Source organism: Podarcis vaucheri (genome assembly GCF_965113315.1).
Source record: "Podarcis vaucheri genome assembly, chromosome: 5".
Lineage (NCBI taxonomy): Eukaryota > Metazoa > Chordata > Lepidosauria > Squamata > Lacertidae > Podarcis > Podarcis vaucheri.
Window position 1 is genome coordinate 52,467,504 of NC_138763.1, and position 1,052,326 is coordinate 53,519,829.

Sequence of the window (1,052,326 nt, forward strand, 5' to 3'; positions counted from 1 at the left end):
GGTTGTAGGCCACAGCTTGCCAGCTGAAAACTAATGTTCTCTGCTATTTTCTCTTCCAGCTTCTGTACTGACTTCTCAAAATCCAAAGTTATAAGTGAGGTGCTACAAAAGCCTTTTAAGTTGTCTGTCAAGTGATACTGACATATAAACAAAGTCTCAAACCTGATTAATCAAAGACTATACAGACTTTCTGAACCTGCATCTTCAACATTTCATCAGCTGCCTGTATTATCTGTTGCTGGTGTAATTTGAACTGTTTACAATAAAGCCTTGATTGACAGTCCTACAAAGAGCCACCTACTGGTATTGTCCTGTGTGGAAGACACTAATTACAGGTTGGTGACATAGCTTCTTTGTATGCCAATGGAAAATTTATATGGATGCAACAAAGTGTAACAAGGGAGAAGTCTTACTATGGATGGAGATGAATAACAGTATTTAAGTCATATGAAAAAAATTGTGATGAAGTCACTGCCACTTATGTTGCAACACACATTTATTTTGTCGCACTATAATCTTTTGTAAGTTTGTAGATCTCTGAAACTCTATAAAATCCTGCAGAATCTGTGTAACCGACCCCCCCAAAAAACAAATAACAAATAACAAATCAGTAGAACAGAAAAACAGTAAAAACCCTACCCACCCCTATATTCTAAAACAAGGGACACTGTTCCACAAAAATTAAAGGCAAGTCAAACATCTTAAAAAGCTTAGATCAGGCATCCCCAAGCTTTGACCCTCCAGATGCTTTGGACTACAATTCCCATCATCCCTGACCACTGGTCCTGTTAGCTAGGGATCATGGGAGTTGTAGGCCAAAACATCTGGAGGGCTGCAGATTGGGGGTGCCTGGCTTAGATGCAGAACACACAAAAGCTGAAAAAGTAGGGCAATTTTTTTACAAAAATATTAAATGTGCCTTATTTTTTATTTAACTTTCTGGCCAAGTAGAAATTATGACACAAGGACAAATGGAACTGTGCAAGTGATGACTCACACATAAGCAGCAAGTGTCATTCTTTTGCTTACACTAAAAGGTTCAAAAAAACCTATTATCCAATCCGCACCAACAAGGTATCATTAAGAAGACAACTCTTGGAATCCAGACAATGACAAAATAACTTAACCAGAGAACGCTGATCCATTTGGGTGGATAGGATTCTGCCCCAACAACCTCAATCTGCCCTCAGCCAGCTGCCAGCTACCTGCATTCTTACTTATGACCAGTCCAAGAGGTAGCACTACTTGTTGGCTTTCTCCTCCTTAGTGAGTGTTGCCCTTGTAGAACTCAGAAGAGGAGAATGGGGACAAAATTCAGTCTGTTGGCTCCACCTACTGTTGGGCTCTCTGCCTTCTGCCCTACCAGTTCCAATGAGCAACAGTCAATACTAAATTGAACGAAAATTGCTTGGGATTCCAATTCTAAAGTTCTCCACTTCACTTCCTAGCCCTGCACTGCCCAACCCCTCCAGAGAGTCAGGGTGATCAGAAATCCTAGAAACCAAATAAGAGATTATTTAAAAAAAACAAAAAAAACTGTTAGGGGAGGTTCCAGAGGCGTTCAAATATTTCTCATTGGTTCACAGGTTTATTGTGAACAATTCATCTGAATATACTAATATTTCACTTCAACAGAAGAAACAAATATGTGTATAGAAAAACTGAGTATGTGTGTGAAATGAGTTGCCTATTCAGAGGTAATTAAAATTCCTTTGTAAGCACACCATTATAATTCTTGAAAGCTGTATCTATCCCATTTTTTTGCTCAGACATTCTTGCATACCACTGTCGTATTTTGTACGTTCCCTATTTGTAACCATGAGGACTACACATTTTCTTCACGAGTTTCTCTATACAATCCTTCTATGTCTTCCCTGTACACATATGCCCTCTCCACATTACCCCTCACAGAGAAGTAGTGCTCCTGCACTGATTGAAATACAAATTCCAGAGGCAAAATATAGTTTTGGTATTTGTAGCATTACTGCTATTTGTGCCTCATGCGTATCTCATAGCCACATCCTGACCAATATATCTGATGGCCGCAATTACATGGCCAGCCACACTCCCCATAGTCCTGAAATTGAAGCTCAGCAACTGAATTCAGCTTCTTGGGAAGAAGCTATTTTTTAAAATAAACCTTTGCCCCACTGGAAATATACATTACATGGTAAAGCTCTCTAATAACAGAGGTGACCTTGCATGCAGCAGAAAGGAGATGCACAGCACTGAAATAGGAAACAAACTGGGAGTATATGGGGTTTTTTTCTTTTCTTTTAATAGTTTCATTAGAAATACATATGGTATAATCTCTTCCATAGTCATACTCTGAGAAAGATCCTGAATCACCATCAAAACACCACCACCACACTTTTTTACCCAGAACAATAAGCATGGGCTAAATTTACTTGTAGCAGCTTGGTGAACATAGGAAGCATTCATATTCCAAGTCACACTATTGATCCACCTAGTTCAGCACTATCTACCCAGACAGGCAGCAGCTCTCCATGATTTCAAGCAGGAATCTCTCCTAGCCCTACCTGCAGATGCCAGGGATTGAATTTGGGATCTTCTATATTTAGAAGCACAGCTCTGGAACAGATATTAACAGCCATGATTTGTCCGAGGATATTATACTTACATAAGCAAAGCTACTTCTAGAAAGAAAGAAACTTTGAAGCCTTAATTTCAAAGCAAGCAGAACATTTTGAGCATATTTTAGGCAGCAGATGCAATTTGTAAGATGCTTATTAGAAGCCAGCTGAATTTCATAAGATGCATCATTTTTTTCTGTTCCCTGAGTCTGCACACTTTATACTACCCAATCTGCTTTACATGCATTACAATTGTAATGTCTTCATATTCTTAGAAATACCACCCCATGAGGTCATTCCTCCAGGAGAGAAGCTCAGATGCTAGGGTATAAAATGGCAATTAGCAATTGATCATGTTCACCTATAAAAAGCACACTTTTCCATAAGGACAGGAAAGCACACCTCTATGAGATCATCCGACAGCCAGTTAATGAGTTATTTATTTTATTATTATTGTATTTTTATTCTCATGGAGAAGTCTGAGTGGGATTTGGACCAGTCTTGGATACGATGCACCTGGAGTATGTGTGTCATTAGTTGCAAAATTGTCTTCTTCTTATTTGAATTAAGTGCATTTTCCCTTCAAAATTGATATTCGTAAGTTCAAAAAACTCTGCATCAGAAACAAAAGATGCTATCAACTTCTCTAAATAAAGCAGCTCCTCACTTTTGCTTACACATTTCCACTCACTTTCAGTGAACAAAATTGCTAGGTAGAATGATCAGATTTGCATTTTAACCTTAACCTTATCAGCTAAGTAAACAGTGGGGAAATGGAATGGCCTTCTACTCTCACATTATCAGAGTAAGTCATACATGGATCCCCAGTTACCACCACTTTGAACTCCAAAGGTAATTTGCTTCTGTCAGGCTACTTCATAACATACAGAATTTCTACATCGAAGGTACCACTGCATAATAATTTAACCCATCACATACATCTACACTGTAACATAAACAATTCTACATCCACACACACTACTGCATGTGTACATGAAAACTGACTGCATATGTACATGAACACTGTGGGTACAGACAGCATTTTTCATGTACGTAGGATCATCACACACCACCACCTGCACAGCACCTTCTCTGCAGAAGTGTTGTAATATGTGATTAAGTTTCTAGAGATACACAGTCAGTTTTCTTTCCAGTAGCTGGAGTCCTTCAGTCAGATACTTGGTCTCTGTCATACTGTTTGCAAGAATGTTCAGTGTGCTTTGATGTCCTTGACTCTCATTTGCCCTTTCCTCACTGGCTCTGCAATGCATTTTTAAAATTTCTTCACACATATCATATCCACTGCAGGTCAAACTGACCTCTGAGAGTCAATTTTACACTGAAAGCGCCAGGTAAGCGCTTAGTGTTCAGTTTATGTGCCTAGAAGTTCCATACTGGGGAGAATGGAAGCAGCCAAATAGAAACAGAACTTCCTCAAAACGATATGGTCCATATGTCCTATGCTAATTAAAAAAAAAAAAAGATTAAAATGAGTGACGGAATTCATAATTCCCACATGAGAAAGTTCAAGCTGTTTTAGAGTTGCTCATTATCCCTGTAAGAGCAACTATCTAAAAAGATAATCAGGAAGATCCATTTCATCAAGATGTGTGATATAGCTGTAAGCTTCACTGCCAAACACACAGCAACCAAGAAATTTGAGCAAAAAGAAAAAACTCACAACAAAGTGATGTCATCTGACATCACATACTTTGTAAAAATAGACTTTGTGGAAGAAAGAGAAGAATCATAGAATCATAGAATCATAGAGTTGGAATAGACCACAAGGGCCATCGAGTCCAACCCCCTGCCAAGCAGGAAACACCATCAGAGCACTCCTGACATATGGTTGTCAAGCCTCTGCTTAAAGACCTCCAAAGGAGGAGACTCCACCACACTCCTTGGCAGCAAATTCCACTGTCGAACAGCTCTTACTGTCAGAAGGTTCTTCCTAATGTTTAGGTGGAATCTTCTTTCTTGTAGTTTGGATCCATTGCTCCGTGTCCGCTTCTCTGGAGCAGCAGAAAACAACCTTTCTCCCTCCTCTATGTGACATCCTTTTATATATTTGAACATGGCTATCATATCACCCCTTAACCTCCTCTTCTCCAGGCTAAACATGCCCAGCTCCCTTAGCCGTTCCTCATAAGGCATCGTTTCCAGACCTTTGACCATTTTGGTTGCCTCCTCTGGACATGTTCCAGTTTGTCAGTGTCCTTCTTGAACTGTGGTGCCCAGAACTGGACACAGTACTCCAGGTGAGGTCTGACCAGAGCAGAATACAGTGGCACTATTACTTCCCATGATCTAGATGCTATACTCCTATTGATGCAGCCCAGAATTGCATTGGCTTTTTTAGCTGCCGCGTCACACTGTTGGCTCATGTCAAGTTTGTGGTCAACCAAGACTCCTAGATCCTTTTCACATGTACTGCTCTCAAGCCAGGTGTCACCCATCTTGTATTTGTGCCTCTCATTTTTTTGCCCAAGTGCAATACTTTACATTTCTCCCTGTTAAAGTTCATCTTGTTTGTTTTGGCCCAGTTCTCTAATCTGTCAAGGTCGTTTTGAAGTGTGATCCTGTCCTCTGGGGTGTTAGCCACCCCTCCCAGTTTGGTGTCATCTGCAAATTTGATCAGGATGCCCTTGAGTCCATCATCCAAGTCGTTGATAAAGATGTTGAATGAGACCGGGCCCAAGACAGAACCCTGTGGCACCCCACTAGTCACTCTTCTCCAGGATGAAGAGGAACCATTGATGAGCACCCTTTGGTTTCGGTCAGTCAGCCAGTTACAAATCCACTGAGTGGTAGCATAGTCAGAGACCTAGGATTGATCATGCATCATTTGTATAATCTACGGTTGGACCCAAACTAAGTTAATTACAATTAGATCCCATTAAAATCAATGGGACCTAGATCAGGATTTCCTAAACTTGGGTTTCCAGCCGTTTTTTGGACTATAATTCCCATCATCCATGACCATCGGTCCTGCTAGCTAGGGATGATGGGAGTTGTAGGAGTTGTAGGTGACCCAAGTTTGGGAAACCCTGTTCTAGATCCATCATTATCATCAGAATTATTTGCTTGGCTGTTTAAGCTGGCTTGAGTTGCCTTGGGAAAAATAAAGCAACTAACAAATTTAATAACTAATAATAAAATAATAATTTATTTCCCAAACTGTGCTCAGAGGGGCTCACAAGAACAGCAAACATATCTATATAGGTACAGCAGAAAACTGATACGTTTATGACTAACACTTTATAATACAGTATTTGCATTCACATGAGAAAGCTAGCATACCTTATAATTTAAAAAGCTCTGGTTTATGTTTAAAAGAAGAACAGAAATGTCCAGAAATGTCCAGTTTCAAAATGTGCAACTTACTGTTAAGAATTTCCAGAAATTTACATCAATTTTTCATGCAAAAATTCCCCACATTGGAATGTTTCGGTTTCCAGTTTCCAAATTCCCATCTCTACCTCCAACCACTAAAACCCCCAGTGCATAATTACTGTTTCTTTTTAGGAAGTGTGGCTTCCTTAATCCTATCTTATATATATTTCAAAACTCCTTTTGATCTACACACAATGTGAAGCTTGGTCACAGAAAGAATACAGATTTCCTGGCCTCTATTGCTTCACTTTGTCTATCCCATTTTTTTCCAATACTACAGTTATCAGGACTCCTGCTCCTCTTACTAAGCTATACATAGTATGTGACACATCAGCATGTCTCCACGCTCAAGAGAGAATTGTTCTTAATGATTGCAGTGTCGCAATGCTGTTAAGAAACACATGCCTAGAGGAAAACATGAAATTGCTGTTAACTAAAAAAGGAGCAGAAAGAGATGAAAAGGGGAAATGTAAACTGTATATTCCAGGACAAATCTCAGAAATAACTGTTTTTATCTACTCAGATAAAAAATAATCTCCCATCCACCTGCTGCAATTTTCCAGCAGAGTTTACAAGTGGTAGTCACAAGAAGACAAGCCACTGCTTCACTGCCCTCTTAGGGGATTTTTTTCCTAGCTCTGAAGACTCTTCAGTCATTTGTATGGAGCATGACGAGGGTATGTAGGGTTGCATTCACAAGTGGGGTTCATTGCACTGGTTTAACTGATTATAAGGTTCACACTTTTGTCCCATTTTCTAACGTTTCTTTCACACTGCACACGCCAGTCATACCTTGACTGCTTTACCACCATGTTGCGGCAAATGTCATTCACGTATGTTATTCCTCTATGCCATCCTTCTCCCACTTCACTCCACTATTCTTACAGGCTTAACCTTTTCAGCATTCCACCTCATGGCTTGTCACCTCAGCAGCTGCAACATGAAACTGGAAAAGGTGGAAAAAATGTGCAAACCTCCTGTGATTTTTCAGGCTGAGGGGGCTGCAAACAAATTTTCTCTGGAACCTTATAACATGGAAATGAACACTAATCTTGCACAATATTCCATTCCATTCCATTCCACGAATTTTCTGGAATTGACTTTTACATCGTGTGAAAGTCAAATATAATGCACAAAATATAATGCACAAAAAATGGCAGGCAAGTTGTATAAACAGCTGTGTGAATGAAGCCCAGGTTATACTGGGCACCTGAGCCTTATGGTTGATAGTCCTGCTTTAAATAAATCCAGAAATGCAGAAAAACACTTTCCTCCCATCTTGCAGTTTTGCAAGAAAATCGAACACTCAGGGAAACATGGTGCTGCAAGGAGGTTTTATGATATTCGTGGAAGCAGCTGCATGTCAGGCTCTTCTATGCTTTCAGAAAACTAGCAGTTGAAGAAGAATGTACTGTATATTATGCCCTAGCGCAGGAACCTTTGAAGTGGCAAGCGCTTTCAATCAACTCATGCATCTCAGTCTGCAAAATGAGAGAGAACTAACCCCCCAACCTCTCTTTAAGAGACAAACTCAAATAGAACTATAAATATTATCTATCCACTTCCACCCTCTTGCAGATTGATGTTATTTCCAGGAAAGTATTGAGCATTCCATATTTGTCCCCAAAGAACATCATTCAGGCAGCTTGGCAAAAGACAACTGCTCATTTAATCCATCTGAATTCAAGTGAACTGTATTGTTTTTAATCCGTCTGAATTTAAACCATTAATTGAACATCCTAAACCAGCATTCCAAGCAAACACACTGACCCTGAAAGTTATTGGTCATGCCATCATATACTCAGGGAGAGAGGGAAAATGGCTGGGATTTTATTCTTCATCTGCAGCAATGTTGACTTTGCATTCTCTTTTAGATCTCTGCTGTAAGCAAGCTAATCAGGGTGAGAAAATGCTGATGATCCAAGCACGGATGGATTATCCATTTGCTAAGATCAGCACTTCAAGTGGCGGACAGCAGGCAGACTTTCCCAGATACAACTGGTGCAGCTGGGAAATGACCTTGTATAAGAAAAAGCAGTGCCGTCACCACTTATTTAGCATAGTACAGTGTTTTTCAAACTTTCTGCCTTCAGAAAACCAAGTTCACACCCAGTTTCTCAACTAAGTAACCTCCAAAGTTTGTAGAGAATTCTGAGAAGGGTGAACACTTAAACCAAGTATTATTATTACTATTTATTAGTCACAATTTACACAAAAGCAACTCAAATACTTACAAAAAGATGATGGGCAACAGAAACTGCACAGATACTTCTTCTAGTTAGCTGCTATTATCTCATGTCTGGTCAGCAGATCAGAATGAAAAATTGTCAAAAGCAGTTTTGACCAGCAACCTGCTCTGACTTCATTTGATCTCCACAACAGCACCTTTACAAGCTTATCTTAAATTAAGCTTCTTTTGTTCAACAGGAACAGAAATGTTTTCTTCTACATGGGCAGCTAATTAGTGATGCATACACAAAATAAATTTAAAGCACATTGCTTCCCCTAAGAATCCTTTGCCACTTATGAGTGGATTGCTTATAGACGTAGACTTTGCATGGGCAAGTATACTGAAATTTGGAACCTGTTTATACAAAATATAGCATGTTAAAATAAATATATCTGTACTTTGATAATAATATCTATATATTAGATAAATATATATTGTAATTGTTAATTCTTCTAGTGATATAGTATACCTTTCTTTCCTTTTCCCCCTTTATTACATTCTCACTTTTTATTTTTGTTCCATGACATTTATTTTGTGTATTGCAAAATAATAATAATAATAATAATAATAATAATAATAATAATAATAATAATAATAATAAAGAAAACAATTCTTGCTCCAATAACATGTAGAATAAAGTCCTTTTCAAGCAGGTTCAATCAACAGAATTTTATTAGAGCAAGTTTGCTTATGCATCATAACAACAGCTGACAGGATTGGATTCTTACTCAGAGGGTCTCACTGACATGCAAAATGACAACATTTCCTCATATTTGCAGATGCCAAAGTACCATTTAGCTGTGTCAAATTCCAGTTTGTGTACAAAGTCAGTGTGTTGCTAAGGAAATTACAGGCGATACGGCATTGTACAAACACCATTCTCTTAATTACATCATTTTGCCTCGGTGGAAAATCACAGCTATCAGAGCAATACAAAGGAAACGCACTCTGCCGAAGCTGGAGCTGGAGCTTCTTTCTCACATATAATAATATCATCCTGAACCTATCCTGTGCACTTTGGTCAACCATCTGGGGTTCTGCTCAGTTTTCTCCTGCTTTCAGAAATGAGGAATATTGGCAGAAGAGTGCATAGTTACACTAGGTTTACAAATCAAAAGTAAAAAACAAAACCAAATTATTGCTGTAGTAAGTATGGGGCAAGCAACAGCATAAAAGGGGTCACCTGACAGCCTTATTACGAGAGTTACAAACTGGTCACCCTCTCAAAAACTACCGATTACAGATTTGAACATGCTGTATTCTTTCAGTACCTCTCCACTGAAGTGAACTGGTTATTGCTTACTGAAGGTCTGTTCATCACCCACATAACCCCATTTCTGACCTCCACTAGAGAAGCACTTGCTGCTAACAGAGGCCTGCCACTTAGTGGGGAAACATCACCATGCTGGAATGCCCACCAACACCCTGTTGCATTCCTCAGTGGGGCTCCTAATTCTCAACTGACAGGTGGCTATTTGGAAGACAGGTACAGACTGATGAGAACACATAAGCTGATCCCCACCCCCTTGCTCCTGCGTATAGAAGGAGGCAGGGTGCCCTTGGATACAATGCAGAATGGATAGCATAGGCAAGTAAACTTGGCCAAAGCAACAAATATCTGACTGAACAGGGTGTGCATGTGAAGGAATAAAACTATGGCATCAGTAACATTGTAAAGCTGTGTCTTTTAAGGTCACCAGAACTCCAGCAGCACAGCTTCCAAATTTCCCTATGTACATATTAAAGCTGGCTAAGGCAGAAAGTAACAATGAATGTTGTTGTGTGTGTGTGTTGTTGTTGTTTTTTTTTTGGGGGGGCTACTATTAACTAGATTGCACTACATTGGATCTACTTATATTCTAGTTGAAATGACGCTTGTATCGCTTCATGGTGGCTTTCCCAATTAATGCGATTTCCCCACATCATTTTTCCTAATACTTTGACTATCATTGTATTAAATGTTAATGTCCAAAAGCTATTTCTGGTTGTTGTTGGGGGGTTTTGGGGAGGGATGGAACTGCACACTTGTACCTCAAGATTCATTATCAATGTAGCACGGGAAAGAACCAATATTTTGGTTTTCCATGGCAGGCAGGCAGGCATCTGACAGGTTGGCTTCCTAAAACATCTATTTTCCATAGAAAATACAAAGCAGAAGTATGCCCGAAAATGCATAATTTCACACCACACCATCAGAAGCAGGCCTAACTTACTTAAACCAGTACGGAGCCAGAATGGTGCAGTGGTTAAGAGTGTTGGACTAGCCCCTAGGAGAGCTTGGTCATGAAGATCACTGGATGACCTTGGGCCAGTCACTGCCTCTCAGTCTAACCCAGCTCACAGGCTTGTTGTGGGGATTAAATGAGAAGTGGGGGAACCATGTATGCTACGCTGGGGTCCTTGGAGGAAAGGTGAGCTATGAATCCAATAAATAAATAATAAATAAATTAAACATCATTACACTTAAATCTCTTCCTTGTGTCAGAATCCAGCTAGATTATGCAAGATGTACATAACTGTACAGCAAGAAGAAAAAACCCCAGAAATGAATTAATGTGCAATAACCCACTTAAATCATCAGCCCGTGTGTTAAATCTGAACCTACTGCAAATTATTTCAGGAAGAGGCACAGAGGCATCTTTGCTAAAAGGAGCAGCTTATCCAAACACACTCCACCCACAAGTTTGTGCTGTTAATATACAGAAGCCTACGGGTGGGTGACTCAAGCCATTTCCTCTCAAATAGCTATCTGTTAGCAGCACTTGTCCAGAAGCAGCTTGACACATACTGGTTAGGCTGAGATTGTTAAAGCAACTGAGGTCCAGCTTTTGCTACTGATTTTTCTAGAGAAGTTCAATGATGGGACAATTCTACTTAAGCGTGTGGTTTCATAAATGCAACTTAATGGCATTTCAAAGCATAATGCCAAGGTGTCCATTAAAAGACACTCCAGAACTTGCCAGGGCTAAGAACAACCAAAGTACAATTCTAAAAACAACCCATGCCTACATTTATTTTTTTAAAAAAATGGATCAAAGCTACAGACGTTTAATTTGAGAATCTAATGCATCAGATCTAACTTTAAATCAAATCACTCATTAGAAATCATTGAAGTTAACATAAATAAATAAATGAGCAGTAAAACGTGAGCAGTAACTATCAGGCACATCAGTTTTTTTCATGGAAAAGCAACACGAAAAAGCAAACATGACCGACACAGTAACTTGCCAAGTCAATTCAATCCTAACCTAGAAGCATATGCAAGGCTGGATTACCTTTTTCTTTCACCATGGCCAGGACACCGTCTTTGTAGCAGAGGCAGCACAGATTAATTGAGGTGCTTTATAAACGCATACACACACACACTCTCGTGCTATCTTTCCAGCAGTAGTTGGCAGAGATGAAGAAACAATTGCCCAGAAGGCAGCCTATTCCAAAGTACTCTGTATTATTTTCCCACCAGATCTGACGTAATTGGAATGCTTGGTGCCGTCTCTCTCTCTCTCTCTCTCTCTCTCTCTCTCTCTCTCTCTCTCTCCCCCCTTCGGTCTGCTTTACTCTTCCTAATGGCAGCTCATTCTCAGGGAATGGACTCTGCCCCTTCTGCGGCAGGAAAGAAAGGAAGAAATAAAGAAAAAAACAACACTGCACAGCAAACAGCAACACTAGCAGCCTCTGAGTAATGAAGGCAAAATTCCACTGTCGCTAATCCACAGTCATTGACACCACCTTGCAGTCTTCTGACAAGGCACAACAGAGCTGGCAAGCCAGGACTCCCCCAAGTGACAGATACTAGAGTAGAAGTGAGAGACGCCACAGGACCTGCTTCAAGTAACAAAATGGAAAAAGATTTAATGGTGTGTACACACACACACACATATTTATATATTTAGTTCCCTCTGTCAGACTGAGAAGCAACTTGACATGAATACAGAATCAGAGATGGCACAGGCTGCAGCAAGGCTGTGTACAGTATAGGTTTCCAGTTTTCAGGGACAAATTCAATCACAGAGAAGCTTCAGGACTTGTATATTTGATAAAGTGCAGGATGGTATAAGACAGTGAAACAGGTGCAAGATGATGGCATGATCACCAAAATGTTTAAAACAGTTGCTCCAAAGTTCACAGAAGACAACCAACCAATGAAGTAAGCACTGCATTGGATTTTGCATAGCAGACTCAAAAAAGTGACGAGTTTGCCCAATCTTCCGGAATACATAGTAAGCTCCATCCTTCAACATAGCTCTTACCAGGGAAAGGCCTGAAACATGTGCTGTGGGCAACATGCATTTCTTGAACCAGAATTCTAACTGCCCCCACTCTCTCCCACACACAGCTTACCGTGCTGTAATTCCCAAAGCCAGCAGTATATCAATCAAACACAGGCCTTTTTTAAAAAATCATTTTGTAATTTTTTAAAAAACCTGCATTTTACTTCAAAAAGCACACATGCTGGGATTTTCTTCTTCTTTGTACTGTTTACTTGGTTCCTTCCACATTTTTTTCCTTCATAGTGAATTCTAAACTTCCTTTTTGAACATCTCCTGGAAATACCTTTGTACAGTTCAAGTACAGAATTATATACAGGTGTACCTGCCAAGAAAGGCCCTGTAAACAATATGAAGGTGATTTTTCATGTCTGTAGTATTACTGGCATACAGAGATGCATCAGCCATTTTACCCGCCTGCATGGAGTTCATCCTCATCATCATCAGCCTGATGAAGACCAACATCCTGGGTTGGTCCTACATCGCCAGCACTCTACACATCAACAATGGTGACCAAACACTTAAGGTAGTAGACAGTTTGTCTACTTGGGTCCCACCATAATCATTGACACTGAGCTGGGCAAGCTGGGCAAGGCAGCTACAGCAATGGCTCACCTCTCCAAAACGGTATGGGAGAATGTGATGCTAATGGCCAATACCAAGATGAAGGTCTACCAGGCTTCCGTTTTGAGCACATTGCTTTATGGAAGTGAGCCATGGGCTCACCTGCCAGAAGCATCACCTCGATGCCTTGCATATGTGCTGTGTCAGGAAGATTTTGGGCATCACGTGGCAGGACACAGTCTCAAACACAGATGTATTCTCCCAAGATGTCAGGGACTGGTCAGATGAAAAGGAGTGGTAGAGATCGCCACCCCAGGAGGCTTCTGGGCAGGAGGCAGATACAGATAGCATGGATCCAGATTCATGGTGGTGCCAAACAGGACACACCCCAGACAAAGAAGAAAAAGGCTGGGGAAATAATGGTGGATGAAGAACAGAAGCAAGCTATCAGATGCTCTAGTCCTGAACAGAGACAGGAGTCAGAAGTGGTAGAAACAGTACAGCAGGCAGCTGTCACTTGAAAGCCTGGAAGAGCCTCCTATGTCTCCTTGAACGAGACACTCCCTTCGTATCTTAGAGCAGAAAGCCAAACAGACAGAAAGATTCCTTTGATGGCCACCATAGGCAGCAGGAGGGGTTTGGAAACTAGGAAGTACAGCAAGCTCTCTACATCTCTGATTCCACTAAGCAGTTAGCCAGTGAGCTCATGACAGAAGCCCACATTCCCAGCATGTCCACACTTCACTCAGTGACATCTACACTAACTTGGCCATGTACACAGAATGGAAGATGGCAGGGTCCCCAAGGATGTGCTGTATGAGGAGATGGCTTCAGGCACTAGGCCTGTTGGCAGACCAACTCTGCATTACAAAGATGTCTGCAAACGTGACATAAAAGCTGGCAACATGAACCCTGCCATATGGGAATCCCTTTCAGATGACCGCAGTGCCTGGAGACAGTCAGGTCGTGTATCCACAGCAATGACCAGAGCAGGATTGACTGCTGGGAGGAGCGCAGAGAGAAGAAACACCATGGTGCACCTGTAGCAGAAAAACCAGGTGCCTTCATCTGCCCCACCTGCAACAAAAAAATATCTTTGCCATATCAGTCTCTACAGCCACAGCAGACACTATAACTCTCCAATGGTTTCACTTTCCCCCTGAAGTTGCACTCTTCCATTGTCTCCCAAGACAGTCGGATGCCAACAAGTATTATTGGCATACAAGGGGTTTTTTTTTAAGACCTTACATCAGCTCTCTTCCTAACACCTTCTCCTCTTTATGATGGTCATTTTCTATAAGGGACTTGAAGACTATTTCACATAATCTACTCCTTACTGGCCTAGGTAGTCTCAACATTTTCAGGGTACACTAAGAGATCCTTCTTGCCACTGCCTCTCTCTTTTGCTTCAGTCCCAGCCAGAATGGATTAGGACTACAATCATAAGCAAGACACTGTTCTGTGCTTTCTACCCAGATGAAAGCCCTACTATGCTCAATGTGGCTTGCTCCCAAGTAGGCATGCATAGGATTGCAGCCCAAGTTTGCTACAGACAGGACATGATTCATTAAATTATTGGGGAAACTGCCAAACTGGGACTGAGGTACCCAAGAGTGAAAGCTGAACCAGGGGCTTATGGCTACTTGTCCCATGTTTCCTATCTATCACCCAGATTCCTCTCTTTGTTTTGACTCCAAGGAGTCCTTCCTCTAACAGTAACTAAAAGCAGATAAAGTGAGGACAGCAGCCCAAAAAAGCACAGGGTAGTAGATAAGGGAGGATCCTGGGGGCAGCAAGGTCAGTGAATAGGAAGAAGAGATAAAAGTCAAGAGAAAACAAGACCAGAGTTGCATCCAGGGCATTTACTGCCTAGGGTTAGCACTGGGGAAGGCTCCAGTGGCAATGTTTTTTAAGTGGTCACTTTCCAAGCATCAGTGTAGATGTAACCATGAAAATGGTGGTAAAATTGTCTTGCTGTAAAACTGAAGAAATGAGCATAGGGGAAGAAGACACTTAAACTGGTCCAGAACAGGTGCTGAATCCTTCTCCTGCCCTTGCTTTCCAGATGAAACAGCATCTCATTAGCTGTTTTTCTGCAGGTGGGAGAAACATAGGTGGGAAGGAGATAGAAAGGGGCAAAATGAAGGCAGGGAAGCATTTACAAAAATGCAGCCCAATCCATCTCCCAGCAGTAAGTTGTACCGCCTTAACATGTAGTTAGAGCTCTGGTTGGAATGTTTGAATAAAGGATCACCCCTGACTACCTTGTTCTCAGTGGAGAGGGTTAACTCTGGGATCTGTGAACTATGGAACAGGTATGGTAATTCTAAGTGCATGTAAAATAGGAGGAGGAGAAATAGCCTGCTACTTAGCCAGCAACATATGCAATGCTTGCCTGCATTTTTTCTGCTAAAAGAGGTTACAATTAAGCTGCAGGAATCTGTGCTCCATGACCAAAGTGCTTTCCCTTTCAAGGGCATATCTTCCATATACCCTTAACCATGGTTCAGCATTACAATGGGTAACATAAATTAAGTGTGCTCTTATCCAATGTTATCCAGACCCTGGGTAGGCAGGAAAAATAAAATAAAATTTACCAATTTTCTTTCCATTTCCCTGCACCACTGCCTCATCTATTGGTGGCATGCAACCCTGGACAGATTATCTCAAAGGGAACACAGCATTAGGCCAACACAGGGACAAATGGATGGTGCATCTCAAAAGAGTGATAATGTACAGTCACCCTTCAATTTTATCTAACAAGCAGTCACCATTAGTTGTGACAGATATTGAATCTTCTGGCTTTCCTTGTATTCCTTATTCATCCAATTCTGTTATTTGAATAGATGAGACACACAGGAAAAAATGAACTGGGTGTGTGTGTATTTCCTCACTAGTATAGGCTGGGCTTCTGTTATCAGATCCCTAATAAATCCTGGGAACAGAAGGATAACATTCCAACTTCTGTGGCTCACTATACTGCTAAGAATAGCTTTAGGACCTCACTATGTGGTGATGGATTGAAACTTTTTGCCCTTAGATACTAAGCTGGTTCCAATGCAACGACAAACAGTGGCTTATAGCTACTTATACAAGACTCTGGCTCATATGCTCCCCCCCCCCACTTTCTCCTTCTCCAGGATGGCTGGGAGCAGATCAAAAGCTTTTACTGCCAACAGCAATTAACCACAGTTCTGTGTTGTGTCTAACCCTACACTGCAGTTACGCATCTTATGTATCGTTAGCTGAAATAAGACAGCTTCATAAAACTTTGGTTTAGAGCTAACTTCATTTAGTTAAGCATAGTTAAGACTAACTGCAGTTTGTCCAGGTTGAGGCATCACAACAACACTTATGTGGTTAATCATAAATGGATGCAGTGGAGGGAAGGCAGGGTGAAAGGAGTATGCAAGCCTGAGGCTCACAGAAACTGACTCCTGTAACAATAACACAGTCTTTCATTAAAAAATTGCAGACTAGTTTGAGTAGTTATTGTTTTATAGATATTGCTGCATTTGGGATCTTGAAGGAGAACATCATAGTGGTGCCTCCACAACTTTCTGTGCTATTAACCCCCTGGAAATTACCATGTCTGCATATTAAAAGAATTAACCCTTAGGGGTGATCTTGCACAAAAGGTTTTTCTCACCAAGTATCACAGACTTTCCGCTTCAAGAAGTGTTGTCATGTAAGGGTAACTGCTGAAGACTGGAACATTTTGCTCATAGAGTGGCCAAGTCTCATTTTTCACATGTGCTAAGGATTAACACTGCCATGTTCCATCTTGTCCCCAGTCCCAACCTGGCTGAGTGGCAGCCAACTGGAGAAAAGAGCAAATTGGCCCTTCTCCTATACTCCTGTATTTCCAATTCTATATGTATGCATGTATTTATGTGTGCATGTGTGTGGATGTCTATATCTATATCTATATATAAAAATATCAAACAGCAATTTAGACAGTTGGGTCTGGATCCTGGTGGAATCACTATACCCATATATTTATTACAGTGACAAACAAAACAGAAATTTTAAAATTTCTGCTTAGAAAGCCTTCCTTCACTGAAGTTAAGCTATGTAGAGGCCATGCAGTTTTCATGTGTCCGGTGTGTTCATCTTGTTCTTCCTATTTGTTAACATTGTTGGAGATACAATACATACACCATCAAAACACTTCAGACTCAGGGCCAAAATAAATGTGGTTCAAGAAATCCATTACAAGATCTTGTTGTTGTTTTTTGTATTTTGGTTAAAAAATAAAATACTAGGTATAATAAAAAGGGAAATTCCTTGGATGCCCAAATCCAGGTTTGAGGCAAGTACTCTTTGGTGAGAGAACCCCAAAACATGCAGCAAAGTAAAGCATGGATATATAGGCTGTTAGACCTTTAAAATATCGCCTTCTAAGTTCCTTCCAAAGTTCTCCACTTCCCTCTGCAAGAGCTGTTACTAAATGCAGACAGGAAAGGATACAGATACAGTCCAAAACATGGTAGCCCCCTGGCTCCTTTTTTTCCAAAACAAAAAGTTTTCAAGAGATCCAGCTATGGTTTTCCCATGTTACATTTAGCCTGGACCTCAGCTGTTGGGTACTGCAAATAAAACAATGTAAATTGAGCATTTTTGCTGAGGTATATTTTACTCTTACTTCTCTTATAAAGAGCATGTTTTGATTGCTGCAGGGAACAGTAGTGGTGTTTTCTACAGCAAACATGTAAAGTGTGTGATTAAAATGTGCCTGCACACGCACACATTTTTAAATGCCTATCTAGGTTCAATTTTCCTAAATGCATCTCTTTCTTCCTCACCTTATCTACTGCGGGAAACAATCATAATGTGTAATGTTGCCCAAGGCCTGGCACCATCACCCAGAATGGTAGGGCAAATGCCTGGGGACACACAGTTCTTTGAAGGCCTACCAGTGCCGACAGCAACATCACCTTGATGTTTCTTCTCAGTGTATGGCTGCCTCCCTCTCCTCTGCTGCACCGCCATGCAGCTCTCCCCCTGCTGGTAAACTTGCTGCAGAGAGGCAGAGGACACTTGGCCAAGGGCCCCTTCAAATTGGCACAGCCTGCAGCTTTGTCCTCAAGCGAGCAATGAAGTGTAAAATAGCAATTCTAGAAGCATACCACTAGTTTGAAGCTACTAGCCTACCGCAGATTTCAGCTAGCTTTGTTTTGTTTTAAAGTTCCACACAATCATTGCAATTTGAACTCATTATGGTCATGTTCTGAGACTGAGTAGAAGAACCAATTCAGTTTTATATATTAAAAGCCATATACCCATAAAAGTGAGTGTTTCTATTTTGTTACAAATGTATAGATTTCTTGCAAGAAGAGGAAAAAAGGGGGTTCAAAATGCAGTGCTTGACAGTAAGACAAATAAAATGTTGAAAGTTTGAATAGGTCACAGAGTTAACCCTGGAATACTGGTTATGGGAAAGAGCATGGTGTGGGACATAAATTAGCCTACAGAGCATTTTGCAGACATGATTCTAAGCTGAGCAAGGGTCTGAAAGAGTTAAGGAGTCTAAAGGACCTGACACCTTTAATAACACTGAAAAGTAACCTGCCACCTTCAATAACATGCTTCACTTAGCAATAATGTGCTTAATTTTACCTCATCTGGTCACAGCGGAGGTATTTATTTCTTCTCTTCTTGTGGACATTAGTGTAAAGCAATTGTCCATAAGCATTACCATAGCAACAACTGACACCTACAATGATGTGGGATTTCTTTCAGGGCAAAAGTACATAAGAAACCAGAGGAGCTTTACTATCATCCAAATAATAAAACACACCAGTGATCAGACACCTTGCTTTGGCTTTAGGGTGTAATTTAAACATAATACTACCCTTTATTGAAACTACTGAAGAGCTGACCTAGCTCCCTAACGCAAACACACAATGTCGAACAAATGTTGCGCTAGTTGAGACTTTTGTGCTGCTTTCCACTAGAACAACAATTTAGTTAAATACGGCCACATGGACCTGGCAATACTAATAATTCTGAAATGTCATGCATATCCTCCCTTGCAAATAGGTGCTAAAGGTACCGTATTTTTCGCTCTATAACACGCACCCGACCATAACACGCACGTAGTTTTTAGAGGAGGGAAATCCGTAGGCATGCCACCCGTAGGCATTCCCTCCATAACCCGCACAGACATTTCCCCTTACATTTTAGGAGGAAAAAAGTGAGTGTTATGGTGCAAAAAATACGGTAATCTCCTCCCCTCCCCCCCCCCACCGTGTTTTCGCAGTAGCAAGCCAAGAACATTAACAGTAGGAATTAAGACTGTTTCAAACATTATGGATTAGGAGTGTGCACTGTGTGTACATCAACAAATCTGGGGCAGTTACACACATTTATATCACCAGCTACATACACAGCAGATACCTGGAACTGGCTGCATATCACCAGTAGGTCCATGTGCATGCAATAAAAAGACAAATGCATGCTCTCTTACTCCAGAGTATGTATAGCGGTCATTGGTTCACTCATCCTGAACAAAAAAACAACAACATGTAAAGGTCACTCTTTTTACTCATTCTCTGTTGTTGTGTTTACAATGGTTTTCAGTGTGATTACAGAAATAAAAGAATAACAGCAAAATCCTAAACCTGTTTACTCAGAAAAGTTTTTATTGTATGTTGTAAACTACTCTGCTTTTTTATGAATAGCAGTATGTGGGTGTACGACGGGGTGTGTTTGTAGAATAGTACAGAGGAGATCTAAAGTGTTTGCAAAGAAAGATACTCATAGCAAATTTTGGTGGTGGGGCAAACTTTGCTGTGGTAGGAACTCATGGCTGGTTAGTTTTGGTATTGTCACTCCATGGAGAAAATAATGGTGGCAGCCAGGTGACAACAGATGGAAGGAGTTCCAGTGCCTATCAGTGGGTTTCATACCCAATGTTCTCTTCCTCTCCCACCGATACAACACCCAGCCACCCTAGGCTTGTATCACACATAAAGGAGAATGGCAAAATGCAGGGAGTATTTTAGCTCAGCCCAAATTACTGCAGATTTCTAATGCTAGACTAGATTTAACACACATCAGTCCAACATCAAAGAGGCTTGTATGACTGCATTACAATTGCAGAGTTTACACCTGCTAAAAGTTACAGGTGGGTGGAGGAGTAAGATTGCCTTCACATAAATTGTATATATTACAGGTAGGTAGCCGTGTTGGTCTGCCGTAGTCAAAACAAAATAAAAAAATTCCTTCCAGTAGCACCTTAGAGACCAACTAAGTTTGTTATTGGTATGAGCTTTCGTGTGCATGCACACATCTTCAAATACCTTCAGATAAATTGTATATGTTTGCTTTTTCACTGTTTAGGGAGTGGAAGAGATTAAATTGCTCACAATTTTATCTTGATTAAGGAGAAAATAGAAACCAAATGCAGAAGAATGGCAGATCTGAGCCGCTCTGAATAAAAGTGCTGCACACTCAATCACCAGGGATATTATCTGAAGCTTTATTCACCTTTCTTCCTTCCCAGATGGAGACTAAGCTCCAATCCGGCCAGCTTAAGAGACCTGACAAGATCAGAGGTCACTGATAAGGTGCTGCTATGTCTGCAGGTCATAGCAAGAACACAACACGCACACCTTTATTTGCCAGTGGGCTGCTATTGGCTTAGCAGTTGCAACCAGAGGCATCAGTTGCTGAGAAGAAGATTACGACTGAGGAGTCTCCCTCCCTTCTAATTACTTCAAGCTGCGTCTGTCAGAAGGGGGAAGACTGAGGAGTCTGCTGCATTTCTCTATGCTATCCTCAAAACACAAACAAAGGGAAACAGCTCACCCTTATCACAATGTTTTTATTATTAATTAAATTTCAATACCGCCCTTCATCTGAGGATGACAGGGTGGTTTACAATATAAAAACACAAATGTAAAAATAATAGCTATGGGAACAGCTCAACTCCCATCACTTGATCTCAATAGGAATTTGCCATGCCTCACAGTACAGTTAGCTGCCTTTTGCTGGATCATATTATGAAAATGGCATTTGCTTGCTTCATTTTTATTCACAACCTTTTGCTATCTAAAAAGAAATGGACACAAAAACAGTTTAAAAAATAGATTGAGGTGGTATCATACAGGTAGTGAAGCGGTTTACACCAGTGGAACTGCTCTTCAGACTAATTTGTCCAAGGAAATTAGTGTTTCTCCCACACCTCATCTTGAATATTTTGCTGTGGGGGCTTCCCACTTTTTATTTTAGTACAATAGCAGTTATAGTTCTTTCTGCCTTAGACACAAACAGACCTATTCTCTGCACATCTTAGTAAAACTGTGCATTTGCTAAAAATATTACATCAGCAACATAAAAAAATATTATCATCCAAACTGAGCTTTCCTTTTAACTCTGAGTCAACATAGCATTGAACCACAAATGGGGCTCACATTAGTCTGCTGGGAACAGGCCAATGCTGGGCTCAGGGCAGTCTCACTGCTCATTTTACAAAACATTTCTTTTCTGCAGTCATGGAAGTAGAAATCCTTTTAAATAATTAAATAAATTTCTATAGTAGCAAGGCAGAACATTGAGTAAATTGGTTTACAAAGCATTAGGTAAATTCTTCTGTCTGGAAGAAGTTAATGTTAAAAAACTGAATCTAAACATTTGTGCCGGCAACAGTGTGTGGCTTAGAGCTGTGAATTCGTGTGTGATGCCTCACACAGGTTTCTATATCCTTGTGCAGAGGGTTAGTTAATCTATAGTTTAATGTTTGTTATTCTAACTGGTTCAAGTTCACATTCTGAATCTGATGATGTCTCAATCAGCTAATTACACATTCGACCACAACCAATAAGAAGTTATTACATTACATAGACTAAACAGCTTAAAAATTGGCTCCCAGATCCACAAGCTTCCACTTGAAGCAGATTCCCATGAGACTAATGAATTTGTCCAGAACTCAAGAACAATCACAAACTCTGATTATACAAAATCCTCTGAACACCTAAGTGCCTATATCACACTGTGAAAACCTCTTAACCCTCGACTTAACTGTCTTAATCCTAAAGGTAGGAGTCAAAAGTATCAAAGCGGCCAAATAAATTGATCCCATTGACAGGATAAAAACTATGGCCAGGATCCAGGCCAGAGCAAGTGGCTGTTATGCTCAGACAAACAACTATTTAAGCTCTTATTCAAGTTGCAGCTCCCTGCATGCTCCCAAAAATCTCTCTCCCAAGTTTGGGGCCCTCCACAGTGGAAGCTGGTAAGATACAGTACAAGGAGCTGTAATCATGGGCAATTGTAGTCAGTGCCTTCCTCTGTGTGCAGGATCTTATCCAGCATGCATAATCCAGCCACAGGGAAGCATTTCAGTGAAAGAGAGTGAAGAATATGCTGGGGGGGGGGGAATTCTGACTGGGAAAAAAAAATTGTGCCCAAATTTTGATGGAATCTGTGGCATGTTGGCAACACTCCATAGAGGCTCTCCAGTAAAAGAAGAATCACTAGCTGCTGCCGTTTTCAATTCAACTATGCAACGGAAGGCAATTTATGGTGAAAATACTGGGTTGCCTGGAGATTGATGGCCGAGGGAAAACTGACTAGATAGGCGGACTCAAGCATTTGTCACTTGTCCTCCCTGAATGGCACCTTTATACTTCAGAATTCCATTTTCATCATTTGGAAAATGGAGGTAATGACCACATTTGTAATTCTGTCTAATAACTAGCAGTATTAAAATTATTATTATTTATTTAAAATTTAAAGCACCTTTCTTCTCCAAGCAGTTCAGAGTGGCAAGATGGGCTGCTTGAATGCAAGAACTGACCACCACTGTTTCTAAGATATCAATTACCGTAATTCTTTGCTAGACATTCCACAATCTTCTGTATCACAGCAGTAATAGGCAAAACGTAACACTAAAAGAATGATGCAGTTAAAAAAAACCTGCACTTTCCAACCTAGGCCACATTAAAGGAGTTTTTACATTTATGTTCTGTACATTGCAAGTAATATTGGGACTATTGCACTGTCATGTTACTTGAGTTTACCATCACTTCACAGCAGCAGAAAGAAACTATCAACTATTGTGTTCCCCTTTCTCAAGAGATGAAGGGATAAAAATAAATTTCAACGAAACACACAACTAAGGGGTGGCATAATAATCAAAAGGCAGGGCTTCTGCTTGGACCAGGCATCTAATGGGAACAGAACTGAAAATACTTTTTAATCAAACAATACATGTTTTTAAAAGGACCTGTTTAGGAGCTCTGCTTATTGACTTACCACCTTGTTGCCATAACTATACTTTCTAGTCTACAGCCACCTTAACATCTGGTTAGACTGGACTTCCTCAACCTGGTGCCCTCCATAGGTTGCTGGACTACAAGGCCCATTGTCCCTGACATTTGAGCCACGCTTCACCGTGGCTGATAAGAATTGGGAGTCCCAACAACTTCTAGAGGGCACCAGGTTGGGGAAGCCTGGCTTAGGCTACCATATGGAAAATTCAGAAATATGCCAGCTTTTGAACTTACAACAGCACTACCATTTATCGACTATTTAGAAAAGCAAGGCCCAAGGTAGTTGCTGCATAATACAAAGTAGACAAATCCAACAGCCGCTCTAGAGTATATATACCCTCTGTTCATCTCCATGCTTCTTAGCAAATATTTCGTGTCCACCACAGATTTTAGCAGGTCACTGAAACAGCTCAAAGGTGGACAAGTCCAGACTAGAGCCCAGCTTTCTTACTTACCTGAACCTTCTGGATAATCAAACAACCATTCACACAAATAGTAGTCATCTGGATTCAGGTATGGCAGCTGCTTCATCACAGACTGCTTGGGGATGAGGTACAAGACCTCAGCAATATCACCGTCCTCTATAATAGACATCCTTTTGATAGAGTTTTTGTACTTTATCCGCTCAGACACCAACCTCTTGCTTTTCCCTGATCCACAAAGCTTCCCAAAACTGTTTAAACTGGGGAAAGATGGCATATCTATGGCAACTGTAAAGCAAGCAGCTAAGGAAGTAAACCAGAGTGAGCGAGCGAGTGAGAGTGTGAGAGCCACTGGGCTGCCACCGTCTGGCATGCTGTCCTCATCCATCCTTATTTCACTTCCTTGTCCACTAAAGGAGATTAAGCAGGAAGTATTTTTAGCAGTGATCTTCAGGAGATTATGACAAGCACGCTTAGTCAGGTGACAGCCTTCAAAACACTATTGGAACCAGCAACGCTTTGCTTTGGTGTCCATAAACGTGAAGTGAAAGCATATAGAGCATGGCACAATCGGATTAATATCCTGGGCAAGAGAGAGGACATATCTGAGGTAGATAAGAGGATTACTTTTGAGAAACAAAAGCCTCAGCACAGTGGAAGAAATCTTGTTAAGAAAGAACCTTCATAAGCCCCACATATCCATCTGTGCATTTAATCTAACATTTCCCATGTGCATTACAGCTAAGGAAGGCTCACCACACTCCATTGTATCTTGCACAGCATTTCTACCAGCAGCAAATTTTCCTGCGAGACATAATTTCTGCAGCCTCTATGGTCACAAAAGTAAGCATCTATAGCCTTCTTGAGAAATATTTACTTTCCCAGCTCCGCCAACTCCTTTCCTCCTTCCAGTCTCATTAACAGAAGACTCACAAAGATCCCAACTGTTACCCCCACCTCTAGCTGTATTTACAACAGACATCTACAATCTATTCCTAATGACTTGCTAATCTAAGAAACTAAAGTAATGATTTTGTTTTTCCTTGGGAAAGAGCAAAGTAAATCATTAACAGTGCATTCAAAAGCACTTGTAGCGAACAGTGCATAAGCAAAGGGGGAAATTCTAGTTGTTGTTAGCATCACATGGTTACAGGGATGGACTTTGGGAGAGCATGCAAACCAAATGGAACCCCCACTACCCCTTGTTTCAGGTCTGCTGCACAAATAGTTCCCCACATGGAATTGCTTTAATCGCCATGTTGCCTGCAGTCCATTTGTCACACTGAAGCATAAGAATGTTAGCAGAGCCCTGAGCAAAGGCTCATCCAGTCCAGCACCCTATTCTCCCAGTGATGAACCAGAGGCCCATAGGAAGCCTGCAAGCAGGACATGAGTGCTTCAGCACTTCACACCTGCATTTCTCCCTGACTTGGAGGTGTATATTCAGCAAAATCATGTTCCACAGCTCTCCCGTCCTCTGGTTTTTTTTTTTTTTCTAGAAAGGGAAGTAATTCAATTTTCTTTTCACGTATTAACAAAAACAATACAAAGGGTTCTTTATTCTCACTAAACATTCCCCAGTCCTCTCTTTCCCTATGTTCCCAGATGGCAGCACATGTGAAAGGATAAACGCAGACCCCATTCTATAAGACAGTTTTCATGAATAAGCAATTCAGAAGTTAAAGTTCTGTGCTGCTCTTTAAAAATCACCTAGGGTGTCTCTATTTTCATCTGAGAAATGTTAGAGGGTATGCTTTAACTAATCTCCATTGAGAAGAATGCTTGAGTCAAAAACATTAAGTGCTCTTTAAACTCAAGCTCAAAAATGAACAGTTCATGTGAATGCTGTATATATGCACTAATGTGATGCTTACTGCAACCGAAAGACTACCTTACCCAATACTGCTGAATCTAACAAAAGATACACTTTGGCTGTTCTAACAGTTGAATGACTGTGAGCACCCGCAAAATAAAACTGGAGTTTGTTATGGGTGTTCATTCGCTCTGTACATGCTCACCCACACAAGCTAACACGGACTCTAGAAAAATGAAATTAATCTACAAACCATAGGCTTTGTCACTGTAGACAAAGCCTATGGTTTGTAGTTCTATTGCAACCTTTCTGGTTCCAGCGTTTGTTCCTAGTGTTATAATTCAATAACTCTGCAAGATACCTCAGGGTGCTTGTTTATACAATCAAAATCAATGGATAACCTGAAAATTCTTACTATGACATAAAAATCTATTATTTATCTAGCAATAAGCTAAGCAGGCCAATGCTCTCAGGGCTGTCAAAGCATTCCAAAGTAGTTTCATGTAATTCATTGGTCTGAGCTCAACTGAGCAAACGTAACATGCCTGTTTGCTGAGTACATGGTAGCTTATCTTGAGATGAACAGAATGGAGAACCCAGGGCTCTTCATTCTTTTTAAATCGCCTTTGAACTACACTCACAGCATAGTCCCTGTATGGCCTTAGACTTTGTAAACAAACCCTGAGGGTGAAGTGAGTTCAGGAGTAATCTTAATATGAAATCTTCTGTAACAAGTGAGGGGCAGGGAAACAAGGCTGAAGAACTGCTGTATTTTAAAAGTCATTTTCACCACATTCAGCTACTTGTGAACTTTTGCATGTGCAGCTACAATGAAACAAGGGCCTTTTCAAGAACTCTTACCCTCATTTGCGCATGTGAGTGTATTCTGTGACATTGCAAAGATCATGGTAAAGAACAAGAATGCCTGCAATTTCCATAAGTATTTAACGCAACAATTTGCCCAGAGAACTGAAAATAGTAATAATAATGAATATGGATATTTACCCCATGTAGCTCAATTTCCAGCACCAGCCACATAGGGCGAGGAGAACCCACCGCCTAAAACTCTGGAAAGCAGCTGCTGCCAGTTCTTGTACAATGCTGAGCTAGATAGGCCAATGATATGACTTAATACACAGCAGCTTCCTATGTTTCTAAGAAATATTAATTTCTTTCAGCATTATAGTACATCTCTCTGTGTGTGCATATGCATATACATGCATACACCCTTTAACAAAATTGCTAAGAAAATGGCTGCCTCCCATTGTGACACAATCCAATATCAATACTTTAAACAGGAGGGCAACTGGATACTTAATCTGCTGATGAAAGTTTTTGTGAAATGATTGCCCCAAGAAAGTATATGATTATTATGGTGGTAATCAGCTGCAATTTTTTTCAGGCTGGGCAAATTTTCTTTCCAACTGCACCCCTTTAGGTCATGTTGAATGTCATTATGAAGAGTTCCCAGACTTCCGTGATCAGCTGGTGACTCGAGGTAGGATGGGGGGCTGGAAAAGTGTCCCTGCACACAAAGAACCTTCCACGCATGGCCCTTTAGATTTTAACCAATCCACCATTTTTAAAGTTTAGCTCCCATAGAATCAGACAGTTTAATTTAAAAAGCACACTCACACAATAGGAACTGGTTTTTTGTTTAAAAACATAAAATACTACAGAGTGTTTTGCTAGGCCAATTTGTTGTTATTATTGGTGGATTAATTTGGATTGTGGTGTGTTAAATTGTTGCTTTGCTTTTCAATGTAGAATTATGTATTACCTGCAATGCTGACTGTGAGTCATGATTCCTGTTAGAAGCAGCAATCAAAGCTTTTTTTTTTTAAGCCTCAACATTTCAAAAATTAGCACAGCACTTCCATGCGTTTTGCAAAGGAACTTTGGCCAAGTCAAAACAAAAGTGACTTTCAATGAAATTACGCAAAACATTAGACAAATATTTTTGAAACCAATATCAGTAAAGCAATACTTCACTCCATCGTACCAGACTTCCAGTGACACCCTGAAAATAACAGTCCAGCCCTTCGTCCTGTAATTACCATTTGCTGCTAATCTTGTTTTGACTTCAGGGCTCAGTTCACTTTTCCCTCTCCGTTTTCAATTTAACCAGGGGGTATATGTCTATAAGACCCTGCATTTGCCTTCTATAATACAACGTGACAAGAATGAGAAATGAGCAAAACAAAAAGGAATCTAGACTAACCAGGAGGCTTTCTCAGATCAGACTGCGGTTCTCAGTAGATAAGTGACATCCAAGGATAATGCTGCAACACCTCAGATCAAGACCAAGAAAGCCAATAAATTATATACAAGGGATAAAGGGTGAATTTAGTGCTGACAAAGATTACTGAAAATACTTACAAAATTTGGGCCAGTTACTGACCTCCTGGAGAAGCACAGGCCACTTTTTCTTCTGCCATTTTTATTAGTGTCTGAAAGCTCCTGACAACTAATATATGCATATACTCTAACAGGCTTCCACATTTGCCTAGAGTGTTTTATCCAGGGCCAACTGGAGAGCTATTTCACATTTAGCATGAAGCAAATATTTCCCATCATGCCTGTCTATTAATTTATAGAAGTATTTCTATACTGCTGTGACACAAAGCATCAAGGTGGTGTACACTGCTAAAACTTAAAACATAATTTAAAAATTAAGTTTTAAAAATACAGAAAATCTTTAAGGTGACTGGATAATATGTATTTGTAGCACCTCCACTGTATTAGCAGACGCTGGTATACTTGTAGTCCAAAGCAGCTTCACATGTGGAGGGGAATCTAATGTGGTACTGGTTTGGGTGTGTGCATTTGAAACAACATTCTATTATTTATTTATTCAGTTTATATCGCGCCAGTGTGGCAATGCTGATGCCCTTTAACATTTCACCTATGAAAACAGGAGCACTCTTGTCTGCAACACCTTTATTTTCACTTCAAGGATGACTACCCAAATATACTTCCTTTCACTACTACCATACATGATTGAAGCCTCTTCTCTTGCCTATGTGTCATCATTTGCTCTGCAATAGCTTGTCAGGCATTGTGAATTACCAAAAGGATCTTAATGGTTTCCTTTAATAAAAAGAGCACTCAGAATATTTAATAGAAATCACTGAGTGTTTGATCGTAGAATGGATCTGGTTGTACTTATTATAGGTGGAACAGACAAGTATACAGTCGTACCTTGGTTTACGAACTTAATCCATTCTGGAAGTCCATTCTTAAACCAAGGCATGCTTTCCCATAGCAGCGGGGGACTCAATTTACAAATGGAACACACTCAATAGGAAGTGAAACATGTTCTGCTTCCAAGGCAAAGTTCACAAACCAAAACACCTACTTCCAGGTTTGCAGCGTTCTTAATCCAAGTTGTTCATAAACTAAGCTGTTCTTAAACCAAGGTACCACTGTTTTGTGTTGAGACCATCAAGATAGACTATTCATCAACAGGCAGGGTCTGATTACATGATTTAATAGCAAAGTGAGTGTTTGTTCTTTTGACTGAAGATATATAGCAAAAACATAATTGTCCTATGATACATAACCATATGTTGCAGTTCAAATATGAACTTCAATTATACCTCTGTGAAACAGTGCAATAGATGGCGCCTTAGTGTCATTAGACATGCATGTTCATTCCATTCAGACATTATACTCCTACAGACTGGGAAATGTGGTCAGATTAAAATCAAAATGACTTTGAAGGCAGATAGGAAACAAAGCATTGCTTCAGATCACTGAGGTTTTAGCTGATGGGGGTACTGTGTTGTGTAACACAGATCATAATTCATAATTATTGTCCTAAATCAGATAAGAATGTACATTATCACAACTTCTGATGAAATGGACTCTAGTGCGCGAAAGCTTATACCTTCTTAAGTAAGGTGCTACAGGAGCTTTATGGATCCAAACACCAAGTTTTGCTAAAAAGAAATAGCCTTATAGAAAGTGAAGCAAACCACTGAGATTTGAAAATGTTACAGGTACAGCATTTCTAATTTAATGGAGTTACAATAAAGGCTTTCTTAACAACACAATCCTATGAATTAGTACTCAGAAATAATTCCCACTTAATTCCATGGAACTTGCTCCCTACTAAGCATTTACAGGATTGCAAACAAGCTACAGAGCTCAGTTTGTGAGATAAACTGCCTTTAGTGCTTCTGTCATAAACCCAAATACCAGCTTGCTGCCATTTCATTATAATATTATTAGATGCTATATGAAAAAGGCCAAAATCAACTGAGGCTAGTCGAGACTGTTCTGCAGAAAAAGTCTGATCCACAAGTAATTTCATTTTATCCATACACTGTACGGAATCACCTTAAACCCAACTCCTCTCAGAGAGTAGACAAAGCAGCTACCCTGTTTCTGCTTCAGTGAAAGCAAGGCAGCTTACATTAAAGTGTTCCTGACATGGACTGGGCTGGGAGCAGGGGAGTGTTATTCTAGGAACTGCAAATACAAACTCCCTATAATTTAAATTATGTTCACATTACATGGGAATAAAATGAGACTTAAAAGAAGCATAGCTTCACAAGCATGGGACAAAAAAACCCCAGCTAACAGTGAAATTCTACACATGTCTACACAGAAGTAAGCTCCCACCAAATTCAAGATGGCTTATTCCCAGGTAAACTGATATACTTTAATACAGTACTATAGTCCAAAGTCTGAAGATGTGATACAACATAATTCTTTATGCATTTATATAAATTCACAGATTCATATAAACTTGGGCCATGGAACACTACAGTCTATGGTCAACCTCTGCATAAGCTGATCAACACAAAAGGATTATTGTTACATACAAAGACACATGCACATAGACATCTATAGAATAGGTAAAATGGTCAGAAGAGTAATGAGGAGCGGAAGGCAAACAGCTTACCCACAAGGAGGAACATTGTCATTATCATACCCATATTGCACTACATACTGCTCTCTCTTCCACCACATACTAATTGTCTTACCCATCCCTCCAAAGCAAGCTGTGATCTTCTGGGCATACTGGCACAAACCATTTTCGTTGGAGGATTCTTCACCTAAGGTCTGTTCACTCATTGCTTTGAATGCAACTGCTTGTGTCCTTCACTAGCTACAACTTGCTGGAGACAAGATATAAGCCTTCTGAGCTCTCTTCCAGTTCACTTCCATTAATAATTCAAGCACTCTTTAAAATCTGCTGAGCTCTTAGAATTGATTGCACCAGCCATTTTATAGCTTTGCAAGTAATTATGTTTAGCCTGTGTGTGTGTGTATCCGATTATGACATTCCGTTAATTTATAGACAATATGCAGAAATCACAACAAAATGCATGCCTTTCATGACTTGCAGGAAATATTATGTTCAGCTGCGAGATATCAGATGGCCATATCAATTTCTGCTCAACTAAGAATCAAAGAAGGAAGTTGAATAACCACATGGAGGATGATAAATATCATGTACAATTCAATGTACAGGGCTCTGCTCCTTACAGATGGACTGGAGCTCGATTAAAATAATGTTGTTGTTTGGCATAAAACTAATTTCCACATTTGTGTGTTTTATGTTATAAAAACAAATCAGAAAGAAAAACACGGTGCAAAAACTTCCAAGGAAATAACTGCTACACTTTATCTACATGTTTTAAACAGAGTTGTTATAGATGGAACTGTGGATGTTCTATACTGAAAAATCCAGATTGGTATAGCTTTTAGCATGCATAGAGTATAATGTCATTCTTTCCCCATTCACCTAATGAAAGCAATGATAATAGGTAAAAAGAATAGTATTGGAGAAAAACCACTTTGGGGGTTTTGCTTTGGGGTTGTTGTTGTTTTTTGCAATCAAGCAGTGTATACATTTTGTGAAATAATATATAAATATATATATTAGGGATAGAAACTAAACAAACTAAAGAATAACTTTCTCATCCAGTTGAGTTGCATTCATGCACTTAATTTAGCTTAGGTTAGCTTCTTAGCCTTGTGAGATGCAACCAAGTTGTTCAGAAAGTAGCCTAATGGTACCAAGCTACTTTTTCAACTCATCTAGGCGAATGAACATTTGCAGCAGTGAAGATATTTTATTAATTATCATTCAGGCATGATCTAATTGTCTACACAAAGATATTGTTTTTTATTAACCTGACCTTAAAATTTTAACAATTTAACAGGAAGTTGAACTCCTCTCTGATTTGCAAAAAGCATATAATATAGTTAGTGTATTATTATCTCCTATGGCAGAGGAAAGTTCTGGAGGAACTCTATATGAAAGACCTGCTATTGGCTTATGGAAAACATACAAAACATAAACCATTACACAGCCCAGCATGCTATATTACACATCCTACATAGCCACCTCCCCCACTCCCTCCATTTCATTACCATTTTCCCTATAGAAGCTCCAATTTTTAAAATCTGTTTTTATTAAAACATTTATCTACTGCCTTTCTGTATTAAAAAGAGGTCCTAAGGCATATTAGAGCCCCCAAATCAGGGCTTCAACACCACACATACAAGTTATCTCCAGAAAATTTGTTTCTCTTCCTCAAGGCATATTAAGAACTGCCACCACAACATTACCCTGCAGAGTCACAGACTTCTTACAAACAGTTCCAAGAGAATTCCTCCTTATGCACATTTTAACTTAAAAAATATTAATCTCAATTTATTATTATTTATTCAATTTATATCCCACCCTTCTACCTGAAGGAACCAAAGTCAGCAGTCATTTGTCACATAAGAGCCTCCAAGAGTCTTACAAAGTTTAGCTCAGCACCATGCTCTATAATGTCAAGGTTGCAGGTCTGATCTCTGTAAGGGCCAGCTGCATATTCCTGCATTGCAGGGGGTTGGACTAGATAATCCTCAGGGTATCTTCCAACTCTACAGTTTTATGATCATGGCCTAAAATTGGGAGAATGGGACCAATGAGTGCCTTACAATAAAAACATTACTGTGACCTATTAATCAAATGCAATAAAGTAGCAGCAAAACGGAAAACCCCCACCAAACTTACTTTCAATAGACAGCAAAATCATCATAATCCATCAAATGCCTGGAAGAAGAGGTGCCCAGTGCTGAAAGATATTAATGATAGTGCTAAGGAAAGCTCACTGGGGAAAGCATTCCACAAGCCAGGAGTCACAATCCTCTTTCAAAGGGGGAACCAAAAGGAGGACCTAGGATAAAGGGTCTAGGTAGGCTCATAGTCAAAGTCTGTAACCTGAAGCATATGTAACCTGAAGCGTATGTAAGTCCAGTAAGTTCAGGGGGTAAGCAGCAATGGCATGGCATATTGCATCCTTTCAAAAAGCAGTTCTATCTATCATCTATCTATCTATCTATCTATCATCAATATATTTATATACCACAAGTCATAAAAAAAATCAGAGTGGTTTACAACAGTTATAATAAAACCATACAATAAGAATCATATAGAATATTTTAAAATTAGGGATCAGCTAACTATCATGGAAATATGCATTTTAAAATGCTCGCATAAGGGGACTTCCGGGGTTGGCGCGATCTGGGAATGGCGGATTCCCTCCGAGCTCCGGAGGGAATCGGCTCAGCGGGGGACGGGTCTTTGCCGTGCCGGCGACACGGGGACCCTTAAAACCGCAGGCACGAAAGCCTGCGGACTGAAGACTCGGTGGGTGCCTTAAGCGCCCCCCCTGATTCGCAAAGAGCCTTTTTAAAGGCTGCGGAGGGGATACGGGGGGTGGCGTGGCACCGAGAGTCCATCGCTACCTCTGCTGAGCGAAGCCGCGAGCCATGACCGGAGAGCGCTGACTTCCTTCCTTGAAATTCGGCTGAGAAAAAGAACCCGTGAGTTAATTGAATTTGGATTCTAAGAATTTCACCTATTGAATTTGAGACGATCGGGGGATGTGTTAAAAGGAAGTCCGCACCCCCCCCCCTTGCAGACGATCCAGAGCAACGATAAAAGAACTAAGCTGGAGTGCCTACCCTGTAAAGGGTGAGTTTAAAAAGACAGTAACTTCCAAGATTTGGAAAAGGATTTTTTTTTTTTTTTGAGCAGGAGAGAGGAGTGTTGGAAGGGGTATATTTCTGTTGTAAGCAACCCCCCCTCCCGGGCCCGGGAGTGTCCTACTTTGGAGCTGGTATAAGAAGAGCAGAGTTTGACAGCTGTCAAAGCTGTCAAACGGACTGTTAATAGTAGAAAAATTGCTACTTAAGACCCCTCTGGATTAAAAGGAGTTACAATTGAACTAAAATTGTTGGAAACAAAGAATCAATAATAAGACAGAGGACTGTTGGAGAAAAGAACACTAAGTAACCAGATTCCCTCTAGGGGGAAATCTGTGGAATTACAATGGCTGTGGATGGAAAGATACTGGGAGAAATCGAAAGGATGTTTTATTTGGTTGGAATCTTACAGGAACAGACTACGGCTATGAGTGAACAATTGATGACCTTGAATCCTGAAACAAGTAGTTCTGTTCAATGTAATGAGAACCTGGCTGAGAAAGAATCCACAGCTGAGCCGGAAATGATAACCAAAGAAGAGGAGAAGACAAAACAAGAAAGAGAAGAACTGAAATGGGAAAATATTGTCCAGAAGCTGACATCTGTGGAATATAAACAAGGAGACTATTGGACTGAACCTACTACAAATCTACGAAAGATCCAGAAGATGAAAGTGGAGGCCCTGGGAATTTATGAAATCAAGGAATTTAAAATAAAGAAATATAATTGGGGCCTCCACATAGACTCTGACTTTGATTATGTTCAAAATTCATGCCTTGTGGAAATTCCTCAGCAGTTGCTTGCAAATATGGGAAGAGATTTTGGACTGACTGTGAAAGAACTCTTTCGAGACGTGAAGACCGACATAAAGGATTGCCAACTAGGCCGGCGGAGAGGGACTGAAAGAGATTTGAGAGCCTCGGACGTAAGGAATCCGGGCTAATAATTGCTATTTTGGACATGTTTTCGGAAGGGACACAAACCGGGGAAGGGAGGGAGGGAAGAATCTAGTTTCAACAACACTTAAGACTATGGGATTTAGCTAACAAGATTATTATTTAAGACAAAATGGGAAATCGTTGGAAGGGAACTGAGGTCCAACTTAGAATAAATTTAATTTTGCTTTTTTATATATATATAAAGGACTAATATTAAGATGGATAAGGAAATGCCAATTTGCTGATACAAATTTGGGAATAGGGATGCAAGGGAGGGGGTGGGGGGAAGTCAATGACCAGGGTTAGAAAATAAGTTTTTTTTGGAAACTATATATGTTTGTTGTTTTACTTTTCTGTTTGTTTGTTTTTATGTTTTTCGTGTTTTTGTCTTTGTCTATATAAAATGTGAAAACCCAATAAAAATTTTATAAAAAAAAAAAAAACTAAAATGCTCGCATAAGCCTGATGAAGCCTGACAGAAGAGTTTACAGCAGGTGTTTAGAAGTTGAAATAGAAGGCGCTTGCTGAATCTCAATTGGCAGAGTATTCCACAAGGAACACCCTTTATGCTTGCCTTTGTGCTCACTTGTCATAAAATGGGCTATGAACTCAACCTAGAAAAATCACTAAGATAATGTTTTGATCCATAACGTTTGGGATTTGAACTGAATATTTTGCTCTGTTTTGAAATCCCTGTTCAGCCAAGAACTCCCATAGTGGGTCTGAGGCACAATTCAGAGCTCTAATTCTCCATCTGCAGAGTTTGAAATAATCAATCTGCCTCCTAGCAGAGGGCTGCAAAGTTGATTTCCATGCTGCAAATGAGAAACACAATCCTATATAGCACATCACCAGCAGACAGGTATTGCTGACGAACTAATCAAATCAGAAGACAGTGTCAGCTATGAAAGAAAGGCTTAGCTGTGCTGCAAGGATCATTTAGAAATCCCAGAACAAAGAAAAGGCAATGCAGCATATTGAGAGCCACTCTTCGCCCCTGCATTTGGGAAGGGCTTTATGGCAGCCAGTGATCTAATCTGATGTCATCCTGGCACCAAGCGAGAATCTTGTTTGTATTCTCAGACATATAAAAGGTTGTCAATAGGGCTGTTTTCAAACAGACAGTGATTAAAAGACTTTGCCTGACTGCTCCTTGGCTACGTGAGGAAGGAAGACACTTTGGAACACAGTGGGAGAATGGCAGCCGAGACCACCCAAAACTTGAGGAAGGAAAGTATGTGCTGTGACTTTACATACATTGCATTCATTTATGTTTGTGGCCTGTGAAATGGATAGTGCTGAGGCATACCAATTTTTAGCTCATTTCATAAGCATGTCCTTTTACTAACATCCTGTGCTTAACTGGCACTAGCCACATCAGGGGCTTCCCAACTTGACTCCTCCAAAAGTCTGAGCATCTTGTGAAAGCAAGGGAAAGAGCCTTACACACTTAGGTTGAACACTTCATCTGCATGCGAGGAGTCCTAGCTTCTTTCTAGGTGAGGTTGGGAAAGACCCTCTCTGAAATCCTGGAAAACTACAGCCAGGTACGGTAGGCAAGCTGGATGGATGAATAATTTGTCTTGGTATAAGGCAGCTTCCACTCTGAGTTTAATGTCTGACTGGCTTCCAAGAATCCTGATTCAGCTGAGAGATGATTGGTATTTTAATACAGTTTAGTCCCAGGGAAGCCCTGTTTAGGCATTCAGAATTGTTTAGGCATTCAGAATGAAAATTCAATTAATGTACAAGATGGAAACAGAAAGTTCGGCTGCTTCCCCCAGTGGCTGCTCAATGAACGCCTGAACAAAACCTTTGCATACGTTCTCTCTCTCTCTCTCTCTCTCTCTCTCTCTCTCTGTGTGTGTGTGTGTGTGTGTGTAGGCTCTGTTCACACTAGTGGGAAGCTTAACACCAATGGATGTTCATTCCTATGAACAGAAATACCTCCATATGTACAGCTGCATGTGCAGAGGCTCTATTCAGATATTCAGTAACCTTGTGTAGGAGAAAGACCGCAGCCTGCCATCCTCACACATTCACTGAATGTGCAATGCCCGAACAGGGCATTTTTTCTGAGCACTTGGCTAATATGTTTTTACAAGCTTTTACAAGCTCCTCTCAGTTTCTTGCTAAGTGTCCCAGTCTCTCATGCTGGACAACTTGTGCAAATAAATACTGTGCATTCTCTTTTACACAGAGAATAACTTCAGATGATTTGGTTTTCCAAGAACCAGATTCAGGCTCACACAATCACAATCTTTCTAGTGCAGTCACTTTCATATTATTATTATTATTATTATTATTATTATTATTATTATTATTATTATTATTATTCTATTTCTATCCCAGCCTTCCAAAGGAGCCTGGGGCAGCAGATATCAGAATGCTGATTTATTTATGCTAATATATATGCAAATTTATATATTGTTACTAAAGAGAAGTAATGCACCCCACCATAGTGGTAAAATGCCTGCCTGTTATGCTATTCGGGTGCTAAATGATGATGAGCAACTTAGAGATCTGCCTCCTTAAGGCTCTTTAGCTTTAAACCACACTAGGATGAGATAGGAATAGCCTTTTAAGCAGGACCCTATTTCTTGCCTGTGCACATCCTGCCCCACCGCCTTTCTTTGCTGCAAACCACAGTTTGTCAATACACACAATCAATCAAAAACCTGTAATTTGTCTGCAAGTTAGAACTGCAAGTTACAGTTTGACCATGTAGATTTCAATTATGATTTGCAGAGCACTGAAAAACTTCACAAAACAAGGAGATGGAAACCCAGCCTCAAATACAAAGCCTTTTTTAAAACCGCTTTTCTGTGTGCTCACAAATATATCGACTGAAGAGGTAATTGATATGGGAGACTCACTTGGGTCATTTCTGGTGGCTAGAATATGACTAACCAGCATGTTTTCATGGAAATCTCGGGACTAGTTTTAATTCCACAGTAGTAGCAAACTGCATCCAATTGAATTTTTTCATTAAAGACACTGTACACAATCCACCAGGTGGGATTTTTTTGCACAAGACCTAAATGAAAGGGAACACAGCAGTGTTCTTGTGGAACCCCCATTCATTTTGATGCAACACACAGGTAAACTTCCCAGTCAACTATCTTTTTTTAAAAGTGAGAATAACTATGTTTCTTGCATGCTTTTTACTCTGTAATTTAGTTTTTTTAAAACAAAATTGGCTGCACCTTAGAAACTAGAGGAAGAGGGGGAAAGTACACAGCTATAGTAAGAATCCAGGCCTGATTTTTTTTTTTCCTTTCACTAATCAGTTTGGTCACAGGGACATTTTCAAATCCCCCTGATGGGTGGGGAAGGGAGACTAATCTCCTTTCAGGTGGTGAAGGTTCAATAGAGAAAAGCAAGGGGAAATATCTAATTAAAGTCATTACTTTTATGCTGCTCAGCTCTATTCATCTGGTTGACTTGACATGGCCTTTTCAACTGTATGGCAAAGGAGAGATTAGAATGAAGAATAATAGGGCAGCTCCTTAGTGAGCAGTTTCCATGAACCAGGAGCTCAACAAAGTGGCTAATGAGATGTGGGCTTGAATTTCTGGTTTGTTTCTGTTGTTGTGCATTTAGGAGCTTCCTTATTGACATGAAAACTACTTACTGTCGCTACTAGTGTTGCTATCAAGCAGCAACAAAAAAGGATACTTTTCTCCCTTTAGGAAAATTTCAATTACCGTACATGCTTCAGATTGCCAAACTTAAGTCTAATACAGTGGTACCTCGGGTTAAGTACTTAATTCATTCTGGAGGTCCGTTCTTAACCTGAAACCGTTCTTAACCTGAAGCACCACTTTAGCTAATGGGGCCTCCTGCTGCTGCTGCCGCGCCGCTCGATTTCTGTTCTCATCCTGAAGCAAAGTTCTTAACCCGAGGTACTATTTCTGGGTTAGCAGAGTCTGTAACCTGAAGCATATGTAACCTGAAGCATATGTAACCCAAGGTACCACTGTAGTGACAAGCCCGAGGCAATGACCAGCAGGCCCCTCCATATCCAGAAGGACGTGGGCATCCACTGTACTGTATGTGATGTTCAACCTGCCGGTTGCTCAGCTTCACAAATTAGGTGCTCTTTGACTTTGAATTGCATTAGTATCCAGAACTGCTTTTCACTGTCTGCTCTTGGTGATAATCCTGAGGCCCTTTTCAAAAAAGTTCTGATCTAGAGATGATCATCCAAGACTTTTTAAACCTCAAAGCTAGAGCAATGTATCACTCTATGGTGATAGAGGGTAAGCTTCAGCTAGTGCAAAACTGGTCCTTCCTCTTGATCAGGGTGGGTCAATATTTCCTCCGGTTGATTTTGTGGCTTTGACCATGCAGTTGTTAATGTTCCCTCCACACCCTGCCAACAACCACCAAGCCCTAGGACTTGTAAAAATAACCAAGTGAAGTTTTCTTCAGCCAAACACAAAAACATAGAACTATTTTAATTCAGACAGCCTAGCTCTTGTCTCACAGCATCAAGTCTGAAAGCTTGCATTAGCACTGCCTGCTGGGTGTACGTGCACTACCAAACCCACTTGTACAGTGCTCTCAGCATAAGAGATCAATAAAAATCAGCTTTCCATCACAATGCCGGGAAACAAAAGAGCTGAGTCACACTTTGTTGATGTAGCAATCTGATCAGCTTATCTATTATGTCCCTCTCTCTCTCTCTCTCTCTCTCTCTCTGATATATAAATATATATTATGGCCAATAAGTCTGTAACAGAGACCTTTTCCCATCCTCCCCACTTCATTCCCACAACAGACTAGACTGAAATATGCATATGAAACAGTTTGGCTATGATAATCAGTACTGATTAAATTATTCACTTTAATCAGTACTGATGATCATAGCTTAACTATTTTCTTTAGTCTTCTAGCCTAATTAATCTCCCATTCACTGGCAGAATACTCAGAACATAATACAGATACAGTATTAGCACATCTTACTTGCAAATGTTTACAGGATCAACGATTGCTGCCTCACTTGTGTTGAAAATTAGTGTGTGGATCATAAAGTGATACTACAAAATGAGAAACATACACAGGAGTAAGTGAAATGGCAGGTTTTACTGTACCAACTCAATTCAAAATGAGTTTTCAGAACAAGGGATGGGCAAATCTGTTTCTGTTTCTTCCAGTTTTTCATTTTTACAATCTTAAATTCAGTTCTCCACATTTCCACATCAGCTTGCAATCTTCAGGGAAATTCTTCAGAAAATAATGTTATTTTTTCCATATGCATGCGCACGCGCGCGCACACATGCATAGATAAGCAAATTTGCTTCATACATTTTTGAAAAGCAATTTCTCCTAATATAATGCATTTTGTATGTTATTTTCATAAATGTATGCATACTACCAATTTTACCTCAGAATGCACATTTTTGTAGATATTATTTGGCTGGAGAACTGCACTGAAATATTTGAAGACATGTGAATTTGGAGGCTGCTTGTGCATCAGATCTTGCATTGCTTCGCAAAGTCTGAATTAGGTTGGTTCACCTTCAAATGCAATTAAATTTCTCCTCGGATTCAAAACATAGACAGTGTTATTGGAGGGCAGGGCAAAAAGAGAGAGAGACAGTCTGTTCTCTGAGAAAAATCAACTTTCTCCGAGCTGGCAGAGGACCACGGGTAGTTCTAGGTGGTTTTTACAAGTGGAAACGAGGCTGGGCAGATTAACATTTTTCATGTGAGATAAAACTTGCTGGCCTGGAATCCACTTGTGCTTTATTGAACATCCCCCACTCCACAATTTCTGTAGTGCCAGCACAGGCTAGATATGCCACTCCAACAATTAGCGCGTCAAATCACTAGACTTGGCTTGAGTTCAAATCTCTCTAAGTCCTGCAAAGGCAATGTAGCAAATCTACCAGCAAAATGAAAATGCAGTGTCTTTTCAGTAAGGCACTCTTCTAGTTACATTTTTAGGTCACAGGAAAGAAATGTGCAAGTAAATGCCAACTCTACTGCAAGGAGTCGTGGTTCAAAGCACAGATATAAAGCAAGTCAGGAAGAAAAGGCTGCGTTGCTCGATTGGCCATAGGTAAAGCTGCCACCTGTTACAATTAAGCAGAAAAAAGCCCACTTGGGATGTCAGCCCAACAGGCTCCAAAAGAAGTAGGATAAAGTATTCTAAAGTATTCTAGATAGAAGCAGGCTTCCTACAACTTGTGGATGAGTCCTCTGACATTCATAATCATAAACTGAATGGTCACGAATTACATTGAACAACATTTTGCTGTACCAAGATTTGGATTCAGTAAAAGCCCATTTGACTATTAGCCTGGACAACCTTCTCCCCTATCACCATGGATCTTGATTCTATAGTCACGGATAAATATTATTCAGGGCCAGCTTTTAGCAACATTGCATGCAAGATTTGCTAATTGAAGCAAAGTTCTTTAAATGAAATAGTCTGTCTTTTACGTTTCACTAAACTTTCAGCCTTGTTAAAGCTGTGAGGAGCATTTAGGTTGCTCATACATTCTCACTAAAAATTTTTAGCAATGGTATTTAGCAACTACAGTGGTACCTCAGGTTACATACGCTTCGGGTTACATACGCTTCAGGTTACACACTCTGCTAACATAGAAATAGTGCTTCAGGTTAAGAACTTTGCTTCAGGATAAGAACAGAAATCGGGCTCCGGCGGCGTGGCGGCAGCAGGAGGCCCCATTAGCTAAAGTGGTGCTTCAGGTTAAGAACAGTTTCAGGTTAAGAACGGACCTCCGGAACAAATTAAGTACTTAACCCGAGGTACCACTGTACTCTTGCAACTTCAGGTCATCCCGTGTTTCTCTCCATCAGGCCACTGGAATCACTGATGAGACTAGCTGTGGACTTCCAAGATTCCTTCAAATATAATCCCCAGAACCATGAGAACTATAAATATTTTTAGTAAAATCTGAACCACTCACGAAATGTGGAAACTCATATGTGGAACACAGAGAACTTTGTTCATAATTCAGTCTAGATTGGTCTTCTTTGAGTTCAAAATAGAGGTACACCTACACAGAAATTCTGAAGTTAAAACACATGTAGATCTGATTCACATCCAGCTCCCGCAATCTATGTATTCCAATAATTAAGCACACCTGTCCAGACCACAACACCATGTAATTACAGGATGGGAATGCACTATTCTGAGAATGATTTTTAAAAGCAGACGACAACCTGCCCATGGACATTTACCGGTTGAGAGATAATCATAGTAAATGATATTGTTGTTGTTGTTGTTGTTTAGTCGTTTAGTCGTGTCCGACTCTTCGTGACCCCATGGACCAGAGCACGCCAGGCACTTCTGTCCTCCACTGCCTCCCGCAGTTTGATCAAACTCATGCTAGTAGCTTCAAGAACACCATCCAACCATCTCATTCTCTGTCGTCCCCTTCTCCTTGTGCCCTCCATCTTTCCCAACATCAGGGTCTTTTCCAGGGAGTCCTCTCTTCTCATGAGGTGGCCAAAGTATTGGAGCCTCAGCTTCACGATCTGTCCTTCCAGTGAGCACTCAGGGCTGATTTCCTTCAGAATGGAGAGGTTTGATCTTCTTGCAGTCCATGGGACTCTCAAGAGTCTCCTCCAGCACCATAATTCAAAAGCATCAATTCTTCGGCGATCAGCCTTCTTTATGGTCCAGCTCTCACTTCCATACATCACTACTGGGAAAACCATGGCTTTTACTATACGGACCTTTGTTGGCAAGGTGATGTCTCTGCTTTTTAAGATGTTGTCTAGGTTTGCCATCGCCTTTCTCCCAAGGAGCAGGCGTCTTTTAATTTCGTAACTGCTGTCACCATCTGCAGTGATCATGGAGCCCAAGAAAGTAAAATCTCTCACTGCCTCCATTTCTTCCCCATCTATTTGCCAGGAGGTGATGGGCCCAGTGGCCATGATCTTCGTTTTTTTGATGTTGAGCTTCAGACCATATTTTGCGCTCTCCTCTTTCACCCTCATTAAAAGGTTCTTTAATTCCTCTTCACTTTCTGCCATCAAGGTTGTGTCATCTGCATATCTGAGGTTGTTGATATTTCTTCCGGCAATCTTAATTCCGGCTTGGGATTCATCCAGCCCAGCCTTTCGCATGATGAATTCTGCATATAAGTTAAATAAGCAGGGAGACAATATACAGCCTTGCCGTACTCCTTTCCCAATTTGGAACCAATCAGTTGTTCCATATCCAGTTCTAACTGTAGCTTCTTGTCCCACATAGAGATTTCGCAGGAGACAGATGAGGTGATCAGGCACTCCCATTTCTTTAAGAACTTGCCATAGTTTGCTGTGGTCAACACAGTCAAAGGCTTTTGCATAGTCAATGAAGCAGAAGTAGATGTCTTTCTGGAACTCTCTGGCTTTCTCCATAATCCAGCGCATGTTTGCAATTTGGTCTCTGGTTCCTCTGCCTCTTCTAAATCCAGCTTGCACTTCTGGGAGTTCTCGGTCCACATACTGCTTGAGCCTTCCTTGTAGAATTTTAAGCATAACCTTGCTAGCATGTGAAATGAGTGAAATTGTGCGGTAGTTGGAGCATTCTTTGGCACTGCCTTTCTTTGGGATTGGAATGTAGACTGATCTTCTCCAATCCTCTGGCCACTGCTGAGTTTTCCAAACTTGCTGGCATATTGAGTGTAGCACCTTAACAGCATCATCTTTTAAAATTTTAAACAGTTCAGCTGGAATACCATCACTTCCACTGGCCTTGTTATTTGCAGTGCTTTCTAAGGCCCATTTGACTTCACTCTCCAGGATGTCTGGCTCAAGGTCAGCAACCACACTACCTGGTGATATTGTGCCCCCCCCAAAAAAAATCTATTTTGCCACCTGGTAGTACCCTAATTACCTGTTTTTATATATATATATTGCCTGCCAGGGAAAAACAGCCTGATATTTTCAAGTAATACTTTAGTAGGGAAGAAGTCATTATTTGTGAGGGTGCTGAGTTTTAGTGTACCAAGTACCATAATTTTCAGTCTATAGAACCATAAAGAAAGTGACAGCTTGTCACCAGGAGCCAGTTATGTAGTGCATTCAATTTTACAGGGTACAAGAAAAGTTAATCCTTGCTTGGAAGTTGTATCCCAGGATAACAGGAAGCTGGATGCACCGCTTTGATTCTGCTGATGTCACCAATATGAAGAGAATGCTGCTTTGTGTGAAGAGAAAGACTAAAATATAACCTTCTGGAGCGGGCAGGACTGTTTCTTAGTGGGAGAGTACATGCTTTGCATGTAGAAAGTCCCACATCCAATCCCTGGCATCAGAGGAAGCAGATGAAGTAGAAGTCTGAAAGACCTCTACCTGAAACTTCCAGTCAGAATATAAAATAGTGGACTAGATGAAGCAATAGTTTGACCCAGTACAATACGGGCAGCCCAGTCCTACACACTGCTGTGTATCACAGTGTAAAATCCAACTCTATTACCTAGCAATGATACAATGGACCCAGAAAAAAGGTTCCTGCTAGTGTTCCTGAAGGCTATACTATCATATCCCGTGCTGTGATAGTGACCAATACCTTGGGTATGCTGCTGCAAAGACTACTCTCTTCCCTTACTGTTGTGCCTCTTTTATCCTTGACCACCCTACTCTTTAACTATGGTTAATTGAAACAAACCAATTTCAAAAAAAAATCCAACAAACCACAGTTAACAATAATCACAGTTCAGGATTCTGGATTCAGACAACACAAGCAGCTGTGCTTAATCTGAAACCAGACCAAAAGTTTCCAAATTCCATCTCTGTAGTTGCACTGGAGGAGGGGAAGTACATGAGCCCAAGGCCCATTCCTGCAGTATGAAGCCCTAGTTTTATCTGAATGAGACCTATGTGATCATACACAGGAGACAGATATGCATCAATAAACCCTTTAATTCACCATTATTATTCTGGGGGACACACTTGTTCAGGCTGTGCAATTTCAAGTTCTTCAAATTCAGTAGGATATTTGTCCAAGAATGACACAAGTCCACAATTAACACGAAAGTTGCCTTTAAGTTATATTCCAAAAATGCAAGAAGAAAAGCTAATTGGGGAGCCTCTTGTAGTTGCACTGATATTTTCAGAGGAAAAAGCCAAACATAAGCATAAACTAACCCAGGAATTATCAGCTAAAATTCTAATGCTCTTAGCAGATGCTGGGTATATTTTTGTTCTGGAACTAGCTTGGCAACATCCACTTATTTCTCTTTAACTACAAACAAGCCGCAAGCCAATCTTTAATGCTTTTTGCTGTCCTTTTTGTGCTGCTGCCAAATACTTGCATTATTCCCCCTACCTCCCTTAAGTCATCCAACTGACACACAAAATAATTTGAGGCTTGTTGTTTTTCTTCCACTGAAATCATCAAAAGCAAACACTTCACACTGACACTTCACACTCAAAAAGAAAGGTTTTGCATATGCTTTCACTGCCTCAAGTGTCTGGAAATGAAATTGTCAAACTGTCTTGTTACTGAAGAAAAACAATACATGAAAGGGAATACATCTGTTTCTTGATCCCCAACTCAGTGAACTGAAAGAAGAAAATAATTGCATTATATACATGCCCTTTTTCTGTCATTAGAGATGCTGCACAGAGAAGGAATCGTACTACTTTCCCTGCATATGCAGATGTAAATCTACTACACAATAATCCACATTATATGGCAGGCTCTCTTTTTAATTTAGCATATGGTCAATCCAATTCCTGGCTGCTAGGCAGAGTGTTAAATCACCTGCTTGCTATTGGTGCCCAGAAGCTGATCCAGGAGCTGGTGGTTAGCTGGTATATTTTAGCAGAGCGGTTTCAGAACACATGTCTTTGCATGCTTTAGGTCTAAAAGCACACCCTATATTACTTCATCTGCAAAACAATTACCTTGTTAAACTACTGGAAAATACCACACCTTCAAACTGTTCAAAAAGACAATTCACACCAGAACCATTTATACTGCAGCTCCACATTCATTCATTCATTTGAAAGTACCAATATTTTCCGTCAACAATCAAACTGGTAGCACTGTATCTATGTGTTGCCAAGTGAAAAATGTGGTTATTTTTGCCTACACTTTAATTACATCCCACCGATTGTATTCCTCCCAGTGCAATAAGAATTACTTTTTAAAGACCTAAACTCAAAAACTTAAATCCATCACTATCCAGTGTGTCATACTAATAAATACATCACATTATGAAACTTTCTCTTTTTTGTGGGAAGAAACAACTGTTTCTCAGGGCTTCATATTTCAAGAGGACAAGTTGGAGCAAAGCAGGTTTCAGCTGAAAGAAAAGCATTTTATCCAAGGGAGTTGTGGGATCTCCTCAGGAAATATACAAAGCTGTCTTATACAAATCCAGCTGCCTGCCTAATCCACCTTTGCATTTTCTGACGATGTCGGCTTCCAGGGTCTGAAGCAGAGGTCTTTCCCCAACACCCACTACCTGATCCTTTTACTAAAGTGACCAGGTATTGAACCTGGGGTCTTCTGCATGCAATACATGTGCTCAACCACCAATCTATAATTCATCCTTCCCTAGTAATATTTCAATAAGAAGTTGTAGGAAACTGCTTACGCCCAAGGAATTTTGTTGTTGCATGAATTGGTCCAGGTGGCTAATATATAGTATATAGCCAGGCCAAGTTGAGTTTTCCCATTAAGCCAGCCTTCACCAACCTGGTCCCTCCAGCTGTTTTAGACCACAGTTCCCATCATCCCCGGCCACTGACAACTGTAGTCCAAAACAGCTGGAAAGCACCAGTTTGGCAAAGGATGTAATAAGCTTTCAAGTCAGAAATATCAATACATAGTAATTCCTCTGAAAACATAAAATGATTCTAGATTCCTCCTGAGATAATCTCACAGGAACACGACACTTTTGTAGTACAGCTCCTTGAAATGAGAAATCATCATAGCTACAAAAACTAAGCAAATGACAGGCCTGACCTGACACTTGACTTTCGTACCCATATTTTAAGCAAACTCTAGGTGCAATGCAAAAGAAAACTCTTGAATGCTGAAAGCAACCAGATTCTGGACTCCATAACTATAGTTATCAGGCATTTTTGGAACTTCATTGTAGCAACCTGCCTGCTCTGTCACACTGAGAATACACACCTGTGCCCTGCTACCTAGGACTAAGTGTCATTGAGCTGTATTAGATTTATTTCTGAGCAGACATAGGATCGCACTGCAATTCATACATCTAGATTAGAAAGCATCACAAGAGGAAAACAGGAGTGAGAAGAGTACAGCATAACAAATTTGCCTCTAGATCAGTGGTTTTCAACTAGTGTGTTGTGGTACCCTGGGGTGCCTTGAATGATGGTCAGGGCAATAGTGGCCTCTGTCCCTCTTTCCTTCTCTCCCTCCTCTGATACCTTCTCACATCTCTGCCTCCCAAAGGCTTGCACAGCTGTTTATTGCAGCAGCCCTGGCTATAAGCTCTGCAAGCAAGGTCTTCCACTACAGTAGTGGGGCTTTGTAACCCCCCTCCTCTCCCTGTTTGCCCCACTCCCAAAATGGCTCTGGAAGCCCCCAGAACAGCACCCAGGGGGAGGAGAGGGGAGATTCTTCCATCTGGCAAACTGAAATGCTTGTGCTGATGCAACAATCTCCTTAGCACTACAATGAATTCTTCCCAAGCGATCAACCACCACACTGGTTTGGCTAGTTCTGTTTGAAGAATGGCCTTTCCATTCAAATGATATTATGTGTGCCGTTCAGACCTTGGCAAAGATACCTATATTGTACAACAAATCAGCAAATACACTTTACAAACTCTGGCACTTGTAATGGGAATGTGGTAGGTACTTCTCTAATAAGCAGAGACATGCATACATTCTGCACTATGCCTGAACAAATAAAGCTTACAATATCTGGGCCAAAAGGGAAACATGATCATGTTAGGCACACCTGTTCATCAACTTGAAACCTGCCCAGCTACCATCATACAATCTTACAAATCTGAACAGGGGGTGGTGGTGGTATGAAGAAATTATGCACAAATTATTCATGTGGTGAACCCTTGCCATAGCCATTCCATCTCTGATCTATCCATGCTTCTCCTAAAGGGAAACTCTTACAATATCTTTAAAAAGCATGCCTCAGAACTAGAGCTTCTAACATGGCTTAATTTGCAGAATAATTGGCTGAATAAATAAAAAAAGTTTGCTGGTCAAAATGCAGACTGCAACTCACTGCTGGTTAACACCAAGGGTAAATAATGTTTTCATTTGGTATAAGATTTGATGAAGGGATTACTGTATTTCAGTCCATTTTCAAAGACAGTCAGTAAACCTTGCTCCATATATAAATTGAGCTCTAAATAATCCAATTTTAACTACTGCATATGTTGAAAACTTGCCTGTCCTTTCAACAGCAGCAGTCAGTTCAATCCTAATAATGTTCAAGCTACGGTACTTGATCAATCATCCCAAGACATGCAGATCAGACATGTCTATTGCAGAGGACAAGGGGAGTTACTTAACAGTTACTATACCTACAAAAAGTGCTTTCCTTTCTGCTAAGTCCGTAATGCAAACCAGATCTACCATTTCAAAACAAGAACAGTATGTACTTGCACAGAGAAACAGAGTACTCCTGTTAAGAATGTAACAACCCATATGAGACACACGCCTAGTTTAGTCCAACAAAACTTCCCTAATTTGCTTCCTGTTTGAATAAATCAAGAATAACATCCTGTACGCTGTTTAAACTATACCGTATTGTGAGACAATTTACATAGCAGGGCAGGCTCAATCGGGACGGACCTTGACCATTTTCAGAGCTCTGATGTATTTGTAACTCCATTTGTATTCTCCAGATGAAACGTCTCCGCAGCCCAGAAAAGCTATAGTTTCCTCAAGAACAGAACGGAACAGCTAGTCCTTTGGAGTGGCTGCTCTCCCTCTGGCTCTTTCCCTTTCCCTTGGCGAGCTGCTCAGCTCTGGGGAGGTGTGGCCATGTCAGGCAGGGTGTGCCGCTGCTGCTCCCAAGTAACATTAAAAGCACAGCAAAGATTTGATGCCCTTTACAAATCTTAGTCATCCTGATCACTGATGCAGAGAACACCTTTGGAATGAATTAACATTTTGATGAGTTAACATTTTGCTATTTGCACACAGAACGCTAACAGCTAAAGGAAGGACGGGCAAATTGCATTAGGAGAACGACAACCGACAAACCTCCATTCACCAGCCCAAGGAAATAGCACAAAATTGTTGATATTGATCAAGCGGTTTCCTGACTTGTGTAAGGGGAAATTTCAAGCGTTTGAGCTAGATATTAACTCCTGGAGCAAAGTCTGTTGCCTACAGGACTCATTAGGTCCGCTGTGCCCTCCAGTTTTCTGTGTGTGTTGGGTATGTACCTGAATGCACCATGAACACTGGGTCCAATCCACATTTCATCACCAGTCCCCACTCATTGATGATTTCATTTCAACCATTCCTACTAACTTTCACAGGAAGAAAGGCACATATTATTTTTATTCACTTAACCACTGCACTTATCAAACCTAAGCTTGAACTCACAGAAGGACAACTCCAGTTCACACACACACACAAACACACACACACACACACACACACACTATAGGGCTCAGCATCTCCTAACTCAGCATCTCATTTCTTTTTTAAGCTTTCCAGTAGACAGCTTTTCAACATAACGTAGTCAATAACTGGGGTTGTAGTGTGTGGGGAACCTTTCTCTGCAATGAGCTTGACACCGTGAGTTGGTTATCATTGGGTGGCCTGACTCCATCTTCAAACTTTTGCACTGTAGCAGAAGGGTAAAAATCTGAATACATAGCAGAGCAGCCAGTTTATGATAGACCAAAGGGACATGGAGAACAAGCTGAAGGGTTCTATGTGAACACCTGTTTACATGCTTTTGTAGTAGCTTGATGTTAAAGAGAAGGGGTGAGGAAACTGTGGCCCTGTAGGTGTTAATGGATTACAGCTGCCTCATCCTTGACCATTGGCTGTGCTGGCTGGTGCTGATGGAAATTATAGTCATATAACATATGAAGGACCAAAGGTTCCCCTGAGATAGAGCATGCTGGTACCACTTCAAACAAGCTTAGCTTGTATCGGTGTGGCATAGGGGGGCATAGGGGACTTTGTCTGGGGCTCTTTCACTAAAATCAAATAAGGAAAATGGGTCAAGTGGTGCTCTTGAAACAGTCAATAGCTTCCAGCTTTTAAAGTGGTGTGTAAATCAAAGCAAAAGATAAGATACACATTTGACAATGAGCTCACCTCTGTCACCTTGGCACCTCTGTCACCTTATTGCCCATCCCCAAAATAATGAACTGAAGCCCTGGGAATTAAGAGCAGGGCTTAAACAAAGCAAGACTAGGCAACTTTTGGGAGGTGTCCGTTGTCACCAGGGCCCCTGGATTTGTTTCAGGCAAGTATTGTGGGCGCTTAGTCAGGCAGTGCTACAACTTTTATTATACTAGCCTCCAGCATGGTCCACCCAGGGTGTTGAATGCTCTTTTCCCTCAGCTCCTCTATTGCTTCCAGGTAACTGGCAATACCTGTCCTACCAGTTGCCTAAAGCAACCTCCTCTTATAACTACAAGGGTGGCCTATATTTCCTCCTCATGTTCAAAGCAATCTTGTGAAGCAGGTCAGGCTGACAGGCAGTGACTGTTCCAAGGCCAGTCACTGCACCTGAAAAGGGATATTGTAGAGCTGGAAAGGGTTCAGAAAAGTGCAACTAAACCAATCAGGTGGTAAGCTGTAAAGGAAAATGAGCAGCCAAGACCCTTCATAGTCACACACACCACCCTCCACTGCATTTTTACACAAAGAAGATTCCAATTAAGCATCAGGAATAACTTTCTGACGGCAAGAGCTGTTCAACAGTGGAACAGATTCCCTCGGAAGGTGGTGGTTGGATGGCCATCTGTCATGGATGCTTTAGTTGAGATTCCTGAATTGCAGGGTCCCTTCCAACTCTACAGTTCTCTGATTCCATCATAACATCTTAAGGCAGCCCTGTTTAGGGAAGTTTTTAATGTTTGATGTTTTGTCGCATCATCATCATCATAATCATTATTACTACTACTACTACTACTGCATGTTCCTCAGGCTGTTTAAAAGAATAATAATGAAATGTACTGATCCTGCTGGGATTTTTCTCTCTGAAGTCAGGGTTCCATAAAAGTAGAACAGTTCCAGAAACTTAAGACAAATAAATCAGTCTCCCATGATTAAAAAAAACACACCAAACCCTTCTGTTAACAAGAATAAGAGGGCCAAGAATGGTGGGTGGGTTGTATAATTTGTTTAAGCTTCCAATACTGACCACAAGGCCATTTGTAATCTTCTTTGTTGCTTTTCCATAGTTATGCGCAGCTGGCGAGCCAGCCGATGCCAACTGCTTTTCTTTAACTGGACACCAAAAAAGGGGTCACAAGCAGATAACACTGAGATAAAACACTTGGATGCATGTATTGTGTGACACAGGGTTTTCTGCCAAGAAATCCAACACTGCTTAAAGTCCTTTCATAAGCTAACTCATCCGTATTTCACTTCTATTAGTATCTTCTTGATTAAACAGTAAGTTTTTGGTTTTGCAAAGGGAGGTGTTTTTCTTCAAGGAACATGTAAGGAGTTTTATTTCAGGTATACAAGTGTGACTGCAGTACCTTGATTGAAAATTAACACACATCAGAACTCAGGGCTATGTTTGATTCATGAGCTCTTGCAGATCATCTGTAGATGGCCATACATGGAACAGGCTTAACTCTTTGATGAAGCAAGGTATGGCATGGCTGTGATGCAAGCAAACACCACTCCAGACATACTGTAGACCCCAACCACTTGAGTCCACCACAGCGATGTGACTAACTAGATCCAAAGAGGGTGGTGACAAGTCAACATGAGATGGAAGGGGAGTGCAAGGAAGCAGCTGTAAATAGGGACAGACTTGGCCCCCATTCTTAGAGTAGGGAGACAGAACACTTAAAGTTAGTATAAGGCACATAGTAGGATAAAAGTAAAGACAAACAGAACTACTTGCATTCTAATGCAGGCATAAGCAAACTCCGGCTCTCCAGATGTTTTGGGACTAAAATTCCCATCATCCCTGACCACTGGTCCTGTTAGCTAGGGATCATGGGAGTTGTAGGCCAAAAACATCTGGAGGGCCAAGTTTGCCTATGCCTGTTCTAATGGAACTATGCATATAGGTGCTGTAGAACCAGCACAGGAGGAGAAAAGCAATATATAAGAAATGCAAGCACATCCGTGTGCTGGAGCAGCTAGCTACGTCCCTGCAGAGCTGTGCAGAGTTGGTCAGGGTCAAACACACAACATATCCAAACCAGGAAAATCTGGTATTCATTATTTTTAATAATAATAATAATTTATTATTTATACCCCACCCATCTGGCTGGGTTTTCCCAGCCACTCTGGGTGGCTTCCAACAGAATATTAAAATGCAATAGTCTATTAAGCATTAAAAGCTTCCCTAAAATGTTCCATACGTGAATATATATTGATTCATAGAAGTAATCATAGAATTGTAGAGTTGGAAGAGTCATCTGGTCCAACCCCCTGCAATGCAAGGATTTTCTGCCCAACATGCAGCTCAAACCCACAACTCTAAATTTAAGAGTCTCATGCTCTACCAACTGAACTATCCCAGGAATGATCATCTTATTTATTTTCAAGGGGGTTAACAGTCAGAATCAGGAACATGACATGTCTATAAAGTTTAAAAGAAGTTTTCCAGACTAATATGGGGGGCTATCAAGTCAAGGTTAATGGGATGCTACTAACTTTGGTAGGAAGTAACCAGATGCGGAGTGATGGATAACAGAGGACAAGACAGGAAAGATATGAAAGCAAATCATATGAACGTGATGTGGTGCAGACATCCTCTTTTAGCAAGGTTTTAGAATCAGTACATAATGTAAAGATTGACTCAATCAGGCAGAAACTCAGTTGTTGGTGACTGTCTGTAGTTTTGCACAACATAGCTCAGTGTCCTACAAATTCTAACTGTGAAATAAAAACACTAGCTTACCACCCAGGCTGTTGTGAAGATGAATGAGATAAGATCTGTAAAACATTTGGCACAGTAAGGAGTCACAAGGAATAATGAACAAGTGCAGAAAAACCGGCTTCTGCAACTACTGTTGCCTAATTATTTTGCAACAAATGTTGCTAGCTGTGTGCATTTTTAAGCAGCTGCATCACTGTCAGTGGAATGAGTTGACCTGTGATAAAGAAAGAATCACTATGCTTTGAGGATCCACACTGCAAAATATTTTTTCTTAAACTCATTTAGAAATATTCCAATGATGAACCAAAATTACTTCTATGCTGCAAGGCCATCTTATCCATCCTTGCCTTTGGCTGAACCCTGTTGTGTTGTTTTCATTAAAATGTTATAATAGCTGAAAGCATTATAATTCATGAATTGGTAGCAAGACACATTCCATTTTTTATTGTACAAATTAAATAAAACACACAGAATGGTGAGCAAACTAGCAAGAGTCAAGCTTTGCTCTCGGGACCTCTACCAGTCAGCCTGCCTCTTCTTTTTCCTGCTTAACGTCTATTCTCTTGACCATGGGTAGGCAAACTAAGGCCCGGGGGCCAGATCCAGCCCAATCGCCTTCTAAATCCAGCCCACAGATGGTCAGGGAATCAGTGTGTTTTTACATGAGTAGAATGTGTCCTTTTATTTAAAATGCATCTCTGGTTTATTTGTGGGGCCTGCCTAGTGTTTTTACATGAGTAGAAAGTGTGCTTTTATTTAAAATGCATCTCTGGGTTATTTGTGGGGCATAGGAATTCGTTCATTTTATTTTTCCAAAATATAGTCCAGGGGCCCCACAAGGTCTAAGGGACAGTGGACCGGGCCCCTGCTGAAAAAAATTGCTGACCCCTGCTCTTGACCAATCATATTCCCTATTTGCTTGTCCACCCACCTGTTTGCCTACTGCTCGGGCTAGTCCCTCTCCAGATACATTTATTGCTTCACATGCTTGCTTCAAAGGACACTTATTCCACACTGGTACTCCTGTAGACTGGCTCTGGTGGTCCATTTACTTCCTTTCCTATCCTACCAAGGCTTGTATCTCAGCTTCTGCATACAGTTACTGCCTCCATCATACAATACAGTGTTGGCTATTATTAAGTGTTTGCAATTTAAGGGACAAGATGAGTGCAACAAAATTTTGGTTATGAATCAACCTATGTTAAATTTGTATGCTCTTTTTATAAATATTGTAGCATGGCTATGTTCTGCTCACTTAAGTATTTTCAAGTTTCAAAAGCTGGAGTCAGTTTATTCTGCGCTGCCTTCAAGCCCTTCAAAGTTTTTTCAGGTAAGGAGAAATCACAGTATGATGCTCTCCATGGCAATATTGATTACACACTCCTGTATGCTCTTTTAGAATTAGAAAAGCTATGTTATTTCCTTTTGATTGAACAATCGTGGCTTATCGCGGATTTGTAAATAAGCCAAGTAAACAAGTAAATAAACAAATGGCCATAGCAGATATCAAAACTTAATGACACATAATTCATTTCCCAAAAGGGCATAATGTCCCATTCAATGCAACTGATGTCTTATCCTTCCAATGGTATCCATCAGACTAACTGATCCTTATATAGGTCTGCAAAACAATTTATACTTTATCAGTGAAGTGACCACACAGCACACTTCCTTCCCACAATGCAACATTTGTTCCTTCATCAGCTATGCCAACACCACAAGCCCATAATTTGCTGGGCCACCAGTCAAGTGCTCAGAATGAACCATGTTGGTCTTATGCAAGAGGGGTTGTCACAGAGCATGGTATTATGCCAGCACTAGAGGGACATTTTTCCAATGTTGCTGGGAGATCACTAGCCCATGATGGTATGCCAAAATACCTAATACGTTGGACGCTCCAGTTATACACCCAGATTATACTCTCCAAAGTACTTTGAAGGCAAATGATTCTAAAAGGTCAGATGGATTACTTCAGATACAATTTGATCAAGCATCTCCAAAGCATGGAGATGCTAAAAAAAGTTTTTTCACGACAGCACCTGTGTTTTACGCCCACACTAGATATTATTTCATCTCAAAGCCATTAGCTTTGCTGCAAACATTTCACCAAGCCACAGACCATATGAAATTGTATGCCAAAGACTTTTCCCAGTGAGTCTTTCAATGTAAAATTATTTCTTGTTTAGAATAATGCTGAAGTCATGTTTCGGTCCACCACCTTGATTCAAAATGACCCTGACCCTGAAATTAAGATGCTTATGCTCTTCCAACTGAGTTATCCCAGAACCATCAACCTGGTGATCCAACGAAAAAATAAATAAATCTTAAGTTCTAACAGCACATTTGTAAACTTCCTTACTTTGGAGTAAGCCCTAACAAACACAATGGAACTTAGTTCCAAGTAAACATGCATAGAACTGCATTGTCAGTAATCATTACACTGGTTACTAAATTCAGTAGACTACTAGGGGGCAAGATGAAAGAGCACAGGGCTGCTGTACTTTTTCTAGTTGTGCCGAAGAGGGAATTTCAGCAGCAAGTTTCAACACTTGCTGAATTTTGCTCTTCTACACACCTATCAAAAATTACTATGCACCTGACTGCTTAGTAATGACATTAGTTTAACCTGTTATGAAAGCATACTCATACCCGAACAGCCTACAGAATTTTACTCAGAAGTGGGTATACTCATGAATAATTATGCTTACAAGTATAGTCTTAAAACATTAGTTTTCAGTTTTTACTATCCTATCTCTGCTTGCAATCTTAAAAATGGAAGCTCTTAGTTGTTTTCTCAAATGTACGTAATGTAATTTGAAAAATATTATTTTTATTTTTAAAAATGGAAATGTTTCATTGATGCACCTGAGCTTAATCTTATCATGAGAAAAAAAGGGAAATGAATCACAGCTTGGCTCTATTTCAGGAATACCTTAGGAAAGTGAAAGTCATTACTTTGCTTTCTGTTGCTAATAATAAATCAACACTGTTGTAATAGCTTCAACACATGATGAGCCTCTTGATCAGGAAGGGAACATTTTTCATTTTCCCAGAAATGAGACTGTGGCTTGAAGGACAGTACAAATAGTTTCAAAGTTGTCTGGAGATGGTTCCAAAATTATATTCACACCATAGTTACAGAGACTGCTGTGTGTGATCCAGACTATTTAGAATGTCCCTGTCATTCTCAGAACACCTCCGGGTCGCTTTTTAATTCAGAAAAAAACAGGCTACCTATATTTTACACTAGAACAAATTCAGTATAGATGCCACCTTTTATTTACATCCAGGCAGGTAGGAACCCCAAAACTCTCAGGAGGACCACTGGTATAGGCCTATACATCTCTCCTTGGTTGGTTGGTTGGTTGGTTGGTTGGTTGGTTTTTGTTATCCCAGGTGGTCCTCCTTCAGCACCATTACTTTCTGTCTATATTATATCATGAGTAGTGTGTTTTCAAGTGTCTATAAATGCTTTAGGAGTTAGGCAATGACCTCAAATGGCCAAGACAAAACAAAGCAAAAATGACTAAATTAACATTTATTAAGGAAAATAAAACATTGATACACACTACACAATGTTTAAAAAGTATGTTTCTTTTAAAGAAATACAGTATACTGCTCAATCTAGCATGATGTCACAATCGCATGTAGGACAAAATCTAAAGTAGTGTTTGATCAAAATCTTCCTGTAGCACTTATCTCATACAAATGTATTAGAAACAAAGTGAAGGGTAGCAATGCAAATATTAATATTATTGGAAGACCGGCAGGTAGAGTGGCCAGGTGAGAAGATATAAAACTCTTGCATCTTTAATGTTATGCAACCTACACCTGCTGAAATTCCCTCTGCTACTTAAGTTGTAGTGGCTAGGTCTTCTTTTTCACTTATCCACCCTATAGATAGGATCAAGGAACTGGGTTGCTACACATTAGCTACAAGTGTTTCAATATGTGAATAAACCCAAACATTACACTAGAAGTACTGTACTGTATATATTTGTAGGTATTAAAGCAGTCAGGAGACAAAACACTTTCATCCCAGAAATGTAATTTTTCATGACATTCAGTGCAAACTTGTGTGACTCTATTTGGAAATGTATCCACCGTGTACAATGAGTTTACTACTGTTTGGTCTGAGTACAAGTTGGTGTAGTTTGATCCCAGGAGATTCTGAAGAATCTGTACTAGCTCACTCTACATCCTTGTCTTGGATCTGCTAGCCAAGCTGCAATGGAGTCCAATAGCACGCCATTCAGCAGGCAGTGGCAGCTGCTGATCCACTGGGCTAATCTATTGTGGCTTTAATCCTAGTGATAAAATTGGGCACTTAGATTCTCAGTTAAATTGGTCTTCCTAAGGGGTGCCGGGGTAGAAAGAGGGGTAAGACTTTTGTGACAAAAGTACAAATAAGATATATATATATATATATATATATATATATATATATGCAGGTTTTGGTGTCTTCGGGTGTCTTCCCGTGTAAGAGTCGGGGTGTCTGTGCGACGTTTCGACGAGGTCTCACTCGTCATCTTCAGGCTGGTGCTTTCGGCTTCTTGTTACTGGAACCAGTAACTGGGTTACTGGGTTCCAGTAACAAGAAGCCGAAAGCACCAGCCTGAAGATGACAAATGAGACCTCGTCGAAACGTCGCACAGACACCCCGACTCTTACACGGGAAGACACCCGAAGACACCAAAACCTGCATTCCTGTACCCGTGAAAATCTACGAAAGCAAATATCTCACCTCTACGGGGAGGAAACCTTCGACTCTTACACGGGAAGACACCCGAAGACACCAAAACCTGCATATATATATATATATACACACACGCACACACAGAGACACATATGTACAGTATGTATTGTAAAGAATGTTAAAAAGTGTAACTGAATGTAACATTGCAAAATAAAAAAATAAAATAAAAAAGAAAGAGGGGTAAAACCTCTCTTAAGAACTCCAAGGTATGTCACACCCTTGTCATAGCATGTTTCCAATTCTTCATCTGTTCATTTTTCTTTTTATGCTTTCATAAAAATTATTTAAAAGATACTAAAAAAAAAAACTTTGGTAACTGTTCTAATGTGCAGAGTCATTAATTAGAACAACAACAAGAAAAGTGAATGCTGGAACCAAGTGGCATGCTTTGGCACCAGATTCTGCATTCCAGGCGCCAAGCCAAAAGAGTGAGAGCTCAACAGGGAGCAAATATATTTGTTCCTGGGGGAGGGGGCTGGCACTTGTACCATCAAACAGCTGATCCATGGAATAATTCTGGCATCTTTATTGGAACAAGCTTTTAGAGACCAGCTTGCCCAGCTGTAGGGGTGAAGTGCCACATACCAGAGGCAGCCATCATTGAGGGTGGAGAAACAATCCTACAGAAGGAATTAGTAAACTGAGAAGGGCATAAAGAAGTCAGTTTTATCAACAAAGAGCAGTCAATGGCACTCTCTTCATTACCACCCCAGGCCATTTTTTTCTACGAACAGCACAGGAGCCTTTCAGCAATAGTGTTATGCAGCTATAAGGTAGGGGTGTGTGGCATGCACACAAATAAATTCCATGAAAACATCATCACATTAATTTCAACAGAAGAGTACACAAATGTGGCCTCCAGGTTCACATTTATGGCTAGTGATTGTCACAGGCACCATCCCAGTTCAGGTACTTCCCTGCTTCTTCAGGGCCCAAAACTTGTTCTCATTCATATCCTATTAAGAACACCTAAGTAGGCCCCCAGTTTCAAAGGGCTTAAGCTCCCTAACTCTAAAGGCCTGGATTGCACATCACTCTGAACCCAAAGTTTATATTTCATCTGACCACCCAATATATAGGATTGGAGCTTTACTCCTCTGCAAATTCTTTCTTCGGTGCACCAAGTTAAGCCAAGAACAAACCCTAGCTTACCATCATGGTTAGTTATAAGAGGAACAAACCAACAGCTCTGGTTTGCATGTAACAGCATGGCTTGTTTCTTCCCAGTAGCACTGAAGAAGGAAGTGGAGAAGGAAAGAAGTATGGTCTTTTGAGCAGCACTCTGCTTGTTCACATTAAACCAAAATTTAATTACAAACTGCACTTTAAAGTGATGTACAAATCAGACCATTATTTGGATATTTTGATCTAGATTCCTGCATTTTTTCTTCCCTATACCTTACACACACCCATATCTGATCTGGCCCTTAATAGTTCCTTTTAACAGAAAGAAATTCAATGGGAGCAAAAGATATGGACACACATTTTCCTGACCACACAGATCCAAAATATTTCTCTGCTTGTGCCCCAAATGGATTGACATTCTGGGTAATCAGGACAACTGAGAAATTTAGTAGATGGAGGCTGAGTTGAGTGGATCCATTTTCTCCACGCCTTCAGTGGAACTTAATGCCTTAGTTAAATTACCTTAATGATAAGCCAGAAGTTATTATTTTTCAAAAGAAGCTGGAAAAGTCAGAAAAAGTATTTCTGGAACATGGGAGAAACTTTAAATTCCTCATTCTGGAAATCCATCCTTTTGCCATCGGCATGAAGAGACCCCCTGTGATACTGTAATGTGGTGCGGCTTAGCAATGGAAAGGAAGCTTTGAAAAATTGGAGCAGTGGAATGGGGTTTCCTCACTCATAAGGTATATTTTCTAGACATGATAGATGAGTTTAGTCACTACAGGCACAAAACCCCACAAGCAATAGCAACCTAATTTAATCTGACATCCCAGAGTCCTGGCATTATACCAAATCTTCCAGTGTTTTCATTCCCCTGCAGCTTGTCCAGAAGGTTGTAGTGCTAAAGCGGGGGAGGGGGGGATTCATACAGGGGCCATTCTTTTGGATGATGGCACTTAAGTTGATCCTCCTCCCAGTTCCACTTGGACAACAGAGATAATGACAACTCATATATAGGTTGTGAGTGTTTGTGCTGAAATTGTGCATCTATGAACACGTGAAAACCACCTCCAGCTGAAATACAACAGCCCACTTAGTAGCCAACATTATTAAATTTCTCCCTAACACTCATTCTAGATCTTGGATCAGTTGGCAATTTCCCGTATGCTAAATTGCACACATAATCCACAGCACACACTGGCCGGTTACCAGAAAGCTTCCATAGCACCGCCTCCTGAACAGTTAATGTCACGGCTCACTGGCTAGATGTGCTGTGAGGTCCAAAGGTTCCCCTGAGGCAGGTGTTCAGATCCACCAAGGCAGTCCAAACAAAACAGACAGAAGAAGAACAACCTCTTTCCAAAGGAACACAATGGAGTCACACTGAGACTGAATACAAACCATATATATATATATATATATGGCCCCCACCCAAAGAATCATGGAAACTTTAATTTGTTAAGGGTGTTTGGAATTGCAACTCTTTGAGGGGTAAACCACCATTCTCAGGATTCTTGTTGGGTGGTACGTGTGTGTATATAGCCAGAGAAGGAAAGGCTGCCATCTGAGTCACAACAGCCAACCAATTCAACAGCCTAAATAGCTGGGAGAAAGTCCATGGGTAACAACCCCTCCAAGAGAAAGACTTAGTCCCACTATTGCACAGTGATTCTGTAACAATAATGCTGACAACACAACATGTCCCTGTGAGGGAAAGAAGGCTTTGGGGGAGAAAGGATGCCATTTGGATCAGGAAAACTGGAAATTACATGAGCAAGCTAACAGAAAGCAACCCCCATGTGTTGCCTAAAAGCCCAAAGAAAAAGAGCAGCACAATGAGAAACAGGTGCAGCAGTTTGAGCTTTGCCACAGGGAGATGGAAATGCAGGCCAGGCAGGGCAAAGCTTGCCCCATGATAACAAGAATTGTAGCTAGAAAGAGGCCTTTTTCAGCTGATTCCAATCACCTGAGCGGACGGGACAAGAGCAGGCGTGTGCCAATCTTCAAGGGGTTTAAATTGTCCAGATAGCCAGATAGCCCACACAGGTAGGGAAGACTCCCCACTATATAAGTTCAGGTTGCTGAACCAATGAAAACAGCTATGTGACGGAGGGGGCGAGGTCACAGAACACATGCCCACCCTCCTCCCTCATGCAATAAGAAATACATGTAGGAGAATGGCTGAATAGGGCTACACTCATAATTACAAGAACAGAAGAGCAGCTGCTGATTGTGGCATGCCCCCTTTCCTTCATGCTTGGGGCAAACAAAACCATATAACTTTCCATCTAAGCCCTGTATCAGGCATGGGGAACCAGTCCTGGGATCTGAGTGTGGCTTCCAGGTCCCTCTGCCTGGCCCTTCACCAGCCCACACCCCTCACAAGCTCTGCTCCATAGCCTCCTCATTCTGCCTGGCTGGCTGAAATGTGTCTTCAAGGTGCAATAATGTCTCCTGCATACCTGGGCAGAGGATGGAAAGATGCAAGGGTGCAGAAAAATGTTCCCCTTGCAAGTCCTATTTAGAAGAGTAGCTAGGTAAGAAATTGGGGGGGGGCACAAATCAAGAAGACAAGAGGCTTCAGGCTTTTTGCCTAGGCAAGGGAATCTCAGGGGAAATATCAGGAAGAAGTCGCAGGCATAAACCTAAACTAGTGCATGAATATAGCCTGAAAGAGTATCCCTTGACAAAATACTTCCAGATACCCCCAACTCCATTTAATGGCACACCTACCCTACCAATGCTGCTCACCAATTTTAACCAGTTTTACTTGCAAGAAATCCTATTGGACAGGAGGAAATGATGAAGCAACTCCCCAGAAAAACCAAACAAGTCCTTACTGTGGTAATGGGAGAAGAAAATGGCCGACTCCAATTAGTCAAAGCTCTCTTTTAATCTGACATCAAGCCATTAATTGGTTAATCACACTGATTAATCTGTTAATGCTTTCAGACTTAATTATTTGTTGTATAATTAGAATAAACACATGTCTCCATTGCAGAGCTATTATCCCCCCCACCCCCTCCATTTGGAACCAAGTACTATACAGCTGAAAAGAAACAATAAAGACCTGGGCCAGAGTGGCAAAAGCTTACCGTAATTTGATAGACGGGTTTGGGGGACTTAGGCTGAGGCCCCAGCTAGGACAAATGGTAAATATAAATAATAATTTAACAAGTTGCAGTTTACCCTTATGTTACATACTCGCTGTGGCAAGTGACCCCAATATTCATTCATACCCATGGCCATCCTATGCTTTCCAAGGACTCTCTCTACAATTAATTCCTAAATCTAAAGAGAAACAATAAGCTTTTCCTTAAAACTGACGCAAGGAGCAGTACAATCAACGCTACATGAAAGATACCGTAACTGCCCCAATCTACAAAAATATTAAATCCAAGTAAAAATAGCTGCAGAGGTTTCCATGACAATTTTTTTTAAGGGGAATATAACTTTAAAGATAACATTATATTTGTAGCAATTTAGAAATCTGTGGAAATGGGATTGTGTGGGTTGGAAGATCAGGAGCTCTCTGGCATGAGTGCATCAGTCTGTGTCTCAAATGAAGCTCTTCATCTGGCTTCCTCAAACTTGGCCCTCCAGGTGTTTTTGGTCTACAACTCCCATGATCCCTAGCTAGCAGGACCAGTGGTCAGGGGTGATGGAAATTGTAGTCTCAAAATATCTGGAGGGCCGAGTTGGAGGAAGCCTGCTCTACATCATGGAGGTGCCCATCTTACCATTCCCTAGAACTAGAGCTACAGTAGTGAGGGAACAAGCTGTAAAGTATAGTTCCCTCTCCAATGTGACTTGGACCTTCTGAGAAGCTGTCGAAAGGAAGCATGCTGCAAAATGTCCCACATCGCAGAGGTCCTCAGCTGGAAAACATAGAGCTGCTATGCTTGAAGCTGTTATCATAGAGGTTCTAATTGTACAATCAGTTAATGGCAAACAGACAGGACTTATTTGCCACCCCTTAACTCTAGTTCTTATGAATGAGTTCATGATTTAAAGCAACAACAACAACAACAACAACGAGTCCTTCATGAGATCAAGGCACCCAAACAGAAGTTTCAGAGTGCTTTCTATGGGTTGCCAAAAGCTATTACACTAATGCTCTTCTGCACTAGCCTGGAGTAGAGAGAATGGCTTTCAGTCACATCTTCTGCTTCTCCGAATACATGGACATGATGTCTTGGGATTTGTCAGTGCCTATTCTGGGCACTGTGTAGGGATTTTCCAAGCTCAGCAACACATTAATTATTGCCAGAAACACTGGAGTGGTGTGGGGGTTTTTTTCTCTCTCTCCAGTAAGTGTAGTTAACTTGCATTTGAAAAATCTAGGTAGAAGAATAGAGACCAGAGATTATGTCACTGTGCATTGGGTGAGGTAGAATCCACAGAGCACATTTTATTGAGCTGTCCCTTCTACAACGATTTAAGACAGTATCTTATAACTCCATACTTACCCCAGCTCAGTTCCCGACAAAGAGGAATGCAGACAGCATATCTGCTAAATAAGTCTTCTGGGAAAACAACCTTGTCAGTGGCTAAATTTCTTTTCCTGGCACTCAAGTGTCGGAAACGTATAACTGAATGCTTTGACGTGGGTTATCTGTGAGAGGTCTAGGACCGTGTCCCTACCTTACTTATGTACCCCCTATGATGTTATAGTTTTTAATTATTGTGTAATGTTTTAACTCTGACTATCGGTCGAATAAAGAAATTGATTGATTGAGACCAATTGTTAATAGTTTGTTATAAAAGTGCAAAGCTATAAAGGAACCCAAGTGCTCCATTTACATAGGAAGCTGCCCCTTTTCCGAGTCCATCTGGTTCACTACTGTCTATACTGACTGCCAACAGCTCTCAACGGTTTCAGAATGGGTTCTTTTCCAACCCTACATGTAGATGCAGGGGATTAAACATGGGGCCTCTTGCATTTTTTATTATCTATTTAGTTTATTTCATAAAATTTATATCTGCTTGATTGTAGGAAAAACCTCAAAGTGGTGCAGATATTCTACCACCAAGTGACGGACCAACCCCATGATCTGTTGGGGGATTTTCCTCTGACTTCGATGCCCCTAATGAGCTAAATGGAACACATGATTTGGCCTGTGGCAAGCAAAATCCTACACGAAATAAATTTTAGGTTTTTGAAGGGGGTGTTTCTTTCTCTATTTGATACATTTGAATCTGCCCCTCTTTCAGGGAGAAGGGATGTCTAGCAACAGCTTAGAATTAGAGCAAAATATTCAGCAAAACAACTTCCCCAGTTTCACCATCCATGAATTTTGGATCCAGTATTAATATTTTTTTCCCAGTATTGTTGAAGGAAGCAACAAGCTTGTATCCTACTCCTCCCAGTCTTTCTAATCTTAGGCCATTGCTTTCTCTATCCATCAAGATGAGCCACCAATTGAGTTCCATTCAACATTTTGAAACAGACATTCTCAGAAATGTGCTAGATTTATTTTCTCATTTAATATTTTTATTTAATATTTGAGAAATTACCCCCATTTTGCCACCCATAAGTGAATTTTGGCAGCCCATTTTTGCTCAGCCCTCTCAGGAATTTGTAATCTATACTTGCGGAATGAAAATGGATTTCCTCAATATTGTTGAAATTTCAATGTGGAAGTGTCATTGTCCAGTGATAAGAGTCAGCTCTAGTTCAGGGATGTGAAAGGCATTCCAATAGCTGCTTTCAATATGAATCTCCGACTGTATTTGGCAAATGTATCATCAGATGCAGAAAATATTGCTAGTATTTAAACGTAGTTGGAAGATCTCAGTTTGTACTATATGAAAGATTCAGGTTTCCATGGATACTGCATACTAAATAGTGTTATCAAAAATATTTTTGGGTTTCCATCATATTTCAGTGCCTGTAGCAACTGCTAACAGCTTTATATAGCATTTTTCTAGTAGCAGACAGATTTGGCATACTTGCTGTATAAAAATTGCCAAGCAGCCTCCACTACATTGTAGATTGAGCTCGTTTGTGTATTTGGGGGAAGTGGTTTCTTCCTTAGATTAACCAAACAATCGTGTATAGTGTGAAGAAAAACGCTACAGTACCAAATACGGGTACTTCCAGTTTGCTACTGCTGCTCCCTAAGATCCTTTGCAGGAAAATGTGTAAGACGAGTCTTTGTGGCAAGATCCAATACAAAAACAAAACACCAACCTTTATGGAGGATCTTTTATCAGAGGGGTAGCTTACCCTTTCTAGGACAAGAGCCACACTGACCCATAGCCAACCTTCCAGGGTGGCACATGGAAAAGTGGGTGTAGCCATAGCAGAAAATTAATATCTATTTCACTGCATGCTGAAAACACAGAGCAGAATACAGAGACTATTTTACATTGTCTCTGAAATGCAGAGCATAAAATACAGAGCATGCAGAAACGGCAGGATAATTTTACCAACCACCAGAGGTGAAGAGGTACAGAGGTGCTGAGAGTTTTAGACTAAATAGTCTATCCCTGCAGACCTTGGACTGATCCAATAAGGCAGCTCCTATAAGCCTCCATGTACAGAGCTAGTCTGTCTTTGAGTATCAGTTGCCAGGGTTAGGAAACAGAGAAGAGGACCCATTCCAAGCTGTGGTGGACTTTAGTCTGACCTTGTGGGCATGCCTTTGTCCAAGCATAAAATATCCAGAAAAAACTTCCTCCCCAAGCTAAATCAAAATCCCAGCCATATGACTCTGCCTGCATAAACCCCTCAGACCCTGACTGTACCCCCCACTCTTTTCTCCAGACTGCTTGCTTATGGACTAATAAGCACAACCTTCTTGCCTGCCTTTACCAACCAGGATTAGGGTGGCTGTTTAAATCCCACCTTCTTTCTTCCTGCTTGTTTGCTCACATCAGCCTTTCTATCTGTTAGTTATAAACCACTGAGATTCTGAAAAGCCTGTCCAGTCCTGTGCTTCTATCATTCTCAGCCCTTGCCCAAACAGAGAAGCCACAGCTCATCCAGTGCCCCCATGTCTCTCTCTAGTAGCAAGGGCCTGATCAAGCATTTACCAGTCTTTGCTTGGGTTCCCAATTCCACCTCACTATGCTCAAGTACTGTGAAATCTGTTCTTCCAAGAATGGAAGAAGGGTACTTCAGGTTCGTCAAGTGGTGGAGCCTCCATAGTCAAAATTTTCCAAATAATTGTGCTGTGTAGTTTTGCCACCAAATAGTCAGGAGGCCCCCATGGGAAATGAAAAACTTCTTGTCAAGCTAACCACTTCTAAGCTAGAAACAACATTTCAGTACACCATGCATCAGAGTCCATTTAGAAATCATCAGACATGGCAACATAACTGGTTCAAGATACGTGGAAGCAATCCGAAAGGAAACCCCCATCTCTTCAGTTACAGAATTGGCCCTTTAAGCAGAAAACAGTCAATAGATGAGCACAGTTGGTGGCTGATCACACCACAATAGTCCAGAAGAACCCATAGTGAAAGCTGGATCAGGAGGAATGATGGGACCCATTACAGGACTATCTTAGTACCCCAATAATGGCGATGGCATGAAAGAAGGCTTCAGTGTTCCAGGCCTCCAGACCTCCAGACCTTTTCCTGTATTTATCTGAAACCTATCAATGCACATAATTTGACCTTATTTTGTACACTCAGAAATCCTTGATCTTAATCAGATTCCAATGAGTAATAGCAGCACCCTTTGCTGTTTTACGTGAGCTTGCTATTTATGACAATTCTCAGTGATTTACTCCCTAATTGTGCTAATGCTCTTGGTATATTTTATGTCAACCTAACCCCTAACTATAGGACACAGTAAAATTCAGGTAAAAAAGAAAAGGCCCTAAAGATGATGACGGATTCTTGTTCCCTCTCTTTTTAAAAAATCAAAGTTTGCTGCCCATTACTCCTCTTCTTTAAAAACTCACATGCTAAATGGAATATGCCTATTTGCATTTTTTGGAGGTCAGCACTTAACACAAGCTACAGTTGTTTATTGTTTGCTACAGGAAGAACAAGGGACTCTGGCTGGCCACATAAATCATGCCACCAAACATTAACAATAGCAATCAATAGTTAACCAGGCAAGAGAACATTCTGTCAGCTCTCTGGAATGGAAGGGTATTGTAGAAAGAACTACAGAGTGTGCCAACAATAGGAATTTTGCTATCAGGATGCTGACTTCTTGTACTGTGAAGTTCTATACATGATTGTTCAGCCATTATTTATCCCACTAATACCAATGTTATTCATCATAGTTTCAAAATATTCAGCTACTCCCTATTTAACCCACAGTGCTCAGCCCTATTTTGCAATACTTTATGTAGAAAATATGCACAAAGTTGCTGCATATTCTACCGTTCCATTCCACCTCTGCATTCTCAGAGCTAACTCTCACTGTTCCTTTTGTGTCTGGGTAAGAAGGGAGGGTGGCACTGTGGGTTAAACCTCAGCGCCTAGCACTTGCCAATCGCATGGTCGGCGGTTCGAATCCCCGCGGTGGGGTGAGCTCCCGTCGTTCGGTCCCAACTCCTGCCCACCTAGCAGTTCGAAAGCACCCTTAAGTGCAAGTAGATAAATAGGTACCGCTTTATAGCGGGAAGGTAAACGGCGTTTCCGTGTGCTGCGCTGGTGCTGGCTCGCCAGAGCAGCTTCGGCACGCTGGCCACGTGACCCGGAAGTGTCTGCGGACAGCGCTGGCTCCCGGCCTCTAGAGTGAGATGAGCGCACAACCCTAGAGTCTGGCAAGACTGGCCCGTACGGGCAGGGGTACCTTTACCTTTACCTTTTTAAGAAGTAAAGGAGCTCGTCTTCACATTTTCTTTAATTCAGAGCATGTTACACCAGCTACACCAGAATGTACATTCCATGGGCGACAGAAAGGAAGTCTCTTTATTTAAAATGAAACATATTAAAATTCATAGCCTAGTTTCGCTATATAAATAATTCCTTTCCATATTAAATCAGCAGCCTAATTTCACAGGGCATCTGTGGGGAGAAGATCACAGCCGTTTCTCCCTGGACATTTTGATGCTGCAATGTACTGAGATAAGCAATGGCTTGGGTTAGCTTATTGTCCAAACACAGGCTCATAGTAGTGTTATCTCCAGACTAACCACAAGATATAACCAAGGTTTGTTTAGGTTTAGTTCAGCATGGTACCACACCAAAATGACTGGAAGAACTAAAGTGGCTGTGAGCTCCTTTTTGGGAGCCCATAGTTACACTAAGCCAAGTTCCAGCTTAGCACAGGACTGGGGAACATTTGGCCCTCCAGATGCTAAACTGCAGCTGCCATCATCCTGGACATTAGCAATACTTGCTGGGCCTGATGGGAGTTGATGTTCAACAACATCTGGAAGGCCAAACATCCCCCTCCAGCTTAGTGTGACCTAGGAACCAGAGAAGTATAATCTAACTTCCAGTCTTGTTTTATGCTTTCATTCTACCACTTTCAATCACTATGCTGTGAAAATGAGCTTTATTTGTAGTTTTGCCACCAGCTATCATTTTGAAAAAGCTTTCCTCTGTAATACTTTTGATTTTAACATTCAGAAGATGATGTGGCAAAACCCTGTAGCTCTTGAATTATACATCCGTTTTTAACTAACTTTTCTACTAAAAAGTACAGTTACAATCTAGCTAAAGTGTTTCAAAACTGAAACATTATTTCAGCTCTGAACAGAATTAGAAAAAAAAAACATTTAGAACTGGGAGTTTAAAAACAGATTTACTTTATATGACAGTCATGGCACAGTATTTAGCAGGTCTATGTTAAATGGGAAATAATAAGGCTTGGTGTTTCCTTGCTCAGTTTTTCAGCATGAGCCACATTGCCACCTTCTGGAACCAGAAGGCAGACCCACTGCCACATTTTAAATTTAACAGATTCTCAGGCTAATGAAGGCCCATCCCCTTTGCACATATCTCCCCCCCCCCATACACCTTGTCCCGTCACAGGGAAACCATTCCCAGAATTCCAAGGGAAGAGAGACTGGCTGTTAAACCACTCTAAAAACTGCAGCTCTGTAAGGGGAATAAGGATTTCCTAATAACTCTCAGCACCCTTAGCAGCCAGCACTCAAGGGGATGGGGAACCACAACTGTTTAAAATAGTACAATATAGCTTTAATGTATAGTGCAGGTTGCGGGGGGGGGGGCTCAGGAGCATCCTCATGATAGGGAACCCTACCACCACAAGGCTCCCAATTACAGGGAAGTTGCTAAGTGAATTCAACCACATGCTCTTAGACTCCACATTCAGAAGTTGTTCAGTGGAGCCCAAACCCCAGGTCTCCTGCCCCTCCCATCTTTTTATTTTCATTTTACTTTGCTTATATGGTGGCTACTATCTTGATTTCCCAGAGACATTTAGACATATAAATTAGGATTTACACATTTGTGTTAAGGGCCTGTGTGTCACGGGTGCTTCCCAGCCAATGAATGCAGACAGAAGAAAGTTAACTCTTTACTGTCAAAGATAACACAGTCGCGTCTACAGGTCTGGAGACCTAAGCACAGCAATGTAGCACCTAGGCAGTTATACCCAGGTCCTCAGTCTATGGAGCAGCAACTGGAGACCACTCCCCCTCCACTAGTTTATGTACCTTCTTCCGGCATGCTGTGAACACTGTAGCCGGAGACTATGCCTGAGTGGAAGCTGCTCCTGCTCTTCCTGCTTCAATCCTCTCCTGGTTCTGGGAGACAGTTGTGCACAAGAGGGTGGGAGAGCCTCCAGCCCTTCACTTGCCTGGCCTGCCACTTCTCTCGGCTATTCCTTCAGCTTCTCTGCCTCTGCTTACCTCCAGGCTCCAGCAGTACAGGTCCCCATGGACCACACTAACCCCCTCTCCTGAGTCAGACTCCAGCCCCTCTTCCCCTGGTGCATACTTATCAGCATCCTGGCAGACCCTGTCACTGTGCTCTGGTTGCTTTAAGTACCAAGCACTGCCTCTTCTTCAGACCTTCCCATTCAACATGTGACACTTAGGTGTGGAGCAGCCAAGAACAGGAACACTGAAGGGCAATACAGGCATGAACATACACTCCCACAAGTTGTTTCAAAACAGAATAAAATAACTGAATAGGGTTATAGTCCAACACTTCCTAATAATAGGGGGTGGGGAGCAGGGAGGTGGAAGCTGGTCATTTAAACCTCTATCCCTTGAAACATAGGACACTGTTCATAAGGTCACTAGCTAGAGGGGGGCATTCCCAACTAGAGATGGGTCAGTGCCCTTCCATCTCTCTGGTGTCCTCAGGAGCAACAATGACAACTGACATATGCCCATATCATAGAGGGTAAATGCACAGAGGCAGAAACACATTTCAAAGTGGAAACTTAGGGGGGAAATAACAGCATGTGATACCAAGATTGATTTGGGCCAAATTAAGCTCCAAGTGACAACTGTTAGTCTCTAGAGTCTGTTAGTCTCTAAGATGGCTATTTAGAAAATACTTAAAGGGGAAAAGCATTTAAAAGGAAACTTGCATTTACCTTTTCCAGCTAAATCAACTTCGGGATCTTTCAAACCATTGGTACCTCCATATGCATCAACATTTTGAACAATTCTTAATGAGAATAATCTTTATGAGGTACAGTATGTAAATAGGAATGCCCTAGCCTGAAACCAAAAGTGACTCCCCTCCCAGAGAGGAGCCAGTGGTCCTGTAAAAAGTACCCCTAACTGGAAACATCTAGACACTGCTCATCCCCATGGTCACCACAACTAAAAATTGACCACTGCATCAAGGAAGACAGACAACTAATCCAACGTTCTGTGATCAGTGTTCCCTTCTCCCAGATCTGCAAAAAAACAGACAACAGTCTGCACAGAACAAAGTAATTATTTTTCTCCTTTCAAATTTTCAAACAGGAACCATGCTAGGCCAGAGTGCACTTTATTCTTCTAGTAACTAGTAACTTAGTGACTACCCATGAAGATGTTGGCATTGCTTACAGAACTTAGTATGGTCCTGTATATTTATTAAGGTCAAAAAATGTTTTTCCCCACAGTGCCGTGAGGAAATGGATAAAGGCAAATATTTTTTGCCTTCTTGCAGGATAAGAGTCTTTTGGACCCAGAAGTTTCCAGTTTTTCTCCAGCTAATGAGGGCAAAAGCAGCTGCTTTTTCCTTTGATTCAGGCCGGATGATTAATTACACTGAAGTGGAAGCAGAGCAGCAGCTGTGTCTGCCAAGAGACTTGATAATTAACACAGAGAGATCCACGTGTGAACCTGCATCAGCATTAGCGGTCAAATCCCTTGTGGTTTTTAACTAGCTGGCTGAACAAATCCACAAATGCTTCTTCCCTGATGTCAAGGAACCTTCATCTCCAGCCACTGTATTCCCACTTGAAACATGGTCCATGGGGCATTATATTAACAACTAGGTCAGTTGCCAAGCTGTAAAAACAGGATAATTTTTGTGGTTGGGTTTGATTCTTGTATAGTACGTACTGGGCAACTGTCCATCCAAACCCCACTGAAATTATTGGAAGTCACCATCCCTTATCCAGAGGAAAGCAGGGAATCTAGAATAGGTTCCACTGCTTTCAGTAGGAAATGCACAGATGATGTTCCCAGGGGACTACATCTGTATTTCTGCAGCTTCAGCCTTTAAAACAGCTTTCACTGACACCAGCATCTGAGTACTGTATACATATCCATTATCACCAGAAGCATGTGTGGAAAAGGCAATTATATGACAATGTTCAAGTGATCACTCCTGATTTTCCAGACATATTTCTTTTATCAGCCACATCCAGCTGGACACTTGCCCAGCTGTTTCCACTTGTCACTAATCAAACCCAACAGCAGTTGAGTTGGACAGATTTTCTTTTGGCATCACAAAGTATTATTTGCCTTTCTTGAAAGGAAAGCTTTTCCGTCTCTTCAGAATGCCAGGTGGGTAGCTATGCTCACCTATTGCAAGATTCTTCTTTGCTCCTGCTGCAACTAATAATAATAATAATAATAATAATAATAATAATAATAATAATATAGCATAGGTTTTCATAGACTAGACTCCAGTTCGTCAGGTGCATGAAGCTTTAAGTTGTTAGGTATATGCACATAGTTAGGTGGAAAAAGAGGAGAGAGAGAGAGAGAGAGAGAGAGAGAGAGAGAGCGCGCTGGCTGGTATATACACATTGTTAGGTGAGGTCAAAGGGAAGTACATTATTTAATTTCTATACTGCCCTTCATCAGAGGAACACAGGACATTTTACAAAAGAAAACTACTTCACGGGCAATATTCAACTAACACATCCCATCGGCACAGGGATTTCCGCTTGCTCAATTGAATTTTCTCCCCTCTCCTCCCTCCTGTGCAGACCCCACATCCTCCAGAGTGAAATTGCTCCAGAGAGTTGTGGTAACCCCTAGAACAGATTTAAGGAGTGTGCAGGTGTGGAGGGTGCTCTGGTGTGTAAACAGAAATCCGTGCACTGATGGAACATGCACTTTGTGCTACATGGGATACAATCCAATGTTTAATAATGTAGGTAAAATCACTACAGTGACCATTCACAAACCAGCTGATGACAACACAAACACCCAGGCATTGGTAAGCTATTGCTATGATTGGGGGGGGGCAAACCCCCATAATCGCTACATTCAGTCAAGAACTTGAGCAAACTCATAAATTAATGAATTTAGCAAGGGTTGGAAATAACACCAACTAGCTTCATCATGAGGCCAACCTGGTGATGACTCTATGTGGTGGCAAGGGGGGGCAGTCGCTGAAGACACAAAAGGCTAATAATGGTTTGTTTGATAATGGGAGCCATCAGCCGGGCACAGGACAATAGCAACATGGAGGCAGAGGTTGCCAGAGTAACGGGGGTGTGGGGGTGTGATGTCACCACAGAAAAAAATATGTCCATTTATAATGAGGTTTTGGGGCAAGAGTTTTTGGGAAGGAGAAAGGAGGCACCAGAATTCAATGCATGCTGGCTGAGAGGCTGCACTCAGAGACTGGCAGGGGGACATGACTGGCTGCTGCTTTAGACCCAAGCCTGCTGAAGCTATGGGAAGAGCAAAGAGAGAAACACTCAGGGTGTAAATGTTCTGCACTCCCTCCATCAAAACTCAGCTTGTAAATATGTGTAAAATAAACCACATTTCATAAAGACACAACAGTCTCTGCTGTGTCTTATTCCCACAGAACATAAACCATGGTTAAGTGCCAAACGAGATCTCTGGAATTTTGCTACCACTCAGCAGAGACTGGGGTGGCCAGTTACACTATTTACCATGTTGCGATTCTATCACAGCCATGACTTCTGGAAGTACTGCACTGGTGCCTCTCGTGTACATCTAAGAACAAACTGTGGCATGGAGTGGGCCCTTGTACAACCTGGAAATGAGTGGAAAGTCCCCTTCCACTTTGAGCTCACTTGCCATAGGAAATATTGGGACTAGCTTAAAATGTCTTCAAACCAATGATAGAAATACTGTATTTATGTGGATCTAATGTGCACCTCAATTTTCAAAGCCTTGAAACCAAAAAAGTATTTGCTGGCGACATCAAATCTAATGCACACTCTAATTTCCACGAAGTAATTTGTCCAAAAAATGGTATGCATTACATTCGAATAAATACAGTAAAAGAGATAGGGTGGAGGTTCCCAATATAGATGGCGGAGGTGTCTGGTTCTGCCCCATTTCATCAAAAGACACTATTATGTTTTAACTACAAATAATGCTGATCATTCTCTTGACTGCTACAGCTTATGATGAGTCTGTAAAAGAAGAAACGTGCTGCTGAATTTGCTGTCAAATCTCCCAATAATGTTCTTATCCGGCTCTGAAAAATTTAGCTTGTTTTGATCCTCATACAAGGGAGAAAAACAAAAACGCTACACTCTCAACTATACTTTTGGGCTGCATTACCTAATCATTTTCAGATTGCAGTTGAAAAGCTTAATGGTCAAAGGAGGACCATTACAGTCACCCAGCTTGACCTCTTACTATGAAGCTTTATGAATTAAACACTCTTGGAATTCAGGTTTTTTTTCATCTACATGGAACATAATTTATATTGCCGCATAGCATCTGTTAACCATATACCATCTGTTAACAACTGAGCCCTCCTGATCTAAAAAAACAAAATAAATGTATTTGCTGTCAACTGGTAGCTCTGCTCATCAGGCTGCTATGGAACACTTATCAAGGGCATTAAAAAGCTTAATTGTCCAATTAAAGCTTAATCAATATATCTCATTATATTAGATGTTATTAAAGCATTATATGCCCCTCTCTAGAACACAGATCTTCAAGTAGAGACAGCCAACACAGGGGAGAGCAGGGTTCATGAGTGAACTAGCTAGTGAAGGCTCCTGTATTATATGGAACATTGGGACTTGTTAAGAGCCTAAAGCCAAAGGGCTAGGGGTTAGATGCTAACCCACCCCCCAGCTCAGTTTGCTGTGGTAACAAGAGAAAATTGAGTCTTTGTGATGGTGTAAGAAGTGCTAAGCTAGGAGCAGAGCATACAAAAACTTGTGGAGACAGATAGGACTCGTCCATCATGGCAGATACCAAAAGGAAGGGCTAGAAAATCTTTGTACCTCTCTAGCAGGGGGAGCTAAATATTGACCAGTAATTGCCCACCTTTTACAGACTGTAGCTACATTTACAAACTGAAGAAACTTTCGCAGACACCACACACACCCTCCAACCAAGAACACACAACCTATTTTATTGACTTCAACTGAATGCTTCTTCGAAGTCCAATTTCAACAGGGGAAAGGGCAGGAGGGGGGATTGTGGCACTGAGGAAGGTCTCTGCAGAAACATTTAGTGACCATGCATGCCACATTGGTGACTCCTGTCGCAGGGCAAGCAGGCATTCTCCTCCCTGGGAATGGTGATAAAGCATAAACACTCATGTGCTCCCAGCACCTCTAATATATGATACAGATGTACACGTGGCCGTCAATTTGTGCAACCCTTCCGCACAAAAAACACAACAGTCTGCTCATGCAGGCACAATATACTATAGCTCCAGTGGGAAAGAAAAGATATTTCTGCTTCCTAGTAGGGAACCAAACCACAGTGATAGTTGCATTTTTCTTAAAGAACAGAGAAAACCTGATGACATTTGGACAAATGGAGGCCGAAGGATGAGAGCTGTTAAAAAGTGTTTGCCAATAACCAGTGTGTCACATCTTTGCTAAGAGCTTTCGTTCTAGAACTGGGCAGAGGCCATTTTTTTCTTGCCGTTTTCCTTCCATAGAGAAAAATCACAGGAATACAGGTGGCGAATTAGTTTTTCACAGCAAAGTGGCAGCAGTGAGCTGCAGAAAATCTCCCACTCAAGAAGGCAGTCTTCTGCAAGGCAAGAAGTGACGAAACTTCTGGGGGAAGGCTTGTGTGTTTTCAGTGAAGTGCTCAATTTTACCACTGAGGCCTCTTGAGGCATTTATAATGATTCTAACTGTCCGCTCAGGGCAGTCAAGAACTGCATGTCTAATTTTAACATTTTGGAGGTTTTAAAATTTTTAGCATTTTGGAGGTTTTAAAAAACCTGTATTTTTTGTTATTAATAAGGACATGGAGATTTATGTCTATCTGGGATGTGTGTGTATGTGGACTATATTTTGATATAATTTTAGTCATTCTTTACTAGTTGCTTGTTAAATAAAGAACTCCTTACAAATAACAATTAGAAACTACGCTTATACTTTTATTAAAATTTTAATTATTTGCAATGCTCCTTACAAATAACAATTAGAAACTACGCTTATACTTTTATTAAAATTTTAATTATTTGCAATGCCAAAATATTTGTCATACCTACAATATAAAGTCTAATTTTAGGTAGAGCAAATTATAACCTTTCTGCAATGCATTAACAATTGTAAGTTACGATGCCCCCACACCCTTAGATTGTTAATGCTACGCTATCCCTGATGCTGGGTTATTAGTTTCAGCTGACTGCTTGGTGAATTAGTCCATTTCAAAATACCCCTTTGGCTCCACTACTAATATTTGCTAAAAATACTTCCAGAGCTCCTAAATAGCAAGACTAATGCAGTGCATAAAGCCCTCCAGGACACAGTCTTTTTGCGGATGACTATGGAGAAAAGATAATTAAAAAACAAAGTTCTAACCCATGGTTTGTTTTCATCTGTTTTGTCTATCAGATAGAAAGGGTCAAGGAGAGACAGAGAAAAGAAATTTCTGCTTCAGTAGGCAGGGGTACTCCAGAGAATGCTCTTTCAACTTTGTCATGAACATGCTGCTTTTGCACAACAAATCAACAGTATTTCTCATTCATGGTGAAATGCTGACATGTTATCAAAAATCCAACATGGGGAAACACTACAGATTAGGAAAACTCACATCACTCTAACAGCAAGTGAAATAAATTTATATTAGCAGAGCTGTTGCATGCATTCCATCCCTGCAACTATACAGTCATAGCTCATGTTACGTTTGCTTCACGTTGCAGCTTTTCAGGTTACGAAAGTGGCAAACCCGGCAGTGTTTACTTCCAGGTTCACTGCGCGCACACACGCACACACACACACACACACACAGAAGCGATCTGTGCGCTTCACGCATGCGCAGAAGCGCTCTATCATGCGTCACACATGCACAGTAGCAGTGCTCTACTTACGGACTAAACGGATCGCGTTCATAAGTAGAGGTACCACTGTATATGAGAGTGACGAATTGCATATCCAATGACTCTACTGCCATAATGTTCAAATAATGTTGCATTAATTATTGTATGGTCTTTTAACTTATTATTGTTCCATGGAGAAAAGATGGCTGGCAGCTGAATCTATTTCATAACCAATGATGAAAATGGTCAAGGGGCTGCCAACACTGCTACCCACATACATCCCTGCATCTGCTACGCAAGCACTTCACTCTTCCCAAGGATAGGGCTGCGATGATAACAAGAATCTTAAGAAACCTGGATAACAAGGTGCCAAGTATTTTTGCATCCCTATTTACAAAACTTAAAATGTTATTCCACACCAACGAGAGTTGGAGTTGGACAAAATAAAGGCTTTACATTACCTACTTTCGCTCTTCTTCTTTTTGTAATACAAACTCTAAAAAAAACAGGACACTTTTAGAACAAATGTGGCAGGAATATTTTCACACTATAAGAATACATCATATAAATAGCTAACAAAACCATATGCACTGCAGCTGTCTTGATAAAAATGTGCAATTGAGCAAAGAAAGCATTTTACTGCCAAATACACAAATGATCACCTCAAAGTAAAAATTTTAATATAGGAGGGATTATCCCTGATATAGATGCAGGTTCTTTAGCAAGCTACCCTCAAAGACCAATTGCCACACAATTTACACAGCTGGGTAGTCCTGCGGGTGGCCTCAAACTCATTAGGGAGATACATCACTGGTTTGATCAGAATGGCTTTGTCCAAAAGAAGAAAGAGTGTCATAGTAATAGTATGGAAAGCAGACAAGACTATAATGGTCAATTTTCATGATAATTTATTAGCATGGAGAAATACTACTATACGTTTCTGACAATTGTAATGCATTGCCCAGTACCACCAAATCACTTATATGTTCAACATGTCAATATCAGAGAGCTAAAATGCAGCATCACAATGGCAGAAACAAATGCTATTCAAAAGGTATTTTCCAACTCAGTATGCTGCACAAGATTCACAACATAGCCTCTATGAACAATCCAAATATAGAAAGATTTTCCAATATCTGATTATTATTAAGCCACTGTGCGATTGCTTCATTAGAAATGTGAATAGCTACAAATATTTCCGGAAGGTTTCTAAATATGCTTTCAAGAACCCCTTCATTTACAACATATCTAGCAATAGGGAAGGTTAGTTTACTTCTTTCTATAATTCTCAACCAACATCGTGTGTCATATTTCTATACTTATAGCACATTCTCCAACCAACATAATATATAGTTTATTATTAAAATATCAAGAAATGTAAATAATACAAATATATCGTTGATAAAAAGTAAAAAAAAAAAACCACACAGATTAATCACTGACAAGTAACAAATGTAAAAAAATTAAATCAGAAAAATCTGGATGCTCTCTATCTCTATCTCTCTCTACACATGTTCATGAAATTTGTTATTTCAGAGGTTTATAAATACTGTAACTCCATTTCTTAGTGAATTGATTTGTGCCATGTTTTAGCTTACAGTTAGTATACACGATTGGTTAAAAAGTCTGTTGCCCAAGCATGTCCATATCAATCCAGAGTTCTTTCTGTCTTTCTTCCAGTAAGGAGTAGTGGTCTCCTACCATTTTAAGGGCTTCTTGTAAAACAGGCTCTTTTAAACAGAAAAGTAAAGCAGCTCAAGGGGCATGAAGTATATAATACCCAGTTCTTTTATTATCCCCAATAAGAATGGGAGAGAAAGCCACATTTGAAACTTGTTTATTTTCTGGTATTTGATTTAAGAAGGCATTTAGTTTTCTTGCCCATTCCATTTCAAAGATCCCAAGTAGATAACATGTAATTAACCACATTAAAAAGATGGCCAATTAAAACACAAGACACTACAAGCTGGCAAAGAACAATAAATAAATAAAAACTAAACATATTATATACCATCTTATCCAAACAACAACAAAACCCACACAATATCAGACTTCGGCTATGCTCAAATTATACTTATTTCTAAATACTATAGGATCGTGCCTCAATTCCTCTGTTCCAGCAAAACACAGTGCTATGCTGAAGAGAAAAATAGTGACATCCTTGTGCTGATGGACCCTACCACTAATGAAACGCTTATACCAGGTATTGTCAACGTTTTCAGGCAAATGAGCACATTTGGTTCTTTGAGCAACTTCCTTCGCCACCAAAGAAACAGAAAAAGAGAAATTCCATGTATACACACTTATTTTTCCCAGGGATTTGGTAAAAGCTGGGTCCATCAGAATTAATCTGGGCCTTGAAAAGCACAGAGATGAATGAGAAAGTGAGAAAAAAGTCACTCTTCCAACTTCCTCCTCTGCCCCTATATACTTTTCCAGGGAAGAAAAAATGACCACTCTCACCAGCTTGTGGTCAAGGTGCCATGGGATGGAGAGAGCTTTAAAGCTTTGTGGGCATCAGTGGCAACCCCTTCCAAACAACTGCACAAGAAGAAAGAAGTGGGAAGAGCATAGAAGGAACCTTATTGCTCACCTGGGCCTCATTCCTGGCTCTGCGAAAATGTGATTTCAGGCAGCAAAATGTATTTGGTCCTCTCTGACACCTGGCATGCTTGATTTCCAGCATCCCTATTTTAAGAAACTATATTTTGTTGTGTGTGTTTTAAAAACATGTACCAGAAATATTCATTTCAGAGACACTATACAACATTGGAGCATATTTTCTCACTAAGGATTGTAGTCATGGTAGTCCTACTCAGAGTAGACCCTTTGAAATTAATGAGCATGTCTTACTTAAGTCTATTAATTTCAGTGCCTCTACTCTGAGTAGAACTTGGCTGGAAGCCAGCCTAAATTTCTGTGAGTGATTTGGACTCCAACGCAACACACAGTTGTATGGAAGGAAGCCTTATTGAACTTCACGGTGATTACTCCCAAATAATGCATAGAACTGAGCCGCTGGTATGCCTTGCTAACCATAGACCAATGCTCATTTCCCTTCTCTCAATTTCTGCTGCAATATGAGCATCCAAAATAGCTTAAGTTTCATTGTCTTAATGAACAATGAAAGGAAACTACCAGCTCATATCCATTTTGATAGCTGTTCATGCTAAACCATTCCTCATATTCCCCCCCAAAATTTCCATTGAACTTGTAAACAAGATAAAGAAAAATAGATTTCCAAGCTGCAACTCAAGATAAATGGGTGAACGTGTTCTTTCTTAAGTCTAGCACTTCAAGGGGTTGTTTTCATCTCTAATGAATAGCACACCCTGTTATAAAACAGAAGTTGTTAGGTTAATTTATGGGGAATTAAAAAGCCACTCAGTTTATGTGTGCCATCTAAGCAGATTTTTGCAGCAGTTAGATAATCATAAATTTAGCAGGCAGTAGCAACAAGAAGAAACTATCTGTATAAATGAGGTCTTTCCTTGGAACAATGACCATTGGCTAAAGCATCGTGAAATACTACTATCCATGTGAACCACAGTATATGCAGTTGCTGAACGCAAGCACAGTAAGATCACAGTATGCATGCCGGAAGATACACTGAGCTCAATTATGGCTATCTGCTACTTTTATCCTTCCTCTGTCAGGGATGTTAAAGAACTAATAGTCCAAAGAACATGGGCAAACCAGGAGAAAAACTGAAGGCAAAACCAGAGAGACACCCCACCCCCACCCCACATTAATATAGTTTTTGTTATGGACTCCCAATATATAAAGTTTTAAATGTGCAGATCTGGTTCCAGATTATGGGGGTCATTGGGCAGACTGCCCTTGGTGGGATTTCCAATGTCAATCACTTATTAACAGTCCACTGACACTGCTGCAGCCACCAATCTCACAGGGTTACCAGTGGAGGCAGCATTGTAGCAGGCTGGAAGCTTAAGGGCTCCACCAGTGAATAAGCCCACACAAGAGCCTGGGATCAGGGAGCACCAATGAAGGTATGTGAAGTGCCAACCTAATAGGGCACTTCCTGGGTGCATGAGCCCCAGAAAATGCCCCATCACTAAATGTGGCATGCATCCTACTGAAGTGACCCAAGCATCAGAAGTGGCCCTTGCCAGTTTATTTTGATCTTATTTGCAATTAATCCTAGTGTAGAATCCTAGTGTAAAAAATCCTAATGTAGAATCCTGGAGAACAGAAGTTGCTGTTATAACAACAGAAGTCCTAGAACAAATGTTGTTATAACTTACCCAAAACAATTTCAGTAGTTTTTCTACAGTACAGAATTCTCCTGCAGAGAAAATTATCAACACTATTCACAACAGGAGGAACAGTGCCAACTAGACCAGAAAAATGAGAAATATTGATTAACTTAATTCTAGATTCATTTAGAGCATGCTCCTGGTTTCTTCCTTTGCAGCAGAACATTGCAAAATGGCCATGCAGGCAAAATTGACTGGCTTGGAAGGCTTAATTTGGTCCATGTGCTGGATATTCCCCACTCCATAGTATAGCACACAGTTTATTGACTAGTGTAGACGGATTGTTTAGCGTAAACTGATTCTTACACATTCCGGCATCGGTCTAGAATCCGCCATGCTGAACTGAAGCTAATACAAGCCACGTAAAACAGTGCAAGCACACTCACACACAATATACTATCTAAAAAGACAACTGAACTCAACATCTTAAGGTTCTTATGCTGGCATAACATGTATCAGAAATTATACAGAAAAATGTAAGTTCTCATGATTACCACATAAGGGTATAAAGCACAAGTATTGGGATCATCTAACTTGTCCCACTCTTATTTTACATGCATAAGAATGTTGATGAGACAGGGATTGAACAATACCCTCTCCATACGGCCACTGTGGTATAGTTATGTTGCACATAACATAACTCATATAGTGCCACCATCACCACCCGCCAGGTCCCTCTTCCTTGTGTAACAATATTCAAACACTGGCAGAGAACCGAGGCACTCTCTTACACCACTAGCTGAAGATCTTCTCAATATTCCCTCTCTTGCAGTAACATGCTGGCTTCTGACAAAGGGACTTCATGATAGTATGATGAGACCCATCACTGGTTAATCACCAGGCTGCTAGCCATAGATATCAGACAGAATATGGCATGAGGAGTAATATTCCAATCAAGGATTAAAAGCACAAATCCTGAACAAAAATGAAACATTTGAGTTGTTTTCATTATAAAGTGTTTGGAACAGAACAAAAGCTACAGCCAGAAGCCTACAAATCAGAATAAGCTGAGAACCTAAAGCCAGGTTTGAGTTATACTTCCTAGATCTGACAATTCAGCTGAGTCAGTACTGTGACATCACAGCACCCTGAAAGGGGAAATGCTGTTCAAAAAAACAGCTCAGGATTGGAAATTCATCTCCCATCCCTCTCTTCCCCCACCCTGCTTCCAATAGCAAAACAGCCACACCCATGAATTTATTCAGGGCATTGCCTCTGCAGACAAATTAAATATATGGGGATGGCATACTAATGCCATAAAACTTAATAGCCATTGCATATTCTGGCCTTAACCCTGCAGATAATGTGTTTTCTCCAAGAAGTGTTCCACTGAAAAGAAACTGCACCTAGCTCACCATATACCTAGCATATTGTATGAAATTGACCCACAGTCTTTAATGGGCCTTGGTGTTGAGCATACGTAATGCCTTGTGGATAGACATGTATTGGTTTCTCAAATATATGAAGATGAAAGCTTCTTTCAACCACTGTAGCATTCCCTCTATCAAATAAATATCACACATCTACCCAAGAAGAAATTTCGTATCTAGGCCTCTTAAACACAATTCAATATGTGTTTACTTAATAATAAACTCGTGCTGAGTTCAGTGGGATCTAGTCCCAGGAAAGTTTGCATATGACAGCCAGCTTAATGATTAAGAATTACACATGGTCAATATGGGGGGAGGGATGGGAGGGGATGCACACAGATGCAAATAAAAATCAGCTGTTCCCACACCTCAGAAAAAAATAGTACTGTTATTCAGAACACATCCTACCACAAATTAATAATCCTGTTGTTGAACGATCTATAACACTTCATTAGCAAGCATCAGCACCTTAGGGGTTGTAACCTACTCTGAAAACACAGCAAAAATATCTCCCTCTCACATTGCAAAGAGGTGGTGGTGGTGGTGGGGATATTGGCATTGGCTTCCCTTTCTAGCTTGCAAACCCTTCTGAGAAATATTTCAACATGCCTCCAGAAAATGCAAGCTGCAAACGATCTGACACGTCGTTGTTTCCCACCCACGAAAAAAGGATGTACTGCAGCTTTAAATATCTTGGTGCATCAACCCCTGGAATTCTTCCATCGGTAGAGCTGCAAAATGGTACCAAGAAGGGTGGGGTGGGAACTAAATCTCCTCACCCCACCTTTATCCCAAGAAAGGTGATTAAGTAGCCCAAGCCCATCCAATCCCTTCTTGCACCCATAGTAAAAGAGAGAGTGCTGTGGACCGGGGCGTACAAACGCCACCGATTTCCCAAATATCTCTCAAGCTCTTCTCTCCCCCCCCCGCCCCCACATCCACATCAAACAAAAGCAGAATGAAAGGCAATGCGCGGCGAAGTTTCTTGCGGAGACAGGTGTAGGTTGGCAAGGGGGAAAGGATATTAACGTAGCCACCGCCGGCGCACAACACCACCACCACCACAGGCAGAGAGTTGGCCCTGCCTGCCCGCCCAGCCTTCTATCTCCAAGCGACCACAGGGGAAGATGCTGCTCCTCCATCCAGGCGGAGAGACGCACACTCACCTCTGGTGGACATGGCTCGGGCGGAGCGAGGGAGAGCCGGCGGCTGCAGGGAGCGCCAAGACCGAAGAGCAAGCCCCAGATGCCAGCCGGATGCAGCTGGGCAGCATCTCCCCCATGTGCCGCCGGGGAGTGAGAGCAAGAGGGCGGTACCTGTCTGCAGCGCGCCCAGGCGAGGCGAGGGAGCGCCAGGGGGAATCACAACAGCCGGCCGCTGCAGCCAATGCGGGCGGCAAGCGGCCGGGGCTGGGCGGGGCTCGTCCCTGCCGAGCCGGGCGCTGCTGCAGCACCAGCAGAATCTGGCCGAACAATCGCCTTAGCCGCCCGGCGCAGCGCTTCAGTCAGGGGCCTCCGGCGGGAGGGGAGCGGGAGAAGGCGCTTTGCAGGCAGGCGGCAGGCCTCCCCTGGCCCTCCATGGGCAAGGGGCGCGAGAGGCGGGGTGGGAGCTGTGCAGTTACATGATATGGGGCGGGGGGAGTGCAAAGCTTGTCGGAGCTAAGCCCCTTTCACTTGGCTTCCAAGGTCCTGCTTTCATGGAGAGGGGAAGGCTGGCAGGCATGAGTGATATAGAAATGGATTGCCACTCCTATGCAGACAACAAGCATAGGAGAGTGGCCTTAAAGGAGAAGCTTGCTGAAAAGCTTGAATGGCTTTGAATGATTTTATAGAAATGCGGTATGCTTTTGTAACTTTTTTGGTTGCTAATGCCACAACCTGCCACCAATCTTAATTTCTCTCTCTCTCTCTCTCTCTTATCCTTCTCCTCCTCCTCCTCTCTAACTCTCTCTCACACACAATTGTGGAGCAATTTATTCCACAGATGGTGATGTGTCCCACTCCAGAGAAGGGTTATGTTATTGATTTATTCTTTGCTAATTTCATAATTAATACTTCTTTCAGCATATCAAAATATTATTAAAAACGCATTTCTTTTAAAATCACCATTCTTTTACAGGATGAAAACATGTTTGCCTACTCCACCATTCTACCCTTTGACATAGGATGTACACAGACAGTACACTTACTGAATGTTATATGTGAATAATAAGAGTACAGCTCAGCTATTTGTATACAGAATTAGATGGATTGTTCACTCAGTGTATGGAACATTTGGAGCATACTGCACAGGATTCAGTGGGACTTCCAAGTAAATGTATGATGAAGAAGAGGAAACTACACCCTCAGACTTCACTTCTCTGGAGACATCTACTCTCCCCACCTTCTTCTTGCAATGGTTGAACAGCACCCCAAAGAATTAGAAGGCAGGGCTGAATAAGTCTGGATATAGTTGTCTTTATACACTGTTTTATTCCTTGAAGCAATACAAATCCCGCAATGAAAGCTGACTGAGATAAGACCGTTAATTCCCATTTCACTGAGTGGAGTTCATCTTGTTTAGCAATCTGAATCTTGATAACAGTGGGTTCAAAAATTCCTGACATTTTTGTTTGCTGAAGTCCTCATTCGTTATTAAATATTAGATGTTGCTGTGCATGCCTGGGGAACTTGCAAGACACAAGCTCCCCAGAGATGCACAATGCTGCCCACTCTATGAAACATGTCTCACTAGCCACACATTGTAGTCCCAACAGGTCTGCTTTTGGTGCCTGTCTGGGACAGTAAAAATTGGGGTTGGCAAGCAGTTGGCAATACATGGCTGGTGGAATGCATTCATCTTGGGCAGAGGGGTGTGGTTGTTCAGATCAGTATTGTTGCATATTATTCCCGGCCCCCAAACTGCTGACCAAGAACAGCTGCACATGGACTATTTTTCTTACAGTATGCAGGGATTAATAGGAGGGTCAGGAGAAGTTAAGAAGCCAATGATAAGAAACAGTGAGATATTGTATGTAATGGTTGCAAATTAAAGGTTCAGAGTTGCTATTATATTGGAAGCAGGTGGAAACCCAACAAGGCAATGTAGTGTGGTGCAAAACCTGTACATACAGATATTTAGGTTTACATTTTTTTATGCCACACTTTTCAGTCATATACACGGTTTACATCTCCATTATCTCAGCTAACTAGTCCTTTAGTTGAAGGCAGTAACATTTATTGGCAAAAGAAAGTATGAAAACAAATGTGTGCTCACTAAATAACAAGAACTGCGTACATAGAAAAGGATAACTATTTCTGTGTAAACTGTCAAGTTGTACAGGTATGTGTATGTTTGCCCACCTAAGAAGGCAAAAGTGGCAGTAGACGCTGCTGTTCTGAAATTTATTTAACTTGCACTGCAATGTATATAGCCTCAGGCTTGACATTTCCAATTCAGTCACCTTTATTGGCAACCTGTACAATCCAGTCATATTTGCCATATCATTTCCTTTGCTACAGTTGCAAACGGTAAAGAATCCTACAGCAGGCATGATGAATTAAACAAGTAATTCTTCTTCTTCGCTCAATTTCTATCCCTTAGGAACTAGCCTCAGAAGCTGATCTATTGCTACAATAAAGCAAAGTGGTGTGTGCTCATGCATTAACATTCATTTCAGAGCTAGTTCATCCCGCTCTTCTTCCCCTTTACATGTTCAATCATTAAACATCTCCATTTGCAACTTTCTCCTTCATGTACTGTGAGAATCAAGGTTTTGCTCAGTCATTGTGATTTGATGGCAGCCTTTTGCATCCTTAATCATCATGCTATTTCCAGTACACTTCTCTCTACATTATTATCATGGGTTTCCCTCCTGTGATGTTAATATGCTGACATTTAGAAAGAAATTGCAGGAAGAAGTATATATACATGGAAACTTTGTGGCCACAGGAGGGGGGTTATATTGTATCCACTTAATTCCTATCTGTAAAATAGAAATTGTCATAGCTTACCACATAGAGCTGTTTGGTGAAATATCTCAGAAGCACTGCATACAAGTCTCATAATAATTTGGATTTTGCTTCCATGAAATAGCATTCCAAAATGTACTGAAAAATAGGAAAGCATTGTAGTACCACATAAACAGAGTGAAAAAATATTCACTACCAAAAATTACACACAAGGCAATTAATTTAGTGCTTATTGAAAAGTGTTTAACTACATAGAATGTTAAGGTTCTGACTCTATCCACCCTAAATGCTATATGTGGTGTACAAATAAACAAACCGAAATATGTGGCTTCTCCAGCCTTAGGAACAGAGCTTGCAGGGCTAGTTCAAAGCCTGTCTTGGGAAATGGCAACTATATTACTAAATATTTTATTCCTGCCAATGCTTGAATTAGCTCAGTCAGTAGAGCATGAGATTCTTAATCTCAGGGTTGTGGGTTTGAGCCCCATGTTGGGTGAAATATTCCTGCATTGCAGGGGGTTGGACTAGAAGATCTTTGTGGTCCCTTCCAACTCTGTTTCTACATTTCTATGGCAGCAAAGATAGGCGACGATAAAATCCACAAGTCCCATCCTGATTCCTTACCCCATTTTATCCAAATCATGCCACACATAGGCTTTAAAAGCATAATCACATGATGCTAATCACAGAAGGTAAAGCCCCCTCTGGCCCACATCAGTAATCTGAGCTCTGATTCCTGACCTTGAAAGTGGTCTATTGGCATGAGACAATGTCAATATATCTCATCTATCAATCCGCTTTTGTAAAGTACTTATCAGTGGGATGGTTCACTGACAAGGATTAGAAAGCAACAATGCTGCCCATGGATACTCTTTAAAATCTACTTAGGTTGTAAATTTTACATTTTCATTAGACTGAGAGCAGAGAGAACTAGGCTTTAAACAGAAAAGTAACTCACTAATATGAACTAACTATACAGACAAGTAGAATGTATGCACATTAGGAGTCCCAGCTCCTATCTGTTTATAGAAGTAGAGTGGTACCTTGGTTTCCGAACATAATCTGTTCTGGAAGACCGTTCAGCTTTCGAAACGTTTGAAAACCAAAATGCAAAGGGCAGGCTGCAGGAAACTGAAAAAATAACATGTACACACAGCGGAACCCATCTGACTTCCAAGGCATGTTCGAAGCATTTACCTCTGGGTTTTCAATATTTGAAAACTGAAATGTTTGACTTCCAGGACATTCAAAAACTGAGGTACCACTGTAGTTAAGAAGTTACAATGTCCTAATGTGCAGGAGAGCGAGTCCAACAGTATTTCAGCTGCATATCTTGAGATGTCACATCAACCACAGTTATCTGGGCTGGTTGAAACTAGGCAGACTGAGGCGGTCACCTCATGTGGCAGGTGCTGGAAGTTGAGGAACAGTAGCAAGGTGCTGGAAGGCACCAAGTGTGTCATGTGTCCTGCATTGTGCTCCCTAAACTAGCCTACTGCCCTCAGGTGTGGTGGAAGGAACTGTCCCATCACTAGTGTTGAAATATGATTCAACTGCCAATCCATCGGGATTTTGCCTTAAGATAGCCAAGAATCTTGGAGCACCCCTGATTTCTACTTACAACTGTAATTACAATTTTACTGCTAATTAAATATTATTAATACATACCTATATTAGCTTGCAGTCACAATTACAGTGGAACTGGATTTAATGAACCTTCTCAGAGCATTTAACAGAGCATACATGGTGTCCTTTTCACTTCTATCTCATTCAAACCAAGAATTGTTGTATTCCGAAGTGGTTGCATCCAGAAACAGAATGCATGAGCGAAAGCAGGAATAAATCCTTTTGGACTGCTGCAAAGTGTCCTGCAGATAGAACAACAGTATTATACTTGGTATTGGCATGCTTGTCTAAGGGCTTATCTGGGAAAGAAGGGCAAATCATCACTTCCGGGGTTGACGCGATCTGGGAATGGCGGATTCCCTCCGAGCTCCGGAGGGAATCGGCTCAGCAGGGGATGGGTCTTTGCCGTGCCGGCGACACGGGGACCCTTAAAACCGCAGGCGCAGTGCCTGCGGACTGAAGACTCGGCGGGTGCCTTAAGCGCCCCCCCTGATTCGCGAAGAGCCTTTTTAAAGGCTGCGGAGGGGATACGGGGGGTGGCGCGGCACTGAGAGTCCATCGCTACCTCTGCTGAGCGAAGCCGCGAGCCATGACCGGAGAGCGCTGACTTCCTTCCTTGAAATTCGGCTGAAAAAACAACCCGTGAGTAATTTGGACTTGGCTTTTAAGAAATTTATCCACTGAATTTGAGACGATCGGGGGATGTGCTAAAAGGAAGTCCGCACCCCCCACCTTGCAGACGATCTAGAGCAACGAAAAAAGAACTAAGCTGGAGTGCCTGCCCTGTAAAGGGTGAGTTTTAAAAAAAAGACAGTAACTTCCAAGATTTGGAAATTTTGAGCAGGAGAGAGGAGTGTTGGATGTTTTGTGTTCTGTTGTAAACAACCCCCCCTCCCGGGCCCGGGAGCGTCCTGCTTTGGAGCTGGATTAAGAAGTGCAGAGTTTGACAGCTGTCAAAGCTGTCAAACGGACTGTTAATAGTGGAAAATTGCTACCTAAGTTACCTCTGGATTAAAAAGAGTTGCAATTGATCTAAAATTGTTGGAAATAAAGAAACAATAACAAGACAAAGGACTGTTGGGGAAAAGAATACTAAGTAACCAGATTCCCTCTAGAGGGAATTCTGTGGAACTACAATGGCTGTGGATGGAAAGATACTGGGAGAAATCGAAAGGATGTTCTATTTGGTCGGAATCTTACAAGAGCAGACTACGGCTATGAGTGAACAATTGATGACCTTGACTTCTGAAACAAGTAGTTCTGCTGAATGTAACGAGGACCTCAATGTGAAAGAATCCACAGCTGAACCAGAAATGATAATAAAAGAAGAGGAGAAGACAAAACAAGAAAGAGAAGAAGTGATGTGGGAAAATACTGAGCAGAAGCTGATGCCTGTGGAATACAAACAAGGAGATTATTGGAGCAAATCTACTATAAATCCACGAAAGATGCAGAAGACGAAAGTGGAGGCCCTGGGAGTCTATGAAATTAAGGAATTTAAAATAAAGAAATATAATCGGGGCCTCCACATAGACTTTGACTTTGATTACCTTCAAGATTCATGCCTTGTGGAAACTCTTCAGCAGCTGTTTGCAAATATGGGAAGAGACTTTGGATTGATGGTGAAAGAACTCTTTCGAGATGTGACGACTGGCATAAAGGATTACCAACAAGACCGGCGGAGAGGGACTGAAAGAGACAGGAGGGCCTCGGACGTGAGGAACCCGGGCTAGGAACTGTTATTTTGGACATGTTTTGGGAAGGGACGCAAACCGGGGATGGGAGGGAGGGAAAAATTAAGTTCTAACAACACTCATGATTATGGGATTTGGTTAAAAAGATCATTATTCAAGACAAAATGGGAAATCGATGGAAGGGAATTGAGGTCCAACTTAGAAAAAATTAATTTTGTTTGTTTTTATAAAAGGACTAATATTAAGACAGGGAAATGCCAATTTGCTGACATAAATTTGGAAATGGGGATGCAAGGGAGGGGGTAGGGGGAAGTCATTGACCAGGGTTAGGAAATAACATTTTCGGGAAAGTATATATGTTTGTTGTTGGTTGTTTTTTTTCTTTGTTTATGTGTTTATTTGTTTTTTGCGTTTTTGTTTTTGTCTATATAAAATGTGAAAACCCAATAAAAATTTTATAAAAAAAAAAAAGAAGGGCAAATCATTGCATTATTACGGGGGGGGGGGTGAGAATATCAACAAAACAATCAAACCCCCAATTCACCACATCAGAGGGTGGTTGCAGTGGAGGTTTCCTTCCACCTGGCTCAGATGGCATTTCTATGGCCAGGGGAGAAGCAGTTGAACTGGGCTGGCCAAGGTTTCACTGTATCCTAAGTTGGTCAAGCTACTGGCAATGGGCCTGATCCAGGCCTCTCTACTGTGCCAGCATGCAGCTAACACAGCAAAACGTGGTGGGTGAAACTACACTCCCCACTTCCCACCTTGGCCAGCATGAGCAGAGAGCTTCAATTTTTGCAAGACACAACATCTAGCTTCCCCACAGACAAATCAGAATGAATGTTGCCAGAAAGCAATTGTACTCCCCATTGAGACAGCCACTACAAATAGACACAACTTTTTTATTTTGAAGATGAATGAATATCATACTAGTTCTGTAGTGGGAAAGTCCTCATTTCTCGTAATTGCCATTACTTTTCATGAAGCATATGGTTGCCTTTTCTTACCATCTGTGCCTTCATTCTCCATTTGGTTAACCACAGGCAACAATTGTATTTGATTTCCAATGTTACAGGGAAGCACCACCAGATGGACACAGAGGTCATCTGCACAGCCAGTTGGTGGCACTTCCAGGAATGTGGGGAATTATTCTTATTCTCCCTCTGTCTGGTAAGGCTGCATTATTTAATACTACCAGGGCAGGGGGGAAGCTTGAATATATCTTCTTTAATCATTTTGATACTCCTGTAACTGGTTTTCTTTTTAATCTTCAGAAATTACATCTTTAGTCCAATACTAACAAAAGTTTGCTAATAACTACAGGCTATAGACAGGAGGAAAAACAAATAAGGCCGGAGGATTGAGGGGTTTTTAAAGGGGAAAAGGTTGCTTAGCATTCCCTTGCAAATAGCCAGCATTTTTTAAAGGGGACAAATCCCTAGCTCTTCTCGCTTGTTGCCATCTGGCAATTGCATAACTGGGATAAACCCCTTTAATATGTGTGTGTGTGAGAGAGAGAGAGAGAGAGAGAGAATTATGCATGAGACTTGGAACATTTTCTCTGGGCTCTGTCATTTCCCCTGAGTGGAAGCAGCAGAACTTGGCTCCTACTGCTGCTCTTCACTCCGCTCACTTTTGCAGCCCCATACCTTCCTCCAGTTGCCTATGTGCACTCATAAATGCTCCTCCTCTTAAGCCCAGCTCTTTTTCTTCCTCTGCACTTCCTCCCACCACTGAGCAATGGGGGTTAATTTGGAGGTGAGGGCAGACTCCCCATGCCCCCCAAGTCTATGTAATAATTTGCAACTGGCTCCTGCAAGGCCAAAGATTGCAAGCTGCATGCATAATTGTCTCCAAGCCCTCCCCCTGCTACTGTACATGGGAGTTATCAGGAAACCCTGGAGGCAACTCTAGTCCAATAGCATCTGAAGGTCCACAGCTTCCCTGCCCATTCTAAAGGTTCTACTGCAACAGTCCTGATCCTATGAGAACCCTACTTATATGACTCTAGCCCAGGTATACTATCTATGCTACAGTATCTGACATGGACCAGTGAATAAATGGCTGGGAGCAGCTAACACTATAGCATTATAGAAGTTAATTGGAAATGTACTGAATCAGTGTGTGTGCTCAGAATCCTATATAATCACCTCTGAACTTTCCAAGGTAGGATGAGATATAAGTAAAATACATGGGGTTTTGGGGTTTTTTTGCAAATAATTGTATTTGGCCAAATTCCCCACATTATTTTGGGTAGAAAGCAGGTTAACAGCAGGTCAATACTGTCTCACAGATGTTGGAAAACTGGAAGAGTGGTTATCAGTGACTCTTCATCAAGGTGAAGGGAGGTTTTGACTCAGGAGCTGCAGAACTCTGTTGTGCATGTAGTACCCTTCATTTTTGTGGAAGACAGAAGTGCCTGGCGTGCTCTGGTCCATGGGGTCACAAAGAGTCGGACACAACTAAACGACTAAACAACAAGGGCATTTTACCCCTTTACCTTAGGTACAGCAATGCTCTTGAAAGGGATGCTGGCACTTCAGCCTGCAGCCTTATATTCATTAAAAAATAGCAACCGCTGATCATTAAAAGAATTAGACAAAGCTAACTTCTCCAGGTATTTTATGGGTTTGAAAGAAGTTACATGTGGGGTTGACTAGGACAACATGTCCAGTGGGCAATTTGCACAATCATGAGTGTAGCAACCGGTAATGACAGTTAAATATTGTCTCCCATTATTATGGGTTGGAGCTAAGACTCTGTTCTTTAGTGAGTCCTTGTGGTTACTTCCCTTTTTCTATGTAGTCTGTTAGTTGTGTGTTTGGACCTACAAAACCTTGTATTATGTTAAATGATGACTTAACAATAAGCCTAAATAGATTCTATATTACTTCCTCCAAAATGTCCTCTATTGCTGTCTCAAGACAGGTACATACAGGTATTAAGCCAATTATGGAGGTTAATTGGAGCCCACTTTAAAAAGTGTGAATACGCTGCCATCTGCAGGGCACATAAAGGATTTCCCCCCATAAGTCATTGAGGTTCCTCTTAATTAGATTGCTTCACATTGCAAAGAATTGATGTTTCTTCTGCCTACAAGTGCACATCTTTTATAATCTCACAACTAGAGGAAACCTGCTGCGGCTGCTATTGTTGTTGTGGTGGTGGTTGTGTTTGTGTTGTTGTTGTTGCTGCTGCTGCTGTTCACCCACCCCAAGGACTCTGGGCAGGTTACAACATTAAAACACAATATTAAAAACTTACAGAAATAAGGTTGTTCCTAAATATATACACCTCAAGTGTCAGCTAGATTGCCATTTGCAGCCAACTGAGCATTTAACATACAATGCTGATTTGTTTCTAAATGTATTGATATGTTATCCATTGGTCCTGCCTTAACTATGGCGTCTAAAATTTAAGGATGTGTTTGCATGAGAACTAAAATAAGCTTCTTTATACTTTTGCCTCTGATGAGCAATTTGAGGCCTGTTAACAGACTAGTCAGCCACACCAGTACATTAATTTTTGGCAGTGTATTCTCCTTCATTTCTGGTTGCTCTTTTGGGCATGTACTTTGTTTTCATTTTATGGGATTACCTACGCAATTTACAGAAAGAAAAATGTCAAACTGGCACTACTACAAATGATGGTCTAATTTAATAAGCCCTTGAAATTAACCATAAAATTATTCCTGTATCTTATGGTTTGATGCCCTCTTCTGGTGGAAATCCATCTACTATTTCCAATATTCTCATTTAATGTGGATGCTGTTGTAAGGTAAGTTACCAGAAAACAAAAATGATAAATAATATTAGTTTGCTGTTGTTCTTAACCTTTGGTTAAAAGGTCTTCCTTAATTTTACCTTAATTTATTGCTTTTCTTTGTCAGATTATGGCTAGCCACCTTGATTGCCATGACAGAAGAGACACGAATGTGAGAACTGCACAAATTGAGATTTGGCAGAAAATATTTTTGGAAAAGTTAAACAAAGAACAGCAATAACAATGGACAAATCCTAACAGATTGTTGGTCTGAAAGTATTCCTTGCACATTGCCTGAGTTGCTGTGATGTCACAGAAGTCTGGTGACTAGAGTTCCATTTTCCATTTCAGAAGCAAGTACAAAATCTAAGAATGCTAATTTTATCCAAGCAGAAAAAGTTTACAAATCCAATTTTGTTTTGTATTCAGACACCCAAGTGTCAGCCTGTTTGGAGATGGGATATGAGCAGAAGAATAGAGAGACATAAACAGGACACTTATGAATCCACTTCTATAAAAGTGGATTATATGTAACAGGTTATAGCTAATTTCAATACAGTATAATAAAATAGTAATAACTTTTTACAGTGGTACCTCAGATTACATACGCTTCAGGTTACATATGCTTCAGGTTACAGACTCCGCTAACCCAGAAATAGTGCTTCAGGTTAATAACTTTGCTTCAGGATGAGAACAGAAATTGTGCTCCAGCGGCGTGACGGCAGCAGGAGGCCCCATTAGCTAAAGTGGTGCTTCAGGTTAAGAACAGTTTCAGGTTAAGTACAGACCTCTGGAATGAATTAAGTACTTAACCCGAGGTACCACTATATTTATACCCCACCCTCCCCGGCCAGAACTGGGTTCAGGGCAGCTAACACCAATAAAATTACAATAAAACATAATGGGGGGGACAGTTAATTAAAATACGGGTTAAAATACGAGTTAAAATACAATTTAAAATGCAGCCTCATTTTAATAGTAGCCCATAAATCAAAACCATAAGGGGAGGGAAACATAAGGGTCAGACTGAGTCCAAACCAAGGCCAGGCGGAACAGCTCTGTCTTGCAGGCCCTGTGGAAAGATGTCAAGTCCCACAGTATAGTACAGTATAGCATGTTACTGCAAACTAGTAGATGGTGCTATACCCAGAACTTTGGCAAAAGTATTTTACACGGATAAGAGTACCTGATGACTAGTATTGCACTCCAGAGTGTTCTGTTTTATAGTTTGCAGAGTGGACTGGGAGGAGTGGCAGCAACAGTTTAATAATAATATTGTGCTCAATGGTTCAGTTCTGACCCCTATATATCCTTCATATTCAAGGCTTCTTCTCAAAATACCATTTTCATTCTGAGGATTGCACCCAAAAGTCACTCCCATGATTAAAAGTGCAATATTGGAAGGATTTATGCCTTTCTTGTTCATTAGATGGGCATGCTGAGCCACATCCTTGGACAAGTCCGGTAATGAGCCCTGCGGATATGATGCTTTTCATCACAAGAGTGAGTTGCAGGTGCACTCCACAGAATGATGAAGTGTGACAATGAACACTGGCCTCAGGGTCTCTGCTTCCCAGCATTTGGGGAATAATTGAATCCTAAGAGTGAAAGAACAAAAAGTTATATACAACCCCCACATCCCAAGGCATTATCCCCCTCCACATATCAGATCTCTACAGATTAACTAATCCATAGGACAATAAATCACAAGCAGACAGTAGGAGGGAATTAAGTGTGCCACACTAAGGGGCATTCAGAGCAAATGACTGAAGCAAATGATCATCTGCTTCTCCAGTGTTTATCTCACATCACACCATTCATTCCCCTTCACAATCTAGTTTTCAGGATTGAAAATTATTATTCTTTTGACTAGTTGGTTGGCTGGTGTAGATTTTGTGCTTCATATGCCACCTGCTAACAAAATGTTGTCTGGGTGGATTACAGGATTAAATAACTAGTTTTTTTAAAAAAGGAAAAGAAAACACAACTCAGAATTTAAACACTAGATAGGATCAAAACATTTAAAGGGGGGGACCCTACAGCTAACATATTTGCTTATTTGGAAATAATATTTTAAAACCACCATACAATTAAATAATTAAAGCCTAAAATTATAAGATCATAAAACACAGGACAAATGACCAAATGAATCAAATTCTATAAAAATGCTTGGCAAAACAAAAATGTTTTCAATGGAAGGTAAGATATCAGAATTGCAATCTCTCTATGGAGGGTGTTAGTAACACTACTGAGAAGCCCCTTTCTGTCACATAATCACCTATTGTACCTCACTTGACGGGACATTCAAAGAAGGACCTTAGATCAAGTTATCAGCATCTGAGAAGTCACATGTGGGAAAGACAATCATTCAGGTACAAAGGACCAATGCGGTAAAAGGCCTTAAAAATCAACACCGGTACTTTGAATTGGACCTCAAAACAGAGCAAAAGCCATTAAGAAAGAAAATAGTGCAACAGCCCATCTAAGTTAGCAATATTGCAGTCATATTTTGTACCAACCAAAATTTCTGGGCCATTTTTAAAGGTACCCTCATAAAAAAGTGTTACAGTAATCTAAATGGGAGGCTATCAGGACACCTATCACTGAAGTAAGACTATCGCTCCCCAAGTAAGGACCAGTGTATCTAGGCTGGAAGAAGGTTTCTGAGACACAGTGGCAAACTGTGCCTCTAGTGACAACAATGGGCCAACGAATATCCTTGTCTTCAGTGTGTTTCTAGTGTGATTTTTTGAACAACATTTTTATATAATACAAAACACTAATTCGTCCTCCTGAGACCTTGGGAATATGAACACAAATAAATATTCACGCTAAAGATAAGGGGAGCAAAATCAATTATGTTTTAAAAATGGCAGTGTTCTCTTGCTAAGGTAATGCAAACATGACAGGCCTTTTACTTCTCTCCTTTTCCAACCCTGGAATGTACATCTTGACTGAAGGATCTGCATTTCCCCTATGCAATGTGAGGTAGTCTCCAGCTTTATAAGTTCCCAAGTGTGCCTTCCCTACTCTCCACATTATCAATGTGGAGAGTAGCACCTACTTCAGAGATAGTTGTTGGAGTAATCCTTGTCCATTGACCAAGCAAGCTGGGTCTGCTGGGAAATGGAGGACAATAATATACGGAAGGCCACAGGTTGTCCATATCTGACCTATGCGATAGCATCACCTGGTCACAATTTTGACTAAGGCAACATTTGGAAGCAAATTCAGCTCACTTCTTCCCTGACTGGTTTGTTTGCCAGTCCTCAACGGCAGACTCCCCTTTTGGAGTCTCCCACAGAGCTAGGATAATTCTTCCTCAGGGACATCCTATGGACACAACCCCCATGTTGAAGATTTTTTTTCCATTACCTACACTTTGTGAGCTATGGAAGCTTGAATGGCAAATAAATCTTTGACACAGCAATCACACTAATACACTTAGAAGACTGCAGTGTAGCAAATGCAAAACTGAAAGCTGAGTGTTTCTCTGGCACTTTGCCTTTTAAATTCAGAGTGGGTAGTTGGTTCTTGAAAGGAGTTCACAGAGCATGCTTTGATTCTTTCTTATTCACCTGGAAGCTCAAAACTGAGCAAAGATTAATCGAGTATTTCATTTATATTCTAATATTGTCAGTGTGGTGTAGTGGTTAGTGTTGGATTAGGACCTTGGAGACCAGGGTTCAAATTCCCACTCAGCCATGAAGCTCTGTGGGGGGCACCGGGCCAGTCACTCTCAGTCTAACCTACCTCATAGGGCTGTTGTGAAAATAAGATGGAGGGAAGAAAACTATGTACACCGCCTTCAGCTCCTTTAATGACAGACAGGACATAATTGCAATAATTAATCAAAAAACAAGCAACTAATCATATACAGTCACTCATTTCTTGAAACTGTCATGTCTCTAAAGTGACAACTACCATCATCACCATCAAGCAAAGGAAGGTTTGCCTCCATCACGTGCTGACTGAGTTCCAACTGCTCAGCCCCAGCCCCTTATAGGTGGAGGCTAAAGGGCAACACCAGAGAAGGCAAAGGAAAAGGGCAGGAAATGGCACTTGAATAATCCTGGCATCGTAAGAATACCATGCCTATTTCTGATGCCAAGTTCAATGCAAGTGGTTACAACTCTTTATAACAGGGATGGCTAACCTGCAGGACTCCAGACGTTGCTGAACTGCGGTTTTCATAATCCCTCGCTGTGCTTCTTGTGATAATTGTTGAGATTCTCTTGGGGCTATAAAGTCAGCTAGTAGTACTCTAAATAAATGAAGTTTATTGCATTGCCAACATAATAACAGTGTCACTGAGGAGGTTCTTGTCGCACATACAGAAGCCTGCCAAAGTGGCGGCTGACTCTTACTTCAGTGTACTAGTGATGAGGCGGCGGCCTCCACCACTACACTGGAGGGCAGAGGTTGGCTTAACTTGTGCAGGCCGACTTCCAGCACCTCACAGCACCCTTCAGCACCAGATACCCGAGGTGGCAGGGTGGGCCCTGGCTCTGTGCTTCGTGACTGGGCAGAGCCGGCAGGCAGCAAAGTGTCACGGGCACGACCCTGAGGAAACCTGATCCAGCGCCTCTTCTGCCCGTCTGACAGGCGGCGTCACGAGGAATTCTGAGGAACTGGAAAACTTGCTCACTATTTCGTGGCATTTCGGTTGGCCCCGGCAAAGGCCAAAGAGCGGGTTTCGTAATCTCGCCCTCCTCTTTCTCGCTTCCCTTCTCCTCAGCCCGCCTCCCTCTCCAGGGCTCTATCCTTTCGGGCCGCTCTCCGTTGTTTTTCCCCTCCCCGGGGCCGGATGCTTCCCGCCCCGCCCCCTACCTCCCCCGACACGGCGGCAGAGGCCTGACTGACTGCCTGCCAGACCGAAGGACACGCGCAGGCAGCTCCTCAGGCAGCGGCCCCTGTAGGCCGAGCAGCGGCGGCGGCAGGAGAGGGAGTAGCGGCGGCGGCGCCAGCAAAGGCAAGGCGCTCGGCTTCCGGGCGGCCCCGGTGGGTGTCGTTCTCCGTCCGCGCCACGGTGTCTCCTGAGGCGAAGGAGCGGGAAGAGAAGCGGAGAGAAGCAGCCGCCCCGCTTCGCTTCGGTAGCCGACCCGATCGCCGCGGCCAGGCCCCCCGCATGCAGTCCTCACCCTGGAGCGGCGGCGGCGGCGGATCGAGGAGCTCTCGCGATCCTCCCGGCAGAGGCTGCTCCAGTCCAGGGACAGGATGTTCTCCAAGTTCACCTCCATCCTGCAGCACGCCGTGGAGGCGGTAAGGCCACCGGCGGCGCCCGCCACGCAAGCCCGGGGATCCTGTTGGGCCTAAGATGGGGGACACGCTTTTGGGGGGCCTCCTCGCGATCCCCCTCGCTTTGCTCTGCTGCCGGCTTCGTCCCTTTAACTGCCATGCCCTCCTTCCCTCCCTCCGACGCCGGGTAGTTTTATTTCTGCCTTAGGACGAGGGGACGAGAGCTTGGCGAGACCCGAGTGGTTTGCTCTTTTCCTCCCAGTCTCCGGGTTGGGCGGGTTACGTGGCTCTGCCCTGTTTCTGGCTCAGTCGAAGCCTCTGGGCGATCACGAGTCGGGGCCCAGCAACGAAAGCCAGGAGCCTTCAAGTTCTTCGTTTATTTGCTAGTTAAGTTTGTATGCCGTCTTTCCAACAAAGGGTGCTCGGGGTGGCCAACTACAAATACGCATGCACACGTGTAATAAAATACACTGAAACTTTAGTACAGTAGTCTTTATTTATTTAACTATTTTTATCACCCTGCTCTTACGACATAAAAAGACTACCAGATCGGCTGTATAAATAGATGGCAGTCCCAGACCTCCAACTTAGTACAATCTAAAAAATATGGACACAAAAGGAAAACTGTTTGGTAGGGAGGAGGAAGTAAGTCAACTCCTTCAATCTCTTCTGCTGACCAGCTGGGATAGGAAACTCCAGGAGAAGAGGCAGGGGTATCTCCTCTGTTTCCTCCCATGGTGCAGCTCTGATGTAAATAAATATGCTGTAATGCAAAGTAAACAACATAAAATTAAGGCGGGGGGGGAACCCCAAATCCCAAGGCTGTTTCCTTGCCTAAACAAGGGGGAGTTCTTGAAGGTGCCAATTGGGCAGGCTGACAGCTTGATACAGCTGCCTCCTGCCTGGGAAGCAAGAGCTCTGAAGCTGCATATTTCCAGTATATTATTTTTTTTTTGTTGCCAGTGGATTTTTTGTGACAACATACCTGGTGAGTTAAATACAAGCTGCATTCATGTTTAGTTGTGTTTTAGGCTTGGTTTTTTTGTCCTTTTGTTATTTTCTCCAGATTTTTTGTACTCCTGCAAACCTATATGCCAGATGAGTTTGCTGATGTTTTCCTTTTGTGCAGAGGTAGTGCTGTTTTTGCTACATAAACATTGACACTCTAGCCTGAACATCAGAAATAGAGGGAGTGATAATGTCCTTCCCTTCTGTTTTATAGGCACATCTAAAATATGCCCCCCTAACCTTCTATCCCCTTAGGCATAGTTTCACTGGTGCTTTTGTATTAAAATTTCCTTCACAGCTGCTCCCTCCTTCTGCTCCCACAGTGGACTGGCAAACAGGCTCCAAACAGTCAAATATTCCCTGTGTTCACTCCTGCAGCTTTATAAATGTGTTTTGAGAAATTTTCCCCAGTTTCCTAGAATATCCAGTGGGAGAGAGAAAGATTGATTGCATTCTGGAGTATCTGAAATAATAAAAGTACCTCTGTGCTAATCACTCATCAAAACCAATTATTCCTGCAAATTGCCCCCAATTTGCACCTAGCATCCATAATATTTGATTCTTCAGGGTTGAGTAGACATTTTTTCAATTGTCCATGAGGCATTATTGCAGTTGTGCCAGCTGGGCAGTGAGAGGCCTATCTAAGCCTTCTAGCATGCAGTATTAAAAACTATATTCTGTGTCATTTGGCTTACATCGGGGCAGCTAAGCTCCTGCCTGCAGCCCTGGTCCCCCCCCCCCCGACTTGATCAATTTTGGCAGTGGATTTTTTAAAAAAAAGTTTACATGCTGCTGGTATGGGTAGATAGGTTTTAATAATAATAATAATAATAATAATAATAATAATAATAATATTGTATTTATATCCCACCCTCCCCAGCCAAAGCCGGGCTCACCCCCCACAGTGCCTTAATGGAAATGCAAATCACTGTTCATCAGATTGATCATTTGATCAATACTCTTTCTATACTCAAGGGCAATAATGCCCTTCATCAGCTGTGGAGGGGGGACAGGGTGGGTGGCTACACCCACCATTAGCATGCACCACCCAGAGGTTTGACCAAAGGTTAATGGGTTAACCACCCCTTGCCTAAGTAATGGAATAGTCCACTCAAGATACTTCGTATGCCGACACAATTCCACTCTTGGGGTAAAGGTTCAGTATAATTACTGTTCTACCTTCCATCAAGTAACTAGGTTATTCCAGCTGATTCTATGACCTGTGGCAAAAAAATTCCAAAGGTTGATTATACGTTTGTGCAAGGTAGGACTTGTCTTTGAGCAGGTGCATTGCCCTTTAATTTTCCTTAATGATTCCTTGTGTTAGCATTATGAGACGACTTGAAAATGATGCCTCTAGTGCTTTCTTTGCTCCTTGATGAATTTTAACATTCCACTCAATTTGTGTTCCGCCAACCATGTGTGTATGCCAACCGCATGTTTATTAATGAATAATTTTATTCAATAAAAGTTATAAAAACCTAGTTTGTATTGCCTCCAACCATGCCTCTCAGCATCAGATCTCTATTGTCCTAACGTAAATTTCCAATGGACTCCTTCTGAAAATATAGTACAAGTACATCTTTTTAATAAAGTAAATATTTCAAACATGCGTATTATGCTGGTGCACGTCTCAGGTTGCTAGAATTGGCTGCAGCTACCTTTATAGCGGGAAGGTAAACGGCATTTCCGTGTGCTGCGCTGGTGCTGGCTCGCCAGCAGCAGCTTCATCATGCTGGCCACGTGACCCGGAAGTGTCCTCGGATGGCGCCTGCTCACGGCCTCTAGAGCAGGATGAGCACGCAACCCTAGAGTTGGACATGACTGGCCTGTACGGGCAGGGGTACCTTTACCTTTACCTTTACATTGTGAATGTAGAATTGGTTATTGGCCTCGAAAAAAATATTTTAGTCAAATTACCAGTAATTAAATGTTTGAAACAATGGATTATATACTCCACAGATTTCACTAGTGAGGCCACAACCTTTTTTTGTAATTTTTATACTACTGATTTCTGATAGAATTCTAGATAGTGCAAGGTAAAATATTAGTAAAGCCTCAAAACTTCATTGCAGGAGTTTTTGAACTTTTATCCAACTAAGACATACAGTGGTACCTCAGGTTACATATGCTTCAGGTTACATATGCTTCAGGTTACACACTCCGCTAACCCAGAAATAGTGCTTCAGGTTAAGAACTTTGCTTCAGGATAAGAACAGAAATCGTGCTCTGGTGGCGCGGCGGCAGCAGGAAGTCCCATTAGCTGAAGTGGTGATTCAGGTTAAGAACAATTTCAGGTTAAGAACGGACCTCCGGAACCAATTAAGTACTTAACCCGAGGTACCACTGTACTCAAAATAAACCCATGAGATCAATGGAGTTAACTCTGTTAGTTTTAGTGGGTCTGTTGGATACAACTCATTGTTTTGGTTGGATACATGTATACCTAAAAAATTAGCCTGAATGTTATACAGTAGGCCCTTAATTTACACAAGGATTATTTTCCGGAGATTACACCTAAAGCCAACATTGTGTACAATCAAAGCCAATTGGGTTCAATGGCAGTTAGGATTGGCAAATTCATTTCCCCTGGAACCCTGCCCCCTTTTCACCCATATATATATATATATATATATATATGCTTTCGTAGATTTTCACGGGTACAGGAATGCAGGTTTTGGTGTCTTCGGGTGTCTTCCCGTGTAAGAGTCGGGGTGTCTGTGCGACGTTTCGACAATGGACAAAGATACAAACAGATAGAAGGAGCACCTATGGGATCACCCCTCTCACCGGTCATCGCAAATTTGTACATGGAACACTTTGAAACCAATGCTTTAGACAAGTCAGAACACAAACCCAAACTTTGGCTCAGATATGTTGACGACACCTTTGTAATTTGGCCACACGGGAAAGAAAAACTAGATAGCTTCCTCACACATCTCAACAGCCTACACCCCAAAATACAATTCACTATGGAAATAGAAGACAACAACCAACTGCCCTTTCTTGACGTCCTAATCTACAAAAAACCTGATGGCTCCCTAGGACACACTATCTACCGGAAAAAAACACACACCAACCGCTACTTACATGCACAATCACACCACCACCCTGCACAAATAAACTCCGTAGCCAAGACTCTCATCTCCAGAACCAAACGCCTGGCTGACAAAGACCACTTGACAACTGAGTTACAGAATCTCTCAAATGTGTTAATCGCCAATGGATACCAGAAAAACAGGGTTACGAAGCTAATCCAAAAAGAAACACCCCCCAAAAACCAAGACACAGAAGAAAACAATGGCATGGCCCTCCTTCCTTATATCAAGGGCACTACAGACAAAATCAGCAAAATCCTCCATAAACACAATATCAAAACAGCCTTCTGCACCAACCAAAAAATAGCCAATATCCTCAGAAACCCAAAAGACAAAATCCAGCTGGAAAACCAAGGGGTCTATGAAATACCCTGCAAAGTCTGCCCAGCCACCTACATTGGACAAACAAACAGACGAATAAATGCACGTATCGCAGAACACAAGAATGCCGTCAAAAAAGAAGAAAAAACTTCCTCTCTTTTCCAACACATGAAAGAAACAGGACACGAAATTAATTTTGCAGATTCCAAATTGCTCTTTAACATGGAACATCACCACAAGAGAATAATCATGGAAGCCATCGAGATAGAGAAACACCCTCACAACATGAACAAGCGTGACGACACGTCCCGCCTGCCAGACATCTGGAAATTAGCCCTCCCCACAAAAACCGACACCAGAACCAGAGGCACACAGAACGCCGTCACCAATCAACCACACCAGACCCAAACCCAGACCCTCTCCACAGACATATTACAGACTCCATCCAGTAGCCAAACTATAGTGGCACCTCCGGATGCTGCACCCCCCTGCAATCCCTACACAGATCTGGCTGGCACAAGGCACAAAACCACAGCTCGCCCCTATACACGAAGCCAAGCCAGTGCACAACTAAATGCAGCACAGCCATCTTCTCAGAAAAACTCTTCACAAGCTCAAGAGGTCAAGACACAAAAGCTTTAGCAACTAATCTACACTTAATGACCCACCCAGTGGTATTCAGAATATCACTCATGAAATCACTCAAGATATCCCTCAAGTAATTAAGGAACAAAAGAAGAAAAGGCACACTAATCTAGGAACTTCCTCTCTGCCCAGAACGTTGGAGGCTATACACCACACCCCTCAACAGTATTTATAGGAACTCAAACACCAGATTCTGCTCTGTTCCAGTAACAAGAAGCCGAAAGCACCAGCCTGAAGATGACGAGTGAGACCTCGTCGAAACGTCGCACAGACACCCCGACTCTTACACGGGAAGACACCCGAAGACACCAAAACCTGCATATATATATATATATATATATATACCTATTTTATGCCATGCGTGTAAAGCTGAATATAAAGTTAAATGTGTGCAAGCTGCTGGTTTACCGTACTAGGGACATGATAGGGTTTGTGAAAGATTTGCACATCTTTGAGTCTGATAACATTGTGTAGCTTTATGTGCAGTCTTCTAAGTCAAGTCAGGTCCCAGCAGTGCCTCACTGCTAAACAAGTGGAAAAAATAAATTTGTGGTGTATACAAAGCAGCCCAAAGCCTGCAATTTGGCCCTGGCCTTTTAAACAGTGCTGAAGTCAATGAAATATAGTATCATGTTGAGTTTCGTATGTTTTTGTTGGTGTTCATTGCTGACGTTTTCTCACAAGGTCTGCAGAAGAGCTTTCGGTATAGTGTTGATCTATATTGGATGTTGTGTTCTGAGAAATTGAATTTGTTTAAAGGCACATTTGGCCTGGTGCACTGCATGTTGTCTTTCTTCTTAATTCTGAAGCTGATGAGTGCTGAAAGTAGTCACAGTTCTGTCTGTTTGTATTAGTTTCAAAGATTCAAATGTTGGGGGGGAATCATATGCATTTAACTCAGTGGGTATAGGTGTGCTTAAGTCAGTGGCTTGATTCGATGTACATAAATTGACTTATTTATGAAATCTGTTAATTTCAGTGGGTCTCCTTTGTGTGTGACATAGTTGAATATCACCGTCCGATCCCAAATCCGCTTAATTGAAAATACATCTCCTCAAAAGCTATAATCTCTAGTTCTATGGAAGTGTGCTTAGGATCAAGATTAAGAAAATTTTACAGATTTCCGAAATGTCTGACTTTAACTAGCTTAAAGTGACCGTGATAATTGGTTTGGACTTCCTTTTAAATAATACTGCAATACCAATGCTTCATCTTTGTCATTTCAAATATGTATATGCATATCAATATAATATCCAACAGCCTATTCTTTCCATAATTCATTTCTTTTTGCAAGTCATTCCTAGGAGTATTGCCACTTCTCCATTTTCAGAATTGCCAGCCAAAAGTTGACAGAGAACATCAAATCAGGCATATGTCAAGTTTATTAAAAATGGCAGCCAGTCTGCTACAAGATCAGAAGTTAAATCCTGCTGCCATTATTTTTGTTTCAAAAAATTTTAGAATATGTGATCAGAAATAGGTGTGCTATTATTTGTACTATTCAAAAATAAGAGAAAACTAGTAAAAGCTAGTTAGTTTATTCCCATTTTTCCATTATCATTAATAGGTGTATGTACTCCCTCTCAGGAAGGAAGGAAGGCCAATTTCCCAAGGAGTCAGCTGCCAGTTTAATTATTCATTTCATAAAATTTATAGACCACTTGATTGTAAAAAAAAAACAGCAACCCAAGGCAGTTTACAAAGCTGGTGAGCTGTCACACCAGACATTGTCCACTCCCCATTTAATCAACACCCATTGTTCACTCCTCATTTCCAGAGGCCTAACTGAATTTGAGCCACACTTTATTACCTCATTGGCTACTACGGTAGCTGGGAGGAAGTAGCCAGGCATCTGGTTGGCCACTGCGAGAACAGTTTGCTGGACTAGATGAGCCATTGGCATGATCCAACAAGCTCTTTCTTTCTTCTTATCTTTTTACATTCTTCTTGTTAATGACAATGCGATACCATAATAAAGATTAAAAATCTTTATTAAAATCAAATTACCCTTTATTGGCAAAGGTGCTCATTTGGGGCTCTGTACCAGTAAGGCAAGAATGCAGAACTGGGGAACTTTCTGGGAGTTTCATGTCAGTAGTGGGACATGACATTGTCACACTTGCAACACAAAAGCAAGAGGTTTCTATGCACAAACTCCATTCACCATCCAGGCATTATCACAGAGCGGGGCCAGTGAAGGGTGTGGCACAAGAAAGGGGCAAGGCCTAGGAAGAGTCCTGAGGGCCACATTCAGCCTCCAGCCTGAGGTTCTCCACTCCTGCGACCCCCCCAGAAGAGAAAATGGTCCCCCTGCCCCTGTTTGAAATTATTGTGTTTGCAACTATGTTTTCCTAAAGACTAACATTTAGGAAATGTCCTTTGTCTGCTTTTTATTTCTTTCCTGCAGCTTGCGCCATCCCTTCCATTGCAAGAAGACTTTGTTTTCCACTGGAAGGCGATTACCCATTACTACATAGAGACATCAGGTAAGAGGCATTTATTTGCAACTTCAGCACACAATTCTGCAGATGGGAGTACTGTTTGTTACTTAAAAGTAATGATCTGGGAAATAATAAAATTAAGCCGGGAAATAGCTGGTGGGACCTGAATGTTACACTTCACAATAACTTTCAGAACGTATTCAGTGCTGTCATCACAGAGATTCAAAGTCTTTAGATGTTGCAATTCATTCCTGTTTGCTTTGTAATGATAGTTGTTTGTAGACAGTTGCATAAGAGGGAATAGCAAACTTGCTACTGGATTATTTATACTCTTGCCACATAGTAGTATAAATTGTTTCCAAATTCATTATATAAAATTACTTCACACACCAGTTTGCTGATAAATGCAGTAGAGACCAGTTAAGTTTCTTCACAACATTAAAACTTCCTCTCCCAAATAACACATTGGAAGTCTATACTGTATGTAGCTTCAGATTATGCTCCAGCATTTTGTGTCAAGTGTTACATTGTTTCTGTCCTTTTTGTAAAGTTATAGTCCTGCATAGTTATATAAAATACCAAGTAGGAACTCAATTCAGGCAGGGCCATCCCCCTTAACTTGAACAAGAAAGACAACTCCACACATTCAAAGCTTAGCTGAAGTAACAAATATGTTTGTGATTTTTCTCTTTCTTCTATTACATGAGAAGTCAAGGGAATTCACACAACCCACAGCCATAAATTGGAAGAATGTGGGTGGGGCCATGTGGGCCAGCCACACAGCCAACCCACTCTCTGACGATGTGCCATAGCTGCCTCCCCACTCCCCAATCTTTGATCAGTTAAAAGGGACTCTGTGTACGTACATCAGTATGAGTATAGAACAGGAGCGATAGTGCTGTGGAGCCACAACATTAACCTCCCATCACAGCATTGCTACCACTTACCAAGCAGGTTAAAGAAGCAATAAGGTCAGGCTGTGTGCATGCACTGATAGGGAATGCCTGATTGTCTCTGTTGGTGTATCCATAACCCTAACCGTACCCATTTTGGTAAGCAGAAGCCATGCTGCTACGGGGAGGGTATTGTTGGTGTAGAGGACCTCCATGTGATTGGGCCAGATTCCCCTTTATATGGAATAGTTCTACATGCATACTAATGTATGCACATAGAGCTCTATCATATTGCCCGGGGGGGGGGCAGAGAGCTGGTGTAGCCCACACAGCCACACAAGCCCTCTTTGCATTCATTCAACAAGGGACAGAGTTGTCAAACTCCCATCAGCCAGAATAGGAAAAGTCAAATGAAAATATGTTTGAGTGTATGATCTTCATTGTAAGTATTTAACTTTTATGCGGTGGCCCCCCACTTGTGGAATGCTCTCCCTAGGGAGGCTTGCCTGATGTCTTCTTTACATATCTTTAGGTGCCGGGCAAAAACATTCCTCTTCTTCCAGACATTTGGCTAATTAAACAATGTATGGCCTTTTAAACTGGGGGGTTGGTATTGTTTTCATTTGTTGCTATGGTATGTATTTTTGTGTTTTTATATTGTTAATGCCCTGTGATCCTCAGATGAGGGGCAGTGTAGCAATTTAATAAATAGTAGTAGTAATAACAACAACTGAGACTGGACACTCTATTTTAATGGAACTTGTTTCTCTAGATGACAAAGCTCCTGTGACTGATACCAACATTCCCTCTCACCTGGAGCAGATGTTGGATATTTTAGTTCAGGAAGAAAATGAGAGGGAGTCTGGCGAAACAGGACCTTGTATGGAATATCTACTGCATCACAAGATCCTAGAGACTTTGTACACCTTGGGCAAGGCTGATGTAAGTATAGCTCCATTGCAGAAAGCTCAGATCCTGTGACTGGATATAATCATGTGTACTTAGTTTGTGCTGTTTCAGTAATCGAAATTTTGACTTGTCATATTTTTGCAGTACCTTTGAGAACGAAATAGTGTTGTATTACAATTGGTGAAGAAATGCTGCTGTTGAATGTATGGGGTCATGGAAAGATCCTGGCAGTTGGGCAGAGTGGAAGCTATTTTGATTGAGTAGTAGCTGAACATTTTCCAAATACATTGTATCCCTCTTCACTTGAGAAAAAACAACAACACTCCAAGGGTTGAAACTGCTGTGGAAAGCATGCACACATAATCTTTTCAAGATTCTCCATCTACACACACACACACACACAGAGAGAGAGAGAGAGAGAAACACACACAAAGACCACACCCATTTGGGTGTGAGAGACTACTGCTAGACATAAAAGAATGGACACTTTTATATCTTTGTGTTTATTTGTGTGCTGGTTTCCCACAAAACCTAAAGCTGCTTGCAGTATATTGTATGAACAATAAGTGTAACACAAACTAAACAACTGCAAATGTTTGCTACAGATCTAAAACAAGTGCATAGGATATTAGTCTATGCTAGTTTGAGATGCTAAATTAACTGCATAATGTGCACTATAAAGGTCAGACCTTCTTAAGACCTTCAAGTATAGGGCGGTATAGAAATAAAATTAAAGATATAATTGGTCTAAGTGTTGTACCAAATCTCTGTATTGTAAAATGGATGAGATATTGGATGCATTTAATGTGTTTGTTACTAAACTAATGTTTCTAGACACCTTGTTGGTTTTGTTTGCCAGTTTCCACATTATGTATATTTCATGTTTATTGTATCTCTTTTTCTAGTGTCCTCCAGGCATGAAACAGCAGGTTTTATCCTTTTATACAAAGCTGCTGGGAAGAATACAACAGCCTCTTCTCCCACACATAAATGTACACAGACCTGTGCAGGTACTAAACTCTCTTTTTAAAGGAACACATTTTAATGATGTCTCCCAGATTATTGGGTGTAATATTTTAGTTTTGTTGCTTTAAGATCTTAGAAAGCAAAATTCAACAATGTATCCTGATGTGGGCATTTTTATTGGGGTTTTATTTTCTTTAGTAGTACTATTAATAATAATATTCTCTTGAACAGAAATTAATCAGACTTTGTGGGGAGGTTCTGGCAACACCCACAGAAAATGAAGAAATCCAGTTTCTCTGTACAGTGTGTGCAAAGCTGAAACAAGATCCATACTTGGTTAACTTCTTCCTTGAGGTAGGTAGATCACACTGTTTGCTAACTGGGGCTTCTTTTCCACCATAAAGGGAAATGAGTTAGGTGTCTGTCAGGATTAGAGGGGCAGGGAATAAAGCCTTTTGATTCCTGGAAGCTACTTCTAACCTGCTACTGGCTCCTGAGCCTTCCCCATCTGTTGCTTGCATGTTTCCAAGTTCTTTTGCGATTGCCGGGGATAGAAACTGCTTTTCAAAAGAGAGTTGAAGTTATCGGGAAGAACTTTCTGACAGTAAGAGCTGTTCAGCAGACTTCCATAAGAAGTAATGAGCCCACCTTCCTTGCAGATTTTTAAGCAGAGGTTGGATGACCACCTGCCATGGATGCTTTAGTTGAGATTCCTGCATTGCAGGGGGATGGACTTAGATGATCCCTTCCAAAACTACAATTCTATGATTCTGTGACTTGTGCCAGAAACCAGATTGTGTGTTTCTGTGGTGATATTACAGAAGCATAAAAATTGTATTTTAATATTTTGTTGGAAGCTACCCAGAGTAGCTGGGGAAACCCAGCCAGATGGGCGGGGTATAAATAATAATTATTATTATTATTATTATTATTATTATTATTATTATTATTATTATTACTATCATCTACACAACAGTGCTGCATTTTTATATTTATATTTATTCTCTTCCCCTCTCCTTATTATTATTAATCTAATGAACTAGGTAATTATTCCTATGCCAAGTATATTTCTTTATGCTTCTTATTTTATCAGTTAGCATTCTCTGGTGGAGGTTTGCTTTTTGTTGTTGTTACCATCTCTGGAAGACTTTATTTATCTGGCATTCTTTTCTTAATCAGAGGAGATGCTTTCTGTATTTTCCCCTCTTCCACATATAGAGGTGTACAGTCCCTTCCTGTTAAATTTGGCAAACTGTTGCTTGTTCTTGCTATCCCCAGTGGTCTGGGAGTGAAGTCCCTTGATGGTGGTGATCTTGATTCTGAAAATATGGAGCTTATTTCACTAAACATTCCTATTAGGTGATACAAGACCCTGCCCTACATACTTCCAGGAGGCAGGTGAGCAGGTGGGCTTCAGAACTGCATGGACAGACCAGTGGATTTTGTCTGTTTTGCTGAGCTAGATGCAAAAGCTCTTTGAAATTCACTAACCCTGTAAAACGGAGAGAAAATGTGCCCTGTAGGGTTACGTGAATTAAGTATCATGTTTAAATTGGGTCTCTGGAGCTGCATGATATCATGTTAGCACCCTAGAAATCCACAGCTCTGGCTCATGCTGCACCGGTGTGCTAACGCTGCATACCATATTTTTCGTCCCATAGGATGCTCTGTCCCATAGGACGCACCTAGTTTTTTTGGGGGGGGGAATAAAGGGGGGGAAATTCCTTTATTTCCCCCCCAAAACCAGGTCTGGGAAACCGAACCAGGTCGAGGAAAAGCAGGATGGCAGCGATGCGCCTCCCTGCTGTCCCCGAGCTTGTGGGGCTGGCCGATGTCTGCCCGGCACGTGGGGCGCTCTGCTTCAGGGCGCCTCTCACGCCGGGTGGCAGGCTGCTATCCGCAGTGTGGGGAGCCCTGCGGGGAACTCCTGCAGGGCTCCCCACGCTGCTGATGTCTGTCCGGCGCGTGGGGTGCTCTGCTTCAGGGCGCCCCTCGCGCCGGGCGGTAGGCTGCTATCCGCAGCGTGGGGAGCCCTGCAGGGATGTCTGTCCGGCGTGCGGGGTGGACTCCCGCAGGGCTGCCTAGGCTGCGGGTGTCTTCCTGAAGCCTGGAGAGCGAGAGGGGTCGGTGCGCACCGACCCCTCTCGCTCTCCAAGCTTCAGCGAAAGCCTGCATTCACCCCATAGGACGCACCCAGATTTCCCCTTCATTTTTGGAGGGGAAAAGGTGCGTCCTATAGGGCGAAAAATATGGTATGTAGGAACTAGCATACAAACAATAGCACAATTTAAGCATCCTGCTGGCTGTATGCAACCCCTCATAGATTACACTACTTTTACATAGCCTTGTCAGGTAGGAACTAAATTTAATCCATGTGGAAACTAGGCTGGTTAGCAGAGAAGGTGTAGAGGCTGCAGGTCTTCTCTATGCATAATTAGTTGTCACACCTCCTCCTCTCCCCCCCCCCATCTTTATATTGGGAACCATTCAATTATATTATATTACATTATAAAATAAATTACATTCAAGAGCTGGAAGATTGTTTTCTGTGATGCATGGCATGTTGCATGTCTTTCCAGCAGTTTTCAGGAATAAAAGTGAAGACTGACAGTAAAACATTTCTTAAGGCTCAAGGATAGTTATGTACATAATAGATGGTTATACACGCTTATTTTAATAGCCATTCTATTGCTTATAGGTACTGTAGAATATGCAATTTCTTCATCTTTAGGGAATTAACTGTGTGCTCATACTTTCCCCCATCTATTATAAAGACTGATACTTTGAATCCATATGCTCTGATGGTCTTTCTAAACACCTGAAACTGATTTATAGGCAGGGGTGCAATTCTTCCATTTCAAGAAGAATGTGAAGTGAGGAACATGGATCCCCAGGGAATGGTGTCAAGATCTTGTTAAGATGGCAGGTGCAGATTTCCTGAGAATAACTGCTGATTCTTAGAACAGCTTTTGTTTTTCTTAGACATATGCAGCTCAGAAGCATGGTTACATTGGAATCTGAAACTGTGTTTCCAGAACCACAGAGATAAGGTGGATTGGGGTCTTGACCTGAAAATTCACATTTTCCATTAAATGCATTTGTGTCAAAAGGTTGTCTGTATATAGTAAATGTGACATTCGTACTGAAGATTGAACAAATCAAATGGCATCCACTTACTTCATTCGCTTGATAGAATAAGGAAAGGCCATTTTTTGCACACTTATTGAACTGACTAATACAGAAGTTGGTGTAAAAGGCAAATGTTAAATAATGGCTCCAGCTAGTGGGTTGACTGAGGTTCCTGTTTTATAATTTCTGTAAAGCCTGGTATGTAGGATTTGTGCAGCATGGTTGTTAAAGTAGTCATGTGCTTGTCCAACTCTTGACCATTAAGAGTAATATATCATCTGCCAACGTGTCATCTGCCAATGGTCCTAGTATTATGAATGATATGTGTTCTATCTGGAAACCAAGAAACAGAAGAAGTAAGCCATGGTGGATAAATAGTCATTTTTTGCAAGGAAAAATTAATTCAAAGATAGAATGTAATAAATCAAAAAATAATGCCCGATGAAATTCAGCCCAAGATATATAATGATAATTTACAGGGTTGCCAGTTGCTTAAACTTTGTCAAAAGCCAGTTTAAATGCAGAACTTCAGCATCTAGATGAGATCTACAATGACCATTAAGATTTTGAAGCTTCCCAGTTCTGGATGAGGTAAATGACTTCTCAGAAACTCAAATTCCGTTTTCAAACCCTGAGAGTCTTGGGGACAATCTTCACATATACATGTTTTAGTGATTAAGAAGTTGAGCTACTCTAATCAGTTTCTTTGATGAGACAGCACTCCAGCTATCTGTTTCTTTTTCTGTTTTGTTTTTACTTTGTTTTGTTTAACCCTCCTTGTGTTTGTGCCTGCTTTATTTGGAAGCCTTGTATTTTGCTGTGTTTTCAGCTTCAGTGCAGGCGCCATTTTTATCTTTGTAATTCTCTTTCTGGATGTAACCCTCTTCAGAGCAAGCTAAAGGGGCTGGCTTCAAAAGGCACAGCAAGCTTAATTACAGCAGACATGCTAAAAGGCCAAGATTCCGTGGTGACAGATACAGGACAGTCTGTTCAGCCTGGAGAGACATCAAGTGGAGCGGATCAAGCAGAGAGCGCAAATGACCTTCCTCAGCAGGCAGATGACCTGTCCACAAGTCTAGATGAATTAAACGTCCCTTTGTCCCCTGAGGCTTTGGCTGCCCATCCACATGGGGACTATAATTTGGTGGATTCTCTACTCAATCTCACCAAAAGCCCGGTGAGTGACTGGCAGAATTGTTTTTGATTTCAGGTGGGCATATGGGGGGGCTTGAAGGCTTTTTATTGATTAATCAGAAAGAATGGAAGGAATTATCAGCTGAGAGAGGCACCGAAGGCCTCTAAATACACCATCGGCTTCCCCAAACACACATTTTTAATTCAGTGAATATACTTAAAATATCATTATGGTAAATGTGGTGGGTATGTTTTTCTACTCTTCTAGCACATACATAATAAATGTTGCTTGGTGTGAAATTATCTGGTTTTGGGAAAATACTTCCCTGCCAGTTGTAAAATGTAATGCTCCCCCCTCCCCACTGCCCTGCTAAGCATCCCAGCCTGGTAAGATGAGGACAGAACCTTGTATTGCAGGCTTCAAAGGTTCAGAAAAACATTAGTATCACCAAAATTGTGAGGTGAACTTTTATTTTTATTTAGTATACCTTTTGTATGTCCTGTAGTCCTGTGAGCTGATCTTCTACAGAAACTGATGTTTGTCACCATGGTTTATTTGGGGATTGTTTCATTGGGTCGCTGAACTGTTGTCACTTTTCCTCCTTACTGTTATAATGCTTGCAGATTTATTTTTAACTGTCGCTCACAGGCTGTTAATAACTTGGTCGTGGTCATGCCAAAAGTTGCTTAGTCTTCTTCTAAATACTGTCTACTGAAATAAATCAAACATATTGCTTTCGAAAGGGCCTTAGTGGAGATAAGGAAACTACAGCAATAAAACAACTTTGTCAATTCATTAGGATATATTATTATATACCTGTAATAATAGCCACGTGAACCCTAATGTTCTTCCTCCCCTATCTGAACTTGAAACTTACTGTATTCTGTCTTCTCTTACATGACAGGATGGCCGGATAGCTGTGAAAGCTTGTGAAGGCCTCATGCTCCTAGTGAGTTTGCCCGAGCCAGCAGCCGCCAAATGCTTAGCAGAGAGTACATGCTTGTGTGAACTGTTGACGGACAGGTTGGCCTCTCTCTACAAAGCCCTCCCTCAGTCGATGGATCCTTTAGATATTGAAACAGTGGAAGGAGTTAACTGGGGGTAAGAATATTGTCTTGACAGACCTTGACCTTGTGTATGTTAAAGAAAGCATTTCTTAAAAAATACATTTATAGCACAACTTGTGCTTGAGGTGGCTCTCCAAAGAAGTAAAAACTTCAAAGCACCAAATTAGAAGCAATATCTAAATGCTTAGGTTAGTCATGGAACTTCTAGTTATGCTGTGATGAAAACCAATAAATACTGAGCATATATATGCTTTTCTCACCCCTTCTTGTACTTCAGTTTGGATTCCTACAGCCATAAAGAAGATGCATCTGCTTTTCCAGGAAAAAGAGCCCTGATTTCATTTCTATCCTGGTTTGATTACTGTGATCAGCTCATTAAGGAAGCTCAGAAGGTTTGAGATGCCTGCTTTAACCCTTTTCTTTGTACATTCCAAAACAAGTTTAGAATATATTATTATTTTTCCTAAATTGGAAAGGGAGTATCACTGTGCCCTCTTATTTCAGACAACAGCTGTTGCCATGGCAAGCTCGGTGCGAGAACGTTTTTTTGTTGGCGTAATGGAACCCCAACTAATGCAAACGTGAGTAAGGCATCTGTTGGAAAAAGAGAGAGGTCTCCCCTATTTTTTATATGTACATAAAGGAGGAACCTATGTCACTTCCTTTAAAAATCCTTCTTGTGCTCAGTTCAGAGATGGGGATTCTCACGTCAACGGCCCTGTTGCATCGTATGGTTCGCCAAGTCACTTCAGATGCTTTAGTACATGAAATGGTCTGCTTTATCCTTGGGGAGCGAAGGGAGCCAGAAAAACTGACAGACATCAACAGGCACCCATTGCGACATCGCTTAATTGAACACTGTGATCACATTTCAGATGAGGTAAGATATTATAATACCGCATAAGTACAGGAGTGACTGCCAACATGCTATGACCGATGTCATTGCATTTGTAAACAACTTACTAATGAGTGGATCTTTCAAGTGTTAGACAATTTTTATTTTTATTTTTTTAAGCTGTTTGAGTAGCTCATCTTCAGAGATCTGATATCAATAAACAAAATGTGTTGAAACCTACTAGGTGCTACTTCAGGGTCCATCTTCCACTGCTGCTTCCTCTAGGTTCTTCCATTCCCAGTGAACTGGAAAATGCATTTTGAGAAGGTGTAGTCCACTAAATAGTGCTGAAAAATCTGAAAGTCCTGAGTTCAGAGTCTACTTCAACCATGAACTCTTGGGAAGAAAGGAGAGCTTTGTAATGGGGGGGGGATTGCTACTTACTTGACAACACGTGTTCTTAAGGCTAATGCACTGGGGATGGGAATGGCTCAGGACACTGTGAGGCCAGGTACTTCTCCCATTCTGGTACTTAGTTGGGTGAGCCACTACAGTTTATTATGGTCCCTGTCTCATCTGCCAAGGTTGAGACTTAAAAAATGAGTCAACTGGGAAGGGGAAGAACGGCCTGCCAGCAATTCCAGAAGGCTGCATCTAGGAGCAGGCAGACCAACCTGAGGCCTGTACTGGTTGAAATATTAGAGGCAGGCAAGGAAAGGATAGTTACAGATTTGCTGTAACTATCACTTCCTTTCTGTTTCCACAGTGTGGAGTTGCTTTGGTCCTGGTCTCCATGTTTCCTGCTTGGCAGGGGGTTGGACTCGATGGCCCTTGTGGTCTCTTCCAACTCTATGATTCTATGATTCTAACTAGAGTGAGGACATTACAAAGTTGGATGGACTCCAAAACCATAAGTCCTTACAGCAAATCAGTCTCTCATTATCTTATGCAGTTGCTGTGAGGAGGAATGTATTGTCAAGTACTATAGCAATAATATGTTATGGGGACAGGGGCTTTATTTAAACTGTGTGCTTTGCAGTGAAACCTTCATGGGTGTAGGGCTTCAGAGTATTTCATTAGCACATCTATTTGAATAAGTATGTGTGTGGGAAAACATTTATTATTCATTAAAGAAATGGAATACTTTTTAATATGTGCAACACTATAATAACATGCTCAGAATCTCTGCTTTGTGGGAACCTGTTTTTATGTCTTTTTTATATATTGCAGATCAGCATAATGACACTCAGAATGTTTGAGCACCTTTTGCAAAAACCTGATGAGCACATTCTTTATAACTTGGTTCTTAGAAATTTAGAGGAGAGGAACTATACGGAATATAAACCACCCTGTCAAGAAGATAAAGATGTGGTGGAGAATGGCCAAATAGCAGGAGCTGTGTATGTTCTTTTCTGTGTCCCACTTTTCTTCCTCTGTGTCATTGGAGAGTTCTGCAGTAGCTGAAATGTCTTTCAGCTGTTGTTATCAAAGCAAAGATTACATTTTAGGCTGGAGGGTGTGTGTATTTTAGTATACTGACATAATGTTGAATCTAGAAATAAAGTTACGGTGTTAGGCTTTATACTGTGTATAGAACTGTTACATAACCCACCATGTTAACAGTCTGCTGCTGTTTCACTTCTCACCCATCCATGCATCTCAAGTTGCAATCCTAAATACACTTTCTAGAGTGCAAGCCCTATTGAATACAGTGGGACCTGCTTCTGAGTAAACAAGTGGAGTTTAAATTTTGTGGTAGTTGACTTAAGGGGTCTATGGAGTAATTCCTTCATTTTTGCATGTGTTCAACACAAGAGTGTAAGGAGCTGCTTTGTATCAAGTCTATCTAGCTCTCTATTATTTACACTGAAAATGACAGTGGCTCTCCAGAGCTTTAGACAAGACTCAAACACAAATTAGGCTATCCTCCCTTTTTGACTCATCATCTTGATGTCTTGCTTAAGGATATGTAAGCCCATTTGTCTTTGAAATTTGGGTAAGATTCAAAGCATTTGTTGATTCACTTGTGTGGCTTTAGAACACCCAGAACTTGAATGTTGCCTTGGCTGCTGCAGTATTATTTAACAATACAACAAAAATTCATAAGCCCCTTTCATAAAATTAGAATATATGTTTCCTTGTTTCATTTATCTATGCATTCTCGGTGAACACTAGTTCATGTTAATGTTCTCTAGTTCCATGTCACGCCATTATTTCAGTAAATAAAAGTTGTTTTTTAAAAAAAGGCACGATCCAAGGAAGTGTGAAACTAGTTCTGCATGCCCATGGGGCTTTGGGTTTCAGTTTCTAAAAAAGCAGTCCTTAAGCCATATTGCTAGTTATTTTTTGAGACATGCTTTAAAGACAGTTTGTGATTTGACATTAGATCGCCTTGCAGTTGAAAGGGAAACAAGGCAAAAATCCTATTTGATGCATGCAAGCCTAAAGCAGCTCTTTTGATCCTAGACATAGATTCAGAAAGTGACTAAATTTCAGTGCTTTCAGAGAGTAAAACAAAAAATGTTTCTCTCCCCCTTTTTGCTGCAAATTCACAGAGATCTAGAAGAAGATCCGTTATTTACGGATATTTCTCCTGATACCATGTTGTCAAACCAAGAGTGGCTCACTGCTTCTCCACCTGCCAGCCCAGATCATCCAAAAAATGATGGGAAGACGGAAGTTCATAAAATTGTAAATAGGTAAGCTGAACCTAATAATTTTTTGTAATAACTACAGTATAATTTTACTATTAATTCATCTTTGTATTGGTTATGCTGTGACACCACCCATTTAGCAAGCCGAGTTGTAAGGTTGATGGAATGACCTCACTATACACTTTGATCCCATCTGGCATGGGAATTACATTTCAGGGATAGCATGTATGTGCAAAAATGCATATATTTGAACTACCCCCTTGGAGCCATCCCCGCGTGAGCATCTTTAGCTTTCTGGAGCAGAACACCAAGCCGACTCTCTGACTTGTTTACTGTGCTCTAGGATGCTCTTGTGAGATCTTGTGGGGCTGTCCAAGTTTCACAAGAGAATCCCAGATCCCAGTAAGCAAGGTGGAGAGCTTAAAAGCACTCTCCATGCCCAGAAATCCATGAAGCAAATAGAACTTTTAAGCTCTCTGCCTTCCAGGGTTTTAATTCAACTGGTTGGCTTGAAATTGCCGAAGTTAAATGTATGCAAGATGAGATTGTACTGTACTATGCTGGTTGATACAGTGGTACCCCGCAAGACGAATGCCTCGCAAGACGGAAAACCCGCAATACGAAAGGGTTTTCTGTTTTGGAGGCGCTTCGCAAGACGAATTTCCCTATGGGCTTGCTTCGCAAGACGAAAGCCCATAGGGAAATCTCCGGGGACCTGTTTTAAATTGCTGGCGGTCGGGAGCAAAGACTTTCGCCCACAGCCGGCCTTCAGAAGAGGTCCTGGACCTCTTCTGAAGGCCGGCGGGGGCAAAAGTCTTTGCTCCCCCCCCCGCCTGCCTTCCCGGGACAGCGGAGACTTCTCCGCTGCCCCGGGCGATCTTAAAATGCTGGCGGGCGGGAGCGAAGTGTTCGCTGCCGACCCCCAGCATTTTAAAATCTCCCCGGGACAGCAGAGAAGTCTCTGCTGCCCCGGGCGATCTTAAAATGCTGGCGGGCGGGAACGAAGCGTTCGCTGCCGACCCCCAGCATTTTAAAATCTCCCCGGGACAGCGGAGGCTTCGCTCCTGCCCGCCAGCATTTTAAAATCGCCCCGGGACAGCAGGGGCTTTTAAAATGCTGGCGGTCGGCAGCAAAGCCCTCCTGTCCCCGGAGCTTGCGGGGCGGGAGGTGGGAAGAAGGGCTTTTCTTCCCACCGCCAGCCTTCAGAACAGCCTTCTGAAGGCTGGCAGTGGGAAGAAAAGCCCTTGTGTCCCCCCCCCCCAGCATTCAGAAGAGGTCGGGGGACAGACTGTCCCCGGACCTGGTCTGAAGGCGGTTTCCCTAGGAACGCATTAATTGATTTTCAATGCATTCCTATGGGAAACCGTGCTTCGCAAGACGAAAAACTCGCAAGAAGAAAAAACTTGCGGAACGAATTAATTTCGTCTTGCGAGGCACCACTGTATATAGCATTTTAGTTTCCCAGGAGTTCAAACAGGAATGTAAAAAGGTGAGCAGATTAGTGATCACCATCCTTCTCTGATGAAGATTGAGACCAACGTCTTGTATGGCAGAGACACTGCCACTATTGTGGTGTGTGAAAGAGGGAGAGAGAGAATGGGGGGTGAGGAAGTGAGGAAGTTTGTGAAGGTAGAGCAAGTGCAAATGAACAGGCTAAATGGAAAGTTATGATTCTGTTCCACCTGAAATATTTGACCTTGTGCTCCTAACCTTATTTCATACATTCAAAAATAGTTCTACAGTCTCAGTATCTTAGCTTAATGAAGAAATAACTGTTGAGTTGTCATCGACTGCATCATGAAATTTTATAAAACTATGTGTGAGATGGGTGCCAAAGAAAATATCTCAGTAGTGCATGTGAAACTATAAATTAAAGAGCTCGGAGAGAAACACTCAAGAGAAGAGAAATGTCATTAGGTGATGTTCCTTTCCTACAGTGTCTAGTAAGGAAAATCATCTCAAGGTTCTTTTGAGTTGTGTATATACATAGGTTTTGTTGCAAAAAAAATCACACTATTGTGTTATGTGCAAAGCTAAAAGCAAGTTAGACTAAGAGAGTTGCTGCTTCTCTCCCCGCCCCACCCACCATCCTCGATCAAGACCTGCTCTTCTCCAGGCAGGTAAATTCCTGCTCTGTTTACTCAGGCACAGCATTCATTAGACTTCGCAAATATTGGAACAACTATTAATTATGTTATGCAGAATTTTCAGATAGGAGACCTAAATTAGATATTAAGGCAGGATTTCTACATATCTTAGTAATTAACTTGTGTAAACCAGAGTAAACAGTGAAATTTTCAAACAAAGGTGAAAATAGGCAAAAACGTTAAGAATTTTAAATCACGCAATACTTTTTTTTTTTTACAGTGACTTAGTAGAAGGGTTAAAATTAGGCTATTAGCTATTGTTGAGTGGATGAAACGCTAAAGAATGATTTACAGTCATTAATGGTGCGCAATTTTTTGTTGTTGTTTATTTGTTATTTTATATATGCACTTTGGGGCCCTGAAATGTTTCCCCAAAATGACTTTATATTTATTATCATTTTTTGGATTTCTTATCCACCCTTCTCCATAAGGTCTCAAAGTGGGTTGCAGGGTCAGAAAGAGCTGCACATTGTTGGAGGTGGGGCTACTAGACTGCCATTGCCACCCTTTCTACACACTCTTTCACACGAGTAATACATGGAGGGGACTAGTATCTTGTAACTTTTCCCTGTTTGATTGAAGAACAGAAACGATAAGCGTGGCTGAAAACAAAATGAAAATAAGCTATATTTAGTGTAGCGCTCCACTTGTTAGATGGAATAGCAAGAAATGCAATAAGCACTCTATATTTTACTCATTGTTTCTAAAGTTATGATAAAATGAGAATTGTTTTTACCCCATACTGCAGGGGTTGGCAAACTAAGATCCATGGGCTGGATGTGGCCCACTGGGCTCGTTAATCCGGCCTGCAAACCTTGCAGATCCTGCCACCCGCTCAGTCAGTCCCCGCGCTAAAGCAGCATGGCGCGGAGGCCTCACCGCGTCGGGACTAACTTCTGCAATGCTGGCGCGGCTTTGGATTGGCTGCAGGAAGCTCCTGCAGCCAATCTGAAGCCGCGGACACTTCTGGGTGGGGGTGACGCTGGAGTGGCTTCAGATTGGCCACAGGAAGCTCCTGCAGCCAATCCGAAGCCACGGACACCTCTGGGCGATGCCCCTTCCTTCCCACTGAGGCGGCTGCGTATTGCAAAGAGCTGAGTGGGAGGAAGCGGCAGCAGTGGGGAGGCTTCCTCTGCCACCCAGGCCAGCGGCATGGGCTCTGCGCCCCGTGGACCCCTGGCCAAAGCAGAGGACGACAATGCTGCCAAAGATGAGGTGCTGGCGGCAGCTGCAGCGTGAGTGGTGGCAGGGTGGGTCCTTTGGGGGGGGTTGCTTTCAGGAGAGGGTGGGTCCGCCCCCCCACAAGGTCTGAGGGACAGTGGACCAGCCCCCTCCTGAAAAAGTTTGTTGACCCCTGCCATACTGTGTCCTGCTACTGTGCTATCTGAAATATGCTGGAGTCATTAACAAGGCAGGGTTCTCTTGCTGAGAAAAAATTCAGTAGCCAGATTGACAGAAATGCCTCCACTGATTTTTTCATCTGTCTTCATTGTACAGAAGTCCACATAGCCGCTTATGTCGAGCAAGGGCTTAACAATGTTTGACATATCTATTGCTGCCATGATAAAGGAACAAATTTATATTGACTTGCTTTTTGTTTCCTGCTTTACTTGTTTTTGTTTTCAGTTTTCTCTGTCTTGTACCGGATGAAGCCAAATCTTCCTACCATGTGGAGGGCACAGGGTATGATACCTACCTCAGAGATGCCCATAGACAAGTAAGTGACAGAAGGAAAATGCTGTTTGGTGGCTGATGCAGTTGCAGATGAGGCAACGCCATTTTGCAGATAGACGGATAATAATAACACGTTATCACCCATCTGCTGAAATATAATACTCTCGCTGAAGTGCCTCTGTATAAGAGAACACAAATGTAGCTCAGCTTCTCTGTTGTGTTCAGGTGCTTAGCAACAGAACATCCTGTCTCTCATCATGCTTTCACTCCATCATATTCTAAAACATTCAGGCTCATTTCAACAGTCCTTTGGTCTGCTGAAAGTTCATTGAAATTTAAAATGGGAAACCAAGTATTGGCCATATATCATTCTCCGCTAAAAGGTAAAGGGACCCCTGACCGTTAGGTCCAGTTGCGGACGACTCGGGTTGCGGAACTCATCTCGCTTTATTGGCCGAGGGAGACGGGGTACAACTTCCGGGTCATGTGGCCAGCATGACTAAGCCGCTTCTGGCGAACCAGAGCATCGCACGGAAACGCCGTTTACCTTCCCACTGGAGCGGTACCTATTTATCTACTTGCACTTTGATGTGCTTTCAAACTGCTAGGTTGGCAGGAGCAGGGACCGAGCAACAGGAGCTGACCCCGTCACGGGGATTTGAACTGCCGACCTTCTGATCGGCAAGCCCTAGGCCGTGGGTAAGCAAACTAAGGCCCAGGAGCCAGAGCTGGCTCAATTGCCTTCTAAATCCAGCCCGTGGATGGTACAGGAATCAGCATGTTTTTATATGAGTAGAATGTGTGCTTTTATTTAAAATGCATCTGGGTTATTTGTGGGGCATAGGAATTCATCCCCCCCCCAAAAAAAATATAGTCTGGCCCCCCACATGGTCTGAGGGACAGTGGACCAGCTCCCTGCTGAAAAAGTTTGCTGACCCCTGCCCTAGGCTCTGTGGTTTAACCCACAGCGCCACCCGCTGTTGGTTATGTTGATCTTTCTTTACCTATGCAGCACTGTGAACTATATAATAACACCAACCTGTTTTGCGGGGACTGGGATGCGGAAACAAGTGGCAGAACAGAAATGTCTTTTTTATAAATAATAGTAATCAACCCTATATTGTGTTCCATGTATGAGAGTCCTAACTTTGCTTTCCAAGTGATGTGTTGTGGTGTATTATTTTGGAGGGCATTGTGTTTTTATACTGCTACTGTCTAAAAACATAGAGATATTTTGAAGGATTGTAATCTTTCTGACAGTGCAATCAGCCATGTCTGCTAAAAGGGGGAATGTGTGTGGGATAATTCACAGGAAATAACTGTGTGTTGCATAGTTATTACAGTGGTACAAATGGGATGTACATGGTGCAGTAATATTTTTATTTCAGTTAGATAATCATACAAATTGGACACCTTTTTCTCTAAATTGCCTTTATATTTATCTGTAGTCTGTTGTAGCAAGGTCTTTGACAGAGGCAAGTTGCTGTGGAATAGCTATACGAGTTAACACAGCCGTGATTTTATAGATAAAAGCTTAGTGCAAGTAATGTGCAGCTTCAGGCATGCAGTTTTGAAGTGGATTATAGTGCTGAGAAACAGGAACTTTACTGTTCCTATTTAGAAACCTCAAACACATTCCGCTTTCAAAAGGTATAGGTGTCCTTGGTCTGAAGACAAACAGAGCTTAATTGTAACCTTGTAAATAACATGCAAGTGCTCTGAGTAAATTTAATGGGATGGTTAAGGGAGCTGAAAAAGACACGCAGTCACATAATATTCAGAAGGTTATACTCCCAGAAACAAGTGTAATATGTGCCCAGTCAAACATAAAGTATTTCATTTTTATTCTGAGTTTGACTTTTTTGTCTTTCCAAATACCTGATGGAAAAATATAAGGCAGATAAGGGAAGATGGACGAGCCATGAGCCTTTAGTATGCTAAACTTGAGTGGACAAAAGTATATGTTGCTTCTTTGGTAGTGTCTATTTGAGTGAAAGAAGAAACTGAGTACCATCAGAATTGACTCAGATGCCAGTGGTCCCAGTATTTTCACACCTGCCCTGGCCATCTAAATGGCTGCCACATGGAAGATGTGGCAAGCTGAACCAGTGGTTACAAGAAAATAGATTCTGGCTAAATACATGTATCAGGAAGAACTTGGACAGGAAGCAGTTTGACAGTGGAATGGACTCCCTTGGAAGGTGGTGGAAGCAGAGGTTGGATGGCCATCTGCCATGGATGTTTTAGTTGAAATTTCTGCATTGCAGGGGGTTGGACTTTGGAGCTCCCAACTCTACAATTCTATAATGAAGCATAGTATTTCTACATGAAAAATGTTTCTGAATAAAATGCTACTTGGGATGGGATACTACAAATCTCTGTGAAAGGCAAAGCATTTAAAAGCATGTAACTTTGCCAGTGTACGTTGTAATAAATATCCATTAAAATTGCACCTCTTCTTTAGTTCACAAAGGAGTCAGCCATTTGTTTTCTGCTTTCTCTAGTTCCGTGATTATTGCGCCATATGCTTACGATGGGAATGGCCGGGCTCTCCCACGCCCTTGGAAAAGTGCAATTTAGAAGCTCCATTCTTTGAAGGATTTTTCCTAAAAGTTCTGTTTGATAGAATGGGCAGAATTCTCGATCAGGTAAGTCTGCAGCTCTAGATCCTTTTGTTTCTGACCTGGATGGTTTTCACAGAGATGTCCATATCATGGAAATCTGGCAGTATGAAGGTAAACAGTATTCTGGGTGGCTGTTAGCCTATTGCAGAGGTAGCCAACACGGTACCTTCCAAATGCTCATACAATGGGCCATGCTGGCCAGAGATGATGGGAGTTATAAGCCAAAACATCTGGGCAGCACCAAGTTGTCTACCCTGGGGAAGGAAGCGAGCTGCCTACCTCTTCTGTCTTTTCATCCTAGACTCTAAAGGGCACTCTAAATAGTAAAATAAAGAATTAAAAACACTTTCTAAAAAAAACCACCAAATGAATATGATGTGCTCCTCTGAACATTGTTTATCACAATAAAATGAGCAAATGTTTACACCTTCGCTATCTGACTTCTAAAGCCGCTTCTGGTGTTCAATTTTTTTGTTGCTGATTATAAACTGGCCACAGAAGAATCTCTTTGTAATATAAGCAAGAGGCCCATGAGCAGTAAAGAAGGTGGCTTTGCATGTGTCATGAGTACATTTCATGTATGTTTTTACAAACAGCAATGTGCAGTGGCTTTTAGGTATACAGTGGTACCTCGCAAGACGAATGCCTCGCAAGACAAAAAACTCGCAAGACGAAAGGGTTTTTGGTTTTTTGAGTTGCTTCGCAAGACGATTTTCCCTATGGGCTTGCTTTGCAAGATGGAAACGTCTTGCAAGTTTGTTTCCTTTTTCTTAACACCGTTAATACAGTTGCGACTTGACTTCGAGGAGCAACTCATAGAACGCGGTGTGGTAGCCTTTTTTGAGGTTTTTAAAGAATTTGGTGATTTTTGAAGCTTTTCCAAAACTTTCCCGACACCGTGCTTCGCAAGACGACAAAAATCGCAAGACGACAAAACTCGTGGAACGAATTAATTTCATCTTGCGAGGCACCACTGTACATGATTATGAGAAAATAGATACATTCTTAACATACCTGATCATGTATTCCCTTCCAGCTACTGTTCATCCAGTACTGGAACATGGCTGGCATGGAAAATGGCTTGCGGGGGTGGGATCGGGGTGGGGGTGGGGTGGAGGCAGGGTGACCACCACCCTCTGCTCGAACACACCTTTTGTTTCTGAAGTCACATACTTCAGCTACTGCTTTACACATTTGCAGCAGTCCCATAAACTTTGTGTTAGATCATGTGCTTTCTATGCAGCCTCTGTTGTGGGAACACTTCCTAGAGCTAAACCATTTCCAGCAAAAACCAAGTCTAAGAAACGGTCAGGGAGCACACGGGTGGAGCCTATGTGTTGCCTACAGAAGATTGCAAGCTCAGTCTGGCTTCTTTAGTAAAAAAGTTGTGGTAGTTGACAGGGAAGACCTCTGCTTGAAATGCAAGATTGCTGCTCTGAATCAGAGTAAACGCTGGACTAGAGGGACATATAGTTTGACCAGGCATAAGGCAGTTTCTTGGGTACCTGTGTTGTCCTGTGCTTAAAGAAATGGGTCTGCTCTAGGACACGTGGTCTGACTTCCACCAGACCACTCTTGTGGCATAAAGATTTCAACCTGAAGTCAGCTTCTGTCTGATTCTTTCATATCTTCACCAGGAAAATGTAACATTGAAGTAGCTTCCATTAAACACCCATTCTACACATGCCTCATTAAAAATGAATATTGGATTTGAGGCTTAAATTCTGAGTCTCAACAGCTTTATGAAAACTAATCTTCATACATATGAAAATCTGATCTAGGTGATGAGACCCTAATAGTAAAGAGGAAAAGAAGGAAAAAAGTCCTTACCTAAAGATTGTCAGGGGAACAAGTATCTAGTAGTATTGCAAAGAAAAAAGGCTATGGGTTATTGTGGTAGGGTGTCAATTTGATATAGTACCTGTCAGAATGACAAAATTTCCGGATCAGTCAAGCATGCTGCTGTTCTCTCTCCTGTGTCAAGGGCAATAGCTGATGCACAGAGAATTAAAATATGCAGTAGGATGGGGAAATTGCTAAACCCCTCACCTACTAAAAAAATGTTGAGCCAAAATGATTTTCCCTCCTGTAGGGATAAATTGCTTGAAAATGCTAATGTAAGCCAGGAATAGAAGACTGTTGATGTAGTCAACTCAAATTAAAAATGGCAAAACTTGATGCCATTAGTTAGCTTAACAATTATGCCACATAACGGACCTCGATACAATTGAATATAATTTATCTGGCATAGAATCCTGATTTTTCTGCAGGCTTTCTTAATGCTACATGGCATGTTTATATGGCACAGGCGACTTGGTTTGTACAAAATAAGTTTCTTCTGCTTCTGTTCCCTTATACATCCACCACTGCAATTCTGCAAATGAAGCCCCCAAATTACACAATAGTGCCATTAAAAGACATTGCCATTAAGTTGGCTAAAAGCCACTTGCAGCCCTTGGGGTGAGATCCAACTAAGTAATATTTAAAGTAGACCCACTGAAATCACTGAACAACTTAAATTCACTGTGTTTTCTCATACCAGTGTTTTGATTACTGTGAGAGTAATAGAGTAGTTAATTCTAGAGTGTCTGGGTCCTGTTGGAGTTCTCTGATTTTTTCCCCTTTCCCTTAAAAATCTTCCATTTGGGTAGACCAGAAATTGTTCCATCCAATTTATAGAAAGCAATAAAAAACATTACAACAGAAAAAGGCTTGGCATAACAGCTATATTGCAGTACCATGGGCTGCCACTGGATGGCCTGCAAATGTCTATTTCACTTTGCTGAATGAAAGAAAATGAGAAAATAAATGCAGTCAGAACCTTACTAGATGTGATGGAGTAGACTTGTGAACAGTATATTCAGGGGAGTGGGGATGAGATGAATTTGTTTAATGCTTTGTGCCATAATATCTTACACACACGTTTTTGGAGTATGTCTTTGTTTCCTGCCATGGGGAGGAGGATTTAAATTGGAATACAGCAGGTGGGGGGAAGGATTTTTAAAAACACAGAGCAGCATCCCCAAACACACTGTGCAGTGGCTTTTAAAAAAATTTTAAATCATCACAGGAGATCTATGAACTGGATCTCCCATATTGTATGTAATTTCACTCTTCAAAGTATCATCTTAAGCAAAAGTATTCTTCCTCTTAATCTCATGCAGCAGGAGGGAATGCCTCTTCTTGCGCTGTCTTTGCAGTAACATGCATGCATAATTGCTAGACAAAGAAATCGTGGTCCAGGTCACATGTAATGGCATATCATACTTTGGGGCAATTTCTGGGTTATACGTATTTTATACTGTTGTTGTCTGTTGTTGTCTGAATGACTTTTTGTGTATTGCTTAGAAATTTCTGGATATAAAGTGATTTTAAAATTACGTAAATAAATAGAAATAACCCATCTTTAATGGTTTACCATGAGCAGCGTGGAGATCACTCCTGCTTCACTCCCTCTGTCTACCCGGTGGCAGTAACAAACCACAATCCCCGTCTTAGCATTGCATCCAAATAGGGAATTGTGGTTCATTTCACTCCCAATAAACCATGATTGGTCAGCAAAGAGCAATGCTTGGCTTGACATTATGGATGGTCTAGACTAGAGCAAAACAAGCTATGTTTCCTGGTTTGTGCATGACACTAAGCCAAGAGAGCATGGCTTGTTGCTCCCACAGGCCAGAGGGCAGGAGCAAAACAGGACCTTTTTGTGCACTCACGGCAAACCATTAAATTGTGCTTCACCTTGATGTGTGAATGCTGCCAATGCCTTTTTCTTTGAAATGTTTATACATTTAATTGATTCATGAATCCAAACTCCTATGATTAATTAATAAAAACCTATTTACTTGGGGGATGGCCCTAAATACTACTTGCTGCTCTAGCAGCCAAGGCCTAGTGCTGCTTTTACCCTCAGTAAGGCTGTACCCAGAGGATGGTGCTTCATATTCTTGGTGGTTTTGGCTCAGTCAATCTGTAATTGTAACTATAAGTACATACCCTCCGGGAGCAATTATGTCTTTTTGGCTGCCGGGCAGCTCACAATCAACTTCTTCTTGTGTATTTGTTCCAATATGGCTAATATTGATGGCCTTTTGCCAGTTGCTTTGTTTTCACCGTGCTGGTGATACGGTTCGGTAGGCTGTAAATAATCAGTCCACTACCACCCAGTCCGGGGAATTCTTCTTTCCATGTTTTTGGCATCAGATTGCTCTGACACATTATGGAGGGCGAGGTGGGCTTTTTTGCTAGTATTCAGAGGGAAAATAGGCTGTGAAATAACATGAAGAAACAATAAGCAGAAGAAAGTAGGAGAGAACTTGAAGGTCAGCTCATGAAAGGGGTTGTACATTTGGAAAACAGTTTCTATTTCCAGGTTTTTTAGCACCATTTTCCCAAGATAAAAAAATTCTCCACTTTTAGCTGTAGGGCTTAAAATAGAGGAATAAGGTTGGGGAGCAGTCCCAAGACATACTGATCTCTCTGTGCTGGTCCCAATCTGCCATTTAGATTGCAGGAACTGAAATGACCACTATCACCAGTATGGTTTGCAGGTGTCATGTATACTGAATTAGCATGTCCGACACACAAATAGCCCCTGCCTATAAAGCAGTAGTCACAGCTGTTCCATCGCACACCTGCCTTCCCCTTTATGTTTGCAGTTTGAGAACACATGAGATCGATAATTGTTCTAAACAAAAGAAACAGAGAACACATCAATTGACTTTCCTAGGGTTATGTAATGAGTTTTGGGGCTTGTGAAGGAAGCTTTGATATTGCTTGCACAAGATATTTCTAACAATGTGCCTCACATTGGCCATTACATGCTGCAAATCTGATGGCCATCACATGCTGCAAATTTTGCATTTTGTAAACCCCTAAACTATACTGCACAGAATGTAAACATATGGAAAACCTTTTTTTAATTATTTTTTGCTTTTTCACACAGCCATATGATGTCAATTTACAAGTCACGTCTGTGTTGTCCAAGCTCGCCTTGTTTCCTCATCCGCACATCCATGAATACCTTTTGGATCCCTATGTAAACCTAGCCTCCGGATGCCGCTCTCTTTTTTCAGTCATAGTCAGGGTAAGTAAATGAAGAATATTCAACTTGAACAGTGCCACAAAGTATCTGTGGCTGATTAACAAATGATGCTAAGGCACCTTTCAGATGACCGACCTATTTTTGTAATGCAGCCCCTCATCTTTCAGTTAGGGACCAGCCAAATCCACTTGGGATTTAAATAAAAAGTGCATTCTTGTACCTCCCTACTCAGAAGTAGGTACCACTGAGTTCTGTAGGACTTAGTCCCATGTAGGTGGGTATAGAATTGCAGCCTACACCTGCTTATGGTATATTTTCTTTGGAATAGCTGTAATCTCCAAGTAGAAAAAGCAACATTTTATTAACCTTGTAGGACAAACCATTAGTTTTTCTTGCAACGAGTGAGCAGTTGTTGCAGGGTAATTACATCAAGCACAGATCATACTTTACACTTTGACAGATATGATTATGTGGGGGGGAAATGTAACATATCATGTGTTCCTGACCAGTGTGTGATGCAGGTTTTCTGGGAAATTTTCAGTTTTAAAATTTCCTGGGAAGTTTTCTGATGAGGTAAATAGTGTGTGATCTTATTTAGCATGTTTGTTTGACTTCTGTTTTGTAAACAGAGCTGAAAACACTTACAGTCTTAGGTGAAATAAGAATTTTAGCTTTAGCTGTGCAGGTCAGATCAAACCAGTTAGATGTATTTGTAGCTGCAGTTTTTGCTTGATTATTATGTGTATTTGTGGTTTTATATTACTCACCTGCTTACAAAGTAATAAAACATATATGTACTTTCTCGCACACTCTAGGGAAAGTAACCTGTAAAACATGCACTGACAGCTTTGAAACAAGCTTGCCTTATGTATTGCCATTCATTTATTGTTATTTATTATTTTTTTGAAACACTGAATTTTTAGAAATGGAATATTTTCTGTAGAAAAATAAAGACATGGAAAGTGTTCCCTTTTGAAAAGTTCTTTTGTAGTATTTAGACTGCTAAACACTGCGCTGGCAGCCCTGGAGGCTAACGGCAATAGCTTCCAGCACTAACTTGCTCTTTGCTTCATTTTGTTCAACGCTCTCATATGCACGACATGCAGGTTGTTGCGGATCTCATGGTGAGGATCCAGCGCATACCCGACTTCACCCCTAAATTGCTGCTGGTCAGGAAGCGTCTCCTTGGCTTAGAACCTGAAGGGCCCATGTAAGTATATTAATGACCAGCCTATTCCAAGAGGCACCATGTGTGTGACTTTCTAATAATTCCTCATCCTATCTCCGCAGTGTTGACCACATGACATTACTAGAAGGTGTAATTGTATTGGAAGAATTTTGTAAAGAGCTGGCTGCAATTGCATTTGTGAAATACCATGCCTCGTCCACGCCGTAAAAAGCTGCTCCGAGCATCCTGGCTACGAGATTCAAGCAGAAAAGACTGCTAACTTCCCAGGCAGGAGAACAGAAAGCAAAGCCTTGGCATTCATTTGGAGGACTCATATGGGACACCTTCAAATTGAAATACTAAATTCATTGGTAGTGACCATATGGGAGAGGAAAATGGATGTTCAACCTACAACGCAATCAATGGGATATCACAAATCACAACAAGCTCAAAGAGCTGCACACATGAAGACTTAAGTTTAAAGGTTTTCTTATTTTAATAACCTTCTAGGAGGTAGGAGTTTTTATATACTTTAGGGTTCCTAGGCTTTTAAAAAAATACATTTGTTTCATAGCTGAGGTGTGTTTTATCCATTTAAATGAAAACCAGTAAGTGATTAAAGCATTGTAAAGTATTTAAATAAGAAGTTGTAAATGCACACACAGCTAAACAAATGATTTTTCTTTGTGTATCTTTCATGTTGAGTCCTGTTCATTGTGTTGTTCCAGTTGATCACTGATTATTATTATTTTGTTACACAAAAAAACAGGTGACCACAAGTATACTCAAGTATTGGTTTTCCTTGAATTCTTGCTTATTCTCCTTTGTTATGCCGCATAACTTTATTTGCCTTCTATTTTGTATTTGAGCCCTGGATTATTTGATCCAAATGCCCGTTTACAAAAATGCTAGTATTACAGGTCACTTTATAGAGCTTTTAAGATTCTTTTTTATGATTAGTTGGCTGAAGAGTATCCTGTGCCTTGATGATTGGCAGTATCATTGTTTTGTGCTTTTCAGATATGTTATTACTTGGCTAATTTGAATGACTGAAGCGTCCAAGCCAAGGGACAGCTGGGTCTGATACCAGTTGTCATAGTGCATATAGGCTGAAATTCTCTGCAGGTTGTTGCATGCTTAGGCTTCAATTTTGTGATCTTACTGTTTGCAACAGGGATCCATTATAAGCCAAGGAGAAAACAAGATCCCTTCATTTTGCCATTGTCATAAAATAGATTCCCTTGCCAGACAATCTGAGCTAGAAGACGAGTAAGAGGAAAGAGCAGTTGAACCACCTCATTCTGCCAGTGGTCTGTCTCTCTCTCTCTCTCTCTCTCTCTCTCTCTCTCTCTCTCTTTCTTTCTTTCTTCCTTCCTTTCTTCTGACTCATCTCTGCCAGTTCTTCAAAAGCTGAAAACTCCAAACAAACATGTTGTCTACCCTGGATTTAATATAGTTTTTCTATAATCTTTTTGTTCTCAGTAGAAAACAAGGAGAAGCAGATATGGGGTGGGAGTGCCCTTTCTCACCCATTTGCCGTTAATTGATGTATTCCGTGTAACCTTTTAACACAATTGCTGCCTGCCTCAGATATTGTCAGGGTTGATGTAAATGTGGTTGAATTTTGCTCCTGTGATGTAAACTCTGGTTTGTACCACAAGAAGTTCTAATGATATAGAAACTTGCTGAGCATGAAGGCCAAGTGTTGGAAAGTGGAATAATTTAGTTATATTGGCAGGCCTCTGTGGTGGAAACACAAACATCAAAATTTTGGAGCAAAATTTTGAGCTGCCTTTATTATAAATGAAATACGGCCAAGGAGCTGCTTGTACTCTGTGACCAAGATATTTGCCTCCCTAGTTGAATAATAGCACATTAATTTTTTAAATGTTTTTGCACCAAAGTCACTGAATTTGACTCACAAATACAACTAACTAAACTACACATAAGATAAGTCTTAGAATTTTCTTCTGGAGAAGAAATTTTTCAGATAGATATTGGGTAAGAAGTTATAAAATAAACATTCATGGAAGCGGGCCTGAACAGCTTTTTACATTTTTTGCATTGCAGGTAGCATTTTAGAGAAATCCTTTTGGAGTCCCACAGAAGTTGATGATGGTTCTCTAATGATATCCCAATGTAAGTGGGAGGCAGACTTAAGTTTTGGTGTTTAAAAGTATAAGGGAAAAGGTTTACTTAAGCTAACTGTGTAATTAGCTATTCATGATAGCCAAAGTTATTCACACGATGCTGGATTGAATTATAAAAACAAATAAATAAAAATGATACAGGATACATCTATTAGTGCAAGCAGGATATCTAACATTAAAGTTCAGTTTGCTTTTAGAAACATCAAGATCCAAGCTTGATTACACATAGCCTGCATATTCAGGAAGTTCTCTTGTTTTCAGGATGTAACCCTGCTGATGTCATTTGAAGACACCAACATTTTCCCATTCCCTTTTTGTCATAATACCTGGCACAAATTTAGGAAACGCTTTAGCTCTTTCTCTTGGCATCATAATTGTTCTCTTGAACCCATAAATTGATAGCAGCAACCTTTTTATTTTTGTAAAAACAATTGAATTTTCCTTCCCAAATGGAACTTGTTTAACGTTTTTATAACTTGTTTTCATGCACTTTTATTTTAAAGGCTAGTTGGGCCCATGTTTGAATTGGTTGAATCTATGCATGTCATAACTACCCCTATTCTGATGTGTATGAGTGTGTTTATGTGCATGCATGTGTGCACACATGGAGATGCATGTGTGGTTATTTATTATGCGCCAGGAGAACATACAGCCTGTTCTCCAGAAGTAGTGAGCAGCCACTGGTTATAAAGATGTTTGTGCTAACTATTGGGTTCTTGGTCCCATTACAGATAAAACAAACAGTGTTTCTATATGAGAGTGGATGAGGAAAGCTAGAATTGTTTGATTCCAGGATACAGATCCCGTTTCAGTTTTTCCCTAATGCACATTTATGTAAATAAAGGCACCTTTATATCATCTATTGTATCTATTTAATTTAGATTCTGATGTTGAAAATTTTGTAACAACAACATGAGGCGTCTACTGGAATAGCCATTTCCTCTTAAGCTATTTTTGTTATAACTAGTTGTCTGCCTAGTAGTGTCATCTTTTAACTGTAGCGTTCTGATATAATGTATTCATCAGTGCAATATTGAGGCTGTGATACAAGGCACAGCTTCAGCCTGGTTGTACATCATCTGTTTACGTGTGTATATTTGTATACTAATGGACTGAAACCCAGCACTTGCTTGCGGTATTGCCGGTGCAAAGATTGTAACACTGCATTCTACAGGGCACAGTAATCGTGGCATTCCTTTATAAATGCATGGCAGCTGCTCACCATGAGCTGCTGAATGCAGCAAAGCTTTCAATTGTGAAATAACATCCTTATTTAACTTGGCACAAGAAACAGGATAGTACAATGCAGAAGCTACACATCCACTGTTCTCAATTGTGTGAGAAATTAAGATTAGCATCTCTCAACAAACACATCTGTATAACCATGATTAATAATGCCTGTGCCCTGTTGCCTAGTGTTACAAGGTCTGTCTCTATCTATCAATATATACTCCTGGATTTTTCTCCCCTCCTGTCTTGTTTACATTAAACAGAAGATGTTCAGCAAACCTTTCCTATTGAACTTGGTGTAGTTCATTCGCTGACAATGTTTGCCAAGGTGTAATAGACCCATGAATGATGGTTGAAACAGCCACATTAGAGAGCTCACGGCGGAAACTTGTGTCAGCAGATACAATTCAGGTGTTTTTTGTTAAAAAGCATGCATGAAGGATTAAAAGGGATATTCTTAAAAATAAATTAATATAATTTCAACAGAGTGATGCCTTATGTTTGCTGAAGTTTGTGCATTTTTAAGTTTGACTATCGTCTCTAAATACAAAGTAACCAGATTTTACATTTACATTCCGCTTTTTCCTATCACCCTCCCAGCTGACCCTTCTCCTAATATTGGTTTTACACCTCACCTGCATTGCATCTGCCCCCTCCACCCATTTTCTCTCATTAAATTAAAATCACTCCTTTCATTAGTAAGTGGACGTTGGGCTTCATCATTTTACTTATATGTTACTTCTGCCTCGCCTTTTTATGGGAATAATATAGATAGCTAGAAAATTCAGGTTTAAAACCATGTTGGTAATTTTTTTAATGGGTGGACAATCTTTTTCAGGCCAAGCGTCAGTTCTGGGGGGGTGGGGCAGAGGCAAAAGTTAGCAAAGCAACAAATGTGATTTGTACAATAGACTCATTTCTACATACACTCACATACTCCCATCTATTGTCCATCCAGTTCAAAGACAGCTGGGCAGAAACAGATGCAAAGCAGGGCTGGTAAGGAATGTGGCTCAGGGCAAAGGGGTGTGGTTGTGAAGGGCTTACAGTTTCAGCAGAGGCCCATGGTCCAGATAAGAGGCCTTGAGGACCACATTTGGTCCTTGGCCTGTTGGTTCCCCATTCCCAATTGAGAGTTATTGAGGGCAAACACATTCCTCCTAAGTGATTCTTGAGCACACTAAGTCTTATTATCCCATTCTCTCATAACTCTGGTTCCTACCCCAGCAGGCATGCACAAAGTCAGCCACCCACTTGCACTTTTCGGTCCAAGAATGCCTCACTCATTTGGGGCATATGTAATGCTTCACACAGGAATGTTCTGAAATTTTAGTGGCTGCAAGCACATATTCAAAGACTCTTTGTAAAACGAGCATTGGTGAAGTACTTTCTTCATTTATGCAGCTGAGGCGTAAACAAACAAGACCCACCGCAAAAATACCTCTCCACTGTAAAGGCTTTTTGCTGCCATTAAATCAGCCTTAATGTGTACCTCATTATAGCTTTTTTGTCATTAAAGTGTTTGCAGGAGACCTACACTAGACATAGGTGGGCGGAAATTAGCCAGCGTGTTGTGTTTTATGGCAGTAGCTACCATTTCATCATGCATACCTCTTCTGCCTTATTACCTCATTTAAAAGACTTCATTGGAACCTGTATTTGCATGCTCAGATATATTTCTTTTGTGAAGCATAACAGAAATGTGTCCTAATCATACTATCCTCAAACCATTGGACTTGGATTGGCTTCTGAAACATCAGCGTGCTTACTGCAGTCATATTCTGTAGAGGCTGAAGTTTTAAAAAATGCTCAGGACTGCATGCCCTGGTTCTTTCCATGCCTCTTTGTGAGTTTGATATAGTTTCGTCGTATGTTCAGGGCACCGTACGCCGAGTTGAAATGTTGTGGTTTCAGAACTCTAAACAGTACTTGTCATCTATCACAGATTTCAGCTGCTCTGTAATAATTACCATGGAATCTTGCCAGAAGCCAGATATCGTCAAGCTGTTGCCAAGGTTGGTTAGCTGTGCTAGCAGTAGCCAGAACTCATATTAGTGTTGTTGGTCATGTTCGCACTAGAGCACAGCGCTTACTACGTGAAATGTAGTCCACCTCTCCCTGTTCAGACCTTTGAAGGCTCCCTTTCAACAGGAAAATGATATTGAAGCAGCTTCAGGGAACAGCTGGAGTATGTGTGCAGGTAGAAAGGTCCCAAGCTGAATGGGTTATACCACTTCAAACTGCAGGTGGGTCATATTTTTTACTGCTCTCTGCAAGGAGAAACTAACACTGCAGGGAGCAAGCTGAGACAAAACATCTCTCCCTGAGGTACTTTTTTCATAATACATACCTTTGTAGCCTTGAAGGGGTATGGTACCCCAGGATTCTGTCACCCTGTTTCTCTGCAGGCATCGCCTAGGTTTCATTTCCAAAGGGAGGAAAGGGAACTGTTGCTGTTTATTTCTGAAAATTTTTCACTGCTGTTCATCTTCCCTGCTTCTCCCATCTGCTAGGAAAATTCTCTGCACAGAGAGAGAACTAGCGATAAGCCACTGACAAGCTTTCGGCTGTAGATATCCTCTGTTCCAAATCAGTGAAAATGTAATTATATATCAGTTAATATGTATATTCTGCAACAAAAGGAGCCAAACAGATTTGTAAGGATGCTGTTTGCAATGATAGCTAAGGTAGTACATTTGCTTTCTGAACTTAATAGGGACTGGTTTGGTTCCACTTGTAATAATTAGATTTCTAATATAAACCTATGAGGAACTTTTCATATATTCTGCACGTAACTGAAGTGTGTGCCTAAAAATGTAAAGGGTGAATGGGGCAAACACATGTTGGCAAACTTATAACATATTCATCAAGAAACCAGGACCGGCTGACTACAGCAGACTGGAGTTTGCCCTGAATGATGTGAAAAATAGCCATCTCACTATTTTGCCAAGTTATTTAAGCAGTTTGTTTAGCACATGTGTGATGGGTGATACCCATGAGAACATCCATTTGCAAACTTAAGAAAATCATAATTGCATTGTAATTGGCTGAATTGGAGGGGCATAAACTTGGCAGTGATTATCCCGTACCTTGATGAAGTAACATGTTTAAAGGAGGGAAAGGAGCAGGAAGGCAATATTTTACTAGCTCACAAAACACAAAACCAGTGGTGCTGCTATCAATCAAACCAGATGCCCTCAACCTCAATTTCAGTGATTTAACTAGCATTTCCTCAGCTTAGGTTAACGCTGAATGCCGGCCTCCGGCCTCTGTGACTTAGTCAAAGCACTCGGCAGCTGAAGTGAATGATTATTTCACCTGGACAACTGCTGAATTCTCTGACTCTGGATCTAGTTACACAGAGTAATGTCCCTAGGGGGAACAATACAAAGTCAATCAAGTGGGATATATTACAAGGACATTTTAGCAAATTCAAAAACAAAAGGAGTTTTGAAGCAATTTTCTTTATGGGATTACCAGTTCACTGTTGCATTTATAACTGGGTTTTCCCCCTAAAGTGTTCTGTGGAAGGCAGCCTTTTAGAAAGAAAGAAAGAAAGAAAGAAAGAAAGAAAGAAAGAAAGAAAGAAAGAAAGAAGCACCATCATGATGAGCTAAAGAACAAAATCGCTAATATGTGGGTTTTTCCTCTTAAATGGTTTCCGAAAGCTGCGATTTATCTCCATTTTTAAACTATTATTTCTTCCGTGAACTTTTAAAAACTTTTAAACTATTATTTCTTTTCTGTAAACAGAAACAAATAAAAACTGCCTCTTTGGAGGGGAGGGGAATTGTGCTGTGCTGTTTCTAAATGACAAAAGGCCTGAAATATCACGGCCTTTCTGTTCCAAGTCTTTATGATGTGTGCTCCACACAAGTAAAATTGAATATCATTATTAATTGAAATTTACTTTTTCTGTTTGCTTAAAAGCTTGATTTAAAGTAAGTAGCCAAATTATAACTTTCTAGCTTGGTGAACATGGATAAATCCAATATAATGAGTGCATAGTTCATAATGTTCAGCACGGAATGCATGTGCAGTTTTTATATATCTAAATTATATTTCATGTCTACAAAATGTCACTTTTGTTCCGTGGAGTTTCAATTATCCCTCCTAACCATTTACAGGGCAAGCATATATATGCCTACTCAGAAGTAACTCCTAGAAAAACACAATTGACTGATTCCCAGGTAAACAGTTGTGGGATTTCAGTCTCAGTTGTGAAATCCTTGGGGACAGAAGTATTTGTATAACTTATGAAGCTCTGCTATTTGACCTTTTATGCTGCATTCCATTTTTATTGTTACTTATTTTATTGCCATTGAATTTTAATTTGTTTTTTATTTTTCTCTATAAGCTGTCCTGAGAGGGTGACCTACCATGAATGAATAAACCAAATGTAAGCCACTTTGGGCTTCCTGGAAGAAAAACTAATGCTAAATAAATTTAAGGAAGGAAATGGTTAGAGTAATGAAAAAGATATTGGATACCCGATTCTGCAAAATAGCATCTTAGGGCCTCCACATAAGTTGCAGTCCCCAGACCACATCATGCACTATGGTAATATCCCCAAAGTCTGTGAGAGAACTTTGGGGTTAGGGCTTTACGATGCAGTCTTCAACATGTTTCTTCAGAAGTAAGCCCCACTATATTCACTTAGAGACTGAAACCCAGGTACACCTGATGGAGAGGCAGCTCTTTAGTCAACCCTGCCACCACCTCTGTGATCTTCCTGGCTTGAAGACAGAGGCACTGCAGAGCTACAGAACTTCTGAGAGTAGAAAAGTGGCACATCTGAGACTCACCAGTCACTACTAGACAGACTCGGTTTTGCTATTACTATTCACCTCTCCTTTACAAACCTGTGACATGGGCCCAAGCTATTTAGACATGTGTATGAAACAAGATCCTGAGCATGCACCAAGTCAGCCACAGGGGTCTGTTTCAAGATATTTATGAAATGGTTCGAGGTGAAGTGAGGTTGTATTGAAATAAAATGAATGGTATCCTATAATTAGTCCTCTACACTTGACGTAGAGCCTAAGATTGCTTCATCAGGAAGCTGGGGGTGCCTGCAAGCCCCTGGAACTCTGAGCGTCTCCCGGTATGCACAGCTCTGGAAAAGGCACCTCCCTTCTCTTCCAGTGTGCTCAGCGACATATACCAGATGGTATATGCACACTACACTTCTGGCATAACACAGCAAGACGTGTGAGACATCATAGAGCTAATCTACTACAGTGATACCTCAGGATCTGAACGGGATCCGTTCCGGAGCCCCATTCGCATCCCGAATGGAACACAAGACGCGACAGCGGGTCACATTTCACCGCTTCTGTGCATGTGCGTGATGTCATTTTGCGCGTCTGTGCATGCGTGAGCGGCGAAACCCGGAAGTAACGCGCTCCGTTACTTCCAGTTCGCCGCAGAGCGCAACCTGAAAGCGCTCAACCTGAAGCGTATTTATCCCGAGGTATGACTGTATTTATTTACACACTATGTACAGACAAAAGCCTAATGGTGTCCATTCTCTCCAGCTCCGAGAGAGCAACAGGCACAAATAAAAGTGAAGTACATACAGCGGAAGAGATAAGACTGTCTTCCGTTTCCCACACTCTTCTCAGACAGGCATGTGATTTACACCAATCACAAATGCAGCATCAGAGGAGTGAAATTGCTAACATGGCATATATTTTTACATTTGCTGTGTCCAGGAGTTAAAAGGTGGTCACTTGCAAACTCTGGCTCCCCAAAAACCCTTAACAATAATTTCAGTTATCAAATCCTGCACTATTAACAACATCTGACACGTAGATATGGCTATGCCAAGCCAATTTTCTACCACTGTACCAAACTGGGAAGTCCTCTGTATGATTCCAAGCCGATCCATAATAGGACATACAGTATGTTCATTTACTACATTAATAGCCCACCTTTCCTACAAGGAACTCAAGGTGATGTACCTATTTCTCCCCTCCATTTTATTTGCACAACAACTGTAAGGCAGGGTAGGCTGAAATACAGCAACTGATCCAAGGTTGCTCTGAGCTTTATGGCTGAGTGTGGATTCAAATTCAGGTCTCTCTAGTCTTAGCCATCCTCTACTCTTAGCCTGACTCTCTAAAAACTACACTTCTCATGCCTGCAAATAACATATAGTTTATCATTTGCCTACATAGCACACACTCCTATATAGTACACACTCCTGTTACTATAATGAGAATCATCACCTTACATTTCCAGAATGTAGCAGTCAGCTCCTGCTTTAAAGCCACTTCTGTGCTTAATAGTGTGTAAATCCATTATAACAGGGTGTGATCATCGGCATACAAGCAATCTTTTATATGATCAGTGATGGTCAGTTACATAAAAGTTTTTCTCCCTTACAATGCAGACTTGTCAGTTATATAAACGTTCCTCTGTCTTGTGTTAGATATTTGCAGTCCCAATGGGCCATTATCCTGGTCATGCTATTATCTGTTTAGTGTGTGCTATAATTCGTCTCAAAGACAAAATGGAACAAGGGCCATTAAACTGGCCTATATCTAAGAAGTAGTAATTTTATGTGCCCATCTATTATGGCTTTACCGTGAATGACAGGCAAGCTGCCAGGAAACTCTGGGCTCTTATATTTACATCTCACAGAATTATAATGGTAAAAGTTCAGATTGGCTTCCACAACTTTATGTTGGCACTCCCATAGTAGTAGTAGTAGTAGTAGTAGTAATAACAACAACAACAACAACAACAACAACAATAATAATAATAATTAACAACAACAACAATAATAATTAATATATTTATACCCCACCCATCTGGCTGGGTTTCCCCAGCCACTCTGGGCAGCTTCCAACAAAACATTAAAAAGAAAACAAAACATCATACATTAAAAACTTCCCTAAACAGGGCTGCCTTCAGATGCCTTCTAAAAGTCAGATAGTTGTTTATTTCCTTGACATCTGATGGGAGGGAGTTCCACAGGGCTAGATGCAGTACTCCTCTTGAGAAAAATGTTTTTGTACAAGGCAATTAAAATACTGCAAAAAAAGAGACACTTGCAATATTACTGCATATTTTTCAGCAGTTCAAGTATTTCCCATATTACCTTAAAACTGACAGTTAAATCCAGTGTTCTACCAAAAGAGAAAAGGGAGGGAGGGAGGGAGGGACAACCCACTTAGTAGGTAAAGGTAAAGGGACCCCTGACCATTACCGGTAGGTCCAGTCATGGCCGACTCTGGGGTTGCAGTGCTCATCTCGCTTTATTGGCTGAGGGAGCCAGCGTACAGCTTCCGGGTCGTGCCAGCATGACTAAACCGCTTCTGGTGAACCAGAGCAGCGCACGGAAATGCCGTTTACCTTGCCGATGGAGCGGTACCTATTTATCTACTTGCACTTTGACGTGCTTTCGAACTGCTAGGTTGGCAGGAGCAGGGACCGAGCTCACCCCGTCGCAGGGATTTGAACCGCCAACCTTCTGATTGGCAAGTCCTAGGCTCTGTGGTTTAACCCACAGCACCACCTGCGTCCCTTCACTTAAAGGTAAAGGTAAAGGTACCCCTGCCCGAACGGGCCAGTCTTGACAGACTCTGGGGTTTGTGCGCCCATCTCACTCAAGAGGCCGGGGGCCAGCGCTGTCCGGAGACACTCCCGGGTCACGTGGCCAGCGTGACAAAGCTGCATCTGGCGAGCCAGCGCAGCACACGGAACGCCGTTTACCTTCCCGCTGGTAAGCGGTACCTATTTATCTACTTGCACCCGAGGGTGCTTTCGAACTGCTAGGTTGGCAGGCGCTGGGACCGAGCAGCGGGAGCGCACCCCGCCGCGGGGATTCGAACCGCCGACCTTTCGATCGGCAAGCCCTAGGCGCTGAGGCTTTTACCCACAGCGCCACCCGCGTCCCTTTCCTTCACTTAGCATGTGTTTTATCTTAAAAGGAGACTTACCAATCTTTTGATTTTGTTACTAGCTGAGTGTAAACTACATTTGCAGTAAACAAATAGATTTTTATTTCTACACTAACATTATTGTTGAGAACAGATCCCTGGAAAGAAACAGATTATCTGTTCCACACAACAATGATACCTGTTTCGGAAAACAAAAAGGGTGAAGAAGAAGAAGAAGGTTGGCAGAAGAAGAAGAAGAAGAGTTTGGATTTGATATCCCGCCTTTCACTCCCCTTCAGGAGTCTCAAAGCGGCTAACATTCTCCTTTCCCTTCCTCCCCCACAACAAACACTCTGTGAGGTGAGTGGGGCTGAGAGACTTCAAAGAAGTGTGACCGGCCCAAGGTCACCCAGCAGCTGCATGTGGAGGAGCAGAGATGCGAACCCGGTTCCCCAGATTACGAGACTACTGCTCTTAACCACTACACCACACTGGCTCTCGTAGGGCCTCTTGTACATCACTTTGAGCAATACTGAAGCCTGACATGGTGCTTAGATCCTGAGCTTCTTCACTGCATGTTGCTGAATGTTCTGAATGGTCATGAGCCAAGTGCACTTGGCCCATTCAATAATAAAGACAGTCAAAACTAATTATGAAATGCATTGATCATTTTGGGGGGGTGTGACCATTGTTCAAATTGTTAATGCAGGGATAAACAAGATTATGTCATTTGTTGTCCATATGTAGGACTTCGTCTGTGTGACCTTTTCCCATTATATCAATTTCTTTTATAACAGGATCCTGTTTCACCATAAGCTTCTTGCAGCTTGTTCATCTGGGCCTTGTGCTTGGCAGGCTATCAACCTGATGCACTCGCCACTATGTCCATGAAGGTATTTTTCCAGGACATTCAGTTCTTACCATCTGTTAGTTGGCTCTCATCTAGGAGATTTTGATTGGGTGTCCTTTTCCCAAAGTGTCCCTTTATCTGGATTAGTTTTGCAGGGTTCAAGCTGTCCTTATAAGTGTTCCAGGGATAGGACATATGAGAGACTGGACTGTTAACTTTGCTAGCTAGTTTAGTAATAAATGCATTTCTGATCGTGCATTTGTCTGTGAAGCACATTCAAGAAGAACGGAAATGCAGATAAAGACCTGAAGTAATTCAAAAGATATTGGGGACAAGGATAGTGCCAAAACCTCAATGGAGATAGCATGTTTTTATTCCAGAAGATGAAGGTTTGTGTATTTATTAGACGCAGCACCATTGCTGTTTTGTTTGTTCAGATACTAATAACAGCCATTAACAAAGCAATTTACAGACATTAAAGAAGGCAGGCAGTAATGTTATTCTTGGTACCCTGTGTCACATGAAACGTTAAACCATGATTTATTTAGGCTGCGGTTTAACAAACTACAAGTTAACCATGAGTTGTCATACAGCTGCTTAAACAAACTATGGCTTGTTTCTTCAAAGTTTGGTTTGTTTTCCATGTTTTTGTAGCTTGATAAGCATCTCGGGTGGCCAAAGAACCAACCTTGGCTTAGCGAGACAGCAAGCTTGGAGCCACTTTGCTCCCGCCCAGTCCATTTTGCTGCCATGTTGTGTTAAGCTAAGCCAAAGTTTGGTCCAGCATGTCATCCAAACTGGGACCTGTGATTAAGCTCTCTCCTCACCCTGAGCTGTAACCAAGAACAAGCCAAGAGCAAACTTCCACATGAGTATCCCTGACTGGATGATGGATCATGTGCTCAATCCTCCCTCAACCAGCTGCTGGGGCGGAAGGTATGTAGTCCCAGTTTGTTAAAAGTACTGATAGCACCAATCAGCCTTGGGGAATGGTGATGGCTCAGTGGTAGAGCACGTGCTTGACATGCAAAGGTCCCAGGTTCCATCACTGGCATTGAGTATAAAGATTCCTCACGAGGTGCAATTCAATTATCAACCAGATGCTTGGAAACCACTGGAACAGGCCGTCTCCTTGCTTGACTACTTTTGGCTATTGCAGCAGATGTGAGCTCTTTGCTTCACTGTTCTTGCATCTCTAGGCTTGAATGCATATGTTGAATGCCTCATTTTGGTGCCAAGCCTGTGGTGGCCACCTCTGTGAGCTTGCATCCTGATTCATTGAAAGGCTGCACATTTCTGCCATCGAGCATAATGGGCAGAGCTTCTTATTTGTAAGTAGAAATTGTAACGTGTGCAGATTACACTCAGAAGTGGTCAGGAAAGTCTGGTGCCAAAGTACCATTAGTCAAAGTAATTAATCATTTAGATCTCAGCGTAAAGGGTATTTTGATGATGAAATACAACTCTATCCAATACCTGGTGTTGGGAAGAACTGTGAGCAGCAAGCATATTAAACATGAATGACCTAATCAGACAAATTGTATGGCTGTGCATGAGTTTCTCATTAATGTTTCACTAGGAAGCCTTGAGAGAGAGAGAAAACATGCTGCATTAGAGTGAGGACTAACAGAGGGACGTCAGGAGTAGAGTAACTTAATGACCTCCCAAAACACAGTGGTTTGAAGTATCATTAAAAAATACAAGAGAAATTTGCTTACATATAGACACAATATTGTTGTCGTCCTCCTGCATATTTCTAAGTTCTTAAGAACTCAGTGAGTTAGGGACTTTCTTGCATGCAAAGACAGGCTCTGGAAGATTGAGCAGATGAGACCAATAGTGGGTCCAACAATCAAGAAGGTGGGTACTGCACGTGCTATAGAGGGAAATGAAGGGCAGATGAACTCGTCAACCTGGGAAGGTAGCCCATCTAGGAGAAGGAAAACTCTGATGCAATACCTCCACTGCCTTGAAGATATAGTCATTCGTGAGAAAGAAGGAACAAGTCACCAGGTCTCTCTCTCTTTTTCTGATCTATAAAATGGAACTGATATTGAAGATATAGTGTGATATTGAAGATATAGTGTGATATTGACAGACTTGCCCTGTTGGTGCATTATCTGCTTATAAAAATCAGAAATATTAAAATACTTCTACATGGTATTATCCTTTATTCTGCCTTTCTACTTGTGATGGGGAGATGTAACTTTTCTTCCTAGAATTATTCAATTCCAGAATGGAAAATACAGCTGAAGCCACACAAATGAGTCATTTAACATTAATGTGCACTCACAGATTTCCATTAACGTGTCTTTAGTAAATAAATTGCAATCCAGAGTCATTTTCCTTTGCAGCTGTGGCCCATTAGCAACACTTTAGAGGAACCCAAATTCCAACCACAGGTAGCAAAAAGTGAAAGACACCTGCTTAGAAATAACATTCTCTATTCAGCACTACAAGCAACCTGAACAGGTCAGTGGGCTATAAATAATGCTAGCTTACTTAATTTATAATGGAGTTCCCTTCTGTGTGGAAGTCAGTAATAGCATAAAATACTGAATAATGTTATCAGATTACTTTACCAGCCACCTTCTTAGCAGATAAAAAGTTAATATTGCCATTAACTTATACAGGTCATAGTGGTGGTGATGGTTGTTGGCATACATCTGTCTTGGAAGAGTGTGCCGTTGGAGGGAAATCAAACCATTGGAGAGTTACAGTGCCTGCTGTTGCTGAAGAGACCAATACAGGACAGACATGCTTTATTGCAGGTGGGGCAGATGAAGGCATTAGTTTTGCTGCTACAGGTGCCCCATGGAGTTTTTTCTCTCTGTGCTCCTCCCAGTGGTAATTTCTCCTCTGGACACTGTTGTGGATAAATGACCTGTTTGGTTCACAGTTCTATCTATCTATCTATCTATCTATCTATCTATCTATCTATCTATCTATCATCTATTTATTTCATTGATTAGCCAAGGAATCATAGACTTGTAGGGACCCCAAGGGTCATCTTCCAACAATTCTGGGATTCAGTGCTGTGGACCACCTGAATGAAGCTTGTGGACCACAGTTTGGGTACCCCTACTCTAGGTCTTTCTATTTGGACTCTCTCCACAGGCCATACCCCTCACCAGTACCACATCTACAGCATGGGTAGGCAAACTAAGGCCCGGGGGCTGGATCCAGCCCAATTGCCTTCTAAACCCAGCCTGCAGACGGTCCAGGAATCCGTGTTTTCACATGAGTAGAATGTGTGCTTTAATTTAAAATTCATCTCTGGTTATTTGTGGGGCATAGGAATTCATTTATTCCCCCCCCCCCAATATAGCCGGGGGCCCCACAAAGTCTGAGGGACAGTGAACCGGCACCCTGCTGAAAAAGATTGCTGACCCCTGCTCCACAGAGCTTAAAGCAGCACCCTTGGCTCCCTCAAACAACCCTGTGTGGTACATTCGTCTAAGAGAGTAGCCCACATTACCAGCTTAAAATGCAGCCTAGTCATTTTTTTTCTTTCAGTCCATATCTTAACTAAGGAAAAACACATCAGAATGTAGTATCTCATAAGCAACATTGGATAGAAATAAAATTGTGGCTAACATCATGTGTGTACCACTTCCCAAACTGGTGATGGGAGCAGACTGGATACAGAGTAAACAGGAGTGTATACACAGCCTATGTCTGCTTCTACAATGCTGCTTCTCCCTTCCTTTTTTCTCCCAGCACCAAAGTAAGGTCTTGAGTTAATAAAAAGCAGGGCATTCTCAGGATCCAGATATTTGATAATGACAATATTGCTGTAGCAGATGTCTTTCTGTACAGGTATCACATTTATTCCATGATGATTACCAAGTTTTCAAATCCATGGGGTTTAATCTGACGCCTGAAAGTAGTCTAGGATCCTGAATGATGCATTTTGCACAGTAGTTGAAGGAAACGAATCACTGTAGAAGAAGAAGAAGAAGGAGAGTTTGGATTTGATATCCCGCTTTATCACTACCCTAAGGAGTCTCAAAGTGGCTAACATTCTCCTTTCCCTTCCTCCCCCACAACAAACACTCTGTGAGGTGAGTGGGGCTGAGAGACTTCACAGAAGTGTGACTGGCCCAAGGTCACCCAGCAGCTGCATGTGGAGGAGCGGAGACACGAACCCGGTTTCCCAGATTACGTGACTACCGCTCTTAACCACTACACCACACTGGATCTTATAGGATTGTTTAATCATTTAAGATTTCATAATATATACAAGCGTCCCGGTACATTCTTTGCCCTGCAAAGCCTTGAGATACTTTACCACTGTACTATGACCAGAGTGAGGGGGAGCCTCCAGTAGGAATTCTTTATAGGGTGCTACAGAGGCAGTTAAGATTAATGGACTGAACAACTGGTCAGTGTCATATAATTCTTTTAAGTCATGTAGGGAAGGTGCAATGACTGTCCAAGTGATGGGTAAGAAAAAGGAAGAAGCAGTAGCTTTCCAAGCCAATTTATCAGAAAGCAGCAGCACCTTTTTGCTCAGAGCGATATATTGTCTCTGAAGAAATTCTCTTGGGTGATAGAGTATGAACTGTGCACATGTCTTGGTTGAGTGGGAGATGCAATGCCATGTGTAAATATTGCACACAAATGTGATATTGGAGGAAACAAGCTGCCCAGGAGGTGAAAAATGACTCGAAACTGTAATATCATGTACAAGCTGTTTCTGCCCCCTCCCTCTTGGGTGAAATAAAGTGGTATGTACTAGAAGAACAGCCTTCTCCTGACTCTGCATGAAGTGTATTATGAAAATCAATACGTTTGAGTTGTTATCTGTACAGAAGCACCAAAAGTAAACTCACCAGATGCACCTCACCCTGCATTTATCAGGGTATAACCCTTCGTGTATCTGATGAGCTATGCCCTAATAAATGCATATCCTCATGTAGACTCTAATCTACAAAAGCTTGGACCAGCCTCCCCCAGCCTGATTCCCGCCCCAGATCTTTTGGGGCACCACCCACATCAGCCCCAGCCAGCATCGCGCGCACACCAATGAACACAATGGAACTTATTTCTGGGCAGACGTTAGAGCAGAAGATTACTCTCTTCTACTTTCAAGCCACACTGTTACCGTCAGTGTGTACAGTTGTCGGTAATAATAAGAACAACCAACATCGGCTGTGGGTTGTTTTCTAAACCCTGCTATAATAGCAGCAGGGGAAAAAGACATAGTTAAACTACAAGTCCCACAAGCCCCTGCTTCCGAGTCCCTCGGCGAAACCAACCCGAGGACTACAGTTCCCAGAGTGCTCTTCGGCCTTACAGTTTGCGGGCGAGGAAGTGGCCGTTTCTCTTCGCCGTTTTGCCCCGCGGTGGCCGTTGCTTGCTTGCCTGCCGCTCCTCCTCCCGTCGACCCACGTGGGCAGAAAAACGGCGCCGGGACTTGGGACGCAGTGAGGCGGCCGGGCTTCCCCACTGTGCTCTCGCCCATGTCTGGGACGGTGGTGGAGGCCGTCCGGGGCAAAGCAGCTGCCGCTCAGCTGCTGTCTTTTAGCGGGCTCTTCCCCGTGTATAAGGCCAAGGGATGCACCTCAGCCGCTGTGCTAAACCGGCTTAGGGAGAAGCTGCTGGCAGGTACCACTGAAGGGGGAGAGCAGAAAGTCCAGGGAAGGAGGGAGAGTCTGGGCCAGAGGTGGGGAGCCTGCAGCCCTCCCGAGACGACCAGGCTCTTCTCAACTCAGCAGCCTGCACGGCGGCCGACAGGTTGCGGAGCAACATCTGGAAGGCCTCAGGTTCCTCATCTAGGCAGGTCCTAAGGCAGGCATAGGCAAACTCGGCCCTCCAGATGTTTTGGGACTACAACTCCCATCATCCCTGACCACTGGTCCTGTCAGCTAGGGATGATGGGAGTTGTACAGTGGTACCTCAGGTTACAGACGCTTCAGGTTACAGACTCCGCTAACCCAGAAATTGTACCTCTGGTTAAGGACTTTTTTTCAGGGTGAGAACAGAAATTGCGCGGCGGCAGCAGGAGGCCCCATTAGTTAAAGTGGTACCTCAGGTTAAGAACAGACCTCCAGAACGAATTAAGATCTTAACCAGAGGTACTCCTGTAGTCCCAGAACATCCGGAGGGCCAAGTTTGCCTATGCCTGCCTAAGGCGTGTGAGGAAGTAGTGGAGTTTAGTTGACTCGGAGACCCTGAATGCTGCACAACCCTTTTTTTCATTATTTCCTCAGCGCCGGATTTATGTGTAAGCTAAACAAGATATAGCTTAGGGCCCCCCCAAAAATTTAAAGGACAAAAGACCCCTGGATGTACATTTCCAAAATATAAGATAAAGAACAAATAAATAAAACCTACATACAGCAACAGTGTTTTGTGTTGTATAGGCTCCTATGATGTAAGTAATGGGCCCCACCTGCTAGCCTGCTCCCTAAAATATCCCTGGTTTGCTCATTTCTATATGTAGGATGCCTACATTCTGCATGGACTGGTTGCATGGCAACATGTGCAAATGGTTTTAGATACCTATTAGGTCCATAAATTACCATATAGCATATATTCAACGCAAAAAACAGTGACAATTTGTTGTTGACAAAGGACAGCTGGACATGTAAAGGGCCCCATTACCTTCAGTAGCTTAGGGCCTCATCAAACCTAAATCTGGCACTGTTTTCTATTCACAGTGGTGCACTTTGGTCATTTTAGGCATTGGACAGTGGGTATTGCTTCCCTTCAGGTAGTGCTCATTTCTTGCCCGCTCCCCACCTCCATCCACCTAATTGCATTCTTTACAACTGCTTCATTCCTACACTGGTATAATAATAATAATAATAATAATAATAATAATAATAATAATAGCAGTAGTAGCAACAGCTTGGCAACCCAGATAATTACAAAGAAAGACCCTGATAATATGTAGTTTCCTGTCTTAATCTCTTTCATCCACTTCTGTCTTAAGCTCTTCTAAATGGTGTTTGTGCATGTATTTTCATTTTCACGATAACAGATTGCGATGGTGGATTTTTCATTTCTTTTTCTGCCACATCTGTAATACAGATTTTCCAGAGTAACTATGGCATCCCTTCAAAGGAAAACCCAGTGGTTTGTTGTTGTTGTTTTTTTGTCATTGATAACTTTCAAAAGAACAATGGTCTTTGATTCCCACCCCACAGCTGTTGGCGGGGGCAGTGATCTGCCCATCACATTTGGTCTCCCCTCCTGCCGTCTATCTGCCATTCTCAACACTACCTCCTGGGGAAAAACTAAAAGCTTTTTTTGTAGGGGTTCTTTGATGGTGTGGAACTGGAGGCGAGGGAACACACCAGGACACAGTGTGGAGTACACCAAATGCTGGTCTGATCCTGCTGGCATACCAGTGTGTTTGCTGAGCATGTTCAAGTTCTGGTTGGCTTTGGCCTGCCACCTCTTTGCTCCTCCCATGATGCAGTCAGTAACCAGCCTCAAACAAGAGGACTGACGTATGGAGCACTAGAAAAAACGATCATGCTGGGTGTTGTACTGATACCTACCTGTTTCCCACCTATCTTGTCCATAGCGATGTGGGGCCTCGGACTTGGGCCCAAATTCTGTGGGTTCCATTGTCTTTGCAAACAGGTGCAAAGAACAAATGTTTCCACACTTTATCTGATCTTCCAGCATAATCCATGGAAGTCTGACTTGATGGATAGCATTTCTCACTTCACATTTATGTCAAGAGTGCTGATATGGTTCTCTTGCTGCAATTAACCCAAGATGCAGAAAGGAGTTACGTATCTGTGGCATGCCTTTAAAAAAGCATCCTAAACCTTCTTTTCTAACCAAATGATTGTGTAGCTTCTGAGGTTTTTTTTAATATTGTCAACATGCCTAATTTGGAGCTGAATTTGGGGGTTCTAGAGTTGGGACCATTTGTATCTTTGCATGAGTATGTAAGGTGAATAACTTTTATTTGGATGTTCCTGTTGAGGGAAAGGCGAGAGCTTAGATATGTCCTAAAATATCCAAATAGTGGATGCTGTGTAAGTGTTCTCCAATGAGAAGCCAGTTTTTGTAGGGACATGGCCACATAAACACACTACTAGTCATATTAGTTGCCTTGCTGGAAAGAGAAAGTTACCAACATATTTTGGCAAAATTTATGAATTATTTGCAATCTAGCTTTGTTTCTGGATTTACCACCATTTCTGAGCACTAAGTTTTTTTGCATGTACTGAGCCCATTGATTTAAATGGGGATGGTAAGCATGTGCTCACCCTCGGTTTGTAGGAAATAAAAAATAGACCAATAGCAGGTAATAGTTAACAGCAGTTTATTATTGGCTTCTATGAAGTATTCATTACTAAAGCACAAATTCAATTTCACTTATTCAATTTCAGATGCATCGGTTTTTGTTGTGATTATTTTATTGGATAATATACTGCTTAATCCCCTGCCAACCTAGCAGTTCAAAAGCACGTCAAAGTGCAAGTAGATAAATAGGTACCGTTCCGGCGGGAAGGTAAATGGCGTTTCCGTGCGCTGCTCTGGTTCGCCAGAAGCGGCTTAGTCATGCTGGCCACATGACCTGGAAGCTGTACGCCGGCTCCCTCGGCCAATAAAGCGAGATGAGTGCTGCAATCCCAGAGTCGGTCATGACTGGACCTAATGGTCAGGGGTCCCTTTACCTTTATGCTGCTTAATGGCCAAGCGGGTTGCTAAGTGGTTTACAAATTATAAAAGCCAAATACACAAAAACCAATTTAAAAACAAGATTAAAATACACAACAAAACAGTATCATATAAAAGGAGATCCAGGTCATGGGATCAGGAAAATGCTTGTGTAAACAAGAGCCAGTGGAATGTCAGTATAGGTGGCCTCTGTATTTTGCCTTTCTTCCAGTGCATTTGGAGCAGGGTTTTAAACACACAGCAATTAAAAAAACCCACGCACAGGGACTTGGTTAAGGTTTGTACCTGGGTTTTGCACCTGTAGATCTGCTTCAGATCCACCTTTCCCAGCTTGGTACCCTCCTGGTGTTCTGAACTACAATTACAGTACTATGCTGGCAGTGGCCAATAGGAGCTGTGATCCAAAACAGCTGGAGGGTACCAGGTTGGAGGAAACTGGGTTAGCTACTGCATCCCCTGACTTGAGCACCACATTGCCATCTGCACGCAACCTTGTAGCTGGGAATGCAAGTGCAGGCAGGGCTTTCACAGTGTTATCTACAGAACAGCGTGCAATCTCATATCGTTTCTTTACATAGCCAGCAAGGGACTTGGTTGTGCATGTAGTCTGCTGGATCCAAGCCATTATATGTAATTAAATGTGGGAAACATATTGAGAGACTGCTGTGCACTGTTGACAACATTGGAAAAATTCTGTGACTGTTGCTAGTTATGGTTTTATTACTGTAACAAATCAGTAAATGTGATGCTTCTTGTACGTTGTTGGGGAAAATAATGCACCCTGTCTGTTAACTATTAAAATTATTAATTATCTGATGCCAGCTTATGGTAGATATGAGAACATGCTCTAGATATGCTATTCGTTTTATGATACGACAAATCCTAGGATTCTGATTCACAATTTTCCTCCCTCCTTGGGATTAAACTGTTTCCATTAAATTAGTTGTGCCACTTTGGTACCTTTCAATGTGAATGGCAGATTTAGGTGCCTTGTTTGTTATTTTTATGAAGTTCTATGAAGCTTTTTATCCTTTGGGATCTTATTTTTTCAGAAACCGGTATGCCAATGCCTAGTAGAAGGAAGAGGAATCAAATGTTAAAGATTGGACATGGTGGGATTCTGGATAGCAGTGCTGCAGGAGTGTTAGGTAATTTGCATATTAGCAGTCATTTATTTATTTGCAATGTCCCTAGAGAACTCTCTCCCACTGAAGATAACTTGTCTGCCACATTAGCAGCTTTTCCATGTGAAATTTAGATGTACTTTTTCTTCAGTCCTGTGCAGATGGCTCGTTTAAATAGCTGGTTCTCTGCTCCTGGACTGCCATTTTATGATGTCCATTGATTTTATGGTTTTTATGTTATATTTTCTGAGGTTCTGCCATCATACTAAGCTAGTCCAGCTGTGGTTTGTTTACCTGTTCACTCCAAAGCAGAAGTGCTTGGACTGAGTACACCAGCCTGCAGCTTGTGCCCAGTACAAAAGCATACTTTAAGGCCTAGCATTACATGTGAAGCCAGCTTTTAAGTTCCCAAGGTGGGTTGCAACATTATGCAACATTAAAAACAGCTTAAAACAACAATACAGTGGTACCCCGCAAGACGAATGCCTCGCAAGACGGAAAACCCGCAAGACGAAAGGGTTTTCTGTTTTGGAGGCACTTCGCAAGACGAATTTCCCTATGGGCTTGCTTCGCAAGACGAAAGCCCATAGGGAAATCTCCGGGGACCTGTTTTAAATTGCTGGCGGTCGGGAGCAAAGACTTTCGCCCACAGCTGGCCTTCAGAAGAGGTCCTGGACCTCTTCTGAAGGCCGGCGGGGGGCAAAAGTCTTTGCTCCCCCCCCCCCCGCCTGCCTTCCCGGGACAGCGGAGACTTCTCCGCTGCCCCAGGCAATCTTAAAATGCTGGGGGTCGGCAGCGAACGCTTCGCTCCCGCCCGCCAGCATTTTAAAATCTCCCCGGGACAGCAGAGAAGTCTTCTCTGCTGTCCCGGAGAGATTTTAAAATGCTGGGGGTCGGCAGCGAACGCTTCGCTCCCGACCCCCAGCATTTTAAAATCTCCCCGGGACAGCAGAGACTTTGCTCCCGCCCGCCAGCATTTTAAAATCGCCCCGGGACAGCAGGGGCTTTTAAAATGCTGGCGGTCGGCAGCAAAGCCCTCCTGTCCCTGGAGCTTGCGGGGCGGGAGGTGGGAAGAAGGGCTTTTCTTCCCACCGCCAGCCTTCAGAACAGCCTTCTGAAGGCTGGCGGTGGGAAGAAAAGCCCTTGTTCCCCTCCCCCAGCCTTCAGAAGAGGTCGGGGGACAGACTGTCCCCGGACCTGGTCTGAAGGCGGTTTCCCTAGGAACGCATTAATTGATTTTCAATGCATTCCTATGGGAAACCGTGCTTCGCAAGACGAAAAACTCGCAAGAAGAAAAAACTTGCGGAACGAATTAATTTCGTCTTGCGAGGCACCACTGTAATAGAAATAAAGCAGGTCCTTTTTTCTGTTATTGTAAACTGGGCAAATAAACTGAATTACCATATTTTGTCTTCGCTGGCATTCCTTTTTTAAGCCACTGACGTTGGAGAAATGAGTACTGCTTAGTCATAAATACTGCAGACACTTTAAAATAGTTCGGAAGGACTCCAATGTAGATTGATGGTCCTTTTAGTAATACATTGCACTTATGTGCATTGCTTCTTGATGCACCATACCCCACCCCACCCTGACATACTGGAAAAATGAAAAGCACCAGAGTATTTTTCCCACTCCTAAAATTTCTTCTGTCATCGTTTTCAATCGATTGACCCTGTTAATGGAAAGTGTCAGAATTGTGTGAAATAATATTTGTTACTGGCATGATGTTTTACAGACAGCAGTAGTGAATACAGAGGTGACAGGGGCAGTTGTTGAAGTAATGTTTCTCTTTGTTAACAGTGGTTGGCATTGGAAAAGGAACTAAAATGCTGAGCAGCTTGCTGGCAGGTTCTAAGGTAAGGGAAAATGGGGTACTTCATGTTTTCTGTATGTTTTCCACCTTAAGTGAATAAACTAACTATGAATAGGGAGGTGAGGGCAGACACTATTTTCAGATAGCAAAGACTGGGAATCACACTGATCTTTAAATTGCTTTGACAAAACAAGTCTGTCTAAAAGAAGTGAGGCCTTGAGGCTTAACCTACATTGAAATCCTGGCTGTGCACATTCTGGTTAATTCTTTAACGGTTAATGCTTCCTTGGCTTGGATCCTAATATAACATAAGGAAGTTCACAGCGGGAAAGTCTCCTGTCACTTCCTTCCCTTCTGCACTACTCTATGCTCCATTCCATTCTGTTTGTGATGTTCCCGCAACCTTCTGAGATGTTTTTTAGGGGAAAGAGAAGATGTGCAACTGCTTCTATTAACTTATTTTAAGTCAAAATATCTGATAGGAAGCCCATAAGAAAAGGCAGCAACAGAGGTTGGTCCGCTAGGGTGGATTGCGGCACTGCCTCACTAACTTCAACCGGCCATTAGCTAGCCTCTCCCCCGGCTTAATTTCTCACTTGCATTCAGTCCAGGGGGAGCAGTGTCTTATCGACTTCTCCTTTCTTAGCCTTGGTGTTGCCCTTGAAGAACGGAGCAGGGAGGAGGATGGGGCAAAACTGGAATGAGTTGGCCCTGCCTTTCATTGGTTCTGACTCTGCCTCCTGTTGACCTTGCTGACTTCCACTCTGCCAACCCCAGTAGACGCTAGGCACCACTTCTTGAGTGGAATTCTGTATGTAGCTGATGATCTGTGGTATGGAGGCTTTTCAGCTTCGTATTCACTGTTGGCAGTAGCCATAAACTTGCAGGGTGCAGAAATAGTGCAATTAATGTGCATAATGTGTCAAGGGAGGAAAAGCATAACATAATGCAATCTGCATGAACACGCTGGACGCAGCTGGAGGACATGTTACACTTCCTCTTTGATACAGCGTATGAAATTTCTGGTGTGAGATTAGAAATGGCAGTTCCTTGGTTGTTTTGGAAATTATGCTTGGTTAATTGAGATCTCAATTTATACACACTGGTGAGTTTTAATACTTACCCGCAAAATATATGTACTGACAAAAGAGAGAGCTTAGTCCTCCAGGGCTCAAAAAATAAAATTAGAACTTGGTGATCATTGGGGGTTGTATCCCACATACTGCTAAGTGAAAGAGAATTAGCACTGAACTTGTTTCACCAGAGGGTCATCTTGTGATAGCTTTGTATAGAGAGAGGATAGGAGCATAAAAAGGTAGTTTAATGAGACTTCAAACTCGCACAAGCTCTTGCACAATGGCTGCATCAGTGCTTTTGCTGTGTTGGATTCATCTGCCCAGCATGGAGAAATGGACCTGTTCAAGCACAGGGCTTGCTGAATGACAGTGTTGGATGCAACAGCTCAGCTTCAAAAGTGAAGCAAAGAGCCGCTTAAATTTGAACTCCTACACTATCATCTTGCACAGATCTGCTTGGAAGTAAGTGGATGATGTTGGGTGTTTCAGCCCTAAAGGTGATCTGTTTATTAAAATTCACCTTTGTTGAAGCTGGCTAGTAAATATGCTTTCTGGCTCTGGAGAGGAGGTGCAAATAGTTGTTAAGATGCTTTAATTGCTGCTGAATAGTTTGAAACACTCTTAGCTTCCATTTCCCAAATTTATTATCCCAGGACACCTGTTTACCTATTTTTCTGGTGTGGCCCTATATTCTCGTGACAACAGAGATACCTCATATCTGGCAAAGCTAGCTGTTGTCAGTGTTAGCTATGACTAGATACAGTGGTGCAGACTTCTGCTACTTCATACCATCTGTGTGGATTCATTTGATTGCATTGTGCATTATCCAGTTGTAGCTTCTTCCATATAACAGTAGTTCTACTTCCCTCAAGTAGGTCAGACGAGAGTGATTTCACTTTCCCCTGGGAATGAGAGGCTCAGTGTGAGTAATCTGTACTGTGATCTCCAATGCACTAACTAGTTGAAAATCCGCTCTTTTAAAATGGGCTCTCCTAGGCTAGCTGTTTTTTATCTGAATCCCCAGGAGCTTCACTGACTTGCAGAAGATTAGAATTGACTCCCCTGCATTAATTGCAGCTTCTTGTTTAAGCGATAGGTGAATGAGCGTTTGATCTCAAAGGTTGTCATCTCTCCAGAGAGAACCGTTATCAAAATGTCACCTGGATAACATCAAATCCAGGCTCCCAGTGGCCTCAGAGGTTAGGGAGGAAAAAGATGAACAGAACAAGGGGTTTACTGAGCTTGCCATGGTCTTGAACAACTCAGATATTTTTTAATAGTCAGTTGAATTTCCCAGGGATCCCCAAATGGGCAATGGAAGCCACTTTAATTAGTTGTCTGAAATGGAACTGTTCTGTTTTACTCTGACACAAGCTTGCTGTCAGAGGGGCTCGAGGAACATAATGGCTAATTTCCCTCTAGACTGAGACTATTGCTGGCTTATAGGTTTCTTGTAGTGTCCTTCCCTGGTTGATTTTTTCCCTTTGCCTTTTTTAGAAGCAGAATTCACCTAACACCCCTTGACAGGTAGTGCATGCATTTTGTACTCAGGTACACAGAAAGATTAGAATTAATCCAAAGGTCAAAGAGCTATTTTTCACAAGACATTTAAACCGGTGTGGCAAAATCAGCTTGGATGCTGCATGGAAGTAGAGACTTAAATGATGAGCAACTTTCTGGTTGGCAATCTTGACTTTGTATGAAAAACAGAATCATAGAATTGTAGAGTTGGAAGGGGTCCAGAGGGTCATCTAGTCCAGCCCCTGCAATGCAGGAATATCAGCTAAAGATCCACCACAGATTGCCATTCAACCTCTGCTTAAAGAACTCCAATGAAGGAGAGTCCACTACCTTCCAAAGGAGGCCATTCCACTGTCAAACAGATCTTACCATCAGAAAGTTCTTCCTGAGGTTTAGTCAGAATCTCCTTTATAGTAACTTGAATCCATTGCTTTGCGTCCTAGCCTCCAGAGCAGGAGAAAGCAAGCTTGCTGCATCACATTGTTGACTCGTGTAGCTTGTGGTCCACCAAGACCCCTGGATCCTTTTCACATATACAGTCATACCTCTTGTTACGTTTGCTTCATTTTACGCTTTTTCAGGTTGCATCCTGCGGCGACCCAGAAGTACCGGAAAGGGTTATTTCTGACTTTCGCCGCTCGCGCATGCACAGACGCGCAAAATGGCGGAACACGCATGCACAGACACGGCGAATCGCAACCCACACGTGCGCAGACGCGGGTTGCGTTCCTTTCATGTTGCAAACGGGCCTCCAGAATGGATCCCGTTCGCAACCAGAGGTACCACTGTACTGCTGGCAAGCCAGGTGTCCCCCATCTTATATTTGTGAAGTATTAACTCATTCTCAGGTGTGTACTGTACAGCTGAAGCAATACTGAAAGTCTGTGGAATCTCTTTGTTAAACTCCTGAAAATAATCATTGATGTGTGGAAGACAAGCATTGTAAGCATGGCTTAGAAAAAGTATACAGTCATACCTCGAGTTGAATATGCTTTGGGTTGAGCGTGCTCGAGTTGCGCTCTGCGGCAACCCGGAAGTAACGGAGTGCATTACTTCCGGGTTTTGCAGCTCGCGCATGTGCAGATGCCCAAAATGATGGCATGCGCGGAAGCGGCAAAACACGACCCGCGCAGATGCGCTGTCGCGTCTTGCGTTCCATTCGGGTTGCGAACGGGGCTCCGGAACGGATCCCGTTCACATCCCAAGGTACCACTGCAATGAATGTCTGATGTTTTTAAATTTTCTTTTTGTTTCCTATTCCATTACAGCGGTAATTTAGTATCTGGAACAGGGGTGGGGAACCAGTGATCCTTCAGATGTTGTTAAACTTCATCTCGCATAAGTCCTAACTGGCATGGCCAACAGTGAAGGCTCCTCTTTGGAGCAAAGTGGAATATAGCCCATCTAAGATTCTGAGCCCCTCAGACCTTGAAATCTATTGCCTAGGCTTTCTCCTGTCACCCACAGTCATTATTAACATATTTCCACTGACTGAGAGGCTTCCTAGATGCTTCTGCCCACCTCATCTGTCTAGCCAGTCAAAATAATTACTACCAGCAAGTCCCGCCTCTGACTTCACAACTCTCTCCCATAGAATGCCTTGAGTTGGGCAGTGGTTTCTGTGGGTGTAGATTGCCCTTCTAAACCAAGGTTAGAGATGTTTCAGTTTAGTTAGCCAATGTTTCTCAAACTTGGGTCTCCAGTTTCTGTTAGACTACATCTCCCATCATCCCTGACCGCTGGTCCTGCTAGCTATGGATGATGGGAACTGCAGTACAACAATAGCTGGGGACCCAACATTGAAAAACACTGAGTTAGGCGCTAAGTTCTTATACAATTGCAATTCTTTTGTGTCCATGCCTTTGCAGGGGGGAGAATGGGAAGAAAACCAGAACAAATTTGGCCCTACCCATGTTCCCACCCATGTTACCTTATTGGCCCTGCCTACATAACTTTGTCTGCCCCCACCAGGTCCAGGAGCTATCAGCCACCACTAATAACCATCTGGAGAGGCACAGGTTCCTCACTCCTGATCTAGAGCTATGGGAGCCTGTAGCTCAGTAGACAGGTTTGTGTGTCTCCCACAAGACCTTCAGGAAATAGATCCATGCTTATGAAATAGGATTACTATGGAAGGGGACACTTCTATAGTGCCTGTTGTATATTGAATGGGAGTAACTGGTAAGAGTCAGTAATGCATTTGACGGCTTCCTCTAAAAAAACATTATGTTGCTTTCGGTAATAGCTAGCTTTTGGTATTCTTCTGGACACAGTGCATATGCAGGGATGTTCACTTTTGCTAACCATTCTTAACACAATCAGCTATTTGTTCTAATGGAAATGCTAATTGATGGCAAAGATGTATATTTTAGAAAGAGGCAGTTTTACTGATGCTTGGGCAAAGCAGTCTTTCCTGGAACCCATTAAGCACCTGTAGTGTGCAAGTAATTATTGTAAATGATGATAAACAATTTCAAATTAGATCTGAGTTTGCATGAATGTATTTAAATAAGTCTGCAGAATAGCTTTGCTAAACAAATTAAGATTTAAGGATACTTTATCTGGGTGACTTGCTGCTCTGTGGTATATAAAGCTGAATTAGCCTTTCTCCCCCTCCTTATTGCACTCAGTGCTCTATTTTCAGGCCTGTTCAGCTGATGGTTAAATCTTCCCATAAGGAGTGAGATTTATGATCATGCTGCCTGCTGATAGTCTTTTACAAATGACAGCAGCTGACAGAGAGTTGTTTCTGTAGTGTTAGTTTGGTGATGGTTCAATTTGTTCATACAAGTCATTGTCCACTGTTGCAGTCATCAAGGGATAATACACATGCATATGTGCACAAATCATAAAAGTACCATTATCCATTGGTTATCTAAGAGGAATACTGATGCCATGACTTACAAACAAAAAGCATTCAGGCTGCGAACCCATACACATTTTCCTTGGAATAAGCACCATTAAAAAACACTGAGACATAATTCTGAATAAACATGGATAGCTACTTGTCAAGCTACTTTTATTGGTGCTGCTATGATAAAGCAAACTGGAATCACTTTCATGTTGCTAACAATGGAGCTCATTGTAGGCACAGGGATCAAACGGGAACAGGCTTCTGGGTTTGGAAAGATTGGTTCTGGAAAACCTGGAATTTTGTATAGCAGGTGTAGGGTGATACAAAAACTGTGAAGATACCCCATGGTCCACTGATGTTTTCAAAGCAAGGAGCAGCTAATATGCATTAAGTGAACGTTCATTCTTGCTTAAAAATATATGACATGCTCTGCTGAATCACATCAAATTCTACGTAGACCAGCATCCTTTGCAAAATACATAGCACTAAGTGGTCTACCAGAAGTTGGCCAATGGCCTATTCATGGACCACAACCTATTTTGACTCTGCTTTGGAGTCACAAAGCTTTCGTACATGTAAGGTTTCAAAAGCTATAGAACACATTATAATTGCCACAGAAATACCTCCAAAAAACATCCTTCCTATAGCAATTCATTTTTTGCTCTGTCAATAGTGTTGAGAAATTTGGAATTCACATCCTTCACTAAACGTATTTTCATTCACTGGAAGGGCAAGATACAAATTTACTAAACAGATTAACAGAGGTTCTGTTAACACAGAGAAAGATAGACACCATGCAGATGCAATAGCAAACCATAGTTTTTTCTTACCTGTACAAACGGCAGCAAACTTTGAGTTTGTGTATGTGAAGAGAGTATGTGAAGTCAGTAGATTAGAATATTTCCACATTAGGGTAGCAACAACAAAAACTTGCCATTGTATCTGAATGTGGCAGCTTATGGTTTGCTGCTTATAAGCCAGGTTCTCAGAACTAAAGTCCAGATCCTAATTTGTCATTAAATAAGGATCAATAATTCAGGTGCTTATTACTCCCCCCTCATACAGGAGAAGGGAGGTTCACCTCCATTAATGCATGTCATGGAAAACCATGGTTTGTTGCATCTCAGTGTAGTTTTTGTAGCATGAATTCTTGGCATTCATCTGTCTTGAGAGACAGTGGAGTGCACCTCCAGGAGTGAAGTCAAACCCTTGCTTTAGCAGCATTGAAGTGACCCCACTGAGGTACAAACCTGGGCAGTGTGTATGAAGGTCCTGGGCTGCCCAGACGACAAGACACCCCTCTCGGCCTCTCTGATGTGGTATGGTATCAACTAGGCTGCCAAAGTTGCCAGAAGAAAATGTACAAGACGCCATCCAACCATCTGAGGGACTCCACTCCAAGTTTGTGTAGGGCTTTACTCCGTAGCCTTTTCTTCTCCTGAGATTTCCTGCAAAGCAGCAGAAGTTTAGGATCAGAGTTTTCCCTCTCCTAGATGGGATACCTTACCACGTTGATGAGCCCCATTTGCCACTGTTATGGGCTATAAACAAAGGAATAAGTGTATTGGATAGATTCAGGTCTAGTTCTCACACTGCTGCAATTTTAGCATGCTGTCATCGTGCTAAAAATCTAGTAAGAGTTTATCTGTTTAATAGCATAAATAATAATAAAAACCTTACTAATAGTATAAATTAAAATGTTCAGGTTTATATTATTCTCACACAGTTGCTGTGCTCAAGCTTTCCAATGTCCTAAGGATATGAACATCTTGGATCCAGTGCAATTATCTGCAAATTTTCCTGTTAAATATTAAGGACTCGCCTGCCTCACTGGAAGTCAGGTCACCCTGTGAGTTAATCTAGTCACAAAGTAGAGGTGGATATACAGGGTCAAATGATCCAGCTACACTTGTAGTTCTTCAGCAGTGACAGAACAATTACAGCATCTTGCAGTAAAAGAAATTTAGTGCAGTGTTAGTATAAAGTCAGCTTTTTCTCTCCAGAGAAAAATTATTCTAGAAGAGAGTTGTAATGTTTCTTGGTATTAAGACATCATGTTGACTATTCGTTAAATTTAAATTTGCTCCGTTGTCTATAACCTGCTCTTGGCTTTAAAGTTTTACTCTTTGGGTTTGACTTGCTGGATGCTTCTATTTTCATTATCTAATCTTCATTTTTTTAAAAAACACTTTAATGGTGTTATTGAGATGGAATGATGTCTGTAGTCTCCCTTTTCATATCTTATGTAGAGAAGGGGCTTTATTTTGAGTTTGTGTTACAGTATCTTGGATAAGAGAACAGAGGCATAATAATATAACACACTTATTATTTAGGAGTAAATGATATTTTTGTGGGATAAATAAATCATCCTGCAATCATATACTTTGTCCATAATCACTTGCTTATGTAGTGTAGATGGAGGATAATCTAACACCACACGTGAGCTTGTCCTTTTCTGAGAATTTATAGCTATTCTGGATTCCCAAACTTATTGGTTCATCACGGGTTTAATAAGCCTTTGGTTAATTGGTGCTGCTCAGAGATACCTTCTGTTAGGTTGTGGGCGAACATGTCAGACGACACAGCGATTCTTTAAACAGCTCTTCTTTATTCAGATGCCAGAACAGAACTAGCTGAGGAGCTCAGTCAGCCTGCTTATATAGAGCTCCAGAACAATGCAACTGTTGCCATTTTCTAAAACTATCCAATCACTGAATGTCACTTTTCGATCCTTCATTTGCATATAAAACTATCCAATCACTGAACGTCACTTTTCGATCCTTCATTTGCATAACTATCTACATTATTCCCCTGCTGGCCCAGGGTGAGAACTTCAGTACATAACACTTTCTAAGCAGCTGTACTACATAGTCCAGGAAAGCCCCCCTAATATACCTTGCAATGCTGAGAGGCAACTCTTGGATCTCTCTCTTTTTTTAATCACCAGCATCCCTAAAAACAATGCTGATCTAGGGAACAGTCTGGGTTGCTTTAGCAGTTGGGGGCAGGTGGTTAATTTTCTCGTTAACTGTGGCTTAATTGTTACTTGCTAGTGACTGAGATCTTGTGTTCATAAAATCTAAGGCCACACCTGATTATATTCAATACAAGCCAGAGTAAGATTATGGTGGAAGTATGTGAAATTCTGAACCATGGCTAGGTAATCTAATCGTTTTCTGCACTCTGATTCCGTGATTCATTGCAGGGGCAGGAACTCTGAGCACATGGAGTTCTTGTGTCTTCAAGGTCTTCTCCATTCACTGATGGTTGCTGTTTTCTTCAAAGAAGCCCAGGGCTTCCTAACTGAAGGCTATCCGCTTTTTTCCTCACAACAACTCCATGGGGTACATTAGGTTCAGTGAGATAGTGATTGGTCCAAGGTTGCCTAGGGAGCTTCACCAGTGATTGAGGATTGGCATCCAGGTGTCCCTAGTTCTAGTTCAGCATACTATCTACTGTACTAGCTTCTGTGGAAGGGACAGATAGATGGGAAGTGTGTATCATGAACTTTTCCATCTTCAAAATAAAAAAAAATCCTTCCAGTAGCACCTTAAAGACCAACTAAGTTAGTTCTAAGACCAACTAACTTAGTTGGTCTTTAAGGTGCTACTGGAAGGAATTTTTTTATTTTGACTATGGCAGACCAACACGGCTACCTATCTGTAACTTTTCCATCTTCAGACATTAATTATACCTAAACATCCCTCTTAATTCTGTGGCTTAAATATGCTTGCTTAGGCATCAGAGCAGCATTTTGACTATTAATTAACCAATGCATTATTGGGAAATCTTATTTACTATCTTATTTACTTCAAATATGCTTGTTCTTGCTTTCCCTGTTTTCCCAATGATGGGAACTGCATGTTTAGCAGCAGCTAGGACTATCTTAGCATACCTCATCTTGCATGAGGGTTTGGTTCCAAGGGTTACATGTATACATGGAAAGCAGATATAACAAATGCCTGGAGCCTCCCACAAAGCTAGCCAGCCTGACTTCTATAAGGTAGCCGATAAGGAAGAGAGCATCCCCAGTGCTCCCAGTGGGCCTTGCTCAGCAGGGTAGACTGAGAGCTTAAAAGCTTTTCATGCCAGGTCTGCTTGGGGTTACCCAATGCAAAAAGAGGTTTTAAGCTCTTGGCCTTGACTCTTGGGCGAAGCCTGCTCAGCACGCCAGCTCTGGGAGTGTTAGGGATGCTTTTGCAAGATCTTGCAGAACAATCTGACTTCCTGGGAGATCTCGTGAGAGTATCCTCACCACTGCTAGAGCTGGCACTTAGCAGGCCTTGCCTGGAAGCAAAGTAAGAGAACTTAAAAGCTCTATTCGCACTACGTCTGCTTGAGGCTACCTTCATGCTACACTTGCAAGGGTTTGGGGTGGAATGTGCACGCCCAGCAGCAGAACCAACACATCGAGTTCCGTTCCTCTACCTGCTTTGGTTTTCATGTATTCAGCCGAATGCCTAGGCTACACTTGTGTACATAAATGTGCACACACACACACACACACACATGCATATACTTACTAAAATTGTGATGCAAAATCTTTTTGTGTGTCTTGATTCTAAATACGTAGTAAGCTTTTGTAAAAAAAAAAAAAGGCAAATGTGGCTCAGTTTGACTGAAAGCTCTGTGCCTCAGTTTCAATTTAGAGACAATATTCTTCCACTTTTCCTTGTCTGTATTGCTGCCTGTGCTGTTTCCTTTTCTCTTTCCAGAGGTGATGGCATTCACAAAGGGAACTGAAGTCATCTCCATCTCCTTCTTTCTCTCAGTTTTTTCTTTTTTATAATCTGATTTTATAGCATTGTGCAATCCTTCTTGATGACAGGCTCACTAAAGCTGACTGAGTGCATTCCTGTGTTATATCTACCCTTGATTTCACTAAAATATTCTAACATTTAGTATTCTTTCATGGGTGTGACTTACACTTTTTATAATATCCAATTAGTATACTTCTGTTTTTATGAGTACTCTAAATCAGAATGGGAATGTGCATGTACAGGAATAGATTTGTTCATCTCCATAATTGTTTCTTTTTTCTGAATTGTCTAGCTTGGTGGCATGGTATAAACTCAAGATGCTGGTGATATTTTTCATTAAACCTCTGTTGCCCTCCACTCAGTGTTTCACACTAATTATTTTCTTCCTTACAGAAATACACAGCTGTTGGGGAATTGGGAAAGGCAACTGACACATTTGATTCTACAGGCAAAGTAACAGAAGAAAAACCTTACGGTAAAGAATCACATAACGTGCTCTGTTCTGACTGTTTGACTGCAGTGCTTTGTTTAGATTGCAGCAAAGATGGTGTCAGGCTCAGGTTTGTAGCTTATTTTTAAAGGAATTTTGTTAGTCTAGCTGACAAATTAAATGGTTTGCAACATCTTGGAAATGGGGATTCTTTGTCAGCTTTTAAGATGACTTCTGAGAAACTGAACTCAACACTTGAAGGTCATATAAATCCACAGACCCTTAGTTACTGAGCGCATCACTGTAATTAATCAGCAGGTATTTAGGAACTGTAACTTTCTGCATATGTTAGACTCCAGCTCCCAATATGCCTGACTGTTGGCTATACTTACTAGGTCTAATGGGAGATGTGGCCCTCCAGATGTTGAACTCCCCAGTTTCCCATCCCTGGCTTTAGTTGCTTACTAAAGCAACTAGCTCACTGATAGAGTGCATGCAAAGGCTCAGTCCTGGCATCTGAGTTAGGGTCTGAAGCTGTGGAGAGCCAATTCCTGTTAGCATGAACAAGAGTGATCTGGATGGTTTAGTGCTCTGACTCAGTAGAAGTGAGCTTCCCATATTTCCTACCTCTGTTTCTGCATGCATGTGGTGTGGATGTAATGGGCATTTGTGCTTTTAAAAGGTGGTATGTTGTGTGCAGGTTTCCCTTGACTAAACTTTCAGAGATCACAGAAGCACAGACTTGTAGAGTTGGAAGTGACCATGAGGATCATCTAGTCCAACCCTGCAATGCAGGAATCTTTCACCCAACATTGGGCTCAAACTCACAACCCTGAGATTAAGACCCTCACGTTCTACCAACTGAGCTATCCCCTCCTGAGCTGTGTTGGGATAGCGTGCACTGCCTGAATATCCCCAAGCTTGTGCATGCACATCCTTGGTGTCTCAACTTGGCTTGGGCACAGAGTATGAGTATGGTGTCATGTTTTCTTCTGAATTGACGCTCTGCAATCAAAGTACCACTATGTGTGCTTTTAATGAAGCAAGAAAGAAAAAGCATGTAAGTAGTATGTTGGGTGTAGAGGAATTGGGGTTGTAATCACTTAAAGTTCCTGCTGTGGAGTGTAAGTATTTGTGATGCCTGTTTGTGAGGTGATACCTATAAGGCTTCTTGCTTCACTAACAATAGCCATAATCATAGCGTAATGGGATGACCATGAGTTAACTGTCTATTGTAAATGTTTTCTTTCATTCCACCCACCCTAGGAGATGATCCTTCTGTGGTTGATAATGCAACAGGGAAAGTTTCCAGTTCTTACTACTTCCTCAAAGTAGACCCTTCTCTTCAGATCTTTCTATCACCTCTCAGTGCTGTTTTACATTTCAGACAAACAGCTAAATCAACAAATTCATCCAAGGAGGAGAACAAGAGCCTTTTAAATAGCTGGAATGGTTGCTAGGTTTCTGCTTTGTTGCGTGCCTTGCTTTTGGTCATATGCAAAGATGCATCTCTCCTGTGCTTCTGAGAAATAACATGCCACTAATTGCGGAGCAAACTTGCTACTACTCTCATTAATTCCTTCACAACTTAAAGAGAACAGAGCTATAGATAGCTGGTCTCCTAGCAACTGCTATGCAACCCTCTGTATTTATAATACCCAGTAACAGGTAACCATGATAAATTATCTTCTGTTGCCTTGTGGTGATAAAGGAGGTCTCTGTGGATTTTTTTTTTCTTTACTCCTTTTTCTTGCATGCAGTATGTTCTCACTATTCCCACACCTCTTAAAATATAATATTGCCTCACAACTTATACTGCCTCACAGACCTACCTTCATTTTAATTCATGTCTGTTGCTTGATTCATTTTTAATGCTGAATGAGCAAACTAGCCAAAGGCCCAATTCAGATATTATAAGCCAGGGCTGAAGAACCTCCGGCCCGCAAGCCTAATTAAGCCTGGAAGATTGGCCCACCAGGCCATTTTGAGCAAATTACACCCACTTTTGCCCCTTACATGATTACATATATGATGTCAGGTATAGAAAACTTCAAGCCATGACTGAATTTCTTTTAAAAATCCTTGATGTGGTGTACAAAAACAGATCAACAGTAAAGCTGTAGATTAATAAATATTGGCAGACCACAATAAAATCATTACAAACAAGGCTGCCATCTTTGCAGTAGCAGCTGAAAATAATTGCTGCAGTTTTCTACAAACGTTTGCCACAAACCACAAAAAGGATCATCCACCATAGTATTTTGATGTTGTTTTTAATCTTGGCTTGTATTTATAATTATTAGTGTTATATATTATTAGTGCTATGTTTTGTCCCTGCTTCCCTGGTGTTTGTCCTAGCAGGAGTATAGATTTGCTACCAATTTGTGATTTTTTGTACTTATACTATTTGCTCACTTGTTTGTGAATAGTAATTAAATTTAAAGCCTCTTAAAAACAGAAGCCCAGGATAATTTGAACAGTATCTTAAAATTCAAAAATTATTTCCCAAATACAGTGCTGGGCTCAGAGTATACCCTCTTCTTATGGTAAGGTTCCTATTTTTCAAATCAAAAACAAACACTGAAATTTTAGTCCTACAAAGGTGTCCAAAGGTTGTTTGAAAATAAGGTCTTTCAGGCACCAGCAGCAAAAGGAAATGTTGAAAGAGCTTCATTGCTTACCTCTCCCCACCCCATGCATGTTTTCCTTTATAACTGGCAGCAGGGATGTCTTAAAAATATCCTACATATGTTCAGCCTTAGAACCCATAAGAGTTTATGATGTTAAGCATGTGAATATAGGTAGTTTTTTATTGTCTTCTGTTTTCCAGTGTTGTTTCACTCTGCTCTTAGGCTGAGATACCCCACCCCACCCCACCCGCCAAAAGTAGCAAAACAAAAATGAAATGCGTATGACTGATATAGGTCAAAGGAAGGCCTAATAGTTACTGGGCAAACTAGAACAGGTTTTTTTCATCAGGTGAAGATGAAATGCCTGTGTTTGGTAGGTAGGAAATGAAAACATTCCCATTTGAGAAATGTTCAGATTGGTTCTTCATTTATACAGAAAAGCATTATTTAAGTCTACATATTTGGTAGAGGCAATAGGAAGTATTTAACATTGCACCAAGTTGACTGTTTTGTCAGCGCAACCATTTCATTTTGCCAGACTGAATGATGCCCCCCTCTCTTCTCCCTGTGTGTTCTCCTGATCCTCCCAGAAGCAATTGCAGGGGGAGAAGAGAGGAGAAGCCCCATTGTGCAAGCAGAAGACCTTCAAAGGGCTTCCGCCAATGGGACTCATTAGGTAAATCCCGCCCATTGGTTCAATTTAGAGATTAACCTGTAGCGCTAACATTCTTATATCCGGATTACTTAATATTAGCTATTATTTAAGGGAAACTTAATATTTACAATTTTTAAAAAATCTGATGTAAATCAAAACATCATTAAAAAAATTTGAATGATTGATTTTTACACACCTGCACCCACATGCCATGAGTCATAGAAGCTTGATCTTAGAAGCAAACAGGGTGTCTGCAACACCAGGGAGCCTGTCTCTCCCTCTCCTCATTCCCGTACATATTGTTCCCCTCCTGCAGCCCTGACTGATTTATGAACTGCTGCAGCATTATCATTAATGACACTTCATTTAGACTGCTGCTGGGCACAGTAGCAGCATCTGCCATCGCGGTTCCAAATGTTCTCTTTGTATAAAGTGAGATATTAAAGTTGTTTCCTTCCGATACAGCATAAGAGATGAAATGTTTTCTTTTCAAGGAATAACCCTCTTATCTGTATCACGAGAGCCATCTGTTCAGGAAGGGAGCTGCAAGTGCCTAGAAGAAGTAAAGAGCAAGGATTAAAGCATGAGAAGAAGAAGAAAAAGCCATTCATGATATTTATTTATTCCTTGGCAGGAATCCATTGGGATTCACCAGAGGGAGGGAGGCTGAGCAGAGGGGATGTTCAGGTTAATAACTGCAGGAAGGATAACCAGTCCCAAATCTGACCTTTTGGTCAGAGTCCAAATATCTGTATTCTGTTGCATTATGTTCCTGAAGTCTATGCTTTGGTTTCTCCAGAAATCGGTCTTTGACAGGAGTTGTACTCAGCGTGCTTGTGATTCTTTTGAGCCGTCTCTTGGCAATGTATATGTTAGAGTGTGGGCGCATATACTAGAAAGGCGAGATTTATATTCTGGCTGTACTGCATTGGATAATGATAACTAGATTATGTAAAAAGTGAGTATCATAATACCCTAGAATTATTAATGTGCTGGAAATCGGAACCCAGATAGCTAGGCCATTCTAAATTTTTCTTTAATCTCTTGTGAGGAAGAAAATGTTTTGTGCACTGAGTATTTCATAATGTATCTACTACATTTTCCCCTACCATGTTGCACATCCTAGTTATTAAGAAGAGTCTTAGATCGACTTGCATTAGCATACATTACAATTCGATAGAGGAAGATTTTCATAACATTACATAGCTTATCAGAAAAATGAGCGTTCAGATTGGAGTGGAAGCAAATAAGCAGCCAAATCCTGTGTGCAGAAAGTTCCGTGTTTATGGGGTTATATTTCTTTTTCTCCCTCTGGTAATATAAAGGCTGATGTGTGTTGAGAATTTTAAATCAAATAGATTTATGAATATTTTGCCCCTCTTTTGGTCCACATATCCTTGTGTCCAGGATAATGTGATGCAAATTAGATACCCCACATATCTTTTAACCTATTCATTTACTTGCACAACTATTCTGTGGCACAGGTTAAGCCATTCTTCCAAACCTGGTGCCCTTCAGGTTTTGTTGAACTACAGTTCCCATCATTCCTGCTGGGATAGCTTTGTTAGTAGCGCATGAGACAAAAGGGGAAGAGAAGAAATTACATACTTTTGCTACTTAGCCTTACTTAACTTTCTGGACTATTGCCTGACTCTTTTTTTGGACCAAAAAATGATGACTGGCCCTAATGTCATTTAAAATGTTCAAGGTTGGTATTGGCTAGTCAGTTATATTTTATTTATTTAGGATATTTATATCTCCAGTTCACAATGGGCAGTTCACAAATTTAGAAGCAACACAATACAAAAATAAAATAGTGAATATTAAAAACAAACTAACATGGGCATGAAGCAGATGAGGCTGTCATGAAGCAGATGAGAACAATAAAGACACGACTAAAGAGGGAAACAGCAGAGGGAAACAAAATAAATGGAAGAACTAAAAATCAGTAAAACTATAGATGTTCCAAAGCCTAGGAAAATGAAAATGGCTTCACCTGGTACCAAAGAGATCCTCAAGCCCTTTTAGGGAGAACAGTCCATAACTGGGGTGCCACCACCAAGAAGTCCCTTTTCCTGGTCATCACTGACCTCACCTCACTAAGTGGGGTAATTTGAAAAGGGCCCTCTGATTTAGATGTTAATGTCCAGGCAAGTATATACAACCGGAAGCAATCCATTTGGAGCTTTATTATTTAAACCATCACTTGGAATTGGACCCAGGAATGGACTGGAAGTCAATGCAAATGATGATGGACTGGTGTGATATGCTGATATCTACTGTCGATAATCTTGCTATTTTGGGCTAGCGGTCATTTCCAGACAAAGGCAACACCATGTATAATGCATTGCAGTAATCCATCTGGGGTGTTAATAGAGTATAGACAATTTTTGCAAGACTATCTGTTCAGATAGAATCATAGCTGGTATATCAGATGAAGTTGGTAAAGTACTCAATGTATTGTCTTGGCTTTAATATAAAATCCAAAAGATCAGCAGCTTTCTTCTCAATTCTCCGAAGTGCTCAAAGTTTGTCAGTTGTTACACGAATAATGAATACTGAAATGTACATATGCCCATGTTTTCTCTTTTGGCAGATTGGATAACAAAAGAGGATCTTGAGAATGTCCTGCAGAAGTTCACAGGCAGCATCATGCAAGTTCCCCCGATGTAAGTGCTTTGATAAATAGTTGAACGTCATCTTTGGGAAGCCTGCCTGCAAAATCTCATTTTGCTGGCAGTAGAAAGTGACCTCTGTAGAGCAGAAAGCTGGCAAGACAGGGAAGTCTGGAAAGAATTTATTAACTTGACAGAATTACAGCCAAGAGTGACATTGACTTGAACAGCACATGCAAATAGCTCATGATGTTGTCTGTTATGACTGAATTTCAGGCCTTTGGTCATCACTGAAGCAAAGCTTTCCCTTGCCTTGAATATTTAAACCAAAATCAAATAGTATTGCTTAATGGGCAGTGTTGCATTTTAGGACACTTTTGTATACCAATAATAGGAAGTGTTCTCAGTGAAGGTAACAGTGCTTCTTGGAGGGACGCTTGAGGCAGTCCAGTCCACTTTACATGCAGTCTTTGAAGTACCAAATACAATGTTTGGCATAGAAACTGTGGAAGTGCCGCTTGTTCTTGGCAAATGCCCATTCCCTTATGGATCCCTGTGTCAGAATGTAAGGGTCACGTATGAACAGGATGGTGATAAAATGTATGATTAGGTGTCTTCATCAGAGATGAGCTAATTTCAGATTGGCAGGCATCTTCTCTTTTTTTATTGAATGTTAATGGTTCAACTATGCCTATTAAATTCATAAAGGAAGACCTTGGTTCTGAGAATGTGAGAAGGGTCTTGCTAAATCAAACCAAGGTCTCCTAGTGCTGGACTTAGCAAGTTTCAGCCACCATCAATTATACCAGAAACTGAACAGTGGTCCACTGGTAGACCTTCTGCCCACCCCAGAGCGCTTTTTAAATGCATGACAGCAGGCAATGAAACATATATCTATATTGTCAGGGAACTGCCATCGGCCCAGTGGCGAGGGATAGAGGGGTACAGGCGAGGGATAGAGGGGTGTTACAGGGAGCCTCCGAAAATCTTGCGAAGCAGTTCCCCACCTCCAGTGGAGAAGAGGTGCAAGGACCAGAGGATGCTAGAGAGAGCCTTAACACCGCACCTGAGCAAGCCGGAGAGGAGGGAAGCACACCCCTGCCATCCTCAATCATGCGCAATAGTTTGAGGCGCAGGGAGAGGCGGAAAAGGCTTGGGTGACGAAACGTTTATGTTGGGGGAGGTACAAAAACAGACCACTCCCGGATTCTGCTATCGATTGAGCCAGACATGAACTTATGACGCTCTTCATTGTAAATAGTTTGCACCAAAATAAAGCCTGTAAAAGACAGGTCGGAGTCCTGCCTGGTTACTCTCGAGCAACCGCAATAGCATCTGACATGTGTGTGTATATGAGATTTATTATTTATTTATTCACCTGGACAGATGGTTCTCCTTAGCACTACTCTGGATTGAATCTGTTGTATTTGTTGTTTTGTAAACATCTTAAAGATTTACTTGTATTGTATTACTTGTAAATATATGAAATAAATAAAAAATACCCTGTTGTATTCACTCTTTGATCAGCTATTGTGCCCTGAAGAGAGATGGACAGAGGTTGTCCACTCTGGTTAAGAAAGGAGAAGTTGTTGAAGCAAAGCCTGCCAGACAAGTTATGGTCTACAGTCTCACTCTTAGGAGTTTCAAGCCGCCATTCTTCACGCTTGGTAAGGATCCAATAATGCGGTGATAATTTAAAAATGTGAATCAAGAGGCCTAGGCCAAACTAAGGAATTCTCCCATTGCCTTTTATTTTAAGTGCTGTACCAGTGAAATATAGACCACCTTTAGACAATTGAGTAACTTGGATGAACCACATGGCCATTATCTTAATGTGCTGAAATCAACATTATTTTGACCTATGGATCTACAGTGCAACTATATACGTAGCAATGGACTATTGATGTGTACAGACTGAGAATCTCTGGGCCCTGTGTTTCGGAGAAAGACCATTAAGGACAGTAGTGATCTTCCTGCCAATAATCAGACAGGGATGTCAGCCATGACATGCTGTTCTCTTTTCTATCGAGTGTGATGAAAAGGCAGTGTAGGCTAAGCTGATGGATGTAGACCCAGGAGATCACAGCTGCAAACACTACCCCACCCTGCATGAACTGGGGAAAACACTGATTGCTCAGCCTTTGGACACTTTGGTAACTTATGGGAGTGGTTGCAACATTGTTCAAAAGCGGAAGTAAACAACTTTGCACATTTTCAAAGTGTTAAGTAAGTGTCACTTGGTGAGGCTAACAGTTTGGGGCTATGTTTGACTTGCAGGTTAAGTGCTCTCCTCTTTTGCATAATATGCAAACCGTGTTTCAATGTACTATGTAATTTCAGTGGTTACGACTTACTGCTCGGGTGATTTGCAGCTCTTTATAGTGAGCAGATTTTAAACTGTCTTGGGTCTTCCTGGATATGTGTGATGTGCGTAGACTTTTAAAAGTTTGCTCAGTGCTTTAAAACATTCATAGATGCTTTTTGCTAGCACTTCAAATAATCTCCCCACCCCTCAAGCAACAATGGATAAATATATGACCTGACGTGGTATCTTTCTTCTTCTTCTTCTTCTTCTTCTTCTTCTTCTTCTTCTTCTTCTTCTTCTTCTTCTTCCTCTCCTCCTCCTCCTCCTCCTCCTCCTCCTCCTCTTCCTCCTTCTCCAAATGAAGGCTCCGAAGTACTGAAATCCTGAAGCTGGTGCTGTAAAGTGAATGATTGTTAAGCCGGTGCATTTTATTCCTGTTTGCTTTCCGCTCTTCGCCAGCTTCACAATCTCACCCTCACATATGTTACAGGATGAATAATTTATATTATAACCCATAAATATTTTAATCACTCTATTGTTTGCTTAGTGCATTTTTACATTTCTATGTAAAGTAGATTTTTGTGCTATGCTGGCAATTTACCATGTCACCGTTAACATTCCAGATGTTGAATGTGGCGGCGGCTTTTATGTCAGAAGCTTGGTCAATGATATTGGCAAAGGTAGGCACAGACAAAGCACAATCGCTCAGGGAGCAAATGTTGCTGTTAACAGAGGGCCAGATCAGCTGTCAGTATCTCTGGCTGCCAGATGTGCGCACTGGGGCTGCGGCACTGTTTGCCGTGGTTTGGACCTCTGTAGCACAAGATGAACCTGAGTGAATTGACTACAAAAGTGGTCCTTCGAGGGCAGCAGTAAAGTGGTTGGTTTGGCCATGGACTTATGAGAGAGGAGTAAGAACTCTCTTTTCCTGCAAGATAAACAGATGGGAAGGGTGGAGAGGTAAGAAAGTTCCTGTTTTTAAAGGTTACGATGATGAATGCGCAAAGTTGCAAACATGATATAACCATCCCATCTGGATTTGCCCCTGTTGTTTATGATGACTTAATCAGCTTTTCCTCTGACCTGAGATGTGATCCCACAAAAGGAATTTTTATTTGGCTATACTTCACCCAGGGAGTAACATAATCATTGACAGGAGGATAAGTTCAGCCATTTTTAAACACTAAGCTCTTCTAGATTTTGCTCAGCATGAACAGAACATAATGGCTGTACACCAAGAATTATTGGTGCTCAACTTTCCTCCTTTGGCAGAGACCGAATTCAATAAGCAGCCATCGGTGTGTAACAGGGTTTGAATGGCAACTGTGTAATATTAATACTCTGTAATGTGAACACTAGCTCTGTTTGGGGCAGCACTGCACATGGGAAATCTCCTGCAGGCGCTTTTCATTTTTAAAGGCGTCTAGAAAGGTACTACATGTCAACAGCTTATTAAGGCATGCAGTTTGACCTTGTGTCAAAAATCTTATCATAAAATGTGTTTGTGCATTACTATTGTTGTTAAAATTTGTTAGTCACTTTATCTTGCCCAAGGCAACCCAAAGCAACTTACAAAGAAACAAAACCACATAGATACATTAAAACCGGGGGGGGGGGGACAACAACAACATTACTTCCCACCCACTTCTAAAAGGCCACTCATAGTTAGAGGCCAAAGGCCTGGTTATAGAGGAAAGTTTTTGTGTGGTGCCTAAGGAAAAATGATGGTGCCAGCCAGGCCTCCCTGAGAAGAGCATTCCAAAAGTGGAGAGCCAGTGCAGGAAAGGCTTTTTCTCATGTTGCCACCCTCTGGACTTCTCATGGAAGGAAGGGCCCTAGATTATGAATGCAGGGTCTAGGTCGGTTCATACGAGAAGTGGTCCTTGAGGTATTGCAGTCCTGAGCCATTTATAGGTTTATAGGTTAAGACTTTATAGGTTAAAAATCATCACTTTGAATTGGGCCCGAAAACTAATTGTCAGCCAGTGCATTTGGGCCAGGATCAGTGTAATATGCTCCAACCGTCTTGCTCTGGTAGCAACCTGGCCACTGAATTCTGCACCAGCTGAAGTTTCCAAACCATCTTCAGGTGCATCCCTATGTATAATGTGTTGCAGTAATGTAGTGGGGAAATGTACCCCCCCCAATGCATTTCCATGAGATGTGCAGCGTATTTGGATAATGAAATGTTTAATGGTTAATGTTTGTATAATGTGTCAAATGTTCAAAGTGCTTCAAGGTTCATTATCTAGTTGTTACCCTTACAACAACCCTGTAAGGCACATTAGTATTATCCCCTGCTATTGCTGAAGGGGCAACTGAGGTTGAGACAGAGTGGCTTGCCTAAGGCCACCTAGTGAGTTTATGGCTGAGGCGAGATTGAAACCAGGGACTTTCTGATTTGTAGCTCAGTTCCTTAGTCAGTACACGACACCAGATCTAACCATTTGGTATTTAAAGAATACATTGCCAAAGATGCACACTACGTGGCTTTAAAATACTCTGGGCTGTATCCAATGCCTTTAAAATAAATGATTATGACAAGCATAGGTTCATTAATTCGAATGGATCTACTCTGAGTAGGACTGGTACAGGATACAACTCTATATTCTACCATAGTGGTGATGTTATAATATATATCCCATATTTCCCACTGGGGTGCTAGTTTCAAGTTCTGTAAAATATTGGTGTGCTGTTAGCAAGCTTGGCTTTTGTTTTCTCCCTTTTGATGCTGCAGAGCTGTCCTCCTGTGCCACTGTGCTGGAACTGACCCGGACCAAACAGGGACCGTTTACCCTAGAAGAGCATGTTCTTTATGAAGACAAATGGACCATTGATGAAATTGCCCGGTCTCTGGAGTGTTGCATGCCTCTCCTCCAGGAAGAACCGCCTCGTAAAAAATTAAAGATGGAGCTGTCTGAAGAATGCGCCATGAACTCTGAAGATAAGTGATAAGTCAGGTCAAGGAAAAAGACTGAATGACTGAGATGTTTTAAGATTGCTCTGGGATTGTCTTGTCTTCCCCTGTAAATTTACAGTCCAGTGCGTGGAGGATGACAAATTACAATGCAATGAAAATGATACCTTTCTCTCTCTTCTGTTCACGCTGAAGCACACAGACACACACAAAGATGCCCAGCATTTATTTCCTTTCATAATGTCCATATTGTGTTGTGAACTTATTTGTCAAGGAAGCAGACTCATCACTACACCCAGTAAAAGACCTTGCAGGACACTTCTAAAATTTGAATTTGCTTCCATGTCCTTATTTGTTTGTTTGTTTGTTTGGGTACTTACATCTCACCTTTAAAAGCAAAGCCCCTTCAAAAAGCAAGTTACAATATTAAATTTGTATAAATACGGTTTAAAATAATAAAAAATAAATATAGCAGCAATACAGTAAAAACAGCCTAGAAGACTGTGGTTATATAAAGCCAATAGGGCTCTAAATTACCATACTGAGTACTGGTAATTAGGGAAAGTGTGCAGATGTACCTCTGGATCCATACTTGTGCTTTTCAGTGTGTTTCTTCTTTTTGAAGAATTGACATGTATGCTGATACACTGCGGCTAGTTCTATAGCTAAGTTTTCTCTTTTTTCATTTCTCAGCACATCTTACCTATAATTGCTCGAAGAGAATCTTATTACATACATCTCTTCTCTGCATTAATGCTTTGCTTTTTTCTGATTCATTATTGTCCTTCCCAGTGCTTTTGTGTGTGTTGACTATTTCTTTAAAGCTGTTGGAGTCATGAGATTCTTGGAATGGATGACAGCGGCAATGTCTAGGCTGCAGGCTGCAGGTGAAGTTGGCCTATCCAAATAAAGGTGATTATTTCCAAAGAAAGGTGATTAACCAAACCATTTAAAACATATGACTTCTCCCAAAAAAAAATCAGGGCACAGTGACAATTCCCAGCAACCCTTAACAAACTACAGTGCACAGAATTTTAGATGGGCTGTGTGTGTGCTTCAAATGTGCTTTAAATACACAGTGTGTACACAATCTAAAAAGGACTCTGGGCAATAGCTAATACCTCAGCAGCAGCAACAAAGTGGATCTAGGAGCATACTTATGTTTCATCCCTTATCCACCAAGGACTGTGATTCTCTACAGGGACCTTCCTCAGATCAAGCAGTATGCTCTCCTCCAGATGCCACCTGCTTTTGGGGGTGAGACAGGTGGCAACTGTGGAGAGGATCTTTGTGTCTATGGAATGTTCTGCTGAGGGATGTTAGCCCAGTTTTGGCTTTGGTGTCACATTGGAGACCTTAATTCTGCCAAGACCTTAAAAACCATTACTGCACTGTTTAATCAGCTGTTATTTTTCACCTCTTGGGGGTATTGCCATATGAAATTTTAGACTGATAGTATTGTTGTGAGCTGCCTTGAAAGTGCAGGTGTGTTGAAGGTTGGGATACAATTTTTTATCTCTACACTGGAGCCTCTTCTTGCCTGTCTCTGAAATGTCTGTTTTGGGTCCCAGTCCTGCATGCTGTTTCAGAAAGTATTGGGTACAGTAATACCTCCACGAATGTCCGCCTCCTCTAGCGTCCATTCTGGTGAATGTCCACGGCAAACCCGGAAGTACCGGAATGGGTTACTCCCGGGTTTGCCGCTCACACATGTGCAGAAGCGCTAAATCGAGATTCGCGCATGCACAGAAGCACAAACCGCTCTGCGCACGTGTACAGACGCGGCACTTTGCCCTGCGTCCTTTTCAGCTAGCGGCCGGGGCTCTGGAACAGATCCTGGTCGTGAAACAAGGTATGACTGTACTCATAATTACGGGTTGGGTCCGAAGGTGCATTTCTACATGCAGCACGTAGTTAACCTATGAAACTCACTCCTATAGGAGGCAATGATGGCCACCAACCTAGATGGCTTTCCATGAGGAGTAGACCAATTTATGAAAGGACTATCGAAGGCTACTAGCCATGATGACTCTGCTCTGCTCTCACTGCTGAAGGCAATGCTTCTGAATTCCAGTTGCTGGAAACTCAGGAGGGGAGAGTGCTCTTGTGCTCAAGTCCTGCTTGCTGGTTTCCAAAAGGCAACCACTGTGAGAACAGCATGCTGTACTGAATGGTCCATTGGCATGATCCAGCAGGCTCTTCTTATGTTCTTATAAGAACACTCCTCTTTTATAGGTAGAAGCACAAAAACTACTATAGTACCTACATACCAATTCACAAAGTATTCTGCATGCTGCTGTGAAACATAACTTGTAGATATTTTCTATCTACGTAGCTCATGGTCTTTAGATCCAACCGTACAATTGAAAGAGTATCTTCTTAAACCATGTGTGTACAACCTCCTTGCCTCTGCACACATGATGAAAAAGAAATGATGTTCCTGTTAATGTAATTATGATCAATAAGCACTTGCATAAATAGTTGCCTTACTTTGTTATAGGGTGGAAATGGATACTAAACTTTTTGCATATAGCTACTTCAGCTTTAACAGGTGAAATGGCCTCAAGTACCTTTTCCATCCTTGCAATTACCTTTAATTGGAGACATGAATAAAAATGAGTGCTGCAGTGAAAAGAGTAAGTATATTTTTCCAAAGAAATATTCTCCAGGGCACATAGTATGAATGCTAATTATCTGACAGAACATGAACTCTTTTCTCAGGGAAAAAGAAGGCTTAGCCATAAAAAGAAGGTAGTATAATTATATCAGCTGTTTGGGGGGGTGATTTTTGTCCTGCAATTTCCCCCCCAGAAAGTACTAGACATTAAGTCCAAATTAGGTTTTAGGGAGTTATGTAGAATACCAACACATAGTAATGTTTGGGTGAAGTCATATGCAGCCCTGTTATTGATAGAGGATGTATCTTTTATAGTAATTTATGAACTCACCCACACCATCCTTACACTAACTGGAAATGAGCTGATCTATTTATAATTATTGTTATTGTTTTAGCAACCTCTATCCAGCTTAATACTATAGAAATAAACCTGAAAGTAGCTTACATGAAAAATTTCATACCGTACATAAAACACATCCACTATAATACAAAAATCAAAACTATTAGTAGTAGATTTAAAAAGTAAATCACAGGACTGCAGCACTAAACCAAACTTCTTTTTTAATAGCCATGTGTTGGCTTGACAACAATAAAACAATAAAATGTCAGGACCTGGGAAGCCTCTCTAGGATGACATTCCATGGAGTAGGCACCACTACTAAAAAGGCCCTGTACCTTGCAGTAAGGCCTCAAATGTTGAACAGAGTATAAGAGAAAAGTGGTTCTTTGAATACCCAGATCCCAAGTTGTTTAGGGCTTTAAAAATTAAAACAAGCAAAGGTTTTTTTTAAAGGTAAAATGCAAACCAGTTATTTTCTGAGCTAATCCAATGGGCTTTGGAAATGAACTCCTTCCTATCAGCTGTGGGAGTGTTCCCAACTCTTCTCTTTACTTAGCTGCAAGTGGAAAAGTTAGCAATATCAGCAGGAACTTTCTCCACAGTAGGCTCTGGACCTCAGCCAAGAAAGAGGTCTGCAATTCTGAAAAGATATCCATTGGGCTTCCTAAAAACATATAGTGTCATGGTATCCAAAGATATCTTGCATGATTCACTGACAAACGCATGTAACACACCTGGAGCCCCATCCCAAATCCTGTCTTGGGCTTGTATGCCAGCCAGAGGACTTTGCTAGTGTGAATGTGGGGAGGGTGTTCTAATTGGAAAGAGGGAGGGCTCAGGTGTGCAGCAGATGGGTAGGAGTGGCCACCTGAGAAGAAATAAACCTTGCAGTCCCTCCTGGGTCTTTTCTGGGAATCAACACCTTATTGGATTCCTGTAGGCAACTCCAGCTCATCCTGCTCCCAGATATGGGGAACTGGTGACAGATAAGTGAACTCCAGGTAAGCAGAAAATTTCAGAAATGTCTTTGTTTGGGGACACATGAACTAGCCCTCAGCTGCAACTGTTCTAAGGCCTTGCCAGGTGCTCCACGATTAGTTCACTTGCCTCCCTGATTTAAAAAGCTTGCTTGTTCCCTGTTCACAAATTATTCCCAGATGATGTTCTTGATGGTGTACCCAGAATGCTGTATCATTAACTCTTGGTTTCCCTCTGTGAATGTGCATAAGATGGATATGGAATATGGGAAGGGCTCTTGCTTTGGTTCATTGAAAGGGTGGTTAGACTCGTCTGCATTTGGAACCTGTGTGTAATGGACTTGCTGGCACAAGCCTACAACTCCAGCTTTTTAATGTCGTGCTTACCAGGGACAAGCAGAGCTATGCTTCCTTGACTAACTGAAGAAAAACATGGCCTTAAATAAATTTTGAGTTGTGCTGTAGGGTTGAGGAACGCTGTCATTGTCTTACTGTCATGGTAAATCCAGCACAATGTCATTAGTTTGAGTGGAGTTACTTACGTGACTGAACATATCTTTAGTGCTCAGGGGTGTTCAGAATGTTTTGTTCTTTCCATTTTTATCCCACCCTTATTGCAAAGAGTTTATAGTTTCTTCCCCCTTTTATCCTCACAACAACCCTGGGAAGCAGGTTAGACTAAGGAAAGTGTAGCCAATGACATGTTCTCTGGATGTCATATTACTACAACTCCCATCATCCCTGACGGTGGAATAGGTTGGCTGAGACACAGCTGGAATCTTCAGAACTGAGCATTTCTTAAGAGAACGTTGTGTTTCGTATTTGCATCGTAGCAAGTGAACCTGTGGAAGAAAAGCGGCATTCCTGCTGCAGTGTACATCAGATGTGCTTAACCTGTGGCCCTCCAGTCATTGTTGGACTACAACTTCCTTCATCCCTGAGCACTGGCTATGCTATACAGGGCTGTTGGTAGTCCAATGACCTCTCGGGGGCCACAGGTTCTTCATCCTTACTATATTTGGTAAATCAAACTCAACTGTCTGGGGTGATAGCTCAGCAGCATGTTGCATTCTTTGCATGCATAAGGTTGATCCATGACATCTCTTGTTAAAAGATTTCAAACAGCAGTGGCAGAAAATACCTCTGTTAGAGGCCATGAAAAGCTGCCGCTGCCAATAGCAGCAGATGACAATTTGCTTTGTGAACCAATGACCTGACTATGCTCTCTAGTCACTTGTAGTTAAGACTACAGTAAAAACTTCACATTTTGGAGGAGTGGAATGCTGTGGCTGGTTTGGGCTAGCATGGTATTTGCTGAGGAAGCACCACTTGGCATGCTGCATGCATGATGAGTGCTTGCTTGAACTTTGCCTGACATCCAAGCATCCTTATTTAGCACTTTATCGTGGGGGATATTAATAAAGGAGGTGTTAGTAAAGCTTCTTGTTTTATAATTCATAGATGCCTTGAATGTGTCTGCATTTTAACTTACTAGGAGCCCTGCTGGATCAGACCAAAGATTCTCATTCAGCATCCTGTCTCCTACAGTAGCCAGTCTGATAACTTTTGGGAAGCCCGCAAACATGGCATGATGGTGTTAGACTATGTCTGTTGCCCACCATCCAACTGGTATTCAAAGACAAATTGCATCTTCATGGTCTATGTAGCTATTAATGGATTGACCCGGTTGTTGATGGTTTCTCTTACAAGGTGGGGGTGCACGTAGCTTAGAAAAGCACCTGTTTTGCATGGAGAAATCCTATGTTCAATCCCCTGGCATCTTTTGAGCCATGCTATAGGAAATGAGGCCTTGTGCATGGACTTCTCTTGTGACCTTTCCTGGGTATAGTGCTGTGATCATTAAGCCAGCCCTGTTTTGCAGCTGTGTTAACCCAACAACTTTTAAAAACTGAGTTGCTTAGAAGGTTACATTATAGTAGGAAAGTTCTAGCATCCATTGCTTAAAGACATGGGAAGTGGCTGCCCATCTAGTCCAGCATCTTGTTCTCACAGTGGCCAACCAGATGCCTGTGGGAAGAACACAAGCAGGAGCTGAGCACAGCAGCATTCTTCCCACTTGCATTCCCAGCAACTGGTATTCAGAGGCATGCTTAAGAGGGGAGAGAGCGTGGGTTGGTGGTAGATATTGGCAAATACTCACAGAGCGTTGAGTTATCCTGACAGGTAGGAAATATTGTACTTCCATACTCGGGGTGTTAAAAAAAAACAACTCCAGGGAAAAGAAGCTGTTAAGCAAGTGAGCTGAGATCACTGGCCTGGAATTACGTTTTGGCTATAAATACAATCCAGATAATTGTGAAATAGTCAGTGGTGCCTGTGACATTTTTATAGCCACGTTTCTGGGGTTTATCCGAAGGTGAGCTTGCGCTTGGTAAAAACTTGCAAAGAGAAGGCAAAAATCCAAGATGTTTTGCTGTTATGAAATATGAGTGTGATTGGGAAGAATTGTGGAAGGAACCTCTTGTGATTTTCAAAGCTCTTGGTGAGGGGACTGTTTTCCTACTTTCATTATCACATCATCTTTTTCCACTTAGGGGCATGGGATAGCAGAGGACTGTAAATGAGATAGCAGAGAACTGTAAGTGTTAAATGCAGATAACTTCCAATGACTTCATGTGCATGCCCAGTGACTTCATGTAGATGTTAAATAGCATTGCAGACAGTATAGTGACTTATGGTGTCTTGTAGCTCAAGAGCCATGAGACTTAGAAGCAATCGTGCAACTCTATATTCAGAAATAGTTCCTGGAGATTAGATCAGAACTACTGCAGAACACAGTCCCTGATACCCGTCTCCTGTAGATGGTCCAGGAGAATTCCGTGGTCAGTGGTGTCAAAAACCGATGTGGGATCTAGTAAGAGCAACAGTAATAAATACTAATAATAATTTATTATTTATATGCCGCCCATCTGCTGGGTTGCCCCAGCCACTCTGGGCAGCTTTCAACAAATTAAAACACAATAAAACATCAAACATTAAAAACTTTCCTATACAGGGATGCCTTCAGATGTCTTCTAAAAGTCAGGTGTTTATTTCCTTGACATCTGATGAGAGGGCGTTCCACAGGGCGGGCACCACTACTAAGAAGATTCTCTGCCTGGTTCCCTGAAACCTCACTTCTCGCAATGAGAGAACATCCAGAAGGCCCCTGGAGCTGGATCTCGGTGTACAGGCTGAAAAATGGGTTCAGTGTTGCACCCTTCCTTAGCTCCAGAAGACACACAATGATTATAATAGAGAGAGTGTGTGCTTTCTGAAAGAAGAAAAAAAGACAAAAAAAGAAATGTCAATTTGCAGTAAAAATTGGACCATAGTGTAGAGCTATGGTCAAATGGATTGAAGCTGTAGATGGATGCTGAATCCAAAGGAAAATGAGTAAAACCTGTTCCTAAGCCTAATTGATGGCACTTGGTTTCTTCTGATCATCAAGGTTTGCAATGGGACCATCCATAAATCTTGTCACAAATTCAAATGCTTTTTAAATCACCTATGCCAGCTTCACAATTTGTCCCTTTTTGACCAATGCCTAATTCTTCCTTGGTCACAACCCTCCCCATTTCTTGACCCACAGCATATTTTATGGACACAGGGCCACTCTCTTTCATGAAAAACTTCCCTGGGAAAAGGTTGCATAAGCTCTTTCAGTGGTTGATTTCAATTTTGAAGTACCACTCTGGTTAAATAATCAAGTTTCTGTAGGCTACCATAGTACAAAACATCCCAGCTATCCTACAATGCAGGCAGAGCCTCAACCCATCTTCCTTATCTTCCCACCATTGCCTTGCTGTGGCAGGATTCTGCCCTGTGGCTGTCAATCTGTTTGGGATTAACATTTCTGTTCTACAGAACCATAAATGATGCATTCTGAAAGGCTCACTCTTCCTGTGTTGTAGCAGAAATGGATCTTTCTCCCTCTCTTTCTGCCTTTTTAGGCCACTCTAGAGAGAGTGCAGTGTTTCTCAGCACTTTGTTTGCGTTAGAGATGTCAGCATCTGTTGCCAAGGAAATTGAATTCTAAAATTACACTAGTAACCACGGTTATCTTGCACTATATCACATTTTTCATGAAATGCTCCAGCAATATAGAACTATAGGACAGCATAATTTGAAGTACGTGGATATTTTTGTGTGTGTGCGTGTTATTCTAACATGCAACTCTCTTCCTCCCATCACGTGAAATGTTACTGGCCAGGAAAAGCTGTATTATTTGTTAATTAAATAAACTTAGAATCATATTTTTTTAAAAAAGAGTGGACCTTGGAGGTGGGTGAGTGGCCGCCAGCTGCTCATGTGAAAAATAGCAGCTGCACCACTTAAAAATGATCATGTTAAGCAGTATATACAGTATATTGTTGAAAAAAATAAAATAAAAAACACTGCAATATGGGACCAAATCTGCACTACCTAGCTATGGGTTCATACAGGGACAACAGGTCATTTTATTTCTCCCAATTTCCAGGATCCCTACATTATATAAGCAAAACCTTCCCACTCATACACACCCCTACCTGTTACAACAGCCAATATTTTACTAGCCATGTGAAACAATTCATGAATTCAGTCAATAGTCGTTGTCTCACCTTCTCTTTCATACATTTATTGAATGTGTGGAGGATTTCCTCCCTTTGCCCTCTCATTGACCAGAAGCTGAGAATGGGGCTCCATGTGTGATCAGAAGCTCTGGTGTAAGAGGTCTTCTCAATTGTTTGGGTAGGCCATACAGGTCAGTCTTTCGGAGAGTGACAAATGAAGTGTGGGGGGAATTTTTTATTACGTGGGTATAGGGCGCTATACAAATTTAATTAATAAATAATAATAATAATAATAATAATAATAATAATAATAATAAGGTGCCCATTCTCACCTTAATAAAAGTGCTGTGGATGCCAGCACAAAATGGCTGCCTTGAGCAGCAAAAAAAGAGGTGACTGTACTCCGTACTAGTGAGCACTATTGCTCCCCAAAAGCACCATTACAGTTGCATTTTCACAGTTCCTTTTGGATCATAGAATCATAGAAATGTAGAGTTGGGAAAAGGGTCCTGGATCATGTAATATGCAGTTGTCCCATACAGGGATTGAACCTGCAGCCTTGTTGTTATCAGCACTACATTCTAACCAACTGAGCTGTCTAGTCTGAAGAATGTAGGGAGGTTGGGGCCAGACACAGGCCAGGGGGCGCACTTCTGTGTGTGTGTGTGTGTTCAGGAATGGATGTAACAAAAAGTAAAAACTCTCTGGCTTCTAAAGTGATTCTGTGTGCTTTACAATGTAGGCTACTTGGATTGGAAAGTACGTAGTCAGCCAAGTGCAGATATTGCTTACCTGCTTGTCTGTTTTGGTCATGTACAATACACGGCTGTTGAAAAGAGAGAATCGATTCAGATCCATGCCATGCACCGTATGGTATAAACAGGCAACTTTCTAGGTGAGCCATGTCAGGCAAGAATTCAAAGATTATGGATTTCAAAATGCACTTGAAGCCTGGGTCAGGTTATTTGCAGTTCTGTACAGCAAGCACACAAAAGAGTGCCGTGCTGTATTGTGTGCATGTGGTAGGAGCCTTAAGATGAGCTGTTGCTTGAACATCTGCTGCTTAATCCTGAAAAGGGAAAAGGAGACTGCCAATGTATGGGGGAGGGATATGTATTATAAAGTATATTGTTCAGATAGGATTTAGGATAATGAATGCTAGCCTGTATGTGTGGTTTTCCCCCCTCTGTGCTAAACGTTTCGTTTTCTTCTGATGAGCAGAGTCGGCAAAGCTGCTTAGGCCTCTGCCAACAGCTAATTGGGTAAGTGTGGACATTCAGGGTAAATCTGAAACTGCAGCTCTATTTGTTGTCTCATTAAGGCTTTTATTGTTTGTGTTCCTGGAGCCAGGGATTCTCCAGCTGGGACCAAAACATTGATAAATTGCCATTGCATACGCTAACAGAGCTAACTTTTGAGTTTTGAAATGTACCAGATTGCATTTGGCATCTTTTAATTGCTGCTTGAAAAATTTCTATGATGTTGCAGTTTTAAAAGGATACCAGCTTTCCTCTTAGCCCCATTAACGCAGCATCTTTCTTCCATGAGATGAAGGCTTTCAAAAGGTGTTCTTCCTTTGAGTTATAAATGCAGGAGCTGTAATGGTCTGCTGAATCTTTGTAGATGACCCACTTCTCTTTATATTTTTCCAAGCTTCATGGCCACCTTAAACAGTAACAACTGTAACTGGGCATACAGAAATTGTATATTTAATGTCTGTCAAACCCTGTAGTGTGGTACTGGATCTTCCTTCTTCCCAGGCGATGCAAACTCACTTGCCACCAACTGCCTTCACATTAGAGTCCAGCAGCAACCAGGCTACAGTGCCACCGGCTGAAGAGATGGACCAGGTTCCTAGTGCTCAGCCTGTAGCTGATAATCAGGGAACATAAGGAAGTGGCCTTATACTCTTGGTCCATCTAGCTCAATATTGTTTACATTGATGGACAGTGACTCTGCAGGGTTTCAGACGGGGGTCTGATTATGGAGATTGAAATTAGGACCTTTTGCTTGTAAAACAAATGCTTTCCCACTGAGTTATGACTCCTTCCTGAACCTGGTAGGCAGGAGCCTATTGAAATGAATGCTATAGCATCAGGGTCTGTAGAACATTCCCCTGGGCCCAAGAAATTGACTGCACTCTGCAGGAAGAACACCAGGCAGGATGCTAAATAAAGGAAGGGGAGAACCATCTTCAGGCCAGAGGTGTTTTCTAACAAAAAGGGTGGAGCATTTGAGAGCTGGACCGGGGGCAGAGGCTCAGTATGTATTAACTTAGCTGCAGCCCACTAAAGGTTCTTCTTGGTGCTGCAGCAGCCTTACCTGTGGCCTCCTTCTAAAAGCAGGACACCAACTACCTTATGTTTGCTTCCAATTACTTTCTCTGAGCTTTGTGCCATGTTATCTTTTCCCGTCTCTCTCTTTTCGTTTGTGCCAGATCTTAAAGCCCAGGCAAGTCAGGAGAGGCCCTCCTTCAGATGACTGGGTCTTGAGTCATTCAGCCCTTCATACATAAGCACTAAAGCCTTGAACTGACCCCAGTAGCTTATAAACAGTGCAAGCTCTTCACTTATATGAAGTGCTTATTGTTCCATCTGCTTTTCAAAAAAAGTCTCACTAACAGAGATCAAAATGAAGGAGTGGGGACCCTCAGGCCTAGGGACCAAGTGCGTTCCTCCAGAGCTCTCCATGCAACGCTCTCATGGACCCTGCTCTGTGCTCTCCCTTAGCCCTTTTTCCTCACTGGAATGTGTTCTGGAACTGTAATCCTGTACAGTGGTGCCCCGCAAGACGAAATTAATTCGTTCCGCAATTTTTGTCGTCTAGCGAATTTTTCGTCTTGCGAAGCACGAAATCCCATAGGAATGCATTGAAAATCAATTAATGCGTTCCTATGGTCAAAAAAAGTCCAAACAAAGCCAAATTTGGTACAACAACAGTTTATTAACTGCTCTTTAAAGTCACACATACTGTAAAGAGCAGTTCAAAAATTTAAGGGAAAATAAATTAACTTTATAAACAAAACATGTCTTTGTTTTTAGTCAAAGAAAAAAAGTCGCGAGACGTTTTCGTCTTGCGAAGCAAGCCCATAGGGGAAATTCGTCTTGCGAGGCAAATCACGAACGGAAAAAACTTTCGTCTAGCGAGTTTTTTGTATTGCGAGGCATTCGTCTTGCGGGGCACCACTGTATCTTGCTTGCCTGGATGTATGATAGAGGTGTGCATATGTGTGCATGGTTTTTGCATGGTTGGAATGCAGGTTATTGTTCAAAGCTATCCGTCGCACCCAGAGTCTCACTTGCTTTTGCCTCTTGCCTCACCCATCGCTGGCAAGCAGCCCTCAGAACATTCCCCGCAAGGGAATCACCAAGGTCATACACACCCTCTCTTCAGGGCAACCAAAGCAGTTTAGCTCCAACTAAACTATGCCACACTTATATATGTTCCAAGACTGAGTATCCTTGGGTGAAAAATGTTCCCTATCCCAGCCTTAATGTTTCCCCCTTTCTCCTTTCATTTCCCTCACTAAAAAAAAATGCTTTAAACAGATTTTTAATATCGTACATAAAGCACCTTAAGCAATATGTGACAGGGACAGACAACAAGCATGATTTTATTGCCCCCCCCCCACCAGTGGGCACAGAGCTTAGATATTCAAAATGATGAGTTGGCCTCATAAACCTATACAAGAGGTGAACAAGATGTGGAACCTGGAAATAGTCCCTGTGGAGTTCTCCTTATCTGCTATCTCGTTTTTTTAGAATGGTGAACCCACTGCCATTACGTTTGTAGTATATGCAGCACAATGAGAGTTGAAATGTACTCCTTTCATAAAATGAAAAAATAATAATTAAAGCTCAAGAGCCTTGGGGGATTCTAACCAGAGCCTGTAGGCGAACATGTAGATGTCCCAAAGGTGGGAGGTGGGAATGTAAGGACTGCTGGTGATGTGGCCCACCCCTTCATTAAAGAAACTTGAAGGAGAAATTTCAAAGGTCAAATTGCTGCAGATGTATTCATGACTTTCTAGCCCTGGAGAAATGAATATGATAATGGCTTCTTTTTTCAGGAAGAATGAAGAGTTCTAATATTGTCCATTGCCACATTTATCCCTACAAAATATTTAACTTTCGTACAATTACACTGAAAGCTTGCACAAGGAAAGGACTGAAATTAACAGCAAAATGTTTAGGCGTCTCACCCTCCCCCCCTTATCCCTTTCTAAGTGATTTGAAAAAATTCTCCCCCTTGTGCCCAGATTTGTTTGCATTGTGACGATCACACCACTTTTACAAGCAGTGAGAAGTTCCAGAGGGTTGTAGCATTGACCCAGGTTTGATTTCCTTTGGAAGGAAACCACAGGAGGCATATTGGAATTCTGTAATATTTGTGTTCCTTTGCAAATATGGAGGTAGTAGTATTTCTCAAGCCAGGGGAAGGGAACCTGTGGCTCCCCAGTTACTGCTGGACTTAAACTCCCATCAGCCTCAACCAGCATGGCCAGTGGGCAGGGATCATGGAAGTTGTAGTTCTTCAGCATCTGGAGGGCCACAGGACTCCTATAACTGGGGTGGGGAACCTCCAGATGCTTCCTTTGTCCCCAACCGTGGGCCATACTGGATGGGGATGGTGGCAACTGGAGCCTAATTAAAATTTCCCAATACTTGGCTTAAACACTGCAACAGACTGACAAAGTCTACTGCTCCCACATCAGATCTCTGGGGAGGGAGGCAGCACCCTAAGATACTGTACAGAGACCAAACTCTGCAATCTCCTGAGCAATCTTATTTTTATCATTCTCACTGTTCAGTTACTTCCTGAATTGACGGCAGGGAGGGAGGCGAGAGATATTCCCCGATTAAGGTATTTCTCAGTGACTGAGAAGGCCAACCATTAAGAGCCCTCAACCAATCTACCTAACAAAAATGAGTTATTTGGAAATTATGCTGGAGCTGGAGGCTGCCTTAATAGTTCTGTTAGCCATCTCCTCTCCAGATTTCAAATCTACAGCATGAGACATACCACCACTTGTTAAATCAGGGCTGGGGAACCTGTGGTGATCCATATGTCATTGAACTACCACTCCCATCATCCCTGATCATTGGCCATGCTGGCAGGGACTCACTGATGGGAGCTGGAGTCCAACAACATCTGGAGGGCCACAGGTTACTCCGTCCTGTGTTATATGTTGAGGCTTGGAGCTATATTACATACTAGCTTTTCAGCTGGAAGGGATCGGTGCTACTCAAAAATCCAGCGTTGGTTGAAGGTCAGGCCAGAATGGTTTTAACATCTTAGTTTCCATGATATTGGCATTTGTCCCCAGGTCAAACCTTCCTAGGTGATCTTTACTCTGGACTATGGGTTAAGCAGTATAGTCAGCTGCTCTGTCTCTTCACTAGGCATCAGGCTCCTATCATAGGTCTGTAGGTCCAATTTTTGTAAAAGCCACTAAGAGCCCTGATGACAATCTAAATCTCATTTCCTTTCTTACCAGTATTTAAGGATAGTGCCTGTTAAGTTGTCCTTTGAGATATCAGAAGACAAGTGTATGGAACAAAGAGATGAGAACCATATGCAACCTCTCATTCAGATGTGCAGCTTATTGAGTGTGTCCTTGCAATTGTGCATGAATAATAATGTCCAATATAAATTGGCACTGAAACATAAGAAGTATTCCTACTATAACTTCACTTTTTGAGCAACTGGATTACTCTGGAGTGATATTTCTTTGAGCTAAGACATTTTCAGAAGGCCAAATATATATTCTAATTTCTAAGCTATGCATTAGCTCATATACATCTGATTTCCACACCCAGCAGCTAAAGAAACATAAAACAAACAAAAAATGCTAGGGACAACCAGTAGAACTCACTTTCTGCATTTAATTGGATGGATTTGTTTTATTGTTTGCAGGACAGCTGCACACTGAAGAATGGCACAATTTCCCTTTTGAAGCATTCTCAGGATTAGTACATTAGCAAAAGTGACTTATAAAAATGGGATTTGGTCTGCACAACCGAGACACCTGACTATTCAACCTCTCCAAATGCAAACACACCCCTATCTGGCATGTTTCTGGCGCACGTGTGATTCTCTCATTGTTTTGCACATTTTCCTGGCATCAGTGTTGATATTTGGGTCAGAAAAAGGATATTCCCTTTTGAGATTTATTTAGTTTAACAGGTGCAAACTCCTGAGTTGGACATGCTTCATTTGCTTCAAGGCTATAAACAGGCTCAGCATAATTCACTGGGATCTGCAGGAAAATCTTAAATGGCACGTGCACTCTCAATAGTGGTAGAACCAAGCGTTTCCCCCCCCCCCAATTGTAAAATGTAGCCATAATGTGCCATCTGTTTGTTCCTTCCTTAGTCAGCAGAAACGCTCCATATGATAGAAGAAAGAAACGGTATCCTGAACAAAGTTTCAATTAGCTGCTGTTGTTGGGGTTTTATTTGTGGGGGGAAGCATTAATTGTTATGTGTGTAAGAGGTGTAAACATTTTGACTGCAACAACAACCCATGGGTCGTTGAGCACAACAGCATGCCCAGGTGCACATATGACCCTACAGTGCAGGAATCGCCATCTGCTTGGTGGTCTATAGGGCCAGATAAAGGAAGCAGGGCTAGATCTACTTCTTGCCTACCTTCAGCAGGTAATGGTTGCCACTGACCATGCAAACCATCTGTTTGGACTGTGCTCTTTAGAGTTGGCACCCCCATATATCCACTCACTTATCCGTATCATTGGGTGGGGCAAGGAGACACCCACTCAGACAGCTGATGTTGAGAGTTCCATTAAAGGGCAGCACAATGCCAAGACTTCAATCCATTGTTTATAAAATGTTTTGTACTGATTATCCCTTGCCCCACCTGACGGCAACAATAGATGATGAATTTTCTCCCCATCCACTAGTCATTTGTACACATGGAACACATACATAAACTGTTACACGCCATCCCAATCTCTGCCGAGTGGCTGATTGAGATTCCAGGGGCTTACTCAGGGTTGTGTTTCTGTTGGCACAGCGGAGACTAGTTTCTTTGAGAAATATGGTTTATTAATAAGGCTTCGAAGTCTGCAATGGAGAGTGTGCAGAACATTGTATCCAAGAGTGTCTATTGTTGCCCCTCTGATAACTTCAACAAGGTTGGGGCCAAAGCAGCAGTCAGTCATGTCTCCCAGCTCATGGAGGACTGCCTTTTGTTCTCCTTCCTAGCACACCTCTCACCCCAAAAAATTGCCTCCTGCAAAATGACACTTTTCCCTGTCACCTTAAACCACTCCCCATCACCTTGGCAATCCCAGTTTTGCACAGACCTGAGAACCTTCTTTGATGTGTAAATGCCTGGCCATTGTTTCATATTAACGGCTTGCATTCAACCAGCCTGGCCAGGCCGATTTGCATAAATCAGCCCAGGAATTCCTTGTCTGCCCCAGTTCTGTAGCTTGCATTTTCACTTCCTATCTCTTCCTCTTGGGTTTCAAAGGGGAGGGGTCTTCTCCCACCCCAAACTTATAACAATGCTAAGGTGGTCCATGGACAGATCATACAAGCTAAACAGTGGTCTGCCTTTAAACACAATCACAGCTATAATTCCACTGTTCTCCAGAATTACTTGTCATCCATCTCTTTTTGTCAGGGGGGCAGGGGGTGAGGATTAAACACCTGCATTGTGAGATGCCTATTATATGCAAAAGAGATGATTTGCACAGCTGATGTTGGTCATATTGACAAAGTGCATATGTGAGCTGGGAGATGGTAGTAGCTTGCATTAAGAGCATGAATGATGCTGCTGTTGCTGTGAGAATCCTGGGGCATGACTCTGAAGCAGGAAAATGTTGATGGAGTTTAATATAGACATTTGTTGTTTTTTGGGGGGCTGCATAGGTGTTTTGATTTGGTATTACTGCAGAAGTAGCGCCTTGAAGATGAGAATTTAATATACCTCTGACACCAACATCTAAAAGCTATGCTCATGTAAATGGTGCAACAGCAGGAAGGTTAAATAAGGTTAATGCACTATTTGATTATTCTTGTTTGCAATTTGCCTTTTTTTATTCTGAGAAATCCACTTTTTTAACAGAATGTGAAAGTTCTGACTTCAACCTGTCAAAGTCATGCAAATGAAATATCAATATCGTGTCTACGGAATACATTTTAAACCCATGACATGGTGATCTGCATTGACACAGAAGAGAAAAAGCCCACTTCCCCTCCCACTATAGATAGAGAATTAAAAATTGGACTTCCTAAAACAGTATTGATTTCCTTTAAGTGAATAAAGAGGAAATTCCCATCACAAAAAGGCTTCTGACAAAAACCCATCAATGATGGAGGAAGATTAGAAGACAGTGAGATAAAATAGAATTACATGTGCTTCTTTCTCAGATGTTTTCTTTGAACACTCTCTTTAAAAACATCTAGAAGGAAATGGGATCAGTAGAGGAAAATGTCCTTTGTTGTCTTGCATTTCATTGTAGCTGCTTCTGCCATGGAACCAGAAAGATGTTGAAATGATTTTCTGGAAGGGGGCCAAATGGGATTTTAAAAACAAGGACCCATGAAAGTGGGGCTTACAGCTCGTACTGAAGAAAGAAAACAGAATCAGTAATATGTAGCATTAAATATACAATTCTTTCCCCAGAAATATGGAAAATTTGAGTGGTAGATGGCAGGGTGTCAAAACATTTGGGGACATATGCCAGGGAACAGAGGTTGATTTATTGCAGCACAACTGCTTCCCCTGCAACAGGGCGCAGGGGCCAAGGGGGCGCCTTCCCACATCCTTCCCAAAGCCTAGCTCATGTTTGCCCAGCTTTGGGATTGTGTCTTGTCTGCCTCCTTCCAGTAACTCCTACAGCCAAGGTGGTGCCAAATGTAGTGTGCTTGCACGCATATCTCTCACTATGCTGTGATTGATTGGGACTGTTAGCTCAGATAAGGTGGGATGTCACCTTATCTGGGCATCACCTTTCCCCCAATAAGTGGATAGTAAAATGACAGCGGGTGGCGCTGTGGTCTAAACCACTGAGCCTAGGGCTTGCCAATCAGAAGGTCAGCGGTTCGAATCCCCACAATGGGGTGAGCTCCCATTGCACAGTCCCTGCTCCTGCCAACCTAGCAGTTCAAAAGCACATCAAAGTGCAAGTAGATAAATAGGTACCACTCCGGCGGGAAGGTAAACGGCATCTCAGTGTGCAGCTCTGGTTTTGCCAGAAGCGGCTTAGTCATGCTGGCCACATGACCTGGAAAAACTGTCTGTGGACAAACGTTGGCTCCCTCGGCCAGTAAAGAGAGATGAGCACCGCAACCCCAGAGTCGTTCACGACTGGAATTAACTGTCAGAGGCCCTTCACAATGACAGCTGACAACACCAGCAACCCCCTTGGTGAAACATGGGGTGTGTAACATACCGGTAGCTTGCAGGTGGAATACAATTTGCTTCCCTCACCATTGTCCTTCACGCCTTCTATAGTTTCACACCTCCTGTTGAGTGCTTTTCTTCTCACTGCTGTAATGAGAAAAACAGGGCTTTTTGCTGAAGAGCAGAGAGAGCTATTCCTCCCCCCACCCCTGCCATCTGGGAATGCAGCCCTCAGGCCAAAGAGGTTAGCTACCCTTGTCTTAGTGGAAGATGCTGTGCAAGTGGGAGTAAATCTACCCCCACTTCCTGGTGCCTGTTCTAGTTAAATACAAATGCTATGGTAGCCATTACTTAACAGAGGAACCCAGAACCCAGAATAGAAGCAGCATATCACTTCAGGAGGATTTTAGTTAGATGCTGTGTAAGTATTAAAACTGGAGTCAGTCCACATTGTGCACGTGCCCATTATGTCCTAAAATAACCAGTTTGACCCAGTTCCCTTTCTAGGTCATGCAGCGGCTAATTTTTCTTCCACTATCCATGGTACATTTTATTGTATTTGCTTCTTCATAATCATGTGTCCTTCTGCTGCTTGTGCAGTTGCACAATGCAGACGCTGTATTCTGTAACAATGCAGCTTTCTTACCCTTCAGAGGACAAAGAGCCCATTATTCAGTGCTGTAGTAGGAAGAAGCGGAATTCTGTGGGGATGACTAAAAAACAGGAGTGGGAAGCAAAGTCAACTGAAGGAAAGCAACACAGGCATCCCTATCCTTCCTGCTATTTGCACATGACGGACAAATGACATTAATAATAGTACTGTGCTGGGTGTATATTGTCCTAATAGCTGCAGCCAGGATCTGAAGTAGTTCTGCATGCCCAGTGAATCTTTCATAATGTTTCTTGAATTAATTGTGAATGTCAGGTGTAGAAATCCATGGGAGTTTCACAATTACTTTGTAATGGGGGGGGATTGAAATCCTATCTGCCCCCGGGACTCTGCCCAGTGGCCCTCCCCCCTGGCCATACTTCTCACTGGTCCTGAATTGTGTCCCCCCTCCAATGATTTTACCTGCCTGAGACATGCCCTTGAACTGTGATAAAATGTCTTGTTTGCCTGAATGGAAGATGGAGAGTTGTGGATGTCTGGCTACTACCCTCATTTTTGCCACCCCCACCATTGGTAAGTACTCCCTGCCCCTGAGAAGATTGCCCTAAGGGAAGGCAGCATCTGGGCTCAAAAGATTTTCCCTCCCTACCCCAGAGGTTGAAGCTGAAATAAGTCTTCAGATCTCTGCCTGTCAGCAAAAGGTGCTTTGCACTCTGCTTCACAAAGAAACAGGTACAAAACATTTAAGTGCAGGAAGGTCTGGGAAAAGTATACTGCAATGAAGTCTGCCATGTAAACTGTCCTGCTTGTACTGGTCTTGCCTTCTTCTGCGTTAGTCATGGAGACACTGGTCTAATGGTTTAGACTGGAGTCAAAGGAGAAAATAGACTGCACAGTTTGTTTTGTCCAGTTCCCAGAAAAATTGGTGTGTGCATTTACCCCTGAGATGGAAGAAAAGGAAGAGCAAACAAATGATTAAAATCTATCCACTAGACATATATCTGAATATCTCAGCAAGCTGTCAACTACTGTTGTGGCAGCCTTTTGTCTCTAGAAAAAGGGATTGAAAGAAGGCCAGCGCGCTAACATGGCACCAATGACTGCTTTGATTGCAATTATCACTAACAAGGTTATACATGCAGATGAATACCGTAAATTGAGAGCAAGAAATTACTTAATAATAACCCTGCAGACACTCTATGCATCATGATGCCTGGACATTTGCTGGCATACACATTTTTCTTCTTAGACTTTGCAATACAATAGCACAGCTGAACCTATATGCTCTGCAGTGCATTCTCATTATCTTGACATCCTCTCTTCGTGTTGTGTAGAACTCCATGTTAGCTCTATAGAAACAGATTTTCCACACTGCTGTCTAAATGTTTTTTGTTTCTGTATGCGGTGCCTGTAACCCAAACCGTTTGGCTAAATGAAATTTCCACTCTGCAATTAACAAAAGAAGCACCAAGATTTCTAAAAACTCAGCACTCCTACTTCCACCAAGATAGGCTCTTCATAGGCGCTACTAAATAAATATAAAGGACAACGGAGCATTAGCAGGGCTGTACTTACACAAAAATGAATTGTGAGTGCACAAAATGGAATGACTTGCTAATATGCCCCAGATTCCATTCATATTTGAAGATTTGATGACAAGTGCATTTTCACTCTAGTTTTAATTTACAGTGGTTTGCAATTCTGAGTCATCACCATTCACATTTTATTATAAAGTCAGAGCATAGTTCAGGGGGGTTGTCGAAATACTGCATTGCTTCTGACAGTAACACTTGCAAAGAGATACAATGAAAGTGAGAAGGTTGTAATTCATAATTAAGAAGTAAACTCTCAATTGGATCTATTCATCTCCCAAAGTTTATTGTGTTATCTATGGGTCATAACTGGCAATGAAGGGCAGAGATGGAAATAACAGTTGGATTTAAAGGATGAATTACATATACATGTGTGTGTTTGCTATGAAAATCAAAAGTATTACAGGTGAGGGCTGTTGGGAATGGGCAAAATCCAGATAAAGTGGTACCTCGGGTTAAGAACTTAATTCGTTCTGGAGGTCTGTTCTTAACCTGAACCTGTTCTTAACCTGAGGCACTTACTTCAGCTAATGGGGCCTCTCGCTGCTGCCGTGCCGCTGCCATGCAATTTCTGTTCTCATCCTGAAGCAAAGTTCTTAACCCAAGGTACTATTTCAGGGTTAGCGGAGTCAGTAACCTGAAGCGTATGTAACCTGAAGCGTCTGTAACCCGAGGCACCACTGTATATTTTCCCTGTCCTTTTTATGAGCAAGACAGGCGGGCCAATCTAGTAAATGAGGTCTGCAAATGGAAGTTCAGCTCCAGTTGTTGTTGTTGTTGTTGTTGTTGTTGTTGTTGTTGTTGTTGTTGTTGTTTGTTTTGTAGGGCCTTGATTTGTGCCCTGTTCTGGCTTGTGACATTCTGTAACTTGTGATTGTTTATTGTGTTGGATTTGATCAGATTTAGTCAAATGCTCTGTTCTGTGCCTTCTTGCCTAGCTGGTTATTCATCCTGGCTTTTGACAACTTTCCATGTCTGAGTGGTGACCAGGAAGGAGAAAGTGCCTGTTGACATTGAAAGAGGGTGTTGTTGTTTTTTAAAAAATCTCTTGGCTCTTTAGATTTTAAAAAATTATAGGCCAGTATCAAACCTCCCTTTTCTGGAGAAGGAAGGCAGCTTCAGGCTGTACTGGATTAAGTGGATTTTCTTGTTTCATTTCATTCTGGAGGTCCTGTTCCACTTGGGAACAGTGCATTCTTGGTGTGGCTTCTATTTCATGGAACTTTCAACAAAAATACACCAGATTCACACAGACGAGCACTAAAACATTTTTTATTCCGCCTGAGCTTTAACACCATTGTGTTGCTGGTGGGTTGTTGTTTTTTATTGTACTTATTTTATGCTCTCTATTGTTGCTATATTTTCAGTTGGCAGTATTCTTTAATTACAGTTTGGATCGAACACTGCTTTACAAAGTACAAAGTTGAAAAGTGGCCTATAAAGTGGGATAATCGGTTGCCATAATCTGTGATTGCATCCATGCCTTTAGAATTTCAATTTAGTTGAATGGGATAGCATGTGATCACACAAAGGGAAGTGACTCCGACACCACTGTAACTGAACCTTTGCCTTCTCACTATCACTTAAACTGATCAAATCCATCTGTAGGTTACATACATCTTCAACTAAGCCCCAGAAATTATTTTCAAAGCCAGAGTTCAGCCCTGGATTCTTGAGATACATACTTTCATTCTCAGCCCATGCCCATCCATCTGACACCTACTGTACTACTGCAGAGAGATTCTCAGCCTTTATGATGGTAGAATCACACAGATCTACAATCTAGATCCCATGGACGGCAATGTCTTAACCATTGCAGGATTTAGAGTAGACAGGAAAGGGTAAGTGCTCTTTGGGACTGCCTTCATGTCTCTTTGGTTGTTAACTGCAGTAGACACTGATGGCGCTGCAGTAATAATCACCAGATTTCTCCAGTGACTTTCAAAATCTTCTTGGTCAAGAGCCCAGAATCTAGTCTGCATCTGAAAAAAGACTGCAGCTCAATGTCTGGCACTATAACGAATACTATCCTAAAGCATGACAATTGAGCATCCTTGGAGCAACAGCCTTGCCTATTTTCAACCATTTTGGTCCCGTTTTTACCATTGGATCCATTTTAAGGAACAAGCCCGAAAAAGGAATCTATGGAATCACTTCCAAACAAAAATAAGAAAATGATGAGATAAATATTTAGAAAATACTGGATAAAGTAATATTTTCCACAAGTCTTCATAAATTTTCAGCAACAGGAAAAAAGGGGGGTGGGACACCCAGTATATGGATGCAGAAGAGAAGGACCATAGCTTAGAAGTAAAGCACATGTTTTGTTTGCAGAAGATATCATATTCCATCTCTGGCAACTCCAGTTATCAGGTGATGTGAAAGACCTCTCTCTGAGACCTCAAGGAAGAGAGAGATGCTGTCAATCAGAGTAGGAAATGCCACGTCAGATGGACAAGCAATCTGACCTGATTTGTTCCTGTAAATGCTGTTTAGCAAAGGAAATAAAGCAGGGGTAGGGGGATTGTTTTCTACTTCCCTTTTTATGAGTGGTGGAAGGTTATGTGATCAGTTTTCTCAGGGCCAGACCTGCCATAAGGCATAATAAGCAGGCCATTTCGACTGGCAGATACTAAAGGACTGGAGAGAGGTGGTTGGATGCTGGAGGAAAGAACTGTTTGTACCACACAGCCTGCCCTGAACATACTAATACTAGGACACACTAGTCTGTTGGTCTCAGTTGCTATCAAGGAACCTGTGTATTGAAGTAGGCTGAATCAAGATTTAGCTGCCTGACCAGTTGGCTTCTGCATGTGGAATTTACAGCAGGGTGAGGCTGCCTCTGCCTTGCTTTTCACCTCAAGGAGCAAAAAGTCTTGGGTTGGCCATCCCTGAGTTTCCTGCTGACAGATTGATTGCTGGTGACCCTTTCTCAACATAAAGTTTCTAGGTCAGGTCTCAGGCATTTTGTCTGAACAACAGTCCATTTGGCTCTGTGTTAGTGGGTGGAGCCTTGCTCTTCACTCTTTGCCCTTCATCTGTCTGAAACTAGCCCAGTGCTCTCCTGCATTCCCTTATTCACATCTTCATAACCTAGTCAGCATTGTCAATTCTAGGAACACAAACATGCTTATGCTTGCTATTGGAGGATTAAAGAGCCCTGGGCTTAGAGGGGTGGCCTATGAAAAACTAAAACAGAACGTGGGTTGAGCATGGATTCAGAAGAAGAAACTGAGAGGAATTCTCCAGAGTTCTGCATCTGAAAGGCTTGATTATTCACAGATGCAAGTTTGCAAAATAGGCTTTGATTGTTTGCTTACTGCCTCATGGCTAATGCCAACCCTACCATAACTGTCCGGCACAAAACATGTCTAATAGGGAAATGCAGAAAATGTGAGAGCACCTTGTTTTTGAATGTGTTTAACCATCCAAGTGATACCCAGTCATGGTTACCATGTGTTTGCCAAATGTATACAGCACTGAATTAATATGATGTGGAGCAAATTTACGGCTAAAGTTTAAGAGCACAACCCAGCAACCCAGGAGCAGCCTTTCCATTGGGAATCCAGCCATTTAGGATCAGACCTATTGGTAGGAAAAGTGTGGCTTGATTTTGATATTTTATCTAATATAATATTTGTAGACTGATTTTTCAGCAGATGTTGAGCCCAAAGTGACTCACAATAATCACAACAGTATCAAAACAAACATACATTGCAATATTATAATATTAAATTCAATAGAATAGAAATGAGGCAAAAAACCAACAAAATTATCAAAACAATTAATACAATTCACTAAAGCAATCATAACTCATGGTATTGCCAAGATACTTCCTAATCACAATGAACCTTATTCCAGAACAACAACAACATGGATTAGCTATGCCTTGTTGGTTATCAAACACATTGTTTTGCAACATTGCAATAGATTGAGACGTCACTGTATGTGAACTGCTGCCTTAAACAGGGGGTGCTGGGAACAGGTAGTGGTGGTGAGGCACTAGAGTTTAAAATCAGTGCATATAACAATGAAATCTGATGCTACACACAGTGTATTGTTAAGGGCTTGGGCTCTAGGGATTCCTTCCCAGCTCATTGGTATCCATATCATAATGGATAAGAACCCCACTTTTACACCTTTGCTTGCTTCTTTCCCACAGCCCTCCTAAATGGCACCTATGACATTTTGCAAGATGAGATCCCATGACATTGATGGAGATCTATAGTACTATATATTCTAGCCTATATATGCTATTCAGTGCCACAGTCAGCCTATTTATAGACCCTGCTCTTTAGGTGGTTTTCCTTCCTGGCATAGAAAGTGTCATATGCGTTTTTAATGATGAAACGTTGAGCTCTATGTTGAGTGCTTGTTAAAATTACATTGCCACTTGCACTCGATGATTGCCACTGTGATTCAAAGCCTGCTTGATAGCTTTCCTTCAGTCAGCTAATGCATTCAGAGACCTATAACTAATTCCGGGAGTGATGAAAACATGTCATCTTTCTGACATGTGTTCGTAACGAAGAGGCTTTTACTTGTCTCCTACAAGTACAATAGACAGTCTGCAATATTTCCACCTCAGCTGTAAGATTCCTGGCCTAGACTGTGAAGCATTTTCTGTATCCTACAGAAAGCTAATGAACACAGGAAAACACTCTTGGCCCCACAGAAGCAAACTGACTCATGTGGACAAAAGGTCAGAGGCCTCCATATTGTGATTTACTAAAAAAAAAAATAATGAATAGTTTTTGGAATAAAAGGGGGGGAAATCCCACACAGTGTAGTTATGTAATTGTATACATAATGGTGATTTCACCATTTAGGAACGTGATTCTCATACACTAAAGTTAAGAGGGTTGCAACTGACATTAAGGGATGTGATTTTCACCCAATACTTATTGAAAATGGCACTTGTTTCCAAGAAATATTCTTTAGAATCTATTCAGATACTTTAGGATGAAGATCCTAAGACTATGTGTAATATGCTTTATGTTAAAGACAATTCATTTCACTAAAGCTGCAAAAATCATTTTGCTGAAAACGTTAATGTGCATAATCTGTTCATAGAGCAATTAATTTTCAGAGTTAAATGTAAGGCACTTCTTTGAGAAGCTAAATGTAAGCCCACATCCAGTCAAAGCGAGCGTGGGGGGGGGGGGCAGAATTGCAGGAGCAGCTAAAGTAAAATAAAAGCTTTTCATTGAGCAGTGTAACAATTAAGCTGCATTGTTATACAACATTCATTGTTTTCTATAATGAGTGCTGTTCCATGGCTTTATATTTCTGGTGGAGAAAATTCAAGGTGATTTCCACCTATACAGTGAAGCAGGCATTGCCTGGAGCTTTTCTTTGAAAGTGGGACCCAGGCTGTCACAGGTGGAAAGTGTTGCAGATGATAATCTGTCTCTGGTGCCTCTAGAAGGAGCACATATCCAATTATTTTAAGGAAGTGCTGGCTGTACAGTAAACACTTCTCTTTTAATAGTGACAGACCTGCTGGAAAAAAGGGGATCATCAGCCTTCCTGTCTAAAGGGGGCCTGGCCAAGCCTACTGAGAAATGGAAATCACCCGGGTACGAGTGAAGTTTGCATCCTACGTTCAGGCGACAGCAAGAGAAAACTATGCTTTTCTTCCTCTTTTCCTTTAATGGCTCAGCTCTTAAATAGCAGTGCTACTTCACCTTCACTGGGCCTTTTAACTGTTAAAACATACACATATATTAACTAGTTCTTATATTCAGTGGAAAAGGAAGGCTTGGTGCTGCTGATATGGTTGTCAAGCAAGCCACAAAGAGCCACAAAGATATAACCACTATTATTTTTCAATGCATTCACACTGCCTTTCCAAACAAGCGTTGCTGAGGACATCTTATAACAACAACCCAGGCTGCAGACAGTATGAACAAGCCTTTGCCTACCTTGGGTCCCCAGGTGTTTCCAGACTACAACTGCCATCAGGGATGATGGGAGTTGTAATCCAACAACACCTAAAAGGCCAGGATTGGGAAAGGCTGGGACGAATATAACCCAAGTAAAATGAGGCTGGTTCTTACCTCCAAATAGATTGTTAGGCCTGCCAGAACTGACAGTGCTGGACTGCTGGTCATCGATTTGGCAGCACAACATTGTAGGACTGTACCCGTGTTACATGTATCAATGCATGTTTTGGGGAAAGTGAGATCACCTCTATTTGCCTCTTTCCGATACCTGTGTAAATTCAGCATAGTTAAGAAAGAGCTACGTGAAAACAAAACTTTATCTTTGTTGGTTATGGTCACACAACAACAAAAGCTGAGGAGCAGATCATTTGTACAGAGTCTTCCCTAGTAGGCTTGTTCTCAACATATTCTGAAAGCCAAGGGATGAGACCAGGGGTATGATCTTGCCCACCACTTCATACACATTGACTATATTCATATTTAATGATAGTATAATCCTGTGAATGCCTGATGCACAGAGTTATTCCCCCCCCCCCAAAGCCTGGATCATGCTTTTATAACCTAATAATTGGTTGTACGTTATTTGCAGCCTTCTCAGCTGATGAAATGGATTTGTCAGCTTTAGTAATGTATCTGTCTGCTCAAAGAAATTGTTAGTTTGGGGGGGCGGTTTGTCTGTGTATTCTTAGAAACTTGCACAGCTCACCTAAATGCAGAAATGAAGGTGAATTTTGCCTGTTTTGCCATAACGGCAAGTGTTTTGAATTAATTTAATACTGTAAAATGTTAGAAGGTCAGCAGTCAAGGCATCCTCTCCTTCTCTGTTCTCTTGTAAATTGCAGCGGCATGTTTTATAAATAGCAGACTATTAATTATCTGTAACAATGAATTATAAATAAGTATATAATTATAAACAATATTGAATTATAAATATCTAGTAACTAATTATAAATATAAAATACAAATTAATTAGCTGTTGCTAAGTTTTCTATTAAGCCAACCATCAAAAGGTGAAATGATGTATTATGGCTATGCTCCTAGCCAGGATGGCTGTGCTCTGCCCAGTGGCGTAGCGTGGGGGGTGCAGGGGGGGCCGGCCGCACCGGGCGCAACATCTGGCGGTTAGGGTTAGGGGGCGCAAATCCACGGGTTAGGGGGCGCAAATTACTTGCCTTGCCCCGGGTGCTGACAACCCACGCTACGCCACTGGCTCTGCCTCCATGTTTCTGCATATCGGTTACTGGAAGCCATCGGAAGGGAGAGGACTCTTGTGCTCAGGTTCTGCTTGCGGGTGTCCCACAGGCATCTGGGTGGCCACTGTGAGAAGAGGATGCTGAACTCGGAGGGCCATCCAGTAGCTTTTCTTATGTTCTTATGTATCTGATACAACAGATGAAACAATGGGAGGCCCATTGGTGAGTTCTCTGTGAATTTTGGAAACAAAGATCCTGAATTTCTAGTGATGTGTTTGATACTGTGTAGACAAGGTCCGTTCACCATTAAAACCATTTCTCGCTATACATTCCAACTCACTGAGGGAGGCTGGCACACTTCACTTCCCCTCCCTCTCTAGGGATGCTTAAGGAATTTGATATTTCTTTTATTAGCATAGCTGCATTGTGGGAGCACATCCTATGATATGCAAACAATACCACGATGTAAAAAAAACACCCACTGGAGCCCTCAAATAACAGCAAAATTATCTTCTCTGCAAAGGAGCTACAAAGCTCAGGAGCCAAAAACTTCATTTCCCCCAAAGGAGCTCCTTTTTTCCTTGTCCAGATACAATCCTATTGACACGAGAAAGTTATTTCTAGCTATTTCTTAACGGAGAGTCTTCATCTAGGACGTTACTTTTTTCCTTTCTGCATGTGTGGTTTCACTGTGTAGATGCATGTATGAGGCATGCCTGCACCTGTGGGCAGGTGTGAGAGACGGGGGCAGCCTGGGTGTCCCCTGCTTTCCCTTTGGAATGGGCCCTTGAAGTGTTGGCCATCAGTGAAGGTGGCCTTTGGACCACCTTATTCTTGGTGTACTATCTAATGGAAAAGCCTGTCTCTTGCCTGTAGTTTCAAAATGCCTTGACCTTTTCAACCCTTGATAAAAGAAGTGTTAGGAAGAAACAAAAATAGAACAAGAGAATATGAAACGAGTGTTACAAAAGCCTGAAGAGACAATGAACTAGCTAAATCTTTTGCTTCATAGATGGCATGACAGTATGACATGTGCTTTCCTATTAGGAGTTGGATGGAGACCAAGCAGGACAGATGTTTAACTAAGACTGAGGAATGAACCCTTTTTTTTCATACCTCTCAGGTCCTTTTATGTGGAATCGCTGTCATTGATGCCCCTGGGAAAACATGAGAAGCGGCAGTAGTCAAGATTATGGCATACGTGGAAACTATTTAAATTAAGAATCATGGAGAAATATAAACCAGTTGTACATTTACATAAATCTCCTTGCATCCTTGATTTTGCATATTAAATCTGTGCCGCAGCTTGAAGACATTTTGAAAGGTTCATGGAGCCACCACACATTTTCCCATTACCATGGCTACATATCTGATGAGATCCGGATGAATAAATTAGCTCATCAAAGGTCAGTTGTGTAACAGCATACATAGATACTTAATATGAAACTACGTTCACCTAGGGAAAATGGGACTGTTGTTTAGTCTCTTATAATGAGTAACATTTATTATGATTCAAGCCATCTTAGCGCCTGCAGCCATTACAGGAACAAAACAAAACATTGACTGGAGAGATAATTTTTTTTGTTCTAACTGTAGTAAGATCTTCCCTTGGAACGATGGAAATAAAAGTCATTATCTGCCTATGAACTTCTAAGCCAGAATTTAATTAAGTCACTATGTCATATTTAATGTTTGTTCCTTGTATTTTATTGTTCCTTGTATTTTTATTTTTGTCCTTCTTTGAAGAAGCTAGTAGCGTGCATGGTTCTTCCTCCACCCATCCTATTCTCACAAAAATCCTGAAGGGTTGAGAGAGAATGATTAGTCCAAAATCATCCAGAGCTTCATGGGTGAGTGGGGATTTAAACCAGTGTATTCCCTGGTCTGACGATATCAAACACAGATATGTTCACACACGCACACATACACACTTCTCTTTTCCCTATAAATCTTCTTGGTTTTCCAAGTTTAGGATTAATCTAAAACAGTGGTGGATAATTTGTGGACCTCTAGCACTCAGGTCCTGGTTGTGAGCCTCCCATAGGCATCCGGCTAGCCACTATGAGAACAGGAAGCTCTCCTTAGTTGTTGTTCTTTTGGTGTGGTTTGACTTCAACTTCCAGCTGCTCTGGGCAACAGCCCCTGTCAGGGATGATTGAAATTGTAGTCCAGCAACATCTGGATGGCAACAGATTTTGCCACCCCTTTTCCATATTGATGTCCTGCCAGTATACTGTTACAGATTTGGAGTAACAGAGTTTCAGGGTGCAAGAGTTACTGCTAGAATAATGAATTTTAGAAATTGGTGAAAGGGTAGAATGTTAAAAAATTAGTAAAATGGTAGAATTTAGATAACATTTGGGACATTGAAGGGAAAATACAGGCTGCAGAAGTTCTCCTGAACTGTGCCAAACACAAAGATTCCTGGGTTTAGCCTACACAAACTAGCCTGCCTGGGCTAGGATTTTTATATTTTATATTAAAGATTTTCTTGGGTAAAAATAGAACATACAGTGTTCCCATTTTCAAGTTTTCAAGTTTTAGAATCATTCAAACAAATCAATCATAGTCCGAGTGAGACATGGCTGTTATAGGCAACAGGGGGTTGAGGTAAAAGGAGTGGGAAGAGAGAGGAGTGGGAAGTAGGAGATAGTAAAATGTCATTCTTTTACATAGTGTATGAGCAAAGCTTTTGTGTCAGCATCATGTAAACCAGTGGTATATTTTTGCTGGTGGTGCAAGAGTCCAGAGGGAATCTTGCTACCGCTCAGCAGAGATTGGGGGTGGCATGCAGCCTCAGAGCAATACCTTACATCAGGCTTCTCCAACCTGGTGTTCTCCAGATATTGTGGGCTACAGATTCTACCACACTGGCTAGAATGGGCTGATGAGAGTTGTGGTACAAGCCATTTGGATAGTACCAGGTTGCGGACAGCTGCCTTACATTGAGAGAAAATGACGCCATGTATTATTATAATGTTTGCAAGTTGACTGGGAAGTTGGCAATAGCTTAAGCATACATACCACCCTGACTCTACCTTGAGATACATGTCAGAGAGCCTGCTTGAACGCCCAGCAGGAAAGACAATCAGGCTGACAAACACTTATAACAGGGTTTTCTCAGTGGTGGTGCTGGAATTATGGAACTCAGTACCTTCTCAAATAAGGCAGACTCCATCCCTTATGTCCCTTAAACGAGCCTTTAGTGCCCATTTCTCTTTGTGCGTTTTAATTGCTAATATAAATTGCGGCTCCGGTGCTTGGATCTGGTTGAGTTTTGTTGTCTGTCTCTGTGCTGGTTTTTAAGCATCATTATGAAATTGGTATTTCAATGGGTTTTTATATTGCATTGTAGTTAAATAAATAATGTCTGGATGACCACAACTTCCCTTGCCCTGCTCTCACATGATCAGTAGACGGTACCTCTGTCCCATCAATACTGAGATGAAGATTGTTGGCCAAAGCTACGAATGCATTCTCAGTACACCAAATGCCAAAGTCAGGCTTAGAAAGCTGATAGTATCCATGCACCTCTGAAGCTGGATATTGGCTGCTCACTAAATGAAACGTTGAAAGCGGTATGTCTGGCTGAGGAATCTGTATCCAGGTTTGTTTCTTTGAACAAAGTCCAAACAATTGTATCTTTTGGGCCATCTGGCCTCCTGCCTTCCTTAACGATGCATTAATAACCTCAGCCAGCAAAGGGCTCAGGTTTTCTCAGCTGCCTTTCACTAGCCAGGATGGGCATAGGTCCAGCTCACAAGTGGTTGCCCGCCAAGCACAGCCTCTCCATCAACAAGTGAGACAGATAGAAGCCAGAGTGTTAAAATGGGAGAAGACCAGAACACCTGATAGATCAAACCGTGCCTCTTCTTCTAATGTAGGAAGCTGTAACTTTGTCCCAAAACTACAGAGACGTCATCACAGTAGGCAGAAGAAAGCCTCATATCTGGGCAAAGAAAATCCTGATTTGTTCTGCAGTGAAGAATGTGGTTCTTAGCTACCACCATACCTGCTTATTAAAAAGCTGGGCTGGATCAAAATATAGACTCTGTTCTAGTGAATGAATTGCTGTTCTATCAGTCACATGCAGACCTGCCCCCTCAAGGCAGAGTGAACAGCCCACAAGTTATTAGCATATCAACCCTCTTTTCACATTCCTGCATGTATAGGAGGGGACTGGGACTGTGGCAATATGTCCTGTCGCCTGGCATTGATGTGTTCATAGGCCTTTTTGTACTGTGCCTTTTGCCAAGTCCTTGACCTTGTGTATAAATCTATGATTGTATGTGTGTAGCCACATTCCAGACAGGCAAATGAGCAGGCATAACATAGGGGGCTGCTGCATGCTGCTGTTACAATTTCATTCCCTGCTACACATATCGGGTAATGGAGAAATGGCTGCAGCATCTGTCAAGGCCAGTGGGAACTTTCCCAGAGAGCTCAGGAATTAGAATGGTGGTCCAATCTTAGTAGACCAACAGGCAGAGTTCTTCTGTCTTGAGAAGGTAATGTAATGGTGTGGGTTGTTTTGGTTTTTTTACACCCCCAATTACTGAAGCACGTATTTCTAGGTCAGTGCAAAGCCCATTACTTTCAATTTGAAATTAATGAGGGTGAAGTAAGGTTAACAGTAGCTGAATGGCTTAGTCAAAGTGTTGGCAATGGAAGTTCAGGGTGGTAGTTTTATTTTGCAAGCAGTTCAGATAATTCTTGGCCAAAATGGTATCATTGAAATGCATAAGGATGGGTAGTTCTGACAGCACTGTGTGAAGTGAAGGTACTCTCTGTGTTGGCGGATATGCTGTTGAATTAGTGAACTCAGAAATTGCTTGGGGATCTGGCAGTATATCTATAGTACATTTGTGTACTGGTGTACCTATGAATCAGGGATGCTGCCACTTGCTGATATGTGAATGTGTGGGAAACTATACAAGTGAGAGATTTTAAATGATACACCTAAAACTTAACCCTGCCTTGTTGTATCACACTCAGAACCACCCGAATGACAACATAATCCGAATGATGGGGCACAATGTTTTCATTTCAAAGTTCTTATTGTTTTATTGCAATAATACAACATTAATTAACCTGATGCCATTAAGATGATTTAGACTAAAGCTCTTATCATCCACAATCACAAATCATGCCGGCTGGGGCTGATGGGAATTTCATTCCCAAACATTTGGAGAGCACCATTTGGGCAAAGGATTATTGAGGTGTTTCAAACCAGTTTTATAAATCCCACGTTGTGAACTTTGAGATCTGCCTGAAATACTCATTAATGGCTGTAAACAATATTAAAAATTGATTGCTAGGATATTTGTGCTGGGCATTGGGGAAAGTACGGTTGTGTGACTGTTGGGGAGAGTTCTTTCTGGGTCAGGGTTTAGACTCGAACTGGCAGGTCCATGTGTGTGTGTAAGGATGAACACGTGCTTTTTAAACGTTGGGTTTGCCATGCCAGCTGCAGTGTTTGTTTTCAGCCCAATACATCTGTGTTTACAGAGCATATAGATCAACATCCCAGTGTGAGTATTAAGACAAAAATACTGCATGGGCATACTTTTCACTTATTGCAAGGTAAACACTTTGTACACAAGTGTCAGCCTGTATGTAAAAAATGAACTGTATCAGGAGAGCATTGTAAGCCTTCAAGGCAAATCTTACATTCTCAAATAAAATGAAAGAGGACACCCACTTCCCCATTTCTTTCTGTTATTCAAGGCGTTTACTGCTTCAGAACTGTATGATATGGTATTGGTATTGGTATTAGTATTAGTATTATTAGTATTAGTAGGCGAGTCTGCAAGAAGCCTGCTGGCTTTATCAAACAAACAAAAAAAGACAATTACTGGAAAAGTGAGTCTTTTATTTCAGTCTGAATTGGATACTGCATGAAGGCTTTAAAATACCTCCCCCTCGACTTGTTTTCCTTTCAAATGAATTATTCTTCAAAGGAAGCAAATTTACCTTTAAAGAAAAGAAAGGCCTCTTGCACTTGTTTGGCACAATGCTGAGATTCTATTCAGAAAGTAGACCAGGAATAAAACAGCAGAGGGGATATTGCCAGTCAAGAAATTAGCTAAATTAGAATAGTTCTATGAATATTCTTATGAAATGTCTGATCACATAGACTTTGCCAGTATTTGTTGGCACCAGACAACTGCACAATGAATTGACTGAATCAGAGACACAGAACAAAATGATTTGTACCACATGCCTTTAAGCAATCTATGCACAGAAGCAATCTGGTCATACTGAACAAGAACTTCTAATGCATTTTTAAGTTGTTGCAACATTTTGAAAGAGCACAGAATTTTTACATTTCACATATCTGGAGATATATTAATACTCATCTATTTGGTGTGATAATTCCTATGTTCTGTGTTCAAAACATCCTAGGCATTGTCCGCAAAGAGGAAAATCGTCACAATCAAAAAGAAGGTCAAACAAGGACATGTCTTTGATATATGCATGCTGACTTATACATACAAATGCACATTTTGAAATAATTATAATAATATTAATAGAAATACAATACATTTCAGCATACTATGACCAAGTGGCTTAAGTGTCTGTTTAGTTGGCTGGCCAGGTGCTATTGATGGATAATTTTCCTTCTTATGGGTCTTTATTTTTATATTAAATTTGAACAAGACAGTCCTTCTGATAGAATACTATCCTGTCTGAGGCTCCCCTATGGTAATCCATAGTTTATCATCATGGCTGAATGTAGCCAATTTCTCTTATTAAAGACTTGGGTTTGATGTTAGAAAACAATGATCAACTGGGTATTTTTCTTTTGTATGCTCTCCAGAAACTTTGCAATGAATTTCACTTGCAGTCACTGTGTAAAAATAATAGCTACAAGAAAGGAGATACCCACTAAACATCGGGAAGAACTTTCTGACAGTAAGAACTGTTCAACAGTGGAACAGAGTCCCTTGAAAGGTGGTGGACTCTCCTTTCTTAGATGTTTTTAAGCAGAGGTTGGATGGCCATCTGTAATTGATGTTTTAGTTGAAATTCCTTCATTGCAGGGGGCTGGACTAGACAACCCTTCAGGGTCCCTTCCATCTGGATTTTTGTTTACCTTTGATAGATTCCATTTAAGATTTACTAGAAATCTGATAGGAAGAAAAATTATATATGTGATAAAATTAATCAAAAAATGATAATACTCATTAACTTTGTAAAATGCCATAAAGTTATTCAATCTGCTGAAGACCCACCAGAGTCATTACTGTGTATTTATTCCATAAGCATTTTCACTTTGTAGCTTTAGAACGTCCCCCCAATAATATACATATCACTCAGGAATATACACATGCTATTCTAAATTGACACTCTAATTACTGCAGCTAACATCCCAACACCCTTGAGGTATGTATACATTTCACTTCAACTCTGGGATCTACAGAGTAGAGTATTCCATGTTATCAAATATATGCCTCATATTTAGTGATTTATTTCTCATCTAATTTTCCTAGACATCACTTACCAGAAGCCCTCTTAATGAGTGCTTGGAGAGGTTGCCTATCCATTATGCTCTTCAAGAAGCTGAGACAGCACATTCTTTCAAATCCAGGATTTGTTTGGCTCCCATCCAATGCTCAATCAAGTGTTAATGTATTTTAAATACCCATCTTTTGCTTGGTAGATAAGAGTTCCTAAAGCTCACAAATACATGCAAGAACACACATAATAGCGATAGGCAGAAGATTCCCACATTTACGTCTTTCTGCTAGGAAAATGACTACAGGTAGACAACCTATCTCTAAACTCATAGTTGATATTTGGTGATCATGAAGATCTGTCACTGAATCCCTGTTCAGCAATAAAGTTACTGGGTGATCTTGGGCCAGTCAATCTCTTAGCTTAATCTACCTCACATGGCTGTTGTGAGGATTATCCAAGCCCTATATATGCCATTCTGCAATGCAGGGAAGAAGAGCATGATACAAATCTGATTAATGCAATCAGCTAGCTATAAATACTCAGGTAAATACCACCCATCCATTTTAAACATTACAACTTTACATGTTGTGCATGCTCATGCTGGCATATTAGAATCGACGTTTTTAAAGTTGAACTAATACATACCTGCAGCCAGTTTGGCAGAAAAGAAAGAATAATATTCATTACAGATGACCATCCAACCTCTGCTTAAAAGCATCCAAGAAATAATGATGATGATGATGATGATGATGATGATGATAATAATAATAATAATAATAATAATAATAATAATAATAATAATAATAATAATTTATTTATACCCCACCCTCCCCAGCCAAGACCGGACTCACCACCTTCCAAGGGACTCTGTTTCACTGTTGAACTGTCAGAAAGTTCTTCCTGATGTTTAATTGGAATCTCCTTTCTTGTAACTTGAAGCCATTGATCTGGGGACTGCAGCTGGTGCAAAAAGCAGCAGCCAAAGTGCTAACTGGCATGTCTGCATGGGACCATATAACACCAGTGTTGAAAGATCTGCGGTGGCTGCCAGGTCCAAACTGAGGTGTTAGTTTTGACATATAAAGCCCTCAATAGCATAGAACTCTGAAAGAACACTTCTCCTCATATTGCCTACCTGGATTTGGAGGTCATTTGGGAAACCCTTCTCCAACAGGAGCTGAGATCAAGTGATTTGGGACCGTCAGAGGACCTTCTCTACAATGGCACTCTCCCCAACTGGCACCTCTGGTCTGTTTTCCAGTGTCAGCCAGCTGAAGCCGGACCCCTTTTCCTCCACTTTTTTTTTTAACAGGCTTTTTGAATCTTTGGGAATGGATATGATTGATGGAGGTGTTGTTGATATGTTTCACTTGCATTTTATTGGTTTTTAAAATATTGTTTTGATTTGCCTTGGGGATCCCTTGTGATGAGGGTTGAAATATATACATAAATAGAACACAATACTTCAGAGTTCCATGTGAAAGCAAACACATTGCAATTTTGTGTGAGGAAATTGATGAGGGAACTTTATAAATGTCCCTTTTCCTCTCAAGTCAAAACCCTGCACTTGGAAACATTCCAGTTTCTGAGGCAAACCTTCAAGCATGTCAGAGTTTTCTGTGAATATGTGGTAAAATTAATGTCATGGCATTTCTCTGCTGAGACAGGATATTTCTCGATTTTAACCTACCTTTCCAGGTGGCTAGACACAGTACTGCCAATCTTGCTTCAGACCCATTTTATCACCTTTGCTTTCCTGCTCACACCACATAATAAGAATATAATAACAACAGTAAGAAAAGTTGAATTTCATGGTGCTGTTCTTCAGACCCACAAGCAACAAAGCCCACCCATGACATGGATTGCATGGAAATCTTATATTCATTTTTCTGGATAACTTTAGTGACAGTCCATTCTTTACTGCTAGCAGCCTAATTATTTGGCTGCTTCCAGCTGTTGTGCAGCAGCTTACTCCACAACAGGCATTCCCAAACAGTGATCCATGGACCACCAGCGCTCTGCAAGCTTCGTTCAGGGGGTCTGCAGCATCCCCACATTAAATATTCATATTGGTTTTTAATTGTATTTTTATTGCTTCTGTTTGTTCTATATTGTATTAAAATCTGAAATTCAGTGAACTGCAAATTGCAATACAATAAAGTAAAACATAAGAAATATAAGAAGCAATAAAAATACAATAAAAAAATCACCCAGCACAGTGCACTACAATTGCTACAACAGGCAGAAAGATCATTAAGTGGTCCATCGAAACTATTGAGAACTGCTGCTCTACAACCTTCTGAGCAAGATGAGGGAAGACCTGGACAACTTTACCTAGCTTGCCTCCAAAGGCAACAGGATGCCCTACCCCAGTAGCAGTGATCCTGCCCACTGATGTAGGATTTGGGGGAGAAACCTAAACTGCCACCCCCAGCCATTAACACCGCCCGGGGTGGGGGGGTGGGGGGAGTTAGGATTGCTATGCAACAGCTTAATCCTAGTCACATCTACTCAAAAGTGAGGTTCCATTGAGTTCAATGTGTTTTACTCCCAAATCACAACACAATCCTAACCATATTGAAGTCCTGTTGAATTCTGTTGTGCTTACCCCCAGGTAATAAGGGTTGGGATAGCAGCCTATTTAGGGACGCGGGTGGCGCTGTGGGTAAAAGCCTCAGCGCCTAGGGCTTGCCGATCGAAAGGTCGGCGGTTCGAATCCCCGCGGCGGGGTGCGCTCCCGCTGCTCGGTCCCAGCGCCTGCCAACCTAGCAGTTCGAAAGCACCCCCGGGGGCAAGTAGATAAATAGGTACCGCTTACCAGCGGGAAGGTAAACGGCGTTCCGTGTGCGGCTCTGGCTCGCCAGAGCAGCGTTGTCACGCTGGCCATGTGACCCGGAAGTGTCTCCGGACAGCGCTGGCCCCCGGCCAATAGATGTGAGATGGGCGCACAAACCCCACAGTCTGTCAAGACTGGCCCGTTCGGGCAGGGGTACCTTTACCTTTACCTAGCAGCCTATTTGTCTATATGTTTGCAGCCTAAATTGGGCCTATCCGTACCTTTTTTCATCTTCAAATAAGGAATGCATGTGCTCTTCTTGAGTGAATATTTTATACCTTTGTGCTTCTGAAAGCTGATCTGCAGCTATATCGTCTTGTACTGAAAGCACAGCCTTGAAAGGGTTTTTATAATTTTGTTTTCTAATACCCCCCCCCCAAATACATATCAATGTTATCTAATTTGAAAAACGTCTCTCTCCTCAGTCCTGGATCCCTAAAAACATTTCTCTCTGAATAAAGCCATTCATGCTTAGTTTGGCTTCTGTAGAGAATTCTATTAGCGATGTAAGCCATTTTGAGAAAGGCAAATGGTTGTTGTGTTGATATCTTGAGAAAGAAAGCATTCAGGATGTGAAATACCACATTCAAGGAGAAGGGGGATCACTTAAGAGTTCGACAAGTGAAGATAACAGACTGACAGATTTGCCTTCATTCAGACATGGCATACAACTTCAGCTGACAGTAAAGTTCATCATTAAATTAGCATACTTGAACCACATTGGCATTTACAAATCCCACACAACCTAGAATTCTGACATCCCTAATGATTTTATGTGACACAGAATAGTAAAAAGTTTCATGTTGCTTCATTTGCATTCATCAGTGTGCACTGCATAGATTTCAGTCTTGCTGTGCACATATTGTTGCACACCACCCCAATCTTCACGTGATGTGAGATTCCAGGGTTTCCAGGCACTTTACTCAGAGTTCATGTTTCCTTGTGGGAATGAGGCACAGCGGAGACTATGGTGTCTTTATGACAAATGGTTTGTTTACACATATGGTTTATTTACACATACAACCTGAGCCTACGACAGAGGGGTTCACAGAGCCCCCAAAAGAGCCTTAAGGTAAAGGTAAAGGGACCCCTGACCATTAGGTCCAGTCGTGACCAACCCTGGGGTTGCAGCACTCATCTCGCTTTATTGGCCGAAGGAGCCGGTGTACAGCTTCTGGGTCATGTGGCCAGCATGACTAAGCCGCTTCTGGCGAACCAGAGCAGCACACGGAAACGCCGTTTACCTTCCCGTTGGAGTGGTACCTATTTATCTACTTGCACTTTGATGTGCTTTCAAACTGCTAGGTTGGCAGGAGCAGGGACCAAGCAACGGGAGCTCACCCTGTCGCGGGGATTCGAACCGCCGACCTACTTCCCACATAGTTGCAGCACTGGAGTCAAGCAGAAATCCAACACTGCTCTCTCTTTAGTGTGCTGCTTTCCTTCCTAGGTCAGATCCCTCGCTCCTTTCAACTCTAAACTCTGGCTTTTGTCTTTCTCACTGTGAGTTGAGGGAGGGGCCCCACCTATTTGCCATCTCCCACAGGGCCCCTTTCTTTGTTTCCCTTCAACTTCACCAGGAGGCTAGTCTGGCTGTTTCAAAAATTTGAAACTTTGATTAGATTTTAACACTTGCTGGGTCCAGGGATTAGAAGGGTGTGACATACAGTTTAACACCCCAACTCATAACAATATGCATGAAAAATGAAATTTAATAAGGATAATTAGAATTTCAATAAAATAGACTTGTTATTTCAATATAATTACAATTACAGCTCTTTTCATTTATTGCATCGTGGTTATACAATATATATGCAAAGATGCAAATTGAATAAATAGCAGAAGTTACTGTTCCTTCATTTGCATTAGCATTCCATGATTGTACAACAACAAATCCTCTGTTTATATAGAAGTTCATTTGGCTTTCATTGAAACTCCTTATCATGATTAAAAACCTACTTAAACTGGTACATTTGCTCATATAAAAGCAGGAGATCTGAAAGAAAAATATATGGAAGATAAAATAAAAATTTAGAAGGATTTTTGTTCTTGTTTTCCTACTGATTATGCTTCTACTGCATTTGATCTCTCTCTAAATAGGTGTCACTACAAATCCTCTTCCCCAGTTTGATGCTAGGGTGAAATTCCCACAGACTAAGGCTACATCTAAGTTATACATTTAAAGCACTACCAAAAATTATGTGGCTTCCTGCAAAGAATCTTGGAAACAATAGTTTAAGTGTTCTGAGAGTTGTTAGGACACCCTTAGTCCCCTCACAGAGCTACAATTCCTAGAGTTACCTGTAAAGAAGTACCTGTATTGTGTACTAGAGCAGAAATTAAGCTGGCTGATTGCTTGGGTTAGTTGCCACCAATTTTTTTGAGCTATGAGGCACATTTTGAATTTTTAAAAATTGGCTGCTATATGTGCGTGACATAACACAAAAAGGTTGTGCTAGAACAAATTTATATAGTATTTTTGGACTTCCCTAACTTAAACAGCTTTGGGTATCTGTTGTGATGGAAATTAAAAACAAAAAATATCTAGGTAATGACCTGGGCTCAGTGCTAGCTGAAGATATGGAAATGGTAACTTATTTCTTAATAGCAGCCCAACTGACTATCACTCAGAACTGGAAAACGGTAATGCTGCTCTCCATAAATGACTGGTGTCTTAAAATTTGGGTAAGAGTGGAGTGGAGATGCTCAGCTGTCCTGACTAAGCTAGCTTCCTGCCAGGAGTTAAATGTACAGGCAGCCAGGTCACTATCAGGATCCTCCTCAGAGGCAGCCAGCAGAAAGCATTAAAGCAGGGCATTCTGGAGGGGCTTGGGATCCAGTGGCTCTCAACTGGCTCAGCCCAAGCTGGTTTCACTGCTGTTGTGCACTGACAAGATCCATGTCTGAAAAATACATTGGCTTCGGCTGCTGCAGTGTCTTACTGGCCCCCCCATCTCCTACTTGTGAGCAGCTGTGGATGCTGTGGTTGCCCTACTGGTCCATAAAGTCCCATCAATGGGGTGGATTGCACCCTAATATGAGAATTAGAGAAGGGAAACAGCAAAACAGTGTATTTATTGAGAGCCTTTTCATTCAATACTGAAGCAAAAATGCACAGGACGGCATATAATCTGTTTCAGAATAGATTTAAAATACCATTTTCTTCCTTCACTTTTCCTTGCTTGGATATTTTGGTTCGTTCATTACTATTTCTTAGTTCTATACCTAGTTTTGCATTGCTACATTAATGTAAAAATTATTAAAAATTATTATGATAGCTGTTATTGTTGGACTGAATAAACAAAGAACCATGTATGCCATCTTGAGCTCTTTGGAAGAAAGGTGGGATACAAATGTAGTAATAAAACTTTATTGACTCTGAAGTTTATTAAAAGGGGTGGATACATTTGCTTGATTTTTATATGTATATAAGGATTCTGAAAAGTAAGAGGGTGTGATCCTTTGTCCTCACCCACTTATTTAGCACTTATGAATCCTCTATTTTTCTCATTTCACTGGCTCCTCCTCCCCATTCTATAATTTGGTCCTTCATCAAAGAACCTGATGCACAGACACATTGATTGCTACAGCAATGCAGCACTGGCCCTTTGCAATGTTAAATAGAGCTCTCCACTGATAGAGGACTTATCTTTCCAAATTACCTTTACTTTGATTGGGAGTTTAAAAAGTTTGGCTGCCTTTTTCTAACTAGAAAAAAGAAAAAGCCACAAAAAGATGGATTTTAACCCTCTCCATAAAATAGATTTTTAAGAAGTGGTTTGAAACTTGCCTCTATGCTTGTGGGCATGAGCACAGATTGCTTAATGTGGTATGAAATGAAAAGCTCATTTGTCGAGCTCATTTGTAGTTCAATATATAATCTTAAATTAACAGAGTCACTGGTTTCACATCACTTTTTAACAGCAGATAGTTATTCAGTGGACTCAATCAGGTTTTATTTAGAACAATTAACAAACTGCACAGCAGTACAGGACTGAATAATTTTCCTCAGCCCCCAAAGCATAAGTCAAATGATAACAGTATTTTTCAAAGGTGTAAATTTATTACTAGGTCGACTGAATCTCCATGGCTATGTGCTGAGACATTTTTAGGTATACTGTATGAAAATGGAATATTTACAGTGCAACCCAAAGCATATCTACTGAGAAGTCCCACTGAGTTAATGGAACTTACTCCCATGTAAGTGGAGATTCCACTGCAGCCTGAGGCACAATTACGTGGAAGTTAAGTCTCACTGGTGTTTAGGATTGCACTGTCAATCTATTAGACCCAAAGTTTAAAGCTCAATCTTGCACTAGTTAACCAAGAAGTAAGTCTGCATGCATTAACTTGGGTTGACTCTAGTAAATGTGTTTAGGATTGCAATCTTGCAGTGCAGTCTTATGCATGTCAACTCAAAAGTAAATCTGAGATCAATGAGATCTACCCCCAGGTAAGGGTGCATAGCATACAGGAATTTTCTTTCTTTCGAGGATTGCATTCTCTCAGAGAGAATTCTGCTGAGGGCCAGAAGTTGCTGGTGGAGCCAGATGCAAGTGTTCTCAATTAACTAATCTAGAATACAGTTCTGCTTCATTTTCACATGGCTACCTCAGATTAACATTTCTAGTCCTATACAAGTCCACTCAGAGGTAAGTCTAACTGGGTTTGATGGGCAGGGGCTTGCCTCTTTCTGAGGTCATTTCTGAGGTAACATACTTCTGCATACCTTGGGGTTTCCCTAGTTTGCCAAAACTTCTTGTTTGTTGGCCCCATTTTGACTCAAAATGAATTGGCATTCTGCAGCCATTTACAACGATTCCTGATTAATAGCATGAGAAAGATACACACTCCCTCCCATCCATCTGAACCATTTTTTTCTCAAACCAACCATCTGAATGCAGGCTACTCTGGTGCAAGTGACTGATTACTCCTGACCAGAAACACCACTCTTAAAATTGATATTTGCCCTTCTCACATCAAAACAGTTCACTTTTGGAAAGAGAAGCAGAGTTTGCAGTCTCCATTCATTTACAGTACATGCTACCTCTGCATTTTCTGAGCACACTTGTAATAGGTCTTCTCCTTACTCAGTGTAGGGTGGGCACGCACCCTACCATGTGTACAGTGCTACGAAGGTGCATTCTTGGGGGTTTTTTAATCCAAGAGGACAGTTGTCAGTTATTTCATGAAAGATGATCACGGCCCAGGGAAATGCAAGCCAGTATTAACTTCTAAACTTGTCACTCTTTAGCAATTTAAAATCACCTGTAATGAATTCATTATCTGTTTCAGGTCCCATTCTCAGGTAAGCGTATGCAAGATTTAATATGGATTACATTTGACCAGGAAATCCCTGCAAACATCTGCCTGCTGATATGCAGATTGTTGAAGTGTCAAAAGAAGTCAGTAGAAAATAACACATTTTAGAACAGTATTTAAAAAGTGCTCAGTCAACAAATATCAAAATGCTTGAACTGTATATAGAAATGCTTACATCCTTTGTTTAGAGTAAATGTTTGTAACTTCTGAGAGTGTAGTTTGAAAAGTGTGTGTAGCTCTTGAAAGTACTCTGGTGGTTTTCTTCAGAAAAATAATGGCAAGAGATCCTAGAACTGTCCTTTCGTGGAGCGGCTACTGTGCCTTCACGTAGCATCTTCACAGCAGGTAGACATTCAAAAGTTGAAGCCTACCCTAACATGAAGATATAGCAATGACGTGTGCAAACTCCACCCATTGAATGCAGCTGTTGAAGGCTCCCATTGGGAGCAGTACCTGGAGGGGGGTAGTAAATGCAAAGTACACTCAAGTCAACCAGACTAATAATAATAATCATTCTTGTGCTGCTGTTTCTCATCCTGTTTTTGTTTTAATTTTATTACCCTGAGTCACTGCGCTGGCAAAATATTTCTGAGAAAGCTCCCAGCCTTGCCTCTCCCCACCCCCACCCCCTTTGTGTGCCTGCGTATGAGAAGTTCAGGAACTTGTTTTCTCCCTTGTTGGAAAAGATGACACGCTCTTCCGATCTTCCATGTGGAAAAGCGGCGGCGGCTCCCGCCCCCCTCCCGACCAAGTAGCGGTTTCTCTCCCTCTCTCTCGTTTCCATCACGCTCCAAAGTGATGCAATGGAGCAATGCGCTGCGCCTTTAAGGGGGCTTCGCTGCTGCACATGCTCAGCTCTTCTTTGTGTGGTAGTTTCTCGGCACGACTCCCCTGCAAAGCTGTAGGGGAGGCTGAAGCAGCAGCAGCAGCAGCAGGAAGGGAAACAGATACACACGGCGTTGCAATCCTTTCTGCTGCCTCCAAAAAGGCGGCGGGGTGACGACGCTCCTGCCCTTCCTGAGGCTTCCTTCTGGGGCGGCTGGGACAGGAACTTTCGGAGAGGTCGGGGGGGGGGGAGAGGGAGGGAATCCGCCGCCAGCAGAAGCCTCTGCGCCTCCTCTTCCCCTTCACTTCCAGCTGGGAGCGGGGCTCGGAGCCCCCCAAACCCTTTCTCGGCGCAGTTGCTTCAGCAACGAGTGGCCTGAAGCGGCGGGGACGGGGCCGCGGGGAATTCCTGCTTTCTCCCGCGCTGGCTGAGGAGGGGCCTGGCAGTCCAGAGAGAGAGAGAGGGACGGCTCTGCACAGACCCGGCGGAGCGGGAGGGGGGGAGAAGGAGGAAGAGGAGGGATTCAGCCCCAGCGAGCCGCCCGCCTCGGAAAAAAAGCAGATTACCAATTAACCTTTTAAAAATGGCTGCTTCCAAACTGTCAGCTGGGACAGGAGGAGAGGGCTTTTAACTAAGCAAGCGCGCCCCCTTCGCCCCATCTCGGGCGGGCGAGGAACTCGGGGCCCACTTGGGCGGGAGGCTCTGAGGGGATCCTGAGGGCGCTTCTCTCAGCCGCCCGCCCGCCTGTGGGAGGAAGCAGCATCCCTTCCACCGCCGTCCTTGCCCGGCTGTTGCTGCTTAGGGCGAGCTACAAAGGAGACTGAGAAAGGGGGGTGCGGAGAGACGGAGATATATATATATATTGGGGGGGGGGCGGTTGAGGAGCAGCAGCAGCAGCGTTACCCTGGGTGGGTTGAACGGGGCCATGTCGTGAGGGGAAGAAGCGACAAGGTCAGGAAGGAGCCCATGGAAGACGGAGGCAATGAGCCCTGAGGACGACGAGGAAGAAGAGGCGGGAAGGCTGCTGCTGCTGGTGGCGTCGTTTCACCTGAGGGATAAACGGGAGGTGTTGTGAGGAGCCTGTGGACAGACGGAGGGGGAAGCAGGGCTTGGCGGTCTCCCTTATTTCGCACTATAGACCGAATTAACCAGTTCTCTTCAGGACACATTTTCCCCATCGGTCTCTTGTTTTGTGCTGCTTCTTTTTTGAGGAGGGGGCGCGCAGTCTCTGCTCCTCCTCATCTCTGCGTTCAACTCGCTCTCTCCCTGACCTGGGTGATGTTCCTGGAGCGGCGGGGCTTGTTTTCCTCCTCGTCAGACCTGCACAAGGAACTGGGTTAATCTCGCTTCCCGGCCCGCCCGCCCGCCCGCCCCCCTCCGCGCATCGGGTCCCGGCGCTTGCGGATGTGCTCTGTGGCAAAGATGCTGGATCCTTTGGGGAAAGTCCTGCGCAGGATAGGAGGCCCTCCTGTGATCTCTGGTGCCTGGAGACCTTTTTCTTGCTCCTCCTGCTGCTTCGCCACCCTTCTGGATATGCACAATTGGCTGCTTTTCTATGGATTACTGTACCTGGTTCTGTATGCCCAAGTCTCCCAGTCGAAGCCTTGCGAGAGGACCTCCTGCTTCTCGGGCCGATGTCTGAATTCTACCTGCATCTGTGACCAAGGCTGGGTAGGAGACCAGTGCCAGCACTGCCAAGGCAGGTTCAAGTAAGTGTCACCATCTTCTGATCATACTCTTTCCCCCCCACCCCCTTTTTCCTTTTCCTGCTGTTATGTTTTATACCCAAAGTGTCTTTGCAGAAGTACAAAAACTAAAGCCGTCTGCCAAGAATCCCTAGATCATCGTGTGCTTGCTTTTAATGAGAAGACAAGGAGGAATCTGATAGTGACTTTCCCTTTGATATGATCATGAGAGCGATAATTCTATCTTCCTGAAAAAAGAGAGAAAAAGTTAATTCTTAAGGTCTTTCCTTCAAAGCAAAGGTTTTTATTCCATTTAATATTCCTCTCCCCAATACTGTTCATCCAAGTTCTCTCACAAAGGTGTAATATATTAATCTACACCTAACCCTGTTTAAATGTGGTTCACTCATTATCAAACTAGCCAGCTTTCTCTGAAGGTTATAGTAATCCCCAGTAATTTAAGAAACCTCGTCTGTTAAAGCTGAATGAGTGAGTCATAGACAGCAAAAGAGGATTGAAAATAGTGGTTTGGATGTGTGGTGCACACTAAGGGCTGTGTGCTGTGGATATAAGTTGTAGTAGCTTGTTCATTTATATGAAACATGCTTAAAAAGAGGAACCTGTGCAGTTTTGTGGCTAGAGTTATGGAGTAAAGGTTAGTAATGGAAGGATTTCATCCCACTTCTGCTAGTGATCTGAGCAGTTACCTTGCGCAGGTTCATTTGCTTCTGCATGCTTTCTTTTTGTGCAGTGTGTAAAAGTGGGAATCAATATTTACCTTTGTGCACTTAATTGAGATTTATAATTTAAGATAATTTTAACAGCTAGGTGTTAAAATAAGGAAACATGTGTGTATTTACACACACAGTTTCTGGGCAGCTGGGAAAACCAGACATTAAAACAGCTCATCTGATGAGAGAGCTGGCTAGAATCCATATTTTACAGGAGTACAGTTTTTTGCTCATGCTCATTTTTATTGATGTACGTGGTGAGCTACTTGCTTGCTTGAGAAAGAAACATTCTGCAGAAAATGGGGGGGGGGCTTCAACTTAAATGGAGTATTTGTAAGAGTGAAAGTGGTTACTTAAGCAAGTTCATATTTTGATGACCAAGTTCTTGTTTGTCTTGTAACAATCCACAAAATAAGTTTTTCTTACTATGTAGTTCCACTCAGAAAGTTTGCATTTAGGGATTAGAATGTGATTCCTTCAAAACAGTTAATTTTATCTTAGTGTCAACTGCATTCTATTTTATACCTTAGTCTAAGTTTCTGATAATTTAAAACAAGTAAAATTTCCAGATGATAATGTATCCCTTAGCTAATGTCTACAATAATCAGTACCTCCAGTAATGATACTATAATAGGGGGATTTTCTTGGTTGTTTAGTATTAAAGGATTTATTCTTTGTCACACACAATATTCGCATGAGGAAAGTGAAACTGACAGAGGGAACATTACCTAAAGCTTGCTTGTAGAATATTGTAATGCTTTTTCCAAGTTAGTGTTGGGAATATTTAGCTGAATGTTCAAGGTATAATTCTCCATTAGCAGAAGAGTGTTTTAATGAGGAAAACTTGAGGACTTCTGGTAAAGTATAAAAATAAACTTGCAAGTTTTTGTTTTATCTCTGTGTTGAATGACTTTGAAAGTGTTATTGATGTCATTATTGTTCTATAAATGAAAAATAGGTTTGGGATTCTGTAGATGCTGTAAAGTTAATCTGAAAAAGAAGGGTTATAATGCACCTTTATTGTAGTATTGAAGTATTGTTTTTGATATAAGATACATCTGTTTCTGTATCTGAAGCATAGCAGAACAAACCACATACCTGATAAAGTATCTCACAGGACTTGAAGTTCAGTTTATTTAAAATATTTATCAATTGACTTTCCTCTAAAGGGGCTCAGGGCAATGTACAACAAACATAAAAGCATAACTGCATAAACAGTAAAACCATAATCTTAAAAACAGATATTTACAACGCCTTAAAGCACTGTTTCAAATGTAGTTGCTGAGGATTAAATACTCCATGGTTATTCTACAAAAATAAAAATGTTTCAGTTGATGTCTGCAGAGTGAGAGTGACAATTCCAGAGTTAGAGTTCCACCACAGAGAAGGCCCTTCAATGCAAATTGTCTCCTCAAAATCTGATTGGGACCGTGTAGGGGCGGGGGGGGGGAATCTACTATGAAACTAATGAATCTTAAGCTTCAGGGCCCCTAATCCCAGGTGGACCCCAGAAGCGACTGTAGTCTGCATTGCTTAAAAATGTTGTGTCTGTTAGACCCAGTTTAAATCACATGACTGATTGATTTTTTAAAATGTATATATTTCAACAATTCCAGGTTTGTGAGTCAGTAGCTCAGTAGTTTGTAAAAGTGTGTGATCTGTCATGGAACAACCCCAGTGAAGAAGATAACAGGCCTCGTTGCTGGTTGTGAAGAGGCCTCCATGGCAGTTCAGGCTCCCAAAAATGTAGGTCCACTACTGGGACTGTGGATAGAGCTCTCCCTTGCCAGTCTTAAACTTAGTTGGCTGGTAATGGAGAAGGCACTCTTACATACTGTATATTTGGGTCCTGATCCATTGAGGGCTGTATAAACCAGGCGCAGTAGCACACAAGAATCCCAAACAGATATATTATAAACTATATAAGGCACAGTTCTTACACTCTAAACCATGGGTAGGCAAACTAAGGCCCGCAGGCCAGATCAGGCCCAATTGCGTTCTGAATCCGGCCCGTGGACGGTCCGGGAATTGCCATGTCTATCGCCAGTGCATGCGTTCTTTCCCTCCCTCCCTCACACAGTGGCGGCGCCGCCGCCTCCTCCCTCCTGGCTTCTCCCTGCCCTGCCTAGAGGAGGAAGGGGGCTGGGCTTTGTTGGTGCCAGCAGCAGCAGCGCTCGAGCGGCTGCCATTTTAAGCAGCCCCTCTCCGGAGCCCTTTCACGCACTGCTCATTGTCCCTCCACCACCGCCACCGCCACCAGCCCCTGCCGCTTGCAAGACACAGGTAAGCAGCCACCAGGGCTCGTGGTGCTCTTGCATCATTTCCTCCTGCCCCCAAATATAGTCCGGCTCCCCACAAGGTCTGAGGGACAGTGGACTGGCCCCCTGCTGAAAAGGTTTACTTACCCCTGCCCTAAACTCAGCTCCCATTGCCAGGGTTGGTTAATTTAAACTATGACAGAGAAAAAGCCAAATTTGAAACTTGGTTTAATTTTTGTACTTCAGGTATTTCCCAGATTGGATCATATGGCTTGATATAAGTTGTTATAAATTGAGGCTTTTGTTTTTAATATATTAGCATTGTATTCTGTTTCCAAAACATCTTTTGTTTGTGTGTGTTTAAAAAGCTTAATCGTATAATTTATATAAAAGAGCCCTAACTTAAATGCATTTTTTTGAAGTGTTAATGTGTTAATTTTCAATGATGTTAAAAATGTATAAATTTAATTTGTAAAGGTTTGTGTTTCTTGTATGATCTGTAAAAGAATTCAGTAAAATAAGATTCTTGTTCTTTCTTGATTCCTATCTTATATGACTTGAACCAAGAGGATATGCAGCAAGCTTAACTCATTGTGTAATGAGTGATTGGCATTAGCAAATGCTGCTGGTATTGACACCAGGGCAGTATCAGTTTAGGCAATTTGGGTGTTAATCTCATGTGAGATTTCCTCTCCATTCCTGAAAAACAATAACTTAGCAGGCAGACATCAGAAATGATTGATCAATCTTGGTAAGCATGTGTCAAAGTTAATTGACTGATTCCATGGTAACATAGCATTTCCTCTATAGGGAATTCGTTAAGATTGTAAGATTATTCTTTAAATGCTGTTCAGGGATGGATAAAGGATGAGGAAGAAACAACCAGGGGTCAACTTGATTTTTTACCATAAAAATAAGCATATCTCTATTAAACTATTAGGCTTCCAGCCTCTTGTTTTTTCACAGCCAAAGGTCAAACGAAATTAACCTTTCCAAAACAGAATTAGCATTAGTATAGCACACAAATTGCAGGGAGACAACCCTCCTTTGGGCAGTACCTTTATTGGCACAAACCAAGATGTCACAAAAGTATTACGTACAAGTTTTTGAATTCCCAAGAACTCTTTCTTAGGCAAAGTGTGACATAAAAAAGGAGTTTGTGGCATTTTGACTGGTTACAATAAAGATATTGCCCATCCGTGGATTATGAAGTTTACTCTTATGGACTAACACAGCTACGTGTGTGTGTGTGTGTGTTTGCATTTGCATGATAAAAGAAAGGCTTTAAAGGGATTTTGAAGAACATAGACATAGCAAACATACTATATATATTATATGCAGGTGTCTTTACTGCGTCTGGTGAACTATCAAGATTTTCTGATATTAACTAAATAATATTGTTGTTCCCTACTTTTGCTGCTGTTGCTTAGATCAGTGGTTCTCCGTGTGTGAAGCAAGGAAAAGCAGAACAATATAAGCTGTGTTTAGGGTGGGTGGAATCTCCTCCATGATCTCTCCATGTGAAACTTGCTTAGAAATGGAAAGCAAAAGGATCCCTTTCCCATCGGTTTAGTATAAGCTATTATCTATCAGGTATGTTGAAATCTGGTGTCAGGCAGCAGCAATTTTTAGTTCATGTTTTCTCTAACATGCCTAAGGACCTCATTCTGCCTGCTATTATCAGCTTGCCCTGAGGCCACTGCAGTTCCAAGTACTAGGAAATATACAAGAATAATGGGAGACAAGTTAAAATTACAAATTCTTGAAGAATACTCATTATAGCAACATGAAAACCAATGCAATAAAATGATAACAGCCTACTTACCAGTATTAAAAGCATCAAGTGAGAAGGTGATAGAAACATGGATGCACATAGGTATAATGGAAACTAAAGCAAGCTATTAGACTCAGTGAGAACCCCTGGCCACTGTCGCCCCATGATACCAGAGTCAATACAGGCCTGTAAATAAGTGCCTTGTCATTAATCAAGCACAATTTTTATCACCCAAGTTGGATAACTGTGAAGGATGCAACACCTGCTTAGAGTTTAAAAGCATGCCTGTGCCCATGGGCATAGCCAAGATTTTTGTTGGGGGAGGGGCAGGCTTTTGTAGGGGGAGGGAGAACCTTAGTTAGTGAAATGTTTTTATTGATTTATGGGGGCAGCTGCCCCCCGCCCCCCTTTGGCTACGCCCATGTCTGTGCCTTGCACCTTGGCACCAAACTCTAAGGTGCCCAACTTACTTTTCATGGTGTGAGAGCCACACAGAACTCCATTAGCTGCTCCACTGGAACTGGCCACTCCTGCAAGAACCCTTTGAGGATCTGAAAAAACACTGAACTCCATGCCTGTTCTGCAATAATTTGTTCAAGTGGCAACTTTATGACCCTGTCTGCCTCAGTCTTCCAAGATTTCATAGCTCTACTGGCATAAACTCCAGTTCTTTCCAGGCCATTAGGGTACACTCCTGAAAATGTGTCATCTGGTTATCTGACAACACATTGGCAGAGCCATGCTGAGTTCTAAAACATGGTGAGCAAGAAAGATCAAACTGAAAAGGAGACAACAGAGCACAAAGGTCCCAACCATGGACATGACTCTAGAGTGCTTAGATGTAAGAGACTTATTGATGGATTGTGGCCTGGTTGTCACATCAAAAGTGGGCAACTGAGTTAACCAGTGGTGCCCGCCCTGTGGAACGCCCTCCTATCAGATGTCAAAGTGATAAACATCTACCTGACATTCAGAAGACATCTGAAGGCAGCCCTGTTCAGGGAAGTTTTTAATATGTGACATTTTAGTGTATCTTTCATCTTTGTTGGAAGCCACCCAGAGTGGCTGGGGAAACCCAGCCAGATGGGCGGGGTACAAATAATAAATTATTATTATTATATTATAACCAAATCAGGAGGCAACTGCCAAATTGCCACTACAAAAGGGAAAACTCCAAAAAGTTAAACCCCTGTTTGAGCCTTTATCAACCCAGTTCTAGGACAATATAGCAGAATACCATTTGTCCTGGGAAATAACCTCAAAGCCAGCTGACCCAACTGCAACCGGGTTCCTTTTCCAGCAACAAATCTTGTCTCCAAAAGGAAATACTATTGTGCTCATACCTTTTTTTTATTTTATCAGACAGCCAATTCCAGCCTCATGTCCCTGGAACCGTGGATTATCTTGTGAGGTTAACTGAGGTCCTCCATTGCATCACAAAATCTATGCAAGAGGGCTTGACCAAGAGCTATCGCTTGACAGGCAGAATTAAGGTAGCCACTGATTTCTGCAGCTTCTTAAGCATTAACTGATGTATCCTTCCCACAGAAATGGCCCCAAGCCTAAGCTTTGCCAGCAGGAAGACAGGTGGCAGTACTGGTGAAGGGAATCCAATTCAATACCTAGTAAGGTAATCACCAAGCAGGGACCTCTGTCTTTTCTTGTGTCATTGGCACTCCCAGTTCAGCAGGCAGATAGCAAACTCCTGTATCAAAAGCCAGCACCAGCTTTATTACTTTTCCATTCCTATTTCCCTCATCCTCCAGTTTTGAGCTGCCAGCAAATGTGTTATAATACTGTTTAGCAACATTAAACTGAGTGCACACTGTCAAGTTTACCTAAGAACAGAAGACTCTGTTGGTACTTTATCCCAGTAATTTGATTTATTCTGTTTACTACATTTCCCCAGTATTGCCAGTATCCCTGAATTTCACCAGATACATCTGAAATCAGCTTGATTTCAAATGTACATCTCTAGCACAGAGCCATAGGAAGTTGAAAACCTATATAGTTATCTATCCTTGACTTTTATTTGATTACATGGTGATTTCCTCTATAATTTATGGGGTCATATTAGAACACTGAAAATTATTGGCCTTTAAAAACCTTTTAAAGAAGTTGAAACTAGAAACTGGCATATGCCTCAGTGAAACCATGTAGAAATATAATTTTAGCTATGTCCAAATATTTGTGGAAGAAGCTTTACTGATGGTTTTAAGGAAGATACTATTATCTTCCATATCTTAGTGTGCTTTTACTTTAAAATAACTGCCTTTCCCCCTGAAGCTAATACAGTAGTCAACTGATCTGTCACGCTTATATGAAGATTCTTGTCATGTGTTATAACGGCTATAACGCTCAAGTGAGCTTAACATTGATAAAATATTAATGCCCAGGTACAGTCCTAGTCACGTGTGATTATGCATGACTAGTTGCACAACGATGGGAATGCACATTCAGATGTGCATCTCAATGCACATATGATTGAAAGTAATGCAGCATGCATGGGCAACCATCAGCTGCATGTGTATAGGCATCTTGATTTACACCTTCACTTCCAGCTTCAACAAGTAAGAAGAAGCCCATTTCCACATGTGGCTATTAGGAATGAATTCAGCTGAATTGGATGTATAATATGAAACAGAGGTGGTGATTAGTATTTTCAAATATTTATTAGCATTTGACAGAGCCATGCTTGCAGTTCTGAGTAAGATCCATTATCTCCTAAATTGACAAATTGGCTCTCAAATTTGAATTTCATGGCAAGGTCCTGAGCCCCACCCCCTTTCTTAGATAATGTAACACATGGACACCAATATTTTGGGTTAATGGGATAAATAAGGCCACAACTTTATTGGTTACAGATGTGAGTGGTATTGACTTAGACACAGTTTTTTTGCTGTGAGGCAAAATGCTCCCACAGCACTGTTTTTTTGGCGATTAACCCCATCCCCTTTAAAAGTACCCCCAATGTAACCCCCAAAAAGGGGAGTAGATCGCTGCCAGATTTTAATTCTGAAAGTAAATCTCAGTCCCTCTGGAGTTGGCCACCCCTGGCTTAGGCATCGGAAGTGAACCGACTATATCTGACTCCTGCCCGTCATGCAGGTAGTCTCACAAGGGTCAACCACCAGTAGGGGGAGCCCTGTTGATGTACATCAACTGCGAGCTCCCCCAGGGTCCCCAATGAGGTCGTGGCATGGCCCTAGCCTATACCCTGGCTTTGGACAGGATCCACACTCCAGGATCCCTTTAACGGAATACCCTTAAAGAGGAGGGGCAGGTGAAGGCCACAACCTCCCCTCCCATAAAACAGGTTTACCAATGCCTAACCTTACAAAGTTGTGACGATTGCTACAAGGCAGGCGAAAACCACATGACTGGTGCCAGTTTGCCAAGGGGGAAAATTCCTATCTGGCCCCCTCAACAGGTGACCAACCGTAGTCCATAGCAAGGCCAAGATGGCGAACACATGAAAATAGAGCGGGAGGCTGAAAGCAGGAGGAGAAAGGAGCAGCGGCGTAGTGTGAGTTGCCAGCACCCGGGGCAAGGCAAGTAATTTGTGCCCCCTAACCCAGGGCAAGTAATTTGCGCCCCCCCTAACCCCTAACCTGCCACGTCAGGTGATCTGAGGCGAGTTGCCGCCCAAACGACGCCGCTTGCCCGGAGGAGGAGGGGGGCAGAGAGGCGAGGAAAATGCAACATGGCCCAGCAGCTGCAGCGGCGGCGGAGGCGGGGCTGTGAGGAGGGGCTGCCTGGCGCGTCCTCCGCGGCCAGCGCTGAGAGCCGCTGCCTGCTGGACGCCTTCAGCCCGGACGCGCGCACAGCTCGTCGGTTCTGCGAGACATGGGGCTCTGCTACAGCCTGCGCCCGAGGCTCTTCGGCGACTCTGGAGGCAGCGAGCGCGCCCCCCAGATGTTGCGCCCGGTGCGGCCGGCCCCCCTTGCACCCCCCACGCTACGCCACTGGAAAGGAGACAGAGTCCTGGCCGCACGGGGTTTAAATCAAGTAAGCCACGCCCCTAGTCACCCAATTGGTCGGTAGTGGGGCGTGGCGAGGCCGGGACTCCCAATGATGCGGGAGGCATTGTCACGCTCCCCTGCTGCACTTGGGGAGAGCTCGTGGCCAGCCTGCAACTCCGCCCCCCTGGGAAGTGGAGCAGTTTTGCTAAAGTAATTCTATCAAATAGTTTGAGGACTATTTAGTGGGGGACTAGTTGAAACTTTAGTTTTACCCAAATTTTACCCAAAGTTCTAATTGCCATGTTGAGTTGTTGATCGGCTGTTTACAAATAAATACATCTATTGAAGTTTCCCTAACTCCTGTTGCTTCCTAGTATTCGCGCAGACATATTGCAAGTTGTCCTCACATAGTGATTACCCTTCCCAACCCACTGGAAGCTACAGTTTCCATTCTCTGCTTTTGCTGTCCTCAGGTGCTGCTCTGTAGTTTCTTGGTCCTTAATATGATGCACAATGAAGATTCATTCATTCATTTCTTGTAAAAAACAAATAAATCTCAAAGCAATTATGAAAAAGGTAAAACAATAAAATCAGTATTAAAGCAAATGAAAATTACCTCAACTTTCTAAGCATCTGGGTAGGCTTGTCTAAACAAAAATGTTCTTAGCAGGTGCCAAAAAGAGAACAGTGAAGGTGTCTGCTTGATATCAATAGGCAGGGAGTTCCAAAGTGTAGGTGCTACTACACTAAACAATTGGGCTCTTAAAATGCAGAATGGGTGTTGTGCGGGAGCTGTAGGAGTGCCAGTTCTGCTGGATCGAAGTGGTTGAGTGGGCACATGTGGGGTAAGGCGATCTCTTAGATCTCTGAGCACGGGTTTCTTATGCTGACCAGGCTCACTCCTGGTTAGACCACAATTGCTCATACATGTATAGTACAAGTATTTTAGTTGACCATTCCAATGCCTTCTATTTACAGTGTGCTCTGGTTGCAAGTGGTTTTAATAGAAATGCATACTATGTTAAAAATCTGCAAAGGAAATAACCCACCTTGCAGATGAGACTAACTGCACTTTATACTGCTATCTGGTTAGTGTTTTTTTTCTTCTGGAAAGTGTGGGAAATTAATATTTCTGCATTCTCCTCCAAATCCCTGCCTGCCTGCAGAAAGGACTGCAGAGATATGTATATTTTAATGGTTTAATAAGATTGGTACTGCTTATGAAGGATGATAGTATTTACTATTTGCTAAGTTGTTCAATAATTTTATCTCAGTGTGCAGTATTTATTTAGCTTTCAGTTTAACTTGCTAATAGCCTGTTAAATTTCCAAATGCAGATTTATTTGGGAGTTATACAATAAATTCTAATTTTACAAGTAAAATATAGAATACTGAGGAGACCAGGGAAAATGTTAAAACCTGAATCGCTTGTGAATGACTTGTTTAAATTTTGACCTAATTCTGAGGGAGCATGCACTGGCCTACTTCTTCTCTTACTGAAAACACCAGTAAAGAATATATCTAGTGCACTTCTGCAATATGCTGATTCTTTGTGACATGATAAACAAACCTAAAAGCAATTTAGGAAACATTAACATTTTAAAAGTTATACTGTTTTTAAAATAAATTCTCCATGGGTCAGAAACATATAGACTTCATAACAGAAAACACAAATTATAAACCCAGTATCATGATATGGGCTTCAAACTGGATTTGGATTATATATTGATATATTGCCCAGCCTTAATAGGATGCTCCTGCATTTATAAATTTATAAATAATGGAAGCATTTTAGACCATTGCTTTCCTGAAGCTTTTATTTTGTTTTAGCAGTGTAGCCCATGGCCTTATTGCTGTTTATCAATTCATCAATTGTTTATTAAATCTGTATCAATTTGTGGCAATGCAATGGATTATTAAATTAGAATACCATTGAGAGTCAGGCCACAGCAGTTATAGTTCACAATGTATTAATAAAGCCTATAAACAATTATAATACACCATCAACACATTGGACAAAAGATTCCTGCATTGCAGGTATTGGACTAGATGGCCCTCATGGTCCCTTCCAACTCTACAATTCTATGGCAAGTAGTGATGCGGGGGGGGGGGCAGAATTAAATTCAGTACTCATTTCAGGATGAACTTAACTAATTCACACTTTCTGAAACAATTTGAGAGCCAAAACTCAGTTATACTTTGAAATACATACCCAAACTTTGTGATGCAGTTTTATAACCAATCTCTCTCTCTCTCTCTCTCTCTCTCTCTCTCTCTCTCTCTCTCTCTCTCTCTCTCTGTGTGTGTGTGTGTATGAATATGAGGAATGTGCATTCATTAAATGAATGCATTCATTTAAATAACATACAAAAATCATTATCTTAGAGGGAATGGCTTGTAGAAATGTGTTCATTAGTCAGAATTGCATAGAAACATGTGCTTATTAGAAGTTAGCACTGAAATGCTGACAAATTTTAAGGATTTTTTTTTAATGGCAAATTGCTACAGAAGTGTGGAGAACTGAATTTTAGAATGGAAAAATAAGAAATTGAGAGAACTGAAACTTAAAGACTCACTCATTCCTAATGGCAAGAAACAGGATTACTTAGTTCAATGGAATATTGAAAGAAACAGAACCAAAAAACCTTAGTTTGCATAAAAAAGAAAAGACACCTCTTAGCATTCACGCAGCATATTGGAAGTATAGTATAGGAAGAACCTCCATGTGTTGTGGTGGTGGGGGACACACCTATTTTTTGGATCTGTGTGTATGGGTAGAGTGAACGATTTACTGAGCACTCACATTCTAAGCATTTTTCTCATCCTTTGCAGAAAGTATATGTTCCAGAAAGGCAGAATATGAAGGATCATTTGAGGCTCACAGATTGAACTGTATCCTGAACTGAACATTATGGTGTCATTAGCCCAAACATCACTTTTCTTGTTGAGACTTATGCCCTCAGCAGAGATAAGAAAATACATACTGGATGCTTGCCTGGAGCTTCTGGAGCTCCTTTGTGTCTTATTTACACTCAACTAAAACTGCATACAGCATTCCTAGCCTATGATGCCAAACTGAAATAGTTGAGGGGAGGAAAATAGGTCAGTTAACATTCCTCAAGTAACATTTCCAGTCATGCTTTGTTTCTAGCCATGTTTCTTCCAATGGAGAAATCAGGTGATATTTCATTCATGGTAGTATAATTTCTTTTTTTGTCCTAAATACCAATGACGGATGAAAAATCAATGACTTGAAGGCATGCAGTATTAAGCAGTAAGTGGCTTGCAAGAGCCCTTTATTTCATTCTGGGTATGTGGTGGATCTGTGATGATGGAGAGGCAAACAGAGTGGTTCAAGGTGTGGGACTGGATGGGATATTCCCTTCTGGCCCTTCCCAACTTTGTGGTTCTCATTTTCACTTATTCTGTGTCTCCTCCTGTGTGGCTTGTATGCCTATAAGCATATTGCTTCAAGTGCAGGATTTACAGAGGGCAGAAACAACGTTTACAGACACATTACGTGTTTAGCATATTATTTTCCTTATATAACCAATCTTTAGACCCTAGCCTATTTTTCTACAATGATAAGCCCACTGAGGATGGAACTTTGCTGTCTGAAGCTTGTCCACCTCTCCCTTAAGATCTTGAGGGGTGTACGGTTCGATTTTCATGGATGATTCATCAGGAACTAATACACAGCTGTGTAGTGATGTGGTGAGATGTAATATATAAGAGTACAATTTAATGCTGGTCAATGAAGCACTTCTTCCTACAAGCCAGGAGCATTGGGACTACATCTCAATTTTACTTCCTCCTGTTCCAGGAGTTTCAAGGTCTAAATGGAGGACAGCTGTACAAGTTTGTTGTTGTTTGATTTTTATGGCTGCCCATAAATAAATAAAAGGATTAAGCTCTTGGACAGCCTTATGCTGAACCTGCTTTTACTGGTTGGTTTGTATCTCTGGAGTTTTATATAAAACAAAGGAGATATACATATATAACAAGGAGCTGCAACAAAATGTTGCAGTCCGGAGTGCTGCTCCTGAGCATTCTTACTTTCTGCTTGCTGCTTCTGACTGACAGCTTCTGCAAAACACTACTAAACCTTAGGTTACAGGCTACAGACACAACCAAAGGGTGCATAACTAAAAAAAAAGTATTGCAAATTTTATTTGATGTCATTTTATCCTGAAACACAGTCTGGAGAACAGTTTGAATGACAGTGTTTTTTATAAGTTGTCTGTTTTTAGCAACTTATCAAATATTATCAATATTATCAAATTGGTCAAAGCCAATTTGACAATATTGGCTGCTTTCATTAAAAAGTAAATACTTGTTTATTATAGTACTTTCCTTGTTAAAGTGTGTGTGTGTATTGACCAATCTCACTATGTTTTATAAAACAGATTTGTTAGGCTTGTTTATGCAGACCAAAGCCGACAGACATAAGACTTCCTAATCTCATTCTGTCTTGAAATATTACATGCATAGCAGTTAATCTTAGTATCCTTTATTTTACTAGTCTGATCACTTTAAGAATGAGTATATAAAATTGATATGCATAGTATTTTAATCTTATCAATGCCTTAATTTCTAATTTAAAATATTGTTATAACTATGTACAGAATCTGGGACTGCTTAACATTTAGCCCCCAAAATGCTGCAAGAAATAGGGGGCGTCTTATACACAGAAAAACACGGTATATATTTGTCTCAGCATCTGGAGAATGCATTTAATATGTGTCAATACTAAAAAGTAACTTTTATAATTCCCCCACCCTGATTCTTAAAACACACACACAAACCAATTCCTTAAGGGTAACATTATTATCTGCTTCTAAGGCTGCTTCTAAGTATTCTTATGGGCAATTATATACAGTTCTTACGATGTATGTTCATAATTTAACTGCAATTATAGTATGGATAGAAGGCAGCGAGAATTTTTTTGTTTTGTTTACCATCAGTTGCCAGGCTATTTGCTGCAACTTTTGTGTCCATTGAAAACATGATACACACACGCACACACACTCTTCTTCAGGTCGCTGGGATATAATACTTGAAAATATTTGCAATGGAAGCCTCCAAAGTGATTACAGAGTTAGTTAGTTGCCAAAGGGAGTGGTCGTGACATGTGTTTAGATCTGGAAAACAGCTTTCACATGAACAAATGTCAGAATTGGCTGCTGATCATGGACCCTCACTCTGAATTAGCCATTTGGGAAGCAAACATCTGTCTTGGACAAATTTTGTTGCAAGTATATAGTTTGTGAGGTAAGAAACAGCAGTTGTGAAATATTTTGTGTGTGTGTGTGTGTGTGTGTGTGTGTGTGTGTGTGTTAGAAGTGATTAGCAAATAATATTGTGTTTCATGTTTCATTCTTCTGGATGGTTCTACTCTCTCTTCATGGGGGCATTCAAAGTAGTATACACATCTGATTCAGAAGAAATTCCTTTATTTTTTTTTGGAAGGTAGTTTTGCAAGGTAGTCTGAAACAGCAAATATTTGGGTGTGGTGGTGGGATGCAGCTTTTAATAATAATAATAATAATAATAATAATAATAATAATAATAATAATAACTATTATTATTTATTATTTATACCCCGCCCATTTGGCTGGGCTTACCAGCCACTCTGGGCGGCTTCCAAAAGAAATATTAAAATACTGTAATACATCAAACATTAAAAGCTTCCCTAGCCTTCAGTTAGTAGTTGTTATTCTCTTTGACATCTGGTGGGAGGGTGAGAAGGCCGTCTGCCTGGTTCCCTGTAACTTGGCTTCTCGAAGTGTGGGAACCGCCAGAAGGCCCAAGGTGCTGGACCTCAGTTTCCGGGTAGAACGATGGGGGTGGAAACCAATGCATGCTGCCACCAGATTTTATTCATAGTATTGTTTCAAGTCTGCAGTTGCTTACTATCTACTTTGTTTGTTATCTTGCTCACATAGATGAAATGTGGAAAATTTGTTGAAGTGTCAGGAGAAATAAAGACAGGAGATGTACTGCAGAGAAACGCCCATGCTCCTCCTATGTGGTTTTTAAAAAGACTGTAAGATGTAGCTATACGCTGCTGTAGGAGAATAGTAGTGTACAGCTAAGGAGAAGGATGCCTATCCAATTGGCTAGTCCTAAGAATGACAATTCAGACTGAGAACTGATCCTGTTGAAATATCAGGTTGTTGGTATTTATACACTATACAATGTGTGGCTTTTGGGCAAAAGCCTGCAGGCGCCGCACACATGCTCCACGCAGGTCGTGAAAGGGAGCGCTGAGCAGAGCCTCGGATGCATACAGGCTCTGCTCAGTGCTCCCTTTAAAGAACACCCCCCCCCCCCGCTTACATTTCCCCTCTAAAAACTAGATGCCTCTTATGGAGTGAAAAATATGGTAGATAGATGATGGCAGGAATCGCTGTCCTAGGAACAGAAATATTGAAGGCTAGAATCTCAGGGGAGGGGAGGAAACTTCTCTGATCTCTGGGCTGTATGAACAAACTGTATGTACTGGAGTGTCAAGTCCCACCACAGCACGTGTGGGAAACTTCTAAGAGTTCCTGGGCTTCTGCTTATAATCCCGATTCCATATTTCCCCTTGATTCTTCTTTGAAAGGGAGTGATAGCTGTCATAACTTATGCTCCTGAATGCTCCTAATGTTGCTGTTTAGACAGTTCTTAACCTTAATTCAAACATACATTTAATTCCAGTATTTCTTCATAATTTATATTTTTTATGATAGGTTTATATTCACTGTACTAGACAGCTTCTGTAAAAATTGAATAAATCTGCTGTGATAGGCAGTAGGGTAACATGTCAAATAAAAATAAACTCTTGGAACTGGCTGGATATATGTAGTAAAATAGAAATTGCTACAGGAAAACCATCACGTGTATGAGAAAGGTAGCTGTCAGACACTGAGAGGGTTCTGCTTTGTATCACTTTAAGGTCTCTATCTTTGAGGAGGCTCTATGTATACCTATATGATTGTGTGTTTTATCCAATACAGTGGTGCCTCGCAAGACGAAAAGAATCCGTTCTGTGATTCTCTTCGTCTAGCGGTTTTTTCGTCTTGCGAAGCAAGCCCATTGAAGGATTAGCGGATTAGCGCTATTAGAGGCTTTTAGAGGCTTTTAGCGGCTTATCTGCTGATCGGATCAGCTGATAAGCGGCTTAGCGGTTTAGAAAAGGGGGGGGGGAGGAAAAAAAACCAGCAGGAACTCGCAAGACATTGTCGTCTTGCGAAGCAAGCCCATAGGAAATTCGTTTTGCGAAGCACCTCCAAAACGGAAAGCTCTTTCGTCTAGCGAGTTTTCCGTCTTGCGAGGCATTCGTCTTGCAGGGCACCACTGTAAGCTGATTGTATAGAGGCATCTGACAAAGGGACAGGGCTGAGGCTGGTCAACAGACTCTTGGGCTGTTATTGTTGGGTTGGGTTGTTGTTGTTGTTAATATTATTATGTTATCATTATTTTTAGTTACTGTGATTTACATGGAAATTGTTCAGTTTGGTTGTGTACTATATATATCTGTGTGTCTACGTATGCTACATTTGTAGCATAAGCATTATAATCATATCATATCCCATGTATAATAGCCCACATGAGACTCTTCATCTCAAAATCATGGGTTAAAGCCCCATATTGGGCAAAAGATTCCTGCATTGCAGGGGTTTGGACTAGATACAGTAGAAGAGTATCATGGGAGAGTTCTAGACCAGCCTGCTCTGCTAGATTCCTGTTTGCAGTGAGGTGTTTTTTTAAGTGCCAGCAAGAGCAAAAAGGCACAGTACACTGTACCTCCTTTAAAATGGCACAGTACATTGTACCTCCTTGTCTAGGTACATGTATAGATTAGCCCAAAGTCTGCTGTCAGGAAATAGAAATGTAACCAGGAAAAGGTAATATAGTGACTAGCCTCAGAGAAGAGAGCAAATACAGGAGCCAATAAGGCTTGAGTACAGGCTTTATCAGAGTCCAGTACAGTATAATAAATTTGTAATAGTGTCCCTCTCCCCTCCCCATGAAGGTCCCTGTGTGTGTGGTTTTTTTAGAAAAGATGAGTTTACCTTAGGTACATTAGATCCTCTTTTCAGCTCCTTCCGTTTCTGTCTTCCTGACTTGCATTTACAGCATAACCAGAGGCATGATAAAATGACATGTATTAACATAAGTGACAAGCGTTTCCAGCTGGTTGAAAAGGTCTCTACCTTAGGTGTGTGTTTTGTCTTGTTTTTAAACATATTTGCAATTCCCTTTTCTACTGTTTGAGATACTATACGACTTAGACTGTGTGTGTGTGTCACAAAATAAGTTGTATGCTGGAGGACCATGATAGAAGTAGCATTATGAATGTCTCACAGGGAGTAAGAGATACTTGTGTACAGTTCATGCAGATGCTAATGTTAAGAAAACAAGCAGATGTTTACCAGTTCCTAAACCTCTTACTAGGGCAAATCTGTGCAGCATTGCTTATCCCAATTAGCAGACCATGTCCAAAAGATCTAGCTAAGGGTTTTTCTGTAACAAAACATATCTCAAATATGATTTATTTGGAATGCTGCAAGCTAGCACCTTTTAGAGTAGCTTGAACATTGTAAGCACAAGGTTTTTGTTATTAAGAAAAACATTTTCCATAATAGTCATCTTGTAATCTGTTTTAATTTTTGTGTGGTTTTTATTGCATTATAATGGTTGCAATCTGCTTTGATTTTTTAAAATGAATTGCAGTATACAGATATTTTTATAAATAAATGAAGCTTTCCTGAAAGGCTCTCTTCTGTGTACTGTTGATATAAGCATATGTTCACATGCAAAATTGTAATATGTATTCAAGAGTTTATTTGAAAATAGATTTTTTATTGCCTTTGCCCCAGGTATTCTTAATTTCCAACCGATATTTTTGCAACATATGAAGAATGCGGGTCAAATAGAAAAGAGAGACTAATCTGTGTTCTCGAAAGCCATTAGAGCAGGGGTCAGCAAACTTTTTCAGCAGGGGACCAATTCACTGTCCCTCAGACCTTGTGGGGGGCCAGACTATATTTTGGGGGGAAAAATGAACAAATTTTTTTCCTGCTTGGCAGGGGGTTGGACTCGATGGCCCTTGTGGTCTCTTCCAACTCTATGATTCTATGAATTTCTATGCCCCACAAATAACCCAGAGGTGCATTTTAAATAAAAGCACACATTCTACTCATGTAAAAACACCAACCACGCAGGCCCCACAAATAATCCAGAGATGCATTTTAAATGAAAGGACACATTCTACTCATGTAAAAACACGCTGATTCCTGGACCGTCCGCAGGCTGTATTTAGAAGGCGATTGGGCCAGATCCAGCCCCCGGGCCTTAGTTTGCCTACCCATGCATTAGAGCTCTGTGGCTAGCCCTTCCTTCCTTCCTTCCTTCCTTCCTTCCTTCCTTCCTTCCTTCCTTCCTTCCTTCCTTCCATCTGATGTTATGGCAGGATAATCTGATGTGCTTTATGACATGTCCTTTATGTCCCTAAGTGGGTTATTGAGATTGGAATCCATCTAAAACTAGAACCGAAATGCCATGCAAAGTGAGTATAATTTTGCTTGAGCTAGCCATACCACATGAATGGACTTGCCCTGCAGCTGGGAGGCACCTCTCAGTGAAGTTTAATGTAGTCACCATTCACTAGTTGACACATCTGTTTCATCCCATAGACACTTTATTTTAGAAAGCTTCCTTAAAATATCCAAGATCTTGGAAATAAAGAATTGCTGTTTCGGCTTTTTTATGATGCTACAATAGGGTGTTTTTTTTCTGACAGAGCTTTGTTGCTTGAATATATAATGAAGTTATGAACCTAGGTTTTGCATGTGTCGGTTGCTATGAAACCAATCATTATTTTACAAGTAGAACACTGATTCTCACAAATCTAGCTCCTCTTCCTATTACGTTCTGAAGCAGCAAAAATTAAATAGCTTTTCTTTTTAGCTAAATGAAAAGAACAATAGAAAAAAAGAATTCTGTTCACTTTCAGCTTTTAACAGCTGATCTGTTGTTCAATCAATATATAATCTCTCTCTCTCCTTCTATACAGATCAGATAATTTATTGATCAGATAATTTATTGGTTTTAGCATTTTCATGTTACCTATTTTCCACAGTTTTCACTGTTCATGTAGAAAAAATGCTGGGTAGGCCCCACACTGTGTTTTAGGTTGGACTGTGGGCTTTGCAGCCTAGGGTGTGGAATCCTTTTGATATTTGCTCTTTTGTGTATACACATATTACATATGTATGGTGTTAACATTGCCTTAGCATGTAACAGCCTATTTGGGTAGCTGTCACTATTGCTGGAATGATGTGTGGCTTAGTGATGAAGGTGCATGTTGTTGATCAGATATGCTTCCAAGTCTTTGTTCAGTGGTCTGAAATATTCAAATTATGGGGAGAAAGGTAGGGAGTCATTTGTGAATCTTGCCCCATGACTTCTGCCTTTAATTGAATCATGCCCTATTCCTGGTACCTTCTGTAAAAATTAAAAAAAAAAACACTGCTAAGGGGGCCATCACAAAAGGTAAGGGGCCTGGGGCTCCTCTGGTCTCCATCTTGTAATTTGAGCTCCAGTTGTTCGCTTCCAACTTTCTTTTATTGACAAAATGGTACTTTCTGTTGCAATCTGCAATAATTTGACAAATTACTTTGAAACTGTGCCCATTCTAACTAAAGTGAGTTCATGGCTAATGCCAGTGTTATCTATTTTTGGTTTCTAACATGTCACCTAGAAATTGTATGGGTGTACTTCCATTTCTGTAAAGAAAGAGTAAGAAAATGTATTCGTTTTTGCATTGAATCATGTGATGTTTTGCTACCCCATTATGAGATTTAGCAGTAGAAGTTACAAATAGCGATTTAACATTGAATCTGAATGAAATAAGTCTAAACGTTGCTCTTCTATTTGTATGGTAATTTATAGCTGTAATTTACATAGATCTATAATTTTGTGGTATCTCAATGAAAGCGTTTGATTCTGCAAGATTCTTGAATTCCTACTTAAGCAAAATAAATCAAAACCTGACTTTTATGGAGCAAGTACCTCTTGCTAAAATAGCAAGATTAAATTTGCAGTTAGTTCAAATGAATAGTTTTTGACTTTCAGGGTGAACTATATTATTCAGATCTAAGAACTCAGTAAAACAAAAACAGCTCCTACGCCTTCATTCAATTCCTAGGCTGTGATCTATGTTGGATTGGATCAACACACACAAATATGGCTTAAGAAGGGGCTATTCTGTAAATTGTCCTGATTATTCTGTAAACCGCCCTGAGACCTGTGGGTATAGGGTGGTATATAAATTCTAATTCTAATTCAAATTCTAATAATAATAATGCTTAATAATAAAAAATAAAAAATACTGACTTTTTCAGTTTTGACAGCTCTGGCCACCTAGTGTTTTTAAAGGTTATTGCACCACTTAACTTATTTGATGAGTGTATGCATGTGCAGGGCTAATTTATTTTAAACTGTCAGTTGAATTTGCATCAATGAGTATATCATTAAAAATATAAGTTTGGATACAGAGTTCTATGAATGTAATTTTTCTAAAGCAGTGGGGCTTTCTTAGCACCCCTTCCACACTGTAGTTCCCTGTAAATCCTCTCAAGAATGCCAAGGGACCCTCCAGAATGGCATGGCATGTGTCAGATGGAGCTGCATTCAAGGATGGGAATTGGTGAGAATTAGGCATCCTAACACATAGTATTCTTGTGAATCATGCACTATCAAATACTTCTGGGCAGCAGTCGTAGGCTTTGCAGTATTGTGGTCCCCTGGAGACTGGAACTACTGTACAACATTTGCCTGGTCATGTAAGATATATTATCTGGGTATGCAGTAACCAACTTGTTAGGTATATCTGCAGGGGTGTGGCTGCCTGTGCTGGTGCTAGCAGTGTGTGTGTGTGTGTGTGTGGGGAGAGAGAGAGAGAGAGAGAGAGAGAGAGAGAGAGAGAAACTGAAGCATTGTTATGGTTTACAGAAATACTTCATAAATGTAAAAAATTAAAATTATCTCTCTCACACATTTCCCTCCCTTAGTTCCTTCCTATCCTTCTCCTAACAGCATTCCATATCTCCACCTCAACCTTTTGTCTATGAACTACCAAAAAAGAATCTGGAGGCCATTAGTTTGTTGCATTCCAATCTCTGATATTTCCAAAGTATTTGAAAATTAAGTCCAGATACTTTCTCAGGTCTCTTTTGTATTTTTGTTAAAGAAATAGATTATTCTTATACAGACTGTACTGACATTTATATGAACAAGGAGCAACTTGCAGGCTTATGTTTTATCTTCCATCTTGTTGATAAGCTACCAGTGCTACTCAAGAAGTAAATACCATATATTCTTTACATAGGAACCAAATTATTGACAAGCCCAATATTGGATGTAGAAAAGAGAAATCATAAATTGTGACTAATTTATCATATATCATTCAAGACACCACACCTCAATGGAGAATAATGTTACATTACCCACACAAGGTATTAAATTGGCAATCGGAGCCATGCCAGTTAAGCTCTGCTTTGATGCAGTTTTCCCACATTCTTTATTTTCTTACATTTCTATCCCCTCTACCTTCCATCATGAAAGCCAAGGCAGTGTACATGGTGGTCACCCATCCTGGCACTGACCAGGCCCAGATCTGCTTAGCTTCAGCAGAGTCGTAGCCTAGCATATATTCATTCAGACTAGCATATATTGTACGAAGGTTGGCAATCCAAGCTGTATTCCATAATGTGGCCTAGGTCTTATGCTTCTATCATCTGGATTTTAACTGATAAATATCTACTGGTATTTACAGTTGAACTTTATAATTGTGGGGATTTTATGCTTGTTACCACATTGGGAGAAAGATCATTTGCACTTACTGTGGATAGGGTGTTCATGCCATTTCTTCAGCAAAAGTGTTCTGTAGTATAGTTGTTTAGGGTATTGTCTATTGGGAGCCCTAGTGTAGTTACCCAAAAGCGACTCCATGCCCCCAAGAAAGGCATGAAATAAGACCACAAAATAAGTATTGTGGTATCTTAGAAATGAATTAAATTTATTATGGAATAAGCTTTTGTGGATTACAAAGAAATACTCAGAGCATGTGCAGCTCCACAAACAAGCTCAGCAGAAAACAAGTTAAAAGTACAAGCAGTGGGAATTTTAATGCTGCTGCTGTATGATGTTTGATGATTTTATGGCTTGTATTTGCTGGTTGGTTTTGTATTTTGAATTCTATAGTTTTGTTTTATGGTTTACCATGAAATAATAAATAATATCCTTGTGAGCACCAGCAGGAAGCTGAATTTATTTCATGAATAATGTTTAACTCCAAGTAAAACATACCAAAAGCAGCGCATTTTAGAGGCAGCAGTCTTGCAGAGTGAATGAAATAATGTGGACACAGAGTAAAAATGCACACACTTAGCAGTATTTAAGCAAAGTATCCTACTGTACATACAGTGCATGGACCAGCGTCTTCCACACACTTTCCTCTGCCTTCAGTGGCAGCTCTATGCTAGCAGCAGCAAGTTGCTCCTCTTTTTGCTGCTGCTCTGGGAGGTCCACTTTCACATGCCAGGTGGAGGTGGCCAGCTGGTTACCAGCATGGCAGTGAAGTCCACAATGACAGGCAGCTACAACAATACACAAGACTGAGGCAGCAGTGAGAGCGAAAGCATAGCATTGGTGCGCTATGCTTTTTGAGCATGACTGCTGCCTGCAGCTACTTACTCCTGTATTTGCTTCTGCCCACTCTGCAACATCTTTCTGACTGTGTGGTGTGCATGTGTGTGTGTGCCCCATGCCTGCTGCCTTGTCCTTAATAATTATGAGAAGCAGCTGTGGGGTGTGTATGTGTGTGTGCTCTGACCTCATTGTTGTCATTGATGATGTTGTCAGTGCTGGTTCCCAACCAACCTAGTCATGTGTTGCTTCTGCCAGCAGGGCAAATGGGCCCTTTGCAGGTATGGCCCTGGTTCAGTTCCTCCAATTGAGCCATTATAATCTGGCAATGAGCTGTAGTGGTACTGCACTGTGCAAGGTGGAATAAAGAGAGGTAAAAACCATGGTTACAAAGATGTTTCTTTTAAAGAAAAATCTGCAAGCAAAGCGATTTCTAACTTTTATCTAGGAGGTGATGTACATATTCATTATATCATTGAACAGGTAGCTTGAAGTGATGCTTCAGCAGGTGTATCACAATGTAACCTACCATATCTACTGCAGCAGCTTGTCCTAATAGCCCATCACCATTCATGAACAAACCTCATTACACCTGAAAATCTGCCTAGTGTTCTGCTGCATTATGATTGTATTAGTATAGTATTCTTAAGAAATCTGTAGTTTTTGAGAGATGCCACAGAACCAGTAATCTTTTTAAATCTTCGACATTTTCCTTTTGTAATAAATTTCAAGTTAAGGAGCATCCTGATAGTACCGAGTTGAGTAATTTCTGATGCACATTTTAAAATTGATTTTTAAAAGTCAATTATTGGAAGTACTGTGAGTTCACTATGAGGTAGCAGTTGCATTTCCTTGAGTTCATATTATTGCTTTTTTGTTTTTATGTTATTGTTTCTTAGTGTTTTAACATCTTGCAAACTGCCCTGGGATCAATTGAGTAGGTTATGCTGCATATAAATTACTAAAACATAAAGTTTGCTTACAGCTAGAAGCCATTGGCATTTTCTAATTATTTTTTTGGATTTTATATTCCGCTTTATCACTACCCTAAGGAGTCTCAAAGCGGCTAACAATCTCCTTCCCTTCCTCCTCCACAACAAACACTCTGTGAGGTGAGTGGGGCTGAGAGACTTCAGAGAAGTGTGACTAGCCCAAGGTCACCCAGCAGCTGCATGTGGAGGAGCAGGGAATCGAACCCAGTTCACCAGTCCACTGCTCTTAACCACTGCGCACCACACTGGCTCTCAGATTCCTCTGTAAATAGTTGCTTCATACCATTCTCTATAACACTGAAGCAGAATTAACAATAAGCCTTTATAATCTGTGATACCATTCTGCAAGAGATGCTGAAGTAGCCGTGCCACACTTCTTTATTTTAAAATTATAGCTCAAAGTTATATATTGTTATATTATGCAGATGGAAAGTATTAACCTTCACAATCTTTGAGAGAATTTGAGTTTTTAATCCTTGGACAGAAATGATTGTTTGCTTCTAGAAAGTTTACCAGTGGCATCAGCAGCAAAATGCTGCTGTTATCATCCTTCTCTAAGATGAGTGCTCCTATTCTGGTCTCAGACCTTGGGAGGAGGGTGGTTAAGGAGGAGGGAAGAGAAAGGAACGTCTTTCCTCGCTCCCTAGCCTTCCCATGCTGTACCATATAGTGCTAGAAGATTCGGGTTTGTGGCTGCTTGTGAGCTCTATACTGTATAATTTTATTGCTACCCAGGGGGAACTGGTGGATCTGAAGAGTGAGAAAGGGAAAAGGTCTCTTTTCTTATTGTGTTTTATATTTCTCTTAAAGTGCAGGGAGAAGAGGTTTGTGTGTGTTTTTAAAAAATCACTCAATGCATATTTCCCAACCTATTTTGTTTCCAGTTTCAAAATGCTTCTTATATATACTGTTAGGGGATTTCCAAGCCCACTTCAATACCCCCCCTTTTTAATGACACCTTTATATCATGTATGCCAGATGCTGTCAGGCATTTTTGTCAGGGCCAAACTAAACAAAGTGTTACTTACATAATGTATCCTTGTATGCTGCTGTTAGCTGTTAGCGGGGGAGTTAGAAGTGTTGTGGGAGTTAGAAGTGTTGTGGGAGGGGAGTGCTTTAATCCTTTGAACTGAACCTCCCCTACATCCACCGCCCCCTGCATTTTACTGAGGAACTGTCCTCCCAATGTGAATAGCTGGTGCAGTGGCCTTCTTTGTGTTGACTCCTTGTTTGATCCTATTTGATCTCTTTTTAACAATCATGTCTTACTTGGCCCATTTGACAGATCTCACAGTTTTGCTTACAAAGTGAAAGGCACTCAGTCACCTGAATTGTGTTAAGAGTGACTGACGGTTATGGGGAAGAGGCAAATTCTCATCAAAAAGTACTTCGCTAGACTAGATTCTAGCACGTTTGGCATTAATTGCTTTGCATTGTCTTAAGGATAGTGTGGTCCTTTATATTATAATGGTTCTATGAAAGCCTTTCTCAACATGGCTCTGTCCGTATGTTGTTGCAACTTCCATCAGCCCCAGTCAACCTAGCCAATGGTAAAAGGAGTTACAGTCCAACAATATTAAGATAACACCAGGTTGAGAAAGGCTGCCTTAGACCAGGGATAGGCAAACTCGGCCCTCCAGATGTTTTGGGACTACAACTCCCATCATCCCTAGCTAACAGGACCAGTGGTCAGGGATAATGAGAGTTGTAGTCCGAAAACATCTGGAGGGCCAAGTTTGCCTATGCCTGCCTTAGACTCACTGTGTATTTTGAGTCAGACAGCATAGCTCTCAGTTGTCTTTTATAATAAGCCCAATATTTTATTTTTTCACTTGATGGTTCTCAATTTTTGTTACCTTCTGTTGTTAGTTAGATCAGCACCATCCAAAGCATTATCTGTGGTGAAGCAGAACAGTGATGTTTGATACAAAGTATCCTAAAAATCAGCAAAACACATAAATTCTGCTAACACTGGGTTGTATTCAATTATACAGTGGTGCCCTGCAAGACGAACGCCTCGCGAGACGAAAAACTCGCAAGACGAAAGGTTTTTTCGTTTTCGAGTTGCTTCGCAAGATGAATTTCCCTATGGGCTTGCTTCGGAAAACGAAGCTTGCCCCCGCACCCCGGACCTCTTTTGAAGCAAGGGGCGGCGGGGAGAAGATCGCTTCTCCCCGTTGCCAGCCCTGCAATCTCCGGGGACAGAGGGGAAGGTGCGCACGCGCCTTCCCCTCTGTCCCCGGACCCCTTTTGAACCAAGGGGCGGCAACGGAGAGAAGCGATCTTCTCCCCTCCGCCCCTTGCTTCAAAAGAGGGGACAGAGGGGAAGGCGCGCGCACCTTCCCCTCTCTCCCCGGACCCCTTTTGAACCAAGGGGCAGCAACGGGGAGAAGCGATCTTCTCCCCTCCGCCCCTTGCTTCAAAAGAGGGGACAGAGGGGAAGGCGCGCCGGACCCCTTTTGAACCAAGGGGCTAGTTTGTAACATTTTTATCTACTGTATTTTTTGCTCTATAATACTTACTTTTTCCCTCCTAAAAATTAAGGGGAAATGTGTGTGTGTCTTATGGAGCGAATGCAGGCTGCGCAGCTATCCCATAAGCCAGAACAGCAAGAGGGATCACTGCTTTCACCGCACAGCGATCCCTCTTGCTGTTCTGGCTTCTGAGATTCAGAATATTTTTTTTCTTGTTTTCCTCCTCCAAAAACTAGGTGCGTCTTGTGGTCTGGTGCGTCTTATAGAGCGAAAAATACGGTAATTAGGAAGTACGCTCTCTGTTTACTAGAGGAAAGGGCACAGCCCAGTTTTTCAAAGGGCACAGCCCAGTTTTTCTATTGCTTTGGCATGCTATTCCTCATACCTTTACAGAAAGAATGTCCCTCGCCCAACAACTATGCATGCAGAAGCACCTGTCTTTCCATTACAATTTAAGATTTCCCTGATGCTGTCTCCGGTCATTCCTATGAATGACAGAAAGTTATCTGACTTAGAATTTCTCTAGGGCTTTTTTTGTGCTGCGATTTTATTACAAACAGAAGAAAGTTAGTTTGGGACAAATGGGTGAGAAGGAGGACAATCAAAGTAATAATTGTAAACAGGAGAACAGTAAGAATACATGATAGCATTTTGACTGCTGAAAATTTTCAGTTCTAAACTACATCAAAACTAATTTTTGCCCTTTGAGCAAAAGGGTGGGAACAAAATGTGTTCAGCTTTGTGTAACAGACATGAATGAATCTGTTTTCACTGTGCTGCATGTTACCTTGGTCAGACAGCATAATCTTAAAGGTCTGCATTACCTTTTTTAATACACTGAGTCATATCCAGCACTGCAGTATCACTGGTGCAAGGGACTTCCATGTGTGCAATAAAGGTTCCTCTTCCTTTCCTGTTCCCTACACACATGACTGAAAGAGCTACTTTAAATAGGCCCCAAGTGTTGTATGTGCCTCATGGGACTTGTTCAAACACCAGACTTCATGCCATATCACAAATTGCTTTTAAACTTCCTATTTCAAAAGACGTTTGCCATGCAGTGCAGGCTGTGGAGGCTATTTTGAGCAACCTATTCCCAAATTTATTTAAGTATGCAAAATATTTGTATGATTCTTTGGATCCTAGTATGACACTCCAGAAAAAAACCTGAGTTGTGCCTAGCGTTTATCCTAAGATCTTAATGGACTCCATATGAACAACATTATAACTTTATCTCCCAAACACTTACCCTGATAGGATCTTTGCTGAATGCAAATACTATTGCTCTTTGGGGGGCTTTGAAGATAACCATCATTTATGTATGGAGATGATTGTTATAGCAAAATGAACACTTAACACTCAGGTTTTTAGTGCTGTTGTCTTTGTAAATTACAGCCTTAATATTCATGCATCGCATATGGCCAGAGTTATACTTGAAGTAGACCCATTGAAATTGATGGACAAGTTTGTTATGAATAACTTAAGCCCACTGATTTTAGTGAGTATGAGTATGACTTAGTTGGATACATCCCTGAATCATTGCTAGGCCCATGTAGTGGCAATGAACAATGATGTTCTTCATTCTGCTTATGAAGGTGTTCCTGAATATATTGCTTTAAATACAGAGAATACCATCTTTTACACTCATGCCTTAAGAAGAACAAAATGTTAGTTCCAGTGCAAGAAAAAATTATGTTAATAAATGTGTCACAAAGTAGCATATGGATTACTCAACAGCCATGAATAATATTATAACCTGATATGATACTGCAACTGTAATGACTTTCATAAAAACCTTGTGAATAAATTACTTGCAATTGCTGTTTGGCATATCATTAAGGTTATTCAGTACTGTAGAATTTTGTACTTCAGGGCAGTAGCAGAAATCCTTTCATCCTCAGCCTCTGTATTTAATAAATGTTTCCAGGAGTTGCCACTTCTGTACTAAACTCTAGCACCATAGAAACAAAACATAGCTTGCTGTGTGTGTAACAGAATATTTTAGCAGCTGTGGTATATTAGTACATTCACCATTTTTAAATCTTTGAATGTTAATGGTTCATTTATAGCACAATATAAACTTAATGTCATAGCTAAGTGCCATGCAGCCTTCAACCAAAATGTCTGTAGAAAAAAATGTTGTAAAATGTAGTCATTTTAATACTGCACTTAGTAATCTGTATAATTATGTGAATTTGCAACTAGACTATTCTTGTAGGCTAAAGCAAATTCTTATCAATGCAGTTCAAAAATAAAGCACAAAGAAGTTCTTTTCCAGACAAAATAAGTGGATTGGTAGTATTGGTGGATGTTTCTGGATAGCTTTTAGTATACAGTCAGTTACTGTGGTTCATATTATGACGTTTGATGGTTTCTGGTTCTGGCATTTCTTAAAAACTTGTTGTACACTGACTTCTGCAGGAGAGTGTATATTTACTCTTTTTGAACTGTGCACCCAACAACAATAAAATATACGAATGCAATAGAGTAAAGTGCACACACAGAATATGCTAAAAGAGCAGGTAAAAAATTGCCAAACTAAAACTACAAGCCAACAGCAGGTCTAAACCTTGTCTAACAAACAAAGTGTTTTCCTCTTGGACAAAGGCTATAAGAAAAACAACTTGATGTTCCTCCCTAGGAAAGGAGTTCTCACGCTTGCGCAGAGCCACTGGGAAAGCTCTCTACCACATCCTTGTCAAATACATTTTCGATATTAGTGAGATGCAGAAACAATCCCTTCCCCCAATGGACCCAAGCCATTTAGGGCCTTTAAGGGCATAATCAGTACTTCAAACTGGGTATGAAAACTACTGGTAACTGGAAGCCAGTGCAATCACCATAATTGTGAGGTCACATAGTCTAATCTTGTTGGACTACTATTGAAAAGGTGTAATTTCCAAACACTTTTTGAAACCTGTCTCAGAGAAAGTATTTTTTCCTGCTTATTTTGCCAGGGTAGAGGTACAGCTTAGAAGAAATGTATATTGTGGAGAAATGAGGGAGCAGGAGGTTGCACTTACCTTTCTAATGGTATGAGGTTGTCAAGAGGTGTGTGTCTTTATTTTTGTTCTGCTACATATTCAAAAGCCCCCCCCCCCCCGAAATATGGGACTCTTGACATACAGGTCTTCTTGCCTGCAGCACTATATAGAATGCACATTGATTTTGTGAGGTCCTACAGGCATTCTAGGAAATGCTGCAGGCAGGAGAGCCTGTGTATGAAGAGCCCTGTACTTTTGTGAGTGGAGGCCATTTTGAAGATGCTGTAGAATAAAACTAAGACCCCATCCATAGATATTTTTGTTGAAGTTCTTTTCCTTTTCAGTGGCCATTTCACTCCACCTGCTGAAAAACAGACAGTGAATTATTTGACACAGTGCTAATATTAAGCTTCAATTTGTTTGCTCTCATCTCGTCAATTACCGATGCCAAGCATCGGTTCAGATACATGTGGTCTGTTCCTGCATGGTATTCTGTAATGGCAGCTGGCAAGCTGGCATACAATGAGATAATACAATAATGATCAAGCCAAAAACCAGCCCTATGTACTTCACTTCAAAATAAGATATATATTTTCACCTCTATTCTGGCTCTGTCTTCATGTGCTTGATCAACCCATTCTGTATATGTGATTGAACATCCCTTTCAAAAAAATCCAACTAAATTCTGCTTACTGTTCAGTAGGGGTGCCACCTTGAATAAAATATTGATCACATGATGCAGTGCACACACATCATCTGAATCAGAATGCCCATCAACTTTAAGGGGCACTAGCCCCTCAAATATTTTATTGTGGGGGCTGAAGCCTCCATAGCTCCTAGGAATTGGCTCCTATGCTGATCAGAGTAGACCCGCTGGCATATATAAGTATAATAAACTTTTGGAGCACTCTGAGAACCCTTTTCTCCTGCTGTAGTTCAGCCTCCTCACCCCTCCTGCTTCAGTTCAGGTGGGACGTGGGTGGTGCTGTGACCTAAACTGCCAAGCCTCTTGGGCTTGCCGATTAGAAGGTCGGCGGTTTGAATCCGTGTGACAGGGTGAGCTCCCACTGCTCTGTCCCAGCTTTTGCCAACCTAGCAGTTCGAAGGCACACTAGTACAAGTAGATAAATAGGTACTTCCGGAGGGAAGGTAAACAGTGTTTCTGTGTGCTCTGGCTTCCATCATGGTGTTCCGTTGTACCAGAAGCAGTTTAGCCATGCTAGCCACATGGCTCGGAAAGCTGTCTGTGGACAATATCCACAGTGTGGAATTCTTATATCAATCTTGTAGTGTTCCACATGAAGATGCTTTTACAAGGAATTATCCTGGAATCCTTATCTTATTTTCTGCATGTGCCATTCTTCCAAATTTTTCGTCTGATACCTGCATACAAGGAACACTAGAATTCTTAAAATTATCTTCACATGGAACACTACAAGATTGAAATAAGAATTCCAATATAAGAACTGAATAGATTGTATTTCCTGTTCAATCTGCTGGACTTTAATTTCTCAGATTATGTTTCGTTTATATGATAATTTGGTCTATAGAACAATATATTTTGACATAATATGTTGAATCACATTTAAAAAGAATATATTTAGTTACATACAGTCTGTTACGTTGTTTGTGATGTTATCAGTTTTGTATTTACATGACAAAGGGTTTGGTAGTGTTTTGAATGTGGACAAATGCCAGCTCCCTCAGCCTGAAAAGGAAGATGTCCGTCACAACCCCATAGTCACCTTTGACTGGACTTAACTGCTCAGGGGTCCATTACCTTGCCTTTTACCTTTCAGTTCAGGTCACAGAAAGAGAATTTCATGTCTTCTCCTCCTAGCAGCCTCATATCACATTATTCAGGAGGCCCCACCCAAAAAATACTTCTCCAGGGAGGCTTTCTGATTGTCACAGGTAGTAGTGGAGAGAAGAGGAGAACATTCTAAAGTTATTTTAACTTAGGATCCAAGTCTGTGTTATTGGAAAATGAAAGTAGTTTTCATTTGTCTTGAAAATTATTGGGAAAATGCACAAAATTTTAAAATATTTTAAAGGAATAAGTAATTCTTTCACATACTGGAATGTGTGTTAGTCTTGTGAAATTGTTTGGCAGCATATATAAAGTATTGGCAGTATGTATGGTTGTTGTTTTTTTGCACAGAACATATTTTAATGTATTTATCGTCACAAGATTTGGTGATGGATTTTTATATAAGGTTACATTTTATGGTGGATGGGTATGTTGGGGGGCTGATAGTGAGGATGACTGAAAATAGAATCTGCACAGTCCATACAGCCAATTTATTCTATGCTGGGATCAAAGTATAGGGTAGTTGGCATCTCAAAGACCCCATCTGTGAACATTTTGGGGGCATTTGCTGACTGCCCTTGGAGACTGTGCTGGACTACATGAACATTTTCTCTGCTCTACCAAAATTATTTCCCTGTTTTTCTTGATTACATTCATCCTATGACTAATACACAACTATAGTTTTAATTTTGAAGTAGTAAATGACTATAGAATCATAGATTTATAGAGTTGGAAGGGAACCTGAGGGTCATATAGTCTAGCCCCCTGCAATACAGGAATCTCATCTAGATCATATATGGCCACCCAACCTCTGCTTAAAAACTTCCAAGGAAAGTCCACCACCTCTCATGGGAATCTGTTCCACTGTTGAACAGCACTTAGTGTCAGAATGTTCTTGCTGATACTTAGTTGGAATCTTCTTTCCTGTAACTTGATCAATTGGTTTGGGTCCTAATCTCAAGCACAGAAGAAAGAAAGCTTGCTCCATGTGATATTTGATATTTGAATATGGTTATCATATATCGTCTCGGTCTCCTTACCCAATTCCTTCAACAACTGGAGTTGTCATGATGAGGAATCTACCACCTCATATTTAAATAAGGGAGTCTGCCGTCAGCATATCGCTGCATTAATTCTGCTTCCAACTCTTTGCTTGTAATTGGTTTTGCTTTTTATAATCTGTTGTCTTGCACTGAAAAGTAGCAAAATCACTTATTGTTGACACTTTCAAAGAGGATAAAGGCTTTACAACTGTTCCACAGCCTGGCTTCAAAGGTTCATTTCTAGGTTAATAAAATTAAAGTTGCCATCTCAGCTATAGTTTTCTCTGCTTAGCTGCATTTGATAACATCCCATTTCTCAATGCTAGGAATAGGTGCACACAGTCAAGGTAAGCACAAAGCACAGTAAGAATCCTGTGTGTGATACATGCGCCAAGTACTCTTTCACCAATCTTAACCGTTACTAAAGGTCCAGGCTTGTGTGTTTCTAGTTCCTTAAACCTGGGAGCTAAGTGACATTGCCCCATGTCGTGCATTTTGTCATGAGCTGCATTGCAGGGGGTTAGACTAGATCAGTGTTTCCCAGCTGAAGGGCACAGGGCCCGTCGGCAGCATTGGCCCGGGTCTGCACGGCACGGGGGAAATCCACCCTGACGCCTAGCCGAGTGGGGTCGCCTGGTTCTGCTGACTAGATGTCTACTGAGAAGAAAGCCACACTGAGTTCAGTAGGCCTTACTCCCAGGTAAGGGTGTGTAGGGCTATAGTGTTTTATCTAGGGGCAGCCAGGGCTCCACCAGATGACAAAATCTTTCTGCACCAGGTCATTGAGGATCACTTGCTTTTAAAAATTCACCCACATATACAGAACTCCCTGAGCGCCTTTTGGATTGCATCTGTATGTTTCCCCCTTTGTGTCAAATAACTTGGGTCAAATAAGTGTTGCTTACTTTTTATAATACAATGGTACCTCGGGTTAAGAACTTAATTCGTTCTGGAGGTCCGTTCTTAACTGGAAACTGTTCTTAACCTGAAGCACCATTTTAGCTAATGGGGCCTCCCGCTGCCGCCGCGCCGCCAGAGAGCACGATTTCTGTTCTCATCCTGAGGCAAAGTTCTTAACCTGAGGAACTATTTCTGGATTAGAGAAGTCTGTAACCTGAAGCGTTTGTAACCTGAAGTGTCTGTTACCCGAGGTACCACTGTACATGAAAGATGGATCTCCTTCGAGAGGTTCTGGACTCTTCTTCCTTGGAGATTTCTAATTAGAGGTTGGATGGCCATCTGTCATAGATGTTTTAGCTGAGTTTCCTATGTTGTAGGCGGTTGTGCTAGAAAGATGACTCTTGGGGTCCCTTCCAGCTCCATGATTATATGCTTTTCTGCTTCAACAATATTTCATTATGTTCCTTTCATTTTGTCTAATTATATTTTGTATAGATTATAAAAATTATAAATAAAACATATTCAATTTGTAAACAAAACATTTAAATAGCTATCTTTCTACTGGTAGGAGGGGGGGTTAAGGGTATAGCCAGGATTTTTGCTGGGGGTAGGTCTTTGTTAGGGGCGACAGAACCTCAAATTTGTATTGATTTGCATTTGATTTTTACTTATTAGGGTGGGCAGTCGCCCCCCTGCCCCCCGGCTATGCCCATGAGGGGCCACAGGAAGGAAACAAGGTCAGAAGGGGGCCATGGTTGGAAAAAAGGTGGGAAATTCGACTCGATGACCCCTGAGAAATCTTCCAACGCTACTGTTCTATGATTCTATGAAATCTTGTATACTTCTGGTGATGTGCTGTGATTGGCTGCAGCGCTCTTATAAGTCATCTTCTCTGATGTGGTGGGAAAAAAGAGGTGAACATGATGGTAAGGGGGTCCTTTTGGATTCTCTCTTGGCTTCAGTGGGAATACATTAACTGGAGCCAGTTTCCTCTTGTAGCATTATTGGTGGGAGGATGGAGTGACTATGCCCCAGGCACCCACAAAAGTTCTGCTGTGGTTGCCTGGCCTCTGGCACCCTCTGCCCATCACTGCCTTACCTCTGGTGCTCTGGTGGCAACTGGGCCAGGGTCTGTGCCTCCACTGCGGGGCCTGTGTTCAGGCCTGCTGTGGTTGTGTGTAGGAATGAAAAATCATCTGTCTAGGGTGCTTCCGCAGCTGCAGTGGGCCCCAAAAGAGGCCCCATGGCAGAGGCGCAGGTGCTGGCTCAGTCTCCAGAATGTGTGTGCACCCCGCATTGATGTGGGGTCATGATGTTGCGGTGCGACATGCACTGGGCGCCCACAGTCTGGGGGCCAAGTTGGTGCCACTGGGTGGTGGAATTATTTTATATATTTATTCAGTGCTATTTTTCTAGAAAAAGTGGTGCTGGAACTCACCATGAACACCTCCCTTGTTCTCTTATAATGACAATAGCACTCACCCAAGACATGCTGGAACTCTGGTAAGTTCCGGCTGAAAAAGAGCCCTGTATTTATTGTTGCTCGTTGTGCACTGCCTTGGGGTTTTTATTATTTTTTAGCTGATTGGTGACATTTAAAAATGTCAATATAAAATATTGTAGATGTGGTGCAGAGGCTGAAAAAAATAACTGTTTGCATCAGCAAAGATAGAAAAAATACAAACCAGAGACTTTGTCTCACCACTAATTCAGGGAATCATAGAACAGCTTCTTTGTATAATGTTCCCATTTAATTTAATTTAAAATACTGTGGTTATCTGGATGGGATTAGATTGATATTTATTGAATCTCCAATTTTTTTAGTGACCTACTAAAATCATTTGATTGTACTGTGATCTAACTCATATTAGGTTGGAAGTGATTTGAAAAGGATAATGTTAATGAATAACAAATATTTTTCAGTGACTGATTTGAGACAAATTGATCATATGGAGCAGAAGCCGATAATGAGGCAAGTGTGAGAAAATGCATTCAAAAATAAGTACCAGGATCAATAAACATACTCAGTGTGCAATTATAAAAAAGTATGAATTAGTATGAGTCAATCTGTGCTGCAAAAAAGTAACTTTTTCTAGAAGTAGGTCCAGGAGAATCAAAGCTGGTTTTGAACTTTATGTAGTGGTACCTTGGGTTACAGATGCTTCAGGTTACAGACTCCGCTAACCCAGAAATAGAAATAGTACCTCAGGTTAAGAACTTTGCTTCAGGATGAGAACAGAAATTGGGTGGCGGCGGCACATTGGCAGCGGGAGGCCCCATTAGCTAAAGTGGGACCTCAGGTTAAGAACGGATCTCCAGAACGAGTTAAGTTCTTAACTCGAGGTACCACTGTAATGGAAAGCAGAGGACTAATAGTGTTCACTGCTGTATAAGAAAATGAGCTTGGAAGTTAGTCTGAGTCTGTTTCTGAAATGGTAGAAGGATTATATTCCTTCACTGCCTTGCAAGAAAACTAGGTTTTGCAGTAGGTCAGTTCAGATTGCTTGTCCTACATAAGTGAGATGAAAGGTTCTTGTTGACAAGACATGACTGTGTTTGAAAACATCCTGCTTAGTGTAATGTAGCAGGTCTGGCTGAAAGGGGGGAAACATATAAAATTATGCAGCACAGAGGTCACTGAGGACACATGAAAGAGAGAAAGTTACGATTTGATATTCTCCTTAGTAGTAGATTAAAAACACATATTTAGCAAACTTTTTGAAAACCAAAAAAAATCATGCAATAAACGTGTCAGATTATTCCAAGAGTTTTGAATTTTTGAGGGTTGCTTTTGTGCACCAGATGTTTAACATCCAGCATCAGTTTGTCCCAAGAGTAAAGGAAAACTGCTTCTTGCATTGATGGGAAATCCCTGGTCTGTAATAGACCTTTACTGGTTTTCACAGGATTGAAGAAATTATTTCAAGGAATTGGTCTGTGACTGATGCACCTGCATTTATCCTTCTACAAAAAACTGATAAATTAAGCTCTTACATGCTAGAAAAAGGTAAAATTAATAAATATGCAATGGAATCTTACGCCTGTTGCCTTGGAAGTAAGTCCCATTGAGTTCATGTCTAGGTAAACATGCATAGGCTTATGCTCCTTTTTTACAGTGTGGTTTCCGGAATATGTATATGGTCCACAAATGCTTTCATGCTCCTTTTAATGCCATAACAGTTTTTATTTCATTTTCCCATTTGACTGCCATTTTATATTTCCTTTGCAACTTAGAAGATCAGCCAAACGCTTACTTCTATTTAATGTTCAGTCTCTTCTGTTTGCCTTGGGCCTCCCATTCTGAATTCTCTGCAGAAATTAAATTTTTCACATGGAAAAGCATGTACCAATTTCTCCACTGGCCATCTGTGTTCCTATTAGTGGCTGGGGAAGAAAGAAATATATGATTATTTCAAATGAGTGGAGCACTGAAGTATATTACTGTAAAATTTGAACAAGCTAGAAACAAGAATTCAAATACAGAGATCCACAGGCCAAACTTTGACATACAATTACCAATATGGATGGTGGCCATATTTTAAAAATAAAATGAATTTAATGAAAACCTTTACTCAGAGTAACTTTTCATTGCTAGTTGTGACAACAGTGTTTAATTATATATGCAGTATTCATTTTATCACCTGTAATTTGTAGTGTACAGCTTCTTCTCCTGTTGCAAGTTATGGTGCTTCCACAAATTATCTTGCAGTCTTAGGATGTCTCTGCATTTATAAAAAAAGCCTTGTGAAAGCACTTTAGACCATTGTTGTCCATAAATTTGAGCTTGCTGCTCAAGCTATAGTGTTTGTTTTAGAAGTGTAACCCATGGTCTTATTGTTGTTTATCAGTTTATCAATTGTTTACTAAATCTATATCAATATGTGACAAGGCAATAGATTGTTAAACTGGAGTACAGTGGTGCCCCGCAAGACGAAATTAATTCGTTCCGCAAGTTTTGTCGTCTAACGAATTTTTCATCTTGCGAATCACGAAATCCCATAGGAATGCATTGAAAATCAATTAATGCGTTCCTATGGTCAAAAAAAGTCCAAACAAAGCCAAATTTGGTACAACAACAGTTTATTAACTGCTCTTTAAAGTCACACATACTGTAAAGAGCAGTTCAAAAATTGAAGGGAAAATAAATTAACTTTATAAACAAAACATGTCTTTGTTTTTAGACAAAGGAAACAAAGTCGCGAGACGTTTTCGTCTTGCGAAGCAAGCCCATAGGTGAAATTCGTCTTGTGAGGCAAATCGAAAACGGAAAAACCTTTTGTCTAGCCAGTTTTTTGTCTTGCAAGGCATTCGTCTTGCGAGGTACCACTGTACCAGTGAAAAGTCAGGCAATAACAGCTACAGTACAGGATGTATTAAGAAAGCCTATAGACAATTATAGTACACTAACGCATTGGGCAAAAAACCCCCTGCATTGCAGGGAGTTGAACTAGTTGACCCTCATGGTCCCTTCCAACACTACATTTCTGTGAGTCTATGACTATAAATTACTGGATGAATTTACCAAGATGTACTATTGCCAGTGTCTAAAGATCTAACTACATGAGACTCTTAGAAGGTCTGTATCTGAGACATGTGCCTACTGGGAGTCTGAATAGCAATCCCTTATTTTAAGGGATTTCCATGTTTACTAGTTGTAGGAATGGTATCTTGTCTGGATAGTGGACTGAATGAGAGCAAACAAACTGAAACTCAATCCAGATAAGACTGAGAAATTGTTAGTGGGTGGTTTCTTTGACCAGATGACTGGGAGGTTGCCTGTTCTAGATGGGGTTACATTTCCTCTGAAGGAGCAGGTTCAAAGCTTGGGGGTACTCCTGGATCCTTTGCTGCCACGGCTCAAGTGGCCTCAGTGGCACAGAGTGTGTTCCATCAGCTTCAGCTGGTGGCCAGCTGTGCCCTTATCTGGACAAGGATAGCCTAACTACTGTTGCCTATCAGTAGCACCTTAAAGACCAACTAAGTTAGTTCTTGGTATGAGCTTTCATGTGCATGCACACTAGGTATCTGAAGAAGTGTGCATGCACACAAAAGCTCATACCAAGAACTAACTTAGTTGGTCTTTAAGGTGCTACTGGAAGGAATTTTTTTATTTTGACTATGGCAGACCAACACGGCTACCTACCTGTTACTGTTGCCTATGTATGCTCTGGTAACTTCAGGGTTAGATTACTGCAATGCATTATACACAGGGCTGCCTCTGAAGACAGTCTGGAAACTTCATCTAGTACAGAATTCAGCAGCCAGGTCGCTGGCCGGGGCAAGACAGTTTGAGCATATTGCACGTATCTAGGCCCAACTGCACTGGCTACCAATTAGTTTCCAGGCCCAATTCAAAGTGCTGGTTTAGACTAGGGTTACCAGACAATCCCCGGTTCCTGGGGACTGGATTCACGGGGACAGTCCCCGAATTCACCAGTCTGTCCCTGGACAAAATCTGTCCCCGGAATGTCCCCAGATTTTAATTAATGTCCCCGGATTTATGCCTGGGGACTTCCGGCAAGGGAACAGCCAGTTCCAGCCAGCCAGTCCGCTGGCAGGGGGGGGGCGGGCGGCATTTAAACCGAGGCGCCAGCCAGAGAGCTTCCTTCTGGCTTGCTTCCTCGATCCATGCTCACCCCGAACTCATGCAGAGCCGCCCGCAGCAGAAGAGCCCAAGTTGGGGGGGCAAGTGAGGTGCTGAGGTAGTGAAGAAGAGAAGCATAGAAAAGAGCTGTGCCACATTGCGAGAGAGATGGAGCGCGGTGGTGGCTTCTCACAGGGACAAAGAGGCACAAAAGTGAAGGCTGAGGGGGAAACGGGGGGAGGAAGGCAGGTGGACGGGTGGGCAGGCTCCTTTGCTTTCTCTCTCTCCTCTCTCTCCAATGGCCACTGCGGAGATGGTGAGTTTAACCGGGGGGGGGAGGCGCTGTGACGCCCCGTGTCCCTGGCGGTGCCACGCTGCCTTCCTGCCAGGAGTGGGGGGTGGGGATTGAAACGTTCTCAGGAGACGGAGCCTCCCTCTGCGCCTCCTCTGGCACCAGCAGCCTTTCCTGTGAAGAGGGCTGTGTGCGAGTCCGCTGTTTGTCCATCTCTGGTAACAAGACACCACCACCTCCAGTTAAATCTCCATAAAGACTGCACTCACCCTCCAGCGGTCTCCCGGTTATGGGAAGCCAGTGCCTTATGTGTGCGTTTTAATGCGTGTTTTCCCAAGACCAGTGAGCGCCTTTAGTCAATCTCTCTTCCCCCCCATAACCTCTTTTTTATGTTTGTGTGTTTGTAGATGGGCTTCTCCGCCTACATTGTGTCGAGGTGCGCACCGAACAACTTAGGGGTCCCCCCCTAAAAACAGGTCAAGAACCCTGGGCAACCCTTTCCTAAAATAATAAAGCATGAAATTTAAAACAAAAGTAAAAAGTGCCGCCATAATCCTTGAAAAAAATCTGGTAACCATAGTTTAGACCTATAAAGCCTTAAATCTTAAATGGCTCAGGACTGCAATGCTTCAAGGACCACATCTTTCCATATGAACCTACCCAGACCATGAGATCATCTTCTGAGGTCCTTCTTGGTTTGCCCCCTCCATAAGAGGTCTGGAGGGTGGCAATATGAAAACGGACCTTTTCTGCAGTGGCTCCCCGTTTGTGGAATGCTCTCCCGAGGGAGGTTCACTTGGTGCATTCATTATACACCTTTAGGCACCAGGCAAAGGCGTTCCTCTTTCATAGAATCATAGAATCATAGAATCATAGAATCATAGAGTTGGAAGAGACCACAAGGGCCATCGAGTCCAACCCCCTGCCAAGCAGGAAACACCATCAGAGCACTCCTGACATATGGTTGTCAAGCCTCTGCTTAAAGACCTCCAAAGTAGGAGACTCCACCACACTCCTTGGCAGCAAATTCCACTGTCGAACAGCTCTCACTGTCAGGAAGTTCTTCCTAATGTTTAGGTGGAATCTTCTTTCTTGTAGTTTGGATCCATTGCTCCGTGTCCGCTTCTCCGGAGCAGCAGAAAACAACCTTTCTCCCTCCTCCATGTGACATCCTTTTATATATTTGAACATGGCTATCATATCACCCCTTAACCTCCTCTTCTGCAGGCTAAACATGCCCAGCTCCCTTAGCCGTTCCTCATAAGGCATCGTTTCCAAGCCTTTGACCATTTTGGTTGCCCTCCTCTGGACACGTTCCAGTTTGTCAGTGTCCTTCTTGAATTGTGGTGCCCAGAACTGGACACAGTACTCCAGGTGTGGTCTGACCAGAGCAGAATACAGTGGCACTATTACTTCCCTTGATCTAGATGCTATACTCCTATTGATGCAGCCCAGAATTGCATTGGCTTTTTTAGCTGCCGCGTCACACTGTTGGCTCATGTCAAGTTTGTGGTCAACCAAGACTCCTAGATCCTTTTCACATGTACTGCTCTCAAGCCAGGTGTCACCCATCTTGTATTTGTGCCTCTCATTTTTTTTGCCCAAGTGCAATACTTTACATTTCTCCCTGTTAAAATTCATCTTGTTTATTTTTGCCCAGTTCTCTAATCTGTCAAGGTCGTTTTGAAGTGTGATCCTGTCCTCTGGGGTATTAGCCACCCCTCCCAGTTTGGTGTCATCTGCAAATTTGATCAGGATGCCCTTGAGTCCATCATCCAAGTCGTTGATAAAGATGTTGAATAAGACCGGGCCCAAGACAGAACCCTGTGGCACCCCACTAGTCACTCTTCTCCAGGATGAAGAGGAACCATTGATGAGCACCCTTTGGGTTCGGTCAGTCAGCCAGTTACAAATCCACTGAGTGGTAGCAGAGTCAAGACCGCATTTTACCAGCTTCTTTACAAGAATATCATGGGGCACCTTGTCAAATGCCTTGCTGAAATCAAGGTAGGCTACATCCACTGTGTTCCCTTCATCTACCAGGCTTGTAATTCTGTCAAAAAACGAGATCAGGTTAGTCTGACATGACTTATTTTTCAGAAATCCATGCTGACTATTGGTGATCACAGCATTCCTTTCTAGGTGCTCACAGACTGTTTGCTTAATGATCTGTTCCAGAATCTTCCCTGGTATTGATGTCAGACTGACTGGGCGGTAATTATTTGGGTCCTCTCTTTTCCCCTTTTTGAAAATAGGGACAACATTTACCCTCCTCCAGTCTGCCGGGACTTCGCCTGTTCTCCAGGAATTCTCAAAGATGACTGCCAGTGGTTCTGAGATCACATCTGCCAGTTCTTTTAATACTCTTGGATGCAGTTCATCTGGCCCTGGAGACTTGAATACATCTAAACTAGCCAAATATTCTTGTACTATCTCCTTAGTTATTCTGGGCTGTGTTTCCTTTGCTGAATCATTTGCTCCAAATTCTTCAGGTCGGGCATTGTTTTCTTTATCGGAGAAGACTGAGGCAAAGAAGGCATTGAGTAGTTCAGCCCTTTCTGTGTCCCCTGTTTGCATTTCACCATCTTCTCCTCTGAGTGACCCCATTGTTTCTTTGTTCTTCCTTTTGCTACGAACATACCCATAAAAGCCTTTTTTGTTGCTTTTAACCTCTCTAGCAAGCCTGAGTTCATTCTGTGCTTTAGCTTTTCTGACTTTGTGTCTACACGTGCTGGCTATTTGTTTGAATTCCTCTTTGGTGGTTTCCCCCCTTTTCCATTTTTTGTACACATCCTTTTTTAATCTTAATTCAGTTAAAAGTTCTTTAGATAGCCACCCTGGCTTCTTTAGGCACCTTCCATGTTTCCGTCTCATTGGTATTGCCTGACGTTGTGCTTTTAGTATCTCCCTCTTAACAAACTCCCAGCCATCATGAACTCCCTTTCCTTTTAGTATTGTTGTCCATGGGATCTCACCCAGCACTTCCCTAAGTTTTATGAAGTCGGCTTTCTTAAAGTCAAGAAATTGAGTCCTAGTATGCTTGGCTGCTCCTTTCCGCTGTATAGTAAACTTCAGAAGAGCATGATCACTCGCGCCTAATGATCCTTCCACTTCTACCCCACTAACCAGGTCATCAACATTGGTTAGGACCAGATCTAAAATGGCTGTTCCTCTTGTTGCTTCTCCCACTTTCTGGACAATGAAGTTGTCTGCAAGGCCAGTGAGGAATCTGTTTGACCTTATGCTCTTGGCTGAGTTTGACGTCCAACAAATGTCCGGGTAATTGAAGTCCCCCATTACTACTATCTCCCTTCCTTTTGCATGCTTGGCCATCTGTTCCAGGAAGGCATCATCTATGTCCTCCGTTTGGCTTGGGGATCTATAGTAAACTCCCACAATGAGGTCTCTGTTATTCTTCTCTCCCTTAATTTTGACCCAAATGCTCTCACTTTGGCTTTGAGGATCTAAATCTTGGATCTCTTCACAGGTATACACATCCCTGACATATAACGCCACTCCTCCTCCTTTCTTGTCTGGTCTGTTTCTCTGAAATAGATTGTATCCCCCCATTATTACATTCCAATCGTGGGACTTATCCCACCAGGTTTCAGTGATGCCTATTATGTCATATTTAGTTTGCTGTACCAAGAGCTCAAGCTCATCTTGTTTATTTCCCATGCTTTGCGCATTAGTGTACAGACATTGAAGTCCATTAATCATTCCCCCGTGTCTCTTATTTAAGGATTTTTTCCTCCCACCACTAGGTCCGCGTGCTGTTTGCTCCATTTGGTCTATGACATTTGGATGATCATCTTCATTAATTGATAGACTCCTACCTTCAGGAGCACTGTCTCCCTCCCCCACATTAGTCAGTTTAAAGCCCTCCTGATGAGGTTTCTGAGATTTTTGGCAAAAACATTTCTCCCAACCGTTGTGAGGTGCAGCCCATCACTTGCCAGAAGTCCATCTTCAAGAAACTGCAGTCCGTGATCTAAGAATCCAAACCGTTCCTGTTTACACCATTTGCGGAGCCAGCTGTTCACTTCCACTATTTTCCCCTCTCTCCCTGGGCCACGTCGTTCAACTGGGAGGACAGATGAGATGACAATTTGTGCATTTAGTTGCTTCAATTTCCTGCCGAGAGCCTCGTAGTCTCTTTTGATCTTCTGGAGGCTATTGCTTGCAGTGTCATTGGTTCCCACATGAACCAAGAGGAAGGGGTATTTGTCAGTGGGTTTTATGATTCCTTGCAGTCGTTCAGTTACATCTTGGATCTTAGCCCCGGGGAGACAGCACACTTCCCGAGACATCTTGTCAGGCCCACAGATCACTGCTTCTGTTCCCCTCAGTAGGGAATCCCCTATCACCACTACACGCCTCCTCTTGGGTTTGGTCGGGGTTCTTCCGTGAGCTGTCCGTTCCAAGGTCGCCTGCACATTCCCTGAGGACTGACTTTGCTGCTCGTCTTCATATACCTGATCGAGTGTAATGAGGGAGAGATCCTCAAATGGAGTCTGCTCTTCGTCTTCCATGCTAGGGGAGAGGACCTCAAAGCGATTGTGTATTTCTAAGCAATCAGAGTGAACCCTGGGCCTCCTACTTCTTTGAGTCATGTTTCTCCATATATCTGGCTCCTGTGTTGGTGAAATTAACATCTAATGCCCTTTTGAAATGTGTTTGAGGGGAGGTTATTGGGTTGCTTTTGTTTTTATTTTGATTGTGTATTTCATGTTTTTATATTGTGATTTTATCTTTTGAACTGCCCTGAGACCTGTAGGTATTGGGTGTTATATAAAATTAATAATAACAGGATTGACCATGATGAATAAATCAGGCTGAAGAAAATGGCAGACTGATCATTTCTTGTTCATATTTGTTTTTAAAACAAGACACAAGTTACTTGTTAATGCAAAGGCCTGTAATGTGATGGTTCATTTAGATAAGGGAAAATAGCTTCCAGTGGGAGCAGTTAGAGAAGGGGGCACAAGACTTCACCTCTGCTCAATATTTACAGCATTGCCTCCACAGGGTTTAAAATGCAAATTTAAAATGGGCCGTTAGATGATAGTTGTGTGCATTGCAACCTATAGTTTGGCCACAGAAAAATGCATTTTATGTTTGTTCCTACTTGCTTGTTGACCAGATATCCAGTAATTTTAATGTTTTATGTTCCTCTTTTCTCTTATCTCCCACTTGCAAGGTAAAACATGGGGAAAGGGAAATACAGTTTCCTTTTATCTTATGAAATCCATAAATAGGAGTGGTTCAGACACTTTCTATACTAAGTCAAAAGCTATGGTGAAGTGCAATTAAAGCTGACAGCACACATGAATAATTTAAGTTAAAACACTAGGATGTATAAATTATAACATCTCTAATCACTACAACCTTGGCTCGAACTAAAGAAATTGTCCAGAAATTTTAAGTTACAGAAACAGGGTCAAGTGAAGAGATGAGAGGAGCCCTCAAAGGAAGGAGATTATTCCCAGAGAATGGGATGGCAGCGGGGGAGAATTTACAGCTAAGTCAGTAGATCATGAGACTCTTAACCTCAGTTGTGGGTTTGAGCCCCATGTTGGGCAAAATAATCTCAGGGTTGTGGACGCTGGACAAAAGATTCCTGCATTGCAGGGAGATGGACCAGATGACCCTTGTGGTTCCTTTCAAGTCTACATTTCTTTGATCTATGACCTGCTTGAGGATCTGATCATTCATTTTTAAATAGTCAGCTTGGTATTAAAACATGGGGGAAATAGTGCCAAACTTTGTGGCATCACTCTTTCCCCACCTCTGTGATGGTAGTGGGGCTACCTCAGAATCTAGGCCAGATCGTGGAGTAGTGGGGGCTCATGAAGCAGTTGGTATTCAGACAATAATGCGTTTTGAGGATTCTTTTTCTCTGAAAGTTTCTAAACAGAAGTTGGATGGACGTGTGTCATGGATTCTTTAACTGTGATTCTTATATTGTTGAAGGTTGGACCTTTGGGTCCCTTTGAACACTACAATTCTGTGTTTTTGTTCTATGATTATTACAAGTACAATGGGAGTAAAAAAAAATTGCTTGTAAAATTTTTGCGTTGCAAAAAAACTCTTTTCTGTCTTCTTATCTCTTTTGATTGAGCCAAATTTCTAATCAAGCTGGGGTGGGGGCCTTCTTCCACTGATGGACTCTGTTGGTGATATTCTTAATGCTGTTTGCTAAAATAGAAGTAGAAAAAAGTTCCATACTCTTATTCTGCTAAAGAGCAAGACTTAAGGTGAAATACTAAATTATGAGTTCACAAACATGAAAGTATTTCTATATCCCATAAGATAAAATGTACACTACAGACAAATATTAGGAATGCATTCCTATATTTACTTATAGGCCAAATGCCAATTAAAAGCAAGTGTTCCTTAGATGAATTGGCCAAACCCTGTTTGTTGTCTTCAGTTGCCAAACATTTGTAATCCATAGGCTTCATAGCTGGGCTAGCTATAAAACTTGTACAAATGCAATATATTTAAATCCCCTTTACAGACTTCCAAGAAAGGATGATAACTATTTTCAAAATAAATAAATAAAGCAAATAAATAATACATGATATTGTGTTTAAAGATTGAGCCTTGGCATTTCTTAACAAATTCTGATACTGAGACTTGGTGTGACCAGGCTCAAACGAAGCCCTGGTGTGCAGATGACTACCTCCATAGTTGTCATGAGGATGACTTTTAAACTTTCAGCAGTATGCTTTCCTTTCCCCAAAGCATCTTTAAAGTAGTATGCAGCTAATGACTTTCCATGATATAATGTTTGCTAAAGGGGTGAGAATGCCAAGTAAACTGCTTCTGCTTCTTCTGTCAGAGGTTGCAGCTTAAATTATTTTTAAAGGTAAAGGTAAAGGTACCCCTGCCCGAGCGGGCCAGTCTTGACAGACTCTGGGGTTTGTGCGCCCATCTCACATCTATAGGCCGGGGGCCAGCGCTGTCCGGAGACACTTCCGGGTCACGTGGCCAGCGTGACAACGCTGCTCTGGCGAGCCAGAGCCGCACACGGAACGCCGTTTACCTTCCCGCTGGTAAGCGGTACCTATTTATCTACTTGCCCCCGGGGGTGCTTTCGAACTGCTAGGTTGGCAGGCGCTGGGACCGAGCAGCGGGAGCGCACCCCGCCGCGGGGATTCGAACCGCCGACCTTCCGATCAGCAAGCCCTAGGCGCTGAGGCTTTAACCCACAGCGCCACCCGCGTCCCGTTAAATTATTTTTAGCAGGATGCAATTATTTTTGCTAAGCAGACCAGTGCCCCAGAAAGCACATTGCATGATAATCATCTATCTTGTGGCTCAGAATGTAGGTAGAAATCCTTTGTTCTCTTGGGGGTAATTGTTGATTAGAAGCTTGTCATAAATATATATATGAGAAAGTGAGAAGTTAGAAGACATATGTAGCATTAGAAAGCTTTAGCTGGCTACCTCAGAAGGCTTAAGTTAAAACTCTGAACTAGGTTTTAGGTAACAATGACTTTAAAGACTGATGCACTATATAGTGGTACCTCGGTTTAAGTACTTAATTTGTTCCGGAGGTCCGTTCTTAACCTGAAACTGTTCTTAACCGGAAGCACCACTTTAGCTAATGGGGCCTCCTACTGCTGCCGTGCCACCGGAGCACAATTTCTGTTCTCATCCTGAAGCAAAGTTCTTAACCCGAGGTACTATTTCTGGGTTAGTGGAGTCTGTAACCTGAACCTATGTATCCTGAAGTGTATGTAACCCGAGGTACCACTGTATTAAAGTGGTTCTCCCTGACCATAAATTGCCAGTGTGTTGCCCTTCTTTATTCTGTTTACAGTTTATGATAGGCTAGCTCTGTTTGTTCAACATATTCATGAATACGGGAGGAAGAAGCCCCGTTTGCCATGTTTATTTGAAATTGTTAACCAAGCCTATGTGTATGCAAGCACCCTGCATGGACAGGCTCTGTTTATATGTGATCAGGTACTTCTGCCGAATGCAGGGTCCTGAACACACAGAAGCAGGCTGAGTTTCAAATGAACATGTGGCTGTTTAATAGACAGAGTCAGCATATGAGATGAATAAGGCTTACATGGTGCTTAGTACAGTACTGTACAGTGTACAGATAAAGTGCCCAGATAAAGACTTTCTTTTGAGCATCTGTATTTGTGGCATAAGTCCTATTTTTATTGTGTCTTTTCTTACTGGGATTGTTGATTAGCCTGAATATAATATAAGTTTGCCTTGCTTCAGAGCACCAGCTGGATGTGTAAGAATGCTGCCTCTCTTTCCAAGTAGTATGGGTGACATAAAATATGCAAGATTTTCTCTGTGCAGGCTTATTTTCAGTTATGAAATCAGGAAAATGTTTGTATTTGCCTTTGAACCTCATGTCAGCCAAATCTTTTCTGCTTGCTTTTAGTGCAGTTGCTTGAAAGAGCAGTAACAATGATTACTTGATCAATGTAGGAAGATGCATTTTCCAAATTCCTAGAAAGACAACCAACTTATGTTAGCTTTTGCTGTTTCTTCTCAATTCCCATCTTCCAGAAAGAGAATCAATATGGCTTCATAATGGGGATGCAGTTATTACTTTATTTAGAAGATGGATGTTTCCCTTTTTTCATAGTGATTGAAAGTAGCTTCTGAGTTTTAAAAAATGTAATTATTAAATAGAATCACACTATTATTAATAAAACCGCTACTTTGATAATACAATAAGTGCCTTGTTATGCTTCATATATTTTGAGCTAGATTGCCATTTCTCAAGTTTTATCAAATCATCAAATCTTTCTGCACTATTAGATTTCTGTTCTTCCATCCATCCATCCATCCTTCCCCAGGCTAGAGACCTGTTAGGGCATTTCTTCCAGTTCTTGTTCTCACTGTACTGTACGCTGCTTCTATACCCCGCCCCCCAGGAAAGCTGCTTCCTCCACTTTTAGTACCTTCATCCCCAGAATCACAGCGTCCCCTTGGCATCCCCTTGATACAGGGAAAGATCACGATAATCAGAGGTAACTGAATCTGCAGCAGTCAGGGATTCTGCTTATCTCTGTTCATGCATCCTTCGCAATACAATATGACATCACCTCACTCTAATTTCACTCTGTTCAGATAGATAGACTTTTATTATGAAAATAAATAGCTGAAAATGAAAATTATGTGCTTTTGTGTTTGCTGTTAGTACAAGTCAGTCAGGCCTTGAACTTCATGATACGCTCACTGAGCCTGATTAGGCCTATTTAGGTGAGAGTGTGTGTTACAGCAACTGCTGCTTCAGAAAGAAAGGTTGACCTCATAGCAAGTACTCTGTAGCTTTTATGTGCCCAGCATCACCTATTCTTTTGAGGTTCAGATGTTGAGATTCAAGCAGGTAGAGAAGAATTTGGGAATTAAAAGGATGATACCTTGCAGATCATTGGGTGAATGCCAGTATATAAAGGGACAATATGTTTCAGTGTACTCATGGTGCGTGGCATGCATCAGCATTTTAGTGACAGAACACACACCTTGAGTGATTTAGAAGACTGTTGGGGCCTCTGCATCATCAGCACTTTGGGAGCTTTTTACATATGCCAAAGGTAAAGGTAAAGGGATCCCTGACAGTTAAGTCCAGTCGCGAACGACTCTGGGGTTACGGCGCTCATCTTGCTTTACAGGCCAAGAGAGCTGGCGTTTGTCCGCTCCGCAGACAGTTTTTCTGGGCCATGAGGCCAGTATGGCTAAGCCACTTCTGGTGAAACGGAACACTGACACCAGAGCAGCATACGGAAACGCCATTTACCTTCCCGACGGAGCGGTACCTATTAATCTACTTTTGCTGTGCTTTCGAACTGCTAGGTTGGCAGGAGCTGGGACCAAGCAACGGGAGCTCACCCCATCGCGGGGATTCAAACCACTGACCTTTTGATTGGCAAGCCCAAGGCTAAGTAGTTTAGACCACAGTGCCACCCGCGTCCCATACATATGCCAAAGGATGGTTCAAATGTTACTCCCTACACATGTATGTCACCACCCATATGGCCTTTCCCACAACCTATATAGGATCATTGTCTTACCAAATTTAAAGGATTTTTTTGTGGTGTTGGTTTTCTTTGCAAACTTGCTCATGTACTGGTATGTGCTCAATTTCCATAGACTTTATGCAAGGTTATAATTCTATTTAATTGAGAGTGATGGCTGAGATAGCTGCTTATCTAATTCCCCCTAATTGTAATGTTTCTATAGCTGTCTAATAGAGTTTTTTATGACCATTGTTTCCTTGGTTCCAAGAATATTTTAAACATGCTTATCAATTTAAGTTGTCTTAGGAGAGAATCCTATCAGATACCTTCATATTTGTCATTTATAGGACATTGTTCGCTTACAACACATACAAAGCTGGGAGTACTGTACAGTAGTTTGAGCTGAGTTTCTACTGGCTTGTTTGAGATACAGCAGAATACTATTAGATTTTCATTGATTTCTGCTGGAGATAAATTATTTAAGGAATGGAGAAGTGTGCTTGGATACTGTCAGCACTTCATTTAGTCCATATATCAGGTGCTGAAACTTGACCTATTTTGTTATATGAACCTTCACTTGTGCAGTGCTGGGCTTTTTTGGTAATGTTTATAGTGGTTATATTCTGAGAACACTGGAATTTTTGTCCTTTCCATGTTTTTGAAAGCTCATGTTGTAGTGCACCTACTACCTTGCTACTGCTTTAAGGAGATGTTTCTATTGCAAGTAATTTGTATATGAATCTAATAATACACATTATGCTTTTTGAAATTAATTGTTTTATATGTATGTTTGTCTATCTATACCTATATATATTTATACCTATATCTAACCTCAGCTAAAACCATATAGCTGAGTTCATACAGTTCATACAGTCAAATTCTCCTATACAGTGGTACCTCGAACTACAAACCCCTCAGGTTACAAATGCTTCAGGTTACAAACTCTGCTAACCTGGAAGAGTTACCTCGAGTTGAGAACTTTGCCCCAGGATGAGAACGGAAATTGTGTGCCGGTGGCACAGCAGCAGCAAGAGGCCCCATTAGCAAAAGCATGCCTCTAGTTAAGAACAGTTTCAGGTTAAAAACGGACCTCCGGAACGAATTAAGTTTGTAACTAGAGGTACCACTGCATTTGAGTACCCCTGTGGTGGATGGGGAGTACAGTGGTGCCTCGCAAGACGAAATTAATTCGTTCCGCAAGTTTTTTCTTCTTGCGAGTTTTTCGTCTTGCGAAGCACGGTTTCCCATAGGAATGCATTGAAAATCAATTAATGCGTTCCTAGGGAAACCGCCTTCAGACCAGGTCCGGGGACAGTCTGTCCCCCGACCTCTTCTGAAGGCTGGGGGGGGGGGGGAACAAGGGCTTTTCTTCCCACTGCCAGCCTTTAGAAGGCTGTTCTGAAGGCTGGCGGTGGGAAGAAAAGCCCTTCTTCCCACCTCCCGCCCCGCAAGCTCCGGGGACAGGAGGGCTTTGCTGCCGACCGCCAGCATTTTAAAAGCCCCTGCTGTCCCGGGGCGATTTTAAAATGCTGGCGGGCGGGAGCGAAGCCTCCGCTGTCCCGGGGAGATTTTAAAATGCTGGCGGGCGGGAGCGAACGCTTCGCTCCCGCCCGCCAGCATTTTAAGATCGCCCGGGACAGCAGAGAAGTCTCTGCTGTCCCGGGGATATTTTAAAATGCTGCGATTGATTATATAAACTTGCAGCCATGTTTCTATTTTATGTAAGGAAATGCACATTCTGTTTATTAACATAATACAGGAATGGGTTAAATGTTTTTGTCAATCTCTTACAGGCCTTCCATTATAATAATGGTCTTGTAACCAGAATATTTGATTTACACATGATGATAGAATTATTGTTGCATAAAATTTAAAGTAACCTTGTACATAATGAAAATAAAAAAAATCCTTCCAGTAGCACCTTAAAGACCAACTAAGTTAGTTCTTGGTATGAGCTTTCGTGTGCATGCACACTTCTTCAGATACACTGAAACAGAAGTTGCCAGATCCTTCTATATAGTGAGAAGGTGGGGAGGGGTATTACTCAGAAGGGTGGTGGGAATGGGAGATTGGCAGGTAGCTGAGATGAGCCTGTTGACTGCAATGGGTCTTACAGGAAAAGGCAAGGGGTGAGAAGGTGAAAAATGGCTTAGTCATGTATAATGAGATAAGAATCCAATGTCTTTGTTCAGACCAGGTCTCTCCATGGTTTTAAGTTTGGTAATGAGTTGCAATTCAGCAGCTTCTCTTTCCAGTCTATTTCTGAAATTCCTTTGTAGTAAAACAGCTACTTTGAGATCTTGTATAGAATGTCTTGGGAGATTGAAGTGTTCTCCTACTGGTTTTCCTGTTTTGTGATTCTTGATGTCAGATTTATGTCCTTATTTGGCGTAAGGTTTGGCCTGTTTGTCCAATATAGAGAGCTGAAGGACACTGTTGGCATTTGATGGCATACACAATGTTAGACGATGAGCAATTAAATAGTCCCGAGATGGTATGTGTGATGTTGTTGGGGCCAGTAATGGTGTTGTCCGGATGTATGTGGCAGCAAAGTTGGCATCTGGGTTTATTCCAGGCTCTGGTGCCAGTGTCTGTGTTAAGTCTGGTTGTAGTATTATTGTGGGTTAGGAGTTGTTTAAGATTGGGTGGCTGTCTGTAGGCAATGAAAGGTCTTCCTCCCAGAGCTTGAGAAAGAGAACTGTCATTGTCCAGGACATGTACATAATGGTGAGATAAAAAAAAATTAGAAAAAGTATTTGGTTATTTCAAATAACTAGCCTTTTTATCACGTCCAATAGGGTATATGTAATTTTATCAATGGTAATTATTTGCAGCTTGTACAGGGATGGCTTTGAAGATTGGCATGCATATTCCAGAAAGAACTAAGCCAAGCGCTTGAAACCAGTGAGGCAGAGTAGCAAGTGAAGAAAAACATGATTGTGTTCTCTCTCTCTCTCTCTCTCTCTCTCTCTCTCTCTCTGTGTGTGTGTGTTGGGGTCCAAAATTATTTTCAATGTTGGGGTCCAAAATCTTGAGGGCAATAGCTATTGATTAGAACTTTCTATTGCATTTGTCCCAATAGAGAACTAGCACTACTATATTAAAAACAGTTCCCACCGTCTGTAAAATTGTACTGTCCAGAAGTTTAAATATAAAAAAACACAGTGCTGTTTTATTTAAGAGAAGTAAAAATAAAATATGTTTTAATTTATAGGGTTGCTATAGTTGTTGAGCAATTTTCGATCGACCATAACATTCTTCTGGACCGTCTTGAGGGGCTGGGAGCTGTGGGCACTGTCATACAGTGGTTCCGCTCCTTCCTCCTGGGCTGTGTTCAGAAAGTGGTGGTGGGGGATGAGTGTTCAGACCCCTGGGCTCTCACTTGTGGGGTGCCTCAGGGTTCTGTCCTCTCCCCCATGCTTTTCAACATTTACATGCAGCCGCTGGGAGAGATCATCAGGAGGTTTGGGCTGGGTGTTCATCAGTATGCGGATGATACCCAGCTCTACCTCTCTTTTAAATCAGAATCAGTGAAGGCGGTGAAGGTCCTGTGTGAGTGTCTGGAAGCGGTTGGAGGACGGATGGCGGCTAACAGATTGAGGTTGAATCCTGACAAGACAGAAGTACTGTTTTTGGGGGACAGGAGGCGGGCAGGTGTGGAGGATTCCCTGGTCCTGAATGGGGTAACTGTGCCCCTGAAGGACCAGGTGCGCAGCCTGGGAGTCATTTTGGACTCACAGCTGTCCATGGAGGCACAGGTCAAATCTGTATCCAGGGCAGCTGTTTACCAGCTCCATCTGGTACGTAGGCTGAGATCCTATCTGCCTGCAGACTGTCTCGCCAGAGCGGTACATGCTCTGGTTATCTCCCGCTTGGACTACTGCAATGCGCTCTACGTGGGGCTACCTTTGAAGGTGACCTGGAAACTACAACTAATCCAGAATGCGGCAGCTAGACTGGTGACTGGGAGCGGCCGCCAAGACCATATAACACCGGTCTTGAAAGACCTACATTGGCTCCCAGTACGTTTCCGAGCACAATTCAAAGTGTTGGTGCTGACCTTTAAAGCCCTAAACGGCCTCGGTCCAGTATATCTGAAGGAGCATCTCCTCCCCCATCGTTCTGCCCGGACACTGAGGTCCAGCTCCGAGGGCCTTCTGGCTGTTCCCTCACTGCGAGAGGCCAAGTTACAGGGAACCAGGCAGAGGGCCCTCTCGGTAGTGGCGCCTGCCCTGTGGAACGCCCTCCCATCAGATGTCAAAGCGATAAACATCTACCTGACATTCAGAAGACATCTGAAGGCAGCCCTGTTCAGGGAAGTTTTTAATATGTGACATTTTAGTGTATCTTTCATCTTTGTTGGAAGCCGCCCAGAGTGGCTGGGGAAACCCAGCCAGATGGGCGGGGTACAAATAATAAATTATTATTATTATTATTATTATTATTATTATTATTATTATTATTATTATTTGCTTAAGATCCACATTCCGCCTTTGAAATACCAGTAATGTCTGGGAAAGTCCAGATGTATGGCAGCCCTAATTAACCTTACCTATTACATAAATCAGGGATGGGGAACCTGTGTCCCTCCAGATATTGTTAAGTTCCAACTCCTAACGTCCTTTGCCATGGTCCAAACTGAATGAATGCCACAACTTTACTAGTGTCCAGTGGAGTTACAACTTCTAACTCTTTAAAGCAGGTTAACCCTGCCAAGCTGCCCAGTTTGACAACCAAGACCATTTCCCCCAGCTGGTGGGTGGTAGGACAGTGTTAAATCCTGCATTGGTTGTACAGCCAAGGCAACAGGTTTTAACACACACACACACACACACACACGGCATCAGCCGATAAGCAGGGTTTAAACTGTGCTCAGTTTGGCAGAATTCTATGCAGATGCCTGCTAAAACAAATATTGTTCCTTGTAGCAGGGAATTCTGATGCAAACTCATTCCTTTTTCATGATGAGGTTTGCATTGAAATCTTGATTAAATGATGTGCTTTCGAACAAATGAAGGGCTTGCTAAAAAGAAAGATCCTGCCCACCTGTCACGTCCAATGATCTAGCTGGCTTTTAATATATTCCTGTCTGTTTAACCATGGACACTGTAATGAATTTCTATAGTATTCCATATTTTCCAGAACCATTTTTATATTTTGCTTGCTGAGCTGCTTTGGTGTGTTGGTACCCACAATGAGCCCTCAGAGGCAGGTTGGGAATTCATTACAAGTTTTCTTAAAGGAGTAATTCTGTTTTGATACTTTGCAATAGTCTTCTGTTTAAGTGACTTTTTTTATTTCATTAGTCGTTCACCAGCAGTATTAAACTTCTGTCAAAAATAATTGCTTATCTGTCTTTATTCATCCTTTGCGACTGCAGCTGTCTCAATGCAGTACTGATTTGACAGTCAACTTATCTTTTTTCTTTGCACCAGCTTCATGAGAACAGTATCTTTCTATTGCCTATATGTAATTGTTTAAATTTACCTTGGCTGGTAAAGTATCCTCAGGTAAATAAAAAGCAAAATATTACTCTATGGAAATATTTATGATTGACCAACCAGACCATTCCCCCCCCCCCCCCGCTTGTAAAGTAAATATTTTGAAGAATTTTTCTTCTCACACAAAAACAAATATTTACCATTTGCAGGCCTTTGTCAGTATAGTATAGTATAAAAAGTAATACTGTGCACTTCTCAAAGTATTCTATGCTAATGCTATACATGGTGAGTCTCTTCTAAGGGTGCTGCCTTGTTGATTTCACCCATAGGAGCAATTCCTTTTATATGGGAGTGGTGGGGAAATGAGACAGCATGCAGACAATATATGAGTTTATTTACTATAACTAAGGTTTCAAATAGTGTCACAAATGATACACTGGTGGTGTATTTTAATTTATGCATTGGTAATTATTTTGGATTGATTACTTCCACATGCTCTATTGCTCTTGAAAATTATATAGAAGCTTCATATGCCTCAAAATACTGCTACCTGTCTCAGGAGAGGAAATGGAACTTCAGCATTCTTTAATGCTTTACAATGGTATCTTGTCATATTTCAGATATTATGCAAAGTGTTGATTTTGATTTATAAATTGTTTGGGTCCAATGCATATTTGGGCTTACTGTCACTTCAGCTCCTCCACTTAATCAGAAAATGTTTTGTTTTTTTTAATTATACCAGCTGCCACCAGACTAAATCTTGAATCTTAACACCATCATTCTTTACATCTTTATTGTTCCTCTGCTACCATTTATTTCACACCTTTATTCATTTTACACATAGCATATCAAGTATTGGCAAAGAGAGGAAGGATTCATACTTAAAAGTTCAAGACAAATAACGTATTAAATATGATTTATAATATAATGTGTTTACTTATAGGTTGACCCCTTCACTCTTCATCAGTTGTCAGCCACTGCTGCCACCACATCTGTCTTCCTTCCGTCTCTTCTTATCCATGCTCATCTTCTTCATAGTGTTCCTAATGCAATTCCAAATGCTCTTTGGCCATATAATTATGGACCAATTTGTTTGAAAGGGATGTGCACTAAATGACCACTGGTTGTATTTATATGCCACACTAAACATGGTTTTAACATGGCTTGCACAAGCAGGAATAAGTGGCACGCTTCCCTATCTCTTTCTCCTTGCATGTGACTGAGACAAGGGTTTGGAAGTCTCTGTGTTTGGTTACTCATGGTTTTTGTTGTTGCATGGACCAACAGTTATAATTTAACTGTGGTTAGTTTAAACCAAGCTGTCTTCAAACTTTGGTTTCTAATGGCTTGTTTAACTAACCATTGATAATATTAATTCTGAGTCTAAACCATAATTCTGAGTCTGGGCAACATGGCAAGTAGGGGTTAACCAAAAGCAGAAGTGAGAAATTTTGAATGTCTCCCAGCCATATAGGAGGGTTTCTGTAACAGAGCCTAAGGCACACTGTGGTTGTTCCTGTTCATGCACATCACACTAAACCATATTTTAGCAGGACACATGATAATGGCCATTGAAGATAGGTCAATACTAAGACCACCCACCTTAGTTTATTCCACAATACACACTTTTTTAGGGGATTCGATGCATGATAGACCTGTTCAGATATTTTTCACCTTTTATTTTAATATTATTTTATTATATTTTTATTATTGCACTACAAGTCAATTTAGGGCAAGCAGCTGAGAAATATTAACAAGAGGAATGTAGGAAATATTTTTATGTCAATTAAGTTTGTGTTTTTGAAACACATTTTTACTCAAGTTAAATATATATTTATATATAGGTATGTTCTTAAGGAGAGGAAAATACATGGGCTTATAAGGCTAATTATTCCTGGTTTATTCTTTTGTAGGTTAACTGAACCTTCTGGATATTTAACAGATGGACCAATAAATTATAAATACAAAACTAAATGTACATGGTTAATTGAAGGATAGTAAGTATATATTTTACATTAATATCTTCTGGCAAACCAAGGCTGGGGATTTGGTGGCCCTCCAAATTTGTTGGACTCCTATAAGTACCAGCCTGCATGGCCAGTTATAAGGGATGATGGGAATTGTAATTGAACAACATCTGGAGGACTGGTTCTCCAACACTGTAATAAACTAGGCTTTTAACTTCAGAGCATAGTTTTATGCAAAGAGTATTGTTCTGTGTAACATTTCCCCTTGATAAACAATTACTAATGTTTGCTCTAAAGTTTCACTATCTCCTGGTGAATTTCCAAATCAGGACACTTCCTATTCCAGCTTAATTTTGAAAACGGGAATAGGGAAGCTTTGCATTGAACGTTGAATCAGAAAAGCATCATGGACCAGGAGGGCTTAACACTAATGTTTGTTGCATGCCTGGGTCCAGCTTGAAGTATGAATGCCATGCCCGCCTCAGGCTTACCTTGCAGCAGAGGCTGGGTAGTCACCTGTCATGTTAAATTTCTTTCAGTTCCCCACAGTTTCTGAAATAGATGCTGTGTTGGGTGTTTTGGGCAATTTTAACATAGTGGACAGTTTCCTAGACCAGGCTGCCGCCACCATGCAATCCTGCAGTTAGAGAACAGGTGGTTGAGAGAGCAAAACAGGTGTCAGTACCAGTGTGCCAGGCCAAGGATGCCAGGTACTGGTGCCAGCTCCATGCATATCCTTAATCTGAAAATGGCTTTTATTGATTTAGCTGCTTCCGAACCACAGTTAATGGATGTGTTACACTTGAAATTTACCATGCACTGAAATTAATATACTTAAAGATGAAAATTGCAATAACTGATTACTCATTTCTAATACTTTTGATTTCTGTTTTATGGGAACAAGCCTTTTGCCCCTACACTTCCTCTTCGTTCTCTCCCCATACATTCTCTGCTTGAAATTTGAACCTGGTTACCTGAGAGTAAGCCCCACTGATATCTGTGAGACTGACATTTGAATTGCTATGTATACAATTTTATTATTAGTTTCTTAAATAATAGTTTCCCAAAATGTCTGAACTGGGAAGCTATGGTTTTAGGTTTCTCCCTCAGCTATGGATTCATATCCACATTTGGAGGGGGTCTTTGAACCACAGCTAACCAGTTCATGGAAAACTGTGGTTTAAAAAACTAACATAACTTTTTCTGAAGCTAGCTACAGAAAGTTGAGAAAAAGAGAAATGGGAAGACAGACATGCTGAGTTGCCCCCAACATGGGGCTGGGCTGGGCTGTTGCACATGCATGATGTCACATACATGCTGCTCCCCAACCTGGTCAGACCAACTTGGCCGGACAGTTCCCCACCCCCTCCATCACCAGCCACCTTTTTTTTGTTCGCTGCCGCAAGGTCAAGGCCACCTCGGCAAGCCCTCTTCCTCCTCCTTAAGGCCCATCAGGATCACCAAGCACCTTTCCCCAGGCAGTCGTGAAAGGAACGTGCTAGTACAAAGACACTTTGCACTGGTGCATCCCTGGTGGAGATCGCCAGAACGGTTTCCTTGTAGGTGCCCTGGAAATCCTGAAAGGGACACGCCAGCACAAAGACATTTCACACTGGTATGTCCCTGGCGGAGATTGACAGAGCACTTTCCTGGGAGGCACCCTGGCTTGTCAAAGGGATGCACCAGTGCAAAGACGCTTTGCCCTGGCACATTCCTTTGAGTAGTGCCGTGGAATTGGGTGGTGGGTGGGCTCTTCCTTGATAATATCGGGGCTGGTCCCCTGGCCCTCCCAATGGTGCCCCTGTGGAAGGACGACATGTAGCTACATAGCTTGTTCTCAGGTTGATAAACTCTGACTTACTTAAGATAGTGAATTAACAGCATTTTCTTATATACCGGTACTTACAAGTAAGATAGTGTTTACTGTTAATCAGTATGTAAATATAATAATTTGAGGTTTATTGATTTGTTTTTGTTTTTATGTATTTTGCGTTTTTTATCTTGTTTTTATGTTCTGAACCACCCTAAGATATACGGATGATGGACAGTATACAAATTTAATAAAAAATAATAATTAATAACAGTAATGCTGTACCTACAAAACTGTTGCCTTCATGCACAATTATAAGTAAGAAGGCTTACAGTTGGATTTGAAAATAATACTTGCCTTTTTCATACTACTTTATTGCATCCTTATATTTATTTACATTGTATTATAAGTTACGCTATTTCTGAACAGGCTAACGGTCTTGCTGTTTTTTTCTTCTCTTCTAGTCCTAATTCAGTTTTAAGACTAAGATTTAATCATTTTGCCACAGAATGTAGTTGGGACCATATGTATGTTTACGATGGAGATTCAATATATGCACCTTTAATAGCAGTATTTAGGTAAGTACTTTAGCTTAATAGCTTCTATTACAATTTTATGAAAATCTTTGTGTGAATGGAAATTTAGCATTACAGTTTAAATTTGCTGTAGGACAGGTGGGTGTGGCTTGGCCAAAACGGCCTTGCAGGCCAAATGAGGAACACTGCTGGGCCCAATTAGGCCCGGGGACTAGTGGTTCTCCACCATGGATTGGCATGTTCAGTTTTTAATCAGTCCTTGAGTAAACCCAAGTTCTTAAAAGTTTACCACATTTGACTTTTCTATGCATCCCATCTTGCACAGTTCTTCCACCCCTAAATATAATTATGAACATGGTTATTTTTATTGGTTTCAAGTCAGCTCAGTACATTTTGAAACAAACAGATTGAAACTAAAAGTTCCTTCACTCTTTTTCTATTCTTTCAACATGAACTTGGTTCCAAGCATTTCACACTTAATGTAGGAAGGAGTAAATATTGCTTTCTACATACTGTATTTTTCACCCTATAGGATGCACCGGCCCATAGGACGCACCTAGTTTTTTTGGGGGGAAATCAAGGGAAAATTTTTTATTTCCCCCCCAGGTTTGCGCAGCCATCCCCAAGCTAGAAGAGGGAGACGGAGCGCTCTGTTTCCCTCTTCTGCCTTCAGGGACAGCCTCTCTAGCCTCCGTGGGGCAGCGGTTTGCCCCGCTGTCCCCCGAGCTTATGGGGCTGGCGATGGGGAGAAGCAAGCTTGGTTCTCTCCCCCCCCCGCCAGCCTTCAGATCAGGTCGGGGAATAGCGGGGTGGCGGCGCTCCGCCTCCCCACTATCCCCCGAGCTTGAGGGCTGCAGGCTGCTGCCCGCAAGCCTTGCGAGCCCGCGGGACCTCCCGCCAGGCTTGCAAGGCTTGCGGATAGCTTCCTGAAGCCTGGAGAGTAAGAGGGGTCGGTGCGCACCGACCCCTCTCACTCTCCAGGCTTCAGCGAAAGCCTGCATTCGCCCCATAGGACGCACACACATTTCCCCTTCATTTTTGGAGGGGAAAAAGTGCGTCCTATAGGGCAAAAAATACGGTACTTTAATTTATCATGCAATCTTTTCACACCAATAGCTATTTTACAAACTAGTATTTTTTGAAATGTTTTGAAGAATTTTCCTAATATAGTATTTAAATTGCAGTGCATAGAAATCTGAGACAGGCTCTTTTAATTAAGAAAAAAGACACAGTCCCATTAAGAATGCATGAATTTCTGTATTTTTTACACTCTGCTTCAATCAGGGCAATGGAATGAAATTCTGGAATGTTTCCAAATTGTACTGAGCACCTACTGAATTATTCAAATTCTTATTTTTTTATTCGTGATGTTACTTGTTACGTTAACCTTTTCATGTTTAATCTTTTGCAGTGGTCTTATAGTTCCTGAAGTACGTGGAAATGAAACTGTACCTGAAGTTGTTACTACATCAGGATATGCATTGCTACACTTTTTTAGTGATGCTGCTTATAATCTGACAGGATTTAATATTTTTTACTCGTAAGTATCATTTTGTTGTTTATTAATCAGCAGAGATATGTTTCTCTTAGTAGATAAGTTTTGGGGCTTACGATATTTGAAGACGTCTTATGCAAATTGGGAGTTTGGCAAAGAATGGGTTAGAATTCATACAAATTCATATAAAGATGCTCATGAGAAGAAATGCAATCAGAAAGGTTCTTTCAGGAACAACAATTAGTATAAATATTGTGTTCTTCCATGTCTGAGTTGATGATTTATGAGGCTGTGTCATAATTTATTGTGGAACAAATTAAATCAGGTAGAACAAAAGGATTCTAATATGATATGAACAAATCAGGTCAAGACATTGTATATTAGTAATGTTTGTAGACCTTGAGTAGATAAGACAGCTTGGCTGGAATGGCTCTTGGAGTGGGTCCGTTGGCCTAGGGTTGTGAAGGTATGCTACACCCAGCACAGTGCTAGGAGGTTAATGTGAGTGACCTCTTTACATCTGTCTGCAAGGGAAATACATTGCCAGGTGTAGCAACTTATCCATGCCAGTCTCCCTAAGCATCTCATAGGAAAACAGGTTAGAACTACTACACTGACTTTAGCTGATGCTGTTTACCAAGGGGGTAAATCGGGTATAGGCAAACTTGGCCCTCCAGATGTTTTGAGACTACAATTCCCATCATCCCTGACCACTGGTCCTGTTAGATGTGAGTTGTAGTCCCAAAACAGCTGGAGGGCCGAGTTTGACTATGTCTGAGGTAAATTCTACTATACAGTGGTGCCCCGCAAGACGAACGCCTCGCAAGACGGAAAACCCGCTAGACGAAAGGGTTTTCCGTTTTGGAGGCGCTTCGCAAAACGAATTTCCCTATGGGCTTCCTTCGCAAGACGAAAGCCCATAGGGAAATCTCTGGGACAGCGGGGAAGCGCAGCGCGTTTTCCCCACTGTCCTCGGACCTCCTCCGAAGGCTGGCGGTGGGGCGGAGAGACCTCCTCCCGCTGCCAGGCTTCGGAAGGATGCTCCGAAGGCTGACGGTGGGGAGAAAAGCCCTTCGCCCCGAGCCAGCCTTCGGAAGGCTCCTCCGAAGGCTGGCGGTGGGGAGAAAAGCCCTTCTCCCCGAGCCAACCTTCGGAAGGCTCCTCCGAAGGCTGGCGGTGGGGCGGAAAGCCCTTCTCCCCGAGCCAGCCTTCGGAAGGCTCCACCGAAGGCTGGCGGTGGGGAGAAAAGCCCTTCTCCCCGAGCCAACCTTCGGAAGGCTCCTCTGAAGGCTGGCGGTGGGGCGGAAAGCCCTTCTCCCCGCACCAGCCTTCGGAAGGCTCCTCCGAAGGCTGGCGGTGGGGAGAAAAGCCCTTCTCCCCGCGCCAGCCTTCGGAAGGCTCCTCCGAAGGCTGGCGGTGGGGCGGAAAGCCCTTCTTCCCGCACCAGCCTTCGGAAGGCTCCTCCAAAGGCTGGCGGTGGGGCGGAAAGCCCTTCTCCCCACGCCAGCCTTCGGATGGCTGTCCTGAAGACTTGCGGTGGGAGGAGGGTTTTCCTTCCCACCGCCAACATTCAGAATGCTGTTCTGAATGTTGGCGGTGGGGAGGAAAAACCCTCCTCCCACCGCAAGCCCCGGGAACAGAGGAGAAGCGCTGCGCCCCTTCCCCTCTGTTCCTGTACCTGTCCTGAAGGCTTGCGGTGGGGAGAAAAGCCCTTCTCCGCACCGCCAGCCTGGCAAGCGGTTTCCATAGGAACGCATTAATTGATTTTCAATGCATTCCTATGGGAAACCGTGCTTCGCAAGACGAAAAACTCGCAAGAAGAAAAAACTTGCGGAACGAATTAATTTCGTCTTGCGAGGCACCACTGTACTATAGTATAGTGTGTGGGTAAATTCTTGGTAAACCAGTTATCTGCACCATCCTATCAAGTTCTTAGGATAATTTTATCAATCTGTGGTAAAAATATTAAGTGCTTGGTAGTATCCTGCTCGTCAAGTGTTACCACCTTGTAAAAATACATCAGTGAGGCCAGGCTCTAAGAAGTGGAGTTTTAGGACCCAGGGGAGTTGGCTGTCATCCCAAGTGGTCCAGAGACAAAAACATGATCCCAAACAGCCAGAAATTGGATTTCAGAGAAGGCAAACAACGTTCTGAAGGGTCAGAAGCAACGTAGGGCTGCACCTGAAGATGGTTTGGAAATTTCAGCTGATGCAAAATTTGATGCCAGGTTGCTCACCAGGGTAAGACAATTTGAGGATATTATGCCTACTACATTGAATTTGGCCCAGAAAATAATTGGCAGCCAAAGTGCTGGTTTTAAGCTATAAAGCCTTAAATGGCTCAGGATCAAAATACCTTAAGGACCACCTCTCTCCATATGAACCTACCTGAACCCTGCAATCATCATCTGAGGCCCTTCTATATATGGCTCCTCCATGAGAGGTCTGGAGGGCAGCAACATGAGATCAGGCCCTTTCTGCAGTGGCTTCCCATTTGTGGAATGCTCTGCCCAGGGAAGTTCATCAGGTGCCTTGAGGCACCAGGCAAAAACATTTCTCTTTAACCAGGCCTTTGCCTGATTAACATCCTATACCCTTCTAAATGTGTTGCTGGGGGGATGCTATTGTTTTGTTCATGTATTTTGTGTTTTTATCTTGTGAACCACCTGAGAAGGGCAGTGTACCAATTCAGTAAATAAAATAAATAAGAAGCAGGTAGATAATTAAAGACAAACAGAAGTAAAACTTAGCTAAATTCCTGCATCCTAGAGACAGATTGGAGGGACTGAGGAGCAAGCTTTGGTCTTTACAGGCTACGTTGTGCTGGGATTGGCCTTTGAGGTCTATTAATATAGGCTCAGGCTTGAAAGTGTCCCTGAAATCTATATGCAGCCCTGGTCTTGTAATAGATTTGTTCTTTTTACCAAACCGAGAAGATTACTCATATTAGTAAGATATTAATAGTCTGGCTCTTTGCACATTACACATACATTATTTTATCCCTTTCATTCCTTGATCAATAAATATAATAATCATATTTTGAGGGATAGTGTAAGGCTAGCATTAAAATGTTATGACATTAAGAACTCATTGAATATTATAAATTTCCTGCATGGAAACTATCAAAAGAAAAATACTGCAAATAATTGTTTCACTTGCAATGAAGCTGAAATCCATGTCATGTTCGTTTTCAGCTGAAAGAAAAGTGTATTTTGCGTCCATTGTTTTCTTGGCTTGCCACTTGCTTATTCAGATTTGCCCCTCTAGGTCTAACTTTATAACAGTATAATAAGATACTAGACTGGAAATATAAAAACATAACCTCTTGAATGACCTCTTGATATTTTGCTTATCATAGTATAATTTGTTTCTAATTCTGATTTTGCCGTTTGAATGGCTCATCAGATAGCTCCATTTGACTTCCGTGAGATAACACTGATGTAAGAAGTTTGAAGGTTACAGCTAGAAACCATTTTCTTATCTCTTTCATGAAATGATTCCCCCCCCCCCCAATTATATTAAAGTATAAATAAAGGCCTGAAAATCAGCGTGTCATTTCTCCATTTCCTTTCTTCTGATCTTCTTTATTACAGAATAAATTCATGTCCCAATAATTGCTCAGGGCATGGAAAGTGTACAACTAGTAGCTCCATTCCAAGCCAGGTGTATTGTGAATGTGACAAATACTGGAAGGGAGAATCCTGTGATATTCCTTACTGTAAAGCTAATTGTGGAAGTCCGGATCATGGCTACTGTGATTTGACTGGAGAGAAACTCTGTGTGTGCAATGACAGCTGGCAAGGTGAGTTGGAAAAATCTTTCCTGAAAGCTGCTGCCCTACTTGAAATGTCCAGAGCGCCCATTATTTATTTATTTTCCAAATTATTGCTACCTGCACTTAGGCGAGAACTCAGAATGACATCTTATTCATCCTCTGTCATTCAAATAAAGCAAGAGCCTCTGGATTAAGGACTTGTCCCTTAGCCTCAAGATGGATCAGGTTAAACATTTAAATAGATTTCCTACAGCTTGTTGCTTGAGCAATCCAACTTACTTTAACCTGGGACACCTTCTATTTTATAGGCAACTATTTTAATGGCACCTTTGGAATATATTAAGTACACCAGTTTTCTGTTTTTTCTTCAAACTAATAAACACACCAGTGGCTTTTAACGTGCACTCTCTCCCCACATAATTAGGGTCATTTACTCATTGAGCATGTTTATGCAAATTCCCTACCATAGAGTATCACTTAATTGACAGGTGTCCTTCAGCCATATTTTATTTACATGGATAATGCCTTAGCCATTATCTCTTGGACTCTTTTATACTGTTTGAAGCCTGAGTTTATGTGTAACTATGAACAGTCAGGATATGTCATGGTAAGCAGAAGCTCCCAGGCTGTGGAGCAGTAGCTGCATTTGACAGGTGAACCTACTTAACTCCAATGTTAGGAGCTAATATTTTGATGTTGAAATGATATGAAGGTAGTGGTTGGGAAACCATCTCTTAAGACCTCTCACTTGATCTCGAAGATTGAATGTTAGTTGTTACAATCACAAATATTTCATTTCTGAGTGCGGTGCTCAAGAGAGTGGCAGCTATCTAGCTAGGTGTGCTTGGATGAAATAGATTATCTAGACTGAATTCATTCTGGGTTTAGGTTGGTGTTTGGAAAGCTTGATGTATAACTTTGGATGTTCTCAAGCATGATACCTTGTTAGGCTTGCCTTGTAGGTCTGGGTTGGAAGCCACGGTGATACAGTGGTTCCACTTGTTACCTGTAGGGATGGTTTCAAAAAGAAGTGTTGGGGGATTTCTGCTTCAGCCAGTAGACTTTGAGTTTTTGAGTTCCTGCAGAGTTCCATCTTATCCTTCAGGTTCTTTAACATCAATATGAAGTTGCTGGGTGAGGTCATTGGGGCATCTGGAGATGGGTGTCATTAGTCTCCTTGTCAGCTGTATCAGGTGAAGCTGTGAAGGTGCTGAATTGCTATCTGGGCTTGGTAATAAACCTTTTAGTGCAGGGTATAAAGAGAATATTTAGTACTGTACTGTGTTTTTCTGAGCAATTGTGACATCTGGTGGATACTTTGGAATGAGCATCTAGTATAGTAAACAGAATTATGAAAGAAAATAAAATTAGTATTCAGGCACCTTCTAAAAAGTTCATTTAAAAGCAAAAAATATTTCTGATATGGTAGCTCAGTATTCACTGTAATATTGTCCTTTCAAGGGTTTTGTATAGATACTTAGTAATCCCTAGCTTACTATATCCAACATGCATTAGAATAGCAATACTAAAGATGGGATATAAAGAAAGAATAGAAAGAAATGTAGCCTTTTGCTTTTCAGCCATCCTCTGCATGTCTTCCCCTATCTGTACTCAAAAAAACAGCAAAAAGCTTGTGGATAAGAAATCCAAATACTTGCACTCAAGTATTTGTAGTGCTTTCCCTACTACTGTCTCTGAATTCCATAGGAGCAACTCAGACATAAAATTATATCCACTTCATATAGTAGATTGACCATAATTAATACCACATATTGTCAATCTTTTCTCCTTTTCTTTTCTTTTTTTGACCCTTGGGTACATTTGGTATTCTGGGAGTAAGCAACGGGACAATACTATCTATACTCCCTCCCTCTCTCAGATTTCTCCCCCTTCCTTCCAGCTGCTCGCAGGTCAATTTTTTTTTATTAAGTTCTTTTTTGAAACAAAAACATCCAGGGTGGGGGAACAAAAACATACAAGCGAACAACACAGTAAAATAAAGAAAAAAGACTAAGCAACACATCAAACAAAGAAAACAAACAAACGAGAAACAAACCAACATCCATTCATAACGTAACAATGCTTGACTTCCCTCCATCTCGGCTTTGGGCTATGTGACTACAGTACCTTTCTGCGGTATCATTTTACAACCTTCATCTATACGTCACAGGCTTTATGTTACACCTACTGTGATTTTAATATTTCCTAAATGTGCTTCTATGTATGTTATGAATTTGTTCCAATCGTTAATAAATGTTACACTTTTTTGATGCCTGATTTTTTTGTGTGTCATCTTTGCTAATTCTATATACTCGCATAATTTAATTTGCCATTCTCTAACAGTTGGGATATTAGGGGTTTTCCAATTTTGCGCTAGCAATATCCATGTCAATTTTTGTGTACATTTCAGATCTGAACTGCTGATCTGAACCTTGAAAAGCACACAGAGCTGAAAAAGGATGTGGGCAAGAGTGGTGTTCTTCCAACTCCTCCCTTCAGATCTATATATTTTCCAAGGGGGGAAAAGTAACCATCCTCAAGACAAAGGGAGTAGTGGATGGTGGGGGTGGGAAGTGGAGCTCAGAGGCTTTGCAGATACCAGAGCGACATTATAAAAGCTTGCTGGTCTAGGCCATTCTAGTCTAGAATCCTTTTCTTCCTGTGGTTAACTGGATGCCTATGGGAAGTCTGAGCAGGAATGTCCTTAAGAGCACCACTACACCCATAGTAACCATAATGTCAACTTTGGAGCTAGGCGATTTACAAAGACTACAAGCTATTAGGTGTGTCATCTGTAGCTCCCTTCTTTTGTACTGAGTTTTGTGATGGGTGTACAGACTCTATCTGCTATTCCCTAGGCTCTAGATTCAAGAACTGCTGTAGGGTCAAGTGCTAATGTTTCATTGGAATATTCAAATTTTATTGGATTGTGATTGTATAGGAAATGATGTTGTGATTGACTAGAAATCTGCATGTATTAAGAATTCTGCTTTTTCAGGCCCTGTGTTATCATAAAATAAAATAGTGGTCAGAAACCTCTGGCCTCACAGACCAAAGTAGGTCATTTTCACCAAAGCACAACTACCTGCCTTACAGCTGATAGCATACATAATTTCAGTTTTAGGGCTGGTAAACACAGGGGTCCTTAAAGTACTCTCCTGATTTTTCCTTGGTAAGCAGGGCTTGCTCACGACACTAACTACCTCCATTAAATCAGTCCGTTTTCAGGCATAGTTGGGATTCTGACTGCTTCTGCAATTGGACACTTTTCCTTTGCAAACAGTTTTGCTATTCACCAGAGGAAAAATGTCCATTTGCAGGTGTAGTTTGAATTCAAATCTCACCTACAAATAGCAAAAGCCAGGTTTGCTATCTGTATTTATCAACTAATTTGTGCTGACAGTATGCTGCTTTGAAGTGGCCCATGGAGCCATTCTTTCTGGTTCTTGGAAGGAAAAATATTTCCCATCCCTGGCATGAAATTGTGACACAGCTGAGGGGATCTCCTTTTACATTCATCTCACCGTTCTTTAGTTGGCCTGTGAAGATAAGGAGCTGTCCAAAGTACTGGAACGTGAAAATTACTTTTAACACAGACACACACCTATATAGCTATATGCATTCTTAGCTCTAATGGTCTCTGAAGTTATGTATGACACCAGGGTAACTAATTTTTAACTTCAGACACTGGTTGTTTTAAATGTAGTACTCTGTGCTCAGATTCAAAAAGTAATGACTTGTATGGGAAGAGTTAGTAAAGCTGATGCTGTAGTTGAACCAGTGTTTTAGTTTGGTATAAGGCAGCTTCTTATGTCCCCAAAGGAGAAGGAAGTTGGCAGAAAACACTTCCTACTATGTGAATAGAAAGAGTAACTTAGGAGTCAGGCTGAAGTCTCTAGGAATTATTTATTTTGGATGACACATCAGAAGGACAAGCAGTATATAATTTATCACAGCAGTTTATAGAAAACAAAACAAAACAATGGAATTAATAAAATTAAATTATTAAACAAAACCAGAACAGCAGAAAACCCCCCCACAAAGTCAAGACAGTAAAAATTGTCAAAGGTGATAGGTTCAGCTTAGCACATGGGTCAGGTTCGTTATGGCTGTTTTGCGCTACTGCAGTGTTATTCTCAAGAGCATCACTCCCCCCCCCCCATTGACATGACTGGATTAGAGCATGTAGTGAACATGCTCTCTCGTGATTTTGCCATTGGAACTAAATAGATCAGTGGCTATTTTGGTAGTTTGACAAGGTTTACAATAAAAATAAAGTATTATTTATTCCTGTTTTTGATATTTTCTTATTTGGTATAATGAAGTTAATTTACAAACTTCATATTAGCAAAATACTACTATGGTTTCAGTTTATGTTTGAAAATCTATTACAAGATGTATGCATTGCTTATATAGTCTCTGGTGTAAAGCAATTCTTTAGTATAAATCTCAAATATATATTTGCCAGCATCATGATCCACAATGTTGACATCCTCCTCCTCCTCCTCCTCCTCCTCCTCCTCCTCCTCCTCCTCACTACCCACCTTTCTTTCAAGGAGCCAAGATGGTATACATGATTCTCGTCCTCATTTTAGCCTCACAACAACCCTGTTAAGTAGTATATTAGGCTAAGAGATGGTGACTGGCCAAATCTCACACAGTGAGTTTCATGGCTGTGTGGGGATTTGTGGGGCTGTGTGGGGATTTAATCCCTGGTATGACATGTGGGTGGCTCTGTGGGTTAAACCACAGAGCCTAGGACTTGCCGATCAGAAGGTCGGCGGTTCGGACCCCCACGACGGGGTGAGCCCCGTTGCTCGGTCCCTGCTCCTGCCTACCTAGTAGTTCGAAAGCACGTCAAAATGCAAGTAGATAAATAGGTACCGATCTGGCGGGAAGGTAAACGGCGTTTCCGTGCACTGCTCTGGTTCGCCAGAAGTGGCTTAGTCATGCTGGCCACATGACCCGGAAGCTGTACGCTGGCTCCCTCGGCCAATAAAGTGAGATGAGCGCCGCAACCCCAGAGTCGGCCACGACTGGACCTAATGGTCAGGGGTCCCTTCACCTTTACAACATGTCCTAGTCTGATGCTCGATAACACAGTGGTTCCCAACTGGGATCCGTGGACCCAAGGAGTCCACATAATGCACCCAGGAGGTCCGTGGCACCATTCATATAACTAAATCTATCATAAGAGATATTGAAAGTTTCAAAATTGGAGGGTCCATGGCATGGCTTTTGAAAAACAGGGGGGTTATATTACTTAGCTAATTGGGAACCACTGCTGTAACACACTACATCAGTACCGACTCCTCTGGTTTTTCCCCCTGCTAGGGAAGAAAAAACTGGAAAAACTATAGCAGTTTATTGATACACCGTTTGTTGAAACTATGCTACAAAAGTATATATAAAAGTATGTTAATAGTGAGCTTAGATTTTATGTGGATAGCTTTCTGTTTCTGCAGAGGCATAGCTGAGATATCAAATGAAAGATTTCTCAAACACAGTCTTTCCTCCCAAAGAAGTGTAGAACTAGGGGTCAAATGGCTAAATCTGTTTCTGGAAAACTTCATAAGACACCACATTTCTAGCATCTACAGGAAAGTGTGAAGTAACAAAAAGCCAGCTTGTAAAAGTCAGATTGCCTACAGCTCCCACTTGTCAGTCTTTACCTGTAGGTGAATTTCAAAGAAAGCAGATCTGTTGTTTGTTTCACCTTCAGCTATAAGTGGACATGGTGACATATTCAGTTCAAAGTGCTCACATTCTGAAGGTAAGTGACATTTAGTGGGAGAATGGAAGGAAATCATCTTTTCTCTTTTCCCTTTCATCCTTTAGTTCTTATTTGCCCTATTGTTCTCTCTAAACTATATTTGTTGTCCGGTATTTGAACAAGAGTTATGCTTGCAGCACTCAAAATTGCTTCATCAAGAACAGAAGTTATACATGTGCTAGGAAAACATCAGGTAAAATAATCCTGAAATAATTTTAGCAGCCTCTTTTAGGCTTTTTTGTTGATGTAGGTTTTTGATGTAGGTTTTTGAATGGCTTCTAGGCATTTCCCATGAGGTGTCCAACTAATGTAACAATTCACTTAATACAAAAGCCTGCTCATTTCTGTAGCTACACATGTAGAGAAACCAAGGATCCAAGCAAATTATTTAGGTGCACCCAGGGACTTTCTTGGGCACATAGAACTAGCTATATGATTGTTTTGATCCCAGCTAGGCGTTTTCCAGCATGAGAACAATCAGCAGCATGGTAGAGCCTTTAAGGAGTTTATCCTTCTAACACATGACACACAGCAGAAATCTCTGGTGTTTTATCCTAATGATGCCAGCCACCAAGAAATACCTGTTGCTTAATCACCCTCCAGGACATAGAGGGCATGCCCTAAAACTCAAGAGAGAGCAGCAAGCACATGTAGATTAAAACTATTGCAGTTAAAGGTGCAATCAGCTGCATCACACAGATGTACAGGCTCCAGGAAATGAAAAGCCAAGCTGTTCATAAATGCCTGACACATATGTTACTTAATAATACTGTTACTCTTGTACAGCCAATGGGTTTTCTGGCAGTACCAAATATATTGTTCTTTAAAATACAACACATAAATGATTTTTAAAAATGGATAACAATTGCTAAAGAGTTAGTTGATTATCTGGGGCCAAACTATACACTGGTGTCAGTAAAAAACATGGTGGAGCCAACCAGATGCACAGTTTGCATCTGGGCAGTCTGTACAACTTAACTCTGCTCATTTTGCCTTTATGCTGTCCACTATGTGAGGCTGCAGACACTACAGGAGTTAGTGATATTGCAGCAGTGTAACAGTGGTGAATAAATTCCTAGTGCACCATGAACAACTCTTTTACAGAAAATACCTCTCATTCTAACCAATTACAATATCTATTTCCATTTAAGTTTTGGGATGCACACACTTTGTTGTTGTTGTTTAGTCGTTCAGTCGTGTCCGACTCTTCGTGACCCCATGGACCAGAGCATGCCAGGCACTCCTGTCTTCCACTGCCTCCCACAGTTTGGTCAAACTCATGCTGGTAGCTTCGAGAACACTGTCCAACCATCTCGTCCTCTGTCGTCCCCTTCTCCTTGAGCCCTCAATCTTTCCCAACATCAGGGTCTTTTCCAGGGAGCAGTTTAAAGTGGATTCAGTGCACCCCATGGGTTCATGGGCTTTCCTTTTTTTGTGTCATCTCCATTCAAGTAATAATAATATTATAATAATATATTATTTATACCCCGACCATCTGGGTGGCTCCCAACAGAATAAAACATCAAACATTAAAAACTTCCCTAAACAGAGCTGCCTATTTCCTTGACATCTGATGGGAGGGCGTTCCACAGGGCAGGCGCCACCACCGAGAAGGCCCTCTGGCAGCCTACACTTTCCCCCCTTTAAATTTGTTTTTTTTTTATTGGTGGAGTGTGGATGCATTAAATCACACTGTGTTTTGTTTTGTTACATATAGGCCAATGTTTTCATGGGTGCTATCTTTCACTACAACTCCCAGTTCTGCTTGCTCCATGCCTGAGCACAGCCTAGCTATTCCGTTTTCTTCCGCTCAAATGAAAGAACATAGTGTCCAGTGTCCCTGGTTGTTGCTGGATGCAATTTCTCATCATTGTTAATTTTTTTAAAACAACTGTGCAGACCTGCTCTTGTTGAAAATGGCTGCATTAAAATAAAAATAGAACTAGCCCTCACAGCTAATAGTAGGCAGGAAAGGAAAAGGGGCAAGAAAAAGAAAAAACACTTTCTATAATCCCACCTGCAGTTGCTCTTCCCCCCTGTGCCTTGGCCATGTATGGTTATTCTCCAACCAACACAATGACTTTTTACGTTGGGCGGGGGAAGAGTCAGGAGATCTGTTGTTCCTCTATCTACCTCAACATTCTTTGTCCTTGGCAAGGCATTTCTTGATGAGCTGCTGGCTCTCTACCTGGTGTGGTCAGGCATGGTGTATGTATGTTTCTGTGTGTAAATTTCATGTATTTCAGTTTTTGTTTTTATTTTTAAATCAGCCCTTTTGTCTACTATGAAACATAATTGAAAATTTAACTGTGGTGATAGTTCATAATTGTGCTATTCCATGGGCCTTTAAAAAAAAGTTTGCGTGTATAGGTAAACAAATCCTGTTTGCATACCCACAACAGACTTCAGGTTTCCTGAACTTCCAGAGGTCATGGAAATAGTAATAGTAATTGAGGGATGGGACTACATCACACAGTGTAAATGCATCTCATTAAGCACTGCCTGCTTGGATCTGTGAATGGGAAATACTGAGATAGATTTTAATTGAAAGAGCTCATGTGTGAATAAAAGTGAACAAAAACACACATGGAAAAACTGGATCTATGTAACCCATGCACATATTAACACCCTGTTGTGTACACAACCTTTTACTCTACTTCATATATTTTAATTCACACATATTTCAGTGAATTTTCCCCACACAAAACATGATTTCGCTTTTTTCAGATAAAGTTCAATATTTTTCACAATTACTCTAAATGTTGTATGCCATGTCAAAGTAGTATCAGACACTGGCACTATGTGTGTCTTGAATATTTTTATGGCTTGCTTATTTAAAATTTGTTACACAAAAAAGTAAAAACGTGCTTATTTAACTTGGTATGTTTCAGTGCTTTGTATATATTTTACCACTTGGTGTCACTGTTTTTCCAAAAATACCCCTTCCATAAGTTAAAACTAATATACATTTGGTTTTAAACATATAAAAAAAAATAAGGGGACAACTTGCAGTTTTAAAAACCAGGATATAATTTGTAAACCAAAGAATGTAATCAGTCTGTTAAGAATAATCGCTTACATGTTGATTCATGTAACTGTTGGTTGTGTGTATAGCTCAGGAACTTTAAATAAATAAAATGCTTGGTGTTGCTGAAATGTGACAGCTATAACTCATAGTAGTCTTAAATCTGATTGAAGAACTTAGATTGTGTTTAGGGTTCTGATGAGATGAAGATTTGCTCTATTCACTATCCTTTATTAAAGTAGAAATATAGGTATGATATAAGATTATAAACTGAATTGAATGTCAAAGGCAGATCCATTCAACTTGTAATGGTCTTAGGATAGGATAGTGTTTGGCGGGCAGAACCGTTTTAATAGTGTAATGTCAGATTTCATCTATTATTATTATTATTATTATTATTATTATTTAATCTAAATGAGTAGCAAGTGTATTGAAGTAATTTCAAATGTGTCACCACAAGTTATACCAAAGTTTCTGTTCAATTCTCAGCAAGCTAATGAATTTTAGTTTATAGCCAAATCTTTTAAAGTATGTTCAGATTTTCTTTTAGAACAAAGACTAATATGCCCAAAGACATTGAAAAAGAAGTATTTTGCTGGAAACCCCCCCCTAAATAAATGGGACTGTTTCATTTTTGCTTGCCATCATACCTAACCTATTTTTTAAGAAAGCATATAAACTTCACACTACTATATTCCTAAAAGTCTGGTCCTATGTAAACCTTTGTTTAAAAATCATACGGCTTTCTGCAATGACTGTCCACTTATCTTTATCTATTTACATTATTTATCTCTCTTCCCTCTCTACCCAACTACTAAAACCATTTTACAGTATTTTACTTTTGTATGGATGGTTCTTCAGTGAATCTGTAGAGTACTTTCTACAATGAACGTTGCTTTTGTCAGCATAGTTTTTCCATCTAACCTTCACATAATTTTAACACTTGCCTAGGAGGCTGTATAGCTCAGGTGTAACTATTTCTCCTCATATATTTTTTTTTAATACACAGGTCCTGATTGTTCTTTGAATGTTCCTTCAACGGAGTCATACTGGATTCTACCTAATGTGAAGCCATTTAGTCCATCTGTAAGCCGAGCTTCACATAAAGCAGTTCTACATGGAAAGTTTATGTGGGTGATTGGGGGATATGCATTTAACTACAGCACATTCCAAATGATATTAAAGTAAGTAATTTCCTTGGCCTTTCATTACTGTTTTGTGTGAATTTATTGTTACTTAATAAATAGCATTTACCCTATACATCACCCACACTAGTGTAAATCAACCTAAACTTTAGGGCTGTCTTGTCCAAAGGATTCTAAACTTTGTAGCATTACCCCTGGACGTTTTGCTGCTCAGGAAAAAGAGGGAGTATGTTCTAGCATACATATTATGGTTTTCACACTGATAACTTTCAAATAGACTAGGAATCGAGATGAAGACATTGTCTGTTGAAAAGAAAACTACTGTGAGAACACTTTCGCTACTTGTATTATCTGTTTTATACAAAGAGAATTAAGTTCCATTCACCCCAGTCTCTGGTTATTGTCCTCTTGAATTATAGTTCATTATTTCACCTTAGTAATATTCTTAGAGTTAAATGAAGTGAAATATAGCCGATCAAGTGGCTCATAGAATTCAAAATACCATCTTATGATTAGAATACATCTGTATTTTTAATATTTTAAAATTAGTTTTCAAATATAACCCCAATAATAGCCCAATTATAACAATTAATTCCCAAATTATATAGTTATGATGACTAAACTGAAAATAATAATTTTGTTTCCAAAATTTATAGACTTAGAATTCCCTTGGTTGACACATTTATTTATTTATATATATTTATTTTTACCCTTTTCAGTTATAATTTGGAAAGCAGCATCTGGAATGTAGTACCGGTATCGAAAGGACCTCTTCAGAGATATGGACACACTATTGCTTTATATCAGGTTTGGCTCATCTAGGGTAATATTTAACTTTATAAATTTCTGAGCTTTTGAACACCTTTATTGAAGTTATTTCATAACCATGCTTTAAACTCCATTCTTTACGGACAATTGATCTTTTTGGTCTATGTGGTCTTGTCAGTTCATTCTTTGAATGTCCTATTCTTTTTGGTAGTTTCCTACACACTTCAGAATTCTGAGTAAAGGATTATTTTATCCTATTTTGCCGTAAATCACCATTTGTAAAAACCAGACGAAAGCAAACCTTAGGTTATGAATTAAGCTTTTATGTCCCAAACTGTTGCTGCCTGCCTTCAGCCTGTGAGCTGAGCCCAAACCCAGTCTGCTGACTTTTAATTGAGAACATAAAACTGTATTTCAGATAGCTGCAATTGTACTGTTTCCAGCACATCAGTTGGGGTAAGGGAATCATTCCCAACAGCGACTAGCCATGCATGGAAATACAAAACAATTTGGTTTTGAAGCTCCACTTGGACTATGACTTCAAAGTTGTATGTTTTGCATTTGTGATTTACACTAGTTGATCCGAAGGGCTAGTTTCTGCTTTCTTCTTAAAGAGTAAAAACATGTTTGTTAGAATTATTTTGTTTGGCTGTGTAGTAGTTAAGGTTGTAAAGTGGGCATCTATTTGGTAGGTACAGATCTGAACTTGATCCTGTTTTTGAGTATCAAACAAAAGCTTCCAAAAAATAGGAAGAATGATCACAAGGCTGCGGAAGGATAAATTAGATGATTATTTATAAAGCACTCTTCAAATTATTGTTCCATCCTGCAGATATTTAATTTCATTGCTGTAGTTTAGGTTGTAATGTTATGCAGGAATAACTGATCATCTTAAGTGACAGTTCGTTTAAAAACGTTTTAGACTGTGATCCTAAAACTACTGTCACAGCAAAAACAACATTTATTTCAATAAAACTTGCCTGTATGGTGCTTTGAGACTCAGGGTATTACTTTCATTCCTTTGCTATTCATCAGTACAAGGTCTACTGAGCTCAGTGGAAGGAAGAGAAAATTATCTAATTGATAAGTTTGTCTCCCTGTATTAATTTGGTGTCTCTGTGCAGTTTCCACACAATGATTCTGAGAGTCGCTGACATTCTGCGAAACTCATCTCCCCATCCCCATCCCTAGTCTTTCATTTTGTTTAAGGAAAGCAAGAGATGCAGAGGTAGGAATATTTATTAGATGGCTCCTGGTTTAATATCATTTTTGGAGTTTTAGGCCAGTCACTTCCCCCCCTCTCTCTGTGTGTGTGTGTTTGTATTCTGACGTGCTTGTAATGCAGACATGATATTCATATGGCAGTTGTGTCTATAATAAAAAGAAACTATTTAAATCTGTACCTGATTATTGTGTTTTGCAATAATCTAGATTGAGATTGTGTGGGAGGAGTAAAAATGGTTTTAAAAGCATGTAATGGAAACAAGAAAATGTTATAACAGTCTATAATTGAAGTGGAAATGTTCTGCTCTGAGTTCTGCCCTTCACTCAAAGCAGGCAGCATACTTAAAAGCCAGGCTCCTGATGGAATGTAGGTAAGAAAAGAAGTGGTTAATGAAATGGTGCCAAGATGGTCATGAAAAACTTTACAGGACAGAAGAAGTTGAATGGCTTGGCTTCAGTGAGAGGCAGGAGTAGACTCAGGCCTGCTTAGAGTCAGAATTGCTAAACAATGTGACAAGAGTAATAGGAAGGCTGAGAAACAGGGTAGCTGAGAAAACAGCAGGTGGTGCAGGCACCATGAATTAAAAGAAGAGAGTGGCAAAGCAGAATATGGGCCTGTGGCCAGTAGAGGCTATATACATGGATTATAGGAAGGAAGTGGTCAGGCAAGGAATGATGAAATACTGTAGGCAGTAAGTCAGGAAGCTCATAGGTTTGTACAGTCTTCATCACTGGAATTACCTACATCTTTGAATTGCAGTGAAAGGCAAATTCTTCAAGGCATGCCTTTTTACTGTAATCCAGCATTTCGACAAGGGAAACGTAGCTGGTTAAATTGTCATTTCTATCCATCTTTTAGGAAGAGACAGGTTTTTGATGGATCTGGCCCTGGAAATACGTTCAGGGTTGGTAGACATGAATGGCTGTGTGGAGATAGAAAAGTTTAATTTCAGACACTGACAGGAAGAGCCTAGGCTGAGTCACTTCATGCAGGCCTCTTCCTCGCTCTTTCAGATCCATAGCTCACACATGTGACATTGTTGTTCTGCAGTACAGTAGTACATTCTACAGTTTGTAGCTTTGGGAGGAAATGTAAAAGATCAATTGATAATCACTTATGTCCTCTCTTGGTAATTAAAGGAACAATTAAGTCATGCTGAGATTTGAATAGCAGTAATTAAAAGTTAATAACAATTGCTGCAATGGCCCAAGGTGATGTGGTTAATTCATCACTGCCCATCAGTAATGGGCAAGTTCACCTCGAAATTGGCTTGTCTTTTTTGAGTTTGCACATTGGGTTCTTGTAGCAGTCAGAAACATGGAGTGTTTCCAAGCCTTTTTCTAGAGGTCGTAAGGATGAGAACTGTGAGGAAGTGAAGACTTGGATTTAGCCAATGTCACCTCCAATTAAAAAAAAATGTAATTCAGTTACATTAAATTGAATTGAATTTTATAAGACAGTGACTCAAGCAAATTCAAAAGTGACCATTTGTATTACACAATGAAAATCAGGAGAGTCCCGTTTCTCAACTTTGTACCAATTCATCTGATTGGGATTGGTTAACTTTCAATTTAATTAGATACCTATGTCTATGCTATGGTCTTTCTCCAGGTCCTTTCCCATCTCACCCACTGCTAAGTCCCTCCCGCCCACCTGCTGATTGACAAGAATCAAAGAGCAATGAAGATAGGAGAATGAATCAATTCTTTCAGAGACAGTACAGCTGTATACATTTTGTTTCAAGCATATTCATTAGCTTGCCATGTAGAAAGGCTTCTCAGTATATTGAGCAACTTCCCCCACTACCACCCCCCACAATCAGATAATAATGTAACACTCACTCATCTCTCCTTAGTAAGCAGCTAGAGGAGGAGTGATATGCAGAGGCCAGATGAAGATCTGTGAGTGGAGGGATGTCCTATCTGCCATCCTTAGGACCCTCTAGGAAACTTGTCAAACCAAACCTGCTGTAGTCTAGAACTGGGGTGTGGAGCACAGCTGTTGAATGAGACATAGTTTGCAGCAGCCTAAGGAAACTCCATCCACCTTGCTGCCTGCTCATATAAACAAGCCTACAGTGAGAGACTAGGATGCTGTCAGCAGTTTCTAGGAACCCGGTTGTGAGATATTGTGGGGGAATTATGAGTTTGTTTGGGCTCTGGGTGAATTGGGAATTGATCTTGGTCTATATTTGTTAGCAATTTGTATCAATGTAAAATTTTTTTTTAAAATTTTTATTGAATTTATATACAGCCATATACCCACAGGTCTGATATATGTAACAATGTACATTTTTAATAATTTGTTGTTTAAGTTACTTTTTATTGTTTTAGTTTTCTGTACACCCCCAAGAGATACTTTCATGTTTTACGCAGTACAGTGGTACCTCGGGTTAAGTACTTAATTCGTTCCGGAGGTCCGTTCTTAACCTGAAACTGTTCTTAACCTGAAGCACCACTTTAGCTAATGGGGCCTCCAGCTGCCGCCGTGCCGCTAGAGCACGATTTCTGTTCTCATCCTGAAACAAAGTTCTTAACCCGAGGTACCATTTCTGGGTTAGCGGAGTCTGTAACCTGAAGCGTCTGTAACCTGAAGCGTATATAACCCGAGGTACCATTGTATGTTGTTGTTTAGTCGTTTAGTCGTGCCCTACTCTTCGTGACCCCATGGGCCAGAGCACGCCAGGCACTTCTGTCCTCCACTGCTTCCCGCAGTTTGGTCAAACTCATGCTGGTAGCGTCGAGAACACTGTCCAACCATCTCATCCTCTGTCGTTCCCTTCTAATTGTGTCCTCAATCTTTCCCAGCATCAGGGTCTTTTCCAGGGAGTCTTCTCTTTTCATGAGGTGGCCAAAGTATTGGAGCCTTAGCCTTAAGCAGTATAGAATGGTCTAAATAAATAAACAGTATTGTCAAAGTTGTAGGGCAAGTTGGGTTTTGATTAGGTGTCACTTGGGGTCCCTTCCAACCCTACAGTTCTATGAAGTTAAGTTAAAAGAGCAAGGTGTCCTCACATTCCTTTATATATTTTTTCAAACGTCTACTCAGAAATAGTTCCACTGAGTTCAGTGGAGTGTACTCCCAGGTAAGCAGGCATAGGATTGTAGCAGAGCTATATTCCTTTGTTTTGAAGACTGCTTTTTTACCTAAACTGTTATATCATACATGTTCATTATTACATTATTATACCATTAGATAGTAAATACTTTTAATTTGGAAGAAGTGAGTTCAATGTGACGTACTCCCAAGTAAATGGCTATACGATTGCAACTTAAATGTGTGTTTGTTATATTGGAATGCAGTATAAACGAATACTACATGTTTTTCTCTTAATGAGGAGATATGTAATCAAGTTCCCCTAGCAGCTGATGCAGGCAACACTGGTTGGGGACAATCTGCTTCTCAGATTCACCTATTACTGCAAGCAAAATTCATTCCAACATTCGGTTGCTATTAACTGGGAGATTACTTAACCAAAAGATTAATCTGAGCTTTGAAGCATTTTAATTTAGATATATTTCGAGGGAATTCTTTAGGAACCATATTTCATAAAGGACGGAAGCATATGGGAATAGGGAATAGAATGTGGCATGGGTATTGTGAACTGTTCCCGACAAACAACAAAATGTATGGGAAAAGGCAATAGTTCAAAGGGCAAGAAGGTAACAGACGAATGCCTGTGTGGATAGAGATGAAGGCCTACCTCATGGTGGGGTTTGCAGCTGGAGCTTTATTCTGAGGCATCATGTTATTTTAGGGGGGCTGTTTTCTCACTGTGTATCTGTTGATGTACTGAGAGAGAATAGGGAGGGTTAAGATGAGTGCAGTTTATTCTAAACTTGGAATAACAATAAAATGAATAATGAAACTAGAAACCAGTAGATACCCAGGGGTTCTGAAGGGTAAACACTGGACTATGTCCATTGCATGTAAGAGCTGATTTACATGTATTATAAATTAAATTACTACATGTATTATAAATCAAGTGTAATTTAGAAGCCAGTGTCATTTCCATAGCATAACATTATCACAATTTTAGTGTTTTGCTGGTTTTTGCTTTGTACTTTTTGACATTTGTATTAATTTCATTTTGTTTTCCCTCTTCCCCCCCCCTTCAAACAGGATGACATTTACATGTATGGAGGCAAAATTGAAACAAATACTGGTAATGTCACTGATGAATTATGGATTTTCAACATACCCAGTCAGACGTGGAGTACCAGAATTCCAGCAGTACTTGTTCATGGCCAGCAATATGCGGTCGAGGGTCATTCTGCACACATAGTGGAGCTGGATAGCAGGGATGTTGTCATGGTCGTGATTTTTGGTTACTCTGTCATATATGGTTACACGAGCAGCGTGCAAGAGTACTATATCAGTAAGTTTTTTTCCTTTTCAGTGTGTTCATATTAATAGATCCAAGGCATTCTGATGCAAATAGGGGACAGCAGAGAGAGAGAGAGAGAGATTTTAAAATTACATGAATCCTTATTGAGATATGCATGAGCTGACCCTTTATCAGAAGTATGTTTTATCTGATGTGCTGATAGAGATAAAAGTCTTTAAAAAAACAAACACACTATGTACCGGTATTTTTTTATTTGAAGTGAGGAAGATTCTCATACAGAGGCTTTGTGGATCACCGAGAAATGGGGAAATATAGTGAAAGCTGGAAAAAGTTACATTTCTTGGGAAATGTCCAAAGAAGGAGCATTAGAAGGAAATAGCCCTGCTTGAACACTACCCTCCATTGTATCTGGCCAATGGGATCTAGTTTCTAATATTAGCTCACCTATCTTAAAAGTTCATTCCATTAAAGCAACCATTAATAACCCCAAATTTACAGCTTCTCTCTGAGTCATGTGCCCAGCACATCTGACATTTACTTCTCCTGAAGCAAAACCTGCTCTCAAACATTAAAAGACCTTAAAATTGGATTTTGGCAGCTGACTAAAGGGTCAGGTGCTGTTATTGAAGTTTCCAGATCCATTGCAGAAAACATCAGGTTTGATAAGAGGGTAAGACTTGGTTCCTGCCTCAAATTTCTTCTGAAAACAATTTAGTTCAGTATTTACCATGTTTGATTTTAATGCTCTTGCATATTAGATTTTGGGGTTATTATCTGTACTACTTTAAAGAAATAAAAAATTAACTGTAATTTTTAACTGCAGTTTTACTAAAGTCCAGCAGGATGCACTCCTGCACCACCCTTTTTACTATTGAGTACCGTATAAAGAAAAATAATGTTCAACAGCTGAAAGTATCCTTTTGCACATTTTTTCTCCTACTTTGAATGTGTTAAAGGGCATTGTTTTGTAGTTGCAACATGAAAAAACAGCGATTAATTAATGATGTCACATTCACTAAACAATAACTGGGATGTAAAGAAGTGTACTTTTTAACGTTCAGATATATTAATCTTTTTTGTTTGTTTTTTTAAAAACTATGCTCTTTAATGATCTTTAATTGCTGGTTGCATTCTTTATACTAGTGAGCCATAAGTGGTTCATTAAACTAAGTCAGGACTGTAGTAATATTTAAATGTAACTATATAGTATTTCTAACATTCATAAACATTGTAGTATCTCAAGCATTTGACTGTGGGCAGGGAGAAGGAATTGGGCTCAGAAACAGGCAATCACAAACTTTTTAGTCCATTAAGTATACAAGATTACTGTGAAGCATCAAATTTTCAATTGTAATTTGATTTATGTGATGTTTCAAAGTAATATTGGCTCAATTTAGCAATCAATTAATTTGTAAAATCCTACTTTAAAGCTGCCTAAACTAGGGTCCATCATGACATAGTGGCCCAGATCACACAATCAAATTCTGGCTTAATAAACCAGGATATTTACCATATTTTTCGCTCCATAAGACACACTTTTTCCCTCCTAAAAAGTAAGGGGAAATTTGTGTGTGTCTTATGGAGCGAATGCAAGCGGGAGGCTCTGCCCAGCGCTCAATTTAAAGAGCCGCATGGAGCGTGTGTGCAGCTCTTGCTGACATTTCCCCGAGGAGGGAGAAGGGACTGACAGGCTGCTCTTCTCCCTCCTGGGGAAAAGCCAGCAAGAGCTACACACACGCTCCGCATGGCTCTTTAAAGGGAGCACTGAGCAGAGCCTGTGTGCAGCTCTTGCTGGCTTTTCTGGGAGGAGGGAGAAGGGACTGACGGGCTGCCCTTCTCCCTCCTCGGGGAAAAGCCAGCAAGAGCCGCACACATGCTCTGCGCGGCTCTTTAAAGGGAGGGCTGAGCAGAGCCTGTATGCAACCCAGATGCGAATGCAGGCGGGAGGCTCTGCTGCTCTTGCTGGCTTTTTTGGGAGGAGGGAGAAGGGACTGACGGGCTGCCCTCTGTCCCTTCTCCCTCCTCCCAGAAAAGCCAGCAAGAGTCGTGCGCTCTTTAAAGAGCCGCGCCTAGCATGTGTGCGGCTCTTGGGGGCTTTTCCGCGAGGGGGGGGAAGGGACTGATGGGCTGCCCTCTGTCCCTTCCCCCACCTCCCAGAAAAGCCAGCAAGAGCCGCTACCAGGCTCTGCTCAGCGCTCCCTTGTAAGGGTTCCCTTTTGTCCCTCATCCCGCTCTGCTAGGAAGCCAGCAGAAGAAGAGGCGCAGCGCAGCTATCGCTCTTGCTCTGCTGGCTTCAGCGAGAGCTACGCAGCTTGCTCTGCTGGCTTCTCATCGAAGCGGGAGGAGGGACGGAAGAGTTTAAAGCAAGGAAAGTGAGAGCTGCTTACATGCTCTGCGCAGATTTTTTTTTCTTCCTTTCCCCCTCTAAAAACTAGGTGCGTCGTATGGTCGGGTGCGTCTTATGGAGTGAAAAATACAGTATTTTATTTAATTTAATGAATGTGTACCCTACCTTTTAAGGATAACTTATAAGGTGCTTGAAAAACAAATTTATAACAATATATAAAACAAAAAAATTAAAACCACAACCATAATATGGTAACTAAATAAAAACTGCCAACAATAAGTATTAAAACAACACAGCCCATCCCATAAAATAACAAAATAGAATAATGCAATAACAGCAGCTCGATAAACGTGATGGGAAGGCATCAGTAAATAGTACCACAGAGCCTAGGACTTGCAGATCAGAAGGTCGGTGGTTCGAATCCCCGCGATGGGGTGAGCTCCCGTTGCTCGGTCCCTGCTCCTGCCAACCTAGCAGTTCGAAAGCACGTCAAAGTGCAAGTAGATAAATAGGTACCGCTCCAGCGGGAAGGTAAACAGCATTTCCGTGCGCTGCTCTGGTTCACCAGAAGCGGCTTAGTCATGCTGGCCACATGACCCGGAAGCTGTACGCCGGCTCCCTCGGCCAATAAAGCGAGATGAACACCGCAACCCCAGAGTCGGTCATGACTGGATCTAGTGGTCAGAGGTCCCTTTACCTTTACCTTTAAAAGCTTGCAGGAGGTTGTCAGATCCCAACTGCCAAAAAAGCCCTGTCTCCCTTGTGCCTGCCAGCTAGCTAATAGATTTCATCAGCAAGTAGTCCTCAGAAGCAGATATTACAGCGCATGTGCATGCAACCCCTTAGCTGCTGCTTTGCTTCTGTGAAGTGGTAAAATAAACTAGAAATGTGCAGTTAACTATAGCTTCCCATTTTATGTGACCTGGATACCATAACTTCCAAACAATCCAGAGTTCAGAAATTTATTTCAAAATCCTGACTTGTGTGGAAGCCACAAACTGTAGTTTCTGGTACACATATAAGAGGAAGCCGTGGTAAGCCGTGGCTTCCTGGCCTGTTTTTCTGCTCACATAAAAGGTTAAAAATGAAGTGGCAGCAAATATTTTCTATAGGTATATGCAACTTTTGCATACCCTGGCTTATTCAGCTAGGATTTGATTGTGTGGATGCAGCCATTGCAGCAGTGAATTACAATCTTTAGTTATGCATTTTGTGAAGAAGGACTTTATTTTCTCTGTCCTGAATCTAATTTACCATTAATGTCATTGGGTGACTTTCTGCTACAAAGTTATAGGGGGGAGGGAGAATAAATTTCTGTCTACCTAAGCTAGGACAAGGGAGTCCAAAGAGACAGAGTAGATAGAAGGGTTCAGAAGTGATATAGATATAGATATAGAAATCACACGCACACTCATATTCATATTCATATTCTCAGAGTAGACCCATTGAAATTACTGAACATGACTAAGTTAGGTCTATTAATTTCAATAGTTCTACTCTGATTAAGTTAGTTGAATACCACTCCAATAGTATATGGATTTATACTAGCCTCCTAGCTCTGCTGCACTGGCTTTGTTTAAAATGAAGCTGGAACATAGCTGTAGAGTTTCTCATGCTGTTAACATCAAATATTGTTTTCATGAGCATAGAGCTAACATTAGCTTCTTTTAATCTCTACTGAAATTCTGCACCTGAAGAAAGACTTGACAACTAATACTGGAGCCATCAACTCCCTACGGTCTCTACAAGCCAGACAGGAGTTGAGCTCTTATACAAAGTCAGAAACAAAAATATACTTTGTATAGTTTACTACTATGTAGACACTGTAATACACATGATGAAGCAAAATGAGAAACATGTCATAATAACTTCTTACTGTGGCACTGCATTGCTCATTAATAGTCAGCATTGTGGAAATTTATATTTCTGAGTACTAAGTACTTGGAGGAATTCCAGACTCCAATGTATGTAAGATATATGGTTAGCTAGATTACAGAGAGGGCTTCTGCTTCACTTAGAAACTAAAATGAAAATTTCACTGTTCATTGAATATTTTATTGCTGGGGAAGGTGTTTAGGACTTGTTTCCATTTTATGACTTCCTTTAAAATGTTAAAAATATATTAGTAGAGGATTAGTAAAACAGATTCTACTCCAGAGCAGATTTTAATAAACTTTAGTTCATGGCTTTAAGCTTTGTGTGGTGACAAAATGCATTTTGTACTGTTAGCTATTGTTATGATTCAGGATTAATCTCAACTTTCTGTGTTTCTATATAATGATAATAGATTGTCTACATCAAATATTAATGAGAAATTTATAATGGAGGGCACATTTTGCTGTTACCAGCATTGTAGCCAGGAATTATTTTATTACAAATGCCACTGGGTATTTATTTAAGCATGGATTCATTTTATAAAGCTTTAGTTTGTAGGATCTGGTCTATGCTATGTAGTTCATTTTCTGAAGTTGATAATCCTCCTGTTTCATTTCACCTCCAAACCTTATTTCCACTAAAGCTGAATACATTTTGTAGTAAACTTTTGTGAATTCCCAGGCAGCATTTATCTACAGGGCTGCAGCTGTAGGATCATTTTTAAACTATAAAATTCCAGATGGTGACTCTTAACTCAATACAACCTGCTTTTTTTGGAACTCGGCAACACAGAAAACAGATCAGGAAAATCTGAATTCTGATAGATATAGTTACTGTAAAAGCACAGTTTGGTCCTGTTTAGAAAAATAAATCATTGAAAGGAAATATGTTCATTTTTATCTCTGTTCCTACTTTATTTGTGTTATGTCCCTATGTCCAGGAAATTGAATCTGGGGCACAGCTGACAGGGACAATCCTGCCCCTTATCCCTTGGGTATTACTGGATGTACCTCTTTACTTCTTCTGTAGGAGTTAATGGTTGCTCAGTGGTAAAGTAAGTTCAGTCCCTGGCATCTTCAGGCAGACCTGGGAAAGCCTTTCAGCCTGAAATGCTTAAGAACTGCTACCAGTCAGTGTAGACTATAGTGAGCTAGGTGAACCATTGGTCTGACTCTGAATAAGGTGGTTTCCTGTATTCCTATGGCAAAGATAGAAGCAGCGCACACATGTGGTGAGGTCAAAACCCGTTCTTCTCCACAGATAGAAATCCTACAGAGCCAGAATGCAAAGGTTCACTGAACATGTCTGCTGAGGTCCATAGGAAGTGGGTTTTAAAAAAAGTTCTGATACTTATAGCTTCATAAAAGTGCCATTGATGCCAGCACAAAGTGGCGTCCAAAGGCAGCAAGAAAAAGTGGGTGCCACTCTGTACCTATGAGTACCATCACAAAGCAGTTAATGTGCCTAACAACCAGCTGCTGTGCATATTCGCAGACTCCTGGAGAACATGCACATAATTCTTCCATTAAGAGGGAATTGTGCACATTTCCTGGTCCATATACATACTATATCTTGTTCATCTTGAGAGAGTTCTTACATGAACTGTTACCTGAGACATTTTACACTTCTTAAACTATACCTCCATTTGTTGATAATTGCTGGACTTGATTCTGTATGTAGCTACTATCTACTCATACCTCACATATGTGAAAATGGATTCCAGTAGTGAGGATTGCACAATGGTTCTTCACAGCTTAAAAAACATACTGGTGATCCTTCATTTTGAAATTGCCTATCCAAAAAGAGGGTTTTATAATAGAATTTTCACCTTGACTTGTTCTTTCCACTATTGTGTAAAATACATTGGGGGGAGAGTGTTCGGAAGGAGAATGTTGCCAAAATGAACTTCAAAGTCTAATTATCATTACATTTCCCTTAGATATTTTCCCCTAGAGCATTTTGGCAAAATCTCAGTGGGAGGGCAGAAGCAGCATACATTACTCTCCTGCAAGAGGTGGGTGGTGAGGAGTATCAGCTTAGAGCCAAAAATGCTCTTAGGTTTTTTTGGATAGTTTTTTTTTTTAAAGATACTTCAATTGGCTCTGAATGCAGACGCCAGTCTGCTACAAATTCAAACAAGTCAGTCCAGTAGAGGCTTTATTCAGAAATTTTCCAAGATACAAAAGCACTGTCTTGCTTTAGCTAAAGCAAAGCAATAATATTATATTCTCCTTGAGACTCACATTGAGATTCTTAGAGAGTTTATGAGGTATTGCTAACCTAAAGCAAAATAAATTTCCCTGTGGACTAGCCCAGAAAAGCTTTATGGTTCAAGTTAGTAAAACCATCCACACAATTCCCCTCCTGAGATTTATAGATTCCCCACCAAAGCCATAATTCTCATAACAGAATGAAAGGGCAAAAGGAAGCTCCTTTGCTCTAGTATCAGACCCAGAGGTGATGATAACACCTCAAAAACATAAACACAATTCTAGACTTCCAAGTAGCAGAAACTCCTGCTGAAATGTTTATCAACCTCTTCTCAATTTTTAATTTCTGTTTCAAATATAATAGCTTTTTAGCTTTTACCTGGTGAGGGCAGATGCAACTTGGAGGAAATTGAGATGCTTCCAATAGCTGTTTGTTAGTCTAAGTATATCAATAGAGAAGGGGATCCACACAATAAGGAAGAAATAAGTGTTCATATAGACACCAATATCATTTCAATGAATTCTGAGACATTGTTTAAAGCACACATATAGTTGTATATGATACTCCTTTATGATGGGGATGGTGAATTGAAACCCACATTATCCCTAACCACTGACCATGCTGGATAGAGCAGATGAGTGGCATCTGAACGGTCACAAGTTCCCTATCCCTGCTTATTGATCTACTTGGGATGCCTTAGTCTCGGTTCTTTCCCGTTACGAAGGGCATTCCCAGATCAGGGGCTTCTCTGTGGTTGTGTTGCAACTTTGGGAACACTTCACTAGTGAGACCCGTCAGGCCACATTGTTGCTAATATTTAGGTACAAAGTTGAAACCTTACTCTGATAATTCTCTTTTTAAATTATATTTTTAAATAAGGACTTGGGAAGGGGGAGAAACTGACAGGAAGGAAAAATAAACAGGTGACTGAATCCAGATTGATCAGTACTAATGCTTTCATTGGTGTTTGTCTACTGATCATGCCTGTTTAGTTTCTTCTGTTCTTATGGTGGCTTTTGGGAGTTCTTCTTGGCTATCCATAGGTTATATGTGCATATGACATTGGTATTACTTGGCTTTGACCTAAGCTGGTCTACTTTCTAAGCAGGCTAAACTTTCTATTAAGAGTTTTAATGTTGCTGAACTATACTTTTGAAACATTTGCTCCTTTTCTTGTCACACTAAACTAAGACTCAAATTGAGCCAAACAATGGTTATGAGTTAGTTTTAATAAATGTAAACATTTAACCACAGTTGAGACCAGTTTTAGTCTCATGGAAATGGCAGGGGAAATGCTGGATATGTAATGCCTGATGTTGTTTGACAGAGATGATTAGGAATGGGGCAGCACATGACCTTTTCTTTTGCACTTGACAAACCCAATTATCTTAACAATAATGCTTTAGTTAAGCACTTCCCGACAAAGGGCTGCAGCTTTGTATAACTTTTGGGAAACTGTCCAAACCTTTAAATGTGCAGTATAATTTCTTTTAAAATATTTTAAGAAATGAAGTACATATTGAAAGGCACCATATCATGGTATAAATAAAATTCAAGTGGGTATTCCCCCCCCCTGAAATAAGAAACATAAGCCACTACATCATTAGATTTCTGCTCCAAAGAACATTATAGTCATGCAATACAGTGTTCTTAAATAAAGAATATGAGAGCTTCTAATGGAATAGATATATAGATTTGCCCACCTACTTTGACCATAAATTTAAATCTGGAAAAGAGTGAGTAACAAGGAAAAACTCTTACTTCTATCAGTGTCCAAATTACATCTCTCTTCAGGGTTAATAAAGGGCCCCATACATTTGAAGATATATACATACATAGATAGTTTATTTTATTATTTCTTATCTTTATGTAGCCATTCATTCAGAAAGGGTGCAACATTGTGCCTCCTACTCTAGCAAACAAAATCCTCATTGCAGTCAGTAAATTCTAAACCAGGCATCTCCAACTTTTGGCCTTCCAGATGATTTGGACTACAATTCCCATCATCCCTGACCACTGGTCCTGTTAGCTAGGGATCATGGGAGTCGTAGGCCAAAACATCTGGAGGGCCGCAGGTTGGGGATGCCTGTTTTAAACCATTTCTTTAGGTCTAGAATCTACCTGCTTTCCTTTAAAACCAATCAATAGGATGTACGTAGAGAAATGTGGTGATATTGTTAGGATTCTTGCCCCGTGCTTGCAGTCATGGGATTGTTTTATCACATGACGGTGTATGTTTTCATGCCATATAGTGCGAAGTGACGGAGACAGGATGTTTATATTACTGTGTTCCGTGATGTAGGACTATTATCTTTTGTTCTTTCTCTTTGCTGTCTGATGTGAAAGGAGAAGCTGAGTCAGAATGCTCCGAGTGTATTATATGTAAATAAAGTAGTTTAGCCAAAATGCTGCACTGCTGAGCCTGTCACGCGAACTGCCAACACTCTGCAGGATCCTAAAGTGTGCTGATGCCTCTTGGTATCAGTCGCTGTGATGTTCGGACTGGAGAAAGCTTTTGAAGCTCACGAACGAAAGACCAGGAGGGAGAGAACATGCCAGTCGGGCATGTGTCTCTATTGGGTTCCTACTCGCGTGTAGGACGTTGCTGACAGTAATTAACACTGCACATAGAGTTATTATAGGGTAGTTCCACCAAATATGCTTAAAATTAGATTTAGTTGGCAAGTACTGTAACTTACCTTTCTGTGATTCAAATGTTGGGATACCTCATTAAGTAAACGAATGCCAATTTTGTTGCTTCAGAACTCTATACTGAATACTTCATCTGAACATCACAGAGTGGTTCACAACATAAAAATACAAAACAACAACACAAAATACATAATTGGGAGCTTTTTTAAAAAAGTCAGATTATAATATTATCCTAAGCCACATACCAATTATATGGAGTTTGACAGCTGGTCAATGTAGATGGACACTTCATGCCCTCACTTCTACAAAAATACTGATATTGATTCACTGGAATCAGTGGATAGAAGATATGACAACGTTTGCAAAATATGAATAGATTGCTTTTAGACGCAGATTGTGCATGATATTTGGAATACATTTATAGGAACTATTGTGACTTCTTAATAATTATATATTCATTGGAATAGTAACATTACTTACAGTATTTTTCGTCCCATAGGACGCACCTAGTTTTTTTTGGGAGAAATAAAGGGAAAAAAAATTCCCTTTATTTCCCCCCCAAACCAGGTTGGGGAATCCAAACCAGGTCGGGGAACAGCGGGATGGCGGTGCTGCGCCTCCCCGCTGTCCCCCGAGCTTGTGGGGCTGCCCGATGTCTGCCCGAAGCGCGGGGCGCGCTGAAGCAGCGTGCCCCGCGCTCTGAGCAACAGGCTGCTATCCGCAGCCTAGGGAGCCCTGCGGGAACTCCCGCGGGCTCCCCAGGCTTGCTGATAGCTTCCTGAAGCCTGGAGAGCAAGAGGGGTCGGTGCGCACCGACCCCTCTCGCTCTCCAAGCGTCAGTGAAAGCCTGTATTTGCCCCATAGGACGCACACAGATTTCCCCTTCATTTTTGGAGGGGAAAAAGTGCGTCCTATAGGGCGAAAAATACGGTATATACATATATTATATTGTATTACAGTTTTAACCACCTTTTTGTTTTTGTTCGTCCACTGAATTTTTTCCATAAAATAAAGTTTCCAAACCATCTTCAGAAGCAGCCACATATATAATTATATTGCAGCAATTACCAAAGCATAGACAACAGAAGTAAAGCTTTCCTGGTCCAGATATGGATGTAGCTGGGTCACCAGCCGAAGCTCATGGAAGGCATTCCACACCAGCGATGCCGCCTGAGCCTCAAGTGACATCAAGGGATCCAGAAGTACCTCTAAGCTATGTACCTGCTCCTTCAGAGGAAGTGTAACCACACCAAGAGCAGGCAACCTCCCATCCATCTGGTCTAGGGAACTGCCCACTAACAATGCCTCAGTCTTATCTGGAATGAGCCTCAGTTTATTGGCTCTCATCCAGTCCATTACTGAGGCAAGATCACAGTCTGGCTCATCCACTGCCAAACCTGTAGATGTAAAGGAGGAGTAGAGCTGCATGTCATCAGCATATTGCTGACAACATACTCCAAAACTCTGGATGACCCTACTTAGTGGTTTCATGATGTTAAACAGCATAGGGGATAAAATTGAGCCCTGAGAAACCCCACATTGAAGGCTACACAATTTAAAACATTTTAAAAATACTGGTCTGTTTCTATGTATCTCACTGTGTGTATTTCGGGTGTAGACAGAAGACCGAGTTAGAGCTATGTTGAGCTGGTCCTTGGGCTGGTTAGGTGTTCTGGCTTGTTTAGCTGTGGAGACATCAGTGACTAATGTGATCAAGTAAAATACTATCTGATGTCGCAAAATGAAAATGACTGAGAGAGATACATAAGCTATCCCACTGTGGTATAAATAGCAGGGATGTTTTGTCTAAAAGAAGAGGAAAGCCTGTGAGCACTTAGGATATGAGGCAATGTCAAGTCCATAGTTAAAAAATCTGAAGTGTGTAGACTAGATCCTTGTGCTTTCTTATCCGAGCTGTATTTAACATATAAGTACCTTTTAAAAAGAGAAAACAAGCATGTTCATAGAATAACAAACGGGAATTATTTCTAGGCCTCTTCCTAAGAAGTAGTTAGTGTAAGTGTTTCTAATACCACTTATGTCTCTTTAGACCAGTGATGGCTAAACTTGGCCCTCCAGCTGTTTTGGGACTACAACTCCCATCATTTCTAGCTAACAGGACCAGTGGTCAGGGGTGATGGGAACTGTAGTCCCAAAACAGCTGGAGGGACATGTTTGGCCATCACTGCTTTAGACTATGAACCTGACAGCAGGGACTGTCTAGTTTTTGTATACTGCTAGCCTTTTTTTGACTAGAGGTTTAGCTATAAATTCAATTAATTTATTACATGAGGCTGCTTTATAGACGGTGAAGGAGACAAATTTGGAAGTTGTTGAGACAGTCACTGCCTCTCACACTATCCACCTGTTTCTAGTAGACTGAGAATCCACAGACTTTGAAGCCTTGCAGCATAAAATGTAAATAATCTATGAATACTTTTTTTAAGTCATTCTGTAAAGTTGCCAAATCAGCTTTCACATTTTAATGAAAAAAGTCTTTACATCTTTTGCTGAGTAAATTAATATTCAAGGTGCTACTTCACAGTATGAGAGACAACACAACAACACATTTCTAGGCTAGCTTTTAGCTATAATTCCACATAGCTCAACAATATTGATGGGAAAGGCAACGAACACAGAGACTTCTTAAGAAGTTTCTTTTGTAGCTCTTTTCTCTATGTAGTTCATTTTACCCATAATCTTTTCTCCTGCTGCTATACCGAAGAAGAATTCACTAGCAAAAAGACACATAAACCTTATAAATTTAGCTATATTGCATGTTGCCAAAGTGAAAGAATGCAAAATGGAAAACAGTACAACGCTTCATATGCATATAGGCTTATTCATCTTGGTCATATGAAAATATTTGTCTCTACTCTAGAGATCCAAACTAGGCAAACTCCATTTGGCTTGATTCAGACTTAGCTTGATAATTATGAGCTTTTTTGGAATGTGTTCAGAAAACAAATGCTCTCTTTTCTGAGTGTTATCTTCCAACTTGCATTGTTGCTGTATGCATACTCATGATACTAAGTGTTCCCACTGGTGTATTGATAAAAATTGAAGTGTAGGAGCTCATGATGACAGCTGCAATAGCCATCTCCCAAGGAAAATCCTTATCCATGTTGCAAGGAGAGTCCAAATATGCAGGCAGCTGTATTGATCTATTATTACACCCACCCATCATCACGCTCACTTTATTAGGATCTCATGACTGTAACTGGATTGATAGTTACCTTGGAATAAGTAGTGTTTACTTCTGACAACATCACTGCAGCTTATAAAACTCCCTGAGCTTCTATTAAAAGATTATCAGCCCGCTGATATGCACATTTTAGCTTTTGATTAGAAATGCAAACAGTATGCAAAGATATGCTAAATGCTAGTGTGAAGAAGGAACCCTATCAAAGAAAAGGAAAACATAACCAGCTTCTTTGCACCTGGAAGGTAGCACACCTCCCAGGACATTCTGTTACCTCTGCACACTTTTGCCTCTGCCCCTTCAGTAAGGAGTCACCTGCTGCCACCACACTTCTCTTCCTCTTCTGGGGAGTGGCAGGAATTGTTCTGTACACTGTACCTTCAACAGCCACCTCAGTGTATTCTGAGGTCTGCAACTGCTGTCCTTGTTCCTCTTGCCCAGAATTGGTGTCCGAGGTGAGGGCATATAATAGATTTTGCAGCTGTCGCGACACAGTATTAGTTGGATTGTGAAGTGTTTTGAATTGCTCTTTTTATATTACTGTATAGGTTTTGTATGTTATTGCTAGATGACTTCGAGCTTTCTTTTGTAGGAAAATGTGGGGATGCAAATATTAACACTGAAATGGAACCATTGTTTTCTTTAAATGCAACTCTTGTTCCAGTAAAGCTGGGAAGGCCAAGGAAATAATAGGGCCACCAAAAACACTGCTTCTGGAAATCAGTACAAAATTGTGAATATACTTACATTTGCTTTAAAATAGTGCAGAGAATGACCAGTTATTTACTTTTATATAACAGGACAATTTGGTCAGTGTTTAAGTTCATATAATATATCATATAGAAAAAGAATCTAAGATACATTGGTACCTCGGGTTAAGAACTTAATTCGTTCCGGAAGTCTGTTCTTAACCTGAAACTGTTCTTAACCTGAAGCACCACATTAGCTAATGGGGCCTCCTGCTGCCACCGCGCCGCCAGAGCACGATTTCTGTTTTCATCCTGAAGCAATGTTCTTAACCTGAGGTACTATTTCTGGGTTAGTGGAGTCTGTAACCTGAAGCGTATGTAACCCAAGGTACCACTGTATATCACTGTAAGTACTCACCTGTACAAAGCCCATATAAGCCTATGCATGTTTACAAAGAAACAAGGCCTACTGTGTTCAGTAGGACAATTCAATTCTACAATTCTGTGATTCCTCTTCTGTTATTGCAGCCTAACGGAGAATCATCTGCATTCTAGCTATTTATTCTAAACAGTACTAATGCCAAGGACCTAATATGTTTTGTCCATCTTTCATATGTAGAGAACACTCTTCTTACACATAGTACCTGGTAAAGGTAGATGTTGAGGAGGGCACATGCTGCTTTAATTGCTAAATATATTTGACAGTTAATATGAATTAATGTATTAAATGCATTAAGATGAATTTATATATATCTGAAGTACTTGGATAAAGTAATTTAGACAGGGTTTGGCATCAAGTTTCATAATTATTTTAAATTAATTACTTGATGAAAGAACTCTATGGTGTGAGAGTAACATTGTATTTGATTTCTTTCCCTTTTTCTTTTGCTATATTATTTTTCTTTCCAAGGGTCAAATTCTTGGCTTGTTCCTGAAACAAAAGGTGCAATTGTACAAGGTGGATATGGCCATACCAGTGTCTATGATGAGACAACAAAGTCAGTTTATGTTCATGGTGGATACAAAGCTTTGCCTGGTAATAAATATGGATTGGTTGACGATCTTTACAGATACGAAGTAAACAGCAGGACGTGGTATGATTCTTTTTTTCAAGTTGAAAATGAATGTAACATTGTTTGATTTTTAATGTTATGAAATAGCAAAGGATAATTCCTGTTATAACCAAATTGAGAAAGGGACACCATGCCCCTCAGGGCTCTTACGTGGCTTTTGGGCAAGCTGTTGATTCCTCTGCTCATATGTTGCTCACCCAGTGCTTTTTCTTCTTCCGGGGTTACTCAAGGGTACGCAGTACTACTACCTCTTTATTGTTATTGTTTAAAATTGTGGCACTTATTGTAAGAATTTCCCTTACTGGCACCTATTTTTCTAGAAAAAAAGCCCTGTGCTCACCCCCTAGGAACTGAGAGCTTCTCAGTCTCCCAATGTAGAAAACAGCTTTTTCAGAGCACCAGAGGTTAATCCTCTGTTCACTTCTATCTCCAGAGTGAATTCGCTAGCCAATATTTATGCCTGGCTATCATTAATCACCACATAATTATCTCTGTTGGCAGCCTGCAAACAAAAGAGGTTCAGTCTGCCATGTTCCTCCTCTGGAAATGGACTAAATGAAACCATTGTAATTTTTTTCTTAAATCCATATATACGTCCTCACATATATGTTCTCTCCTCCACCTGTGCAATAGGACAATTCTGAAAGAGAGTGGTTTTGCAAGATATCTCCATTCAGCTGTCTTGATCAGTGGAGCTATGTTAATTTTTGGTGGAAACACCCATAATGATACTTCATTAAGTAATGGAGCAAAGTGCTTTTCTGCTGATTTCCTTGCCTATGACATAGGTAAGTATTATATGTAAGAGTCAGTGTTTGAAATGTAAGAATTATAGGCTTAATGTGTAAAGCATTGTTAATATGATTTTACATTATCTCGTTTTAAAAATTGTTTTGCTATGTTAAAATTTGTTTTAATACATTTTTTCTACAGTAGGACAGGCCACATTTTTATCACAACAGCACTGAGATAGATACAAATATGGAATGTTTGTGGAAGCAAAACCAATTTGTTGTTGCTTCAGGCTTATAACAACAGGAATTCAAGTCTCTCCTTTATTCAGTTACATAAATAGGATGCAACTGTTTACAACTGTTTAGTAGTGTCTCCTATTTAAACTATTGCTATTGTGCTGTTAAAGTGGAAATAACATCATCCACAAAAACCTGTGGATAACACCAAAAATTCAATACATAATAAAGTCCACACCTCCAAATTCTGTTATTTCCACTTTGGGTTCCAACCCTGGCAGGTCTTTTCCCTAAATATATTCCTTCTTTACCACTTACCAGTTCCATAAATAAAAGTCTTTCTGTCAGCATTGACCAGTGGGTGTGTCTTTCTTGCATGCTGCATCATTCTAATGTGTCTGAAGTTGATTAGGCAAAGAGTTTTCTGTGTAATTGGTTCTCCCAGAAATAGTTCCTGAAGTCTGAATGAAATACTTTTAACTACTGTTATACCCAGATGTAACTGACTGCATGTTAGAATGCATGTCCCAGGTATGGTCTGACTTATAACTTATACCACCTTGCTGAAGCTAAGCAGGTCTATCTAGTTCTGGTGACTGCCTAGAAATCACATGAATGCCACTTGGGGTTCTATGACAGAAGACATGTGGAATATAAATGTATGAAAATAAATAAATAAAAATTTAATATCATAATGATGTTGAAAATATACAGATTAATTATACGAAAGCTTTAGAGCTTTCTCAGTAATATAGTAATTCTCACTAATATAGTGCTTTACATGCTATGTAGTTTTTTCTTGGACACAAAGAAAGATGTCATAATACGTGGTAATCTTAAAGACAAATAGCTAAAAGTAGATTTTTGAGGCTCCCCCCCCCATTGAGGTGGATAGCAGGAATATGGGAATGTAGCCACATGGATGAGATTAGTAACAAATGGGAGGAAAGGGAGGTTTCTGAAACGATATAGGCTATATAAAATACCAGCTGAGAAGTTGAAAGGAGTAGGAACAATATAGCAAATGTGTGCTCCAATCTAGAGAGATCCATCTATATAAGCAAGCTTCTGTGTTTCTGTAACAGCTGGATCAGGGGCAACAGGTGCAAATTGGATATGCACCTCAAAATTCATGCTGGAATGAGCATCTGAGTGTGAATGCCATCTTATCAGATATGCATTGCTTTCAGTGAGATATACATTGCTATCAATATTCTGGGAAAAATTATTGTGCCTAAACACATCTTTAAGTGCTGCTAGAACTATATCAGATCACTACTCTCCACAAGCAGTTCTGGTTGTCTTCAGAATGCATGTTGTAGAGTGGAAAGGGTGGATAGAGTCAAAGGGTCAAAGAAGTGGATAGAGAGAAATTTCCCCCCTAATAATAATGGAAGTTGGGGTCCTCCAATAACGTGAATGTTGGAAGATTCATGGTAGACTAAATAATGTAATTCATCACACAGAGCACATAGTTAAAGTGTAGAATTTACTCCCACAAGATGTAGTGATGGCTACCAACTTGGATGGCTTTAAATTTATGATGCTAGTAGCCACAATGTTTATATGCTACCTCCACTGTTGGGAGAGCACTGTTAGCCTCAGGTTCTGCTTGCAAGCTTCCCACAGGCATCTGGACTAGATGGACCTATGGCCTAATCCTGCAGTGATCTTTGTATGTTCTTACAAAGAGCACTGCAGGATCTGGAAAATCTCCACGTTTGACATTCTCACAATCCTATTGAATTTTCTTAGCAAAAGTTATTGTTTATATTGGGGAGTAGGAAAATGTGTCTACTGTTAGTGACCCAGTCTTTTCTAATAGTTCTTTGATATTTGAAATCAGCATATACCCAGATGTTTTTGAAAACACATAAAGTGGGTCCTGAAATCAAGTTTCAGATTATATTATTAAACTTATTAGTACTTTTTAGCCACAGGCAACTCACAGTGACTTACAAAAATATATATAATAGGTTTATTACATTTTTCACAGCCTCGTGGATTGTTAGCAGGACTTTATTAGACTAAGCTGAAGAAATATGACAGGAAGAAAGCCTTTCCTTAAATTGCTGTTTGTTTAAAAGTTTCCTGCTATGTACTTCAGTGTTGGTTTGTAGACTTGGTTTCCCCCCCTTTCTTTTTCATTATTTTATTTATTTACTTAAGATTTTGTTGATTTACAAAAGTGTGTGCAATGTTTCTCTCTCATATCCCCCCCCCCCGTACATTTTTACAAATCAGTTTCATTTGTTGAGACATTAGGAAGAAAAGGGGGAAAGAGGTGGAGGGTGGGAAAGATGGGTGTTTCTATTTTACTTACTATATGTAGAGTTTGGTGTCAGCGTTGCTTGTGCAGGTTCTTTGCTGTTCACTTGTGTTCCTTTGGTGGTGAGAGAGGTTGGGGTTGGCCTAGGGCTTTGTTTCTGAAGTGAAAAGAACACCAGTGTAGACCAGTTCCCCTGAGCCAATTTTGCTTTAGCACACATCTTTACTCTGACATCCTATTTTGTTTCTTTCAACTGCATTCATTATCGATATTTCAAATATGTTTGAATTTGATTACAACTTTAATACAGAGAGTTCTGTATTAATTTATTATGGGAAGAAGTATTGAATTGTTTAAAGGCTGTGTTTTTTATTTGTAGCACTGAATTAAAATGTGTAGGCCCCATGAGTCACTTCAATTGATTACCTCTAATGGTTATATTTTCTTGTCACATAATATAGAAATGGAAATCAACTATGTGTGTACTGGGACAGTCATGAATGTAATGCTAGACACTTTGCATAATTTATCTTTATTTTTTTTACATAAAAATTAACAATCTGCTTTATTTCGAAGACTGTAATGTTACATTATTTCTGCTCCTAGATAATTAAAGCACTTAACATATATTATATATAATTTTTACCAGTCTCATTTTCCATGCATTATTAATCTGATGGAATACAAATGGAACAGATATAATTTCTTTCTTATTTTAAAATTCATGTAAAGATTAATTAGATGCAAGTTTAATCTTCCACGCCATTCCCTTGGCCAGATTAAAAACATACTCCTATGTTTGTGAGTGAAAATTCCCACTTCTAAAAAATAGCAATATGTGTACATCAGAGATAAGCAGTTTCACCCAAGTCCATTATGTGTTTGATTAAAAACAACCGTATTAATTCAGATGATACCCAAATTGCATTTTTAAAGCTGTTAATTGCCCTGTAGTCCCCTTTCCTTTGCCCAGGACATCACAGGTTAGTATAGATTTTAAACATAGGAAGTTGCCTTTATAGTAAGCCTGGCCATTGGTCCACTTAGCTTAGCATTGTCTACACTGACTGGCAGCAGCTCTCTGGGAAAGAAGCCTTTCCCAGGCCTGCCTGGAGAAGCCAGAGGTTGTACCTGGGACAGTCAACTGAGTCTTATGGGGGGTGGGAGGTCACTCTAGAATCCTAAATGGAGTCTAGACCAACCTAGTGTAGAATTCAGCACCAGTACATGAATATAAGACTCAACAGTGGTTGGAAACTATTGATCACATACTTCTCTGCTCAAATGTTAGTTTCTACTTCAAATTCATGACAATTGTAGTTTAAATACACTAATTTAATGTAGCTACTGCTTTATTCTTCAGAGATACTCACTGTTACAGAGGGGCTGCTTGGCACCGTCCTGCCCCTGCCTGGTCTGGATGTTTCTTGACCACATCAATGTAATTGTTTGCCTGTTTGCCTGCTTGCTTTGTGTGCTTGCAGGTTAGAGTGAGGTTTTTGCTGATTGCTGAGGATTGTTATCTGATTACTAAGTGCAGCTAATATGTGTGTGGGCCAAAACCTTTACTGAACAATAAAGCAGACCTAGCTGTGTACAGTGAGGTCAGTGCCAAAGAGGCAATGCCAAAGAGATTTTCTTCTTTGGATCCTCACTTCAGGGATTCACAGGAGCATCCCCACAGGCATTCAAGACCAGGTCTTGTAGGACAAGCAGGGCTGTTGTCCCTGACCCAGCGTGAGAGGCTACATAGCCAGAGGCAGCAGGTGTCCGATTCTGGTGCAGTTTCCTTGAGTAGGAAGCAGGCAGACAAGTTTAGTTAATCTAATTACAGTCTTCTGCTTGGTACTGTAGGATGTGCTTGTTATTATTAGTCCTTAGCTTATCATCTTTGGCCCTAACACCTGTCCTGTACAAAGTGTTATTGGATGATGGTGCTAAGATGTGTTTGGGTCTCTGTGCGTCAGAGAGTTACAGTGATACCTCAGTTTCAGTGGTTGTGGGCAGGGAGAGATATAGTTTGAGTGGAGGGCTGATTACCATTTTGGGTGGAGGCCTAGATGTTTTGTCTTTGTTCCCCTTCTCAGCCCCTACACTCATTCAGCAGTTCATGGTATCCTTCCATTGAGTCAGGTGGTGCTATTACTTAATGCCAGGTTGGCCCAGATCAAGACCATGCTCATCCATGATTTGATTGTGGATGAAAGGGCTGACTTGGACTTGGATGGATGAGCTGGGCAGCCCTGATCTAACTCAGCTGTGCCACCTGGGTACTTGGTATAGTGTGAGATCAGACTGAAAGGTTGAGGAGGTAGCTTCCCTGATTGAGCTGGTTGAAACAGTTTTCAGTGTGGTGTTGGATGACACAAGGGTGATAATACACACACAGACTTCTATTGGGCTAGCTTGAGACTTCATGGCTTCAGTGGCAACCATGAGGCTTCCTCAAAGAGTCTTTTCTCCAACATATCAAGCAGGGAATGCCCTTGATGTAGTCTTTCTCCCAAATAATAAGAAAGATGGACTGAAGGTAGAGAGCATGCATTGCTCTCCTTTGTTATGACTGGACCATTGTTTGGTGAACTTTGCGTTCCGAAAGTTGAATGTTTCCTTGGGAGCAAGCTGCATGAAGACTAGACAAATGGTGCAAGTCTCACTACAAAATCTATCAATCATAGGTCAGTGCTCATAATCCTGCCTACCTGGCAGTGTGGGCAACAAAGAGGGCTTACGCCACAGCCTGCATCCTTGCAATGACAGGGAAAGGACCCGTGGAACCTTTGAAGGCATGCTGTGACTGACTGGCTTCACATTTTGATGACAAAGTTGCTCAACATTAGAGTGACCTTGACTCAGCCTGGGGCCCACACACCGAAGGAACTGTCCCTTTCCATGTGTTCACAGTGTATTACTTAAGGAAATCTGTGACACAGAACATGGCCTTTACCACATTTGGTTGAATTTGTGAAATGACCTGCCCAATGAGGTTCAGAGCTATTCTGCTTCTATGACTTTCTCCTCTAGTAAGCCTTTGGCTGGTGAGTAAACAGTGTTGCTTCTATGGATTTTTTTTTTTTTTTGCAATGCTTATTTTCTGAAAGTTGCTTTGACATTTGGAGAGATATGGTAAGAATGTTTTAAAATAAACCCAAGCTGCCAACATGTTGCTTTATGACTCTAAATACTAGAAACTTACCGTACATACTTGAGTATAAGCAGACTTTTTCAGCACATTTTTAATGCTGAAAAAGCCCCCCATGGCTTATACTTGAGTGAGGCGGGTGGAAGCGGCGGAGGGACGAGTGGCCCAAAAGGGAGCCCTTTCTTGCCACTGGTCCCACCACTGCCGCCTGCTTCTCCCAACCAGGCTCCTATGCCTGCTCTCGTGAGCGGCTGAGGCAGAGGGACGAATGGCCCAAAAGGGAGCCCTTTCTTGCCGCTGGTCCCGCCACCACCGCCCGCCTCTCGCAAGGGCAGGCATCTACCAGGATATAGTCTACCTGGCAACCCTTATGTATGCCACCCAGAGTCCCATCATGAGAGTGTAATAGAGAAATATTTTGGAGGGGGTCCAGGTTTCTGAGAAAAGCGTTTAGAATTTCATATTTTGCTTTATTAAGTACTGTATATACTCGAGTATAAGCTGACCCGAATATAAGCCAAGGGACCTAATTTTAGCACAAAAAGCTGGGAAAGCTTATTGATGTGAGTATAAGCCGGTTCACCATACCACAAACCTGGTGGTGGCGGAGGAAGAACAAGCAGCCCGAAAGGGCTGCTTTTGGGTTGCTTGTTCCTCCGCCGCCACCACCAACAGCGGCAAAGGCAAAGGAGGAGGCAGGAGCAGCCCAAAAGGGCTCCTTTTGGGCCGCTCATCCCTCTGCCGCAGCTCCTGTGCCGGTGCCGCTGTTGGTGGTGGCGGCGGTGGTGGAGGAACGAGCAGCCCAAAAGCAGCCCTTTCGGGCTGCTTGTTCTTCCTCCTCCACTGCCGCCACCACCACCAGGTTTGTGGTGTGGTGAACCGGCTTATACTTGAGTCAATAAGTTTTCCCAGTTTTTTGTGCTAAAATTAGATGCCTCGGCTTATCTTCGGGTCGGCTTATACTCGCGTATATACGGTACTTAATAAAGCAAAATATGAAATTCTAAACGCTTTTCTCAGAAACCTGGACCCCCTCCAAAATATTTATCTATTACACTCTCATGATGGAACTCAGGGTGGCATACATAAGGGTTTCCAGGTAGACTATATCCTGGTAGATGCCAAAGAATTTGATGCTAGCTCATAAGAGCATGATAAAGTGGCAAGGTGTTGGGGTATTTGTGTATGTATAAACCATGGGTTTATAAACTTACATTAGGTTTACTGAAATGAATCTAATATAGTTTTTCCTATATGGAAGGAAGTTTCTGTACTGAAACTGGTGTTTTGTGAATTACTTTATTTTTGTTTGTATTTAACTGTTTCCTTTCTTGGTATTAAAATAGATTTTTCACAGCTGAAATACTGTTGAGGTGCTCCATATCTTTTAAAAGCAACAATTAATATCAATATTGCCACAAACCTTTACTCATAGTACCATGTTGATAAGAAAAAAATGAAGTAGGGGGACGACATACCATTGTACAAAAAGATTGAAATTGAGTGAATTGTTGACCTGTTTTCTCCCAAAATGTAAAGTAGCAGTTGCAATTAATTACATTTTATGTATTTGTGAGTACTTAGAAGTCATAAATTTAGCTCTGGTGCAATCTACAGCAGCAAATTGACTTTAGTGCTCCAGCATTAGAAAAGCAACATCATACCCATATAGGACACAAATTGCTTCATTTAGTTGAGAAAACCAAGCTTCTTTGTTTTTTAAGGGTGTTTGGGGGAGAATCTTTTGTTATATGTAGGCTGTAGTGTAGACTGTTATACCTGTAGTTAAAATTTATAGTATGCTATTTCAAACAGGCCTGGCTTTGTGTTTTGCTGAGAAAGGGCCCTTTTTATGACACGAATAAAGACAGGGATTTATTTGACATGAAGTAAACTGGAAAAGAAGTTTCCTTTACTTGTGCCAAACTTCAGCGATATTTTATTTGTTGTCTTGCCATCCAGAGTCCTGAAGCACTAAGCCAAACAAACAGATATTTTAAGTCCACAATGACTGATGTTACCTGGTAGTCCCCGGCACAGACAAACTGGAAGTAATTTTTTATTTTCAGTGAAACTCAATTATCTGAATGTAATGTGTGCACCTCCTATAATTCCATTCTAGTGCAATGCTTTATAAAATACCATTTATAATTAGTTGAATTTCTGAAGTCACTTTGATCAGAGAAGGTGTACACATACTAATAAATTTACCTTGGAAATATATGTATTTGGAATATATGTCTAAAGCGAACAGACTTGTATACATTTTACACTGTCTAAACGTTCACATGGTTTGCCTTAGGCAAGGACTGGTTGAAACCGGTTGCACAGAAGACAAATAATATTGTAGCCTGTGTTAAGTGTATATCTGCTTTGAAATGAATGCACTTGATGTGAATGAATATGTGCTTCATAGAAAAGCTATACTCGGGATTTTTAAAGCTAAATAAAACTATTTTTCTAGCATAGAGCTCTGTTCAATGTTCAGCAGTTATTGAGAAGGCTAGGGAAGATAAGAAGAAAGGCTATTTATATCATGTTTCTTTTTCTTTCTATACTCTATTGAAAAGACCTGCCAGTTTGACAAATAACACGAGCAAGCAAGGAATTATTATATCTGGAGGCTGCAAGGTCTCCTTATCTTAAACTTGGCTTTTAATAATTATATTTGTGTGGTTTTTTTGGTCAATGCTAAATCCCACCTTTTTACCCCCTAAGAAAAAGAATGCAAAGAAAGCCCTTGAGCTGGCCCGCCGCCTGATGAAATGAAAATGTATTGTGTGTGTGGCTTTTATTTGCAGGCTCCCCCCCCCTCCCCGGTCACTATACACATAGATCTTCTTATGTGCTCCAGTAAGCTGTCTGAAACATCCACTGAAATATAGGAACTGGAAGACACTTGAATTTATAGCATAATTGAAGGATCTTGCTGGGAAGCTGTTGTGATAAAATATGTCTGCCTTGTATAGTTCTCATGAAAAAAATGTTCCTGAAATAGAATTCATAATTGTTCATCACTTTTATTTTCCTATAAATAATATAACTATCTAAGGCTCATGCAATCTAAATAGTATAAGTGCATCTAGGGGTTTCATGCATTGGAATATGGGAAATACACAACCCGTTCTTAATACCACCCAAGCCTTGTCCTGCACCCATTCATTGTTGGGCTATTATTGGTGGTGACATTCTTTTAATGCTCAAACATTCCTGATGCTACTTATTACTGCCTGTCCCACTAATAGGAAGATAGTGAAATTATGAACCACAGTAATCTTGGCGGGTTCATGGTCTACTGGGGAGTCTAGGTGAAGGTTTTTAATTGACACATTCTAGTTTTTTATTTGCACAGGTGTTGAGCCATAAGGCAGACCGATAACTTGCTTTCTGAGAGCAAGAAAGGGTCTGAAAGGGTGTGTGTTGATGTTGAATGATAGCATAGCTTCTGGTCAGAGGCCATAACTGCCTGATTTAATATGGAATCATTGAATGAAAGGACTAGCAAGGGCCTGAGACCATAAAAGTGAGAATCTTGGACAAAAATGGAGATAATGTAGATTGGTTGCAGAATTATGTTGTAGTGTAAATATTCATCTGGTTTGCTTAAGATAGGTGTTCTCAGAAAGTGAGAATTGAACTAATGCATCTGAGATAGCACAACAGCAACCAGATTTTGGTTTAGGATGAGGATGGAGAACTTGTGGTCCTTCATATGTTGTTGGTACTCCAACTCCTCTCAACCCCAGACAACCTGACCAGTGATTAAGTATGATGGTCCTCCAGTTTTGGTTTAGGACTTCTGGTAGTATACTTCTGAGATCTTAATGCTATTTCATGTTAAGGATTTAAAAAATAAAACCACATTTAAGGAGGATTTTATCACATTGCAAAATACGCTGCTGTTAAGTGGTGTGTGAACTAAAAAAAAACCTTCAAAATGAAAGCCTTCATCTTAGCAGCACATCAGTATGGTTATTTGCTTATCAGTATTGAATAAGGCATCATTTTGTGTCTACTTGAAAAATCGATGGCATCTTCAAACATGCCACTATACTTAGATCCCTTAGAGCAAGTCCAGTCCTTTTACAACAAGGAATATGACACACAACATAGGATGATTGAACAGTGCTATTCCTTCACACTTCTAGTTTGGTTTTATTTATGAATTTATTTAGAACAGGAATGAGCACCTTCTTCAGCTGGATCCTCCCCAACCAAGTAGCTGGGGGCTGGACAGCCCTGGCCATTATGTCACTGCTGAATCCCCACATCTTGGCTGGGTATCCTTTCAGTACTAAAAGTGAGAAAATGTTGGAGGCCTTTCTGGTTACACAGAAGCTTCTATGGGAAGCTTCCTTTAACCTGTCATACATGTATGTGCCTTACGTCCTTATTTTGGGGAGGGTGCATTTGAAGTACTTGGGACAAGTGAAAGTAAATGCTAGTGGTTGTTGATTTCAAAATGTCAGTTATTGCTAATACTGATCTATATCTTCTTGAACCTTAGTAACAGGAAATCATATTATTTTACCTTATCTTACTAGCTTGTGATGAATGGAAAATTCTTCCAAAACCTAATCTTCATCGTGATGTGAACAGATTTGGTCACTCTGCAGTTGTCAGCAATGGGTAAATATGCTTTTCTAAAAAGGAGTCAAAAGAAAATAAACATATTCTAACACATTATCTTAAATATACATTTTCAATGAACAACTGATGTTCTTTGTTATCTTATTAATGATGAGCTTATGAAAGCCAGAGTTGTGTACTGTACTTGAACTGGGAAGACCTGAAATAAAATCCTCATTTAGCTATGAAATTTGCTGGGTATTTTCACCCATTTACTTTTATTTTGGCCTAATACAGTGGTGCCTCGCAAGACGAAATTAATCCGTTCCGTGAGTCTCTTCGTCTTGCGGTTTTATTCGTCTTGCGAAGCACGGCTATTAGCGGCTATTAACGGCTTAGCGGCTATTAACGGCTTAGCAGCTTTAAGAAAAAGGAAACAAACTCACAAGAACTCACAAGACGTTTCGTCTTGCGAAGCAAGCCCATAGGGAAATTCGTCTTGCGAAGCGACTCAAAAAACGGAAAACCCTTTCGTCTAGCAAGTTTTTTGTCTTGCGAGGCATTCATCTTGCGGGGCACCACTGTATTGCCTCACAACACCACTGTGAAGACAAGGGTCATGGGAACCTCTGTTTCATTGAACTGACTCCCTTGGTTTGAGGGGGGAGGACTGCCAATTTTGTTCACCTGATTGAGAAAATAGAGAAAAGAGAGCTGAAATTGTTTGGATAGGATCTACAAATCTTATGCTATGTTATTTATTTCATTTAAATAGTTACGGACAGTCTTTCTATGTAAAGCTCTCTCATTGTGATTTACATGATACAAATTTCCAAAATATAACAGTAATACAAAATATAAATAAAAAATAATTTCAAAAATAACGTTATGCTACATCAAATTAAAAGTATAATGATTAAATTTGGAGTTTGATATTTCTTGGTATACCTTGAAACAAAAGTATGTTCAATTATAATTAGCTTCCTGACCTTGGTATTACACTGGGGTGGGAATAAAGCAGTGATAATGTACCAGTATATAGTTAGCATACACAAGAATATTGGAAGCTGTTTGAAATCGATACCATTGATATACTATATTCATCAGTGCTTGAGGGGCAGGAGAAGTGGAAGAGTTTCATTTCAAAGTATGCCAGAGTACAATTTGTTCTATGCATCATTTAGCACCTTTATAAGAACTGTATAATCTATTGGATATCAAGCATGGATTGGTATAACTACAATAAAATAATTGCAGTTGTTTATCACTACCATGATCCTGCTGGCCAATTTTTAGACAGTTCTACCCTACAGTTCCACATGACACGCATCTTACTGTTCAAGAGTGCTATCAAAGCTCTGGAAGAGTTTATTAGGTGCTACAGGGGACTCTTGGGGGAGGAGGGAAAGAAAAAGATTGGTTGTGCAGGCTGCCTACCACTCCCACAAGTGGATACAGCTTGCTATAAATGATGTCAAAACTCCTAATAAATGTGAACATACTTTCAAAAGAGTTTTCAGATATTCTTTGTAACTTGATGGCAGAGGCAGGCAGGCACTCAAATAGACAGCTTCAACTTTCTTCAAGACTCAGAGAGCTGCTTTTGAAAGTGCCTGCCTCACCTGGATCAAATGATTTTTTTAAAAAAATTTTGTGTAAACCTATTCCGTATAGCATTCTGGGATTACATTCATTGAAAAAGTGTGAGATTGTTTTAGGTTCACCGGAGAATGTGAGATACAGAGTGCCAGGCTAGACTTCTCTGCCCCCTCCATCACCCTATATATTTTATTTTATTTCTTTTTGATGCTAACCAAAACAGTGGGATCTTACAAAAGGAGGTTAGCTACACACTTCTTAGGACTAGTAAGTGTGAATACTCTCTCACATAAAATGGAGATGGCAAATGAGGCAAGAGTCATGGCCTTGGATGATACATATCCTTCTAAAATCACAATATTATTTTCTCTTACTTTATAGGTCCATGTATATATTTGGAGGTTTTTCAAGCGTTCTGTTAAATGACATCCTTGTGTACAAACCTCCCAACTGTGAAGCATTCAGAGATGAAGAGCTTTGTAAAACTGCTGGGCCAGGGTTAAGATGCCTATGGAACAAAAACCGCTGTGTGTCGTGGGAATCTGGTCATGCTAACAACATTCTTAGGGCAAAGTGTCCCAGAAAAACAGGTAAGTGAATTGTCCCTTGGTCATTGTTATTATTTTAATCATAGCAATGATAGCAGTGCTGTGATATCATAGCACTTTCTACAAGTTTAACGAAATGCAAGTATAGATGGATTGGGACTGCATGTGCTGGTGCTGCTTTGTAAATATATTCTGATTGTGAATTTAGAAACAGTTTGATAGTGTTATATAAATATTCTTAGTATAGTATTAGCCTATGTGTTGCTTTATGTTTATCAGATTGTTCTGTTTTGAAACACAGGGGATTTTTGTTGTTTCATAACTCTGTAAATATATTCATCAGGAGGTGTCAAAGTTCCTACACGTGTACATGTGTACCAACTGTATAGGTAAGATCCATGATTGTGCAGGCAGAGTCTGTACATGTAGCATTGGTATGCATGGGCTCTCTTGCATTTCTGATGAATGCACGTATGGGACAGGGCCAGCAGCCATAATCCCACTTCCCCCTTTCTATGCAGGTTCTGTATAAATTTGAAAGGAATTCCTAGAAATGTTTATTAGCTTCTATAAAGGTGTTTATTCCCAGATAAAAAAAAAGAATCAATGTAGATATATTATTTTAATAATATATTTATTTATACCCTGCCTTTTTATCTGACAAGGGGTTCAGGGCATCTTACAGATAAAAATAAGCACAGCTAAATATATAATTCCTTTCGTAAACTGAATATGATTTACCTCTGCTGAGTGCCATATAAAGATATACATACGTACATACATACATACATCCTTTTATTTGTATGCCACCTTTATATTGTTAAAACCATGCTCAAGGAGACTTACAACATGAAAGAAATTGCATAATTACAAATATAAAAAGTGTTAAGTTGTGGGTGAACATATCAGACGACACAGTGATTCTTCAAACAGCTCTTGTTTATTCACAGGCCAGAACAGAACTGAACTGAAGGGTTCAGCCAACCTGCTTATATAGAGCTCAACTACAATGCAACTGTAACCATTTTCTGTAACTATCCAATCACTGAACGTCACTTTCAATCCCCTATTTGCATATGTGGACCTGAGTGAAAACTATCTACAGTATCCCCCTGCTGGCCCAGGGTGAGAACTTCAGTACATAACAAAAAGAAATACCGTAGTCAAACAATAAATAAAACACATCAAAAAATACACAACCAAATTGAATAATGTCCATATTAAATTAGTACAGAGGTACCTCAGTTTAAGAACAGCCCTGTTTACGAACTATTTGGCTTGCAAACACCATAAAACCGGAAGTAGTGTCCCGGTTTATGAACTTTACCTCGGTCTAAGAATGAAAGCCGAACAGTGGAAGGGCACAGGCGGCAGGAGGCCTCATTAGGGAAAGCGTGCCTTGATTTAAGAACAGTTTCGGTTTAAAAACGGACTTCCGGAACGGATTAAGTTCGTAAACCGAGGTACTACTGTACTTGAAGTTTGTAGACTGCCATCAATTTACTTCAGTATTATTTTAGTAGTTCATTAGGAAATATACCAGTATTGAAAGAAAAAATAACAACAACAAATATGCAAGCGAAGGCCTGTACACAGGACTTTCTGGCCCATTCTGCCACTGTATAGCTCCTGTAGCCTTGCCCCATCAACTGTTCTTGAGGGAGCTGCTCTAGGAGAGAAGGGGGCAGTGGAGATGCAGCAGGAAGGAGTAATTGGTAAAGTTGGGGAGAGGGAGATTTAGAATCAATAAGGATTAATTCTACTGTGGTGCTTTAATATTATAAAGATACAGTTCATTTCTTTAAAAAAACAGTTAGAAAAGGTAAAAAAAAAATATTGCAAGGGAAACAGCGCAAAGCATGTAAAACCGGAAAATATTTGAGAAGTGGTATGAATTGGGGATGATATATTGTAAGGGCTTTTTCAGGGCACAAGAAGATACTTCTTGAATAAGGACAAAACAGTTCTTTAGTTATTGAGAACCTCATAAATAAAAGGTAAAGAAATGAGACGTGAATACTGGACTGAAAGGTGAGGTAAAATGAAAGGTCTTTGAAAAGTGTAAGAGTAAGGATGAGATGCTTCAAAAGCATAAAGAAAGGCCATCATGGGCTTTGTGATAAGGAGAAGAGTTAGAAATGAATGTGTCAAGGATCAGAATGTAATAAAGGATTTCAAATATAGGAGAGAGTGTGATGACATGATTGAAGCAGGAGGCTGCAGTTGAATTTTGACGTAAATTTGGTTCAGGCAGGTGGCTTTTTTCCTGAAGTAACCTCTTGATAGTATTTCATGGTCTGCCTCTCATGGTTTTCCTTGGTGAAATGATTAAAATGATTGCTCCTCTTTGAGCTTGTACAACGCTTGTGATAAATTAAACTTTTCTATGAATACTTTAAGACAGATTTCATTTTATTTTGAGTCAAGCAGGCCTCTTTTTGAACACTGATTTAAATCCTACACGTTGATCTCTCAATAGGTCCTTTTCTAACAGAACCTCTTTTTATTAGCCTTTTGTATGGTTAAGCCCATTACTGTAGTGTAGCTGAAAACCAGTGAGACACAGTTATTTCTGATCCACAAGTTTACTTAATAGCATTTCACCTGCCAAGGTACTGGTAGAAAACGACCTTCTGAGAGCACACTAAACTGCAGTTCAGCATTCAAGTTGCATTCCCAGTATTCACAGCATTCCCAGCCCTCACCCACCTTACATTTGGAGTCACTTAATTTGTAGCTACTTGTAATGAGTATGGGTTGCTCGTGCGTAAGTTGCCGCCTCTCCTGGCTATGTTGCCTGGTTAAACCTTTCTGTCTGGACAGCCCTTCACTTTGTGGCTGCCTCAGTCACTAGCAGAATCCGTCAGTGGGTGTTTCTTAAACCTTTTCCAACATAAAAGTTGTTTGACGCCAAGTCTCCTCCTACTCTCCCTGTGCGGAAGTCTTCTGTGCAGGGAGGGCATGGGTAGCGGAGGACCCGTGCTCTCCCCGCTGGTGTCTGGTGAAGAGTCCTGGAGCCCTCTCGCCAATTCCCCCATCTGCCCCCCTTTATCCCTGGTGTTGCGCTGATTTGCTTCCCCATCTGTTGAGCTGCCTCTCTCCCTGCTGGGCCCTTCTCCAGCATCATTTGAGAGCCTTCCCTCCGCCTCTAGCTCCGATGTCAGTTCCCTGACACTACTCTATTTCTTCCAAGACTTCTGGGTTTATCTAGGACTTTATTTCCTGAAGAAAACCCACCCTTCAAATATATTGTTTGTCAGCAAGCTTTTATCTCTTTACCTTTACCTTTCTCCCTATTTTAGAATTATAGATCATCATCATCATCAGTAGTAGTAGTAGTAGTAAAATTTTTTTATGTTGTGAACCCCCCTGAGACCTGTGGGCATAGGACAAATTTAATAAATCATAATAGATAAATAAAATGTATGTCAATGGCAGCTATAACTGAAGCCCAGCATAGGTGTTACAAATTAAATGGCTATAGTCTGCATACCAATTATAAGCTTCATGATGGCCACCTGAAACGTGATATATATTGTAAATAAAGAAACATTTAGCTTTGCCTAGGGAGATCTGGGTTCAAATCTGCTTTTGGCCATAAAGCACAGTTGGTGTCCTTGGCCCAGCCATAATTTCACAGCTTAACATTTTCATAGAGTTGCTGTGAGTGTAAAATGAGGCAAAGGGGCACAAAGTTTGCAACTCTGAGCTTTTTTTTTCATATTTGGATATATGTCTTTGGCTCAACATATGGTTACAAAATAAGTAGAAGCTGTGGCCGACCACTATCTCAGGGGCTATCTCAGTTCTGGTGATACACAAGTCAGCCACAGAAAGCATCCATTTTGGTTAGTTTCTCAGTCCAGGTAAATGCTTGTTTTGAATTGTGCAATAAAGTAAAATTAAATAGCCATCCCCATTTTGCTAAATAAATGAAGAAGACAGCACAAAAAATAGTTTCTAGCACATTTGTATACAGTATTTGGGCACATCTCATGCTTTGGATTTTGTTTCAAGGATTTATTTTTTTATTGACAGAAATCCTTCAAGAAAAGTGTTGCAGACAGATAATGGGGTATAAATAACATATAGTTAACATGTTTAGCTTCATGTTAAGAAACTTTATTCTCAGACTGAAGGTCATACTTACAATGAATAAATGCTGGGTATTGTTTCCAGCAGCTGTTAAAAATGTGTGAATTAAAAAGTGCAACATCCTTTGTCTCTCATCTTGATGCTTCACCATGTCTTTCGTTTGTATTATAGCTGCGGCAGATGACAGATGTTACAGATATGCAGACTGTGCCAGCTGTACTGCCAATACAAATGGCTGTCAATGGTGTGATGACAAGAAGTGCATTTCTGCAAACAGTAACTGCAGTGTGGTGAGTATTTATATGTGGCAGTTTCATTAATGACACTGCTTTGTAACCATTTATTTGCTCTTTTGGTGCCTTCAAAATGTAAATGTCACATTATAATCAGATGCTTGAAATACATACGAAATAAACTTCATCATAAATTAATTGCAAAGACGTAATATATAATTGGAAAGAGAAATAATGAAAGTAATATAACCACCTGCTTTACAAATTGGTTTGGCCAATCAAGCACGTAGTTTAAGCCTTAGCTGACAATCCATATCATCTAGAGTTCTCTGAAATATTCTTACATGGCCATTTGAGAATTGTGGGGTTATCATCTAGGAAAAAGTACACCTGAGCTACCTCTTATTCATCATCATCTTCATCTTGTCTAAACTGCTCTATTTCCAGACAAAGTTTATGAATATTAAGTAGTTGTTCAATCTTTCTCAAAAGAAGAATATAATAAAAATCCTCAACTATTGTAGCTAATCTTAAAGCTTTGTTCACTTTGGATATATCCAAAAAGTTAAACAAGTATGGCCTAAAGTGTAAGTGCACTTCCAGCAAGACTGCTCTTGGATGCCTCCTTAATGAAAGATAGAGGGTTGTGATGCAAGTTCTTGGTGGTGGTCTCCCATTTATTGAACTGGTGGTTATATTTATACATCAATTGAAAATATTTTTGTTTTTCCAGGCTTTTGGTTCATAATTGGTTTTCTGTTGGTGTGTGTGTGTGTGTGTGTGTGTGGTCCCTTTAGGTTTTACACTGATGTTCTGTTGTACTTTCATGTAATGCAATGATTTTATGGCTTTTTAAATTTATTTTAGATGGTAGTTTAATTATTTCTTATATGAAGCTGTGCTGTGCTCTGGATTGGAGGAAGTCTAGGGTATAAAGAGATCAGAATAAATAAATAACATTTACAGGATGAGTTTAAGATAGAGTCACTGAAGATATACATATTATATTAAGTTTATGTATCATGAACTAAAATATTGTTCTTAAATAAGAACTAATATCAGTTTTTAAAGTGGCCAGTTTTCACTGTCTTTGCACAAAATAGCTCTCTGTGGTAGTTCAGTGTTGCCCACCCTGAACTGGGATTAAAGCAAATACATGGCCTCCAGTTTAATGCTATACTTGCTTACTCAGCTGTAATTCCCATTGAGTTCAGTGGGAGCTTAACTCCCGGTAAATGTTTTTAGGATTTAAGTACAGATCACCTAGTGAATCTAGGGACATTGCCCTGTGTTGTTGTTGTTTTTTGGTCTGCTACCTTGAATGCACGTGGCAATATATGGTAAATGAGAACATTAATTTAATCATTTAATTTGTGAGATACAGCAATAGTGACACATTTAGGGATTTGCAATTCTCCACGTTTATATATCCACAGTTAACTTTAACATAGCAATGTGAATACATTAATGTTTCCTCTTATTACTATTAAGTTGTGTTTTTAAAAAATGTTTTCCTGGCTTCACGTGTTTTCTATAGTATATAAAACTGTTTGTAAGAAAATGAAGGGGGAAACATCTACCACTACTTTTTGCATTAAAAAAAAAAAGATTCCACCTTTGCACCGTCTCCTAACCACCCTGATACATGTTCCCTTGAGAAGAAACATGAAGATTATTATCAAAAGTGATTGACTTTACTTATGTGTTATCGGTGGCATACAGTAGTGCTTTTGACAGCAGAGTAAAATTACTTGCGATAAGGCAAACCCTCTGAAGCACATCAAAATGCTGTGGGTATTTTTCATGAGTTGATAAAAACATTTATAGCAATGATAAATATTTCTCTTTTAAAAGCAAAGAAATATTAGAAAAAACTGCATGTAATGATTTTTGAAAAGAAAGTTCCAAATCTCTGGTTATGTGATATTTCATATATGGTGCTTAGAAATGCAATGGTAAAAAAAATCTAGATAGGAAATGAAAAAAAGAGAAGGGCTAAAGCAAGAATATTACATTACAAGTATATATCATTTAAGGCCTGTTAGGCAAGGACAGCTGGATAATGAACAGAAATTATACTTTAGACTTTCCCCACATCATATATTATCTTTATTGAGAAAGCAATGAAGCTGAAATTCCAAACAGGTCAGGAATGCTAAACCACAGAAAACATAGTTGAAATGTAAAGTGTGTTAAAGCTCATCTTGCTTAATCATTTGCTGTTGCCTGCAGCCCACTGTTTTACCTTCAAAAAACGGACCTGGTCCGTTATACCCTACACATGACAGTAGGAGCACAGTGCCAGTGTAGCTCTCTGTGTGCACATATACCAGAATGGGTGTGTGACAGGGGATTCCTTTCTGCTTATAGCTGTGTTCAGTGTACAGAAATGTGGTATAAAACTAGATTGCCTCCCAAGCTTGTGAATAATGTGAATGATTTCTTGGCTATTGTAACGTTAGATAATTTGCTAGGGTTTTTTTCTTTTTTTCCTTTTTGTAACATTAAACCATATCTTTGTATCCAAAAAGGGAAATTCTGGTTGCTTCTGGGATATACAAAGCTCATATATGTTCAGTATAATTCTTGACATTGTGATTGAAATTGAAATTGTTACTATTTAGCAAATAGTTTCTAGCAGGCCAGAGCAATCTAAACTATCTGGATTTATTCAGACATAAAAAGGCAACATTATATTAATATACTAGGCATATATTGCTAAATCTATACTAAATTTTAAGATACAGACATTTAATACGTTTCCTGCTACTTACTCCCTACATCCAGTTTTTAACTGCAAATTTTGAGTGCAATGTTTCAGGAACTTTAGCTGAGTAGGCTTATTATACATGTTCACTCTATGGAAAACCCTTTCTAGGCAAAGACTGTAACATTGTAACTTGGTATGAATGAGAGGCCAAATACAAATCCGTTCATATAAATTGGGCAAACTAATGGCGTGGTTTGATTTTCCCTGCATTGAATAATGACACTTCCTTTTGTGTTCACATGAACATAGGCAAGCTATAGGGATGACTCAGAAATATTTGCCTGAGTGCCACATAATTTCTTAATGAAAAAAGGACCTTTAGTTGAGATGCTATTCCTTTCTTCACCTGTAATATGAGAAGTCTGGCTCCATGACTGAAATTCAGCGTTGTGTTCTTCGAATGATTCTGTCTGTGCAAGCATTTCAGCTTGCCAGATGTAATGATTCCCCCTATCCTCACCCTGCATTCTGTTTAAGTTATCCCAGCCCCCAAGCCAATTTTTTTTTTGGGGGGGCATGTAGGGTAGGAGAGAAGGGGGGAAAGTGCTATTGCATTAGCAGAAGTCATTGTGCAGGTCTTCCACTGATGTGACTAGTTAGATGAATCCCATTCCATGACTCCCAGCACACCCTTCTACCTTAACACAAAAATACATGCTTTGGGTGTTGTACTCTACGCTCACTTAATTCCTCTCAGAACTAAACTTTATTCACATACTTGTTTAGATAATCATTTCTTAGCTCTGAAAGCTGAGACATAAATAAGCCTTGTGTCCATCCAAACAACCCCTTCTCTCAGCCCACTGTGATTAAACCCACAAGTCTTCAATTAAACACATATTCCTGTTTCTATTTCATTCAGATTGGGAAACTATGATTACCTGGGTTAGAACAAGCCAGTACCTTAAACAGTGGTTTTGAAGTTGGTCTAAGTTTCTTCCAAACTTTTTGGCTAAAGGGTAGGTTATAAATGCCTTTAAATAAATATAAACATCAACATTAATAATTATGTCACTCTGAAAAGGAAGGAAGCAACGGGCTGTATGTGTGTGTGTGTGGGGGGGACAACAACAATATATCTTATGATCAGCCAAACAAAAAGTCTATAGCTGTATAAAAGATAACTCTTGTTTTGAGATCTAGCAAATCAGGACTCAAGGATGGAATGGAAAAACAAATATGAGGGGAAAGTCTTTCTAGACCTTCTGTAGATAAATGTTGCTGTTTAGAAATCTTAGAATCATTGTGCAACTTTTAATAAGAAAACACAAGCATTCACAGAAACTTAGGCAGAAAATGAACTGTCATTTGTAGTGTTGATATGGAACAAGGGAGTATTTAAAATAGCCAGAAACTGGCATAAACAAACCAAACCTTGAACTATTTCAATAAGTTGGGCAACTGTAGATGCTTCTTCAGATCTTAAGGGGATAAACGAATGAACATACTGAGCTGCTAGCAATTATTTTTGATAAGTCATGGAAAACATTGAAGGCATCAGAAGATTTTTTTGTGGGAGGAGGTGGAACAAACAGTTTCAGTTTTATCAGGATGAAAATATAAGAGCAACTACTGTCATGTGAGTCTAACTGGGTTTTGAAGTGACATTGGGTCCAGGCAGCAGCTTTCTTTACGACTGATTTGAACTGTGGTGCTAACCCCCAGTTATTCAGGTGTGGAGAGAAAGTCCTGGGAATAGATGCCAAAAAGTATAGTGCAGAGCTTTCCAAACTGTGTGTCGCGACACATTAGTGTGTCAGCTGCAGTTTGTAGGTTTGTTGCACAAATGCTCCCCGCACACCTCTCAGGGCTGGAAAGGGGTTAGTTTAACCTCTGGTTTGCTAGGAAAACTGAATTACTGTGTTGCAAAATGATGCATGTCTAAAAAGTGTGTCACCAACATGAAAAGTTTGGAAAGCTCTGGTGTGGTAGGTCTGTATCATAGATGCTTATGTAGATTCTGCTTTGTGCACATGCAAATTTACCATTCATGAAACAACATCCCAGTCAGGAAGATAGTGGGACTTCCTGGAATATATCCTCCCACTGTGTAAGAAAATATGACAGTTGGAAATTAGTTTGTTTATTCATACCCTTCTATTTATGTATTTTTACACTTACACCTATAATAAAACTTGTGCAACAGATGTTAGCTCCGACTAAGACCTTAGTGTTAACAAGAACCACCTATTGGATTTGCATTTACACTAGGTTACTGAGATTTGTCCAGAAAGGAATGTGTAAATTGGATTTAAAGGAAATAAAGCTTGGAAGCAGGTGACTACGGAGAATACAGACAGTAGTTATTAGTAGTTCTTTTTAAAGTCAAACATTGTTAAATAGCCTTTGGTTATCTATAGTCAGAAAACCATACTGTGAAACCAGTAAGAATACTCCCCCCCCCAAGCTTTTCTTTTTTACCCTCAATGCTACTTACTACCATATGGGTTCATTTTCGAAAGCAGCCTGAACTTTTCAGGATTTTGACATTGCGATAATGACATGTTAACAAGGAATATTAGGTGAGGACAGTGTTAAGTGAGCAGATGGTGCTTACTTGCAATTTAAAATTCATTGTAATGTACCTCACAGGCAGCATTGTCAATAATGTATAATGGCTGAGCCAAACTAAATGCAAATAGGTATAAAAAGGTCTTCTGAAATTCATCTGTGCATTTTTTACAGGCTTACCTTCTGTCGCTTTGCATATTTTACTCTAGCTAATTGGTTATGCACATAGCTCTGTAGAGTTCTTATAACAGAACATGCTTGTGTTTCTGTGTTTATATCTAAACACCTTGTAATACCTTTCTTCAATACCTTAAAAATAATTTGTGTTTCATGGTATATTCCACATGGTTCAATATGATCTTGTCTACAACTGGTATTTTTAAAAATGAATGTAGTATTTAAAAAGGACAGCGTTCCTAATTCTCAATATTAGTACCAACACTGTACTACTGCTATACAGGCAATTGCTTTGTCCATTAAATAATTTTATTTAATAATCTATGTGCTTTTAATTGGCCAAAGAAAAAGATGGCACAGGTCACTTAATTCAAAATACTGCAATGACAAGATTTCCTACACTTCATTCCTTCCTCCACAAACACTTATCTGTTCTCCCCCACAGAAGGAAACATCACTGTTTCCGTTGTACATATGTTACGGCAGCTGGGTTTTTTCCTTCAAAAACCCCTATCATGTTCCCCCCTTAATCTGTTTTTCTCTGTACGCAGCATGCTTCATTCCTTTCAGCTTTTCCCCAGATGTCATACATTCTAAACTCTCCTCATTTTTTGTTGCTTTCTTCTTAAGGCTAACTCTCACTTTACATTTTATGTTCTAGCATGGATGCCTGAGCACAGAATAAACTAAGCTCTAATTAAGTGTGAAGGGAGCACCCAGGTAAAATTTGATGTGTGTCCATTACATTACTTGGAACTGGAGGCCTGTGCTTTCTTTTGTTCTTCTATTCCATAACTTTATTTTTCATTTTCTGAAAATACATGTAGCAACAATCCCCATATGCCTCCATTGTTGTTGTTGTTGTTGTCATCCATCTGTCTCAGGAAAAATGGAGGAATGTGCATTTCAGGGTGAAGTCAAATAGTTGGAAGGTTACAATGCCTGCTGTGGCAGTAGAGACCGATATGGGAGAGGTATGTTTTGTTGCAGCTGGGCAGATGAAGTTGTCTGGTTGTGCAGATGCACTATGCCATTTCTTCTCTCTGCATCCTTCCCAATGGTCATTCCTCCTCTGGTCACTGCTATGGATGCAGCCCTGCTTAAGATGGTCAGTAGCTGACCAGTGAGACACGATGATCTCTCCCACTGCCGAAGGCAACCTGTAGCACTTGAACCTTATATCAATCAGACTGATCTTCTAACTTGTAACTGCGGCCACCTACATCTGGGCCTGCCCAGATGGCAAGCCCCACCCCCACCCTTGCTAAGGTGGTCCAAAGGAAAGGAAAAGGAAAGCAATACATTTGGCACCAGCTGGGCTGCAGGAATTCCTGGAAGGAGACGTACAAGACATCATCAGACCGCCTTAGTGACTTCACTCCAGTTTTGTATAGGGTTTACTTCTTCTGAAAATGGACATGTAGATCTTGACATTTTTATACAGAAATTGAAAGAAAATAGCAGTTGTGTTATGTGCTAAAGCAGGGCCAATATCATTATCTTTATCTCCACAAGCTGCATGAGCCAACTTTGGGGCTGTCCACCTGTCAGTCACCTGATGTCATAATGACATCAGGTGACAATGCCTCTGAAGTGTTTCCAAGCAGTTTCAGTAGAAATCAGATCATTAATTAGCCAAAACAGAAGTGGATGTTTCATAGTTATGCTGGTTTGAGGGGAATACTTTAGACCACCAAATGAATTGTGACTATGTAGTCCTTCAACTCAGGCATTCCCAATGCTAATTGAGCACTCTGTCCACATGACCCTAACCGTCGGGGAAAAACAAGTTCACTAGCCCAAGAAACAGGCATCTAACATTTATTTATGAAGTAATTATTAGTCTATGCTGTTTCTAAACAACTGAAATACAGTTTTAAAAGCAGTCTTTTAAAAGTTTGTTTTCATTAATATTAGACTATTGTTTAATTATTTTTTCAGGATTATTTTTAAATGATGAATTTTAAAATTTAGAAAATGGTTGCAATGTATTATTTACCTTCTTTTCTTTTAAAAAAAAATGGGTAAGTGCCATGACTTTAACTCTATTAACATTTACCTTCCTATTACTCGTATATTTAGGTCAGTCAGTTCCTTCAGAATTTTTAAGCTTTCTCCATTCTGAGAATTGACATGGAGTGTATGTGTGCTTATATTCTAGTCTGTGAAAAACTACACCAAATGTCATGTAAGAAATGAACAGATCTGTAATAAGCTGACAAGCTGTAAAAGTTGTTCACTAAACCTCAACTGCCAGTGGGACCAACGACAGCAAGAATGCCAAGCATTACCAGGTAAAGGGGAAATAATGTGTTTGAAAATAATTTTTAAAGCATTATTGGGTAAAAGGGGAAGAAATTTCAGATCCGTGCTAGGAATGCAGACTTTTCAAAATTCAACACAGAAAACTATAGCCTTGACTACTGGGTGTAATCCATCCAAAATGACAAGGAATATGCACAACTTTAGCTGTGTTCTTCTAGATAATATTTTATTTCTATATAGTTTGCTATAGTATTCACATGCCACCTTCATGTTGATGCAAAACGTAGTATTGCAAATAATCTTGCACAAATCACAAACCTTATTTTCCTGAGATTTGGCAGTAACCCATTGTATATCACACTGTGCTCCTATTATTGTACTTTTACTTCACCGATTGAAAATGCTAGTTTTGTTAGGCTATTCTAATGTAAAGCATTTGTTGCCATGACCTCCTGTTTTACTCTGGAGGAAGTGTATAGGGGATGAGGTGCTTTTTGTTGAATGTTCCTCCCACAGATCCCTGTGCTCAAGAAAGTTTTTTTGGGATCACCTGGGGGAGCGTGAGGGGTGATGCAGGAATGGAGAATGGTAAAAAATCCCCTACCTTCCTCCTTGAGCAGGGAGCCTCTGCTGGATCTTGGTTGCTTTTGTGAACAGAAGGAGCCCTTCCATCCATGGAAGTCATGCCCTGGTTCTAGCTCAGTGGTTCCCAACCTTTTTTTTGGCCACGCCCCACCAAGCATCTCTAAAATCCTGATTGCCCCCCCTTGTGACATATTATTACTATTATTCAAAAAGTCAACTCCTGTTCACATGGAGGAAGCCTAAAAGGCCATTAACTGTTAATAACTCATTCTCGAATTGCCCCCCCCCCTTAAAAATCAAATTGCCCCTCTGTGGGGCTTGTGCTCCACATTGGGAACCACGGTTCTAGCTGAATATGTAGGTGATGTGCCTTTTAGGTGAACTGTGTTCTGAAAAGATAATTCTAAAGCCTAGTTCTAAATGTGATGTTTTTTTCTTTCACAACTACTTTAAGCTTGTGTAACTCTTTACTAGCTCATCTGTGTGGAGAAGGATGGAATCATGTTGGAGATGCCTGCCTTCGTATAAACTCTAGTCGTGAAAACTATGACAACGCGAGACTTTACTGCTATGGCTTACATGGCATCCTTGCTTCATTAACAACCTCAAAAGAAGTTGAGTTCGTTTTGGATGAAATACAGAAATATACCCTCCAGGTAACCCGAGTGTCTAATATGCATATATGCAAATGTTTTTGTAAATTGCTCTAATATTTTTTTTTTTTTTTACAGTCAAGTGGCTATAAATGAAATGAATAAATAAATAAATAAATAAATAAATAAATAAATGTAGGCTAATGATTGGTTTTATTAATTAAATTGATGAAATCAATATACTGTATTTTTCCGTGTATAACACCCCCCCAGTCCACCCAATGCACTATCTATGTATAAGACGGCCCCAGTTTTTTTACATAATTTTTAAGTAAAAAAACCTCATCTTATACACGGAAAAATACAGTACATTTCAGAAGCATTTGCTGTAGTGCACACGGTGGTGATTCTGCCTACAGGATCTCTTGGGATAGTAATTATTTCTAAATGTATATCCCTTCATATAAATGAGCATAGCCAAATTTTATGCAAATATTTTGTGTTCGTTTTGAGCTTTTTGTGTTACGCATTCCCACTTTATTGGAAATGCACAAGTGCCCACTCTAAGGAAAAGCCTGTTGATGGGACCAGTTAACAAGCACAAAGGAAACACCAGATCGAAGGGCTAACCTGCACGCAGGTTTGCAAAGCAGTTCAGAAGTGAGGACCATAGAATAACCAATGATTTAGGAAGACACCAGAACTCAGATCGTGTTGCTTGAGCAAGGCTTAGCTAGAATTGGAAACAAGCACGTTTCCTTATCTCAGAAGGATCCAGTGTTTTAACACATGGGGGAGGTTCACACAGATCTGGCAGCTCCTAGCACTCTCCTTCTGATCCATTGTATCTTCTTCTGAAAACAAGCAGACTAGTTCCCGAAGTTCAACATCTAAGAATGCAGTGGCAAGATTTGTGGACAGTTTTGTTTTGACTTGCCTTAATATAGGTTTGCACACACATATGTTCACACACATATATACAGACACACGTCTCTAGATGAAATGGTAAAAGAAGCCTCATAAATCTGAGAATACCACTGATGACAGCCTGTCGTTTTGACAAGTTTGGTAACTGGAGAAATGGTTGTTTTCATTTTCTGAAATTTCTGAAGGTGACACCGTACCAAACATACCTTTATTCAAATGAATTATGTGTTGAGACACCTAAGCTATATAAATTTGAGATAAGTCACTTGCAGTATACACTACAGGTAGACAAATCCATGCACTTTAAGGAGGTATTTTGGGTCAAATGATTATTTACTTATCAAAAACTTCTAATGAAATGTTACAGTGATTTATGCTTTATCTCGCTTCTGTTTCCCCCCCTCCAAAAAAGTAATTTCTCTTTCATTCCTATCTCTCTATCCGTCCCATTCCATTTATTGTGTGTAAGTCATTTTGAATGTGCTATCAGTTGCCAGAGAAGCTTGCTGAGATTTCCCTTGATTTCCCTTCATATGCCTGCTCTTTCAGGCTCGAATCATAATGATTTAGGACATACGATTTCATTTCAGATGACTTCTTTGTTACAGATAGTTTAGTAAGGTTCACAAATGTAGGCAGAACAGCTGAGAAATGTATGCTAATCTGAAATATTTGTGCTTGTTTGAGTCTTAAAACCTTTTCATATTTAAAGCAATGATTTTTGTAAAATAAAAGTTTTTTGGATTAATATAAACTATTTGAAAATAAGAATATAAATGTACATCTGACTGATTGATTTTTTTATTTAGGAAAGAAGACTACATCAGTTAAATGCTTGGATTATTATTATTTATAAAATTTATGTAACTGCACTGTGTCTTCTGCATACCTCTAATGTCATTCACTCATGCAGCCTCTCATCCATAGAATTAGAAACCACCTCTCAGCAAAGTAGTAATGTCAGAACTTCAGGGCTGACACCACTTACTTCATTTCCTCCCTCTCCTGTATGTGATAACCTTGGAGATTACCATACCCAGGTTATCATGCTCATATTCCAGACTACCCCTCATTTTCTCCATCCTTCCAAAGTTGTGATCTAGGGACGTAGGTGGCGCTGTGGGTTAAACCACAGAGCCTAGGACTTGCCGATCAGAAGGCCGGCGGTTCTGAGCTCCCGTTGCTCGGTCCCTGCTCCTGCCAACCTAGCAGTTCGAAAGCACGTCAAAGTGCAAGTAGATAAATAGGTACCGCTCCAGCGGGAAGGTAAACGGCATTTCCGTGCGCTGCTCTGGTTCGCCAGAAGCGGCTTAGTCATGCTGGCCACATGACCCAAAAGCTGTACACCAGCTCCCTCGGCCAATAAAGCGAGATGAGCGCTGCAACCCCAGAGTCGGTCACGACTGGACCTAATAGTCAGGGGTCCCTTTACCTTTACAACAAAGAGTTGAATTAAAAGCCAATATAAAAGTTATATATGAAAAGCCTTGTGGAATGAAAAGACTTTCAGGGGCTGCCTAAACAAGAAGTGCAGAACCTTTCAGCCCTCCTGATGTTGCTGAACTACAACTTATGTGAGTGCTATCAGGCATGGCCAGTGGCCAGGAATGATAACGAGTTCTAGTTCTGCAACATCTGGAGGGCGAAGGGTTTCCTACACCTAGTTCAGCCTAAAGACAAGGATCATGACTGAACAGTTCACAAGACTCAACCTAGCTCCTCTCGTACACATTCTGAATATATGGCTATGTGATTCATGTCACCCTACATTCTTAACTAGAGAGTGTTTGTATACTGGAAGATAGGATTTTATCAAGAGACACTTATTTACAGTGGATCGTGTTGCATTGCAATATTTGTTCAGCTTCTGTAATCTTATTCTTATCCTCCAATTATGCCCCTTCAAAGAAGGATACAGCAGAGCAGATAATTTAGCCAACACAGTAAAAAGGTAAAGGTACCCCTGCCCGTACGGGCCAGTCTTGCCAGACTCTAGAGTTGTGCGCTCATCTCACTCTATAGGCCGGGAGCCAGCGCTGTCCGCAGACACTTCCAGGTCATGTGGCCAGCGTGACAAGCTGCATCTGGTGAGCCAGCACAGCACACGGAATGCCGTTTACCTTCCCGCTAGCCAACACAGTACCAATGAACAAATGGTTCAACATCCAGGGCCTGGTGACCTGTGCTCTCCTTTCTCTTCGGAAAATTCTTACCAATGTAGAGGCAGTACTTGTTCCCCCATGTTCTTGTGTGTACAATCTGGACCACTAATGTCCTGGTGTTCTGTATAAGCATGTTTGTTTTAGCAACTAGAAGTCATGGGACTGTGAGGTTTAGGCATTGGCCTTCCATCTTGCCTAGTGGAACCTCCCTTGCTTATCTAAGTGGAATGCTTTGTCCTTGTACTCGTTCTATGTAATCTTACAAATGGAAGGCACATATACTGTATATCTGAGACTTTGTGAAAGTGGAATGAAGAGTTTAATCTTGGGTTTAGAGCAGAGTTCACTTTAAGAGAATAGAAGGTTTATACACTGCAGCATTTTTTTAGGAAGACCTAATACACAGGATAGAATATGTTCCACATACGCACAAATGGTTGGAGAAACCACCACAAATGTATTTGAAACAATACAAAAGAATTGATGAGTGCTGAGGAGAGAAAGCAACGCTACTGATTCATGTGGTTCCCCTTTTCATCCTTCACAGAAAATATCACCCTGGGTTGGGCTACGGAAGATCAACATCTCCTACTGGGGATGGGATGATATGTCTCCCTTTACGAACACAACATTGCAGTGGCTTCCTGGAGAACCAAATGACTCTGGATTCTGTGCCTATCTTGAAAGGGCAGAGGTTGCTGGTCTGAAAGCAAATCCATGTACAGCTATGGCCGATGGCCTCGTATGTGAGAAACCTGTTGGTAAGAGAGCTTACCATATTGCAAATATTATTTTTGGAACAATTTGCTCCAGCATGTTTTCTTTAGTACAGTATGTGCATAATGAATGTTGGAAGAAAGGTTGGTTCAGAGAGAACAGTCTCCTCCTAGTCTGAGATAGTCTTTGAATCCATAGCTTCTTAATCTGAGAATGGGGAGTCTCTCAATCCAGAGAAACGTTTCATATAGATTTGAAAGCACTTTTCCATTGTTCAGTTTGCATAGCACATTCTAATTCCCTAATCCATACTTTCTGAGTTTCTGAACATGTGCTTTACAGAGTTCCAATAAGCATTTAAAAACAACGGGCATGAGTTTAGTTTTAATGCCCGCTAAAATGTATGCTTTATGGAATAAATTAATGTCTGGAAAATTTAATCCTCCTTCCGATACTGGCAGCTGAATTTTATTAAGTGAGAAGTAAGGAGAAGGATTATCCCAAATAATTTCCAAAATACCTACTAATCTTTTGAAAATAGTTGGGGAGTACATAAAAGATGTCTTGTAACACATATATTATCCATAGCAGAATATTCATTTTAAGTTTATTAACCTTACCACAAATAAGTTTAAGTGGATTATGTTTCATCTTTTAACAAAAAATAAATAAATTGCAGTGGAAAGTCTTATAGTGAGATACCTTGGCAGTGTAAGTTGTTAGTTAACTCTAAAAATGTTTTAAATGGATAGATATGGCAGAAATAAGGCAGTTTTCCATATCACTTCACTTACACTACCTGCAAACATTAAACATTCTTTCTCTTGAGGGATAAAATTCATCTCTTGAAACCTTTTAGAACAGCTAATTTTGCTGCAGCTGTTACACCAGCTCCATGAGTATATGAACAGAGTTTCATATAACTAGGGTTGCTATATTTAGATTTCTTTTGCAATATTGAAAAGTGGCTTTTGGATAAATCTATTGTAAAGATTTTTTTTGAAGATTGGTAGAAAGGACTGAGCCTCTATACTGTCATTAGATGGAGGTATGATGCTTTAGAATAGAGAAGATCAAACAGAAATAGATCAACTCTTCTGTTTTGGGAATGAGGAGCCACAGTTGTTTGGCATAAATATATCCTATAAAGGGAAACATCATAGGAATATGTTCTCTATACACTAGATTTGAATGTGATTGACATCTAAAACCATGATGGTAAACAGTCATATGTATTTTATGCTATCAAACCCTAAATTCAGCATGGTTACAGGTGATTTTGTGAGTCCATTAGGTGTAGTTTGCTGTTAAATTAGTACTATAAAAAATTGAAGTTTAAAGCAACACAATTGGATGATTTACATAATTTTCTTTCCTATGCTCTCACATATAAAGAAGGAGCTTGTCATGGAAACTACTAAATATCATAAATAAAACATGAATTCTACAAATTGTTTGCTTACTTATGCACACATTTGTACTACCAAAAATGATGAAGCTATCATAAAGTTACTGCATTTTTTGTTTCATGATATTGATTCTCTGGATATAACTGTCTGCATTTTGGAACAATAGATGCTGTGATCTTGTTTTTTTTCCTGTAAAAAGACAGGAACGACAATTTAAGTGTGGATGTTAGATGCTTTTTGAAGCATAGAACTCTTTGCAGTCGCCAATTTTTTTCTGTTGCAAATTTTATGCTGTTTCGAGAATCTTTGCTGCCTTTCTTAGGTTTATTATAAAGCAATTGCTAATAAACTCAGATTTCAAAACAGTGGAACAATTTGCAAGATCCTTTCTCTTTTTATTTTGGAATGTTGCCTTCCAGAAAACTGGAATAATGTTTGTCATGTATAAAACATTAGGTAATTCATCAGGTGGTTAAGGATATAGACTGTTGTGCATTAATAATAAAAGGTATGCTTCTGTGGGCAGTATGTAATTGGGAATTACTCTGTTCTCATACTTCATTTGTTTGACAGCAAAACATATATATATAGTACATTTCTACCTCTCTTATATAACTAGCTGATTCAGTTTCCTGAGCAATGCATGATTCCAAGCGAGACAGAATGCATCCTGTGCTGAAAAATATTCTCTTTTATGTTTAAAAAAATGTTTTTCTTGTTTTTGAATTTTTAGCGACTGCAAATATATACAGCAGGGGGCAGATGTTCACTTGACAAATCATACTTTTAGACCAAATGCACACTGTTTAAGGGAGAATGTATCACCAGTGAAGTAAATAGCTATTGCTTATGCACTATTTAACAAATGCAGTAGAACCAAAAGGTCATGCCTCACTGTACCTATTCAAGTATACACAGTCAAGGTTTACAATATGTGTATGGCTTACTATGTCACATATACTAATAACTGAAGAAAAGGATAATGGCTTGTATATTATATTTTTCCTTGAAAAAAATGCAGCCCAGATTGTAGAAGGAACAGTGTGAATTATTATAAATGCAGCCAAAAGACCCTAAACAAAACACAAAGAACAAGACCCTACATGTAGCAAAGTGAAAGCATTCCTGAATAAAGCAAAGGAAAAATATTTGTGTGGTATCATATATACTCATATAACATGAGTTTGAGGAAAATACTGAAATTCTACTTTCACTTTCTTTCTCCTTCAGTTAGTCCAAATCAAAATGCAAGGCCCTGCAAAAAGCCGTGTTCCTTAAGGACGACGTGTTCAAACTGCACAAGCAGTGGCATGGAGTGCATGTGGTGTAGCAGCACAAAGCGATGTGTTGATTCAAATGCCTACATAATCTCCTTTCCATATGGGCAGTGTCTAGAGTGGCAGACTACCACCTGTTCTCGTAAGTATTTTTGTGAAATGAAGATTGCTAATTATGGTAATGAGTTGAAGTACAAAACTTATATAACAAGCAGGACCTGCTAGAAAACGTTGCATTGTGGATTGCTCCTGTTCCAGGTTCTAGCTAAGTCTTTTTACCAAGGTTCATGTTGCCCCGCCCCCCGCCCCCAGGTTAGCAAGCATTCTGTTGCGACTAAGCATATTCAATCCGCATGGGACTGTGTACGCACTCGAAAGTTGCAAACTTTGGAATTCTGCCATGTCTGCTGATTCCTCCCTCTTGTTTGTGGGTGATGCCCTTTTGCCCATAAAACAATGGAGTTTGCAGTTTCCTTTGGCTACTTACTGAGTCTTTAACTATGCTGAAAATTGAACTGATCATTCTTTTAGCCATACTCCTAGGTGAAAACATAGGTTTGTATGTAGGAGCTCCAAAATTCATTCCCCACATTTCTGTTTAGTAGGGTAATAGGCTTAGAATGACCTCTGCTTGAGATCTTGGGGAACCACTAGCAGGATGGTGATACTGTCTAGGTCAACCTTTCTCAACCTTGGGTCCCTAGATGTTGTTGGACTACAATTCCCATCATTCCTAGCCAACATGGCCAGTTGTCAGGGATTATTCAAGATGTTCAAGAACATCTGAGGACCTAAGGTTGAGAAAGACTGGTCTAGGCAGACCAATGGTCAATAGGAACTTTATTTTCTAACCACTAGCCACTCTGGAATGTTTCATCAATCATTTTTAGTTAGTGTTCTAGTAAAGCAAATGCATAGTTGTACTCTGTCTATGCTCCAGTAATCTTGTTCTTCTTTTTTCTCCATCCCAACTACCTGTAAACCAGGGATAGCTTTGGTAGCAAAGCAACGTTAGACCACTCCTAGGGCCAATCACGTCAATCTGACATTCTTCAGTAAATGTGTTGGCTATTCGGTGGCCTGAACTGCGTTCTGAGACTACGGTATAAGCTATGGTATAAGCTAGGGAGCTAAGTGTTCAGGCGTCATACCTCACATCAGCTGAGGAAGGAAACAAAGCTGCAAAACATTGGCCTTTGGCAATGAGCAGACAGTACAGAGCTCATGGATTGGATAGGCTTAATAGAATTACAAAGAAACTGGAGTTTTGTCCTTGCCTGGTCAACCCTTAACTAATGATACATCTAGTTTCTGAGTGGGAGAAGTGGGTTGGTTTTGCTTGACCTAAATGGAAATACAGAGGCATCTGCTTGTAACATGCATGAATAATGTCATATGGCCTTGATGCCATTGGCCCTATCTTATGTGGTTCACAAGGTACCCCCTTTTGCTTCCTTTACTGACTACCAACCCAATTTTCAGCTTCAACCATTAAAGTTAGGAGTCCTGAGCTGGAGAAGACCCCCTTCTCTCTTAGTCTGTATTCTGGTATCATTGGTCACGTGCCTGACTTATACCTTACACAAGTTCACTGTTATCGAGCCGAGTAAGGAAGATCCGACTGCAGCTTCTACGTTTGTCAAAACTCTGCAGAGCTACCTGACAAACTTATATCTTTGTAGAAATCAAGTTGCACATGGCATATAAGCCTTGTTTTTGTGTCTTGGAATTTTCTGGGGTGTGTGTATGCTGAGTTAAGCTCTATATTTAAAAGACCTTTCTGTGTATTTAGTTGAAGGCCATCCAACTTTCTTGCATGCAAGAAGAACAGCAAAAAACTATGTTTAATTTAGTTGTCATTTGAGGCAGGTCTATAAAATTTTATATTAAATAAACCTAATGGGATTTCTTGCATGTCAGTTCAATATCATATGGAAGAAGCTCTCTCTGAAATTGTATTTTCTATCCAGCCAATACAAAAAATTAAATTTCCATAAGACATTTTATCAGAACCTAGCTATTTAAAGTTTGAGAGCAAAGAAAACAAAAACAAAACTGTAAAACACATTTTTCCTATGACTTGCATCTGAAACAAACATTTCATAAATGATTTTTTTTAAGTCTTGCTCATTTGCACAGAAAATGTCTGTCTATCTAGTAAGAGTGGGGATAACTTTGTGTCATTTTTCATAGCAGTATATTTGATTAAAGACTGCAGTAGGTATTTGATAACACCATAAATGTCAGTGTGTAAGAGCAAATTTTCCACATAAACTGTGTGAATGAGACTATTTATATATTTTCATAGCTGTGAATACATTTTCATATTCATTTTCACAGCTAAGAAGGAAAATAAAACATTTACTTATTGAAGGCAATTAAGTCACAATAAAAATGTGAAGCTTTGAGAACATCTATTCCTGGGGAATATACTTATGGCTGCCTTATAAATGCAGGAAAGGGTTCCTCAGTATTATGAAACAATCAAGGGTGGAGACTAATAAAGCAGGAAATCCCAGATGGTATACTACTGCAAGAAAACCACTACAAGTCTTCCATATGAATTGACTCAGATCTGGCAATCATCATCTGAGGCCCTTCTTCATGTGCCTGTTCCATGAGTGGTCTGGAGGGTGGCAACACAAGAACAAGTGTTTTTGTTGTTTGTGGAACTGTCTCCCCAGGGAGGCTTGCTGGGGTCCTTCATTACATTTCTTTAGGCACCATGTGAAAATGTTTTTTCTTCAACCAGGCATTTGGCTGATAAACCTATAATTACAAGCCTGGTAGATGAAGGGAACGCAGTGGATGTAGCCTACCTTGATTTCAGCAAGGCATTTGACAAGGTGCCCCATGATATTCTTGTAAAGAAGCTGGTAAAATGCGGTCTTGACTATGCTACCACTCAGTGGATTTGTAACTGGCTGACTGACCGAACCCAAAGGGTGCTCATCAATGGTTCCTCTTCATCCTGGAGAAGAGTGACTAGTGGGGTGCCACAGGGTTCTGTCCTGGGCCTGGTCTTATTCAACATCTTTATCAACGACTTGGATGATGGACTCAAGGGCATCCTGGTCAAATTTGCAGATGACACCAAACTGGGAGGGGTGGCTAACACCCCAGAAGACAGGATCACACTTCAAAACAACCTTGACAGATTAGAGAACTGGGCCAAAACAAACAAGATGAACTTTAACAGGGAGAAATGTAAAGTATTGCACTTGGGCAAAAAAAATGAGAGGCACAAATACAAGATGGGTGACACCTGGCTTGAGAGCAGTACATGTGAAAAGGATGTAGGAGTCTTGGTTGACCACAAACTTGACATGAGCCAACAGTGTGACGCGGCAGCTAAAAAACCAATGCAATTCTGGGCTGCATCAATAGGAGTATAGCATCTAGATCAAGGGAAGTAATAGTACCACTGTATTCTGCTCTGGTCAGACCTCACCTGGAGTACTGTGTCCAGTTCTGGGCACCACAGTTCAAGAAGGACACTGACAAACTGGAACGTGTCCAGAGAAGGGCAACCAAAATGGTCAAAGGCCTGGAAACGATGCCTTATGAGGAACGGCTAAGGGAGCTGGGCATGTTTAGCCTGGAGAAGAGGAGGTTAGCTTAAGGGGTGATATGATAGCCATGTTCAAATATATAAAAGGATGTCATATAGAGGAGGGAGAAAGGTTGTTTTCTGCTGCTCCAGAGAAGCGGACATGGAGCAATGGATCCAAACTACAAGAAAGAAGATTCCACCTGAACATTAGGAAGAACTTCCTGACAGTAAGAGCTGTTCGACAGTGGAATTTGCTGCCAAGGAGTGTGGTGGAGTCTCCTACTTTGGAGGTCTTTAAGCAGAGGCTTGACAACCATATGTCAGGAGTGCTCTGATGGTGTTTCCTGCTTGGCAGGGGGTTGGACTCGATGGCCCTTGTGGTCTATTCCAACTCTATGATTCTATGATTCTGTGACTCATGTGTGTGTGTGTGTGTGTGTGTTTGTGGGTAGGGGTTATTGTTTTTTTTCTGCTTCATTATGTGTTTTGTTTTCTCATTTTGTATTTTTCAGTTGTGAACTACCCTGAGATATTCAGATGAAGGGTGGTATACAAATGTAATAAATAAAATAATGATAATATTACTAATTCATCACTAAAGTCCTTAACCATTTTTGTTTTGGAACTCAAATACTGGCAGTAGGCTCTTTCAAAGCTAGATATGTGGCTATAACCATAGCTAAAAATGATTATTCTTTGATGTTCAGACCACTCCTTTGTACCCAAGAAGTAGCTATGCTATTGTTAATGGTATCTCGGGGCAGAGTGTGTAATATATTGATTATATATGATGCCAGTTAGGATACATTATATAAATAGTATTGTGAAGCCCCCATGATGGAGGAAGTGCAATGAGAGGTACACTTTTTCCACATGTGGTGGCATTGTCCCTTATTGGCTGCCTTAAGTTCTTACATTATCTAACATTGCCCCAAAAAGTAGTACAGCCTTGCCTGGCCTTAACTGTTTTATAAAACACAGAGAATTAAAAAACAAAAAACTAATTGTGTTTTAATTAGCACTTGCAGAACAGGAACATGCTAAATACTAGAAGTGAGCTTCAGGTGTTTCCATATCAACTGGGCTTAATAGAATATGGAATATAGCCCTGGCAGAAAATCACAAATCAAAACATGCTACACAAAGGTTTAATCAAGTAGGATTTATTAGCGGAAACTTGGTGCATGTTTGTTGCATCTGCCACAGGGTGCAGCAGTCCATTCATTCTGACTGCTTCACAGGTAGAATTTTAGTGATACTCCTTTCAGTTAAACAGTTTTATTAGACCACACAGCAGACTACCTGACATGTTCATGATACACTTTGCCATGCATGGTGTTTTTTGTTTTTACTTTTGGAATGCTTGCTGTTGTTCAGTTGTTTCCTTTTGCTTTTGTTTTAAGAAGAAAATAAAATAGATTAATATAAAAGCACACCCGAAACAAAATGCATCATGGGAGACGGTTAATTCCATTGCTTCCAGTATTGTTATTCCACAAATTTATAAGCACATACGTACTAGGGAAGGGCCAGAGCTGGTGGAGTACCTGCTTTGCATGTCGAAGCTCCCAGGTTCAATATCCGACACCTACAGGTAGGGCTCAGAGAGGCTTCAACCTGAAATCCTGGAGAGCCACTGCTGGTCAGTTTTGTCAATATTAAGCTAGATGGACCAATGGTCTGAGCTAGTATAATGTAGCTTCTTAACAGATACTGCAACACATATCACTGTTTATTCTTAACTGTAGTTTACTGGAACAAACTGTCTCCAAGTCATGGTTTATTTCCGTAAACTATAGTGAAGATTAATTTAGGTTTGGGGTATAACCCTAAACTTTGGTTTAGAACTGAAGAAAGAAGTGAGGCTTTCAATCTCCACACAGCTGTGCCAGAGGAAGGTGTGTGTGGAGGGAATATAGAGCCTGAGGTTCATGCATGTAATGGTAAGCCAAAGTTGAGCAATTTAACACATACCTTTTCTTTGTGCTGTGTATTATTATTGTTTATTGTCACAGGACAGTTCACAGCGTCAAAATACAAAATGAGAACACAAAATACATAATAAAAGCAAGAACAAAAACAAATCAATAACCTCCCTTCGAAAGGACATGGAATGATAATCAGCCAAAGGCCTGGTTAAAGAGAAATGTTTTCGCTTGGTGCCTATGTAGTTTATATTATATCTGCTTATTATTTCATCCTATTTCTACAGTATCACATGAATGCTGTGGGAAAGCATTGACATAAAAAGTATGAAAGGCTTGTGTTTGCTCCTTTTGTTCTGTATAGAAGTGCAATAGTAGCATGGCACCATTTACTAGAGTGGTGATTAAGTAGTATGTTCAGCAAGCTAAAGTCACCCTCTGCTGTTCTTTGTATTGGGAGAAGAGAGAAGAGGATTTTAAAGAGCCAGCTTTCAATCCCATTTCTCCTTTATATTTTTCACATGCAGATCCCTGCCCTCAATTGCTCATTCTTCAAATCCCAAAGGGGCTGTGTATCTGTCACATTCTGCATTTTGATCTCATGTTTAAAAAAGTGGGGTAGTTATAGGCTTTCCCCCACAAATGTATAATTTTGTCTAAGAACAAAAAAAAAGGTTTGCCACAGACTAGACTCACTAGTTTATTATGCAAGGACTTCAATACAAGAATTTTCTAGTTCATCAGATATATTAGCATTCCAAAGAGCACTGTGGTATTATGGGGAAAACAGTGGATGACTGCCAAGAAATATGTAGTTAGCTCCTTAGGTTTTCCTTCTAAAGGAGTGAATGCTGCTACAGCATCAGTAATTTTTGTTAATGCTTTCCTTTAATAGCAGGACAGGATGTTACCATTCTACTGTTTATTGTTTCTGCACTATGGTTTAGCATCCCTGCTGTTCTGGAGGGCATTGTGTTCTCTTAATGTCAATACTGGTAATATAAATCCAGGGTCAACAAGAGTGATGTGTTTTAATAGAAATATTTTCTATTAAAAATGTGCTATAATAAGAACGAAGCAACTTTCTTAAATCTGTAACTGCAAATGGCTCGTATGCTAGTACTATTATTATGAAATCGTTTCTGATCTGAAAAATAACAGACTGATAGAAGGCAGTCCAGAGAGAACCTTTAATCATAAATGTAAGAAACTTAAGTAGAAGCAGAGGTTTATATAAATGCCACCATTTTGGCCCACATGTAGAATAGTTGGTTTGTTTATATACATTGTATTGCATTTTCCATAAAACCATTGTGCCCATAGTGCATCAAAACTATGTTACAACAGTCTAAATACAAGAATAGCATGTATTATATGCAATACAAATTGTATTAACCATAATATCAGTTATACTAGCCATGTTACCTAATATAAAATTACATATGTTATTCATAGTCTAAAATATTCATTGAAAAACCATTTACATAATCTAAAAATGGTAATATATAAAATACTGAGTTCATTAAGAATTCATAAGATCATTAAAGGAGCTCCGCTGGATGAGACAGAAGACCTATCTAGTCTTGAAACTCTTCTTGTAAAATGTCCATGGGAAGCTCAACAGGGCATGATGGCTATAGCCCAGATTTATTTCAAACAGGTCAATTTTATGAAAAGTATAAAACAGGGTGTTATCTAGTTGGGGCATTCCGCTTGCACAGTGGATGTCCATTTGCACAAATGGGACTGCCATCTTCCTTTCCTTCCTTTTTCAGACCCCCACATCCTCTTATCTGCTCTGAAGGGTGTATGATCTTATGAAGTTCCAAGACAGTGAGGTTTATGATGGTGTTTGAGATAAAATACATAATGCTATCATATTTCTTAACAGGTTATGCTTTGGCATAAGCTGCACCAGCCAGAATTATTAATGGTAACAGTCTGCATTAAGTTCCGAAAGGTTCTTCATGACCAAGGCCTTCCAGTTGCTCTTCTCCTTTACATTGCCATTAGTAGAAGATTCTTTTACTCACTTTTGTTTTATTCTATGTGTCCCCCTTCATCAAAGTCATAACTAAAGTCTGATATGTGGAAGCTCATACGGCCTTTTAATAAATTGGAAATTAATGTTCCACAGGTGATTGTTTTGTAGGCAAATTCTGTCTGAGCCTGCTTTCTTACTAGTACTGACTTAGACCAGGCATGTCCAAAGTCCGGCCTGGGGGCCAAATCCGGCCCCCTGGTTGATTTAATCCGCACCCCCAAGCAATTCTGAGAAATGAATCTGTTGCGGCCCCTGAGCACCTGCTGCTCGGCTTGTTCTGCCCAGGAGCCAATGCATCAATGGAGAGCTGCAGCTCTCCAGCATCGACCCTTGGAACCTCCCACCAGCCGGCTTGCACATGTGCCCTGTTCTGTTTTCTGGCCGCTGGCCGGCTTGTGTAGGCGCCCTGCGTGCGGCTCTCTATCGTGGCCACTGTGTGCCCAGTGTTCAGCTCGCTCTCCCTTGCGGCTCACTTTCCCACCTGCCTGCCTGCAGGTTTCTTGCCTGCTTATTTAACCCTCAGTGAGCAACAACTTTCAGGGGGACACCCCCCCAAGGAATAAGTTTGTCAACGATGACTTCAATCCTTAAGAAAGCACAACAAATTTGGGGTAAAATCCTAAAAAAAGCAACATGTTCACTTCATCAAATCTGGCCCTTTGAAAAAAGTTTGGACACCACTGACTTAGAGCATTAACGGTGATCGTCAGAGAACCTAAATGTTCTTGGCAAGTGTGAAGCACAATACAGTGGTGCCTCGCAAGACGAAATTAATTCGTTCCGCAAGTTTTTTCTTCTTGCGAGTTTTTCGTCTTGCGAAGCACGGTTTCCCATAGGAATACATTGAAAATCAATCAATGCGTTCCTATGGAGACCGTCCAGGGACAGAGGGGAAGCTCCGCACGTCTTCCCCTCTGTCCCTGGACCTGTTTTAAAGCAAAGGAAGGGGCAGCGGGGAGAATCGCTTCTCCCCGTTGCCGCCCCTTGGTTCAAAAGGGGTCCGGGGACAGAGGGGAAGGCGTGCGCGCGCCTTCCTCTCTGTCCCCTCTTTTGAAGCAAGGGGCGGAGGGGAGAAGATCGCGCGCGCCTTCCCCTCTGTCCCCGGAGATTGCGGGACTGGCAACGGGGAGAAGCGATCTTCTCCCCGCCGCCCCTTGCTTCAAAAGAGGTCCGGGGTGCGGGGGCAAGCTTCGTTTTGTGAAGCAAGCCCATAGGGAAATTTGTCTTGCGAAGCAACTCGAAAACGAAAAAACCTTTCGTCTTGCGAGTTTTTCGTCTCGCGAGGCGTTCATCTTGCGGGGCACCACTGTACTGAAATTCATACATGTGTCAACTAACAGAACCCATGCTAGACATGGAAGGATAGGCTTCCCTTGATTCTTAAAATGATTTACATTAATAAAGAAGAAAATCATCATGTTGCAACAGACAAATATGAGTAACTTAATGGGTATATTTCTCCTAGTTCAGTTAAAGTTGAAGTGTGGAGAGTGTCCACAGACACACATGTATCCTGTTGAGTATCTTCTAGTGGTCAGTGGGATATTTTTGCTCAAATCTATGTGACCCTTCAAATGACGCTAAAAGCATAGGTCAGCTTCCTTCTCTTTCTTCCTTCTTTGCGTCTTTTAGAATTGGTACTAAAAATAAACATCCTAATCAGCCTTTAGTGTGGTGCACATTACCCACAACATAGAAGCTTTAATTGCAGTTTGATTCTTTTTTTTGGGGGGGGGGTGTTGTTTCACTATATTGTCAGCTGCTATTAATTCATGCTCCAAGTTGTAGTGATGATTGATTTTTTACATGCCAATTTGTTCTGAGAACATTTCCCCTCTTTAGGATGTAATTTATTTCCTCCCCATTGATAGAATGAGTTTTTGCAAAAATTGTGTACTGTTTTTCCCCCTGATGAGTGTACCAAAAGTGATTGGGTCCTAATGTGGTACGATGGCTAGTGCCAACAGGCTTGGCCAGTCCCCAGTGGTCCTAAAATACGTTTCTGAATCCTTTGCAGCATACTGGTGTTCTGTGGCAGACGCCGAGGGGCTCTGAAACATGCACATTGATCTAGAAAGTGTCCCCTGTGCACAAAAACAGCTACTACTCAAACTTGCTCAATTTTTTGTTTTTAAAAAATCAGTTTAAGTTTAACATCTTGTTGGTGACTAGTGGCTCGCTCCCTACCTATTTGGAATGCTATCCTCAAGGAAGCCTGCTTGGACTTTCTTCTCCATTTCATTTAGGCACTAGGCAAAACATGTTTCTGTTTTAAGAACTGAAAATGCAAGCATTATTTATTTTATTTAAAAAACGTGTTTGTGTTGTACTTTTTATATCTTATTAATTTATTAGCTGCCCTGGGCACATGAAGTTATGTTGAAGGTATGGGATGTAAATTACTGTATGTTATTAACTAAGTATCAGGTCTGCTGCCCATTCTGCAGGTCAGAGAAGCCTTGCAAAGCCAAATAGCCCATATACACTGATTGCGCTGTTGCCCCATTCCCCGGTTATGTCATGGCACACCATTTTAGGTGATTCCCTGCTTATCAAGAGCATCCTCTGTTTCCAGATATGGCTCATTATATTTGTGTGTGGTCTGTTATTCCTGGCTTTCTGTTTGTCAGGAATTCTAGTTAGAGACAATAAAGCTTGCCTGAGCCTTTCCCTATGTATAGTAGGGAGAAAGGAGTTGTCATCCGTAAGTTTATAACAGAAGATTGTTTGTGCTTATTTAAATAATAAGTACATGACTTAAAATGTTGGGCATAGTTTGAAACAATATATGAAACAGAGATAGCTCACGTATGTGTGAAACTTCCCACAATGAAAAGGATTGTGAACACATTACAGTGGTACCTTAGTTTTTGAAAGTAATCCGTTCCAGAAGTCCGTTCCGGAAGACTGTTTGCCTTCCGAAACGTTCGAAAACTGAGGCACAAAGGGTGGTCTGCAAATTCAATAGAGAAAATTGAAAAAAAACTCAGTGGAAGCCATTTGACGTCCGATGCACGTTCGAAAATGGAAGCATTTACTTCCGGGTTTTTGGTGTTGAAAAACCAAAACATTCGACTTCCAAGATGGTCGAAAACTGAGGTACCACTGTACCTTTAACCCATAAAGACCAATAGCAAAAAGATTTTACTGAATGATATGTGCAATCCAGGGTATTCTCTCAAAATTCATCTCTTGAAGACTGTAATTCTATGAACACAGCGAGACTGAACTTGGAGTAAACTTGTTTATGATTCTGCTGTACAAGCTTTAAAATGATGTCACTCCTTTACAGAACAAGCCTATGCAAGTTTGCTCAGAATTAAATCCTGTTGAGTTTAGAATTGCAGCCTGAAATGGTGAAGTGTTTGAAAAACAAGGGACTTGACAGATTACCAACCTTATTTTTATTACATGAACTCTGGAAAGTAGAAACTTTTGAGCACACAGTTGTTTCTGGTATTGTTTTGTAAAATGAGAGCTGAAGATTCTAACAAGATCCCAGAAGGCACACATAAGTGCTTTGAGAGAGAGGACTTGGTCTAGTAAAAAGACATTGTGTTATCTCCGATATATCTCACCATTTGGAACTAAATTGGGAATCACTCTCAAACTACTAGGGAAAATATATAATCAGCCAAACAAATTCTTTAGAAGAAACAAAACTCTTCGGAACTCTTAAGGGGAAGGGATGAACCACAGCAGCTACTGAATTGAGTAGCTTTTGGCTTTGCTTGTTGGGCAGGAAATATGTTGGCTGGAGAAAAGAGTGTGGCAGCCCAGGTTTCTGAAAATTCTTGGATACCTTGTCATACTCTGGTATGTTCCCAAACAACCCCATTTTGGGTCATGGACTACTACCTGTAGGGCAGTCATGGTAATGGAGAGCTGCACCATTGTCCAAGGAGGACCTTTGGTAGAAGACTTCCTCTCTACAGGCTATAGAAAGTCAAGTACACACTATCTTATGTCTTCCAAATAACCCCCATGGGTTGTAGGATTGTATCCTTAGGAACCACTATATATTTCCATGTTTTTAATACTATTGAATTTGGATGTGCTGGTCTTTATTGCTTATAAAACTGTTGATCTGCACTTGAAGTTTAGGTAAATTTACCGGTAGATGTGGAGTTAGTTTGTTAAATGCCTTAATTATATATGTGCAGAAAGGTGGGGGTATAGACCTCTTAAACAGGACATTGCATACCTTGTTGTGGACATCTGTTTCAGAGGGATGAAACAACTTTTGCTTGTGATATTATATCTTCAGTATTTTATCACCTTTATAGCAATAGTAATGTTTGCTTTTCTTCAGAATAATTGGCATGAAAGCAGTATAAAAGGCTGGCAGAAAAGTTGAATTACTTTCAGCGGTTTTCAGAATATTAACTGTACTAGAGACCTCTCACAGATACTCTGCTTTTAAAGACTGTTGATTATAACCTGTGTATTATAGCTCAAAACTGCTCTGGATTGAGAACGTGTGGACAATGTTTGGAACACCCAGGATGTGGATGGTGCAACGATCCCAGCAACACAGGCAAAGGCCATTGTGTGGAAGGGTCTTCAAGGGGGCCAATGAAGTTGAATGGGATACATTCTACTGAGATGGTTCTTGACAACAATCTTTGTCCCAAAGAGAAAAATTATGATTGGTCTTTTATCCAGTGCCCAGGTAGGATCTCCTATTTATTATTGTTACCTAGATGCAATTAAATTAAAGAACTGTTGTGCTGGGTAGGAGATATATATGCACACCCCTTCTGCCAGTTTCTGGATATTAAAATAAATGGAAGCAGAGGAAAGAAGCAAGTAGGTGGAAGAAGTAAAGTCAAGGGCAGAAGGGAAAAGTAGTTGAACTCTAGAGCAGATTTATGTGGAACCCTTGAACTTATTCAGCTATTCTAATTTGGTTCTAATCCATGATTAATAGATCACAGATACCCCAGCTAGATACAAAGGAGGTTTTTCATTACAGAATAAATAAAGGTTCTGGAACTTCACATCTTGATGCATTTACAGTCAACACCACTCCTGACTCAAGTGATTAAGCATCATGGGTTTGCAATTTCTTCTCATTTTACCAGTAAGTTTAAAAAACCAAATTTCAGTGCAGTTAAAATCCTGAAGAGATTTGCTGTTCTGCTGCAAGGAAGAAATATAGACGACTCAATATAGGCTTTTATCCCTATCTTTAATTGTATTTTTTTAAAAGAATTTTATGAATCTAACTCCTTATTCAATCATCCAGTGAGATATGCAGAACACAAAAACTCACAATAAAAATGAATCAAAACCACTATACTTTTATAATCAATTTTCAAAGGCTTATATGAAGAAGTTGGGTTTAAAAATGTCCCTTGAACACAGTTATAGGTCACAACTGTCTGAATCTCAAGCTACATGTTTGCCCTTCTATGCATGCTCTCTTACTAAGTTATCAAAGCAGAAAGACTATATTAGTAACTGTTGGGACAATTAGGGCAGAGCTGAGATGGGGGAGGCACTTTCCATGAACATTTTTGTCTTTTATGAAAAATGCCCCCAGTGTTAGGTAACTTTAAGAGAACCATCTGCAAACCATTATGCCCATAGAATAACAGCCATGCTCTTCCCTGATACCCATTCAGAACACAGTGGCAACACAATGTTTCTTGCTATTAGATTGACAAGACAATTCAAGTATCCAGACCTAATAGACTCAATGGTGTTACAGGTCATCGTATAATCTTGGCTATTGGGCATGATATAGGCAGCAAGTAGGGTTTTAAAAAAAAAGAATAGGAAGAAAGACACTAAAGCACCAATGCCAAGGGGAGCTGCAAAGAGAAACAAAGGCATGCTTGTGTGGTTGGTGTCTAGGGAGGATCTTGGGCATCCTGATGAAGACTCTCTTTTTCTTTTTTTTCTTTAGCCCAGGTACACTCTCATGAACATTCAGCACAGTCCTAGTAATACTATTCCAAATAATGAATTGATTGCTGATTAGTTGGTTTAATTTAGCACTGTGACATTTGTAACAGACCAGATAAATATCAAAGCTAATAAGTGACGTTAACTATTCCTAAATTTGAGACCATCATCAGGTTTATTAAATTACACAGCAATCTTTAGTTAATCAGTGTTACAAGAAATAATTCAATAACAGAGAAACAATGGATGCCGAATCAAAACAATTTAGCAGTGCTCCGTGAAGAAAAGAACGTAACATCTGCTCATAAAAAACGAATGAGACTAATCCCTTATTAACCTCTGATTATTGTACAAGCACTGAAGCATAATCTGTTTAATAGGTGAAACATGCAGTGTAGTGAAAAAGGCACTTAAGGCATTGGATTGTGGGAAGAAAACTTTTTCTGTTCACTCATTTAACACATAGCTGCTGACTAGTGTGGCCAATGTAAAAACAGCAGGGAGAAACTGTTTTCATCACAGTTGTGCAGCTGAGTACATTAGTACTTCAGTATATGGTTCCTGTAACTGAATGGAAAGATGAAGTATATAATATTCAAGTGTATTATTGAAGGTTCTAGGATCAGAGCTGTGCTTTCTCTCCTAGCATGACACTCTTGGATTAAGCAGTATGAAGTTGGACACTTGATTAATGGTGCTGTAGAGAATGCTTTACAGTATATGGTAAAATGGAATAAAGATCCTAGACATGATAAAGGGGTTAAACTAAGACTAAAATTGAAGCAGTGGTCACTTGGGATGGTGGCAGTAGCACTGAAAACTATACAGCGGACTGTGTTAATAACATTATAAATAGCTAATCCTACACTCTATCCTTGCTTTCTGACATCAGACTAGACCAACTCCGGGAGTCTTGTGCTTCATTCTTCCGAGGGGTGCAGGAAAAATTGCTTTCTTCTTTTATTCATTAACTGGTAATTTTATTCAATAAATGAACTGCAAGCAATGACATCACTTGCAGTATTTTATTTATAGGCCTCTGCTAGCTAGTTTCAAATTGTTAATTTCACTAAAACATTCCATTATTTCTAAAGTACTAAGCACAATATTCTGTTATTATTCTGTTATCATTTTTGTGAGGAATTATAGATCTCGGAGCATAGTAGTTTTCTGTCCCTGTCCAGATAGCCATGTAGCTGGGCCACCGGCTAAAGCAGATGGAAGGTATTCCACACTACTGAGACCACCTGAGCCTCAAATGACAGCCAGTGACAACAAGGGATCCAGAAGTACCCCCAATCTGTGTACCCACTTTTTTGGAGGAAGTGTAACTCTATCAAGAGCAAGCAACCTCCCATCCATCCAGTCTAGGGAACCATCCACTAGCAGTGCCTCAGTCTTATCTAAAGTGAGCTTCAGTTTCTTGGCTCTCATCTAGGCCATTACCTAGGCAAGACAATGGCCCAGCACATCCACTGCCTCACCTGTAGATGTAAAGGAGAAGAAGATCTGTGTGTCATCAGCATATTGTCAGCAACATACTACAAACCGCTGGATAATAGCACTTAGCAGTTTCATGTAGATGCTAAATAATATGGGATATAAAATCAAACCCTGAGAAACTCAATATTGAAGGCTGCATGGGGCTGAAGAACACTCCCCAAGCAACACTGTCTGGAAACATTCATCCAAGTAGGACCGGAACTACCACAGAGCAGTGCCACCCACCCCTAACTCGGACAGCCGCTCCAGAAGGATACCATAGTTGATGGTAGAGAAAGCCACTGAGAGGTCAAGGAGAATTAACAGAGACACATTTATTCCCGTGTTGGTAGGTAGGTAGGTAGCCGTGTTGGTCTGCCATAGTCAAAATAAAAAAAATCCTTCCAGTAGCAGATACCTGAAGAAGTGTGCATGCACACGAAAGCTCATACCAAGAACTAACTTAGTTGGTCTTTAAGGTGCTACTGGAAGGATTTTTTTTATTTTGACATTTATTCCCTCTCCTGATAGAATAACTATTTTGTTCTTCTTTTTCATTCTCTGCTAAAAACTAGTTCTGTCTTTTTTTAATTGCAGCTTGCCAGTGCAATGGACATAGCACCTGTGTTAATGGTAATGTTTGTGATCAGTGCAAAAACCTAACTACAGGAAAACAGTGCGAAACATGTATGCCAGGATATTATGGAGATCCAACAAACGGTGGGCAGTGTACAGGTAAGTGCCTTTAAAACTGTTTCCAGTATTTTCATAATTGAATATCAGGAAATTATTTCATAGTTTGATGGATTTTTTTTTAAAAAAATACTAAACATTAAATTTGACATTTAGGGAGTAATCCATAAGTGTGCTACTTTAGCTGCTATACTAATGAATTCCATTTATACCAGATTGTAAAATATCTCCACTTTCGTACTGAATTTTCTATTTTGCTGCACTTCAGAAGTTAGTACAAAGTAAAAACAAACTCTGCTAATTGGCTAGGACATTTGAAGGGACAGAGTTTCTACTTCTCTCTATGCACCTGTCATGTTCTCTCACAAAGAACCTTTGGGTTGTTGCTGTGTAAGCTTTTTTTGAATTGCAAGGATGTCCCCAGTTCCCACCCCTCTCTGATCTACAGTTTGCTGAACTATTTGCACTATTGTGTTGACAGGTTGGCTGAGTGAGTTAGCATGAAAATATGGAGAACATTTCTTAGGCATATTTAGATTTGATGATAAATAGAATCACAAGCTCCAGAGGCAGTGGGTACAGTGTGGATGAGCCAGAGGAAAGTGCTCAATTCCCATTCTACTTGCTCCCATTCTCTTCTTTTGTGGCTGAGAGCAGGACTTCTGTTAATTTTACTTTCAGTTGCAAAGAATCTTAGCTTAATGTTACGCCTGAATTAGGAATCCAAGCGGCTAGGACCTAGCAGCTTGGTTAGTTTCTAAAATAACCAACTTCAAGTCATGGGTTATGAAACTGGCTTGTTTAATGGTCAACTCTGAATTACGGTGTAAAGATATACACAAGCTTCAGGTATATTCCAGATACCATTCTGATGTCCTTTTCAGTGGGATGAGCCAGTTACTAGATCTTATCAAGGGGTGTTCCTTCTTCACTTGCTCAGTTTCAGATTACAGTGAAACATTTTTGTGTAACCTTGAAAACGAATGCAGTCTTCTCATCTGACCATTATAATAGGATGTGCGGAATCGCACCCACTTCTGCATTTATAATGGAAAGTTCAAAATACTCATGCAAGGATAGATCTTGAATCCATTGAAAAGGCACAGAATTTTAACTGACATATTTCGTATGTGGCAGTTAAGTCGATCTGTTAATTTACAGGACCCTTTAATCACTGAAGGTGTTAATTTGTTAATGGGCTTTCCTGGCCTTTTGGCAATTTAAAATGTAACACTGGTTATGTGGACGTGCACATTTGATAAGCTAAAGCTAAATACATTGTGAGAATATTCAAGTGAAAGATTTATGGCTACCCTTATTGACAGTTGCACATTTTCTTGGTGTTTTATGAAGCTTTAAATAATTCTTAATAGTTTTCTTATTTCCTGAAGTTGACAAAATGTTCTTTTGCTCTCACTAGTTGCTGAATGGCAAAGTGATATATTAAAGCAGCTTTTATTCTTCAGGGAAGCATTAGCTATCTAACTAAATAAGCATACTGTCACCTTTAGTGAATGATTAATGTAAAAATGACTAAAATCAATTTATGAGCCCTATGAAATTATAAATTTTACTACTACTTTCTGGAGTTCTAGCTACATGCTGAGAGTTCCCAGGACACATGAATTCTGCTGGCTACTTAATATAGTTAGAAATTACGGTTGGAAATAGAAATGATAGTTACATTATTAAAAAAATTACATAGCTTTGGACACTTGCATATTTTATATTTCTAGAATAAATACAATATTATTTCAGGGATTCATAGTCTACTTTTTAAGGAAATCTTTCACAAAGCAGTTTAAAATATTTTAAAATCCAAATTCATAAAACCATTTAAAACACATAGGCCAGAATACAAAATTAAAATGGGAAAAGAATAATAATTTATTAATATTGCCCACCAGTTTTCTCATAACAGCTTAATCTATCACCTGTACAGTAGTTTCAGGGTTTCAATATAATGTCTGCGTATAGGTTTGAATATTGGTATCCCTCTATAGTAAGTAAATGAATCATTATGAGTTTAAAAATAATGTGTAGGTTGAAATAGAGCCTGCTTTCATGGTGCCACACCCACTCTACTTGTTCCTTGGTAAACAACATTTCTGTGTGCTCTGGCTTCATGGTGTCCCATTGTGCAAGAAGCGGTTTAGTCATGTTGGCCACATGACCCGGAAAGCTGTCTGTGGACAAATGCCGACTCCCTCGGCCTGAAGTAAGATGAGTGCCACACCCTATAGTTGCCTTTGACTGGACCAGGGGTACTTCACCTTTTTACTTTACCTTACTTGCTCATTGTACCCAGTTTTAATGTCCAAAAAGAGACTTAGTATGTTTGGATATTATGCAGAAGTTTATTTATGGCAAGACTGAGAAGAAAAATAGTTGCTGTTATAAATAAGACTATTCCTTGCCTTTAACCCACCTTCCAAATAAAAGTCTTCAACAGTCAGGTAATACATTCAAAAGACATTTTATTTATTCTTCTCTCATATTTCCCCATTTTCAAGGAAGTTCCTGCTCTTATTTTGGTTAAGATGTATGTGAATGTACACTACTTTTGAGCTAAATGTGTGCATTTTCATGCACAGGGAGATGAAAGAGTAGCATGACCATGCATAGCTAGTGAAGCATAGTAAGAGATGTGGGATGGAAAGAAAAGCAACATGTGGGAGAGTTTGATTGGTTTACTTAACATTATTCTCTTAATGTCTTCTTTAGGGAATACTGTATTTTGTACACCCACCTAAATGAAATAATTTAAAAATGAAAGAATCTCAATAATGAAAGGTTTCTGTTTTCACCAATATTTTATTCATCATCAGTTTCATTTTCTTTAATTCTAGTGTTCCCACCTTGCAGTGATGTAGGACCAAAACAAATCAAGCCCTTTTGTTTCTTAATTACAATTCTAACTAGCAACTTGTAACTAAAGCGTCTTGCTAAGAACTTTTATTTTTAAGAGAACTGTAGCATCTAATGTGGATGTGTGCCTTGTTAACAATTTCTGAAAATAAGTTCATTTGAGATTCTCTGTAACAAAGACTTCCTTCCGTGGGAAAAATAAGACTTGTTAACACTTATATTGCACTATCTGAAACAGTTCTGGCTCAACTTCCTTTAAGTGGTGTACATTTTGTGCTAACTCAGCAACTTACCCCAAGAACACGGTGAACTCAGAGGCCCTGTAATTGATGACTACTTATTACTTCGAATGGTACAGAAGAGATCCAGCAGCTTGATTTATGTATCATCCTTTTATCTTTTTCATGCTCATTTGATAGTTTCCAAAGGATTAATGGTAATCTTATAACAGGTTGCATTTGATGTTAGTGATCAAGCCTTCCTACAAACTACTGGGTATTCTTGGTTGTGGCAATGAAATATGTTTGCTTGGAATTTTCTGTTTATCTTTGTCTATTTTTCTCTCTGGTACAAAATTTCTTGGCATAGCAGACTTTTTTTAAGAGTTGGTTTCTTGACTTGTTCTTTTACAGTCAGAGGCATGCTTCCATGAGTGGAAGTCTTTTCTGCATGCAGGGATTTTGCTGACAGCACAAAATTATTGCATGACCAAAGAGAAATGAAATTCAAAGATATACACAGTCTCTTGCCAAGGTCATGCACAGTGGTTTCCACTAGTGGTTAATTAATGGAACAGCACCACTGCAGAATTTATTTCACTTCTGTATCTCTAGATCCAACTAGACTTTATGTTCCTTATTATTTATATTTACATTGTAAATTTTTGTTATTGATTGTTTAGCATTTTGTATCCAGCTTTTCAAGTAAACATTTCACTCCTGCAAACTCCCTCTAACCAATTTCCCCCAATTCTCTCCCACTGCCGCCCTTCGTCCCATATTCAAGGTAGCTGTTACTCAAGGGAAGAGGTTTTTTTGGGGGGGGGATATAGCTGCCTGCAGTAGGGGAGTGAGTGGGAATTCTGTTTGCATGAGCACTCAGCTCAAGAATTATAATGATTACAATGATGCAATTTCACCTTCTGTTTTTTTTAAAAAATAATATTTATTAAAAAAGGATTTTTAAAATCACAAAGAAAAGAAAAAAAAACAAAATTACAGAAGAAAAAGACAAAAACAGAAATAAAAAATAAAAAATAAAACCATCCTTTTCAAATTCTCCACTTTCTTTACCTTCTTTCCATGACCTCCTCCTCCTCCCATCTCTTGTATCTTGATTGATAAATTGTCACAGCAAATCCTTTCCATAATTCATAGTATTCTGTCTATACATTACCTTGCTCTATTTTCATCTTATATTAAACCTTAAAACTTAAAATTTAAATCTTATTTATACCAACTTCTCTTAACCATTACCTTTTTACCTAATTCTTTAAACATTCTTACAAGAGCCTAGTAATTTCGTTTCAACATTTTTGCAACTTTCATACAAACATTTCTGACGATAAAAAAAGAGAATAAAAACAATCCAATCTTCTTCCAGCGTCCCCTCCCCCCGGTCCCGGGATTATCAGTCCTTTTTGTCCCAATTAGTCTGGCCCATTTAGCCTGGTGCTCTTATATCCGAGGCCATCAAATCTCTTCCATGTCCCTTCCGCAGTTGTTCTTCATATTTTCCTTTCACTCGTGGGAACTCCAGCTTGATAGTGTTTTTGACCCTTTTCGACAGATCAGCCCCTTTCTCATAGTCCAGACTAAACTCCATGTGGTATTTTAAAACATGTTTCAAGTAGTAAACATGTTTCCAATTCCCTCCAAGATAAGTCCCAACAGCTCCAAACCTCTGACGGCCCATTGCCAGATTCTGAGAGTCCAAACATCCCTGCATAGGGGTGTCAGTCCAACCCCCCATTTCCAGCCGAACTTTATCTTTCAGAAACTGTTTTTTTTCAAGTTCATTTATCAAATCCAAAGACTCATTTTCTTGCTGGCCCAAAAGTCCCTCCATCCCTGGCGCCCGAGGTTCAGCAAGGTCCTCTTCTTTCAGTTGTTCTGTCATGGCACGCTCCTGTTTTGGTTCCTCGGTGGGCTCCATATGATTTCCCACTACCTGTTCAAAGGTTCTGGCCGCATTAGTCATAAAATCCATCTTCTGACTTAGCTGATCCAATAGGGCACTTATTTTACAGAAAGCACCCAACAGTGCTTCTGAAGGCATTGTCCTACAAGGTCACAAAATTCTTTCCCACAGTTGTAATCAATAACAGCTGCAAGTTCCCAGGGTTTAGTTACAATCTCCCAGTTCCCCTCTAGGGGGAAGGCTTCTGGTAGTTCTTTTCCTTAGAAACAATAACAACAAAGTTTCTTTTTTAAGATATTTTGTCCATATTTGTTCTCTTGAAAGACGAAAGGAAACAATGGAGTCACAATGTTTCTCTTCTTTTAACTATTTGTCAAGACGTTTATTTCTGGTCAATGAGCTTCAAACATCAAATCTGACACCCCGCTCCAGGGTCAGGACGGTGGAAAATTACTTTGCTTTAACTTTACTTCTGCAGGTTAAACGGCTCAGGAAAAATCCCCCTTCTTCACCTGCTGCCGAAGAGGGGTTCAGCGATTTAAAATGATGAAAGTCGATCCTTTGAAAATAATTTTTAAGGCTCTAGTTTGTATTGTCTTTGCTTTGTTCTAACTACAAAGAAACGGAAGGGTGACTTCCTGTTTATCCTTCCTGTTTCAGTACCAAATTAGGGCTAGTTTTAAAGTCCAAATTCCTTCTTATTTCGCCAATTCTTATCTGAAGTCCAAATATTTACTGTTCCAGTACTCACGGTTGGTTATTTTAGATGCCAAATTGTCCCAAGAAAAAGGCAGCACTCTCCGGCAACGGCTATGCGGCTTCGCTCCACAGAAAAAGCAGTAAACTCACAGCACCGCGCCACTTCCCCCTCTTCACTTCGGAGCCCGTTTGTGGGTTCCTTTGTGGGTTGGGGGGGCGCTAAGGGTGCCCGCCGAGTCCAATGGTCACAGGCTTCATCCGCCTGTGATTTCCAGAAGGGACCCGCTACGCCGCAGCGGAAAAGACCCGCTTCGTGCAGAGCTTGTCCCTCCGATTCAGAGGGAGTCCGCCATTGCCAGTGGCGCCACCCCGGAAGTCCTGCAATTTCACCTTCTGATTACATGGCTTAAAAATTCTTCCACAGTAATTCTGATGCGATGCCAAAGGCATAACATTTAGCAAGGATCCTACCATTCCTTTGAGAATGCACGGAAAAATTATATATCACACTATGCTTGAAAACTTGATCAGGCATACCTGTCAGATACTACTTAAGCTACACCACCCAGCTGCCTACATCACAGATCTATAATGGATATGACTCAATCTGCATGTTGTGCCCTTGTGGCCAATGTAGTAGCTAGACACACACAATGACTTAGACACTGGTATGCAGACTCCCCATCTCATGCCAACCTCTCCATTGCTCTTTACAAGTGGTAAGCTCTTCAGGAGGAAGTTCCTTAAGGATGTTCTGGTTGAATCCATAGGTAAGCACAAGGTCTTATTGACACGCAAGAGAGAGGACAAGAAGCAAAACAGATGTTATTCACCTTATTTCTACAACCAATCCTTTACAATAGTAGGAAGTTTTATTTTTATTTTTAAATGATGGTTCAGAGTTCAGCAATACCTCCCATATTCTCCCCTCTCAGAGCCCTGCTTTAGCTAATGCTCTAGGGATGTTTGGAGGAGTCACTATTCTAACAAAACTCCAACAAAGGTTATCTACTTGCTGGTGGCTTTATTGGTAACTTAGATATAAAAATGTGATCTCTTATTAGACTAACCAGTGGTCTTAAAGAGGCTGCTAGTGTTTGAATTAAAATAACTCTTCACTAGGCACAATAAATATTCAGAACACTTGTTCACAGAGGGAGAAGGAATGCATGAGTATTTGAGCAAAGGAGTTTCTGCCAAATATATGCTCTGTACTGCCAGTTCTCATTGGGTTTAGCAGTGTGCAAGATCAAACTCCTTTTCATAGAATGCTGTGAAGGAGACTCATTAAATTGTATTGACTAGGGGTTTTCATAAGCCAAGACTGTGTCCCATATTAATTGTGCATTAAATGTCCTGGAACAATGTTTTCTCACCCCTTAGCCTCAAATTCCATTTTTCTATGTGTACAACACGTTTTTCATACTGAATAATATAGATTGAACAAAAAATGTGATTTCAGAAAGAACTAAGCTTCTTCCAAAAGTTTAATTTGATTTTCTCTGTGTTAATATTCACCATATGGTACTGGGAGAGTACAGTAATTTTTGACGCATGAAGCATAAGCCATGAAAATTGTGAACTTACAGTGTCAAGAGTTCATTAATTTTCAGATGGTATGATCAGTCATGCATAGCAGTATATCTCTTCATTGAATGACATTTAGTTCAGTTTATCCTAAGAAAGATTTATCTTTTGATATGCTTTTAGATTAATTTTCAATGTTACATTCCCTGTTTGTTTAAGATAATAATCTTCTCTATTTCTCTGTTTTTAATACCGTTTTCTGATCTTGAAAGCTGACAAATGTGCATGCAACATTAGCATGGCCCTAGGGCTGTCTGCGAGAGTATGCACAAATAACAATAAACTTCCTAGGCATCATAATACTCAGTGTTTTCCATTTGTAAAAAATGGAAGTAATCGTGAACTCCCTCGTGAGTGTTTTATTAGAGGTGTAACACCTCAAAAATTGTGCTAATTCTAGCATAAACACTTCTAACTTTTTTCATAGATGTTACAGAAACGTTTGCCTGGGCAAAACCCTATAAATCTACCTCCAATTTCACTTCAGTCAAAATTGAACATCAACAGAGTAATGTGCAAGATCTTGTGAGTAATGTAAGCGATCTCTGCATTTTTAACACTTTCATTAGAATTCCTATAGATGTTTCATTTCAGCTGGGATTGTTCAAATTCCACTAGAATCTCACTTTACAGAGTTTGATGATTTAGTTTGTCATTTTCTTAATGACAATGGGTGATTATCAGGATTGCAATATACTTTACGTATAAAGTGCTATTTGTTGACTTTGGAGGTAAATGGCTACACTTTATTACAAGACTGTCTACAATGAACCAGACAGAGGGCCTTCTCGGTAGTGGCGCCCGCCCTGTGGAACGCCCTCCCATCAGATGTCAAAGAGATAAATAATTACCTGACATTCAGAAGACATCTTAAGGCAGCCCTGTTCAGGGAAGTTTTTAATATGTAATGCTGTACTGTTTTTAACACTGATTGGGAGCCGCCCAGAGTGGCTGGGGAAACTCAGCCAGATGGGCGGGGTATAAATAATAAATTATTATTATTATTATTATTATTATTATTATTATTATTATTATTATTATTATTACAATGTGCAGTAGCTTGTTATACCTTTAATCTTTCCAGACATCCCTTTATCATCTTTCAGTAGTGCCCATGAACATTAGAATGTTCCAGTCTGCGTTAGTTTCGTTCAGTTTTGCCCTGAATGTTAATAAATCAGTGTAATATGCTGAGTTAATATAAATAGCACACATTTTATTAATGTTTCTTGAGAGAGACACATTGAAACTATTTACAAATGCATTTAAAAATTATTCATGTACACCCTTTTTTGTGTAATAATCCAAGGTAAGCAAATAACCTGTGTAGTGAACTCATTTTGAAACGGAAATTCCTTTTCAGCAGTACTTGAAATAATGGTGAAAGCAACCACTGCATTTTAAATTAAATTGCTTAAAATGTGTACTTCATGAAAATGTTTGTGGTTATTCTGTTGTCAGCATAAGGAACTACATTTTTTATGCTGAGCCAGCAAGCAAGAAACAGTCACACCACAGTCTTATTATTAAATAAGTTTTATATGGGTGGTAATTTTACTGCATGGATTTTCTTTAGTAAATTATATTGTCTTCAAAGAACCTTTATTTTCTTCTTAAAATCTCCATATTGTATACAACAGTATGCACATATTTATTTGCCCTAATAGCATTAAAATTTCTTGCTGCCTCAAAGATGTTTCTACACTGTTTTCATGAATGAATGAATGAATGTGCTGGTACCTAAGCTGCTGCTTTTAAAGGATTATTTTGTGCAGTGACCAATATTTGTCTGAATTTTTTTATTGCTGTGATGAAAATTTGTGTGCTACTTTTACAGTGAGCTAGTAATAATATATTAAACAGATGCTTGTTCAGAAGGAGGAATAGAGTGGTCAAATGTGATGCAGAGCCAGATATAGCTGCTATCTTAATAACACATAGTTGATTGAGCATATATATAAATTATTTCAGTGTTTCATAGATTTCATAAAGGCTTTCAAGTACAACACCTTTTTCCAATCTTCTGATTTACTTTCAAGAGAAATTTTGATGAAAACCTTTCATCTAACACGGCACTCTGTTTTGAGCCTTACATGGAACCTTATAATTTTGAAACGGTCATCTTGGTATGCTTTATGAAATTGGTAATGGCAGACCTGAGATCTACCTGCCATATCGGTCACATCAGTTATTGATTATCGTAATCTTAAAGCTGCGTGGTCTTTCTTCCCAAATTCTTGGCCAAATGTTATGTGACTCGCAAAGTCCAGGTTAGAAGATGAGTACTGAAGCTTTGTGGTGTTTGACTGTTGGCTATAATCCATGATAGTGCCCCAAAAACTTAATTGTATGTAAGTAGGTAGTCCATTTTGCCCAGCTTTCAGTGCAGGGATAGAAGACAATAATCACTACCCTTACAATGAAAATCATTCAGTATGTTTACTAGTTCAGTGCAATTGCAAATAGCTATTCTACAATTTGAGGTTCTTTAACTATCTGACTGTCTTTTAATCATTTACTATAAAATCAAGCATTTAAGCTTTAGGTTGTGGTAAATTAAACAGTGCACATTGCTTATATTAAAAGCTTGTAATTTCTTGTGCATTTGTCAAGGGCAGACAAGTGGAAAAAAGAAACACATACTTGCAAACATAATGAAGTGTAGTGTATGTTTCTCACTAAATGTGCTATAAAAACATGCCATTGCTGCTCCTGCATTTTTACGTTAACAGGAATATTTATATTGATGGCGTCTGAAGAGGATTTTACACTATTTAGTGTTAGACTTACCCTGTAAATATGTGTCATTTTATTAGCAATTTAAACTATTCTGGAATCTGTTTGTTTATATAACTGGAAGCAATATAGCTGCCAGCTGGAGCTGTAACAAATATTTATTTTGCAATGTAGAGGGTGGCATTTAACTACCGTGTCCCATCAGTGCAAGGATTTTCATTTGCGCAATGGGACTTTCACCCCTCTCCTTGAAAAAGACCATAGCCCATTGGTAGAACATCTGCTTTGTATGCAGAAGATCCCAGATTCAATCCTTGGCATCTCCAGGTAGGACTAGGATGGTACCCCATTTGAAACCCTAGAGAGCTGTTGCCAGTCAGTGTAGTCAATACTGAACTTCTAAGTTGTGACAAGTCATAGTTAGCAGCTTCATCCTAATGCAGCTAGGTATAAATTGTGTCAACCAGGATCACAGGTAGGTTCTGTTTCAGTTGCAAATTAGGTGACAAATCGGCAAATTATGGTTTTGTCACAAATTAAAAACTAGCTGCTTCTAATCTCTTGGAGGAGGAGGGAACCTGCAAGCCTCAGGCTTGCTACAACTCATTTGTGATCGTTGGAATTAAGCCTGTATCTCTTCTTTCACTTCAGTCATTATTTCCTCAGTTTTTATAAGCCCTGCAAATGTCCCTTTTCCTCCTCCCTCACCATCTGCCTCTCCCTCCTTAGTGCCAGCTTGTGTGCTGCAGCTGAAGAAACATTTTGTTCACTGGCCTTTTTAGATTCATTTAGCTGGAAGTACAAATCATTAGATAAATTAATGACCATCAGGAGAGGAGGGTAGGGGTGGTTCGGGAGAGCTGAGTGGAGGGCAGAGAGATAAGTGAGCAGAGTCCAGGGGAGCAAATTTTCTGCCTCCTGCTGCCATTCCTAATTTTGTGTCATGATAGAGCTGATTCTGAGAGGCACTGTACCTGTAAATACCAGTCACAATGGAATGACAGGACTAGAGGGCTATTGCCATCATGTCTTGTATGTGGCCTACTAGAAGGCATTTGGTTGGCTACTGCGAGAAACAGGATACTTGTCTAGATAGACCTTTGGTCTGATCCAGGAGGCATCATTATATTTCTAAGTTATCTGATTAAAGGTTTTTTTATAGCTTAAAGGTGCCCTGAATAAAGAGACAACAGTTATTTGGTTTTTAAACAAGTTAACTTCCTGGATCTTGTAAGAATTTTGTATGCCCATGGCTAGTACATTTAAGTAGCAAATATTGTGTGCACAGTTGTGATGGAAGCAGAGTTTGATGGTGCGATATAGGCAAAATTTCACCAGTGTCAGGGACTCGGCAGAGGAGGAATGGTGGAGACTACCTCCCCAGCCTGACAATTCCAGAGAAGTAGTTTGGAATTACAACAGGGGTTTGAGGGAGGTCACAGCTCAGAGGAAGATGAGGGGAATAGTTGGGAAATAATGGGAGAGGAGGAGGAAGAGACAGAGTTGGAGCTGCTGGCTGACACGTTATCACTAGAAAGCATTCCAGACCCACCATCTCCAAGAACCAGGTGAGCTTTAAAAGTAGGAGAGCAAAGAGCTCGAAGACAGACGGCCCTAAGCAGCAACCGTAGAAGGGGTGGTGCTGTTGACGAATGAGGAAGTGGGAGATAAGGGGGTGGAGATTTACTCGGGACAACACCATCATTCGAAGAGGCTGCATTCCCAAGCCTCTCTCTGCCAATATTGAATAAAAAGCAGATGGTAGGGACTTCTCCTTGTCTTATCCATTGGAGGGGACCACAAGGGTAATATAGTCCAATCCCCTGCAATGCAGGAACCTTTCACCCAACATGGGGCTCGTACCTATGGCCCTCATGCTCTACTGACTGAGCTATCCAGCCTCAATATATATTGTATATATCATTTACTGATTCTTTAAAGACTTTCAACTCCTGACAGACCACTTTTTACAATTCTTGTTGTGAAATAAATCTTTTTCAAAGTGCCAGTTTTTTAAAAAGGGGGTTGGCTGTACAGTGGTACCTTCTGTTACATACGCTTCAGGTTACAGACTCTGCTAACCCAGAAATAGTACCTTGGGTTAAGAACTTTACCTCAGGATGAGAACAGAAATCGTGCAGCAGCGGCGCGGCAGCAGCAGCAGCAGCAGGAGGCCCCATTAGCTAAAGTGGGACCTCAGGTTAAGAACAGTTTCAGGTTAAGAACGGACCTCCAGAACAAATTAAGTTCTTAACCCGAGGTACCAGTGTATTAAATAAAGGCTCACTGCATCTGTTCTGGGGCTGAGTTATATAGCCAAGAGACAATATTTCTGGGAAGGTGGGACAATATTTTAAGCCAATCCTAAGAACTACACATCCTACCACAAGTGTGTCTAGTTCTTAGGCTTGGTTTCCCAGTATTGACCCCAAATCAGGGGGAAAGGTGCAGGGTCTGCGTCAGCAGTCATAACTGTACAAGGAGTAATATGATATACTACTCTGGAAGGGTATGCATGGCTAATGAAAAAAAAAGTTCTATTTGGTCAGTCTTGCTTAGTATGTGTTTCTGCTCTATCTAATATAGAAATTCGGTACATGCTTTGAAAGATGGCCTCATCATCATTCATCAAAAATCTTTTAGTTTATGATTGATATTTGAACTCAATATACAGATATGAGGAAGCATACCTTATTAGAGAGAAGCTTATGCTGCTGATGGATTTTCAGATCATGCATAATGCACTAGTATCTAGTAATAATACTAATATTGCATTACAAGGAGATGGTTCTTTTCATCTGATATATTCTCTGTCATTACCTGTTCTCGTCAAACCTTGCACACTTCCATACAAGCAGGCTCTGCCAGTGATTTAGCAACATATTCAACATTGAAATATCATTGCCCTGAGTTCCTTAATAAATTTGCATGGTGGAAAGTACCTCATAATTGGTGTTACACAATTAATTGAAGTCAAAATTTAGATAAGTTCTGAAACCATAATTGCTCACAGTGATAAAAACTAGTCCCCAACATCAATTGAGGACATTTCCTTTCTCCTCATTGGCATATGTGCCACACCAATCCTTTGGTTAGTGCTTTGACTCCATTGGTTCTTCGTGATTTGGCTTTGTTTCTAGTGATATATATTTGGAATGATGCAAGTGTTGAGAAGAAATCATTTGTTTGGGAACCTTTGATATGTATTGTTTTCTTCAAATTCCACATGTGTTCTAGGATAGTATTTGGTGGCTTACTTTTTATGAAATTACCAAATCGCACAGATTCTCTCTCCACTATGTACACATACAAAAAGAAAGAATGGAGCTGTATTCTGGAGCATCTTAAGAGGGAAATGTATGAGTACTATCTGCCTACAGTACACCTGTTTTCATTGGCTCCCTCTTTCAATTTGGTGATTGTTAACAAGATTTATAATGTTATATGTTTGGGGAGAATGCTAGAGTGTTACTCAGAGTGCCACACTGTGGGGATATTTCCATATCTGGGGCTCATACAATCCACAATAGCCGATATCAATTTTTGTTTTTTTAAATGCCTATAATTCTGTGTACAGTTCATTCCATTGGTCAATAAGCACCGACAACAAGAAAATATTAAAACAGCATGACACAAAGCACAGAGCAAGATGACAAATACAGCAGTTCCAAATCTCTGTGAATTCCTTGCTAAGTTTCCACTACTGAATTTATTCTAATTTTATGAAATGTATTACTAGAGAAAATTAGTCTTACCATTACCTCTAGCTAATAAATAATTATCAAAGTATGTTAATCTGTATACAAAGTTACCCTGGAATGAGAGACTTCAGCAGTTTCCTCTTTGTTTTTTATAGCGTGCACATGCAGTGGACATGCAAATATTTGTCACATGCAAACGGGAAAATGTTTCTGCACAACTAAAGGGATCAAAGGAGATCAATGTCAACTGTGAGTACAAGTAATCAAGCTCTCAGCCATTTAAATGTATATTTAAACTCCACCTGTCAGCAATTTTTGGGTGGGATGTTGATCCATAAACCGATTTCATTATTTTTTTCAGCCCTTCCGATAACTGTTTTACTTTTAGAGAAATAATGTTCCCTTTTTAAAAAGAACATTGCAAATAGTAATGAGCTATTTCAAGTATTAGATATATGTAAAATAATCCACTAGGAAAAGTTGGCTGTAGACTGCATTTTATTTGTTCCATTGTATAAATTATTCTCTATAAAACATTCAGATATTTTATTTTGGGAACAGGTTGGTAATTCTTCAGAAACCCCCCCTCCCCATAAGAAGATACTGAAATGAGTTTGCTGGTCTTTTGCCAGTAAATGAAATCAGTAAATGAAATCATTGTTACCAGGTGCTTATATCTGAAGTGCTTTAATTCTTAATGCCATACTGTAAAAGCTCAAATAAATCCAGTAATGCACAACACTTTGCACTGAATCTCATAATTTTGTTACTTCATTAAGCAAGAGAGGTGTAACTAATGGTCTTTGAAACTTCTGTATTACATTGGGACTTCTTCAAAGACTTATTTAAATACATAATTCCTGTGTTCTTTATCAATAGAAAAAGTTCTATCTGCTATTTATTAACAATTTATGAGAAGCTAACTGTTGCTACAAGGGACATGGGTGATGCTGTGGGTTAAACCACAGAGCCTAGGACTTGTTGATCAGAAAGTCGGCAGTTCAAATCCCTGCGACGGGGTGAGCTCCCGTTGCGCGGTCCCTGCTCCTGCCAACCTAGCAGTTCAAAAACACGTCAAAGTGCAAGTAGATAAATAGGTACCGCTCCAGCAGGAAGGTAAACGGTGTTCCGGTGCTGGCCACATGACCCGGAAGCTGTACACCGGCTCCCTCAGCCAATAAAGCGAGATGAGAGCCGCAACCCCAGAGTCGGTCACGACTGGACTTAATGGTCAGGAGTCCCTTTACCTTTACCTTTAACTGTTGCTACAATTGGGATTTGTAATTAGGAACCATATGGTTTTCTCAGCCCCTTTTCTTCATCAGTGTTTTTTTTTGCATCCTATACGTGCTAAAGACTGCTTGCAATAGCTAGGACATGATGTGTGGGGGGAAATATGCACAGAGCAACCCAGCTGAACTCTCCTGCTGCTCATTGTCTGGTGGTGATGATGTCTCATAATGCAATGGCTTCATTAGAATATTAAAGGTTTTGGGGGTATCAAGAAATGTTACCTCTTTGTCATGACGGGAATGCATATGTAGCCAGTCTACATGAGGGTACATGTAACCCTGGGTTGCTGTGTTAATTACGGTACTCAGTTTGGGGTGATGGTACAAAATGCAGGGTTCACAGCACAAAATGAGCACCAAACTTTGGCATCATTTTGGAGGGGGATCAAAAATTTTGGGGTTACACATTAATGAAGCTGTATAATAGTACACCTCCAGTACTAAATTACTCTTGGGTCAAGGTGTTCCTTAGATGTACAGCACCACCAAGAGACGAAGTAGTTTTATGAATCCTAACATTTTAGTAAGGTCATCAGGACTGATGCAAAACACATCTCATGTAGGCTTTTGTGCCTGGAATGTTACAAGGGCAGTGCCAAATATCTAATGTGGACATATCAGTAAGAAGCTGCTTGGTACATTTTTTATGGGCAAGGGCCGAGGACAGCTGGTTGTAGGTCAAGCCTACAACCAGAGGGGAGTTTGGCTCACCTTGTAATAGGCTTAGCCCTTCTGAACCTAAGTGCTAAAGTCCCAACAGTCCTGTTCTGCAGCTACAGCCATCATGTCCAAGTTGGAAGAGCTCATCCTACTTAATTTGTCCCATACAGCTGTTAGAAACAAACTTTTCATCTGTGCAAGACATACTTGTATAAAATGAATCAGGAGAACTGCATTACTGTTCTCTGTTCAGAAAAATTGACTTTTTTTTTTAATAGCAGCACTGCAACTATTTTTTTTAATTAGAATTTTAATTAACACTACTTAGGAAATATGGTGGTAAGGTTTAGTGTTTGTTACAGAGCTTGATCCTTTCTTTGTGCTGTTCCTCTCTTCCTCTCTCTTCCCCCCATACTGCCCCAATATCCATCTGTACTATCACAGTCAAGAATGCTTCTAAGCGAGTGCACATATGATTGCCACCTTAATTTGTTAAAAGCAGGGTAATCAATAGATTAAACTACGTATGTAATGTGTTGATAATTCAAATGAGAATATTAATGTGTGTGTGTGTTTTTTCTAAAGGCATATCACATACCAAATGATGTTCAAAATTATGAAGGCACTAACAGTCATTTTCAATATTAGTTAATATTATATTTGTTATGTTCTGCACTATTGCTGTTTGGACCATTAACTATATACAATACATGCTCAAATACTGGTAAACTGTAGCTAAGAATATAAATTGTTTCCCAGTTGTTGGGCAGGACATTGTGCAATCTCAGCAGCAAGCCTATAAATCTGTGATTACTAAAGTAAGGATTTCCATGAAAATTTCAAACTTTAGCTGTTCACTGTGTAAGTTAGATTTATATTCCTGTCAAGAATTGTATTGATTACAAAGTCATAGCTGCAGGACAGAACATTGCTCCTCCCACCCCTCCCTCTATAACTGTTCACAGTGTGCAGTGAATACTGTGCCCTATGAGGAGAGACTTTTTAAAAATCAGAGAGGCTGTATAAAGCAAATTATTTTAAACTGGAAGAGGCTGCAGAGTCTAGAGGGAGAAAAATATTTTTATCCCTTTTATCCCTTTCAAGACATGAAACCAGAAGTGACTGGTTTTTCATTTCTAGTTTAAAAAGAAAGAAAGAACATTAAGAGTTAAGAGTAATAATGTTAAATAATGTTTTTAATTACTGTACTGTGATTTGTCATATAAGGGCTGTCTAAATTAACAAGGCATATTGCTTAATACTATTGGATTTCTGAGCTCAACTGCTAGTGCACAGTATCCTTTGACACCAATGACACAATTGCCTGAACATGACAAACGCCCTATGAATGATGCTGAACACTGCTTCTGCCTTGTGACACTCCAACTGTGTCTTATGCTAACCATAGCTAAGAAGCCGTGCTGTGGTTTGAGCTCTGAGATATGCAACAAGCAAACCTTGATTTATAGGTCTTGTCTACTTTTGTTTCCCATCTGCTCAGCATTCATGAGTTCATGCCTATCCCCACAGCACTCAGTGTATGGGCTGTCAATGATCTGTCGAACTGTGGTTTCAGATCCTGGTTCTCATTGTCGGAAACAATTACCGTATCTTCTTTGGACAGGCTCAGGTTTAGACATTAAAACAAATAATGTTTAAGCAAAACGCAGCCTCCATGTGGGAGTTAAAACATTTCTGAACATTTTAACATGATTCGGGTTGATCATGTGAAGTCCCTAGCCCTATTCAAGCATGCTGCTCACTTGTACAGCTTACATATGAACAAAACATGTTGGAATACTGGAATACTAGAAGGAGCAGCAAAGGAGCTGCCAGCACAGCTCTTCTGCATTTGCTGCCTGAAGTTATCACCTCACTTGACCTAATAGTAGGGTAAGTGTTATTCTGCAAAAAAGGCAAGAGAGAGAGAAATGGGAAAGTGATTTGAAATAAAAGCAAGTGGCATCTAGAGGGATTGAAGAATGGTAAAGGCAGGCCAATTAGAGCAAGTGAGGTGTAGGACCATGCTAAATGTTTTACTGTGGATATTTGGTGCAAAAAGTAGCACATCTGAGGGCACAAAATGTCCCCAGAAGCTTACATCATTTTTATTTAAGGTGGTTCTCCGTGTCTTTCTCTGCTCCTGTGCCCCATTTGTAATTGCCGTTTGCTATAGAGCATCTGTCAGCCAGGATTGTTACAGTTTCATTGTGGCTTACTATAATAAGGTATCCCCAGTTGCTTTAAGAAAGGGGAAATGTTTCTGTGCACACACTCTGCAGAAAGCACAAACATTTTTGCAAATAAATTGCTGAAAATGATTTGGTTTGGGAGTGTGTGCAAACCATGCTCAGTCAGAGTGGTCCCATGTTTTGATTGAGTCCCAAAGGATGTGAAAGAGATGGCAGGATCAGTGGGAAAGAGGGGGATTTGGATGAGTTAGAAAGTAAGTAGGAAACTGGGAAGATGTGAAGTGCATTTTATGCAGAAGGAAGAGATTGGATATTTATTTATTTATCTTTATCTATATTCCACATTTCTCAACAGAGCACTCAGAGCTTAAGGTGCCAGAAAGTGCTATGTTGAATTTCTTATGTTGATTCTACATTGTCCTGTGACTTTGTTATCAAATTGTTTTTTATGCATTCTCATGGTACATCTTCACAGTTACATGGCTCAGCACAAATCTCAAAAGTACAGGAAGTGGCAAAAAGAGGTTAGACTGTACTGTATAGTATTTCCTGAGTTCATCCATTGCATGGACTGCACACTCCCCCAGTCTGACCCCATGAATCCTATAGCTTGGCCTGCCATATAGTTATTGCAAGCTCTGCGATTTAAGCTTCTGGGTGTCTATAATACATTGCTTCAACACATCAAAACGTTCATCCCAGGCTTCCTCAACCTTGGCCCTCCAGATGTTTTTGGCCTACAACTCCCATAATGCCTAGCTAGCAGGACCAGTGGTCAGGGATGATGGGAATTATAGTCTCAGAACATCGGGAGGGCCAAGTTTGAGGAAGCCTGCCCTATCCAAATGCAATACTGACAATACTGTCAGACATTTTGAAAAGACACTCACAAAACAATGTGAGCTGCTATTTGAGGGTTAGTGCTTTATTAAACATTCAGAGTTAATGGACAAAACCATTTCCTGTTCTCAATTTATTTAACAATTTACTTCTTGTTCTTCTCCTATTTCCTATTGCTTGATTGTAGAGATGGGCTAAGATAAAACCAAAACTGACAAATGATGCCTTAAAAAATGTGGTCTATATGCACAGCTAGGAAATTTTTTACTCCAGTTAGATGAGGAAAAGAGAGAGCAATGCATGATCTAGAGACGGGCAGCCTCACCTCTTTGAATTTACTGCTTTCTATTGTCATTCAGGCAAAGGTAAAGAGGCCATGTTGTGAATCCATTCTTTAAGGAGTGAAGTGATGCAGAAACTGGATAAATAATATAGTAAAATAATATAGTAATATAGTGGATAATAATTTGTTCACCATTGTGCACAACAACAATTTTGAGAACAAAGACATGCTTTTTTTCTGTCTCCATTATGTTAATAGACATTAAAGATTACCGTATTTCAAGAAATCTGTTTTTCTTTTTCTCCCTTTGCCACTAATAGGACTAGCCAAAAATAACTTTGGTTTCTGTGCTTTATAGGGGTTTTACAAAGTCTCTGTTTAATAACACAGGTTTGCTCTCCATTTGTGGGGCTTATTTTTTCTTTTGTAAACTGCTTTGCCAAACATGGTAAAACAATTCTCTGAATTTTCCTTCTGAAATCTGTGATTAGACTTGCCTTTGTGTTTGACATTGTAAAACTGCATTTCATGTTCTGCCTTTTCTCCTCATCTAGTCAGTGACCTTAAGTCAATCTTTCCCTCTCTCCCCCAGTGCAAGTTACATTAACATAGCTGATGTTTGTGCATATTTTCCTTTCAGCTATTTTGTGCATTTCAATTACCTTTATTATTTCATAGACAAACATTTGTCCTTAAAATTTCTTTTTTCTTAATGTCAACAATACTAGGAAATGCTCATCAGCTTGTTATAATGAGCTGGTCAGGACATCATGATAGACTATGGTTTATCATGACAGGAGCAAGATACAGTGAGGCTTGGGCTTGCACATCCATCCATCCATCCCCCTGAATCCTCTTGTGTGCTGCTTTGGATGATCTTCAGATTCTACACAGACTACAAACATCATATCTAAATGCATAATAAAGGAACCTGGCCCTCTTTAAAATACCAGTTGAAGTGATGCCCCAGCAAAGGAAGGCCATCATGTTTGCTTGTTTCAAAAGAGCCATAGCTAAATTTAACACAGTTTGTCAGATTTAGACAAACAATAAGCAGCAGTTAATCTAAAACAGAAGAGGTGTTTTTTAAACAAAAAATACATTTTGTAATTAGTTTCCTTTATCTTTTGTATTAATTAACATGTTCGTTAAAGTGCAGAGTCTCAACATGAATTAATATAATATAAAAAATAGAATAGATAGATTTTCTAATGAAACCTGAATTCTAGTTAATTTCTTATAAAAGAAAAAAAGAGAAAGTTTCTCTTCTCTCCAAGCCTGCACCTTCTTGTCCCAGAATATGTGGCTAAACAGCACCTAATTGATTCTTCCTTCAGTCTCTGTTGTAGAATTTGAACAGTGGATAACAAAATGCTATACTTTTTTATGAAATAACAAAATCTGATTTACTTCTCATTCAGTTGAATTTTCATATCAGAAAGAGCATGTGTGCATTTTGTGATGATGACTGGCAAAAACCAATGTTTATCATTGATTAACCAGATTTGGCATGACAGAGCAAAGGATAGCCAGTGTTAAGCCAGTTATTGCTTAACTGGCAGTAAGGATAATGCACAATGATTCTAACTTTCCTAGATATTATCAATTGCAAAAATAAATAAATCCCTTTCTCATTATACAGAAACACCAAATTAGTTTATACACTGCCCATCCCTTCCTTTGCACACCCATTTAATGCCATGGAAGTTCTTCTAGAAATTAAGCCAAGCCATGTCAAGTCCAGCGGCAATAAGGAGATACTTAATTCAACTGGAGTAATTTTTCTTTCTTGAAAAATGTGTGTCTTTCTTGTTAATGGCACTGTTAAATCTCAAACAATTAAAATGAACAGCCAAGGCCCTGTCATATCCCCTTTACTTGGCAATTTATCAAGCAAGAAACACTTTCGGGTTTATTTCAAAGGAATTTTGAATAATCAATGTGATTGTTTGCATTTTTATTATCTGCATTCTGTACATAATCTCTGCTCCCTGGATATTTGTCATAAATGTAGGACACTAAAAGTTGTGCCATAAGGACACATGGGAGTTGAAAGTGCATGATACAAATGTATAAATGTATAAATGAATGAATGACTGCATCCAGACAAGCTGCTGAACAGTAAATGAAACTGGAAGAGAAACAGGGGTCATTATAGGTCATCAAGACTATAAAAGTGTTGTTAACAATTCCAAATTCTAAGATGTTTTCAGCTGAGCAACGGTCCCAGGCTTCTTTAAAGTGCCCCTTTTGCTTGATGAACATGGGTCCCCCATTCCACTTATTGCAAACATTCATCTCTTGTAAAAAGCTCATGTGGCAACATCAGAATTTGGAGGAAGAACTTTCTGAAGGAATGGCTAGAAATTGTGGTATCTGTGTGCTTTAACTGGCATTCTAACAATCTATATCAAGCTTGTTTAGTGTCATAACCAGTTTGTAATTGTTGGGGGATATGGTGCTTTCCTAGTCAGTGGAACATGCAACAGAAAAACAGTAACAGTTATGTCCCTATGGGTGTACTCCGGGGTAGCTGGCATGGTAATCTCCAGACGTTTCTGGGACTACAGATCTAATCATCCCTGATGATTGGCCATGCTGGTGGGTGCTGATAGATGTTGGCATCAAGCAACATCTGGAGGGCAACATGTGGACTACCCTCGCTGTTCACTGCTTAAATGGGCCGTAATTCTTTTGAGTGCTATGCATGAAGTGCTAGGGCAGCATGGTGTTTGTGTCTTCCCACAAGAGAGTTGTCAGATTATTGTTTAGGTCAGTCATTAAGGGATGATTCATATGTCTATGTACTTTACTTGACTTTCAGCGCTTGTTCATTCTGAATGTATTAACAGTTTCCATTACAATGTTTTCAGTTATTGTAGTTCTACGGCTTGTAAGCTCATACTGGGAGTCATTGCTGGGGAAGAGCCACAGTATTTTCCTGCTCCAACTTTCAATAAGCTTTGAATAAGAATATAAGATTAGCAAAGTTTCGTTAAAATCACAACCAGAAAAATTAGGAAACAGTTAAACACTTAATTGAATATGCTTCCTAGTATGAATAATGTAGTTCTTAACTTTGGAATTCTTCTCCCTACTGTCTCCCTCCCCCATTTTCAGACTGAACGTCAGTTGAGGGTTTATGTTTTGTTTGTACTAGTCTATGCATCAAATACATTGTAGGATGCTCAATATAACTACAACAAGAAAGAAGAAAACAATATGCACTTTATTTATTTCAGAATTTATAAACTGTTCTACATTAAAACAATACCAAAGTGGTGTGCAAAAATAGAACATGAAATGCAATACAAATAAGAAAACAATGCTAAAAACATGAAACCAACAAGAATTAAAAACTACAAAATAAAATGAACTCATTCATGAATTAGAAAAAAGGGAAAGTTTTCAACTAACGTCAAAAACAACAGTTTTGGGACTTCCATGCAAATTTTATTATAAAATCAATAAACAATCAGAAATACTTTAAAACATAGACTATTTTGTATAAGTGCTGACATGGCTTAGCCATGGAAAACTGTAGTTTCTTTTTCTATGGGCATTTATGCTGAATGTGGATGATGTAGATCGATGGGATCAGAGGTAAATGAAGCCTGTTATAAAGTTTTCACTGCTTGTGTGCTCTAGTGCATAGTGGTATGTAATTTATTTATATTTTTTTTGATTCCCAATGAAATACTGGCTCAACAACAAATTTCCTAATAGCTGTTTCTCTTTAAATAAAGACAGAAAACATACTCTCTTATTTTTTAAAAAAGAGTCTGCCATTTGGCTTGGTTTTGTTGTTTTTATCTGTTCCTGTGTAAAAATGTGATTCAGTGAACTGTGGACTATATTTAAAACTTTTCTGACATTATAGTTACTCTGTTACTTCATAGTTAATCAATATGTTGTATAAATTGGTTTTCAGTAAAGCCATTTGTTGAGCTGGCAGATTGTTCTAAATTAAGGGGGGAGTCTTCTTAGAAAATTATTTTTTTAACAATTGGAAGTAGTTAGAAAAAATGAAATATTACTGAAAACCTAATTTGATTGAAGTAATCTATAGTGGTAATATGAAAAGTTAGACCTCTGCCAAGGGCCTATATAAACTGCAAATATACCTCCGGGGTTAATAGTCCCAGAAGGAAATTATAAAATTCTAGAGCAAAGCTTCCGCTTGTTTGGGTATGAATAGGCAATGTACGGGGGGATGCGGGTAGCGCTGTGGTCTAAACCACTGAGGCTAGGGCTTGCCGATCGGAAGGTCGGCAGTTTGAATCCCCGCGACGGGGTGAGCTCCCATTGCTCGATCCCAGCTCCTGCCAACCTAGCAGTTTGAAAGCACGTCAAAGTGCAAGTAGATAAATAGGTACCGCTCCGGTGGGAAGGTAAACGGCGTTTCTGTGCGCTGCTCTGGTTTCGCCAGAAGCAGCTTAGTTATGCTGGCCACATGACCCAGAAAAACTGTCTGCGGACAAACGTCGGCTCCCTTGGCCAGTAAAGCAAGATGAGTGCTGCAACCTCAGAGTCGTTTGCAGCTGGACTTAACTGTCAGGGGTCTTTTACATTTACCTTTAGGCAATGTAAAGGGTCTGATGTAAATCTGTACCTGAAACTGTGGAGAGACAGTATTAGGCAAGATGGACCCAGTGGTCTAACTTGGTATAAGGCAGGTATAGCAGGTCAAGAGTACAGGGCCTTGAACCCATTTGTATGAATAAGGAAGTCTGGAGTGGTGCCCTGGGCAGATGCCCTAGACTCTGAGCTTTCTTTCTTTCTTTCTTTCTTTCTTTCTTTCTTTCTTTCTTTGGAATATAACTAAGTTTGGTCCATTAATTTCTGTGGGTTTACTTTGAGTAAAGTTTAGTTGAATACCATCCTTTTGAATACCATTCTTTTTTTTAAATGCAGCTATATTAAGTCAGATATTTTAAAAATACAAAATTAGAGGAATGTCTTTTATGTTGCTCTCTAATTCTTGGAAAGCAGGTAAATTGTCCTGCTTGTGATTTTAAACTTGCTTGGAAAACTGTGGTTTTAATAATTGCTTGTATGTTCTGGCACATGCACACACACAAACAAACAGAAGGAAAGCTGGGAAGGGGTGAGGAAGCATTCCTTCTCTCAAGTCTGTTCTATCATTTTTCCTAGGCACCCCCAGCCAAGGGGTTAATTCTGTATTGACAAACACACAAACACATAACTCCCACCGTGTCCCAGATACACATGTACACACACTTCTAGCCTCTAGGCAGCTTTCCTCGGGTCTGTGCCCTGAGGAGCAGTTGCCTCCTAACCAGCTTATGTACCATCATTTGACAGGGTGTACGTGTGCAGCCTGAGGCTTCTCCTACATGGAAGCCATCACCCCTCTTGGTTCTAGGATTCAGTGGGGTAGGGAAGGGAAGGGATTCAACTGGTGTGTCCCTCACCTGTACAGCCTTTTCCTCTTGACACTTCCTGCACTCATCTCTGACTCAGATGACACTTCCTGACTCATCTCTGACTCAGATGGCTCTGACCATTACACACACACACACCCGCTTCTGCCTTATGGGTGGCACCAAACCATATAAATCATTGGCCTTCTCTCCTAGGTCAATCCCCTGGCCTCTTGCCTCTGTTAGACACTGGCCAGAGTCCTTCCAGTCCCTGACATTCGTATTCGGAAAGTGGAACAAAAGGAGCTAATAAAGAAACACTAAGTTGGATTGGTACTGGTGAAAGGATGTTTTTATTATCAAGCTCTTGGAGTAGCAAAGAAATGTTTTCTTTTTATGGCCTCTAATGGATGCAGTGTGCATCAACCTACTGCTATTTTCATTACCCTTTTTTCCTCTCTTTTAGGCAGTAGTGTGAAGTGTGAATAAAGAATGTTTTAGCTATAGTGTTCATCTTTCTGCTTGAAGACAGAGAGTAGCCTTTCATGTTACATTTCCATCTTGTTGCCAGCTATCATTAATACCACTTGCTCTGGTGCTCTTCAAGTGTATAAGAAAGCCATTACATAACGGGCCTGTAGTAATTAGGCAGTGATAAGGAATGGGTTTCACTTCTTGACAAATACAAAATGGGCAAAAGCAAACCTTTCTTTGTTATGTTTTTCTGATTTCCTTTAGTTTTGCACTTGTGTGCTGATATTTATTTGAGAATTCTTAATTGGTACTAAAATCCATTCATTCTGGCATAGATACTATTTGTTTTGACCTTACTGCCTTTTTTAATTGCCTACAAAGATGCCAGTTGCAGCCTACTCCTTCCATATATCTCAAAATGATTAGGATGACATTAATAAACTTAGCATAGTGTAAATTGGACTTCCACTATTCAGATGAGAGAAAAAGAAAAGACAAAACTTTAACCCCAGGATCATTAAGCAAGGTTATAGAGATATGAGAGTAGAATTCAACTCTACACAATAAAAAATAATGGTATAAAATGACTTCATTTTAAGTACTATGCTCTGATGGTTGTTATTCTCAAGGTTTGATATAAAAATATATAAAATACCATTGGGATGAAACTCTTCTCAGTTACAAGCCTCCATGTTCAGGCATTGTCCCAGACACCATTTCCTTTGCATATAGGTGGGAGGAGGAACTGTCACTTGCAAGCACAAAAACTTGGATTTCCACTGGGTTTTCTCACTCAGAAGAGAAAATATATCCTGCGGCTGAGAGGTACAAGAACTCTGGGTGCATGAATCTGATTGATTTTCTTTTTTGCCAACACAAGCATCTAACCACAATCAGTAAGCCCAATGAGACAAAAACTTTCTTCTGTCTGGCATTGTCCTACCTGTAACCTTATCAACATTCATATACTGCATGTGGGATACTCAGGTGTGGAATGGACTCCAGACAAGTTGCCCTGATTGGCAATTCTTCTGGGAAATATTTATTGTCCTATCACCAGTTGCTTAGCATTCAACTTTTTGTGTTGCAGTAGCCTCTTAGCCTGAAACAAATTACCTTGGAGGGCGGGTGTTCAACCCCTGCAAACCTCACAGCTACCCCAAGTGTGCCAATAACTCCCTTATGTGTAAGGGTTGTGTGGTTTTGTCTACATGTTTAAGAGCAAGCAAAGACTTGAATTAGAAAGAGGGAATTATTATTAGGAACATTCTGTGACGGGTCTACTTGTGTGAGCAGCATAGCATCAGTGTTACCAACTCAGACAAGATCATGTCACCATTTACATGTGGGGAAAACAGCTACAAATGCTTGTAGCTGTTCATTGAGAGGGTGGACTCAGGCAATGATAGCACATATGCTTTGTCTTCATGCTGTTCTATGTTCAATCCTTGTTATGTCTAGATGGGGCAGGGAAAGATTGCTGTATAAAATCATGGATACCCACTTCCAGTTAGTGAAGACAATACTGAGCTAGCTAGAGTTGGTAGTATGGCTCAAGTATAAGGTAGCTTCCTATTAATACCATTTGAGTAGGATGTTTTCCACAAGTTAAATGTCAATGTCAAAAACAATTCTATAGAAATAAACTGATTAATTGGTGTTTGTTCCTCTGTTTCTAGGAAGCAGTGTCTGAGACTGCATTCAATAAAATACACAGTATAAAGTATGGTATATTTGGGTCCCCCCCCCCCGAGAACTCAGGGAATGTGATAGAAACTCTCCCAAGCTCTTCAGCTCTCAGAATGGGAAAACATAAACAGCAGTATCCTGTTTGGTGTAGGTGTGCAGGAGATGAGGTTGATTGTACTGCTGCCAGTATGTTTTGTTTTGCTTTATTGGTGAAATGGTGTTATTGGCTACACTCATTGCCCACATTATCTTGGGTGTTAGCTATTTGTTTTTATGCAGAGGTAGATTTTGTGGTGATTGTATCTTCCTTATTGAAGGTTGAATGATTTATGCGAGTGTCTGAAAAAGGAAAGGTTGCGAGGGGGTGTATTTTTTAAAAAAATAAAAAAAATCTGTATACAGTGGTACCTCTGGTTACATACTTAATTCGTTCCGGAGGTCCGTTCTTAACCTGAAACTGTTCTTAACCTGAAGCACCACTTTAGCTAATGGGGCCTCCCGCGGCTGCCGTGCCACCGCCGCACGATTTCTGTTCTCACCCTGAAGCAAAGTTCTTAACCCGAGGTAATATTTCTGGGTTAGCGGAGTCTGTAACCTGAAGCGTATGTAACCCAAGGTACCACTGTATGTCTAGAATGTCTAACTATAACTTTATTTAACTAGATAACCTAGAAAATACCTAGAAACTGAAAGTTTGGATACTTTAATAGTCAGGTTCTGGTTTTATTTATATTTCCATGCTTATGTAGTTTGAAAATTGATCCATAAGGCAATCTGAATGCTTAATAAAACTAATTTTCTTGTCAGAATTATGTAGATGATACCCTAGGGGACCTAATGACCTTGTTGATATAGCCCATGACTAATGCTTCTCCAAGACTTAAGTCTAATCACAATCATAACAGTCTGAGTGAAATCTTTATCCACAGGGATCCAATCATTTGAACTTCGCCATTGCCCTCCTATAGCACATGGTAATTAGTCCTTCAAATAAGAAATTGGTTTAATCACAGTAGAACTTTCCTCTTTAATATATATTATTTCATATGTTTTAAAAGGGGGAAATAGCTAATAGCGCAATTATGGTTAGGAGATTTACTTTTCCCCTACCAGGTGAAAGCAGCTGCCCAGCACCATAAGTCAGACTGGGGTTGGAATGTTCAAGAACGAGTAGTTAGCCCTTTCCCCAGCTTCCTCATCTGGATTACCTGCCCTTATATCTATTCGTTCTGCTTTATGCCTACATTTTTTTCCTTGGGGAAAATAACAGATTGGGTAGCAATTAAGGAATCAGGGAAACAATTTGGGCAGCTTGTGGTTACGCTGACCTTTGTGGGTGGGGGAAACACAGGAAATCTTATCACAAGTTTCCTGATGTCACATCTAGCTTGGCTCTTAGATTTGCATTTTTAGAGAAAGTAGGACTAAATATTGGAACAAATTCTGACTTTTTTGGGCCAAGATTTTCCCCAGTACATATGTTGAAAGTATTTCCATACATGCAGTGGGGAATATTTTCTTAGAAACCATCATGTCTTCAAGGAGACACTTTGGAAAGATCTCAGGGGTATGTGAACCTACTGCTGAAAGACCCTATTAACAGAATGCTGCCTTCAGAGCTTTAGCTCTTACACCTGTGTCATACGAACAACAATGAAGGGACTATTTTCTGCTTAGAAGACTATCTGTAGTCCCCTGTGTAGATATAATAAGACGATCCCTTCAACCTTTCCAATGTGTGTTCAGTGAAACTAATTGATTACCAGTATTTATAGAATGGAAATAGGTGTTAAATCTTTTGCATAAATCAGATTAAGTTCATTTTATATATGCATGGTGTGTGTGCCACTGATGTAAATGAACACACACCCCCAAGTTTCTAATTGCAAGTTAGCCATCTTGTAATAATCGGAAGCATCCCATTTGTGCATTGTTATCCTCATAAATACTTCAATGGGTTGGGATGTAGAATGAGCTTTTGCACATGCTCAGAACATGATTTTAATTTAATTATTGTCCAAGTCAAGGACACTAATCATTGCTAGTACAGAGCTGATCATACATGCTTCTAAATGTTTATTTTTAAGATTCCAGGGATCTATAGGCAAGCATAAGAAAGCTTCTAACGCTTGCAACATGAGAGTTCCTAGAGCTTATCTGGAACCAACCACAGGGAAGACTCTTGACTCATCTTAGTTAAATAATTTAATTTACACAGCCTTTGTGGAACAACGTGTTTGACCTCACCACCATAATCTAAAAAAGTCAAGGAATTAGGGATTTGGGATCATAGAATCATAGAATCATAGAGTTGGAATAGACCACAAGGGCCATCGAGTCCAACCCCCTGCCAAGCAGGAAACACCATCAGAGCATGGGCAGGAAATCAGAGATGGGCAGGAAAAGAGAGCAGGAAAAGATGTTCTGCCTAAGATTCAGCATAGTCAAATGGCTAAGCTTCATATTGCTTGGTCAGACAACACGAGATAATGCACATTTCCAGGGCCCAGCAATTTCACCGGCTTTGCTCACTAGAGATTTTAAAGCCCACCCTGTGATGGCTACCAAATCTGTGATAATTATGCAGAGATTTTGGCAAAAGCAGATGGCATTTTGAGGGATAATTGAAACCAGTAAGGCAGTATTATAAGATGTAGGAGCTAGGATTTCATAAAAGTTCAGGCAGGGGAGCTGAGAGCCTATTCAAATTCTTAAGAACTGCAGGGAAAGAATTAGAGCTCCAAGGGGCCACCACTTGCTACCTTGTACTGAACAGAAAGGTCAACTTCCCACTCCCTGGGATAGGATGCAATAGCAGACAGTCATGGGAACTGAGATCTTAGAGCATTCAAGTGGAGCTCTTAAAGGGCTTATTTCCCTTTATTTGGGCGAGCAGTAATATCTAATGACAACCATTTGAGCCTGGAGAGAACTCTTGGGGGGGAAATATGCGTACCACCCACGCTGAGGTCTCTGAATAACACTGTAATTTAAAGAGCCAGTTTCAAGCTGACCAGAGGAAAGTTTTCCCATCACCAATTTTGATGCATTTTAAAATGCCTTTTTCAAAGAGTCTCTGCAGTACAAATGTTAAAAATGGATGATGTGTAGATCAAACACAAAATATTCCATTATGCCTTCAGTTTATGATTTTGTCTGTTCTGTCACTTCAAGCAGGGGTTGGGCTTACTGTGAGAATGCAAATTAGAGTAAAATTCAACCAAGGACTCTGTTTTCATCCTCTTTTCTTATCCTGGCATCTTCAGGAAGAACTGAGAGGGACCCTCACTTGAAACTCTGGGGAGTCACTGCAGACAATACTGAAGTAGATGGACTAATGGTACCTAGGTTTCTATGTACATTCTTTGGTGTAGCTATTAGATTACTCCCCGCCCCCCAACTCCCGTTGTCTTCCCCTGTTGTCTTTTTTTTGGGGGGGGGAGTGAGAAAAAAAGTTGGAGAAGGGAACTGTGCATAACCCCCCCTTTTTTGTAGCATAGTTTTGTATTTATATTCTTCTTTAAACTATTAACATGTGCATATTCTGGCATGCTATCTAGCAGAGCCTGTTAGCCCATGAGGCAGACTGAGGCAACCGTCTCAAGTGGCAGAAGCCTACAAGTTAGTGCCGCTTATAGGTGCCCCACCCAACCCGCAGACTCTGCAGTTGTGGAGAAGTGGCATCAGCAGTGGTGGCAGTTTCCTGTGAGATTTCTGGTTTCCGCTGCGTAACCTAGATAAAGGAGGCTTCGTGGGGGTGGCAGAATTGTGACACCTTCACATTTTGCCTCAGGCAGCAAAATGGAACATACTGCCCCTGGAAACAAGTAATATTAAATTGTAAGCATGAAGAACATGTTCTTACATTAAAAATTAACTTGTGTTCAAAGCTGCTACATCCTTTAGCAGGATGAAAGAAAATGATTTCGCCCCTGAATGATATTGAGAATATATACATGAACACATTAATCTGACAGCTCTTAAAACAAAAGCTCAAACACTTGCTATGTAAACCAGACCAAAGAAGAGTTTGTTGTGTGGTTGTAGAATATTCTGCAAACATTAAATAATGATAGAGTGGATTCTCTGGAATGTTTTCATGCAGAACTTGCCAAGAGAGCTTTTCCTTTCCCAGAAGCAATTTCCCCTTCAGCTATTTCACTACTGATTTTATACAAAATATTTGTTTTCCTATATAGTAGTCCTCATCTATCACTGGAGACAGTGCTTGAGGTGGCATTAACTCAGAGTGCACTTTGTTACATTCCAAATATTATTATTATTATTGCATATCTTTGTTTTGAAGGTGGTTTTTGAAGCTAAAATCCTGGACCGGGAAGCTTTTAGATGCAAGAAGGCTTTTATGTGGGGGTGAAGTGGGGGTAGGGGGTTCCACTACAGTTCTTTTCACTGCCCATTTATCTGCTTCTGAAAGTTGGGGGGGGGGGCTTCCACAGCAGGATTGACTGGAACGTGAAGGGCTGCATCTGCAAAGAAAAGTGCTTGTGAATAAAGCAAGTCCTTTTTAAAAGGCCAGTGCAATGCAACTGAGCTGAAAACAAGTAAAGCTGTTTTACAGCATTGCTGTACTTGTGTGACTTCAGAGCTAACAGTTTTATACTTTTTTCATTTAAAAAGGGGGAAAGAAAAAGTAAATGTCTAAATACAACTACTAAAAATAGATGTTAATATGTTTGGCTTAGGAAGAGCTTGTATTATTATGACATGGCACTGGTTTTGATTTTGGCATGCAGAACTAGTTTAATTCAAATAAAGATAAAAGTCTTTAAGTGTCCTTAGAGCCTGTTATTTATGATGTGTTTAGAAGTTTCAGGTGTTTCAACAATCATACAGTGAAGGCAAAAAGAAAGGGACTAGGTAGACTGATTGAGGCAGACACAAGCTCAGTTCAGAGTTGTGTGTAGAAGCTTGAGATGTTAACTGGACTGGAGGTGGTTGAGAGGCAGAGGAAAAGCAAATGTTTTGAGCCCTCAGTTGCTCCTATTGCAGACAGAAGAGAGTTCTTCACTGTGAAATCTACGCCATGGATACATGGTTCTTCTGGATGTCCTCTGTGCCAGAAAAAGGTGTAGTTCTTCTCTCAGAGGCTGCCAGTCAAAGTGACTCTGGTCCTCTCTACAGTGGCAATGTCAGTGTTAAGCGTTTTCACCTCATGGTCAGTGATGGCCATCTTCTACATATGTAATACCTAGGAGACCTGGCAGGCTGTAAGTCTATACCCTTCTTTAATAAAGCACTAGAATTGATCACTCTGGTGTTTGAGGCATCATTCTTCTGTATACCTGCACCTAACCACTCCCCCAAGCCCTCTGTTGGGCCTACGGTTCAGAAAAGTTGTTGACCTGCCACAGGTTAGTGGACAAGCCAGGACACATGGTCCTGATGTTCCAGCTTGATAGGTGGAAGAGGATTGGTTTCTTTTCTGTTTTGCTGGTGCAGTAGTTCAGTCCTCTTGTCAAGTGATACTCTGAGCTCCAAGCACCCACTGAAGCAGGTGGACAGTGGTGGGTCAACACTTTATTGACTGGTGGCTGCCAGGCTTAAGGCGGATTGTGCCCAGTACGTTTCTGGGCACAATTCAAAGTGTTGGTGCTGACCTTTAAAGCCCTAAACGGCCTTGGCCCAGTATACCTGAAGGAGCGTCTCGACCCCCATCGTTCTGCCTGGACACTGAGGTCCAGCGCCGAGGGACTTCTGGTGGGTTCCTCACTGCGAGAAGTGAAGTTGCAGGAAACCAGGCAGAGGGCCTTCTCAGTAGTCGCACCTACCCTGTGGAACGCCATCCCATCAGATGTCACAGAAATAAACAACTATCAGACTTTTAAAAGATATCTGAAGGCAGCCCTGTTTAAGGAAGCTTTTAATACTGGATGAATCATTGTATTTTAATATTCTGTAGGAAGCCACCCAGAGTGGCTGGGGAAACCCAGCCAGATGGGTGGGGTATAAATAAATTACTACTATTATTATTGTTGTTATTATTATTAACCTGACCAGTGAGACACAATGATTTCTCCCACCAACAAAGACAACCCATAGCACTTGTACCGTATTCCATTCAAGTTGAGCTTATACCGTATTTTTCGCCCCATAAGACGCACCGGCCCATAAGACGCACCTAGATTTTAGGGGGGGAAATAAAGGAAAAAAATTTTATTTCCCCCCCAGGTGCGCTGCGCTACACCAGGAGCTTGGGGCGTGCAGAGCTCAGCGCGCCCCAAGCTTCTGCGTGCCGGCAAGGTCTCCGCTAGCGTGGGAGAGCCGGGCGCCTCTCCCAGGGCTAGCGGACCCCTGCGCTAATCCAGAAGCTTGGGGCAAGCTGAGGTCAGCGCGCCCCAAGCTTCTGCGTGCCGGCAAGCAGTCCGCTGCCGCCCCAAGCCTCCCGTACCCGGCAGGAGGTCCCGTCGGGTGCGCGAGGCTTGGGGCAGCAGCGGACTGCTTGCGCGCACCTAGAAGCTTGGGGCGTGCTGAGCTCAGCGCGCCCCAAGCTTCTGCATGCCGGCAAGCAGTCCGCTGCCGCCCCAAGCCTCCTGCACCCGGCAGGAGGTCCCGCCGGGTGCGCGAGGCTTGGGGCGGCAGCGGACTGCTTGCGCGCACCTAGAAGCTTGGGGCGTGCTGAGTTCAGCGCACCCCAAGCTTCTGCATGCCGGCAAGCAGTCCGCTGCCGCCCCAAGCCTCCCGCACCCGGCAGGAGGTCCCGTCGGGTGCGCGAGGCTTGGGGCGGCAGCGGACTGCTTGCGCGCACCTAGAAGCTTGGGGCAAGCGCGCCCCAAGCTTCTAGGTGCGCGCAAGCAGTCCGCTGCCGCCCCAAGCCTCGCGCACCCGGTGGGACCTCCTGCCGGGTGCGCGAGGCTTGCAGACACTCGCACGAAGCGGGGGGAGCCCTCCAGAGGGCTCCCCGTGCTTCGGGCGACAGGCTGCCGCCCCAAGCCTCGCGCACCCGGTGGGACCTCCTGCCGGGCGCGCGAGGCTTGCAGGCATTCGCCCCATAAGACGCACCCCGATTTCCCCTTCATTTTTGGAGGGGAAAAAGTGCGTCTTATGGGGCGAAAAATACGGTAACTCATAACTGCTGCCTCCTGCATTGATTTTGCTATGTTTGCAGCACCAAAGTGACCTCACCAGGGGAGTATGTATGGAGGTCCTGGGCCACCCAGACGACACCCCCCCCCCCGGCTTGGCCTTATTGATGTGGTCCAAAGGAAAAGAACGAAATACATTTGGCACCAGCTTGACTGCAGGAGTTGCCAGAAGGAGGCAATACAAGACACTATCCACCTGCCTTAAGGACTCCACTCTGGATTTGTGTGCGGTTTACTGCCCAATGCAACAAAGTCTGCAAAATGTTTCTGTATTACTAGGGCCCTTTCCTTAGACAAACTTTGCCCACAATGACAAGCCTGTGAGTGAGTTGCCCCACACCAGATGCTTGCAGCTGTATGCTCCATTGGAAATACTGTCTTTGTTGATGGATAAGATTTAGCTGGGTGTTGCCATTGATTGTCTGGGATCAAACAGTTGTGATGCTGGAGAACCACAATTGCCTTCTTTTTAGTTTATAACAACTGCAATAGGCTCCACTCTTTATTAGAACATTGGCAGTGTGGGAGATGGGTAATTAAGCTCTTCCTCCTCACACCATTTCCCCAATCTATCACTTGCCAAAAAAGAAGAATGCTGCCCTTTATAGTATGTGTAGATATATTCCACTTTCAAGGAGGAACAGATCAAACTCCACTTCTCCCAATCAAAATTGGACCTTCCTTGTGCTTTTCCATCCAAAAGGTTGGGAGATCCAAGCAATGTCCTGCGGCATCACATCTTCTTCTTTATTCTTCCGTCTAGTTTAAAGTAAAGGAATCATAAAACCCACTGACAAATACCCCTTCCTCTTGGTCCATGTGGGAACCAATGACACTGCAAGCAATAGCCTCCAGAAGATCAAAAGAGACTACAAGGCTCTGGGCAGGAAATTGAAGCAATTAAATGCACAAATTGTCATCTCATCTGTCCTCCCAGTTGAACGACGTGGCCCAGGGAGAGAGGGAAAAATAGTGGAAGTGAACAGCTGGCTTCGCAAATGGTGTAAACAGGAACGGTTTGGATTCTTAGATCATGGACTGCAGTTTCTTGAAGGTGGACTTCTGGCAAGCGATGGGCTGCACCTCACAACGGTTGGGAGGAATGTTTTTGCCAAAAATCTCAGAAACCTCATCAGGAGGGCTTTAAACTGACTAATGTGGGGGAGGGAGACAGTGCTCCTGAAGGCAGGAGTCTATCAATTGATGAAGATGATCATCCAAATGTCATAGACCAAATGGAGCAAACAGCACGCAGAACTAGTGGTGGGAGGAAAAAATCCTTAAATAAGCGACACGGGGGAATGATTAATGGACTTCAATGTCTGTACACTAATGCGCAAAGCATGGGAAATAAACAAGATGAGCTTGAGCTCTTGGTACAGCAAACTAAATATGACATAATAGGCATCACTGAAACCTGGTGGGATAAGTCCCACAATTGGAATGTAATAATGGAGGGATACAATCTATTTCAGAGAAACAGACCAGACAAGAAAGGAGGAGGAGTGGCGTTATATGTCAGGGATGTGTACACCTGTGAAGAGATCCAAGATTTAGAACCTCAAAGCCAAAGTGAGAGCATTTGGGTCAAAATTAAGGGAGAGAAGAATAACAGAGACCTCATTGTGGGAGTTTACTATAGATCCCCAAGCCAAACGGAGGACATAGATGATGTCTTCCTGGAACAGATGGCCAAGCATGCAAAAGGAAGGGAGATAGTAGCAATGGGGTACTTCAGTTACCCGGATATTTGTTGGATGTCAAACTCAGCCAAGAGCATAAGGTCAAACAGATTCCTCACTGGCCTTGCAGACAACTTCATTGTCCAGAAAGTGGGAGAAGCAACAAGAGGAACAGCCATTTTAGATCTGGTCCTAACCAATGTTGATGACCTGGTTAGTGGGGTAGAAGTGGAAGGATCATTAGGCGCGAGTGATCATGCTCTTCTGAAGTTTACTATACAGCGGAAAGGAGCAGCAAGCATACTAGGACTCAATTTATTGACTTTAAGAAAGCCGACTTCATAAAACTTAGGGAAGTGCTGAGTGAGATCCCATGGACAGTAATACTAAAAGGAAAGGGAGTTCATGATGGCTGGGAGTTTGTTAAGAGGGAGATAGCAAAAGCACAACTTCAGGCAATAGCAATGAGACGGAAACATGGAAGGTGCCTAAAGAAGCCAGGGTGGCTATGTAAAGAACTTTTAACTGAGTTAAGATTAAAAAAGGATGTGTACAAAAAATGGAAAAGGGGGAAAACCACCAAAGAGGAATTCAAACAAATAGCCAGCACATGTAGACACAAAGTCAGAAAAGCTAAAGCACAGAATGAACTCAGGCTTGCTAGAGAGGTTAAAAGCAACAAAAAAAGCTTTTATGCGTATGTCCGTAGCAAAAGGAAGAACAAAGAAACAGTGGGGTCACTCAGAGGAGAAGATGGTGAAATGCAAACAGGGGACACAGAAAGGGCTGAACTCCTCAATGCCTTCTTTGCCTCAGTCTTCTCCAATAAAGAAAACAATGCCCGACCTGAAGAATTTGGAGCAAATGATTCAGCAGAGGAAACACAGACCAGAATAACTAAGGAGATAGTACAAGAATACTTGGCTAGTTTAGATGTATTCAAGTCTCCAGGGCCAGATGAACTGCATCCAAGAGTATTGAAATAACTGGCAGATGTGATCTCAGAACCACTGGCAGTCATCTTTGAGAATTCCTGGAGAACAGGCGAAGTCCCATCAGACTGGAGGAGGGCAAATGTTGTCCCTCTTTTCAAAAAGGGGAAAAGAGAGGACCCAAATAATTATCGCCCAGTCAGTCTGACATCAATACCAGGGAAGATTCTGGAGCGGATCATTAAGCAAACAGTCTGTGAGTACCTAGAAAGGAATGCTGTGATCACCAATAGTCAGCATGGATTTCTGAAAAATAAGTCATGTCAGACTAACCTGATCTCGTTTTTTGACAGAATTACAAGCCTGGTAGATGAAGGGAACGCAGTGGATGTAGCCTACCTTGATTTCAGCAAGGCATTTGACAAGGTGCCCCATGATATTCTTGTAAAGAAGCTGGTAAAATGCGGTCTTGACTATGCTACCATTCAGTGGATTTGTAACTGGCTGACTGACCGAACCCAAAGGGTGCTCATCAATGGTTCCTCTTCATCCTGGAGAAGAGTGACTAGTGGGGTGCCACAGGGTTCTGTCGTGGGCCCGGTCTTATTCAACATCTTTATCAACGACTTGGATGATGGACTCAAGGGCATCCTGATCAAATTTGCATATGACACCAAACTGGGAGGGGTAGCTAACACCCCAGAGGACAGGATCACACTTCAAAACGACCTTGACAGATTAGAGAATTGGGCCAAAACAAACAAGATGAACTTTAACAGGGAGAAATGTAAAGTATTGCACTTGGGCAAAAAAATGAGAGGCACAAATACAAGATGGGTGACACCTGGCTTGAGAGCAGTACATGTGAAAAGGATCTAGGAGTCTTGGTTGACCACAAACTTGACATGAGCCAACAGTGTGACGCGGCAGCTAAAAAAGCCAATGCAATTCTGGGCTGCATCAATAGGAGTATAGCATCTAGATCAAGGGAAGTAATAGTGCCACTGTATTCTGCTCTGGTCAGACCTGACCTGGAGTACTGTGTCCAGTTCTGGGCACCACAGTTCAAGAAGGACACTGACAAACTGGAACGTGTCCAGAGGAGGGCAACCAAAATGGTCAAAGGTCTGGAAACGATGCCTTATGAGGAACGGCTAAGGGAGCTAGGCATGTTTAGCCTGGAGAAGAGGAGGTTAAGGGGTGATATGATAGCCATGTTCAAATATATAAAAGGATGTCACATAGAGGAGGGAGAAAGGTTGTTTTCTGCTGCTCCAGAGAAGCGGACACGGAGCAATGGATCCAAACTACAAGAAAGAAGATTCCATCTAACCATTAGGTAGAACTTCCTGGCAGTAAGAGCTGTTCGACAGTGGAATTTGCTGCCAAGGAGTGTGGTGGAGTCTCCCTCTTTGGAGGTCTTTAAGCAGAGGCTTGACAACCATATGTCAGGAGTGCTCTGATGGTGTTTCCTGCTTGGCAGGGGGTTGGACTTGATGGCCCTTGTGGTCTATTCCAACTCTATGATTCTATGAAAGTAAATATAATATGACATAGAGGATTATAACAACAATAACAGAGGATGAAAACAATGGATGACAAGTGTCAGGGAACTGACATCAGGGGAAAGGGAGTTGGTAGGGCTCCCAGAGACTGGGAGAGAGTCAGCAGCCAAAGCAGGGACCAGTAGGGGGAGCGAGGGGTCTCTGGAGGAGGATCTCAGTAATGCTGAGAGAGACGCAGCAGCCCAGGCAGGAAACAGCAGGGGAGAGAAAGGGGTGAGAGACACGTCCAGCGAAAATAGCGGGGAGGTGTCAGAAGCAACTGCAGGGAGACCCATACTTCGCCGGAAACTGTCACGTCGTGAGTCCAGGAGACGCGTTTCCGTTAAGGAGCTTCTTTGCTGGAAGCGCTTCCGCAAGCAGCCACTGTCAGACTCTACTAGTGACTAGAGCAGACATGTCTGAGGAGCTCTGTCACACACAGAGGTTTGTGGGGCCGCACAAACTCTGAGGGGGCACAATTTTAAGCACAAGCAGCTAATCAACCCCTGACAGCAGTCTGACAGTCTTTGTACGCTGCCTGTGCAGGAGAAAGCCATCATGAGCGACCCAGCCGGAACCGGAGAGGCAGGGGTTGGAGCTGGTCCAAGCTTGGAAGAAAGGTATCAAGCTCTGGAGGTCCAACTTGCGCTGCAGACGGCGAGGCTCGAGGAGAGAAGGGCTCAGGATGCAGACAAAAAGGGGAGAACCACTCAGTTCCCCAGAAAGGTACCAGGATTGGTGCAGAAGTTTGGGGGGGACCCCAAGGATTACCATGCCTTTAGGACAGAGATGCAATATGCCCTGAATGTGCAGTTTGATGAGTTCCCTGATGAGGAATCGCGAGTTGCTTTCGTAATTGGGCATCTTGAGAAGGGGGCGCGGGACTGGGTTCGACCCCTGATGGCAACGCACAATGATATCCTAAAGGACACTATGAAGTTCTTTCGTGCAATGGATATGTTTTCCAGCGATATTGAGGAAGGGGTGGTGCGCAGACAGCTAATGGCTTGCAAGCAGGGAAGCAGATCTGTCCGTGAGTACTGGACTGAATTTACCATGCTGATTCACAGATTGGGGTGGGATTTATCGGCAGCCCCCATTCAGATGCTATTTGAAGAAGGTCTTTCTTCGGCTGTGAAAGACGAGCTGTCCCGGAGCCCCAGGGCGGTGTCTATGGATCAGCTGACCAAATCTGCGCTGACCATTGGAGCGCGCCAGGAGGCAAGAGCCTTGGAGAGGCGGGAAGGGAGAGGGGAACGTTGGAAGGAGTTACGCATTCCAGACATTCCTGAGCCAGCTTTCCCGCCGGCAGAGCCGATGGAAATCGGAACAGCCCGCGCGCGCGCAGTTTCAAAGCCCAGTGAGGGGGCGAAGAAGGAGGGAAAAGGAGCCCGGAAATGCTATCTCTGCCAACAGCCAGGCCACTTTGCCAGAGTCTGCCCCCAGAGGAAGGAATGGCAAGGGATGGTGGGAGCGGTTGAGGGGGGAGAGCAGGGAGAAACGGAGCAGGTAAAAGCCAACGCCTGGTTGCCACCGTCAGGGCACTGCAGCCAGGCCAAAGAGCAGTAAAAGTGCCCGTGCCAGAAGCTCCTCGACCTGCTCTAGTGATTGAAGTGTTGCTAGAGCTGCAAAATGGACACCCCCTAAAAATAAAGGCGCTGTTGGACTCAGGCAGCTCCTGCAATTTTATGAGCAAGGAGTTTGCTGCTGAACACCAGATACAGACTATCCCTTTAAGCAACCCCCTGCAGGTGACCACGATCGATGGCAGGGAACTGTTGGGAGGAGGAGTCAGCTTGCAGACCGTCCCAATGATAATGAGGGTGGCAAGGCACACAGAACTGATAGCGTTTAATGTGGGCACCTTGGGAGGCGCTCCCATTATTTTGGGAATGAGCTGGCTAGCCCTACATGATCCGCTGGTGGGCTGGCATCAAAGAGTGGTTTCCTTCGGTTCAGCACATTGCTTAGAACACTGCAGGGGGGAAAAGGGGTCAGCAGGGGCCCAAGCCACCCTGGCAGGGACTGAAGTAATGGGGAAGGGGAAGGTGCCACCACAGTATGCTGATCTCAGCGACGTGTTCAGCGAGAAGGAAGCTGACCAACTACCCCCGCATAGGCCCTTTGATTGCCAGATCAATTTACTCCCTGGAGCACAGCTTCCTGTAGGCAAGTTGTATGCCATGTCAGACAGGGAAATGCAGGAGTTGCGAGCGTTCATTGACAAGAACCTGAAGAGAGGCTTCATCAGAGAGTCCAAGGCACCGGGGGGGGGTAGCCCAGTGTTTTTTGTGGATAAAAAAAACACGGACAAGCCGAGACTTGTATGTGATTTCAGGCGGTTAAATGCAGTGACAGAGCCGGCGGCTTTTCCTATGCCCAGGATTGATGATATTTTGACCAGGGTGCGGAAAGGAAAGATTTTTACAAAGCTGGACCTAAGGGGGGCGTACAACCTGATACGTATAAGGAAAGGGGATGAAGGGAAGACCACCATGTTTACCCCTTTGGGGGCATTTGAATACCTCGTTATGCCTTTTGGATTACAAACAGGCTCCGCGTGTTTTCAAGCCTTCATGAACCACGTACTGGGGCCTTTGCTCTACAAGAATTGCGTGGCCTTCTTAGATGACGTGTTGGTGTATTCGGAGAATGAGGAGCAACATGTGAAAGACGTCAGAGAAGTGTTGAGCAGGCTGCAAGCCAACAGGCTGTGGGTGAAACTGGAGAAGTGTCAGTTTCATACCAAGGAGGTGGAATTCCTGGGGTACCGCTTGTCAGACAAGGGGTTGGCCATGGACCCCGGCAAGGTTCAAGCGGTGCTGGAATGGAAAACACCCAAAACCAAGAAGGATGTGCAGAGGTTCCTAGGGTTTGGAAACTTTTATCGTAAGTTCATCCGAAACTTCGCCCACCTGACGGCGCCCATCACGGACTGTCTCAGCAGTAAAAAGAAGTTTGTTTGGACGGGGGAGGCGGAGCGAGCGTTTGAGGAACTGAAAAGGGCCTTCGCCTCTGATGAACAACTTCTACATGTGGATTTACAAAAAAAGCTGAGGGTCGAAACAGACGCTTCTGACAGAGCCATAGGGGCGGTGCTTCTTCTGCAGCCGGGGAAGGAGGAGTCAGAGTGGCGACCGTGTGCCTTCTTTTCGCGAAAGCTGAACAAATCCGAGAGGAACTACACGGTGTACGACCGGGAACTTCTTGCGATTCATGAGGCCTTCCGGAGATGGAGGCACCTGCTAATTGGTGCACAACATAAGGTTCAAGTGTGCACGGACCATAAGAATCTAGAGTATTGGAGAACTGCGCGAGTGCTCAACCAACGGCAGTTGAGATGGGCCCAGGAGTTCTCCAAATTTAACTTTGAGATTTGTTACGTGCCAGGCCCAGAGAACGTTAGGGCGGACGCTCTCTCACGCAAACCTGAATATTTGGAGGGGGAGGGTGCACCCGAAGAGACCCATGTCATTCCCGAGGACCGCTGGGTGTGTGGGGCGGCATTGGTGGGGCAAAGGGAACTGGTAGAGGGAACGGTGCAGGATGAATACGCCCAGGACAAACTCAGGGGTCTCAGGAGGGAGGGAGACAAACCCGGGGGTTTTGAGGAGAGAAACGGGGCGTTGTACTACAAGGGAGCGTTATATATACCTGAAGGGGAATTGAGGGAAAAGGTACTCAAGCAACTGCACGATAGCCCCACAGCAGGGCATTTTGGGCAACACAAAACCATGTGGCTGGTTACCAGGGAATTCTGGTGGCCCAAGGTCAGGGAAGATGTGCGGGAGTATGTGAGAGGGTGTGACCAATGCCAACGAGCCAAGGGGGAGAGGCGGGCACCGGCAGGTTTATTAGAACCACTACCCACGCCGGAAAGGCCATGGGAGGCAGTGGCAATAGATTTCATGACTGATCTGCCCAGGTCCAGAGGGAAGACAGCCATCATGGTTGTGGTAGACCTGTTAACCAAGATGGCCCACTTTATAGCCTGCTCACATGCGGTCACAGCGGAAGAAACCGCTAAATTGTTTGTGGAAAATGTGTTTAGGCTGCATGGCGCCCCCTTGAGGGTGGTTTCTGACCGAGGGAAACAATTTACTTCCAGGTTCTGGAGGAAGCTCATGAGCTTATTGCATGTAGAGGTGAATTTCTCAACTGCCCGTCATCCAGAAACCAACGGGCAGGCGGAAAGAGCTAATGGTGTCCTCCAGCAATATTTGAGGTGTTATGTGAATGACAGAGAGAATGATTGGGTGGAGAAGCTGGCGTTGGCAGAATTTGCCTACAACAATGCAGAGAACGTGTCCACGGGGATGAGCCCCTTTTTGGCTAATCACGGGTGTCATCCCCGAGCCTTCCCAGGGGGGGAAGGGGAGAACTGGAGCGTTCCAGCCGCAGAACAGTTCGTTGAAGAAATGGAAGCGATCCATCGCCAGCTCCAACTTAATTTAAACAGGGCGAAGGAGGAATATAAGAGGCAGGCAGACAAAACCAGAAGGGAAGGGGAAAGCATTAGGGTGGGGGACCAGGTGTGGCTGTCCACCCAAGGGTTACCATTCAAAGGAGGTTGTAAGAAGTTAAGACCCAAGAGGCTGGGCCCATTTGAAGTCACGCAGCAGGTCAACCCAGTGGCTTTCAGACTCCGGTTACCGAACCACATGAAGCTGCACCCAGTGTTCCACAGGTCGTTGCTGTCACCGTATAAAGGGGACAGAGAAGGGAGGGTCAATAGGGGACCAGCTATGGAGGAAAAAGAACACAGCTACCATGTAGCGGAGATTCTCGATTCCAGGTGGAAGGGAGATCAAGTAGAGTATTTGGTAATGTGGGAAGGGGAGCCGGAGTCGGAAAACACCTGGGTCAGGGCAGAGGATGTAGATGACGAGGTTTTGATAGAAACTTTTCATCAGAGATTCCCTCGTAAACCTCAGCCAGTGGCGAGGTTCCGGAGGGAATACTTCGCCACCACCGACGAAGAAGAAGAGTTGGAGGGGTTCTCTGATTCCGAGGCGGAGGAGGATTCAGCGAGCCGGAACGAAGACCGATGGAGGGAAATGTTTGAGACGTCTGAAGATGAAGAGGATTCTTTTCGGGGTTTCAGCTCCTCACCGCCCAGAGGAGAGAGTAGGGGCGGGGGGGAAGGGGGCCCTGGAGGGGAGGTGGATGTCAGGGAACTGACATCAGGGGAAAGGGAGTTGGTAGGGCTCCCAGAGACTGGGAGAGAGTCAGCAGCCAAAGCAGGGACCAGTAGGGGGAGCGAGGGGTCTCTGGAGGAGGATCTCAGTAATGCTGAGAGAGACGCAGCAGCCCAGGCAGGAAACAGCAGGGGAGAGAAAGGGGTGAGAGACACGTCCAGCGAAAATAGCGGGGAGGTGTCAGAAGCAACTGCAGGGAGACCCATACTTCGCCGGAAACTGTCACGTCGTGAGTCCAGGAGACGCGTTTCCGTTAAGGAGCTTCTTTGCTGGAAGCGCTTCCGCAAGCAGCCACTGTCAGACTCTACTAGTGACTAGAGCAGACATGTCTGAGGAGCTCTGTCACACACAGAGGTTTGTGGGGCCGCACAAACTCTGAGGGGGCACAATTTTAAGCACAAGCAGCTAATCAACCCCTGACAACAAGATTCGTACCTTTTGAGAGGTGTACCCGCTAACCTGGAGACCTAGTTAGTTTATTCCCACATAACCCATACGTAAATAAAAGTAAAAAGAATGTATTATTACAACAAAATCTAAAAGTAGCAGATTTTTTAAAAAGCATCATAAAAACAGAATTAATTTTTCACGTTTAAAAGGCTTAGGAAAATGAAATGATCTTTGGCCTGTATTGAAATGCTATTAAGGTAGGCACCAAGGGGAGTCTTCCTAGCCACTCCACAAATGAGGTTCTACTCATGGGCACCAATGCTGAGAAGGCCCTCTCCCCACAATATCCACTGCAACTTGTGCATCTTCTAGGACTATACTGTATCAGTGAAAATGGGAACTATCAAAACTGAGCTTAGAGGAATTCTGGGGAATCCTTGTTAAATATAAGCCATGTTCATATTTCTTGCTAATGAGGTAAGCCAGTGAGACAACACAAAATGGAGCCTACTGTTTTCTGTAGGCTACTGCTTACTTTATGTACCAATATCTGAAAGATTGATTTTTAGCACTTGCAAATTAGCTTCCCCAGCAGCCAGTTTAGGAATCTTTATATTGCAGCATTTAGATACTCTAATTTTCATTTGCTGTGAAGAGGAAATTTCAACATCAAGGAGAAACATTATATAATAGTGATGCCAAAGTGCCTCATCATGAGCCATAGCTATTACGAAGTAGGCAGAGAGGAAGATGCACAGAATCAAATGAAAGACCATCTTGAACAATAATATTCTAAAAGATACTAGCTCTAGAGCAATACTTGAAAGTTTCCTGGTGATTTGTTTTTGAAATGCTTATTTAAAATGCATTGTCACAATTTACATAAATTGGGATAATAGTTGGACGTCATTTTAAACGTATTTATTATGTTTACTTCTTTGAAACCTCTTATAAATATTTCATTCCAAATCTGTGTTTTGTGTCTTGCTTGCTGTTTGGTTTAGTGTGTCTGGAAAAAGATACTCTGACTCATTTTGTGTTACATTTTTAATCATATCATTTAGAAACTTGGTTGAAAACATTTTCTTCATAATGATTTGTCCAGTGATTGATCCTTTGTCCTCTAGAAATACATTAACATACAATAATTCTTATTTTAACAATCTCTCTGTGTATCTGTGGGGCAAAATTAGCAAATATTTGTTGGACTTGTGGTATCTTGTATGAACTACTACAACAGAGGGATGTGAAAATCCAGGACTTTTGTAATACTGAATTATTTATTAGAGAACATGGATTGTTCAGCCAGAAATACAGATTTTGCTACTGGACAGCTGTATACTTTAACATAATGGTTGAATTTGATTTTTGACATGGATTCGTATCTTTTATTCACTTCCTTGGGGTAAGAAACAGAAGAGGAAGGTAAAGGAAGGAAGGAAGGAAGGAAGGAAGGAAGGAAGGAAGGAAGGAAGGAAGGAGGATAGACATAGACTTAGGGAAAAGCTAATGATTGTGCTAAGTGCAGTGTTGAATTCTATACTCTCTTATCTAGAGATCACCTTTTCTTACATGTCTACATGTGTGGAAAACCAAGGAAAGTTTTGCTGTTGGTTTATGCAAGGGATGGGAAACTTGTGGTCCTCCGGATGATCTCGGTTTCCTGTCAGCCCTAACCAGCTTGGCCACTGATCATGCATGATGAGAGTTGTGGTCCAGTAACATCTGTAGAACAGCATGTTCCTCACATCTGATGCATTCATTCATAGAATCAAAGAATTGTAGAGTTGGAAGGGACCCAAAGGATAATCTAGTGAGCCTCTGCCATGCAGAAATCTCAGCTAAAGCAGCCATGACAGATGGCCATCCAACCTCTGGTTAAAAACCTCCAATGAAGGAGAGTACAAACCTCCTGAGGGAAACCATTCCACTGTTGAACAGCTCTTACTGTCAGAAACTTCTTCCTGATGTTTAATCGGAATCTGCTTTCTTGTAACTTGAAGCCATTGGTTCAGGTCCTACCCTCCAGAGCAAGAGGAAACAAGTTTGTTCCCTCTTCCATGTGACAGCCCTTCAGATATTTGAAGTGGATTATCATATCACCTCTCAGTCTCCTCTTTTCCTGGCTAAGCATACTCAGCCCCTTCAACCGTTCCTCATAAGGCTTGGTTTCCAGACCCTTGTTCATCTTGGTTGCCCTCCTCTGCGCATGTTCTAGCTTGTCAACATCTTTCTTAAATTGTGGTGCCCAGAATTGGACACAGGATTCCAGGTGTGTTATGAGCAAGGCAGAAAAGAATGGTACTATTACTTACCTTGATCTGGACACTGTACTTCTGTTGATGCAGCCTATAATAGCATTAGCTTTTTTTGCTATGTGCGTCACACTGTAGACTCACATTAAGCTTCTGGTCCACCAAGACCCCTAGATTATTTTCACATGTACTGCTAGTAAGCCAGGTGTCCCCCATCTTATACTGGTGCAGCTGGTTCTTCCTGTCTAAGTGCAGAACCTTACACTTGCTCCTATTGAAAATTATTTTGTTAGTTTGGGCTCCGCTCTCCAATCTGTTACGGTCATTTTGAATCTCGATTCTGTCTGCAGCATTAGCTACCCCTCCCAGTTTGGTGTCATCTACAAATTTGATGAACATCCCCTCAATTCCTTCATCCAAATAATTTGTAAAGATGTTGAACAACAATGGGTCCAGGACAGAACCCTGTGCCACCCCACTTGTCCCATTTTTTCCAGGAAGACAAGGAACCATTAATGAGTATTCTTTGGGTTCGGTCAGTTAATCAACTACAAAGCCACGTAACAGTTACCTCGTTCAGCCCACATTTTACCAGTGGTAAATTCCTCACAAGATATTCCTTGCAAGAATAGTATGGGGGACTTTTGTCAAAAGCCTTACTGAAATCAAGAGACACCATGTCCACAGCATTCCCCTGATCCACCAAGCTTGTAACTCCATCAAAAAAAGAAATAAGAATCATCTCGCATAACTTGTTATTGAGAAACCTATGGTATGTCTTAGTAATCACAGCATCCTTTTCTAAGTGCCCAGAGACCGACTGCTGAATTATCTGTTTAAGGATCTTTCCTGTTATCATATCAAGCTCACTTTTTTCACCTTTTGGAAGATGGGGACAACATTTGCCCACCTCCAGTTTGCAGGGACCTCACCTGTTCTCCAAGAAATCTCAAAGATTATAGACAAAGGCTCTGAGATTACATCTGCATACTGTTGATTAAAATGATGTGTGATGCTGTTGTCTGCTGCATATACCATATGGAAAGAATTCATAGCCCTTCCTTCTTCCTTTATTAGAAATTCCCAGCTAAAACTGTTAAACTTTATACCTTACACTTTTTAAGTACTGTATGCTTAAGGGAAATGAAAGGCCAAGGCCAAGGGGCACCTTGATTATTTAGAGTAGATGATATTAGTGTGACAAAGTAGCTTGGAATCTATCCAGGTTTCACATTAGGGCACATTTCTTTTTATATAGATCTATGAACTATTATAGATAAGAGAATAGATACTGCAGGATCACAAATAAGTTAGCATAATATTAAAACTCCTGCAACTTGTGCCTGAGAAATACAGATGCTGTGCTTGATTCTTTGGCTGTTTCATTCAGCTGGAGTTTATGGCAGTTGGTTTGAATAACCCCTGAACTGATCATATACTGTTCAACCATCCCGATTTAAGCAGGACATCCCGGAATTACAGAAGCCATTCTTGGCTTATGGTTGTACCCAGGGATCTCCTGGTTTTTGGTCCTATGCTCTGGTGTGAGTCAGCTGGCTGTCGTGAGAGCTCGGGACCAAAAAAACAAGCATCCTGATTTGGATCTCCTGTATGTTGGGAGCATATGGAATCATGGGGTTCTCAATAATCACTTAAGGGACAAAGCAATATCTTTTTCTCAGGAACTCATAAAATATTCAATACTATATATATACTGGATGTTTAAATAAGACTTTCAAGCATAACTTTTAAACTGACATTGTCCCTCTGAAAGCGAGCTTATTTTCATGGTTACATGTTACATTTCTGGAGACTGTTATCAAATTGTTTTTAAAATTGGTAAGTTATGATGTTAACCTTTTTGGATTCATTCTGTAAAGGTGGGGTGTGAATGTTTAAAATAATAAAAATAATCTCTGCAACATAGATATAAAGATTTCCATTCTAAATTCTGTTGACACCCGTCAGCAGAAGACATACATTCTGCCTATTTGTCAAATGACAACATTGTCATCTGACAAATCCCATCAATTTACGCTGTTTAAATTCACAGTATCTCACTACTTGTTTTACCTTAGTTACTACAAGTAAATAATGTTACAGTGCTAAATGCAAGTGAGTAGTTAAAAGCCTCAGTCCTTTAACCAACCAAATGGAAAATATGTTGAAAATAAAACAGGGTGTTGGTATAGTGACCACCTTGTATGCATGAAACATGCATCAATTTGTTTTCTTCTGGCCTATATATTGACCTCTCAAGAAGGACTCAGAGAGATATTAAGGAATAACTATTAATAGCCAGTCAACAGAAGGGTAATGAGTTTGACAGACTGGGTATTATTGGAACAAACTAGAGATTTTGTTAATATTTTTAAAATGCTGTTGCATTTGTCCTTGGAAATGTACTTTTTGGTATCATGCCAAAGCAGTAGTAGTATTTCATTAGTGCCATTTAGGACAAATGATCACTGATCTATATGTTTAATTTTCTACCTATAACTAGTCACATTCAAGTTGTGAGCTCAAGGAAACTGGCAGCCCCCATAATGCCTTAAAGTGCTAACTGGACAGGGAAGTGGTGATGGAGAGGAAGTGCTGCAGGTCAACAGCATAGTGTGGGAAATCGGTCTTTAAATCCACATGCTTATCCGCAGCCCTGAACCTGTACACTTTCACAGCTGGGATTTTTTAGAGCTTTTCTTCTAACTCTGTAACAGAGTGTCAGGGCTAGGTACTCTGTGGTCTGGACAGTGAGATCAAAATCTAAGTGCTGTAGCAATGTAAGTTAGTGGCCAAGGTCTAGGAGGTGAGTAAAGCTGCATAGCCAGTCCCCAACCTCAACAATACAGCAAGTCACATTCATCCGGTGCTATACCAGCTGCACTGGCTCCCGGTGGAGTACAGGATCAGGTTTAAGGTGCTGGTTTTAACCTTCAAAGCCCTATACGGCCTAGGACCCTCGTATCTACGGGACCGCCTCTCCTGGTATGCCCCACAGAGGAACTTACGGTCCTCAAATAAAAACATCTTGAAGGTCCCAGGCCTCAGAGAGGTTAGGCTGGCCTCAACTAGAGCCAGGGCTTTTTCGGCTGCGGCTCCAACCTGGTGGAACGCTCTGTCACAAGAGACAAGGGCCCTGCAGGACTTGACATCTTTCCGCAGGGCCTGCAAGACAGAGCTGTTCCACCAGGCCTTTGGTCAGGGCGCAGCCTGACTCCCTCCTTTGGCAATCTTTACAATACTTTAGTTTATGGTTGCCATCAATTTTGATTTTAATTAATTCTTATGATGTTTTTATAATGTTGCACTATTTTAGTGTTGTTAGCCGCCCTGAGCCCGGCTTCGGCTGGGGAGGGCGGGATATAAATAAAATTTATTATTATTATTATTATTTTGCTCTGGAGCCAATTTCCTACCCATTTGAACAGAAGGGGCCTTCCTATCTTCAGAGGTATTTGATTAGTTTTAATTCTGCTACTGCTACAAATTTATGTTGAATTGGATCCAGAAATGTGACTTTGGAATAAATTCTGGCAGTGGTAGAGTTCTGTGAAGTGTTGTTCAAGAGCTAGCTACACACACACACACACACACACACACACACACCTTTCTTCTGTCACCTGCACAACCTGAAAATCTGCTCTTGGAGGCTGGTGGACCCTCTAGAACAGCATAGCATGTGGCAAGAGCTTTGCAGCAGAAAGGGGGAATTGCTGAAAATTGGGAACCCTCTTTGCACAAATGGAAATGACTTCTGTTCATGCAACTACACCTTTAGTTCCAAGGTTTTGTCTTGTATTTGCAGCTTTTTATTGACGGTATTTTGACAAGAGTATTTTACTGTATTTTATATGCATTTTGTTAGCCTCTTTGAGGACTTTTACAAATTTCCTAAATAAACAAGACAACATGTAAAAGAGCAGAAATAAACAAATAGATAAGTTAATTGCTTTTGAAAACTCAAAAAAAAGGACCAACTTGACATTTAAAGGATAATGATGATGATGATACCAGGTGAATATGTCTAGCATATGTACACAATGAAAGAGTTGTATTCCTGCTCACTTGGGAATGAATGAACGAACGAATGAATGAATGAATGAGATATTGAGAATATATTCTGTGTACTATATTGTTGCTAGCTACAAATTTTCAAAACCAATTCTTGTCTATCATGGAAGTTCCACAATATAAGCAAGCAAAAGTAGAGAGACTACTAGTTTGTGCTTGTATTCATCTTTTAACAGAGGTGAGGGAGAGTTATCTCTGCAAAAAAAAAAAAAAAAAAAAAAAGGTTTGAAAGATAGTGGTTGATTCTACTATCAAAACAACTATGAAAACAAATATCTGTCATTCATTTTTGCAGACAAAATGTAAGGAATACATCATGTATTATTTGCAGTTGCTAAAGTATTGCAGCTGAAGATAGCAAAATAAAAAATTGGTGCAAGTGAAGTTTATTGTTGTAGTGAAAAGTGAGCTATTACCAGCAAATTGATTTTGCTGTATAAAATATGTATACTCTAATCATAAGTGATGGCATTACAAAGTAAAGAAATGTAAAGGAGGATGTATAATGACTTTAAAGTTCTTAGTCTAGTATAGCCCCACTAATGGGCTCATTTAGGGGTTTCTTGATTCTATAGAAGTCTTCACTTACTATTATGCTGCCTTTTCAAACCTTGAAGGTAAACAAATGAGCTGTTTGAGACATATAGAAGACAAAATAGTTAAACATATAACAAAAACCCTGAATAAAGATTCAGGTTGTATTTTAAAAATGTCGCTGATGATATATTTTGTGCTATTACATAAAATCATTCTATGCTAATCTTTCTTCATACTTTTAGAATAAAATGAGTGTAATAACTACTATGTATTTGATGGGGATGTACAGTATTAAGATGAACAACACAGAGGTACCTAATGAAAATAGAGATAAATTCACCTTCCCACCTCTATGCATTTCCATATTCTTGGAGACCTAAGTGTGGGATGCTTCTAAAGCTTTGGGATAAGCCAAGGCACCCATATCTGCATCGGCCATGAGGTTGTGCATATGCAAGGCAAGCATGTTTTTGCTTAGCTCTTTCCTGCCCAAAGACACAAACAGATGGGCTTCAGCTTCAGTGGTACCTAAAGGCTCATCCACACTTTTTCAGCTGCTTTCCATATTCTTACTCTCTGTTTTGTGCTGTCAATTCCTGATCCACAAGAGGACTTTTCCTTTCATTCCATGACTACTAAGCTGTCTCAGGAGTCTTTAGTGAGGTGCCTTTTTTAAAGTCCATGTATGCTATGTTAGCTGGATCCCCTGTATCTATATGCTTCAAAGAACTCTAATAGGATAGTGAGACAGGACTGGCTCTTGCAAAATCTACAGTGGCTCTGCTTCAGCATGGCTTGTTCTTCAGTATGCTTAGTTATTTTATCTTCAACAATACTTTCCATCAGTTTTCCGAGGACAGATGCTAAGATGAAATGTTTTCTTCATTTTTACCTCCTCTTGTCAAAAGACAGTATTTGAGTACTGAAGGTGAATTAAACTGGAAAGTCAGCTTTGTATTAGGAAATACAGTAGTACCTCGGGTTAAGAACTTAATTCGTTCTGGAGGTCTGTTCTTAACCTGAAACTGTTCTTAACCTGAAGCACCACTTTAGCTAATGGGACCTCCTGCTGCCGCTGCACCGCTGCTGCATGATTTCTGTTCTCATCCTGAAGCAAAGTTCTTAACCCGAGGCAATATTTCTGGGTTAGCGGAGTCTGTAAACTGAAGCGTATGTAACCTTTAGCGTATGTAACCCGAGGTACCACTGTACAAGTTACTAGAGGAAAGACAGAATATAAATGAATTGTTAACATCCATCTGTCTCGAGAGACAATGGAGTGCACCTACAGGGGTGAAGTCAAACTACTGCATTAGCAGCACCAAAGTGACCTCCCCAGGGCACAAGCCTGGGCAGTGTGTATGGAGGTCCTGGAGCTGCCCAGATGACAAAATAAGACCCCCTCTCAGCCTTATTGATGTGGGCCAAAGGAAAGCAGAGCACTACTTTTGGCATCACCTTGTCTGTAGGAGTTGCTGGAAGGAGGCAGACAAGGCGCCATCCAACCATCTTAAGGATTCCACTCTAGATTTGTATAGGGTTTACTCTTTAGCCTTTTCTTCTTCTGAAGGTATCTCTCAAGAGTTTTTCTTCTGCTAGATGGACCACCTTGTCAGGTTGATGAGCCCTGTCTGCTGCTATAGATGGAATAAATAATAAAAAACACACTTTATTTTCTGGGGGAAATTAAATAAATTCTTATGTAAGTTTAATTGCCAAAATATTACATTCATACAAAAATGTTTAATTAGCTATGTTATTTGATAATGCTCAGATTATTTCTTTTCTCTTCTACAGTTGCGACTCTGAAAACAGATACCTTGGTAATCCACTCAGGGGAACATGCTACTGTAAGTATTAGTATAATTCATTGCCCTTTGATGTTGCACATTAAATAATATGCATGTTAACTCCTGACTGAGGTCCATTAGTTATCATTTCATTTGTGATGTGTATTTCATCTAGTAATATATTAGTCAACAGCACCGTGGAGTAATGGATCTGGAAATTAAGTAGACCTGGGTTTAATTCTGTCTCTGGTATAGCTGAGGCTTGGACAAGTGAGTTTCCCTCAGCCTAATCATACTGCAAGATGATTTTGAGGGATAGTCTCATGTACACTATTCTGAATTGCTAGGGAAGGGCAAGATACTTGTGAAAAGCAGAATCTTTATCTTAGGGCTTTTCCATACTTACTCTTACTCCACTCTTTCCAGGCACTGTCTGTGTTTTAAAGCTCCGTGTCTGAACACTTGGGGGGGGGGGGCGCTCTGGAGCTTTCCCCATGAAAACACACTCCTTAAAGTTCAATCGGAGCAAATGGCAATCTGTAGAAAACCCAAATTGATGATTGCTCTGATTGAGCACTAAAGAATAGGTTTTCACAGGGAAAGCTCTGGGGCAAAAACAAAACAAAAAACCACACACACTCAAATGTAGAGCTTTTACGTGTGGACCTGTGCCTGGAAAGAGCAAGGCAAAAGGTAAGTATGGATAAGCCCTTATTTGTTATTGTGATTGCCCAGTGTATGAAATTAGTATAGTTCTCAGTGTAAATAGTATAGTTCTCAGTGTAAATAGAATAAAAGTGGGAAATAATACCTGGCTCACATCTACCAATGAGGCTAATTCTGACCTGGAGTTTATAAAGGTAGTAAGAGATAGCTTTAAATTTCTAGATGTTCTGTATCTTGCTATATTAAATGACAATAGTGCCAGACGTATGTAGCGTTTGTTAATTTTATTTAAGCTTGTTAGATAAAATTCAAAACTTGCACAAAGTTTTAAAAAGAAAACCAAGGCATCAGCCAGATATTGTGTAAAGTATTCAAATTAAGCAGCGTTAAATAGTTTAGAGAATGTCAATAAGGTCTAAACACTGATAGCTACAGAATTTGTTTACTTTCTGTAGATATTCTGGTTTTCTGCAGATTTATTTTGCCCTCTAAAAATAAATGTAGACAAATTTAAGTGATGAACAAGATGTGACACCAACAGAACTGTGGGTTCTGGACACCTACAAGGACTGTCTTATTCATTATTGTTTTCTAGTAGCCCTGTTTCATAAATCTTCTTTGTCCGAGAAAAATTGTGCCATATCCAGATAGCCTTTCACCTCCAAATAGCCAGAGCTATTTGTCTTCTATCAGGTTTTTAAATAATGTAAAGATTTGGTAGTGTTGCACTGATACCGTATGCCAGTTGTTAACCTTAACCCAATAGTGTGAATAAATTCCGAATTCTTGCATTAGTTTATATGCCCTCTTGGTTCTTCATTAACCAGATCCTTTGTTCTCTTGGTGTTAGTTCTCTGGCAGCAAGAAAAGGCATGTTGAGTTTCACTGGGGGGCGGGGGATACCTTAATGGTGGAACCCTTAGGATGGACCTCATCGATTTAATGGGGGCTCTTTGCTCTTCTTTAAAGTGCCTAAGGATGACAGGCTAATTGGTTTGTTTCTTTCTATATCAAGAGTGACTTTTCAATTCACAGATAATTTAATGGTCCAGAATTTTCACTTAATGGTCCAGAGTTTCTGCAGTGGAGCATTTAAAAAAGAGGAACCATGAATTTATATATAATTATAATGAAGTTTATCAAGTGCATATGGTCATATATGCGTGTGCACACAATTTTTATTACATGAGGAAACATATTCTATCCAATTGTTCCATGTTGCTCCCTAATGCTAGACTTTGTGGGAAGCTGTTCACATTTGTAGAGATGCAGTCCCCGTCCTATAGAAATAAAAGGACACGCTCCCTTTGATCTTAATGGATTAGTACTGAGGTCATTAATGTGTTTTTGCGGTACATTCAGTGAGCACAGAAACCCACAGTTCAGGCGGCAATTGCTGGAGACAGAGCAAGTACCTAGAGCAGGGGTTGAGCACACTGACCAACTGAAGCCACCGAGGAGTCTAGTTTGTCAACCACCAGTTGCCCAGAGTGAGGAAATGCAGGATACCTTTCTATATAATATGCCATGATTCAGAAATGACTCTCTAGAATCAGCTGGTTTCTAGGACCAGGGGGATTTTAGTCTCTGGTGTTATTAACTCATCTTGAATTGCCTTCAACTGTTTTACTGATCGGTGGCTCTGATGGGTGGTGCAGGGAATTGAAAATTGGTGCCTAATCCATGTAGATACTGGTGTAAGTTCCATGGTGCATGGCAATAAATAAAAGTTCCTTAGCATCAAGAAAAGTGTGCTATTAACATCCACTTTAATGCAAAGCGAACATGATGTTAGCCTGCTCATTGAAATTATAGTAGCATCATGCTGGAAGTAAGACACCCACACCCATGTGACTCATGTTGCAATTTAACATAAAATGGGAAATAGTAACATGTATTATAAACCCCCTGAAACCGAATGAAACCCTAAAAGCATTTGTATGAGGGTTTGAGTTAAGGGAGAAGGTTTTACCCCCTGTCTGCACCCATTTTAATTTAATCAAGCATTCCATACATTTCTAAAACTTCTTGTGAGCTATTCTAGAGAAACAAAAGGAAGTATTTCTTTGCAGCCACAAGTAATGGTGATGACTGCAAATGCAGAAAGCTTTAAAATGTGATTAGTAAAATTCCTAAATTTAATCACCTTTCACTTTCACATTGATTTTAAAAAGTTGAAAGAAACAGAGCTTCGGTGAAAGGTTTTAAAACCGCAGTTTTGCAATGAATTTCATGGAGGTCAATTGCATTTCATTGGATGGTCTCTGCCTCTTCACATTCACGTGGATTGCTTCTTTGTACAGCCAAATGTTCTGTACTTTCTGGAAAAGCAATCAGAACAAGTCGAACCAATGATCCATCCTTGCCAGCATCACTGACTAGCCATGACTGGATCCAGATATTTGCAAAAATTTATAACTGCACAAAGCAATAATAGCATGCTGTTGGAGACACTGTGTCCCCCTCCATCTGTTTCCTTCAGCTGAACTGTCCAGACATTGAAACAACCCTTTCTCAAAAAAGTCACTCAATGTTTCCTTTAAATTATATTTTGCTATGTCACAAAGATTTATGCTGATCACATGCTACAGTTCTGTCTTAAACTCATGAAAACAGAATTTTGATTTACTGATGAGTAACTGTTGGTCCTTGAAAAAACAAAAACATCCTCATCCCTTAAATAATCTTCTAATTTAAATTACAAATTTCAATCAGGTGTTTAGGCGTGAACACTCAAGTGAAATCTTAGGTACATCCTGCTTGAATGCATAAAGCAGTTTTAGAAAGCAATGGAAATTTGTGGTATACATCATGTGCAGCAATTTTGCTTAACTTTTGCCAAATACCTCAGTAGCTTCTAGGACAACAGTTTCATGATCTTCTATATGTGTGAACATGCAGAAGCTTTTCTTTTGGAGGAACTTCTTCAAAATGTGGGTTATAAATTTTATAGAAAATAAAGCAGATCAACGATAAAATAAAGTAGGAGTTTATTTTGTGGTGTTTTGCACAGGTACCAGATTATTCAGGTTACAAATCCTCATGGGAATGGATGCAATTGAGGTGCTTATATAATTTAAAGGAAGAAAGGATAGGAATGCATTTATTGAGAGTTGATTCTCAACTGTTCTAACAACTTCACATAATACTCATGGTTTGTGGAATATTTTTTGTTTGTTTGGATTTAGTAAATACTGATACCATAGCAAAGCTATACAACTGGGGGAGTTTTCTATTGTACCGATCTCACAAGATCTTGAGTGTCTTTTTTTCGAAGTAAAGAGATTGGATTGCTCCTAATGACACATGAAAGGGAGAGAGAGAAATCTGTACATGCACAGATGTGTAGATAGAATAGGTGGATAAGTAATTATTATGTGAAAACGTTAGATACTGCAGACGTTAGAAGCAGTAAATTATTCAGCATTGAAGAAAACTGTAAGTAATTGTTGTTGTTTAGTCGTTTAGTCGTGTCCGATTCTTCGTGACCCCATGGACCAGAGCACACCAGACACTCCTGTCTTCCACTGCCTCCTGCAGTTTCGTCAAACTCATGTTGCTAGCTTCAAGAACACAGTCCAACCATTTCGTCCTCTGTCATCCCCTTCTCCTTGTGCCCTCAATTTTCCCCAACACCAGGGTCTTTTCCAGGGAGTCTTCTCTTCTCATGAGGTGGCCAAAGTATTGGAGCCTCAGCTTCAGGATCTGTCCTCCCAGTGAGCACTCAGGGTTGATTTCCTTAAGAATGGATAGGTTTGATCTTCTTGCAGTCCATTGGACTCTCAGGAGTTTCTTCCAGCACCAGAATTCAAAAGCATCAATTCTTCGGCGATCAGCCTTCTTTATGGTCCAGCTCTCACTTCCATACATCACTACTGGGAAAACCAAAGGCTTTAATTATACGGACCTTTGTTGGCAAGGTGATGTCTCTGCTTTTTAAGATATCATTGCTTTCCTCCCAAGAAGCAGGCGTCTTTTAATTTCGTGACTGCTGTCACCATCTGCAGTGATCATGGAACCCAAGAAAGTAAAATCTCTCACTGCCTCCATTTCTTCCCCTTCTATTTGCCAGTAGGTGATGGGTCCAGTGGCCATGATCTTGGTTTTTTTCATGTTGCGCTTCAGACCATATTTTGCACTCTCCTCTTTCACCCTCATTAAAAGGTTCTTTAATTCCTCCTCACTTTCTGCCATCAAGGTTGTATCATCAGCATATCTGAGGTTGTTGATATTTCTTCCGGCAATCTTATTTCTGGCTTGGGATTCATCTAGTACAGCCTTTCACATGATGAATACTGCATATAAGTTAAATAAGCAGGGAAACAATATGCAGCCTTGTCATACTCCTTTCCCAATTTTGAACCAATCAGTTGTTCCATATCCAATTCTAACTGTAGCTTCTTGTCCCTCATAGAGATTTCTCAGGAGACAGATGAGGTGATCAGGCACTTCCATTTCTTTAAGAACTTGCCATAGTTTGCTGTGGTTGACACAGTCAAAGGCTTTTGCGTAGTCAATGAAGCAGAAGTAGATTTTTTCTGGAACTCTCTAGCATTCTCCATAATCCAGCACATGTTTGCAATTTGGTATCTGGTTCCTCTGCCCCTTCGAAATCCAGCTTGCACTTCTGGGAGTTCTCGGTCCACATACTGCTTGAGCCTTCCTTGTAGAATTTTAAGCATAACCTTGCTAGCATGTGAAATGAGTGCAATTGTGCGGTAGTTGGAGCATTCTTTGGCATTGCCTTTCTTTGGGATTGGGATGTAGACTGATCTTCTCCAATCCTCTGGCCACTGCTGAGTTTTCCAAACTTGCTGGCATATTGAGTGTAGCACCTTAACAGCATCATCTTTTACAATTTTAAATAGTTTAGCTGGATTACCATCACTTCCACTGGCCTTTTTATTAGCAGTGCTCTCTATCGCCCATTTGACTTCACTCTGCAGGATGTCTGGCTTAAGATCAGCAACCACACTACCTGGGGTGTACAAGACCTCCATATCTTTCTGGTATAATTCCTCTGTGTATTCTTGCCACCTCTTCTTGATGTCTTCTGCTTCTGTTAGGTCCTTTCCACTTTTGTCCTTTATTATGGTAATCTTTGTATGAAATGTTCCTTTCATATTTCCAATTTTCTGATTTTTCCCATTCTGTTTTTCTCCTCTATTTCTTTGCATTGCTCATTTAAGAAGGCCCTCTTGTCTCTCCTTGCTATTTTTTGGAAATCTGCATTCAATTTCCTGTATCTTTCACTATCTCCCTCACATTTTGCTTGCCTTCTCTACCTTGCTATTTAAGCTGAATAAATGAAACTTCCTTATTCAGTGAGATGGCTTGGAGAATTCTTGACAATTGGCAAAGGTCTTATTCACTGTCATATTTAAGATTGCTTATCACACACACCCAATAAAATATTAATATTTCTATGCAAAATATGTATATAAAATGGAAAATGTGTATTTCACACACACACACACATCTTTGCTTCTAAATCTAAATTTGAAATAGTTATTGAATACATTATTTATTTTAAAGAGATAGCTTAACTAGCATTTTAATAAATTTTGGAGGTGTCATTAGTGAAACATTACCTTGGTACTACTACTTGATTCTGAAAATATCCTTTGCTAAACCAAATTCCTTCAAGGAGCACCTCTTAGATCAAAGACTTTGATATTTCATTGGAATGTATAGTTCACAACTTTAAATGACTTTGACAAACACTGTAATGCCTGTTCTGGTATCGATACAGAGATTTTCAATTAGCCTGCCGTGTATAAGTAGCAGATATTGATGTAATCAATTCTTTTCTTCTGGGAGTAATCAAGGGTATGCAGTACCGGCACATTTCCCCCCACATGTTAAAAATGTGGCACTTACTGCAATGGTAATCATCACTAATATATTACTGCAACAAAATGTTACAGTGTGAACTACTTCTATTCAGAATTCCATCTAATCAGCCAGAAGACTTTGTTTCATTGCTGCCAGTTTTCTGGGTTTTCCTCCCACCTCAGACCCTTCTATGACTACTGAGCACAATTACTCCTCATTAGGCTGTTTTCTGGATCCTCTTCTAGAGTGGTTTTCATAAAGTGTTTACTTCTGCAAACCTTGAGATTCCCCCAAGCCTACTGATCCCACACTCATGTGCATGGATGGTGCCGTTTTGGTTGCATAAGAACTGAAACTTCCAGAAAGAATCTGCAATTAGTATATAGAATTATGGGATCTTTTACCAAATGATGTCATTATCATGCCATGATTTCACAGTTAATAAAGGAAAATGACAAGCTATGAAAACTTAAGCTACTGTTTAAAAATCAGTTTTGGAAGATGTTTGAAGGATAAACTTGTGTAGCTCTCATAATAGTCCATCTACCCCACCAAGTGTGTCACGTTTCATGATACCAAGAATACTATTAAGAATATTATGATTTCTCATTCCTCAACTGGGCACCTGAAATGTAAAGCAGTGGTCGGCATATAAAAAGCAGTTGAGCAGTTGGTTTCAATGCATCTTGCTTGCTTAAATCATTCATATCATGACTCTGATAGTGTTTAACTGAAAATTTAATTGACCCTTTTTATCACAGTAAATAGACATTTGTTTTCCGCTGTTTTTTATATACTCTAGTCTACTGAAATTAATTGTTTGCCACTATTAAAAACAAAATACAAAAATAAGTGATGTGATAATGATTTGGAATACATGTTTTTTTCACCATTGATGTTTAAATTAAACTAATGGGAGTTAGGATTGTATTCTAGGCACTCATTGGGCTAAACAACTTTATATAAAGCAAGGTCGAAATAAACGTGTAGTAAGAAAATACAGATGGTACAAATGGATGTTTTGGTTTACTCTTTGATCTCTATATGTGCACACTAAATATCTGGTATTTGTATACATAAAATGTTTTATACATTCATATTACATATCCCAAGTCATTTTGATTTAGGCCAACATTATATTTAGTGACTAGTGAACAAATTGATTTGGCACATATGTGTGAATTCTGACTGGATGCAAATGATAGTTTTATGAGCCAAGACAGGCTGCAAATGCAGTATTTTGTCACAGTGTATTTATTCCTCTTTTGTTTTAGTAACTGCCAAAATTATAGATGTTGATGGATCCTAGATCATAAAAGAAGCATCCAAATTTTTGGATTAGTACTTCATATATCAGCATCTGCAATGCATGTGGTTTCAGAATCTGTGCTCCTGGGTATGAGTGAATAAGTTGTAGAAACAGATGGTTTTTAACTGATAGGCAAAATTGGTTGGCTCTGGTGCCACCATTGTGGTTTTAACAAATCATATTTAAGCTAAATGGTGAGAGCACAATATCATTGATAATTATATTTCTCAGAAAAAAGATGTTTGAGTTAACAATTGTTTAGCGAGCCAAGTAAAAACTGGACCACTAGTGTTTGGGAAACAGAAAAGATGGGCTAATATTTTGTGAACTTGACTCGTGTAGAGGCTGAACACTTTATAACTATGGAACATATAACCAAATGAACAGATGGCAATTTCCAAGCAGATATTCTCTTCAGATATATTTCTTGCCTTCCCTGAATGTGAGAGCTGTTGAGCTACAAAGAACGATGCTTTATCACAGGAACTGACATTTTAGATTTGAAGATATAGTCCTCGTTCAAACACCGACCTGCATTCAGTTCAGATTGTGACCCCTTTATATATACCATTAAACCCCCTCCTAATCTTTCATATATTTCTATAGGCCCTGAACAAATTTAATTATTTCTCAGGAATAGCTGTGATCATATAGCCCAGATAACCCTCAATATCCTGATGTGGTCTGGACTGACGAACTGCCCCTGACTCTGTCCATCTGGGATGGATAAAAATATTTATGAAAGGCTTGTCTTGATGCCTGAATTCTTGCACTCAGTAACTGCTCAGCTTGACTAGCTGGGTGTGCTGTATGTGCCAGGTATCACATAGTGACTTCAGTAACTGCCTATATGAAAGGGCAGTGGAGGAGAGTGATTGGGATTAACAAATGAGAACTCTGATTCAAGTGTGGAAATATTCATGGGCACCCCCAAACCAAGCTGTGGAGAACAACACTCCTAATTATGTTACTAGATTATTTGTATGTATATATCTATATAGTAATTAAATTCGTTTTCCTCCACTGTGAAAGGTATTAAAATGAGTAAACCTTGTTGTACAAAGATACTTCTTATACTTAAGAGAATGCATTCTGCTCCTTTCAAATATACATTTTCACACATATAATTTCTAAGTAATCATGTGTATTTAATGCCACATTTTTGAATGTAAAAAAGTATTTAATTTTTTACTTTAAACATTAGTTAGTAAAGAATAGTAGAAAGTGTTATCCAGCACTAGGTGGCAGCCTTACTATACTTAAATAGCTTGTTATATTCAGAATGTTTTGTGGACATTAGTTTATATTCTAAAATAATGTGAGTATGCATTAGCAGGAATTGATTATAATCAATGAAGTTGAAATTTCCAATCAAGATCTAAAAAAAAAATGGCAGGTTTCAAAGGCAAAAAAACCCTACCACAAATAATTTCGGTGAAGTGTAAGATACGGCCTAGCAATTTGTTTTTCTGCTACTGGCTTTTTATTGCTAGTTTTCTTTTGGGACACCATTTGTTTAAACTAAATACCTACTGTAATTGTAAAGCTGTCATGCTTGACTTGGAGTAATGAGTTTCAGCAATTATATCTGACACTAATTGACTTTGCAGATTGAGGCTATTTTTATTACTGTTAAATGTAGTAGTGATGATCACCACAAACTGTCATTGTACTTTCAATATTTGGTAATCTAGGAATAAAAGCTGTCTAAAAATCTCCATAGTATTTAAGGATGGCTAGTGGAACAAATTGCATCTTGAATTAGAGTAGCAATATAATATGTAGGAAATAATAGATTTAGCAGATGGTTTATCCACAAAATGTGATATAACATAATGATGGTGTTAGACAAAAATAAGCATAGCCTTATTTAGAAATTTTTGTTCTGCAGTTTTTTTCTAGTTTGCAGTTTTTTACTTCGGGGTGTCCTTAGGCTGTCATCTTGCCAGGAATGATGTGTATAGTATCAGTTTCTCACTGGAGATTCTGATACATAGTCCCATTCCCTGTTGGGAAAAGATACTTCTCCGGGGCTCTGCTGCAGCTTTTGGGCCTTGAGGCAAGGGAGATCATAACAGAGACAGGTATTTTGTGAATATTCGGTTTGAACTCTCACAAAGGCTTTATGAGAAGCACTTTGATCTGACCCCAAAGAATGCTTCTTAAATTCTTCAGCAACAGCCAAACCCATTTATCATTTCTACATCCCTGTTGTACTAACTCTCAAACAACAACAACAACTACTACTACTACTAAGACTACTACTGATTTATTTCCCTCCAAGGTACCCTTCAGAATTTATATTAATGTATTTCCAAGATCTTCCCAGTGTATTTCCCCACATTCTGAATATCAATTTGTCCTTCCATTCCCCACCACAAGCCAAAGCAATTCTCCCATAAATATTCATTTCTACCATATTTCTTTCAAACCCAGTTTTCATGCTCTGTTCATGTTGCTTTGTTTCATACTTTTGCATACATTAATATAATTCAAGACCTGTTACAGATAGGTAGCCGTGTTGGTCTGCCATAGTCAAAATAAAAAAAATTCCTTCCAGTAGCACCTTAAAGACCAACTAAGTTAGTTCTTGGTATGAGCTTTCGTGTGAATATCTGAAGTATCTGAAGAAGAAGTGTGGTATCTGAAGAAGTGTGCATGCACACGAAAGCTCATACCAAGAACTAACTTAGTTGGTCTTTAAGGTGCTACTGGAAGGAATTTTTTTATAATTCAAGACCTATTACTGTTTAAGGAATTTCAAATAGTAGAGCTAAAGTAGGGTTGTTGTTGTTGTTAAATTTATTACCTGTCCTTCATCCTAAGGTCCCAGGTGGTTGACAACATTAAAACACAATATTTAAAACAACTTACAATTACAGAAATAAGGAGGATCCTAAGAATATACATCTGTGTCAAAAGCCAGGGCAAAGAGGTGTACCTTCAGCAATCACAGGAAGCTACAAATCATTTTCTACCGAGGCTATTCCTCATGGCTCTGTTGTTGTTGTTAATGATGTCGTCATTATTAATTTGTTTTAGATATCGCCCTTCATCTGCAGATAGATCCCAGAGTGGTGTATATTAAAAACATAAAATTCAAAATTACTTCCCTTTTTTCCTGCAAGGTAGAAACAGACTTTAGTCTGTTGTGAACAGAGGACAGATGTATTGTAATAAATTAATTGCTGGAAGCTTGTCCATCAGTATTTTTTGTACACCTGCCCCATTGTAAAATAAAACAAGGTATTTTTTTAATGCAAAGAACTGTGGGGAAGAAGAAAAAATATGCTTTCTTAAGATGAAATAGTTATGAGCCTGATGTGGGGCAATAGCAATAAGAGGGCCGTTCAGTAGGAAATCCATATGAAAAATGTAATAGTTGAAAGGACAAGTGCACCAAAGATATGGCAATGAACTTCGGCAATGCTCTGTGATGTACTGCATCTACATTGTACAAATACTCGTAACAGGTAAAAAAGGTTAAAAACAGGTATCAAGTTCTGTCCAGCATCAAGCCCAGCATGGAAGTCAGTGGGTAGAGTAGCTTTTATTTTACCCCAGATATTTTCCTGTTGCAGGTATCCGTTGTAAAAAGTATTTGACCCTGATTTTGTGAACATTGTGTATGGTTCTAGGTACAGATTGGGAATCTTGCTGGTGTGCTATCCTTAGCTGATCCGGCAAGCATTATATCGGATATCGTCCTGGTTTGAACATAACAATAAGCCATGGTTGTTTTTGACTATGACTTGTTAAATAAGCCAAGATTTGGCTCACTGATGTTCAAACAAACTGTATCTCTTTGCATTGCCCAAGAAGTGACAAGGCATCAATGAATCAACAGTTCTCTTACTATTAGGTAGCTGCAGTAATGGGGCAAGAAACACAAATGCTCTCCTCCTTGAAGATTCAAACAACCCTAAAGCATATCTCCCTTCCTAGACTGACCCCAAGAAGGCTTCCTAGACCTCTCCGTTAATGCATCTGTTTCAATCCCTTCCTACTGTGGCTGTTCTTTCAATAAAGACATTTTTTTCAGTGCTAAGACTTGAGCAAGCAAAGAACAGGTGTTAGTATTAACTTAGGTTATAAAAGGAAGTCGATAAATTGTTGCAGAAGCAAAGATTAATGGGAAGTGAGGGAGTAGTGGCAACTACTAGAGTATTTGGGGTTAAACTGTGTAATTGCATCTGTTGAACTGTTGGTATAACTTGCTAAGGGCAAACATGCTTTTAAAATACAAGCCTTTTGTATAAGGATAAAAGAATCCCTCTTACCCATACAAGGAACTGAGTTTGAGAGAGTGAGTTTGTCAATGGGTAGGTGGGTGGGAAATGTGGATTGTTGCCAGGCAGAATAGCAGAAAGGGAGAGGACTGCAAAAACATAAGTGAAATCCTCTTAGTCATACCAGTGGTTTCATTTTCAGGCAACTCTAAAGCTAGAATTAAACCAGGAAGCAGGTCACCCTAATACAGTGGTACCTCGGGTTACAGATGCTTCAGGTTACAGACTCAACCCAGAAATAGTACCTTGGGTTAAGAACTTTGCTTCAGGATGAGAACAAAAATCGCACAGCGGTGGCACGGCAGCAGCGGGAGGCCCCATTAGCTAAAGTGGTACGTCAGGTTAAGAACAGTTTCAGGTTAAGAACGGACCTCCAGAACAAATTAAGTTCTTAACCTGAGGTCCCACTGTAGTATAATTTTACCCTTTACACATTACTCTCACAGCCAAAGCTTGGAGGAGAAGACTCCACATGAAGAACAACTCAGTACATTTACTTTAATATGCCTCCCCCAAAATTTGATGATTGGGGTGGTTTTGGAATATAATTCAGCGTGATTAAAGCTAAACCTTTCAGTCAAAACACAAGGTCCTCCCACCTCTCCTTCCTCTTCTGTCTCAAGCTCTGGGCATATCCACAGCTGAATTGGTTTTGTTTCATAGGAAAGGAAAGAGGGATGTGTCATGAATTTTATGTTTCTTTAAAAAAACCAAAAAAACACCCAAGACTACAAACAACTTGGAAGCTAAGGGGGATCCCTGATCTACCTTGAGACTTGATCCAGTTGAGGAATGTGAGATCATGATCTTCATCACCCCAATTTATCTTGTTATTCAGAGAGTATATGACCCTCTCTTGGCATTGTTATCTCCATTTACCAGTTGAAGTTTAGGTTTGCTGGCTCTCAATTTATTTTAATAGGGTATCATTGGAGATGACACTATGGCTTCTTAGAGTTTAGATTATAGTTTTAAATAGAATTCATGTGAATGAATTCCTCTGATGAATATCTATATGAAACGGCTGGTTAACACCATAGCTTTTCGAGTGAGTTACTATCAGTATTCTGATAACCAGCTTTATATATTTCAGTGTCTGCTGTAAATCAGTGTCTGAAAGTGGGGGTCAGATAGATGAAATCATTGGAATGAAGATGATCCCAACTAAATCAGAGGTGAAGCATTTGGAACCTACTCATATCATTGGGTGTGGATTGTTTGTGTGTGATGAATGGGGATTATTTCTCCAATGGAACAGGTGTGGACTCTGGGACTGCAGCTTCTTAGTCCTATATAGCGTAGTCAGTGGGCAGGGATGATGGGAGTTGGAGTCCAATAACATCTGGATACAAAATCAAGCAGGCTAACTATGAGAATCCCATATACCATGGATGACATTAAAATAGTTTATACCAGTTGTTCAAAACAACTTCACTTTTAGCCCAGCCTGTTATAGACTTAAGCACTTAAGAAAAATAAGTTATGCCAATTTGAAACAGCTTTGGCAGCGGTATTATAATAAACAATTCTGGCATGTTTTGTTGGCAGATATATTCTGTATGGTTGCTAACAGCACTATCATGAAAATCACACTTCTGGAAACATAAATGGATCTGACTAGTTTGTATTCAAATAACTCTTAGCAAAAATAAAAGACAACATCTGTACAGTGTACAGCTTGCAAAAGAAATATATATATATATACAATAGTTTGATAATGATGTGCATTGTTTAAAACTAGAAAGTCTCCTAAAAAGAATTTTAAAAATGGATGAAACACATGTTACAATGTTGTTCTTATTAAACAAGTGAGCAAAAATAGTACAAATATATTTTGTAATACTGGTCCTTTAGAAGCTTTCTTTTGGATGATGAATGCAATCTATACAATTCAAAATTGTATTACCACTCCTGTCTTCTGTGACCTTGGGGCTGATGGAGGTTGACGTCCAGGAGCATGTGAGAGGGCCGCAGGTTCCCTATCCCTGCTCTGAGTCTTAATTCTCTATGTTACTGTGCATAAATATTTTTAATGACAATTCAATTTGTTAAGGAAAGGGAAGCTCTTCACGAAACAGTTATTAAATGTGTGGATGTGTTGACCTTTTCTCCATATTGTGCATCAAGACTTTACGTGCCATTTAAACAACCTGCACCCTTATGCTGAAATTGTTCATTCAGTGGGGTACTCGGTTCTTTGCAAAGTTGAGTACTGCTAACCACACTTTTGAAAAACAGTCACTTGCAATTTAAGCTGTAGTGGCTCACTAAGCAGGTGGAGGCTGGAGGCAGTGGTGTCCTCTCACTGGTGGTCTGCTGCTTCTTGGAACAGGGATGGGGTGAGGTGGCAGCAATATCAGAGGAGCTCTGGCTTGGTAATAGTGAGCAAGTGGCACCTGGAGAGCTGCTACCAACAGAGCGTTCCACTGCCTTGCCCTTGCTTTGCCTTGTCCTGCCCAGTCTCAGTTAAATGCAGTGCTGCTGACACCAGCAAAATGCCGCCCCCCCCCGCCCACACACCAACCACCGATAGTATGCAGACTAATCATGCTTTATGGAAGCTGAGTCTCCTTAGTGCTGACAGGTAGTTCAGTAAAAAGTACAATGCAGTTCCTACCTCGGACTGCCATTAGTTCTAGGCAGACAGCATAGAAATAGGTCTTCTCAGCAAATAGTCTCCCTGCAGAAATTCAGCATAGATCAGTGCCTGCCTGCCAGCCACCCCACCCCAACTGCGTTACAAATACAGGGCTACTTATACTCTAATTCAGTGTTTCCCAACTGGTGTTCCGCGGCACACTAGTGTGCCGCGAGACGTTGCCTGGTGTGCCGTGGGAGGGAGGCAGGCGAGTCGGGCGGTGAGAGGCGGGGCGGCGGCGGTGAGGAGAGGCCGCCCAGCACGGGGCTCTTGCCGTCTGCCTGCCTGGCTGCCTGCGTGGCGCTGACGTCACGGGGCTGTAACGTGCCCCACATAGGCACACGCGGGGCGGCGAGCGAGCTCCCTCCCACATCCCATCGCCGCTCGCTTCGGCCGGCCTACTGGGCTGTCGCAGGCGGAAGGCCTGCGCATGCGCGAGGTTTTCGCGCCTTCAGGATTCCCTTCACGCCTTCCTCCTCCTGGGTCCTTGAGAGCGCGGGAAGCGGCAGCGCGAGACCGGCGTTGAGCCTGGTAGGTATTGCGCTTGCCAAGGCAGTCATTTGGGAAATGAAAACTTGCAAAGCAAGCAACCAGTTCAATCTGAAGTACGTGTATGCTTAATATCCTGTATCTGAAACCTGTTCTGCCCCCTCCCCCACACTTGGTGCCATTTTCATCTACACATGCAGCAGAGTAAGTTGACCCAGAATAGTACCAATTCAGATGGCAGATGGGAGAATGACAGTGCTGAATGCTTTCCCATGTAGAACAGTCCCTGCAAATAAAAACCTAGCATATTTGGAAGAGGGATGCTAGCCTAACCATTACCTTCTATGCTGTTACTATTTTTTATTTTTATTTTTACATAAGTAAAAAGTGACCTTTCCCCATCTGGCATGGTGGTGTGCCTCGAGATTTTTTTCATGAAACAAGTGTGCCTTTGCCCAAAAAAGGTTGGGAAACACTGCTCTAATTTGTGCTGAGTCACTGGCAGCTCCTTCTGACTGATACCTCACATGAGCTCATCTAGGCACAGACAATAACCCTTAATTAGTCATGACCAGTGCATGTGATACTCACTGGTTCACAGTACTGGCATCTCCCTGCCTGGAGATGCTCATCTGCATGGGGAGCCGCTGCATGAACAAAGTCCCACCAGAGTCTGGCCACCACCTACTGGGACTGGCTGAAGCACACGAGTCCTGCTCCCCGAGGAGCATGAGAGCGGGAAGCGCAGTTTGTGACACGCTTACCTCACCATGCACTGTGCTCTGCTGCTGGCCCAGGGCACCCTGGTCACCACGCTGACAGCGCTTGTGATGGCTGGGGTAGAGCGGGCATAGAAGCCGCCAATGAGTACTGGCAACTTTTTTTTTCTAGAAAAAAGGAACTGGCCATGACCTGCTTTTTATTTGCAAGCAAGCATAAACTAACATACTCCCCAGGACTTGGAGGTACTAGCTCTGGTGCAAATGGACAGCTCAGGCTCAGCCCAGCTCACCCAAAGGAGTTCCCATTTGCTTGCCCATTCTAAAGAAACATCTTACTTGCCATGCTGAAGTCATTCCTTTCTCTCTTCTTTAGAATAGTTGCCCAGGAGACATGTCACTTGTGGGATCATTACCATCGCATGCGTAGTCATGCCTTGCACTTGCTGTGTCACTGATCCTTGCCTCGCTTCCGTACTATACAGATTTGAGCATTAAAGTTCTTGGCAGAAAATATAGTCCGAGTCCTTCATCCAGATTGAGAGGCAGGACATTGAAGAGGTTAAAAAAATGCGCTAGTTGAATGCCTCCCACATCAAGTATACTGCTCCAATCAGGCTATTGTAGTTGATTAGAAGAGCCATATATACCAAATTCCACTTGTTGAATGGAAAAAGTGACTTTCGTGTGTTGGCAGTAGTTGGATTAATAGTTTACTGCATTAACATTGCTTCTCTGGAGGTTTAGGTTTTCCCTCAGTATGTTGTTTTCCTGAGCATTTATGGGCTACAGCCAAACATTTTAAAAGGCCAAATGTTAAGGCATATCTTATATGGATTTGACTAGAACAATGTCCGTATTCCCTACAGGATACGAAAACAAAATACCCGTTAACCTGCTCTAGAGTCATTTACACTCACTAGAAAGTGAATTGCTCCTTAATTGAGCAGCTTTACTGAAATTTATTTTATTTCCTTACTTTTATTTCCTTACTTAAATAGTGGTTTTCCTTTAGTTCTTGAGATACAGTTTTACAGTGCTCATTGCAGATATGTGGAGCTGATTCGGACAACTCTTGCTTATGTAGATGAATGCTCCAGTTTTGAAGTACTTCTATGTCTGTGTTAACTTTTCTTCAGAGAAATAACCACTAATGTCTCTTCTATCTGTAGCAAAATGTTCAAATTATTTATATGCACTGCTTTCTTGAGAATGGTCCTGACCTTTTGTAGACCTTAATGAGTCCATAGTGGGTGTAAAAAAAAATTCTGCTCTGACTTAGTGCAGTATTTATACCGAGTTTGAAGTCATGTCATTGACTATACAAGGTGTGATAGACAAGAAAATATGCATACACACACATGCTTAGCAAATGGTGTAGACTGGCTGGATGCAGTGGGGTGGTGGGAGGCACTAACTGGGGAGCTCCCATGGGAAGAAGGCTCAGAGTCAGGGGATTGATTGTGGGATGACAATGAGTGATCAGAGGAAGATAAGGGGCACCCATAAACATAATAATTCAGAAGAAATATTTACTTTTTATACAGTATTTAAAAATTGATACCTGGTAAATTAGCAATTATTTAAAATACCACTAGAAATTAAAATATTAATACAATAAAAGTCAATGTATACTTCAACTTCTGCTCCTCATTAAACTTTGTCTCATACTTAAGAAGGAAATCTGTACTGAATGTGAGACATTTAACAGCTAGCTCTAAGAAAATCCATTATAATTAACACAGTGGGGTTTTGTTTTTTGTTTTTTTATTACTACTATTGAAAAACATACTGTGAATTACACATGTATAAGAACGAAAAGATTTGAAAGTAAAAATGAATCTGTATAATTTGACTCAAGTACTACATTAAGTATATATTTCAAGCTGCAGAACAATATAATACTTACAGATCTCTAGCCAAAAGAGAAGTGTCTTATCTACATTTTTTTCACCATGCACATTGGCACATTGGCATTATGAATTTTTTTGTGTTTACATATGATTACATTGTATAAACCACATGCTGTTCAAATATGGGAGGACCTCTGAAATGTTTGCATTTCAAGCTCTTGAATACCCTAAGATCCGCCTGTAAAGAAAACCATTGATACTTCCCCTCCCTTTCTCCCCTCCCTCCCTGAGTCAAGATGTCAATCCACCAGTAATGTGCTGTTCTATTCAAAAGAACCCCTTTTATATTAATTGGGATAAAGTGCTGATATATTTTATCTGTTGCTATGGCTGTGCTTTCTTTTTTATTCCCTTTATGTAATTAGGTTGACCACTTGGGGAACAAATAAATTAAGGCACAAACCATGCTAGAAAATTAGCTGTATGTTGTTCTTTGCTGGAATTCTGTTGTCATGACCACAGGTAATATGGCTCAGGGCTCATCCACAATTCCACTTGTGCATACAGTGGTACCTTGGGTTACATATGCTTCAGGTTACATACGATTCAGGTTAGACTCCACTAACCCAGAAATAGTACCTTAGGTTAAGAACTTTCCTTCAGGATGAGAACAGAAATCGTGTGGCGGCAGCGGGAGGCCCCATTAGCTAAAGTGGTACCTCAGGTTAAGAACAGTTTCAGGTTAAGAACGGACCTCCAGAACGAATTAAGTACGTAACCAGAGGTACCACTGTACTAACAAAGACTGAGTGGTTCCTGATAACAAATCCTATATTAGTTGCCCTGTGTTGTGGCCCTTTTACCTACTCCAGTGATGCACCCCTGATACTGTTGCTTAAGCTGTTTTAACATGGGTGCCACTGAGATGATAGGAACATAATGTCTGGCTGCTTTAAAGTCATCAGCCTTTCTGCTCTCCTAATGCTAAACATCTCACTTTAATTTGGTCACAATCAATACAGACTTCTTTCCTAATTAAAGTAATTTGTTTTTGTGAATCCGTCTTATGTAAACTCAAGCAGGCTCTTGAATAGTCTGTGTTTTGAATGCAAAGGTTATGGATATATAATCTGTACCTTTGATTAAATGTTTGTGATAGAATTAAAAGTCTTTGTGCAGGCATGTTTGCTAACAGAAGAATTTTGGTAATAAACTGAACCTTCTGTTAATATACCAAGGTAAACATGTGTTGTTACATGGATCTTGCTTCTTTTGCATTAAAAAAATAGCAATGTGATATGCTGCTTGTTCAGGTTCAATATTTTACCACATTTTAATTTTTAAAAACATCACAGACACCTGTAATACAGAATATCATTGAAACATAACCTCTTGGGGAAGCTATCCCATACTGAAACTTAGGAGCAAAAATGATAAAACTGCAGATAACCTCATAGATGTTGTGGCTGGGTATGGAAATCTAAAATTTCACTCCCAGCTGAGCTGCTCTCTTTTCCTTTGGTATTTATGTTAAATTAATGTAGCACTCCTGTAGCTGACATTAGTAATTGGATATAGCTGAAGGAAATCTAACAAAGAAAATGGCACCCATTCTTCTTAAATTAAGGCATCAATTTTGCTAATACTGGTGACACATACCCTGACTGATGCTGGTGAAAGAAGTTAGGATTGCTACTAAATTTCTTATACCGGTGGATCTCCAAATTACACCATTGAAGTAAAGGTATTTTGATGGTATAATGGTGTAGCAATGACATTGATGGCATAATGTTAAGCCAGTGATAAGTGGAATTGGGGCATGACAGGAGTGCAGTTTAGTCAGAAGTATATGCTCACTGAGGGATCAATTCCATGCTCAAGATCAGCATAATATTTGTTATGAGGGGGTGAAGAGTGGTGTGTGTTTAAAGCACCAATAGAAAAGTGATTTGTGGGTGTTCTCTGTAAAATCATTGGCATTCAAATGGTACTTTAACCTTTCTGTTGAGAAAACTATCAAGGGTTTCTAGTGAGCTGTGGAATTGTGGTTGGGGAGACATGAAATTAAAAGACGCCTTCTCCTTGGGAGAAAGGCGATGGCAAACCTAGACAGCGTCTTAAAAAGCAGAGACATCACCTTGCCAACAAAGGTCCGTATAGTTAAAGCCATGGTTTTCCCGATAGTGATGTATGGAAGTGAGAGCTGGACCATAAAGAAGGCTGATCGCCGAAGAATTGATGCTTTTGAATTATGGTGCTGGAGGAGACTCTTGAGAGTCCCATGGACTACAAGAAGATCAAACCTATCCATTCTGAAGGAAATCAGCCCTGAGTGCTCACTGGAAGGACAGATCGTGAAGCTGAGGCTCCAATACTTTGGCCACCTCATGAGAAGAGAAGACTCCCTGGAAAAGACCCTGGTGTTGGGAAAAATTGATGGCACAAGGAGAAGGGGACGACAGAGGATGAGATGGCTGGACAGTGTTCTCGAAGCTACAAACATGAGTCTGACCAAACTGCGGGAGGCAGTGGAAGACAGGAGTGCCTGGCGTGCTCTGGTCCATGGGGTCACGAAGAATCGGGCACGACTAAACGACTAAACAACAAACAACATGTGCTCTAGCATTTTATGTGGGATAGGTTCTGTGTTATCATCTTGATATTTCTGCTGTTGCTTTGGATTGGTACTTCCTATGCATGGGTAATGGGGGAATGACTGCTTTCCTCTCACAGTTATAGTAGTTTGCTCTAAAGAACATTTTGTCAACATGGGATGATAGCTACTCAAGTGGTTTGTGGCAAGTCTTTTTCTCCTGATAATTGTCACTGTCCTAGAAGTTCAAGAACATGTTTTGGGGATAATGACGTCAAAGGCAAATTAGGATTCCTGCCAGGACTGTTATCCAAGAATGATAACAGTTGAAATGCAAAACTATATTTGAAAAGATATGACCATGATTAGAATTCATGGATTTTTGTGCTGTGTGACTCAGATATATTGCATAGTACAGCTTTACAGGAATATTTAAATTTTTAAAATAGAATTCATGGTAAGAGTCTGGCAATATTTTACTCTGACTCATAGTACTGTTGCACTCCACCTCCTTCTTTCCATGCTGTGGCTTGAGATAGACGGACTGAACAGACCAATGCAATACCACAGAAAGGTGAAAAGATTTGTGGGTCAATTCCATGATCTCCCAATCATACAGTATTAATTGAGAAGTGCTGCTCTAACTTTGTGGTTTCTTGAACCACTTAAAAATTGCAGGGGGACAGGTCTCAGTGGACCACTTAACAACCCCCCCCCCCACACTATCATCATCATAAAAAAAACCTCCAGCAACATTACAAATACCACTGGAAAGGACTCTTTTAACTGATAAACTTTTAGGGGGAAATTAGCAGGGGACTTGTTAGTCTGTTGGAACATCTGTCTCTGGTCAAAATGGATTATTTCCATTATAAATGCACACACAAATCAAGTGAAGAACCATGTACAATATTCATGACTAAACAAACAAACAAGCAAATTGTCCAGTAGCACCTTGGAAAACAACTAAGTTTGTTCTGGGTATAAGCTTTTGTGTGCATTCACACTTCTTCAGATATATCTGAATATAAGACAATCTCATCTGCTAATTTCTAAATGTTTTGTCCACAGACAGTTTACTGATTGACTATCAGTTTACCTTCAGCTTATTACAAGAAGATGATCGCCATCACACTGCCATAAACTTCATTGCAAATCCTGAACAGGTGAGCTAATATAAGTAACTGCCTCTAATATGATTATTTAGTGATCATAGAATAGGTATCCATTATATCTGATGTTTTTCTAAATCTGTTTGTAGGAACTAAAAAGTAGTAAGAAGGGATGATAGAAACAACTTTCAGGGAAAACAAGTGGTTTCTTCAGGTTTTGAATAATAACTGAACTCAGATTTTGAAGTGAGATATATATCTTCATCCATTAGGATTTAAATCAATTTCCATTCCACACATATGTAAATTAAGTTGTCTCACTCCTTAATGCTCTCATACTGGTTGTTGGCTAGCTTCAGTTTTTCTGTAGTGGAGCATGTCACAGTGCCTCCTCACTTGTATGCGGATGAATAGCTGCTTGTCACTGCAATTAATCCCTTGTTAAGGCTGCAGTCCTTGCCCCACCTTCTTAGGTGTAAGCCCTATTGAATTCAGTAGGACTAATGTCTTAGTAGACGTGGTTAGGATAGTACTGTAAGGTGTAAAATATATTTATTTTTCCTTGGACAAGGCAGTGGATAGTGGAGATGTTTATAGAAGTTAAATAAGATGTGTGTGTGTGTGTGTTGTTTTTTTTTCATTCCGTATCTAAAGTGTTGCTGTTTTAAAAGCCAGGATACCCATATACCCATATATCTCAAGACCTGAAGTTCATTTTCAGAGGTCCTTCTCAAGGTATCTGTACCAGTGAAGTGAGGTGGTAGCCATTAGGGAGAGGGCTTCTCACTGATGGACATGCTAACCTGGTGCTTACAGTGTAGGCTTTTGGGGAGCTGGTGTAGACTATATGTCCCAGATTTTTCAGTTTTAGAAACAAGTTTTTGTGCTTTTTAGACATTGGAAACTACTGTTTTCACTGTTGTTGGTTTTATCCTGCTTATATTCTGATATTCATTTTTATGTTCAGGCTGTATTCTTATTTTGACTATTTTCTGTATACTGCAGATAAATGTTTGTTAATGGGCTGTATAAAAATATTGTTAATAACTACATGATAAATTAAAAAACCTTTAACTATGCAATGACACTAACTCTATGCAGAGTTAATGTAAAATTATTCCTCATGATTTAGCAGATCTGAGAAGTGCAATAATTCTGCTCTGAAAACACACATCAGCAACACATTAACTTGAAACATATCTTGTGTGTATTTTTTCTAATAATATCACATACTTTACAAATCTAGTAGCAGTTTAGATGCCTTTTTGTAGAGCTATTGACATTGATGGCTGAGCTTTTATTTCTCAGGAGCATGCAATTTGAAGAGGTGCTCCACACCTTAATTCTGAATTAACCAAATTACTGTGCAATCCTATGCATATCTGCTTAGAAGTAAGCTCATTGACTTCAGTTGGACTTACTCCCAGGTAAGTGTGTATAGGATTGCAACCTTCTTCTACAGTGTGAATCTGAAATCTTGCTTGAGAAAACAACTAATTTGGACTTTACTATAGCTAAAAAATATAGGAAAACATTTGGGTCTATGTTAATTTCATTGAATCTTTCTTATAAATAAAAATTTCAAGTTGGATTTTATATTGTCCTGTGAAATGGATAGATTGTTAGTCTTATATTCTCTTGGATATATTTCTTTTCAGTTAAACATTCCTGAGTTTTTTAGCTAATATCCTGATGTAATCAGCCATTTCCTAGAACCCTACAGCTTCACTAGCAAGGGCAGGGAAGGTACTACTACTCCTTTCTTCTGTTATTGAGGATAAGCAGCCTACTTGCTCTAGAACAGGCTTCCTCAAACTCGGCCCTCCATATGTTTTTGGCCTACAACTCCCATGATCCCTAGCTAGCAGGACCACTGGTCAGGGATGCTGGGAATTGTAGTCTCAAAACATCTGGAAGGCCGAGTTTGAGGAAGCCTGCTCTAGAAGAACAGCTTTTTTGGTGGCTGTGGGGAGTTGTCCATTAGCAAATCAATGGGAAGCCCCTTGAAATCAATAGTGATTGCACTCCAGAAACTACCGTATTTACTCAAATCTAATGCTCTATTTTTTTTGCCAAATAATTTTTTTGCGCATTAGATTTGATAGAACATTTACATTAACCGGCAAATACTTTTTTTTGGTTTCAAGGTTCTGAAAATTGAGGTGTGCATTAGATTCGATGGTGCATTAAACTCTAGTAAATACGGTAACATGCACAAAGAGCTTCTGTTATTAGCTATGTCAGTTTTGCAAGTTCATGGAGGCCTTCACTGTCATCAGCTGTAGAGGACGAAGGCCTTGTAGCATGTGAAAAACTACGTCAGTGGAGCATGCCCAGTGTGTTTAAGATCAGGGGATATGTTTGAACACCTGTAGTTGAAATAAGGTCATTGTTTGTTTAAGCAATAGTCTTACGTAATTTTCATATTTTTTTAGTCAAACAAAAATTTGGACATATCAATTAATGCATCAAACAACTTCAACCTGAATATCACTTGGTCAATTGGCTCTACAGGTAAGAAAGCCCATAATGTATTTCTACTTCCATATTCCCTCAAGTACTTATCATCTAACTATATTTACATGATTGCCTTTTTGTTTCTTATTAGTAAAGCTTAATAAAATGTATTCTTTTTCCATTCTCATTATGACACTATTAATGATATTACTTAAAACTCAGATAATTTGCAATCTGAATAAAGGTTCATTAACATGTTAACTTTCTTCCCTATTCAATTAAAATTACTTGGGTAGCAAAACCTTGTATGCTCTTTAAATTTTTAGAATGGCAGTGTTATGAACGCAGTGATTTTAATTAAGATAAATTACTTTCTTAACTACTGCAGAGACTGAGATTTTAATTTCTTTGTTTCAGTGTTCAAGCCTGGAATTTAATTATTAACCTTAACGTTGATATCAAACAATAAAATCCTTCTGTGTGTGCTGATAAAAGAACCTGCTTATCTTTTTTTTCAAACTTTTGAACCCAATTTCTCCATTGGCTTTAATAAAAAGCTTTGTTTAGAAAGTTTCTTTGAATTGGTTCTGTTGACTTTCTGAAAATATATCCAAGGAGAGCACCATTGATTGCATTTTTAATTAATTATGCAGAATGGTTAAGAACAGGAGGCGCTTCACACTTTATGTGACAGATCTGTTTCTCCAGGTGTCAATTATGGTTTTACCTGTGGAACACTGCAACATTTGAAAGGGAGATGTGCATTTGTGAACATATGGTGTACACACACTGATGAACTGCAGCCAGGTGTAGCTCCACATTGTGTATCCACTGTATATCTCTGTATTTTGCAGACCTGCACTCCCTATTCTTCTGAGATCTGTGCTAGCATTACAGATTGTGTGTCATACCTAGGTGTACTACCACATAATACTGAATAGGAAGAGCTTGATGTTAATAGTTCAGGGGGCTAATAGGGAGGCAAGGGATGGTGCCATGGGCAGTCAAACTGTACCTGTTCCCTAAAGAATTTTTTATGATTTTCAGTAAAATGAGACAAAGTTTCATTACTGCATAAAACTAGCACTAAGAGACCTGTGCTATGCATCCTTGTCCTTCAGTTAGTCCGTTTGTGTGTATCTGTGTTTAAACATGTAAAAAATAAATACAGTGACACCGATCCTCTTCAGGTATTCATCCTGCAAATGCAAGGGTGAAAATTTGCAGCAGGCTGTGGCACAGCTGTTGCTCCCACCTCTGTTACTAGTTATACCCCCTCAAGCCTGACTTTTGCATGTTTAGAATGAAGGTCCGAGAGCAGCTTTCAATTACTTTTACTTTATGTACTTAAGAAGTCTCCTCATAATCAGGCATTGTTCCTAACTGTAAGGAGGCTTGCAAATATGCTTACAAGACCCTTTCAGACGTTTGCACTAAATAAGTGCAGTTTTGGGGTTGCAGTGCACACAGAGACATTGGGAGTTGTGCTGCAGCACATATTCCCATCCCTCTACACACTTGTTAAGTAAATTGAGGGATGATTTACTATGCAAACATTTACTGGTGAAGCAGAATGTGGGACTCCCTGTCCAGATTTTAAAAGTGTACATTGTTGAATCTTAGTTCTGCTTAGTGTGGAACTAGATGCATGGTAAATATGGAATTTTCATTCTCATGATTACTTCCAGCAATGAAAGTGTGTGCGGGTGGTCACTTGAAGGGATAAGCAGCATGGGAAGGAGAGCTTAATACATTCATTCACCCATTTCCCACTGAAATCCTTTGTTCCAGCTGCTTTCTCCCCAGTACTTTCCCCTCCACGAGTCTGGAGAATACTTATAGAAGCAAAATGACAAATGGCCCCCCTGCTGTTCTTCCTGCAGCCTCCACCCCACACTGTACTCTGCATATCAGAGGCAGTCTCTTGTTTGCTATCAAATGTGTTTCCCAATTAATAATACTTTCTCTGAGGTGTAGTTTCTTTTACTTCATTGTTGCTTGAAATCCCCTACTTGGGGGGGGGGATCTTTTGTTTCTTTTTGCCACCTCAGCAATTTACAGATCAAACAGAATTGCTGAAGAGTCTCATGTCTTACAAATGGAATAGGTTTATCTAGCTGAATATGAGATGTTCTAAGAATAGTTGAGATACTAAAGCAATATTTCACAATCAAGACAAATACATTTTTTACACACTTGAATAACTTACTCAATTTTAGTGTAACTTACTTGAGGAAACTGTATTAGTTGTGTGGTGAAATGGGATAAAGTTGATATAACTTTCAAATCCATTATATGTTTCATTAATCATTCATAATATCTGAACAACTATTCATAATCTTTGCTAGTATATAAAGGATATATGTATTAATGTTTGTTTTATATTCCTCATGCCATTTTTGAAAATGTATAGAAGTCACTTATAGAGATGTTATACTTTAGAGATCTTTCCCCATAATATTCCATCATAATTTTAAAGATGAATCCAGTGTGCTGTCTTGATCATATGAACTGTGTGCTTGATTCAAGCAGCAAAGTATGCAGAAAGGAACTCTGTCCAGCACAATTCAGTGTTCTTTTCTCCTGAATATTCATCCAAGGCTGAATGTGCATTTTCTGAAACTGTTTCTCCTTCCTTGGACTGGGTGGAATTAAGCAGTTTTGAGGAATTTAAATTTGTTTCCATCTACAGTTTTGTTATAGTAATGGATATCTAGATACCTGTTAGTTTTATTGTTGTGCCCCACCATGTGTGTCCTTGAGATGGAATGGACTACAAGCTAATTATTTTTTTTAATGGGCTTGCTTTTCATTATTTTTATGTACTCTCATAGCTGGAACGATATCAGGAGAAGAGATTCCTGTAGTTTCAAGGGCTAATATAAAGGAATACAGAGATAGTTTTTCCTGTGAAAAATTCAACTTTCGGAGCAACCCAAACATCACTTTCTATGTATATGTCAGCAACTTTTCATGGCCAATCAAAATACAGGTTAGTATAAATAACAACTATGATACTTCTGTTATATTAAATTAACATTTTCCTCTGATCTTACCGCCAGAAATGCAAAACTGGCTGTATTGTCTATGGAGGAAGGCCCTGTCATTGTGAGTGCCTTGTGGTGTTTCCTTTAGTGTTAAATCTGTGTGGTTCATATTTTTTTAATGCATGGTTTATTTTTTTGATCATTTTAAAAAACAAGTAGTTCTCTGAAAACCTTGTGAATTAATGAGACCTGATTGCTGAAAGAAAAAAGTTTATACTTCTACAGAATGGAAACTTAAACTCAACTGCTTAGTCATGTTGTTCCTGGCTGCTGCTGTGATACAAAACTCCTTACCTTTCACCTACCTATTTATACATGTTGGGAAATATACAAAGATTATGAAAATATATAATTATTTAGTACATGGACCCAAGTATTCCATAACAATAAAACAAAGTTGGAAGTATTTGATTTAAGATGAACACAGTGTTTAAATTTAGCTTCAGTGGCTCTTCTCTAATACTTCTTTTGCCACCTGACAGTGTAAACATATACATGCCTACGCAGAGGTAAGTGTGATGGGGCTTACCACTTCTACGTAAGGTGGTATAGGATTGAAGCCCAAAAGTTCAATCCTTAAAATATGTATTTAAGTCAATATTGCTTTGTTCTTGGGCTCAGGGATACTTAGAAATGTACAACAGACTCCATGAGACTGATGTGTCAGGCATTTATGACTGGATCCAAAATTAAAATTCTTAATTTTATTTTCTTTAAAAAACACTGTTCCCATTGTGTGCGCACAGCTAATTCGTATTTGGAGATCATGGGCAGAGACATCAGGTATTAACCCTGTTTCAGATATAATGCAAAATCATATCTTGTTAACAAGCCATGACCATAAACCACAGTTTAATTTTGACTTGTTTGACCTCCCCAACCTGGTGCATTTGACATGCTACCTGGGGCACCAGCTTAGGGAAGGGTGTCTTAAACTAATTACATTTTCCTGCAGGTTTGAGCACAACAATAGTTTAAATTGGGAAGTGGATGTTTCCAGCATCCTTCAAATCAATGCAAAGGGGAAATGGCCAACCCAAAGGCTTGCTTCTGCATGTTCACATAAAGCATATTTCAGTGTTACATCCAATGTAGGCCATTTGATAGCGTAGCTTTGCCAACTCTTGGGACATTTGGACCTCCAGTGTACATGGGACATTCAAAAAGTATGCAAAACTAATGAAAGATATGGTATTTTATTACTACAAATGCCATCATCATTAGCACCACACTGTCTCCTATGGTCTAACTTCCAAAATCCAAATGAAGTCAGCTGTACTTTTAATTCTTTCTGATCTGCTTATGTTACCTTAATATCTTATCTGCATGGTATAAATATTGTCCCATTTAGAAAGGTAGCATTTTATTCAGGTAATTAAACCTTTCACTCCCTTTTCTGTTTTGACCTACCGGTAATAATCTTGCGACTTTCTCCTTCTTCGTAACTACTGTTGAAAATATTTTTTTAACTTTATATCCATGAGATCTCTGCTCTCATTGAGTATCCATGGATATGTGAATGTTATGAACATGAAAAACAGTACTGGAATAAAATACCCTTATACTGGCCTTTGCTTTTTGATACTTTTAACACCTTCAGTCATATGGGATATGTCTGCAGTGGGGCATTCCAGTGGGAAACATAAGCTATTCACAAGGAATAAGATAATGAGCTGGTTTATAAATATTGTTACTAGGTTAGGCTATTTTTGAATCATCTTTGTATCACCTGTCTTCATATACCATTAGCTTGCTATGGACTGAAAGACAGCAACAGAGAGTGATTGCTATGTTAATTCAAAACAAACAATCCAAAGGCTAAGAACTTGATTGCAGGAAATATATGTGTGCAAGGATGGTAAAAGATCACTAAAGAGTAACTGATTTTTGTTAGGTCATCTACTCAAACAATGAATCATTTAATCAGTTAGCAGCTGGAATTTGTGTTCATTAAATGGCAGAATCATGCATGGAAGGTATTTCTTGCTTATATATTATATATATTTAGAATATGTTCTATATAATTACATGTATCTAGGTGAATGAATAGATGCAGAAAACATACTGCCTTCCTCAAAAGCTCTTTATATGAATACTGAGGTTAAAATTTGACATTGGTATAAACTTTAAAAATAAAAATGTACTAAAATGGGAGAGAAAAGTTAAATATGTTTTCTCCCCCACAGTTTCAAAGGCAATGTACTTCAGATGTGTAACAATATACAACACTGCAATAAAATTCAACATGTATTGGTCTTAATTCTTTCTGCACTGTTGAACACACAACATAAAAATGATTGTTTCGAACATTAGTGGTTCAGAGCTATTTCAGAATGCTTTCTTCAGCAAAAAGAACTTTCCAATGAAGTTTTTTCTTCTTCAGTTTAGTAGTGTCCTCTCTTGCTTACCCTGAGGTTTCAATATAATATTTTACAGTGTGTAACATCTGCAGAAATCATGCAGAAATTATGTCATAATGATATGTGACTTTTTTTGTCGAAAATAGTACAATAGGACAACATTATTTTTCTCCACCTTTAAACAGTATGATTAAGTAACAGGTTTAAAATACAAAGCCCAGATAGCAATGGATTTTCATTTAGAACTTTTACAGTGAAAGGTTTTTCATCTGCTGTCTTCAAAGTAGACCATGCAAACCACACATCTAAGAAGTAAAATTGGGAGCTTTAACATGGTGCAAAATGAAGGCAAGATTGCTGCCAGGTGGCTCCAGGGGGGAGGAAATTCTACAAGTGGGGTGCCAGTACAGAAAAAGCCCTTTCCTCTATAACCATATCATATGTAACATCCAAATATGGGTTGCCCCCGAAAAGACCATTGCTTGGGTAGGACAGTATTGAGAGAGGTGTTTCTTCAGTTATCAGTTTTCCAAGTTGTTAAGGACTTCATAGCACCTTCAGTTCAGAACAGAAACATTGTTGTATGACTCTAACTCAGTGCACCATATAACAGTCTAACAGCCATGTTTCATACCAGTTGCAGTTTCCAAGGCATGTTTAAGGGCACCTCCACACAAAGCATTTCATAGTAATTGAATTAGGAGCTTATGAGAGCTTGAACTACTGTGGTCACTATCACTATCCAGGAACTGATGTAGGATATGAAACAAGCGAAGTTGATATGCCACATTTATTTGGGTGTTACCATTTATAACTTGCCGGGAGAGAGGCACAACAATGGTATGTGAGGCCAAAACCTGCTACCAGGCTTGGCTTGGCACATATAGAAGTGTGTGTGTGGAATAAGTATTGTTTAAATTGGGCCTTCGTGATTTGTGCTCTGGGTATGAATGTGTGCTGCATTTGGAATCGGTAACTGTTCTTTTTTGATGTTTTGAGACCTCTGTCAATGTGGCTTTGCTCAGTTGCTTGATTCATCAATATCTATTTGCACAGCTGTGAATGAAAGTGTATTTATTGGCTAACTACTTATGATGTACCTAAAACTGGATTATGAATGTTAATCTGAGGAGCTGAAGGAAGGGGCTTAGTATATGGAAGAGTCTAACCTTGTGGTGGAAGGCTGATGCTGATGACTTTGGAATACTTGCTTTGGGTGAGACCCAATGCCCACCCACCTGCTTTTGCTAAGCTTTTATTTCCAAAACATTGTAGCAGACAGTTTAACTTATAAACCTTTTTGCAACTTGTATTTTCTGCAATAATCCCCTCTTTGAATGGAAACTTGAACTTGATCACCTGTGGTCTGCGCCAGCCCTGTGATTCTGTGATAAACTGTCTTACAGATTTATTGGCTTGATTTCTGCAAATATATATTTTAAATGGTTAACAACAAATATACTTAGAACAGTGATTTCACTGTCCATTAAGGCAGATTTTCGGTAGATTTGGAAACCCCTAACCAAAAAGCTTCTGAAGAACTGAACTTTTTTCATTCATTCATGTAACACAAGCAGATATTAGGTCAATTGCTGAAGAAGAACATGAGCCATTTCATATGCTAAGGCTTAAGGCTGTTTCTTATTTTCACATAGAAGGAATACATGCATACACACATACATGCTCAAGAGGCTGCAAATAGAGCCATTCACAACAATGTAAGTAATGTAATAACAGTGATTTACTGTTCAAGGTTCAATTTTCTAAACACCTTAATGGCTTCCAGGGTGACTGTTAGTAATATGACTGTATGCAAATATTATAAATCTTGAAATATTGATTGGGCATTGACAACATTGTGGCATGGCATATTATTTTTTAAAAAAACTATTCTGAATATATCATTTTAGTAAAGGTAAAATCTGTTGTGAAATAAAGGTATAAAATGAATTCTAATAAAAACAGGACATAAAGCCCTCATAATGGTTCTTTGGGCTTGATACTTCACATAAGACTTGAACATTCCTTTGATGTATGGGACAACCTTGAAGCCAATAGTTGTTGACTCTGTTCAGAAGTCTTCAAATCCTGTCATTTTAAATAAACTCAAATGGATTTAGGATACATTTACATTATTTTATGGAATATTATTTTTAGATAGCTTTGTAAAGTACCAAAATTAAGTACCAAAATTTATATTCTTTAAGCATCAAATTGAGAACTTTGGGGTTTTTTTAAATTTAAATTCTGGATATTTCACTGCATTTAACTTTGCTTTCATTTTAGCTTTGGATAGTTCTAAACAGAAAAAGTTTAAAGTAAAATTTAACTTAAAATATTTTCAAGATATTATTCACCATTACATAGTACAAAATGTTGCTTTAACATAAATTGTAACTAATGTTAGTTGGAAAACAGGAAATAAGTGCAGTTGGCTATAAAGAGAAAATTCTGGTGGCAGTTGTTTGGAAATAGAGCAATTTGGTTGGGAAACTGTGAGGTCTTAAAAGGTTTGATACATCTGAATAAATTTGCTTGGGGGACGTTATAGTTTTCTTTCACAGTCCAAGAGTTTAACTAGGTGGCATTCAACACTGCTTCTTGCTGCATCATTCTCTATCTCTTGGGTGACTGTACAAAAATTAACATATTTAAAACAACAGTTTCTCAGGGAGTGGGAATACTGTTCATAGTTCAGTTGATGTTTTAAAAACAAAACACCTAATTGAGAAATAATTAGTCTCCAATCACACACTGTTTTAATTTGTATATCATTTGAATGCCTGAGATAAGATCTTTACAAACTAATGTACTGATTGCTTTGGGTTCTCCCTCACCCAGACCACTGCTGATTTCTAGAACATAAGGGATATATATATATATATATATATATATGCTTTCGTAGATTTTCACGGGTACAGGAATGCAGGTTTTGGTGTCTTCGGGTGTCTTCCCGTGTAAGAGTCGGGGTGTCTGTGCACAGACACCCCGACTCTTACACGGGAAGACACCCGAAGACACCAAAACCTGCATATATATATATATATATATATATATATATATATACACACACATACACACACACACACACACACACACACACACACACTACTGTATTTCATATGAAAGATATAGCTGTGATATTTTACAAGCGTATACTGAGATTTGCTTCTGCAATGTTTATTTCATTTATGCAATGAAGTAAAATGTAGCTATCACATTTAATGTTTAACAGCAAATCTAATCAATTATAGATTTTACTTTCATTCCAAAACAAAGGATGTGGTTGGTAACTCAGGCCAGAGGGGTGTGCTGTGAGATCTTGGCTGTACCTTAAAGCATTAATAATTCATACTCATGATGTACTGGGCCATTAAAAGCTAGGAAGGTCATGGTTGATAATTTTTCCTCAGAATTCTTTTTGCAAATATATATATATGGTTTGGGCTGTCCAGTGATCAGCTCTTCTCAGCCTTTGGCCTTGTCAAGTACTTCAGGGGATGGTCACTCTAGCTATCAGAAGAGGACACCAGGGATCTGCTTCAAGGCAGTGTCAGTGCATTAAAATCCTCCTAGCTGTTTTAAAATAATACTTACATTGGTTAAGAGAATAAGACAGGATATTAAGCATTTCCTCGAGGTGAGGAAGGAATAAGGATGGAGAGGAAGGAATAAGGATATATTCCTCTAGGATATTACTGGAGGATCCACAATAGCAAAATTGTGCATATCAATGACATATAAGAAATGGGAGTATTTGTTATAGTGTACTAATGATTTGAATGAAATTTTGGGTTTGTTCTCCCAGTGGTTCCTCTAAAGTTTCTATTGATGTTAATGTGACATTATTATTTTTGACTGCTTATTCAAAACACAGCAGTCATACTGCAAAGCTAGTGATGTTCAATAACACCCTAAGAATGGTTAGCTGCGGTTCTTGAGTGAAAATAGTCTTGAATAGCTCTAGATGGTTGTTTCTCTGCCTGACCTTATACAACCCATATATTAAGAGCTATTCAAGTGGTTATTCTCTTGTGCATCAATGGAAATAGATCCCCCCCCAGCTCTTACTTTTCCCATAGCTATTACAAAAGGGGGAAATGCTGCTTAATGCATACTGTGTCTGTAATAACCTCCCTAAGCTGATTAAGCACTTTTTGTAAAATGATTACACTGATTTTTCTAACCTAATAAAGTTAATTTAAATTCATGTATATTCACTATAAAAAAACCCTGCATTTGTTTAGAAAATACTTCTTAAAAATTGTGTTTGTCTGTGCCAGTGAGGTGGTATGGGGGGAAAAATCAATTGCAGTGGTATTACTTGCAAAGCAATCAATTTGCTTCTATTGTAAGTGGAAGGCGTATCCTGAAGGGTTGAAAGAGAGATCCATGATTACTGCTCTTTTCTTTCTTTAAGTGAATGAGCCACATTTTCTTCTCCTGATTATTGTTCAGGGTGTATATAAAGTTTACAAGAACAATATTTAAATGTTTGTATAAATTTGGTTTATCCCCTGTTTTGAACTGCTCCTCTGACAAGTCTCTCAGTAAACAGTTCAGCTGCCAGCTTAGTATTTTCACCAGGGGTGCAGACATAAACCCATTAACCAGGGAGTCTGCTCTGTTGAGCCCAATGTGGCTTACTTTGAGTAGAAATGTGTAGGATTGCAGTATAAGTGTATGATGCCATGGGAAGACTTGCTACTTTCATTGTCAGCTTTAATGTTCAGAAATTTTGCAGAGAATAAGTTGAAAATACATTGTTTCCTGTGGTGCCACTGGCTCTAAGAATTGGTAGCAAGGTTTTATTTTCAAAACTAAGCTCACTTGGGTGTCACAGGTAGACCTTAAGTGCATATTCTTTATCATAAGGAAGTAGTGACTTTTCTATTTACTGTTTCTTGGGTTGCACCAACAATTCTGTTCAAGTAAATTCAAATGTAGTGCAACTCCATACTAAGCTATGTAGTGCATGTGGAAGGAAAGATTTCATTGATTATTTTTTTCCAGAGAAGATGATGGGAGAAAATTTACACGTGGGGAGTTACTGCGTCACGCAGTGCCTCCTCCCTTTTATAAAGTTGTTTGGCTAATGCTGCAAGCAACAGTAGCCTTGCTATCAGCAGAACATCATGTTCTCCACAATGCCTCATTATTCACTATAATTCACTTGTTAGTGGGCCACCCATCTTTCCCCTAACAATTATTAATCAATCAATTAATTAATTTAAGCTCTATGTCACACTTCATCCAAAGATCACAGGGTGGTTTGTAATATAAAAACACAAAAATACATACCATAATAATGAACAAAAACAGTAACTCCCTCCCACACATTTTTTAAAGCCATAGATTTTTTAATAAGCCAAAGGCCTGGGAATCATAGAGAAAGAACATGGAGAAGAGGAATGTTTTTGCCTGGTGCCTAAAGATATGTAATGAAAGTGCCTGGGAAAATTATTCCACAAGTGAGGAGCCACCACAGAAAAGGTGCACTTGTGTTTCCACATTCAGGACATCTTATGGAGGGGGCACATGAAGAAGAGTATCAGATGATGATCATAGAGTCCAGGTCAGTTCATATGGGGAGGGTGATCCTCGAGGTATTGCAGCCCTGAGCCGTTGAAGGCCCTGCAGGTTAAAACCAGCGCTTTGAATTGAACCTGGAAACTAACTGCCAGTTTCTGAACCATCTTCAGAGGCAGCCCTACATATAATTTTTTGCAGTAATCTAGCCCAGAGGTTACCAGAGAATAGATGTTAGAAGTTAGGTTATCCCTGTCCAGATAGGGGTGCAGCTGTGGCACCAGCCAAGGCAGATAAAAGGCACTCTGCAGTGTCAGGGACTGACTGGATGCTGAGGAGTGGTGACTAGATATGGATGAATGGGCACCGGGAGAAGGGAGTTGACATCTGACTTGGAAGAAGGGATCAGTGATCTGGGAGAGCCTGTAACAGCCAGGAGACAAGAGTCAGAGGCAGGAGAAGCTGCAGGAATGGCGAGTGAAGAACAGATGCAGGAGGAGGGAGAGATAGGTCAGGCTGGTGTAGAGTCAAGAGCTTACACACCACCACCTCCTGCCTCCACCTCTCCTGCTCCACTGTCTCCCAGAACCAGCAGAGGATTGAAGCAGGAGGAGCAGAAACAGGTTACACACAGACATAGTCTCCACCTGCTTGTGCGCAGCTCAGGTGGGCGAGATACATAAGCTGAGGTCGGGAGTGGGCCCTCTTTGTTACTGCAATTGGTCTTAATTTTATAAGGAGAGGCATGTTGGAGAACTAAAGTGATACCACGGAAAAATTCAGGAAATTGTCTATATATAATATTGTCTATTGAGCAGCTTTATAGATATGAGAATGCCTAGATTATGAATGCTTACTATATAAAACAGATAATCAAACCCAGAGAAAGTTAGTTTTACTGAAGTCTCATTGAAAAGTATCCTGCTTATTTCAGTGGAACATATGAACAACTAATTTTCTAAGAAAAGGCCACAATATTTGGGGAAAACTATAAATGAAAGTATACAATATTGCTATATATCCTTGCTCTTATATATATTTTTTAATGCATAGCCACTTTGGGGTTTTTTTTTGCTAGTCTAGAAAGCTCTTGGTCCAGGGGTGGGGGAATTGAACTATAAAATGTTGCTGAAAGAGTTTGTGAGAGAATGTTTTATAACACTGTCTAACCTTTTGCAAAACTTTTTGTTTTAACCTTGTAGACTTTTAAAGCTTTGTAAAGATTGCTATATAGGGGACAGAAGAAGAGATCTAAATTAAATGCTAATGAATTTTCTTTTGCAAAACGTATTAACTTTTCTAGTTAACATTGATTACAAGACAAGGGAAGAAATCAGGCAATTAGAAACTAGTGCAGTATAAAAAGGTTGTAAGCAATGCTTCACAAATGTTAATTCCATTGAGTCTTCAAGTGACTTTCATTTAACTTTGCTATATATTTCCGAAGGGTAAGAATCACATTAAATGGATGGTACCATATAGTACTAAATTAGACTTGGCGTAATCCAGTCCACTAAGAGTTCTCCAACCATGTGTGGTTGCAGGACATAGTAGAAAGCATTTGCACTTAGCTACAAACCCACATTACTTGAGAGAATTGTGGAGGGGAACAACAATATGGAAATATGGAAGATGGGTGCACAGGCTTCCCATTCCCCATAATGATATGATTTGGGGCATGCATGCATGCATGCACAGACCATGCACAGGAAAGAGAAAGCAGAGGTTTATTAAATCTTATGGTGATCCTTCTATATACAACTGCTGTAACTACTGGTGGGTCAGGGCCTGCTAGTGGGTCGCAGCAAGAGCACTGCCACCATGCAGATATATAGTAAAATATTAAGAAATGGGTCCCCAAATACATGTTTGGGTTAAAAGAGGGCCCTGGGTGTGAAAAGTTTGAAGATACTTGGACTAGACTGAGTCCAATCAAGTCTGAAGTTCAGATGTCATCCATGAAATAGATGAAATCATAAATTTCTGAAGTTATGTAAGAAAGAGAAAGAGGTCTAACAGCTCTGGGGCCCATTATTTGAAAAAGACAGAGATGTGTTCCTCCATGATATTATCTCTCAAGGATAAATCACAGAATCTTAGTCCTTGTTTGCACAAATAGAAGGGTATGTCCCTGGACTGGAAGCAGGAGGGGAAAACCATAATAATCAGGGACAATAAGAGGCTGTGCTGCTGACGAGTTAAAAGGCTCAGAACACATGTTGGCAAATTGATTGGGCCTTTGATCACCAGAGTGCATAGAAGAACTGACACTAGAGGCCACAATCAGAGAACAGTGTTTAAAGGGCATTTCTAACTCCTGTATTATATTCCTGTATAATACATATGTTGCTAAATACAAATCGGGCAGCAAGAAACTAAGGATTTTAAAAATAGTAACTAAGGCTGTAATACTGTTCACCAGGAATAGCAAAGGATGGTTTTTTGCCTATGGCTATATACACATCAAAGTATTAATGTGCACATGGGTAACACAGATAGAATTTTCGATGTGCAATTTTGTGTGCTTTTTCTTCATCCACACACAAGCACTTTCAAATATAATGTTTCCATCTACACTAGTGGGCAGTGCTTGACAGGATGTATTCACACTGTGTGTTGTCGCCTCCCCTCAGTACTTCCCCACCCTTCCTGAGTTTCAGAAATTGAGGGCCATTGTGGGAACGAATGTATAATCTGTTTACCAGATGCTTTTTTTAAAGATAACAATTTTTCTGATGTAGCTCAAACAGTACGTACACAAAACAGTGGGCTACATAAAATAATAAAATAAAATAAATGTGTGACACGCTTAGGTTTGGAAACCTGAGGTCCATTGTGGGCATGCACTCTTGCATGAGATACATGCAAAATTTCAGAGATACAAGTTTTCTGATGTACCAGGCTTCCACGAAACAGCTTTAAAATATCATGTTTGTGTGTTGCACCAAACCAACCAGCAAGAAGAACCTCACCAATTGAAGTAGGGAGTGTGGTGATTGATGGCACCTAGCAAAACATCAGCCCACGTGTAAACTCACCCTGACACTCATTACAATGTGCTTCAGTACATCCACAGTTAAGTAACATATAATTTTATGTTGGATGTATTTCCTTACTACATTATTAGCAAAGCAGAAAAATCCAAATAAAATGTGGGAGTGTGGGCTGCCACTTGGATGAGGACAGTGTTATGTATACAGTGTGAAAAACAAGCACAGATGAAATTCATTGAATCCACCTTAAACTGATGATTGTACACAGCCAGCAGCTACTGTCAGTCCCAGCAAGCATAGCTAATGGTCTCAGTGGGACGACTTTAGAAGCAGGCATCTATAGAATTGCACTATTTAAGAAACTACTCCAATTTTTACTGTTTGAGTTTGGATTTGATATCCCGCCTTTCACTCCCTTTTTAAGGAGTCTCAAAGCGGCCAACATTCTCCTTTCCCTTCCTCCCCCACAACAAACACTCTGTGAGGTGAGTGGGGCTGAGAGACTTCAAAGAAGTGTGACTGGCCCAAGGTCACCCAGCAGCTGCATGTGGAGGAGCGGAAACGCGAACCCGGTTCCCCAGATTACGAGACTACCGCTCTTAACCACTACCCCACACTGGTTCCACTGTTTTAAGTTGGTATTGATCCTAGGGAAATGATGCTAGAACACTTCTCATTCAGGTTGGTAAGCAAGTGTTGAGGAAGCCAATGAGCTAAATTACCCCAAAAGGTAGAACAGAGAAATGAGTAACAGACGAGGAAAAAGGAAGAGGACTAGAAGCAAACACAATTTGTTCAGGAAGAAAGAGCAGGGATAGATTTGAATAGGGATAAAAAGCAAAGTCTGAAACATCTCTAAATAAGTGGCAGGAAGTGTCTACAAGGTAGTTTGAATCAACAGTAAAGCTGGCAAGCTGCATTTCATATGTGATTCAAAGGTGTTCACAGAGTTTATTTGTGCATCGGTCCTTTATTCTATTATTTTATTCTATTCTTGATGTGCCTGACACAGGGAATTTAGATGAAAGGTGCCAATAGAATTGGAGCTGGAACAAAGCTGTTTAAAAACATGAGGGGCATCCACGAAGTGTGGGGAACTCCAAAGTTTGCACAAGCACAAATATTTTGTTCTAAAACCGGGGGGGGGGGGGCTATCCCAAAGAGGACTGAGCATGATTAGCAGTAGTGGAATTGTCAGGTTAGAGAATTTATTTTTTAAGACTGACTGGCCTTTTTCTGGCTTTATTTCAAACCCCCATTAATCAGTTAAATCTAAATGTGATCTGAAACGATCTTTCTATTGCTGCTGCAATTGTTATGATTATCATCACCATCTAATAACAAAGGCAAGTGCTAGTGTCAACAGGATTGGAGTCAAAACAGGGCCATTGAGAATTAGGAAGGAGGTATCTACATGCTTGGATTGATCTCCAGCTATATAAAATTACAAAATGTTTTAAAAGCTCAGAATCCCTTCCAAAAACATTCTAAAGGGAACTGAATATGTTAAGTATCAGTTGGAAAATAAAAGGAGAGGAGGGAGCAAAATAATTTGCCTGTTTGAGCCCCCCTTTACATTTTAATTTATAGTTTAATGAAGGAGGCATAGTTGAAACCCTGAACAGGAGCATCCATTATGGGTGCAGCGCTAGGTAAGTGCATTATCTTAAAGCCCTGTGTGTCCTTATGTTGTGCACCAAAAGTTCTTGACTTTCCCTCTCTACTCCAGTGCAAAAAGAAGTTCTGTGTGCTAAGTGAATGGGCAAGTTTATGTGAGTGGGGGATTTTGTATGCATTCCCCATTTCCTTAAGGGCTTATGTACCTCTCCTATTGTGTATGTTGATTGCCTGTAAAATGTTTCAGTGGTTAAACCAATTTTGAGTCTCACTTTCTCATTCTGATTTAATCATAATGATATAAAATTGCACAGATATTGTGTAAATTGAATATTTAACGGACATCTTTCTAATTTGAACTGAAAACAAACATAATTAGATTGAACGACCTTCTAATTTCATTATGTACATATTAATACTGTTGTAGCAAGCTATTGAACAGCACACAGGGGCTTAATGCAATTTATTATCACACTGAAGTGAGCTAAAGCTTCAAAATCAGTATATCATGAAGTAAATCAAATAGCTCTTGCTTGTTTCCCCTCCTATTATATCATGCAGAGAAGAACCTGAATTTCTGGAATAATTTGGTTAAGTTTCTAATAAGGCTCCACTTGTACTATATCCTCTGCATCATTATGAAAGATAGATTTCTCTTAATCAGCTGTCAAGTTTTGCAGTTGGTAACATATCTATTGGCTGCAGTTTTCAAAGGGATTTGGATATTCTCTGTCCATTAACTTTAATAAGAACAGTGCTTCAAATTTCCTTAGGTGACATTGGAAATCTCAGCCCTATTTAATATGATCATAATGTGTTCAGAGTGAACAGAGATTTTTGTTTTGAAATGATGGAAGTCTATCTGCATAGCCAAGAGAGTAGTAATTTTTTTTTTTAAAAAAAGAAATAATAATTGTGGCCATAGTAAACAGAACATAGGACCTCTGGCAGCTCCTAGCTCTTCCAAAAAGGGAGGCTGACTAATGAAAGTGATTGAATGACCACCTGCAGATGAAGGGAAAGTTTAAAGTCTTGTGGCTGATTTGTCACATACATATAATGTAAAAGGGATGTGAAAGAGTTGTGTTAGTTTGGAGAAATTGTTACGATTTGTAAAATGGCATGCTCCGGTGCTGGCAACCTGTTGGGCTCTTAAAGCAAGTATCAAAAGATATCAATCTTCTACTAGGAAACAGAATCATATGCATTCATTCGCCTCCCAACATACAATTTGGTAGTAAGCAGTTCCACAAATATATCTATATCAAGATAGATAGCTGGATAGATTGCATATAGACTTTCTCATGCTTACAGTAGGCTCATTGAAATTAATGGGACTTAAGTTAGTCATAGCTACCAAGTATGGCTAAGTCTGGAATACACACACAGGCTAGGTAAAAGCCTCAAGTTGCCTTCTGCCTTGATAGCTGTAAATGAACCAAACTTATAAATATAAGGGGCCTATGTGATGCACTATGCAACTATAATACCACAAGGACCACCGCTCCGCATATGAACTGATCCAGACCCTGCGATCAGGGTCCGTCCATGAGAAGTCTGGAGGGTGGCAACACAAGAATGGACCTTTACTGCAGTAGCTTCCCCAGAGAGGCTCTCCTGGCGCCTTTACTACATGTCTTTAGGTGTCAGGTAACAAACATTCCATTTCACCCAGGCATTTGGCTGCTTAAACAATCTATGGTCTTTTAAATGTGTTGGGGGAGGGTATTTTGTGTTCTTATACTGTAAACCACCTTGTGATCTTTATATGAAGGAGGTATATAAATTTAATAAATAATGAGAATAAATATGCATGAAATTGTGCATTAGGCCATGACCTCAAGCACATTCAGTTAACGTACACAACTAGAATGCCCCATCCCCCCCATGTGAGACAGTGATTTGCTATCTGGAATTTTAGCACTGAAACATCAGAAATTCACACAACAATTGTATTAAATAATACCTTGCACTGGTCTTCCACTGATTTGAATTCCAAAATAACTGGCTAACTATTAATTTTGTTTTGTATTAATTATCCTTTGTCTTAAATGCTTGTTTTCTTGGCCCGCTGAAGACAATGGGTTTCTTGTAATTTCTCTCTGGCTCTACCTCTTACTATTTTATATGAACGCTAGGAAAAGCAACAGTGTTCTTTTTAATTAAAACATGCTTTATATAAATGCTAAAATGAAATAGACATTTGTTTAAAAGAGAGATGCTTTTAATGCTTGAGCCCAAGATATTATTAAGTATTCAATCATATTGACAATCAAAAGCATGTCAAAGTCATGCTCATGAAATGTGTGGGCATAAATGGCAACAATTTAAATCGTACATAATTCATACGTTACTATTTCCTAGTGGACCTCAAAAGTGCATATAATTATGATATTTTGTGAGTTCTTATTGGAATGTGGTATAGTACTTTTGTGACCTTTTAGCAAGATTCACTATACATTATATATTAGCTAGAGCATTCTCATTTTTATTTTTATTTTTAGCCTTTTAGAATTGCTGGACTGACCTTGCTTCCATTTTTATCAGATTGAAGGCTATTTTGGAGGGTTAACTGCAAAACTTTCCCTGCTACTAGAGATAATATTTTATTAACCCCTGACCACAGATAAGTGGGGCAAATCAACTTTTTCCATCCATCTCTTTTATGTCTCTCCAACAAAGGTTTCAAGAACCTGCAATAGTTTTTGGTAAATACAGTTTTTGGTAAATACAGTTATTAATCTGATAAGCTTTACCTTTATATAGTTTCCTGGCAATAAAATAAAATCACAACTCAAATACCAGAGGGCAAAATTAATTGCTATTGCAAGCAAGTGCAGTTATCTTAAATGGAATGTACAGTACTTTGCCACATTTATGGTGGATGAAACATTTGTGTTTCAAATGGTTTCCTTCCACATATGCTTCATTTTCCCTTTTCTAATGTTCTCATCTTATCCTTTGGCACAAAATCTTCTAAACCTATGTGCATCTTTGCATAAATCCTATTTATAGTGCCTAGGTGCCCATTACCAAGGTCTGTGCTCTTTGCTTGCTTGGTACAGAGACAAGGAATTATTGTTGAACCATGGATTAATGAATAGGAACCAAATTCTGCTGCCTTTCCCTTATATTTGTTAACATATTTTGGATGCACACTGAAAAGGTTCCTCATTCTAGAGAGAGAAATTGTTTTGTAGTTATGTCTGTTCTGCAGCTCTCCCCTCCTTTTTAAAACAAATATGTAATTATTGTAAAGTGCAACAAATACAGCACAAGCAAATGTCTGATTACCCCAAAGCAGAACATTTTGCCAGAAAGTGAGCAAAATATCTAAATAAATTGAATCCCTTAAGCAAGAAACATTTATACTTATATTTAGAAACAATGTAAAATTTGAGAAAAATAGCAAATTATAAAACTCTGTGTTTATAGGTATTGTACGTTCTTTGAGTTACCTAAAGGCAGCATTTCCCATAATGTAATCTACGGCTTTCTGAGGCAATTGTTCACATTTAATGAATACTGTAAAATTTTTTAAAAAAATCCTTTTAAAATCACTCATGGAAAGCTTTAACATGCACTGTGCATCAGCATCGTGCATATAGACATTGCTTCCATAATTTTCTGTATGGAAAACACAGTGGCATATGTTAAAATTCATAGCTTAGTATTTAGTTTTAATTTCAACAGTATTGGAATGAAAGCAGTGGGTAGTCTGCTAGCATAAAAATATTTCAGTGTTTGTTTACTAATACTGTTCTTGACTCCAGAATGTCTTGTTACTGCCAATCTCCTGGGAGAAATTGCTTTAAGTGCACTTCTGTACCACCTACAGAAAACATTAAGTAGGGAAACACTGTTCCTTTGTTTCACCTATGAAAGAATTAATTTAAAAATATATATTGTATCATTTTTTATATGATCTGAATGTTTCTACTGTACTGGATGAAAATCAAATATATGTTTAATAATAATTTTGTTTTAGAAGCAATGCTGTTCAACTTATTTCTAAATTATCTAAAGTCATGTACAGTAAAGCAGACAGGGCTTGCTGAAGACAGCAAATTTGTCAGAAAGAGTAAAGCCAGAACAAACTGTGAAGAGTCCCCAAAGGGCCTGTCCATACTGAGCGTCAGGGCAACAGTCTTACCATGCTTGTTAAGGTCACACTTCTCTGAACACATTTGTAAACCACTTCTCCATGTCCAGGGCACAAACTTTTCTATACTATGAGTTATTCTTTCTTTTTATTTTTGGTGTGTGGAGGGCGTGGGAAGGGGTAGATTTAGCCCAAATGTGCTAGGGTAGGGGTGGATGACCTGCAATCCTCCAGATGTTGTTGGACTCCTAACTGCCATTAACCTAAATCAGCATCACTAATGAACAGGGATTATGGGAATTGTACTTCAGCAACATCTGAAAAGCTACAGATTCCCCATGCCTGTGCTGGGGAAGCACTCACCATTGCAACCCCATCTCTGTCCCCTCCCAGGTAAGCCCAGGTATGTCCTCCCAAGGAGCTGCTGTTTAACGGGGGGAGCGGGGGAGAAGCTGTCTATGTTACAGTGAATGTTACAGTACTTCTAAGGGACAGTAAGGCTTTGATTAGATGAAAACTGTAGGAAGGTTAGGCATTTACAATCTCAGGGGGTCCCACTGGAGCTTAATAGTGGATGAATAATGGAACTTAATAATGGAACTGCTCTCTTGTCCATTCCACTTTCACAACACTGGTTTACCCAAGCTTAGGAATCTTTGCCTGTCTCTTTCCTTAGCTGTGGTAGTTGCTAGGCATACAAATAAATTTGAATTTGGGAGGGGTGGTTGGAGTGGTGACTGATGCCACAGAGGAAGGGGAAAACAATGTTCCTTACCGGTGCAGTTCCCGCTGCAGTCTTCTCCAATCTGGTGCACTCCAGATTTTTAGGATGACAAAACCCAACATCCCTAACCATTAGCCATGCTGGTTGAGCCCAAGGGGAGTTGTAGTCCAAAACACTTGGAAGGCACCAAGTTGGGAAAGGCTGTTCTAAGTAAACACAGCCTTGAACTTCAGCATGCCTGAATAGATAATGCAGCTTATCTTAAACTTGGATCTTGCTTTGTTTGAGTTCAGCTGGTGGGAGTTTTAGTGCTGGGTTTTCAGGCCAGGGCTGTTGCCTGATTGGTTGTTCAAAGAAGTGATAAAAATTGCTTCCTGAGAGAATGGAAGCAGCCTTCTTGTCAAGCGCTCATACACTTAATTGGTATAGGTGTCTTAACTCTCTGCCTCAGCTCTGGCTCCTTGTGCATGCTCTGCAACATTTGTCAGATGAAATTAGATACAAATGTTTTACGTTAGGTGCAAGAATCATTCATCATAGAAGCTAATTTTGAAGCTTCTGGAGTTACTATATTCCCACTTAAGAATTTTTGAAGCTCTTGTATTTCTTTACATCCTATGAATGCATTTTTGTACTGTTAGATACATATTTTAATAGATGTTTCTAAGTTCAGCGTATCTTTGATAAATTGTTAGCTTCCTGTGAGAGTTCTGCCTCAGCCAGACAGATATATTCCAATATTAGGTACTTCCATCACTACCACTCCACTCACTTGGATCCCTTTGCGCAGAGAACTCCATTTCTGGGCAGGACAAATTAGGTCCTAACCAGCCATTATTGGAGTTATTGGTGTAAAAGGATTGAGGAGAGTTGTGTGGTATATAGGAGGGAGGTTTTTGAGATTTCTAGTTGTTACTGAGTATGAAGCTACTAGTTCAGCCAATCTATTTCCTCCACAGGCCCTTCTTTTAGCCAGTGTGATTGTAGTAAGGTGTGGCTATAACAGGGTTCTAGCTAAGTTTTAAGGTCAGGGTAAGCATAGTCAGATAAGGTCAAATAAAATGGTACCACGGTTTTCTAACGTAATCCATTTCAGAAGGCTGTTTGGCTTCTGAAACATTCAAAAAGTGAGGTACAAAGGGCGGTCTGCAATTTCAATTGAGAAAATTGGGGGGGGACTTAGCGGAACTTCTGAGGCGTGTTCAAAAATGGAAGCATTTCCTTCCGGGTTTTCAGCATTTGAAAACCAAAATGTTCAGCTTCTGAGATGCTCAAAAACCGAGGTACCACTGTATTGCACTTCTCTTTTGCCACCAAAGCTCAGGAGCTTCTTTGAACTGTGCTTGATACTAGTAGCTTAGAAACTACATATAGCCCAGGAGACTTTTAAAAACAGCCTTTGGAAGCCTTTTTCGTAGCTTTGTCAGCAGTAGATATTGCCCCATGCCCAAAAGAAGACTCATGAGGCAGCATTGGAATAAGGTTTTATTTATTAAAATATGACAAGATGGAGGAGCTGCAAACCAACATTGACCCCATTAAGCAACTTAAAAGAAGTGAGGATTGAACTTATTCTGGTAGGGACGCATCCACTCAGGACTCTGGGTATGTGATGCAGCCACAGGCTGTGGCTCCCCAGCTAAGGATGGGGAGGAAATAACTGCCACCTTGCTAGGAAAACCTTGAGTATGAAGTCACCTAGGCCCCATTGTTGAGTGTTCACCTAAAATGTGGAGGCCAGGCACCCCCTCCAAATCCCCCTAGGCAATCAGCACTGGCAGATCACTGAAGGATATGCTTTACCCAACTATGCTTCAGTTTCCCAACACACTTTCTTCTTGCCATACTCAATGCCTACCAAGGGCTTCCAAACCACACCACTCCCAGAGTGCCAATCAAATTAGTCCTAGCAGTGTTGAGTAGGCAAAAAGCAGGGAGACCCTAAGACCAATCAAGGAATCCCCCCCCTCAAAAATTCCTGCTCAGCCCTTTCAACAGACAGCTGGCCAAGCCCGACATATGTCAGATGTCAAAGAAATAAACAACTATTGGACTTTTAGAAGACATCTGAAGGCAGCCCTGTTTAGGGAAGCTTTTAATATTTGATGAATCATTGTATTTTAATATTCTGCTGGAAGCCTCCCAGAGTGGCTGGGGAAACCCAGCCAGATGGGTGGGGTATAAATATTAAGTTGTTGTTGTTGTTATATGGGAGGGAAGACACTTCAAATTTTCAAAGAAGAACACTTGGGGGATGAGCAGACTTATAAAACCAAGCTCCTCCCTATCTGCTGGATGGCCTCACATGACTACCCTCCTCCCCTCTCTTCGGGAGCAACTCACTCCTCCTCCATCATTTTATTAAGAGGGGAGGTGAAGGCAAATAAGCCCCCTCCTTAGATATAGGAAGCAGTGTACAAGACATGAAATACAGATCAGATCTATAGATTAGCCTTCCCCAGCCTGATGCCATCTAGGAATTGAACTGCAGCTGCCAAGGAATTGAACTGCAGCGTGATTTTCCTACTGGTGTTCATATATCCTTTGTTGTAATATGAAACACTAGTACGTATTGTGGCATGTCAAAAGAAAGCACATTAACTCTGAGTAGTTGAAGCACTATTAACTTCAACAATTGAAAGACCACGCCGAGGTACAGTATTTTGCATTCTTCAGCAGCAGAACTCATCAACATTTATACATCACAGTTTAAATTGAATTAAGTTTAATTTAATCTAAATTACATGGTTCTAAGTAAATTGGATTTGGTAATTCACTGTTAAGTTGATTGTCAACTGATGTCATAATTTAAATTTACTTTATATATGTGAATCATACTCAGAATTATTCACTTTACAAATTCAATTTCTGGGTTTAGAAAAGGAGAGATGTGTTTAGTAAGATGATCAGGCTTAAAGCTAATCGCCCCCCCCCCCCGATAAGCTCTAAAAATTAATAAGTGTGAATGTTTGTCTTACTTGGCAGGTCTTGAATTGGTAATACATTAAAAATATTAATTAAAAATATTGAGTAAGAGTCACCGGGGAAGCAGTTGATGGCCTGGTTCAGTCATAATACTCAACCATGGTTCATTAAACTAGTTTATTAAAATATAGCTTAGCAGTCTGTGTGAACATATGAACCCTGCTCAGCCACTCAACTATGGTTTGCTTACTGTCCTTAAACCATGTTTTGAAGCTATGGTTAATTGTTTGCTTATGAACTTTGATTTGTTTTTAATTGTGACTGATGTTGTATGTGAACCCATAATTCTTCCTTCACCATGGTTCGTTTGATCATACCAGACCCAGTTAAACAAGCCATGACTTTTAACCCCCTCCCCAATATGGATTAGCATTATGTGTGAACCACACCAATGTGCCAGCAGAAGTTAATTCAAATGACAGCAGCACTTTTCTATGAGAATTATTTGTGAATCATTTCCTGCAAGGTGTTGTTTTATGGCATCAGAATGTAGGAAACAATGGTTGGAGCTAATTTGACTTCCATGATCAGAAGGGCTCAATCTGCTCATCAAAAGCACTGAGATCATCTGAAGGCTCCCCTCTGAAGGAAGGAGCCGGGCTCTATTTTTGGATTCCTCCTTCCACCTGCACTCCCCACCACACCTCTCGTACTGCTCAGGTGAGGATTGTTTCCCTGCCCCCGTCTTCAAGTATGAATAGAAGTCCACTGAGCGCAGTCCTGATGCAACCCAATGAAATTTGGGATCTCAAATCTTAATTGGTCTGAATAATATTAGTACTATAAGTTCACCTGTAAAATATAGTCCATATCACTAGAAACTCATTTTTAGGGCTAAGGTATAGAACTTTTGCTATTACGTCAAATGTCAGTACATAAAAAACCCAATGTCTTGGTCCTTTAAATAGCTTTGCCCCAATCCTGATAAGAGGTTGTGTGCATGTACCAGTAAACTTTGTGGGCATTTTTCTCACTGTGAGAATCAAATGCACCATTAGGACTACATATATCTCGCCCTTAAACAGTGCTTCACTTCCACTGTTTGGCTATTCAGAAGGGAGAGAGGGGAAGTGAATTCACCACCCTCCCTCTTCCCAAGCAATAGCTAATCATTTTACCAGATGTTTGAGGAGGGTCCAAAGCACGTTATTTTGGTGTCAACTCTTTCTATATCCATAATACAGTATGTTACAACTAGAATTAATTCTTTTGTTTTTAGTACATGCCTTGTTTTGGACAGAAAGTATTGCTAAATACTAATGGATAATAGAGGAACTCGGGTGGCGCTGTGGGTTAAACCACAGAGCCTAGGACTTGCCGATCAGAAGGTCGGTGGTTCGAATCCCCGCGACGGGGTGTGCTCCCATTGCTCGGTCCCTGCTCCTGCCAACCTAGCAGTTCGAAAGCACGTCAAAGTGCAAGTAGATAAATAGGTACAACTCCGGTGGGAAGGTAAACAGCGTTTCCGTGCGCTGCTCTGGTTCGCCAGAAGTGGCTTAGTCATGCTGGCCACATGACCCCGGAAGCTGTACGCCGGTTCCCTCGGCCAATAAAGTGAGATGAGCGCCGCAACCCCAGAGTCGGTCATGACTGGACCTATTGGTCAGGGGTCCCTTTACCTTTACTAATGGATTTTAATGTATTTCATATGATAACTTACATGCATCAACATACAGTGGTACCTCAGTTTAAGAACAGTCCTGTTTACAAATGAATCGGTTTATGAACTCAACAAAACTAGAAGTAGTGTCCTGGTTTGCAGACTTTACCTCGGTCTAAGAATGGAATCCAAATGGTGGAAGAGCACCAGCGGTGGGAGGCCTCATTAGGGAAAGTGCGCCTCAGTTTAAGAACAGTTTCAGTTTAAAAACAGACTTCTGGAACGGATTAAGTTCATAAACCGAGGTACCACTGTATTCTAATATTACTAGATATGCAATATGTGAACAACTTCTCTAAGTCCACTATATAATAGTCATTCATTTTGCAAAATCTGCATTTGATAATATTGTAATCAAATGATTGACCTGCAAATGTACCTGAGTTCTGATGTCTTTGATTCATGTTGCGGTGTAAAAAATGCTCAAAGTCTTTTCAGGGTTGTCTAACCATGTATAGGGGAGGAGTGATGCAAGAATATGAAATACACTGTAGGGGGAAAAACACTGAAGTCTTTTTCTGGGTCTTTTAGGTCATAAAAAGAAAGGGCATCTAAGGTTTTTTTTAATTGAATATATATGAATATGATTCATAGCCGAGGTTCCATTTTCTTTTTTGACATTTGCGTATTTGCTCCCCTGCCCCCCAAAACACAAAATGAGAAATGAGAAAAATGATCAATAATTATTGAACATAAGCAGAAGTGAAAATAAATAGTTTTTCCTTTAGAAGATTCTGATGCTTTGGGAAATGTAAACAAATGTGCAGAAATAATCGGTGTGTTGATTTGTAGCACTGTGATATGTAAATAGTTTGTTTTTCATAGGATGCATTTTCCATTAAGGCTGTAGGTAGAAATAATTGATTTTCAAGGAAGTTCATGGCTTGTAGAGAAGTGTTTTGGTTTGTGGGATTTTAATATGGCAAGGAAGGAAAGTTACTACTGTTTATATATCATAGGGTTCTGGAAGGTTCAAATTACATATGTCTCACAGGGAATACTTGTAATGAACAAGATGCTTTGGCAAAATGTAGGTCTTTCTTCTGAGAGTACAGACACTAAGAACTGAAAAGCTAATGCTATGGTTTTCAACAGACTGTACAACCAATAAAGAATATAAGGCTAACCCCCCCCCCATTTATATGCGTTCAGTATTTGTGTGGCCACACATCAACACATCACTCCAAACCAGAAAGTGACCCAAAAATGTCACAGAACATCACAAAATGGTGGGGGTGGAGCAGGGTGTCTGCAGTCTTTTTCAATGGTGTTTCAAATATATGCAATTTCACTGATGCTCACGTTGCCTCAGAACATAACCCCCATGTAAATGGGGGGTTGCCTGTATTTAAAGTGTAGGATTGTAGCCAACAAATTTGTCCTGTTACCACAAGGATTTCTGTCTTTGCATTGGGACTTCCTCCTCCTCTGCTCTTCTTACATCCCCCCTCAAACTACCCCAGAAGGTTGAGGGTGCCCACAAAACAGATTTGAGTGTTTGTTTGAAAGGGTGCACAGGAAGAAGAGAGGAAAAGGAAGCCGCATTGTGCAGGCAGAAGACCTTGTGCTAATGGGATGACTTCACTGCATTCAACCGTTAAGCTTTTGAATTGAAAGAAAAATGCATTTTATTACGTTTATGGGAAAATACAAAAATTGAAACCACCCTGTCCCTATATTTTCTGATTATGTATGTCACAAATTGGGCTTGAATGCATGGGTAGTCATTTGGCTTTGTGCTATGATGAAACATCATGATCCATGCTGCATCCTTCCTTACAGCTGTGAAGCAGACCTCATAGCTCTTGGAATGGAAGTCGTGACCCCTCCCATTTTGTGTTTCACTTTTTCACCCCATATTCCTATAGTACAGGCAGTTGACCCTAAATAAACCACAGGTATACTTGGGAGCAAGTGTCTGCAGTCACAGATCAATAAAGCGTGTTTCCCCATTCCTGACTGAGAGGTTTTGCAACTTGTAAGCCTTCAGTTCTTGGACACTGGAAGTACATCCTTTTCCCTCGACCAAGATCCCATCATTCAGGCCAAGGATTTTGCTGTGAAAATAGCAAATGGTTTCCTTAATTAAAACAGCAGCTTGCAAACAGAATAAATCCATGTGTGGGGGGGAAAAATCATATCATGAAGGGACAATTAAGCATGAATATAAATCCCCCTTAGTTACAAAGAGAACTCCATATCTTGTAGAAGTACTGAAAATACACTTCTGGAATTTCAATGGGACTGTTATGAATATGTGTGAAGTGCGATGAAGTGCTATATTACAATTCCTTGAATTGCTGTGGTGATGTTCTGGCATCTTTCAATCAGAGGTTATGTTAAGAAGAGCATCTCAGGTTACCAGACTCGCAAGTTAATGTATTTGACATTTCCCCTAAGGGGCTACATAAAATATTCCCACCTCTTTATGAATTAAGGAACATAAGAAAATGCCAGGGTTCTCAAATAAAAGGCAGTAACATTCAGGCATACATGTAAATAAATTTAAAGTACTTGTTCTAGCGCTCACCCTTATTTAAGTACAGTGTTTGTTTACCATGGGATTATAAGACTAGCAGAGGGAGCAGTTTGCCATGCTTTGCAAGAAAAGATGCAGGCAAATAAACTAGAATTAAATTGTGAATGACTTTTCTTGAGTATGATGAGTAAGCTGAGGAGAATGCTCTCAACTATGCACACAGCGATCCTTTAAAGGAAGGACTAGTTTGGAGTACACAGCCAGATCACTATCCTGCCATCAGGCTGTTTTTCCCCATAAGCCTATTTCAAAGTGGTGAGAGAAAGGAGTAAAAGAAGATAGCATTTTAGGAACAGTCAGCAACCATTGCTGTTCACCATCTCCTAGGCTTTTCCTCTAGGATGCGAGCAACCCAAGTAACCATCCCAAACTTTTGAGTGACCTATCATTTCCCATCTCATAAGGAAATGCCCCTGTGGATGTTCCTTTTTTTACTATTCCTCACTTCAGCCAGAGGAATAGGTTACCTTTGTTCTCTTGAGTCTTCTCTCGTGTTCTCTAGCTGTATGCCACACCTTCTTCTGTTAAATAAGACCCAATCTCTCACATAGATTAAGACTTGCTTTACAAAATTCCAGGTGACATGATAATATAACCTGCTTCCCCACATTCATTGTTTATCAAATGTATGGTGCCGTTGATGACAGCTGGGTGCAATGGTCTGTGCAAGATCCTGTATGACAGGTATGAGGAAGCTATGGCCCTCCAGATGTTGTTGAACTCTTAACTCCTGCCATGTTGTAACAGAAATTAGTATTGTTATTGGCAAACAGGTCACTTTGGATCCAAAATTACGACTTTTATTCATTTTTGATGGTGCTAATGTCAATCTTATTTGTCAGGAATTTTATATCTTCTGGTTGCCACTCATTTAGTGATTTCTCAAGGATTGAAGGATGCAACTTGTTACTCTTTGGACCTAGGGCTTTAAAAAGTCATGCTTATTGCTATCTCTGAATAACTGACCCATGAGATACATGTCGCCAGGGGCAGCATGGACCCCTCAGACATTGGATCTGTTTGGGGGCTGTTTGTGATTTATATGACCAAGCAATCTCATGGTTGCTACTAAATATTATTTTATCTGGTGAGGTTTATGAATACTTGATAAATTTTGTTTAAATATGAAACGTATCCCACTATAGAATATATTTTATGTTATTCATTTTTTAACTTTAAAAAAGCATGTATTTTTATTCTCCTTGCCTTTATGACTATTTTTATGATGTATTTTACTTTGTTGTTTCATTTGCAAATATTATTTTTAATAATAATAATAAGAAGAAGCAGCTACCCTTTCATGGCACCTTAAATTAAGTGCCTGGCGCAGTTGCCTCACTCTTCTTAATAGTAAGGCCAACACTGAGCTGTACTAATGGAAACTTGTCTGTCCAGCATGAAGGTTTCCTTATCAAAATTGTTTCACTGGATTTACAAGATGAGTATGGTGGTCATAATGTCTATATAAAAATAGAGTTTTGGTTCTCATCTGATTGAAATATCCTGACTATGCCAACAAGAGAGACTGTGAGCATCTCTGTTTTTGATGGTATTATCAATGGCTGATCAAGACAAAGGCAGGTGCTACAAGAATGAGCCTGTATGATCTGCTGAGGGAAACTTGGTTTGGATGTTCAACGAAGCACAGATGAAATTGGTGCCACGCAAAGATCACAAAATGGGATTTCTACAGAGTAGCGCTAGAAACATAAATGTTATGAAAGGCAGATACCTTTGGGATATGATAGGCCACAGACTTCCATGTAATCTATTACTCCCGCTGATAAAAACCTTTTGATTTGTGGGTTAAACCTTGAGGCTCTGCAAGTAACCTCATAAATATGCTAATCTGGTGAAATCAAGTACAAGCACAAGCACTATTGCAAAAACACGGTTTTTATTATTCCATAGCTTCCATAGTTTTATAGCACTGGCTTCATTCATAAAAATAACATTTGAAAAATTGCTGTCTTTATATTTTGGAAACTGTTTTACCCTTTCCTTGGCATCTCACCAATGTCATGCAGATTTTCCAAATACATTAAGCCTGCAACCTACGAATATTTAACATGTGTGCATTCAGTCTTATGTGCATAGCATTTTTAAAAAATAAAATAAAACAGGCAGGGTTCTGGGATGAAAGACTCTGGCAATCCCACCTCCCATTTAATCCCGTAGGTTTTGACTATACACAATTTTGACTTTAGACGTGATCTGTGGAATGTAACCTCCGTAATTTGCAGGCTTAGTGTAGAATTATGAATGATTCAATATTCAGGTAAAAAACTCATTTTAACTTTCTACATTTCCCAACCAACCTTTTCCAAATTGCAAGAAAGCTTTGACAATTTGATTTTTAAAAGAGAGAGTTATATGTGTATTAAAAAATCCACATGTGATTGTTACCACTTTTATTAGGTCACTGCAGCAAACCATTTGTTTAATAAGCGTGCTGCTCTAGGATAGTTAGAAATTATATATACATGTGCACACAAACACACATATTTTTATATAGTGCCTGCAAGGGTAAACATTTTGAACTTTGTGTGAGTCTTCCAGCACTGTATGTTATGGAATATTTTTAAACAAATATAAAACTCATCAGTTACTTTAAACTTTAAATGCAGTAGTAGGCTATAATAATGGAGGACTGTGTCTGTGGGTTCTGTTTTATAACTAAATTGTTTCTATGAAGAAGAATGATTTCAGTTTGTAAGCATTCAGACACCAGTCTGGGATTGCTATCAGGCCCTGGTGTGCTAATGTTCCTGCCAGCTTCAGAGCACCAGGGCCTAAGCACTTCTGGCATCATGAAAGAGAGGCCTTGGAGGGGGGATGACCCACTTTGCACCTTATTTTTGGTCCTACTGAGAAATCTGATGTGGTATGTAGAGTGTCCTACGAAGATGGGGAAAACCAGGGCTCAAACCCTTGCATAATAGTTATGCTCACTAGGGCATCACTCAGTTGGTCACTAGAGCCCTTTTCAAATTAACGTTCTCCTCTTGTGCAGCAAACACATTGAAGGGGACTCTACCTTTAAAGGTAAAGGACCCCTGGATGGTTAAGTGCAGTCAAAGGCGACTATGGGGTGCAGTGCTCATCTCGCTTCAGGCTGAGGGAGCCAGTGTTTGTCCGCAGACAGCTTTCCTGGTCATGTGGCCAGCATGACTTAACTGCTTCTGGCACATGGAACACCATAACAAGTGCCAGAGGACACACAAACGTTGTTTACCTTTCTGCCACAGCAGTACCTATTTATCTACTTGCACTGGTATGCTTTCAAATTGCTAGGTTGGCAGAAGTTGGGACAGAGCAACTGCAACTCACTCCATCACGCAGATTCGAACTGCCGATCTTCTGATCGGCAAGGTCGATATACCTTTACCTCTACCTTTAATCCCACATTGACTGTCATCCATGAGTTCCCCAATATCTATCTGCTGGATGTGATATGTGAAAACAGAACCTGCCATAGGTTCTTCACCCAGATGGGAATCTTGGAATAGTCAGCATTTGTGATAATGTAGAGAGCATTTGTCCCTTTTTCAGATGTTGCTCCAAACATGTTGAGGTGGGTCAGTAGATGCTGTTTCACTTCCCCTCCCACACATTCTCCGTACCTGTGGAAGGCATTTGCCTAAAAAGGGTTTATTTCAGCCTCAAAAAATGGGACGCAAGGGCAGTAGCACAGCTTAAAGCAGACTGGCTCATGGAGCACCACAAGGTATTTTGTATGGTCCCCCATCTACCCTGTTGCACCTGGTGGGAACTCTGCTCTACTCTGTTGAGAACAGATACCACAGAGATCACCCTCCCATTTACCATGTGTCTCAGATTTACTACAGAGCTGGTGGATGTGTCTATACACGTACACATATTTCAGCTGGAAATCAAACACTGAGGAAGAAGAAGCTCCACAACCTGCAACATGGCAAGGCATTTTTTATACTAGCCCATATTAGTGTCATGTGTTCTTAAATGAGTTCTTATTAATTGGATATTTCACATATAGTGCATTTTATTTTAGGTAAAATGAGGCAGGAAATTGTAATTTGTTCTTTTCCTGTTCCTCCAAATGAAAATGCCACATAACATTTTTCATTTGCCTCTTGTATCTAATTGTTGTCTCTTGTACTTCTAAAGTTGAAAGTTTGTCTTAGTCAGAAGGGGTCTTACTTGTTTTCCTTGGGAAAATATAGCAGACAATTGACAGTAAAATACATTAATCTTAAGACTTTGTCAATACCAACTCCTTCTACGACAGAACATGCATTTTGGCTCTGTGGGAGTGCATAATAATTTTATCCAGGAAGAAATTCAATTACAATTTTTGATGATACTGTAAGAAGTAATAATTTTATAGAGTTTAAGTATCCATATCAGCACTCTCCAGGCAGTTTACTTTGCATTGTGCCTGACCGTATCATATTAAATATGTCATCAGGGCTCAGTGATTAGTAACCCCTCTGCTAAAGTTTTACTGTCTTTTTTTGTTTTTCCTATTTATAATTTCTTAATTTATTAACAATGAAAAATGAAAGAATGTAATTAATGAATGTGAAAAGATTTTTTTTTTTGGCTGTCATAACTGGTGCTGGCAGAAACATGTATTTTAGTGCGGAGCAAATAAAATAAAAGCCTAATCATAGAGAAGTATTGGAAGGTTTAGAGCAAGCTTCCTCAACCTTGGCCCTCCAGATGTTTTTGGCCTACAACTCCCATGATCCCTAGCAAGCAGGACCAGCGGACAGGGATGCTGGGAATTATAGTCTCAAAACATCTGGAGGGCCGAGGTTGAGGAAGCCTGGTTTAGACTTTGCGTGGATTGGAGTTGTTTATTGTAAATCTGAAGTTTGAAATCTGGTTTATCATGCTTAACTTCCCTAAACTTGATTTGTGATCATGCCTGTGAGCATGTCTTTCACATGTATTATGGCCTGAACTACCATAGTATAGGACTATGAGACTGTGGGCAGGAAGCTGAAGGGTTTTGGGGCACAAGTGGGTTTCTTCATCACTCCTTCCTGCTGAAGGTTGTGGATCAGGAAGAGAGAGGAGAATACTGGAAGTAAATCACTGGCTGCACAGGTGTTGTTGTCATGACAGGTTTGGCTTCATAGAATCATAGAATTGTAGAGTTGAAAGGGACCACGAGGGTCATTTAGTCCACCCCCTGAAATGCAGACACCCTTTTGCTCAGTGTGGGGCTTGAACCCATGACCTTGAGATTAAGTGTCTCATGCCTTACTGACAAGGTCTCCACTTCCTTGAGGAAGGACTTCTGGTAAGAGATGGTGTGGCAGACATCAGAGCCAGACCAGTGTCCGGTGATGCAGTCAGAAATTCCACCAGAGTGCTGGAGCCTCTCTCTGATTAAACTACCAAGACAGCTAGCCAGAGCAGGGGGCAGGGGAGAGAATAAAATGAGCAGTTTCTGAGGGAGTTTCTTAAATTAGGGATAGAGAAGGAAAGAGCTGGAGTTTGACAGGGACAGAGATAGGACTTGATTTGAAATGTGAGGTAGGGATTAGGATAGGATTTGACTGAGGGAGAAATGGTTCAGATTTGAGTTGAACATCCACACTGAGGAGACTAACTATAGCACTACACTATAGCACTTACACTATATGTAAAGGAAATTTATACTTGTGAAGAGGTCCATGGCCTGGGGCATGGAAGGCTGATTCAGAGTACATGAGTAAAAATTGTAGGGGAGGGAAACAACAGTGACCTTACTGTGTGTTTCTGCTATAGACTTCCAAGCCAGACTGAAAATTTGGGTGATGCCTTCCTAGAGGAGATCACGAAACATTAAAAAAGAGGGATTTGGTATTGACCGAGGCTCTGAGATTACATCCACAAGCTCCTTCAGTAATCTATACAGCATTTATTCATTAATAGTGTTTTTGGTTGCCTTTTGATATGATGAAAATTCACATACTTACCTGTTTATGAAATAACTGAGGTTAAAATATTTTCATATGACTACCGTCGTATAATCAACTGGACTGTGATTATTGATTGCAGTAGTTTTCCTTGATAATATATTTGTGTATGTGTGTAATGAACAGTTCAAATGAATGCTGATACCATAAGTGAAAATTATTGTCATCATGCAGAATGTAAAACCTCCTTCAACAAATGGCTTTTTAATAATATAACTATGATAGAACTCTGTTGGAAATTGTTTATATTTTATCTGTATTTTATCTTCCCATTTAAAACTAGTACTCTGAAGAAACCCTACGGACTGAAATATATCTCTTAGATCATTGGTTTATGTAGCCCCAAATGGTCCCTCCTGTCTAATGACAGATCTTCAAAGCCTTAGGCAGAGGTCTTTTCTAGTTTTGCTGCCTGATACTGGTTTTTAACTGGGGGAATTTATTTCTGCAAGTCACGTGCGTTTCTTTGGCTGTTTTCATGAAGCTGTAAGCTAGAGCTTTCCAAACTGTGTGTCGTGACTCGTTAGTGTGCCAGCTGCAGTGTGTAGGTGTGTTGCGGGAATGTTCCCCACACTCCTCCCAGGGCTTGAAAGGAGTTAGCTTAATCCCTAGTTTGCTAGTAAAACTAAATTACTGTGTCGCGAAATGATGCATGTCTAAAAAGAGTGTCACTGATATTAAAAGTTTGGAAAGCTCTTCTGTAAGCCATAAACCATAGCTTACCACACACAAGCAAATCACTCACTTTTCATTCATGGCAAGAGGAAGAGAAGGAGCCGCCACTGGAGCTGAGCCGCACTCAGCTCTGTGCTTTGCCTCCATGTTTTTGGGGCATGGGGGAGGGCAAAAGGACTCAGCCCCCAGGAGCTGGCGCCCTTGGTCCCAGGTAAGCCCCTGGGCTTAATGATTTCATCCATGAGAAGTTAGTCTCTGCCTGGCACTGTGTTGCAACATCTATATGTTACCATAAAGCACCAATGCTGCAGCAAGCAAAGGCTCCAGCAGCTCAGTCAGCTGCTTGTGGCTGGAAAGCCAGACAGGATGTTTGTGGCTGTTGCCATGGAAACAAAGGGGCAGTCCATTCTGTACTGAGCACCGGATGTTAGCTCAGAGTGTGTGTCATATGACCTGTACTGGAAGTACATGGGTGGAGTTTCTTCTTGCTGTTGTCGAGTGCAGACATGTTTCTCTGTACTGATATGAGAGACAGAAATAAAAGATGTAAATAGTTTTCTGTCTGCTTCTTTCCCCTCCCTGGGGGACACCAAAGGGGAGAGAGGATGAACGGTGTGTTCCTCTCACACATCTGAGATGAATCGCCGGGACCTCGCCTGCTTATCAGCAGAGTGGAGACGCGGGGAGGTCGACAGGAATATCTGCCGGTGCCTACGCTGTGGCACATTCCTCTGACCCAGGCAGAATTCCAACAGTGGCAGCCTTCGGATGGTTGCTGTCCATCGGACATCTGGATGAGAGGTTGGTGAATTGTCCTCCTCTGCTCCATGGAAGCCTGAAGTGTGAGGCTGATTCTCTGCAGCCAGAAGCTGACCAGAAGAAGCTGACAGCCAAGCCGATACTCAAGGTATGAGACTTTTAAGGGCTTAAAGAGTGAATGCAGAATGATTCATTCTCTGCTTCACGGAGAGCGAGTGTGGGAAAAGCAGCTCCAACTTAGAAGAGGACTGCATACCAGGCATTCTTGTGGTTTCCTGTCCGAGGAAAGGAATGCGCTGTTGCTAAGCAACGTCCTTCAGAAGGCTGTGCCTCAGAGAGGAGAAATGGAAAGTTACTCGAGAGGGCTGGACAGTCAGACTATGCTTCAGAGAGGCGTAAACAAAGTCTGTTATGACTAGGTCCTCACGAACTGCTGGAAGGGACTTTCCAACGCAGCCAGTGTCAGAGTTGCCAGGTGTCAAGAGTGTAAACAAGCCAGCTATTGGATTTTAGAGGCTTGTGTTTTTAGAGTCAATGCAAGGACTCAAAATGGATGCCAAGAAGGGGGGAGGCTTGCCTTCTCCACCCCTCCTGACCAATGACAATTATTCATCTTGGTCTGTAAAGATGAAGGCCCTGCTGCAGAATCAGAGACTGTTTGGGGTGATTGAGAATCCCATCCCAGCAGCACCAACGCGTGCTTGGGAGTCACAGAATGTGAAGGCTAGGACTGCTATAATTCTGTGTGTGTCAGACTCGCAGCTTGTGCATATACAGCATTTGGAATTTGCGCAAGAGGTTTGGAACACGCTGCGTGCAACGCATCAGAGAGATGCTGGTTCTTCAGCATTGCTGTATTTTGAGAAGTTGACCAATCTGAGATTAGCGCCTGATGGAGATGTTCAAGCGCACCTGACAGAGATGAAGTATCTGCGTCAACAGATGGTGGAACGCAATTTCCGTCTTCAGGAGGAAGTGTTTTGCTTCATGATGATAAACAGCCTTAATCGCACCTACAAGGTTGTTGCCAGTCAGCTTGGTTCGCTACCTGCTCAGGATCTAACCGCGGAAAGAGTGTCTGCCGTGGTCCAGAATGAACACGACAGACTTGCTGCACTGGAAGTGAAGGACAGGGGGAGGGTAGAACAGAGTTCAAATCTTCCCACTGCTGAATCTACTGGAGAGCATGCCGTAGCATTGAGTGCCGTCCGATGCTACAATTGTGGACAGACTGGGCATCTACAGCGGAACTGTAAGAAGCCACGACAGTCAAAAGGAGCCAAGAACAGCTCTACGAAGCCTGAGGCGTCAAGCAAAAGCCGTACCAAGTGCCAGGTGAAACCTGCAAAGGCTATGATGGCGAAAGGAACCACGCCAGATGTTGGGAACGCATTCATAATCGATACGGGCGCCACGAAGCATCTCTGCCCACACAGAGAACTGTTTTCGACGTTGAAGAAGCAAAGCTTCACTGTGAAACAAGCCAACGGTCAAGAACTGGAAGCGACCGGAATTGGAACTGTGTATCTTGAGAGTCTGAACTTGACTATAAGCGATGTTTACCTGGTTCCAGAACTGAGATTTAATTTGCTGAGTGTGTCGCAGATTGCGAAGAAGGGACTAAAACTGTACTATGATGCTAAAAGGTGCAAGATCTACAAAGATGGAGAACTGTTTCTTACTGCTAAAGAGAAAGATGGACTGTATTTGTTGACTTTTGATCAAAGTGATTACATGAAATGTAATACTTCTGATTCTAACGAAATTTCTCTTGCAGGTGTGACCAGTGTGAACACCAAGAAGGTGGCTACGAAGGTCCACAGAGCTTTTCAGCGGGTGTATGCTGATGTGATTGGTCCTTTAGAACCATCTAGAGGCGGTGCAAAATATTACCTTGTGTGTGTTGACTGTTACACTAATTATTCTTGGGTTTATATGATGAAAAAACCGCAGGAAACTTTAGAAAAGTTTCAGGAGTTTTGTGACAAGGTTAAAAGTATGCATGATGCTAACATTGATTGTCTTTTCACAGATGACAAGCCAGTTTTTCTTTTACAGGATTTCCAGAGGTTCCTGGATGAGAAAGGGATAAGGCACAAACTTGCTACTTCCGAAGAAGCGTGGAAGAAATGTGTCTGTGTTAGGGTGAACAAAGAATTGCAAAAGGGGATGCATGCGCAATTGCTAAGTTCACATTTACCACATGATTATTGGGCTGAATCTTTAGCGTCCTATCTTCATGTGTGGTTGAGAAAAGTCTCAACAGAGTTGGGATGTTCTCCTTTTGAGAAGCTGTTTAATAGAAAACCTTCTGTTGCCTATTTTAAGGTTTTCGGGTCTCATGTGAGAACAGAAGCTCCAAGTGGGGTAAAGAATGCCAGAGGCATCTTTGTGGGTTATGAAAAAGGTCTCTACAGAGTAATTTTGTCTGAATCTGGTCAGGTGATTCTCACAAAGTTTCTAGAGAGTGCTCCTGAACGGGAGAGAGTGATTGTTCAAACTTTTTCCACAAATGATTCTGATGATGATGATGATGAGTTTGATCTTATTGAGTTCAGTGGTACTGATGATGAAGACACTGATAGCTCAGACAGCTCAGTTGTCACAGTCATTGAGAGGAAATCTCAAATAATGACTAGACCCTCAGAAGAGGAGGATGCACCACTGATTAAGCTTAGTACTGGTTCTCCAGAGTGTTCAGAGGCTGAACCAGAAAGCAGAGAAGAGCAGCAGCTCTTACGTAGGTCTGAGAGAGCAACGAAGGGTGTACCACCCAAGAGGTATTCAAAGGAGTTTGCTAACCTTGCATATGTTGCTGTTGTAAACGATCAAGGACAAATTGAAGCTGTGTCTGAGTCAGAGACAAAGGCACAACAGAGAGTTGTTAACCAAAGTAATGTGAAGTCACACAACCAGAGAGGTACATTGGTAAAACCAGTGGCGGGTAGTTCCAAGGGTGGAACTGAAACAACAGGGGAATGTTATAAGTATAACAACTGTTTGTTTTCTTCTCTGGATGACGCTTTGCTCGCAGCACGCATTGATACTTTAGGGGGAGTATGTTACCATAAAGCACCAATGCTGCAGCAAGCAAAGGCTCCAGCAGCTCAGTCAGCTGCTTGTGGCTGGAAAGCCAGACAGGATGTTTGTGGCTGTTGCCATGGAAACAAAGGGGCAGTCCATTCTGTACTGAGCACCGGATGTTAGCTCAGAGTGTGTGTCATATGACCTGTACTGGAAGTACATGGGTGGAGTTTCTTCTTGCTGTTGTCGAGTGCAGACATGTTTCTCTGTACTGATATGAGAGACAGAAATAAAAGATGTAAATAGTTTTCTGTCTGCTTCTTTCCCCTCCCTGGGGGACACCAAAGGGGAGAGAGGATGAACGGTGTGTTCCTCTCACACATCTGAGATGAATCGCCGGGACCTCGCCTGCTTATCAGCAGAGTGGAGACGCGGGGAGGTCGACAGGAATATCTGCCGGTGCCTACGCTGTGGCACATTCCTCTGACCCAGGCAGAATTCCAACACTAACATCCCGTGATACTATTATCTGTGGAAAGTGAAATTATGAAGAATTAAATGTATTCAGTACTTGAATTAACAATAATTTCCAGAGGTTTTCTCTATAGGGCACATGAGTTGGGAGACAGGAGAAAAGACTTAAAGCCCCATCCACTCACTTTCCCTCTCCCTCCTGCCCCCATCCATTATTCTTATCTGTTGTGTCATTCAGACTGCAAAACTGAGAACAGGTATTATTTTATTGTTACTCTGTGTAAAAAATAAACTAGGAGCCTTTTTTTGACTGAAGAGTGGGGAATAATGCTTCAATTAAATAAATAATCAAGCCACTTTCATTAGGAAAAAAGTTGAGGTGCAGAAGCCGATGCAGTATTTAATAATCCCCCCCCCATTGCTGTGCACAAAATGTGATGCTAAGAAGGTACGCAAGGAAATATGGTGGCAATGCAGGAAAAGAAACAGATTAGGATTAGAATATTTGGTTGTGGTGCAACAAGGAAGTAAATTATTCCATGACTATCACCTTTAAGTGGAGATATGCTCATGTAAGCAACTTGTGCAGTACTTTTTTGCAAAGTAATTGAAAACAGAATTACTGAAAGTTCTGCATATATACTACAAAACACTGAACCAGGTTGACTCTAGGGATATCATTAGCTGCTGCAGTTTTATTTTTATTTTTTAAATGTTAAATATGTATTGAAAATAGTTTTTTTAAAAAACAAAACAAAACACCTAAGGATGTGTTGCAAAGAGCTATTTTGAACCTTCCAAGAGACCTACATTCAACCATGGTTTGGCAATCTGTAATTGCCAACTGTCTGTTAAATCCAGTCTGCAGCAAGAAGAGTAGAGCACTATTTTTTGAAAATGGCTCTGTGCATTCAGATGAACCTGGGAGCAGAACTTGCCTGTATTGCCATTTGCATGCATGCCTATTGTTCCTCATCTAGCAAGAAAGCTATATGTAGAAGCCTCTTTTCATGCATTGGATTGAAATATCTTACAAGCTTCTTGTATCCCATTTTTTAAAATGTAGTGATCAAAGACAAATGTCAGGTTCAAGATTTCAGTGTTCAATGATGTAAGCTGGGACGGGAGGAGATGGCCAGGGTAATGGGGTGTGTGATATCACAGAAGAAAAAATGTGTCCTTTCACAAAATCAGAGGTTTTGAGGAAGTGGGGGCTTCATGCGGTGCTGGTTGGGAGAGACTACACTGAGAAACTGGGGAACATGAGTGGCTGCTGCTTGGTAACCAAGATTGCTGAAGTTATGAGATGAGCAACAAGAAACACTATTGGAATACTTACAGATGTAAAAGATAGAGGCGGGTTTGCCCTCCCAGACCTTAAATTGTATTACGAATCTGCTTGTTTGGTATGGATCAGGGACTGGATGAGATTGGACAAGCAAGAGGCATTAGAACTAGAAGGACATGACAACAGATTTGGTTGGGAAGATTCATAGAAGCTTTTGCAGCCATATAATCAGGAAATCATTAATGAGAGTATGGGAGAGATATAAAGACTTATTGGAACAAAAGACTCCGTGGTGGCTTTCACCACATGAAGCATTACTGCTCAAACCACTTGGAAAGAAAGGAAAATGGCTCACATATGTTGATTTATTAAAGGACCATGATGGAAAATGGAAATTAAGGGATTATGGTGAGATCAAAGACCACTTTCAGAGTTGGTTGCATTATCGACAACTACATGAAACATATAAAGAAGACTGTAAGAAAGGATTTAGTTATACTAGATCTAGGTTTCAAACAGAAGTGATTGAAGGGAAAGTGAAACTACTGAAGGCCGCATATAGCATACTATTAGAATGGGAGACGAAAGATGAAGAGGTAAAATCAGTTATGATTCAATGGGCACAAGATGTAGGTCACAACATTATGATGGAAGATTGGGTTAAATTATGGAAAACTGACTTAAAATTTACAGATTGTTCCCTATTGAAGGAGAATTACATGAAGATGATGTACAGATGGTACACAACACCAGTGCAATTAGGGAAAATGTACAAACTAGTTCAAATAGATGTTGAAAGTGTAAGGAAAAGGAGGGAACATTTTATCATAGGTGGTGGGATTGTAAAGTAACTAAAAATTTTTGGCAAATGATATACAATGAATTGAAGAAAAAGTTCCATTTAACATTTGTTTAAAAATCCGAGGCATTTTTGTTGGGGATTGTAGGGAAAGACCTGCCAAAAAAGTTGAAAAACATCTTCATGTATGCGACAACGGCTGCGAGAGTTCTGGTAGCACAAGGATGGAAGACTGAAGAAACTCCAACTAAAGAATCATGGCAAGAAAAATTGATGGACTATGCAGAACTGGCAAAACAGACACATAAACTATGAAATAAGGATATATGTGACTTTAAGGATGAATGGGAACCTTTCACAAAGTATTTGAAGATGCAACAAAGCGAACTGGACTCCTTGGCAGGTTTTGAATAAACATTCACATTTTTTTTACTGATAATAATAAGCTAAACAGTTGGAGGATCTATACATGGAGGATGTAACATGCAGAAAATAGCATTATTGGAGAAACCAAAGACTGAAACTGAGGGAAGTCGGGGGTGGGGTGGGGTTTATGGGGGGAGGAAAAATGGGGGGGAATAAGGATATGTTTTTGGAAAATATGTTTTGTTATAATTTTGAATAAAATTTATTAAAAGGGGGGGGGGAGAAAAGAAAAAAGAAACACTCCTGGAATGTAATGTTCTGAACTTCCTGCATCAAAACCCAGGTTGTAAATATGTGTAAAATAAACCATATTTCTTAAAGACACTAGTCTCCAGTGTGTCTCATTCCAAAGGAACAAAAACCCTGGTTAAGTGCGAAGACCCCTGGCATTTTGCTATTGCTTTGCAGAATTAGGGTGGCGTGTAACAATATATTTGTTTTTTTCTGAAATATTTTATTTGTTTTGTACTAATTTAACAATCTTAATTAACCAGCATAAAATACATTTTGTGTTTTGTCACCAATATTCCCTCTTTCCCTGCCATAATTATAAACCCCTTACCCTTGAATTATTTCCCCAAATATCCCTCCAAATTGAGGCAATAACAAAAGACTAGCCCTCATATTATTCCTAAGTAAGTGTGCAAAGGATTGTAGCCTTAATATTATAACATATAGCTATTAAAATTATGTTCTTACCCAAGTCAAATACTGTACAGTATATTGAATTGGGCCTAGGATCATATATAATACATTCATGTTTCCAGTCTATCCAGCTCTTAATCTGGAGTTAAGATATTAGGCAGGACAAGTTTGTTTGTTTGATAAAATGTGTACACCACTTGATTGTAAAAAAAAACCAACCCTCTCAAAATGGTTAGACTTCATGGATTGGTAATATAATTTGCTTACATAATGTAGGCCTTAGAAAATGATGTGTATTATCAACAACAGGTTGACTTCAGCCATTCTGCTTTCATTTAACCAACTAGACAGAACACCTTTGTCTAAAGCAGCCTCAGTAAAAAATGACCATGTTTCCCCCCCACTTTCTTTCTCTTTTCAGATCGCATTTTCACAACACAATACCATCATGGACCTGGTACAGTTTTTTGTTACCTTCTTCAGGTAAATTTTCCACTCAACAATTCTACAATTGATATATGCAAAGTTACGTGATGTTCAAACTTGGATATTTTACCCCTTTTGTATAATTCTTAAAAACATCATAGACCACACAGTCTGCATTATGCAGGTACTGAAGTACCACAGCTCCCCCCCCCCCTCTTTTTGGTGATTTGACTTGTGAATAGTCACACTCGCATTCTGACGGCTGTCTTCCCATATTTAAGGTTAAGTATTTTTTCTAACATGTGAAACTGGAATCATAACAAGTATGTATTACATGGCTCGCTTCTTGATTATCTCAGACTTTTCTTTGCTTGTGATGCTCTTATTTGGGTTTGATTGCAAGCTTTTTTTTTCCTGAATAGTGAGCCTTTTATTTGCAGATAGTAAATTTTGGCTGTTTCCAGTTTCATTTTGGGGAGCCAAACCAGTTGAGGGAGGGAGCTTACAGTTGTGGCTGAGAGCTGCTTGGTTTGTCTTTCTCTTCTTCTCTTAATAGCTATTAAAGCCCTGACTTTGCTGGCAGCTTTTGCAGCAGAGCAGCAAGAGGACTTGAACTGTTGCTACTCCCAATTCTTCCTCTCCCCCCTCTGCAATTGTAACCTCCTTCCACTGCCCCAAATCATTTCTCCCTTTTTTCTGTTTTGATGAACCAATGAGTAATGATAAACCATTACTATGATTGGTGCTAATATATTTTAACCATGATGAAGTCATGTGGGGGGAATTAGTATGAGAGAGCAGGTAAGCACCTAGTGCAGCAGCTTACTCTAGACCTCTTAACCATAGATTGTGATCTGCACCAGTCCAATGAGCCCTTTTAATCTGCTTTGGTTCTGTTTTGTGTGTATATATATATATATATATATGCAGGTTTTGGTGTCTTCGGGTGTCTTCCCGTGTAAGAGTCGGGGTGTCTGGGCGACGTTTCGACGAGGTCTCACTCGTCATCTTCAGGCTGGTGCTTTTGGCTTCTTGTTACTAGTCTTCTCTCTGATATGCTAGTTTTATGCAGGCAAGTAGTTTTTCTTTTTCGCCAGAAAGCATCCAAGCATGCAATTCCCCACCTGCTGTGGTGCATTCCAAGCACAGATCTAGTCTGCTTGTTGCTCTTCTTTTCTGTCTGAACTAGGCCTGTGACTCAGCTCTGCACCAGATCACTCACATTAAATGTGAGTGATCTGGTGCAGAGCTGAGTCACAGGCCTAGTTCAGACAGAAAAGAAGAGCAACAAGCAGACTAGATCTGTGCTTGGAATGCACCACAGCAGGTGGGGAATTGCATGCTTGGATGCTTTCTGGCGAAAAAGAAAAACTACTTGCCTGCATAAAACTAGCATATCAGAGAGAAGACTAGTAACAAGAAGCCGAAAGCACCAGCCTGAAGATGACGAGTGAGACCTCGTCGAAACGTCGCCCAGACACCCCGACTCTTACACGGGAAGACACCCGAAGACACCAAAACCTGCATTCCTGTACCCGTGAAAATCTACGAAAGCATATATATATATATATATATGCTTTCGTAGATTTTCACGGGTACAGGAATGCAGGTTTTGGTGTCTTCGGGTGTCTTCCCGTGTAAGAGTCGGGGTGTCTGTGCGACGTTTCGACGAGGTCTCACTCGTCATCTTCAGGCTGGTGCTTTCGGCTTCTTGTAGAAGCCGAAAGCACCAGCCTGAAGATGACGAGTGAGACCTCGTCGAAACGTCGCACAGACACCCCGACTCTTACACGGGAAGACACCCGAAGACACCAAAACCTGCATATATATATATATATATATATATATATATATATATATATACACACACACACACACACCTACATCCAATATATGTGTGAGTAAATCTTATTTCACAGTTCATTTTGGGAACAAAGAAGGGATTGCAGATAATGGATAATAATCATCTAAGACACACTTAAACTACTTGTCTATTGATTTAAATGGGTCCATTCTGAAGTATGAGCAATACTGAATGCCACCATTTAGCGTCAAAGACTGTATGACAAGTATAAACCCTTGGCTATTAAGTTTTCACTAATAACTTTTTATTTTCCATATCATGTATTTTCAAATAGAGTGAAAATACTACAGTAACTCCAAAATGCATTTCAATTTGGTTTAAAGGTTCATTTATGTTTTAGAGTTTACATTACGAACAATTACACATGTCACTTGTCCAGAGTAAGTGGAATTTATAGCCTCAGTTGTGCAAATGTCCTTGACATTTTATTCCACATGGAAAGCCCTTTCATTAAACACTCCATCCCCCTTTGACTCACAGCTCTCCTATCCCAATCAATGAAATGGTGGAGCAAAAAAGGGGGTTCTGTAATTCTTTTTAGCTTGATTCTTGGCAATGGCTTAACAGATTTACATTCTACCGTTTGTGAGTCTCTGGGACAGATATTTATTATTAATGCATCTGTGAGTATGATGGAAATAAGTGTTTTGACAGTTAATAAGTTGGCTTAATGTAACTAATAAAGCTGTTTCCTTAAAACAAAACAGAAACACTTGTGTATATTAGCTTTCTCATACATTTTTTTGAGAGTGGGGGCTTGATACACAGAGCCTGAAATCCTGTTGTTTGTCGTCCATTTTCTCATAGCAGTCTTACTTGGGAATGAGCAATTAACTTTTTTTTGCTTGGAATGCCAAGATAGCTTGCCTCCCTCAGGTATCCCCTGGAGCTCCTTTAGAGGTGCATTTTCTCTGCAGCTGTGTAGGAATGGTTCCCTACCAGCATCTTTTGTATACTGTGTTCTTTTATGACTTGCAACAGGGATCTTATATTGGCTTGTGTATATTTTCTTTGTTCTTCCTTACAGCTTTGAGGAAATAATGTTTAAATAAGTTATAGAATTTGAAGCTGCTTCTTCCTTTTGCTTAGGACAGGCCCAAGGCTGCCCAGTGTGAATTATGAGATTGTGCCCACCCCACTTTATTCCATGTACAAAATCAAACTAGACTAGCAGTTGAATGTTACAGATAGGTAGCCGTGTTGGTCTGCCATAGTCAAAATAAAAAAATTCCTTCCAGTAGCACCTTAAAGACCAACTAAGTTAGTTCTTGGTATGAGCTTGCATGCACACGAAAGCTCATACCAAGAACTAACTTAGTTGGTCTTTAAGGTGCTACTGGAAGGAATTTTTTTATTTTAGCAGTTGAATGTTACTTCAACTCTGCTAATACACTGCTTAGGGGACATGGGGCAGGCCATGGTGTGCGCACACAGTTCTGTCTTTCAACACCTCTCCTGCTCCTCACATCCCAGCAACTATTGCCTGAGGCAGCCACCTCACTCTGCCTAATGGTTGGGCCAGCCCTGTACAGACTCTTCACTGTAGTTATTTGTTGCTTTTAATGTAATGCACCTATCTCCCATACTGATCTTCTTGGACCTGGGTGGCATTAGCACTGTCTAGGGATCCAAGACAGGAACTTTACTTTCTTTATAGAAATGCTTTGAATTATATTGGTCCAAGTGCTTGCTTGACTTGTGTGCTGCCTGTAGCCTTATATTGGCTTCACTACTGTTCCCTTTCCCCATGGAGGTGGAAACATCTAGGGGTCCTGGTCTGAGCCAGATGCTTTAAAACACTGGCTGAATTTGCCACATGGCTAAATTTACCACTTTTCCCCTTCCTGTGTTATTACTTTTGTCATTTTATTTCATTTCATGGTGTGTGCATTTTCTAATTAGCTAAATAATTAATTGTAGATTTCTAATTAATTAATTGTAGATGGATTACAAAATTAATTGTAGAATGATAAATACTTAATCCTAGATTGCCTACCTGATTAACCTGGGTTTGCTAATAGATTAACTCCCCCTGCCGCGCAACAATCAGTTGACCCCAGCCCTTATTTCTTATCTCCACAATCAGATGCAGCATTTAAATGACCTTTCCTTGCCTCCATTAATGTCAGTGGTTAGCCCCTAAGAAACTGCAACCACAGGCTATAGGCCAGATCAGAGTAGAGGCAGTGGCAAGATATTTTAATGGCTCCTTTCCCCCTGCCAATTCTCCAACTGCCATATTAGGTTCCCGTGAATCATGCCACTCCAGACTCTATTATTAGACACAGGGGACAACATCTGGTAGCCATTTGAGTGTGGCAGCCTAAAACATACAACACCTAGTTGTCATTTTGAGTGCATTGTTTACTTCTAGTTGCCATTTCTAAAAGAGAGGATTAATTAAATAAATTGAATTGTATTCAAAAAAATTAAAATGAAACAAAATAAATAAATTAGAACAAATAAAATAATATTGTTGCAGAACCCAAAATCATAACATTTAATCATAGCAGAGAGTTCAGCCCCTGACACAAACTTTGCCATGGTGATTGCAGCTGCCCAGAGAACTACTGTTAACCCTTAAAGAAGCTTTGCAGGTGGACACCTCCAAGGCATCGCTGTCAATCTTTCCCTTTTCTTGCGAGGAATCCTATTCAGAATAAGGGAATTTCCCTTTAAAAAAGGGAAAAGTTGACAGCTATGCTCCAAGGAGATTCAAGCTTTGATTTCATCTGTAGTTCCAGCCCTGCAGTCTGCACCTCCTCAACAGCCACAGCTGCAATAGAACCATCCATCTGCTGAAGCGCAAATGGTTTCTAGGGCAGAGACCAGAAGGTGCATCAACCTAAAAATGGTACAAATCTTGTCATGTCGTGCTGCTGTTGGAATAGCCAGTGCAATGAGCAATCCTCTGCATCAGACTCTTCGCTCCATTCATCTTCAAAATAAAAAAATTCCTTCCAGTAGCACCTTAAAGACCAACTAAGTTAGTTCTTGGTATGAGCTTTCGTGTGCATGCACACTTCTTCAGATACACTGAAACAGAAGTTGCCAGATCCTTCTATATAGTGAGAAGGTGGGGAGGGGTATTACTCAGAAGGGTGGTGGGAATGGGAGATTGGCAGATAGCTGAGATGAGCCTGTTGACGACTCTTAACGACTGCAATAGGTCTTACAGGAAAAGGCAAGGGGTGAGAAGGTGAAATGGAGCGAAGAGTCTGATGCAGAGGATTGCTCATTGCACTGGCTATTCCAACAGCAGCACGACATGACATTGCTGTGCAAGGTCACCCAGCAGACATTTCTGTACTACCTAGCTCAAGGAGTGCTTTGGTGGCGTGAGAAATAAACATGAAGTGAGAATCCATATCAGCCCACCCCATCTTTAGGAAAAGGTTCAAGGCCAAATGGCTATAAAATTGCAAAGCTGTGACATGCACAAACAATTACTACATCCTGAACCAAGCGATAATGGACAAGCTAAAGTTCCAAGTTATAGATGGCCCCATTGTGGCTCTTCTGCCTAAGACAATGAATCTCAAAGACTTGGATGTGCAACAGAGTGTAAGCTGGGTGTGGAGTTGAGAAGGTTACATTAAACAACAGGCTTGTTCCTTAAAACATCATGTCCTTCATCAACCTTTGCCCTCTCAACTCTCCTATGGCTAGATGACTTCTAGACGACCCTCAGCAGGATCCTGACAGGCTACTAAAATGTATGTTGGAGATCATGAGCATGACTTTTGGGCAAAGCCACACCCCAGCACCTCTGAGTCAAAAATGAAGCATATGACATAAATTATTGAATTCAAATGCTGTTTTTGAAGAAACAAACACCAGCACCAACCAAATAAACAAATACATTAAAGCATTTAATGTGTTGAGGAACAGGTACTCATGGTTGCATGCAGTTTGTTTTTTAACAGTTCAGACTTCCAATAACGAAAGTATTATTTCTGTAAAACTAAAAGAATAATTTGACAGCAGGACGTCAGAGCATATTTCCGTACTGTGGCTTAGTCCTGGAAATATGAAATAATAACCTTTTACCATGTGTAGTGTAGCTTTCACCACTGACAAGTTACAACCAGTTTCCATATCCTGGATTAAGAATAACATCTGGCACTAATCCTTTGAATAATGATCCATATGATTGTCCACTTTAAAGCGCCAGATATGGCAGCAAGGAGCAATCTCTCTCTCTCTCTCTCTCTCTCTCTCTCTCTCTCTCTCTCTCTCACACACACACACACACACACACACACACACACAGCTTTTGGTGCAGATAGAGGGATGGTGTTAAGAGAGAAGGAGGTTACTTCAGACATGCACAGAGAAAGTGGACATGCTGCAGACAGGGGGAAAAGGGGGAAGTTACATAGAAAGGAGAAGAGTAAGATAGTTGACAAAGGGCCATAGGACCATGAAGACCTGCTGAGTTTCTGCCTGTTGCCATTACTGCCAAACCTATTGTGATTTTCCTCCTTAGGTAGTAGCAGGTTAGGTGTTTGACTGGTGATGGGAGGAGCCTGAATTCCAACTCCTCTGCAGTTACTGGAAATCAGATGGCTTGGATCACAGGCAGAGAAGCTGTGAACAGGCAGGCCTGCAAGTGGCAGATTTGAGCCATGAGTATCATGGGAACTGGGCTTGTACATTCACTATAAAATAGACAATGGGGGAAGTTTGAAGAATACCTTTATTTTGAAGTGCTTTTATTATAAAATCAATTTGTTCATGTCATCCAATAAAAATACATTACACAGTGTGAACATGTTGATTTTATAATAAAAGGGTTTGCATAAAATGGCAATACGAGCTGGTTAATATGTATGAATTGTAGTAGCATAGAGAGGAAAAGCAGTAAAGCTCAAAATGTGTCAGGGCATTTTCTGAAATGAAAAGGCTACAGGATCTTGGAATTTATTCGTCTTTGTTCATGAGCTAGTATGTAGCTTTTGAGTTTCTTGGTTGAATTTAGGATCAGCCTTCTAATGTTCATACTGCAGCTCAGGCATGACTTTAATGTCCATATAGAGGTCTAGTTTACAATGGCACGACTGCATAGCTTTCTGATTACATTTTATATTCATAAATCAATTTAAGTGAAAACAACCTACAATCAGACTCTAAAGGACAGTTTGGAAAGAACAACAGGTAACAAAATGCAGAAAGAAATCTAAGGCTGCAGTCCACATACTGTCTACTCATGTGCAGTCATAATGTAGCCGCATAGATTTCAGTGGAAATACAGTGGAAATTTGCTGCATAAAGTAGGCTGTGAGCTGTGACCAAATAGTCTGATTTAATTGGTAGCTGATATAAAATATGATAGCTGATACAGAATAACACTGGACAGTTGCGCCTACTATTGCATCCTGTTCCTGGAAGCAGAGATATCTAGAGGTGAAACCCTTAAATACTCACCAGAGCCAAGGTAGTGAAACCAGCTGTGGAATGGTTGAAACTTGGGAGCTCAATTCTGTTGACTCCATGAGCAGGGTATGGGGCATAGGCTTGGGCACTAGCATAGCCAGGTGTCAAAATAGAAGATGAACAGCTTTCCCTCCCTTTTAAGCTTCTTGTAGGTTATCCAAGCGTAAATTATTGCATGTACTTCTTCTGATATGGAAATTAATAGCCATATGTATTGTGAAAGGCATACTAAATGTATCATGTGAAGGACAGGGGTGCATTTCTGTTTAACATCTTGTCCTTTGGGGAAAGAACACATTGCATGCACTAGCTTCCTGAAGCATTTATGTGGAATAAAATAGACATTCATGCATCCAGTCTCACATTATGTTTTAAATCAACTTCATTTCTTTGAAGAAATATAAAATATTTTATCCTTCAGCATAGGCGCAGAATGTAAAATATGAAAGTCTTTTCCAGGAGTAACAGAAACAGAATCACGCTTAACGGGTCAGAAGTTTTATTTATCCTATAAAGATCTATTTCCGTTTTTAAAAAAAATTAAACCACCCTGACTATAAATCTTTTTTATTTCTCCTTTGAAATAGATGAAAGGAGGTACTGCAGAGTTACTAGAGTTCAAATCTAGAACTTTATTAGGCCATATACTATAAGATGTTTACAGAGTATTTGCTTTCATTTGACAGCATGTTGTTAAATTGTGAGAGCTTTGTCACTGTATTTTAAGCACATGCTGTCAATTAAGCTTTTTCTGGCATATGATGCATCCTTTATCTCACATGGGATTAAGTACCAAAATCTATTCAGATTATGCATGATTTTCATGTGTTTGACATGATAGAGAATTTGGTAACATAAATATGTCAAATCCAGTTGAATTTCTAAAGAGTAAAATCCACTGATTAGTCCTTCCAGTCATCTTTATGTACAACTACTCACCAAGAAGGTCATGGCTACCAGTTATTCTCTGTAGAGGGAATGTGCTTTAGGTAGTCTCATGGGTCATCCAAGTACCAAAATGGCTCCAGGTTTGAATATATGGAGCACAATCCGTGCCCTCAAACTAAGGACCAGTGGCCTTTCTATGGTAGAATGGTAGATTTATCCACCTTGCCGAGTTTTGGGTGACATTTAGTTGGGTTGAAACAAGTTGGTTTATAGGATGAAGTTACCTGCAATAACTGGTTTTGAATGATATTACTAATCTTGTCAGCTGTGGACATCCGTCCATTGTCAGCTCTTACTGTGTTACGGTGGAATGAATACAAACAAGTATAATTGCTAGGCACAATTTATAGGGAGTAAAGTGGCTAAGTGAGTGGCACTGTTCACAGAAGTATAAGCAATGGATATAAATAGACTTATATCTTCTATGCAAAACAGCACTGTTCTCTGTATGGTGTGTTTGAAATGAATTTGGGTTCTGCTACTTAATTTGAGAATTCCACTTCAGAAGCAAAACCACACATTATCATTTAAATGGCTTTTGATTGCGCTTGCATTTTAATAGTTTATTTTATTTTATATAACCCATGTTTGAACTTTGCTTACATTTCTGGCTAAAAAGTGGTGTTTTAATGCCAGTAAAGAGGAAGGAGTTGCAAGTGAGCTAATTCTTTATAGATAGTCCACCTGAGTATGGTTATATTAGCATAGTAATAATATGCAGAGATAGTAGCAGTTTCTTGAAGATACTAAATAGCATAGAGCACTGAGCTGCCTTACAAACCACTCCTCCTATATCCCCTACTGAAATCAGTCCTCCAGGAAGAACTGGAGCCACATAACGTGCTGTCATGGCCCCAAACAGCCAAACTGTCTAGCCATATTCATTTTTTCCAGTTAGTTCTTGATTTCTTGCTTTGGCATGAAGGTTTATAGCTAGATATCCACTGACATCTCTTGAGCTCTGCTTAGATGAACAACTTCAGATGCCATGTCACTGTACCCTCTTTTCTTCACACTGTTGAATCGTACAAGTTGTGAAGAGGTGATTGCTCAGCTTCAACTGACATCCTGTTCTGTGATACTCATGCCTTGCAAATCATATTTTCAAAATAAGTGAAATAATGTGGCATAGTTCATAGGAAATCAACCACTAAAATAATTCTTGATGAGCAAAATATCAATCACACCTTATTATTCTAGTTGGCTCCACAAAGTGCAGGAATCCTGTTCACATGTATATCTGATTTGCTTCCCCAATTAAATATGTTGCTGAAGTCTGTAATTACTTGATTTGAATATGAATTTGTCTGCCTACAATGCTCACATATATTATGAGTTGAGTGCCATTTCCTCAAGGAGATAATCTCCAACCTGGAATAGTAAATGAAATTCTGCACATGTATAATTAACATTAAAGCTGAACAAACTGCTTGGTAGGTGCATGAAAAAAACTTAATATATTAACCTCTTAATCTAAAGGAAGAACTTTGTTTACTGTTTTGAAGTATATGTGACCATAGAAACTAGTTAAGCAGCATTTTGTTTGGCAAGTATCTTCTTTATTTAGGTTGATCAATTATTTTGATTATTTCTTGTAAACTTTGTAAAAGTGGGCTGTTGTCTTTAATTCATCTCTTTCTAAGTAACTTTCCATCATGGCTTGTGCTGTAAAATGGGTGCCAGGGAGATGAAATCAAACTACTATTCCTGAGAGGAAAAATAATATTGCCTCTCAACATGCATGTGCAAACATCATAAGCTAGAGAGAACTCTCAGCAAACATTAATTTTTCACCCCAAGAGTCATCTGAAATTTTCATATATAAAGAGCCAGTTCTAAATTGAAGAACGGAGAATTTGCCTTCCGCTATTCCTAGTGCCATTGTCTGTTGGAAAATTCAGGACAGACTATAAGAAGTAGTTCTTCACACAATGCATAAACTTTGGAATTTGCTACTGTAAGATATAGTTAATGTTTGTCAGTTTACCTTTTTCATTCCATCGCAGAAAAAAACCTCTGCAGATTGATTTGTTGATTTGCAGTAGATCTTACATATTTTCTAGTTGAAAATATTGACAGGCCTGTTTCCTGTTCTTGTGCTGTGCAAGATGCATACTGTTGAACTCTCTTAGAATTTATACACAAGATTGAATGAGATGCTAAAAAATGATTCAATTCCTCGATCAGAATTAAGTATTGTTTTCTTTAAGCAGAAAGTCAAATTTGAGAAATTCCAACATGCATCGAGGAAGAGCAACATATCCATGATGTCAGATTCCTCCATTTCAATCTTGCTGAGCTGTACCTTTGTGGTGTTTTTTGGCAAATCATGGTCTCAACTACACTTTCATATGTATGATTAAATGGCAAGGAGTGATTTTTGTCTGTGACACTGCTGCCAATATGTTGGCTTTGCCAGATTTAAAACTGAACAACCCACAATGACATAATCCTGGTAGACCTAGGTCTGAGTTGAATCTACACATATGGCCAGATTTATTTGGATGTCAAAAGAGACAGTCTCAGAAATTGCAAGGCCTCCTCCTGCTGACTTCAAGGAAGGGAGATGGTGTAGTCTCAATGATTAACACAGTAACAAAGTCACAGTAACTACATATGTGCTTCATATCACCATTCTGTTTGTCCTTGTCCTGAGCCACCTGGTGGCAAGTCCCTCTGGAGTGCACAATCCCACAGTAGATACTAGTGCACAGTCCGGCAGGGCAAAGTCCATGGTCCAATCAAGCCTGGTTCCCATCTCTGCAGCTGATCCAGGGGTCAGGGCACCTGGAAGTCAGTCCCACACATGCATAGTCTCAAAGAGCTCCCTAGAACATCCAAGCCATGGTCCAACCAACCTGGGAAGTTGAGCAGACATTAGTTCTGCTTCCACTTTATACTTTGCATGCTGACTGCAACATCTGGGCTAGTTGAAGCATGCAACCCACACCTCTTCTGAGCCTACTCCACCTGAGAAATCACACACCACCTTCCATAGCTAGCAATACCCCCAGCTAGTGAGCTGGGCTGTGGGCTCCTGCCTGCCTCAGCCTCTGCCTCCTAGAACATCCCTCCAGCTCCTCTCTGTGCCTCAGAGCCCACCATGGGTCCTGCTGTTCTGTTTTCTGTGCACTGGCCCCCATCCCCTTGCCATCCTCCATCACCTCGTGAGTACTTTCAATACCAACCTCTCCTTCCCAGTCCCAGTCCCAGCTACACCCTTCGCCAGGATCATCTTCCTTCTCTTCCTTCTCCCTGTTGCCCTGCCAATTCATGACAGTTCTTCTCATTCAGTTGTGAAATGTGATATCATGCTCAGGTAATCTATACTGTGGTTGCAGATTCTATTAGATCTTGTTGCTGATAATTCTGATTTGAGTTGGTCCTATAATTTAATTAAGCTGCATGGCCCACACAGCATTTCATTTTTATGAAGTAGGTGTTTTTCTGTACCTTAACAGCTCAGCTATGTTGAAAGGAGAGGTATTGACCATCTGTGCGTATGCTGGTTCCACATTAAGACTTGAATGAGATTTTGAGTTTTGGAAAGCAGGTGCATGGAATCTGATCCACCAATAAGAGGAGGAGACCTTTTAAGCAGCTGAAAATTGTTTAAGAATTAGTTCATTCCCTTGGCTATTGTAGCAGAAGCATCTTTTCTCAGCCAGCAGTGAGATAACGATGTTACGTTCCTGGGATTTTGACTTCCAGTACTTTACACATCAGGCATGATATAATCTGCTTCCAAACTACTACCAGTAGCTGTGATTCACTCACTCTGCTTCTGTCATCAACCAGTCCCTCCAAGATTCTTCACATTCCCAGCTCCAGAAAATCCAAGCATAAAATAAATGAGAATCAATTAAGATTGTTTGTGAGGTGAAATATCCTTTCTTATCCTTTCACATAGAATCCCTTTGCATGCATGCAAGTTACAAACAGTTTAGGAAGTTCAGATTGCAGCTGCTGCTGTTGTTTTCACAGTAAGGATAAGCTAGTTTATTATAATTATTTAATCATGTTAGAGCGCTTTTCATATATTAAGTATTTTTATAATACTGATCCAGGTTAGCATTCACAACAAAGTCAAAATGAGGCTGAATGAGTAACAAATCCAAGATCATCTAACAACTTTATTATCTCTAATACATTTTACAGCAATACTTGTATACAGATAAATTGAGAAAGTAGTATCTCTGCCACTCAGTTTTACTGAAGTTTATACTAGCACCAAGCCTTCAACATAATGTCCTCAAAGTTGCAGTTGTTTTGATATTTCTATATAAATCAAATAGAATGGAATGTATAAAAAAATTGTTTGAAAATAAAGTTATACATTGATCAAACTAATACAAAAAGCCTTGGAAGCATGTGAAATATTTTATGCATAGAAAGATATGGAGCCATTTATGAATAAAAAATATTTTCCAAATAAAAAGGCTTATAGGTTAATGTTAGGACATTTGATTTTCTGTTTGTATTTTTATCTGACCTTTCCTGAATTTGTGATGTTCATTACTCAAGTATATTTATACAAATAATTGTTGTGAAGTGTGTCTGTGTCTGTACAGGCACATAAATATTTTAAATTGGCATAATTAAACATGAATACTAATTCAGTTACAATGGGCAAGTGATCTATAACAGCTGGAATTCATTACAGCCTTGAGTAACAATACTGTATGTTGTCTGCTGAGGAAATATAGTGATAATGAATAGAGTTCTACCATATATCTTGTTTTTTTACCCCTCATTAGCATACCAGAGCAGAATTTGCTGTCATGATAGCTATGAAATGCTTTGAAAGCACATATAGTAAACTAAAAAGGGAAACCAATGCTTGAACACTTTTGCTTTTGATCAGGAAATGGCAGCACCAAATTGTTAACTAATGTGCTAATTATTAAGTATTCTGATGGTTTGCTGCAGTTTTGTGCATTGAATGATACATGTGCTATTCTGAATGTATTCTAGTGAGAAACATAAAATATAATCAATGCGAGTTTCAGCATTTGTTTCAATGGATGATAGGTTGAAACTATCTTCATCACTTCTATTGCTTGCAAATAAAGCATGCTATCACTTATTTATTTTATTTGTTTAAGGCGTTTGTATACTGCTTAATGTCCAAGATTTCTAAGCTGTGTACAAAAAATATTTTAAAAATACAGATAATATGAACAGTTAAAATTTATCATGAAACAAAAGATGGCTTCAAAATGTTTGCTGAAATAGGAAGGTCTTCATCTAGTGCTGGAACTTCAGCAGGGAGAGAGTCTGTCAATCTCAGTCAGAAGGTGCAAGGGAAACACAACAGTCTGTGGCAATAATGTTAAGATGGTGAATGATAGGCATTTGTATTTGGGAATCCATCTGTGAAACCCTCACCCAGGTGGTTGCCAAAACACACACTCCTCAATGATTCTTAGGTGGAGTCAAACCAAGCACTGTCCAGTGTGCATAGCTGAATCCTCTCAGGCTAGAAGTATGTAAGACATAGTTTATAGAAAATGAAAGTATTTATTGTAAATATGGTTTTAACAATAAAGCACAAACCGGAGTCCACAAGGGAAGACATCAGAGGAAAGACACCAAGTACCATGAACATAAACCTTTCTCCAATTGCTCCCATATCCCAGGATATAAATTACAGATAACTGAAAAAAGGGGAAAACTCCCCAATAATTTCGAGGCATCTCAACTTGTACACTTTCTTTCCTCCTATCAGTAATTGCAGTTCTATGAAAACTGGTTTTGCTGAAGTGCTGTTCTCTACAGAAGTGTAACAGAACAATTTTATTTTAAATGCTGTTCACAGCATTTCACACAGTGCACAGAAAAAACTAGTATTGCTTGATTTACCAATCCAAGCAATCTAAGAAATTAATATCTTGACCATCTAAAACCCCTGAATACTGTGAAACTACAGGAACTCAAAAGCATGAAAGCATTGGGAGCCTAAGAACAAAACCCACTTTTTATATTAATGTAAACTTAATTTCACTGTTGATATTTATCTACTGTACTTTTAAAAGTATTTTGGTGTTGGGGAATCCAATAATCAACCCCAGGTGAGACAGTAAGAGCCTAAATGTCTATGGCATATGAACATCTGATTCTTTTCTCTCTGTGAGAACTTTGTGATTCTCTGTAACAGCAGTTTTCTAAGAATCAGGCTTGAATTGCTGGTGGTGGGAAAGCTCCCTCCCCTTGATTTGCCCCATTGCAGTTTCCCTTTATTTAGCTTTCTCTGAAAAACTGGTTTTGCTTTATTTACGTTGCAAGCCGCCTTAGGATTTTTAGTTATAAAGGGTGGTGGCATATGCAATGCCATAAATAAATACAAAATGTCCTTGAATATTTCCTAAAAAGTTTCAGTGGGGATAAAAATTAGTTGTCAGGAGTACATGGTAAGAAGGCCCTTTCCCTCAACTTTGGTTTCAGTACAAAATGTGATTTTTTATTGTTGTAAACTTCCTTGGTCATTTGCAGTGATGGAAAGCAATGCAGAAAATCTGCCAGTAAATCAAGTTTTTGCTGTGCTGTTGACCACCGTAATATTTGACCAAACTACAGCTTCTGGATATGCATATTGGATAAGTGGCATTTGTTATCAGGCACCAAGAGAACTAGGGATTGGTGGACTATGTTTTTGTTTCGTTGCTAGTTCGCCTTTGTTAGAATATGCTCTCCAGTCTTAATGCCTTCATGCCATCAAATGTCAATGCTTTTCAGAAAGGGTTGTGCAAAAACACTCTAGTCTCTCATTCATTTTTCATGTTTTACTTTTGCAGCTGTTTCTTGTCGTTGTTGTTGGTCGCTGCCGTGGTCTGGAAAATCAAACAAACCTGCTGGGCTTCTCGACGAAGAGAGGTATCAGTAACACTGGAATTACTATGATGGTTTTTTGTCTCAGAGCTGCAGGTGAACATGCAACCTGCTTGTCACACTTGGGAAATTAAGCGAAATCTTTTCACACATAACATTTTTTTCTTGCCATATTCAGGCAGTACAGGATAATCTACTTTCTTTGCTTGGATAAACGTGGTTAGTTCACTACAAGTTTGACCTGTGAAAAAACTGTGCTGCTATTTTTTTACATCCCCTTTGTAAACAATAAATCAAAAATATCTGTTAAGGGTTAGCTGCAATTTTTCAAAGTTGGCCAAGGTCAGATTAGTTCACTATTTGCTCTGTTTTCCTATATTTGGTGTACTCTGTCCACAACTGCTCTTTCTACATGTGCACATGGATATTTTGCCCCTTTTCTTGGCTTGTTTGGAGGGCAGGTAGGAGCACCTAACTTTAAAAAGCAAACATAGCTTTGGATTTGCCCCACCTCTCCCTCTTCCTGGTTTTGTATATGTGAAGTGATGCTCAGTTCTGTTATAGTGCCTGCTGTATTAAGCTTGAAAATAAGAATCTGAAGTACATTTAGATGGCACTCTTTGCACTTACAGCCATAGCTTCAGTTCAAGCTGCTGCTGCAAAAGAAGACACTTTGTGGTCACAGCTTGATTAAAATAAAAAATAAAAAAATCATTATTTTCATCCACAGCTTAAATTGGGTCAGATCTTTTAAGACTCAATGAGCATTTGCACGACGGTATAATAGTACTGAATAAATTAGATGGTGATTTAAAACTGTTGCTCTGAGTAACTTCAAAATCACTGTGATAAGAATAAATGTTTTACCGGCTAAGCTGATCTTAGAAATACATCACCCCTGCAGCTGTCAAAGCTTCCATGTCAAACTTTCAGACATAATGACTTGTGCAAGTGTATCCATTTATTAGTAAGAGATATCGGGTTGGAATTGTGAGCACAACTCTGCTCATGAAATTATGCTTTCTTGACTCATCTCATCCACTGCAGCCACTTTGGCCTTCCAAAAGCCATTCCTGAGGCCTTCTCCAGAGGAATGGCATGTGGTGGGGCATGGGGAGCTTCATGGGGGTGGGGTTCAGGAAGATTCCTTGTGTGAACAGAAGTACTTTCCCCCCGGTGCATAGTGTCACACCAATATGCAAAGTAATTCATGTAATTCATAAGCAGGGGGGTCAATGGAAATTAAATATTGATATATCTTTTGAATATTATATAACATTAGGATAAAATTGTGCAAATAGTTACTTATCAGAGACTAAATAGTTACTTCAAGGTACCCCAAGTTATTGCTTAGCTAGCTAGCTTCTTAAAATAGCTTGATATATTTTGTAACCTTCCTGAAAACCTCCAATAGCTCATTATTGACTGTAGAATGATAATGATGTCATCTGACCATTATCTTAATTACTTTAATTACGTCAATTTATAACATTATTTTAATTGGGAAGGTGGGAAAATGAATACTATTCCAGAGTCATAGGAAAAATATTTAATTGCAAAGAAATTGATTTAACTATGATGTAGCTGTTGAGACTTCCATTGTACTGTTGTTTGTTACACTTTCCACAAAACATAGCACTAATGCACTCTGAAAAGATTAGGTATGAAACATGTTTTGAAAACTCTTTCATGTACACATTCCTTTTGTGCCTAAAATCAGAGCAGAATGAAACAGACTTGCATGTGTCAACCTTTTGCGTAAAAAGGGCATCCTTTTACAGTGGTGCGCCGCAAGATGAATGCCTCGCAAGATGAAAAACCCGCTAGACGAAAGGGTTTTCCGTTTTTCGATGCGCTTCGCAAGACGAATTTCCCTATGGGCTTGCTTCGCAAGACGAAAACGTCTTGCAAGTCTTGCGATTTTTTTCGCTCCCCCCCTTTTTCTAAGCCGCTAATAGCCTTTTAGCCGCTAAGCCGCTAAGCCTTTAATAGCCGCTAAGCCGCTAATAGGGTTGCTTCGCAAGATGAAAAAACCGCTAGATGAAGAGACTCGCAGAACGGATTATTTTCGTCTTGCGAGGCACCACTGTATACCTACAAACTGAAGATTGTAGCCTATATGCTCTACACATGAGGAACACATGAAAGAGTGTAGAGCTGGACTGTGTTTTTTGCTCCTCCCTTGACATCAACATTGCCTTCTTTCAACATCTATGCATTGCACACAGTTGTATGCAGAGAAAGTCCAACATGGGAGCTCCTACTCATGAGTAGAGGCTCTTCATAATCAAGTGCTCCTGCTCTGGACTTTCTTTGCATGTAACTGAATACAACATATCTGCATGTAACTGAATACAACATACAACATGCACGTAACTGAATACAAGTCACATATTACTATACTATGTGTGAGGAGAATGGTTTGAAATGCAAAAGCTAATTAAAACTAAACTAATCTTAAATTAAGGTGCAGCAAAAAATACCAAAGTGAATATTCTGATTATTTGAACAAACCATTATTTTTATCCATGCTTATACACAAATCACTTATGAAGCATGACTTAATATATTTGGTTAGAATTAATATGACAGAGAACTAAAACACAACCTCTGTCAATTATTCCAATCTAAACAGTTTTTCTGCCAGTAGATTGGATTTTTTTTTTAAGTACCTGTAAACATTGTTAATATCATGTTGTCTTGCTATTTATGGTTAAATACATGTCAGAGATTTGAATAATGATTGTGTCCAAGTGTTTACTAATCCTGAATGGTTGGATTCAGTTCCTATTCTATTCAAAGGGACCCAGGTTTCACTGATTTTAAAATGGAGTTAAGTTCAGCAAATTTACATCATGTTTTTCTATGCATGTGTTCATGGAAGTTAGTTCCATTATGTTCAGAGGAGCTTACATCTTTGTACACCATGTCCAGTGAAGCTGTAGGTGGAGGAGCATGCGGCAAATAACAACATATAGCCAGGTGCTGGATTGAAATTAGGCCACAACTTTATTGATTACAGCAGAATAGATTTGGCATAGGCATTGGTCATATATCCATTAATCAACCACTTACTGATACATTGTTCACTAAAAGATGGGGGTTGGCTGACGTTGGGGTTCCTCTTGGCACGAACCATTTCTGGTAGGGCCATTCAGCCACTGGTAGGGGATGCTCTGACCCTTCAGCCCCCTAGCTGGGCTTCTGGACCCTCCAGGGTCACTTAAGGGAATTCCCATACATATGAGATGGGTAGAATGCCTCTTCCTCCTAAGGATCCAGCCAGTGCCTCTCCCATCTTCATAAGTTGTGATGGAGGAGTTTGGATTTGATATCCCGCTTTATCACTTCCCGAAGGAGTCTCAAAGTGGCTAACAATCTCCTTTTCCCTTCCTCCCCCACAACAAACACTCTGTGAGGTGAGTGTGGCTGAGAGACTTCAGAGAAGTGTGACTGGCCCAAGGTCACCCAGCAAGTGCAGGTGGAGCAGGGAATAGAACCCGGTTCACCAGATTACGAGTCCATTAAAGACAGTTTGCATGTAGGCAAAATTCCTCCCAGCCCTAAAATGAGCAACAGTCCATAGCAACGTCATTGGTCAACAGACTCATTTCTGCAGAGGAGTCAGAGGTTCACAATAGAGAGTGAGTGGGAGGGAAAGTCTGCCAATACTGAGGTAGGGTGAGCATGCAAGACCCACCTTTAATGCCCAAGGAGTGGACCAGAGGGCAATCTATTTTCTTGCAACTTCATTTGAAGGATGGGCTGTGCCTGTCTCAGGAACTATGCAGATGTAAGGTCTCATGAGCCAAACTAGAAGCTGTATTAAGCTTATCATTGGTGCCTATCAATAGTAGTATGTTCACAGTTGGACATGCTTGAAAGCCTTCTCACAATCAGGGGCCCTCATCTGCATTTCATCTTAAGGCACAATGCCCCAAAAGCACTGTAATTGCTGCTGCATCCTGCTTCTGGTTGCTATATGCTCCAAGCCCATTTCCTTCATGTCTTTCTACAGTGCTGGGCAGGCTCTTAGGCTGAATGGTGTAGAAGGCATTGTAAATCACTTGAGGAGGGAATGGAGCACAACTGGTGAGAGCTGTGGCCTTCAAAGAGTCTTGAGGGCTGTATAGTGAGCCTAAAGTTCCTCACCCCTGTTCACATAACTAAATAACTATTTTTCTTTAGTAAATGTTATTTCCATTTTTATGAACAAAATATTTTGTATGTGGGAAGTGTCTGTGGAATCAATACCAGCATTGTTCCTGGTGTTCTGCTCTCCATTTGAGGTAACATTGGGAGTTGGTCACCAAAATTATGTCTGCCTTCAAAGGTGAATAATCTCTAGTTTATGAATTATTTTTGTTAAGGGTCTGCATTAACTAATCCCCCTCATCAGTACTTGAAACAGAACTGCTTTGAAATGCAATGGCCCCGTGCTTCCTCATTAATGACAATTTTACATTCTGTTGGAATTGGGCATTTATACATCCATTGCAAAAGTTGAGGCAAGTAATTAGCCAGAGGTTCAGCAGCTTTTTAGTGAAGAGACTTTTAAGTGGTGGTATTATAAGTGAATGCTTTCTTCTTTATAGGTCTCTTATGCAAAAGTGTAGGCTTTGATGTTATTGACGTTGAATATTATAGTTGGAGCTTTTTTTTAGTCATGTGGTTATTAGTAAGAAGCAAATACAGGTCAAAATGGAGATTCAGGTTTCACATTCAGTAGCTTGTTTCACTGACAGGAGCTGGGATCGAAATAACGGCTGACTCTTCTCTATACCCAGGATGGCTTTGGGCTTGTGACTCCATAGGAACTGATTTTTACATCGAGACCTTTTTATGAGGTGGCTTAGTGAGCATTTACTTATCAAAGACAGGCAGAGGGGAAAGCAAACACTGGGTTCACCCAAGTCCTATCTAGACTAACTCTTTGGATCTTCTTTGCCTTTTTAAATAACCACTTTTTTTGTTTAAATAACCACTCTTCTTTGTATACAAAAACCACTCTCTTGTATTTTAATTCTTTGAACAGCACAAAGTTGTTTCCAAATAATTGAAAATCATTATTTGAATTCAAATTGTGAGTAATTTTATTAGGTCTAATTAAATAATAGCTAACATACTGAACATACATTGGTAGGAAGTAGCATCACAACAGCAAGCTGTGCCCCTCCCCAGCCTATATGCAATCAGCCAGAGCTGTCCCTGAGACCCCAAGTCCTGGCCTGGCTACCCTGCCGATTGACTCTAGGGACCCACTTAGCACTGAGCTGCCCCTACTGTATGATGATTCTTGCCTGGCAAGCTGTGCTGTGATCCAGCAAGAGATGCAAACTGAGCCCACTCATCTCATGAAATGCTGATGCAAGCCATCTGTGAAATAATCACATTTGAGTGTATAGAGAATGACTTATAAGTCTGGTAAATATTACATACATAGGGTTTGCCAACACCATGTTTAACTGTGTGCTTGCAGCTGCCCCATTTAATTTGTGTAGTCCACATGACAATCCAATCTCAATGCTTTTCACATGTAAATTTGGGTTCACCTGATACAGGGATAATCCAGTAAATTAGAGGAAATTTCCAAACCGCTCAAATTGGCCTTCACATACAATTTGTTTCAGTGTTTTTCAGTGGGTGGATCAGTTGTCATTTTCTACTACTTTCCTTTCCATTCGCTTTACTTCCTCGCTGCTTTCATTTCATTTTCAGCTGTACTTATACAGTGGTACCTAGGGTTAAGAACTTAATTCGTTCTGGAGGTCCATTCTTAAACTGAAACTGTTCTCAACATGAGGTATCACTTTAGCTAATGGGGCCTCCTGCCGCCGCTGCACCACCGCTGCACGATTTCTTTTCTCATCCTGAAGCAAAGTTCTTAACCTGAGGTACTATTTCTGAGTTAGTGGAGTCTGTAACCTGAAGTGTCTGTAACGTGAAGCATTTGTAACCCAAGGTATCACTGTAATGATTTCTGGTGTGCTCCTGAACAGAGGAATGCATTTTTCTATTGATTCTCTCAGATTTGCACAAAACCAGAAAACTGTACAACCAAACTACATTAAAAAAAATCTACACCAGATATATTGGACAGCAATCTGAAAAGTGTGTGCTGAGGATTTACAGTTGCTTTAATTTCTTTTGCAGTGGGATAGTAGGGACATGTCAGGAGCTTAGCCTTTTATATATATTTTTCTTTCGATCACTCAGATTTGCCTGTGTGCTTTTGCACAATACTTGAGCAGGGATTTTTTTAAAGGGGGGGGACAATTTGAATAGGGGGGGGACTGGCTTAACAGCTAAATGATGCCCAAATGTTGATGAACCCACAGCATCCTATAGAATGTTATTTATCTTTGTCATGATCTAAAATTTTCACTGTAGACCATAATTTATTATAATGCCATTATTCTGAGCAGCTACTTATTTGCTTAACATGGATGCCAAGATAAATTAACCATACTTTTTTCCTATTTATAATTAATAATTTACATATAACCTTTGGCTTTTCTTTTATCTTCAAGTATTGATATAAGACATATAAAATCAGCCTGAATGTGGAAAGAATGCTTTGAAATGCAAAATCTAATTAAAATGGATGCAGTGTTATTTTAAGACTGTTGAACGATACTATAGGGAATATCATGAATATTTGAACAGACCATTATTTTTTTATCTGTGCTATTCAATTTATGCACCAGTCAATTGTGAAAAATGAGCTGGTTCTTTTGGTTTGAGTATAGTGAACAAGAGAGGTAAATCAGCTGAAACACAAGTAATCAACACAATGAAACCATTTCTATACTTTTATTTGGGGATGTATACTTAGAATAAATTGTTTATTTGATCTGACATTACATGGGAAGTCATATAGATGCTTCATTTGCAGTTGCTGGTGATGAATTCCATCCTATACATGAGATAGAGCTGGCAGGCTCTATTCCCTTTCCCAGTAGGTTATGGCTAGCACAAGTTTTCTTCCTATTATGGTCAAAGAGGCCTTCAAAGCTTGATTGGTGGCAGCTGTGGGTAGCAAGGCTGATGGATTCCCACAGCACCTAGAAGAGAGAAGGGAACTGCTGCTTCCTCTCATAAGTGGAGAATAACTAAGGAAGAACGAGGGCACTGCTCTAGCTCTCTATAGGATGTATGCAAGTTGCTACCAGCAGACTTAACTCAGTACCTTGACTTACAGCTGCAGCAGTTCTGTGAGGACACAGGTAAGGAAGGAAATTGTTGAGATTGGTTTGGGTACAGCCAGCTAGCGAAGAAATGCAAAGCAGAAGCTCATAAAGGAACTATATTCGAATATACTAAACTGTCAGGGGTGAGCAGAAAGTAGATAGAAGTCCCATAAATCCCAGCCACAGAATTCATTCCCAGAAGGCTGGTGAATCTCTCTCAAAAGAGTAAGGGCACTTCCAGATGCTCCTGGTTTTCAAGTGGGATTCATTCACATACCAGCAAATTCAGGTTGTACTATTAAAGCTGATTTTGATCTCTTGTGTGACAAACCCACTTCCCTAAAAGATCAGGCTTCTTGTGATAAGGAAAGTTACGGGGAAAAAAATTAGAATGAACCAGACCATCTAAAAGTGCTCTAAGAGTGACAGCTACCAATAAGTTCTGCAAGACTCTTTCAGGATCTGCAGCCAGCTTCCTACCAGGGAGCCCTCAAGATCAGCCTTCCCTAGAATTTCTCCTGGCCCTAAGCCTAGCCCGAGTACTGTTAGGAGACCCTACAATGCTGTAACTTGGACTTGGACTCAATAAAAGTTTTGAGTCTGTTTCCCTGGGGGCATGACACCCTCACAATCCCTTCTCTATCTCTATTCCTAACCCCTAAAAGAGTGTACTCAGAATATAAATGAATATCCAGTTTAGAAGGGAATAGGATCCTTCTAAAAGATCACTTTACACTTTCTTGGAGTGATGAATCCCTGTTTCTAGGAGGGGAGTGTCTGTCAGGCTGGGGTCAGGGCACCATGTCCTTGAAGGTCTCATCTACATAGCTTCTCCAGTTCAGCCGTGTGAGCCAAAAAAGAACAGACTTGTAGAAAGCACAGGCCAACGAAGTCTGCCCTACAGGCTGATACTTTTACATGTGACACTCTGATTGATGCACTGCATAGTTTTCAAACCCTTCTGGCTTTCCAGCTTCATAATTGGCTCAGTCTTTAAGACAGCAACAATAGGGAGAAAGATGCTTGCTGTGGCCTTGATTGTGCCCTTGATGGAGGAACAGCTTTTCAGGCAGGAGAATTCATGGGGATTTGATTTTCACAAGGAGGTAGCTACTAAGGAGGGCCTATGTTCTCTGGGAAGCTACAATACAAACTGTGTTATGGTTTGGGTTCAATGCTTAATTCCAAACAATTCCAAATTGGAACTGCTCAGCTACATTCTTAGTTCAGATCTTTGGAAACCCTGAATTCTCCTGAAGAGTTTGTTTTAACACATTGTAAACCAGAATATAGGTGGCTGAAGCCGTAAGCTGAAGCTAGAGAAGGGACTCTTGAGGACAGTGCTCATGGAATCTCAGTTCCATATTCTGTTACCTTGTTGTCTTAAACACATCCAACTTCACTCTGTTTCTCTCACTCACATTGTGCCATTTATGAGAAAATGGTATGGGGCATTTGCTGATGCATTTCTTAGTGTCTTCTGCTTGAACCCTGTTGGTTCCTGGGAAAGCAACAATTCAGGTTGCTGAATTAACCCTTGCATGGCTTGGGATACCAGTACCTGAAGGAACACCTCTTTCTTTAAGATTCTTAAACAAATTTTACATTTTTATTAGTATTCTTTAACATCATTTATGGAGTTTCTTTGGTCTGTCCTGGAGGAGGCAATTTTTTTGTTCGTTTGTTAAGGCTGGTTACACCATATTTATTTGAAAGGTTGCATTTGTTTATATTGAATATCTTTAATTATTTTATTGTAAGTTGCCTAGAGGCTTTGGCATAGGTGGCTCATGAATTTAGTAAATAACTTAACTTGCTGGAACAGAGGTATTCAATAGTTGATCAACAAAACAATGAACGACTTGTTCATAAATCATATTATATATTGTGTTTATTTATTAAACAAGGTAATTGCCAATACAGTTTGCATGGTTGGAAGCTGCATTCTCCCAAGATATTCAACCAGCTGGCAAAGGGTAGCAAAGCAGTTTTCTCCACATGCAAGGGGGTGGGGGAGTGTGAAATTATGATATTTTAGATTGCAGTTCCCATACATGCTTTTGCTCTTTTGATACCACTGGTCACTTCTCAAGGTTTTCCATTTAGTCTCATTTCCATTTGCTCTTTTGATACCACTGGTCACTTCCCAAGGTTTTCCATTTAGTCTCATTTCCATTTGCTCTGCTGAACATATTTAATATGCTCCATTATTGCAATTGCAGTTTTCTTTTCTAAGATAGATGTTTGTTAAATCTCAACTGAAGGTGCCTTTGATGTTGAATGGCTGGCATTTATGATAACAATAAAATAACTTGTATAAATGCGGGTACACATAATCATGGCTGGCAGCAATTTATTGTTATATGTAGTGTGTGTCCTGCATATTTAATACAAGTTTCTGAGAAGATAATATGATTGTAGTTATGTGGGACTAATGGTAAGATAAGGAAATTGGTTGTTTTTCATACAACTTAGAGATTTGCAGTAATACTCAATTGCAAGCTAGGGAAAATCACAATTTAAATGAGAAAAATGCTTCAGGATTTCTTTGGCAAGGTTAATGCTTAGTTCTTCTGTGAAAGAAGGCTGTAAATATGCTGTTAGGAGTGTCACTGACTTTGTCTTTCTATTTCCTATAAAGATTTAATATTAAATAGTACATAGTAAGCTCTTTGGAATACACAAAGTACCCCAGAAAGAGCACTTCTCCTCCCTTAACACCCCACACTGTAAAGAGTGCTCACAAACATTTGTCATCATTGCACATTTATTATAATAAGCACATTTTTTGCAAGCAATTTCCCCCATATGTATTTTTGTACGTTATCTTCACATACTCACTATAAGCATTTTTGTGCACATTTATATTGTTGTAGAACAGCACTGCAGAATTCAGAGAAGTGTAAATTTCAAAGGTTAGCTCTGTTTTGGTGTGCTTATTCTTTCTGGAAGAGACTATTAGAAGAGGATCAAAATTATGGATCTTAAATCAACAGAGAGTTGGGGACTTGCCTGTCCCCTGCATGTGAAAGCAGGCTCCAGTGGATTGAGAGGACAAGACCAATAGTGGATCCAATGGTCAAGAAGGTGGTTTCTGCATATGCTGAAATGAGGGGCAGGGGAAGGTAGCCCATCTAGGAGAAAGAAAACTCTGATCTGAAACCTCCACTGCCTTGCGGTTACACTCATTCATGAGAAAGGCTTTGCGAGTAAACTATGAATAATCTATCTGCTGCCTTGCAAGACATTTTTTGGGCAGCCCAGGACCTCCATATTACAAAAAACAAATAAAATTGAGAAAAGCAATTAAAAGCAACAGGTAAAAGCTAAAAATCCAATGCAGCTACAATACTGTAATCAAAGCAAAAAGCCTGAAAAAAAGAAACTAGTCTTAAAAATAACTGGTGATTGTTACTGAAAGGGTCCTGTCCCATGTCACTGCCAACTGCAACTCTCATGGTAGACACAATGCAAAGCTCCTCTGATGACAACAGTAGGGAGCCTTAAGAGTGCTTTGCCTGTCCTCACTCAACAGCATGATGTTGCAATTGTGTTTTGTCACATGTAAACCAAATTCCTAGAAATCAGGCTTGAAAAAACATAGGTTTATCAGAATGCAATGGACTAACAGCATCATTTATGTGAGAGTGAACAAAGCATGGCAATTCCACAGAAAGTGGTTAGTGAGAAATCTGACATATTCATAGACTCATGCTTTCATTTTACAATTTAGACCTAGAAATCCATAACTGAAAGACAGATAGTACTATGAAACATCATCATTCGTCTGCACACTCACACTTTTTTTTAATTCTCTGTGACAATTTAGTTTGCTACAGTAGTATTCTGAACTAAGGGACAGCAAAAAAAAAAAAAAAAAAAAAGCATAGCTAATCAGATCTTGGGTTTGTTATTTATGTACAGCATTAATTTTACAATTTCTAAAAGCCATGCTTTTATTAATGTTTTTAATTTAAGAAGCTGTTTCTGTCATTATTGGTATAGTTGCCATAATGGTGAAGCAGTGCAGAAATAGAAAAGGCATTCTGTAATATATGACTTAAATAAAGAAAACAAATGTAATGGATTAATAAGAATTTCAAGCAAAGCCAGCAAGCTGAAGTATTCTTCCTTCAAGCTGAGACATTTTGTGGGGAGTAAGAAATAAACTAGCTAACTCAGCCTTAGGACTAAATACAAATTATTATTATTATTGAATTTATATACCGCCCTGTACCCGGAGGTTTCAGGGCGGTTCACAGAGTAAAATCAAACTAGAAAGTGCATAATCAAAATAAAAACAGCAAGCCAATAGCCCCTCCCCCCAAAAAACAACAACCCACATTTTAAAAGGGCATAGGATGTAAACCAGATCAACCAAAGGCCTGGTTAAAAAGGAACACTTTTTCCTGGTGCATAAAGGTGTATAATGAAGGTGCCAGGCAAACTTCCCTGGGGAGAGCATTCCACAGAAGGGGTGCCACTGCAGAGAAGGCCTGTTCTCATGTTGCCATCCTCCGGAAATCTCGAGGAGGCGGCACACGAAGAAGGGCCTCAGATGATGTAAACTGATCATTTTTTTCTAAGCATGTTTGAGTCTGGATGCAGTGCATTAGATTTAACTACTTCCAGATTTTTCCTAGGTGGAATAAAGGACTACCGTATTTTTCGCCCTATAAGACGCACTTTTTCCCCTCCAAAAATGAAGGGGAAATGTGTGTGCGTCCTATGGGGCGAATGCAGGCTTTTGCTGAAGCTTGGAGAGCGAGAGGGGTCGGTGTGCACTGACCCCTCTCGCTCTCCAGGCTTCAGGAAGACATCCGCAGCCTAGGCAGCCCTACGGGAGGTCCGGCAGGGATGTCTAGGCTGCGAATAGCAGCCTGCCGCCCGGCGGGCGGGGCGCCCTGAAGCAGAGTGCCCCCCTCGCCAGGCAGACATCCGCAGCGTGGGGAGCCTTGCCGGAGTTCCCAGCAAGGCTCCCCACGCTGCGGATAGCAGCCTGCCGACCTGCTTTTGGGGGGGCGCCGTGATGCAGAGCGCCCCTCACGCGGGGCAGACATCAGCCAGCCCCACAAGCTCGGGGGACAGCAGGGAGGCGCAGCGCCGCCATCCCGCTGTTCCTTGACCTGGTTCTGTTTCCCCGACCTGCTTTTGGGGGGGGGGAATAAAGGGAATTTTTTTCCCCTTTATTTCCCCCCCAAAAAAAAACTAGGTGCGTCCTATGGGACGGAGCATCCTATGGGGCGAAAAATACGGTAAATAACAGATGAGAAACAACAGAAAAATTGTCCCTTGATGATGTGAAGTAAGTTATCATATGTATCAAATCAGCAAGTGCTGGACTTTGACTTCAAAAATCTAAGCTGTGAAGATTACTACTATATTCATTGAGCCATCCTTTAGGGGGGAAACATCAAAGTATTGTTGTGAATGTGAATCAGATATTACTTTCACAACCAAAAGGGGGAAATTGTTGATTTATTAAAGGGCATAGCCAGTGACTTTATATAAAACAAGCCTGTTTTGAAAGTAGAAGATTGGAATCAGGTCAGACTAAATGGTGAACGAGGTGAGCAAATGTTATCCCTTCTGCCCAGCCCAGCACCCACATTTTCCCTTTCAAGCCCCATATTTATCAATTCTAACCTTACAGACTTTGAACCTGAAATTTATTTATTTAGCTTTCCTAGACAATAGCCACTGATTGACCTACAGACCTCAAAGTGTCCCTGTTTTCCAGGGATGTCCCTGATTTAGAGGAGCCGTACCGGTTTCGGGTTTGATCCTGGAATGTCCCACTTTTCCTTAGGATGTCCCTATTTTCATTGGAGAAATGTTGGAGGGTGTGGCCCTATCCTGGTCAGATTTGTTCAATTCCCTCATCATCACATCTTGTGGCAGGGAATTTTATAAATCAATTATGTGTTGAGTGAAAAAAAACACTTCCTTTTGGTTTGGCTATCCTGAACCCATATCCAGGCAATTTTATTGAACAGCCAGAAGTTTGAGAATTATGGAGGAGCAAAGTTTTCCCTTCAGATTTTCCACACAATGCTCAACTTATAAACCTTTATCACACCTTTCCTCAATCATCTTTTTTCTTTAGCATCTCACAGGGAAAAGCTGTTCAAACTGCTTGACCATTTGAGGCCTTTTCTGTGCCTTTTCCAGCTTTATTGCATTATTTTTGATGTGGGCTGAACAAATGTGGATGGTACAAGGACCAAAGTGGACATGACAGCATATCTTGCATGCAAACAGAAATGTTAAAAGCAGCTGGCAAGAGGTTGGGGGACTTAGTTTGGCTATGACTTTATGACTACCCAGGGAGTGGGGTGGTCTTTTTTATGCACAGCTATTCCAATTAAAATTTGCCCTTATCTGGTCATGTTGCTCATGTGGAACATATTACAGTTTGTCTAAATTCTTTCCACTGAAACATTGACTCTGGTCTCAATTCAAATCATTCAATCATTCAAATCACTTCCTGGTCTCAATTCAAATCATTCTCTCAATGGCCACTATTTTAAAATGCTTAAAATGTTAACAAAATGTGAGATCTTTTGTACTGGATTGCCTAGAGCCAGTGTGGTGTAGTGGTTAAGAGCGGTAGTCACGTAATCTGGGAAACCGGGTTCGTGTCTCCGCTCCTCCACATGCAGCTGCTGGGTGACCTTGGGCCAGTCACGCTTCTCTGAAGTCTCTCAGCCCCACTCACCTCACAGAGTGTTTGTTGTGGGGGAGGAAGGGAAAGGAGAATGTTAGCCGCTTTGAGACTCCTGAAGGGGAGTGAAAGGCGGGATATCAAATCCAAACTCCTCCTCTTCTTCTTCTAGATCATGTTTAATTGATTAGAGTAATTCAAGGGACAAGACTTTTGATAACTCAGAGTTCTTGTGTCAAGCTCTGTTCAATTCTACATTTGCATTGCTTTCTGCTGCTACTTGTAGATTCTTTCTTTGTTTCTTTCTTTCTTTGTTTCTTTCTTTCATTCATTCTGGCAAACACAGTGGTGAGGGAAATAAGGATAGAAATGCACTGTGGTGGAAGAGAAGCTGGAGAAATAAGATGGAATTGTGAGCATTAATTATGTAGTCCTGTAGCATATTCTTAGATCTCTCGTATGTAGTTTCCGAAATACAGTGTAAAACATGGTAATGCAATCATTTTAAAAACTATAATACTATTGCTTACAATATAAACTCAAAATCACAAGCAATATCTGCAAGACCCATTGCATAGTTAATACCATAGGTCTGTTGTAATTTTTTTATTGTAATGAATTGAAGCAGCATACTGCTCATATCAAATTCTGTTCTGCAGAGCATAGAGTTTTTTGTTAAGTTTTTAAAAAGCATGCAAAACTGCCTTTTTTAAAAAGGCAAAGAATTCCCAGTACTCTCCCTTAATTTAGTGCCATGTTATTTCTGATTGACAGTATGCAGTATGATGCAAATATTCTAAAATATGTTGTCTAGTGAACCCTAGAGACCTTTTGTATCTTAACTCATTACACAGCAATTTGAAAGAGGACAAATTAAAAGTTACCTATGTTGTAGGGATTTTGCAGTGAATCAGGGTGATTTTTATAAACTGTAGGATTTATGTGCATTTGACATTTATGTATATACTAGTTTGAAACATTTTGTGACACAAAACACTGTTCCTTCAGTTGTTAATGACGTTTCCCTTTTCATTTGATGACAAGAAACACAGGATTAGCCTGTGCCAGAAAACAATTTGGGGCTTATGTCATTTTAAACTTGAACACTACTTGGTAGATAGTATAATTTTTTTGTTTATTTGTAGAGTAGAGAACTTCTCAAGAGAAAACACTGGAACATATCTGATGATAGGCCCTCCAGGTTGGTCTATCAGAGTATAGATGCATCTGAAGATTCTTTGGAGAGTTTTGTTAGTGGCAGCTTGTCAGACCACATTATGCCAGTGCTTAAATGCCAATGCACACATAATGCCAAGGCTTCTGGGAATGATACAAGGTACTGCATTTGACCTATAAAGCACTAAATTACTTTAAACTTGCATACCTAGGGGAACTCCATATCTCATCACAATACCTGTGATGGACCAAGTGCAGCCAAGTAGTTTTTTCATCTATGCAACATTCACATGATATAGAGAGGTGCTCTCAGTGGTTTCCCAAAATTAATAAGCTTAATTTTATTTAAAAGCTTGCTGAGTCACCATGAGGAATTTTTAGTCTGTGGAGTGACCTCATTCCCTCCATAAACCTAGGCAAAGAAATGTGTTTTTAATTGAAATGAAAAGGTAAACAGTGTTGGCACTAGACACGTACTGTAGAGGAAAAGGGGACCACCATTGAAGAGGCACTTTCCCTCAGGAAAAAATAGTTTCTCATCCAAACTCTATTGAAAACTCCTGTAACGCCTGAAAGGAAGAGGTTACTCAGACTCTCTAACTGGACCAACACCATTCTCTCCATTATATTGACACAAAAACCCTTAACTCAGCAAGAAAGCACTGCAATAAAACAATGTGTTGTATGCCATTTTGGGGGAATGACACTAGAAATATTATCTAAATGTTTATTTGTACTTCAGCCTTGCCATTTTCTGTTATATAGAATTGTTAATGCCTCCAACAAGAGGTTAATGGAAAAAGAAGTCTTATAAGTAGATTCTCATAAAGTTTTTAAAGTTTATGAGAGATTTGTGCAAAAGGAACAATCTTACCCAGCAGATGAATTATAAACAGCTCTAAGTGTATGCTTTTCTCTTCAACTTCCCCTTTTATTTTCAATGATGATAAAGTGAGGGGGGGGGGAAATCCATTTTATGCCCTTGCTACAAAGTTAACAAAGCATTATATCGCCACCTGGCCATCTGTTCGGCTAAAATGGCTGTTATTATCTGGGAAGGATGTTGCTTTGACTCTTTTTAGACTTGATATGCATGTTTATTCCATTATACAAAAACACCTTGCTTGGCGCTAGTTGAGCTGGAATTTCTGCTCAAGCGTGTTTTTACCTCACTAAATGTGCTTTTGTTTCAATTCCTCACAAACAGTGGAAAAATAGAGAGCTTGAGCATGGAAGCAACTATTTGCAATGCAAATTTTTGCATGGTTAAGAGCCTTTGCCCATTAAACCTACCCCACCCCATGCCAATACTGTATGCGCCAAGTTTTAAGTGGTTTTATTTTTCCATTAACCAGATTGTAGGAACTGGCAGTGAAGATCTCTTACGGATATTAACACTCCTTCTTTTCACCACATTGGCAAAGTGTTGTCTGATTGTTTGGCTAGCATTGAATCTTTCATGGTTGTTGCATGTAATCCCATAAACTTCATCACTATATAACCTTGATTTCATAAGAGCATAAACACTGTTCTCATTTAAATGTTTTAATTAATGCTGCAATAAAAATAAAGTGTTTTATTTGTTTGTTGTGCACTTCAAGTGGATGTTTATGAGACAGACAGACTTAGCATGGCATATTGTCACAGTATTTTTGAGCAGTAAAAAAAGTCTTGCATGCCAAAATAAAACTGCCTCAAAAGATGAACCAAAATGAGTTCACAGTGTAAATTCCAATGACTTAAGACAGTGTTTCCCAACCTTTTTTGGGCAAAGGCACACTTGTTTCATGAAAAAAATCTCGCGGCACACCACCATTAGAAAATGTTTAAAAAATTAACTCTGTGCCTATATCGACTATATATAAAGTAACTCTCTGTAATAGGAATCAAATAAACACAAAGAAAGTATTTTATAATTACTTTATTATGAAACAGTAAGTTGCAGAATTTATTCAGCATGCAGAAAATGGCCTTTTGGGGGGTGAATGTGGTTGAAGCAGGAAGAGAACTAAAAAAAAAGGCATGCATGAAATCTAGCCCCAAACACACACACACACACACACACACTTTCCCCAAAGTGGTTGATGACGCAGGATATTTCCACATGCTTCTAAAATGCACATTAAATAAAATGAGAGAGAGGAGTGCACGCACTCACCTGCCAGCCTCGGAGCTGTGGAATGCAGCGACATGAAGCAGTCTGTGTCTTTCCAGGCGCCAACTCAGACCTGCCGTGCTGTTTCGTTCCCCCGGCGTCGCTGCCTTCATCCAGCCGGATGCCTCTCCTGCCCAAGGGACGTGTCAGCAGCCACCCGGCGTGGGGTAGAGGCAGGACGGCCCCACTTCCTGCTGCCCACAAGGCTTTGGGGTGAGAAACACGGAGTGGCAGGAGAGTGGAGGTTCCCTTAATTGGAAAAAGCAGGGAGGCAGGCTGCTTGATGCCTGCTGAAGGGAATCCCGAAGGCGCGATCGCGCACGCGCAGGCCCAGTAGCGAGCGGCGATGGGATGTGGTAGCAGCGGCGGCACACGAAGTCCCCCAGGCAGCGGAGCAGCTCGCCCGTCGAAGCCTGCACGATCACCCGCCGCGGGGTGCCGGGGGCGGCGGCGCGGTTGCCGGGCAGCGGCGGGGGTGGTGGTGGCGGCGGTGGCTGCTTGCCGCCCTCCTGGGCGGAGGCGGGCACGGTGGGCACCGGCACGGCCAAGGGCCCCTGCTTGGTGCCGTCGGATGTGGGAGCTCGCTCGCTCGCTGCCCCGCGTGTGCTCGCCGAGCATGCGCAGGCCCAGTAGCGAGCGGCGATAGGATGTAGCGAGCGGCGATGGGGCTAGCCGGAGAAGAGAGGGCGAGCCCCCTCCGCTCCGGCCCTAAAAAGGGCAAGCCACGCCCCCTCCAGCCAGCCGATTGGCTGGCCAGGAGGCGTGGCCGGATGGGATTCCCCTGCTCTCGCGGGGGCTGAGATGGGATTCCCCGCTCACGTGGGGGCGGATGGGATTCCCCGCTCACGTGGGGAAGGGCGTGATGCCCGCAACCCCACCTCCTGGGGCAGGCCCAGTAGCGAGCGGATGCACAGGCCCAGTAGCGAGCGGCGATGGGATGTGGGAGCTCACTCGCTCGCTGCCCCGCGTGTGCTCGCCGCCACTGCCCCGCCTCTCACCGCCCGACTCGCCCGCCTCCACGGAACACAAGGCAAAGTTCCACGGCACACTAGTGTGCCGCGGAACACCGGTTGGGAAACACTGACTTAAGATAATGGTGCAATTCTAGCACACTTCTTTCTTTCTTTCTTTCTTTCTTTCTTTCTTTCTTTCTTTCTTTCTTTCTTTCTTTCTTTCTTTCCTTCCTTCCTTCCTTCCTTCCTTCCTTCCTTCCTTCCTTCTTTCTTCTATTTGACACATGCATACAAATCAAATTTGTCATAGAATCATCACGAGGATCATCTAGTCCAACCCCCTGTAATGCAGGGATCTCAACTAAAGCCTCCATGACAGATGGCCATCCAATCTCTGCTTTAAAAACTCCAATGGACAGTTCACCACCACCTTTCGAGGGAGTCCGTTCCACTGTTAATAATAATAATAATAATAATAATAATAATAATAATATATTTCTACCCCACCCATCTGGCTAGGTTTCACCAGCCACTATGGGCGGTTTTCAAGAGAACATTAAAAAGAGAATAAAACTTCAAACATTAAAAACTTTCCTAAACAGGGCTGCCTTCAGATATCTTCTAAAAGTCAGATAGTTATTTATTTCCTTGACTTCTGATGGGACGGCATTCCACAGGGTGGGTGCCACTATCAAGAAGGCCCTCTGCCTGGTCCCCTAACCTCACTTCTCACAGTGAGGGAACCAGCAGAAGGCCCTTGGCACTAGACCTCAGTGTCAGGGCTGAATGATGGCAATGGAGATGCTCCTTCAGGTATACTGGGCCGAGGTCGTATAGGGCAGCACCAACACTTTGAATGGTCAAACAGCTCTTACCATCAGAAAGCTATTCCTGATGTTTAGTTGGAATCTCCAGTGTTCTAACTTGAAGCCATTGGTTCAGGTCCTACACTCTGGAGCAGAAAAGAACAAGTTTGCTCCATCTTCAATATGTGAAGATGGCTATCATATTTCCTCTCAGTCACCTCTTATTCAGTGTAAACATACCCATATCCCTCAACTGTTCCTCATAAAGCTTGGTTTCCAGACCCTTGTATCATCTTGATTGCCAGTGCAAAAAACTGAGATATGAAAGCTAGGAGCTAAATGACACCTTAAACCTAGGTTATGGGCGCAACAGCGGAATGTCTAGGCATACTTTTTTATAGCAAGAATACAAAGGTGAAAATGAAATAACTGCAGCTAAATATTATGTTCATTTTTCACATGGTCTAGTCCTTCCCCTGTCCACCCCCCTAATATTCTTAGGAGGGTCACTTCTCCAGTCTTCAGAGAATAGCTGGAAGTGGGGAGGCAGAAAGAGGTCGTCCTTTCCTTCCACTCTGCAGTTCTAATCTAAAATCTTAGATGCAGTACTGCGCCCAGAACTCAGAAACTGCTCGCAGTAATGAAATTCCCTATCACAAAGTGCGCATAGAACAAAGGGAGCGTCAAACACTGTTGGTTACCTCCTCCTACTCATGTTCCATCTTGTCTCCTTAAATTGTGGTGCCCAAAACTGGGTACAATGTCCTCCATCTTATATTTGTGCAACTGGTTCTTCCTGCCTGAGTGTAGAACCTTACATTTGTCCCTATTGAAATTCATTTTGTTAGTTTGGACCCAGTTCTCCCCCAATTACTTATATTTCATCCACATGAGGTGGTGTGTGTGTGTTTAATTAGTTAATCAATCTTCCAGAGTTCTAAAGATTCTAAAGTTACTGGTAATACAGTATTGCTGTTTTTAATACAGAAGCAAAATTGAGTCTTGTATAACGAGGTGGACCTAATACAGATGACCAGCTTATCATATTGCATACATATCTCAGTGCATATTAACTATTCTGTGAGCACAAAACAGTATTTCAATAAACAAAGAAACAGGAAATGTTGACAAAAGGCTGTACAGTGGTACCTCGGGTTAAGTACTTAATTCAAACCTGAAACTGTTCTTAACCTGAAGCACCACTTTAGCTAATGGGGCCTCCTGCTGCCGCCGTTCCGCCAGAGCCCAATTTCTGTTCTTAGCCTGAAGCAAAGTTCTTAACCTGAAGCACTATTTCTGGGTTAGCGGAGTGTGTAACCTGAAGCGTATGTAACCTGAAGCGTATGTAACCCACTGTACTAACATATGGAAAGATAGGTAGAAATAATTTCATTCAACAGAAAACATACAAGCCAGTAACTGGAGGCTGGGAACCATGTAGTACTTCAAAACTATTGACACATCTGTATTGCACTGCTTTATTATATGTATAAAAAATGAACAAACTTTCCCACATTTCCTACGTGATAAACTGCTTGCCAGTATTCATACATTATCTGAAATCAGTCAGTATTTTGACAATTAAAACGAAAATGTGCACTGCTACAGCCGATATAGCTAGTTGTTACAAAGTGGATTGTAATTTTTACAGAATAATGAAAATAGTACTTTTGTTTAAATACTTCCATTTAAAATCTCTGTTCTCTGCCTTCTGGAGGGGGCGCATCTTTGTGCTGGGGGTAAGGAAGGGGACAGGTTTTGAGCAATTCAGAGATGGTTGGGTCAAGTAGGCAGATGTAGTTGATACCTCTGGTCAACACCCGGGTAATAAATAGGGTTCTGATTGTACAGTCTGAAATCTTCAACTTCACAGGACATCTAAGGGGAGGGGCATAATTGATTGCAAGCAAATTTGAAAATTATCCCCATTCAGCAACAACTATTTGCTGCACAGTACAGGATAAAATTCTGCAGCAGAAACACTTGTAAACACTTGATTTAATGATTCAGTGAAAGGGGTGGTATAGGCTGCAGTTTCACTCTAAGATTTTTTATTTTTATTTTTTTGTAATTGGCCAGATATGACCAGAAACAAGTTGTTGGGGCTATTAAGGACAAGGGAGCAATTAAGATATCCTCTTCATATGATGCTAGATCCTGGTTTCATCCAAGCTTTCTGAAGTATTTTAAAATTGTATTTGCTTTTGAGTAACTCTGCCAATCTCCTTTTGTCTGCTGGCTCTTATCCAGCTCCCTCTGCTTTGCTAATTATTATTCCTCTGTTATATGCCTAGGGCTGATCTTGCAGACACTTGTGTCTTAATGCTTTTCGTTAAACCGTTAGAGGTGGTTGGGGTGGGTATGTCATCCAAGTACACAATTTTGGCAAAGATTAAATGTATGCAAGTACATGCTGTTCAGCAGTAGACCAGCGATATCACATTTGTCCTCTTTCAAATTAAGGCCAGTTCATACCTGTATGTTTATCGGTCACTGACTATGTATGTATACATATTTGATGATATCCACATAATGGACTTCAGTCCATTTGTTTCCATGGGTCTGTTTTGAGTATTACTTTGTTAGCTATCACCCATTATAATGAACTTCTATAGGTTGTGATGGGCGGCTGATGGCACAAGTCCACTTCCCATCCATATATGTTCAATGTACCAGAATGTACTTCTCAAGAGGGTTCCGGTGGTGACCAATATAGTGAAGTCCATACATGTGTGAACCAGTCCTATGCATAATGTAAACTACAAGCTCATGCTCATATATTTTAGGCAACATTAGTATTCACATTCTACAGATGAATGACTGTAAAATTACAGAAACTGACAACAACCTGGAATGCTAGTAACTGAAAATCAGCAAGATGAATGGAGGTTTCACTGGACTGAAGTTGAATCAACTGCAAACCAGAGAAAATTATAATTCATTTTGGTTATTGCAGAATAGTTTCCACCTTGGAACACTGGTGCTTAAACCAAGCAGCTTACTAAGCTCCTTTGGTTTCCATTAAAATGGGGCAGGGGCTTGTTTATTTTTAAAATACCTGCAATATTATATTTTGTAACTGCAATATTTCCCTCTTGTTTCTAGGCAGGCAGTATGTAATGGTACGATTAGTTTCAACTGTGAATAAGTTAAAAAAAAGTCTCAGAGTATTGCACTCCTTTTGTTGTTGAACCTGAAGTCACCCCCCGTCCTGCTTATATAAATTGAGTTTATGCCATCAGTATTCTAAATGTGGTTGCACCATAAAAAGGTAAAGGGACCCCTGACTATTAGGTCCAGTCAAGACCGACTCTGGGGTTGCGGCGCTCATCTCGCTTTATTGGCCAAGGGAGCCGGCGTGCAGCTTCCGGGTCATGTGGCCAGCGTGACTAAGCCGTTTCTGGCGAACCAGAGCAGCACATGGAAATGTCGTTTACCTTCCCGCCGGAGCATTTATGAATATAGGACCAATTGATCTTGAGTTTCTTGAAAGTGGCGCTTGGGAAAATGCACCAGAAATAGTACAGTGAACAAGATGATCAAGGCCTTCATGGCTACAATAGGCAAGGTGTTAATGAGCTACTAAGTAATCATCCACAAACTACATTTGGAAATCTCAGTTATATTAAGAGAGAAGTGGCAGGAAATCATGGGGGTGGGTCTGCTGAAGATACGGACATTCCAGTAGCATTAAACTAAGCAAGTTCCCTGAACTTTCTGGTACCTGTGACATTAAAGTGGTTTTGGAGGAATTGGGTACCCAAACATTCTTGTAATTTGGGTGAGGCTAACAGTCCCCTCCCCAAGGATAGCTAAAAGCAATAGTAATTAACTTTGCATAAACTTTTGATTTATGATGTTCTCTCCTCATTTGAAAAATGAATGGTTTAGAGGTGTCATTTAGTGTTTTCATTTCAGGTGTGAAAATACTTGAGGCCAGCACTGATGGGCTGGTGGAATTGTTTTCAGTGGTGTTACTTGAGGCACATAGGCTTTTAACAGAAATCCAAATTTAGTATTTGTCTTCAATAAGTTTTCTGTTTTAATGAATAGTCATGTAATAATTCTAACTGCTTAGCAGTGATTACAAATGTGACCTAGATTAATATACTTATGCTCCTCAGTGACTATTTTAAGCTTTCCTGAATTCTTCAAATGATGTTTGCTTACTCAGCTTCTTCTCCCTCTCCTTCTTTTTTACAGTTTCCTCCCTTGAATCTCTTGGGCCAAAGCATTTACAAAAGCACAGCAGCTGAGCTGCTATAGATAACATATACAATCCACAGATGGTTGTATTTTAAGCTCTTTTGACATGCCCTGCTTTTGAAAAAGTGTGTTTATTTAACATGTGTAATTTGTACGGAAGCCTCTTGTAACAGATTCATTTGAAATGATCCCTGATGAAAGACAGGGCCTTGAACCACCAATAAGAAAGGTCAGGGAAACGTGGTCAATAACAGCACAATCATGCTGAGACTCGAGGCAGTCTGCCCTCTGTGTTGCCATTGTTCATCAGCCGGTGGTATGAGATGGATGGAATTCTAGATGACACAGTGGGTGTATTAGCACTCGGTCAGGAAGCTTTAGCCCAGAAACTTATTTCAATAATGCAAAATTCACAACGCAGAATGTGGCGAGTCAAAAGAAATGAGTTCAGTTTCACCATTGTTAAATTGGAGAGCTATTGGCTGTGGCAGCTCTTAGAAAACCAATCTGAATGGTAAAGAGTCTGATTGTTAAATGATTACAATCGTTTATTGCCATAGGCCATAAAAATTAAAAGGGTCTAAGTGCTGCTTTCTGACAGAGATGTACAGACTAATTTTACATAAATGCATATCCTAACAAGATTAGCTGGCTTATTCAGGCATGTGAATTGCACTTTTGTTCTTCCTGTTGAACAAGCTTGTATCCTCAGAATCATTGTATGATTATCATGATCTCAATCTGGTTCTCATGGATACAGTTTGTTCTCTTTCTGGGTCACTTCAAAAAAAGAAAGAAAGAAACCTCTTAACTTTGTCCATTGGTTATGTTTTTGGTTTTCTGGTGTTGTATACTTCCTATCTAGGTTTTTCCTTGTTTGGTCCTACCCCCTCACCATATATGTGTAGGCTACTAAAGTCAAGTTCAAAGTCATTTTATGTAGCATTTTATTTTTCAGCTAATACCACCGTCACAACAGTTACTTTTCATTTCACAAAAAATGGATGTTTTGATATTACAACATTTCAATGAAACCTTTTTACACTACATTCCTATTTGACCGCTATATGCTGCATACCAAACAATTTAGTGTAATCTTTAGAAGAATTTCTGTTCAGAATTTTCAACAAAGAATTCTTTATCAATCTTGAAATTAAAGATCAAGGCTCCTATAATAGCTACTCTATTGACAGTGGACACCAGAAAATGACTAGATTGTTCAATAGGTACAATAATAAATCCTTCTGACAGTTTCTTTTGTTCTGAGATAATAGTATTTTTGTTTGTTTGGATAAACAAATGTGACAAAGGAATTATAAGAACTAAGGCCTTTGTCATACTAGATGGTGGCAAATACTTTAATAGAAGCTTTGGAAGGATTAGCAGAGTCTTCAGAAATGTTCATAAATCTAGGCAGTGGCTATGATCCAAATGAATGTGTTAATGTAAAGCTCTCTTTGGCTATGGCACACACTGCCCATTGATTATCTCTGTTTATATAGCCTGCAGCAGAGACACCCTGTTTGTGGTTTAAGTGCCATTTCTTAGTTGCAGTTACTGCCCCTGATCCAACTGTGCATGCAGATAGCCCTGTCAGAAAATATGCAGTCTTCATAATAACCATCATCATTATCATTACTTTTTACAAGGGTTACTCAAAACAACTTGCAACAACAAATAAATAATACATATATTAAAACCCATATAAAACAAAACAGAAGAACAGATTTTTATTCTTAAAAGGCAGGATTAAAAGGCACACACTTATAATTAAAAGTGAAAGGTCCGGCAAAAGAGAAATCTTTTTGCCAATGCCTAAAGCTATGCAATGATGTCACCAGACGAGCATCCCTGTGGAGAGCATTCTACAAGCAAGGAGTCAGCACAGAAAAGGCCCATTTTCATGTTGCCACTTTCCAGAACTCCCATGCAGAAGGACCTCAGATGATAATTGCAGGGTCTAGGTTGGTTCATATGGGGAGATACAATCCTTAAGGTAATGGGTTTGTGAGCCATAGTGTTTTATATGTCAAAACCAGCACTTTGAATTGGGCCTGGAAACTAATTGGTAAGCAAATTGGACCATGATAGGTCTTATGTGCTCAGACCGTTTTGCCCTGGTGAGGTGCCTGGCCACTGAATTCAGAATGAGTTTCCATGTATCGGCTTCAGAGGCATCCCCATGTATAATGCATTGCAATAATTTTATCCCAAGACAAATGCTAACCAATCTAACCTAGAGGTTACCAGAGCATAGACAGAATAAATTAGGCTATCCCTGTCCAGATTATTGGGGGGGGGGGCTGGGTCACAAGCCAAAGCTGATGATAGGTACTTTGCACCACTGAGCCAATTGAGCCTCAAGTGACAGTGATCAATCCAGAAGATCCCTGAGCTACATACCTGCTCCTTCAGAGGGAGTATAACCACATCAAAAACAAGCCATCCCCACCCATCTGGTCTAGGAAACCACCTACTATTGTCTCAATCTTGTCTGGATTGAGCATCAGATTATCAGTCCTCATCCAGTCCATTACTAAGGCAAGACATTGGTCCCGCACATCCACTGCCATGCCTGCATTAAAAGAAGTAGAGCTGACAATGTACTCCAAGACACTGGATGATCCCACTCAATCAGCTATTCACCAGGAAGGAGAGTGAGGAGTGGTGCAATAAATCTAGCCCCTTTATTCCACACTGAAGTTTTGCCGACTTGCATTCCACACTGCAACTTTTTGCTGGGTCTCACTTGTTACAGGTTAAATGCTAGAGCTGGTGGAATGGGGGCTTATTAGTTTATTTTTCTTTTTAAAATAATGAAGCAAGGGCCATTAAATTTAGATGTACTTGGTATTTTCATCTTAAATTCCATTTCAAAGATGGGGATAAGGATTTTGAGGGGCATAATAAGTGTTTATTGCAATCCTGCATACTGTAGTCTCCAAGATGTAGGCCCTAAATGATGTGACTGCCAGCACAAAATGGCTGCCATGGACAGTAAAACAGAGGTGCTGGTAATTTGTACAAGTGAGTACCATCACAACAACAGTGTGAATAGAACCCTTTGCCGGTTGGGAATCCTGTTAAAACAGGGCCATCAGTTGAGCACAGCAGTCCACTAGTGTTCAAGGGTGCCCTCGTGAACAGAAACCCCATTGAGACTACACAACACAGGGAAGGGCTGGGAGATCAAGGAAGGTCAAGGGATGGGAGGAATATAATGCTCAAGAAGATATTAGGGGCAGGACTTAGATCCACACTTTGAGGGTTCATCTGAACAAGTCTGGTGGCTGTGCTAATATGCCCAGCATATGGCTGTTCACTAATTTGAATCCCAGCATTCCCATCTCACATTCAGTAGAAGACAATGGCTATGAAGTAAAAAGATAATGAATGTCACAAAAGTGGAGGAGTTGGTTTCTGCTCTCTTCACTGTGCAGCAGAGTGCTTGTCACAAGACAATGTTTACATTCCACAGTCAGAGTACTGTTGGGTTTTCCCACGGGAATGGGAAGCTGGATGTGACGTACATTGGTTTCCTGTTTTTCACTGTTCTCTCGGTGTTCGTTATTCCGAGAAGAAGGATGGTTGCTTCTCTGCTCCAGCAGAGGCAAGATGCATGTTTGTAAATTCTCAACTTTGAACTGAAAATAAAGCAACTTTAAGCATGTGGCACGTACTGTTCGTCATTCCGTTGTGCAAAGGACTCTGCAATAACAACATTTTGGTTATCGGGCCCAGAAAGACGTAAATCAAACTGAGGAATGCCGGCAGAGGAACAGAGGAACGGATCGCGTTATCTGCTCTGCGCGTCAAGTTTGATTGATGAAGGTATGTGCTCATGCTGCCCGGAGCAGCCTGGCAGCCTGCCAGCTTCTAATTTATAGCTTTATGGCTGGACTTTGTACTTTTAAAGCCGTTTTGCCGCAATACAGTTTAAGGCACAATCTCACAGGCAATGGCTGAGAAAGCGAAAGTACTTTTTAAAAGTGCTTTTAGAAGAAGCTGCAGTACTGTGACGCAGCTCGATTAAAGCAGCAATGATGGCTGAAGCAAAGCTGGTTGAAGCTTTTGGGATTCCTAAGCTCAATAAGAAAAATTACACGGAGTGGGTACTTTATGCAGAGGCAATTCTGCGGAAAGAAGGTCTGTTTAATGTTATTACAGACAACCCCCCAGCTCCAATTACAGCTCAATGGGCTGCTAAGGATTCCAAAGCAAGGGGAACACTTACATTGATAGTATCCCCAGAAGAGCTCTGTCTGTTGCGTGGAAAGACCACAGCCAGAGAAATTTGGAACACTTTAAGAGAGGCTCACTTGAGGACAGAAGCTGGTTCCTCAATGTACTACTATGCCAAGCTGCATGGTATGGCTCTTGCTGAAGGTGGAGATGTGCGTAAACACCTGATGGAGATGCAGAATCTGAGACATGAGTTGCAACAGAGAGGACTCAACTTTCCAGAGGCTGCGTATTCCTTTATGATACTACACTCTTTGGGTCCAAGTTGGGAGTCCGTTGCCACTCAGATTGCTGTTCAACCAACTGCTCAGCTCACAGTAGCCTATGTTACTGCCGTGATCCAGAATGAAGCAGATCGCCGGGGTGCTAGCTGCATGGATAAGGGGGAGTCTTCACAGACGTCATCCCAGAGTGCAGTGGAACCACCAGAGGGCGCCAAAGCTTTGAAGGCAGTGAAATGCTACTCGTGTGGACGTCTAGGCCATATGAAGAGGGAATGCAGAAATCCCAAGGCCAAGACAGAGCAGCGCAGCGAAAGTTCATCGCGTGAAAAAGGCCAAAGCAAAGGCAAAGGTCCGGTCTCCAGGACAACGCAGCACAAGGCAATGGTCTCACGCTTCACTCCAAACGTCGCAAAGGTCCAGAAGACGTCTAGATCTTTCTTCGTTGTTGATTCAGCAGCTACCCATCACATGTGCAACGATAAGCGACTGTCCGTGTCTTTTACACCGCAGGAAGGTGCGATTCACCAGGCGGATGACCACACGATCCCCAGTCAAGGCTACGGAACTGTTATTCTTCACAGTTTGGACTTATCGATACAGGATGTACTGTACGTTCCAGATGCCACACACAATCTTCTCAGTGTGATGCAGCTGAATGAACGGAACATTGACGTTTCCTTCAAGAACAAGAAATGCACCATCACAAAGAAAGACGATTATGTATTGCATGCTGAATGTGTTGATCGTTTGTTTGTTTTGTATTATGATGATGTTGTGCAGAATGATACTTGTTGCATTGCAGGTTCTAACAAAAGTTTGCATGCAGGATGTATTCATGATTTTCACAGGAAATTTGGTCATTTGCATTTTGAGGCAGTATCTAAAATGCCTACCTTGGTTGAAGGTATGACTATTAAACCCTGCAGGTACCACATGAAGTGCAAGGCATGCGCAGCAAACAAGGTGAAAATGGCTGCGAAAGGTAAGGTGTCTAGTAGGCAAGCTACAGAACCATACCAGGTTGTTCATGCTGATTTAGTTGGTCCACTATCGCCCTCTTTGGGTGCAAATAGGTTCTTCATGGTTCTCATTGATGCATTTTCCAGGTATATTTATGTGTACAATCTCAAGCAGAAATCAGAGGCTTTTCCAAGGTTCAAGGAATTCTGTGCTTGGTTGGAAAATGTGCACGGTAAGAAGATAAAAATTCTTTTCACAGATCGCGGGGGAGAATTCACTTCTCAGCAGTTTGAAGCTTTTCTGACTGAGAAAGGAATTCAACACGATTTGTCCAGTCCTCGCTCGCCATGGCAGAATGGACTTTGCGAAAGGGCAAATCAAACATTGCTTCAAGGGTTAAAAACCTTGCTGCATGATGCCAATCTTCCAGAGAGTTATTGGGCCGAAGCTCTCTCGTGTTTTGTTTACAGTTACAATCGCAGGTTATCTTCAGCGATTGGTTGTACCCCGTATGAGAAGATGTTTGGCAAGAAACCATACATCAAACACATGAAAATATTTGGTTCTGACATGTGGATTCACTCACCACAAAGCTCCAAGTTAGGCAAACGTGGATTGCATGGTATCTTTCTAGGTTATCAGAAAGGTTCTTACAGAATAATGATGACTGACTCTAAGACAATTAAGCTCACAAGAAGTGTTGAGTACAATGCCAAGTGGGGGGAGAATGTGGGAATTTTTCAATGTTATCCTGATGACAGTGATGAGACTGAGGATAAGCAACAACAACCCACACCCACTGATGAAGGTTCTGATTCTGAGTCTGAATCTGAATCGGATAATTCAGAGGATTTCAAGAGTGCGAAAGCCTCTATGCGACCCTCTGAAAGCTCTGATCAGGAATTGGAAGAACCGTTGTTCACAATAGGTCACTTTTCTCCTAAGAAGGAAGAGGAGAGTGTTGAAGACCAAAGGCTGATTCGCAGGTCACAAAGAGCCACAAAAGGCAGACCTCCAAAGAGATTTGCTGATGAATTTGCTAAGACAGCAGTAGCAGCTGTTAAAAGCTCCAAGAAGGTATTTGAACCTTCAAGTTTCCAAGAAATCCAGGATTTGGATTCTAAGGAAGCTGAGCCATGGTTAAATGCTATGAAGGCTGAGCTTGATTCCTTAGAAAGGAACAAAACTTGGGAGCTAGTTCCAGTAGTTCCAGGAATGAAACTGCTTGGAAGCAAATGGGTCTTCAAAGCGAAGACTGATCAAAATGGCAAGATAGTCAGACACAAAGCCAGATTGGTAGCCAGAGGTTTTGCACAAGTACCAGGTGAAGACTATCACGAGACCTACTCACCCACGGTGAGATATGAGAGCATTAGACTTATGCTCAAGCTAGCTGCAGAGGGGAGTCTACACATTAGTCACCACGATGTGAATACAGCGTTTTTGTACGGATCTCTAGGTGAATCACTTTATATGCTTCCACCTGATGGCGTACAGGTAAAACAGGGATTTGTTTGTGCTCTGAAGAAGTCCCTTTATGGTCTCAAACAAAGTGCACGGTGTTGGCACACAAAACTCACTGAAGCATTGTTTTCTCTAGGTTTTCAGCAAGGGAAAGCTGATCCATGTGTATTTGTCAAAGAGGAGGGGCAAAAGAAACTGTATTGTTTATTTTATGTTGATGATATTTTATTCTTTTGGGAAGATGTCACAATGTACAATAACGCCCTAGCTCAACTGAAAGAGCACTTTGACATGAAAGATCTTGGTGAGGTAAACAACTACCTATCTCTGGAAATAGAGAGAGATCAAGATGGTAACATTCTAGTACACCAGTCACGGAAAATTGCTGATGTGTTAAGCAAACTAAACCTGATGGATGCTAACCCTGTAGACACACCGATGACAACAGGTTATCAGGTAGAAGACACTGAAGAAGCATTTTCTGACACCACACTGTACAGAAGTGTGCTAGGCAAGCTAAACTTCATTGCCAGATGTTCAAGACCTGACATTGCTGTTAGCTGTAATTTGCTAAGCAGACAAGTTAACAATCCTACTGTTAAGGATTGGAAAGCTCTGAAACGCATAGCACGCTATTTGAAAGGCACTATGCATTACAGACTGAGATTTAACAATCAGAAGTCTGGTGGTCTTGAGATCTTTGCAGATGCAAGTTTTGGAAGTGACACTACAGACAGGAAAAGTACATCTGGAGTTTGCTACATGTACAATCAGGGTCTATTTGATTGGTCGTGCAAGAAGCAAACAACAATTAGCTTAAGTACTTGTGAAACTGAACTGAACGCACTGTCTTATTCACTTAAGGATTGTGAATGGTTGTTACAATTGTGCAAGGACATGAAAATTCCTGTCAAATGTCCAATCCAGGTTTATCAGGACAACAAAGCATGTTTGGCTTTGCTGAATTCGGAAGGTTGTAAGCAAAGCACAAAGCACTTGCAATTGAAGTTGCAACATGCTAGGGAACATATTCAGAAGGGACTCGTAACGGTGTCCTATATGCCAGGTAATGAAATTCCTGCTGATGTATTGTCCAAGATTGTATCAAGGGATCAACACTGTACCTATGTACAGAAGTTGGGTTTGTACTGATATTGTACGAACACGCTGCCCAGTGATGTTCACGGAAAGGGGGAGGATGTTGGTTTCTGCTCTCTTCACTGTGCAGCAGAGTGCTTGTCACAAGACAATGTTTACATTCCACAGTCAGAGTACTGTTGGGTTTTCCCACGGGAATGGGAAGCTGGATGTGACGTACACTGGTTTCCTGTTTTTCACTGTTCTCTCAGTGTTCGTTATTCCGAGAAGAAGGATGGTTGCTTCTCTGCTCCAGCAGAGGCAAGATGCATGTTTGTAAATTCTCAACTTTGAACTGAAAATAAAGCAACTTTAAGCATGTGGCACGTACTGTTCGTCATTCCGTTGTGCAAAGGACTCTGCAATATCAACAATATTTTCCAAAACTTCCAAGAACTTTATTGAAAAGCTGTCCAAAGCACGTTATTTCACTTGAAGAGTAGCACCATATCACACACACAACAGCTTAATTATAATGTGGAGTTACTTACCGGTAATCTTATCTGATTACAACTGGTTGTATTTTTCAGAAATGCTATATATTATAGATGAAACTCACCTTCTCCAATATTTAAATCATTTGTTATCATGTCTCCTTACATTATTCCTTCTTTGTATTAAGTTCAGGCCCCACCCCCACCCTGTTACTCAGATGAGCAATAATAGTAAGGGTGAGATGAAGGCAAAGATGGCTAACCTGAATGTCCTCTGATCTTTTCGCTCATGGGTGAGAGCAAAGTAGTTTGAAAATAGCAGAGAGAGAATTGTGCAACATAAGGGAAAAAAGTCAAATGGGGAACTAAAAATACAAATATTGTTTATAGTCAAATGCATAGCTGACACTATTTATTGTGGCACATTCTGTTTTTACTGTGTTTTGGGCATCATACTGCTTGTCCCCAATGGCTGTCAGACACAAAGCCCTAGGGACTGAATGAGACATCAGGTTGCTGAGTCTAGAAGTCAGAAGCAACCAAGGGACATTATCTGCTGCATTCCTGTTTCCCTTTTGAGATTCGGATGTCATAAAACTCCTAACTGCACACACATATTCTCCAGGCTTCACACTGTACCATCATGTAGGGACAGCGGAAGGGTTTTAATGAAAAGCAGTGATTTTAGTTGTGCTACTTTTGTAGTGTCAAAGTACAAAGTCTTTTCTGCAGCATGATGCTTAGCCGGAAGATTTTTTTCAGTCTGAATAATGTCATGACACAATAAGTAACTACAAAAATGACAAAGGAGTTGTGGAAAGAAGTGGAAAAGCCCAGGGTGTGCATAAATTATAATTATGATGTTATTACCAACAGAGTTCGAAGGTTTATTTTTAAAATGTTCTTGTCTGTTATTTATGTTATAAAGTGTCCTACATAATGTGAAGCCATTAAATTGTCTGGGTGATGGGGACTCATTTTAATATACTGTAGCATTTCATCCAGAAGCTGGACAAAGGCATTGTTCAGGGGTGGAAATGGGGAAAGAAAACATGCCAGCATTTCAGGTAAATTAGTATTGTGTTTATCAGATTTTATTTTTCCCTAGGTAGCAGGGATTTGGGAATACAAGACCATCCTTTTAATTGTTGTTGTTATTTATTTCTGGAATTTATTTCTGTTATTTATTTCTGGAATTTAGGTTAGATCTAATAATAATATTTATACCCCGCCCATCTGGCTGGGTTTCCCCAGTCAATAATAATAATAATAATAATAATAATAATAATAGGATCCAACATAAATTCCAGAAATTACTTCAGTGGTTTCCTTTTTCTGAGTAGCACAGTATCTGGAAATTTATTTATTTATATCATACCCTTCTTACACTGAGGTCCGAGAGGCATCTATAAATCATCTACTACTACCGCCATTTTAAACTCTTAACTACTCTGTGAGGTAGGTTAGGCAGAGAGATTTCTGACTGTGTAGGGATTTGGTTCTCAGTATTTCAAATGTAGCGCCTGACAGCTACCTTGTCCGTTAGGCAGTAGACAAATGTTAATACCGCAACAGTATATAAGGCAGAGGTAACCACGATAGTTGTCCTCCAGATGCTGTTGGACTCCATCAGCCCCAGCCATCATGACCAATGTTGGGAGTTGTTGTCCAACAATATCCTGGAGTGAGCACATGGGTTACCCCTTACATAAATAAATGAGAGACTGACTATGAAACAATAGTCCATTCCAAGCTGTCATCCTGGACCCAGGTGGGATTAGCTCATGTAGTTCACCAACTCCCACCCCACCCAAGACACCTTGCAAGCTCTCTGCATGCAAAAGAGACTCCTCTAAATATGTGGAGAGCACCTTTCCCTTCCCCATTGTTCCCCCCATCACACCAGGAATGATCTCATTAGTATATTCTGTTTTTCCTTGTCTCTGTATTGCTGCATTGAAGATATTTATGAAACTCCTCCATGAACAAAAAAATGTTTCTTGATTGTGAGGTGCAGTTTCCCAAGCATTATGATGATATAACTTTTATATATTTTATTGGGGTTTCTCCTGGGGCACTTTTAAGTTCTGTGTCTCTTTAAGGATGACACTTTGTACTCGGGTATTGAAATGATAGGGAAAGGAGTGTCCAGTGCCTGCATTTTGCTGCCCTCCCCATTCCTCATGCAGCCAACATGGAACTCAAAGGAGGAGGAATAGGGCAAACAGAAGATTCCCCTGGTTCCAGATGGGAACTTTCTGAGGACAGATAGATGGCTCCCCATCCCTGATTTACTCTTCTCCTATGAGTAGTAATATGACTAATGGCTCAGGACAACAATCTTTTTCTTCTTCTTTGTTTGAGGCTATTATGCCCTGTTATGCCTTATTAAGCTTTTGGTGTCAATTTTGTTCTCTTGCTATTGCAAGGACAGGCTCATTGAAAAATGAGACAATGACTTATCATGACTTCTAGCTTTGTGACTTTGGAATGTATATTTATTTCTTTGTGCTGTAAAGCAACTTAGTGATGCATTTAAGATTTTTCCAAATATGTCGGGTTCTTGAAAGAACAAAGTTATCTTTTTCCTTTCTGCAAAATGAGTCATGAAATTCCAATGCTAAGCAGGAACTTTCCAGACAACCATCAAAACATGATTCAGTGTCCCGTCCCCCCCCAAGAAATGTATTGTTTATGATTTACCTATTTAATGCACTTATTCATTTTTAGAAATATTAATCAAACAATCTACTGGCAATCTTCTAATGTGCGTTGAACATAGATAAGAAAGCTCATTGGTTTGCTTAGAGCTGTCTGAATAAATGAAGAATTGCCTTGGAAACTAAACACAGAAATTGAAAGCTTAGTAAAGACTTTAGTGAAAGTAGCACAATAGGCCGTTTCATTTTAGGAGGTGAAACTGGGCCTTCTTAATTTAGATCCTGGGTCATAATCTAGAGAAATAAGGGGTCTAAATCTCATAAAAATGAATAGAATTTAGATTATGGGTTCTGCTCAGAAGGGCGATATACAAGTAATTTGATGACTGAATAATGTTTAGCTGCACACTAATGCCCCACCAATTTTCAGTGCAACTATTTGATGCCTTTTATTGGAAACCTGCTTGGATCTGGATTAGAATCCCTAATGTTATCTGCTCCAGTGGCAGATCTTGGGATCTCAAATTTCAGTGGTGCCCTATGCAATGCCAAAATGCAGCACCCCTCCGCCTCTTGTGCTCCATTCTGAATCATAGTTGTGACGTTCCCTCTGATACCCCCGAGGTGCCATGCCCAGTGCAACCAAACCGGTTGCGCTTGCTTAAATCCACTTCTGATGGCACACATTCTTATACTTTCTACACAGAAAAGTAGTGGTTTCCTTGCAATTGATACAAATGTTTGCAGCATCACAAAGGAACACTACAAATCCATAGCCCTTTAGTTGCAGGAATACAAAAATAAGTGGTAGTGCAAGTTAGATGTTTCTAGTAGCGCAGCTGCACACATTTTTTCTTTGATAAAAGCACACCTGGCTACTATTTCCAGCACTCTATGTGTCCCTGTTGAACTTAAATTACCCTCTTTGTAGATTGGAGAGGGTGACACTTGTCTGCCCTGGACGAGTTCTTGATTCACAATAAGACCCGTGAAGTGTATAGAATTAATAAGCTTATTCAGTGAAAGAAAACTGACTGGGCTATCATAATAACATTCTTCAGCCCAATCCCCAGGGGCACAGTTGTTGCTGCTGCACTTCATTGATATTGGTCCTTGAGTTTTGTTTCTGTCATGTGAAAAGCTCAGAAAATATCAAAGCATATACTTAAAGCCCTTTTGCAGTATTCACCAAATCTATACATTCTGTAGCCTGTGTCTGCTTCAATTCACTTACTGCTCAGTTCAGGTCAATGATTGTAAAACATTTCTCCAATAATAAATACATGTATTCAGATCTGGTTATTATTATTTGCTTATTAACCTCAATGTGTATAATGTTGCTTTAATAGTTTTTATAGTGGCTTTTTATTAGAAGCTTCTGATGACCAGTTGAAACCCCCTCCCCCGTTTTAGCTTAGAAAGCAGCTTCTCTTGTCATCCTACCAACCTTATTGACTAAACTACTAATCATTCTTTACTTCTCCCAATGCTCTGTTCAAAATCAGCAAAGATAGAACGCAAAGTACAAGCAACATATTCCTGAATAGCAGGGGTGCTGACAGAATTTTCTAGGCCCAGTAAAATAAAGGTAAAGGACCCCTGGACGGTTAAGTCCAGTCAAAGGCAACTATGGGGTTGTGGTGCTCATCTCACTTTCAGGCTGAGGGACCCACCCTCTCCAATGGACTCTACTGCTGTACCAGAAAAACATCATGTCAAGCAGACACATGCGTGTCAAATTCCTCCACCACCTCCACCAGGCCTTGAGATGGTAGACAAAGTGATCCAATCTGCGAAGGGGCTCTCCTTTTTGCAGTCCCCCAAGAAAAACAATCACCTTGAATGTCAGCCTCACAGGGGGGCGGGGAGAGCTCACTATGGAAATCTAAAAGCCCAAGGCCTCAGGTCTCCCCCAGAGGCATCACTAAGCATCAATTGGCTAGTGATTTGAGCAACTTGCCCAGGAAATGTCCATATTGTGATTCTCTTTTTCTTGTCCTTACACCTGGTTTATCTCTTTGTTCTTTTCTTTCCAACCCCTGTCAGCGTGGTAGTGTCTCTCATTAGTCTTTCTATAAGTATTGTGATTTGCTGTTGGAAATCGTGGTGAAACACACGCACACCATTATACAGTAGTAGTAGTAGACTGATGCTGTGCCAGTTTAAGATGTTTTTAAGGGAAAAAATGCAGATCAAGTGTGTGAAACAGAATCTGCATATTAGAATCAAATGGGTAAGTAGGCGCTGCTATTTCCATTAAATTAATTGCATAGCTGCCAAAACTAGTAGTAGGAGGCGGTGACTTTAATTAGCATGTCTCAGAAAATTTACCCATATCCTGAATCTTTTGTCAAAAGTGTTCATTAACTAATTCTCTTATCCCTTCCTCATTTCCATGGCACAGTCCTAAAATGTTCTAAAAGAGCATTTAGTTCTTTTAAATAATAATGTTCAGATTTTTTATGGACATTTAGTGAGGGAAAATGTGATTTGTGAGAATCTCTTGGAGAGCTGTTGTGATGTTCCAAGCTTCAGTCCTCACATGCAATTACTATGCAAATATTATTGCTATAGCAAATGGCCTTTGTCATGATTTTTTTTTAATAGAACAAGGCTACTAGATATAGGAGGGCAACACTATATAGAAACACACAGGTTTCTATGGCAGTGTTACACACAGAACCTTCAGATAAATTGTCCAAGTTCTGAAGAGCAGCAAATACCTGTTTCTTCTGATGTGACATTATGAAGAACTGAGATGTTTAACTGGTTGTTTTAAATATATGCCATTCTTCTACTACACTTTTCTCAGCAACATGTGGGGCATGGGCAAAACATCCTCTCCAAGTAAATGTGAGAATTGTGATAGTGTCTAGCTTTTCCTTTCCAGCTGTCAGAAGAAAAGTGTCACAATGTGTGGAGATGTACAGTATACCTGTCAGAATCTGTTACAGTTCACTGATGCACGGTGATGTGTGAGGGACACGCAGACTTCTTATACAACTAACAGTATAAATGCAGTAATGATACTCCACAATTGCTTCTTGTTCAAGGTCAGCATAAAAGACTTGGTCTGTGGTACTTACCAGTTCACTGGCTAATTGACATTCCCAAACTTTGATTTAAACTTCTAAATAGGGGTAAGGAGGGATGTATGCTGTGATTTACCATAACACCATGTCTTTGGTGTTTACTTGAAACAAATAAGCTCTGATCTAAACTGGTAAGATCAATACATGCTTTAGTTTTTTTAGCAACTGAAATTTAAAACAAGGTGGGAGACGGCTTGAATGCAGTTGGAGTGGCATTGAAGGCAGTAAAGAAGGCATACTTTGCTGCCTCCATTGCACCCTCATTATGTTGTCCAGCAGAGCTTTTACGGGGCCTTTTATAGGCTGACCCAAAGGAGGTGGTAGAACCAATGGTAGCTCGCTTTGACTTGTTTGCAAAGCATTTTGAGGATAAAATTGCTTGCATCCACCAAGACCTTGACTCTGCTGTTATAGCAGATGAATTCCATGGGGTGTCCAGAGCACAGTCTAGTCCTGTTGCGTTGGATGAGTTTCAGTTGGTAATGCTCAAAGATGTGGACAAGGTGCTTGGATCAGTCAGGGGGACCACTTGCAATCTGGTCCCTTGTCCCTATTGGCTGATAAAATCCAGCAGGGAGGGAACAGCTGGCTGGGCCAGGGAGGTGATCAGTGCCGCTTTACGAGAGGGGACAGTCCCTGCCTGTTTGAAGGAGGCAGTGGTAAAACAACTCCTTAAGAAAACTCCTCTGGATTTGGAAAACCTAACTAACTACTAGTCAGTTGCTCATCTCCCTTTGCTGAGCAAGCTTTTGGAGTGAGTGCTTGCAGACCAGATCCATGCACTTTTGAAATAAACTGATTTTCTGGGTCTGTTTCAATTGGGGTTTAGGCCTGGGTTTTTTTGGGAGGGGGGTTATTGGGTTATAATGTACTTTGTGGTTTTATATTTTGATTTTATTCTGTGTACTGTCCTGAGATCGCCAGGTATTGGGTGGGTGAATGAATGAATGAATGAATGAATGAATGAATATTCAGACATCAGACATCTGGAGGAACCAAAGGGTCAACTAGTATAGCACCTTGCTTTGAAACCAGTGGCAGGGAAGAGAGTGTTATTATTATTATTAAATTTATATACTGCTAATGGTTGGATAGTGTTCTCGAAGCTACCAGCATGAGTTTGACCAAACTGCGGGAGGCAGTGGAAGACAGGAGTGCCTGGCGTGCTCTGGTCCATGGGGTCACGAAGAGTCGGACACGACTAAACAACAACAACAACATGCCAAAATGGCTTCTACATGACCTGAAACTATAGAAGCAGTGCATAATTAAAATACACAATAGCAAACCCACTTGAGATCACCTGGTTCAGTCCGGACTGCAGTGTGGTGGAACAGTCTGAGAACAGCTGCCCTTCATGAAGGTCCTAACACAGCAAACTGCTTAGGATACCTCAGGTCTAGCCGCACATTGCAAGCAAACAAACAAATTATGTAGCGGGGAGAGTTGGAAATTATTTATGACAAATTTCTTCTTCCATTGCAATAACAAACTTAGAGGCCAAAGGAAATGTGCTGGAAGCTGAAGGTACAAACTGGTACCTTTCTGTCTTGAATTTGGATCTGGCAGGTGTACTTTGGCACTGTAACTCATTCCTGGCTATATTGTTTTGTTTTGTTTTGCTTTTGTTCTGTAAGGTTTCTTATTCCAATAGCTATAACTGGGTCTGTTTTAGTGAATGACATTAGCAATAGCTACATTTTAGTTGTCAAACATCCACCTCACACTTCTCACCTCCATTGACCCACATAACAATTGGGTGAATGTTCTTCAATGCTTAGAGTTTGTCAAATGGCACATACCACCAGCAAATTTCTGGAGAGCAAATGATATCTTACTGCCCAGGGATATTGTTTGTTTTTAGGGCAATACCAGTAAGAGCTGAAATGCAGGTATTGGCATATAATGCTTCTGAGTGTTCATTATAGCTTGTTCTTTTGAAACTGCTAACACGCTGAAATCATTGTGGACATGTTGAAATTGGACTTTGCAATGAAATTCACATGTCATGAAAATGTCATAAGATATCTAACAAAGCTTACGGATATTGTGTCAGTCTGTATACTGGTTTCCTCAGAAATACACAAATAAAATGCTCCTTAAAAGTCCAACTTCAGTAGTTTTCTATAGGTTACCGTATTAGCCCAAATATAAGCAGCGCCTTTAAAATTGGAGGGGGGGGAAAAGAAAAAATACCCAAATATAAGCCGCTCTCTTCCTCGCTGCTCCTGGCTGCATACTGGGGGGGGGGGTGCTGCGTTGCTAGCAGACTTTCCCCTTCCTCGTTCTCTGCCTTCCCAGCCTTGGGGGAGAGGACTGGGAACCACGCTCCTGTCGCTGTTTGCCTCACGCTCCTGGCTGCATACCGGTACCTTAAGATTGCAAATATAAGCCACACTTTAACTTTTCACAGTCAGAATTTTGGGGGAAAGTGCAGTTTATATTTGGGCGAATACGGTATATCCAGCACTCCATTCACACAGTAGAACTTCCCCTGCCTCTCCAAGTATCTCCCAAATCTGCTACAGACACTCATCCAATCCTCTGGAACAGGTTTTGAGAGTACACAGGGGACTGCAGGGGAGGAGGGAGAAGTTCTGTTACACAGATGAAGTCTGTTGCAGCACTGGATAGAACCCTATGTATTTTGACAGACTGGATGGGGAGCTCACATGATTGAATGTTACCCTATATGGAAAACCAAACATTGGGAAGAAGGATTGTAGTCTTCCCTGTCTAAAGACTAGTTCTCCATGTACAAGAGTCTCTCTCTCTCTCTCTCTCTCTCTCTCTCTCTCTCTCTCTGTGTGTGTGTGTGTGTGCGCCAGAGAGAGAGAGATTATTATATCATCTGAGCTCCCATCTGAATGGTAAAGTTCAGAAACAGGTGTATCATCCCTGTCTTGTATTGTGCTGTACTGTACATTGGTATGTTGTCCTTGAGCTTTGCAGATAAAGAAATGTCATGATACACATGTTTTACTAGCTCTCTACTATTTCTTGAAGCTGGCATTAATTTCTCCAAACTGAAGTTGACTTTGAGAAATTTCCCCCTTTCCCCCACTGAGTAAGTAAAACTATATCATAGATTTTTCTTAATAATCTAGAAATAACTTGCAACTTCAACTACTCAGGAACAATTTATTTTTCATGCTGCCGTTTAATGAAAGGAGCTTTTGCTTTAATGACTTTTGACACAATTGTAGCCATTAATTCACTTTAGTCTCCCTTATTACGTCCTTTGAAAACTACTCAGATTTTAGATGTAGAAAATTTGTATAATCTGCAGATAATGAAGAAGTTATATAAAAATTAGTGACAGGTTGTATACATTTACTGTACCAGTGGCTGTTAGGATATGAGTCTAACTATTTCAGTTTCGCTGGTGGTCTGCCATAAAAGCCTGCCATGCAGTGAAAATTAAAGGGAGATATGTTTCACTAAAATATGCTTCCTATTTTTAGCATTAGTAGCAGCTTAGACCTTTGAGTACTTTCAGATTGCAGCTCAAATTGTAATAGATCTCTTAAAGATAATCAACACTTGCTAATCCTTTAAAGCATTATTGTTTCATAGACATCAATTAAAATGACCTTCCTTAAAGCTGCCCTCCCTGCTGAAAAGATTAATAGTCAGGAGATCTAAATGTTACTGTCAGATAAAACTTGAAGCCAGTACATATACTGACACTGCAGTCTCTAGGGAAAGTTTAAGAAGAGACTGAACTTCCAAGTCAAAATTTTGCTAGTCATGGCCCTCTTGGTCAGAGAACAAAGACTGCAAAAACTATAATGTTATTGAACAAAAGTTTATTATTACTGTACATTTAGATAGCCCCAATATGTCATAGGCGATTCATGATTATTACTGAAACAATGCATTAATGTTGGCAGTCACTTTAAGAAATGATTTGTATATAATAGTTTCATTTACTATTACTTAAAGGCCTGTCAAAGCTATGTATTCTATATGAAAACACTGGAATTATCCTGGAGACTTTTGCGGGTCACCAACCTTTTGTGCAAAACCTTTATGTGCCAGTTGTGACCAGACCCAGGTATCAAGAGGTGAGATACAAGTGATGGGTTGAGCTACAGTCACGTTTTATTAATAACATCTTTGGGGAAATGAGAACTGCAGGAAGGTAGCCTTAATTTCAACAAGGCATAGCCTCAAAGCCTGGGCCCCAACTCATGGTGGGTAAAGAGGCTTTCCTGCTCCACCCACTTCCAGGACCCTACAACCCATACAAGCTGGCCTCCGTAAATGCCGTTCATCTTCAAAGATACCTAGAGTGCTCACCTATTACCTTATCGAACATTAACCTTTCCTGCAGCTTCCTGCCAAACCATGTGACCAACTTCATCATGCTGTCAAACTAACCTATATAATTGCAACCATCCCCATATTCCTGCCACACCCCAGCATCCAGACAGAGTAGCCAAAAATACTTGCCCAGGCCAGCTAATTTGCAGGTAGGCATAAAAATCCTATTCAGCCCCAACCAACTGTAACAGAAAATAGACTGGGTGAGCACAAAAAGCAGGACAAAGAGGGGTATGGAGGACAGCCAATGTCGATAAAGGTCATTGGGTGCCCTCAGGGTGCTCCCAGATGCAGTCATGGGCACCAACTCATAGGGACTGAGATGTCTTTGCCCCTCCCCAAAAAAACATTTGAGGGGAGGAGCAGTTGATAGGCATTGCCCCTGTGAGAAAGCCCCAGGAACACGGTTGCTGCCCGGCACTGGCTCTCGCTATTCAGGTCCCTCTGTGACCCATCAACTTTGTTGAGGCTTGGGAGCGGAGACTGGGAGTGAGCCAAGGAGGGACGGGAGCTGTGTGTGCCAGCTGGCTCTCACTTGCAGTCACAGCTCTTGTAATGGTCTGTGGATGTGTGCCCTTACTTCTCTCCAAGCCCTTAATAAGCTTTTCTCTTCCACAAATACTTTAACACAGCATGTGAGTGCTGGCTACACACACACACACACACACACACACGGTTTTATTGTTGGCGTCACATGTGTGACAGCCGCCCCCTCAGTCTTCAGTGCAAATTGGTGCTTCTGGATGCAGTGTTGTAAGGCTGGAGGGAGGGAAATATTGCTACTAAAGGATCCCATCCATCTTCTTTCCTAGCAGTTATTGCACAATCCTTAGTGCTCCTGGTATTTACATCATAATAAATTTGATCAAACTTGAAAGTATGTTTTGAGGTTATAGTGAACACTGAAGGTGACATTCAAGTTAACAATTGCTATCATTAAGGGGGAAAGAGAGATGGAAAGGACTGTTTGGCTCATCTGAGTCAACTTTCTGCAACAGCAGCCGGATTTTCTGAAATTAAATAATATGTGATAGAAGCTCATCTATTTTCTTTTAAATAAATCCAGAGAAGGAGCTTCTATTACTACTTATTTTGATACTGTTTTTATACTCGACTGTTTTTCCTAGCATAAAATGATTTAATTCTATTTCTTGGCTAGTTTTCATAACCATACCTAACGTATTTGTTTATCATTCCCTCTAATAGCATACTCAGGTGGGTGACTGCCTATTAGTTTGGAAGTGAAATATATCTACATAAAAATGAAGTAGTGATTCTGGCATGCTTGGGGTATACCTTGGGTATGCAGAAGTTATTACATTTGTAAATATATACTAAAAACTATAAAGTCTCAAAATGGCCTGAAGGAGAAATTCAGGACTTACAGAAAGTTGATGGCAGTTGAGATTTAAGAAATGTAATAGCTCAGGGTCACAATAAATGGTAAAGATGGGAGCTCTTGTGATAGTTATTACCAGGAAAGGCATGATTTTTTATGAAAACACTGTGAGCCTAAAGTATAGATATGCACTAAGTAATTTATTTTATTCTATGTGGGCAAAATACATAACATTAAAAATGTATGTAGACAAAAACAAAAGATAAGGTATACTCTAGTTGTAGCCATCTTCGGGATTAAAGATGTTTCATCCCAGTCAGTTGTAAAACTGACTTTACTTCGTGCTTGACAAAACCTGCTGTTTGTTTACAACAGAAACTCCAGTGACATTTTAAGACAAAACTCATGCCCAACAATCATGTTAGCCTGCATTCAGAGAGACGGACAAAACCTCCAGTTAGAATCTTCACTAAAGAACAGTAATTTCCTCCCACTGTAAATGCCTGTGGAAGTGGCTTCAATTTTCCTTTCTGATATCTTCATAAATCCTGAAACCATTCACAGTAACAGCACAAACAACTACTCTGTCATGCTTGTAAGTTCTTTTTAGCCCTGAGCTATAATGGAGCTGGAATTTAAATATAAATAAATAAGTGTCATAACCTTGCATATTTATTTACTGCAGCTTTTAATGGAACCTACTACTCTGGTAGTTTCACTTCATCAGATATATTCAGAAAGGCAGCTACAAACCACAGGACTGTTTTACTATTGTATTGTACCGGATGCAACAAAACAATGAAAGAGGTTTAATAAAGTGGAACTGATTGGGTCGGACATTTGTATACCTCTGTGGGTATTGTTTAATTGTCCATGAGATTGAGTTGTTAAAAAAGCAGACTGATATGAACTGAGCAACATAAAAAGCAAAGTACTAAGAGACTGCAAAAAAGAGAGAAAAGAATGGTTTCCAGTGTTTGGCTCTTAATTACCATGTGCTTGGAAGCTTCCGTTTCATTTATATTTTGCAGAAAGCCCAGTAAGTCTTGTTTACCAACACCAGCATTTCAGGGTTCTCCCTGGTACATTTAATTCATAGTCAGTTTCAGAAGAATAAAATGTATAAATTGTGCAATATCTAAATAAAACACTCAATTAGTCAGGATGTATTTGGCCAGTCAGGATTTTAAAATTATGTATGTGCCCTGCAAACAAGTTTGTTCATACAAAAAATGTATATATCTTGCTTTTCTGCCTTGACCAGGGAGGTGCCCAAACGATTTACACAAAAGAACAAAGCAACAACAAATTAAACAAAAGCAGACAATCAAATAAATATGTGACCAATATTGTCTCAGTAGAGCCATTGCCTATCATGACTTGGAGACTATTTTACCTTGTTGGAGTAGCACTGGCCATGTCTGTGACCACACACTCCTCTTGTCCCCTCATAATCTCACCTTAATGGAACACTTAGATTATGATGTTGAAGAGAAGAGATATACAATACTATATCCAGTATGTGATTAAAGAAAGGTGGTTCTCATTAAATACTATTCAAGAGGTAACAGTCATCTCACAACGTGCAGGACTAGAAGACTAGATCCCTTTGGTTGTGGTTAAGCAACTTATGTAAAGCCTGGAATAGATTTCTACTGGTGTGTAGATTTAACACAGCTCTGGGGGTTAAGTCAGTATAGAATAGTTAGAGCCTTTTATCAATGGATACTTTGTGTTTCATTTTATAACTGCCTGCTAATAATAAGCTGTGAGTCTGAAAATCTTTGTGGCTGTGAATATGCAGCAAATCTTGAAAGCTGGCTTCCTTCATTTAATCTTTAGCGATTCTCAGGCACAATTTGCATGTCTTATTTTCATACAGTTAAGTCTTCATGCACTCCCCACACACCACCCTGGAACCATCATGAATTTGTCTAATTAGATTTCTCTTGGCTTTCTCATCCAGGAATGCTGCATCCAATTCTTCCAGCAATAAGGTCACTGTGGAATTGGTGTATATTGCTTAGCGAAGATACTCAGAATCACTGGCTTGCGTTGCTAGAAATTCATTGTGTTTTCATTATGAACTAGCAATGTGACTAGGAGACTGAGCTATGACTCTGAGAGTTCCCAGGTCAAATCTTGCTTCTGCCATAAATTCATGAAGTAGGCTAGCCACACTCTTCTCAGCCTCAGCCCCTCCCACCCACCAACTCACTCCTTCAGCCTCAGCTTCAGACACTATCTCTCCCTCAATGTCTCTCACCCTAATCTGCACTGTGGGTGATTATAATGATGACTTACTTTATGATACCCACAAACCTAATTAAGCTTGGTAGGGGTCCTAACATAGCCTTCAAGCCCATTTTCCCTAAGCCATGCCCACCTGCCCCGCACCTGACATCAGGTATGGAGCAGATGAACACATGGTTGTAAAGGAGCAATCAGGATCATCAAAGTGCATTCCTGATTTTTCTTTGGAAGCAAGGCTTTCATTGCCACATTTTAAATTTGGTGCCAGAGTGCATCTGATTCATACCAATCCAGCAGAACTTGAAAGCATTACACTGGTTAACAACAAATTTGTTGTCTGCGTTTTTTCAGCTGATTTAGGATGAATCTGATGTGCTGAATCCAAAAATCACATTGGTTTTGCTCAATCAGGTCAAGTTTTTGAGCTATGGCCACATGTCTTTTTTTACATTTTTGTTCACATGTACGCCTGTGTGGAGCATTTTAGAAGAAGTTGGTGGGGGTAAAATGCCTTGTCAAATAATTGTTTTGATTGGAAATGATTATTTTAATGACAAGAAGTATTCAGGTCCGATAGTTCTGGGTGATTATGTCGAAAAGGGATCAGTTTGAAGTCAGAAAAGCTCAAAATCTTCCATAAATTGGTCCAGCAAAGCATAAAGTTGGGGGATTAAACTAAGTTAATGGGGCAGCTGCTCCACGAAGTATCCTGATCTTCAATCAGCACGTTATCCTGTAGCTCATTGTGATGAAATTCCAGTGCCTATCTTTGGAGAACTTCCTGACATTAGTGACAAAGATGCCTCCAGTGTTGAAGGACATGAAGAAGAAGAAGAAGTGGTTCTTGAAGATGATGCTCCACATCCATTTTCCCAAAAGGAATTGAATGATCTAGTTTGCGACCTCAGCTTTTCAAAGGACTCTGCCGAACTGTTGGCATCCAGATTGAAGGAAAAAAAACCTCCTCTCTGACAGTGCTCGCATCAGCTTCTTGCGCAACAGGCATCAAGAGTACCTCCGCTTTTTCTCGGAAGAGAAGGACTTGGTGTACTGTGCAGATATTGCGCAGCTTCTGCTCAAGCTTGGAGTGCCACAGTACGAACCCAAAGATTGGAGACTGTTCATTGACAGGAGCAAGCGATCACTGAAATGTGTTCTGCTACACAACAGCAACCAGTTTGCCTCTATACCCCTGGCTCACTCGAGTACACTGAAGGAGAACTGTGAAGCGGTGAAGTATGTGCTGGAGAAAATTGGTTATGATCAGCATAAGTGGTTTATTTGTGTTGACCTGAAGATGGTGAACTTTTTGTTGGGACAACAGTCTGGCTTCACCAAGTACCCATGTTTTCTGTGCATGTGGGATAGTAGGGACCATGCTCAGCATTACACGAAGAAGGACTGGCCTGTGTGGGAGGAATTGGTGCCTTGCAAAGAAAGGAACGTCATCAACGACCCTCTGGTGGACAGTGACAGAATACTCTTCCCACCGCTGCACATCAAGCTCGGCTTAATCAAGCAGTTCACCAAGGCTCTGGACAAGGATGGTGACTGCTTCATTTACTTGTGCCAGGCTTTTCCAGGATTGACCATGGAGAAGTTGAAAGCTGGCATCTTTGACGGTCCTCAGATCCGTCAGCTCATCAGAGATCCAGAGTTCGGAAACTCAATGAACGAAGTGGAACTGGAAGCGTGGAAGGCATTTGTTCTGATAGTGAAGAACTTTCTTGGCAACAATAAGGCCAGAAACTACGCAGAACATGTCAACAACATGCTGACTGCTTTCAGAAACCTGGGCTGCAACATGAGCATCAAGATGCACTACTTATTTTCACGTATGGACTGGTTTCCTGAGAACCCGGGTTCAATGAGTGACGAGCAGGGGGAGAGATTCCATCAGGACATGAAAGAGATGGAGACCAGGTATGAGGGTCGCTGGGACGCAGTCATGATGGCTGACTACTGTTGGACTCTGAAGAGAGACCTCCGTGCTGCTGAGCATTCCATGAGTTCCAAGAAACAGAAGTTCAAGCCCTGAAGTTTGAAAAATGGTGAAGCAACATGCAGTTTACTTGTACTTACCTTTATCAATGCCCACCATTCAGTTTACAGAAAACCTGACCTGATGGAGAGAAACGGATGCCATTTCCTGATTCAGCAGTGCAAAAATATCCTAAATCAGTTGTAGAAATCTAGACAACATTCAAAAAGTAAACAATTGTTGCCCAGTGTTATTTATCGGATGATCTGTAGTGTCTTCAAGCCCCACTGAGCTTCTTTGCTGGAGCTGTTTGAATCCAATCAGAGGTTTATGGAAAATCTTCTAGTGTAATCTTTGACTAGAACAATGATGAAACCAGTGAATACCTTAAAGGCTAATGTATTATTGTACATTAAGTTTGACAGGAAGCAGGTCTGTTAATAAGATTCATATAATAATCAGCCTTGGATAGATAAACACACAAGGAACCCTCTAGAGGAAGGGAATGTTTTAGAAGAAGATAATTCTTCTGCCCCAACAGCAACAAAACACATCTCTCCTGTATCGGTCTCTACAGCAGGCACTGTAACTCTCCAAAAGTTTGACTTCACCCCAAAGGCGTACTCCTCCATTGTCTCCCGAGACAGACAGATGCCAACAAATATAAGATAATCTAGAAGGAGTATAAATAATATCATACATGAAAAAACAGACTAAAGTCAACAAAATTCCATCACTTGGAGCTAATAAGCCCATGATGTAGCTAAAATTATCCAATCAAGCCAACTGGTAATTGACTTGTATAGTGTTTGTTTGTTTATTCTACTACATCATTTAATATCTCATACATTCAGCACATGTGCAGTCTGGAATAGAGCACAGTTACAATAGGAACAATACACTGAAACGTAAGAATTGCCTAAAACAACATAAGACACAACAAAACAGAAGCAGCATACAACCAGGGCCAGATAAAACCATATATACCCCTCTCTTCCCTCTTTAAAACAGGGAATTTTTTAAAAAAATGGCTTTCACCTTGCACCAAAAATTCAGCATGCTCAGCAGCAGGTGAGTTTCCCTGGGGAAAGTATTTCAGAGTTGTGAAAAGAGTTGTGACTGAAAAGGCCCTGTCAGAGGATGCTGCCCACATTGCTTCAGCGAGTGGAGGGAACCAAAAAAGGGCCTCTCAGAGAGATCTTAAAATCACATAGCTACGGTTTGTAAACAATTAAAAAAAATATTCATAACGTCTGAGCCAATGTTCAGACTGAGAACTACAAGTCAGTTCTCTCCAGTTCAACAGACCCATGTTCTATCTGTCCTCTTAACTCTCTTGCCATAGAACTCTATGATATGGCCTACTGACATTGCTTTTCTTCTGGAATTTCTCTGCCTTTGTCTCTTATGATCTGTTCAGCCTGATGAACCTTTACCTTAGCCTTTTTACTTGCAGCCTTTTCAGCTTTAATCTTTCTTGACTGATTCACAAGTGAGTGAATGCCTTGCATTGCAACTCCTGTACAACCAGGCTGTTGAGTCAGTTGAATTTGGTTTGTCAGTAGATAACAATTATCATCACTGAGACAGTAAACAAGAGAGAAATTTATCAGGATGCTTGAAACATCTATGGTATTTCCTTGCTGTTTTAAGTGAGATGGAACAGACCTCTATGAACAAATACATAGCTACTATATACAGTAGTACCTTGTTTTGAGTCCGGGATCTGTTCCGGAGCCTAGGACACTCGACGAAAGGGACGCTCAACAAAGCGCCTCTCTGCACGCGGAGCGGTTTGTGCTTCTGTGCATGAGTGAAGCGTGATTTAGCGCTTCTGCGCATGGGCAAGCGGCAAACCCAGAAATAACCTGATCCAGTATTTCAGGGTTTGCCGTGGACATTCGCCGAAATGGACAGTCGGCGGGGTGGACGTTCGCAGAGGTATTACAGTATTATAGCCCATGCAGATTGTGCCTACTGTTTCTTACAAGCACACACTCAGCAGCCTCATTTTATGCATCTGTTGCAAGACTTCAGGCTGTAAAATGTTTGAATGCTTCATTCAGTTAAAAAAGAAGCACTAACGTCAGGAAGGGACACGGGTGGCGCTAAGGGTTAAGCCACAGAGCCTAGGACTTGCTGATCAGAAGGTCAGCAGTTCAAATCTCCACGACGGGGTGAGCTCCCATTGCTCGGTCCCTGCTCCTGCCAACCTAGCAGTTCGAAAGCACGTCAAAGTACAAGTAGATAAATAGGTACCGCTCCGGCAGGAAGGTAAACGGCGTTTCTGTGTGCTGCTCTGGTTTGCTGGCCACATGACGGAAGCTGTACACCGGCTCCCTCAGCCAATAAAGCGAGATGAGCACCGCAACCCCAGAGTCGGTCACGACTGGACCTAATGGTCTGGGGTCCCTTTACCTTTTAACGTCAGGAAGAAGACTAGGCTATATCCTTCTCCTTGACATTATCATTTTACAAGGGCAATAAGTTGCTGAACATGATAAAACATTAAGCTATACTGTCTTTCACCTGCAGTCTTGAAGTGTTGTAGCCCAGTGTTCTTCAACCTTTGGTCCCCTTTTTTGAACACGCTCGCTTGTGGAGTGTTCCTTCAGCCTCCTTTCCTCCGCCTTCTCCTTGGGAGTCCTCTGGGCAGACACTGGTCTTTGAGCTGTCCCCACCCCACCCCATCCCAAAGAGAGGTGCGTCCTTCCACTGCCACACAGGGCCTGGGAAGCACCCTCTGGACAGCCCCAGAGGCACCATTTGCCTGGGGAGCTTGTAGCCAGGGCTGCTGCAACAAACAGCTGTGCAAGCCTTTGGGAGACAGAGACACAAGTGGGCATCAGAGGAGGAAGAGAAGGAAAGAGAGAGGCCAGTGTTGCTCGCAGCACCCCTGACCATCATTCAAGGCACCCCAGGGTGTCATGGCACACTGTTGAAAACTACTGTCTTAGACCATGTGCAGAAAAGCTTTTCCCTTACTAATTAGTAACCACCTCAAAGCTAGTCCCTATAGACTTCTAATGGACAGAGAGAGCATGACACCTTAGCAGGCTTAAGCCCAGGGCTCAATCACCTTGCATATTCTTATTTTTACATCCTCCCCCCCCAAATCTTTAGAATGGAAGTAATTATAAGAATGCCCCCTTCTCACCAATTAACAAAACTGTACCACTTGGTGCACTTCCTAAAACACCCACACCCACACCCACACACCCTGGGACTTGGTCTTACTTCTTGGTAGAGAATGCAGGAAGGAAAATGAATTAGTTAATATGAGAAGAGAGGCTCCTTCTCTCTTTCATATGCTTAGTTCTGCATCTTTCCTACTAAGGGGAGTGAGAAATGGTATCAAGTTAGGGGGATCATATTTATCCTGCAGGTCTCTTTTGCTGATCCCTAAATTAGTACATATTTTAAAAGTGTGAAATTCCTGAGAGAAAATTGCCATTAGTTTTTGAGGCAACAGATACCAAAGCCAATTTCATTAAATATACGTAGTACACTTCCTCCCTCAACTCACCCCCTCTTTATGCAAACGCTTTCATGAACAGTAACCGTATGATATAATTTAAATTGTGATTAGCTTCATCTCATTTGAACTGCAGTAGGAGCTCACGGTCATATTGTTGCAGGGGGAGGGCAGGCAATAACTGACACAGAAATGCTGTATAAAATATTTATATCATTTTTAGTCCTTCACTGAATTGTGAATTGAGGCTGGCATAAAAAATAATTATCTTGCGACGAGGTAAAGCATGAGAATAAAAGGCATGCCCCCAGGGTCTCTGTCAAATAAATTTAAAAGACTACAAGTTTCTACATAACTGTGTTGATTAGATTTTTGATGCTAAACTGTTTTGTGGCAAATATGTAAGACATACATTTAAAGTAATAATGGAAGTTTGACATCTGACATTTCATGGGTTATGTTGTCTGTCACATAAAGGATGGCAACAATCCTGGTGAATTAGGAACCGAATACCTGGCAGCTAGCAGATATCAAGAACGAACAACTGCTAAGTAAAATATACAAGATAATATTCCTTTCATAAGATAAATATATATACACACACATAGATATAATTTCAATGAAACATTAAAACAATATAAAATCAATCAGTATAACAACAACTTTCTACAAACCTCAGTGGCCTAATACATAAAAACCTCTGATCATCAAAAGGCCTGGCGAAAGGGACAGGTTTTTAGCTGGCACTGGAAAACAACCAGTGTCAGTGACAGCTGGATTTCTGCTACTGGGGCATCAGCTGGCTCTTTCAGGACGTGCCAAAAACTCAGCATTGTTGCTACCATCAAGTGGTGGATAATGAGCTCTGCTGGATAAATAACTAGCCAATACTGACAGTCAACTGGATGAAAATGGGGGAGATAGAATTGATAGGTTGAAGGTGTCTGGACAAATGATGAGGCATCTGATGACATGGATATGCTGCATATTTACCTGCGAGACCATGGTCCATGCATGAATCACTGTGATTTAATATTAAACTGTGTTTGTTTCTACTTTTTTTCCTGAACCTTATACCACTTGTATGGTAGATTCGTGGTTTTCCACTGTTCTACAGCTCCATGCAGGGGCCATTCCATACAAGGCTATATGGTTGGAATCTCTGGAGAAAAGGGGGACATATCATAGCTGGGGGCCTGCACTGTCTGGTCCTGTGATGTTTAGGAAGGTGAATATTTGCATCAGACTTATATACGCTCAGCCCATTGGTCCATCCAACTTCCACCCTTCCCCTTGAAAACATCACTTTACAGCACACCTTTGTGCCATGGTGCAAGAAGGAAGGGAAACTTCTCCTGTGTTTGATGTCACCACAAGAGCAGTGGCACATCACTACACACATATACATCATACACTCCAACCCCTAGGTACACCTCTGCATCCAAGTCTGAAATCTCTTATGACTAAAACTCCTGGGACCTGAAACTTGGTCCTTTTGCACATCCCATAAGAGTATCAGAAGAACACAGCCAACAAGGTATCTTTCTCCAAGCATGTTGCTTTGTACAGCCAGAGGCTAAAGTTTTGTTCCTGCTAATTCAACCAAATTTATCTGATACTGTTTTGATATCTTGGATAGTAAGAAGTTGTGAAATCACTTTCCTGTTTTGGACATAATGGGCAGCTATGATTTAAAATGCCAGGTGTGCCAGGTGAAGGAAAAAGAAGAGAGAGAAGATGAGCACGGGTCCTGCTCCAATTAATCAGACTAGAATTGTTCATTCAACCAGTGAACCTGTTGAACCCTCTTCTCAAGCCTTCCCATGATCTAAATATTGGAAGAGGCATTTTCCTCATGCCATGTTAGCAAGGTTATACATTAATTTGTTTATTATGCAGAAGTCAATGCATATGTTTTTAACACTACATACGTATTTCTTTCTAATTCTTGCTTGCTTGCCGCTTTTCTTTTCCTTCTTTAAATTTTGCAATTTTTATATCTAGTTGAAGTTTCCCATTTTGTATCTGTTTGGCCTTTCATTTTTTGAAGAAGAAAAGGAGAGGTTTCAAGTGTCCATTTAATTTGTATCCTAGTAGGTATTGATTAACATTTCAGGGCTGATTTGGATGTTTCTGTTGCTACAAAAGCCTTTCCTATGTGACATTTCATGGAACAGGTAGCATTTAAATCTTTTCTATTGTATATTTCACCAGTCACGTGCAAAATAGGCACTCAACATCAGAATACAGCAGGCTGTTCTACAGAAACATTTCTTTGTAGATAATTGATATATCCCTTTTCATCATGGTATGATTTTGAAGTCTAAGGACAAAACAGCACAATGCAGCATGTCTAACTTGTACTCCAGCCAAGATGGCTTAAGTTCATTTGAAACATCAGCTGTCTGAGTAATTAGGATGCTTACAGCTAACAGGGTTCTGGACTAAACAGTTTTGTATTTGGACCGTATATGATTTAGGCATCTGTCCTTGAATTAAATTCCTTAGTTGTACAATATGTTCTGTCTTGTGTTTGGCATATTTTGTTTCCAGTCCACTTAGAAATAAAAATCAGTGCTATGCTATAATATTTTTTACCTTTGACTCAAAAATTAGATTTATTTTTTATTATATTTTTGCACCAGGGTTGAAACTGTATACAGATAGTTTCTGTTCAAGAGGATTTTACAATTTGCCATTAACTCATTTTGTTTCTGAATCCCATGAAGCATTAAGAATCTCTTGTGTCTGTTGATTTTTTTTGTCCATACATCCTTAATAATAATATTGGAAACAGCACCCTTTTAATTACAGTCAATGATCCTAAGAGTTGTTATATAATGATGGAAGATTTTAAACTGATCTATTATTAAAAGTACAAGGGCATTTCTTTCTTTGCTTTTTTCTGTCATAATCACATTGCAGTGAGCAACTTCTGTTTCCTTTCCTTGATATTGTTTGCCAAATCCAGCATGAGAATATTCCATTATGATGTCAGTGTTCAGTCTTGCCCAGCCCTTCCCCTTGTCACACACAGGGCAGCGGAAGCAGAGGAGAAAGTGCAACAGGTAGGAACTTCTGGGCCTTATGGGAAAGTTGCCTGGCTAGTTGCATCATGGAAGACTACCCAGGAGGAGAGGAAAGCATGTAAAAACATCTGCCTAGATCGGGACTTACCTGAGAGCCAAGAAGGGGCAGAGTCTCTTGCTCCTATATAATCTCTCAGTCTGAGCCAAACAAATGCTGTACCAGCATCTGCCTTATGGCTCCTATGGCCAGCCACCAATGTACCTGCAAACCTTTCCAGAACTGAGGAAACAATGGAGGAATCTAAGGAAATACCAATAATGTAGCACAATAATATCAGGTTATTGATATTGTCCAGGAGGGTTGTGTCTGGCAAAATGGAACCTGACATCCCACCCCCCTGCTGCCAGCTGCTGCCAGTGCCGCTTCTCTGCTTGTGGTGGAGCAGGCGGGTCACCCATAACAGTGCCCCATCTTGGGCGGGCCAACCCTGATATTGGCAAATTCAACTCACTTGTCTAAAGCGTTTATAGCAGCACTTGCTCTTCGCTGGCTAACTTTGCTGAGTGTAGGGTTACATTTTCAGGAAAATTGTCAGAAGTCTGCTTCCTCCTCTCCCAATAAATCAAATACATGTCTAATTTTTAAAAAATGGTATAGTGTCCCACCGTCCAATCTACCTAGTTCCACCTGAACTTCCTCAGTCTTCTTCCCCTTCTCACATTCTTCCCACTTTCTCCCAGAAGATGGAGGAAGGTGCTGAGATAGGAGGTTGATATTTGAGATTGGTCACTGGTCCCCCACCACAGTTTTTTCCCCTTGAGCTGCGCCAGGAAGGATAGCCATCATTAGAGCTAGACTGTTCTTTCTAATTGCTATTTGGGTGGCTCTTTTTTCTTCCTAAGCTTCCATGAACTGCATTTGAGGCAGCTCTACCTGGGAGAGAGTCACTGAGTTCTACCCAGCCATAGCACAATGAAGTTTCAGTGTGGGCTTCTGTTTTTAAAGTCCATTGTCTTCCATGACATGTGGAGAGAGAAAGCAGCCAAAACTCCTCACCAGGTGCAATTGAGGCAAAGAATTGTAGCAACTCTCTCCCAGCCAAACTCTGCCTGTATTTAAATTAAAGACAAAGGCGTTAACATTTCTGTTTATACAGTTGCATCGGTCCTGATAGGTAGCATGTTCCTAGCCCATAGACCACACTTTGGCAGCCACAGGCACATGAAGTGATTTACCAAGAATGTGCTGCGCACCAATAGATAAATTCGGAATTGAGTAGATTTATTTTCTCCTGCAAATTGATTACTTCCTCTAATCTCTGCCTGTCTTAATACCATCTGTGCATGATAACCTTTGATCAGTAGGGCACTATCAAAGGAATGGTGGAGTGGGTGTCATTAAGAGACATTACACTATGGCAGTTCTATTGAAATAAATGAAACTATAATAATGTCATTGAAGCATGCCCCTTTAAAAAAATGTAAGAGGGGAGGTATGAAGAAAAATATTTTGATAAAACCTCAACCTTCTTTTCTTCTGTATTATTTAATGTATTAAGCCGTATCAAATAAATCCATATTTCTGATATGCAGTATATCATAATTATCATGCACTTTTATTATCTTTGCCAATTTATGCTTGCAGTTCTCTGACTGACTTCAGCTAGACAGATTTTCCATTTCATGCTACACAAAAAAGCAATTCATTAGTGCTTCTAATGACACTTGAATTTGATCAACCATATTAAGTAGTGACCTATTTACAGTATGGTTCAGAAGATTTGCGATACCTATGTTTGGGCTGAGATGGACTTGTGCCATTCTGAAATCTACACTCAGTTTTATGGCAGCTAAAATTAAACTGGAACAATGAGTTTAATTGGGCACTGGTTAGTAAGCAAATAATATGCAGAAAATCCATATACTTAGGAGTCCATTAAGCCTAATGGAGCCACTTTCCACATACTCAGGAATCGTTAGCCATAACATATTTTAAATCTAGCTATCATCCAGTGCTTTAGTAACTCATATTCACCTCATATTCAGATTAGAGTGAATATCTAATATAAAATGCTTATGCTAGCACTTTGCTAAAATGAATTTCTTTTGCTATTGCAAAAATAATAGTAATAGATGCTAGTTGTGTTTGTGTATTTGTGTTTATTTGTTTTAACTTGTATGTTATCTAGAGCCTTTTGTGCAGGCTACTCATAAATTCAGTAAATACCAGTAACAAAATTTTCCAGCAGCATCATTAAGAGAGGTCTTCTGTACAGGGTTTTCATAAAGATTGTTGCAATATTGTAGATTAAATGCTTTTGAGCATGTAGAGCATGGGAGGCTAACCTGTAGCCCTCCAGATGTTGCTGCACTGCAGCTCCCACCTTCCCTGAATGTTGGCCATGCTGGCTGGGGCTGACCGCAGTTGGTGTCTAACAACATATGGAGGGCCACAGATTAGAGGAAAGTTTCCTTCACCCTCTTATGTCAGGGTTACCTCTGATGGTTACAAAGACAAAACTCATCTTCACCCATTTTTTGAGAGCTTTAGTACTAGATTGCCTTCAACCACAAAAATAAATAACAACAGCATAATTACAAAGCCAAACCTGGCAGGAAGCATGCAGTATTTAATGGGACTGTTTATGCATATCACCTGTCACATGTAGGTGGATTTTGAAAGTCATTAGTAACTGGTGTAAATGCGAAAATCTCTGTGCTCCCAGGTTCTAAGTTTGCAATTATAACTGCAATCCTGTGCATATTTGCTTTGGAGCAAGTCCCATTGAACTCAGGGGGATGTACTTTGAAGAAGACATGTTTAGGATTCTTCATGTAATACCTGTAAAAACTTTGCTGGGTTGAGACACAGCTACATCAGCCCAAATTCTCCAAAGCTGCTGAATTTCCTTCTGCCTTCAACACAACCATCTCCTTTATCCCTAATTGGAAGATCTCTACAGATAGAGGGGAATCTGTATACAGAGCGGCTGGCTTTCAGATTCCCCCAAGGAAGCTTTTTGACCCATGTGTCTGGTTTTCCAGATGGTGTCTGGGATGTTCAGGAGTTTGATCATGATCTGGATATTGAATAAAAGATGTTTTCTTGGCTTCATTCCAAAAGAAGTTTGCCCAGGTCATTTGAAATCCCACAGCCTAGGGATAAGGAGAAGGTGACAGTCACTTAATGAAGACCCATGGCTCATTGTCTGCATGGTATTGAATATTATAACAAGATACAGTAATTAAAGTTTGTTAATTAGCCCTTGGATGGAAGTTCCACCTTGAAATATTATATTCTTAGTGCTGTAAAAGGAATTGTGTGTGTGTGTGTGTGTGTGTGTGTGTGTGTGTAATAAAACATGCAGTTTACACAAAATAAAAACATGAGGAAGATAATTAGTTATGGGGTAATTCTTATGAACTTCTTCCCTAGCCCACTTTATTTTCTAGTGGAAGATTGTCCTCCTTTATAAAAACACAATAGTGTGAATATGAAAAGGATGGAAAATTTGGCAGAAGAGGAGAATTGAAGGCTCCTCCAGTTTGTGAAATACGTACCTTTCTAGAACAGAAAGTGGCCAAGAACCACTTATGATGTATTAATATAAGATATATTTTATTTTAGGTAATTAAAAATGCAACATGTAGGAAATACTTCTATGGATCCTAGAATATACTTTGCACAACAATTTTTGTTGTGGGGTTGGGAAATATCCATTGAAAGTTATATAACAGGCATAGGTATTAAGAGTACTTCATCTCTTCCACCCACCCCTGCATGCTTGTTTCATCTTAGTCATTGACCAGAACAGTAACAAACTTTACTTCAGTTCTCCGCTTAGTTAAGCATTCCTCAACTTAAATTCAACAGCACAAGCATAAGCACATCTTATCAGAAGTAAGTCCCATTGAGTTAAATGGGATTTAATCCTAGATAAGTAGGTGTTCAATTACAGGCCTTTTCCAGAGATGTGCTATGCACAGCCAGAGCATTTGGACTGGAGAATGTTGTACAGTGGTGCCCCGCAAGACGAATGCCTCGCAAGACGAAAAATTCGCTAGACGAAAAAACTCGCGGAACGAATTAATTTCGTCTTGCGAGGCACCACTGTAGTCAGCTGAAGTTTTGTGCTGCAGTAGTTCCTCTTACCAAGCAGACACATCAGTGCTCATTTTTAAGTTGATTATCTCTTTGATTGTTGAGGCAGTTGTATTGTCAAAAATAACAAACATGACTCTGTATACATCTGTGTCTTTTGACTGTGCACTAAGTACCTGGGAAATGTAATCTTTGAAACTCAATTCTGCAGTACAGAAGCTGTGTGGTTGCTTTCCATGCTATTACCCCAACAAAAGTAAAGTAGTGACACTAGTTTGGGAAGCAGCCATGTCATCATCCCTCTTGCCCCTCTAGTGGTACTCTACAAACATTAGCAAGACAGTGTAAGACTGGATCATGTCACACAGTAGCTCCTACACTACAATATAAGTTTTAATTGGACCTATGTTAGGCTGACTAACGTATAAGATTTGTGGTGTAAAGTGTAAACAAGGGGTATAAAAGTTTCTGCAGTGGTTTCAACATACAGTCCTTAGACATGTCTACCTGTGCATATCTATATTTCTGGGAGCTTACGGGGACATGCCCACATGTACTTAAGTGTAACACAAGTGGATGTTAGCCAGATATCCCGTCTAATAGTTTAGTCTGCTCCATTTTTCTTCATACCTCATGTTATGTTAAGGCTGTAAAACTGATTATCCAAATTTCTCTGTTGGCTTTACATTTACAGCATTCCTTGGTGACACTGACATTAAAATCTTCACTAATTAAACAAAGAGCCAGTGGATTTGTTTGCCTTTTAAAGTGGGAGGCACTTGTTAATGAGTCAGGTATTTCAAATTACATGTCTGTTTCTCGTGCGTTGAGATATTGAATAATTGAAGACTAGTGGTATTGATCTCAAGCCCCCAAAGCCTAAGGGAAGCAGGACTGCATCCAGTGGTTATTCCTCTGCCTGCTACTCTTAATAATCTACATGGCACCTTTAATCTAACAAATACATTATTTATAGCTTTCTCCCCCTCCCCTTAACAACCCTTCAAAGGAGACCATGAGCATTCCCATTTTCCAGATACTGAATTGGAGTTGATGGCTGCTGACTTGCTTGAGGCACACAATGAGACTGCCCTCATTGTCTCCTACCCCATTTCATTCACAAAGTCAAGATGAGTAATCTATGACAACTGAATTCCTAATCTATTGTTCCCGGCTCTAGTCCAGGGCCTTTAAAATCTAGTAAGGCTTTCCTGAACTTCCAACTGCCTAGTGACAGTAGAATCACATCAATTCTGTTTTACCTCAACTGGAATGGTAAGAATGTCAGGAATTGTTATGGTACTGATTCAGCTCAGCAATCTACATCTAGTGGTGGCTTAAAAAAAAGTCAGTATACGTTTTCTAAAGGCTGAGGACCTGAAAAGTAACAGGAGTCAATCAGTGCTGGCTTCCTGGAATCTAGAAAAACATGCATCTTAAAAGCTGAGTAGACTCAAACCTGAGAAATGACCCCCTTTTCCTAAGGATAGCTGGATGAGGCCTCTACCTACAGGACAAAGGATGTTTTACTTGCATAATCTTGGAATAGTAAGGGGACATTCAGATGTGGCCATTATTGTACTAGCTATTCTGGTTATAGTGCTATCACATCTGTCCCAGTTTCTAATGTTCCTTTTACAATGCTTTACCTGTTGCGTTGTGGAACTGTGGCGTTTTGATTGATATGCCACCATGTTGCACTAAATTTCATTCACACTAGTGGATGTGGTGTGACACAACAACAGAAATCATCAGACATGTCACCACACCCTTTATGACCATGAGCACTTCTGTTTCCCCATGAAAATTGTGGGAAACAACTGTATGCTGGGATACCACCCCAAAATTGATCCCTTTATTTTCTGGGTTTTCCAGGTTAGGGCTGAAATCGGATTTTTTTCTGGAATCAATGAGCACAGAAATTAGCACTGAATCTCCACTAAATTCTTCTAAATTTCTAGAAGTGGCTTTTATGTTGTGTGAAAACACACAGAAAAATCAAGTTAAGAAAACACTGAGAAAAAAGGAATAAAGCGCTGTCTGAATGCAACTTGAATGAGTGTGAAAACCAAAGGCTCACATTCTCCTGCATCTTGTGTGGAGAGGGGAGGTTAAGAAATAGTATCATTAATAATGAGGCACCTTTTAAAAGGAAAAGTTAATATTTTACTTCAATAAGGAGTACAGTGAAATCAGCATGAAATGTTAGAAGTCCTTTGTAAATAGAAGCTTGTAAGGTCAACAACTATCATGTACTTGCTGTCTCTACTACCTGAGACAACAGTACAGTGCAGCTGGTTCTGACATATAATTTATTTGTTGTCTATTTCACGGCTGTTGTTATACCAAAATAAAACAATTTGATCATTGGTTTGTGTCAATAACATGCAGTAGTAGGTTCAGAGTGTGAAATTATTTATTCATGCTTAGTTAAATTTAACTGCAACATGAAATAAGTGATTACCTGTTTTGGAGATAATTTCATAATCAGGCCTTTGAAGGTCGTTTGAAATACTGTGCTAATTAATGTTTTATTTCCAGCCTTCCTTAATTATTCTTGCCAGATGGTGCTTTATTTATGTTATTGCTTAGAGTTTCCAGCCGAGGCTGTTTGATTGTTGAAGAAAAATACATGATGGCACCATAAGATAACTGTAATTGAATTGTTAGGTATGTTAGAACATTTGAGCCTTCTGTCCCTGCTTTAGCCACATCTGGGAAATAAGTTTGTTAACAAAGTGCTTTGGCACCTCATCCAACATTTGCAGTGTTACACAGAAACATGCAGGAGAACTTCACAGTAAGAAAGCAGATAACCTAGATGCTTATCATGTCTTCAAGAAAGAAAAATCTGAGAAGCGTAATAAGTAAAACCTTTTTTAAAAAAAGAAAACAGAAAACTATTACATATATATTTTTAGTACTTAATCATAATGTGGAAACAGATTTAACTGAACTTCACATTTTGTGTGTAAATGTTACCTCCTGCTACCAAAAGACGCCATGACGCCTATAAATTAATTGAAACTAAATGCCTGAAAATGTTATTGAGGGTCCGTCCCCCCATTTCTTTACCAAATTAACTATAACAACAATCAGCAATCAGATCGTGATTTTCAGAAACATATTAGTAATAGCTACCCTAGACAAATAAAGGTATATCACTTGTCAGGCTCACTAAGAAAAGATACCCATAAGTCATAGTCCATTGGTTGTTACTCCACGATCAGAGTTTACGCAAGTACACAAAATTTTTAAACCATAATTCTTACTGGATGAGGTTGGTGTGTGCCTATCCTAAGAAATGGTCAGCATGCTCAATGTTAGTATACACAAATAGTGGTGGGGTGGGGGCCTGAATCCAGATTACCCCTGCCTGCCTTTATCCTTTTATTTACTGAAGGATGCTTTGCACCAAAGTGTGGCAAATCTCAACAGAGAAGGAATTTCTTTATAGTGGGACAGTAAAAAACAAAACAAAATGAACTCCACAACACTTCTTTATATGATTTAATTTGCCTCATTTAGCATAAAATTATATTCTTTGTCACTCTTAGAAATTACACAATTGGATAATGAAAGCAGAAGGTCAGACACAGACTAACCAGGTATACTTAATAATGGGTGCATACAGCACTGCACAGCAACTCTGTACATAAATATGTTCAGAAAGTTTCCTGAATGTTTCTAGTTTGGGGGAGGGCCTGCCATCCTACATGTTTGTTCTACCCAATTATGTCATCTGAAAGGGTTAATAGTTTACGGCTATCATATATTTTCTCTTCTCTCGATTTCCTCTTTACCAGGCTAAACATGCCATTCCACATAAAGCTTCCAGACCCTTGATCATCCTAGTTGCCCTCCTCTCCAAATGTTCCAGTTTGTCAATACCCTTAAATTGTGAAGCACAGAACTAGACCCAGCACTCAATCAGGCAGAATAGAGTGGTGCTATGACGGGACACTGTACTTCTGTAGATGCAGCCTAGAATAGCATCAGCTTTTTTGCTCATGTTAAGCTTGTGGTCTACTAAGGCCCCTAGATATTTTTTCACATGACCTGCTGGCGTCTGTTAATAACATGCCTCCAGTGTTTTAGCAAAGTCAACAGTCTTACTTATTGAGCCATTAAGTAAATGAACATCATTGTCCATTGCTCTGATATCATACCCTCCAACATTTCTCCAATGAAAATAGAGACTTCCTAAGGAAAAGTAGGACATTCCAGGATCAAATCAGAAACCAGGACGGCTTCTCTAAATCAGGGGCATCCCTGGAAAATTGGGACACTTGGAGAGTCTATAATAGCAACCTTTGCTACGTTCTGAAAATGTTTTCCCTTGGTACAGGGGTCTGCAACCCGCGGCTCCGGAGCCGCATGTGGCTCTTTTACACCTTTGCCGCGGCTCCGGGGCAGATACTAGTGAGGGGAGGAGGCGCATTGTGCGCCCCGAGACTCCCCACTGTGGCGTGGCAGGCGCTGTACTGGCTGTGAGGTCGCATGGGGGTGGTGCGTGCGTTAGTCACGCACCGTCCCGACGTCACCTTCCCGCCCGCTGTCAGATTGCGGCTCCGGAGATATATTTGTTTTAAATGTCTCAATGGTTTTGTGGCTCCCAGGTTTTTTTCCCTTCGGAAACGGGTCCAAGTGGCTCTTTTTGTCTTAAAGGTTGCAGACCCCTGCCTTGGTAGTTGTACAGTTTTTGGAAAACCAGCTTTACAGCATAGGCTTTCCCATGACCATCACAGATCTGATAGTGGAATCCTAAGATGTTGGCAACATGCAATTTCTCTTCAGCAATTTTGTTTTTGTTTTGTTTTTAAATTGTGAAACTCTAGCTGATGTAAATCTGTTTTACTTAGCTAAGTTTGGTTTTCATCAAGAAATGTACGTGTGTGTGTGTGTGTGTGTGTGTGTGTGAAAAGAAGGATGCTAAAAAACATTCCCTCTAAAGCAAACTGTCAGAAGAGATTCTATCCAGGTTTGTTTACTTTACAGTGCAGAAAATGTCCTCCAGGGATGACACTTCTTTCCACACAGTGTGCAGTGCACAATTGCAGCAAGGATTTGTGTATGTTTTGCCACTTGAACGTGCCATTAATAGGAGTTTCCCCCCCCCCACAAATGTGCATGATGCCATAAAATTAACACTGGTGCATATATCACATTTCATGGTGTCTCTTGTGCGATAATCTTTATAGTTAAAGCCAAGTGAGAACTTTTCACTTAATACTTGATCTTGATTAATTCAATCTGTTGTGATTCAGTGTGTGTGTGTCTTTATATCACTCTGTATTAAAATACAATCAAGAGCCATTATCTAAATTTCTTTTGGCAAAATGGGCACACAATAGAAGTGGGGTCCTATACAATTGGTTCTTCACACCAGCTGCTAGATTTCTCCATTCATATTTAAATCCTTATGGTGAAAGAACAATTCAGGCAATAGGCCATGTTGATCCCAAATTTCCATCTTGTTTGCATCATTGAGCCACTGACTTGAATGCTATATGGGGAATGAGAGCAGCTAGGGGCACTGAACAAAAAGAGATAGGCTTCAAATTTGATGCCTTTTCACTTGTTATGCATCTTGCTGCATGATCCCATTCCCCTTTCCTTATTGTGTTAAATTTTTTAAAGCACATTGCTAGGAGCAGGGGCTGCATATTTTTGAAGGACCCCTGCTTCCCCTCACCCTACTTCATTGTGAGCATGCTTTTCTGATGCAAAGGGAGAATAACATGGCAACCAATTATTCTCTTTTGTTCAGTCTCTCATCTATGTCTGTTGTTGACTCATAGAATCCCTCTTGTTCCTTTTCACCCCTCCCTCACTGCCATGCCCATCACAGCCTCATTCCTTTTGCAGTATCTGTCAAGAGAATATCCATCTGGCATTTGCTCCCTTTCAATGTATTGCAAAGAGCAGATGACCAGCTGCAAACAGGAGAAAGGCAATAAGGAAAATTAACTGACCTCTGACTTGAATATCCTATAAGAGTGGCAGATTGGTCTGGAGACAGGCTCTTGCCACAGCATGGCATCCAAGTGTGAAATGCCAGTGTGGAAGTGCTAATTTATCAGGCTGATTAAGTTAGGCATAAGCGTGCCCTCCAAGCTGATATATTGGTAAAGTCACTGTGGTAATGAGTCGCTGTGTACAAACATGGATATTACCCTTGCTAAGGTGACATTAATATATGTCAGAGTAATTTAGTTTCCTTCTGTGATTCAACTAGAAAGCCAGTCTGACATTTTATAGTAATTCTAGAAATTTTGGTCATAGAAGTCAGGGAATCTCCAAACAAAAGGTTAAGTGTTGTCGCTTTTAAAATCATACTCTTCAAATCCTGTAACTTATTTTGACATTATACGTCTCTTTCATGGCTTACAAAATCAGTGTTGGTAGGTTGTTAATGCTCACATTGGAAGATATATTACTCACATTCTGCATCTTACTAGCCAACCAGTAGCACCTGTAGGGATTTTAAATGCTGTCAAGTTGTCTTTCTTTCTTTCTTTCTCTTTTATGCTCATGTGCGTGCGCGCACACACACACAAATTATATTTATCCTAATTTTAGGGTGTGTGTTTTTTCTGTGCTGAGTCTCATTATGCATTTTCAAAGGGTCAGATCATTCATCATCTTCAATTACAGAGATATAATCCACTGCATTCAATGTGGACTGAAAACCAGATGCCTGGAAAATTCCTACACTGACCAATAATATTAGGTCCCACAACGCTTCTGTTTTTAATACAACAGTAACCTGTTTGTTTCCTATTGAATTATTTGCAGACAATACATAGCCAATCAAACTTAAGTTGGACAGGTGGTTTGCAGAATGGGATACAATCAGGGAGACACAAAGCAATATAAACACACCAAGCATTGTTTATTTAAAAGCCCATAACATTTCAGCATTTTTTTAAAAGCAACAACTCCATTTTATTAAAGGGCCATCACTGTTCTCACCTGCTGTGCTGAACCAGGAAGCTATTCAGTTTGTTTTTTGTGTGCTATAGATCAGTCCTACGCCTTAGATTGATCCAATGCTATACAGCAGTTGCATTAAATTTTAAATATTACTTTTCTGTTACATTTTAAGACATGCATTCATGCATGAACTGAATGAAGAAGTTCAGCATGCCACAGCTTTCTTGCTGAATGAAAAGAATTAAAGAGTTCCTTTCCATGGTTCATGGACAGACTGATTTCTCACTCTGTGCATTGGATTTTATAATCCCAGATTTCCTCTTCCTTTCTCCTGCATAAAGTAGCTAGGCTTGATTGCCCCTGGCTTGACAAGTTCCATATGCTTTGTGTGTAGAGAGATTTAAACTTTTCCTCTCTGGTCTTCACATCCTGTCAGCAAGCAGAGAAAATAGGGAGGTTTTACATATGGCTCTTCTGGTGTGAGTCTGTTCCCTGGTGTCTAAAGTTCCTTCAAGATCTAAATCTTGAAATATGAGCTACTCTTTATATTATAATACACAAACTCCACTTCATTTAGATGGAGTTTGGAACAGGGCAGATCCTATTAAATGTTTTAGGTAGAATGATTTGATTGCCATTTCAATTGTTTCTGAAAGTGCAGTGAAAACATATTTTACATGCAACATCTTGAGAAGTGTATAACTTATCAAAATGCAAACAAAGTTTTAGAATGCATAAAATACTACAGACAATATTACATGGGAATGTAGGAACCCATCTATTATCAAGTCAGAACACTGATTCACCTAACTCAGTTTCATCTACATTGACTCCTGGTGGCTTTCTAGGGTTTCAGACAGGAGTCTTTTACAATCCTGCCTGTAGATATTCAAATTAAACTGGGCCCCTCAGCATATTAAGAATGTGCTCTGCAACTGAGCTGTAGTCCTTCTTTCCAAATCTAACAGAGTTTGGGGTTAACTGGAAATTAATGCCATGCTTCCTGTTTATTTTTCGAAAAAGGTATACCCCACTTTTCAACTTCAAATGCCCTAAGAAGGCTTTAGAAGATAAAAACAAACAAACAAATACTACTAATAAAAGAACAATAAACCAAACTATAGGAAATTTTAAAAGAGCAGTCAAACAATTTTCTAATACATCATCAAAATCTCAAGAGAGTAAAAAAGTATTGAGCTGTTATCCACGGGAGAGAAGAGATGGTGCAAGCTAGACATATCCATTAATGGTATTGCATAACCAGAAAAAGCCCTAACCCAGGTCTCCCAGTCCTGTCTCTGAAGGTAGGAACACCTTTGATGGGTCTCCACTGAATATCTCATTATATGAGTAGGTTCACAAAGTCCTTCAGTTACCCTGACTGCCACATTTGGAGCTTTTTAAAGTGTGAGTTATGTGAGTGAATTAGTTAGCACTTTGAATTGCACATGGAAACAGACTGGTGAATATTTTACAACATTGGATAATATAGTCTAATGGCAAATTTACCCTTTTACCCCACACAAGACATAGCTGTGGCGGAGGGGGAAAAGGAAGCTGTTTGTGTTGCGACTTCCTGTCTCCTGCCTCCCACCAGCCCGCTCTGGCAACATGCTTCAAGGATTTGTTGGCAAACTCAGCTGGCAGCAGTGGAGGAGGAGAGGGTTGGGAAAGGCTGGGAACTTGGTGCTGGAGCACATGCTCTGTATGCTGAAAGTCCCAGCTTCAGTCCTTTGCATCTCCACATAGGGTTTGGAAAGACTGCTGTCTGGAACCCTGGAGAGTGACTGCCAATCAGTGTAGGCAATGCTGAGCTAGATGGCCCAGTGGTCTGACTCTGTATAAAGCAGCTTCTTGTGTTCCTAACAAACAACTGTAAAAGAGCAACAGAGGCAGGGGACTGGACAGTAAGTTAATTAGGAAAGGGCAAAGAGTTGGGTATGTTTAGACCAGAGGTAAGATGATTAAGAGGCTTTCATGATAGCCATCATCACGGTGCTTCATATATGGTGTAGCAAATTTGTTTTCTGTTGCTCCATGGTATAGGACCCAAACTGGTGGGTTTAAATTACAAGAAAATAAGATTGCCTTATTCTGGAAAGAAATTTGTTAGGAGATATCCAAACTATTAAAAATCATTCAAATTTCTCCTCAGTTAACCCTACTGAATATGCAGACAGGTACTATGAAGACATGGGTGCTGGTAGCAGCCAGGATTTCTGTAGCACAACAAATGGAAATTGGGTTTTTTGTTTTTAATGGCTATATCCTTATGATATCAAAAATCTCTGGAGGTCAGTTATCGCAGAAGAAAAATAAGACATAAGTTACAGGTTTCTAAGGGACAGGAAGATTATGGTCATTTCTGCTCAGTATGGTGGGCTTCTGTTTCATACACTGTAGTTTAGTTTCAGATTTACAGGTATCTCTCCCCAATGCTATCTAGAGGAACATGGATGTCATGCTCTTTTTAAATAGAGTGTTATTTAGTTTGTTTTGATTTTGTATGCCCTCCCTTTCATTGGATATATTATGATTTCTTCCTATTGTTCATTTGTCTTCATGTTTCTGTAATAATTTGAAAACTAATAAAAATAAATTTTGAAAAAGAAGATTTAGACTGAACATTAGGAAGAACCTGATGGTTTGAACTGTTCTAGACTGGATCAGCTTGGAAGGCAGCGGAAGGTACCTTTAAAGCAGAGGTTGGATTACCACCAACCATTGATGCTGTGGATTTCTTGCATCAGTAACGGGCTGGATTAGATCATTTTTGTGGTTGCTTCCCACTCTATGATGTAAAAATGCACTGCTCTCCCCACTCATAAATGCACTGCTCTTTGCCCTTGGTGTGGCTCAATTTAAGCCCCATAAGCAGCCTGAAGGAACTTTCAGTATTTTTTAAATTATCAGTTGACCCAAGGAGTCTAGAAGGCTACAAAACAACAAATAAAGGCATGATGGAAGATTTTTGATCTTCAAGAGATACAGATAAATGTATTAGCATATATAAAATAACTGTAACTCAAAATCATTTATCTCTTGCCGTAGCAAACCTGATTACAGGCTTCTTGGTAGTTATGCAAACAGCAAGAATAACTCAAAATCCAAGTTACTTTATTAAACAAAGCAATTCCTAGCATTCAGATCAGTACATTTTAAAGCATACCTGCTGGGAAAGAAAAATAATGTTCTGGTGCTTTGGCTTAATGAATTGACTTTACAAAAAAACCAACAACCACCCACTTTGGGCTCTTTTGTATGCCAATCACATTTTGTTCTTTGAAAGGGTTCATAAATAGGTGAATTACAGAAGGTACACAAGAGAAATGCTGATTATCTGCAGTAACAACAAGCAGAATAGGACTTATGGGTATGCATTCTTTCACCTCTATTTCTTTACTAAACAAACTTTTCCAATTGACATTTGTAATCAACCAGTATCTGAAAATGCTTCTGCTTTTTAGAGGACATATTGGATATAACAAGATGTCAGAAGCTGATCTTTAATACATAGCCCATGAAATAAAATGCAGGCTTTGAAGAAGGTGCTTTTTTCAGAAGAAAGCACCTATTATGGAAATAATAGGTTTAGGATTTTTAAAACATCCAGGTACTTCCAGCAAATGAATTGGGAAAGTCACAGAAAAGCTAAATAAAAGGGATGAGAAGATTCATACCATTCATTATTTTCTCATTTATTCTTAAATCTTTAGTTTTGTGCCAGTTGTTTTCATGGTATGAAAAAGTCATTTGGGGATGTTTTGCATGTCACACATTTTTAAAAAATATTTACTTTCTTCCCAAGAAACACATGAACACACACAAAAACACACACACAACAAAATTTACTCCTATTTTCTTCAAGAGTACACCAGTTAAAAATTAAAAATTAAGCTACTGCTTCTAGTGAAGAAAATAAATGTGCTTCCTGTATTTGTATTTTATTTTGCAGTAGCATTCCTGTAGAGTGTAAAGTATGTGGAGGGGGGAGAGACTGTGGCATTTCTAAAATAAGGATTTTAAAACTTCTTTTTCCCTTTTTCATTTCTGCATAACCCCTTAACTTAGTTTAATAGAACGTCTTCCTTCCTCCCAGAGTCCATTCATCATTATGTACAGCACAAATTGTAGAAGTATGGTTTTTGAAATACAATTTTGGAAGAACTACAGAATTCAACATTATCAGTACTAGTCTGGTAAAAGGTTCTGATAATTTCACGACCTAAACTCAAGGAAGAAATTAATCAAGGAGGACTTTTGCAAGCATCTTTATTAACTATTAGTTGCTCCACTGTAAGTGCATTATCCCCAGTGTCCCCACCCACGTGTTATTTTTGCTGCATTTGCAGCACTAAAGTGACCTCTCCATGGGGCAAGCCTGGGCAGTGTATAGGGAGGTTCTGGGCTACCCAGACGATAATACCTCCCTCTTGGCCTCGCTGATGTGGTCCAAAGGAAAGTGAAACAATACAGTTGGCTTGATGAGCATCCCCTCAATACCTTTATCCAAGTCATTTATAAAGATGTTGAGCAACAACAGGCCCAGGACAGACCCCTGGTGCACCCCACTTGTCACTTTTTCCCAGGATAACAAGGAACATTTAGTGAAAACTGTTTGGGTTCTGTGAGTCAACCAACTACAAATCCACCTCACAGTTACCTTGTCCAGTCCACATTTTACCAGTTTCTCATCAGGCCCTGGATATTTGAATTCATTTAAAGTAGCTAGGTGTTCCCTTACCACCTCTTTTCCTGTCTTGGGCTGTAGCTCCCTCCTTGCATTGTTTCTTCTGTTATCCCCAGGTTAGGCACTTCTTTCATTCTGGATGAACACAGAGGCAAAGTAGGTGTTGAGCAGTTCCACCTTCTCTGTCGCCCAATAGCATTTCTCTATCTTCTCCATGCAAGGGATCCACTGGTTGCTTGTTCTTCCTCTTGCTTCAGATGCAGCCAAAGAAATATTCTTACTATTTTTAACTTTCCTTGTAAGTCTGAGGGACACACCCCAGTCCCTCAAAGTGTCCAGCAGTTCCTCCCTTCACATTACAACTCACTGTCACCCCCCACCAGATCTCTGGGGGGCATTTTGGTAGTGGGTGATGACAGTGCCACTTTTGAATGGGAGCCCAGCTTGACCCCCATCTTCAGTGATTGCTTGCCATCCTAGTTTACCCAAAATGCAATGTAGATTGATATATTACAGATCTATGAAATATAGGTGGGGTCTGTGAGTGGCAGCACAGCAGGATTGGACTGGTTGAGGTTCCTTCTCAGTAGCTGTGGCCCTCAACCTGTGCCCAATCTGATCAATTGCTGACACAGTGTCTGGGAAAGAATTGTACAGTGGTACCTCGGGTTATAGATGCTTCAGGTTACAAACGTTTCAGGTTACAGACTCTGCTAACCCAGAAATAGTACCTCGGGTTAAGAACTTTGCTTCAGGATGAGAACAGAAATCGTGCGGTGGCAGCAGAAGGACCCATTAGCTAAAGTGGTACCTCAGGTTAAGAACAGTTTCAGGTTAAGAACGGACCTCCAGAACTAATTAAGTTCTTAACCCGAGGCACCACTGTATTGGGGAAGGGGCCACCTAATTCCATGGCCTACATCTGATCTCTTACAAGATCAGAAGCATTACTCCCAAACCATCTAACAGGTAGGTTAGCGGCAGCTAAAAAAGCCAATGCAATTCTGGGCTGCATCAATAGGAGTATAGCATCTAGATCAAGGGAAGTAATAGTGCCACTGTATTCTGCTCTGGTCAGACCTCACCTGGAGTACTGTGTCCAGTTCTGGGCACCACAGTTCAAGAAGGACACTGACAAACTGGAACGTGTCCAGAGGAGGGCAACCAAAATGGTCAAAGGCCTGGAAACAATGCCTTATGAGGAACGGCTAATGGAGCTGGGCATGTTTAGCCTGGAGAAGAGGAGGTTAAGGGGTGATATGATAGCCATGTTCAAATATATAAAAGGATGTCATATAGAGGAGGGAGAAAGGTTGTTTTCTGCTGCTCCAGAGAAGCGGACACGGAGCAATGGATCCAAACTACAAGAAAGAAGATTCCACCTAACCATTAGGAAGAACTTCCTGACAGTAAAAGCTGTTCGACAGTGGAATTTGCTGCCAAGGAGTGTGGTGGAGTCTCCTACTTTGGAGGTCTTTAAGCAGAGGCTTGACAACCATATGTCAGGAGTGCTCTGATGGTGTTTCCTGCTTGGCAGGGGGTTGGACTCGATGGCCCTTGTGGTCTATTCCAACTCTATGATTCTAGGTGTTATTGTATCCATGATAAGAACTGATATGGTACTGGGGTCAAGAGAATACCCCTAAAAACTGAACCTTAGCATCCTACGTCTTCTTATGTTGCAAGACACTTTTCCCTAAAAGGGTTGGACACATGCTCCACACATCATTTGATCATACGTTTCTCTCTTTTATCATCAAAGTCAGACAACTTCCTGCTGCTGAATTTGATTCTTAACAGAAAAAACAATAAAATCAAACTCCATGCGGAATTATTTCTTTTATTTGAGTGCTTATCTCAGTTTAAGAATGATGAATGGAATAGTCTCTTGGAACTCACAAAAGCTGCAGCCTTTACTTCATAATCAATTTTTATGAAAATATGATATCTTTATTTCTTAATCCATAGTGGGTGATATTTATTAGTCAGCAGGATATATATCAAGGCATGATGATTTAATTTGGGAATGTGAAGGATAGGGTTGGTAACATAATAGCTCTTAGTAACCTTTACACTGATACAGCTACTCAAAATAGTATTTTAGTTCTAATAAACTCATTTGTATTCCTTGGAGTAACATGTATTTGCGTTTAAGTACAGATTAATTGATGAATGGAGAATGGAGAACTCTGTTTGTTCATAGTTATTTCCTGCTATGTGTGTATATATGGTATATAGGGATAAGTGGATTCTACACACACGCCCCTCCATTATTATTATTATCATTACACGGTCTGCCTCTAACCTACTTTCTGCTTCACCTTTTTGTTTCACTTGGAAAGCCTATAGAGTTGAATTCAGAATGAGAGGTACATACGCTGTTTGCCAATTTGTTATAAATTGGAACATGTGTACTGTGTATGTAACAGGAAGGGCCATAGCACAGTGGTAGAGTATGTGGTAGAGTACATTTAGAAGACATCTGAAGGCAGCCCTGTTTAGGGAAGTTTTTAATGACTGATGTTTTAATGTATTTTTAATCTTTTGTTGGAAGCCGCCCAGAGTGGCTGGGGAAACCCAGCCAGATGGGCGGGTAGAAACATTATTATTATTATTATTATTATTATTATTATTATTATTATTAGCAGAAGGTCCCATATTCAGTCCCCAATATCTTACAGGTAGGGCTGGGAGAGAATCCTGTCTGAAACCCTTGAGAGCCACTGCTAATCAGTGTAGACAATAATGAGCTAAAGGGACCAATGGTCTGATTCTGTATAAGGCAGTTTCCTATGCTCAAACAAAGACTGGAAATCAGAAATGGAAGAATGAGTGATTTGTTTATGAGATCAGTATGTTACCAAACAAGATAGGGTAATTTTGAGCTCTAGAATCTAGGGAGAAATGAGTATGGAGAGAATTTTGTAAGCATCCTTACTATCCATATCTTCTTAAGGAATAGATGGACCACCATTTTTTTCAAGGCAGTGGGCATTGCACCCCCCCCTCAATGAAGTCTTCACAACCCCCTCAATCCACTCAGTCTGTCCTTTCAGACCTGCTTTTATAAGCTAAGATGGGGAAGTCTCAAGAGAAGACTGCAGTAAATGAAACTGATCCCAGCCCAAGTGACTAAACTGTATCCAATATATTTATTTAAGATTTGCATCACCTGTGGTGTTAGCAGTATTTTTTATTATTATTAGGGGGTACTCAAAGGTATGCAGTACTGGGTGTTTTTGTGTGTGTGTGTGTGTGTGTGTGTGAGAGAGAGAGAGAGAGAGAGAGAGAGAGAGAGAGACTTACTGTAACAACCTCATGGTGAGTACCGGCGCCTATTTTTCTAGAAAAAAAGCACTGAGTGTTAGGGTCACTGCAGATACTCGGCTCCACTCTACTTAGGGATGGGGGAGAAATTTGATTCAGGGATGGGGATGGGGATGGGGGAGAAATTTGATTCAGGGATGGGGATGGGGGAGAAATTTGATTCAGGTCGCATTTACAGGTGGGTCTATGTAATTCTGGAGCAATACATAAATTGAAACACATAATTTCTTTGTAATTATTTGAATTTTGCAATGCTGTTCTCCAATCACCTAATGTTTACAAAGATGTATATACTAGTGTAAAGTGAACAAATAAAGGCTTATATTTCTTGAAAACAACAGAGAAAAAATGTATTATAATAGGGGAAATTGCTTTGCAAATATGTGTATTAGGCAAATTTGTATACAAAAAATGGTATAAGGACAAATTTGCACTGAAACAGTGATGCATTTTCATGAGGACTTTTTTAAGCTGCAAACTAAATTTAATATTGGGGGGGGGGAATCAGAAATACAGAGAAACTGAAATTGATATATTCTCACATCCCTATGTCACACCATATAGTATGCTACCTGAACCTGGGACCTTCTACATGCCAAACATGTGCCTTACTTCTGATTTATATTCTGCTAAAAGGTACAGAAAAACGTGCACAAAGTGACCAAGTGGGTGAATTACATCTATAAGGAGAGGCTAAAGCATTTTGTGTTTATTAGCTTAGAAATAAAAAGATTAAGGAGTAAGTGGGGAAGGAAGTAATGGAAATTTATAAAATGATGTATGGCATGGAGAACTTGAAAAGATAACTTTCTCTATAGTACCAGGAGTCAGGGCTAGCCATTGTTAGCCCACCTCCATTTACAGAATCACTGAATTTCTGAATGCCAGTTGCTGCGGGACAAACAAGGGGGTGGTTTGTGGAGTCTGCCTAGTCACTGAGTTAGATGGATTCTTGGTATTTTTATAATCTTTAGAATTTTTAGAATCTTGGTAGGAAATTTTAATAAACTTTTATAATCTCGGTAGGAAATAAATGTTTTCGGTTGCTGGGAACTATTTGTGAAATTGCTTTCCCCTTTGTCTTTCTGAGGAGTTTGTTTCCAAAGATGGCTGCATGTACAGTATTCCCCCCCAAAAAAACCCCCACCTAATTTGAGGAGCTCTTCCCCTGGCAGCCGTGATTCAAATGTGCTTTGTGCATTTTTGAGTCATTGCAAATAATCAGAGGAGTTAATATTTAGATCACTTGCAGTGCTCTAATTCACACTCTTTTGCCTGAAGTCTCACATAGGAACAAACCATCTTTTTTGTTGGAGATATTAGAAATTTCTCCTTTCACCTAAGAGAGCATGCAAACATATTGAAATCTGATTGCCTGCATCACCGTGTAATTTATATCAGCAGAATTCTGTGTTAGTAGTAGCCCTTTGTGCTTTTAATTATTTTTTTTCTTGTCTTCTATTATAAACTAGCTTTTGCTGGATAACATAAACAATGAAGCTCAGAAGTTAATGAGTCTGGAGGAACATCTGTTAAAAGGACCTTGATTACCATATATTTGCAGGGAAATGAGAACATAAGGAAAGACAGAAGCTGATGAAGGGCCTGTTTGGCTTAAGCAAATAAATCATGCAATCCAGGCCCCAAGATGAGTTTTTCAATTGGAGACTAATAAGCACTGCTCTTTCCCCCCCAGTGGTTAACACCAAATGCTAATTTGATGCCATCTCCAATTGTTTTGTCATGTTTTCCTGCCAATGTAAATCATTAGTGCTGGCAGAATGTACCTTCTCCTTCATTCTTCTAAAGGAAACAACTTCATATGTATTTTTTTAATGTTTTGCTTCATTTACACAGAGGGTGGTCAATGGGATACCCTCCAGATACTGTCACACTTCAGCTCCCATCCTGCCTTATGGGAGTTCATCGTCCAACATTTAGAGGGCACCACACTAGTAACCTAATTAAATATAAGATGTTCCGAAAAGTTTGCGTGGTTTCACAAATGGATAAATTTTGCCAAAAGATGCATGCTCTCTTCATTTAGTGAGCTGTATTTAGTGCAAAAAAGGCACTTTACTATGTCTGCATCCTGATTAGGCACTTTACTATGTCTGCATCCCAAATATATACAAATATACAAATAGTATACAAATATACTATTGTACTGTTCATTTTTTGCCATAACCTAGGAAGGACGCATTGCATGTTGATAGATTAAAGCTCCATTGGTCATTGGAGTTGATGGCTGCTGGAATCCAACAACATTTGGCGGGTCACAGGTTCCAATTCCTTGTGTTAAAGTGAAGGAAATGGGTAGAGCGGTGGTGGGGAACCTCAAGGCTGAGGACCAAATGCAGCCCTCCAAATTTCTCAATCTGGCCCTTGGGAGTCCCCAGGACTTGCCCCTCTCCAGCCCCCTCAAGGATTTTTGCCTGATTAGAATTTGCCCTTGATCATTGATAATGCCAGGATGAGGCATGCATAGATGCTGTGTGCATCTGTGTGCACATACAGAAACCTCTTATTTTTTGTATACCTTCTCTTACAATGCAACAGTCACATGTTTATGCCCTGTCTAGTTGTTTCTTGTCCCACTCATTACTAGTATGTGGCACCTGGAAGGTTGCCTATGCATCTTTAAAAGATGTTTAGGGGTACTCTCATTTTCCTACTCATATTGAAATACTGCTCCTCAGTGAGGCCCAACTTAGATTCACAAAATGTTTAGGGCATGCGTACCCCTGCATCCCCCCAGAAAAAAAGCACTGCCTATAAGGAAATGCAGCCCTCATGCCAAAAAAGGTTCCTCACACCTTTTAACAAGATGTAACTTTCTTTATCAGCAGTGACGAACTGCTGTTATTAAATACCTTGTAGTACTACTTCTCAGTGCTTTCAGTCTGTGTTTGTGAATGTCATATAATACAATTCAAGCACATTCATGTTTTTGTCCGTCCCCCCCAGCACATAACTTAGACATTCCATTGCAATAAACATAATTGATCTGTGACCAATATTGGTTCCTAAAGTTTTAAACTTAACAAATGCCTCTATTATGTTGTCAACATTTCTGGATGATAAAATAGTGTTGAAATGTCATGACATAGAGCTTCATGACTTTAGCAGAGTATGTTCCCAGGAAATCAGGAAATTGTTGATATGCCGGTGTATTCTAAATGTCTTTAATATGGAGATGAAATTTACAGAAAACAGATAATAATGGAATGGTGAATAAATGTTTCTAAAGGTCATGGTATGATTTCCGATATTGACTTGTTGATGTCACCTAAGAAGTTCCGGGGTTCCATTGCTAATGAGAAGAAATAATGATTATAATTACTAAATTTTAATGAAATCCTTTAATTGATTGTTTCATTGTGTCTGTGCCAAAACCAACACTGCCTACATGAGGTGTGTTGAATTAATGATATTAATTGTCTTGAAAGATTACGTTTACAGTGGTACCTCGGGTTACAGACACTTCAAGTTACAGACGCTTCAGGTTACAGACTCCACTAACCCAGAAATAATACCTCAGGTTAAGAGCTTTGCTTCAGGATGAGAACAGAAATTGTGCGGTGGCGGCGCGGTGGCAGCGGGAAGCCCCATTAGCTAAAGTGGTGCCTCAGGTTAAGAACAGTTTCAGGTTAAGAACTGACCTCCAGAACAAATTCAGTTCTTAACCTGAGGTACCACGTATTGAGTGCAGGACAAGGGGAGTGCAACTGCTCTTTCTTCTCGAACTTTTTTGTGATTTTTGATACCATTGATCATGGCATCCTCTAAGATTGGCTCCATGGGAGCACTGTGTTCAATGATTCTAATCCTACCTAAGCGGCAGAGTCCAGAGAAATGTGTTGGTAGATTACTTTTCTGACCCCTGACAATTGTGCTGTGGGGTGCCACAGGGCTGTATTCTGTGCTTAATGCTGTTTAACATCTGCATGAAACTGTTCAGAGTGGTCTTGGTGGATGAGCAGTTGTCAAGATCATGGCAAGGAGGCTCTAGGTTCACAGCCATCTCTTCCATGTGTTTCTGTTACAACACGTTGTGTATTTCTATTACAACCAGTGCTTTTTTTCTGGGGGGACGCATACCCCTAAACATTTTGTGAATCTAAGTTTGGCCTCATTGAGAGACAGCATTTTAATATGAGTAGGAAAATGAGAGTACCCCTAAACATTTTTAAAGGAAAAAAGCACTGATTACAACACTTCTAATACAACACATTCTCACATCAGTGTTTCTCAAACTTGGATCTCTAGCTTTTATTGGACTACAACTCCCATTATCCCTAGCTAAGAGGAGTAGTGGTCAAGGATGATGGGTGTTGAAGCCCAGCAACAAGTTGAGAAATACTGCATTGAATGGTTCCTCCCCTTGCTATTGTTTTCTAGCTTAGCCATAACCTACATCCAGATCCTTCCTCAGTTCCCATAAAAGCACTGCTTAACAAATATTAATACAATAGGAATCTCTCTGGAAATTATCAGTGTATCAATCCTCTAAAATACTGACTGAAGCTGCATCCATTTTATTTGAGGGAGCTCCTAGTAAGAATGGTTTTGAGGCATGTCTGTCATGGTATTAACTATTACTGTGATCATGATATTTTTTGGTGGGAAGGAAACAGTTTCTTCTTGGTACTTTGGTTTTCTTTTTTTTAATCTTTTTACAATCCTCAGAAGGTGGTTTCCACTTTTGTAGGAGTCATAGCCTTGTTAATAATGTGGGTTATTATGGAAATGTAGATTCATCCAATGGGATTTCTTCCTTTTAAGGATCTCATGGGATAAGAGAATACAGAATTATCAACAAGGAGCATAGAAATAATCAAGCAATGGAATAGCCACTTTCTGACTAAATTGAGCCAGCTCCATCTGTGTTGTGCTGACTTGCCTCAGGTGCCATGAACCTAAAAAAATTAGAGTAAATTTTTAACAAGCTTCTATTGGAGTCAAAAGTCAAAGTGTTTTAATGTTTCAAATATTTTCTCCAATAAGTTCCATTGTACTGTCAAAACTCAATTATAAACATGTTGCATGACGTTGTTTATGATGCGTCAATATAGATATATCTGGCAGATATATTTTTTTTTGTAATGCATTGCCATTATACTTGTGTCTGTTACTGGGAAACCCCAGGGAAAATACATTCTGCTTGATTGGTATATATTTTGTAGGAAGCAGCCATATGTTTCATGTCATTAACTGTAGAATTGCATCTCTTGATGACTCAATACTTCAAACTTGGCCCCAGTTTCTCTTTCCTCTGTCACCTTTGGTTTTACCTTGAATGCGCTGATGTGATTGTATCCAGCCTTTCAGTTTATCCAACCTGTTTAGAGAGAGGATGTTTAACAACTCTTCCTCATTATTTTTTTTACTAAACCTCACACTTTTAGCTTCATCTAAGTAAACACAGGACAAACATATCTCAAGTTTTTGTTTTCTCTGTATGAATGAATGCATATGTTTGTGTTAGGGAAGTATGGTCGCTATAAAATCCAAGCCATCATGTCAATGCTGTCAATGACAAAAGCACATTTCTAAACAGCAAATGACAAATTATATCAATTACAGTGTTTGCTTTCATTTCCCCGACAACAAAAAGTTATCTTTACCTATCTTTGACTGGTTAAATACTAAAATTTGGCTTGTGTAGGCTGTAAGGGAAATGTTACCAGTATGTTTTGTTTCCAATGCTAGGTGCTGCAGGTATCATCATTTCCAGTTGCTTGAATTGTCTGCTTGTAGCATTAAAAGATGAGCATTGATAAATGGTTGAGAGCACTTTGCATTCAATGGAGGCTTTTGTGAATTTTCAGATATATTTTAATGCATCTCCTTGAACACTCTTATAGTTATTGTAAAAAGGTAAAGGTAAAGGTACCCCTGCCCATACGGGCCAGTCGTGTCCGACTCTAGGGTTGTGTGCCCATCTCACTTAAGAGGCCGGGGGCCAGCGCTGTCTGCAGACACTTCCGGGTCATGTGGCCAGCATGACAAGCTGCATCTGGCGAGCCAGCGCAGCACACGGAAACGCCGTTTACCTTCCCGCTAGTAAGCGGTCCCTATTTATCTACTTGCACCCGGGGGTGCTTTCGAACTGCTAGGTTGGCAGGCGCTGGGACCGAGCAACGGGAGCGCACCCTGCCACGGGGATTCGAACCGCCGACCTGATGATTGGCAAGTCCTAGGCGCTGAGGTTTTACCCACAGCGCCACCCGCATCCCATAGTTATTGTAGCTTTCATCAAACAAAGAGAAGATGAATCTTGAGGGTAAGTGATGTGAGTAACAAAGAGTAAATATAGTGTTTGCATATATTTATTTTATTCATTAAAATCAAGATATCTATCAATCATTGTGTTTAAATTATGGAAAGGCTTCAAGATGTTGCTTTGATCCAGTTTGGCAAAATATTAGGGGCCAGATTCCTGATTCTGTGGGAAAGACCCATAAATTGATGGGATCACACCATGTTCCATGCTTCAATTCTGCAGTATGTGTACAGTGTCATACAGATGTGCACATATGCATGTACAAGGTTCCCAAGACTACAAGATGCACAGAAAGACTATAAAGAGTTCTATGGTAATTTCTTAAACCTGGGTGAGTGAGGTACAGAATGACAAATGAAGCTCAGTGTCAGGAAATAAGTGCTAGTCATGTATATTGGGGCAAAATATCCTGCATTTATGCATACACTGAAGTCTGAAGTAATAGTGCCTAATCAGAAAAAAAATACACTGAGGTCATGGTAAAAGAACTCAGCTGAAATCTTAGCTCAGTATATGGTGACAAATAAAAAGGCAAATTATACATCAGTGTTGCTTGGTACCTGTCAAAAAGGATATTGTAAAACCAGAAAAAGATATAGAGATGGGCAGCCAGAACTTTCAAGGGGATGTAGCATCTTCCCTTTGAAGAAAGAAAGCAGTGTTTGAAACATTATAAATTTTTTTGAGGGGGGGAGAATCAAGAAAGATTTATAAAATTGTTTATCATTGGAGGAAATTTATATATATTCCTTCACTCTCACATTTATAGAAGTCAGGCTCTTCTGGTGAAACAGTAATTCAGCACAGGTCTTCAACATAATACATCTTCACAAAAAATGCATGTTTCATGAGATTCACTTCTAGGAAATGTGTGATACAATGGCCACTGGCTTAGATGGTCTCAGAAGGGGATTAGATTAATAGACACAAAGGCCAAGGGGATAGGTCTGTCAACAGCACTTGCTTTTAAAAGGGACTAAACCATTTCAGAGAGAATAGAACAAGAACTGACGATTATTTACAATGGTTAAATGGAACCTGAGGTTCAAAGGCAGTATACCCCCCCTTCCCACTCTCTCCCCATCTCTCTTCTCCCCCAATCTTTTACTGTATACAACATTGAAGTCTCACATCAAATATAACTGATCTATAAAAAGAACTATATGATCTGAAAATAGAGGCAATGTATGTACTTCTGTACATACATTGCCTCTATACATTGCCAAGAAAATTTTTAATATTCTTTTTTTAAAAAAGAACAAATATCAGCAGATTGTTCCTTTCAATCATGGCTGCAGGGCTTCACAGAGACATCAATATGGCCAGTGTTAGAAATTGTGCTATATGGACTTTTTGGGCTTATCCAGGAGCTTCATCTTGGCTTTTTAGGCAGGATAAAACAGAACTGTCAGCCTGTGGGCCTAATCTAGCCCCTGTAGCCTCTTTGTTCAGCCACCAGAATCTAGAAGTCCTGCCCCACATCTTCCTGCTTTGCCACCCCCCCCCCACCTCTGTGGTGATTGACATGGGTCTGCATTGCCCTGTGTAATTTGCACAGCTCTATATGTGGTACTGCACCTTCAAGCATCTCAAGCCCTCAGGAGAAGCTTCAGAGGCACTTGAAAGTGCTTGGCATCCAGTCCACGGAAAGTTACCTATGGGGAATGTGGCCCTCCAGTTGAAAAAGGTTTCCCATTCCAGTATATGGGATAAGTGTGTTCACTTCTATCTGCACCCAAGTTCCAGTTTTGAAATACATGCTCATCATTTTTCAGGCCACCTCCATCCCCTTAATTATGCACTCTAGTGCAGGAAATGTAAGCCACTCCCAAGATGATAAGAGATGGCAGAATATGCATGTCTTTGACAAGCACCTAGAGTGGAAGTTGGAGTCAGAGCAGAAGCTGAGCCAGAGAGTTCTGAGGCTATATTTGCTGGACAATGAGCTCAGTAGGGAGGTGCTAACTGAGAAAGGGTCCAAAAGAGACTGAGAGACTTATATTGACACTGCCAACTCTTCCTATTTTGGGTTGTCTTCTGAATCATTGGTCACAGCTGAGTCTTCTCTCTCCTCCTCCTCATTGGGCCCTTGCTCCCAGGGAGACCCCGGGGCAATAGAGTCTTCTGACAGTCAATTTCTATGCCAACTTCCTATGCCCACTGGTCTGCTGCTGCCTTTGCTCTTGAGGCCTAGGTGGTGATGGGGAGGGGTGGAATCTGGGATCAGACTGTGGTTTGATGGATTACCAGGGGCTCAGGTGAGATATCCATGAGCTGAGACAATTTAGGTTACATTGAGAGTTTTGTGGGTTCTTCCAGATCCTGAGTTGTACTTTAAAAATGCCTTAGCCCACATGGTAGTCATGAGAAGTAGCAAAAGGTTCATTTTAAAAAAAGATTTAAACAGAAGCAAATATGTGCAAGCAATGCCCTGGCCTTGTTTTCGGCCCTTGCCCTCCTCCCTTTCCCCTCGAATATAAATATTATTTTTTCAGGGGAACCCTGGACTGCATGAATATTTACTACATTGTGCTGCAGGAGAAGCTATCTAATATTATAAAATCATATCTGTAACCTCACAAGTTTTGTTAAGATTTAGTACAGGGGAGCAATTATTTCCTTTTTTAAAAAGTTTTTAAAATCATTATCTTTAATTACATCTGTTGTAGGACCTTAATTATAGAAATAATTCAAATAAGTAAATGAAGCTTTATGTAATATATGCTGTATCCTTCACAGATAAGCTTTGAGAGATATTCAGGACTTTTTCTCCTGCTTACTTCCCCGTTTGCAGAAACCATGGTTCTTTTCTGACATAAGGAGAAATTTGCATGAAAAATATTCTATCAGAATGATAAAGCTACATAGATTCTACAAGGTAGATCAATGAGCATGCTTACTTGCTGCTACTTCCACAGTACCCACTCCTTCTCTGTACCATTCATTCAGATTTTGGAACACAGTGGAGTGCAAGTTATGCACGTCATGCTCTGGAATTATACAATCAATTATCCTGAGATAACACTTTAATTCCAGTCTTGGATATACTTACATCATTGAGAGGCAAATTTGAAGCTACAGAGGAATGAAAAAAGTGAAGTTATTTTTTAATCTAGGGTCTTTACGCAATAACTGATCCTCTATCCAACTTAACATGCACATGGTAAAGTTCCTGGTTTTCAATTAGCAACTAATCTATCAACACTGGCAGCAATGAATGTGTGAAGAAATAATTTGGAACTTGAGAATATAGCAGTCCAGCATTCTGGTACTCTGACCTGTGCTGGCTCGGATCATGAGGGCTGCATATGATTTACCGGTAGTTCTTAGTGGTTGATAGACCTATCCATCATACATTTGTCTTGCCCTTATAGCAGTTATTGGATTCCTTCTACTGGGTACCAGTCTTTATGTGACACAAAAGCCATAATGTGCCACAGAAATATATGGAGGGGGCAACACTGGTGGCATTAGGAAGGGTCCATAGCCCAGTGGTAGAGGCAGTGATGTGAAAGTCTTCTGCCTAAGATTCTGCAGAGCCAATGCCAGTCACAGACTGATTCAGTATAAAACACCTTTCCGTGTTCCCAGTGTTTCACATGACATACAATGGGGTATTGGGGGTTATATATGCACTGTCTGGCAGGTCTGTTACCTGCAGCAGCAGAACCATACATCTGGATATGAGTGGTAGATGCAGCTGGTGAAGAAAAAAAAGAGAGAATCATAGAATTATAGAGTTGGAAGATACCACAAGAATCATCTAGGCCAATGCAGGAATCTTTTGCCCAACATGGGGCTTGAAGCCACAAGCCTGACATCAAGAGTCTCATTCTCTACTGTCTGAGCTATAGAGGTTTTTATTCAATGGATTTCTATGCCGCTTTTTAAAATATGAATACCTTTTCAAGGTGACATGCAAGGAATGTAAACATTTTTTGGGGGGGAAATAAAATTGAAGAATCAGTCAAAACTATATCACTCCGGGCCACCAACATCCAAAAAGTAATTGAAAACAACAGACACTTATTGTCTTGCAAACAAGACAAAACATTTGTTTTGCACACAAGCCTGTTGCAGCTACTTTAGTTCAAGTTTTTCCATGTGCCATTACAACTAAGCATGTCTATAGGAGTAGAAAAAAACAACACAACAAAATACTCCTCCTTCAATCTGCTTTGGCCTGTTGGGACACAAGGTTTGGAAACACGGCAGAGCAAAGGGAAAGTATGTACAGAGATTCCCTATTATTTTCCCATCTTTTGTAACCCTGATAAATAAAGCTCTGCTGTGTGCAAATGTATGTGTACATCTTCCTGAATGTTTAGATTATATTATTCAGTTTTGTACTCTCAAGTCCTGGGAGGAACAATTATGACAGAATATTATATTTTAACCTGGCACTGGGTAGGAGAACTATAGAATGTTGCAAAGAAGGCCAGGTACCATAACTCAGAACTGGTTCTTTTTGCTGGGATAAACTCCCCTCATATGTCAGTTTCTTAAAAGTTACTTTGAGATGTAACTGGTGTTCCTTTAAACCAAGGAAAATATCAGAAATTGTTGTCCACAAGATAAGGATGATTGCATGTTATTATTTTTACAAATCACTTAAATATGCTTCATAACAGCAACTAACTATTACAGTTGTGCTGACTAAATCACAAGAACTGAAATGGGAATGACTCAAAATTATAATAAATTGTGTGGCTTGAAGAGCACGGTTTATGGAATAATTAGCTTCTTTTTCCCTTGGTTTTATTGCATTGTTTTAAAATCAGGTACCAACCATGTGGCTGATTGTATGCTGATGCACGTGTGAGTCTTTGCACAAATTCCAAGCAGCTGCGTCTGCAGCTTTCATATTTCCAGCAATATGAATTTCCCCACAGGAGCATTTGCCCAAACAGCATTTCAGAATATTTGTGGTGATACATTTTGAATTTGTAATCATAAATTCAGAAATGCGGTAACTCAGGAATGAGTTTTTGTAATCTGTACAGATAATAGTTGAAGAATTGAGCATGGCCAAACATCTGGATGGCCAAAGGTTACCCACTGCTGTCTTAAAGATGAATAATATAGTCATGGACTGGAATCTACATAATTAGCCATATTATTCTGAGTTACAGGTATAGTTCAGGTTAGGACACTGTGTGATCAGAGAGAAATAAAATATATAGAGTTCAGATGGTGGTAGTTAAATTATTATAGCTAGGCCTGTACTTTCTGCATTTAATTTCCTTCTGGCTGCATTGTTTACACCAGACCCATGTGTTTATATATACACACAACCTTATGTATCAGAGGAAGTGGAATCTAGTCTTAAGAGACTTTATACCATAATAAGTTGTTGTTTTTTTTTAAAAAAAATATTTAATCTGCCCATAGGACCTAACCTCTAGGGGCCATGGGGGGGTTCAGCCCCCACAATAAAATATTTGAGGGGGCTGAGCTTCACCAAATAGATGGGCATTGCCATTCAAATGCATCATGTGATTGATTATGTGGGGTGGGGTGGGACTTACTTGCCACCCCAGTATTTTGTCCAAGTTGGCACCCCTGAATGTGTCACAATGCACTTCATTGGTTTACCTGCAACAGACTAGCATGAACACCTCTCAGTAGGAATAAACCTGCATTCTTGACTTTGGAGTGAAAATTTAAATTCTAAACATTTCTATAAGAAGTTACTGATATAGAATGAAATTATGTACTAAGGTGTTTCTAAAAGAGGCAATCTACCATGATCAGTTTTCTTTAACAAGGTTTTGTAGTGACATGGATCAGTCCCTGAAAGTCTAAAGATCAACTTTCTGTTCTGACACTTCAGAGGGCAATGACTTGCCATGGGATAAATCCAAACACTACTCATGTAAGGGATAACAGAGTTGGGCCAACTTCTCCTTCTGCTGTTATACTACACTCACATGGGCTTGCCGATCAGAAGGTCAGCGTTTCAAATCCTCGTGACAGGGTGAGCTCCCATTGCTCAGTCCCAGCTACTGCCAACCTAGCAATTTGAAAGTACATCAAAGTGCAAGTAGATAAATAGGTACCACTCCGGTAGGAAGGTAAACAGTGTTTCCATGCACTGCTTTGGTTCGCCAGAAGTGTCTTAGTCATGCTGGCCACATGACCCGGAAGCTGTACGCCGGCTCCCTCAGCCAATAAAGCAAGATGAGCACTGCAACCCCAGAGTCATCCGCGACTGGACCTAATGGTCAGGGGTTCCTTTACCTTCACCTTAGGACAATCCAAGCCCTTTGCCTGGTATCTTTCTAGCTGATATATGTTTGGTACCTCTTCTTCCAACTAATTTACAGCCCAGTTCCAAATTAGCTCTGTTACCAAGAACAATTTACTCAAGAAGTTTGAATATAAATATGCTAAATGTTGGAGCTGTCACCCATACGTTTCATCAAATAGCATTGTGCTCACTGTATTTTAACAGAATATTGGCATACTCAGCTATTGGAGAAGTGCCTGGTTTCTAGCAAGCTCTTTCCCCCCTGGATTGTATCCATTGACCTTGATTCCACAGCATGATTTTTTTGAATACTCTCATTTTCTTCAGTTAGGTCTCTCCTTAATTAATGCTGCCTGGATATTTTCCTTGAGCTGGAATCTCTCTCCCCACCCCCTCTTTCTTTTTTCTTTCTCTCTCTCTCTCTCCCTCACCCCATAGGAACACACTACTGCCATTTCATCCACCTAAGCTGTAAATTGCTTGAGTGGTGTATTCTGCATGATAAGATTGAGCCCTTGTGGGCAAGAGTGACAGAGACTATTGCTGTTACTCATACTGAGCCCTACATGTGAGCCATGTTCAATATGTGCTCATCCCTTAATACGAGACACTGAAGATACTTGAAACCTCAGAGGTAGGAAGCAATCATTAAGCAAACAATTGGGCATTACAGATTTATCCTTGGGTCTCCCACTGTTTTCATAAATGCAATTTTCATGGAAGAAATCTATTTGAGCATATAGCTCCTCTATATCCTGGATCATATATCACTATTTTCCTTCCCAACTTCCTTACAGAACACTGTCTTTTTTCTTGATAAATACATGTTAATTAATAAAATAGTTACCAGCTGTGAAAGTGTTTCACAGAGTCATATAAAATCAACACATGGCAGATTCTGTTCCATTACAAGGAAACAAATTAAATTCTTTTCTCCCTCTGAGTCTAAAGAAGCAGCAATTTTCTACATGGTAGAAGAATGCGAACTATAATTCATCTTCTGGACATTCCAGATATGTTTCCTGGATTACGGGGAATCGTGGGAACTCTTTGTTTATTCTAATTGTGTTTTGCTGTGGGTTAAACCACAGAGCCTAGGGCTTGCCGATCAGAAGGTCGATGGTTTGAATCCCCGCGATGGGGTGAGCTCCCGTTGCTCAGTCCCTGCTCCTGCCAACCTAGCAGTTCGAAAGCAGGTCAAAGTGCAAGTAGATAAATAGGTACTGCTCCGGCGGGAAGGTAAACGGCATTTCTGTGCGCTGCTCTGGTTCGCCAGAAGTGGCTTAGTCATGCTGGCCACATGACCCGGAAGCTGTACGCCGGCTCCCGTGGCCAATAAAGCGAGATGAGCACTGCAACCCCAGAGTCGTCCACGACTGGACCTAACGGTCAGGGGTCCCTTTACCCTATACCTTTAACGTTATCCAAGGTAGTTCATAAAGTTGCACAGAAAAAACCAACTATTTAGCAATAGTAGATAGGTAGCCGTGTTGGTCTGCCATAGTCAAAATAAAAAAAAATTCTTCCAGTAGCACCTTAAAGACCAACTAAGTTAGTTCTTGGTATGAGCTTTCGTGTGCATGCACACTTCTTCAGATACACTGAAACAGAAGTTGCCAGATCCTTCTGTATCACTATACAGAAGGATCTGGCAACTTCTGTTTCAGTGTATCTGAAGAAGTGTGCATGCACACGAAAGCTCATACCAAGAACTAACTTAGTTGGTCTTTAAGGTGCTACTGGAAGAATTTTTTTTTATTTTGACTATTTAGCAATAAGAAAAAAGGTTGCTGACACTCCTAGGCAAACCATGGAGCCAGTCATTTAACGTTCTTGAGTTGATGGAAATAATTTTGAAAATATGTAATCAAAAACATGTAACATCCCATGCCAGCCTTGGTTTGGTTTGGTTTAGTTTTTGCTTTTGTCTCATGAAGTGCTGTTTTGTTGCACTGACAAAAGTCAATAAAAATACTTAAAAAACAAACAAACATAAATGCTTTGTCAAGTCAATAGATCTGCTAACTTGCTTTGGCCCCATCTGTGTATACATTTAAAGCAGTATCATACCACTTTAAACAGTTGTCCTGGGAGCTGTAGTTCGTTTAGGGTGCTGAGAGTTGTTAGGAGATCCCCGTTCCCCTCACAGAGCTACAGTTCCAGAGTGGTTTAACAGTGAATCCCTCTTCCCAGTGAATTCTGGGAATTGTAGCTCTGTAAGAGGAATAGGGATGCAGGTAGCGCTGTAGGGACGCAGGTGGCGCTGTGGGTAAAACCTCAGTGCCTAGGACTTGCCAATCGTATGGTCGGCGGTTCGAATCCCCGCGGCGAGGTAAGCTCCCGTCGTTCGGTCCCAGCTCCTGCCCACCTAGCAGTTTGAAAGCACTCTTAAGTGCAAGTAGATAAATAGGGACCGCTTTATAGCGGGAAGGTAAACGGCGTTTCCGTGTGCTGTGCTGGTGCTGGCTCGCCAACTGCAGCTTCGTCACGCTGGCCACGTGACCCAGAAGTGTCTTCGGATGGCGCCGGCTCACAGCCTCTGGAGCGAGATGAGCACGCAACCCTAGAGTCGGACACGACTGGCCTGTATGGGCAGGGGTACCTTTACCTTTAAGAGGAATAGAGTTCTCCTAATAGCTGTTGGCACCCTTAATACATCACAGTTTCTAGGATTCTTTGGGCAAAACCCATGATGGTTTTAAGTGGTACAGTATTGCTTTAAATGTATAGTGCAGATGGGGCCTTAGTTTTAAATACAAGGTAGAATGGTGAAAGCCTCTAAATCCACCAAGCATAACAAAGAAATTTTAGGGTGTTTTTTTAAAGCACCCCATTTGTACAAAGACTCAGTATTAATTTGGTTTTTGCTGTGTTTCAGTTGCAGGACTTTGTGTAGAGGTTGTTGAAATAACCTTTCACAAGGGAGTGGATTTTGCCAATTTAGACAATTGAATAATGATGAAATCTGCACATGGTTCAATATGTGATGTACCCTTTCACAATGATTTAAATAGTTGCTGTTGCAGTGTATTGAAATGCTCACAGTGAATACCAAATTATAAAAGTCAATTGAGTTACACTGATAGCATTTCATTATATATTGATAAGTAAACGTAAGAGATGGTTTCTAGCAGAATAGATCACTTGTGGCATACAACTGCTGTGCCTGATAAGGGCTTCACTTTAAGGTCTTCAGCTGCAACAACAGGTTCCCTGTCTGATATAAACTACATATAAAACATGACTTGTAGGAGGACAGAAACTACAGGATTGATAAAAAGATGTTTATCGTTCCAGTACCTTAAATGAGGATAGAAGCTATCTGATGAAGCTGGACTTAAGGAACTAATTATGGCTGGAGATTTTGATCCAAAAGGAAGCTGCTCTTGAAAAGGACCATCACTCTTGCTAAGTAAAGCCAAAGAGCTTCCCTTTGACTCTGTCATTGCTACTATTTTGTACTTGGCTGTCCTTTCTGTTGTAAATTAGAATAGATGAAAGCCGTCGAGCTGAGTCTATGATGGAGGCTAATTTGATGTGATATAATTGATGAACTCTAAATTGTTCCACTTTCCCCTCTTAAAACAGTCTGACTGAAGCTCAAAAAGCCAGTTTGATTTACACTGCCGCTATGATAGTGGCCATCCAAGAGAAGACAGGCATTTGTATTTTTTTTATCATCTGTGGCCTGTGTTTGCAGATTAAATACTGTGGCAGCCAGAAGAATAGCTCTTTGTTTCCAACTCATTAAACTCAATTGAGGCAATATTTGAACAAGCAAGGGCAATTTTTAAACCTTAGCCACTGAAGTGATAGAGGGTTCCTTTCCACACCCAGCCCTACTTCCCTGGATTGAATTGCATACTGCAGGACACCTTTGGAAGCACATGGCATGATTATGGTGGTGGGAATAGGATTGTGCCTGGTGATCCTGTCCCTGAGTTCCATGACATAGCTTATAAAGGTAAAGGTAAAGGTACCCCTGCCCGAACGGGCCAGTCTTGACAGACTCTGGGGTTTGTGCGCCCATCTCACATTTATTGGCCGGGGGCCAGCGCTGTCCGGGGACACTTCCGGGTCACGTGGCCAGCGTGACAACGCTGCTCTGGCGAGCCAGAGCCGCACACGGAACGCCGTTTACCTTCCCGCTGGTAAGCGGTACCTATTTATCTACTTGCCCCCGGGGGTGCTTTCGAACTGCTAGGTGGGCAGGCGCTGGGACCGAGCAGCAGGAGCGCACCCCGCCGCGGGGATTCGAACCGCCGACCTTTCGATCGGCAAGCCCTAGGCGTTGAGGCTTTAGCCCACAGCGCCACCCGCGTCCCTAGCTTATACGTGCCATGTAATTTTTGTGTGGAGTATGGTTCACATGGTCAGAGGCTATGCACCATTGAGGTTGGACCTTGCACACATTATCCTGACCCCCCCCCCAAAGCATGCATTCATCCTGTACAGACAGGTCTGCTGTGTGCAGGGCATGGGCACAGCTTAGGGTGTATTGAGACCAGTCCTAAAACACAGGCAGTGTGAGTATGACACCAGACTTGGACTGTTAAAAAGCATTTCTGTATATGATGTTAGTAGTTCAGATTAGTCTGCTGCATTCTGAAATTATACAAACAAATATTTAAATATTTTCCTGTGTATATTATTGAACCTGGATATAATACTAGAACATGCAGTGCAGCCAATATGTTTAGGCTGGATAATTTAGAGTTGTGTTCCCTTCCCCCTGCCTCACTTTTTCGCTACATATATAAGAATTTTGCAGTGTAAGTGTTTTTTACGGCCCTTCTATTCCATACAGAAAATAGCTTCACTAGCTAATAGCAAAATAATCAAATTTTGCTGAATAGATTTTTTTTTTTTAAATGCCCTTGATTAAGAAGAAAAGATAAGTGCAGGAGTCAGGTGGGGCTACTGGAAGATTTAAGTACCTCTTGAGAAACCTGTAACATGATTATCATAAGGCTACATAAATGCTCAACATGAACTCCTAGTCTGCTAAAGTGAAAAAGATAACCAGATTAGGTCTCATTTAGCACTACACTTAAGTGAGAAGAAGCCAGAACACTATGGCACCATACTGAATCCCGAGCTTTATATTGATCCCTGTTTCTTTCTTTAGGAGATGAATTCTTAAGGTGAAATAATATCACAAGTAGGAGTTGATATGTTATTTTTGTTCTAAATATCTGCCATTTCTTTCTGAATAACCTTTCACATTTAAAAGCTAACCATGTCCCTCAGGACATCCATGATCAATCTCATCATATACAGCTGCTTTGGGAGTGAGAGACCCTAGATCAGGGCCACACCATTTCTCCATCAGAAATTTCTTTCTCCTCCCACCTGCTGTCCAAAGCTTCTGCTAACCTCATAGGTTTAAAATACACACACAATATAGGTCAGGCATAGGCAAACTCGGCCCTCCAGATGTTTTGAGACTACAATTCCCATCATCCCTGACCACTGGTCCTGTTAGCTAGGGATGATGGGAGTTGTAGTCCCAAAACAGCTGGAGGGCCGAGTTTGCCTATGCCTGATATAGGTACTACCCCGTTCATCCAACAGGACTAGCAGCAGTGTGTGGTGTGGTGGTCTAGATTATAGATAAGAGAATACTGCAAAGAAACGTTAATCCTCTTTTCCTTCTCTGCTTCTGTGATCCACTTCAGGGCCCTTGCAGCTGTTTTTAAGGTACCAAGTTTTGTTTGGGGTTTAATACCAGGAAATCCAATTTAGACATTCTGAATTGGGCTTAACCAACATATTGGAAGGGATAGCATTCTAGCCCTGCCCCTGCCCCCATTGCCCTCAACATATTGAAGAATGACTCTCTGCAACAAGGGAGCTGCCTCCACTTGTTGTGACTCCCATGAATTTCAGAACCGTGTAAAATAAAGACTCCAAAATAAAGCCTTCATGAAGGCTTCCTTGCTGCAGAGAGCTGCCATTCAACATGCAGAAGGCAATGGGGAAAGGGAAGTGGGGGCAGGGCTAGTGCTTGTTCCTGTTTTTCCCTCCCCATGCATTGTGTTCAGAACATGCGAATAGGGCTTCTGTCATATGTAGATTGCTTTCATTTTCAGGATCAATCTGAAAACATTTGGCAGACTTTTAGGAGGTTCCTAATGTCCTCTGAAACTGATCATGCTCTTGGTTTCCTTGTTGGCAGCTTTGTCATATGTACGTTTCTGATTGAGCCTGGTCCTGACTGAAGCATGAGTGTTACATGGAATGTTGATATGCATGTGGTGTCCATTAATACAAAACTGGCCTGCTTATTTTAGATATGGCAATATATGCCAGATGGTGATCTCCATGATAATACTGAATTCCAAGATGCAGACCCTCCAAGTGTCCCTATTTTTCAGGGACGTCCCTGATTTAGAGAAGCCGTCCTGGTTTCTGATTTGATCCCGGAATGTCCCACTTTCCCTTAGGCTGTCTCTATTTTCATTGGAGAAATGTTTGAGGGTATGGAGTTACCTGATCCCCTGAGCCCTCTGAAAGCAATCCTTTATAGGGAAGTTTTTTTTAATGTTTAATGTTTTATTATGTTTTTATATATGTTGGAAGCTGCCCAGAGTGGCTGGGGTAACCCAGTAAGATGTGTGGGGTATAAATAGTAAAATTATCATTATGAAATGGGACTTTCTATTTTCATCAGAAAAAGGTTGGAGGGTATGTAAGATGGTAGTGCTCATGCCTTCCTCCCCCTGTTTTGAGAGAACATGATATAGGCTAAGAGAGAGAGAGAGAAAAAAAAAAAAGAAGACCAGATGTAAGATATCTGATGCAGAATTTCAAATTTGTACATTCAGATACTGTAATCTCTAGTTTTACTTTATAATTCTGGATCACTCGTCTATGTGTCTTCAGCATACTTTCGCTTTGCATTGTAAGCACATAGAACACACTTATGTATTTGGGGAAAGAAGCTATATAGCTATAGTTTCCACCATGAATGAAATAATGGCTTTTTGCAATGGAGGGAGAATCACAATTTTATTCTGGAGCCTTCTGTTAGCACTAAGCAAGTGGCGGATTCACATTTTGTTCTTTGAGCAACAACATCCAGTACGCTAAATGTTCCTTGGATCCAGCTACAAATTGACCTTTTCAGTGATCATCCTTTTTCTCTTTTTGATTTGTTCTGGGGAAATTACAAGCACCTGGTATTTGGCTTCCAAAAAGGATACACGTCGAATTGACCTTTTGGTACCATTTGGAGTGGGTTGGGGTGGAAATACAAAAGGGGGTGAAGGACAAGTTTACTCTTTATTTTAAGTGTATCTTAGCTGCTGCCTGTTGGATTATGCCTTGTTTAAATAATCCTCTATATCTTTTTGTCTAAAGTCAGGACACAAAGTACATGAAGCTCTTCACGTGTCTCCCCTGTGGCAAACAGTAGCAGACTCCTCAGATAACGCTTGCTTCACTCCACCTCCTTGCTCAAATATTTTTTAAAGGCATAGAGAAATGGTCATTCTGCAGTCGGTTTAGTCTCATATAAGCTTTGAACAACTATACGATACTTTTCCAAATAAACTGCTAAAAGAATTACCTTGCTTTAAAACTTTCACCAGAGATAAATCATTTTTGTGTATGTGCTGGGATTTTTTTCAAGTCATTCTTCTGGAAGCTTCACACTCAGACTTCATTTGGCTATAGTGGTAATGAGAATAAACTGCAGCAAGCCCTTAGCTAATATACTTCCTCATCCACTGGTGCAGCCATGAGGAGGAGTTCAGGAACTTTCACTTCAGTTTGGATTAACTGCAGCTTTCTGTGTCGTCCAAACCCAAACAAACCATTTTCACTCTTGAACTAGTTGAAATAAGCCAACTTTGGAAATAGCTCCAACTTCCCATTCCGAATACTTTCTTCTTTGATATTCCTTCCTCAAGGAGGCAGCATTATTTTGGGATGGAGGGAATATAAACTTGATTTAAGAGTCCTGTAGGACAAAGTAGAATGACATTTACCTAAGGTTTGGGCATAACCTCCATTTGAATTCATTAATGAGTCATGGTGTTTCATTAACTAAAATAAAGTTGAATTATGACATTAAAAACTTTGAAATTATAGTTATTTAATGGAAATAATATTTCCAAAATTCCATGTTGAACAAAATAAGTAATATGGTGGTTTTGACTATAACCCTTACTTAGTTCCTCAGAGGTCCACAAAATTACAACTTGGTCTCTTCAGATACTACTAAATATTTCACAGCACCCCATAATGTTGTCATCTCTGTAAAATACCAGTTGATGTTCAACCAAGGCAAGTTATCAGGCCGAATTATAAATAGTACCCCACTGGAGCTTAAGATAAGAAGCTCTGCGAGTTGCCTTTTTCAGTGCTAAGAAATTGGAACCTATTTCAAAGATGTTTGTGAAACTGTTATTTTGTATTTTTTAGTAATAAAGTGGAGACCAGTTGTTTAAGATAACCTCTTTCTACCTGCAAAATAGGAAATAAAACTGGTGTGTAATTGAATAAGGTGTTCATGATTTCAGAAATGGATTTTGGAAGTGTTCTATAAATCACGTATCATAGTTTCTGAACTAATAAGAACTTGACAGTACTTTTCTGATGCTGTCATAAATGCCTCACAGCAGACAATATTTAATTATACAATTTCAGAGATGTGCTATAACTGTAGTAATGTGTGTTAATTACTATCCAGCAGAGACAGGGTGTAGTTTCCGCAAAACAATGAAAATCTGTAATTAAGTATTCTTGCCACTGCACTGGGATTTACTGGGATTTACTGTGAAGGTTCGGTGTGAGTGTTAGTCATTAGTTGTTATAAAGGCAAATAACAGCCCATCATTATTTACCCAGATCAGAGCTCATCTGTATTTTTAAGGTAGCATTCAACACTACGTTAAGTTTCTGGGTATATGAACTGAACTAAATAACTGTTCCACTTGTGGTTGGATGATTTCCCCCATGCATGGATTTAGGCAATCCTGTGCTGTGACAAGTTAGTTGTATGAATAATTTTTCACAAGCGCAGTCAGGGTTGGCCCAGTACATTTTGCTACCCAAGCAGCTTGTATCACATAGTCTGAAAGAATTGACCAAAAATCCCAGCTTAACGGATCATCATAGTTGGTTGAGGCAGAACTCTCAGCTGGGATAGCCATGTACTTTGTGTTACAGTCTCTTGTGGGAAGGGCTGTCTGATCTAAGTACTATTTAAAGATAAAGCACCAGAGGAAGGCAGCCTTGAAATTGTCAACAGTTAGCACCTAGGTCACCTGGTGAGAGTCTTACCCACTGTAGTAAGATGTATATTATCATTTCTTGTTGTGTATGTACACACAAAAAGGAATGCATTTCTGTACTTTTCCTTTCTTTTAAAGAATAGATTCAGGACTGGCATAGGAGAATGAAGCTAAGAGACGGAAAGGAAATGCAACTGTTTTCAGCTGCTCTTATGGTGGTATTCCACATTCTGATAAGATATGTGAGACATCTGTGCATTTCTGGATGGTCATCTTTCACTCTCTTTTCACATTTATTTCGGGGTTCCTAGAGATGGTTTTGTGATAAGTGGTACTGTTTCTATCATGGAAAAGTGGGACAGATTGTGAAAGTGTTTCCTCCAAACTTTTCTCAAGTAATAAACTACACCCCATCACACAATAGCCCCATATTTGCCAGGAGTACCTGCTCTCGCTGCATTTCAGTTGAATCCGTGAGTTTTAATTTTGGGCTGATTTTGTGTCTTCAATATTTTGTCTCTCCTGCTTGTTCTCCCACTCATTCTATGGTTCATTGATTTATAAACACATATATAGGCTTGCATGAGAAAATGTTTGAACTTGGTTTTTCACTTTCAACTTTGCCCTTTCCTAAATTCCTGAATTATTACCGTATTTTTTGCTCTATAAGACTCACTTTTTCCCTCCTAAAAAGTAAGGGGAAATGTGTGTGCATCTTATGGAGCGAGTGTAGGCTGCGCAGCTATCCCAGAAGCCAGAACAGCAAGAGGGATTGCTGCTTTCACTGCACAGCGATCCCTCTTGTTGTTCTGGCTTCTGAGATTCAGAATATTTTTTTTCTTGTTTTCCTCCTCCAAAAACTAGGTGCGTCTTGTGGTCTGGTGCGTCTTATAGAGCGAAAAATACGGTATTTTGTTTATTACTTTACTGTAGGTTCATTCATTAAAGCACCCTGTGCAATTGGAGTTTTCTTTTGAAATCCCTTATCCCACAAACCGTTACATTCAATTAGTAAGCATTTCCTCTGATACAAAGCTTATTACAAAACACTGAAGTCTCTTTTTCTCTTTCTGTGCTCTAAATCCCCCTCCTTTCTCCCCAGGCACAATTCTGAATAACAGACAAAAAGAACCAAGTGCTTTTCTTCTGAGTGTGTGGTCAGTGGAGAGTTTGCTGGTGGTTGAATCTTTTTTTTTTAATCGAGTTTCAGTTTTGTAAACCTGCTATAAGTAGTGCATTGTGTCAATGAACAAAGTTATTAAATGTAATGGAGAATCCAAGGTACAAAAGAACTGTGTAAATGAGAGACTTAATGTGATAGAATTTTCTGAACAGCTGATCAGAATTTCAGTGTGTGCAATACTTCTTCTTAAGTAAGACTTAATGCATGTCATCCATTGGAATTTATAATAATGAGCCCTTTAGAAACCTTGTTAGAATTTAAAAGTGGCCACACAGAAGTAGCTAAAATACCTTAAGCTTGCACACACAAAACCACTTGAGAGAGAGACCAATCATTGTTTCTACTATATTTCAAATGTAATCCAAACAGTAATAGTCATATACTAATTTGAAAATTATGATAGTTGATATTCTCTTATTTAATTTTTTATGCATTTTATTATATAGCTATATTATTGTTAACTGCTGTGATGTTTCTATGATATAGCAGTATATAAATATGTTTATAAATAATAAGCAATAATAATAATAAAAAAAAGTAAGTGTTGTTGAAAGCTAACAGATTTTAGCTTAGCGGTTATTTGCTATACACATTGAATATCATGGTATCTTTCTTCTATAATGTTCAAAAATCTGGAGTGATCATTCACATTCTTAAATTACCTAGTTTCCAACTTGCCACATATTTTACTGCTTCATATTTAAGGAAAATCAGCTCCTGTGCTTCCTCATATAATTAACTTGAAGCTGAAGTGGGTTTGGAATAAAAACAGAATGAAAAACATTGGAAAAGACATAGCCATCTACTTTGAGAGATTCAAGATCTCTATACATTTAGAATAAGGAGACATTTCCAATAACTATCACCATCATTGTTAAGAGTTCTATTGTACCTTGAGACATGTAACTAGTATGCAAACACTTTTGACAAGTTTCCAAGCAAGGGTTCAGAAACTATTTATTATTTATTTAAGATAATACTATTCAACCTTTCTATCTTAAGATTCCCAAAACAGGTTTCAGGTTAAAACAAAACACATAAATTGAAATTTTTAAAATTTATAGAACAACAGAATAAACAGTCTGCAACTGGACTGAAATACTGGTAAACAGTAGCAGTACACAACAGAGCAGTAAGCTTCCAGAAAAGCAGCAAGAACAAATATTGTAATTCAATGAAACCATGAGCAAAGATATGTGCTTCTATTTGGCACCTAAAATGTAGGGCCTGGTCAACATCTCTGAGGAGGTAGTGCTATAACTAGGCAACACACACACACACACACACACACACACACACCTGATTTCAATCAAACTAACCCCTGAAGGCAGAAGTACCCAGTGAAGAGTATCTGCAGAGGAACTTTATGACTGATCTGGTTCAAGGAGTAGATAGTTCTTCAAATTCCCAAATCCCAAGCCATAAATAGATGTAATGTTCAGAAAGGAGCGCTTTGAATTATGGCCGGAATCACACAGAAAGCCAGTGAATATGTTTTTATAGGAGCCCAAAATTTTCCACACAGCTAGTGCCAGTCAATAATCTAGATGCCGTGTTTTTCTCAAATTTAAAATTTTAAGTAGTCATCATCAAAAGCAACTCCTCAAAGAGGAGAGCAAGAACAATTCCTGAAAGATATGATGCTACAGCTATTGGTCCTGGAAGCTGCCTTGATATACGTCAAACCATTGGTCTATCTATCTCAGTACTGTCTACACTGACTGGTAATGCCTCTCCAGGAGGCATTTCATCTTTCAGACAGGAGTCTTCCCCAGCTCTAGCTAGAGATGCATGGGATTGGACCTGTTGCCTTTCTCATGAAAAGCAAGTTCCCCATTAAACTACAGCACTTTTACTTTCCCTACCCTTCACCTGACCAAGGTTGTTCAAGACGTTCTCTGTTCTAAGTAAAAAAAACTGTGCAGAAATGAATCTAGATAATCAAAGTCTTTTTTAAAAAATAATTTTTATTAAGTTTCCATTTACCAAATTAAACATATCATACCAATTAGTCCAAATTATATCAATACACATCATAAAGTCCAAATGTTTTCTGAATTAAAATTTTTTGTGGGGGGTACCCATGCTTCGCGATTGTCAGGAGTCCAATCATCCATATTTCTGCTGCTTTCATGTTTACAATGATGTTTTCAGTCCCATCTTCTCAACTTTTTATCGTTACTCATTTTCCTTTTCAGTCACCTCCGAGTTATCTCCACAAGTGGATTGAAAGAAACAGTCTTATTTATATCTCTGTGTGGGCTTTGTAATGCTCTCTCGTATCTCTCTCACAGAAATCCAATAGTCCAGGCTTTTGTTCGAGCAAACATTCGCCATCTTGTCACTCCAATGAAATACAGCCTAAATGTCTGCTCATTAAATTTCCAGGCCCGCTGCATCATAATTAGTCTCTCCAGGAGGGTAACAGCCCTTTCAAACTTACGATCCCAGCCTGATAACCAATCCACAGCTCTTCCTCCCTAAGACTAATCCATCCTGCAGCAAAGGTCTACCTGTCCGTATCAGGTCACATTTCTTGCTGCGTCACAAAGAGAGCCTCTTTTCTTTCCAAATCTTTCAGAAAACAAAACCTTTAATTCATGTTATTTTCCCACACACAGTTCATTTTTAATCCCACTTGCAAATTGGTCGTTGAGACGGTTCTTTAAGGGGGAGGGTTGTTAGGCAATCACATGAAAAAATAAAAAGTCTCCCCCCCTTTCCATTCCTTTCCACCTACCAACATGTCAGCGATTATCTGATGTTATCTCTGTTCCTTCCGTCCCGGTCTTCTTCATCTCAGTGATAAAATTATTAGCAGATAAAAACACTACTGATATCTATTGAAGCATGTGCGTTTACTTCTCCATTTTTTTTCCTTCTTTTTAAGCAACGCAACCAGGCTCGCTCCTGAAAGCAGCTGGCAGGGAGCTCCGAACACTGCCTGAGGGCTTTCCGCCCAGTGCCTCTCACCCCGTCCTTCATCCAAACTCGGGGGTGATTTATGGCAGCCGCGGGCGAGGGCAGCATCTTTCCAAATCCCTGGAAAGATGAGGGAGGCTGATATGTTAGTTTCAGCTCTCTTCACTGTGCAGCGAAGTGCTTGTCACAAGACAATGTTTACATTCCACAGTCAGAGTACTGTTGGGTTTTCACACGGGAATGGGAAGCTGGATGTGACGTACACTGGTTTCCTGTTTTTCACAGCTCTCTCGGTATTCGTTATTCCGAGGAGAAGAACGGTTGCTTCTCTGCTCCCGCAGAGGCAAGATGCATGTTTGTAATTTCTCAACAATGAACTGAAAATAAAGCAACTTTAAGCATGTGGCACGTACTGTTCGTCATTCCGTTGTGCACAGGACTCTGCAATATCAACATTTTGGTTATCGGGCCCAGAAAGACGTAAATCAAACTGAAGAATGCCGGCAGAGGTACAGAGGAACGGATCGCGTTATCTGCTCTGCGCGTCATGTTTGATTGATGAAGGTATGTGCTCATGCTGCCCGGAGCAGCCTGGCAGCCTGCCAGTTTCTAGTTTATGGCTTTATGACTGGACTTTGTACTTTTAAAAGCCGTTTTGCCGCGAAACAGGCAAGGGCTTTAAGGCACAAGCTAACAGGCTTGGATGGCTGTGAAAGCGAAAGTACTTCTCACAAGTGCTTTTGGAAGCTGTACTGTGACACAGCTTGTTTAAAGCAGCAATAATGGCTAATGCAAAGCTGGTTGAAGCTTTTGGGATTCCTAGGCTCAATAAGAAAAATTACACGGACTGGGTGCAGTATGCAGAGGCAATTCTGCGGAAGGAAGGTCTGTTTAATGTTATTACAGACAACCCCCCAGCTCCAATTACAGCTGAATGGACTGCTAAGGATTCCAAAGCACGGGGAACGCTTACGTTGATAGTATCCCCAGAAGAGCTCTGTCTGTTGCGTGGAAAGACCACAGCCAAAGAAATTTGGGACACTTTAAGAGCAGCTCACTTGAGGACAGAAGCTGGTTCCTCAATGTACTACTATGCCAAGCTGCATGATATGGCTCTTGCTGAAGGTGGAGATGTGCGTAAACATCTGATGGAGATGCAGAATCTGAGACACGAGCTGCAACAGAGAGGACTCAACTTTCCAGAGGCTGTGTATTCCTTTATGATACTACATTCTTTGGGTCCAAGTTGGGAGTCCGTTGCCACTCAGATTGCTGTTCAACCAACTGCTCAGCTCACAGTAGCCTATGTTACTGCCGTGATCCAGAATGAAGCAGATCGCCGGGGTGCTAGCTGCATGGGTGAGGGGGAGTCTTCACAGACGTCATCCCAGAGTGCAGTGGAACCACCAGAGGGCGCCAAAGCTTTGAAGGCAGTGAAATGCTACTCGTGTGGACGTCTAGGCCATATGAAGAGGGAATGCAGATATCCCAGGGCCAAGACAGAGCAGCGCAGCGGAAGTTCATCGCGTGGAAAAGGCCAAAGCAAAGGCAAAGGTCCAGTGTCCAGGACAACGCAGCACAAGGCAATGGTCTCACGCTTTACTCCAAAGGTTGCAAAGGTCCAGAAGACGTCTAGATCTTTCTTCGTTGTTGATTCAGCAGCTACCCACCACATGTGCAACGATAAGAGACTGTTCGTGTCTTTTACACCGCAGGAAGGTGCGATTCACCAGGCGGATGACCACACGATCCCCAGTCAAGGCTACGGAACTGTTGTTCTTCACAGTTTGGACTTATCGATACAGGATGTACTTTATGTTCCAGATGCCACACACAATCTTCTCAGCGTGATGCAGCTGAATGAACGGAACATTGACGTTTCCTTCAAGAACAAGAAATGCACCATCACAAAGAAAGACGATTATGTATTGCATGCTGAATGTGTTGATCGTTTGTTTGTTTTGTATTATGATGATGTTGTGCAGAATGATACTTGTTGCATTGCAGGTTCTAACAAAAGTTTGCATGCAGGATGTATTCATGATTTTCACAGGAAATTTGGTCATTTGCATTTTGAGGCAGTATCTAAAATGCCTACCTTGGTTGAAGGTATGACTATTAAACCCTGCAGGTACCACATGAAGTGCAAGGCATGCGCAGCAAACAAGGTGAAAATGGCTGTGAAAGGTAAGGTGTCTAGTAGGCAAGCTACAGAACCATACCAGGTTGTTCATGCTGATTTAGTTGGTCCACTATCGCCCTCTTTGGGTGAAAATAGGTTCTTCATGGTTCTCATTGATGCATTTTCCAGGTATATTTACGTGTACAATCTCAAGCAGAAATCAGAGGCTTTTCCAAGGTTCAAGGAATTCTGTGCTTGGTTGGAAAATGTGCATGGTAAAAAGATAAAAATTCTTTTCACAGATCGCGGGGGAGAATTCACTTCTCAGCAGTTTGAAGCTTTTCTGACTGAGAAAGGAATTCAGCACGATTTGTCCAGTCCTCGCTCGCCATGGCAGAATGGACTTTGCGAAAGGGCAAATTCAGACATTGCTTCAAGGGTTAAAAACCTTGCTGCATGATGCCAATCTTCCAGAGAGTTATTGGGCCGAATCTCTCTCATGTTTTGTTTACAGTTACAATCGCAGGTTATCTTCAGCGATTGGTTGTACCCCGTATGAGAAGATGTTTGGTAAGAAACCGTACATCAAACACATGAAAATTTTTGGTTCTGACATGTGGATTCACTCGCCACAAAGCTCCAAGTTAGGCAAACGTGGATTGCATGGTATTTTTCTAGGTTATCAGAAAGGTTCTTACAGGATAATGATGACTGACTCTAAGACAATTAAGCTCACAAGAAGTGTTGAGTACAATGCCAAGTGGGGGGAGAATGTGGGAATTTTCCAATGTTATCCTGATGACAGTGATGAGACTGAGGATAAGCAACAGCAACCCACACCCACTGATGGAGGTTCTGATTCTGAGTCTGAAACTGAATCGGATAATTCAGAGGATTTCAAGAGTGTGAAAGCCTCTATGCGACCCTCTGAAAGCTCTGATCAGGAATTGGAAGAACCATTGTTCACAATAGGTCATTTTTCTCCTAAGAAGGAAGAGGAGAGTGTTGAAGACCAAAGGCTGATTCGCAGGTCACAAAGAGCCACGAAAGGCAGACCTCCAAAGAGATTTGCTGATGAATTTGCTAAGACAGCAGTAGCAGCTGTTAAAAGCTCCAAGAAGGTATTTGAACCTTCAAGTTTCCAAGAAATCCAGGATTTGGATTCTAAGGAAGCTGAGCCATGGTTAAATGCTATGAAGGCTGAGCTTGATTCCTTAGAAAGGAACAAAACTTGGGAGCTAGTTCCAGTAGTTCCAGGAATGAAACTGCTTGGAAGCAAATGGGTCTTCAAAGCGAAGACTGATCAAAATGGCAAGATAGTCAGACACAAAGCCAGATTGGTAGCCAGAGGTTTTGCACAGGTACCAGGTGAAGACTATCACGAGACCTACTCACCCACGGTGAGATATGAGAGCATAAGGCTTATGCTCAAGCTAGCTGCAGAGGAGAATCTACACATTAGTCACCACGATGTAAATACAGCGTTTTTGTACGGATCTCTAGGTGAATCACTTTATATGCTTCCACCTGATGGCGTACAGGTAAAACAGGGATTTGTTTGTGCTCTGAAGAAGTCCCTTTATGGTCTCAAACAAAGTGCACGGTGTTGGCACACAAAACTCACTGAAGCATTGTTTTCTCTAGGTTTTCAGCAAGGAAAAGCTGATCCATGTGTGTTTGTCAAAGAGGAGGGGCAAAAGAAACTGTATTGTTTGTTTTATGTTGATGATATTTTATTCTTTTGGAAAGATGTCACAATGTACAATAACGCCCTAGCTCAACTGAAAGAGCACTTTGACATGAAAGATCTTGGTGAGGTAAACAACTACCTATCTCTGGAAATAGAGAAAGATCAAAGTGGTAACATTTTAGTACACCAGTCACGGAAAATTGCTGATGTGTTAAGCAAACTAAACCTGATGGATGCAAACCCTGTAGACACACCGATGACAACAGGTTATCAGGTAGAAGACACTGAAGAAGCATTTTCTGACACCACACTGTACAGAAGTGTGCTAGGCAAGCTAAACTTCATTGCCAGATGTTCAAGACCTGACATTGCTGTTAGCTGTAATTTGCTAAGCAGACAAGTTAACAATCCTACTGTTAAGGATTGGAAAGCTCTGAAACGCATAGCACGCTATTTGAAAGGCACTATGCATTACAGACTGAGATTTAACAATCAGAAGTCTGGTGGTCTTGAAATTTTTGCAGATGCAAGTTTTGGAAGTGACACTGCAGACAGGAAAAGTACGTCTGGAGTTTGCTACATGTACAATCAGGGTCTTTTTGATTGGTTATGCAAGAAGCAAACAACAATTAGCTTAAGTACTTGTGAAGCTGAACTAAATGCACTGTCTCATTCACTTAAGGATTGTGAATGGTTGTTACAATTGTGCAAAGACATGAAAATTCCTGTCAAATGTCCAATCCAGGTTTACCAGGACAACAAAGCATGTTTGGCTTTGCTGAATTCGGAAGGTTGTAAGCAAAGCACGAAGCACTTGCAATTGAAGGTGCAACATGCTAGGGAATATATTCAGAAGGGACTCGTAACGGTGTCCTATATGCCAGGTAATGAAATTCCTGCTGATGTATTGTCCAAGATTGTATCAAGGGATCAACACTGTACCTATGTACAGAAGTTGGGTTTGTACTGATATTGTACGAACATGCTGCCCAGTGATGTTCACAGAATGGGGGAGGATGTTAGTTTCAGCTCTCTTCACTGTGCAGCGAAGTGCTTGTCACAAGACAATGTTTACATTCCACAGTCAGAGTACTGTTGGGTTTTCACACGGGAATGGGAAGCTGGATGTGACGTACACTGGTTTCCTGTTTTTCACAGCTCTCTCGGTATTCGTTATTCCGAGGAGAAGAACGGTTGCTTCTCTGCTCCCGCAGAGGCAAGATGCATGTTTGTAATTTCTCAACAATGAACTGAAAATAAAGCAACTTTAAGCATGTGGCACGTACTGTTCGTCATTCCGTTGTGCACAGGACTCTGCAATATCAACATGATATACTCCCCATAATCAGCCTCTAATTACCTCTTGCAAGCTGGATAGATGGTATTGGCAGCTATCTTCCAAGGCGCCCCTAGCGCCCCCCCCCCCGAATCTAGATAATCAAAGTCTTCTGAGAGTGCTCGGAGCTTACCTAACTCCATGGGGGGGGGGACACACTCAGGTAGGGCTAAAGAAAGAAGTAAAATAAGTTTCAATCATATAATAATAATAATTTATTGAATAATTGCTTTGAATTCTGGGGTGACAGGCCACGGTCTTAAAATTACTAAAATCACTAGGAATACTTGGGCAGGGTATAAGTATGCAAGAATTACATAATCAGATGTAACTGTATAATTGTGCACCCATCTCTAAATGTGGGTTATTTGAGCTAATAATTCAGAGAAGGCAGAGTCTGACTATTTCGCAGGAAATCATGCCATTTAATTTGAATCATTGTGAGTGCATCTGCCCATTATCATATTTGGGAATAAATGTAAAACATGTCCAGTAAACCTTAGTTTGAGTGATCTCTGATTTCAGTGACATATTGAATGAGCTCATGCAACTGCTTTGAGTGCCTCTGGCAATGCAGTGGGTCATTGTTGTATGACAAGAATTTACCTTATTATGGTAAATTCATAACTTGCTTTCTTATTCTTCACTTCTCTGAAAGTAAATGTGGGCCACTGAGGATAAGAAATAAAAATTGAACTATGTACCTGATTCACTAACCTTGAAGACAATAATGTTGTGCTTTCTACTTCACCTAAGTTAAAAATAAAATTAAATTCTTGGTACAGGGCCTAAGAATTTCCTGGAAATGGGTGGGCTTAAAAAAAAATCTTGGCAGTATCCTTCTTGATCATTTATAGTCTTAATCCAAACAAACATTCAGAAGAGTCCTGGAACTCATCTCCTAGCATGCTTAAGTTTTTGTGTGTGTGAAATTAGTGAAGCTGAACATTCAAAACCAATGAGCCATATATGATGGGGCTATGAAGCACATAGCTGGTCTAGAGCTAAGTAACAAAATTCTAGGGGCCAAACTTGAACCATCAAAGCTTTCCATCCAGATTATCTAGCTACCATTTGCTGGCTACTTGTTCTAGAGGAAATGTACTTTAAAGCTTCTTTAGGTGTAAAATATTGCATACAACTGATCCTGTGCAATTATTGCTCTCACAGGGCTCCTGCAACCTGTCCAAAGTAACATCAGTTTAAAGTCTCAGGCCAGGGCTGGCCCAATATATCATGCCACCTGTGGAAAAAGACACAATACTTCTGTCCTTCCTCATTCTATGTATAGGACTGGCCACTGAATCTTGTTTCTACACTGAGGATGGATAACATCATTCAGTGCATCTGAAGGAAGTGGGCTAGTTTAGGGAGTGCGTGAGATACCAGTGGTGCACACATTTCTAATATCCAACATAAAGTAATGGTCAGGGTAATCTCAGAAGGAATGGCTGGGGGTGAGGGCTGCTGCTCCCAGCACCTACCATCTGATGCAATTGTCTCACTGCTTAATGGTAGTTTCAGCCTCTTCTTGGGTTAACAAAGGCTGTCTAATCTAATTTGCTTTTAGAGTTTACCATGAAGTCTCTGTTGCTTTTATAGAATTGAGACCCGCATATATCTAGCTCTTACAACCAGCTGGCAGTTACCTTTGAGTGGCACATCTAGCATTCTTTATTGGTTTAAACCAATAAAGTTTAAACCAGGGGTCAGCAAAATTTTCAGCAGGGGGCTGGTCCACTGTCCCTCAGACCTTGGGGGGGGGGCAGACCATATAACCCATAGGTGCATTTTAAATAGAAGCACACATTCTACTCATGTAAAAACACCAGGCAGGCCCCACAAATAATCTAGAGATGCATTTTAAATAAAAGGACACATTCTAATGTAAAAACACACTGATTCCTGGGCCGTCCATGGGCTGGATTTAGCAAATGATTGAGCCGGATCCAGCCCCCGGGCCTTAGTTTGCCTACCCATGTTTTAAACAGAGAAGGGTTTGGTTGTCTCAGGGCTAGCCCAACAAATGAAGCGTGTTTCTTCCCATGTCAGGGAAGAAGGGGTGACTGAAGATTTACTACAGGAACAAGGAGGGAATAAATATCTAGGTTGGGAACAATAGGGTTTGTGAATCAAATCAACCTGCTCTGAATCATGGCAGGCAGGTGCATAACCACACAATGCTCTTGAGCATCTTGCCCAGAAATGAGATATTCACAATTGAATTGTAGTTCTCAGGGATCTCAGGATCCAGGAAGAGCCTCTTAAGCAGGGGGTGCATCCTCACCTTCTTCAGGGCAGCCAGAACAACTCTCTCCTGCAGTAAACCCACTCAATCAATCCTGTCTGGTCAGATTTTATCAGCCATGACGGGCAAGGATCAAGAAGACACTTGGTTGCCCAGATACCCTCAAGCATCTTGTCCAAATCATCAGGCCCAAACAATTGAAACTGATCCTATACAATCTGAGCAGCTGGTTGCTCTGGGCAGTTCTGATCTTTTCCTAACAAAGGTGTTGAGGTCAGTACAAAAGCTTTACAATCCCGACAAAATCCTTTGAGGAACTTCTGTAGAGTCCATTCTATATCAGGGCTCTGGAGGGATTGTGAGGGAATTCAAAGGGCAGGTGCCAGCCACAGCTACCTGAATTTCAGCAGGGAAAGGAGGGCCAGGCCTGGGGGGCAGTAGCTGGTATGTGGGGTCAGCAGCAGGGTAGACAGTGGACCCTTCTGAGACGTCATGCAATCAACAACTTCCCAACAGTGCCTTCCTTAATGCCAAGTCTCCTACTTCCTCTTATATTCAAAGCATGTGCTGTTGGATACATGCTGAAAAGAACAGTCAAATAATATCTTCTTCACCAGCATACTCCTGATTTATTATTATTTTTTGTATTGTATTGTTATTTTCATGTAGTAGCATTTTTTTCTGAAGGGGCAGGCAGAGTTTTGCTACCCTGCTATCAGCCCTTAAATTACTCCTAAGAAGCTACCAGAGTATTGAACAGAGTATAGTGCATATGCTTCTCACAGAGCATCTAAGTGTCTAATGTGCCCAATTTCTGATTTACTTTTGGATAAAAGCATTGTTTTGCCAATGCAACTAGCAAATGGTATTCTACCTCTGCATATCTTGTATGTATGGGCAAAGCCTGTGAATAAACATTGCACTAGCTGACGTGATCTATGATTATAGAAATCGGGTTTTGTTTTGAGTATCATTCCCCTTATATCATGATTGCATGGTTTTTTATATTTTCATTTTGGAGCCGTGTTCTTTTATTCACAAAGGAAACCCCACATTTGAAATACAAATGTGAAAGTAAGATGATTGAAAAACGTTACCAGATGTACTTGCTGCATTGTCGTAGCCCTTAAATCAAAAGCCTTAAGTAACAAGGTGTCATGAGGAATTTGCTTGCATACCCTTTATTATCTCAAAGGGAATTTTATGTAGAGAATGTTAGAGTACTAGCTGAATTTACATTGAAGGGGCCTTCTGAAGCATTGATGAAAAATTCTAAGGAACTTACTGTGAAAACAATATTAAAAGAAATTGTATTACATGATTTTGTGTTAAGAGCCGAGTTGTAAGTAGCTATTGTATTGGAGCAGGGAACCAGGAATGAGAGGTCAAGGCAAGAGTCAGAGCTGGGAAGGGCTACTGTTGCCCAGAAACAGCCTAACCAGCAAATCTTTATAGCTCTTCTTGTTGAGGAGAGCCAGTGAACAGTCATTCCAGTGCTCGGAACCTGTTCGCTTTCCATGCAGCTATATAAGCTTATGCCTCAGTGGCTCAATACACTGGGTTACTCAGAGGTTCCTGGTTCTAGTCCTGACAGCTCTTGATTTCTGTTCCTTCTAGGTACCATGATATTTTTTTTCATGTAAAGAAGCAAGCAAGCAATGAAACTTACTTGATAATTAATTTGATTTAAATATTTAATGTTGCTTTTATTCATTTCATACATCCAGGGAAGAAAGATTTGTATTATTTAGTGCCACTCACCATTTTTATTTGTTCAGGTTTAATTAGTATTATTGTTAGAGACTGAGGGGGGAAATATAAATTAGCTTATGAGAATGTGACTGTGGCTCACTGAACACTGGCATGACGTCAGTGGGCTTTCTATGCAACCTGAGCATAATGTAGGTCTTCAGGTTCCTCAGTTACATTGGCACCAGGTCTCTAATGCTCAGACATTATTCTTCATGTTTAAGTAATAAGGGAAGGGACTGCATATAAACTGCAGACACTGTCACTAATAACTCCATCTGGTTTCAGTACAAGTGCATGGGGAATCTAAAGGCTGACAGTGTTTGTTCTTGGCACAGGTTCATTCAGTTTGTTTCTTGATCAGACTTCAGATGAAAATTTCTTGCCACCATTTCTTCATGTTCCTTAAAGAAATCCTCTATGTGTGTAATAAAGAGGGGGGCTGGGCTGGGCTTGACAGTTACTTGGAGTACTAAGGGAAAGCATAATTTATATACCCTCGTTCCAACCTTTGTGAAAATATACAAATAGTCATCACAAGGTACATGTGTGGTATAGGGGTTCACCCTGAAACATTAACAAGGAGGTAGTAATTTTGAAGTCAGCTGACCTTCTTGTACCAGTATTCAAGATTTGCAGTACAGGCAGACGCTGATAATACAGTTTTAGCAAAAGATAGCTAAAGAAAGAAAGTGGCATCCTTTATCAAGGCTGAGGATGAACTGAATTCAAGCAACCATTCACAATACTCACTAAAACCTGGTTTGGATTGCCACAGAAATTCCTTAGTTTTGCAAAGTAAAGGAATTAGTGGGAATGGGATTGTTTGCACCATAATCCAGTTAGACCCTGGAAAAGCTGTGGTATGTTGTATGTCCAGCCATGTGACCATGTAAGAACATACTTCCCTGGGCCTCTGGGACCTTTTCGCATGTCTGGAGACCACGAAACTCCACTTAAGATAAACCTGGTATATATTGTTCGGAAATGTCAGTTGTCATTACTGGATAAATGTTAAGTGAATTCAGCTACTGAGCATCATATTTTGAAGTTATTTCATTGAAACCTCTTTTTCCTTCCATCAGCAACTTATGCGGGAGCGGCAGCAGATGGCCAGCCGTCCCTTTGCTTCTGTGGACGTAGCACTTGAAGTAGGAGCTGAGCAAACAGACTTTCTACGAGGGCCATTAGAGGTAAGAACTGTGGTGCGGATGGGGGACCATTTCAATTTGCATACTGATAATGCTAGTCTCATCTGCATCTGCTTCTGAAACCAGAAGAGTGTGATTACCCGGAGCTGACAAGTCGTAGCTACATATGTTGTGCCGTTTTTGAGGCTCATCGTTTCAGTAGCATGACATGAGCAGTAACAAAAGCCACTGGAGAATCTATTAGCTGAGGTTGGAGTGACAATCTGCTCACCTGGCAGCCCTTTCTTGGTGGATAAGAGCTGAAAGAGTTTAAGATGCACATATTAAACAAGCCTCAAATGTAGTCCTCTGAGTACATAGTGCCCCCTAGTTAATGGTTCACATCTATCTTAATTAACTGAGATTGCTCTTTAAAATGAGCTTTGTGTTACATTTCATTATTCTACTTTTATTTGAGAGGCTTGGAGAGTACTGTCTACAGAGTATGTTGTCGTTTGTGACTAATGGCTACATTACAGCATTTTTATTGTAAAGGCAGTACTTCTGAAAGAGAAATTATAATATGCTAAGCAGTGGGATGCTGTATTGGAATAGTGCAATAATGCATGAAATAGATTCTGGAAGAGTCACCTAAAAATAAAAAAGAACTACAAATAGAGGATGATAATGACTAATCTAATTAGGACTCTCTTTTTTTTCAGTCATATTCATATATTTCTATACCTTTATTTACAGTATTTTGTTTATGAACTGTATCTTTTCTAGAACAAAAACAGCTCTAGAATTCTCCCAAATTATCAATTAGCTTTCACTATTTCCAGTTTTTCTTAAATCTAAGTTTTGTCTTGATTGTCTCAGTACCCTCTTTCCAGGAGGGAACAAAGGAACCTAAGTCCCCACTCCCAGATAATTATAAAAACCTCAGGGTACCATCCCATGCTCAGATAAATGGCCATAGAGCTCAATAAGCTATAAAGGAGTGGTGATAAATTTGTTCATATCCCTTTTCTTTTTCATTAAAAATAGTTTATTTCAGTCTCTATTTTAAATAAACAAATAAATGTCACAAAGTGATGCAGGCATGGGTTGTGGAGGTGTTTGTTATCAGGACTGCAGTTCCTGGGGAGAGGAGGCTTATCCTTCCCTCCCTTGAAGTCCTCAATATTGGTCTCTGCACAATTACAGTGCTTAATAATAATAAAAATAATCCTCATAGCTGTTTGGGGGATTTGTTTTTCTTTGGGGAGGGGATCTCAACTGGAGAAGGAAGCAATATATATATATCCCCTTCCACGTGCTGTGTTGCCAATAACAGTTGCATGTTGTGACTGCAATTAAGAAAAAACAGAGATTTAACTGCATACTATGCATTGAATGTAGGGACGCGGGTGGCGCTGTGGTCTAAACCACTGAGCCTAGGGCTTGCTGATCAGAAGGTCAGCAGTTTGAATCCCCGGTATGGGGTGAGCTCCCATTGTTCGTTCCCAGCTCCTGCCCACCTAGCAGTTCAAAAGCACGTCAGAGTGCAAGTAGATAAATAGGTACCGCTCCGGCGGGAAGGTAAACTGGAATTCTGTGCGCTGCTCTGGTTCACCAGAAGCGGCTTGGTCATGCTGGCCACATGACCCGGAAGCTGTACGCCGGCTCCCTCGGCCAATAAAACGAGATGAGCGCCGCAACCCCAGAGTCGTCCGCAACTGGACCTAAGGTCAGGGGTCCCTTTACCTTTTATGCATTGAATGTACCATTTAACCCTGCATTGACCCTAATATAGGATTATTATTACCCATTACAACCGTACAATTGCAACTGATGTGTTAGCAATGGAGTGGGGTTGTAAATGTTTTTTTGTTTCAGTACTGAAGAACTGTGCAGTCCAACATAGAGTGATACCTCTGTAAAGAAACTTAGATTTCCTGCAACCAGTTATTTCCAACAGCATATTCATTGCAATATAACAGGATTTCATGGAAATGCCTTTATAAGTACTGAGCTGAGATACTGCTACTGTATACCAGGCTCATTATAATCCCAAAGACCAGCTCTTGTTGAGTTTTCAGTCCTTCTAATAAACAGAAACTGATGACAATATTTATTTCTGTCATAATTTGAGTATTTTCAAAGCAGAGTGCATTAAAACAATCAGTCTTGCCAAATAAGCTGTGCTAGATTGTGACCAGGGAATGCAGCTGTCAACATCAACACCCCCATCTTCAGCTGTCTGGTGAATTTCCCTTTTGGAGAGAAACAAAGAGAGGCTCCGAGCTATTCAGGATGATGACTCAACAGCTGCATACAAAACTAAAGTTTATGTAATTAATCTGGAAAGCAATATTGTTATGCTCTATTTGGGTGGGAAGGGACAGGGTGGGTGGTGGGAGCACAGGCTTGTGGATTGTTTACTTACAGCTTATATAATTAAACTTTAGAAGTAAACATCAAAAGTTAATTGCTGCCATTTTCTATGACATGTTTTATTTAGAAACAACAGTGGAAGCTGAAATATTTTAATTATATTTTTGAGTTCTTATTAGGGTTTCTTCCTCCTTTATTTCTCCTATAATTGTACTCTGATGTTAGTACTCACTCCTTGGATATGTTCAGCCTAGCCTTATTAACATATACACAGTCTGGATACCATTCAGTTTTTCCCCACTAGAGGATTGCAATCTGCAGCAAAAAGGTGCATTGCCCTGAATATTAAAGTAATATGGTGCAATGTATTGATTGGCGTGTGGTATCTGCTGCATAGAGTTCAATACAAAGGATGAGCCTTGTCTTATAAAATTAAATTACAGGTCTTTTTGAACTTACAAAAGGAAAGTACAGTGGTACCTCGGGTTAAGTATTTAATTCGTTCCAGAGGTCCGTTGTTAACCTGAAACTGTTCTTAACCTGAAGCACCACTTTAGCTAATGGGGCCTCCCGCTGCCGCCACGCCACCAGAGCATAATTTCTGTTCTCATCCTGAAGCAAAGTTCTTAACCTGAGGTACTATTTCTGGGTTAGCGGAGTCTGTAACCTGAAGCGTATGTAACCTGAAGCGTAAGTAACCCAAGGTACCACTGTAATAAAAATTACATTAAATAGTCACAGTTCTCCTTAGCCCTGTAGTTGTATTCTAGTTATTTTACTGAAGAGGGTACGATGAAAGTAGGCTATTTCCATGCTATCCCATTTTTAGATTTACTACAGTTACAGTATGATTTATTGGAAACTATCTAACTCCATCCCCTTAATGAGATTTGCAAGGAAGAGGAGGTCATGGCATTATCCTAATTGTGTTTGTTTTAACAACCACTGCAATCTTGCATGTGTTTTGTATTTGTTAGGTGGCATCAGTTGACATAGCATTCCGAATGTTGACTATATTTTGAATCAACGTGGAACTTTCATATGATTATCTTTCCCAAGAGACTGTAGAAGTATTTGCATGTAGGACTTGCATTGTTGAAATAAAACCTCCCACTTACAACATTAGTACAGTTGCAAGTTAAGTTCACTTCAACCTCTTTCTCCAACCTTATTTTGTCAAATTTGATTCAAGGATAATTTGGATCAGGTATAAAGTCGTGTCACATTTTATTTTTGACATTGTAATAACTCTGTCGCTTCCAGTAATGTTATATTGACTGTGGATTGTTTAGACAAAACATAATGTCAGAGTAGCCATTACCTACAGTACTATAGGTCTTCTACTTGGTTTGTTAGTGAAAATGCTGCACATTAATATTGCTTCTGACATACATAATGTTGTGAGTTTCCACACTGATGGATGTTTTATTTGCATTTAATGCTGATTGTCAGGTACCGTTCCTTTATTTCTGGTGTGATGATATACATTCAGTGTTCACTTTTTGGATATTACCTTAGGGTAGGAAGCCAGCATAATTTACGCTGCCTGACGTTAAACCAGCATAAAGTACGCAAGACACAAACTGTGTTCAGGAGCAAGGCCACTGATTCTGCCCAAGTCTGGCAGTGAGAAAAGAAGCCTTTAAATAGAGTTAGACTTGCACCACTCTTTTTGCTAGTTTAAGTACTTGTTGGTTTACATGGACTCATGACTGAGCTGAACAGAGTGAGGATTTTGCATAAGATTTAGCAGAGTGAGGATTTTGCATTTTCAACATGACTTATGCTGGCCTCAGCTGAACCAGCTTCAGGTGGAATGAGGGACTTCCACTGGCATATCTCTGGCTGAGCCATGGTTTGTGAGGCAACCAGATGATTGGCTGATTGACTGAATGATTGATTTTAAAACAGTATATTTTACTATGACCACTTAACACACCAACTAAAAGAAGAAACGCATCATTGAAAAAAAGGTCAAATATTTGTTTAACGTTTGTACTATGCCTGCTAATACACATGTATAGGTGCATGTCTATCAACAATCAGCTACCGTGTATAAGATGGAGTTGAGGAATGGATGCAAGCTGTCAGGGTGGCAGATGCAGGTCTGCAACTGCCACCATCCTGGTCCCAGCAAGTGACAGCACTGCCACAGTCACATGATTCTTTATATTTAAACTAGAATTGGTCCAGACAGCCCTTCTAATACAGGATGGTAATAATAATAATAATAATAATAATAATAATAATAATAATAATAATAATTTATTACGGCCATAGGCCCATACAGATAAAAACAAGACAATCCTGTGTAATACTAATACAGGATGGTTTCACTGGACAGTGTTTCAAACAGAGAAGCATCTTCTGTAAAGCAGGACACATGATCACTGGGCTCTCCTGCCTCTTGTTTCATTTGCTAATTATGAGGTCGAAGCTCAGTCGGTTGAGTATGAGACTCATAGTCATGGGTTCGAGCCCTACATTGGGCCGAAGATTCCTGCATTGCAGGGTTTTGGACCTGATGACACTTGTGGTACCTTCCAACTCTACATGGTTTTTTTTCAGGGAAGCCTTGCATGTATGTAGTTGTGATCGGTTCAGAAATCTGTGAGCTTAAATAGCCTTCAGAAACTCAGACCTCAGACAGCCAGTGGCGGAGCTTCATGCTCCAGCACTGGGGGGCGGAGAACAGGTGGGGCAGGGCTGGTATGCATCCTGGGGCAGGGTGCACCACCCACAGGGGCGGGGTGCACGTCCTGGGGCAGGGTGCGCCAACTGCGGGGGCGTGGCGCCTAGTGCGGCAGGGGGCAGCCGCGATGGCACCCCACCAGGATCACACTGCCGGGGGCGGTGCACTCCCCCTGCACTCCTCTTCCTCCGCCAGTGCAGACAGCTTGGGGGTTAAAATGGCAGTGTGCCCCTCAATTCGAGGCTATGTCTCCAACTGGTGCTGGTACTATTATATTTGCCTGCTTTTGTTGTGCTATAGAAGTATTTATATTTTTCCCTATTTCAGTAGCTGTGCATTCCTACTCAGCACATTCCAAGACCTTACTTGTGTGGTATATTTCCTTGTATATATTTAAAATACACTTATTTGAATGATCTAGGTCCCAGTGAGATTTGAGGTTATTCTGCAAAGCTGTATAAATAAATCCACACCCCACCACACCCCATTAATAAAAGCAGTTATAACAATTTTTAGAAGTCTGTATTGTCAGGAAGCTTGAGCCCAAGCTTCTGTGCCATTGGTGGCTGCTAAGAATTCAGGGTGATTTATTTAAAGTACAATACAATCCAGTGCTCGAGCTTTGTGCGTTCAGGTAATTGAAGTTTATACTAACAAGCGAGTTTTCTGTTTTCCCTTGCCAATAAAGTGGGAGGACTTTTTAACTTGCTTTGCAAACCAACATCATTTTTTTTGCTGGGCTCATATTCCTGCTTAATTTAAATAATTTAATGAGCAATTTTAAAATCTGCAACCCAAGCATACTTGATTATTTTATACAAAATGAAACTGGTATGTGTGCTTCATCAGCAGTACACTTCTTTTACCCCTCTCTGATAGCAAAAGTTCTGCAGAAACTGGAAGTGCATTATTTCAACCTCTTCCTCACAGGTCATCTCATTGATCTGTTTCACAGACCCTTTTTACTTCCATTTCTCTCCTGTGTGGAAGGCTACATTTGTTGCCAAATTGACTTCACAGAAAAGCATAGCATATTTTACTGTTAAGATACAATCATGTCACATGATCTTAATATTATAATGCCGCATAAACTTAGAAGTATGCACATTTCTGGTCACTGTACCTCAAAAGGGTATTGTAGAGCGGACAAAAGTACAGAAAAAAGGGACCAAATTAATAGTTGGAGCAACTCCCCTACAATGACAATTTACACCATTTAGGGCTTTTTAATTTGGAGTGAGTAAAGTGGTCGTGACAGAATTGCAGAAAATTATAAATGGTGTGGGGAAAGCGGATAGAAAGGATGACACTAAGTGTCATCCAGAGAAGCTAAAATCTGGGAGATTCTGGACAAACAAAAGGAGGTACTTCACATAGCAGTTCTTATATTGTTCTAAAAAAACTGGAAGCTTTTACTAGCAACTGATCTTCACTCTCATTTGGGGGGGGGGGCAGGAAGACTAAGAGCTCTGATTACTCCATTTCTGATTCTTTCTCTCTCTCTCTTTTTCCACACTGCCCCCTTACAGGGTGGTTTCCCCCCCAGAATTCTTGTGGCTCCACTTGTGTGATCAGCTTTTAAAACGTCACCGTCTAGTGAAGTGTCAGTTTTGTTGCTGATTTACAATGGTTCCCCAACAAAGCCCATCCTTTGATCATTCATGCTACCACAATCCATTAGTCTCTCCACTGTGGTGTGACATCAATAGGTGTGACACCAATTTTGTGGTGAAACTAATATTTTGGTGATTCCATCCCACGACTAAGTTTTCCCTATCCTTGTCCTCTCTTCCTTTCATTGTCTCTACCATAGTTTCTAACGTCCATACTAGCATTATATCTACTCTTCATTGTCTATCCCGTGAATGCTATTCTTTCTATTCTTGGATTATTTCTTGGAGTTCTATTTATTCCTTCCTTAGTCTATACTAGAGTGACCATAAATGTGTAGCCTCATGCCATTCTTGCCCCAGGAAATGGAAGATTGTATCAGCCCATTTTCTTTCATTTTTCTAGCTTTCTTCTTTCTCCAAATCCAATTCCAAATTGCTTTTCTACCTTTCTGCATCTCCACTGATTTGCTCCACACTTTGACCTCAAAACATACAATATCAACCTCTTACTCACCCCACCCCACCCCATCTCTTCATCCAGTATGTTTTTCTCTAACTTGTCAGAACTCTGTGTAGCTAGAAATTGCCCTTCCACTCAGGCTGCCTCATTTATCTGGAAAACGTTTTGTCTCTCAGGCTATTGAATCTCTTCATTTGAGATATTGCCTCAAGACCTTTCTTTTTTCCTTAGCTAATGGCAGGTTCTTTCTGAAAAAAACATTTTGTGATACCTCGATGAAGGATGTTATTTTCAGAAAAAGATATTCTGTCGCTTTTATATCAAGGCACAATACCTGCCTCAAAGGAAAACAGAATTCTGGTTTACTCTCAGTAGTGCTTCCTTCTGTAGGAAAGAAAATCCTATAAATCTTGCTGCATGTTTATTTTCAGATGCATTGGTCTTGTAATATTTCTAATTCTGCAACTATTAAACACAAATCTATATTTTGACTCGAATCCCCCAATGCTATAGCTAAACATACACACATACAGGCTGAACTTGGACATGGTCTAGATACAGTACACATTTGTCATAGGTTGTTTTTTTTTAAGCTTTTCTGTTCTTTATCCAATAGGTAAATAGAATAAAAGACTTAGCATTGAGTTCAGGCAGAAATATCTCAGCTCAACCATGCTTTTGCTTCTTCAGCATATCTTTGCCTAGAGAGGCTCGCCTGATGCCAGCATTGTATATTTTTATGCACCAGGCAAATGCTTTCTTTTATAACTAGGCCTTTAGCCTCTAATTGTCTGTGGCCTTATATAAGTGGGTGGAATGTTTTTTATTGTATATATATTTTCCATTGGTTTTAATGTAATGGGTTGGTTGGTTTATTGATTATAACTTGCTTTTGTTTGCTTGAGCAACAAATTCAACAACAATAATAATAGTCATGTCTAGGAAGAGTTGACTTTATACATACCGTATTTTTCGTTCTATAAGACACACACACTTTTCCCCTCCTAAAAAGTAAGGGGAAATGTGTGTGCGTCTTATGGAGCGAATGCAGGCTTTGCGTGGCTATCCCTGAAGCCAGAAGAGCAAGAGGGATCGGTGCGCACTGATCCCTCTTGCTCTCCTGACTTCAGGGATAGCCACGCAAAGCCTCTTGAGAGGGAAAGCTGCGCAGCGCCCCTTTAGCAAAGTGGGAGGAGAAATGGAGACCCTTCCGTTTCTCCTCCCGCTTTGCTGGAGAGGCGCTGCGCAGAGAGGGAGAGAATATTTTTTTTTCTTGTTCTCCTCTAAAACTAGGTGCATCTTATAGAGCAAAAATACAGTACCTTTGACTACCCACAACTCTTTCTCACAGAGGATAGTGCTGCTTTGTTTTGTTTTCTCCCAGGTTGAGTAGTTTTTCATGTATTCTTGTGGCTTGGGCATATATGTCTCTTAACTTTTCATTATTTTCTATTATGCTAAGCCTATGGTTTTATTTTTGAAATGCTCAAATCAATATTTTTCTTTCCACAGTATTAACTAAGTATACAACACTAATCATACTCAGGGTAGACCCATTGACTCAAGTCTGTTTAAATCCTATTAACATTGTACTGTGTATAACCCTAAGAATGAAATAAAATACAGTGGTACCTCGGGTTAAGTACTTAATTCGTTCCAGAGGTCCGTTCTTAACCTGAAACTGTTCTTAACCTGAAGCACCACTTTAGCTAATGGGGCCTCCTACTGCTGCCACGCCGCCGGAGCACAATTTCTGTTCTCATCCTGAAGCAAAGTTCTTAACCCGAGGTAACATTTCTGGGTTAGCGGAGTCTGTAACCTGAAGCGTCTATAACCCGAGGTACGACTTTAGAGCAAAGACAAAAGAATTGAGGTTTAAAGCCAAATCCAGAGTAAATTTTAAAAAAAAGACTTAAGAACTATATTTATCTTTTAAACATGGCTTGTCCAGCATTTTGGAAACCATTTACTTAGAAGCAATTTTAAAGAGTTTGCTGAGAGCATATTCACACATTAATTCCTCACACATTCCCACCCCAGATTCTCTCTAGGAAGAGACTGAGAGTTGGCCTTGAGCTTATCCTGATTTATTTGTGCCCTTCCATGTTATCCTTGAAAGTAAAGATAGGAAGCCCCTCTGAATATATAAACACAGGACCTGAACCTAGGAGGTTGCACTCTGCGTGATGAGGCGCACAGTGAATATGCACATCATTTCTCCCTGTGGGGAATCTGAATGGGAAAATTTAATGGGGGAAACCGCTAAGTCAGTAAACCAGTCAGTAAACCAGTAGAGGTAGCACTTTAAAAAACAAAAAAGAAAGAAATCGGCCCATGCTTTCAGTTTAAGGTATTAAAAAATCTGATTTAATATTTTTATATTTAAGAAATGATGCCTTAAGCACACTCTGCTTAATCCAATTGCTATAAAAGTTACTGGAATGGAAATACAAGATTTCTAGCTGCACAAGATTTCATGCTCCAGTAGCATGAACAAAATATAAAGTTTAACTGATTAAGTGTAGGTGTTTTGTCATATGTTGACATAGTAATAGCATAATTTATTAATTAATATATTTAAATGTGCCGTTTCTGAGATTAACAATATCAAAATACAGAAGTGTGATGTTTTCAAGCATAATACAATTTCTGTACTGTGTATGCAAAGTTTACAAGAAAATGACACTGTAGATGACTCGATTCACTGGAATGAACACATGGAATGTTGCTTATTCCCTCCTTTATTGTGTTCTAAATTTTTAGTCAGTACAAAGCAAAGTATTTTACCTTTTTCTCAGGGCCATTGCTTCAAAAATGGTACTGTAAACCATATTTATTGGAAGACTTGCTGAGAATATTTTAAAATTTAGCAAATTAAGTTGTAGGAATGAATAACTATTTGTGCACAACAAAACTCATATACAGAGATATTCCCAATAAATAATAAATAAATAACCAAATGGGAATTTTTTTTGCTGGCTATTCAGTTATCTGCATTAAATTTGGGGTTATGACGGATTGCTGAGTGGTGAAGAATAGAAAATATGGGAAAGATGAGGGAAGGCCAAAGCTTTTTAGGGCATGAAGCAAGCAAAATACCAAATTCTATTGATAGTTTTAATCTTGGGACCAAATGAATAGATTGTTGCCTGGTTTATACCATTATATATTAGATGAACTGCTTTCTTATGTTCAGTATGTCAACTGATTAGTGATTAAGAGTCACAGTGGACTATATTTTTTACCAACTGCAAAGAATAAATGATTTGGATCATGATATATTGTCCATTTCTCCATCACTTTTGATGGCATCTGCTGTTGTTGTTGTTTGATGATTGCGTAGTATAATTACTGCTGTTATTTCAGAGTCCATCACCAATCCCAGGCCACTGTTGTGCAAGTCAAACCATTGGAGAGTTATAACATCTACTGTGGCTGTAGAGACCAGTATAAGAGAGACATGCTTTATTACAGCTGGAGCAGGTGAAGGCCTCCAGTTTCACTGGCACAAATACACATGGCATTTCTTCTTTCTGCACTCCTCCCAGCAGTCATTTCTCCTTTGGCCACTGCTGTAGATGCATGGCCTGTCTGTCTGTCACCAGGCATTATGGTCCTCTGCAAAGGATTCCCACATGGCAGGATTAATATTGCCAGTTTTCATGTCAGATTTGCAGACATCCTTATAACACAGAGTTGGTCTTCTAACAAGCCTGATGCCTAAGGCCAGCTCCCCGTAAAGCACATCCTTGGGAATCCTGCCATCTTCCATTCTATGGACATGACCAAGCCAGCATAGACATCGCTGATACAGAAGTGCCTTGAGACACTGTCATGCCATGTGATGCCCAAAATATTCCTAATGCAGCATATATGTACTCAGAGCTCCAAGCGCTCATTGAAGCAGATGGACAGTGGCAGGTCAGCACCTGATTAACTGGGGTCTGCCCAGCTTAAGACGGGCAGTAGTTGACCAGTGAGACACAACAATCTCTCCACAAATGGAAGGATCAACATATCATTATTACCCAAGGCAAGGTTTAACACAGTTGGCTTAGGCAATTGTGATACTGAAGTAGTATGGGTTGACAATGATGTCCCGGGAGCTGCCACCTTGGACAGGAAATAGGTTGGGGAAGGGGAGTATGCATGGCATCTTAAATGTTTTTTGGTTCCTGAGGAAACATGCCTGTAAACGTCTATTGAGATATTAGGGAAGGTGCATCCACCTAATATGGCCTTATTTATGTTCCATAATTCAAACATCAGTATGTCAAGTTTCCATCAGAATGCACAGAAATCAAACCCCAAGTTGGCAATTATGAGCCAAGTTAGATCTCTCCTGGCATTGGGGGTGGGGAGAGTATTTTCTGAGCATTCCCTAATATTTGGAGAATTACCAGCTGCATTCTGAGAGAAGCTGAGGCCACGTTTAACCATAGTTAACTGTAGAATTTTGATGGGAAGATTTTGCCTCATCCTATACTGTTATTTTTAAAACTCTTCTTGCATTTATATCCCTACTTTCTTCCATCATGGGATGCAAGGCCTTTGTTTATATGTCAGACAGCCTTCTTGAATCCATTGCATGCCAGCACTCCAGGGATTAATGGGATGGCTCAAGCACCAAACCAAGGAGAGTCACGTCCGGCTGCAAGACAGATCAAGACACAGAGTAGTCAAGGGATGGGTAATTTGTGACCCTGCAAATATTGTTGGACTCCCAACCACCATCATTCCTGTTCAGCATGGTTAACAGTCAAGGATGATGGAAGTTTTTGTCCAGCAACACCCGTAGCACCATAAGTTCTTCATCCTTGGCTTAATTGTATTTTGTGAATTGTGTTGAATATCATAATATTTGGGGTTGGTTTAGAAAAATTGATAGTAAAAAAATGTGATCTTCCCCATCCCCATCTCTCATAACTTTCCTTACCTTTAATTAGAAGCCATATGCAAAACCCTAGCTCTAATGTGTTGCTAAAACTGAGAAATGAACTTCAGAAATCTAGCAGAAAGCCCCTTGTCTTCATATATCTGTGCTTCTGTCAAGGCTCAAATCTAATTTTTAGGATTTTCTCTTTACATTACTGGTTAGCATTCCCTAGATCTAGTGACTAGGGCCAATAACCTTTTAACTTGCTTTAATACCATTCACTTGCTCACATGCCAAGTGAGGGTAAAATAAGGTCAAACAGAAGTGTAACTTCTTTTTAAATATTAGTTCCCAAAGAACAACATTTAAGCAATTTTTAAAAAAATTAGTCTAGAGAATCTTTGAATAACTAAAAATTATGGGGGTAATTAGGTGAATAACCTTGACATATTTCAACTAAGGTACAGGCATACATCCATTGCTGAGATAATTATAGCACAATGCCAGTTTTTGTTAAACATGAATACATGAAAGCAGCCTAGATAATAAGACATAATATTGTTGCATGGCTTATTTTCTCCTATGCCCCTTATAAAGGCAAGCGTATCTTTCATTTTCCTGTACCTGTACTACCTTTGTTGTGTTTTCTGTGTCAACCATCAAAATTATCTTACTTCAAGAGTCTTCACAAATAGCATTTTTGAATGTTAATGTGTAAGGTACTGATTTACAGAAAATCTACAGTGTCTCTGATGTGTGAAAGAAATTGTTCTGCCCCAGAGCAATGTTTATCTTCCGTGATTTATTCCACACTTGCTGCAGAGACTGTTTATACCAGAGACAACCAACTTGAATCCTCTTTTTCCCTTGTGGCTTTCCTTAAGCTAGGAAGACAGGACCATCAGATCAGGAATTACAATTCTCCTGTGAATTGCTACAACAGAAAAAGGAATGCCTTTAACAGAAAAATAATGTCACAATGTGTTGATGTATTTCTGGCATAAAACATGCTTGACAGTGAGAGTATAATTTTGGATCTTCAGCTACTTAGATGCATATTCTTTTACTATAATTTATTCTACTATGAATTAGACACAGAAAGCTCCTTCTCACTCTTCTTGCCATACAAGAGGGGAAAGGGAAAGCATTTAGAATCACACCAAATAACTACAAAAATGGCAGCACCATGCACACATGATACCTACAGTGCACAGTGCGCGCACACACTGATAGCCTCATTCTATAAATGCCAACGCTTGCAAAAAGCTTTGCTGGACGGAGAAAAGTGGCTATAGTATTGGTATGCTATCCAACACTAACCCAGTGCTGTTCCAATGGAAGAGTGTGAGTTGGTGCAGCTGTGCCAACTGCAGCCACCATTGTCCAATGTAGCATACTAGCATAACAGAAAAAGGTGTGGCATATGAATGGAGTGAGTACCAGTTCAAAAACCATTTCCGCCACCACTACAAACTGATAGAAAATTCAGTGCTGTAATTCCGCACAACAGGATAGTTGATCCATTAGGGTAGAGCATTGCTGCTGCAGGTATGACCATGTAAGACATCCTCTGTGCTATTGCAACTGTACATATCTTTTCTGTTGGAGTATCTGCTATGTGCATAACACTCCTTAGAGGCTGCTTAGTAAAGTAAGAAAAAAATGCATTGAAACTACATCCAAATAAACATGTTTAATTTAATTAATCATCATATTCCTATCCAAATCAAGATTGGTCTGGTTTACGACTGGAAGCATGAAGATGCAACTTTCTGAAATAAGCTACACTGCATAAACAGTAAAAGAAAAAAAGAAATGTTTTTTTTTTTTTCAAATAGGAAAAAAGTTAATATTGGTGAAATCATATCTAATGCACATTTTAAAAATAGAGTCATTTAGTGTATTGTTAGAAGTGCAGGTTTAATGCAATTTTTCTCAAGAGTAAATACGTACCAGTGAAGTACATAAACATTGTTAATTAATAGTCACAAGGAGAGATCATGACATATGCTGTTAGAAAACTCACTTTTGCTAACATAACAAAGACCTTATAAGCAATTTGAAACCTGAGAGACATGAAGAATGATACCCAATTGTTCGCTGCTGTCTAACAAACTGCAGTAATTGGGAAAGTAACCTTGACATATTTTGGCTGAGGTCTGAGTACCCACAGTTTATTATATTTCAGACAGTATCCATTAACAGAGATGTGGAGCCAAATTAACTCTAATGTTGCAATCTTCACAAGACATTCCATAGCTAGCAATAATGTTAAAATGACACTCTTAAAATAAGAATTTCAATTATGAGTCAGATGAAGCTGAGGGGGGGGAAATTGACAGCTTTAATGAGTAGTAGGAATTAGCATGTACTTTGATAAAGATCAGATTTAACATGGATATGAAGACACACCAAAAAGAGTAATATGAGCTGATTTCCCATTGTGCCATGTTGGCAACAGCTGAAGGAATAAACTTTATTTCCTCAGACTAGTCATCATTTTAAATTCCACCTATTATTTCTTTATTTCTGGCATTTATATGCCACTTAATATCCAGAATTGCTTATAGTTGCATTGCTGTAACTATAATGTGCTGGATTTCTTTTTTAGAACATTCATGATGCCTATGGTGCGCTGTGTTACATAGAATAATAGTATTGTAGAGATGGAAGGGAACACAGTGATTATTTAGTCCAACCCCCTGTAATGCAGGCATCTCAACTAAATCCTGGATTATTTCAAAAGCCTACATTAGTTTAAGCTGTCCACAGTCAATTCTACAGATATCTACTTAGAAGAAGTAATACTGAAGTCACTGGGGCTTACTCCCAGTAAGCAGAACTGCATATAGAATTGTAGCCTTAAAATATATTTCATATAGATAGAACAAATAAAATCAATTGACCTCTTGACATGAAGATGTGTGAGCAATGGTATTCTGGAAAATATCAATGAAAGAAAGAAATAAGCATGAATTAGAGTAAAAAAAAAAAGCCAAATATGTCTTGCTAATGTTGCACTAAAAGATTTAAACTGTATCTAGAGTCAAGATAAAATACAGCAGAATTTGAGGGTGAAAAATATGCTCCCTATGTTCATTATTTTCTGTCTTTCAGGCTACAAATTGCCTTGAGGCAAGGAAAAAAGTAGTAATGATTTAGGGGTCTGATCTTTCCTGTAATTATATTTGCTAAATTAAGATGCTGTCTTCCTGATATTGAGAGTACAGAAATTGAGGTTACTTTCTCTATTTGTTGCATAATACACAGCTCCTGGATAGCTCAAGAGAACAATTTATTTTATTTAAAAGAGCAACTATTTACATTTTCTTCCTCTATAGTCTATAGAATACAGCTGGGCCTCTATGGTTGACATGACAAAGTCACATTTGCCCTACAGGCGTAATCTGATATTAAGTATCTTTCATGTATACAGAAAGCAATTTCTACACTATTATCTTTATTCTACACTGTCTTCAGAAATAATTTTAAACTTTAAAATTCAGTGATAAAACTAAAGCTTCCTAAATAAGCAAAGAAATAATAAAATCCTTGGGGGTTTTCCCCCCTCCTGAGATTCGTCAGCTCATATTGAAGATATGACTTTGTTAATGATACAAAACCAAGTAATAGAGTAACTATGCAAGGGGGAAATTGATTCCCCCCCAATCTGTATTTACATAAAGATAGTATATACACTCCCCCCCCCGCCAGATTAGTCCAACCTTGTACAAAGCAGCATGTGAAATTCATATTGTGCTTTTGATTTAGTATACTGGTGCAATGCTGTTAAAAGTATCTGAAGGAAAGATACAGGTTAGTTGAAGCACAGTCTCTAGGTACTGGAATGCACTGCAGAATGGTATTTGATAGCGGTACAAAAATAAAATCCAAATAAAACGTTAGTCACAGATTAAAACACAGATGTGAACAGAATCAATTTAATGGTTCTAATGATAGTTATTTATTTCTGAATAAATAATAATTTATTTCTGAATGCATTCAGAGAATACCTGAGCAGTTTACAGAAACAGAATATAAAACGTAATTCAGATCACAAAAGGGTATTAAAACATGGGGCTGTTTTCAACTAAAGAGTTCCACTAGTGCAAGGACTTTAAGCCACGCAATGCAATTTCCCCACCCTATCCTCTTCCCACATGCCCTGTAACCTCACTCCAGAGGATGGAGGGAACCCAGAAACAGATTTAGAGGTTGTGCAGGATAAGGAGAGAACGAGAGAGTTGCATTCATCCTTAGATCTAAGTGATCGTTTGGGATGTATGAGGGATAGGCAGCTTCTTAGATATCCTGGCCAAGAACTGCATAGGGCTTCTTCACCTGTAGTAAAATATAGAGTCAAGCTTGCTTGCATATTGACACCCAATGCAACACTTTCAACCCATGTGCCACACATGTTGTCTATAGGTTGAGCAACTACAGTACAGCAGCAACTGTACAGTACAGTGAGCAACTACAGTGCAGCAGCGTTTTGTGCTAGCTGCAACTTCTGGAGCAAATTCAGGGAGAGCCCCACCTAAGGTGCATATCAGTAATCAAGTCTAGAGATTACCAAGGGGTGGACCACTGTCACCAAGCTATCCCTGTCCAGGAACAGACACTGAAGGCACTTAAGCCTCCATTTTCAAGTATCCCAAAGATCCTATATCCCAAAGCTACAAACCTGTTCTTTCAGAGGGAGGGAACCTCATCCAGAACAGGCACCATTAAAGCATTTTGTTCTTTCCTGTGAATAACCTTTCATTGCTTTGCACTATAAATTGCACTATCTTAATATAGTATACAGTGGTACCTCGGGTTAAGAACTTAATTCGTTCCGGAGGTCCGTTCTTAACCTGAAACTGTTCTTAACCTGAAGCACCACTTTAGCTAATGGGGCCTCCCGCTGCTGCTGTGCCGCCGGAGCACGATTTCTGTTCTCAGCCTGAAGCAAAGTTCTTAACCCGAGGTACTATTTCTGGGTTAGCAGAGTCTATAACCTGGAGCGTATGTAACCTGAAGCATATGTAACCCAAGGTACCACTGTACTCTTCATGTAGCTTCAGCAGTTACGGTAAATTATCCAAGTTATAGTTCATTTGACTCACAACTTACAATAATTTATAACTAAGTCTGCGTTTATCTTGCATTATTTATTGACCTTATACTAAAGGTCTATTAATATATAGTTAGTAATAATTATTTTCCTAATATATGTTTGATTCATATATGCTATTTCTCAGAAAACAGAGCTCTGAATTCTAATTATCCATTTCTTTGTCAGACTGTGTGGATAAACAATGCTGTTGCATGCTTTCCAATTAATGTGGATCTTGTATTGCTTTGCAACAAATCTAAGCAACACATCCTGTGGAATTCTATTAACAAGTAAATGAAGATTAGCAATTTGTACTCAGTTTAGCTTGATTGTTAAATGTAAGTATAAGGATCAAGAAGATATTGAGTAGTAATTATTTTAAATGGGATCAAAATATGCGTAAAGCAGACAGGTTATACTCCAGGAAGTTGAAAGGAAAGGAATGAAATAAAATCCTTTGGAGGTCTACAATAAAATTGTCTATTTTAAAAGTAGATTGAGACTGGAACCCTATACCCACTTACTGTATATATAAGTCCTATTCAACTGAATGGGACTTTTTTGTAGACATAGTATAGGATTGTATTGTAAGTGAAATTTTCATAAAAAGAATACGACAATTAAATAATAGCCATGACATTCCACCAGCATAATTTTACATTGCTGTTTCTTAGGAGTGTTGTTCAATATCTGAACTAACTTTGCTGATGCTTCCCCACTGATAGCTCGGCTTGTGTGGATTAGGAGACTTTTAGTCAATGCTTTCTTTCTTTTTTTGCAAAGAGAAATGATCCATGGGAACTCCCAAAAGGAGAGAAGGCATGAGAAAACACATCCAGACTTTCATGCTCTGTAGCAGCACCTAAGCAGTTAGAGGCTGACCTATTTTTGAGGTAGTATTTCAGAGACTTTGCAGTTCAAGCTTTTTAAAAATCAATCTATTTCAAACCCTGCAACGCCATTACTTAAACACCAATACTAGTAGACACGATATCTCTGTAAGGAATTTAACCATGGTTCCGTGATGAACCGGAGTAGATTTCACTGGCATCTTAGGGCCAATGTGGGGGAGGGAGACAATGCTCCTGAAGGTAGGAGTCTATCAATTAATGAAGATGATCATCCAAATGTCATAGACCAAATGGAGCAAACAGCACGCGGACCTAGTGGTGGGAGGAAAAAATCCTTAAATAAGAGACACGGGGGAATGATTAATGGACTTCAATGTCTGTACACTAATGCGCAAAGCATGGGAAATAAACAAGATGAGCTTGAGCTCTTGGTACAGCAAACTAAATATGACATAATAGGCATCACTGAAACCTGGTGGGATAAGTCCCACGATTGGAATGTAATAATGGGGGGATACAATCTATTTCAGAGAAACAGACCAGACAAGAAAGGAGGAGGAGTGGCGTTATATGTCAGGGATGTGTATACCTGTGAAGAGATCCAAGATTTAGAACCTCAAAGCCAAAGTGAGAGCATTTGGGTCAAAATTAAGGGAGAGAAGAATAACAGAGACCTCATTGTGGGAGTTTACTATAGATCCCCAAGCCAAACGGAGGACATAGATGATGCCTTCCTGGAACAGATGGCCAAGCATGCAAAAGGAAGGGAGATAGTAGTAATGGGGGACTTCAATTACCCGGATATTTGTTGGACGTCAAACTCAGCCAAGAGCATAAGGTCAAACAGATTCCTCACTGGCCTTGCAGACAACTTCATTGTCCAGAAAGTGGGAGAAGCAACAAGAGGAACAGCCATTTTAGATCTGGTCCTAACCAATGTTGATGACCTGGTTAGTGGGGTAGATGTGGAAGGATCATTAGGCGCGAGTGATCATGCTCTTCTGAAGTTTACTATACAGCGGAAAGGAGCACCCAAGCATACTAGGACTCAATTTCTTGACTTTAAGAAAGCCGACTTCATAAAACTTAGGGAAGTGCTGGGTGAGATCCCATGGACAGCAATACTTAAAGGAAAGGGAGTTCATGATGGCTGGGAGTTTGTTAAGAGGGAGATAGTAAAAGCACAACGACAGGCAATACCAATGAGACGGAAACATGGAAGGTGCCTAAAGAAGCCAGGGTGGCTATCTAAAGAACTTTTAACTGAATTAAGATTAAAAAAGGATGTGTACAAAAAATGGAAAAGGGGGGAAACCACCAAAGAGGAATTCAAACAAATAGCCAGCACGTGTAGACACAAAGTCAGAAAAGCTAAAGCACAGAATGAATTCAGGCTTGCTAGAGAGGTTAAAAGCAACAAAAAAGGCTTCTATGGGTATGTTCGTAGCAAAAGGAAGAACAAAGAAACTGTGGGGTCACTCAGAGGAGAAGATGGTGAAATGCAAACAGGGGACACAGAAAGGGCTGAACTACTCAATGCCTTCTTTGCCTCAGTCTTCTCCGATAAAGAAAACAATGCCCGACCTGAAGAATTTGGAGCAAATGATTCAGCAAAGGAAACACAGCCCAGAATAACTAAGGAGATAGTACAAGAATATTTGGCTAGTTTAGATGTATTCAAGTCTCCAGGGCCAGATGAACTGCATCCAAGAGTATTAAAAGAACTGGCAGATGTGATCTCAGAACCACTGGCAGTCATCTTTGAGAATTCCTGGAGAACAGGCGAAGTCCCGGCAGACTGGAGGAGGGCAAATGTTGTCCCTATTTTCAAAAAGGGGAAAAGAGAGGACCCAAATAATTACCGCCCAGTCAGTCTGACATCAATACCAGGGAAGATTCTGGAGCAGATCATTAAGCAAACAGTCTGTGAGCACCTAGAAAGGAATGCTGTGATCACCAATAGTCAGCATGGATTTCTGAAAAATAAGTCATGTCAGACTAACCTGATCTCGTTTTTTGACAGAATTACAAGCCTGGTAGATGAAGGGAACGCAGTGGATGTAGCCTACCTTGATTTCAGCAAGGCATTTGACAAGGTGCCCCATGATATTCTTGTAAAGAAGCTGGTAAAATGCGGTCTTGACTATGCTACCACTGAGTGGATTTGTAACTGGCTGACTGACCGAACCCAAAGGGTGCTCATCAATGGTTCCTCTTCATCCTGGAGAAGAGTGACTAGTGGGGTGCCACAGGGTTCTGTCTTGGGCCCGGTCTTATTCAACATCTTTATCAACGACTTGGATGATGGACTCAAGGGCATCCTGATCAAATTTGCAGATGACACCAAACTGGGAGGGGTGGCTAACACCCCAGAGGACAGGATCACACTTCAAAACGACCTTGACAGATTAGAGAACTGGGCAAAAACAAACAAGATGAATTTTAACAGGGAGAAATGTAAAGTATTGCACTTGGGCAAAAAAAATGAGAGGCACAAATACAAGATGGGTGACACCTGGCTTGAGAGCAGTACATGTGAAAAGGATCTAGGAGTCTTGGTTGACCACAAACTTGACATGAGCCAACAGTGTGACGCGGCAGCTAAAAAAGCCAATGCAATTCTGGGCTGCATCAATAGGAGTATAGCATCTAGATCAAGGGAAGTAATAGTGCCACTGTATTCTGCTCTGGTCAGACCACACCTGGAGTACTGTGTCCAGTTCTGGGCACCACAATTCAAGAGGGACACTGACAAACTGGAACGTGTCCAGAGGAGGGCAACCAAAATGGTCAAAGGCCTGGAAACGATGCCTTATGAGGAACGGCTAAGGGAGCTGGGCATGTTTAGCCTGCAGAAGAGGAGGTTAAGGGGTGATATGATAGCCATGTTCAAATATATAAAAGGATGTCACATAGAGGAGGGAGAAAGGTTGTTTTCTGCTGCTCCAGAGAAGCGGACACGGAGCAATGGATCCAAACTACAAGAAAGAAGATTCCACCTAAACATTAGGAAGAACTTCCTGACAGTAAGAGCTGTTCGACAGTGGAATTTGCTGCCAAGGAGTGTGGTGGAGTCTCCTTCTTTAGAGGTCTTTAAGCAGAGGCTTGACAACCATATGTCAGGAGTGCTCTGATGGTGTTTCCTGCTTGGCAGGGGGTTGGACTCGATGGCCCTTGTGGTCTCTTCCAACTCTATGATTCTATGATTCTATTCTATGATTCTAAGTTTTCAGAAATGAAATGTCATGTTGATAATTTTGGTAAATGTCTCTGTGTACAGCATGGCATGTGATGAAATTGCCTCCAATTCATGAAAGAGGCTAACAACGTAGATCAAAGAAACAAAGTAAGGAATCAAAAGTATGAGCCTCAAAAAATGTGTGCTCAGAAGTCAGGGGGTTTCAAATTGTGGAGGGATATCTGTCAGGATGGGACTTAGTATGCTGATTTTTTTGAGCTTGGGAGTTTACAGGTCTTTGCTCTTGGAAGCTAAAGAGAGTCCTATCACTTATGCAAGACACTTTATTTATTTAATCATAAGAATTTATAAACCACTTAATATTTTAAAATCTCAAAGTAGTATACAGAAATACAACTTAAAAATGATAAATAGTATTATAAAAACATTGTTCAGAGATGAAACATAAAGACCAATAACAGAATATTATAAAAACAGAAATTTAGTAATCTTATGGGTCAAGGAAAACCTGTACTGTACAAAGGATATGTTATTTAGTTTGTTAATTTAAAAGCATTGGACTTCATATTGACACCCTTTTGTATTGACAAGGATAGCCACATATGGCTTGGGATGTCTAGTAAAATATGAAGTAGAGAAATGAAAGGGACAGGCCATGTGAAATGTCAACATGCTAGTCCTTTACCACCTTTGGTCCCAGAAGTCCTCATGTAATGACATTCCAATAATTACACCTGCCATTCTCTCTCTCTCTCTCTCTCTCTCTCTCTCTCTCTCTCACACACACACACACACACACACACACACACAGAGAGAGAGAGAGAGAGAGAGAGTGTGTGTTATTTCAAACTTTACTATAATGTGTCAATAATGATGTTCGAGGAAACACATGAACTGAGCCTAGATGTTGACTTAACACATTCTAGGGTTGTCATATGTCCAGGAATTCCCAGACATGTCCTCTTTTGGGGGTCCTACATGCCCATACGAGGGGAATTTTTCATTTTAAGCTATTTTTTAAATAAAAAAGTAATAACAATAATAATTGTGTGTGCAGGCAGCTCTGGTTCAGACTCTGGGGTGAACAGCTTGGGCTTGGCGACGGTGGAGGGGTTATCGGGCGATTCCCCAGAAAAGCTCAACAACCTTTTGTGTCCGGATTGTTACCTCTTGAAATATGGCAACCCTAACTTATTCTGCCACTTGGCTGGCTATATCCACATCTGCTGAAACAAAGGGATTATCCTGCTATAGTGTGAAGCAGCTCCAGTTTAGCTAAAAGCCCATTTACATTAGTCGTTCCCTGAAAATCAGTATTCACGACTTAGTTTCTCTGTGCACCCAAACCCTCTATATTTGATGCTTTTTAAGTGGCTGTTTGATAACAATTTCTGTTGACATGCCTTCATTGCACATAATTTCTCAATAGAGACCAGGTAATCTGTAAAGTAATCACAATATAATTATACTTTTATTTTTGCATTCCAATATTGTGCAGAAAATTAACTATTAATATTGTTACCACTTTTGTTTTCATTTGATGAATTACTGAATTATTGTGTATGATCTAATTAAATAAATTCTAAGAGTTTCTGAATTATATGCAAAACTGAATGTTAAATTGTGCTAAGTTATGGAATTTACAACAAATCCCATGCTTTCATTCATGAGAAAAGGGCGGCTTGAATAGAAATATATATTTGCTTATGCAAAAATATAAAAACTACTTCACCCACAACATAAGCATGGATATAGCTGGGCCACATGTTTAAAATACTCACAGATCCATATTCGTCTGAGGTGGGGGCAAGCAGTGGTTGCCTAAAGGCGCAAATTAAGATTATGAGGGGAACTCTCCATTCCTGTTATTCTTTCTTAAACATTTACTGTTATTATCATATCCATGATTCTCTGTTGCATCATGTTTCCCCTTTTCCCATTCAGCAGAGCAGATTTGCAACCAAAGGGGGAAGCAGAACTTGGGTAAATGAGTTCAGGTAGCAGCTGCAGACAAGTGGTAGAGCATCTGCTTCGCATGCAGAGTTGGCCCCCAGCATCTCCAGGTATGGCTGGGAAAGACCCCTGTGAAACTGAAGAGTTGCTGCCAGTCAGTGTAGACAATATTGCTTTTAACGAAAGGGCTGATGGCCATGCTCTTTTATTGTAGTTATCTCTCTGTGTGTGTTCAGTCATTTTTTAATGATTTCCCCCTATGATTTTAGCTGTTCTTATTTTTATCTGTAAGCCACCTTGAGTCCCTGTCAGGGGAAAAGACTGTGTATAAGTAAATAAATTTATTATAACAATAGAGAGTTGAAACTGGATCACAGAGTGTGTAGTGATCCAATACATATTACTGTGATGCAGGCTGCTGTTTCATAGAATCATAGAATCATAGAGTTGGAAGAGACCACAAGGGCCATCGAGTCCAACCCCCTGCCAAGCAGGAAACAACCCCCTGCCAAGTTTGTTAAACCAAGTTTATTCCAAGTAATTAAACTTTTAACTATTTTGAGGAGCTCTTAGTAATTAACTCAACTTCTCTTTAGATCAGTTGATGGGTTTTGATGCAGTCCTACGGCTAACAAATTCCACGAACCTTGGAGAAATCCAAACTTTGCAAAATATCAGGGACAACTAGCAGTTTGTAGCTGATTATTTTTAAACAAACCAGCTTGTTATTCAGTACCTTCAGTAATAGCAATAAGACATGATAACTTTTTTAAAGCTATTATTGTTTTTCAGTCTTACTTTTATAACCTGCCTGTCTGGTAATGGATGGGTTTGCTGTTCCTATCTTACTGTGGCTCAGCAAAGGAAACACTGTGTGTTCCCTTCCTGAAATAGCTTTGTATATCTTTCAAACTTGGCTCATGTAAAAATGCCATTTTCCCTAATGGATTATGCGTTGGATCCAAATAACTGAATGAGAAGAAACTAACCACTAGTGCTTTTCCATAAATGCTTGCACACAAGCACCCACAAGAGTTCATATAGTGTTTTAATAAGTAGGTTCTATGGCAATTCTTTTTGGTGTTGTGTGAGCTTTTAACAAAACTAGTGTGAGGTATGAAATAACCCTTCAGTGACTAGGATATGCCATCCGCCCACAGATGGACGCCTTTGGATACAACTCTTTATCAACAGCCAACATTGGTGGTATTTCAGCTCTTGTTAAACCTGCACACTATACCTGTGCACTCAAGCATTTTCTGGTGTTTGTTGGTGGTGGTATCCTTCATGCCAGGAATAATTAATGGTGCCCTTGGGTTATCAGCATACCCCTCAACTGCTCCGATTAAATCAGGACATCCCATTGTGGGGGGGATGTGCTCTCAAGAGCATGGCGGCACAGGTTTTTTGGCAGGCACAGCCCTGAAAGATGCAGGGTGTGATATTGCATGGGATCGTGACTCACGCAGGAGTGCGTCCCAGAGGACACACACCCCAATTTTCCATGGTAACCAAGGTATGGGTTATCATTTGCATTTTATTATTCATCATTTTAACTTGACCATCATCTTGAGATGGATTGCCACAGGTGGTATAAAACTACTTAAAACATAGTAGAAAAGGTAGGATGTGTGGAATACTTCAGAAAAATGACAGCTTAAGAACCAAGACAGTTGCATCGAAACTGCTTAACTATAGCTTACTGTGAATGAGTGCTAGGGTACTGCCTCCTCTGTTTCATCTGATATCTAAAAGAGGCCAGCCCACAATAGTTGCAGTAGCAATGTCAACAGTGCAGCTTTAGAGTGAGTGTGGATATATTTAATCACTATATCTCAACACTGTGCTAAAGAATGTATGAACTATTGGCCCTATCATTAATTTTTATCGTCTGCCATGGTCTTTCTTTTGTCCCTCTGTTGCAAAAAATGTTATGAGCAGCAGCATACATGCAGAAAAGATGTGAACACTTACGGGATAAAATGCATAATAAGGGTCAAACAGTAGGTCAGAATGCTTACTTAGAAATATACCTTTTCCACCCACTGACTGTGGTGATAGGAAAGGCAATCTATGATAAAATATTAACAGAATTTCTGACAGTGGTAGAGTCACAGAGAAAATTAAATAATATCACTGATTATCAAATGCAACCTGTTGAATACTGCATGCTAAATATAATTGCTGTCAGATAAATAAACAAAATAATGTCAATTATTTAATTATTATTAAAATATCAATGTCTGTCAATAATTAGAAGTCAAATATCCAGCAGTGACAGCTGTAAGATGTTCGTAATCTATGAAACGTCTGTTTTGAAACAGATGTAGAAATTAAGTATTTAATGGATATTCATTCTCAGAATTTGCAGCAGATAATTTTGAGGAGGATTTATGGAGAGCATAAACTTGTTTTAAACTATAGTTCCTGGAATTAGCAAGTTTACATCTCTTTTGAGTGCATGCTGACAGGTAAAAATACACCAAAATAGTTTGCTTTTGGCCTCTTGATTCCACTTTCCTTCCAGTCTGCACTCTCGTGCTGTATTACCACAACCATCACAAAGATCTGTGTTGAATAAAGTTGGGACTACATGGATGAAACTCTAGGTATATGCCAACTAATCAAACATCATGTCAATCTTAACTTGGCTTCATATCTTAAAAGTGTTACAATGCTGAGATATTTTGAGTCCAATCTGAAGCCTGATTTGGACCTTGTCATTGGGAGTGTGACTGGATCTGATTCTCTTCATCCTTCACCAGTAACTGGCAGCCCCTTACCCATTTCCCATTTGTCCCCTTCACTTAATATTTGTTTTTGCTTCAAACACTGACAGCAATGGCGAAGCAAGGACCTCCCTCCCATCTTTGCTAGTCTGAAAGCTGGCACATGACTGTGGCTGTGTGCCAGATGCAAATATTACATTGTGTTATGTAGTTTTCCAAGCACTACAGACATCAGTAAGTGGCACTGGGAAAACTACATTACCTAGAATTTCTTGCTCATGTATTCATCTGAGTATCAATAATAACTCCCCCAAGTTTGCTAACAGTAGAGGAGAACCAAACAACCTCTCCCAAACCTTCACTCTCAAACCAGCCTAGAGCTGAATGAGAGTATCCTGAAATGATAATGGGTGTATAATGCATTTTTTAAAGGAAGGTAGGCCCTATTATCACTATTATGCACTCATCATTGCTGCTGGCCTTATCTGTGTGCTGAATTATTTAGAATGCTTGGGATATTGCTGCTTGTTGCCTCTGCAAAATGGAAAGCATGATAATGAATAAGCTATTTTAAAATATTATTTTTATTAAAGTTTCATTTTCATCATTAGAGATCTGCAAACAGCAGAAATGTGGTGTTTTTTTTAGGCCAGCTGCCCATTCATATAGATTCTGTTTATCTGCAACAATGCAAACCGTGACTTGTGCTTTTGCAACTAAAGCGCAATTCAGTGTCGTAAGCATGGAAAATGGTGCATGCTCTACTTTTGTTTGCTTGGCAAATCCCTTATTAGTCACATACAAAACACAGGCTTGCATAATGAATCTTGGTGTGGACTGCTGCCTAATGCCCTTTAGACATAGATGGCTCTGGGAGAGCGCAAAGCAAAGCAAATGCCTCCTCATCTGCTCATAATTAGAATTAAATAGTTGTTTATGTTTAAAAAGATTTCAGTATAGGAGACAGAGCTTCTCCTGCCATGATCTACCTTGCCCCTTCTTTGTCTTGTTCCTACTGTTCCTACTGTTGTTATTTTTTCAGGAGCTGCCTCTGCTGTGAAAATTGTACTGTGGAAGGGTTTATTGTTGGCTCTACCAACCCTATGTGTTATAGTGGCATAATCTGTACGTGTCAAAATGCTCAGGCACCTACTTTATTTTAATACCTCTGTGCTAGCAGCTAAGGATAAAGAATTCAGGTGACACAAATAAATTCTGCTCCAGGACTGTAGGACTTCATAGGGGGCCCTTCCTTCAGTATTTCCTTCAAACCTTTCTCAGCCTATCAGAAGGAGTGAGCCTGCAACAAGATGATAATAAAAATAGCACTTGCTGCACAGTTCTCCCAACTTCTCCTGAATATGAAACCTCCCCACAAAACCATGAATACTACAAATCAGCGCGTTGCAATATTTTATTGGAATGCTCAATTTTACTATAACAGTGTGACCTAAAAGCTTTATCTGAAATGTCTATTCACCCTCAGTCTTTTTCTTCTGTTGCAAGATTGTTCATAACTAGTGCATTTTTTTATAAATACAGTGATTTGGGCAGCTTAATAATCCTCCACCCATGACACAAGCTAGCTAGCCATTGTCTGAAAGAGTGGTCCTAGATGACTAAGCAGAAGTCTGGTTTAGGCTTACACAATGAGCAACTGAATGTGTCTTAAGTGTCAATTTTACACATGGGAAGCTATTTTAGTCATTAGGTACAGTTTGTGCTTCTGTTGCAGCTTGTAATATGTATAAAATGACTCTTGTGGGACACTACTCAGCTTAGTGTGCTTTGTTTTCTTGTGAATCCCTTCAACACAAACGAAGCTAATATTCTACTCAGCATTCAGTGACAGGTAAGTAACCTGTCTGGCTCCAGTGTGTTCCCACAGCTTGTGTCTGAAGCCATGTACACAAGATGTTAGCCACAATCCATATCAATAGTTTCCATCTGATTTGAAAACCTAAGCTGCAGTCACTATGCATTTAACAGGAGGTGTCTACATTTGAAGTACAGATACAAAACCAAACTTAACAATTTCCACATAAATCACAACAAAATCTAAAATAAAGAGCCAACAGCAACAACCCTGCCCCTCCCAACCCAAACCAACCCCAGCCGAAGAATCTGTTCAGCAGCTTCAACTTTTGTAGCTGGTCAGTCAGGCCCCTACTCTCCCAGGCCAGGTGGGAAAAGGCCTGCAAGGCAGGGAGCAGGTTTTCTAGGACTCAGAGCCTAGATGGTGTGTCCTGGTCTCAATTCTAGTCTGAATACAACCAGTGCTTTTATAATTAAGGCCAACTCTGCTTTCTCTGGATAGGGTTGCATCTGGGAAAGCTGAGGCACAGATTTACCACCTCAGTGAAAAGTTGTCCTCATCACATACTACAGGCAGTCTCAGTACATTTTAGAAAGCCTGCCTTCACGTACTTCATGAATCTGGATCTACTATTTGTGAAATACATAAGCATTCCCCCAATCTTAGACAATTCATGATGGTCATTTTGCTAATATTTAAATAAAACCTAGGCTTAGGCAGAGGGGAAACAGGAAAGTGTTTCTCTTCGTGTGGTACACAAGCACTTGTGATTATCAACAGTATTCTCCTTTGGACTTATCTTTTAAAATCCTCTCAGAGGGCACTTGTTTTGCCATCATGTCTCAACACCCACTTTGGCTGGTGTCTTTGTTACTGATTAACAAGCATCCTTCAGTCTATTTGGTGAGTCCTGACTTAACATTTTGAAGAGATCCTAGAACTCTAATCTTGCTTTGTTATACCAAAGAAAACAGCCCTGAATCTGTGCTTTGGAATAATCGTTGGTGGGTGTTGCATCATAGGTCCACCCTTTCCTTTCACTTATGATTCAGTCTCACATTTTCACCTACTTTGTCTAGGATATAAAAATACCTTTCTGTGAGCCACAAAACTGTATTATTCCCTTCCCTTTCTTATTCATCGTAATCCCATCAGTCTGTAGAATGACTTTCTTTGTCTTCTTTTAAAGGTCTGTTTTCTGCCCTTTTGTTGACACATAGATATAATTAATGGAGGGCAATTAAATCCCACTGCTGACAAAATGTGACAGTGTATTGTTCTGTTATTATTCAGCACCAATTATCCTAAAATAAAGTCACTCTTCTGACTTTATAATTCTTCGACTCATTTTCATGTACACAGTACAACACATAAATAAAGTCATTGTTTTGCCTGTCTGGTGCCCTTCTCTCATTGCTACACATCACAGCCTGCAAAGATGCAACAGTAATTTCTTTACCCCACCCCTCGTTGTATATTGGTCAGTCATCAGAGAAGACCATAAATCATTCCATTGAATGCCAGATACAAGAAAATGAGTTCTTTTTTATTGTTTTAATATGTCAAATTTTATTTTGCAAATCGTTTCTCTACCAGGTCTGTATATTAGGATCACTTTTAAAATTAGAAAATGTATATAGTGCACTAGTAAAAATTGAAATAGTTTTGCAAGTTGATTTTGAACAATCCTATGTCTAGAAGGCAGTTTGTGGACCTTTTTTAAAAAAGAAAACTCGGTACTTTTTTCCAAAGTAATTTTAACAGAAGACAATATCTGACCAAAATTGTGTTCATTTTCATGGTATAATTTAGTTGCAAAATGTGTCCTTTTCAATAAGATTGTCTTGACTTTTTGAAACAGTATGCCCTATATCTGTAAAGAAAGCTTGAGTACAAGGAATGCCTAACTGCCTCATTTGGTGTTGTTAGATTAGCCTCCCTAGATGAGCAGTTTTGTTAAATGTCTCCTTTACACTTTCGACATCATTTCTCTCTTAAATTGTTCATATGTGAAAAGTTACAGAGCTGGAAAGAAAGGTGAGACAAGTTTAGTGGAAGAAGCTTAAGAAACACAGCAGATGTTACAAGAAGTCCTTCAAAGCAGGGGAAGATGTGCAGTAGTACATTTTGTTATTTGTTCAAAGCTGCTTGAACTCCATAGATAGTAGTGAAAACTCAACTGCAGAATGGTATTGGTGCAAATATTGCATGGTGTAAGTATTGCAGGTATGCTAAATTTCAATCATCTACACGTTACAGGTTTCTTGGAAATCAGTTTGTCACCTACCAGGATATAAGTTGTGAACACAACCAAGTCCCTACCTTAAAGATGAAGACAGTCAGTTCTGGAATTGGATAACATAATCTAGTGAATACAGGATTTATATGTATTTCAAATCAAACAAAGCAATGAAATTTGACTGCATCAAGAACTTCTGTCAAGAGGCTTTTTTACTGGGTGAAGGTGAACAGGCTTAAACCGAGTTCAGACAAGATGGGAATGCTTATAATTGAGAGGTAGTTTGTGTGTTTTGAATGATGTTGCAGTCCCCTTCCCACCCCAAGGGCCGAAGTTCTCAGCTCAGGAACTTTCCTGCACCCATTGCTATATTTGGATCCACAGGTTGCCATTATTGGTCAGGAGTGCCTTTTCCAATTTCAAGTGGCTTGCCAACAATGACCTTAGGTGAAAAAGGTAGACCTAGCTTCGGTTACTCGTGCACAGGTTAAATCCAGGTCAGGCTACTGCAATATTCTCTACACAGAACTACTTTTAAAATGGGACATAGTACAGTGGTAGGTTTCATTCTCAATCCCCAGCATCTGCAGGTAGGACTAGGAAAGAGCGTGTCTGAAACCCTTTAGAGCTGCTGCTAAACATTGTATATAATGCCAAGCTAGATGGACTAATGGCCTTACTCAGTATAAGGCAGCTTCCTATGTCCCTATGGTGTGGAATCTACAATAGATCTAGAATTCATCTGCCAGGATATTGAGAGGAACTAGGCATATATCTCATGTTACAAGAGATTTACATCAGTTAAACAGGTTACCGGTCTGTTTCTGAACTCTGTATAAACATCTTGTATTGACTTTTGAAGCCTAAGCAGTCTAGCACCAAGTTATTTGAAGGTCCCTTTATGCCCATATAACTCATCCCAAACCCCAAGATGAGCTTCAGTTGCCCTGCTCTCTGGCTTAAGATCAGCTTGATGGATACTTGAGACAGGGCCTCTTTATTGGTAGCACCACAACTGTGGAAATCCGTCACCAGGCAAATTCGACAATACCTTTTTGTTTCACAAGACTTATTTGAGCACATTTTTTTTTCCTCATCTGACTTTTAGATTCTGGTTTAAAATGTTTGTATTGGTGATTTGATTTTGTTTAATTGTCTTAGCTTTCAGTATGGTGAATAATTTTTTAAAAAGCAATCTTGGAAACACTTTATCTTGAAAGGCAGAGTATAAATGAATAAATAATAAACTGTGCTGCTATTGCCACAATAGCAATGAAAATAATAAAAATTGTTAATGGGTAGCCTGCTGTTTTGATTAATGTACAATCTTTATATTGGTCAACATTCTTGCCCTTGGCAAGATAGTGCATGTAATTTTAATGTAAGGGTCCAACTGTAAAATATTTGACAGCTCCTTTGAAGCAACCACCATTCTTTAGCTGCACTTGAAAAATCAAGCTCTGACACTGTTAAATTGCTTGGCTCTGTAATCTTCGTGGCTTTTTCTCCCCTAGCAGTGCTCCTGAAAGTAGCTTGATATTGGAAACCATATTTCTTTTTCATTTTTCTTTTCTTTGTATTCATTTACTAGTATTTATGCTGAGATAGCAACCAAACTGAAAGGCATGAACAGGGAGAGCAGATTAGTGCCTGGGAGTTCACTAAAATGAGCTATGCAAATAATATGATTTTCCCTCTACGGTCTACTCTGTCTTGTGGAAAAAGTAATTAAGGCTTATACCCACTGCAGCCTTTAAAGTGAACATGACAATAGGCAAATGTCCTTTTCTAACAGAAACTAAAGCAGTAGCCTTGGAATGGGTCAATTACTTCAATGATTTGGGGTCCATGGTGAATTAGAACACCACCAGCTTTCATGAAATATGCACAAGGCTGTCAATTGCTTGTGCAGGACTGATAATCCCTGACAAATATCGGGTCTCATCAGATATTGGCGGTAATAAAAATGCCCAGAACAGGTGGATAGCTTCAGTTATCTACACTTCGTTGTTAAAACTACAACACATCTCTCCAGAGATCCAGAGGGTAAGCGGCTGTTTGATTAAGTATGGCATCACTGGCAAATATCACAAGGCAGCAAGTAATCACACTCGAGCTGGAGAGAGTGAGAGAACGAGAGGCAGAGAAGAACATAGAGCAGATGGATTGTTTCAATTATTCGGGCCCCTTGAATACAAACCACAACTGCCATCAGCGGATCTGATGGCAGACGAGTAATAACTGCATCGCTATGACATCATTTTAAAATCTCACAGGGCTTAAGTATTTCAACAGCTGTAATGCTTTGGTTTATCCAAGCACTGATTTTGACCCACAGTCACCTTTTAGCAATGAGAACAGCGTAGCAGGAGAACAGCTTTTGGTAGTATTTCAAGTCATTTGAACTGTGGCATTTCACAATGCATTCTCAACTACTACATAGGGAGCAGCTTCCTGAATCTCACAGTAACTGTAGTGCATATTACAGTACTGTTGCTTGGAGGTGGAGTTTGTGATCTTTGTTTAGACAAGGACTGATTACTAAGAAAGTACAGACAGTTACACAGAAGAATGTGCAAAGGGCACATCAGGACTCAAAAGTATTGCAGATAAACAGGAACTACAGAACCCTGCAGTTAGTTTGCTTCCTTGCAGGTTGCAACTACTTGCAGTACCTTTTACTCACATAATGCTGTCCGTGTACATATATCTTGTAGCTAATCTGTAGTATTTGTTCATATTCATGTTCTTCTTTATTTTTATTGAAGTTCATAAATACAGTACAAATAACACCATTAAAAATATTAAAGCCAAAACCTACAATTTAAATGTTCAGATACTCCACAAAATCTGGCTGAAATTTGTATAGCAGTGTCATAAGATATTTAAGGAAAATTTTCTCTTTCTCTCACATAAACACCTTAATAGCTTTGTTAATCTTTTTTTTCTATTCTTTCAAAGCTAGTGGAAGTGGAAGACATGTGTCAGGAGCTAGTTAGTTTGGACAATTCCAGAAAAATGAGTTTGAGAGAGCAAAGGGGTGGCAAAGATGGGGGCATAGATTTAAACCATGCAATATATATATATATGAAATCTCAGCATCTGGGGATTATGTTTTATCCTGGAGGCATTGGCCCAAATATAAAACTACCACTTCACATTCATTTTTCCATTTTGTAAATTTTGCCAAAGAAGCTAATATGTCTTCTTTCAATTATGCTATTTGTGAGTATTGTTAGTATGTGATAGAATGCAAAATAGAACACTTGATAAATCAAATGTTTATTCTGGGTCATTTGGTATTACCTTCTAATTTACAAGAGCAGGAAATATGAGAACTATTTCAAGTGTCGGTTGTGAAAATAGCTGGAATTTTGCTCAAATGGTTGCTAGTACAATTGAACTTTGATCTTGTGTGGCTTTTCAGCAATCCTGTATAGTGCTAAATGGTTAGTCTCTTTTATTAAATGTATAAGGGAGGGAAGAGAATTAAACATTAAATTTAAATTAGGTGTTATCATTTCAATAGATTCTGAAATATAAGTTTCTTTCTTTTCCAAAAAAAAGGGCTATAAGTCAGATGAACAGAATAGTAAAAGGAAAAACAGAACGTTTCTGTGATGTCCACGTACAGAAACAGATTACCAGAATACCTATCTAATATGATACGTCTTTTTCCCCCTTACACATGGCTGATAGGGATATGGTTCAAATTGTAGTGGATTCTTATGTGATTTTCTCATACACTGTTTGCAGCTTAGCTCAAGCTATAACCCTCCAGGGCTGGTCCTACTATTAGGCAAAATGAAGATGCTGCCTCAGGCAGTTGATGCTGAGAAGTGTTAGTGGGGGCTATAGCCAGGGGTACCAACTTGAATAAAATATTAGGGGGGACAGGTAAGCCCCACCCTGCATAATTGATCACATGATGTGGTGCACGCACACCAGACTGTTCACAAACCTGTAAGATATACTCTACCTTATAACAAATATTTGTATTGGGCCCCACCTCAGTTCTTCAGGGTTTGCAGGTCCATATTCACCTTTACTTACTGATGTGAAATAATAATAAAACTTTTAAAGTCCAGTTCTTTGTATGTCCACCTTCACTTGAGTGGAACCATTTGCTTCTCTGCCTCAGGCAGCACAGTGAATTGTGTTCCATTAAGTTTTACTTAGAGTAGACCCATTGAAATTAATGAACATGACTAACCTAAGTCCATTAATGCCTCTACTCTGAGTAAACCTCAGTTGAATATCACCCAATGTTTTGGGCTGGCCCTACAACCTGTAGTACTATAGGAAAGTTTCAGGTAAGCAATTTTCACAGAGCACCTTTGGCTGCAATCTTGTACCCACTTACTTGGAAGCAAGCTGCATTGAACTCTGAACTTTACTTTGGAGAAGGGGTGTGTTTAGGGTTGTATTAGTCTGCTAACTCACCTGCAAGATTTCTTCAGTGACAACAAGTAACTATGATTCATGCCAGGCCAGCATTTGATTATGATTTAAAGTAGAACCTATGTCGGCACCTGAGAATAAGGTATGTTCATAGAGTGGGGAAAACCTTTTTGAATGGTTTCTTACCTTTGATACTCTACAGTTTTCAAATACAGTACGTTGTTTCTAGAATTGAGCTGTTCAGATGTTCATTTCTCACAGTAAAGGCAGCCTTCCTCTTTAATGTCCAGCAGAAAAGATGGAACAGTGCTCCAGAAAGAATAAATTTAGCCTATGACAACCAAGCAATAGACCTCCTGAGGCCTTTTTAGAAATTGGCAGTCGTTTATCCTTGAACAATGAATAATGCACATAAAAAACCCTTTTACCTATCCTCTGAATTGCAAATCTGAAACGGATTAAAAAAACCTGGAGGTTCACAGCCAAACTTTTAAAGGGTGCAGAACCAGAATGTCTAAAACTCAGCCTGAATACTTTTTCACTGTGCAGGGCTCTTTTTCTTCATCTCTCCTTTCAGCCCAAGCCATAAAGGTAAAGGTAAAGGTACCCCTGCCCAAACGGGCCAGTCTTGCCAGACTCTGGGGTTTGTGCGCCCATCTCACATTTATTGGCCGGGGGCCAGCGCTGTCCGGGGACACTTCCGGGTCACGTGGCCAGCGTGACAACGCTGCTCTGGCGAGCCAGAGCCGCACACGGAACGCCGTTTACCTTCCCGCTGGTAAGCAGTACCTATTTATCTACTTGCCCCCGGGGGTGCTTTCGAACTGCTAGGTTGGCAGGCGCTGGGACCGAGCAGCGGGAGCGCACCCCGCCGCGGGGATTCGAACCGCCGACCTTTCGATCGGCAAGCCCTAGGCGCTGAGGCTTTAGCCCACAGCGCCACCCGCGTCCCAGCCCAAGCCATACTGACTTTTTATTATCTTGAATGTCTTCCTTCACTATTGTAAAAATTTGAAATGGCAGTATTAGAAAATATTTTCAATTTGGAGCGGTGGAAAGGTTATGCATTGACATTCCCACATCTAGGAATTACTTTTGTGTATTTTAGATAAAGATAAGAATTTTGCTCAGGTAAATGCAAAACAATCTGCATTGCTTCTGGTTCACTGGCTTAATGCCATACGATTTTCTTTAGCAGAACAAGTAGTTCCAAGCTGGGCTTTTTGGGTCATATTTAATGACTTAGCCAACTTTAAAATGCCAAGAATTCATTAACTGACTCAGTGAATTGATATTAAAGTTATGGTCAGCCAATATGAATATTTGGGTGTTCACATAGATTTGTTGCTTTAACATACTGAATGACTGCTCAGTCAATATTAACCCTCTAACCAATTTTCTATAACCGTGTTTCTCATTTAACTTGCTTGGTTCTTGTGTATAAAATTATATCCCACTTCTTAAGATATATTTAATTGCACTGCCATTCTTAAACTCTAGCATTATTTATATCTCAACTTCAATTGTTAAAACTTGCTCACCTGAAAAATATAAAACCATGTTTTCAGGAGATTTGTAGCACTGTTAGAGGCTAACTGCGACAGCAGGAAGGGATTTCAGGAGTGGGAGTAGGCGGAAAAGAACACCTTTCTTCTCTTTCCCATCCCTCCTAAAGCTTTCTCCCTTCGTGCTATATATCATGAAAGCTTGGGTTGGGACTCAACAGAATATGTCCTTTTTCATTTCCTTCTTCTTGAAACCTTCCTATAGAGCATGGAGGAGAAAGATTTTTAAGCGCATGGAACTAATCCTCTCAATCCTAATCCTTTCTTGCAAGATATTGTAAAATGATAGTGTTGGGGAGGGGAAAACCTTTGTTATGTCAAGGATTGCAGACAGTTCCTCAGGGGTGTGCTGGGCCAAGGTTGGCAGCAGGCTGGGCTCAAGTCAAACTGAGTAGGGTCAGAGCTAGCAGTGGGGTGGGTCCACCTCCATTTTTTCTATTTCTGGCAGTCCACTCCTCTTTCCATCACTTCATTAGTCTCTCTCTTTCTTCCTCCGCTGCCACTCTCCACCCATCCCCAAGAAAAACACTCCCATGCAGTATTTAGAAAAAAGCTCTCATTGGCATCAATAAGAGGTTCCCCCTGCACCAAGTTTAATAGCTGCATGGGCTGAAGAGCAAAGCTGCATGTTGAGTCACTCCTGGTTGTGGACCTGCAGTTCCTGATCCTTCTGTAAGGGGATCACACAGGCCATTTTCCTCCACCCCCTCCTTTTTCACACCCTCCAACATTTCCTTGATGAAAATAGGGACACCCTATTCAATAATAAAAATAATTTTGCTATTTATACCCCACCCATCTGACTATACCCCAGACACTCTGGGCAGCTGCCAGCATATATAAAGACACAATAAAACATTAAACAATGCTTTTTTCCAGTGGGTCTGCAAGCCATATAACTTAGTTGGGTATCACCCATAAACCGAGTGTAAAGTAGAATAAAAATACAGTGGTACCTCGGGTTAAGTACTTAATTCATTCCGGAGGTCCGTTCTTAACCTGAAACTGTTCCTAACCTGAAGCACCACTTTAGCTAATGGGGCCTCCTGCTGCTGCCGCACCGCCGGAGTACGATTTATGTTCTCATCCTGAAGCAAAGTTCTTAACCTGAAGCACAATTTCTGGGTTAGCGGAGTCTGTAACCTGAGGTACCACTATATTACACTTTCTTGACTTGAGAAAGACTCTCCCAGGTCTTACTGAAATAGATAAGGAACCCCTTGCTTTTCTGGGAACTCTGTGAGTGCAGGAAAGCTCAGGGGAGATTTGCACTTGATTGAATAATGAAGGGTGCACTCACACAAGCAAGAAGGGCTTTCCACGAAACCGGACTGTTGTGCTTTCTAGGTTTGGCACTACTATTAAGGACAAATACAAGTGCTTTTACAGAGGGGATATGTTTTCACTATCTTGTATGTTGAGGATACTCCTTTCAGAAGACCCATTTGCATCTTCTCCTTTGCAAGCTGTACTTCTCACTCTTCTCTTTTATTTTCTTTCTTTCCCTTATCACAAGTAGTATTGTCTCTGCAGAAGTATCCATGAGAAGAAAAGAAGGCGCAGAAGTCGTAGTCAAGTGAGAGGCTTAATTTTGTTCTAAGTCAAATAATTTTGCTTTCGTATAATGGGAAAATAAAATGCAATGTACACTGTCAAAAAGTTGACACTATAAATACCAGAAAGTATTAAAATCCATTGTCAATAAAAGTAAAAAGCATGAATCACTTCACATCTTGACATATTTCAAAACCGCCACACACAGCACAAATTATAGTGTATTTGATTGCTCCAGAGATAATAGCACTTGAGAGTTCCTCTCTCAGCATCCAGAGTTACAACTAAAGGGGTTCAATTGTTTTGTCTTTATACGATACAAATGTGCTCAAAAAAACTAAAAGTTCTATACGATCATGTCTGTTAATAAAATAAAATAAAAATAGGTATAACAAAGGATAATGAAAGATTTAGTTAAAGAAAGAAAGCTACATTTATGATTTTTTTTAAAAAAATTAACCCTTTGTATGTGTGTGTAATCTATCATGTTGAATAGCAGGGGTCCCTAAACTTTTTGGGCCTGGGGGCACAAGTAGAAATGGAAGAAAGTGTCATGGGCACCACAAAACACACATTTCACAGAAGAAAAAGTGGTGGTGCTTAGAAATCCCTCCCCCACAAAAAAACCCAGCCAAAACACTCAGAGCCCTCCTAAACAAATCATAAGGGGGGGGGAAGGCTGACAGTCCCCCACAATACCAACAACCCTCCCCAAAATTGCTCTAGATCAGAATGTGAAAGTGAGCCACAAAGTTGTATTTTCCATAAACCATAGGGATTGTAGCATAACTTATTTTATTGTAGCATAACTTCTATTTTATTTGGGAAATATTTCTTAAAAACCAATAAAAACTTCTGGGTTTTTGACAGGTCTTAAGCTAAATAGTAGAGTAGTATGTAATTATATTTGGAAAGGCTGTTGCATAATAAATGATTCCATTTTCTGAAGGCATCTGTCTTCAAGCTGTGCTTTTTTTTACCCAACCTAGGTGTTTTAGGAATTAATAAAGATTAAGTTATGCATAGCTTTTGAGGATGTTAATTATGTGAAGTTATCTTTTTACTCAGAAGTCTACAATAATCACTTTTCAGTCTCTGAATGATAACCGAGTTCCAGTAATCAGGAAAGCATCAATACATATTAGCTGTGTAGCATCTGCTTCCTGCATCATGAAAAGACACTGTTTAGACTCTTAGAAACATTACACCCATTAACATTATGTGGGGAAAGTTAAATAAAGTAGTAGGATTGTGTAGTTGATTTATATCACGAGGTCTTGGATTTCTTTTGTTTTTCTCTAGCTGCAAAATAATTCTAACAGCACTTGTACTAGTCATTGTGATCTCCATTCCTTAGCTCCAGCTCACCATATTTGTGTGTGGATGCTTTCTAAATAGTTTGTGTCTGTAGAACACGAACAAAGGAAGAGGGGTGATACCAGGCGGAAAAGAGGCTGCAATTTAATTAATATTCAGAATTGATGTCTGGGATGTAGTGACTCCTTTTGCAGAATAGAAATTAAAAGGAAAATGGAAGACAGTGCAGGCTTATGGTTGCTCTATTATGTATAATATTAAACTAAAATCAATTTTGGACAACTCACATCACGTCACATGAAATAATTTCAAGATTTCATAGAAGTGTGCATTATGCTTGTGTGGAAGACAGGAGTGCCTGGCATGCTCTAGTCCATGGGGTCACGAAGAGTCGGACATGACTAAACGACTTAACAACAACTATATATATATATATATATATATATATATATATATATATATACCATTATTTTTTCATATTTTACATGTTTATGGGATCTATAGTTAGCTATCACCTTTATATTTGCAGATTTATATGTTTTACAACTTGTAAATAAATAGCTTCTGATTTTTTTAAAAAGGCAATTTAAAGAGACTTTGTTACAGAGCAGAGAACACACTTGATGTTAGCAACCTTCATTTACCACGGGAACTTATTTTTGAGAAGTCATTAAAAAGCTATGGTAGTGCCAAAAAACTGGAGTCATTACTTCTTCTCTTTGCCAATACTAAGAAGTCTGACCCTAAGCATAATACAATTAAACAAAGGAAAACCAGATGCTAATTATCAGGGCAAAGTCTGACAGGCTATGCAATTTACTCCTAAGAAAATTCTAGCCGTTTGAAATGTGGACAATACAGAATATTTATACATGTACAATAGAAGGCAGTTCTTTACTTAGACTAGGAAGATGAAAATCCTGTAATTTTTTCACTTCAAAATATACTTTGAAAATCAAAAGCAAATTCTATATATTACTACATATTACAAGGTATTGCTTTTGTTGAGCTGAATCCTTTGATTCATTATGTTCATATAGCACAATAGATGTTAACAGGCTTAAGCATGTGTAATTGGATGTGAGATGGCAGCATTTAATGGGACAAGTTTTGTTCATGAAAGGGAAACCTGTAACCTTCCAGTAGTTGTTGAACTACAGTTTCCACCATCCATATCCATTGGTAGGCTGGCTGGGACTGATGGAAGTTGGAGTCCAACAACATCTGGAGGTTCCCATCCCTTGTCTAGTCTGATGACTGCAGGTCCCCCCCCCTTCATGCTGTGGTCAGATATCAGTCTTATACTAGGGCCAAGTAGTGTAACCTGCTTTCTGGAAGTGTAGTAGGCACCACGTTTGATGTGTTGAAGAATAATTCTAGACTCAAACATAGGACCAAATTAGTTGTCTGGCAATAATCATCACTAGCTGATTTCAAACTACTGTCACTAGCTGAGGAAGCCCCTAAAGCAGAAAGTCAAAATTAGACTATCAGGAGTTGTGGTGCCAAGACTAGCGTCACTTTGGATGTCATCTTCCCGCACTCTTCATACAAATTGTTTGTGCCTTTGCCTCTCCAATTAAGATGCTGCCATCATTGGCTTTAGAATCAGAACACATACTACAGTTTCTACTATAGTAAGTGAAAACACACACACACACACTAGCTATTCATGGTGTGTACATATCTTAAACTTCCATCTTTGTCACTTCTTCCTCATTCTGTATGTGGGAGCAACCTGTTAGTGGAGTTCTGCTGAAGACAAGTCTGGATCCAGCCCATTCTTCAGAATCAAATCAAGAATGTGCTCACTACCATTCCCCCCCCCCCACTGTCCTCCTGCTGCTGCTCATCCCTCAACTGATGATGCATTCACAGTTCTGGTAGCCTCGCCTAGATGACTTCTTAAATTCTCAAACACCTACCAGAGGTTGCAGAACTCTATAAATGAGTAAATACCATCAAAATGTGTATGAGTAAAAGTTCTTTGTTATATTTTATTTCAGTTGCACCCCCTCAAGTTTTAATTCCTGTATTTCATTTTAATGTTGCAATTATAATAACGGAATGAAAATTATGCTGTCACAAACTTAGCATTTCTGATGAAAATTGGGAAGAATGCTGGCAATGAGCAACTTATTTAAAACAAAATGCCTTCACTAATTAGACAAGAAATCATAAGGCTGTCAAATGAAAACTTATAATGAAAATAATTTTGGATATTTCTACACAATAAAAGACTCTTCAAAAAAAAATCCTCAAAAGACCAATTCAAACAACTCTGGGTTGTGCCAACATGCAGAATTTGTATTCTAGCTGATTTGCACACAAAAGTCAATTGTTGTTTGCTTGTTATTCAGTACACTCAGATTCAATTATTTCAGCCTATGCCCACAATACCCCAAGCAGCTATCAGAAACGTTTTCAGTGGCGTAGTAATATATGAGCATTCAATGAAAACCTATAAGGTGACTGTGTGGAGAAATATCAGAAACCTCTTAACGGCAGGCAGCTTAAGTAAAGTCAGCACAAAAGGCTAGTTGCTTTTTTAATTGATGTCCTGGAAATTTATGTAACACGTATAAATGTTTAGGGGCTAAAAATTTCAGTGGTGATTGATACCAGAAATTGCAAGTGTAGCTTGCAAACCTCACCCCTAACATTCCCACAGAGAGGCTCTTCTTCACACAAACTTCAGAATGAATGTCTGAATACAGTTTCTAAGCACATTTAGTTGGATTCACTTAGAAGCTTCCCTGTGTTTGGGTTCCTGATAGTAGAAGGGCTTCTGTGTGTTTTTAACTGAATTCATCTATAAGGCCCTGTCAGACCTTTGTGCTGAACACATGAAGAAGTGCCTGCGTATTGTGGAGATGTCGGGAATGAGGTTTGCATACGTGCCTTCTCCATTTTAAGCCCCTGTGTGTTCAGGTGAAAGCCTCATTAACTCACCTCATTAGCTGAATGAAATAGATTGGAAAGAGCTTAAAATGTGATATGGGGCTTCTGCTGTTGCTTTGGCTTTGACATCTTCAGTATCCAGGCAGGACATTGTATCTTGGCTTTGTGCCCTGGAGAGCCCTGAGGATGACTTCAGAAAATTTCCCTTCATCACGCTTTAGTAGATTGCACATGTCTAAATAATAGCCAGGTTAACTAGAAGTGGGTTGAAAAATAAGTCTTGTGTCTAAAAGGGTTTATATTCATTTGTAATGGAGCTACATCAAAAACTGGAAAGGGCTTCTCACATGAAAACTCTTTAAAAGTCAGCCAATACCAGCCAAAAAAGCACAGCACTTGGCACATTAGTTTGTTAACTGACAGCGCCAAATCTTTCATCATTGAAAACTAATCTGCTTTCCCATGGCTCTGCAAAGAAAGAAAATAAAAAACCCTAGAGGTGGAAACATGTGTTTTTCTAAAATTGTCCTTTTCCACTGACATTTTCTCAGTTATGCCATCCCTAATTACTGTTCTCTATCCATCAAATTTAAGGCAGTTTCCTAAATATTGTGTAAATGGTCTATTTAGTGGATATATCAACAAGAACGTGCATAGAAGTGATCCAGGAGACAAGTGATCTAATCTGGTTGGAATGGCAAAGCATAGGGTGCACATCCTTAGTTACTATAGCATTTTTCTTAGCATTGGCAAACAGAGCTATATGGCTAGGTTCCTCTTAAGAGAAGACGTTCATGTCATATTGGGATCCATCAGGGCTAGAACCAGGTATAAGGGTTTATTCATGCAGAGAAAAAGGATAAGAAAGGGTTAAGTTAGGTGTGCTGGTTAATTTTGGGTGTGCTTGTCCTGCACCTGCAACTAGTTTAGCATGAGTGAACAAGCATGTGATAGTGACTCAGCACAATCTAAAGTATAAATACACCTGTGTTTGAAGCAAGTTTGCTTTTGGCCCCCTGCCTTTGGCCAGTGCCTAGTCTGTGTTGGAATACTATAAGGAGACTGTGGGAAAGACTCTACTACAACTTTATGCTAAGCTGGGGAACTACATTGTACTGACCCTACCCAAACTGTCTGGTATTAATATGTTCCATTGGCACATTCTGATGGTGTGCTGAATGGGCACTCTGCACATGCCCCAACACCAGGAGGCCTCTATTTTGGTTCAAATGTCTTGATCTGGTAAGTTGTGATTCCTAATGACCCTTAGTACTGACTCCTTGCATGACTCCTAGTTCCTAGCTTCTGATTCAGCTGCCTGTGCCTTAGGCCTGACTAGGCATAGGATTTTGCCAACTCTTCTTAGTCAAAAAGAACAGAGGGCTACTAGGATGTTGCAGAACTGTTAAAGGCCTTCCACTTGTTTCAGTGTGACACAACTGCCGAAGTGTGTCACTTAAATGTTGCAGTTGGGATGAAATACTATTATTTGTTGTTCTTCACTCAGCAGTGCACAGTTAAACTATGGAACTTGCTCTGACAGGACACAGTGATGGCCACCAACTTGGATAGCTTTAAAAGAGGTTTAGACAATTTCATGGAAGATAGGATATCAATGGCTACTAACCATGATGACTGTGCTTGGCCTCCATGGATGGCAGCAGCATTCTTCTGAAAACCAGTTGCTAGAAACCGCAGTGCGGAGGCGGTGCTTTTGTGCTCAGGTCCACTTGCAGGCTTCCCAGCAGCATCTGACTGGCAGTTGTGAGAACAGGAAATTTATGAGGATCCCAATTATTTTTGGGGGAAGCTTTGTTTATTCATATATATGTCACGAGTGGGAAAGCTCAGGCCCAGGGGCCAAAAGCAGCCCACCAGGCTTCTTGATCTGTTGCTGCCTTCCTGCATGTTCTCTTGCACAAGTCAATCCACTAGTTAAGGGACTTTAAATTGGCACTATGTTGAATTCTCCCCCTTGTTTTAGATGTAGTGGCAGTAAAAAATAAGGATTTTGTGTTAAGGCCTAAAACAGTAAAAGACAGTTTCAGTGTTCTTTTCCCCTCAGGATCCTTGTCAGGCATTAGACCAATCCTCAGCACCAAAGATCTGGTGATATTTAATATTTGATCTAAGTATTAGAAGGAAATTCATTGATTCTTTTTAGACTGAAGAAGTATCTGCTTTCCACACCTATCATAGGAAAGGGATAGATGTGTGCAAATAAGACTTATTCCATCCTATCCCTGTTAAATGAAGGTATAATGATTTAATCATTTGTTATTTTATTTGACTTTCAAATCTGGCTAAAGAGCTCCTATTGTTAAAAAAAATCAGATCAAGCAAACAGAGGACAAATGCTGTATCATTATTCACAACAGGCTTGGACAGCAGTTCTGTGGACTTACTGGTGTAAACCCATTCTCTCCTTCCCTGGTTTCCTTCTTATTGTTATGAACAATGTTTCTGGAAGCTGACTGATTAATTCATGGTCAGGACTGTCAGCTGAAAAAGAAAAGAGAAACATGTGGGAGAGAAATTTGCACTGCAGGTTCTGCAAAGCATCTTACAGCTGTCTTGAAATCCCACAAAGAACTCTGTGGATTTCATAGTGTCCTACTGATCTAACATCATGGCTCCAGCATATTTAACTGACAGCTCTGTACCAACCAACCAACAAAACTTTTTTGGAACCTTATTAACACAAAAATCTAGGGGGAAACTTAAAATGATTTGTATGGTTAGATGTTTAAAATTTTAAAAGATGATGCTGTTAAGGTGCTACACTCAATATGCCAGCAAGTTTGGAAAACTCAGCAGTGGCCAGAGGATTGGAGAAGATCAGTCTACATTCCAATCCCAAAGAAAGGCAGTGCCAAAGAATGCTCCAACTACCGCACAATTTCACTCATTTCACATGCTAGCAAGGTTATGCTTAAAATTCTACAAGGAAGGCTCAAGCAGTATGTGGACCGAGAACTCCCAGAAGTGCAAGCTGGATTTAGAAGAGGCAGAGGAACCAGAGACCAAATTGCAAACATGCGCTGGATTATGGAGAAAGCCAGAGAGTTCCAGAAAGACATCTACTTCTGCTTCATTGACTATGCAAAAGCCTTTGACTGTGTTGACCACAGCAAACTATGGCAAGTTCTTAAAGAAATGGGAGTGCCTGATCACCTCATCTGTCTCCTGCGAAATCTCTATGTGGGACAAGAAGCTACAGTTAGAACTGGATATGGAACAACTGATTGGTTCCAAATTGGGAAAGGAGTACGGCAAGGCTGTATATTGTCTCCCTGCTTATTTAACTTATATGCAGAATTCATCATGCGAAAGGCTGGGCTGGATGAATCCCAAGCCGGAATTAAGATTGCCGGAAGAAATATCAACAACCTCAGATATGCAGATGACACAACCTTGATGGCAGAAAGTGAAGAGGAATTAAAGAACCTTTTAATGAGGGTGAAAGAGGAGAGCGCAAAATATGGTCTGAAGCTCAACATCAAAAAAACGAAGATCATGGCCACTGGGCCCATCACCTCCTGGCAAATAGATGGGGAAGAAATGGAGGCAGTGAGAGATTTTACTTTCTTGGGCTCCATGATCAGTGCAGATGGTGACAGCAGTCACGAAATTAAAAGACGCCTGCTCCTTGGGAGAAAGGCGATGGCAAACCTAGACAACATCTTAAAAAGCAGAGACATCACCTTGCCAACAAAGGTCCGTATAGTAAAAGCCATGGTTTTCCCAGTAGTGATGTATGGAAGTGAGAGCTGGACCATAAAGAAGGCTGATCGCCGAAGAATTGATGCTTTTGAATTATGGTGCTGGAGGAGACTCTTGAGAGTCCCATGGACTGCAAGAAGATCAAACCTCTCCATTCTGAAGGAAATCAGCCCTGAGTGCTCACTGGAAGGACAGATCGTGAAGCTGAGGCTCCAATACTTTGGCCACCTCATGAGAAGAGAGGACTCCCTGGAAAAGACCCTGATGTTGGGAAAGATGGAGGGCACAAGGAGAAGGGGACGACAGAGAATGAGATGGTTGGATGGTGTTCTTGAAGCTACTAGCATGAGTTTGATCAAACTGCGGGAGGCAGTGGAGGACAGAAGTGCCTGGCGTGCTCTGGTCCATGGGGTCACGAAGAGTCGGACACGACTAAACGACTAAACAACAACAACAACAACAAATGGTTAGATGAGTTTCCCCATTTGCCTATATTAATTTTATGTAAGGATATTCTAAAATCTGGAAAAACAAAATAAATCATTTATAGTCTACATAAGTCTAGCAAAAACAGAGACAAAATCTGCAAAAATATATTTAAGGCTACTCAGCCATTTTACACTTAGATGTAAGTTTAATGTTGTAGTTCTAAAATTATGTCAAACAATCCAGCTCCCTAAGCTGTTAAGTATAATTGGTTTAATTCACACTGGCTATAAGTAATGGTGAAATAGTTTAAAACTGGAAAATTCCACAGCAATATTCTAAGGGAGCCTGAGCTTTAACTGAGTTGATAATCAACTATTGTTGTTGTCTGCTAGCTAATGAGCTTAACCTTAGATCATATGAGAGGTATTGAATTTTAAATCTTGGAAGGGTGGTGGCTGGAGCTCTTTGTTCCCAGGCTTTGTGAGAATAAGGATGTAAATGAAGCTCTTCATGTAAACAGGCTCAGGCAGAATGCAGGCTGGAATGCAGGTTGTGGGAAGACATAGACATCTGCTTCTAGGTCTGCTGGAATTATTTCATATTTTGTAAGGTGCTGTGCTTATGCCTTGGACTGGCATATGTCTTATGGAACTATTTGGATGTTTTTGTTTGTTTTGAAGAAGGTTCTGCAAGTAAAGTTTTAAATGACTGGGGCTTGACAATGTATCATTTCAAATGGAGTTAGTTTTCACTCCATTTCTAACTTCAGTCACTGTGTAATATTAATATCTGCAATATAAGCAGATGCAAGACAGTTCATATCAGAACACCTGTCCAATGCCAGGCTGAGGGGTTTGATTCCCCCAGTAGCACGGGTCCTGTGACATCGGAGCAGATAAACCAAAGAAATCTAGAGGCTGAGCAAAGAGGGTCAGAGCAGAGCTTCACTGGGAAAGAAGTCTGATCGCACTCATTGTTCATGTGGCCAACAACAAACACTTTTATATTTAGTTGCCTTGGTATTACCGTATATATTTGAGTATAAGCCAACCTAAATATAAGCCGAGGCACCTAATTTTAGGACAAAAAACTGGGAAAACTTATTGACTCGAGTATAAGCCGGTTCACCATACCACAAACCTGGTAGTGGTGGTGGCAGTGGAGGAGGAAGAACAAGCAGCCTGAAAGGGCTGCTTTTGGGCTGCTCGCTCCTCCTCTGCCGCTCCCGACAGTGGCAAAGGTGGTGGCGGAGGAAGGAGCAGCAGGGCTCCTTTCGGGCCGCTCGTCTCTCCGCTATCACCTCTGCTGCTCGTAAGAGCAGGCATAGGAGCCCGGTTAAGAGAGGCACAGTGCAGCGCAGCACCTCTCCCAGCCGTGGCTCCTGTACCTGCCCTTGCGAGAGGCGGGCAGTGGCGGAGGGACAAGCAGCGAGAAAGGGTTCCGCCGCCCGCCTCACTCGAGTATAAGCCAAGGAAGGCTTTTTCAGCATAAAATATATGCTGGAAGATCAGTTTATATTCCAGTATATATGGTAAATCATTGTGTTGCAAAATGAATGCTTTGGAACTCCTTGAAATTATTTGAATTGCTTTCCAGAAGTAAAATATTGATTTATCTAGTATGCTTAGTTAAATAAATGTAGATAGTACTGCTTTGGTTTTAATCCTCTTACTATGAAATGACTGTTAATAATTTTAAATTTGTATGATTTTATTTGGACAGATTGCAGAGTCATTAGTTTGAAGCCTGTAGTATAAATGAACAAAATAATCAAAGTATTAAAACATGAAAGGACTGGAGTCATCTAGCATAACCCCCAGTAGCATAGCCCACAGTTTATGCTTAAGGCTGCTGAGAAGTGGGTACAGAGGATACTGATGGACTGGGCCCACAGCCAGCACGGCCTCCAGACTCTGACCTTTTGCTTAAAACAATTAAGTATTGTTTAAAATGAAAATAGCCCCCTAGAAAGAAATATATGAGGCAAAATATGCAGGTACTTTCTAAGCAAAGTCTGCAAAATGAGACTGGCTCCTCCCGCCTTTCATTGTTTTAGCTGTGTGAAGTCAGAGCTGTGATTTGATGAGTAAGTTGTTTGGACACCAGGCACTAGAAATCCCATGGGTCCTAAAGAGCATTTGTTTTCCACTCCCCTTCATGTACTTTCCCTGCTTTTGTCTAATTTTCTAGTCCTTCGAATCTACACAGTTTGCTCTTCCTTTTTTTCCAAGCAACTAGGATGCGTCTTCCCTGTGGTGGGGTCATCTGTCCAAACAAGTTGTTTTCTAAATACACACACACACACACACACACACACACACACACGCAAAGCGTAAAACCTTTGCAAAGAGGCGTATGCATGTTTCCTGCTGTGCAAGAGGTAAAGTCCAGGCACTCATTAAGAATTCTCCGTATAGTTAACTTAAAATATGATATACATATCTGCTCAGAAGCAAGCCTCTTTGTGTTTAATGGGGCTAACTCCCAGGTAAGAATTGCAGCTTAGGCTTTGTTTTAGGGTTGGCATTAGGGCAGGTGGGGGTGGGGAGAGCCTTTGGCTCTCTAGGCATTGCTGAACTACTACTTCTGCCATCCCTGGCCATTGACCATGCTTGTTAGGGACTGATGTGTGCATTGCCAGAAGTAGGACTGACTTGGGATCCAACAGATCCTTGGTTGGCTCAGCTCTGCCCTCAAAATGTTCCAGTTGGTAGTACAAATGCATCTGCTGGTACACTGTGGCCTGATTGTACTTTGGTGAATGCAGTGAGAACATTTCCTGCTGACAGAGCCCAGCTAAGTAGGAGGAAATGTCTACTGTATCCCAGTCTCTCCAGTGTAGCCCAATAACCAAGTAAAATATAGGATATTTATAGGATAGAATCACCTATAGTTCTGAGCTATAACCTGCTGCCATAAACTGCTATGGATAAATCCTAAATGATTAATTTTTATTATTATTGTAAAAACACACCAAAACCTGCTTATTGGTTATATTAATAAGAGGTAGCATCCAGATACTGTAAATAAATAAATCAATATTTTGGTAGTGACTGGCCTTTAAGAAAAGAACAACAACTTCTATCAGCTATCATTTTCACTTTCACAAGTACAAGAATACAACAATTGTCTGTTCCTTTTTCAAAACTAGTCAGCAAAGATACAATAGACTTTCTGTCATGATGATACATGAACTGTATTAATTTACTCTAATTTATCAGCTTTAATTAGGGTTGCCATACATCCGGGGGAAACCCAGACATTCCCTTTTCTGGGTGGGCCAACATGCCCATCCAGGCAGACTTTCACACTTTAAAGGAAATGTCTGGGTTTGGAGGAGGCTGGCAGAGGCTCGGGCTGCTCTATACCCTGTGCACCCATGCCCCTCTTTCCCTGACTCAGGATGGCAGTGGCTTGGGCTGTCCTCTCCCCTCCACCCCTTTTTTGTTCAAGATATGGCAACCCTAGCTTTAATAGGAGAGGGTTTCATTTTAGCAGGTTGAAGTAGCAGTTGTGTAAACCTTTGCAGCTTAGAAACACAACTATTACATTATAAAAGAAGGGGTTATATGTGGCCCCTATTACATAAAACTTCTTTAAGGATTTAGCAATACAATCCTATATGTGTTTGCTTGAAAGTGAGTGTAGGATTTCAGTTGTAGTCATTCTTGGACATACATTTGACATTAAAGTGTGATCTTTTTTCTGTGTGGGGGGAGTATAAGATGTGCCTTCATATGCACCAGGGGAAGTGGAGAAGTCTGTTGTGACTATTAAAGTTTGCCAACACACAAGGTGTGTTGTGAGGGATGGCATGTTCCCTGAGCTGATTCAGATAAACTAACTGTGCTTCTGTGAGCCCAAGAAGTGTGCTCTTTCCTGAAATGGGCTAGCTTAGGGGGAATCACAGTTTCAAGAAAGCTTCTGGCAACTTTTGAGCTGTTCGTTCCTGTGTTTATGATGAAATGAATAGGCTTGATTCAAAGTAATACCCAAAATATGGGTGGCAATTTTCAATGAAGGCAAACTCAAAAGTAAATAGTGTTAACTCAGCTCTAGGTAGCATTGCGTTAATTCACCCCTCCTCCTCTTGCAAGCTCCCTGGTGGCCATGAGTCCTACATTACAGTGCTGCCTGGCCCATCTCCAGTTTAAAGATAAAGAAGCCTAAGAAGGGAAAGCAGGAGAGGTCCTGAGCTTGCCTCTCAACAGTTGGCTCCTGAGTTGCATACTGAACAGGCACACAGGTACCCTCGTCACAGTTTTGCCCACAACCATGAGATGAGACACATTATATTTCTATTTAAATAATATCAATTATTAAATTTGCATCTCTATATATGAATGAACATTTGCAAATTTGATGCAAACTTCTTTTGTCGTCTTTTTTGGAGATGCATTTCTTTTGCTGCGTGTGTGTGTGTTTAATTGGCCACACTGCTTGAAGCAGAATCCACATAGTCAGATGAAGTCAGCCTGTGATAGCACACCATAGCAAGTTTCATTTACCAACCAGCTGACCTTCAGCATCTATCTCCCCCTGTTCCTACTGTGACAGATGTATTCTGTTTGGAACTGCAAAAGAAAGCTTAATAGAAATAATGGCTTACTTAAAGCAAACCTGAATGAATGGTGATCAGCTAGTGAAAAGTGGCTTTCTCTCTGCCTTTCTTGAAACCTAGTGAAATGTAGAGCCCATCTGTTTTGCTTTTAAAGTGAAGCACATTTCAGGCAGCTGTTCCTATCTCTTAATTTATCTAAACTAGATGTGTGTTGTTCCAGAGTACTCATCTGACAAATGCTTTTGTTGTTCTATTTGTCTGCAGCTTGTATCAGCAGCATCTAAAGATGCCAACCTCTGTTGATATTTCCTTAACATGCATAACATCTTCTGTCTTCTCAGGACCCAAAGCTTTAACAATTGCATTTTTCACTGTTCTTCAGAATGTACAGATACATCTGACCGATTTGTCTGTATCTTTTGTTGAAGCTGATTCAAATAGTCTGTGTAATGATAACCTGTTACAATTCAGGAAAATGGTTTTGGGGGGGAGGGGAGAGGGAGTGAGACAGAAAGAAACAGAAATGCCAAAACCTGGGATTATATACAATTCCTCAGCATGTTGTCCACTTCTTTAACATTTTATGCCAGCTACAAGTGCAATTAGCCCATACTGTTTATGGCTATCAGATACATTCAAAAGTTTTGTCCATTAGTTTTCTAAGCTTATTATATGTGATTAATGGAACAGTTCATTTCTTGCTTTGTTGATTACAAAACAACATTCCTTGCTCAACAGAATAATATATTTCTAGAGATATTTTTTTTAACATCAAGTTGATGCCTGTAGGTTTCTGGTATATTGTGCCCGCTTTATCTAGAAATGGACATTTTGCATCTTTATTCTAAAAAGCTCCTTTCCTTTTTTTAAAAAAATATATACATTCTAATACATTTTTTAAAAGATAAAATGTCTATTGAAGTTGAAACTTCATTTCCAGAAGCACTGCACTTTGTTTAACTCTATTTTTTTTAGTATCCAGAGTTACTGAACCAGACTTTGCTTAATTAATAACTATAGGATGTGAGGCAGTTCCAGTGCTGCTTTTTCTATTAACTTGCAATTTCCTTTAGGAAATGAGTAAACTGAGAGGAATGGTTGCTGCAAATAAATGCAGCACAACTGTAAATTGCCAAAATGCATTTAAATAAACTGAGAAACATGGCTAAATAGAGTCTAAGCTCTGATATCCTCACTTGTCTAAGATGTTCTTTAAAATGATGGTAGAGGAGTGGGAGAGTATGAAGAATTTATTGTTTACCTGCTCTGATTCTTGTTGCTCCAAAATGTAAGTGCTAAAGATAAGCAACACAAACACCAGTTCTAGCCCAACACCACACATTATGATGTTACAGTGGTTACAGGACTTCATAGCATCTCTCTCTCTCTCTCTCTCTCTCTCTCTCTCTCACACACACACACACAGAGAGAGAGAGAGAGAGAGAGAGAGAGAGAGAGAGAGAGAGAGAGAGAGAAAAATGATCCAAATATGAAGGTTCAGGGAATAAGAGACTAAAGACAAACAATAGTGCAAATTCCAAACTATATTTAAATGTGTGATAACATTGTAGTGACTTGCTGTATTAAAGGTGTATCTGTGTAAGTTGTTGCTTTGTGTCAGCCAGTTGTTGTGCCAAACTATTTAACACAGGAACCAAACTATATAATACTGTGTTAGTAACTATGAAAGGTTGGGGACATAAACCAAAAGCCACTCTGTTCTACCCCATTTTATAGGCCAAACTACTAGGTTAAAAAAAAAAGTCTAAAAGACTGAAGGAAAAACATTTTTGTGTCAGCCAGATCTCCACTACTGTGGATTTTCAGAGATTCTGGGCCTTAAAAACAAAACAAAACACGGGGTCTGTCCATTGCTTCTGTTAATCACAACTTATGAATACAGTGGTACCTCGGGTTACAGATGCTTCAGGTTACAGACTCCGCTAACCCAGAAATAGTACCTCGAGTTAAGAACTTTGCTTCAGGATGTAAACAGAAATCGCGCGGCGGCAGCGGGAGGCCCCATTAGCTAAAGTGGTGCTTCAGGTTAAGAACAGTTTCAGGTTAAGAATGGACCTCCGGAACAAATTAAGTTCTTAACCCGAGGTACCACTGTAGTATTGAATAGCTCTGATAAATTACCCAATGTCTGCCTGTCTTTGTTTTCATAAGTGGGAATGAATCATTCTGATTTATTCTCATTGCTATTTATTTTTTGTCTTTCATATCAAAATATAGTTACCGGTACTTCACTAATTCAGATGAAAAGGGAAAATATGCAAGGAAAGTGATAATTAAAGCTGCACTGCATAGAAACAGATATCGGGGTAATTCAAGGGGCAATTCAGAGGCTTCTCATAATTAATGATAAAGGCATCATCAACAGGAAGCAATAAAAATCAGCAGGACTTGGAAACAGGAAACTTTTCAGCTAAGCTTACTAAACCCACATCCCCAAAATTGCATGGTTCCCAGTTAAGCTTGCTTGTTATATAATAAATGGTCATGATTAAATCAACACTGCCTTAAAAAAAGATAATTAGAGTCTTGTAATTTATGGTTGTGTGTATGTGCGCCTTAATATCAGGGTTTTATCATTTATCTGAGCAGCCATGTAAAATGTATTTGTATTTTGCTTAATTTTAGCAGTATGTAAGCACCTAATTGTTTATGTACCTGAAATTACTTCTTGTTCTTGATTAATATGTGGTAGTGAGTTCATCTGAGTGTGTCTGGTTATTAAGGTTGCTTTATTAAAGTCACGTTTTAATTTCCTGAGTTAATTAAAGGTTTTTGTTGTTTTACAATCTCCCAGTTTCTGTGATGGTAGACATTGTACCTTTTTATTCATTCAGTTTCTTGTAATTTATCACAGCTGTCAATAGACGTGTTGAACTATTTACTTTGCATTTGGGTTGTAGTGGTGTATAAGTGAAACATGCAGTGTTATAGTGACAAATTGCATTTGTAAATGGGATAAAATGCTTATCTTTAGTTAATATTTTAAATAAGTTTTGCAACTTAGACATTTTTAAAAGTCATTCTAAGGCAAGCTGTGTCCCTCTAGATGTTGCTGAACTGCAACTTACATCACTCCTACATCACCCCTAACCATTGGCCATGCTGGCTTGAGCTAATGGGAGTTGGAGTCTGACAACTTCTGGATGGCTACAGTTTCCTCACTTTGTTCACCCAGCATTGATTTCCATACTAATTTGTTGCTGTTCATAAAAATTCTACTTGTTTCCTTATTTATTTTGTTATTCCCATTCATGTTCATTCTCTTTTAGAAAACTTTTTAAAAAGCAGAAAATAGGGACCTGATTATGGTATAATCAAGAGCAGAAAGTTAACATAATGTGCTAGGATATCACAGAGCAATATGAAATAGCTGAGTGATCTCAAGTTCATTGTAGTAGACACAGTAAGCATCTTTTAAAGTTAAAATTAGCCATTTTTCTTTTCTCAGGCTTTGGTATCTGATTATTTGGTCAGATGTGAACCAGCTGAATTTCTCACAAGCTTTTTGATTTTAAGATTGCTTTTAAATCTTTAGAAATAATCCCATAAAAGCTGTTCAATGCAAATCGTTTGAAGAAACCTTTGCTAGAGGCAGCTTATAGGATTTTATAATAACAGACAATATATTAGCAGAGTTGAGTAATGTGACAAATAACCTGTCTGAATGAATAAATCAATTTTATACGTTGGATATATTTCACAGAAAAAAGGCATACAGAAAAATCTGAAGACGCTCCAAAAGAGTTCTGATCCTAGATTGCATGGATTGGTTAGCAAGAGGAGCAATAATAATAATAATAATAATAATAAATTTTTATTTATATCCCGCCCTCCCCAGCCGAAGCCGGGCTCAGGGCGGCTAACAACACTAAAAAAGTGCAACAATATAAAAACATCATAAGAATTAATTAAAATCAAAATTAATGGCAACCATAAACTAAAGTATTGTAAAGATTGCTGAAGGAGGGAGTCAGGCTGTGCCCTAACCAAAGGCCTGGTGGAACAGCTCTGTCTTGCAGGCCCTGCGGAAAGATGTCAATATCCTTAGAGCCAGTTCTGGCAATATTTGAGTGGCACTAGGTTGCAAATTGTTGCTTGCATCGGGTGCCTGCCTCAGACTGGGTTGGCTGTTTTATTATAGCAACCTGTTTATGCAAAGCAATTCTATGCTTATTTGTAAGTTGTACTACTTTGATAGGTAGGAGTGTGTACCCACTTTGGATGAAACCTGAATCCCGAACCACAGCAGTCTGCTTCAGAGTGATTCAGGCTTTGTTGGAGGTGAAGCAGGGTTTCAAGAAAATAGCTTAAAGTGTTGCTCCTGAAGTCTCATTTGGAAGACCCAGGCAATGTCAGACTATTTAAAAAGATTACATTGCCCCTCTAAGCTCTCCATATAAGGAAAATAACTGGAGGGCAGATGGACAAGGAGGGGTGTACAGTGGTACCTCAGGTTACATACGCTTCGGGTTACATACACTTCAGGTTAAAGACTCCGCTAACTCAGAAATAGTGCTTCAGGTTAAGAACTTTGCTTCAGGATGAGAACAGAAATCGTGCTCCGGCGGCGTGGCAGCAGCAGGAGGCCCCATTAGCTAAAGTGGTGCTTCAGGTTAAGAACAGTTTCAGGTTAAGTACGGACCTCTGGAACGAATTAAGTACTTAATCTGAGGTACCACTGTAGTTTTCTGACTTGAGAGTTCTAGCTTGCAACTAGAATTTTTCCGTCCCAGGACTCTCTTTCCTTCCAATCATAGTGCTCTCAGAAGAGATAATAGAAGGAACAGAAAGCACCCCCCCCGAAAACCCCCTCAAAGCTGCCTTTCATTCAACAAGGTCCTTAGCTCCTGAAATTTTATGCACACTATTTTCATAAAAATTTCCCTCAAATATAAATTTCCCTGTTACTTACCTTAACAACTTTCTTTCTCAACCCCTCTGCCCCCTGCAGCCATCTTTCAGATTTTTTTCAGGTTAAACCTAGGGGCATGTCTATGATGTATGTCATTTTCAGATAATGGCCCCCTCAAAAAAATAAAAAATAAAATAATAAATAATTTTCCCCAAACTTTAAATACTCACCTTGTGCAAAACCTCCTGTACCTGTCTCTGTGGAATTTGGTAATCTTCATTCACTATGCCTGCAAATTTCATCCAATTCTTTCAAAAAAGTAAAAATGTTATAGCCATTTATTAAATTCCTCATGTAAGTCAACAGGGAGCCATGTGAAGTCTCAGATTTTCTTCAGAACTGATATGAAGTGTGCCATGCCTGAATGTTGTCCAAGTCAATCAACTTGTTTTCTAAACCAGTGTGCAAACTAACCCTTGTCTTCTGTGTATCTTGTCCCTAGAATTTATGCCCATTAGTCACTGTCACAATTATTAGTTTTCCGCCCAGATTAAAAAAGTGTTACTTTGCGTGATTTCTCCATATTAAAATATTGGGTGGTATTCAAGTATGGGTAAACTCATTGAAATTAATTAACATGGCTAAGTTGTTCTTTAATTTCAGTGGATTATTCTGAGAAAAGCTTAGTTGAATATCACCCATTTTATATAACATATGTGCATGTTTTTCTTAAATGTAAGTTGTTTGGAGAGCTTCTGATGACAAGTGAATAATAAGTTAAACAATAAATAAATGAAATGTAAAATCAGCTTTGCAGTGATAGAAATTGTTTCACAACAGAGCAGTAACTACATTATTAGACTTGGTATAGTAACACTGCCTCAAACCTTTCTTGGTCCGTACCTATTGCTTCTTCTTCTTTTATCTTAGCTTATATTGACCATTAGAGATATAAACAATAAGGGTTGTGATATTACGGGAAAGCATATGCTGGGCATATGGCTCAATCAGACAGATCTGCTCAAGTGATAGCCAACAAATAAGGGTGAACTTAAAGGGTACTTTTTGGGGAGCATTGCTGGATTTAATGTGGCCATCCACTTGCCCTTCTGGTTCTGCATGAAATTTTTCATGTGGCCTATGTCCTATGACAGGCACAAACTTGTTTCCAATGTCTTGTAGGTAACAGGATATCTCAGGTAAAGCATCTTCCCAAATGTCCACATTGGAATCATAGTAAATAAAACCAGACATTGTGTAAAACATCCTTTTACAAGTTGGTAAGCACCATTAACTCTGATTTGGACTTCCTAATCAGTGCTGCTCTCCTAGTGCTGTTGGACTCCAACTCCAAATGCTCATAAATGAGGGAAGCTGGAGCCTAGCTATATCTGAAGAGCCACAGGTTCCCCATCCCTGACCTAGAAGAAAGATTCCAGATAGTAAATATTGAAATAGCCATTAGCCACCCTTAAATGGGAAAGTATATGAAGGTTAACCAGCAAATTGTTGCTCAGTCTAGATTCTAAGCTTTAATGTATCAAGGGATAACACAGCATCTTATGGGAAGAGATGTTGTAACATTCTTACTATTAGAATTGTGTGTGTGTGTGTGTGTGTGTGTGTGTGTGTGTGTTATACACCTCAGCAACTATGTTCTTTTAATAGGAGGTTAATAGCTGGTCAGATAAGAGGAGGAAAACATATCGCAATGTAATGATAAGGAGTTAGCACAAACAAGGAGAATTGCCAAATACAATTTTGGGAGGGAAAGGTAACAAAATATGCAAGCCAAAACCTGCTGAAAAGGAATGATTGAGGATAACACCTTAATAAGATAATGGGAGTTTCTAAGTGGAAAACAACTCCAAATATGGTGTGTCCAATTGGAAGGCCAGGTAGAGTGTCCACAAGCTGTTCACGCATAGCTTTAGCTAATAATATTGTATAAATGATACGGGCACATGGATTGCATGTATTTACCTGATAGAAGAAGAGTGTATAAGAAGAGCCTAAGGGCATGTACTGTTCTCAGACCATGCTTGTGGCAATAGCCTCATGAGGCTGATCATTCAGAGGTGCCTTAATGATTAATAAATCTCTATTGAGCCTACCTCTTTCCTTAGAGGCTTTTGGCTGTCTACTCCAAGGAAGGAACCCTAGGATTTTTCCTAAGATTACCTATTGACTTCTGGGTAAAGGATTCATACACATTACAGGTTTAGATCTCAGGAAAGTGGTCTTCAAATCAGATAGACAGAGAAGGGCATAGAGAAGACAATTAGATTTAATTAACAGGGAATGTCTACAACCTGTCTGTTGTGTCTTGGTAGGAAGCAAAAAGAGATGTCTTTCCATCAGGAACAAGAAGTGGGCCGTTGCAGTCTCTGTCTAAATATAATATTTCACACCTGTGAATCTTCCATTACTTAGATAAATGAGAAATACAGGTATTTTTATAGTAATTTCAACTGGGTTACAATTGTGTTGTGTTTTTTCAGCAGAAGTCAGGAAACAAAAACAGACTTGTACTGTTCAATCTATGATCATCAGCAGGTTGGGCTGAATAGACAGACATCTGTCAAGATTGTAGCAGGCTTTTTATTTGTTCCTCTTTTAGCTTGGTTTAGAATGTTCTTTGTTTTCCTTTCATAGCTGTCTTTCTGACTTTGTTGACTAAGACTGCATTCTTTGCACCTTACTCCTTAATTATAGTATGATGTGGGACTAATTAGGTGTAATACGGTGCTAGCCAGGAATTGGCGTAGCAATTACATCATTATAATCACTGTAGTGCATCCATTTAAGCTTTTAATATCTTTACATACAGTGATACCTGCCAAGTTTACACAGGTCTTCTTTCTTCATGGACACAAAGCATAGTCCACAAATATGAGATACTTGCATACTCTCACCCTTCTTTCACAAAGGGCAGCTGGACTTTAGTATCCTGTAACATTTTAATAGCTGATGTCACTACTGGCAAAGGGAACATACTATTGAGAAATAGTCCTTGTTTTGAAACTGGGCACATCTGAAGGGAGTAGCTGCATACAAAAATGCCTATATAGGCAGATGTATAACAAGACTGAGTGGGGTGGAGGGGTTTTACTAGCTTGTATGAAGGCTTACCAAAGTTGGTATTCTTATCAGCATTGCGACCCTATAATATATATCTTGTATTTGTTGCAAGTTGCTAACAGTCACCATTAATTTCTTTATATTAGCACAATAAGTAACCCATTTCAACCCCCCAGAAAAGAAATTTAGAAGTATGAATAGTTGTACTACTCATAGTAAAGGCAAGTCATCCTCAAGGACTCCATTCTGGAGTTAGAGCAACTCTTAATTTTTGAAAATAAAAGCAGTCTCAGAGATCATGCGGTTGGGGGCCGTGCAGATCAGGCGTGGGGATGAGGGAAGGAGCAGCTGCAGAGATAGGATGGGGGGAGGAGGAAGTGGATTCACCTCCACTGCATGGTTTGAATAGGAAGGGTTGGGGTGCATCATGCTTCCATCAGTGGGGCAGCCAGTAAAGATGCACAACTACTGTGGCTGCTACAGCTTTCCTGCTGACTGAGAAAATCTGCTCCGCCTTAGTGGCAGAGGAACGTAGTGCCACGGTGCCTTGAAGTGAGGGCAATCAGCTGTCCTGTTCTCTGTCAGCATGAGGGGAGAGCAGCACCTCGCAACTGGCTGTCCTGTTTTCCCTCAGCGTGAGCACAGCTCAGATCAGCAGCGTTATCGGCTGAGATAATCATGTGCCTTGAAACTGGCTGCCCTGCTCACCCTTGCACAAGGAGTGATATATCGCTGGGTATTGCCAGGTCAAAATCTTTATTGTGGTGTGGTTTTGAAACCAATTTTGACCAATATATTGAAAAATCGCACAGTACTCAAACAGGCTGTAAAATTTGTGATACAATATTGCCTTGCAAAAATGACAAAAGTTTAGTTGTGGGGAGGCAAGGGATGGAGCTGCAGGCCCCTTGGGTGTGTTCTACAGACCCCTAATTGGGAACCACTGGTAAGAGTTCCCTTCAGTAGTGCTGCTTCACTTTCAGGATTTGGCTGAGAGAGCTGCTGGGTACGAGACTGGCAGAGAGATTTAAGTCAGGGGTAAGGTAGAGAGTGGAAGAACTTGGCCAAAGTTTAAAAAGGGAGGGGAGAACGAGATTTCCTAGAGAGCGGACCCCATTTTCTGGCCATACATCTGGAGTAGTGGTACAAGTCTCTTACATACATTTTACAGTTTTAGATGATCCATGGAATATGGGCAGTACTTATAGAAAGCCATGGACTGTATTTGTACTGTTCCATTGTTCTTGAAGAAATACAACATACAACAAGGCTCTTTTATCTAATAAAAAAGGCATTCTTTTATTTGAGACTCCTTTGACCAAGTTCTAAAATGCCTGCCTACAACAAACCATAATAAAATTAAGGTATGTTTCCCTTGAAAAAGGAACATTTCTAGCATATTTTATTACTTTCCATTATTGAAATGCATTACTATCATCACTTATAATAGTTATGGAATGCATCACAGTCTGTGTTAAGTGCTTAGAATCAGGAAGTGCCAAAATGTTTTAGAACCATGATGTTCTCCCTTAACAAAAATGCCTTTGAATTAATTAAAAAGGATATTAATTCCTATTTTGACTGTGGGATTCTTTCATTCTCAGATTAATTTCTGCATTGCAGTGAAAGTGGTATATCCCCAGAAGTACAGTACAACAACATATTGCCATTAGTAAGCCACTGGTGAAACCATATTATGCAACCATTCTGTTTACAGCTGCTTAATTAGAGAACTAGCTGAATCTTATTTTTAAAGGGAAAAAGATAGGTGCAAATTGGCTATCACCTATAGTATCTACAGGAGTATTCATTAATAAGATGAATTGCAAAACAATTTCGTAATGTGATATATAACTATTAACATCTCATGCTTGTTCAGCACTTCATCGGAGGAGGTACAGCAGATTAAGGAACCCTCAAAGGATTGAATGTATAAAAAATAATGTAAACACTATTCTTATACCAAAAGCCATTTCTTATCTTGTCCTTATCTTTATTTATTTGTTTAAAAGCTTTTCTGATTTGCCAGGAAATTAAGGCAGGTAGCAAAGGTAAAAGTAAAATACAGATTTAAAGAAATGACCCCCGTTAAAAGCAAACTCAGCTGGTGAGAATGTAAGCAAAACAGTCACCGAGAAACAAGAGGGGGTATCAGCATGCTCTACAGAACCCCAAGGTTTGCAGGATATTTAGGTGAGGAAATCTAATAGGGCACTTCACCCCACACCTTGTCACAAAAAAGGTGCAAAATATGGACTGTGTTCAGTGGCCCAAAAATGCTGAATGTCTGTGGAACAGTAAGGAATGGAAAAACAGCAGGGAAGGCTAATTGAATATATCTGGAAAGGGGGCATACCTGGTTTGCTGGAAGCCCAAACAGGAGCATTCCAGACCATAGGAGCCAATTCCAGGGGGCCATTGGTGCATGGGCACCCACAAAGTCAATGAGAAAAGCTGGCAGGCAGCAGCAGTGCTGCCTCTGAAAGAGAAACAGTTCATCTCTGCCCTGAGAACACCCAATCCAAATGTCTTCTGGAACAAGAAAGTATTCAGATTGCGACAAGACCAAAGAGCAAAGGGGCTTCCTGGACGTGTGAGATTGGGATACAATGCTATAGCCAAGCAGATTCTGTCCTGTATGTTCCATCAAACTATGATCTAGGCTTTATCCAAAGTCCAGAGATAGAGATAGAGAGAGAATGAGAATGAGAAGGTAGGTTGCTATGGAAGTAAGGTGGAACTCCTATGAAAGAATAACCTTGCCTGCCATGATCCTGCTATTTATCCTCTACTTGCAATGAACAAGTAGGTAAGTGGTTGGGTTGTTTGGAGGATGGGGGAAGATATAATTGGGTAATTGTCCCAGCTTAGATTGTGTCAGAAAGCAGAATATTTGTAGTTATTACACTGATTTATTTGATAACCCTGATACCAACCATCTTCTTGGTCTAATGGTAGCCATCTTAGCTTGAGCATAGGACTCGGCTGATTTACATAACAACAGCATACAATGGCAGCACAGGTCTCAAAAAGTGAAGTGAAAAGAGGACAGGGATCAGATAGGAAATAAAGCCACATTATTTAACAAATTAGTACAATGTTTCCTGTTGCCCATGTGCACTTTGTCAGTGTGGCAGGCATAAAGCCATAGGCAGAGACTGAAATGCAGGTCATTTTGTATGGGCATGGTTTCTCTGAAGTTCCCATGTGATCATCCCTACCTGTCCAAAGCTGGTGCTGAGAGCACCTTTCTCCTGCCCAATCCAATGCAGAGAGCTTTCTAGGTGCCCTACCTTGCTTACTGGACTCTTGGAAGGTCATGCAAGAGCTTCCATGAGATCTCAGACAGCCCTTCCAGAGGGGGGCAGTTCCTACAATCCTGCCCCTTAAAAAAAAAAAAACACAAATCTGCAATCTTCATAAAGCTGTGATTGTGTATGTAAAGTCAGCATAAGATGAGCTCTACCTATACGTAATATGATAGGATTAAGTTGCATGGTTCTCTTCAAGGAGGTACCATTGTGCAGTTAGGCTTCAGAGATAATGGGAATTTTACTATAACATTGGCAACCTTTTGCTCCTCTGTATGAGAGTAATGTCTCATTGATTTCCTTTCTCTCATCTACGGTTGAATAGTAATAGCTTTTCTATAATACCCAAATGTATTTTTCTTATAATCCACTATGGATGAAGAGTAAGGTCTTTCAATACTAATGATACTCTTAGGAACAAAATGTTATAAAGGATAAGACATCAACCTTGGGTCTGCCTGTGGATGGTTGAAGAGCAGGAGAAATGAAATCTCATTTATGCCTCCATCACTTTTGCACATGTTTTTCCAACATTCAGTTGCCTGCAAAGAGTATAGTATTTATAGCACAGAGTAAACACTGCTGAATTTTTCTCTTGCCAAAACATATTGCCAAGTTTGCATTTTATAGTCCTTTACTAATTTTTTTAAGGAGAGTGATTCACTTTGTTCTCCATTTTTTAATAGGTATATGTGTATATTTGTTGATCTTAGTACTTGCCAGGCATGCACCTCAGCATCAGGTACATTTGATTGCAACCATCCATTCAGACTCCTCTCTCCTTTGCCCATTCCCATTATTCATGTAGTCTCCCTTTTCCACTCTTTCTTTCCACAACCAATGTCCTCCCTAAATCCCCAGCTCTCCCTTCTGGCAGTCTCCTCTTCCCTATTTCTTAGGACCAGATCTTCTAATGCAATGGGAACAAATTAATATCTGGAACTATGGCCTCACAGTAAAATGATTTAAAAAGCTGCTGTTCTTGATCAACAGCTTTGGGATCAAGATCTGTGTTGCCTGCTGAACGATCATATCCATTTTCTTTGTCATAAATTGGATAGCTGGAAATTCCATCTATTTGTGCTAGAGTATGACTTTTATAACCTTGCTGGAGTGAGACCTGTGTAAGCGATTAGAAGTCATCGTTCTATGGTTAGTATCTGCAGTGTAGTTTGTAGAGGGAAATGTCCAGACTACCTTTATCACTGTTCTGTGTTGTTCTTTTCCCTAATGTTTCAGTGAATTCTGGAAATGGAACATAATGTACTTATTTGATATAACTGTATGAACCCTGAGGATAAATATGCCTTTGACAAGAGTGAGTTAGCTGTGGCAAAAGGGAAATTGGCCAGAGAAAGGGAAATTAGCTCAATTCTCCCTTCACTTTGGTGGCAGAATTTTAAGAAGCCAAGGGAGAGAGGCCTCTCAGTAGATCACTGTTTCTGAATAGATAATAATGCTAACCTACCACATAGGGGGGTTGGAGTTTAATTAATTAAAGTTGTAAATCACTGAGAGAGTCTCAGCTGGTAAACATTGCAGTAAAGAAATGCAAAAACATCGACAATGTTCAAGTTCATTCTTGAGAGTAAGCTGAAAATAAAATGTTCTATTGTACTAGGAATGGCTTTAAAGGCAAGAACATTTAGTGAGAAAGCAAAGTGAAAATAAATAAGATAGCCAACAGAGATCCCTTATCCAGTTTGTGAGCAAACATGCAGTTGCAATATTTTCTGAAGAATATTTCCCCTGAACCATAGATTTTCCTCCAGTCAAAGCATTTGTGTAATAATTTCATTAATGCTTAAATTATTCATTGAGTATTTTTTCCTTTCAGTAAAATAATTGAGCCAACAAAAATGGTATTGAATAGTTAACAATTACTGTAAAGCTAATAATTTTGGGCAGGAATTCCAGTTGTAAAGAGCCCTGAAAGGTGGACACTGGGGGGGGGACTGCAGTTGTCTAGCTATCTTGCAGCTCCCCCAAATTGCTTAACAGACAGTAACAATGAGAAATCAATAGTCTTTTGTTTATCCTTGCTTGGAAATTTGAAAACACAGCAGAGTATGGTAGGATTCCAAGCCCATGTTTGGCGAACTCTTGGAAGGATGCTGAACTTCCCCAAAGAGCTTTAAATTTCTTCGATGAAACATTCCAACAGCTCTCCAGTGCAGTGTCATCATTGCACCCATGTTATAGTGGGAGCAAAAGCCAGGTAAACCAGCAGAAGAAAAATAGAATTGCACAGTTAATATTTCTTGCATTGCAGGTATTAGGACCACGTATTTTCCTGTTCACTCTTTTCCTGTGAAGTTTGATTCTTTTGGCGGCGGTGGCAGGGGGTGGGGAACAGACCTCTTAGAGTTGCCACAAACCATAGAACGTAACTGTGAGGATTTGAGTTTGCCCATGTTAATTGCATCAAATCAACTCACTTGATTGCTTACGTACAAAGCAATCATGTTTACTCTAGTTGGTGTTCACCAGATAAATACATTGTTAATAATGTGATTAAGAATTAATTTTTACATTAGTGTAAATTATCATTATCTGCAAAGGGGTAATTTATTTTGCTGCTCAGGGGACTCACTTTTATTTATAGACAAATTGTGATAAGAATAGCTTTCTGATGTTTTCGTCTGACGACACGGAAATGATTAATGCGTAGTTGTTTGCATTCTAAGTACTTTGTGGATCAGATCAGTATTTGTGCACTGTGTCAAATTTTATTCTGCTCATGTCAAAATACTTATTACTGCTGACAGGTGTAACATACCCACATTAATTCCTTTATCCAATTTTCTAATTGCTTTTTTGGCAAGAGATGGCAGCCATTTAGTCTTTCGTGATCTATTTGTCTTTATGGCATAATAATGCACTTTTAAAAATTAGATGCACCTAGCTTTCAAATGACTGCCCAGAAAATAGATGACCAAGTACTTAAATAAAATGGGTGTTCTTTTTCTTGGAATATAAATGAATAGAGAACATTTCACACATTTAGCTTATTCCATTTTGTGATGATAGTGAATATTTTTAAAGGATTTTATTAATCCTTTTTCATCTTTACCGGAATCTAGTTGCATACTGCTGCAAAAAAAGGAACAGAAATTCATTTGTCTAAATGAAACCTAGCCTTACCCAAAAGAACTGATCACTATCACTGATTTTTTTTAGCAGAGCTATGCAAGCACAACCTATGTTTCTACATTGGTAGGAACAGTACAGCATCCATCTCAGCATATGTTCCCTTTCCTCCTAGAGAGCCATGCACGTTGCCCCTAGCTGGATCAGGACAAATTTTTTGAACTCAATAAAAGTGATCTTATATTCTTTAGGTCCACATTCTAGTAATACCTTAGGACCAATGAAAAAGTCAAGAAAAATGTGACAAGCTTTTGAGTTTTCCCGCACTCATCATCAGGTGTGTGGGGTGAATTGTGGGGGGACACAAACAAACAAAAGTAGGGAAAAAATTGGTTTGATATTGTAGCCAGAAGGTTTAGCTCATGGACTAAGTTCCAAGAAGGTGATTGCAAGCAGAGTAAGTATCTGACAGGCGTTACCATGTAGAAAACATGTATCACTTTCCCCCACCTAGGAATCTGACCGGTTGCAAACCCCAGGGCAAAAGTGGGAAAACTGTGATCGTCCAGATGTTTCTGGGCTAAAACTCATTCCAGCCCCAGCTGGCATGGCCAGTGGTTAGGGACTGTTGTTATTTTGATTTAAATACAGCATATAAATATTTGGCAAACTGCAGATACCCCTAATACACAAAAATTAAATAAGATTAAATGCAATATTAAAACCAACAACAAAAACTCAAATCAAATACAAATTAGGATAACTGTTGGGTTCATAAATTGTTTGCTGTGGCTTATATGAGTTTTAATGCCACAGACACCATGATTTAAGAAATAATTGACAGTGCAAGAAAATTAGATATATGCTTAACTGTCACTTACTGAAATCAGTGGCACTCAGATGTGCTTAACCTTTACTGGACTGTATTTATCTCCCCCCACCCCCAACTTTTTGTAAGCTTTATTCATTCAGGCCAACAAAGGAAAACAGGGAGGACACCCACCCACACCCAGTTTATTTTTAAGAAGACATCTGTTTCCTCCATATATTATCCACTCCAAATGGTTTATTAACTGTCTCACTGTCTTCGGCTCCCCCCCCCCTTTTCTTTTTTGGCACACCATTAACAGCTACTTCTTCTTACTATCCAAAATGTGACAATTCCAGCAAATAAATCACAGTTCTTAAGTGCTTTGGGTAAACAAGCATGTGCCTTATCTCTCCCCCAAAAAGCTGTGGAAAGTGTATGATAAACTGTACATTTCAAAGAATGTGTCTTGTCCCACTGAAATAACTTTGATTTATGGTTATGTATTTATCTTTAAACAACTGACAAACCTAAGGGTATCTGAATTATTATCATTTGCTCTATGCTGCCTGGGTCTCTTCCTACAAACTTGAAATGATATACACTAAGATTGCACTTCTGCTTTCCCAGCCTTAATGTGCTATAAAACATTTTCTCAGGCAAAACCAGAAAATGCTAGATGTTCTTGATTCTGATGAAGTTCAGTTGAAAATTGTTAATGGTAATACCATTTGATTCAGGATATGTTATCAGAATTTTATTGACACAAAATTAAAATAGCAAAAGTCTCTTAAGATTCTGTTAAGTTTTAGCAGTTGAAAATATTTTATTGATGTGAATTTCAAAAATCAAGAGCTATCTCTCACGTATCTATATAGCCATTTTTAAAGGTAAAGGGACCCCTGACAGTTAAGCCCAGTCGCGAACGACTCTGGGGTTGCAGCACTCATCTTGCTTTACAGGCCGAGGGAGCCGGCGTTTGTCTGCTCCGCAGACAGTTTTTCCGGGTCATGTGGCCAGCATGACTAAGCCGCTTCTGGCGCAACGGAACACCGACACAACAGCATCACACTAATCCACTTTTGTCTTACGGGTGGGAAACCAGTGGCTCCTGATCCATAATCATAAGGGCCAAACTACCCAGGCATAGAAGAGCTATAATCAGATCTCATAAAGTCTTTTAATTTTGGTATTTTACAAAACAGGGACTTGTAAGTTTCCTCCGCAGCCAGTAAGCAGGTGGTAGAGGGTAAATTGTATCCGGGAATCAACAGAGACTAAATGGATTAAGGCAACATCTCAACAACGCAGCGCTGATTTAAATAATACCCCTCCCCAAAGCTGCTCCAAGCTGAGGTAGGGGAAATATTAGAATACCTGAATGGTAAAATTTAATTCCTAAACAAATCATGACTGATTCATACAAATGTCTGCAGTGCCCAAATTTACTTTCATGTTGTGAGGGTTCTATACGACTAGGTATGTAATCAGCTATACCACGGCTATAGAATCTTTAAATCAGCTGACCAGGTAGGTTGGCTGGGCTGGAAGTTCCAATGCATGCAGTTTTAGCAACGGTATGATTTTTTATGGCCAGTATATATGTTTGCCACAATTTCTCATTTGCTGCTCCTTTTTCTGCTCCTTAACTTTATCACAAGAAATTCTAGCACAAATTGCTGTAAACACCTTTAAGTTCTGATCTCTACATTAAAATAAATTCTGGGGAGTTTACTCACAAGCAGACTTGTGCAGGGAAATGTTGATAAGTATAATATATCTCATCTCAGTTTTTCTGCATGTTTGCTCACTAAATGTATCCTGGTTCTAGAGTAATAAAGGTTACTTTCTGTTAATTAAATAGAAATTGATAATTGTTTATGCAGTGGAAAATAATACTATTTTCTTCTCTTATTGCAGAATTGCATATCAGCATATTTAACATTGCTAAACTGTCACTTGTTTTTATATCCTTAAATCAGTTGACATTTACATGTAGTTTTGTATTTTGCATGTAAATGGAAAAGTTTAATGGCTTTGAACTGCAAATCAAAACCCATTGACAGAGCTTCCCCTTGGATATTTTTCTTTTTTGTCTTAAGAACATGACAGCATTGCTTTCTAAATATTTACACATAAGAGGGTAAAATGACTGTTTATGACCGCAAAGGTTTTAGAAATATCTTCAATACATAATTAAACATGTAAGCTCTGAAATGAGAAATTCATATGATTTATCAAATGCAAAATATGGAAACATGACTAATTATAAATCATTTTCAAGTGCTAAGAATTTTGTGGATTTGCATTCTGTACTGTGTGTATTTGCTACTTCTTGATTTTTAGACACTCAAGAAATTTTGTGTTGCTGTGACTTATATTGTGCTCATATATGAATGCCAGGGAGTCCTCTTAAAAAGAAAATAGTTATGCATCTGTATTCAGTCCAAGTGAAAGATCCATGAGATGCCCCATAAAGTCCAAGAAAGGGAATAGATCTGTGTGCACAAGGAAATGTGCATATATATTTGCTTCAATAAAATGAATAGGAATAAGTCTTTTGTGGAGGAGAGCTCTTTGTGCCCCTCGCCTCTGATGCAAACAGAACTGGATTTCACCCCAAAGAATGGTCACACAAGTGTAGCCAGAATTGAAATTCCACATGCAGATATTATTTTAAGATAAAAAAGCGCTAAACTATTCCAAGGTGAGTTCTGTCTGCCAGAGTAGCAACTGCAGTTCAGAGTGGAGGGCAGGGGGAGACACACTTGGACATGTTCAGTTCAGAATTGAAGTCTCTTCAATTAAAATTAAATAAAATTGCAGAATACCTTGGTTAATTCTGGGCCCAGTTTGGACCTAATCATACTTTTGATGACATTAGAAATGGAACAGAATTGGAATTTCTTTACCCAACCTCCTGTGATCTCCGGCCAGGGAAGAACTATTGGGGTGATAACTTGGATCTGAGTTTGAGATGCTGTTTCTGAGCATTGCCAATGTGCAGGTTGGTCTCTGTATGCTTACCAGGTGGTGGAGAGCAGAGAACACTCTTCTACTTTTCCTTGCTTTCCACTTTTCCCCAGTCCAGACAAACAATTAAAGAGGTCTGACTAACAGTGACTTTCCTGCCCCCATCTGCTTTCAAATCTCCTTTAAAACCCTTTTTTGAAGTTTGGGGGATGCTTCTGAATGGGGTAGACAATTGTACAGGTTGCTGAGGGAGAAAAAGTGATAAAGCAGCACAAACCCACACACAAACAGTGACCCAAGCACATATTACACCTCTAGAGTGGACACAGCTATAGATAGACCAATGGTCTGGCTGAGAATAAGACAGCTTCCTTTGTTCTTAATTATTAGGTCTTATTCTTCCCTATGTTCTGCATTGCCTCTTTTAGCTTTGCTTCAGAAGCAAGTTGCTATCTGTCCCCTGTTGCAAAGCTTTGCTTTCCCCCTCTGTGTTTACTCTAATGGCAGTGGAGCTTCAGAGGCTGTGTTGCAAGTTTACATCTCCCTGTAAGAAAGCACTAGAACTGGCCATTCTGGTGTTTTTGACATCCTTCTTTGGTATCCCTGCATCAAACCACTCACACAGGCCACCTGGGTTCAGAACACCCTCCCTTTCTGTGTTCTTTGACAATGCAGCAACATGTTTCTGGTTACCTACTGGGGGATAATATATATTGTATACCACATTAGGTCCAGTCAATGGCCGACTCTAGGGTGGCAGCGCTCATCTCGCTTTATTGGCCGAGGGAGCCGGTGTACAGCTTCCGGGTCATGTGGCCAGCATGACTAAGCCGCTTCTGGCGAACCAGAGCAGCGCACGGAAATGCCGTTTACCTTCCCACCGGAGTAGTACCTATTTATCTACTTGCACTTTGACGTGCTTTTGAACTGCTAGATTGGCAGGAGCAAGGACCGAACAATGGGAGCTCACCCCATCGTGGGGATTCGAACCACCAACCTTCTGATCGGCAAGCCCTAGGCTCTGTGGTTTAACCCACAATGCCACCCACGTCCCGTATACCACATTAGATCAGTCCAATTTGTTATTTTGATTTTAACAAAAATATTTTCTTCATGTATATTTGATTTAATTTAAAATGCAAGGGGGGAAATCCTCACCTTTTATCATTAGCAATATATTTCCTTTTTCCTTCTCTCTCTCTCTCTCTCTCTCTCTCTCTCTCTGTGTGTGTGTGGTGGGAGTGGGGGAACTACTGCAAGCACAGCTGTTTTTGAAAATGTAACAGTATTTTTGAAAATGTAACACAGTATTCTTCCCACTGTGCTTTCTGTGTAAGTTGTTGAGTGATGCTAATCCTATGAGAAACTGTAGTGTTAAAACATATTGCTGATCTGAATGTTTCAGTAATTAACATATGTTACTAAATTTGCTGAAATGAAAAACATGATCTTTTAGGTCATTTCTTTCTTTTGCCACTTTAATTGAATAATGCAAGTTATTCATGAAAACCTGTATTTAAGTCAATGAAATGAAAGGTTCGTTTAAAACAACAATCAATGAGCATTATTCACAGGGAAACATTGAGGCTCCTATTTTATTGTGGATAGTTGTAAATGTTTTGAGTGAAGAATCCAATATGTAGCAATATAAAATAACCTAGATCACGTAATACAATTTCTTCTCCATTTTCAGGGTTCTCCAAAGCCGATTGCCATTGAGCCTTGCTCAGGAAACAAAGCAGCAGTACTTACGGTGTTTTTATGCTTGCCAAGAGGATCATCAGGAGTCCCACCACCTGGTCAGTCAGGTAAGAATTCTCCTAAATAGCAGCTATGGCTCTGATTTATTTGTTGTTATCCTAAGTGTATACTGATATTTACATTAAAAAAGGAAGAACCAGCCTCCATTATAGTTGTCGAACCATACAAGCTGCTTTTCAGAATAAGGACCAGTTGCAATTTGTCAACTTGTTATAACTTACCTTCTCCCATATATACCTGCCCATTCATTCATTGAGCTCCTCAATGGAGGCCCTCCACCAGGTCCCCCTACCTAGTGAAGTGGGTTGTTACTAAGGAGAGGGCTTTTTTGGTGGTGGCACCATGCTTATGGGAATGCTTTCCCCAGAGAGGATAGCCTGGCACCCACGCTATGGTCTTTTATAGACAAATTAAAACCTTTATTTTGTTCTCCAAGGCCTTTTAATGGGTATAGTTATCTGGTGCTTTTAGATAGGTGTACCATGTTATTCTGCTTCTGGTTGTTTGTTTTTTTCTGATATAAAATTGTTCCTAGATGCTATGCCTTTGTTGGGTTTTAGATGTGTGGAGTCCCCCCCCCCCTACGTTTACATTATTTATAAATGGTTTTGCTGTTTTTATGGCTTGAATTTAGTTTGTTGTACTTTTAATGGGTTTGTGAACTATCCAGAGAGCTATGATTTGTTGGCAGTATATACATTTAATAAATAAACAAAACGACATGTTATATTATCCAATCACTTCTGTTCTTTTGAAGTCTAGTTCTTTCTTTCTTTCTTTCTTTCTTTCTTTCTTTCTTTCTTTCTTTCTTTCTTTCTTTCTTTCCTTTTTGCCTTGTCTAGTGAGCTAATAAGCATTTTTTGCTCCGCCACTGAAAAGGCTGGCTTCCTTTGAGTTGTTGCTTTGTGCCAGGAAAATTAGAACAAAGCTGACAAGGCATGGTTTGTTGCACTTCCTTTATGTTTACCGTTCAAACTGTTAACCCCTTTCCAGCTTCTTCACACTTCTCAGAAGACCAGTCAAATAAAGACTAGTAGCACACCTGTGTATACATATGTACATTTTTATATTATTATATTATATTATATTATATTATATTATATTATATTATATTATATTATATTATATTATATATTATTCATTATAAAGATGCCACATTTGAAACTGTTTGCAAAGTACTTTGCCCAGATGATCCTGTCTAGTTTGTTTTTGCCTGCCTTTCCACCTAATATGGGAACTCAAGAGTGCCTCCAGTAAAATATAAAAAAGGGATTCTTTTAGGTTTGCCAAGATGGGCTTAGAAAAAGGCTGCGCATTAGGATTAAAGCATAGTGGTATGTGTTTTAAACCAGCACGCCAACTGTAATTGTTAGTCTCTCTGAGATGGAAGTCTGCTACAGTGAACGTTCTACTCAAAGTGAGACGTGGGGAAATAACCCCATTTTGCTTCTAAACCATTTCTCTAAATGATGTTACATAGCATCATCCTGAAGGGACTTCAGGATGTCCATCCAAAGAAGTGCTGGCACTGACTATTCAGCAAAGGTTTACCCCCTCCCTATTGCTAAAATCTCCCCTCTCTGATTTGCAACCCACAAAGGGGTAGCAAAATTGGAAGGAGATATTTTGGCTTGGCATTAGAGATTTGGTTGAAAAGATTTAGTCTATCATATTTACTCTAGCAGAAGGAAAGGTCCATAGAAAAACTATTAGGCAGCAACTTTGCATGTAGATGGTCCTGGGTTCAATCCTCAGCGCCTCTAGGCAAGTCTGGGAATGTCTGTTATTTGAAACCCTGGAGAGCTGCTGTCAGCCAGTGTAGACAGTACTGGACTACATGGACAAAGGCAACTTCCTATGCTCCTTGTTGACTACTATGTTTCTTGGAGAGTTTCCTGAGGGTGCTTGTTCTGCTTCATCACCAAATGTACAGCTGTTATTTCTTCCCTATTTTGCCCTCGACTTTTGCTCTTCCTCTCCCCAGTGCCTAAAATGTTTGTGTCAGGTAAGAAGGCAAGGGAAGCAAACCTAAATTTGCTGTTGGCAGCTGAAGCCTTGCCCTTCAAGAGGGTCAGATTTGTTCGAGAGCTGCCACTTCCCAGCCCCTATATTATTGACTAGTATGCCACAGTGGGGCTAATTATAGTGGATAATTATATGTGATGGAAATGCAGTTTGGAACATTTCAATAAACAGCCTGGGGAATACTATGTAGCCACACAATATAAATATAGATGCTCTGGAAATTCTGCAATTCAAATAGCCAGAAAGGAAACTCTGAAACTGGAATAAATATTCCCAATTTAATATAGGACATAGGCTAGAGATTGTTGCTGTTATTTCATCATCTGCTTCTTCTCATGAGAAGTACACCATTAAAACCAAAGTGAAAGCACAGTACAAAGTACAGCAAACTTTGGGTACCAAGTAGTTATGTCCTGCCTTCTAACCCCTAAGATCTCAAAGTAAGACTTTTCTATTTATATGGATAGAAAATGGAGTGTTGGTTCATCTCCCTCAAAGTGGGGGGGGGGATCAAATCCTCATCCATTACTATTTACCCACCCAAGTAATTAATGGAGGTGTGTCTATGCCTATAGTCCTGATATACCCAGTACTGAATTATATGTATTTATATTTGTAATATCAACTAATGGAGTCATCTGAGGTGAAGATGCATATGCCCCAAAGGCCCCAATTATACCCATTGAAAGCTCTGCATGGAACAGGGATAGTATGGAGATGGCCTAGGATCTGGTGGGTCCAAGGTCCCTTCGTTCATGGAAGAAGCCCCCGAATCAGCCTTCCTTTGCCAGTCTCAATATGATGTAACTAATTTCCCTCCATTGGAGCCAATAAGGAGATACTAAAAAAAGCAAAGATCCATGTGGGAAAATTTCAGAACATCTGTCCTCAATTTTCCACCCTGACCAGCACAAGCCGGTAGCACTTTTCAGTGCACATGGACACCCCCCCCACACACACACACACTTCATGCACACCCCTATTGTCACTTCAGGTTGTCCTGCAAGGTAGTGTCCTCTGTATGGGCCAAGTTTTTAAAATCTGTAAATTTCCTCAGTTTATTTTAATTAACAGCAGTATAAGAAAATAAAGAAATCAAGGGTAATGATACCTTAGGAAATATTGAGGCTTGAGAGGAATATATGTCTGGATAGGAAACCTAGTACAGAACAATAGTTTTAAACATTATACATATGGAATTTATGGGAAGTTGGAGAGTACTTTTGTATCAGTATTTCCAGATTTGTCATAAAATATGTATACTGGTTGGGACACGGGTGGCACTGTGGTCTAAACCACTGAGCCTAGGGCTTGCCGATCGGAAGGTCGGCGGTTCGAATCCCCATGATGAGGTGAGCTCCCATTGCTCGGTCCCAGCTCCTGCCTACCTAGCAGTTCGAAAGCCCGTCAAAGTGCAAGTAGATAAATAGGTACTGCTCCAGCGGGAAGGTAAACGGCATTTCCGTGTGCTGCTCTGGTTTCGCCAGAAGCGGCTTAGCCATGCTGGCCATATGACCTGGAAAAGCTGTCTGTGGACAAACGCTGGCTCTCTCAGCCAGTAAAGCAAGATGAGCGCCACAACCCCAGAGTCGTTCGCAACTGGACTTAACTGTCAGGGGTCCTTTACCTTTTTTATGTATATTGGTAATGTCTATTGAGAAATAAGACAGATTTGAAGTATTAATCTGTAGTAGTAATTCAAAAGGTCTTGTATAAAATGATGATAAAATTAGAAATAAGACCTACTCTCTGCTAAGAGGATTGGGAAAGGAACTTAGTTACTATTATGTCGAATGAGACTTGGACCTTGTGATGGTACCTTGGATAAAAATTAACTTTGTGTACAAAGTTTTTTAAAAATAAAATCAGTTACCCCATCTAGGGAACCAAAGAAAGCCTGTGAAATGTAGGAGGGGGAGAAAGGAAGGAGGAGAAATATGTGCCTTACCAGCCCTCTGATGAATCCTTCCCAAAGTGCTGAGCATAGGACTGGCAGTGCCCTTTGTGCTCCAGTTCCCAAGCGCCCACTTGACAGCTGGCTGGGGAGAGTTTGGAAATCCTACACAAGGCATTAGGACAGGGTCAGAGAAGGTAGGTAGATGGACAGTATTTTTTTGTTAGAAAAAGAGTAATATTCCTAATGCTTTGAGATGACAGGATACACAATAATGTGTACCCACTTAAATTGTTACAACTTTTTCTCAATACCTGTTTTTATGGCTTGGGTTTGAAAGTTTTAATGCAAATGTATTGTTTCCCTCTTTAAACAATACAATAAAAAGAGAGAAAAATCAATTTCTAATTAGATCTGAAATTTCTTAAGTGAATTCACTAACATATCTTGCGTTCAGGCCTTAACTAAAAGTAGCAATGAGTTATCTGTTCCTTAGTGCTAATAGCTAGGGCTTAATTGCAAATAGCGGGACAAGTCAATAGATTTCCCATATGCAAGCTGAAAATATAGAGACTAACCTACAGTGCTTTACTGTAAATAGTAAACCATCTCAAGCCTGCCTCTCTATAGCACCAGTACAACCATGTAACTGGTTTTTCCATACCCTGCATTCGTGCTGATTTTTGCCGAATCAGTCAGAAGGTCTGGCATTTGTTCTCTCACAGGACTGGCACAAGCCTAGAGGATGTGGCTGGTTTATCTTCTCTTATCTTGCAAACAGCACCTCAAAATGTGTTGCCTTCTTCTACTACTACTCAATCTGATATTGTTGGATCTCCTACAATATTGCTATGGGGCTTTTAATACTGAGATTGGTTTGCAGCTCTGGGTATTTCCTTTGCCTTGAACTCCACAACTTACTAGATCAAGCAGTAAAACTATTGCTGTACCATACCATTCCATATTTCACACGTGGATCTCATGACTGACATTTTTTGCCTATGAACCTCTCCCTCTCAAAGAAAAACCTTCCTACACAAAAGCTCATATTCATTCTTCTCTCTGATTTGTGTGTGTGTGTGTGTTTAATGTGGAGGGGATTGGTGTTGTACTCAGTTGGGCATTAAATCTTGCAATTCTACCCGCCTAAAAATAAATAAATGAGTGAAGTAGTGAAGTCCAGGAATATTTTTATCTCACAATACTCTGGGTTTTGTGGACCAGGTCTTAGCTTGACACACGCTGTTCATAGTCTGCTACTGCTCTTGTGTTGGCAAACGAGAGAGCCTTTATTGTGGCTGCTCTATATTGCGGAATTCCCCCCCAAGAGAGGTTAGATTGGCTCCCTTCTTGTTATCTTTCCTTGGCAGTCTAAGACCTTCCTATTCAGAGATGCCTTTGAAAACTAGATGCAGATGATATTGGGCTGCTGTCAGGGCATTTGATATTTTGATGCTGGTTCTAAATATGCTTTATTTCTACTTATTGTTTTTAACTAATTTGTTTTCATTACTTTAGATTTTATAATAACATTTTTTAAATGTTGTAAGCTGCCTTGAATCCCAACTTGGGAGACAGGTGGGATGTAAATACATTAGTTAATTAATTAAATAAATAATAAAATAGATTCATTTTCTGAGGCAAATGGAACAAGAAAATTAAACAAGAACAACACACTTTGAAAGCAGTGACTGATCAGAATCAGGTTTTCACCTTGTCCTGTGGAATGTTCCATGTCTTGTTACCTTTTGCCTTTTTGGATTTGCTTTAGTAAACCTCTTTCATGACCTACTAAACACCCCTAGCATGATATGTTTTGCTCCTCAGGATCACTATTTGTGATAAACCATAATTAATATAACAGGGACTGATGCCTGAATGTGAAGTCTCTGTACCAACTTGGACTAACTGACCTTTCAATTCCATTGAACCCTACAGTTCTACAAATCTATCCTAAGCGTGTTTACTCAAAGTGAGCCTCACTGATATCAGTGTGATTTATTTCCAAGTAAGTGTAAATTTAGTTATTGCTTACTTGGCTGAAGCAGATATAAATTTGTCTACTTCACTGCTATCTTTGTTTAGTATACATTAAATTATATGTTTGGGTGAAATATTTTGTAAGATTCTTATTTTTCTTCATATTTTTTCCTTACTCTGAACTAGCCCACAAAGATTTGAAACCAAGATTTATAATCTTTGCATCTACCCCTATCCCTAAAGTTTGGTTTCCAGTTTTGTTTTGTTTTTGTTTGCAATGACATTCTCAGCTCTTCATTCTTGAGAATTTATTTTGCTCCTAGATTGTTCTCTCCATGTGGTTCAATATTTCATCCAAACTACATAGCCAGACCTTGAGTTCGTTATTTCCTTCACTTGCTGCCGCACCATTGGCACTTGGCTCTTTCCAGATAATTTATTCATTACCTTATTGCCCTTTATATTCCTGTTGTCTGGTTTATTTTGTTTACTGCCCAAAGTCTTGGAGAGCTATAATTTAGTCCTTCCTAGAACCTTGGATACAGCTGCTCTTAGACAGAAGCTGGTCTACCACTCAATCTCCCAGCAAACTTGTTGTGCAATGAGGAGCTTAAGCTAAAAAAATGCAGACTCAGACCTGTCAAGGCAGAGGACTGTTTTGCTATAAGAATTTCATATATCTGTGATGCTGGTCACTGCAACACATACATATGGCATTTCTTACCACATCATTACATTTTGGCACGTTTGGCACACAATGGAAAAGTCTAGCAATAGTTATTTTACAGAAAAATCTGAAGTTTCTAAAGGAAAGCTTAATCAAGATTAAATGCTACTTTTACTTGCCCATATTTTGCAGGCTAGCATATGGAACAATCCATTAACTAGATTGGACACCTTGGAAGCTACCAGCTTGTTTCTAGAAATTACTAGGGAACTGCCCACAAAATTTCACAGGTGTCATGCTATTAGTATAGGACACTTCTAGGCCTTCCTCCCATTTGTCCTCATTCATTGCCCCCTTTGCCTCCCAAATTTGGCTGATATCACACACCTACAACTATCTTGGCTCCCATCCTCTTCTCTTCCACCTCTTATTTGCCCTGCTGGCACCCCCCCCCCCACACACACACCTTTTCTCCCAAGTCAGACAGATGCCAACAACAACTCATGCGCCTGAGTTTCCTCTTCTTCTTCACTCTCTCCTACCTCCTATCATCCCTATGATTACCTTTTTTGTTTTACTACCACTACTTTTCTCCCTAGGTGAGGTGAATCAGTGCAGTAAAAATGGGGCCATTACACCAGGTTTCTGTTATGCCCACTATATCTGTGCTGCCATCTAAGACTCTAGCTTACCCATCTTGGCTTGGAGGTTAAGCATATAAACACTTCTTTTCAGATGTCTTTGACACTTGCATTTTAGCCAGTGGTACTTTAGCCTCTCTGAATTGCTGGCATATGCCCCTACATTCTCAATGCCTAGCTCTACCCCTTCCTCTCTTGAATGGCCATATAGTGGTACCTTGGTTGTCGAACGTAATCTGTTCTGGAATACCGTTCGGCTTCCGAAACGTTCGAAAACCGAGGCGCAGATTCCCATTGGTTGCAAGAGCTTCTTGCACTCAGCGGAAGCCGCGTCGCATGTTCGAGTTCCGAAAAATGTTCAAAAATGGAAGCATTTACTTCTGGGTTTTCAGTGTTTGAGAACCGAAACATTCGACAACGGAGGCGTTCAGGAACTGAGGTACCACTGTACTCACTTCCCACTTCGTTCCTGAGAGATGACTTGTTCCAAACCAGACACTGCTCAGCTCCTGTCATCTTCCCCCTGCCAGTCAGCTGAATAGACTTCAGCCCTTGGTGCTCAATACACTATAGTCAGGGATGGAGTGGGCAATAAGAGGGACACTAGGAGGGCACTCCTGCACCCCCTTCCCATGTAGTTCCCTCTTCAGACACAATGCCTTAAGTGGGATACTGCCAATCTAAATGCATCTGAAATCACACTTAGGAGGTTGGCTGACTTAATACCATGCATATTGCTGCAGCAATAACCAAAAATTATACCACTGTTTTCGTCATGAAAAATACTCCCTTAAACTCCCAAATAGTACTTTTTATTATTTATTGCAGTTGTTCTGAATACAGGATCTTGAAAGCAAAGACATGGTATTTTAACCTAAGACAGGTAAGAAAGGGAGATTGCCACATAGTATATGTATATTGGCAGCACAAAGATCCTGCATAATTTCAGAGAAATTGGCACAGTAGTTGGGAGTCTGGCCACAGGAAGCCTAGGGATGAAACAGCAGGCAGTGCTGTGAGACAGGAAATAAGTGAATTAGCAGGAGTGCAGGTATGCCAAGAAGGACCTGCAGCAGTTTTTGCTTATGCAAGGCATAGCCACACACAATGAAAGCAGTCAACAAAAATCACCATTCAGTACAGTTATAAAAGGAAGATTAGAGCAATGGAACCCAATGGATGAATCAACACAGCTGCAAGCACCAGGAATTATTGCTTGCTTTTGACCTGCATATAAAATGAAAGCTGCCGTAGAGATTTAACACTGCACATAAATGTTATGTCTGACAAAAGACCCTAGTGATATTTTTTGTTTTCCCACCCCTTGATGTTGTAATGCAAACTACTTTGGATTAATTAAGAAAATCAATCAGTCAAAAATAAATAAAAAGCAACATTGGGTCCGGATGTCGCTGTTTGTTCCCATTCCTGTTATGCCTGCATCATTTTGCTTTCCCTTTTAGCTACAAAGGAAGAAGAGGCTTTGTTTATGGAATCAATATTGAAAAAAGACACACATTTGTAAATGGCAGATGTAGGAGACGATTGCTTTTTAAGATATGCCAATATGTCACAACCTAAGTTATAAAATCTTTGAATAGATTGCACACCCTATAATTGTTAAAATAGCTTTAAATATATTGATTTTGTTTTCCTATTATTGAGGTGGATATGGGGCAGTCACATTAATCCTTTTCAAAATGTCTTCTCTCCTTTTACATTCTCACCCCCCCCCATACATTTGCCTCAAAGTGTAAGCACTTTCAATGTGAAGGGAGAAACTCAACAAGGAAATGTACATTAGCTTCCTGCAAAGCTATGTAGAGGTAAAAAAAACAGGCAAAGGGGGGCTGTTACTGTATGTTAATAGTTAAAGCACAATTGACTGACTGTTGTTATTACGGTTTTAATAATACTAGAGGTATGGTCTACTGATCTTTCAAATAAATAATGGAGGCTGATTTCTCCCCTCCCTATCTTTAGTTAGAGTTAGATTAAGTTAAATGTGTTTGAGACTAAACCCAAAAAGGGGAGCAGGGAGAGAACCTCACAATTAATTACAAAATTCAGTTTCTATACTTCTATAATGTGTTTTGCACCTTATTTATTGGGTATTTAACTTCCTAATGCCTGCATTGTAGTAAATAGTAACCAATGAGTCGTGTGTATGTGTGTGTGTGTGCACGCGCGCACAAGTGGACCTATACCTTCACAATTGTACTTCTTCTTTCCCCACTACTAGCCCCACAAATCATGGGGGTCAGCTCCATTGCACAAGCAGAAGTCTATTGCACTTTGGATATAACCCTTGGTGATCATATCCAAGTGCAATGGTCTATATCATACAGATTTAGGAAACATTTAGCAGAGCTAAAACTGTGGTTTCTGTCCCTGCACTTCTGGTGCACCAGTGCCTCCTCCGGGGCAATCAGTAATTTATGCTAGGACAAAATAATTGACTAGGGTGCATATATGTACAATCGATTGTGTGTAAGGCAATATTGCCCATTTGATGTGCCTGAATTTTGCCTGGTATATTCATCACTCTGTTTAGGCCTACCCACATAGAAGCTACTCTGCATATGGCAGTTATGAAAGGCTTGCACCTAAATTTGTGAGTGCTGAAGTTTGGGGGCTACTAGAGGGCAACATTTATTTAGATATTTGGGAAGAGGGTTACCTTTGGCATGCAGTAGCACCGTTTAAATACATACGTATTTAGTATCATTACAAAACAGTCTAGCAATTGGCTATTGGAGGTCTCTAGTGGGGAACCACCATCATTATTTTGGCAGTAGACATTTTCCCCCCACCAGAATGCCCAGGAACAAGACTATAGGGGAAAGAAAATAACAGCCTCTCACAACCTTGCTTTGCTTCTCACAACCTTGGCAGAAGAAAAATAATTAATTTAAAATGACCTACTGCCACCCACTAATGATAAGTCCCCCTAAATTTCTTTTAATCTCTCCCAATTTACTCCTTGACCCCTGCTGTTTTGAGCTGAAAAACATCTCTTGATGTTTTTCAGCTCAGCTATAATGCAATGTGCATAAGGCCTAGTCAAACATTATGCTCACTAATAAGTGTCTAGTGGGACAGGTCTGTAAGACAAGCCTAGAAGGTAAGATATTGCTTCCCCTCCCCACCTTGTATGTATAGGAGAGACAGTGAGGCACATTATCATCTGAACTGTTTCCTTTTTCTTGTCTTTTCAAACATGTTAGATAAATAGAAGAAACATTTCATAGATTTTTCTAAGATTAGATGTGTTTTTGCAGCATCCATTAAAGTGCCAATCTTTTGGCATGTGCCTTTTTATCCATGTGGTTTTATTCTTTAAGTCTGTGCCAAGAAGAGTCTAAGATATCACTTAAAAAACAGTAGTTGTAAATGCTACTATAAGAAGAGGCATTACCCAAACTACTTGCTATGTGAAGCAGACCCCACTTGGCAGTATTTCAAGCAGCCAACCTTCCTGCATGTGTGGATTAGCAAAAAGCTAAAGCATATGAAGACAACATACTATGTGTGCTTCTACCTGGGCAGGAAGGAGCTGTGCATTCTCTTTATGCCATTCAGCTACTGAAATAGAGTGTGAAGTATGATGGCACTGTGGGGTTTTTTTGTCAAAACTTACTAGTCACTGTCTCCCTGTGCTGACTATATGACAGGTGGAGGGGGGAGCCTAGTCTTCAGGGGTGTTCTCCCCCTCCAATTTGCTGGAAAACAGTGGGCAGTACTAATTCAAGAAACAGCTGACAGCTGACTTAGGCTCAGCAATAGAGTGCACTGCAGTACGCTTTGCCTAGGGGCCCCCTCAAACTCTGTCTACATAATTAATACTGTGCAAAAATGCAAGCCATGAGTTTTATGAAATGGAGCCTGTGACTATACAACCTTTATGCTCAAGGGCACCATTCATAAGTTCCAATGAATGTGTGGAGCTCAGGGTTTGGGTCTTCAGATGCAGTCCCCATACCAGCCTCCATGTGATCACATGCTGCATCATCTGTATAAGATGTGTGTGTGTCTATATAACCTCATATCACTGTACCCATAAGTAATGAGTCAAAGTCTGATATATCCCCTCCCCTTTTTTTAAAACAAACTTGAGACCATTTTGATGCACGTATAGATTTATTTATGCATTCAAATGTGGGTTTTTTGGGGTTTTTTACTGGGACTTTGCTGTTCCTCAGAAAAATTTTTTGCATTATACAAAACACATCAAACTTTTTTTGGGGGTACTTTAAAATATTTATATATCTCTACACTTTTCCCGAAGTACCAAGGTGACATATTTGTCTAGTCTACACAGGTCTGAGGTAGAACACTATCTTAAACGAAATTGATACAAAATTGTAAAGAAAACCAATTCATGAATGGGGGAAAATGTTGTTTCAAATAGAACCAGTTTCCTCAGGCAGGCCCTTAAGCAATTTACAGGGATAAGCTTTCTTTAGTTCCATGAATTCTTGGTTTGCTTTTCCTTCTTTTGATATGAACATCCCAGTGCCATCAAAGGAAAAGCAAAAAGTTTTCAAGATAGATAAAAAACACATGAAGTTACCATTTAGGGACTTCTTTGAAAAACAGGCTGAACTCCAGAACCATGTCATTTTTGTGCAAACTTTTGAAGTAAACTGTTTGCGGTGCAGGGTGAAAAGGTGGCTTCTGATTTTGGTAATGAGCAATTTACATCACATAAGTCAAAATGCTGATATATTGTATGCTTCCAGGATGTGCAGCTTCAGGCTATGCAGAATAGTGATGATACACAGGAGTCCCCTATATTTTACAGATAATGTGTGCTTGATTGTTAACTGAAAGACCCAGAAAGTATTTTATGCAGCTACCAAACAGATGCTAAAACTGCAGCCAGTGAAGACTATTAATTGTTGACATGTTCTGATGTTTTTCATGTCATATAACCTAAAAAATGGCCACATTCAGATGTCACATGTGGTTTAGCAAGATATGAACAACCCCTGAGCTCTCCCCTCCCTTTCTTCTGCATAGCTGGGAGAAGGAGTTCAGAAACTTTTATTTCCATTATTAAAGCTTCAAATGAAATCTAGACTGATAAACTGTTGGCGGTGGTGGCATCTGTCGGTCTCAAGAGACAGTGGAGTGCACTCCAGGGGGTGAAGTCAAACTGCTGTATTGGCAGCACTGAAGAGACCTTCCAGGGCACAAGTTTGGGAAGTAAATTTGGAAGTTGTGAACTGCCCAGACAACAAGACATCCCTCTTGACCTTACTCATGTGGTCTAAAGGAAAGCAGAGCAATAGTTCTGGCACCAGCTTGGCTGCAGGAGTACAAGGCACCACCTAGCCTTCTTAGGGACTTCACTCCAGATTTGTGTAGTTTACTCAGCCTTTTCTTCTCCCAAAGATATTCCACAAGGCAGCAGAGGTATAGGATCAGAGTTTCCTTCTCCTAGATGAGCTACCTTCCCAGATTGATGAGCTCCGTCTTGCCCCACTTCCCTCTACAGAACATGCAGTAACCACCACATTGACCATTGGACCCACTATTAATGTCATCCACTCAATCCACCAGAGCTTGTCTTCAAATGTAAGGTAAATCCCCAACTCACCGAGGGTTTGAGACCCATCTGCTACTGTCACCTGATTTAGTCAGCTAGTTGAAGCTGTTCCTGGGGTGTGCCCCTTTGCATACTGACAGCTTCTAGGAGCCATAGGTGAAAGCTGAGTGCATGGTGGGGACCAAAGTAAGACAAATTACCCCAAGAGCAAGAAGTGCCCTCCCCCAGAGGTACTACATTAAATATGGTGTATTCAAAACAAGTCACCTTCAAACCATAGTTTCTGAAGCTGGCTGGTTAAACCAACTGTGGATATTATTAACCACATCTGTTTCTTGAGAGAGAGGAGAGTGGAGTAGCAAACAAAACCTTTTTCTTGCCCCAAGAGAAGAATTTGACCTCAGCTCTTGATTTTTTAAATACTTTTACCTGTTGTATGGGGACGCAGGTGGCACTGTGGGTTAAACCACAGAGCCTAGGACTTGCCGATCAGAAGGTTGGCGGTTTGAATCCCCATGACAGGGTGAGCTCCCGTTGTTCGGTCCCTGCTCCTGCCCACCTAGCAGTTTGAAAGCATTTCAAAGTGCAAGTAGATAAATAGGTACGACTCCGGCAGGAAGGTAAACAGTGTTTCCGTGCACTGCTCTAAGCCAGAAGCGGCTTAGTCATGCTGGCCACATGACCCGGAAGCTGTACGCCGGCTCCCTCGGCCAATAAAGCGAGATGAGCGCCGCAACCCCAGAGTCAGTCACGACTGGACTTAATGGTCAGGGGTCCCTTTACCTTTTACCTTTACTTTACCTGTTGTATAATGCATGGATATGCAACCTGGGGCTCTCCTAGTGTTGTTAGACACAAATTTCCATCTTCCTAAGCCAGCATAGCCTATGGTCAGAGGTGATTTGTAGTCCAACAACTACTGTTGTTGAGGGGCACTGTTTCAACATCCCTTGCATAATGGAAAAACTTATTTACATCTCTTAACATCAGCTACTTGTTTTGTCTTATTCTGTAACAACGCTATATGAGTTGTTATATACAGAAAGTACACATTACGATTAAAAGGACTCTCTTAACCTAGCTGTACAACTATTCTGTTCTGTGGAACAGATGGATTGATGTAATATCACTTGCAGTACAATGCTATACATATCTGGTTCAGATTTAAGTATTCGTGTTTGACGGGGCTTACTCCCAGTAAGCGGGTCCCTAATGGCAATTTAGGCTTTGATTTAAGATTGGAATTGAAGCAAACAGCTGTAGCTCCACAATTGGGACCAGCAGAATATAGCTGACTTTCCATGGTAAACACTAGGTTGTGCAGGGGGAGTACTCCCTGTAATTTGTGTTATGCCATGCCCACCACAAGCCATTTTTGTGACTTTTACCCTTAGCACTCTCTCAAAATTCAAAATGTGTCCCTGGTCCTCAAAGGGGTGCTAGCAGGTTTCTAAGGTTCCAGGGAGAAATCTTCCCCAGCCTGAATTCCTTTTAAAGTGGAGAATTGGTGCTGAACCAGGAACTACTGTGTGCAGCTCAAAGATTGTAATCTACTACTGAGAAATGGCCCTCCCCATATACTTCAGAGCCTTTTAAGAAAATTTCTAATGCATGAGCAATTTGAGATTCAGGAAAATGTTGTCGGAAGGATGTCAAGGCTTTATATATTATTAGTGTTTCTGAAAGCATGATGGGGACAGTTCTGGCTTAAAAGTAGCACTTAAAACTTTGCAGCTGTCCAATTTCAAGAATCTTTTCATCTCACACCTTTCAGTGCTGGAAGAAGAAATGGTTTCATATGTGACTGCAGAGATATTATTACTATAATATGTGCTGTAGTTGTCAAGTCAGAAATTAAAATGGAAACAGAACAGGAAGCTAACCTCCCTCATCGTTGTATATTATAAAGACATCAGCTACAGAGACCAGATGTTTCAAACTTAGGCACCTCATAAATGATATGTAAATCTAGAGTTCATATGTTCAAACAAAAAATCACAGTTCTCAGGGATGTTGAACATTTCATTAATCTGGCCAGATAGTTGGGGTGAGCTAGAAAAATGGCTAGTCAGGATGTTTCATTGTATCTTTGTGTCTGGTATTCAATACAATTGAGGTATCACTTTAATATAGAAGTGTCTTCATGATACTATAAGAATGATAACTTCTATGGGACTTCCTGTTGAAGATTGTTGAAATGTACTAACTTAAGATAAAGTATTAATTAGTTCATCATTAGTGAATTAATATGTGGATTTTAAAAATCACCTTATAAGCAGTGAAATCCTTTATAAAAGGGTGCTCAGTGCTGATGAATGCCTTTGTGTTTAACACCATCTATTTGTGTTTAACACCATCTATTTACAGCCCAAGGTTCAAACAGTCTATCTAAAATTACCCACCCTAGTATACTTGGATTAGTTGGCTGGGTTGTAATATAATAATTGGACAAAGGGGGTTCTCTACTACAAAGAGAGGAGGGGCTCAGTATTCCCTGTACTGTTGTTTCCCTTTGTCTCTAACAAGGAAGTGTGAAGGATAGCTTGCCATCCCAGCCCATTAAGCTACAGGCAGAGCAATGACACAAGGCTCACCAGTGCCATGGAGGGATGGACAAGTTTGTTGGAAATATGTGGAGAAGAAACAAGATGGGGTGGATAGAATAATGTATCAAGGTAGCAGGCACACAGAGAGGGGGCTAGACTAACCATCAAGAACTAAGAAAGCAGGAACATGTCAGGGTCTAGCAGGAACAGTTAGTGGACTCTGCTATAGGGCTCCATCAAATTATGTACTGTTGATTTATAGCAGGGGTGAGAAGAAGATGGATAGAAATTTTCTGGTAGATCCTTCCACTTCCACTACCACCACCACCTGGGGGGGGGAGGGGAGGCGGAATCAGGAGAAAAAACAGGAGTGGGGTGAAAGGACTTGTGAACTTGGTTCTGGTACTGCTCACAAATTCCTTTGCTGCACATGCGCTCAGAGGCACACCCTTCCTTAAATCTTAGCATATGTCTGCCTGCTTGAGCCACAGTTTTGCCCCTAGCTCTCGTTGGTGGACCACAGGATGCCAATAAAAAGCAAAAGACAGAGTATACTCCACAGGGCTGATATATGTCATTCTCTGATTTACAGTGTGCTTATTTCACATTTTTCTGTTCTTTTCATCCTAATTTGTCTCTCACACTATCTCATAAGTCTTCAGATTTAAAAAAAACCCATCACTCTAAACAAGAAAGAGATGAACTCTCACAGTTAGAGTAATAGTAGTATACAGCGTAAAAAAGAAAAGCAAAGCACAGCAACCTTCAGTTCTTCAAAGTGAAATATTCACCACAATTAACTTGTATACTATAGATGGCAGCCAACACCTCACCAGAGGCAGTTTTAGGGTGGAATGGCCAGTGTGCCATGCTGCGGGGAGTGCCACAACAATGCTGTAGAACAGAGTGTGAGAGGCGGGTGTGTGTGTGAATTTTAGCATCACACAGGGCACCACTGAAATCTGAGAGCCCAAAGTCTCCACTGTTTCCACCCAGTTCCTACCAACATCTTTTCACTCAGTTCATTCCCTTTCCCTCAAACACCAAAATTATTAATGTGGGCATAGTGAGTTATCTGTGTTTCATGAAATGAAAGTCCTGATTAATAATAACTCTAGTAACTTCATTTGAGTTATGCCAGCAACTTTTGTTCCCCTGTTTGCCTATCTCCCATATGTACTTTGTGGGATTTTCAGAAATATGACCAGTCATTGTGCAAGTTCTAAGCATTGTCATTATTTATTATGCTACATATATAAAGCAGCAATTAATTTGGAGGAAAGTATGAGAAAGTTCAAAACATCTCTGTTAGTTAAACATAGATTGTGCTTTTGGCTTGTCCACATCTGCATATATCCTTCACATATCTAACTGATATATATCATGAAATAATTAATTTTTATGATTGATAAATGCATCCTTGGTAACTCAGTTTTGCATAGAATATAATTATCAGGGCTATAAAATTGACCACTGAGATTTTGTATCTCTAATGGAATATATCAAGCTTGATTGATGGGAATCCAGTTATCTTGCCAAGCTAACCACTTCTCAAAGCCCCAGAAGCCTTGTACTAAGAACAATATAAATATGTCAGATTCAAGCACGACTACAGTGCCTAAACAACAGATTTATTGTGATTCAAGTAAGCAGGTTGGCTTTGCAAGTTTTATACTTTCCTTGTCCAGTTCAGACACCACTTTGGCATATTCAAACTCCAGAAAATGGTTCACAGACACGCTGGAAAGGATAACATTTATAGTAAAAGCTTGACAGATAAAAAAGTTGCTATTAGTGAAAAGGCTATAGAACAAGTCAATCACACATACTATGAACACACCCTGTGGGAGCTCGAGTTCATTAACAAGACAAGTTGCCCAATCTGCCCAAGACTTCCTGGTTGCATGTGCAGATCATGTGGTTGACTGAGCGAGGCAGGAGGAATTAAATCTCTACAGATCACAATGATCCTACCTCTGCCTAGCCTTGGAACACACACTGATGATGCCCCAAGAAACTGGGTAGACAAAGCTGAGTGAAATCTGCTTCTCCAATTTACTCAGCCAGGACTTGGTGATTCAGGACAGGTAAACCTCCTTATCCAGGATTGAGTCCTGGATACGTAGGTGTTTCATTATGGATCAACCTGGCATTAACAGCAGAACCACAAGGTTTCATGGCAAGTTGATCGGGCAACTCAGGTAATCTCAGCTGGAGGTAGGACTGCAAAGGGCAGCAACTTTCACATGCCTTGGCCCCTCACTTCCCTTTTAAGTAGCTGTTAACTCAGTCCCACTAAAACCAGTTCAGCTATCCCAGTCAAACTCACAGAAATGCAGTTCATCCTTCGTCATGCATTATGTGCAACAAAGTTTGATAGTTTCCTCACAACTTCCTAGAGCATCCAAGAAATGTGTTTATGCACTACCATTTTTGCAATCAACTGTATAAAGGATTTCTTCAGCTATTTCAAACAGTCTGCCTTTGCAGAGAAAGCCAAAAGTATATTTCCACCTCTTGTGCTATTTGTGCTTCTGGTAGCTGAATCGGATTTTGTGGGCTGGCTGCAGGCTCATTTGCTAAACCATGATTTTCCAAGGTGTCACTTTTTAAAAAGTCTGGAATCTTAATTGTCATGTAAGACACTTTTGGGTGAGTGGATGAAAGCTTCATATATATCATTTTTTGTCCCCCCCCCCAACACACAAACAATACTCAAATGCACAGATGTATGCAAACATCTGCCTAGATTGGAAAGGCATCAATATACTGCTGTTTCCATAGTTTTTCCATTCAATATATTATGCCAAAAGACTTACCTTTCTCTTTGCATTTTTAAAAATAGCTCTCTATAATTTTTCAAACAACCAAATGATCCATTCAGAATTCCAGCATTAAATTGTCTGAGTCCAGTGGCATTGGTGTACTATTATGTGATTCAAAAACCATGCCTTGCTCTATGCTTTCTCCTTTTGGACAGGTACCGGTATGTTAATAACATGCTTTGATGACTAGATATAGATTTCCCCTCTTTTGGGGTATGTGTGTTACATTTATACATTGTTTCCTTATGTTTCTTTCACTGCATTTCACGACTCTTCTGTAATTTTATTGATATTTTTTCTTTGTTTGACAATATAGTTTTCAATATTACAGTTGTCTTGTTTAGAAACACTCATTATTTCTTTTTCCACATAACGTCATGTGAACCTGTTTTGGACTATTATTTTTGTCTGTTGAGTTAAATTAAATTTAAATTTCCCCCTCCCTTTTCACTACTTTTGCGTTGTCTATTCCTACCTTTTAGTTAAAGGTAATGTGAGTGTGCTCTTACATTTTTTGAGAGTAAATAGTGAATTCTATTAACTTTATAAATTCCTTCCAGTTCCATTTCTTCAACTTAAGCACTGCTGTCAAGAGATATTTTCTCTCTCACAGGGATTTCTTCTTTATCATTTACATTCATATCTTTCACTTCTCCTTGCTTAAGTTCTTCCTATTTCAAACTGTTACTAATGGGCTATGCTAATTTGCTCGTGATAACTTCCATTGCCTTATTTTCTTCCTTTTTATTTTGCCGAGATACACATTTCCCCCTCTTTATCCCTTTTCTTATTTTCCTTCTACACCCTTTCTTGGCTTGCTTGGTCTTTCATCCTGTCTCAAGGACTATTTGTCTATCTTATATCAATCTGCCTCCACCCGTCTCAAAAATTGCTGTGGTTCAATCTGTAGCTGTCCTTTCTCTCACAAAGTTATGAATGATTAGCTGCAGTTTTTCAAATTTATACACTTGTCAAAGCAACTGTCACTTTTCCAGCATAAACCCCTAAGTTGCAATTGCTTGCATTCCAAATCCTCCAATGGTGTATGTGTGTGCATCCTAACAACTTTCCCTGTCTTAGTTGTATGTTTCAAGGGGTCTTTTGTCCCCACCCCGTTATTTCTCTAAATTAGGAGTAGTCAACCCGGTGTCTTCAAGGTATTGAACTACAGATCCCATCACTCCAGCCATTGATGTCCTGAGTGGATTTGATGGGAATTGTAGTCCAACAACATCTGGAGGGCAGCACATTGGCTCAACCCTCCCTAGACCAATTTTGGCACCCAGAAATCCATAAACAGCCATTATACTAATTTTGGGAGCAATGTGCTATGAATGTTTGGCTTTCTGTTTTATTGCATAAATTTTGATTGCAATTTATCAAGGAATGTCTTATAAATTCCTGAAATACTAATATTAAAATAATAAGACAATGTAGTTGAGCTAAAAATGAAAATGTGAAAGAATAGAACTAACCAGATAAATAACGCCATTCATAACAACAGAATATTTGAACAAGGTATAGCTTTAGAACAGGCCTGAAGGTCACTGCACACAAGGAGGGTCCCATCTACCGTTCCCATTCTAGAAATTCCACACACATTAGTTCCAAATAGCTAAAATGTTGTATTTTGACATTCTTTGCTGTTGACTTTCATGTAGGCAATTATTCCCCAGCACCGTCTTGTGCTTTAATTAGCATTTTGATATTTGTAAGCAAATCATTCTGATATTTAAAAGCAAACAAGCTATTTTGATATTTATATGCAAACTATTTCTGTAGGATGGAAAAATTCTTAGGCAATACTTGCACCTCAGTAGTTGCTTCAGAAAAACCACAGAGTCAACAGAGTTTTGAAAACAGCTTGATGTCTTTGAATCCAGCAGCTTTCTTATGGAGCTAATATCACCATTAGCTCTACTATTATTACTGTTAATTAAGTCCTGTTGGTTTTGGTATTCCCTTATCACTGGTAATCATGGAAAAACTCTTAGCATATACAGTTTGTTATCTCTGCTATTAAATGATTTAGTACTTGGGCACCATTCCTTGCTGGTATTCAGTGCCCTTCAAATGCATACAGGAGCTAAATTGACATACTACAGGGGCATATGTATTCATTGATTTGGCAATCTGGATACTCACCAAACCAGTAGTAGGTGAGTGTTTGATGAGCAAGTTAAGAATTCCTTCTACCAATGACTTACTAATGGTATTGGACCCACAATGCATTCTGAGAAATAAGTTATAAATTTTCATAATTTCATAAATGATGGGAGTCTTAATATGTGTGGTGTATTGAGGTAGGGGAGAGAGAAAGGTCAAGACAAATGGCAATTTTAGGACTTTTCTGGGACATGGAAGGCATTCTTATTTAACCTCCCTCAACCTTCACACTATAGTTATTAAAACCAAATCAATGATTGCACAGAGATATCTTAATAGAAGCCCTCTGTATTCCAGGCAAAATGAGTTTAATAGCATCCAATTAAGATAGTTTTCCTAAGGATGTATTCGCAAAACATGTTAAAGACAAAGTACTGTCATAACAGCAAGAAGCCAGGAGTTAATTGCTGAATACATGAAGCCAGCAAGCCTCCAAAGAGAATGCAAGCTATTACAGGAAAATAAAAACAAAATGCCAGAGCTAGTTTTAAGGATGTAATTGAGAAAATCACTGTCTGAAAAACAAGCTAATAACAGCCACAGTTTCTGCAACACTGGCTAGATTGGCTGATATTTAGGTTATAGGAGAATGAAGACATTGTGTTGTTTTTTTACAAAAGCAGATGATAAGCCCAGAGAGTTTGAAGTGGTGAGAAGATAAGACATGGAGGAGACAGAAGACTTCACCCTAAATAGACCTTGATTATAAGAAATGCAGTTGAAAGCCATAGACAATTCTGAAGCATTTCAGTAACAAATCATATTTTTCCTCCATAATGCTCTCAGTTCATTCACAAAGTGATAAAGACCCTGATTATCCAAACTTGGATGAATTTAAAGTGAAACTTGACGATTTTTGCCTCCTAAATCAAAATGGTGAGAAATAAGCTAGCAATCTTGTCAGCACCCTAAATCTGTCATTTATAATAAATTTGTCTGAAATACTGAAAATGATTCATGGAGATACAATGTATTTGTGGGAAACTAAGCTGGGGAATGCTATGGTTAAAGTCCCACATGCACACAGACACACACTGTCATAATTACAGAGAATCTAGAATGTTATTTATGCCTTGACTGTAGTAATTCACTCAAGACAAATGGATTCTTACAGCTCTCTAACTGAAGTAAACAAGACTTGTACTGGCAGAGCAGTTTCAAGACTGAAGCCATGAAGTGCATATATTTGCTTCTAAAACCTCTTGAGCACTTTTATGGGATGCTAAATGACTTAGCTCTCACTCAGGACCAAAGCGCAGTCTCTGTTCCAGCATGCTCGCCTTACAGTTAGAGGAAGAGCCATCTCCTTGTGTAATGTGCTATAATTGATCTTGATCTTCTTCAGTGTTTTAAGCAGAGCTGAGCTGAGACAGATTAACTTTGTAGGTCTCTTGGCAGTCAATGAAAAAAAAAGAGGGCTTGCTTTCAATGTTTGGGGAGGGCTGTGAACAGAGAAGTATTTCCCATCTTACCCATAGTAATTCAAGTGCAGGATGCTGGGGGAGTGTCTCCATTCTCTGCGGTGTGTGTGTGTGTGTGTGTGGGCAGCCACCTAGGAGGATGTAGCAGAGTAGTCACAATAGCAGCTACATTTGTCTTCCTACAGCTTTGTCTGGGCAGGTGGGTAACCACCCTGGTGACAGTGGCTGCCACTACAACAGCAGTCATATTCCCCTTTCTTGCACACTTGATATGCATCCAGGGCAAGCATGGTCTCATTATTTCTCCCCGCCATCCTTACTTGCAGAGTGATGGTAAGGTGATGTGAAAATATTGTCCTCCCTCTAACCTGGCAACATTTGCCTTCAGTGACATTGTCACAGTGCCACTTCTGAATTGCTATTTGACATTGTGAAATCATCACATTCACAATGCCAGATCTCACACAACCGGCTGTAATAAGTCTGCATGGGAGAAGCCCCCCTGGTGGTGGTGGGGAAGGCATTAATGGCGCTGCCTGGAGTAGCAAGTTAACAACAGAGTAGCAGACATTCAGGGATGGAAAATGAATGTTTTTGAGATCTCAGAAAATATTTTCATGTCCCCATCCCACCCCACAAACCCCTTTCTTGCACTAATAATGTCCACCTGAGAACATTTATTTTGGCTCTCATTACGATTCTGCCACATATTTTGTGTAATTTTACTCATTACACTTAAATTTCTTTGTGCTTCATTCAGATATTGAGGACATGGAAATAAAGTATCCATATAGGAATGGCTGTGAAGCAAACCTCAAGTCATTTATAATTTAGGAATATTATATTAAAGCCGTGTGGGAATAAAAAAGAGGATAAAATCATCTGTGCCAGGGAACTGCCATCAGTGCCGGAGGGAGAGAGCAAAATCCAGAGGGATACCAGAGAGCGTCCCGGGATTGGGAGAGGCAGCCCATCTTCTGGGGAAGAGAATCAGCGTAGCACCAGTGGAGAAGGGGGGCAGGTGGGGGAAGTGGCGAGGCGGTCCCAGGACTCCTTGCCGGGGACCAGCGGGGAGAGTAGGGGTCCTCCGCTGCCTACGCCCTCCTTGCACAGAAGGCTTTCACGCAGAGAGAGTAGGAGGAGACTAGGCGTCAAAGAGCTTCTTTGCTGGAAGAAGTTTAAGAAACGCCCACTGACGGATTCTGCCAGCGATTGAGACAGCAATGGGAGAGTGGCTGTCCGGACAGGAAAGGTTCACTCAGGCAACCCAGCCAGGTGTTTGCACCGGCTTACTCACGAGAAACCCCTAGAACCACTACAATCTGTAACACAGCTTTGTGCACCATGTTATTTGTTACATATACAGGTGCCTGCCTAGCCTAGGTACAAAGGTGTGAGTTGAGGGGGAAAGAAAATAATTCTTTTTTATTGTTTATTGTTGATGAATTTTTGGATCAATATCACAAAGTCCAAGATACTCTGATTGGTTTTTGTTAAAAGAACTGCAGGCAAATCCATTATCCTTTCTCTAGACAAATGATTCCCATCAAATATCCTCATCTTTTTGCCTACAATGAAGAAAGTGCAGATTAGTCGTCATATGAGAAAATGATGAAAAAGAAGTGTGAATAACAGATTGTGTCTGGGACTTTGAAGAGAATCCTAATGCAGTTTGTTAGAACTGCAATATCCAGAAGAAGACAAAAGGAGGCTGGCTGAGACAATAGTTTTATATTTGTGTGAGTGTTCCCAGCTGTTCCCAGGTGTGCACTCAGGCAAGTAAATGTGTCATGTGAGAAGAAAGATCACAGTTATTGAATGCCTGGGGATGACTCGGTAGCGGCTGCGTGATTTTCATCTGAGTTGCCCTTGGAGAGGAATGTTGTAATTGATGTATTCGGTGTTTCTCATGGTGATGGGGCAAGTGCTGCATGAAATGCCACACCTTGCAAAGGATATTACAGAGCTGTGGGGGGGGGGGAGATAACTGATATATGTATAAAATCCCTGATGTGGAGAAACCAGGGGGGGGGAGTTTTCTCTCTCATAAAATTTTTTTGAACTCAGGCTCCATCCTATGAAACTGATTGTCAGGAGATTCATGTCTCCCGCCTTTCAGGAGACATGTTGTTCTTCTACATGGTGCATCTTGTCCTTTGAGTTCCTCTGCTGAGCTTGAGGTACACACATACAGTACTGGAAGTGCCTAAAGCTCAGCACAGAAACAAAGGAGGGTTAATCGGAGACAATGAGAGACAAATTGAAGTGAAAGCCAAAGAAACCAACCTGAATGGAAACTAATGCAGACATACTTTAAAGGTAATGGGAAAACAAAGCACACCAGGCTTGCCAGAGCTCAAGCATATCATGGATGCAATATACAACTGACTGCCTCACAATTTACCGTTTTTGTTAGGATAGTGACCTCACATGAACACAATCAAATTTTTAAATAAATTCTGGCTTTACATTGTCTCACTCAAATTGCCCTTCAACATTTTTCTGTGTTAAGTTGGAAAGCTAGACTAGTATGACGTGAGGTGAAAATGCTCTCCCGACGGTTTTTATATATTCCTATTTGCAATGCTCAATTTTTGCCCATGTGTTCTCTTACACCATTCTTTCTACAAGGCATTAATGGGCACTTCAGCTGATGATACATCTTGTTATGAAATGCCAGTTCACATAGTAATATTCTGTGTGTTGACAAACATTCTGATCTTCCAAGTCCAAGGTACAAGACCAACAAAGGAAACAAAGTTTGCTCCGCTCTTTGAACACCCCTTACTTCTGCACTAACCATTGTCTATATGAGGTTCACATTGCCACCTCCTCTCACTGGCAGAAGTTAGCCTTCATGCTGCTAGGTTCTTTTTCTAAGTGCTCTGTTGAAGGGTATTTTGCTTACTATGCTTCAGGTTACTTAGTTTCCTACAGGGAAAGCAGGAGCTGGAAGCAGCAGGAAGTGCAAAGAGGGAGTTTGCAGGTAGGGTAACATATTTTGGATGGGATGTGGGTGGCGCTGTGGGTTAAACCACAGAGCCTAGGACTTACCGATCAGAAGGTCGACAGTTCGAATCCCCGGGACGGGGTGAGCTCCCGTTGCTCCTGCCAACCTAGCAGTTCAAAAGCATGTCAAAGTGCAAGTAGATAAATAGGTACCACTCCGGCAGGAAGGTAAATGGCGTTTTCATGCACTGCTCTGGTTTGCCAGAAGCAGCTTAGTCATGCTGGCCACATGACCCAGAAGCTGTACGCTGGCTCCCTCGGCCAATAAAGTGAGATGAGCACCGCAACCCCAGAGTCGGCTACAACTGGACCTAATGGTCAGGGGTCCCTTTACCTTTACCACATTTTGGAGGGAGTGCTTCATTTCAGCCCTGAATTTAATTCCACTTCCAGCTGATTGCAAAAGAGCAACACAAGAAGGGCTGTTCTGTGGAAGCAACCTTGAGATGAGGATGCAAAGAGTGCTAGCTGTTTGTGGCATGTATAATTCGAAGCACAGCTGGTGCATATACTTTGAGACACCTAGATATGTTAATGGAGGGGCAGTGACTGAAGTGCTATTGCTAAAGCCACCTTGAAAAAGTGGCATAAAGTTTAGTTATTGAGCTCTTTTTCATATATATATATTTATGGAAGCCATTTGAAATATGCCTTTGGCAAAACCCTGTCAGGATTTGCTTCCTTCTTAGAGGTTGGTTGTTTTTACCATATCCTTTATCCTACATTTAGACAAATATCCTCAAGTTTTTGCCCACAATAAAGGTTACCAAAATCTATTTTCAAACTTTTATTCATTTATTACTGATGCCCAATACTATGTCAGCCTAGGTTTTAGCAGCAGCTTATGAATGGAAGAAGAAAATTAAAAGGTAATCATTTAGAGTGGTGGGGGTGGGAAATCAGCAGTCATAAAACATTTTAAAAACCACTCAAAAACAAATCGACCACAGTCTTTTAAAACCTACTCAAACTCAGTGATTGAATCCTTTTCCATATTTTAAAAATGAGCTGAACTCTTATGGTGCATGGCTTCCAATAAACAGCCCTCATAGGATACAATTGCCAGTGGTTGTGAATGCTACTCAGAATCCAAGAGAATCACTGCCCTTTATCAAACCAGGAAGACTGCTAGGCAGTGAGGTGGGCAGTACACCAGCAGAATCCATAATCTGTCCTGATTACCCAGTGCCAGAAGCAAACATTCTTGACCCCCATTCAATTCGACAGAGAGCCCAAAAAGATGGAATCTCTACAGCCTCAAGTCTGCTCTAATGCTGTACTGACTGAGTACCCAGTGGACATACCTGGGTGAGACCAACTCTGCCCTGCTCACTTCATCCACATTTCAGTGAAATACAGACCAGAGGGATCTCCTCATTCACGGTCAGACCATGGTTGTGGGAGGTGGTATTCAAAGCCAATCTGGCATTCAACAACAGACCCAAGGGCTGGCTGACAGAATAACCACAATTCCCAAAGTTGGAGGAGGGGCTGGTGCACTAACTGTGCTGTGTGCCCCTTTCCCAGCCTGCCTCACCCCTATGCCCATACCAAGCTTTATCCAGAACCACTGTGATTGGGGTCCCCCCTGCTCTTCTCTTCCCAGGCATATCTTAGCTCCAATAATTAAAACAAAAACCCAAACTATAAAACACACGTTAAAAAGCAATTTAAACAATTTAAAACAATTAGGGCAGAGCCATCACCAGAGAAACTTTTTGATGAGAACAGAGATGTAAACACTTCTTTTTGTAGCAATTATATGTAAGGCAAAGGACTTTTGTTATATCACTTCCTAGTATAACATTCTACACAGGTCTTTGTATTTAGTCCTGTTGATCATGAAAGCTGGTGATGAGCAGGATGGGGCCAACAGATTCTAGCCTATTGCATTGAGTTGGACATGGTCCATCAGTGCCTCTGATCCTCTTTAATAAGTTGGTTCTATGCAAGAGCACTATCAAATTGCAAAATAAATCAATTCTTCAAAAAATGTCATACAGAGGAAAGAACTTTTACCATTATAAGTTAGCAAAGAGAGTAAGCAGTGCATAACACCCTGGGATATACAACAGGTATTTTGCTTTTGAGGATTAAATGGTAGAATGCATTCGCTAAAGGGGGTTTGTAAATTATTCAGATAATCTGTACCTGTGGGATAAATGCTGTTCTTTAAAACTAGGATACAGCTATATAATCAGATTACTTAGGTCCATCAATACTGAGCTAAGAAATTCAGTAATTTCCCACCCCCTGCATTTATTAAAAATCTAGAGTTTTATTCAAATACTATCTCCTTGACGTTATGCTTCAGTGAAGTATTTGGTTATCTCTGATTTTTCCACTGATCAAGAAAAAAGAAAAAGAGAAAGGCCTAGTGATATGTGAAGAAACTGCAATAAAAGACACAGTATCATGCATCTTCTTACCATAAATAATTAATTTTTCATGATGGTGGATGGTTTCCTAATAATGAAAATTCTCATTAAGTTTTCCCATTTTCAAATTTTATATAAAAGCTTGCATTAAATCATAAATCCCCCCTGCTCTGTCAGTTCAAGTGAACAATCTGCAAACCTTGTCAAGCATAAGCATGCACATTGATAGGCCCTGCATTTTTGTATTAGGATTAACGGATCTGGGTATTTAGATGGTTCAATACTTTTAGCACTTTAGTTTCTGTGCAGGGTGGAATTTTGATCATACTGGTGTTGTATTAGAAATTCCTACTGGATATTCTACTAGAAATTTACTGAATATTAGCTCTGCTTCATATATTTAAATCTCCTCCAGTGGATCATCTCCGTCATAAAGGAAGCAATGTATGGCCTGCAACATCCCAATCTCAGTTGTACTTTTTGAGGGAGAAAAATGGTGGGGGCAGCGGTCATCGGCTAGAGTGAGACTCACACCGGCGGGGAACCTATCCAACGAGGTCCCAATAAATAGAGGTGTGCGCCAAGGCTGCATTTTGGCCCCACTCCTCTTTAACTTGTTTATTAGCGATATGAAGCTCTTTCTGAATGAGTCTCAAGCCAACATTCATTCCCCCCCGCCTAGCTGATTTCTGCTGCCCTCTGCTCCTATATGCCGACGATGCAGCGATCCTTTCCTACTCTAGAGTCGGCTTATGCAGAGCTCTAAAGATTTTTGCGGCTTATTGCAAACTCAACCATTTGACAATTAATCATGGGAAATCTAAAGTCCTGGTCTTTACCAGGTCTCGGAAAACTTACAGCTGGAAGTTAGATGGAGTCCAATTAGAACAGGTTTTCAAATTTAAATACCTGGGAGTCTTTTTTCACTACAACCTAAGCTGGAAGCCACAGATACAGTATTTACTAAACAAAGGGAAAACAATACTTTATACTCTACTCCAATTTTTTGCGGCCGACGGAGCCTCCCACATCCCTTCTGCATTGAAGGTATACCACGCAAAAGTGGTTTCCACCCTCTGTTATGCTGCCCGGCTCTGGGCCCCAGGGTCCAATCTAACATCGCTTGAGACATTGCAGAATCAGTTTCTCTGTCACCTCCTGAAACTCCCCATGTGTGTGAGCAACGCAGCCATACGTTTGGAGTTAAGGATTGCATCATTGGAGACTGTCATCTGGAAGCGAGTCTTTGGCTACTGGCTGTCCAGCTGGCATAGGCTTCCCGACCATTACCTTTTCCAGTGCCTCTGGCGGGACGACTTTGTCAATCCGTGGGTAGGAAAAATCCAAGCCAAACTTTTGAGCATCGGAATTTCCCCAGCGGACTCCTTAAAGATGAACTTACGCTCAGCCAAAAGCCTTATAGAGCAAAGATTAGCAGACATTGAAAATCAACACAACCTCGCCTGGGGTGGGGGTGTCTGCTCCCCCAGGTATCACGGAATAACCCCACCACTTGGCCTTCCATCATACATGTCATCTCTTTCATCTGTACCACACCGACTTGCATTTATTCGTGCAAGGTTCAATGTCCTTCCATCGAACCTGCTGAGCCACAGATTTTCCAGGGGTTTGGTGTCTCCGCTATGCGTGTGTGACGGGAAAACTGTTGAATCTCTTCCACATATAATGTTCAACTGTCCCCTACATAGCATAGCCAGGACTAAATTCCTGGGTCCTGTTTTATTGCGCTTAGTTGGCAGGCCTGTTGAGTCACATGCCGCACTACTTTTGCAGGATACAGATCCTTCTGTAACTCTGCAGGTGGCGAGATTCCTGAACGCGGTTATCTCACACACAAAAACCACTAAACAACAACAACAACATCAAAACTAATCGGACAGTTATGATGAGAGTGCATGTCGGATCTCGTTTTCAGTTTTCCTTTTTCTGCGATCCGTCCCTTGGAGCTCTCCGGGCCCCAAGCTGTTATTTGGCTCGCCTCAATGTCCCACCCTTGCATCGTGGTGTTCTCTTTCTGGTGCCGAATATATCGGTCTTTATGCCTCTGCCCTTTTAGGTTTGTACATATTTTATGGGCTAATAGCCGTAAATAAAATTAAGTGTTAAGTAAGTGGTGGGGGCAGGGCTTCCATAAGATCAGTCGTTGACTTGGACATCCCGGCTCATCAGCTTCTACATGTACTTGGGGCAACTGTAAGACTGTGTAGTGGATGATTTTCAAAATATGGATATTCCAAAACTCCATAATTATATCAGAGAAAGTTTGCATGCATAACAAATCAGCCATTTGTTGTTTCACATTTTGAAGTCACTGTTCTAACACATTGCAATAATAGAAAGCAACACACATGACAATTAAACAGCTCTTACTCCTCCGGTTGATGGATGGAGCCAGCGTGCAGTTCCCTTTAACCAATGCTGTTGGATCCGAGTGGTCTTTCAAGCAGGGTGTGGGAGAACCACCCTACAGCCTCTCCTCCTCATACTGATGGTTAGAGCCAGGCAGGAGTTCCATTTTGAAGTGGATCATATAGATAGATTCTTTATTGTCATTACACAAGTGCAACATTGCACAAAGTGCAACGAAATTGGATGCCATCCCTTAAAACAACAAAAGCAAGACAACAACAACAACCAAACAAACCACATTCCAGCCACACCCACACCACACCCATCAAACTCCCAGGTCACACTAACGAGTTACAGCATTCAAAAGGGCCACAGCTCTTGGATAGAAACTGTTTTTCAGTCTATTTGTCTTTGACTTGATGTTTCTATATCTTCTGCCAGAAGGCAGTAGTGCAAACAGACAGTGTCCCGGGTGAGATGAATCCTGCAGGATGTTATTTGCTTTCCTAAGACAACGGGAACCGTACAGTTCTTCCAAAGATGGGAGAGGATGACCAATAATCCTTTGGGCTGTGGTTATGACCTTCTGGAGCACCTTCCAACATAAACAACATAAACTATACAACATAAACTAGAAAGAGATCAGGGTTGCTTTTATATTGAGTTTAGTTTGGTAATTCCATCTGTTGTCCATCTATTTATTTTTAGAGAAAATTTACCAATTTCTGACCTATTGCATACCAATTTTTCCTCTGCTGTCCAATTCTCTTTTATCACACAATGTGTTTGTTAAAATGGCAAAGTGTTGTTAAGTCTTTTCTGGGCCACAGTGCCTTTAATTAGAAGTTTCTTACTTGTATCTTCTGACCCTGGTTTTCTATCCAGCACAACTAATGAACTGTCCACTAATTGCCCCATAATAGATCGATTCCTGCTCCCTCAATAATTAATTTAATTAATGACTTCCTTTCATTCTTTTAGTGTAAAACAGTGCTACTTTGTAATAAAAAGATTAATAAATCATGATAGAAATCTAATTAAAGATCAGGAAATGACTAGTTAAGCAAAATTAAACCACAGTTCATCAGTGATGCACTGCTGTACTTAACCAAGGAACAATAAGAAATAATATAATTAAAACTGTAGAGGTTCTTTGATCATTTAGACTTCTGAGTAAATATAAAACTATCTTGGCCAAGGGACAGGCATTGCTGGATAATATAGCACTATATTAGGTATCATCTGGCACCCCTATTTTAACATCTGCTTTCAACCAATTATAGAAAATAAAAGTAAGATTTGGAAACCCAAATCTTCTAGAGATGCCATAGTAATGCCCACTGTATTGTACTTTCACGGATGATACAATTATTACAGTCCCATTTTATTCAATTTACTTTCTCTTATAGGGGTGGGGTATTATTTATTCATTTATAAGCTTTTTATACCATCCTTTATTCTATTTAGAATTTCAGGTCACTGCACAGTTCATTACATCACAACATAAACACAAACTACAGATAAAACATTAGTACCATATTTTTCGCTCTAGAAGACGCACCCGACCATAAGACACACCTAGTTTTAGAGGAGAACAAGAAAAAAAATATTCTCTCCCTCTCTGCGCAGCGCCTCTCCAGCAAAGCAGGAGGAGAAATGGAGCCCCTTCCATTTCTCCTCCCGCTTCGCTGAGGGGGCGCTGCACAGAGAGGGAAAGCTGCGCAGTGCCTCTCCAGCGCAGAGAAGCCAGGAGAGCAAGAGGGGTCGGTGCGCACTGACCCCTCTTGCTCTCCTGGCTTCAGGGATAGCCGCCCGAAACCTCCGGAGTGCAGTGGGAGCGCTCTCGCTGCGCTCCGGAGGCTTTGCGTTGCTTTCGCTGAAGCCATGGAGCCTGCATTTGCTCCATAAGACCCACACACATTTCCCCTTACTTTTTAGGAGGGGAAATGTGCGTCTTATAGAGCGAAAAATACGGTAATTAAAATGTGCACAAGTTAAAATTCCTAGGTGAACAAAAACATTTTGCTGGGCAGATCTCCACTGGAAAGGCATTCTATAGCTGGGGAGCTATGATGAGAAAGTCATTTACTTTGCTTTTACCTACCATACCTGAAGAAGGTACCATTTTCAAGTTGCAATCAAACTTCCCATTCTAAAGATCAGGAATGAAAAGGGGTCTCATCGATTTCACTTGGTTTTTCTAACCATTCCTGAGAACCAGAAAATCATGGGTTGCCGAATGAATCATCAAGTAATCAGACCCCCAATAAAAAAAGTCTTAGAAGATTTTCTTTTGCAATAGACTTTGCTAACAGTGCATCCTAATCTATCTGGATAGTACTTCAAATGCATACACCTGTTGTGCTTTAACTGTAGAGCTGATCTGTCAGATGTTGAGAGGGGGAAGGGGAGTGAGAGAGACATTTTCCTGTTAGGAATACTGCCAGAATCTCTGTACTGTTAAAAAAGAAAGAAAGAAAGCATCCGATCATGTTTCTGGAACCCAGTTTAAAGCACATTAGCTTTGGTGATCCAAAATATGAATGCCACACTTTATTCTTGACCTGACCTGTTACAAATTAAAGAGTGGGTTTGTGATTTTCTCCACAGTTGTGTGCCTTTGTTATAAACCCTGATTATGTTTTAATGCTTCCCTGCTGCTCACGGACCAGTGAGGCTGAAATGGAGAAAAATGCATCTGATTGAAGCTACTGTACTACTTCTCGTTTCTTTTGTTCGGCACACAATTGGGACCAATTTTGTTTGCTATTAGTTTTGAACAGAAAGGTCATTTATTCTTAAAGTAGCCTCCATGAAGAAAAATACTGCAAACGTTATTTTCCTGCATGTGTCTCTGAGAAAAGTATGTGGGATTCTTTACAATGCCCCCTCAGTATCTTATTGTATCAGCTGAAATGCTTAGCTAAGACTTAGAACTTGTGAAAAGGACTCAAATAATATTTATCTTTGAAGAAAAAGAGCATTTAAGAAATTCAGACTTCACAATAGCAGTCATGTGACACAATTTCTATAATTATTCGGTGCCGGAATGCAAAGTACTCACATCATTAACAAATTCTATCTTCCAACATATTAAATAATTGTATTCAAGAAATGCAGCAAATTATGGCCTATTTCCTGGGGGAAATAACAGAAAATTGCTAGTTTTTCTGGGAATAGCCAGGCCTCAAGAAATTTCCATTACTATAAGAAAATTAATATTTTATAAAGCTTTATGTACTTTTTATCCCTTTTCAGAGGAAAGTACTGGAATCTGCAGATGTAATTCACTGTTAAGGAAAACTACCATATGCATTTTTTTCTTAATGCATATATTTTCTTGCTTATGTATAGGGCTATATAGTGTAGATTTATTGGGAGGTTTATGTTCCAAATAAAAAATGAATTAGGCAAATAATGCTTTCACAACTGCTAGTAGCATATGTCTCAAGCCATTTTTTTGTATAACATAATATTATCATTAAAAATAGATTGTGTTTGCATGAAGTATACTTATTTTGCATCCATGCTGAATGTATATTGGAATGCCTCATGTCTCCCAGTAGCTGGTGGAATTTTTTAAACAATTCAGTTACAGCGAAGTATCTTTGCTATACTATTGAGCCAAACTTCTGGCAGTTCCAAACTTCAGCCTGAATTTGGTGGGTGAGGGTGAAAGAGGTTGCAAAACCGATTCCCTTTTTTATTTTTAGGAGGAATCTGGAAGGGTGAGACCTATTGGAGCTAAGCTCCAATTTGCTAAAGGCCACTATGCTTTCTTCAAATGCTTCATTCCAAAGGGTATTTTGAGAACAAAATGGCAGCTCCTGTTCACTTCTGCCCCCCATCCCTTCAGAATGGAACATTCTGGGGAGGAACATAGCAGCTTATAGTCCAGAGTTTCCTAAACTTTGGTCTCTAGCTGTTGTTGGACTACAAGTCCCATCATCCCTAACTAGCAGGACCAGTGGTTAGGGATGATGGGAAGTGTAGTCCAAAAACATTTGGCGACCCAAGTTTGGGAAACTGTTCATCTAGATAATCAAACTTCAGTGGTCCAGTAAGACACTCCATAAAATTTGCATATCCTTATCTCTCAAAAGTACCAAAGGCTGCCCCAGTTACACAGCCTACAAAATGGGGGGATTCTGGCTCATCTATTGGGAACTTTATGAAATTATTTAAAGTCCTCGGGAGGAGGGAATATACAGGGTGAGTCCTTTAAAAGAGGCCCCATGGATACAGAGTGCACATGTTCCATGGGGCCTCTTTTAAAAGACTCACACTGTATAACTGGATGTCATTCACATGCTTCTAAAGCAATACTAATGAAATTATCCCTACCCAAAGTTCCCCCATGATTCTGGGGTTCCAAATGATCTCATCTGGTTTCTGGAGTGACACTGATGTGTTAGTATTGCTCTGGCTGTAAAATCTAATGATTAAATTTATTTATTTTAACAAAGGCGCCAACCCCTAGGCATGTTTACGTATAAATGTGAGACTTTCTTCTGTTTTAAGTTTGTCTTTAGACTGCAGTCCTAGCTCCACATATCTATTGAATTCCACAGGATTTATTTCTTAGTAGGCATGGTTAGGATTGAGCTGTTACATGTTGTCTCAGAATGATATAGACACATGCCCAAAATGGATGTCTTCCTTACACATGCCCCTCTCCAGCCATCCTCCCCACACCAGTACAGTCTTATCACTTTTAATATGTGCCACTCTCTCTATTAAATTAAAGCATATATGTAAAGCAGGGAGTGTGTGTATGCAGTAGATGGGCAGTGTCACCACAATGTCCTGAGCTTCACTATGGCTTACAACCTGTAGGTGAAGTAAGCCACAACTGAGTAACCATGGAAAACTGTGTGTGTACATGGAAGCTAAGTTATAGGTGAATATATGTTCGTAAGTGAATTTGCAGCCACCATAATCCTTTTAAACAGCAGGTTTTTCTTATTCTGGAATGTGTACTAGGGATAGGTGGATAAAAGGGAATGTGCATATAAATATTTCACAAAAGATTTTTGTTTTCGTTGAACAGTCACTTGTCAAGAGCCTCAGAGTCATGCTACAGGGACAAATGATACTTCCTAGGAAGGCAGATGTATAATCTGAGGCACTCGGTGAAAGCAGAGCGGCGATGTCATAGCGATGATTATTCTTTTGGTGAAAGATGTTTGCTAATCAAGCATCCTCCTTAGCTTAAATCTATGGAAATAAGCTGGTGAGTTGGCGAGTGACACAGTAAAAAAAATCTAGGAGACAAAAAGTTGTGAAGTTGGAGGTATGTTTTTGATGACAGGTACAACAGCAGCAAGAGCAAAAACAATGGTAGAGAGAAGCAGTAAAAATATTGTTAAGGAAATTGTTCCTCAGATATCATATACATTCAGCTGCATGAGAAATGTGCACCATGGGGAAAATTTCCCTGATATTGCTTCTTAATCTATATTCTATTTCTGATCTGCCTCCCTCACCCTACTGCCATTACCAAGTTTTTGATTCTTGTGTTGTCTGAAATATCAGATTTCTCAAACTTGGAGGGACAGGCAATGACTGCATGGAGAAAATTGGCTTAACACTTAATAAATAGGTTCCTTAAAACTGTCTTAAAACTCCAGATGGACTGTGTGCAATCCAGAGGGGAAAGGTTGCAAGAGGAGGAAATGCCCCTTCTTTCATTCAAATGAGAACTTTCTCTTGAATTTTGTGTGTTGGGATTAATTTGGGCTCTTAAATATTCCAAACCCAAAGCATAGTATTTCTGATTTTAGTGTGTGTGTATATGTTTATTGGTATTTTCTGTTAAATGTCAACCTAGAGCAGTAGGAGCATGCTGACTTGCAGTTTCCTCTGTGTGTGCAGTCCACCAAGGGTTGCCAGCTCTGCTTGTAAGGGCATAACTGCATGTTACATGAACATTCCTAAGAGACCACAATGCCATCATTTGGTTTTGTAAGGGTCTATTCCTGTACATACTTACCTGAGACCATTGAACTCTGTGGACTTAATTTTTAGTTGACATATCTAGGATTGTACTGTAAGCATTCTGTGAGCTTTCATGTTAGGGGAATATGTCTTTATTGTGCTTGACATTCTTCAGAGATATTTCCTTAAAAGCAAAGTAATAGAATATATTCTTAGTGTAGGCTGATACTCTTTTTTCTTTGAAGAAACTTTTGTTTTCCTGGTACGTGCTGAAATTTGAATACAATCATATAGTAAATACATAGGATTTTCTTACATAGTACAGTAACATGCATCCACACATTAATTACATGCTTCTGTAGATTACTTGATAATTACATTTAAGAGGCTTAAAGATTTAGAAAGGCGAAATTACTAGGTATTTACCCTATTAATACTTTTGTTTATATATTCACATTAAAATTCCATGGAATTATTGCAGTCTTAAACTTTCCTGAGATAAAGGAGTTGAGTACACGCCACTCATCCTGTAGCAGTTTCCAAGGTTTCCGATGTGACACAGTGAATACAATTTATTTGACACCCATACACTATATTATATAGAGAAGCAAAATTATCTGGAACAGTGAAGCTATCTGAGTTGGGAGGAATCTAAAGGTCCCCTTCTGCATGCATAACCTGTCTTGCACTCATGGAAATTCTGTTTAAAACCTTCCAACAGACACACATAGTAGCATGAGAAAAGTGAAACTAAGTTTCAAGATGTTATTGCGCTTGTGCAACTTCTTGAGCAACCAAAAACACGGTAACTGCTATCAAACCTGTTTGATAATGCAAGAACTTGTACAAGCTTTTGTAGTACTGTGGACACACATGTAAGGTCCTCAAGTAGCCCCTGAAGAGAGGCATCTCTTCTTGTTATTCACACGGGAAATTGTTTTTGATTATCTTAATATAATATCACCTTAAATGTTGCACAAATGGCAGTCAAAGCTGTGAATATTAAATATGTAAAACTGCATGAGATGCTGTCCTACTGGACTGAAATATTATATATATTGTATACACAGATGATAATCCAGTCCAATTCATGGGACTTACTCCTGGGTAATTTGGAGTTTGGTGGTGCTGGCTGCTTGTTTTGGTGTTGCCAACAAACTGTAACACAATTGTTGCTGGGAATGTGCCCACATTGCCACAAGCAGGTGCCCTTTAATATATGGCAGTCTGTAGAGTGGAATTTTAATCCCCTTTCACACATACTAAGCACTGTGGAAGCCACTTGCCCACAGAGTTATCACATGACAACTAGCCATGATGGCTATGTTAACTTCCATTGTCAAAGGCAGTATGCCTCTGAATACCAGTTACTAGGAAACACAGGTCCTGCAAATGAGCTTCCTACAGGCAACTGTAGCTTCCTACAGGCATCTGGTAGCCATTGCGAGAAGAGGATGATAGATAAGATAGGTTCTTATGTAACTCTGCAGATACTAGACCAGGCTTCCTCAACCTCGGCCCTTCAGATGTTTTGAGACTACAATTCCCACCATCCCTGACCACTGGTCCTGCTAGCTAGGGATCATGGGAGTTGTAGGCCAAAAAAACATCTAGAGGGCTGCGGTTAAGGAAGCCTGTACTAGACCGTGTACTAATTTCCAGAAGGGTAGATGTGTTGGTCTGCTGCAACAAATCTAACCAAGAATAATACATTTAATATGGCTTAGGCTTAGAGATCCACTAATGAAGTGGATTCTAGCCAGCAAAAGCTTACGACTTAATAATTCTATATGGTACCACATGACTCTGCTGCTTTTGCTACAAGACAGAAACATAGGAAGCTACCTTATATGGAGACAAGCTATTGGTCCATCCTGAATTTTGTCTACACTGACTGGCAGCAGCTCTCCAGGGTTTCTACCTTGAGATGCCAGGGATTGAACTTGGGACCTTCTGCATGCAAGGCAGATACTTTACCACTGAGCTCTGGCCCTTGCCTTCGGGTAGTCTGCAAACCTCAGTTGGTCTTATGAGACCAGCATTCTACAATTGTGGCTGGCCCTGCCCACCAATACACATACCTCAGACACATGTGATAGACGGAGTAGCCAATATAGTGCCCTCCAGGTGTGGCTGGACCATTGGCCATAGGAAAAGCAGTCCAATAATATTTGGAGGCAGAATGTTGTCCATGCCTGGGATAATCTCATAGGAAGCAATTCCCATGTGGCTCACTGTGTACAGAGGGAGCCTTAGAGGAGGCGCATAGAGTGAACAATAACAGAATTGTGTATTCAAACAGCAAAACAATCCAGGATTTGTCTCACAATGGAACAGTTTTTAAAAAACATTAAGGGCAATCTTGGCTGGAAAACAACACTATATAGAAACTGTCTTGTCTGTTTTTATTTTGACTCTGATTTTTTATTTATTATCACACCCATATCACTCTGATAGGCACTATATCATTCATAGCAGGTGAACATGGGAACAATTATTATCACATAAACATGTGATCTCTTGTCAGAACTATTTAACCATCTCAGAAGCCTTTGATTGAATGTCAAGGCCATGATTCTGTCCTAGCTACTCCCATTTGTCACAAATTTTATACCTTTTTCTTTGTTGAAAGTGGAGGCAACTCCATTTTCTGAAGGACTTTTACAGAGCTCCTATTACCTGTAAAAGCAGTTTTTCATAAGTCATAATTTTTAAGTGCTCCTTCAAGTGGTTTGACACTTTTTCAAAAGTATGATAAAAGTTTATATGCTTGGAAATGATCTAAGAGGTAAGCTCTTTATATTTTATTCATTTTTGATAGTTTGCTCAATAATGCTTCGGCCCCTCCCCAAATGATACTGTCAGTTTCTGAAATGTAGCCCATAAAACTTCAGTTGGAGGGGGAAATTGTTATGTGATGATACGTTTGGCTGTATGTGGAAGGATTGCAACCATCTAATCACATAGTTAAATTATGCTTAGCAATGTGGTAGCAATTGCCTCTTTGGCTGCTTCCATATTGCTCCTTAGAATGTGTATACATCATCTGCCCACAAAATTATGGTAGACTGCCTGGGAGTAACCATGGTGACAGCAAAAAACTTACCACTTGTGATAGCATGTAAACTAGCCCTTTGTTTGAGTGACCCTCCTAACACAGGCTTGTACTTCAGGAATTAGGTTGCAGAGTGTTGTTGATAGGGCTTTCTCCATACTTGATATGCCATCATAGAATCACAACTAAGGAAGGCAGTTGTGAATGTACGAAGGTGCCTTATACAGAGACTGACCATTGGTCTATCTAGTTCGATTTGGTTCAGTATGGTTTACATTGACTGGCAGCCTCCGGGGTTTCAGTCAAGACATCTTGCTCAGCACAACCTGAAGATGTCAGGGATTGAACCTGGGTGGGTGCTTTTCGGTGCAAGGTATGTGCTGTAACACCGAGTTACAGCCATTATGGATATAGCTCTCTTTTCCCCTCCCTCAAGGAAGGCTTGAACTGGCAGCAGCACAAGGGACAGTGGACCCTCTCATCAGCTGGCTCCACTAGGGACTATTTTGTGTGTATCTTGTGCTCAACTGAGTCAACGCTTTTCCCCTTTTCTTTTTTACTGAGTGGCATGTGAAAGAACCAGCTTCACTTATCTAGTCAAAAGATTTGATAACTATTTAAAAGGGGGACGTGTTGGAACTGTAGATAAAGAATGGACGGTTATGAAATGCTTCAAATTTCTATAGTGCTAAAATTGCATACTACACTAACATATTCCTAAATTAGGCCTTTCAGCAACCCGGTGAGCTGAGTTAAGTAGTCTTTGTCCCATTTTATAGGGTGGGAAATTGGGTGAATGAGGTCAGAATTTTCAATTTTGGATGCCTGAAGCTAGACATTTAAATCCGTGCAAGGGCATCTTATTTAAAGTTTCACTTGCACATGTTCAGGGGATTTTGAAGCAAACGGATAAGCAAATCAGAGATAAGTCACTGCTGTCTTGAGAAAAATTAAATACATAATAGCTGTACTATTGGACCAGGTGTCCATGTAACTAATCTATGTGGAGGACAACATGGTAGATAAAAAAAGGGCTGAGTCTTCCGGAATTAGTAGCAATGCCAGATATTGCACACCAGTAATAAACTGAGATTAGTAAAAATCTTAATAAATAATAGTTGATAGAAAAACATAATAGACAAAGTAATCAATCATAACTCTTTATAGAAAAGAAAACAACTATTTGCAGGGGGTTATTCATTAACATGCTTGCTGGATTGGAAACTCCTGGAATAGAAGAGCAACCGAAGACTCTTGGATTGAGCAAGGGGTAGGTTAGAAAGAACCTCACCCTTACTAGATTGTTTTTAGGATTTTTTAAATGAGAAGCAGGGCTAGCACAGCCTGTATAGCACAGTTATACCAATCTCTTTATACTGGTGCGTTTTACAATCCTGAGAGGTTGAGGTTTAAAACATCTTTCATTGCATTAGTTATACAAGAATGAGGGAAGGTTGTCTAGCACACCCTCCTTAGCTGTCGTGGCCCCTGGATATCTCTGCTAAATGTGCTGTGTGGAACATTTGTTGTAACAAAGTGTTGTTTTGTCTTTAAGAATCAATTGGGGCTAGCAGAGCTTTGGCCTGCTTCACTGTTTGGTTCATTATTTGTCCTTTTGGTCTCCAGTCAAAGTTAGTTGCTGTCATTGATGTAAAACATATATTAGACAAATAACTGGTTAGACTTGGCCCTGGGAACCATGATGTTAATTCCTGGGAGGAAAAGTTCATTCTGCACTACTTCAGCTTTGTGAGGCTAGATCAAACAATACCTGTAGGTCTGGACCATTATGAGGTGATGAGGGCAAGCATACCCACCCTTCTTAGCACCCTGGCTTTATCTCCAAAGGCATGCACAGCACATTTCATCAAGGTGTGCACCCAGGGAATATTTTTTAAAGGTGAACACTTGTTGAATACATACACATAGTCATAAAGGACATTATTTTTATTCACAAATAACTAAAGGAATAAAACTTAATTAAACTTATTTTTTAATTAACAACTAAACTTTAAAAAGACAAGCTTAAAATATGAGACACAAAATACCAAATTTTTGCTGTAATGATAACCAGGCATATACAAAAATAGTCAATTTTCATGATCCTTATCCTTAACCAAATAATGAGCTGACCAAAACAAGCTTTCTACTAATCTGAAACAGGAATGGAATGGGACTTTACTCCCTGTTCTTTTTAAGGTAATCTGTTTGAATTAATCTGTTATGGTTGGAAGTTCTCTTGACCTCTCACTCAAAAAGCTTTTTATTTGCCAACGACATCCTTGTTTTGATTCTAACGGCATTCATACACTTTTATAGATATTGGGTGGAATTCAACTAAGTTATAGTCACAATTACACTTAGAGTAAGCCTATTTAAATGAATAAACCTAATTTATTCATGTTCACGAATTTCATTGGGTCTACTGTAAAACTTAGTTGAAGGCCACCCATAAGGACAGAATGAAGCACTTCTAGGTTGCAATCCTATCTATATACACTTACCTGAGAGCAAGTCTCATTAAATTCAGTGAGAATTACTTTTCAGTAGATATGTATAGGATTCCTCTGTTAGGCTTTCCATAGGTCTACGTAAAGTATCTCTGTAGACTATGGGGCATTTCCCTAGCAGCAAATACAGTCAGAAAATCCATTATACACAGGCTGAAATAGTTTGGTTGATTTTTATATATTTTTTCCAGAGGATGGCTGCATAGTGTTGGCCAACGCACATTGTGTTTTCGGTGCATAGGCCATTTTCAAAAGCTCAAAAAACAGGGATTGCAAGCACTTGGTAGGCAGGGAAGACAAGAACACTTATGCTCCCTTCTATGTGATGGGCTGCGTCTGGGGAAATATAATCTGATCAGGTCCAAATTTATTTATTTATAGCCTGCCATTCACTGTGAAGTCAATACAAATAAACCATGCAATATATAAACATTCAACATTTACTCATAAACATTTATTCAGCAGTCAAGTAGGAATATTAATGACCTCCTTTGTGAATTTGAGACGGTCAGTGAAATAAGAACTGCAGCATATTAAAAGGAAGATATATATTATATATCTTATATATCTTGATTTTAATTTGATTTAATTAATGTTATAATGAATGTTTTAGAATGTTGAACTATTTTTATTGTTGTTAGCCGCCCTGAGCCCGGCTTCGGCTGGGGAGGGCGGGATATAAATAAAATTTATTATTATTATTATTATTATAAATGATACAGTTATAAAATGTAAGTTAATTTCAAGGCCACATACTAGAGGATTATTGTGGTAGTTTGCTTATCATGCAAAACTGTCCTTTACATTGACCCCAGTGCAGTGGCACTGATGCAGACAGGTATATGTCTGCTGGATTTGCCTTACCATCTTCTATGATGGGAAGTTCCGTATTTTTCACTCTATAAGACGCACCAGACCACAAGACGCACCTAGTTTTTGGAGGAGGAAAACAAGAAAAAAAATATTCTGAATACCAGAAGCCAGAACAGCAAGAGGGATCGCTGTGCAACGAAAGCAGTGATCCCTCTTGCTGTTCTGGCTTCTGGGATAGCTGCGCAGTCTGCATTCACTCCATAAGACGCACACACATTTCCCCTTACTTTTTAGGAGGGAAAAAGTGAGTCTTATAGAGCAAAAAATACAGTACATTGTGAACATAGAGCGGCCCCTGTTGATGTGCAACTCTCTCTGTACACGGAAAACCTTGTGGGGTTTTGGATTGTGGCCATTATATTTTAACTGCATAGGAATATCCCTGCAAGTTAATCTTGTATTTGAAAAGGTAACCTGGGCTGGATGAATATGCTTAGGAACATTACAAGAACAGGAGTTTGTGGCAATCAATAGGAAGTACCTTTGCTAATTCATCTAGTTCTGTAACACAAGGCTGTAATATAGGAAGTGAACCTTACTGGCATTCTTACAGACAATACAATACAATACAATACAATACAATACAATACAATACAATAGCTCTTGCAGACTTTTTCTGATTGAATAATGTTATATAAATGCTGCTCTTTCAACTTAACATTTAGAAAAGTTCCTGACTTGACACATGCAACCCCCCTGAAAATGATGCAACTGGTCATAAAGCAGGCAGGTGTACAAATATATAGGTATCCATGAATTTTGGTGTCCTGGGATCAGCCATGTTGCTGGTGTAGTGCACTATGTAAATTGGGCTTAAATTCTATTTGCTTCAATTGAACTTAAATCAGTTTGAGTCAACATATTTTGATTGAACCAGTTTGTGGATGGTCCTTGTGGGCATTCTGGAGTACCTGTTTTTCTTAAATAAAACAAGCAGAACAAGTGTACATGAAAATCCATCTTAATGATAAACGCTGAAGTGTTTACAAATGGGGAACCTAAGTGCGCTGTATAATTAAAATAATTATTTCATCAAAAAGCTTCTAATTTTAATTGCCTAGTATTCAATTAGTGACTTTTTAAATAATTCCATTTTACATTCATTTAATTTCTGTTTTGATTCTCTCCAAAGGACATTTTATCATAAAAAGCAAAACAATTTAACATCTATAATTATGCTTTAAACAATTAGAGCTTTGCATGATAGGATTAAATGTCCTTAGTAAACAATAGCAGACTGTAAGCAAAGCACTAGAGAATATACAGGAATAAGCAGTTCTGAAGTGGCAGGGGAATGAACTAGGTAAACAGATAATCCACCCCCCTCCCAGCTTCAATACTGTTATACAATCAAATATCTCCAGAGAAATTAGAAAATAATTTTGAGTGAACAGCACTATGCTTCTCGCAGGACTTTAAAATGGATGCCAAAATGTTTTACAGGCTAGACTGCCTGATGCTTTGATCCAGGTGTGTGTTCTGGGGAGCGAGATGAAACCTTCTATCCTTGCCCTCATTTGATATCCACATATGGAAACAGAATGGGATTCAACTAAGTTTTGAAGTAGAACATAAAATTAATGAACACAGTGAGGTCTATTAATTTCAGTGGGTCTACTATGAATAAAACTTAGCTGAATGTCACTCATAGTGTGAAAAAGGTAAATGCACGCGGTGTCAAGAGCACTTCCCAGCCAAAGAATGCAGAGGGCCTTCTCGGTAGCAGTGCCCTCCCTGTGGAACACTCTCCCGTCAGATGTCAAGGAAATCAGCAGTATGAGAGTTGCGATAGGAGTGTCAAGTGGGTGGGAGAAAGGTGTGCTCTTGCACACGTGAGGGGAGCAATCCAGGAAAGAGTATCATCTAGTCAACTGACTGTAGTATCTCTCTAGTCCTCCTGTAGAAAAAAAAGAGGGAGGCCCAGTAACAATATTTATATACCATTTCTTAATCAGTAGCTTAAAAATAAACTATGGCTTTCCATACCCAAATGATATTAACTAAGAAAATGTTAAGATTTCTCAATTGATTCTTTTCATCTGTTAGAAGAACGATGAAAGTTCATTTCCATGTATTTTTCATAGTCAGATACATGGATTTCATGCACTTGGGGTTAACACTTCCAGTTGTTGTCTAGTGTCCAATCTATTAATTAAAATGATGCTAAATATATCAAATTGGCATATGCAGATTAGGTATGGCCTTCAAGTTCATTACTCCCAAGACAGAAATCATCCATTCACTTCACACAAGTGAAAAGCTGCATAAAATACAAAAGCAAATGTATAAACATGGAAAATATCGTAAACTGAAATGCAGTAAGGAGATCCCCATGTAAGAGTGCTAAAATCTTAATTCTAATAAACCAATTATATTTGGAATCCTCCACAGCCATGAATTTCAAACACTGAAGAATATGAAGCTTTCACTTTGCCAAGAGTACACATACAATTGATGTTTCAAAGATTCAGTTACTGAAAGAGTAATAGATAGAACTAAATATTATTTTAGCTGACTGTACGGTGGGAATTTATACAGATGTCCAACCAATACATTTATAACTACAGTATGCATTAGCTGAAATGTCTTATTTTGCATTCAGACCCCAAGCGACTGAATACAGAATTGGAATAGTCAGACAACTGCATAACAATTTATCCTCAATTCAATGTACCTTTAAAGTAGCATTAATTATGAATGAATGCTTGGGGAGGGCACAGTGTACTCATCTAGGGTAGACAGAAGCCTTTAATTATATTTGGCTTTAGTTTTAATTAAGACAAATAAGGGGTTTTTTTTAGATTTATTCAGCTTTACCTGGAAGTGGAACAGTTCTGAGGAAATATTTTTGGGATCAGGGTATTTGGAATTGTGTGCTCAGATTAGTACATATTGATATTTATGTGATGCAGTTGTGTGGTGTCTACAGTGTGTTCTCTCTCTCTCTCTGTTTAGCATTCCACTTTCTTCCTGCACAGATGCTTTTTTATCTAAAGATCACTGTGATGTGCACTGGAGGACTTTGCACACATGTTGTAAGATCTCGTGTATCCCTGGTTTAGACAATCAAAGTGCCTTGGGCTGAAGATACAACAGAGCAAAACTAAGAGCGATAAACCAATTTGCTTTATTCGAAGTTTGACGGGAATGGACTCTCTCGGAAGGTAGTGGGCTTTCCATCACTGGAGGCTTTTCAACAGAGGTTGGTTGGCCAGCCAGCCACCTGTCAGGGATTCTTTAGCTGTAATTCCTGCATTGCAGGAGGTTGGACTAGATGACCCATGGGTCCCTTTCCTACTCTACAATTCTATGAGGGACCACCATTAATCACCACCTGGGCCTTGCCAGCTGTCCTCCCCTGCTAGATTTAATCAGCAAAGAAGAGCAAGGGTGCAGAGTGGTCGCCCTGACCAATCCCAAGCACCTTGTTCACATCCTCGAGCCTTTGAACTGCTCCAACCAGCACAAAGAATGATGGAAAATCTTCCTTTCATTTTCACATTCAGCCCCTCTTAACTTCTCCCTCCACACCACCATCAACACAGGTATGTCCCAAAGACTAACACGGTGCTGCATGGGCAGCAGTGCTAGAGGGGGAACAGTGCTGGAAGGGGGCAGATGCCTCCTCCTAAACAAGGAGCTTGTCCCTCACTTGCACACACACACCCATTGCTGGATACCTGTCATTAAATGTACTGGTATTTTCTTTATGAGATCTTAGCATGTGGGACATAACTCCACCTAGAAATAGACTTCTGTGCCCATTCCCCCCGCCCCCGATGCCACCATTCTAGTGCAGGAAAGCAGGACTGAAGCCTGAAACTTGAGAAATATATGACTATTACTATAGGATGGAATGGGACAGCCCCTGTTTCCAGTGCTGCCACTGAGGTCTGAAGAGCCCTAAATTTTGCTTCTCTGAATCTCAGTGCTCCAACCTTCATTTACCTCCAGATTGGTCAGCTCATGCTTTGGCTCATTTCAACTTCCCTTTTTTCAGTCTGCTTCAGCCATGCAGTTAATTAAAGTTTATCCCCTCTTCCATCAACGTCTCACATCAGTTGATGCTTTGGACCTTCACAGGAGAACTTTATCCTACCTTTTCAGGGCTGACTAGAAAATGCAATATTCTCTGAAAAAGTATCTATGGCTCATTTTTCTGGCCATTCTTATTTTATTTTATTCTTTTATTCTTATTTTATCTTATTATATATTTTCCTCCCTTCCAAGAACTTGTTCTCACAGTGCACTCTTGCTGAGTTAATGTCACTCCTCCTGCTTCCTCTGGCCATATTATTTATTCTGTCTTGTTTGCTTCTTTGTTCTCAGTCTCATGTAGGTGTAGAAAGTTGGTTGGTGGTGGTGTGGCGATTGCCATTATTGTATTAAAAATAAGTTCCAGTATTTTAATTCCACTAATATTTCATTTACAGCATAACCTTATGCATGTCTTCTCTGAAACAAGTTAAGTTTTCAAATGAAACCTTCAAATTCGCAACAGTCCAACTGCTCTATAGTGAGGTTTTTAAGTCAAAGCAATGTGCTATAAACTTAAAAGTAAACGGCTTCTTTTTTATAACACACATAGTTATATGGATTGTGCAGAGTTTTCAACTGTGACAACTACAATAGAAGGCAGAGACTTTTTCAGGAAGCTTTTAATCTCTAGAATTTCCTTTCTTATTCTTCTTTGCATCAGTGAATTTCATTGTTAATTGCTTTCTTGTCCTCCAATATATTGTTTGCCTTATCCAAGCAAAGGATTCTCATCCCCCCTGTTCCAGTTCAGAGAATGTATATCTCATGATATACATACATAAAAGGTAAAGGTAAAGGTACCCCTGCCTGAACGGGCCAGTCTTGACAGACTCTGGGGTTTGTGCGCCCATCTCACATCTATTGGCCGGGGGCCAGCACTGTCCGGAGACACTTCCGGGTCACGTGGCCAGCGTGACAACGCTGCTCTGGCGAGCCAGAGCCGCACACGGAACGCCGTTTACCTTCCCGCTGGTAAGCGGTACCTATTTATCTACTTGCCCCTGGGGGTGCTTTCGAACTGCTAGGTTGGCAGGCGCTGGGACCGAGCAGCGGGAGCGCACCCCGCCGCGGGGATTCGAACCGCCGACCTTTCGATCGGCAAGCCCTAGGCGCTGAGGCTTTAGCCCACAGCGCCACCCGCGTCCCGATATACATACATATATATATATATATATATTTACTATCAACCTAAAAATTATTCTATCCTAAATCCAATGACATTCTTTTATGTTTTCCTACTCCTTAATACCTGGGGCTGAGCTAGGAATCTACACAGATTCACATCTAAAAGAAAGAAGGCCAGAAAGTAGCTGAAATTTCTCCTAAGTGCCTCACAGCGTAAAACATATTCTTACTGATTTTGAGCACTAATTAAAAACTTTGAGCCATTCACTGTTCTCCTGATGTGCATTGAGTAATGCCCATCAATACTAACTGCCGAAGTGTGTATTCAGCAGATCTGATTCCATTTTTAAAAACTCTTCAATAATTACACATCCTAAGAACACGTTATCACTGTTTTGAAATATAGCAGAGGATCAGAACCTGAGCCAGAAATGAAATTCTTCCCCATTTGATAAAGAGTTATAGATTAAAAAGGGAAATAACTTGAAGTAGCTTTCGTGCTTTTAGAAATGATCAGATGAGAAGTTGTTATTTTAACACAGCTGTCCTCTGGGACATACAGGAGTTATTCAGTAATGAAAGGCAATTGGGAGATTTGACAGGTCTGTTCTTGAAACAGAGTCCTATGAGACCAGCCTTTGGAGGCAGAGGTGAAAGAAGAAATTGGTTTACCCAAAGATCTCTGGATATAGGATCTACATTCTCAAGGAGGCTGACTGTCAGTGTCAGGGTAAACTTAAGACACCTGTAGGCTGAAGTCTAACCAAATAAAAAAAACCTCTTCCTAGAATCATAGAGTTGGAAGAGACCACAAGGGCCATCGAGTCCAACCCCCTGCCAAGCAGGATATTTCACAGTATTTTCTAATTCCTAGAAGAACACTTCGTATACTTAGTGAAAGTACTTACTTCTTCTTGTTGTTGTTGTAACCCTCGTCGTCTTCAGCATTGGGGTATCCCTCCAAATGCATTGCAGGCCAGCAGTTGGGGTTTAGTGTGGGAGCTTTAGGATAAAATCAGAGGCATTAGCCGATTGCTTGGCAACACTGCCGCATGGTTAGTATCCAACAGGAATGGCTTTTCTCAACAGCTGGCTTTTTAGTGCAGCTTACCAGGATAATACCCAACCATCCCAGCTAGATGACACTATTTCCTCACCTGGAATCTTCCAGCAACACATTTATTTTAAAACTTCTAAAGTGGCTGATAACAATGTAATAAAAGCAAGAAACATATTACCAACAAATAGATAAAGCAGCAGAGAACAGTTGCTAAAAACAACCATGCAATTCTGCATATTAGCTTAATAAAGCTGTCAGAACTGAATCCCGTTCTGCACAATTGTGCCTCCACACGTCCTGTTCCATCCATCCTTTCTCAACAGAGCCTTTCTCTAGCTGCCTCCACAGCATCCGAGGTGCAGCAGGTGATTACTGGGGAGACAGCTTTTAGTGGCGTGCCCTGGCTACAGAATGTTTGCCCTGGAGGGGCTTACTTGGCATCCACTCTTCCCAGGGCTGGTCCCTTTTTAGCTTTCTAAAAAAAAAGTTTTTATTTTGATGCTGTATTTATAATTGCTCTTACTTTTAAGATTATTAATGCATTAGCTATTTTGTGGTGGTTTTCAGATTTCATTATAAAGCTGCTCTGATGATATATTTGAAAGGTTGGTTATAATTCTAAATAGTTAATAAACTGTGACACACAAGACTCAACCAGTTACTCTGAGATGAATCAAAAGCTATTCTGTTCCCTATATAATAGTTACAATAGAGAATATGTTAACTGTTATGTTTACACCAGAATGCTTCTTGTTAACTTGTGAAAACAGGCAACTTAAGTATCAACCATTGGTGCTGGGAATTGTGAATTCATTCAGCAGAAATTAGAAGGTGGTAAGAAAAGGGAACAAATGGATTCTGTCACAAGAGCATATTATTTTTAAAATAACGTGGGCATCTCTACTAAAATCCATATAAAACTGTTTGACTGATTTCACGTGTGTACTGACTTATTTCAGTACTGAGACTGGTAGCATTTACCTACTTTTTTGCACCAAATTCCTCAATGAAACCACTCTTGTAAGGGCTCGCTCAAGTGTACAGGCAACTCACACAGTTGCTTGAAGCATCAATATAGTTGGTACACCAGCAAATCCATGTGCAGTTTGATAACTGAACTGCAGGATTCTTTCAGTGTCACAGAAGATGCCTATCTTGGATCATAGAATCATAGAGTTGGAAGAGACCACAAGGGCCATCGAGTCCAACCCCCTGCCAAGCAGGAAACTCCATCAGAGCACTCCTGACATATGGTTGTCAAGCCTCTGCTTAAAGACCTCCAAAGTAGGAGACTCCACCACACTCCTTGGCAGCAAATTCCACTGTCGAACAGCTCTTACTGTCAGGAAGTTCTTCCTAATGTTTAGGTGGAATCTTCTTTCTTGTAAAGAGCATTTCCCATAACCAGGCAACCTGGGTTCAGAGATCTGTAGAGGAGGCCTTGCTATTATAGCACCCTTGGCTCTCCCAACAGTGACATCCCTGTACAGATTTTGCAGTTTTGCACACTCAGGTGATATAGCTTCAGATCTATTTGTTATGCAGGCCTTTGAATCGTAGCTGGAGTGACCCCACAAATCAGCACCACTGATTGCTGTATGCTATTGATTACTGTACTGCGGAGGTTCACAAATGGTGTTCTGAATGCTTCATTCAGGCAGTCTGCAGCATGTCTGTAAAATACCTTTAAAAACCATACAGCTGTATTACAATTGCTATGTAACAGGCAAAAAAGTTATTAAGTGGTCTGCCAAAACCCTCAGCAATTTTCAAGTGGTCCAGTTGGGATGGGGGGATGTTTGGGAACCACTGCTGTAGATTCTGGTTTTAACTTTGTTTTTAATGTTGTATTTTATGGATGTTGCTAGCTGCCATGGGTTCTGATGGTGAGGGAGGTTGCAGTACAAGAAATGTTATAATAATAGTAATGATACAGGATCCAGAGGCTTTGATCCCAGCAACTTCTGCAGCACTAAAATAGGCTCCTCAGGGACATTCTTGCATACCCAACCCTCTCAACCCCAGAACCACTAAGAATTAGAACTAAGATACTTGAACAATTACATTTTTTAAGGATTTGAATAAAAAGCAGTTGATATATGGACCCAGTGTATGACATAGATTTAAAGAAACATCACTGGTAAGAGAACATGTCATGAATATACAGAAGGAACTGTTAAAGAAATACATTTATCATTCTGGGACAAGAACATAATACCAATTCACAAATAAAAACTTCTTGCTTTAGTTTCCTTGGTTTGTCCCCTGTGATTCAAGTATGATAAATATTTCAGCTTTTCATGTCAAGTTCCAAGACACTTTCATAGTTAGAATAAAAAGCTCATTCATTATACTCAGCCTGCGCACACAATAACCCATCTGTAGCCCAAACATGTAGTTTTTCTCATTATGGAATCATTCATGCTCATATTCAACATGCTACTTTCAATCTAGATTGATTCTAGATCCTACCATCCACAAGAGTGGGTATGGTTACTTGATATAAATTTGAAAACCCTCCCCTTTATTAGGTTATCCATGCCTTTTCCTTCCTGCATATGCCTCAGGCAAAGGAAGGAAGTGCTGACTGCAATCTTAGCATACACCCACCCACAATATCATTGGGCAGGTGTGAATACACTCCAATGGAGGCTGGCGAAACTTAGACCTAGTGGGGCACTTAGGTCATGAGACCTAGGTCACATGGGAAGCTCCTAGGACAGGGTGGTCAAACACATGGCCCAAGGGAGTGTATGCGGCCCTCGAGGCCTTTTTTGGCAGCCCTTGGCAACATGTAGAGACTACTTGTAGTCTCCAATGATTCTAGAAAACAATGTCATATGTACACAGCCTCTGAGTGGTTTTTAGGCCTATTTACCTAATTGTTTAAGGGCTGATAGTCACTTAAGATTTTGTATTTGGACACAAATGCTTCATACATGTAAAATGAATACATTTGTCCTGATTTTCAATCTGTGTACAGATAAACGTGTGGAAGGGATTATGTTTGTACCTGCTGGTCTCTCCCCCTAAACTGTCAACTCATGTAAACTCTCTGAATTCAATGCATACAGCCCCATTTTGTCAAGATACAGTTTGCATATTCAAAGCATATGTACGTTTCGGTGTATAAGTGTAGATGTCTGTGGTGATGGGCCATTGAACATGCAGATATCAGGGCTAGGCCAGCAAACATACTCCTGGCCACCACCATACATTCATCTATGCATAGCATTATATGTTTGCAGAGGGCTTCAGCCTAAAATTATTGGGAAATAAGTATTATGTACTAATTATACACATAATGGATGAGCATCACTTGATTACACTTGAGGATTCATAAAATTTTATGCAGGTACAACATGTGAATTAAGCATTTTTTATAACCATAATGACCAGCAAGTACCATTATATTTGAGCTGGGACAAGAGAAAATAAATCAGTTTTATTTTCATTCAACATTTGAATATGTGAGGTTATATGCTAACCTACAGTATTTATTATCATCACCATCAAGCACATCTTCTCTCCTTTGTATACTTGGACTAATAAGGGATTGAAAGACTGCAGTAGTGCAAATGAGAAGTCTAAAAAAAGAAGCATTAAAGTTGAAATCTCATTTAAATTAGGACACTATTTGAAATGCTAAGCAGAGAATGATTTTTTGCCTTCCCAAGAGCATAGAGATGTGGTTGTGTAATATATTGTCAAATCAATATCTCCTGAAAACAATTCTTAAAGCAAACATTCCATCACCAATGCAAACTGCTCTTAAACACTGAATTGTTCACACCCAATTATTTTCAGATTTGTATGCTTTATTGCTGCCTAGAAAAGCATATGGACTAGAATGGACAATGTGAGGGGTATGAATAGAGGACCATTTGAAAAAAAAATGTGTTGCAATCTCAAGCAATGGACCAGGTCATAAAATGCTTTCTATCTTTTTCCTCACTACTGCCAGCGATCAATTCATTAGCTAAGATCAAATACTCTTAGCAAATGAATCTTTAAGATTGTGAAAATTGCTGTAGCAAAGAGGAGCCATGAGCTGTTGGCTCAGAAGTTGTTAGTTCATCACGTTTGCAAGTCACTCTTACATGTGAGGAAAGCAGCTAGAACAGGGGTCAGCAAACTTTTTCAGCAGGGGGCCAGTCCACTGTCCCTCAGATGTGGGACGAACGGACTATATTTTGAAGAAAAAAATGAACGAATTCCTATGCCCCACAAATAACCCAGAGATGCATTTTAAATAAAAGGACACATTCTACTCATGTAAAAACATGTTGATTCCCGGACCATCCGCAGGCCAGATTTAGAAGGCGATTGGGCCAGATTCAGTCCCTGGGCCTTAGTTTGCCAACCCATGAGCTAGAAAGACCAAAAATATTATCTTAAATCACATTGCTAGTGATTATATAAGTGTCTTCCTGGTCAATATAAAGGTACTACAGATCATCCATTAGATATCGGACTACCAAGTAATGGTAACAAAAAACCAGGCTGTGCAACAGGAAGTCCCTTATTAATGAAATGGTCTTTGCAGGTTAGAGCTTTCATTAGCTATTTTAACAATCACTGAGTTGGATCCAGAGTTGAACTTAGTAGCAACAGAAATTGGTGGGACTTAAATTATGTCATGACTAAGTTGTCCCATTGATTTCAGAGGAAGGTTACTTCAACTAAACTTAGTCCACATCCAACCTGTTATAGGAATCATCTCCCTGAATCTGTCGCCTGCAAATGATTCAAAATTTCACTCACCATAGATCCGTTAGTAGGGCAACATTTGGAGGGCTACAGATTTCCTACCGCTGGCTTCTTCAGCAGCCTGCCTCATCTGTGCCTCTTGGCCCCTCTCGTCAGCCTCTGCTTCCTCCTCTGATTTTGGACTGCTCTCTACCACAGCCTCTTCTTTCTCGCTAAATCCTGTTACCTCTTCAACTTTCAACACCTGCTGCTCCCAGTCTGCTTCCTCTTCTCCCTCTGACACAGCCAGTGGCAGGAAATCTGAATGGTGAAATCAAGGAAAAGGGTGACAGGAAAGCTACAGTATGCAATTATTAGATGCAAACTTTTCAGATTGCAAATTTGAAATGTTGTTCATAAAATCCAGACCATCTCCAGGTGTTAAATAAAAGTTTGTTTGGATTAAGATTAATGAAAGAAGGAAAATGAAGGAGAAAACAGAGAAACCCTCCCAAATGTGAGCAGTTGTTTACATACCTTTCATTGCAAGCAAGCAAGGAAAGCGGGTTTTTTTCTTTTCTTTTCTGGGAATGGGAAAGCTTACTCAGTGATTAAATTGAAAAATTGACAAATAACATAAATATTTAAACCTTTTCAGGTATTCAAGGTTGCCCTATAATCTGCTTGTAATAATACTGAAATTCAAAATAAAGAATGAGGCCAGGAATGAGAAGTATTAGCAAGCAGTTGTCATTGTCTCCCTTTGGACTAGAAGCATGGCTATAGTAATAAAACTCTCTGTGTTAGCATCTCTGTAGAGAAGTGGCCTTGAGATCTTTGTGCTGAAATAATGCATAAGGGAAAGGCAAGCTGAAAGAACGAAGGGAAGGGGAAAGAGAAGAGGACCAATTTACTCAGACAAATGCATCCATTTTTTATTTTTTATTTTGCTGGTTTCATCTTTTTAAAAATCAAACTGGAATGAGATAGAATTAAAACTTGGGCTGCTTCTTACTAAGAAAACAATAAACCTATCCCAGCCTTTGAAATGTGGTGCACATGCATTCACCAAGGGACACAAAAAGCTCTGAACAATGATGAAGAATGCTCCACAGGCAAGTGGATACACACACAATGGGCTGGTTCACACATAAGACTCAGTAAGCCTGAGCAAAGCATCAGGACTGCACACGCCCCTTACCACGTTGCTGGGAGGAAGACTTCTACCATGATTACTTTAAATTTCGAAGATACCTTAGCTTAGGGCTAGGTATGAACCAGGGATCCTTGTTTACAACAAATAGTGGTTAGTCACTAAACAGGCCATTTTCAAACTATGGATACCGAAACCAGATTGTTTAATTGTTGTTCTAAACCAGGATTCCTGGTTCTCACATGGTGTTAAGTTGCAAACCCTTGAAATTCAACTAACTCATCAGCATTCCGCCTCCTATTAGCCTTGCAGGAGGAAGAGAGGAAGGAGATGCACAAGCCAGGTTTCCTCAAGCTCACTGAGGCTTGTCCATGTAGTCACTGTATGTGCATACCTGCCTCTATATGTATGCATGCACTGACCATACCCACTCTTGGTTTGCTGATGCCCACTGCTGGCATGTGGTCTTCAGAGGGTTAGCCAACAGCAAAAACAGTAATTAAAAAATAGCCACCCCTGATGTGATGCTAAACTGTACTTTTGTATTATGTGCAAGCCAGCACAAATGACTGCCCCATCCCCTTTTTGCCCTGAGCTCAGTATGCAGATCAGAATCAGGTCATTCTCTCCCTCCTTCACCTTCCTGCTAGTGATCTAGTGTAGTCAACACTATGTGTGGTCGGGCTATGGGAAGTTACTGTAAAAAGGGAAATGGAGCAAACAGGTATTTCCACCAATCAACAAAATATTCCTTTTGCTTCCTGACAAGGGTTATAGCATTATCCGCGCTGGATCAAAGCAGATGTCATAGTGGTAAATAAGAGGGGAATGTTCTCCTGTGCTATAGAGGCACTAATCTGTGCTCAGATTTACAACTTTATACAAACAAGATAGTAATGGAACTAATGGGGGGCAGGGAGAGAACTTTAGGGGGGGAATTGGATATGAAGGTATGGTTGATGTAAATGGGCCAGAGTTATTTTATAACTTGAAGTTACAAATAAAACTAGACACCAGTTATATATATAGAAGAAAAATTCAGTTTTGAAAAAAATGCACATCATTTGTCAAAAGGAAAGCAGCCTTCATAATTTGTCAATGTAAGGCTCCAACTTTTTCTATTATTTATGAGTCTGCAACATTTTTTGTAACAGTTCCTTCACCACATTAGCTTGCTCAATGGAAAACATTCCTGTGACTCAAACCTATGAGCAAAGTCCTAGTCATTTCTGCTGGACTGAGTTAAATCAATATGCTGAATGAGATTGGGCCAGCTTTGGTAATGGAGCTAGCCAATATTGAGAGGAGGATATTTACTATTTTGCTTTTCTCGCTTCCTTTTTTCCCCTTGATGTGTCTGATGTTTATGGGTGTACTGCAGATAATCTGACTAGCCATGCATCACAAATGTTTGAAGGCCTGGAGGTCTCACACAGTAATCTGCTTTCCAAATTCAAAGAACTGGTTGACTTAATCCTGAATTAAATACCAAAGATTATTTATTTGTCATTATGACTGCTAGCAATGGAATCTGAGATGCACTGAATATTTAATGGCAGAATTCAGCTGGATACTGAATAACTGGAAAATCTTAATTTTGCTTAACAAACATTTTTTTCATAAAAAACCCCCAAGCTTAAAGGAAAAAGTCGACAATATATTAAAGTAGAATGTTAGCAACTGCCTCCCCCCAAAACGCTTCTGATCCTGGTAGTTACTCAGCCTTACCGAATGTAATGTATAAGAGAGAACACATTATGGGTGCAGATAGAATAGAAGACATTATAGGTGAAGATAGTATCTACTTTTGATTAAAGTGGTGTACCAGAATTTTTGTTCACCATAATAATTCGTCTAAGAAGATATTCATCACCAAGTAAAGTTTGTGAGTTGTGAAGGAAAATATAGTTCTACAATACAAAATACAGTACAAAACCTTCAACCTCTGTCGTCGTGTAACGTCTTTGCCAACTGCAGCACTAAACTCAGTCCATCTGAAGATATCTAGGTATACAAATCTAATTCAGAGTTTAGAGGCACCCCAGAAATGAATATATTGAGGGTATGTGTAGCGAGATAGAAGTGGGTCAACTAGTTGTTCCAGTTTTGAAAGGAAATTTTAGAAAAGCAACTTGTTCTTCAGACATTGCTGTTGAGGACAAAACTAAAACTAAAATAGATGCTGTTACATGCCCAGGCAATTGGTAACTAGGCTCTGTCTGCTGCTCTTTTGCATAAAAGCTGGAACTGACTGTCCCAATTAGATTACAATTACCCCTGCTCAGAGGTCTTGGATAACACAGGCTTTTTAGATGCAAAAGAGTCATTCTTCAAAAGGCCAAGGGATTTCTCCTTGTAAGGCAGAAAACAAGCAAGGCAAATATAAATGATTCATAACTGTAACCCTGACCATTCTCCCTCCAAATTCATTTCCCTCAGCCTCACACTGTCTTTCTGTTCCTGCATTTTACCTTTATTTATCCTTCAGGCGTCTTTCCGTATATTACATCCTATTTCCCAAGTCTGTCTATGAGAGTGGGCTAATGTTAGGGCTGCAAAACTGATAGAAAGGTACCAACTCGGCCAATTAGGGGCTTTCTGGGCCCCGTATTGCCAGTCAAAGGATGCAAACGTTGATTTCCCATTATTATTTTAAAGTTGTGTATTTTTATTTTTATTTTGCACATATATGCTTTGTGCAAGTATGCATACTGGGGCAGGTGAGTCCCACAGATGTAGACTCTCTATTTCTACCCAGAATTGAGATTGAGGACTTCATTCGGGAACCATACCGTGAGTGGGAAATGAAACACTGAGCATCTTTTTGCCACCAGGAAACCTAAGAGTTATAGCTGAATTCTAATCTCCATTGGGAAAGATTAGCCACCCATCTTTGAGAGGGCCTATCACGGCCTCCCCCTTCTCTTTCCCCTAGGTAAGAGTTTCTTGCCTAGAAGTACGGTGAAGGCATCAGAAGTGGACACTGAGGAGCCTCTTAAGACTGATTGACTGTAACCCTCAAAAAGCCCTAAGACTGGGTAATCTGCTTTGTGTGGATTGAGTTCTTTCTATGGGCTTGCTTGATTTGAAGCTTGTAGTTTGGTCCACTTGTTTGAGCTATATACTTTGGGTTCTCTGCTATGGGTTCATAGAATAAGCTGTCTACAAACTAGATACTCTCAGCCTCAGTGTTTCCCATCTGTAAAATGGATACACATTTTTAGAATATTTTCCAGGTGTTTAATTTCTTAATGCTATTTATGTGAGTGACAGACATGGTCTTAAATTAGTTTTGCACTTTTAGTTCTTCCTATGTGAGACATTTGCAGCCTATGTCATATCAACTGTGTTTGCCTGCATCATTTATAGAAGGGTTGCTTGGCAGTAGAAGACTTGGAAGAGGGCTATAGCTCAGTGGCAGAGCATCAGTTTTGCATGTAGATGGTCCCAAATTCAATCCCCAGCGTCTCCAGGCAACACTGGGAGAGACTCCCTGTATGAAACCCTGGAGAGTTGCTCCTAGTCAGTGCTCACAATACTAAGCTAGATGGGTTTGACTTGCAGCATGGAAGCTTCCTATGTACATGTAATGTAATAACAGACATACGTCTCTGCTAGTTTCCTATGGACTCTGTTCCTTTTGCACTGGGCTCCAGCCCAGACCTTGCCCGACTAGGTACCCAAATTTTGTTGTCTTGGAATGGAAAACTCTTGTTGCAGTAAACATCTGAAATGACAACTATGGCTTGCAGTATGAAAATCACCTCTTCCTGTTCACCCTTCTTTATTACTGGATAGTGGCAACCAGTACATTTGTTTTATAGGGAAGATGAAACAAATCCGAAACTGATTAAACTTTAAAGCACATAGCTTTCTCTTCTTCAGTTATTGCTTGGTGATAGGGACTTGGAAGAATAGCATGCTTTCCCCATGGGCCACAGCTAATGTCTACTAAGGAGTTGGGATTTGCCATGGAGGTGGTGGCAAAATGTGGGGTATGGGGAAGCTTTGAACAAACTGAAGTAGTCTGACAAGGATAGATTTTAACAAGGAACCAAGAAGAAATGAGTATCTGAGACAAAAGCAAATGGGACACTTTATGCTTCTAATGTTTTTCTTTCTCCTTTGCTAAGCTCCTATCAGGAGACTGTCAAACCTAACCACAATATCAACAGCAAAGATAGTGGTGCTTTGATCATTACTCAAATCGAGCAGGTTTTCCCTATTATATGGCATCTATTTGAAGTGAAAATGAGGCACCGTGAATCTCTTTGGAAATGGCAGGATTTTGTAAGGGATAGCATCAAATATCAGTTTTGTAGAATATTATCATTAATTTCAGTACAAAAGAAGAAAAGAATGAAAAGAAATTGTTACAAGCCACTGACATTTCCGATAAAACTGAAGATTCTGTTGCTTTCCCAATTTAGTATTATTGATCATTTTCATATTACTTTAAGTATGCAGTGTGCTTTATAGTGTGCTTTTCCTTATCTCACAGATCCTCACAACACCCACTTTTCAGATGGTGAACTGAGGCTAAGAAAGATTTCTCCCCCACAGATTTTAAACCAGGATTTCCAAAACCCAATACTCTTATTCAACAGATTATATTTTTAGCAAGGCTTTGGGCTTTCACTGGAACAGGTAAAATAGAAAACATAAGCGAAAAAGTCTGGGTAAAATGAAGACATACATTTTGTGTTTCAAGGACTATCATTTCTTTGATATGTGTGACATTTCTCTGTCAACAGCTCATTCTGATTGGCATGTGGGATAACAGCAGAATGAGATTTCCAGGGTAAATACATGGATTAAAGGAGATTATACTAGTAACTGTAAATGGATGATAAATGCTTTAGTTTTCTGTATTTCTGGGAGGAAAAAACAAAGTCTGTTCCAAAGCATGGTCATAAGGGATGTATAAAATTAGATGCTCCTTATCACACTACAGGGTCTCCTATTTGCATTTACCCCCTTTTAAAAAAGTTTACTTCCCTAAAAAGAAGCAAAACATGGAAACAAGCAGTTCTGCTTGAATTATGAATTAGAACATGCATATGCATATGTATGTGCACTGATCATTTTGCATAATTTATTCCAGTCATAAGATTTGAGGTTACTGACTGTAGAATTGGAGTGGGGAAAATTTTTAACTTCCTAGTTACAGCTTTCCATCCTTTAAGTTCCAATCACCTAGCTCTTGCTGATTTGTTTTGACACTGATTTAATAGCAGAAAACAGAATCAGCTGAAAAATGCAAACTACAAACTATAAGTCACTAATGTTGTACAGTCTTCACTGTTTACAATAAGGTAAGGTGGAATTTTCTCTTCTACCTTGGAGATCACACACGATTCAGGTGTGATTAACATACTACACTATATTCTTGTGAAGTCACAAATAAGGATTTCCTTGAAATCAAATTAGAAGAACAAACAGCATTGTGAGAGCAGAGGTATGTCTTCTTATGATTAACTGATTCACTATTAATGAGCAGACACACTTTAAAAGTAGAAACTGATTATTTGGGTGGAAAGGATCTATCATGCATCAAATATCTATGCTAAGTGAGAAGTCTGTGTAATTGGATTTTTAAGAAGTTAGGTGCAGTGTTAGGGAGCTGCTGAACACAGATCTGTTTAGCTTCCAAAATTTGCTTCCAAAGGTTATTTCAAGGCACTTTAGTTTATAAATCTGCCAACATAATTGCCTCTCAGAGAATGTTTATTTTGCTACATATTTAGGGATGACAGTTGTGGTGACAGCTGCTTCCATGTGGTGAGTCCAAGACAAAGTACTACTGAATTGGATTTTGTTCCATAAAAGAAAATAGCACTGATCTGCCTACAATGCAAATATTTGATTTAATGGAGTTGTAGTTCATATCATTACTTAAATGGACATACTTTTCCACATCCTAACCAAAAACTGACAGTGAAAAAGAAGAGAGTACTTTAGGTAAGGAGGTAGAAATGAGCCAAAAATGAGGGAGAGAGGAAGCAGAAGCCTAAAGGTGACATGAAGGACACCAGGGTCTTAGAGAGGGGGAGCCTGGAGGAAGGGAACACAGACGGTAAACTGGGGACTGAAGAAAGAGGAACAGGGGAAGAAAGGTGACTGCCTGAGAACTACATGTATGCCATCTTTCGTTCCATGATGGGACAAAACAAAAGAAGATGGGAAATGAGAGCACCTTGATTCACTTTAATAGGGTTTGGCTACAGATAAAGCCAGTTGAAATGAATGGGGGCTGAAATGCAGCCTTGCTTTGTGAGCTGAGCCCAACACAGCATCTTTGAACACAGAAGTGGGAGATGAGGAAAGGATGGCTAAGGGCACCTGATTTGTACCTTTCAGTTCTTCTTCGGTTTACGTACTCTCTCTGAATAATGGGTGCAAGTGAAGTTAATGTTTATAAATAAGGTTAGCAAGAGTAGAAACCCTGGCATAACATTAAGATAGTGCTCACACCATTATAAATGAGAGTTGATGAACCAGGATATTTTCATATGTGCTTGCAGAGTGCTTTAGTGCACTGAAACGATCATAATAAATGACTAGTAAAAATGCCCAGTGTGTAATTATAAATAGTATTGATGAAATAAAAATGAAGATGTACTTGTTGAGCTCCATGGTGATCTATGTTAACCACTGATTAGCCATTCTAATTCCCATTATTTTCTCAGTAGGGTTGAAATTTCACTGGAGCCATTTGCATTAACTTTCATAGGTACAGGGATCTCTGATATTATTAATATACTAAGTAATGAGTTCATTGCACTAATGCAGCTGCATTTAGTCCTCAGTTACTGGGCTTTTACAGGAGCTTTGGGGGGGGGTGGAAACTAACCAAGGAAACTGCAGCAATGCTGAAATGTGAAGCTTTTGGTTTTAAACGGCATTAGAGGACCATCTTTTCTGTTTTTAACTTGCCTGCATGACAACTCTTGCCTAATCTGGTTGTTGTTCTAAATTTCTTTGTGACATTATGGTTAACTTCTTTAATTTTCATTTAGAGTATTAAAGATTCTACACTGATGGGTCTTTACTGTAATTATCATAGTGTGTTCCGTATTGTGAATGTTCAGATTCTGCATAACAATGTGAAAATGCCAGTAATTTAATCTAATAAAGTTATCTATCCAGAATGGTATCTTACAATAATATGTATTTAAAAAGGGGATGTATTCCAATTATCTGCCTAACCAAAACTAGCAGGTCATCTTTAACACCCTTCACTTTAACAAAGGAGAAAGCGTTAGCATGATAAATTTTTAATTAAAATGAACAATAGAGGAATGGGGAAACTTACATTTCTCAGCCAGCAAATAAAACTAAAGTATAAAATGTTGGTTTCTTATTCTGGAAGGTAATATGGTCTTCCATCAGTTAGTATGTAGCTGTATACAACAAAATGGGGGGGGGGGGAGATTCAAACATCCCAGCCTGGGTATTTCTATTTAAATCTGATTACAGTGAAATAAAACTGTAGCTATTAAAGGTTTAAAAGAACTACAAATACAAGCAGTAAAAGAAGACAGTTAGTAAATGAGGTAGTAAAACATTTCAGCAGGGCAAACAGTTTATAGCTCACTGCCTTCTGTAGCAGGCGGCTCTATTCACCAAAGCCTCACGTGTGGTTCCCTGAATTGCACTTAAGCCTGCAATTAACCTTTCACGCCTAATGAAGCTGTTTTGCTGGAAAATTAAAATGTATAGTACTGCCTGCTCTTGCAAAAGTTGTGGGGAGCGGGGAAAGCTATCTCAGAATGAATCCATTTTCAAAGCCTATTGTTCAAATGTAAAATTCAAGTGTTGCACTTACATCTTAAATTGCACACCACAGTTTTCAAGGCAATCTGCTTTATTGTGGTACATTTTATTTCTGTACTTATTAATTGTTCTGCATAATTGTTAAAAATAAAAAACCCGCACACCAGTAATTTTATAGTTAGGCATTTAGTGCTTGAGGATCAACTATTACCACTAAATTGCCATTAGGGAAGACTATAGTTATTCTATGTACAACCAAGATAATATTGTTTTTTCTTGTTTCTAGTGTTTTAAAAATAATAATGCCATTTTCTCTGGCATATTGGATTGGCCGCTCCTTTTAATGGTGTCTCTAGCATTCACTAAAGGAAACTATAGATTGTTTCCTAACCAAAGGTTATGAAAGTAGTCATCCCCATTTCTGTAAAGCTAAAACTGATTTGATAAATCCTATTCCAAGATGGACTTGGAATTTCCTGACCTCGAGATCACAGAGAAGCTTCTGACCTGTGAATGTGACTCATTAATTCTGCTTCTGTGATTTGATACTGAACCATGCTGATTCTACAATACTACTGCTACAGAACTGAAGAAACAGAGGCTCTCAGCTCAGGAGGGAGTATTTTTAAAGGGGGGAATGCATGAAGTAAATTATAACAAGCCATGAAACTAGGGGTGACAAATGGGAGATATCAAAGGATTTACATTTCCAGCCAATAATATTAACTCTAACTGTTTGGAAACACAACCCTATTAAATAAAGGTAAAGCATATAATAAATATTTAAACCCCAGCATTTTTATTGACTCTTTGGTTGCATTTTGATGTAAATTCTACTTGCCAGCAGCAAGTCTGTGCATCATTTTGACTTGGTAAATGAAATTCTTTTAGACCGCCAGTCTGAAGTAATGAATTGTTCCCCTAGTTAATTGTACTACTTTGATAACAAGGAACAGTGTTGGGCCTAGAGAACACGGTAAGTGAATTCCATCGGATGATTTGTGTGACGTTTTGAAAAATGATCTTCTGGAGTGACTTGATATTAATGGAACTCTAACAGCATGCAAGCATGTCCCAGTATGCAGTTTTAGATTGAAAAGAAGCAGTTCCTTCAGAATAGTGGAGTAAGAGGAACAGCATCCAATAAAGCATATTTCAAGAAAACAAAAACTTGGGAAAAGCATGTTAGGTTCAGCTCTTTTGTATTTTTAAGACTGGCGGGCACCAATTAATTTGGATCTTTCTTTCATCCCGAGGGCTCAAAGCAAGTCCTGGTTTTCTGTCCAACTAAGCTTTCTTCAGAAAGGGCCCACTGAAATTAATGAACACAGGTAGTCATTTCTATTAACTTCAATGGGTCTACGCCAACTACTGTTGGCTACAACCCCTAGCACTTCTTACGAATGACACTTTCATGCTGAACACTGCTATTCCAGCCACCAATGCCATAGTGCTACTGAATGATGCAGAATCAGAGAATAGCAAATATGATGTGGGAAATGATTTCATGGCCCATGTTTGTGTATGTTATTTTGTATGGATCCATTAAAAGATATGAATTAGGGCCAAACTACATCACACAATGTGGCAAGGCATGCTTGATTATGTAATTTAAATAGCATTCACATGTGCAAAAGGAATAAGGACTGTGGTGCAGTTTCTCATGCTGCAGTTCCAATAAACATCTATACATATACACATACATACAGATACAGATGACACAGGCACACACACACACTACTATTTGTCATAGGAAAGAAGTTCCCAATGGTGGTAGTGCCAGCTTCCTTTCTGTGGTAAACAGAAATTCCAGGCAAGGAGGGTTTTCTTTGGGACTACTACAAAAGGTATTTATCACATGCACCACAGTTCTGATCCCCCCTCCATGATACCTGAAGCATAATAAACAAGTATCACCAAACTACGTGTTTAGTGCAATGTGAAGAAGTGATCCTGAGCAGGGAGGAAGATTAAAGGAAGCATCTTTGTAGGAGCTTCACAGCTTCGCTTAACAAGAGTCAGGCTGTGGGACAGCAAAGCCAGTGAAAAGAATACTCCGACTCATGAGGAGAAAGATGGCCCTGCCCTGAGATGCTGCCATAATTAGTATCATGGGGAAGCATCTGACAGCATCCAGAATGATGTGGGGAGAGATAAACTAGCGTTCTTCTCTGTGAACAGCAGGGAAGAGTTTTTCAACAAGTTGATCTACTCTTGTGGAACCTGGAAAAGCATATAGTGAATCCAAAAGGCTACTTCTACATTTTAACTTTGCCCCCTGAGAAATAACTGTCCCTTTTGAACCCCGTTGGGTCTTCTGACAAGCCATGAAACATTCTTTGCACATGTTGGATTTTGCCCTCTGTATCTGTGGTTTTGCAACATGGAAATGATTTTGATTCAGTAAAAAGTATGAGGGAATATTTTACAGATACATCTAATTTTTGCATACTGACATGTTGACAAGCTATATATCCACTCAGTGAACTGAAGAATAGTGTATGGTGGCACAATTAGAAATCAAAGTCAAGAATCTTCAAATATTGTATGATATTTAAGTATCAGCATTCTCATGGCTGTTCTTAATTGACAAAACATGCAGAGTTGTAGTTAGTAAGGCAATTCACTGATGCCTCCTTTTCCCTGACCCCCTGGCCTTGCACACATGCTGATGTCCTCAGTGCCAGCTTAAGTCTTTTATGTTCTTCCAGACCTTTTAAGATCTGGTTTTAAGTATGTAGCATGGTAGGGGATTTTAATGTGCTTTTCGTGATTCTGCTCAATGGTACAAAGAACTATAACGTCTTTTTTTTGCAGCCCATGACAGCCAATTTGTGCTGGTACCCACAGCACTTTTATCAAGATATGATCTGGCACCCCTCTTTTTTTTTACCCAAAAAACCCAGTGCTTTTTGTAGATAGTATTTTATAGTACTGGTTTTGTTGTTTGGGTTTTTGTGCTGCTTGTCTCATAAATACACACACCCTAATCCTAACCCACCCACCGCAATTCACTTGATGGGAAGCAGTATTTAGATAAAATAGCTCAAATCTGTGTATCCCAAGCCTTAATTAATACACCCTATTTGTTTTTAAAAATGAAGAGCCAGCAGGGAAGGAGTGGGATTGGGACTATGGCACAGGGACAGAGGACTATAACTCTTTGCTTTCACTGGCTTCTGGTATTGCTTTGTTGTTGTTGTTTATATGAAAACCCAGCTACAGTGTGTGACAAGTGTCTTATTTACTTTTGTCATACCCTCCAACATTCCTTAGATGAAAATAGGGGTATTCTACTATATCAGTATCGCTGCTACTTAGTGGTATTATTAGTTTGGGGCTTTCTTTTTCCATCATACTTTCCTAAAGGCAATACATAAATACAATGATTTCTGTTGTTAAAATACTGCAGTTTTGTATGTTTTCTCTCATAACTTTTGTACTAGACCAGGAGGAAATGCTCAAGCAATCATATGGCAAGTCTGATTCCATTGCTCGTGAGCTAGTTTCTAGTGGAATTAGAAGCTCATCTCAGTGAAAGTAGAAAGAGAAAGCAGGAAAAAAGTATTCTCATAGCAGAATGTTAATTCCTCTTTTCCTTTTCCTTCCAGGACTGGCAATTGCAAGTGCACTGATAGACATTTCACAACAGAAGCCCTCAGAGTGTAAAGATAAGAGTTCGGCAGTCAGAAATCGAAAACACCACCTTTCAACACGTCAAGGAACTTGTGTCTGAGATTAAAATAACACATTTGTATATTCTGTAATGTTTTTCTTTCTTTTTTCTTTTTTAAAGAGCTTCCATTGTAAGCTAAAATACAGCCTCAGGTTTTATGGAGGCAACCTCTGGATGGTGGTAAGAATGGTGGTAAGAACCTCCAGGCTCAGATAGATTAGCACCTTCTTTCCGCTGTGCCCCAAAGCAGGGCATCTGGAAAGACAAAGGTGAATATACTGGAGGACCTTATGAAAAGATTCTGACATCAGTAATGATATGAAAAATACTTCTCCACACTTCTTGTTATTCATATCAGGAAATAAAGAAAAATGTCTGGGAAAAGATAGTACATTGTTTTATAATGTGGAAGGAAATATATCATGGAAAATTAAAGTAAGTCTAAAGGACTTGTTATATAGCTAGAAGTGTTGAGTTATTCAGTTTCTCAGCTTGATTAGTGCTGAGATACACACACTTAAGAAAGCAGAAACTGACATTACTAGGGATATAAATAATATTATCATTACCCTGATATGAAGGCATAATTTGAACTTTGTGATAGGCAGATATAGCAAAAACCATGTATTTCAATGAGCCAGATGTAACAAAAAAAAAAAAAACTCTGAAAGGATTTATGCATATCAAAGATTTCTGCCTTCCAAAGGACCCTCCCACAGTCTAAGGTCTGAAGCAGGATGAAGACTGGAGTTTTCTACTATGTAAGAATTCAGAATGGTGAATACAGCAAAGAGTACGTGCTTGTCTTCCATGCCAACCAACTAACTCATTATCAGATTTGACTGAGTTTTGGGAAAGCGTGTCCAGCAAGCCAAGATCCCTTTTCCCCCAATAGCCATCTCCAAAATTGCAAGACCCAGGAGAACAAAAATTGCAAGACTCTCTGCAGAAGAATATCTGATGCTTTTTTAACTAACATAATTGTGAAGGCTGAAGTCAAATGTAGCTTTAAGCATCCTGACGTCTATTGATTACAATAGTCTCAAGCATACTCAAGTTTGTGGCAAATGGTAGCCTCAATGTCCAGTGTTAAAATTAATGCCATATCCGCTTATTTGCAGAATAATGTTCCCCTGGCCACACTTACCCCTTTATCACAGTTATTTAAAAGTCCTCCCTCTCAGAGCAACAGATCCAAGCTCTTCGTATTCATTGCATTTAAGTAATTCCACTGTACCCTAAAATAAAGTCCCCAGTGGCTTGTATGAAGTTTTATCACTTGGAACTCTTGGAATGACTTTTCTGTATGTGAGATCACCTTATCAACAAAAGCTAAATTTTTTGGCTATTTTAAAGAAAATATCAAGCAGCGTCCTTGTTTTATTTTCATTATGCAGTTCAGCCCTTCCATTTACAGAAGGAACAATGATCCAGCAGAGATAACTACTCACAGAGAAGGGGGACAAATTTTTGGCCATTTTCCCTACAGCTGCCACACCACCTCCCATGTTGTTTTGGAAATTCCCCCAACTCTCTGATCATAAGTGGAATGCCACAATAGGTGAATGATAAGGTGGTACCCAACTAAGTCATACTCAGAGCAGACCCACTGAAAATCAATGGGTGGGGTATAAATAATAAATTATTATAATAAATTATTATTATCAAATCCATTTGTTTCAATAGGTCTATTCCAGTTATAACTAATGTTGGAATCCAACCATAATATTTAATGTAAAAGTTGTTTGCGGAAGGTGGCGGCAGATGAAGCACGTTTATATTTAGGCTTAATGTCTCAAATTCAGGGAACGTTAAATGAATTCAAAATCAATTAAATTTAAGTATTTAATTCTTCAACTTAAGCATCACTGAAATGAAGAAGACTAAATCTACAATTTTCTTTGGAGCTGAGCTGCACTCTGAACTGGTCACGGCAGGTTCCCCATCCAGTCGTCTTGCAAGAACTTCCTCATAAGGGCAAAGTAGCAGTCCTTAGTTTGACAGCTGCCTGTATGGGAGTTATCTATCAGCAGAGGTGTAAACTCTTACTTAAAGTGGAGTTGTGCTAATTATGAAAGCTATACAAAGATAACTGATGTTTATAATTATACCTGCCTTTTTAAATTAAAAAATCATTTTATTTCCGGAAGGGGGAGACATTTCACTGTTTACACTTTGACTACATAGTTACTTGCATGCCAAGATGGTGCAGTAGCAGTAATAACGCCCTGTTTGTGAGTTGGTAGGTGTTTTTCTTTTGTATTATCATTTGACTACTTAATTTGGATGAGGACTGAATGTATAAAAAAAGAAAAGAATTTAAATACATCAAAAGGAACTGTTGTACAGTATGTAGTTCCCTCTCATCCGAGGTCATTAGGTTACATTTTATCATGACTGCTATGCTGTTTTAATTAGTTGCACATTGATAAATTATGCTGGCATGATTGTTGAAATAGTTTCACATTTCAAAAGGAGACCTGATTCTTATGCTGAAGTTATGTTGTCACAGTGTGATGATTTTTGTTGACTGTTCTTACCTCACTTTGTTGTTATTCTAAACAAATGACCCAGTTCTGCAAGCACTTATATGCCAATATGTTCTATTCATATGATCCTATTTACATATAATTTTTTCCAGAATTAGGGCAAAATTGACTTCTGTCAGAAATTATCAAAAAAAGAAATATTGTAACTCCAATAAGAGTCTGTTTTTTCTTAAAAAAGAAAACCCTTCTGTTATTGTAATGTTGATTTGCTTAAAGAAAACAAATCATTAGAATTGGCATGTATGATGAGTAAGATGATTATTTGAAGAAAGACAAAAGAGTAAATAAAAGACTTGGCTATAAATTTCCTAATTTTCCCCAACATGATTTAGTTACCAAAAGTTTGTTTATTTTGTGAGTCTACCTACATTTATTGGACAGGTATTCTATGAAATAGTTACCCTGGCGAAGCATGAACCCTGCCAAACTAGGGTTTTTTGAAAGTATATTCTGCAACATAGGAGTGAAGCAGTAATTGTGCATGACACACTGGATTTATACTGGACCATCCACACATCATTCAGCTTTATTAGTTCTGCGGTGCTTCCCAAACAATACCACATTATTGCTATCTAGGGCAATAATAGGGGCACTATTGTACTACAGTACCAAAAAAGAAGAACAAAAAACATACCCAGAATATTTGTGGAATGAAAAGGTTTGGATAGCAAGCAGCTATTGGACACACACTGTCCAAAAAACAAAATAAAACAGTATGTATGCCAAAACTGTTGCAGGTGGAAACACTATTGGAAGTGGGATCAGGTATAATGCCCCATCAATGAATGCAGAATATAAAAGACAATAGCAGGGCCTCGTGTTTAATTTTAAAAGAATGATAGTGTTGATAGCAGCACTTCAAGATAGTGAGAATTTTTTATAGAGTTGACAATTAAAATCAGCAATAAATGGTGGGACTTCCTGTGTTGGTCTCATAATTGGTTTGACATGCATTAACATCTGAACCTTTTTTTTTTTTAATTGTGGACAGAATTACTCATGAAAGGCTCTCTTCTACCAATACACTAGATTGATTTGCAGATAATGATATCTTATTTATTCATTTTCCTACATTTATATCCTACCTTCCCTCAAAGGAACCCAAAGCATACATGGTTCTCTAGGAGGACTAACAACCTGTAAACTAGGTTAAGCCAATGGGGTTTGGGTTACGTGAGGATTTTAACCTGTTTTCTTCAGTCCAACACGCTAACCATGTTTGCAAGGATTTCATCCAGGGTATTTCCCCCTCTACTTTGATCTTCCTGCAGCGGATTATCTTGCAGAAAAAATAATTGCAGCTACACAGACTGCATAACACCAAATAACTTTCTCCTCTCAGCTGCTCCCTGCTGAGCAGGAAGGGAACTGAAAAGCCCAGGAGAAATTCAGCTGTGAACTATTTCCAGCTCAAGGGTTTAAGGATGGGCATATCTGTCAACTTTGGTTTCTTGTAGTTTCTCATTTTCCCACCCTTAAGCTCTCCACATTTTCACATCAGTATTCTTATTCACATTCTATTGTATGATCTTCACTCATGCAGTAAGGCTTTTGATAAAGTCCCCCATGATATTCTTGTGGAGAAGCTGGTAAATTGTATTCTGGATTGGGTAACTGTTAAGTGGATTTGGTGTTGGTCGACTGACCCAACCCAAAGAGTACTCATTAATGGTCCTCGTCATCCTGGGGGAAAGTGACAAATGAGCTTCCACAGGGTTGTGTCCTGGGTCCTTTGTTGTTCAACGTCTTTATAAACATGTGGACGAAAGAATTGAGGGGACTGCTCATAAAATTTGCAGATGACAGCAAACTTAGTGGGGTAGCTAGTGCCGAAGAAGACAGAATCAGAATTCAAGATGACCTTAGCAGATCGGACAACCAAGACAAAATTACCGTATTTTTCACCCTATAGGACACACCGTCCCATAAGGCGCACCTAGTTTTTTAGGGGGGAAATAAAGGGGGGGGAATTTCCTGAGCTCAGCGCGCCCAGGCTTCAGCATGCTGGCAACTCTCCGCAAGCTGCGGGAGCCCAGCGCCGGGCTCCCCGCTTTGTGGAGAGCTGTGCGAAGCCTGGGCGCGCTGAGCTCAGCACGCCCAGGCTTCAGCATGCAGGCAACTCTCCCCAAGCCGTGGGAGCCCGGCACAGGCTTCCGCGCTTTGCGGAGAGCTGCGCGAAGCCTGGAGAGCGAGAGGGGTCGGTGCACACCAACCCCTCTCGCTCTCCAGGCTTCAGCGAAAGCCTGCATTCGCCCCATAGGACGCACACACATTTCCCCTTCATTTTTGGAGCGAAAAATACGGTAACGAATGAATGAATAGGGACAAATGTAAGGTTCTACACTTAGGCAGGAAGAACCAACTGCACAAATATTAAGATGGGGAGACACCTGGATTGCCAGTAGTACATGTGAAAAGAATCTAGGGGTCTTAGTATACCACAAGTTTAACATGAGACAACAGTATGATGCAGCAGCAAAAAAAGCTAATGCCATTCTAGGCTGCATCAACAGAAGTATAGTGTCCAGATCAAGGGAAGACATTGTACTGCTCTATTCTGCCTTAGTCAGATCCCACCTGGAGTACTGTGTCCAGTTCTGGGTGCTACAGTCTAAGAAGGACATTGACGAGCTGGAACGTATGCCGAGGAGGACAACCAAGGTGATCAAGAGTCTGGAAACCAAGCCTTATTAGGAACAGTTGATGGGGTTGGGCATATTTAGTCTGGAAAAGAGGAGACTGAGAGGAGATATGATAGGCATCTTCAAATATCTGAAGGGCTGTCACATGGAAGATGGAGAAAGGTTGTTTTCTCCTGCTCTGAAGGGTAGGACTTGAAACTATCGATTCAGGTTATAAGAAAAGAGATTCTGCCTAAATATCAGGAAGAACTTTCTGACAGCAAGAGCTGTTCGATAGCGGAACAGACTCCCTCAGGAGGTGGTGGTCTCTCCATCATTGAAGGTTTTTAAGCAGAGGTTGGATAGGCTCCTGTCATGGATACTTCAGGCATCTGGTTGGCCATTATGAGAACAAAATGCCTTCCTAGATGAGCCACTGGCCTGATGCATCAGGTTTTCTTATGTTCTTATGCCGACAGTGAAGTGTTTGCTACAATGCATGAGTAAATGTGGGTTGGACTTCAAACTTTTTCTCATTGACAGACAGTCTCCACTTTACACAGCTAATTAAAAATAGTTGATGGCAAATCAAAGTTTTGATATAATGGCTTTCTTGCTGCATCAGCCCATCTTCTCTAATAGCTGACAGAAACTGCTTTGTTTTAGGACACCATCCAAATGTGTTACAGCAATCTCCAAATTTAGTTTATTTTCATTAGTATGCTGAATGGCCTTCTCATCCATTTCAGCTAATCAGTCAGTCAGTTTCTGGCCTATATTCTACACTCTCCTTCTATAAAATGCTAGCACCTATTTACAGTAGCTGCTCTTTGAATTGGGGGTGGGAGGGAAGAGACTATTTTAGTCTGTTCTAACTTTGCTAGTTTTCTGTATCAAATGAACCATCCCTTTGTGTTCATATGATGCATATCTCACCCACTGAAGTCAACAAGAAATATGCCACAGCATCAGATCTGATGAAGGTTTTGGCTAGGATTTATGACAGAGAGAGGAATGGCTCCGACTTTTCTATAGCAGCATCAATGTACTGACCACTGCCCTTGACATTAGTTTGATCTCAAAATACATACTACACTTTATTCCTACAAAGGACTCAAACCCGTTAAACATATATTTGAAACATTAGTGCCACTCATTTGAGTTTGAGTTACAGCCCCATCTTAAGACTTCTTGTACTGGTTGATACCAGCTTGTGTTGTGATTTATCAGCAGACATTCCAGTACATCTTCGCAACATATTAACACTGTCCTGGCAATACTGAACAGCCAGATATGCAGTGAAGGCCAGTAAGGCAGTTGAATGCCAGCATTTGCCACCCACCACTGTTCAACTACCACAGTGCTGGGGAAGGAAAAGCATATTGTTATGCACAAACTCAATCTTGGAGTAGGTCCCTGTCTATCTCTTGGAATTGACTTCCCTGAAATTACGGTCACCAGAGAATGATGAAGCTTCTATGACATAAGGTTTAATTACACAGGTTAAACATAATGCTATGTGCTGGGGTGCCAGAGCTTTGTGGGTGCAAGGCATCCATAAATCCTAGAATTAGTAAAAGTTAGAATTAATCAAGGTTTGATTAAACTGTGTCAAACACAGAATTTCTTGAGTTTAGCTTATGCTAACAAGCCAGACATATTTGACAGGGCTAGCTGAGAGTAAGTCATTTAGGAACAAAGCAGAATAATGGCTCATCAAGGAAACCAGCAAGAGAGCAAAGATCAGGAGGGAGGGGCCCCTCCTCCAGCTGTGTGTTGGTGGGCAGAGACCAAAGGTGGTAGAGAAAGTGGGGATAGAATACAAAGTGGGCTGGCTGTGGCGGGCTGGAACAAAGGAAACACAGCTTTTTGCTGTTCTTTGAATCCAATGCTGCGCCTAAGGAGAAGGACAGACCCGTTCGGGCTGTGAATACTCTGCAATCCCTTCATCTAGGTTCAGGTTGTATATGTGTAAATAAACCATATATCACAAAAACACCACAGTGTCTGTTGTGCCTCACTGCCCCAAAAGGGAACACAGACCCTTGTAAGCTTGTCTGATACCCCTGAAATCTCACATCACTGGACGGAGATTGGGGTGCAGTGTTAGAAACTCAGATATATAAGCTAATTACCAAATGGTACCTTAAACCTAGGTTGCAGTCGTCACAACAGAATGTCTAGGCGACACCCCCCCCCCGAATTTTTATTTTTATATTATTATTATTAATTATTATTATTATTATTATTATTATTATTATTATTATGTTCATTTCATTTCTATACTGCTTTATATTTTAAATAAAAAATCTCAAAGCACTTTACAACACATTAAAACATCAAAGAAAACAATCCAGAATAAAGCAAATACAAGCTTCAAGGAATGTATTTCAGATCCTTCTTTAAGTGACAGTATACCAGAAAAAGCGTCTCCACCCACATCGTTCAGCCCAGACACCGAGGTCCAGCTCCAAGGGCTTTTTGATGGTTCCCTCACTACAAGAAGTGAGGTTATAGGGAACCAGGCAGAGGGCCTTCTTGGTAGTGGCACCCATGCTGTGGAACGCCCTCCCATCAGATGCCAAGGAAATTAAAAACTATCTGAGTTTTAGAAGACTTCTGAAGGCAGTCCTGTTTAGGGACGTTTTTAATGTTTGATGTTTTATCGTGTTTTTAATATTCTGTTGGGAGCTGCCCAACAGATGGGTGGGGTATAAATATTAAAATTATTATTAAAATTATTATTATTATAACATGTTTCCCCATATTTATTTACCTACTCAATTTATATAGCTTCCCCATAGAAGAAGTACTCTAGGAAGCCAGTGTGGTATAGTGGTTAGAGTGTTTGACTAGGACCTGGGAGATCAGGGTTCAAATTCCCACTCAGTCATGAATTTCACTGTGTGACCTTGGGCCAGTCAAAGCCTCTTAACTTACCTCACAGAGTCATTATAGGATTAACTGAGGAAGGGGTGAACCAGGTACTCCTTGGAGAAAAAGGTGAATATAAATGCAATAGGCTCTTCTGCTTTGCTGCTTAAAAAAGCTGGAGGGGCACCTATTTAGCCTATGTGGCTCTTTACATAAAGTTCTGATAGACAATCAACAGATGCAAGCACTGCCTTCATAGCTACTTGTGTTATCTGGTGCTTAGAGAACAAAAACCAGCATTTGGATTGTAGGCTTTCCACATCTCTACAATCCAAGCCCCCAGCAGCACAGAACTATCACAAGACTTTCACAGGATGAAATTCTAAATCTCACCCAACAATGACATACATAGGATTTCATTGAGAAACCCTCAGTTTGCACCACAAACTCTTCCCATCGCCATTCAGAGAAAACCACTTTTAAGAGTCATAACCCAAGACTTCAGTGTCCCTCAATGACTCCACTCCAAAATTTGTTTAGATTTTAAGCACCACTGTGATAATTAGAACTTAACCAAAACATGTTGGGTTTAGAAGGGGGTGGGGGTGGTCTAGAATGCTAAGCCCAGGATTTAGCCACTCCTCAAGGAAGCAAGTTTCACAGTTGCTCCCCTCCCACAATCCCCAAGTAGCTTTCCTTCTCAGCAGGCACTATCTGATATTGCTTCAACTTCTCTACTCATCAGTCATCCTAACTCTGTGGTGTTACTGCCAAATACAGTCTGCCTCTCCTTGTAGACGCATGCACAGATCACAGGCCACCTAACCCCCAAGTCCATTCCTAACTTTTGCTTCTGCCAAAAGGCCTTTAAGGTAAACTCTTACCTGCTTACCACCCCAATACTACTCCCAACTTCCATCAGGCCCACCCATTCACACGTTCCCTTATCCTCCCCTACCCACCCTTAAACCCTGACTCCTGAAATGTCAATATATCCCTTCCAGGGAGTTACTTCACATGTATCCCCACCATGCTCCTACACACACACACACACACACACACACACACCAAGGCAAGGCTTGACACGATCCCTTCACATGTCTTGAAACCCTGCCGCCTCCACATGTTGATATTCTTCAATGCTCTTCCTCACACTACTTCTGTGTTTTGTATCTCCATGGCACTCTTAATAATTGTCAGCTTTAAAAGCCCCCACCCACCCACCTTCCCACCCAACTTTACCTACAACAGAGGTGTCCCAAGGCAACACAGACTGGGTGGCCACAGCTGGGTCGGGTCCCTGCAAGAGCCCTAGAGCCAGGGGAGGAAGGACCAACAGTGCTGCCAAGGCAGCAAGAGGGGAGCCGGAGGGGGGGGGAGGAAACCCACTACGGCCAGCCATTGGGAGCCAAGCTGGGTGAAGAAGTGGGTGGGGGCAATGGCCGTCAGATGCTCTAAGCGCACCCCAGAGAAAAAGGAAAGCAGCACTGGCTGGCTGGCAGATGAAGCAGGGCACCTCAGAACAAGCTTCCTGGCTCCTCCCTCAGGACTGTCTGGCCCTGCAATGGAGGCGAGGGGAGGGAGTGGGAGAGGGAGAAGCACATCTCAGGGTGGACTGGCCAGCCCAGTGTGGCTGCTCCAAGGCTTGATCACTTTAGCAGTCCTCTTTTCTAGAGAAGCCCAACTAACAGCAATACAAATCATGAGATTGGAGTAGGACACCCCCCCCCAATTTTGTTTAACCCTAAACTCAATTATAGTATCCTTACGAGTACTTTGATTTATTATATTTCTATGCCACTTGTTATTAAAATGAATCCCAAAGAAGCTTACAAACAATAAATAACAATGATATGATAGAACATAATAGAACATCACAAATAAAAAAAATTAATCATACAGAATAACAAATCATCAGTGAGTTACAATCTATAAAACACTGTTAACAAGGCAACAACTAAAAAAACAACCAAAGAACAAAATTAAAACAAGTCATATTGTACGATTAACAAATCAATATAGCATTTATAATCTATAAAAGCATATTAACAACGTTAAGAAAATAGCAACGGAAATATAAACTAAGCACTGTTAAGATCATACACACATGACCACTGACATACAGGGTGAACCGTATGAGAGAACCACCTCACCAGCTGCCTCTACAGGCAGATCAGTACAATAATTTATTATCAGGACATAATGAATTAGTGTCATGTACTTTCCTGAACAAGGTAAAAACTTGATGAAGAGAATTTCATCATTAGTACAAAACTGACTATGGTAGCACAAGAAATGGGGAAGGAAACAACTGTCAATCTATTTTTAAATCTGAAATAAAATGATAAGATACATGAATACTCCTATACACTAGCCCCTCCTATATTGAAATTTGAAATTTATACTTTCGTGAAATTACATTAGCATGAAACATATAACAGATTTTAGAAAAAGAATTCTCAAAGTATTTGACTTGCATTTATATTCTACCTTTTGTTTTCACCAGAAAATCACACATAAAAATGGCTTTTTAAAAAAATGTAAGGTTCCAAAGCATCAATGCAGGCCAAAGGAATGAATGAATAAATAAATAAATAAATAAATAAATAAATAAATAAATAAAATTTTATTTGTACCCCGCCCTTCCCGGTTCAGAAAACACTTAATTGTGATACAACAAAAAAACAGCATAAAATACAGTATAAAAGCGTGAATAATAATAAATTCAAAAATCAATTTAGAGGAAAATCCATCCAATAAACATTAGATGATCACCAGGGCTAGCTGGCTAAATTAGTCCTATTTGGGCCAGCGAGGAGGCCAGGGGAGAATTAGCTGTGGGATCCCAGAGCGGGTAATCTTCATAAAAAGGGGAGGGATAGGGAAGGAAGGGGAATAAAAGATCAGGCTAAATTCAAATTGAAAGCTAGGTGGAATAGCTCTGTCTTACAGGCCCCACAGAAGGAGGTTAAATCCTGCAGGGCCCTAGTCTCATGGGAGAGAGGATTCCACCAGGTCGGAGCCATCACTGAGAAGGCCCTGGCGGAGGATAATCTGACTTCCTTAGGGCTTGGGACCTCTAAACTATGATTATTCATGGATCTTAAGGTCCTCTGCGGGGCATACCGGAAGAGGTGGTCCCATAAATACGAGGGCCCTAAGCCACAAACGGCTTTAAAAGTCGAAACCAGCACCTTAAACCTGACCCTACACTCCACCGGGAGCCAGTGCAACTGGTAAAGCACTGGGTGAATATGATCCCATGGGAGGGACCCCGCGAGGAGCCTCGCTGCAGCATTCTGCACCCGCTGGAGTTTCTGGGACAGTTTCAAGGGCAGCCCCGCATAGAGTGAATTACAGTAGTCAAGCCTGGAGGTGACCGTCACATGGATCACTGTGGCCAGATTGGGGCGGGAAAGGTAAGGGACCAACTGCTTAATACAGTAGAGGTGGAAGCACTTTCACTTTCCCTCTCTCCGCTGCAGAGTGAATATACCGTATTTGTCCATCTATAAGACCACCCAATGTATAAGACGCCCCTAATTTTTGACACTATTTTTCAGGGGGAAACCCGTCTTATACACAGAAAAATATGGTATTTACTGTGGATATATTCCTTTACATTTACAAATACTAAGAATTTACATTTACATTTCTTTACATTTACAAATACTAAGAATTATACAGTGGTACCTCCGGTTGTGGACTGGATCTGTTCCGGAGCTCTGGTCGGATCCTGAGGTTTCCGCAACCAGAGGGACTGCTTCTGCACATGAGTGCACGGCAGTAGAGCGCTTCTGCGCATGGCATGGTAGAGCACTTTTGCGCATGTGCACACGGCGAAACCTGGAAAAATACTTCCGAATTTGCCGCACACGTATCCCGAAGGATATGTAACCAGAGGTGAACGTAAGTAGAGGTAAAGGTAAAGGTACCCCTGCCTGTACGAGCCAGTCATGTCCGACTCTAGGGTTGCGCGCTCATCTCGCTTAAGAGGCCGGGAGCCAGCGCTGGCCGGAGACACTTCCGGGTCACGTGGCCAGCGTGACTAAGCGGCATCTGGCGAGCCAGCACCGGTGCCGCACACGGAAACGCCGTTTACCTTCCTGCTATAAAGCGGTACCTATTTATCTACTTGCACTTAGGGGTGCTTTCGAACTGCTAGGTGGGCAGGAGCTGGGACCGAACGACAGAAGCTCACCCCACCATGGGGATTCGAACCGCCGACCTTGCGATCAGCAAGTCCTAGGAACTGAGGTTTTACCCACAGCGCCACCCTATTATTGATTGTATGATTTATTTTTATGCAGCTATTGTGGGATTTATGTGTGAGTCATGAGCACACGTTGTTCCATTTGCCTCAACAAAGCTTCTTTAAAGGGGAAAGCATTTGCAATCTTAAGTGATTGTGATATTTATGTTGTTATAAAAAACATTTATAGTTAAATATTTACAGATTTCCAGATAATCTGCAAAGCAGCATTTCCATTTACCCCATTCTTATTTTTTAGTGCCTCATAAGGTGAATGTTTATTCTTTTAGTCCTGATTTTATCTTTATTCAATATTTTTCTTTAACATTTCTGTGCGATCTACAATATTATTACTATAAATGGCACCTTAAACCACCATTATTTCCCCCATTAGTGCTAAACCCCAGCAACAACAGTAGGATGTCCCACAAAAGGGATGATGGAGAATGGCTTTGCTGATTCGCTACATATCACTGCTGTTTTTGTTTTTTAATCATAGAAGGGTGGACATGTAAAGTAAAACTTTAAAATCTGGAAGTTCACAAAACAGCAGGGAATTACTCAATAGCAGTTGGTCTGCCGCCACCCCTCCCGGGCATAGTGGGACAGCAGGCAGGGCAGTGTGAAAGTAGGTGGAGCCACTTTTTTCTTCTGATCCCACCCCTGTACTTTTAAAAGCAGTCTGAAATGCAGGAATTACGCTATTCATGGCGTAACTATATCAAGGGGGAGACGGGACATTGTGATAAAGGGGCTTTGTTCTTTATAGCATAACACTGCAGCGCTCATCAGCTCATTTTTTTTTTTCATATCAGGCCCGTAGCATCCATGGACACTACTATAAAAATAGTGTATGGGCGTATAGACACCACCTTATTCTGTGAACCAACTGACCAACAAACATATCTACAGTACATGCTTCTAGCTACCATCCCAAACATCCGAAACAATCCATTCAATATAGCCAGGCCCTACGTTACAGCCGCATCTGTTCCAACTCTACAGACAGAGATTCTCACCTAAGAGATCTACTGCAAAACTTTTTAGAACTAAAATATCTGCCTGATGAAGTTAAATAACAGATCAACAGAGCCAGATTGATACCCAGAGAGAACTTGCTGCAAGACAGACACAAAAAAGAAAATAACAGACCACTAGTAATCACATACAGCTCCCAAGTTAAAACAGTTCAACGCATCATCAGAGATCTACAACCTCTCCTAGACAATGACAGTTCTCTTTCTCAAGCTCTGGGAGAAAGACCTTTCATTGCCTACAGACAGCCATCCAATCTTAAACAACTCCTCACCCACAATAATACAACAACCAGACTTAACATGGACACTGGTGCCAGTCTGCAATAAACCCAGATGCCAACTTTGCTGCCAAAAACACCCGGACAACACCATTACTGGCCCCAACAACATCAAACATACCATCTCAGGACTATTTAATTGATCATCTTCTAACATTGTGTATGCCATCAAATGCCAACAGTGCCCTTCAGCTCTCTATATTGGACAAACAGGCCAAACCCTACGCCAAAGGATAAATGGACATAAATCTGACATCAGGATTACAAGACAGAGAAACCACTAGGAGAACACTTCAATCTCCCAGGACATTCTATACAAGATCTCAGAATAGCTGTCATATTACAAAAGAATTTCAGAAATAGACTGGAAAGAGAAGTTGCTGAATTGCAACTTATTACCGAACTTAAAACCATGGAGAGACCTGGTCTGAATAGAGACATTGAATTCTTATATCATTATACATGATAAAGCTATTTTTAGCCATCTCATCCCTTGCTTTTTCCTTAAGGCCAATTGCAGTCTAACAGTCATCAACAGGTTTACCACAACTATCAGCCAATCACCCATTCCCACCACCCTTCTGAGTAATACCCCTCCCCACCCTCTCACTATACGTATATAAGGGTCTGGTGACTTCTGTTTCAGTGTATCTGAAGAAGTGTGCATGCACATGAAAGCTCATACCAATAACAAACTTAGTTGGTCTCTAAGGTGATACTACTTGAAGGGTTTTTTTTTATTTTGTTTCGACTACAGCAGACCAACACAGCACCTAACTGTAACTTACCAATCCTATACGCACATGTTTTATACCCAAGTACAAAATTAAGTGTTGAGAAGTGATCCTGGGATTCCTGTTAGTTTGTCTCCAAACAGAAGCACGCTGGAAATGAAAAAGGTTCTACTTTATTGCCTCCCTGGAAATTTGTGGAGAAATTTAGGAAATTCTGCAGCTAATTCTATAGGATTCCTTTTACAATGTTCTGATCAGTGTACTGAGACCAGCACAGAACTCAACTGCTTTCCTAGAAGTTACTGGTGAATAGTGACAAAGGGTATGCTCAGAATATTATGCTGAGGGGCAGCTGATCAAGTGCAGGGGTGGGAACCTCAGCTGGGGGGGACGGAACGTGGCCCCCAAGGCCTCTCTAATCTGGCCCTCAGAACTTCCCCCACGCCACCTATTCCCCTCAGGCCACAACGTCCCACTGGCCCTCCTTTGGCCTCTGAGTGTTTCTGCCTGGCTGAAATGTGTCCTTGAACTCGAATAATGCCTCTTGGTCTGCTGTGTAACCAGCCAATAAAGGCTTATCAAGGGGAAAGCAAGTTTTTTTAAAAAAATGCCTGGACATATTAGTCATGCTAAGCACACACACCCCATAGTTAGCTCCCTTTCCACTTTTGTAGCTTTGTTTGAGGGGAAAAAAATTAAATAAAAAACTCACCCACTGAGGTGATTTTCTCCCCTGATGCTGGGCTCCACTTCACTCCAGCTTCTCCAGGTCCCTTCTATTTTCCTCACACATATGCAAACAAATATTCTGCCAACAAGGCCACAACATACATATATTTGCAGTCAGCTACCTACCCAGAGACACGCAAACACCTCTCTAGAAAATGGCTGCTCTAACCCTGAAGAAAGTCGAAGAAAAGTACTGCAGCTGGGTTGGTTGGGGGAGTTAATTAGGACCGCCCTGTTAGAAAATGCTGCAATTCAATTGGCTTGAGGCACTTATGAGGCTGGCCCTTTCTGTGTGCTATACGGCTGTGTTCTGAAGTCCTCCTGACACGCTAAGCGGGTGCAGTTATACTATCTGGATCTAGATACATGTTCATTCCAAACAATACAGTAGGTAGAATTTCTCTATGATGAAACGTAAATTTTGTCCAGAGTTCTGCTAAGTTCTGCTAAGGGGCATTCCCCAAAGAAAGAAAAAATGTAATGGAATGGTAGGCAAGCATGCACAATGTATGATTTCCATTGAGCTGCGCCCATGGGAATTAAATGCAGTATTCAAGCGGCGGTCCTGGGCCTCCCTCCCGCTTCTTTGCTTTCCTAGCTTCCAAACACCGCGTGTTGCTACAGGTTACCAAGACGGGAAAGGGCACGGGAGTGGGCAGCTTAGTGCAATGCAGACACAGCAGCTCCTCGCTGCCTCGCCCACCCACCTCCTCGGTCACTAGTAGAGATGTGAGTCGTGTGAAGCTAGATAAGCAGCGGCACCCTGCCCGCACGGCACTGCTAGTGGGTTAAGTACCGTACTAGTCATGGGAATCCCTCTTCTGCCCCTTAGCACCTTCCTTTGAGCTGCAGCCTGTCAGCAAGAGTTAAATATGCTGCTCCTTTAATGCTGATGGAGAGATAAGAACTCTCTCTGATAAGAGCCAAAGCCTTAAGGATGACAAACAAAGGCTTCTCCCGTCAGAGGAGATCAGGAGATCAGCAGCAAAGTTTTTCAAAGTCTCAAAGTTGCTGCTTTTAAAAGTTGCTGCTCTGGCTGGCTCTCCCTTGCTTCCTTTACCAATAATCAATCTCTCTCCCTTTAAAAAAAAATGTTTAAAAATAATTTGCTGCAAGGATTCCAGCAAAGCTTTGTTTAAAGTGTAGGGTTCTGCTACTGCAAAAAAGTTTTTAAACTAGGGATGTAAGGAATTGTTGAAGTGTGGCTGTGACAGTGATTGTTCATTGGATGCATATGAGGGTGCCCACTTCCAGCTACGCCATTCAAGAGACTGAAAATGGACTGGTTGTCTCCTGCTATGAAGGGTAGGACTCAAACCAATGGCTTCAGGTTACAAGAATGGAGATTCCAACTAAACATCAGAAAGAACTTTCTGATAGTAAGAGCAGTTCAACAGTGGAACAGTGGTCGTGGACTCTCCATCACTGGAGGTTATTAAGCAGAGATTGGATGGTCATCTGTCATGGATGCTTTAGCTGAGATTCCTGCATTGCAGGGGGTTAGACTAGATGACTCTTGGGCTCCCTTCCAACACTACAATTCTATGATTCTATGACTCCCAAGACACACTGAGTGATTTTATGAAAGGGGACAGAGATAGCATATATTGGCTGGAAGCTGGCAGGTAAGGCAGCTTTGTTGTACTGAAAGCACCAGGTGAGCCTCCCTGAGAAGGGCATTCCACAAATGGGGAGCCACCGCAGAAAAGGCCCGTTCTTCTGGCTTTTAAGATTTTGGAGTTCCAGGATTTTTTGGAGGACTAAATTCAATTGTTGTAGAAAGAGATGAGCTGGTGTTTGCCACTTTTCTACTTCTAAAGACAGCAATGGGGAAGGACTGTGTAAGGTACTGCTGTGTAGGGTACTGCAGTGTACAAATTTTATAAAATAATTGAATGAGTGAATGAATGAATACATCATCTACAGAAAGGGGCACAGTCTCTACCATTTCCAGGGAGATACGGGGAAAGACTCAGGCAGGGGGAGTGGAAAATATCTGCCAGTCAGTGCAGCTAAAGAGTGTGACCTGTGACCTTCCAGATGTTGTTGGACTATAACTCTCATCAGGCTAATGGGAGTTGAAAACCAACAATATCAGGAGGGTTACGGGTCCCTCATTCCTGATGTAGAGACAATACTGAGCTAAATGGACCAATGGTCTGACTCGATATAAGGCAGCTTCCCATGTTCCTATGAATGAAGAGGCATTAGAGTTCTTCTGTACAGTAGACATAATATAAATTAAATAATGTGAAATTAACTAAAAACTTTATAAAAGTGCACAAAATTGCAAGAGCATGGGGCAAGTTCTCCAATCCTACGCACAGATACCTGAGCATATGTCCCATTGGACTCAGTGGCATTACTGCTGAGTTGCACTATCTGTGGCTCATTAACTGTAATGTCAAAGGCACGACCAGTATCGCAAACAAAAGCCTATAGCTTCCAACACTTAACAACAAACGCAACTGAGGCTTATTTTATCAGTGTGATATACTGTGATTTGAATGCCAGGAAAATGCAGCGTCCCTGATTTCTCCTTTGAGAGAATACAAGCAGCAAGCTGTACACTGCTCTACAAAAAAGTATGCAAAACCCTCCTATTACACAGGATAGGGACATACATTCAGGATCTTTTAATGTGGATTAGTTAACAATTTCACCATCCTGTTTTACAAGATTGGGGTGGTTGAACAAGGTAAAAGGGTGGATTGATTCCTATCCTTCCAGTGCATGCTCTTGGGATTCTAATTCATTCTAGTAATTGTAAATAATGAGGATGTAGGAATTTTATCCATATTCATTACAGTGAAGTAAAATGATATGATGATGTGTAGGTCGCATTGGTCTCTTCTCTATCCCATAATATGGCAATGTTGTGTTTTAAATCCAGCGACTCTCAAATTACCAGATATATTTTATTCAGTATTCTTGAGTGTGTCCAATTAAGCTAGACTCCGGTGGGCCTGGGATTTATGTCAGTCTCCTTCTGGTTTTATCCAGAGCATCCATCAGCCTGCAGACCCACCACATACGTTATATCATGGAAGGCCATGGCACAGCGGAGTACACTGAGGCATTCAGGTGATCTTTAATAAAAACTGCTGAGCAGCTCAGCTAATTGAAATCGCCAGGCAATTGCTATTGTCCATTCAGCTGCAAACAGAACAAGAGGAAGTATTATGCCTCTAAGTTACTGGCCAGAATTCAAGTTATTGTCTGATGGATTTTCCATTTGCAACTAAGAATGTGTTTGTTGTTTCATTTAATGAAACACATTGCGTTACAATAGGCAGCATTTGTGAAGGTAGTGTTCTAAGCATTTTCTGTTATTGTAGTCTATAGGCCTGCGCATTCCTTCCTCCTAATCGTGACTGAACACCCTAAAAATGGCATACAAACCTGGAGGATTCACTTAGAAACAGGTCCAGAGCCAAAAAAATCAGGAATACTGGTGTGTGTGTGTGTGTGTGTGTGTGTGTGTGTGAGAGAGAGAGAGAGAGAGAGAGAGAGAGAGAGAGAGGAGAGCTCCTGGCGGTCAGGGTGTTGCATACTTTGCAGTTTGTGTAATCCTGTTCAGGCTGGTCCATTAGGGCAAATGGGGGGTTGCCCCCCAACCTCAATCTGCCTTCAGCCAGTCGCCACCTGCCTACCTTCCTACTTACAACCATTCCAGAGGGTGGCACTGGCTGTCAGCTTCATCCTCCTTAGTCTGAGTGTTGCCCTTGTAGAATTTAGCAGGCAAGAGGATGGAGGCAAAACTAGAATGTGTTGGCTCTGCCTTTATTGACTCTGGCTTCACCTACTGTTTGGGCTCATTGGTCTTCTGCCTCACTAGTTCCCATGGCCACCAACCACCACATGGCACTGGCACTTTACCGCTGCTCTCTATGTTCTGTGGCCACACAAGGTGCTATGTCCAAAATAGTGTGAAATACAGGAAATATACCCACTTTCCTAGGAGGTGTGAGTGTCTGTGGGCACACAAATGAGGTATATAAGCTATTTGAGGAAGAGTTGTTACCCAAATTTTGTTGGGGAACTGTAGCTATGAAAACTTTAAAAAAAGAATAAATTATAATCAACAATATCCTTGGATTGTTGCATTTTTGTCTGGCTCTTTTTGTTGTGCCCAGTTAGTCAATACAGAGCAGCTGCATTCTGTCTCCCTCCCTATTTCTTTCTCCAAAAAAAGAGACACTTGTTTGATTGTTCTTCACATCTGACTGCACACGTTCCATCCAGCTGCTCCTCAGGCATGGCAGGAGGAATCCAAATGGAATTGGCCATACCTCCCACCTGCCTCCATCTTATCAAACTTCTCTTGAGAAAGGGTATGCGTTGTGTGTGAGAATTCAAGGGATGGGAGGGAGCTGGAAGTCTGAGGTCAAGATTTGCCATTCTGTCTTAGTTGATGCTTATTGATATCCCTGTCCATGAGCTCTCTGTGTGCAACAGTGAAATGTTAGCAATCTACCTTGCCGGGCTGTTGTAGAATGAGTGAGAAGAAAATAATTGTCATCTACACTGAGCCTTGGCTACAGGTCCAGCAATCAATCTACTTACATAAATGTTCATGTCTCCCTCAGCTACAATGGCTAATAAATACTCCATTCTGACAACTGTACTGAAGATGAGGGTCCCCCCCCTCCTGGGAAATAATAAACTACTGCATTCTGACTGCCATGCAGCCGTCTTGACCTCATTTATTAGACTACCCATTGACCTTTCACTATAGCTTAGCCAGACCTATCAAAGGAGCACACGCATTCAGGAAAATGGGCAAAATTAATTCTTTGTGCAAATCCCCTGGAAATACTCTTCTGATAATGTCGCTATTTTATTAGGCAATTGAATGTTACTTTTAAACTCTTTTTTTAGTCACTCAGCAGAGTGTTTTTAGAAGGGCCTCTCATTTTTGGCACTGCAGTTTTGGGTCACCTTGTTTGTGAAATCTAAAAGACGCAAAGCACAATTTATACGCACATGGTAAGAGTGCTTTCACACACAGTGGAAATCATTTTCCTGGGCATGGTTGAGTGCTTGTCTCATCAAGTGTGTAGCTCACTCAAAAGCTGCTGTTGTCCAAAAATTGTGGCTCAAAGTTACTGCAAAATTACCTTATGGTTACTTTTCCATTTGGCAATTATCACATGAATCACAATACTGTAAATGAACAGGAATCAACAATACAAGTACAAGTCCATTTTCATAACAGTGCTTTTTGCATGTAATAAAAAAGGCAATTGAACATTCTTTCATCTTAGGTAATCTTGGGTTTGTTTGAAATGTGAACATGTTATACCGAGGTCTTACTGGTTTATGCAGGCAAAGCATTTTGCTCAAGATTGGTTAGCACCACTAGAGCTGTGGGGAGAATATTGGACAGGAGTCACCAAGGATCCCTTTCAGCGGAAGCCTTGAACAAGGACTTCTGCTTTTGCTATGGGGAACCCCCCACCCCACCTCTGCAACCCCTGAATTTGGCTCTGGGCAGGTCTGAAGAACTCCCAAACAGCACATGGTGGGGAAAGAGGGGGGATTGTTCCATCTGGCAAGCTGAAATGCTTGCACAGACAACAAGTTCATAATAGAGTGGCATTGAATTCCACCCATTCATTATGTTTATTTTGCATGTGTTTGCATGAGTATACGGTATAGGCAAACATCAGCAATTCTCACCCTCTAGGGAGACCTGCTTGAGCGATTTACCATCAACAGCTATTTAAGTTGAAGTCGGGCACCCATTATCTTTAAAATATTTATATTTCAGCAGAAACAAACAGCTTTACTGTAAAGGCAATGTGAGCACATCAAGGTATTAAACTTACAACACCAAAATGAACAGAAGGAAAATTGCTTTGCCATCCCATACCTAGAAATTTTGCTTTTATGAGAAGAGTGTCATTTATATTTTTCATTCAAGGAGGACACATAATGTAAAGAACTAACATATTGGGCTGCGATAATGTGAAGTTCTCATACCAGGAAGAGCAAGATCTGCCACATTCTGCAAAGCTAACCAGAATCTGGAAGCTGCAATTACTGAAATGTGAAATGATAGAGGGTTAAGCGCAGTTACCTTCTTGTACCAAGTGGACAAACACAAATTCAGATGGTTGCATTCATATTTAAGAAGACTTATATTTTGCATCTGATCACCCTATTCTCCACAGATCTCTCCCTAACATTTTGTCATCTTCTTCCTTCTATAGCTAAACTTAATGTAAATAGAACATTATATTAGATTTTATTAAAGTTTTAAAATTACAATATTAGCGTGTATCTTGCCAATATAGTATGACAAATATAAGAAAACTGGGTTGTGACCCAATCTTTCATGGGCTCTCCTATATCTAAGGAAAGAGTTCAGTGAGCTTTCTCTCTTCTAAAAGTTAAATGAGCTAGCTATCTCTGTCCTCACCCAGCTTGGCACATGTGGATCACAACATGCTGGCCATGGAGAAAGAGAGACTGGTGTAGTGCTCAAATTACAGAGAATGGTGCATCCTATTCTATTGTTTGCCACTCCCTGCTGTTTCTAGAAGACTGAAGTGGGCCATAAAGTTGGGTGCAGTCAGGAAGTGGGGTGTGTACATTTCCATAAGGGCCTATAAGAAACTGCTGGATTTGTATGTGACTGTCCCTTGGGGTGATTCACAGTACTTCAGCCAACAGCCTTTTCACATATGAACCTTTTGGATTGACTCTGCTCACCCAGGCTGACTATTAGGTCCTTCTAGGCAGGAAGATGTATGTTCCAGCTGAGGCTAGCTCTAGCAACAAGGTCTTCCCAAGCTCTGGCAAGGTTCTGTATTCTTGGTTGTTGTTCAATTCTGCCTTCTGATTAGTCATACTGTCCTGACTTAGTATCTCTTAACATCTCACCAGTAAATGCTAACATTTGCCATATTTCTGACATTTCTATATTATTTCCAGAATAAGATCACTAATACACACTTGATTTCTTAACTAATGTTGGCCCTTGTAAAACAAATGAACAGCTATTATCATTCTAATTTAGAGTTGCTATATTTTGAAGAGCAAAAAAGGAGGATACATTTGCTGACTTCTACTTTTAACTATGGATCTCTATGATGACTCATTATGGAAAAAGAGGACGTGTCCTGGAAAAAGAGGACATATGGCAACCTTATTAATTATCTGAGACATCTATTACAGCTACTCACCTAATAGCATGCTATCCCCCCTATACACACACACTTTAGAAAAAACAACAATTTACAATGTGTTTACTGAGGCTTGTAGAGAGAGATATTCCCCCAAAGTATTTGAAAATAGAGTTTCCTTCCAGCAAACACTGAGAATGAGGCCACAATGCATGATACACGCCTGTCCCTTAGAAACCCAAGATTATTTGTTCTCCAACTGTTCTAAAGGTAATTAAGGAGCATTGCATGTTCCTCAATTAATGATTCCTCATTCAGTGGGGGGATCTTTGATAATAATTTGTTTTAATCAGGGTAGAGACTGTGAAACGGGGGGTGGAATCCTCTAAACAATTCAGTGAAGAGGAACAAGGAATTTTTAATCAAGCAGAAAAGCTCTAAAAGGTTTGAGGGACACATCCATCATAAATTAAGCTTCCTGTTTGTTTCTTTATTCAGATCCCATAAAACAGCATGATAATAATCTTCAAAGGCCATTTTATCAACTGGAGGTAAAGTTTGTGGAAGGTGTGAATGATAAAAAACCAGAAGTGGAGTTCAATAAATGATACACATTCTTGAAACCTCCTTTTTCAGTGTATCCCAGTTCAGTCCTATGAGCCATCTCTGAATGCTATTCTATGTAGAGAATGGAGAGCCTAATCCTTAAAGTTTACATGTTTGATTTCCTGGCAGTTTCATCCTTTCGTTCCACAGTAGGATGTAGATAAGAGAAAGGCGAGGTACTGTACTGTTAAGGTTCAACACACTACATGTGTTTGGCAAGTGCAGACCAGAGACTGAGCCTTTTCTGTCATGGTGCCCAATTTACAGAACACACTCCTCAGTAGCAGTTGCATGACACCACCATTATTATCTTTTTAGTGTTATGTTAGCTATAGAACAAGGTCAGGGGAGTCTTTGGCCTTCCAGATACTGTTCAACTACAATTCCCATCTTTAATAACAGGACATGCTGGCTAGGGTTGATGGGAGTTGTAGTTCAGTAATATCTGGAGAGCCAAAGTTTCCCCACCTGTGCTCTAAAACAAGCCCTAGAACATCACCTCTAGGCTTCCATGGCAGACAAATTGATGTGGAAATTACTTGCTGAAAGTAAAAAAGGTTGAACCACTTTAAATTTAAATTGTGTGACTTTGCCACACAAATGGCAAGCCCTAGAAGGACACAATTGGATAGGAGAGGTCCATGAGGTTTTTAGAGCAACTGCAACTCATGAAGGGAAACAACATAATTTTTTGCTTAAAGGTAATCTAGGAGTGAAAAGTGGGACATAATATGAATCAATCTTAACCCCTTTCTGCCCGTGGAAGCTTTAGCTGAGATTCCTGCATTGCAGGAAGTTGGACTAGATGGCCATTGGGCTCCCTATATGCCTTTTACTCTGAGGTACTCTGGCACTTCCCACACACCCCTGAACTACCTTTCCATTTTATTCAAGCTGTGTGTTGGGTCTTTATTGGGAATTTCACTCAATGCCCCCTTTATCTCCGCTGCCACCAAAGATAACCCTTATTGGAACACTTCATCCCTAAAGTAGCCAAGGATGAGGTATGTGGTGTAATACAACTGATTTATTAAAAATAAACATAGTTTTCAACATAACTCAGTACATAAGCATATGGTTTCAAAGGTTCCTGTTTCTTATTTATTACCTTATTGCAATCATAACAGTGGCTACCATACAGCTGTTCCTATAATACTAATCAACCCTGCTTCCCTTCTACCACTGTCACACTCCACTCTCCACACTCTATCTTCTGAACTCCTGACTCAGGCTGACCCTCAACTCTCTCACTATTCACCTTCAAACCCCCTTTCAAACTCTCAGCCATTCATCACCTACCTCTCATGCTCTCCCCATCTCACATTACCATAATTCTGCTATTATACTTGCCATAATAATAGTATACCTTAACTACTTTAGTATATGTGCATATATAATATTATATACAAACACCAGAACATTATAGGGTTCTCTATAAAGATCTGTATTTTTAAAATGCTGCAATATTTTTTTGTTTGTTGAGAAAAATTGTCCCAGTACATGACTTGGCATTTATTCAAGGGTCACCATTTTCTGTCCTTGGGGAATATATGCTCTGATCTTACAGGGCACTTATCCATCCAGCTCAGAGCAACTTAAGAATCGGGGGGGGGGGGGGAGAGACATTCCAACCACTCTGTTCTTTGTCTGTCTTGTTATTGCACAAAACAGCACGTTTTTATTTGCTGCAGTCTCAGAGAAAGGAGAACATCACAGCTAGTATTAGGACCAGACACTTCCTTTAATCGTGATTTTTCTGATGTGCTGTTGCATTTTCCTGAATGCTGTATTGTGCTACTCTGGCACAAAATGCATGACAATGCTTTGTGACAGAAGCAAGGCTAATGAAAGGTTTCAGTTTCCTTTTTGTACTTCACTTTTTTACCTGTTCTGCCTCATCTCCTCAAATCTTACAATTCTGACAGGCGCTAATACCTGCCAGTTATTAATCATGTTGCATGACCTCCTGGCCTCAGTGTAATTAGATGTGTGACCTATTGCTCTACCATCTCAGAATAAGTACCAGCATTGTAGGTTGCTTTTCATAAATTTCATTTGTTTGCACCCTTCTGTAGCCAAAGTTGTTGTTCTTTTATTTTTATTTTTTTGTCAAAAAAGAAGATTATGTTCTTTTACCTCCTGTAAATATTTGTAAACAGTTTCTCACATTCCCTTAATCAATATTTTAACATGTTAGAACTCCAGAGGGCAATATGAGCTGACATGTATCCTCAGCTATTTTCACGAGGGAAAATGTCAGTTCCTGCAGATCTGGAGACTTGACTAGGAGCTGACAACTTTTCAGCCAGCCCTTAGCAGCTGTGCCTTTAACACCAGCTTGATTTACAGCAATTTGGAATCTTGTGCACAGTTCTGGTTTCCACATCTCAAAAAAAGGACATCAAAGACCTGGAAAAGAGGTGTAAAAAAGCGGATGGGTGGGGGAACCAGAATGATCAAGAGGTTTGGTCTCTTTCCATACAGTGAAAGACTACAGTGGGGGCTTTTTAGTTTAGATGACTTAAAGGGAGACATGGCTGAGGTTTATAACAGTATGCATAGTGTGGAGAAAATGGATAGAGAAAAATGTTTCATCCTCTCTCATAATACAGGAAATTTGAGTTGCTCATAAAATAAGCAGTGGATTCAACACATGCCACATCAAAAAGTATGTCTTCACACAAAGCATATTTAATCTATGAACTTCATAGACAAAAAATGTGTGGTGACTTAAAAGGAGATTAGACAGATTCATGGTGGATATGTCTTTCCATGTATTAAGCTATGAAAGATACCCTCCACTTTCATAGGCCAGATACCTCTGAATACCAGTTCCTGAAGACATATAAGGTGTGTGGGGGAGAGAGAGAGAGTTAGTCATCATTTCTTGTGTATGGGATTTCCAGAGGTGTCTGGGTAGATACTATTGGAAACAAGATGGGCCCTTTTTCTGATCCAGCAGGACTCTCCATGGGCTGTTAATTAGCAAAGTGTCATGTTTAGCTTCATGCTGTGAAACACCTCACCTATTAATTTATGCATACAAAACAGCTGTATTCTATACAGCTGCAGGGCATCTGAGTTCTGCTTCCAGTCTGCCAACTTTTTTTTTTACAGGGCATTTATGCTTTTAACTTTTGTTTGACAAAGAGATGCAGGCAATGGTCACCTGCAAAATGTTTTGCTTGTCACATCACAGTTAAAGGTACACCACCCTTTCAGAGCTTTCTTATATGAACTTGCATCAACTCTTCTTCAGATCAGAACTGATCCTGAGCTTAAAGCTGAAACTAGGCTTGATTTACAGCTGTCATAAAACTGTCATTAAAAATTTGCATGTAGATGAAAAGTACATGTTGAGCAAATGAGAAAACATCTTGGGGGGAAATATGCATAGATGTTGTTAAGCAACAAGTCTGGATTTAAATTATAGCATTTGAACTGGTGCCATCAATTTTCAAAATAGGTTGGCAGCAAATTAATTAAATAACTGCGGTCTGTCTATAATTCTGCATGAAACTGTGATGAGATGGAGCTTTGTACAGAGAATTCTCCAAATGGAGGAGTGGGACATTTGCTGCACATTTTAGATTTGCCAAAACTTTACAGAAATCTTAATATTTAGCTTTAGTCATGGAATCCCAAACAACAGTTTGTGTTTAATGGTAAAAGTAGGATTCAACACTTGAAAAATAGGACAGGTGCTTCTTTTGCCACCTGACTCCGAAAACTGGGAAATGTAAAATTGAACTTAATTCTCATGACTTCAAAACTCCAGTAGGCAGCTTGCTTATTTAAGTAGAACAGTATGCTGCCTCCCTTCTTCAGAGCTGTCTAACTGCACTATGCTGTAGTGACAATCACTACAAAAAGTGCCAATTCTTACAGAATCCTTTAAGTTGGATATTTGAACCATCAGTTTTATAACTAAATGCATGAAGTCAAAAGGATTCAGAGTGATCACCTATAGACATACTAGTGCTTCAGAAAGAGATCTTTTCCTGATCTATGAGCACCGGCTTTCAAACAACTGCACCACTATTCTGTTCTCCTAGGAGAACATATCAGATGAAGAAGGGGTCCCGCACAGCAAAACACGTAACATCTGGAGAGAGCCCGCTTTGACAAATAGCACATTTAAGAGCTGCAGACATACTGCATATACAGACTACCCTGGAAAGCAGGAATCAGAAAATGATATAGCAGAGACAATCACACTGTTTGGTTTAAATAATAAGAGCATGTTATTATTATTTTTCCTTTGTTTATTACATTTATATCTCACCGTTATTCCAAGGAGCGCAGGGTGGCATACATGGTTCTCCCCCTCCCCTCCCCATTTTATCCTGGCAACAACCCAAGGCAGAGTGAGGGTGACCCTTGTCTCCCAGATCCCAACCCAACACTCTAACCACTGCACAACACTGGCTCTAAAAAGCCCTCTCAAAATAAAAGTAACAAATCTTTATAGTGCTGAGAATTAGCTTTCAGTTCTGCCTGAGGAAGACTTTTTGGTGACTGCAAAGCTTTCACCAGTGAAAGTTGTTCTAATAAAATATATAACCACTTTACATATTTTCGGGTTGTTGGTTTTTTGCAACTACTGTCTTACCTGCACATCAACCAGTGGCAAGTTCCTATTAATTCATGAAGCCAAGGTCTCGATTAAATCCATTGTTTTTTCTTCTAGAACCAGTCATGAATTTCTGTTCTCCATTTAATTATCTTCATGTCAGCAATATTTATAAGGTGCATAAAAAGGACTCTTGAATAAGCATATTTTAATACCTGTTTTCCGTATGATATTAGTGTTCTACCAAATGTAGCACTAAATAAAATTTCCTCCTTGACTGGTACTTCCTTGCAACAGACAATAGAGCTAGTGCTAGAAATACAGTAGCATACTCTCATCGCTGTCACTTATTAAAATAATGATCTAAACCTCACCAACTCTTTAGGATGAGCTCCTCTGCCCTTTTCCAGCATGGAAAAGGATATTCAGGAGTTCACATGTGCACTTATAAATCCTTCCAAACTGCTTTTAGAAAGGAGAAGTCTTAGATCGACAGGATTGTGGATGATGTTTACTTCACAGAGAACAAGCCTTTGTGTGACCTAGAAGAATGGAAATGGTGAGAGCTGGACCATAAAGAAGGCTGATCGCCGAAGAACTGTTCTGGACAAGAAAGCTGGTTGTTTTGGGTGGTATTAAATTTAAATAATTTACACTCACACAACGGGACTGACCTCCTCTTTCCCATATGTGCCATCCACAAATCTGCTCTAGTGGGGTGTGGGAACCCCTAGAACAGATTTGGGGGGGGGGCAGAAGGAGAAGAGAAGAACTTTCCATTTTACAAGGAGAAATCCTTGCATTGACAGAATGTTGACCTGAGCACGACATTGGATTCCATCCCATGTAATTTGGGAACACTGGTATTAGACATACCAAATATTGGGGCAAAAGACTGGGTTCCCTCCACACCCTTATCTGGCACTGTATGGCATCTTTCAGGCCCATATGGGGCTAGGATGCATGTATGGCGCTTGTCCTATGCATGTGTTAACCCTATACCTGAAGAAGGAGGAGTGGGATTGCATCTCTTGCACAACCTGCCCCCAAAGCTGCATGTCTTGCCAGTCCCACTGTCTATTTATTGAGACTGGGTGTCTGCAAAGGGCAAACCTACACATGTAGGTCTCTATACAATTGGTAACTCCAATAGCATGGCCTTCCCATCAAGTGGACATATATGCTCATACACGTTTATGTGCACAGACTTCCCCTTTGCAGATGTCCATGCTCAATGCATTGAGGGCAGGGCTGGCAGCTGTGAAATGCAGGGAATGAGGCTGAAAGGTGTGATCCAGCTCCCCCTGTACAAGTTAGCAATTCACACACTTGTGTTATCATGTACTCAAGGCATCTGTATTGACAGTACCTGCTTGCCCCTTCAGAACCTATTTTTCTCCATGTCCCCTTCTCTTTGTTATTGTCTTCTTTCTGTGCTGATCTTGGACTTTTTCCAAGCAAGAAATCCAGCTGATGATCGCTCATTCTGACATAGCATTGGAGCAGGAACATTATAAGTGGATGCCCATAATATGGACAGAATTTATTATTACCCAATATGGAGGAACAGTGGTGGGAATTAATGGAGGTAAAATTAAGCACCAATAATCATAACAACAATTTGGGAATCCCTCTTGGACTTTTCATGGGAAAAAGAAATGAATGATTCTGAGACACTTTGACTTAAAATAAATATTGTGTAATAGAAAATGGAGAAGATGGATATTAACATGCACTGAATGTCTTAAATAATCTTTTTTTAAAGTAACTGGCAGACAGAAAATTAGAAGCCCCTTTTCTCTATCCCTAATGTTTCCCCCCCTTGTCCTTTTTTGTTTTTTCTTATTTGTTCTCTTTCTCTTTCCTTTTTTCTTCCTGTTCCTTTTTTCTTTGGAGTCCTGTATTTGGGGGCTTTGTTAAGCTCCAGAGGTTAAGTATTCATGGAGGTGGTAGATAGTTGTTAGAGATGGGAGGCAGGGAAATGTTGTTCTCCCAGGTTGAGAGACTGGGAGGAAAAAGGAGGGATCCCAGGTGAGAGCAGGGATGGATTGATACCCTATAGATGGTGGGGGCTAAGAATTGCCTCTGGGAGAGGACTCTCTATTCTACTTGTTTTGTTTGTAGTCCTTGTAGCTGTTATTTATTGTATTGCGAAGAAGCTTAATTAAAAATATATTAAAAAAAGAAAATGGATGCCCATATTGGCAGTGAGTCCTGGAAGACCTGCTCCTTGCCGTGCAGGCCTTTTCTGCTTGGCCAGGGTGGGTGAGGTGGGCTGACTGACTTCAGCTACAAAAGCTGAGGCTGCTGAAGAAGTTGGAGGCATATTGGTTATGATTCCTAGAAGACCTGCTCCCTGCCTTGCTGGACTTTTCCACAAGAATGGGCCTTTTCTGTGGTGGCTCCCCGTTTGTGGAATGCTACCCCAAGAGAGGCTCACCTGGCACATTTGTTGAGTATATTTAGGCAGCAGATGAAAACATTTTTCTGTAACCAGGGCTTGGGCTGATTAACATTCTATGGCCTTTGAAATATGCTTGTGAGAAGTTTTATTGGTTTGTTTTTGTTTTATTATGTATTTTGTATTCTCATTTTCTATTTTTTTGTTGTGAACCTCTCTGTGATCTTCTGATGTAGAGCTGTATACAAATCTAATTAATAATAATAATGCCCAGAACAATTACTTCCTGTTATTTCATGGTGAGACAGGATCTGGTTTTCTTTCCATGATAGCCACTGCTCTTAGAAGAAGCAAGGCTGGTTTTGGAGAGGAAGCATTGCTCATTTTCTTATGCATGTTGCCACTCTCTCCCGGAAGCCTCAAATTGCAAGAGGCAGGGGGGTGTATACTTTTGCTGTTTGTAACCTCCTGATATCTGTCCTAGATAAATCACTACAAATTAACTTTAAAGCTTAGCACTGGGACTGACTAATCTTCGGACAAATAATATTTCTCTAATAATGAATGCAAGTTGAGAATGCATTGTATTGTAAGGAAAGTGACAGGTCTGCCAAACCTCTACAGAACTTGCAAGATTCAGGCTCATGAGAGATTATTGTATACTGTGCTGACTAAGAAAAAAAAAAGACAGAATTGGGTTACTGTGCTGCAGCCATATAAATGTGCATGTAAAAGAACCATGTGGAACTAAGACAAGCACACCTTTCATGCGACCAGAACCTCCTACTGCTTGAAGTGGTGCTTCTGAGAATATGAAAAGAGCCACTTCTGTTGAAAGCTATTAAGTATGGCTTGTCTAAGAACAGATGGGCTCCCTTTTATTATTTGTCTTAGATATTTAAAGCTTTTAAGCCTGCAAGCCTATGCACAGTGGGGCTTACTCCTGTACTGACTAGACATGTACAGGAGTACAATCTGCATCTTGGATGAATTGGCTATTGGAATAACATTTTAAAGCTGGTGGTTTTTCAAAAGGTTATATACTGTTTACTCAGTTGTTGACAACACAGTTCTCACCCTGACATGCCTTCCTTGTTCCTAGAGGAGGCAATTCTAAGGTGAGCCAGGAGGTGAGAACCAGCAGTTCATCTTCCTCATCTTGGACCAAAGTGAAGTTGGAGGAACAGAGTTGTGCTCCCCCATCATTTTCACTGTGTATATTACTTTCATTTTTAAAGTGGGGGGGGGGATAAGTTCTGGGGCTGGAAATGGTATTGCTTATTCCCTGGTTTTGGAGGGCTATGTAGTGGAAGGCTGAGAAGGTGATGGGTCCTTCAGATCCATAGCTTCCTCTGGTCCACCCCAAAGTCCATTTTTATCCCTGCTGACAACAAAGGTCCATCATCAGTAGGACAAAGGGTTCAGAACTTTCCACAGCATTGGAGAGGTGGAATCCAACATGGGATATATCCCTCTCTGAGGCTGGACTTCTTTCTCTGCCCTTGGAGGGGGAGATCTGTTGCTTCCTTTGGGCCTTGGGAAGTCCTCCCACAGATCATAGGATGGAAAGGCCAACACTACTATCAATCAACCCTCCAGGTACGGATCTATGTTAATATAGATTTATCTACCCCTCAGCCAAAAAAATAGTTTGAGAATCCGTGATCCTTTAAGATGCTTTCCTAACTTGATACCATGTGGCAAGCATTAAAAATGAAGTTTCCTTGTGGAGACCTACATTCAAATTTCTGATAGGCAATGGATGTCGGAGTTTTATGGTGAAGTTACTTAACCATTTTGGATGGGGAAACTGTCAGGATCATGCCAATATCTAACTCAAACGTTCACCTCAGAGGAGGAGGCCCCTGACTGCTACTGCAGAGCAGCTGCTGACTATTGGAAGCTATAAAGGAATCATCCATGCAATGGATGGTGTGTGGGGAGAGTGGTTATGACAATGTTCTGCAGAAGAAGGCACTACTCCACTACCGTGCTCAAAATTACCTTCTCAGTCTCTCCAGAAGGCAAGCAGACCAAAGGGGAGGCCTGATAGCATGTAAAAGCCAGCAGATGGTACTTCAAGGTACCTTACAGAGTATTGCCTATGCCCCTGACAAGGTTTCATTTCTCTAGTCTGTTCTCTAGAGCCGCATTCCTACAAGACCACCAGCATCTCTCTTGTTTTAGACCTGAGCCCTTGGCCCACCATCAACTTAGTGCACAGGTAGCCAATGAGGTGCCTTCCAGAAGGTGGAGGATTCCAACCCCCAACTACTTCAGCCAGCATGCCAGTAGTCAGAAATGATGGGAATTTTATTGCCACACATCTGGAGGGCACCACGTTGGCTTACCCCTGGGCCAGTGCTCAAACTTTTGACAAAAATGTTGCCACAAGGTGAGCTTTAGAAAACATATTTGTATAATCATATCAATCTGTAAATCAATCTTGAGTCATTTTTTCATCTAAAACATTGAAAGTAAATGCTGTGGAAAGTCTCCATGTTGTGACTTTTCTGTGTTGACGGTTATTGTATAGTCTCAACTGACAGTATAAAACAAAAGGAGCAAGAGGGTGGCATTATAATCTTCCTCTACACTTATCTGGCCCCATACGAAAGAGAATGTTTCCAGCATGCTTGTGACCAAAGTAGAAGCAAAGCTAAATGCATCCATTTCAGTGCTGTTTCTCTATTGACAAATAGAGGGACCCATTTCTTTGTTGTTTATTTTGTTCTGAGTTACCTCTTCGGGCTTCCACCGTGGTCCTGACAACCTGCTATTTGTTGGGGAATGGAAATTTACATTGATGCCAAAGGAGCATAGGAGCCAACTCCTAGAGGCCATGGGGTCTTGCCCTCTCAATAAAATATTTGAGGAGCCAGCCCCCCACCCTGCCAGTTGATGGGCATTGCCATTCAAATGGTGTGTGTAAACTGTGTTATGTGACTATGCAGGGTGGGGCTTACCTGGGGCCCCCCAATATTTTATTCAAGATAGCACCCCTGCAATGGAGTGTCCACCCCACCTGCTTATTCCACCTTTCTCTGTCCTCTCGATTCCTATCACCCCCAGCAGCAGAATATTAGAAAGAGTGGGATTAGTGAACTTTTAAAAGCCCTCACAAGCTGCACTGGCATAAAGTGTCAAACAGAATATATGAACAGAAGGAAGTGTTGCTTTTTCTGTTTTAATCAAGGGGGGATGGGAGAGAGAGAATAAGCATGTTAAGTGGTAAGACAGGGAAGAAGAATGCTTATTTACAGTATGGTTTGCCTCATGCCCTCTGCATCTTGGTTACTGTTTCCTGCTCCTCAAATTCTGGCTTGCGAAAAGTGTTCAGCCTTCAGAACAAGAGATGGTGAAAAGGAAGGGGGTGGTCACACAGTGACATTTTGCTAAAGAGCAGAGCAACCTGCTCTGTAATGGTGAGGCCTGTCAGGTTGAAGAATTGAAGGGGAAAATTAGTAAGGCATTAAAACGCTTGATTCTGTCCAGAGATGCTCTCTTAAGTAAGCCATGCAAACTAATGGCTTTGCCTGTTCGAGGAACACAAAGACGATAGTAAAATGGTAACGACGCTCAGAGGAGGGGGTGGGGTGGGTCAAAGGGGTAAAAGTGATGAGAGCAGACGTGTCATGTGGGTGAATAAGAGATGGTCATTAATAGCAGTTCAGGAGACAAAAGGTAACTTCACATAAGATTTAGTGATCTAGGCGGTAGCTGTTTTACAGAAGGCAGTGGTACAAGCACACAGACAGCAGGGGGAATGGAGCTGCAGAGAAGAGGAAGAAGTAGGAAAGAAATATTTTCTGTCTGTAGGCAGTGGTTATTCTTTTTTACAAGGCAACACCTTACTCCCTGCCACAGTAAAAGCTTGCAGAGATATAGGAGAGGAAAGATACGAGTTCAAAGACAGAATACTTTGTCTGGTAGAGACAGCTGTTTGTTTGTTTGTTTAGAGATGCTGCTTCCCTCAAGTGGTCATGTGAAAACCCTGCTTCCAAGCAAACAACGGGAAAAGAGAAAGGGGAGGGATTTATGATGGAAGGAAAATCTCTTATCTGTGTGTAGATGAGAGTGTGGTTAAATGGAGAAACTCCACAAAAAATATATTTCCAAGCCTTGAGGAACAGAGCAGCTAGAAGGGGGGGGGGGAGAGAGAAGAGCTTCAGTTCATAGATCAGGTTTTGCCCGTAGAACAGGCATAGGCAAACTCGGCCCTCCAGATGTTTTGGGACTACAACTCCCATCATCCCTGACCAATGGTCTTGTTAGCTAGGGATGATGGGAGTTGTAGTCCCAAAACATCTGGAGGGCCGAGTTTGCCTATGCCTGCCATAAAGGTACTCCCTCCAAAATATGTTAAAGGTAAATGTCAGGGGATGATTAGCTGCTTGTGCTTAAAATTGTGCCCCTTCAGAGTTTGTGCGGCCCCACAAACCTCTGTGTGTGACAGAGCTCCTCAGACATGTCTGCTCTAGTCACTAGTAGAGTCTGACAGTGGCTGCCTGCGGAAGCGCTTCCAGCAAAGAAGCTCCTTAACGGAAACGCGTCTCCTGGACTCACGACGTGGCAGCTTCCGGCGAAGCATGAGTCTCCCTGCAGTTGCTTCTGACACCTCCCCGCTATTTTCGCTGGACGTGTCTCTCACCCCTTTCTCTCCCCTGCTGTTTCCTGCCTGGGCTGCTGCGTCTCTCTCAGCATTACTGAGATCCTCCTCCAGAGACCCCTCGCTCCCCCTACTGGTCCCTGCTTTGGCTGCTGACTCTCTCCCAGTCTCTGGGAGCCCTACCAACTCCCTTTCCTCTGATGTCAGTTCCCTGACATCCACCTCCCCTCCAGGGCCCCCTTCTCCCCCGCCCCTACTCTCTCCTCTGGGCGGTGAGGAGCTGAAACCCCGAAAAGAATCCTCTTCATCTTCAGACGTCTCGAACATTTCCCTCCATCGGTCTTCGTTCCGACTCGCTGAATCCTCCTCCACCTCGGAATCAGAGAACCCCTCCAACTCTTCTTCTTCGTCGGTGGTGGCGAAGTATTCCCTCCGGAACCTCGCCACTGGCTGGGGTTTACGAGGGAATCTCTGATGAAAAGTTTCTATCAAAACCTCGTCATCTACATCCTCTGCCCTGACCCAGGTGTTTTCCGACTCCGGCTCCCCTTCCCACATTACCAAATACTCTACTTGATCTCCCTTCCACCTGGAATCGAGAATCTCCGCTACATGGTAGCTGTGTTCTTTTTCCTCCATAGCTGGTCCCCTATTGACCCTCCTTTCTCTGTCCCCTTTATACAGTGACAGCAACGACCTGTGGAACACTGGGTGCAACTTCATGTGGTTCGGTAACCGGAGTCTGAAAGCCACTGGGTTGACCTGCTGCGTGACTTCAAATGGGCCCAGCCTTTTGGGTCTTAACTTCTTACAACCTCCTTTGAATGGTAACCCTTGGGTGGACAGCCACACCTGGTCCCCCACCCTAATGCTTTCCCCTTCCCTTCTGGTTTTGTCTGCCTGCCTCTTATATTCCTCCTTCGCCCTGTTTAAATTAAGTTGGAGCTGGCGATGGATCGCTTCCATTTCTTCAACAAACTGTTCTGCGGCTGGAACGCTCCAGTTCTCCCCTTCCCCCCCTGGGAAGGCTCGGGGATGACACCCGTGATTAGCCAAAAAGGGGCTCATCCCCGTGGACACGTTCTCTGCATTGTTGTAGGCAAATTCTGCCAACGCCAGCTTCTCCACCCAATCATTCTCTCTGTCATTCACATAACACCTCAAATATTGCTGGAGGACACCATTAGCTCTTTCCGCCTGCCCGTTGGTTTCTGGATGACGGGCAGTTGAGAAATTCACCTCTACATGCAATAAGCTCATGAGCTTCCTCCAGAACCTGGAAGTAAATTGTTTCCCTCGGTCAGAAACCACCCTCAAGGGGGCGCCATGCAGCCTAAACACATTTTCCACAAACAATTTAGCGGTTTCTTCCGCTGTGACCGCATGTGAGCAGGCTATAAAGTGGGCCATCTTGGTTAACAGGTCTACCACAACCATGATGGCTGTTTTCCCTTTGGACCTGGGCAGATCAGTCATGAAATCTATTGCCACTGCCTCCCATGGCCTTTCCGGCGTGGGTAGTGGTTCTAATAAACCTGCCGGTGCCCGCCTCTCCCCCTTGGCTCGTTGGCATTGGTCACACCCTCTCACATACTCCCGCACATCTTCCCTGACCTTGGGCCACCAGAATTCCCTGGTAACCAGCCACATGGTTTTGTGTTGCCCAAAATGCCCTGCTGTGGGGCTATCGTGCAGTTGCTTGAGTACCTTTTCCCTCAATTCCCCTTCAGGTATGTATAACGCTCCCTTGTAGTACAACGCCCCGTTTCTCTCCTCAAAACCCCCGGGTTTGTCTCCCTCCCTCCTGAGACCCCTGAGTTTGTCCTGGGCGTATTCATCCTGCACCGTTCCCTCTACCAGTTCCCTTTGCCCCACCAATGCCGCCCCACACACCCAGCGGTCCTCGGGAATGACATGGGTCTCTTCGGGTGCACCCTCTCCCTCCAAATATTCAGGTTTGCGTGAGAGAGCGTCCGCCCTAACGTTCTCTGGGCCTGGCACGTAACAAATCTCAAAGTTAAATTTGGAGAACTCCTGGGCCCATCTCAACTGCCGTTGGTTGAGCACTCGCGCAGTTCTCCAATACTCTAGATTCTTATGGTCCGTGCACACTTGCACCTTCTGTTGTGCACCAATTAGCAGGTGCCTCCATCTCCGGAAGGCCTCATGAATCGCAAGAAGTTCCCGGTCGTACACCGTGTAGTTCCTCTCAGATTTGTTCAGCTTTCGCGAAAAGAAGGCACACGGTCGCCACTCTGACCCCTCCTTCCCCGGCTGCAGAAGAAGCACCGCCCCTATGGCTCTGTCAGAAGCGTCTGTTTCGACCCTCAGCTTTTTTTGTAAATCCACATGTAGAAGTTGTTCATCAGAGGCGAAGGCCCTTTTCAGTTCCTCAAACGCTCGCTCCGCCTCCCCCGTCCAAACAAACTTCTTTTTACTGCTGAGACAGTCCGTGATGGGCGCCGTCAGGTGGGCGAAGTTTCGGATGAACTTACGATAAAAGTTTCCAAACCCTAGGAACCTCTGCACATCCTTCTTGGTTTTGGGTGTTTTCCATTCCAGCACCGCTTGAACCTTACCGGGGTCCATGGCCAACCCCTTGTCTGACAAGCGGTACCCCAGGAATTCCACCTCCTTGGTATGAAACTGACACTTCTCCAGTTTCACCCACAGCCTGTTGGCTTGCAGCCTGCTCAACACTTCTCTGACGTCTCTCACATGTTGCTCCTCATTCTCCGAATACACCAACACGTCATCTAAGAAGGCCACGCAATTCTTGTAGAGCAAAGGCCCCAGTACGTGGTTCATGAAGGCTTGAAAACACGCGGAGCCTGTTTGTAATCCAAAAGGCATAACGAGGTATTCAAATGCCCCCAAAGGGGTGAACATGGTGGTCTTCCATTCATCCCCTTTCCTTATACGTATCAGGTTGTACGCCCCCCTTAGGTCCAGCTTTGTAAAAATCTTTCCTTTCCGCACCCTGGTCAAAATATCATCAATCCTGGGCATAGGAAAAGCCGCCGGCTCTGTCACTGCATTTAACCGCCTAAAATCACATACAAGTCTCGGCTTGTCCGTGTTTTTTTTATCCACAAAAAACACTGGGCTACCCCCCGCTGCCTTGGACTCTCTGATGAAGCCTCTCTTCAGGTTCTTGTCAATGAACGCTCGCAACTCCTGCATTTCCCTGTCTGACATGGCATACAACTTGCCTACAGGAAGCTGTGCTCCAGGGAGTAAATTGATCTGGCAATCAAAGGGCCTATGCGGGGGTAGTTGGTCAGCTTCCTTCTCGCTGAACACGTCGCTGAGATCAGCATACTGTGGTGGCACCTTCCCCTTCCCCATTACTTCAGTCCCTGCCAGGGTGGCTTGGGCCCCTGCTGACCCCTTTTCCCCCCTGCAGTGTTCTAAGCAATGTGCTGAACCGAAGGAAACCACTCTTTGATGCCAGCCCACCAGCGGATCATGTAGGGCTAGCCAGCTCATTCCCAAAATGATGGGAGCGCCTCCCAAGATGGCCACATTAAACGCTATCAGTTCTGTGTGCCTTGCCACCCTCATTATCATTGGGACGGTCTGCAAGCTGACTCCTCCTCCCAACAGTTCCCTGCCATCGATCGTGGTCACCTGCAGGGGGTTGCTTAAAGGGATAGTCTGTATCTGATGTTCAGCAGCAAACTCCTTGCTCATAAAATTGCAGGAGCTGCCTGAGTCCAACAGCGCCTTTATTTTTAGGGGGTGTCCATTTTGCAGCTCTAGCGACACTTCAATTACTAGAGCAGGTCGAGGAGCTTCTGGCACGGGCACTTTTACTGCTCTTTGGCCTGGCTGCAGTGCCCTGACGGTGGCAACCAGGCGTTGGCTTTTACCTGCTCCGTTTCTCCCTGCTCTCCCCCCTCAACTGCTCCCACCATCCCTTGCCATTCCTTCCTCTGGGGGCAGACTCTGGCAAAGTGGCCTGGCTGTTGGCAGAGATAGCATTTCCGGGCTCCCTTTCCCTCCTTCTTCGCCCCCTCACTGGGCTTTGAAACTGCGCGCGCGCGGGCTGTTCCGATTTCCATCGGCTCTGCCGGCGGGAAAGCTGGCTCAGGAATGTCTGGAATGCGTAACTCCTTCCAACGTTCCCCTCTCCCTTCCCGCCTCTCCAAGGCTCTTGCCTCCTGGCGCGCTCCAATGGTCAGCGCAGATTTGGTCAGCTGATCCATAGACACCGCCCTGGGGCTCCTGGACAGCTCGTCTTTCACAGCCGAAGAAAGACCTTCTTCAAATAGCATCTGAATGGGTGCTGCCGATAAATCCCACCCCAATCTGTGAATCAGCATGGTAAATTCAGTCCAGTACTCACGGACAGATCTGCTTCCCTGCTTGCAAGCCATTAGCTGTCTGCGCACCACCCCTTCCTCAATATCGCTGGAAAACATGATATCCATTGCACGAAAGAACTTCATAGTGTCCTTTAGGATATCGTTGTGCGTTGCCATCAGGGGTCGAACCCAGTCCCGCGCCCCCTTCTCAAGATGCCCAATTACGAAAGCAACTCGCGATTCCTCATCAGGGAACTCATCAAACTGCACATTCAGGGCATATTGCATCTCGGTCCTAAAGGCATGGTAATCCTTGGGGTCCCCCCCAAACTTCTGCACCAATCCTGGTACCTTTCTGGGGAACTGAGTGGTTCTCCCCTTTTTGTCAGCATCCTGAGCCCTTCTCTCCTCGAGCCTCGCCGTCTGCAGCGCAAGTTGGACCTCCAGAGCTTGATACCTTTCTTCCAAGCTTGGACCAGCTCCAACCCCTGCCTCTCCGGTTCCGGCTGGGTTGCTCATGATGCTTTCTCCTGCACAGGCAGCGTACAAAGACTGTCAGACTGCTGTCAGGGGATGATTAGCTGCTTGTGCTTAAAATTGTGCCCCTTCAGAGTTTGTGCGGCCCCACAAACCTCTGTGTGTGACAGAGCTCCTCAGACATGTCTGCTCTAGTCACTAGTAGAGTCTGACAGTGGCTGCCTGCGGAAGCGCTTCCAGCAAAGAAGCTCCTTAACGGAAACGCGTCTCCTGGACTCACGACGTGGCAGCTTCCGGCGAAGCATGGGTCTCCCTGCAGTTGCTTCTGACACCTCCCCGCTATTTTCGCTGGACGTGTCTCTCACCCCTTTCTCTCCCCTGCTGTTTCCTGCCTGGGCTGCTGCGTCTCTCTCAGCATTACTGAGATCCTCCTCCAGAGACCCCTCGCTCCCCCTACTGGTCCCTGCTTTGGCTGCTGACTCTCTCCCAGTCTCTGGGAGCCCTACCAACTCCCTTTCCTCTGATGTCAGTTCCCTGACATTAAAGATAAAGGGACCCCTGACCATTAGGTTCAGTCATGGCCAACTCTGGGGTTGTGGCGCTCATCTCGCTTTACTGGCTGAGGGAGCCGGCGTACAGCTTCAGGGTCATGTGGCCAGCATGACTAAGCTGCTTCTGGCAAATCAGAGCAACACATAGAAACACCGTTTACCTTCCCGCCGGAGTGGTACCTATTTATCTACAGCTGTCCCACCTCCTGCGAAATCTGGAGCTGGGCCTACTCAAGTTCTTAAAAAATACTGTTTGCTATTGTGCCACTACAGTTTAGTAACTGGGGTGTAATGAAGGAAGATAAGAGCCTTCTTTGGTCCTCTGTGCTGTATGATTTATTTACAGAGAACCCTGTTGTTGTTGCTGTTTAGTCGTTTAGTCGTGTCCGACTCTTCGTGACCCCATGGACCAGAGCACGCCAGGCACTTCTGTCCTCCACTGCCTCCCACAGTTTGATCAAACTCATGCTGGTAGCTTCAAGAACACCATCCAACCATCTCATCCTCTGTTGTGCCCTTCTCCTTGTGCCCTCCATCTTTCCTAACATCAGGGTCTTTTCCAGGGAGTCTTCTCTTCTCATGAGGTGGCCAAAGTATTGGAGCCTCAGCTTCACGATCTGTCCTTCCAGTGAGCACTCAGGGCTGATTTCCTTCAGAATGGAGAGGTTTGATCTTCTTGCAGTCCATGGGACTCTCAAGAGTCTCCTCCAGCACCATAATTCAAAAGCATCAATTCTTCGGCAATCAGCCTTCTTTATGGTCCAGCTCTCACTTCCATACATCACTAATGGGAAAACCATGGCTTTAACTATACGGACCTTTGTTGGCAAGGTGATGTCTCTGCTTTTTAAGATGTTGTCTAGGTTTGCCATCACCTTTCTCCCAAGGAGCAGGCGTCTTTTAATTTCGTGACTGCTGTCACCATGTGCAGTGATCATGGAGCCCAAGAAAGTAAAATCTCTCACTGCCTCCATTTCTTCCCTTCTATTTGCCAGGAGGTGATGGGCCCAGTGGCCATGATCTTCGTTTTTTTGATGTTGAGCTTCAGACCATATTTTGCGCTCTCCTCTTTCACCCTCATTAAAAGGTTCTTTAATTCCTCCTCACTTTCTGCCATCATGGTTGTGTCATCTGCATATCTGAGGTTGTTGATATTTCTTCTGGCAATCTTAATTCCGGCTTGGGATTCATCCAGCCCAGCCTTTCCCATGATGAATTCTGCATATAAGTTAAGCAGGGAGACAATATACAGCCTTGCCGTACTCCTTTCCCAATTTTGAACCAATCAGTTGTTCCACATCCAGTTCTAACTGTAGCTTCTTGTCCCACATAGAGATTTCTCAGGAGACAGATGAGGTGATCAGGCACTCCCATTTCTTTAAGAACTTGCCATAGAAGAACTTTGACACAGTCAAAGGCTTTTGCATAGTCAATGAAGCAGAAGTAGATGTCTTTCTGGAACTCTCTAGCTTTCTCCATAATCCAGCGCATGTTTGCAATTTGGTCTCTGGTTCCTCTGCCTCTTCTAAATCCAGCTTGCACTTCTGGGAGTTCTCGGTCCACATACTGCTTGAGCCTTCCTTGTAGAATTTTAAGCATAACCTTGCTAGTGTGCGAAATGAGTGCAATTGTGCAGTAGTTGGAGCATTCTTTGGCACTGCCTTTCTTTGGGATTGGGATGTAGACTGATCTTCTCCAATCCTCTGGCCACTGCTGAGTTTTCCAAACTTGCTGGCATATTGAATGTAGCACCTTGAAAGCATCATCTTTTAAAATTTTAAATAGTTCAGCTGGAATACCATCACTTCCACTGGCCTTGTTATTTGCAGTGCTTTCTAAGGCCCATTTGACTTCACTCTCCAGGATGTCTGGCTCAAGGTCAGCAACCACACTACCTGGGGTGTGCGAGACATCCATATCTTTCTGGTATAGGTCCTCTGTGTATTCTTGCCACCTCTTCTTGATGTCTTCTGCTTCTGTTAGGTCCTTACCACTTTTGTCCTTTATTATGGTAATCTTTGTACGAAATGTTCCTTTCATATTTCCGATTTTCTTGAACAGATCTCTGGTTCTTCCCATTCTGTTGTTTTCCTCTATTTCTTTGCATTGCTCGTTTAAGAAGGCCTTCTTGTCTCTCCTTGCTATTCTTTGGAAATCTGCATTCAATTTCCTGTATCTTTCACTATCTCCCTCGCATTTTGCTTGCCTTCTCTCCCCTGCTATTTGTAAGGCCTCGTTGGACAGCCACTTTGCTTTCTTGCATTTCTTTTTCATTGGGATGGTTTTAGTTGCTGCCTCCTGTATAATGTTGCAAGCCTCCACCCATAGTTCTTCAGGCACTCTGTCCAGCAAATCTAAATCCTTAAACCTGTTCCTCACTTCCACTGTGTATTCATAAGGGATTTGGTTTAGACTGTATCTTACCGGCCCATTGTTTTTTCCTACTTTCTTCAGTTTAAGCTTGAATTTTGCTATAAGAAGCTGATGATCTGAGCCACAGTCAGCTCCAGGTCTTGTTTTTGCTGACTGTATAGAGCTTCTCCATCTTTGGCTGCAGAGAATATAATCAATCTGATTTCGATGTTGCCCATCTGGTGATGTCCATGTGTAGAGTCGTCTCTTGTGTTGTTGGAAAAGCGTGTTTGTGATGACCAGCTTGTTCTCTTGACAGAACTCTATTAGCCTTTGCCCTGCTTCGTTTTGATCTCCAAGGCCAAACTTGCCAGTTGTTCCTTTTATCTCTTGATTCCCTACTTTAGCATTCCAATCCCCTATAATGAGAAGAACATCCTTCTTTGGTGTCACTTCTATAAGGTCTTGTAAGTCTTCATAGAATTGGTCAATTTCAGTTTCTTCAGCACCAGTGGTTGGTGCATAAACTTGGATTACTGTGATGTTAAAAGGTCTGCCTTGAATTCGCATCGAGATCATTCTATCATTTTTGAGATTGCATCCCAGTACAGCTTTCGCCACTCTTTTGTTGACTATGAGGGCCACTCCATTTCTTTTGCGGGTTTCTTGCCCACAGTAGTAGATATGATGGTCATCCGAACTGAATTCGCCCATTCCTGTCCATTTTAGTTCACTGATGCCCAGGATGTCAATATTTATTCTTGCCATCTCATTTTTGACCACATCCAACTTACCCAGGTTCATGGTTCTTACATTCCAGGTTCCTATGCAATATTTTTCTTTACAGCATTGGACTTTCCTTTCGCTTCCATGCATATCCGCAACTGAGCGTCCTTTTGGCTTTGGCCCAGCCGCTTCATCAGCTCTGGATCTACTTGTACTTGTCCTCCGCTCTTCCCCAGTAGCATGTTGGATGCCTTCCGACCTGAGGGGCTCATCTTCCAGTGTCATAACTTTTATATGCCTGTTGTATTTGTCCATGGAGTTTTCTTGGCAGGGATACTGGAGTGGCTTGCCGGTTCCTCCTCCAGGTGGAACCCTAGAGGAACCCTAGAGAACCCTAGAGGAAAGCAAAAGAGAACCCTAAAGGAACCCTAGAGAACCCTAGAGGAAAGCAAAAGGAACAAAGGCTGCAATCCTCTGCCTGCTTGTGTGGGAGCAAGTCCTATTGACCTCTTGTGCTCCAGGTTGACCCAGGAGCCTATCCTCAGAGGCTCACCTTCTTTCACTCTGATTGGGTCTAATCAGCACAAAGGGTGAGGAAACTCCTCAGTGGCTTAAAAGCCCCCTTTTGGGCTGATTGAGCAGTTCTAAGATTCTGGAGACTTGGATCCTGCTGCAAAAATAGTAACAAGTCTTCAACCCTGCTGTCCTGCAACCCTGGACTGCTAAACCTCTGCATGTGTGAGAGATCCACACTGCAGTCCCTCCCTAGGTCATTGTCAGATCTGGAAATGGGGGTTATGGTGTGACAAAGAAGGGAAAAACATGAGCTGCTTTCATGCCCCAATGTTTCTCACAAAACCACAATGATATGGAAAAATGCTTTGGTGCAGCACTGCAGTGTAAGAACCATTAGAGTAGCAGAGTCATCTGTTTTGCTGAATTTTCTTCTACCACTGGTGGCATCTTCCACATCAGTGATGCAATAGCTCATGGTATGTATGGCTTTTTGATCATGTTTCCTGCTGCTTCTGAGTTTTAAAATGCCAGGCAAAAGCTGACATTTCCTTGAACTATAATCCTCTTGCTCTATAGTTAACGTAATGACATTAGTAGGACACCTATGGCATAAGTGCTTTGAGAAATGAAATTTAAGGCACCTGTTAAGAGTTTTAGACTGAACACTACCTGGTATATGTCAAGATAGCATTGCTAAATGGTAATTAAGAGCACCCTCTAATGAGATCCCCGAAGAAAACCTCTCACAATATTCACACCAGCTGCTTTGAGACAGAAAAAGAAGTTATAGTACTTTTAATTAAACAACCCCTCAACTGTAACAAAGGCATGGTCACATGGAGACATCAGATAGCTAAACTGCAGGATAACTGACATTTGTAATGGTTGGAACAGTATATAATTCTTGATTAGCAAACATATTGGGTCAAAGTAGAGAGGGCAATACCCCAACTCAAGCGTTTACCAGAATATCCATTTCCCAATTTAGGCATAGTCCCATCAACCCAAGCCTTGGCCGAGAAGACCCATTGCATTCCTTGGCAAATTGCATTCATATGCATTTTTTCCAAAGTTTTTTATTTTTTATTTCTTGCAACATTGTTTATTTTTTCTTATTTTTCTTATTTTCAGTGCTTTTTTCTTTAAAAATGTTTAGGGGTACTCTCATTTTGACTCAAGAAAATCACCATTTTGTATTTCAAATTTATAGTTCAAATTGGGAAAAATAAATACAGTAAATGGACAAAAGTACAAAGATTCACAAAAATGTTTAGGGGTATGCATTCCCCTTCATCCCCCCAGAAAAAGCACTGCTTATTTCTTACATTTTTGCATAACTTTGACAGTACTCACAATTCTTACTGAGCTGGCACATTAAATGAATTTGCAATGAACTCCAAATGGAAAACATGGCTGTGATTACATTCAGATTATTTTGGTTCAGATTAGACTAGATCACTGGAGCATGTTTTTATCATAGATTGCAAAGAGATTCCATATAGCCAAAATAAAAGTCTTTTGAGGACCCAAGCTCCTCCTCCATGTGGATTGCTTCTGTGTGAACCTTTCGCATGAATCACATGAAGGTCTGGTTTGTGTGGGTTAGAGCAGTGTTTCCCAACTGGTGTTCCGCGGCACACTAGTGTGCCGCGAGACGTTGCCTGGTGTGCCGTGGGAGGGAGGCAGGCGAGTCGGGCGGTGAGAGGCGGGGCGGCGGCGGTGAGGAGAGGCCGCCCAGCACGGGGCTCTTGCCGTCTGCCTGCCTGGCTGCCTGCGTGGTGCTGACGTCACGGGGCTGTAACATGCCCCACATAGGCACACGCGGGGCGGCGAGCGAGCTCCCTCCCACATCCCATCGCCGCTCGCTTCGGCCGGCCTACTGGGCTGTCGCAGGCGGAAGGCCTGCGCATGCGCGAGGTTTTCGCGCCTTCAGGATTCCCTTCACGCCTTCCTCCTCCCGGGTCCTTGAGAGCGCGGGAAGCGGCAGCGCGAGACCGGCGTTGAGCCTGGTAGGTATTGCGCTTGCCAAGGCAGTCATTTGGGAAATGAAAACTTGCAAAGCAAGCAACCAGTTCAATCTGAAGTACGTGTATGCTTAATATCCTGTATCTGAAACCTGTTCTGCCCCCTCCCCCACACTTGGTGCCATTTTCATCTACACATGCAGCAGAGTAAGTTGACCCAGAATAGTACCAATTCAGATGGCAGATGGGAGAATGACAGTGCTGAATGCTTTCCCATGTAGAACAGTCCCTGCAAATAAAAACCTAGCATATTTGGAAGAGGGATGCTAGCCTAACCATTACCTTCTATGCTGTTACTATTTTTTATTTTTATTTTTACATAAGTAAAAAGTGACCTTTCCCCATCTGGCATGGTGGTGTGCCTCGAGATTTTTTTCATGAAACAAGTGTGCCTTTGCCCAAAAAAGGTTGGGAAACACTGGGTTAGAGGATTCAGTTCATACTGGAGGCTATGCATGGAAGACAACTTGTGTCACTCCTCCCCCATGATATTTTAATATAACACTGTTGGGATTTTTGCCTATGTGCTATCTGATGCAGCTTCCCACAGAAGCAATTAAGGAGTTAGCTGAAGAGATATGGGACCTTGGATACAACTCTGCTATTGGTCAAGGTCACCCACATAGGCATGATGACTCATGACCTTCCTGTGGTTGGCTGGTTGGCTGGTCAGTAGTTGTTCTGAGAGTTAGTTGGAGTTTGTTCAGAGAGAGTTAAGATCCATGTCTGTATCCTGTATATAGTAACTTGTGAATGTGCTGTAAATAATAAACCTATAAGTAACCAAGTTACTAGTAGCAGCGTCTTGTTCCTGCTTCATCCTGCAACTTGCAACTGACTGCTTCTGGACAGTCTGCGTATGCTCTGCAATATTCAACAGGTTAAGGTTGAGATCCTTCAACAAACACTTTGCTGAATATATGGATCAGGGTTCTATTTGTGTTTATTACTCATATTCTCATGGCCATAAGTTGTCATGCTTTCATTAAACTAGCGATAGTTGAGATAAGCCTGGGATTATACCCTTCAGCAAAGGGAAAATAGGGAATCCCATTCCATAATGATAATTTTACTATTTATACCTCACACATCTTACTAGGTTGCCCCAGCAATTCTGGGCAGCTTCCAACATATAAAAAATCATAATAAAACATTTTTTAAAAAAATCTCTATACAGGATTGCCTTCAGATGGGTTGGGGGTCAGGTAACTTCAAACCCTCCAACATTTCTCCAAGGAAAATAGGGACATCCTAAGGAAAAGTGGGACATTCCAGAATCAAATCAGAAACTGGGACAGCTTCACTAAATCAGGGATGTCCCTGGAAAATATGGACACTTGGGGGGGTCTGTGGGATGCATGTTGGCTGGGATATTGGGAATTTGCATTGCTACATTTCCCAAAGGCATCATAGGAGACAAGAATGTATATATTTAGGGCAGATCCTTCCAGCCTTTGACAAATAACTTAACATGCAACCAATCCGCGATTGAGAGTGAAGAGAACAGAGAACTAAATTTTAAAATAAAATTAATTTTGAGGTGGAAAATGCTAAGGCCTGCAGTTTCCCATATTTTTGTAGTACAGTAAGTTTGTTCTCTTATTAAATATGTATAAGTAGGTTATAGCTAAAGATGCAATGGAAGACTTTCGATTTTCTTTATGTTGCCATCAGGGAATTGCTAATGGGAAAAGAATATTTCTGAAGGCAATTATGATAGATTTTAGCTTCCATGCACCACAGGTGGATGAACCTTGAGAAAACTAGCAATTTCCTGAGTAGAGGTGTGGAGAGAAGAGGTAGATGCATGTGAGCCTTGAGCAGTATCCCTAGGCCTTTGTGATTCTGCAAATATTTTGTATCAAGTGCTGTTTTGCCTCATCACACATTTCTTAGGGTTAGCCTTACACAATTCCACTCTCTCAGAAGTGGTGCCTGATAAAACTAGTTGTCCCTGAGAAAAGCGGGTTTATACCTGATATGCACTGGGCTAATTTCAATAACTGTTTCCTTACACCTGTTGAAAAGGCTCCTCCTATCTGAGAAGGTGGTGGGTAGGTTCTGCCCTCCCCCATTTTCCCTTGTGGCCTTGGGAAAGTCACTATTTCTTAGGTTTAGTTCCCCACCTGTGTAAAAAACATAAAAGTAGTCTCCTCATGAGCCAGATGTGAAGATTAACCATAAAGATTAAAAGCACTCTGCAAATTTCAATGGAAATAAAAATGACAAATGACAGACTAGTAACTCTAAGTGCTGGCAAGAAGAGCCAGTTGCTTGGCCAGGATGAACTTCTTTGGATGACTTCATCTCTCCTTCAGAAATGGATTCTTTTCAGTAAAAAAAAAGAAAAAAAGAAAAAGGGAAAGGGAATACTTTGGAAACTGATAGAAACTATTAAGCAACACCACTGCAAAGGGGGAAACAGTTATCTAATACAAGGAAGGGGGACTTGTGGCACTTCAGGTGGTGTTGGACACCCATCATGTCTGGTATAAAAACATAAGAAGAACCCAGCTGGTTCACACCAAAGACCCATCCAGTACAGCTTCCTGCTGTCCAATGGCCAACCAGATGCCTATGGAAAGCCCACGAGAAGGATATGGGTGCAACAGTGCTCTCCACTTGTGACTTTCAGCAACTGGTTTTCAGCATAGAGGTGTGTGTGTGTGTACTAGTCTGCTGTACAAAGGCTTAAATTCTCATTCATTGCTCCACTCACTTTTGCGTCTGAGCTCACCTACCACTGGCATATACCCCACCCCACCCCAAATATTGTCTACAAGAAAATGTAGCACTTAGGTTGAAAAAGGTTCCTTACCTCTATGAGATGATAATCAGCCAAAGTTCTCTCTCTCTCTTTCTCCCTCTCCATCCTGCCTAAGTACATGGAGTGTTCCTAATCTCATCTTTCCATTTTACAAAGATGGTGGTGCAAAGTGGCATTCTAGAAAGATCTGAGCTACCATTCATCTTCCTGGTACGTATCCTACATGCTGTTTTCAGAGGATCCACAATTCTGCTTCAGACACCATGGTAAATCTGGACAGGACAGGGCAACAATAGCCCAGCATTGCTTTCAATCTACTCTTCTAATGCACATTTGCTTGTTTTGTGGTCTTGGAAGCACTGGGGGCGGCATACATTGACTAGGCTGTCAAATTGCAATGATGGGGTGCCTTTACAAACACAGATGACCTGACACTCAAAATGTCTTTGAATTAAAAGCCAGGGAAGGATTAAAAGCCAATGCTGATGGCATTTGCTGTGTTTGAAGGAAGATTTTGAAAGTGCATATTTTCCCTGTGAAGCTTATGAGTGGCAGTCAGCCAAAGTCAGTAGCACTGCCATTATATTAAAGTCTATATATCCAACACTGGCCTGTGTTAAATGTACCATCTAGTCACCTGCTGCATTCTGTCTGATGTTCTGTATGGCTTGTCAGTATTAATTGCAAGGTTCCTGGGTCAGGGATCACCCATCCTGCATACTGTCAATACATACTGCAGCCAGCACAAAGTGCTAAATCCGAAGATGACAGCTGGCAGAAAACATGAGCAAATTAAAAAGCTGCTTTGCCAGTCCTGCAAGTTCCAAAGAAAAGGAGCAGCCCCCTTAACAAGGGTCAGCACTAGCTGTTCTCCTGTTGTTTTTGCCTCTCAAAACACCAGGGCTTGGCGGGTTTATTCTTTGCTATTTCCTTTGCTCTGCAACAAGCTGGGGTATGGGTGGGTGGGTGAGCAAAGAAGCACAGTGATGAACAGGTGCCCTGTGGGTGAAGTGGAAGGAAATGAATCATTTGGCATTTTCTTCTGATCATATTAGCACATTTAATTGAGCCATTGGAATCCAAAGTGTGTCTAGAAAAATTGGTCAACCAACCCAGACATCGGAAAAAGACAGATGGAAAATGGGTAGCCTGATAGCATCACAAACTGTGTCTGCTTGAAACTATCTTTACTGTGTTAGCTGAACCTACAAATAATGATATGACATGATTTCATTCCTCCCTTTCCCCAATACTATGTGCCACTGTACCTGTATCTTTCAGAAACAGACCTTTTGGAGACAGTGTTAGCAAAACATCACGTTGAGATTATGTTGTTTGCAGATGACACAGCCTTGACTCTGCCGTCTGAGGAAGCTCTACAGAGACTCACCAACCATTTTGCACCAGCCTGCAGGGAGTTCAGCCTTACCATCAGCTTGACAAAAACCAACATCCTGGGTCAGAATGTCATCAGCACTCCACACACCAGCATTAGTGATCATATTCTTGAGGTGGTAGATAATTTTATTCTGCTTGGGCTGCACCATAATCAGCAACCTTTCCATCAATGTGGACAAGTGTATTGTCAAGGCAGCTACATCAATAGCTCACCTCTTCAAAAAGATATAGGAGAATGTGGTGCTAATGACCAATACCAAGATGAAGGTCTACCAGGCTTGCATGTTGAGCATGCCGTTTTATGGAAGCGAGTCATGAATAACTAATACCTGCCAGGAGCAACATCTCAATGCTTTCCATATGTATTGCATAAGGAAGATTTTGGGCATCACATGGCAGGACAAAGTCTCAAACAAAGATGTGCTCTCGCAAGTCCACATTCCCAGCATGCTCGTGATTCTCTCTCAGCGACATCTACGCTGACTTGGTCATGTACACAGAATGGAAGATGGAAGGATCACCAAGGAAGTGCTCTCTGGCTGCAGTCATCAAGCCATTTGGCAAACCAACTCTGTATTACAAAGAGGTCAGCAAATGTGATTATGAAAGCTGGAAACGTGGAAATCCCTTGCAGACAACCACAGCATCTGGAGGAAATCAGTCAGCAGTGACCAGAGGAGGAATGATCACTGGGATGAGCACAGAAAGAAGAAACATCATAGAACACCTGCATCAGCACAACTGGATGCCTTCATCTGCCCCTCATGCAACAAAATATGTCTCTCCTGTATTGCTCTCTACAGCCACAGAAGGTGTAACTCTCCAATGGTTTGATTTCACCCCCAAAGGTGCACTCCACCATTGTTTCCCAAGACAGATGGATGCCAACAATGTTGTGATCTGAATGTTCTAAGGGTCACATCAAATGAATTTATTTAGCATTTCTTCTCACATGTTACACTGAACACTGACTCTACACATCTACAAATGTGTATAAAAGAATGTACACTTACTGATTGGTACAGCCCAGCTATTGAATACAGGTACAAAAGTCTGTATACCTATTGAATGTTACATGTGAAAAACTGCACATGTGCACAGCTCAACTATTTGTGTGTGCTTATTGAAGTGTGTCGAAACACCTCTTATAAGACAAATGCTTCAGCAAAAACAGAATAGAAAACCAAAATAGAAAAGCATAAGGCAAAAAGGCTTGTACAAGGATGTTTAGTACAATTCAACATGAGAACTGAGTGGACTTTGTTCGGCACACAAAAATGATACTGGTCAAACATATTGGGCCAACAGTTTCATCATTTTGAACCACAGAGAGAGCCTGTAGAACTTATTTTGGTAACTGCCATTTTGTTTTCCTCAGAATGCCTCAATGTGCTCCAGGTTTGCTTCCACAAGACGTAAGTATCAGGCAGTGGCCTCCTAAAAAACTTTGCTAGTCGTGACACAAATGATATAGTTTAACACTAGATTGCAAACTACATCATTTGTGTTGGTCATGCCATCTTTCCAAGGCCTTGATACCTTTCTTAGTAAGTAGACATCTTCAGTTCTTTTCTGGATCTGCATAGTAGAGCACATTTACAGGCTTCTGTAGTTTGCAGAGCAATATATCATGAACACTGAATAGTTTTTCTCACCACTACCCTACATATCAATACTCCTGTTCATACTGCATAAAGCACTGAGTCAGTTGTAGAATGTATTCTGTGCAATTCTCTTTGAAATTAATACAAAAGGTGCCAGGTCCCATCTGCATGCCATTCTCATTCAGTTCAATGAGATTTGTGCAGGAAAAATTCCCAGTAGATCATATCCCAAATCACCAGGGAGACATCTTCATTTAATAGCCATGTTCTTAGTGCCTCCCTCAGAAGGACAAGAGAGACAAGCCAGCAGGAGTTGTCTTATTAAGCATTATTGCCAAAGGGAATTCTTCATAGTATAAGCAAACAATATGTATTCACCAATCTGCAATAGCCCATAGTGCCAGGGGTACTGCAATGGCACAAAGCCATGTCACATTTATCCAGTATGCTCCAGTGAACCTTGCTCTTGGCCATCATGCTGATTCCAATTTCCTAAATGGATGAAGGCTCCAAGAGGCTCCATTTCAACTACTTGGGCTGCCTTTTCAGTCTCATAACAGTAAGTGTAGAGGTAGATGCCAGGACCGCTGAGATTTGCATATTTAAACCTCCCCTCTTGAAAGCTTCTGTGGCCTTGAAAGGAAAACACCAGCTACACAAGTTTCTTGCTTAGTAAAGGAAGCTCCATCATGAAGCTTTTGATCTGCTAAAAAAGTCCAACCTCTAGGGGCAGGAAACTTCAGAGTCTTTTCTATTTTTTCCATGTTGTGCTGACCCTTGTTCTGAGATACCTGTCTGGGGTGGCCAAAGCCTTTTTTTGGATTTGAGTCTGAAAAGTAAGGGCAGAGCTGGCCAGCCCATGAGGCCGGGTGAGGTGGCTGCCTCAGGCAGCACACCCATTTTGCCACCCAGCTTTGCTGCTGGACAGGGGGGGGGGACATTTTCCCCTGCCACCTGGCACTGTAGCAGGGCTTTGAATTGGCTTTTCCAGAAGGAAAGAGCCAATGAAAAACCCCACTGGTGGGTGGGTGAGGGAGATTCAGAAAGTATGCTCTTCCCACCCAGCAAGGGAGAGGTCTTACGGAGTTTGTGCTGCCCTCACAGGGGTGGCAGCAGGGCATTTTGCCTCAGATGCCAAAATGCCTCATGCTGCCCCTTAGGATTGTACCCATCATACGTGTGTAGCTACTGCCTGAAAGTCCTTTGCCATTTGAACCCAGTAAGCTCATCAAATAGCTTCCACCTCACCCTGCAAACTGAGATGCCTTGTATCTTAGTGTTTTTGCACCACTGGGCTAGGTGGTCGTTCATCCTTGGTGGGAAACACAAGTGCAAGGCATCAGTTGCACAAGTACAGATGCCCTACACATTGCAAGGATGCTGAAATAAAGCTATATTGTCTGTCTTGGCAATTGCCCATCCTTTAATCAATACTACCGAGCCTCAGCTCTCCCCACTCCCACCTTGCCTTATCAGCCAGATTTCCCTTTAGCTAGTTATAACTGATCTAGCATTTTTTTTAATTTTCTCTGTGCTATGCTCTTTCTCTGATTTTTAAGTTCCCCATTGGCCTTAATCAAGCTTATGTTGAGCCTGGCAGTCTTGGCAAGTTTGCTCAGCTTTAATGAAAGGTGAATTTTCTCCCCAGGCAGGTTTGCCTGTGTTCTTCCTAGCTCAAATTCAGACTTTTCACTATTGCAATATTGAAAGAACACATACACAGACTTTCCATCTTGGTCCAATAGCAAGGACAAGATATTGCCCTCTTTTAGCTCTGAGTTCAGTCTGTTTAATTATACCAAAGCCTCGCTGTATCATTTTTTACAATCTCCTGTACAGGGCCAAATGAGCCCCTGCAAGCTGCAACCAGGATTTCCAAAGTGCTTGCCTCATATGATGACACCCATGGAGGCAAATCTCCACCAGAAACATAATTTTCAGGATGATTTTCATTACTGCTCCAAGCTTAGTGGATTCTAGTAGTTATGATAGAAGAAGCACTCCCATTACAGGGAACCTAGAGATGAAAATCCATTGTACTCAGCAAGGAATCAGAGAATAAATGCCAGGCATACTTTAAACTAGTGACTAGAGTAAGTTTGTTTTTAAATAGATTTAGACATAATTGTAGTGGATAAATCTATCAATGATTTCAGCTATCATAATGTTACAGAGGTTGCACGCTACCCGCAGTCTCTGCTGAGCGATAGCAAGATTCCAGGGGGTTCTAGACGATCACCCAGGGTTATGTTTCCATTGGGAAATCAAGGCACAGTGGAGACTACTGTCTTTAAGAAATATGGTTCATTGTACACATATTTACATCTGGGTCTACTTTGGAGAGAGTTCACAGCATTATATCTCAAGAGGAGCTTCTTCCCTCAGCAGTGCAGCACTGGATTACCAAAGCATCCTGACTGTCATCTCTGGGCCTCTGCGCCCCAGCCTGCCAATGTGGTTTTGGCCGTCACAGCAGCTCATGGAGTCCTGCCCACTTCCTTTCTTTTCCCCAAGAACCCCTGCTCCCAGCTGTCTGCTTGCTCCCTGCTTAACCCAGACCTCTGATTTTCAAACGAATACATTTTTCCTGTGTGACATCATGCCTCCTGCAGTGGCAGATCTTGGCAATATGACGCCCTGTGTAAGGCCAAAATTTGATGACTTCCCCCCAGCTCAAAGTCGGGTAAGGGAGGTGCTAGGCTTTGGTATGAGGCTCTGGCAGGATCCCAGAGCCCTCCTGACTCCTTCCCAAAGCTGGGCAAGCACTTACTAGGCTTTGGGAAGCAGGCAGGACAGCACACCCTTGGCTCCTGTGCCCTGTATGGGAGAACTAGTCATGGTATCCTATATCTGCCTCTGCCTCCTGTAACCTCCCAACTATGTTAATTACTCAGAGCTCAAACAAGAGAGTCAATGACTGTCCATTGTCTTGTAATTACACCTTCGTGGCCCTTCTCCCCAAGCGATTTCCTGGTTTAGCCTGCATTTTTAATTTAATGTCTGGCATCTTTCCTTCAACACTACAAATATTATATAAATTCTACCATTTATTAATTTCTAACATTCACTGACTCTAGCAGTTATGGGTGACCTTGTACCCCCAAACTCTGTAACAATAACTAAGAATGGAACATCCCTGTTTCAGAAGCAGTATTTTAACTTTAAATTTGTTTAACAGTGCAGTTGTTTTACACAACAATTGCACAAAACAAAATGCCCCATAATGTGGAAAAGGCACAATTACATGTAATACCTAGAAACATACTAAAAATAACAAAAGGGCTATAAAACGAGAAATAACTAGTTATGTATTAAAAGATTAAGTATAATTATTATGGATTTTGGTATGTCATTAACGATAAAGGAAGATAAGTCTATATCAGTTTCTGAATAACAGATCAAACAAGAGATAGTTATGCTTATGTGTTCACAGGGGAATATGGCTGTATTCTAGAGAAAGTTTTGGATTTAGATGGTTTGTCGCAATGATGGAGAAGACAATTAAAAACTCTACATGCATCCTCTCAGTTGCTGTGAATCATTCTCCTTTGATTATTTATTAGCAGCAGAAAGAAGAACTTAATAACAACTTATCCCCCATTTTTCCTTCCCTTTGTACAAACAGTTGTTGTCATCTTCCTTATCTTTTGCTTGCTACTCCAGCTCTCCTTAATCTGGTGCTCTCCAGGTATTTTTAGACTACGAATCCCATCATCCCTGACCACAATGGCCATGCAGGCTGGGGCTGATGGAAGTTGGAGTTCAAAACATCTGGAGAGCACCAGCTTGGCAAAGGCTGTGCTACTCTGACCTGTTGCTCAGTTGACACACAGAAATTTACCTCCCATTCCACTTCTTCCCATTACTTGCTCCCCTTTTTCTTCAGCTACCCTCCTCCTTATCTGACTGAAAACAGAAGACTGGATTTTTAATAAATCTGCAGAGGCCGAAGACCATAGCAACGAGGACATAATTACATTATTAGAAGCCTCCTTTCTCCGTGATACTTTTATATCCTCAAGGATATCTGTTTTTCTGAACTATGAGATTTAGTGCAAAATTTAATGACAATTCTTCTGCTTCATTTCTGTTATTTATTGTTATTGTTATAGATAATGAAATCTGGTAAGAAACTAGCAGCCATTCTAATTCTGAGAAAGAGAGCTAGCTTTAGCTTTAAGCTACCCAAGTAGATTGGGAGTTGATGCTTTTCTACACACACACACACACACACAGAGAGAGAGAGAGAGAGAGAGAGAGAGAGAGAGAGAGAGATTCATTTTCTGACATCAATACTTCATGTGGCCATGCATCCTGGGCCAGTTCTCTAATATAGCACCAGCTTGTAGACCATCTTTTCCCCTGCCCCCAAAGACACCACAGCTGGTGACACTTCTCAGCTGAACACGCACACACAGGAGACGTTTTGGACAGCTGTTGCATCCTTTAGATTGCACCAGAATCCATCATCCAACATGTCATCATCCAATGTGGTGTCTTTACTCTGTTCCACTTTGAATAGCTGCCAACTTTTCCAAGAATTGGCTCCCTATAGTTATAGGCCTGTGTATGGTGAAAGGCAAGATCTAAAAAGCAATGGTGAGAAAGAAAACTTGGCAAATTAAGAGTGGAGATTAAATGTTAAGATCAAGATAAGCTTTACACCATAGGTGCTAAATCAGTGTTCTCCACCCTATATCAATAGCTGCAGTTTTAAGATAATAAACTGAAGGGAAAGAAGCCACAAGTATTAATAAATGCTAATAAGGTGAAGCAGAAAGAGATTCATGTTGTTTGTAATCACATCATACGGTGGAGATGGCTTTCAAAGGTCATATACAGGCCACAGAAAAACAAGTCCCTCCATTCTATTATTTCTAATTACCCAAATTGGGAAGTGATGGCAATAGTTTCCATTAGGATTTGATATGCATGCAACCAATTATATAAGCCCTATGAGTGTATCAGCATAAACAGATTTCTTAGAGTCACATCATAAAATTGTAACACTTGTAGAAAAACACAACATTCACTGAGCTAGCAAAGCATCCCACTGAACTTAAACAGAGATGGAGTCTTGGGGCTTACATAATGCCCTGCATGTGTGTCCTGGTTACCTGGTTATTCAAACTGGTGGAATTACTAGGAATGGATTTGCTTTGTACAGTTAACACAAAAGCTGTAAATCAGTAGCACTGGAGGAAATGCATAACGGTGAAGCACCCACCCACCAGTCCTCCACAGAGCTTTCTGTGCCATCCAGGTGACAATGCACTATGAGCAGAGAGCAGGTGCACAGCAGAAGAGTTTTCACTGGGCAAGTATATTGGAATCATTGGTGCAAAACAAAACAAAACTCACATGGGCCAGTGATGAAATGAGTTCTTAGCATCTTTCCCAAGTATCTGTTTTATAGATTCACTGGGGAAGTCACACCAGTGAATCTATAAACAGCTCTCAAAGGAGGGTTATATTTGTAGTGTGAACCGCCCTGAGACCCCTGGGTATAGGGCAATTAATTAATTAATTAATGTAGATATTCCGTTATGTTACCAATACATGCTGATGAGCATGCTGCTGCAAGGGAGCAGGTGGCACTGTGGTCTAAACCCAACTTTTTGGGTTTACCTAAATTATCATCCCTACTGCCATTCTTTGGCTCTGGTTGATTGTTTCTGAATTTTTTATTGGAAGAGATAGAAGAGATGCTTCTCTTAGCAGGGATGACTTTGACTAGGTGACCTGTTTATCTTCTCAGTCTGCTGCACAGATGATGGACAACTTCAAGGCCCCTGCTCTCCCCCCAGGTCTTCAACTATTATATCAACTGAATGGAAAAGAAGAGAAGGCTAGCAAGTATAACTGTTTTATAGGGACTTTCCTATTTACCCTGAACATATCCTTGGAAATCAACATCACCTTCATGTTTTCCTTGGTGTTTCTCCCTCCTGCCATCTTCCTCCAGATCAGGATGGCAAGAGGTCTGCAGAGCTTACAGGAAAACAAAGAACCACATGGGATATGTTCATTTTCTGAACCTTCAAATAGGCCTCAGACAGTTACAGAGAGACCATTCCTAAGAATCCTTAGGGACAATATTATTCTGAAAGCAACATCTATATGCTGAAGGGGCTTACCTTTTGTGTCCTCTCAAAGAGGGGTGCGGAGGGGGAGGTTGTGGGCGATGGGGAGGTCTCTGGGAGAGGAGAAATCTTAGTTTTTCTCCCCAGATGGGAAAAGACTTTTCTCAGTCTGGAAAGCCTAGAAAAGAAAGAGAAATGGGGCTCACAGTTAGTATTCCTTAACTCCTCTATGCTCAATATGAATTCTCTATCATCGCAGAATTCATATGCTGAGAGAAATCCTACTTACATGTCTATCTCCTTTCTTTCATACAGACGAAATGATCCCACCATAGGAGATCACTAGGCCTTTTAGCACTCTGGTAACCAATGAGCCAGCAGAAGGAGGTGTCACATTGAACCCGACAACCCAGCAACCCTGGGCCCTGAGAAAATGAGAAGCCACAAGCACTGCTCCTCTTAAGTGATGCTGCTAAGTCTTCTCATACGGGTTTTCTTCCATGTTCCACTTTTTATAAATATGCGAAATTTTTCCTATTCCTTTGGATTCCAGCTGCAGTTGTTCCTTCATCTACTGAGCACTAGCTATGCCCTATACCTGTCTAATACCCTCCAACATTTCTCCCATGAAAATAGGAATTTCCTATTCCATTATGATGATGATGATTTTGGGCGGTTTCCAACTTAAACAAAAACATAATTAAACATTACCCCCCAAAAAACCCCTTCCCAATGAAAAGGGGAATGTCCTAAGGAAAAGCAGGTCATTCCGGGGTCAAATCAGAAACTGGGATGGCTTCTGTAAATCTGGCACTGTCCCTTGAAAATTGGGACACTTGGTAGGTGTGCTGAGGTGGCCAGATGGGAGACCACCAGGGAACCCATGATATGGTGCTTAGAATTATACAGACAAAAAGAACTATGCAAATAAATAAACACACACACACACATACACACACAAAAAGAAAGAAAGAAAGAAAGAAAGAAAGAAAGAAAGAAAGAAAGAAAGAAAGAAACCTGGTGGTTCAAATCTGTGATGGGATGAGCTTCTGTTGCTCTGTCCCAGCTTCTGCCAACCTAGCAGTTTGAAAGCAGGTGGAAAGGTAAACAGCATTTCCGTGCGCTCTGGCACTTGTCATGGTGTTCCGTGCACCAGAAGCAGTTTAATCATGCTGGTCACATGACCCAGAAAGCTGTCTGAGGACAAACATTGGCTCCTTTAGCCTTAAGGTGCGCCTAACCCCAAGGTCAGTCCAGGGGTCCTTTACCTTCTTAACTTACATGCTGATGAATAACAGCAAAAAGAAAAACAGAAAAGGAAGGCAGGCTTCAGACATCATGAAGGCTGATATTAAGTACTTGAGGGCAACAGCCACTGATTCAATTGGATTAGAAGTCTGCCTGCAATCAGCAATGCCAGGCTTTGTGCTTAAATCCCTTACTGTAATTGCTTCATGCTCTTTCCCAGTCATTTTTCAAATGAACATACATACAGAATCTGACGGACACAAAAAGACAGTGTCATCTTATCCACTTTTGTGCAGGTGCAAGAACAGGCCCCAGTTTCCATGTATCATATTTATATTCAAGGTTTATGGCTGCAGGAGAATCTTAAAGCTGAAGAGAAATATGTTATCTCTGTTCCAAGTGGCAGAGAAACAATTAAAGTATTTAAAAATGCTATACAGTCTGTCAACTGTGCTCCATTTTGTAGAAAGCCATAAGAATTAAACTAGGACCAGTTTAATAAAGATAAGAAATTAATTGAACTTTTTAGAAGATGGTGGGGGGATTTCCCCCACTAGATGGAAGAATCCTTTTTATCATGGACAATAACAGGGTATAGCTGAGAAGGAATTACCATACCGTAAGAAGAAAGAACTTCACATCTCTGTAAAGGAAAGTATACTTCTTTCAGGACCAAGTAGTTAAAAAATTGGCTTGGACTCTTTCAATATAATCCTATACATGTCCACGCAAAATTAGCCCCACCCCTGAGTTCTATAGGCTAACTCCCAGGTAGGTGTGCACAGGATGCCTTAACCCGAGAGACTCAAGAAGTAATTTATAGAGGGGTAGAGGGGCTTGGCTGCAGATAAGGGGTTGGAAACTTTTTCTGACCCAGTTGGCTAGTACCTTATCTCCTCACCCCTGATAGGGGTGATCTCCTCACCCCTGATAGTTAGACAGATGGATGAACTGCCAACCTGTCAATCACCTGACATCATAGTGACATCAGATGATATTGTGCTTTGAAATCCCAATTAATGGGACCTCAAAGTGCAGCACAGGGCAGTTTGCAATTGCGCTTTCAAGCCGCTTATGCTGCTAAAGACCACCTCTGGAGTGTTTAAAAGCAGAACAATTCTTTCATTAGAGTAGTTTACAAGAATTAAACATTTTGTACTTTTCTATATTCCTCAAGAAATGCTTTGTGAGGGAACAAGTAATGTGTTTGACAAAACAGGTAGCTGTATGAATAAGTGAGCTGGAAGGGCTAAGGGCTGGGGACGCAGCTCCAGATCTGATCTCCATAGCCCCAAAAATATCTCAATGAACCTGTGGTAAGATACTTTGACACAACTCACCAGCTCCCGGTTTGAGCCACTCCTCCACCATCCTTCTCTTCCAAGAGATAGGTGACTCATCATTTGTATATCTGGGTGTTCATAACACCGGTTCAAAATTACCAATACGCAGTCAAAAATACAACCTAGATCAGCTCCATGGCATTACACAATGGCCACGAGATTCTGCTATCAAGCATTTAATACAAAATGAATGAACTTTACAAGCAGATCTAAATAGATTTTAGGGAGGCAAGATCAAAGTCCTACCAAGATGTTATCAGAGGATTTCTGGAACATTACAAAAAAAGTCCTAATAACAAGGTACTTGAGATAAACCCCGAAAGAGGTTTTTTTTTATAAAAAAAACAGATGATCTTCATGCTTCCAATTCTAACTCAGAAAGGTTTCCTCGTTTCGATGATCATTGTGATAAACAGGCAAATAGCTTTTCTTTTCCATCAGAGGATAAAATGATGGAATAGCCACGGAGCACTGATAATTTATTTCCTATTTCAGAGAGAAGCTGTACTTCTCAAGGGGATATGCACACCATTTTTCAAGCTTTGAGTCAATCTTCTAAAGAAGTTGTCTGTAGATCATGATCAGATTTGTCTAGGGAGTGTATCTATCATGGCGCAATGAAAATCATTCATTTTTCAGACCTGTCAGGCAGGGTAGACACCTGTCCTTTACAGAAATGGGAAAAGTGATAGAATCCATATAGCATATGGAAGGGATGAGACTCCATTACCAACAACCTGTAAGTGTGAAAAGGGTTGGATCACAAAGGCAGAGAGGTCCAGAAAAAGAATTAGCTATGTGTGTGTCTCTGTATTTAACCTGTGCTAAAATTAGTTCTCAATCTAGTGTGTCAAAGGAAATGCAAATGGCAATAGAAACATATGGCATCTCTGCACCTTTGCTTGACTTGTACATTCCCTTGGGACAACATGATGGGATGTTCTGTGCAATGGAATATTCAATCTATATCCCATTGAAATCAAAGGCGAAACTTCCAGTGACTGAATGGATTAGGCTCACAGCCAAAGCCTTTTATCACAGATGTGTAAAGGAACTTGAAAAGGAATTCATCTAAAACGTATCTCTGTATGTGCTGCAATAAATAGGCAGCAGCTTGGCTAGCATGCATACTGAGTTCATATAACTGTAAATCCTTAATTAGTTAACTAAAACCAGTGGCAGGTTTTCAACCATAGCATAATTGGGCAAAATGTAATGCAAATTGTGAAGGAGCTGTACAAAATAATGAATAAATGTAGGCAAGGGGTGTGTGGGGGGGTGGGTGTGTGGGTGTGTGGGTGTGTGAGAGAGAGAGAGTGTGTGTGTGTGTAAAACACCACCAGATGAACAGTAGCTATAGCCAAGGCTCTCCCCCACCCCACCCCGTTGACAAAACTGCTTTGGTGTTACATGCTTCAGCTCTGGCTGTATACAACCAATGTTTTGTCTTTCCTGGGTCATGGTCATAAGCCTCTAGTCTGGAACGAGGCTCTCATCTTAGAAAAGTTGTACTAAAAGAAAAAAAGGATGACCAGTGTCAGAACTATTATTATCAAATGAAGCTGATTTAAAAGGTGGACTTCGAGACCTACCCAAAATACAGTCCATTTATACTATTTAAAATACACCACTTTCACTTTTATGTTTATTTATTCCAATGATTGTCAGAACTGCAGTATACCAAAGTCAGGCCACTGGTACATCAGACTCAATACAGTGGTACCTCGGGTTACATACACTTCAGGTTACAGACTCCGCTAACCCAGAAATAGTACCTCAGGTTAAGAACTTTGCTTCAAGATAAGAACAGAAATTGTGCTCTGGCGGCACAGCAGCAGCAGGAGGCCCCATTAGCTAAAATGGTGCTTCAGGTTAAGAACAGTTTCAGGCTAAGAACGGACCTCCGGAACGAATTAAGTACTTAATCCAAGGTACCACTGTACTGCCTTAAACCAGGCATAGCCATCATGGCACCCTCAGATGTTGTGGACATCAGCTCCCATCATCCCTGACCAATGCTGGCTAGGAATGATGGGCGTTGGAGTCCAAAATGTTTGGAGGGCTCCACATTCAGACAAAGGTACACAAAACTGAATATGGGGCCTTCTGCGTGCATCTCTGTCACTCTTGCTCTGTTCTTTTTCATTTCTTAAAACTGTAAACAAAGTGTAAAGTAGTGCATGCTACTATTTTGAATGCTCTACTCTACAGAACCTAAGAGTAACTTATAGTTCATCCAACCAATCAAATAAACCTGTCCATATACATGTTTTAAGCATTTCTCTCAGAAAAAGCCAGACAGTTATGTGTTTGAATAAATCTAATTGTCTGTACAAGTGACAACTCCAACACATGGGTGTGCTCATCAGAATCTTGCCCTTGCCTGTACTGCTGTTGGGTAGTGTATCTAACAAGAGACAGACTGCCCAGAACACAGTCTGGATCTGAACAACAACCACTCCTGCATTATAAACTCACCCTGGCTGATGTCTGCAGGATGGAGAAAGTGCAAATTAGTTTGACCTAAGATCTCATAATATTCATTTTTAATCACTGCTCTCAGAAGGCTGGCACATCAGTCATGACAAGTGTTCTTCCTGGACACATGTCTTCACAGAAATTGTAGGCACAACTACCACCCCCTTCACATTCCCATCAGGCATTGAAGCAACTTCTGACAACTTAGGAACTCTCAGCCTTAGCAACTGAAACAGATGAGTTTAATAAAAGAGCCATGTTGCTTTCCAAAGGGAAGTGTAACTTTGTACGTCAACATCTTGGCACAAAAGAATTGTCTCTGATTGATGGGGATGTTAAGCCCAAACTTACCTTAGGGGAGAAAGAAGGGGGAGTGGGAGTAGAAGAGAAGCATTTGCTTTGAGCAGCTGGACCTGGTAAACAATATAAATTAGGACCTCTCTGGCTTTTGAGTTGTAAATGGCGCTCAGTTATTTCCATCTGGCCCAATAACAGCACACATGATAATGTCAGCTTAGAGATGCATTCAGGAGATGTCACATGTTAATTTCCCGACACATTTTTGGGGAGTGTGAGAAAAATACATTCCTTTTACTTTGCTCAGCTTTCCAAAGCCATCGGTAGGGCCATGTGAACTCTACAGCTCTGTGCATAAATGAAGAAAATCATGTCAATTACAGTGGTACCTTGGGTTACATACGCTTCAGGTTACATACACTTCAGGTTACAGACTCCGCTAACCCAGAAATATTACCTCGGGTTAAGAACTTTGCTTCAGGATGAGAACAGAAATTGTGTGGTGGCAGCGCAGCGGCAGCAGGAGGTCCCATTAGCTAAAGTGGTGCTTCAGGTTAAGAACAGTTTCAGGTTAAGAAAAGACCTCCAGAATGAATTAAGTTTTTAACCCAAGGTACCACTGTAGGTATATTGCTCTGATTACATAATTTAGCTTATTTCTTTGTGGTCTTGTTCAAGTGTTTTGGAAGAATGAAGTTGATGATGAATGGTGTAGAAATCTAAGGCACAGGTGAGGAGCAACAGAAATACCATTATTAATTATGTCAACTTCATAACAAGTCCACAAGTTCCACTGATTCCTCTGGGAACATTTCTAATCTGGGATTTTAATGATTTTTCACACCCCCTTTTTCAATGACTGGGGCAACCCAGTCAGATGGATGGGGTTTATGTATATTATTATTATTATTATTATTATTATTATTATTATTATTATTATTATTATTATTATTATTTCTTCCTGAAATGGCTGTAGCCAACCAGCAAAAGAGAGACAAGGGAAAAAAGAAAGTGGGTAAATTCCAGCTGTTTGAACATCTGAATCTGCTGAGTGCATAGTGAGGTTTGGACATAATTCTTTACATTTGGATAAGTGAGTTTTCATTTAATGAGTGGGCAGAAAGCAGGACCTGTATGTTAAACATTGTTTTGACATTTCCGTTATATTGAAATGTGTGCAAGGTACGCAGGTTAATAAACTAGTTATATAACTTGTGTAAATTACGTAAATTATGTTAAAGAGCAGACAGCAAGAGGAATAATGCAGTATTTGTCAGAAACCAAACTGCCATAGAACAAAAATAGCACTGATTGCAGGTTGTAACAGTGATAGCTGCCTTCTTATATCACTAGTATAGAGCAGGCTTCTTTCTACAGATATGCCCTCCAATGCATAAACCTATGTGCAGAACCACAGACCCAGGAGCCAAGTGTGGTCCTCTGGGTCTCTCTACCTGACCCATAGGGCTCTCCTCTGCCCATGCCCATGCCTGTCCCCAAGCTCCAACCCTCAACTGTTGAATGGTTTCTTTAAATGTAAAGGTTCATCATTGTTCCACCCAATGTGTATGTATTTAAGGGGCCAGAGCAAGGGCCAGAGCAAGATAACGAGACCCAGCTTTGCAGCTGTGAAACATAGCAGGTGCTGCTGAGTTGTATTGATTAAGCTGTGTCAGCAATTGGGTGTAGTATATAAGGAGCAGCACCTAGCTCTCCCATTATCCTGGGGGATGGGTTGGTGGTTGGGGATGTATTTAGTGTAAATGGAGTTTTTGTTTTTCTTATTAAAACCTTCTTTAAGTACTTTTTGAGTCCCTTTTTAATGCATGGTCTCCCCAGCAAGCTCTCTGCAGCGCTACCATACTGCAAATAGCCAACATCAACATCTTGCTCTGTGCACTCGAGTGCTTCTGTCTGGAATGTGTCCTTGAACTGTGATAAGGTTTCCTACTTGCGTAGAGGGTGGATGGTGGAGTGTAGATGCCTTTGACATTTAATAATAATAATAATAATAATAATAATAATAATAATAATGTTATTTATATCCTTCCCCCCCCCCGGCCAAAGCCTGACTGAAATGTGGCCTACTGTTCAAGGGTAAGAGACAAATGCATTGCTTCACTTACTTTTTGCCTCAGGTCTTACCCAGTTTCCCCTCTGATCCTGCCCACCACTGACACACAGTTCCCAGGAGATTACCAATAAGTGAATTCAGCCCTGTGGCTGGGAAAGGTACTCTGTCCTATGCATAGATGGTAGGGGATGGGGCCAGCATGGCAGCAAGAGCTGGGTTGGGGTCACTGGGTGCACCTCTCTGCCCTGCCGCTCATACAGTTCAGGGGAGGAATACTCAAGCAGGGCTATATTCTTCTCACCATTTGGTTCAACATTCTGGTTCTGTCTGAGAACAAAAATACTGAGGTATAGGAGTTTGTAAAATGCTTGGACAAGATAAATAGCTGCTGTGGATAGGGAGCTTTCTGTCACATATGGCTGGTAACGTTAATGCCTCTGGTGTTTTCTCATTGACTTTGACTTACAAAAAATTTAAAAGCTCTCTGCTGCTTTTATTAGTGGGCTGTGGTGGGTCTCCCTTCGTGACTGAGGAGGAAGTTGTGTGGCTGTGTGAACACTAGTTAAGTACACATGGGTGGCTAGGATGTGAATGATTTCGCTGTGGTTGTGCACCAAGCAGCTTCTCTGCTGTAAGCATTAGTGATGCAATTTCATAACGATCCATTCAGACAGTGTGCAAAAGCCTGAAAGAAACAGCTTGAGACAGATATTTCCCTCTGGGAAATGCCATCCGAGAATATGTTAATCTGACAAATACACAAAAGACCGTCCTCTGTTGCGAAGCATGAAGAATCCCTCTGTATTTTGGTATTTGATCCGTCTCCCTCTTGAAAACTGGGGGGGGGGGCAATGATTGTTACCCACTAATCATAACAGATCGTAGTGAAGTTGAGAGACATCAGGGCCGCCTCATGCTGCAAATTTGATGTTGTCTGCACCATCTTTGACAATGCACTTGAAATTAATCAGAGGAGAAATGTCTCATTGGATTACATTTAACCATGAACACTGATCAGTTGCATGCAATTTTAACTCTGCTGTTGCATGTCCAGGACACTTTATTTAAAAAATAGACGATAACATATTACCCAATATGTAGGAGATGATTTGGCATTTTGTGAAGTCAAAGGAAACACAGCTGGATAATTGATGGCAGTATTGTAGAGCTGATATTTCCTATGGCATGTGCATACACATATAGCTATACATATAGATATAAAATATGGATAATGTGAACTGAGGGGCTAATGTGCAGAGCAACTGCCCCCGTGCACATTCATCCTAATGAAGAACGTACACATGCATTGTCCATGAGGAAAATGTGTACATTTCCCAGTCAATAAACAGACTCTCAATAAACAGACTCCCACAGGCCATGAAGAATGCACATAACTTGACATTTTGTACGCTCTCCAGACATCATGCATAATTTCCAACAAGTTTGAGGGAATAAGCCTATCTCAGCTGAATTTTACACATTCTCTGGACAATATGCCCACTCTCCAAGTAGGATACCCTTTGTTAATATCACTAGTTCAGAGGTGGGCAACCCATCCCTCTCCCTGCAATAGTGATTAAAATTCCCCTTTCACTCTAGTGGCCGCAGGCTCCTCCCGCTCACTACTCAACTGTTCCCTGCATTTATGCTAGTAGTAGTTTGAACTGAGTGCATAACAACCAGCCATTATGTACATACTCCGTGAGGCATAGTGAATGTGCACAATGGCTGCTTGTTATGCACTCAACTTAAACTACTCCTAGCATAAACACTTTCCCCCTCTGACCTACCATGGAATCTCTGATGTAACCTGCTTAGATATTTTCATCGTACTTCATGCACTCCAGGGAAAGAGCCAAAAGCGGCTCCTTGCAGTACCACCAGCACTGCTGTAAGCAATGTATGTGTCTCCATTACATGTCACAGGCACCTAGTAGATTGTTCCTGTGACATTACTGGTAATGAGCAACACATAAACACGTGTATCAGAACAATTTAAAAGGCTCCTTTCTGAGTAAATGGTGAATGATGTGAGTGTCAGTGGGCATTCATGTTAAACCTTTTAACGCGGTTAATGTTTCCATTTTGAATCTTCTTGTTTGTTTTGTTAAAAATTAGTGTTTGTTTCCCCTACCCATTATTCTTCACATATGAAATTGACCAAGGATATTGCTACTACATACTTATGCATGCTGTATACTGAGGTTTTATTCACACTGCGGGTGGTGCTGTAGTGTAATCTAGTCTAATGAGCTGAGAGGGCTTCTGTGGAGAGTTTGCTTATCCTGCTCTTAGCCTGCCAACAAATCGTCGGCAGGAGTCTGTGGTGAATGCTTTCATGCACATAGCTGTAAAAAGCTGAGCTCAACTTTCTGCCTTATACAAGAAACACAGTGGAAGAGCATCTGTCTTGCATGTAGAAGGTCCCAGGTTCAACTCCCAGCATCTCCAGTAAGGGCTGAGAGTATCTCTTGTCTTACACCTGGAGAGCTGCTGCTAGCCAGTGTGGACAGTAGTGGGCTAGATAAACAAACGGCCTGCTTCCTGCGGGATATCAAGTAAGCAACTAAGCATTTGCGAATGGGGATAGATGGTGGTTTGCTGACAAAGAAAGAAGCAAATGAAGGGGTCTCAACCCATAGCAGTAGACTTCCTTGCTGTGGACTGGCAGGGGAAAGTCTGTGGTTTGGCACTTATCCACACAGGCCAATGATTGAAAACCACTGGAACAGAGGCGTCTGGATATGTGAAGTTCATATCACTGTGGCTTGGATCTATTGTGGAATTAACATTCCAATCTGGACTGTGTTTGAACAGCTAGGATGGTTAAAATAGGTTTGGCACGTTAGGGGGATAAAGGAAGAAAGGATAGCAACAAAGACAAATTTATTTCAAAAAATGTTTCCAAGCTAATGATAATGTCTGAAATGATCTATCTTTCAAAAAGGCAATACCAGAGTATGAAACTGCCTGCCATAGAATACTTTTAGATCTCTTCTTCCTTTGTTGTGCTAGAGGCAAAGTATTTGTGATTTGGTGAATTTTTGCCATGAAAGATACAAAATGAATTAGTTTCTTTTTGCATTGAAGTGCATGGACACATCCTTTGCTCCTAAGAAGAGCTCATGCCCTCCCCCTCTCTTTAAGCGTACACACACACACACACACACACACACTTCCAAATGCTCCCATCCAATTAAAATCCTCTGCAGGTCTGTAAAGCTATTGACAACTTGTTCCATGTCACTAAACTTGGTTGGCTGCCCTGACTCCAGAAATAAAAAAGCAGTGCTTCATAAATGATCTCAGCATTAATAAGAGCCAGGAGGGATGCCTTTTAGAGGTAACCAGGGTTTTTTTTACTAGGGATGTTTCATGCCACTGTTTTTCTTCTCTGCTAAATTGTCCTTTCTGCATCAGGCTTGAGAAGAGAGATCAATGCATGATGATGAAGAAGAAAAAGAAGAATCAATGTTATTATTTCTGATTTACGCTGCTGTATATTGCAGCAGAAATTGCCCACAGAAGAAATTGTAGATTTCTAAAGTAAAGGTGGTCAGAAATTGGTAGTTTTAATCTTATTTTACTAATTTGTGCATTAGCATTTTTACTCCCTGTGTAGAACCACAATCTTGGTTGAAAGTAATAGATGGTTTTTTTAAAAAGTGCTCATTAAAGTCAATGCCAGTCTTTTTGGTTGACCGCTCAGAAAGCACCTGCCATTTGACTAATGGCTTTAGTGCTGAAATGTGAAGGTCATATGCTGTACGAAGTCACTGGGAAATCTTGCTGGGGAGAGAGGGTAGGGAATTCCAAGGTGGGTTTTGAATATTAGATTCACTTTCAAACCCCTAGCTAAATATTGCCTGCTATTGTTTGCAAAGGAACTCAGCTCATAAATAAATGGGGCTGCAACCTGAAGCCTCACCCTTCCAGCATAACTGCTCCATTTAAAAGTTCAGGACAGAACGAAGGGCATCCTTTCCAAACCATTTGCTTTGCTCCTTGCAAGGGGCACTGGATATCTTGGTTATAATTAATTCATTAGCACATTCACACTTGCCTCCTAACAAATCTGCAGAGAACTAGGAGGAAGTCAGTGGATAAATAAGGAGGCACTTGGGCAAACACTCAAAATTCAGTCATTTATTTTCCCCACTAGCAGCTTTTAGAGAGAGAAGGTTATGAAGGGTTTTCTCTCTCTGTGTGTGTATGTGTGTGTTTTAAAGCCTAATCCGTTCAGTCAGCGGTGTCGAGAGTAAAAGCTTCTTCTTCAGCTTGGTGTCGATGCTTGGTTGAGTCTTAAAGCTTCATGGTTTTTTGACACTGCATTGAATCTGAAGCTTTGATGTCTGAGGCTGCTGCCTTCACAGAGTAAATCACATTTTAAAGTTTATCAGTACAGTGAGTACTGTCTTCTTTCCCGCATACACATATACAGCCTCACCTTCCCATTGCTTTTTCTTTTTGTGAGAGCACCCAGAGATATTTTCTTGGTATTAAATGTTTCTTCCGCTTACATCTTTTTCAATGACAGGTTGGCACTTTCCTTCCCAAAAAGTGGGATGATTTTTCTATCCTGGGTTTGAGAGGGCACAAGGGGAGGTGGAAAAAAGGCAGGAGGGGGACAGAGAATGTCTGGATAAACCAGAGTGCTTTTGTTTCTACTTGGGCCTGTCACCCTACTGTTTCCCTCTGTCTATGGCAAGGGACACAGGGCTCCTGTGATTTGCGCATTATATCCTTGTGGGATTCAGCATTTGAATAGACACTGCTGGTGGTCACAGATGGCCACTTTCAGATCTTCACAGGGAAATGTAATGATCACCTGAATACCTCCTTGTCATGGCTTCCATGGAGTAGCTATCCTGTGTGGTCATGTTTCCTAAATGCCTTGTGTTTGTAGAGTCTCTCAGTGTGAATACTCCTGTGTTACGCATATCCAATCCTCTAACAGAAAAAGTTCTTATGTAGATGACAGCACCATTGCAATTCCAAACTCCTCATTATTTGGCATTACTGTACTGTCTTTCCTATCTTCCATCCCTGATCACCAGCTCCTACTTCCTATTTACTCCCTTTTACCAGTCCCCATGGATGGTTAAATCTGTCCATTTTGGCTCCTCTCTATTTCTCATTTCTCCAGCCAATTTATAACATTTTCACATCAGTTTCCACTTTTAAAAAAGGTCCTAATGAAAATTCATCAGCATCTTAATGCGAATTTCTCTTAATATACAAATGTTTGCAAAGTGATTTCCTATAATATAATGCATTTTTATGTTATTTTCATGAGTATATGCATATTTATGCACAATTTGGCCCAGTATAGGCATTGTTATACATATAACTTGGCTGGAGGACTGCATTGCACACTTCAGAAGAGTACGAAATATAGCTGGGTTTCCATTAACACATTGTTTCAGAAAGTGTGAAATAGAACATAAGATGTGAACACAGGGACATAAGAAGAGCCTGTTGGATGAGGCTCATCTTTTCCATCATCCTGTTCTCACAGTGGTCAACCAGATGCCTGTGGGAAGCCTTAGGTAGGTTTGCATTTAAATTTGAACTTAATCAAATTTCCCCCACATCCCTACCAGCCCAACTTACCCCCCATTGGTAGTATCAACACTGTTTGGATGCTTCCATTTTTTTCAACTGGCATTATGATTTCTGTCTGGAAAACATTCCTCATTAGAGGAGCATTTCCCTCAATGATTGGGTCAAGAAAACAGGTGTCACTTTGTTTCATTGGTGTCCTTTGTCACAAATCCATTAAAAGTTTTTTGTTTTTTTTAAACAATCTTTCCCCTTTGGCCTTTGAATAAATGGAACCTTTCCACTCAAGCTATCATGTTCCCTTTCAGGGAGCATACATGAATTAGTCCCTCAGTGGCAGGAACTGTATGGTGTCATGTCTTTTCCCTCATTTCCTTTTTAACAGAGCTCGTTCTTTATCAGTCAGTCTTTACAGCTGTAGGATATTCAGTCAACCCCTGCCACCTGCCATAGTTACTTCCGTAAAGAATCTATTTCCCTTACCTTCAGCACCCTCTTGTTACAGCTTGGCATAGTGCATAGTACAAATGGGCAGGAGGAGGAACTCTTCCCCTCTTATTGCAGCATCCTCTCTCCAGATTTTGATATTCTAAGAGAGATTAGGCATGTCCCATCCCTGCAATATTTATTCTCTCCAGCTTTAAAAAAAATGGTTTTAAAAGGGCGACTCCTGTAAAGTTATTTTTATTTTTATTACACTATGTTCAGGGTTGTATTGTTTTAAGTGTGAGGACTGTTTTATAATGTCTTTGGCAGTTTTTCCAAGTTTAAAATTATGTGGTGTTTAAACACCGTTGCATGCTTAACTCATATATTTGCCATATGATGAGAAATGTTTTCTGAAAGGTATAATTAAAAATGTTAAATAAATAATTATGAGAACGTTTTGCTAATCATAGAGAACTCCTTTTAGCCACCCCCCAAAAAAGTTTCAGTTGTTTCATCTAAGGAACAGGAACCCTCAAATTTAGATCCTATGTAATATCCACCATGTGAATGTCTCTAGAACAGTGTTTCCCAACCGGTGTTCCGCGGCACACTAGTGTGCCGTGAGACACCGGCTGGTGTGCTGTGGGAGGGAGGCGGGCGAGTCGGGCGGCGAGAGGCGGCGGTGGCGAGGATCCGCGTCGAGCCGGGGGCGGCTCCGCGGTGGTTGTGCCGAGCGGCGGGGCAGCGCGCGCAAAAGGGAGGAGCGCGAGACAGCGGAGGAGGAGGAGGCCGGCATGTCCGGGCAGCAGCAGCAACAGCAACAGCAGCAACTCCCGGCGACGGCTCCTCCTCCGCCCGCTATCGCCGCCACCACCACAACAGCCGCCGCCGCCTCAGCTGCCGCCGTCCCTCAGTCCCTCGCTCTGCTGCCTCCTCCCACCCCGGCAAGGGGAAGGGAAAAAACGTTCACTTTTGTGCGTCCCTCCCGGCGTGACGCTGCGCGCTGACGTCACGGGGCGGGGCTTTAATGGTGGTGTGCCGTGATATTTTTTTCCGGTAAACAGGTGTGCCGTTGCCCAAAAACGTTTGGGAAACACTGCTCTAGAAGTATTCCTGAATGGCAGTGGCTCCATAGAGGAGGCATAATAACTGAAAGCTCTAGGCAGGAATGTTGCCCTCCAAATGTTGTTTGACTCCAGTTCCCAGCAGGACCAGCCAGAATTGCCAATTTCCAATGGGTCAGTATTGATGGTAGATGTAGTCCAACAATATCAGGGGCGAGGGCAAAAGTTCCTCACATCTGCTTTATGGAAATATTGCCACAGATTCCTAGTACTTCAGAGCTGTGCTAGCGTGGAGACTCTCCTCAGAGTTGGTATGATCTCTGCGGCAAACTGATCTCAAATATTAGACATTCTGTATCGAACCACTATCACAAGGAAAATGTGCCTCCAGATGCCAGCTATGAGATGGCATATTGAGGAAAAATACTAACCGTTCATATTCACGAGCAGAGAACTTCATTAGCAGGGACCATTTGTGGTGTGAAACTGATAACGGAATTGACAGGAACTGTTTTACTGGACAAGACCTATAATTAGGGTATTAGATTGTCTTGATGTTTAAAAACTGTTTATCATGGGCTGGCAATGTACTTTGCTGACATAAAACCTGACCTAACCTTCACAGATAGTGTTCTATACAACTCATGGAAGGAACTATCATCTTGCTCACTATTTTTTATGGGAGCAGTCATACATTCTGAAAAATGATGTGCATCCTCCAATAAATCATATTTTCCTTGATGACATATGTCACTTTAGAGTGACAAAGGAAAGGGGGCATTTGGAACAGATAAGGGAGACACAACATGGGGATAATGGATGGCTCCCTATCTCTTAATTTTTGGTGCTTAGCACACATTGACAATGATCTCTAATGTTGAGATAATGGCATGCATTTCTCTATTGGAATTAAGGCCTAATTTGCTGTGTCTGAAAAAGCTCAACCTCAAAAGCTGGCATTCCAGGACTGTTAAATATAGAAAAGACAACAACAGCACCAGGTTGGCTTTGGAAACTGTCTTTTTGGAGCCAACATTATCATTACATGGGATTAGTTCTCCAATGTGTCTCACTTTGCACTTATCCACATTGAATTTCATTCGCAGTTTTGTTAAGTTGCTCCCTTCGTTTCAATTTTCTTTATATAGCACTTTGCAGCCTGCTTTCGACTTACAAGCTTTGAATGACCCTGATCTACTGATCAGTTAAAGTCACCCTGCTCATCTGATTCAGTTCATTTAGCATATGGTTTTAGTTCATCTGGCTGCAATCTTTTCTGATCACTCTAATATTAGCTTTGCATCAATTCCTTGGAGAAAGAAAAAAACAAAAAACCCACTCCTTTTCATAACCTTAAAGCCACCAGAGGACTTGGACTACTGCAAGCAGAGTTGCATGGACAGCTGCAACACTGAGGAGTTAAAGGTAAGCCATGTGAGGAGGACTTTTCATAGCCCCGACCCTGGGCCCTCCCATCAACATCAGCAGTGCAGTAAAAATGTTCCTATGAAGAATCAGATTTAGCGGGTGCACAGAAAGAGGAGGGGATAGAATACAGTGGTACCCCGCAAGACGAATGCCTCGCAAGACTGAAAACCCGCAAGACGAAAGGGTTTTCTGTTTTGGAGGCGCTTCGCAAGACGAATTTCCCTATGGGCTTGCATCGCAAGACGAAAGCCCATAGGGAAATGCTGGCGGTAAGGAGCAAAGACTTTCGCCCACAGCCGGCCTTCAGAAGAGGACCTCTTCTGAAGGCCGGCGGGGGGCAAAAGTCTTTGCTCCCCCCCGCCTGCCCCGGGCGATCTTAAAATGCTGGCGGGCGGGAGCGAAGCGTTCGCTGCCGACCCCCAGCATTTTAAAATCTCCCCGTGTCCTGGGAAGATTTTAAAATGCTGGGGGTCGGGAGCGAAGCGCTGCAGACCCCCAGCATTTTAAAATCTCCCCGTGTCCTGGGAAGATTTTAAAATGCTGGGGGTCGGGAGCGAAGCGCTGCCGACCCCCAGCATTTTAAAACCTCCCCGTGATTTTCAATGCATTCCTATGGGAAACCGTGCATCGCAAGACGAAAAAACCGCAAGACGAAGAGAATTGCGGAACGAATTAATTTCGTCTTGCGAGGCACCACTGTATTCTGTTGCACTACATTCACCTTACAATTAATTATAATTAGTTAAAACAGCAGAACTACATGTTTAAAATCAGGACAACCCACTTAGCAGAGAACAGGAGAATAAAACATGCCAGCGCTAAATATTTAAAACTGGTGCAAAGCTGAAAATTTTCACAAAGCTAAAACAATGCGAGGCGCAGCATAATAAAGATTAAAAAGGCCTGAGACCATAGAAGGTATTGGCCTGATATATAAGTTTTAAAGTAAGCAACATGTGGGCCCTTCTGGGTGCAGCATTCCACAACTCAGGGATCACTACTGAAAAGGACCTTCCTCTATCATTCACCATATTTCATTTGGGTACTTGGAAGGAAGTGTCAGACAAGGATATCAAGGAACAGTAGGCAATGTGAGAACAGGGAATTCTTCTGATAGTGAAGTACAATGGTGTCGTGGTAAACTTTGAAGTATAGGAACTCATCATGACAGCCTCCATAGCTATACCCTAACAAGAGTCCAAAACTAAAGGCAAATATGTTGATCCATTATTATACTCAAACACATACACATCAAAGAGTAGCATTACATAATACAAGATCCAATTTATTAGAATCTGCATGACTGCAGTCCTAAAAATTGTTTCCCAGCTTGAAGTAAACATCATTGAAATCAATATCCTTTCTACTGATTGCATAGGTTCAGCTTGAGAAACCCACTGAGCTTCAACAAAAGATATTCAACCAGCTGAAATGCAACCTTAAGCTTTCGGTCAGAAATGCAAAACACACAAATAGGTGTTGCAGTTAAAATGCAGGCCTGAAGTAGGAGCCCAATAAAAGAAAAGGAAAGAAGCATACAGCCTCTGACTTCTTCTATGTTAATTGGTCACATCCAAATTTGAATTCACTCATTCACTTGCTGGAGCAAAGAGGGTCTGTCAGTTACCATGGTTCTCAGGCAAATCACTTGTCATTGCTACTGCTCTGAAAAAAGGTCTTGGAGCTATATTCCTCTGCAACCCTCCCACTATAACTGAAGTCACAAACTGCAAAGGGCTTTAAAGGTCAAAACTAGCACTTCGAATTAGGTCTGAAGAAGGACTGGGTACCAGTGAAAAGGATAAGACAAAATGTTTGTAACACTTGATGCCCGTTAATATATTTGCAGATATTCTGAGGTATCATTTCCACCTCAGGAACAAGCAGTGAAGAGTTCTAATTGCACCAGCCTGTGGCAAGGTGGTTGACCTGCAAAATTTACATGCTATATTCAGCCTAAGTTGCAGCAAGTGCCTACCTAGTGTCTACATTTTGAGGTGAAATGTCTAAAGTTGATCAAACCTGCATTCAGTGTGCGACACCGGCACTGCTCGCTCACCTTGTGTTTACTTGCTTGACACATAACATAGGCTTACTTATTTCCACAGCTAGCACACACTGAGGGAATAGTGAGAATGGGCCCTCATTATATTGGTTCAACGGAAGGGAAGTTGCTATTTCAGCAACACCAGCATTGGAGTTTTCATTTCACAGCAGCAGCACACAAGTCCTGGTACTGCAGTGTCCTAGCATGGAAACGCTTATTATTTACCACATGACCTCCAGCAGCAGGAACTAACTGATGACTGGGATATTATGCATCAGGTTGCTGTCCTTCCATTATTTCCACCACATAAAAGGCCATTAAGGGATACTGAAAAGTGCCACTACCACCCCATCCCACTTTTCATTTCTCTTCATTTAAAAATTGACCATTATGACTGCTTCCTATTGCCTATCATTTGATCAGTTACAGTTTTAGGGTTAGGGAATTTGCTTTTCAGACATAGTTCCATGCTTAGTGTAGTGCTTTAAAAAGCTTTTGATGATTCACCTTATTAATGGACCTGTTATTAATTGTTCTCTAAATCTTGGCGGTAAATTGTTTTATGTAAAGAAGGTTTAGAGATTTGGGTGGGGTGGGGCAGGTTTGACTGCCTTTACTTCTTTTGTTTATTTGTTTACTATAGATTGTATTTTTAGCATTTTTTTGTTTAAACTGTTCAGATAATATTTATGGACAGCTATATAATAATAAGTAGTAGTAGCAGTAGTATATACAACTTTTATTGATGCTATGCTCCCTACTATTTCTCTGCCTAAGAAAGCAATCTTAGTGTAAATTTAGATGCTGAAGCCATGTGAACTGCAGTGTGGCAACATCAAATTTTAATGTATACAGTGGAACCACGGGTTGCGGACATAATCCGTGACGGAGGTACGTCTGCAACCCACAGCGTTTGAATCTTCTGTGCAGGTGCAACTTGGCGCTTCTGCATAGGTGCGAGTGGCGAAACCCGGAAGTAACCTGCTCCGGTACTTTCAGGTTTTCCACGGTCTGCAACCTGAAAGCATGTAACCTGAAGCGTCCATAACATGAGTATGACTGTATAGGAAAAAATAATCCATTTGTTGTAGCAGACAGCTAGCTAGTAGCTATTGAATCAGTGCAGTAGAGAGAGAGAAGGCACTCCTCACTGCTACCAAGCATTTATAAAATTCAAGAAAATATTCCACAGAATCATCCATCAAGGCATCCAAGGCATGATCTCATAGAAGCTACATGGAGAAGTTTCAGATGACCAGTCAATAGACAAAACTGTTATGCTTAGAGAAAAATGACTGTTTAAGATCCTGAAAGATAAAAGCTAGGAAGAAATCTTAATACAAGCTATCTCAATGTGTGGTTGAGTCAGGCCAGAATGACCAGTAATAGGTTTTTGTAACCTAATCTCTCTCCCACCCCCACCCCACCTCTGTTTTTTGCAGAAAAGCTATTTGGTAATATGAATCCTGCTTCATCAGACAGCTTCATTACTGTGGACAATCAACTTCTGTGTTATATTTATTATACAACTTTTGATTTATGGATTTTGTGGGGACACTGCATTTGCTGTTGAGTAATGATGGCTTCTTCCCCCCGTAATGCCCTAAGGGGCCTACTGACAGAAGAATTCTGAGGGAGGTTCTGAACCTCTGAGTCTTGGTGTAAAAGCAGAGTTGGGGATGTTGCTAGGTATCAACACGATCAGCTTTGGGGTACTTAGGGATGTGAAAGTGTATGAAAAAGTAAATAAATAGCTAGACTATGACTATATCAGTGCAGTTGGTCATCATTCCATATGCTCCACCACTCCACATTGACACCATGGCTGTCTTCAAGTAAGTTACTCCAGGGTTTTGAAGTGGCCCCACTGATTTTGATGTAGCTATTCAAAAATTACTTGTTTGGATCTTATTGATATATGTTGTAAAGCAGTCTGAGTTGTAATAGTGATGGAAGTGCTTATGCATTATGTGAATGCCATAACTGACCTGCTTCACATGTTTGGTGAGTCAACCAGATCGCTTATAAAAGCACCTCTGCAGCCAACAAGCATGTGGTCTGGTTGGAATCACATTGAAGCAATGTTCATAAAAACCAGACTACTGCATAGGATTTGGTTCAGTCCTAGCTTATATGGTGGATTCATATGGTCATCTGGGGCAAGCACCAATGGTTGCTGACAAGCTCCTAGCTGCTCAGGATCATATGGAGCCATCTTTTGGGGGTGGGGGGTGGAATGAAACTTCCATGATGAGGACCTGTGTTCAGACCTAGTGTCCTGAGATACTTTACATTTGTGCAAGGTGATTGGTGGGGACAGTGAAAACATCCCAATACTTTCCCTCTTCTGGTTGCTAGTGTACATAGCAATGTCTTCTTCCCCTACTCCTTTGAAGAGCTTATTGTTGGTAGCTCCATGTCTGCGTAATGACCTCCCTACAAAACAGCAGCTCACCCCAAGGATCCTTATATTATAGGTTGATTATTTTATTGTTTCTGTTAATTCCATAGTACGCTTTTATATTCTCTTATTTTTGTCCACCACCCTGCAGCCTTTTGTGGTGAAGGACAATATACGAATAAACAAATAAAGCTTGATACCTTGTACCACTGAAAATAGACAATCTGACCTGCTATTTTCACAGTTTTAAGATATGGAACTCTGGAGTATATTTACTTCACATCCTTCCAAAATATTTCCGCCTCTAGAATGGCTTGGATCCTTATGTCTCATGCAATAGAAGTGTTGCTAAGTGGGGGAGGGGGGAAAAGGCCAGAGCCTAATGTACAGGCACAGGAAGAGCCTAATACATTTTCTGGCAATCATTGGTGGAGCTGAAAATTCAAGCATCTTTGTAGACTTAACTCTCACAATAAGGAATCAATTACAAACAATTTTGGACACTAGGCTAAGTGCTCTCAAGTTTTTATGGGGTTTTTTTTAATGGTAAACTAGTGTTTTAGCCTTTTGCTCTGTTTAGCTTTTTAAAGTGTCTTTGTGGGCTGGTGTTTTCAATAATTGAAGCAATATCCAAATACTCAGAGGAGACCCATCAAAATCAATGGATTTATGTTACTAAGTCTATTGATTCAACCGGTCTACCTTGAATGCAGCTCATGTTAGATATAACCCTTGGGCTTTATGGTAGGGGTGGGGAAGGTCTTGCCCACAAGTCAAATACAGCCCATACTCCTCACCAACTGTATGCCACACCCTGAAGTGATTTTGCCTGGTTGAAATGTTTCCTTGAACTTAGTTAATGCTTCTTGCTTTAGGTGGATTGAAAGGTGGGGACGGGAGGCACAGAAACCTCTGGGTTTTTCATAGCTGGGATATAGCCTACCGTGCAACTGTAAGAGTTGCATAGGCTGAGGCAATCCCATCTGCCTCCCAGAATGCCTCTGACCCCCATTCACCACTAGCATGCAACCCTGGGGTGGTGGGGTTCCCTACAGAGAAATGCAGCCCTTGTGCAGAAAAAGGTCCCCTACAACTGTTTTATGGCATGCCCCTCCCTGGTATCAGTACAGATTAAGGTTGGTCTATAAACATTTTTAATAACAAACAAACATACAAATGAATCTCTGCTGAGGTGTACTCACCATTCTGAAGCCTGAGGAGACTATGCTGATGCATCTCCAGCTGTTGCCACTGACTATGGACAACAAAGTACATGACAGCTGAGTGGATATAAAGGTGAGCCATTTCCTCTTCCCCAGCAGAACACAGCTGAGACAGTCAGCAGTCTTTTCCCTCAGTTGTTTGGAGGCAAATTGGTAGTTGGCTGGAGGTGATCATCTGGCTGTGGGATACTGTGGCAGGATAATAAGGCAAGTTCACTTCCTGAAAGGGATTATGGCTTGAAGGCAGTTGAAAGCTGGCTGGTGGGAGGTTTTGAATGTGCATATGTAGGTGCGTGAAGATGATCTGTGAAAGGAAACTGGTGGATATTCATGAATAGATGAAGTTGCCAAGCAGAAGCTGGTGGAGCAATCTGGGTAAGAGCTTATTTTCTCTGTGCTCTTTTCTCCTGTGGATGTGTGAAGCCAGTCCAGTGAGAAGCTTTCTTAAAACCACACATGAAAGCAATGCAGAGGACCACAGGGCCATAAGCGGGTGAGGCTTTGTGAAGACGCCCCCCCTCCATTCTCCTGTGAAAGCAATGAAGAGCGCTGCAGGGCCTAAGTGCAAGCCACCTTATCTTTCTAAATAAATATCCCTGTCCCTCACAAATGTCCATTCCATCTTTTTCTTCAAAGATAGATAACCTACGGTCAAAAGCCTGAGTTTAGTATGGGCTATAAATATTTTTAATAATGATCAAATCATTGCTGAGGTGCCACCACAATTCTCAGGCCTAGCTGGCTAGAGAGGTTGTGCTGATGCCTCCTCAGCTGTTGCCGTTGGCTACAGGCGGCCTATGATGTCACAAAAAGGACATGACGGCTGAGGGGAAAATGGCAGTTACTAGTGGGAGGAAGGGAGGAGGGAGGGACCAGCACCAGGAGAAGCAGGCTGAGGGGAAGCTGTGGCAGTGGAGGCTTGGCTCCTTCCTTTCAGCTTGAGTTGCCAACTTTTTGTGCTCTGAGGGCTCTTGAACCCGTCATACCTGTAAAACAAATGAACACACTGCTTTTGTCACTGTGTGGTCCCCATCCTAAATAAACTTAGGATCCCCTACAGTTTGAGTAGATCTCTTTTAGTTGAAATATGTCTGCCGGGCCTAGTAAGGTGCTTGCCTCAGGATCAATCAATGTGATCATGTATTTTATTTAAAATCATTTATAAACTGCTTAATATTTTTTTAAAAAAACAGCACACAGCACACATTGTAAAAGCAATACAACTTAAAAAAGAATACAGCACAAAATTGGTAAAACAGTAGTATAAATGCATGTTGAAAACCAATGAAAACAGGATTTCAGGGAATTCAAATAAAAACAAGGTCCTATTTTTTTACTTTATTTTTAATAAATTTTATTGAATACAAAAAATATCAAATAAGAAAAGAAATACAGCACAAATTTCATACATATACACATAAACATAATTATTTATACATCTATAAAGCAATATTCAGAAAGAAAGGGGGAGGGAAAAAAAGAATAAACGAAGAAAGAAAAAAGGAGTAAAAGAAGAAAGAAGAAAGAAAGATTTAAAATAGAAATTTAGAAAATAGAAAAGTGTTCGCCATAAACAACAGTTCTATCTTATGGATCAGGGAGAGCCTGGGCAAGAAGTCGTCTTTTATAAGAAGACTCCTGGTGCAATGCTGGCACTCGACTTGTGAGCCATGATAAGCCACAAAGACCTGGGTTTGAATTTGACTTCTGCCCCCAAACTCAAGATAATGCTTTGGAGGAGGGGGAGTTGTTATGTCTTCAGTATCCCTCCTTTCTCCCTGCCCCACATATTTACAAATCTTTTCAGCTGCCAGTACTATGCCGAGGATTAAACCTGCAGCTTTGTGCCAGGAATGCAGGACTCCCCATCAGGCAGTTAGGCTACCTAGTTTAATATTACCTACATCTGGCCTTACCAACATGGTGCCTGCAGGTGCTATGGTGCCCACCATTTCCTGCCAAAGAGACATGCTCCCCAGCTCCCCTCCACACTGCATTTCAGGATTCAAAGTCTACACTTGAGGAAGCAGCCCCTGGTCTCTTCCCTAGGGTTGCCAGACCCCCAGGGAAAATCTGAAATCTTCAAGTTTCCTTGTGACCATAGCCCCCCAAGTAGCAGGGCGAGGGCTTGGATCTCCAGGTGGGGAAGAGCACCTTTAAATTTTCAATGCTATTAAGATCAAAACTGTGCATGCAGTTTGCAAGCTTCAGCACAGCAGGAGCTGGCTGCAAATAATTGCATAACCTCTCAGGGCAGGTGCCTTCCTCCTCCCATTTAACCTCTTGCCTCCAGGGTTCAGAGGTGAGAGGGATGGTACAAGAAGAGAGAAAAAATGGACTGGGCTAAATAGGAGAAGGGTTATATGAGCAGAGGCAGATTTAGGGGAGTTCAATCAGTTATGAGTGCACATATGAGCCTGGCATGGGGGGGGGCGGGCACAAAAGGTAACAAAACATATGAAGAAGAGCAGCAGCAGAAACCAAACCTGTTGCCTCTTCTCCCTGCCGCAACTACTGGATGACTACTTCTGGATCCAGCTCTGAGGAGGCAAGGATAAACATTGACCCAAGGAGACAGGAGTGCTGGGAGACTGAGTGGAGACTGGAGAGCCTGGAAAAGGTATTTTATTTATTTATCTTCATTTAGAGTGAAGTGGAGACTAGAAAATCATTTCAGGGGTAAATGACTGATGTGGGAGTTGCCTTTGAGGCAGAAGAAAATAAAAGGCTGAATTGGGAAGTTCCCAATCCCAGTCCAGCAAGGTTTTTTCCCTTCCAGCACCAGGACTGTTTCAAATAAAATCTAGATTGAAAGGGGCCTTCTGCTAGCCCAGTGGTATTTTTGGCCCCTCCAACTGTGTCTTAAACACAGAACTCGGGGAATAAACTGCGTCTGTCTATGAAATAGAAGTTGAACTGCTCTACATGGACAATTGGAGAACTTTTCTTTTGCAAGGAAGCATTGTTTGACTGTCGCTCTAATGCCTGTTTTGTTTTGTTTTTTTGCTCCTTTATTCCTTTCCAACACCCTTTTACATTTGTATGCTTATAGTGTGGTGTGATCATTCTTTCATTTAGGGAAGTATCAACAGAAAATAGAGCATTTTGGAATGAAATAAGAATTTATCCTCTCTAATTGTTCACACTTAAATGAAATGCTATGGGTTTTTTCCCCTTCTACCCTCCCTAATCCCCACAAGCACTGGAATTTATTTTTTTTACCTTTAAGAAGGTGATTTAGACTGCTTGCTGCTAAAAATATTGAGGAGCAGGACCTAAGGCTGCATCTACACCACACATTGAACCCCCCCCCCCAATACTCTTGGGAACTGTCATTTAAATATGCTTTAAATGTATGGTATGAACTTAGCCTGTATCAGCTCCTCAGATATTATACTATACATCTTCTACAAGTTTGATCCCCCTGAAAAAAACCTATTTTTCCCCCTTTCCCACTTGATTATTTATTATCAATTCCTGGCTACATTATCATCCTGGAGAATGTGAAGAACTGTATTTTACAAGACTAGTGAATAGGGGATTGATAACAAAGGCAGAACTGTATTTTACCTCAGTCTCTCTCCATAAATTATACTCTCTAATCTGCTAATTTGATGGACCCCCTTCACCCAAACAAATTCCTTGCTTCTGCCAAATGGCCAGTGTCCAGGCCATATTTACATAACATCCCCTCCTCCAGTCAGCATATGATGCAGATTATTGATTTATGGCATATTTCACTGTGCCTGTTCAAATGAAGCTTTGATTGCTATACTTGGAATGAACATCAAAAGGTTTCCTTAAATGTTTTCCTCCTTAGTTTCCTGCAAAAAGGTGATATTTGCCTCATAATAAATATTTTTAAATGGATCTGTTCCTCTGGTTTCTTCTAACATCACCATCCTAGGGCATTTTGACCACAAACATTGAGCTTACAAATGTTCAACGTATACACAGTTTAAATCATCAGAGCATTCAGCCTTCTGTTACTTTGGCATGGAGATAATCCACACATAAATCACGAGGGGACCAATTTCCTATGAAAAGATGGTGATTTCCCATGTAATAAACACCCTCTGTCACTTATAAAAACCCCAGCAATGCCTGGCGTTCTGTAGGGACGGGGCTTTGTGCAAAAGGTTTCTGTCCTCTGCTAGAGGTTTGACAGAAGGTGGCTGAGATATTTTGTGAAGAGGCTTTGCAGATTGTAAAATAGTCACTAGTTTTATAAGTGGGAGATTTAAATAAACACAAGGAGAGACTCATGTCACTTTTCATTCTCAAGCCTGTTTCTGTTTTTTCTCTTTAGGTGCACTTAAATTCATATTCACAGCTAAGGTCCTCCCAGGGGATTTTATATACCTCATTTTGTCCCTCATTTTGAAGAGTGCTCTGCTTAAGGGCAATTGTTTTCAGTGCATTAGTGTACTTCAGCATGTTGTCAGATGGTGTTTTCAACATGTACATAATTACAGCTGGTCACTCAGGCATGGCCCATCAAGGCTCCATATCAGCTGGTTGTCAAGCTTAGATTGTCACTAGTAGTCAGAGTAACAACAGCCCTTCTCCATTATGGGGAAGTCAAAAAGCCAACTTTAGTGAATGTGGTGGAAATGGAAAACATCAGGAGCAGGCTTTACTAGGATAGTGTTGAAAATCTGGTGGTTCAGTGATGAACAGGACAGAAGCTTACCAAAACTGAAATCCATTTGGTATCTAAGGATCAAAGTTCAAGAATCCTGATTCTGTCTTCCACAGCATTAGCTAGCCCTCCCAGTTTGGTGTAATCTGCAAATTTGATTGGCATCCCCTCAATTCCTTAATCCAAGTGGTTTATGAAGATGTTGGAATCTTCACATGCCCTTTCCCACTGGTGGATGGCACTAAGATAGGAAAAACGCTTCATAAAATAAAAAGGGAAGCTGTTGTAGCTATTGCAATGGTATTATGGAGTCACTTTTCTTGCTTGGCCAGCCATTAACACAGGGGGTTAATTCAGGAAGCTCTGTTGTGTCCTAGGTTACCATATCATGTCTTATAATTTATATGGACATTGTAACCTTTGAGGGCCACTCAAGCACTGAATAACTTGCAAGCATAGATGCAACTGAAACTGGCCCAGAAAACAAACCAGAAGAGATTTTTCTTGTGAAGGATTTTATAGAGGGTGCTATCTTGTCTGGAAAAGCCCATTGTAATTTGGCATTCACTGGTGGAGGTAGATGGGGATCCCTGGAATGGAAAGCTGCTGCAGTGTGCTAGTATTCAAGCTGGGGTGAATCCACCAGCCCACATTTCTCACTTTTTGGAAGCTGCTCATAAACATAAACTGACCTTGGATATTTAAATAAAGCCATTATGAGTATTCTCTATTTGTTAACTGGTCATCAATTTTAGATGCAATTAAACTGAAATTACCTCTGATAGACACATGGTTATGAACTTTCAGCCATAACTCCCTTGGTATTGCATTATTGTTTCAAATTAAAATGGTGTTTCTCTTTGCTTAAAACCTCACATTATTTTTTTTAAAGCCAAGGTGTACCTAGAGAGTGATGAAATGCAAAACACACAGCCTTGCAGGGCCTTGTAAAAAGCACACAAAGACACATGTTCAGCACAGTAAAGATAAGAATTATGAATTTATGGTTTCACAATATTGCTTACAGCAAAGTAGTGGAAGCTGGGACCTAGGCTTTTCTAGAAAGGATAATTGGAAACAATCAATAGTCACAGGACAATATTGGCCTAATCAGTTAATCATCCTTACCCAAAGTGATAAAAATGACCATTATTAATGCTTTTTGGCATAAAGATTACTTTGGATAAAATGGCATCCTGCTTATCCACTGTTAATGTTCAGCGATTGCTTAAATAACTGTGTACTATTAAACTGAAAGGCTTAAATGTAGTCGGGTTCATACTTTTGGGAATCCCCATGTAATCACTTTGGAAGATGTGGGGATGTCAGTGGGCAACACTCGGATGGAAGTGACATTTATGATAACTGGTGCATCCAAGTGGAGGGATGTACTATACTGTAATATAGCTTGCCTATTTGCCTCCCTTCTGCCAGGTGTTCTTGGATCCAATCCTATCTTACTTGTGCCCTGGTGCCATTTTGCTTGGTGCATACAGAAAACTAAACTAGCATAGAGAAAATGCTACATTAGAACCTTTCTTCTTTTCTATTGGTAGGGAGTTTGACATGGGACAGTGTGCAAGCATGCTGCCTTTATTCTAATCACAGAGATGGAAAGGATCCCAAAGGTCAGCAACCCCTGTTGATGCAGGCAATCTACTGCTATAGCCTCCCAGATAGGTGGCAATCAGATAGGTGGAAAGTTAAGAAGCATCCATCATCTCTTTAAGCAGTCCGATCTACTATTGAGCAGCTTGTGTCATCAGGAAGTTCTTCCTTATAAATCCTCCATTTGCACCTGTTAGTTCAGATCTTAACCTCTGGAAGCACAGGGAACAAATTTGCTCCATCAACTATGTGACAGTATCATCTCTTCTCGCCTCCTGGCTAAACATACCCAAACTCCTTAATTCTTTCCTCTTCTGAATTGGCCTCCAGAACCCTCACCTCCTTTGATCCCCTCTCAGAAATCAGTTATGTTGAATCTTTGAGAAAATCCGCAAAACCTACTTAGAGCAAAGAACCTTGCTCAAAGAATCCTGGGAACTAAGTTTTGTTAAGGATGCTGGGAAATTGGAGCTCTTTGAGGGGGAAACTAAAATTCCCAGGATTCTTTGGGGGATGTCATCTGCTTTAAATGTGCATTGGATGTGCTAAATGTATGCCCTTCCTTAGTTGCCAAAGAAGTTTTTGACTGAAAGTGTTAATATTGTTTCATACTGAACTCTGCCAACATGAGACAGTCTGTAGAATGATAATAAACTTTATAGATTTTTCCTACTTCTTCCAAGAGCTTCTGAATCGCCTATATAGCTGGGATAATGAGACTAGCAGTATTTGGCTTTTGCTATCCCAGGCACAAAGGAAACACATCCAAAATCTCTGAACTATGACACTTGGCATCCTTTAAAGGAAGGAATGCAGGCAGCATACAGATTCTCAGTTCTATGCAGCATCTCTCTGTATCAGAACTATATATAGGAATAAGTTTTAAGGACCTGCCAATGGTGTAGTAGGTGAATACCATCTGACTTCCAGGGCCAAATTACCAAACCCATTTTGCCTGATGAAATATGGAGTGGGCTCCATCCACATTGCATTGTAACCCATGGTTGCGGTCACATGAATTGGGTCAAAAGATGATTTTCCCTTCTACAACTAATTAGGCGTCACCAGCAACCCCTTCTTCCGTGTGACTTGCTTTACTTTGCTTAGATCACAGCCAGCAGTTCCTCAGACCTTTGAAAACAAGCTGAGTTGAGATTCCAGACAGCATAGGTGCTTTTCAGAGGACCAGTGAATGTGTAGGGCAGTGGTCAGGTTCACGTCAGTGGTTCCTGCTTCCCACCTGGTTCTCTGAACAGAGCCCATGTATATACAACTTGTGCACATGTAGGTTCATTCTCTCTCTCTCTCTCTCTCTCTCTCTCTCTCTGTGTGTGTGTGTGTATTCTGCATTTTCAGGGCACCAAGTTGCGTGGGGAGAAGAGCCTTCATGCATACATGTTCCACATCTGAAAGAGCAGATGAATGCATGAAAGCCAGGAGTGGGTCATGATCCCAAGGACCTCAATCCCTCCACATATTCACTGGTCCTCTGAAAGGGATTATGACAACTGATAGTATAAATAATTCTTGCCAATGGCCAATATCATATGGGACAAGTTATACATTTGACTCTGGAAGAGAAGTTTTCAAAGTAGTGATTCTGTGGATGTGAGACCTTTCCAGAGATAAGAAAAGCTAAGTTTGGGTTAATCAAAAGACACAATTTGAGGTCAGACATTAGAAATACAGCTTCTATCAGACTGTTCTAGCAGACTGTCAAAATGCAAATTCTCCAGCAGTCACAGCACTCATAATGTCTTCAAAGATACTAGTGAATCCATCTGGACACAATTATAGCCCTTTCTACCATTTGTTCCGTCCAGATCATTTGGCTCCTATGCATCAATAAATGCCTGCGTAATGGTCCTAATAAAATGTGGACTGCTAATGAGACACAGTACCAATATTGATATAAATATAAGCTGGAGTAAAGCTACAAACAGCACAAATTAGGTTTTCCTAATGCACCTTTCACATTGTTTCATGGTCCAGGGTAGCTTCTTTTTATATCACATTTATATATCCTATGGTTAAATGGGTGCAAGGGTGGCAGTTGTGTGTTAAACAGTCAATTAAACACAGAAGAACCAGCCAAGACAGAGCAATGCATGTGGTGTTGGTTGCCTCATGATATTTTTCTTTTGGGCGGGGGGTGGGTGGAATCTAAGCCATATATGCAGACATGACTTTTCTGGCATGACTACTGCTATGCTGTTTTGGTATTAGAACGGAAAGGTGAAGATTAATCTTGTTGCCCACCTACAGTTGCAAAAGAAAAAGTCTAGGAAGAGTTAGGCTGTAATTAGGCAGGCAGCCTTCTTGCAAAACTTCAGGAATAGGTCAAAGATTTTCTTATTCCAGCAGGCATTTTAAGGTAGTGTTTGGCTTTATGATGACTTTTTAGTGTTTTATTCTCTGTATGGTTTATTATTATGTCCATCATTTAGAAATGCTAATGATTAAGCAGTATATAAATGTCCTAAATGTATAAAACACCAGATTCTATACACATCTGAGAATAAACCCCAGTGAAAACAATGGGACATACTTCTAAGTACGTATGCATGGGATTTTGCTATTACATATTTTAATTGTGGGCTTTGTAATCAGCCTCTTTGGCTTGGAATCGTTTTATGTAAACCACACACAACCAGAACACTTATTCATAAAGATCCATATATACAACAGATCTACCAATAATGAAAGTATAGATATGTGTGAGATTTTTTAAAAATTGCCTATAAAAATGGTAGAGATGGACACCTCAAAACCACAAGTTGTTTTCTGGTTTTCTTTAATCAACATAAGGCAAGAATTTACATTGAGGAGGAAACCATCCATACCTTGTGTGTCATAATTACTGTTTAGCAATCTCGCACTAAGAAAAATTTATTAAAACTTCATGACTCATTAATAGTAAGTGATCACAATCACTTAATAGAAGAGGAAAGTGAGCTAATGATAGAAACTCTGATTAATGATTTTAACCTTAAGACACGAAGTCAAGTGAAATTAATAGCTCTGGATAGTGAATGTAAGGTTAATGTCTCATGCAGAATGCCTCTGAGTGGAGGCAACTGAGAAACACAAACAAGGACTGGGTTGCACAGACAGATTTTTTCATGTGTACTAGGCAGCATCTTTTACTACCAGCATTTTTCTAAACCAAGTTGGAAGGTTTTGTGCAAGCACAATAGCTAATCAGAGGGGAGGGGCAGGGAAATACATAATTAAAATGCTACAATATCAGTATGAAAACCTTCAAACTCTTGAAATATTTTCAGAGCGAGGCTTATTAGGGACATAAAGAAGCTGTTTTCTACTAAATCAGACTACTGAGCCATCCAGCTCAATATTACCCACACTGACAGGCAGCAGCTCTCCAGGGTTCCAGGAAGAAGCCTTTCTCCGCCTTGCTTGGAGATGCCAGGGATTGAACCTGGGACCTTCTGCACATGTGCTCTGCCCAGCAGCGGATGTGACAGTGGGGCTGAGTCTGGCTGAGTCACCGCAGCATACTGGGACAGGAGGAGGGAGGGGCATGCCAAAGTCAGCGCAGTGTTAATGTGCTGGCTGCCTCTACCGGCGTATTTGTACTATACTGACATCACTGCTGCTGTGCCCCCTCCCCTTCTTCATCGTAATATGCCGCAGCAAGCAACTGGATAGAGGTCAAGTGTGGAACACAGGCCTTGCACGACATTCACTGTTGACTCTCCTACCTTGGTGCACCCTGCACTGTTAGAGAGGAACACTGTGTGTGGATCATTATGGGATGAGATAGTTGCCTTTAATAGAGGATAGTCCTAGTATTCAAGTGAGCAGGCAACCTTTCCATAGCCTGGTCCCATATCACATACAGTAGCAGTTCCATGAACTGACAGGACAACTGTTTCAGATGCTGTGTGCATACCTCAAAGGGCATCACTTACAGTTTAACATCTGGATATGGCTAATGCATTGGGGCTGTACCAACTGGTGGTATTTAAAACTCAGGACAAAGATAAAGTCAGAAGATTTAACCCTGCGTTTAAAGAAAAGAGCTTACACATAAAACCTGGTATATCATGTGGCACTGGGCCAGAACTCTTTTTCCATTGTTTGGACAATAACTTTTTGTAAATGCAGGAAACGGTCTTATTTCAGACCATACTACAAGGTCATCCAGCTCCATATTATTTGCTTCAGAGAGGAGGAACCTCAGGGCCAGGGTTCAAATATAGCCCAGGCTTCTCTATTTCATCAGTTCTGCTTTACAACATGAGGTTGTTTTGCCTGACTGAACTGTGTCCTTGAACTCTGATAATGCCTCTTGCTTGCCTGGGTGGAAGATAGAGGGGTGTGTGAGTGTGTGCTGAAAATACCCTGCTGCATAAAGGTAGCATTTGCATTTGTTGCTCTGCCCACTTTTGATTCTGCCCCCCCATGGGCATGTGGCCCTAGGAAAGTTGCCTAGAATGGAATGTGGCCCTTGCTTGGAAAATGTTCCCCACCTTAGGTTTACTCTAACTAGCAGCTGCTGTCCAGGGTCTCAAGCAGAGATCTTTCCTGTGACCTTATCTCTAATCATTTTAAACTAGAGACACCAGGGCTTGAACATAGGATCTTCTGGAGGCAAAGCAGGTGCTCTGTCACAGAGCTGTTGTTGCTCCCCCTCCCGCCCTTTTGAAATAAGCATTCAATGTTGGAATCCTCACCTGTAGTATGTGCTTTCCCCGACCCTGAATGTAAGAATCCTGCAGCATAAGAGTTACCATAATTGGTAAAGGAGGATATAAAGAATTTAGGCTTTATTGCTAGCTCGTGTCAGCTTCAACATTCCACTTATTCCTTTGCTAGCTTTATTCTATACAAACTATTAAAGTATCATATTAAGAGTCTAGACTGTGAATAGGATATGCTTTCCCTCCTTTTTAAGTCAAAAGTGTAATAATGTCTAATCTCACTAAATAAATAAATAGTGAAATTTGAATCTATAAAAAGTTCATTTTAATGTTCAAATTCAGGTGGTTGTGCTTTGTTAGACTATTGTAGGAAAACAGCAAAGAATCTCACAGCATTGTTAGAGTATCTGTTCTTTTATTTAAGCTTTTATCAGTTAATTATTATTTTGAAAACTTAGAAACTGAAAATTTAAACATTGTCTGTCAACCAGTACCAGACAGTTTCTGCTCTCTGTTTTTATGGGTTATGCTGCATGTCAGAGGAGTCCAAATGTTCAGTTCAAGCTTTTAAGATATGGTCATGCTGTGATGGGATATGTCTTCTTGTATCAGTCCTGTTCATGAAGTAAATAGAGCTTCGCCTTGTTTCAAAGTGATTGACCTCAAATAACATGCTGACGCTGTGTAAGGTTTTCCATCGGAGGCAGAGCAGTTTGTCATGCCATTTGTCAATGGACATGCAGCATTCATATTTCCAGCACTGTGTTGCAACAGGCCTAGTTGCCACAATCATGAGCAAAACCAGTATCTTACATAAAGTTCTCTCATTCTCACCCATGACTATAGATAACAGGCACAGCCCATGGCCTCTCTCTCTCTCTCTTGATTTCTCAAAGTACTCTCTTCCCAAAATTCTTCACTTCCACACATTCCCACCAAAGATGTACGTAGTACCTCTAGCTGGACACCCTCTTCAGCATCAATGAGACCCTTGCCCACCAGGTGCACTGTTGCAGTAATTTAATGAAATTTTCTCTGATTTGTGCAGAGACAGACCTGAAAGGTTTCCAATTGTAGATTCTATTCCACACTGCATTGTTGTTTTCCACACCCACATCTTTCTCCCAGACACTTTAAAGACCCTTAGTAGTACTGATGGAGGTATTAAGTAGGCTATCACACAACTTCGATATGATAACCAAACAAATGTCCTGTACTCTCTGAACCAATGTCTCATGTGCTGTCAAGGGCAGAGTAACTTACATCCTAATAGTGAGCTTGGAACCATCCTACTCCTTCATGTTTTCTCAGAAAGGTGCTCTTCAAAAGCATCATGGATGTTTATGATCCGTTTTCCAACAAAAGCGTGCACACTATTATTTTATTTACCGATTCCTCAATCAGGGCCAAGAATCCAGTTGTAAATTATTCATTGAGCAAATTTCACAAAACTTTGGCTTTTGCCATACATAGCAAATGTTCAGTTCACTGAGTTCCACAGGGCTTGCTCTGAAGTAAGTGTGCATAGTATCAGGCTGATTCAAGTTTCAATTTCACAGAAATTGTGGCTCCTGTTTTTGCTGAGCTCCTGGGTCATGCAGTTCACTGCAGGATGCTATAATTTAATGGTACAGGCAGGCGGCTTCATTAAAAATTAAGCAAAATCCTTATTGTTGTGAAGCAACTCCAATGAAACCAGTGAGATGTTTAGCAAAATTCTATTGCATTTTTACTGCATTCAGTGGGGCTTACTCCCCAGTAAGTATACAGCAAAATCCTACTTGTGTCTACTCAAAAGTGCATCCCATTGAGATTCACTCCCAGGTAAAAGTGTGTATAGGATTGCTGTGCTAGTCCCAACTTTCATTGGATAGCTCCTTAAAGCAGTGTTAGAGTGCCCGTTCTTTGTTTCAGCATAAAAGGCTGGAACTTCTTAAAAGTTTGGAGTCTCAAAGGGCCATCTCCCTCTATATCCCACTGTTTCCGTAGCTTTGTGTTGAAAAATTGCATCACCTCTTGTTTCTGTCCTGTGGATTTTGATAGCAAGAAAGAAACTATGAGCAGATGGCTAGTGTGCCATTCTGTTCACATAACCATTTCCATCTGACAGCCATTGCTCATTCTCTATATGAGGGACGCCCTATCCAGTTGCGCAGTGCCAGTTGCCGTGTGTGCTGCTTTAAAGGGCCACCCGTCTATTGCTTGGTCTGCCAGGCCACAATCAGAAATTGGATGCAATGTTCCTTAACTGCCTCTTCCCAGCCTCTTTCCAGACAGTCAAAGCATTTGTAATTATCCTGTAATGGAATTGTTGACCCCCCACAAAAAGACGACATTTACTTATTTCTTTTTAATTTAAAAAGAACTAAAGTTTATTTGGTATTCCACCCCACTCTCCTTTTCAGCTATGTATATTTTTGTGCATAGTGTGAAAGCATTATACCAACAGATAAAGAAAAACAAAATTGCTTCCAAAGTCACGAGTTCAAAGAATGGACTCCAAGTCTAAATCAGCGTCAAGGGGAAACAACGGATAATAGTGTTCGTTCCTTAACAGCAATGTACCTGACAGAATGATTGAGGAGGCCTGACCCACTGTACACTTCAGGAAGGGTAGAGGAGGAGGATACAGAAATCTCTAGGACAATGTGTGGCTATTTGTTTATATCCGTGACTCCCGCTAATTGATTTGCGAACCTCAATTAGCAATTTATGGCCGCCCGGCACACTTCTGCTGCGGCTTTCCGTCACGACTCAGCAGAGCTTCGCACAGCGGTGTAGAACTGTCACGTAGCTTGTCTCAGCTCTCAGACAAACACACAGAGTCCAGGTTTGTCTATTTACAGCTTTTATTCCAACATTTCTTAGGAATTTCCAGGACTATTTGCAGCCATGACAAAACTGCATCCTTTCCCCACAAAATACCGAGTGGGACTGACAAACTCCTCCCAAGCTCCTCCCAAGCTTCCAAAACTGACGTCAGACTGGTGTGGCATCCTGGGAAGAACTTAACCTGTTAAGTTCCAAACCCAACACCCCCCTTTGCCGCACATTCTGACAAGATCTTTTTGAGTTCAACACCTTACCCTTTGCCTTGTGCTCCTTCCCAGCATCTTTCCCAGGCACCTGTTGAACCCTTTCAACACTCCCAGAATCACACTGTGCGAATCTCGCCCACGCACATGTTGCCTGGTATCTTTCAGGTGGAATGCCCTTTGTTGTGCGACTAGACCTTCTGGGCACAAACTCAGATGTTACCTCTGACTCACTGCCACCAGGAAATGTGTCCTCAGCATCACGGGATTCCCCCTCTGACTTAAAACGTTTTCGAATCCTCTCCATTACACTCACAGGGGAACTGGGCTCGCTTTTGGCCTCCTTTTTTACAACTTGTGGAGAAACTACCGATACCTCCTCCTGTTCCTGACTTTGGTCAGTTACCTGATCGTCATCGTCAGACTCAGCCTCTCCTTCCTCCCCCTCAGAATCTTCCTGTTCTGAGAGACACTCTGAAAGAACATCACGCTTGACAGCAGCTTGTGTCTTTTTATCCTGCTCATAGAACTCAGCGTGTTTACTGATCAGTAACTTACTCTGATCACCTGATGGAAATGCAAACCTCCATGCACTTGCTGTTGGCTCATACCCACAGAAGATCATTTTTCGGAACTTGGATCCATCTGGCCCCTGCAAAGCAGCAGGTACCGGCACAGACGCACGTGACCCGAACATACGCAAAAAATGAATCTGTGGTTTCCTGCCATGCAACAACCCAAACGGTGTGTCCCCTACCATGGAATTGTAGGTGCGATTCCAGGTGAAGCTTACATACTTGATTGCCTCCAGCCAAAACCTTGGAGGTAACCCAGAGTCTTCCAGCAACACCTGTGCAGTTTTAACCAGAGCCTGACACTTGAGCTCTGACACTCCCCTCTCATTGGGTGAAGTCACTGTGTGACGTATCCCTTTCTTGTGAAAGTACTTCTGCAAAGCAGAACCTGTAAACTCAGCTCCTCTGTCACTTGTGACAGCTTGCACTTTGGTGGAAAACCTTTGTTCCACCCCCTCAATCCACCCTTTGATCAGCTGTGCTGCATCATCCTGGGATTTGAGACCATGTATCCAGGAATTCTGAGTAAAATCCTCCTGCATCGAGAGCAGAAACCTTGACCCTCCCAGACTTGGTTCCTTCACAGGACCCCACAAATCTATGTGAATCAGTTCAAAAGGCCTTGTTGTTATCCTTTCAACCTTTGGATAACTGCATCCTTTTACCTTTGCCAGTTTGCAAGTTTCACAACTTACAGCATGTCCACATTCTGAGATCTTACAACCATTGGAAACTTCTGGCAGCACCTGTAGTTCTTCAAGAGAACTATGAGCTGTACGTGTATGCCAAGCATGTACGCATGAATCATGATTGGGAATTGTAGCACGCAGTGCTTGTGCTTTCTCAACCTTCCCACCACCCTCCAGAGACGTTTTAAGAATGAAGAGATCATTCTGCCCCTTTTTAACCTTGGCAAGCATCCTCCCTCCTTTGGAGATTGTGCACACATCACCCTGAAAACAAACCGTAAATCCCTTTTTCAGTAAATAAGGCACAGATAAAAGACAGTGTTGCATCCCAGGAACAGTACAACACTCCAACGTTTCCTGTAAAACACAAAAATGCAAATTTACAGCATTAGTCATTTGTCTTTTCTGTCCATTTGCAAACAGTACAGTTTTCCCGGCAGGAATTGCCGTGCAGTTCCACCTCTCAACAGCAGGTGTCTCTGGAATCAAAATGCGATTAGCTGCAGAGTCAATAATGAAACTTAGCTCTGTCCCACAGCTGTCTTCAGCCAACGCCAGACTAGCCGTGATCTGATACGTCTCCTCCTGGCACCTGGCACGTCCACCAGCCTCAGTCTCACGCCTGGTTGTTTTTCCAGACCGGTTGCCATGGAAACTCGACTGGTTCCCATGAGAAGTGTCCTTGAAGCCTTCCTGTGCAGCTGCTCTCTGTGGGCAGTCTCGGCGTACGTGGTCAGCTGACTTGCAAATGTAGCAACGACGAACTTCAGTGGAAAAACACTGCCTGGGGCTCCTCCCAGCTGGCCTCCTTCTCCTTCTTCTGGAAAAGCACTCCTTGCCAGATCCGCCCCCCCTGAACTGCCGCTCCATTCCAGCAGATTCAGTGGAAAACTTTTCAAACTTGCCTTTGGAACTTTCCGCCCCCCCGACTTGCTCACTAGCACTCCTTGAGGCTAAATCATCAGGAACAGGGGCTCCAGCCATCTCTAGGCTTTCAGCTTCCATCTGCCCTAGGCCTCCTGCTGAGCCTTCACACAGACGTTTCAGCACACTCCAGGCCTCACACGCAGATTCAACGCCATCCAGGTGATGTTGCAAATTTGCATGAACACCTGCTCTCAACATGCAGACCTCAGCTCTCATAGCTTTCTCCCTCTGCATTTTCTCCTCCAGAGAAACAGACTTCAGCCTTCCTGCATCTCTGTCCACCAGTTGCACTGGTTCCCTCTGGGAAATGTCCCAAACCTCCGTGGCTATAAACCACGCTCTCACCCATCTTGCCCAGGTATTCCACGCTTGGGCGGTGAGTTCCTCAAGCTGTTCAAACGGAGCTTGAATCACCTCCTGGCCATCTGCCATGTTCTCACGCTCTCCCAAATCGCCCCAAGCTGTACTCACAAAAGCTCCTCTGGCGTGGAGAAACGATTCCTTGCTGCTCTCAGCTCACAGCTTTCAGCATTCAGCAACAGCGTCTTTCAGCTTGCTTGCTTGCTTGCTTCCGTGCTCCTCTGCTAGACACCGCAGATTTCTCAGCTCCCGGCAGCTCTTCCGTGACAGTTTTACGATAGGTGATTTAGGTTGCCCATAACCTGTGGCTATTTGTTTATATCCGTGACTCCCGCTAATTGATTTGCGAACCTCAATTAGCAATTTATGGCCGCCCGGCACACTTCTGCTGCGGCTTTCCGTCACGACTCAGCAGAGCTTCGCACAGCGGTGTAGAACTGTCACGTAGCTTGTCTCAGCTCTCAGACAAACACACAGAGTCCAGGTTTGTCTATTTACAGCTTTTATTCCAACATTTCTTAGGAATTTCCAGGACTATTTGCAGCCATGACAAAACTGCATCCTTTCCCCACAAAATACCGAGTGGGACTGACAAACTCCTCCCAAGCTCCTCCCAAGCTTCCAAAACTGACGTCAGACTGGTGTGGCATCCTGGGAAGAACTTAACCTGTTAAGTTCCAAACCCAACACAATGTACTTATCATTTATAAAAGCTAGCAAAATGAATATTTGCTACGAGGATAGCCTTCAAATAGAAACTAAGGTGGGCAATTTGTCATTCAAATCAGAGTTGAGTGGAAGATCTCTTTTTATAGAGCCCACTCACAGTGTATATTAATATTCTGGCTATCAAATGCTATAATTTATTTGATCTCTCCCTACCCCCATATAATCCCTGTAATATTCTAATAGACTATAAAATTATTTAATCCAAACTTTGCATTCTATTTCCTGTCTGCTGCAGTTCTTAACTACTTACGTTATACAAAAATAACACAAACTCCAAGAAATTCATGGGTGACAGGGGCATTCAGACAGCTTTTCCCAACATGAGCAGGATTAATCACAGTTAATTATTTTCAATACTGCACAATGAGAGATACAGCTTCATAGAAATCACTTTAAGGAAAACCAGGGCACCCTCAAGTCTTCAAGTGAATCTCTGTAGCCATTTTGGCCTTGTGACTGGATTTACAGGCTTTCTTCTTACCTAAAAGCAATGCAGTATGTGTGGTAAAGAGAAGACCTTATAGGACAAAGGTCACTAAAGTACCAGCACCAGTTCCCAAAACCCATTCAAGTTCCTTGCTTCACAGAAATTCTGCCCATCAGTGTGAAATGATTTAGGGAATTTAGGGAACAGATTAGAGCTTCATGCCATTTAGAAAAATGGTAACATTCCTATAAATTCTTATCACAATAAGTAGCTTACTAGCTTCTGTCCAGCCCTCAAACACCTATACCTATACATATATATATATATAAACTTCAATGGAAAGCAACAAAGTTAGCTGACTGAGAAATGGGGCATCATTATCTTTTATTAGCCTGTATATGCCTCTAGAAGTAGTACATTTTTGCAATTAGCTTTGATACGAGGGTAATATTAAAACCATAGAAACTCAATGATTTTTCATACCTGGAAGTTTTACTTCATTGGTGGGAATAAATCTGCTTTTAAATATTGCAGTAGCTCACATGGATGAATTAGGGATGCGGTGTAGGGGAAAACACTATTTCAAACAATCCATTGGTGTAACAACCTGCAGCTTCATGCCCACAGAATGGGGTGATCTGGAGTAAACTGGACTATCATACTGCTTTAAATAGTCATGGCTTCGCCAAAAGAATCCTGGGAACTGTAATATGTTGAGGGTACTGAGAGTTGTTAGGAGACCACTATTCCCTTCACAGAGCTACAATTCCCAGAGTTCCCTGGGAAGGATTGGTGGTTAAACCACTCTGGAATTGTAGCTCTCACACTTGGAAGGAAACACAACCTTAGAAGGGAAATAGCTTCTCTAACAAACAAAATCTACCAGATCAGCTCTGCTATCTGTTCTGGAAGTCCACCCCCCTCCAAGGCGAAATAAAAGTTTGGCTATGCAGGCTGTTTTGTTTCCTCTGCTTTTCTACCAGTATTTGTAGGTACTGAAGACACTCAGGATATTATGGTTGTAAGGGAGATCTTGCCCATCATAAAGAAGGTTGATTAGACTTGGTACTCTGGTGATTATAAGAAATCCAATCATACTTAAATACACAATACCAATTCTCACCAAGTCATAGAAAATCCCAACTATGAGATTAGGACACATCAACAGAGGGAGCAAATATGCAGGAATGTGAAAGTATTAAAGAAAGGCAAGATGGGGTAAAAAAAAATAAAAATCTCATTCTGACTGGCCTCAAACTTGGCTGCTGTATCCAGTCAGTAATTAACTCCTAGTGGCTGCATGACAAAATTCTGCTGTTGGCACCTGATGGAGGAAAAGAGACAGAAGTTGCAGCTGCTGTAGTCAAATGGTCAGAGAAACCTTTAGGGAGGAAAACCTTGGTGGAACAGGAGCAGTGCTTAGAACAGGCAGAACTGAATAAGAAGGATAAAAGAGGCGGCTTTTAATAAAGTCCAGATGCTCAGGGCCTATCCCAAGAGAAACAAATGAAACAAAGTGGAGAAATGCGGATTGTATTTATTGCTAAGCCTCAAGATTCCTAAATAATAAAGCAGGGGCATGAATTAAATATCTGATTACCTAAAAGCCACCTTTGCTTGTAAGCTTGTAAGTATGAACTAGCCAAAGAGTAAAAAAGTGAGTTGTAAAAGTATAGGATTGTATCTGAGTCCTACTTAGAGTAGACCCATTGAATATAATATGCTTAAGTTAATCATGTCCATTAGCTTCAGTAGGTTTACTCTGAATAGGTGCAGCATTTGATACAACTCATAAAATTCTAAGTTACTGCATCAGGTCCCTTTCTACCTAAAAATACTCATTCACAGTGAAGACCCACAAATGGATGACTCTTCTGTTCAACCAATTGTTGACAACCACTGAAAATATCTGAGTGGATTGTGCAGATGATGTCTTAATGTGACTTAATGTGATTTAGAAAATATATTTGAAAGCTATAAGATCACTCTGTCCACCCAGCAACCATTTTGATCTCATTTGACCTACCATATTTACTGCCTTTCCCCCATTATCTTATTTTTATATGTTAACAATGCACATGCTACTCATCCCATATCTAAGTTACTTAGAAGCAAAGTATAGGACAAGGTAAGCCTTGTATGATTCCTATCAAAAGCCAACACACACTCAAATACTATTATAGGTCAATGAATGGAAATATATAGGAGACCTATGAGTACAGGGTGGTGGTGGTGGTGGAGAGGAAAATGGAAAGGAACAGAGTATACTATACAAACATCTTCAGACGTACAGGTTAAATGTTTAATGAACAGAGGTGAATATAATTCACAGATAGTCAATGTGGTGCCCTCCAGATGTTGTGGACAATTACCACCATCCCTTACCACTGGCCATGCTAGCTGGGGATGATGGCAGTTGTAGTCCAAAATGCCAGAAGGGCACTACATTGGCCACCCCTCATTACTAATTACTAAAGTGGCAGAAAGGGCAGATTCCAGTTCAGATTGTTTTGAAGACCATTACTATAAACTATGAATGAAAGTCTATTGTAAGTGATAAAGGAAAGCTGAAAATAACTAGCTGTCTTATTTTGAGGAAAACAAAGCAAATCACTTTTACACAAGCCCATACAGAGCTTGTCTGAGGCCTTGGGCAGGAGTCTTGTCCATAAGATGCGCCGTCATGGTGGCACCTAATCTGATCTGACGTTACATGCTAGTACACAGTAATTCAGGTCCAGATTTTACTGTTGAAGCCTTGCAGTGCATACAGACAGGCATGATTATCTTACCCATGGCTATTTTGCCCTTTAAGCCCCCGGTCAGCTGGGGGACACGGGGCATTCTTGGCATGACACCATAAGTTTGGTAGGCCCTTGGCAGGGCCCCCTGGCCAGCTTAGTCCTCCAAGGCCCGTGGGAAGTGTACCCAGTTGCCTCCCCCTCTTTGCAGCCATGTTTTCACAGGCTTTTGATCAGAGAGCCTTTAAATTAAGATGTTGATGGACTTGATCAAATTTCCGTTCCATAAAAAGAATATAATGTGGAGACAGGGGGAGGGAATGCCAAGCTAACTTTTGAGAGGGAAAATGCAACAAGAAGGAACAAAAGTAAAACGACCTTCCAAAGTCAGAGAGACTCTGAATGGCCGCTAATTGAAATGTCATAGGAGGAAGTGAGCTGGTAAGCGAAAGCAAATATTTAAAAGATGAGAAATCCTTCACAGTCAACTGGATTAATTTTCTGCCAAGTTCATCACAAGCAAATCTATTTGAGGTGATGTTGTGGAAAGTGGTGGGTTAGCATACATTGTCTGGAATCTGAGGAATGCATAATGCAGGAGGGCAGATAATGACTGCTGGGATCCCTTGGCCCCCAGGTATATGAAGAGCTGGCTAGTTAAAGGTTGTTTGCCATAATATTTTATTCAGAGCATTTAGAAGTAAATAAGTAGGAGCTGGAAAGACAGAGCAATTTTCAGGAGAAAAATGAGCATGTTGAATTTTCCAGCAAACCTGAACTGTTTGCATTCAGTCAGCAATTAGAGGGAAATGCCAAGCCATAATATTGGAGCCATTTAAGTCTTATTGGAATTAGTAAGGTGCTCTGATCCAGGTATCTGATGCTGGAGCTCCAACATCCATTATAGCAGAGGGAGCCAATCCCCATGTGCACCGCTTTGCACAGATGGATCAATTTCCTCCTTTAACATAACTGGCGATCTCCCTCTACGCATGTGCAAGTATGCCTGGTACTCTAAACAGGTGCAGAGAGGGACAGTTTTACTGACTCACTCTTGACTATTAATTTTAAGAGGAAATGTATCCCAGAGTATCAGGTTTGTTAGTAATGTTTTTGGGGGTGCAGGGTGGGGGTGGGTACAGACCCACCTGCTCGTCTTCTAACTAGCTAGCCAAGCAAGCTATTCATACTCCTCCATTATGACTCGTATTCCCTCACAAAACCTCACCACACACTAGTTGAGGATGGACACTGACACTATTCTGACTTTCTGCTCACCCACCAACAATAAACAACTTCTTACAAAATCAATTTTCTTTATTATGTTCCATTCATCTTTCCTTTCTCAAATCCTTCTCGTGAATTGTTGTTGTTGAATTCAATATTCAACAGTTTGGGAAAATAGCTTCTCATAGGATTCGAATTGTTCCCAAACATCCTCCTGGCCTCATTTGAGAAACATTAATTAGGGGAAAGAAAATCACAATTTGCAAGGCACAAGATGGAATGCATTTGTAGAAAGGATGCTGGTTCTCCTTTTCTTCCCAAAGCTTCAGTAGTTTTCTATACATTTCTCTAATACAGTGGAACCTCGGGTTGTGAACGTGATCCATGCGGGAGGCACGTTTGCAACCCGCAGCGTTCGCAATTTGCAGCACCGAGTCTGCACATGCATGGGTCGCGATTCAGCACATGTGCAAAGTGTGATTTAGCGCTTCTGCGCATGCACCGAAACCTGGAAGTAACCTGTTCCGGTACTTCCGGGTTTGGCACAGTGCGCAACCCGAAATCACGTAAGCTGAAGCGTCTGTAACCCAAGGTTCCACTGTACTTCACGATCTTGGAGCAGGTTCATGGAGCATGTCTTAAATTGTTAATTTGTTTCCCAAAACGACGGCCCTCATAAACTTTAATGTTTTACAGAACTTATGTAATTATAAATATCTGCTTGGAGCTGCAGCCCCCAGAAAGCATCACAAAGTGCATGGTTTTTATCCATGCATCTGTACTTCTTATTTCCCTTACTTGTATAGAATGTCTGAAGCACCTCTTGCAGCTAAATATAGCCTAGCCTTATTGGAGCAAGCGGTGCATTTGCAAATCTGAGAAACTATCATGCAGAAATGCTGATGGGGATACTGAGGCTGCATACATACCATACATTTAAAGTCCCAGTCCCGGGAACTGTAATTTACCCTTCACAGAGCTACAGTTCCCAGGACCCTTAACAAACTACACTTATTATCATTCATTGGGAGAAGAGGAAATGTGTTTTAAATGTACAGTGTGCATGCAGTTTGAAATGACAGTACTTTCTTACAATGAAAGTTAAAACAAAACATTAAAAATGGTTTTGGCTTCCCTGTCCTTAATATCAGCTTAAACCAATACAGCATGCAAAGGTGCTTGCATTCTTAACTGTCTTTGTGCAGCATGCATTTTCTATAGCTAACAGACATGCACAGTGAGAACTTATGAACACAAAATCAAATGTTATTTTGTTTGCTGGGCACTCAATACGTGCAATTAGAGTAGATGGAAGCAGGCAAAAAATAAAAAAGGAACAATTTGCTTACTTCAGTGCTGCAGATAATGACTATGTTGACAAGGTCACCTTGCTATATTGACATTGTCCATGCTGTAGTCAACTAATAATAATAATAAAAAATCTCTGCATTTATCCAGAGATGTTGTGGGGAAATAAATTTCAGTCAATGTCCAGGCTTATTTAGAATAAGTAATTCACTGTATTGGAGTTAACAGTAATTGGTGCGGATATTGGCCCTGATCCAGAATTCAGGAGAGCCTAGGAACAGGATACACATATCCTACCTTTATTCAAGGATCTGCTTTGCCAAAAGTATGATCAGCACTATCATCTTTGATAAAACCAACAACATGTCTCGTGGAAAGAGGGGCTAGTGGCTGCCTGAATTCACACACAAATAGCATCCGTCAGCATACACCCCTATCCACTTGTGGTGGTTGCTTCCGACACAGCAGTCTTGTGTGTCTGTAGACTATTCTCCTGAATCTTCTGTATTCAAGTCTTGTTCCACATGTAGATCAGTATTGCTGCATGCATGGAGGGGGAATGCCAAGTTTCTGCTACTTAAAGTAAAAAAAAGTCACGTGTATAAATAACTGATTAAAACCATTACAAGGAATTACAGTTGTGGATATTAAACAATCTGATGTTGTCACTATCCGCTCCCCAGGCAATTTTTTGATTAGTTTCTACATGGAAAAATACACTAAAGTTGACTGGTAATAATATCCTCATTGGTTATTTCACACATTACACAGCACAAAGCCAGGTTTTTCAAAGATACTCTTGACAGGGTGCCACAGCCAATCCTGACTTTCAAACAATTGTACCCATGTGATACATTTATCTTCAAACTGTTGTTGATGCACTTGGAACTAACATTTTCTGCCCCTGAAAACAAGTAATGTCAATGTGTACAACAGCCCTATTTATTTATTTATTTTTGAAAAAAATAAGTTTTAAACATTATTGAAAAGCCATTTGTAGTATCTCATCACTTTAAAAGAAGTAAGGTTGTATGTTCTATGATGTTAAGTGGGCCTGAAATTATTCCAAAATACTTACAGGATTATTATTATTATTATTATTATTATTATTCCCCACCCATCTGATATAGAATTGTCTTTTAAAAATATTTAATACATCTAGAAATTCAAGCACAGCTTGATATGCCATGCAGTTCTTGGAAACATGACAAACTAAATGGAAAATAATGAATTCATTTGTCTTGTGTAGCTGTCTCCCACTTTTAATAACATCAAAAGCTAATCGTTGTTGATAATGTAGCCACTACTCCTTTACTTTAAGTGCCACAAAGCCACCAGATTCAGAATAAAGACAGTCCTTAGGACAAGTGCTGCCTATCTGATGATATCTGAAGGCTTCAGGAATCCCTTTTAGACACTAAACAACATCCTCCTGATCTTTCATAGAGAGTCAGTCTCAATGAATGAAAATCAAAATGACTTGAATCATGTACAAGGGTAATATAGCAAATAAAATCCTTTAAACCATGCAAGGCTCTGATCTTTCAAACCTTTCATGGCAGCAGTCCCATGAGCTGGAAGCAAATGACTACTGTTGGGTTTTTGTTTTTGTTTTTGAAAAGAAACTTGATATTTTGCCTGCAACTCTTAGTGCTTTACAATTCAAACTATGGTATCATTCTGCAGTAAACTCTCTTGGGTCTACTGAAATCATCTTAATCCTAAATGTGTTAATGTGACAATGTCACATATTGGCTTCTGTTGTCACAGATTAACAGTGTAATCCTATACATATCTATGCAGAAGTAAATCCCATTGTGTTCAGTGGGGATTAATCCTATGTAAGTAGATATAGGATTGCTGCCTTAGTCACTTTGTGCAAGGCAAACAGAAGCAGAACTCTCCGCCAATCAGTTACACATGACAATTATTGATCATTGTAAATAGCTAACATTTATCTGCCTCACTGGGTTGCACTAAAATAGCTGTCTCTGTCATAGCAGAATCCCACTAATAATAATAATAATAATAATAATAATAATAATAATAATTTATTTGTACCCCGCCCACCTGGCTGGGTTTCCCCAGCCATTCTGGGCGGCTTCCACAGAGACCAAAAATACACTAAAATGTCATACATTAAAAACTTCCCTAAACAGGACTGCCTTAAGATGTCTTCTGAATGTCAGGTAGTTGTTTATCTCTTTGACATCTGAAGGGAGGGCGTTCCACAGGGCGGGTGCCACTACCGAGAAGGCCCTCTGCCTGGTTCCCTATAACTTGGCTTCTCGCAGTGAGGGAACTGCCAGAAGGCCCTCGGCGCTGGACCTCAGTGTCCCGGCAGAACGATGGAGGTGGAGACGCTCCTTCAGGTATACTGAACCGAGGCCATTTAGGGCTTTAAATGTCAGCACCAACACTTTGAATTGTGCTTGGAAACGTACTAGGAGCCAGTGTAGGTCTTTCAAGACCAGTGTTATATGGTCTCGGTGGCTGCTGCCAGTCACCAGTCTAGCTGCTGCATTCTGGATTGGTTGTAGTTTCCGGGTCACCTTCAAAGGTAGCCCCACATAGAGCGCATTGCAGTAGTCCAAGCGAGAGATAACTAGAGCATGCACCGCTCTGGCGAGACAGTCTCGGGCTGGTAGGGTCTCAGCCTGCGTACCAGATGGAGCTGGTAAACAGCTGCCCTGGACACAGAATTGACTGCCTCCATGGACAGCTGTGAGTCCAGAATGACTCCTAGGCTGCACACCTGGTCCTTCAGGGGCACAGTTACCCCATTCAGGACCAGGGAGTCCTCTACATGGTAGTAAGATGAGTCATCTCAGTTCTGTGACTAATTCATACTCACTGTGGCCCCTTTCCACTGATTTACCCTTGTTGCAGTTGAACAGAGATGGATTGCTCTTCAGATGTTGTACTCCCTCCCATCAGTCCCAGCCATCATGGTCAATGATCAGGGTTGAGGGGAATAGTAGTCCAGCAATATCAGGTGAGACACAGGTTCCCCATAGCTACACTAGATCTAGTTCAGATGTCCTAACACAGTCCATATGGAACATTACCACTGGGTGCCAAATTAACACACTTAGTATATTCAATCAGCTGATTGGAAACTCCTTTTATGTCTGCAGGAATACCTCAGCTCAAAGATTGTACTAGTTACTACATCAGATATACTGAGCATGTGAAATAATCAGTTATTTGGAAGCTCCATATTCTGCAATCCAGCCCGGCACGTAGAAGGTCAAGCAACACCCACACCTGTTTGTGTGGAAGAAAATGGAGCAAACCTCCTAGCCATCTACTGTGCTTGTTGTTTCCTGTATTTGGGCAAGGAATTGAAAATGGCCAAAGTTTTATACTGTACCTCTTTCCCCAGAAGCAAATATAGGCAGATAATGGTGTTTCTTTAGAATAATTAAGATTCATGTCATTTTTATTCAATCAACAGTAAAATAACTAAACTGTATAATTACAATAAAGAAGACCAACAGTTGTATAGCTGAACTTTTCTGTCTTTTTTAAAATATATCCTCAGAAAGATAAAATAATTTTAGGTTACTGAAATATTCACAATGGTTGTTTCTTGTTAATATAGGATATGTTTTTCTTTTCTTTTTTACTTTTTGTCATGGCTAAATGATCATAATCAGAAAAATAAAAGCAGTGTTAGAAAGTTTAATATCGCTCTCTATTTCTTCAGAAATTTTGAAGAAAACGTGTATTACATTGGTATATGACTTACAATGGTTTCACAGCAAGGACTGCAAAACCACTTACATATATAAACATGGAAGAGAATGCTAAAACATTAAAACATTGGTAGCCATCTATAAACACGAAGTTTCATAAAATTCACACTCCAGGAAGACATTCATCATATGTCAACAGCCTGATCCCTTTTTAATATATATACTTCAAAATATGTTTAATTTGACAATAATAATAATAATAATTAAAAACAGTCAAGGCCAAAATCCACCAGGAAATTCTTTATGCAAGGCCTTCCTTGTCTTCTTAGAGGTCTCTGGTCTGCCAAGGGAGCAGGTGACAAGACTGCTGCCTCCTCAGTATGCAGGAGACTTCCCAGGGAGCCACGTCTTTGTGAGGTCCACATAGCAAATATTTATGGAAAGGGCCCAAAACCTGTCAGAAAAATCAAGGGTATCCTGGATCCCCTTTGAAAGCAGCTCCACTCCAATTGGAAGCCATGACTTTGGCTTTGGAACCGATTTCAGCTAAGGTGTGTCTTTGCTCTCATCTTACACTGAAATAATCGGAAACTGCACAAAAGCACTCAAATGCTCTGGCTGAGATCCCCTTTATTACAATGGGTCTTGCACAGGAGAACTTCCTGGCTAATTGTGCTGCAAATGAGAGAAGCAGGATTCTAAGCTACATGGCCTCTTTTTTATTGGGCAGATTTTTTATTTTTTATTAAAGGCAAGGACAAGGAAAACAAGAAAGAAAGGAAAGGATGAAATCTGGATGATTTACATGCAAATTGACATTCCATCTCTTTTAAAACATGGCATGTCCCAAAGCCTTCTGGGTTTGGAATGTAATACTGCATCAAGTATTTCACAAGGCTCCTAAGTAACACAAGAAGCGTCCTTTAAAAATTAGGAAATTATAATATAATATGATATAATATAATGAAGACGGGGATGACAATCCAGAACTATTTTTTTAATTTTTTTTTTAGCAAAGTGCTTCAACTTAGCTCCTAGAACTTTTATATCAGAACAATTAACAGAGGAGGACAAGGAACAAATCAGCTTCATTTTATTTCCTTTTCTTTGTACAAGTCCTTTTGTTAAAGCAGATATGAGGTTTCTGATGAACGTGGGCACAAGCAAGATGAGAGTGCAATTGCCACCAGCATGAGAAGTGTGCTTGGCTGGATGCTTATACGAAGAGGAGATGAATTGTCAGAGGACATGTGACTAGTGGAGCCGCCTGCCACGCTTCCTTTCCCAAGAGCATTCTGCAAAACAGAATCATTTCCTTTGGTCACCAAATTTTCACCTGCATATCTTTGCATCTTTTCAATGCTCTTCAATGATCCCTACTTTGCTGCGCCTGCAAGCTGCTTTCCTCATTCAGACCAGGCAGCTTCACTAGAATGAAGTGATCCAGAAGGTCTTGGCGTGGGGAGGAAACTTCTAGTAATACTCGTGTTACTTTCAGTGTGATCCAATAATCAACTTTTTTATTGCAAGTTTTCAACACAGAATACAATAAAAGCTAAACTAATCTAAATTAAAGAGAAAAGAGAACAAAGGGAAGAGGAAGAGGAGGAGGAAGAAAATAATAATAATAATACAAAGCCCTCTATCAAGGTTGTATCTTAACCCTTATTCTATACAAAGGAGGTTGAGACTTCCAAGTGTGATTTGAGATGGTAAGCAAAGCTTATTCATGAAAACAATTTTTTTAAAAGATTGTATTTTAAAGAGACTCATTAGTTTGCTGTGCAGGTACTGATGTAGGATACTGAGGCCACATTGGTAAGGCCACCGAGAAAGACTCAATGTCAAGGTAGACCTTGCCTTGCAGGAGAATGACATCACCCATACAGGACAGAGGAGAGTAACCTTTTTCAGCCCAGGGGCTGATTCCCTTCTGGACAACCTTGGGGGCTCATGTCAGTGAGGAGTGGGGCAGCTAATGTAAGCTTTACCTTTGTACAGTAGGCTAATTGTCTACACACATTCACACACCTCTCTATATTCACCATCCAGACAAGCAACAGGTATTATCAGTTCTTAAGTAAACAGTTCAGCCAGGCAAAAAGGCTCACAGAGCTTGCAAAGTGGAGCAAGTGACAATTGTAGCCTGGGGAGGCTGCTGTGGGGCATATTGAAAGGCACAGCTGGCTGGGCCTGAGTTTCACCACCCCTGATTTAGGGCATAGTCGTAAGAGGGCCAGAGACTGGAATTTATGTCCCAGTGATGCCCACAGTATTAATGTCCATAAAATAGAGGTACCAGACTCTTACCCATTCCTGCTTTTATTCAGGAAAGGCTATGCTTCAATAAAGGAAAGCCCAGTTGTTTGCTGGTTTTCTGTATGTGATCCGGCACTTTCAAGTAAACTAGCTCCTGTCAAACTGAAGTGGCCTTGACTGGAGTGCTTCACCACCTAGGGTTATATTTATATCTTTTAATACTGCAAAGCTCTGACCCATTCATAGCTATAGTGTGGTTTCAAAAGAATTAATGAATTGATCTAACTCTTAAACGATCAATTTCCCCCCCAAATGGGGACACACATGTTTTGACGGGTATGTACATTCAGCTAGTGTTTTCATGTCAGGTGGCAGAATAACCTAAGGGTGAAGGCCAAAAGTTACAGGAGAGAGCATTAGTGGTAGGCAATGGCCTGGTTTAAGCAACTGTCATTTCATTTATTCAAGATCAGTATTCTGTCAGCCATAAAATCTGATCGACTATGCTTAAGGGTCTTGCTAAGAGCCATGTTCCTGCAGATTGTCAGTTAATTACGTTTCATAGATAAAGGGTAATTATCATGTGACCTGAAAATTACATGCTTCCTAAGAATTAAAAATGCAGTTACCTTTCTGCTATATGGCTGAAGGTGAATGGCTATTCTGGACATGGATCTGAGCCTTCTAACCAATACTACTACCAATGCTACTACCACCACCACTACTACTACTACTACTAATAATAATGTTGTTGTTGTTGTTGTAATAATAATAATAATAATGTTGTTTTGTTGTTGTTGTTGTTGATGATGATGATGATAATAATAATAATAATAATAATAATAATAATAATGTTTGTTGTTGTTATTTCCATCTATATTCCACCCTTCCTCCAAAAGGAGCCCAGGGAGGCAGACACATCAACATCATCAAAACATTCTAAAAGCAATCACATTTTCACAGCCAGTGATTTCAGTGTTGCCAGGATTAGTATCTTTCAGTTACTGAAAATTCTAATGAATTCATTGAAGGCAATAATTGTTTTGGACGACTAAGGTCAGGAGGACCTTATAAGCTATACTTTGCTGCTGCTGCTGCTGCTGCTTCCCAGCATTGTCTATTTTGGCAGGGCTGGCAGATTAATCAGTTAAGAGGGACTGAACTTGAGGCTGTCATTGCTATCAGAACTAACTACAACAATATAGGATGGGGCAGGATTTGCCTCCACAATCTCTGTAGGGTGTAACCTCTAGCCCTCTTAGAAGAGAGGCTTCAAAAACTTTATTCAAAGGAATATTTTTGCTAGTAGCAATTGCCACAACACGGTGAAAAATCTTACCCCAGTCACACACAGTTCCGTAGCTACAGATTCATTGAAACTCTGCTTTGGTACCTGTAGAAAGACAAAGAGATGACTATATAAGTATACGTGGTCAATAATATTGGAGGTGGCATTGCTGATTATTCTAAGAGAATGAAAAAGCAGTATACCTCCAAATCACTAACCTAATGGTTATTCTCATAAAAACTGGATTACTCAAGAGTAAATGGTCTATTCACATAGCCCAAATGGTCACCCAGTTGTCCTTTGGGTATAAATGTATCAAATCAAATGGTGGATAGTTTTGTCGTTGACCAAAGTTGACTGAGGCTGCAGCTCTAATTAGTTCTCATACTATGACTGGCATTTGCTTGTAATTTTAAGTCTGCAGTTTACACTGGGGTTACATTCTGGAAAGTGTGCCTAAAACCAAAAATTGTGTAGAGTCAAAACACATTGAGTTCAATGGCGGCTGGGATTGCCAAAGTCTTTTTTCTTGGACATCCACCCTCTTTCCATCCCCCCCCCATTTTTTTTCAAGGCACATAAAGCTGAAAGTGCATAAATAAAATGTGCATAAATTGCAGGCTTAACAATGTAACTCATGTCTGAATACAACTTTAAGAGATTTTTTTTGCCATAGATTTCAAAGCAGGTACTAAAACATACCTGAATCACTAAGCACAAAGGTATTGGACACGCCCACCTAACTATTCCAAGTAATATTTTATATTGTTTGATGCTTGTAGTGGGTCATGCTGGTATGCAATTAGAGGTCTAAGGGCGTGCTAGATGCTTCATTGGGAAAGGAAGATGGTACTTATGATGTTTTCAGCCTTTTCAATCTATTCCAATCCTATAGCTTACAATCAATTTTGTGCAAGTCTTTGGTCTAAGAACAAGATCTTCCCTGGTACAACCAAATAAATGCAAATGCATTACAATTTAAAGGCATTACAATAAATACCTTTTGACATCAGTAACCTACCATTAGTAGCAACATAGGATTCTTAAGACTGTACATGCTGTGTATGTTCAAATGGCAATGCATAGTAGTTTGCTCCAAAGGTAAAGGTAAAGGGACCCCTGACCATTAGGTCCAGTCGTGACCGACTCTGGGCTTGTGGCGCTCATCTCGTTTTACTGGCCGAGGGAGCTGGCATACAGCTTCCGGGTCATGTGGCCAGCATGACTAAGTAGCTTCTGGCGAACCAGAGCAGTGCACGGAAACACCGTTTACCTTCCCGCCGGAGCAGTACCTATTTATCTACTTGCACTTTGTGCTTTCAAACTGCTAGGTTGGCAGGAGCAGGGACCAAGCAATGGGAGCTCACCTTGTCGCAGGGATTCGAACTGCCGACCTTCTGATCAGCAGGCCCTAGGCTCTGTGGTTTAACCCACAGTGCCACCCACGTCCCAGTTTTCTCCAAAGAACACTGCTAATTACAACACTATTTCAAATCACAAACAAACTTTCTATCAGATATGTTGCAACCCTGGCACATGGGACCATCTCCCTGCTACCTTCCCAGGTCTCCATGAAAAGGGGAAAGACTCTAGCAAAGCTATCAAGGTGTCATTAAACCAGCCATCCTTAGTTTAACTAAGCACATTAGGTGCAACCTGTATACAGCACAACAGATAATTTCATCAGGAACAAAGCTACACAGCAAAACTGTCTTCAGTTACTTTTCAGCTTAGGAGATAAAATAGATCATAATAACAACATCAGCAAAAAATAGTAAATTGTTTTTCCCTGTAAAGTATAGCTTCTGTAGTTAGAGGAAATAAAGATACATGCCCACTTGTTTTACTTCTGTAAAGCAAAAAAATTCAGGGTGGGGTGGGGGGTGGGGAGTTAGCTTCCAGACTGAGATGTAACATGCCAAGTTTCAAATTGGAAGAGTACATTTTACTGCTGAGTTATAAACCTGTAAAAAGGGGTTATAATGGAAAAGCTGGCATAGACTGTTGTACTATAAAGTAGCAGTGTATCACTAAATCACAGGCAATGGAAAGAATATATATAAAATTCTGTGCAGAGAGCACGATACCCAGTAATTATATCCTGAGGGACAAATCCTTTCTTTTTTGCCCCAATCTTACAGGACAAAGAGAAACTGGTGTAATTCTAGTGCAAGAAAAATTAATGTCTCTAATAATGGCTTGCACACTAAGCTAGTGTACTGTGCTGATGAGAAAATCAAGAGATAATGTTGCATTAATTCAAAGCAGGATTTCAAGAGCAAGGAACTGTATATAGGCTGAATTACTATATCTTCCCAGTTAAAAACAGAACTTTTAACTTCTACATTTATATTTTGATTTCTAATTTTGATGTTCAAGTTTGAAATTTAGCAAAATTGAATGTAATTTGGGCAACGTTTTGCAAAGTATCTTTCAATTGGAATACAGATGTCAATGATAACATTAATATGGTTAATATGTAAGATTCAGAAATGTAATTATTGAATAAGCACTGGTGAAACTGTTAGGGATTTCCAGAGCGCCACTACTTTGCCTTGAAGCCATACATTACTACAGAATTCAGAGAGAGAATGTGTAATTACTTTTTTTATATATATCCAGTTGTCTTTCTGAACTTTTCACCACAACCCTTAACAGTGTGGCATGTAGATTCCAACAAAACAAATGACTCCATTGCTTTGATTGAATCTCCTAGTGTGGAATTCAGTTACAACCCCCCCCCCGAAGTCTTTTTGTGGGGGTGTTTACATTAAAAAGCAAAACCTGACTTTTGAATTTTTTTGATAATTTGTCAAGTATGATCAAACAACATCAAACAACTGAAACTAAATTTGATTAAAACCCTACTTCTTATACATTAGGAACAAAATAGTAACTTTGTGAGCGGAATCCACAGTCCCCGCCCCCCCAAGTCATGCTTCCTCTCCCCAGGACACACACTCCACGAGTACTTTAAGAACTGTAACGATGCCTCTTGCTTGTCTTATGGTGGGTGGAGAGAAATGGGTGTGCACAGAATCCTCTGACTTTTGTGTGGATGAAATGCAGCCTCCTGTGCAAGGGTTAGAATTACATCCCTTGCTCCACCGACTTTCCCTCTTTACCTGGTCCACCACTGGAACAGGGCCTCCAGAAGGATGTCCAATTCTGTTTAAGCCAATGGTCTTCAAACTGTACCCCCCCCATTTTTATTTGGAGGGGGTAAATTCTTCTTGGTAGTGTCCCTAGACAGTAGGACTTCCAGTTGACTCGGGTGGGGTGTGTGTGTCCAGCATGGTAGGCTTTTGTGCCTTTAACAGTGTCATTCTGTACAGAAATCAACAGATGTTTGCAGTATGGGGATAAAAACCTCAAGCTGTGCTTAAAAGTCACAGCTACAGTGGCTGAGTAGTAAGTTGACAACCCTGTTAGGAAGCCTTGCAACAAAAGGCTGGAGGAAAGTATCTTCCTTTCCCCAACTATTCTCCAGCCAACCATCTCCTTGAAATATTCATAGCAAATACCACTGCATAATCCTTTGTTCTCTTGATTACAGAGATTTACTATTCACCCAACCTGTTTTCTTAACAGTAGGACACAAACTATAAAGCGCAAAATGCACTTGACTGTAAAAATGCAATCAGTTTAACTCTTTTGCTCTTCCTAAACACAAGCTGCATCTATCAGACTTGTCAATAGTGTTTTCTTATTAGCCCAGCGATCCAACAATACGCTGCAATATAAATTACTTTCAACTGGGAAAACAAGCAAAGTGCATATCAGAAGCAGAGTCTGCTAAAATAAGTATTCAATTCAGCATAAAACAATTCTAGTCCACAAAGCTGAGGTGCTGTGCTATTTAAGCTGTGGAGGCAATCAGCCTTGCACTCTTGCACTACAAAGAAGCCTGACCTTTACTTGGGTGCTGAATCAGCTGTAAGGAAAATCCACTGTTAGAGCATAAATATTATCTGTGGTCAAATTGCTTAAGAATGTAATAATCTACAGGTTTACTTGGGAGTAACTCCTGCTTGCACTAGGTAGGTGGCACTTGCTTTCAAGAAAGGATTGGGCAATACGATTGTTTCATAATTACATAATAGTCTGAAAAATATTCTGCCCAATTCAGATAATATTTTCTCAGTTATCTTAATGAAATTATTTCAATTGGCAGCATCATGGCGCCAGACTTGCTTAACAGGCAACCTGTTGGGGCTTTGATGCACCTCCTTTTCGTTTCCAGGACATCAAAGAAAAGCAGACTACATTTTTAAAGGATGTATGACAAAATACTGGAAAATGGAACTGTTTTTTGTTTGCTTGTTAAGAATAAAGTGAAAAATAAAATGACTGTTTTACCTTTACATTTTTACCTATAAGAGTGTTCTTTTAAACACAAAATGCCCTGAATGTTCTCTCTGTATTAAAAGTAGCTGGAAAAAGGAAAAGCTGCTACAAACAGATAAAACAAATAAAATCTCCTCCATTCAAACCCTGGATATTGTAGAGCTGTTGCTTTTAGCTAGACGTGCACCTTAGTACAGCTGTATAAAGAAATACTCTAACTTTCCCCCCCAGTCCATTAAAATATGAGTGCAGTTTCTGATATACATTCAAAGCTACATTTTCAAGAATCCCTGAGTATCCAACCAAGAGATACAGAACATATGGCCCATACAACTTTTTTTTATCCATTAACTCATGTTGAAATAGTAAGACCTTCAGATTTCTATTTAAGAGAGGGAGGATTTGGGGTCCTTATGGTTGCAGTGATAAGCCTGAGAGTGAGGCTGTAAAAGAAGTGCCCTATGACTCACGGGCAGGAAAGTAAATAAAAAACTGCAATATGAAGGGGAAATGTTTCAAACCAACATTATTAGGCAATACACTTCCTTTAAAAATTTATTTCTTAAAATAACAGTTCTTAAATTTCTGGTTTGACAGCAGGAATGGTGAATCTTTTTTCTATGAAGGGCTAACTCACAGGAAAATTCAACTGGAGATGGAGCCAATGGTAGGAAAATCCCCCAAGTCTCCCTCCCCTTTTCTGCCACCCTGCGATATATTTGTTTACGGGCAAACCGGGCAGTTGCTGGGGTGTGTGGGTGTGTGGCAAATTTGGGGAGGTGGCATTTGTATCACCATCAGCTATATACACCGTACATCACCTGTGACATCTGGGCTAGGATGAGCAGGCATGATCCTGGATTGGGCAGGAAGGAAAAGGTCTGAGAGGTCTGTTTCTAGGGTTCAAAGGGAAACAGTGGTGGTGGTGGGAGATCCACTCGGATCAGACCTGGAAACCGCCAGATAAAAGAGCAAGTTGCTGCCTTTCGCTGCCGATCATTCCTACTGGCTGAAGTGCTTTGTAGGGCAGCTGGTGAGATCTGCAACTGCCAGGGAAGAAGCTGGGGGCGGGCAGTGTTGGTGGCTTCAGGATCAATGTGAGATCAAAGCAAGGGCCCCCTCTCAGCCGAGCAAAAGAGGACACCATCCAGGCAGGGGCTGGCCCCAGTGATCACACCCATCCTTCTGGCTACCACTCCAAAATGGCACCCCCTTCCCTAACATTGCTAGTTGTTGTGCAAGGGCACTCCTGGGGAGGCCTCACCCCCTCTGTGCTTTGGCACACACATGCTCACACCACACACATGCTTGACTCTACTCAATACAAACCTACTTCACCCTTCCTTTCCTTGTGTAGAAGTTATTGTTGAAGCGGAGGCAAAGGATGAATAGAGTACAAAAGAGCCCATGGTGGAAGCTCAGTGATGTCAGAAGTGTCATCTTCTATTCTGCTTTCAACAGCATCCAGACACAGCCTGCTCCCACCCTTACATTGTGTGCTGGCCAAAGCTCTCTATTAGATGCTTGGGGGAGGTCGGGGAAACAGAAATGGAGAATGACATGAGAGGGCCTGGTCTGGTACTACAGCTGCCAAGGAGGTAAATGAGGTGGAAGCAGCTGTCAAGAGAGACTTGGGCCCCACCTGCACTATACATTCAAAGCTGCATCATACCACTTTCAACAGTCATGGATTCCCCTAAAGAATCCTGGGAACTGAGAGTTGTCAGGGTGCTGAGAGTTGTCAGAACACCCTTATTCCTCTCACTGAATTACAATTCCCAGAGTCCCCTGGAAAGAGGGACTGACTGTTAAACCACTCTGGGAATTGTAGCTCTGTGGGGCAGATAGGGGTTTTTATACTATTCCTGCTAATCAACCTTGACTCTCTCCCTCTGTGCAGGGTCAGCAAATAACTTTCTAACCATGGCATGCCTTTTCCCACAACTACCACCTTTCCCCCCACGTCACATAAATTTTCTGTGCTACTTCTCTGGCTAACAAATTCCTGCTCTGTAATCTTCTAGTCTTGGTTGCCATTTGCTTCTCACCCCAAAACACTACTGTTGTCCTTTTTTTCATTTGATGGACTTTCATATTGTAATTAATCTTTTCCGCTGTCTTTTGCAGACTTCTGTTCTATCTGGCAAGTTCTGCTTTTCTAAAAGCACCTTCAAAAGTAGGGCATAGTTCAAAACTGACAAGCTAGGCACACAAACCCATTCTTTTGATCAATTCCAATGCTTAAACCTTTGCTAAGGTGCAGATATTTGGGTCAGGGAGCCTTGGATAGGGTATGTGTGTCAAATCAGCCAAAGCTGATTCCTCTCTTCTCTTTGCGTAGCTGTGAATGTGTCCAAAGTGTGAATTCCATGTTATTCATGGTTCTATCTACAACATCTTGTGGCCAGTGCTAAGATGCCACCTGCTCTCCTCTCTCTGGCAGCAGCTTAACATTAGAGAGCAGAACTCATCAGATACTGATTTATCAATTTAAAATATGTGTCCTGGTAACAGCCTTTCAGTGTGATGTACTCACGAGCTAAGGATGAGCTTCCTTTTTCAGTCACTCATTTGTTTGATTCAAATAAACTCTTAGAGCTTTATGCCTCCTATTTTTAGTGGATATTATGCCATTCTCATAATGTGACCTTAAAAAAATTGATTTGCCTCCAGCTAGCACTATTTTTCTGTATAAAGAAGGGCAAAGAAGAAAACAGAACAGTAAAAGCATTTGTGGAATCCCTTTTTGCTAGCTTAATAACTCAGCAGCTTAGGCTGACTGTTTTTTTTTTATTATTTCATATATAAAACTGAACAGTCACTTTGCAATAATTCCAGTTGCTTTGGATTTTAGTATTGTGGCTCCTTCCACCATCAAGGCGTGACGATGACTAGAAACACCTTCAGGCTTGGAGTTGTTTGTGAGTAGGGCATTTCTGCAGAGCTACTGTATTTTTCGCCCTATAGGACGCACTTTTTCCCCTCCCAAAATGAAGGGGAAATGTGTGTGCATCCTATGGGGCGAATGCAGCCTTTCGCTGAAGCCTGGAGAGCGAGAGGGGTCGGTGCGCACCAACCCCTCTTGCTCTCCAGGCTTCAGGAGAGCCCCACCGCCAGCCCCACAAGCTCGGGGGACAGCGGGGAGGCGGAACGCCGCCATCCCACTGTCCCCCGACTTGGTTAGAAGGCTGGCGGGGGGGGGGGAGAAGCCTGCTCCTCCCCGTTGCCAGCCCCGCAAACTCGGGGGACAGCGGGGAGGCGCAGCACGCCATCCCGCTGTCTCCCGACCTGGTTTGGAGGGTGGCGGTGGGATGATAATTATACAAATTCTCCTCTGCACTGGGTTCTGCTGAAAATCACGCTAAAAAACCTATCAAATTCCCACTCCCTCCCTGCTGCGATCTTGCTGATTATCAGCCCCCATCAGTTGCTTTTTTAAAAAGAGTACATTAAACGCAAATACACTTTTCATGTCACTCCAAGCCTGGCCCTCAAAGTTCTAACAATTATATTCCCTCACTACTTTCCTGCCTTTTCCCAACTTCACAGCACCTTCCCATTTTCACTTGTTTTTCATTAGTTATTGTCGTCCACTAATCTCCATTTTCTTATGCCTCTTTTCAATCTTATCACATCAGTTCTTGTCAAAAAGTCAAGGTCTGCTCTATAATCAGAAACACCCAAGTTTGTACTTGGAATAAATTTACTTAATTTTCCTTGCAATGTGCATATAGAATGTGGGTTTCCTACTGACGAGCATGAATTCTTTTTTGGCACTGACTATACACAGCCCTAATTATAATCTACCCATAATAACATTATTAAAACTTGCCAGTATTCAGTCAAGCTATCACCCCCAGTGTCATAATTTGGACAGCTATAAAGTAATGTTTAGTGAGCTCTATAATTTTAATTTAATGAATCTGAATATCAACCATTGAAATGGTATCAATGATATATATTCAAACCTTTTCTTTAAAAAAAATGAAAAGTGTTCTGTAAATCAAAGCACTGAAGTAATTGTCCTTTTGGTGCAACAGCATGGTACAATACAACTTGATGGGTCCATTGCTGTTGGCATTTATCCAATTTCTTGCATGTCAACTGGAGAATAATTAGATGTGTTCTGTTTCACGGCCAAGACATGAGTCTGGAAGAAAGCCGGTGGTTTCACAGAACATATGTTGGTGCTGAGAGCCATACTTCTAAGCAACATGCTTAAATTGTGTTAAACCTATTCTCACATTAAGACGTGCAACTAGGAGTATCAGTCACTATCTCTTCTGTTTGCTTCACTTCTGGTTTCAAGTCTCAGTTATCTCAAGGAATTTACAGGGCAGTGAGGGAATACTGAGAAGTCAGAGATGAAGGTGAAGGGAATAGCCATAGCTCAGTGGTAGAACTTTTGCATGCAGAAGGTCTTGGGTTGAAACCTTGGCATATTCAGGTAGGACTGGAAGAGACCCCTGGAGACCCAATGCCAGTCAGTGGAGACAATACTGAGCTATATGGACCAATGATCTAACATGGTAAAAGGTAGCTTCCTAGGAGAGCTCCTACCACTGACTTCTTACTATGGTTGCGTTCACGCACAATGCTAAGCCAGGCATGGTTTTGTGCAAACATCCTGACTCCTGAGGAAGAGATTGCAGCTGCTTTGCTCTTCCATATGCTTTTTAGGTCAGCATAACATCTAAGCTACTTACAGTATCATCTGTGGTTAAGGAGCAGGTCTGTCCTCCTTAACTACAACCTGTAGCCAAGGTTTTTCTTATATGGTTAAGGTGGAGAGACCTTAACCATGATCCTGTGTTCAGATTACACGCTCATCCAAACCTTGGCTTTGCTGCTGTCCTGCGATGATTTAAACAGTGCAGGGAGGTCTCCAAGCCAGGGTGTGTTGATCCCAATCTAGCTACAGTTTGAGAAACAGGTTACTCTCAGTCCATTATCCTGCAGAATGGTTGTAACAGGGCGAGCACATCTGAACAGAGTAGTTTTTATAACTGAGCCAGGTACCACGCTAATGTGAGATAGCACTGCATGCAATGCTGAATTTACTTAATTCTCCTTCTATAGTCAAGGTGGCTGGGACATTGACAGCATTGTTGCAGAATAGGGTGTAAAAGCAATTCTACGAAGAGATCATAATTATTCAGAAATTAGCACCAGTAATGTCAGTGGGCCTGAAGATCTGATTACTAGGCTCTAAGTATTGCCATTTCCCTTGTATAACTTCCTAATATCTTCCGGTGAATTAAAAACTATAATGCAACATATCCCCCCCCACACACAATTGCAATCTCACTTAACAAAAAACCAATTATAACATCTCTCTGATAATTATGCAGTACATTTCACAAAAGTATGAAGCCCCGGTTATCAGATTATATTCTAATTATCAGATTATGCAAAATTATGTTCACAGGAAATAAATGTGTTATGTTTTGGCTACATAAATGAGTGAAATTATAGAAAGCTGCCAAGAAGAGAATATGCAGCATAAACCACATATGTCCAGTCATAATTTCATGAGACAAGATTTAACTGCTAAGATGAGTAGGGAAAAAAACCTATATTGTGCTTCATTCGCTGTGATTTTGTGGAACAGCATTAACAATGCAATCTTATGTGTGTATTTGAAAGAAACCCTCAGTGTATTTCTAGCACAGTTTTCACCAGCTCCCATCAGTCCCAATCAAAATTCCAGAGAACTGAGTAACATTCAACAAAGATCACTATATACAAATACTTTTATACTAAGGGACTAACTATACATTACATTACTTGCATATCTTGCAGCAACCAGGATAACTTTTAAGAAATAATAATCCTAGATGTTGGGGAGGTGATCTTCACTGAGACTGCACAGTGCAGGGAATATTTATGCCTTTGCTTGCCAGCCACTATCCCAACAAACATCCCTGTTATACTGTACTATGGGATATGTTCCCACAATATGTAGTGCTGGTCACCAACTTGGATGGCTTTTGAAAGGATTTGACAAATTCATGAATGATAGGGATATCAATGGCTACTAGCCATGACTGCAATCAGAGGCAGTATACCACTGAATACCTGTTCTTGGGAATCACATGTGTGGAGAGCACTGTTGGACTCATCTGTTTGTCGGCTTCACTGTGAGAACAGAATGCTTTATTAAACAACCAACTGGCTTATTCTACCAGGGATCTTATAATGCTGTCATACTACAGTTGCCCTTTGTGTCCCATTGGTGTCAGTGGTTCTATTTTCCCAAGGCTAACTGCATCAGGACTCTCTTGCCAGGATTATGGGCAGGGAGGGAAGGGTTAAACTGAATGAAGGTTGTGCATGTTCAGAATTTCATTCCAAGCCTGATACCTAGTATGGCAATTACAGCCCAACAAATCAGTTTGGGGAGAAGTTGCCTCAATCACAGATGACCCCAAATGCCATGTTGAGGAACACAGCCTTTGCACAATGCTGAAGGCAACTATAAAGGGTTGGAATGTATCTCCCCACGAGGAAGTCCCAGAGCTTCACTGCCATTGAAGGGATGGCCTTTACGCAGGTAACATTCCCCACAACTGTAATTTAAATAACAAGGAGACCCAGTGCCAGGTCTCCAAGGAAGATCAAAGCATGTACTCTACCACTCAACTCTCATTTTTAGATACCACACAACCACTCTAAGAAAATTACCTGCAAGGAATAAAACTACAATAGGAATATCGTATTAATCATTTATACATTATGACGTCCTCCGAAACACAGCACTGCGTTCAGACACCCCAATTTAAGAACCTGGTACAAAATGGTGTAATAATAGGCACTGGTGAAGATAGGAGTGAAGGCCAATCTATTTACAGTCCTCACTAAAGCCCCAGGAGGCTGGGATGGTTTGAGCCAATTCAGCTATTACTGCACCAGCTGAAATATACAGAATCTCATTGTGTAAAGAAGGAATAAACAGCATTCCAAGTTCTCATTGATTTTAAAGTCAAGATACTAAAATGGGTGACAGTTCATTGTGTTCCAGAAACCAAATAATAGATTGGGAAGCAGGGGAGAGGAGGGAATGTGTGGAGAACAGTCTAAAGGTAATGCAGAGATCTATTATTCAGGTGAGGCAACTGATTAGAACACCTAGGAATAAAAAGTCAGTGGGGAATGAAATAAATGTGATTTATTTCTAGTCTTTGATTATAAATGCACGCTGAATATTATAGGCAAAGTGAGAAGACAGGTTAAAAGCAGAATAAAAATATATTTATGTTCAGAACTTTAGCACTGCTAATGCCTTTTATTAAGAGCATATGTTAAACACTTCAGTTAAATGGCTGTGTTTGACTTATTTTCTTACGAACAAGATTTGACTGCTGTAAAGGTTCAGGCATATTGTTGAGGAAGTGGCAAGATACAGCTCCTCTATATGTGCTGTCCTTGCAGGTTGTGATGAAGTAATTCCAACATATGGTGTGAAATGAATACTTCTGAGTTTTTCATTATTATGTTTGAAACACTCACAGGCTCCTCCACATCTTTATCATTTATTATTGTGGAAATAAAACTATGCCCATGTTACTCTTCTTCCCCCTCTTTTCTTTTTTTAATGAAAGACGTTTCATTTCATACCTAGTACTTAAGGCTTTTGACATTTTTTTTTAAACCCAAAACATATCAAAGGTATTATTCTAAGGAAATTTTTATTTTTATGCACATGGCCTGGAGCATGAGATAACTAGGCAAGAAGAAACCATTCATTTTATGGAATGGAATACTATTGTACTACTCCCAGAGAACGAAGGAGAAAATTCAGGAAGAATATGGGTGGGTTTTTAATTTTTAATTTCCTCACAGAAGCTTCTTTATTGTGCAGACAAATGCAAGCAATTCTCACCAGTTGTTCCTTTTCCCTGCCCTGGTATAACGGAAAGCAGTCCTTCATCCAAGGGGATGAAGTTCTGCATATATAATTCTCTACTGGCAGTGTCAGGCTGAGTATGGCTTCAGACTCTCATATTTGCTGGGAAAAGTGTCTCCTTCATTTCTACTTGCTTGCAATGGGGGACTCAGAGGTACAGAGGGAGGTGCATGTGTTCTATTTTAGATGTTATATTGTGTGAGGATTAGACATAATACTGGGGCAGCATTGATAACCCATATGCTACCATGAATGCACTTTGTCCACACAATCATCACTATTCTTGAGGCTCTCTTCTGTAGGCCAGGATGATCTGAGGACTTTGCATGATAGTTTTGTGAATTACAGAAGCTTTCCATGTCTGGCAAGTAGTCCATAACCAGTGGACCTGTACCAAAAATGGTGGCAGTCTGGAGTCTTTCTTGAGTATTCCATCCCATCGGCCAGGCCTTCTTCCATTTCACCTCTCATTCCCAACAGTCAGCAGTCCAAGCCCCCTGAACATGCTCAGTTCTCATTGTCTTGCTTTGGAGGTTTTGCCCATTTATGTTCCCCCCCCCACAAGGTTTTTTGGAATTTTGTAAATCTTGGGCTTATCCCAAGCATGCTTGTTTGTGGGTGGGTGCCATTTTGGCTGCATAAGTAATGGCCTTTGGAAAACAGAGTTTCCCATTAATTGGTATACACAAGTGGGGCCAGCAGCAAAATGTTGCAGTGTGATGTGCTGCCATTCAGGATTCTAGCCTTTCTATTCCATTCTCCTCTTTTACCTTTCCCCTCTAACAGTCAGCCAGTGTTCTGTGGCCAATGCTCGGGCCTCATTGGGCTGCTTTGAAGTCGCCCCACCCTTAAGCCTTCTTTTTTACTTCCTCAAGTCTCCTATCTTCCTCTTGGGCATATATGATATCATTCTGGCTACATAAAGACTGCTACATGGATAACTTGAGTTCACTTACAGATGGGTAGCCGTGTTGGTCTGCCATAGTCAAAATAAAAAAAATTCCTTCCTGTAGCACCTTAAAGACCACTTAGTTGGTCTTTAAGGTGCTACAGGAAGGAATTTTTTTTATTTTGAGTTCACTGTTAGCTTATGTGATTATTACCTGGCTCTGCCTCATTATCCAAGCAGTTCTCTGCCCCTGATCTTACTTTTGGGGAGAGATTTGTTCAGATCATGCAGCTAAATCCTAGGCAGACTTGGAAGCAAGTCCCGCTGAGTTCAAAAGTGCTTACTCCCAAGGAAGCGTACACAGGATTGCAGTGGAGCCTTTGTTCCCAGCATTTAAGAAGGCTGATGAACACACAACCCCTATGTTAAAAACACAGAAAAACAAATATACTTTGTTCCTTGCTGCATGCAGGTAAAGCACCACACCTTTTATTGAAACAACACCAAGCTCCCAAGGGAAGTGTTAAAAATAAGAGGGGGAGGGAATAGAAAAATGTATATGGAAAATGGTGAAGAGATTAGAACAGCGACTGGTGGTTAAGCAGAAGTGCAGTCTGTCTGAATGAGGCATGATTTAGGTATCCCTAGAAGGAGAGATTAATGGGCTAAGAAATGATCTCTCGTAGAGAGGAGAGCAAAATTCACACAAGTTATTGTGTATAATTTTCCCCATGACAAGTGTTGAAGAAAATGAAAGCAGGCAAAATCTTCAGTAAGGAAGCCTTTTCCCAGAACGTAAGAAAGTTTTAAGAGCTGGAGAACCAGATGTCTTGCTAGTGGAGCATGTTCTCTCTGGGTTGAATTGTGTATTCTCAGGGATAGGGACTCTGCAGTTAACAGGAGACATTCCTGTCTTTTACATAATGCTCCCAAGTGTCATGCGGAAATCAGGGCCATTTCACATGATATGAGGAAACAGCACTGCTGGGTATTACGCAAAAGGGGGAACAGCTGCATCTAGAAAGGGGAAACTTGTGCATTCTTTACTGCTAGTTCCTTGGAACATCCAAATTGTCTCTCAAATCTCTCAGTAGTTCTGTCTATACATACTGAAACCCAGAAGTATTTCTGATCAGTTTACTACATTTTTACCGCAACATTAATGTGATGCTGTCTTGTATCACTCATTCCTGCTCTCAGAAAATATTTGAACATGGCAAACTTAAACCAGTTAAGTATTCCATGCTGCCACACTTTACCTGGCAACAAATCACTCCATGAGGGTGGAGCATCTGTAGACAACCACAATGGTCGGATGTTTACTTAGCAGCAGTAATGAGTCAGATGCTGCATTGAATGCAAATAAGCTAATGACACCAGTCTTACAAGCTGTGTCATCCAATGTGAGTGGTTTGGTATTAGGGGAAAACATTAGTAAGGGTTCCAGGGCAGTGACGTTTTACTTCACACATTTGAGACTGGGGGTGGAATCCTACTGGCGTTTTTGTTGGTTATGAAGAGCTTTGAATCCAGCAGACACTTCCTCTAATGGAAGAGGAAGACAGGTCATTTTTGTAAACTTGCTCTTCCCCTGCAGTCCAGAAACAGCGGGGTGGGGATGCGGCCTGGGGGGGGGGGAACAGCTACAGCAGGCAGGAGAAGGAACTGGTAAAAATCCCCTCCCGTCTTCTTCCATTGGCAGACGCGGTCTCTGGATCAAAAGTCCTTCTGTGAGCACAAGGACACCAATGGGATTCCAAATCTCCATTCTGGCATAACAAATATCTTATGGATTTCAGCCTCAGTAGGTTTGGGCAAAGGGTGTTCTCCTTCATGGAGAGCACGTGTTGCGGTGGGGTCTAACAAGACATCCCACTGTTGCTGGGCGGGTAAAGATAGTTGGCCACCATTGCGATTGGGCTCCTCTTGTCATTGGGGAGAATTTGATGTTGCCATTTTTGATTGACAGCCATAAGGTATATATTCCCTGCGTGCAGCGTTGAGCTTCCTCCTTTCCGTTGCATGCATCGGATCACCCGTCCACCCTCCCTATATTTAGGGTTGTTCGCTTGACCTTGCTATGCCTGTCATGGGGTCGTCTGCTGTTGGAGCAGGGGCCTGGTAGGAATTTTGTCCATTTGGCTGATTGGCTGGTGCCATTTGGTTTTTGCCTATTGCGTAGCAAATCGTCACAACTTGTAAGGTTGTGGTTAGGCATTGGTTTTATGAATTGGTTGGTGGAGGGGCATGAATTGGCTGTGTCTGCCCCTCCAATGCTGCTGCTGCTGCAAGGGTATTCTGTTAAAGGAATCCAAGGACTCGCCATGCTTTTGTCCGAACCCCTGTCAAGGGGCTAGGGCCACGCAAGAGCCCCTGGGAGCATTTGGGGAGAGGTGAGGGCATTGTATCCAGCTCCATCTTTCTCCCCAAAATGTTTTCCCTTTCTGACTTTCAAGGGCATGTGAATGTCAGTCTGTCTCCATGCAGGGTCAGATAGTCACAACCAATGCCTAGGCAACCACTCACATTTTTTTGTATTTTAATAAAGTTGTGGCCAAAATTATGCCAAAAACCTTAAACAAAAATTCTGTGTGAATTGTGTTTTATTGGGGTGACTTGGGGACCTCGACACGCAAATGAGAAACCGAAGAAGGCATTCTCACAGAAGTCCACAGAATGAGTGGAATCTAAGAAGATGGGACGTAGCTGTAAAAAAGATGAGGGAAAGATTTTCTTTTAAGAATGGTGAAAAATAAGGGTGCTTGTAAGCACTAAGGAAGAGGACAGAGAAAATTAATAGACAGGAAAAGAATGAAACAACTGCAAGGACTGGATTAAAGAACAGCCCTGAAATCTATGGATAAAGAGTGGTAAACAAATTTAATAAATAATAATAATAATAATAATGAAGTGCAGCAAGTTATTTGTGAATGACCTCCACGTGTGCTGGCATGATACATTCCTCCAAATTTACCTCTCATTGAAAAGAATGCAGCAATGAGGTAATGATTATTTAAACAAAAAGAGATAGAACCCATTGCAGGGATATTGCGTAAAGTATGGCAATACAGTGTGGCTGTACTGCCAATAAATTTAGTTAATTGGATAACAGGCACTTTGAAAGTGGAATAGTGGTATTGGAAGCGAAAATACTGTGGACTTTCTAACTCTGTGCCTTTGTGTACATCATACTATGGCCTTCCTTGTATTTTTGCAAACTCAGCTCTATGCAATTTGCATGACCTCCAGTTCCTGGAAGCCAATTTTAGTGAACCAAGATCTAGGTAGGTAAAGGCATATATCCAATGTTGCATGAGACTTGGACACTTAAGACCTAATTGAAACAGGATGACAGAGGAAAACCAGAGGATGAGTGTTTGATTCTTTATATTAAAGGAATACATCATTCCCAAGAAAAGTTTCACATTTTATTTTTCTATGAAAGATACTTCTGTCAGTTCTGGAGTACAGTGGTGCCTCGCAAGACGAAATTAATCCGTTCCGCGAGTCTCTTCATCTTGTGGTTTTTTTGTCTTGCGAAGCACGGCTATTAGCGGCTTAGCGGCTATTAACGGCTTAGCGGCTTTAAGAAAAAGGAAACAAACTCGCAAGAACTCGCAAGACGTTACGTCTTGCGAAGCAAGCCCATAGGGAAATTCGTCTTGCGGAACGACTCAAAAAACTGAAAACTCTTTCGTCTTGCGCGTTTTTCGTCTTGCGAGGCATTCGTCTTACGAGGTACCACTGTAATTATCATCATATATCTCAAAGATAGACATTTCAACCTGATAATATTCTCAATACCAGTTTTAAAGAATCATTAGGTCTATTTCATCCAGAGAAGAAAACAATGCAAATATCTCATCAGTTGGCTACATATAGCCCATGTCTTGTACCTCTATATTGAATACATTATATGAAGGTCAGTGCTACTGAAATTAAGAATGAGTGGATTTCACCTATTCTTTTCCTTTCAGTGTTCCCTGGGCTCACTCTGTCTTGTAAATCTTTTTTTTTTTTAAAGGTTCACTACCTAGAAACAAAGCCATGTATTTCAGAACTTCAAACTCCATGGAGAAATTTGGCTGAAGAGAATTTTGGAAACAGCCCTAATTGAAATGAAGGGGGAAATATCTTGAATAGAATTAAAGAGTTAGGAAAAGTAGAGGTACTGTGAGTTACATTTCAGAGAAGCTGTACATTTAGGTCTGTGTAAGCAAGAGGCCATATCAAGCCTCTTTGGGAAGTATGGTCAACAATGTCCTTGCCTGGCCAGCTCAGTCTTTTTCTTTTTCATCTGGACAAGTTCAACCATTCTATGATTATCAGACCTGATGTGGTGACAAACTAAGAAATGCTGGACTGCAGAGTAGTGACCCTTGCATCAGCACAATGTCACAAAACATGATGTTACAGCAGAGGCATTTATTTATTCATCTGTAAGCTCTTTATGCAGCCACACTGGTGTCTTTAGATGCCCCCCACTTTTCTTTCTTGTTGGAATTGTCTGCATATTTCACCTTTAAGAAACTCCCATCCATCTTGGACTCCCTTCTCTCTGAGTATGGGATTTCACTCAGTTAATTCCTTCAGCTTTTCAAAAACCAGAGCTGATGTCCAAATACATTAAGCTTTCCCTTGCCTGCATATAAGGAAACCCAAGAGGTCATGATAACTTCCTCCCAAGGTATCCAGTATTTCCACTATCAGTTCCTCCCTGTTGATGAGGTCCAGGTCCAAGAAAGATGACCTCCTTGTACTACTTCTACCTTCTGGGAAATGAAATTGTTGGTGAGGCAGTTGAGGAATTTCTTAGACCCTACATTCTTGGCAGAATTTAAGTTTCAACAGATATCGGAATATTTTTCTTTTTTTGACTTTGAAAATGGGTTATTAAAATCCTCTAGAAATCTCATTTGCAAAAATCCAAAAGGTTCTAGTAAAATTAAATTTGGTCTGAACAGGACTGTTATAAATGTGAATGTTTTTCATGCACTTATTTCCCTGGAGCCATTTCCTTCGCTTGGTTTTTTTTTCTTTTAAAAAAAGTACTTTATGTTTGTGAGGAACTCTTATGAACTCAGTTTCCTGTAGCAAATTATACTCATTATTTACATTGCTCAAAGTATGCTAGAGGGCTTGCAATTAAGAAGAGAGAGGAAAGAATCCAGTTTTGTCCCCATTAAAATATAGACAAGCATGTTCCCATCTGAATTAATGTGTCATATTTCCTTATTCCAATGGACTCGCTCCTGATGTACGCTAATGGAAGATTAAAGAGGGGGAGGAGATAACTTTCGAAACTTCACTGCATGCCTTTTGAAAGACTTAACAGTATCTTAGATGATAAGGAGCAGTAATTTTATTTCTCCCAGTTATATTGTAAAATTAAATTCTGACATTGGACTGGGTGGTAATCCTATGGTTCCCTTCTTCCAGATTCACTGTATTCCCACCTTGTGGCTGCTTTTCGTAAGCTTACTGCATGCTTAGTTTTAAGAATGGCCTAAGTTTATTGTGGTAATGGTATCCAGGTCCAGCCTTTCTCACAGGCAGTGTCTCACTGTGCTGAAAACTGCACCTGAGCAGAGGCTTCTCCGCTACCAGGGGAGACAGATATGCATTCCAGTGCTGGCAGAATGACATTCCTGTCACTGCTTTGTGTCTGGGGGGGAGAGGTGTGGCAGCAGCCAATCTGCATAGTGACATAATGTGCATAGCTGCCGCTCTGCAGAAAGGAACAGCCACATAGCTACAAATTCATTCCTCTTCCCATGTGGTAGCTGTTTTATGTGTAGTAGTAGGACCCAGAAGCAAGGAGTAAAGGAGGGAGCCATTAAGAGTACTCTTAACTTGACAAAAGGCCTTATAAAACTGTGGCACTTGTCTCTGTGTAGAACCTGGTATGAACTAATATGACCTAATGTTGCCATATAATATTATTCCCATGCTTAGCTATTCTTCATTATTCCCACAGGAGGAGATCTTGTAGTAAAATAGTGAAGGCAAACTGAGGTTTAATGGCAAATCCTGCTTCTCCTTTGTGTAGGAATGATATGCAAAGTACTCCCTGAGAATAGCAACTATAACAGTAAAATATCCATGCTCTTTAGAAGTGCTCAGTAGCTTTTGGCAAAATGCTATTTTTATAAGTCATTACATTAGTTTCTAGGAAGTTCACATTCGTTTTCAAATGAACAATTATTAAACTATAAAACAAAACGGCATGATTCTTAAAGGCGTAATCTCAGGTTTTACAGTTAACTATAAAATGGTGTATTATAATACAAGAAAGATGCTCAGGCTACTAGAATCTTTCTTTTTTAAAGAATGGTAAAATCTTTATTATTGATGAAATAATTCTACTGTTTTGTAATCCAATAATACACATATACACACTGTATTTGGACAAATGAACAGGATACTCAAAAGATCCAAAATGTAGATATATACTTGATATATGCAAAAGAGGGGAACTAGATTTATGTTATGACTGAAGTGCTAAGTTACAATTTATTGAGATTATAATTGTTTCCTTGGGTTTATAGTAAAAGTAAAATATAGAAAATGTCTCCATAAGGCATTTTAAACAGCTGATGAGTGTGCTACCATTGTGCATTTAGTTTAGACCCAATGAAGTAATAGCAATATATAAAATAAGGTATATATTTTAAAAAACTAGTAATGAGTTTGTTGGCCTCACAAAGCCAGATTTGTCCCTGATGTCCATATGATAATGGGTTTTTTCTAAAAGTAGCTCAAAAGAATGACTCAAAGACAATTTACGCTTTGGGATGAAAGTTCCATTAAATTCCATGTGTTGCCTTGGTTAAGATTTTCACAGAATTGCCCTCTGGCATATTGTTTGGGGATCTCTGTGTCACAAAAAAGCTGCTGTAACAATTAATATAACTAGGTTTCAAAAGCACTAGACTAAGGAATAAGGAATGGCTATATAGTTTTGGCTGAATAGGGTGAAGTTAAGGGATGTTTTGCAGGGTCAAAGAGAAGAGAACTATAGGGACTTTTGGCTTCTCTGGAATAGGATAGGATAGGTTGACAAAGTATAATGCATGCACACAGAAATTCTAGTCCCAGTATATCAGTTCCGTTCTCATTTCCCCAACTAGTACATGCTCAAAACTGATTCCTCCAGTTGTGTATTTGAAAACCTCCAGGCTAGACCAATGATTTCAGTCCCTATCACTGACATATGGAACATAGGTCAATGCCTTTTACCAGTCCAGACCCTTTGTCAATCTAATTCATTACTGCCTACTTTGACTGGCATTGGCTTCCTTAGGCAGAGGTCATTTCACCACCCTCCCCCTGGAGGGTTTAGGTTCTGAATTTAATGAACCTGAACTGCTTCCATTTGATCACTGGGTGACAACCCACCATGTACTCCAAGAGATGCTGCAGAGTTGATGGAGGAGCACCATAAGCAGCAAATGGAGCAGGCAGAGAAGCAACCAAAGACTGGAGCAGCTTCTGTGATCACACCAATGGCTGAGACAGCTGTTCAATAGACAAACCAACCAAAACCAGAGAGGGTAAGCAGTAAGAAGCCTCTTTCGAGAACAAAGTGAGAGTCCATGTGGGAGTAACCTAGAAGCCTAGCTGCCAGGCATCCAGATGGGGAGAGCAGTCAAAGAGCTGAGGGGCTGCTGATTGATTTTTCTACTCCCGGGGAACCTGTCATGGGAAGGAAGGTGTAGGAGGAGAAGGGCTGGCTGGCAAAGCTGCTTCAGTTTGGTTCCCCCACTTCCTGGAAGCCTGGTGTACAGAAGGAGAAAATGGAGGTACCTGAGAGTGCGCAATAAGTGTTGCTCATTATAAATGAGCTTTCTGCCCCTTGGAAGCCTACTGGGGAAAAGAGGGGGAAGGAGGAACCAAAATCAGAAAAGGGGGAGCAGACAGCTCCAGCCGGTGGAAACTGTTAAGCAAGGTAGTTTAGGCACATGGACTCAGGCAAAAAGCTTAACTGTGTACAGCAGATAGCCATTTATTTAGCAGGGAATGGAAACCTCTGTTGTTGCTCTGTGTCTATATATATACTCCCCCCCCCCCGCATTTGATACTTGCCCCATTCATCAAGAGACAGACCACTGCTAGGATCCAGAAAACTGTAGAATGTAACCTGTTTACGGAGAGTAAATTCATACAGAACTTTTTGCCAAATATCTGCATATAACAGAAATATAAAAAATGCATATTTACAATATATTATGAGACCCATTTTCTACTCCCAGAAATAGTGCCACAATAAACCGGGGTGGGGTGGTACTGGTAATACTTCCATTCGTGTCTGAAAGTGAGATTGCAGGATAGTAGAAAATATTGACCATTCTTTGTGACTCCCTGGCAAAATCTCTGAATACAGCCTGATTATCTCTCACCAAGACAATGACACTATTCTCTTCTCTGGTGTCCTGCTGCCAGTCAGAATTGTGTCAGAACAGCAGTACCAGAGTAGTGTGCCTTTAAGCTCCTTTCTAAAATGCTCTAGAGCAGAGTACAGTGGTACCTCTGGATACGAACAGGATCCGTTCTGCTCACGCACACGTCGCTTTTCGCTGCTTCTGTGCATGTGTGTGACGTCATTTTGAGCGTCTGCACATGCGCAAGCGGCGAAACCCGGAAGTAACATGCTCCGTTACTTCCGGGTTGCCGTGGAGCGCAACTCGAACGCGCTCAACCTGAAGCGCATTCAACCCGAGGTATAACTGTAGTGGATTACAAAACCAGACAAGACAGCACCCATCCAATGTGTGTGCAGGTGTTCTGGTGTGCATGCATTTCACATACAAATCATTCCTTAGAAAAGTGCTTGGAAGATATATTATTCTTCTATAATAAAATGATGGTAAGTATTTGATTGATTTGTATAAAATGTCATAGAAATTGCCAAGTACTAACCTCCTGAGGTAGTAAAGTACAGAGCATTAGGTAGCCTGCCAAACTGCCATGTCAGAATTAATTGCACATCATATTATCAGCAAGAATGATACAGGCTAAGCCACTGTTGATGCATTCTTTTTTCAGGCTTATTGTAAGTGGTCTTAAAAATGCCCCAGAGCAATAAAAGATTTCACTAATTTCCATGATCCCTGCTCTTATACGTGGAAAAGCTACAGATAGTTAAACATAATGTGGCCTTGTGCAGACAGGATGTTTAACTATGGTTAGTGATTTTGTTACTTAACCCTGGTTAAGAACCACCCCCCTCTCCCAAGCAAGTCTACAGTAAAACCATGGTTTAACCTAGGAGACATCAGCAAGGAATGCTTATCACCTTGCACCCATTATAGTTTTATCAGGGTAGATTTAATACTTAACTAACCAAAACTTGAAAATTTGCTTCAAACCATGGAATCATACTTTGGTTTGTAGCCAAACCAAGGTGTTTGGACATAACACTTAAGAAACCATTGTTAAGTGTTGTGGGCTGGATCCAGGTTAAGTTAGTTGCACTTCGGTTCCACTGAAATCAATGGGACAAGGTAGTCATTACTTAATTTAAATACCACTGATTTCAATGGGAACTCAATTCAACTAACTTTCTGGATACAACTCATGATCTTCATTGGGCTTACATGGCACATTCAGTATCTTTGAAGTCATTATTCAGATGCTTGTTAGAAATGTTAGGCCTTGAAATCAATTGTTGCTTCACTAATATCATTTCCAAATGAGATTTCATTTAATATTAGCATTCTGTTACATAGTGGAATACTCTACCCTTCTCGTAATGTTTTTAAAATCTCTTTGCAATTTGAAATAATGAAATGTTGAATTGAACTGGAAGCTTTATAAACTTATTAGGCTGTGGCTCTGTCAGCAACAGAGAGACCTTCCAGTAGGGCCTTTATTAGCGCCTCAGTGCTACACTGGCATTGTCCAAGCTGCAACAATCCATGGGAAATGTAGTTCTCATGGATTCTGCTCTCCATTTCACATTGATCCATATGCCTAAGATGCTGCTGCAGGATCAAAGGGAAGCCTCTTGCAAGAGTTCCCATTATAAGACCTTGCTGCCGCCAAGGTTGAGGGAACCAGCAGACTTGCATCCATAGATTTGAGGGTGTAAACACAAAATTCTGCATGAAGGGGCTGGGCACCCACATTTTTTTTGTGCTGGGGCCATGCATGCCGTGGGGGTGTACGTGTGTAATGTCAGCATGCATGTTGACATGCGTGTGTGATGTCAGCACGCACATGGGGCATGCTGATATCAGGCACACGAGCGCCCACAGCGTGCACAGCCCCAGGCACCCATGGTCCTGGGACCAAGCAGTTTTCTGCTTGTCTCATGCTTTCTAGGAATGGATTCGGGATGTTTTCTGTTTGCTCCACATCTTTCCCCAGGAAAAGCTGCTGTTTAGCACCAAATTGGAGCAAACATCCATCTGCAGAAAACCCAATTGACGTTTGCTCTGATCCAGCGCTAAAGAACGAGTTTTCCTAAGGGAATGCAGTAGGACAAGCGGAAGTCTACATGAGCCCTCAGGCTCAGTGGCCTTGTCTGCCTGGAAAGTGTTCTGGCAGCCACAACATGCAGGAGAAATGCAGGGAAAAGTTGAGCTGAGATTGCATTCATGGGTTTTTGCAGTCACAATCTGTGTGAGACACAGCAGCTGAATCCTTCCTATAGACCCCTTTTCTCTACCACAGCATACATGGTACAAATCCGAACGGATAAAACCTTTCCATGAGAGTATTCTAACTGCAGTTCTATGATACTGCAGAATGCTACTGAGAAACATACAATGCATTAATTGTATATTGTAATTAACGAATGTATGCACAATACCTATGTGCTCTCAGGCCTGAGGACCTGGCACGGCTTTTCAGTGCAGAGTGCAAATAAGTGTGGATCATCTTTTACTTCCTTAGAAGAACAGGCTCTAAAAGGGGAGTGCAGGGGAAGGATTAGTCTTCAAGACAAGGGCTTAAGCACCATTCACAGCACGCAGGGAAGCACTTAGCTCTGGGTTCCCTTCATGAGCCTCAGTGAAAATTGCAGGTGTTCAGCACCATGCCTAGTGTTTGGAGATCATAAGCAGCTATATTAAAGCTGAGTGTTTATTAGTATTGTTATTAGCAAGCTGCATGCAGGATTTAGTCAGAAGTTGGGCTTAAAAGCTTCAATGCGGCACTCAGAGGTTCAGGCCACAGCAGGCGTGGAAGCTTCATGGATTTGTAATTGGTTAGTGGGTGAACATAAATAGGAAACACAGCAAGGGACGTAGGTGTTTTGTTGAAGAGGGAACACGGGGACAAATCTTCTAAAGGCTGCAAGAAAAAGCAGCGTGATTTGTATCCATTGGCGGTGCTGTACTTGCTAAGATCAAGGGAGAACAGAGTAGCTCAAAAGAGTTGCCTGTAACTGGTCCCTGTCACTGTCTGTGTGGGCTTCAATGCTGATAGTGTGTGGGCCGGAAATAAGGAGGAGAGGTAAGGGATTACAATCACTTAAAAGCCCCTAAAGCACAGGTGAATAACCTGTGGACTCCCATCATTCCTAACCATTCTGGCTGGGGCTGAGGGGAGTTACGAGTGCAGGTCACAGGCTCCCCATGTCTATACTGTCTTGGCCTCTGAGGGCAGGCAGATGGGCAAGGTGGTGACATTGGGATTGCGCAGACACATCTGTGGGTCTGCAGATTGACTGCCAGTGCATTTGCACAGCCCCAAAGTTGCTCCCACAACTTTCTAGTGATGCTGCTGCTGGGAGGCTATTGTTGTGGCCCTATCACGGTTATTTTCCTGTTTCCCCTTGCTTCATGGTGTACAGTGGTGCCTCGCAAGACGAAAAGAATCCGTTCTGTGATTCTCTTCGTCTAGCAGTTTTTTTGTCTTGCGAAGTGAGCCCATTGACGGATTAGAGGATTAGCGCTATTAGCGGCTTATCATCTTATCGGATCAGCTGATAAGCGGCTTAGCGGCTTAGAAAAAGGGGGGGGGGAACCTGCAAGACATTTTCATCTTGCGAAGCAAGCCCATAGGAGATTCGTTTTGCGAAGCACCTCCAAAACGGAAAACTCTTTCGTCTAGCGAGTTTTCCGTCTTGCGAGGCATTCGTCTTGCGGGGCACCACTGTACCAGTATTCTTTTAATTTAGCCTTCTAACTTTGAGGCCTTTTTAAACAATACCCTACCTGCATGGAAGCTGTTTTTTCATTGGCACCTCCTGATAAGCTGGGGTAATGTTTAAATGATCCAGCCATAAAGGGAAAGGATGGTTCTGTGGAAAGGAGCAACCTTAGGCCCCTACCCACATCACTGATAATTTATTTTTGAGCTTTTGTTCTCTACATGCTCACAAGTAAGTAGCTTTGGAACAGCTAGGGTGGTGTTTAAAGGGGACTTTGGTACCCTGTAATCCTGCCTTGTAAGAGGAACAAAGTTTTCCAGTTCCTCAGGAAAATCCTTTGTTTTCATGGCTTATTCCTGACCAAGAGTGGCTCTGGAAACAGTGTCCCTACCATATACTATGAGGGAGCAAGGGACACAGCCTTATACTGGGCCAGACAACTGGGCCATCCAGCTCAGCTCTCCAGGGTTTTCAGACAGGGGGCATTTCCATCCCTACCTGAATATGGCAGGGATTGAACCCAGGACATTCTGAATGCAAAGATGCTCTACTACTGAGCTTTGGCCCTTCCCCAAAGGGGGAGGGCAAGGTGGTGACATTGGGATTGCGCAGACACATCTGTGGGTCTGCAGATTGACTGCCAGTGCATCTGCACAGCCCCAAAGTTGCTCCTCCCACAACTTCCTAGGGATGCTGCTGCTGGGAGGCTGCTGTTGTGGCTCTGCCAGAGCAGGCAAGCTGCTGCTCCTCCTGATGTTGCTACCATTCTGAAAGGGTTTGTCTCTTTGCAGGAAAAGATGCACCATGAATGCAGAACGGAGATTGCCATTTTATACTAAATTATATTTAAAACATTTAGAAAATTGGCTAAATGCTTATTACTAGAGAAGATTTACACTTATCCCCTGAATTCCCAGCATTATCTGACATAATGTGGTCAACAGGCTGACACTTGCTCATTACAGAAATCTTGTTGCTGCTTTTCCCTTAAAAAATGCAAGGCATTTTTTTTAACATGGCAGCAGGCCCATTTCACCTACAGAAGTCTCCTCCTCACAAACATTCCATATTCAGGATGAATCCTCATAGCAATAAAAATTAACCACTTTTACATTGTCATCGCTTGTGGTCCAGGGTAGACTTGATGGCACTGGTGCTTCCAAGGGCAGCCTGACCAGATATATTCATGGCAGAGGAAATCTTTTTACTGTATTTTTCAGTGTATAAGACAAGGTTTATTGCTTTTTAAAAATGGTAAAAAATTGGGGGTCATCTTGTACATAGAACATGGGCATCTGGGGGAATTTTTGAAATATTTAAACATATGTCCAAGATTTTGGCTTGGTTGGGCTGAGACGGTCCTTCCTGCTGCCGCCCCCCCTTTCTCCCCCCGCCCCCAGGCTGTATGGTGGTGACTGGTCTTTGCCCCCAAGGAGCTTACAATCTAAAATATGGCACAAGTAGGTTTTAAAGAGGCAGCTGCAAGGTAAGATATGTAACATCACACAGGTGTTTTTGAGTGCAGTTCCAACGATACAGAGAAAAGGCAGAGTTGTTTGAGAGAGCAGGAGACCTTTTCCCTAGGTGGCGGAGGAGCTGAAGGTCATGGACAGGGATGCAAAGAGATATAAGAGCAGAGAGATAAGAGAGGCCAGGCCAAGGCTGACTTAGGAGGCTAAAGCACAAAAAGCTACTCTCCCTATTATTATTTTTTACTAGACCTATCATGGTTCACTGAAGAAGTTGCCATATACCCAGTTAAACCCTCGGTCCATCTAGCTGTAGTATCCACACTGACTGGCAGCAGCTCTCCAAGGTTTCAGGCAGGGAACATTCCCAGCTCTACCTGGTGATTGAACCACAGACCTTCTGTATGTCAAGAAGATGCCATCCACTGAGCTGTGGCACTTCCACTTGAGCTATGGCCCTCCCCAATAATTAATCTGTTTCAAGTAATCTTGAGCATACACACTTGCTTAAAAACACAAAACGTCTAGTTGGACCAGGTCAAGGCCCACCTCTCTTAGCAAGAATCTGGTCAGCCAGAAGTCACCAGCCATCTACCAATGACTCATTAAGACAACCTACTTTCTTCCCATACCTGGTTTTTATACAGGCAGGAGCACTGATAAAAAAAACCAACCATCCAAACCTGTTGCAGTTCAAGGAAGAGTACCACATTCTGATCCTTCATTTTTATATCAGTTCAGCCTATGATTGATTCAAGGGTTTTTGAAATTATGAGTGACTGGTTTAATACAATATGTGCCTATATCACACCAATAATATTTTGGTGGTAGCAGGGGACAGATAAGACTGTCTGATTACTCTGCATGTGCATCAAAGCATCCTTCCTTTGACACACAATTCTTTATTCCTTCTTTGCACTTCACCCAAAGACTTCTTTGCCTGAGGAGTTCCTTACCTTAAGATTGGCACATGCTGGTAAGTCATTGTTGGTGGGTATTTCATTGTTCGTGTTCTCGGGTCCCATTATCTTAGATCTGTAAGATGTTGTAGTTAAAGCTGTGGTTGTCTGGACAGGTAGTAAGGGCTGCCACACATTCACGTCTGTACCGTTGCCAAAGGCCTGAATTGCATTTTCTGCAGAAAAAAATTACAGAGCCAATTCTGTTTATGAAGAAATAGTTTAAAATGGACAACACTACCTCAACAACTTCCTGAAGGGAAACACCCCTACAACGTTAAGGGTCACAGATTTATTTTCATCTGACAAAGGAATGCAATGCTTTTAATAATAATAGAATGGTTTAAACTCAGACTTACAGGCTGCCTTTTTAACATGCCAGCATAGAGCCACATCAGCAGTGGGATTGCTCAGGGCACAAAGGCACCGAGTGTGGAATTTACACAAAATATTTGTACATCTGTAGGCAGTTGAAAACCCAATTTATGCTACAATCCTCAGAGTTCCCAGGAAAGACTGGTTGTTAAACCACTATAGGAATTGTAGTTCGTGTGAGGGAAATATAAGGCTCGGCACTCTTAACAAAATACAGCTCCCAGAATTCTGTGGTGGAAGCCATGACTGCTTAAAGTGGTAAGATGCTGCTTTAAATATACAGGGTAGATGAGGCCTAAGGAAAACCTAGAGAACCCACATTTAGGTAGTCTATAAATAATTGAGCTCACCATTCCAGGATATACTATCAATGTAACATGTTTGATAAGCCAAATGGTAATAGCGAGGAACTGACTGGTTTATTTATAATAATGGCTTTTTTATACAACAAAAAATACGAGGTATTTTAAAGATTTTTCTTTTCTTTCCCCCTTTTTTAGTGTTCAAACAAAATATACATAAATAGGTGGGAGAAGCACACTCACACTAGAAGTTGAAAATGGAAAAGCTGAAAGGCTTATTGTAGGTTTTCATGGGATTAAATACTCTGTTTACGGTAAGAGTAAATTGGCTGGGTTTTTTAAAAAACAAACAAACATACAAATGAATAGAAAAACAGTTTTTAATCAGGTCTTTGGGGACTCAGCATGGATTTAGGGATTTCTTATTTCAAACACATTGTATAAGAAATAAACCATTTCACTGGGGACGTGAGCAAGGAGTTATTAATACATTCCTTCAATAGCATCCACAACTTACTATAAATTATTTCACTTTTACTTCTTATCTTAGAAAGATGCATTTAATTCTAACTTTAAAAAAACCCTTCTAATAAATGTGGGAAATGATTTATAGACTTCAGAAATGCGCAGGCTGATGTGACGAGAAGTGAGGAAAATCTGTATGGATTTTCATGCCTTGCAGCACATTATAGAAAACTAAAAAATGATCCCAGAGAACTGACAGATAGTTACCCTGAATGAAATAAACCAACATATCATTGTTAAAAACACCATCACCCACATTCATGGAGCTAAAGACTATTATGTGCAAACCATTTAGTGCACATTTAGAAGATCCAGTGGTACAGTCCTCTTGGGGCTGAAACTCTTCCGAATAAAGACAGGGGGAAATGCAGGTTTTAATGAACCCCTGAGTAAAATGAGACTACCTGCACACAGAAAGGTAGCATGTATATGTGCACATTGAAAGCTAGCATGCATGTCAATGAGAGCGTTAATCTACAATCTTTCTTGGCAGTAGCTTTTGATAGGCAGGGTATTTTCTTCATTCAATCATGATGTCCCTTCACCTACATTTTGAAGTGCTATATTCATGGGAAGATTGTACCACATGATTTTCCTGCACCAGTAATTTGCATTTAAGCCGGTTGAGAAACCTTTAATGATTGCGACAAAACAATGACACACAGCCCTATCCTTTGAGCCACTGTGGTAGCCAAGAAGGGTGAAAGATTAGAGGCAAGGGGTACTGCCCCAACAGAATGTGACAGTCTGTTATACAGATATTTAAAACACATGCAGATTAACAGCCCGACACTTAATAATACACTGTGCACCATTAGTATTTTTTTATTTAAAATAAAGGTTTACAAAAGTCAGCCCATTAACAAAAAAAGGATAATGGAACATTTATCCCCCTTCTGTGAAATGCTATTAAAACAGGGACACCTTTAATTTCTTCATGAAGAAAAGGTCTCTCTGCCAGGGTGAGTATAATTTTTCCTCACAGTGTCCTCTAATGTCATTGCTTTATCTTCATTAACATTTTTATTCCAACAGCAAGAGAGAGGACAATGGAACTGGGGTGTTTCTTTTAAAACAGAGCATGTATTGGTGCAGCAATGCTTCCATTTCCAAATTGGCAAATTACTCAAACAATTAAGTATGTTTATACATAAGTACTGAGTGTGACCTGTTGATGCTTAACTAGCTAGGCATCCAGACGTCTACATTGTTACTTCTTTTTAAGAAACTTGAGTTTAAACTCAATTTATGTGGACTGTGCCTGAAGCACGTTTCTAATTTGGAAAACAGGTCTGACAGCCTAGTTAGCACTTCACATTTAACCAAGATCTAAAGCTGCACAACACAAGGCCATTTCCCAGTTCCCATATGACATTTTTCCTATGTGGAGATAATGGCTAGGTTCAGATGGAACACTAAATTATGGTTTAGCACTACAGGTACGAGCCTCAGGCTCAGCAGTCTCCCCTCCCAATTTCTCCTCTAGCATGACTGCAAGGAGATCGGATGCTTTCCCTTCTGTTTTCAGCTCTCTGTAGTTTGCCATTATATGCAAACCTGGTACTGGGGTTAGTCTTAACTATGGTTTAGGTAAACAGCCAAGATCAAAACCATGGTTTTAAATTACTTGTTCCCTAAACCCGAGATGGGAAAACTCAGGCACAGGCACCCTATATGGCCTCCCAGGCCTCTCTATCTGGCCTTTCGCCAGGCCATGCCTCCTGCCTAGGCCACACCCCTCACTAGCCCTGCTCTATGTTTTTGCCTGTCTGGAATGTGTCCTCAAGCTGTGATAATGCCTGTTGCTTGCCTCGATGGAGGGTGGAGAAATGTACGTGTGAGTATGGCTGTAAAAGCCGCTGGATTTTGCATGGCCAGAATGCAGCCTTCTGTACAGAGGTAGCATAAACAAAGATCTAAGCTGTACCAGGGTAGTTCATGCTGATGAGTGGAGTTGAGAGCATCCATCGAGAAATACAGCAATCAATGAATCATTCAGCATAGATAGTGAGGGCATGTTATGGAAGAAACACCCCAGAATTTGTGCTCATTTATACAGGACACCCCCCGGTTAATTCTTGATTATGTAAACGAGCCCCTACATTGTAGGTTGCTGCATATATTATTCTATAAACACATCACTGAAGATATTTTATAGCATATAAATATGGTACTCACTAAGACAAGTGTTATCCTGGAAGAAATTCAGAAATTTCAGACATTCTTCTAGGTCATTCCCGCTATTGCTGCAATCACACCATGGAGCGACACTGAGACTGTTGTAATTTAAATAATTTGGAGTCATAACTGTGCCTATTAACAAAAAGAAACAACAAAACAAAACATGTGATTATTTATTTTTCAATAACCCGCCATCCTCCCAGAAACCCAATCAAGAAATGAATATAATCTTGTAGATGAGGGAAGGAGAGGAGGATTGAAATGTTAAAATACACAAGTAAGCTTGGAATAGATATGAGATGAGAAGATTTTTGGGTGGGTGGGCGTAGGTAAATATGGCCTGAATTCTGAGGAAGAGCATGAAGGCAGAACACATAAACTGTCACTGATATAACGATGTTGTCCTGAGCCTGCAAACAGGTGGTTCCTCAAATATTAACCAAAGGTTAGATTAACATTTTAAAGACAACAATTTAAATTAAAATGATCATCACTTATTTTGAATAACATTGCAACTACACTTATTTTGTGATACCGAGGAACAACCATTATGTTTGGATAATCTAAAGTAGGAATGACAATGCTATAGAAAGCACCAAATGAATTTGGAGGATTATGACTATTTTTACATGCCTGAAATCCTTAAATATGCCCACAGCTGATCCAATACAAGAAATCTATTTATTGATTTAGAACTGGGGGTATTTTGTACAAGGTAATATACAGAGAAGGTATTAACATTTTCAGAAAATAATCATCAGCCAGCTCTGATTTGTATCTGCCAGGTGTGGGGCTGGTGAGTGTGACTTGGGTGAAACTGCCTTGAGGTCAAAACTGTGACCCGTGCTGGGCCTAATAAGGTCTGCAGGCCAGAGGTTCCTCATACCTGTTTTATTAGAACACAACAGGAATGAAACATGGTAGATCTCCGGCACTATTCAAAGTTAAAATTTGTTTTTTATTATTTGCTTCTCATTAAATATTATGGTCTGATTTTGCTGTTCCAGGGATCCTTGTGGGGTTTTTTTAAATGGGTTTCTGTGGTTGCTTACAAATGGATTGTATTTGTATTCTGGTCTCCTTTATAGTATTTGTCTCTGAATTTATGTCTGCAATAATAAATCCATCAATATCAGACACAATTCAAATTAAAGTTGTTTGCACATAATAGGGTTAAACATTGTTGGTGTAATTTTGTCTCATTAAAATCTATGGGAGTGTTGCCACAGATACTCTACTATACATGTTTTATAACTGTAAGGTTGAGTATTTAAAGTGGAGTGGTAGAGTGTATATGATGATAATGATGATTATGATATGCTTTGGGGGGGGGTGCAGAGTGCAGGGGGCAAATGAGAAAGATCCTCCTCAGTGTAGCAATGGGAAACTAACTATGTGAAAACAGGTTAAGAGCTCCGAGTACTTTGTGAATGGCACCGAAGATGGCCAGAACAGAACAGGAAATAAATGCATCAAACCATTTAGGTTCTGAAATGATAAAATGCAATTATGGAAATGCTGCCAAGGCATGGTTTGTATCACCAGGGATGGGAAAGGCAAGTATATGTTTATTTAGTGCTCCCTATTAGAAACACATTGGAAAAAAATATAACATAAATATGGAATGAACCTTAGGACAGATGTGAAATTAAGCACATAGATTATTTCTTCTGCCTTTGATTTGTTCTTCTAGCCAACATCTTCGACTTGAGTCCCTGCCCCCTCCTCCACTATCTTTCAGTCTCTCTCTCTCTCACGGATAATTACATTATTTTCAGAAGTGGTAGACAACATGAACCTACTTGAAGATGCTCTCTGGTCATGTGTACTAATGCTAATCTCAGGTAACACAGTGATGATGGCTATATAGCCAAAATGGAACTACTGAGGAGCAACAGGGAGGAATTGGCATGCTTACAGAAACCCCAAGGTTCGTTCATATCTCTACCTACCTACCTATCTGTTATCTATTGATGAGGGGGAATGAAATGGTGTATTCTGTAATGGCATGGCTGGCTGGCTCTCTGAACAGGAGCACTCCAAGCAGCATTCTGTCCCTCTGGCGTTTTCTATCACATACCACTAAGTGTTTACAATTTGTATTAATGCAAATTAGAGTGTTCCTAAAAGCATAATACAAAACCAAACCACTATTTTTCTTCAACAGAAAAAAGTAATATATTATGACTGATCTACCTGGTCACCATTAACACATCCAATTAGGACATAGCATTTGTTCCCTGTGCATCAGAGAGTATCATATTAATTTCCATGACCACTTTAATGTGGCAAATGTGTGCTGGAGTGATTGCTATCCATCATTTCCATGTCATAAGGCATTTTTGCAGTGGACTCCTATTTGATAGATACCTCAAGTTACTTTTACATTCCCTTAAAAAGTCACCGTTCTGTGGCAATCACTTTATCATCTAAAAAGTGAGAGGTAAATGTTTTCTATCACTTAAAAACCACTTCTCAGGCTCACTATACATCTGCAGTCTATATTCTCAAACTTGACTTTAATGTTATGGCTCCCACATGGAGATAACTGGCAGGACCCCACATACTGTATCTTGACCAGAACATCTGAAAGCCACTTGCTATGCACACTAGCACATTTACATGGAGAGTATCCATATAAGCAGTGCTAATTTGTGGAGGTAGATGCTGCCAGCATGCAGAATCTCCATGCAGCTGGGCTAGGGAACATAGCAAGTGGTTTTGAAAGGTTATACTCGTAGTGTGGACAGTCCCCACATATTGGATATAATTAGCTCTCAATATGGGTAGGAAAAAACATGGCAAAGGAGTTGAGAAAGGAATCCTGGACAGGTAGCCATACAACCACAGAATGCACACATATGCCCTTGGAGTCTAGATTAATACTAGGCTGACAAGAGCTCTTGGTATCCCAAAGAAAATGAAAGGCTGGTTTTGGAAGCCTGTGAGTTTTTCAGAGTAACAGCAGTAAGCAAGGCATGAACTCTTGTTACACTAGTCAGTTTCCATCCTCTTGACTGTGTCTTGGGGCTGCTAGCAAGGAAGAAGAATGTGCATTTCCCCTCCAAAGTCAGATCTCCACTTGATTTCGCTTCCTTAGAGACCCATTCCCTTGATCTTGATGCCAGAGAGTGTTTTTGCAGTCTTTCTTCAAGCATTTGTGCACTATCTTTGCCCATGGAAACAGAAAAGTACCTCTCTGCTGGAACTGGGTTATCCTTAAGGTTAAATTGCATAATGGCTCCAATAAAATCCTCAGCAAAAGTCCCTGTGTCTGGGAACTACTTGCCAGCAGCTGTTATTCTGAGTTATCCATTAGTACCAAAGTTATTTCTTGCCAGCAGCTAGCATCCATACATCACTTGATTGGATCTGATGTCTAAGATACACGAGTTCTTTGTCCAGGAGTCAGCTTCTTTTGTCTGCAGCTAGTTAAGTCATCCTTTTGCCTTTGCTTCAATAAAAAAGCAATTCCCAAGATTTCTGAAAGCTACCATACTTCCCCAGTCATCATACTTATTTATGATTAGCAAACTTGGCCAATAACTATCGAGAAGTGTTGCCATTTTGGCCCAAGAAAATAAAACAGGGTAGTTGTATTTCCTTGATCACTATTTGTCAGTGAAAATGTATGCAGTTATTTGAATAACATAGAACTGTTTGTCAGAAAAACAGAAAGCTACTAATTAACTTGTACATATCTACATACAAAGAGAGATCCCTGAAATTTCATGGTGTACAGTTATTTGGAGCACTGAGTATTACACACACACACACACACACACACAGAGAGAGAGAGAGAGAGAGAGAGAGAGAGAGAGAGAGCTAACCTAGTAATATATCTTAACACATAGTCTTTCTGAGCGAGAGCATTCTGTTTTACTCATGCTTCCCCCAGGTGGTATCTCATCAGAAAAGATGTTTTTAACAGCTATAGGAGTTGAGCTGTGGTTTTCACACCTACCATAAACAGCTAGAAAAGTTTCATGACAGCTGTAGACTCTGAGCTTGAAACAAGTCTTCGTGCCATTTCCTTCTCATGTTTCACTCACAAATAAATACTTAGGTTGTGTACATAATTACCATTCACTCTAGCTCAAGCATACTCCCATTGTTGTTGTTTCAACTCGTATACACATGTTAGCCACAATCCATACCTATCCTGTAGTTTCTTGAGAAATATTGCTGTTTGATGTCTTTCCCCTCAAACCAATTTCCATTTGATTTGAAAAGGTATGCCACATTCACTTTACAGTTAAGCCAAGGTGTGTCTCAAAACACACACAGATGGCAGCTTCATGAATAGGAGTTTGCGGGGGGGGGGGGTGTTGCACGTGCAGGGAAATCAAATATGTAATGCTCATCAGGTGTACATATCCATACCCCTCTGTGGTGTGTACAGCAACATGCAAATACAACTTGAAATGCAGTGGGGTGGGGAAATTCCCTCACTGCATTTTAAGCTGCTACGGTGTACATAGCCTTATCTATTCTGCCATCTGACTATTACATTCTGGACGTCCACTGCCTTAAGATGAGCGCTTTCACTAAGAAACCAGCATAATACCAAAATGGAGTGCGCCTCTACTGTTAGAGTCATTATGTTTGAGAATCCCAGATGCTGGAAAGTGCAGGAGTGGGGCGTGTTCTTGTACTCAGGTCCTGCTTGCGGGTTTCCCACAGGCATCGGATTAGCCACTGTATGAACCAAATGCTAGACTAGATGGGCCATTGGCCTAATCCAGTAGGCTTTTCTTATGTTCCTAAAGAACAGTTTAACATGGTGAGTACAAATCACAGCAAGTCACGGGCCCAACAGTCCATCCAGGGTGTCCCCTCTGGGGTGAGGTTGAGAATGGAACATTTGCTTCTCATTTCACTTAAGCATACTTAAGCATTATGTCCAAATCCTTCCCCACAGAGTTAATTTAGCATGAGCATATGGGTCAAAATGTAATTGATGATACATTATATGCAACACCACTCTAGCTGCTGAAATTGCAGGTGGAAATAGTCCTTTCCTTTTTATACACATAGACCCTATTGCCATCCATCCATAAAGGGGTGCCAAGTATATCATCTTTATGATTACCTGTCCAGGGCTGTTTGCAGGGGAGAGGGGGGCAAAGCTTGCCAATCATTTGTATGAGCTAAAAGATATATATGCTTTATGGTACAGTCTAAGATCTGGAAAATTAAATCTTTCTTCCAATATTGACAACTGCAGTTTTTAAAGTAAAAAGGGAGGCAAAGTCCCACAAAGAAACTTCTGAATTGCCATATTATGTTTTTGAAAATGACTTCAGGAAAAAGAAAGGAATACTACAAAGCATCAAAAATTATCCATGGCAAGATATTCATCTTATGTGTATTATTCCACCCCAAATACTACATCTGAGTAATACCCTTCTTTCCAAATCAAGAGATATCTCTGTCAGCAGTCTGTTAAGCTAGCTTTCTGATCCATCATTTAATGCTTACTTACTGTCTTTCAAACAGTCAACACTTTGTTGGGTTCAGCTGACACCACTAGCTCTTGTTAATCTAAACCAGAAGTGAAAACTTCCAAACTCCTCCTTGAGGCTGCTGTGGGATAATGTGAGCCAAAAGCTCACTGCGGTTCATTCTTATAATGCAGGGATGTCCACTGTGGGCAAATGTCTTGCTCTGAAGTGAAGCCAGTGGTACTTGACAGTCACTCAAGCAGAAGTAGCAATGATAAATCCAAATGTTAATTACGATAACGATCTGAAGGGATAGTTTTGCCTTCACTGGGAATGACAGGTACCTCAGAAACCATTTAATAAGGACACAGGGGGTCATTCACAAACAGACTTCTTGGAAACAAATTAGAAGATAATTGGTTTCATTCATCAAGGAAACTATCCTTTCCCTAGAAAGGAGAAGTCGTTTTCATAGCAAAGTAAATTTCACCCAAGTTACTTGTGGGATATTCTAAAGCTTGCTCTAAACAATAGTTCAGATAAACATAAAGACTAACTGTGCATGCAATGACCACCCCCCCCAATCTATATGAGGAAAAATAAACTGAACTGCCAACAGAAAGTCAGAACATGTTATAGCTTCCCTATGGTAAACAGTCTCTGTCTCAGTAGCAACACCTGCATGTCCACACCACGGTAATTATCTTATTACATTATTCCACACCCACGAGTAGATACCAGGAATGCAGAGTGGGGGCACAGAGACTGACAAATAATATAGTGATTAGCTGCATACTTGATTATTCTGGGGGTCCTAAATCTTACCAGTCAGGTGATCTAATACAGCAAAGGAGATCCATTTGTGGAAACAGTTTTCCATGCATATACCTGGTATGGCTGCATTGAGTGGCTGGATATGATGTTTGAGGGACATTCCTTAACAAAGCTACCAGTTACTAGTATGTGAGTAGTAGTCCCCAACTAGAGGTAATTCAGAATCTATTCTTTAAGAGTACTTCACATGTGGGCTCTTTCATTCAAAATATTCTTCCTTCCCTGGTACACAAACCTTTTGCCCATTTGCTTTCATTTCTATGAACTTTAGGCTTAGGCTTACTGCCTTGGAAATTTCATTAATTTTAACTCAAAGGTAAATAGAAAAGAACTTTTAAGAGCTGAGCTATGCATGGATTGTGTCCTGGTATTGCGCTTATACGTGGCGGATGAGCATTTCTTTTATCTCTGCTTTTCAACAAAATCTTCAAGATGCCTGAGATGTTGTTGGGGTTTGGCACGACAGAGTTTCAAAGAAAAATGTGCTCTCCCAAGCCCACACTCCCAGCATGCTTGCACTCCTGTGGTCATGTCCACAAAATGGAAGAGGGCAGGATCCCCAAGAACATGCTCCATGGGGAGCTGGCTTCAGGCACCAGGACTGTTGGCAGCCCAACTCTGTGTTACAAAAGTGTCTGCAATCATGACATGAAGCCTGGCAACATCAACCCTGCCATGTGGGAATCCCTTGCAGATGACCACAGTCTGGAAATGTGTATCGATAGCAGTGCCCAGAGCAGAAATGACCACTGGGAGGAACACAGGGAAAAGAAATGCCCTGGTGCATGTGCACCAGCGAAACCAGATGCGCTCATCTGCCCCAGTTGCAAGAAAACATGTCTCTAGTACCACAGTAGTTTCCAACAGTTTGTCTTCACCCCCAAAGGCACACTCTTCCATGTTCTCCCAAGAGAGATGGATGCCAACAACAACAACTTCTTGGAGTTCCCCTTGCCTTTTGTTTCATTTTCATACCAACACACCAAAAAAAGCCTCACTTCTCACCCACCTATCCACCCCCACCCCGCAAAAAAGCAAACCCAAGGGGGAGGGGGGAAAGCCTTACCAATAAGCCCGGAGTAAGCAAGGAGGCAGTCAGCATAGTTTTCCTTCAGACAGCTACTAATAGATCGTGACTCAGGCTGGCAGTTTGTGAAAAAATCTGCAAGGCGAGATCTGCAATGTTGTAAGAAGAAGAAGAAGAAAAAAATACATATCTTTAAAAACCAAACCTCCAGGCTGTCTTACCTTTTGCACTCTTCTCTCTTTTTGTCAATATTTAATTCTCCTTTACACACATACACTGTACACATTCAAACTGTTAAGAGTACCATCTTTAAACACAGCATTTATCTCAATGGTGCATAGCAAAGAAGTGTTAAGGTATAAACGGGCAAAAATAAGATAAAATCCTACAGCCAGTGCTCTGGAAAATGCACATTTTATACATGACAGAGCACTCAGAACACTCCTGCTAAGTAGAGACAACAGCTAAATCCATCAATGAAGTGTTCGCTTGGTGAGATTCTTTCATCAGCATTTGAAATATGTAAGGAGACCATGGCAGGGATTCACCTAACAAGCCCCTTCAGCAGAAGCCCTGTGCAAGGATTTCTACTTGTGCAGTGGGGCTTTCCCCACTATTCTCCCTGCATGCCCCCTGCTACTGGCCGGGGGTGGGGTGGGCGGTGTCAGAAAAATTCCAAAAGCACGTGTTTTGGGGAGGCAGGAAGGAAGAATGTTATGCCTGGCAAGCTGAAAGGCTTGGATTAATGGAATGACTAGAGCAATGTTATGTTGAATTCTTCCACCCATAGATCTGTCCAAGCAGGTGGACTAATTGATCATGTAGCAAATGCCTGGGAGCCTCGTCATCAAGTGGTTTGCACTGCAAAAATACCTACAGTGGCATCCTTCAAATTGCCACACAGCACTTCTTTGCTTGTCATTTGAAACCCAAAAGTACTTTCACTTACAAAAAGAAGGAAGGTGCAGAATAGTTTTAAGGTGGGTGTTGGATGGCTTGCTCAATGCCACATAAAATGGCTGTTGCACTCTCAAACCTTCCTCAGCTCATAATTTAAGTGCGTGAGAAAAGCTTCAGCACTAACAATTACCATTGCCTGAGGCAGAGGAAGGGATCCTTAAAACTGTGGCAATGTATAAACTGTGATGACCTGCTTGTTGTGTCCATGCACAGTGGGTTCTGAATTTAGGGTTCTAATCCAGCAATTGTGGGTGTAGTACATGAAAGTGACTATGGGACTGCTGAAAAATTGACATATTCGCATTATTGGATTGGTTAGTATCAGTTTATTTTATTTTTAAAATGAATAGCCCACTCTGTTTTTCAAATGGCCTCAGAGCAGCTAACAGCAAAAAAGTTAAAACAATAGCCAAAAAGCAATTAACAAAAAGAACATCAATACCTGGTAACAGAAATAATCAGAGGCATAACCCCCAGCAAATTAACATAGTAGGATTAATCAATTTAAATGGAAAACAATCCCCAACACAGTAGCAAGAAAACAGGGACTAAGAAAATCAGCCAGTTCCAAAGGCCTTTCCTTTTTTAAAGCCATTTTTTAAACCAGGCATACAATGACACAATGCTGGAGCCAGGAGGGAATCTCTGCAGAAGGAGTTCAGTGAAGTTGGTGCCATTAATGAAAAGGCCCTGCCCATCCTAGACATTCACCACACTCCAGCTGGTGGGGGACACACTGCAGGCAGCACTAGGCTGCAGGGATATGACATTTAATTTTAATTTATCAATATAGTTCCACCCTTTCTATGGTCACAAACATAAGTTTAAAGGTGTGTGAGTAGTACCTAGTGAATATCAAGAGGTTTGCTGACTAAGGTCAGGTCCGCACTATACATTTAAAGCACACTAATATCACTCCAAACAGTTGTTTCCTTCCAAGAATCCTGTGAACTGTAGTTTATTAAGGGTGCTGGGAAGTATAGCTCTGTGACAAACTACAGTCCTTAGGATTCTTTGGCCACAACCATTAAAGTAGTACAAGAGTGCTTTTAATGTATGGTGCAGATGTGACCTAAGAGTTCCAGTGATGGGTGGGCTAAGCTTCTGAAACTTTTTTAACTCACTCCTTCCCTCCCTGTGGTTAGCGCAAACAGAATTAAAAGAAAGAAAATGGGGCAAAGATGCTTGATTGGCACAAAGCATGCAGATTAAAGAACAAAACTTTCTTGGCAGAGAATTCAGTTCCCCTCAGCACAGAATTTAGTTTTGTTGTTGGCAGAGCAAATACAGCTGTGCTTACCCACAATCCTATGACATGCTGCGCTCACATGATTAGGCCCATTAATGAAATAAATGGCTGACAGTGTAATAAACTGAAGATGAATGCTGTGCTAGGCAGAACTGTAGAAGCTTAATGTTATGCAGGAAAAGAGGAGCTTCCCCACCCCCAGTCCAGCTACAGAGATAGCCTATCTATGTATAAAACTAAGAAACCAAAGTTCTACAAGCAGCTATCTCAGTGAAGGCACATGACTGTCACCACAGCTTAATGATTACAGTTGCACCTTATAAGAAACCCATTCCTGCTGAACTTTGCATAGTATTTTAAGACGAGTAAGTAAAACAAACAAAAACAAAACAATTGCTGTGTGTGCTTAGAGGACTTAGCAAAGAATAATTTCATAGAATCATAGATTTGGAAGGGATCCAAGGGTCATCTAGTCCAACCCCCTGCCAAGCAGGAATGTCAAGTAAAGCATCCATGACAGATGGCCATCCATCCATCACCCAACACCATGAAGTGATAGCATAAACTCATTCTTTTCTTACCTAGAACCAGTGCTTTTCTTTTCAAGGGGTACTCAAGGGTACGTGGCACTGACACCTCTTTTTGTTGTTGATAAAAAGTGCAACACTTCCTGTAACAACTTTATTATGGTTAGTACTGGCACCTATTTTCTAGGGGGAAAGCACCGCCCAGAACCGATACAACCCCAAAGGGTTGTGGCCAGAGGAAGCATGAAAGGGATGGGGCCAGTGGATGTGATTCTGTTTTCTTATTACAGTCTCTGAGCAAGAGATGCCTGAATACTCCCTTGACTGGCATCAGCTCTCCTGCATCTCAGGCAGAAAGGGAGAACTTTCTCAGTGGAGAAAGTTTTTAACAGGATATTATAAGGACTATAAACAGACATAGCATGTGCTCTACCAGTCAGCTATGCTCCCCCCACCCATTTGATCAATAACTCCACATCAGCCTCAAACACAGTATGATCTCTTTCATATTGACACTCTCTGAAGATGTAGGAAAATCATGAACTTGCTACTCTACTGTGAACCATTCTGTTTCCACCTTGGCCCTTTATTGTTATTATTATCTTAATTATTTAGATTTCCTACTCAAGGGCAAGCCTGCAGTTATTGCTACTTCTTGTCCACAAAAAATAAATTTTAAAAACCTGCACAAGTGATTGTAAAGAAGTAAAGGTTCCTGAGAACCTGAATATTTCAGTTGTCAGCTGTCACTTTATGCAGTTATCCTTTGTATACATTTTACCATTGGAAAGCAAAAAACCAACAACAAATCTGTAAATTCTTGCAACTTTTTAAAAGGAAAAGTCTCTGGAGACTAATTAATTTTGTTTGCTATTATCATTTGATCTATTCTTGTAAAGAGAGCTAATGTGCTTTATTGAGTGGATTGAAAGTAGAGATGGATGGGTAAGCTTGCAAAAGTTCAAAGGCTTTTCTAATCTTAAATGCACATAGAGTTATGCTACTCTTCTAGGAGTAGGAACCTATTCAACCAGAAATCTCCAGTGTTCACAGTTCATATCAGGGCAGAGCAGGCCAACTAGACAGAACAATATATACTTGATTAATTTTTATAATTTAGTGTTGACCTTGGGACTGTAGGATGCAAAACATCAAGGAAGGAAGCAGGCTAGGATTAATTCAGAGATGAATAATAAAACTGTTTGGATAACTTTTGAACTTTATTCTGATGGCTTTTATGTGAATCACTGGAGTCAGGAAGGGATGCATATAATATTGTCCCCATGCAAATAACCCCCAGAAGTCAAATTCCCTGGCCTTGTTTGCAGATTATCACTGTGAGGATTCTATAACTCCTCTGCTTTGGATATTATTTAGGTGCAGTAAGCTGAAGCTGCCACTCCCTTTTGTTCATATTCTTCCTCAACCATATCTGTAACGTGCACCAGTGCAAAAATAAATCTTAATGTGATGGTGACCGTGACTGCATCAATATTTCTGTTTTGTGCTGTGCTGAATAAATGTGCAGACACATTTGTGCATATCAGTAACTTGAATGGAAAAAGAAAAAAATATGCAGTTGGGACTGTGCTGCTCACATGTCCTCCATCTGACTGAGTTGTTGCTGCAAAGTGGGATGGAGAGGGTGAGGTGGTGGCAAGGTTGGCCCAATGTAAATGCACCAGCAGGGCCACTAGATTGGTTCTGCTGGCATGTTTGCCCTGTGACAACCTTGACCTTTGTCTTCTCTGTCCCTGCATGCAGCAGGCAGAGGGAGGTCAGGTGAGTCATAGAGCCCAACCACAGCATCCACTACTAACAATACTGGGATTAATTTTAGAACTTCTCCATGTTAGACTGGAAGGAATGCAAAGCAGTATGTGGAGCAGAGCAAAAACACAGAATAACAACGGAAAGGCCGGGGAAAATCCACGAATTCACAAAAGAAAATTATACTTATTGCATTTCTGTACACATATCAGTATGTATTGAAATGTGATGACATTGTAATCAAAATAGTTGAGACCTTTAAACCTTTCTTTATTCCAAATTCTTGAAAAGCTCATTGATGTTTGGAAATTATCTGAAGCAATTATCACTTTGGCCTTTTATGGTTGCTCAACTGAACTGTGGCAAACCCTGTGTGTGCTATTTGTAAAGTATGTATCCATTTGAAAAGAACTGAGGCCTCTGTGTTCGGAAAACTGTGCCAAATTTCTACAAATGTATTTTCCTTTTGATACTTATTTATTGACCTAGACCTTGGCTGATCTACTGGTGATTAGTAACAGAACTGATTTTGAACTCACTTGCAACACAGTTTGTGTAGTGAGGTAAAATTCACTTAAGAACATCAAGAACCTCATTAACCAAAACTGCAATGTGAGTGAATGGATGAATCTGTCTCTGTGTATGGCTTGCACAAGGTACAATGTAAAAAAAAAAAAAAAAGCTCTTGGAATCCAGTCAGAATCTGGTACTCTTTTGAAGATGGCAGAAGACAGAATCTGCTGATCCACTAAGCCAGGACTGGATCCAAGGTTGATTTCAGAAGGTGGTGGGCAGTCAAGGAGGAGAACAAAAGACTGGTGACTATGGATCCTGTTTGTCTAGCACACAGTAGCGCCTGGTGCCTGTTGGGACTGAAAGGGCAGAAGACAAGGAGCCCAAACAGTAGGTTGAGCTAGAACCAATGACAGGTAGAGTTAGCTAATTCCAGTTTTGTCCCCATCCTCCTACCTGTTGAATTCTACAAGGACAACACAGAAACTAAAAATGATGAAGCTGACAGGCAGTGCTACCCCCTGCACTGCTTAGAAGGCACGTAGGTTGGGGCTGCCTGAGAGAATACTGCGGTTGATGGGACAGTGTCCCATTCGCTCTAATGGATTAACTTCCACTGTGAACACATCTTCCAGTAGAAAAGGCAGATTGTGATAGCTAAGTAAGAAAAAGCAAAACAAAAGATCTTAAAGCTTCCATTTTGGATTTATGAGATGCACTTGCTATTCTCTCCCATTCCTGAGGACAAAGGCATGGGGTGACTAATAATTAGCCAACTCTGCTCAAGTGTCTAGACACCATTTGGCAGGCATACCCCCTTTACGTAAGGGGAATGTTACATCAAAATTTACAATAAAGCACCGCTGAAGTTTTCAGGAAGGACAATTTCAGACAGGAGCATCCATAAAAGCCATTTAATCAGAAAAATCAATCTGAAAAGAAGCATGAAAATATGAGGAAGCACAGAACCAAGGCACAGAAGCTTTCAAGAAAAGCCCTACTAGATCAGACCAAAGGACTATCCAGTGTAGAAACAAGAGGCACCCTTTAGTTAAACCGCCTTCTCCAACTTGCTGTCCCTCAGATGTTTTGGACTACAACTCCCATCAGCCATCCTGGCTGGGTCTCATGGGAGCTGTGTTCCAAAACAATGAGACAAGACCAAGTTGGCGAAGGCCAATCTACTTTAAACTAACAGTACAAAGAGAGGGTTCCCCCTACCTTAATATGCTTACTAGAAACAACCATATCAACCACATGGTTGTATGCTCAAAGGAAAAAGAGGTGCTCAAATGACAAGTGAGCATAAATTGTATAAAGGCCACCTTTCAGCTGAAGGAAGCAATGTGTTCCGAGCTAATGTGGCATATATATATATATATATATATATGCTTTCGTAGATTTTCACGGGTACAGGAATGCAGGTTTTGGTGTCTTCGGGTGTATTCCCGTGTAAGAGTTGGGGTGTCTGGGCGACGTTTCGACGAGGTCTCACTCGTCATCTTCAGGCTGGTGCTTTCGGCTTCTTGTTACTGGAACAGAGCAGGATCTTAGTGTTTGAGTTCCTATAAATACTGTTGAGGGGGTGTGGTGTATAGCCTCCAACGTTCTGGGCAGAGAGGAAGTTCCTAGATTAGTGTGCCTTTTCTTCTTTTGTTCCTTAATTACTTGAGGGATATCTTGAGTGATTTCATGAGTGATATTCTGAATACCACTTAGGTGGGTCATTAAGTGTGGATTAGTTGCTAAAGCTTTCGTGTCTTGACCTCTTGAGCTTGTGAAGAGTTTTTCGAAGATGGCTGTGCTGCATTTAGTTGTGCTCTGGCTTGGCTTCGTGTATAGGGGCGAGCTGTGGTTTTGTGCCCTGTGCCAGCCAGATCTGTGTAGGGATTGCAGGGGGGTGCAGCATCCGGAGGTGCCACTATAGTTTGGCTACTGGATGGAGTTTGTAATTTATCTGTGGAGAGGGTCTGGGTTTGGGTCTGGTGTGGTTGATTGGTGACGGCGTTCTGTGTGCCTCTGGTTCTGGTGTCGGTTTTTGTGGGGAGGGCTAATTTCCAGATGTCTGGCAGGCGGGACGTGTCGTCACGCTTGTTCATGTTGTGAGGGTGTTTCTCTATCTCGATGGCTTCCATGATTATTCTCTTGTGGTGATGTTCCATGTTAAAGAGCAATTTGGAATCTGCAAAATTAATTTCGTGTCCTGTTTCTTTCATGTGTTGGAAAAGAGAGGAAGTTTTTTCTTCTTTTTTGACGGCATTCTTGTGTTCTGCGATACGTGCATTTATTCGTCTGTTTGTTTGTCCAATGTACGTGGCTGGGCAGACTTTGCAGGGTATTTCATAGACCCCTTGGTTTTCCAACTGGATTTTGTCTTTGGGGTTTCTGAGGATATTGGCTATTTTTTGGTTGGTGCAGAAGGCTGTTTTGATATTGTGTTTATGGAGGATTTTGCTAATTTTATCTGTAGTGCCCTTGATATAAGGAAGGAGGGCCATGCCATTGTTTTCTTCTGTGTCTTGGTTTTTGGGGGGTGTTTCTTTTTGGATTAGCTTGGTAACCCTGTTTTGCTGGTATCCATTGGCGATTAACACATTAGAGAGATTCTGTAACTCAGTTGTCAAGTGGTCTTTGTCAGCCAGGCGTTTGGTTCTGGAGATGAGAGTCTTGGCTACGGAGTTTATTTGTGCAGGGTGGTGGTGTGATTGTGCATGTAAGTAGCGGTTGGTGTGTGTTTTTTTCCGGTAGATAGTGTGTCCTAGGGAGCCATCAGGTTTTTTGTAGATTAGGACGTCAAGGAAGGGGAGTTGGTTGTTGTCTTCTATTTCCATAGTGAATTGTATTTTGGGGTGTAGGCTGTTGAGATGTGTGAGGAAGCTATCTAGTTTTTCTTTCCCGTGTGGCCAAATTACAAAGGTGTCGTCAACATATCTGAGCCAAAGTTTGGGTTTGTGTTCTGACTTATCTAAAGCATTGGTTTCAAAGTGTTCCATGTACAAATTTGCGATGACAGGTGAGAGGGGTGATCCCATAGGTGCTCCTTCTATCTGTTTGTATCTTTGTCCATTGTGGATGAAGTACGTGTTGGTTAGGCAGTGGTTGGTCAGGTCCAGGATGTATTCGGGGGGATTGTATTTGTTTTGAATGGCTGTCAAGGCTTCATTAATGGGCACTTGAGTGAAGAGAGATACAACATCGAAGCTCACAAGTAGGTCATCGGGATGTAGGTTTTGCTTCTTTATTGTTTCTATGAACTGGAAGGAGTTAGTAACGTGTGAAGCGATGGATTCTGCATAGGGCTGAAGTTGCTTAGCGAGAAATTTAGCGAGATTTTGTAGAGGTGAGCCTATGGAGCTGACTATTGGTCTGAGTGGTGTTCCTTCTTTGTGTATCTTGGGGAGACCGTAGAGTTTGGGGCATCTGGATGATTTTTCTCTGGGGATGATTCTTAGCTGGATTTCTTCACTGATAGGAGAGGCTTTTATTTTGGATTTGGTGGTTTTTTCCAGATAGGTGGTGGGATCTGTTTTTATAGGTTGGTAGGTAGGGTCTTGGAGTAGATTTGATAGTTTTGCTTGGTAGTCCGATGTGTTCATCACAACAGTGGCATTGCCTTTGTCTGCTGGGAGAATGATTATGTTGTTGTCTTTCCTCAGGTTGGTGAGTGCTTTCTGTTCTTCTTTGTGTAAATTGCTTCTGGGTGGTTTGCTGGAGCAGAGGATGTTGGTGACTTCAAGTCTGATTTTATTGGCTTCATCTGGGTCGATTTTGGTTAGGCTAGCTTCGACTCCGCATATGATGTTTTCCGTGGGGATGCGTCTCGGGGCGACTGCAAAGTTGAAACCTTTGGAGAGTACTTTGGTTTCAGTTTGGGTGAGGATCCTGTCTGATATGTTATGTACTGTTTGTTTCATGGGTTGTTGTGGAGGGTGGCTGGGCTTCTGGCGTTTCTCTAGTTTGTAGAGTTTGTTGGTGTGTCTGTCTGTCTTATGTGAGGTCTCAGTTTCAGCTCTCCAGACGGCTAGTTGTTTGCATTTGTCCCAGAGTGCAGGGTGGATTTTGTTACAGAGTTTGAGGTGAAGAGTGAGCAGATCTTTGTTGGTTTGGTTTAGTAGGTATCTTTTCTTATGTATTTCGTTTCTGATTAGGGATAGTTCAGTTCGTTTCAGGATCCTTTCGGTAGCTGGGGTTTTAGAGTGGAATTTAAGTTGGAAGCATGTGGGAGTTAAGTTGTTGTCTCGGCAGTTGCGTAGGAACAGGAGATCACATAAGATGGTGGCTCTTCGGATTTCTAGTTTCTCGTAGGTTCTTGTCAGCTGGAAGGTTTCCTCCCCGTAGAGGTGAGATATTTGCTTTCGTAGATTTTCACGGGTACAGGAATGCAGGTTTTGGTGTCTTCGGGTGTATTCCCGTGTAAGAGTTGGGGTGTCTGGGCGACGTTTCGACGAGGTCTCACTCGTCATCTTCAGGCTGGTGCTTTCGGCTTCTTGTTACTGGAACAGAGCAGGATCTTAGTGTTTGAGTTCCTATAAATACTGTTGAGAAATTAATTTTGCAGATTCCAAATTGCTCTTTAACATGGAACATCACCACAAGAGAATAATCATGGAAGCCATCGAGATAGAGAAACACCCTCACAACATGAACAAGCGTGACGACACGTCCCGCCTGCCAGACATCTGGAAATTAGCCCTCCCCACAAAAACCGACACCAGAACCAGAGGCACACAGAACGCCGTCACCAATCAACCACACCAGACCCAAACCCAGACCCTCTCCACAGATAAATTACAAACTCCATCCAGTAGCCAAACTATAGTGGCACCTCCGGATGCTGCACCCCCCTGCAATCCCTACACAGATCTGGCTGGCACAGGGCACAAAACCACAGCTCGCCCCTATACACGAAGCCAAGCCAGAGCACAACTAAATGCAGCACAGCCATCTTCGAAAAACTCTTCACAAGCTCAAGAGGTCAAGACACGAAAGCTTTAGCAACTAATCCACACTTAATGACCCACCTAAGTGGTATTCAGAATATCACTCATGAAATCACTCAAGATATCCCTCAAGTAATTAAGGAACAAAAGAAGAAAAGGCACACTAATCTAGGAACTTCCTCTCTGCCCAGAACGTTGGAGGCTATACACCACACCCCCTCAACAGTATTTATAGGAACTCAAACACTAAGATCCTGCTCTGTTCCAGTAACAAGAAGCCGAAAGCACCAGCCTGAAGATGACGAGTGAGACCTCGTCGAAACGTCGCCCAGACACCCCGACTCTTACACGGGAATACACCCGAAGACACCAAAACCTGCATATATATATATATATATATATATATATATATATATATATATATGCAGGTTTTGGTGTCTTCGGGTGTCTTCCCGTGTAAGAGTCGGGGTGTCTGTGCGACGTTTCGACGAGGTCTCACTCGTCATCTTCAGGCTGGTGCTTTCGGCTTCTTGTTACTGGAACAGAGCAGAGTCTGGTGTTTGAGTTCCTATAAATACTGTTGAGGGGTGTGGTGTATAGCCTCCAACGTTCTGGGTAGAGAGGAAGTTCCTAGATTAGTGTGCCTTTTCTTCTTTTGTTCCTTAATTACTTGAGGGATATCTTGGGTGATTTCATGAGTGATATTCTGAATATCACTGGGTGGGTCATTAATTACTTGAGGGATATCTTGGGTGATTTCATGAGTGATATTCTGAATATCACTGGGTGGGTCATTAAGTGTAGATTAGTTGCTAAAGCTCTCGTGTCTTGACCTCTTGAGCTTGTGAAGAGTTTTTCTGAGAAGATGGCTGTGCTGCATTTAGTTGTGCTCTGGCTTGGCTTCGTGTATAGGGGCGAGCTATGGTTTTGTGCCTTGTGCCAGCCAGATCTGTGTAGGGATTGCAGGGGGGTGCAGCATCCGGAGGTGCCACTATAGTTTGGTTGCTGGATGGAGTCTGTAATATGTCTGTGGAGAGGGTCTGGGTTTGGGTCTGGTGTGGTTGATTGGTGACGGCGTTCTGTGTGCCTCTGGTTCTGGTGTCGGTTTTTGTGGGGAGGGCTAATTTCCAGATGTCTGGCAGGCGGGACGTGTCGTCACGCTTGTTCATGTTGTGAGGGTGTTTCTCTATCTCGATGGCTTCCATGATTATTCTCTTGTGGTGATGTTCCATGTTAAAGAGCAATTTGGAATCTGCAAAATTAATTTCGTGTCCTGTTTCTTTCATGTGTTGGAAAAGAGAGGAATAGTGGCACCTCCGGATGCTGCACCCCCCTGCAATCCCTACACAGATCTGGCTGGCACAAGGCACAAAACCATAGCTCGCCCCTATACACGAAGCCAAGCCAGAGCACAACTAAATGCAGCACAGCCATCTTCTCAGAAAAACTCTTCACAAGCTCAAGAGGTCAAGACACGAGAGCTTTAGCAACTAATCTACACTTAATGACCCACCCAGTGATATTCAGAATATCACTCATGAAATCACCCAAGATATCCCTCAAGTAATTAATGACCCACCCAGTGATATTCAGAATATCACTCATGAAATCACCCAAGATATCCCTCAAGTAATTAAGGAACAAAAGAAGAAAAGGCACACTAATCTAGGAACTTCCTCTCTACCCAGAACGTTGGAGGCTATACACCACACCCCTCAACAGTATTTATAGGAACTCAAACACCAGACTCTGCTCTGTTCCAGTAACAAGAAGCCGAAAGCACCAGCCTGAAGATGACGAGTGAGACCTCGTCGAAACGTCGCACAGACACCCCGACTCTTACACGGGAAGACACCCGAAGACACCAAAACCTGCATTCCTATACCCGTGAAAATCTACGAAAGCATATATATATATATATATATATATATATATATATATATATATATATATATTTGCTTTCGTAGATTTTCACGGGCACACTAATCTAGGAAACTCTGCTCTGTTCCAAACTCTGCTCTGTTCCAGTAACAAGAAGCCGAAAGCACCAGCCTGAAGATGACGAGTGAGACCTCGTCGAAACGTCGCACAGACACCCCGACTCTTACACGGGAAGACACCCGAAGACACCAAAACCTGCATATATATATATATATATATATATATATTCCAGAGCTTGCGTGCAACTCAGATGCAATATATAGTTGATTGTGTTTTATCTTGTTTATCTTGTTATGTAATCCACTGTGAATTGAAAGGCATGATAGAAATGCTAAGTAAATAACTGTACCCTCCCATTTCTCTGCTGCTCTGTTGATGCTGCCCTCGGATAGATAGTGTTGTGTAGAAGTTAAAACAGCCAAAGAATATTTTCTCTTCACCACTTTCTGCATATAATATGATTATTTGTCTGACATATTTAGACAAAAGAATCTGCCAAAGATGTAATCCAATGAAGGTTGAGCATTAAAATCCTTAGTACTACAAGATCGAGTCTGCAATGAGATCTGCAATGAGATCAAAGGGGAAATTGTCAGCCTCGGAAGCAAGTCCAAATGAAAATTATTTACAGTCAACAGAAAAATATTCTTATAACACTGGCCTTTATGTGAAACAATTTTGAAAAATATGGTGCAAATCATGAACCCAGGGTAATTTAATAAAGCGCGAGAATGACAATTTTCTGACACTGTGACAAAAAACAGGACTTTATTTATCGCCTTAAAAAAATGACCTCAGACTATATTTTCTAGAAGGTGGTGTGAGAAAACATCTGGAAGGCATTCCACAGGAAATAATCCTATATTAAACATGTTTTGTGAGGTTTTGCTTCCTTTCATTGACTTTAAACATTTATAATGTGATTCTGCCTTCCCAGATGAAAACAATGGGCTAAGAAGCCTCTATTCTTATTGGTGTCTTATTTTTAATCTTGTAATGTGCTCTACTCTGAAAGCACAGTTATAGAGTAGCCAAATATTTAACAAAATATCTATCTCTTTCTCAGCTTTCTATGTTATTATTATTATTAAATTATCCCACCCTTTCTCCTAAAGGAGCCATGGACAGCAAACAACAGGTGGTAAAACATCCTAAAAAAAATTCCAATACAGACTGGAAAAGATGTTAATTTAAAAGACTTGTTGAAAAATGGAAGTTTTCAGTAGGAGAGAGAGAGAGAAAGAAAGAGAGACGCATAGCCAAAATACCCTAATTTGAGAGAAAGCTCCTACTAATGTTCAACTGAAGGAAACAGGGGACATCACTGAAGTTGTGATTCCTACATTGTATGGAAAGGAATAGACCTCCTGATAGTATCTGCAGGAGGCCCTCACCTGCAGAGTGTAGTGATTGATTGGGTATTTAAGAGATGAGATGGTCTTTGGGGTATCTATCTGAATAAAAATACACTGCTAGGATTGTGAATATTTACTCAACTTCTCTTAAAGATAGGAAGCTGTCTTATACTGTGCCAGGCTAGCTTTCTAGAGGGAACTCTCTAGGGTCTCCAGCTGAGGTCTTTCCCATCACCTGCTACCTGAGCCATTTAAATGAAGAGGCCAGGGATTGAACATGGAGCCTTGTAAGTTCCAAACATGCATTTAACCTCTGAGACATAGTTCCTGGGTGGGATTCAACTAAGTTGTTACATGTGCAGAACAATGTTCACTCATGAAACAGGACTTTCCACCCCTCTCCCCTCCCCACATGCCCCTTAAATGTGTTCTGGGGGGTTGGGGGAACTTCCTGAAATAGATTTGGGTCCGTGTTGAAGAAAAATATGGTGGGGAAGTGAGTCCTGTTGTTCCCTGTGTGCACACCCCATTTAGTGCCACACGGATTTTCCCCCTTTCTCTGCTTGGAACACTTATTTAAAATCAAAAGGAGCCAGAGTTAAGGATGCCTAGAAGTCATGGTCTCTGTGTCATAATCCCACACTTTAAACTGAAGGTTTTTTTAATGTCATGCTTGTTGGTCAGTATCAAAAGGACACATTATTATTATTTTGGATGTGGTCCTCAGGTTGAGCTTTGGTTTTAAAAAATGAGTTAACATAAGAATATTCATTGTAAGAGCCCTGCTGAATCAAACAAAGTTCCCATCTGGCCAGCATCCTGTTCTCACAGTGGTCAACCAAATGCCTATGGGAAATCCAAATGAAGGACAAGGGCACCAAACACTCTTCATACTTGTGTTTCCACATGGTGTTGAGAGGCATGCCACTTGATGCTGAAGGTATCATGCCATTGTGAGGAGTAGCCATCAGCCACCTCATCCTCCATGCATTTGTCTAAACCCAAGTTAATCTCCATCACTATATCCTGTGGCCATGAATTCCACAGTTCATGTGCTGTCTCAATAAGTACATCCTTTTGTCTGTCCTGAATCACCCAATGCTCAGTTTCACTGGACAAGCCAGGGTTCTATTAGAGAGAGAAAAACTTCCCTCTTTCCTCTTTCTCCAAACAATGCATAATTTTAAATGCCACTATCCTGTCCCCGTCCCCAATCTCCCCTTTTTCTCCCAACAACAACAACAAAAAAAAACAAACCCTAGGCTATTCTCTGGAGATCTCTGCTCAAACTAAGCTTTGGTTTTACTTGGCCCCATTAAGTTCTTCTACATTCTAATTCCATTTCTAGCCTAACTCCACAATAATAACAGCACTACAATAGTGTGCTCAGGGGACCAACCGCAGAATATCTTAGGATTCTTATTTGGGTCCATCCCCTTCCTGTTCATCCAGTGGCGTCAGACATCGCAGCATCCACTGCCATTTGTATCTTAAGCTTCCTTTGTAAATAAGTGTGCTCCTGCTGCTCCTGTCCCAAGGTGAACTTGAATGTGAATCCAGAGCTTGAAAAGCTTTCCTGTGCAAACTCCTGTTTGCACTTTACAGCAGCAGTGCATCAACGAGAAGAGTTGGGGCACCTGCGTATCCAAGCGGGATGCAGGTGCTTTGAGATCTGAAACTTGATGTTAGCCCTTTGCCATACTGTGTACAGGGTTTCCAGAACACACAGCCGGAACCCTATGAATCTATTCATGAATCTCAGCTCATTCACTGGTAAATCCAGCCTTAGCTTTAGTCTGTGTATGAAATCCTAGCTCCATTAAAATAAATGAAAAAATTCTATTTTACTTTAGTCATCAGGATAAGATTTCATCTTAGAGCTCGAAGGCGGCTTTTACTGCATTAATGCATAACATCATCAGTGTCACCAGACCCTTGAAATATTTTAGGAAGACTTTTAAGGGGGAGTGTTGATGTATAGCTATGGAAGGCTTGACAAATTCTCATAATATGGAAGACCATCTGTTTTCTAGTCTATTATAAATATATGTATTTTTGAGTTGTCTACATTTTCAAATGGCCAAGTCTGAAAAAATCTGTGCCAGTTTCAGACTTTTTAGGGCAACTTGGCAATACAGTGAATGGGCCTGGCAACCACAGAACTGTAGCTGTCATAGCCATAGTGTTTCTAGTCATCTGTACTTTGAAATGGAGGCTGACATTTCATTATGAGTGATTAAAAATGGTAGGATGATGAATGGGATAGGCTGAATCCTTGACAGCTCTTGAACATGAAGAAACATTGAATAATGTCTGGCTGATATCACTGAGTAGAGGTGCAATTCTTGTGATTTATAAGAATGTGTGAATCTGAAGGGTTTACAGTCTGCTTGGCAGGGGGTTGGACTTGATGGCCCTTGTGGTCTCCTCCAACTCTATGATTCTATGATTCTATGCACTTGAATAAATATAGCCTACACAGATATATTTGAACATAAGATCATCTCTTAATGGTCAGAGCCAGCCAATTTAGGAAATCTAGACTAAATATGCGCCATGAAACTTTTTTATGTCACTCACTTCCAAGTCTTGGGAACTCAAAGCTTAGCTTTGCAATGCATATTACTGACCTTCTGTTTCAAATCTGGGAGAGTGAACTTGCCTTTTTTAGTTGGCACAGAAATATGGTAGCATTTAAAACTGAATGCAAAATGAATATTAAGATATTTAACATTCCTGTTTATGCAAGCACATAAACTGCTGAGAAGCATAACATCATACTCTATTTTTAGTTTCACTTAGATTTTCACTGAGCTGTTATGATATATAAACTGCCAAAAGAAATAGTCTCATTCTATGTTCTAATGCACACTGATATACATAACCTTTAGAAAACCCAGCACAGTGTAATGGTGGAATCAGCTGACATTTTTTCCCTTAACACTGCCTGCAGATGGGCAATACAATACACAAGAAGCCAAATCTATCATGATGTCAATTTATGGAAGTTCGCAGGGTGAGTTCCACCAGAGGCTCACTTGTATCCCCATTAAGTTACAGAAGTGGGGAACAAGGTCTTCCTAGAGTTGTATAAACCTTCTGCAGTTAACTTCTTGAAAATTTTAACCCTACTGTACAGTGGCATTGAACGTTTGGAACACTTTAGTCAACCAAATGGGTATGCAATTCTTCATAAGGGGAGAAATTTCCTAATGGCTAGTTCACATGTTATTTTGGATCCTGTTTCAGCAATGGGGCACTCTCCAGATGTTGTTGCACTTCAACTCACATGAGTCCCAGCCTTTATGGCCAGCAGTCAAGAATGAATGAAGTTCAATAACATCTGGAGGCCCAGAGGTTCCTCATCTGTTAGTTTATGCTCAGTAGCTGACTTGCTCCTGATCTCCTTACATGGTGCCGGATTATTTGCTCATCACCATGCCCCATTCAAATAATTTACCAGCTTACTCTTTCACAGCCACCCATACTTGAAGCAGCAAGCAGCAGTAGCAATAGTACTATCAGTTGTAGCAGTAGATGTTCTATTAAAATGAATGTTAGGTCAGGCAAAACAGAGTGATCAACACATGACTTACCCAACATTTAAGGAAATATCCAATATTTATTATTTTAGTTGAGGAGCTGCTAATTAAAAATACCAAGAAATCAAAGCCAATGAATCTTAATTTCCATCTTAAAAAAACAACAGTAGCCCACCATGCACTTGGGCACACAGAAAAACTTGCAGAAGCAAAGTCTGAATAGCTAAGAAATTAAAGCTAAACTGTCTTGGGATGCATTATAGGTTTACATCTTAGTGCTCCAACCTTTATTCCATACTTTAGGGGAGCAATTTCAAGGTTTTGTCCTTCTGAGTTTAACAATCAGAAGAGCTATTGAGTCACCTTATCTAATGACAAGGAGGAACTGTTGAGATTGGGCCTGATGTGCTTTGCAATATTTAATTAACCGTTTTGTAAAAGTTGAAAAGCAACACAAATCAAAGAGTTAAAGATCCACAGATCTTGTGTGCAACATGTCTACCAGACAGAGTTTTGTATCTAATTTCATGCAAATTGCTCACAGATTATGCATAGAAAGGGCATGGAAATGAGCACTAGCCTTCCAAGTCAATAACTATTTTCCAGGTCACCTCCTGTGGTAAACAACAACATGTTTGCCTGAATACGGATTTATGCAGTTGCTTTCTGAAGATGATTCAGAGTCGCTATCCTATCCAACAACAACAAAGACAGGATTAGATCATCACTGTGCAATCACTGTTTTTTAAAAAGTCATTTGGCATTAAGAGGCAGTTGAATAGTGGAAGAGATCATACGTAGTTCTGTGGAAGAGTAAGTTTGCCTGCAGAGAGTTCCAGGTTCAATTAATGGTAGCTCTTGTTTAAGAAAGGAGATAATGCATAAAACCTCTGCCTAAGATGCTAGAGCAGGGATAGCAAAATGTTTTGGGGGGTCATGGGCACATTTGCAAACTGGAGAAATTGTTGTGGGCACTGCACACTGCAACCATGTCAAGGTGCAACTATTCAACTGGCTGCAGGTGACGCTTCTTTCAAGAGTAATTTCAGTGCTGGAAGGGGGCAGGGACGAGTTCATCCAGTTTTATCCTCCTTTACATGGGTATGGAAATCCCAGTAAGATAAAGCCAGACACCTTTACTCTCGATATCATAGGCTGCTCTTGAGTTACTATCTCAGAAAACTCTAGGTCACTTTGTGCTGGCAGTAAATTCTGAACTCCACTCAGCTCTGTTGGTGATAATGATCAAAGTACTATTCATATGGACACTTACTCTACAATGGAAGAGAAGCGTCTAATTAACCAGGGTCTCTTTATCTTGCTTTCAGCTTGCTTCTGTGGCCTTGGTTTAATCACTTGATCATGTAAACAAATTAGAGTCTGAAATTAGCTAAACTGTTGATCTCAAGATAAAACCCCTGATGGTGACCGCTGGCATGAAGGATATTGCTCTCTAGATCCTCACAATTCTCAGAAAAGGGGAAACGGCAGTAAGCCAAGAATGCCACTAAACAAATGCTTTTGTACAAATGTTTCTCCTGCAAAATATTTCAGTAGCCATTTGACTTAACCAAAGCAAAATTGCCATTGCCCACATAGTGGTTTCAACAGGGCTTAATGGGCCTCACTCACCTGCACCATAAACTTAAAATACTTTTATACCGCTTTAAACAGTCTTGGCTTCCCCCAAAGAATTCTGGGAAGTGTAATTTGTTAAGGCTGTGATTAGGAGACCCATATTCCTCCCACAGAGTTAAAATTTCCAGAGTGATTTGAATATCAATTCATTTTCCTAGGGCACTCTGCAAATTGTAGCTCTATGAAGAGAACAGGGATCTCCTAACAGCTCTCAGCACCCTTAGCAAATTACACTTATACAGATTTTTTTTTGGGGGGTGGGGAGGGGGAAGCCATGAATGTTTCAACTGGTATCATAGTATTTTAAATTTATAGTGCAGATGGTGTCAAAGATGACTTGACTGGTTCAGGATAGCAAATCAAGGAGTTATATAATAAAAGCCAGAACCTAACTTAACAAGGCCAAATATTAATGTGAACACTGCATTTTTAGTCATTTGCTTACAAAGCAGCATTCATTCATTTTGGATAATTTTGGTTTTGAGAAGCTTCTATATTTCTGAGCAAAATACTGCTGTGCAATTTTAAGAACAGCTTCACAAAAGACCTATTGTCTGATTCCTAAAGCTTGAAGCTGAGCTGTGTGAGGAACTATTAAAAGGAAAAGAGCAATGTGCAACTATTGGTGATTACATTTTTTGGCCCCCTTGCTTGCCATTTCCCTTTCTTTTGAAAAGGCTCCATCACCCCCATCTTGCCAGGCTTTTCATCTTCATGACCTTCCCCAGCAGAACGTTAGCAAAGCTAAGCAACTGCACAAACTGTGAAGGAGGAAGTGTGAAATGTTGTTTTCCATTTAAACTCCAAAGCATCTCTCTTTTCCCTCTTAGACCCAGATCTCATTTGAATCCTTGCTGCTTAGGCCATTATAAACAAAAAGTAAGGAACTTCTGGGAACTTGGTTCATTTTAAAGGGTGGCCACTGGGAAAGAAAGCAGCAAGCTTTTTCTTAAAACCAATTTTCATGAAAGCTGTGGAGTCTGTTAATAAATGGTCATCCTTTAAAAACAATGCAAAGTGAAGATAACTCTGCATTATTATTGTTAGTTTGGATTGGCCACACTTCAAAATACCTACCCGCACTGCAGAGGAGGGTGACCAAGATGGTCAAGGGTCTGGAAACCAAGCCTTTTGAGGAACAGTTAGTTGAGGGAGTTGGGTGAGGAGTGCTTGAAGGAGCTGGATATGTTTACCCTGGTTAAGAGGAGACTGAGAGGTGATACGATAGCCATCTTCAAATATCTCAAGGGCTGTCACATGGAGCAAGCTTGTTTTCTTCTGCTCTGCAGGGTAGGACTTGAACCAGTGGCTTCAAGTTACAAGAAAGATGATTCTCACTAAACATCAGGAAGAACTTTCTGATAGTAAGAGCTGTTTGACAGTAGTATGGACTCTCCTTCCTTGAAGATTTTTAAGCAGAGGTTGGATGGTCATCTGTCCTGCATGCTTTAGCTGAGATTCCTACATTGCAGGGGTTGGACTAGATGACCTTCAGGGTTCCTTCCAAATCTACAATTCTATGATTCTAGGGTCCCAGAATCTTAGCTTTCTTTCTTCTTCTTTTTAAAAAAGGAATTCAATCAGATATTTCTGAACAAAGTTAGAACACAAAACACAGAGGCAGCTCTAATGCTTTGGCAGTCAACAGGCAGCACCATTGCTAAGGACACTTGATCACTGTTGCTAAGCAATCAAAAGAAGAACACTCCCCAAGTGTTCTGCCATTACAGGATGAAACACAACTGAGTGGTTTTGGTATGTTTTACTCAGAAGTAATGCCCTTGAAATAAATGAGATTTCATTCCTACTGAGAAAATATATATGATATTGGAGTCCCACCCTCTAATCTTCAATCTCTCAGCAGGCTTTGACACCATCGACCATAACATCCTTCTGGACCATCTAGAGGGGCTGGGAGCTGGGGGCACTATCATACAGTGGTTCCGCTCCTTCCTCCTGGGCCGTGTTCAGAAAGTGGTGGTGGGGGATGAGTGTTGGGTGAGTGCTCTCACTTGTGGGGTGCCTCAGGATTCTGTCCTCTCCCCCATACTTTTTAATATGTATATGAAGCCGCTGGGAGAGATCATCAGGGGGTTTGGGTTGGGGGTTCATCAGTATGCGGATGATACCTCTCTTTTAAATCAGAACCAGTGAAGGTGGTGAATGTCCTGTGTGAGTGCCTGGAGGCGGTTGCAGAATGGATGGTGGCTAAAAGATTGAGGTTGAATCCTGACAAGACAGAAGTACTGTTTTGTGGGGACAGGGGGCGGGCGGGTGTGGGGGATTCCCTGGTCCTGAATGGGGTAACTGTGCCCCTGAAGGACCAGGTGTGCAGCCTGGGATTCATTTTGGACTCACAGCTGTCCATGGAGGTGCAGGTTAATTCTGTGTCCAGGGCAGCTGTCTACCAGCTCCATCTGGTACGCAGGCCGAGACTCTATCTGCCCGCGGACTGTCTCGCCAGAGTGGCGCATGCTCTAGTTATCTCCTGCTTGGACTACTGCAATGCGCTCTACGTGGGGCTACCTTTAAAGGTGACCCAGAAACTGTAATTAATCCAGAATGTGGCAGCTAGACTGGTGACTGGGAGTGGCTGCCGGGACCATATAACAGCTGTCCTGAGAGATCTGCTTGGCTCCCAGTATGTTTCCGAGCACAATTCAAGGTGCTGGTGCTGACCTTTAAAGCCCTAAACAGCCCCGGTCCTGTATACCTGCAGGAGCATCTCCACTCCCATCGTTCACCCCGGACACTGAGGTCCAGCGCCGAGGGCCTTCTGGAGGTTCCCTCATTGTGAGAAGTGAGGTTACACGGAACCAGTCAGAGGGCCTTCTCGGTAGTGGCACCTGCCCTGTGGAACGCCCTCCCATCAGACGCCAAGGAAATAAGCAGCTATCCTATTTTTAAAAGACATCTGAAGGCAGCCCTGTTCAGGGAAGTTTTTAATATTTAATGCTGTATTGTTTTTAACTCTGGGAGCTGCCCAGAGTGGCTGGGGAAACTAAGTCAGATGGGCAAGTTATAAATAAATAAATAAATAAATAAATAAATAAATAATATTAAATGTCTCCCATGTGACCACTACCAGTCTATTTGTCATCACTGGCCTGTTATTTATTAATGTGCAGTAACCGTCTTTACCTTGGACTTTGACATCCTAGTCCTGTAACTGTGATTTGTTTTAATTGTTTTTAACACCAAATTTTGAATTGTTGCAACTCCCCAAGACCTGCTGGTGAAGGCTGGGCAATAAAAGTAGGAGTAGGAGTAGGGTGTGTGTGTGTACACACCAAAGCAAATACAACCATAAGATAATCATTTGCCTTAAAGCTACAACATATTAAAATTCCTATAGGCTGTATTTTACACACAAGGACATTTTTTAATCAAGGTTGCCAAAATGTTTTCTGTATGTATTTTACTGGGAGTAGTGAAACTGAGCATATTTGTTGATTGTTATATATTTTTCTTTCTTGCTTTCCTCCAGGAGCTCAAGACTGTGTACACTGTCTTTCCCTTCCCCCTTTTTTCACAACTGCCCTGTGAGGAAGGCTAGGCTCAGAGCTGGTAGTTCAGACACTAAAGTTGTGAAATTGGACATGCTGGACACAAAGTATTTATTCTTTGCTTGTTATTTATCAAGGTTGGCAAACTTTTTGTTTGTTCATTTTCATATTTTGCTATAATATCAGGTCACTGAAATGCTGCAGTTAAAATAAGGAGGCTGCTTTTCTGGAAATATAGCAACAAGGATTAAATTAATTGTACCAATAACCCAACGACCTCTGGCTGTGGAAACTGTTTTAACTTTATCCCCTAATTTAGAACTGTACCTACGAGATACTTCTGTGCAAATCTCATTGAATGGCTGTGTGAGAACAGCCTTGATTGACTACTCACATGAACAACCTTCTGGCTTCAGTCAAATCACTTTCTTTTGGCACCTCCCAAAACTTGTCATTGTCCATATAACCAATGCTCACTAAAAACCTCCTCTATTTCCTCTTGCAAGCCTAAGTTCTTAGTTCTACTGTTTGTTCAGCAGTTGAATAAAATAAGCAGTCACTAAATGTCTGCCCCTATACCCTATGCATTAAAAACCAGTGTACATAACAAATCACTAAGATCAAATGCAGGTAACATAAAAGAGAATGTTCTACAGGAAAACCTCTTGGCCTGGCCTTGCATTCTTTGCACACTGTAAATGCTCCAATAACTTGAAAATGTGAGGAACTGAAATATAGGTAATGAAAGAGTTTCACACATGAAAGCTCACACTTTCAATAAGGAACCTGCAGTACACATTTGTAGATTTATTCATAAATTGTAGCATAAAATGTAATAGGCTCTGTACTGAATAAATAATGTATGTTTTTAAAATGTTTCAAAATATACATGAACATTATAGTTGGCGTAAGTCATATCATGCTTCAATAATCTCTTCTTTGATATATACTATTAATCATTTATATAGCAGTTATAATGTTCAAAGTGCTTTAAAGTCTTTATACTGCTTGTCCTTGCATGTTATGTGGTAGGTCACTATAATTCCCATTTTGGTTATCAGGAAAGGAACTTAAAATCAGATCAATGAGAGACTTTTTGAGCTTGGATGTGAACCCAACTTCAAACCAGCATTCGATCTATCAGCCAGACTGACTCAATATCTGATTCCTATGTGATTCCCAATAGGTTCCTTTGCTTGTAGAAGCACAGTGCAGGTTATGCTTTTATGCATGGAAAGAACAGAAATGTTTTCAGTATGCACTGAAGCTTCACCAATATTGGTGTATTACCTTATTTCAGCTAAGAGTGTGTGCCCCAGAGAAGGCCCTTTCCCTAGATATCTCCATATGGATGAATGAAGGCTGTGGGACAACCAGGAGGGCCTTTCTTGGTGATCTTGGTGACCAGGCAGGGAGAAGGTAGCCTGGTTCAAAGTTGTTTAGAGACTTATACTAAACCCTTCAACTTGCTCAGGTGTCATATCAGCAGTTAGTGCAATGCCTTTAATGACAGTGTTATAGGTCTATTTCAAAAACCTAGCTGCTATATTCCACACTAATTGCTGCTTCTGGAACAATATTAGGGGGTAGCCCCACACATGTGTGGTGGCCACTGCAAGTACACCAGAACTTTAAATGTTACTGGCCGTGAAATGAATCTCAGTCATGGGGGAAGGGGGTGTTTTTTGTTTCGTCTTCCATCAACTATGAGACAATACTATACGGTTTGCTAGATAATGCCTTGTAAGCATATGAACCACGGTGCACAAACAAGCTTATGCATTTGCATAATGGATAGGAATCTCTTTGTGTACAGAGCTCTCTACAGCACTGCAAAAACTCCCTTGCATGGAAGCTCTGGGAACAGATCACATCCATAGGGCTCCTGACTGGGACACATAATACGCTTTGCATAGCTAGCCAATCCTATAGTTACAGAGGATGCTACGTGATATATTTTGCAGACCGCTGTCTACTGGAAATGCTTGTGCATTTTCAAAACATGAAGGAACTGGTATTAAAATCAATGTTTACTATTTCATATCGCATACATATGGGAGCAAACTGTCTCCTGTTCACTTCGGATATAGCTCTCCTTTGTGCTTTTCAGAGAAGATTTTCACATGCAGATTGTGCACCTGTTTGCTCTTTGTGTCTAAAGGAGACCCACGCCAATGAATATACAAAGAGAATTTGCATAAGATCCTTGAAATAGCTCCACAAAACACAGTGCGCATATATATATATATGCTATTTAAATTCTGTGCTCTGAAAGTTGCTTCTCTGTATTAAATTTTGGTGGGTATTCAGTAGGGGTGTGTGGAGCTGGCATATGTGACATAAAACGTCCTTAATGGTGCTACCTGCAGAGACTCCTATTTAAGAACTATGTTTTATTTATTTAAGTACAAAAACACATCTGGATTCTGAAGCAAGCCAAGAAAGAAATATCTTTTTTTGGCTACTTCTACCCCAACAGCAGCCAAGCTGTTTCCTTTGACCATTATCTATACAGCAGCTGCAAAGGACAAGATGTGAATATGCTTTAATTACATTTTTATTTTAAGAGATATTGAGTTGTTCTGCTCTGCTGTATTCCCTATTCTCCCCAAATCTTTATTACATTGTATGAATGGATTAATACTGAACCCCCTAGCCTTGCCTGGCTTCTTTAAAAACAATTAGGTATACATTCCATTTGTAATTTTATTTAAACACATCAATAATTTAGGAGGGTGTATAAGGTAAGACTAATATATAGAAACTAAGCAAGCAAGTAGCAAAACTTTTTTTCCACTGAATCCAAACTCAAGCCTCAAGACACCAAGGGCTGCAACTGGAAGATAAGTTTGGCACATTTATTTCCATCTTCATCAAAATATAAAGATATACGATAGAACCAATTCATGCTAGGCTTGCTGGCTGGAATTCTGTGCAATAACTCATTCCTAGAAACCCTAAGGCTAGGTTTAAGGGTACTTTGCTAGGGTGCCAGAGATATGTGAGAACAAAGGAGACCCAGCAGGGCAGATTAAGCAACAGCAAGAGGGCAGGCAAGGAGACCATTCCTTCTGTCTCCCAATACAGTAAACTTAAAAACAATCTACACTTGATCTCATAACTTTTTAAAAGAATGAATGCAGCTTTTGGATTAAAGACAAAGTGGTAATGAGGCTAGGAAACCACCAGGGTCAGAGGGGTTATTCAGTGAATATGCACTTTGAATTATTATTACTATTGTTATTAAACACTTATAAAATACCTAACATTTCCTAAGCGCTGCATAGAGATTAAAATATAAGATTGTACCTGTCTGAAGACTCACAACCTACAGGATATGAAAGGAAACAGGAATGTGGAAGGAAGAGGAACGTATCACTATGTGCCTGTTCTAGGCAGGTGTGTGTGTTTGTGTGTTAGCAGTATAATGAATTCCTGGCTCTTAGGGAACATGTATTTCCCATTGAGTCCAAGGTAGGTGACCTGAAAAGCTAAGAGAGGTATGTACACAAAATGTACATCGTAGAGGAGTTCCACTCCTATACTGTCAGCTCTCCATGCTGTCCTGGAGAAGGAAGATTTTTGTGTGTTGATGAAGAGCCCATGGTTTATTAGAAGAAACCCATATACTCTTGCATCCCATATATATTTGACAGGGTTTTGGTAGTGAGAGAGTCGGTCATTATGCTTATTGAGAGATGGGTTTGGATCAGACATCGTGAATACTTGCCTGGCTTAGAGACTGCAGACATTGTGCACCAAGTAAAACAGGGGTAGAGAACCCCTTTGGCCCAGCCGGCCAGATCACTATCTTTCCCCACCTCAACAGGCCAACTTTGACAGGTGGGTGGGACAACCCACCTGTCAACCACTAGCATCATTATGACAGTCAGATGCTTGACAGGTGCACTGTGTTGTCCACATGTCAGAGTCTCTTGCACAACACTTCCAATCCAACAACTGGTGATGGGTGGTGAGTTCAAGCCTGCTTTCTGTAGAGATGAGCTGCAAGATTGGGTTCCCCATCAAGAACTTGGGGTTGCAGCTGATTCAGCCACATCTCTATTTTTTTAGATAATAAAAGTACACTTATGAATGAAAGTGAAATGCCCTACACAGCCAGTTGTGCTTCCATAGTACTTGTAGTACTGAAAGTACTTCCACTGGGTGGTATTTAACTATGTGTTACTCATGGTTAAACCTACTGTATTCAATGGACCTAACTTAGTCATGTTCATTAATTTAAATGAGTCTACTCTGAGTAATACTACACTTTATAACCACTCTTTGTAAAATACATTAGGAACGTCTATCTATCTATACACAAGCACACCTAAGGAAGGAGTGTCAGTCGACAGCTAAAGAAGAGAAAGATAGTAGACAGTCTGCATGTCAGCATTTGCAAGTCCATTTTGCCTTAATGGACACTGAGAGTACATGGAAAGCCTCAATAAGTACTCCAAGACCTTAGAAATGGACTTCTATAGATCCCAGGTGCAAACTGCTCTGTTTATTGTTTTAATATGTGTGATGTAAATGGATAATGATCTTCCCAAAAGACCAGGGATCCTGGTAGCTACCAGACATGTTTTTAAGTGTTGTTCAGTTGATTTATTCCTTCCAATTTGAAAACAAAATTAAACAAAACTCTCACTGTTCAAAAGAAGTGTCTAGAGGGCACTGCATATAATTGTGCTTGTTTAGCCTGCAACTGCTAAACAAACAGTATGACAATACTGGGACATGGGGACACGGAAAGGTTCACTTCAGCTTTCTTGCAGAGAGTGGGAAACATCAGCAAATGTATCTGATGAAACCTGATATGGCTATGAGAACCACAATGAAAAGGAACAAAGAAGAATGTTCAGAGAACCAATGGCTTCTTTCATCAAAACACATTCCTACTGATGAGGGTGGGACTGATGTTCCAAAAACACCAGCCTTTTGTTCATGGCCACTCCGATCTTCTTGTAACATTTAGGCAAACTTACTGGGCATTTCTCTGTCCTCACTGCACGTTATTAGGGGTTGGTTAAAAGAAGGTTGTAAGGGAGAGTTATGAGCAGTTTTTACCAACCTGGTGCCCTCCAGAGGTTTTGGACTATGAGTCTCATCATCAGTTGCATTGGCTGGGAGTGATGGGAGGCGCAGTTCAAAATGTCTGGAAGGCACCAGGCGGGCAAAGGCTGGCCAAGAACATCAGGTCTCTTTAGGAGTTTTGGAGGCTATTGCAAATCACAATACTGAAAGTTCAGAGAGAATATATATACCCTTTCTCCCAAATCATTGTTTACTCCTGGCAGGGGAAGTAAAGTGAATGTGCCTAAAATTTAGAAAGAATGTCATTTGTAACAGCAGCTCCATGTTGGGTACAACATCTAGTTTCACCCTCAGGCATGCTGACTTCTTTGGCGTAAATAAATCAAATGCACTTCCATGCAAGTTGCATTGATATGAAGAGCATCCATGCAGAAGCTACACTTGCTGGATTATGTACCTTAATATGATTTTCAATCCACTAATAGTCTGGATCCCACAAGCCATTCACAGGACTGGGCCCTGTTGGGTCCTAAGAGTTGGATCCCAACTTCTCCGAAAGAACACTAGTGGTAAAAAGGTAAAGGTAAAGGGACCCCTGACCATTAGGTCCAGTCGCGAATGACTCTGGGGTTGTGGCGCTCATCTCGCTTTATTGGCCGAGGGAGCCAGCGTACAGCTTCCGGGTCATGTGGCCAGCATGACTAAGCCGCTTCTGGCGAACCAGAGCAGCGCACGGAAATGCCATTTACCTTCCCGCCGGAGCGGTACCTATTTCTTTACTTGCACTTTGATGTGCTTTCAAACTGCTAGGTTGGCAGGTTAAGGCCTAGGCTAGGCCATTACATAAAAGGCCTCTAGTGCTGCGGATCTTCTCCCTTTCCATGCTATGCAACTAGGATTTTCCAGCTGTCCAAAAGAAACATCCCCTGACAGGGCCAGAAAAAAATATAGAGTATACAGTTATGCACTCCATGTGCTCCTGTGGCACATTTACCCATGTGCTGTAAGTTGCAAGTATTTCTAGGCTGTTGCAAAAAACAGAAAAGAAAGATGAGAAACGGTTCTGTTGGAGCAGTGGGAGCATGTGTCAAGCCCCTAAAGGTGGGCGCTGCATCCTTTTGTCTCTCAGAGGTCCATATACTGGCAGGAGCCACATACTAGCAGTGGGCAGATCAGAGCCAGAAATGGGTAGGACTAGAGTCAAAAGTAGGTTTAGCCACCTTTTCTCTATCTGATCATATCAGCACCTTTCATATTATACCACTTTAACAGTCATGCTTTCCCCCCCAAAGGAATTCTGGGAACTAAAGAGTGCTGAGGGCCATTAGGAAACACTTCTTCACCTCACAGATCTACAATTCCCAGAATTCCCTGGGGAAAGGGATTGATCATTAAACCACTCCAGAAATTGTAGCTCTGTGAGAGGTTCACTAAGAACTCTCTGCACTCTTAACAAACCACAGTTTCCAGGATTTTTGGTGGAAGCCATAAATGTTAGTGGTATAATAGTGTTTTAAAGGTATGGTGTGGATGTAGCTTCTCTCCCTGATATCTTCTCTCTGCTGCCCCCTGCTTAATTTTCTCCATCCTTTCCATGAAATGATATTAAGGGTAACTTTAAATTATGCCAAGGGCCTCACCTCTTTTTTAAAAAGATAGGCAGAATGTCAAAATTAGCACTAGGGATGGAGAACACTGGAAATGGAAGACAAGCTCTCTTAGTTCAAAAACCCCCAAGCCATTATGAGTGAGTCTTCCTGCCCATTCTTAAATTAGCCTCATAGAAAAATGTGGCGCTATTGGACAATACTAAAATTACACTGGTGGTATTAAACCTGAGATGGCTAATTCACACACGCAAGTCATCACTTAGCACTACAGCAATCAAGTGGGAGACTTGCCAGTGTGAACTAGCTCTCAGACAATTACCCCAAATAGATAGGCTCTCAGAGGCAAAACCCACTGAACAGCATTTTTGAATGGAAACAGAACTGCATTCGGTAATCTGTGAAGAAATCCATTTTCATACTCCTGTCGCTTTCAAAAATAGTAATAACATTTTTCTGACCAGGAAGCTGGGTTGTGCAATGATGGAGAACGAAAGGCGTAAAGTCAGGAAAGATGAGTGAAAAGTGAGAAAATGAAATAGCATTAAGCAACTTGGACGCTGAAATGAATGAAGACAGCGCAAGAAGTAATGATGGCACTTAAAGGAAATATTCATGCTGCACATTCAAACACGAGGACAATTTTCGTTAACCATTCCCTTTCCAATTTTCCACAAGCATGGAACAATGCAACAGATATCTGAGTGAAAATGCTACCATTCAGATAGGAAAAAGGAGCAAAAGAGAAGGAACAGAAGGCCTATAAGTTGAAGCTGTATTTTATTCCAGGGCTGTGCAATTTAGCAGAAATGTACATAGGGAAGTGCAGGCCTTTCATGTGATCTACAGTGGTGCCCCGCAAGACGAATGCCTCGCAATACAAAAAACTCGCTAGACGAAAGGTTTTTCCGTTCGCGATTTGCCTCGCAAGATGAATTTCCCCTATGGGCTTGCTTCGCAAGACGAAAACGTCTCGCGACTTTTTTTCTTTGACTAAAAACAAAGACATGTTTTGTTTATAAAGTTAATTTATTTTCCCTTAAATTTTTGAACTGCTCTTTACAGTATGTGTGACTTTAAAGAGCAGTTAATAAACTGTTGTTGTACCAAATTTGGCTTTGTTTGGACTTTTTTTGACCATAGGAACGCATTAATTGATTTTCAATGCATTCCTATGGGATTTCGTGCTTCGCAAGACGAAAAATTCGCTAGACGACAAAAATTGCGGAACGAATTAATTTCGTCTTGCGGGGCACCACTGTACATATCAAAGGAATGCTATCTAGTGCTAAGGACAGATTATGGAAAAAGTTGTTGGGAAGGTCACAGGAGGCAATTCGCAAAACATTGTACTTCAAGCATAAACTAGCCTGTTCTCTCCGGGCAGATTCAACTAATGAGTCCTGCCAGCAGAGCTGGTAATAAATGCATGAGACAGATGAGGGCTCTACTGCAACTTGAGTATAGATACTTTAACATAGGGGTGGAGAGGTGTTGCATAGCACAGAGACTGCAGAAAGAAAAGGCTGGTAGTAATAGAAATCGGAATCTTGGAACTTAGGGGTTTCTCATGAGCTCATCTACTGCAACAACACGATTTCCTAGACCAGAAGTTTTCAATTTTTTTGAGTCCACGGCTCCCTTAACCAACTACATTTTTTGTGCGGCAGCCCTGTGGGGCTCAGGAGCCCAGTTATGTTTCTATTTGCCTGCAGAGCTGGCAGCCTCTTACCCTTTTTCGAACACCCTCCCTTGTGGAGTGTTCCCTCAGACTCCTCTCTCCAGGCAGCTGCTGTCCCTGGTCTCTGAGAGCTGCCCGCCGCCCTAAAGAGAGGTGTCTCCCAGAGGCACCATTCACCTATGGAGCTTATAGCCAGCGCTGCTGCAATAAACAGCTGTGCAAGCCTTTGGGAGGCAGACACACGAGAGTATATCAGAGGAGGGAGGGAAGAGTGACAGAGGTCAGTGTTGCCCGCACCCCTGACCATCATTCAAGGCACCTTAGGGTGCCACAACACACTGGTAGAAAACCAATGTCCTAGACAGATTTCATCTCCCACTTGCCCCAGCCTGCATGGCCTCCCATTACAGATGATGGGAGGTTTAGTTCAGCAACACAGATTTCCCACTTCTGTTGTAAAATAGTTCAAACTGATGCTTAGTAAGTCATTTCCATAATGTCATTGAAAGGAATCTCTTTCCTCTTTCAGCCTGCTAAATACCTTTCCTCCTTGGCCCTATTATCAAGCCTGTGAGCAAGTCAGAGTCCAAACTGAGGGGGTTAATCCACAAGAAACTGCAAATTGTTCCAGAAACTATCCACAATTCTACCAAATTATTCTTTCATCCTTTCAAATATGTTTTAATTAAGTGTTCACTCATGATTATTTGCCAAGAAAATATTACCTGCAGAACTCTGTCTGGAAAAAGTTCGTACATTTCCTAGGTTTCTCCAAGGGAAACCAGGTATTTTTAAAATGTGTAGACTTAACGAGATGTTATTATTCTGTTAAAGATGTCAGGTTTTCCTTCCTGATTGTCCTGTTCCCTGGCGAAAATACTACTTGCCAGCCTTCGCAATTTCAGCATCACCAAAGGTTCCTTCTGCTACCTCATTAATCACTCCACTGCCATGTGCTATCTTACCTGCAGATGTAATTCGTCTTGCAAGTATCTTGTAAATTCAGGCAGTTTGGTTTCTCCCTGTCCTCATATGAACACGCAGGGACAATAGTCTGCCGTCTCCTCTCTGTACATGCAACGTCTCGGCAGGAGCAGAAGAGCATCCCATAACTGTGCTTCGGGGGGACTTTGTCGAAAAATTGCCTCAGGGCCTTATGACACTTCCGCTTATTGCAGATTTCATTAGACACACTGCTGGTACAGGGGGTTATATAAGCTGATCGGTATTTCTTGCAGGTATCGTTGAGGTTACAAGCTTTTGCTGCATCCAAACAGTTGTTCCCCTTTGATATGGCAGGCTCCACTATACATATATAAAAAGAAGGGAGAGGGGAGAGAAACAGGATTATAGAGTTGCTTCAACATTTGTATTATTGAGATATCAAGGACATTTGTCAGCTCAAGAAACTTCTGGCACCAGAGCTGATCATAAACAACTAAAACAAAAGATAGGCAGTAGGATTTCAGAGTTACATGCAAGTTCATAGCTGTGATCCTCAAGCCACCAAGGTGAGTTAACAGATGGAGATGAGGGTAGGTTATATATGCAGCAGTGTGCAGCCCTAAGCTCACATGCAGCTGCCCAATGTACTTCAATGAAAACTAGGATCTACATAAATCCCTACTTAGGTGTATCCCCTTGAATGATGCTTCCAGCTCCACCCCCACCCCCCAAAAAAGAGAGTGGGATGATTTTGTGAACATGGACCATGTGGATAGGTTACTCATATATGTCCTGGTTCACATTTGAGGTTCTAGATGCATGATCATCTCCACCACTAGGCCATGTGCTGCTTACTTCTAGTCGCTGGCAGTATGACCATGGGACTTTGAGGATGGCAGTCCCCATGCCATAGTAAAAACCTGTAACTGGCAAAATATAGCTACAACATTCTACAGAATTTCAACATTACTGCAGTTATAATTATATATTAAACCTCAAGTTTATTTTGTCTACAACACAGTATGCAGAAATGCATACTAAATCCAAGTATAATTTCCATGTAATTTGCAGGGCATATAATTATGCAATATAGGCATAGTAGACACTAATTACTATGTGATTACAGAGTAATTACATGCCTATTTGTTTCTGGAAGGCAAATGCTATGCAGGATGCCTTAAACTAGGCTGCCTTCAATAAGCAGTTACCAAGAATCTACTGGATAATGGGTTCTGAGTTGTCACATATCAAAACAGAGATTACATTCTTAAACTACCATCAGCTCAGGGCCCACCATAGTAGACTGCAGAAAAGGATGAAATAGAGAGGTGAGGTGACGCCTAGACTGGGTCTCAGTTACTCATCACCTTGCTAGTCTTCCTCAGCGGCACGGAGACTTGAGCATCTCCAAAGGATTAGAGGAGACAAAGACATACACATTGTTGTTACCCATCACACCAGTCTCTCATGTCCCACAAAGACAGCCTGGCTAGTGTAACCCAGAGTCAAGTTTTATGTTGCCCTTTCTTTTTAATATATATTTATGTAAAGCTACAAAGTTCAAAAATAACAACAACAAACAAAAATGAGAGATTACTGGGTGCAAATAATATCTCACACTTTTCATGGGCTTTTAAAAAAATCCTAAAGCAGGGAAGCCAACCAGTGACCCTCCAGCTCTTGCTGGGCAATAGATCATAACTTCAGAATCTCTGTCAAGGCAAAAATAACATTGTATTTTGAAAAACATGAGTTGCACCCAACGATTACATCTCCCCCCGCCCCAATATGCTCCCAAAACAGTTCTGGGGTTTCCCCAACCCTCCAGAGCAGATTTAAGGGGAGACATGGAGCACACAAGCAGAGGAACGGGAAGTTCCTTGTGTGAATGGGATACTGGATACAACCCACAATATATAAATATCTCTTTATCCTACCTGCAAACCACAGATTAGAAAAGCATCACTGCACATATTGAGATCCCTTTAGAGTGCCTATGTTTTGTGACATGCAAATTTATGATTAGCAGCAACTGGAATTATATAAAACATGAAAGTATTTAACGTTCAGAACAGTCACACCCCTTAATTTTCAGAGCAGTTTGCAGATGCAAGTCGCATTAACTTCAACTTGGAACATGCCTGCAGAATACTTTGAGGACATTCTTGACGGTTATTAGGTGATTTATATCCTATTTTCTTCATAAATGAGATGAATTTTTCACAGAAGCAGATGTTCAGGCTCAATGTTTATGAAAATCTATGCATCTTCCCCAGTTACACCTGTTATTCTGACTTCAGATACAACCTTATGAGGATTCACAGAGAGGGCTGTTAATTTGTTAAAGAGTTAGCACATTTATGATCAGCACAAAACTATTTCCTTCGAATCTGGCTGATTTTAATATTGGTAGGACAAGAACATCTTATATCTAATTAAGTGGGTACAATCCAGGCAAAGTCAAGCACTTTGAAATCTCATCAATTTCAAAGGGAATGTGAAGAAATTTATTTCACCTTCCCCTAAAAATCAATGAGACTTCAAAGTACTTCGCCCTTGCTGGATTGTGGTTTGTGTAATTTTGGGTCATAAATGTTAAGTCTGCAATCCTAAACACACTTACTAGGGAATGGGATCATCCCTCTGAACACAGTGGGAGTTGTTTCCCAGAAATATGTATTGGCTTGTTTTATAAATCACAATGATATGTTTAACACAGAATCAAGATGGAGTACAAAGCCTAACTGCGGATATCCAACTATTTATATGTTTAGATTTCTTTAATAGCTAGGCTTTGAATTTCTTGAATTTGTACATATGAACAAATTGTACATTTGAACAAATGCACATAGGGGCAAACCATGTAAATGAGGTAATGTGTAGTTTGACTCTGACATCCTAGAGATCACTGTTTGTTGTAACCACTGGCCATGCTGGCTGAGGTTGATGGGAGCTGCAGCTGAAACTTGTAGAGGGTACCTTGTTGGGGAAGGCCCTTCTAGATCATATGGAAGTATCCTAAGAATACTGCTATCCCAATAAGTGAAGCAGCCTGAAGCAGCCTTTCAGATTCTATCTCCAAAATAAACCATTATGAATATTTCAGAGATTGCAACTATGGCTTGTATCCAAGTTTCATTTTTAAAAATGAAACTCCTTTCTCCCCCACGTCCCATATTCTACATCCTGATCGCACAGAAGGAAAGATGAGCACACAAGTCCACCTTTCCAGCCCCACTGGGAGGAGTTATCTCCAGTGTCCAAGCTAGTACAAAGGAGCCGATGAGTTGTTGTTTTCCCTGCTATGTAGCCACAGGGTGTGATGCTTCTGCTTGTGGAAATGTACTAGAGAACTCCCTTTCCATTTCTCAGAAAGGAAGTGTAAGAAACCCACTGGAGAGGCAGTGTTGCAAAGCTGTAATAGCAAAACTGCTTAGCAAAACCACACAAAGACAACTGATACAGGCTTGGGCAGCTATCTCTTATGTTACTACACTATATGATTTCAACACTAAACCAGAGGGAATTATGTATCAGAATAACTTTCTTTATGCATCTGGCAGAGAGATCCACTCTCAATCCACAAATGGAAGCTATGTGGAATCAGGCAGTGGTGAGGATTTATGGGTGATTTAGCAAGAAAAATAAGACTTTGACTAAACCACATTAATTAATTTAATTTAGAAAATACAGTGTGGCTACTTGTTCTGGCAAACGTCTCCCAGTTCTACCATTGACTTAGCACATAACCAAGCCAACTACTATGCTTAAAGTCTCTCTCCCAAGCACATTTATGAAGGAATAATTGCCACTGTCGCCACAGGGACTTCGGGGCCTGATTTGCAGAGGATGCAGTGTATAAGCAAACACCTCATCTGTGTTCAAAACATTATTATTTATTTATATATCACGCCCAGAGTACATGGTGCTTTACAGGGGACTAAAACGACAGGTCCTTGACCTGAATTAGCTTACTATCTAAAATCTGACACACAGAGGAAATGACAGTGGGAGGGGAGGGGTAAGCAAGGGAACAGCTTGTGGCTGTTTCTGTTTTACATACATGATGCACATCCCATCATTTATAACTACATTTACTACAGCCACTGGATCATCAGCATGCAATGTTCATTAGTGCAGCCCTCACCAACCTAGTGCCCTCCAGCCATTTTGGACTACAACTCCCATCAGTCACAACCAGCACATGCTTGCTGGAGGCTGATGTGTCCAAAACATCTGGAGGGCACCTGGTTGGCAAAGGTTGCATTAGCACATGTGCAGAGTACTCAAGGCTATTGATTGTGGGCATGCTAATATTACATGAGCACAATTTAGGCAATCCATTCCCCCAGGCTATAAGGGAGCGCAGGTATGAGCATGCCAGCTCTCTCCTTTACCACTGTCACCTTCAGCTACCTGAAAGATTAACTTCTGACGTGAGGAGGGGGCTCTCCAAGGTTCTACATCATACAGGGAACCTAGCCAAGTAGAGCAAGGTTCCAGACTGCAGACATTTGCTTATAACTCATGGAGAGCAATTGGGAGGCCAATGGAGGGGATGGAGCTAATGCCGTTGTCCCTACTGTCCCTCACACAGTGATAATCCCATGGGTGACTAAAACACTCAAATGGGACTATACAAATAAATGCATTTAAACACAAAGGGGAAAGCACAGAACAGTAAGCGCTTTAGCTGTGTCCTGCTTAAGTCACATCTTGCTTCAAAGCAGGGATGTAAAAAGGCATTGCCTTCTGTACCACTGTGTATTAGTCACATCCAGCACTGTTTCTATTCCACTGCAGGTTTTCTTCCACCCAAACCTATGTTATTCCTCTTGCTGCTCACTGTGGCACAATTGTGTAACTTACATAAACTACATAATTACACAAATTACATTGTCATTACGTTATTCCTTCCAATTCACTTCAATGTAAAGGAAGCACCATGCAAATTGTGTGGGAGGGGCACAACTACACATCGTTTCCAGACTGAAAGCAACCACAACAGCAAATACCAATCATACTCACTGGATCTATATTCGTTCTTGATATGAGACAAATAAGCAAGCACCGGCAATTTCCACTCCCATTTTCATTTTTGTCAGAGTTCCCTGACACCCCTACTTCCAAGTAAAACATGGGTGGGATCAGGGCTGATGTGAATGGAGTTAAGATAGGACAAAGGCATGTCGAGATACACACACACACAAACAAACGCAAAGAGAGAGATTGCTACACATTCAGATCCTAATACACATATTTTGGTGAACAGGCTGTTCCATGGCCTAACACAGCAGTTGAGGAAGCAAGTTCCTATCGGTATAGCAAGACAGATGACAACAAGCACCCCCATGATGCTGGTGATTTCAGTTGACGATGTACATGAGGATGTATACCAAGAGATGCAAACACACATCTGTGTATCCGACCTGTTTGTGTGGTCCCCGGTGCAGTAAGGGAATCCATATGCAAGAGCAGGCTTTTGCCTGCAGAACTCTCTTGCTGGATTAGGGTGTCAAAGTGAGAGCTGATTTAGTGCATGCAAAATCCCCAAAACACAGTGAGGGACTGTTTACCAGCCCCTTGCCAATTTACAGAGTATCATTCAGTATTCCTTTTTATTATTGCAGAAGTCAATTCGCAACTTGTTTCCTCTTTCCTTCCAACTTGATTAATTACCATGTTAACATAACTACTGTTCTCTTTCTTATAAATGGCCTCTCTCTAAAGTGCTGCTACTGCAAAATAAAGCACGAAAAAGCTTCTAGTTCCTTGCTTTAGTACTGCAGCCCCACTTAATTATCCTTATTTTTCAAATTTATGTTCTTTTCCAATAAAACTTGCATGAATATTATAGAAAATCAGATAATATAAAGGGGGTGCTTCTTGTAACTGATCCTTCGAGGTCCTGCTGTTGCTGCTCTCCCTCTGCCACTTGGCAAATGTTACATTTAAATGCACTTGTTGATCAACAAATTGAGTTCTCAAGTGTCATGTAGACTGTTTCAAAGAGATTGCATTACTTACTGATTAATTTCTACTCCCTGGATGTTCCCCCACCCCGTGTCCAAAACCACATTAAACATTAATCTGAAAGGAAGCCTCCCCTTGAGCAACATTTTAAGTTTATAATAACTAAGCGGTGAAAACCATTCTCTATACTCAAAGCTGCCATTCATTTCATGGAGACTTCAGCTGAAGGTAAAGTGGGCACTTCTGGATCCTAGGCTAAATTCTTGCTTACTTCTTTTTTAATGCACACAATAAATACATTGCTAAAGCAAAATAAATAGGATAAATAAGATTTATAAATGCTCACTCAGTTATGGAAGTACTTTAGAAAGTGCAATATAGACACAGAGGAAAGAATCCTGTATGGACAAACAGTACAAACATCAGTGCAAATGGTCAGAAATTATGGGAGTTGTAGTTCAAATAATCTGGATGGCACCCAGTTGGAGAAGGCTGTTCTACAACAACAAACTGTGGTCTCAGAACCAGCCTGCACATTAGTCCATTACATGAGGCAGGATTCAGCTAACTCATTCCTCTAGCAGAGGCCAGAACAAGGACTTCCTCTGGTGCAATGGGATTTTCCTCCATTTTCACCCATTAACTCTGAAACTGGCCCTTGGGCATTGGGAGAATCCCTGAAACACCATGCAGGGGGTGGAAAAGGTTTGTTCCTTCTGGGAAGCTTGTGTTGGAAGAACTACTGTCATAGCACTACATTGACTTCCTCCCATGATAAGCTCTAGTCAATTTACCCTTGACTGCAATATTTTTTTTTGCCCCTTGCTGTGGTCCTAATCCAGACTGGGCTCTTATTAGGTTCCCTGTGTGGCTCTTTGTGAAAGAAGACTGTTACGCTCAAGGGCACACAATATGATCAAAGCAATATGCAATTTACATCTCAGGCTGAGGTTTCTTTCCAGCTCAGCCTATTGAGAACTTTAACTGGAGATGCCAGGACTGAACTTGAGATATTTTGCATGCAGAAGATGTGCTTAAGCACAGAGGCATGACCCCTGGACTGTGACTTTGTGAGCGCAAGGATGATTTAGCTATGAATTGGCCATGAATAAATTTAGGGTGGAAATCCAAAGTAAGTCTTTGACTATCAGAGGGTCAAAATTCAGGAATGACCTTCTGCACAGCATTTACAAGAAGTCCTTTTCAAGACAGGGTGGGAATGATATGTTTCAGCTGCAGTCTTAACCATGCCTGCTCAGACATAAGCCCCATTGAACTCAAGGAGGCTTACTCCCATGTAAGTGGAGTTTAGGAAGGCTCTTTTCCAGGTTTATTCTGCTACTTCTGCTGAAGCCTACTGTGGGTGAGAAACATTGCTTCACTTTAGAGAATCAGAATGGTGGGTGGAGTGGATTTAGTTAAAGCTGTTTTTAGCCACTCTTCAGCAAAAGCTCTCAGAGCAGCTTACAAAATCAAATCAACAATGTATAATTTAAAGAATCATAGAAAGAAGGGTATCATAGCAGAGCAGAATAAAATACCAGTATTAAACAACACCTACAGATCCAAGCACCAGTGGCCTGGCTAACTAACCAGGACAGGGCAGTTTGAGCACATAATGCCAATCCTGGCCTGGCTGTGCTGGCTGCCAATTAGTTTTGGGCTCCAATTCAAAGTGCTGCTTTTGACCTATAAAGCTTTAAATGGCTCAGGACCTCAATACCTCAAGGACCACTGCTTCTCACATGGACCGACCCAAACCCTGCAATCACCATTCTGAGGACCTTCTTTGTGTGCCCCCTTCCAGAGAGACCCAACTGGTGCCTTTGTTATATATTTTTAGGTGCCAGGCAAAAACATTCCCCTTCAACTAGTCCTTTGGCTGTTAGACAATCTATGGCCTTTTAAATGTGCTAGGCTGGTGTATTATTATTATTTATTATGTTGCATATTTTGTCTTTTTATTTGTAAACTTCCCTGTGATCTTTGGGGCATAGAAAAATAATTAATACAACAACAACAACAACAACAAACAACAACAAAGCATCTGAAAGGTCTGGACAAATAAGAAGGGTTCCACCTGCTTCTGAAAAGAAAACAAAGTTGAAACCAAAAGGCAGGGCACCATGACTGTCACTATCAATCTTGCTTCAGAAGTAAGAAGGGCCACAGCAAATGATCTAAATGCCTGGCAGATTCATGGTAGAAAATGTAATCTCACTAGTCTCAAGCTATTTAGGACTTTCTAGGTCAGCGCCACTTGGAATTGTGCTCAATAACAGATCAGAAGCCAGTGTAACATTTACAATACATTAGCATTCTATTTTGAAGAGAATAGAGGCAGAAGTTTCCACTTTATGCTTAGGAATAAGGAACTGTCTGTTTGGGAGTGGCCAAGAGTTCTCCCCTCATGTCATATTTATGAGTAACTCTGAGACATTTCTTCTCCCCGCCTTCTTTTCTTCCCCCATTAGGGCTGTCTGACTTTCTAGTATGTGATTCTGACACAACATTGCCTAGATTGCTTCAGTTAATCTGCTAGCGGTGAATGTAAGGAAACCCCAAAACAGCAAAGTGAAGGAAGGAGAGGGGAGGCCAAGCAGACATTGAATTCCTCCCTATATTTAGGAAAGATAAGAAGATACGTTTGACACCACTTGTCTTTCTTTTGGGATTACAAGAAGGTCACACTATCCAACTGCTTCCTTTGTGAAAATTCATTTATCCAAACACAAAGAATTATACCCAAACCTCGCTACATACACGGCTTATTGAGATACCCTAAGAACTGGAGTTTTTCTACATCCTTACTTGTTTGTGTTTTGCTGGTGGACAGCAGCCATTTTCAGGCACAAACCATGGAAAAGTTGATAAGGGAGAGAAACTGGACAAATAAGAGGGCAGGAGAGATTGGACAAAACAGTTTTTCCCTTGCCTCTTTTTAGCTGGTGGGCTGCAGCCATTTTAGGAAGAAACCATGGCAGGATGGGGAGGGGGCATGTGGAGGGAGGAGAAGGAAGAGAGATCCATTGCAAAAGCGGAAGTCCTTGCACTCACAGGATGACTTCATTGGCTAAAAACCTATACCAGACTTTCAGAAGGAAGTAAATATTGTAGTATGTGCAGGTCCCACTTACCAGCACAATGTGTTCTCAGGAAATCATTTGTTAGGCGAATGTTTGCATAACGAGCTGATGATTTCCATTATCTCCTATGGGAACATTTCTATTTGTGGTGCAAATATTTTATAATACAATGCTGTAAATCCAATTCTTCAATCACTTCCAATATCTCTCTTTCTGTTACTGGTTTATCTAGGTTCTATTGCTCTCCCCCTCTGTTAAACATGGCACTATTTTATCTGCTAAATACAGTGGTGCCCCGCAAGACGAATGCCTCGCAAGACGAAAAACTCGCTAGACGAAAGGGTTTTGTGTTTTTTGAGTCGCTTCGCAAGACAAATTTCCCTATGGGCTTGCTTCGCAAGACGAAACGTCTTGCGAGTTCTTGCGAGTTTGTTTCCTTTTTCTTAAAGCCGCTAAGCCGTTAATAGCCGTTAAGCCATTAATAGCTGCTAATCCGCTAATAGCTGTGCTTCGCAAGACGAAAAAACCGCAAGACGAAGAGACTCGCGGAACGGATTAATTTCGTCTTGTGAGGCACCACTGTACTGTTCTATGTCCCCTTTTCCTGGGTCTTGTTTAAGTTGGAATAATTTTCTAAGAATTCCACTACAATTTCCTCATTTGTCATGGCCTGTCGACGTTTCTTTTTATTGGGAAGACGTGACTGTTTTGCTGATTCTGCCTTATTTAGTACACCAATAGTTTCCTTGCTTTATTCCCTCATTCAAATGTTCTCTGTTTCAAAAACAGAGAACCCTGTTTGGTATGTTTTTGTATGTGTTTAATAACTCAAGTTACTTTTTGTGTATATTCAGCTGCCTCAGAGTTTATTACAAGGCTGTGAATGCATAGCATTCAAGTGCACAAGGGTTTGTCAAGTGCACAAGGGTTTGCTTTGGGGGCATGTAGTTGTGGGTTTCTACCAATTAATTTTCACATACTACATTGCTCATGTTACATTGGTCACAGGTCATTTGCCAGAACACCCTCAGTATCCAATAAACATTACCATAATAATAGTTAGTTATGTATATTGTCACAGATGAGTTTTAAAATTCATACTTTTAGAGAAAGCAATAATCCAAGTTACAGGTAAATTTTCAGGTTGCAAAGCAGTTACTATTTCCATATCTTTTCAAGCACAATAAAGATAATGCATTTAAAATACATGTGGCATGGCTACTTTTGTAGGGAAGATCAAGCCAGTTACCACACAAGCTAATAAAATATTAGCTAAACCCAAAATATTATGTAAAGAAGTTTACAAATGCTATGTTGGTCACTACAGAATAACTTGGGAGACAGTTACTTAGTTACTTCCCAATTAGTCCCTGGGTGATATAAACCAAAACAGTTAGCTAATGTTAGTTTTCCTTTTTAGCCCCGTGAAAAAAATAAAAAATAAAGGAGAAGGTGTTTCAGCTTCAAATTTTCCTCCACCCCCCCCCCATCTGATTGAGTAGGCTAGTAATGGAGGTGTTAGTCCCCACACCTTTACTACAATGAGTCTTCTAAGACTCTTTTTCCTGTGATCTTGGATATGTTATTTTCAAGACTAATTCTTGGGTCAGTTAATTAGATGAAGTCGATAGTTATTCTTAGTAAGCTGAAGTAAGACAGAGTGATTTCGTAAGGTGAAAAAGGTTAGTTGCTTAAGCTTATGATAGTAAAACCAGTAGAAGTTTAGAAAATACCAGATCTTCTTGTTTTCTTTTGCACGTCCTGGTTTTGGAGCATGCATCAATCCTCAACAGTACACTGTTCTACAACTGAATGAGTCTGTGGTAGAAATTGATGAATCTGATGAAAATATCACCACTTCTCTGCCCTCTAATTTCACATTCGTCCTCACTAAGTTATTCACGACCAGCTCTTCACAAGCACTTTCTCTTTGCGCTTTCTCAGAGTGCACATTCAGCGAACACATTCTGGGTGGCTGCCAAGACTCTGCGCTTGGTGTGCCCTCAGAGTTTTAAAGTGGATAGCCCCTATCAGGACCCTTCCCTCTGCCAGCCACATCCAGTTTGCCTCTAGAGCTAGGCCATCCCTGCAGGAGGATAGTGGAGCTGTATCTAACACAACAACTGTTCTTGCGGCAATGCCCACACCCCACACAGAATTCACCGGGAGTTTTAAAATATACTCCAAAGAAACTGGCAAAGCCAGAGCAGTAAGAAACAATCTCTGTTGTGTATTCAGCTCCTGGCTTTTTATAGTTCACTTTAGCTTAAGGTCCTGAGAGGCAGAAGGGAAAGGGATGCATCATTCCAACAAAATCTATCTTAGGCTTCCTCAGCTTCGGTCCTCCAGATGTTTTTGGCCTACAACTCCCATGATCCCTAGCTAGCAGGACCAGTGGTCAGGGATGATGGGACTTGTAGTCTCAAAACATCTGGAGGGCCGAGGTTGAGGAAGCCTGATCTATCTGATGGTGCAAAAGGCTGCAAGTGATCTGTAGATCAATGGCTCGTTCATCAGCAACATGTGGCATGATTTGTGGGACTGTTGCAATTTATTCTTCCTATGCCAAACTGGCAGAAACTGGACTTCTTTGTTGCAAAACTCAGATGGGACATGTGTCCAGGTTGTTTCCTTTAATAGTTGAAGTGAACAAGTGTTCCTGAGTATACAAAATGTTGCACCATTAGAAACAAAATGCTTGAACATAATCAATGGTTTGCAAGTCATATGATCACTGATGTAAAGTGATTAATAGTGCTGTCTCAGCAAATGCAATCATTACACTTTTAATTAACCTCTTCAACCTCTTTCACCTTCTACTTTAGTTATACATTAGCTCTTTGCAGTTTTGCAGTTGTTTGCATTTGATTAGGTTAAAACAATCAAATGAAAAATTATCCCTCCAATTTGTAAAATAACCCTTGCTACTTACAAATTAGAAGGTATTGTACATGTTTCTGAAGAAAGTACTGTTATAAATCAGATCTAGGACACATATTTTGAACTCTGTGGCTTTGTTCCCACCTAATTTTTGTTTTGGCAGCTTACTGCTAGTTAATGGCTCTGGCTACCAGGAAGCTGGCTTTTCAAAAATTTCTCTCTCAACCTAATTATAATTACACCATATAAATCATACAATGATCAATTATACAAATCTGAGGTTCATGCATTATTTAACCTAGCATTTGAATCTACCCAGCAGGACAGGAAATTCCAAAGCTTCTCAGCTTGCAAGTGCTTCATGGACACGGTAGTAGTGCCAAGGATGAAAATATTGAGGGTTAAGCTTGACCTGAATAAGGACAGGAAAAACTGAAATGACTCCATAAAAACTGAACACGGTCCACAACATTTCATCATTCACATAATGTGCTTAGTAGGTAAAGCATTTTGATTCTGCTTTCATGACCTGTGATTATTCAGTAATACTCTGCAGTACTACAAGAAAAAGTTGACTTGGGTTATTCCAAAAAGGGGTTGTATGAAGAAGTGAACCAGCATCTAGGTATTTGATATAGATTTTCCTGCAATCTTTGACATACTTAGAAAAGCATTCATTTCAAAGATAATCTAAAAACAGAGAACACTACAGGAAAAGGTTGACAAGAGAGCTATGTACAAATGGCCTCTTGGAATTCTTCAGCCTAATCAAGGAATAGAAGCTGAGGAGACCATTTCAGCAAATTCTCAAGAGGGAGGAGAAATTCTTCAAACAGTTCCTCAGAGTTGGGCCTCACCATTAGCAGTGGCACTAGGGAAACTTCTTCATTTTTGCCTCAAGGGCAGTGTTGTTTTTATTTTTCTACCCTGGACACAGGGATGGGAGAATCTCATGAAAATTCACCCTACTTGTTCCTTGGCTTGTCAAAGTGAGCTGGCATCCAGAGTGAGGAGGAGCAGAAGCAGACTCAAGGGGTTTGGGGAATTGGCAGTGGCCTTTCCAATGTAGTGGGATGTGGGACTTGGCAGATGCCCAGCAATGCTGATCCCTGACAGTGACCCCAAGAAGCACATTGGCAGCCCCTGAGCATATCCCCCAAGGTGTCTACAGTGTGACTAGCAACTCCTGCATATTACATAGGAGGGTCAAGCCCTGAGCAAATAATTACCTGCTTGCTGTGTCTGCACAAGGAGACTGAGCCACTCCTAGTCAACACAGTGACACAAAGTCTGTATAAGATTTAAAAATGATCTGTCCCAAGCATCATCAAGATAGATGGGGCAGATGCTGCACTGATGGGGCAACAGGCACAGGGGTAGGGTGATGTCTGACATGACTAGAGCTGTCAAAGTGAAACAAGCACAGGACAGAAATAGCAGAAGTTACTACCGGCAGCTGTTGAAGGAACCAGATCCTTCATTTTTCTCCTGATAACTGAAAGAAACTGTTTTTTGGGGTGGGAGTAGGCAGAGAGAAGTTTATTTCCTGCAATATAAGTTGCAAACAGCAACTGGCTGTTCTGTACTCAAGCTGGTGTGCGCTACTGCAAATCTACTACATCTTATTAAAGCAACATATACAAATATGTGTGTTATATATATTTTTGTTGTAAGAATCATGGTGATACATTCCATTTTATCTGATTGTGTTAACAACGGAATTTACTTTTGATGTTGCTTGTGGCATGTCTTTAGCCACTTCAAGCATTTCCACTGGAAAGAAAGTATAAATCAGGGGTGGAAAACCTCTAGCCTGTGGCCAAAATCTGGCGCAGCATGGGCTCCAATCTGGCCTGTGAGACCATTTCCCCCAAACCACACCCACATGCCCCACACTTAAAGTCATGCGTGACGCCAGGTTGTGAGGCAGGTAGAGCTGTGACTGTGGGACTGAGTTCCCCATGGGAAACTTGGTTGTGCAGGCAATACTTGCAGAAGTAGGAAGTCATGCTTCCTGGATCAGCTGCACAGCCATGTTCCCTGTGGAGATCTCAATTGCACAGCTGATCCCTGCAAAAAACAGCATTGCCAGCCTTGCACTCAGTGCCTGGGAAAATAAGTAGGTAAAGTAGTGTGATCACTCTACTCAGACCAGCATCAGCAGCTGGAATTGCCCTCCCATGCATTTCTCTTCCTCAGCTTCCTCAGCAGATGCTTATTTTTGCCCTATTTGAATGTATTAATGTGTTTTGTAAATTGGTTTCTCTTCAGCTCCCTGTTCCCCACCCAATGCTTTGTATTTTGTTAAAAGGTGGACATTTGCTATAAGCTGCTTTGGGCACAGCTCATTTTGGGAAGTCAGCATATAAATAAACTAAAATCAATCCAACACCAACTTTCTCCCCCATCAAAATCATTAACTCCATAAATTAATTGCTTCTCCCCTTTTAAAAAAAAGTAATAATAGTGAGGCATGGATAGGTGCAAACCTATTATCATTTAAAAAGAAGGTAGCCACAGCTCTGTAAATGAGTCACTTGAGTCATGTACCAATGAAACACAATCTTAAAAATAATGAAAAACTGAAACAAGTTCATCAACAATATCACTGGAGACATTCTTTAAAAAAAGAAGAAGTTTGAATCCTAAGGTAAGTTCATGCAAGTAAAGTTTCTCACCCACTCTCCCTCCTGCAGCCTCAAAAAGCTTTTTCAAGTCTGCTCCTGAACAACATTTCAATTAAGAACACATATTTCCACTTAATGTCTGGTATCAAATTTGTATATGGTTCTTATTTTATGGTTTTATTTTCTACTGTTCTGTAAATAAACATAGGATGTGTCACATGGGACTGCTGGGGGCCGTAGAGATGAGAAGCTTCCTTCTGTGAACATCCTTGTCATAAGATTCAAGATTTTGGGTGCCCTTTGCTGGTAACCTTCCAATCCCCATTCCACATTGCTGAGGGGCCACAACCATCCCAAGAGCGGCAGGAAAGATGAAGAAATGATAATGTTTTTCTTCTGTGTACTTCTGTGAGTAAAGCTCTTATAACCCAAGCAATCATTGTTACCATGGGGCCAATTTTTCAACTTAAGACTCTGCCCCGTAGTAATATTTCATTCAGGTAGAATATATATTATTGAAATGCCAGAAGTCATTTTCTTTTTGTTGCATTCCTGTCTAAACTATATAGCCAAAACAAGTGTGTGCTCCTTTCCCGTTGTGACATTTTTTCTTTACTGATTCAGGAAGCACAGTTGGCACATGATGAGCATTCCCATTGTTCTTTCCTTAAATGTACAAGCTTTTGTACACATCAACAGGTGCTCAGTTTGTGGGAACCAATAAAACTGCAGCACAACATGTCATAGATTGAGAAGACAGGAGTGTTTGTGCTTAGACCAGAGATGCTGAAATCTGTCTATTCTGAGCATGACAGGCTGAGCAATAGTGGAGTATGAGGGGTGTAGCTCTAAGGGAGAACATCTGCTTTGCATGCAGAAGGCACTATGTTAAATCCCTGGCATCTCCTGCTAGGGCTGGGTGAGACTCAACACTCTGGTGAGCTGCTGCCAATCAGTGTAGACAAGACTGAGCTAGATGGAACAATGGTCTGACTTGGGGAAATGGCAGCTTCCTATGTTCCTATGCAGTATAGCCAACTGCTACTTCTGCAGCCCCTTGCTCATGCCAGCTGGGGCAGGGAACAGGCAAAATTCTGTCCAGGATATACCCAAGTGATCGGGCCCAGATCAGGCCTGATAATGTCAAGTGACAACAATGGGGCTGTCTTAGGGTCCAGTTGATCTCAGGCTAACTGAACAGTTCCCTATCCCTGCAACGTCTAGTCTGGGAGTCTTCCATGGGTTACCACTGGCAGGAAGCCCACTAATGGCCAGAGTAGGAAGCTGGTGGAGTTGTTCTGGGCAGAGAGAAACCTCCATCCCATCCACCCTCACCTCACAGTACAGCAGATCAGGGGTTTGGACTGCACCCTGAGCCTGGATTCAACCCCTCAGATTTGAAAAGATAACCAGAAACTACCATGTCTGCTAGAACAGCAGGCCTGCATTTGCCTTTCCTCCTCTCCATTCACACAATATATCAGGAGCATTTTAATAAGCAATATTAATACTATAGAAGACTGACATGTCATTGACCTAGGGCCAGCAGGATATGAGGAAAAGAGAAGTGAGCAGTTATTTCTCCCCTCCAAAGATTTCTTCCTGGTTTTTTTAGCAGTAAGATTAATAGCACATGAGATGTACGTTTTCCTATTAACAGAATGCTTTTGACAGTAAAGGGCCATCGTTAAAATGATGTTTTTCAAATGCATCATGTCAGAGTCTCTACACATTGCCTTTTGAAACTCGGCTGCCTTTGTATTTGTTTGCTCAGAATGCAACAGTGGACAGGGTTTTGGCAACATATGTTCTGTTCACATTTGCAGCTGGGAAGGAAAGAGTACAAAAACCACTTTTCCACAGGGGGACTCCAATTATATACTGCAATCTACGTTGCTCAAAAAATATTCCCCTCTTCCCACTTTGACACTGCAGTGCTAAACCAGATGTATGTGAAATGTCCCTGAAATAGCCAGAAATGCTCAAGGTTGTCACACACCACACCACCTGCATAGGACCACCACCACCCCTGCCGAGTTACTCCTGCCTGTATTGTACGCTGGTGAGGCTCTCAACTGCACGCTGAAGACCCATTGAGCAAGACTAGTTGGAGTTGGATGTGCATCTGAAGCCCGTGCAAACCTCTGTGCAAACCCATCTTGTGCAAAAGAAATACAGTATCAAAGATGCAGTTGCCTGTAGTCCATTTGTACAAAGGCCCTCAAAAGACATGGCATGATTAAGAATACTATTAAATGAAGCAGAGACTTTAAACAATATGAATAATGATCACCTACTAAAGCAAAACACAGTGAAGAGAAAAGGTATCCAGAGTAGATTAGTGGGTCAGTAAATATATAGAACATAGAAGTCCCACATATTTGACATTTGGAGAACAAAGTGATCCATCAACGTCCCAGGAACTGATCGATCAAACAGAATACTGCTACTGAAACCTAATAGTATGATAGTAATAATGTAGCCATAAAGCCTCTAGTCTATAATTGACTGCTTCCACTTCAAGCTAGCATGTCTAAAACAGTGACTAATGTTCACCTAAATATTTCACTTGCAGTGGACAACGATCAGTTACACCTCGCACTATTCTCAGCAGATTGCTTGTATATGATAATGGACTGTGTGGACAGAAGACAGAGGGCGGAAAATCTATTTAAACACGGAAGCTCAAGCGGAGCACAGTATAGAACTCGAGAATGTATTGGATGGGGGGTGGGAGAGGGGGAGAGAAAGAGAAAGCGTGTAGCCTGACTGTAAATTATAACAAAAAAACGAGGTATCATACAATGGATATCCTAAGTATGATTACATCAACCTTTAAGAGCTTTGTAAAAAGCTTAAGAGCGTAGTCAAAAGAGAGAACAGCCCAAATTTATTTTTCTGACTGAACACAGGAATAAAGGCGCAAGACACATGAAATGAAATGGGTTTTACTAGGGCCACATTTTATTAACAACACGAGCAGTGAAAATTAGAAGTGCAGGACCAAACCTAAACATCAGCCTTTGTAAGAATAAATGGCTACCAATAACAATGAGGCTGACAGATTCAAAAGCACTGATAAAGAGGAAGGGGAAGCAGTGTGTGGGGTGTGGCTGTGGTGTATTTTTGTGATTGGCATCTCCCTGTCTCGAGAGACAATGGAAAGCTTCTCCAAGAGTGAAGTCAAACTGCTGCATTAGCAGCACCAAAGTGACCTCTGCAGGGTGCAAGCCAGGGCTTTGTCCATACATACGTACATGTATATACACAATACCACTGCTCCATTAGAGACTTTACAGCAGGAATGGGAAATGTCTTGCTTGGGGGCCAAATATGGCCCTCCAGACCTCATCGTCTGACCCTTAGGATTTGCCCCAGCCATATGCCGTCCCCAGTAATACCCTTCTTCCCAGGACATGCCCCTCATCAGACTTGCTTCACACCCTTGTGTGTTTGTACCTTGAATTCTCATCTTGCTTCTTGCTTGCCTTGATGGAAGTGAGAGAAGGATGTGTGAATGTGTGTAAATATAGCTTACTGTTGCAAGGGCAAAGTTGAATTCTTTTCTTTGCCCACTTTTGCCTCTTGGCCATGCCCTTCACGGGCATGTAACACACCCACCCCGGATGATTGTGCATAATGGAATGCAGCCTTTGGGCTGCAAAAAGCTTTCCCATCCCTGGTGTTGAAGATTCAAACAGTGGCCAGGGCAAGAGTATGAGACCTGTGTCTCAAACGTTACGTTGAAATTTCATCAAAGAGAATTGTGTACCCCATAGCAGGATGGTGACTGCATTTGTAGATCCTTCCTGAGGCTCTAATAAAATTAACACCCTATAAATCAGTATCTGGGAAGCCAAAACCAGATTATAAATCAGGTGAGTCTATGAAGACAGCCGGATTTGTACTAGGATAGAAAAGCTCACTTTGACTTTGGCAATTGTTGGAGCAACTCTGGAGCCTTTTCTGCTCCTGAAGATGATGCTTCAGCTTACTCTGAAGCTTACTCTCCAGCTGTTTGGTACTGGCTTTCCCACACATGTCCAAATGCTGGACTGCACTGCTGGTGGTATTTTAGTTTTATTCGCTCTTAAAAGAGGATCTTGTCTTAACCTAAAGGTAAAGGTAAAGGTACCCCTGCCCGAACGGGCCAGTCTTGACAGACTCTGGGGTTTGTGCGCCCATCTCACATCTATTGGCTGGGGGCCAGCGCTGTCCGAAGACACTTCCGGGTCACGTGGCCAGCGTGACAACGCTGCTCTGGCGAGCCAGAGCCGCACACGGAACGCCGTTTACCTTCCCGCTGGTAAGCGGTACCTATTTATCTACTTGCCCCCGGGGGTGCTTTCGAACTGCTAGGTTGGCAGGCGCTGGGACCGAGCAGCGGGAGCGCACCCCGCCGCGGGGATTCGAACCGCCGACCTTTCGATCGGCAAGCCCTAGGCGCTGAGGCTTTAACCCACAGCGCCACCCGCGTCCCTGTCTTAACCTAGCACACCTCAAGTGTTCAAAACAGAGAGGGATAATTGCCTGCCGGTGACCTCTAAGGGATGAATTTGACCAAGGTTTAAAATCTGATGTGTGTTGCTCTTCTGCCCTTCAAAAATAAGAAAGAAGCCATTGCCATTTAAATGCATTGCCAGGGTCAACCATATTATTAGGCAGAGTATGCCGAATTATCTCATATACAGGCCGGGGGGGGGCAGGAATGGCAGCACTGGCAGCACCCTCAATTATTCCTCCAAGCCAATCCTCTAAGGTGGGGATCAGAGCTGTAGGTGTAACCACTTAGCCTGTTGCCCTCAGTTGAAGTGGGGAATGCTACCCCACTGCCAATTGTTGAAAAAATATTCAACTACCAGTCCAGTCAGCATCTGAATATGGAATGGGAGGAAATGGGAGCAAAATGTATTGTGAGCAAAATGTATTGTGCCAACCCTGTGCATTGCGTTTCTACTGTATTGCTATTTTGGGGAAGGCTGGGTAAATGGTGTATAAAGACAAAACTGGGATATAGGATATAAGATTGGGTTGTAAAATACATGTCTAGTAACCATAGTTTTGTCACCTGCTCTGCTCGTACAACATTCTATATATAGAGGCCCACCTATTACTCTCCCCTTTTGTGCCCAGTAATCACTGCTTCTTCCTAACGCCTGCTCTTTCTGGACAATCACAATATCATTTCCATCAATACCATATATGAATAGAGGCCTGCCAAATAACAACCAAATGTACTCTTAACTTCTGTAACTTAAAAGCTGCAATCTACACACCACTTACTCCAGAGTAAGCTATTAAAGTAACCGAGATTGCTTCAAAATAAGTGGTTTGTCGATTGCAGCCAAATACCTGTCAAAATTAAGGCAGCCTTTGTACATACAAGATAGACCACATTCTGTCTTGCTATAGTGGTGTGAATATAGAATAACTCTTCTGAAACTATTGGGAGTCAATTATAGGGCCATGAAAGCAAAGCATCTCTGTAAGCTTCAGCGGAGCTATTCTAGCTTTATTGCTTGGGTCTGGCCCTTTATCTCTATAATCTAAATGTGTATATCCTTTATTCAGGAAAATGAGACAGGGGTGATCATGTGGCTAAATGGTTTTCAGAACCGGGTCTTGGTTTGAGAGGCAACCAGGCTTGCAAATTCTTCATGCCCAAAGAAGGAATTTTAAATTGCTTTGTTAGGCTCATTGCAGCTTTTAAAAAAATTATAATTAAAATGCCTGATATTCTCTAATGGACCATGAGTGTACATCAAATTGCTCTGTGGCCTTTGATATGTACTTAAAGGCAATTGGCTAGTCTTACTGATGTATTTTTAAAGAGCTACTTATTGATTAATAACGTTTCCGTATTAATATAACCACTTTGTGGGGAACTGAGAAACATCAATAGTAGAAACCCATATTTATCCACAAATTAACTGTATATAGATCTGCTGCTTTAAGCCAAATGGGGTGCATCCATTCATCCCTTTACAAGAGAACGACAACTAATAGTAAAGCAGATGAAAGCAAAACTTGGACTTATTTGTCAATTGCATAAAATGACTGGCTGCAATTCATGTCTTCTTGCCTAGTGGAGCCGAGGAACAAATGACATAAAACATACACTCCGACTTGCTTATACTTTTGACATGCTAATAACTGTAATGCTTTACCTGATGACAGCATTTCATATCTTTTTAGAGCCATAGTGGCTGCAGAAGCTGATGAAAATGAAATAAAATTGCTCTTAAATATGGGAAAGAAGTGTTGGATGTGCAAGAATTAATGAATACTGGAAGCCAGAGCACTGCCACCAATCTCCTCCATGATAAACACACATTTTCACAGCTTAGTTGTAATGAAATGAACATTAAAGGTCTGATTGTGTAAGCCTTTCCTGCACAACTGCAGTAGAGAGTCCAAGGCACAAAGTAGCTTGCAAAAACAAGGTAGAAGATCTCTTGCTGGGAATTTCTGAAACATATTTCACAATAAGAATAGTGAATTATCTGTATCAGGAATGGGAAACCTGTAGACCTTCAGATGCTGTGAGATTCTAACTCCTATTACCCCAGTCAGGAGTTGTAGTCCAACAGCATGTGGAGGACCACATGTTCCCCATTCCTATACCCTAGTGCACCACCATCTGGATAGGGAGCAAAACCTGAACCGTTCCACTTTGCTTTAGAGAATGGTATTATTATTTTAAAAATTTGGGAAAGTTCTCTATCCAAAGAAAAGAAATGATTTAGTAATTTTACTCCCTAGTACTGCCAATGCAAACAATTTGCTCTTTCCTTCATACCAGATCTGAAGGCAAACCAAATAAAAGTTCAGAACAGGCCCATGTCTGACCTAAACGTGGGAACACCAGGGTTGAATTATGATGAAATATGGACAGATCTGGCCTGACACAATCCTCCATTCTCCCCGCTGTATCTCTCTGCAAGCTTCACATGGGGAACCAGTTTGTACATTACTGCCTACTGAGGAAGAATGTACAGGCTGTAGTGAGGTCATGAACTCTGGAGGTCACCTGGGCAACCAAGGGCAATACCATGTCACATTTCTCTGACCTGCTAACTCATGAAACATCACACAGATCTCGCAGAAATGCTATGATTGGGTCACATTGACCTTCCAGACATTCTGTCTTTAATAGGTGACATATAATGATTTTATGTCTCCTATCTATTACATAGGTGAAAAAAGTGCACTAAAGCACTGCATAGCTGCATTTTTCTATAGACACTTGGGAAAATGTTCCATATGATGCACCCTGGCTGTCCCTAATGACACATTCACATGGAAAAGGGCAACATGTGGGGTAAGCCCTCCAAAACTATACAAGTAACTTTCTCAGTGGTGGCTCTTAAATTGTGGCAGAATATTTTTAGGAGATGAGAGAAATCACTGCTGGGGGGCTGTAGCTGGATTCTCAGAGGGTTTGCTTCACATGCTACGGCACAAATCTTTGTACTAGCAGAAGTAGTTCATTGAAAATTGCCCACTGACCAGGGCAATTTTAAATCTGTATACACACATAGCACATGCAAATGAACAATGACCATTTTCTTTTTCTCTCAGGGAAGGTAGTGGCAAAGAACATTATTTCCATATTATGAGGCCCTTACTCAAACCTTTGGGTGCTTTCAAATAAAAGGGCATTACAAAAGGGCACAGGGAGAACTATTTGTTTGGAGGGAATGGTCATTCAGTGCTGTCCTGGTGAAGAATAGCTACCAAAATGACCAGATTAATTAGGCTGTTAAACTGGGTATTATTTTGTAATGTTAATGTGCGTGGCAGCTGGAGCCATGTAATTAATCTAGATCGGTCTTTAATGGGGACCACAGGTTTCTAAGTCTTATTCTTATCTCCGGTGACCCATTGCACCCTCATGTCCTTGACGTGAACTCAGATCAAGGTAACGGGGTGGCCTTTTAAAACATGGACATTTTTAGTGGCCACAAATCATCACCTTTGACAAAACTGCTATGCTGTACAGAAGTACAATAATACTATTGTTGCCACACAGTGAGGTCTGCCTGTAAATAAGCAGCCTTCTCTATTTCTCCTGAAGTATTCAGGGAATTATCATGGTACTGACACTCTGCGTTGCCACACTTCTCCCACTCGAATGCCTCTGGAACAAACCACATGCAGCCCAAAGGCTGCACATGAGCCTGGAGGCATTTTTGGTTTCCTGTCATGATTCTGAAAGTATCTGCCTTTAGTAAGAAGGAAAAGTGTGAGAAAGATGTTTCAAGACTTTGTAGGTGCGAAGATAATCTTCAAAGCATGGGAACAGTCAGCTTAGAAGAATCGGTTAAAATTGAAGTGCAATACATTTCCACATCTCAGGCTGACTATGCAGCTCCTGGTTTTATTGAGCAGAATACTGAATTGGAACATAGAAGGATCACAGTGCAGCAGTTCTCATTCCAGCAGATACAAAGACAGGATTTCAGCCATTTTCATTTAAGTGTTGTGCAAATGAAGATGATTACTTACAAAGCTCATGAAAGGTTATCAGCAGCTGGTCTTGAACTAATGACCTAAGGGATGTCAGGAAAGGCTGTAACCTGTGGTCCACCATGCATCTCTGGACAAAGGTGGTAAACTGGATAGAGACCAGCCATAATAGCCAAGAGAGCTTCCTTCCATCAATGGAGCAGAGATGTTTAAGTAACTGTAGGTATGTTAGTTTAATGTTTACATCCCATGCGTCATCCTAAGGCCATGTACATATATGACATCCACAACCAAGGCACATTACAATTGATGGGGAAAACAAAACTGTGGCTTGCTCTAAAATACAAAAATGCAAGATAGGTAAAGAGAGGGAATGGAAGAAATGGAGAGTTAAAAAGAGATATTTGCTTTCGTAGATTTTCACGGGTACAGGAATGCAGGTTTTGGTGTCTTCGGGTGTCTTCCCGTGTAAGAGTCGGGGTGTCTGGGCGACGTTTCGACGAGGTCTCACTCGTCATCTTCAGGCTGGTGCTTTCGGCTTCTTGTTACTGGAACAGAGCAGAATCTGGTGTTTAATGACCCACCCAGTGGTATTCAGAATATCACTCATGAAATCACTCAAGATATCCCTCAAGTAATTAAGGAACAAAAGAAGAAAAGGCACACTAATCTAGGAACTTCCTCTCTGCCCAGAACGTTGGAGGCTATACACCACACCCCTCAACAGTATTTATAGGAACTCAAACACCAGATTCTGCTCTGTTCCAGTAACAAGAAGCCGAAAGCACCAGCCTGAAGATGACGAGTGAGACCTCGTCGAAACGTCGCCCAGACACCCCGACTCTTACACGGGAAGACACCCGAAGACACCAAAACCTTAAAAAGAGATTTATCAACAGAAGAAAATGAAATGTGAAGAAAATCTGAGGTGAAGGGTAACAAGGCATTTGAGTATAAACGTAGAAGCAGCAGAAAAAAATGTCAAGAGGAAGAGATGGCTAACAACTGATATCAGAGGGAGGGCGAGTAGGAGAAAGAGCAAAAGAAGTGAATGGAACAAGAGTAATATCCACGCATCAGGTTTTCCTCAAGGGCTGTAGCTCAGTGTTAGAGCATCTGCCTTGCGTGCAGATGGACCCAAGTTCAATCCCTGGCATCTCCAGGTTGGAATGAGAGAGACTCCTGCCCCAGACTCTCGAAAGCCACAGCCAGACAGTGTAGACAATATTCAGCTAGGCGGATCAATGGTCTGATTCAGGATAAGGCAGTTTCCTATATTCCTATATTATTACGACAAGTGGAAACATGCTGGTTGGTCTCAGCCCCTCCATCACATTGTTGTGCCCATCCCCACTGCCCTCCATATGCAGAAGTCACATTGACTCCTCGCACAATTTAGAGCCCTGATTAAGCTGGGTCTCTGAATCACAAGCTCCCCACTTAAGAAGTTACCATATGAGGAGGGTGGTAGGAACGGATATATCTGTAATGGTTTCTAAGGGGTTGCTCGTGCGTAAGCAGGTACCTATCTCCCTGGCTGGGTGCAAACACCTGGCTGGGCTGCCGAAGTGAACCTCATCTGTCCAAACCGCCACTCTCCCATGGCTGACTCAGTCGCTGGCAGAATCCGTGAGTGGGCGTTTCTTAAACTTCTTCCAGCAAAGAAGCTCTTTGACGCCTAGTCTCCGCCTACCCTCTCTGCGCGAAAGCCTTCTGTGCAGGGAGGGCGTGGGCAACGGAGGACCCCTACTCTCCCCGCTGGTCCCAGGCAAGGAGTCATGGGACCGCCTCGCCACTTCCCCCACCTGCCCCCCTTCTCCACTGGTGCTACGCTGATTCTCTTCCCCAGAAGATGGGCTGCTTCTGCCGATCCCTGGACGTTCTCTGGAATCCCTCTGGCTTTTGCGCTCTCCCTCCAGTACTGATGGCAGTTCCCTGACAATATCCTTCCCCATTTTTGCAGAAAAGCCCTGACAATTAATCATTCAAGGTATAGTTCTTGTGTAAAGCATTTGTCAACACCCCAGCACTCATTAAAGGTCGAAAGGAAGTTTCCTTTGAAGACAAACCTCACTTTGGGGTGCAATAAACGTGTGTGCGCAGAGTACACCCTAAAAAAACATCAATACTAAAGGCAAGAGACCTTAGGCTTACCACACTGTTCTACAAGCTCTGTGATTCTTTTCCATAAAACCCTAAGTCAGGATGATCCACATCAAGTCTCAATGGCTTAAGTGAATGCACAGTTTTTATCAAAAACAAAAAAAAGATTGGAAAATAATCTGTAAAGATAAGGGAAGAAACATTAAGCATGCAGAGAAAGCTTTTACTGACCAGAGAGGTAGGTAGAGTTACAGCAGTCATGGTGAGTAATACAAGAATGTCAAGAGCAGCTTAATGGCCTTAACTGCATCAGTATATTTAAAAAGCTCAATCTCCCACTGATTCCCCCAGACAGAGAAAGGGAGTCGACTCCAACTAAAAGCTGCTATATATGAGCTGGACAAAGACGAAGCTGTTGCACAGCACTTATATTCCTCATAGCTTAAGTTTATGGGAAAGCACACACACAACCATCACCTTTAAAAAAAACCATATTAACATGGTAGAGAGAAGTGTGTGTTCTACTTGTCCCATTATCAATTTATTAATCACATTTCAGAAAACTACTCCATCTTACTTATGGCAAGATGCAGCTTTTGTATAACAATGAGGTTCATTTCTCTTTTAATATCCATGTGTTCTGTGAAAGCAAGAAGTAGAAGCATAATAAAAACTTTTCATAACACTTGATTAGTAAATACAGCCTGCAGAAAGTCTAGCTCTCGCTGCACTTTGCACATTAAAAATCCAAATGCACTGGGAGAGCTGGGATTTTAACCCCCCATAGCTTTAACACAAAGAAACACATTAATAAGATACAATTTAGATTTGCATTTTTTAATAAGCAAGGGGATCAAAGAACTGGAACGCTGAAGGGGTGCAACACTGCGCTGCAAATTCAGACTTCATGGCATAGTAAGGATTGAGACATGCAATTGTACTAAAACAAGACTGGCATTATTGGAGAGCTTGCTATTTATGTGTTGATACCGAGGCTCAAATTAGCACACTCCAATCACACAGAAAGTATGTATTTATGTGATTGAGAAGCGTGGACCTCTCCCCCCCGCCCCGCCATGAACCTCCCACCAGCCTTCCCCCCCCCCCAGGCACTTTTTTCTCTCAGTCATGCTCAATTCCAGTTTAAGAATCCAACTGAGGGGATCACAACATCAGGAGATGGTGGGCAAGGAGATGAGGTACAAGGAGGGAGAAAGTTTAGCAACCTCCCCCCCCATTCTTTTCCTCCCACCATCTTCCTAAATTGGAGTCCTGGCCCAGGACACAGGCTCCCTGCTATTAGAAGAGTTGGATGACACAGATGATGAGAAAGACAAGGGGGCAGGAACAGCCCCCTGAGAGTGCCTCAAATGTTTGCCAGAGATTCCCATGGTAGGAGAGTCCCAAGAGTCAGGGCTGCATTCATCTGTTATGCATGGGGACGTCATTCTGAACCCCTTCTCTAATTCTGAGGATTCCTCATCAGAACTCTTGGAAGTACAGTGGGGAATGCCTTGCTGAAAACTGCTCCCCAGGAATGCTGAAGCCAACAGTCAAGGAACAGGATACCACCCCTTCAAGTCCCAAAAGCCTTTCTAAGAATGGAGGGATATTTGCTGTAATTCACCCAGAGTGGCTGGGGAAACATAGCCGGGTGGGCGGGGTATAATAAATAAATAAATAACTAGTAATCATCATCATAATTTATATGCCGCCCCAGCCACTCTGAGAGGCTTCCAACAATTTATAAAAGCACAGTAAAACAACGACGATTAAAAACGTCCCTATACAAGGCTGCCTTCAGATGTCTTCTAAAAGTCCGATAAATGTTTATTTCCTTGACATCTGATGGGAGGGCGTTCCACAAAAACTCCCAGTTGACTCCAAGCTGTCTGGAGATGCATTCCTATTCTTGTTGGTCTTGGTCTTGGATGTCCTTTCCTGCCAACTTCATGGTGAGCTGACCATGGTCCTGACCTTGTGTGCATAGCCTGGGCTAGTGCCAAACTTAGCTAGCCTAAGTTTAGAACAGGCAAGTGGGGTCAATCTGAACTTTAACTCACAGTTCTCCTGCTGGTGGTAGTTGTTTCAACCTGTCTGACATAGAGTAAAGGAAGTGTAGCTCAAGGAAACAGGAAAGCCAGTCTCTCTGTTGCATCCGATTTGTTGGTGAGAATGGTCACTTGCGGGAGGGTTAAAAGAATGCTGAATTCTCCCTGAAGATAACATTTGTTAAACATGTACCTTGTGTGTGTGTGTGTGTGTGTGTGTGTGTGTGTGTTAGTTTGTTTAGTAAGGAGCAGCTGTTGGTTTAGGAAGAGATAGAGGTTAGTTTAGTAAGGGATTTTCATTACCAGTCCCAAACCTCTTTCTCCATCTCTGATTTGTACATCCACCATGGAGTGTAAACTCTCTAGACAGGAGCTATACCACTTTCATGCTCAGTACTATTCAACATGTATTCCTGACATTAAATATATGTAGCAGCAATAGCCCTGCTGTCCTGACCCCTTTTAGTTTGCATCTGTAATTTGTGCAGACAAGCAAGACAATAACACGCTGAATTATTCCAAACAGTATATTTGGCACAGGAATTGACATAATTTATATGCACTTACAGTTTCACCCATGTTCTCTGTGATTAAGGACAACCCTCTCAAAAGATGTGGAGAATGGCTGGGAAGCAGCTCAAGGGTTACACATATTAATCTTCTTTTGAATATTAATTTGGAACTGATAGTATAGTAACTGCTGTCCATGCTTGCTGCAAACTAAACTTTCACACTGACTTGGGTGGAAGAGGTGATGCTTTTTAACATCTATATGAAACTGTTGGGAGAGATCATCGGGGGTCTGGGCTGAGTGTTCATAAGCATGTACTCAGCTCTCTCTCTCTCTCTCTCTCTCTCTCTCTCTCTCGTTTAAATCAGAACCAGTGATGGTGGTGCATGTTCTGTGTAAGTGTCTGGAGGTGGTTGGAGGGTGCATGTTGGTTGATGGATTAAAATTGAATCCCAACAAGACAGAAGTAACATTTCTGGGGGACAGAAGGCAGGTGGGTGTGGAGGACTCCCTGGTCTTGAATGGGATAACTCTGTCCCTAAATGACCAGATGTGCAGTCTGGGGGTGATTTTGGACTCACAGTTGTCCATGGAGACACAGGTCAACTTTGTTCCCAGGGCAACTGTTTCCCTACTCCATCTGGTACACCAGTTGAGATCCTACCTTCCTAGTCACATCTTGCCAGAGTGATACATGCTCTGGTTATCTTCTGATTGGACTACTGCAATGGCACTACGTGGGGCTATCTTTGAAGGTGACTTGGAAACTAAAATTCATCCAGAATGCAGTTGCTAGACTGGGGACTGGGAGCAGCTGCTGGGACCACATCACACCGGTCCTAGAATATCTACATTGGCTCCCAATACTTTTCTGAGCACAATTCAAAGTGTTGGTGTTGACCTTTAAAGCCCTAAACAGCTTTGGCCCAGTATACCTGAAGGACGTCTCCAATCCCATTATTCAGCCAGGACACTGAGGGCCTTCTGGTGGTTCCCTCACTGCAAGAAGTGAAATTACAGGGAAACAGGCAGAAGGCCTTTTTGGTAGTTCCACCCACCCTATGAAACACAGGCTGCAAAATATTACAGACTCCAATGTACAGTGGTACCTCAGGTAAGTACTTAATTCGTTCCGGAGGTCCGTTTTTAACCTGAAACTATTCTTAACCTGAAGCACCACTTTAGCTAATGAGGCCTCCCGCTGCTGCCGCACCGCCGGAGCACAATTTCTGTTCTCATCCTGAAGCAAAGTTCTTAACCTGAGGTACTATTTCTGGGTTAGCGGAGTCTGTAACCTGAAGTGTATGTAACCCGAGGTACCACTGTACTCCTTTACTGCGTGGTGTTAGTACCATTTGTTGGCCTGGAAAATTGGTACATTAATATTATTTTTATTAATCAATTAAATGTGTCAGTTGTTTTATCTTGGCCAGGGCAACTCAAAGCAACTTACAACAATAACAACACACACATACAATAATCCCCACAGAGATGCATTAAAACCAAGAGGGAAGATAAATACACTAAAACCACAAGACAAGGATAAGTTTCCAGTTTCGTGTTTATACGATCAGAACCTATACATTGCACCATATGAGATGGGAAGGGGAGAAAACATGCCACCTTGAGCTTCTTAGAGGAAATGTAGTGGGGAAATGTAACAATAAGTAAAATAAAACAAAGCGTCCTTAATTCTGTGGTTGCCCATCTTCTGCTTCAGAAGCCAATGTTTTCAATTTGCCTGCTACTGTCCTCTACCCAACCTTCACTTTACAGTGAAGGCTGTTGAATACAGTAGTTGCCTAGCCTTTACAGCTTTTACCCTGGACAGTTGTCAGCTTAAAGTCTAGCCTACGTATGTTATTAAAACTGCAGTTCTGGCTATGTTTGATGGACTATGCCTGTGGATTGACAAGCGAATTATGTCCTATAGGTCATACTGCACCTTTTAATAAACTTCTGTAATAGTGCCCATGAGGTGTTTGTTGATGGCTTCACACTGGGACATGGCAAGTGTTGTGGAGCTATTCTTGAGTGCCTCTACTTGTTCCTGGCAAGGAAGTAACAGACGTTAACCTTGGGTGACTGCACATCATCACATCTGACAATTTTTATTTTCCAAAAAGAAAGAAAGAAAGAAAGAAAGAAAGAAAGAAAGAAAGAAAGAAAGAAAGATATTTTAAGGTATTTGTATACCACACTTCATACAGATATATCCCGGGCAATTCACAAAGAGAGAAATTCTGCAAAGTCCTACAAGGTCTCCTCTTGTTTATTTGTTTTTTTCTTTATGGAAGGCCACTACACTTTCTGTTACAAGTTACACTAGCTATGTTTCCTCATCACACACCTCATTCCTCCCATCTAAATTAGATTACCATTTCCTTGGGCAGGCACCATGTCACTTCTGCACTCTCTCCATCAGCCACCACATTGTTGGCATTAAATACCAGGTAAAATAGCAGTAATAAGTCTTATATATTGCAGGAGCACCTCACAGTCTGAAAACTAGAGCAGGCGGAGGCAGTCAAATGAGTAAGAATGACAAGTATTTCTCTCTGTACAAATATTTTAAAAATATCGTGAGGAATTGGGTTCAGAAGCTAATTCTACCTCCAGGCATAACCAGCACTTACTCATCAGATCACTGCAGGCCTCACTGACCTTGGCAGTCTTACAAGGATCTTATTTTCACACGGATGAGCTGTTCAAGAATGATTTTCCCAAATAAGATATCTATCAACATCAGCTATGCTCGTCTACTCATCCCACACACATTTTTCTTGATTAAACATATTTGCTTTTCTATTTAACAACTACAGTAAACTTTCCAATAACGTGAGAACTATTTCAATCTCTTCTCTCTCGGTAGAACAGCAGTAGAAAATAATGTTTAATTTAGTATTATTAGAAATGCCACTGTATATAACAACATTAATGATGGAAATATGTTCTCAAGACTTGTACAGAGATACCAAATACTTAGTGCCGAAGTCTCTTACTAACAGCAGCTCTCCTGAGTTTTACTATGAAGTCTTCCCTAGGCTTCTAGAGGTGCCTGATTAATTTGATGGTTTCAAGTGGGCTCACCTGATCTGCACCTCCTGGACCAATGTGTAGACTGCCTGGAGTATAGTTCCATGAATTGGTCTGATGGCTGCTTTAAAAAAAAGTTTTCATGAACAGATAATGGCCACTTGAAGCAGCTAGCCTAGTCTTTCCCAATCCAGAACCCTCCAGATGCTGCTGGATACAACTCCCATCATCCCTGGCCATCAACTATACTGGATGATGTTGATGAGAGCTAGAGTTCAGACACATCTGGAAGGCACAGACTTTGAACTGAACATATGAAAGCAACATGGACTGAATCTCAACTTTTTGCAACCAGAGCACAAAGGGGATGCCTTAACCTGGGATGCCAAAAACTGAACACAGAACCTAGAAAGAACATTCTACAGGGCAAGAAAAAGGAGGCTTAACTTTGGGAGAGGGGCCATAGTTCAGTACTGCAGTACACACCTTGTACGCCAGGGGCCCCAGGCTCAACACCTTCATGTAGGGATGGAAAAGATTCCTCACCGAAATCCTTAAGAGCTGCTGCCAGTCAGTGTAGCCAATAGTAAGTTAGATGGTCCAGTGGTGTAATCTGAGAAACGGCAACTTTCATCAGTTTTGCTCAAATTACTGCAAGCATAATTCAGCTGAGTTTAGCCCACCTCAAGTAGCCTCCCACCCTCCATTTTAATAACACCCCCCCAAAAAAAAAAATCTCCACTGGCTACAGTCCTGTTCCCCCTGTCCAAAAGGAAACAAATTCACCACAGGGAAGGAAACCAGGATAGCAGTCAGCAAAGAGTACTAAAGATGAGGAATCTCCTTCAGGTAAGTGATGTGAGCTGCATCTTTTACCACCAGGGATCATGGAATTTGTAGTTCCATCCCCTGGTTCCTCGAGGAACAAGGCAATGTCAGAGTCACTTGACTGAAGGAAAAGAGCCTAACTGGACTTCTCTTTCACCACAGATATTCTCTCTTCCAAACTGATTCGCCTCCAGCCAGTTGCCTATTCCAGTGTGCTACTGTTCTATGGCGTACTGTACAACATAGTACAGATCTACTCAGCTGACAGTACTATATGTTGTTTATATAAGGATGTAACCTAAAGTTCAGTTTTCCTAAAGGAAATCAGTTTTGGAAAAGTCAATTTTGAGGGAAGAAATGGCAAAGGAAAGGGGTGCTTGTTTCCCCACCTGTTATTTCTTGCTCCAAATTGATCCTTCCAAATGGCTCCCACCCCCCACCACCGCCCATGAGTTTCAAAATACTTATTTGGTTGAAAAAATGCACAGCTGAATCCATATATAGGGAAAGCAGCTGGAGGGGGTTGGCCAGCATGGCAAATGACCAGGGATGATTGGAGTTGTAGTCCAGCAGCATCTGGAGTGGCACAGGTTCCTTACTCCTGAATGATAGAAATGATAGGAAAGGAACTAATATCAGCTCCCCAGACCATTTACCCTCTCCTTAAACTGCTTTTCCTTAGAATTTTTTTCTGTCACATGCAAACACAGCTCATCTGCACTGGTCACAAAGCTTGGCTAAAAGTCTCTTGAAAAGTCAGCACATGAAAGATGTTTCACTAAGTTGTTCATGACAAGAATGATTGGGACCAAGCAAGCAAAAGTTACAGAAAGATCACAGATGTTCCAAAATGGTCACCAAGGCACAGATGCAGATGTGGAAGAGAGAGGTGGAAAGAAAAGGAGCAAAAAGGAACCATATGATCAAAGGAGAATGGATGCAACTGGAGGAAATATTAGCAGGAATGAGAGAAGCACCGATATCCCCCCTAAACCTTGAGCACAAGAAGATCCAAGATAGGTAGCCTTTGCTTTCCTTTCTCAGTGGAAGTCAATGTTTTTTGAGTTGAGAAAGAAGGAGAACCACTGATGAGAGCCACACTGTGCTCATATTAATGTTGCAAATGGTGCCAGTGAGTGGGCCAGTTCTACTGATGTGATAGCATAGAGCCAGGCACTGTGGAGGCAAGATGTTGCCCTAGAACCAGACGAAATTCCCCAGTCATCCACTGCCCAGAGCAAGTGTGGTAACAATGCTGAAACAAATACTATGGAAGCATTGTAATAGGTTAAAAGAACTTGCATAATCTAACAATAGTAATCCTGTGAGCTATAGGATTCATGTTTCATGAATCAAAACGAAAAACTATATGAACATTAAGCCCGACCCCAAGGAGACTGACTAATCTTTGGTTAGTCTCCCAGATATAGTGCCCTAATGATTTCTACAAGAATGTTGCTTTGGTCATAAATGAAAAATGCAGGACCATTTTTAGACAACAAACTCCACATACTATATGTGATTTAAATCTTTGGATACAACAGCACTCCTTCTAATGCCTTGTAAAATATTTAAAGCTTAGCTGCCTGATAAAATGGCACTGCTAACATGCAACAACATAATCATCATCTGGAAACACAGTTCAGTTGTGTTCTGGGCCAGATCTATCGAGCTTTATCGACTTGGTAAAAACAATTGGTCATAAAGATCGGCTTTCGGTTATGATTTGGCCCACACAAACAAATTCACCATTTCCACCCACATCTCCTTCCAGTTTTACAGCTGTAAAACCATCATGAGAAAAGAAAGCAAATGGATTCAACTAGTTCCTGTTCAATAAAACAAGACATATTAGGTTACAGCTTATCTTTTTCTTGTGTACATTCTGTTTGGTTGTTGATGCAAATTCTATTTAAAGCCTTATTCTTGGCTTGTCCTAACTAAACTGCGTTAGCTATAAGGCATCATCACTGGTAAGGATTGTCTGGATATGAAAATGCTAAATGTAACATAAATGTAATATATCACAACTATGCCAAATTGATTAATGCAACAGAAGCACATTTCAGGGAGAAAAAAAAGTAAATTACAAGTCATTAACAGTAAATTCAAATTGTGTTATGGGTTTGAATGATTTCCTTCCTTTTCTAAAGGATTAGTTATTTTGTTTCATATTTTTTTTCCTAATCTTTCACTTTACAATTCAAAGCATTCTTCTTGCTTCAGAGTTGAATAATGTTTTAGCTGACATAAACAAAGCATGTTCCGTCAGTCTTTAAACCTCTGATAAGAAAGAAAATGTGAACTTGTATAAAGGCAACTGTAATTGCTATTGCTTTCATCATTTTAATAATAATAATAATCATCATCATCATCATTCAGAAGGAATTGTTTAGCTCTTCAGGTTTTCTCAACATTAGGAATATGCAATCCATGCATCAAATAAATCGTTACACAAAAACAAATGCATGGCATGTCACTACAAATTCAGACTAGAAAAGCCGAACGGATTATTCAAAGACAAAGGAAGGAAGGTTTGCTGGGGGGGGGGCGGGGTAGGGGAATTGGGTTTTAAGGAAAAGCCGGAAGAAAAGAGGACATCTGGCTGAAGCCAAGGCAGCTATTCCAGACACGGAAAAAGACAAACAGGAAGACTAGCAGAATGAAACAAAATAAGCAACAGAACAAAATGGTTGGGAAGAACAAAGAAAACACAAAATGGCACAGATAAATAGTTGGGCACATTTATGGAAGGTGCTGCAGAATGAATGTGAATGAGGACCATTTCCACTGCATTCTTTTCACCACATGTTTTGAAAAGGAAAGGATGGAAGGAGACAGATAAGGGCATGTTTGTTTGTTTGTTTGTTTGTTTGTTTGTTTAAACCATTTATAGCCTGCTCTTCATTGTTCACACAATATGAGAGTGAGAAACATTAAGTTTTGTAAAGTGCTTTGTGAACCACTTTGTGCTTTTTTTTTAAAAAAAGGTATATAAATACTTGAAATAAATGAATGACAATAAAACAATATTTCATTTAAATGCATCTTAAAACATACAATATACCAATATGGGGTGGTAAGTGATGTCTGACATGGGATTGTACAAGTCCTACTCAGGACAGACCCACTGAAATCCTGAGTTAGCCATGCCCATTTATTTCGATAGGTCTATTCTGAGCAGAACTGACACTGAATGCCACCCATAGTGCCCTTTGGATGTTGCTGAACTCTAGCTCTCATCAGCCCAAGCCAGCATGAACAATGGAGGGGACGATGGGAGTTGTAGTCCGACAATACCAGAGGTTACCACATTGGCTACCCCTGTACTAACAATGAAAGCCACCACTTCAGTAAAATGTTTACATGTAGAGTCACATTCTTTACCTTGTGTTAAAGAATTCATTAGCATTGCTGCTGCTCACACCTGAGAGGGGAAGACATTCCAGAGTCAGAGCGGCACCAATGAGAAAACCTTCTGAAGAGCCATCACATAGCATATCTCAAAGCACTGTGGTGGTATGAGAAGGGCATCTTCTGATGCCCTCAAAGTCCAGGCAGGTGTATAAGGGAGCAGGCAGTCTTTCTGCTATCTCAGTCCTGAGCATTCGAGGGCTCTAAACAAACACTTTAAATCTGGCTTAGTAATGTATTGGTAGCCAATGCAGAGATTTCAACACCAATGTTATATAATGATGGTAAGGTGATGCCGGACGCAGTCTTGCTAGAGCAGTTTGCACTAACTATGTATTTCCAAACAGGTTCAAGGGCAGTCCTACATAGAGCGAACTGCAATGATCCAGCCATGAAATTACCATCACATTAACTATGCTAACCAAGGAGGCTGCACTCCCCTGGAAGGAACATGTTCACAGTTTGGGGGAGCTCCTGGGTTCAACACTGTCACTGGAGGCTCAGGTGGCCTCAGTGACTAGGATCTGGTTCACCAGTTATGACCCCTTTGAACAGAGATGGCTTGGCCACTATACTCCATGCTCTGTTAACTTTCAGATTGGATTACTGCAATCCAATCTACATGGGGCTCAATCCCCATCCCAAAACGGAACTTTCGCAGCTGGGCGATTAAGATCGTCCAGGTCCAGGGAGGGCCTTTTAGAGGCAGGCACACAGCTGTCTCCTTCAAGGGAGTGGGAAGCCACCCCTCATGCGGCGGTGAACTGACTAGTCCTTGGACCCACCCAGTCTGTCCCATCTGGCTAGATTTTTGTGCCATGACAAACAGGGATCAAGAAGGCATGCAGTTGGCCTCACCATTCCAAGCATCTTGTCCACATTATCAAGCCTCAAAAGCTGACACCAAAGAATCTGACCAGTCAGTGCACTGGATGTTTCAGCTAGATATTCTAAAATATGAGCAATTCCCTGTTTATACAGGGCCCATATGTCAAAGGTCAAGTGCAAGTTTCACTGGTGTGAGTAGCAATTAAGCCTTTCCAAGATTTGCCAGATGCATGTCAAAAGCCACTCTTAATACCGAAACTTAAAAATGTTTTTCTTTCACACAGGTCTGTATGTTCAAATGCCAATATACCAAACTTGTAAGAAACACTGCCCCCTAGCATTAGAAGAAGCACATCCATAAGAAGAGAGTCCAAATGTTAAGCTGAGCATCTAGAATCATAGAATCATAGAGTTGGAAGAGACCACAAGGGCCATTGAGTCCAACCCCCTGCCAAGCAGGAAGCACCATCAGAGCACTCCTGACATATGGTTGTCAAGCCTCTGCTTAAAGACCTCCAAAGTAGGAGACTCCACCACACTCCTTGGCAGCAAATTCCACTGTCGAACAGCTCTTACTGTCAGGAAGTTCTTCCTAATGTTTAGGTGGAATCTTCTTTCTTGTAGTTTGGATCCATTGCTCCGTGTCCGCTTCTCCGGAGCAGCAGAAAACAACCTTTCTCCCTCCTCTATGTGACATCCTTTTATATATTTGAACATGGCTATCATATCACCCCTTAACCTCCTCTTCTCCAGGCTAAACATGCCCAGCTCCCTTAGCCGTTCCTCATAAGGCATCGTTTCCAGGCCCTTGACCATTTTGGTTGCCCTCCTCTGGACACGTTCCAGTTTGTCAGTGTCCTTCTTGAATTGTGGTGCCCAGAACTGGACACAGTACTCCAGGTGAGGTCTGACCAGAGCAGAATACAGTGGCACTATTACTTCCCTTGATCTAGATGCTATACTCCTATTGATGCAGCCCAGAATTGCATTGGCTTTTTTAGCTGCCGCGTCACACTGTTGGCTCATGTCAAGTTTGTGGTCAACCAAGACTCCTAGATCCTTTTCACATGTACTGCTCTCAAGCCAGGTGTCACCCATCTTGTATTTGTGCCTCTCATTTTTTTTGCCCAAGTGCAATACTTTACATTTCTCCCTGTTAAAATCTATAGGATTGCAGCTGCTCCACACAACTATTATCAGCCACTATTACCACAAGTATGGCCTACTGAAGCATTCTCCAATCTGGTACTCACCAAAACTCTGGAATCCCACCATCCCTTACAATTGGCTATACTGTCTGGGGCTGGTGGGAGTTGTAGCATCTGGAGAGCACCAGATTGGTTAGATCATTCATACTAAACAGCCACTCTGGGGTGGATTTCTGTTCCAGTTTTAAACTGACTACGTTATGCAGCCTATCAACCGCAAACACAACTTAAAAACAAAGTCATTTTTGGTGTCACCTGTGAAAGCTTCTTTCCAACTGACACCCGCACTTGGAACAGGAGACACATGCAGCCCTACTTGTGGGCTGCTTTCCTACAATAATACTGGCCAAACGGCACTTCAGGGAATTCAACCACATTACATACATTCTCTGTGAAACAGACCTATAAGGTGGAACATTATTATCTTCAAACCCAGATTGATTGGTATATTAATCAAACTATGCTCTACGGGGAGCTGGCTTCAGGCACAAGGCCCATTGACAGACCAACTCTGCATTACAAAGATGTCTGCAAATGTGATATGAAGGCTGGCAACACCAACCCCGTTTGGGAATCCCTTACAGACCAATGCAGTGCCTGAAGATGGACAGATTATGTATCCAGAGCGGCGACCAGAGGAGCAGCTAGGAGGAGCATAGAGAAGAAACACCATGGTACACCTGCATCAGCACAACCGGACCCCTTTGTCTGGCCCAGCTACAACAAAACAGGCCTCTCCTGTATCAGCCTCTTCCCATGGAATTCTTGGAATAGTAGTTCAGTGAGGGGACTAGGGGCTTCCTAACAATTATCAGCACCCTTAACAAACAACAGCTCCCAAGAGTCTTTGGGGGAAGCCACAGATTAAAATAGGGCCCAGGGTTTGGCAGAGAGGTTTAAAAGTAGTGGTGGTGTCTTGCAGGACAGAAAAGGTGCTTAGGGGCCTGAATTTCTGGAGTTACCCACCTCTGGTGAGCTGACAGTTGGTTCAAATCTTACCTCAAAGATATCCAGATGTATTTTCTCAGCTTCAGCTCCCCAGCTGTAATATAGGGATACTAATACTAGCCTATTCAGGCATATTTTTAAAAGATTATTTAGATTATGTATGTGAGGTGCTGTGAATACTTAGGAATGTTATCTATAAATGCTAAGTAGTAGTGCATGTATGCAAATGCCCAGAGCACTAAATCTCATTCTATCAATGGCTATCAGCAATTTCATATTGAACAAACTGTCAGAAAGGGTACACAATTCTGACCATTTTAATTAATGGAAGAGCCTTTTCTTCCAAGAACATTCAGTGGATTCTTTTTTAACCAAGTTATTTGTTGCCCATTACCTCACTTATAGAACATTTCCTTTTGTTTGCTCAAACTTGTTTGCTAAGGTTATTTTGCACATTGCACAACAGAAAATCAAGGTTTACCACAAAGCGAACACTGTGCAGGATGCTATAGTTGAGTAGCATTTCCTGATCAGTGATATGTGTGTGTCATTTTATTAAGCACACTCAAATTCTTTGGTCCCATCTGCACTGCACTTTTAAAGCAGTATCATAGCACTTTAGACAGTCATGGTTTCCCTCCAAAGAATCCTGGGAACTGTAGTTTGTTAAGGGCACTAAGAGTTGTTATACAACCAATCCCTCTGGCAATCGTAGCTTTGTGAGGAGAATGGTATCTCCTAATAACTCTCAGCACCCCATACAAACTAAAGTTCCCAGGGTTCTTTGGTGTGATGTACTCTAACAATTCTATCTTTTTGTAATGTGTTGTATTTAACTTTTGGAGACATCATATTGGCTGGTACTCAACGCCAACCTGATTTCTCTCACTTGAGAAAAGTTTTATGTTTTGGGCCAGTGAATATCCTCAGATCCTTTAAAAATATATTTCTAAAGAAAGGCAAAACTGTGACATGTGTGTGGGTGTGGGTGCGCGCACACACACACACATATATATACAGAGAGAGAAAGAGGGCACTTTAAGGGCTTGTCGCCTGTATAATGTTGCTCTTCCCATTACTTCATTAGGCTACGAATATGATCTGGTAATGGTTGCTAGGAATGAGCAATGTACAGAGGGGAAAAGGGAAATAAATTAATGGGGAAGGCAAAAGGCTGTTCTAATAAAGCGTCCTGGGCAAATGAAACTACTAGCAAAGTCCCATGGGAAGAGTCTTCGAAACTGTCACATCTGGAACTCATGTTCAAATATCATTAAGGGGGTTTGTTTTCAAAGAGACGATATAAACTGAAGTACTCTGAAATCACAAGAAGATTGTTTACACAGTAGAGAGGTAGAAGAGTGGGGGTTTTTTTATCTTTGAAAGAAAATCTGGTATGCAGATAAACTGCATATTGGATGGCTTGGAGGATCCCTTGCCTCAGACAGAAGGGATGTTCACAAGAACAAAGCCGCCTTACATCAGGCAGTGCACATGAAAGATTCAGTACCCAGTTCCAGAGCTGTCAGTAAAACAATTGCCAAAGAGTTGCTTGTTAACATTTCAAAGTATTCCTTTCACAGTCTCCTTCTCTGGCTAACCATGCCCTACTGTAGTGGCGAGTGGTGAATCTTGCCCCTGGAATGCATCTCCAAAGGGGAGTGAATAGAAAGAAATAATATGATGAGTGAAAAACATTTAGCCAGCAAAAGGCCGCCTTTATGTGTAAATTATTTACTGTAACATTGAACTCCAAGACTTAGCGCTCCCCCCCCACGCCCCCTGAAAGACTGAAACTATCCAAGCATTTAGGTGATTTGCCTCAACTGGCAGCAAAAATTATACTTCTGTATGTGCATGCAGAATGGCATGTTTTTAATACAATACACGCAAATGGGATTTAGCCCATTCCTAGGCAGCGTATACAGCAAGTTTATATAAGCTACTAATTTCCAGCCTGTAAGAAGCGGAAGGAGATCTCGAAGGCTTGCTGGAAAAACAAATGTAAATGTAACTGCTATGGCTAATCTCTTCCCATTTCAATTTCACTTGACATGGTTAGGCCATATTTCTTTTAAAGAAAGAAAAATTAAATTCTCTATTTATCTATAGTCGCAGAATTGTCCTTCTTTAAGCACACGGCTGAACTATTCAAGTGAAGCAAAGATTGAAATGCTAATTGAATTTATGCCCAAGCATAGCATTGCTTAGATCTTTGACAATGACAAAAAAGCTAGTTAGTGAAAATATATGCAAGAAGAGTTCTGTTCTAGCCTGCTAGAGGGGGTTAATTAAAAATATGAAAGGGTTTTGGGGTTTTTTACTTGTGTGTGAAAGGAAAGCAGTTCCTAGTGTCATATTTGAACAGGTGGGTAAGAAAGAGAAAGCAAAGAAATAGGTAAGTAAATAGCAATGTAAAAAGAAAAAGATAGCAGGCATCATACTCATGCTTTTGTATATTTAAGCAGGTTTTGCCAAAATGGGCAAATGATTCTCTACACATAGGATAAAAGGAGTTCTCACTAGCATTTGTGGTCGCCACCAAGCCTTCCCTCTCCCCGAGTCCTTGGCACGTGCCAGAGGAGAACAGTCTGGGTCTCATTCCATTTCACATGGGGCTTTTGCATGGTTTCTGCTATCTGCAAAAACTGCAGCCAGCTCCAGGAAATCAATGGGGCTACAATGGAGGACATAGCCCTGGTGGGAAGTGGGGAATTAACTTCACAGTGCATATTTTGATCGGAGAGTGACAGCTTAGCATGAATAGATCCTGGCAAGGTATACCGAGCTCAGTTTATGCTAGTATTATTTCTGTCACTCAAGAAACAAAACAAAACAGGAAGAAGATCCTCCAAGCGATTAGGCATTGGTATGGAGCACCAAAAAGTACATCATATGCTGGGGAAGAGGGCATGCACGCTCCTTCACTGTAACGGGGGAGTAGCTTGATTTATATGGGCCGGGACAATGCTTCTGCAGTCTATCCCATTTTATTTGTTTTGAGAATCTGACAACCAATGCAAATTACCACGTGGAAGAGGGCAATTGTGGCGGAAAGCCCATGCATCCCCCAAAGTTGTGCAGCTCCTGCCATTGGCTGCATGGAGCTTCTCCATGCAATTTTGAACCCTGTTCTAAATCAGACAGAGAGACACTGTGGAGAGCAGTCTCCCTTCTTCAGACATTATCGTTCCAACTTATTAGGAAGTGGGACGAGCCATACAACTTTGAGGGTTGGGCTAAATACACAGCCCTGCTACTGCCTCCCCCCGCCATACTTGCACCTTTCACACCAGGGATGGCCAAATCTGTCCACTTCAAGTCTCCTAAGTTTCTCGTTTTTCCAGTCTTAAAACTTGAACTCTCCATATTTCTGCAGCAATTTTAAAAAAGAATCCTCATGAACATTTCCCAGCATTTTAATGCAAATTTATCGACAGTTGCTCTCTCCTAGCCTAGCCTACATCACTGGGCTGCGGTCAGGATAAGACTGAGGGGAAGAGGGGAACAATGTATGCTGCCTGAGCTCCCTGGAGGCAGAAATGTAACAATTAAATATGTAAATTGCCCGTGAAGTCCTGGTTAATTAGCTAAGTTTTATAAACTTTTTTTTAAAAAGAGAATAGTAATCTGTCACATAAAATGTTCGCCAGCTTTAAATTAAAGTAAAAACAAAAGCATGTGCTGCTTGTTCCACACAGAAGGCCTTACTTTTCAAGCATAAATTGTATGTGACTTTAACAGTATGAGTTCTATCAAGTGGCCCACAGTATACATTTGCACGCAGTTCAACACAACATGAGCACATTAAATAGGATTTGGCATTAAAAGACCCTACACTGAATGGGAATCGAAAATAAATGCCCACATTCTCCCCAGAAGACTATTCACCCTGAGGCCTAAGGCATTAATTTAACTGAATGAGGAAGCCACTAGGGCAGCTGTCGCTAGCTTATTTGATTTGTGAATAAACAATAGCTTCATTTTAAAGGCTATTCACTTTTACTCCATTCCGAGGTAGAGTCAAAAAACCACAAAAGGAAATAATAATTCAAAACATGGAACACACAAACATGCTAATTTTTAAACGGAGTTTTAAAATGTAAAAGTTTTTCTCTTTTTTTTTAATCAATGTCGTGACGGGAAACATGCAACAAAAACAACTTGCAGTCACACTATTAATTGTTAACTGCTTCTAATGGCAAGAAGCCCTGAGGCTATATCTTACACTTAATTGATATTGTGCATTCGTCTGTATATTAATGAGGAGTTAGGGTTTCGAGGGTAATTCCAATAAAATCTTTGTACTTGTCAGCTTGAATTATGTATCTTTACTTGTTGCAGAAAACAGTGACAAATACGATAATTACAGTCATTGATACACGTTGCTGCGGTTTGCTCAAACAATCAGGTACATCATGTCCAAAATGAGATGCCAATCTAGCACAACACTAATGATCCATCCGTGTGGTAAACACGAACATTTTCTACTCAAAGGGAAAATACAATTTCACAAGACTGAATTTTCATGCGCAAACAGACCCACACTTCTCTGATCATATTCAGTGCTATTGATGTTAGTTTATATCTGTCCAGCAGTAATGCATCATTCTAGTTTTCTGAACACCTGTCTTACAGTTATGTCAAATATTGTAAAGTTTGTACTCCAAAACCCCAGTTTCTGCAACCAGAAAAATATATGCATTTACTGCAGATTTCAGCTTACTGGTAGCTATCTTTTCCCCTAGTTAATTTCATATATAGAACTTCTGAGTGACTGGGGAGAGTGTAAAAACATTTTATATGGACTGGAACATATCCATGAAGCAAACAGGTGGTCAATGGATAAGTTTTCGTTACTAAAGTTCAACCCTTGCACACCTGGACAGCTATTTATTAATTTCCAGTATTGGCAGACTGTGTGGTGACAAATCCATTTCCAACACAATTAATAAAGTAACAAATTTAAAACAATGCAACGTAAGTAAAATTTCAAAGATTTGACAATAGCAAAAATCCTGTGATCCAGAGCAAGCTTAACCAGATCCACCATACGCCTGGAGGAACAAATTTGTTTTAAGAAGGCGACAGAAACTCATCCAAGAAGTAACCATCCATGTTTCTAGGGAAAGGGAGCTCCATGGTCAGGGTGAAGCTATAGACAAGAACCTCTTGCATCCCTAAGCAGCAAGCAACACTCACCAGTGGAACCATGAGAAAGGCCCCCTCCACGGATCTTGGCACCTGGGCTGGCTAGTGTGAGTGGAGACAGGTGGAATACCTAGGTCCCCAGTCATTCTGGGCTCTGTATATTAAACAGCAAGACCTAATATTGGGCCCTGTAACATACAGGCAAGTGCAGATCTCATCAGGCAGGTGTTCTACAGGCAGTGACCATTTTGTGCAGGGGTTCTGTTCCTGGCCCCTGCAAATGCCAGCAGAGTGTGCATATTCCCATTCCACCCTGTTCCCTTTCCACCTCCCCTTCTGCCCTCTTCCAGGTCCAAAAGAACGTGTGCGTCAGAGGTCACGGGACAATTGGACGCACGCAAAATGGTCTTCGCCTGTATAACTGCACAGAGAAGTACTACCTAGCTACAGCATTCTGCACTAGCTAGTTTCCAAACGTATATTCAAGGGTTACTCTACATAGGATGGATTGTCTATTTCTGGATGGTCCATTTCAGGCACAGTTCAAGCTGCCATCTGAAGGAAGGAGTGTTGTGACTGGAGACAGGGCCTTTTCAGTTGTGGCACGCTGTCCCTAGAGCAAAGACAGTCTGGCACAAACTCTCAAGCAATTTTTCCCAGGAGTGCAATACTGCAGAGGGGATTTATTTTGTCATCAGTATTTATCCTCTCCAATCTTGGAGATGTTTATGAGACTGCTTCCAAGATTCCATTTTCCTCTCAGATGGATCTTTGGCTACCCGAGAGGCCTAGGGAGGTGGCAGCAGTGTTACTCACATGCTTCTCCCTTGGGTGGGCACGCAAGGGCTTAAAGTTCCTGTAGGTTTATTTCCAACTGAGTAACCTAGGCCACAGGTGGCATGGTTCCTGTCACAACCTTTAAAATCATTTGTGCTATGGCTTATCACAGCATGTTTCAACAGATTCCATGCATAGGCTAATATCTGAACATGGTCCCTGTGCTGTAACACTATAGAACAGATGGACTTATGCTTTGGCTGTTACTTCCAAGCAACTACATATTTCTTTGTGTTAGAGTTTGATCTAGGTAATTACAGAAGTTCAGGTGTAAAGAGAAAGGAGAGGGATATAAGAGGAAGTGAAAAACAGACATGAAGGGTAAAAGACGTTGTTTCTTGGCTAGTTATGTCATATATAACAGAAATGAGCACAAAGGAGACCTTCTAAAGCAGAAGATTTCTCTCATATGTCACTAAGATTGATTTCCTCATATTGCCACATAGACCCTTTGACCCTAACCCAAAAAGAGCCAAGAACTGTGAATAATCAAGTGTCTACCAAACATGGCTGTAGAGACCAGATGAGCATCACTAAAAAGATGGATAAAATAATATATATTCATTTAAAAATATTCATTATACAAAGATCCAGGCTTAGTCAGGTTTAGAGTAAGACCTATTAATAGTGTTAAGCTACTAATAACTAACTTAATTCACATTAATTTCAATTGATCTACTCTAAGCATTACTAAATCTAGAGCCAGGTCCAGTGTCTCTTTTTAAAGCATAATCTGGTTTTAAAAAGAATTATGAATGCCATACAAACATGATAAAATGCATTTATATAATCTCATAAAAGTTAGTCATGAACATCTATCAGACCTAGTGAATATAGGGCTGAGTTTCTTTTTGTTTAGAGCACAGATAAATGGAGAAGTCACTTATTACTGAATTATATTTATTTTGGTGTGCTCCTAGTGGCTCCAGAGACTAGAGATGTCGTAAGGTTGAGATACCAGGGGCATCCATTTGACTCCCCACTTGGATGATCTGTACAGCTCCACATACAGTTACTAAAATATAATAATAATAATCCAATACGTTATAACCAGCCTACTAAAACATTTTATAGGTTCTGTAGGACTCATTTGGGCCACAGCTGGGTAAATGTATGCTTGTCTCCAGTGCGTCAGAATATGTAATCACTACTGGAGGATATGAATATAGAAGAATGGCACTGAGGGAGCATATGCCATAATGTATTAAAAGCACAGGAAAGCAAAAGCTGAACCACTTCAGGAAAATAGTAAGATTAGCTAATTTAACTTTTTCTAATCATCATATTGCTTAATATTTAATTTCTCCACGTTCAGTGATTAAATTGAGCTACTTAATCTCTCACTTCAATTCCCCAAATCCTGTTTTGTGTGCATCAAGCATTTTGTTCCTTTGCATTTTGTTCTGCTGGGGAACCACGATCACATCCCATATGCAAAGCCACATTAGAGTGGTGGACTACTATTACTTATCAGAAATTAATATTTTCCCATGCAACATAAAATTGTTATTACTTAATAATTAGAAATATATAAAAAAAAATCCATGGGGGGATACTTATGTTTATAGAGCTATTTGAATGACCCCTTCCATTGCAGAGCTGCAATCTTAAAGATTAGTGGAAAGAGACTCACCTAAGACAAATGTAGAGCCACTGAGTATCTTTAGAATCACAGTACTATATGCATCTTTGTCTTTCGTTCACAAACTGTTCACTGGAGCTACTCTGCTTCCTACACTGTTGTGTATATGGCATTTTGTAATAGTGAGAAAAGGAAGGTTAAGGATATGTCATGTATATCACCAAAATGCATTCAGGAAAATCACGGTATTTACAAATGGAAGCTTGATATTCATAAAAACAGTATGGCTGAAACCTAAACATAAGAAGTAAGAGCCATTGAACACAGTAGGATTTACTCCTGAGTAGAGATGGGGCCCTGAATATGTCCATTTTAGTCACCCTCAGCTTCTCATTTTTTCATTCTTAAGTTCAGTTCTCCACATTTTCACATCACTTTGTGAATTGTTGTTAAAAAGTTCTCATGAAAATGTTCAGGATTTTATTATGAATTCTTTCAAATATACACATTTTTGTATGCAGGTTTGCCTTGTACATATTTTTGCAAAGCAATACTCCCTAATATAATGCATTTTGTGTATTATTTAACTAATATAGTCATTTTCATGCCTGCTTAACCTAGTACATGCATTTCTGTATGCATTACTTGACTGAATAACTGCACTGCAAAATTTGGGAGACGTATGAATTTCAAAAGAAGGTTGTGTTTCAACTCATGTATTATTCCAGAAAGAACAAATTTGGTAAGTTCACCCATAACTGAATCAAAATTCTCCTCCATCCATGCTTCTGAGTAAACATGCACAGAGCTGTGCTGTACAGCTACCAACTTTTTCTTGAAAGACTCCTAAACCGTTAAATGGTACCAAAGGGAATCCATTATTCCCTCACCTCCCACCCTCTCTTCTTCCCCCAGTTCTGTGGATCAAATAGAAGTCCTTCTTTCTTCAGAGGTGGGAGCAGATGGTGGCTGAAGGGTTACAGGAAGGAAAAGTCATGGTGCATCCTTTTTCATTACAGCTGAAAACAGAGCTCCTTTCCTGTGACTGTTGTAGGAAAGCACATATGCAGACCACAAATGGGACCCTCTAGAAAGCTGTGCAAGTTTATTCATGCTCACTCATGTTCAGCAACATTCCACGCATGGCATGATAGCCAATGCCTTCCCAAAGAGTTCCTTTCTGACCACACAGAAAGCACCAGGTGAACAGACCTTTTCCCCTAGAGTCATGTGTTGTCTCACTTTATTTTCTCTCAGTATTTTCCCTTCTTTTAAAGATCCTTCGTATTTGCTACCTACATTCTTGTTCACATTACAGCAAAAAGCCCTTCCTAAGAAATGAGGTCACTGTGAAAATAAGAGCCCTAAGTCATAAATCCATGAGTCTTGTCTACCAATGCTCAAGGACTTTGTCCCACCTGTATCTTTAAGTGAACCAACTTGATTCGTTCTTCCTGGAATAATATGAGAAGATTGTGTTAGTTACTTGTGATATCTAAATCAGCCAATTCAAATTCCTCAAAATCCAGATCCCTGCCTGCTATATATAAGTCCTTGGCTTGTGACTTGATGGTGTTGGAATCTTCTAAATCCCAGAATTCCAACCCTACCCTGGTTGCCATGGTCCCATTGACTAACTGACTAAAGTTGAAGCATGATGCTACTTCGCAGATACTGTCCTCTCACAGCATACAGCTGATGAATCTCTTTAACAGCAGGATTTGGAGCGTCCCACTTCACTACAGTCTACAACCTTTTTAGGTCACCATTGCCCAACCTTTCACAACATAAGGCTAATATTGAATTTACTAGGAAGATGCATTTGCATGATCTTAAGCCTACTACGGTCTTCAGTGATGAATCTGTACCCCTTGATTTTACTTACTTTACACAGGACCCCATATGTGGGACTGCACGGAACTCGTGAAGAAGAATTGCCAAGATAAACACAGCATCTCCAGGATGCAACTAGCAACTTGAGAGACCGCAGGTGCAATGATGGAGAAAGCTTCAATCTGAACATCTTTTTGCCAAAAAGAACATTACATTCCTCTAAATATCTGCGTTGGGGACACAGTTGTGCTTTGGCTATTTGTAGCTGCTTCCATTCATACTTGTTCCTACTCTTCATTCTTAAAATGTAACCTAGCACGGAATCCCCATTTCACTCACTTTGCCCAGTGGGACTTTAGTGTACCTTCTCTGTAAGAAGTATTTAGCAAACTTTGTTTTCTTACTAGACCCACATTTCAAGGATGTGCATCTTGATCCATTTTGCCAGTCCAGTTCATTGATTTTGAAATACGAGCAGGGAGAGGTAGCATATGAGGCAGCTTTTAGAGTAACTGTACCAAAATATAGTCACTGAAGTTAATTGATGAAACATGAGTAGAAAAATGAAAAACAGCAGGCCGCAGCACTGCATTAAATGATTTCAGTAAGAGGTAGGAGGGGGGGCAATTTTAAGCCATTAACCAATTTATCACCATGTTCATGCATCACTCATATTCTCTCAAATTCCTTGTAATGATCAAATGGGTTGCAACTGACACCACAATGTTTGAAGAAATTTGATAATGACTGGCTCACTTTTCAGTATGTAAATGCCTGCTGAGTTAAAATCCAGGTCAGTCACCTGCCATGTTTAATTTCCAAAGTTAGAAGTCCTAGAGTGTCCATTAACTCATCATTGTGTTATACAGCCATCACTGCTGCTGCCGCCGCCATCATCATTAAACTATCTGCCTTTCACCAGGGTTAAAACTATTTCGAATTCAGAATGAAAAACAGTTAAAACAGAGTGCAGGTGCAAGAATAGGGTGGGCCCTGAAAACACACATTTTAGGTGTCAGAGGCCAGGGTTAAGAAGTACAGTGGTACCTCGGGTTACATACGCTTCAGGTTACAGACTCTGCTAACCCAGAAATAGTGCTTCAGGTTAAGAACTTTGCTTCAGGATAAGAACAGAAATCGTGTTCTGGCGGCGTGGCAGCAGCGGGAGGCCCCATTAGCTAAAGTGGTGCTTCAGGTTAAGAACAGTTTCAGGTTAAGAATGGACCTCCGAAACGAATTAAGTACTTAACCTGAGGTACCACTGTACATCTTCAGCATTTGCTGAAAGCTGAATATAAAATACACACCTCTGCGAGTAGGGAAATTCACAGCTTTGGGGCTGCCCCAGAGAATGCCCTCTTCTGCGCCACCTCCTTAGAGAAAATATGAATCCAAGTTAGAGGAGATGTGTATGCAATGCCCTTGTAGAAAGGGACACACACTTGCTGATTTATCTTCCAAATGCTGGTATGTCACAAACAATACAGCAAAGTTTCATTCAACAATCTTACTATTCCCTGGAGGGAAGAGCACATTTTATCTTGTTCCCTCAAGAACCCTAAAGCCATCTTTCTACAATATTTATATTCTAATCTTTCTATGTTCACTTGTAAAAGCTGATAATTAGGAAAGCCTCTTTGATGGTCAGAAGCTGTGCACTATTTCTGTATGCATGGTAACCAGATGAATCACTGGCGGCACTAATCCTGTAAGAGTGTTAAAGGTCCCCTGAGACGGTTACTGAGAATGCTAAACCTGCCCTGTATTATGCTCTTTCCTGCTAATCCCAAGAAAATGAATGTTAATTTCTCATGAAAAGGGGTTAATTATACATTTATTTCTGATTCAGCCATATTAGCCTACTTTTTTGTGGGGGGAACACCCAGCTGAATTTATTTCTTCAAAGAGTATGTTAAAGGTTGCACCTTAAGCATTCGATCAAACAATATTTACTAAGAAATAACAGCTCTTGGGGGAAAGAGACAGCATAATGAGAAGTAACAATGATTATCTTAATTTAACTTAACTTACGGTACAATTTAAACATCTTTTGCTTCTTCTCCCCCCCCCCCCGCCTTTTCTCTTTTTGCTGTAAACCTTGAAGTAACTATTTTTCTTCCACTTTCTCAAACAATAGTTTCAATATTTGTGCAGCTGCCAAGCCTGATCCAAGATATTGGCTTTTCTTTGGTTCCTTATTATTAAAGTAATAACTTGCACAATAAAACATTGTTCTCTTCTTAAATATGTTACAGAAATTAAATTAAAAGATCTAGCTGTCTTAAAGGGAAATGGCACACAGCTCACGCTTTGAATGATTTGCAAAAATTAGCAGATGACAAACGGTTGTAATTTTATTGAGTATCATGAATTGTTTTGCATTGCTGTTTTGTTTTGCAAAAACCATTATTGAACATTTATTGCAAAGTGAGGCACTTGGCATAGTCTAACGGCCTGACCCTAAACCATTTCTACTGCCAAAGCAGGGCAACAAAAGCAGCATCTTATCCTGGCAACTGGGGCAGAACCTAATTGAGGCTACCACTCTGTACCACAGAACAGAGGGTGGGTGTCCTGGCTTTAGTGGAAAGGCATTCTGTGAACATAGCGTATATCTATGAAGTACATAGCTACATCCTATTATGTTCATTTCTGCACTTACATGGACAAGCAATTAAGCTCACAAGTAAGGTTGAATTTTAAATACAAAAAATCTCAGACCCCTTGCACTTGACCCGGAAACTGCTGTTAGCGTAGAAAGTTGTAGCACAGTTGCGACAGCATATAGCACCGATGTCCCAGAGAGCTGTACTAGTTGCCCATTCGTTACTAGACCAAGTTCAAGATGTTACTATTGGTTTATGAAGCATTTAATTGTTTGGGACCAGCTCACTTGCAGGATTGTCATATATGCGCACTGAGCCACTGATACAAGTGACACATAATACCCATTTCACATTTTTTAAGAAATCAATATTTTAGAGTTGTTGGACCTGCATTTTGAAACTCCCTGCCTATTGGCATCAGGCGCGTGCCTTCTCCATACCCTTCTCAGCACCTGCTTAAAATGTTTTTGTTTAGGCAAGCCCATCCAGACACATGGATGTTGATGCATTTTAACCTATCCTACTGTTTAAAACAATTAAAAACAATTAAGATTAACTGTTTTGTATTGATAATTTTAATATTTCTTGTAAATGGCTTAGCCATTTTACTACAATGAAGTGGTATATAAATTTTGTTAAATATAAATCCAAAAGAGATGAGACCTAAAGCTGTTAGTTCTGTGCGAGAAAAGGAGGATAGGTTAGCCCTATTATGCACCATGTGTATAGCTGTGCTCCTGCTCTACCCTATCTTTGCGCTGTGCAACAGCTTTGAACATGGCTACAGTACTGCTTCCAGCAATGTAATTGGAAGTGCCGATACAATTTTCTGAATCTGCTTGTTTCATCAGGACAGCACCATAGGCTGCAATGTTACAATGGTATGGAAGTAATTTTCCAGCAACAACCACCTGTGTGCTTGCTCAACAAACCATAAAACCAGATATTTAGACTGTACGCTCTTTTAGAGCAAGACTGGCTCTTCGCTATATAAAGAGTCTTGTACATCAAGGGTACTGCATACTGGAGGAAATGAATAGAAGTATAGTGCTTCAACATCAAACCACTGGTTTTTAATAGTTTACAAAGATTGGATAGGATCCTAAAGCAACTTACATCAATGAAATGAGAGGAGTAAATGATTTTTGAAGAAAGATTTATAATAAAGATTTGCTTTATCAATTTGGACTACAGAGTTTAGGAAAGATTATTACTGCCATCATAGTCCAAATGGAAAGTGGACAATAATAATAAGGGAATATCAAAATCCGACCTAACATGCAATTGACACATAAATTGACGTAAAAAAGATTATTGCCAGGATCTAGTGAATAACCGGTAAGTCCAGCTGGACTCTAAATTTTGATGTATTATGTCTCCTGGACAAAAGAGTGGTTCCTGAGAACTTTAAGGGGGCGCTGGCATTGATTAATTACTGGTGCGGAGTTTGTTGTACTGTCACCATAGCTGTCAACTTTTCCCTTTTCTTGCAAGGAATCCTATTTGGAATAAGGGAATTTCCCTTTTAAAAAAGGGAAACGTTGACAGCTATGACTGTCACTTCTGCCCCCATGCTACAGGAAACCTCTGTATGGAGCCATGTGGATGCTTGGGCAAAACACCAGCAGCAAGTTGATAGCATGCAGCTCTACCTTTCTTTTCCATCTTCAGATATCAAATAGGCTACTGAATCTGGGAAGCAGTGCTGGAGGCACTGAACTGGACAAGGACAAACAACCTGAGGTTAAATCAAGGGGAGATGGAAGTGCTGTGGGTAGGGAGAGTGCCAGTTCTGGAATGAGGACTACAACTGGCATAAGATAGGGTAGTACCTCCCCTAAAAGACCTAACCTGAGGTTTGGAAGCAACTAAGAGGCCTAGATAACATTGGTAGTCAAGGGTTTTATCCATTTTGGCTGCTACACCAACCATACCCCTCTCGAGAGGGGCAGACCCAGCCACAGTGATCTTTACAAAACTAGACTATTGTAAAGCACTCCATGTGGTGTGCAGCAGTCAGCTTCAACAATATCTGTATTATACCTGCCATACCAGTTGCCAGAACATTTCCAGCCCCAATTTAAAGTGCCGGTTTTAACCATTAAAGCCTTGAACTGTTTTGGCTAGAGCTACTCTCATACCATCCTGCCTGCACACTGAGAACTCAATTGGAGGTCCTCTGGTGTCTCCATCTCCTGGGTCTGTGATGTAGGCAGGAGTGCCAACTTGAATAAAATATTTGGGGGTCCTGGGAAGCCCTGCCCTGCACAAACAATCACAAGACATGGCACACACACCACTTCAATGGCAATGCCCATCAACTGGGGGGGGCAGTCCCCTCAAATATTTTATTGGAGGGCCTGAAGGGACCTTGGCTTCTATGGATGTAGGCGACCACAACAGAGAGCTTTTTTTTATGGTGGCTCCACACTTTTAGTCCTCCCTCCCAGCAGAACTGCAGCGTGTGAGTACCATTCAGGTTTTTTAGAAGGCTAATTTGTGTGTCTAAATTGCTGGATGGAGGCTGGAGTATTATTATGCTGCTGTACTTCTCAGTGTGTTTTATTCTTATGAATCTGTTTTATTCTTGGTTTTGGTAATAACTTCTCTTTTTTATTGTTGTACGCAGCTTTGAATGGACTTCACCCCCCAAAAAACAAACACATAATATTTTAAAATAAATAAAAACAAATAAATAGGACACTCTTGATTTCCCCCACATTTGATAAGCTAAACCCAGTTCCTTTCAATAGAACCACTGTTAATTCCACAGCTTTTCTAAATGCAATATCCAATTTACTAAAAGGCAAGAGCAAATTAATTCCTTGCATCATCCAACCAACCTTTTCAAAACATTCTTCAGCTTAATATACTATGCATTTTAATTTTTTGAGAAACATTTTTCAGTGTCTTACTCTTGGGTCTGCAATATATTATGCTCCATTTTCTTCTTTTAAAAGACTCCAAAATGAGTCAAAACAGATTTAGTTTTAGCATTCAGAAATCAAACTAATAGGTTTTAATTGAAAGGAATGTCTGTGGCTGAGGATAGGCAAACAAATGGCTTCAATTCCCCACCCCAACTTCTATTACTTGACCAATGATCTCTCAGTAGAATGCCAACATAATATACTATGATAGATTATCAAAACTGACTACTCAGAGCTGTAAATTATTCATTTGAAAGGTTATGCACCAGTGATAACATAAATTATAGTTGAAAAATATTCATGTTACATTTTAATAAGCTTTAAAAAATGATTTATCTGCAAATATTTAAAACTAAAAATAATGTTAAGAATTGGAAGAGTTGTGAGTTTATCTCACATTTTGAAAATCTCCAGGCAAGTTGATTTTAGAATTCAGGAAAAAACCTAATCATTGGCATATTGACTTAAGATTTAATTATTATGTCAATCAAACAAAAATAATGCATATATGAATGTATCGACATCTTTACTATAGATGTAATATCAGCCATCATTCTTGCATACTCAATGAATACGTAAAATTTATTGGACAGCCTATATATTTCCCCCTTTGTAATTCAGAAGGTCACACACGACCAGTGTAGGATGTAGTTCACTTAGTCAACTACTTTGAGGTATATCACTAAACTTATTATTTTAATGCATTTGATGGTTGCTTTTAATTTAATTCAATGTGTGATCGACTAATAAGACATCTCCCTATATGGGTGTATCCTTTTCTCTCATTCTGCTTCTATTTCTAAACTAAGACTGGGGATCAGGGAGCCACAAACCATCACTGCCCCAGCCAGTCTTCTTAACACATGCAGTTGGTCTGGGGAAATGCAGGAATTTCTCATTTTTGCACTGGAGTATGGAGAAAGAAGGTAAAACCTCAGCGCCTAGGACTTGCCGATCGCATGGTCGGCGGTTCGAATCCCCGCGGCGGGGTGAGCTCCCGTCTTTCGGTCCCAGCTCCTGCCCACCTAGCAGTTCGAAAGCACCCCTAAGTGCAAGTAGATAAATAGGGACCGCTTTATAGAGGGAAGGTAAACGGTGTTTCCGTGTGCTGCGCTAGTGCTGGCTCGCCAGAGCACCTTCGTCACACTGGCCACGTGACCTGGAAATGTCTCTGGACAGCGCTGGCTCCCGGCCTCTTAAGTGAGATGAGCGCACAACCCTAGAGTCGGACACGACTGGCCCCTACGGGCAGGGGTACCTTTACCTTTATCTTTATGGAGAAAGAAGGAAAGGGTGGGAAAGACTCCTATTGTTTTGTATCTTTCCCACACCTCAGCACAACTGAGAGAAAACTCCTGTTTTCCAACTCCTTGCCACCAACTGCTTCCCCTGACAAATTCCTTTTTAAGATGTGCTAAAGGTTTTAACAAGTAGCAGCATTTATTTCGTTTTTGCTTCAGTTCTGAAAATCTTAGAATCAATCATCAGCTCCTGTCTTCTTCATTTTTTACACTCCTCCAATTTTCATCACAACTGAAAATATCCCTCTGCTAGACAACAAGAAGACCAGGAGAAAGACAGGATTTCATTTCACCTGCACTGAAGTCTGATACAATAAGGAACAGGAGGAGACACAATTGCTGCTTCTCATTTTCTTCGGACCAAAGCACAAATGAGAGCCTGTGGGGAGCTACTGGGTGCCTTTCAGGGACAGTTGTGCTCAGCAAGTGGGTTTCTGGATTCCTGCTAATGATAGCAGGTTTTCCAGTTCGTGTTCCTGATGGACATGTCACATCCATGACTGAATACGAAGAAATTTAGTCCCAATGTTATCCTCCAGCCACAATTTACTTTTTCTCCCCCATCGCATTTCCACAACTGCTGACACCAAATGCCTAAGGGGAAAATGGGGCAGAAGGTGACCACTTAATCTCTTATAAACTATTAGTTGTTATGATGGTGCATTCAGAGCTTCCTTGTGTTGGATGGGAGGCAATGCATGCTCATTTATTGTAATCCATTTTGTCTACTCAGTAATTCTTTCTAATCAAACATCTAATCTAGTCAGACAACAGCATCCTGACCCAAAGCCTTTCCAGCTGAGAGAGGGGTGTGAGAATTCAGGAAAGGCCACAGCATTTACTAAAGGAAAGGCTTACCATTCATGTTACTTCTTTTGTAATCAGACACATTTCACCATAAATTTGGTGCATATGACAAGAAAGCAATTTGTGAAACAAAAGGCAAGGAAATAAATACTGCTCATACATTTCTACTGACCTTCTATAGTATGCATTCACCCTCCACCTCCAAAAGATATTCATGTATTCCTAGGTACAACCTCAGAAGTTCCAGTATTAAGTGTTTTGGTCCAAAGACTTTGTTACAAGTCAACAGCCCTTCCTTTTAAGCACTGAAGTAGAATAATAGCCTTTGAAAAAAGAAACAAGAAACCGCACAACGAATAGATTGTGCTAGTTATGCACCATGACCTTTAGTATCATTGTTCCCTTAGTTCCATGGAGCCAGCAGATTCTCTCTGTGCATTCTGAATTATTAGGCCACATCAATGCATATTTAGAAACACATAATGGCCAGAATCCAGAGTTTTAGATTTTTATATGTAGGGTTTGCAGTAGTGAAAAGGATTTATACTGTTAGAAGCAGCTGATGAGAAATGGCTAGATAGAAGGCTCTTTGTGATGCCGTATTTCATAGGAAAGTCAATTCCTGCACTAAGGTGGATTTTTATTTTAAAAAACCTCCGGCGGAATTGCTTTAAACTGAGTCAGACCACTTGCCTGTCTGACCCAACAAAGTATGTTTCGGATTGACCGTGAATAAGATGCTGTGGGGGTTCAACGTAGGGCCTGCATGAACCAACCTGGTGCTCTGCATCATTCACAATGCTGGTAGACCAAGCTCGGTGCTTCAAACTGCAGTACCAACCCTGTCACCTGGTTGAGAACTCACCGAGCTTACCTGCAATTGCCAACCCCTGTCCACTAACTTCTATTAAAGTCCCAGCCTCAGAACTTACTCTTTAGTCTGAACTATTCATTCTACTGGAGAAGGTGCCACCCATGAGGAATCTATGTAATTGTAATTGCAATTTATTATTTGTACCCTGCCCATCTATGGGTTTCTATGCTTATGTTTTCCTTTATTGCTGGCTTTTGGAACCCAACTGCCTGCCTGCCTGAGTTTTCCCCCCTTGAGGGTCAGATCAGGCCCTTGGGGGCTAGCCATTCATGCTTTAAACATTTCAACGTTTCCCACTGTGCTGAACTGGTTGTTCTAGTCTGTGACACCATATTACTGCAGCAGCATTGTGAGTAGTTCATATGCAAGTTAATTTACATAAAGCACACATATAATAAATATTTTAGTGTTCATGTCTAACTGTCTGCAAATTGTACAGTCTCCAGACATCTCATTCTAGATGTGACAAGCAGTAATGCTCCAGGTGGAAAGCAAACTTCCATAGTGTGATGATGGCAACATCTTGAACGGCACAAGAAATCATAGAATCATAGAATCATAGAATCATAGAATTGGAAGAGACCACAAGGGCCATCGAGTCCAACCCCCTGCCAAGCAGGAAACACCATCAGAGCACTCCTGACATATGGTTGTCAAGCCTCTGCTTAAAGACCTCCAAAGTAGGAGACTCCACCACACTCCTTGGCAGCAAATTCCACTGTCGAACAGCTCTTACTGTCAGGAAGTTCTTCCTAATGTTTAGGTGGAATCTTCTTTCTTGTACTTTGGATCCATTGCTCCGTGTCCGCTTCTCTGGAGCAGCAGAAAACAACCTTTCTCCCTCCTCTATGTGACATCCTTTTATATATTGAGCCAGACAAACCATGAATTCCTTGGAGAAATGGTATAATATACTTCCTGAACAAGCTGGCAACTACACTACCTTTTCCTACTACATGTAGCTTCAAATTGCCATTTAAGGATCACCCTATGTAAAAATGGACTGCCACAAATACAGTCACACTGGTAAGAACAATTCACATCAAAAGAGTTCCAGCCACAATGTTACAAGAAAGGAAACAAATGGAAGCTTTGGACAACTGTTGCCTTTTAAGACCACACACAATCATGATTCTTAAAATCCTCTTTCAATTACCTGCATGTCTTTCAATCACCATGAAGAATTTTGATGCATTTATATAGACTCTGTAACATCTCTCCAGTAAGCAGCAATCCCCTCTGCCAACTATACCAATAACGTATTTAGCATTCATGCTCTGATGTTGTCCAGACAAGCAAGAGAACATATTTGATTTTGATGATGTATACTAGAGCACTATGTCACCTGAAAATAAAAAATTAACCGAATGTCACATGTCACATGAAATGGCTGTTGGCATCCGTCTGTCTCTAGAGACAGTGGAGTGCGCCTCCAAGGGTGAAGTCAAACTGCTGTGTTAGCAGCACCGAAGTGACCTTCCTGAGACACAAGGCTGGGAATTGTATATGAAGGTCCTGAGCTGAACAGACCTTGCTGATGAGGTCCAAAGGAAAGTGAAGCAATACGTTTGGCACCAGCTTGGCTGCAGGAGTTGCTGGAAGGAGGCGTACAAGGTGCCATCCAACTGCCTTAGGGACTCCACTCTGGATTTGTGTAGAGTTTACTCCTTAGCCTTTTCTGCAGAGATTCAAGACCAGAGCTTCCCCTCTTCTAGATGGGCTGCATTCCCATCTTGAAGAGCCCCATCTGCCCCTTGCTTCTCTCTACAGCATGTGCAGAAACCGTCTTCTTGACTGTTGGAACCACTTTTGATCTTGTCAGCTCAATTCACCAGAGCCTGCCTTTGCATGCAGGGGAAGTTCCTAACTCACTGAGGGTTTGAGGCTCATTGGCTACCCTCACCTGGCTTAGCCAGCCAGCCAAAGTCATTTTCCATGCTGTGGCCACTGTTGCATGCTAACAGCTTCTAGGAGCCACAGCTGATGAATACAGGGTGGGGACCAAAGTGGACAAACTACCCCAGAAAGAGCATGACATGTCCCCCACCAGAGGTACTACCCCTCCCTTAATACCCCATACACATGAGATGGTAATAAAATGGTTATTTTCATGAGGAGGAAGAAGAGGGAGGGAGGGAGGAGAATGGCTCACCTGGAGGGCATACATCCTCAAAGAGTGCCCTTAGTTCCTTCTTTGTTTCTATGCACAGATGCCCAGTGCAAACTGTTGACTCTTCCTGATCTCTTAACAGTTTCCCCCTCCTTGTGTAAATTTTCCCTACCCTTCCCCTTTCACTTCTCCTTTCATCTTAAGTTTGCAACCAAATTGAAACCCTGATTTCAGACTCTGGTTTAAAGTTAACCACAGTTAGAACTGGCATCAGTGCAAAAAAACAAAAAAAAAAAACAAAACAAAACAAAACAAAAAACCACCAAGCTGGCTTTACCATTAGTCTGAATGCAGCATTTGCCTCAGGGAGCTGGTTTGGGTATCATGAAAGATTAGTAACAGCATTTATTATTCTTGCATTTTTACTGCCAAGGAGTGAGAGAGACACTTGTGGGGTTTAAGAGATCAAAAAACTTTAGATCTGCACCCAGCCATAGAAAGTCACCGAAGGCAGTGTGTAAAACTCTCCCATTTTGCTTTCCCACATGCCTAGCTTGTATAATTGAGAGTGTTATGATTAGATGGCAGTCTAAAGTCTTATCTGACCAAAACCTGGTCAAAAAGCCAGTCACTTGTAAGATAGTTTATATGGCTACCAACACTTACAGGTATTACTCTTGTCCCTGGATAAAATTTGGTTGTTGTTTTACGATCATGTTACCTTTCCCGCAAGAATACGTGTTTTCCACTTATTGCCTGGTGGAAGGTTGAATGGCTCAGGAAATGGTGGAAATGGCTGTGTACTGAGTGCCTTCAACACATACAAAGCAAGCAAACTGGATAAAGCGGAGAAATTGTTTTGCCTTAGATCACTTTCAATTATAGTTATCTTAGGTGTTAGAAGTAGCATTAGTAACACATTTTCAGGCAGAAGTGTGATCCTCCCTCCCTCCCCCGCTGATGGTGTCACTTAAAGCTGCTCACTTTTGGTTCCGACAAAACGGGTTATTTCAGGAACAGCACCTCCAAACAACAGCAAAGAATGGTTGGTACAATATTTTTTAAGGTTACAGTGAGAACGTCACCTGATGCTTTGACTTTTTTGTTGTTAAAAAAATAACAATGGAATAAATTTGTAGTCTCAACATGGTATTAAACTAATTAATGTGGCTTTTATCACTTGCACTGGGCTTGAGCCCAGTGTTTTGTTTCTGAATTCCACAGATTATTCAGATCATTGTAGTGAAATGCAGGTTAATTTATACTGGTAGCATAGCTGATAGAGCAGAATCTCTACAATTTTTTTGTAAAAAGGAGACTTTTCAATGATATGAAACAGCAAAAACAAATAAATACTTTGTATAGTTGTATTTTGGGATATCATATACACCTATTCAGGCCTGGGGTTATCTGTAAACCTTAGTAGGGGTGATGTGGCAGCATGTCACCTGCCCCCAAACATCCCTGTCACTCACCTTCACTTCCCACCTTTGGATTAACAGGGTCCCCAATTGTAGGGAAGGTTTCAAAAGCCCCCTTTGGTCTTTCATAAGATTGGAAATGGAACAGACAGGGACATTGGAGTGGGGACAATGTGGGTGGTCCTTGTGTCCTCTACATTAGTTGATTTTAACCCAGATAGTGTCTGGGAGGAACACAAAGAGAAGAAACGCCATGGTGCACCTGTAGCAGCACAACCAGATGTCTTCATCTGCCCCACCTGAAGTATAACATTGTCTTTCCCATATCAGTGTCTACAGTCACAGCAAGGACTGTAGCTCTCCAACAGTCAGACTTTACCCCCAAAGGTACACTCTTCCATTGTCTCCCAAGACAGGCAGATGCCAGGAAGTGGCTGAATAGGGCTTATTTCTTAAATCTATTATACAACCATCTAAATAATACTAATAAAACAATATATGGTCAAACACCCTGCACTCCACAGAATTAGAGCTTCACATGATTTTGTCTCATCATGTGATGACACAGATGTAACAGGAAACAATGTTTTTCCAGTATGCAACTGAGCTAGGTTGTGCCTCCTGGGCATGCACTCCTTGTTCTTACTAGCTGGAATTTAAACAAACCATAGTTCCATGAGTTCAGGTGTCACAGGGTACACTGTTGTTGTTGTTTAGTCGTGTCCGACTCTTCGTGACCCCATGGACCAGAGCACACCAGGCACTCCTGTCTTCCACTGCCTCCCACAGTTGGTCAAACTCATGCTGGTAGCTTCGAGAACGCTATCCAACCATCTCGTCCTCTGTTGTCCCCTTCTCCTTGTGCCCTCAATCTTTCCCAACATCAGGGTCTTTTCCAGGGAGTCTTCTCTTCTCATGAGGTGGCCAAAGTATTGGAGCCTCAGCTTCACAATCTGTCCTTCCAGTGAGCACTCAGGGCTGATTTCCTTAAGAATGGATACGTTTGATCTTCTTGCAGTCCATGGGACTCTCAAGAGTCTCCTCCAGCACCATAATTCAAAAGCATCAATTCTTCGGCGTACACTAGGGTACACTTCGGCATACACAGGGTACACTATGTTTGTTTAAAAAACAGAAGTGAGGGGAGGGGATACATGAGATCAAGGCTCACCATAGGCCACTTATGCATGTTTTTGTTTTTCATTTTGCTTCAGCTGGGTCAGTGTGAACTTTTTCTGTTGAGAACCAAACTAGATGTTTAATGGCACACTAGAATTTAAAATGAACCATCATTAAATAGTTGAAAAATACCAAAAGACAGTAAGGTTTGGAGAACAGTGACTGTAGGAGAGGAGAAGGTGCTCAATCATTGCCCAGACTGCCACAGTGGAGGGGCAGCATGAAGGTGAAGCACCTTGCCCCCTTTCTGTTGCTTCCATACACCAAACTGCACCCTTGCCATGCCATTTTTTCAGCAGTTTGACAGTAACTAGGTTGATCAGACCTGGAGTTTCTGCCAAACAATTAATTTAATCTTGAAATACAGAACAATGTGAGCCAATGTGAAAGTTAAATCTGTCATGGCTTATTTGCACATGTACCGGTAATTCGCCAATTAATGCTGCAGTGCTCATGTGACAAGCATGTGCATATGAACCGGATGTGGGGATTGATTTGCATGTTATACTCATCACAGGTGTGCCATCACTTGACCACATTAAGGCTTTCTAGATCCTCACTAAAGGGTACTGGCATAGAGACCTGCACCACAGTCACAGTTATCTGGGTCTTCTTTTGCTAGATCAACAGTAGAAAAAGTCTGTCCATCAGGCAAGGCTTGCTAAAAACAATGGCAAACAGTAGTAGAAGAAGAAGAAGAAGAAGAAGAAGAAGAAGAAGAGGAGGAGGAGGAGGAGTTTGGATTTGATATCCTGCTTTATCACTACCCGAAGGAGTCTCAAAGCGGCTAACATTCTCCTTTCCCTTCCTCCCCCACAACAAACACTCTGTGAGGTGAGTGGGGCTGAGAGACTTCACAGAAGTGTGACTGGCCCAAGGTCACCCAGCAGCTGCATGTGGAGGAGCGGAGACACGAACCCGGTTCCCCAGATTACAAGTCTATCGCTCTTAACCACTACACCACACTGGTACCTCCGGTTGCAGACGGGATCCATTCCAGAGGTCCGGTTGGATCCCAAGATTTCCACAACCTGAGGACCGCTTCTGTGCATGCGCATACGGCAAAACCTGGTTTGCCACACGCGCATCCCAAAATTTATGTAACCAGAGGGTTACTTAAACGGAGGTATGACTGTATAGGCGTATAGCTGCTTATAATATACTATAATTAAGAGGCTTCTTAAATGTCCATTTATATCTGCTTTACTTACACACCACAAACTGCAAACTATTAAGCTACACACATACTCACATGCATGCACACAGGAAATTAGGAAAACAACCTGTCCTCTTTGCCTGCTTCATAACAAATTTTATTAGCTTGACTTTTTTAATTACATTTCTAAAAATGCTACAGAATTAAAAGTAGTCCAGAGTTATATTAATATGTGAAAATATGTTTGTATAGATAAAATGTGATATACACGTTTTATTAATAAGGGACAAAACAGCAAAGGGAGAAAAAGTGTTATTTCATATATAGACTGTGACAGTTTCTAATTATTGATGCATCACTAAGCAAAGCTTTGCTAACAGCCAAATGAGTTATTGCACTTACAAAATGAGGGCATGTGGCATATCTGATTAGCTTTACTTGTATGTTATGATATTATATAATTCTAGGAGACTGATGTCTCTTTATCTCTGGGAGGGGGCATGTGCCACTTTAGAAAAAAAATAGTGGCATTAAAAGCCATACTGTTTCCCTTCCAATTATCTTTTGAATTCTCCATGCAAATGAAAAGATGCTGAATGCTCATATTAAGGTGCTATCTATCATGATCATCATTAATTGTAAGAACAGCTCCCGTAGCACTTCAGTGCCACACAAACCATACAGGAAGTAACATGTTTTTAACAAAGGGAGAGCCCTATAAGAAACACGTTTTCTTGCAAACTAAATCAAATAAGCACAGTACCATAAGCACCTGCAACCAGCAGCAACAGAGCTTCAGACAATTTGGTTCTGCTTATATTACTGAGTTCTAAGCTGATGTTCCTCAAGCTGTGCCTTTATTTATTATTAGTACTTATTAAATACACTTATTAACTAAAGGATTCAGAACACAGTACAGCATTAAAACACAAGTAACAATAAAGTTTAAATACAAGAGAATGAAATAACCTACTCAATAAAAACCATATAAAAACAACATAACCCCCCCCCCAAGCTGTGTTCACATGTGGCATGAAGCCATAGTCTGGGCTGACCGACCCCATGTTTTAGACTTCCAGGTGTAAAAAAATGAAATTCTGGTATTGTGCTACTTGTCTTCTTTTGTTTTCCATCTGCTTAGGGCTCAGGTTCATATGTTTACTCCCATCCCCATGATACAGCAAGCAGGCTGTTGAGGCACATCAATTCCTATGGTTCAACACCTTCTTGAGGCAGAGTTAGCAATAACTCTGATCTACAAACCAGTTTCAGACTCTTGTTCAGACATTAAAACAAACCATGTGTGAGCATTATGCCTGAACTCTCTTTGCAAAAGAACAGGCAGCATAATAGACCCATTATGGAGAACGAGAAATCCCCATGTCGTCTCCCCCCTTCTAACTGGCCAAGTTTTTTGAGTTTGACAAATCTGCTTGAGAGGACACCTGCATGGGAATATGGATGGCATGCAGATGACTCCTATTGCCTGCAATGGCCCACTGCTCTTCTATCTGACTGAAAGATGGTGCAAACAGAAAGGCCTCTCAAGCAAGTTTTTTGGGATGGGGAGTCCAAAAATGTTCAAAAACCAAGGCACGGCTTCCGATTGGCTGCAGGAGCTTCATGCACTTAATTGGAAGCCGCATCGGATGTTCAGCTTCCAAAAAACGTTCACAAACCAAAACACTTACTTCCGGGTTTGTGGTGTTCGGAAGCCAAAATGTACGAGAACCAAGGTATGACTGTATATAACCTCCAGGACTGCCTGTTATGCTTACCTGAGCAACCTGGGGTCAAGGGAAAGCACAAGAATGTCATGGCAACCTGCCAATTCAAAATCTGGCATAGATATCCCCCCCCTCCCATCAGTGTGGACAAATATCCTGAAGTTTCTTGATGGCCAAATCTATCCAATTTACCGTATTTTTCGCTCTATAAGACGCACCAGACCACAAGGCGCACCTAGTTTTTGGAGGAGGAAAACAAGAAAAAAAATATTCTGAATCTCAGAAGCCAGAACAGCAAGACGGATTGCTGCACAGTGAAAGCAGCAGCCCCTCTTGCTGTTCTGGCTTCTGGGATAGCTGCGCAGCCTGCATTCGCTCCATAGGATGCACACAAATTTCCCCTTACTTTTTAGGAGGGAAAAAGTGAGTCTTATAGAGCAAAAAATACGGTACTTTCTGCCATGGAAGGCTGGGAGGCAGGATATAAAGTGAGAGAAGCTGAGCACACATTTCAATATGCATTGGGATGTGCATCCAAAAATGCATTTCCATATTTAAATTCAGCATATGTGATGACAGCTAGGGAAATATGGGCAAAACCCAATGCACAACATAAACAGGAGAAAACATTTTTGACCCTGCAGGTGGCACTTTCTAGAATGGTCTGAATGCACATGCCTGCATATACTCCTTTGCTCTTCTCAGATTGTCTTGGTGCACACGCACATGCGCAAAGTAGCAAGGTGTATTGGAAACTGTGGCACAGTCAGCAAGATTTTGCATGATTTTGTGAATGCTAAATCTAAACATGTACCTTACCACTTGTGTAAGTGCTACTTTCAGGGGGAACCTCCTGGAAACCACAGGAAAAACAAGCATACAGTGGTACCTCGGGTTAAGTACTTAATGCGTTCCGGAGGTCCATACTTAACCTGAAACTGTTCTTAACCTGAAGCACCACTTTAGCAAATGGGGCCTCCTTCTGCTGCTGTGCCACCGCTGCACGATTTCTGTTCTCATCCTGAAGCAAAGTTCTTAACCCGAGGTAATATTTCTGGGTTAGCGGAGTCTGTAACCTGAAGCGTATGTAACCCGAGGTACCACTGTATCTGAAATGTTCTGTTAATTTTCTGGAAGTCTCAGGGAGCAAGGGGAGGCAACGCAGAAAACTGCATGGAACTAAATGAATTATAGTTTGCACATCCCCAGAAAGCACTTCATAGCTCCTCTACACCTGTCACACAATCTTCACCCACCCTGACTTGGCTGGCATCTATGCCTGTGTACCTGCCTGGCTTATTCTGCCTTGACCTACCTTGCCTTGCATTCTAATAGGACCATTTTGATATCTCCCCTGACCACAGCCTTCATAACAGCTTGCCCCCATCTACCTCAGTCCTCTATAATTGCTGAAGTCTGCTCCTGTCAAGGCCTAGAGACACAGCACCTGACAGAAAGATTGAAATCTGTTATATTAAAGGGTGCGTTTTGGCCCGTCTTCAGTGACTTGAAATGGCACAGGTATTCATGACCTGTAAAAGCCCAGCAACAGCTCAAGTAGCTTCTTCTTTTTTTTTAAATGGAGATTGGCTATAAACCTCCAGGTCTGACAGTCTACTTATTCATGAGCTCAATTGTTCTTCCCGCAAGTGAAAGAGGGTTGGGAGCATTTGGCTTCGTGAGACTCCAATAAATATATTAATGGAATCTGGCTGACATCTTTATACTGTGGATTATGTCTGGCTGGTGGACAAGAATCCCACAGCATGAAAGAAAAGCAGGGACACCCACACCCACGTTCATAGGTTAGAATCTTGCAAGTACCATCATTACCAATATTTATTTATTTATTTATTATAAACATTTTATACTGCTTAATAAATAAAAAAGCTAAGCTGTTTACATGAAAACAAATGCAACAAAAATCAACAAGATAAAAACAGAACACAGCCGCGTATCACAATCAAAAATGAGCCATGTACAAAAAGAAAAATAAATTAATAGTCAAAACTTCAGTAAGCATTTAGATCTTAAACAGTACTTGAAGGTCATTAGTGCCTTTGCCTCACAAATTACCAAAGGGCTGGTGCTATCATCGAGTCAGATACAAGGAAAACTTGGGCAAACATATCAAAGGCATAGAAAGGCCACTGCTGTCTCCACCTCACAAGCTATTTCAGAGGGTGGAGGACAATCACTGAGAAGGCCCAGTTCTGTGTTGTTGCCAAATGGCAATTCACCAGTCACAGAATGACCAACAGAGTCTCCTTGAGAGATCTTAAAGATTGGCTTGGTCAGTACCAAGGGAAGCAGTCCACTAGCTATCCTGGTCCCAAAGTTGTTTGGGGCTTTATTTATTTATTTATTTATTTATTATTATTATATTATTATTATTATTATTATTATTATTATTTTTTATTAAAGTTTTTCACAATACAATAAGATAATGGCTACAAAAACACAACAGAAACAGTAAAATGTGCAGCCCTCTCCTGATGGCAATTCTCAGTCCCCACCACCCACAGAAAGTAGCAGCCCCTCCCATCTCTCACCTGGATCCTTCCTTTTTCCTCCCAGCCTCTCACCTTGGAAAACAGACATTACCCCATCTCCCACCCAGGGACCTCCACCAACTATCTACCACCCTCATGAGTACACAATCGTTTGGGGCTTTACAAATCAATGAAAAGAACTTCACTTGGTAGCTAATGAGTCCTCTTCAGAAGATGAAGCAGAGGACTCCAGAACAGAAGAGGAAAGGCATGCAGGCCATTCTCCAAAAGCATTGACACCTGATGATCCTGGAGGACCAGCGGGCACACCCTCCACCCCAGCCAGAGGACATGACACTGCTATTTTCAGACTCAGATGACTCCATAGAGGACTCAGTGTGACCATAGGACTGCCCCTCCCCACCACAGTAACTGACTAATGGAAAGGGCTGGTGGGTGGGGAAGCACTCACTATCACTTATTGCAGGAGATAAGTGCTACACTCTTATGCAATGCTTCTCAAGTTTGCCTGAAAGCACGTCAGTACTATCATGTGAGGAAACCTTACTGAAGAACTCTGAAAGCCAAGCTCCCAGGGAGTTTAGGAGAGAAGCCAGCTGGGAACAGCTGCACTGAGAGGAGGCAGTGAAGAGAAGAGATGACGGTCTGCTGAGCCATAGAGGAAAAGAGAGGATATTTCCAAGGAGAACATCCAAGCCTATGCAGCCTGTTTACAGGAGGAAATACAATACCAACTGGGACCAATCGGGAGAAGGTGTTTCCTGAGATAAACATCATAGAGTGAAAGTTGAAGGCACTGGGGTTTTCCTGTGAAGAACAATAAGCCCAAAGCTGGCAAAAGAATGGCAAAGTACAGCAATGCAGAGTACCACGGCTGGCTTTGTAGCATTCTGCAGCTGTTACTGCTCCACCCTACATTGCTGACTTCTTCTGTTGCTATGGCAAGGATGGAGAGCCTGTTATCCTACAGACCAGGGTTTCCCAGATATGGGTCTACAGCTGTTTTTTGACTACAACTCCCATCACCCCTAGCTAGCAGAACCGGTGGTCAGGGGGGATGTAAATTGTAGTCCAAAAATAGCTGCAGACCCAAGTTTGGGAACTACTGCTCCAGACATCATATCAACCACAGCAGGAATGGCAAATAACCAAGGATGATGGACAGGAGTAGGCAGTGGGAAGGGTTCATAATTACAGACCTGGCCTCCCAGCACCAACATCACTGCTATTTCCTGTGACTGTGCTTGAGCAGGACTCCTGCGCCCCGTCCTCACAGCTACCCTGCTCTGCCCCAGAATGCTGCAGCGATGTCAGTGTCCTCTCTGCCAGACATTTTTGATGATGGGATCTGTCATCCAAAAATGTATCTGGAAGATTCCTTTTTTCCCATCACTGTGCTACGGAATGAAGACCTATCCCTCCATGCATTGCTGCAGTAGCTTTTATGTTGTTCTTTCCCTTATACTGGTTACTCTTTTATGCTTATTGTTCAGGCTAAGCTTAGTCAAACTGGTGCAAACCACACCCCCCCCCACAACAGGAATCAATAAAACATGTTCCTCTCCCTTTCAACAATTTTCTCTTAGGATCCCCCCCCCCGGCTTTCTAATTGAATATTGTGCTTCTGTTAAAACTGTGAAAACATCAAAATAACATTAATCACACATACACACCCCAACACACCCCAGTCCACTCATCACACAGCACTCATTGAAGCACATTTCAGACAGTTTTTTTAAAAGAAAGAAACACCCTTAAACACATTACAGTAATTTGACAATTTAAATTTACATTTAGGATCTTTTACTTTTCTGGGCTAGAGCAAGATCCCACCTGTAGCACTCAAGCTTCTTTCAGAAAGAAAGTGAAGTTTCTTTCAGTTTCTGCCTCGTGTATTCCAACAATAAACAATTTTCTTAGGCTGCAATAACGTATTTTATTTATATATTAAAAGGTGTTTCTGTCAAAACACATGAGAAGTTAGTATTTTCAATTCCTCGCAAATACTGCAAATCTTTCAGTCTTTCAACGTACATAACCGACAGCTGGAAAAGCAATCTTAAGATATGAAAACTACAGAGAAAAAATAGAGAAGGCATGCTGTTCTTTAAAATACAACTTTAGCCATTATAGCTTGCAACCTTCCACAAAATGGTGCTCTCCAGAGAAATTGAACCATAACTCCCATCAACCCTGATCACTGGTCATGCTGGCACAGGATGATGGAAGTTTGGAGTCTGGAGAGCAGCAGGTCTTTTGGGGTATACCTTCCCCACTCAATAGCCTCTGCCACAGATTAAATATACAGACTACAGATTGCCAAGTGGTTAATATATAAGGAAGTTTATCACCTGATAAGGTCTCCAACTTTTACCACTGTTTAGAACCAGATTAGGACAACTCTTGGACTCCAACTCCCATCATCCCTAGCTATTAGCAACACTGGTTAGGGAAATTGGAGTTCAACAAAAAATATTGAGGGCACCATATTAGCCACTGCTGTGCTGGAATGCATTGCAAGGAAACAAAAATCTCACCCCATTTGCAATCATGCGTATGACCAAACAAACTTGTGACATAAATTCTGACCACTTGGCACACTGGTCGCTTTCACTGCTCTCTTATACAGTGAGAAAACAGCCAACAAATCTTTGAAGACTAGATTTTCAAAGAGGCTGTTTTAGAATCAATCATCCAGAAAATGCAAAGGGTGCTGGGGGCGAAATGGGCTTTGAAAGTCCACTACTGTTTTACCCAAGGTCACTACACAGGAGAGTGTCAGAGCTGGAACAGAACCTAAAAATGTCTTAATCCCAATTTAGAAAGCTGTCTAGTGGACACTTCTGCTTCCTAAGAAATAGACCGTACACACTTCCTGATAGCTTGACCCTAAAACATAGCTTAGATACATAAACCGGATCCAAAGCTTGTCTCCTTGTATCATTTCAACTAAATAGCTTCAGAAGTTCCATACCCTCCAGTGATATAATGCTTTAATGAATATTAACTGAATATATTCATAAACATATAGTAACAAATAAAAAGGTTTACAAGTACAGAAGTCACTGCAGCGCTATTTGAATTACCCACACTACAATTTAAGCCAAGGCTTTTAAACCAATTAAATCAATTACAACGAACAACATTCAAGCTGAATATTATCAAGCAGAGCTTATCCTTTGTTAGCAAAACCCTAACTCTATCAAAGAAATTAAATTCATATGAGCCACCCTTAGAACGAGCATTATGTTGGCTCCCTACGTTCTAGCAAGCATGGAGCAAAAAAAGAGGTTGAAAGATGTTCTTATCACATAAAACACAAGAGGTGCAGGGAGAGATAAACTTAAAAATTCATTTGTTCCCATACAGCCCAAAGGGCACAAGGCTGGTGCAAAGCGCTTTGGTATCAATGTAATAATTTCTGGATAGCTGCCAGCGCGAAGGTTAAAAAGCAATATTACAAGGCTTCTGTGATGACAGCCTACTGGGAGACATTTGTTGAAAACTGCTTTGCCTATCATTTAGTCAGCATAAAAGCACACAGTACTAGTTATGTTCGAGCCGTGTTGAGTGTGCATCTATAAATGATTCAGATCACAAGCTTCTAAAGCCCCCATACAGGTGCAATCATCATAAAAGCCTCATTTTCTTGTTCTTATTCTTAACTCTGATAAGCTTTATACATTTTCACCATATGTTGCTCAAATGAGTACATATAATTATAACGGAAGTACACGCCTAAGATTTAAATTCTGGTTTCAAAAATTAAATTTAAATGACATTTGTTGACAACAGGTAATAAAGTTTTCAGCCATTACAATGTGAATGAAGAGAGGCCTCATATATCCAGCAGCATCAACTAAACTGGCACAGTTCTAACTATGCCCTTTAACTCTGTAGGAAATGGCAACATGCATTACAAGTGCTAAATTGCAGCATTTTAACTGCATTATACATACACCTGTCCCTTAAATTAATGGAAACATTTTGAAGCAATTGGTAAGGACCCACCATTCATTTTTCAATGCTGTCTTCGGACTCAGCTAGACTGGTAAAGAAAAAGCGATTTATATGCGTTGTATATGCAGTATCACATTGTGCTACCAGATGGCGATGTGGAGTCCTGTTTTTCTCTACCTGTTTTCCCTGTTTAAATTTACAACGCTTTAAACTGAAATGCTTCTTTGATGTGTCTAGATCCAGCCTTTGTGGATGTTTCCTTGTGACATCCGTTCAAAGTCCTGAAGGTCACTTGCTCAGTTCCTGGTAACTGGCTTTGGGATGTGTAACAACACCAATTTATTCGCTCTATTATAATAAGCAGGCCCAATGGATGTCTCATTATTCCAAACATCTTGACATATTTTTCATTATTGCTACATGTGAATATGTCCACAAAACATAAGGATCATGACCTGATACAGGAAAAGTTATACTATTGTCTTTATTACACAGCACTATGGTGCTACTCTGCACTCTCCTTGTGATCCTCCTATTTATCAGCTGATCTTAAAAGTCTTTAAAAACTCAAATGCCCATTTAAGAGGGTCAATACAGGTGAATTCTATTAAGTAATACAAAATATAAAGGAAACAGGATTTATTTTCGTTTTAACAGCACTTCTAGATTTTAATTCTTGCAAAATTAACTTTTCTATCTATTCATATTCACCACCCTCCCCCAGGGTCTTCCTAGTTTTCAAAGAATGGCAGGATAAACCGGGTCATGGTTGAATTCTATATGAAGTCAATAATGGAACTGTGGTAATAATAGCGCCTTAAATGCTAGCAATTTTATTTTTTCTTCTCACAATGGGATGGAGGCCCATCTAAAAACTCAAATGAAAGGAGAATTGTTCCCTAAACTGTTCAAATGGTGAAATTATCCATCACCCACTTAGCTACCTTTGTGCTTTGCTCTAAATCAGGGGTCGGCAATTTTTGTGTGGCTTGGGCCGGTTCACGGTCCCGCAGACGCCGCGGTGGGCTGGAGTGCGCATTGCGCGAGCTCATGCACAAACACCATTTCCGGTGCTCCTTCTGGCACGGAGGTGTGTGCAGTGTCCCATTGGCTGCGGGTGAGGGGGGTCCATGGGCCGGTTAAACGACCCCCCATGGACTGCTTGTGGCCCATGGGGTTTAGGTTGCCAACCCCTGCTCTAAATGCTCATGGCTAGATCCAGAGAGGCCCTTGAGAAGATTAGAAGAGCCTGCTGGATCCATCTAGCCCAGCCTCCTGTTCTCTCAATGAAGGAGCTGTGGTCCTGGGGAGGCATTCCTCCGTCCCACTTTAGCCTTCCATGTCACCTGACACACTTAGGAGAGCCCTCCAGTCCTCCAGAGCAGACTGTGGTGGCACTAGTGGCTGCAGGAGGGGTGGGATCACAGGCCATGATGACAAGAAGCACTGTAATTGCACGTAAAAGTTCCTGGGAGGTCCTATGGGCCACACAGTAATTCCCTCACATGATAAAGAAACATTCATAGCCCTGCGGAAGGCAGCATGCGAGATGCAGCAGTGATGGTACAAAAGCTGAAATAGTGCTTACATTCCCTGTCAAACAAAGTATGCTTGTCAATAAAACCTCTAGATGCATCCCCCTTTTATTGGTTTGGAGGGAACATTAAATAGACTCAGAAAAATCAATCTCTTGAGTGACATACGTTTTATATGTTGTTGACTGTTGCGGCTTGTACGATTAAAGGATTTAAGTTTACGTATAACATAGAGCAAATGTGTGCTCTTTTAGAACTCAGATTGAGGTATTTACATCTGGAAATGCTGATTGTGAGCTCTCATAATAGAATAGCATAATAGAAGAAAAAGAAGAGGGAAACCCATGTTTAACTGTATACACTGGAGTTTTTTTGGGTTTTTTAAGGGCTGAAATTAAATATTAGGAAGGACTCACTGACTATTCAGTACGGGAAGAGTCATTCTATAGAGATGGAACTTCCTTGAGAGTTTTCAAAGTTATCTCTTGCTTGGACTACTGCAATGTGCTCTATGTGGGGCTACCTTTGGAGGTACCTTTGGAAACTACAACTAATCCAGAATGTAGCAGCTAGACTGGTGACTGGGAGCAGCCTCTTAATCAATTACAAAAGAAGCTCCAAGAAGTTTGTGGCTCTTTGATATACATCTGCCTCCTTTTCTGAGCTGGGAGTACAGCCCATACATTCTAGAGGAGGTGTGCAACTCTCTGGAAAGGGGACAGAGCAAAGAAATCTGTGGTGCTACCTCCCTGCATGAATGCTGCTCCTGTCATGGGGGGGGGAGGCTTGTTGTTGTTTAGTCGTGTCTGACTCTTCGTGACCCCATGGACCAGAGCACGCCAGGCACTCCTGTCTTCCACTGCCTCCCACAGTTTGGTCAGACTCGTGTCTGTAGCTTCGAGAACACTGTCCAACCATCTCGTCCTCTGTCGTCCCCTTCTCCTTGTGCCCTCCATCTTTCCCAACATCAGTGTGAGCCAACAGTGTGACGCGGCAGCTAAAAAAGCCAATGCAATTCTGGGCTGCATCAATAGGAGTATAGCATCTAGATCAAGGGAAGTAATAGTGCCACTGTATTCTGCTCTGGTCAGACCACACCTGGAGTACTGTGTCCAGTTCTGGGCACCACAATTCAAGAAGGACACTGACAAACTGGAACGTGTCCAGAGGAGGGCAACCAAAATGGTCAAAGGCCTGGAAACGATGCCTTATGAGGAACGGCTAAGGGAGCTGGGCATGTTTAGCCTGGAGAAGAGGAGGTTAAGGGGTGATATGATAGCCATGTTCAAATATATAAAAGGATGTCACATAGAGGAGGGAGAAAGGTTGTTTTCTGCTGCTCCAGAGAAGCGGACACGGAGCAATGGATCCAAACTACAAGAAAGAAGATTCCACCTAAACATTAGGAAGAACTTCCTGACAGTGAGAGCTGTTCGACAGTGGAATTTGCTGCCAAGGAGTGTGGTGGAGTCTCCTACTTTGGAGGTCTTTAAGCAGAGGCTTGACAACCATATGTCAGGAGTGCTCTGATGGTGTTTCCTGCTTGGCAGGGGGTTGGACTCGATGGCCCTTGTGGTCTCTTCCAACTCTATGATTCTATGATTCTAGGGTCTTTTCCAGGGAGTCTTCTCTTTTCATGAGGTGGCCAAAGTATTGGAGCCTCAGCTTCACGATCTGTCCTTCCAGTGAGCACTCAGGGCTGATTTCCTTAAGAATGGATATGTTTGATCTTCTTGCAGTCCATGGGACTCTCAAGAGTCTCCTCCAGCACCATAATTCAAAAGCATCAATTCTTCGGCGATCAGCCTTCTTTATAGTCCAGCTCTCACTTCCATACATCACTACTGGGGGAAGGCTTAAAATCCATCAAACCACAGGCTTTGCACATAAGCACAAAAATCTACTTGGAGTTTTACATGAAGTGGCAAAACAATATTGCATGGTATTGTGCTTTTCTAAATGAACTGATACCCAATAGTACTCAAGCCAATACCGCTATGCCACCATAAAATCCAGCCCAGTGGAATTTCTTGAGCCCACTGCCACACACCAAAGATCAGATAGAAGAATTTGGGCCAATGGGTAGCAGGTGGCATGTGCTTGGTAACCAGGGAACATAAGTGAATATGCCAAACATCTCTGTATGTGTGCCCTATCTCTTGGCTGAGTAACTGACAGATACTGCTAGCAGCTACAGAAGCTGAACATTACGCACACTGGCCAGGAGGTGAAAACTGTGCTGGCAACAGCAGCTGGGAAAGGGGTGGTGTGTAGGAAATAAAAAGCACATAGGAAGGCTTTCCCCAGCCAAAACAGATAAACACACTCACACTTACATAACGTCAAGAATAATCACTGCAGAATAATCCGTCAAAAACAGCATTGAATGTTTCCTGGAGTATTGCATCTTGTTCCCAGAAGCCAATAATCTAGCTACAGCAAAGCTAGTGTGGAAAAAGTATTTAACCACCAGTGAAAAACACCAACACACAAAATAGTTATTTAGACTCGCAGAGACAAGGGCAATTAGAAAATGTTGTGGCATGCAGTTGCAAAGCCATAATTTATGCACCATTTTGAAATATTAGTGGCCGTGTTGGTTCCAAGCAGCCTTCTCAATGACATGTTCTTCACCCGGCATAAACTTGGCACATACAATAGATTTAATTCTCCCCTCCAAATCCCTTGCAGTCAGTTCTTAGTGATCATGAAGCTTAAGCAATGCATCTCAACATTTGTTTTGCTTTGCCCCTTTACTGTGTTTTCTAATTTTATTGTGTGGCTTATTGGAGACATGGGTTCAAACATTATTCATCATATATTAGGCAAATTCTGAATTAGAATGGCATTTCTTGTATAAAAATGATTTAAAGAACTGATTCAATCTGTTTACCTTCAAGTTGCCACATGACTTTTGGCCATTTTTGCTGCAAGAGAACCACCCCTCCAAAATTTATTGTATTCATACTGGTCTCCATGGGATGTTTCCACACATGATGTGCAAAATTTGCACACATGGATGCATGCTTCATAATCACATATATCTGGAGGCAAGTGTTTTCAAAGCAGATTGCTCTTTGAATCACAGTACTGAGGTTGAATCAATCATCTCTGTTCTGTCTTGGTGCTCCTTTTGTGTTCCAGGTTAACTCATTACAAACACCTGAGTTATCTATTTGTGATAAAACACGGCATTCCTCCTGATCTTGTGAATGCACTTCCAGTTGCTATGACACAGCTTTCCCTTATAAGCAGAAGCTTATTGGGGTCAACAGTAGGTTTATCTAGAGTAGGTGGTTATATCTGGCTCTCAGTATTGCTGATTCCTTCAGCAATATAAAGCAGCAACTAGAGGCTTGGAAGTGAAAGGGTAGATACAGGTAAAGTCCTATACAGTGGTAGGGGGTAATTCTGTGATGGAATATAGAGTAACACATTGCAATACTGTGGCTGAAATAGTCAAAGCCAATTTAAGCACCAGAGAGCATGTCAATGTCAGATACCGGGGAGTGTGCTAGAGCGGGTGTTCTTCATTACACAGTAATGATGTACACAGTGCTTTTTCTGCACTGAACACCATGCCAAATCCAAAATGGTCACTGGAAGAACAGACTGAGGCTGAACAAAAAGATGTGGCGCTATGATGGAAGTATGTGGAGGAAGGCTTTAAAAAATATTGTTTACTTTTCTTTCTGCATTTCAAGTTTCTTCAAGCTCTGATGCCTTCTCTGCTGGCTGGCCATATTATCTTCTCATTGATAGATCACACACAAACAAGACAGAAAGTCTTGTGTAAGTCTGTCAGTTGAGAGCGGAGCCTCGCCAGGTGATTTAAACCTTGGCAAATGCCATTTTCTGCTGATGGTTATAGAACATCAACATTTTCCCTCTTGCATTGGAAGGGAGGAAAGGGGAAGAGAGAGAAATTACAACAATCAAAGAATAACACATGCCTGTCTAGCTTAAGGTTTTAAAGGGGAGCAGAACTTATGGACATCATCCAGCCAAAGCTAAGCACTTGAAAGTCCTATGAATTTTAAGGGAGCAACATAAAGACATACTTAAAACTCCCACCAAAGGTTGTCAACTGGATTGTGCCCTGTATTTTCAGTTTAAGGAACATTTTAGGGAAATTACTCTAGTTCAGCATAACATTTCTTGTATTCATACTGGTCTCCCATGAAGTAGTAAGCAATTTTTTCAAGTGACATCTCGTCTCCAGTTAGGATGCAAACAGAACCCATGTAATACACAAGATGCAGATGATGCTCCATGAAAAAGAGAGTTTTGCACACATAAGAGGCACATTTTCATTTACCATATTAACATTTTGTCAGTTTTACTAGGCGTATGATTAGATTTCATGTTCATCCACAGGCTGCCAGAAATATTTACTGGATATGGGGACAGTGGGGTGCACATTTGTCAGTTAGCAAAGGTTAAGCTACGATGTTAACACACACACAAAAGCTTTACATGTCACTATGAAGTCACAGCTGTAAAATGAACTGTCTGCAGAATATCACAAAAACATATGAAGACTTTTAAAGTAGTAAGTAAAGTACTTACATCAGCCGTGGCCAAGATTATTACAACTGGCACAATTTTGTTTTTGAGATCAAAATGAGTTTCCACTTTTGCTCAAGTAGGGTAGAAATTAATCAGGATTCTGTGTTTTATATAATTTCAGCAAGCACTGTGTAGTGGGGGGGGGGTATTTCTAACTGGTTCCCCATGAGAAAGAACAGGAACCCAATCCTATTGACACGGGCAAATGACATTTTGCTGACAATGGCTGTCAATCACTGAGGCGCCCCTTAGGCACCGTCAACTCTTCTTGGAAATAACTTGCAGAGATTCAGCACCATTAGAGAAAGTGGCGTTGAGGTTGATGACAGGTCTAAACTACTTTTGACTTTTCCACAGCATCTCGGAAAATAAAGTTACCATGTGGTGAAGGGCTGAGATACTGTCTAAAAATGGCAGTATAAGTTATGTTCCCATTTATCACATGTGCTATACTTTTTTCTTTTTTTAAAAATGCATCCAATCTTTGGAATGATAATGCAATCAAACGCACTCACCAGTCAAGGTTGTTGTTGCTTTTAATCTGACAACTTTCTTTTTCTTTAACAGGAAATACTATGGATGGGAAAGAAATGTGATTGTTTGCATTTAAAGGCAAACCTACTTAATTCACTTTTTCTTTTTGATGGGCGGGGCGTCCCAGAAACCAAAACAGTCATCCTTGCAAATTCACACTTCTCCAAATTTTGCAAAGCAGTTCTTCAGCCAAGTAATGTGCACCAAAATCCTTACATAAGGGTAAATGATGTGTATAGACGCAATAACATACAAAAATGCTCTGCAGAATGAATATATTAGAAGAAATTCACATTAAATACTGACAAATGTTCAAGAGAATTTAAGAATTGCAAACTAATGTGGAAATATGAAGAACTGAAAATTGGAAAAATGAGAAAACGAGAGAAATCTAAACAGAAATATTCACTCACCCCTAGTCAGCACCACTTTTGTACAATGCTTTGAGGGTTTTGTTTAGTTTTGTTTTGTTTTACAACCAAGCAGTATATAAAGTTTATGTAATAAAACAAAATAAAAAAATTAGGTATCTCAGGGCATATGAAGACCAACAGTTCACTGATGCAAGTACTATACCCTCCTTTGTGGATGGAGCTTTCCTTTTGTTCTCCTTCCTGTGAGCTTAGAATTTGTATTCTTTTTTTCCTCCTGTGAGCTCACAAGTTTCTAGCCATCATGTTTGAGGAAAGTTCAAAAGGTTAGCACTCACGACAGACTTGCAACCTCAAAGAGAACATTAAGCAGAATGAAAGGTGGATATAGGCCTTCTGAGTAATACACCAACACAGAGACATTCCTCGTGTCTGATACTCTCACAAATAGTACTATGTATGGTCTCAACTGCAATGTCAACAACATAGCCCCTTCTGCTTACTTGTCTTGCCACCCAACATTCAAAACTAATAGAAAACCATGTGCTAGGCATCTACTCCAAATCTTCAAAATACTTGCTAGTAAGAAAACCACCAATTTCCATCTAGTGATCTGGAAGCTCTCGGAGGAAATAAGGAAAAGGGGAGATGCTGTTTTTTAGATGTGAGCAACAACTGCTAGTATATTTTTCCCCTGTCAACTTCTTGCCATCTCAAGAGTGATTTCTAGGACAAGCACAGGCAGTTGCAAAAGCATATCTACTTCTGGAGCAGTTTGATCAAATAATGCTCACTTCACTGTTACTGCCAATGATCCTCTCTTTGGTACTATATCTCACTCCAAATTTGATCCAAAAATATTTAAATGTTGATTATTTCAAGACATTGCTCACCTTTCTACACCCTTTTTCTAAATGAACCTGAACATAATGCAAAATTAAGATGTGGGAAATGTGGAATGAAATTACTAACTCGTCCAAAAGCGAAATAAATGAAATAAGCACTTTATTAATATAGTTCAATTCATATTTAAAATTTACTTTATAATCCACAACAGAAAGCATAATTCTGCTATGCTTAATTCAGTCAGTTCATTTTCAAATAATTGATCTAGATGAGTTATTTTAGTTTAGAAATCAACCCTACATCTTGTGCAGTGCTCTTTTTTAATCACACATGGATTATAAAACAAACTGTCAGCAGAAAATTCTTGGATCAGTTACTCGCCTGTATGCAAACTTTAGATTACTGAATAACTGCAGTAGTGGGGGCTGTTTCGTCCATATTCGTTGGCCCCATGTGCACAGAATGTTGAAATTGCTTTTACTGCAGGAATGTGCTGCATTCATTCTTTAGAGGAAAGTGTATGGGGTTGATTTCTATTTCCCCCCATTCTGACCTAGTAATCAAATGAAGTAAACATTTGTTAACCTGTGTGGTTGCTGAGAGGCAATCCTGCGCACATGAGATGCTAAAATTAAACTATTGATTTCTTGTTGAATGGTAGGTTATTTTGCAGAGAATAAATAGGTTTAGCATTTTTTTAAGGTTTTTTTTACACCCACTAATATAGTTGTGAGGTAGGTGGTCAGATGTTGAACTTCTGATGTGTAGATTTCACATGCTACTTCTAGGCTAGGGGATGCATAGCTTTAGACTTGCACTTTACAAGTGTGTCTGAGGTCAACGTGTAGCCAACTTCTCATTACAGTGATGAATCCACCAGACAATTACTCTCTCCTTAAAGCTGACATTGGTTCTGTGGCAGTCGGAGGATCCTTTAAATTGTTTCAAAGGAACTGCTTCATTGAGGACTGACTGACGTACTTTGAAGACTCTTATATATATATATGATTTACGTAGCTTTGGCCCAATTAAGACTGCCAGTTTTAATATTTCCTGGTACCACCACCTTGGTCACAATATTGTCAATCTCATATAACTTGTCACAAAAGGGGTCCCCAAGTGCTAAAGTGATTTCTATGGCCTTTGAAACACAGGTGAACCCTCTAATGTTTACACTCTGGACCTGTGGATTCATGGTGGCTTTTTACTTGTTGGCAGGTCTTGTATACCACCAACCTGTGCATATTCTTAAAAAGTTTTAAGAGTTCTGGCACTACAAGAAGGAAAAAAGCTATCAATGGATGGAATTCTTGCAAACAGCAAGTTTACAGAATCTGATTGTTCTGAATGTTCTCTGAAACATTTACTGTTTTATTAATGGTCAGTTTTCACTATGTCTGACAGGAGCAGCCATAAATAAAAACTGACTGTTTCCAAATAACTATGCACTGGGGAAGCCTAGCTATCCCTCCCGCAAGTGTGTTTGCACTGCACTGACCTTGCTGCCACCTCAAGCCTCCTTCTCACCCTTCCAGTTACGCCACAGCATTAGCGGTGATGGGATTCAGGTAAACAGAGCGATCTTGCCCTGCCAACGGCTACTAGGAGCTACATTTTAACAAAACTGGTCTAGACTGCAGTAGGCAGTAACTTCCAAAACTATTGAAAACTGGGAAATACATTTAATAAAGAATACATAAATAAAAACCTGAAAACATATGAAACAAAGAAAACTAATTTCTGCTACAAACATAAATGAGAGCTAGCCTGCTTAAATGAGAGTTCCTGAAGCTAAATGGGAGGGAAATGACTTTGAATAAGAACAATGGACAATTAATTGTCATGCATGCATGCTATCCAAACTCAATTGGTACAGACATAAGAAAAGAAACTGTTAGAATCCTGTGATATTTTTTTCTAAAACTGCCTAGAATAAATTGTGTAAGTGCTATAAACTGTGTAAGTGCTATACATTTGAATTCACTTATAACCTTGGTTTGTTGCAGAATTGACAACTTTTTAAAACAAAATTTGGAAACTTTTGCCTCAGCTTTCAGTCAGGTGCTGGGGAAGAACAGAGACAAGAGCAAAGGAAGTGAAGATACAGGCTTGCACTAGGAGAGGAAGAAACTACAAGGACAAAGAGACACAGAGAAGAATGAGAATTGACTTCTAAATGTGTGAACCAGTCAAATTGTTTTATAGCATTTTTCTCAATGCCAATGTTCCATGTTTTTCAAGGTAATTTTTTTCCTGAAGACAACCTTCTGAAACTTGGTGACACTGAAGACTGTGGACGGAAAAGAACAGCTTTTTTAGATCCTCATGTCTATTCTTTGCAAGTCTTATAGATCAATTATGACAGTATTGTTCCACTTTTGCTGCTCAAAATCCCTTTGTGAAACATGTTTTGAACTGTTTTGCTATTTCTTTAGTTGTTGGCCTCCTTTCCCTTATTAGTATTAGGCAAGTCTTGACTTGCCATTCTCCCCCAGTATTTATTTCTGCCTTTGAGAAGGATATGAAATTGCAGATGTTTCCTGCACCCAAATCTGATACTATTGTTCCGAGTGATTTTACAGCTCTCTTCACATCATATCTATCCATTTCAAATAGTCAGCCTTAATCATCATTTTTGGAATGATGCAAAATGGACAGCCAGTCTACTAAATATCAGTGATTTTCTCCTTCAAGTGCTTTCTGAAGTGCAATGTTCCCATAACAGCTGAGTTTAAAGAAATGTTGGAAAAACAACAAATGAACACAACAGAAAAATTCAAAATGAATGATGCAAATCAGTATGGAAGGGATAAGTCTAGATGGTCCGTCCATCCCCCCCACACCCTTCACCAGGTCAGATTAGCAGAGACTTATGCAACTTGACCAATTAGTTATTAACTATTAAAGAGTCCAATCCATAAACTTGGATTTATGGGACTCAACTGGCTTAAACCCAAGTACTCTAGCTCAGTGGTATGCTGATCAGGCAGATAGTGCACTCCAGTACATCCATGTGTATTTAAAGTGCACATCCTTAAATAATGCCACTTATCACAGTTACCTGGAACAGATCAGTTCTAAATTATAGCCCAACACTCTAATCCTGTGATCACCTGCACCTATAGTATTAGTGGAACTGCTGCAAGAACAACAGAATTCTTTATCGGGCTCTACTCATCTTCCTAGAATACCTCTAACTTCCCCAAGCCCCCCAACTGTCTTACTCCAACACTAGCTATGCAGCCAGGCTTCTACTCTCGCATAGCTGGCTCCCCCATATGATGGGTAACGCCCCAAAGTGCCCATCATCATGGTATCCTGGCATAGATAGATACCTTTTATGTTAGATGGGGAGGAGTGCGGAGGAATTCAAATCAAACAAATCACGTGAAACTTCAGGTCTGCAATGTAGGAGCCTAACACAGCCAGCAACCACATCACAAACGTTAACCTGAACTGGGCTCAAGCAGAAGCATCGTTGCTGCAACTTACCTAGGTGGGGCTGGAGCAGGATGGAAGAGGCAATCCAGGGTTCTTGCTGTTGCAGCCTTCAGCCCCAACCTCGCTGCTGCTCTGCCCCAGCTACATCATGGAAAGCTGCAGTACCGCCTGCGATGCAAAGGCAATGCCACAGCTCTTCCCCAAAACACAAGCCAGTACTGGGCTCAAGTTATAGTTAACCCAGCTTTGTGCTTGGCTCTGCATATTCTATGGGCCTATAAAAGGTTGTCCTATTCCTTTCCCCATCCCAGTCACAGTACCAGACCATCCACGAGTACCAGAAAGAGTTTTTAGGAGGTATTTTAATTATTGTTTGATTTTATACTAATGTTATATATTTTATGATAGCCGCCCTGGGCCTGACTTCGGCCAGGGAGGGCAGGATATAAAGAAAAGTTATTTATTTATTTATTTATATTATTATTATTATTAGCACACATGGTCCTTGGCACAAGACAGCAAAGATCTAGGGGGCTCCTGACTCATTAGGGAGATCACAGGACTGGGATGCTGGGAATCCCTTAAGTACATGAGCACTGCTATCAAAACAAAAACCTATTTCAACATTATGGAAGCAAAGCCACACTCAGTTAATTTCTTTTCTTTTTATCATTTTTTTAAGGTTATAATTAACGAGTCTATATATTTTTATCCTAAGTTTATAGAAGCATTCCCTCCTCTCCTTTGTATAAGCAGATGTGTCTCAAACTGCTTTTAAAGTCATGTCTCCTACTTTGCAAATCAATATTTTCAGACTTCTCTAGATAAATGCTCTTTGAGTTGTATTTATGAGTCCACTGCCTAATTTAATCATAAACATACATACTCCCCATGGAGAGCTCATAGGGTATATGACAGGTCTTATTGAATGCTAACAGCTAGTAAACTCAAATGCAAACATCTGCTGAACCTGACTGTATAAGACATAACTCTCCAGTAAGGCTTTTATTTCAACTTGCAAATTTTAAAATAATATATAAAGGGGTGTCAATAGCCATTACACAGAGAGCTTGGTTCCAAAGCATTGTCTAGCCAGAGAGCCTCTGCGTGTCTGCAGTAATTAAAGCTTATGCTCCGAGACAGGGTTTTTGGGGTCTATATTGCTGACTGGACTGATTCCTAACTAATTCTTTTGAGCATTCCTAAGTATCTTAAAAACTTGTATATATATAAAAAAGATGAACCGCAATTTATGGTTTCAAGTATACACTTTATACAAGGTGACTTCTTCCACCCAAAATCCTTTAGCGAAAACAATCTATTATTGCCATTTTACAATTACACTTCACTCAAGTGCAAGTCCTGTTGCTGTGAACCACAGCAACTCAGGTGGGAGGAATGAAGCAGTGATGTTACATTACAAGTTTAGGAAAGGAAGCGAAGAATACCCAAAGCTATTAAAATTAAAAAGAAAACCTTTGAAGCACAGGGGTAAATAAACAAAATTGGATTTTTGCCAGAGCATCAAGATTAGCTGCCTGGAGAAAGATGCTGTAATAATGTTAGTGAATGCCTTGCCTGACTGGCAGGAAGGACATAGAAAGTGAGAGAAACGTCTGCTGTTTCTTTCTGTTGCCACTTTCCCCCTTTGTTTCTTTTTTTAAAGGGAACTCTGAATCAATGCAAGCACTTACTTCTTTATGTATAAAAATTATATGTATCCTGCCTCTCAGACCTCAAAAGGGCCCTGAGGCAGTTTGCAACATTAAAAGCATGCTACTCAGAACAGATAACATTTATACAGAGAAAAGAAATAAATATCCATTTAGCAGGTTAAAAGACCAATTTATTTATTTATTTATTTATTTATTTGGGGGAATTGAGAGCCCCCCCAAAAAAAAATCACTGAGTGAGCCAATCAAGACTTCTCTAGGGAGAGAATTCCTGAGACAGGGTACCACAACAAAAAAGGCCCTGTTGTGCCACCCAGTCAAATGCAGTTTTTCCAGTAGCAACACTTGGATTAAGGCTTCTGATGGTGAATGCAGCAAGTGGGCAGGTTCATAGGAAAACTGCCAACCTAGTGTCACTATCAGAAAAATTAAAGATGGGCTGCATGAAGACATTGTGAGAGGACTCATCTCTCCTAATGTGTAACAACTATTAACATCCGTAAGTCTACAGTTATCTGTTTGGCTTACGAGACTAGACTCTATCCATCCTCACTACCAAATCCATCCCCACCTCTGGGATGTGCAGAGGGCTTCTGGAACAGCAAATTCTCTAATTTGTGTTGTGGTGCAGAAAAGCTAAGAAAAAGAAGCAATTTATTCTGTTTTTTTGTTTTTGTTTCTTTAAAAAAACCCTCAACTGTGTAACTTATGAGACAACTCTGCCTCTCGTTCAAGCCTGTCAGAAAGCAGAGAGGGCTTGGGAAAGTGGCAGAGTGTGATCTGACTTGCACAGAAGAATAGATAAGATCAGGATAAGAAATGCTTTTTGGTTCTTTCCTTATTCAAACTGCAGTTCAAGTGAGAAGAATCTCCAAGGCATTCAAAACCATCAGAAGTAGGCAAATAGATTAGTTATTTTCCAGTTGTCCTGCAACTCAAGCTACAAAATAACAAAACTACCTGCTAAATTATTAATTATTATTATTATTATTATTATTATTATTATTATTACCCACCCTTCATCATAGGTCAGAATAATATAAAATACAACATTAAAAACTCTTTAAAACAAATTACAGTCACGACTATAGTAGGTCCTTAAAAATATACCTCAATGTCAAGTATAAAGAGGCACAGAGTGAACTGTTGCGGTCCAAAGAAGTATGCAAGAAGAGAAAAGAGCAAAATAATTTAAGAATTGCCTTGATATGGCCAAGGGTGAACCCAATTGTATTTCCAATGGGAGCCAGCTAGATACCTCAGACTCTCAAAAGCAGGGTAGCAAATTGACAGCCTTCCAATGTGTATCCATATGAACACACTGCACTTCAGTCTGGGTATACACATGCAGTAGAATGAGGTGGTGAAATGCTGAGGTGGAAGAGTTGACTGAACCACTTCAGACTGTATCTGATGCTACCAATTCGCTTGTGCAATGGATCTTCCCTCTGGAGCAGACTTTTGGGGGCACACAAAAAAAGGAAGGGAAGTCCCATTGTGTGAGTGGAACACCTCTTGTGCAGCATTAGATACATAGAACACAGTTCCACACATATGAGAGAAGCGGTGGAAAGGCGTTGGTAGCATGCTAAAAGGGATGCAAAGACTGGCTATGGGTTATGGGTGGGTTTTCCAGTTTTGACGGCTTCCCTCATTAAAAATAAATAAATATATAAATCCTTACAAATGGAAACTGAGCCCATGAGGGAGCAATATTATATCCAAACCTTTTGCTAGCTGTTCCCATGCTTTTCTTTTAGAGCATTTGTTATGTAGGGGAGCATTCAAAACAGGGCTTTTACAGCCTGGCACCCCACCTGCACTATGCACTTAAAGCAGGCATAGGCAAACTGGGCCCTCCATATGTTTTGGGACTACAACTCCCATCATCCCTGACCACTGGTCCTGTTAGCTAAGGATGATGGGAGTTGTAGTCCCAAAACATATGGAGGGCCCAGTTTACCTATGCCTGACTTAAAGCAGTATCACACCACTTTAAACAGTTATGGCTTCCCCTAAAGGATTCTGGAAACCGTAGTTTGTTATGGGTTCTGAGAGTTGTTAGCAGAATGCTATTCCCCTCACAGAGATGCTTAACAGATAATCACTCTACCCAAGGAACTCTGCGAGGGGAATTTCCTTCTGTCAAATGATATTTAAACTCAACATATACTCAGTTAACATACACACAATTATACACACCTCTATAATTAATTTTAGGAAACTGATACCTATCTCCATACAGAAGAAATATTCCCTGATGCAAGCATTGCAATTTACACAACTGAATATTCATTTTTCTTGAGAACGTTATATAGTCAATTGTCACCTGTTAAGGAGCTACGGTTTTAAAAATGTTCTGTACACAACCTTTAGTCTAATTTTATGACTTCAAAGGGTAACAAACATGATGTATTGGTTGACCTAAAAATTAAGTCAACCATTTGAAAATGGGGTGAGGAAGTGTGGTCTTTCCCAAGTAAAAGCTATAAGAACAACCCCACTCCCATGAAAGAAACAAAATACGTTTGAAGTTCATACACACACACACAAAAGGAAAAAAGACAGAAAGCAGCTCATCATTTCCTAACTGGGTCAATATTTTCATTTCTCTAACATATATTTGGGAACATAAAAGAAAAGGGGGAACTAAATGAGAAAACTGAAAATCTGACTCAAATCAGAAGGCACTCCATGTACATGAATACAAAATAAGACACAGAGCATCCGGTTTTATCCTACAGTAATAGAAACACAGCCATCCTTTGTTAGTCCAATGACTGTTTGTCAGTGGCATTTCTATACCGCACATCAACCAAATCCTCTGAGTAGTATACAAACAACATATCAAAAACTAACCAAGCACAGTGTTTTGTCAGCAAAGGTGCTGAAGGTATTGTACACTACAATCTCTGAATATGGGGGTGTATAATCTTCTATAGAGCTAGACCAAGACATTTGCACCAAACCAGCAATTCTTTGTATGCATTCTGATGTGAACAAAGCACCTCCACAAAGTATTTCCTACTGCCTTCAATGGAGGGGCAGCTCCATATGCAAAATAGCAGCTGGTATGATGGAGCTACGATCCCAACACTGTGGCACAGCAGCTTACCTGGATGGTGCTGATGCAGAGCAGTGGTAAGGTGAAGGCTGGACAGGTGCATTGCTGGAGCCAATCTGGCACTCCCACTGGTACAGCCACACAGTCTCAACTTAACCACCAGCCTGCCCCAGGCTTTGTTGTGATGCTCAAATTGACAAATCAAGGTTCATGATCAACTGACAGGCCAAAATCAGAAAACATAGTAGGAAGTGGCTTTGCAAACCATGATTTGTGCTAAGTATTTAGCTTGGCACGAGGGCTGAACTGACACACCACAGTTACGGCCATCACAATGCCTCCAGGTGCTGCAGCTCCATAGGTAGAAACGAACTTTAGAGTCAGAGCTGAGTAGGTGTAAATAATAACAAGAAAGCAGTTCTAAACCGTGATTTGCCATGCTGTATTTGTACAAACCATTGTTTATTATGATGTCTGAATTGAGGCAAATTTCTGTTAGATAACTTAGCTGCTATCAGCCTCAATAAATCATAATCATCATTCTCAGGAGGAAAACTATCACCACAATCTTGAAGCTATGTGTAGCTACAAAGGATGGTTGACAGCAGAGCTACGAAGCCATTCCCTAAGTGCCAAGTACGAGATATCTACTCTCCGATTCCTATGAATTGCAATCTTAACTAAATTGCAAGGTGGAAAAGATGGCATCAATTCTGATGTCTCTACGATGGGCAAAATGTCTTAAAGATGTGGCACAGGCAAGTTACCCTCGCTGTCATGCAATGCTTATTCTACATCATTTGGAATAAACTTTTCTACCTATGAGTCAAAGATGGCTACCAAGTATTATTTCAGTTCTATGTTGATAAATAACAAAAGAGAAGACTGTCAACCACTAGAATCTCTTTCATTTCCCTCTTTACTAGGGAGAATTATCTTGTATAGACTTAAAATGTTAATTATCTCAGAAGTACACTCAGCAGTTATAAAATTCATGCTACTCTGAATAAAGAGGTTCAAAAGGTCCCTTGTTTCCAGTATTACGTTTATTAATTCCTGTGGTTAGGGATGCCAATTCTCTGCACAAATTTCCCCAAATGACACATGGCCTTGCACGGGGTATTTAGAAGGCACACTTTTTTCCAGATCAGCTTGGTTCAGAAAGCATACTGAACTACATAATTTAAAACAAATATTTGGAAAATGAACCATTTTTACTACAATTATCTTTAAACAATGATTAAACGTATAAAATCTAGAACACTAAATTGTCCTATTCAAACCTTTAATAGTTTAGGGCATTGTTTAAACCTAAGAGATATGTCTGCTAGCAAAGTAATGCTACCTTGGGCCTTTCTGCGCTTACTATTTATAGTAGTAGAGTTGTTGTTTTTCCCCCTTTTTTGGCATGCTGCCAACTTAGCATCTTTGTTAGCCTTGTACTAGAGGGGGGGGAAACCTGACTTATGTGAAATATTCAAAACAGATCCTCAGTATTTTCATTGTGTAGCAGGTGTACAAGCACTGTCTGTTTCTGTGTCAAGAGGACTGAGGTTGATAGGTGTGGCTTGGGAGACATCTGTTTTGAGCCTATGCTCTCTTACTGGTCAGTCTGCAGGCTCAGCCTCAGAGGAGAGATAGCATAGGCACCAGCTCTAAGGGGTGCTTATTTGCTGTCTGTCTGGGAGACTTAAACCAGAGGTTCAGGTACTGCCACAATCTAAGGCAAACTATTACTTCACTCAGGGCAGGGCAGCAGCAAAATGAACATGGCAAAAGAAAATAACTAGCGGCAATCTCCCATCCCAGAGTCTGTGTTTCTGCGCTAAGCTATGGTTTGGATAGTGTGGTGTGCAGAGCAAGCCAGAGAGAGTAGCAGCCTCAACCACAAGAAGAGAACAAACAATCTATAGCTTGTGACTAGAAGTATGAAATGCCTACACTAAAAAGCATTTTGCTTGATGAAATAATAAAATTCTACCTGTGGCGTTTGCCCATGAAACATATGCAAGATATCACTGGATACTGTAGTGCTCAGGTAATGAACATACATGGATGAGCAGGACACGTTTAAAAAAAATGCCGGTTGTTAATTTTGCTTGCACAAAGGGGATTTTGGTTTACAACATTCTTAAGTTCCTGCAATACTGTGCATAGAAGATATAAAAGAAACACACAAATCCCATGTACGTTGTCTCTGAAATAGCTTCCATATTCTCTATGTATCAATGGATTTAAATCATTTACTTAGCTCTGAATCAATTCTGTTTTTTCGTCATTTGGAAAACATAATTAATAGTTCAATGCGAATTTATACAAACTTAACAGTTATATATCACTGATTAATAGTTTAGCCACAATAAAACACATTTATGAGAAAAGCTATGTTCCACTTGCTTTAGAGTAAGACTCAAATGCTGCACCTTCTTCTCATAGAAAAGAAATCTTGCCAAACTGTATAGCACAGTATTAAATGCTGGGGGGGGGGTAGTATATGATGCAGGGAATAACAACCGGAGCAAAGCTTTTTCCTTCTCAGCATCAAAAAAAGTTATTTATGTAAACTATAAAATGTCACCTTCTTCTATTCTGTCACCCACCCATCCAAAACATAAAAATGACACCTTTCATATTTACGTGGATTGATCTCCACATTTTCTAATCTCCAGTCAAGGAAAAAATGCTGAAAATATGCTTGTTTAAATTTTAACTATAGTATAAAATGTAATGAAGCATGACAGACATCCTAGGATACATTTCAGAACTGCAATGAGAGATAGTACTCTTTGAATAAAATGTCTCTTGGAAGATTTAAGTAAAGGTTGCTGACGGAGATAACTTTGGTTCATTGAATGGCAGAATTCTGCTGAGCCATGTTCTTTGGAGCAATTGATAATTAGGAGTGGTTTGCTGTGGACTGTGATGATGATGCCAGTATTTCAGTGATGACTTGAACTGACTTTGTAACACTTTCTAGAATACTTGGGACTTCCTGATCAACAGCCACCAAAAGAATGAAACAGAGCACTCCTGGCCTATGAATCCTATCTACTTCCCATAAGCATTTCAAAAGCCAGGAACACATATGACATCACCAAAGGACAATGGAACAAAGCACCAGCAGGCTCACGTATCTTTTTGAGATATAATGTACAATGAAGCAGGAAAAAGATGACTATGGCTGTATTCTACTGTTGCTGTTGTAGGCAATGTGCCTCCATCTATCAGTCGCTGGCAATAACAAGTGGGGAGAATGCTGTTGCACACATATTCTGCTTGAGGCTTTTCCGTAGGCATCTGGTTGGCCACTGTGAGAAAAGAATCCTTGCCCAGATGGACTTCTGGCTAATCCCACAGGGCTCCTCTTACCTGGGAAATTTCTTAACCTTCTGATGGAGGAGCCAAGTGTTGACTACCAACATTCAAGTTCAAAAGCATTTAACTTTCCCAAAACTCCAAGCAGTCATCCAGAAATATATAACACAAAATAGTTAACTGAGCTAGCTTCATAGGGTCCTCACATTTCTGTGCTTGGATCAGTAGCACTTAGGACAGCGAGGGAGGAATGGTCTTGATCACCTGGCTTTTCAATACAGTGAGTCATTTCAAGTTACCAAGAGGGGGAGTGTGAATGCAACAGCAAAGCCAACCAGCTGTGTGCTCCCCCCCCCCGTATGCAGCTCCCTGCCACCTTGCCCCTCCTCCACTTTGTAACTGATGGCGATGTACAGCTTTAGGAAGCCAAGTGAGCAATGACACCCCACCCATGCCTGGCCTGGAAGTCTCATAACAATGCTTAGCACCTCTAACTATGGTTCCCAGGGTTCTTTAGGGGAAGTCATAACTATTTAAATTGATTCGGTACTGCTTCCCCCCCCCCTTTGGTACTGCTTTTAATGTTGAGTGCAGTTGGGTCCTTATTGTCTTAGCAGTGGCACTACATTACCTCTCTTGATAAAAATGCATTAAATAAAAATTATACATGATGGTATCAGGGCAGGGAGCAGAGTTCTCATTGGTGCATGAATACTGACAGTGCAAGGTTTCCCCAAGGCACACATCTTTCCTGTTTGGAGAATGGTTTCAAAGTGAAAGCAAGAGAGTATGTGCAGTCCACCAATGCGAACATTCCCATAACAGAATACTCTCTTTGCTGAACGCAAGCTAATATTGCTTTATAACTAAAACATGCCTAACATAAAAGCACAAAAAGTGACACCTCTAACATGCTGCTACGGTTTTATAAGCACGCATCTGGGAGTCACAGCTAGAAGGCAGCCCACTGAATGCTTAAATCACAGGCACTTTTTTTGAAAAGCAAAACCCTTACCACCACCGCCACCATCTCCAAATCAAATCCTTCTATATGTTGTTGATAGACGGGATATTTTATTTATAGAGGTGGCCTTCCTCTACCCTTTCAACATTTATTTTGGAAATGAGGAGATAAAACATTTAGCCTCAATGAGTTTCTCAACGATGACAAAAGACACCGAGCAGCAGAAAGAAAAGAACAGAATAGGTCAGAAGGAACAACTTTTCTTCCACTATTAGAAATTTGGGTAAAAACTGCTGGAAGTGTTTTCTGAAATAAGGAGAAATCTTTGCCCTTAAGAAAAAGTCAGGTTACAAACGAATTTACAACCTTCTCCCTGCCCGTGAAATGGTCCCATCTTGCTTGCCTTGACCCATCAGCCAACAGTATTACATCCAAAAGCACTAATATCATAGCTCCAAACAATAAAGTCAAAAATGCAATTGACAGAGCTACCTTGGCAGCTTTCACTGAATGCTGGTGAACTAGAAGCTCTCTCTTTTGACTCGACTTCAACACGCAACAGTTGTTACCTGACAGCTTGTCTAGTAACTTGTTCCAGCTGAATTTTTCAGCCCCTTGCTACTTGACAAGCAAGGCTTCTGCTAGGAAGCAGAGGTTGCACACAATCAAAAAATGAAGAATGGCTGAATGTTTCTGGATAGAAACTACGAGCATGACTTTTTCTTCCTAAATGATGTTGGGGTGCGGCTTCCTTTTCCATGGAATGAGTGGGGTGGAACGAGTTCATGCAGGAGCAGTACACAGAAGTCCTGTTTGTCAACATGTACACAACTATTTCCCTGTACTATTTTATTATCCTGTATATGCAGACAACTTTGTTACAGACAAATGTCTGAACCCTCCCAATTTTCAAATTAAGGCTGTAGTCCTTTATGCACTTGTCAGAGAGTAAATTTCATTAAGTTCAATGAGGCTGACTTCTGAGGATACATGCATGGGACTGCACTATAAATGATACTATGCTGTTTTTGTAAAGGGTATGTGCATCCCAACTGCAGTCAAGCCTCTTACATCCCCATGTGATCAAGCAATAATTGATCAATACAAAGCTAACAGCTCAAATCTTTATTTGTTCTAAGTTTCTATTTGGTCTTTGTTCCTAGAACAACTTAAATGTGATTTAACAATTGCATTTTAAAAATCAAACATGGGCCCATGCCCAATTTTGTCACATACACATTAAAAAAAAAAAGTGATTACGATCAGGTTGTAGGCAGATGGCACAACTGCGTGCAAAAAAATGATTTGCTTACCACCTGTTCTGCATCTCTGCATATGTTTACAAAATTTACATTTTGAAAATAAGCCCCTGGCCTTTCTGTCTTAAATATTCTAGAAGTAGGCGTGCTCCATCAGTTGTACTCAGGCTTGCATTGCCCTGAAAAGCTTGCATCCTAACCACAGGCAGTATTGTCTGAACCCAAGCAGGTGAATAGACACTCCAGTAGCCATTTTATGGTGAGCTTTCAAAAAGCTTTTGCAAAAGTTCCTTACCAGAGACTCTTGAGTCAGAACAAGTCCTCTTATGAATCAGTTATTGGTTACAGATCAGGGAGCAGAAAATAGGAATAAACATAGTTCTCAAAACATAGAGATATAGGAAGTTGGGCTCTGCAAGACTATGTGCTTTTTTAAACTTCTTCATAAATAGTTAGGAATGAGCAGCAAAGTTTGTTCATGGTGGTAAAACAAACAGGGACTGTAAGCAGCTTTGGAGGGTTCCTTCAAATTATGTGAACAGGCATGAAAATATCAAATGCAATTCAATGTAAGCAAGCATAAAGTGATACACACTGGAACAACCCCTCCCCCCAACTCTAGTAATGGGGTCTGAACTGGCCAGAAAAAATGGTATTGGAGTCATTATCAAAAACTTGATAAAAATATCAGTGTGTGGCAGCTGTGGGGGGGAAATGATTTCTATGCTAAGGGTAATTAGGCAAGGTATTGAAAATAATACTGCCAATGTCATAATGCCTTCATACAAATTTATGGTGCAATCATAACTGGAATACATGTGCAGTTCTGATCACACCTATCAAAAAGGGTATTATAGAACTGGGAAAAGGGCAACCAGGTGACCAACGATTTGGAAGAACTCCCCAATGAGAAAAAATATAAGATTTGGGGATTTTTAGTTTAGAAAAGAAAAAAGGTGAGCTGGGGAGAGGATAGGATAAAGGTATATAAAATTATGCATGGTGTGCAGAAAGTGGATAAGGAGAGGCTGTCCCTCCCCCCCCCCTGCCCCCACTCTTATAATACTAAAACCTGAGATCAACCAAGTGGGAGATTTAAGAGATAAAAGCAACACATAGTTTAACTTGGAATTCACTGTCACAAGAAGATAATAGCCAACTTCAGCAGCTGTAAAATTCATGGACGGTCATCATGGACTAATCAATGGCTCCTACTCATGATGGTGATATATTACCTCCAGTATCAGAGGCAGCATGTCACTGAATACCAGTCTCTGGGGATTGTGAGCAGGAAAGTGCTATTTCAAACATATCCTGGTTGTGGGCTTCCCATAGGTAGCCCATGGCTATTTGGAGAGCAAAATGCTGAACTACATGGGCCTTTGGTCTAATCCAGAATGGCACATGTTCTTTAGGGGCCAGTTTGCATGTAACACTAAGCCAAACCATGGTGAAGTATGAACTACAGGCATGTTTCTATTTTGTTCCTTCCTCAGTCTTCCTGCAGCTGCAACAACCAGAACCAAAGCCATAGTTTCATACAGCATTAAAACTGAATCCAGATGAACCATGAGCTGTAACCAAGGTTTGTTCCTAGTTTATTGTTCATGGTATATCTGAGGGAGACATACCACAAGCCTGGGTTCAGATATAACACTAAGCCATGCTGTGGATTAGCTCTGTGTAGTGCAGCAGCACAACCTGAGGAGGAGTGAATAGGCCAAGATTTTTACTGTGAGGACTCTCACGCTCACACATTCATACTCAGTTTGGCATAGCATTACATGTGGCAAAGCACCTACGTATCACAGAATGGACGCTCACCCCAATTCTGGGTGGACGACAGTTGGGGCCTGGCGCAGCTTTCCCAGGGCACAAAGAACACATCCTCCCCTTGCAGCTGGCCATTGGAATTCTCCTTAGCTGGCTGTGAGGGCTTGTGTGACTACCCACCAAAATCTTCATTTGAATCGGCCAATCATGGCCTGAGGGGGTGTGGTGTGGAGCTTGAGCAGCAGATCAGAGTGAAGTCTTCACTCCAGTCCACTGTGGAAACATTTAAACCAGTGCAGCTGGAAGAATGGCAACCCTCCCGCCCACCCTATATACTGCTCTTTTGGTTCTATGGTTCGAAGACCTTGCTGTTGTTCTAAATGGTCACCATATTCAGGGCTGGGAAGGAATTTGCCTCCAATCAAACTGGGCCCACTTTTGCCTTCCTCATAGCAATCATCACAATTTTCAGGGAGTAAGGCATTACATGGAGTCTAATACTGGATGTGGGGGTGATTTGGTGCATCACCCCAACCCTATGCAGGTGCTAAACCACAGTGTATCCTGATAAAAGAGTCTAGAGTAAAGGACAGAAGTTTCTGTCCTGAATCCAAGCAGAGGGCAGATGAGTCATAGAAATTCCAACTGCAGCTTGGGGAGTGTCAGCTTAGTCCACCTGCAACTCGAGATGGTCCTTAACCCAGGCATGACCTTGACCAAATTCTCTGCTTTCAATCTTAAGGCAAATTCAGGATACATACTCAAAGCCTACTGACATCTGTAATCAATAAAGTTTTGGCCAATTTTTAATCCCATAAAGTTGTTGTGTCAATGTGGTATCCTGTCAATACATCTATCTTTTATCCATGGGAAAAACACTGTGCCCGGGTCCGCAGCAAGATGGAAATGTGGCTTACTGGAGCAGAGCTGTGGCCTCTCTGGACAACCATGAATTCACACAGTACCAAACTGTCCTGCAGTTATCTTCCGGATTCTGTTGTCACTCTGATTTCAGAGTAAATCAAGTGCCTAGAAACACTTTACTTCAATATTAATTCCCACAACGAAATCCCAAGCTATTAAATTAGTGCACTTTACTGTTTGAAGGAGTGGGGGAAAACATTTGTCCTCTTTGGTCTGTGGAAAATAATTTCAGCAACTTGTAAATCAAAGCCTTCTTTTAAATGACAGCATCTTAATTTCCTTCTGTTTACAGTACTTTGGCCAAGACACTGATTATAGCCTGCATTACAGACTTTTGCAATTGTTTTCTAAAAATCCCACTGAGTTTAGCTTGAGAGGAAAAATTGCTATTTACCAAATCAATTTCTTTTGCCTCAAGTCACTGTCCTGGGTATAGTTACTTATTGATTAGCTTCTTGATATGCCTTTTGTTTAGTTTTCTTTCATCTATGGGATTACATGCACATATTTAAATCTCTTGCTCATTTAAAGCAATGAATAGTAATCTCTTGTTTGTGCTGGGGTTCTGCAGATTCGCACCCTGATCCCAAGCATATTAATTGGAAGGCTCTTTGATGCCAGTGGGACTTGGAAGTAAGTAAATATGCTTGGGACTGCAGTCTTAATTTTGGAAGAAGGCAAAATGGAACAATAGTGTATTACTGTTTTGTAGGCTTTGAAAAGGGATTGATTTATAAAAGTAGTTCCACAGCCCATTACTTTTAGAGTTTTCTATAAATGAAATAAAAAGCAATCTACTCTCCTATTGATACCATGAAGAATTTACAAGCTTAAGCTCCATTAGCATTAATGAAAGTTACCTACATACTGTGAAGCTGTGACAGAGGCACTGAAGGACATAAACCAAAGTTAGCCAGCCAACTGTGACCATTCCTGGCCTGCTATAAATTAACTCTGAAATGCCTAATTAAAACTCTTTAAAGGGAACACACACAATTACCAGTGTAACTTAACTGATCATTTTTTTAAAAAACGAAAGAAGAAAACTGACATTTTGCAGAAATGTAAGCATATTTAAATTATGCACCAGTTAACTCTGGAAAGCATAATTATAGTGTTATTAAAAAGGCTAATAACAAATAAAAAACCCTGCTGTGCAGGGTTTTGTCTGCAGTCCAGAAACACCAAAGCTCCCAAAAGTCAATGTAGTACCTTCCAATTTTCATCAGTGTGCTCCAGAGTAAATGTTTCTGTCACAGTCTTATTGTGCCAACAACACTGTGTGGATGTACTGTACACATTGGAGAAGATGTTCGGGCTCTTTAAATGTGCATTTCACAGATAATTATACAAAGCTAACATAAGTTTATTGGGGAACAATGAAAACAAATTCACAGTAAATGAATTTGTTTGAGATAACTGAATCTATTCCCACCCAGCTGCATCTCCTCTGCCTGGTAGTCTTCCACCTTCCTTGTAGGCCCGAGGTTTTTTACATTCAAGTATATAAATTGTATGAAATGTATCAATAAAAAGGATGAGAAACAGCACTTTAAAATGGACCATATATATCGTCTGTGCAAAACTTACCAAGTGACTATTGCCCTTGAGGAAAGTTCAAGGGATGTCAAGATCATTTGGAATAAACATCTTAAACTGGACCATGTCTGGTCTATATCCATACAAGAAGACAGAAGGGAAACATAATGAAATACCAGTGCCACCAGTATAAGATGGTTCCTCTTCTTGGAAGAATGTGCCATACACCATGAAGAACTCACTCTGCAATCAAGGTATCATCTAAGTTAGATTACTGCAACATGTTATACGTGGGGCTGCCTCTGAAGACAGTTCAGAAATTTCAGCTGGTGTGTAATTCAGCAGCCAGGTTGCTCAATGGCTTTTTCTTAAATGAAGAACCAATGTAATGAATTATTCTATTTAATTTTTCTCTTTTTAAAAATATTTTTACTCAGGCATTCAGCTGTTGGAATGGAAACATTACAATTCTTGCTTGAAAGGGAACCTAAAACTGCATGAACTAAAATAAAAACTATAAAACTTCCACTTAGTCACAGCAAACATTATGAAATCATTGCTTTCTTTCCCACATCTCCCCTAGAGCACAACTATAGATCAACTCAAGTCTTCCCCCTTCCCCTCTGACAGTAGGCACTACAAAGCTGTCAAATAAACCCCACTTCTCCAAACTGCCAACGATTTCAACACCAAAATTACAGATAAGATTAAAGCCATAGTCATCTTCCTCATAGTATCCTCTTTAATTTTCTTCTGTGAAGGTGGGGCATTAACAACAGGAAGAGACATCTTGCACATCGTCTGCCTTGGGGAATGCTTGCTTAGAAACACATACAATTTGACCTCTCCAAGCATCAAAGCCATTTACTTCATCAGCTATCTGAACATTTCATGTTTTGCAGTCTCCATTTCACTTTTAAGAAAACTAAAATTAAGTGAGATGGCTGTCAGCCAAATAAAATAATGCCACATTTTCTCTGTCTCCTTCAATTAATATAAGAGCACACATCATTTTCATGACTTTCTATAAGAGGAAATACCTTTGCTGTCCCTTAAAATATTTTTATTAATTTGCAGGGGGAAAGACGTCAGCTTTGACCCCTCACTTTGACTACGTGACAGAATGTTGGGATGTAAGTCTTTATTGAAACCTTTATTATAAGCTGGTGATACAGGAAACGGCTTTATAACAAGTCAGACCACAGATCCATTGGTATCTATGCCTGGGATGGGAAGCACCCAGCTCCTGCACCAAATCTGGCCCACAGCTAAATGTCATCTAGTACCCCAAGACAGCCTGTTCTGGTGGTTCTCCTCCTTCCACTGGAGAAGGCGGAAGGTTTTCCTCCTTCCACCATGAGGTTGCTGCAGTGCTTGCTGTCCCTCATCCCCATCATGAAGAGGTTTCACAAGAGACTTGATAGGCCGGCCCCACCGCTCCAAAATCTAGCTCCTGCAGTGATTCTTCTGTACCCGTTTGGCTCTCTTATTTTTCTGACTGAGGGGAAACAAGGGAGAGCAATCAGCAGATGACAAGGATCTGTCCAGGGAGAAGTGCATGCGACAGAGCTCTCAGATTGGCAATGTGCCTGGACACTTTATGTTACTACCAAAAGAAGCTTTTTCAAAGTGCCTGTCTCCCTTGCCTAGCCCGCTGGAGAATGAGATGGGCATAAGTACAGCATCAGCATCTGTATCACTATCTTCTTGGTTGGGCCAGGGGATCGATGGATTCCATTGTGTGTAGCACTGCACCCATTAGGATGCCCTAGAAACCTTCTGCACTGTGCACCCTGGTTGAGTACCTAAGCCTAGCATTGTGTGTGCGTGCATGCACACATGGGGGGAAGAGAGAAAGGCTGCAGTAAGAGGAAAAGAGGCAAAAAGATCCTTTTTTCTAAATGAAGCTTGTCATAAGCAGGAGCACATCTAGGACTCATATCTGAATGTTGTTATAAATCACAAAAACAGAAGACCATTTTATATTTGTCTTCTACGTAGCTGCTTCTTAAATCCCATTCCTGGCTGCACCCAAATTTTGGCTCTGGCAGCTCATTTTTCCTGTGGGTATACAGTCCTTTATAGGAAAAAAAATATTCCCAGTCAGGTTTAGCCTGACTAGCAGTGGCCCTTCAGGGTCTGTAACAGCCCTGCTAGAAGATAGAACCGTTTGATTTCTGCATGCAAAGCATGGGCTCTGCCACTGAGCTACAACTATTCCGCCCTCAGGGTTCTCTCTTTACTCCAACCCACCCTTTCACACAATTTTGCACAGCATCTGTGGTGCATACATGGAGAGTTTGCAAACTCGCCATCTTTTGTGCACCCATCAATGACAATTAACAAGGATTCCACAGACCCAAATGGGTCCACATCCAGTTATGCACATGAAAGTTAACAACACCAATTCAATGTAAATAAGCATGTAGGATTGCTTTCCTGATCAGAACTTCATTCCGAAACCTTTAAAAGGTGAAAAATTGAATAGCTTTTCTTCTGCTCAATCAAGCAGCATCCATAATTATTAATAATTATCAATGGGCTTGATTAGCATTTCTGCAGAATGCTTGAGATAATTTTAATCCGCCACTTTAGGTACCACTAATGTAAATCTGCTAAGTGTTCATCTCTGTTAAACTTTAAAATATTATTGCATAGATATATAAATATATAAACTTTGATAGCCAATGGGCAGGTAGCACCTTTTGTGGCTTTGTCGTTGAAAAGCATTACTTCTCCCATAACAACACCCCAAAAGTCTTGTCTCCTCCCCAAAATTAGATCAGTTCCCTACTGACCTAAAAAAAGGGTTAGTGTTTTATCATAAAATATCCATACTTAAATTACTGATATGTGAATAGCTTTAATGTTGTTAGGGCACAACAGAAATTTTAGTTGGAATATGTTTATTTAGTAACATCTAAACACAAAGTAAACCATGCAGATCTGCAAATTATCTTGCTCTGAGCATTGATACAAGAGACAGCAAGCAAGAGACTACCCAAGTTTAATCTCTTTACTGAGGCCCACCAGTCACAAAATTGTGGTGCAGGGGAAAAACTAGTCATAAATTCGTGGGCAGATGGAGGTAGAGCTTGGCACAATCAGCTGCAAATATTGACATCAGTTTCTATGACTATCTTAATCCATCTTTGGAAATTCCTAAATTCTATGCCGTAGCATTTCTCTTGTGCCCAGAAGTTCCATAGCTCATATAATTAATGAGTGGTGGAGTGTTACATTAACTGGAATAGGAAATGGAGGAGATTTGACTTACGCATCCTCAAAGAGTTCCCAGGCCAGTATATTGGCTAGGGCACTCTCTTTTTTATTTCAGTCAAACAGCCTTCCCCAACTAGTACCTTCTAGATGTTTTGGACTACATCTCTCATCATCCTTGCCCACTGGCCCTGCTGGCCGGAACTGATGGAGAGCTGCGAGTCCAACTCTGAAGGGAAAGGCTGCAACAGAGAGTGTCAGTACTGCAAAGGCATTCTAGCCTAATTTCTTAGACTTTGCCAGTTAACCTCTGCAGGCGAAATGGAAGCCCAAGAGATGATAGCAGACGAACTCAAAATGGAAGAGGGCCAAAACGGAGAGCTCTATTTGTGGCAGCTACAATCAATGACAATACATAACCAAAGGCATAAGGAACTATGGATCTGGAGTAATTAGATAGAGATATTTCCCAAAGAACTGATGGGAGTTCACTAAGCCTGGATTTAAAAGAGTAAGGAATGAACAGCAGAAGGGGGAAAATAATGTCAAGTGAAATCAATGGAATTATCCATTAGGGCAATGAAGATGGACACTTGATTAAGAAAGCATGGAGAATTCTATGCTGACATACCCAAGCCTGAGCACTAGGCATTACAGACAAGGTGTTTTTAAAAAAAGGAATCAGAAACATCTTCTGCACCTCAGTTGCTGGTGTCAAAACTTTAATGGAAAAATGTAATTTTTGGATACTAGAGAGTAATAGGATTCATGTAGATTTTGAGGGCAAGGATGCATCTCTGGTGCTCAAATTGTCTGATATCATCAGCTCTTTTAAAAAACCTGTCACTTCTACACATTTCTAAAGCCAAAATGGGCTATTTTTCTGCCATTACTTTTTTTGTGCTGTGCTGCATATCTCTTACATTGCATTTGTAGCGGGAGAGCAGTCTACATAGGACAATAACCTGACATTTGCAAAAATTGCCTTTCATTCACTCGACTCTGCCATTTAAGTGCTTCTGAGCAAGTAAATAACTGAAATTGTGTTAATGACTTATTTCAATAGCAATGATTCCAAGTAATTGCATGAGTTTTAGCTACAGAAAACTGCCATGTTGCTCATTTTACAATGTTAGCAAAATGCTAATATGAAAACACACACACACACACACAATTGTCAAGTTTACTGTGGAAAAACTGCTCTGCAGCAAAGCAAAAACTGTTCATGAAATCATGCTTCTAAAATTTATATACTAGAACAATATTCTTTCCCAAAGCTTAAGCAAGATTAATCCCAGAATAGCCTGTTTACACTGCCTCTTAAAATACAAGAAATCTTATGTTTTTATTAAAACACACACACTTTGTGTTTGTGTTCCTAACAAACCATCAACAGTTGATGTATGCTGCAAACTCTTTAACTGATGCCAGAGTAATTCAAGGCAGTAAATTGTAAATAGTATAATAAAAAAGACAGGGGAATACCAGATATTTGAGTATCAGGAAAAGCCAAACTCTATAAAGTGTAAACACATCGCAATCTACAAGTCACGATTTACAAAGTTCTAACAACAGAGAAGTGACCTTTTTTCTGGATTGTCTTATTGTCTTCCTTCACCCACTCTCTTTCCGAAGCAATATTCTGTTCTGCAAAATTCAATGAATACACAACCAAGCAGCCAGGGGTAACCCATGCAAAAGTCTCCCACACCTCATAATCTGGAGGTCATTCAGCTGGGGAATTTAGGCTTGACATGTCATTGACACAACAGCATCCCTTTCCTCATGGGGAGAGGCAACTGCGTTAGCAGAAAAGGAAGACTGGACACTGGAAATGTTCCATGAGTAACTGCATTTTTTAAAAAAGGCCAAGAAACTCACAACATTACATAAAATATTCAGATAAGAACCAAGAAACTTATGTAAACCCAAAGTATGCAAACAGCAAGTTGCTGGAGCGGTCAAGCAACAAGATTTCCTTCTCTGCAAGGATCAATCTGATTACACACACACACACAATACACACACACACACACACACACACAAAAAAGGCATCAGCTACTAGCATCCATGCACAACGCTGATAATTGCTGTCTGCCTGGAAGCAAAGTTGGCTGCCTCTGCTACCAGAATCTACAGTCAGAAATGTCAGTGGGCACAAACACTTCCACATATTCATATCAGCTTCTTATGTAAAACTACTTGAAAATGGACGCCTGACTTGTATGACAAAAAGGTGCCATCAAGGTCAAAAGCATATTCTGGCTGTTGTTACTACAAGACAGACAGGACTGTTCTAAACAATGCAGCTACGATACCAACACCATTTCCAATATTATAGCTGCATTCAGACCAGCAGAACTTCTGCTATTAATAGTGACACAAGAGTCCTATTCATACATGCTACGCACAAGTAAGATAAACACATAAAAAGGAATCAGTCACACTGAGCAGCCCCACCATCAACACTGTGTGTGGGAAGCATTGGAAGCTCTTCCATGAGGGCAGAGCTTTCCAAACTTTCCATGTTAGTCACACACTTTTTAGACATGCATCATTTTGCGACACAGTAATTCAGTTTTACCAGCAAACCAGAGGTTAAACTAGCCCCTTTCCAGCCCCAGGAAGAGCACTGGGAGCGTTCACGCAACACACCTACACACCACAGCTGACCCAATAACATGTCACAACACAGTTTTGACAGCTCTGTATTAGGGTTACCAGAGCACAGCTCTCCCAAAAAGAATGCCAAGATAAAAAACAACACCCCACCCCAATCTCAAAGCCACACACCCCTGCCTGTCCCACACACATTATTCACCTTGGGGAATTTACAGAGGCTTGCAGAGACATTTCTGTCAATCTCCTGCTCTCTAATCAATCAGGTGTCTGCACCATCCTGTCAATCCTAATCCAAACACACACCTATTGCAAAAGTGCTCCTCCCATATGTCACTGAGCAGAAAAAACAATGTGACTGACATTTCAGGATTAGGACTTACTGCTTTTCACCCCCCATTGTGAAGGTTCCCCCTCTGTCATAGGGGAGCAGAGAAAGTCGCAGGGTTTGTGGTGAGCCAGGCTGGGCTGTTCCAGTCCCTGACCATGTTCATTGTAGCCTGTTTCACCATCAGCCTGACAGTTGTATCCAATATTCTTTTTTAGGCTGAGCTTTTTTTCTGGATTCCAAATCTTATTTATCAGTATTACATGACCCCTTTCCTCTAAGGAGCTCAAAGTGGCATTCATGGGTCTCCTTTCCCCCACATTATCCTCACAACAACCTTTTGAGGTAGGTTAAGCTGAGAAACATTACTTGCCCAAGGTCAAACAGTGAGTTTCATTGCTGATTTTAACCCTGATCTTCCAGGTCCTAGTCTACTTAATGCCCCTACATTTTGTTCCATATTCTGGTAAAAAGAAGCGGAAGTCATTACGCTGGGGGAGGGGAATAATCATTTCCCACATAATCCCGATTCTGTAGAGCAGGACTTTTCACATAGTGAACCAATGCCTTTTTGTTTACAAAAGCCTTCCTAGAGTAAGGACATGTGCCCTGTATTTTACTTATCATTCTGGCACTGTAAAACTATATTTTATCCTATTCCTGTTGGGTGTTTACATTGTATTTTTTAAATTCTTGTGCACTGCTTTGGAGTTGTTATTTTTTCAATGTTACGATTTTTATAACAACTCATAAATATGTAAAAAGTGAAAGCAGTATAAAACTTCCGCTTTTCTGATCCAGACAGAGAAATGTCCTATGCTGTTCCCCTTCTCAGTCATTGCCCACAACATATTTATTATCGAAGATTTCTCCTTTCTCAAAATTGCACCACTGAGCTGATTCATCACAGACACCTTGTAGTTTTGTCCTCTTATATTAGCCCCTTCCACTTCCCCATCATGAAGAACTCCCAGGGAAGCTCTGAGGGAAAAGGATTCCCCCACTCACTCTGCCTACCTTAGATTTGAAGTATGCAACAAGTGAGATTGAAGCAACTGTGAGAAATCAGCAGGCATAAGGAGTTCTAATTGTGTCATCCCATGAGAATTCCCTTCTTAAATATCAATCCCCTGCAAATCTCCCATTTCTCCAACAGCCATAGAGCCGTAGCACAACACCTATCACTGGAGATGGAGAACTGGAGGGTAAACAAATATGACAAGAGCCAGATGAAGGTGAAAGGTATAGTAAGGTGTTCAGCATCAAATTACGGATGTGAGTTATTTTATGATGAGCTTGTTTGGTATCTGGCAACGGTAGCACTAGACAGGATGGAAGGCTGGTTGAAATGATAACCCAAATATTGGTGGCTGAAGGATGGTCCAAAAGAGGCCAGCGCCCCAAGTCTCTCCTTACTAGGTTTGCCCATCCTCAATGCCACAACATAGCTCATATCCACTCTCATCCTTCAAGGTAAGTCAAAAATACAAATGCTTTGGCTGAAAAGTACCAACACAATATGAAAATGCTTCTGAAAAGGTATAAACATAAAAAATTAACGGTTAGCACAGACACACTTTACAGAAAAGTAGTAACATATTGAACACATGCTAACATTCTCAAAAAGTGGACTTTCTTTCAGATTTTTGCACACTGGGAGTGGAGGTCTGCAGGAGGCTTCGATGTTTGTTTGGCTGAATGTGTTTCAGAGCCCTCAAGGGATAGGGAAACCTGCTTCAACACGATTCATGACAGCACAGTGGCTTCTAAGCACCTTCACACTCAACACATGAAATTATGAGAGGAGCAAGTGTGTGAAGGCGACACTGGGGTGGGTCTTGTGTGCATGGCTCCACCACTCTACTGACTTTTAACCCTTGCATATTCAGGCAAGTGGAATTTATACATCAATTTACTCTCTAGTACGCATATCTAACGTATTTGAATTTCACACATCTTTAATTATCTGTTGCTTCCTAATACAGTGGTACCTCGGGTTACATACGCTTCAGGTTACAGACTCCGCTAACCCAGAAATAGTGCTTCAGGTTAAGAACTTTGCTTCAGGATGAGAACAGAAATTGTGCTCCGGCGGCATGGCAGCAGCAGGAAGCCCCATTAGCTAAAATGCTGCTTCAGGTTAAGAACAGTTTCAGGTTAAGAACGGACCTCTGGAACGAATTAAATACTTAACCCAAGGTACCACTGTATGTTAGGTATCAAGATCTGCCACCACCAGCGAGTAACCAGTTTCTCATTCGTAATGTTAATAAAAAATGTAAACTTTATATGCTTTGCTACTGAAAAGACTTTGGTAAGAATTCTTATGTTCTGTACATCTTGAGTTGTATTTATTTTTAGAAAGGCATACAATGGCACAATAATGCTACTATTAAAAGCTATGTTTTGCCTGTGTGCCAACGCAGTAGCATTGTAAGAACAAGCTCCCCACCATATCAAGTTTCCAGAATAAATTTTTGACAATGAAAATACATATGCACAGCCCCCTTCCAGCTCTGACTCCTGCATTCTAAACCACCCACCCCCAACTGTTATCACACAATATCCCAGCTCAATTGTATAAAAGCAATATGAAAGTAGATGAATATATCTTCATTTTAAATTCAAAGCACAATCTACAACCCACCTCTGTATTTCTGATTATTTCATTTCACACTTGTATCAGAAGTTGATCCACTGGACGCTGCCTCTGATCTAGAAATATGTACAGGTGTGTGCACCCACTCAGTGGGCCTGTTCAATTTCATGCTGCATCAGCCACTGCAAACGATACTCAAAAGACTCTGGTTGCCATGCATAAAAATTCCTTCCCAAATGAGTCTTACAGCTGCCGTCCAACATTCAGTAGGACAGAAAAACCCAAACTTATACCTAAATGTCATTATTTTCCTCACTGGAGTTAAATAGTTAGGGACCACCACAGTAAGCAATTATTGCCAATAAAGCAGGGTTGCTGCCTTGCAGGTGCTAATCTGTCGCCTTCAAGATGAAGTTTGATGTCCAAGTTTGACCAATGGTAACAGATGATGGGAGTTGCAGTCCTACAACATCCTGCTATAAAGGTTCAGACTGACAGTTCATTCATGCGGCAAAAGCTCTGGTAGACCAGCAGGCACAAGTCATGTGCATTTCTGCCTATGTTTATGCCATGCCTGTCAAATGGGTCCAAGCAAAACTGGTCAGGATACCAAGCAGCCATTGCCAACTTTACATGCAAGTACAGTTGGAGCTGATCGAGCTATCTAAGAAGCCCATGCCTAAGTGGAAATCTACCTGGCTATCCCTTGCTGACATTACTTATTGGTTTGTTTTCATTAATAGATGTCTTCAGCAGGACTGCCATACTGTTGGCAGTAGGTATTGAAATTAATGCATCAGAATAAAATGGGGTGAATTTAAAAGCCCTCTCCTCTCACATCCACAGCAACATGAAGCCACTTGGCTCTATTTTTTGCCACTGGGGATTGTATGTGTAGAAAGTCTTTACATGAATGGGATAGATCACATGGCTTTTTGCCACTCAGCTATCCCTTCTGGCCCAGTGGTGATCAAGTGGGAAAGACCAGCACATGAGACCTGCAGATATAGGGTGGTATAGAAATTTAATAAATAATCATAATAATAATTTGCAAAACTCATGTGCCTTCTCCATTCACAGAAGTATCATGATCACACCAAAGGAAACAGACCTACTGCAGCTACTGAGAACTGCCCTGAGACCTCCGGGTATAGAGCGGTATATAAATTCAATAAATAATAAGTAATAATAAAGGAGGACATTCAGTGTGTGGTTTTTTTGGTAAAAAGGAGAAATATTCTATCTAATTTGAAGTATACTTGGAAGATAGCTCCTGGTACTTTACTGCTGCATATCCAAATTCTGAAGACAAGAATTAAGTAAGCTGGGGTCTAAGTTCTGCACAGCTTGAAAATCCTTAATTTAGAGGACATGTGGTCCAGAGACAGGATAATGAAAAGGATGCCAGACAAGTCTTGTTCCAAGCATTGGCCTTGAATTTCAGGTAGATGCAGGCTAAAAGTTATGAGAGGACATATTAAATGAGGCCATTTCTCCCCAACACCTAGCTATGCCCCACTTCCTTCCACAACATGTCTATTCAAACACAAAATTTTAGAATTCTATATTTGAAAGACTGTTCAGGTTTACAAACAACAACTTTACCACAGATTTGTAGGACTTGACTCTAAAGTCTCAGAACTAATTCAAAGTCCCTCCAGATGTTGTTTGCTACAATTCCCATCAGCCCTAGCCAGCACAACAAATAGTCAAGGATGACAGAAGCTGTAGTCCACAAATACCTCAACACTCCTGCTTTACACAACCTTCCCCATTCTAGATGTTTCCACAGCCTAGATGATTTGGATCAATGGTCAGGGATTATGGGAGTTGTAGTTCCAAACATCTGGAGGGAACTAGGTTGGGGAGGGCTGGTGTAAACGCTGATGTCCCCTTCCACATTAATATAAGAGAAGTCTGCACGGTCCAGCCTCCTTCACTCTTACCAACTATATCCCTCCTCATGGAAAAGTAAATAATTTCTAAAATCAAAAGCTGCATAACTGTTCCGTCTTTGCTTAGCACAATGTGCTTTTCAACTGCAGCAGCATACACTTACGACTACAGCTAAAGCAACCACGCAGTCAGTAAAAAGCAATACACACACACACACACGTATGAAAACTGCTAAGCTCATCATATATCTGACACCGGAAAATCATAACTTGCATTTATTAAAGAAGCATGCACTAAGTAAGAAGAGTGAACAATTCATTTTCATCAGTCTACTGTTCACTCCACAATTGTTCCAAAAGACAGTTATGGATAGTTCCCAAATTGCATCAAATAAATTATTAAGAAGCTTGTTCTGAGCACAGTAAGGAAAAGCTACACAGAAGGCACACAAAATTGTTGTCTTATAAAAGGGCCAGCATCTGACCTCAGTTATACTTATATATAACCCAAACAAGAGAAAGCATTGTCTGAAGTATGCTTAATATGTAAACACTGACCAGGTTTGGCAGAAGAGCAGATATAAGCCCTGCCTTAAGCAAGTTTGCTAATCAGATCAGCAAAAATCAAAATCAGAGAATACAGCACAAAAATTCTGGTACCCTGGTTAAATAGGCAGTGAAGTGGAAAGAGTACAGTACATGCAAGGGTTTGATAATTTAACCTTAGCTGCACAGTAAAGTATAATTAAGAGGTATCTACTGCTGTTCAATACTACCAATCTGTTAGAATAGCTTTATAACCAGGTTATAGTTGGAAGTATAAAAAGGCACTTATCTTCATATGTTGCGGTCAAGTGAATTAGCACAGAAATTCTGGAAAATTATTGTTATAAAAAGTGAAAAAATAACAGATATTAAACTTCATTTAGCTCCTTTGGCGCTTTTATTGACCTTCAACAAAAACTGTGCCTTTGGCAAGCCAAGAGTTAATATGAAGTATCATGGCTAGAGCAAAGATATGGTGCACCAGATACTGGAAGTTCTCAACAATAACTAAATTATGTGAAGTAGAAAATACACTGCATGAACTAATTATATATGTGTACAAGAAAGGAAACAGACTTACAATAATTTTATTCCAAACTGATAAATACATATTTATTACTGGAAAAATCAACCACATTCTTCAAGCAATATTATTTATGCCTTCAATTTTGAGAAAATAAACACACACACACCTCTCTCTCTCTCTCTCTCTCTCACACACACACACTCACACAAACAAACAAAACACGACACACACATATACATATAGTTGTTCACATTCATCGAAAAGCTTAAGCTAATGAAACTTCTTCGTGATTATTTCCAAAACTAATCCTGCACATCTCTAACTTCTACTGAATGTGTGGAAATACCAGACTGAGGAATACTGAACAGATCCAATTTGCCTAAGTAGATCATACTTATCAGTTATAATCACTGTTGCACCAAGTTCCAGGAATCTAACACCTAAAGAAAACACCTCCAACCCACTCCTTCCCATTTTGCTAAAAAAGAAAAAGAAATCAGAACTGAGGCAGAAAAGAAGCTTATGTTCTGATCAAATTAATTTTAAAAGGCAGATAAACATTGATCTTAAATTAGAATCATAGAATCATAGAATCATAGAATCATAGAGTTGGAAGAGACCACAAGGGCCATCGAGTCCAACCCCCTGCCAAGCAGGAAACACCATCAGAGCACTCCTGACATATGGTTGTCAAGCCTCTGCTTAAAGACCTCCAAAGTAGGAGACTCCACCACACTCCTTGGCAGCAAATTCCACTGTCGAACAGCTCTTACTGTCAGGAAGTTCTTCCGAATGTTTAGGTGGAATCTTCTTTCTTGTAGTTTGGATCCATTGCTCCGTGTCCGCTTCTCTGGAGCAGTAGAAAACAACCTTTCTCCCTCCTCTATGTGACATCCTTTTATATATTTGAACATGGCTATCATATCACCCCTTAACCTCCTCTTCTCCAGGCTAAACATGCCCAGCTCCCTTAGCCGTTCCTCATAAGGCATCGTTTCCAGGCCTTTGACCATTTTGGTTGCCCTCTTCTGGACACGTTCCAGTTTGTCAGTGTCCTTCTTGAATTGTGGTGCCCAGAACTGGACACAGTACTCCAGGTGTGGTCTGACCAGAGCAGAATACAGTGGCACTATTACTTCCCTTGATCTAGATGCTATACTCCTATTGATGCAGCCCAGAATTGCATTGGCTTTTTTAGCTGCCGCGTCACACTGTTGGCTCATGTCAAGTTTGTGGTCAACCAAGACTCCTAGATCCTTTTCACATGTACTGCTCTCAAGCCAGGTGTCACCCATCTTGTATTTAAATTGATTTAAAGAAACATTAAGAGCTCACTTTGCAAAGTTTGCATTGGCCTATTCAGATGAAATTGTCATATATTACTTATTTGGAAAGCCTTCAAGAAACCATTTCCTCTCTACACCATTTATCCTGGCACTCTGCTACTCTAATATTTTAGGTCTCTCCTCCCTCCCCACCATTTCACAGTCTAGCCAACACAGTTCCTGTCTTCACCAAGGAACTGAGCAGTGAGTTTAAGTGCAAACATGCAAATGTTATATTGGCTGGTATCTCAGGTACTGTATTACCAGTTTTCAACAGAAATGTCCTATATTGTGGATAAAGTGAATTCTATAGTTGAATGTAACAGACTGCAAGATTGTGGCAATGCCTAAAATATATGGTGTCAGTAAATATTTCTTATCCACAAGAATTGTAATTTAAATTTGGAAGCACAAAGCATCCAGTCCCATTCCATAAAGGAGAAAGTACTAGACTTGCTAACGATTATCATACAAGGAGAGACTTTTGAAAGCAAAACTGCTGAAAGAACAACGAGAAAACGAATCATTTATGCAAGCAGTTTTAAAAAATCATTATAAAGGAGACACTCATTTCTTCCTCTCCCAGAAGTGATAGGGAATTATTTCATTTGCCTTAAGTGCTTAAGTGTCAAACAAGGTAATCTACACAGGCCACGTTAACCACCAGGTGTTGCACTGTAAATTCTGGAGGCAGAGAATTAGATTGCCACCTGCAGGTGTACTTAGCCTCCCCCCCCCACTTCTTTTCCCCAATAACACAATATAAGAAGTAAAAAATGCAATGTTACAAGAAGTATTGATCATTTATACACTGCATGCAGCAGTCTAACAATAGCTACGTATGCTGAACAGAAAGTAAAACATAATTTCCAATAAATACCAGTGACACATATCTTATTCATACACAATACGTGTTCATCACTGGATGTCTTAGTACTTGGTGATTCACAAATTAATGTATGGACTGTATTTGAGTTGATGTCAGCTGATCTGAATGCTCTGTATGTGGTATTTGGTCTGGGATGACTGTTTCACAAACTGATGTGATCACTTGATGCTGCAGTCATCCAGAGATGATATAGGCATATGCAATCTCTCCCAGTCTGTCTATTAAAGAGTCAGGCATTTATAATGGACAAACAGTGATTGAGCTCACATCAATATATTTGCAATCCTATACATTTCTACTTGAACATAAATCCCAATGCCTTCAGTGGGGCTCACACACAACTAAATGCATTTAGGATTGCAATCTTGGGCTATAATCCTAAACACACTTACTAGCAATCAACCCCCATTATACACAATCGAGCTGAACATCCAATGAAACCTGTGTAGGACTGTACCATGCATGAAAGTAGAATTCGGGGTACAGTAGGCCCATATGGTTTTTCCATAGGTACCCAGACTATAACTTACATTTACTACAGAACCAGTTGTGCTCATTTTGAAATGGAAGGAAATACATTATTAAACAACCTCACAAGCAATTCTGAAAGTTAGCTAGTAGCCCACAGTTCAGAAAAAGAAACATAAATCCATTTACCTGATACAATTGGTGCTAGCCTGAATATGTCTGATAATCTGCTGTTAACTGGTTCATAAGGCGACTCTTCAAGCAAGTCATTCCCTAAGGACAATGAAAAAAAAATGCTTTGTTTTTCTCCCATGTTTATTACCTTCTGAAACCTCAATACAACCAGAAGTTCCAGCCTATAAAGCTCAACATACAAATCTAACCAGCCACTACTTATTTGCTCCAACTGGGTCACCACTTCATCCCCAGGCCCTTTCTCCAAAACCTAGGCCTGCCCCATCTTCTTGTACCCTTTGCTGTAGGGTTAGTGATTCTACCATAGAAAGATAGCTTCCACAGAACTATCGCCTCCCTCCTGTGGCTGTAGTGAAGACAAATGCTAAACAGCATCATGCTGCAGCATATAGTCTATAATAATGAGGGAATGTCTTTTTTCATTCCCATCCTATATCACTTATTCTTAAGAAACTAGTGTTAAAATCTGGTTCCTTCTACATTACAGAAGCTTCAGGAGAGAAGTATTTTGCCAATAACTCCTCTTCCTCCTCCACCATGACATGGAATGATTATGGAACAGGTGGTTACCTGAAATAATCCTGATTTCAAGAGATACAAGGGGAGGGAAGTTTTGTGGTGTGGTGTGGTGTGGTTATAAGACTATTAAGTTAATTCCCCATATATCCAGAGTTGTGACTTACTTTGCATTTAGATATTATCTTCCCTTACTTGGGACAAGGGGAACCAATGAAACTGAATCAAATGCTACAATCTTACACATAATTACCTGGGAGTAAGCCCCATTGAACTCACTGGGACTTACTTCAGTACAGATGTGCCCAGTAAAAGCAGCCACTCTCTCTTAAAAGTGAGAGGATGTAATATACAGTAGAGACTAGCCAGTAATAGGTATAATTTAGTGTGAAAGCTAAAACCAATAAATCCAAAGTCATTAAATTATTCAGTGTTGTCATTGACTAAAATATTGATTTCAATTAGGTGCCACAGGTGTGGAAGCTTTAGAAGAGATATTATAAAACATATCAAGGACAACAGAACTGGGTCTTAAATTCCCAAATCAACAGAGTCAGATTCCAATACTGTATTGTCTTGCTGCATCAGGAATCAATGAACATTTTGTCAAGTTCAATACTCTAAACAGTGAACAATTAGTAGGTTCTCTTCATCTGGACCCTTTCCCCTAAAGTATCTACAATCCTACAAGCCATATGCTTACGTAAGTACACAAGCGGAAAGGAGGCCGCTTTTAAAATGAAGACCCTGTGTAACTTTTCGGGTCAGTTAGGAAACAATTAATTACAGTTTGACACAGTGGGTGAGGAGTGACCCCTCAACCCTGTGAAGTTTGATCTCATTAACAAGTGCTGAGGAACCTTTGGGGTAGAGAAGTAAAGTACCTAATGCCCTAATCTTTTGACTTCAGTTTACAAAGGTCAGCTGAGTCCCCCTGGAGGAAATCTTTTATCCTGCATTTCCCAACAACAGGCGACTGCAGCAGCAACAGCTGCTCTGCCTGGGTGGCTGGAAAAGGTCCTTAGAACACAACAAGAATTACAAGGTCAGCTCATGGTAGATCAGAGGGGCAGAGGCGGGGAACCCCATGCTAATCAGAAAGGTGGGGGAGTGTGGAATGGTTCAGTGTTTTGTAACGTACCCTGTAAGCTTTGGTACATGCTCCAGTAAATACGTAGGCAATTTTTCTCCTTCTTCATGCCTCTCTTGCAGCGGCAATTGTAGAGAGATTTCTGCTTCAGAGCTTCCATGGCGCTCTTGCACTCATCCTTTGCCTCCAGGCCTGTCGCCCGACTGAAGTTGCTCTCTTTGCCTGCCACGCACTGCCTCAGTGTCCTGTATTTCGTGCTGCAGCTCTGCTCCCTGAGGCACTGGTCGCTGGCTTTCACACAATCCAGGCGTTCCCCTCCAAGCAGCCCGCTCACTTCTGCGGACAAGAGGACTTCTACATTCAAAGAGAAGGAGGAGAAGAAAACACATTTGAGGCTATGGGTAGACAGAGATGCCAACTTAGGAGGGACTCTAAAAGGACATAAATAACTGTCCTGGGGAAAGCAAGGGAGTGAATGCTTTACTCGAGCTCTCTTTCCTCCCCCATCAAGCATAGTAGAGGAGGGAAACAGAGCTTCCCAACAGAAAATCCAGCTTCCTTCCCTACCCTTCACCCTACAAATCAAGTGCTTAAAACTGCATCCCTACAAAACGAATGCCCCAATAGAACATACAGAGAGGTTCTCTCTCCCTATTACACAGCCAGTTTCTCCAGCATCAAAAGAGTTTGGGAACGTAACTGAATTTTTGCTACACCTGGATCCTGGACCTTAGTTATTCCCAGAAAAGTGTTCATTTAATTTTATTGGATTAACTACAGCCAGACCAGGAATTCCCAGATTACTTCAATTTACAAGACAAACCACAGGGGTTCACTTGTGGAGTAAAAGATCTACTCCCTCTCTCAATTCAATGCTCTTCTCCTTCATGCGCTGCTGAGAGCAGCAACAGTGGGTTAAGTGCCTGCTCTCAGTTTTCACAAAGGGTTTGCTGTGATTTTAATGACAGTAGTGAACAGCTAGGCGAGAGAGATCTCTTTAAAAGGCTGTGATTACTATACTTTCTACAGGAAAGGTACAAATTGACAAGGGTTTTGTTCTGGTATTGCTCTCCATCCAGGACTTTTCACTGAAGCAGTCAAAGCAGATCGTAGCCAGCCCAGTTCCTCTCCTTACCGTATTTCTTTTCTTGCTTATGGAAACACAGGCATGCACACACACATTTGTACATCACGCCTATTGTCAAAACAGAGCAGATTTGTGGCATAAACCATTTTCCCCAACAGAAGAAGCAACCATCCATCTTATGCATAAACGTCCCCACTTCCATTCTCAGCAAGTTGCCAAGGTTGAGATGGTTTGAAAGTTTCCCTTCCAACTTGCTAACAGATAGTTGAGATCTCCTCTGATCTTCTGATGAGCACTCTGTCCCTGTCAAAGGATGTTTGCCAAAGCCGTGATTTAAAAACTACAGAAAAGTTCAGGGATCCCTCTTTAAAGAGCAGGCTGGCAGACGGCGGTCCACACACATCTCGGATCCCTACTAAAGCAAAGCCTTGGACTTTACAGAGCCCCCACCGCCCCGCTACCCGCCCGAGCCTGAAAACACCAGACACTTACCCATTAAGGGCAAAACGAAGTATAAGGTGGCCAGAGACATCTTGCTCTTTTGCCGGTCGTCCTCCCCAAGCGCGCTCGGTTTCTGCCACTCCAAGAGGCGATCAGCACGTCGATATTCCAAACCAGCGCGGTTCCAAAGCCCCCAAGTTCATATCCACGGAATTCCCGAGAAAAATCCCCCACCCCGCCCGCCTCTGTCCTCTCCGTCCAACAGCACCAGTACCAGCAAGAGCGGCTGCTCTGCAAGAAGAAAAAGAGGAAAGGGAAAAGAAAAAGACGAAGGCTCTCCTCTCAGATCTTACATCCCAGCATCTTGGAAAACAGAAGTGTGTTTTTCTCAATGAGGGGAAAGAGCAAGAGGGAGGGAGGGAGGGGGAGAAAGGGGGACTCACGCCGGGGGAGCGCGCGAGTGCGACACACAAGAGCAGCTTTCGCCTGCCTCTTAGGGAGGGGAGGCACTTTTTCGCCCCCGGGGAGCGACTCCAAGAAAGAGGCACACACACAAAAGAACCACAAGAGAACGGGTAGAAAGGAAGCAATATCCAGCCGCTTGTCCCCAGTCCCGCGGCCACACACGATCACCCCGCCAAATCCGCTTTTCCTTCTCCTTTACAGGCGACTCCAACTCATCATGGTGTCTGTGCGGCTCCGGGCTGGCCCGATTGCGCCTCCTCCTCCTCCACCACCACCACCACCCCTTCCCGTCTCTTTCCTGACGGAGTTTACACCACCTCGAGTCCGCAGGCGCTTTTAGAAATGTTTCTAGTTAGCTTTGCCCATCACCTCATTGAGCGGCGGCGTGGAAGGGGGAGACACAGAAGAGCGGGAGAGACTGCGCCTGGTAAACCCTCCGAGACGCCTTTTGTATCGCTGCCGGGGTTTTCTTCTGAGCTCACGTTGCCCCCTCTGTTGGAGAATGAGGCGCACGCAGCGAGCAGACGGAGCTATTGATCCCGCGGAAGGGGACGGCGGAGGAGGCTCTTCCAGCAGGTGCAGCCGCGCGCCCGGGTGTCGCCGTTCGCCCAGCTTAAAGCAGCGCTGCAGTCCTGGCGTCGCTCACCTGCGTGGAAGCCCAATGAGCTCAATGGGACTTGCTTCTCTGGAGACGTATATATGTCCATAGGGTCGCAGTCTTTCGAACGCGAACGCGGCGGGCAACTTCACCCAACCTGCCTTCCCCAAAGTTTTCCACCCCCTCTCTCGCCCTCACAGCAAGCTCTCAAATCTGGGTTCAACGACGCATTTGGTGCTCTTTATGGCCAAAGGAAAGCGCCAAAATGCACGCTTTTCTTCGCACGTGGAAGTGGGCGGGATTTTTTATTTTTTTAAAAAAACCACCCAACTAGGTAGCTCTTTAGCAATGTCGTCTCGGAATGAGCGGGAACTCTTCCGCAAGCAAAACCTGAAGGAATCTTTCGTAACAAACCAAGGTGGTGGGTGTCCATTTTGGAAAGGTGACTTAAGTTTTGCCGGGCGGCCTGCAGTTTTCAAAGTACTGCCCAGCAGTAGCTCCTGCCACTTCGCTTCCCTTCCCCAATTTGCCTCGGATAGAAACTTTTAGGCCGCCTCGCCTTTCAAGGGTCCTCGTGCTTGGGGGGGACGCCGCCTTCCCGGTTCGCGCCGGGGAAGGAGCAGCGGTCTGGATCAACGCCGCATAAGGGAGGGGCGTCTCCTGCGCGCCTCAGAAGCCTCGATCATTGTTACTGATAGGAAGACTTCAAAGAAGTGGCAATTCCTCTCAGCCCTGGGCTATGAGGAAATCACGCAGGGGATTCGCCAAAAAGAAATGCTCTAGTGAAGGTTTTGCAACATTACCTTTCCCTCCTTTCAAGGATAAAACTCCCACTAGCTTCAATTTACTGCGGCTGTTGATACCAAATGTTTGGTTAATGTCACACAGTTAAAGCTACCCGTTAAACAGCAAAGCACTAACACGTTTTTTATTATCGAAGATTTTATCATATTAAAACCACTAGGGGTTTTTAAAATCTAGTTATAGCACCCAGTGCAAGCGATTATAGAAAGCAAGCAAATGTCATTTATAAAGGCATGATCAGTGCTGGATTTATGCATAGGCTAAGTAGGCTGACGCAGGTGGCACTGTGGGTTAAACCACAGAACCTAGGACTTGCTGATCAGAAGGTCGGCTGTTCAAATCCCCGCGATGGGGTGAGCTCCCGTTGCTCAGTCCCTGCTCCTGCCAACCTAGTAGTTTGAAAGCACGTCAAAGTGCAAGTAGATAAATAGGTACTGCTCCGGTGGGAAGATATACGGCGTTTCCGTGTGCTGCTCTGGTTTGCCAGAAGTGGCTTAGTCATGCTCGCCACATGACCCAGAAACTGTACGCCGGTTTCCTCGGCCAGTAAAGCGAGATGAGCACCGCAACCCCAGAGTCAATCACGACTGGACCTAATGGTCAGGGGTCCCTTTACCTTTTTACGTAGGGTGAAGCCTAGGGCCTCTAAATCTAGGGAGCCTCGCCAGCCCACCCACTCGCTCCCCAGCAGGCAGTCTTCCCTCTCCCAAAATTGCAAATCCAAGACTTCATGCAAAGGCAGGGCAACACGGGCCTCTAAGTCTAGGGGGCCTCACCAGCCTGCCCTCTCGCCACTGCTGCACTCCCCTCTCCCAAAATTGTAAACCCAAAACATCATGCAAGGGCAGGGCAACTCAGGCCCAGCAACTATGAGACTCAGGGCTAGCCAGTGGGGCCCAATTTGAAGCATTGAGGAGCAACTTCATTATTATTTTTGTAGGGCCCCAGTTCACAGCCAAAGTCTGCAAAATCTTATAGATATAAATAAAATCCATCTAGATTGCCCAGGTGCAGGGGCCCCCATAGGAGCGGCCCATGGGGCCCAATTTGGCCCAATTGCACCAATTGCCTTAAGGTCAGCCCTGATGAGACTGTGCAGGGGTTGGACTGACAAGACCTGCACTTTCTAGGTCCCTGGTGTCACTATTCAGAGTACAGACTGAAGGACTTGTTATGGAAATAAAGAGAGGACACTTATTGGAAATCAGTTTTGTCACCTCTCCCCCCCCCCAAAAAAAAAACCCCTGAGACAATGAGCCCAGTCAGCTTTTATTCATAGTCGCATAAGCACTACACTACAGCATGGCCAAAAACCTGTACGTTCAACCGTTGAAATAAACACCCAATATGTAGTAATGGAGATTTATGTTACAGCTTTATGAATGAACACTGTGTTTTATGAAAGGACTCTGTATTTTGTGAATTACCTAAGAGCCACCAATAGGGAGCTCTAAAATCTAACAGCTAACCGATTGGGTACTACCAAACAGCAACCCCTATTGCTGATAGCAGGTAACCACCAGGGAATGCTTCAGCTCAGCCTTTGCACTGTTTATTAAACAACCCCTGCTGTACAGATAATGGAGAAAGCTCTGGCATCCTGGCCAACTCTATTATGCTGGTGTAAACCCTAGTGCACCAGAAGCCCAGAATAGCAGCAAATAAAATCTGCTCATACGTCAGCGACTGATAAGACTTGTCAACCAGTTCTTCCAAAGTTTTCCTAAATTACAAAGCTCCAAAATACAGGCCAAAAGAGAGCAGGTCTGGGAAGAGCGAGGCATATAATGGGGCCACCAGTGAAAAGACCCTGCTCCGTGTAGCTTCTGTCCTGTCATTTGATAGGGTGCCCACTTGCCCTCCTTCTTGACCTGGAATGCTCTCTATTGGAGTCTCCAGGTCCAGTACAAAGACCATAAGAAGGGAGAGCAGGGATCTTGAAGTTCCCAACAGCTGTTAAGCAAGCAAGCAAGCACACAGGTCACGTTTGTCACAGTCAGGACGCCTATCTCCTGGCCAGGCCTGCACCCAATCTTGTTTTTGTATAATCTTGTTTGTCCTCAGTAACCAAAATTATATTATCAACATATACAAGCAGAAAAGTTGTTTTCCTTCATTTGCAAGGAATCATACAAAACAAAGTGGCACTAATAAAGAAAAGTTCCAGGGTGGCAACAGAAAGCAAACTAAAAATGCTTTTGCAGTTCATCAAAACTATCCAGCAATAATATCAAATTATAGGAAAACTGTTGCTATTAACAGTAATCCTTCTAGTTGGTTTTAATTGCAAGTGTGTTACATGTAGAAATACTGTTTGTAATGAAGTGAGAGCAGTAGTTTACTTGCTCGAATTAACAATAAGAAAGTTTTTAGAATTTAAATTCTAGATTAAAATTGATTACTTAATTGAGAAGGGGATTGTAACAAAAACACTGGAGCCTAATTTGAATAGTAGAGTGTCTGGTATCTGGTGGGCAATCTCATCCTTTATTTCCACACTGTGGCTGCAGACCAAAGCACTCGTCAGGAGAGCTATGAGATTCAGGTGAGGGTCAGGTGCCTTGTCAATCCCAGCAGGTATATAATAGGAAGACCCGGCCTGCCCAAAGTTCAGTTATTGCAAAAGTTTTTTCAGTGTTAATTTTATGCATTTTTTTAAATCACCATGGTATTTAACAATAATATCTTATGTCCTTTAGAGGAGAAATTGTGAATTGCAGAATTTTAAATACCCGTCACCATCCTTGGCTTCACTCAATTTTGTTTATAACACTCTTCCATTTTCTTCTAGTTGTAAGGGTGGGGGGTGGGGAGGGGCCTCACAAGTGGAGTAGCCTAGGGCCTCTCTTCATCTAAATCCGGCCCTGGGCAATGTTAGAGAACACACATACCCCTTTTAGAGGAAAAGTGACTATTCAGAAGAGCTTTGTTATTACCTACTAAGGCAGAAATTCTGTATCCGCTTATCTGAGAGTAGGCCAACTGAATTCAATGGGACCTCTTACTAGACATTCGCTGTATGGTTTCCCCACCCCAGTTGATAGGCACAGCTATTCAAATGGTGTGCATGCTCCATGTCTTGTGATTGATTATGTGGGGCAGGGCTTTCCTACCCCCCCCCAATATTTTATTCAAGTTGGCACCCTTGCTAATCACCATTCCTAGGAACTGAGCCCCACTGAATACAGTGAAACTTCTTTTTGAGTGAACATGCATAAGATTTGACTGTCAAATCAAGACAAAGTCAGCTAACATGGTGTACTCCAGATGTTGCTGCACTACAGCTCCCATCATCCTAGACTATTGGTCATGTTGGTGGGGCTGATAGAAGTTGTGGTCCACAACCTATCAAAGGCTGCACAATAGCCAGCCTGGCCTGAAGAGTACAAGGAGCCCAGAGAACAGTACTGCAAGCTATTGTGTGCATTTGGCTTATATGCAGAACTACACATAAAATATGCTGAATTTTCCATGAATGACAGATCTCTTGCAAATTTCATGAGGCTTAGAGATGTATGCGCAAGCATGCAGTTATGATATATATTCAGATATGCAATAATTTGAGCCAAATACTAGTTCAGTGTATCAATTTTCACTTGGCTGCTGAATAGACAAAGCTAACATATGTCACAACTTCATGACAGATGGTTCAAGCAGAGAGCTGTTCGTTGTTTTCACACAATTGCTACTTATATAGAGATCCCCAAAAAGTCTAACAAAAATGCAAATTAGGCTAAAATTCCAGATTTTGTCCCCTTTGCACTTATAGCAAAACCCAAGTCAGCTTAATATTTACAGATGTTGTAGCATTTGCAAAGAAGCAGGAAGGAAGAGTCAAAAGTTTCACAAACAAAAACTGTCTCTCATTTACTTAAAGAACGGAGTTCATATCATGGTGAATAGTGTCTATTCCTATGCATAAAGGTAACAGCACAATCCTAACTGTACAGTGGTACCTATGGTTACATACTTAATTCCTTCCAGAGGTCCGTTCTTAACCTGAAGCACCACTTTAGCTAATGGGGCCTCCCGCTGCTGTCGTGCAGCTGCCGTGCAATTTCTGTTCTCATCCTGAAGCAAAGTTCTTAACCTGAGGTACTATTTCTGGGTTAGTGGAGTCTGTAACCTGAAGCGTATGTAACCTGAGGTACCACTGTATAGGTTTACTCATCAGTTAAGTCAATCCAATGGGGCTTAATCCTAGGAAACTGTGTCTGGGACTGCAGCCTAAACTGATCAGTGGGAGAGGTAAATTATGACTAAATAGCAAAGGAGAGAACCTTTGACATTATTTTTAAAAACTTACAAATGCAGGCCACAAATTATTTCTTAATAGACTTTTGAATGGAACAAGATGACCATGTCATTAGCCACGTGTTGTCAACTGAAGTCTTAACAGTGACTTCAGTGGAGCTTAACTTTAAAAAGTAACCTTACTTTGTCCTACAGCCTAAGGATAGGATCACAATATTTCTGGGCTGTACTGGTGCAACCTCTTCCAGCAGCGGTACAGATAGTTGAATGCCACCCCACCCCACCCCATATATGCTGTGAGGGTACTAGATGGCCCATACACAGTTTATGATGCAGCTTGTGACAGGTCTTTGCTATTGCAACAGGTCTCAGCTGGGAACAGGGCAACTTTTGAGTAGCAGCTGTTATGACTGTTCATAATAGCCTTAGAGATTGTTGCACATGTAGTAAATTCATGTGGTATCAAGACCCCAGATTTCTGTGGGGTTTCTCGGGCTGGAAGGCCTGGGGGTTTCAATGTAGCTTAGGACACAGCACAGGGGGAAGGGCAGTGTTCAGTGTTAGAACACATGCTTTGATTGTAGAACGTTTGATCCCTGGCATCTCCAAGTTAGGCTGAAAAAGACACCCAGTTGAAACTGTAAGCCACTTTCTTATGTTTACCCTTAGCGGCACAGCAGGTTTATGGATCATACCCAGCATTCTTACAAGTTGTTAATATGTTAAGTGTGGGAAACGCATCATGTTCAGAGGAAGAATGCATGCAATGCTATTCACACACTGCAGGGAATGTAATTAGGTGTTATGTAGGGCTCTGAAAGTGAACTGAAATGATTGCTGGTCTGCTTTGCCACATGCTAAATGACTGGTCAGCTCATGACGAATCTGCCCTAGGAAAAAATATCATGAACCACGGCACTGTTTATATGAGGATCCATATAGAAAATCCTATTAAACTAAATGACTTTGGGACATTGAAACCTATGGATAGCTAAGCATTCCCATAAGTGAAAGAACCAAACCAAGGAGATGTTACACACTACATACGCTGGTGGCTCAAAATAGCTGATGAGCTAATACAAATGCCAAATTGTTTTAGTAGTTAATTATACTTCCAAAGCCCTTAGAACTGATGAGCCCCCCCCCCCAAACCTGGGTCCTTCAGATATTTTAGATTACAGCTTCCATCACCCTTGACCATGGGCTGTACTCGCTACGGCTGCTGGGAGCTAGAGTACAACATCATCTGAAGGGCACTGTGTTGTGGGAAGCCGGAAGTATGCACAACAATTTAAAGATCATACTGCATCCCATTCTTCTATCATAGAGATATCCCATTTCATCATTCTCACAACAAAGCCCATGGCATAGTTTACGTCAGGTGAGGGTTTGTAATCTGATCAAAGCTGCTTCTGAGATTCATGGCTAATCAGAGATTGCTGTACTCCCCGTTCCAAATCCAGCACTCAGCCTATTATATTACACTGCCATAGGGTGCAATGGGACCTTAACAGTCATCTCATGCATGTCTACTCTGATGTAAGACCCACTGAGTTCAATGAAATGTAATCCCAGGTAAGGGTATATAGGATTCCTTCATTTCTCTGGATTGTGACCATAGGCGGCATCTAGTAATTATTTTGCCATTAAACTAAATGACTTTGGAACATCTGTGGTTAAACCCACAATCTAGAGTGGGACTTGCACTTCAATTTTAAATATCTTATGTAAATAGAACTTAATTCCTTGTAATATCAATACAAGGGTGTTACATGCTGCATAACTTGAGCTATTTTAAGTAGTTTTCCAAGCAGATAAGTGTGATCATTTCTTCTGAAATGCTAATTAAATATAGCCACAAATTGACCTTGCAGATGTCTTCAAGTACAATCTGGATGATGTGATCCGGCTATCTTATTTTTTGAAAATATAATATAATAGGTTTCATAGACACGGTATAAATAGCCATTCCTATCACTACTATAAATCAGCAATAACTCCTCTGAGGTATGGCAGCTGTGTATGAGGAATTACCATTTGCAAAAACATCAACAGAAATGTTAAATAACATAACAATATAAAGCATATGCTAAGAAGGCTTGAAAACTGATACTCAGCTCCATATTAATGGCAAAATAAACAGCTAATATCCAAACAGACCTGACAAGCCAACAGTGTTTTTTATTTTTATTTGGACTAAAACCAAGTCAGGACACAGGCTAAGAATTAGAAGCTTCATTACATATATAATTAATATAATCTACACTCACAGATCGGGACGCGGGTGGCACTGTGGGTAAATCTCCAGCGCCTAGGGCTTGCCGATCGCATGGTCGGCGGTTCGAATCCCCGCGGCGGGGTGAGCTCCTGTCTGCGGTCCCAGCTCCTGCCCACCTAGCAGTTCGAAAGCACCCCTAAAGTGCAAGTAGATAAATAGGTACCGCTTTATAGCGGGAAGGTAAACGGCGTTTCCATGCTTCGTCACGCTGGCCACATGACCCGGAAGTGTCTCCGGACAGCGCTGGCCCCCGGCCTCTTAAGTGAGATGGGCGCACAACCCTAGAGTCGGACACGACTGGCCCATACGGGCAGGGGTACCTTTACCTTTACCTTTTTTTACACTCACAGATGAGCAGAACATTAAATCTAAACAGTTTCCTGCAAAGATCAAGAAATTTGTGTTATCCTTAGTATATTGGTTGATGTGTATAACATGAATTTTGTCTGTTGCCTCAAGTCTCAGGATGTTTTTGTATATTTCTATGTATTTTCCACCTCATGTTTCAATCAACTTTGTAGAACAATCCAGTCCTCAAGTTATATAGGATCATTCTTAACATGAACACCTCAACACCAGAGGAACACAATAACTTGAGCAGGAAGCATATACACTTGTATAGTAATACTGCTGTATTGGCAGGAGGATACCACTGCTCAAAGTCATACATCAGAGGAGCAGATCCAGCAGAAAGGGCAAAAAGTGAACAGAGCTGAGATACAGTGGAAGGGAATCATAAGATCCATCTGGATCAGGCTAAAAGCTCATCTAATCCAGCATACTGTTCTCACAGTGGTCAACCATATGCCCAAGGGAAGCCCACAAGCAGTAACTGATTGCAATACCACTCTCCCAACCTCCAGTGCCCAGTAATTGGTATTCAGAGGTGTATTGCCTCTGACAGTGGAAGCAGAATATAGCCACTGATAGCCTTATCCTCCATGTCCAAGACTTCGGCCACATCCACACTATACATTTGAAGCACTTCAAATAACAGTTAACAGTTGTGGCTTTCTGCAAAGGATCTTGGGAACTGTAGTTTGTTAAGGGCCCCCCTCAGAGAGCTACAATTTCTGTAGTAGTAGTTTTAAGAATCAATCCCTCTTTACAGGCAGCTCTAGTAATTGTAGTGAGAACAGCGTAAACCTGAACACTCACTGAGAAACCAGTGCTGGAACTGGGATCACCTCATCCTTATTTCTGCTTTGTTGACTGTTGCTTTTGATAACATGTGCGTGTGTATCCTCGGTAAAACACATCTGAATTATGACTCACCAGCTGTACGTAATATGGAATCTTTGTAAACCATATCAATAAATTAGCAGAATTGGCCTATTGTATGTACTGCTTCTCATCCACCCCACTGAGAAGACTTCTGTGCATTGCTTGCATTCTACCACTGATCTTGTTCAATAAACCTGGTTTCAGCTGTGCCTCTGCTCTTTGTGATGGTGAGCAGAAAGGATACTCTCACTTGTTACTTACCTCGGCTGTCCTTTAATGGGGCACACACTGGGGTTGGGAGCAATGGGTTCAACAGAATCACTGATCTGAACCTTATATAGAAACAAATCTCTCTACCACAAGAATGCTCTCCAAAGCTTTACTGCAGAACAGTCTTAAATACTAGTGACTATAAGGTAAATGATACAAAATAAAAAAGTAACACATTGCAAACAAGCAATGAGGTTCAGTTCTTTATGTAGTTCAGTAAACTTTCCTCTCTCTGGTCCCAGAGGGAGATATGAAGCTTGTTCATCACTGCAGAACTTATGCACAACCATTGCTGCTGCTGCTATTAGCCATCTCCAACAAACACACACACACACAAGCTTCTCAAGTTTCAGCTTCCTGCTGTGAGAGCTCTGCAGCTCTTGTTTTCGGAGATGAATCATCAGGTAGCTTATCTCACGCTAATGTAAAAAGACCAACCTTCTCTGACGCTTCTACCAAAGTGGAACCTTTTTGCCTAAGGTAAACTTCCCATTACAGCATTTAAAACACAATGCATCCAAGCAAAGCATTTTATGTATATTTAAATTATAACTTTTAACAGTGGGTTCTCTGCCATGGTCCTCCATCAGAAGCTGTGATCTGCATAATGGCCAGAGCAATGCACCCACCTTGATTACTATTGCTGGTGTGCTAAGCTGTGCAGAGGTCTGCATGTAAGTGATGTGGGAATTAGCAGTAAGGTTAGCTGGGATAAATAGCCAGAGCACTGGAAATCAACAAAGAGATCATGGGGAGGTGTGACTGAAAAAGAAAGACATTGCTAGAGTGCAAATATGTACCTGAATTGACCCTTGTACCATCCTCCTTTCCCCCCTATATTACAGCAGTCCCTTCAGTGTATCTGGATGGCTTTTCCCATTTCTCTGTGAGAACATGATCAAGGATTAAGATGGGAGCACATGTCTGCACTGTTTCCACTGGTCTACAGACCCACACTGCCCCTCTTTTGTTCTAGTCTATATGGGTGCTCTCCCTGGGTGCCATGAATGGGATGAAGAGAAAGAAAGGGGCATACCATGAGCTGGAGACTAGAAAGACCAGTGACGAATCTACCTTCTATCTGCTCCTGTAGCTGTGTGACTTGGGAATCTGTCTATAGTGTGGCTGGTTGAGTGTCAGTTGTACTGCTCACCCCTCCTTACACCCAAAATCTTTGTTGCTGGCAGCAGGACACCCAGGAGGTACACTTTACCTGGCAGTGGTCACTCCACCATCTCCTCCTGGCATGACTAAAATCCCCACCTCCTGTTTTCCATATACTGCTATTTCTCTCTGATCTAGTAGGCAACTCCTGGTGCTTCCTATTTCTGCTCTTCCTTGTGCATGTGGCCCTCTCTCACATATAAGTGCTTTGCCCCCTCACAAAAACACAATATATGGTGGTGATGTTGGCAGTGTTCTGATAATTGCCAATGTGGGACCATTATTCTGACAGCAGGAATTGATTCCTTCCGCTGCCCCCTAGGATTCTCTGTGCATTAAGGTGGCCACTTATTGCAAGAAAGAGGACACAGATATACCTAAAATTTGCATAGGCTAATTTGTGTGTGGATGCAAATTTAGCTATAATTACTGCCATTTTAAAGCAGACACACAGTACATCTCACCATAGTGGGGAAGACAATGACCAGGCGACCTTTGTTCTTGCTCAGTCTGCTGTTTATGCGCTAACTATTGATGGACAACTTCAATGCCCCTGTTATGTTCCCTTATGGTTCTTTATCTTCAAACCAGACTTGGACCAAACACTACCAACTATGCATGCAACTGGAACAGCCCTTCCCTGTTTGCATCTAGTTGCTTTTTCTGGTAAAAGTGTAGCAGTTTGAAGGCTGTCTGATTCAGTGCTGACAAGGGACTATATTTCTGCATGTAGAGAGTCCTGGAGATTAGAGCACTGTGTGTTTATTCTTGCCCTATGGTGGCTTGTTCTGCAGAAGATGCTGTGTCTTCTTTCTGATTACCTGGTAGTGCATTGGTGTGCATACTGGGATAGATGGTATCATTGGGTCATTTGGCCACCATGCCTTGCCTGGCGTCCTTGTTGTCTTCACCAATTAACCATGAAATTTACAAGTTATAAGTGCCTGTAAGCATTGTTATTCTGGCACTTGTTTCTGTAGCTGTCTCTCTGTTTGCTGATATTGACCCACCACTTTTCTGCCCCCCCCATTTTTAATAACATTAACAGAAATAGTAACAAGCCATAAAACCTCAGCAGCAATAAAAACCTCCAGCTGCACAAAATATCAAAGTAAGAAAGAAAAACAAAGCTATTCCAAAGCATAGTATGGTGGACTTGATTGTGCAAATGCCAACAAAGAGGGAGCCAGATAGTTCTCATAGGTGAGGGAGTTCCAGAGTATTTGAGCAGCAACTGAAAAGGCCCTGTTAATGTCTTTACCCACCACACCTCTGTGGGTAGTGGTAACCAGAGCAGGACCTGTGTTGATTCCTTCCACATGCAGGCAAATTCATGAGAAAAAAGATAGTCCTTTAAATATCCTGGTCCCAAACCATTTAGGACTTTAAAGGTATTGAATGACCAACATTTGTGCTCTGAAACTACAAAGAGCCAGTGCAGATCAAACAATAATGAAGCCTCATTTTATGAACAATAGCTGTTGGCAGCACTCTGGCTGCAGCATTTTGCATTAACTGCAGTTTTGCGTCTTTTCAGAGGTGTGTGTGTATACAACCAGGCATGTGGCCAGATCTGCCTTCTCCAGGAAACGTTTATGACTGCATTCCAGTTTCCTTCTGACTATGCTGCTGAGTGTGCATATAGCATAATGACTACTTACACCATCATTAGCCCTGACATAGCAGCTGCTGATGTAGAAGGACTATAGGATCAGCATGCCCATTTTTTGATACAATACAGGTGCAATAGTATATTTATAGAAGACGATTATATTTTTTTACAGCCTTTTTCACTTTGGATTCATGCCACAAAGTGCACTCAAGGTATGCAGACTTCCTTTAATACAGTGCCGTCATTCCTTAAATATACTCCCTACAAACTTATATTGTTCCTTTTTGTACTATATAGAACAGGTTTAAAATAAGCAGAGGGAAATAAAAGTCTATACCACATATCTGGCTACTGACAATTTGCCAATACACAGCTATGGAACAAACACTGGGAAAGGCCGCTGAATCCATGAGCGACATTTTGGACAATTCTTAAGACATTAAAATGAAATGAAATAATTTATACCAGTACCATTTTGGTATTCATTTATTTTTTTAAAAATGTTGTTAACTTGCCTCCATTAAAATTGCTCAAGGCAATTTACAACATAAAAAGGCAAGGTCACAAATTCAACAAATATATAAACATATAAAATTATTTTAAAATGCAAAAAAAATCATATGAGCATGGTTCAGAATAATATACCAGAGAGCTTAAAACTCAGCACATTGGCAGGTCAGTTGTTTGTTAAAAGAAAAAGAAAAGTCTTTGCAGTGATAGCTGTCAAAGAGATGCCTTCAAAACACCACTATGCTCAGAAGATTGCCTAGTTTCATTTTTTGCTTTGATTCCTAAGAGGACCATATCACTGTTAAGCAATTATCAAGTGTAATCATAAACACTAGTAGAAGGGTGGAGTAGGGCCGGAAGGAAAACTCCAATTTTTAAAGTGGGATCAATTATGTAAACTGGACATACTTACATAGATTCACTTAATGGTCAATGTGCTTAACTAGCATTCTGCTTGCTAATATTGATAGAATTTGGAAATGATTTCACAAATCATTTGCTTTAGAACTGGGGAAGGAATATCTTGAATATGGACAGAGTAAAATAGGAGTAGGAGGAAGGGAGAAGCACTCTGTGCATATAGAAGTGGATGCGGGAGAGAGAGATGTAGGGGCTATTATGCTGGATATCAAGGTAGTTTCTTCCACCTCTGATACTCCTCACTCCTGACCTGAGAGTCCTCTTCATAATGGAGCTGCTGACAGAAGAACTCTTCTGACCTTTTGAGTCTAGGTATAAAGACTGGCGGGGTTGCAAGGTACCAACACTATCACCTTTTGAACTACTTTGAGATACTGTAATCTGTATGATTACTTAATTTTGATATATTTTAAATGAATTGTTAATTGTTGAATTGCCACTGTTACACTGTAGCAACATTGTGATTCTTATTATGCATTATGGTTACAGCTGTAGTGCTACCATTGTATGTTTAATTTTTGTAAATTGCTTTGAGCAAAAAAATGCAGCATATTAATAAACTGTGACTTTGCAAAAGAATTGGGATCTGCACAGAATTCTTTCTGATACTCAAGACCTGTCAGGGAACTACCATCAGTGCCGGAGGGAGAGAGCAAAATCCAGAGGGATTCCAGAGAGCGTCCCGAGATTGGGAGAGGCAGCCCATCTTCTGGGGAAGAGAATCAGCGTAGCACCAGTGGAGAAGGGGGGCAGATGGGGGAAGCGGCGAGGCGGTCCCAGGACTCCTTGCCGGGGACCAGCGGGGAGAGTAGAGGTCCTCCGCTACCTACGCCCTCCTTGCACAGAAGGCTTTCACGCAGAGAGAGTAGGAGGAGACTAGGCGTCAAAGAGCTTCTTTGCTGGAAGAAGTTCAAGAAACGCCCACTGACGGATTCTGCCAGCGATTGAGACAGCAATGGGAGAGTGGCTGTCCGGACAGGAAAGGTTCACTCAGGCAACCCAGCCAGGTGTTTGCACCGGCTTACTCACGAGCAACCCCTAGAACCACTACAAGACCATTGGAGGCTCCATCAAGTATACAGCATAGTTCTTCAACACACACAAATCTATTCCTGGTTACCCCCAAGCTTTCTTCATTTTAGTAGTCTAATTTAGAGGATGTTGTTGTTTCTATTGTTAAACAATCTGGAGTCAGATATCCTTGCTGATATAATGTGGTCTCCCTCATATGGGCTGAGATAGATTACACTGATTTCTCCGTCCATATTTTATCCCACTGTTTAGGTTCCAGAATACTCCCACTGTCACCTTCCTGTGCAGACTTTAGTCCAAATTATCCCATAGAATAGATACCAGTTCTTTATATAGTTCTGTAAGCCTATGACTTTGTAAAGAGGCCTGGTGTCCTGGGTGTAGATGTGTGAATCTAACCAAAGATTATTTAGCTGAAGGAGAAGCAACCGTCCTATGTACAGGTCACCAATGGGCAGAGGAAGCTGCTTCTGAATAATAGGTCTATAATTTCTTTTAAAAATAAATAAATCATGCTTCCTAAAGTAGCCTTTCATTTCCCATTTTGAGAGAATGTTCCTTAAAGTTGAATCCAGAACAGAATGATGATAATGTAACAGGGGCAGTGGGGAACATATAGGATAAATGAGACCCTGTCAGTTCTACCATATCTAACTTCAATAGTGTAAGAGGCATTTGGCAGATCTGAAATGCCTTGTAGCATAAAGCAACATTCAACAGTCCCCCTCCGCTAAATCTGTTGTATAAGACTTTTAATGCCAAGCAATACCTTTTACCCTGAAAAATGAATTTATTAATGGCTGCCAACCCTTGAGAGTGGAATGATGGAAGAGGAAGGGGAGAGACTGAAATGGAAACAGAAAATGTGCAATAATTTTCATTTGAACCCTTGCTATTTTCCCTAAAATAGAAAAGTGAAGCTTGTTCTATGTCCAACTATGTAAGTCTCATTTAGTTTTTTCATAAAGGAGCTACAATTAAGATGGAATAATTTGGATTTTCTTTCTTTCTGGGGATCTGTACTTCCAGGTAACAAGCTTATAAAACAGATTGTCATAGGAGATTTAGCGGGGAAGCAGGGTAAAAATCCCAGGAATATAAACATAAACAAACAAACAAAAAATGGCAATGCACAATAATTAGTATATTCATCCACAGTTAGGGTTTGCTTTGCAAGCATCTCCATGTGTAGATTCTTTTCTTATTAAGTCTTTTCCTGCTGGACACCGTGAAAGTCAATGTAAGGTTAAATTGACAGGTAGGCTAAATTATTACAGTGGCTGGACCACATCCAGAGAACATGATACATATTTGCCAGACCTTGTTGGGACTCTTTGCATAGACTCGGTCTCAGTGAAATAAACAAAAAGGCACAGATAATACTTTCCTTTTAGCAAGAGAAGCCAGAAACTGCAGGAACATATTGAGGAGAGGGCAGAGAGGTGAGTGAAGCGAGATTGAGGGCAAAAGACTGCCTTGAAGTTGCCAAGTTGCTTGGAGAAGGGCCTGCCCTTTGACAGATGCTGGCAATGCCTTGAAGACTGTCCTTTAGCAGGAGACAAGTGGGATCTGAAGTAAAATGTTTCAGTGTATCCCACTTCCTAAAAAGAGTGTTCCTGTTCAGGGCTGCAGTCAGCCAGTATCTCTAAGCTGGACATTCCATTCTCCATACCCAGGCCCATTTCATTTTTCTTTTCCAATTGGGACTCTACACTCCATGGTACATGCTCAGTTTTCACTGGACCTTTGTTGTTGTTGGGCAGGGGCTGCCTTCCTTAGGTGCTTACATTTTTTTTGTTACTTCTACAAACCCGTTACCTCTCTCTTGTTACCTTTCTCTTGTAACTCAGTGGCCCTGTGGGCTACTATCCTGTGACCGCTCACTGCCTGACTTTGCTAATAAATGCATTATTGTTGTCTTACTCCCTTATGTTCTGGGGCTCAGCCTAAGCACAAATTAAAGCCGAGGCTAAACTACTGATGTAATATCATATCAGGCAGTCCAAGGCCTATGTAAAATGACACCGTTGAAAGCTTTCCTTTCATTAGTGACAGAGAGCCAAGATATCAAAATCACCAGAGACTGATGCCTGTTTGCTTTGCTTGCTCTAAATATCACAGCCCATGCAACTGCATTTGCTGACAGCATCTCTCATTTCACTTGCTTCCTCCCAAAAGAATTCCAATTAAAAGTTTTAGGCACTTCATATTAATGCAGCTATGAGGAAGTAGGTTAGAAGACAGCTTTCTCCTTCTTTCACCAATAAGATGCTCAACAGCTGTCAGAGGCGAGCCAGCAGTAAATCACACAAAGTAAGCGGAGTTAACTCTTGATTAGAAGAATCAGGATCTGCACAGGAGTGTCAGGTCTAATGAGCATAGCAACTCTTCTTTGGTAGGGCTTGCCCCTATGAAGCAGTTGTAGCGACTGAAGATCCCCGTCTTCCCACAGCTGTCAAAGTTTCCTCCTTCCCAGGGCTTTCCCCAAGCAATCAGAGACTGCACCTATGTCTTTGCTTCTGCTTCATGCCTCGCAGCAGGAAGGGGAGACACCATGCCTCTTCACCAGCCGGACTCCTCTCTTGGTCTCCCTCATCTCCTGCTTCAGCTTCTGATTCTGGACTTCTCTCTGACCACTTATCGTTATCCCACCATCAATCCCCTGGCTCTAATCCTTCTCCCCTTGGGGGTTCTCCAGCTGGTTCCTCCCACCATTCCTCTGTGTTCAACCAGTCCCTGACATTAGCTATTGCCTCAACTTTGGTGTCTGGAGTTTATGATAATCTCATTACCGAGATCCATCTCAAGCTGGGTTTGGGACAGAAATGCCTTGGTTGCTGTAGTCATTGAACTTTGCTGGAAGATAAACTGGCTGGATGCTCCCATGGGCTGATGCATCTTATGGCTCTCTTGACAGATTTTGACACCATTGATCATAGTATCACTTTGGGTCTCCTTGCTGGGATGGTGAAGACTCATTTTCTGTGTTTAAAGTCCTTGCTTTAGGCTGGGTGGTGATGCTAGGAGGCTGATAATCTACCCTATAGCTGTTGACTTGCAAAACACCAAAAGGGCCTATCTTGTCTCCCATACTATTTCACATCAACATGAAGCCATGTGACATCATGCAAACATTTGGGTGACTGCTGCTAATCATTAGCAGGTAGATGACACCCAGCTCTATTCCTCTTTGCCAGCTGACCCCAGGGAGGAAGCAGTGTAGGTTGTAATACATTTGTTGGATTAGTGATGGACTGGATAGAGTGAACAAACTGACATTTAATCCAGACAAGACAAAAGTATGGAGTACATTGTTGATTCTGGAGTAGGTATGGAATTCACTTTAGATGGTGTTGCAATCTCCGTGTATACTCAGGTGTGCATTTTGGGGGTATTTTGGATCCAGCGTTCCTCCTGGATGCCCATGTGGTAGTGGCGGCAAGGATGCTTTTTACCAGGTTAGGCTGATACCACAATTGTAGCACCCTTTCCTAGGCAAAAGTGACCTAGCCATGCCATTAAAGATGATGTATACAGTCACTAGATGGTGAGGTGGGCAGGCCACAGGGAACACAGACGGCCAGTCTTGAAAAAGCTTAATTAGCTCCCAGATAGATTTCAAGCCTAACTCAAAGTGCTGGTGTTGACTTTTAAAGTTCTAAATTAGGGACGGGGAACCCCTGACTTTCCAGCTTTTATTAGACTGCAACTCCTATTATCCCTGACCATTGCCTTGTTGAATGGAGCTGGTGGAAGTTGGAGTCCAACAACATCTGAAGGACCACCCCGTCATAATCCTAAATGACCTGGCTCCAGGATACTGAAAGGACCACCTTCTCCCATGCACACCCACTAACATTTTTAAGTTCTTCCACAGAGGCCTTACTCTAGATCCATCTACCATTGGTCAACTAGAGAAAGACACAGGGTTGTTGCAGTACAACAGATGATTTGGAGATCTCTTCCTTGTGAAGCTTGTTCTCTTCTGTTAGCTTTTTAGCATCAAGCGGTTTAGACTGTATTGTTTTAAACATCCTGTTTTCTCTGGATACTCTGCTGCTTTGTTTTGTTTTCTTCATCTGGGATTTTGATGTTTGTTTACTGCTGCCTAATTAGTTGCTGGCTGGTTTTCTGTGGGGTTTTTTTTGTATATTTTAAATTATTGTTTTAATGGATATTTTGTTCTTGTTCTATTCAAGTCTGTTACCTGTCTTGCAGACTCACTGGTTCAAAAATGACAGGATATAAATAGTGTAATAAACTGATATGCCTTTGGAAAGAGGTTTGAGAGGCCTTTTTTTTAGCAAGCCTGGAGACAGATGACAAGTTGTGTGTTTGTTTGCAGGCATGGTAGCATGATTCAGACATTGTTCTATGTGATGTGCTGATCCCACTATCTAGCAAATGTTTACATTTGTAATGTTCCACCAGTGGATTGTAGTTAGACCTATGCAGTTATATAACTTGCAAAAATAATTATTTCTCTAAACTTCCAAGCTTTATACACAATTAATTAAATACCGTATTTTTCCATGTATAAGACTAGGGGTTTTCCCCTAAAAAATAATGTCAAAAATTAGGGGGCGTCTTATACACGGATACATCTTCCCAATTTTCCTGAAGTCCCCCAAAATAGGGGGCGTCTTATAAATGGGGACATCTTAGAGACAGAAAAATACGGTAATATGTTCTTTAAAAACAGATTATCTTACACTTGACACATTTGTTTTCAAATATGGTTTAGACTGCAATTCTATATATACCTACAGCGTATTCTTGGGAGGAAATTCACCTAGGACTTACTTCTGATGAAATATGCATAGAATTACAGTGCTAGTTTCTAAATTCCATTAAAGATTCTAATACAGAATAACCTTAATAACGAAGGAACTCCTAAATCTTTCATTAAATAAAAACACACACATGAATTAAATATATAGAGAAATACCAAGTCATTTATTAAAATGATGTAATTAATGAGATTGGGTTGTTATTTAAGACTTTAGGACTTTCTTTAAGACCTAGAGAAAGAAGTTACTTTTCAGGTGACCTGTTCCTATCCCTTTTGCCCAGTAGGGCCTTGTTAGCTGAAAGATGGACAAGCAGAGCCCCCTAGCTGTAGCTTAAAGAATCTATGGCTTGCATAAAGAGGGGAAACATGCAAGTGGATAATGCAAGTGATATTTTGAGAGGATCCTTGCTGTCTGCAGTGTTGCAGGGAATCCTGTGGATCCTTATAGGGATAGCCAGATTGCCCAATA

The 1,052,326-nt window shown here is 40.9% G+C and overlaps 6 protein-coding genes and 6 long non-coding RNA genes across 54 annotated transcripts in view; 4 read left to right on the forward strand and 8 right to left on the reverse strand.

Moving 5' to 3' along the window:
• ABLIM1 (actin binding LIM protein 1) overlaps positions 1-97,097 on the reverse strand; it is a 219,979-nt gene extending 122,882 nt beyond the window's left edge. For 28 of the 35 annotated variants that reach the window (XM_082222612.1, XM_082222605.1, XM_082222604.1 and 25 more), the window contains exons 1-3: positions 96,789-97,096; positions 87,219-87,418; positions 85,593-85,688 (exon numbers count right to left, since the gene is read on the reverse strand). In XM_082222612.1, the coding sequence (XP_082078738.1) occupies positions 85,593-85,677 (85 nt within the window). In that variant the 5' untranslated portion in view covers positions 85,678-85,688; positions 87,219-87,418; positions 96,789-97,096. Of the gene's footprint in view, positions 1-11,492; positions 11,902-48,232; positions 48,414-82,766; positions 83,021-85,592; positions 85,689-87,218; positions 87,419-96,788 lie in introns of those variants that run through there. The other 7 variants (XM_082222617.1, XM_082222613.1, XM_082222587.1 and 4 more) reach the window with 6 other exon arrangements.
• A 424-nt stretch (positions 97,098-97,521) lies between these two features.
• FHIP2A (FHF complex subunit HOOK interacting protein 2A) lies at positions 97,522-133,495 on the forward strand. 3 transcript variants are annotated; one of them, XR_014219847.1, is made up of 19 exons: positions 97,522-97,894; positions 105,350-105,428; positions 107,049-107,218; positions 108,091-108,195; positions 108,383-108,505; positions 109,511-109,549; positions 112,170-112,457; positions 113,320-113,516; positions 113,760-113,874; positions 113,987-114,063; positions 114,170-114,362; positions 115,548-115,717; positions 116,873-117,016; positions 120,745-120,835; positions 123,297-123,440; positions 128,362-128,502; positions 129,567-129,670; positions 129,751-130,141; positions 131,699-133,495. XR_014219847.1 is itself a non-coding variant. In XM_082222581.1 (18 exons), the coding sequence occupies exons 1-18, from the start codon at positions 97,850-97,852 to the stop codon at positions 129,854-129,856; spliced, it is 2,331 nt and encodes a 776-aa protein (XP_082078707.1). In that variant the 5' UTR covers positions 97,522-97,849; the 3' UTR covers positions 129,857-133,495. The 3 variants fall into 3 exon arrangements, 2 of the variants coding, with proteins under 2 accessions (XP_082078707.1, XP_082078708.1); XM_082222581.1 differs by having other exon boundaries at positions 129,751-133,495; XM_082222582.1 differs by lacking the exon at positions 109,511-109,549 and having other exon boundaries at positions 97,529-97,894; positions 129,751-133,495.
• LOC309532444 lies at positions 119,427-123,290 on the reverse strand. The gene is made up of 2 exons (XR_014219854.1): positions 120,815-123,290; positions 119,427-119,720 (listed from the first exon to the last, which is right to left on the reverse strand). It is a non-coding gene; the product is annotated as an uncharacterized lncRNA (long non-coding RNA).
• A 1,591-nt stretch (positions 133,496-135,086) lies between the features above and the next one.
• On the forward strand, positions 135,087-175,426 carry TRUB1 (TruB pseudouridine synthase family member 1). Of its 2 annotated transcripts, none has more exons than XM_082222708.1 (8): positions 135,087-135,254; positions 151,446-151,541; positions 153,318-153,373; positions 163,935-164,016; positions 169,853-169,925; positions 171,399-171,538; positions 172,800-172,856; positions 174,914-175,426. In XM_082222708.1, the coding sequence occupies exons 1-8, from the start codon at positions 135,164-135,166 to the stop codon at positions 175,126-175,128; spliced, it is 810 nt and encodes a 269-aa protein (XP_082078834.1). In that variant the 5' UTR covers positions 135,087-135,163; the 3' UTR covers positions 175,129-175,426. The 2 variants fall into 2 exon arrangements, with proteins under 2 accessions (XP_082078834.1, XP_082078833.1); XM_082222707.1 differs by lacking the exon at positions 135,087-135,254 and adding an exon at positions 147,024-147,354.
• Positions 175,427-218,680: 43,254 nt separating this feature from the next.
• On the forward strand, positions 218,681-743,250 carry ATRNL1 (attractin like 1). 3 transcript variants are annotated; one of them, XM_082222558.1, is made up of 30 exons: positions 218,681-220,446; positions 276,277-276,360; positions 278,605-278,718; positions 280,088-280,216; positions 283,764-283,972; positions 293,753-293,927; positions 294,608-294,695; positions 300,004-300,259; positions 314,116-314,299; positions 314,912-315,066; positions 325,205-325,289; positions 327,210-327,418; positions 331,643-331,761; positions 339,324-339,456; positions 340,487-340,668; positions 344,242-344,455; positions 347,051-347,239; positions 359,073-359,291; positions 362,609-362,746; positions 376,590-376,683; positions 414,758-414,810; positions 436,213-436,307; positions 438,689-438,767; positions 441,545-441,702; positions 480,726-480,787; positions 495,773-495,851; positions 604,738-604,845; positions 674,965-675,079; positions 737,647-737,697; positions 740,333-743,250. In XM_082222558.1, the coding sequence occupies exons 1-30, from the start codon at positions 220,142-220,144 to the stop codon at positions 740,455-740,457; spliced, it is 4,206 nt and encodes a 1,401-aa protein (XP_082078684.1). In that variant the 5' UTR covers positions 218,681-220,141; the 3' UTR covers positions 740,458-743,250. The 3 variants fall into 3 exon arrangements, with proteins under 3 accessions (XP_082078684.1, XP_082078686.1, XP_082078685.1); XM_082222560.1 differs by lacking the exon at positions 740,333-743,250 and adding an exon at positions 737,978-738,027 and having other exon boundaries at positions 218,682-220,446; XM_082222559.1 differs by lacking the exon at positions 737,647-737,697 and having other exon boundaries at positions 218,684-220,446.
• LOC309532922 lies at positions 256,239-258,966 on the reverse strand. The gene is made up of 3 exons (XR_014220072.1): positions 258,685-258,966; positions 256,690-256,770; positions 256,239-256,432 (listed from the first exon to the last, which is right to left on the reverse strand). It is a non-coding gene; the product is annotated as an uncharacterized lncRNA (long non-coding RNA).
• On the reverse strand, positions 704,397-716,560 carry LOC309532451. 2 transcript variants are annotated; one of them, XR_014219864.1, is made up of 3 exons: positions 710,490-716,560; positions 706,615-706,715; positions 704,397-704,641 (listed from the first exon to the last, which is right to left on the reverse strand). It is a non-coding gene; the product is annotated as an uncharacterized lncRNA (long non-coding RNA). The 2 variants fall into 2 exon arrangements; XR_014219865.1 differs by having other exon boundaries at positions 706,610-706,715.
• LOC309532443 lies at positions 717,065-755,742 on the reverse strand. The gene is made up of 5 exons (XR_014219853.1): positions 755,455-755,742; positions 727,868-728,113; positions 722,952-723,045; positions 717,461-718,774; positions 717,065-717,418 (listed from the first exon to the last, which is right to left on the reverse strand). It is a non-coding gene; the product is annotated as an uncharacterized lncRNA (long non-coding RNA).
• Positions 755,743-794,847: 39,105 nt separating this feature from the next.
• LOC309532969 (uncharacterized protein) lies at positions 794,848-797,928 on the reverse strand (the record flags this gene model as incomplete). Its single annotated transcript, XM_082223748.1, has 4 exons — positions 794,848-796,098; positions 797,432-797,503; positions 797,650-797,773; positions 797,885-797,928. 4 exons carry the CDS (start codon positions 797,926-797,928, stop codon positions 796,012-796,014), a joined length of 327 nt encoding a protein of 108 aa, XP_082079874.1. The 3' UTR covers positions 794,848-796,011.
• A 7,933-nt stretch (positions 797,929-805,861) lies between these two features.
• Positions 805,862-819,291, reverse strand: LOC309532449. 3 transcript variants are annotated; one of them, XR_014219860.1, is made up of 3 exons: positions 819,165-819,291; positions 811,081-811,227; positions 805,862-805,991 (listed from the first exon to the last, which is right to left on the reverse strand). It is a non-coding gene; the product is annotated as an uncharacterized lncRNA (long non-coding RNA). The 3 variants fall into 3 exon arrangements; XR_014219861.1 differs by lacking the exon at positions 805,862-805,991 and adding an exon at positions 808,376-808,456; XR_014219862.1 differs by lacking the exon at positions 805,862-805,991 and adding an exon at positions 809,185-809,400.
• Positions 819,292-819,529: 238 nt separating this feature from the next.
• On the forward strand, positions 819,530-845,902 carry LOC309532457. The gene is made up of 3 exons (XR_014219872.1): positions 819,530-819,564; positions 821,728-821,809; positions 845,259-845,902. It is a non-coding gene; the product is annotated as an uncharacterized lncRNA (long non-coding RNA).
• A 994-nt stretch (positions 845,903-846,896) lies between these two features.
• GFRA1 (GDNF family receptor alpha 1) lies at positions 846,897-1,032,656 on the reverse strand. The gene is made up of 9 exons (XM_082222693.1): positions 1,032,486-1,032,656; positions 1,030,958-1,031,260; positions 1,029,295-1,029,378; positions 918,956-919,295; positions 887,761-887,870; positions 880,414-880,548; positions 877,031-877,209; positions 849,418-849,471; positions 846,897-847,114 (listed from the first exon to the last, which is right to left on the reverse strand). Exons 1-9 carry the CDS (start codon positions 1,032,523-1,032,525, stop codon positions 846,944-846,946), a joined length of 1,416 nt encoding a protein of 471 aa, XP_082078819.1. The 5' UTR covers positions 1,032,526-1,032,656; the 3' UTR covers positions 846,897-846,943.
• Between the last annotated feature and the right edge of the window lie 19,670 nt (positions 1,032,657-1,052,326).

Bases quoted from the DNA above. Each gene is read 5' to 3' on its own strand.
- ATRNL1 (XM_082222558.1), top strand. From the start codon at position 220,142: ATGTGCTCTGTGGCAAAGATGCTGGATCCTTTGGGGAAAGTCCTGCGC. The intron at 340,669-344,241 runs GTAACCCGAGTG...CATCCTTCACAG, and splicing joins TACAGAAATATACCCTCCAG to AAAATATCACCCTGGGTTGG. The intron at 359,292-362,608 runs GTAGGATCTCCT...TTTTAATTGCAG, and splicing joins GTCTTTTATCCAGTGCCCAG to CTTGCCAGTGCAATGGACAT.
- TRUB1 (XM_082222707.1), top strand. From the start codon at position 147,210: ATGTCTGGGACGGTGGTGGAGGCCGTCCGGGGCAAAGCAGCTGCCGCT. The intron at 151,542-153,317 runs GTAATTTGCATA...CTTTGTTAACAG, and splicing joins CAGTGCTGCAGGAGTGTTAG to TGGTTGGCATTGGAAAAGGA. The intron at 153,374-163,934 runs GTAAGGGAAAAT...TCTTCCTTACAG, and splicing joins GCTTGCTGGCAGGTTCTAAG to AAATACACAGCTGTTGGGGA.
- FHIP2A (XM_082222581.1), top strand. From the start codon at position 97,850: ATGTTCTCCAAGTTCACCTCCATCCTGCAGCACGCCGTGGAGGCG. The intron at 97,895-105,349 runs GTAAGGCCACCG...TCTTTCCTGCAG, and splicing joins TGCAGCACGCCGTGGAGGCG to CTTGCGCCATCCCTTCCATT. The intron at 114,064-114,169 runs GTGAGTAAGGCA...TCTTGTGCTCAG, and splicing joins GAACCCCAACTAATGCAAAC to TTCAGAGATGGGGATTCTCA.
- GFRA1 (XM_082222693.1), bottom strand. From the start codon at position 1,032,525: ATGTCTCTGGCCACCTTATACTTCGTTTTGCCCTTAATGG. The intron at 887,871-918,955 runs GTAAGATAGCAC...ACAACATTGCAG, and splicing joins AAGACGAATTACATCTGCAG to ATCTCGCCTTGCAGATTTTT. The intron at 847,115-849,417 runs GTAAGATTTTTC...TCTGTTTTGCAG, and splicing joins CGGAACTGTGTGTGACTGGG to AATGCTCTTGGGAAAGGAAG.